The sequence below is a fragment of the Anopheles merus genome, chromosome 2R (genome assembly GCF_017562075.2).
Source record: "Anopheles merus strain MAF chromosome 2R, AmerM5.1, whole genome shotgun sequence".
Classification (NCBI taxonomy): Eukaryota; Metazoa; Arthropoda; class Insecta; order Diptera; family Culicidae; genus Anopheles; species Anopheles merus.
In genome coordinates this window covers 52,150,738-53,301,672 of record NC_054082.1, presented here as the reverse complement: position 1 = coordinate 53,301,672, position 1,150,935 = coordinate 52,150,738, and the positions used below count along the sequence as shown (strand labels likewise).

At 43.6% G+C, this 1,150,935-nt stretch overlaps 71 protein-coding genes, 4 long non-coding RNA genes, 2 other non-coding genes and 1 pseudogene across 182 annotated transcripts in view; 42 read left to right on the top strand and 36 right to left on the bottom strand.

Moving 5' to 3' along the window:
- The first annotated feature begins 2,019 nt into the window (after positions 1-2,019).
- On the top strand, positions 2,020-4,370 carry LOC121588451 (succinate--CoA ligase [GDP-forming] subunit beta, mitochondrial). Of its 2 annotated transcripts, none has more exons than XM_041906395.1 (5): positions 2,020-2,138; positions 2,580-2,741; positions 2,821-2,956; positions 3,040-3,139; positions 3,220-4,370. In XM_041906395.1, exons 2-5 carry the CDS (start codon positions 2,679-2,681, stop codon positions 4,190-4,192), a joined length of 1,272 nt encoding a protein of 423 aa, XP_041762329.1. In that variant the 5' UTR covers positions 2,020-2,138; positions 2,580-2,678; the 3' UTR covers positions 4,193-4,370. The 2 variants fall into 2 exon arrangements, with proteins under 2 accessions (XP_041762329.1, XP_041762328.1); XM_041906394.1 differs by having other exon boundaries at positions 2,575-2,741.
- A 65-nt stretch (positions 4,371-4,435) lies between these two features.
- On the bottom strand, positions 4,436-7,575 carry LOC121588449 (probable ATP-dependent RNA helicase DDX43). The gene is made up of 3 exons (XM_041906392.1): positions 7,430-7,575; positions 6,893-7,275; positions 4,436-6,789 (listed from the first exon to the last, which is right to left on the bottom strand). Exons 2-3 carry the CDS (start codon positions 7,179-7,181, stop codon positions 4,949-4,951), a joined length of 2,130 nt encoding a protein of 709 aa, XP_041762326.1. The 5' UTR covers positions 7,182-7,275; positions 7,430-7,575; the 3' UTR covers positions 4,436-4,948.
- Positions 7,576-8,176: 601 nt separating this feature from the next.
- LOC121588450 (synaptic vesicle glycoprotein 2B-like) lies at positions 8,177-10,188 on the bottom strand. Its single transcript, XM_041906393.1, has 5 exons — positions 10,085-10,188; positions 9,949-10,008; positions 9,535-9,859; positions 8,463-9,458; positions 8,177-8,387 (listed from the first exon to the last, which is right to left on the bottom strand). Exons 1-5 carry the CDS (start codon positions 10,122-10,124, stop codon positions 8,177-8,179), a joined length of 1,632 nt encoding a protein of 543 aa, XP_041762327.1. The 5' UTR covers positions 10,125-10,188.
- Positions 10,189-11,521: 1,333 nt separating this feature from the next.
- Positions 11,522-15,433, top strand: LOC121588408 (rRNA 2'-O-methyltransferase fibrillarin-like). Of its 2 annotated transcripts, none has more exons than XM_041906283.1 (3): positions 11,522-11,626; positions 12,140-12,584; positions 13,639-15,433. In XM_041906283.1, exons 2-3 carry the CDS (start codon positions 12,173-12,175, stop codon positions 13,794-13,796), a joined length of 570 nt encoding a protein of 189 aa, XP_041762217.1. In that variant the 5' UTR covers positions 11,522-11,626; positions 12,140-12,172; the 3' UTR covers positions 13,797-15,433. The 2 variants fall into 2 exon arrangements, with proteins under 2 accessions (XP_041762217.1, XP_041762218.1); XM_041906284.1 differs by lacking the exon at positions 11,522-11,626 and adding an exon at positions 11,804-12,036.
- Positions 15,434-17,763: 2,330 nt separating this feature from the next.
- Positions 17,764-23,793, bottom strand: LOC121603492 (titin homolog). 2 transcript variants are annotated; one of them, XM_041932284.1, is made up of 4 exons: positions 23,568-23,793; positions 22,799-23,484; positions 20,189-22,666; positions 17,764-20,103 (listed from the first exon to the last, which is right to left on the bottom strand). In XM_041932284.1, the coding sequence occupies exons 1-4, from the start codon at positions 23,596-23,598 to the stop codon at positions 17,998-18,000; spliced, it is 5,301 nt and encodes a 1,766-aa protein (XP_041788218.1). In that variant the 5' UTR covers positions 23,599-23,793; the 3' UTR covers positions 17,764-17,997. The 2 variants fall into 2 exon arrangements, with proteins under 2 accessions (XP_041788218.1, XP_041788217.1); XM_041932283.1 differs by having other exon boundaries at positions 20,189-23,484.
- Positions 23,794-24,316: 523 nt separating this feature from the next.
- LOC121603493 (serine/arginine repetitive matrix protein 2-like) lies at positions 24,317-30,181 on the top strand. The gene is made up of 4 exons (XM_041932285.1): positions 24,317-24,656; positions 24,737-27,614; positions 28,153-29,432; positions 29,517-30,181. The coding sequence occupies exons 1-4, from the start codon at positions 24,644-24,646 to the stop codon at positions 29,975-29,977; spliced, it is 4,632 nt and encodes a 1,543-aa protein (XP_041788219.1). The 5' UTR covers positions 24,317-24,643; the 3' UTR covers positions 29,978-30,181.
- Positions 30,182-33,699: 3,518 nt separating this feature from the next.
- Positions 33,700-64,519, top strand: LOC121603733 (protein hairless-like). 20 transcript variants are annotated; one of them, XM_041932905.1, is made up of 6 exons: positions 33,700-33,830; positions 38,397-38,947; positions 39,383-41,448; positions 58,630-58,776; positions 58,877-61,978; positions 62,296-64,519. In XM_041932905.1, the coding sequence occupies exons 3-6, from the start codon at positions 40,590-40,592 to the stop codon at positions 62,322-62,324; spliced, it is 4,137 nt and encodes a 1,378-aa protein (XP_041788839.1). In that variant the 5' UTR covers positions 33,700-33,830; positions 38,397-38,947; positions 39,383-40,589; the 3' UTR covers positions 62,325-64,519. The 20 variants fall into 20 exon arrangements, with proteins under 20 accessions (XP_041788839.1, XP_041788837.1, XP_041788835.1 ...); XM_041932903.1 differs by having other exon boundaries at positions 33,700-33,896; positions 38,421-38,947; XM_041932901.1 differs by having other exon boundaries at positions 33,700-33,896; positions 38,402-38,947.
- A 5,664-nt stretch (positions 64,520-70,183) lies between these two features.
- On the top strand, positions 70,184-106,156 carry LOC121587778 (metastasis-associated protein MTA1-like). 8 transcript variants are annotated; one of them, XM_041904903.1, is made up of 15 exons: positions 70,197-70,538; positions 72,750-72,906; positions 73,618-73,879; positions 79,318-79,479; positions 88,887-88,994; positions 102,151-102,368; positions 102,513-102,833; positions 102,921-103,109; positions 103,322-103,594; positions 103,677-103,981; positions 104,064-104,326; positions 104,399-105,034; positions 105,117-105,244; positions 105,327-105,442; positions 105,547-106,156. In XM_041904903.1, the coding sequence occupies exons 3-15, from the start codon at positions 73,852-73,854 to the stop codon at positions 106,070-106,072; spliced, it is 3,273 nt and encodes a 1,090-aa protein (XP_041760837.1). In that variant the 5' UTR covers positions 70,197-70,538; positions 72,750-72,906; positions 73,618-73,851; the 3' UTR covers positions 106,073-106,156. The 8 variants fall into 8 exon arrangements, with proteins under 8 accessions (XP_041760838.1, XP_041760837.1, XP_041760835.1 ...); XM_041904905.1 differs by having other exon boundaries at positions 70,268-70,285; positions 70,425-70,538; positions 72,750-73,879; XM_041904904.1 differs by having other exon boundaries at positions 70,184-70,285; positions 72,750-73,879.
- LOC121591189 lies at positions 81,736-81,791 on the top strand (annotated as a pseudogene).
- A 5,416-nt stretch (positions 106,157-111,572) lies between the features above and the next one.
- On the top strand, positions 111,573-113,833 carry LOC121588852 (traB domain-containing protein-like). The gene is made up of 3 exons (XM_041907280.1): positions 111,573-111,840; positions 111,916-112,119; positions 112,190-113,833. The coding sequence occupies exons 2-3, from the start codon at positions 112,011-112,013 to the stop codon at positions 113,539-113,541; spliced, it is 1,461 nt and encodes a 486-aa protein (XP_041763214.1). The 5' UTR covers positions 111,573-111,840; positions 111,916-112,010; the 3' UTR covers positions 113,542-113,833.
- On the bottom strand, positions 113,822-115,135 carry LOC121588853. Its single transcript, XM_041907281.1, has 2 exons — positions 114,906-115,135; positions 113,822-114,823 (listed from the first exon to the last, which is right to left on the bottom strand). The coding sequence occupies exons 1-2, from the start codon at positions 114,955-114,957 to the stop codon at positions 113,865-113,867; spliced, it is 1,011 nt and encodes a 336-aa protein (XP_041763215.1). The 5' UTR covers positions 114,958-115,135; the 3' UTR covers positions 113,822-113,864.
- A 485-nt stretch (positions 115,136-115,620) lies between these two features.
- Positions 115,621-122,200, top strand: LOC121588854 (alpha-tocopherol transfer protein-like). Its single transcript, XM_041907282.1, has 4 exons — positions 115,621-116,003; positions 120,802-121,000; positions 121,084-121,243; positions 121,307-122,200. Exons 2-4 carry the CDS (start codon positions 120,823-120,825, stop codon positions 121,968-121,970), a joined length of 1,002 nt encoding a protein of 333 aa, XP_041763216.1. The 5' UTR covers positions 115,621-116,003; positions 120,802-120,822; the 3' UTR covers positions 121,971-122,200.
- Positions 122,201-122,402: 202 nt separating this feature from the next.
- LOC121589216 lies at positions 122,403-124,545 on the bottom strand. Its single transcript, XM_041907952.1, has 2 exons — positions 124,238-124,545; positions 122,403-124,149 (listed from the first exon to the last, which is right to left on the bottom strand). The coding sequence occupies exons 1-2, from the start codon at positions 124,334-124,336 to the stop codon at positions 122,479-122,481; spliced, it is 1,770 nt and encodes a 589-aa protein (XP_041763886.1). The 5' UTR covers positions 124,337-124,545; the 3' UTR covers positions 122,403-122,478.
- A 36-nt stretch (positions 124,546-124,581) lies between these two features.
- Positions 124,582-126,628, top strand: LOC121589217 (DNA-binding protein Ets97D-like). Its single transcript, XM_041907953.1, has 3 exons — positions 124,582-125,881; positions 125,953-126,066; positions 126,138-126,628. The coding sequence occupies exons 1-3, from the start codon at positions 124,696-124,698 to the stop codon at positions 126,422-126,424; spliced, it is 1,587 nt and encodes a 528-aa protein (XP_041763887.1). The 5' UTR covers positions 124,582-124,695; the 3' UTR covers positions 126,425-126,628.
- On the bottom strand, positions 126,579-127,554 carry LOC121589218 (probable U3 small nucleolar RNA-associated protein 11). The gene has a single exon (XM_041907954.1). The coding sequence runs from the start codon at positions 127,436-127,438 to the stop codon at positions 126,680-126,682; it is 759 nt and encodes a 252-aa protein (XP_041763888.1). The 5' UTR covers positions 127,439-127,554; the 3' UTR covers positions 126,579-126,679.
- A 1,461-nt stretch (positions 127,555-129,015) lies between these two features.
- On the bottom strand, positions 129,016-183,867 carry LOC121591018 (filamin-A-like). 12 transcript variants are annotated; one of them, XM_041911314.1, is made up of 18 exons: positions 183,677-183,867; positions 171,716-172,085; positions 164,468-164,954; positions 163,971-163,985; positions 161,624-163,165; positions 161,291-161,529; positions 160,654-161,220; positions 159,287-160,419; positions 159,043-159,176; positions 158,821-158,953; positions 148,409-148,588; positions 148,115-148,340; positions 132,615-132,925; positions 131,577-132,525; positions 131,254-131,493; positions 130,993-131,186; positions 130,245-130,893; positions 129,016-130,170 (listed from the first exon to the last, which is right to left on the bottom strand). In XM_041911314.1, exons 1-18 carry the CDS (start codon positions 183,692-183,694, stop codon positions 129,986-129,988), a joined length of 7,572 nt encoding a protein of 2,523 aa, XP_041767248.1. In that variant the 5' UTR covers positions 183,695-183,867; the 3' UTR covers positions 129,016-129,985. The 12 variants fall into 12 exon arrangements, with proteins under 12 accessions (XP_041767248.1, XP_041767250.1, XP_041767251.1 ...); XM_041911316.1 differs by lacking the exon at positions 183,677-183,867 and adding an exon at positions 174,241-174,529; XM_041911317.1 differs by lacking the exon at positions 183,677-183,867 and adding an exon at positions 173,897-173,972.
- On the top strand, positions 136,591-156,942 carry LOC121591019. The gene is made up of 3 exons (XR_006004507.1): positions 136,591-136,827; positions 146,160-146,506; positions 156,379-156,942. It is a non-coding gene; the product is annotated as an uncharacterized LOC121591019 (long non-coding RNA).
- Positions 183,868-213,035: 29,168 nt separating the features above from the next.
- On the top strand, positions 213,036-258,709 carry LOC121588349. Of its 2 annotated transcripts, none has more exons than XM_041906173.1 (9): positions 213,036-213,135; positions 216,647-217,010; positions 240,246-240,450; positions 252,688-253,116; positions 253,191-254,084; positions 254,154-254,372; positions 254,836-256,422; positions 256,517-257,062; positions 257,145-258,709. In XM_041906173.1, exons 3-9 carry the CDS (start codon positions 240,297-240,299, stop codon positions 258,155-258,157), a joined length of 4,842 nt encoding a protein of 1,613 aa, XP_041762107.1. In that variant the 5' UTR covers positions 213,036-213,135; positions 216,647-217,010; positions 240,246-240,296; the 3' UTR covers positions 258,158-258,709. The 2 variants fall into 2 exon arrangements, with proteins under 2 accessions (XP_041762107.1, XP_041762108.1); XM_041906174.1 differs by having other exon boundaries at positions 213,043-213,105.
- Positions 233,049-234,281, top strand: LOC121588350. Its single transcript, XM_041906175.1, has 2 exons — positions 233,049-233,225; positions 233,308-234,281. The coding sequence occupies exons 1-2, from the start codon at positions 233,130-233,132 to the stop codon at positions 234,208-234,210; spliced, it is 999 nt and encodes a 332-aa protein (XP_041762109.1). The 5' UTR covers positions 233,049-233,129; the 3' UTR covers positions 234,211-234,281.
- A 3,163-nt stretch (positions 258,710-261,872) lies between the features above and the next one.
- On the top strand, positions 261,873-265,291 carry LOC121589222 (E3 ubiquitin-protein transferase MAEA-like). Its single transcript, XM_041907961.1, has 3 exons — positions 261,873-262,379; positions 262,840-263,813; positions 263,899-265,291. Exons 1-3 carry the CDS (start codon positions 262,341-262,343, stop codon positions 264,068-264,070), a joined length of 1,185 nt encoding a protein of 394 aa, XP_041763895.1. The 5' UTR covers positions 261,873-262,340; the 3' UTR covers positions 264,071-265,291.
- A 1,181-nt stretch (positions 265,292-266,472) lies between these two features.
- LOC121590428 (protein glass-like) lies at positions 266,473-280,120 on the bottom strand. 6 transcript variants are annotated; one of them, XM_041910102.1, is made up of 6 exons: positions 279,114-280,120; positions 276,575-276,705; positions 270,955-271,088; positions 268,251-268,373; positions 266,692-268,161; positions 266,473-266,561 (listed from the first exon to the last, which is right to left on the bottom strand). In XM_041910102.1, the coding sequence occupies exons 1-6, from the start codon at positions 279,151-279,153 to the stop codon at positions 266,489-266,491; spliced, it is 1,971 nt and encodes a 656-aa protein (XP_041766036.1). In that variant the 5' UTR covers positions 279,154-280,120; the 3' UTR covers positions 266,473-266,488. The 6 variants fall into 6 exon arrangements, with proteins under 6 accessions (XP_041766036.1, XP_041766038.1, XP_041766039.1 ...); XM_041910104.1 differs by having other exon boundaries at positions 266,692-268,158; XM_041910105.1 differs by lacking the exons at positions 276,575-276,705; positions 279,114-280,120 and adding an exon at positions 276,069-276,277.
- Positions 280,121-290,163: 10,043 nt separating this feature from the next.
- LOC121588683 (ER membrane protein complex subunit 6-like) lies at positions 290,164-290,771 on the bottom strand. Its single transcript, XM_041906908.1, has 2 exons — positions 290,543-290,771; positions 290,164-290,481 (listed from the first exon to the last, which is right to left on the bottom strand). The coding sequence occupies exons 1-2, from the start codon at positions 290,679-290,681 to the stop codon at positions 290,273-290,275; spliced, it is 348 nt and encodes a 115-aa protein (XP_041762842.1). The 5' UTR covers positions 290,682-290,771; the 3' UTR covers positions 290,164-290,272.
- A 3,190-nt stretch (positions 290,772-293,961) lies between these two features.
- On the top strand, positions 293,962-305,510 carry LOC121590539. 3 transcript variants are annotated; one of them, XM_041910312.1, is made up of 8 exons: positions 293,962-294,882; positions 294,961-295,869; positions 295,949-297,247; positions 297,315-298,293; positions 298,376-303,424; positions 303,496-303,985; positions 304,150-304,697; positions 305,287-305,510. In XM_041910312.1, exons 1-8 carry the CDS (start codon positions 294,383-294,385, stop codon positions 305,362-305,364), a joined length of 9,852 nt encoding a protein of 3,283 aa, XP_041766246.1. In that variant the 5' UTR covers positions 293,962-294,382; the 3' UTR covers positions 305,365-305,510. The 3 variants fall into 3 exon arrangements, with proteins under 3 accessions (XP_041766246.1, XP_041766245.1, XP_041766244.1); XM_041910311.1 differs by having other exon boundaries at positions 293,963-294,882; positions 297,315-298,284; positions 304,150-305,510; XM_041910310.1 differs by having other exon boundaries at positions 293,963-294,882; positions 304,150-305,510.
- Positions 305,511-318,012: 12,502 nt separating this feature from the next.
- Positions 318,013-318,661, top strand: LOC121590543 (myrosinase-binding protein 2-like). Its single transcript, XM_041910318.1, has 2 exons — positions 318,013-318,276; positions 318,352-318,661. The coding sequence occupies exons 1-2, from the start codon at positions 318,197-318,199 to the stop codon at positions 318,485-318,487; spliced, it is 216 nt and encodes a 71-aa protein (XP_041766252.1). The 5' UTR covers positions 318,013-318,196; the 3' UTR covers positions 318,488-318,661.
- A 45,533-nt stretch (positions 318,662-364,194) lies between these two features.
- On the top strand, positions 364,195-364,599 carry LOC121600311 (TBC1 domain family member 5 homolog A-like). The gene has a single exon (XM_041928784.1). It carries the CDS (start codon positions 364,195-364,197, stop codon positions 364,597-364,599), a length of 405 nt encoding a protein of 134 aa, XP_041784718.1.
- Positions 364,600-370,211: 5,612 nt separating this feature from the next.
- On the bottom strand, positions 370,212-372,333 carry LOC121590544. Its single transcript, XR_006004431.1, has 3 exons — positions 372,223-372,333; positions 370,800-370,852; positions 370,212-370,703 (listed from the first exon to the last, which is right to left on the bottom strand). It is a non-coding gene; the product is annotated as an uncharacterized LOC121590544 (long non-coding RNA).
- An 8,646-nt stretch (positions 372,334-380,979) lies between these two features.
- LOC121590545 lies at positions 380,980-382,710 on the top strand. Its single transcript, XR_006004432.1, has 3 exons — positions 380,980-381,209; positions 381,277-381,340; positions 381,421-382,710. It is a non-coding gene; the product is annotated as an uncharacterized LOC121590545 (long non-coding RNA).
- Positions 382,711-386,278: 3,568 nt separating this feature from the next.
- LOC121590541 lies at positions 386,279-392,598 on the bottom strand. 2 transcript variants are annotated; one of them, XM_041910315.1, is made up of 5 exons: positions 391,669-392,598; positions 391,435-391,589; positions 388,722-391,266; positions 388,542-388,645; positions 386,279-388,466 (listed from the first exon to the last, which is right to left on the bottom strand). In XM_041910315.1, exons 1-5 carry the CDS (start codon positions 391,747-391,749, stop codon positions 387,839-387,841), a joined length of 3,513 nt encoding a protein of 1,170 aa, XP_041766249.1. In that variant the 5' UTR covers positions 391,750-392,598; the 3' UTR covers positions 386,279-387,838. The 2 variants fall into 2 exon arrangements, with proteins under 2 accessions (XP_041766249.1, XP_041766250.1); XM_041910316.1 differs by having other exon boundaries at positions 391,435-391,586.
- A 2,898-nt stretch (positions 392,599-395,496) lies between these two features.
- Positions 395,497-397,225, top strand: LOC121590542 (L-dopachrome tautomerase yellow-f2-like). The gene is made up of 4 exons (XM_041910317.1): positions 395,497-395,704; positions 395,783-396,018; positions 396,088-396,864; positions 396,955-397,225. Exons 1-4 carry the CDS (start codon positions 395,572-395,574, stop codon positions 397,093-397,095), a joined length of 1,287 nt encoding a protein of 428 aa, XP_041766251.1. The 5' UTR covers positions 395,497-395,571; the 3' UTR covers positions 397,096-397,225.
- Positions 397,226-397,592: 367 nt separating this feature from the next.
- LOC121590540 (flocculation protein FLO11-like) lies at positions 397,593-421,896 on the bottom strand. Its single transcript, XM_041910314.1, has 7 exons — positions 420,643-421,896; positions 406,059-407,331; positions 403,587-403,788; positions 399,464-401,240; positions 399,225-399,383; positions 399,005-399,139; positions 397,593-398,931 (listed from the first exon to the last, which is right to left on the bottom strand). The coding sequence occupies exons 1-7, from the start codon at positions 420,889-420,891 to the stop codon at positions 398,851-398,853; spliced, it is 3,876 nt and encodes a 1,291-aa protein (XP_041766248.1). The 5' UTR covers positions 420,892-421,896; the 3' UTR covers positions 397,593-398,850.
- Positions 421,897-422,196: 300 nt separating this feature from the next.
- LOC121589604 (protein penguin-like) lies at positions 422,197-424,600 on the top strand. Its single transcript, XM_041908663.1, has 3 exons — positions 422,197-423,794; positions 423,871-424,079; positions 424,198-424,600. The coding sequence occupies exons 1-3, from the start codon at positions 422,306-422,308 to the stop codon at positions 424,546-424,548; spliced, it is 2,049 nt and encodes a 682-aa protein (XP_041764597.1). The 5' UTR covers positions 422,197-422,305; the 3' UTR covers positions 424,549-424,600.
- LOC121589605 (putative peptidyl-prolyl cis-trans isomerase dodo) lies at positions 424,599-425,578 on the bottom strand. The gene is made up of 3 exons (XM_041908664.1): positions 425,289-425,578; positions 425,142-425,224; positions 424,599-425,058 (listed from the first exon to the last, which is right to left on the bottom strand). The coding sequence occupies exons 1-3, from the start codon at positions 425,347-425,349 to the stop codon at positions 424,717-424,719; spliced, it is 486 nt and encodes a 161-aa protein (XP_041764598.1). The 5' UTR covers positions 425,350-425,578; the 3' UTR covers positions 424,599-424,716.
- A 7,531-nt stretch (positions 425,579-433,109) lies between these two features.
- LOC121590986 (dedicator of cytokinesis protein 1-like) lies at positions 433,110-466,468 on the top strand. Of its 5 annotated transcripts, XM_041911229.1 has the most exons (11): positions 433,110-433,698; positions 453,711-455,934; positions 456,009-456,537; positions 458,593-458,706; positions 459,175-461,058; positions 461,140-461,648; positions 461,730-461,837; positions 462,204-462,311; positions 463,833-463,908; positions 463,998-464,213; positions 464,298-466,468. In XM_041911229.1, exons 1-11 carry the CDS (start codon positions 433,656-433,658, stop codon positions 464,904-464,906), a joined length of 6,420 nt encoding a protein of 2,139 aa, XP_041767163.1. In that variant the 5' UTR covers positions 433,110-433,655; the 3' UTR covers positions 464,907-466,468. The 5 variants fall into 5 exon arrangements, with proteins under 5 accessions (XP_041767163.1, XP_041767166.1, XP_041767164.1 ...); XM_041911232.1 differs by lacking the exon at positions 458,593-458,706; XM_041911230.1 differs by lacking the exon at positions 462,204-462,311.
- Positions 466,469-466,584: 116 nt separating this feature from the next.
- On the bottom strand, positions 466,585-472,457 carry LOC121590987. The gene is made up of 4 exons (XM_041911235.1): positions 472,309-472,457; positions 468,235-468,363; positions 468,120-468,171; positions 466,585-468,035 (listed from the first exon to the last, which is right to left on the bottom strand). The coding sequence occupies exons 1-4, from the start codon at positions 472,350-472,352 to the stop codon at positions 466,881-466,883; spliced, it is 1,380 nt and encodes a 459-aa protein (XP_041767169.1). The 5' UTR covers positions 472,353-472,457; the 3' UTR covers positions 466,585-466,880.
- LOC121590988 (serine protease snake-like) lies at positions 471,623-478,590 on the top strand. Its single transcript, XM_041911236.1, has 4 exons — positions 471,623-472,004; positions 477,042-477,260; positions 477,338-477,611; positions 477,702-478,590. Exons 1-4 carry the CDS (start codon positions 471,902-471,904, stop codon positions 478,285-478,287), a joined length of 1,182 nt encoding a protein of 393 aa, XP_041767170.1. The 5' UTR covers positions 471,623-471,901; the 3' UTR covers positions 478,288-478,590.
- An 8,930-nt stretch (positions 478,591-487,520) lies between these two features.
- LOC121603525 (trypsin-like) lies at positions 487,521-491,974 on the top strand. The gene is made up of 4 exons (XM_041932365.1): positions 487,521-487,947; positions 489,350-489,544; positions 489,651-490,169; positions 491,121-491,974. The coding sequence occupies exons 1-4, from the start codon at positions 487,857-487,859 to the stop codon at positions 491,480-491,482; spliced, it is 1,167 nt and encodes a 388-aa protein (XP_041788299.1). The 5' UTR covers positions 487,521-487,856; the 3' UTR covers positions 491,483-491,974.
- A 2,778-nt stretch (positions 491,975-494,752) lies between these two features.
- Positions 494,753-495,552, bottom strand: LOC121603530. Its single transcript, XM_041932373.1, has one exon. The coding sequence runs from the start codon at positions 495,475-495,477 to the stop codon at positions 495,070-495,072; it is 408 nt and encodes a 135-aa protein (XP_041788307.1). The 5' UTR covers positions 495,478-495,552; the 3' UTR covers positions 494,753-495,069.
- A 77-nt stretch (positions 495,553-495,629) lies between these two features.
- Positions 495,630-497,707, top strand: LOC121603529. Its single transcript, XM_041932371.1, has 6 exons — positions 495,630-496,152; positions 496,628-496,859; positions 496,943-497,164; positions 497,234-497,337; positions 497,402-497,465; positions 497,536-497,707. Exons 2-6 carry the CDS (start codon positions 496,835-496,837, stop codon positions 497,655-497,657), a joined length of 537 nt encoding a protein of 178 aa, XP_041788305.1. The 5' UTR covers positions 495,630-496,152; positions 496,628-496,834; the 3' UTR covers positions 497,658-497,707.
- On the bottom strand, positions 497,655-500,542 carry LOC121603523 (serine/threonine-protein kinase pink-1, mitochondrial). The gene is made up of 6 exons (XM_041932363.1): positions 499,876-500,542; positions 499,692-499,806; positions 498,988-499,610; positions 498,313-498,904; positions 498,109-498,225; positions 497,655-498,041 (listed from the first exon to the last, which is right to left on the bottom strand). The coding sequence occupies exons 1-6, from the start codon at positions 500,160-500,162 to the stop codon at positions 497,751-497,753; spliced, it is 2,025 nt and encodes a 674-aa protein (XP_041788297.1). The 5' UTR covers positions 500,163-500,542; the 3' UTR covers positions 497,655-497,750.
- Positions 500,543-500,637: 95 nt separating this feature from the next.
- On the top strand, positions 500,638-505,301 carry LOC121603526 (exopolyphosphatase PRUNE1). 2 transcript variants are annotated; one of them, XM_041932366.1, is made up of 10 exons: positions 500,638-500,794; positions 500,866-501,355; positions 501,430-501,860; positions 501,927-503,226; positions 503,304-503,380; positions 503,448-503,525; positions 503,601-503,693; positions 503,760-503,947; positions 504,038-504,876; positions 504,957-505,144. In XM_041932366.1, the coding sequence occupies exons 1-4, from the start codon at positions 500,750-500,752 to the stop codon at positions 502,080-502,082; spliced, it is 1,122 nt and encodes a 373-aa protein (XP_041788300.1). In that variant the 5' UTR covers positions 500,638-500,749; the 3' UTR covers positions 502,083-503,226; positions 503,304-503,380; positions 503,448-503,525; positions 503,601-503,693; positions 503,760-503,947; positions 504,038-504,876; positions 504,957-505,144. The 2 variants fall into 2 exon arrangements, with proteins under 2 accessions (XP_041788300.1, XP_041788301.1); XM_041932367.1 differs by lacking the exons at positions 500,638-500,794; positions 500,866-501,355; positions 501,430-501,860; ... (3 more) ...; positions 503,601-503,693; positions 503,760-503,947 and having other exon boundaries at positions 504,032-504,876; positions 504,957-505,033; positions 505,095-505,301.
- Positions 505,226-508,002, bottom strand: LOC121603522. Of its 3 annotated transcripts, none has more exons than XM_041932360.1 (3): positions 505,895-508,002; positions 505,604-505,813; positions 505,226-505,530 (listed from the first exon to the last, which is right to left on the bottom strand). In XM_041932360.1, the coding sequence occupies exons 1-3, from the start codon at positions 507,715-507,717 to the stop codon at positions 505,410-505,412; spliced, it is 2,154 nt and encodes a 717-aa protein (XP_041788294.1). In that variant the 5' UTR covers positions 507,718-508,002; the 3' UTR covers positions 505,226-505,409. The 3 variants fall into 3 exon arrangements, with proteins under 3 accessions (XP_041788294.1, XP_041788295.1, XP_041788296.1); XM_041932361.1 differs by having other exon boundaries at positions 505,604-505,768; positions 505,895-508,001; XM_041932362.1 differs by lacking the exon at positions 505,226-505,530 and having other exon boundaries at positions 505,676-505,768; positions 505,850-508,001.
- Positions 508,003-509,391: 1,389 nt separating this feature from the next.
- Positions 509,392-516,825, bottom strand: LOC121603528 (phosphopantothenate--cysteine ligase). 3 transcript variants are annotated; one of them, XM_041932368.1, is made up of 4 exons: positions 516,732-516,825; positions 515,747-516,670; positions 513,139-513,367; positions 509,392-512,697 (listed from the first exon to the last, which is right to left on the bottom strand). In XM_041932368.1, exons 2-4 carry the CDS (start codon positions 515,873-515,875, stop codon positions 512,105-512,107), a joined length of 951 nt encoding a protein of 316 aa, XP_041788302.1. In that variant the 5' UTR covers positions 515,876-516,670; positions 516,732-516,825; the 3' UTR covers positions 509,392-512,104. The 3 variants fall into 3 exon arrangements, with proteins under 3 accessions (XP_041788302.1, XP_041788303.1, XP_041788304.1); XM_041932369.1 differs by lacking the exon at positions 516,732-516,825 and having other exon boundaries at positions 515,747-516,680; XM_041932370.1 differs by lacking the exons at positions 515,747-516,670; positions 516,732-516,825 and adding an exon at positions 515,562-515,728.
- Positions 516,826-519,796: 2,971 nt separating this feature from the next.
- LOC121603521 (GIGYF family protein Gyf) lies at positions 519,797-540,160 on the bottom strand. Of its 2 annotated transcripts, XM_041932357.1 has the most exons (9): positions 539,834-540,160; positions 538,865-539,093; positions 526,636-527,515; positions 526,413-526,568; positions 523,605-526,326; positions 520,498-523,512; positions 520,341-520,415; positions 520,101-520,255; positions 519,797-520,006 (listed from the first exon to the last, which is right to left on the bottom strand). In XM_041932357.1, the coding sequence occupies exons 3-9, from the start codon at positions 527,272-527,274 to the stop codon at positions 519,881-519,883; spliced, it is 6,888 nt and encodes a 2,295-aa protein (XP_041788291.1). In that variant the 5' UTR covers positions 527,275-527,515; positions 538,865-539,093; positions 539,834-540,160; the 3' UTR covers positions 519,797-519,880. The 2 variants fall into 2 exon arrangements, with proteins under 2 accessions (XP_041788291.1, XP_041788292.1); XM_041932358.1 differs by lacking the exon at positions 538,865-539,093.
- LOC121603524 (organic cation transporter protein-like) lies at positions 527,588-533,816 on the bottom strand. Its single transcript, XM_041932364.1, has one exon. The coding sequence runs from the start codon at positions 532,598-532,600 to the stop codon at positions 530,837-530,839; it is 1,764 nt and encodes a 587-aa protein (XP_041788298.1). The 5' UTR covers positions 532,601-533,816; the 3' UTR covers positions 527,588-530,836.
- Positions 540,161-542,926: 2,766 nt separating the features above from the next.
- On the top strand, positions 542,927-543,897 carry LOC121590176 (aprataxin-like). The gene is given in 4 exon segments (XM_041909610.1): positions 542,927-543,032; positions 543,034-543,126; positions 543,206-543,431; positions 543,501-543,897. Coding segments are annotated over 4 exon segments (570 nt in total). The 5' UTR covers positions 542,927-542,963; the 3' UTR covers positions 543,683-543,897.
- Positions 543,898-545,607: 1,710 nt separating this feature from the next.
- On the top strand, positions 545,608-591,224 carry LOC121600304 (SKI family transcriptional corepressor 1). The gene is made up of 7 exons (XM_041928771.1): positions 545,608-545,784; positions 546,631-547,530; positions 579,611-581,220; positions 582,383-582,428; positions 584,391-584,499; positions 587,446-587,610; positions 587,680-591,224. Exons 2-7 carry the CDS (start codon positions 547,501-547,503, stop codon positions 587,742-587,744), a joined length of 2,025 nt encoding a protein of 674 aa, XP_041784705.1. The 5' UTR covers positions 545,608-545,784; positions 546,631-547,500; the 3' UTR covers positions 587,745-591,224.
- Trnaq-cug lies at positions 587,175-587,246 on the bottom strand. The gene has a single exon. It is a non-coding gene; the product is annotated as a tRNA-Gln (tRNA).
- A 375-nt stretch (positions 591,225-591,599) lies between the features above and the next one.
- Positions 591,600-591,672, bottom strand: Trnav-aac. Its single transcript has one exon. It is a non-coding gene; the product is annotated as a tRNA-Val (tRNA).
- A 1,012-nt stretch (positions 591,673-592,684) lies between these two features.
- Positions 592,685-600,815, top strand: LOC121588291 (integrin alpha-PS3-like). Of its 3 annotated transcripts, XM_041906046.1 has the most exons (8): positions 592,685-593,154; positions 593,930-594,014; positions 594,102-594,544; positions 595,807-596,177; positions 596,246-596,968; positions 597,037-598,132; positions 598,219-599,191; positions 599,265-600,815. In XM_041906046.1, the coding sequence occupies exons 3-8, from the start codon at positions 594,342-594,344 to the stop codon at positions 599,331-599,333; spliced, it is 3,435 nt and encodes a 1,144-aa protein (XP_041761980.1). In that variant the 5' UTR covers positions 592,685-593,154; positions 593,930-594,014; positions 594,102-594,341; the 3' UTR covers positions 599,334-600,815. The 3 variants fall into 3 exon arrangements, with proteins under 3 accessions (XP_041761980.1, XP_041761977.1, XP_041761979.1); XM_041906043.1 differs by lacking the exon at positions 593,930-594,014; XM_041906045.1 differs by lacking the exon at positions 592,685-593,154 and having other exon boundaries at positions 593,225-594,014.
- Positions 600,816-602,422: 1,607 nt separating this feature from the next.
- LOC121603631 lies at positions 602,423-628,463 on the bottom strand. The gene is made up of 3 exons (XM_041932656.1): positions 627,093-628,463; positions 609,097-610,320; positions 602,423-609,011 (listed from the first exon to the last, which is right to left on the bottom strand). The coding sequence occupies exons 1-3, from the start codon at positions 627,243-627,245 to the stop codon at positions 605,277-605,279; spliced, it is 5,112 nt and encodes a 1,703-aa protein (XP_041788590.1). The 5' UTR covers positions 627,246-628,463; the 3' UTR covers positions 602,423-605,276.
- A 1,073-nt stretch (positions 628,464-629,536) lies between these two features.
- On the top strand, positions 629,537-630,912 carry LOC121589530 (putative GPI-anchor transamidase). The gene is made up of 4 exons (XM_041908513.1): positions 629,537-629,681; positions 629,739-630,458; positions 630,526-630,695; positions 630,779-630,912. Exons 1-4 carry the CDS (start codon positions 629,562-629,564, stop codon positions 630,858-630,860), a joined length of 1,092 nt encoding a protein of 363 aa, XP_041764447.1. The 5' UTR covers positions 629,537-629,561; the 3' UTR covers positions 630,861-630,912.
- Positions 630,913-630,933: 21 nt separating this feature from the next.
- LOC121589529 (ataxin-10) lies at positions 630,934-632,704 on the bottom strand. The gene is made up of 4 exons (XM_041908512.1): positions 632,453-632,704; positions 631,522-632,357; positions 631,162-631,428; positions 630,934-631,094 (listed from the first exon to the last, which is right to left on the bottom strand). Exons 1-4 carry the CDS (start codon positions 632,527-632,529, stop codon positions 630,934-630,936), a joined length of 1,341 nt encoding a protein of 446 aa, XP_041764446.1. The 5' UTR covers positions 632,530-632,704.
- Positions 632,705-637,826: 5,122 nt separating this feature from the next.
- LOC121590457 lies at positions 637,827-642,281 on the top strand. The gene is made up of 2 exons (XM_041910175.1): positions 637,827-638,326; positions 638,403-642,281. Exons 1-2 carry the CDS (start codon positions 638,023-638,025, stop codon positions 639,317-639,319), a joined length of 1,221 nt encoding a protein of 406 aa, XP_041766109.1. The 5' UTR covers positions 637,827-638,022; the 3' UTR covers positions 639,320-642,281.
- A 3,680-nt stretch (positions 642,282-645,961) lies between these two features.
- LOC121588056 (calcineurin subunit B type 2) lies at positions 645,962-651,065 on the top strand. Of its 2 annotated transcripts, XM_041905577.1 has the most exons (4): positions 645,962-646,286; positions 646,628-646,667; positions 647,793-648,091; positions 648,407-651,065. In XM_041905577.1, the coding sequence occupies exons 1-4, from the start codon at positions 646,284-646,286 to the stop codon at positions 648,575-648,577; spliced, it is 513 nt and encodes a 170-aa protein (XP_041761511.1). In that variant the 5' UTR covers positions 645,962-646,283; the 3' UTR covers positions 648,578-651,065. The 2 variants fall into 2 exon arrangements, with proteins under 2 accessions (XP_041761511.1, XP_041761512.1); XM_041905578.1 differs by lacking the exons at positions 645,962-646,286; positions 646,628-646,667 and adding an exon at positions 647,392-647,714.
- Positions 651,066-651,555: 490 nt separating this feature from the next.
- Positions 651,556-653,601, bottom strand: LOC121588055. Its single transcript, XM_041905576.1, has 3 exons — positions 653,289-653,601; positions 652,344-652,922; positions 651,556-652,260 (listed from the first exon to the last, which is right to left on the bottom strand). Exons 1-3 carry the CDS (start codon positions 653,317-653,319, stop codon positions 651,722-651,724), a joined length of 1,149 nt encoding a protein of 382 aa, XP_041761510.1. The 5' UTR covers positions 653,320-653,601; the 3' UTR covers positions 651,556-651,721.
- A 338-nt stretch (positions 653,602-653,939) lies between these two features.
- LOC121588538 (signal peptidase complex subunit 1) lies at positions 653,940-654,527 on the top strand. The gene is made up of 3 exons (XM_041906591.1): positions 653,940-654,054; positions 654,117-654,263; positions 654,343-654,527. Exons 1-3 carry the CDS (start codon positions 654,031-654,033, stop codon positions 654,460-654,462), a joined length of 291 nt encoding a protein of 96 aa, XP_041762525.1. The 5' UTR covers positions 653,940-654,030; the 3' UTR covers positions 654,463-654,527.
- On the bottom strand, positions 654,523-655,645 carry LOC121588537 (tRNA-uridine aminocarboxypropyltransferase 1). Its single transcript, XM_041906590.1, has one exon. It carries the CDS (start codon positions 655,574-655,576, stop codon positions 654,599-654,601), a length of 978 nt encoding a protein of 325 aa, XP_041762524.1. The 5' UTR covers positions 655,577-655,645; the 3' UTR covers positions 654,523-654,598.
- Positions 655,646-655,974: 329 nt separating this feature from the next.
- On the bottom strand, positions 655,975-659,618 carry LOC121588536 (ubiquilin-1). Its single transcript, XM_041906589.1, has 2 exons — positions 659,445-659,618; positions 655,975-658,850 (listed from the first exon to the last, which is right to left on the bottom strand). Exons 1-2 carry the CDS (start codon positions 659,544-659,546, stop codon positions 657,336-657,338), a joined length of 1,617 nt encoding a protein of 538 aa, XP_041762523.1. The 5' UTR covers positions 659,547-659,618; the 3' UTR covers positions 655,975-657,335.
- Positions 659,619-659,867: 249 nt separating this feature from the next.
- Positions 659,868-663,322, bottom strand: LOC121589273. The gene is made up of 3 exons (XM_041908047.1): positions 663,124-663,322; positions 662,595-663,035; positions 659,868-660,621 (listed from the first exon to the last, which is right to left on the bottom strand). Exons 1-3 carry the CDS (start codon positions 663,157-663,159, stop codon positions 660,499-660,501), a joined length of 600 nt encoding a protein of 199 aa, XP_041763981.1. The 5' UTR covers positions 663,160-663,322; the 3' UTR covers positions 659,868-660,498.
- Positions 663,323-663,570: 248 nt separating this feature from the next.
- On the top strand, positions 663,571-666,492 carry LOC121588423 (leucine-zipper-like transcriptional regulator 1 homolog). The gene is made up of 5 exons (XM_041906327.1): positions 663,571-664,266; positions 664,345-664,508; positions 664,591-665,067; positions 665,138-665,295; positions 665,397-666,492. The coding sequence occupies exons 1-5, from the start codon at positions 663,697-663,699 to the stop codon at positions 666,335-666,337; spliced, it is 2,310 nt and encodes a 769-aa protein (XP_041762261.1). The 5' UTR covers positions 663,571-663,696; the 3' UTR covers positions 666,338-666,492.
- A 677-nt stretch (positions 666,493-667,169) lies between these two features.
- Positions 667,170-671,852, bottom strand: LOC121588422. The gene is made up of 3 exons (XM_041906326.1): positions 671,405-671,852; positions 670,397-670,853; positions 667,170-670,310 (listed from the first exon to the last, which is right to left on the bottom strand). Exons 1-3 carry the CDS (start codon positions 671,700-671,702, stop codon positions 667,913-667,915), a joined length of 3,153 nt encoding a protein of 1,050 aa, XP_041762260.1. The 5' UTR covers positions 671,703-671,852; the 3' UTR covers positions 667,170-667,912.
- Positions 671,853-672,518: 666 nt separating this feature from the next.
- On the bottom strand, positions 672,519-673,502 carry LOC121590096 (molybdopterin synthase catalytic subunit). The gene has a single exon (XM_041909485.1). It carries the CDS (start codon positions 673,500-673,502, stop codon positions 673,038-673,040), a length of 465 nt encoding a protein of 154 aa, XP_041765419.1. The 3' UTR covers positions 672,519-673,037.
- Positions 673,503-673,535: 33 nt separating this feature from the next.
- Positions 673,536-673,951, bottom strand: LOC121590097 (molybdopterin synthase sulfur carrier subunit). Its single transcript, XM_041909486.1, has one exon. It carries the CDS (start codon positions 673,809-673,811, stop codon positions 673,536-673,538), a length of 276 nt encoding a protein of 91 aa, XP_041765420.1. The 5' UTR covers positions 673,812-673,951.
- A 1,822-nt stretch (positions 673,952-675,773) lies between these two features.
- LOC121587779 (tubulin polyglutamylase TTLL5) lies at positions 675,774-703,170 on the top strand. Of its 7 annotated transcripts, none has more exons than XM_041904915.1 (7): positions 675,774-675,959; positions 677,212-677,459; positions 689,997-690,087; positions 697,332-697,412; positions 697,698-698,732; positions 698,804-699,017; positions 699,123-703,170. In XM_041904915.1, exons 3-7 carry the CDS (start codon positions 690,035-690,037, stop codon positions 701,034-701,036), a joined length of 3,297 nt encoding a protein of 1,098 aa, XP_041760849.1. In that variant the 5' UTR covers positions 675,774-675,959; positions 677,212-677,459; positions 689,997-690,034; the 3' UTR covers positions 701,037-703,170. The 7 variants fall into 7 exon arrangements, with proteins under 7 accessions (XP_041760849.1, XP_041760843.1, XP_041760847.1 ...); XM_041904909.1 differs by having other exon boundaries at positions 675,774-676,154; XM_041904913.1 differs by lacking the exon at positions 675,774-675,959 and adding an exon at positions 676,844-677,002.
- Positions 703,171-704,203: 1,033 nt separating this feature from the next.
- Positions 704,204-726,435, top strand: LOC121587780 (neprilysin-3). 6 transcript variants are annotated; one of them, XM_041904919.1, is made up of 11 exons: positions 704,204-704,330; positions 706,101-707,220; positions 717,742-718,342; positions 718,422-718,714; positions 718,818-718,982; positions 719,691-719,774; positions 719,886-720,161; positions 721,211-721,363; positions 721,437-721,543; positions 723,133-723,573; positions 723,655-726,435. In XM_041904919.1, the coding sequence occupies exons 2-11, from the start codon at positions 707,062-707,064 to the stop codon at positions 723,752-723,754; spliced, it is 2,379 nt and encodes a 792-aa protein (XP_041760853.1). In that variant the 5' UTR covers positions 704,204-704,330; positions 706,101-707,061; the 3' UTR covers positions 723,755-726,435. The 6 variants fall into 6 exon arrangements, with proteins under 6 accessions (XP_041760853.1, XP_041760856.1, XP_041760852.1 ...); XM_041904922.1 differs by having other exon boundaries at positions 706,052-707,220; XM_041904918.1 differs by having other exon boundaries at positions 705,919-707,220.
- Positions 726,436-726,840: 405 nt separating this feature from the next.
- On the top strand, positions 726,841-730,445 carry LOC121589102. 2 transcript variants are annotated; one of them, XM_041907745.1, is made up of 5 exons: positions 726,841-727,003; positions 729,063-729,163; positions 729,447-729,554; positions 729,744-730,291; positions 730,378-730,445. In XM_041907745.1, the coding sequence occupies exons 2-5, from the start codon at positions 729,126-729,128 to the stop codon at positions 730,428-730,430; spliced, it is 747 nt and encodes a 248-aa protein (XP_041763679.1). In that variant the 5' UTR covers positions 726,841-727,003; positions 729,063-729,125; the 3' UTR covers positions 730,431-730,445. The 2 variants fall into 2 exon arrangements, with proteins under 2 accessions (XP_041763679.1, XP_041763678.1); XM_041907744.1 differs by having other exon boundaries at positions 726,842-727,003; positions 729,458-729,554.
- Positions 730,446-734,564: 4,119 nt separating this feature from the next.
- LOC121590426 lies at positions 734,565-869,637 on the top strand. 4 transcript variants are annotated; one of them, XM_041910098.1, is made up of 9 exons: positions 734,565-735,422; positions 786,156-786,259; positions 805,030-805,726; positions 808,479-808,794; positions 809,681-811,140; positions 861,690-864,734; positions 864,816-865,006; positions 867,139-867,438; positions 868,115-869,637. In XM_041910098.1, exons 3-9 carry the CDS (start codon positions 805,430-805,432, stop codon positions 868,266-868,268), a joined length of 5,763 nt encoding a protein of 1,920 aa, XP_041766032.1. In that variant the 5' UTR covers positions 734,565-735,422; positions 786,156-786,259; positions 805,030-805,429; the 3' UTR covers positions 868,269-869,637. The 4 variants fall into 4 exon arrangements, with proteins under 4 accessions (XP_041766032.1, XP_041766031.1, XP_041766034.1 ...); XM_041910097.1 differs by having other exon boundaries at positions 734,565-735,916; XM_041910100.1 differs by lacking the exon at positions 786,156-786,259.
- Positions 742,593-776,462, top strand: LOC121590427. The gene is made up of 2 exons (XM_041910101.1): positions 742,593-743,996; positions 770,650-776,462. Exon 2 carries the CDS (start codon positions 770,657-770,659, stop codon positions 772,187-772,189), a length of 1,533 nt encoding a protein of 510 aa, XP_041766035.1. The 5' UTR covers positions 742,593-743,996; positions 770,650-770,656; the 3' UTR covers positions 772,190-776,462.
- Positions 869,638-872,201: 2,564 nt separating the features above from the next.
- LOC121589146 (tubulin--tyrosine ligase-like protein 12) lies at positions 872,202-874,821 on the bottom strand. The gene has a single exon (XM_041907820.1). The coding sequence runs from the start codon at positions 874,718-874,720 to the stop codon at positions 872,855-872,857; it is 1,866 nt and encodes a 621-aa protein (XP_041763754.1). The 5' UTR covers positions 874,721-874,821; the 3' UTR covers positions 872,202-872,854.
- A 2,850-nt stretch (positions 874,822-877,671) lies between these two features.
- Positions 877,672-880,440, bottom strand: LOC121590006 (gastrula zinc finger protein xFG20-1-like). Its single transcript, XM_041909325.1, has 2 exons — positions 879,818-880,440; positions 877,672-879,732 (listed from the first exon to the last, which is right to left on the bottom strand). Exons 1-2 carry the CDS (start codon positions 880,300-880,302, stop codon positions 878,784-878,786), a joined length of 1,434 nt encoding a protein of 477 aa, XP_041765259.1. The 5' UTR covers positions 880,303-880,440; the 3' UTR covers positions 877,672-878,783.
- A 286-nt stretch (positions 880,441-880,726) lies between these two features.
- Positions 880,727-888,581, top strand: LOC121588421 (AP-1 complex subunit sigma-2). Of its 6 annotated transcripts, none has more exons than XR_006004178.1 (6): positions 880,727-880,839; positions 881,070-881,248; positions 881,326-881,434; positions 881,519-881,656; positions 886,109-887,218; positions 888,057-888,581. XR_006004178.1 is itself a non-coding variant. In XM_041906323.1 (6 exons), the coding sequence occupies exons 1-5, from the start codon at positions 880,837-880,839 to the stop codon at positions 883,424-883,426; spliced, it is 453 nt and encodes a 150-aa protein (XP_041762257.1). In that variant the 5' UTR covers positions 880,727-880,836; the 3' UTR covers positions 883,427-883,444; positions 884,488-885,063. The 6 variants fall into 6 exon arrangements, 4 of the variants coding, with proteins under 4 accessions (XP_041762257.1, XP_041762255.1, XP_041762256.1 ...); XR_006004179.1 differs by lacking the exon at positions 886,109-887,218 and adding an exon at positions 883,786-884,063; XM_041906323.1 differs by lacking the exons at positions 886,109-887,218; positions 888,057-888,581 and adding exons at positions 883,403-883,444; positions 884,488-885,063.
- A 9,411-nt stretch (positions 888,582-897,992) lies between these two features.
- LOC121589366 (zinc finger protein 205) lies at positions 897,993-899,021 on the bottom strand. Its single transcript, XM_041908225.1, has one exon. The coding sequence runs from the start codon at positions 898,940-898,942 to the stop codon at positions 898,019-898,021; it is 924 nt and encodes a 307-aa protein (XP_041764159.1). The 5' UTR covers positions 898,943-899,021; the 3' UTR covers positions 897,993-898,018.
- A 12,198-nt stretch (positions 899,022-911,219) lies between these two features.
- On the top strand, positions 911,220-913,266 carry LOC121588741. Its single transcript, XM_041907036.1, has one exon. It carries the CDS (start codon positions 911,546-911,548, stop codon positions 912,584-912,586), a length of 1,041 nt encoding a protein of 346 aa, XP_041762970.1. The 5' UTR covers positions 911,220-911,545; the 3' UTR covers positions 912,587-913,266.
- A 5,934-nt stretch (positions 913,267-919,200) lies between these two features.
- On the bottom strand, positions 919,201-1,113,181 carry LOC121589001 (protein groucho-like). 20 transcript variants are annotated; one of them, XM_041907508.1, is made up of 17 exons: positions 1,112,672-1,113,181; positions 1,098,472-1,100,583; positions 1,037,104-1,037,139; positions 1,002,056-1,002,147; positions 992,333-992,396; positions 973,313-973,357; positions 946,972-947,109; positions 945,777-945,809; positions 925,779-925,982; positions 925,591-925,692; positions 924,789-924,845; positions 923,541-923,720; positions 923,203-923,450; positions 922,850-923,099; positions 922,339-922,762; positions 922,062-922,261; positions 919,201-921,950 (listed from the first exon to the last, which is right to left on the bottom strand). In XM_041907508.1, exons 2-17 carry the CDS (start codon positions 1,098,505-1,098,507, stop codon positions 921,843-921,845), a joined length of 2,217 nt encoding a protein of 738 aa, XP_041763442.1. In that variant the 5' UTR covers positions 1,098,508-1,100,583; positions 1,112,672-1,113,181; the 3' UTR covers positions 919,201-921,842. The 20 variants fall into 20 exon arrangements, with proteins under 20 accessions (XP_041763442.1, XP_041763451.1, XP_041763449.1 ...); XM_041907517.1 differs by having other exon boundaries at positions 922,339-922,759; XM_041907515.1 differs by having other exon boundaries at positions 925,779-925,979.
- LOC121589002 lies at positions 1,073,615-1,075,113 on the top strand. Its single transcript, XR_006004254.1, has 2 exons — positions 1,073,615-1,073,812; positions 1,073,936-1,075,113. It is a non-coding gene; the product is annotated as an uncharacterized LOC121589002 (long non-coding RNA).
- A 17,744-nt stretch (positions 1,113,182-1,130,925) lies between the features above and the next one.
- Positions 1,130,926-1,134,030, top strand: LOC121589308 (DNA replication licensing factor Mcm2). The gene is made up of 2 exons (XM_041908102.1): positions 1,130,926-1,131,086; positions 1,131,178-1,134,030. The coding sequence occupies exons 1-2, from the start codon at positions 1,131,081-1,131,083 to the stop codon at positions 1,133,872-1,133,874; spliced, it is 2,703 nt and encodes a 900-aa protein (XP_041764036.1). The 5' UTR covers positions 1,130,926-1,131,080; the 3' UTR covers positions 1,133,875-1,134,030.
- LOC121589309 (zinc finger CCHC domain-containing protein 10) lies at positions 1,133,896-1,135,512 on the bottom strand. Its single transcript, XM_041908103.1, has 3 exons — positions 1,135,156-1,135,512; positions 1,134,906-1,135,067; positions 1,133,896-1,134,809 (listed from the first exon to the last, which is right to left on the bottom strand). The coding sequence occupies exons 1-3, from the start codon at positions 1,135,191-1,135,193 to the stop codon at positions 1,134,251-1,134,253; spliced, it is 759 nt and encodes a 252-aa protein (XP_041764037.1). The 5' UTR covers positions 1,135,194-1,135,512; the 3' UTR covers positions 1,133,896-1,134,250.
- A 272-nt stretch (positions 1,135,513-1,135,784) lies between these two features.
- Positions 1,135,785-1,150,935, top strand: part of LOC121589015 (synapse-associated protein of 47 kDa) — a 29,037-nt gene continuing 13,886 nt past the window's right edge. Inside the window, exons 1-4 of one of the 5 annotated variants that reach the window (XM_041907569.1) lie at positions 1,135,785-1,135,911; positions 1,139,132-1,139,336; positions 1,143,531-1,143,803; positions 1,150,049-1,150,060. In XM_041907569.1, coding sequence (XP_041763503.1) covers position 1,135,911; positions 1,139,132-1,139,336; positions 1,143,531-1,143,803; positions 1,150,049-1,150,060 — 491 coding nt within the window. In that variant the 5' untranslated portion in view covers positions 1,135,785-1,135,910. Of the gene's footprint in view, positions 1,135,912-1,139,131; positions 1,139,337-1,143,530; positions 1,143,813-1,150,045; positions 1,150,061-1,150,935 lie in introns of all 5 variants that reach the window. The other 4 variants (XM_041907567.1, XM_041907566.1, XM_041907571.1 and 1 more) reach the window with 4 other exon arrangements.

Here is a 1,150,935-nt window from a genome sequence, read left to right as displayed (position 1 = left end):
CCCATACCCGATGCTTAGTCACCACCGCGGCTGGTCAGCAGCTATTTGCCGAGCCACTCAGAACAAAGCGCTACACAATAGCAGCAAACGTCGGAAGGTAATGCTTGGAGGCATAAACGTCTCCGTATCTTATCAGTGCACCCAAGTCTTATCGATAATGGAACCGTCACTGTGTGTGTGCGAATAGAAACACTATCGTACACTGGAAGCATCTCCTCCCCCAGTCCGGTTAGACATTGTTGATGCAATGACTAATTACACGATATTGCTTATTATTAGTTTGCTTCATCTATTTCAATTAATCATTTTTATCATCCGTTCACTCTTTACTTGAAGTGGTGGAAAATGCAGGAACTCCTATTTGATAGAAATCGAGAGCTGGAAAAACACGTTAAATGTTCTGTTTTTTTACTATAGTTTATTACGAATGGTGGCACGTGGTTTGAAGCAAATTACCGTTAGATTCACTATTTCACTTACTTGTTCTCAAACATACGAAATTTGTCAATGTTCAAAGAATGACAGAATTTGTATGCTAACATCGAATGAATGATAGGATTGGTTTTAATTAGGAACCGTTTCGATCACTTAAACATGGTGCATTCCCTAATTTCTTAACAATCGTATAGCAGACGGAAGGAACGTGCTAGGCGCAATCCTATGGGTGCAAGTGCGCTTGGAAGCGTCCGTTGCAGTAGGCTATGAGCGTATAAGGGTTATATCGGTTCACTAAAGATAATAAAAACAAAACGGGACTACTCATACATTGCCAGAAATATAGATCGCTTCCCATCAGGACCGTCTTTCGTCGACTATACAGTCCGAACTCACTGGTTGAACTTTGCACGTTTTTCCATACAAAAATTTCTGAAAATTTTCTCGGCAGCCATGAGACTTTTGCAAATTTTTCAAAAATCTATTTTTCCATACAAACGCATGCTTTTTAATTGAACTAAAATTGAAATTTTCTCGGAAGGCCATGAGATTTTTGTGAATTTTTCAAAAACCTGTTTTTCCATACAAACACAAACTTTTTAATTGATCTAAAACTGAACTGAGTTGAACTCTGCCAACTATCAAGCGTTCAACTAAAAAGTATGCCAACTAAAAAGTATGCCAACTAAAAAGTGTTCAACTACAGTCAGAATTTAATAGTTGAACGCTTTTTAGTTGAACGCTCGATAGTTGGTTGACAGTTCAATTAAACAGCATGCGTTTGTATGGAAAAACCGGTTTTTGAAAATTTCACAAAAATCTCATTGCATGCCGAGAAAAATTTCAGATTTTTTTGTATGGAAAAACGTGCCAATGAAAAAGCACATATTCAATAGTTGGCAGGAAATCCTGTACTTGCAATTTGGAATTGATTAATAATTTGTTGAATTCTTCTTCTTCTGTTTTGTAAGAAAGAGTGTGTCCTTTAATTTGTTTATTGACCGGTTGTAAACCAAATCTCATAATTGAAGAAATATTCAACGAATAAGATCCGCTAGGTCCATTCGTACCCTGGAAAAAAAAAGTTGGAAGACTTTCATCACACATCCCTATGAAGGGAGGAAACGGAAACTGATGAGAGCTCAATGCGGGGTGGTAGTAGGAATCACATAAATGAATAGTTAAAAATAAACGAGCGAAATGGTATTAAATTGAATGCTAGTTGTAAAAATAGCACGCTCAAACTGATAACCACATTAGAAATGGGTACAGTGTAGTGTTTGCATCACTGTAAACACATCTGTTTACGAACAGGCAAAAATGACATTTGAAACGGTTACTGCAAGGTTGCTATACAAAAGGTGCAATTAATACGCTTCTTGAAATTGAGTTGTATTGAAAAGATATTAAATTATTATGAAAGTTTGATAAAAACATTAACTATTTACAGCAAATTGTATACTGTTTGTAGCTGTGCAATGAATTGATTATTAAATGCATTTAATATGAACAAAACGAAACAGATACATTGGGTGGTTGTACACATCTTGTGCTTGATACGAATCATATGAGCCAACCTTGTCCTGCATTCAACCAAAACATTCCAACAGCAATAATCTTTCTATTTCTCACAATTTCACGTTAGAATCACTGTGAGAGTAGTGTTTAACGTGAATTCTTCCGGCAGAAATCATTTATCACAGGTACTGTGAGTGTTTATTAATTGACTGCAGCACACATCGTGTACGAATAAACACAGATTTGGACTGTGGTGACCTTCCTTTTGCTGGCAGCGTGACCGGCTCTTCAAAACCGCATGTGCTGCCGGCAACTGTTGTGATGTCGTAATAGTCTGCTAACAGGGAAATAGTACAAGAACTGTGAATTGGGTTCACAATTATTCGCAAATCGGTTACAATTATTTGTATTGTCCACCCAGCCGTTTCGTGTACAATTTTTTACTTCGCTGGTTCTTAAGCTATTATAGTCGTTTAATTTGCATACATACGTGCTAGAGAGCATAGCTATCTCAACCATCCATCACCCACACCGCATTTTGCTAAGAGCTACAATCTAATCGCTTATTTTGATTATCACACACACACACACACAAACATACACGGCGTACGTTCCATACAGTCCAGTCCAGAGCCCGACCGTCCTGCTGGCCCAGATCGTTGGTAGTTCGTCTCGACAGCGCGATAAGAAACACCGAAACGAGCACACGACGGTTCTATACCAATATGGCTGCATTAGCTTCCCTGTCCAAATTTTGCACGCATCTAGCAAAACCCACCATTCAGACGGTAAGTAAAAAGCTTCTTTGGGCTAATATTTATTACCACCTTGAATGATGTTTCTATCGTTCTACCATATCGCTTGCAGTGTTTCCGCGTTCCGAAGCGAAACTTAAACTTGCTGGAGTATCAAAGCAAGAAGCTGCTGGAAGAGAGTGGAGTGGCGATACAAAACTTCCGTATTCTTGAGGGCAAAAAGGATGCGGATGTGTTGAAAGATTTCGGTAAGTAGCAAACATTCTAATGCAGCGCGTTTTCCATTTGCTCGTAATGTAATTTGTTATTGTAATGTTCTCGCTCGCCTTAGATGTAAACGAGTACGTCGTAAAAGCACAAATCTTAGCGGGTGGCCGTGGCAAAGGTCACTTCGATAATGGATTCAAGGGTGGCGTGCACATCACGAAGAAGTAAGTACATTCCTTGGACTATCTTGATGCATTCGTTCAAGTATAATTTACAAAGCGTTGTTGCATTATTACCCGACCAGCCGCTCGGAAGTTATCCCGTTGGTGGAGAAAATGGTCGGCCACAAACTCATCACAAAGCAAACGCCAAAGGATGGCATCCTCGTGAAGAAGGTGATGGTGGCAGATAGTATCAATATCGTGCGCGAAACGTACCTTTCGATCGTAATGGATCGTGAGCATAATGGCCCTGTTTTGATCGCTTCGCCGGACGGTGGTATGGACATTGAAGCGGTAGCCGAAGAAACGCCCAACCGTATCAAAACCATCCCGATTGACATTACCAGTGGTATCTCGCGCGAGCAAGCGATCGATGTTGCCAGATTTCTCGAATTCAAAGGTCCTCTCGTCGACAGAGCGGCAGACGAAATAACGAAACTGTACGGACTGTTCACCAAGGTGGACGCGGTGCAGATTGAAATTAATCCACTCGCCGAGACGGATGACGGGCGAGTTATTTCGGTCGACGCGAAGCTAAACTTCGACGACAACGCACAGTTCCGGCAGAAGGACATTTTTGCGATGGAAGTACACGAAGACACCGATCCGAAGGAGGTCGAAGCGTCCAAGTACAACCTGAACTACATTGCGATGGAAGGCAACATTGGCTGTCTCGTGAACGGAGCCGGCCTGGCGATGGCAACCATGGACATAATCAAGCTGAACGGGGGCAGTCCGGCCAACTTCCTCGACGTCGGTGGCAACGTCAAGGAGGATCAGGTGCTGAAGGCGTTCCAAATACTTACTTCGGACACGAATGTGAAAGCCATTCTGGTGAACGTGTTCGGAGGAATCGTCAATTGTGCCACGATCGCCAACGGTATCGTGAATGCTACGAAAACGATGAACCTGCAAGTGCCGCTGATCGTGCGTCTGGAGGGAACGAACGTGCAGGCGGCCAAAAAGATTCTGGAGCAGTCCGGACTGAAAATTGAGTCCGCGCACGATCTCGACGAGGCAGCAAAGAAAGCGGTACAGTCGATCAGAACGGTCTGAGCTGGTTCGGAGTGAACCATAGCGAAGCGAAACGCCAACCAGTCTTCCGGAAGGGCCTTTACTTTGGCGCTGTAGGAATATTGTGTTCTGCTTTGCAAAGGGGGGAAAGTGGTGCTTTTGAAACATTACACATGTGTTGCATTTTTCTAGTTTAAATAAAGTCTTTTTTTTACCAAAATAATGCTTTCTCTCCTAGGTGGTAGGCTGAAAAAAAAACACCAGAACAGCATTCAAGAGGCTAGCGCGTTTTGCTACGTAATTTTATTTCAGTAACTCAAATTCATTATAATCACAAGGATCAATCAGTTCATATGAGACGCCATGAAGCACTCACAATTAATCCCTTTACATCGATCATCCATGACGTCGAAGGCACTTACACTTAAATGTAATATTCGAATTCATTTGCTACGTTTACAATCCATAACGATGCAGCAGCTGGCTAACTGAGTCCATTTTTTAAGTTCACCCTCTAAGGTATGGTATTACCGTCGGTATATTTAATAATCTTCTTGAATCACATTCTGCATTGGAAGAAAACAGATGATAATAAAGTAGACCCTATGTCCTTTCCCCTACACACTAAGTGCTTCGCACATTAAGAAAGGAATCTTGGAAAAAAATACGAGTAAGAAGTAGAACTTGTAGTCACGTTGTGCGCAGTGATGAGCAGCAACAGGCAATTCTCTTGGGACAAGTAAATGTAAGCGGAAACCTACATCGGTGGGTAACTTTAGCATTAAAAAAAAAGGTCGTCTACCATCGGCGATTTCCACCGAATCCGCGTCCCCTTCCGCCACGACCACCACCGCCATCGCGCTCCTTGCGAGCCTCAAACCGGCGTGCCATATCGCGCACCTCGTCCGGTACCTCTTGGTCTGCTTCCTTCAGAATTTTGATCAGCTCACCAGCCATACCCCAGTCGGAACGCGTCATGAAGCTTAACGAAATGCCGGTCCGGCCAGCACGCCCCGTACGGCCAACACGATGGACATACTCTTCGATGTTGCGTGGAAAATCGTAATTCACTACGTGCGTAATGTCCTCGATGTCAAGCCCCCGGGACGCCACGTCGGTAGCGATGAGTATCTTCACCGTACCATTCTTAATGTCCTCCAGTGCTTGTTCGCGGTCACTCTGTTCACGGTTGCCGTGAATCGCTTGGCACGAGATGTTGCTCAGGATAAACTCGGACGACAGATCGTCGGCACGCGTTTTCTTACCGCAGAAAATGATTACCTTATCCGTTGGCTGCATGTCCCGGACAAACTCGTTAATGCGTTGGAACTTATCCTCCTCATCCATCACCTCGATCACCTGCGTTACGGTGTGCGTGGCGGCCAGATCTAGCGTTCCGATGTACACCTGGATTGGATCGTGCATATAGCTCTGAGCCAGCCGGCGGACGCCATCGGGCCAGGTGGCGCTGGTCATCACCGTTTGACGGTCGGGACGCACGTCCAGCAGCACTTTGCGGATCTGCGGCTCGAAGCCCATGTCCAGCATACGATCCGCTTCGTCCAGTATGAGGTACGTGATGGTCGACACATTCACCACGCCTTCCTGCACAAGATCGTTCAAACGACCCGGTGTGGCAATCAAAATTTCAACCCCATTTCGGACGACGTTGATTTGCGCTCGGCGATCACCGCCACCGTACAGACAGACGGCCTTTATGCCACGGAATTGGTACTTTGCAACCTCCTTCTCAATCTGCAAGGCGAGCTCGCGGGTCGGTGCCAGCACGAGCACGTTAGGTCCGCCCCGCTCACCCCGAGGGATCGGTTGCCCCTCGATGTGAATGAGTGCGGGAAGCAGGAAGGCCAGCGTTTTACCCGTACCGGTCTGTGCGATACCGATCAGATCTTCGCCGCGCAGAAGTATAGGCCACGCTTGTGCTTGAATTGGGGTCGGAGTGGTAAACTTCTGCTTGCGAAGCTCCTCCATGAGGTCTGGATATTCTCCGAACGCCTGATGGAATTCGCTAACTGGATTCGGTATCGGCTTCCGCTCATTATCCTTCTCGTCCTTAAAGGTACGCTCTACCACGATATTGTTGTTCGCCTCCCGGAACGCTGCAACTTGCTCCGGTCTCATGTTTGCCACCTCTTCGCGTTCGTTATAGAACATTTTCACGAGCGGAGGACACTTTGCCCACCGTTCCTTGAATGCCTCGTCGGCTTCTTTATTCAGCGACGCCCAATCGATTATTTCGTCGCTTGTAGCATACGCATCTGCATGAGAAGAATATCGGCTATGACCACCACCACCAGCGTTTCCCGACCGATCGCTAGATCCGTAGAAGTCGTTGTAATTTCTACCTGGACGATCTCGATCTCGTCCACCTCCACCACCACCGTACGAACTTTCACCGGACCTTGACCAACCTCCTCTATCCGAGTGTTCGTAACGATTACCACGATCATCGCGTCGATCGCGTCGATCGTTAGACGAACCGCCACTGTATCCCGATCTCGGAGGACGCGACGAGTCTGATGAATTCATAATCTCGTACACGGCCTTTCGAGCTGCTTCGACACTTTCCGGATCCCCGGATATGGTGACCGTTCCCATATCGCTCGCGCTCCGATCGTGATCTGCGGAAAAGCCAAGGACAATATACATCACGAACGTTAATAAGAAAGTTTTGCAGCAAAAACGTTGATTAGTCCAATGTAGATGAATGGCCACTTGTCTTACCAACATCGATGCGTGCGTTGGTCCGGGAGCGTAACTCCCGTATTGTGGCGCCTTGTTTTCCAATGATTCGCGGTACAATGTTTCCGCGTACCTCTATCCGAATGCTGTCACCATGAGACGCTGTATGCTCTCGAGTACGTTTTTCACGTTGATACGATCTCTTCTCAGGCTCGTACGACTTCGGTGGTGGTGCATCTGGTTCACGTTGGTATTGTTGTGATACCGCAGCTACCGTAGTCGCAGATCGTGCCTGGGACGTATCGTCGTCCCAACATTCGTCGTCCCACATGATGCGGTCCTTTCCCTGACGAGTTTATGTTTTTTTTTTTCGATGACAAGTCGTTCAGCGCCAAATTCGCTGACTACAGCACTATATGTCTGTCCTCTGGAAATGGAATAAATGGCCGTCACTTAACAATAGCCTACTCACTTCAGCGAAATGTACGCATCACGCAAATACATCACAACATTAGCTATAATGGCTATTTGAGTAAAGATATGTATGGGGATATGTTTGGGCGAGATGAAATGACTTACAAATTACGCTTGCGGTGATTTTTTGTTATATTGGATTACGTTCGTCTACTTTTCACACCGGTGTATAAAATTGCAACTTTGCATCTTTTAACCCGCGGTAGGCAATGCGTTTAGGTTGAGCGTACAGACGAGAGAACCGGCAACATGCAAGGCGGAAAGAATGACAGTTGATAAACAACACACTTCGGAGGAAACGTACACTGTAAATTTTAGTTGCATTGATTTCATCATTTTTTTTTCTTTCCACTAGAACTGGTCAGCAAGTGTGCAAGCAAAACAGAAATAAAACAGAAACTCAAGAAACATGTACGGCAAATGAAAATTGCCAGTTTTCTTTACGAGTCCGTTCCGGCCATGTTCCATTACTATGCCTACGCTGATTAGGAGTCTATTTCAAGGTGCAAAGGAACCATCAATTCAATGTCAAAATCGATGCAATTGAGGAAGAATTCGCTCGGTTCGTTTGAGCTTATACACAACATTTTTAGTTTTGTTACTTACTTATCCGGATTTACTACCTCTATACGAACTCTTGCGTTTGTCAACTAGTTACTTTAAAATTTTATGTCTAAATTGTTGGTAAGTAGTATGAAACGCCACTCATTCCAATCTATGCGTACATTCTTTTGCTCTACAAAACGATTGGTATATTTCAGTCTCTATGGTGAATCAGGTTTAAACTTAAAAGCTATTACGATAGTGAATTACTATGATGTTGCCATCCCGTACACTGACTGCACTGGATGTTTATCGTGATGAAATACTGATTCTATCTTCCAACGCATTTCGTTTGTAAATGTTGGGAATGAAAAAGGACAGCACTCCGCAACCTATCAGCGAAATGCCCGATATCCAGAACGTCAGCTCGCACTGTGAATCCAGCAGGAACCCGACGATATTCGCACCAACGACGCTTCCTAATCTTCCAAACATTAGCGAAATGCACACTGCCATGGCACTGTAAAAGAAAAGAAACAATTGAGTGTGCTTCACATGGCATTGCATTACCATTGAGCTGTTCGCGATCGCTTACCGCAAGTTAGTCGGGAAAAGGTCTACCGTGCATGCATTGACTACGCTGATGCAGAACCCACAAGTTAGCAGAATTACGTAGAACCAGATGGCTAGCAATGGTAGATCTATGAACACGATGAGTATCCCGCTAATGCCACAAAAACCAAATATGAACACCAAGATAGGAAGCTTCCCAACCGCATTGATAATAAGTCCTATTACGGCAAAGCCTAGCGCGTAAATAGTTTCCAGCACGAACGAATGCTCATAGGCAGAAATATCCAGCTTTTGATGGCACACTTCGGGCAGTGCTGTCGCATTAACGTCATGCTGCTGTAGCTGGCTAATGTCGACCTGTGTCGCGTAGACTGCCTGACAGATAGTTGTGCGGTCAACACCCTGAACCTCCAGTTCGGCGATGCGGTTCAAAATGTCCGGAAAGAACATGTACATTCCGTTCGATGTCAGGTAAATGCCAAACTGTAGCACACAAATGATGGTGGTTCGCTTCAAGTACTGGCCCATAAACAACGGTGCCGTTTGCTGCCACATTTGTTTTAGCAGCCGTAGAACACTTTTGTTGTTGGCTGTTTCTTCGCGGCGAATTTTGGTTTGCTGCGCTTCGGTCTCCTGTAGCAGTGAAGTAAGCGCCAGTTTGGGACCCTTTCTGCCAGTGTTCCATCGGTACATTTTGTGCATAATCATGATTGTCTCCTGTTCATGCCCTCGGGAGAACAAAAACTTTGGACTCTCGGGAAAGTAGAGCAGTGCTATCCCACAGACGAGACTGGGCAATCCGCACACCACGATAAACAGGCGCCATGGCCGATAGACAATATTGAGCAGGGGAAGGGTATATTCCCACTCCTGATTAATAACAGACCATGCGATCAGAGGCAGCAGAATGCAGCCTACCCCGAACACAAACGACGCTCCCATTATGGCACGGGAGCTGTTGGATTTCGCGTGAAACTCTCCTAGGTAGGCGTAGATCGTTGCCGATGAGCCGGAAATGCTGTAAAATGGAATTGTTAACCGAATTCTTAATCGTTGCTGAAATATCACTTCTTTGCACTGATTTTGATACTCACAAAAATCCTGTAAAGAAGCGCGTAATCGTAATTAACCAAAAATTGGTCGTAAAGCTGGACAGGACGGTAGACGCAAATGCAAGAAACAGTGTCGGCAGTATAACCGTTCTTCTCCCTCTGGTATCGGCCAAGAAGCCCCATAGATGAGAACTGCTGATAATGCCAGCAAACGAAATTGCACTTAAGATACCCTTTTCTTTGGTAGTCAACATCAAATCACATTCTGCAACCGGCAGTACATAACTGATGCCCAACGTTTCCAGCAGCACTGCCGCCAGGATAGTACCAGAAATCGTAATCAAGCACAGATTATAGATGCCGAATTCTATAACCAAACAGGAGACAGAAAGATTTTTCAAGAGTTTTCAATCAAGATCAAGATTTTTCATGCAACTACCACATTAAAATACTTACTGGTCATCAAGAGAGCGTCGTCAAGCTTTACGGGACGCTGGTATGTGACATCTTTAGATTCTGGTAGAACAATGGGACAAAAAACTGTAAATGTACCGACCATTCTCGTTCAAAATCTAACAACCAAACCGCTTACCAGGGAGCTTTTCTATCGCTTCGTCCATATTTGGGGTCATCTTGCCAAACTAACTTACAGTGTCTAAGATTAAAGAGCGAATGTCTGACTTTCTTCCTGTCAAATCGGCGCGGAATCTCGGCAGTTTTGCTGATTTCATCTCTTTATATCACCGCGGTACCATGATAGAAATTCTGCCCCTCCTCTTGCCTTCCAACCGGCCATCATTCGTCCCATCCGGTGGATAAGGTGAGCTGTAAATCTTCACTCAACGGTTGCACCGGGAAACAAACCTCCCAGTACTCGCGGGAGAGCTCGTAAAACAAACTGTTACTGTTTAACCTAACAACAAGACTCCAGACTGCCGTCAAGTCGCTTTTTATCAGATCGGGGGGGGTATCAAATTAAACAAAGATCCATAATCTGCTGGCCCCACTGGCAGCAGCAATCAGCTTCCGCGCGGGCGCGGGCGCGGGCATTTGTGGCGTGCAACAGTGTGATCCCGCACTGGACGCCGTTGCGATGTATTCTAAATGACGACATAAATGCTATCATTAGAATTCTGATGATCATTTCTGTTTAAACAAACGCGCCATTTTCCATATGGTCTACATGCACATGTATTTTTCTTCGTTTATTTTTTGGGGTACAAACGATTTGGTTTACAACATATGTGCTAATTGCAGTAATCACGCCTTAGAGATAGCTAAAAAGATACTGGTAATGTGTAATGGAAAAGAAAAAAAAAATACAACAAGCTTCGCTGTTAGTTATTCCTGTACATTCGACCTGTAATAGTGAACTGTAAATGTATTCAAATGGTATTATTTCAAAAGTCATTTGCATTAGATTTCTTACTCAATCGTTGCATTAGATTTCAAGCCGTCGAAATAATGGGACAGTCAATTGCGGAAATAATTATTGAGATTATAGAATAATCATTTTAAGCTAATATATAAAAAACGCATGTACGTAGAATGTACATGCGCTACAACAATATGAACCGCGTCTAGTACCGGACAGCGATTCGGATACAAGTACATGCTTGGTGGGGATTGAATCCTTCATTCTGCACACATGCCCCAAAAAACGAGTCCTCGCCACCGTCAGGATATCTGGTTCGTAAGGTTTGTTTGCATATTCCGCTCTGAAGGCAAAGCACACAACATGAAAACGTATAAAGACTACGGTCCAACAATATTGATCATGTTCTTAAATACTTGTAGGCTGCGCTCTGACAGTTATCGGTCAGCACATCCGCATCGAAAGTGCCTCGGAATGTGACTCTGTTAATTATGTTTTAATTCTAAAATTCTTCGCTAATTACAAAGAAAACTCCATCCATCGTTGACGGATAAAACGGATAAAACGAAGAAATTTAAAAGCGTACGTGTATACACCTTGTGAATTTTAACGAAGCTAAATTCAGTGTCAGTGGCGCCTGTCAAATTATCCCTGCGGTTCGATTATCCGGGAACTCCATGAAACAGCTCATTTTCACCATTTCCGTTTTGTAGGTCCGTAGAAAAGGTTGTGTGTGGAAGCTAAGCTGCGGCGTTACAGGTACTGTACCATTTTTTTGTTTCTGTGTAACTAGCAGGCAAATGCGGCTCTAGAAGCAAAAACTTAATTTGTTAAGCGATTAGATGATTGTTTTTGGTACGAATAGCAGTTTTGAACGTTGAACAGAAACATGGCTAATTGCGACTCACTGCCGCCGTGTGGATTAGAAGTTAAATTCGTTGTATGTGTGTGTGCGTTTGGCACCGTGTAGAGAGGGCAAGCTTCGGTTGTTACTCTGAACATCCGAGTAGCGGCGCTGCCAGCACTAACTGCGCGTGTGAAAAACTTACTCTTTTCTTGTCTCCACGCGCCTGGGCACCATTTTGTTTTCGGTCCGAACAGCATATTGGTAGTTTTTCCAGTTTGAACCAAATCAAGTCGCTGTTGGTATTCGGTAATTGTATTGAATTGTACGTTTACCAATGAGCCAAGCAGTTGTCTTACGAAGGAAAGTTGTGCTTATTAGCGAAATAATTTTGTGTTTTATTTTAAAAATGCATTTATCCCCTGCAGTACGGAAATTTAAAGCAAAAAACCAATTCAAACATGCCAGACTGGAGAGAACGTGACGATTCCGACCGCGGCTATGGCGGTGGTGGTGGCGGCGGCGGTGGCGGCGATAGCTACAGCTACGACCGGGAACGTCGGGACTACCGTAGCGACCGCGGCGGATACGACCGTAATGGCGGTGGCGGCGGAGGCTACCGCTCGGGCGGCTACGGAGGTCGCCGTGACGATGATGGCGGCTACCGTGGAGGCGGCGGTGGCGGTGGCTACCGTGGAAACGGCGGCGGAGGCGGCGGTGGCGGCGGCAGCCGAGGACCACCGAGAATTGACCCGGCTACCGCCAAGACCGAAGTGTTCGAGGTCGAAGCCGACAAGGTTAAGTTCATAATCGGTCGTGGCGGTAACAAGATCCGTGAGATTCAGGACCGTTGCCGTGTGTCGGTGCAGATTGGTAAGCGTGTATTGATTGCTTTAGTAGAAGATGTAACGTAGAGAAAAGAAGGATGATGTGTGAGAACTTTGGCAAAAAGGCTGCAGCAGCACGATGATGCTATTGGTGGTACAGCGCTCTGTCCTGTTCAGTAATGGTTCCCCGGGACTCCGCACGCTCCGGATGCTGCGCGCGTTAATTCGACAGCAAACGGAACGAGTCAAACCCCCCACACGTACCGTCGTTCCGTTCCCTTCCTTCCGTATCGGGGAAGGCGTTGTTTCGGTTTTGTTGAAATAATAGCACTGCTTGGTTGGAACGCGAGACGCGCTGGCAAACGAATTCCGGTTTCTAATGGTCGAAAAGCGCATCCTCTACACAGTGTGTCGGTACTCGGACAGAGGAAAAAAAAGGCAAACAGAACGTTTACAGTACTTGTTGGAACGATTAGTTTAGTTCGTACATTGTACACCGTTATGGCTCACATGTTAGTAGTCTGCGTGGGAAACGTTGCTATATGCAGAACAATCCTGTTACGGCAAGCTGTGACGTCGTCATATGAACTCTTCATTTTGTGTGTACGCTGATCGCTTGTAACCGGCGCTGAAACAAAAAAAGCAGGCTGCAGGAAATTGAATGTGTATAGTAGCGAAGCCCGTGTGAAGGCATATCCCCCTTCTTTTCGCTATCGCCCTATTATCCCTCTCTGTGGGCAAGAGGTATGGAACTGGAGCAAGAGAGATAGAGAATGAAGAATCAGTAAAATAACCGTATCTCTTCCATGGGTGTGTGCGTGTGGTGCGTTGTGCGTGCTGCGCAGTGTGTCGACTCTATCGATTGCATTCGACGTACGCGCGCAACAGCACACATACGCGAACACCCGCCAAGCCTACCCAACCTTCCTTGTGTCTTTCTTCTCCCTTCCCATCCATTCGCCAGTTCCTACTTCCTCCTCTTGCTCCAAAGATGTTTCTTCGCGGCAGACAATCGCGTTATGAGATGGTTTTGTGCGTGTGTGTTGCTTCTCTTTACAAACCCGACTCTCTCTCCCCGCTTACCAAACAACTCTTAACAGACAAGGCTCGCAACGAGAACGGCGCCAATAATGTGTCGGTGATGGGCGATCAGCTGAACATTGATCGTGCACGGGACATGATCAATACCATCATTAACGATGACCGGCGGGACCGCGAGGACGACCGGCGGCGTGACGGTGTTTCCATGCCCTTCTAAAGTGGCACTCGGGGAAACGGTGTTTCAATGATGTCAACTGCGCGGCGGCGGTAATCAGCCCACGTACACAGACACACGATGTGCGATGGTCGATGGAAGCAGCTGTGGAAAGGAGAAGAGAAACGGGCTAAGTGAGCTGCAGTACGTAAAATCAGATATATATATATATATATATATATATATATACCTACATATATATATTAACATATATAAACACAATACAAAACGATGTGTGCAAAAAGAAACGAGAAACAGTAAAAACACAGAAAAGTAACCAGTCGTGCGATAATATGCAAAAGAGAAAACTATCCAGTCATGATCATAAATATCCCCCAGCACCGATAACGAAGGGTTCTCCCGGCAAGAAAGCTGAAGTACAAGATTTTTCTTCTAATACGGCAAAGTGAATTCGTGTTGAGATGAGACAGTTTTTACCAAGTAAGAAAAAGCAACCGGCAAAACATGAAAGCTAAACACGTTACTCGTTAGAAGCAGAAAAAGGGAGGAGGCAGTATGGCGCGCAGAATTCCAATCAGTGAAGAGAGCAGGACGGCGGCAACAAAGTAAAACAGAAATCGCTACAGCAGAACAGAACAGAATCCATCCTTCTCTCTCCCCGGCAGTAGAGTTTTAGAGTACAGACAGGAGAGACCTCACTTTCGCGGTTTGTTGTAACGAAAGACGAGAGTTCTATTGCATTTCTATTTGTGTCCGATAGCGAACAGAGAGAGAGAGAGAGAGAGAAAGAGCAGAAGCAGGTAGATAGATGACGCGCGTACATGGTTGTGTGTGAGTGTGTGTGTGTGCGTATTTGATTAGAAGGAAAATTAGACGAACTACACACGTGCACACACATACACATCAGCACTCCGATGCATAGACAGAGAGACGGAGAAGTGTGGTATATGTGCATCGCAGCATGCGACGAACAACAGACAGGATGATGCTGATTGTACAGTAGTAATCTGTTGTTTGTATTTACCGCTCTTTTTAGCTATCGGATGCTCTTCTCTCGAATCGCGTGTCGGTATCCTTTTATCGTGTACATTTGACGAGACTGATTCCATTCGTTTTTTGTTTGTATAATTTAATAATGTGCTAATCGATCTAACGCGTGTTTAGGGCGAGTGCCTCTTTTCCTTTTTTTTATGATTTCTTTTCTCCAGAGGCCTCCGCAGAAGAATTAGGGTTGATATTCCTTCAACGAAGTTTTCCATTCGTTCCACTCTGATTAATTATTACGTACGTATACCGTGAAACATGCACTTTTAAAGCTATAACTGCAGGAAAAGATACTGAACAACAGACAAATTTAATGGGTTTAGCTTTTATCGTACTGTAAACCAGCTAAACGGTGGTATATATGGAGTTGAATGACGAAAGCAGGTAGGGGAGGGGATGTGAAATGGGTAAAATACTTTAACTAACAATCGAAGCGGAAAATTGTACTATCCGGACCAAACTCGGCGGAAATATAAGGTAGTGAAACAAAGCAGCAGAACACAGTATGCGTATATCAAAGGCAGGAAACAGTTTACGGCTCTCCACTCAGCAACGGCGTAGCATTAAACACAAGATTAGCCGGAAAAAGCATGTGAAACATACGCAGAAATATATAAACCGTGTGAAATGACAAACATCATTATTGTGTTCATGCTTCCGAAATAACTTTCTTCCTCGTTTGCAATTGGCCATCTTAATCGTCTTCTCGCTTGAAATATGGGGCTTCGTGAGTGGCCCACTGTTTCCTTCGCTTCTTGACTGCTGCTCACAGAAAAGTGTTGCAGGTCTGCTTCCGCTGGTCCGGTGGGCTCGATCGCATCCGACAGGGAGGGTCTGATAGGTATCCGTATCAATCGCCCGGGATGTCTAGGGTCCTTGTTCGTAGAGGAGCACGGTGTGGGACACGTTTGTTTTCAGCGTCTTCTGTATCCCAGTTTAAGATGCTGCTTACTTTGCCTCACCCGTTTCAAGACCCGGTCATTCCAGAATCCAGAATAGCCCATTTCAATTGCCAATTTCATCCGTTGAAACGCTTGATTCAACGTTTCCGTAACATTGTTTTATGTTTCGAGATAAACCGCAACTATGTATCGATGTATCGCGGCCATAAACTGTTGGACAATTAATGGATGGATCAGCCAAAGCTTTTCACCTTCGCGTATCCACTATGTATATCTTTGCCGAAAACGGTTGTTGATATGATCATTAAAAAATGCAGTATTTTAGCGTGTATAACGACCTCGAAAATGACCAACATCAAGTTAAGCGGGTCATTATAAACGGGTTGTAACTTTTCGATTACACCTGAGATATTACATTAAATTACTTACAAAGATAGTCTGGTGCTTTGATATCCACAAAGAAAATACTGGAAAAAGCAAGGAGAGGCAAAAAGAAAAAAGAAATTGAGGAAACAATCGAACGCACTGGTTCTTTCAATTGGTGAATCAAATTCCTAATTCATTTGCATGAGGTCAAAAACTAATGCTGCTAAATAATACACAGACAAACTGATGGCCTTCCATTCGCTGGTAATAGAAGCACTAAAATAAAACTTATGTGAATCAAATTGGGATCTTGAAAAAAACTGATGTCGTTGCTTTTAAATATGGTAAAATTAATACATAGTAAAAATAGTTTAAAATTAATAATTTGTCTCGGGGGGGGAGGGGGGGGGGGTTCTTACACACGCAAAAATACGGTAATATCTGTCTGATCCTCTATATCAGTGGTCTCCAAACTACGGCCCCCGATATCCTATTAGTGATGGGTAAATACGATTTTTTACCGGAGTCGGATTGATCCGACTCCGGTACCCCTAGGAGTCGGACTGGGAGTTACTCCGGACTGTTTTACCGGGGGGGGGGGGGGGGGGGGGGGGGAAGGGGGGTGCGCACGAGCAAACCTCTGGACTCATCGACTCCGAGTCCGGATCGGTCACTCCGGATCACTCCGGATCACTCCAGATTACTCCGGATCACTCCGGATCACTCCGGATCACTCCAGATTACTCCGGATCACTCCGGATCACTCCGGATCACTCCGGATCACTCCGGATCACTTCGGATCAGTCTAGAGGACATGTGTAGCCGTGAGGAAATTTTTCTGTGTCTCTTTTGCCTTTTCCTTGCCTTTAGATCCTGATGAGTGAAGCATGCATACCTTTCGGGTACGTTCGGGGTATAAGCTCTGTCCCTCTCATGTTAATGGTGAAGATAGAATCGTATGCCCTCGGCTGTGCATTCGGGCGTGGGCAGGCCCGTGGACGCCGTCTGTTCGCAGACATTTAGACTCATTCGGACTGATCCGGATTGATCCGAAGTGATCCAGAGTGACCCGGACTTATTCGGACTGATCCGGACTCATTTCAACTGATCCAGAGTAATCCAGATTGATCCGGAGTGATCTGGAGTGATCCGGACTGATCCGGACTGAACCCGGACTGATCCGGACTGAACCCGGAGTGATCCGGAGTGATCCGGAGTGATCCGGAGTTTAATCCGGTTGTGAACCGGAGTCGGAGTCATATTTTGCGCACCGAAGTCGGAGTTGATCCATCACTCCGCTGCGGATTACCCATCACTAGATCCTATTATGCGGCCCGTGGCAACTTTGTGAAGGTTATCATAAATAGTTAATTATTGTAACAATTTTTAAAGAACATGTAATTGTTGCTTTTTACAGACGTAGACCAAACTTTAATAGTGTAAAGCTCTAGGAGTTTTGTATATTATGCTAGTATTTTCTTATAATGGCGAAATTGATACGTTCGCATTAGATACAGGCAACGGAAAAATGGCCCTCAACACCATTATATGTGAAGCAATGCGGCCAGCGAACTGAAAAGTTCGGAGACCCCTGCTCTATATTAAACTTACGTACATACTGAGCAAGTACAACATCGATCTTCTTTCATCTATGGAGTAGCTTCTTTCATTAACTTTTCTAACACAACAACACGATCTCAGGAGTTTATCGCAATTTTATTAACATCTATTTCAATAGTTTAGTTCCTTATTCGTTTTAAGGCAATATTATCAACGATCATTTCTACGGCTCTTCGTGAACGTTGGATAAAATATGATAATGTGAATGCGAAGAATTGAAGAAAAATTGAAAAAAAAACAAAACCTTATGTACATACATAACCCATAGAAGAGAAGATACAATGATCAATCGTGTGCCGCTCCTAGGATTTCTACACGCGATTGCTCTTCTTCTTTTCGCGCAGATGTGCTGTCTTCTCCAGAAGCTGTTTACGCTTGAAGTTCAGCACAGATTGTTCGGTTGTGCTTGGATCAACGCGATGGGGTTTTTCTGCCGCTGGTCCTGGTCGCAGCGTTTTGAGGCGAAAATCTGCTTTTCCCTGACCCTTTAACTGGATATACCCCGTGTCGGTCTTTTGATTGGAGCCTGGTTGTTGCTTTCGCTGCTTTCCATCAGTGTTGCCGTTGTCGTCCACGGAGGATTCGATGAATACGCCCGAACTGGTCCACACCGGAAGCGGAAGGCTACGGCTCGGCGGTTCAGATAGGACAGAACCTCCGTGCTTTGACTTCATCCGTCCGTCCTTGGAATGTGTTTTGGACGATGACGCCACGGCCCGCAGCTCATTCTGATCGGTCGGCAGAAGGGAAGAGACTTTGAAGCCAAGCTGTTTGGCTGGTGTAGCCTGCCGCTCCTGGAAGCCAAAATTGCGCTTCAGCCGTATCTTGTCGGGTGTCACGTTTTCTTCGAAGAAGCCACCGCTTTCAATACGCTGCAGAACGCGCAACTTTGTGTGTTTTGCCGGACGCGGTGTTGATGCAACCGTTGCAGCAGGACTGTCAGTCTGCTCTCGCTTGCGCTTCTTAGTAGGCACGGCAGATGCTGCAGCCGATGCTGTCGTGGTGGATTCTCGCTCCAGGATAGCTGTTTTTTTGCGAGATTGCTCAACCGTGCTACGATCTTGGTCCGTGTCGATCTCTGGCTGTACTGCGTGATGTTTTTTCGCCTTTTTCTTTTTCTTCTCTACCACTTCATGGCCATCTGTGTGGTTCTCATGCATGGCACCTGCTGACTTTGAGCCAGCCAACTCACTACTGTGATCTTCTGCTTGCCCGTTCTGAGTAGTTTGTTTTTTGTTTTTCTTTTGCTTTGGAACAGTATCCGACTCCACCACCGTTTGATTTCGCATCTTTTCCTTACGCTTAGCTGCGACAGTGTTTGTTTGAGCTTCTTCGAAGCTAGACGCTTTCATCTCCATACTCTTGAAGGGGACACCCTCGGGCGTAACGTCTTTTTGCGGATTTGTTGGTGTCGTTTCCATTGCTGCTAATTTGCGTTTTTGTTTTTTCGTCAGCTTCTCGACTTCCTGCACCAATCCATCACTGGCAGATTTTGATAGGAGAGGATTGATTTTGCTATCGCTCTTTACAGCACTCGATTCGGACTGAGTTTGAACTGCCGGAATCGCCTTCTTCGTGGAAGCTGCTATGACGACATCCGTGCTTGATATTTTCTCATCGGAGAAAGACGGATCGGATCCATCGAGTTGACGTTCCGTTCGCTTTTTCTTCTTAGTTTGTTCGGAGTCTTTCAGGGCAGTCGCTTCCTTTGCTTTCTCATCAGCGACAGCAACCTTATCCGTCTTGGCAGCTTCTTTAGCTTCTGGTTGTGGATCAGAAACTTCCTCCTTCTTGGGAGATTTCTTGTGCTGTTTCTTTTCTACTGCTGGTGCCATCAGCTCTGATTTGTCTGATTTTTGTGTTTTATGTTCCAAAGATTGTACCTGTTCTGGATGATTCTGCAATTGATTAAACACCGCGAACGCGGACAGGGCTACGCGTACCGGAGGATTCTTTGATTTGTCACCGGTTTCCTGGTTTGATTTAGCTTTTTGTTTCTTTTTAATTTTTTCTAGCTTTGCTCCGATGCCGCCGCTTGCGCCCGTAGCGTTTCCATTTTCTTTGTCCAACTGTTTCTGTTGCTCAAGCTGGCGCTCCTTCTTACGCTGCTTACGACGCTCGATTACTTCCAGCTTGTGACGAAGCGCCTGCTCTAAACGTTCCTTTTTCGTTTCAGCCAGCTCCTCCAACAGATAGTTCTTTACCTTGGGCTTTCTCTTCTTTTTCTTCTTTAAACCCTCTCCACCCTGGCCTTGGGAATCGTTACCGGTTGTACTGCTGTTTAGGCCACCATCATCATCGTTTGTTGTACTGCCGGAACCACCAGCAGCAGCAGCAGCAGCGGCAGCGGCAGCTGCAGCCTTGGCCGCCTCGAGTTCTTCCTGCTTCTCCAACTCGCGCAGACGCTTTTTCTCTTCCTGTTTGGACAAAAAATGTTATTAAATTAGACACCGGCAAAACAAACAAAACAGTCATGCTAATACAAACGCTATCTCATCTTACCTTTTTCTTGCGAATTGCGGACGCAACCTCCTTCTTACGCTCTTTGTCCTCACGAATGACCTCGTTGCAGCGAGATAATATGTTAGCAAGATCGTAATCCTCAAGAGCCTTTCGTTTTGGTTTTGGCGCCTTGGACTGTTGTTTGCCGTTCTCTGGTTCTTGGTTCTCGACAACCTCCACTTCGTCATTCATCTCCTTATCGTCGTCTGGTTTTGATGGTTCTTCTGCAACGTTCTCATTCATCGGTGCTTCATCAACCTCCATCGGCTCTTCCACGAATTGTAACGGCAGCGACCGGCGTAATTTATCCTTTTTCTCGGGTTTCTGTTGTCCTGCTCCCGAATCCAACGACAATCGTGTCTTATTCTTGGCCTGAGCAAATGGATTTAACACTGTCGATCCTCCGTTCGCAGTGGTAGCCTTCTTATCTACTGGCGTTTTTTTCGCTTTCTCCTTGCCCGAAAGGGTTTGATTTGGCTTCGGTGTTGACGTCTGGACTTGAGCATCCTCACCGCCAATAGTAGCACGTTTCTTCGATGCTCCGATATAAAACTGTGCAGAAATCAGCGGTACGGCGGGCATAGATTTTCTTCCCGGTTTTGTTGGCGCTTCATCCGCAGGTTGATCCAGCGTAAATTCGGCTGGCGCAGGTTCAGTTTGTGTTTTATCGTCAAGCTCCCCATTTTCAACCTCAACGTTCTCCACCAAAGCTTCTGCTTCTTTCACTTCATCATTTTGAGTCGCGTCTGGCTGGCACTCACCACCTTCCTCTGTTTCAGACTGGATGGCGGCTTGCAAATTAGCATCCGCGGGGAGGCTTTTACGGTCAATCACGTCCTTCGTGGTTATAGAAGCAGCCGGAAAACTTTTGCGAGATGCAATGACAGACTTTGTAGGTGATTTAGACAAGGAGACATCTTCTTCCATCGCATCATCACTTTTTTGGACAGTTTCCCCACCATCCTCAGCATCCTGAAACATTGTTTCACTATTCCCACTGGTATCGTTTTCATCATCTTCTGCAGCTACCTCGTTTTCGCCATTTCCGTGCTTTGAATTAGATAACGATTTTGTAGCTGAATGCAATGCAGCTCCTGTATCCTTTGAGGGCGTTTTATGAGCAGGTGTGGCTGGAAGCATGGTCTCATTATCTCCCACTTGCTGCTCATCGGTGGAGGATTCCATTGAGGTATGGTTTTTAGCTGGTGTATTATTGGCAAGTTTATCCTGATCCTTGTTTTCGACAGCATCATTGATTTGAGAAAGATTTAATTTTTTTATGGGAGTATTATTTTCTTTGCCTCCTACTGGTGTTAGCGAACGTTTGGAACTTAAGTTCTTTGGAGACTTGGCGGTTTCCTTGCGTTCCTCATCCGAAGCCTTCGTGTCTTCGTCACTATCATCAACCATTTCTATAATTCGTCGGCGTTTGGGAGTTTTCGTTTTTTCCTCGTCCTTCAAACTAGCGTTTTTCGTTTGCAGATCTTCATCTTCCGTATCCTTCAACAGTTCATCCTCGTTCAGCTGTTCTGCCTCATCGCCAGACGAAACGATCCACGAGTCATTGCCGTCTTCGTCGTCCTCCTCCTGTTCATCGTTCTCTTCCGTATCTTCACTGCCCAGATCCTCACCCTGGTCCATAATTTCATTTTCCTCCATTTCGCGTCTTAAATCGCTGGCCAACGAATCGCCTGACTCATAACCCTCCATTTCTACCGCCTCGTCATCCAACAACTCGTTTTTATCCTGCGCCTCTTCTTCGTCTTCTTGTTCATCGTCGTTGTCTTCATCGATTCTTTCATCGGCTGATGCAGCCTTGGCTGCCGGCGAGCGTGGCTTTACAGGCGATTTCAGTGGTGCTTTTTGAAGCTTTTCTGTCTCCTCTTCCAGCCGCTCCTGTTCTTCCTGCCTTCGGACGCTGAATTCATCAATGCCCTTGGTGGCGGAACGACGAACAGATTGTGACCAAGATTGTGAAAGTTTCTCTCCTTCCGAAATGGATTTGTTCGCTACGCTAATGGTATCTTTGACACTGGTGTTAGCTTCCGTTATGCTGTCTGAAATTTCCACCACAGACGACTCCAATAACTCAATTCCACTGACATTATTGGAGCTATCGATTGCCTCAGTACCATTATCAATCAGAACAGTTGATGAAGAATTCATTTTGGTCTTGCTGGTCGAGTTAGGCTGCTCGATCGTATCCTTTCCAGGTTTGGGAGAGGCTGCAATGCTGCTGGATTCATCGTTCGCTTTCATCTCTGGGACAGAGTCGCCTACTAAACTCTCGCTCTTCGGAGACTTAGGGCTTGATTTCAATTGATCCCCAGTTGGCTCCGACTTCCCAGGCAAATTAACTTCTCTGTCCACTTTTGGCGACACTCCTTTGAGATTGGAGTTGCGTAAATCATTCACGACAACGACAACTTCCTTCGACACCGATGTAGGCGTTTTGGGGAAAGAACTATGGCTGTCATCCTGTTTGGAGTCGTCACAGAAGGAAACATTTTTAGAACGTGGCGACCCTTTGGGCAACATTAGTGGAGACAATGATACGCGCGGAGTTTTCATTGCGCGAGGTGGTGTTGCATCCATTTTCACGCTACTCACAGGGCTCTCAGCAATTCTACGAGGACTGGGTGAAGCTGATTTCTTCGCTGCTGTCGACTGACGTCGGGTAGTTCGCGTCGATGCCTCCGATGATACCGATTCTGCTCGATCATCACTGGCGTCCTCTTCGATGATGGTGTCATCCTTCAGCACACGCAAACCGGAAGTAAGCTTCGGGGTAGTGACAGGAAGCGACTGTACGGAACCGTCATCGGAGGTGACACTGTTGCGACGAGTGGAGCGACGTACAGCCGGTTGTGGAGAGTTCATTGAGGCCAGAGCTTCGTTCGACGCCCGGAGGCGGGCTGGCGTACGTGAACGGGTTGGCATCACGCTGCTGCCTCCCTCATATGCAGCGTTCAGCTCGTTCAAGTTCTCCTCCGTAAGAGACGTATTACGCGAACGTCGACCCGTTTCGGCACCGATTTCAGCTTCCTTTAGATTCTGCACCAGCTTGTTGGGCAAAATAGTTGGGGTATCTGACGTCTCCGACATACGACGGCGCGTACTGCGTCCCACAGTCGGTGTAGACGGACGGCCTTCGGTCTCCTGTATCGCATTCAAGGCATTAACTTTCTTCGTGGTGCTAGCTGATTTCTTTGGCGTACCACCGGTGGCTGCACCGGCCGGCTTCTGCGGGGTAGCTTCCTGGTCAACCGAACGCCGACGAAGAGCACCACGAGTCACTGAAAAGATTGGAAAAAACACAACCATCAGCGCTTCCTGCTCTGCCGGCAAGACTTTGCACTTGAACGGAACCCGCGCTTACCTCTCGTTGGAACTTCCTCGTCTTGATTCATGGTTGAATGTTTGTTTTCCACACTTACAGCACAACCAATTAAGGAATCTTTCACTTCACAAACGAAATTTTACGATACAATTAGGAATCTTCACAATGATCGTTTTCCTACGCCGCAATCCACGTTTTTTCCACGCTTGTTCTGCTCGCTGTCTGCTGCAATTTGCTGTCTGGTGCAATTTGACAGCTGTGGTGTCGTTACTTTTCGAATCTGGCAATTGCTGGAATCTGCGTAACGCCTCGTCACGTTTTTATGCGTTACCGTAGAAGCCCACCTTGGAAGTTGTGTTTGGGGAAACATGCAATTTGGCGCGTATTTCAAGCATCATATCTGGAACCATTATTTGATATTGAGTATACAATGTTCTTTAGGTCAAAGATGAAAATAGAACAAAAACTGTCTATCTCTATAGATTGAAAACACAGCATAAATTGATTCACTTTAACTTATAAAAACTCTACAATGCAATATTTTAAATAGTACAATAAAAAATAAATAACTGTGTAATCTATTACCATAGATTTAGATAATAGTTCTGTTGTGGTTCTGCTGAAACATTTATTTTATTTATTTATTTATGTATATATATATAAATGAGCATTAAAAATAACGGTTTTGTTAAAATAATTCAAACGATGCGACGTTGTCACTTTGACATACGTAACACCGTTATGTGGCGCTAGAGCATCGACGGCAATCTGATCAACTACTCTGGTCGGTTGCAAACGAATTTCTGCAGACGAAAAAAACGGACAAATAACAAAGACCAAACGTACGACGCCAGCCTACGGTGGCAGTACCGAATAGTGAGCAGAAAATTTTGCCTTAATAACAGCTCCTTACCTTCATACAAATAGTGTTTGCGCCTTCGTTTCATCGAACGCGTTACTTGTGACGGATAGCATAATTGAGCAACAGTGCATATCATTCATCAACAGTGTCGTTTTCCGATAACGCTAGAGTGTTGCGTGGTGGTAAGGTTGTGCGTTTGAGCAAACACTTTTCATCGGAATAAAATACCGCGTTTTAGTCAACTGCATCCGTGATGAATCGTTTGGGTGAGTGTACTTCTGCCAGCCTCACATGAGAACACAAAGTACAATAGTTGTTATACAATTGTGTGTATGTTTACTTTCAGGCGAAACGGAATCGACGCCGAAAAAGCGTCCTCTGAAAGTGGAAGACATTGTTTTGAAAGATGCAATCACGAAATCTGGTCGAAAGGTGAAGCGTCCGGCACACCTTGACTCGCCAGAACGAGCGGGGTGTGCATCGCCCAGCGAAACTAGAAAATCCACCGCGCCAAGGGCAAAAAAAGACACCGAAGCTGCCGGTACACCCGGAAAGCGGGCAGCGGCAAAAGACCCAGCTTCGCCGGAAGAGGTAAGACCCTCACGCAAAACTATTACGTCGGCCAGAAAAGCAGTGAAAGAACCAGCGGACACACCGAAACGGAACGAGCCAAAGGAGCCGAAGCCAAGTGCATCCACTGTCGACGAGGGTGCTGGTATCTCTAAATCGGGACGCAAAATAAAAGTCCCTGTCAAGTTGATGGAATTCGAGAGTGAGGTGTTAACCAGTCCTCGCAAAACACTTGTTTCGGAAAGAGAAGTGCCAACCAAGGTTAAGGCTGCTAAAACTCCCGGGCGAGCTAAAACTCCGGCTAAGGCGGCAGTCAGCAACAAGGCTGGTGCAGACGAAGCAAAGCAGCGGAAGACACCGGGACGGCGCGCCAAGTCCGTAGTGCCGGAGGAGCCGGAAGCAGAAAAAAATAGTGTAGCGTTAGCGGCTAGGACTCCCCGACGCAAAGCTGCAACCGCTTTGTTTGGCAATGAGGCGGCCGATGCTTTACGACCGGAAAGCCCTGTGCCGGAACTGCAATCGCTCCTGAAGACTCCAGGGAAACGAGCAGTCAAATCTTTGATGAGTGGTTCCGCTGTAAAAACATTACGCACTGACAGTCCACCGACTGACGAAACAATTCCGCCAAAAACTCCTGGCCGTTTGGGCCGTCCCAAGTCGGTAGCAGTTGACAAAGAAGGGAAGAGCGGGTCGGAAACGGATCCAAAAGATAGCATAAAAGCTGCACCAACTCCCGGACGGCGTGCTGGTAGATCCACGATAAATGTAGCAGCAAAACTATCGCGTGAGGAAAGTCCTACTTTGGAGCTAGTGGTACCGAAAACACCGGGGCGCAGGGTTGGAAAATCGGTCGTAAATGTGTTGCATGCTGAAAGTGCCATTGCGGAGCAAGCGGCCCCCAAAACACCAGGCCGTCGTAAGATGGATGCTGTTGTGGACACTGAAAATGATTTGTCAAAACGTGTCACAAAAACTCCCGGGCGTAGATTGGACAAAAAGGAGAAACTACTGTCTGAAGAACAGACTTCGGATACGGATTCGACGGGCAGTGCATCGCTTAAACCTGATTCCGCCATTCAAAAGGACCCATCTCTCGCATCCGAAGACGCTCTGTCGCGTTCGGGCCGAAAAATTAAGCCAAAAAGAGTGTTTGAGTTTGAAATGGACAAACAGACGATGGAACCGCCTGTGTCGGATGGTAAAGCTTTGAACGATGGTAGAAGGAAAAGAAAGGTTGATAGCACTGATGAAGCATCCATCGAGACGATTTTGTCGCCAACAAAAAAGAAGAACACGGCCAGTGCTTCTGGCAAGGTGGAAACACCAAAGCAATGCAGCGGATTGGACAGTGTTGTAGAATCAGTCCAAATCGAAAACATCCCCGATGGGGCGGTTTCACGATCCGGAAGAAAAATCAAACCGAAGAAAATGTTTGGATTTGAAGATGGAGATAGTGACTCCTTTGTCCACATCACAGGTTCCTCTTCCCCCACATTAATCGATGAAAAAATGGATGAAGCTAGCAGCATAGACGGTACCGTACAGAAACATGCAAGTGAAGTCGCTAAAACTAATGCCACTGGCACACCATCCAAGAGCGTACCGTTGTCAGCAAAAATCGCGAAAAAAGCTTCCACCCTTCCCGTGGAAATTGACACTCAGGTTAAGGAGCAGAAGCAAAATGATTTTATAACCAGACGAGGTGTGGATGATCATCATCATTCAAGCGACCAAACGGATTGTGTCCAGATCGGCACGGAACCGGTCATCCTCCGTACTTCTATTGGTTTTGGTAAACCTACGACAGCAAAGGAAATGCCGTTGGTAGAAAGTGCAACATTAAAAGGCGATGCCAAGGCTACCGAAAGCGTAACACCAAAACGCGACAAAACAGTGGAGGATGGCAGCAGCAGTCGATCTGGTCGGAAAATAATACCGAAAAAGTTTTTCGATGCAGATGATGTACCATCCGCTGGGCGCAAATCGAAGGTTGCCGTTCCGTCCGTTCAAGGGAAGCTTCCTGTATTGACACCAGAAGAGGGAGAAACTGAACAAGCGACACACTCTGTCGAACAGGAAATAGCTGCGGAGGGAAGTGCTTTTTTGCAAATGGAAATTGCTGAGGATTCTGCCGTAAAGGGCGAAGCTGGGGGTGATAGTGTATCTGTTGAAGGGGTATCTGCTGAGGAAATTAATGTTTACGTAGGAACGGAACATGCAGAAGAACCGAATGTATTAACGAAAGAAACTCTGGAATCGGACATAGACATTGCTACTAAATTAGAGACGGAGTATGAAACACCTCCAGCACCGGTCGATGAAGAACAACAGCAGATTGGGGAGGGTAAAGAGCAGGAAGATTGCTTCAAGGATGGGGATAGTGTTTCAAGGGCAGACATTGTTGAAGTGGGAATCGATTCAAAGAAAGGATCAAAGGAGGGTGAAATTAATGCACAAGAAGAGAAACCGGAACACAATGTTGATTCGATAGCGCCCGTAGAGACAAAAGAATCTCCCTCTTCCCAGCAAACCGACACAGCACCTGTAATCTCAGACGAACAACCCAATAGACCGGACGGCGAAGCATCGGGAGAAACAGGCGACATAATATTGAGTTCTGATAAAATAGATAAGGTCATCTTAGAAGCAGAACGGTAAGTTTGGTCTGCAGCTATCTTAAGGACAGTTTACTATGATGTTGCTAAATGCAGTTGTTTGTTGTAAGTCAATTTATACATTACATTTTTAATGGTCACTTTCGGACAGTGACGTAGATAACTCTAGCAAGCCTGTAATGGCTTATAAAGAAGAAGAAATTCGTATATTATTTCACTTGATTACGTACTCAGTTGCTGATTATAAAATAGTAATGGTGGGTACTGATTGTGAACTATATAACTATAACTATTTTCTTAAATATTGCCCTTGATTGGAAATTTTAATGTATGAAAAAATTGCAATAGTATTTTTTACAATATTTGTCTAATTATGTAATTACTATTAATGTGTCAACCATGGCATGAAGCCGCCACTAGCACAGATCTTGATGGTACTAGCAATAATGTATCGATTTAATGATAATAATATTTATGGCAACAAATAAACGATTGAGTTTAATAGGAGCGAGTCCATTTTATTGTACTTGTGAAGTATCAAATTAATGTATTATCCAAATGTATCATCTTATTACAGATCAGAATCATCGATCAAACAGCTCGTTGAAGGTGAAGGTGCGGCATTGATTGAAACCTCGCTAGAGCAGCAAAACAAAGAAACTCTTACAGTTGAAAAAACACTGGAGAGCATAACAAATTCCGCAACAGATAATGAAATGAACACTACAAACGATTGCGATACCGTCCCCGAGAAAAATGTTGATGAGTCGGCTCCAAAAGCTGTCGTCGAGGAGCCTGGCTCAGAGCGAGTGTCCGAAGATGTCCCCACAGAAAATGTCATATCAAAGGTAGCGACATCTGAAGATGATGAGATGCTAGCGAAAAATTCACTCGGAGGAATCGAATATTTGGAAGATCAGGTGAACAATATCGCTGAGTGCATCAAAAAATCATCCCCAACGCATGAGGCTAGCGATGCGTCGATGTTGGAAGAATCTACTGACCCTTCTTCGAATTCATCGACAGTAACCATGCCTGCCGTCAATGAAATGAATGAAACGTTTTCACCCGTGAAACTGAACCAGGTGTCGTCGTCTTCCGGTGTTCCTGTCATTGATATAACGACCGACACTCCTCGCCCGGTGGTTGCTGTTGCTGCAGCAGCTACTGCTGCTACGCCACGTACGCCAGAATATAAATCAGCTGTACAGGCATCAGCGGACAAATGCTCACCGGATAAGCCACCGGAAATTATTGAAATTATGGACAGTCCGGCGGTGGCGGCATTTTGCTACGAGAAAAACACTGAACTTCTGCGGAGCGAAAACGGTGGCAGTGCCACAAGTACGCCCAAACTCGTGGTATCGTTAGAAGAAGAAGCCCACGAAACACAAGAGGAGTTGCAGCGAGCGGGCCGTAAACGATCACTATCTACCAGTGCAGTCGATACTACAATGAAAAGAAATGTTACATTTCATAGTCCAGCAAACATCACCGTGCTGGTCGAAACGATCGACGAGCGATTGGTACAGAAAAGCTTGCAGGGCCAGCAGCAGCAAGAACGAGCAGAAGGAAATGAGAGCAGTCATGGCACAAGCATCGGGGAAAAGTTGCGCAAACCACGAAAGCGTTCACTGTCTGAGCATAAATCATCCGATCTGAAGCGAAACAACAAGATCAGCAAGTTGCCGAACTTTAAAAACATACACGCAAACCATTTCAATCGCATGGAATCGATCGCAGATTTCATGAAGCGCAAAGAGACCCGTGCTAAACATATACTTGCATCGGCTAGTCCGGCAACAAAGATTCCTGCGCGACCCGTTGCCGCTACAATTGATTCCAGCACAGCTGAAGGTAAGTGGGGGCGGCAGGGCATGTAGGATGATAAAATTGGACATTAGGCAGATTCAATTTTACCGCTATGTCTCTTTCTTATAGCACCATTATCGAGCAAGAAAGAAGCATCATCATCCACGGCGAAACCTTTCCTTTTCAAATCAGCTGGTGGCGGGGGCATACCAGTACCCTCGGCAGGACTGTTCGTGTCAGGTATCAAGGGAGCACCCTCAACGACAACCGCAGTAAAGGCACCTGGTGCGGCTGACCGTCATGTGCCGTCCACGACAACGGCAACCAGTACCACCGCCAAGAAGCCCATCCGAAGTGATGCAGATAAGATGGCTAACCGATTAAAGCAATTCCAGGCAACATTTAAACCGAAACATATTGCACCTGATGCGAGTGCCGCTTCGACTGCGGCTTCGGGAGCGACGATCACAAGCGCTGTCGGAGGACATCCGGTTGAGCAACTGCGCTCAAAACAATCGAAGATTTTGAAAGGTGTACGCACGAATCGACGATTTGAGCTGCAGATGAAACACCGAGACCAGCAGCAGTGAAAGGCTCGGAAGGTTCGACCCATTTAGGACGGCAGGAAAACAAGAGGAATGATGTACCTAGCATCTCATATATTATTATTTTTAGACTTTGTCCTGAGTTATGTTTACTAATTGATGTTTCTATATTAACTTTGCTTCGTTCTTTTGGTGGTATCGATGGAAAGAAGGCCAGGCTGCTTTTTTTAACAGAATTATTATCACGTACTATATAGGAGAGTTCTTTTTTACACTTTTTGACATAGAAGAAATGCCTTAATGATAGCAGGAGTATGGAAGCATTAACAATTATTAATCTGTTAGACATTAAAAGCTCTCAGTTGTAATACTTTATATGATAATAATAAAAAAACACTGCAACAAAAGGAAAGTTTTTGTTTTCTTTGGTATGCAAATTGTACACAATTATTTTGGAACGAGTACATTTGATTCGCTTTTTTTGTATTTACTTAATTTTTACTGTTGAGAAAGTTTATCAGTTGAGAAATGATCATTTGAATCGTTTTTTTTTTGTTTAATTTGTGTGCTAACTCGCGTGATCTTGTATGTATTGTTTGTAGGTTCATCATACGTCCATTGTGCCTTTAAAAAAATGCTTTAGCAACATGTGCAAACTGGTGATGAGCGGGTCGACCCGAACCTATCGGGTCGGAGCCATCCGTAAGCGACCCGGAATCGTTCGAGTCGACCCGAAAGGTACAAGTAGATTCAGTAGGTGCCACGACTCCGGTAGCTGCAAGAAAGCATAAGCGACTCCGACCCGTTAGGTAGGTTCAATACCTGTCCCGAATTCGCTGCACCAACGGGTCGGAGTGGCTTATGGTTTTATGGCACTCATCATTCGGGTCGACCCGAGCTCGTTGCACCCGCGGGTTGGATTTGATTGCGACTAGCACTTGGCTCATCTGCTGGACCCACGGGACGGAATCGATTCCGACTGACTCGCACCCGACTTCGGGTCAGGTCGAGAAATGAATCGTATGACCCACCTCTAGTGCAAACGCGATAACGGTAAAGTGATATTATTATACACAACGTGATTTCATATCATCTAAAAAAATACCAGTGGCATCGATAGGGACTGTTCATAATCATTTCAATAACTGTAATAATAGTAATTAAAGCTAATACTATTGAACGTTTTATTTGATCTTTTGTTTTGATAAATTTAACTACAGTTATTTTATTATAAACATACTGAAACCTTTCCACTCTACAGCCTTTATTTCTACTTTTTGTACTTGGTGTTCAACATTATACTCATATATTATATTACATTATATTCATATTGTGCTTGGTGTTCAAAATCTTACGGTTGCTGGATGGACTCACAAATTCTCATGCCTCATTCTATTGTGAAGGCAAAACAAAAAACACGATTCCAAACCCCCGAGATGAGCTTATCAGGAGCTAGTTTGTTCGATTATGATGGGCCAGAGAAAACAAGCGAACACCTCCCTGGGAAGGAAACGTTGCTAAAAGGGATGCAGAGCAGACCCTGGGAAGAAAGTGCTTTGCATGGGAACCAAATTTTCGAATCACCATGGTGATGAGTGGAAACGAGAAAGGGAGAGCGAGAGAAAAAAAAGATGAAACCGTGTAAAGCAAATGAAGGAAAAGGCGAAGGCGAGAAGGGCAGAAGGGCGAAAATAAAATCAATAACAAAACTAGCAAAAAGAACACACACCATTCTGGGGGTTTGCAACAGTGGCATGGGAAGATGAGATGCATTCGCGCATCTCTGGATGCATTATTTTGGTCGCTTTCCTTCTCGTTTGCTTTTGCTGGCTCTGTTCGCGCGTATGCACACATGCACACAGCAAACAACGTTCGGTACACACATTGGCTGCGCTTCCTTTTTCGTAGTCGCGTTTTGTTCCCGTGCAATGAACCGACTGTGTTGCAGGAATGGGAGAAATAGGAAGCGGTTTTAATAGCGGTATGGACATTCGGAGCGAATAAAAAAACACACACACACAACCACAGCTCCGACCATGCCTGAGCAACGGAAACGGCGCAAGGGCGGGCAAGGAAATGGGAAATGGTATCACTTCCTGGGATCCTTCGAGTCTGGCCGTTAAGAAGAAGTTTTTTGCCCTTCTTTCATTCGGGTTTTTTTTTGTTGACGGTTGGACGATATATGCATTTATTTATTTTTTACCCGTTTCGCGCAACTAAATGCAGCTACACTGGCAGGAAACGTACTACTACCGTGCTTGGCTAACACCACAAGTGGGAAAAGAAGACAGAGGAAATTTAAACAATCGCTTTAAAGCTACCAACACTCACACAAAGATACACGTTATAAAATCAGGCCTATTTCGGAAATAGTGACACAGGAAGTGCATCTATGCTGGTAGCGGAAGGAAATAACGAACCGCCTGTCTATGTACGCCGGTTCTATTGCATATAAAGGGTGTGAAAGAGAAAAAGATAGTTATGCTAGGAGAGACAGGTTCACAAACCATGCTTGATGCAATATGTAGTAGATAAATTGGGGAAAGTGCTTCATGCTCTGTCTAAAATGTAGCCGATAGATTTGTACTCAACGAGAATAAAGCAGTGAAATTTGTACGTATGGCCCATGGAATAGTGTTCTGAACATTCAACTGCATACGTTGCAGTTCGTACACGGTTGAGCTTGATGTTCTTTCTCACTCATTCGCTCACGCACACCATTCTGGCCATCGTCATCGCAGTGAGTCAGAAGCGCGTACAAGGGTGAGAAAAATTGTTTGCGCCATGTGAGTGAACCGGCAGTCGAAAACCGTGGGAGAAACATTCTTCTCTCGCTCTGTCGTGTGCTTCTCATCGTTCGTTCTCGATATGATAGAGTGAAACAGCACTTCCCGCCGGTCGATCGACGGAAATATCATCCATCAGCACACAAGCCGCTCTTTGGAAATGGATTAAATGGAATTCTTTTACGTTCTTTTGGTTTTAACCATGGTTCCCGGAATAAGTTTGGAACACCTTGAAATTCCATTCAACTTAACGGCAGTGACAGTGTTTTTTTTCTGCAACATTTTCTTTCATTGCAATCTAGCGCTATAGAGAAATCGGAAGAAGCGACCACTTTGTTTTGCAACCATTTGCATTCCTTTTTCTATTAAACATTCGATTGCTGGAAGTGATTGGACTCGTTTGTAACATACGTTGGCCAATTAAAAACCGTTGACCGTTGAAAAATGTTAAACATTCTCTCAAAATTCCCTTTTTCCCACGCTCAACGGCGATCGTTAAGCGACAGTTTCCCACGCCGATGGGAATTTTCCCAACATCAGACAACACGCTGGATCAAATGGGAGAGAAGGGAAATTCATCGTCCTACGTTGCTATAGCGGATTGGCGATGCGTGTGCCTGCAATGAACCCGCTCTCACTCTCTTCTCACACACTTCTCTCACTCGCTCTCTTTCGCACACTCTCTTTCCTTCCTGCTCTCTCTACAGTCGAAAACGGGCGCAAAGCAGATTGAAAACATAAAATGGCAGCTACGCTTTTTGAGAGTCACAACGTGGGAATAATTGGTGCATCTCGCTTCACCGTACGGCTCTCACGATTGCGCCATCTCGTACTCGAGCGAGTCGCCTACAAAAACGAATGAGCGGCAGTGTTCACTCGTCGTCGGGCGGTGTTATCTCTTTTGCACGGCGCTAGTTCAAACGTACACGAAAAGAAGAGAAGTACCCTTTGGTCGGTGTTGGCTCTCTTTTGCCAACGAACACGACTGAGAAGGATTGCTGCCAGCGCCAGTGTATGTTTGTTGTGTTGTGGAAAGCTTTTCCAGAGAAACGCGCTCGCTCCATCCGAGGGAAAGGACGGACGGTATTTTTTGTGTCTGCCGTCGTGTACAGGTCGCTCGCTTGAATTCCGTGTAGTTGCCGTTTACTCCGGCTATCGCAAGCATCAATCCGGACGGTGTAAGTGCGCTGCGAACTGTGTTTTTAATTGTGTAGAGAGCAGATGTATTCTTACGGTTCAAAAATGTGGCGACGATAGTTGTACAGTAGAGAAACTCGAAAGCGAAAAAATGTGGTGCACATCATGCTCATAATTGAGGATTGAAAATGTGAAAAAAACAATAGTGGCTCGGGGAATTATTCCAACTCATTACGAAGAACGGGGTGCAAAAGTGAAAAGAAACTACGTTGTGTTTGCTGTAGCTTGGCTGTCAAATCTCTCACCCAATTCTATTGCTCGCTCCCTCTTGCAATCGGTCAAAGAATCTCTCGCGAATAGTAGTGGAACGATGTGAATGGCATATAATATCAATATTTGCACATTACATATCCGAACGATGGTGCAGTGCAATGGTGGTGGTTTAGTGCATTTATTGTGCTGCAACAAAACATTCTACAAAGCAATCACCCGAGCGTATGAACAGTAAATGAAAGATCGGCCACAGTGAGAAGTTATCATTTGGTTTCGTAGCAGCGCTCTCACTTGTAACAACTCACCAGGGGCGAATGTGGGGAAGGGAGAGAGAGAGAGCGAAACAAAACTGTCTGGATACCATGGTTGACGGAAAGTAACATGAAATATTACTTTTGAAAACAGTATTTTCGTCCCGTGACGAGGATGGTTTTTTATCCCATGGATAAGAATCATCCGAAATTTGGTTCCATAAAATGCGACAGTATGGTGCGAACTTAATGCTCCCGTTTTGTTTCAACGGATTCCACGGCCTGCCTTTGGACGTTGGAGAGACGATCGACGAGATCAACTGACGGTAGTCGCCGTCGATGCCACTGTGTGCGTGTGCTGGCGATGCTAGGTGTGTGTGTGTATGTGTGTTTTGGCGTTCGATGTAGACGGGCAGTCCCTTTGCGCGTTGCCCTTTCTCGTCGTCTGCAGCGGCCACTGTACACGAGAGCCGGCGCTACGTGTGTGTGTGCGCGCGAGCGTATGTGTACGTGTGAGCTATAGAATGTGAAACCTCAACGAAAAAAAAAGAAGAAAAAATGGGAAAAATGCGTAGGCAAAATATGAGAACGCGGTGGTGCACGGTTCTGTCGTTCTACGTTCAGTTTTGCACCGTGATGCGCGAATAATTCGACACCGTTGTTGCCCACCAGCCGTCGCCCGCCGAGTCGCGTAAACTCTCGTCCCTTCCTCCAATGGTGCCATGTTTGTTGTTTCTGTTTGTGACGTTTCAAATTCGGTTTCTTGAGCGTGTGTGTGTGTGTGTGTGTGCGCTTAGGTGTGAGCAGGGAGAAGTGAGTGAAGGTAATGGTGTTGTTCGGCATTTGATTTAAAAAGATCCGACCTAGCAAAGCACTTGTGGGCAAAAGCGGGACGAACGCCGGACGAGCGAAAAAGAAGGCAGCATAGAATGGGTTTAAGTTGCAGGCTACTCCCGCGAAAGGAGTGGTGTGTGTGGTGAACCGATTCCGGCAAAACGGCCGCTTCTCACATATTTCCATCCCACTCCTCCCTCCCCCAATTCTTCCTCATTCTTCGACGACTTACGGCGGTTGCGAGAGGAAGGTGTGTGTTTGCCGTCCAAGAACACCGATCGGATGACGGTGTCGGAAGGAAGTTTCCCTTTTGGAAGCGATTGATCGTGGTACCACCGGGAATAGCAGGGCATGGCAGGGCAGGTCGTGGCAGGGCAGGACGGGTGTGTAGGAGTATGTGGGGATGTGGCAAAACCTACACCAACAGCGGCGGCATCATCAGGCATTATCAATGCGAGCGCAGAGCTCCAAGCAGAAGCAAACGGGAATGAATTGGAGAATATTACGTGAAGGTGGAATAATGAGCTGCCTGTAGACGGCGTGAGCGGACCCGGGCCACTGCTGCGAAAAAGGAATGGCCGATAGTTGAGCGAACGAGACAAACGTCACCGTCAAGAATCCGTGTGTTTAACGGAAAACGGAAAGAATTCGTACGGCAGTAGCACCAGTAGGCGGCTCACCGTATGCGTGCGTGCCAGGTTGTGCGTGTAGGAACGGTCCGTTTGCAAGTGTGTGTGCTCGCTGAGATATGTGCGGTGGATATAAAATCGTGTGTTTTTACTTTTGCTTTTCCATGCCATCCTGGGTACCTGCATGTATGTGGCTCTGTGTATGGGTGTGTGTAAGTGCGTCTTTCATTCTCATTTGGTATTCCTTTTCACCTTCCACGGTTGTACAATGTCGAGGAAACTGTGTGGAGGGTGAGCGAGACAGAGTATTGCTATGTTGGCTTGCTGCTATCTCGCTTTAGCTCGCGGTATTCACTCGTATCGTGAGCGCAAAATCCTCACGCAATGAGAAACGGAGCTGGTGAGCAGTGAATATCCCGGTGACAGGAGCGAATGCACCCTTCCAGGGACCCGCTTCACCGTGAGGGGCGGCAACAAGGATTGGGGAGGTTATGATGGTAGAAGGATTAGCTGTGGTTTAGAATGATTGTTTTATTCGCGCTTTAAAGTCACTACAAGTCACCGCGCAGGAGCACATGAATGCGTCCGTCTGTTCGTTGGCTTGTCACTGAATCATCCTTTCTCCAAGTTGGCCTAACAGGGGTGAGCTGAAGGAAGTCTTTCGTGGCACTTGCGAGTCGGACAGAATGATCATGTGTTGTTGACTAGCCAAATAGACAGCCGTGGCTGCGTTGGGGACAGGCTCTGTGAAATGTGTTGGAAACTTGTTGAACGGAGACGGCGTCGGGGATGATGTGATCACGGTGATGGCTGCCCGCCGGAAACGGTGTGGTTGCCGGACTGACGCGGGGGGGGTAGGAATATATCATGGACAAGTGTGGTGTGAGCGCGGCATCGCGTGCGTTGTATCCACGAAACTGCGAACCGGTTCGTCTCTTTCGGTTAGTGGTTTATTCGCGGCTGCTATCTTTTTAAGGAAGGCATGCTTTCTTTCCTTCTCGTTCTTGTGCTTTGGCTCGATGTCATCCTGCTCCTGTTTGCTCGTGGATGCTTCTCACTATCAGAGCCCACGACGATGTGACGACGATGATGATGATGATGACGATGGCGTTTTAGGTACCGAAAATTGTCCTCGAAGCGAGAGGATAAGCAACATGTATATGTATTTACTCACGCACACGCTTGCACATATGCTGTGTCTTGCATTCGGTGATAGAGTGTACCGCCGTGGAATGCAGGAAACATGATCACCGGAAACTCCCACGAGAAATTTGGATCATAACGAATGGTCGGTTTGTCGCAATTTCGCCCGTCGCCAGTAGGAGATTAATGCGTGTAATATCTGTTTGGTTTGAGGAACCCGATTCCCTTGGTGATAGCGTGAAAAACGGGACAATTGAACTCCGCCCTATCATGTGTCGCGCACACCTGTTAAATCGTCCTATCGTTGGTAAGATTTAGTTCCTTGTGTTTGCACTGCTGGACGTTTTGGGCCGCATTGTTTTGGGCGCTGCTGCTACAAATCATAAAGAAAGCACTAGCAGCGAGGGTGAAAATACACCCGCAAGGAAGGTGTAAAAAATGGGATGGAGGCGGGATCAGGACAGACGCAAAACTTTCGTAAATACGCTGTATCCGTGGTATGTGTATGTGTGTGTATGTATATACGGTATCCAACAAGTGCGCGCGCATGCTTTGATTGGAAATGCGAATCCAAGCAGCAGCAGTAAAAGAAGCAACACAAAAGCTGTCGAAGTGCTGGTTAAGGGTCGATGGTGATTTAGCACACATCGTTTGCTGCTTGTTCTCGCTTTTAGTCATTTATGCATTGTTTTGATCGCAAAACGACGTTCCCATTACAAAACCGTGCCGTCTTGCCTTCAGGCGTGTAGAAGGGATAGACTAAACAGGTTACGTGTGTGTGCGCCTGTGTGTGGATCTGAGTGTGTGCGTGCGTGTATGTTTGTACGAAAACAATCGAGTTGACAGGTGGCATGCTGCAGGACGGAGGCGAATGCACGGGGTGAATCTCCGTGTGGGAATGTCGGTGCTTTTATGGGTGTTGGAAGTGTTCGGTAGTGTGGTTGTGCTCCATTTGTTAGTTTTTAGTCAGTTAGTTTTTTTTTTCGTTAGTTCGTCCATGGAAAACAGGTGAAAATTTCGAACCGAGGGCCACTACGACGAACAATCGATTAGGTAGATACCAAGTGTGAGCAGCGGTTGCTGCTGTTGGATGCACAGAGGTTGGGATAGTCGGATGTATGTATGCGTTTCTGTGTGCATCCTATTGGCCTTTCATGTGTGTGCGTGTCGTTCGGTGAGGTAGCGAAAGTTTTTTTTCCCAAGTGTGCTTGCTTCGTCCTCACAATTGTGTGAGACGTACGTAGAGCTGTTAGAAGCAGGAAGGTGGCAAGAATATGTTCATTTTGTTGTTGTCACGCGGAAACACTTTAATTTAGTAAGCATACGTACTTCCATTGGTGTGTGCTAATCATAATCGTGTGTGTGTGTATGATGGAATTACTTCGTGTTTAACCTTTTTTCTCTTATCCAGAATAGTTTTTATTTGTGCAAACAGGTAGTGTAACGTCGTGATAATTACAATGTGAATGCTTGCTGCTGTGCCACTTATCGCCAAGAAATAGTGCCACACATTCATCCGATAAAGTTCAGTGTACAAAATCGCACTCATAGTTCTCTGTGCCTACGCGTGTTGTGTTGATGTGGCGAGCAAACCGCTTTTCTTATTGTTCAATTTCGTGCGTCCCGAGTGTTGATGTACATTGCTGGTGGAAACGTTATACAAAAGTGCCCTGCTTAAAGTGGCACATCTAGGAAAAGAGAAGCACTCATTCACCAGTGAACAGCAGGAATAATTTATAGTGACCGCAGTAAGCCCAATGACAAACGCGTTTGTAAAGCTTAACCACACTTCCGGCTAATAGTCATCTAAGTGTACGGATGGTGAAGTAACTAGTGGTAGCAACGAAAGTTACTAAAGATCAAGCTCAGAGAGGACTCTTCACGATGGGGACCATATTTCTGTAAAAAACGAAATGAATCGAATTTGATCTCCACCATCAACAACGATGTGCTTTGGTTTTGGTAAGTATAATGAATGAAATGTTAATCGATTTATCTAAACTATTAGCTTTTCCATTTGTCAATGGGCATTCGAATAAAAAATAGGTATACAAATATTTTACGTCGAATTACGTCGCAACTTATCATTAAACAAATATATTATTCATATGGTTAGTCAGACCCGAGGAAAACTTTTGCCTCCTTTGTTAAAATTTTAATTTTGTTTATTTCTTAACAAACACAACTGCATGGCCTTCCACGCGGTCTAAGCAAAATAAGAAAAGCTAAATCTGAAGGAATTTGTTTTACTTTCCTGCCTACTTTATCATTAAAAATAATTTTGCAGTAATATTTTTTATTAAAAGTTGTTATGATTTATAGAATCATGATTTTTCCTAAATACTCTCTTTCTCTATCCATCTTTTTCTCTCCTTCTCTCTCTCACACCGTACTTAGAAATCGGCACTCGACGTGTGGAAATCGTTCTACTGCATTGGTGTGTCGTGTAGACCGGCAGCAGCAGCATCCGTTGCACTGCAGTTGTACGACCTGGGGGCGAATGTTCATCTTGAGGTTGGAACTACATCCTGCCACACGCCAGACTGCATCCTCCCCACTCTTCCTCGCTGCCGGTTTACAGAGGGTGCTTATTAATTGCAATCGTTTCGGAATGTTCATGTCCACGGCTTTAACGTCACACGCAAAAGACACTAGCATAAGGTGTTTCGTTTCGGGTTTGAATGAGTAGCAGCAGCAACATTAAGAAGCACCCAGCAAAAGAAGCACCATTAAGCAGCAGCAACGCATACACATACACATTCCAGCGTTTCCTGGGGCAACGGCGAGTGTACAATCGAAAACGGCGACAAGCTTTGCGCTAAAGCAAAGGCAAATGACGGCAAGGCATATCAGTGTGTGAATGATCCTATGGCGAGGAGGATGGATTTCGTCCTGACATGTGAGAAAGTGTGCCGCTACACAGCTTGTATGTGTAAATGGCCAGGACAGGAGTAATCTATTCGAACGAGTACGTAGCCAACGATTCGTACAATACACAGACGGCCATTTATTTACCTTTTCAAGCGATTCCACCCGAGTGCCTGAAAACTGATGCGAATTATGGCCTAATGAAGAAGAGCGAAGGAAATGCAGAGGACAAAAAATTGAACTTGCACACCAACATATAAGCGCCATTAAATTTGACGTCCTGCTTCCCAAACAAAAAGAAAAAGATTCGCTCATTTTTATAAAACTAGACCTGTAGCTACTACTCGTGTGTGTGGGAAAGACCACAACAACACCAACAAAGGGAGATAGAGAGAGAAATCCAAGACTACATGACACTATCAAGGGCTGGCTAACGTTATTACGATCTCGATTGTTACTACTAGCTATCGAAAAAGGTTGCAGACCACACTGGCCATCGGTCAGGTTGGTAATAAAAGCTGAGTAGAAATGAAGACGAAATACAACGACAGCAGCGTATTGCTTTGCCTGTCCACCTTTATCCGTGCTCAGCGATTGGAATCTGGCATTCAGTGCATCCGGTGCATGTGCAATCAACCACCACGTACGGGTTCGGTGCTCTAGAAGAGACCAGTCAGTCGTGTGTCCTTCCGGTGTCCGCCGCCGTGCGCGATTGTTGTGTGCCGTCAGTAACGCCATGTACGTTATCAACCCCCCGCCGGCATCGCAAGATCTACAACCGACCGCCAGCAGTTACGTTGCCGCGCGCCATTCCGAATCGATTGAACTCGAGCAGCAGCAGCAGCAGCAACAGCACAAAGAAATACTCAGCCAAATATTGACAAAATGCAACGCCGACATGTCGGACCAGGTGGCCAATTTTAGCTGCCCCGATGAGAAGACTCCCCCGCGATCTGCTGCAGTACCGGTCAAGGAAGAGGCAAAATCTCCCGCTTCGTCGTCACCTGCAGCCACTCCGGCACCATCGTCATCACCGTGCTCCGAGGTCGGGAGCGGACACGGTGCAAAACCAACTCCGGCAGTGGCTGGATCGTCACCGAAGGAAGCAACCAGCGCACCTGCTGGCGAATGCAAAACGGGGCGACGGACAGATGGCGAAATCCGGTCGCCACTTCCCACACTTAAGCGGAGCCCCTCGCTGGACGGATCACCCCTCTCAAGTGCAAGCTCTTCCAATGCAGCTTCCCTGTCGCCGTCGTCCTTGGACGGGCCAGCCAAATCCACTCCACCGAAGTCCGAGCCGATGGCCGAGCCGGTTCAATCGCTTGCAGTGGCATCGCCCGTCTCGTCCAACTTTTCCAGCGTGGTGCATCCGAAAGAGCGAGCACTTAAGTCGATCGCGGCAGCGGCCGCATCCAATGAACGGAATAATGCCACCAATGGCGGCAGCAGCAGCAGTAGCAGCACTCCAGCAAAACCAGCCAGTAAAGCCGGAGCGGTCAATGCTGGCGGAAGAGCCGTGCTGAATGGAACCGGACCCTCCGCTACTGGGACGGGCACGACGGCGCACGGTGGCAGGCTGCAGTTTTTCAAAGGTAAGTGACGACTTGTGCTGAGGGTTGCATTTTGGTCGGTAGTGTGTTACGCATTACAGTACCTGACCATTCAATCAACAACCGAAGACCAGATACCAGGAAAACTGGGTATGATTCCCGTTTTATGAAGACGTGTTAATCTCTTGCAAATTTCATCAAATCATTATACGACTGGCAGTATAAAGCTAAAAGCACACCGTCGGCTGATAACGGGTCCGATCCATCAGATTGTGATATGCGTCCTTCGATCCGGCCAGCCGTTAGTAAGAGGTGGCGGCATGGCTGGGGGCCGAAAAATGTTAAATCATTGATTGGCAATCGAGCAGCAGTTATCGCATCGAGCCCCGTCTTCTTCTACAAGGCTTCGCCTATCGCACGGTTGATTTGGGAGTTCTTTGGTCATCTAAAAATAGACTTCTTTTATTCGATTCTTCCGTTATCTATCATTCGCGCTGTACGGTGTACTTCCCTTGCGTCGTTTTTTGTGAACTGGGTGCGGATTTCTACTTCCCTCCTACAGCACTGATAGGAATCCATGGCTAGTGGATTGAAGTCCAGATATTTATGTGCCAGTTGTAAAAGTGACACATCATTCAAAAAGCTTAATAATGCCTTCTGTGTGGGGATTTCTGGCATAATCTAAATTAGTCACGGCTTATCTTAAAGGTTGTTAGTGTACCGACCCGTCGAATCCAACATTTCTGGTCCGTTTAAATTGAAGGTCTGTACTGTATTGGAACATTTTATTTATATACAGTCCGCTCCCGAATTTTGAAGCAGAAGGGGGGCGATCTATTCAAATTTTCAGAGTGATCATGAATGTTGGTTTAGTTAAATAAAACCTCGTACACATTTTTGCGTTGGAGTGGTTTTGGAGTGCCAAACAAAATGCCATTTTCCATCTCTCTGTTTTTATGTTCGGGCCCAATTGGGCACTATCTTTGCAACGCATTTGCTTGCTGTTCGATGAGAGAGGAGGAGAAGGTACGTTTTGTGTGCGTCACGATTACGTGCGACCACACCTCCGGCCACCTCTCGATAAGGTCACCGCAACCATATGCCACACATGCAACTTCCAACCACGTCCATCTATTTTCGCCGCTGGAGGCTGGTTCGGGGGCGATAAGCAAGCTCGGACTGACGTTGTGGTGGTGGTTTGTATGGTGCGATTTCGACTCCCTCGTTTCTTAGGTTTCCAAACGTCTTGTCCCAGTCGCTTATCTCTTGACCGTTTTGGCTTTGGAAAGGACAGGAATACGCTGGTTTTTGGGGAGGTGTGTGTGACTTTTTTTACTTTTGCCGCGATGTTTGACGTTTCACTGAATGTTAAAAGGTATATTAACAGTACGCATTTGGACGGTGTTTGTTTTCTTCTAGAATTCTGAGATCCGAGCGCCTAGGCTAAAGTCCACTAACATGTCGTTGTAATCAACGCACAGCGCATGCTGTCGCGAAATCAGTAGGATTTACGGGTTGCGTTTAAATTGGTGATCGTCTAGCATTGACATCAAAACCTCTAGCAAGGCTCTGAAATGCTGATGAATGGTTTGTGCGAACGCGTCATTTTCATACCGTTGTGGTAGTACGCATGGAACGTGAAACAGTCACGATCTATTGCGTTTGATGTGTAAAGCTAAGCAAATTTGACAACATGCTCTTAAACACTATTCCAGTGTGCTACATTGGGGTACTTTTAAATGTGACGTGTAGTGAGTATATTTCTGGGAAATTCCAATAACATTTCAATCCACCTCACAGCACAATCGCAGCGCAGCGCACCGACGCTTACCGACGTTTCTCGGTTCCATACGCCGCTTTAGCCATTTGAATCACTTAAGTGCGATCGCGTAGGTGGGGCAGAACACTGTGCACTTATTTCGTTCGCCGGACTCGTAATTTACACCGCTCTGGAATTAGTTCGTTTCGCTATCGTTCACTTCTTCTCTATCTTTGCGGTGTGGTGAGAGGTTAATTTAAGGAGAAAAGACAACTAATAGAATTAAATCAGTCACACACCGCCGTCTCGTCCGTTTTGGAATGTAGTGTAGTTTATGTGTGTGTGCGTGTGTATGGTTGTAAACTTGAAAAAACAAATTTCAAAGAAAGTAAAACTATAGTACGAACTTGCATTACGGATTATTGCTTGCTATTGCTATTGCTATTATTATTATTATTGCTATTACTCTAGTGCTAACTATTGCTTGCATACGGATGTATCACACTATATCCATATAAACAAATATGCAAAGATTGCCCATTTCTTTAAGAAAATATATTTTTGTTGTTGTAAAACATGAACAATCTCAAACCTGAATGCTTACCTAAAAAAAAATATAACTACCATACGCTCAAATATCAAGAATGGCTCGTGCTCGTTGACTTGTTCACAGAGCCGCCAGCACTGCTACCTTATATCGTACCATTCGCATCCCGGTATACGGCTGGAAGTTGTTTGCGAAGCGTAACGGAAGTGATGGTAGAAAACATTGGAGGAGCAACGAGGGCGTGAAACAATGGCACATAAGTTAGGCGCGCAGGGAGGCTTCCTGGCTGACGAGCAAGAACAATATACCATGGGAGAATATTAGTATGCGTGAGAGAATTAAAACGTGCGGCCGCGGTCAAGCATACGAATTTTGCCCCCTATTTCTCTCCTGCGCCTGTTGGCTAGCGGGGCAAACCTCCGTGGCCCGCCCAGGAGGGTTTGATTTTTACCCCTTAAGTTGGAAATCGACAAAGCTTGCCAGAAATATTCTCCACGTTCCTGTACGCTAGTGTGCGTGTGTTGGGTGAGGAAGAAAAGGATTGCTAGGGGAAGGCATTAGGAAAGTAGAGACTGGAAGAGACTCGAGATTCCCGAAAATAGAACATAAAACACACAATGTCTGAGGTGTATAGGTGTGCTCCATTGGGAAGACAATAGAATTGAGGCTTTCCGGCACGAACACTATATGCGACAGGAATGATTTGAGCCGTATTTTACATTGTTCTAAGCACCAGGAATGAAATAATAAGCATTGTTGCATCTTTTCTTATGCATTGTATTACTATAAATTAATTATTGATTGCTTTAATTGTCTCTGTGCTAGATTTTGCAGAGTACATTGCAAATAAAACTATCTGGAAGTGCTATAATACCTTTGCATACAGCATCGCCATGTCGTTATAATCCCCTCGACCGATGGGAGGAAAAGTCGTGCCGTTGTTCACGATCGACCGTTTAGAGGATGAGTCGCTTTCAGCGCGCTGCCAGATTTTCCACCATTTCACACACGGTGACAGATGGTGAAAGTAACCGATTGGCTCTCGAAAGGAAAGCTTCCTCAGGTGTTTGCAGGAAATACTGAAGGAAAAAAATCCTCTCCATTCCTAATTATGCAATTAAACGTCGTCGTGCAGCGTATTGGCGCGAAAGTGCGTCTAATCGTCGAGACGTGCTGCGTCTCTTCTTTTGGCTATCTGCGCTTGACATTAGGCATGGATGCAGAAAAGTTTTTTGCAGATTTTGGTGGGACCATTATGATAATTTAATTCAACAACATTATTAGCACGAATTGATGGCCACTACTTTATGAGGATTGTTTTGTTGTGGTGCATTTTTCGTACATTTTTAGTGAATGTGTGTGGGAAAGCAACCTTAATGAGCACATGTCACAATTAGGAGTATTATTCCTTTCGTTTAATTATGTACGTTTTACCTATTACGTTGTTGAAAAATTATACTAGCGATAACAGAGTTGTGGCAACAGTTTACACCAGAACAAGAAAGAATACAAAACATATGTTGCACCGATGTATCAGATTGTCAAAACTCTGACTGTTGGTCGTACTTTCTCTCGTAGCATTGTTGTGATGTTGCAAAATGTGATTATACTGTAGGTAACCGCTAACTGGATGTGTTTTAACTGGAGTGTTTTTTAATTGGAGGTTCGCTAACTGCAGTGATTCTCAGTTAAAGAACACTTCAACGTCAAAACATGAAACATCCGGAATCGCATGAAGAGAAATTTGTCGCAAATGTGCATTTTTCACACAAATTTAGGGTCTTTTGCCTATGTTTACTATTATGCCATCACACGAATTACTATACTTTATATCAAAATGAATGAAAAAAAAAGTTGGGTATGCTTATTCCAGTCAACGCCAATCAAAACAATCAATCCATAGAAGCGTCACTCAAGTTAGCGAACGTTGTTCGTTAACTGGAGCTTGTTTACCTCTCAGTTAGCGGTCATCTACTGTATATACAAAACATGAATATACTCATAACCTATATCACTAAGACTTTGAATCGTTACACCAGTGTTTAGGTAGTGGTCAGGAAAGGTAGGTTAAGCGTATGTTTTTATCCATACGCTTAACGTATGTTTTTATCCAACAGGTTGGTAGTAGTAAGTACGACCAACAGTATCATACCGTCCCAAGTGACATTTGTGGATTTGTGTGTGATCAAGAGTGCTAAAGGGCCAAGATTTGGTGTGTTCGTAAATTAGACTTTCTTGTATCGATGGACGACTAATTTGCATTCATAGCTTTGATTTTTGATGAAAAACAAAAGTAAATTTTGTGTGCCGCTATTTTGTAAAAAAAATCGGTATTATTTAAGTATAAAATGGCTACAAGACCAACTATAACGATAGAACTCACCATTTTCGAGCGAATCTAGAAGAAAGCAACAAAAAAGCCGCATCACAGTGGATTTTAAAGTAGTTTGTAAGGAAGTTTATGGCTCCAGTTTAAGGGACTTTGCTCGAATTCCCGGTTATACGTGCTCGAAAATCTAAATTGGGGAGCCTTGCTCTGATTAATCGGACAAATAAACTGTTTTTGTATTCAAAGCACAACCACAGCACATCATCACAGAAAGGTATAGTGCGATCAATCAATCATGTCCCCAGCTATAACTATTGGGCTTAACACCTGCGTTTTTAGTTCCCTCTGTTATGTTTTCTTGTTGTTTAAAGTGTTTAAAAAGTGAAAAGCTCCTCAAGTCGACGCAAAGATGCAAACAATCGCTTGGGGGGGGGGGGGGGGGGGATGTAAGATGGAAAGAAACAAGGGCACGGGTTAGAGAAAGAGCGAGAGAGACACGGAGAGAGGGACACAACGATGATGGTGACGATGACACCAACTAAAGCTAGGAAGCAAGTGGCTTTAACGAATAATGGGTGCACCTTTTTCTACTATTAGAGTTGAGCATAACTACCCTCGTTCCCTCCAAACCCTGTGCCCCGCCACACTCTACCATTGCGAAGGATAAGATAAACGCGATACGCGAAGCACAACCGATACAAAGAATAGCCAGAGAGAAAGAGAAAGAATGAAGGTGAGCGAGTGTGGCTCGTATGAAAAGAAATATGACCAGCCTTCTAAAGTAGGCTTTGCTGAACAGAAACATTCGTTGCTTGGGCTGGGTAGCGGGGGGAAGAGGAGAGGAGGGAGGAGGCTCTCTACTATTGGGGAGCAATGTTTTGGTATGAAAGAGAGCGAAAGATGGAGAAATGGATAAAGAGAAAGAGAGAGAGAGGAAGTTGCAAAGAGAATAAGAGGGAGACACACACGGTTGGGAGAAAGAGTTTGAGATGGATATTCAACTGATGACAGGCGCAAGATTAAGATGAAGATTGCTGGACTGGGGGTAGGAAAGTAAAGTGAGGAAAGAGTAGGTGAAAATAGAAGAGTGAGAGTGGGAGATGGGGGGACGAAATTGGGCTCGTGCTACATTCCACTTCCACCCTACGCCACCACCACCAACACTGCCACCTTTTGCTCGATCGCTCCTTCTCATCTTGGTGGTGATCGTACTGCTCGCTCCTTTCGTACACTTGCTTTATATGGGGGCTGGGGGCTGAATGTGTGTGTGTGAGTTTTCTTAATTTATTTGCCCGTCCACTCTACGCGATGTTTCTCCTCGGGTTTGTTACCTTCTTGGATTTGAAACGATCACCAACAGAGAAAGATGTCGAACAGCGGGATGGAACGAGAAGGAAGATCTGTGGCACGCGCTGCATGACACACAGAGAGACTCGAGCACCCGGATCCAGAGATCTTGCGAACAAATACAAGAGCCGGTGGTGGTCGTGGCTCGTGCCAAAGCCAAAGATCGCGGAACCTGGAGAGCACTCCTCCCTTCATCGGATGCTTCCTCCTTTCGCCTGCGCCTGGTGGTGAACCAAAGATCGTAAGATGGGAAATGCAAAAGGACCGGAGTCGCCGGTCGCTGCTGGCTTTGCTACTACTTTTCTCTCGCCGGTAACGTTTTTTTCTCGTTTCTCTACCTTCTGCTTCCCTGCTATGAGTATGGTTTTCTTTTACCTTTTGCCTTTGCTTTGTGCCAAGGCTCCAAATAGTGCTCGACGCAATGACACGTCTGTCGCTGGCCTGGTGGCTGGGCGACTCCCAGCTTTTCAAGCCGTTTGGCCTACGGTTTCGCGTTGCTGCTCATCTCCATGCGATCTCACCTTGCGAATAATAGTGTGCGAAGAAGCAAAACAAAACACCCTTTCCCAACAAGGCATTTATGCGCCCCATTTTTCTGGTATTTAATCGTACGGAAACGTTTTGCGAAGAAAGTAACAGACCCGATGGTAAGTGTTTTTGGAAGTTGTGGTAGGGTTCTAACAAACTACTATCGCATACTGTTTGTAGAGTCTCTTTGTGTAGTGTGGTTTGGTTGTAAACATAAGGCAATGAAATTGTAAGAGACAACGTAATAAAGATCTATAAACCATTCATGTGAATGGTGTTCGTTGAAGACAAGGGGATAGAGATACGATTAAGCACCCCATCACACCACCTTAGCGAGTGATTTGGCATTTTACAGGATTTACACACCACTAATAGAAAATTAATGTAATGTAAAATGCAATTGCAGATGGATTAAGAAGCCGAACGGAATATTCAGTATTTTTAGCATGCGCGTCCTTTGTGACTCTTTGTAGAAGTGGGGAAAAAATGAAGATTTTTCTGAATCTGAATAATATTATGTAGCACAATTAACAAATTTTCTAAATTTCACTATGATACAAAATATGTTTTTGCGAGTTTTTTTTTTGCTTTGTAAGCACGCGCTCTCGTGTATTTCTCCAATCGGTCCGAGCGGAGTAAGGGAAAACATAAATTGACCAAGACCGAGACTGTTTGGGGCGCTCTGCTCTGCGGTCCAACAGGTGTGTGTGCTAAGGCAATAAAAGAGATGCCAAAGAAGTGCTTTAAAACGGGGCACGTACGATCACGCTAGGCAGGCATGAAGGGTCGGCATACAAAGAAGAAAAGAAAGATAACTTTACAACAACAGCCGCCACTGCCGGCCGTGGTCATGGTTGTTGGGCGGCGGTAAACGCTCCACAGACGATTGTACACTGTAGTAGCGAAATGAAGAAAAAATAGTTGCTGCAAGCTTGGCAGGGGCTCCTTTAAAATTGGTTTCAGCCAAGTTAACAACAACAACAACAACGACAATAACAACAACAGCAGCAACAGCAAAAAAAGCTCCACTCGGGTCTCGTGCGCGGGATGGAAATCTGAGTGAAACAGAAGGCAACGACGACAGTTAAGATTACCGTCAGTAAGGGCCGATGAGGAAGGATGAGGGGTGGGTGGGGTGGGGTGTGTGATAGTGCAAGAGAGGGGGAATGACAGCAGCAGCAACACCCAACAGCAGTCAGTCAGCCACAGCAAAAACACAAGACACACACAGAAACAAAAACTAAAAAAACAACCATGATTGGGGCACGAGCGCAAAATGTTTCGGTTCGTAGAACACACTTGTCTCGGGCGTGTGCGCGCGCCAACTTGGAGAAAACTGTCCGACCCTTCCCTGTTTTGCCGCCGTTTGGGAGTACCGAGGTCTCTGTATTGCGTCTTCAAATGTTTTCTTCATTCACCTTTCTCCTGTTTTTTTTTTGTTACTTCTCACCCTCCTAACGCTGTGTTTGTGAGAACGGTGAACTACTAGTAGTACTACTATTCGGTAAGGAAATCGGGCTTGATTAGGAAGTTTTCCTTTGCGAAGCATATCATCGAATGCAAGAATGTACAAAAATATGTTGGCGATGTTTATGTTCTATGGTTGTATCTTGATAATGCCGCAGATGGCACTCGAGGAACGTCTTGCTGTAGATAAATAATTAGGCTATATGCTCACTAGAGCAATCGAACACGTGCTGTGCTGAACTTGGTTCTGGTTTGTTTGTATCAAGGCAAACACTTGCTTTACTACGTTTATTGTTTGCATAGGGACATGTTTATGTAAAACAGTGCACCGGTTTCACTTAACTCCCCAGGATCGGATTTTTTATAAAGGAAATTATTTGTTTAAGTTAAGATCCGATTGTTGTTGATCGAGCTCTGCTCGAACTAATGTACACATTGACGCTGTTATTTGTTCACATTACATGTTTGAAACCTCAGTTATGTTTCATGTTTTCAACTTTCATCAAAACAATGCGAGTAATAACGAAAAAGGGCGATCATTTTTCCATCGGTACTTGCTTGTGAAAGAAACCGTGTCCCTAGAGGACAGGGGGTTGGCCAGTAAAGGCGATAATAGTATAGGAAGGAAAACATTTGTAACGCTTTTTCGAAACAACAATGTATCATTCTCTCCGTCTCAAGATCTTCGTTCTTGCTGACTGGGGCTGTGAAACTTTTTACGTGTAACTTGGCAGGGGAAAGCGAGGCAAAATGGGCATGTTAAGCTGTTTACTGAATATCCCTTTGAATATACCACAAAACACAATTATTCTTACATTATTGTAAGCCTACGCCATTTTTCTATGGATTAAAATTGCCACCTAGAATGAAAACAACTTAAAAACATGAAAAAACTGTAAAATAAGTGTTGAAGTTTTACGAGGAGCTATTTTGACACACGGAGCCAAAATGGCCATAGCCCTGGGGCAAAATGGGCATATGCAAACAAACTGTGAAACGTCAAAGCACTGGGGCAATATGGGCCACAACAACTGCACCTAGGCAATGGTCTATGTTTTTGTGCACGTTCCGTGAAATGTATTCTCGTCCTATCTTTTGTTTTGCTGTTCAGGAAAGCCCATAACATTCTTCCAAAAATATGTTTTCAAAATTAAAACAGTTTTTACACGTTTTAATCTTCGTTAAATTCCAATATTTTGAAGCTGTGCCTGTTATCATTAGTGTGGCGACAAATACAACACAATAGCCTCACCAAACGCCATGTGTCATAAGCATCTGCCCATTTTGCCCCACGTGAAGCATTTTTGTATTTTTTTTTTGTTATATTAGTAAAAATACGCATTCAATCTCCTTGCTTTATTGAGACAAACTGTATAGAAATATTATGACTTTAAAAATAAACAATGTGAAACTTCCACGCATCCCTGTGACATTGGTTTAAGCTTATTTTCGAAGTGGCAAAAATTACATCAATATGCTACTAAATCTTATTTTACATTTTTCTTGGTTATTTTTTATGAAAGGGTTATGAAACTTACATGGTGTTCATATGTTCATATGTACTCTAATGAATACATTTTGAGCATAGGAATGTATGTTTGTAGTGAAATAATGCTTAATTAGAGGGTGCCCATTTTGCCCCACATTCCCATTTTGCCCCGCTTTCCCCTACGTTGGAATCGTTCTCAGAAGTTGAGAATAACAAAAACCATATAGCAGTCTGGTGCAGGTGACGTGGTGGCTATCATGGCGTTGTTGCTAGTTTTTTGCTGACTCTTGTACAGTGGAGGACTGCCCCAACATATTCGCGATTGAAACACTGTAAGTGTCCGCACGCCTTATACTGCAATTCAGTGCAAATTACAGCAAACAAACTATGCTGCACCTGTTTCTTGCTCGAGGATCATGTAACTGAAGGTTAGTTTGAAGTTTCTTTATGATGGTTATGGTTTCCTTCATTCTGCTAGAGGCTGACTATTGGAAGGTGCTATACGGCGTATTGCAATTTGCACATTAATCTCTGTTTCCACACCGCACGTACACCGCAAAATAGCACCTTGAAAGGGGAAAATTTTTATTTTACTTTTTTTTTCTTCAAAAAATGGTTTTGGTTTCTTTTCTCTTCTTTTGGGGCACAAGACTGCAAACAAAAAACAACGCGCGAAAGAGAACTAGATTTGAACAAGGGAGGAAGAGCGAAAAAATATGGAGGAAAAAAGGTGCTTGGCCATCTGCCGCATATTTGGTGTTTTTGTCGTGTGCCGCGTAGGGAAATGTACGAAGGAGAGATATTGGAGGGATCATTTGTGGAGCGTGCGTGCGTGTATGTGTGTGTGGTTGAGCGAGAGAGATAGAAGGAGCCAGCGAGCGAGAGAGGACGAGCGTGAAAGATGTTGAAGAAAACAAACCCTCACCCTCCGGAACGAACATACTACCCACACACACACATCACACTCAGAGCACAAGGGCCAAGTGTTGTGTTGTAGCTTGTGAAAGGGAAGGCAACAAACCTAGACCATGCTCGACCAAAAAGGGGTGCACGAAAAGGACACATGCAATGCTTCAGCACGAAAACAGACGCGCCGGTACCGGAAATGCCGGGGAAAACGTTCTGAAAAGGGCTTCCAGAATGTTGGTGCAGTGGTCGGAAGAAGGGCACGGTGAAAAGGGACGGCGGGACGGCGGGGTCGGTGCGAACGACGCGTCGGTTTTGGTTCTGCTTCTTTTTTTCCATCCGGTATCGAAGGGAACATACACCCGTTTCCACTACACCGTTTCCACCCGTTTCCACACTGCTTACAGTAGGCGCGCGCGCTGATATTTGATGGATATATGCAAGCGAGCGTGTATGTGTGAGTGTGTGTGTGCGTAAATGCAGTAATGGTAGTGCTGTTTTGTAGGGTGCGGTGCGGCACGTTTGCTGGTGGGAAATACGTTGGGAAATTGGGGCGAAAGCGAAACAGAAGAACATGCACCCGCTTGTAGGCGATCATCGGTGTGAGCGGGATGGAACGAATGAACACAATGATGGTACGGTGCAGCGGAATTGGGTCCATTTTGTATGTGTGTGTGTGTGAGAGTGTGTAGCTAGCATGTATAAAGTTAGGCAGCGCATTATTTTAACAACTATGATTAAAATATTATTTAATAAAATCGCGATCGTATCCGCCTCAGCATGGTCTAGTGTGCGGTTAAGAAATAGGTTTGGGTGGCAAACACGCCCTTTGGTGCTGTGCACAATGCACGGGATAATCTGCAGAATGTTGGTTTATGCAAACTGCTATGGGGAGTAATCTATTAGCGTTTTAGCGTCTGGTTCTCAAACAAGAGCAATAGAAATGTGTACCAGCCGCTACCGTCAAAAAGACAGGTCGTGGTCGAACATTCCGACAGCGCATGCATGCTGAATAGTGGTAACAGAGCAAGATAAAAAAAGAAAGAGAAAGGGAAATGCAGATGTCAGCTAAAACGAATGAGATGACTTACTGTGTTTGTGCAGCGAAGCTGGACGAGGGGTGCCGTTTGTGGGAGCAATCGGTGGGTGTGGGTGTGTGTCGTAATGATTGTGACACGCGCGCGCGTTTGGTGTTTGCACTAAAGGTTCTACCCTTCCCCTATTCCCCCTACCCACTGCTTGTCCGAGGGAAATGAACGGGTGGAAACGAACAGAGCACGTATATAAAATGAATATGACGTATGTGTGTGTGTGTGTGAGAGAGTAGTAAGCGTGTGTAATCAATGCTCTGTGCGCGTGGTCACACACAGGAGGAGGGTTATGCTGCTTTCAAAGGCGCTGTGTTTGAATGGACGGAGAACGGAAAAGGGGTGGCCGGGGTTCGTAAAAGGCACTAGACCGGTAAGGGCACACTGCTGCTATATGCTGCTCCGTGGAACGTGCCTCTGCAAGGGAACACGCGTATCCAGTACCATTTGGCCGGTGGTACTACACTACTTAAGCGGTGGTAATAGAGAGAAAGCGGAACAGATTTTCCTTGGTGCGCGAAAGAGACGACGAAACGCACAGAGTGCGCCCGCTGGTGGTTGGAGCGGCGGCAGTGAGGGAAAGTAAACTTATTGTTGATGTTTTCATTACCTACGCCTTGCTTTTTACAAGGGACGCGTGCTCGCTTTATTGTCTAGTTCATCCCCATCCATCCATCCACACTAGCGGCGCTCTCTCTCTCTCTCTCTCTCTCTCTCTCTCTCTCTCTCTCTCTCTCTCTCTCTCTCTCTCTCTCTGCGGTAGTAAGTTTATTTTCTTTGCCTATTTGTCACTCTACTGTTTTGTTGATCGTAGTTTTTAGGATGTGTCTCTTCACGGCAGCCATCGAGGCTGGGGAATGTTTTCTGTGCCATAGATCCTCAAAAATATCCTCCTCTTCAGGATTACGCAACCAACGATCATATGACTACCTTTTTAAATTGTAACGTTAATGTTAATCCTTGCATGTATCTTCTTTTTGGCGTAGCGACCTAGGCGGGCATGTCGCTCTATATGGTCTTTCGAAACGTTCTACCGAGCTAGTAACCTGGCGCAGTCGGATTAAGTCCTTTGCTACGCGTGGCGACGATCCTGTTTGGAGTTGATTCTTTGCGATCTTGTAGACGCATCGATCGAATTAACCACTCATACTTATGACATCTATATCTTTCCTTTGGTAATTCATACAGGTGAATGTAGTACCAGAGTGCTTTTATTGCTGTCCTAGCTGCATCTGTCAACCTGTTGGCGGCAGTGATTTATCTAATGTTTGCCACTAATTGTTTCTACTAATGTTTTCTTTTTTTAACAAGGCGGCATGGAAATGTTTGTTCAAATAGTATGCACATGGATTAGTTTTATAATGACACATATAGAATAACTCCCCTACCTGGGTTTGTGAATTTTTTGTTGATTATCTCAATATGGTGCGCAAAAACAGGCATGACTTTGTACAAAACAATGCAAACACATAATTGAAAAAAGCGATCGTGCTGTATGCCGGCAAAAGATTGCAAAAACGAAAGATATATTATCAAGTCCTTTTTCAAGATGAAGATCCTGTACGTTTCGAAAAGCGAATAATACATCAAACAGGCAAATATTGCGCACGTTACTGTGTTTGCTTATGCTTATGCGTGGCTGGATTAAATCTAATGCTACCGCACACAGCCCGAAAGATTCCATTCACCAGCAGTCCATACGAAACGGTGAAGGAGAGAGGAAGGAATATACGTGCTTCGTGGTTGCGGCGTGAGGTGTGAGGAGGGGCAAGGGTTACTGCTATGGTAACGGCGTCGCCGTAGTGTATATGTGTGTGCTGGTGGAGGTTGGTAGTAAAATCGCACCCGTGCCTCTTTGAGAATGTATAATGTAGGAACGCTTTCAGCCCATTTGCCGTTTCCTTTCGCGCTGCAGCTAAAGTTGCTTATGTTGCTCTTCTCGCGACCGCAAAAGGGCACGTGCGCGCAACTAAAGGCGTTTAGGCACGAGCCACCACCGTTCTCCTGCATATGTGTGTGCTCGCGCGCGCCCCGCACGATAAAGCCGCGCGGAAAGAAGGGAGATGGGTGAATGAGTGCGAGCAGTACAAGCATCGAGAGGAGAGAGAGAAAGCGGAATCGGTCTAACAAACCCAAACAGCGCAGGACAGCAGCAGGGGCAGCAGCAACGGCGGCAACACACACGTTCGTTCAAAAGCCATCCCCGCCCTTCCGCTGCGCAGTGCAACGATGTACGGCAAACGATCTCTTCGCGCGCGTAGGCTGGTGGCCGGCTTTTAGGCGAATGCTCTGGTTATGCTTTGTCCCGGTCTGTCACCCGGGCGTGGAGCAGTGCTTTCTTCTTTTGCCTTTCTGTCTATCCTGCGCTACTGTCAACAGCGCACACCATCCATTCCACACAGGGCGAGATGGCTCGATCGTGTCGCTGAGATGACGATTGACGATAATGACGGTGATGATGATGATGATGATGATGATGACGGCAAACAAGCAGATGCTGGCCGGTGTTCAGCTGTGGTGCGCTGCCATGCAGACAGCTAAAGCTTTATCCTGTGCCTACTTTTACAGCAAAGTAAGCAGGCAAACATCTCTAACCTCGCACCACTTTTCAGGCCACAAACAGTTTTTTTGTGGCAATGCGTAATGTTTTTGTTGGCAAATTATGAGTGGTGCAAGGTAGCAGCGTTTGTAAATTGATTAATGCTTATGTAAATGTAAATTGATTAATGCAAATATATCCTTAGTAATTAGCATAAAAGCAACTAGCGCTGGCTTGAAGGCATTCACCGTCGTCTCCCCGGTTTAAGCGATACTCAACGCATGCGGTTACGGATTTACGGGAATTTCCTCAATTTACAATTCTTCTAATTTGGCTGGTGATTGGATGTCAAGTGCTAGATAAATGGCGTTTTTTTGTATTTTAAAAATAGTTATAATTCCTGCCTAATAAAAGTATCAGATTGCGGTCTTTACAAGCTTATTACTGTAACAAGCTTATTGACCAGTAAAATTGTCTTATCAACTAACGCTACGGTAGAATATTTAACCTTCCAGTTTTTTAATATAATAGTGAAGCGCCGAAGAAAGGGTATAGGTAAAGGTATTATATATCTAGTTGAATTTGCACATCATCACTAATATAGAGATTCCTTTTTGATATATGACCGATCTAGCGCGGTACGAATTTTGCTTAAATTTAACAAATCAGCAATGTCAACCTCTTGCACTAAAAGCATTCCTATGAAGCTTAATAACGGTTCCCAATACAACGTTGTTTACGATAGTCAAGTTCATCAGTAACACTACGAGTAAAGGACGCGCAAAACAACACATCCTCTACCTATTCCTATCATATTATTCCATAATTCGATAACTCGATAGAACATCTTTGTTTATAAGTTGCTTGTAGTGTTGATTGAAAGTGAACATACGGTCGACCCTATATCCTACATCGTTTCATTCAAGAATTAATGCAACCGACTACAAATGGTTGAAGAAGAAACATAATTTAGTAGCCTGAAGGCACTCATTCAATGATCGTTTTATTCGCCATAAAGCTGCAGAAACATCGACAAAGTTAAATGAGCATTCATGAAAGAAAAAGTAAACGAGCGCGCTTAAGCCTCCTCCGCACGGGAAGATCTGTAACATTCCCATTAATCGGGAGAAATTCGTTGGCTGGTGTTAACCCAATCAAACGCTTCCCCGAAACGCTCGAACCCGAACGGTGCTGCTGGGGGCCATTTTGGGTGTGGGCAGATGATGATGATGATGATGATGATGATGACGACGACGACGACGACGACGACGATGGCGATGATTATATGATTTGATCATCTCACTTCTTTCCACCGTTTAAAGCAGGCGTATATCTTGATCGCGGGTGTCTCTCCAATGTTGGCAAGTGCCTTTTTATACTCCTACGATTGATCAACGGTACTGGACGAAGTTCTGGAATGCATGGAGAAGAACCGTATGGTGGCGGACTGCCTTCTTTCAATCCGTATCAACTAACCGGAAGAGTGTCTCCCACGAATTGTGGCCACACTGTAGACTTTGTGTGCGTGTGTCTATTCTTCATTCTTTTCCACGTGATTTCTCTAATTTGAAGTTTTTTTGGGCGTAATAAAACGCATTAGTGGACGAGATAATGCGAAGCTTGTTCCTTAATCGAGTGGAATGGATTTAAATGAATCCGATATGAATTGCGACTGGCTTTCCCACACTATGGTTGTAAAATATTGCCACTAGCTAAGTCATATATTCTGCAGTGAGGCTCAAATGATGAACATATCCGTACGGATCAGTGTACAATTCAGTGTCTTCGTTCGTTATTATATCATGATGCTGTACGCTTTACTTAAATAAGCTTACGAACTGTTGCACGAACTTTATGCTATGCAACTAAACGAAAAGTACATTAGTTTCTTCGAAAGCTTGGAAAATTGGCTTCTATCGCATTTGTGTCATCCATAATCAAACTGACTTACGGCGACCAGTTAGTTGACAGACCCTAAAGGCTTGCGTAGTCTGCGAGGAAAGCAATGCAATGTAATCAACAGACATCGCTTCAGCACTCATCGGGGCGCAACTGTAGTGGAAAGTAGTAGTAGCAGCAGCAGCAGCATGGTCCTTTTGACTTGGGCTAATTTTCTGTCAGCTCTTATTTTCAGCGCCACAGCACACTGTCCCGTTAAAATATCTCTTCTTTCGCTAAACAATCGGTCAAACCCACTCCACAGTCTATTATTGTGCTACATTACCGAGCTTATATGTGTACTGCAGCAGCGAACCCGGTACTCAACATAATGCTGCATAGAAATAGAGCGTGTGCAGATACGTTGGGATAGGCTTTTTTAGATGTCGTATTGGAGATTGTTACATTCAGTTCGCGCTTGCTCGGGAATAAGGTGTTTTTTTTTTGGTTAGATCTATGATAAAAATGGTTTCTTTTTGTTGAGTTTTGATTTCTCTCTACCTTCCCTGCACCCGCCATTGTTTCGCTTGGCGAATGAGCGATAGAAAGGACAAAAAGCTTCTTAATAGAGTGAGTAATGTTGAGGAAAAGCCATTTCTAGTTCTTGCTGGTGAAATCATAGTAAATCGTTTCCGTGCAGCACAGCCACACATTCACAAACAGGCACAGTACGGGCTGAAAAACAATAACACATGATCGCGCCGTTTGCGCTTGAGGGCGGAAAAACAATAGAGAAAGGCGATACACACTCTAAAAGCGACACAACAAGTGCTTAGGAGGTGAAATATGCTTGTTGTTTTTTCTTCTTCTCAAACTAACCAACCACCTTCACGTCACGGCTGAAAATGAACGGAACGTGCAGCTTCTTTTGTTCCGCGGGAAAGCACATTCCTTAAGTAGATGCGTTTGCTCTGTACTGTTTGTCGGTTTCGGTTCGCTGCCGCATGATTGCGTGATGGGTGAATGTTACAGATCAAGTGTGATACGGTTTGCGTACGCGTATGCGTACTAGTTCGCGATTGCGCGTTTGTAGAAACTTCTTTTTTACTTACTGTGGCCCAAACGTATGTACACACATCCGACTGGCACATTAAATTCCACCAACAGGGATCTCCAACGCATTGCTCTTAAGTAAACATATGGCAACTAGCGGTTTCACATATGCTTTATAAATTTCCTTTGTGCAGTACAATTCAAAAACAATTCAATATTGAACTTAACAGTCGCGCGACTTAACAATGTTATTGTGATTGGTATGTTATTCATTTTGGAATCTCTTTTTACAGATGGAAAATTCATCCTGGAACTTGCCCGTGCACGAGAGGGTGAAAAAACCAGCTGGATTTCGGTTCCGCGTAAAACTTATTGGCCACCGACCGTTTCCTCTACCAGTGCCAACTTTCATAAGCATGAAAGTTCTACTTCACTCAGCTGTAAGTGTTGATAATACTATTCATACTAAAGCAATTTAACAACCAATATAGCATAATTTTAACAACAATATAACATTTTTTTAATATCCCTCTCTTGCAGTTTCAGATGACAACAGCTCCATCCAGTCTTCGCCCTGGCAGCGGGATCATTGCTGGAAGCAGGCGAATCCTCGTCCGAACATTTCGAAGGAGCTTTCGCTTTACTACTTTCGCCCGCTAAAAGCACGTGGTCATCTAACGCACGATACCCGGTCGTGGTGTCGGCGCAAACGACGCCGTCCTTACGACTCCCATCTTCCACTGGAAATTAAATCAAAGCCTCAAGCGCAAAAAACAACAACAGTGGAAAATGGAAATGCCAAGAAGGATGATTCCGAACACAAGGAGGCGCAATCGGCAACTGGGCAAGATGGTGAAACCACCGAGAATCTACGGGATAAGTGCAATGGCACTACACTGATGGACACATCTGAGGGGACAACTGCAGCGGGTGAAAACAATGCAAAGAAGCGGAAAGGCACAAAGCAGGATGAGCCCATGGTGGGGGATGATGATCACAAGCAAAGCAATGGTCATCATCCGCCAGCAAACGGCGGCACACATTGTAGACCTCCCCGTTGTAAGCGTCCCGAGGGAAAGGATCTAGCTTCAATCATTAAAACACTGGTCGAGCACCAGCAAACAAAGTCCATCAACGCCCCGGGAGCTTCTGCTGGAGCAGGTACCGCAATTGGCCCGTTTCGTCTCGGAACAATACCAGAACGGGGGAACAGTACTAGCTCGACAAGTTTTCGCAGCTCTGTGTTTGCCAGTTCGGCCGCTTCGCAGCATGTTTCTCCACGCAAAAGAATCTTGCGGGAGATGGAGAAGGTTTCACTGGACGATGCTGGTAGCTGTGGCACGAGCAGCACCAAAAGATCTCGTCCGAAGGCAGGGTCCGCTGCAGGTACGCCTGTCATTGTGACGGCAACAACTGCAACGCCCCTGTCGACACTGACCACGAATGGTACGGGAAGTCCGCTGAATGGTGGCCCCAGCAGTGGCAGTAATAGCAGCAGCAGCAGCAGCAACAGTAACAGCAAAACAAACGGACACCTTAACGGTTCTGGATCTATTGCTAACGGTACAACCGGGGCCGGTGGAAAACAGCCAATTAATGGTGCTGGAAGTGGCATATCTCCTGTTACGAATGCTGCTCCTCCAGTTCCGGCTCCTGTATCAAGACCATTTAGCAGTTATAGTATAACGTCACTGCTGGGGCACAACACAAGCAGTAGCGGTGAAACATCGTCCTCTGCGAACTTCTCCCCTGCTGATGCGATGCAACGCAAAACGGACGTATCGGTGGCATCGGTCACATCAACAGCTAGTCATAATCTCTATCATCATCCGCAGCATCCACTGTCACCACACCACCAGTATCAGGGATCACTGTACTTGGGGAAGGAACCGTTAGCCGTTGGCTCCAAATCACCTGTAATGGCGGAATCCCTCAATCACGCACATTATCAGGGCCAGCTTGGATCTACTCGGTACGGATATGGCGTCAAGAAACGGTCCCCTAGTTACGGTGGAGGGGGTGGCACTGCAGCATCTCCTGGGGCTAACTCCGGAGGGAGCAGCGTAGATCCGTGTGGTAATACGATCCGTTCCCCAGACCTAAGTCCTAGTCCTGAGCATCATCATCAGCAGCAGCCGCAGCATCAGCATCAGCACCAACAGCAACACCAGCAACAGCAGTCGCATACATCTGCGCAACATTCACATCATGGGCTGCATCATACGTCGGGTTCTGCTTCATCAGGCGGATTTTCACGCTACCGACAGCACCCGTACGGTGGCAGCCCAAGTAGCTACTCGTCTGCACCCTCGTCTTCCCGTTTTTCCCCTTCACCGAGTACGAACGATTCAGCGACTACACCACCATATTCTGGATCAGTTGCTGGTGCAGCAACGGGAGGTGCACGATCGGCAATTTCCTACCGGCCTGGTTACCAGCTTGGTGGAAGCAGCAGTCAAGGACATTCCCCTCCTACCAGCAATGGGTCACCGCAGCATTATTCTCGCGCGTCACCATTAAACTTTGGCCGTGGAACTCAACAGTCACCTCCACCACCATTGGGATCGCAGCATCATAATCGTACTGCCGGTACGTCCTCATCGCCCCGTGCATCTCCAAGTAGTGGTGGCGGTGGCGTAACAACGAGCCACGCTTCCACACCAACGTCTGCTATGGCCTCGCTTACGACTGGCGCGTCACTAGGTACTACCATACGAACGGTTCCGAAAAAGACGGCCGCTTTGCGGCAGCCATTTTCCGGTGGACATTCACCTTCCTCCTCCTCACCATCGCGCGAGCGTTCCAACTCGAACGCTTCCAGCTCTTCACACAAAAAAGATCTCCACCCAGAAGGGTCGGACTCGGTTGATGGGGCTTCTTTAAACCACTACGGCACAACGCCCTCCTCGCCCGCCGGAGTAATAAGACCGAATACGGTAATCGCATCGCCAACAGCGCACCATCCTGTGCCGAATGCTTTCTATCCCCTGTATCAAGCCACTCAGTTGGGCGCGCCCTCCTCATCTTCTTTGATGAATGCCGCAGCCGTGGCAGCTGCTACCTCTTCCGTTCCATTCCATCCCGCGACACTTACGTACTACCAGCAAATGTACACTGCGGCCACAATGGCTGCATATCGCACGCCGCTTTGGATGCACTACCCGGGGCTACCGGGGGTGGCACCGCACGGTCCACCGCACGGTCCACCGCACATGATACAACCGCATCATCAAGCCCCGCCACCTTCATCCGTCGCGCCAAACATCTCCTCAGCTGATCGACGTCTTATTGATCGGAGTCCACCTACTCCACCACCACCGCCACCACAGCCCGCATCTGGATCGTCAATCACGGATCCTGCAGAATCGCAACGACTACAACATTCCATCCTAGCCACACCTAGCTCAACAGCAGCCCTCAACTATAGCGTCACGGCACTTTCCTCATCCTCGCGCGATATCATCAACGGTGGTAGTGCGTTTACGTCACCGAGTGGATCGAGTTGGCCTACAGATGCTGTCGGATATCAACATCATCCCGATCATTCCGCTCGTTCGACTGCTGCAGTATCGGGGATAGCGTCGGCAACCGCCAAAGATGAGACCAGCAATGGTGAGTGCAATGAAGGACTGCGATCGTCATGTAAGATTAAGAAATTACTAACATCTTTGCATACTTCCTTATCAATTCCCAAATCGAATGCGTCTGTGGAGTTTTGTGGTGTTTTTTTTTTCTTTTTTTTTGTTTTTGTTTTTTGTTTTTTTTTTTTTAAATAGTTGGTTCATTTTAATCTGTTTGATGATTATTTGTATTGATGGTATTTTGTATTTGTGGCGTTAAAACATATTAGTTAAATCTTCGATATTTTCTCAATCAATTCAGTTTTTGGTTTTTAACATAGCTTTTGTGTATGTTTGATGCGTAATCTAATTTTCGTTTATTTTTATACAAATTTGCAGACGTTCCATTAAACCTGTCCAAACACTAAGAAAAAAATCAACATCAGCCAAAGGCGAATAACAAATACCAGCAGCAGCAACAGCAGCAGCAGCAGAAGGTACATCCGCAAGTGATCTGCATTCTTTTGTTGCGTAGATCGTGCAAAAGATCTGACGACTTCTTGTTCACTTGCTTAAGAAGCAAGTTGACCAAAACATCAGTAGAAAACGGGCACAAGGACAACAAGGAAGGTGGGGCATATCACGTAATGTTGGGTCCAAAATGAATGTAATGGAGTCGCTGTGATTATTCATTTTGTGGCAGGTATTACCTACCGATAAACTTTTGGTTAGGAATGAAAGCAGCACGAGAATCGCGAGCTACTAGTTTTAAGAAAACGGCATAAATTATAACAGCAACTTTTCAGACAAACCTTAGGCTTGTCCTTATTTTGTGCTACGGTACGGAAAGACTTAGCACCATACATGGTAGATAATGGAGCAAGTGAAGAGAGATAGAGAGAACATTTTGTAAACAAAAAAGAAACACTGGAAAGGAATCAACTGCATAGAGACATACTATTTTTGCTAAGTAACATTTAAAGGCCCGTGCTTGGTCGCTGGTGGGTGGGTGTGTGTGTATGTTGGCATACTCAATCACACGAAACAAATATCATTGGGTTTGCATGCACTGTCTATTTTACATGTATAATCATATTTGTTGTTTTACAACATTAAGAAAAACATCAAAACAAAGAGAAGGGCTTCAACTGTAGGAACAATGTAAACCGTTGGAAAATGAGAAGTTTTTTTTGTCTCATTACTTTGGCCATGAAAAGGTTTTTTCTATAAACTTGACCAATTTTTCGCTTTATTCAATTTTAAATATATTTATCTTTGAATGGCTTGTTTCCTTAGTTGGATATTTTGTTTATTGCTTTCGACATAGACATGTCTGATATTTATAGCAAATGGAGTCTCATAGCTCCCTGGGTTTTGTGTCCTTGTACTTGTGTTGAAGTATGCTCTGGGTAATAATTTAAAAATTGGTCGGAATCGAGTTTTAATTATTTGAATCAGTAATCTTGGCAAAGATGACAAATTATGTCATGTTTCAATGTTCCAGCGTTGTTGCAAGCTATACTATAATTTGCTGAGCGCATCATGTTCAAACGGCTATTGATGATATTGTAATGGTCTGTCTATAATGTGAAACACTTTGCGCTTTTCCGGTGTATATGCATTTGATGTTAGTGATACATGTGTTTGAAGTGAAAATGTAAACGATATTGCACAACAAAAAGTGAATGAGTACCACAAGCTGGTTGAAGTGAAAGTGGTGCGCACTTTTCCATCATGCAGTAGTTTTATCATGGTGAACTGGAATCTCACGTAGCAAATAACAAGAGAAAAAACGAAATTGAGTGTAATGAAAAGGATTTTTATTTTAGATTTGGACAGTATGTGAGAAAACATCCACAACAAACAAAAACTCTGCTATGTGGGTAGATGGGATTGTTGTTAGAAATATGAAACAAAAACAAAAATTAGAAATGTATTTTGTTCCATGCTCCTTGTCTTTTGCTACAGACTGAAACAAATAAATTGTAGAATATTTAGCGTGTGCACTATTTACACCATACAATTGGAAGAGACAAAACAGCGCATATAGAGATATTCATGATACTAAAACAAATAAACACACTCCCAAATACACATACAGAAGAAACCAGATATCGAACAAAGATAGAGGAAATATTTTTCGCTATTTTTATACAACCAATTTGATGGAGGCGACAGTTTATTATAGAACTATTTGCGATTCAGAAACGAGTACATTGAATACTATATATACAAAACTTTACAAACACATATATATACAATCACGTGTCCAAAGTTTAATAGAGAGAGAGAGAGAGAGACATTGATATGCTTATTGTATTGTCCTTAAGCGAAAGGAGAAATGTAAACCCGGAGATGAAGAAATTTTTTACAGCATTAGAATCGTCAAAAGTTTGATAAAAAAAATTAACCTCTTGCAAACGTGAACAAAGAACAAAATCTAGTAACAAAAACATATTGCGTGCCTTGGAAGAAAATGAAAACAAAACAAACAAAGAAACAAACAAACCAACTACATAAACTAAACTCAGAACACTAAGCTACTGGATATACAGACATACCGAGCATTGAAACAATCGATACAAAACAAGTTATATTCAGAACAGAACTTTGGAGAAAATGATAGAAAAATGTCACCGAACATATTAACTTATTGCAAATGGTAACTGTCGTGACGTTTTTACGGTAAAACGATAATTGAGCGGAAAATCTTTAAACAGGCGCCAAAAGTAATTTCGGTCGATGAATGGACAGAATCAATATTGTCGGGAGCTTTGGATAATGTTTTATTCAGTATTCAGCGAATAGCAAGGAGTTTCATTTCTTTTTCATGATCAATCTGGTATTCTTTTCGCACAATGTGAGTGTGAAATTGTTATAGATTCGTTCTTTTGTTTTCGTCAACCAATACACAATATTATCATGTTTTATACGCTAATTTGTTGGCCGATTTATGAACATGATTCTGTTTTGTGTTGTTAAAATCCCTTTTTTCATATTACGGATTGCTCTTATGATATTCAGGAGGATACTAATTCTCTGAAGTTTTGAGTATCGTCAGACCAAACTGCAGTAAAAGTCGTTCGTGAAACATTTTTGTTTTACTTATGATGCTTGTTATTTGTTACTCTCAGTGTGTGTTAATTGAACTGGCTAGCGCCAGTCTTTATACCATTGACACAGAATGAGACTAAATTTAAGCATGATAGTAGAGCAGCTAGGATATTATGGTTCATATTCCTTACACTTTGAAATGATTGTCGTATACAGTCTGTTCCCGAGTTACGCGGTTTCTGCGTTTCCGACGAATCCGCGTAACTCGAATATCCGCGAAAGTCGGTTTTTCACGTTTTTTGACTAAAATACTACTGATTACCCGTAGTTTTTTATTTAATTCAGTACTTTTATACACTTTATCATTTATTTGATATGATTCGTGCAGAAAATTCTAATATTTCTGGTTTTTCAGCGGTTTCAATTTGTTAGCAAAAATGCAATTTTTACCGAACTTGAAGCAAATTGTATCGATTTGACATTTAATTTGTCAAATTTAGAAAACCGCGTATCTCCGAATCCGCGTAAGTCGAGAACCGTGTAACTCGAGAACAGACTGTAGGGGAAAGCGGGGCAAAATGGGCATGTGGGGCAAATTGTGCATCCTCAATTTAAGCATTATTTCACTACAAAGATACTTTTCAATGCTCAAAATGTATTCATTGGAGTGTTCTATGAACACCATATAAGTTTCATAACCATTGCATAACAAATAACTAAGAAAAATGCAAAATGAGGTTTAGTAGCATATTGATGTAATTTTTGCCACTTCGAAAATAAGCTTAAACCAGTGTCGCAGGGATGCGTTGAAGTTTTTCATGATATATTTTTGAAGATATGATATTTCTTTACAATTTGTCTGAAGAAAGCAAGGCGATTGAATGCGTATTTTTACTAATGTAACTAATTTAGTAATGTAATGTAATGTAAAAATGATTCACGTGGGGCAAAATGGGCAGTTACGTTTGGGGAAAAATGGGCAGATGCTTTTGACATACGGCGCTTGGTGAGGCTATGGTGTTGTATTTGTCGCCTCAATAATGATAAGCGACACAGCTTCAAAAGATTCGAATTTGTAGATTAAAACGTGTAAAAACTGTTTTAATTTTAAAACATATTTTTGGAAGAATGTTAAGGGCTTTCCTGACCAGCAAAATAAAAGATAGAACGAAAATACATTTCATGAAACGTGCGCAAAAGCATAGACCATTTCCTAAGCGCAGTTGTTGTGGCCCATTTTGCCCCAGTGTTTTGACGTTTTACAGTTTGATTACATATGCCCATTTTGCCCCAGGGGTATGCCCATTTTACCCTGCGTGTCAAAATAGCTTCTCGTAAAACATCAACTTTTATTTTACATTGTTTTCATGATTTTAAGCTGTCATTCTATTTGGCAATTATAATCCATAGATAAAGGCTGGAGACATACAATAATGAAAGAATAATTGTGTTTTGTGGTATATTCAAAGGAATATTCAGTAAACAGCTTAACATGCCCATTTTGCCTCGCTTTCCCTTATGTCCAATATGAGCAAAATAACTTCAGTATGCTTCAGAAACATTGTTCAGCAATTTAGGACATATAGCCTTAGTAGCTGGTCCTAAACTAAAGAGGTTCGCAGTAAAACGCAACCACGGACTAGTGGCGGAGGGCCCAGGAAGCTGGACTCCGTGTACCGAACCGGGGTATAAACTCAAAAAGAGAAGAAGAAGAAGAAGTTCAGCAATTTAAATTATAATCACCTGATGCTCTTCATTCATTGACCAACAGTTATAACACAGTTAAAGTAGAAAATAATGTAAAACCGCGATGATTAATGAAGATGTAGGTGCCAAAAGTTGGATACACGTGGATAGAGATGTAATGAAACCTGGTACATCCTGATTAGATGGGGATGCGATCTCAATGGCTTTACAATTGATTTTATTCGTTCTTTCAAATCGATCTCTCACCAACTAACAAATCATCGTGATCAATCGTTTGAACGCGTAAACATTGTTGGTGTGAAGAGAGATCAAGATGAACGAACGATGCGTTTGAAGAAACGACACAATACGACAGTGGCGCACGATTCAGGCGAAGAAGGTTTCGATCAACTATAGATTTCATATTCTATCAGTCAGCTAATATTATCCATCGGAAACTCATCGGGTGTGAAACGGGACAGTAAAGTTAGGCTTCTTGTAATTAAATATGCATTTTTAACGAAACAAACGTTTGAAGACAACGAAAACGTCAGGACTCTACCGCACATTCCAATAGAAGTGTTTTTAAAACTCCTCGTCATCGTACAAATGGACAAGATTTTTTTTGTTTTCTCTTTTGTACAAATGACATACGCAAAACATAAATGAACACACAACTTCAACAGAAGAGGGTGAGATTAATTTTGTGACATGCTGCAGCTGTACTAATATTTGTCGCTTTTAAGGATCTCTCTATTCCTTATACTCTCTCTCGGCTATTTGTATAGATTGTAGCTCGCTTTTGCTCGGGTTTTGAAACGATTTAGTCGGTCAGCATTATGAATACAGTAAGTGCAAGTAAATAACTGAACAAAAACAAACAAACAACTTAATAGAACAACTCAAATGCAATTTCCTGCTGGCAACAATTACCGGTTTAACGATATCTAAGGGGACACACAGCGTACCATCGCCGGTTTGCTTTTCGGATGCGAGTTGCGCATTTGTTAATTTATCTTATTTATTTAGAAACTACGCAACATAGACTGGATACGACGAATCAGCTACTGAACGAAAAGTATATGCCCAATTTATATGCAACGGAAAGTAAGTGAGTAATACTAATGTGGCAAAAAAGCTCCAAAACACAACGAATCAAAAGTGCGTAATTAAACAACATAAAAATAGCAAACAAACCGACCCAGCGAAAAAGAAAAAATAAGCAAGAGGATAAAATTGGCCTTTTTTTGGTCATGGAAAAAAATGGGCTGAACAAAAAAATAACAAAAAACAAAAGGACCCGGCCACAGGTTGGGCTCCTGGCAAACGGTTTCACAAATGTGGTTTTACTCGTTGGCAGCGAAATGTTGATGTATTGTCGTGGTGGGCTTTTAGTGTATATTTTATTACTACTTTGTATCGTTGTGGGACTGATTGGAAACTGCTGAAATGTGGCCTGCGCCGGTATGGTGCAAAAGCAAAGCTTAATCTATGGTGTAAGGAAAAAAAACGGATAAGAAAAAATGTGTGTAGAATACTTGAAACACAAATCCATTAAGAAAAAAAAACGTGTAAACGTGACGGAAAAGGAAAACATATATTTAAGTGTAAAGAATGACGAAGAGAAATTAATTAGACGCTAAGAAGCAAATATTTGTACGTGGAACAAACAGAACAAAACCAACAAAACAGAAAACTGAAAGATTTCCTTCATTTTGTAAAAATCTACAATATATTGGTATATATTTCGAGTAAAAGTTACTATAAAGATTTGCAGTAAAATGTCATATATAAATATGAATTATATTATTATAAATATATGATTTAGTTTAACACATAAGAACGCATGTGTAAATGTATTGTATTCCGAGAGGCAGAGTGAAGATGGAGATACATGAAGGTTGAACAGATATGGAACAAATGAAACGTGACAAGAAAGCATCAATAATGATGGTACGGATAATGAAACAGTGTTTTATGTCGAATGAACAGGAACTCCACAGTACAAGATCAAATCAGTAAAAGAGGGGACAAAACAGTACGAACACAACAGAAACACATATTATGGGGAGCAGCATATACAGTGGGAACAAAACAGCATACATTCTTCCATAAATATCATAAATCATTAGCAGACAGAAAGAGTAGAAGCGTGTCATATGATCGTATAGAATGTTACTCGGAAACAGAACATGGGATTGAAACAGTTTGTGTAGCGAAAAGAACACAACATATGAAGTAATCAAAATAGTACGAAATAGATTGTTTTCATACATAATGACTCAGCTCTAGTTTACCCCGGTCCATTATTAAACCTAAAATATTTATGTTTCCCTCTTTGATCGCTAACTTAGCTAAAATATGGTGTTTTGATTCACGCAACTCAACATGCAAACAGTCACGTATGCTTAAAGATGGCATATAAATGGTTCCAAGAGATGGAGCGCTTCCTGCGTAACACAAAAGAAGAAACCTTTAAAGTTACAAACGCTTGAAGAGGAAAAGCATGTAAAGACAATTGATCGACACTGAACGGAACTGTAAGATTTCATTAGGATTTGTTTATTATTTTGTTTGCTTGTTTTTTTTTTCTTTCTTTTAATTCGAAGTCTCGCTCTTCGATTCTAAGTTATTGGACGCTTAGTTAGGTAATGAGCTCATTTCCTCGGAGAATTGCATTACTATGTTATTTAAGTCAGTTATTTCCAATGCTGCAATTCAATTCGTTGCATGATGTGTGAATCGGACTGGTTCTGGTCAAACTGGTCCTCCTGGTAGGGGCAGTGCACTTGCTCGGAACGATCGAAGCATCTGCATCGATATCGTAGGCGAATTACTCAGCACATCTGCGGGACGGGAGCGGAGCACACATTTGTAATACACAATTGGAAGATTTGTAAAGAGAAACAGACTCTAGCGGTGAGAACATACGTGAAAATTATAAAAAAAGCTTGTTCATTTAGACACAGAAGTAATAGTTGTACAGTATTTCTTTTTCCGTCAATTTTATAGCTATCGATATAAGTAAATTACAATTATTATCAACCGATAAATAAAAAGAAAATCAGACAAAACACTTCTTCTTATTTGGGCGCATCAAATGGTCATAAGCTGGACTAAGATGTTCTTACTTACTGTATCCTTTATAAAGTAATCGCGGGCCGCTCTGCAGGTTCTCGAGTGTTTGGAGACTTCAGACCTATGGGGCTTACAGTTAGCTCGGGCTATATGAGAGGACTATATGCCTGGCATATGGTTCGTGCATCGAAAGAAATAAAATAAGAAATATAAGAAAAAGCACTTTGTCGCTGTTTGAGCAGTTGTACCTGTTACGTTTAAACTGATAATGAAAGAACTTTTTCTTTCTCTTGTATGGTATGATTGGTAACACGGACAGCACGTCGGACAGTAATAAAAATAAACGGACAAAATCGAACATTTGAATGTTTCGTTCGAAACTGTCGGAACATTTGTGTTTTGTTACTTGGGAATCAGTTCGAACAACTGAGGATTCTGTCCGAAACGTCATGTGCAGAGCAATTCGCTGCTTGGGCCAGTTTCACCTTACCCGTGAATCAAAATGGCGGAGCTTGGAAAAAGCGAACGACGCGTCCTGCCGTGCGTGCTGCAGAAAAACAATTAGAAAAAAGTACGCGGGGATTCTATTGGGCAAGTGTGAGCGGTAAAATATCCCGTGTACTGAATCGTGTGCGTCGGGCGATCGACGGCGGGACAGATTGGACGCGTGAAATTACGGTACCCGGTACTTTTTTTTCTCTCTGCCGCAGCTTTCTTCATTCAGCCGTTTCGTGGTTCATTCTTGTGCCTATTTGTATTATTGTGACTTCCTCGATTGGTAGTGACGTTACGTACCGTGCGAATCAACCGGCTACGTTGATACGGTATGTATCGGTGTGCGTTAGCCGGAAGTGTGTGTCCGGAATTCCTCGCCGAAGAAAGTAAGCGTGGTTGGTGTTGAGATGTGGGAGAAATCGGAGGGGTACGGTGGACGCTTTCGCCACGGTCCAAATGGATCGCATTATCATAATGAACGGTAGAGTAGGTGAGGAACAGAGGTGGAAGAAGAGGAAGGGTGACTGTCGCGTTGGAGGCTTGTTCTACCTTGTTAAATTAGGTTCTCGCGTAGCGGTGGGTGAGATGTGAGTGAGTCTGACAAAGGAATAACGTGTGAAAAGCATTAGGGCGTCCGATGAAATTTCTGGTGCTTTCCACCAACCGTGTAAAATAGTATCAACCGTCCCAAACTCCGTTGCTGGTCGCCCAATAACGTTAATGTGTCTGGTATGTGTGTGTGTATCTGTGTGTGCGCGAATCGCGATAGCGCAAAAATGGGTTTTGAAGGAAATGCTACGGATTTTCTTAGCATAATCAATTCACCGCAAATTCGCGTAGCGTGGAGACGGAAATGTGCCAGAAGACGGGACGTGAGGAAATGTGTCCCGTGTTGCGGGGAAAGGGTCGAGAATCGAGTGCAGTCGGATACGCAAAGAGGAAAGTCGAAGGTTCTGTGTCGCGTTTCGGTTGGCTGATTCTCAACACATTGACGGCAGGAACGTCGATAGTTGTTGTTTTTTTAGTCAGGTTCTGTGCAATTTTGTGCTCTCAGTAAGCCGCCATCGTCAGCGGCGGTAATGAGAAGACGATGGTGTGCGCTCTGCAAAAGAGAGCAGCGCGCGACATAGCAGGCAAGTGCGTGCGTACGCGTTGTTTCAAGTGTAGCTATGGTTTTTTTTTAGTGATCGCCCCCTTCCCCTCCTGTGTTGTCGGTATGGCAATGGATATAGTAGCGGAGCAGCGTGTGAAAGCGAAACAGAGTGCGAGGAAGAAAAGTCGACAGAAAAGAAAAAAAGCCACACATAAGCCAACGATCAGCGAGAAAGCAGGAAGCGAGGAAACGGATGATTAGCAGATGCGAAGACTAGACAAGGGCAGCAAAGCGAGCAGCAAAACGTAACCTTAAAAAATCCCTTATCGCGCAACTGTCGGCCGGTCTTCTTCGGTTGGCTGTGTGGGGTTGTGCAGTATACATGGGCTCTTTTTAACTTTCTTGAAACCAGAGCGAGGGCTCCAATTCGAGCACACGCTGTACCCGTACACAAATACACACAGACGCGCGACAGTTATGCACGCATGAAGAGCAAGGTTCAATAATAGTGCAATGCGCTCTGGTTGATGTGTGCGGAATATGTCGCGAGAAATTAATCGGCCGATCGGCAGTCCAGTGTTGGTCCAGTGCGGGCGGTGACGATACGAGCGTGCATAGGTTATGTGCTTATGGGGATGAAAACAAGAAAACAAGAAGCGAAAAAGAAGCTTGATGATAAGCGCAACCTTTTTTTATGCAAGTTGGTTGGTGGATGTGTGCTAAAATGTGTACAATGTGTCTCGGCTAACTTGAAGATTTCGCTACAGCCCCTAGAGAACACGCAAAAGCGTATGTGTGGTTGTGTGCGGGGCAAAGAATACGAAGAATGTCATCTCGAAGACTATTCCAGTTATCACCGTTATCCGGTTTTGCCCTTTGGTGTTTCATTTTTGCACTCGCCGCGCTGGTTTGCTATGCATGTTGTGTGTGGATGTGTGTGCGCGCGCGTGTGTGTATTAATGTGTATGTCATTCTCGATGCGCGTCCACCGGTCGCGCGATGCCTACTAGGGCTTATGGACGAGTAGAGAGCAGAGGAAAAGAAAGAAAAGCAAGAAAATGTTACCCAAAGGTTTGCGTAAAAAAAGTATCCTGAGTGGAAATAACCAGGAAAGAGGATGCGCCGTAAGGGAATGTACACGCAAAGTTTGACGGAAAAGAAATGTTATCACCACTTTCGGTCCTCACAGATTTTGGTTAATATTCTTCCTCACAGTTACATGAACAAATATTTGCATTTTTAAGGTGATGATAAAAATGACTAATATTACGTGGGCTTATAGGGGGTTTGATTCATTTTAGTCTTTAGATTACGGTGTGCTGTGTGCAGTTTAATCTGTTTATTCATCAAAGCTTATGATTGATTAAGGAGGGGTGGGACAATTCACGAATGCGCATGAAAAGAACAAAATAGAAAAAAATAACTTATTTCATTCCTTTTATTTCAGAAAGCAGCAGTGCTCATGAAGGACATTAAAACGGGACACGGCCGGGAATTTGTTTGGGACAGGTCCCGTTTGAGTGCACAGTAATCGGGATAAAAACGCACCCAGGCGATCAACTGTTCGCTGCGTGCTGCGGGGAACAGTTGTTGACGTCATTACAGTGAGTTAACTTTGGGTTGTGAAAATCAAACGTTCATCAAACTGCTGCTGCTGCTGCTGCTGCAAAGCTTCCGATTGCTACGGAATCTCGAACACAGGTGTTTGCGGATGCTTTGTGCAGCATAAAAGCTTTCCTCATACACCTATGCTGGCAGAAAAAAACGTCACCAATTGTCAACAAGCAGCAGCGAAAGCGAAAAGAAAAAGTAGAGAAGCAAAAAGCACGACGAACGCGTAGGAAGTTTTGTGAGTGTGTCTCTACGTTGAGCTACCGATACGTGCGCGTGCGTGTGTGTGTGTGTGTGTGTGTGTGAGGGTTTTTTGTGTGTCTCGTCTCGTTTGAGGTAACGCTTGGTTTGCTGTTGGCGCTGTGTTGAAGAAGGAATCGCCAGGAGGCGCCATTTTCGGGGTTCACTTGCAGTGTAAATTAAGTACGGCCAAAAGGAGAGGGGCTTATCGTTGTGGGCGGGAGTGTGTCGTTACGAAGTGTTCGCCCCGCGTGCGTGCCTGTGCGCTAGTGAGAGTGTTGTGTGCGATTTTCACCGCACGGTGAAGAGGCCGAGTAGGAAGGTGCATTGTTTATGTTCGTGAAATCAACAGTAAAAAGGAGGGAAATTGGAGGTGGAAAGTTTGGCGCCGCTGTGTGTGTGTTGGTTTGATTCCCACAAAATCTTCGAGCTCTAGTGAGTGTTATTTTTCTCTTCCTGCAAAGGTGTGTTTAGAAAGGACGCAGAACCGGAAGAGCATCCAATTGCAATTGCCGAAAAAATTGTGCAAAAGAGACGAGAAACCGTTAAAAAGTGAACTTGCTATACTTTCGGCAGAAAAATTGGATCCACGGTGCTCCAGTTGGATTTTATTTGCTAAGCGCCTTTTGAAGGCGCTTTAGTGTGTGGGAGAAATTTTTAATTTTTTTACGGAAAAAACGGCTAAATAAACAACAACTATGACAACCAACATGTACCGTGTCGGAGGTAAGTAAGAGGGGTTCTTTTTTGCGGGAAAATCAGAAAATGGTATGGGGTACAATACCAGGGATCTCTAAACTATGATAAGTAGGGATTTTTTGGTGTAATAGTCTGCTAATAACTTAGAGGTGATAATTGTCGTTTTCTAAAACTATTTTTACGTACAAAATATCGTTTTATTAACCCAAGATTATAATTGATTTGAATATCAGACAATTTGGCCCGTGCTGAAATGTTTGAAGGCCCCTGGAGTAGAGAACTATACAATACTAATTTAATATTTGCCGCGAAAGATTTCGCTGAGGAAAGTACTGTCATTTTTCAGTACTTTGTTTTGTGTCGTCATAAACCATATGTAGACGTACATGCATAGAAAATCCTAACGCGTTAGTCATAGTTTTACTCAAATGTTTTTGACGATTGACGAATGTTTTAGTCATTGTGGCGTATGCACACCTACTAGAATTGTAGCTGCTCTTGCTTCGATGAATCGAATTGATAAGGAGACAATCAAAAAACTACATTTAATGTTTGCTCATTCACAAGACGCCAATACGTGAAAGATTCGAACAATATTGATTTCGCAATGAGATACTGTAATATTTGCATTATAATTAACAGCTTGCTTGACTGACGTTCGCCGGTTTTTTGGATTACTTTTTGAATTGAAATCAGCCATGTTTGCTTTACTTTATCATAAATAATGTCATATTGTCATTGGTGACCATCCTTGGGCTCTGAACTGTTCAATTATGGCATCTCCCAATCGTGAAGTACACAAAAAAAAAACTACTACAGGATTTATTCTACATCTTGTTGTCCGATGTATCCTTCACCTATTTGGAGTTTTCTAATTTAGGAATGATAAAAAGAACATTAATCCAAACTATCAATATTTAAAAATGCCACACACAATCAACAAGAAGATTGTGGTATAAGATACGAAATGAAAGTACAAAGTTGTTAAACTAGTCAAATATTAAAATAAAGATAAAGTTATTCAAAGTTTCCTGTAAGCAAACAAGCTTAAACATATGTATTTTGAATATTTAGATTTTTTTTTAATATTTAGAAAAATATCAGAATTAATAGATCTCCTAGGCTTTTATTTTAGAAAACGGTGTGGCTGACTGGTTCGATACAGCAGATTCTTCCCAAATTCGATCGAACGCATCAATTGTCGACGTGAATTGCGTGCAGACAAAAAGAGATGGTATTAAAAATAGAACCAATCTCGTACGCTTGTATGTGACTGCTTTTAAACATTCTGCGACCCCTTCTCCGATTTGTCTAAAAATTGCTTCAACGGTTTGTTGGGATGCAGCATTTGTCATTGTGCTTTGTTTTCTTTCTTCAACAAAAACAGCAAAAGAAATGGAAAAATCGCAGATATACAACTAAAGAAAGCAGGTGCTAGAGGATTTGTTGGGATCATCTACGATTCTTAAAGCTTCATGCTATAAACAGGATATGTTATAATTATTGAAAAGAGTTTCAAATAATTTATTTCATATCGTTTACAACTTTGCAAATTGAACTATGTGAAAAGAAGAGCAGGACTGTTTGTTTTGTTGGTTTAAGTACTCATTAGTCATTAGTCTGACAAACATAAATTGAACTTTTCGTTGGCCATCCATGTGTCGATTCTTTAATAATCTTTGTCGAGCAAAAAAAAAAAATAATACTGAAAGTTTATGCTGAATTAGGAAATAATTTCCTTCTGTTCCTTCGTGTTGTGTTGGCAAAAGTACAAAAAATCAGAAGACAATTTTCGGTGTTCTTAAAAAAAGCAAACCAAGAATGTTTTTTTCCTAAGATTTTCAATATATGATAATGATCACTCATGTTATATTGACTATGGATAGTTCTTCGTACCTTGCTCATTTTACAACAACACGATAAACTAACAAACTTTAACGGTAGGTCGTTTGGTATTCGATACAACAACGCTCAACCACTCACCCAGGGCAGGGAAATTGATCCACGTTGTGTTAGGGTACTCTCTTCTTTGTGCTAATGCTAAGACCTCCACCGTAAGATGGTCAGTAATGCTCGGGACTGGACAATGCTGTGTAAGGGCTTCGTTTTATGCGCCGCCATAACCGCCGATGACGGAAAGAAGAATAAGCGGGGTGGCGTCCCGGCTTCATTTCGTGTTTGCCTTTCCGTCTTTACGTTTCCATTCGCTCGGCGTTTGGTTTTTGCACTTCTTTGCCTCTTTCGATTTTTTGGGACTACCGCATGTTCTTTTCCTGCGTGACTTGCTTACTGCGCTTCTCATTCGGTTCAGGGTCAACAACTTTCCAACATAGGTTTGTGATATGGATAAAATAGGGGGAGATTACGGGTGCACCACTGGTCACGGGGGGAACAGTAAAGCGGGACAGGGGAAGAAGAAAAAGAAAAAAGGAGCATGAAGCAATGTGACGATTGGAACCGAAAGAATCTAGGTGTCGGGAAATGCTAATATACTGTGGGGATTTGGGAATGAAACATATTTTTAATGAGAATTGATATAGTGGAAGTACCGTTTTGCATGTTAGAAGCAGTTAATGTGAAAGCTTACGGAGATTTATGTGATACATAACTGTAGTATGCTGCTAGACGCAGCAATTAATTTTAACTTGTATAGATCCGATCGTTGGCGTACGGTAAAAATATCGAATGGGACGTTTTATTTTGGACAGAACCAACGACTCATTAATAAATAAGCTCCCTCACTGTAGGGTATGCTGTGCACGATTAACTTATTATTATTTTTGTTATAATCAGTATCGACTGGAACGAACCGCAGTTTAGTGGGATGAGCGAATCGTTCTCAGATGAGATAGATAGATAGAATGCAGCGGCGAGTGAACAGTAAGTGAACAGTAATCACTGACGTAGAGCATCAATCGACTGAGTTCATCGTCCCGCTGGGCTGGGAAATGGTTCGTTTTTGTGTGTGTGTGTGCTTGTTTTATCATCTTCGTAACGCATCCGTGATTGAGTTCTCGAATCTCTCAACTTCTCGGCTGAACAGCAATTCGGAAGCAGTGTGAAGAACATCAGTAGGCAGTTAGTTACACGGGCCTCTCAGCTATGGCTTCAGACTCCCAAGGTTTAATAGCGACGAATTAATGTTAGTAAGAAAATACATAATAAATATTACCGCAGGCCAGCAAATGGTGGAGCATTTAACACACTTTCATAACATTTTAGTTAGCCATCGTTCGAACATGATGAATGTAAAAATAATACGGATCGGTGGCTGGTCTGGCAGCAAACAAAGCAAAACATTCACATAGCAAAGTGACCGCGTATTGCAGACCCAATAGGCATCGACTGGGTGTTTGCTGGTTGCATGTTACGCAAGCAGATTTTCTTACACGTTGTGCTTATCGTTTGATTATTTTGTTGTTGTTGCAAAACTTAGCTTAATTCTCCCATACTATCGTCTGTTGTGACCATCGTGCATGTATCGGCGGATTGTTGTTCTTTTCTTGGGCTTGGGCCATTAACACAATAGAGTAAGAGGAAACATAGAAAGCTGACATACGGAGCGCAGAACATGGAAGGCCACGCAATGAAAGGCCGCAAAACAGTGCGATCGGTGTGGTTGCTTTATGCCGGTGGCCTCGTTGTGCGACTGAGTTCGATGTTCTACTTTCCGCTTGTCGCCAGTCAGTTATGCTGGCTATGCGAAAAACTTGAGCTTTGCTGCGTTTTGCTTGTACAATATATGATACCTTTTCAATCAATACAAACTCACGATGCGCTATTATGACGATTGCGTTTAATAATCCTAATTGTCTGACTTTTGGTAGTATCACTCTGCTATTCAGCTAAACACGGTAAATGCCTAAGAATGGAAAAATAAATGTATAGATTTCCACTCCAATTTGTATAGATTTCTAAAATGAAGTTTATAGCAGTCATACAACTTGATTAATTTATCTGCTGTGCATGTTATACGGTGCATTCTGACTTTCATTCACAGATCGTCGTATCAAAATGTTTGGTATCAAACTTAAACGTAGAATAGTGGTATAATATTTATGCGCAAAGTAGAAATCAGTTTGGCGAACTAAAAAGAAAAAATATTCGAGATGCAACTGTAATGTATAAACCAGTGCTGCAAAATGTCATGAGCGTCACGAGATTTTCACCAACGAAAACAGTAAACGTATGCTGTTTTCATATGATGAGCTTGATGCTCATTGCTGATACTCAATAAAAGTGTACCCATGACATGCCAAACGCGACATGCGAATTCTTGAGTCCAACGCAATGCTCTGACTGACAAGCTTAGCTTAATGCCGGCGCAAGCATAATCATATTTTTTTCTGGCTGTGAACAGTGCTGCCAACTGTTTGAGGCTCGCCTCTGACTCAGTAGAGCTCGTGACTCTGACATGATTTTGTTTCAGCCGGAATTTGTCATGACTATGTCAGTGACGTTTTGCAAAACTGATCACAGTAAAAAAAAGTCATGACATAGTGACTGACCAAGCGATGGTCGTAAAAATGTCAAGAAGCATGTATTGGTCACAACGACCGTTTTGAGTATCACCTCTGGTTATCACAATTGAGTACATGATATGGATTTTGTTTCAGTCAGATGTTTTTATAACATTTACAGTGACATTTTGCAGCACTGGTATAAACTCGTCGCGTGGTGCAGTCTTCAACTTATTGAGCCATAGTCAAGTCTTCAAAGTTATTGAGCTATAGTCTGTCATGGATTCAAGCTTTATATGGACCGTCCTCCTGTAGCACGGACTGATTATCTGGCTGCGTGGTACTCAATAAGTCTCGAAAGCCTATATTGACCGGAATGTCCGCGTAGGGTCGTTACGCCAAAAAGAAAAATTGGTGTTCCAATTTGAATACACTGTACGCTAAATATTTAACATTTGCTGCATTTTTGTTCCATTCATACCAAGCTATTAATGGTCACTCATGAATTGAAAGTAATCGTTAAAACGGCAGACATTAACTTTTTTTTTTAACCAATTCGGCACACGCACGGAAAAGTTAGGAGACCGCCAGCATAGCAAGAAATACAAAAGGAAATGTTCTCTTCAATTGAAATAAAAAACAAATATTTTAAATTAATTTAATTTTGATATATTCATGTTTGTTATTTGTTATTTTATTGTTTACAATTTACCGGACACCCGTGTGTATATGGCCTTCTTGTAGTGAAATTTTATTAATTTATCTTTTCAGTGATTATGCTCGCCCTTTTACAATGTGTCAAATGATATTTGAAATAATTAATTTATTAAAAGCCATTGCTATAGGTTTCTGCTAAAATTATTTGACTTAACAATCGTGGGTGGTGCAGGTTTTTCTTAAGCCTGTGATGGATTTGATCCTCTGTAACTTATGTGTATACCCATAGCAGAATTTAGAGATGTGAAATGTGTTCTAATCATACCTATATATTATACTTACTTACAGACTATGTCTACGTGGAGACATCGCCAACGACACCGTACCAGATTCGGCGTATCGATGAACTCAACAAAACACCGAGCGGCAATGTTGAAGCCAAAGTGATGTGCTTCTACAGGCGAAGGGATCTTCCGACGCCGCTCGTGCAGTTAGCCGATAAGCACCAGAGTAAGTAATAGTAGTTATGCTGTTGATAACCTTTTGGCCTGCTGCCACAGTTGGTATGATGGTTTTATGCTTTTTTGTTTGTTTGTTTAGCTATTTGAGGTTTGGTTTTCGTTCACCCAAAACGTCAGTAATATTAATGAAGATATTTAAAAATGTATGTTTCAAGTTGCACAATCCATAGGACGTCTCTTGTTTAATTAAATAAACCCTTGCCATAACTGTTGCACACATTAAACAATTTAGCAAGGAACGATGAGTCTTGGTGTTTATGCAACGCTGTAATGCTTAGCTTGATGATCAAATGAGATGAATAATGTTAAAAGTAGCTCTGATTTTTTTTTTAAATGAAAGTCTTTACAAATTTTACCAATAATAATGAGGCTGTTGTATGACACAATCGTAATCGTTTATTATAATGTGACATGTGACTGTCGCAAGACAAATGGTTGTTTCAAGAAACAGAGTTGCATTTTAAAAGTATCTATTGAAAATGTAAAAGAAAAATAGACTGGGGTTCTTTTTTATCGATTCGCATTCCAAAATTGTGGTAAGGAACATTTGTAAACCAACCTCATACCAGTTTAAATGACACCACATTATGAATACTTTAATTGTACTTTAGACTACGTGCCCTTAGCAAGGCTATCTAAGGTATGATGCGTTTAGAAAAGTACATAGAACAAATAGTTAGATTCAAAATATGTTTCACGTTTATCGCCCTTTTCCATGGACAAAGAACGATAATGAGCAGTGCGAAACGTAGCATTTCAATTTTAATGCTGCGATATTTCTGAATCACATGTATGTTATTAACCTACCACATCCATTCCATTCGCGCACCATTATATGGTTGTCCGGTATATTGTAGTCTGTCTGATCTTGATCCTCTTTTCAAGAACTGGATCTCTGAAACATATTTTGTCTACAGTAGAGTAGTTAATCTTAGAAACAGAGGATGGCACAGGTAATGATTGAACCACGTCGGCATTAGTAGTAACTGGTCACAAATGGATTTTTGAAAGATGCATCAGACATGTTCGGAATTCCTTACAATATATTCAGACACATCTACGTAGTCCGGTTAGAATGGATATTGTATCAAGCTTCTTAGAAGTTGGTAACTGCCACTTACTCGCTATGTGTAATGTTGTTGCTAATTCGGGGTTTCTCAAGACCGTGAAACACTATTCCGAACCATTCTTAAACAAAGCCAAAACTACGGAATGATACTTGAAAACGTTGATGATACCTAAATTCGTATGCTGCAATCCTGAATCTGCAGCACATTTCTCGAACACACTGTTCCATCACCAGGACATGCGGTCCAACAAATTGTTTACACGTATAACCGCGCGGCTACATTAGGTGAAATATACAGCGAAATGAACTATTTGACAGGTGATATATCTGACAGATTCAGCTAAAGGGTTGGAGGAGACACAACATCCGCTTTCGAAATTCACTTACAAATAATATCTTCTTAAGCAGAACATTCACTAATTGGAAGAAATTATGAGCTGTTGGCTCAAAATTGATGAAATACTGGATATTGAAGTTATTCAATGGATTTAGTTAAGATTTTGTGCACGTTATTTGTTTACATTGCACATCAGCTGGTTGCTGTGATGCTTTATCCGTCAGATATTTCGCCTGTCAAATAGTTCATTTCGCTATATATTTCACCTCATGTAGCCTCGCGGTAACCCATGTATACATCAGTGTTCTGGAAATGCCTTAACAACAGTGTCCCGCGGTCTTGGCATACAGGATTTTACAAGTCATTTTATAATATGTGCTGCATATTTTGTCGAGCACGAAATTTACTTTGACTCCTAGTGCGTACTTGGACTGGTCCAATATTAATTTTATCCCGCCCCAGATTAATTTTAACATCCCTATCGAGGTGCAGGGTTTCTTATGTTTTCTACATTATTTTACACTTTTTGACACATTTGATGCACAAAAACGGAACGAAGAAGACTTAAGCTGTAAAACGATGTGTCGTTTGACCCATAACTCGTTTTATTCACTGAGTAATTAGCATTTGAAAATGCACTCCAAAATTGATTGTTTACGTTTCGTTTGGCACTGTGGCGAACGTAATGTAAACAATTTTGCTCTGCTGCTGACCGGGGGACGTGCGCTACACTCTAAATTAAAACTATCGCTCAACCTGGAAGCTAACAGTTCCTGTAACATCCGTGTACAGTCAACACAGGCTGAAATGATGCAACAGGCTTCGGTGATCGTTTGGTTGTGTCATTTGAAAGAAGAGCAGGTTACCACTCTCCCATGACAAGGATGGAACACATACCCTGAGATCAGTGGGCACCAACACTGATCGTATGGAACAAGACATCCATGAGTAGCCGCTATGCTCTTGAAGCTCGCGTCCTCGATTACGCCTTGCAGGACGTTATAGGAAATCGCCAAACGTTCGGTGATAAGGTGGTGCTGCTGCTATGTGGCGACTTTCGACAGATACCAACGTCTAGGTTCTGCAGCAGTACATCCAACAGAGCATGCTGTGGGGCAAATTTAGGGTTTTGCGTTTGCGGGAAAAGATTGATTATGTGCAGACAACCTGCTCAAAATGCTGAAGAGCGGAAAGAGTTCGCAGAATTGCTGCTCCTCATCGGCGTAACTCTCGGCGTATACGACAACAATGTGAATTTCGATGAATAAATTATCTATTCAATGAGGTACACCATCCAGAATTTAATAAAAAAAAATATAAAATTAAGAAATCATAGGGTAAACGTACCTATAGTGGTGCTAGTACCAATAGTGGTGGTATTGCACTAAAATGCGTCTCATACGATAAATTAACAGTAGTTAAGTGTTATCTACGATAGTGTGAAATGTTCTCAAACCTTTTACAAAGGATCTAAAAACGAAATGGGGCCATTCCGTTTCTTAGTGACCGAAAAATCCATTATTTTGTGAAAGGTATCAACATTTTTCCTAAATCCTTAGGATTTCTTAACGATACTCATATTTTTGTTAACGTTCTAAATGACCACATAACAACGCAATTATTGGGTTTTAACATAATTGTTATCAAATAATATTGTTTTATTCAAATTCATTGGCTTTTGACCATATTTACGTATTTTTAAGTGTTTTTTACGATATTGCCATTATAGGTACACCAAACACAGGCATGTTCCTATAGTGATCCTAGTTCTAAAATCAATAAAAACAGGTAATGGGGCCCTTTCCGTTGTAAGTTCATATGCTTAAATTCCAGCCTGTCAGCTGTTTGCATTGTAGAGCAGTTTTCGGGCAGCTATCTAAGTGTGTGTAATATACAGGTGGGCTTATCCCAAGGTGTATGAATTTAGAAGGCTGATTTTTATCGCTTCTGCTTATGAATAAAGATTTTAAGAGTGTTTTGAGTATTCGTCAAGTCTCAAGAAAGCTTGTTTGAACAAAAGTTTTCACCCATTCTGTTAAAAAGTGATATTCAAATTTGTTTTTAAAAAACATGTTATGAGACCACCACATGACTGGGGTTTGACCACCATTTGAAATGTCGTACCGTTTTCATTAAAATAAGCAATAAAAATGAGTTTTCTGTAAGTAATTTACCAAACAAAGGCCAAAATTCGCTTATTTGGCTGACTGAAAAATCGACTTCAAATCAAGCAAACACTTCTGGGTATGGGTTGACGACAGGTGTTATTCAGTACTTTAGTCAATATTTTCTATATACTGAAATGTATGTTGTAAATACTATAAGCATACAAAACTAATCTTTTAAAAAGAATCCAAAAACAAAATGGTTGATTAAAGTGCAATTCTCATATGCCCCATAATAAACGTTGCGTAGCCCTGTAATCGGGCCATTTTAACTAGTGAGTACACAAAGTTCAAAGTGCAGATGACGCCATGGCTTTAAAATCATGAAAGCTTGCAAAGGTATAAAGTAAAGGTATTGTAAATGTCAAAAACTGTCATACATTTAAATAGTTCAACAACAAATGACGAATACTCAAAAAAGCCGGTCTCGTAGTACAGTCGTCAACTCGTACGACTTAACAACATGCCCGTTTTGGGTTCAAGCCCCAAATGAACCGTGCCGCCATACGTAGGACTGACTATCCTGCTAAATAAGTCAATGAAAGCCAAACCCACAAGTAGTGTGGTACAGGCAGGCCTTGACCGGCAACGGTTGTTGAGCCAAAAGAAGAAGAAGAAGACTCAAAAAAGGCTGCTTTTACCGAAATTTCCCACTTGAATTAGTTGTTGCCATGAGGAGGATGCGCGTAAATGATCGCTCGGTCTCCGTTGCCTGGCTCGTTGCATCAACTCTATGCAGATGTGAAAAGCAACGGGTTTATACGGCGTATATACAAGTGCGTATACGCCTGCTGCTATCCTGGCTAAATGTACATTTCCTATTGCCCTAAGCACCCTACAACCTGGTGTGTGGCATTGTTGTGAACGTTGCTGCTGCTTCCGCTGGTTTGTTTTAATTAATTATTAGCCTTGTTCCATGTTTCCGTCCGTCGTCCTGTGGATGTCCATCTTTCCAGACGACGGCTTCCCCGGCAGTGTAACATATTTCTTGCACTGCTTGCTCTCGTGTACGCTAACGTTCAAAATCGGATCTTTAATGAGAGGACGGGATAGCGTTCGTCGTGGTGTATGGTACACAGACACACACACTCACGTCCACACACACAATCACTCTCTGAATCATCTCCGTTTCTAACGATGACGGTACAAAAACTACTCGCTGTTGCGTTTAATCAGAAATGCCTTTCTCAGTGCAGACACTAGCGAGGTGTGGCTCAGGTGCATCCTACCTTGTGCATTTGCTGCGGTTGATTTTCTCCCCGGGAAAAAGCATCACCACGTGCGTGTGTGTGTGTTTGTGTGCGTGCACGCACGTAAGTGCGTGAGGGTGGTAATGTGCAACATCCCGGAATCTGCAGTGCCCACTCTCTCACACACCGATTCTCCCATTCAATTGGCCGTCTTGTTCGCACGACAAGGACTGTATTTTAAGCGTAGATCTGAGGATTTTCGGGGTATCTTGTGTGCTTGTGAGCTAGGTTGCGTTAGTTGCGTTGTTGAGGGGCGGTATGGATGCTGAAGAGGTGCTGTAGAAACCGGCAGCATATATAATAGCTATAGTTGTACACCCTGGATTGAATTTGCATTGAAAAGTGCGTGCCAGGTTCAGTTGCTACTCCAGCGACGGACTTGGCGGCTATTTGCATTGGGGGCTGTTAATATGTGTATGTGGGCTCGTGGTTTTCCCTAGATTCCTGAGTCTCATTTGGTGGGGATTGCCGAATGCACCAATACAGCTACACAGGTGAATTTCGAACTTGCGGGCTATCGTGAGTTGTCCCCACAGATTCGTAAAGAAAGCTTCGCAAATGCAACCATGTAGAAGAAGGAGAAAGTAAGGCGAATTGAGGCGATAGGATAGAAGGCGGACGACGAGTTGTCAGCCCTTTTGTGTGTCGCCTTAACGGCTTCGATAACCGCAAACGGTCGAAAATTCTCGTTAACGCTCGTCCCCCGGTCCAGGCATTACGTGGCGTGGCATCCCAACGCCCTTTGATCGATCGCGTCCCCGCTGCCGGATTGCAATTTCGCGTTCACGAGCTAGTCTCATCGGTCGTCCTACCGTTGGCAGTATTCGTACAGGAGTTAAAATGCTTGTACGCTTTACACTGAGTTGAAAAGTCTTTGGAGATGAAATCACCATAAGAAACAATTCAACATGTTCAATCAAAAGAAGATTGTAGCAATGCACAGATAATCAATCATATATCAATCATACCAAAATATTCAAAAATATTAACTGATTAATTCTTTTCGGGTGATCATTTAACCACATTGTAAACATTGCCACTCAGACATCATGTTTCGTTTGCAAGACATCAAATGTTGGGTACTGTTGTCACATAGCGCAACGAGGTATCCAACGACCAGTGCTAAACTGGAATGCTTAAGGTACACGAAGCGCAAACCCGAAATGACGAGGGAAAAAGATATAAAAAAGCACAGGAGAAGATTTGCGTCCTTTTTCAAACCACTCACGGAATCAAGACACACTTTTGGGCAAACAGTAAATACATCTTTTCGGGGAAAAAAACTATTCTGCCTTGGTTATTTTCCATGTTCCTCAACAGGTGTAAATCAATAGTTTTGGTTTGAATGTTGTATTTAAAGTCTGTGACGGTAGAAGAATTCAAGTTCCTTAATCAAGAAGATAATGAATATTACATGTGAATTGACATGCTTAATTTGAAGGCAACAATTTCTGAACGTGGGATAATATTTATTTACATTATTAAATGTTGTACTTCTAATATATGCTCGGTACATCATCCATATTTATTTTACTTCGCTCAGTTGTTTTAATTCAAAGACGTAGACATTTGACGAGAACGTCAAATTGCTATGACTACTGATACGTCAATGTATTCACATATGCATTCACACATGTTGTGTGTGTCGGTAAGATTTGTAATAAAAAAAAAAAAAAAAAAACAAATACATCCCCTGTAGGTTGTGAGGTTTTTCATTGTATCATCGGAACTTTCCAATCCTTTGCAGGAAGCACTAAAATACTAGCGAATTTGTTCTCTCTATTTGAAGGAAAGGATGTAACAAATTGAACTGTTATTTTCTCTCTTGCTCCCCCTGCACAGTCGTACAATGCATCTGTCGGTTTGTTGGTTTGCTTTAGTTTGGTTAATTTTGCTGCTGGAACAATCGAGAAGTTAAAATATCCTTGCTTTTGCGTTTGCCTTTACCGCCCTTTTCATGCAAACGTTGCGCGATTTTTATGGTGCTTGAATTGCATCCGGCCGGTAGGTGATGTGCGCCAAACATTCCTCGCCCAGAGCCTGTTGGTACTTCTGCTGTGTCCGTACATATGTGCGCCAAGTGATGGAACCTCTTTCTCCGAGTTTTCCCGGGGCTCGCGTTCATAGTCATCGTCATCGTCACAACGGGGCCTGCCGGCTGTGGTGGCTATAGCAATACACCTCGTGCTACTAGGGCCATAAGGATGGGATCCTCAACAACCTTTTCGGAGAGGCACACCAGCCACCGGGCTGAACCGGGCTGCTGCTGCTTGCTGCACACGTATGCAAGAGCGTTCTCGCGGCAGCCATATATGCATCATCCTCACATTCTTCTCGTCCTTTACTGCAACTACGCCTCCGCGCTGCACCAGACTCGTGCGAACTGTGTGTGTATGTGTACATATAATTCGGAAGTTTCCACACAAAATATGTTTATATAAAAGCGCAATCTTCCGCCGCCCGTCTGGCTCTGCTTGCGTTGGGTTTGGACGGGTGGAGGTTTGGTGAAACTAACTAAACTTTCCTCGATGGTGGTGGGTGTTTGGACCCGTCGTGTAGCGCATCAAGGTTTGGGATTGAGGGAGCGCTCGGATAGAACACTCGTTCCACTGAACCATGGTGTTGCTGGTGCATCATCACCCAGGCTTGTATCGCAAATGCACCAGTGTGCAATAAAGATACGCACGTGTACATATATATATATATAGAAAATCGCTAAAAGTATGAGGATGCTGCTGGGATGCTGCTGCGTTGAGTAAGATGCGATGCACATAAACTCTGCTCTCTACGCACACATCGGTTTGGTGCTGCCGCCACCGTACCGACCAGAGCAGGTGGAAGAAACCAAGGTGGTGTACACTGTTTCAGCTCCCGTTAGCGGAAGCCTGCCTGGGTTTGATTTTGAATTGATTTCGCGGAAGGTGCAGTCATTGATGATGGTGTTGGTCTGACATAGAGGAAGTCGAAATTTGCGGAGCTTTGCTGGTGGTGCGTCTCAAAATTCAGAGAGCAAGCTGTCTGTACCGAGCTGCTCGAACATTATTGAAAGGTGGAGAGACTAGTTGCGATACGTTGACTCAGGGAGAAGATTAAACCCCATTGTACGTATGATACGAAAGCCCGCGCACGTATACGTACCTGTAACCAAGGGCACAAGCTTCCCGTTAAAGTCCGTCCAACATTCGTGGCCACATGCACACACCTGTACATGATAGTAGGTGCATCGTTCCCATGTGTGCTACACGACGAGCTTTTCTTTTGAAGCGAATAATCGCTACTGCGGCAGAGTGTGTACAGGCGGATATTGGAGGTGCATTTATTTCCCCATTCCTATTCCACGAGTTGGCAGAGATAATGTTCTGGGAGCGATAGCAATAGTGGTCCAACCACATGTACCTGCGGAAAATGTCCCCTCCGTTGGATTGGGGCAATCTTGTACACGTACAGACACGCACAGGAAGGTCCTCTGATCAGATAGATGAGCGAATTTCGGTTAGTTTCGTTATGCTCATACGTCCCTTGTCGCTTAGTGTGGTGGTAGTGTTGGTAGAAACTATTATTCTAGCCGGTGAGCGTTGAGATTATTGATTTTCCGGCTATGGGAGGTAGGAAAGCAAGACCAGTAGTACATAGCGAATGTACGAAAGGGTCTAAACTACAGCAACACAAATTCCGGTTACGGCAATGGAGTTTGGTCGTGCTAAAGTGTGGGCATTATTTTAACCTCTAATGTGCAATGCACTCATCTGCGGGTAGTTTGCAAAGATTATTTATGACAGGCAAGCCTCAGCGCACTAAACCCTAATGAATTTTTTTTTTAAATAATGATATCGCGGAATGATTTTAAATATGAATTAGAAAAGAACACGAGAAAAGCAAGTTTTTTATTGAAAGATTTCATAAGAAAACTACTAAAAATTATTTGAATGTAATTTTAAGAACTTTATCTTCAATTATCGCAATTATCTTCAATTAACAAATAAATAAAATTGATATTTTTCTGACTTAACTTTAGTTGAATCATAAGTGTTATTGTAATTCTTATTGTTATAATTTAAGCTTATTTCATGAATTAGACAATATACCACAAATAATATATTATACATTTACATTTAAATTTTCATTTGTTTATAGAAGAAAATGGAAGAATTATTAGCGCCAGCTAAAGCACCTGAATTGTGTGAATTGTGAAACGGAATATAGTTCATTAAAAGCTTAAGTTAATCAAACTCTACTTGCATCGATTAACTAAACTCTAACAGTTAATTTAACGCTGCTGCCACAATGAAGCAAAATGCCAAAAGTTAAATCGAAAAGAATTACAATTCCACACTAGTTAGCTACCGTTGGAAACTTTTGAGAAAGCGCTGCGACAAGAAAATGGTTGACTGACTGATAGCTTCCCACAGATAAGCTAAACACACTACAAGATGAAAACGCTAGCACTGACAGTATACGTTCCTTTAACAACCACAGGCACATCAACATATTCGTAAAACGAGCGACCGAACGAACGAACGAATCCTTAATCATGGCGTTGTTTCATGTTTTACTTTGCCTCCCTTCTCTTTCCAGTGGCCACATCCGAGGACTCCCCGGCGGCGATGAAGTTAAAGAAGATGTGGCTCAAGACACCCGTCAGCGAAGAGCAGGCTGCTCAGGCGGTGCTAGATCCTGCCCTAGGTTAGTGTTCCCTTTTTAATGTTGTTTTTTTTTTCGTGCTACTTGTTATTTTCCTTTTCTACCCTCGCTTTCGTTAGAGTTGCCACCAAAGTATGGCTTGCTAAATTTTCAATTTCAAATTTTAAACGTGGAATAGAATGAGCTCTGAATCCCCCGCGATGCAGCAGCCAGCCACTTGGCCGTTTGAGTCCTCATTTCGAGTTTCAAGATCATGTCTTGATGTTCAAGACGAAAAGAAAACTGTGGAGGATGAGTCGAGCCACACGGAAAGCGATAACGTCTTCTTTGTTTGTGTGTGTGTGTGCGAGCTTGGTGCTTTTGTTGGAGGATTTTGAAAGTTTGAAGTCGCTTCGAAACTCCTTATCGCTGGTATCGCCAGTGCTTGGTGGCAGATAGTATCGTTATGTTAAGGCTACTTTCGTTAACCAAGCACCGATGACGAAAACGCGTTAACCCTCGACCCTGATGATGATCAGCAGCCTTCAGTTAGGTCCAGCCAAATCGAGTGCGGCACAGGAAAGTTTTTATTTGATTGAAACCTTTCCAAGCTCGTTCCGTGCGCCATCACCACCCGCTCGTCCCTCAGCTCCAAGTTGTACCAGAGCCGGGAAGATAATTGCAGTTAGAAAGGCTATAGTCGCGGAACGAGTTTTTGTGTGCTGTGCTGTACATCGAATCTTCTTTACGTACGAGTTCCGCTGTGAAGATGCCACTACAGCAATAATTTGCCATCTTCTCGGGAGTATCCTCCGGGTCCATCACATACCAGCAGTAGCGTTTTCCTCCGACTCTACGATAGTGTTCGCTACACACATTTTCTTTCCCTGTGCTTCTTTTTCATCGGCTGGAATGTATTCTGGGGGTTCAGTTTGGGCGTGGTTGGAATGTTCATTTATGTGTGTGAGTGACTGCGTGTCTGTGTGATAACTCCTTTTTCTGGCTATGCTAATTTGCATGCAAGAACAGTTGAAATTTATCGCGAGTTAGTAATTAGGGAATAATCGTGCCTTGCGTTTTTTTGGTAACATGTCAAAATGATAACATCTAAAGCAATGATTATCATGATCAGTGGAATTCGAAGGATGTTGCTATCTATCTGTTTACATGCGACAGCTTATTTAATTCGGTTAAATTTTTTTTAAATAAATTATACTCGGTGCATCAGGGTGAGTGTTTTGTTTCGTTTGTTTGTTTGAATTTTAACAGACTTTCAATGGTCTGGGCGGCGGCGAGAAAATGTTTGAAATGTGTTTAATGCATTGTGTCATTGTTGTTGTTAAGTCTACTGTACAAATAATGCTTCATCTTGTACTTTTTTCAATATCCTACGCTTTATAATCTAGGCAAAAGATAAACAAATGCATAACATGCGGGCATATGAATGTTTTCCAAAATTTAAACGTTTCAATATTAAAATGAGCATGCGTTTTGAAACCCGCATCTGATTGGAAGGATGTTAATACAGTTTAGGCAGGCAGCCGACAGATGACCAATGTGCTGATAGCATCCTTCCAGTTGCATTCTCAAGAACCGGAAATTGTGATGCGTTTCCGATGAGAGTTGATGGCAGCGTGTGGTTGTATGTATATAATCAATCTGCGGTGACGAAATCCCCGTTTGAAATAGAGGTGAGGCTTTCATTCCTTTCACGGGAGATTCAAAATTAAAGATACACACATGCGCACCCAAGCCACCTGCGGTGGGTGATTGCAGGTTGGTTAGCGCACGAAAGCAGCTTCCTTTTGTCTGGCTTCCTTTCCACCTTTTGTACACTCGCATCATGGAATCGCAAGGCTGGGTTTGCAGAGGGATAGTGACGGTGTGTAGTTTGTTTGCATTTACGTTGGCTCGACAGGATAGCAGGTCGAGAAGAAATGCGGAAACAGTAGAAAGTGGTAACAGTCGAGACCGTGGAGCTGCAAAGAAGAATGAAATGTTGTGGCTATGGGAAAAGGTAAATGTCGCTATGTGTCGTCAATGACGTTGCCAAACTAATCGCCAATCTCGCTGGATGGCGATGCTCCCTTTCACTCTGTTTGTCTTTTTGTTGTACCGTTTTCTTTTTGCATATACGTTTGGCAAGTATGCCTAAGATGCGACGATCTCAATACGTGGTTGACGACCAATAGGTTTGCTACGAATGGAATTTTTCAGAAAGCGTAGAGAGTTGAGCGGTTTTCTCAATTATTCCTGATCTAGAAGTTTTTCGCGTCTCTTACATTCGTGTTGTTGTCATTGTTGACGTAAACCTTGTTTCGGCTTACAATCACCAAACATGGTTCACAATCTTGTTAAGGGCCCAAGTGAAACGCTATGGTTGACGCCAGGTTACTGCTGTTGAACGTTTCCTATGATTTTGGAAAGCAAGCAGCAACTGCAGCACAAATACCAATCGACGAACGTCACCACCATCGTCATCATCATCATCATCGTCATCATCATCAACATCATGAATGCCCAAAAGCACGACGATGGTGGTTCCGAGTCCTTCCTTTAGGCGCTCACAATCGTGACACCTACATTGATAAGTTTCAAGAACAAAGGCCATAGAAATAAACCGTGAACAGGGATGGAAAGGTGGTTAACTTGTTCCAATGACAAAATGGCGTCGTATGAAATTGTTGACACTATGTTGTCACGTTTGAACGATTTCATGTGATATCCCAATCACAATATGTTGTGACTTGAGTGAATCATTAGACCAGAGCATATGAACGTGGTTATAGTAATGCATGCACGAATTGAGCTTTTCTTTTGCGTCAAGTTTGAAGGTGGTGATGGTTCGTGAAAAAATATTTATCTTTTTTTTCGCTTACTACTTACGTTCATACGTTAACTATTTATATTTTCTTATTAAGGACTATTCATATTAATCTTCATTGAAATCATAATAATTGATTGACAAATTAAGTCAACTATTACAAATTGAGTCAAATATCACGATGCAATTGTGATATCAAGTAAGAACTAAGCATCCTTGTGTGATATTAACGCCTTGGTCTATGAATATGTTGCGACAACATTTGTTCAAGGGCAATATATTCAGATGTTTCTATTTATTTACAAAAAAAAAACTGTGTACGTGTTTGCTCCTAAAGATGACATAAAATTAAGTCGAAAATATTTCTGCAATAAACATGTAGCGGAATTTGGGGCAAGTGTGCCATACGGGGCAAGAGTGCCACCAAGCATTTTTCCTTAAAAACTTTAGTTTAATGATCAATTGTGTATAAAGTCGGTTACTTTCCAATGACTATGTATACTGAGCCGAAATTCATATAAACTAATCAATATTTTCCATTGTTTTGAACTAATTTATAAGTTTCAAAATTGAGCAGAATATTATAATTTTTTAATCCAACCAAATAAGCTCTCAAAAATCATGCGAACAATCAACCGAGAAAATATTTACACCACCGTATAGCTGAGAAAACGTGAAATATTTTGTGGGGTTAGTTGAAAAAAACTTTCTTTTTGTCACTGAAAAATTCAATTTCAAAAAAGTTACAACTTTTGGGGCAAAAGAGCCATCTCTATTTGGGGCAAATGTGCCACCATCTTTCATAGGCGCGAGCTGTCAAAAATATAAACATTGTTGTAGCGTACAGCGGTATGGTGCGCTTTTACGAGCGGATTCCATCCCGAAAAAAAGACCAGCAACAACCCATATTGCGATACAGTTTGTAATGAAAAGGGGTTCATTGGTGACTCAAGACATGTAGGAATACATACACTAGTGGTACAAACGTAATAATTTCCAATTATCTAAGAAATACGGTTATTTTAACCAGGTGGCCGTCTTGCCCCATACGAGTGGCACTCTTGCCCCATAGCCCAAAAAACAACGTCTTTTTGGACCCTTTTAAAAACGCTTCAAAAACTGTTTTGTTTGCACTTTTTTCAAGCGAAACTCATTTATAAGTGAGGAAATAGATGTAAAATGGTTATGAAATTTAAATCGGCTTTTGAAAAACACGTTTTAGTGAGTTATAACTTGAAATGCTTAAGGTGGCACACTTGCCCCAAATTCCGCTAACAAATCGAGAGAAACCTCTTGCAACAAACATGTCCCGCAACATGAGTTTGACAGTTGATAACATTTGGAAACAAAAAAGGCCCAGACCAAAAAAAAAATGCAAATTTCGTAGTTCTGTTGCATACTAGACCTGTTTTCGACCTGTTCCTTTTTCCACTATTAGTGTTCCCGAAACTTGTCAATCCATTCTAAAGTTTGTCGCGCGCGTAGTGTTATATATACACAGGATAACGCACCGATCGCGCCTCAACACACAAACACTAACTCAGGCACAAGTATTATACATACACCGGCCGCGGCATCGATTCGCATCGTCGGTTGATGGCTTGGTGGTGCAAACGTTGACCCCATCCTTCGTTTCCGTTTTAACCCTTCCAAAACGACCTCAAACCCCATCTCCCCATCTGTGCACCATGTCCTTTAACAGTATCGCGTCTGAGTGTGCAAGTATGTGTGTGTATGTGTCTGTTTAGTGTGTCCCGGACGAGAAGAAACCCAGTCGAAGGACGACTATGGCCTGGCCATGGACAAGGAAGAGGAAATGCGACGAAATATATATCGCCACCGATGGCTTTTCCTGGTCGGTGGACTTCCACTCCATCTTCCTGTTGCAGGTTTAGGTCCCCAGGACCTATGGTCTGTTTTAGGTGGATCTTTCGGTGTGCCCTTCTCGTTTGCACGCTTTGTGGCTTCCTTCTTTGGCGCGATCGACTCGCCGCCATCATATGATGGTTTGCGTTTCCTCACTGGGAACGGCGGTTGTGTCCTCTCGCACACATACAGCTCACAAGCACACGCACGCAGATTCACACATACAAGTAGAAGTAAAGTGCAATACAGCAAACCGGTACGGTTGCAACAACATTTCGGGGTATTCGTGTCGTTGCCATGTATGTTGTGTGTTGTGTCGGATTTGCTCAGCCGACTTCGTCGGTTCTTCTTTTGCATCATCCGTTGGAGGGGTGTTGGGGGGGGGGGGGGAGATATTTTCCTATCAACCAACCACCCACCAACCACATCATCATCATCATCATCATCAGCTAGTGTTTTCTTATGGGTCGAATTTCTTTTTCCTCGTCCTGTCGTGTAGCATCGAATACAAATTTTACCAATTTCCCTGTCCATGACCCGGTGTGTGAACACCGTGTAAAAGTGTATGGGTTAGTCGGGGGCGCAGTTCCGTTTTTTCAAGACCGCTCGCGCATTTCCCACTTCTTTTGAGCGTACGACAAGGGGACTTGGGCGTTCTTTGAGCGTTGGATTTCGGGGTTTGTGTTCGATGTATGCAGAAAATAATGTAAACTCGTGTTCTTTTCTCTCGTTTTCTCGTTCTTTCTATCTTGTTCAAATTTCCCATTCCCATGCCCATGCCTTGCTGTGTAGTAGTAGTGGTAGTAGTCGGGTGTAGTAGTCTTGCTGTCTCTCCCAGTCTCCCATTTAAACTCGTTCCAAACCCATCGTCCACTCGCACTTGGTGGGCTCATTGGAGGAATTCGGCTTTAACAATCTCACTTTTGTGCCAGCAACACCCACCTCCATCACCACTGCGTACTTTCATTCCATTTTGATTCGGTCTCGCAGCCTCCATTCTTGATCCCTTTTTTCGCCCCCTCCCCCTCCGCTTTTGGCTCCAGCTTCGCTTCCACCCCGCGAAAGAACGCAAGAGCAACGGCAATGAATTTCCCGACCCCGTAGTCACCCCTCGTTGATCCATCGCATCCACCGACCGAAACTCCATCGGTAAACTTTATTCTGCACTTCTCCCCGGTCGACTCCAAAACTTGGTTCTATACATTCGAGGTGAATCTCGAGAGCAGCAGGGGGAGGGGGGGGGGCGTGGTTTGGTGGTCGTCGTCGTGTACACGGTGTCGAAGGGTGGCATCAGTGGGGCACTCTCTTACTCCCATCGTGTAACCAACGCGTCCGTTACTGCTTACTGGTTACTCCCTACACCAGTGTACACCCAATAATTCTTTCGTTCTTCCCTTCCCTGCCCCTGCCCCTGCTCGAGGACCTTTCCAGAAGCTAAAAGCGCTTTCTCTCGAATGCTGATGCCCTCGGTGGCTTTCGGTAGTGGAAATGCTTCCGTATCGCGCGTTTTTTTTTTCGGTGCGCCCTCCGCTGTCCCCCGTTGGTTGGTTGGGTGAACAAAGTTTGGACGCGTGTGTGTGTTTTGTGGAGCGCTATGTACTCAAAATGAAAAACAGCTCCGAAGGAAAAGCAACAAAAATTAAAATACACACACACACACACACACACACACACACACACACACACACACACACACACACACACACACACACACACACACACACACACACACACACACACAGAGGCACATATAAATCAAAGTGGAAAAAAAATACACTGTTGGTAAAGAGGAAAGTAAAATGAATTTACGCACTCACATTGTTACTCGTCCTCACTCTTACTGTGCAGATTTTTCTTTTGTGGCTGAAAATCACTATTCCTGATATCTAGAAATTGTTAAAGTTATGAGTTTGTGTTGGCACTACTTATCGTACCGTGGACACATGTGTAAGACAAAGTTTAATTCCTCAAATTAAATTCCAGAAGATTATCGTGGTTTATAAAATCATCAACGAGTAGTATATAATTTATACATCATCCGCCATTTTTATGAAACAGGAAATATGACTCATTGATTCGTAAAGAAATGAATGGAGTGAAATGTTTTAGAGAGACCTTTTTTTTTTTTTTTGAAAGTGTTCGATTATCAGAAGCTTGAAAAATGTTGTACTCTAGCTTGAGGCATCGTGAAAGCTTTAGTACATATTGTCGAGATTTGTTCGCGTATAGTTGTGGGCTGGTCCGTTTTGCAGAAACAGGGTATCTAGTTATATTTGTATCACGTAATTATGGGACACACACACATATGGGATCTGCGTAGAACCTTGTGTGGAATATAACCTCCCTTATTATCGTTAAATGGAACGTTTCACTTACTTACTCTTTAGCCTTATTAGGATCCTCCTTCTTTGGTAAGAAATCTTTTACAATCGTTTCTGATTGGCCATTCTTACCATTCTTACGATACTAATAATTTCTATAACGATTGCAAAGTATTTTTGTTTTATCTCTGGCCATAGTGATCACATAGTCACTATCCATCATATAAATCCTTCAATTAATACAGTCAAACCCCCCATGCATGCTGTTGAACATATTTAAAGAAGAACCAATGATTGACATGTTTTTCAATTTTCCGAGATAGCCTTTGCATTATGCCCTTGGCCATTTTATCGATTGTTGAAAGTTCACTTTGAATATTGCTGAAAGGTATGTTGGGATATAATAAATAATATGAGGTGCGTGTGGGGCGGGAGTTGGGCTTGCATATGCGGCCGCCATGTCGCCAGTGTCGGAAATCAGATGCTCCATTTTTACGATAAAATTCTGCCCCACGTATCAATTCACATTTCAATGTTGCACTGAAAGCGAATGAAATGATTCAATTGAAAAACAAGAGCGCCTCGTGATGAATAAATCACGCTAACTAGGCAGAGAAGGTCCCGGAGCGACAGTGGCCGGAATTGTGGATATGGAACTGGAGCATAATAATTATGTTTTGGTGTGCTACGGTGCAACGCGGGCATGGTATTTTTATTTCATCTTTTTAAAATCGCTTTTATCATCACTTGTTGAACTGGCGCCATCGAGAAACGCACACGACTGGTAATTGTGGTTTTGTGGTTGACCGCTGAGAGCGGTCAGCTTTTTTCCCGGGAACAACTGTTGTTTCACTGTCGCGCACATCGGGGTCGGGTGGGCAGGTGCGAATGAGTTTGATTATTGATTTTGCACTTTATCGGATTTAAATGGTACTTTAAAATGTTACAAAATACCATCGAGAAGGGACAATGTTTCGAAGGAGGAGTTTAAATGGCTGAGATATTTAAGTATAACGGAGAAATCCATTGGATAATTTTCTGTTCCAATGCAATCAAATCATATACAGCTGCGAATTTCTACAACTACACTGTTTAACTCGTTTTACATTCGAAATTTTGTCGCATTAAACGTAATAGCTAAATTGGGGTTTTATTTGCTTTCGTGATTTAGAGTCAAAACAAAGATTTTTTATATTTGATATTTTTGTTGTTGCTTTATTTATACAGTGAAAATCAGGTAATACCGTTTGCAAAAAGATTAAATATGATCTAGTTTCAAATGAGTTTTGTTGCCACTGCTTCTTCTTCGTTTGGCTCAACAACCGTTGTCGGTCAAGATCTGCCTGTACTACTACTTGTGGGCTTGGCTTTCAGTGACTTTATTGATTCCCCTCATAGCAGGATAGTCAGTCCTACGTATTATGGCGGAACAGGTCCATTCGGGACTTGTAGCCAGGACGGGCATGCTGTTAAGTCGTTTGAGTTGATGACTGTAACACGATTGTCACTATTGTATCTAAAAAATATGGATTTTTAAGCTATAGTAATAATATTAACAGCGTAATAACGTATATGGTTGATTTGATTCTAGGAAATCAGTCAAATTCGAGCATACGTACAGGTCGAATTATAGCCCTTTGTGGACAGAATATTCATAAACTATAAATTATTTACTATATGATGAAATCATAAGGAATAATTTGTTTTTTCCATGGTTCTGATTTTTTTTTCATAAAACTGTGAAACTTTTTACGTTTCACAGTGCGATCTGTGCAGTTTTGCATTTACGTCACTCCAGAAATTGTCAAATTTAGAAAAACGCTAACATATTTCCCGAATTCACGTAAAAGCACTGGTAGGAGTTTCTGGCCAAAATCGATACAGTTTGTTTGGTGTCGGCTTGTCCGCGACAACCCATCGCTAACGCTGTTTCCTTACGATTGAACGAAGTTCGGAAAAGCATCTGTGTTTTTTAGTTGTCCGACAAATGATTACTTATAGTTGAAGAATGTTCAAAAGCAGCTTAACATTGTTTACTTGGGCTGGAAAACGGTGTAACTTAGGTTACAAACTTAACTTGTCGACTATGTTCTGGCGCATATGCTGTCTTTAAAGGACTTTAGTGACATATAAAATTCGAAAGATTGATAGACTTCGTTAAAAGCTCTGCACATAGAAATAAATTGTCTTATATTCTATTTCAATCCTTTTCCCGTTTAAAGGTGAAAATTTGTAGCATTTCCCAAAACACTCCGCCACTACTCTCGTGGGATTATACAGCGCCATCTGTAGCCAGTTGGTGGCACTGTTTCAGTGTTGCATGGACGCTTGATCGGGTGCGTTTGCCGTTTATGCTCCGTTTACTTGGATGGATACCTCACCACAAGTCATTTCGCCCGTTATGCATGTGTGTGGGATGTACTGCTGCGTACACGACATTTGTGTGTATGTGTGTGCGTAACTGATATGTAAATCCTCTAACCAAAAGAGCGACCGGATACCGCCGCAAACATTGCAGAGCAGCAGCGCCGGGCTCAGATCCTTTTTTCATCTCCATTCGCGAAAATGGGTTTCCCGTCACCACATTCCCCTTTTTCCAACCACACATTTCCTCTGCCCAAACACTACACTAGTGCCCGGCATGCCGGAATCGGTTGTGTTTTTGATGCCGTTTTTTCTGTGAAGAAAGGGCACCACCACAAGGGTGGAAATGAAGAAGGGAGAAGATTATACGAAAATTTTCGATACACAAAAACCGTCACGGTGCGCTCCTCTTACACGTTGCTGCTTTCATTTTCCGCCCTGGAACGCTTCCATATAGTGGAAGGTTGCGATGTAGCGTGGTTTTCCCGGGGCCCAGCGTCTATATTGGATCGGGTAATAGCAGAAGAGTCCGTCATCGGGGTAGATGGTTTGTTCTCCTGCGCAATTAGAAAAGTGGGAGAAATTTCATTAAATATTGAGCACTCAGTTTCATTCGCTCTCTCTCTCTCTCTCTCTCTCTCTCTCTCTCTCTCTCTCTCTCTCTCTCTCTCTCTCTCTCTCTCTCTCTCTCTCTCTCTCATACACTCTCGCATCCGTCCGCGTACCTTTCTCCTTCATTGGTGAAAGTTTGGTTCAATCTCCCCGCCGTGCCATCTATACTCCTAAATTTGGCACCTTGCCCCTTGCCGTTTCTTGCTTTTATTCGGCAATACCTATCGCCAACGTCAATGCCGCCGTCATCGAGTTTTGGGTACTTGCAAAACGCAAACGCAACTGTGGAAAATATATCTCACCATGCGCGGGGCCTGCATTATCCTTCCCGCGTCAGTTACGCTCCGTTTACTTGGATAAAAAAGTCGTCTCCAGGGGCGGATGAAAAAGGTGGTTTTCTGCCGTCGATATGCGATACCAGCGACACTTTTCGCCCCGAAATGAAAGATGAAAGTGCTTCCATGTTGTTCTATGTTTTTTTTTACCATAGGCACTGATGTGCGGTTGTGCGGTATCCTTAGTAACCCTGTTGTTACCATCGGGGGTGGCAATTATATATTTGTGTTGAACTTGTTTGTTTTAGTTGATTCTTAATTTACTTAATTTTGATTATACTAAACAAATACTGCACTTGTGTGTCAAATGTATATGTTCAAAGAAAGACAGAAAAAGAAAGAAGGTTATTTAATGTTTGGTGTCCTACGTTTTAATTTAACTACATTTTAATGAATTATTTAGAATAATATACATAGTTCATATTAAGTACTGACATTCAAGTTACGTTGAAAAAAAAAAAACAAAACAAAGTATGTACGGTGTATGTGTGTATGTATGTAAGTAACAAAGGTGTATGTGGATATTCAAATACATCATTAACTTCCACATTATGTGTAATATTCGTGAAAGATGAGAAAGTCAGTCAGAATTGGTTCCATAGTGATCGTGGTCGATTAACGCACAACCCCATTGCAGGCCTAAACCCAATAACTAATACTCTGGTCGTCATGTTGCCATGGAAGTCTGTCAAACTTTTCCACGCTTCGGCAGCTTTCCCGCAATATGGGACAGGATGAAGCGCTCGGTCGGCCCATGGGGAGCTGGAAGGTAATTGATGTTAGAAGGGAGAGGTGCGACGGTGAACCGAAAATCGAATTTCGCCAAAAACTGAAGTGGGCACTCACACTCAACCACTCCACCACCACCATCACCTTCTCGTTCTGCTCGGTGTGACTGGCGCAATGGGATGCATGCTAAAAAAAAGCCTCATCAATTCTAACCTCAACCACCACCTCGAACCGTCCTGGTCCGGTCCACCTCTCAAGCTAACAACCTTTCCCTTACGTAAAAAAAGAAGAAAATAAACTAAAACCGAAACCCAGACACACGTACGGACGCGCTAGAATACGAATATACCCGCGTATATTAAATTTCTGCTTCAAAGTCCTTTACTCTGAGACAGGCAGTGGACCTGTGAAGCACAACACCCTTTCCCTACCGTTTTTGGCTCACTCTTCTAACCCGGGCAGACAAGGCGCGCGAGCTTTGTAGAAACTGCGGCAAAGGTTTTCCACGCTCACACACCACACCGGTCGGTGTACCGTACCCTGGTTGCTTATGTATTTGTATGTGTACGTGAGTGTGAGGCCTATTTGCTTGCGTACACATTGCGCCCGGGTTGCGTTTAAATTGCACTCGCAAAATAGAAGGGAAAAGCCAACCAGTTTCCACCCAATCAAGAAGGGATATCGGAACCCAAAGCATCGTTGGCGCGGGACGGAAATGGCAGATGGTGGTGTCGGCGGTTACGGCGGGGATCAGGTCGGAAGAACAGAAAAGGACACCATTGATTTGTGTGTTGTGCTGGAATCCGAAATCAGGCAAACAGCAGCAAACGGACTTGCATGCGTAATGGTGTGCGTAAACAAAGCGCAAATACAGCGTCATTATGTGCGTGATGGGGGAGTGAAATGGAATGAATGGGTGAGTGGGGCGAGAGGGGGGAGAGGAGGAGTGGGTTGTTGAGTGAAGGCGGCAGTGTGGTCCTTACCATAACACCCTGCAGCTCGTGATGCTTTATATAGAATGCTGTGGGAAAATCGAAATCGTTCGAACGTTTGTGTGGATATGGACGGTGGGTGGGGATGGTTGGACCTGTATTTGATAGAAAATCCTTCACAATGCGGCGTTGCAAATTCGACCAGCGCACGTTTCCGGTCGCACTGGCCGCGATATCACGTAGTGCAACGGAGCAGCAGACATTCGAGTGATGTTAAGGCGAATGTGGATGAAAAAAACGCTTGTAGGGTTTGAACGGAAACAAGAACAACAAAACTGTCACAAAAATACTACGATTTTCGAATTTTACTTAAAATAAGATAGTTTGTAATTGATTCCTTGATTGTCATTATATGAACCCGATTGTTCGGCCTTGAAGCCTCGGTAAGACAAAGAAAAACACACACAAAGTGACTCTAAATCAGTTCACTTTCCTCGCTCTTTTACATATTGCTTGCTCAATTTGTGATATCAGAGACAAAATTTTACGTTTTCGCTAACTCTAAAAGCACATAGAAGCTTAGGCTCCGGATTCATGATTGCATGTGTAGGTGGCAATGCAACGGGCTTAGCATGGTGCGGTGCATAAAATGCGTATACGATGATGCTGTCCATACTGGCCAAACGCTAAAACGACGATGACGCGAACATGCATGAAATTGATTGCATGCATGCTTAATTAATACGGTCGCCTTCCGGTTGTTGTTTCGCACGATGCTGATGATGGCAAGCAGCAAAAGAGTCAAGCGACGATTTTTTCCGAGGCGCCGCGGGTTTGGAGTACATTGGGGAAGGAAGCAAGAAGAGGATGATATATTTTCCTTCTTACTGTGTATGTCCGTAGCTTGTTACGCTATCCGTAGTTGGATAGTCTGCTTGCTTTCGATCAGTTGGTCCTAGCATCTAAAAACCGGCAAATGCGCGTTATGTACAGGGTTAATTAATTTGAATTTCGCCAGGCACATGCATAAATATAAGGAATTTAAAAAAAAAATCTTTCGAACAATATCGGCAGTAATTGAGTCGAGGGTTTAACGCGAATAGCTATTAATCGTTTCTGCCGATGCCATTTATTTGATGCAATGATTCTCGGTGTTTATATTACTTAAATTATATTTTTAATATTTGTATGTGCAATCCTTAACTGTAGCTCCTTGTTTTAACATTCCATTTACAGTCGCTTTGGAGGAGGAACGAAACAACAGTCCCAACAATGGTGGCGGCGGTAGTGAACGGGGGGAACATCTTAACCCAAAACAACGACATCAGATGAAGCAGCGAGAACTGTTCTTGTCGCGCCAAGTCGAAACACTTCCCGCCACCCAGATACGGGGAAGGTGTTCCGTAACGCTGCTGAACGAAGAGGAATCATTGCTCAGTTACTTGAACAAAGACGTGAGTAGTAGTAAAGGATCGATTTCCAAACCGGCGACATTATGAAACTGGTGATCGAGTAAATCCGACGTGTTGTTGGTCAATGTTAGGCTGAACTTAGTGCGGTTTACCTACTGTTTAATTTCCTTTATCTCGCTCTTGCAGGACACGTTTTTTTACTGCCTCGTATTCGATCCGACTCAGAAAACGTTGCTAGCGGATAAGGGTGAAATTCGTGTCGGTGCTCGTTATCAGACAGATCTGCAGCAAATGCTGAAACCAGGCGAAAAGGATGAACGCAACCTAGAGGAATTGGAGACGCTTGTTTGGACGCCGCAGCATTCGCTTACCGACAAGAAGATCGATCAGTTTCTGGTAGTTTCGCGTTCGGTAGGCACCTTTGCGAGGGCGCTCGACTGTACCAGCTCTGTCAAGCAACCGTCCCTGCATATGTCCGCTGCAGCTGCAAGCCGTGATATTACCTTGGTGAGTGGGGAGCGATGAACATCCTCCTGGTAGCTTGCGAAATATCACCCTAGTCGCTTACCGTATTCGACGTTTTATAATCCGCAGTTTCATGCTATGGACACACTCCACAAACACAACTATTCGATAGAGACTGCAATGTGTTCGCTGGTTCCATCGAGTGGGCCTGTTCTTTGCCGGGACGAGATGGAGGAATGGAGCGCCTCTGAGGCGAACCTGTTCGAAGATGCGCTCGATAAGTACGGCAAGGACTTCAACGATATCAGAAACGACTTTGTGAGTAAATGGCAGTAAAGTACCTTTTGAGGATTTTCTATCATTCCCCCTCCCCCCTGTCTCTGTATCTGTGAGTTAAGTAGCGAGCTTGTGACCAGTATCTGGTAGACAATGGTCACAATTGGCTGAAGAATAGTGTATCGTGTGTGTGGGCATGCTGCAAATGGTTGTTAAAAAATAGTAACGATTACTTTCTTTGATTGTTATTTCAGCTGCCGTGGAAGACGTTAAAAAGCATAGTGGAATACTACTACATGTGGAAAACGACGGATCGCTACGTGCAGCAGAAACGTGTGAAGGCGGTCGAAGCGGAATCCAAGTTGAAGCAGGTCTACATTCCGAACTACACCAAACCGAGCCCGGCATTGATAACAAACAACAACAAGGGCATATTGAATGGAAATTCTAATGGGGGCAGCGTGGACATGATGATTTATAGCAGTACCAAGGCATGTGAATCTTGTGCTACTATGGCTTCGCCACAGGTACGAATTAAATAGGAAAATGTGTATGAGCGGGGTGTTGTAACCCACTGCATTAACCGGCATTTTGTTTCCCTACTACTAGTGGTACTCCTGGGGTCCAGTGCACCTCAACAATCGGCTGTGTCAGAACTGTTGGACCTATTGGAAGCGTTACGGAGGCCTTAAGGTTGCATCTAGGCTAGCGGACAACGGGGAGGTCGATCCGGTGGCCACGATCAACACCAGTAGCAGCAATGCTTCACCAGTTTCGCTGAAGAAGCGTAACACCGGGAGCGATATTGACGACGATCTAACAATAGTGGCTAGTTCCGGTCCTATTGGAGGGCTTGGAGGTGCGACCGTGGCCACCGCATCCCCGGGCGGTTTAAGTAACCATCGACCGCACAGGTATGTGTGCCGAAGAAGAAGAAGAAGAAGAAGAAAAAACGACATTTGAACCCGTTCCATTTGTGCTTCGTCATCATTTCAGCCCTTCCTTTAAATGTTCGATTGTGAACTGTGGTAAGGAGTTTAAACTGAAGGCCCACCTCGCTAGGCACTACGCACAAGCACACGGCATACAGATACGATCTGGTTCACCTCGGCCTATAATGAAAACTCGAACTGCATTCTATTTGCACACGACTCTAACGACGCGGTTGTCACGGCGGTTATGTCGTCACATAATACGTTCGAAGAAGGCGGCCCGTCAACCGTCTTACGCGATCAACATTGCCAGCGTGAAGCAAGAGTGTAAGTAATACAATCCATCCCGAAAAAACAGGTACCATCGGTAACTGTGTAACATGTAAATCACACTTGCAGTTGCTAACGCCGAAGCTGGGAAAAGTGCATCGGACATCCGTCGGTTGCTTACGTTCCGCAAGAAGGATCGCGGCAGCGTGACACAGATTGCAAACAGACTTGGAAACCCGGGCGTTAGTGTTAACGAATGGTTGGTATTGACACCGAAAGAAAACATGCCCAAGCCAGATGTGGTAGCTTTTCCGAAACCACCGAAAGCTCCGGACGGCACACTGTTGTACGACCGGATACCAAATAAGGGTGAAGAGGCTGGCAAGCCACCGAATGCGGTCACCTCGCCGGCGGCGGGTATTCTGGGTGGCGCAGCAACAATTCCGGGAACGGTGGGTGGTGCGTTGAGCGGTAAATTAGCTCCGTTGGTCGGGTCCGGGGGACTAGCGGTAACGCCGATTGTAGTCAGTGGTACAAACAGCAACTCCGTTGGGACTGCTTGCTCTGCTGTGACTGGAAGCGGAAGCACGGGTAGTACAGGTGTGGCTACCGGGACGATCGCTAATAGTGGTATGCCAGCGATAAATCTACATGCAAGCGCTATGTCGACTAGCAGTCCACCGCGCGGGCCGACCCCAACAGGGAGTTCATCTGTGGCGACGTCATTGAAACGACGTCCGTACGAAGATGCAAATGGTATCGATGGTAAGAATGTGTTTTTTTTTGTTGTTTTTTTTTTTTTAAATATTAACCTTACTCTAAAACGTAAAATAATCTATTATTTTAGCTACTGTGGCACCGCCGGCTAAGCGGCCTAACAAAGATCCCAGACCGTCACATCGGCCAACTCCCGAACAATATGCGGCTATGATTGCAGCTGCTCAATCCGCTGGACAACCTCTTCCTCGACATCATGTAAGTCGAAAAACCAAACAAACTCGTGAGAGTGAAATGAGAACAGCATTTAAACTTGTTTTATGATCATAATCCCTTACAGATGAATGGAAAACCAAAAATTGCCCAGATGGCTCGAACTGGTTCGGGACGAAAACAGGTGATCAGCTGGAACGATGCTCCGGATGATGTGTTCTACCGTTCCACCAAAGCTGGGCGGTATGTATTGTTTTTTTTTCGTAGAACATAACCCCTTATATCTTTCTAAGCACAATCCGATTGGACATGTTTGATTATCTATATATTTAATTCATTTTCGACAGTAAACTACGGCGGGAAATTCCAATAGTAGAGTTGCGTCGTGCAGCACGAAAACCTTGGCGAAATTTGCATCCCAAGTACTCGACGATCGTGGCAGCCCTCTTGCCAGTGGCGTCTGTGACACCTAGTCTGCCGGCGCAGCTCACAGCCCAGCTGGGTCACGCGGCACAACTAGCTGCGGCGAGTGCTGTACAACATCCCACCTCAGCGAATCTAAATCTCAACCTAGCGGCGGCAGCAGCCCTGGCAGGAGTTCATCCACTGTCAGCGGCCTCGACTCTTGCTCTCAGCGGAACGCTGGGAGCAACGGGAGGCACTGTTATATCGTCAGTGGGAGGCGTACCTTCACTGTCTGGAGGATCCACCGGAACGTCGCTAGTGTCTTCCGGCGCGACTGGTCTAACGAACAGTAGCAGTAGTAACAACAATAGTGGTAATAGCAGCAGTAGCGGAGGTGGAGGTAGTGGTGCTAGTGTGGTCGCTACCGACAGCAATAAAAATGATCTGCAGGTTGTAATCTTAGACTGACCCGAACCGCCGAAGAACATGCACTTTTCCCAGCAACAGCATCACCACCATCTTCATCAGCATCATCACCAACAGCAACAGCAACAGCAACAACAGCCACAGCTACAGCAACAGCACCACCGTCAGCAACAGTCCAATTCACAACGGCACTCGCATCAGCAGTATCATTCCCACCTTCACCTACCACATCCCCAGACCACTCAGCAAGGAATGCAGCAGCAACAGCCACAGCATCTACATGAGCCAAATTTGCGCCACTACAATAGTTCCCAACTACAGCAACATCAATTACATCAACAGCAGCAACAGCAACTGCTGCTTCAGCATCAGCAATATCAACAGCATCATCAACAGCATTCTTCGCAACTGGCGCCACCGATATCACACCACAGCAACTATCATCAACATAGTCATCTTTTACAACGACAACAGAACCAATCTCAACAACAACCGCCACATCCTTACACGATGGAAGCACTGCTCAATTAATAAGCTAAACACAGAAATGAATATGACGATGGCAATGAATGCTGTTAACAGGGAAGCAAACTCAGCTTTGGAATGTTTGTAATTCCTTGGCATGTGATTGAAAATTTCAAAGAGATCAGATTGTCAGATTTTGTCAGATATGGCTCTGCATGTTTTGCAAGAATCGTTGTGTTGTACAAACAGAAGCTAAACACACTCACTGGCTAGTGTGTGGCGCTGGTGACAGATAAGGACGTACCATTTTGTTTCAATTGGTTCGTGTGTAAAATCTATCTTTTGAGTAGGTTTAGTTTTTAAAACCGGAAAAGACTAAGAGGATACTGACAGCTACAAACTAGCGACATCTAGCAACATACACAACAAACGAAATGGAAGGGATCATACACGTAAGCGTTAGGAAGCAAAGCAAATAGAAGCCACAGCAGAAAAGTAAGAATTAGTTAGAATGAAAAAAAACACAAAAATGACGCTAAAAGAAAATAATGGGGTCTTTGGAAGGGAAGAAAGAAAGCAGTTTAGTGACGATGGTAGAGCAGGAGGAGGATGCTCTTAATTTTAGTTGATAATGAAATGATCTAAATAAGATGGACGACATAGAAGTAAATAAATCAGTTAATAGAAGCATTACGAAGGACTGGACAGAGGGAATGAATTAACATGGACCACCCACCGGACACACGGAAAGGGTCCGCAGATCCACTCGCCTCCCCCCCCCCCATACAGATCCATCTACAGTTTCTAGTAGATGCGTGTAGCATGCAGGCTAGGGCTAGAAGCCACGGAAAAGGGCAATGAAGCGATGGAGATAAACACCGTACTGGCGTACTCATGCACAAGTGCATGATCGGAACGGAGACAAAGCTGCAACAAAATATAAAACAAAAAAATAATATTACAACTAGTGACGAATATGAACGTAAAGTGAAAGTACGTAAACAAACAGTTCGGTTAATGTCTCGAAATACACACATTTACATACCTTTGCACAGTAGTAGCAGACTATCTTATGGCCGATCTGCGGTATGGTATGATGAAAGAAATAGTCTCAAGAGCTGAGCTACATATGACCGAACTTCTTTAAGGAGGGAAGAATGTGTATATGGAAAGAATAACTCAAAAACTAGTGAGTGAGACACCGCGTATTGTCAAAATGGTAGAATGATACCTTTCGAACGGTTGATAATAGCGCGCTCAAAGATTGCTACGCATGCATGCGTTATTAAACATGCAGTTAGAGCTTCTTCCTTCTGAGTTTCCAACCGAGGAGAAACACCCAACCCAAATTTTAGCCATGCATGATGGACGATCAGCGATTAGAGGAGCATTGTGAGGGTGGTGTGAAGAGCATTCATTTTAAAATTCGGTTAAAATTAACGTATAATGTGTTGAAACACCAAACAAATGAACAATTGCAGCGATGGCTAAAAGTATGGGATTGACTATCCATCGCTGTCTAATTAGTACGAAGGCAACAGAAAGGCAAACAACGCTCTATGCTAGGGTGTCTTTTCCCATTCCATAAGATAATGGCAAAGGAAAGGAAGGAAATAACTACACATCCAAAGCTTTTATTTTAAACCTCTCTAAAACATAGCATACAATCCAAACAGGCAACAGTTTGTTCGGGAATGGAAACTCAATGGGAGAACACGAAACAACAAACCACATGGATGCTTTTTTTAGTTTAAAGATTGAAGCTATAAGGAAACAACGGTAGCATCCAATTAACAATAAAAAGAAAAGAAACATAATATTGTAAAGGCAGGTAACTCATAGTTTGCGCGGCATTAAAATATTCTTTTTTTTCTTTTCCCTTTCTTTCCCTTTTTTATGGTTGAATTTGAGCCCCGACCTTAAATTAAAGATCATAATTTAGGTTACTCATTCATTCTTTACTACTCACCCTTTTATTTTCAGAATTTAGAACTACCATGCCGAATAAAGACTGAGTAGCAAAACGAAATGATAAAAGAATAGAATGTAGGGGAAGCGCATAATAAGGTGGATGCTGCCGTATGCCTGGTAGATGGGGAATGGAATGAAATATGCTTCGATGTGCTATGTACGTTATATTTATGCTTCGTAATTTGTTTCGAATTATGTAACCTAACAGTATCATCCTTTATCTTCTTTAGTTTGTTTTCCTTCGCCATGTGGTTCATCGAAACATCGTCCCGCAAGTAAGAAACCTTTCCATCTACAGTTCATTCAATTTATACAATTTATACGACATAGACAATGCTCGTTATGAATTTTTACCGAAGCAGTGGCTATATGTTCTACTTTCACTTCTATATTGTTTTACTATCAATTAATTATCAATTTATTATACACAACACTTTTGCGATGGCCACACATTTTTCGTGTAGAGTGAAGGTGGTGATGTGTAGTAAATAACATGCCGAATAACAGAGAAGTTTATTGCGTTGAGCAAGTAATTTAGTAAATCAAAGTACCAATCCTTAAAAAAGATTTTTCTTGTAAAAATGATAAAATACTAACAGCTTGTAACAGGATGACTAGTAGGTCGAGGAGGCTGTTTTGTGTTAATTGAAGATGGATCGAATGCGTGGCCAGATAGAAAGAAAAAGAGTATAAGTATTAGAAAGTGCGTATCGCATTAGGCAGAAGGGCATGCAAATGACTGCCTGTTCCTATGTCGTGGAACAGTAAAGAAAACGGAAGAGAGATATAAAGTGTGCAGTTGTAACATTGAAGGCAGTGAACGCTATGTGCGAAGGGCAAACAAGCACAGCAACGGTTCTGTGGCTCCCTGGTGGGATCTGCTGCACGACCCGCGTGAGAATAACTGTCGATTGTCGAATGGTTTAAAGGTGCATAAGAAAACATTTTCCCTACATGATAAAAAGACATATAAAATGCAATTACTTCTGTTGTGCTTTGAAATATATTATTGAGAAAGTGGTATTTCCGCATTTGTTCAAATTCACCAGCGCTGTTCCGCGTTTGCTTAAAATCGCCAGTGTTGTACCAGTGTCGCAAGAGGTATGAAATTTTGATTGCAAAAAATGCCTCATCTGTTGAAGTCCTTTTCGGGGTTGAAAATTTAAAAAAAGCTTTTCATTCCCTTTATCCTTTTTCCCACCAGTACAATCACTTAGAATGGGAATTGAAGCGCGCAACGGCTACAACATTTGAATGCATTTCAAAAAGCTGTATCAACCTTGGGCTCGTTGACAATGTGGCAAAGTAATGAACGACTAATTGTAAATCAATCCAATTCGGGCAACAAACTACAGGCGGTCCCCGAAATACACGGTTAATGGGGACCGAAAACGGCCGCAAAATACCGCATATCCCTAATTTCCGCGTAAGTCGAATCTCGTGATTTCCAGCCAAAATATCATTTATATGTCAATAATTTTGGAAGTAGAAGGAGGTTTTGGCCACATAATTAAATATTTGATATAGTTCTGACTGAATGTAACAGTTTTAAACCGGTACGTGTATTTTCGGCCTAAGAGGTACTGTGTATCTATGGGACTACCTGTACTGCAGTTTGTGAGCTCGCGAACGCTCCAATTCGGTGCGATTTTCAAGTCTCTATAAAAAAAAGAAAAAAAAAAGGTGCGATTTTCTCTCGCTGGCAAGCGTTTTTTTTAAAGTGTTTCGAGGGGTTTTGAGAGTTCAAGATGGCCGCCAAAAAGCTGGCGCTGGCTACGACTGTGTTGGTGGACAAAATTACATGACCAAAATATTAAATACACTCCGCTACTCCCTCCACCTCTCCCTCATTGACCCCACGGGCTCCTTCATTTAATTGATGTGCCATATCAGCATCTTCGCTCCGTCATCTCACTTACTCATACACGTGTTCTGCTATTGCTTCAGCTGATCCGGTGGTGGCATTTTATGTACTGTCTGCACATAAACTGTTTTATGTACAGGGAACTGGGGGCCTTGAGGCGCTGAGGGCATCTGATAAAGCCGGTAATTAACTATTAACGGCTCCTCCTTCCACATTGTCTATTTCCATTGTCCTTCCACACATACGGGGCCAAGTATCCTTCTGAGCATCTTCCTCTCGAACGCGGCTAAGAGGGTTTCGTCAGATTTGGACAGTGTCCATGTCTCAGAGGCGTATGTGAGTACCGGAACTATATAGGTACTATATAGTCCCAGCTTCGTCCGTCGCGACAGGTTCTTTGAAGTGAACTGTGTTGTGAGCTAACCTGGCCCGAACTCATTCACGGCGGTAGCTCACGGAAGACAGCAAATGGTCATCCGTCAATGTATGCGTGTGATCGATCCGGGGGTCATCGGTTGCGCGGTCACGGACGTTGACCGCCAAACACCAGCGCGCACTGAAGAACTAGCAATCAGCAAGGAAGCGTCCTCAGAACCAACACCAAGTGTAACAAAGAAGAAGCTGAATATACGTTATTAAATTTATTAGCAACGCGTGACTTTTATTCGACCACCTCCGCGATCGAAAAAACATAAAAAACTGATTCTTCAGGCTGTAGAAAGACCGGTTGGCAGCCAGCATTCTTGCGCGCAACTCAGCTTCCATGCTATTGTCGTTGCTGACCTTTGACACAAGATAGGTGAATTGTGGGACGACTTCAAAAGTGCGTTCACCTATCTGTACGTCACGCCTACGTAGATTCTGATTATTTATTGGTAGGCCCGCTGATGTTGCCACCATCAGTTTGGTCTTTGCCTCATTTATCTGCAATTCGAGGTTCTCTGCCTCCTGCTCGATCCCTTGGTAGGCTTCTGCTACATAGGAGAGCCGCATACCAATGATGTCTGGTAATATTTGTTTTAGTTTATTTAATATTTAAATTCTATTAACTATTATATTCTATTATTATTAAATATTATTCTAACTATTTTCCAATTCTTTGGTGGCTCATTCACCGTTGTGTTCACACGGTAAAGAAGGTTGTCAACCGTTCTCCATGGCTGCCTCCTTCCACCTTTGTCTGTAAAGGATGGGTAGAGAAAATGTGCGAGAAGCAACGATTTTTGTACGTCAAAAACTCTCACTATGTTCTACGGGCGGCACATCATGCAAAACAAATTGTTGGCTTTAAGTAAAGTGCTCCTGAGAGATTGTAAATATTTCTACAAATAAAACTCTACATTACGCTGGTCAGTCCGTTCGTTATCAGTTAAAGGACAAACGGCTTATCTTCGATCGATCGATCCTCGCCTATCGTTAACACGCAACTCCCACTCGTTTCATGTTTACATTTTCGTTATCAAGCAACCATCGGGTGTCACTTTGCTGACGTTCAGAAACAAAATTCCAGGTGAATAACATTAACGCGTTTGAGTGCGTGGCTCATTCAGGAAGAGTTTTTTTTTGTTCACATCGTTACGTCCAGCATCCTCGATATTCGTGCAAAAGTTTATCACGTTTCGTTGAGGTAGTGATAACGTGGAGTTTGTGCCTGTTTGCCATCTGTGATTACGGGGCGCAATGTCTTCTCCGATCAGCTCGTCCTCGGAATACAACAGTGCGCTGGATCAGACGTTCAACTCTACGCTTGATTCGGACAAGTTAAATAATTCCGACCTGAGCAATAGTGGTAGGTAGTAAATGGTTTGTCTGGTGCTCCTATGTAATTTCCAAACTAAATCTTCCCCCTATGGCCGCAGATATCGAAAACGTGAATCTGACTGGTGACTGGAATGAGGCACTTCGAGCCAAACAGAAGAAAAATGCAAAAGATTCTACACTGCAGTTACTGGACAGTTTGCGCAACAACAATCTTGACCAGATGGGCGACACGATAGGAGACACAACCGCACTGAACAGCACCGCCAGCACGCTCAGCCTGGATCTGAGCGCTGCCGGTGAGCTGTCTGATACGATCAACAATGTGACGTTATCGTTCGTGAGCTCCTCGGAGGAGGATGGCGAGGTGCTGACGGCTAGTACGCCCCGAGCTCCCGATGTCAGTGTTAACATGTCGCAGTCCGACACGTCCACCACGACGACCCAGGGCGAGAAGGATTCTCGCGACACAACGGCTAACGTATCGCAGCTGCCAGTAGAAAGTGGAAGCGATTCGGCGATTCCACTGTACGCGACACTGGAGGAGTTTGACCGAAATCTTCCAGAGACAGTAACACTGCTAACGAAGCCGGACGGTACGAAGGTGTACTTGGTTGGAACGGCTCATTTTAGCGAAAGCTCGCAGCGGGACGTTTCGCTGGTGATGCGAAACGTACGTCCACACGTATTAATGCTAGAGCTGTGCCCGTCCCGTGTGCATATTTTAAAGTACGACGAGAAAACGCTGCTGGAGGAAGCGAAAGATATGAACGTGGCCAAAATGCGTCAGATCATCCGGACGAATGGTATGGTCAATGGCATATTCTACATTCTGCTGTTAAACATGAACGCTAAGTTCACCAAGAAGCTAGGCATGGCGCCGGGCGGAGAGTTTCGGTGCGCGGTCAAGGAGGCTCAGCAGATCCCGAACTGCGTCATACAGCTTGGCGACCGCGAGATCAAAGTGACGCTGCACCGTGCCCTGCGTGGCCTGTCCCTGTGGCAAACGATCAAGTTACTTCCGAAGCTGCTGTTCATCGATGACGACATTAGTATCGAGGAGGTGGAGCAATGCAAGCGGAAGGACCTGCTCGAGGAGATAATGCTCGAAATGGCCGGCGAGTATCCCGCCTTCGGGCGAGTGTTCATCCACGAGCGTGATCTCTACCTGTGCCATTCGTTGCAGCTGGCCGCGCGGCCGCAGATCAACCCGGTCGACGGACATTCCGAGCCGATACGAGTGGTGGGAGTAGTGGGTATTGGCCACGCAGCCGGCATCGCCAAGCACTGGGGCAAGGTTGAGATCAGCAACATTGAGTCGATCATAACGATTCCACCGGCCAGCTTTGGGCATCGTATGGTGAAGTACACCGTCAAGTATGGCTTGCTCGGGCTCGCGGCATACGGTGTGTTCCGATTCGCTCGGCCCCGGTTCGAGCGACTTTTCCTATGATTCATTTTCGGATTTCTTGGCAAAACGTCGTGAGGCTAATTATGCGATGGTCACAGCACAGAATCAAACTATACATATTAATCGAGTGTAGGCGCGTGGGAGGTGGTGGTGCGAGTAGATGAAAGGAAGTTCAATATCTCTTCTCGCTAAATGCACCAAAAGACTTTACCTTATCTTTTTTACCAGCATTCCAGGGAGTTAAAATCAGAACTGACGCACAATCTAACGCAAGGTGCCAGAGAGATGCGAGGGAGATAAAGTTTAGAAAATAAAGCCACAGTTATCAGTTCCACATCAGTTTGAGGTACCATTTATTGAAAGCTCTAAATGTTGAGCAACCAGGAAATGTCGTCTTCCATCGTTACCTCCTGCTTAACGCTAACTGTTTGCACCTCTTCGTCGTTCTGTTGCTTCTTCCGTTTCGGTGAAGGTGGTTCTTGTTTGACTGGTACTATTTCCAAAGCATTTTCCTCCACGGGAGGGGGCTCTTTTCGCTTCTTGGACTTAGAGGGAGTTCCGACAGCTGGCGCTGGTTTCACCGATACAGTTTGTTCGCCAGTACCTGCTGTTCGAGCTTTGTCTGCTGTTTGCGGAGATTGGTTGCTGACCACTAGGGGCGTATTTTTGTACAATAGTTCGGCCTTCTGCTGAGCTAACGCGAGCTGCTTCCGGACGCGTTTAGGTAATGCTAAATACTCTTTAAAATCGTAGCCGAGCAGAGGATGCCGCTCGCGAAGCTCTTCCGGATAGGGTACAGTAACATCGCTGACATTACTCGCGTCTTGCAGTACTGGTTCGGCCAGCGGAGGCAGCGCTTCATGGATGCGCACAAACCCGACCGGTACGAAGGATTTTACGCGTGTCCCAGACTGCAGGCCCACTACCCGCTCGTTCCTGTTGTACTGTACGTGTGCCTCGAGCGGAACGGAACAGTTTTTGATGGTGGAACGCGGAGCCGTAAGGTTGAGTTTCTTGTTCATCAGTTCGGCTTTGACGTCAACGCTGGCAGGGCATTGAATGATCCACGTTTCTTCGTCCGGATTGGTTAGATCGATGTCTACAAACGATTGTGACAGTGGCAGAGGCTTAATGCGCGGACGCTCTTTGAAGTACTGTTGCAGTTGCAGTTCCAGATCGCTCGGTATGAGCCGTTGCTTGCACAGTGCTGCTACAACTTCCTTCGTTTGGGTAGAGCCTTCTGCACCGTTATCCGGCTCATCGTCGTTGTCGTCGCCGTCTGGCTCCCTGGGCGGTACGGTGACATCGGGTTCCCAGTTTTCTTCTGAACTCAAGAATTCAACCCATTAGTCAATTGATAGATGGAGTGCATGAAAGGGCCATGCTTTTTACGGATGGTTTCTTACCGATTTTAATATCTACTCCGCTTTTACGCTTTTTAGTAGCTACCGAAGCCATGGTGCAAAATTCCACAACATGCGGCACGTTTTCTTTCGCCCGATTATCGCGCTGTCTGTCAATGTTTTGTGTTGCGATTGGTGACACTGACGTTTGCCCGGCGCAGTGTTGCCAGTTTCTGAAGAAAATCCATACACCTTGCCTTAAGATACCTTTTTGCAAAGGCGTTTGTTTGTGCTGTGCTGCAGTTGTTTCGCTTCTGAATTCAACATATTTTGTATCCCGGACACAAAAGAACGACACTAAGTCGGAATGGTAAGGAATGCTGTAACTATTTTCTCTTTTCATGAAGTAGTATATGAATGTAAACACCATCAAGTGTGGTTTGTCAGCGGATTTCCCGAATACACAAAAAAAAAACTATTTTGTAAGTGTGTTGTACTTTCACCGTTATGTGGTACTTTCTATGTTTAAATGCTGATGCTGCTGCAAACAACGAAACACAATCGTTTGCAAACAAAAAATGTCATTAGAACAGCACACTATGGCTGAGACAACGTACAAGCAACAGAAGTAAAAATAACCAAAACACATTGCGTCACTGGCATGAAACAAAGCTGCCGGCTCAGCAGACCCGTAGCGTAGAACGTAAACCACCGGTTCCGGGGTGTTTTGCAAAGCGCGTTTTTTTTTTTATACAGCGCTAACCCCGACTCGCAAATGAAAAAAAATCCTTCTCCCCCCCCCATCGAAGAAGTCGCGCGAAAACCGGTGGTGCTAGATCGCGCTTGATCGCGCTCACTCGTTGTTTAACCGGCTCACTGCGCGGAGGTGATCGTATTGTTGCGCGAAGTTGGCTTATCTTGGAACACAGTTCGCCTAGCACCACCTGCCCCGGTCCAGCCCAACCTAGCCCAGCCCATATTGCGACGTCGAACGGAAGCGTGGCTTTAGTGACTTGAACGGGTGAAGATGAGATGAACGCTTAGTCATTGATGCGTTTGAGTTTGTTTACTACTTATTTTTGTGCTACCTCTTGAATTGTCTGGATTATTCTATAGTGTACCAAGTTCGCCGGAATATTAACTCATCCTCTTCAACCAAAGGTAAGTTTTTAGTTTTAATGTTTTTAATCATTTTAATATAGTTCTAATGTGTATAAGAGAGGGGAAGGAGTACACAGCCGTGTCCGTGGTCACAGCTCTTGAACTGCCCCTAAACCGTACGATCAAAAGGGAACAGGAAGGGTGTGTGTGATGGTGAATGATAATAACTATTATTTAAACACACGTTGATCACATACCACTTTTTCTCGTCAAGGTCCTTGCCATTTCTTAACTGCTGGTGATGGATCTTTATGAGCAGTGGTTACCTGTGTGCGCAATAAAACTGTATGCCCTTTGATCCCTGGATACAGGCAAACACAGTTGAGGTTCGATGATGTAGTATAAAGTATAAGACCGCTAACCGTTAGCAATTGCCATATAATTGTTTCTCTGCAGTGTATTGTACAGACACAATAGCATTAAAAGAATACGCTTAAAGGAAAAATAGGTAACATTTCCTTATCCCATTTGCCTTTAGGCTGATGTAATAAATCAACATCACGTTGAAATGGAAAATTCTTCCTACATCTCCATTTTGTGTCTAATTGCCCCTTCGGTTAATTAGTTCTTACGAGGAGTATCTAAGAAAGACTTAGAGATGTCCAATTAATTCTTGTTTTTATTGCATTTCTTCGAATCATACATCAAAGCACATGCATGGTGCAATAGAGAGACATTAAGAGGGATAGAGAGAAAGAGAGGAGAGAAGAGAAAAAGTTCAACCTTTTTGTACACCTTCTGTCAATCCATCAAAGAAGGCTACGGACAAAACAGTATGATCACTTGCGATTATGATCGTTGACGGGGACACACTGCATCCCTACCCTTTCTGCGTTATCCGCCCGATTAGGGGTGCATTTGGTGCGGGCAGTGGTTGCTGTGGCCCCATCGCACAGGTCTATCGATTACAGCGCCTGTATCGAGAAACCTTCAAGGACTGGTTTCTCTCCCCCGGAACACATTTCGTTCTAATGCATGTCGGGTGGTGCGGCCCGTTGATTACACCCTGCACAAGAAGGCAATTTGCCACCCGCTTGATCGTGCTGCTCAGGATGATGGTAATGATGCTGATGATGATTATGATGATGTGAACGGGAATGTCCGTGTGTGTTGGCTTCAAGTGCATCGAAAATGCAGGCCAAGCGAAACTTGCGCTTTCATGTGCAGTTTGCATACGCACTGGGACGGATTGCGCAAGCATGGGACCAACAACGGTTATTTGCCCTTTGAACGCTACGCAACCTTGAAACGAGCGCGAATCCCTCCTGGGATCGAGGAGGTGTGTGTGTGTGTCTGTCTGTCTGTCCGACCTACCGGGTGTCTCCGGCGAAAGATACACATAGACAAAGAGCGTGATGCATCTCTTGGATATGAGGCGCTGTTTTGCGCTGTTGTTGAGCAATGTGGTCCGTCCCACCTGCCTTTCCACCTTAATCTGCACATGGTTGCAGTGATGCACCTGGTAGGGTTGATCGATGCACCGCTTGACCATGAGCCGAAGGTAGTTTCACGATTTGCATTTCTTGTGGTGTATTATTTTCAGTACCGTTGAAAGCTTTACCTAAAAAGCATCCATTGAAGCTGCGTCAATTGTTCGCAGCGTGTTGAAAAAAATGTAATATCAATGGAAGAAACGTTCACTGCCCCAATTGTATGTTATATTTGCTGCTCCGTTTCAGATCAGAATTGCCAATAGTCGCATCTGCATGCTTCTACTCTATCGCGTGTGAGAAAGTAATGGCATTGTATCTAAAACCACCTTTGTAATCTTCGTCACACCCTACATAACTAATGTTGATGAAGCATTTTCTATGTCACTGAACTGTCCTATCAAGTATTCAGTTTGATTATTCCAAGACAAGGTTTATCGTCAAAAGATGCCGGAACTTTCCTTGAACGGTTTCGGTGACACGGGGATACTACAACATGCCAGATGAGAATGGTTTTTGGAAACCGGTTCATGAAATGTAGCAGAGTTTTTTGAATACGAAAGTAGAATACCGCGAACGTATGTGTGTGTGTGTGCGTGCACCCGCGAAGATTACATACATTTGAATATTCAAATTTCATAAGAACATCCCACCGCGTGAGCCGCGTGCGATTGGGGGTCACGAAATACTTATAACCTGAACACAATCATTCACCCCGGAAGTGGTTCGATTCTACACATTTCGTCTGCCAATATATACTGGATCAGGTGGTTTTGTGTGTGTGCTATTTTCCCATTTTTTTAAAGGTTAGGGAAGATTAAGAACAAGAATATTAATCATCTGTTTAGGCGATCGTACCGTGAACAGTGATAGTGATCCTTTTATAGTGCTCCGAAGTGTGACGCGCATGTTGGAGTTAGATTGATTCTTTTATGATTAGGAATAATAATATCAATAAGAATTATAATATGAGGACGTGTGTCGTGATTTCGCTTCCGGAACATTAACTACATAAATTATTAATAACTATGCTTAACAAGAGTAAAATCAACATTAAATCATATTTTGCTCTTTGTTGGAACCTATTGATTTCCACTATTGACTCTTATTGCATGCACACAATTCAAGTGCTACTACTAAAATTCGAAGAGATGACAGGTTCGTTGTCATACAGAAAAAAAAACTTCATAAATTACAAAACGTTTAAAGCTGTTTTTTTCTGATCCGCTAATATGTAACGGAAAAAGGAGGAGATCCGTGTTATTAGGTTTTGTATGCATCTATCTCTAGGATCTAACTTCTTGGATAGGACTTCCAATCTTCTTGAACGATTTTCCTTTTAAATAAAACGATCGGGACCTTGTTCATATCTAGTTTTCTTGGTTAAAGCCTTTTTTTGATGGAAAAATATGGAACCACCCAACTCAAAGGATGCAATCAAATGCCATAAAAATTCTAACTGTTCTAACAAAACGCACGGAGTAAGCTAACATATTTGGGTTGAGTATATGGGAATGTACTGTTTGAAGGCACACTTACCATACAGCGTATTAATCTAATGCAATTAATCTAAAGCAAATGCCACTATAGTGAAAGATTCGTACTGCTGCAATCGATCATTGGACGGCAGAAAGTCTTTTCTCCTTCCACTTCGGCTTAGTTTGATTGCGAACAATATTCAATTAGTACCATACCCCAATAGGAATGCCTAACAACTATCGAACAAAGTCCCTGCTTCCCCCATCCAATTTAGCAACCAACCAAACGACAAATCTCCAGTGCCTGTTGCAATACCCGCGGTGTGCGGCTTTTGTTTGTTCGATGGTTGAGCAAACAACACCCCGGTGTGTTGTGTTTGTGCAGTGTAGGACAGATTGAGAAGAGTTCTTCTGGTCGCCAGATCGAATTGTTGTTGCAACGCGTGCAAAACGGACAGTCTCCGGTGGTGGTACACATTGACATTACCACATTGCTGAATGGAAAATGGTTGAATCACCACCCCGCCAAGAGAGTGCAACTGCCGCGGGTATGATTGGTGTGTTGGTGTGTGCAGATTTCAGCAAAAACAAGAAACAATATGTATTCCACATCATCATCATCCTGGCCACTTCTTGGTCCACGCGACGACCACGCGTTGTTGAACACACGTTGAGTCGAGCAGATTGATTTGTGACGCCAGTGGTTAAAGCTTGCGCAACGGTGGTTGTATGTGTACGGTGGTGGTGGAATGATGTCTGGATGTGGGGAAGGGACTTTTTTTTAACAGCGGTACCGATTAATCTTGAAACCATGATCACTGCCGTCGCCCAGTGACCTACATTAAGGGTGAGCTGAACATAAAAAAGGATTCCGTCGCAAAGTGATCGTGACCGTCGCGTGTGCAGCCGTATATTATATATATTTGCCCGTATTGCGCGTTACTCGCTGAAGATCCTTTTGAACTTGCGCCAAAACCTGTTGGTAGTGCGCAAGTGTCCTTTAGTGTACTTGTTTACGTGTGCCATCGACACGCTCTTAGCGTCTTCGCACATTCGCTTTCGTTTGGGATTTGGGAAGTGGAGCCAAACGAAAGCCGAATTGTTGTGCTGGACTGCTTCGCTCCCGGTTTGGGGAAAGGAAAGCAGGGTTTGGCCAAGCCGCGCAAACTGGTCTCCCGGTGACATTGAACTGTTGGTGGTGGTGGTGTCGTGGAGTGGAGTCGTGGAGTCGTCGGGAACTCGGATTGCTGTTTTGGTGTGGAAATTCGCATCAGTCGGCTATTTGGGGTCGAATTAGATGGATTGGATTAAAATGTGCGTAATTTCTTATGGTGAGATTATGATGAATAAGTTTTGATGCTTTTTGTTGATTATGTGAAGATGAAAATGTGCTAAAAGCAGCTAAATATAAGCTACAATCTCTTAGGGCTCTTGTACAAGTCGGAACACGTGGACATATCTAGTCGATCGATGTTAGGTGGTGTGTTATGCCGAGTTTATAACGCATACCACTGAAAAAAAATGAAAGGAAAGTTTTGTGGTAAAAGTTAGCCGTGTCGAGTTTCTGCGGTACAGTTTCAATCACGGGACATTGGTTTGTTGTGGAGGCAACGGTGAACGATTATACAACCATTGTCGGCTAAATATTGAGCTAATAGGTCGCCCACGGGCAAAACGAAACTAGACCTCGTTTAGTGACGGTCTAAAAGTGTACCGTCGAATATTGCGTGGGTAAGATATTGCAAGATTGTATCACAATACTATCGACTTTGTATGGTTGAAGTTTGCCGCTATTATATTATTATTTATTTCGATATTCTTTCTCCTTGTTGCGGTTTAGAAAAGTTGTACCATTGTTCACTAATGTTAAGGACATTCCTTTTTCCACAGGACGAAAACAACACACACACAATGAAGAAAGGTACGAAAGCCATCACGAAAGCGGACGCGTACCGCTTCACGCTGTCGGACGAGTTGCGCCTAATCGCCAAAGAGGAGCTGCGCGAAACGCAAGCCACACGCGACCATGCGCTTCAGATGCTGCGCGAATGGGCTGAAAAGAATCCTCGCATCGTCAAGATTCGTATGGGTGAGTTCAGTTTGTGAGAGTCTCTCGTCAAACGCAACTTACTTACTTAACCCCCCCCCCTCTTCCCGTTGCGCCTGTTGCAGATGCAAACTTCTTCCTTAAGTTTCTGCGCGCGAAAAAGTTCCAAATTCCGGTCGTACAGGAAAACATCGAACGGTACGTACTGCTGAAGAATGCGTTTGAGGGCGCGTTTAAAAATCTCGACTGCCGGCTGCCCAAGATGGCCAAGCTGATCGACCAAGGGTAAGTGAGCCTCAAGCTTCCTGTATGAATGTGCTCATTTCCATGTTGCCGCGTACGTTTCAGCTATATGTTTGCCTTGCCGGAGCGCGATCGTGAAGGGCGACGGGTGATCTTCTACCGACCGGGCGTGTTCGATCTGCGGGAGTACACCAACGCCGATATGCTGAAGATTCACGGCATTTGCTACGAAACGCTGATGGCGGACGAGGAGAACCAGATACGGGGTTTCATTCATGCCGGCGTCGGCACCGGTATTGGGCTGCCGTATCTAACGCTGTTCACGATCAAGGAAGCAGTAAGGATTGCGAAAAATGGTGAAAAGATACTGCCGATGCGCCATCGCGAGATGTACGGGTGCAATATCAATCCGGCGATGAAGGTGGCGGTCGACTTTGGAATGTCGCTGATCTCGCAGAAGCTGCGCGAGCGCATCCGGCTGTACACTGACATTAAGGACATCGAGCTGGAGAAGCGACTGCTGCCGAAAGAGTACGGCGGCGAGATGCCGATGGCAGAGATGATACGGCTGTGGAAGCTGGAGCTGGAAGCGTACCGCGGGCGGCTGCTCGCGGACGACGAGATGTCGGTCAATTTGGGCATGTACTCGGACGCGGCCAAGGAGGGCTCGGTCGGTGCACTGAAGGAGCCGCTGAACGGGTGCACGGGCGCTAGCGATAACTCGACGTACGGGTTGGCCGGTAGCTTCCGGAAGCTGGAGGTGGATTGATTACCGATTGCGGTTGAACGCGCGTTGAAGAATGGCAAAGGTTTTGGGAACGTCCGGAAAGAATGATTCGTAGTATGTAGGATGTGTTTAAGAATTAAGGTAGTTTCGCACTGGTCCCGTATATCACCCGTAGTCGTTTTTTCTATATACTTTGTGTAGGATTTGTATTTGCTATTGTGAGTGTGTGCGTTTTTTTTGTGTTTGCAATTAATAAAGTTACGAAAATTAAATTCCTACACATTTGAGCACCCTTACCCTCTTCTTGGCCATACAAGTTCAGACGAAAAAAGGGGCACCGTGGGGCATGCTCTTGCCATTAGACCAAGCTTTCCCCCTGAACCACTGATGCTATTCGAAGCTAACTGATATTTTGTTTTTAAACTAAACCCTTTTCGTTCGTTCAAGTTAAAGAAAGAGCAAACGCAGTGAAGCTAAAGTTTGGACAAAGAGATTCGTGTGTATATTTTTTTTGTTTCGGGACATTTTGGCAAGACACGGGCTTCAGGCTTCAGGTAACACGCCGCCGGTGGGGAATCTCCACCACGTTCAGCAGCTTGGTATTGCGTGGATGGAATGTGAGGATAGGATCATCATCATCGTACGAAGTATCGTTTGCGGTACCGTTCAGCTTTGCTTCCGGCGCACCACCACCACCATCCCGGTCATCCGCGCTGTCCGACGATTCGCTCGGATAGAAGCACACGGTCGAGTTCGGGTGGATGTTGTAGTTGAAGTGTTGAAATTTGTCCAAATGACGCTGCTTGGTGACGCCCGTCAGCGTGAGATCTTTCGCGCGTAGGTTGATCCGCGTGGTGGTGGGACAGTTTGGACGGATAGCCTTCGGTCGGTAGATGACCAGTCCCTCGTCGTGATAGCAACCGTCCCGCTGGATGCCGACACGTTTCCTTTCCTGCTCGTTCAGTCGGACGGGTTTGGGCGGACAAATGGCTGACGATTCGGGCTGATGTGGTCGCGGCCGCTTGGAAGCGCTTAGCGTGATCGACTGAAACGGTTCCAGTATCTCCCGCTCGGTCGGTGACGTTTTCCTAGGCGTGACGGACTTTTCCGGTGTTACCACCAATGGTGGCTGCGGTTGGACGGTGTGTTGCGCCGATTTCGTCGGACGGAGCGATGCGACGTTGGGTGCCCGATGCCCGCGCGAGGAAGCTGCGGGGGCAAAAAATACTTCATCACTGTCACTGTCGGACGAGGATGAGGTGAAAGTGTTCTGCATTCGGCTAGCAGCGGCAGCCCGTTTCGAGACCTTGCGCCGGCAGAATGCTTTGTTTTTCTTTATCCGCGCGCACTGTTCGAGTGCTTTGGCGTACACTTGGTCCTGATCGTACTGTAGCTGCTGCTTCTTGCCCGGTGAAGCGCGATCGAATGACCGGTTCACCCCACTCGCTCCCGGTCGCTTGCGGGGAACAGTTTTCTTAAACACTTTACGCCTATTTGGCCGATCCTTCGGTGGCTCCAGCGCCGCCAGCCCCGACGGCCGATGGTGCTGCGCGGACAGTATCTTCTGGCCCGGGTGATAGTTGTACCGCGGTCTAGGAGGATTCTTTGCATCACACGCACTGTCCGATTTGCTGTGGACACGCTGCTCCAGCGATAAACGTGCGGCTTGCGCATCCGCCTTCTGTTGCTCCTCGAAGCCGATGCCGAGGGAGGTGAGACGCCGGACGGAGCTCGTTACCGAGTACTGTTTGATCATAGTGGTCACTTTGAGCTTGTTGCTAATCTGCTTGTTCGAGCGAATGTACTGCGCCGTGTCGACCGAGTAGAGCGAGTCTGCGTCAGCGTCCATGCGCGTTTCCGTTACCGTGGTCACTTGCTGCGTCTGGTAGTGCACATTGTAGTTGCCGGTGATGGTGTGCATGTGGTTTCGCAACCAATTCTCCACCTTTTCGTGGCTCACCATCCGGAACTCGTTGTCGTCCAGTATCTCCTTCAGCCCGTTCGCCTCCCATTCTCGCTGGCGCAACGGCACCGCCCGCCGCAGCTGTTGCTTGATCTCTTCCGGGTTCTCTTCGGCGCTCTGTTCCTCGGTGGAGGCCTCGACGACATCGCTGACCGAGCTTTCGTCGCTCATCTCCTGGTCGAGCATCACCATGGCCGTGTCGATGTCCATGCTCTGATCAGATGGGTTTTCCGTCGAGCCGATGGGCTCTTCGTACTTCTACCATGCAAAAGAGAGCGGAAGGATAATTATTAACATTACATGTTTTGCAACCACAACGTAAGGTAGAATATAAACAAACGCGTACCCGCAGCAGCTCACGCCAGCTGCAGTTTCGTCGCCCTAAATCTTCATCGTTCGGCAAAACTTCCTCGACGTTGGTAGTCTTTGGGACACCGGTGGACATTTTGCGCCAGCACTACGGTTCGGAATTTTCATCGCAAAAGTCACTTTCAAAATTTAGCCCCTTTTTCTCTAACAACAATTACGGAAACGAAACAGTAAACGAAAACCAAAAGACACAAACTAACAATAAAACCGAAACGAAACACGATCCTACATTTTGTTGATATGATCGCGCTTGGCCCGTTTGACAGCTAGCGACCGCACTGCCCAGAACAGGTTTTTGTTTTGATGTGGTGCCACACACAACAAGCAGTGCAGCAACATTTGGCGTGTGCGGGGTGCCACATTGTGAGTGAAAAATCGCGCAGCAAGCAGTGGAAACTACTAGCAGGACGCGGGTTCGTGTACGATTTGTAAGCGATGGATCCGCTTAATATAAAGCTGGAGGTGCCGGACCTACCGCTGCCCCTCGGGGAGGATGGTTTGATGATGTCGAGCGCCGATTTCCTGCCGACCGGAAACGACCTGTTCCTGGGCGATGATGACGACGACGTGATTGTGGTGCATATGGATTTGCGCGAGAATTTGTCCACCCTGCGGGGGTTGGTCGAGCGGCGGATTGGGCTTTCGCTCAAGCACTACGAGTTCTGGCTCCAGGGCTCGACCATGCTCGAGTCGCACAAGAACCTCGTCGACCAGTGCGTGCAGGGCGAGGGGCTGGTGCAGATCAACGTACAGGTCCAGCCGACCAAGCGGCGCATCAACATTGCGGACGTGCTGAAACCCACCGATGAGGTGCTCGAATCCTACCAGCGCGAAATCGAGCAAGCCGCAAAGGAGGCGGAAGCGGCCGCCGCCGCCAAACGGGCCGCGGAAGAGGAGGCGGCCGCAGCCGAAGCGATTGCCGCGGCGGTGGCCGAGGCGGAAGCGGCCAGCGCAAAAGAGAATGCGGTGGAACCCGCGAACGGGACGGGCGAGCGGGACGGGTCCGGCGCGAAGGCACCCGCCGGCCTGACGAAGGAAGCACAGGAGACGGCCAATGCCGTGGCGGCCATCATCAACTCGGTCAGTGCGGAAGAGCGCGAGAAGGAGCGCAAGAAGGAACGGCAGGTCCAGGGCGACAAGGGCGGCTTAAAGCTGATCCCGGCGATCAAGGAGGAGGTGTTGGGCTTTGGAGAGAATTCGCTGGACGAGTGCGACGAGTCGGATGGTGAGATGGGCGACGAACCGGCGGCGTGCCTGCCCTGGGTGTACGACAGTGCGTTCAAGCGCGACCAGCAGCGCTTGAACATTCCGGACGATCCGATGGAGTGGACGGTGGCGCAGGTGAAACACTGGATCCAGTGGGCGGTCCGGACGTTCAACCTGAACGGGATCAAGCTGCAGGACTGGAGCATCAGTGGCAAGGAGCTGTGCGAGCTGGATCTGGACGATTTCAAACTGAAAGCTCCGAACGATCCGGGCGGCCTGTTTTGGATGCATTTGGAGCTGCTGCGACGGCACAAGATCGTAGCCACCCTGCAGAAGCCCGTCGATGGGGAAGATCTAGTTGAAATGACCATCCGGCGGAAGCTCCCTAAGCCAAACATTGGCAGCAGCAAGAACGGTAGGTTGCAATGGGAATGGGAATAGCGATAGAATAGCTACAGCAATCTACCCATTTGGTCGCTTTTGCAGATGAGTTCAGCTACTGTGGCAACCGCACGGGAAACAATGGACAGATCCAGCTGTGGCAGTTTCTGCTGGAAATTCTCACCGACCGGGAACACCGCACCATCATTCAGTGGATAGGTAAGATAGCAGCGAACAGTGGCCCAAACAGCCCCACAATCTCTTCATACTGTCGGTTCAATCCCCCACAGGTACCGATGGAGAGTTCAAGCTGTGCAATCCGGAACAGGTCGCGCAGCTGTGGGGCGAGCGCAAGAACAAGCCGACGATGAACTACGAGAAGCTGTCCCGCGCCTTACGCTACTACTACGACGGGGACATGATTTCGAAAGTGCACGGCAAACGGTTCGTGTACAAGTTCGTGTGCGATTTGCGCGAGCTGCTCGGGTACGATGCTTCGGAATTGGCCTCCCTGGTCAACGAAGGGAATCCCGATAATCAGTACGGCACGAAGAATTATGACGTTGATTTCGATTGATCTAGACAGTGGGGCTTTCATGCGTCCCTTTCTTGGATGGTTTTAGAAAACATGCTGCTCTGTCCTGCCACACAGAGTTGAGCTGCAGCGATTCATTTTGTACAAATATTACGCGATCAAAAGTGCGATAGTTACAATTAACGATACGGATGGATCGGGTTGCTTCCAATTACATTTCCTTTATTTAACATTGCGTATTTCGAATGCATTTTGTACATAAGTTAAATATACAAAAAAAAAACCCGGAAACAAACCTTACCGCTTTCGTTCAAACTTAAACTTAAACTGTGGCGCCTGATGGGGCGTTCCCTTTGCTACCAATTTAGGCTTCAGGGCACGTTTCTGCTTCAGCGCACGCTTGATCTCGAGCGTTTTCTGCACCACGGTTAGCTCCTTCTCGCGGTCAATGCGTCGCATCAGCTCCCTGTACGATAGGTCACGCTCCTGGTTTATGCGCGCGATGTCCTCCGGGCCGACAGCCAGCTTCAGCTTGCTCAGATCCTTCAGCCGGGGACGATTGGACCGACGGCCCACCAGATCTGGGTGTGTGTCCAGTCGTTCGGCAAGATTAAATTCTGTCGCCTCCTGCTCGTCCTCCACGAAGAAGATGTGCTTGTTGGGGGTCTCGTTTACCACGTCGGTCATGTGGAGCTGGCCCTGCAGTCGACGGATTTTGTTTGCCTCCACCGTTCGCTTCATCGCAACATACTTGTAATCCTGCGTTTGCATTAGCTTGATCTGATCCTTGGAAAACTCGTCGCCCTTTTCCAGCTCATGATGTTCGCCTTCCTGGATCTTGGAGTTGATCATGTGGTGATAAAACTCATCCGGATTCTTGTTCAGGGCCCGTTTGCGTAGCAACTTTAGTGTGGATTCCTTCTGATTGCGGTCCCGGGCGCGTAGCTTGTAGTCTTTCTTCTTTTCCAGCAGCCCGAGATGCTGTCGGGCGGAAGGTTGCGCCCGTTCGCGGTGCACCTTCTGGTTCGTTTTGGCCGCCTTCTTCCAGCTGGACATGTTGGCGGATGGCTTAATGCACGGCGCAAAAGATACAGCAGATTTGCGAATATTTCGTCCCCTTCGCCGGGAATGCACGTAAACAGTGAAAGCGTGTTGTGAGCTGCTGGTGGTCGGCAGAGTGACCAGAAATACCGATTTATCTGTACAGTCTGTTCCCGAGATACGCGGTTTCTGCGTTCTTTCTTTCTGCGAATTTTTGATTTTATTTAGTACTTTATTCACTTTATTATTTATTTGAAATGATTCGTGCAGAAAATTCTGATACTTCTGGCTTTTAAGTGGTTTCAATTTGTTGCAAAAAATGCATGTTTTACCGAACTTGAAGCAAATTGTACTAATTTGACTTTGATCTGTCAAATTTAGAAAACCACGTATCTCCGAATCCGCATAAGTCGAGAACCGTGTAACTCGGGAACAGACTGTATATATATCTAGGATTTGAAGGAAAAAATCTCAATTTTTTTAATCATCGACTTATAAAACTCAGCCAAACAATCAAATCAATCTAAATAATCTAACGAAAATCAAATGACAGCACGTTCGATAAAATCGTATCCAATTGAGCACTGCTGCGGCCATAAGCGGTCGCGTGGAGCCCTGAGAAAAAGAACATGCCACCACTGAGAAAGAAATGTGCATCTTAGTCCTTCTTTGGCTTAGAATTCCAATTTTCAGATAGACATTTCAGAAAAATCTTCATTTGTGTACCGCTGAACCAAATCTAATCCATATCTTAGATAAAGGATGGATATTCTCGTGAGATGGAACTTTCATTTTGTGCATTACCCCAATCCCCCGCCAACCCGTTATAACACTTCTTTCGCTTTTACTTCTTTTAAGTTTCGAGTTTTAACCTACCGAAAACTACCGATAAAATTTTGATGAGCCTATCGAAAACCGCCAAAATAATCTGGCCACACTGATGGTCGGTCGCTTGACAATAGGAACAAACGTCAAATTCAGGACTCTGCTTCTTCTTTGTGCTCGTTTTGGCAAAGCTCTGGGCGTTCGGTGGTCTAACGCGTAACGCCTGTGGGGGTTGTGAATCATCTAGCGTTTTGGAAGCCCCGGTGGTCTGTTTTTGATTTTAAATAGGCGTACGTATTGACTCCAGATTACGAGATTTTTATGAAATGAAAGAAAATAATCAGGAGCTGGCTTGGTTTTACATTATCTGAGCATAAAGGTTGTAAGATTATCATGAGAATTAAGGCGCCCATTAGATATACAATCAGTACGACGTGTGTAATTTGAATGAATATATTACGCCTTAGAGCTATGCAATTTGCATTGCATGTAACATAGCCTAGACCGGAACCCATTTACAGGGTTTGTTATATACGCAGTGGTGAATTAAAATTCCGGGCATCGTCAACGTTATTGGATCGAATATTACGACAAATTGTAATAATATCCCGCGGTTTTTGGGAAAAATTTCCTATCTCCTGTACATAAAAGCCCGCATCAGGCATTTCAATGACTATTCGAAGACGAATACAATTTTTTAACTAACCACGTGGAATGCAAATAAGAGGGGAAAGAGGAGGGGCACCATGAAACAGCATAAGAAATTTGTTTACACAATCGCTTTATTTATTTTTTTGTCTCTTTTTAATGTTTCGATTTGACAACTTTTACTTAAACCTTATTTAGACTGTGATCATAGTTTCCACAGGGAAGTGGGCTTTATGGGGTACGAATGGGGACTAAAAACAAAATACACAAAAAAATAACCGTAATAAATTAAAATCCAAAGCGCTGCATAGTGGAAAGGATTGAGTGGATGCGCTACCGCATACGAATAGTATATATATAAAAAATAAAACATGGATACAAACATAAACACTTAACCTGATGATTGGCGGTTTCGACCGTACTTGCATGTTTGATGTTTGAAAGTAACGGATCTTACTTATAGCAAGTAACATAAAAACGGTACGCATCAGCGTGCGATGGAAAACTTATAAAAAACAATCAGTTGAACAATTGTAAGTGCAGATAAAGAGGCGATAGGGTGGGGGGGGTGGGGGTGTTGGTTTGTAATTAAAATGAACGTAAAACAACGATCTGCTTTCATTTTATGATCGAAGCGCTCATGCATGTCTTAATACCGACCTTCCTAACCGAATGGATGCAGTACAACAGTGTTGGGATAGAAGAACGCGATAAAACGATAACATGTTGGATCAAAAGAACGGCTTCTTTAACTTAACCACACTATTTTGAAAGCATGCACGGCAAGGACTGCTTTCGGGCTCGCGATTCTCCGCGACACTTACGGGGACAGAGGCATCCATCCTATGGCTTGCGTGCGTCTGTGTGGCGCCGCTACGATCGGGATTGGTGGATGGAGGGATGGTGAAGGAGAACGTCAAGTGACCATGCTGTTCGCGCACATGGTAGTGAATAAAAATGGGAGCAAAAGGGGAAACAGAAACCGTTGCCTCGTATGCGAGTGCTTCCGATGTCAGATATCGTTTGGCAGAGGGGGTAGTAGTGGTGGTGTTGGATATGGCGCGTCTGTGAGGTACGGTTGTACGGTCTTTAAACTTCAACCTTAAACGGTGAGCCGGGGATATGGTCGTCGCCCCATTTCACAAGCAGAATGTAATCGCCGCGCTCGCGAACCAGGTAGTTAACCGTGTACTGGTTGCGTCCGGTGTGCTTGATGAACACCTCATCGCACGGTCCTTTCGGTCCGTAAATGCCCACGAAAAGGATGTTGTTGCCTGCAAACCGAAAACAAAGAACAATGGCAGCATATTAATCTGCAAGCCGGTCGTGCGTTTTACGCTTCACTTACCCGCATCGCCGGCATTGATCGTAAACTGGTTCTGCTTGCCCATGTACGCCTTCTTGAGACCCATGCCCTTCGACTGGATTTTGCTGGCGTCCGATTTGAAGATGGGCAAAATGACACCGGTCCGGTTGCCACCCTTCGATACCTTCGCCACGGTTTCCACAATGACCGAGGACGTTTCCTGTCCGCCTGCCTCGGCGAGACTCTCGCCGGTGCAGTTGATCTTGAACGGTGATCCAACGATGTGCATCTGGTTGTACTTGATCGTCATGTAGTAGTGACCCGGCAGCAGCGGCGTGTACCGCACCTTGTAGCCCTCCTCCACCTCCGTGCAGTCCATCGCCACCTTGGCCGGACCGTCGACGGTGACGGCAAGCGTGCCGGCGCCGGCATTGCACGTGTCAATGATCAGATCGGTCTTCTCGCCCGTCTTGACGTCGCCGAGACCCTTGCCGGAGGCGTGCACGGCCGCCGGATCGACGTCGTCCTTGCCCACCTTGATGCGGTACGGCGAGCCGGGTATGTGCACACCGTTGAACTTGACGTGGATCGCGTGGATGCCGTTCTCGCGCGGATAGAACCGCACCGAGTACTGATCCTGGTCGATCAGCTGGATGAAACAATCGTCCTCATTGTTCGAGGGAGCAACGACCTACAGAAAAAAGAGAGCGGATGGGGGGAATAGTAGGTTAATGGGATGAAGTTTGTGGTGTGCTGCGGCACCTGCTACCCAGGCCGGTCGGACGCTTACCTTCGCGTCAAGCTCTCCCTTGGCACCGTTCTTACGGACCATAAACTGGGCCGGCTTGTCGGCTTGCACGCAGCCAGTCGGGAACTGAGCCACCTCCAGCTTGTGGGCCTCGCCCATGGCCGGCGAAATGTAAACCTTGAACGGAGAGTCCGGAATATGGCGATCGTTGAACTTCAAGCCGATGCGGTAGTCGCCTTATGAGGAAGAGCAAGAACATTGTTAGTGAAATGCCAACGGGCAAGACCGCACACAGCCTAGTACCTGGTTCACTGACGACGTACGAAACATCGCAGGAGCCGTCCTTGCGATCCTTGAACTCGATCTCTGCCTTGCTGGGGCCCTCCACGGAGATGGCCAAAGTGCCACCGCCAGCTTCGCGCGTCCATACGTTAAACTCGGCCGGTACGCCCTGTTCGCCGTGCTCCAGACCCGGACCGCCGGCCTTGACCAGATGTGCGCCGGTATCCTTCAGCGGACCAACGGTAAACTGGAATGGCGATCCTATCGATCGGGAGGAAAGGAACAGTTACAAAATGACCACTGGACGTAGGGCAGCGGTACAGCAGCAGTAGCCAACAACATACCAGGAATATGGATCTGCTTGTACTTGACCGAAACCGTGTGCACGCCCAGCTCCTTCGGGATGAAGTGCACCGCGTACAGGCCATCCTCAATCTCCTGGATCTCGGCATCCTCGCTCACGCCACCCGGCGACGTGACCGTGGCGGACAGATCGAACGACGTAATGCCGGGCATCTTGAACGTCAGCTTGCACTGGCTGCCCACCTCGGTGATCGGCACGGCCTCCCGCTGGCGCTGGATCTTCTCGCGCTGCCGGTTGGTGCCCTCGCCCGAAACCTTCACCGTGAACGGCGATCCGGTGACGTGATGGTCGGCGAACTTGAGGTTCACGATGTAGTAGCCCGGCTCGGTCGGTTTGTACGCGATGTTGAGCGTGCCGTCGTCCTTGTCCGTGCACTGGATCTCCGCCTTGCTCGGGCCTTCGATCGAGAGCGACAGCCCACCATAGCCGGCGTTGCGCGTATCGATCGAGAACACGTTGTCCTGGTGCGTTTTGCCCTCCTTCAGCGCGTTGCCCGTCACGATGACCTTTTTCGCGTCACCCACCTCGCGCTCGCACACGTTCACCTTGAACGGTGAGTTGGCGATGTGCTTGCCCAAACGCTTCACCGACACGGTGTGCTCGCCAATCTCGCGTGGCGTGAACGAGATGCCGATGTTGCCGGTGGGCATGCGCTTCAGGAAGCACGGCTCCTCCAGCCCGGACGGAGCCTGGATCGAGGCGTTCAGCGATCGCAGATCGTTATCGCTGATCACACCGGGCAGCGTCACCTCCGAGCAGGAACCGACCGAAATCTGGTTACGCTTGCGGCCCTCGCCAGTGATCTTCGCGAAGTAGGGCGATCCCTTGATATGCTTGTCACCAAAGCGGACGGAGATTTTGTACTCGCCGGGGGCGGTCGGCAAGTACGACACCGAAACCGTACCATCCTTGTTGTCATGGTAGGTAATCTGCGCAGGGCGGAATGGAAACCGAAGGAAAGAAGATGAGCAGATGAATCGAAGAGAAGTGAATGAAAGGAGTGGTCGAAAATACTCACGTCGGCTTTGCTAGGACCTTCGACGGCCATTTGCAGGCCACCAGCGCCGGCACCCTTGGTGGAGATGATGAACTGCGCTGGCTCACCGGTGACGCCATGCACCAGACCGGGCCCGTACGCCGTCACGTACCCGGAGGAGATTGAGTCGACGTGGAATTTGAACGGGGAGCCCTGCACGTGCTCGCCATTGTACTTGACCGCGAGCTCGTGGATGCCTTCCTCCTTCGGTTCATAGCGGATCGAGACGGTACCGTCGTGGTTGTCATCGATCACCGGCTTATCGACTTCTCCGCTCGGCATCTTGACTTCGGCTGAGGATGACAGAAGGAAAGGATAAGTATGTTGATTAACAGGTGCCCAAGAGATTGCAATTGTTGCTCTATTTAACAATAATAATAACGCTTCAATGGTATCGTTGGAAATTATAAAAACATAAAAGATCTGTCTGAATGATTATAAAACAACGTCGCTTCCAAAGCCATTTAGTTTCATCGGTACTCATGGAGAGGAGGAGTACTGATATCTACAAATCCTAGGCGAAACGTCAACATATATACGTCATTGAGATGATGCCGAGATGGTAACGCATATGGTAACGGAGGCATTAAGAAAAGAGACTTATATTTATTTGCGATTTAAAATAAGACGATTTTTGTATTCACCAGGAATGGTCCAAAAAGGTCGTATTGCTCAATGTTTAAAAAGTTCAGCTCCTTTCACCATTATCACTTTCGCATTGCGAAATTTAGAGACAACATTTCATTTGGCATGGATTAATCTGGCGAACTAATACTAATTTGAAATGTTTGATATAAGAATTTTAAGTTCAATTAGACAAGTCCGTTGAAAAAATACCAATACCAATATTAACTAGAACAGAATAATGAATTTTCCAAGCAATGTTCAACATTTACAATCTCATCTTGAAGGCCAAGATACAACTTGCGACCTAAAGAGCCAAATTCTACAAAAATGGCCGCAGAGCTTCACCTTAAGAGCCAAATTGTTAAACCAAGAGCAAACGTGAAAGTTCTATGAAATATATGAACGAATAAGCCATACTTTGCCGATCGCTGAACTAAATTATACAGACTTAAGAAAGATAATTAGTAAGAATACAATAAATTAGAATAAAATGGCACATTTTTTCATTAATTTCTGTAACAATAATGCCTTTTTTAATTCTTTTAAATGTAATACCACCAAACGAATTTAAATAAGTCTGAAGGGTATAATAGGATATAACAGAGCCAAAATAAACCTCAAAAGTCATATTTGTATACATTGTAGTTACACCATCATGTATGACTGTAACTATTCTATTCTATAGTTTGTAGAAGCAATGATCGAGGTATTACGAAATTGTCGTGGATAACTGCAAAATTAACTGGACGAAAGCGAAAGATTGTTGAATCTACTGTTCATCTAATAGATATGTCAAACAATACGCATTTCTTTATTCAAACAAAGTGCTACACATTTCATCGACAGAAACAATGTTGAACAAGCCGAAAAGAGTCCAAAAATATGCTTCTGATTTGTAGTGCCAAGCGACGACAAGGAAACACAGAAGGAATGTTAAATTCCAATTAAAAGAAAAACAACACGCACCACCGTTCGGGGTAGAGCTGACGATCTCTCGCGCGCTACCGGAGGGGAACATTTATCATCCTACACGTATCAAAAGGATGTCGCCACAATCACCACCCATTTGGGTTTGGGGAGGGCTTAAGGAAAAAAAAAAACAACAACAACAACACGTTACACAACCGTCCGCAACCATGTGTTACACATAGTTTCGACTGATCGTCTCTTCGGTGCTAAATCCACTACTAAGTCTTTTTCATGCCTTTTCGTCTCTTCTTCCTCATCGTCATCATTATCATCATCATCATCATCGCTAGCCATCACAGATCATAATGAATGTTGAAAAAAGTGTGATCCATTCCAGGGATATTTTTATAAAAATTCCTGCGCGCTTAGTCGCGCTGAGCTGAGCTGACGACGTCATGCTCAGCGCGCTTCTCGGTTCGGTTCGGTTCGTCGTTCCCATGCATGCAATCAAAAAACCGTGTGCTTTCTCGGCCGTTCTTTGACTTTCGGACCCCCCTCTCCCCCTCTCAATCGCCCTAAGGGGTGGGGTTCAGCACTGAACATTGGGATACATATTGGGTACACCTGTTGTTTTTTTGGCACAATTTATTTGGATGGATCCGTAGAAATGTTGGACCCTGCGCCTCCCCCCCCCTCCATCGCTAGCAACTAGGCACCCATCATCTGGGCCCGCAGAGGTTGTGCGTGATACACACCGATACTGGTTCCGCTTTTGAGAGTTGGTTTCACTCTAAGCGTGCCGTTTCGAGCGACAAAATTGGACTGGCCTTCGTACGTTTTGCACCAGCCGTGGGGTCCCGGTTCGTCCTCCAGAGAACTAGCGATGGGTGACTAAATGAAATAAAAAGACACTCACACAACCTCACCACACATGGCATCATGCTGGTGATCTCGCACCATCATAGTTTATTTTTGTGTTTTTTTAGAAAATCGTTTGCTCCATTTGCTCGATCCGATATTCTCATCGCATTGCATTAGCGAGTCAAAAAGTGAAAGACAACGCATAACGCCCCATCGTCACCGAGCATTTTTGATTCTCCATCAGCGTTAGGGAATTTGGAGGATTGATTCTACCACACAAGTCCTATCCAGCGTGAATTCGTTTGCACACACACACATGCACATATACACAACCCACCCACCCAACCCAACGGCAGTACACACTTGCCAGCATTGTTTTGGTTGCCAGCATGGGTGTTTGTTTATTTGTAGAAGATTGGTTGCCCATCGTTGCAGGACCGACGTGTGACGCGCGCGCAGGGTCGGGGGAAGATTTTTCAGTTTGGCCCCGTTTTCTTTTTCCCATTCCACACCCGGAAACGATGAGACCCGTGCGTCGTGTAGTCGCATGTCGTGTCGTTACTCATTTCGGGGCAAACAATCGAAAGAATCGGTTGTTAGCGACACTGGTAATACGTGTTCTGCGTGGGTGGTGGTAGCTTTTTACAATGAACTGCTGAGCCAAATGATGGACCGAAAACAACACAGCTTCGGGACAGTCTGCGATCGGAACGAAACGTGTGTGTGAACGAAACGCTAATGCTACACACTGTTGCTTTTGTAGGCGATCATGCGACAGCATAACTTTGTGCGAGAGCTTGTGTAAAAACAGTTCGAATGTTTATTCACTTTAACCATTTCCCGCCCCTGTCGGCATCGACTCCGAGGATCGGTGTGGGCGCAGAGGCAAGCGTTTATGTACATTCTACTTAGAGGCAGAGCATTCCACCTGTTTGTTACTTCCTCCGGCTGGCTGCTCCGCCAGCAATCATAAGCCGATTGTATAAAGATGAAGCGAACCGAGTAAACACGCCCGTTGTTTACGCTAGTTTGCGCTTCCGATGAGGTTTTATTGGCTTGTTTAGGTTCGATTGGGGGGAAAAAACAGTATCGGTTTGATCGGATTCCGCGCAGAAGAAGAATGAGGAATATTTCAAGATTGTTTTACTACATGTGGAAATCGGTTTCGGTTTTCGAGCGCGGTAAGTATATTTAATTTTTGTTATATTGTTTTGAAAGCAACAATTTTACAATACATTTTACAATTTCATTCAGCGTATGAAAACGTTTAAATCAGGAATACATTATCCATCTTTACTGATCACTTCACCTACACAAAGCGTAATTGTACAAAGTACCAGGCGCACGCTTTTCAAATTCTATCTATTTAAAATTTATTTAATAAAAAGGTGTCCGCTTATGTACATTTATCTTTAAACACATCCCCTCAGCACAGTGTTTTGAATTTATCGGAAAAAAGCACAAACTCACGTGTTGGAGTAAGTGAAAATAGATATTTGGAGGTCATATCTATCAGAATCCCTGATGGAGGGAAAGTAAAATTTATTATTTCAAATGTTCGAAAGGTCACGCAGTAGGCCATTTCATTGGTGTGAGTGTGTATGTGCGTTTCGATCATTTAGTTGGCGCGATGGGGCAAACCGTGTGAAGCGCTGTGGTGTGATCTTGTACGGTTTATTTAAGTGTGTGTGTGTGTGTGTCTGTAAGCTGCACATAAATTATAATTGTGAATGCCGAGCGGTTAACAGAGCTAAACATGAAATATAAGGTGACTGTATGACGTTGTATCATATCGAAGGTGAATTTTGCTGAAATATTGGCTATGTTTAAGAGTTTCTCGCACAAACATTTAAAATATGGATTTCATTTTTCCATAATAGTTTTCCGTCCCACTAGATCACACAAAGCACATTGGAATCCCTGGTGCGTTGTATTTTTTACGCATTTCTGACCTCCTCATTAAAAAACCACCCAAGCCCTCAGGTGTTAACACGCCGAGAGCAAGTGTTGTTTATTTTAGTACCTAATGTGTGTGCGATTCTTCCGACACCCGTCATGCCTTGGATCCCTTCGTTTTCGTTCGCCCGTCGGAAACGCGAGACGATTAGTGAGACCACAAGTCTGGCGCTCACGTGAAGTGCTGAAAAAATGATCAAAAACGATAAAGAGGCCTTAAAGCCACTTTCGTTAGCTTCATCGTTCCAATATCTGTCCGAACTGAACACGGTCGGCACCACGAGAGTGGTTCGGATGGATTAGTTTCGAGTGTGTTCGCAGTGGGCAATCAACAAGTCGCTTAAAATCCCACGGCACGCGACGCTTGTACCAGCGAGTCCTCTGGCACAAGTGCTCGCGCCAACTGCTGACATTTGCTACCTTCTTGTGAACGAACGGGGTTTTTTAAAACATATTTTGAGGAGGGGGAGTTCGTGAGCGCGCGTGCTCGTGGCACACTACAATTGCTGCACCCGAGCAGCTTGCCACTGTTGGCCAACTGGCCAAGTGGTTTGTGGGAAGAGATCGTATGCTCCATCGACGGTGAATGAATCGTTGTAGAATGTGTTTTATTGCTCGAGTGAAATTTAATCGTCGATCGAGAGGGATTCCCGTCGGGTGCGCCGTAATCGTAATAAATTTCCCGCGCACTAAAAGGGTGTTTGTTTCGAAGTGGTGCGTGTGTTACGATTAGCACCACCCACTTGGTCGTCGTACGATCATGCTCGTTGTTGAGATTGCAAAGAGTTAGTAGAACTTGATTTTTGACATTTCCCCTGTCTTTAAATTTCAACATGCATTAGAGCGTTGTGATTTTGTAAGAACTATTGTCAGGCGATGCCGCCTGTCGATCGGTTGTACGATCGGCTGAAATGTGAGGCAAGCGAAATTCAACGCACTCTACGCAAACGCTAGTCGGCGGTCCGAACACAACTTTGTTGTCAGCCCAACTACTGCTGCTGCTGCTGCCATTACCTTTATGCGTGTGGAGAAAGAATCCGCTCAGCATGTTGGTCGGGATGAAGTCGATATCCGAGGATTCCAACACCGGCACGTCCTGCTCGATGAAGAACACCCGCACCATCTCGCGCCGATCGTGCTCGGACACGGACATGAAGCGCGAAAAGCTTCGATAGAACTGACTGTGCTCTTCCCATGTCGCCTCAACCGGTTCAGTGCCCTGCTCCTCGTCGTCACTCCACATGATTGCTCGCGGGTTTGATCGCTATCGGGACGGTCGAGGCGGTCGGGGCGAAAGAGCTGACTAAGGGTAGGGAGGGTGGCGAGGGTTAAGAATCGGATCGGACGATGGAAAGGACACTCGTTATCCCCTCGTGGCGGGAGGTGCTGCTTAGTAGATACTTCGTTCGCCGATTCGTCGGACCGCGCGCTCACCGAACCTAGACGACTTTACGCGTACACACTCGTCAGGCTAGTAAAAAGGATACGTTCATTTTCCACTTTCCGCTACGATTAGCACAGGAAATTGCGTTGGGGAAGCATTTGGTCGTTGGGAAGAGGGGTAGGGGCGTGGGGGGGGTGGAATTGGGGAAACAAACAAAGTTCGTTCAAAGTACGTTTATTACGCGCCACCAGAACCGCCAGAATGCGTCCAGGATGCTGTCACGTGGAGCACCTTCGCATCGACCCCTAGGAGTTTGTGTGTATGTGTATGAGAAGATGTATGTGCGTGAATGTGAGTGTGTGTATGTGTGTGAGTGTGTGTGTGCGTGTTGTAGGTGGAAGGGTGTAGGGGAGCAGCGATTTCATGTGGAGTGCGGGAGCAGCTGTCGAATTTATTACGACTCTGAATCATCGAGACCCGAACCGAATTGAATGCGAAATTTCAAATGGACAAACAAATGATGCACAACGTTCTTAAAATATCTTTTGAAAGACGGGTGGTAAAAATGGCGTGCGTGGTGGCCCTTTTTTCTTCCACTTCTGCACGTCTTTACGCTACCGCTACAATCTAAGTTCAGAGACACTAGCGGGTATCATGGAACGGGCTGAGCAAGCTGTACAAAAGCTTTCGCAAATTGTCGCAAACCTAATTCCAACGCATGGTAGCATCGGGCAGTGATCCATATTTGGCTCGAAATTATGTAACTCGGACAGTGCTGCAGCGTAATTAAAACGAACAGCTGCAACCACACGGCGGCACAGTATCCTGGGCAGCATGATCGGGCAGCTTTGGTGGACGACCAAGGAAAGAACGGAAAGCGCTGGAAGGGCACGGAGTCGGGGCACTATTAACACTTGCTCTGCGCATCCAACGGCAGGGATGCGGTCCACCTGTGATGAGTCATCGCAACGTAAAAAAACCCTGACCACTGATATCCTTTGGCAAGGTCCTTGCGACACAGGAATAACAAATGATCGATTTTTGGATCGCAATGGACTTAAACCGCAACAATTGAAAACCCTCAATCACCAGCATTTTTTAACGGCACTTCCGATCATTTTGTTTTCACATGCATCGATCACTCGCAGTTGTATCTGCATCTGGAGTTATGTTTTCTCTTATATGATCACATTCACACCCAAACACGTTGAGAAATGCACAATCGATCGAGGTTCTCACACTTGCAATGCTATTCCTTTAAGCTTTCCTTTCCCAATTACCAAGGATGCGCACACACACCCACCCACACCGACACACATTCACATGACCTCAAACACACACACACACACACACACACACTCACTCAAGCTTAAATGCTGGTGGCTGAGGCGCGGGATCGTTACTAAATACGGATCGATCGACGGTCGTCGGATATGGAGTGTGTAGCATTCGCCGCACCAGTTGAATAAAAAAAAGTCAAATCAACCTGAGCCTTCCGCCGTAAGCGTGCTACTGAGCTGAATACTGAACGTCAACTGATAAACGGGCGGCCGGACACGCGATTCTGAAGCATTGGCATAGCACAGCCAGCCCGACCGACCGATAGAGGTCTTCGCAGCTTCCAGTGTGGAGAGCGCGCGCACCGAACCGGACCCGAAACGTTGGCCACCAGCAACCCCACAACCCGCCTTGTTCATGCTCGTTGCGTGCGCTCGCTTTGGTTTTGGTATTTTGGTGAGCGCAATCGGCTATGATTTGCTCATTTTTTTCTCCAAATTCTCCCCATTTTCCTCACATTTTAAAGCAACAAGCAAAGGCGCTTGAATCTTTCCCCTTACCGCGGGTGAGCCAATCGTGAAAAAAAGAAGAAGCAAATCCGTTCCGAGTGTCCCCGCCAAAAAGAAAAGTGTGTAAATTCTCTCCTACCACACACACACAAACACATGGAAAATACGCAGTGTGACAGAAAGCGAAGGAAAATGAATCATGGAGCAACGAAGCAGAAGAAAAACGGGATAGCTACACAGCATAGTGCTGTGCAATAGGGAGTGTGTGTGTGTGTGTGTGTGAGAGAGAGAGAGAGAGAGAGAGAGAGAGAGAGAGAGAGAGAGAGAGAGAGAGAGAGAGAGAGAGAGAGAAGGAGATGAAGAAAGAGAGGGAAGAGGAGAGGTGAGATATAGACAAAAATTATCGTTTCTATACTGGCGTTGGAAGATCATCATGTGGGGAAGGAGGTCGAATGATCGTTGAATCGGTGTGGTGAAGAGCCGATACAACTAACACACAAAATATCACCATTTTCCATAACTGTGTGTCCGCAGTGACGGTAACGCACACTCACAGCTGCAAAGTCGTTTCCTGTGCGGCCAGCAATGTTCGTCCATGCTATTAGGTAGCTGTTTTAGAGCGGATTTTTCGGTGTTTCCGGCGGAACGAGGCAAAAAAAAGGCAACAAGATCCGTCCGAAATTGGGACGGCGCCGTTGGCGGGTCGGGCCAAGTTTGTCACCAAACAACCGGGGTTTTCGAGCTCTCCGCGCACTGCAAACTGTTTTCCATGCAGCAATGGCACGGAACGGAGGCGATTTGGATGAAGGTTTAAGTGTATGTGACAACGGCTTCCGTCTGATGATGATGATGATGGTGATGATGGTATCTATTTCAAACACCGGAATAAATTGGAAGTTTCTTCCGGGCTGTGCAGTACCCATGTTTATGACGCCATCGATCGGAAACCGCCGCCAAGCATGAGACTCCGGCTGGGAATGGACGATTTTGGTAATGGTCAACGTGTGCGGCAGCAACTTGTAGTAACATTGGATGAAGATGCGGCACACTTCTTTTAGCTGTTGGTTGCGAGCGTTGCAATGGCATTTGAGGGTGATTCACTTATATTTTACCACGTGTCCGGTGGCACGTGTACAACATTTGTCAAGTCACCTCGATTTAGGCATATCGTTAATCGGGTATCAAACCATGAAGGGTACATTTCCGCCGAGATATTTCACATTCGCTTCTCACACCTTCAAGATGTTCAGCGAGCCAGAAATGAGGCAGAAAAAAAACAAGAAACGTTCGTTGGCGCCTGTATTGCGTGTGCCATGTCTCACCTTCTCTACCCATCACACTTCTTTGCCTACCAACCAACACGATCCGTGCAATCGGCATTCTGCGGGATGGAGGTAAACTTATGGCAGGAAATTTTTATTTCGCCACTTTACATTTCCCTACGATCGGGACGACGGTCGGGGATTTGCTGTGCCGTCGGTAGTAGCGGGAGCGCTGGTGTATCATAAATTTATGCATTTTTATAACAAGACGTGTGTGTACGGATCGCCCCGACCAAAGAGTGTTAGGTGTGTGTGACGGCAGCTTCACACTGTGTAGCTGCTCCGGCTATTCGTTCACATATTGACCGCTCACAACGCCCGGCACTGTCGACATTCACCGTCTCTTCGCAGGAAGCATGTAGGCAGCAGGTAAAACGAGCAGGTTCCGTCAGTCGGCCGCAAGATCGTGCCATCGTGCCGCGAACGCCACGACACGCCGGTGGTTGACAGTATATTTTTGGAGCCGATGAAACGGGTGACAACTGCGCAATCCTCCGTTTGCCACAGTGTATGGAGACACATTCGCCTCCCCCACCTCATTCGGACTCTCTTGCTGCTGTTGGGCGTTCGAGTCGTTCATGCCTATGCTGCTCAATCATTCTGTCCGAACAGGGCAGGGCTGGCGGTGGCCATTTTGGGGGAGGTGGGAGGGAGCGAACTTCCGAAAGAATGCGAGTGGTAAAAGGGGGGAAGTTGCCGTGGAAAAATGTGCCACTAACACAAACACGGACTAGGTATATGTATCAGGGACATATTGTTGCCGTATGCAGCAGGCATGGGACACGCATGAGATTTAAACATTCGGGAAGAACATAAAAAAGAGACACAAATATGGCTTGCAGCAATTTTACTTGCTCAGTAGGTTAATTATTTCTCACAAATATGTTGAAAATTAAAGCAAATGGTACGTGAGTTTAAAATAAGACGCATCCCGTTTGTCAGCCGTTTCAGCACAGCCCGTTTCTCCAAAATTGCCGCATCGCATCCATTTTGTATTCCTCTTCAGCCATATGCACATTATGGTGTGGTGGTATTTTGTTTCGCACCGGAGTGGCATAAATAAATGCAAATGACGATGGCGACAGCCATGGCGATTCCAGCAAATAGACAAAAAAACAAGAAAAAAAAACCCATTTGGATGCTGCTGCATCGGCGGCGCTCGACACAAATTAGTAGCTTTAATTAAAATACTATTTGCTGGTGATTTAATTAACATTTTCCGTTTGCCCGTGCGTGGCGATCGGTGGCAACTTCCACCACACCACGCGTCATTCGGTGGTGGTGAACGTCATTCGGCTTGGATCCCGTCCGTTGCGATAATAAATGCAATCGCGTTAGGAAGGTAGGAAGGGATAGCAAAACCCTGCCTACCCGATAGTGATCTGGGGAAGGATGAGCGTTTGCTTCCGTCGCGTGGGGTGGCACCACTTTTTGTATGCAGAGTGAGCAGTAGTAATTCGTTAAAGTAACATCTTTATCAACAGTGCATCGGGTTGCAATGAATGATTTTGAGCAATTTGTAGACGTGACGTAAGCTCAGCTAAAATTGGATTGTATTTCATAGCGTATTTTGCACGGTATTTTTTTAAACTCTTCTTAAACCGGTAGAATGCTGATGGGGAGCGTTTCGCTAAAGGAAGGAATACACTTTGCATCGAGTGTAAGTAAAGTGTTTTTTGTGATTGTGCGAAGGCGTTTTCGAATAGATGCATTATATTAAAACAGTTACTTGCGGAAAGGGCAAGATAGCATTACCAGTGTCCTACTTGATGGATGAACATAAATAGGTTGCATCGTGGAGAAGGCCCTCATAATAATATCAATGTGTTAGGAACGTTGAATGTCCTTTCTATTCTACCTGATCCCAGTTCTCCCCTTCTGGTACAGCTACCTGCTGAGTAATTTGCTCTTTGTCATAAATATGAAATTTCCGTTGTTTTACAAGTACAAAATTTCAATCGGACTGGGGCTTGGTTTACATGCATTCTATTACGATCGGGGAGTTAGTTTTACTAGAAAGAAACAGCACTAATTCGTTGATGTTTGCCATGGAGCTCTTAAGCATAGTTCTTGCGATCAATCACTGATGCTTGATGCTTAGTTTATGCATAATTTAATTGCAATCATGTTTCGATCACAATTTCCGAATAGATTTTTTGGGTAACATGTTTCTTCGTCATTTCCAAATGTCCGCCCAGCAACCGTCTGTAGAGTGCGTACTCTCTTTTGGATTTAGTACATGCTTCACAGTACAATTGTGAAGTCTGAATGTATAGCACTAATTGAAAGTAAGGTAAAAAATTATAAAAAAATACATCTTTTATTTCAATCCCGATGCTAATGAACGTTAAAAACAAAAAGGTACCAAAATCATCCAACACATGGTTTCATCAGGTTAAACTAAAACTTCTAAATAGTGCACGGCGGAGGCCCTAACCTGTTTCGAAGCATACAGCACCACCTGCAATGATTTATTACCAAACCGGTGACCTTCACAGCTGCCACGATGCATCACTGTATCCATCGTTGGTGACAGACTGAGCGAAAGCTACGGACGGAATCATCAACAACGTTGACAGTAGCCAGGCGTCTCCATTAACGCTAAACAGCGCGCGATGTAGCTGTCCATAGAGCGATGATAGTTAAAAGGATCTCGTATGGTTGATCCTCCGTGTGTCCATGTTGCCGTGTTATAGTGGTGTGGAAGTTTTGCAAGGTCAACCTGTACCACTGCTGCAGGATTGCGATTATTTTCGTCAAACGTTTTCCGTTTCGATGGGATGCGTTCGAGTGTAAGCGTGTAGTTTAGCGTGATCACTGCTTACGCAACCGGTGATCATTACTGGTTGTTATTTATCACACAAGCACATACCATTCTCGTCGGATTATTCCACATCGTGATATAATAGTCCGCTCGGCAAAAAGAATGATCTGTCGGAGTTTGGTTTTGCTACAGCTGGCTGCTTCACTCGTGCCACTCATGCGAGTAATAATAAAATGTGTTGATTTAATGGGGTTTGTTTTTCGGATGACAAGACAGCTCGGTGGTTATCATAGCCGTTATTTTGGTCGCGTTGCAGCAGGGATTGGAAGAGACACCAGCAAAATATGGGCGGTTTTCAACACAAAACAAATCTGTCCCACTCGTGATGAATGAGACATTTGAGCATGATTTAAATGTGTCTTTTACGTCAATCGATTCAACAAAACCCCGGCGATGGCGATCGTGGCAAAGCATGTAAGTAAAAGTTGAAATGCAGCTTAAAGTTTGAAAACGGCTACAAAATACACTGTCTCGCCACAGCATTCAGTTGCTCCCACAAGGAGGCAAATCTATCAGCTACCGAAAGAAGCCATTTCCACATATATTTTACCTCATCCGTGGCAGGTATCATCTACGATCTTCCATCATCTACCATCAGTGCGTGTCATAATTTGTGCGAGTCGAGAAATGCCCGGCGCAACATCAACGTTCCTCGGCGTTGTCGCTAGCTTCGTCGTGGGCGAGAAAGGAAGTGGGTGGGTGTTGGGGTGGGGAAGGAGTGTATTGTGCCCAAAGCGGCCCAAGTGACGATGCCGCGTTGATATGCTGAGCACCAGCGACCAGCGCGCGTCGTTTGCGGGTGCCGACCAGAGCAGAAAGCAGTACTAACTCTTTTCGCGGCAGCTGCAGACGAAAACTTTTATAGCCCCCGGGGCAACGTAACGTCCACCGAAACGTTGCTGGACTGTATCCGGAGCGGATATTTATATCACCGATCGCCGCCGGCATCGAGGTGATCTCGACCGTTCCGTGCGACGGTTTGTCCCCAACTCGTGATAAATCCCCGATTCACGCTTCCGTTGCCTGGTCTATGGGGTTGCCTCCTGCTCGTTCGTGTCAATCCTTTTCCGTCTGATGGTAGAACGGCTGGTGTCGCCTTCAGAAGATGTTGCAACAGATTCCTGATGAGTTGCCGATTGAATGATACTTTCATTCGTTATATTCGCTCATCCTTGGATGTAGCGGGACTTGTTACGGAAGGAGGAGGTTCGTGTTTCTTAGGGAGGAAAACAGACGAAAGACCTTATTTTGGCTGACATACCGGCATTAGTGGAAAAGGAATTCGAACACACTGAGCGCGATTCAAGGTGCAGTTTTTGGAAACTACAAACCTCAACCGGCTTTACGTGTACATTTACCACGTAAATGTGTTTAAAGCAAATATAATGTTAACCTAATATTGCTTGTACTAGCTACATTTTGTTCGTCAAGCATTCAACTGTTTAACTGCGTCAATCATTTTGCGTGGACTGTGGCTTTTGTGATAAAGGTAGACGTGATAAATGATACGGCATACGCAAGATCATCTTCTGCAGTCAGCCATGCAAGTGTACGGCCCGAACGCGTTTAAAATAACTTTCAGCCGTTGGCCAGATCACCAGGATGAATGTTTGCCTAACCTCCCAGCGCAACGCCATCGAACACCCGGTGTGTGCGCGCTTTATCTTTTTTTGCGACCGAGATCGAGGGCAAATAGGCAAGCATTCTGCCGCATCAATGGCAAGTCAGAACCGAACGGAAACGGTGATCCAACTGGCACGATAAAAGAATCCATCCCAAACCCTGCGTCTAGGCTAGCCGCTATACGGTTACCACGGTATAATTTTCCGAATCTCCGACTTTTCTTTTTAATTCTAGATTAAAATCTTTGATGTAGCATGATGACCGGAACGTGTTGCCAGTTGGCCAGTTAGATAAATAATCGGCGAACGAAAACAAGCCAAAAATGCGCTGGAGCGGATGTGTAGCGCGAAGACAGAAATCATCTTTATCGGCCGTATTATGTGGGCAACGAACGATCCACCGACCGTTGTTAAATATATGAGCAGACGCGCCATCTGTGTCCGGTGGCAACCTTGCGCGTGAACCGCGTCTACTAGACCAGTGTTCGCATAGGCCACTGCAATTCCAACAGAACAAGGCAAGGGATTATTTTGTGTGTTCTTCCGCTTTGGCTTGATCTGGCCAGGACACGATAAAAAAAGGTAAGAGAAACGACGTGCCATTACGTAAGCGATCCAATAGTAGCTAATGTCATTGCGAGAGAGAGAGAGAGAATAAAGAGAGAGAGAGTGAGAGATAAAGGGAGAGAGAGAGAGAGGGAGGGAGAGAGACGGAGAAAGAGGGAGAAAATAAACGAAAAATTCAAAATTGTACGCCTAGCGGATCGGTAGCCGTTGTGGATCTTTTGATCCTCCCCACCGCAACGATAGTACCGTAGCGCCAAAGATGACTGTTCAACCGGTTCCTGATCCGTCGGCGTACATAATCCACTCCACAAGACCCGACCAAGTGTTGGTCGGTCCAACCAAACCACCAGCAACGGGTGCAACGACAAATGGCGACAGTTATGCGAATTGATGTTCCTTTGCTCGTGTTGTTTACGTAAAGAAGCGAACAATCATAAAGATGCGCAGCGTCGTGGGTGGACATTTTTTTCGTTCGTCCCCAATCCGCAGCCGTTGGACCCCGGATGGTCTGAGTAATGGAATGTGACATGTTTGTTTCCGGAGCGGTTTCTACCGGAACGCGCCACACGTTGGCTACACCACATGGATTTTGATGAGTGTTTCCATTAGTATGTTGGCAGGCTTCGTTGTTTATTGAGACGCGTTGTTTCAGCTCGCATGATACGATAAATAACGAACGAGAGCAGAAGGTATCTCACTCCTATAGCGTGTACAGTGTATCGGGAGCTTAAGCTTGTACAAAACATAGCGCACATGGCACGTAATGGGTAAAATACCACAACACAATTAAAATCACATTCGTTGCATTCGTGCAATTAGTAAGAAATGAATCGCATCTCGGGATCATCTGATACGGTAAAACAAAGCAATTAAAGTTAGAGATACCGTTGAACATTGGAACCACCCTCGCACACGTCAATCAAAGACTGCATAAATCTTTCGCTAACTCATCACAACCGAGAGAAGTAAGCATCCAATCTAACCCTCCCACTCTAGGGAGAGTGGGTGACTGCTGTTTCACTCGTCCGTGCTTAACGAAGGAAACCATTTACATTCCTTAAATTCCCATCGTTACTCAATGTGCGCAAGATGGTCGCTTTCCGTCCGGTGGTTGGATCGTGTCACACCGTCTTAGTAGGCGACCCGAGGCACGTGCTCGCTTGATCGGCACCATCTGTGCTCGGTTGATCGCACGTTACGCGAGACAGTGCGCATACAGCGCCCATGCACTACAACATTCGTGCTCGGGGTACTGTTCCACTTCCCGGTTTCGGGCAGTTAGATGAATGATCGACAGGAATGGTGTGTGTGCCAAGCGTGTATCGCAGCATCATTAAGTGGCGGTTTACAATGTGTCACCCGACCGTCCGAAGGATGACATGCTACCGCCATCATGGAAACGAAACCAAAGCGTCGTGCTTTGATTGACGTGGCGTTAACTTGTCTCATAGCTTGTATTGACAGGATTGTAAATAACTGCCGCTGATGGGCAGCCATCGATGAAATCGTAATAGGTGACAAACGAGCCAATGGATCGTTAGCTTCATTGTACAACCGGCACGAGAGGTAATATGAGGTGAACGATTATCTTCCGCGTTTGAGAGCAGCTCCATTATCACCTACCTGTTACTGTGCCACCGGTCTGGGGAGTGTTTAGGCGGTCGAGTTTGAAGACGTGGAAGCGGCTCGACGACTGTGTTGTCCCGTTCAAGTGGTTATCGTGCTCGGTTGTTCCGTTACCGTTTGTTGCGCTGCTGTTGGAAGTGGTGGTGGTAGATGCGGACAACTGCTGCACACTGTTGAGCGTTGAAACGCTGTCGTGTTTGCCGTTGACGAGACGTTCGCGGACCTGTCGAAAGGCCAAGACACACAATTAGCGATCGAACGGTAAGGCGTACACCGATGCTCCGAACTTACAAGGAATTCTTCACTAGCGGTTTGCTGAATGTACTGTTTAGATTTGGACACCGAAGAGACCTGCTCGATGTAGGACTCCTGGTGCTGATAGCTATGGTTTTCGGAGATAGCCGATGAAGTAGTCTTGCTGGAGCTGGTAGCACTTTTGGTTACCTGCTCCTCCTCTACGTTGTCAACAGCCTGCAAATGAAGCAAAGAAACGGAAATGACAATACAGCAAGAATTGCGTTGAACGGGAAGAGACCCATTCTCGCTCAGTGTCTCATGTGTCTCACTGCGCATTGGCATAGTTCCCAGTTATAAAAAAGGGACACGGTCCAGGGGAATGCATAGCATCTGTCGTTCTATATTTTAGTACGCTAGTTCCACAACCACTGCATCGTCGAAGCGCACCGACATTAGACGTGTGCAGACACGCGAGCCCGGTGAACTCAGCACGGAGCGCTTTGGCACGTCGCCCACAACGGAGTCCTCCCGTTTCCGTTGGATTATCCCTCCCCGCCGGTTGGGTGTCTCTAAAAACCTGTCACCCCACCCGGTCCGGTTCGGATGGATTAGCTTTGAAATAACGCGCTGTTGAACAGCACGATTAACAACGAAAAGCGATTTCAAAGGCAATGCTGCGGGTGCTGTGTCGCCTGTTTGCGTGCCCGTACAGACGCGTTCGGCTGCCGGGCGCGCATACTCGGCACATATTAATAAGACGTATCGGAGACAGGTGTCACACCGGGGTCATTCGGTTCGCGGGACATTCTCCGCTCCACGTCGTTGTGCGATGGAGAAAAGTGCACGACGCTAGTCGCTATGCTCGCGCACGTTACCAGCTTGTTACGGACCTGCACAGATGTCCCCGATCGCTTGCCTGTTAGCTCGGGCCGCTGGGCTAATTTAAGAACCCTTGGAAACGATGAATAACGGGCAACGAATTTTTCTCATCAAAAAAGATTAAAAGACGGAGCTCACCCACGCTTTGCGGCATTGCTGTCTTACACACAAACAACAAGTAGAAAGCTATGGAAAGCGGAATGTTGCAAATGAGAAGCTGCTGGTAGTGCTCGTACTAGAGAAAAGCGCCTAAAGGTAGGCAAGCTGCAGTGCATTTGGGAAACGCTGCACATTTGCGGTTGCAGGGATTAAATTGTGCGTCACTAATGATATGCAGTGAGAGGCTCTGGCTTGGAAGCTGTACGAACAAAGCAATTAATTTAATTGGCTCCATTTTGGTGGCGTTTCGTAAAACTTTGGCACTTCTTGATCTATGACACCTGTCCATGCTGTCCTGAATAGAACTAGGTCAAGGTCACACAGCTATTTCCATGACCGTGGGATTAGAGTTCATCGCGGACTATTTTACTTATCTTAAATCAAAACCCTGGAGATTGCTCTAATAAAAACAGCAATGAATAACAAAGGAACAATAATTGCGTTGAGGCTTCTGTACCAGACGACCAATACATACATCGTTTCATCTCATGTTCGTCCTTTATCTATTCTGCTTTTGCTACAAAATGAAAATGATTTCCACATAAAGAAAGCTTTGTTTTCAATAAGAAGCAGGAAGCAAGTAAAAGTAATAGCCCGTGAACACAAATCACGATTGGATATTCTTGATTTCAAGTGACAGTATGCGCTGTTGACGCCACATTTTTTAAGTCTAATGCACCTACTCACATCAATCAGCAAGTTGATAAACACTCGTGAAACTTTCCTCTGATTCGTTTGACAAGCGAAACCGCTTTACGGTCTCGAAATGATCATTATATTCATTCTTACGATGCGAGAATGGAACGTATTCTATATATTTAGCTCAAAGTTCTATTTTTCTCCGGCAAAACAAGTTTGTATTCGGACGTCGACGTCGTGTCAAGAGTCGGATTCTAAATCTTTTCACGCATGACCCCTTACAGCCGGCACTAACGAACTGGCGCAAGGCACACGCTGCTGTGGCATATAAAATTAATGTCATTTGCTTCCAAACGCCTCCACACGAAGCGATGCGAGGTGAGGAAAGAGTCATTTTGAATGTAGCAGGGTCGGTTTCACAAGACGCAGATAGTTATTTTTCCTCGATGAAACTGCGTTACTTGATATTAGTTTAAGGGAAGATATTTTGTTTCTGCTTAAGTTTCGTAATGCAACGAAATCCGTAAAGATGGATGGTTTTTCTTGTGGTGTTAGAACCAGTCAAAATATCAGCTTCAATATTGTTGGAACCAGAAATAAAACTACAATTAAGACACAATACAAGCGAACTTCGTCGGTTGGCGCTGCTGCCGAAAATATGAATTAATGAAAACGACGAACCATCTAAACAACAAAGTCCAAGCGTATTCAATCAACCAGCAGCCAGTTATCATTCCGTAAACATCATGCTTGAGATACCCTCACGAGCTCGCGAACAGTTTGCAAGGACATATGATCGGCATGCCAGAATTTTCTTCGCCCATTGACACCCAGGCAAAATGCGCAAAATGTGCTGGCCGCAACCAAATGGTGCCACCTGTATGTGAGCGTGGCGTGAGGATATAATCAACGCTGACGGTCCGATCACAATTCCCTGCAGCTGCGCTCTACCGTAGAATATATTAGTATACCCGTAAAGATACACTGTGCGCTACCGTCGATAGTCTAGCAGCAAAAGCAGCAACACACCGGCAGCATGAGTGTTCTTATTTTTCATTCAGCAATCTTTTTTTCATCGGCCGGACTTGCAGCGGGCAACAGAATGAGCAACAAAATGGCACCGGTTCAGCGATAGCTCATTTACGCCGTTCGACGGTTGACAGGCAAAGAATGGGACAATTGGTAAAGCGGGGCGCCCAGGGAATGCTGCAAAGCGAAACACAAGCAATTAAGCAAGCATACCGTGCCGACTTGCGATTAATTATTCGTAGAGCCGGATTAGACATGCTGCATCGTTTCGTAATACACCGGTGGGTTTGGGTTTGTATTGACGAAGACTGCAGAGGCGGCAGAGAACATTGTAACGGTGGTGAAAGCGCAGAACAAATTGCCGACAACTTTTTCAGTCATTCCTCATTGTGGATTTGTGAGTCTAATCGACTGTTGAAGATTTCGCTTTCAGGGCATTATCCTTGGCGCAGCATATTGGCCACGTTAAATAAAACGTAAAGGATAAGCATGAAGAAGTATCAAGATAAAGGGTAGATTGAAACATATGAATTTTGTTATAGTTTGGAAGCAATGCTGTGGCATATCGATCTGATACGTAAGTCTAGCAGACCATTACATACGTCTTTTATTTCTTGTTCTTGATATTACAGGAAAAAGTCATTTAATTATTAGATTTCTTCAGATTTCATAGGTTGCACCTAGTTCAGCTTAGTGCCTAGTTTCCAGCATGTGGCACATGTCTAGAGTGTGTATATAAAGCTGAATCCGTATGGAGATTTGAACCTGCTTGAATGTTGCTAAACCGTGTTGAGATATAAGCGGTATTATCAAGAAAAAATAAGGAAATATCTAACCTGCAACAATTATTTATGACTACGTTCTGCGGTGATTACGAAAACTACGTTCAAAGTCATATCACATATCGGCTATCCACCTTCTTAAACATTCAAATTACGTTCAAAGTCAAGGTAGTCTTATATTTTTTTCTATCATCGTATAACGCATAGCGAGGAGAATAAAAGTACGAAGAATATCGTACATATTTTTTCTGCTTTTATCAATGTTTAACTTGAGAAATTTTACACTACTACATTCCTTTCGTGCAAAAATGATTTAAAAAAAACTAATACTATATTACAATTGCGTTTACATCATGAAAGACAAACGATTCAATGATTCGTCATGGTTTGAAATAATCTGGAATTCCATTCGAACCCAAAATACCGCTTGCCCTGCTGCTCCCTACCTACTGCTACAAGTTTCTTGACATGTCAAGGCGTAAACATTTCGTAAGAACAGTGCGGTTTTACGGTCCCTGAAAATACTTCAATCCATTCGGCTCGTTTGAGCGGAAAAGAAATGTCCATTCGCAACGGTTCGTTTTTCATCGCCATCTTAAGCCAGAGGACTCTTAACGTGACCGCGACCGGCTAAATTGGACCGTGGTGATGTTCACGTTCACTCCACTCACTTGCTGGAAGGGTCGGCCACGCTTAGGTAGCACAAACCGGTCACCAGAGTCGAGAGACTAACAACAGCTGCTATGTATTTTATTCGGTGGACTTTTGGCTGCGTGCAAACACGATGCAAACCAGAAGGAATGTTTGTTTTTAGTCATCGTACAAGTATCTTCCCGCTCGGCTGGGCAGGTCGTAATATGTTGAAATATTTTATCGCTTTTGCAAAACAAAAAAATACACCATGACGCCATTAAAATGAAGCAAAGGTTTGGACAAATATTACGTTTTGAATGTTTATGTAACGTACAATAAATCCTCTGATTAAAAAAGCTAAATGCACCACGTAAGGCTAAGGTTCTGTTTGAATCGCACGGTCACCTGATTGGGGGAAAACTATTCACCTTTCACCTAATATCTGGGATTATTTTCGCACGTACCGCGACTTCTTAGAGCACACCAATGTACTTCAATACACACAGACACAGAGCACAAACACGTTGTAATTAACGATAAGAACTAACGCGCTACTACTTTGCTAACCACAAACTGGTTGTGTGACTTTTCCTCTGAAACGTCCAAACAGAAGTGCGGGCGATGTTTTAGCTCTTGATCGCAGCGGCGTATCTTCGCCAACAACAACAAGCCGCTCTCCTCTGCTGGACGATGTAGATCGCTATTGTTTGGCAGGAGGGGCTGAGGGAGCGGGTGGGGGAGTTCGATGGGCCAAGGCAAAATCTCTTTTCGGGCTGCCGCTGGCGGGGAAATATACATGCGGTCGAAATAGTTGCCCCGACCGGTCGCAGCGATCGTGACCATTCGGAGGGTGGAAAAATAAACACCTCGCCCGAAGCCCGACGCACACGATCGTTCGCGTTTGGTGCACTTCGGATGGTTCGGATTCTTTCGGGTACCGGCTCAGCAGAGGGACACCTTTTCCACGCGTTTTCCCTGCGCGTACTACCACAACCCTTACTCTTAACGCTCATCGTATAAAACCCCCGCATACGAGACATATGTCTACCACCGCCGGAGAGCGCGTGCCCCGTACCGATCAGGCAATTGGAGATCGTCACGGGATAGTGGACATGTATACTGTGTGGCTGTGTAAGTGTGTAGGAGTCTGCTTTATGGTGACACAAATTCATTAAGATGGATATCGAGCTGTATTTTTTGCCGTACATCTAAGGCACTTAGTTGAAAGATCTCACTGGCAATACTCTAGCATAGTGTTGGCCGACGGCATCACTTTGAGCAGACACTCGGGAAAACCGTTTGATTGCAATTGGTATCTGTGTGGATATGTGTGTTTGTGCGTGGTTAGTCGCCTACATTACTAGGTCATCCAATTGTAAGATTGTAGGGGAAACACAAAATCAAATCAAAATGTGCAAAACGATGTTGCTGGTATGCGAGACCTTGAGCTGAATATTCAAGGGAAGCGCGAAAGGAACTAATACCATGAAGTCTTTTACGATAAACTCTAATTTTTCCAAAGAGTGAATTTGTATGAGCAAGCAGCAATGCATGATTTTGTTCAACAACTGTATGAACCATTATAAAAGCGTACTTTTTGGTGCTTATCAATGCATTAGGCAACACATTTTATACAAAAAACATAGTACGGGCCGAACACGACGGTGAAACTGCGATAATACGTAGGTTGATGCAAATGATGCAATTCCACTGCTTTTGCCACTGCTAAAATAAACACGTATGTGTTTTGTGCATGATCGAGTAGCAACTATAGAACGATCTCTGCATTCACAATTCAACATTGTTTTGTCAGGCTTTGTGCGCATACAGTAAAATCAATAAACAATTGTTGATTTTTGTCGACCGTAACGGTTGCATTTGTCGATGGAGGCGCAAGGTTTTTTTTTGTGTGGAAAGGGAGGATACAAAATATTTTTTTCTGTTTCCAGTGCTATTTTACGATGTTTCAAAGCGTGGGAAAACAGTTGGCAGCATATGAAAGAAAATTAGTTTATGTGTTTTGTGGTAATCAGGAAACTTCAAGAGGATAGTAGAAATACTACTACATCTTCCATTGCTCGATCGTAATGGATCATGATTCTTGTTGGGCTTTTGCCGATAGAACTTTCATTTCCATTCTGCTGAATCTGATCATTGACTCCGATCTGCCCACATTGATTCTCTTGAGTTGCTTTCATGGATAAACTTATATGCCCCAAGAAAGAACACATCGTATCCGGAATTTAACTGCCGTCATAGCTCCCACAATCTAATTTGTTGTGTGTAACTTCACTTAAATCAAATACGTTCCAGTGACTTGTTCGTCACATTAAAATTTCTATCTTTTGAGCGAGTGTCACATATAAACAAAACTTTTCTCTAGGAGATTTTTCTACTTTTCTTTTCATTACAACATCGTTGATTGTTTAAAAAATTTATTTAAAATTTATATAAAATGCAGTTTTTTGTATCTCTTTATGCGAGGTTGGCTCGCATAACGGGTTACTTTTGGTATATTTAGATATAATATATTCGTGCAAAAAAAAAATGTCTCCCGCTTTTATTGCTTGCTATATATAACGAGAGAAATGATAAGTAATGAGAATTTGCCATTTACTTTTTTGGCTTAGGATGTCCACATTTTCCTATTTTATGGTATTTAGCTACACGTTTTGTAGATGTTTTTGTATCAAAATTTATGAGAATACAGTTTTTTATAAATAAATAGCTAAATATACAATAAATAAATAAACAGTAAAAACTATAACCACAAATTCATCGCTCACATTCAAACACATAAAAATGGCATATAAATGTTGTGATCAAATAATCAAACTCAATTGAATTCACGCAAATAAATAAATAAATGATTAAAAAATAAATAAATAAATGAAACTATAACTACAAATTCAGCGTTCACATTCAAACATAGAAAAATGACATAGAAATGTAGTGATCAAACAATCAAACAAAGCCGAAGAGGCGTACTAAATTGTTAAACTGTAAGTGCTTGTCTATAGCCTTGAACAGAACGTTTAACATTATCGTTCAGATCTCTTGGCCGGTGTGGGCAAACTGATGTGGGCAAAATGGGAGATTAGAGCTGGCAACAAATTTCTACCCTTAGGAGAAGGCGAGTGGTAAGCGTGTATCTATAAAACATCTAACCACTACGAATGATGCTCAAGAACTGTTGCTTTTGACACACCGACATCTTAACTGAAAGCGTTCCATATACTATTTTGCGTACCATCCTCTCTAGGAAGTGTACGCCCAGCCAGCACATTAATTACGCGAGGCGAAGTATAGTTGGCGCATTTTCGTTCCCGTCTGGTGGCAGCACGCCACCGACAAACAGGCACTCTGCACTAATTGTCGCAATATTTGCGTGATATGTACACAGCGTGGCGTTACGATCGCTCTCACCGTATGCACCAAACGAGAGGCACCACCTCCACCTGACCATCTGGGAAGTAATCATTAACTTTTGCCTCAAATTATGTTGTACAACATGCGAGGGTCCTTTCACCGCAAAGGAAGACCCCTGGTAAACCCATATTGTCAGGTTAATTGTTCACTTTAAGAGCCTGTCGTTTCGTCGACAGCAGGTCCAATGAATGCATTAAAATAACTGCCTTAAAGATTTACGGTTTTTGTACTGACAGCTCTCACATCAATTTATCAGCTCATTTTTTCTTTACGCACGAATTGGTTACATTATAACGTTCTGACCTAGTTTAAAGCACTTTGAACGAGCAATTAAGTGATTTTCGTTGAGGCTGGGTAGTATGGCCGATTTAATTACGATATTGTCGTTTTTTTTTTTTAACTAAAATTCGACTAATAGTAGTAACACTAATTTGTAATCTACTATCATTGAAGTGCTTTTGTTTTTTTTTTTAGGTTGGACCTATATAAGGATGAATGATTAGGATGACTTTAGCTTCCCAATAAATTTTCTCAATCATAAAAGAGAAACACCTACCTGCCCGTGACGCTTACCCGAAGGGATGCAAACAACTTGCACAAGTAAACACAGAAGATCAAATCAAACGATCGGCGCTGATCATGTTTCTTTCTAGAATAACACGGCGGCGCATGTTTGCTTAAGCCGCTTGCAACTAGAGAATGCTTAGCGGTTAGCGTTGCAGCATTCGTACATGATTAGCCAAAACATTATATTCTGTGCAGCTTCATTGGGGCAGCGTTAGGGCAGCAACATAATGGCACACGCGTGGTTGAGCAGGGAGAGTTCGAAGTCATTTATGAAACAGAAAAGCGTTCGTGCAAAGGTGCGTGCGTTCGAGTGTGAACCAATCAGCCAGTAAAGGATGGTGAACTGTTGATCGCCACTTCATAATGCGGGATTGTGTGTGTGTATGTGCGGGTGTGAGGGTGTATCAGATTCATTTTTAACATGAGAGAAACCATTTAGATGGATTTAAGTTGAACTTTTCCGTTTGGTTGGACAGGCTGAATAAATTGCAACTCTCACACGGTTTGGACAGAAGAGTAAATAAACAAACAAACACATCACGTTGCCAGTTCAGCGTTTGGCATTATCTATTGTATGAATAAGTGTGAGATAGCTGTGTGTGCTTCTTGAAGAAGAAATACACATTTGAATGGTGCGTACAGTGGCATTAGAATAGAAAATTATTCATTTACAACTTATTCACATGCCTGATAATCTTCGCTCCCAAGCAGAAGCACCATGAATGAAAAGAGACACTTGCCACTTGTCGGTCATCTACCACGGCACGACATGTCGGCTGCTTACAGGTTGCAAGAGATGGGCAAAATTTCCACGCGAGAGAAATGCTATTTTTGACCCTCCGTATTTAGGGAATCATGCTAACATGCTGATGTGGATGGAGCAGAGCGAATTTGTAGAAGAATGGCACACCAACTGGTGCTTCCCGTGCAACGGAGCAGAGTGCTCGAGAGTGGGTGGCGCATGATGATGATGTGGAGGTGTGTATGTATAAAAAATTATACATTTCATGATTTATTTCCATTCAGAAGATATTTCTTCTTGACGCACGCGAATCACCGACCGACCGAGCCGACGGAAGGGCCAGCCAACGGTGGGACAAATTGTTAGTATTGCGACGCAAAGGATCGGGGAAAAGGATGAACGGTGAGTAGCGTGTGATGCTTGACGAAAACGAGTGTCACATGGCGTTGGTAATCGCAGTGGCAGTGTTGTGCTGGGAGAAAGCGAAATTTTACGAAAGGGAAGAAGATTCGCTCAGAACTACAGATGATTCGTTTCGTCTCATGTGAGATGGAATGTTAAATAGCTAGGAAATGGAATGTTTCATTTGCACATGGGTTACTACCTCACGAATGGAAGGTTTGTTTTGTCAATTCGCTTTTGTTTAGAAGTCAATTCGTTTTTTGTTTAGAAAAAGGAAATTCGTTTTTTGGTTAGAAGTCAATTTGAATAGCGTTCCAAAACTGCATGCAACTCGTTAAATGGCAGCGGTGGCATTGGCAAGCAAAAGCAAGGCATTATGCCGTAATGAATGATTTCTTTCCAGTTCAGTTTTGAACAAGTGTAGACGTTCTGTAGCACAAACTCTGTCAACAAGAAGCAAAAGTGTGTAAGTGTTTGCATCATGTGTCTCGCTTAAGTTTAGTTTTTGAATTTTGTTTATTTATTACCACCGCTTGTTTCACAATGTAACAAACAGCCGAACGAGTTATCGTATTTTTGTGTATTAATAGGTTCCATTAATCCGGAAGATATATATATATATATATATATATATATATTGCTTTGTTTATACATGATGTTAAATGCATATGATCGCCATACGCTTGTTTTTGATTGGATACCTTCAACACACAAAGAGTACTAAGTCATATCGAGCCGCGAGTAAAGCTCCCACAACAAAGGTTGTTCATGAGCATATCATAAAAAACAGTATGATTCCCTTATCCTGCACACTCTGCACACTTTTCTGTTTCATAAATAACCACGCAAAAATGATATCAAAACCACACGTGAACGGTTGCTGTGAGGTAATAATGTCAGATAGACGATCCTCTCACCTAAACAATACAGATCTCAAAAGCAGCATCAATTGCATTATTGATTGCATTATTGATTTCACCCTGCTTGAGAGATGAAAAAACCAGATCGAACAATAATAACAATCACACGACTGAACATCACTCAAAAATAAACATCAAATCACTCATTCTAATCCAGTTAGTCACGTTTCAAACAATGTGACTAGCAATCACTTTAAACGTTGTGACTACGGCAGATGCCTTGAACAAAAAGACGCAGGGATATGAGAAAAAGGAATAGAGTAAATAAAGAATGGGTTAATATACCTTGATTGTGAACGTTCCGTTCGGGATGTTTTGACCGCCAAACTTGATATCCAGATCGTAGTCTCCGGGGTCCTTGAGCACATAGAAAATATCGAAGAACCCGTCTTTCTCGATAATATCAATGTCCACGTCACTGTCGACAGAAAGCAATGGATGTGAAGGTCGTAAACATTGCTATTGTTGTTCGTTTTTCCTTCATTTCTTAACGCAAGCTATACTAACCTCGCCTCAGAGTGAGAAACAATTTTGCACGTCACTGCACCAGTTCCCGCTTCCCGGGCATCAACGGCAAAGTGGTTCTTTTTCCCGTACTCTTGGTTGACTGGGACGGCTTGAACCATCTTACACTTGTCAGCCTGCGTAAATAAACATGAATAACACGTTTAGTGTTCAAATTGTTGTAACAAATGTTTTTTTTTTGTATAAGCTGACGAAATGGGCTGCCTTTTGCAACACACCAACTCACCTCTCCAGTAGGGATGGCTTGCAATAAGAAGGGCGAACCAAGTACGTCCTTTCCACCGCACTTAATACTGACATTGTATGGGCCGCACTCATCCGGCACGAACGAAACGCCGTAGGTTCCGTCCGCTTCCTGTTCCATTTTCGGTACCAGAGGTTTCCCGTCCGGGCCCTTGATGCTGACGTTGATGTCCTCTTTGGCTTTGGTTTTCGGTGCATCGATCTGGAACTTGGCAGGTAAAGATGCGGGCAGGGCTTTTTTTGTCGTCGCATCACCATACACCTTCACCGGGACGTCGTTCGGCGCTGGAGCAACGGTCATTACGAATGGACTGCAGCTGACGTCCTGGTCCGCAAAGCAAACGTTCGCCGTGATTACGGAACCCTCCTTGGGTGGAACGTACGTGACACCGTACACACCATCGCCCTTATCCTGCACTTGCGTTGCGATCGGTTTGCCTTCCGATGAGCTCAGTTTTACCGCAATCTTGCCCGGACCGGCTCCACTACAATCGATAAAGAACTGTGCCGGCAATCCGTCGTATACCTGGCCATGCTCAATGCCCGGTCCGTACACCTTTACCTTCTCCGGGCGCGTCGATTCGTTTACGACGACTCTGAATGGTGACCCGGGGATGTGCTTGTCTGCATAACGAATCGTAACGTCGTACTCTCCCGGTTCGGTGGGCATGTACTCCACGTCGCAGGAGCCGTCCCGATTGTCGGTACAGCTCATTTTGGCCTCGGAGGGCCCTTCGATCGCTAGCGATAGGCCACCAGCACCGGCACCACGTGTTTCGACCGTAAATGTGGCCATCTTATCGGTCATTGCACTTTCCAGGCCTGGGCCGTACGCGCGGCATCGGCTCGGATCGCATCCAGATTTTACATTCACAACGAACGGTGATCCTGGCACGGGCACGTTATCATACAGCAGATCGATCGTGTGCCGTCCGGCCTCGAAAGGTGTGTACATGATGCGGAATACGTCATCGGCGGAGTCACTTGGCACCAGCTTGCTGGGTATTTCGTTACCCCTCGGGTCGAAGATGTTGCACGATAGCTTGGACCTGTCTACGTCATTGCCAACCTTGCTCATATCGACCAGGAAATCCGTGGGAGCATTCATCACCACACCTAAAAGTATGCATTTATAGCTTATTTAGTACATGCGTAGGATCAACTATGTGTACGCTACAAAACACTGCAAAACATGCGAACAAAAATGCAACAAATTAAGCTAAAGAAATCAAAACAACTTGTGATGCAAAGGGAGCAAAACGAATTTCGTCCTAATGATGCGATTCGGGATTAGCTGAATAAAAAAAAAAGCCAGCAAAACACAGAAAACCCACTACATGCACACAATACCGTGTGGCTGTATGCCCATTCCAGAGACGCGTATCTTGTTGAGGTTCGGTTCCGGCACAATGATAGCCTGGTATGGCGAACCGGCGATATGGTCATCGTTGAACGTGATGTTTATCGTGTAGTCGCCGATCTCCGTCGGCAGATAGGCCACGTTGCACGTTCCATCGCCGTTATCGCGGCAGTTGATTGCCGCTTCGCAGGGACCTTCGACCGTTACGCCCAGCCCACCCTGGCCAGCACCGCGCGTGTCAATCATGAACTCGGCCGGCCGGTTAATGATTCCCCGCACCAGCCCTGGCCCGCTGGCTTGAACCTTGCGCGAATCGGAGCCCACCAGGCATTGCAATCGGAACGGTTGCGGAGTAATAGGAGTGCCACCGAAACTCACACTTAGCAGGTATTCACCCAGCTGGGTCGGGGTAAAGTTCACCAGAAAACCTTCTGCAGTCGGTATGACGTGCGCTTTCACCCGATTCCCCGAAGGGCTTGTGATAGTGACGGCCAGATCTGCCTTCCCGATGCCATTTGTGATGACGCGGAACTGTTGCAGGCTGTTCAGCGGTGCAGCTAACAGATTGAATCGAGATGGAAATGCTCATGTGAACATGAGTGCGGAACCCCACCGGACAATACTTACTCGGCTCTAGCCCATCCACCTTTATCTTTGACACATCGACCGGTGGTGCGACGGTGACTTTCGGTGACATCGGTACCTTCAGCCCGCCGTACAGCAGGTTGGTCGAGTAGGTGCCGGGTAGTGGTGGAATCACCTCCACCGCGTACGTATTATCGTTGTTGTCGATGATGCGTACCGGTACCTTCTGCTTCGATTCCTCGTGCACCAGATTCACCTCCAGCAGTCCATTACCGGCAGCCCTTTCGAATTCAATCAGCGCAACAACATAAAAAGAGAGACATAAAAGTTAATGCTTGGACCCCTCGCTCGTACCGTAAGTGTGACTTCCGTTACCTGGCATCCACGTTGAAGTGAGTGGCCGCGTTCGGCTTGACGCCGGGCTCCAACCAAGGCCCGAAGAACTGCACCTTCGACGCGTCCAGTGGAGTGGAAACGTTCACACGGAAGGGTGACTGGGGCACGGCAACGCCACCGTAGTTCACCTCTACCGTGACCGGTTCGGCCGAGGGGGCGGTGTAGGTGATCTTCTTCATTCCGCTCTCAGTTTGGGCGATCTTGTGCGCAATGGTGTTGGAGAAAACGTCGTTAATTTTCACCTCCAGCGGTGCCGAACCGGCTCGCGTCGCGTCCACAGTGAATTCCGTTGGTTTACCCACGATCACGCCTCCATTCTTCTCCACGCCCGGGCCGCTCACCTTCACCAGCTCCGGATGGAAATCGTCCGCCTTCGGGAGCACCTGGGCGATGTGAGGGCTCTTCGGAATGTCCTCGTTATCGCAAAGTATGTGCACGGCGTACTCGCCAGGCGCGGTCGGATGATATTTGACTAGTGCTGACCCGTCCCCATTGTCGTGACACTCGATTTCGGCCTGCGAGGGTCCGGCAATGCTGAATCCCAGGTTGCCAGTTTCCCCATTCGTCTCAACAACAAAACAGGCCGGCTGACCGACCATGCCGGACTTCAGCCCTGGGCCGTACGCCACAATTGAGGTGTGTTTCTGTGGCCCCACCGTCACCTCGAACGGGGACTTTGGGATTTCCTGGCTACCGTACAGTACCAGGATCTTGTAGCGACCCTCCTTCAGTGGAATGTATTGTGCCTCGTACGTGGTAGCATCGAGCTTGCGAATGCTGTGCTCCGGTACCACCCCTCCCGGGCCAAATATCTTCACCTCTGGGATGCCTTCGCCAGCGCCCTCGGTAAAGATGCGGAACGTGACATCGTCGTCGTTTACCCGCACACCGACGGGCTGTAGACCCCGTCCGCTTGCACGGACCTTTCGCGGATCACACACAGGGGCGACGCGCACCCCGTAAGGACTTCCCCGGATCTGTTGGCCGCAGAAGAACACGTTCACTGAGTGCAGTCCCACCTGCTTGGCCGTGTACTCGCATCGCCATTGGTCCGTGCCGACCTGGCGCAGCTTGGCTGCTACCGATGTCTTGTGGTTCGCTGGATCAAGAATGATCACCTCGGGTGTACCCTTGCCGGCGTCCTTCGTTGTGATGTCGAAGTACGTTTGCTTGCCGACTACAACGCCATCCGGAAGCAGGCCCGGACCAGTCGCCGTCACCTTGGATGCATCACCGGCTTGGCTTTCTACCTGCACCTCGTAGGGACTCTTGGGGATATCACGGCCGTTGAACTTTACGTACACCTTGTGCGGTCCCTCCAGTTTCGGAATGTACGAAACGGAGTAGGTCAGATTTTTATCGTTGTTAAAGCGGCAGTCCACCTTTTCCGGGTTACCGTTTGGATTGTGTACAGCTACATCGACGTTGCCCTTTCCAGCGGAGAACGTTTCTACGGTAAAGTTAGCTGGAGCTCCGACTGTCGGACCGGTCGGTTCGATTCCTGGCCCATACGCGCGCACCCTGTTGGACGGATAATAAAGTGAACGCACAAAACGCAAATAAGTAAGGTGGTATGATGTGACGGCTAAAATTACTTTTTTATTCTTATCCAGTCACTTTGAGGATGCCGGTTACACACAAGTCATGAGGTAAATCAGTTTGCTATTAAAGCTTTAACTATTTACAGGAACATCACACATTCACGCAAAACACAATCACACAAATAGCCAGTACGTAAAGGATCACACATATAGCCAGTAAAGGAGAAACAAAGAAGAAAACCATGTAAATGTAGACAACTTTCGCCACTGCTTTTTGGTGCATTTTCTTTTGAATTTCTGTCTTCCAATTTCAAACTCCAAAGTTTTCCAATTCACGTTAAGTCGTGTTTCTTCCACGTTTCCCATTCAAGCAAAGAGAGTACTTAAAGAGGCCATCTAAGACCTAGAAACCTTAAAGCATATAGAAATATTGTTGTTTAAATGTGTGGCAGCTATTCAGCAAGAAAATCAACCGTTATAGAAATAACAAAACACAACATGAGCACACTATCTGATGGGTTAATTCAGGCGCTATGTTGCAGGTGTGCATTTTGGTCGTCTTTTAAAGGGAACAAATTTGCTTTTTCCATAATTTAATCGTTACTGTTGTCCAAAATCGTGAGTTCCGAGAGGGCAGATCGTGAGCAGACGCGACAGTATACATAAGAATCTAATAGCAACGTGGGTAAACGGGCAACGTAAAACAAATGGTAACATTGCTTGAAATCAACAAATCATAATCGCTAGTCGCTAGTTGGTACATTTCCTTTGCAGCAACAACTTACCGCGGCGGTGGAACACTGCAATGTAATAGGGTAAGTGTGCATACATCGGAATTGTAAGGTCAATGTCGAGCAAAAGAAGGGTAAAAAGAAAAAAAGAAAAGAAGAAAAGATACAGAAAGATAGATACCACACAGCTGTGATCGTAGAACCGCAATCGAACGAACTGGTTGTGCATTTAAGGTGGAAGAATGTGTGTGTGTATTGGCAAGTATTTGATTGATGGTGTGGGATTGTATTAATAAATCTACGGCTACCAATTTACGTAAAAAATGGAAATGATGATGAAATGATGAGACGTACAAAAATGCAACTAATCACGGTAGTAGTTATCCACAATCCATTCCAAATGAGTAAAGGATGGGACGGATACGAGAGCAACATGATATCTACGATATTTGTTCTAGGGCGATCAACTATTTGGATCTCCTACTCTTAGTTCAGATCCTTTTTCAGTCGATTTTTACCTGATTTGGCATTGTTACTTTAGCGCGACTCACCTGCTATGGTTAGTGCGGGGACGTAGCGGAGCTCCTGGCTTCAACTTCGCGTTCGGATACTGGGACAAATATGTCATCATGGACTGTTCGTCAATATTGGGATTCACCATCTCCTCCGGTCGTATCAGCTGGCGAACGTTCAACCAGTCATCTGCCAAACCCATGGCTTCGGCCGCATTCTGTACCGCGTCCTTCGGGTCCCACATTGGCCAATCCGGGCAGAGACCAGGGGCAACGGCATCCACCAATGCTCCGACCGCTTTACCGTTGGTCCAGTCCGAGGTGAAGTTGTTGATGGGTAGATCCGGCACCAGCCGGTGTATCCAGTTCATCAGCCGTTGCTTCGGCGAGGCCCCGTTGCCGTTGGCCAGATTGTCGCCATTCTCGTCGCCCTCCCACATCGGCAACGAGATGGAATAGTGCAAAATCAACGTCCAAATCAGACCCATAATAAGCTTCAGCTTACAGTCTACAATGTCGGAAGAATCTGTAAGGAGCAAGAAAGGAAGATATAAACGTGAAACGAATTATTATTTTTTATACATTAGAAAACAGTCAATGATAATCAATACGGCAAAGCCGTCTCTCCTGAATAAAAAAAAAAACAGTCAATGATAAATCATTTATATAATTTTTCATACTATGTTGTAAGTCGAAAGCATACAGTGAATGATGGTACACTCTATTCTAATTGATAGATGGTATTCTAATCTAATTGATGGTTTTCTAATTGATGTTGGTACCATTTGATTGGTAATCTTTCAAAGTATTTATTTGGCTCTATTTTTGGCCATTCTTTTACGATTGAAAATGTAATGTTATCATATTTTGTATGTCATATTTAAGACAAAATTTACAAAAACCCCTGAATTTGAAGTCATACAATAGAACAACCTCTGTATGATACAACCTATGATTACATGTACGAATGTGTCACCTTTCAGGTTTAAGTCAGTCAGTCAAACCATTTAAAATCCTATTTTATTCGAACATTATACATGGCGTGAAAAAATTGAAAAAAAAACAAGCTTAAACGCCTATTTTTAATTGGTTGAATCACTAAATCAATTCACAAAGGTAATGCCAACACAACTGCCGCAAAAGGGACAAGGTTTTGGGTAAAAACTAATTTACGGACAGTAAAAGTTATCTTATAGTACAGATCGTATGCAGCTGTACCTTAAATTTAGTGAGCCACTGTAGATTTCAGGTGTTAGAAGAATGAAGGTTTACTTATAATGATACTAAAGAATGTTTTTTTGATCAGCCACTTTCCCAAACTCGATCGAATACGGGAACGATCGTTGCGATTGTCAAAATGGAATAAAATGGTGGTTTACTTGGATGTGTTTTGGACATTTTACCATATTGTGCGTATAACTGAACAGGATGCTCATGAACAAAAATTAAAGTAACCGTTGTATTTAGGCAACTGATTTCTGATAAGGGAAATGTGACTCAAATATTCGAAACAGTTAATATAAATAATGTGTACAAATGTTTTTCTTCAAAAAGTTCTATAAATACTAAAACGACAAGTTGTCGATCTTACCCACAGTGTCGAACCAACCCATACTTCCCCTACTCTGTTGTCTGGTCTATAGGACTGTGTAATATTGAATATCGCATATATTTTTCCCTATTCCGTTTTTTCTCTATTACCAGATTCACGAAAAGACGCTCAAAACGGCGCCTACTCTTGCAGTCGATGCTGGGCCGACTGGCAATGGCAATCGCTAAACATTAAAAAGTCTACCTGTACGTGCATAAACGCACACACTATCTTTTCGTATCGGCAGCTGCAAACTTCATCGCGAATTCCACAGACAGCCTGAGAGGTTTGGCTTACTCTTCTGTATCGCCGTTCTGCCGAATGCAATCATGGGTAATGTGGCTGTTTGCGAGAGACTCCCCAGCAAAAAAGCCCAACTCCTCTTATGGGGTGTTTACGGACCCGGTGGAAGGGAGCAAACTGGAATCAACCTACGAGGGCACGTGATGTAGAAGCACACCGAGCACACGAATACACGCACGCAGATGGACACAGAGGCAGAGAGCATAAAAGGCACCGAATTTCCTTGGAAGCTTGCTTTGCCTATATTTAGCATTTGAGTCATCAAGTCAGGGTTGTTTCTTGCGCCTGCTATGGCCACTGGTAGACAAACTGGACGTTGTCAGTAGCAACAGAAGAAGGGCGAATAATGCAAAGTAAAAAAAAAAAAACAAAAAAACTAAAACTACCCACAAAACGTTCCGCTTGCCATGCACTGGTTATTATGCGTATATGCGTATCCAGCAACATGATCATGGGGCTACCACAGTCCGCCTGTTTTTACTTGCATACTTACAATCTGGCCCATTTGAAGCCACATAGCCACATAAACAATCGTAATCACACAGCAAGCCTACTCCAACACACCGTGGTCGTTGTGGTTGGTGCGATCGAAAGGGAAAGTGATCGAGATGGGCTCGGTTTGGGGTGGAGAAGCCTCGGAACGTGTTACATTTGTGTGCGTTTTTGGAACGGCGAGTTTCAATATTTTAAATTCATTATCGAAACATTACATTATAATTAAATTATCGAAAAATTGAAACTTTTATTGCACTGCTTGTTTGCACCCTTTGGGCGGCAAACTCGAAGCCAAATTGGATGTTTTATATGGTGAAGACATGTTTCTCATAAACCGTGCATTGACCACCTTTACCACGGATCCCCAAATCAATCCACTAAAGTCTAGAAAATACGTCGGGTAAAATAAAAGTTCTACAAAAGAATGTTATTCTTTGGGCTGGGAAATGATAAAATGCATGTTACGCTCTATTTTGTTGGGGCAATAGAATACATCGTAAATACATTTGATAAGACATTCCCACACCAGCAGAACAGTCAGTTAGAGCTGCTAGAGCTAACGGATGTGAAATCATCACAAGAGGGAAGCTTAAAAGAGTTATTCAGTGAATGTTATTCTGAGGCTCACACCGAAAACCCTCATCCTTCATCGGACATCCACGATTGGACGTGTCCGGGATGGACGTTTACGGTCTGCTGCACCGCGGCCGGTGCTAGAGATTGGCCGCTCTCCCATGGTATGCTTTCACACTCTTGCGCCATCGTATAGGAGTGTTTCGCTTCGGCTGACGTGCTTCCCGCGATACACGGGTGGTGCTGATGTTGCTTGCCCACTTTACCGGCTCATCTTCAATGTAGCAAAAAGGATGCAAATTTGCCACGTCAGTTTCCTGCATTTATCGTGTCGTCGTCGTCGGGCTCCCATATTTCTGGCGCATCAGATTTCAGGCACGTCGTTCGTACGTGATCAGAGCTGGGGGAAAATCTCACTGATTGCGTCATCGGGCGCCGGCAAACGGTTCAAGATCAAGTGTGGCTGAGCGCCGGCTCGTGCTAAGCAAAAGATAGAAGCAACAGCCTCTCAAGTGCCACGAGCAGAACTTGAAAAACCGAAGCATACCGTAGTAGTAAGCGTCACATGCCGGCATTCATCACCTCGTCCCGCTCGCGCGATGCTCTAGCTAAGAACCTGTTTCAGCGCATGGGTTTCGCCTCGATCGTCGATCTTGTCTGCATCCAAATATGAACGAAATGTATATACATACATCGATCCTACTCCCGCGTTGGCGCTGGCGACTAGACCATAAGCGGCAAGGCCAACACAAAACGATGGTTGCCGTTGTCGATCGGGTGCGCGCGCGAGAATCCCAAAAAAGCAAAGAAGCTTTATTTTATTGGGTTAGGTTCCATATTATATTCAGCACCCCGGCACGTTTCGGTCGGGTTTCCCGTCATTTCTCGTTTGTTTGGCTGAGATCAATTCAATGGAAATAAGTGCAATGTAGTTGAGACGATGATGAGGGTAGAGGAGAGCCATCGGAGAATGTTGCGCATAAATTTCACGCGTATGCCCACCGACGAATGGGCCTGTTGCCGGTTTTCATGACAGTTTTTGAACCAAATCTGGGAAAGTTGGGCGACCGAGTTTTATTTTTCGATATGCGCGCTGCTCGGGAATGGAACGAGTGTTGGCCTGTAACATTGTTGTAGTAGTTGCCGAGCAATGTCGTCGACAAGTCCTCAAAAAATAAAACCAAAAATGTTGCACTCATGCAGAGCAATTTTTACTTTACTCGCATTTCGATGGAATGAATCAATCGATCAATTTCGTGCGGGTTTACTTCAGGCTCGATGTTGATAATGATTGATTGTCAATCATAATTTTCGAACACACATACTCATCAGTGGTTTGCTTGGGGTTTGTGCAAAACACATCACGCATGTGTTTATTGCTGTGTTTGGATGTAAAATGGAACAAAAGTGTAAAAAGTTAAAAACAAAAACCACCATGATCACATCCTGCCCCTAGATTGGAACTCGATTACGTCATGCAGAAGCCACATCGCGTTTCATTTGCTGCATTCGATTAAATGCCAACGCGTGACGCCATCAACCGCAACAACTGTTCTGATGACCCACCGCGCTAAAGTACGCTAAGTGACCTAATGTCTGTTTCGTCCGAGCGAATCGCGACGTCTCGCATTATCGCAGTTGAGTGTGAATGTTTGCATGCGTTACTGTCGACTGTAACACGGTATCGGGCAAATTCGGTCACACACAGCCCCTGACATGCTCGAGGAGTTCGTTAATCTTTTTAAAAGCTTGTATGTATGCTGAACCAATCTGAATGTGTATGTCACTGTCTGGCAAATAAATAACACGATCGAAACGTGTCTCCACACCCAGCGAGTCTAAGCACTTGCACTGGGTGGCGGTCGGTGAAGGACAGAAAAAGTGCATTTTTTGAGCAGAATGCATCAGACGCCGCCGCACCCGGCAGTGGTAACAAAAAAGGAGCTGTTCAAATAAAAAAGAATCTTTGTGGTGATAGGCGTGGAGTTATATGCAGGTCTAGCTATTGATTATTTGAGGTGTGATTTGCGAGTAGTGTTCAGTGACGATCGGTGACTGATAAGATACTGTTGATACATGATCCAAAGGAAATGACGTTAAATAAATAATTGCAATCTTGTTGGTTGAGGATAAATAGTAGTTTAAAAAATACAAATGAAAGGAAAGAAACGAAAGTAGCACGGGTATAAAATGAGCACAAAGAGTTGCATGAAGTAGAAGCGTCATCATTTACATATTAAATCATTCGATACCCTTCATGAATTGCCATGACTCCTACTACCCAGTAGATAATCGAGTGAAGTGAACAAAACTTTTCAAGGAAAGGTAAAACCTAAACTAAACAACCGGTAATATATGGGACGTTGTTAAAAGGTGGATCGTAAATTAGAAATAACTAAACCCCCGGCCCACTGAAACGGGTTGTATTTCTCCGACAAACTACATTTACACCACTATCAGCGAAGATCAGTTTTGACTCAAATCTGGCAGATACAGCCAGACTTGCCATTTGAGACTGGGTTGAATATGACGATGAATTGCATTCCAACAAGTTGGAAGCATTCGACCGACTTTTCCCTAATTGCAACGAAGCCACAGATACGCAAGCAGATCCAGTGTCAGTCAATGAGCCGAACAACCGGTTGTCAAAGGTGTGCAAATATTTCGCTCTTCTTCTTCGACAGGGAGATTATTGTTATTTTTCAGCTTTGATTCAATTCCGTGCCGCATCTTGCGTTGCGGGGCTTTCTCTGCTCAGGTGTGACTCGGGACGGACGGATGCGTTGGTAACGCGAGAGGACATATTTACGACGCCACTTGTCCAAAGTCGGCCGCAATCACCGTATATGCGAGTGTCCACAAAGTGCTTAGTTGCGCTCGATTCGGCACCTAGTGAAGCGATAAAACGCACAACTAATTAACCGAGCGATTTGTAAAACAACTTGCCACCGTCACGCCATCTTCGCCACAAGTCGCGCGTGTGTGGTTTTGGTAAGACAATTCCATAAACGCTAAAGCCAAAACGATCGCTTGCTTACTTGCTGCTGTGCGCTTGCTCTCCTTCCCGTACATATTGTACCCTATCGTACAGCGTATCGCACCACATATTGCATTCCGTATGCGAGAGAGTGCACCTTCAGCCCGTACTACTTCTACTACACACACTAAGTTCGTTGTCGCCGAATCGTTGAAGTCTAACGTTAACGAAAAATGTTTGACACAGCGTCGTGTGCTCGCGTGCTTTAAAAATAAACTACGTAAAGTGCACACACAGCTAACAAAGAGGTATCCAGAGTTTGGACGAACGGGCAAAAGAACACAAAACGCCATAAAAACACTGACGGAAAGAAAAGCTTGCAAAACGCTTCCTCTCTATCGCTGTTTCCAAAAACTTGTGAATTGCCATTCCGTTCCTCGTTCATTTTTTTGTCGTTTCGCTAAACTGCCATGCCCCTGACGGATGTTGGGGTTGCGTGCCAACGAAAAAAAAAAAAAACAACTTGTTTGTAGCACCAACTTGGGTGAATCGCTGTGCTCTGCCACTGCTATAGTGTGTTGCCTCAAAACGAAGCCTTTGGGATCACCCTTACTTAGCCTTGCCGTGGTAACTTCCTACTCGCCTTCATAATGGCAAAGCGAGAGAAATCACCCGTTTGCATGGCATTGTATGTCGCATGGCCACTTCGGGATGACGTTCTTCTTTATGCCAAGCTCATTTTGTTCTTCGTTATCTCATCTTCGCATTCTCATGCTGCCATCTTTACGGCAGAATCGTTTGGTTTCATTCGACCGGACCGATCCGACCACTCAATAATGAAATTTCAGTCCAAGTTCGGGAGAGTGGCGAAGGCATGTGGAAGATGCGCACAAACAGGTTAGACCGACTGCAGGCACAGTTTGCAAAATCAAGCGATGCTTCCCTTTGGGGCCAGGTACATCCAAATTGAGTGGCCACAACTACTGGCTCGTCAAAAATGAAACAACACAACAACACGCACCCGAAAAAACAGACGCATCGAGCATAACAATGTCGAGTGGGGTTCGTTTTATTTCAATGTTTGGTAAAGCTTTGGTGTGCTTCTCTGTCCCAGCCGCTGCTCGTATGTATGCGAGTGGCAGTGAAGCTTTGGTCAATTGTAAAATGAACAAATTTTCATTCTCGAATTTTTGAACGCTGGGAAGATGAAGCGAATACATGTGTTTGTTGACGATGTAGCGGGAGTACTTATCAACAAAGTGGGACTAAATAATTCGCAACGTGTGATGTTTGACAAAACTTTACGTTGGTAACCATTTGAAATCAATTCCTTTCGACTGGTACTTACCGATGTTGACAATTTTGATACCCTCAACTTCGAGGAACTTGAGCGCGACGGACACATTCTCCAGCTTCTGGCTGCGGAAGGTTGGTCGCTTGTTATGTTTGCTCATGCGCTTCTGTGACAGGACCTCGATGAGCGCGATCAGCCTCAGCCCGTCAGAGAGATCGCTCTCGAGATTGGCAATTGTCTGGTTGATGATCTTCAGGTGCTCATTGGCCCAGCGCGTGAACGTGTTTTGCTGTATTCGCTTCCACTGCGCGTCCTCGGCCAAATCTCGCTCCGCCTCCATCTCCGCCTCTTCGTCCGCGTCCGGGTCGTCGTAGTCGCGGGGCTGCTGCTGCTGCTGCAGTTCCTGGTAGTACTGCGGGGCGCCCTGTCCGGTGGCCAATGTTTTTGGAACGTAGCCAAATATATCAGCCAGCAAGTCGCAACGCGCAACATGATAACAACAATCGCCGAGCAGTGAAAAGAAAAGGTAAGAGTGAAACAGAAACATAACTATTACAGCTCTGGTTCGTATGTTGGAGCAAAAGAGAAAAGAGAAGTAAAGCTGCACTGCGGGGAAAATAAATGCATACAATACATATGGGTATTAAAGGGGGAACATGTAAGGATGTGCATGGGCGGTGTTTTTATATGATCCTGTATGTTGGACGGCGTCGGTTGCCCGAGTCGTACGCGAAGGGGATAGTAATTTATAGTCTGGTTTTAGGTAAGCTTTTGGGTAAGCCAGGTTATTGCAATGTAGATAAACAGTTTGTGAATATTGTTCGAGCCTCTTTTAGGGTAATGAACTGTGAAGGGAAAGCGGTTCCTATATAATTAAAAAGTATGTAATACCTCGGAAGCCTGAATTCTTCAATCATTAACCTAAATTATGAGATAAGTACTTAAATTACTCATGCAAAAAGAGTTTTTTTTTATATCTCGCATACGTCTAGGATGGCGGATTCAAGGAATACATTAATGACGAGTTCAAGCCAATGACTCAACACAGGTGCAAGAGGTTGACACAGGTATGGGGACTATACGGCAGAGTAAGTTGATTCATTAAATCCACTCAAAATCAGCCCGCGAATGCATGTTGATTCACACAAAATATTTGTAGAAATTAATGAGTCAAATGACGAAGAGATCCACGTTTTTACTTGGACTTTTTTTCGAATCTATTGAAACGATCAGTACAGCCACCACCAATGAATAATCGATGGGCCTATTTATAAATAGTTGTTTTTTTTTGTTGGGTGAGGGATGTGGTAGACTGGGCGTGCTATCAGTTCGATGGGGGTTTATCGTCTCAACTTTTGCACCGTTTAAACGACTGCCCTCTTACTGTGGGGTTTGAGCGATTGGAGGTATTTGTATTTGTGTTGAATTCATTGAAGCGTTGCATATTTTGCCGATAAACAAAAAAGACCAATCACTTCAAGAGCTCTAGAGGCTCAACCGCTTTGTATGTCTTTGTATGTGTTCTGTGTATGTTGCTCTTTGTCTGTCGTCGACTTTCATGGGAAGTGTTCCCATGGTATTTTGATTATAATTTATTTGGTTCCAGAATTCCTGATGCTTTAAAGGGAGGCATAAGGCCAAGCCCGGTCGGGTGGTGGTGTGGTTCCGCATTTAAACACCGAAAAATTGGCGTCGAAGCAAAAACACCGATCACCGTGAGCCCGAATGGTGAGAGCTAGAGATGTGATCTAGCCCCACAATTTGGCGTTAGGCTAGAGCACAAAAACGCTAATTAAACCACCACCCCGAAACCACGGCAACTGCCCGTTCTGTGCTGAAGCCACCGTGGCAGAAGCGAATACACAATGTCGAATGTGGTACGCCTTCTTTCACCCTCACAGACACACACACACAAACTCTGTAAGCCCATCGGTCTTCTTCCCAAAGCTCCAACAGATTCCGGGCACCTTTTCTTTACTGTTTCATTCTAGGGGTGCGTACGTGTGAGGGAATATACATTTTTATTGTCCTCCCCATCAGGCTTTTGAGATCATCCGGTTCTCTCAGCGGATGAAAACAGAATCCAAGACCGGACAGAACCAACTGTGACCGGTCTGGGCGCTGCCAGTGTATGTGAGCCCAACACACGCGGTAAGCCCGCGGCGCACTGCGAGAAAAAGAGAGAACAGAACCGAACCACACGCGGCCAGTTCTTTATCTTTCACTTTCTCGAACCTTTTTACATCGATCCCATTCCGTGGCATTCAACTTCCTATGCGCGAGATCCAACCGTGCTGCTACACCATCCAGAGCCACATACGCGTACTGTTGCACATCACTGAAATAAATTCACCCACTTGTGCTCTGCCGGCAATCGTCACGTTCTTCTATCGCACTACCGGCAAACACTGCGGCGTTATTTTATCTCACATTTGTGCACATTTTCTTTGGCAGTGTTGCTGTTTGTACTGACAAAATCTGTATGTATTTTGCTGAGGGCTTGATGATGATGGCTAAACATGTCTCTGTGTCACTGCTAGATTCCTTGGTGAACCGGGAAGCGGTGTGTGGTTGTTTACCTTTTAGACAGCTGTCGCCACGCGGGTTGTTATTGTTTTCGGTGGCAGATAAAAGAAGCGATTCGCCTACTTCTGCGCACTACTAGGGAAGAGTATCACCACACACAAACGCACCAGCGAGAGACGAATAACACTAGTAGCAATCACTACCCAATCGAGCAATATTGATTGGACAACAATGACCAAGATTGAGCCACAAACGCACAAAGCACAAACACAGAAAGAAACGCTCGCGGGCTCGGAATGCGGGCGTACGTCTAGGCAAGTGCGTCGATTCGCGCTGCGCGGTTCGTTTGAATGAAGAAGAGAGAGCAAAGAGAGCATGGCAGAGCCTGCCAGCAGGCTGCAAGATAGCGTCACACAATGGGCAATGGTCGTACTGTTGATGGGTTAAAAAATCAAATTTACTCGACTTAACATGGTGCTATGACTTAAGACCTAATCTCTGTAAACATTTACTAATCCCATGGAAACAAAGTTCGAAATTGGACTGTTTCCACACAAGTTCTTTTGTTAAAATACAAAGTTTTACATGTTAACTACATAGTTAACAGCATCTACATAGTTAAACGTGAGCTTTTATCACTTTTTTGAGCTTTTGTCAAAATTTTGTCACCTGGAGCAGCCAGGAAATAAAGTTGACAAAAGTTGACTTGTATTTGATTTATGTACCTGTTTAACAAAATATCGATGATACTCAGATGTTGGAGCTTTTTGTCGTTCTTGTGTATATTTTTGGTGCGGCCACGAGAAAAGCTTATATTTTGCAGTTGCAATTTTGCCCAAGTTGAAATTTTTTCAACATTTTGTCACCACCGTGGCGCTAAAAAAATTGATCGCATGTGTAGAAATATTTTATTTTCATAATTCAATATTTTCTGTGAAAATTTCATTTCAAATTACCATGACCATTGCAAAAGCAATAACGCGACATTTATAACCATCATAGAAACAGAACAAGTTTTTTTTGTATTGCAGAGTTTAGGTCAATTAATTTATGTAGATTTGAGAACAGTCCTGAGTTACACCTGCACATGCTAACACATGCACGTCATGGGCTCATTTTCGTAGTGATGGATTCTTCCATATCCAGAACTGGTTATTATGTATAACGTACAGCAATTGATTGTTGCACAAATTCTGCATCTTATTTTGAACAATAATTAACATGCATAATATGGATTGCATATTGTGCATGAAATGATTTACAAAAAACGATATGGGCCATGTCAGCTCGATCTATGAATATTCATCAGATCGATATTTTTTTTAATTTGACTAGATCCATACAATTCAAACACAAATTGAATGGGAAGTTAACACAAATTAACTTAACTTCAAAGTTGTTGATCACTGTACATTTATTTGAACGATGTTATGTCCTACATTTGTTTCCACTGTGCTAAGTGGAGAAATGCTTTAGTAGGTGATACACTCGATCGTGGTCGTACAATTTTATTGCTTTTTCATTACACTACTTGTTAAATATGTATTTTTACTTTTAAATCGCTATCAAATTATAGCATCTGATACAACATATTTGAAAGATAAACAGAAAAAATAAGATGTTAAACAGAGATTAGATAATTTAAATTAGAGTAAGCATGGACAATCATGACCATTATGGAACCACTGTGTTGTAATCACCACCTGCTAGACACAGTGTGGAAATAAAAGTAAATCTGGTCAAAAATTGTATATGATATGATTTTCGGTTTTTTTACTATTTAGTTCTAAAAAAGGACCCATATTGATGTAATCATTTAGCTCTGAAGTGTAATTCTTTATTATTTCTTTATATTTGATACTTCATCATATAATATTATATGTATGAAGTAATTTAAATTGATGTGTTTAATTTGAACATGTCCATCGGTCCCGCTATCAAACCGCCCGACTTAACAACAAGCATATCGTGGGTTCAATCCTAGTATGGACCGCGCCATAAGATTACATATGATTGATTATTCTACTATGGGTTATCAATAAGTCACTTATAGCCGAGCTCATCAGTGGTACAGGTAGGCCTTGACCGACAACGGTTGTTGCGCCAAAGAAGAAAAAGGAGAAGAAATAAATTAATGCAAAATACAACTCAATATACAACAAAATACAACTTATCATACGTAGTCTAACCATGTATTTCGTGCAGTAATTTTTGAGAACCTTTATGAGAATTATACCTCAATGAGCGGACCAACAGCATCAAAAGGAGCTACTGAATATTTAAAAACCATCTATTAAAAAATGTGAAATCTTGTTTTAGCTCCTCCAGAATGATCTTCAGAATAATTCAAATGTGATCAAATTGTTCAACATTACCCAAGTGCCACAAATCCACTAAACGACCACTAAACGCCTTCTAAACGCCTCAAATTCTCTACCTAAACGGAATATAGAAAGACTTCGTTTAGCAGACGGCAAACGACTCATGCATTCTAAAAATAGCAAAAAAGCTGGTGGCGCCATCTGTTTGTGGGATACCCAACCTGTGGAGCTTCCTCGCTTGGAGGAGAGCTTTCTCATTTCCTCTGTACTGTTGTATGGTTTCGCATTGAAGTTATGCATCGCTAGAACTAGAACGGCGATACGATTGTTTAAATACTAAACTCCAACAGAAACCACCAGTACTGAAGCAAGTGAGATTTGAGTAATGGTCGTTGGTGTTGATACCCACGTATCTGACCACACGACCATTCATATAGATTTTTGCTCAGAAAGTTAGAAGGCTATATAGGTCATTATAAGATGAAACTTGTCGAAACACATTGCAAGAAAAGGATAGCAATATAATGATGAGTTGTAATACGCCATCTATTGATCAAACCAATGAAGCTGTGGAGCTTTCATTTTTTTTCTATGGATATTCAATTTTCCAGTCGTTTAAGCTTAATCTGTGGCGCTTGGGTAGCTGATCGAAATCTTGTCAAAATCTATGTTTTACACAGATCAAAACTTTTAATCAGACATTTTTTAAGTAAGGGCCTAGGATTGCGGCGTCGTAAACGTTACGAGAAAGGGTGTTCAGCCAAACAAACATTGGGTTGAAAATGGCAGACTTCAATCGTCGTATTTACTTCATATGTGTTGGGAAGGAATGACTAGCTACCTTGAAACATGTATGCACCTTGTTGAGATGTCAAAACAAAAAGGAATAAGAATATAATACATGAAAATACCAAATAATCATCAGGTTATGGGCCCAGTGCATCCCACCGTATCCCAGGTATCCCAGTAATCCGATAGTTGCTTTAATTTCACAAGGAATTCACCAAGGTAAAAGGTGTGTATTTAGCTGTGAAATTGTTCCCGGTGTGTCGCTGGCATTGTGCGTTGTTCCGTGATCGTGAAACGCTACAAGATGGCTGCCGAAGGCTTGAAAGCTTGTTTTACAAAGCTGAATGCTACAAATTATGTGGCATGGAAATTTCGGATGCAAACGCTGTTAGAACGAGAAGAAGTATGGGACGTTATCGAAAAAGAATGTCCGGTTCAAGAAAGTGCAGAGTTCGTATCTTGGAAAAAGATGGATCGAAAGGCTCGAAATACGATCGCTATGCTCGTGGAGGATAATCAGTTGCGTTTTATCAAAAAGGCTGAGACTGCTTTCGAAATGTGGGAGAACCTACGTGCCTATCATGAAAAGGCAACGATAAGCAACCAAGCGATGCTTCTTCAGCAGCTGTGTTCGACAAATCTGGCTGAAGATGGTGATATGGAGCAACACATTGAGCATGTAGAGGATTTGTATGAGCGATTAGACAATAGCGGTGTCGAGATCAGTGAACTGCTGCGAATAATAATGTTGTTACGATCTTTGCCACCATCGTACAGCAGTTTTGTTACGTCGTTGGAAAATCGGCCACAGGAGGATTTAACTATGGACATAGTTTTGGGCCGTTTGCGGGATGAAAGCTTGAAACGACAAAATCAGGATGGAGTTGGCAATAACGCAGTAAAGGCGTTGAAAGCAGAAGTAAAGAATAAAAATGAAAAGATGAAGTGCTTCTTTTGCAACCAGTCGGGTCATTTCCGCAGAAACTGCCGAAAGTTTCTAGAGTCGAAGAAGAAGAACGCAAGTTCTGCACAGCAAGCGAGACAAACAGATGCTAGGCAAATCCCCGATGACGCTCATGCTAACGTATGCGATACGGTTTGTTTCATGGCAGGTGAAGTAATTCCTGGAGCTTGGACTGTGGATAGTGGCTGTACTTGTCACATGACGAATGACCGTAATTTCTTTACTGAATTTAAAAGTGATATTTTCACTGATGTGATGTTAGCCGATGGAAAGAAAACAAAATCGACAGGTCGAGGTAGCGGAGTGATTTTCGGTCTGAATGACGCAGGAAAGCGGGTCGCGATAAAAATCGACAATGTACTGTATGTTCCTGGCTTGGAAGGTGGTTTGATTTCAGTCAGAAGATTAGTCATGAAAGGTTTCAATGTTGTATTTGAAGGGAACGCATGTAAGATCGCTTCCGACAAGGGCAATGTCGTCGCTGTTGGTGAAATACAAGGCAATTTGTACAAATTGAAAATGGCTGAGCAGTGCAAGGTAGCTACCGCAAATCATACCGATAAGTGTCAACACACTTGGCATCGCAGATTAGGACACCGAGCGATGGATGTCGTTGAAATATTGCAAACAAAGGGATTAGTCGATGGTGTGAACATCCAAGACTGTGGCGAAAGAGAGGTGTGCGAGTGTTGCCTAAAAGGGAAACTATCCCGATTGCCTTTTCCGATGGTGACTGAACGAAAGTCGAGGAAACCACTTGACCTTGTACACACTGATCTTTGTGGGCCGATGGAGAACCCTACTCCTAGCGGTTGTAAATATTTCATGGCGATGACGGATGATTACAGTCGGTTCTGCGTAGTGTACCTGTTGCGATCGAAAGACGAAACAACTGGCAAGATCAAAGAGTATGTCCGCTCGTGTGAGAATGTTTTTGGACGGAAGCCCTGCATCATTCGATCTGACGGCGGAGGTGAGTTTACGGGAAATGTATTACAAGAGTTTTATAAGAATGAAGGCATAAAAGCACAGTTTTCTACGCCGTACTCACCACAATCGAATGGAATTGCTGAGCGCAAAAACAGATCTCTGCAAGAAATGGCAAATTGCATGATTTTAGATGCTGGACTGCCGAAACGCTATTGGGGTGAAGCAGTTTTAACTGCTGCTTATTTGCAAAATCGCCTTCCGTCGAGATCAATTGATCGTACACCCTACGAGTTGTGGACCGGGTACAAACCGAACTTATCAAAGCTTCGAGTGTTTGGATGTGAAGCTTATGTGCACATTCCAGAAGAGAGAGAGAAAGAAGTTCGAACCAAAAGGAAAGAAAATGGTTTTTCTTGGGTACTCCGATAACCACAAAGGGTACCGTTTTGTTGACATTACCACTGACCGTGTAACTATCAGTCGAGATGCACGATTTCTCGAACAAAGTGTTGGGTCAGGGCGACAGGAGGAGCATGGGCAAGTAAATGGTTTGCAACCCACAATATATGAAGAAGAAGCCATCGTGGAGCTAGATAGCGAGGAAGAAACGAATGGCGAACTCGAGGAGGCTGAATCTGTTTATGAAGATAAACAAGAAGATACCCCGACTGTAGATCGTACGGGAAGAACATATCGTAGCACACGAGGTAAATTGCCATCTCATTTGGAAAACTTCATTGTAGGAAAGGTTACGCATGATGAGAACCCAATGATTATCGCGAAGCGATATGTGTTGCTGAATGGAAGAACGCAATGCAAGAGGAGATGGAAGCACATTATGTAAACCAAACATGGGAGCTCGTGAACCTGCCAGAAAACAGAAAAACAATTGGAGCCAAGTGGGTTTTTAAACTCAAACGAGATGAGAATGGAAATGTTATAAGACATAAGGCTCGCATTGTGGCGCAGGGTTATTCGCAAAAATATGGAGATGATTTTACTGATGTGTTCGCTCCTGTAACTCGTCAAACTACCCTTCGAATCATGATAGCTGTTGCAGCTCAGAAAAGTCTAATTTTGAAGCAATTTGACGTGAAAACAGCGTATCTGAACGGAATGATTGAAGAAGATTTGTACATGAGACAACCACCTGGATTCATAGCTCATGGTCAGGAAGGATTAGTTTGCAAGCTGCGTAAAAGCATATATGGTTTAAAGCAGTCGGCAAGAAGCTGGAACAAAGCATTACATGCAATCTTGTTGAAGCTTGGCTTTATGCAGTGCGAATCAGATGCTTGCTTGTACATAGGAAGCAATGGTGGCATTGCGGTATATCTACTGGTGTACGTAGATGATTGCTCATCGGTAGCGTATCAGAGGCAGAAATCGATCGGATTTTTCAGAGTCTTAAAGAAGAGTTCGACATTACTTCTCTTGGTGCAGTGAAACACTTCCTTGGGTACAAGGTGGAAAAGAAAGATAATGGTTACGCAATGGGACTCACTTCTTACATAGAACAGCTGATAGTGAAGTTTGGAATGGAGGAGGCATACCCAGCGAAGACTCCCATGGACACTGGGTACACGTTATTGAACGAATGCAGCAAGTCTCTTACAGAGAAAACTCGTTACCGTAGCCTGATAGGTGCACTAATGTACCTGTCCGTAAACGCAAGACCCGATATCTCATTAAGCGTTGGCTTATTAGGAAGAAAGGTGGAAAACCCTAATGAGAGCGATTGGGCTGCCGCTAAAAGAGTAATACGTTACTTGAAAGGCACCAAGGACTACAAGTTGTTTTATGGTCCTCGAAACGGATGGATACTTGAAGGCTATTCCGATGCAGACTGGGCAGGTGATAAGCAGACCCGGAAGTCTACAAGCGGTTTTGTGTTCTTCTACGGAGGAGGGCCAGTATGCTGGGCTAGTAAAGTTCAGGTTAGTGTTGCATATCTTCCCTTGAAGCAGAATATAATGCGCTTACCCTGGCTTGTCAGGAAGCAGTATGGTTGAGACGACTATTGGCGGACTTTGGCGAACCACAAACTGCACCAACTACTTTGAACGAGGACAACCAAGGGTGTATCAGTTTCGCAACGGCGGAACGATCGAGTGGTCGTGTCAAACACATTGACACAAAAAGAAACTTTATCCGTGAGCTGAGTGACCAGAAGGCTGTTAAAGTGATCTACTGTCCATCGAACGAAATGGTAGCTGATGCTTTAACGAAGCCCTTACCTTCATCACAGTTTGACAAGTTTGTGACGCGGATTTATTACGAATCCGTATAACGTTTTTGTTTGTCTTGAATTCGTTAGTCATTCAGGAGGAGTGTTGGGAAGGAATGACTAGCTACCTTGAAACATGTATGCACCTTGTTGAGATGTCAAAACAAAAAGGAATAAGAATAAAAACAACTCTCTTGAACTTCGACCAGCAAAGAAGGTAGTTGTGCGTCGCTTCTCGTCTGGCATCCGAAATACATGAAAATACCAAATAATCATCAATATGATCGTATGATGTGAATCAGGCTTGTTGTTTGTCCGAGAAACAGAACAACCTGTTCATGTTTCGAACACCTACGCCTGTCCTTTGCTGTCAGGTCATATAGGATAGGTTTCAAAGCTAAACGCGTTTTCAAATTGAAGATGCTCTTTCCGCTACCATCATCCAGAACGCAGATGGTGGTCAATATTTTTCCGACCAAACATTTCGCGCATTACTCACGACGATCATGGTTCATCGGAAAGCGAACAGACAGTGGTTCGCAGAAGCGTGTTTTGGTTCTGTATAACATACTACGAGCAGCTGATTCACATCCTGCAAACATGTATAGATCGGTAAAGATTGAAGAAAGAATGTACAACCGGTAGGGAAGCAGATAGTGGCGTAACATTTGCATATGTAAGGCAGCGAAATTTCGATGATTTCCTGAGTGAATTGGCAACCCTACTGTTTGTGTTTTCTGCTTGATGAAAGCCATCCGGAAACAGATGAGTTTTGTGTAAACAATCAACGTAATTTAGTGTGGCAAAACTAATAGATTACTTAAAATTTCTCCAATGCTGCAGCACATTCGTTTGATCGTATAATACGTGTTTTCAACATTAACTATTATATACATTTTAAGGATGTCTTGAACTCGATATCAAACAAACATAATGTGATATCCAAACAAACTGTTTCTATTTAGGTTCGCAATTTGCATTAATTAGATTGAGGAAGTAAAAATATGATTGATTCAGAAGATCTTTTGCTTAATACAGATGAGACAATTTGCCTAGTGTTGCACACCAATCAATTATTGTACACTATGTTGTACTGTACCGTAATTTCAATTATTTATAAAACGTAGATGAACATTGCTTCATATTCTACTGATTTATTTTGTTAATACTGTTTCGAATTTTAAAATATTAATGACAATATTGTGACCGAATGGCATCCCATCCAAACGAATGGATTTGAAATGGAGGTCAAACCGTTATGAATTGTGCATCACAAAATAAGGCTGACCATTTAAACGGTGTATTTTGATTGACATGTAATGTAACAGCGTCCAATAGCGTGCAATAATTGGATTTTGGATTTTCAAAAAAGTATTTTTGTAATTCTATCCTTCCTTATTTCCTTATCCATAATTTTAGCATAAAATGTAATATAAATACTATTTTTTAAACAGAAATTATGCCACACATACCATGAATAATTTGATTTTATTCGCCTTAGACATTTCACATGTATATGTGGCATTCACTGTTCCCTTAAGTGTGCAATTATTGGCACACAAGCATTAAATCTATGCTTTGCATGTACAGGTGTCCCCCGAGATACGACTGTATTTGGGACCGAAAAAATGTCCCAAAGCAAGGCGTAAGTCGAAAAAGTCGTATGTCGAATATCTATGAATATGAAGTTTATAACCGAAGTTGAAGAGTTTGAATTTATGATATCGTGTATATTATTTAAAATATTGTCGATAATGTATTAATTATATTTAAAAAACCGTACACAATATAGATATTCAAGATAGGGTAGTTGTGGAATCTTTGGAATTGTGTGTATAACGGTTATCAGCCCAGATATTCAAAAAAATACATCAATTTCTTGTCAATGACAACTTTTAACTGTCAAAATCAAAATCGTCGTATCTGCGAATCGTCGTAACTCGGGGGACGCTTGTATATTCTGATATGATTCTGCTACGCACAGCAAAAAATAATGATAACTTATTGTTTGTGCATAAAATGTCCATTACCATTTAAATTGAACATTCTCTCTTTCGAGATTTTATGATTTATATGAATTGAACACACTGTACCGAAATAGTAATATGTGAAAATTAATACCATGTTTATAAGTATGCATATGTGCCCTTGCCTCCTTTTTAGGAAAACCAAGTAGTGTATTACCTAAGCGAAGCCTTTCACTAACAACAGAGAGAGAGAGAGAGAGAGAGAGGGGGGGGGGGAATATAGGAAAATACCTGTACTTGAATATCCATTTTATCGGAGTAAATGGTACGTTTGCCGCTAAACGGAGTGGTGTAGAGTGACTGTAGTAGAGGGAAGTCGGGTAGTGGTGATGGTGATAGTATTCCACGTTCTACTCTGCTCTGAGGATCGCTTCACTGCTGTAGCTAGCTGCTGTGTGATGAGATATGCGTTGTGGGTGTCTCCCCCAAGAGTGTTATATGTGGTGGGTCAGTGGGTTACTTTCACGTCCTGCTACGTGCAGTGCGCTCGCTAGACTCTGTGCTCTACACTAAACATTACACTAATTACACTGTTGTTTGTATGAGTCACGCCACAGCAAGGTCGTTCGCTGGCACGTGTTTTCACGGTGTTGGATGGGAGGTGTATGATGCAGAACCCGAAAATAGTCGTGTTATTCTTTTGTTTACATGAAAGTCTCTGCAGGATGCGCTCTATTCACAATTAATCACACGGTTGGATAAAAATAAACAGCAATCAACCTGAGGAAGATAAACGAAACGACATACAAATACTACACATTGCACACATGTCACGTTTTGTTTCACACATCCATTATTGGGTCTGCCGCGTAGAAATGATACATAGACGTTTAACACAAGGAAAGGTTTTAGCACGACCTGTTACATAGTAGTATAGTCTCTTGTTTTTCCTGCACCCACGCGAATGTGTCTGTGTAGCTTGATCTGTTCCGGAACATTCCCGTACTCGCTACCGTGTTAATAACCGGCCTAGAAGACCGGAGTCGGTATATTTAGTCAGTGAAACGGTTCGCGAAACTGTTTGATGCTGTTAAAAACGCTCTCACACGTACACATAGCACATTTTGATCACGCACATCACCAACAAGGAGCATCAGGGAGTGGGTGTGAAAAGTTTCAGAGGAAGGAAGGAGGAAGGAAGGTTGCAGAAGGATAATTTACAACCTTTCCTTTGTACCGTGCTGAGGGAGTGGTTCCGCGTTAGATGTTGAAGTGTTCTGGATAACACTGTGCACTGATCTTAGGCTGCTCGTCAAACAATCTTTAAGTCATTTACTAGATCGTTTCCTTAATTGAGCGCGTAGAGCACTGTGTGTCGTAAGTATCAGAAATGTAGCACACTTGAAGACACTTTTAGATCTTCTTATCTGGTTCTGCTAGCACCACAACAAGCTACGCACTACACACTCCCCTAAGTCAGGTGAATGAAAGTGGACGCGATTCACTGTAACACAAAACCGGCAACCGACTACGATCGACACTACACTCCCATTTCCATTACCGCCAGCGAAAGTGCAGGGGTGAGACACGATGGTCCAATGTCTGTGACGGCGCAAGGTTTAAAAATAACTCAACCACTCAACTCATCCGTACTGCTTCTGCTACTACTTCCTACTGGTTGATCTCGTGTCGGTGAAAAACGGATATGCACTTCCCGAAATGGTGAATGAATCATAAGAAAGATAATTAATAAATATAATTCATGCAATTCAAACCACTACAATCTGATGTAAATTGAACGTTTGATTAACGATGAACCCTTCCTTGTACCAGATCAAAAGGGTAGATACAATCAAATCAACACATCCGCAGACACAGCTGTGCCGTTCGACTGACGACTGCGCCATCACACCATGAAACAGGTGAGCCACGGTGCAAACTGCATCCGATCGAAAGAAAAGGTGCATTGCACGGCCTACGGAAGCGCATTTATTTTCGGCAAACGGTTGTTATGCAGCCAGAATAAACACGTCTACTTTCCGGAGTGTTTTTGTTCTTCCCTTTTCTTTTTCTCACTTTAATTCGTTCACAAGTGTCACTAGCGGTCGTTAGCTTTCGCTGCCTCGGTAGACATTGTTTATATAGCTGTTAGGATTTTTTTTCGCCATGTTGTGAGACATTCGGAAGAAGTGCCTGGGTGTCTGTTGCACATGGGCGACTGCTTATTTCCGGCTTGACTTTTAATGACATTGCAGCTTCTTCAAATTAGTATAATGCTTTTGCGCATCATTCAATTGCATATTACAATTGTAAAACTTTAAAAATCATGAAAGTACAATTGTTATAAAAAACACTCGTTGCAAAGTTGAGCTATTTATAAGATAGTGTTCTTTCACGATCTAAATTATTCATTTGACTGGTAGAGATATTGCTCCAAGGATTTAAATTTTCCCTCCATGCTTCGTTTCATCGATCATAACTTGTTCGCTAGTTTATTACTGGCCAATCGGTGGTGGGAACGTACCGTTGCCAAACAGCAGCTGCCTGCTAACGGGCGTCACATGCCAGAAAATATGTCAATGCTAAGCGTTTTTCGGGTGCCAAATTGGATCAACCTTCCCTTCCGAACGATGGGCGAACTAACGTCTGTCAGAGTCTAGTGTCTTGGATTCTGCCTCTGCCCTCAGCTGTCGACCAGTAAGCACCTCGGCTTCCTTCTTCTCTCCTGCACAATGCTGTGGTGTTCAGAAGATGAACAGTTCTCCCAGTTTCACCTAAACATCTCCCATTTTTTGCCCTTGTTTTCCGTGCTCAGATTGTCGTAGATAGTGGTGTTCATGCTCACGCAAATGGCAGAACGGGAAAACAAACAAACTCGAGCAGGAACGGTTTACTGAGCGATCGTACACAGACATTTTAACGAATGAACAGACATGTGTGCGTGTGGTAGTTGCATTTGTGTTGAATACTCTGTTTCACCGCCGTTTTCCACCGACATTTTCCCGTGCGGAAATTTGAAGCAAGGCAACGCGTACGCGTATGGTAGGACGCGAATAGAAACTGAAATCTTCGCGATCGCTAGCTGCGTGAAAAACGATTTTCACACTGCACGCTGTGATTCACGTTGTCGTATGCCCGGTCTCAGCTCGGCCTTGTAACTGACCAGTTGGATGTGGGGTTTCGGAGACGACACCGTGTTCGTACGAAAAATGGAAAATGTTTGGTTCTAATGAACTCCGGGAGTGATAAGGTAACCCTTTTTGTTAGGCTGTGGATTGTTCGTTTCGTAAATTTTCTCTGCTTTCATAACACTTGCGTCATCTGTCTCTTGATGTGATGCACGTTTTCAGGTGTGCTGTGTATTTCCGGTGCGCCATCGAATCACATCACACACGCACTACGGGTATCATTTTCCCATACACAATATTATACTTCGAATCACTTTACTTTTCACGGATTACGCCCATCAATTGTTTTTGGTTATGTTCTGCTACGATTAGCACACTATTACGATTAGTCCACCTGGGTAGAAGAAACAATCCGCTGAGCATTGAAAAATGACCGTTCTGCACGGTATTGTACTAAAGATCTTGAGCGCGTGCTTACCGATCGAACCGACAACGTTAACTACGATCTGCTGCATCGGTGGTGGATAGTACCTGTGAAGCGAGTGTAACGTTTCTTCCCTGCCGGCTAGTAAGCGGTCTTGGGTTGTACGTTCGCACAGTGATCGTTGATCGGATTGGTCAAAATTTGTGTTTTGATCAGTCTCGAACAAATTAGAACAATTCGACAAAGTTTTAGTTTTCCCATGAGTATTTTTTTTTATTTTGATGGTGTAATAAGTATTGCGCATTGATATTTTGAAAGTATTTCTCGTTTGACGCATTTTAGCACTAACATACGGTTTATTGATGTCAATTACAGGCGTCCCCCGATTACGACCCTCTCGAGTTACGACGATTCGCAGATACGACGATTTTGATTTTGACATTGAAAAGTTGTCATCGAGAAGAAATGATGTATATTTTTGAATTTCCGAGCTGATAACCGTTACACACACATTTCCAAAGATTCCACAACTACCCGATATGAATATCTATATCGTGTAAACGACTTTTTGTGTAAATTTATACATTATCGAACATTATTTCAAATAAAAAACACGATATAATAGATTTCGACTCTTCAACTTCGGTTAAAACTTTACATTGACAATTATTCGACATACGACTTTTCGACTTACGCCTTGCGTTGGACTTTTTTTCGGTCCCAATACAGTCGTATCTCGGGGGACACCTGTATATATCGTTTGTTATTTTATTATTTTAATGCACTATAATAACATTTACAATTTTTCAAAAATGTCGCGGTCTATAAAAAATGAGCATAAGAGAGAGCAGAACAGAGTTTTATAAAAAAAAAACAAAATCAGATTTGTTTTGTAGGTTATAATTTAAATTTTCTTAGTTAACCTTTACTTTTGTATTTCCCAATAGCATTAGGAAAACGCCATGTAGACGGTTCCATTTGAGTTTAATCCACAGGTTAAATAGGTTTTCCATTTAATTGCTTCGTTTAGGAAAAAATGTCTCCTAAATATATAACCTAAATATATAAAACTATAACAGAGATTGTGACAAAAATACATTTTTTTCTCATTGAAACTATTAAATTGTGAAGTGGTATAAATATTCTTTCTTATTATTTTAATTTGACACAATGTGTGATTCACCATGTCTCACTGTGTTTGAGATATTGAGCGTTATTCATAACGCGCTGAGCTGAAAGACATGCGCAGGGATTGGCGTCTGCGCAACAAGGATAACTTTTCATTTTAATGCTCATTCCACCAACACCAGCAAACCGGCTCGCTTTCCCTTACAATAGTGGAAGGTACATTTGTTTACCATCCTCTCGTTTAAACGTTCCGTGCCGCCGATGGGAAAGCGTTCGGGAAATTTTGTTTACAGACGATGTTGAGTTTTGTGCTTGCCCGATCATTCTAGCACCACCCACAATTTCACCTCTTCCTTCAGGGCCTGTTTTTCAGACGCTGATCATCCATATGGCCGAATGGGGGCGCCGATCGTCTCTAATCTCGATCGCAACCTCGGTCGCCATGCGTCCCTGGCTGTTTGGTCGGTCATAAAAATTCGGATACATGTACATGTGTCTGATTTTCTGCCAAAAAAGGCTATTCCATAAGCGCAATCGTGTTTCATTTGGCACCGTGTGCTAATGGATTCATCGCTTGGGAATAAACCACCGTCGGTTGGCTAGTAAGCTAAAGCAGCGAGATGGAGACGAAGGCTTCTCTCGTGTATCCGATTGAGTCGATTTTAGGTCGCAATTACCAGGGCGCCGTAGGATAGGGCAGTAAGCCTTCGTGCAGAAAACACAAAAATAAAATAAAAAACTCACCGTCATTCGTAATGCCCTAAAAGGCAATGAATCGTACCTGCCGCGATGGAAGGGGCCATGCGTTTCTTTGCTTGCAGCTGACATGACCTCCGACGCTGTCAGTGTTGACGATTCGCGGAACTATGTTGCGCGAGGGATGAAAAGGGGGCGCTTCCTTAAAGGTCTTGCAACAAGGCGCCTGATTGTCACCCAGTGAGGTTCATAAGGAGGTTTATGAATATTGCGATGGGCGAGTACTCGATGGGTCTGCCAACCGGTTTGAGAGTCGGTGAAGGATGAACGGTTTTTTGTTGTTGTTGTAAATGGATAATCGAAGAGAATGTTTAATTTTACGGATTTTTGTTTGTTTATAAGCCTTAAACGTGTATTTAATTATAATTGTTACTAATCTTGAATTGAATGACGCAGAGAACACGAAATTATAAAGTTACATAAAACGGACTAGCCCAATCCATGTGGTTTCTTGTTTCGTGCAAACTTTCAAAATGCATTCGAAAGCTACAAAACTATTTACCATAAGAGCTAATGCTTATGAGTTCCGCATAAAAAACGGCAATTTCCTAAACATGTTAACACGTTGGATAATGTATTTTTTACAACACTCTTTCTATCGCTTTAGTTGACAGCACGAGCAGAGTTCGCTAGATCAAGGTCTTAGTGTATATGTCCGTGAAGCAAAGATGGTAATGGTCAGGGACATGGTTTGCATGAAAATGGGGCGCTGGCATCGTTGAGCATCGGAATTATAGAGAAACAAACAACATGAATGAACAACCGGAAGTGCTTGTGATTGATTGAATTGTCTCATTGTTTACTACTATCTGTTGTTGGCTGGATTCTTATAAAACAAAACATACAAATTAAAAATTAACATATGGCATAAAACATGTCAAGACACATGTTTCAATGATATAAAATCAAAAGTGTATAATGTATATGAGAGGTGGTTGAGCCATCGTATATTCTCAGAACTGAGAAGAAGTTACTTTTGCACTAAATATTTATTTCAATATTTTGGGTAAAAAATATGTTAAGACATAATTCCAACATAATTATCTCTCTGAAGTTTAAAAACGGAGACTAAATTAAACATACCTAACACATCCTACGGAACAGCATAGTTTTCCAACAGCTGTATTTAAAATTTTGTCTGCTTGATTGACAAAGAATACAGGTGAAACATCGTTATAACATTTGGAAGATAATAACGATTCAATAACATGCCCGTCAAGCGTTCAAGCCTAGAATGGACCGTCTCCCTGTAGCAAGGATTGACTATCCCCGGCAGCTTGGTAATGACTTAAGCCTCGAAAGCCTGTATAGGACAGCATGTCCGCGTAGCACGTTACGCCAAATAGAAGATGAAGAATAAGAAGAAGAGATACATTTTAGTTTTTTTAAATTGTGTAATTTAAAAACCGATATACCGATTCTAAATTTTTTTTTAAGTATGATGTTTATCAAAAGTGTTGTGATATTAATGTTGAAGGCAGAAAATATGCTTCTTTGCTATTATGAATGTTTATTGTTTATTTGTATTGGTTAAGTGATTGGCCATCATTGGCCTTATCATTGATCTTATAAACTATCTAAGTATCCTAGGGTAGCAATAAATAACATAAAGCATCACGGTACAATGTAACATCAGCACAAAATAAATTACAAAGAGTATCACAGAAAAAAATACAGGTTAACACAGGGAATTCCATTCAAAAGAGTCTTTTTTTTTATTCAGGAGTAACGGTCCAAAAAGGCCGTATTGCTTAAAGTCAAAAGAGTCATAGTGTGCATTAAATCTGATAGCCATCGCAGTTAAAGGTTCATTATCGCTATATGCATGTCTAGTTTGGTCAACTCTTAGTAGCCTATAGCTTCTTAAATTACGAACAGGTAAAGTAAGTTTCATAAGTAAGTAATTTTCATGCGTTTTACATAAATAATATTAAAAAATAAGAAAAATAATGATATTATGCTAAAATGATTATGATGTTTTTAATATTAAATGATGTTGTACTAGTAGTCGCTCACTGTGCCTTTAAGTGGTTCGACTATTAATAAATAGATGGCGCTACAACGACTACCCAACCGACAATTTCAAATATGTTCGACGTCGTGTGTACGTCGTGTGAACGTTCACCCCACGTTGGGTAATCGTCGTATTTAAGAAAATGTACGACAAAACGAAAAACACTATAATTTTTACATATTTTCTGGAGTACTTCGCTTATGTTTTTTTGTCTAGAACAATGACCATAACACATAGTGGTTCCAAAATGCCGATATTCTCTCTCCCCCTTACTCTTTCCCTCACATTCTCACATGACGACGTATGACGAATCCGGATTTGATCAACGTTTGTAGATGAATCGATTTACCAATGGAGCTGTTTGCCGGATCGATTGAATGCATGCTCCGTACAGAGTTTATGTTGTTTGTTAGTGGAGTTAGTTGGGTGGGTGCAAAAAAAAAAAGATTATCAATGCACTTGCACACACAGCATACCACGTGAGGCTAATCAATGGTAAACTCAAGTAAACGGAATGGAACATCGCATCATTGTGCTCCCCAGCCCCTCACTCGTTGGTGAATGCTAGGAGAGTCCCGCCTGGCGCTCGCTTCTCATTGTCGAGTTTGCTGCTATGCAGGTGATGCTGCACCAGCTCCGTCGGCGGATGGTGCTTCGTAACCATGTCGCTGTCTGAAGGGTGGAAAAGAGGGTTATGTTCCGGCCTGTCACTGCGCTCGCCATTGACGTAGCATGTGTAAGCGCCACCACGTATGAAACGTCGTTGGAGACGTTTCATACGTTCCCCGGCTGGCAGTGGTAGTGGAGACTACTCCACGTGTTGCATGGTGGTTTCGGGTCGCCCGTCGTCGGGATGCTGCACATCTCAACGACATGCCCATCGTGGGTTCAAGCCCCGTATGGTCCGAGCCTTCCAGGGTTGGCTATTCTGCCATGAGTATACTGATTAGTTAAAAGTAACGTCAGCTTTGAAACAGGCTCATCATGGGTTCAAGCCTCGTACGAACCGTCTACCGTAGAAAGGACCGACTATGCGACATGGCCCCCGTGCGCTTACCGATCTTGTCTGTCCCTTATTTCTTGACTCTTTTCCGCTTCTTTCCTTCTCATTTTTCTCCTTTCGTATTGTTACACAATTCTTGGCCTAGGCTGATTTAAGTACTTAGAATGTAAGTTAAACTTGCCATAAGCCTTAAGAGAAACAATGAAATATACAAGCATATATACTTTCAAATGTTTTCCGATTGTGACACTGATCTAGTCTGTGGCAGGTTTTAGAAATTAGCGGAGTGTGCAACCGATGGGAATGAAACCGACGAACCGACGTGACATTTGAGTTACAAAAGTGTCCCACACGTAAGCACTGTCATTTGCTATTGAGGCGATCGCTGCTATTAAAATGAGCTCTGTTCCCTGCTGGTTAGATGTAAACAACTTTTCCAAAAACAAATTGCAAAGAAAGTGTGAGGCAAGATTTTTGGACAAAACACACAGTAAAAAAAAAATTATCGGTTTTCAAATAACAACAAAAGAGGTGAGAAGTGGATAAAACATTGCGCGTTGGAATTTGAGGAAGAAAACAGAATGAAGGTCCAGCAGTTTTTCGCTATTGTCAAAGTAGTAAGCGAATCATTATAGTGAAAAAATTCAATCCTTCATGAGCTAACCTGATCAAACCATGAATGCAATGAATTGGCATTTGTTTACATATTTTTTCGGATGAAATAATCTAGGTTGAAAATACAGACCCCAAGATACATGGTTAAAGGGGACCGAAAACGGACCCAAAATACCGCGTATATCGATTTCCGCGTAAGTGCTATCTCGTGATTTCCAGCCAAAATATCAATAATTTTCGTGTAATTTTGCATGTGGGGGGAGTTTGTATTGTGTTTGTATAGTGTTGAGATGTATTCAGATGCCAAATGTTAAACTCCATATAAAACAGCTAGCTGATATCTTAAAAGCCCCATTAGCTATTGCGCCATTAAAAACCCAGTTTATCAAAAAAAAAGAAAATATATATATATATTTTTATATATATATTTTGTGATTTTTTTTCTAAATTGAAAATACCCATTTTGGTACAATCCTGTCCATTATTTAAGCGTTCATAGCTTCTTAGAGTCCTATTGAGTATTTATACTTAATCTTGACAACAGATCTGGAGATTCAATATTATGTGTTAGGATGTTAGGATGTTCTAGAGATTGAATACCTAACATTAAATATCATGTGCGGATATAAAGAAAGTTATTAATTTTTCCAATTTAGATTTTTTCTTTTGTTTAAGTGATTGGCCATCAATGCGGCCTCATCACTGACCAAATAAACCATCTTAGATGTCTAGGGTAGCAGTAAATAACAGAAAGCATCACGGTGCATTGTAACATCAGCATCAAATAAATAACAATGAGTATCACAGCAAGACATACTGAGTAACATTAGGAGTTCCAGTCAAAAGACTCATCAAAACTGGTATTCCATGACACTCAAGGGCAAAATGAACTTTGCTAAAAAAATTTCGATCGTTCCGCTTTGTATGGGAAAAAAAATCAGCAACGCGAAATTATCGAATATTCGAAAAATGCTTTAATGCAAGGCTATGGTTTTCAAAAACGTAATGTAAAAGTAAATTAAAATAGTTATGGTTCTTTTTCAATATTTTGGGAGATGAAATTTCATTCATTAACTATTAAAAATGGGTTTTCTACACTAACGGTATGAAAGAAATAGATCAGATTAACGAGAGCGCCTATCGATTTTTTTCGATCGAAAAATGGTGCTGAGGCCGATAATGTGCATTGAATGTGATAGCCATCGCAGTCATAACTTCATTATCGCTATGTGCACGTCTAGTTTGGTCATCTTTTAATAGCCTATACGAAAGTACAAGCAGGTACGTTGAAATTAACTCTAGCTTCCTAAAATGAAAAATGAACTTTATTTAGAAATAGTCAGAAATTTTTTACAAGTTATGTGAGATGAAGCGTAAATCATTTTTCAATTCCTGTGAAGCAGACCACCTTGTGGAAATATACACGAAAGATTGTATTATTGTTTTACCGTGGTACTAAGTTTTACTCGTCTTTTTCTTCTTCCACTTGGCGTAACGTTCAAAGCGGACATGCCGACCTTTACAGGCTTTCAAGAATTAATTTATTAGAATGAAATTCTACAGGGGGACGGTCCATTCTAGGCCTGAACCCATGACGGGCATGTTATTCAAGTCGTTCGATTTGACGACTGTACAATGGGACCGTCCCAAATACGTCCGTTTTACTCGTATAATATGAATAAAAACACAAAAAACTTTACCCTTATCAAGATTGAAAGCACCTATATAAACAAAGGTATCGAAAGGGACAAATAAATTACCATTGAAAGCATATTTTCCTAGGATTTGTAATTTGCATCAACATTTTTTATTTATTCAAAACTTTCGAAGACGTTGTTACATTAATCTGATATTTACGATAAATGTAACAATGATAAAGAATAATACAGTAAATTAAACAAATAAATACAAAAGTGAATGAATTACACGGTTATTTGGTAAAACTTTATGATGATATAACCGCTCGATGTAAAGATAAAAAAGGTCATGGCATCAAGCTAAAATAAATATTGTGTATAGGGAACAACACATATCCTTACAAAAATACCTCGTTACACGAAAAATTGTCAAAATAAAAAAAAGGATATTTTTCGCCATTCAAAAAAGGAGAATTCCTTATAAATCTATTGAAAATTGATGATCCATTCAAAAATAATTTATGTTGCAAGGAGGGTTTTTTAGGTTCATGAACAAAACGTAAAAATAACGCTGTTGAAATGTCCAGTTTTCTCACGAAGGTTGCTACGATAAAGAACAGAAGGTGTTTTATACGCTTTAATAGTAGTATTCGATCTTAAGAATAGATTATTAAAAAAAAACCAACATTTGGAAAAGATCACATTTTTCAATCATAAACTAATTATATATCATATCCTCAATGAGTACACTCACATATAGTTATGCGGTTACATGGCCTGATTTGCTCCTACTGGCGGACAGCACGGTGTGTAAACAAAACAACAAGTTAAAACATCCCCATGAGAGAGCCTTCGTGGAATTAACCACGGAGAATTTTCCGTAGCCTAATAACCTGAGGGGCTTGGAGTTGGAGGGTTTACTGCAGTGGCTAAAACATGGATAACTGTACAAATCACAAATTTGCATCAAAGACTTACTTGTTAAAGAACTCCTAGAACTTCAGACACAAATTGAATACAGAAAATATCGAAATGAAAATAAAAAATGCATCCCATTTCGATGGTACTTTGCTTTCCCTTTTCGTCATTCCACCGAATAAACAAATACTGCAGATATAATTGCACATATATAATGCACAAATGCTGTGCACATGTAATTGCATAGGCAATAAAAGTGCACAATTCGCAGAACCAAAGACAGCGGCTGTTCCATAATTTAAACGTTTCGTAGAGTACATTAGCTCAATTGGGTTGAAATACTTCACAAGATTACAAGATACAAGATTACAAGATTCTTCCAATATAATTAAAAATTATTATTTCTGTATCAATTTGAAGCAAATAATTGGTCTTTAGAAACAATTTCATACATAAACGTTAAAGCTTACAAGTGTGTGTGTGTGTGTGTGTGTGTGCTTATCTTACCACTGACTGATTTTGTACATACTGTGTAAAATTCGAAGTAACGTCTTATTAGTAGTCATAGTAAAGTTGCCTTCTTGGTAATCTTGTTTTTTTTTCTTTTTGTGAAGTCATCTCGTCCCATGGATTTGAAGGGGAATCGTGTTCTCAAATTAGGTTGGGAAGCTGTTTACACAAAGAAACATGATTAGCACATAGCGAAGGCTCCGAAGGGTAAACATTTTTAGCTCGAGTTCGTAGAAGGATCAAGCGTTTGTTGATTTTTATCCGATGGAATGATGGTTGTGGGTGTTACAACTTAGTGTGTTGAATTATTCATGATCGATAGGTCGAAGCGTAACAATGGATCGGAGAGAGCCAAGAATAACCATATAAGTGATTATTGTGAAAGCAGTAAAAAATCTGCAAGTTTGCGGTAAAGCTGTGATAAGAAAGAACATGTTCAAATTCGCATAACCGATATATGAAGCAGTCATATGGCACATTCAAACACGTTTCGTAACAACGTTCACTTACAACACTATAGCTCACCGGCTCTTTCGTGCGAGTGAGTGTGTTTTAATGGAGATTAGTGCTCTTAATGAGGAGCGAGAAGCAACAACAAAAAAGTATCCGTTTATCCGTCCATCCTAAACCGACTACATACAACAAGTCGATGATAAATGAGCGAAACTCGTAGGACAAGCTAAAACCATGCCAAATGATTAATGATCAAGACCCGTTTATGGACGAAAACACTGTGCTCTGTGTGGTTTACTAAGACAAGCTAAAATAAAAGTACATCACACCAAGCATTTCCTGCCCTTCTCTCTGCAGTCAAACGGTAAAGTAAGGTCGGAAAATCTGTCCTGTTTGCCAAAAGGATTAGCATTCTGTGAGGGTGGCAGCTTCGCTGTTATTTTGGAGTGGTAAATTGAAGTCTTTATATGTGGTTCTATAGTTTGAGGAGTGTTTTTTTTCTCGAGAGAGGAATGGACCTTGACGATATGAAGGAAATGTATCACAATTTCAACAAAATCTTCTGAAGGTTAGCATGTTGGTGCAATTGTAGTGTTTTATTTCCGTTGTAACGATAAGAAGCATTAAGCTGTCATTCAACGTTGATTGCTGGATGGGTTCTCGTATGATTTAGGCACGAATCTGCTGAGTGCTTTCTGGTTTTCTGGAAAGATGGCCGTGATTTTGGTCGGTAGAGATGAAGCAGTACGAAGGAAAAGTTTATTTTTCAACATGGCGTAATATATATTTTTTATCATTTGACTTCTCTCTTCAGACTTGTGATCGTCCAGGCGATCTTGGTAATTTTCCTTACTGGAATCGTTGGAGCTAAAAGGCCTTACCTTGGCTAGGGGGACACTCTCAGCTCATGAATAAATGCTTGTAGTCTCATGTACTGTCTAATTCAATTTGTGTTTATTTCACGAAAACCCTGGTTTATATTTTTGAATTATTTGTGTGTGTTGGTTGCGTATGTACATCTTGTGTGGATGTATAGGTGTATATGATTATGCCTATTTTATATTTCTTTCCGTTGGTATGTTCTCGGATTGTTTTATGGTTTTCTATGTATCCTTATGTTTTGCCTTTTATTGTTTGTCTTCAAATCTATCGCGTCTCTAGAATGTTCCTAAACCTACTTGAGATTTTATGTCCTATGCGTCTTGCGTTGTTATCATACAGGATTCAATTATTGCTACGCATATGCATGTTACGCATATGTTGCATCATGCAGTCTATTTCCTATTTTCTTCTCATGCTGTACGGACCTACGCTGAGACATTGTATTGCCCTAGGCTTACCGGTGAAGTCAAGTACCGGTTCGTTCCAAACAGTGGCGGATTTAACGGTACACGGACTGAGCGGCAGCGAGGGGCCCCGTGGATGGTAATTCCAGCATATACAACAGTGTGTACAGTAGTCTTATCTAGAACTTCTGTGCCCAATAGGGGGCCCGTGGACGAAGAGACTCATACTTGGTGTTTGGTACTTGATGTCTAAAAATGATCTGGAGCTAGCCCTTTGATATTGTTTTAATTATATCGTTTCATAGACTTGAAAAACGATCAAGTATAACTATTTGTTGTTAGGCAGTGTGTTAGATCGTCATGAGGAAGGTTGTGATCTAGGCGTTACATTAGACTCTAGTTTAAATCCCAAATTGCATTACGATGATTAACATGCCATGCGAAGTTATCGCTCGCGTTACCATCTGCTTGGGCTACAGACGCTCAAACATCGTTTTAAGGTAAACCAATGTGTATTTGTTGCTAAAATGTAAAAAAAACGAATTAGACGTTGTCTATTAGAGAAGAGCAACATCTACGTGCCTTCGAGACCTCTTCGCTCTCGTAACTTGCTTGTTGGTGAGAGCAGTCGTACCTTATACGGATTCAATGAGCCATTACTAGCTATGACAAGGCATCACTTTGATTTTAATTTAACGACCAACGCATTTAAAGGAAACATTTTATTAATCTTCAATTTTAGCGACACCGGATTAAGGCAGATGTTAGGGGAATAGGTTAAGGATTAAGTGTTGAATAGTTAAATAAATATTTTAAATTATTAATAAATAAATAAATGAATAAAATAAACTTTATGGAGTAGTTTAGGGATCTCGAGGTCCCCCCCCCCTCCCCAGCAAATCATTTAAGTGAGTTTGATTCAAAGCCAATTGCAATATTCCCCTACCCCCCGCTCGACACTAACAGAGGGCTTATAGCCCCGACACTCCAAATCCGCTTGTTTTAAAATGTTATTTAGACCAATGGTAATGAATCCATACGATAAGTTACAGTTTGGTTCTATATTTGCATTTGCTGTGTTCAGTTATGTTGATCAGTTATGTTTCAAATGGGTTTTTATTACTCTGCTGTTCTAACCGAATGTGTCAAAGATTTAGCTATTTGCTCTGTAAAATGAGATATTTTTCAGATGGTTCTGTAATAATACGGGGTGTTCGGGATAAATTTGACACCTGGCCTTTGGTTATATATCTCAGGGTTGAGTTGACGTATCGAATGATTGATATGTCATTCGATTGCTAAAAGTTGTGCGAACAAGTGTAAAAAATGTCTAGCTCCGTAAATATGTGGAACCCGTCCGAATTGTACAAGCGCGTAACGTGTGTTATGATGGTTCGTGCCGGCCATACGAATGCCGAAATTCGGAAGGCGGCGATGTGTTCGCTGAACACCGTAAAAACAATACGCGTACAGCTCGAGGAGTGTGGTGAAGACGTGGATAGTATTATTGTTCGCAAACAGCATAGCAGGCGGTCGGATTGTGTGCGGACCGACGTGTTCCTGGCCGGATTGTAGCAGCGGGCGACGGCCGATCCCGGCGTCGGCATCCGGGCCCTGGCGCGAGACGTTGGCGTGGCCCCGAGCATCGTCAAGGTGGCGTTAAATGAGGACCTGCGGTACGCGTCGTACCGTGGTGAAGCCGTGGATTGAGACGGTGGCCAATGGGCAGCCGTACGTTTGGCAGCAGGATTCTGCACCATGCCATACGGCCGTAAAAACACGCCAATGGCTCACTGCCAATTTCGACCGATACACCAGCACCGACGTTTGGCCACCCAGCTCCCCTGACCTTAATCCTATGGATTACATTGTGTGGGGCTCAGTTGAGCGGGACACCAACAGGGCGTCCTGCAATACCAAAGCGGAGCTGGTGGCCAGAATAAAGGCCGTGTTAGCGGCCATCCCCAGAGACATGGTTGTCCGGGCTTGCGCGCGGTTCCGGAAGCGGGTGCAGGCGGCCATCGACGCGGAGGGGGGGTACTTCGAATAAAAAATGCGGCAAACATGGTTAGCTAAACTTTGTAGAACAAAATTTCTTTTCAATATTTAACATCAATTTGATAAAAATTCCTTTCCTATTCCCTCAGAAACTGTCAAATTTATCTCGAACACCCTGTATAATGTTGTATAGCAGACATGCTACAAGAATTTTAATGGGGAAAAGATAAAAAAAAGATGTTGCGTTCTCAATTCTTTTCAACTTCTATTTCTATTCAACTTCTAGAATATCTATTCATATACAGATTTATTTTATCATTAAATTGGGATCAAGACTATCCATCTGAAATTTGATTCACCTAGAAAAAGCATAGCGAGTTTGGCTTATCATCATGCTATACTATAATTGATCTAATATTTTCCCCTCCTGTAATTGCTTGGAAAAACTCTCAGTTAACAATGATTCTGTGACTATTATTTTTTGCTTTGTGCTGACAGCATTTGAACCATCAAAAGTTTTTACCAAATGAGCCACTAACAAAGTCCATGCAGCAGTCATTGTCACCACACACTCGACTCTCGCAAGTGCCCCATGCATCGCTTTCCCAATGTTTGTCAATATTGGTTGGAATGTTTCAGTAGCATTTTCGTCGGGTACTGCGTGGGGGTGGGTGGAAATATTTGACAATTTACTTCAAACCTCAGCAACTTTATGCATTAGCCAAACGTAGCCGACTCGAGCAACAGGTCCGCTAGACAAGCAGGTTTCTGCCAGCAATTTCGATGCGCTCTACTGGCGTTGGCGGTTCTTATCCCACGATGAAAATGTCCGGGAAAGCAAACGGACGATAATTTCTGGCCGCATACGCTGCGTTGATGTGATGCCCGTTTGGCAGTAGACCAACAAACACAAACACATGCAGTGGCCAGCATGCGGGTCCTTTGGTAAAGCGGTGTGAGTGAAAAGTTTCACCCGCTGCCATCGAGAGTTCGTTGTCATGTGCTACAGTTTCATGGTCTCATTGTTGCAACATAAATGTATGTCCTATGGTGTGTTGCAATTTTCAGGACTGGAATAATATGTGAGAAGAAGTGTAATAAATCACAATTGACAGCAAGTGCGTTAGTATGAACGAATATATTATATTAAAATTTTGTATTATCCGCGTTTGATTTATGATATATCTTAAACATTGAGTTATTTCACTAGTTTGGTTATATTATCATTTACTAAAAAAAATTGACTAATACAATTGAAAGATTAGATTCTGTGATATGAAAAATGACCATCCTAGAAGATGAAGATGAAATTAAAGCGACACTTACTTTTGTTGATTTTTCTTCTCCAATGCAAGTAAAATGGAGTGAAACGAAACCATGATCCATTACCATGGTATCTCCAACAAATCAAAAGAAATGAAAAAATGATAAACAACGTTTTACCTCAACGTTCATTAAAAATATGGTCAAGTGGATGGCAACATGAATGATTAAAACGCTGTGATCCTTTCGAGCTTCGCGTTCAGTATCATCGTCGTTTTACTCGTTTAAACGATGCTTAGCATTCTACTAAATTAGCTTCCTGTCTTACCTCCGGAAGTGAGTATTGAAAATGGTTGATTTTGATGTCCTTACACGTTCTGCCAACAAGCAACATCGATTACCGTTTCGGTAGGTTTTTTTTAAGCGCAGCCAACCTTTGTCCGAGTACAGTGCGCCCTTTAATGTTGATGGATTATTGAATGATGTTTCTATGTATGTCAATGTTTCCTTACTTACTTGAGCTTGTTAAATCAATTTCTTAGTCTTAGTTTAATTTCTTAGTCGAACCAACCTAACCAAAACGGTGATACTGAAGCTTCTGTTAAGAAACTAGAATATTATCACTCTTAAACTATATACATGAAATGATCTTACCGAAAACGTCTTGCAAATAAGCTCTCAAAATAAGCTTGATATAATGCAATCATTCAATACCACTACCAATACCATAGTACGCCGAACATAATTATAGAATTCCGAGTTTTTCTTTCTAGCCCATTGTTTGTTATTTATCATAAAGCTAATATTGAACATTATTTGATTCTTTTTTGTAATATGAAGCTGTTAGTCGGATTGCTAAAGTTTATGTTTTCTTTATCGAAGTTCTATTGAATAGTATCGTATGTATATTCTTTGACGTAACGACCCACCGAGTTACAGTTGAGAGCAATTATGTTTAAGCATTTTTGACACTAGGTTTACGGAACCCGTCAATATGACGGAATTTCACTTTGAAAATAAATACGAAAAATTTCCTTTGTTCAATCTCGATTTTTCATTTTCGTTAAACCCAAAAGATCTCTTAAATCGTAGGCTGTCAGATCTTTAAAAAAATCATTAAAATATAATATTCTAAGAACTAATTTTAGCTAATGCTTAGCTAAAAACTTTTCGGGAACAAACATTGATGTTCATCAAGATACCAACTGCTCGGGAAAGACAAATAAAAATAACGGTAAATACATTCTTTTCATAACAATGTACCAATAGATGTTTTAATTACAATAGAAAAAGCGTGTCACATGACACATTTTGCATATCATCATTTGTGTAAAGCAACGGTTTGCAGAATGGACCAAAATTATTTTGTTTTATTGACAAAACAGGCATGATCCTACAGTGGTAATAGTAGTAAATTCAATACAAATCGGACATTGTAGATTTTGATCGTATTGTTTGCACTAAAATAAGCAATATAAATGAGTTTCAAGTAACGTAATTTACCAGGCAAAGGGTAGAATTCGCATATTTAACTGAGTGCAAAACATATTTCAAATCAAGCACACCCCCCCCCGGGTGTGGGTTGACGACAGCCTTTGTATAATACTTTACTCAATTTTATCTTATTAAGAATTCTAGAATTCAGTATTAAGGCAGAATACCCGCTGTTCATATACAACAGCTTCAAGACTATGTTCTTGTAATATTTTACATAGTTTTTCTGTTTGTTAAAATACCACCACTATAGGAACACAATATGATGACTATAGGAACCAAACTCCATTATAGTTACAAAAAAGCAGTTACCAAAATATGAATTAAATTTGTTGTGTTTAATCTGGCTGGAAAAATTAAAACTCGCTACTTGTTAAAATATTCTTAATAAAAAAGTACATTTCTGACACATTAAAATCATTAAAAAACATCTTTACCATTACAAAATACACCACTATTAGTACATTTTCCCTATGTGTCATAAACCCCCTTAAAGATTACTGTTGATATAATGGGTTTAACTTTTTCATCTCGCAACAATCTACAAAGGACCGCTGTTTCGCTGTTCTTGCTCCGTTGTGTGCTGTATTGATGTAGGGCGTCTTGCAAACAGCTTCTACTATGGAAGGTGGAACCGTGAAAAGGTACCGTTCTGGCATTGTTCGGTCGTGATTGAATTTCTCCAGAGAACGTTAAAGTGGCAGAGCGTTGCCACAAAGTACAGCAGCCTTCACGGATATTGCCTTTCTTTTGAGGTCATTGAGCAGTGAGATTTTTTGGCTGGTATGCACTTTCGGTGAACGTTCACTTTCTTTTCGTTGCTGGTGTAGATCCTGTTTCCTTGCGCCTTGCTTAGTCGATCGTGAGCTCCTCACGTGAACCTTAAAAAAAACCGGGTCGCATGACGGGTGGACGAGTCACTTTCGATTGCGGTTTCACCGTCAAGCATCGGTTTCAAGTTCAGCGACCCATTTATTTGTGTTCATGGCTGTGCTGTGGCTCCCTATGGTGGAAACCTTTGGACCGAGCTTTGGAGAGGGTGCTCAGGGTGGCATCAATGATGACGTACGTTCTTTTTTGTGGGGTGGGATGGGGGGGGGGGGGGGGGGGCTTGGCTGTGTGTCGAACAGAAACATGAAGTGTCTTATGACTTGAAAAGTAGATAGACTGGTACTGCAAATAATCGAGAAAAAAAAGTGTGTAAAAGTGTCTATTGAATATTTTTGAATAGATAGGATTGATGAATATACCATTTGCTGAAAGCTGTCGTATGTTTGTAGTGTAGACACATGTTTGAAATAGGAACAACATAATGCAATAAATAACTAAATATGATCAATACTGGAGCGACCATTGTTTATTTATTTGGTTAAAAACTACATTTTTTAATATATAAATATTTGAATTATATATCGTTAAATATATTCTAGATTAATGTCTTATTCTCTTTCTTTAACACAACAACCGATGTCGGTCAAGGCCTGCCTGTATCCATTAGTGAAGTGGGCTTGCCTTTCAATGACTTATTGTTACCATAGCAGGATATTCAGTCCTCCGTATGGGGGCACGGAATATTCGGGGCTTGAACCCATAACGGGCATGTTGTTAAGTCGAATAAAATTTAAATCTTACACTATGGAAAATACATTCCAGCTAAACTTTTCAATCCAGCATGTCAGTGAAAGTAAGCCGACATGCTGAACCGGCTGAAAGAAAATAGGTTAGGGGCAATTCGTGGCACCGGATTCGGAGTAACCGGAACGATCGTTTGCATGAAGGTGTGATTGCGGTAAAAGCAACAGCGGGGAGCATTGGCATCATCAGCATGATTTCATCTGTCGTCGATAATGGTATTTTTCCCGAATCATTCGTGTGCTTTCTTCGTCATCTCGAATCCCTCGAGGGAGAGGGCCAAATGCGTCACAATTCTACACGGTACTAGAGGTTGAGATTTGAATTTTGATTTTTTTTTTTGAATGCTGTGGCTGGTGGCAGCGAGATGATTGAATGAAAACCAAGAGGCTGAATGAAAGCGAAACCGAGGGAAAAATCAATCTTTGGTAGAATACCAAATGTGGAAGTAAATGTTTTTGTTTTTGGATGATAGGCATGGTGGATTGTACTCGGATGTGCATTGTTTGTGTGCATTGTATAATCTAAACAAAATTAATCATTTCTAACATTTACTGGGTTTAAAAACCAATGCGTGATTTTATTCATTATAGAATTTTTGGTAGAATAAATAGACACTTCAAAAGCTTCAACAACTCGCAAAATTTCCTAGTTTGATGAAATTATTACTTTTTCTTTTATTGAATGGGTTAAAGCATTTTGTATTATTGCTTAATTTTGTTCGAAAATACGGCTGTAAATCAAATCAAGCAAAACAACCAGTTTTGAGCAATCTCTAATCGATGTAGATTCTAACTGTCAATTGCAATTGGCAAATGTTGTTGCAATGCGTGCGTAATACCTTTCCAAGCAGCTTAACTTGACTATCGTTTTCAGTGACTGCCTGCCTACAAGCGGTCGTTTTTGATAGAGTTTATTGATTGTTGCACTCTGGAGAGAGCCACCAATAACCAATACAGGTGTCCCCCGAGATACGACTGTATTTGGGACCGAAAAAATGTCCCAAAGCAAGGCGTAAGTCGAAAAAGTCGTATGTCGAATATCTATGAATACTAAGTTTATAACCGATTTTGAAGAGTTGGAATTTATGATATCGTGTATTTTATTTAAAATAATGTTCGATAATGTAATAATTATTTTAAAAGCCGTTCACAATATAGATATTCAAGATAGGGTAATTGTGGAATCTTTGGAAATGTGTGTATAACGATTATCAGCCCAGCAATTCAAAAAAATACATCATTTTCTTGTCAAATGACAACTTTTAACTGTCAAAATCAAAATCGTCGTATCTGCGAATCGTCGTAACTCGAGGGGGTCGTAACTCGGGGGACGCCTGTAGTCACAATTTGTGCACTTTTCAGCGGCATTTGTGCTCCCGACGGTTACTATCATGATATAATAGGTTTGATTGTAAATTGCACAGCCAACGGATGTTATTATATCAGGGAGCGGTAGATTATATCGATCATGCCTATCATATTTTCAAACTGTGCTGTATGTTTGATGCCTTTTTGCGTTGCTGGGAAGGGAATGGGCGGACAAAGCTTCCGTTGGTAATTAATTGGCCAAATGCTGATCGAACGAGTGAGTTCATTCGACTGCACATGGACCGTGATTTCCGATCTAGTTTCAATGTTGTAGATGCTACACAGTGGGAAATTGGATGGATTCTTAATCTGTAATCGATTATTAACTCCAACAATATGCTACCTCAAAACCTCCGTCCGATTCAGTTTCATACATGCAAATCAAACGCTTGAAACGTAGAAGTTGACCAGAGAATGCAATAACCCAAACATGCAAACTGCATCCCATTCTGTGCATCGCATCCTTATCCGATAGGAATCACTATCAGTGGTTAGAAACAACAACAGCGGTGGTACAACTTCAAAAGCCATATGGTCTATGTTTTTGTTGCTCCTTCCCTGTTGTCGAATAGTGTGCGTCGCTGTTTGGATGCTGTCGTTTGCATCCGGTTTGATCATTTTACTGCCGTCGTTTGCATCCGGTATGCTCATTTCACTATCGCATACCTCCAATGCTGTTTGCCATTCAGAGATTATGCTGGGCGTAAATCAACCCCCCCCCCTTCCACTCTTTTTTATCGGGGTACAGGGTAGGGTGGGAAGGAATCAGAAATTGGCATGGATTTACATTCGTTCGATTTAAATACTTACAAATCGGTGTGGTTACTGTTGAATTTCAGGGTTTGTATAATGCTATTGATTTAAAATATGAGTAAAATAACCATCATTTGGCATTGATTTCTGGATGATGATGAATTAGATTACATTTGTTCTGATTGAAAGTGTAGTTAATTTGTGAAAGGTTTAGACTTGATGCTTGAATAATTGTTAACAAATATGTTATTTGGTATACAGGGTTAGACAAGTTCAATGCCCATTCGAACCACTCCCGCCCCTCCCCCGTCTTTCTCTATATATTATTCGAAAACAACTGGTGCATCAATGATCAAATAGTAACATTATTGATTTATATTGGGGTCCTTTTAGGTTGTAGAATAATGAAGATAGCTTAATTAATGGATGAACCATTCTGGCTATTCGACATTACAGGAAAAGCTGTGTTTCGCTTAAAACCGTTCAAATTCGCAATAATCAAGCGAAAGCAGATAATTAAAATTAATAAAAATTAAATAAAAAAAAATTAAAAAAAAAATTAATCAGAATCATAAACAAACAAGTACTAAGTAGTTTTTCCTTGAAGAATAAAATACCTTTATTTCGTTCACAAACAGAGTGTCTTGAAATATAAAAGGATAAAGGCATTTCAAAATGATATAATCGTATCTTACGTATACGTTAATTTAATAGCATATGCAAAACTAGCATGTATAAAACTTTTCTTTTTATACGTAGAAGAGATTTTTCAAAGTGTTTCTATTTTAAAATGATTGCTGCAATGAACGGATTTGAGCACTCTTTTTCCAGTACAGCTATTTTCAGAATAGATGAAAAGGGTGGCTAAGTACAACAAGGCGAATTTATCACCAGTATGCATTAAGTATTTTTAATCAAAGCATCACGAATCTCTTTCTCAAGCTGTTCTCGAGTCTGCGAAGCTTATTCTCGGTACTATAATTATTTCTAGAGCTAGCATTCCTACATCTAAGGGATGAGTGGCGAATGTTTGTAAATTGCTACAGGCAAGACAAAGATATTGCTTCAGCCAAGATGAAACAAAAACAACTTATTTCGTAAGCTCTGCTTGACGTCATCTTTAACATTAAAGCGGGATAGAAATGGTAAAGTGAACTGTTTTTATGGAAATATTAACTCACACCGACACAGTTTTTGCCTGGTTTTGAAGAGTGATTCAAACTCACAATCAATAGGGAAGTGTGCATCATAGGACACAGAGGAGGAAATACTGTCCCAAATGTGGACAAAACACTGGGAACACAATCATAGTTGGGCAGCACAATAAACATAAACCGCATCCAGTGGGGGGAAAAGGAAGCATTCAAATTTCCGGTAACGTGGCGACTGAGCTGGGACGATTTTTATTTTCAGCTTACAGTGGAGCCGGTACTGTTCAACATCAACTCGCCCATCGTGATGGTTTTTATTTTAGCCTGGGCTTCATCCAAGAAGGGTAGAAATATGCGAAACGGCTCAACAATAGCTTGACGACGCGTCGGTTCCGCTGGCAAAAGCCGGCTGCTGGGCATAACAATAAAATCCGCTTAAATACCGTTAAACCCCCGAGATGGGCTTATTGTTTTAGGAGGCTATCATAGTCCTCCGGTTGGCGGTTCGCATTCGCAAAAACTTGGACACCTTGGAGATTACGGTTACTATAGCCATTGGCAGGGCCATGCTAAGTGATGCCGTAGGACGGTTAAGCATTGCCGTAGCAGTACGCCACACCACACCGTGCAGCAATTAAGCCGACAAGTCGAAAGTAGATTTTGGGCAGACGCGGCAAGACGGAAGCGATGGAATTGAGAGCATCATAACATAATTTTGAAGTGGCAACACATGGATGAGAAGAGTGGGAAAATGGGTAGAAAGGTCAATGCGGAAAAGTTGATAGGACAGTAGGACAATTGGGAACAGTTCGCAAGTGGGAGAATTTATTGCATCCCCGCGAACCTTATGCTCACACGGTAAAGCAATATAAAATGTGAAACCAATACACCTTGATGATGCGATGGAATGGGTAAATTTGGGTGTTCTGTTTGAGTCTTTTTTGGCTTGAATTTTCCCGCAGACATTGGGCACCATTGACTGTCGAATGTAGGTCGCTTTTGTGTCTTTATTTTTGCCCTCCATATTCTCCCTGCACAGTCACCAAGCTGTGGTGCACGATAAACGTCAGTATTATGTCTTAATTTTTTGCTCTTCTCAACCTGACGGATTGTTTTCCATGTTCGAAAGCTGGCACGTGGAACCGTTTGACCCAACTTGTCGCTTCGTGTCGGAGACGTTTCGCTGGAAAAGAAAGTAAAACACACGTGCAGAGACGAGGAGCCTTTCGGAGGGGTTGGTTAAGAATTGAGGGCAATTACAGTAAATGTTTTTTGAGCCTACATTCGGAAAAACACTTTATAATTGTTTCTAGAATAACATTGTATACTCTTAGTTGCCGGTTGCTTAATAATTAGACTTACAGGGTTTTCGATTACATAGAGACATCAGCGAGTTGTAGATTCGTTCAGGCATATAATAGACTCTTTCAGCGAGATATAGAATTGTTCGGAAGTAGGCGTTGACATATTCAGCGATTCTGTAGTGCTGTCATTTGTTTTGTTTACACTGTGCCGCAGGGTTAAATTTTTCATTCTTAAATGTCCTAAAAGTAGCTAATAATCATTCATCAGGCTGTTTAATGCATGGATTAGTTAAAACAATCATATTTTTAAGAAAACTGTTTGTTTACCTTCTGATGAGAATGATCTAAGCTGCAGTTCAAGGGGTACGAAAGTGACAGCTCTACAGTACAACCGAACATGTCAACGCCTACTTCCGAACAATTCTACATCTCGCTGAAAGAGTCTATTATATGCCTGAACGAATCTACAACTCGCTGAACATGTCTATATAATCCTCGAAAACCCTGTATTGGTATTTTGAGAAATTCGTATCAAATCATCGTTGACCGATTGTGTGGAATCACTCATTCTTAACTAAAACTAAACATTGGTATGATAACAGTTGAGTATTCGTCCCGCTTGAACTGTCCAGCAGTCCGTTGAAGTTCAACGCAAATATCTTATGTTGAATTTAATTGTTTATTGAAAGTCAGTATGTTCCATTACGAAAATTATGAAACATGTATAAAAGATGTTAACATATCGAAATGCATATTTTTCTAACAAATTCGTTTCAAATTATGTGTAATACAAGAAGTTGAATGGTTTTATTTGGTTTATTAAATGGCTCTGCGTAAATAAGCTGCGTCTTGAATTGAACCATACGCAGCGCGTATGAAATGGCATGCCGAACGGAACTCGTGAAGGTTTGTACTTCCCTGATATACCACGGTCACACACACTCGGTACCGGTCACGTGTCTAATGTGGCCAGTTACGAGGTTGCACATGGCGTCATGCTCTCACAACCTCCCAAAACGAGGGGCGTGAGTCTTCGCTTGTGCGCGGAAAACCCCGAAGGCGTTTCGATGACGCCTGTGAGAGCATCCGTTTATGCTTGTTCTGCAAAGCCAAGGTAGTAGTAGGGGTGGGGAGCGGATGATGGAGGCACTGTTGTCCAGTTCTCGGGTTCGCATGAACCGGATCTGCATCCAACGTTCGCGGCACGGTGAATGTGCGTTTCGATTTCAACGATCTACTCTCCACGCGAGATGCGAGGAAAAAGCGTTGTCCTCGGTTCCCATCGAAGCGAAAGATCATGATCTTCTGTATGAATGAACAGGCCCTTGGAAACCCGCTAGCAAACTGGAGACGGTGGATGTCAGTTGCAACCCAAATGCTGGGCCAACAATGTAAGCAAAACGAGTGCATGATACGGAGAAAAAAAAAACAAAGAAGCTTCGAACGTAATAACGAGCTAAATCCGTTTTCTCCTTCGTTATATTCCGATTTTTTTTCGTTAAGCTACGAGGTACCTTTATGGAGTAGCTGAACGGAAGATAGTGCAGCAGTGTTAAGCTACCATTATACTTTGTGTATGTAAAAAAGAAGCAAATAAAAAAAATAGAAAGAAAAAATCAGTCACCGAGTGACCAACTTCCGAAATGGCTTCGTTACCGCTTTCCGGCGAAGCGTTCTGCATCACACTATCCCGTCGACAACCCTTTCACACGGCGAGTGTGAACCGGAACGGGTGAAATGGGGGATTTATTATTCATCTTGGCAAACGGAGGGGTTGGGGAAACCGCAACGTTTAAGCCAGTGCCGTATTTTTTAGCGCAATCTTTTCCTGCGGTTGGAGTTTGCGGTGATCGCAGCCTGATTTGCGTTTGTGAAGGTAAATTTACTTTATGATTAATAGCGTGCTTTGTGCGTTTATTTTTGTGTTATACTTTGTTCTAAGCAGCTGACAAGGACAGGTTTGGCTAGTCGCAACCCAATAAGCCTTCTGTGAGTTATCTATTAACTAACAAGGTTTCCCATTCTCAAATTTGATTTGAAAGCCATCTCTTTTGAAGTGCGCCACAAAACAAAGCTGCTACATGTTGTGAAAATAACAATAATGTACACTAAAAATTAGACACGCTTTTAAAGCTCGTTCTCGGAAACTGTGTCCTTTCGATTAATCAATCGTCATCTACCTGCCATTTTGGGTCATTTATTGTATCTAGCATAGACTTGGCTTTTTTGCGTCGTGGAATATGGATGTACTAGTTTAATATTAGAGTTAAATTATTTGTTATATCACATATAAGGTAATTTGATCAGGAGCGTGGTTGATGGTTATAATTTTAATGCAATATATTAAATGTTGATCAAAGAGACGCTTCTTGTTTGTACTAACAGCCATTCCAGAAGAATAATATTTAACCCCTTGAGTTTAGTTGCAAGAAAGGATTTCATTGAGTACATTTATAAAACTTTCTGAGCTCTCTCTAACCTGCTCAAAACCGAAGAGCAACAGCTGCAGAATGGAATAACCGGAAGTTGTAAAATAAGTTGAGCATGCAGGGATAAAACTTTCGCCGATCTTCGAACCACCTGATGACACATTCTACGACTCTGTTTATAAATTTACGAGCGCAACGAAAGTTTGCCGTACGTTGAAACATCGTGATGTTGGCTTGTCCATTTTACAAGCTTCCTTCAAAAGTTCCATAAAAGAGCATTGCTAGTGATCCTGATTTAACTTTTTGTTTTTGCTTTTGTTTCTCGTTTGTCCTTGGCCGCGGTGCTGATTCAGTTTGGAATCGTTTGTCTGGTGTTTTGAGTTGATGAAACTTTCAAACGTGGCGTACGTCTGGGAATTTCCCTCAAACTTTGCTACAAGGGTACAGGGCAGATTTCCAGGCGTGTTATAATTTGCTTAGCATCAGGGACGGTTCTGATACTTGGTGCTGTCTCGGTAGGCTGTGGAGTGACTTGGTTGTGTTGGATGATGTGGATTAGGGGTAAAGGAAGATCATAAGATCATCAATCTCATTTAGGCAAATCACCGTCGTGAAGAGGAGCTGATTAGAAGATTATTAATATATGCCTTTATTCAGCAAAGATGAGTTTACTTTACAAGCTAATAATTGAATTGAGTGCAATAGAATATTGGAATGAAATTGTATGCCACAAATCATTTAGTCCTCAACAAACAGCCAACAAAGTTACTTTAAGTAAAGATTTGAGGGGTAGATAGATAGAATCTCTACCACTCTAAATAACCACGATAACGTAAAATGTACCATCGAATATTTCCTTTGATACCAAATCCGACAGGAAGCGAAAAATAATCCGGGAATCCCGTCAAACCTGCGACACGGTGTTTTTTTGTTGCGCGTAAAAATACTTTTGTGTCCTTGTAAGGTTTCCACGGAAGCAGTCAATCGAAAAGAAGGTAGCAATGCTTTGGCAGCCGCATACTTTCACCCGACCTTGATCAGAACGTTAATATACCCCACGAGGCATGCAAAGTTACGAACGATTTCATGTTGGACGAACCGGAAATGACGTCCCTTACTTCCTGCCGCCGAAATAGGGTGTGGAAGGGTGTTTGGTGGCGATGTAAGGGTTAGCCGGTTGGCAAAGCCAGAATTTGGCTTCCGCTTGTTTATACATTCATTGTGACCTAAATTCGATTCTTTTACGGACATCCAAAGTTATGGCGGGTTGAAAATTACATTCGATTTATTTTATTTCGCACAGCACCGCCGCATCTGCAGTGAGCTTTGATGCCGTTTATTTGGATAAAACGAAACCTGATAAAAAATAGGTGCTTCCTGCACGATGGTGTAGAAAGGAAGCAGCCCCAAACGTATTCATGCTGGCGTGAAACACGGCAGCCGTATCGACATTCGACGGTAATGATGGGCAACGAACAAACGACAAAGCACCGAAAACGAAACATCGTCGTAACCTTAAACCTTGCCGTCCGTGATGGAAAAGGATTTTTCTCGTTTTGGGGCTTTTTTCCTTTCACGTACTTTTCCACACAACTGATAACCAACGCTGAAGTGTAACTCGACGCACTGATAACCGGCCGAAACTGTTTGAAGGGTTAGCTGAGAGAGCGAGGGCATCCAGCATTCGTCATCTCACAGGCTCGGAGATGTTCACGCGCTTGTAGCACACAAACAGGGGCTGCACGAATGCATTCTCGGCTCGGAACCGACTGCTTTTCTCAATTCAACAATGCACTATGGGATAGGGTTGAACAAAATAAAGTCTTTGTGTTGGTTTTTTTCTTCTGTAAGCTTCTGTATGATTTAAGCCATTAAAGGTGCTTAAATAGCCACGATTTTGTTAGACCTAGTATCTTTAGGAAAAGGTTACTAACAAGAGGAAAATCTTTGAAAAGAAGAATGTAATCAGTATTAAAAAATACATTCTATATAAATTTTACAAAAATAATACATTTGAAGCCACTTGAAATGTTTATAATATGTCTATATGTCTATCGGTTCTTTTAAAATAAGGGCAAGATACTGCTATAATTTGATTTGAATGAATTTGATAATTTGTTCGAATGAAATTTGCTTTTATTGGTCACTAAGATACACGATTCTCCTGATATGTGCGCAAAATGATGCATAGAAACGGGTTCAATTTGAAATAACAATTGCGTGAAATTGAAAAACAAAATAGAACAGGCGTTCAAAGCACCATGAGACACCCTGTAGATTCAACGGTGAGAATCCGGTGATGAGAGTGAGCTGTTAGCTTCTCACTACCGCCCACCGTGTTTCGCCGGGCAAGAAAGTAACCGAGAGAGCGAACATCGTTTATTTACTTTTGAACCGCGCAGTCGAACGGACGCACGTGCGAGCGCTAGTTTGAAATCGAAACCGGACTTTTCGGTAAATCGCTGTTACGAAGAAATCCTAAACGTAAGTGTGTAACATTAGGCGAAGGGTGTAGCGGAAGTTTAGACTTGAAAATAGTTGTCTTTACAACTCATGTAAAAATATGGACATAGTGTGGCAGTTAGTCGCGTTATAGCTTATGCCAATGCAATCTTTGGGGTTGTAGGACAGATAAGGTTTATTATGAGTGTTGTTGAAATTGGAAAAACATGGTGACACTAGGCGTTAAGTGTGAATGTGCAGCGTGCTGTATATGTGTGTAATTGTGTTGATCAGGGAGGCGTGCGATTGCGTTGTACAAGATGGTGGAAAGCGTACTGCGTTGAATGCATTTCGTTTTGGGTTGCTCCCAGTGGCCGTTGATGCGGCGTGCATGTGCAACGGAATGAGGTTGATTGTGTGTGGTTTTGGGGATGGAATGACGCTGTGCGGCATGAGGGCCAGAGGGCGGGTGAATTTCGGATGGTCATCCGGCGATACGCTTGATCAGTGGCAACACGCCAAGCACTCTCGTGTATATGTGTGTGAATGTAGAGTGTGTGTGAGTGTGTGAGAGTGTGTGATAGAGAAACGGGCGCCGCGGGGTGAAATGAAACGAAAAACAGGTTTCCAACAAGAGAGAAAGTTGCGAAAGCAACCGCAGAAATCAAACAAGCGAACCGTCGCGAACGTTAGCCTACTCGAACCGTTGTTTCGTGTGTCGTGCGTTTTCCGTTTCCCCGCAGGTGACGGTGAATGGTTTGTGAGTTGGAGTGAACAAAAAGTCACGAAAAGAAGAAAATGACCGCTGCTACTTTTTGGCAGCCACAAAAAAAAAAAGCATCGAAGGTTCAAGGAACGGCAGCTTTTCCTCCTCGCTACTAAAACAAATAACAGTTTGCTAACCAAAAACGTCAAAACCCAAAATTGTGAGGGCAACCGAAACGCGTGGCCGTTAGTTGCTGGCACAAAACAGGCTACTGTATGCCTATGTTTGACCCAAGTGCTACTTGTTGTGTGAGGCACGTTAAGTGGCGTTAGGCTGAAATTCGATCATCCGCAACGTGCTGCCGGTAAACCGGTGCGCCGGTGCGGCTACGTTCGATGGTTCACAGCGAATTTGCAAACTCCAAAAGACAGAAATAGAAAACGGATCGTTCATCAAACGTGTGGCCTTCGTTCATCCTGACTAGTGTGAGGCCACACTTGCGAGCAGTTCTTTTTCCAAGAATTACCACGACCGACCGTAATCATAGGGCGAGGCTTGGCTTGGAACCATCCGGGCTGGCTGGCAACTGTACAGACTGGTCCAAAATGATGGTGCTGAAAGGTTTAGTAACAAAAGCATGGTTGGTACGGTGCTATGGTGAAAGTGGTCGATGGTTAAGCTAGCTGAATGGGACGCATCGTGTGCAGTTTTATTGCATTGCAGCTCTCTTTTGCCGTAGATTGTGGCCATCTGCAGAATTTATTCGTTTTCTTTTTTTCGTTGCGAGAGTACGGCCGAAAGTCGGTCGTTAGCGAAGCACAGTGGTGCATGTAGCCTTTTTACGTTTATTTGTTTGTGATTTTAAAATAAAATTGCAGGCTTTTCATCATCAGTGAGCGGAGAAAAAAAGGGTCGGCACTTTGTCCACTACGAAAAACTTAATTGTAGTCTTTTGCTATGGGAGGTACAGCTCAAAGGAACTGTAATGAAATCACATTATGTATAACGTCCAATTAAAATGTCCATCGACTCAAACGGCTTGATTAAACGCTATTCACTTGCATCTTGCATCAGCGACTGTAACGCATTCGATACGTATTCTTCCCATTCAAACGCCACTTTTCCACTACCCGCATAACCGAGAGCATCCTCTCCACCTGCTTTGCAAACACTTTTACTAATGCCCATTAGATGCGCCATTGCCGCGCAGACTTGCTACACGCGGACATTACGGACTGCTCTTTCACTTTCTTTTACGCTTGATTTGCGGCAATTTCTTCGCGAACACCTCACCAACATGCTGGCTAATTTGCTTCGAAAACGGTGAAGACGACGGGCAATGCTGTGTGGCCGTGCGGTTGTACCAACACTCAGAAACAGTGAGATGAATCGTGTTGCGTTGAGGTTTTTGATGGGATTTTCTTAATCAGCGAAGTAATCATCATTATGGCGCGGTGTGTCCTATCGACGGTACATACGAAAACACTGAAAGCTCGAATCCCCCCTCCCGAATCTTGTATACACTCCATCGCGCGTGGCCTCGTTAAAGGTTGATCATCATCGAACCATCTCTGCGCTATCATCATTATCGGTGCTCATCTGCCGGGTATCGCAGGGTGCAGCAAGGGAGCTGAAGCCATTTTCATGCCGTTTCGTGTTTTTTTTTTTGGTTGTTGTGTTTCACCGCCTCCCAAATCTTTCTAAGCCATCGGCATTTCGTTATGCAAAGTTAAGGAGCCCCCGTCATGGCCATGCGCGCGGAAGATTGAATATTGATCAGTTTCAAAAAAGCCAAAATTTCAAAACAAAACACCAACTGCCGAAGGAAAGAACGCACGATAGAGCGCAAACAAAACCAAAATCATAAGCAACAAAAAAATAAAAGGATATGAACGGAAAATGTTCGATAAAACCGTGAAACGATGCACTGGCAACGATGCTGCATAAATAAATTGGAAGAAGCGGAAAGCGATCAGTCGGGTTGGGGCAGTGTTAGCGGACCGCGGGGTTTGCTGAAATGGCAGAAATAATGAAATCGGAAAACCCAATCGCGAAGGCCGTCAGAAAACATGAAATGAAAATTTACAACGAAAGAGAAAGGGCTTCGGGAAGGATGCTTCAATCATGATGGATGGATGCTGCATAATGGATGGCAGTTGAAGTAGAGAGTGAAAGAGAGAAGAAGAAAAGAAAAACAGAGAGACACTGTACTGCGAGTTTTCTGGCGTCGGCTGAGGTGGTCGGTGGGTAGATTAAATCGTAAGCAAAATTGAACCACAGACTAAAGGAAAAATTCGGGCTAAGTTAGAAAGAAAAAAACTGAAAACATTATTTCAGACGACTTGTAACCACTTGCCGCCAGAAAATCGATGGATTGATTATTGATTGTGATTTAAAAGTAAGTTTCATGGTAGCGTGACGGCACTCGTTCGGGATTCTTTGTTCGTTTCGGATGGTTTAAATTTTCCGACCGAGTTAAAATGGAACCAAAACAATAACAATATAATGTATTAGTTACTTTGTTGCCCCTGACTGGCGTGGTTGTGCCATTAAAATATTCCACCCTGCTGGAGATCACCTGTTCAAAAGTTATTTGAATAAAAACAAACTCGTTTCCATCTCATTTCACCACGAACGAGTGCTTATCATTCCGTGCCGGAATCAACGACTATGTGTGTGAGTGTATGTATTAGGCTTCGCTGTTTGGTCCTGTTTTTTTGTTTGTTAATATTTCGTATTGATGGCACTGAACGGTGAAGTGAGAGTTTCCAGCGTGTTTATTTTCTTTCCCGCTACCCTTTGTGAGCTATCGTGACGTGATTTGTGTTCTTTTTCCCCCCAATTCAGTTAGTGTTGCGTGTGAACTAGTGCTGCAGATAAGAAAGTTGTGAATTGGAAGTGTGAAGCAGTTCAGAAAAAAGGGCACGAAGAAATATCATAAAATCGGAAAAGAAAGCCAAAGTCGTACCGGAACGCAAACGAAGTGAATAAATAAAACAAAACGAAAAAAAAAATCGAACGGACAAGCAGCTCATTAGCGGGGCATTACGAACGGTGGTGGCAAAGCCGGAACCTGCGGACGGAACTACGGTTACGGCGCTTCCCCATATCACAAGTGATAGGAGTAAAATCCTATCGATACGACCCGACATCGATTAACGTGTGGGCTGCCTCGTCGGAATAGTTAGCAGACCGCACCTAGCCACAGAAGGTGAGTGTTTTTCATTGAATTAGTTTGATTTTATTACTAATTAGCTAAGCCTGAGATATATTTTTTTGATGCAGTCGACATCGATCAACATTTGATAAATTATAATAAAATCTCCTATGCTTATCAGTATAATGGAATTGTATAGAATAAAAAAATAAAAAGGAACAGTGTTGTCAACATGTTCGTGAACATGCCTCGAAAGCTATCTTCAAAGGGACGAAAATATGATAGTTTCTATATTAAAAGGACACCTTTTAATACAAAATAAAAATACAAAATGTCATATAGGAAATCTCCTGTGTCAAAATAAAAACAGAGACTGCAGCCGGATCTGAGATTTTAAATATCGTTTAATTTTGAGATTTTTTTTTGAATTGATTGATTGAAAAACCTCAAAAAGACCAGGAGACAGGGGATATATTGAAAACAAATCAATGTATCAAAAAGTACTCATGAGCTTACCGTAATTATTAAAACTATGTCGCTATCCCTGAAACGTAATAGAATCATTAAAAACTGTACATAAACCTTACATTGCCTATCTCTCCGAGGACTATTTCCATAGCCTTGAGTAACCAGGCCAAAAAACAAATCACAAAAAAACAATCCCCTGTGATTCAGTGATAGTTTCTTTTGAAGGATAAAAACATGCCCTCTTCTAGTGAAGCATCTAATGAATTGATTTTAATACGAGCCGCATTGATTGGGACCCAGAGATACGCACCGAAAGCAAACCATTTCGATAGAGTCGTGATAATTTTTACATTTGCTGAGCCACTCTACGTTATCCCTTTGTTATCCTTGGGACATGGTGTGCCGACACGTAGCAGCATGGTGCCACCCCGTGCACGGTTAGCAGAAAATCAGTTCGAATGGCACTCTCAAAAATTCGATTACTCCATTCCATGCCATGCTGGGCCAAAACTGTCGCCAAAAAAGGGTCCCCTTTTTGATTGTAGCATCCGCAACTGATCCACTTAGAGTCGCTGTTTGTTCAGCGTTTTACCTTTTACCCTTCCCGGTCAAGCTGCAGCGCCTTTTTCACTTGGGTTCGTAAAATACGCACCTCATAAGGTTCGGGGAGTGTTGGAAATGCACGAACCTTAACCTTCGCAAAACGATGAGCACGATAGCAGATCGTTTTGAGCGGTTGGAATGGTTTCTTTCACTTTGGGCAGGGTGGAATAAAAGAAACAACCACGCTTTCTCTGTGGCGGTCCAGTGGCGGAAAAATACAGTCATTTTGATGGTAACTTTTTTCTTCTATACGCTACAATCTTTTCGAGCAGGCCAGCCGACGTACCCATCCGTTTTCGATTGCGTGGCAATACCGTGGCTGGTGCCGCACGGCCGTGTATTGGCATTCACAAAAAAGGGCGCCTCCATTCCGCCTTGAATGTTGAGGAGACGGCTGCAAGAACAAACAAATTCCTGCTCTTCTTTTCTGCCAGCTTGGCGCTGCACGCTTCTTTGTGCCATTCCACAGTTATCAGATGCTGACGAGTTGCGTTTCTTTTTGCCACGGACAAAGCATCCTGGGACCACTTTAGACCTTCTTCCTTTTTTCATGCCCTTTGTAGCTCTTTCTCCCCGCTCAGGGTAATCATGGTGTGTTCTGGCAATAGAGTGTGGTGGCGACGCCAGAAACGGCAGAATCGCACACCAGGGGCAACTTTGCTCCGGACGGCGCGAGTTCTGCGGAAAAGCTGCAGTAATTTTGACGTTACAAGTCCCGCGAGGCCGTTTTCATTTCGCAGCTCTAGTAGAAGGTGCCCCGGTAGAAAAGCATACGGGAAAAGCGGAACGAACATGACGGCTAACGGGAAGGGATCGTTTTTTTTTGACACTGTAATCAAGTGAAGTAGTGTGGATGGTTTTGATGTTTAATTTCATTGAGTTTAAGCGTTGAATTGTTTTGAAACATGTAATACAAACGCTACTTTTGAGTTTTTTTTTTGGTACTAAATGCAGAAGCATGATAATTGAAAATTTAGTACAACTAGTAGCTTATTTATTGGTTCAAGTCGATAAATTAAAAAGGTTATCAGTTGCTCATTTGTTTTTGATCCTTGTTTTGAAACGAATGTTTAAACAATGGTAAAATTGTTTGCAAATCTATGGAGTATTCCTACCACAACCTAACCATCTTTTGTTTATTCAGTGCCCCACCAGCGATCAACAAACGATCCAATTATGTTGGTGCCGAAACTGTGTGGGACGTTCCAATTTATTAAATCTACAAAATTAAAATGCTCCCTCCACATACATTACCTAGCCTGTGGGCTACTTTCCTTTCCAATGTTTAAATTCCGAAAAAAATGGGCAAACATTACGGGCGGGCCTTTAAATAGCTCCAAGGCCTATAACTGACTTTTGCAGCAGTTTGTAAGTCACCTATTTTTACGCGCTTTATCGCTCAAGGACACGTTGTAAGCAAACCATCAGCCAACAGAAGCTTGTCGGACATTGTTCAACGGTAATGGGAAACGGAAACCATTTCAAGCAGTGTTTTGTTTGTGAAACAGCAACAAATCCGAAGAGAAAACACAGTCGAAGAACCGAACGAACAGCGTGCAAAGACAGCTGTCACTGGGACATAATGTCGGAAAGTAAACTTGGGGCTGTGTGCATATTGATGAGGGATTTTACAAAAAAAAATGGCAGAAGTTTGGTCCAAATTGTGTGGGTGGGACACCGAGGCTGGAAACATTTTCTTTTTCAAAGGACACTGTTTACCTGGTGCTATTTTCCCAAGCTAATGAACCATTCAGTGTACCATCCGTTCTCACCAGCTCTCCGTACTAAAGGTACCTTTTTGAGCTTCAATGTTGGTAAATTTCCATCAAAATTCTGCCTCCCTATGGCCGAGCAGGTTTTCCACAAAGACATTACATTACCTTTACCGTAGGAATCTCTTGTCGAGAATGCAGAGCCCAGGTTCCCCCAAAATCTGGAGCTAATTTGATAAATGTTCAAACGAAAGTGGCTTCAAAGGTGCTAAAAATACTGTCACAAAGGGAAAGAAAACGGCGACGCTTACCGATATGCCCCGAGGCTTAGAGAATGGTAATCTTATTACTGAAATTAATGTGACAAATTTTAATGAAATAATTTACCTCAGCCGGCACCAGATGGAATTGCTATGCTTGCGGAAGACTTTTCCGCCCAGCATTATTTGTAGCACATTTGCGCTACATTTGGCCGGCAAGAATTGGGAAAAGTTCATCCGAGCGCGCAAAACTCTCCAGCAACGGAGAGTCTTTGTTTGGCAGGCAATATGTATCTGGATCAGGCTTTTGCTAAAGTTTCTTATCCTTGGCGGTGATTAACGGACCGGCCATATTTACGCGCGAGGTCATCAATTCCGGTCTTGGTCTTCGTGTTCGTTTTCAGTGGTCAGCAGCAGCTGCAGTGGTTGGATTTTCTGCCTCTCCTCAAGCTCGTCCATCCAGCGCGCAAAGCCAACGCACGTGAATATGTTGTTTGCCCAGGCTCTTAGTCGCAATAAACACTGATAAGTAGAGATCGCGTTGGATATCAATTTTCTCGCATTTTCACCGTCCGCCCATACCCGCGCTTTTCCCTAGCGTATGGCATTAGACGGAGGCACATGTGAGTGAGGCCCGAGGCACACGCTATACGAGCTCGAGCTCTGCATCGTAACCGAACCTTCCACAACATTTTGGGCTCTTTTGTCATTGGAAGACAACGGTTTTTTTATATTCGCGTGTTTTCCCACATCGTACTTCACGCGAAAAACGCACACAATTTTTGGGGCAATAAGATGAGAGTTTAGCGAACAACGACGGAATAGGGATGGCGAAGGAACAAGCTTCGCGTAGTAAATTCAGCAGATGATGGTTTATGGTACGTACGATGCCGGAAATCCTACGTATACAAAGAGCCGATTTTTATAGAAAGCAGAGGCAGACGGGAAAAAACGACATAGCATCATCTTGCGGAAGGAACATGTGGAAAGGGAGAAGAGGAGCAGAAAGTGCGGCAGACTGCCGCCGGAAGCTTATCTTTCCCATTGCCTTGGTAGGTCGGTAATGGAATGGAACGTGTCTGCAGGCATGGCAAACAGTGTCATCCTGTAGTCATCTCACAAAGTGCACGATAACCATGGAAACACGCACTACACAACGGACGCGCTACATACGGTTGGTTAAAAGGCGTTTGCACAAGCTACGCCCTTAAGGGGTGGAAAATAAAAAAAACGGAGCAAATTTATTGGAGTGCGAATGTGTTTGTCCCCAAATGGATGATGTTCAAAATTGCATCTTCTACGTAGGAGACTTTCAAGGAATCATTACATTTTGAACTCGTCATGCAGTACACGTGCTCCACGTTCTTCGATCACAGCTGCTGCTCCTGTCGAGGATGTTTGAAAGTTCATAGCTGTAGTGATACCTGGCGAAAATCGGAAATACATCGTCATTTTTCCATTCAATACAATTGCTTTCCATAACCTGCACCATTACAAACTGCAAACTCACGCTCTATTCAATCGTTGGAGAATGTCATGAGCAGGAAGGTAGCGCTTACTGCTTTGCTGAGAATGTCAATTAAATTGCGAGCATGCGAAAGCTGTTCCTCCAGATATTGAACATGTCACAGCAGCTGCAGAGAAAACAGGGAGAATCATTCCTCGGAAGGAAAACTATTGGATGATTGCACTGTAAAGGTATCCAGCAGGGATTACATTTCAGCTTCGTTCAGGTATCTAAATATTGCTCCAAAAACGTTCCACACCACCGCTGTAAAGTTCGACAACGGCTTGTTAGGTGATTGTTGCGAGTAAAAAAGTTTGCCAATAATAGTGCTCATCAAAAGTTGTCGATAAAACCGGTGTCACATTCGTACATGTAAAGTGAGCTATGCATTTATTTATTTATTGTTTACCACTGGTACAAGAGAGGATCCCAGAGAGGACAACAGAGGATTGTGTGAGAGGGAAATCCATTTGCGATGTCTCGGGCTAGACCAGAGCAGCTATCTGGTCATTCGCTTGCTTGGTTCGCCATCAAACAGGAGACAAGTTTGGCGTCCAGTTGTCCCCAGCTATGTTACACAAATACTCACACACATGCGTGAAACAGGCGAATTCGAGTATGAACCCTTTTTGATAAGTGGAGTTGGCGCCTAGTCCAACGATGGCGACGTGAGGGTATGGCGTAGAGTGGTAAAAAGCAGAGACTGACTTTGGCGTTTGCACTGGTAGCGAAGGGGATGAGAAGCATAAAACGATGGTAGATAACGCTATGCTGCTGAACTCTAGCCTGATCGGACCGATAAAACCATCATCATGAGAGCGCAGCGAGATAAAACGGCTGAAGGACTTGTTTGGCACATATCAGAGGATAAATTTAGACGTTTTTATCTTAAAGTTCCCATTCCAGACATGAATAGTGTTACTACAATTAATGATTGTATCGAAACAGATTTAATTCCCTTGTAAGGGTTTATTTTCTTCAAACTTGCTTCAAACAATTCATGTTTGCGTCACAAGAACTGCAAAAAGAAAAAAATATAAATATTGAATGTACGCCATGCAAATCCATACTGTTAGTTAATTACTTTAAGTTTGTCACTAAATTTATAAAAATCAAACACATTCTAACGTCACTATTTGCATTACTAACTCAAATTAACTCTGTTGCAAATCATAAATCACGTGTGGGACGGATACAACAGCATAGGGAAAACACCATATAACATCTTCTCGTGAACGGGAAATGAGTCGAGGGCCATAGAGAAATTTGTGTAACGTTTTCCTGCTGACCGGCCAGTCAACGCTGGCATGAAGAATGCTCCCGTGTGGACATCCTGCATGTACAATATAATACTATGTGGAATGTGTGCAAATGGACGTGCTGAGTTTAGAATGGACACATAGATAAAAAAGAAACAGCTTAGTTAGTTTTCCATGGACAATATATCCGCTTACCTAGTAGGGATGTATGCACTTACACCACCAAAAGCGTTATGACAGGACGTGGTGTAGGTGAACGTGTTTTAATTAACGAAGGATCCGATATACTCGAATTGGGTATGAAACAATGTGGTTTGAACGAACCAAACCTCCCATTCCAACCGGGCATTTGCATTCCAATGAGTAACTAACTCCTGTTTCATTCGTAGAGCTTGGGATTTGGCTAGCCTTACTATTGTGTCGCGCTTCATTAGTTGGGATGAAAAGACAGTTGATGGCGGCTAGGAATGTTTCAGTAGCTTCCAGCTCATTGCCTGGTTGGTGGTAGCTTCACAATGGAACACAACCATCAACCATCTATAAACTTATGACGATGCAAAACCAATGACTGTCCCATTATCGAATATTGGACATTTTGAAATGATGAACATTGGCATTCTCCTAGCACCTCGTCACACATAACATCTACTCCTGTGCAAATGGTTTCAGGGCGACGAGAGCTAGTTCCTGTCGCCGTCAAATCGGCAGCGAAAAGAGCATGAATTTCTGCTCCATCAAATCGTCCCGCTTGACGTAGCCGAGGGAGGACGACACACCGACACACTGGTGCCGGTTTCGACTGTGCTCGTTTCGGGTGATAACGGGCGGCATAGGAAACGTCACCGAGAACCTGTAAGGAAGTATTTGGACTGTTAGGGTGCCGTGGTTAGGATGCTTCATTAGCGTAACCGGTAGCAGTCGTTGCCTTTGGGAGCCCTTCCTTGATCCCTAATAACCGTTTTTCCTCCAGTTCTTGGCCGTTGGCTCCCTCTATACGATCGTCTCTGCGCTGCGGTTGTATGAATTATTCATGGAGCAAAGGATAAGATTGCTAGCAAAAGTAGCGACGATGATGGTGGCGATGGTTTTGCTTTCAGCTGTTCAGTTCTGCTGTGGCCTACCAAACCAAAGTCCTCGCAGGGCTCTCGACCTTGGCGAAAGTCTTCCTCGCCACTCGAAGAACTTCTTCGACTAACACTTGGATCGATTCGAAGTTGACGTGGAAACCTTTCGAGAGCTCGTCTTCACCAATGGGAAGGGCTTTTCAAGAAGAGTCGGTCACGGGTGTACCATAGGGTTAGCATGAATGAGCCTGGGGCTCAGTTACATTCGGATATGTTTATTCATCTGTTGAGAAGATCCTTTTACTTAAGCTGCCGGTAACACATTATAGTGAAGTTTTACGTCCAAAATTCGTATACACTTGTGTCGTCACGAAATGTATTCATCGTGTGATGTAACGGTTGTGTTTTTATCAACCACAAGCTCGTTGCATTTTTCTGCAATAAAAAGCGCTTCTGCTTAATAAAAATGCGTATTTTTTTGGCGTCGAAATTCAATATTTCCACATAGTGTACACTAGCCATGCGAGGACAAAAACTAAAAAAAAATCAGTTATGGATATCCATGCAAATAGCATGTAGCTAGATGCAGTCAAAAATCGCTTTTTCTATTTTATTCTTTTCTGCAAACTGTGTCTGTCCGGCATTCGTTAACGTCGGATGCATTTGCACCCGTCATATGCATCGTTGAGCCGTTTTCCACACATTTAGGACAGTGCTTCCGAATCGTTGCACAGAGAATTGGACTGTGCTTCTACATGCTTCGTCCATACGCTCTACTTTCGTCTTGCGCGTTTGTATTGTTTTTTTTCTGTCCAAAAATATACATCCAGTTTCTGCTACGCTTGTTCATCGTATCGAGCCAAGAATAAATTTTGTGATGCAAATTTTCAAGCTTCACAGAATCGCTCATCCCAGGACAGTTTTTAAACGAATCATAATTTGGTTTCATTCTTGATGCTTGTGTGGTGGCTTTTTGCAGAATTGATACATTTCACGATATATCGTTACCGCAAATTAAAGATTCATTTATGCCGGTATGTGCAGGCGAAAATGCGACTGTCAATTCAAACGTTATTTATTGCAATGGACTGTGATTGCATACTTCACGCTTCTTCGAATACTTTTGCTTCTAATTCGTTCACCAAGTCCTTCGTTCGTTCGTTTTTCTTCGCAAGGTTTTCTTCAAAGCGATGGAAAACCGTGTCCGTGGATACGAGTAAGGAGCGGTGCAGCGGAGTTTGTCGATTGCCTCGGGTCGGAAGCAATAAAGGCTGAGTGAAATTAGTTCCCCGGAGCGGGATTCATAAAATATCAATCACATTTTCGTTGATGGAAACCGACCGCCGCTGGGAGAGATTCGTCTGACCGTTTCGTGCTTTGTGAAACGAGAACAAGAACCACTTTTACTCAATTTGTCGTCGTAATTGGTTTAGTGTGCGAGCATGGAGTTTCTTAAGCCATGTTCTCTGATTGATTTCGTAGCTTTTCATTTGTGTCGTTGAAAGACTTTCCGTTTGACTTACACGCCTACACTCACCATGTTTACGGTAGCAAGTGTAGCACAATACTTATGGACCAACGTAACGATATGGCAAGGCACTGAAAAATGGTAATCAATAGCAGGGCACTGCGAACTGTGGGTCCATTTTCCATACCTTCCCAAAGCCTCAGTTCGCACGAAACACTTTGCCCTGGGAATGGCACAGAGGAAGATAAAGTAAGTATTATTTTTTCGTGTTGGTCTGGCTGTGTTAAAGAGTTTCAAGTGATATGTTTAAGATAGATGCTAGATTGATTGCGTAGTTTATAGTACCTGTAAGCGATGATACTATGAAAATGCAAAAATATGTCATTAAAATAAGCGCGAGTGACCATGAGATGGCCATGGTACAAGATTCCCATGGTAAATATATTAAAATTCCTGTTTTGTACTGCCGCTGTGCTTCGCTTCGTTATTCTTGATTTAGTGTTTTGTTGTTACGCTTGTGCATCCTTTCCATTTTCACACGGCTTGATTTTATTTAACACACTTACCCGTGGCTCGTACTCCAACTCTCGGATGAAATAAGGATCTTCAAACGTCAGGCACTCAAGTCCAGAGTGGCTGAAGAGCGTCCTGTCAAACCTGGAATAGAATGGACGAGATGAAAGCAAATTGTAAACCGGCTGAGTCAAGTGTACTAACCTGCCTCGGTGTTGGATGAGATTGGAAGCGATTTAATGGTGAGGCATCAGGTCAGAAATAACAAGCACATTTTCCTACCTGGCTCCAGAAAACCTCGGTTAAGGATACTCGTACAGTGGCGATCAAAAAATAATATCACGAAGGTGTGATTGGTTTGTTTTACGATGCTTTCTCATTCAAAATGGATGTTGCCATGATACGTTTGGCTTTTGCTTGTCTTTATTTTCTATGTATTAGTGGATGTGCAAAAAAGAGCTCTTCGAAGCATTGCCTTAGGGTTTTTATCCGCTCTCTACTGTAAAAAAAACTTGTTGTACGCACTCGGAAACCCAGCTTCAGCGGGCGTTGGGTATACAGGTATGGAAATATTTGATAGCAGCGTGCACAGGCAGAGTCGATCCGAACCTAAATCTCGCATAAAATTGTTGAACCATAATTCGAGTGTTTCTACAGCAACACAATCAAAGCTCGAAACCAACGCAGTGCGACCCACTGAGCAGAGAGTGGAAACGCAGTATCCGTTTAAAATTAGTGATGCATGGCTGGGGTTATGCTGATTGACCTAGAACAAAGCCAGAGGGGAATGTGTCTTTCTTTAGTTCTAAAGGCTCCAAACGATTACACGTTGGCGTAGATGGCCGTAATCGCATAGTTAATCGCTTCGCTGGAAATGTTCGCCTGATGGCACATCAGGCCACACCGATAGAACTAGCAACCGCACAAAGCTTGGCCCGAATCACTGCCGGCAAACATGGTGAGTTCTGTTCTTTTGCTGCATCACACGTACAGCGCACATCAACTGCCATCAAAATCAAGACATCAGTTAAGGTAAAGTATTGGTAGAGCTTCCTGAAAATGGTAGGGGGCTGTGTGAGTGAAAAAACGTTACATTTCTCATAAAACATCCCTTCCTTACTGGCTGCTGATTGGATTTTCTCTAGCCAGTTCCGATTCTCACCCCGACTCGCTAGCTCTAAGCTTCTAAGCTAAGATTGCACATACACGCACAAACACGTACAGTCACGTACGAAAGTAGGGCGAAACTTAATTACACTCATTGCATTAAATACGCTTCACAAGTGTCGGTCGCTAGTGACTGAAATGGGTTTTCAATCTGTCTGCTTACAAGCACTTAACTAACGAGAAGTGGAATGCTTGGCCCGACGAACGTGTGGTCCTCGGCAAACTGCAATCTCAGACGTACGTTGCACTTGATTCATGCCACACCGATGCAAGTGCAGTGCTCTCTCCTGAGAAGCATCGGCTGAGGGCAGTCCAATTCTCAAGGATTCCATTTCCCGATTTACGGGCATTTAGTCCGAAGCATTGCAATTGGTTGAATGGGTTGGTGCATGGGATGTAACGTTGATTTGTTGCATTGAACAACTTATTACTGCAACATGACAGTTTGATTTCTGTTCGACAACTTCTGGTTGCTATTTTGCGTTTGAGGCAGGGCGTTTTTGTTTCGATCGAAGAAAGATCATAACGTTCGGGCCTTTAACGATACTGGCCCGTTTTTTATATGAACTTTGACTGTTAGTGGTTTAATTCATGGCAGCAATCCATAAAAACCACACGCCAAACTATCCTGAAGCTAAGAAGAAAAACAAACAGTAAAAAATTATTGTTTCACTGACATGTTGAAATGTCCGCTTTCTAACTTAAACTATCAACGTGGCTTTTGTTGCATATTCAGTCCTAATCTCACTCTATCTCTGCCAGCGTACATTCGATCTTCGTAAGATAGAACATGCCTACATCTCTTTTCTGTTCACTCTTTTCTGACAAAATCATTTTTTTTAATTTTCCATTCGATTTTATATATAGTGAGATAATAGACTTGTGATAACTCACAAGTATTGTTCCGGCACTTCTATAAACTTCACTGAATAAACGGGTTGATTGTGTAGCGTATTTCTTAATTACACAAAATGACAAATCTTGCAACATTTAGCAAACATTAGCAATCAATTCGATACCATTCAGGCGTGTGCTGCGTTATGTTTACGATGTGACAAACAGCAAACCCCTTTTATTGCTGCCCATTAACAATGATCGTTATCGTTCCACCTGCGTCTGTGCGAAACCGTACGTCTTCTTTTGTGTGCCGTTTGGAAACATTATTGACGTTATCTTTCTATTCTACGGCAGTTTAACTGTGCGGCATTATGGCATTTCGCGTATCCTTCGCACCATCCCCGCTGGTGTTCATAATACGCGCGGAAATGAGGTTAGATTATTCGTACGAAACTGAAATCTCCCCCCTTCCTGGCATGCTCTCTACAATCTGTTTGCTTTCACCACAAATGCTTGTTAATTGGTGTGTGTGTCTGGGTGCATGTGTGTGTGTGTGTGGGTGGGTGGGTGCATGTGTGTTTGTGTGTGTGGGTGGGTGCATGTGTGTGTGTGTGTGTGTGTGTTTGGTTGCGTTTCTCTTGGTCTAATAAACCCTCGGTAATCATGTTCCCAACGTACCTTCGGGTAAACCGCAAAAGCGTCTCCGTTTCGTACGGTAGTCACGGAGCGGCCGGGATTGTTGGTTCACGTGTCCCATCGGGCGGCAATATCGAGGTTAAGCTTTCGCAAATCGCACGATAATCTTCCCTCGTGGGAGTAAGGCTTGTGCTCTGTAAGGTTGTAAGCGCGCACCCAACGACGAGCGCTTCTATCTATCTCTGAAGAGTTTGCGAAACGCGTATGATTGAAAGCTGTCACTTTTATTACACGGCAGCTGAAAGAAACCATAGTCCAAAGAGACGGTTTGGGGCGGGGCGTGTCTGAGAAGAGGGAAATGACTCATATTATGTGAGCGATGCTGTTCGCACTTTGCGCACTACTCATCAAAAGGGCATTATCGGCATCAGATTGCTCTATAGAGGATGGCACATTTAATTAAATGTCACGGGACTTCCGGCAAGCTCGCGTGAGCAACTTTGTCATCGATCACGGGATGCATGGCATACACCTCGAACGAGGCTTTTTAGAGCCGGTTCCGGGGAAGGAGACGATCTGTTAGAAAGCAACTGATTCGATGAAACTGATTTTATTGACATGGAGCTGTGATTGACGGGTAGTGGTGAGGATAAAGGAGCAGGCTTATTTATCGCAATGAAACAGCTATTCCATTTGCCAACGATACCGTTTCTGACGTGTTTAGCTGATTGGCTGAGTTTTGGGATGGTGGAAAATGGTGGATGGGTTTTTGGGATGGTGGGAATTAAATTTCAAATTTTAATCTCATTTTCTCTGGCCATTGTAATTTCAAATTGTTCCATTGCAAGGGGTAATGCAATCATAGTCAGTAATTGAAATCCACGATATTTGCTCAACATTTCCCAGTTGGTGTGAAATTGGATGGATGCATCAATGTGGCTAGCTTTTCAATTTAAAATAATATTTAAACCATGAACAATGGGATTAAATACATTTCATGATGATTATTATTTTTCTATGTATTGGTTGGTATTGATATTTGTAAAAATAGTTGCGCAAGACTGGAACCACATTATTTCGATAGAAAGTCAGCAAACTGGCAGTTGCAATACTTTAATATGATCAATCGCTTACACAAACTGAACATGGGTTGAACTAGAGCATGGGTTAAACGGAACATAAGTCAAAGCATCACTATCCGATTCCGTGTGGCACGGTAGTCTCCGTTTCTCTATCTTTCCATCTTTCGTTCTCAAGCGCCATCGCTGGTATTGTGAATACATTACCTCTATACTTACACTCAAAGCCTACGATACCCGCTAGCCACTGCGACCGAGGCAACGTACTTGAACCAAGACAACTACTTTCGTTTTCTTTTCGTCGGGAGGCTTTTGACGTCGAGGATGGTTACGCTACCATGAACCTACGGCTATGTACGGAAGGGTACCGAGGGCTGTCAACTTGACGGCTTCCGACACCGCACAACAATGAATGAAAACCGAGCGTGTTATAAACGAGTGGACTCGTACTTTCTTCGCCCTCAAAAAGAGGTTTAATCTTGCGTACAATTTCTATGGTCTTGGCGCGTACATAACTCCACCGTTCATCTGCGTGTGAACGGGACCACGCCGACCAAAGCCATCGCATAGAATGAATGGAAGCGAGAAGAATTAATGGCCTCTCCCTTTTCGGGTGCGGTTCGTTTCGTTCGTGTCGTTCTTAAAGGAGAACCCTCTTCACATTACAGTTCAAAGGGTAGGACGCTTCGAGTAAAGTACTCGCTTGCAAGCTCGGAACAGCGTCATGACCCCGACCGCAGCACACATTCAACGTATCCGACAGCTTTGTGGCAGACAACGTCAGGTCTGGTGCTACTACTGCTGCCGGTACTGCTGAAAGTTACGCGTTACGGTGCCAAGTCTTCCTCGGGGCAAGTGTCCGACGGGGGAGCAATAAATTGATACCGAAGAATTACAATGAAACGCAGACAAAGTCCGTGCTCCCGTTGTCTGAAACGATGGGCCGCTGGCTCATTGAGATTCTTGACAGCGCAAGATCCCGGGACGCTTAAGTGCGGCCACATTACTAATTGGTAGGATTCTTCAAACGGTTTCCTACGCTGTCTCCGGTCGTCGGTTGGGGACACTTTCTTTCGCCGTAGAGAAAAGCGTACGAGATGCGATTCGCTCGGACCGTTCCATGTTTGGGCAGATGCGACCCAGCATAAAGCACCATTTTTATAGTTCACATGAAACGTTCTACCAGGAAACGGAGCAGTTGCCCCATGCCCATACCAACTCATAACCGTGTGGCAGCAATGCAACTAAAGCGGAACAACCAGTTCGACTGATCCGACATGATAGGTTCCCGGGGACGTGTCTCGCTTATTAATGGCCATGTCTTGGGAGGGTTTTGGGACCGTGCTGTGGAACGCTTAACGCTGTGAAATCTTTCCACTCATTTCGATCATTGCGCTCGGTCTGCTGCTGCTGCTGCTGCTGCTGCTGCGGGGCAGCACACACGGCCGTGTAACGTACCGGCAAATGAAAGCACGTGGACGGGCAAACATCGTCGAGGCGTTGTTTCGTTAGCATAACAAGTTGATGGAATCCCTTCGTTAGCACGACGTGTGATGGTTTATTGAAACGGAATCCAAGCATAACCGAACACCGTGCACACACTCGCTCTTCATGTTGTCGATGGTATGTTTTGTTTTTGGGGTTGTTTGAAGAACAGGAAGCAGTGTACCTGCAGCAAATGTGAGGCTGTACGAAACCTGTGAAGCGGGGTGATAATTTGTGTAGCGCTTTCCGCAAACAGTGCTTGCGATATGTAATTGAGCGATTGAGGGCATCAGCAGCAGCTGTACTGTTGGTGCAGAGCTAGCTTAGGGAGCGCTTTGTAAGCTCCAGATTTACAGTGCTTATCCTGGCAAGAGGCACTGGGATGCCGCTGGGTAAAATCATAATTACTTCCCTCGGAAATGTGCATGAATTATGAATGATATTAAGTAGATATTTGCTGCGAGAGTGTTGTCATATTCAACAGAAAACGGGTACATACATACATGTTCCTATGAGATTCTTCACGCTATCAGGATAAACGTAAAAGAGCCGTTGATGCATCGGACCACGATGATGTGGAACAAGCACACTTCTGCTTTTGATTTGCATTAGATTATAAACTTTGTGCTCAGCGCAGCGGTTGCGTCTAATATCCTTCGTTTCCTTCCGACCTAGCAGAAGAAGGAGAAGTGAATGCTTATCGTAGAAATGATAAATCAACACTCACTCAGCGTGTACGAGACCACGTTCCAGCCACCGACCACAGGGAACGCTCTCCAGAGGGTTTGTGCTTGTCAAATAAATTCCACTCAGTCCAATCGTGAACCGTGGCATTAGCTTTCCTTGGCGTGTGTGTATGTGTGTGTTGTGCAAGTAACAGCACTACCAACGACCTTCCCTGGCCAGCTATCGAACATAAGCGATGCCAAACAGCTTTAACAGCCACTTCATCCCACGCCATTTCCTCCGGAAGTGTGTGTGTGTGTGTTTGTGTGTGTGAGTATGTTGGAGGCGATCCATAAATCACAACATTTCTGCATAAATTATGCCCATCGAAAACTCCTTCGCTGCTGACGTTCGTGCGCACATTGCCAGTGCCCCCGGGAAGATGGTCAGGTTGCTTCCATTTCCAGGTCCTCGGGACAGACGGGCCGGAAATTGAATTGTTCAGTTCGATTCGATGTAATGGTATTCATGGAAGTGAACTTTCATCCTGAACTGTCGCCCTGTATCACCTTTCTCGCGGTACGGTACTGCTCGCGGAGCTTTGTTTCGATTTGGTTGATGTGGCTTTCTTTTTTATTTATTCTAAAGTCTTCTAAACTTCCACCCTCCCATTTGTCGCGTGGAACCTTGGCGCAGTGATTTCAAAGGCAGCCCACGCCGTTAAAGACACGACGGGAAAATGTGACAAGTCTGAAGCTGGAACGAGAGCGGCTCTCTATGCTCATTGCGTACCGATGGGGACACGGTGCCGGCAGCCGGAGTCACGTTGTGTGTCAAAGTGGGAAATAAATTCCGAACGCGTATCGAAAACAAGTGGCACCTTCGGCGCCCGTGGGTCGTCGTGATGGCAGCTTCATTTTGTGGTGACAGTTGAAATTGTTTCCGTCGGTTTGTTGGCTTTTGCCGGTGGCCACAAGCTACCGTGTCTCGTGAGGCTGTTATCGATAAACCAAAGCACAAACCAGCACACCCCGAACTGGCGGGCCCTGTTGCTGTGCGTTGTTGGGCAATAAAGTTATCCCGGTAACGATACGACCACATATGCACAGCTATACAGACATGGGTACACTATATGGCGTGTATATATGGGCAAACGTTTGCAAACGTTTGGCAAGCGTTAGGGAATGGAGTATGATTGAAATGTCAATACCAAACTGGACGACGTTGTGGATGAGGACACAGTGCAACTATTTGCGCAGTTGTTGCTGTTTCAACAGAGCAGATGCACGGCTAATGGAAGACAAGGCCAGTATGGTCTGGCTGACAGCTTATCGGAGGTTGGTACACTGCTCGAGTCTGCTAGTGCGATGTGAGTACGAGCTTTGACCGGAAGCTAGCAGGATACCTCCGCATCACCGCCAACAGTGTGTCGTTCGAATCGACCAGGAAATGAGTTTCGGGACGGTCTGGGTAGCGGCAGCACTTGCTCTAGGATTGACGGTGTTGCCACAAGTGACAGGTGTCAAACACGTCGACATATTTCAGGTCAGCAAACTCCGCTCATGTTGATGGATTGTTCGGCTATCGTGGAAAATGTCCTGTTGCTTTGTAACCGATTCCATTGCAGCAATTTAACGATGGAAGCTTCGAGGCAAGTCAAAAATCATCGGACGGATCGCTAGACCCTTTGGACGAGGAAGACATCCGCACGGAACAGCCAACGAGCTGCGTCGAGGAGGTGCTGCCGACCGACCCGCTAGAGCTGCACGAAAAGCTGGAAAATGAAACGGACATTCCGCGTATGGTGGTGCAAAACATCTCCCGACCGAATCTGGGCGAGCTGTTCCAAAAGCTCACCACGGGCTTCTTCAGCCTGAACCTCTTCCAGATCGGCCAACACGTTCGCGGCGTCCTGGTCAGCATCAAGAGCCGCATGATGGCGTACACCAACGATGCCGTTGCCAAATTCGAGCACCTACGCCACCGTACGATGCGTGCGGTAAAGCGCAAGATGGACGAGCTTAACGAACAGATCCGCACCTACTTCCAGAACGAGTTCGTGGAGTACCGGGACGTGTGCCTTCCGGACGAGGACCACTGCATGAAACTGCTGCACGCCCAGATTGACCAGTATGAGCAGCGGTTGCGCACGAACGTGGAAGAATGTCACGACAAGCTGGCGGACCACCTGGCCGAGCAGCGGCGCGAAATAGACGCAGCACAACAGCTGATGGCCGAACCGTACCGTAAGATGGACGGTTGCCTGAACCGGGATGCCGGTTTTGGGCGCAGCTTCTTGGCCTGCAGTGGCAGTGCCGTGGCGAATCTGGCCCAGCTAACCACGGCATCGATGCAATCGTTCGCCGACAGGATGACCTTCCTGTCCAGCAAGTTTACGAGGCGTGTGGACAAGTTTGAAAAGTGCGTCGTGAAGAGACGGCAGCTGATGAAGCAAAACGAACGTGAGGTGGTGGAGAAGTCGAAGAGTTGCTTCAAGAAACAACAGTCTCAACCGGAAGCTTTCTTCTGACCGTGCAGCATATGGAAGACGATGATAAACACGCACACAAATAAAGCTGTGAGACGATGTTAGGTACAATTTCCGAAAGCAATCTACATCTTGAAAGGAAATGTTCACTATTCAATTGGAGGCTTATCGGAACACGCGTTTCCTGTGCCATATAAACATCCAGTTCGTCCGTTCATTCGTGTGTATCAATAAGAAGCCATCGTAAATATGCAACACGTGAGCGTGTACCGTTGAACGTCAGCTTGTGACGTTTTTGATTTTCCGTAATCCTGACAGGAGGTGAACGTTTTGACGCCTCCATTCTCCCTGGTTGTGAATGTTTGGGATGAGTCGTTGCACCTTTTTTTGTTACATCAACTGCTCCGCCATGGTGTTAAGCTCTATGACATGGCAAAGGGAGTAATCGTGTTTGTAACTCGATTTACATCCTGTCGAGAGATGATCCAAACCTGGTGTGCTGCGTATGGGAAGGAGTAACTCATCCCTTATCCTGTCACATGTATCCACCAGGTATCCACCACGCAAAAGTTCGTTGACTTGAGAGGATATGTAATGCATCTCGAAACTTTCTGACAACCTTGTAGATATTTATAGCGTCTAGAGATAGTAGCTATGAACACAAACACAACTTCCATTCCACACGATAAGTGGTGTTGCTGGAGTGTGTGTTGTTTGTGATGTGAAAATAATGCTACGATAGTTGAGCATCACAATATCGGAAACTCCATTTCAGCTCTACGCATAGACGACAAAACAAAACTTCCAACGCGAGATCTTATTGACTCAGTGCAGCTAACGCGAAGCTTTACACAACCGAAACGTTGATTTTGCACATCTGCATGCACTGCTGCTGCTGCACGTGTACAAAGGTAAATAAACCATTGCAGCAGGCTGCGCCACCAGAGTCCGTTAGGAGCTGAAAACTGCAAAAGAAGCTCTCTGCTTGTGCCAAACAGGACTGAGAGGTTGAATAAGATTGAAATTAAAATTTAATTCCCGACATTTCCGTGCCCGTTTCGGTGCCGTCTTGTACGAAGAATCCTCTGCCAACGGATCCGCTTGTTCTTTTTATATTCTACAAATGGGCTACCAGATACCAGAGCGAGGAAGAGCGGGAAGCACCTTTATGGATCCAGAAAGAGCATGGCTGTGTGTAGCGGAAGCAGAAGGAAAGTAAAAGTTTCCTTACCGCCGGCGGCCAAATTAAGTGCAGGAAGCGAGTAGATTGCTTTCAGCCCACGGGTCCGCTTTCTAGAAGGAATGTATGCATTTGCTCTTTCTTCCCTCCCACTTTTGTCCCATGTTGCCCCGGCTAAAGCCACGCTGAACGGCGTTTATGCAGAGTTTAAGGTCCGGACGACACCTACTCCACGGCAATTGCGAGAGACACACCTTCGGGGTACGTGCTCATTTCGTCGTGCTGGTTTTGTTGTTTTTTTGCTGTTTAAAACTTCCGCCAGCACTTTTCATTCGCACGTGGGCAGCCTCTTCACCATATGGAAGATTCCGGTAGTGGGGGACCATCGAGCAATTCGCCTCGCCGGTCTACTTCAATTCGGCTCGCCTTGTGCATCCTGGACGATCATTACGAACGTTTGGCGGCGGCCGGTGGTGAGGGGGGAGGGGTTGTGGGGAATCATCGTGAACAAGGCCGAAGAATGTGAAGCGTTTTGCGCGCTAAAAGTATGTTTATTTGCAAACATGCCGGCTCCATATCCTTGACTCACCGTCCCAAGATTCCTCGAGTGGCCCTACAAAAACATCCAAGAACAACCGTTCGCGGCTGGGTGTGGAGTGGGCTGTACAAGATGATGGATGAGCAGCAATTTCTCGTGGGGCTCATGTTTTTCACACACACATATACACACACACACGCGTACCAACTCTGGTACTTTTTTTACAATTCAGATGTGGCTACAAAATTTCTACATACAGAAGGATATCGCTAGATTACACTGTCTTGCAACGTTGCTTGGGCGTAAGAAAGGCCGTTCTCAGCAGCCCGGTATATCCGCTTAGGAACGACTTGAATCGAAGAATGGTGTTCGTAAGGTACGTTCGTAATACGTGGATATGTGCAAGTATCCAAAAAGGTGCACCTTACGTGCTTTGAGCAAATATTTTACAAGAAAGCGAATAAATTTGTCCTGGGAATTCACCTCCCATGTGGATGATGGCTTACGCTGGCAAACGTCGGAAAATGGGGCTGATTGTACGCACCATCTACCACTGCGTTGCGAACCCTTTTGCCCTGAACCTGTAGCTCCTACCGAACGTAATTCGCACATTTGATTCGGACGCTCAATTACGCTCGCCACTCAGCAGTGAACCTAGAGAGAACCTTCTTCGTGTAAACAGCCAAAACGCTACATTTGCATGTTCGATGCTACTTGGTTATCCTTGCAATGAAAGAACGAGCCAGATCGGAGGGGCAATCAAACAAGAAGCAGTTTCGACAATCGTTCAATATGGTCTTTGTTAGCATGTGTGTGTGTGTGTGTGTGTGTGTGTGTGTGTGTGTGTGTGTGTGTGTGTATGTGTGGTTGTAGAGACAATGAAGAGAAAGTTCCCGTGAGGGTTTGTAAATATTCGAAGATAATTCTCCGTTGAAGTCGCTGCAGAGCTAAGCTTCCCGCTCGTTGAACAGTTGGTAAACATGGTTCACTAGCTTTCGAAAATATTTAATGCTTCCAAAGTTGTTCTTCCAGGCAAAGATCTGCGTACTTAATAAGGAAATGAAGATAGGGCGAGAGTTTTGTGTGATGCTTCTTAATTGTTTAAGAATTGTTTAAGCTGCATCAGCAAAGTTTCTTCATTTCCATTATTGTAGCAGTGGCTTCCCGAACGCTCTTGCGAAAGTACTCGGACAGAGAAATAAAAAAACGTCAAAGTTTCAAGCAATTTAAATTTGCATTTAAAATCGGCAAAGTTTAACCATTCCTTCAACTCCTAGAAGTATCCCGATTTTACCAGTTCAATTGAGCTCGTAAGATACTTCTCCCGCTCTACAAGCTCAAACCCTTTCAAAGACTTGCTGAAGCGATCCTACCTGCTGGTAATTAACCACAACCGACAAAGCCGTCCGGATACTGCCGTCATATCGAATGAGCCGGCCAGACCGCCCTAACTGATTGTGACAACTAAATTGGAGTTCTCGCCCGTCGTTAGAGAAAACTAACAATCAATTCCCTAGACCACATCGTAGAACTTCGATAAAGAACCCCATACCTCGCTCGGATTCAGCCGTTTCGTGACTTCCCATTTACCCGGATGCCTTGCCCAGAAGGCCGAAAGAACGATGAAAGTCCTTGCTTTCTTTATCCTTCCTGTACGCTTCCGATTGTGTGCGCGTCGCCATTTTCCCTCCTACGATGGCATGAGAGACTTGCAAAACTAATATTGCTACTGCTTGGAGAATACTGCTTTTCGTTTACCGAAGAGCCGGGCAAGTTTTAATAATGTTGTTTTTTATGTATGTGTGTGTGTATGCACATCTTCCGTTTCTGTTCTTCGTCCCAATTTGTTCCACTTTCCACTACTATTCGTTTATTGTATGATGTCTCCTGTTAATTTCATTTTTTTTTGTTTGTTCGAGCTCCATCAATCTTAAGTCGGGTCATTCCGGAAGCCCGCAATCAGCGTTGTTTCTCCGTTGGTTCGTTCTTTCTTTCTTATTCTGGTCATACAGTTTATTTTTTATATTTGCGGTTTTATCGTTGCCAGTGGCTGGTGTAGTGAACTTTTGCCAAAGTCATAAAATAGAGCACAATCAGCTGGGATCAAACCCAGGGCTCAGATTGTGCGCTCATATCTGATGTCTCTGTTCCTTTGTCATTTTTTTGTTGGTACTTGATGGGAGATGACAACGGGACGGGAAGTTTTTCAACATCATAAAACTCAAACACGCACGCAGCGAGGAACAGCTTTAAGTAGGAATATGATAGCGAAACAAGATAGCTTGTTAGAAAATGAAGGCATTGTATGGGGAGTAATTTATTCATTGTTTTACTGGGACTGTGCAGAATATTGACGCAATGTTAGATGTCTGCATGTCGGCAATTTCGTGTATATAATAATTATATACTATATTATATATATATAATTATATAATTTGATTACTGGCGCCAAATAATTAATTATTGTGATTTCTCAAAGTTTAATGTTGAACACATATATCTGGTAAACCTTCATATTTATGTATTCCATTCGCGATAATTTATTCACAAGACTGGTTTGTTCTCATAAAATCGTTTAAGTTACAAATTCTGAAATTTAAGCTTTAGTTCTGAAATGAAAAAAATTGAAATATATGCATTCTACTGTCAAAAGTAGTGTTTCAAAACAAACCTGATTTCAAGATTTTCCAGTTGCGGCACGTAATCGTAATAAACATAATATATTTTTAAATCTTCTGGTAACTAATATTTATCTAGTGTGGTAATGTTCCGCCTATAAGGTCGTGAACGACCTTGCGTGAACGTGAAATTTTGGCATATTGCTATGTATATTTCATCAAATATTCATCAGAATATGGATTATCGTACACCAAAAGAAAGAATATTCAATTCTCCAACTATTTAGACTGTAAAATATATTGTAATAATAAATGAGATGCATAACCTAGTGATTCTCCGCTTTGTTAACGGTGAAAAAAATATAGAATTTCACTGGAGCTACAACGCAGACTGTAGGCGGGTCAAGTAGTATAATTCTGGCAATGAAATTGTTAACAATCAATACATTGTCTAATCCACTGAATCGGTCAATGAAACAAGATACAAGAAAATTTAGATTAAGCTTTTACTTTTTATCTTTAAAAAAATCAACATTAATATACTTTTGAAAAGCCCTACATACGACTAACAACTACGCAGATGTATTGTTGATCTTATAAAAATGGGTTGTATTTTATGAATCAATCTCACAGTTGATTGCTACGGTCCATATGAGGCTTGGGAGCACGAAAGTCATATTACTATTTTTGAAGCTGATAATATAGATTTTAAGGTGTCTGTTCAATCTTATTGTGTTACATTTTAATTGTCAGCTCGTAGGCTGTGCAACATTATGCATGGTCCTGCGTAAATATCTGCTTGGTAACTGCTTCATGTGTATACCTTCAGCAGCAACGGACAACGAGAAAAGACACGGCAAACGTGAACATAAAACGTGATTGTTTAAACCACTGTCCAAAAAGCTTGGATCTCCGGATACCCTTATTACGGCCAGCCGTTTGTCACTATCTGACAGAGCCTGCCTCATTGCCAATAGTCGAAAAACAACTACTTGTGCGCGAAGGAAAAGTAAAAGTTTTCCCTCCATTCGCGTGTGTGATCGGGTACAAGCCACACCAAAACAATACGCGATACTCGCGTGACGATGACGACGCGTCAGTGCTTTGACCGCCACCGCGTCTTACGAGCAGTACCCATTCGTGCCCCCACCTGCCAGCAGCTCCAGGTCGGTAACGGTTGGCCGGATTTTCGATAATCCGATTACGAGTGGCCACCTGGCGGAAAATGGATGCACTACGTAGTATCTTGAGCTCGAGCTCCCCGTAGTTTGATGATGATCGATGATTAACGCAATGCCATCGCCATGTGTGAACCGTAACCACACCGTGGCTTACCGTTTCGTCGAAGCAGTGGAATTGTACGCTTGGATAACCTCCCCTCCGGACCGTCTGCAATGGCCAAACTGTTGATGGCTTACGTACGTGCATTCAAAGTGGACCGGGGGCCACGATGCACGACCATCGGGACTTAATGAACGTGCAGCGTGCGGATGCCTTTGTCGGTGCGGACGCCTCCTTACCCGGCGCGTTGGACTATCGTTTTGTGGGGCATTGTATTGCCGTGTATGCCACATGTGGTTCCAGCGTTGTGCACCGTGTGGCATAGCCCTCCATCCTTCGGCCGCCGAGGTTTGCCCTGATTTTCAGACCGTCTTCTCTTTCCCGTTTACAACTCGGTTCGTCGTAATTTTACTAATAGTGTGCCTTTCTTGGTTTTCTTCTGCCTCTCCCTCTCCCGCAGCTACCTGACCCATCACCGGAGCGAACGAGAAAGCTCGATGTGCAGAGAAGGATGAAGCTGATCGATCGACTGCTGGACAAATGCTTCCGCCGTCACGGAGCCCTCGTGCTTATCGTGACCGGACTGCTCTGTCTCCAGATTACCACTAGTGATAGTACACCGTTAGAGGATAGCAATAGTAGTAGTGGCAGTATTAGTAGTAGTGGTAAGTACAGCTTCCGTTGAATGCACATGATTCAGTGAGAAGTTTATTCTGCTTAGTATTGGTACATATTCGACTTGTTTTGAGCTGAAAAACGACTCTACCATAATATTCAGTTCATGAGCATTAATCCTTTCAAGTTTTCGCATTTGACTGGAGCGCTTCAAAAACAGCGTTTAACAATCAGCATCCATCTTTTCGCCTTTGACAATTCGAAAACACTGCCAGCCGTACCAACAATGTGGAAGCAAATTGAATTGAAGTTTATCTGATTCCGTTGTGCGCGGAGCCACCGTCTGCGAGAGGTCGTAGTGTTTGAATGTGCGCCCTGTGTCGTATCAGAAAATCGGTGCAAAACAATGCCAATGTCGTAACTTTTCCACGCTTCTCCAACCATACCGCACCGCCCGCAGGATCCGCACCGTTACGTGTGACTCCCCGGCAATGATAAGGCGCTACCATCACGCAAGGAAAGGCGTTGTACGGCGCAGTTTCTTTGGCAAAATGGTGTGCAAAACGCGCCAAACGGAAGCATCCGCCCGAAAATGCTGCTGCTGGGCTCGTGTGCGCCTTATCTCGCCCACCGGCCTTATGTGCGATTGGTGTGTGCATTTGTATGTATTTGACGGGGGTGTTGTTTTTTTTGTTTCGTCAGTTCCGTTGTCGAGGGACAGTTTTTGTAAGGTTTTGTGGTAGAGTGTAATTGACGATACGCACCGTTTGGTTTGCGATAAACGGCAATGGCCCTGACAACATTCGGCCTCCACCACCAAACCGACCGCGAAAAGAGTCACCGCCTCGTGCCGAGTGTCGTTAAATACTGCAAAAAGTTTGTGTGTTTGGGTTTTTTTTCTTTTCTCTGCGGGTTTGGCTTTTCTTATTCTACACAAAACCGAAAAGTACACTAATGAGTTCGGGCAAGTCACAAACCGAATTTTCCATCTTATGGCCTCGGTAGATTTCGCTGTGGATAGAAATGGGTCGTCGTTTTTTTTTTTTCTTCGTTTGTTGTTCTACTGGACGGAGAGCTTCTAATGGCATTTTTTATCCAACAGTTGACCCTGTCTCTTACGCTGGGCCGAAAAGGGCGAACATAGCGAATAACAATTTATCAGATCATAAACACAAACTTCGGCCCATGAGTCGGTGGCACAATCGATCCGGTTCGTGCAAACTTTGTTACTTTTCCACTGGAACCGTTTTCTTTGCATTGCTGTTGAGAAACATAAAGTTATTAGAATTTTCTGAAGTTTGCTCAAGCCGCTGGCGAATGGTTAGCGGAAAAATGATTTTGGAAAAGTTATCAGCTTTGTTGTGTTTAATTTTGCCCATGTTTCGGTTGGTACATGTTAAGAAATTGAAAAGTTTGCTCTTCACACTTAAAATGTCAAGCTAGTAACATAAAGTAGACCTAATAAACGAGCATTCTGTATTATATGATAAGTTCGAGTTTTCATAAGAATAAAACATTTATCCAATATTATCTCTTTGTATAATTACTTGAAATTGAATTAATTGTATATTTATAATCCTCGTGACTAGATATTTTAAATTTATTGGTCGTATAAATAATAATGTTTAGTATTATTGAGATAAATCAAGTGATTAAAAATATTTACTTTTTACCAAAAAGTGTGCCGTATAAAACATCAAATTGTTTGCATCGAGTATTTTCTATCGCTTCGCTAAAAAAAGGAAATCAAAGAACAAAAAAACAAAAAACACTCAAAAACAATATTTAAATTCGTAAACAATTGCGCATCAACCTTACATACACACACTCACAATACAATTCGTAACGTCTCGTTGGTTGGCGTTATTCAACCGTGACCGCCTTGGCATGCTTTTCAAGCTAACCGTATGGAGGTAAGCGCCGGAGGCCTAAAGTGGAAGACATATAAATCAGCCACACTCTTCACTGCCCCGTTGGATCATCTTGTTGAATTGCACCCTACCTTTTGACTATCGGCACGGAACCTTGATCGGTCGCTCGATCGAATCCTGATGTGCAATCAACCGCAAATGTAGATAAAAATTCATCCAAAACGACGACACCAAAACCAGAAAGCCAAGCAACAAACACATATCATCATATCAACGAGAAAGAAATCAAAAACACATCGGAAATCCGGAAGTGGCACTGTCACTCGGCCAAAGCAGAAAAGAAAACCCGTTTCGGCAAACGCTCCAAGGTCCGGTTTGAGCCACGAGATTCGATTTCACGCCGCCGTTCGAGGGTGAAAGTGAACCCGTGCGCGCCTCCTTCTCCTCGGGGAGAAAGTTGGATACGTCCCGTTGGATCCGTTTCTTGTTCAATCACTCTATTGCTTCTCGTCTGTGTTTGTGTGCGCCGTGGCTTCCCACTCTACTGTGTTTGGCTACTATGGGGCATCATTGGAAAGGAAAAGAAGATGACGACATTGTGGTGCTGAGTCAGTGCAAGAAGAGATAGAGAGCAAGAGTATAACAAACACATGAACCGTTGGGAATTTTTACCCCATGTGAGCGTGGTTGTGTACATGCACAGTGCACATGACGATGGTATACATGCGCTCTACTACTTGCTGCACATACAAGAAACGGGGCACAGTGGTGGTGCCTATGATGATGTACGAAACACATACACAGTTAGTGCAAGAAAACAATGAAGGAAAGGAAAAAGACGCCCCTTTACGATTTGACTTCCTTCGTGGGGACTCGTTTTTTTATGCAAAGTAAATAGTTGAAACATTCATGCTAGCTCCAGCCAAGTATCATGGGGGAAGAGTCACTTTCTCCTCGCACATGCCGTACTTGTACGCGTTTTGACCTCGATCGATTGTATGCTAATAAGGTACCCCAAAGGAAGCATCGTGCCCCTCGTGGAGGAAGGGTGGAGGAGAACCATTGCCTTTTGCATAGATAACAGCTGGACAGCACCGTTGCCCATTAGCAAGCGCCACCGAGTCTACCAATAAATCTTTCCAACACGCCCGGCCGCCGATACGTTTGCCAGTCCGCAAGAACGGTTTTTCGGCCCGGGATGACGTCGAAGACCCGGGAAAAGGGTACGAAAGTTTTTCGCTACCAATCCGCAATAATGGCACGCAACTCGGAACTCGGTCAGCGTGAAGCAAACGAGCCCGTCGGGCCGAGCAAGCAATGGCACAATAAGCGATTTTATTCTTCCCAGTTTGTTGTTTGTTTTCTACCAGTTTTCCACCAGCTAACGATTAAAACACGCTACGTTTTAACGAACCCATCCACACACCGGGTAAGCAGCATGGTGGCATAAATGGCCGCATTAAGCAGAGAGTGTTTACCCGGAATTGCGATGATACCGGTGCATACCCTTGCCGGCTGGACTGGAGGGTTCGTCGCTTGTTCCCGTTTTCCAACCGCCATGAGCGTAAAGTCACTCAGGTGTAAAAAATGGTCACTGAACAAAACGTGGAAGAAAAAACAATTACCCTTGCTCCGCGGGCCGTGCGAGAGAGAAAATATGCCACAATGTAGGTGTGCAATCAGTTGAACTATTGTTTCATGGGTATGATGGGTGTGTATGTGTGTCTTTTTACTTAATCGCGAGCGGGACTGTGTTTACAATCAGCTTTACTAGACCGTCACTCTAATCGACATTGAAACGGCCTCGTTCCCATCGAACACACTGCAATGCGCCTCCGGAAATGTTTGCTTCATTTTCCAAACGGTGCCACTGGACGAACACTCAGAATCCTCGCTTGGTCAAATCGGCAATCGAGGTCAGTAGTCAGCCACATGGGCCACAGCCCACACAAAACCGAGCAAAGCGAACGCGATGTCGATGCATTACGACGCTCCAGGGAGATGGAAAGAAGGATGGCCATTTCACTAATCAATCAGCGATACGAGCCGGGACAGAACAGTTTTGCAGTTGAATTAGTGGTTTGCTGCTAGACTATTTTAAGCTCAACCATCGGAGACATCGGGCCACTCCGTGAAGCGCGACGTGTATTCCGGGTTCCGCCGCTACCAAGAGTGATTGATTATTGGCGATCAACACACGATGGGGCAGCTCGAGGTGGTGCTGGGTATTGGGTGGAAAATATTATAGGTTTCGCTAGTGACCAGCCGAGCGGATAGAAAACATCAAATCGCTTTTCTCGACCCAAAACCTGCCGACAGTCTGGAGGAGGAAACGAACCTAGAGGGAAACTTATTGTTTGCTACCATTTGTAGAGACACTGTTGTGTGATATTTTATATTACGCTCAACTCCATGTGGCGTTGACCTACTTTCACAACAGAGTGCGATTGCTTTGTAAAAGTCAAAATGTGTGTTATCATTTCGCCACTATCGATATTGAAGGCGGGAAATAAATGTTGCAAAAGACGATATGACAATTGTACAGAGTGACTTTGATTTGATACCAAGCTTTCACAACATTTTGCAAAATGTAGGTTAGTTTGCTACAACGTTCAATTGTTTTTTTTTTTTATTTTTTTTTCATGGTCTCTTTGTGCCAATTGGCCTCATTTCTCTATTTAATCAGTAAATAAATCTCATCCTAAAATGTAACATCATTCTTTGCAAGTAATTTGTGAGCTGAATTCGTGCTTAAAAAATCGATGGATTAGTTATATCATGAAGCATGTTAGCAATTCTCATGCATTTATGGGAAATTAAACATATAATTCTCCCTTCCGATTTTGAATAATATTTTGTATTGCAATAAAAACCACAATTTTCGCCTAATTTCCCTTTCCCTTTTCCTCCTAAACAAGACATTCTTCTAACGTACATGGCGTTTTTGTCAGGTCATTAACCGATAACAATCTCCCGGAAAGTGAAAAACACACCAGCACCACTCCCTTTAAAACTTGGAAAAAGAAATTTTTAAATTACTCTGCCTTCTTCCATCCTGGCTTGGGCTTAATTGCTCCCGGTCACGAAAAAAAAGATGCAATCGAAACGAAATACCCATCGGGCACCCGTTATTACGCTCACATCTTTAATCGTGCGAACAGCTTCCGCTTTGCTGAGATCCGTCCCAGGAGCTCTCGCCCTCGCTCCAACTCTTTCTCCCTTGCTCTCACGTGGTAACTTTCAATTTCTGTCAAATTAAACATACACGCTCGCGCATCGTATGGTTCGGCATATTGAACTGTACACGAGCTTTGTTTGATGTGTGGAAAATGAAACGCATCTGACGCACCGTAGTGACTCACCCACTCATGGCTTTCGTTCAACGTAGTCGTCGTCGTCGTCGTCGTCGTAGCCGCCTGAGCCGCCGATAGCCGAAACGCACGTGCGGGAGCATACTAATGGGTGGGCAAAATCCATCATAAATGCCGCACGCTACGCGTCAACATCGCGCACCGTGTACGCAAAACCGACCTTGGCTTGTTTGGTTCCGCTAGTCCGCCTTCCAAGAGCAGCGCAAGAAGGCAGCGAGAAGAACGGCCAAACAATTGCGTGTCACGTTAGCAACAGTGTTTCGCTTTTTTTCTTTGAGCGTTTCTTTGGTTCGCTTGCTGTTTCATTATTTTCCATCCATAATTAACACCCCACTTCCGGGGGGCGTCAGGCATGCAGGGGTGCTAAAATTGGCAACCGAACCTCGAAGGGCCATAGAAACTGAAGGAGGTAGGGAAAATGACTTATGACACGGTGGCATGCACGCCCTCAGCAAAAACGTCCGGCTCAAGGACCCTTAAAGTAATGAGAGAAAATTAAAAACACTTCAAAACAAGCGAACCTGCTGCTCCACCTGCCTTGCCACGTTAGGGTGGGCCCCGTTGGATGCGTTTCATAGTTTGTGCAAAGTTTTTGCCGTTCCAGAGCAAACGTGCACTCGCGTGGAATGCAAATGCACAGGTTGCATATTGTTGTTGTTCGCAGTCCGGTCCGGTTGCATGCCTTCGCGGAGCTTTACTTGATGACTAGGTAATTTGCTCGCTTTTTAGCAACAAAGTACAGAAGAGGTTCAAAGACAATGATTAATTTAGATGCATATAGCTAAAATTGCAACAGTTTAAAAAGAATTGAAACTTATTCCCTGCCGAAATATTGGCATTAGAAATCTTGCCGAACAGTCCGTTCATCCCAGTTATCAATAGCCCATTCACTTAATCAACTATTTCAATTATTTGCTGACGCTGTAATTAAGTGTGTGTGTGTGTGTGTGTGTGTGTGTGTGTGTGTGTGTGTGTGTGTGTGTGTGTGTGCTTTTAAATTACCACTCAAATGAATGTCACTTCCAAGAAGAGCCGGAACGGCACTATGAACGCGCTATGATACACCAACGTTAGGGTGGTGTCACCCTTCGAGATCCTTCCACCGTAGTGGGTCGTCGGTGGAGAAGAGAAGTCAGGGTGGTTGAAAGCGGGGAAGCATTTTTAATTATCACATCGCAATACCGATTCGCTTTCCGTACACACACACCTTCCCTTTCGCATAGCTCGTTTGGGAAGGGCCTCCTTTACGGACCTTATCGCTGGGCGCGGTTTCGCTTTGTATGGCGCACAGCTATCCTTCGCACGTACACCCAGCTCACACAAATGTTGCTATCAGTTGTGTATGGTATGGATTCGTAATAAGCGAAGGGCACCAATTCGAGGTTGATTTGTACTGTCGATTGTGACAATGAGTCCACAAAAACAAACACACACACACATTAATAAATTCAGCTCCTAAAATTTAGCTCTCACTGTCATATAAAGCCAGTGCAGCTCGGATCGGCCTGCGCACCTCATCCAACCGCCACCACCCCAAACCAAACCGAATGCAGCGACGCGCAACGGATGACATCAACCCGCGGATTGACTGCGTCGAATTCCTTCGCAAATGCCTCCCCTCCCTACACTACCCGTGTGTCTGGTCTCCCGCCCCTGGGCACCGCCTGGGTTTTTGTTTCTGCGCGCGTTATGAAATCATCACCAGCGCGAGCTTTTTCCATTAAGTTTCTTTTCTTCGACTGAGCAGTTCGCGCAACTGAAACGGGGATGTGTGTGTGTGTGTGTGTTGGCCATCGGGGTGAAACGGGGCGGACGCGGGCTGTCGCGTCAATCATTGCCGCATTGCGTAACATCACGAGGCCATTTCGCGATCACAGGTTGCTATCGAGGCAGCACAACGGCAATGGTTGTGCCGTTTTAGCGGCAGCCCCTTTGTGTGCGAAGCGCGCTGAAGAGACACACAGTGCTTTGTCGTTAAAATAATATGCAGATTGCTTCTGCGCTTTTTTTCTTCTTATTCATTTCATGAAATGGGAAGCTTTGGTGCAGATCTTTCCCCGGAAGCTGGTCGGTATTTCCGCACTGCAAAGCTTTTCTCTTCACACGTTGCCTTTTACTCGAGCAAAGCCATCCCCGGGTGCACGCAATCAGCGTTAGTGCTGCTTTGAGTGGGATGGCATTATCCTTCCTGGCGCATTCTTGCCAACAATGGTTACGTGTTTTTAAATGGATGAATTGGAATCGGTACGGTGCAGCGATCGCTTTAAAGCAGCACCCAATCCATCAGATTCAATACACCTGGGGGCTGTGTGGATCAACTTTTCTCACCATATTTACCGTCAAACTATTCCGAAAATGCATCGTTGTTTGTTCCAATCCCTCCTCCCCACCAATCTCGACGACGATGGACGATGTTGGCGATGCGGCAAAGGATAAATATGTAATTGAATTTCTTCAAGGTAAAGGACAACTTTTCGCCCAGTTTGCTTCACTCGATTCAAAGCTGCCGATTCCATATTGCCTCGGCAAAAGTTTTCCACTGCCACAGAGTACCGCAGTGTGTAGGTGTGTGTGTGTATAAAGTTTTTGCAGGAGACACACTGCACAGGGATTTTCCTTTGCCAACACAAAGGACAAAACTTTGGAACAATACCAGTGTTCAGTAAGTGAGCAGTCAAGAGACGTTTTCAGCTCAGTGCGCCAGTCCCGATTACCATGCCTAAACACAGACTCACTATCGTAAACATGGAACATAACTACGGCCAGATAGACAAACGTTATTTTACAGACAAAGACTAGATTTACGTTCGGTAAAATCACTTTCGTTTGTTTGAAATTTGTCACTCCCCTAAAAGCCACCCCGCCGCCGCTCGTTCGACAGGATCGTAAAATAGTGATAACATTTACATCACATCCCATAACCGTGAAAAATGTCATCAAAAGCGTTTGTGGACGAGTTCGTCTCATCTCACACTAGCAACCATAACAACGGTGGGAGGTAAAGTGGATGGGTTTGGCAGTTGAAAGCATCCTCGGCGAGATGCGTTTCATGCAAAGTGAGCCTCCAATAAACCCTGGGATGTAGAAAATTGACGTGCCCGGTTTCGGAGACAAAGCCCTTTTCTTGTTGCTTGGAGCTTAATGCTTCTCAGCATGCCATTTTCTTTTGAGCTTTTTTGCTGCTGCTACTGCGCTGCTGTTGTTCCATCATGGTATGAGCTTCATAAACGCGAGAGTGCTTGTCATTGTTGCCGTCTTGTTAACCTTTTGTGGCGACTAAGGATACGTTTTTTTCCTCTTTTTCGTGGTGAGCATCAGTAAGTGATTAAGTTTTTCATTTCATTCTTCTGTTTTTTTTTTTTTGCCAACCGACTTTGCACGGAACGAAACTTTCAATAGAAGTTCGTACATCATTTAAGCTTATTATAGAACCGGTTTAGCAAAATTGCACTTCGAAATAACCGGCCCCAGTTTGTGGAAATTGTGCTAAGCCGAGCCACCTTCACCGAAGGTAAGGAGGGAACTTTTTCTTTTTCAATTTTTAAACTTTCTTGAAGTTAGGCGAATTGACAAAAATCTACTCTCGCCTTACCATAGGACCGCTCGAAGGTTCAACTTTCGGCCCACAATCCCATGCTTGAGGGAAACAAAACGCAACACTACCTGTTTTCTCATCGTGCTTTCGGGAGATTCCGCGGAAGTGACGAAACTGACGAACGACAAACGTCCATCAAACCACGGTACTTGAGCTTAAACTCCACTTCGTTTGCAATTTTGGATTTTCACCACAAAATTAACACTGCCACTTCTTGGATGGGACGGAATCAGAGGGTGGTTGCGGCTCCGGTCGTCGACATCCACACTTTTCGCCGACCGTCCACGGAGTTAAAGGTGGTCCGCCTTTAACGCTCTAGGATAATAGCCGCTTAATCGTTGCACTTTCGCTAGCATCATTCGCGGCAACGGGTCCACACTGAAGGTGAACACGGTGGATGGAACGGGGACAACGTTGACCACTGGTCGGCCACACAGTGAACTTTCCATTTTTAGATACCGACTTCAGCAGTGGTTGTAATGATGTTGGTTGGTGATGATGACGATGCTTCGTAGCTGTTTGTGCTTCTATTCGGTTATTCGTGTGCAGTTTTGTTTTGTTTAATGTTAGAAGAAAAAATCACAGAAAGAAAGTAATCACATTATCCAGTGCCTGTAAAAAGGGCGTTGTGCAATAGCAAAAAAAAACTGCTCGGACGCCTCGGCAGTTGCAGTGGCGATGGCAATTTGTTTCATAAGATACTTTAGTTTTGACCAACTTTGTACGGTTCATCGGCCCCCAAATTGCTATGTATTGGAAAGCTCAAATGCTTATAAGCCGGGCACTTTTATCGAGGAAGTCCATGGGGACAGCAAGTAAATATGTAGCAATATGTACATTCTCACTTTTGATCGCATATTTCAAAGTTTACCGCTTTTTGGATAGTTCCTGGTTTCCGCTGCAAACATTTGACAAATTTCAATCCACACAGAAGAAATTGTTCAATCACAAATGGCACGTATGCAGCAGTGAATGTGGAAATTTAATCGCATTTTACGTCCAACTATGCACCAACTTTCCATCCACCTTTCGAGCCGCTAAAGTCCGCTCAAGAATTCGTTCGCTTCGGCAACCTCTTCCATTAGCGAAAATCTGAATGCAATTAGGTACTTTCTCGCCTGCACCGGTAATTGAACATTCCGGAATTCAACTCACATTCTGGAATGACGTTGGGCTGGACAATGTTCCGAGTGCCGAAATCTGTATCTGCTCTGTCGAAAAGTGAGTGGCGTTAGCGTTCATTCTAGGTAAAAGGCTTCATTTTACAATAGCTTCCGAAATTCGACAACTCTACCGGAGGACTTCGAAGCGTCTTTGGCACGAGCACAACATGGCGCAAAACAATGCCACCGGTGTGAGCCGGAGCGTATCGTTCAGCTACGCATATTTAACATTCCTGCTCACTATACTGTCTACCTACCTCGGATGACGACACCCTCGGGGACGACCTTCGGCAAGAAGCAACTAGCAGGTTTTGTCTCAATCGAAGATTTATGCAAATTATCCACACCTCAATTCAGCGAATGTTTGCTTCGGGTCAGAAGATGTCTTGGCTTCCGACATTTGGCTCGTCGGAGCCTGACGATGATCCGTCGCTATAGCTAATATGAAAAGTTTTAAGATCCGCATCATCCGTGAAATACGCTAATGCAGTAACAAAGAAAAACTCCTTATCGTACGATTCAATTTTGGAAATATTATAGAATCTATGTTGTAGGCCAACTTGATAACAGAGTCGTGGAAGTATTATCGATTTTTTCACTCGACTTTTACACCCATCCATGAGAAGCCTTAATCACGTTCAAGGCTGCCATCGAAGTGCGTCTTCGCTGCTTAAAACCACTCAACATTGCTGTGTGCGAGACGTGATGCCAGAGCGAAGTAGTACCACAACAGGACGTTCCGGGTTTGTGCAAACCTACCTTGAAGACGGAGTGTGGTGTGTACACTATACAGTGCCTGGTGTTAACCGGTAGCGCAAACACCCTGCATCCTCATGTGCTTCGGGAATAGCTCGAGACGCTGGTGTCAAATTTGTTCACCAATGCGTGCACCAATGCGTGCACCATCGGACTGACCGGTCGGTCGGTGGGTAGTTTTGTTGCTTGACCGGCCGGTTTTGGTTGCAGTTTTGCAACGGTGAATGGAGCAAACTGGCCGCCTGGATGTGAAGCAGAGCTGGCACACCAAAACAGGTTTTGGCTGACACACTCGCCGCAACCAAACAACCGAAAAGCATCGAAAGGTCTTGCTCGTCCAATTAGCTGATAATAATCAGGTGTGCGAGAGTGCCTGCGTGTGTGTTTCACTGGATGTTTGTGTGCTTGTGGATACGCAGCTGGTTTCGTATTGTAAAATGAGTCCTGTAAAGTTGTTCACCTGCCGCAATCACACACATAAGAGGACACTAGTGTTAATTCGTAAATATTCATTCATATGAAACTTCAGTGACGAGTGATCCTTGAATCTCGAGTCAAGTCTATAAAGATTCATTATTTTAACTAAAAATTTAAGAATATCAAGAGATTTATGAATATTAAAAGTGTCAACATTTGTATTATCTATCACACGTGTAGATGGGATCTTCAGACAACTGAGCTCGTTCACAAGAAATGCATTGATCAACCCTAACGTAGCACTCACGAATCGAGCCGTCACGACTCGAGACACGAAAAAGAGGCCAAATTTGCAATCAATGCACAAAAACACACTAAAGCGAGTAAGACAGCGAAACGAAATGATTAGGATTATTGTAAAGTCTATTCGAATCACTTATCGATGCACGTCATTGCAATCGAGAGCCTAAGAAAGAGGGACACCTTTCGGCAATGATTCGTAAGCCATTAGATTTAGCCAATTGATAAAGATTCATCAATCTCTAAAGATTCCTGGGGGATTCATAAATCTCCAAAGACTAGCTAATCTTTAAAAGATTTATTAACCTTTGAATATTGGTTAGGGCGATAAGATTCATAAATCTTTGAAGATTGTTTGCCGCGAGATGATTCATAAATATTTGTTTCTCTCTCTCTCTCTCTTGTTGGCTTTATTATTAAAAATTATTCTCAAGTATGCTCGGTCCCTGACCGCAGCCTTCCATGCATGTACTCCATCTTCAACAGGTCTTGCTTCACTTGATGCAGCAATCGAGCTCACTGTACTCCCCTGCAAATCTTTGATTATTCCCGAATCTCATAGTTTGATATTTGCATTCAATGATCCACTCTGAAGATTCGTTCAGATTAATGATTCTGCATCAGTTTTACCCATATTTGTAGCACACCGGTCTATAAGCACATAGCGCAAATGAAGTAGCTTTTAATTTTTGTTTATACACCTTGGATCCTTTGCTTTATGTCAATACCTAGGATAAATTAAATTTAAATCAATACCTAGCATAAATCATAAATAAAGTACTCATCCGACATTTCGTCTCATCTCATCCACCAGAAACGCTAGAATTAACCGCATGTCAACATTTGCGGCGGGCGGAGGCGCGTCGCGCCAAGTCATTAGGCGATAGTCTGTTGCAAACAGTCCGGATACCACGATGCACCGCTCTCGGTGACTTCGAACCGGTGCAGTGCTCCAATGAGCTGAACGGAACCGAATGCTGGTGCGTGGATGAGTACGGCGTGGAGATTACGGGCAGCAGGCGCAGCCACGCGGACGATGTCAATTGTACGCGGGTGGAAAACCACTGCCAGGCATCCAGCTGTCGCATGTTCTGTCCGGCCGGGTTCGCCAAGGACCTGGCGTCCGGCTGTCCCATCTGTCGCTGCCGCGATCCGTGCGAGGACATCCAATGCCCCCGGGGTCAGCAGTGCGAACCGCAGGAGGTCCAGTGCAAGACCGAACCCTGTCCACCGATTCCGACGTGTAAGTGTTGTGTCGACGTGCTTGCCGTCCGGTGGTCTGATGACGTTAACGTTTTTGATTTGGTGCATTTACAGGTCGTAAGGCGCGCAGTCTGAATGACCTATGCCCGGCTGGACAACCTCTAGCAATCACGGGCACTATTCGTCCCTTCCTGTGTGGAACGGATCCGGGCAAACCGAGCTGTCCCCCGCTGTACCGCTGCTTGGTGCAGGGCGGCAACGATTATGGCGTGTGCTGTCCGGCCTCGCTGCAGTTTGAGAAGCCAGGCAGCTGCCCGCGGGCGAACGAGATCGAATCGACGGACAGTGCCGGCTTCCTGTGCGGGACGCCCTGCAGCCACGATCTCGAGTGCCCGCAGATGCAGAAGTGCTGTCAGTCGGATGGGTGTGGGCGCAACTGTCAACAGCCGCACAACGTCACGGTCTGCCATCAGGCACGCATGCTGTCCGAACTGCTGTCGGTGAATGAGCGCGAAGGTCGCGGGTATGTGCCGCAGTGCGACGGTCCTGGCGGCAGCTTCTCCACGCGCCAATGCTCCCGCAATGGGTTGGTATGCTGGTGTGTGGACCCGAAAACGGGCAACAAGCTGAAGGGAACGATGGGCGCGGCGGCCACAGTGAGCTGCGAGGCGGTAGAGAATATGATCGGAGGGCGTAGTGGTGGGCGCAGTGTGGACGGTGGCGCACAAACCCTCTGTGACCACAATATCTGCGCGGCGGTGTGCGAGTACGGCTTCAAGAACGACCACAACGGATGTCCGACGTGCGAGTGCTCGGAACCGTGCGAAGGCTACCTTTGCCCCGCCGGGTCCCACTGCGAGGTGGCAAAGGATCCCAAGTGTGAGGCATACTCCGGCCTTTGCTCGTCCGAGCCTGTCTGCAAGCCCGACCTGGTGTACTCGAACCCGTGCGAAATCGGTACCCCACTAGCGGACAACGTTACCGGCGAGCTGCTGTTCTGCCATATGGGTAAGTGCGAGAGATCTGGTGTCCAAGAGAGGTCCTATTATAATCGATTGTTTTTTATCGTTTCGACAGATCGTCCCAAGAGTCGTGAGTATCAAAGCCGCACCTTTTTCGATGATGATGAGCAGGACGAGGAGGTAAACGGGCGCAAACGATCGATGTCAAATACAATCGTGTGCCCGATCGAGACGCACGAGTGTCGCAAGCTGCACGGCGAGTCGCGCAGCGTCTGCTGTCCTTTGGTGGTCGAAGGTGAAGACGACGAAGCGGCGGAAGAACGTCAGCAAACAAGTAAGTTCAGGCAGGCATGATGTTGGACAGTAAGCTTGTATTATCGTGTCAATCGACCAAGACAATCATACCAAGAGAAATTAATTTTGTAAGGGTTTATTATACGTGTTTCTATTGCCTTTGAAGACAATTACTGCCTCATGTCGTTGTACAGTGTTTGCAGTCCATTCTATTCTTGAATTTGGTAGTGTTGTTTGGTGTTCAAATCAGGTGTGACCAACAGGCCTTAACTCAAGATTCCGTTGAGATCTTCTTTCCTTGGTGCAGACGATCGCGTAATAGAATTGTGTGTTACTTACATAACCTAGGTTCATCAGTAGAGATTCGTGTTTCTATGTTTCTGACAGATGTTAAGGCAGAGATTTCGTTATTAACGTTAATGTCGTTTGATTATCAGAAATAAGTTATTTAGACACACTGCTCGATAGCGTAAAATAAATCACTGTTCTCTTCTATTGTACAGTGTGCGAATATCTGCGCGACTTTTCCGACCGGATGGAAGGCACGGTGGAGGGAATGGAGCTTGCCCTACCGGCTCCGACCTGCACATCGGACGGCGGCTATCAGGCGATGCAGTGCGTGACGCGCAAAACGAAGGTCAAACTGTCGGAGCAGCGCAAATACATCGAGCAGAACAGTATCCGGCGGATGAGAAAGCTACTGGAAGATGCATCAGCCGCGGGTCTAGCGCTAACGTCCACGACCACATCATCCGCTGCTACGGAAGTGGAGGTCAGCTCGGTAAACACCCCGGCCGGTCGTGTGCGCCGTGCCGCTAATCCCGCGCCGGACAGTACACTCAAACTGTTGCCCGTTCATAGCGCGGATCAGATGATCGCGGGCGAGGTCGCTGGCATCTTGCCTGGCTACCCGGGTGTTCAGGCACGCTCTGCCAAGATCATCGATTTCAACCGACTGGAATCGAAGAATGGAAACGCCAATCTGGACAAGCCGGAAATTAAACCTTCGACGCTGCTGAAGCGTCCGCTTGTGGTGCCGACCCTGCCCACACCCGTGCAGGAACAGCTGGTGGAGGTCGAGATCGAGGAGTGCTGGTGTGTCGATGGTTTCGGCACGGAAATACCCAAAACGCGTGGATTCAACGCCACCGGCAAGAGTTGCGAGGCAGTGCGGGAATCGCTGGGCTGTCTGGATCTGACGTGCCGCATGGGCTGCGACTATGGGTTCGTGCTCGATCCGGATACGCAGTGTCCTTCCTGCGAGTGTCGCGATCCTTGCGATAGCGTCCACTGCCCGGACGGACAAGAGTGTCGCTCGGTGGAGGTATCCTGCGAGGGCGAGTACTGTCCGCCCGTGCCGGCTTGCTTCCCCAAGAAGCCCGGCCAGTGTCCGTTTCTGGTGCCGCCCGGTTCGGAGAACTCCGAGTCCGACTCGTGCGAGTACGAGTGTCGCACCGATGCGCACTGCGACGGGTCAAAGCGCTGCTGCTCGAACGGATGCGGCACCCAGTGCGTGGAACCGCAGCTAAAGACGGCCTGTCAGCATCTGCAAACGATTCAGCTGCACCAAGCGTCCGAACTGGGCGTTCCACCAAAGCAGAAGTACATCGCACAGTGTGACATCGACGGCAGCTTCCGGACGATACAGTGCGGCCCTGGCAATGTTTGCTGGTGTGTGGACGAGTTCGGAAACGAGAAGAGCGGCACCCGCACGAACAATGGCCAACCGAACTGTGAGCTGTTCCCGAAAACCGAATGTCCACTGCTAAAGTGCCGACCGTGCGAGTACGGGTACAGGATTGATGTGAACGGCTGCAAGACCTGCGATTGTCGGGATCCGTGCGGCGAGATCTCGTGTCCACGGGGCGAGGAGTGCCAGCTCATCCAGGTGGAATGTATCTCGGTACCGTGTCCCAAGATGCCTATCTGCGTGCCGATTCGCGAGTCCGTCTGTCCTGAGGGACTGCCGTTGCGTTCTAGCGGACGGGAGATTGTGTGTGGACCGCAAACCGATGCCGACACGTGTCCCTCGACGCACATCTGTCAGCTAAATCCGATCAGCAACCGAGGCGTATGCTGTGGCAAGACCCGTACGTACCTCGTTGTAGCTCTAGCTTGATCATGGTGTCCGTACATGATTATCTAACAAACTTGTCTTTATCTTTCCACGGCCCTTCCCCACAGGAGATGTTTGCTTCGAGTCGATCGATCAGAGCTGCTTGCAGGTGGCCGAATCGGACGCGGAAAGCAACGAGCTCGACAGTATCACTCGGTGGCGTTTCAGCCCGCGACTGAACAAATGTGTCCCGGTCACGTTACCACGCGGTGTCTTCTGCCAATCGAAAAACCTTTTCCACAGTGAGCAGGCATGCAATGGCGTGTGTCCGGTGCTGTCGCAATGCGAGCGACTACGGTTAAAGAACGCGATGGCGGCTAAACGGGCCGGCCAGCCTAACACTTGGTTTCAGCCACGCTGCGACCCGGAGACGGGCTTCTGGAGTCCGGTGCAGTGTTTGGGATCAATGGCAGATACGACGAACGCGTCGAACGGAACGAACGGAACTGCGCCCGCCATTGCCGAACCACCGGCCCCGGTTGGGGTGTGCTGGTGCGCAGATAAGAAGGGTGCCCCGGTGAAGGGCTCACTTACGAAGGGCTCCGAACCGAAGTGCAGCAGTCGTCAGGCGCGACGACGCGGTGACTCAGTTGAAACATCCTCAAGTGATCCAGGTTAGTATAGTTAATGACGTCATGCAATCACGAATTTACTCACAACCCACATTATCCACACATTAACTATCTATCCTACAAGTGATGGAAGAACTGATCCGCCAGATCACGTTCCTGGTGGACGAAAACAACTACCTGGTGGACGAGGACCTTGAACCCGTACAGCCCGTGTCCGTGGCCAGTTCCAACTATGCCCCCGAGCCGCGCTACATCGGATCGGTGTCCTCCGCCACTGAGAAGGTGATCGAGCTGGCACGCACTGCCGAGAGCCGCAACTATATTAGCGAAAATGGAGCCGAACCGATCGCCAAGCGGCTGAGTGCATCGGCCACACGCTGCCAAGCCCTGCAAATGGCTGCTTCCTTCCCCGTGGCCTGCGATACGGCCGGCTCGTTCGAACCGATGCAGTGCAACGGGGATACTTGCTGGTGTGTCGATGCGGCCGGTAACCAACTGCCTCTGTCCAGCACCTTCAAGCGTGGTCAGCGATCCTGTATCTTCACACCGATCGATGTGGTTGAGATCGAGCTGCGATTAAACAACATGCATCCGCAACGACCGCTGCTGCACGTGTACGAAACGTTGCGCACCGAGCTGTCCATGCTGGTTGGCAGCATTTATGACAACTACCGGGTGCAGGAGAACGCCGACGGAAGCGTGACGCTGCGGTTCGATCTGATTGAAAGCACCAAGGTCGATGATGCGTACGCGATCGAGGAAATGGTGCGCGATGGATCGTTTGCGCTGTACCATGGTCAGCTTATAGCGGACATGACGCAGTCGCGATTTGCGCACCGCATCTCGGTCGGTCTTCCACTAGCCCAGCCATCGTCCGGCATACCGGAGAACACGTTCCAGACGATCGTGTTCGTGCTGGCGACGGCTTCCGCCTTCCTAGTCGCCATCTTCGTGGTGTTTGTGATGCTTAAGCGGGGCCGCAGCACCAAGACCAAGCACTACTCCAACGGGGAGAAAATCTTCGCCATCGGTGCGGACAAGTATGTCGACTATAGCTCACCCATTTTTGTGCTCAGTGCCAACGATAGCAAATCCATTCAGCAGCAGCATCAACAGCCACAGAGCCATTCCGACTAATCCTCTTCCTTGTTCAATCGCAACCGATGACATGTCGGTAAATAAGCGATCCCACAAGTCAAAACTTAGCGTATGGTCGTGTTTTACGTGTTCGCTGCACACGGTGCACCGGATACAGCGGTCCAACTAGGTTTTAGACCGCTCCTAGAGCCTCCAGTCCACAAGGTTTCGCACTTGCAGAAGCTCTGAAAGAAACGGATTTTAAAAGCAAAACGTTGTTAATTTTATATTGTACATATTGCGAAGGTTTTCTCTGCGTCTTTCGCTGAAACTACAGCGATGACAGAAGCAACCTCCTTCCGATCGTTCCCGTTATCGAAGATCTATACCATTCATCGGTTAACATCCAAATTGTTTTGTGTGTCAAATCTCTATCACTTTACAAAGTTTGAATTTCGGAAAATTGCTTTTTTGTGCCCATTGCCTCTGGAAGAGTATATAGAAGAGTGGGTGTGTGTGTGTGTGTAAATAAGATTGTTCGAGCAAACAGTTTGGAAGTATCAGCAATTTTTTGAAATAATCAAAGTTCACAAGTATTGAATGCAGTAACAAGACAAGCACACGAGTTCTTATCAGATATATGATATGACTGAAACCATCAAACCCGATTTAAACGATCTAAAGAAAATGAAGTAACTAATTTTTGTTTCTTCGTTGAAATGACAGAAACTCGATAGCATTTGCATCTTACGTCTTGAGACATTTTCGTAAGAAGCCTGTGCGATGCAAAATACTACTGATCAAGCAAAAACTGAACATTCAGTTAATGTGTGATCTGCCGTATAATGTATGATCGTGTCTCCAACAATCGGGGAGGAACAGCGTGACGTTGATGATAAATGAGGAGGAATGTGCTGTTTATTTATTCTTCCCCCTTGCAGTAACCCCTCCACCCAGCATATCCGTCTCGTTTAGCTACCTCTAGGCTGATAAGAACTTTGCAAAAATGCTTACTATTCAAGCATCAATTACTACGGTCGCCAATCGTTAGATTTCGCGGAGAAGCGTCCGATCGGCTCGATGTAACTGGTGTGGACAAGTCTGGTGCTCTTACAGAGTTTTCCAGGAGTTCTCATAGCTGTGGGACACTTTATTGACTGCTTCTTACGTGAAATGAACTAAATGTAATGGGAATTGGACTCTATAGCACCCTTGTTGGACAAATCCAATAGGAATTTCCAATAAGAGCTGTCCAAAAAAGGTGCCATAGAGTCCAATTTCCATCATATGAAGTTCATTTCGCATAAGAAAGAGTCAAGGAAGTGTCTCACAACTATGAGAACCCCTGGAAAACCCTGTATTAGTCTCTTTCTCCAAAAGTACGTGGTGTGGTATTTACAGCTATCTTTCTTTATTTCGAAAATTTGTACATAATACTATACACTACAAAATGGTGATAAAAAAGAAAGAAATACGACACGTAAACGGATTCGAAAGCTCGATTAGTTGTACCATGGTCAACACAATCGATATTCTCCGGTTATGTGACCTGTTGTTTTGTTCGATAATTAAATAAAGAAGATCAATCAATAAATCAGTGTGTAAATTTGGTTTTTGGTCAACTTAGGGCGTGCTGTTGATTTGGGAAATAAATTTAATGGATGGGGAATAGTGAAAGAAAAATAGTTCATGTCATGTATGTATGTTTCCATGTATGTTTTGGTAAAGATAGTGGTAATGGGAAATAAAGAATTATATGATGTGTTGCTATAAATGCGGCAGATCTTGGAGAAGATGGCTGAATACAAAAACGACACATACCATCTCTTCATAGACTTCAAAGCCGCATACGATAGCATAGCCAGGGTAAAACTGTACGACGCTATGAGCTCATTTGGAATCCCGGCCAAACTGATAAGGCTAGTTAGAATGACTATGACCAACGTCACATGCCAGGTGAGGGTGGATGGAAAACTCTCAGGACCTTTTGCTACCACCAAAGGTCTGCGCCAGGGGGACGGGCTTGCCTGTCTCCTATTCAACTTGGCGCTAGAGAGGGCCATCCGCGACTCGAGGGTGGAGACTACGGGAACCATCTTCTATAAGTCAACCCAGATCCTGGCATACGCTGATGATATAGACATCATTGGTCTGCGGCTCTCCTATGTAGCAGAAGCCTACCAAGGGATTGAGCAGGCGGCAGAGAGCCTCGGATTGCAGATAAACGAGGCAAAGACCAAACTGATGGTGGCAACATCAGCGGACCTACCAATAAATAATCCGAATCTACGTAGGCGTGACGTGCAAATAGGTGAACGCACTTTTGAAGTCGTCCCACAATTCACTTATCTTGGACCAAAGGTCAGCAACGACAACAGCATGGAAGCTGAGTTGCGCACAAGGATGCTGGCTGCCAACCGGTCATTCTATAGCCTGAAAAAGCAGTTTACCTCAAAGAACCTGTCGCGACGGACGAAGCTGGGACTATATAGTACCTATATAGTACCAGTACTCACATACGCCTCTGAGACATGGACACTGTCCAAATCTGACGAAACCCTCTTAGCCGCGTTTGAGAGGAAGATGCTCAGAAGGATACTTGGCCCCGTATGTGTGGAAGGACAATGGAGGAGCCGCTATAATGACGAGCTATACGAGATGTACGGCGACCTCACTGTCGTACAGCGTATAAAGCTCGCCAGGCTCCGGTGGGCTGGCCATGTTATACGCATGGAAACGGACGACCCAGCCCGTAAAGTCTTTTTAGGCCGTCCACAAGGACAGAGGAGGCGTGGTAGGCCCAAATTGAGGTGGCAAGATGGCGTGGAGGCGTCCGCCATTAAGGCCGGGATAACGGACTGGCAGACGAAGGCGCGAGACCGTGAGCGGTTTCGGACACTCCTGAGGCAGGCCAAGACCGCAAAGCGGTTGTAGTGCCGGATAATCGAATAATCGAATCGAGAGTCGTTTGCTTATAAATAGTAGCAATTGTAACAATAGGTCATAAAAAGTTAGTAGATGGCACAAGTTAAAAAAAAGTTAATAGTAATGGTTTTAAAACAATAAATAAATATCTAACATTATTCGGTACCCATACTCTCTACAACTTTACGTAAGTGCATTATGGAACAATAGAAGATAAATTAAATCTTCTTCATTTTATTTTGGTGCAAGATCCGTTGTTGGTTTAAACTTGTCTATGCTACTAATGAGATAATTGATTAGTATATCGAAAAATAAAATTAAGTCTTGCATATGGGTGACTCGATCCTTTTTGGTTTGAATCCATTACGAGTATATTTTTAGGTCGTTCATTTTGAGCACTGTACCGCGAGAACCATGACCGAAGATAATTTATAAAAGAAACTAAAAATAAACTAACAAAGCATTCTTTCTTGGAGTTACGATCTATGCGATCCTTCTTCTTTGTACATACTCCCTAGACCTAGGCTTTACAGAAAATTACTCCTTGGTACCGAATACACGTCTGGATGGGAATTCACCGCGTCTTTATTGGCCAGCACAGTGCATGTACCTAATTAACCATCAGGGCACCCTCATTATTACCAATGACAACCCTCATTATTGCCAATAAATTTTTATTGAAGAACATAGACGAAATTATAACCGTTCATCACGAAAAAAATACAATTTGAATAATAGTCCAACATTTTCCCCAGAATTACCATTGTGCTAGCCCGTGATTTCGTAACGCTTTACTGTCATCGCTGTCCGTTACCAAACGTCAAACAGTCATATGGGCAGTCGAATCAAAACAACTCTCTCGTGTTCTCTTTCACTCTACGGCCAACAGCGTCCAAGTGTGGCTGAGACGGCGAACTTTGTTGTTGTGGCATAAAAGAAGCTAGAGTGTTGGAGATAAAAGAAAAATCACGAGAAAAGCAGTCAGCGTAGTTCAGGTTTGGCGTAGCAAATTCGTGTCTTTCCAGTCCTTACATCGTTTGCTATCGAAACCACGCAGAGATCGACAAATTACCTCGGTTGCTTCCTCGTAAGTGCCAGCCTTTGCAGTACAGTGGCTAGAATGAGATGTAGTTGGCGACAATCGGAAGCAAACACAAACGCAATATCTTTGTTGCCCCGTTCTGGTTTGGGTGGTTTCATTGCCACCATTACTGCTGCGAGACACAAACAGCACCAACAGCATCAGCACCACCAGCAACAGCAGTGACGTCTAGTGTGAATTTTTTCCTTTAACTCAGGCGTTATCTTCGAGACAGCAATGGCCGAAATCCGTGCAATGGAACATCCTACCCTGAAGGTAAGAATTTGCACCTGCATTATTTTGTCATTCGTTCGTTGGTGTTTCTGGACAGTCCAAAATATGCTTGCCTATTTGCGTCGTAATTGCAAAACCTGCTGGTGATGAGCGCATCTGTGACAAAATGGACCGTATATTACTTGTCAATAAAGCTGTTTCTATTGCGGACGTGAGGTCAGGCAAATAAAATGGGGTTTGCAGTACTGTGGACTTGTCAAGTGCCTTTTTTTCATTCCATTTTCGTGCCCAGCCTACTACTCGCCCTTACCTTCACCCTAACCGATCCCTTCGAAGCCAAAAGCGAACGTCAGCTGTTAGATTTCGTTTAGGTGAATTACAGCAACGGTGACACAATGATCAGTTGATTCCTGCGACATTATTCGGTTGTTGTTGAATTTCCAATGTTCCGGACATCATCCGCACACTCTTTCTCTCTCTCTCTCTCTCCCGTCTCTTTTAGGTACCGTATGAAATTTTGAATAAACGCTTCCGAATCGCTCAAAAAACTTTGGATCGCGAATTGAGTCAGATACAGAATGTGGCCTCCGAGCTGGAGAAGGGACTGACGGAAGGATCCGACAGTACGGAAATATCGCGTCTTCTTGGCGGGGTTGTCGAACGGCTGCAGGTGCTGAAACGCAAGGCCGAGGAAAGTATCTCCGAGGAGCTGTCGGCCGGGTTTGTCTGCAAACGGCGGCTGGAGCATCTGAAGCAGAACGTCAATCCGCCAGTCGATGCCACCACGCTGGAACTGCAAGCAGCTGCCACGAACCAGTGGAAGAAGATCCGGCTGGACCGCATGATCGTGGAGCATTTCCTGCGTCTGGGATACTACGACACCGCGGAACGATTGGCTGAGCGCAGCGGAATCCGCGATCTGACCAACCTGGACATCTTCCAGGTGACGCGCGAGGTGGAGCGCGATCTGGTGAACCGTTGTACGGTGAAGTGCATCGCCTGGTGCAATGACAACAAGTCGAAGCTGAAGAAGATAAACTCCACGATCGAGTTCCAGCTGCGCGTGCAAGAGTTCGTCGAGCTGATCCGCGACGATAAGCGACTGTTGGCGGTGCGCCATGCACAGAAGTACTTCCCGGCGTTTGAGCACGAGCAGCTGAAGGAGATACGCCAGTGCATGGCACTGCTGGCCTTCCCGGTGAGCACGGAGATCGAACCGTACAAAACACTGTTCGATCCGCAGCGCTGGCACGATCTGGTGCTACACTTCCGGCTGGAAAACTATCGACTGTTTCAGCTGCCGGCCCAGTCGGTACTGAGTGTGGCCGTACAGGCGGGCATTTCAGCACTGAAAACGCCCCAATGCTATTCGTACACATCCAAAAACATGAACTGCCCGGTATGCCAGGAGAATGTGAACAAGATAGCGGAGAATTTGCCGTTCTCGCACTGTGCCCAGAGTCGGCTGATTTGCAGGTAAGGCTCGCGACACCGCATATTAGGGTGAAAACGAGCGGAGGCATTTACGGAGCGATTAAACAAGACTTTTGTTCACTTTCAGAATTACTGGGAAACCGTTGAACGAACACAACCTGCCGATGATGCTGCCAAATGGACAGATCTTTGGTCAGCAAGCGATTGAGCAGATGCGTCGCGAGAACGACGTACTTGTCTGCCCCAAAACAAACGAAACGTTCCGTTCGCCAAAGATTGAAAAGGTGTTCGTGATGTAGTAGCATCGCCGGTACATCCTCCGATCGAGCAGCATATATACAGGACTGGTGGAAGATCAACATCAATCTGCAGCAAGAACGTTAATATGCTACGTAAGCGAGTTTCTTCACAGTCCGTTTGGGCTTTTTTTTCCTCTTCTTTAATACGAATTATTTAGAGTTAGTTATGTATCGGAAGGATGAGTACGGTCCCACGATATTCTTTTATCTTGAATTGTTATGAATTTTTATTTCGCCCCTTGTTCATGAAATTATCCCCCAACAATAGCAACCAGGCAAACGACATGATCGATTAATGAATGCACTAGAAGCCTAGTCGAACCAAAAACATGATAATCTTACCTTTTAAATGCGTTTATTGATTTCATTATCTGCGTTTCTGCGAGAATCACAATATGGTCTCTTTTTTATTATTAATTTGTTATGTTGCATGTTCGATGCTCTTGGTTTGAGAAGAAAAGAGAAATACCAGAAAACAACACCCGCTCGCTAGCATATGAATGCAGTCGATTATCGCAGCATTGTTTTGTTTTTTTTCGATTCCTTTTTTTTTATAACATTAATAATATTAAGCAAAAAAATGTGTGATCATCTCTCAGCTACGAATAAGAACATTAATTTCCCACACTTGTTCGGAAAATGTGTACATTCGAACCATATATTCGACATCTGATAGCTCTAAGACTCTGAATAAACAAGCCGCCAACAAGTCCACCATCAGATATAGGGTAAAAGGTATATGACGTCAGTCCTAATTTATGACCCAACCCTACAAGATTACTCTCCGGCTTCGAGATGCGATTGTACAAGGTGAAAAAGGCGAAGGAAATACCGTGAAAGTAACACCCGAATAGGATAGGAGAGCACAGAAAAGATAGTAGTTGCGCAGAAAATGACGAGAATGTTCAAAAAAATCAGAAATATCGAACTTTGCGATATCGCTACGACCAGAAGCAATTTTGCCAAGGCATTATCGATGCTATGGGTTGGTCTGCTTTGCTCGAGAGCAGAAAGGAGATGAGTCAAAAACACGCAATAAGGTATAATTTTGCATGCGATGGTATGTTATTGATAAGAAGTTTAGAATTGTGGTGCAATGCCCAATAATTATCGCGATTAAGAGTGACACTAAAGGTTTGCTATATGATTTTCAATAAAAAATATGAAAAAAAATGATTGCATGATTGCATCGGGACAATTGGTTGTAACAGAAATTTGAAATTTGAAATATCATCACGTTCCTCTTTTTTATATATATATTTATGCTGGCGCTAGTAAAAGTATAATAGAACCGTATTTTAATTACCATGTTGTATTGAATTTACCAGCCTAGAATGGGTACGATTTGTACATGGTGGTTGTACATTTTTGTTTTATTTTATAATAATCTTTGTTGTAGAAATGTTACTTACATTTCTGCTTCTCCTCAATCTTAGTGCTTGCACAGATTTGTATGCACCTGTTAATCGATGTACGATTACACGTGTAACTATTATTGTGGATACACGTTGCAGCGCATCTGACTTCAGAACTGAGCTTAGTTTCTAATTAAATGCTAAGTATAGTAAGTATGCGTTCTTTGTTCGTTTTTATTAATATTCCTACTTCCGTCTCCTGCCGCGTCCGAGAAGTATCTGTGCCGTTTTGTATTTCAACATCAATCGTATTACAACGATATCGTTTTAAGAGCAAAGCTGGGAATCGTCCTGGTTTTTGTCAGTGCCTAACACTATACAGGCTTCCGGGTTGGATGACTAGATCTCACGGCGGTGGGTGGGGGGGGGGGGGTTGTTTAAATTGCGAACAAAAGGCATGTTACCATAGCGACCAATGATCGTGCAGCCAAAATGTGGTTTCGCCTGTTCTAACAAAATCCAGTTAAAATATATTTACAAAATTATTCCTCCCGAACAACGTCAGGTTGTCCTCGTATTTAGTGCGCTGCTGTTGCTGCTGCTGCTGGAAGTGGTGGTACTCCTCGAAGTAGGACAGCTGTGTCGCCGTCGGAAGTGACTTGAAGGGATGTGCGGTGGTCGTGCCGGAACTGCTCTGGCTGGCAGCACTGGACACAGCCGAGCTGGCAGCAATCGAAGTGCAGGCGCGATTGTAGTGATGGTGATGGTGGTGGAAGCTGCCTGCATTTTGGTTGTAAAAGTACTGTGCTGCCGCTGCCGTGGCCGCCGCCGAGTGGGCGGCGAGATGGTGTCCCGTTGAAACGGATTCGGCGAGTTGGTGTTGCTGCTGCTGGTGGTGTTGCTGCTGATAGTGCTGGTGCTGTTGCTGCTGTTGCTGCTGCTGCTGCTGCTGCTGGTATTGGTGATGCTGATAGGACTGGTACGGATGACGGTGGTAGTGTGCTGGCAGAAGACTGCCGTGACCGACGGACGATGCAGACGAAAGTTGCGACGTTTTTTGGTGTCAAGTAATCAGCGCTTGCCCGTTGTTGCCGTGAACGCGCATGTGACGGTTCAGGTTGCCGGATTGTGAAAATCTAGCGCAGAAGAAAAAAGAAGGGGCAGAAAGGGGAGTGGATTTGTTAGAATTATGCTGTTGCTTTGCCTTCTATAGCTACTCCTGTGGAAGGACAAACACAAAAATCAAGCTACTAGAGGGCCTCTTACCTTAGTAGACAAAGTTTGCACTGGTACGGTTTTTCGCCGCTGTGTATCCTCAGATGCTTCGTCAGCGTGGAACTGTCCGAGAACGCCTTCTTGCACGCCCGGCACCGGTACGGCCGTTCGCCAGAGTGCGTTCGCATGTGCGTCGTAACACTGGAGCTTTGCGAGAAGCGCCTATCACAAATGGGACACCGGAACGGTTTCTGGCCCGTGTGCGTGCGGACGTGTGCGGTCAGGTTGGCCGCCTGCGAGAAGCTCTTGTTGCAGTCCGGGCAACGGTACGGCCGTTCGCCCGAGTGTGTGCGCAGGTGCGTCTTGAGCGTGCTTGGCCGTGCGTACGTCTTGCCGCAGAGTCGGCAGAGATTTGGCTTGCTGTCACCGCCCGCCGCACCGTCACTGCCACTGCCACTGCCGTCCTCCTCTTCGTCGTCCTCGCCAATGGCCGCTGTCCGCTGGTCGACGGTGTCCGCAAAGCCCAGACCAAGCACACGACTTTCGGCCTTCATTTTGAGGGCGGCCGCGAACCCCACGGCGGATGCCGCCGCTACAGCAACTGCCGCAGCCGAGGTGGTGGTTGTTGGCGGCGTGGACTGATGGTCCACGACGGTGCCAAAGTCGGGCGGGGTGGTGCTCTTTGGTGGTGTGCAGTCGGCGTTGGGCGATACGGCCGCCGAACCCGACTGTGAGTGGTGATGGTGGTGATGATGATGCTGTTGCTGCTGTTGGTGCTGCTGGGGATGATGGTGAGCATGGTGTGCATGTTGGTAATACTGATGCTGCTGGAGCTGCTGTTGCTGATGTTGCTGCTGTTGCTGTTGTTGCTGAAGCGTTTGTTGTTGTTGCTGGTGCTGTTGGAGATGTTGCGCTTGCGCTTGCGGTAGAACCTGTTTCTGGGGAGTCATTGTGGAAGAGCTGCGCGACGAATCGTGCGCCAGCGGAGACAGCGAGCCTCCGGAGGGTGGCGGAGGGGGTGGCTGACTTTGCGGGCGAAAGTCCGCAGTAAAGGAGTAGGTCGTGCCGGGAGGGTACGGCACCGGGCTGAGCAGTGGCGGATAGAGCACGTTCACGGACGAGGCGGCATTCTGCGCTCCCCACTGCATCTGGGAGCATTGCATCGGGACGGACGCTTCCGCACCGTACCCGTGCATTGTCATGTTCATGCTGACGTTGACGCTCATGCTGGGATACATCGGAGGAGCGGAGTGTTGTGCGCAGGACGAGTCGTAATAGTTGGTGCTGTAGGGGCCACCCGTCTGCGATGGCATCTGGTTGTAGTGCGCATGCGATCCGTGCCCATGGTGACTGGCCGGAGACAGCAGCATCTGCGGATGGACGGTGTACGAGAGGGAGGCCTGCGGCGTGGCAAAGCTCTGTCCCTGACCGATCGGTGGCGGGTCTGGGCTCTGCTTCAGAACGGCGTGCTTCAGCGACAGCAACACGTCCGCAACGTCATGCGTCGGTCGCTCCGGTCTACTGAGGTGAGAGGTGGGAGAGGGAGGTGGTATGTTGAGGTAAGTCCTCTGCGATATGCACGGTAATGGAAAACAAGGACGATTACTCACTTGTAGGAAGCACCACAGGGAGAAAAGGGAAACAAGCTCGGTAGTGGATCGATGTCCAGTGGAGGCAGACCAGGAAATGTGCTCATGTCCTCGCTCCAGTAGCTGCCAAGGTTGCTTTGTGAGCTGTTTGAGGGGAGAAAAAAGGGTTGAGAAAATGACACAAAAGTTGACTGCACCCGTTACCTGCAACGTATTATATATTGTATATTATATTATTAGTTAATTTGGCCCAATTAAAGAGCCAAGCCAGAGGCGGATTAAGCAGTACGCAAACTAAGACATCACATGGGACCCCGAGGTCTCGAAGGGTCTCGAAGAAAAAAAAAACCCCTCTAACAATTAAATTTTCTTCTCAATCCTTCTCTAGTTTATAATTCCTCATACAAACTCTCGCTCTTCAGAACGGCCTACATTTGTGTGACCGCTTAGGGTCTCCATTCGTGCTAATAGGTCAATGTGCTAAGCAAAATAATATTTGAAGTACTTCAGGGTGTGGGAAAAGGCAAAATGCAGGGCAGATTAAAGGAAAAGAAGACTGATTCTTAACCATTACTGGAAGTGTATCTGATCCTAAACACAAATTCCAAATCTGTAACTGCTCCTGAAACCATAACGGAACTGGTCTTGAATCATTTCCAACCCGGGATATGATTCCCAACCCATTTCAGTGCTGGAACTGATTTCGAAACCATACCGGGTATGTAACTGATTCTGAACCTTTATCGGCCCTAAAGCTGATCTTGATATCTGGCCTGCAAATGATACTCTACCCATATCGGTATCCACACCGGATTTAGATCAAGTCGGAAAACCATATTGGTCCTAAAATTGTTATTTGAACCCAAATAATTACTGTACTTGGTCCTGAGCCCATGTCCGAGCCCATACCGCTTCGTCCTAACTCTGTACCTATTCTTGGAACTGGTCCTGAACTCACACCGTTGCTAGAATTTATACAGAACTCATACCGGTTTAGGAACTGATACTAAACCTATAACGGTCCTGAGACAGATTTCCCACGCTTACCGGTCCTATCACTGATCTTCAATTCATATCGTGCCTTGAACTGATTCTGAATTATTCCTGTCCTGGAAGTGATTCTGAAAATGTACTGAGACTGATGCTGCACCCATAACGATATTGGAAGTGATCTTGAACCTATGCCGATTCTGAAACTGATCGTAAATTCATGCCGGTTCTCAAATTATGTGGGCTGTTCTTGAATTTGTCTCAGTCAGTTTCGGCGTTGACGTTCAGCGCAGAAATTAAGCATCCAAGTAGTTATCGAAACCTGGTTATCCCTTCTCCTTCTACTTTTTTGGCACTACAACCGTTGTTGGCTAAGGCCTGCCAGTACCTCTTTGGTACTAGTGGGCTGGCTTATAGTGACTTACTCACTGTCCAAAGCAGGATAGTCAGTCTTACGTCAGTCTTACGGACACGGTCCCCATTCGTGGCTTGAACCTATGACGGGCATGTTGTTACATCGTACGAGATGACGACCGTATCACCAGGCTGGCCTCGTTATCCTTTAGCATATTTTTTATGGTTTTTATTTTTTTCATAGGAAAATCGCGGCATAAATGCGCAACAATTTTGTCAACGCGATGGCATGATGCTGGCAGCAATGCGCCATCGTTTCTACCAGTTGTTATGATATGTTGTTTTTGCACTTGATTTAATCTGATTTAATTTGAACACCGCGGTTCGCCAGTGTTCTAGTCGAACGTACAGCGACGTGACCGGGCAGGCCGCAAATTAAGCCCCATTCATTCCGGCCGAGGTTCGCATGCCGATCGGTTTACAGCTTCGCCAATTCATCTTCGAGGCGAGTAACTCGATAGCGCCTTCCGCCAAGGGCTCTCCACGCTTACCGAGTAAACCATGCAGCGGCATGGACGGACACAATTTGCTCACAGTGGGTCTCATTGGGGAGGAAAATAGACTTGCACTTTCCTATGTGCGACGATTATTTCACACGCAAAACCACCAGCTACGGCAAGGAAAGTAGAGAAAATTGTCTCCGGTGAAGAGATAATTAAAATGAAATGCTATTCCTTTGACAGGAGTACATAATCTAGCGTGAGGTGAAGTTGAGCTGAACCCGGGGGGAAATTCACACGGTTGGCGAGTGAATGCGAAAACTAGCGACCAGCCCGAGAATCGAATGACCATTGTAAAACTGCCGATCGGTTGAAATAATTCCCGTTTGGAAGGGGTCGAGAGGGTCCGGAGTCGCCCATCCGTTGTTGGTGGGACATTCATTCAGAGCGCAAGAAGCGTGCGGTTTACCAACTGAATGACATGTTTTATGCTGCCCATGCTTCTCTACCCAGCAACGCCCAACAAGAAGCATAGGTTGAGGCAACCTTCTCCATTCCGGCCTCGCCGTCTCCCCAGCACGCAACGCTGCGCAAAAGCTTCTAAAATTATTTTCCCGCCATTTTCTTCCTATTCGTCAACTATTCTTCTCCTGCTCCCAGCTGTTCCTGCTCCCCTTGCCACACCACAATCTCTGGTCCCTACCGGGTTTGCTGCGACGGTTTTGCATTGTGGTTTAAGTCTTTTTTTTTTGTTGTGTGCCTGCGCCTAAATGTTGCGCTTTTTTTTGCGCTGCGCTGCCGAAACTGTGGACACTTTTGTCCCTTTGTGACTTTCGGGAGGCAGCTTTAGAGTTGACTTTCGTTTCGCATCAATGTTTTACCTCAGTACACCGCTGTGGTCGAGACAGTTTCCGCAGTCGCTGAAATCCGATCCGTGCAGTCCCGCAAGGGGCAACGATGCTGTGTTCTCCTGACAGCTGGAACAGCCACTACCACCACAGGACGATGGGCATTCCTAGAAAGACAGATGGCCACGGAGCAACGAGAGAAAAGGTGGGTGAGTATGCGGTGGTCAGTATGTTGACGTTACATTTATTATGATGCATGCAAAAAGTAAATAAAATAAAATAAAATAGAGCCCATGTGAATGTGTGCTCGCACGGACCGTTATGAATGGATGGATGTTGGGCTTTGCCTTTTTTTATTGTCTGTTGTGCTGATGTTTAATTAGACTAAACTTATTGCGTTGATAAAAGCCAGCCAAAGTGATCGGAAAAGCAATCGGTGTCGTTAAAGTTAAACGTTAAAGTTTACTTGGAGTTAGTTAAGTTTATTGAGCACACTTAACAATGCCCTTTTTGCACGTTCTTACTTACACTTTCACACGAAAGGCTATCCGTCGGCTGAAAAATAACAAGGCACCCGGAACCGACGGAATTGCAGCTGAACTGGTCAAGAATGGAGGTGCACGACTAGAAAACGAGATTCATCAAATTGTTACTGAGGTGTGGGATAGCGAATCGATGCCTTGTGATTGGAATCTCGGCATCATCTACCCCGTATACAAGAAGGGAGACAGGTTGGACTGCAACAACTACAGGGGTATTACGGTGTTGAATACCGCCTATAAAATATTCTCCCTGATCCTTCAGGATCGCCTTGTCCCGCACGTCGAAGAGATAGTAGGAAACTATCAAAGAGGATTCCGAAACGGAAAATCAACCACTGATCAGATCTTCACCATGCGGCAGATCTTGGAGAAGATGGCTGAATACAAAAACGACACATACCATCTCTTCATAGACTTCAAAGCCGCATACGATAGCATAGCCAGGGTAAAACTGTACGACGCTATGAGCTCATTTGGAATCCCGGCCAAACTGATAAGGCTAGTTAGAATGACTATGACCAACGTCACATGCCAGGTGAGGGTGGATGGAAAACTCTCAGGACCTTTTGCTACCACCAAAGGTCTGCGCCAGGGGGACGGGCTTGCCTGTCTCCTATTCAACTTGGCGCTAGAGAGGGCCATCCGCGACTCGAGGGTGGAGACTACGGGAACCATCTTCTATAAGTCAACCCAGATCCTGGCATACGCTGATGATATAGACATCATTGGTCTGCGGCTCTCCTATGTAGCAGAAGCCTACCAAGGGATTGAGCAGGCGGCAGAGAGCCTCGGATTGCAGATAAACGAGGCAAAGACCAAACTGATGGTGGCAACATCAGCGGACCTACCAATAAATAATCCGAATCTACGTAGGTGTGACGTACAGATAGGTGAACGCACTTTTGAAGTCGTCCCACAATTCACCTATCTTGGGTCAAAGGTCAGCAACGACAACAGCATGGAAGCTGAGTTGCGCGCAAGGATGCTGGCTGCCAACCGGTCATTCTACAGCCTGAAAAAGCAGTTTACCTCAAAGAACCTGTCGCGACGGACGAAGCTGGGACTATATAGTACCTATATAGTACCAGTACTCACATACGCCTCTGAGACATGGACACTGTCCAAATCTGACGAAACCCTCTTAGCCGCGTTCGAGAGGAAGATGCTCAGAAGGATACTTGGCCCCGTATGTGTGGAAGGACAATGGAGGAGCCGCTATAATGACGAGCTATACGAGATGTACGGCGACCTCACTGTCGTACAGCGTATAAAGCTCGCCAGGCTCCGGTGGGCTGGCCATGTTATACGCATGGAAACGGACGACCCAGCCCGTAAAGTCTTTTTAGGCCGTCCACAAGGACAGAGGAGGCGTGGTAGGCCCAAATTGAGGTGGCAAGATGGCGTGGAGGCGTCCGCCATTAAGGCCGGGATAACGGACTGGCAGACGAAGGCGCGAGACCGTGAGCGGTTTCGGACACTCCTGAGGCAGGCCAAGACCGCAAAGCGGTTGTAGTGCCGGATAAGTAGAAGTAAGTAAGTACTTACACTTTCTTGACTCTTTCTTAAGGGTAGAGAACTTAAAGGGATTGGATGCTACGGCACCCTATTCGGACGGGCACATTGGAAATTGCTACAGGATTCCAAACGAACCTGTCTATAACAGGGGTGTAATTTCCGTAAAGTCCAATTTCCGACACATTAAGTCCTGTTCCAGTACGAGAGGCACTCTATGGAGGTGCCCAAGCCAAAACTTGTCAAATGTTTTACCATTCCACCAACGAGGTTTTGGATGTGTTGAGGGTTCAAATTCAACCAGGCTTTCTCGAGTGCTTCAAATATGTTTTAACGGTTGGTCACGTCACCCTTATCAACGTTTTGTTCCACAATAGCCTACAAATTTTCAATAGGATTTGAGTCTGAGTTTCGGAGTGGCCATTCTAGTCGTATCGTTCGTTGTTTTGTTGGGAAATAAAATTGTCTTGCAATCCAACTTTACGTGCCGATTCCCAGACCACGCAAAACATCCCCACACCATGATATTGGCACCTCCATGCTACACTGTTTTTTTTTATCAGCCAGTTCCTTTCCGGGTTTTGCCCAAAATCGTGTTTCCCCCCAAACAGCTCGAACTTTCTCTCATCGCTCCAGAGAACTTGTAACAAACTGTGTGTTGGATAATAGAACTACTGTAAGGCAGCTTTCTAACATCCAGCTAAAAAGCATACCAACTATAACATGGCCGCAGAATGGCCCATGTTGTGTTTATAAGATGCAGAACAAATATTGCAGCTATAGCACTCTGTGCCTGTCACAAAATGGGTGGTAAAATAGCGGCATTGATGCTATTGCGTAAACGTTCCACTCGGGACACGTGGACACATTCTAAATGAGCTTTGCCATCCATCCTGCCTCGACAACGGCCGACCTGTTCCACTCACTGGCGACTGTGCTACCAGTAGTAGTTCAACGCGGAATAAACAGATTTATCCGTCGCCATGTTGTCGGTTATTATGGGTGGCCAATTCTGGCGGCATAGATATTCGCAAGCTCTCACCGTCTCTTCACAGCTTTTACGTACCACGGACCGCGGTTCCAGGAACAAACGAGCACCGATTCAAAATATAATCTTATTAGGATCGTAAAAAAGGACATGCCGTCACGTGATGTGCTAGTTCCGTGACGTAGTGGGGTGTTGGCGCTAGCAAAATAGGAACAAAATTAGCACACTGCCATTTCTGTCATGTACTTGCACATTACGTTCTATGCAAGATGGCCACTGATGGCTGATCCGGACCGCTACTGTGGATGAGCTGCCGACATAAAACGGTTTGATTTGCTTAAACCTGTAACTCAGTAAACATCGATCGGGGTAAGGCTGTTAGAGTGGCCAGCTTCGATTTAGGTACAATGTGTTCTCATGATGTAAGTAGGTGGTCGTTGTTTGCTTTTCCGTTTACCTATCTGTCTGTACGGTGACTGCCGTTACACAATATTTTGTTACAACACCATCGCGTGAACGTCTGTTTTAAGCCATTGGCATAACAGTCTTGTGATCAGCTTAGCAAAAAATGTACACGCTTGAAAGCAATGTAGGATACTTTGTCTCCTTTTGGCAAAAGCAGCGATGACACCACAATGAGTTTCACACGCTTTTTTTCTTAGAGGTCAGCAAGAGCTGTACAACGAGGTAGAATATTACTGCACTACCAGAAAACTTGTATTATCAAACCACATTTTTCATTTTTACTCGTGTCCACTTGCTCGTGTCCGTATAAATGCTCATTTGATTTTATTTTCGGGAACTGGACGTGCCATATTTACTTGTATGCTAGGGATTGATGTCCTGCTCATATGACACAGTAATAGAACCCACGGAATTGTGTAATATTATTTCTATGAGTAGTTTTAAGAACTCATAAGTCTGATATTTCGATTTTTGAATTAGATTTGGGGGGCATATAATTTGTAGCCAGTTAAAATTTATTCCGTTTGGTAAACAGGTACTTTTTCCATAAACTACAATCATACACAAACCTTGGCTAAATAAAATAATTATCGACTGTGAGAACTTGAAATCAATCGTCGAGGAAAGAATCTTGTGAGATTTCATGGAACTTTGAATGAAACTTTTTCATTTTAATATCATTTTTGCACTGCATTAAAATCAATACTACAATCGATTGAATTAATAAACCAAATTAAATTAAATTAAACAATGTTATCTCAGACTCGCAAATATCGCTGCCTTTTGGAGGCTATTATGCTAAAAATGAACAAATATGGTTTTATGTTTCGTAAACTTCATAACTTCATAAACTTTGTAATCCAAACTGAGAATGATCGCAACTATACTCTGAATGCCGGTGCTTCTGTCTGTTATTCCAAACTCGTTGTTTTGAATACGTTCCACACAACTCAAACATCTGTGTTTCTGTAGAACCCAATTTATTTATATGATAAAATTTTATACTATTTCAATTTGTTTTCTCTAACATCATGGTAGATTTTGGTAGCCTATCATACTTTAGATAAACTTCCTTTACTATGGACCGTAATAAATAAAAATGACAATGTCTTATTTGTAAGATGGTAGTTTTTTTGACGTTAACTACATTTTGCGAACAGTTTTTATTTATAATACATATAACACATGATAATAAGAAAAGATTTCTTCTAAACGATAACCATTTACTTCACTACAATTCAATCAAAGGAAAACTAAAGTAAAATTGTAGCTGAATGCCAAGCAATGTTTTAACAATGTTAGGTGAAGTAGGACAGCTATTCACAATGTAATGTATAAAACTAGTAAAGGTGTTATTTTTTAGAGTTCAATTATTTGTTGACATTGATTTTAGTTAATTTTTTTGTACGTGCTATCACAAAGACACTTAAGAAAAAACGTAAAACTCCACTAGTACTGAAACAACACATCTCATCCATAAGATAACGACATCATTTCCGAAAAAAATGTCAAAAAAAAAGGAAAACATTTATTATACACTAAACATTTTTCCATGGAAGAACTTATGCACAACGTACTGTTACGCTACACTACACTACCCACAAAACCAATGCTGCAAATTATACTAAAAACCCACACACTTGTTTGATCTTCATATAGCACCAATCGTTTTATCTTTCGCAACCAACCAGTGCAATGCGCCAAGTTTCACTTTCCAAACTGGGAAACACTTTACGAATAAGTTGATTTTAAAACTTGCAAATTGTTTCTAATGCTCTCATACACACACTTTCTATGGTGCTGAGTAATGATAGTAACCGAGACGCCGTTACACGACGCGTGACGATGAACCACACCCGAAGAACTAAACCGGAGTTATGGTTCACAAAAAGCAATGTTGAGGTTCGTCACAATAAATGTGAAATTTCAGATATTACAATTCGGGTGAATTATGCAAAAGTGAGAACAGCTTTTTCCTACTGTGCAGAACTATGCGCGTAAAGAAGATAGACGAAGAAACTCATTTCGGTCGTCGGTATGTTACAGCGAGCATATTACATCGAGCATTGCAATTCGTTCGCGGTGTCCTGCGCGATTCAGATGCTGCGAAGAAAAAAAAAACACACACACGAGCATTTGGACTCACCTGTGGGCTGTCGAGGGGCATCCCGAAGAGGGGATTGTTCGGGACATAGCCCGTTTCCGGCTCCATGGGAGTACTATCCGTACTCCCACATGATATATACATGGCTCCACCTTCGTGTATTTGATTGAACTCTGCAAATATAGGCAAAAAGGCGAAAGTAAAATCATTAAATTACAGCACACACTCTATCGACGGCACTTAACAGCAGGAACCATTTCAGCAGGATCTGGCAGCATTTTGAAGATAAAGCATTAGCATGTTGGGGCGTGGGCTGCAGGGATTTGTGATGCTTCTGGATTGGTAAAGTGTCGATCGGTGTTACATTGAAACTCTTCTTTAATAAATAATGTTAATGTTATTGTGTATTTGAGATGTGCAAACATATCTTTTCTCTTGCGAATTTCCTTGTTGCGTACAAGCATGTCATTTGATTAGAATTCTTACACATGCCTGGATAATATTAAACAAAAAATATACTGATTGTTGTCCGATTGTTAAGGAAATATGTTAGCCGTAAACGAGGTAATTATTAATTTTCCAATAATAATTTCAAATTTACTTTGTTGGAATTCAGTTCGTGAATGTCTGCCGACCGGTACAGGTCACGGCGGGTGTACGGCAAGTTTATTTTTGCAGTGTACACCTTAATCGAACACGCCCCTTTAGGCGGAAAAGGGGGCGTAACTTGCACAGCTAGAGCGCTGGGAATTATCTGTTTCCGTTTGCTGTTGGATTGCTTAACATTTAACTGATCATTTGGGCTGAAAATACCGAAACTGGCCTGCTAGAACAAAATAACTCAAACCATTCCTTACTTATTTTATTAAAATTGATTTCATTCATTTAATATACAATCCTACCCTTTGATTTTAACCTTTAGGTCGAGAAGCGATTACTTTACAATCTTTAAACGTTTTAAATTCCTGTACTGTTTGGGTTGGAAAACAAATTTTATGCTATTCCGCTCAATTCTTTAATCATATTTGTTGATATGTATGAACTATTAGTTTGGGTAAGTAATTTATCACAAGTTATTGGGTTATTTACATAAAATATGGATTAAACAAAACTAGTCAAATTAAATTGAATTGATTAAATATGAAGGATACTATCGTTCGTTATTGATCTGCAAAAAACGTCTAATCTAATCAGCTTTTATGATCGAGTGTTTAGTTTAAAGAAAATTTGTAAGATATATAGGAGTTAAAATTTTTGTTATCCAGTGTTACATAGAACATCTCTAATATGGTTGCTCGAGACAGCGTATCTAATTCAAGCTTATTGCTCTCATATTCAGGTATCGTTTTTAGATCATATTTACTGTATATTCCATTGTAATTAACTTTTCCACACATAAACTTTGCATTTTTACTTTCTAATTCAGAGATAACACACGGTTTTATTATTTATTTGCAACATACAAAACATTTACTACGTTTATTATAATTTTTTTCAACATCCGCAATTGGCAAAATATTTCATTATACTTGCAGTTTTCTGTTTATCGTAATTCAAAAAAACATTGATAATTAGCTATTAAAATGTTACCACTTTTATCTTCCTTTTCTTCGCTCAATTTGCTTATATTGTTCTTATACTGTCTAATCTACTTTTTTACCAACTGGCGACAACTTTCGCTGATTGCTAAATTCCTCCTATACAGTGCATCTGTGCTCGATACCTTTACACGAAAGAAATAGTAATATGACATTCTGTGCTTGGCAAACAGTTTTTTGTTGTTGCTGTGAATATTGTCAAGGAGCGTGTTAAACCTTTTTTCTATACGACACCGTTTTACCAGCGGATACTTTGGCATAAGTTTGGGACACTTTCTTGACTCTTTCCTCAGGAAATCATCTTTATGTGAAGGGAATTAAACTTTATAGTACCATATTTGGAGTGTCATATTGTAAACTCCTATTGCATTCGTCCAAAAAGGGTTCCGTAGAGTTCATTTCCCGTCATAACAAGATCATTTTCCTTTACAGAGTTTTCCAGGAGTTCTCATAACTGTGAGACACATTATTAACTCTTTCTTTATTAACTTTTTTTATTACCTTGAAATGAACCTAATGTAATGGGAATTGGACTCTCTAGTTTCCTTTTTTGGACAAATGCAATAGGAAATTCCAAAGAGCCTGTTCGAAAGGTATGCCATAGAGTCCAATTTCCAACACATAAAGTTCACTTCCAAAAGAAAAAGTAAAAGAAGTGTCCCACAACTATGAGAACCTCTGTAAAACCCTGTAAGTTCCCGTCATAACAAGAAGATATCAAGAAAATGTCCCTAAATTAAGAGAACCAAAATTATAAATTATGTCCCAAAATTATGACATTAATTAGGCTTTTCGATACGGGATTGACTCATAATGTTTGTACACATGACATTCAGCCTCTTATTATGCCATACCTGCAGAAGTCGGAGTTTATTAACATTGATTTCTTCATTGATTCAATGCTTGGTCTATGTATCTAGTGTATCAATTATGTATGTTTATGTTGAAAACATTAATGCTCATTAATATAAAGCAATACTAACCCAGAGTGAACGCGTTACTGTGCTCTTCCGTGTGAACCATCCAAAACGCACTAGTACTAGTGAGCCACCGTAAATTGATTTGAACCACACAAACAAATAACTTAACTATTCAAACAAGCAACAACACAAAATGGAATGGCATTCAGTCGCTCCTTCGTAACATAGACAGCATATTTAATGCGCAAAACGAAGATGTGAGAAATCAGCTTAATCCAGCAAATAGCACCACCCATAAATCGTACACATCGGAAGTCAACCGACCAGTAAGTATCATAATTCACTCGCTTTCACTTCCATTAATCGGTCTGCGGATCGCATCCTGTACAATTGTAATGCTCCACCGTACGAAGGCACCTGGGGTTCCGCAAACACTTTGCGATCACTTGTATAACTATAGCTTCCTGTTTGCACCGATTGCACTTGCACCACATGCACTCTCCGCTGCACTTTGGCGTAGATCGGACAGTAACATGTCAGTGTGCCGCTTTGATCGCAGTACCTTCGCATCAAGGGCATGGTGTTAGAGGGTACGGTGGCGAATGCCGCTTATTCCATTTGCTTCCGATTTGCCCTTGCACATCATTGCATATTTCGCAAACGAATTAAACGCTTGTGCCAAAACACAACACCACGCAGAGTTAACACTGCCGCAACCAAAAATCAATAGTAGAAGAAGCACGAACGCAGGTGAAAGGGGTTCAGGGAAGGTGTGGAAGGATAGGATAAAAACACAGTCAAACGCAAAGTGCCTAAGAAGACGGTCGACGACACCGACGAATACGTCGATACTCTCGGAAGGACGGTACGGTAAGGACTGAAGGACGGTTTCGTACGATGAGCTGTTGGAAAACTTTCCGAAAACTATCCCCTTGCAACCGGACGGACACACCACATTGGCCCTTTCCAACCCCTCCTTTGGCATCGCTCCTTTGACAGACACACCAACACACGCCGCTTCGATCGGATAGGCTGGTCGAGCGCTGTTCGATTCTTCCCTTCTTCCCTGTATCGTCGATGACGAAACAGCGGAACGAAAAGAGCGAAATACAAGGCAGGAAACAGCTCGGTCGGATCCCTTCCATCCGCCAGCCAACCAACCAACGAATGAACGAACGAACGAAAGAGCGGTGCATACATGAACAGGAACTTCTCTTCACATTGTAGTGTCCAACTATAGCATAAGACTGCAAGTAACAGGGACACACTAAAACCACACCAGCAAACACTGCCACCTCCATTTTATTCCAGCCGGCCAACAGCAACGACAAGACCACGACCACGGCATGACGCTGTTAGGACCAACCGGCAGCAGATTCGATGCAGCTAGCATAAATGCGACGAATGCGACAGGGTGAGGTAGAAGGGAGGGGGGGGGGGGAAGGGTTCCATGTTACACGATATGCAAACAGTGACAGTGGGGATTATGAGGAGAGAGGAAAGAGAAATGTTAATGTGGAGTTAGTTTGCGTGCTGGGGCTGTCTTCACTCTGTCCTTTGTAGTGGTGATGGTGGTTTTTGTAAGCTGAATACTGCCAATGATGTGACCAACCTGCGCCATTGGTACAGTACGTGCCGATTTTTAAAAACTTCCGATACCATTCTAAATAACATTCAAAAGATCATATTAAGGATCGCGCTAAATTTCGTTCCTATGATAAGTTGCTCCAAACATAGATCAGTCCGCTATATCAAATTGCATTGTTAGCACTTTTTCAATACATTTTATCAATATCCTTCCGTTTCCTCACAATTATGCAGGTTTAATTATCGGAGAACGACAAGAATGGTTATTCACTCTTTTAATGAGCTTAAAGAATGCACTGAAATAAATTACCCAAATCATCTTCAATCTTACATTACCATGATTGATGTGGCGTATATTTCAATTTATTGTAAACATCATTTTAAACCATTTAGATATTTACCATATATCTTAGATTTTTTAACTCGAATATGCTATAGAACAAACATGTTGGTGGTAAATGCTAAAAATTGCTTTGTAATAAAAATTGAAAATGAAAGATCTTTCAGCCTCCCCTTCCTCGTGTGATATTTGTCAATGATCAACCGTCAAAAAATAAAAAAACACACTCAAATTAATTTAATATATTTATTCTAGATATAAAGTAGAAGGACATATTGTAAACGGCAAAGTTGCTAGTTTTGTGTACAGAAGACATCCCGATACATAAATTGCTTGATAAGAATTTTCGAACGTTACTGTATTCATCGTTTCCGTCACTTTCTACCCTTTACATCTCTCTTCAGTTCTACTGTTTGATTTTTCTTCTGTTTATATTAACTTCAAACCTTTTTGCTCACCATTCTGCTCATTACCCAGGGATCGATAACTTACTTGATCCTTTCAAGCGAATAGCCTCGTAGGCACCTGATGATACTGGATGATCACCAAACTGGATGAATTTGATACTTCTTTTCTTGCTGTTTGTTTTTTCGATTTACTTCTTAAAGTTGTTCCTTTCGATCGGGTATAGCCCTCACGAACTCGGACCACGAAAGCACACGAAATAATATGTCCTTAGCCGGTAGTCTTGTATCCGCAGGAAGTCCTCTACATTGTAACAGGAACTTCCTGTGACATTTCGTTGCTGCTGTATCCAAAACGATCGAATTAATGTCTATCACACTATCAGAGAAAAGGATTTGGAAGATATCATGACTCTAGAGAGAAACTATCATCTTACAATTGTTTCCTTGTTTCGTTCTGTGCTACATTGTGCTTGACAAGCTTTATCATCGATTGATGTAAGCTGATGAAGTAGCACCAAGTAAAATATGGTATCAGCACACGAGGCTTGTACTATCAGTTAAAGAAAAACGACGTAAAGAGTTTCAATGGTTTTGATAATTGTGTTGATACAAGTTTCTTAAAATTAACGACGAATTGGTATTTTTTCTTTCGCTCCTTTTTGATCTGGAGTTTTTTTCCCGTTATGTTTCTACGCTTCCCTCGATATCGAGTGACAGAAAGCGCCCCCGTATTCTCGAACGAAACAGGATACTTGCATCAATGCCTGATCTCGTCAAGATGCTGCTGACATGCGGAACAACTCGGGCGCTTTCTTCAGCGTCAGACAGTGAGCGGCCACGGCGTCAGGTTGTTTCTTGTACGTCCACACGGCACTACGGTGACTCAAACCTTCATCCTCACAGGAAGAACAAAGTTCCGTGAAGTCCGCGTCCTCTGCGATATACAGTCAAGTCTGTGCACTCCTTCCCTTCCCAACGGCTGACCCTCCATCGTTCCGGAGGACTTGTCCAGTCCTTTCCCCCTTGCTATCGAACGGCTGTGCCCGATCGCCTGAACGTCCACAGCAAACGGAGGATCAACAAAAACGTAATGTTCAATCGAGCGTCACGATCCCGGCAATGAAAGGAAAAGCGGTGATCCACCTTTGCTCGGCATGGTACTTTACTTCGCCGTTTGCCGTTGATCATTCGTCCCATGTTTGGGGTGCTATTGTGTAAGACGAGACGCGAGAGAAAATGCTGTGCTGCCGGGCGAGATTGACCGCGCAGCAGAAACGGGTTAACCGAAAGAGCTGGAGGTCAATCTATCCCGATCGCAGTCTGGAGCTGATGGACGGATTCGAGAAATGAAGGTCTCCGTCGTTGCGAAGGTCTTGTGCAGGCTCATCCTCTTCCCGGCTGTGGATGGAAGGATAGGTCAATCATCTTTCAGGCTACCATCGGTTCCTTCTGTTTCGCACCCGACTGGGTGGTCGTACGCGTCAAACTGTTGTACCCCTCCCTTTGCTATGCTGTCGCATGCTTTTTCGATCGATCTCATTCACCGGTTGCTTTCCGCATCTCCGTCATACTGGGGTTCATTTTTTCGTGAGCCATGTTGGACACATGCAAATTAAGGGAACAAAAAGGACTGGATGATCGTAGTACGGGTAAGGCACATAAAGCAGGGTAAATTCATTGATGAAATTGTGATCGTACTCGGTCGATCGGCTGGGTGAGTTGAACACGGTTGTACACTGGACCTGGAGAAGTGGAATGTTGTATGTATATGTGTGTATGTGAGCGTGAAAGGTACCTTAGTGTTGTCATTTATTACAAATACAAGATGCACATGGTGCCGTATTTGTCACTGCGAACAATTGTGCATTTTTCATTTGCTTTGGTAGTCAACGGTGACAGTCGGTGGGCAGTTTGGATAGTGGATGATATTGCATGTAAAAAAATACTAAAATTGTTTTAATTGTAATACCTAAATATCAAAGACACTTTATTAGGTAGCGGACTACCGAAGTCACAGAGAGATCTCAAAGAGAGATATAGAGAAAGAAAAACAAGATACAAGAAGAAAAAAAAACCTATCTTTATTAAGTAGAATTATAACTTAATTCCTTACTTACTTACTTATCCGGCGCTACAACCGCTTTGCGGTCTTGGCCTGCCTCAGGAGTGTCCGAAACTGCTCGCGGTCTCGCGCCTTCGTCTGCCAGTCCGTTATCCCGGCCTTAATGGTGGACGCCTCCACGCCACTTAATTCTTTACTTTAATTATAACACATCATTTAAACTCTTTTGCGGTTCGTAATTATTTTACTGATATGATTTAGTGATTTGGCTACACAATCTGAACTAATGGAACCTCTCATAATGAGTACCCTTTAGATATCAGCTCAAATTTTAACGAGTAGAATCTCGCATAACGAGGATCATTCGATCATATGCGTGCGGGATACATGTTTTGGGAGTAGATGTAAAATCGAGAAGCAATCCACTAGCTCATGAAGGCGAGAATTTCCCCTGCCAATTGCTGTCAGCTGGAGGTATTTCCTATGACTACATTTATAGGCACGGCGTCACAGGAGTGGCGAAATACAAATTCGTCAAAATGTGAGTTTTTTAACTTTCGTTTAACGTTTCTGTCAATATATTTAATCTGGAGCAGCCAGGAAATGAAATTGACAAAAATTGACAAAATTTGATGTTCGCGAAAAATGGTAAATAAACAGCTATTTAGCGCAGTTGTGGTCCATTGCTATGTAAATATTGCTAAAATGTATGTTTCTAATTGATTTACTTTTCTATTAAGTACTTCAATAACTGAATATTGATCGATATTCAGAGGCTTGAGCTTCATGCATTGGCGATTTTAACGGTAAGCAAAGTATGCAACTGCGGGGGCCCCGTCGATGAAGGGCCCTGCGTATCTCTAGTCCAGCATCTATAACGGTTGATAGAATATGGCACTGTATTAGCAAGTAGGGTCCCGTGGGAGACGTTGGAAGTTGGGACCCCGTGCTAGACGAACTCTGGCCACCCCCCCCCCCAACTGTTGTCAGAATGACATAAAATGGTGGTTTCCTTAGATGTTTTTTCTAAAACATTTTGCCATGTTGTACGCATAATTTAGCAGGATACTCATTAATTAAACTAAAACAACCGTAAATTAATAATACAATCAATTCAGTATGAAAAATGGATATGAGGTTGATGTTATACTTAAACCGTGTAAAAACTAAACTGTAAATAATTTACTGATAATAAAAAACTAAATAGTAGACACATTTTTTCAAACACTTTGGTAATGGAATTAAACTTAGTCCAATATACAATTTATTGAATTTGATATTTAATCAATAATGATTCAATAACCTTTTGCAACCAAATGCTATTTTTTTACATTGCACGGTTTCGGCACTCCTAACAAAATGGCGTGGCACAAGAGCGCGACAGCAAATTGATTATCCTCCCTAGCTTATATGGTTCCATCGCCCCTTTTCCAACTTTTCCATCGCAAATTTCCCCCATTTAACCAGATAGAGGGGAGACTAACACCCACCCACACACATACACTTACTCTACTTCGTTTATCATCTTGCCGTACAGCAAGCGGTCGCATCAAAGACGCCATTGTGTTTTTAGGTTGCGTGCGTCTCCTCCTGTTGTTTAGCTTTTCTTATTCACCCTGGCGCGTGGTTTTCCCGCAGAAATCAATGAATGGTACAGGGGAGGAGTGAAGCGCACGAGGGAGGGGGCAGCTGTTGGCGGGTGGCCGTTGTTGGTGTAAATTGAAATGAAAATGAAGCCCCACAAATGTAACGCCACGACCGGCGACTGGCAGTTATGCAGTAGGCTGCGAAAGGCGATAGAGCAGCGTTTTCGTTCTTTTTGGTTCTTTCTGGTTCTATTGCATTACGCGAACTGCTGTTCGGCAATACGCGCTGTACGTTCATTGTGAGTAGTTATGAAATTTCTTTTCATTTCTTTTAAACAATGTTTTGTTTTCAGAGCCCGGTCTTTCGTTGGCCAATGAAGAAGGAATCAATAGTGCCTGGACTGGGCATAATGTAGCATGGTTAGATGATTTTAATATTCTGCACTAGTATTAGGAGAGCACTTGACGCGATGAAAGCCTTCGATGGTTACCATGGTACTAAGTTTCATCCCTGTTCTCGGGACTGTTAATTATAAGCATATGGCATGCAGCATCTTCGATGTTGGAGAACTGCTTCAATAGTCAAATTCCGATATTCTAAGGATGTTGGATCTACAAAATTTCCAAATCATCTGTGCTGCGTTTCAAAACTGAATGCAGGGCATACAAATTCACCGGAACCGGGTGAATTACCGGCGGTATTGATTGTTGAAGCCTTAAAACTGGTCACATGATTCAGTAGCGACAGCAATACGTGTCCTCTTCCTTGCACCAATCTTCGTGGAAGGGTACTTTCGGAGCTGACCAATTCTGGATGCAGCTAATGGTCGTATACTCTCGACTATTGAATGTAATAACGTCAGCTCGAGTCAAACTGCGACTCATAAGTGAAGCGGAGTATAATCAGATGATAGCTTTTTATTGTTTTTTTATGCATATTTCATTCAACAGACTTGTTTGTTACTGAACGATATCTATCATCGTTAAGTTCCAATTGTGATTCCTAAAACAAATATGGATGGTCTTTACTCTTATGCTATTATACAACTGTAATTGGCTAAAACAGACATTTTTTTGTTTACTTCAAAGTAGTCTGTAACGTGTCATTGTCTTTTTTGTTCATGAAATTCACATTATCACCTCAAATGTGGCACATACGTGCATATGATCATTTATGTACCACCAATTGTTGGACTTCGAATTAAGCTGTGTGAACTTTGGCGCAATCTTAAAATTTATGAAAATTTATTCTGCTTTGAAAAGTTATATATTAAAAAGGTAGCAAAATGTTAAGTCTATCGTAAAAACTAGCTATAGATAAGAATTTTCAGTCAACAGAACCATACTAACAGCATGTCTCGAGTAAGGCTCTAAACCTGTCCAAGTGGCCCTTGCATCCCTCTGAGAAGGAAATATCACCCAGCCAGTTAATAGCCTTACTTCAATGTTCAAATTATTGTAATTTCTAAATTCTTCAAAACACTTATTTTAAACTATACTAAACAGCCTGGTAAACCAATTCAACCCACTGTACCAGCCTCTCCCACCCCCTATCGGTTGAAGATTATCGTGTTTCATTTATTAAAATATCGTCTCACCCAATGATAACATTTCCGCTCCGGTCCTTGAAATCGTACAAAGCAACTCGTTCCGTCAGGATATTGAGGAGCGGACTGTTGTAAATCGGTCGGAAGACGGAAATCGAACCCGCAGAACCCCCCTGGCACCACACCACCGGGGTCAACCGTCGATCGTGTGCGATCAAAACAAGTGACTGCTGGTCGGCGGACAACCGTGGCGAAGAAGAGTCGTGGACATCGATACTTTCAACGCGCACCACACAACACAAGGCGGTAAAACAGCCGTTTGTGCTGGCTTTATTGTTTCAACTGCTGCCGCGGCTGTTGCTGTCACTTTTCGACTTTACCGGGATTCTTTCCTTCCAGCATTAAACACGGAGGGATTTATTTTACTTCACGTCGCTGGAAAAATGACCCACTCATCCACCTTCCGCCACTGGACGGAACTGGAACGCACTAGGGTCCTCCCTCTCTGCTTCGGTACTGTTCGTGTAGCGCATCTTGTAATCGATACTTTAGAATTTGATTGGACGTGAGATCCTGCCACGTATCCGAGGAGGATTAATTTCGGTGCCTATTCCATGGTTGATAGGATAGGGTTTGGGTGCGCTAAAATATGTGTACTAATGAACTAGTACGAAAGGGGTTAAAGTATCCATCCTGACGACTTATCGCCTTGGGAAAGCGCATGGGAAACAAAACAGTAATAGAAGTTTTGCTAAAAATATGTTATTAGATTAAGCACAATGCAAAATAGGCACTTTGCTTTGCTTGAATGAACCACCACGGCAAGGAGTGCAAATTGGCCAACATCAAACAAAACACTTGCGTCAGCTCGCAACAGCATACTATATTATTATGATTATTTTTCACACACTCTCCTCTCCAGCCGGAAGGAGCGTAGCAGCGTAGGGTTTGTTTCCCGTGCCTGTTAACCGCACAAACCCCTGTCGAGCTGCGGCTAGCTGATTTGTTTCCTCGATCTATTTCCGCTTAATCATTTGTTTACACAGCGCGCTGTGCGTATAATAACCGGTGGGCGCCTCTTAATCCACCCGGACATATTGTTCCGGCCGCGAACGTTTGTGGTTTTCTCCTGCCGGGTGGGTCGTCCGCTCTGGTGCGCTCTGCGGTACAATCGTGGTCGTCAAGGGAAATCCCCTCTCTCTCTCCGTGCCTCGTACACCGCTTGCTTAAATCCAGTCCAAGCGGGCGATGAAAAGTGATTTAATCAATCAAACGACAAAACGATGACGATAGGGGTGGGTATTTGCGCGAAGGGTGACGACACGAGGGACAAGATAGTGCTTAGCGCGCATCCTTTGCTACGAGGGGTGAGAGGTGTACCTGCAATTGGTTCATGATCATGATTTCCCGGTGGCGGCAATTCGACTTCCGCCTCGATGCTTATCGATCGGATAGCATACACACGTGTTGTTGAGAAGATGTAATAATAGCGATTAGCTGTGTTGAATATGTTGTAGAGAGAGAGAGAGAGAGAGAGAGAGAGAGAGAGAGAGAGAGAGAAAGAGAGAGAGAGAGAGAGAGAGAGAGAGAGAGAGAGAGAGAGAGAGAGAGAGAGAGAATGCGTAAAAACTTATAAAATAGATAAAGTCATCAGATTGTTCATTGGCTGGTAGTGGGACGGGTAAATTGATAGATGTAGATCGAGACGAAACAAAGACGACATTCATTGCACCAAGGTTTTGGCAATAGACAAATCTTAGGAGATGCGATGGGAAATGTAAATAATATGGCTTGCCAACGAGGGCCGTGTGTCGGACTTGTACATCAATCAGTGGTCGCGAGTAATTCTGATGATGGGAATGATAAGTTAATTTGATTGAAATCACTGTTATTTGATATACTGGCATACTTGAAGCCGCGATTAAGGATGGGAAATAGTATGTGATAATTTGGAGCAGCCTTGGTGGTGTATTTGACGACCTCACAGGTGGGCACTCCACGGTACAGCAGAAGCGGTACGATTCCAATCCGGGGCATTACTGTTCTCGACAGCTAAGACTGCCTATTACTATTGTGTAGCCGGTATAGGCCAGCGTTAACTTAGGTCGTTACGCTACGAAGAATTATATGTAATCCATATTTTCTTGTATCCTTATTTCTTCATCTGTCACTCTATTTGCCTTAATCTTGCTCTCTTTTCAACAAACTTCAACTGTAATCAGCGGAAGGCGAGGCGGATTGCCGGAATACCGTCTCTGACATTGTACTAGTTCGTGAGTATTTTTCAACCCATTTCAATTTTGTCATAATTCTTTTATTGGGGATACAGGTTATAGTACTGAATAGAACCAATTATATGTCTTAATAATTTTTTATTTAGTTTCTCAACATGAATTGACAAACAATATTACGAATACTAACACTATATTTTTCTTTTTATTAAAACATTAATGTGCTTTGATGCGCAACGTCAATGATTTTAGTCAGAAGTTTTATCACATACATTTCGGGCATTACATTTAACCTATGGTCGATGAATTGTGACCCTAAAAAAGGTCAACGGTCAAAATAACTGACATAGCCTAGTAGAACAAAACCACGAGGCAGTTTAAATTGTTAATATTCACGATATAACACCTTTTTTAACTTACTGCAATATTTCTGGAAAATAGATTATTACAAATATTACACTGTTTATCAAAGGACTATCGGCAGCGGGTAAAAGAACCATGTTTGTAGTCTATCTCACAGTTGCGTCAAGTAAAAAATATAAGAATAAATTCTTATTTTTTGCGTACTACTAGTTAATATGACCCGGTCTCGTGGTCGTTAACTCGTACGACTTAACAACATGCCCGTTAGGGGTTCAAGCCCCAAATAGACCGTGTCGCCATTTGTAGGACTTTGGACTATCCTGTTATGGGAGGTAATCCAAAAGTCACTGAAAGCCAACCCCACTAGTGGTACAGGCAGGCCTTGACCGACAACGGCTGTTGAGTCAAACTAAGAAGAGGAAGAAGTTAATATGACCAGATTACACAAGTTACAAGGCCGGAGGTGGTCCGTGGATATTTAATTGGTATTTTTGTTTTTAAATACAGATTGCTGTAACTGATTTTGTGAATGGGTGATTGTGTCGTATTTGCCATAGTAAGTTTGTATTTTTTTTGTTTCTCAGTTCTCTGCAAAAAACCTACGAAAGAGCATTGGTTTCAATTTAATTGTACCGATACCCGGGTATGCCAGCCGTAGAGTCGAAAGTGAAAATTTGTCCGTTGAGACCACGATTTCTTGTGATTAAATGTAACATAATTAAATTTTTCGACAAAATTGTGCATTAAATTTCTATTCAAGTCTTGCAGTTCCCACTATCGGTTTCATGTTTCAAGTAGTTGTGATATCAATTAGTACATTTCAATTCCACCCTTAGCATTATTATATATGAAAAGGAAGCCACCTGAACATGGCCATTAAGGCAGGAGGACTCGTGCTCATCTCGCTTCCTATTCTGAATGCAGCGCTAAGCTCATGTGTAAACACAGGTGAACAAGTTCTTTCCCCTCATTCATGCGGTAAACATTAGCTGTTGATAAAAGATGGTACGTGTATTTGGAATCGAAACAATAATTTACCAAAGTATTAGCCTAGTGTTAGGTTTGCTCCGTGATCTGTGTCCCACACCTGTGGCCTCTCTCAATACACGTGCACCATACCGTACAAGAACGTCCAGAACAGCACGTAGGTGCATAGGCCGCTCAGAAAGCCATGGGTAAGCAGGCTTTTCCGGCTGATGAAATACTTCTGCCAATTGGAGCCGGATTTCAGTAGCAGCATCTGCCAGAGGCAAAGGACTGCTAGCACGTAGAAGAGAAACCCTAGCACACCGGTCAGTCCAAGCACACCTGTGGAAAGGAAGGAGAGGATGAAAGAGCCACCCACCAGACTAATTCGACATTGCAATACCTGCGGTGCTGCCCGACAACGCAGCCATCGAGGTTCGACAGTATTCCACTGCAGATGCATTGTTCCGTATTGCGGTATCACTGTATGCAATAATTTCTCCGGTTTTGGTTTCCCTAGTTTTCACGCGTGTAGTTGACATGACTGACCAATTTTCATTCACAAAATTTTAATTTACACTATGAATGTTTTGATTTGGAAAACACGACGGGCAGTCACCGGATCGTTCGGCAGGTAATATCACTGATAATTTTTGACATGTGGAGATAGAACGTCCAGTTCACGTTTTGACGTTTTAATTAAAAAACCCAAGCAACAATCTCTCGACACACAAAACCTGTCTTTTCGGGTAAACAGTGGTACCTTTTATTCGATTTTGGTACCTGGTATTTGTATTTTTTTTTGTCAAACCATTCAAGTAATCCAAATAATCGCACCATGACCCAAAAAAGTATTTGACAGCACGTTCATTAAAATCACATGCAATGGAGCATAAACACAACTCTAATAGGCTTTTCAGACGATACAAAGCACTGCCACTTTCGTGTTGTAATTTTCTGTCGTATATCAATTTACAGTGGAGCACCATTTATTCGGGCTCATTGGGACTCGACCTCGCCCGGGTATGCGAATAACACGGAAAATGAATCAAAGGATATTCTTAATTACAAATTCCTGATGTTTTTAAATTTATCTTATGTTTCGATAAAAATACCCACTTTTTATTAACTTCACGTTTTTCCTATGGCAATATTTGAAATTTGCCACGAAATATAGTGCTGTTCTCACAATGTGCTCTGATAAGCTTTTTTTCAAATATCCCCTTCAGAACGCAATGTCACCTTTGTATTGAACTGTCATTTATTAACCGCACGGATAAACGGACAGCGGGATTAAGGTACTCGGGTAAAAGACACTCAAATGTATTTAAATTGAATTGGTGGTATTGGATAAAAAAATGTGAATGATTAAATATTCTTGATTTCTTTTTATAACCCAATGAATCAAGATACCGAAAACGCCACCAATTTCTTGTACTAAAAATCCAGTTGCATCCAAAGCCAAAACACTGTTAGTTTGGTGGGTTAAACCAGACGGCTACAGAAGCGGTCACTTCAATGTTGTTGAAGTATGTCTTTTTATATACGGGTGATTCATTTGCTCAATATGTATCACTCCAAAATTAGTTTAATTGTGCAAAGGAAGCGATTGAACGTCCCAAATAACCAAATCGACCTTAACCCACTGTAAAGCCACTTCGAACCCACGTGGGTTAGTGTTGGGTAAAGTAGCCCAATTCAGTGTGCTGTGCGCACACGCACTTTGCCCTAAGTGTGCTGTGCGCACTTCGAACCAGTGCGGAAGTGCTAGCGCGCTCTCTGAGCACAGAGCGGCTGTGCTAGCACAGTGCTAGTACTTTCGCACAGTGCGCTCTCTGAGCACAGTGCGGAAGTGCGCACACTTCGCACAGTGCTAGCACTATGCTAGCACTTCCGCATTGTGCTAGCACTGTGCTAGCACTTCCGCACTTCAAGCACTGTGCTGTGCTGTGCGCACAGTGCGCACAGTAGCACTTTACCCAACACTAGTGGTGGTCGATTCAGTCGTTAATCCACTACATTTTAGTACAGTCGGAGCTGTCAGTTCTAATAAGATGTATTTACCTTGCCCACGATTGGCCCACCTTTTCCAAACATATGGACGAGAAAAAGATGGATCAAGTGCGGGCTAAGGTCAATATGCTAAACATGATTTTAACACATCGATTACTTTAACTCATTCACTTACATCACAGCATAACTTGGGCAATATTATTAATATTGTTGTGAACTGCTCTTTGCACTTATTATTTTATTCACACATATTAAAACATTACATAATAAATAATAATAAAAACGTACAACAATAAGCCTAGGCTAACTGTATCAGTTTTCGGCACGCTAGTGCAGCAGCTCACACATAATTTTTTTTATTATTTTTCATGCAAGTGATATTATTCTGGTTGATAAACTACCATAGTATGTTACACTATTTTTATTTGCCGGTTCAAACCCCTTTTTCATAAATATTCGTAAAAAATGCAAACATTGATTTTGCTCCTATTTTCGGCAGTTTGTTCCTATTTTCGGCAGGCAGTGTTCCTATTTTCGGCTGCGCAAATACAGGTCAGAAAATGTTTTTATCAATGTAAATATGTACAAAAAATGTTTAAAGCAATTTAACACTCTTACTTTCCTAAGATTGGTGTTAAAAAGCACTATAATTATTAATTAAATGTTGCTTATTTTGGCCCGTTTTGACAGCCATTTTGATGCGACGTTAAAACAGAGCAGCCATTGACAGTTTGATGGTTATAGCGTACGGTGCGAACTGGCTTACAAATATTTATTTTTCTCTTAAGTTAGTGCATTGTTTGTCGTAAAATTGGTGATATTTGGTACAAGAAAGTTCATATTATGTGTCGACATACGCTTTGTAGTGTTCTGATCAAGTTTAAAAGGAATATTCAGCCAAATCCAAGGTGTGTTATTGTTCCGAGTTTCGGCAGCAGCCCACAACATTGAGCTGTCAAAAATGAACATTTACTGTGTACCTATTTTCGGCAGCATTTAAAGTGAAAAATAAACTGTTTATCGTGATTTTAAAATTCCGAACAAGTTAGAATAAATTAAATAAGCATAAAATCTTTAATATACACCACTTTTTCATTGTTTTACTGTTCTGATTCTCTTAATCACAAAACCTGCCGAACCATTGCCTGACACAAAGCTGCCGAAAAAAGCACAATTTATTTGATATTTTGAAAAATTCGTAATGAAATGATATGAAACTTCGTGTGTGAATATCAAATAGGTAAACTTTCACTACAAAATTGTGTTTTGTGAAATTTTTTACCGCATTTGTGCCGAATTTCACGTTTTTAGCTACCCTGCCGAAAATAGGTACACTGCCGTAAACTGGTACAGTTACCCTATAACTTTATCGACGAAAAAATTCACTTGAAATGTGGGCCCATCACTAGTTGCAAAACAATGTGCTATGAATAATGGCCAAACGTTCTCCCACAGTACAAACCCTACCCGCGTCAAATGCATTTTTGACAATTCAGTTTACTCGCGCACCCTAGTGAAAGCGGTAGGGTCATGAATACAGTGTAAACTGTCATGACTGCTTTCAACGCACATCACAATCATTGTTATCAGAAATGGTTGGAAAGGCAATTTTTGGCATTGAAATTCTATTTTATCACCATTTCAAGATACTTCATGTGGTGCTCTTGCCATATTACGATCATTTTGAAACTTTGTTTTCATTCAGACGATGTATTCTCAACTGATGCTAGCTGTCAGTTTTCATGAATACTGCAAGCTTATGTCAGATTGCAGTGCAGTGAAATGGGATGTCGATGGCAACCTGATCCCATTCACCAATCCTGTTTCTCAATACACGTTGTTTGCTGGTGATTTCGGATCAACTAACTTTATGGTAGATTGTCACTTTCAGCCAAGCGGTGTTATTTTAGAGGCAATTGTTTCAAGCATTCTCCCCGCCGGTCGCGACTGAATTGAGTAACGAATCGGGCTTGCTCGAGAAAGATTGAGCGGCGTTCGTTTACCGCTTCGTTTCGTGACTAAACGCGACGTAAAGTGTAGGTGCGCACCTTTTCCGATGTGAAAACTGTGCAGTTGTGCGTGCGAGTGCGTGTGTGCGGTACAGCAGTTGGAGGACCTCGAAACTAAGTTACCTCGCGTTTAATACCGGCCCGTAATATTCACATAAAGTGCAAGTGACTGAGAAACGGACGTGAAATAGACGGGAAAATAGAAAGCAGGTTGTGCGAAAATGTCTATTTTACTGCAGGAAAGCGGCGGCGGTGGCACTGCCAGCACGGTGTCCACCTCGGGAGTGACACCTATTGAGGACGGCAGCGAGGGTTCGCCCCTTACCGTCGACAACGGTCCGGCACCGAAGGATGCATGCACGGGAGATTGTCACTACGGGCGCAGTCTGAAGCAGTACGTGGAGCTGCTGATACAGAAGACGGTGATCGACGTTGACGAACACGAAAAACAACAAGATGCGACTACTTCGGAGAATGACTGTGTTTGCAAAGCACAATCCGATTCATCCGAATGCCATAATCCGAAACGGGCTGATCAGCAGCAGCAGAAGCAGCAGCAGGAGGATCACAGTGAACATTTGTTTCCGCTGAACTGTTGCTGCCGTATGTGCATCGTTTCACGGGAGGTGGTGATGAAGTTGTACGCCGAAGACTGCCAGTACAACTCTCTTTGGGACCGTTTGCAGCTTCTGATGAAGCAGTACTACGACCTGATACCGGAGTATGTGATTTTTGCCTTTGTTTCTTTTTTTTCACGAGTGGCTAATCATATCGATTTGTTTTCATTGTCTCTCCATAGGTCCGAGGATAACGCACTGTACAATCAGTACATGGAGCTGATGAGCAAATCGTCGCTGAAGTGGTTAACGGATGCGCATTATCCTGAACAGAACATGATCCAGATGTCGCTCGCGTCCAACTTGCCACTGTCGAACGAGATGGCCTTCGTGATGCTCACGAACGTGCTGAGCACGCGGGATCCGCACCAGCTCTTTGAGTTACTTTGCTTTCAGCTCCGCTCAATTGTTCAGGTGTACTGCGTCGGGTTCGAGGATCTGTTCACCGAGAGTCCGGAGGACGGCAGCCGTCAATTTAATGCTCCGGAGGTGTTGAACTACATTGTGAACGGATACAAGAAGCTGCGCCAGTCGGCACGAACCGTCGCCCCGCTGCTGAACGTCCTGGAACAGTGTCATCTGGGCAAGTTCGGTCTCACCTGGTGGTTGATAAACCAGCGCATTTTTCAACGGTACTTTTACTATGAAGTCCAGAGCATACTGCCCGAGTGTATGCTCCGGCTGCGCGGGTCGCTACCCGAGCGCGAGTATCAAGAGCTGGTCGGGCGGTTCTTGAAGTTTGACAAGGAAATGACGGATATTTCGCTGTCTTGGGCCGATGTTTGGCCCCTGCTGTACGATTACCACCGCTCGCCGGAAGATTGCGAGCGGCGAAACCGTATCAGCACGGTGCACACGTTGCTGCAGGCCATCCGGGGATCGCGTTACGCGCCCAAATCGCCGGAACTGTTGGAAAAGCCGGAACGTTCCATCTCGGAATGGTTAGCGCTGGAGAACAGGCAGCTCGTGTGGGAGTATGTGGTACACTGCCTCAAGACGAAGTGGATACCGGGTGTAAGTTCACGCTTGTCGAACGTATGCGATTACGTCAAGTGTCCCGGTTGCAATCGTCCATTAAACACGCACAACATGTAAGTATATTCTAGAAAGGGGAGCAATAGCGACATGAACGTTAACTGTTTCGTTTTTTTCTTTTCTTTTTTTTTGTAGCGTATGCGTATGTCTCACTTGCATTATAGGAGGTGGAATATTTACATTCCGCCCCAAAAAGGAAATCAATGAGCGATATCGCATGTGTACGTGCGCGAACATGATCGAGATGATGCTCGAAACCCAGGGAAAGAAAGTACCGAACAACGATGAGGATGATTCGGCGACCAACAGTCAGAAACTGTTGTCATCATTGCTATTAACTGGCGGCGAAACGGGACTGCCCAACGGTTGCTCAAACGTGTCCTCTCCGCAACACAGTGCGATGTTAAAAAACGAATCGAAAAAGGACGATAAGCAGATCGTACAGGACACGGCGGCGTGTTACCCGTTGGTGGAAACGTTGGGCGAAGATGAAGAGCTGTACCATATTGCGTGGGCCATTTTCAAGCATCTGCCCGAGCGAGTGCAGTACCGCTGGAGCACGCTGGAGCCGTCGCGATTCTGCTCGTTCCAGGCAGCGCCCTGCTCGTCCATCGCATGTCGGGTGGCAGTGAACATTATCGCCATGAACTATCCTGTCCATCTGTCCCGATTGCTGATTCAGACCTATAAACCGGTAAGCGAAGAACCGCGACGTATCATGAAGGGAAACTGGAACACGAAGGCGCGAAACTCGCTGCGCAAGTTTTGCGACAACGTTAACAAGCGCTGGCATGAAGAAATAGACGATCAGATGCACCCGCTGCTGTTCGTCGATATGTTCTGGTCGCTGCAGAACTCGGCCCTCAATCTGCCCAAGACGCGCGCGTCCGATTTGGCTGAATGGTTCATACTCGACACCCAGGCACCACCGCGGAATGTCCTTTATCAGTATTTTACCAAGTTTTTCCTGGTTAAGGAGAACGACATTGCCTTCGATCTGGAATGTTTCGAGCGGGAGCGGGAAAGATCCGTTTCGCCGAGCCGAATGCGGGAGAGCTTGATGCAGAAGCTAGAATCGAATGCTGCCCTTCTAGCACCGTGCCCAACAACACTGTCTTCTTCCGTATCGTCGACGTCTTCGTCGTCATCTTCCTCATCCTGCCTATCCAGTTCGAACTCGTCGTCGTCCTCATCCTGTTCACTTTCTACTACTTCGGCCGCATCGGTCGCAGCTGCGGCAGCAGCCGCAGCAGCAGCAGCTTCGTCCTTCATTGAACCAATTGGCGATGCGTGCATCTCGAATGGGATTGCAGATGAAAGCAGAGGTTGTACGTGTACTTGCAATACCTGTGTGACCGAGTTTCTTTCCAAGTCTGAATTGTTATCGAAACAACTGGACACCTCCGCCAGAGACTCGTGGACTCAGCGCACGAAGTACGTTCTACGGTAACGTTGTTAGCGGTTCGTTATTTATATTTCATTTCCCTTTCACTTTTTACAGCATGCTGGAAATGGAGCTGAAAGCACTGCTAAAGGAACGGAACATGTTGCTGGAAAAAGGGCGAGGAAAGCGCAGCCCATGCAAGCTGCTGAACTGCGATGATTCATGCACCACACAATCTGGCACCCCGGAATCCTCGAAACTTAACTTGAGCATAGAAAGTAATGTAACTAAAGCATCCCCACTCAAGCAGGATGTGCAAGGTGCCGTTCCAGAAGACAACCCCGCTGTTGTCGTAAATGGGCAGCTAGAGGTTGAAAAATCGAAAGATGAAAATGTGATATCGGGAGAGAAAAGAGCGATGTCAGTCGATGTTGAGTTAGCTCCTCCGTCAGCTAAAAGTCAGACACCGGCACCGGCCCAACCTACTTCTTCATCAAAAGCAGCACTGAATGATAAAAGCTCGAAACAACCTCCCTCAACATCCTCGGCAGGTGCCCTCCTTGCGCCAGTGCCAATGGGTGTGAATGAAGAACTGCTCACACCGGCGAAGCTGTCAGCCTTCGCCAAATTGGCGGCCAGTAAAATACCGCCAGCTGTCGGCAATGCAGCAACGAAATTGTCTTCGAAACAGGAAGCAGCATCTGGTGCAAATGGGCCAGCGATGAAAGCGAAGCCAGTACCTGCGACGATCCAGCAGCAACCTGCATGGTGCAATGGTGTTCGTGCGGTTCAAAATGCGGCGTCTTCAGCAGCAGCAGGAGCAACGTCACAAACGCACGGTAGCAGTAAACCTTGCCCTTGCGGATTGCCTTCGCATGCTGGAGGCACAAAAGCGGGAACTGTTGCAAAAGCCAAACCCTCGGCTGGCTCAGCGGCTCCAGGATCTGTCAGTGGCGGCGCAACAACGCATACGAAAGAGGAGCACAAAAAATCGTGCCATCGTGGAACCGCACCCTCTGGCGCAACCGGGGGAGACAAGGCGGAAGGATCCTGCGTTTGCTACTACTGTACGCTGTTCGGGCAGAGTGTATGTTTAGTTAGTTTCAAGCTATAGATGATTCATAGAGAGATTCATGCTTAAAAGCGTTTTTTTTTCTTTCTTAAATTTGTCTTTTTAGGAGTGTAATCATAATCAAAGGACGAACGAAACACGTGAAAAGTTACGGAAAAAGCTCCAGAAACAGCAAATGATGAATGATAAAATGTTAGACGAAGAACGACAGAGGCGACTGTTGCAGCAAAAACCTGCCCCTGCCGGTGGTGCAGCAGTGACAAAAGAGTCTAAACCGCTCTCCATTAAAACTACTGCCAGCACTAGCTCTGCCGCAACGACAGTTGCGCCATGTAAGGCATCTGCCCCGCTCATCCCAGTACCATCGGCCAATGGCAACGGTAAGGCAGTTATCGAAAAAGGAAGTAAGAAAACAGTAAAATCCGCTGCAGCTGCTGCAACGACGCCCAGTAAGGATCGATTTCAATCAATCGATGATCTATTGCGATTTATCGAGGGAGATGATTCCTCCAAAGGTACGGAAAAATCGTCGGGAGGAGGAAGCAAAGTTTGTCCTACGCACAACACAGTACCTTCAGCTAGTGGCAACGCTAAAACTTCTACGGAAAAAGCAAACAAAAAGACAGTGGCAAAAACTGCCACCTCTGCATCAGCCCCGAGCAAGGATCGATTTCAATCGATCGATAATCTGCTGCGTTATATAGAAGGGGATGACTGTGCGAAAGCTCAAAACAACACGTCGAAAGGAGGTGGCAAAACTAACCGCATCCAGTCGGCAGATAAAAACGTTCAAAAGCCCGTACCAGCTACAAAACCGGCAACGACAGTGTCGGCGACAGTCGGAAAAGATGCAGAGACGATAAAGAAGGTTAAGCTGAACAAAGGTCTGAAAATGATTGCTGAGCTAGAAATGTTGCGACAAAAGTTTTACGACTGTCAGAAGCAGGAGCAAAAGACCCAGCAGCTTCTACAAGATCAGACAGGATTGAGCAAGAAGGAGCGCAAAGAATTGCCGCTGAAAATACAAACATATCGGCAGCAAAAGAATGAGCTCCATGCGGCAATAAATGTGCTCGTTAGCAGCATACGCACCGAAATTCCCGAGTACATTTTCAAGCTGGAAACATTCCCAACACCTCCACCATGCTGTCCACCATCGCAACATGCAGTGCAACCAAAAAAACTTGCCCAATCCCTTGCCGTAGAGGATGTACAGGCAGGACGAAGGGTACCGCCTGGTACAATGCTACCACCGCCACCTTCAACATTAACAGCAGCCGGAAAAACGAACAACAATGTACGTTCTACCACTATTGCAAAACTGCAGGAAACGCTGAGCCTTTTCCAACAAAAACGGCAGCATCACGCGGACGAGATGCACCCACAGCAAGATCAAATGCTCCATCATCATCTTCAACATCTCAAACAACAACAACAACAACAGCAACCACAATATCAACAACCGCATCAACAACAAAAACAACAGCAACAACTTCAACAACAGCTCCAACAAGGTGCTGGTAACGACGCCGCTTCTCGACAGATGGTCACGATAAAGCGTACCTTTTTGCCCCATACCGAGCCACAGGTGACGGTAACGGCAAAGGGAGATTCACCCGATCAGGATCAAATTTTGTACACATTCGTCAATGGTCAGATTGTGCCAATCAATGATCCAGCTGGAGCGGGCGATGGTTTTAATCAACATCAGAAGGCAAGAAAATTGTGTCAGCAGCCCAGTGGTTCTCCGGCTTCAGTGATTCAGAGAACGGAGAAGGCAAAACTAGCGAACAGTGCCGGGCAGAGCATGCCAAAGGCTGAGGATCCATTTGCTGATTTTAGTCCGCAGGAAAAACGCCTCATTCAAGAATATGTCGACCAGTTATACCAGCAGCCGCTTGACACGGTACAGATCGAAGATAGTGATCAAATCAAACGATCATCGCGATCAAAGAAAAGGGCGGGCAAGTTAGAAAACCAGCCACAGGAGCAGCAGCAAACGATATCGATCAATGATCTCATACAGGAGCGCATGCTGCGCCAAAGCGTTGAGTTGATCAAAAACCTGCAGACAGATCGCAAGAGTAATCCGGAGATGCTTTCGTTGGCAAATAAGGTTAAGAAAGATTTGCTGGAGATGCAGAAGAACCCAAAAACGGCGACAGAAGCTAGTAATGCACCAGGGAGCATGGGCAAAGCTAATGCGTCCCTCAATAATCAGCCTGCTAAGAAGGAGGTTACTGCGAAACCGGCACCCGTCGGAGAAGACCGACAGGCAGGCAAGGGAAAGGCATTGGCTGTTGCTACGACGACGCCTGCTGACACGGGCAAGGGTAAGAACGGCAAAAAGGAACGCAAAAAGGACAAGCTAATAGAGGAGATTGACGAGATTGTCGCACGGCTAAATCTGTTAGACAGCGACGACGAAGAGTGCAAACCGACCTCAAAAAGAAAACAAAAGTCGGCTGCGTCTAGTGCCAAGGTGTTGAACCGCAAGCAAAGCAAAGATTCCGTCGTATCTAGTGGCAGTGGAAGTGCATCCGGGGTTAAACAGCAAACCAAATCCCAATCAAAGCAACAGGCGACAACGCAACAGGAACAGCAGGCGGGCACGGTTCAAGCAAAGCAGAGTCAACCTCAGGAAACACAAACGAAGAAAAAGGGAACGGCAGTTGTGACGCAAAAATCGATCAAAGAGGATAATGGTGCGATCGAAAAAGCATCTAACAAGGAAAAATCCAAGGGTCAATCGCAACAGACTGCTTCGGCAGTAGAGAATTCATCGTCGGTGGAATCGTCTGTGAAACCCGTTGTTCGCAAAAAGGCTGCCAAATCGTTCATTGATCCCGAGTTCGATAACAACGCTTTCCGGTTGCTCAATATGGATGATTCGGAAACGGACGTTGAGGTAGAGGAGGAAGAGTTCGAGGAAGAAGAAGAAGCTAAAACGATAGCTCCAACGAAGGTTGACAACAGTACAGCCTGTCAGAACTCTCTGTCACAGTCGAAGCCGTGCGAGCAAGCGAAAGAAACAAAAACGATACAAAAAGAATCCAAACCGGCCGTAGCAATTGCAGTCCAATCGCTAGGCAATGACAAAACTAAGAAGACTGCCATGGAAAAAGAGAAAAAATCCACCCAAAAGAAAGCTGCCAAACAAGAGCGGGAAGTTGCAGTAGGCACTGCGTTCAAAGAACAGCAAAAGCGAGATGACGTCGAAAGTGTTGGTTGTACGGTGAATGGCAATGAAACAGAATCACGACCGAAGAAGCAGACACCGGCTCAGGCAATGGTGGAGAAGATCAGTGCCCTGCTAGATAGTCCTGGTCTGTCAAACCGCCAGCGAAAGCAAATGATACGCCAGCTCGAGCAGGCCCAGGCTACAATACAGTCACAGCTGTTACAAAACGCCGCCAAAGCCACGAAGGCAAAGGTGCAGGCCCAGGCACAGCAAGAGAAGATTGCGAATCAAAAGGCGACGAATGTAAGTAACGCTTCGGGCAACAACGCGGCTGCGTCGAAATCTGGCCCTGCAAAGGAATGTAACAGCAAGGCACGGCAACCTAATGTGGCTTCCAATGCAACGATCGATGAGAGTACATCTAGCAATGGGTCTGGCGCGAGCAACAGTCTTATGGATCAGCTGAGACGTGGCATCCGTGCGGAGGGATTGGATCTTCCACCCGGTATTACATTGACGCGACTGGACGCCATACAGTCGGAAGCGCTACGCCTGAAGCGCGAATCAATTCGTAAGATAACCGAACCAATGAAACCGGTTGCACCACCGATGGATCCAACGCCTGCTATGCTGGCTGGTTCGTTTGGTGTTGGTGCCGGTGCACCGAATCCTGGCATGTTTGTCGTCAATCCAATGTCGCCCTTATCCGTGCCGGCCGTCGGACAGGAGTCGGTGATCATGGTTAACACAGGAAAATTGAGAGGAAAGGAGCAGCAGCAACAGCAACAGCAGTCTTCCCCACTGCCGGAAGGAGGTGCCAATGATCGTAAGAAACGGAACAAGCGACGCAGCAAGAACAAAAACAAAGACCATGATCAAGTGGATCAGATGCCTTCCGCGAGCGGAGCTTCTGTGTCCTCCGTTACTGAGGCGCAGGCAGGTAGGAAGCTAACGGACGGAAATAACATTGTGACGCTACGGAATCCTATGTTCCACGGCGGCCCAATGGGTGCCGGTAGTGCTGGAATGCGTCCGCCCGGTGCGGGAACGATGCCGGACGTGCAAGGCGCACGTATGACGCTTGGATACGATCAACCGGCTACGATATTCAAGAATGATAACGGAATGTTTACGATACGCAACCCTGCACTTCATCATGCGTTGTCCGGCGGTGCTCCTCCAGAAGCGACCGGATTCCGTCCGTTCAATGCAGCCTACCTGGTTGAGAATGGAATTATGCCTCCGACACACGGAGCCATGCAGCAGCCGGGCGGAACGGCACCGCATGTAACTGCTGCCGTGTCGTCTGGTGCCAATACAATCATTCCTGGCAGCACTGGTGTGCCGCCATACCTGCAGCAATATTCTTCCGCCGCGTTAGATGAAAGCATGGGACCACGCAAATGCAAGTCCGCCATCGGCAGCGAGATGAAAAATGCACAGAAGCAAAAACAAACCTCACTGCAGCAAGGTGGCGGTCTGCCTACGTCCTCTGGCAGGGGCTGGCAACATATGAATGGAACCACCGGTCAGGACATGTTTGCGCCTTCACCGTCGGCAAGCGGCACTATCGGTGCGGGACTGGGTGAATCTCATTATTCGTCGTTCAGTCAGTACAATCTGACGGGGCCCGATTTGCTGCATTCAGCACCCGTAGGTCCGGGCAACGCTTACGGGTCTGGTATGCTGGGATCGTCAGGATATTATCAGGGGGGCAGCAGTAATGCGTCAATCCTGTCAAAGGGTGCAACTGGTGCCATTGGTTCTGAACGATCGCACGCTCTCTCGTATCTTGGTGGAGCAGATGCATCCACCAGCTTGGCCACACACTGTTGCGACGATGAAGCACCGAGCGCGTTCTTCAACGGCAACAGCCTTGGAAGCTTGCCCACGGGGACCATTGGCACTCGAACACGATATGACGATCTTGCCTTCCTGCAAAACTTACAACCGGGCCAACGGCTTAACAGTGAGGTAAATGTTTTGTTCATTTCGTTTTTCGTGTCTACGTGGTTGGTGTTAACGCTTATTGTATCTTTCCATAGGTTACCATACACAGCATCAACGAGTCGAAGATGCGACGACAGCAAGCGCAAAACTTTACACACGACATTCAAATAACAGCCATACCGGCACCATCGCCCCCCACTTCGACCGGGCTGGGCATATTGGGAGCTCAGGCTACGCCGAGCACCGTATCCTTGCAGCACATGATGCATCAGGCACAGCACATGACGCATCATCGTCAGCAACAGCTGGCTCAGGACACTCAGCCACACTTTTCTGATCTCAGCCCCGGTTCCGGATCGGTAGGGTCGGGCAGCGGGTCAGGCACCAGGGCCGGTGTTGCGTTAACTGATTTCATGGACAGTCGAGTCTCTGGCGGAAGCAGTTCATCTGCATCGGCTGACCTGCTGGCCTCATCGATGGACGCCAAGAGCTTTTTGCGAGAGTATCAACTTGGGCAGCTGCAGCAACAGATGCAAGATTTGCAGCTACAGTCACAACAGCAGCAACTGAAAGGGGAATTCGGAGGTAACTAGCATGTTCGAGCATGGTTTAAAGGGGATAAAACAGAGGGGATCTTGACTATAGTACGTGGGGAAATTCTTTGTTGGATCGGTTTTATGGGGTTGCGTGCGTTTTTGCACGCCTTTTTTGTCGGTGCGATCTTTACGCCTGTTTTCACCTTTGCTTAGATAACTTGTTTGGAACGAAGCAACCGATAGTTAGTGTGGGCGACCAGGAAACAGATGAACAGGATCTGGGATCGCTCGAACATTTCAACTACTACTTTAACGCACCGGGTGGCAATAGCAACTGTAGCAATATGAAAATAACTTGCGAATCTGCAGGAGGTGATAACATAGCAGCAGGGATGGTATCACCATCAGTCGGCACTCCGGAAGAAGGCAATCCCGGCGGCATAAGCATTGGTGGCGATGAGCTGCAGCGACCGCAGCAACCACCGATCGGAACCCCTTCCAGCAAGAGTATTCAACAGCATCGGTTACAGCAGAATGGGACGCCTATCTCATCAGTTGGATCGATACTCTACCCTGGCACGGCCGACAGTCCGGCCTCGTCGGTGTCTGTGTTCGATGGCATCTCTTCGTCTCTGAGCAGTCAGACACACTCGTTCGACGATCTTTACACTGGCTTGTTAGCCACTGCCTCGCCACCATCGTCAATCAGCGGCGGTATGGAAGGAAATACGCAACTCAATATTCAGCAGTTGCATCATCAGGTAAGTTCCGACGCAGTACCGTTTAGTGGCAGTGGATGTGTTACTTCAAACGACCTACCGGAAGCCAGTCATGCAAGAAATCCAACAGATCACACCGAGAGCTCTACCGCGTTAAGCAATAAGTAAAAGTAATAAGACAACTCTTATATGCCGTTGACAGACAGTTCAGGCAGCAAGTAGAAAACTAGCGATCGCCTTATCTAACCGCAGGACGCAGCAATTATGTGCTGACTGAAGGAAACGGCTTTAAATTGAGGTGTTAATTTAAACGTACATCTAGTAGCCGTTGACAAACTTTTGCACAATAATTGAAGGATAGTTTTAATTTTGCTACTGCCAACAAATAACAATTTCTTCGCCCGTATTAAAAATGCTTTTAAAAGGCCGCGAAACAACATCCTTTCCTAAATGTACACTTTAGATCGACATTTTCACGTAAAGTAAAACATTAATTTGGTCAATGAAGGCAAATCGCGATTGTAGCAAGAACTGGCTTCCAGCCGTTGGATTAAAACTTGTTTACTCGGTCAAGTGGCGCGAAGAATTATTGCAAACGAGAAATATTTCGAATAATATCATCATTAAACAGGGGACAGAGCTACTGTCGATAGAGCTGCCGAGCGGAAAACTTTTTGTATATACAATTCGACAAGTCATGGAAACTTAAAGGCCACAATGCCGCAGTTGCTAGAATGGTTTGCCACATACGTGTGCTGGCAAGGTTTGAACGTTGAAGATAACAGAAATAATGGTGTATAGAAAAGTCAGCAATGCAAAACGCAAGTTCTAAAATAAACCATGGTACCAGATGAACCTTGATGAAGAATTCGCGTTCAGGACAATGCAGATGCCGAAACACGTGAAACTGCCCTGGTGAGTAATTGCTGTTTTGCTTAATACTAGTAACGTTTATCACAGCTAATTGAGGGAACAACTTATCTTATTTAGTACCAAAACAACTAAAAACGTACCAGATTTACTTGTTTTGTTTTGAGAACGGAGGAAAGGTATTACATTAATGTGATATGGAAGTAGGCGATAATCTCAAGTACTCTCAAGTATCGAGTCGTTAGCATATCGTCAACTAATGATGCCATTCCTATGTTTTATAGGGTTCTTGTGATAATGTTAAATTTTCTAATTTTCGTAATATGTTTTAACTCGGTCATAAAAAATCTGTCTCCCGCGAGCTTTTTTTTATTACAAACAACATTAAACTTTTAACAAAATGTTAGAGTTAATTTTCATGTTTGGAGGACGCTGTTTGAGCTAGAGCTATTATGTATATCTTCCTCATGTAGTAGAGTACTCACAACACCTTTCTCAGCTTTTGGCAGGGAAAACATGTTTAAGTAAACATTGAAATTTAGTTTTTTAGCTATATTTCTTCAATAATGTGGTGGAATGTTGCAATTTTTGATCTGAACAAAAAGTATGTTCCGGGCCCGACGGCCAAGCCGACCGCGAAGGTTTCAGTCGATCTGGAGCGCTTGGTAAACCGTCTACTGCCACGGAACAGAACTTCCCGGGCAAAGCGGTTCGGGAACGTCAACGGTTCAACTCTCCTTCACCAAACTAAATTAAGTATTGGGCTACCAGGCTAGTTACTTCTTTTCAAATGTGAATTGGGAGGTCTATTCCGTGGTAGCGCCGCTACTGATTTCGTAAAGTGTTGTTGAGAAGGCAATTATTATTTTATGGCAATTAGTATTTGCCCAAACCTTCACCCGAGAGAAACGCATTCATCAAATGCTGGTGTAAGACTGATTTATTATAATAATTACCTCCTTTTAAACTCTAAGTTACAAACTATCTTTGCCTACTAAGAACAACATTAAAATTATAAATTTAAACAGCCACCTTCGATGTGGTCGCTGCGCAACATGTGTACTCCCATTATATTTGGGCCACAGCAAATGTATTTTCACATTTTTATTTTTCTAGGACCACGCACAACATGTTGATACGTGGTCCTAAAAAGGTTGGAGAACACTGATCTAGGGGAATCGCTCAACCGCTCTGGATTTTTTTTTTTTCAAAACTGCCTTGCATTGGAGTATGGAGCGCTGTGTAAGTTAATATTCTCCCTCATTTTTTGTATTTTAATCTGCGTTAAAGTCGTCAGAGATTCGTCAACATGTCTTCTGTCGGACAGTACTTGACATCTTACACTCCAGACCTGACCAAATCTTGAACAAAATTGTGATCAGCTTCAGCAGCCACAACAACTGCTTGCTTGCTTCTGCGAGCGCCCCACATTCCGCTTCGGCAGAGGATAACGTAACACAGTTCTGTTTCCTGGCATTACAAGTGATTGTTCCTCTGCTAAGCTTGAATAAAATCCGGAATTTGACATTCTGTCCGACCGAACGCCAGCTCAGTAGACGACGGCGAAACCTTCGATATAGCCCACTCCTCCTAGCTTCAGCTTCAACACTGCGGTATCTTTAAAGTAGCGCAACGCTCGTTTGGCTTTAGTCCAATTAATCTGCGTTGGTCTGGACTCAAAACCTCTGGGAGTTAATGAAATGAACTTTCTCGGAAGTTAATGATTGAGTATTAACTGCGTATGGCTTATTCCTGTACTTGGATGAATTGGTTTCCAGTACGCTAATAATATTGTATGAAACTTTTGTTGAAATTCCTATTGGTGGCATGGCATTTCTTTTTTGTTATTTGCACATATCATTCTGTCTTTCCATTCGTTCGCGTGAAAATATGGTCCAGTGTTATGAGTTATTCTATAAGATGAGAAAAATGACTGAAATTTTTCAGACATGTATTGAGTTTCTATATCAGTTGCTAGGATTGTTCGAATGCTAACGTATAAAAATGTCTCGCAATTACCAACTTTTTCTCGTATTTTTTAAAAAATTATTTTTCGTCGTTATCAATATTTTACCAACAACACTAAGATTCAATCTGGGATTTCATGCTTGACTCATGTATCTACATTTTAGCTCAACAAGTAGCCAATTTCACTGTAAGATTCAGTTTCTTATTCGTTGCCTCTAATTATGATCAAAAAGTTATTGATTCATAGTGAAATTTTAATCCGCGATTTCTGATTGAAATGTATGTTCTCCCTTCTTTAGGAGCAAGTTCTTCTGTTCTAATTTCTAGTTCCTTCACTTTTAGGGTGTTTTTTGTTGCATCAAATTATGTTTTACTAGCCTTAGCAATTTCGAGTGAAGCAATGGTTTTTCATCGCAGGAATTACAAAGAAACTTACAGCTTAATCATCTTGTTCTTGGTATTGATCTTCATTCATTTCGCAATTTTCATGAGATTGCTAAGTCTCAACTAGTGGCGAAAGAATCAAAAGCTTTTACTTTCTGATACTTTCTGCTGTACAGCATACAGCATTTTCAATTGATATACACGAAACACCCTTCACAGGACCTTTCGTTCTTGTGCTGCACTTATGCGAAACAAAAGTGCAAGACTTTTCCTCATTTCTGTCGGTAGTTTTCATTGCTAGAAGTTAGTTTATTTTCAAGTGATGACCTGTAATAAGACCAAACGTGAAATTGAATTCAAAACAAAGTTGTTTTTGAGGTACACGCAAAAAAAAACCTTACTGTAGAGATGTATTTTCGGTAACCGCCTTTGAAAACGGTTCTGAAACTTTATTAATGAAAATTAACAAATGCTCTATTTTCACTCGCTTCAATCCACTCACTTTTCTCGTCCTTTATAACTATTTCTTCACTTAGATCCTTCTGCTTTCTATCTCACTCGTATTCGGTGTCGCTTGTCTGCTGGTCGTTTCTGTTCTGACCCTTTTACCGTTTCCCTGACGTTCGGCAGATTTAGCCTAATCGCCTAATAAAGCCACCTTTTCCAAAACTGTTCGGTAATATACCTTACTAGCTTCCAACTGCTTCTGATCGCTGCCTTGTGATATGGTTGGTGCTGATGCTGTTGTTGGTTTTTTTGCCGGCTTTTCGCGAATAAGTTGAGAACCGTTGGTCCTAGCTAAAAGTTTTGTATCGGGAGTAGGAAGGGTTCTCCAGAATACAACTTCTTCCCTCATAACTTCATCCCCTCCGACCTGCCACCTCTGAGTTATGGGCGAAAAACACGGATGAAAATCTTTTGAGACGCGAATTCAAATGCCGATCTTATTTGAAGTTTTCGATGGCTTTTTCCATCCCGGTTCTGAACGTTTATTAATGAAAATCACATACCAAAATTTGGTTCATTTTCCGAGGGCAGTTTTCAAATGACAGCCAGTGGTGCGTCCTGTTGAAGGACTTGATCCCCGATTTTGAGTAAATTCGTCATTTCCGCTCTCTTTGGCCGTTAATACCGTCCAAACGGTACCCGTGAGAGCAATGAATAATGGTGCATTTTTGTAAAGCAAGTCAAGCGCTATCGACATTTGTATTCGTGTATGCTTCTGGAGTGGAAAACATCCCCACAATATACATTTGAAGTTGATGCTATCCGGCTATCTCGAAAACTAAGCGTTTTATAGGCAGTTGTATATTTGAATTTTTTTCCATTACACTGCTACACGTGTATTGTTACATGTTTTCAATCTTACACTAAAATACAATAAATAGACATTTATTTCCCTTCAACCCAATCGATAGCGTCAAGTGTATTTCAGTTTAATAAACGCTTGGCGTCCTTCTGACCGTCCTCTTTGGTTAGGCCGCTGGTGAGTCTGACAACACCAGAGGCCAACATCCAGTGGCGCCACGAGGAGGCAGAGGATCGGATTTGGCCACCGTCCATGCATCGGGCTGTTCCTTCACGGCGCCTATTACTGGGGTGACTTACGTCACTTTACGAAAGCTAGAATGAAGAGAGAGAAGAAAAGAAATTAGGTGCTGGTTTAGCAACCAAAACGGTTCCAATCAAAATGAAAATCGTGCTGCATGGAATGTTTGAGCAATCCTCTGCACAGCTCGCTGGGCGTAGTTTTCAACTTCAGACGCAGTGCCTCGTCCGGATCAATTCGCTCCTCAGTACCATACCACGGTAGGCCACCGCGGAGCAAAAACACCAGCATGTAGGTGAGTGACAAAATGTCATCTCGCCTGCACGATGTATACAACAGATGAGCGAACACTGGTGCAAATTCATTCGTTCTGGCGAACGGGAAAACGCATCCTGCGCTATGTATTCCCCCGTGCGTGGGTGCCGATACGGCTCGGCAAAACCGAAATCGATCAAGTGCAGCTTCTTGCGGATCGTTCCGCGACCGCGCAGGACATTGTCCGGCTTCAGGTCGCAGTGAACGTACCCCAGCTCGTCGTGGAACGTTTCCGGCCTGGCGAGCAGTTGCAGCGCTAGCTGCGAAACCGTCTTCAGACCGAAGCGTCCTCCGCACAAGTCCAATAACTCCTGCTGTGATGGCCCCAGGCGCTTCAAAACCAGCACGTCTCGTTTGCGATACGTACCGGCGTCGATGAGTCTGGGCGATCCACGGGCCTTCGGGAGCCGCGCATAAATCCGACGCTCTGTGGCGAGCAGGAACTGCTCCACCTCGTCGTTGGCCATTTTATTCGTTGGCGTTTTATGACCACCGCTTGTTTGGAGCGAGCATGGCTGCCCACCAACACCGTACCGCAGCCACCAGCATCGAATTCGCCCTGAATCCGGATTCTTCACCATCACGGTCTCTGGCGAACTGGACTTGGACGCATGTCCTTCCCTAATCGACATCTTCAATTCGTTTGGCCACCTGCGAAATGTAAACAGGAACAAAAGCGGAATCAATTTCTCGCAAAAACACACAAAAAAACACCGTTAAATGTGGGAGCGAGAAAAAGCACGCCACCTTTCGTTTAAACGTAGTGAGGATATAACTGGATGCATCCTGGGTTGTAAGTACTTTTTACCCTAAGTTTGTTTTAAGTTCAACCATTCATTTTGCCAGGTCTGATTGATGGTATTATCTGCCCAACTTACCATGTTCTCGATAAAGCGTTTTCTTGACTGTTGTTCCGTTTGCGTCCATCATTTACTGCCGTGTCTGCGTCTTCTTTCCCTTTTATTTCTCAAAGGCTTGGAATTCAACGTAGGTTGTTCTTGTAGAGAATGGAAGCTTTTTCAGGATCTGAAAACACGGGTCTTTAGTATTTTCTCGCTCCAGCGCTGCCAATTTGCTGTTGCTTTAATTATGACAAACGCTTCTGCTCAAAATATGCTGCTGTAATTGTTGGAAGCTACTGGTTTTAACGAGTGAAAAATACCGACTGATTTATTCTCTAAATTAACTAAAGCCTACTACACTCCGTTCAAGCTAGCGAGGTTGCTATGATCACAACACTCCTCCTCAATCTCGGCTGGCTCTAAACCAAGTCGTAGGCGCATCTGCTCCATCTTACTCCACTATCATTTGTTCGCTGGGACAATAGTGAATGTCCATTACACCATTTTTCACTGACTCCTTAACAAAATAGTATCTGGTGTCGATGTGGTTCGTCCTGTTACTACCACTGACTGATTTCAGCATTGCTATGCAACTCTGATTGTCTTTATGCACTATTATCGGAGTCGGAACTGGATCATCGATGTCTATTGGCAGTAGTGCAAACAAACAGCGTATTGTATGGTTAGGAACAGAATGAATTTATTTCAGATAGAAAGTTATAACCACAGTGAATCATAGGTTACTATGATTAAAGTTATTCGTTATACAAAATATCGGCATACTATAAACTCATAACAATGTCCTTCAAAAGTTTCATTAATCACATCAACTCGCGGCTGGCTTCAGAGAGTGCCACGTACTCCGCTTCGGTTGACGAAAGTGTGACGCATGGTTGTTTTCGAGCTGCCCAACTGATTGGTCCTCCGAGATGAAACACGAAACCGATATTCGACTTTCGGTCCGTCTTATCACCAACCCAATCAGCATCAATGTACACTTCTAGTGGTCCTTGTGAACCTATTCGCAAATTCCACTCCGCAGTTGACTGAAGATAACGTAGCGTTCTTTTTGCTTCGGTCCAGTCTGCTTCCGTTGGAAAACTCACCTTGCGTCCTAAGATCGAAGCGCTGATGACTATGTCCGGTCTGGTATTCACCGCGACGTACAGACGTCTGCTACCGATGGTATGTAACCCAGTAGCTTCAAGACTTCGGTGATTTTCGTATTCCACATCCTTCCATCTTGCTTTAGACCGTAAAGACTTTTTCTGATTTTCAATACGTCATTTTTAACTCCGTTATGAAAAACTATCGGCTGCTTCATGAAAACGGTTTCCTCTAGTTCTCCATGGAGGTACGCCGTCTTCACGTCTATATGCTTCGCCAGCATTCCTCGTCGAGCGGCGATACTCAATAAAGTCCGAAACGTGGTTTGTTTAACGACTGGCGCAAAAACTTCATGATAATCAATCCCATATTTTTTATTGAATCCTTGCGGTACCAGTCGGGCCTTGTAGCGGATCAGGTTCCCGTTTTCAACCATTTTTTTTTTTCGTAAAAATCCATTTGTTGCCGATAACCTTTTTTGGCGGCAAACAAACTACCTCCCATGTGCAATTTTCCTCATGCGTCTGCAGCTCTTCTTTCATAGCTGCCATCCACTTGTCACGTTCGGGGCTAGCTATTGCTTCTTTGTACGTGCATGGTCCTTCATCGAATTGATTTGCGATGCGTACGGTGTCCTGGTATCGCTCTGGAAGAATACTCTTTGTGGTACGCTCCAATCGTCGAACTGCTGGAACAGAAGCTTCCTCGAAGACGGAATGCTCCTCCTGAACGCCAGATGATTTCAGCTCCTTCTGCGTTCCAGTTGCCTCAAGCTCCAAGATATTTTCAGGACGGATGGTATTGAATTCGACATCGCTCTGGAACTCATCGTTAGATGTTGCTAATTGAAATCATCAAAATTTAAATCGCTGCATTCATCATTATCATGGTCATCATCATTCTCGGAGAACGCAGTAGTTGGAGTCTCGTCATTGCCTATTTCTGGTGCTACAATAACGGGATCATCATCAGCTTTATTAATCGCCGGAGAAGAAAATGGGAAGAAAACGATACTTCCCTGCCAAGGTTTGGTTTCACAAACCTCCCGATGTGTCAGAAAACGACAATCTCTGCTCGTGGTTATCTTGTACGTTTCAGGATCGATGAAACGATAGGCCTTGTGGTGCGAAGAATAGCCCACAAACAATATCTTCTTCGATTTTGCATCCATTTTCGATCGCTTGTTAGATGGAATCCACACGTATGCCCGCGAACCGAACATTTTGAGGTGACTGAGATCAGGCTTCTCTCCAGTCCAGAGCTCAAACGGTGTTTTTGATATGGGTTTCGTCGGTAATCGGTTCTGTAGATATGTGGCCGTGTTCACAGCTTCTGCCCAATACATGTGCAGCAGATGTGCGTCCAGAATCATACAGTGAGCCATTTCCACTAGTGAACGATTCTTTCGCTCCGCTACTCCGTTTTGTTGCGGCGTGTAAGCAGTGGTGAATTGTTGAGTGATGCTCTCTTGACGACAGTATGGGAGCGATTGAAAGACGATGTACACCGTTCTAAGAGTGAACTAAGACTAACTACATTTATTCGATATTCAGTGTAACCACGGTTGCTGTAACCAATGGCTACTTGATTACAACTAAGATATTGCTATAAGCAATCCACCACAATAGAAACGGTCCAGAGCTTCATTCTTATGTTCACCACCTTGATCTGATCGAATCACCTTGGTGCTCTTGCGATCTGATTATTTACAAATCGAACATATTCTGCTATTCGCTCTGTAACCTCCGATTTTTCCTTTAGAAAATAGACTATTGTGTAGCGGGAGAAATCGTCTATCATCGTAAGAAAATAACGACACCTTCCTGGCGATGGTGTTCGCATTGATCCAAACACGTCCGTGTGGATAATTTCTAAAAGCTGCTTGGATCTAATTTTCGATTTCCTTGGAAACGGTAGCCGTGCCATTTTACCCTCTAGGCAACACTCACACGTTACGACATTTTTGCAATCTTCGATACAGATCTTTGTTCCCCAGGCCCCGAATTGCTTCCGGCTTTCGATGCCCAAGAATGCGATGCCAAGTGTGTAAACAATTAGATGTATGGTCACTCACCTTACGTGCAGAATGTGTTGTGCGCAACCTCTACATCCCATCGGACATAATTTTATCAGCGATCACCTTTCTGTCCTTTTGGATGTGGCACCCATCCTGATGAAATATGAACTTGACTCCCTTGGCTGTCAGATTCCTCACCGATATAAGGTTGGATTCGAATTGCGGAACATAGAGTACATCTGTGAGGAGAACAGTGCTGTGTTCACCCTCACGAGTCATCCACGCCATTCTGCACCAACCAATTCCTTCTGTGGTAATCTACTTGCCGTCTGCTAAGGAAACCTTTTGCTTCACTGTGTGGTCCAACGAAACAAAGTAGTCTGGTTTGATGCACATGTGTGATGTTGCACCGGAGTCTATGATCCACACATCACGTCCACAGAATATTTGTGAAGCCGCGAATGTGAATTATGATGCTTCTGATTCCTGACATGCCGTTTTCGCCTTCGGATAGCTGCTTGTGACCTGGTTTTTGGCAAAAGTTGCACAACAAGGTTTTCTTGTGCTTTTCACTACCAGCCTTAAATACGGAAGTCAACGTTACCTTCTCATACTGGTTTCGAAGGGCCTCCCAAGTCTGCTTCGCCGTTTTCGAGTCCTTGATTAGGTTCAACTGACTGTGCTCCAAAAGAAGCCCAATCGTCGCACGAGCTTTCTGGTCTCTGGTTTTCCAAGCTGTGGTGTCTGTTGCAGCACTTGATCCGGGAGCAGCAGCAGTCGATTCGGGGGCAGCAACTGTGTTTGTTCCAATCACGTATTGCTACAAGTCTTCTCGCATCAGCAGAAACTCGACCTTGGTTTTCCACGTTCCGTAATTGCTTCCATTTAGCTTGGCAATTCCTAATCACTCCATCTAGAAACAATCTCAATTTGTTCTGATTAAAAAGATTTTCTGATCGAACGCTAAGCACCTGGGCCTGTTGGAAGCTGCTGGTTTCAACGAGTGGAAAATACCGACTGATTTATTCTCTAAATTAACGTAAGCCTACTACACATCGTTCAAGCTAGGGAGGTTGCTATGATCACAACAGTAATCCGGTAGTTTAATTTAACATGTGTCATTTAATGATATAATTCCACAACCTGCACAATTTCCGGCGACGGATCTATCGGTGTAGATATGATGGCGACTGTGGTATCTATTATTTAGCATTTCCTTAAATATTTTGCTAGCTAATGCCGGTCTGAAATCCCTTTGGATTTTATTTTCAACTCTGGGGATGTTTTGATCCCATAGCCTTTCTCCATTTCGTGATTGTTCTGCAATTTGTAGTAACCGTGCTCAAGTCAGTTTCATGAATGCATTTTTGGCTCTTTCAATGAAGGCTTCAGCTTTTATATCTTCCTCCAAAAGACGGCCAGCAGCTGTAACCAATCTGTGTGTGATGATATGTGAGAAACGAAGCTGGTCGCTTTCACAGATCAGTGATGGAATAGGACTGGTTATAAAGACCCTGATAGAATGCCCCAGAGCAGTATGGTAAAGAGGAGCCAGAGACTTTCGAATTTATGTTGGTTAATGATAGTGTCCATTCTTCTCTTCCATATAGGAAGCTTTTAGAATCCAGGTAAAAACATCTCGATTAGCACAATGTTTTCCGTATCCTAACATTTTTAAGAGGTGCAATCGATTTTCAGTAGTTTGTTTGGTGTCGACATCTTCGACATCAAGATTTGGTGCACAATGAGCAACTAATGATAATTTTGAGTCGAAATGATTCCTATTCAGGCTTTTCCTACATTTGGTATGGCAGTTTTATTGTATTTGATTGGGGATAGTCTTTTTGGGTGACGTTCATGGCAAATATGAAATATTTTACATTTGCCTGGCGATATATCATGTCCCGTTTTAGTTGTCCATTGTTGTAGTGAATTTTGTATTCCGGACTGAAGTTCTTTCCTACATTCGGTTGCAGATTTGGACATGGCTACTAAACCGGGGTAAGGATGCTTGGGGCAAATGACAAGTGCTAGCGGTTCCGTTCGCACGGGAAGTGTATCTTTACTATTGTTTTCGATTAAACCGCCGAACACGTCGAGTTACAGTTGAAATCTCGAACACCGCAATTATCTCAAAAACTAAGCGCCGAAGGAAAAACGTTTACTAAATGTGAAACGTTTCCACTGGCCCGAATTACTTAGAAAGGCATTTTCACCCCTTTCACCCTCTACCGGCTCCACAACAGCGGTGCAAGAGGGGGATGGGGAAAGGATTGTGAATTGAAGGGGGAGTTCGACCCCAAACTCCACTCCTGCATCCTTGCCCTCTATGCACCCTGTATCATACCTGTATCCTGCAGAACTTTTTGCGACAATCGCAAAATTTTTGCGACAATTGCAGAAGTTTTTGCGACAATCGGAGAAGTTTTTGCGATAATTGCAGAACTTTTTGCGACAATCGCAGAAGTTTTTGCGACAATCGCAGAAGTTGTTGCGACAATCGCAGAATTGTTCGCGACAATCGCAGAAGTTTTTGCGTCAATCGCAGAAGTTTTTGCGACGATCGCAGAAGTTTATGCGACAATCACAGAAGTTGTTGCGATAATCGCAGAGCTTTTCGCGGCAATCGCAGAAGTTTATGCGACAATCGCTGAAGTTTTTGCGACAATCGCAGAAGTTTTTGCGTCAATCGCAGAAGTTGTTGCGACAATCGCAGAAGTTTTTGCGACAATCCCAAAAGTTTTTGCGATAATCGCAGAAGTTTTGCGACAATCGCAGAAGTTGTTGCGACAGTCTGAGAAGTTTTCGCGACAATCGCAGATATTCTTGCGACAATCGCAGTAGTGTTCGCGACAATCGCAGAAGTGTTCGCGACAATCACAGAAGTGTTCGCGACAATCGTACACACTTAAAAATATTTCACGACCTCGGTTAAAAAAACTGCCGAAATCCGTCGGCTCTTTCGATTCTTGCTGATATGTCAGTTGAAAAAACCCAGTAGCCGAAAATCAGTCCCATTTAAAACTGAAATATCAGTTAAATAAAAATTTGAATCGAAACTCGGCAACACAAATGCCGAGCACATACGTTAACACTGCTGTCACCGAGATAATCCGTCAAAATAACCGAGAATTCAGCTTTACTAGGGTAACTGTACCAGTTTTCGGCAGGCTAGTGCAGCAGTTTCACAAAAATTGCTCACACATCAATATTTTTCATTATTTTTCTTGAAAGTGTTGTTATTCTGGTTGATAAACTATCATAGTATGTTACAATATTTTTTATTTGCCGTTTCAAAGCCCTTTTTCATAAATATTCGTGAAAATGCAAACATTGATTTTGCTCCTGTTTTCGGCAGTTTGTTCCTATTTTCGGCAGGCTGTGTTCCTATTTTCGGCAGCGCGAATACGGGTCAGAAAATGTTTGTATCAATGTGAATATGTACAAAAAATGTTTAAAGCAATTTAACACTCTTACTTTTCTAAGATTGGTGTTAAAAAGCACTTTAATTATCAATTTTATGTTGCTTATTTTGGCCCGTTTTGACAGCCATTTTGATGCGACGTTTAAACAGAGCAGCCATTGACAGTTTGATGGTTATAGCGTACGGTGCGAACTGGCAAATATTTATTTTTCTCTTAAGTTAGTGCATTGTTTGTCGTAAAATTGGTGATATTTGGTACAAGAAAGGTCATATTATGTTTCGACATACGCATTGTAGTGTTCTGATCAATTTTAAAAGGAATATTCAGCCAAATTCAAAGTGTGTTATTGTTCCGAGTTTCGGCAGGAGCCCACAACATTGAGCTGTCAAAAATGAACATTTACTGTGTACCTATTTTCGGCAGCATTTAAAGTGAAAAATAACCTGTTTATCGTGATTTTAAAATTCCGAACAAGTTAGAATAAATTAAATAAGCATAAAATCTTTAATATATACCACTTTTTCATTGTTTTACTGTTCTGATTCTCTTAATCACAAAACCTGCCGAACGATTGGCTGACAGCAAAGCTGCCGAAAAAAGCACAATTTATTTGATATTTTGGAAAATACGTAATGAAATGGTGTGAAACTTCGTATGTGAATATCAAATAAGTACACTTTCACAACAAAATTGTATTTTGTGAATTTTTTTACCGCATTTGTGCAGAATTTCACGTTTTTAGTTACCCTGCCGAAAATAGGTACACTGCCGAAAACTGGTAGAGTTACCCTACTTGGATTAGCCGAGGCTGGGTATTCTATCTGTCATTCGCCATTCTGCTAATCTCGTGCTAATGAAACGAAAACCTTTCGGAGTGATGTTGTGATGTAAAATAAAAAATGTAAAAAAAAATGAAAATGAGTCTCTCAGCGTGAAAAAACGAGAATCAGTAGCGTGCGATCGAGCACAGGTATGAAGCAGGGTTGGGGCTAGGAAACTCCATCAGCGCACGCAACCGGTGCTCTTCAGAGCGTCGCTCGGAGCAGTCCCTATTTAAGGATCAGATGTGGAAGCTAATCCGGTTGGTTCAACCTTTGCCAGACCGTTCAGACTTTCAGGATTCATTTCCGGTCACCTACACGAGGTAAGTATCAACACTCGATCACATGAAATCTAAAAAGGGTTCACTCAGACTTGTTTCACTCTGCCCGCTTTACAGAACCGTGCCTGTACCAGTGCCCGCTCCTTGTCCGGCTCATTTTCCTGTACCGGTACCACATCCAAACGCTGTGCCCCATCCGGCGGTTGAATCGGCGCCTGTCCCAACGCTTTCCATCACAAAAAAACCCATTTGATACGCAAATAAAATCACTAAAATAAAAATAAAATGTTTTTATATTTAGCCGAAATCTCGATTTGCTCTAACCGAATATCTCGGTTAAACGTAAACGTCAAAACAAAATGACATTAACCGAGATGTCGGCAACAGAAATTTAACCGAGATCTTTGCCGAGATCTCAGTTGTGCAGATCTCGGCAAAAATTAACCGAGATTCGGCAAAATTTCTTAAGAGTGTAGAAGTGTTCGCGACAATCGCAGAAGTGTTCGCGACAAGCGGAGAAGTTTTTGCGACAATCGCAGAAGTTTTTACGACAATCGCAGAAGTTTTTGCGATGATCGCAGAAGTTTTTGCGACAATCGCAGTAGGTGTTGCGACCAGTGTTGTAAACTGTTGACATTTTTTTTACGTTCGCAGTAGGCTGCTGGTCAAAATCATTCATTTGTGTAGTTACCTTCAGTGTCTTAGCGATGACATGACTGTAAAAAAATGTAGTTTGAATGTCAATTGATTTTTTTTCTTAACGAATTGCTTACATGTGTCTTGCATTATTTTGTAAAGCTATTCTAATGAAAAGAAACATTACCAGTTCCTATTATTTAGGTTGTTACGGAACAACATTATTATTCCTTTTAGGTTGTTTAGGAACAAAATTATAAAATATGATTTACATTTTTTTTATTCAGGAATGATGATATACAGTTATTTTATATAATTTTTGTTCTCAAGTTACTGGGCTTTTTTCAACAGAATGTAATCGTAAATCATGGAAGTTGACTTTTTAACAGATTTGTCTGTTAAATTAACATAAAATAGTATATCACCGTCCACACCTGCGCTCCATGGTATGATGCTAAGTCTATGATAGGTAAACAATTGCTAGAATAACCTGGCATTCATAAGCAGATTTTCCTTCTTTTTTTTTGCTCTTAGTTAATTCTTGGCAGATTATTCATATTAAGCTACGACCTTTTCGGACAGTTACTCCTGAATAAAAAATCATACAGTTTTATGATAATTTGATGTATTGTAAATAGTTCACAGTCATGATACGGATATATATGTACAATTATATTTAAAGCTATTGTTGGGACCAAAAGATTGGGTCTGTTTTCCTACGTTGTGTTTTTTATTTTAGCGAAATTGCAGTGCAAAAAGAGGACGATACAAAATTCAGACTTCTTATATACCCTTCTCTAGAACCTGTCGTTCCTGACGGACATAATCCTATCCGTTCCCAACTGACAAAAACCCGCACAACGGTAGCTCCTCATTCCGTTAATTCAAATTATGCATGAATCCTAACATGGCGGCCACCAAAATTGAACAATTTTTAATTCTCAAAAAAATCTCCTATCTCTCTCTCAAAAGGTAAAAGGCATACCTTGGACACTGGTCGTTTGTAGATCCCTTTCGCTGTTCTAACTGTAACTACTCGCACCACGCTGTCTTTCCCTGGATGAGTATCTACTATCCTCGCCATAGACCACTCTCCACTAACCTTATCCTCTTCCTTCAGCGTTACCATACGACCTTTGCTCAGCTGGTGCACTGCCCTATTCTTCTGGTAAGAATTATGCAACTCTCCTATATATTCTACCCGACATCTTCTCCAATGATCTTGAACAATCTGTTGCAACTGATCTTTTAGTTTCAACCTATTCATAGGAACTTCTAACACATTCTGATCGGGTAGTGCTAACAATGACGTTCCTATAAGAAAATGGCCTGGAGTAAGAACATCCAGCTCGCAAGGATCTTCTGATAATGGTGTAAGGGGTCTAGAATTGAGTTGCGCTTCAATTTGGGTCAAAACAGTTACAAAATCTCCAAACGATAGTTGTCGATCGCCCAGCACTTTCCGCATAGTTCTCTTCGCCGCCTTCACCGCTGCCTCCCAAAGTCCGCCGAAATTGGGAGATCTCGGGGGGATGAAGCTCCAAGTTATGCCAAGCTTCACTGCTTCACTCTGAACGATCGCTTTAGCCGACTTGTTTTTCAGCATGCCAAATAGCTCCAACAGTTCCTTCTGCGCGCCTTGAAAGTTCAATCCATTGTCCGAGTACACATGGATCGGTAGCCCGCGCCGAGAAATGAACCGACGAAAAGCCGCGATGAAAGCTCCAGTCGAAAGATCTTCCACCAGCTCGATATGGACAGCTTTGGTGCTAAAACAAACAAAAATAGAAATGTAAGCTTTTAAAGCCGCCGCCTTACGGTGCGTTGGCTTTAGAAACACCGGTCCACAGTAGTCCACTCCGACGAAAGAAAACGGCCTGGATGGTGTTGTCCTCTCAGCCGGAAGTTGTCCCAGAGGCTGCACGATAGGCAAAGGGTCCGCCTTGAAGCATGTCATACAGCTGCGACAAACAGCATTCGCAACCGATTTTCCACTCAGGATCCAAAACTCCTGCCGCACCAAAGCCAGAGTTAGACGGGGACCAGCATGCATCGCCAACTGATGATACGCCTTCACCAGGATTCTAGTGAAGTTCGTCTTAGCAGAGAGAATCATTGGATGCTTCGCACCATACCCGATGGTAGCATGTTTAAGGCGGCCACCAACACGGAGTACACCTTCAGGATCCAAAAACGGTCGCAAGTACTTCAAGCGCGAATTCAAAGACACTTTGTCACCCTTCCGTAACGCCAGCAGTTCATCACCAAATTCTTGCCGCTGCAGAATTCTCACCAACAGTTTCACCGCATCACGAAATTCCTTATTAGAACACTCTCCTTGATCGTGTTCCTTTCCAAGACGTATTTTCACAAATCGGGAACAGTAGGCAGCAACACGAACTGTTTTCCAGTATGAAGAAAACTTATCCAGCAAAAAATGCGGTTCGAACACCTTTTCCGTCGCACTTAACAACACAATTTTCTTCCGCTCTTGTAACGCTTCTTCAGGATCAGCCAATACTGTCGCACGATTCCACTGCTCTTCATGCATAGATAGCCAAGAAGGCCCTTTAAACCAACACGAATGTGCTGCAAACTCTTGAGGTAGTAATCCTCTAGAAACAATGTCAGCAGGATTTTCTGAACCCTTTACATGGAGCCACGGAAAACCCTTACACGTTTCCTGCACTTCAGCCACTCTGTTTGCTACAAAGGTAGCCCAAACATAAGATGGAGATCGGAGCCAACACAATACCACAGTGGAATCCGTCCAGAAAAAACACGGAATTTCCGGTTCCTTGAAGGCCCTGTAAACCGATTTCCACAACTTTGCTGCTAGCAAAGTACCACACAGCTCGAGTTTCGCTAAACTCACACGTTTCAACGGTGCTACTTTGGATTTAGCTGCCACCAAAGACACCTTCACACAACCACTATCATCCACCGATCGAACATAAAGGCACGCACCATAAGCCCTTTCCGACGCATCCGAGAAACAATGCAGTTGGAGTTTGCACTTTCCAGGCAAAAGCACAAATCGCGGAACACGTATACACTGCATACACGACAATTGCTCCACAAAAGATTTCCATTTGATCTCGATCTCTTTGTTAACCGGTTCGTCCCAACTCGTTGTTGAGATCCACAACTGCTGCAACAGAATCTTATCCCATACTATCACAGGCGCAATGATTCCCAACGGATCAAAGAGACGCGCAATTTGCGAACAAATTGTTCTTCTTGTAAGAAATTCATTTTCTTCCGGTTGCCTGATCTCTACACTTATGTCATCTGAGCACGGTCGCCACAACAAACCCAAGGTTTTCACAAGAACATTTTCACCAAGACCGACGACATCAGGACACGATAGATTTTCTACAGGCACATCGTTTAGCACAGCTGATACATTAGACACCCACTTTCGTAATTGAAAACCTCCTCCACTCAACAATTCACTCAACTCAGCACGAAGGGTTTCTGCTTCCTGAAAGCTATTCGCGCCACTAAGAAGATCGTCCATATAGAAATCTTCCCTGAGGACACGCTGCGCATTAGGATACCTTGCACCATCATCTTCTGCTAGTTGCTGCAAAACCCGCGTTGCAAGAAAAGAAGAGGGAGCCAAGCCGAACGTCACCCTTTGCAGCTCGTATTCTTTAGGCTGCATTTCCACTGACGATCGCCACAAGATTCTTTGCAATGGTGTGTGGTCTGGATGCACTTGCACTTGCAAATACATTTTCTCAATGTCGGCTGATAACGCTATCGCATGCATTCGGAAGCGCAGCATTATCGCAAACAACGATTCCTGTATCACTGGTCCAGTAAGCAACAGATCGTTCAAAGCATATCCACTTGCGGTTTTCGCTGATCCATCGAAAGCAGGTCGAATTTTCGTGGAAACACTGCTCTCCTTCACCACTGGCCTATGAGGAAGATAACACGAAACCACTCGCGAATCTACACTTGTTACCTCCTTCAAATAACCATTAGCGCAATATTCACGCAACACTTCACCGTAGCCGGATTTTAATTGAACGTCACAGCTCAATTTTTTTTCCAATTGCTTCAAACGTCGCAAAGCTATTTCTTTAGAATCACCCAGCAACATTTCGTACCCATTTTTCAGTGGAAGTTTAACCACGTAACGACCACTAGAATCTCGCGAAACGCTTTGTACGAAACTGGTTTCACACTCCTTTTCCTCATCGGTAAGCTTCGATGCTTCTTTTACTTCCTCTAGCTGCCAAAACTTCTCCATCGCCACCGTTAGGCTGTTTCCAATCAACACACTATGGACACCTTTTGTTTGCGCACAATAACCCAATTGTCCGAACGGTACCCATCCCAACTGAGTTAATACAAATTGCAAACCATCCACTTCGCAGAACTGTATTGTTTGGTTTGTTTTATGCAGCTCATAAAACACTTCTTGCCCCAATAGAATATCAATTCCACTACACTTGAAGAAACCGGGATCCGCCAATTTCAAATCTCTTGGAATTACCAGCTTTGACAATTGTAAAGTGTTCAAAGGTTGTTCACTGGTAATTTTTGGCACCACAATAAATGAAACGCCTTTCCTGAACTCATTGTATCGCGAAGCAATATCTGTCTCGACCACACACGTCGCCTTTAGCTCCTTACCACCAACCACACTAATACACACATCCGCACATTGTCCCGAAATCGCCAACGAATTGTACAGCTGCTCCGTCATCAAGCAAGATTGCGCACCACCATCCAGAAGCGCACGCGCAATTTTCCATTCTCCCGTTCCCGTTCGCACCCGTACCAATGCAGTAGACAATAGCTGATACGAATTCCGCGAATCTCTCACTTCAGAAGAGGACAAAGTCGTCACATTTACTCCCGAGGTCGAAGGTTCTGCCGATGCCTGCTGATCTACGGTTGTATTTGTGAACAACGATGTTGCTTCACTCGCTTGATGCAGCAAAGAATGGTGTTTTTTGCCACAAATTTCACAATTTCGCTTCGATTTGCAAAACCGACTAAGATGGCCTCCAGCGAGACAGTTCCAACACAACTTTCGAGATTTGACAAAAGCGATCTTTTCTTCACTAGGCATACTCTTAAACCGTTCGCACACATACAACAAATGTGTACCATCGCAGGCTCGACACTTTGGCGTGTCGCTCGCCGCGTTCACTAACACTTTCACAGGTTGCTTTCTAGCCGAACTTTCCTGTACGTTCTTGTTTCCCGACACTGCTTCTAATAAGCGATTTGCATTACGCAAGAATGTAAGCAATTCGTCATAACCAGACTCAGGGTTACCCACTACATGCTTCTCCCATTCTTTCTGCGTATTTTCATCCAACTTGAGCACTATTAACTGTGTGAGCAAAATGCCCCAACCATCAGGCTTTTCATCTAATTGCCCTAGCATTTTCACGTGCGTTTCACAGCAATTAATTAATGCGCGAAGTCCCTCCGAATTGGGAACTTTCATCTTCGGAAACAAGATAAGCTCGTTCACGTGCTTTTTCTTTATGAGATACTTATTTTCGTATCTTTCCACTAATGCCGACCAAGCGACCTCATAACCTTTGTCACTTATCGGGAAAGCTTGCACTATGGTCAACGGTTCACCTTTCAAAAAACTTTTAAGGTAAAACCCTTTTTCCGTGTTTGACAATGCACTGTTTTTGTGAACCACTTCCAAAAACATGTCATGAAACGATGTCCACGTTTCATAAGCTCCGCTAAAAGTGGGAATCGTAAGTTTTGGGAGCTGCACTGGTTTTCTTTCACTACTGTTAACTGGTTCTTGCAGCACACACACATTTGCATAGGCAAGCTTTTCAAGCTTCTCCGCGGCTTCGAAATAGACACACTCCACTTCCTCGTACAATTTACTGTCACATATTTCAAGCTGCAATGCGTTGAAACTCGTCCAAGCTTCCTCCAAAACCTTACTACGCACACTTATTTTCTCCTTTTCAGCGGTCACATGCGATTCAGCAAACGACAGTATGCGTCGCATTGTTCCAACCAAACACTCACACTTCTTCCTATGAAGATCGTTTGTGGTACCTCCTACCTTCTTCGGAGCCTCCACCAGCGTACTGTTTGACTTTCCAACGTAGCCGCGGAATTCTTCATCGCTCGACTCGTTCTCCATTGTTGACTGCTACACTTTTGCACCGACCGGTCAATTTCACGGAATTCAATCCTGGTCGCCACGGCACCAAATGTTGGGACCAAAAGATTGGGTCTGTTTTCCTACGTTGTGTTTTTTATTTTAGCGAAATTGCAGTGCAAAAAGAGGACGATACAAAATTCAGACTTCTTATATACCCTTCTCTAGAACCTGTCGTTCCTGACGGACATAATCCTATCCGTTCCCAACTGACAAAAACCCGCACAACGGTAGCTCCTCATTCCGTTAATTCAAATTATGCATGAATCCTAACAGCTATCTTAAACCTAACTTCAAATCTTCCTCGTTCCATTTGTAAAGATTTGGGAGAATCTTTTTAAACAACTTCTTATTTAACTTAATTAGTAAAATATGTTCTAGATTTTCATCATTAATCTTGGTTCTTTTATCCGAAAGAATTAAACCTAGAGCACTAAAAGCCCGCTCCACTGAAACTTGGTTTGACGGAACAGCCAGAAGCAAAGTAGCTACTTCAAAAAGCTCGGGGTGTGTAGTTTTTCTGGATAGCCAATGACCCCAAACGTCAAACGACGAGTTCTGATGGTTTTCCAAATCGAAAGAATTTAGTTGACGAATGAATCTGTTTCTAGCAGATCACATTGTGCATGTGATTCTGGCAGTGAACCTCCATACAAATTAGTCAAAAATATGTCGAAATCGCTCGGACAATTACCCACTGCATCGTTGCCAGAGCAAGACGGTAAAGGAGCTGGCTGGACATTAGCATCTAATGCCCGGATGCGTTCGGAAGTGGTGAGAATAAAACTCTGGAATTGAAAAAATATATTAAAAAATTTAATTACTTAAATGACAAAAAAGTGATACTTACACGAATTTCCTCCTTTTCTTCCGTACTAAAAAATCTGGAATTTAAGTAATTGAATCTAGGATCTATTGACATTGAAGCCTTAAAAACAATGTTTTCCTTTAAGATTTCAAGTCGTTTTTTAAGGGCTTGTGTTAGTGCCTGGGTGAAACGATTCTCTTGAATAGCATTTATCTTAATAACAGTTGTCATCCATGTTAAATAAAATGATTGAGCGGAGTATGTTTAGCTTGCATTTTTTTGGTAGCTATATATACAGGCTCAAACGCGGCAATATACTCTTTTATAAATTGCCATTGCTCCGTAAGATCTGAAAATATTATGAACTTTTTGAATATCACTGAATAAAATACTAAATATTTTTTTACTTTACCTAGTTCTGAATGCTGAAGCCCCAATTCATCAAAAAGTTTTTCATGTTTGTTAAAATAGTTCAGCATTTCAAAAACACCTCCCCATCTTGTTTTACAGCACAGCGGTGGGAGAGACTCTTCATTAAAAACCGACTTTTACGCAATTTTTCCACAATTGTTTGATACAGAAGTACATTTTCGTATTTCAGCATCAAATGGTCTTATAACATCTGTAACTGATAGTTGCATAGTATGCACCGCACACCTTACTAATGCTATCGTAAGACAAAACTCCTTTTCGACAGTTTCCATCCAATCGACTTGTTCGATAGGAACCACGAAGGTGTCGTCGTCCTCAGGACGATTATATGATTCTTGAAGCTCAGATCGTAACTGATTTACAGTGGCGATCATATTTGCCCCATTATCACGCGTTATCGTGAAAATTTGAGCCAGGGAAATTTTGTACATTGCGAGGATTTCTAATATTTTTGTTTTGAGATATTTTCCGGTGTCCCTTGTGTTGAGTTAAGTGATAAGAATAGTTCCTAAAATTGAGGAACGGAACGAACCTGCCAATCTGGAGAAAAAGAACGGAGGCGGCTTTTTCGTTACATTCTTCTAGATTCGCTCGGAAATGATGTTTCCTATCGTTATAGTTGGTCATGTACCCATTTTATACTTAAATAATACCCATTTTTATAGAATAACGTCACAAAAATTTAGTTTTTGTTTTTCATCAAAAACCCATAGCTATGAATGAAAACTGAGCTCGACGGCATCGTCCATCGATAGAGCAACGTCTAATTTACGATCACACCAAATCTTGGCGCTTTCATCACACTTGATCACACACAAATCCACAATTTCAGGCGTATCGAGTACTAATCGAGCAGATATGGTAAAACAATTTCGAGCAAATGTCACTTGGGATGTCATGTTTACGCTTTTTTCAGTTGCTCACTTTATTTATGCATAACTTGAAAGTATTCATTTAATACTGTGTAATATCTTTTACGTGCATAAATCACACAGTTTCAATTCAAGTAAAGTTAAATAATAGTTTATTGAATGTGTAAAATTATTCTTCTGCTAAAAGAAAAACGCTTAACTTAAGTAACACGCTATACAGTGCATTTTATATTAAAAGGTCGAGACATTTTGTTCTTTTTGTTTTGAACTAAAACTGATCATTTTTCTATTTTTATTCTTCTAATTTATGATTTCAATTAGAAATATTTTGCAACGCAAACTACACTTATTGAATTATTATTTCTCAATAGAAGCAACTAACATCGAATCATCGGTCTATAACAACATAGAGTGTTAAGTTGTTTCCGTAGAGTTGACATTATACTGTACGGTGCACTAACGGAGTTTCCAATTGTCCGGTAGTGCACTTTAATTGGCTATAAGAATACCCTAAATTTTTAGTTGCACAAAGAAGATCACAGGTAAACATTCAAGTGAATTTGCAACGTGCAAGTAGGTAGTGCAAGTGAATACTCAACGAAACAGTTTAGCACCAAACACATAGCAATTCATTGATTACCACAATCCAGTCAAAATAACGCACCAACATCCATATAGCAAAAGAGAAGCAATTCATTCAATGCATTTACCGCTTGCGCTGGATTGTTTCTTTAAATTTTGGCAATTAGCTTCTCACTTCATCCCAAATCGCTAAAATTTTCTGGCTTCATTGCGCTGGTGTTGTACCGTTATCTCTGTGATTGAGAGAATATGGCTTGAGCTTTTGAACATTGACAGAATGTGTGTGTATCCATACTAGAAAGAAGCAAAAGAGAAGAGAACGCCGTTCTATACCTGATCGAAAAGAACGCTGAGAGAAACAGGTTCAGATTTCACCTGCTTCCTTTGTACGTAGCAAATCGGCCCATCGTATGAAAGAGAGCAAATGATCGAGCGTTCCAGACCGGATCGAAAAGAACGCTGAGAGAAACAGGTTCAAAATTATCCTGGATGCTTTGTATACAGCAAATCGACCCATCAAATCAGAGAGCAACTCTCTCCGTCGAGCGTTCTTAGCCGGATCGCAAAGAGCACTGAGAGCGACCAGTCCAGCACAGATCGCCGAGAACGCTGAGAATAACCGGTTCACATCGGATCGATAAGAACGATGATAGCAGTCGGTTCAGTTTGAACCTGGTTGGGTTAAAAATAAGGATCGCGGTCCGGATGCTTGCATGTTGGAACGGATCGCACCTGGCAGGTTCGGAACGCAACGCGCATCACTAGTTGAGTTCGACCATTCCTATCGAAATAATTTTAAAAAAAATATTATTAAGACAAAACCTAGGCAAACTGATTGTATCACATTGAAGAACCAAATTTTTACATGAGTTTCTTCTTCTTCTTCTTCTTTGGCACAACAACCGCTGTCGGTCAAGGCTGCGAAAGTGAGCTTGGCTTTCAGTGACTTATTGTTATCATAGCAGAATAGTCAGTCCTACGTATGGGGGCACGGTCTATTCGGGACTTGAACCCATGACGGGCATGTTGTTAAGTCGTACGAGTTGACGACTGTATCACCAGACCGGCCCCTACATGAGTTTATCCATTTAAAAAAAGAGTTATAACCTGTTTCAAATAATAAAAATAATTAGGGAAATATGTTACCGATGGTATAAATTGCTATGTCCTTTTGTTCCACATCATACAACTGAATATTCACTCCTGAATATTGAATATACAACTGAATATTAAAATATGTCTGCCAAGCCTTGTTGCACTGTATATTTTTGGGAAGACGAGTTTTCCTTTAACAATAGAAGATATTTCCGTTCGAATTTTACGTGCGGCAGCTCCTAAATGGCAAACTAGGTTGGGACGATTTAATTGAATTTTCAGTGCCTCGCAAATGGGTTGCAGAATAATTCCCAAACCTTCCCATTCTACGCACAACATAGGCACGTTATGCACGCATACCATTTTTATCATGCCTTCCAGTAACTTTTGCCTATCTCTAGCAACTGGGACTTTAGTTTTTTTTTTCGAGGTTTCATCGGAATCAAAGATTCCTCTTGAAGGAGTCCGCGAGATTTCGCCAACGCTGGATGTACTGTTCTAATATGACGAATGAAATTTCCTAGATCATACTTCTCAGCTTTTTAACTCAGCTTTCCGAAGTTATGCAATTTTCCAAAAGAACATCACGTAATTTTCGTTTTTCGCTGAATGTTCTGGGTACATTTGTGTCGGCCATGGTTCTAAATATTGTGGAGATATTCTCAAATTTAACATACACGTTTTTTGTTAACCGCAATTAAAAACTCACTTAGTACGTTATTTTTCACTTATTGACAATATATTGAAAAATGGATGAAGACAACGACAAAATTGGCAACAGTCTTACTCGGGATGACACAGACAAGAAATGACACAAAAGCAATTTGCGTTACATGCTTTTCGGAAGAATGAAATCAAATCTATGACAACTAGATTACAAGTGAATGTCGAATGAATGTTGCCAAAAAATGTCGTCGGATCAAACGACATTTTTTGACATGACTGTAGAATGAAAGAGTGAAAACTGAATGTGAAGCTTCAAATCGTGTCAAAGTAGGCAATTTCATGTCAAAGAACGTCACCGCTAACAACACTGGTTGCGACAATCGTCCAAACTTTTTGGGATAATCAAAGAACTTTTTGCGACAATCGCAGAACTTCTTGCGACAATCGCATAATTTTTTGGGATAATTGTAGAGTTCTAGCGACAATCTTAATAAGTTCTGCTCAAATCTCAACAAGTTTTGCGATAATTTTGTAAAAGTTTTGGGATAATCGCAGAACTTCTTGCGATAATCGCAGAACTTCTTGAGACAAATACAGGCTACTTTAATTGTTGGGGGAAAATGTTCAAATGATTCGCCAGTCTCGGCGACGTTCATAATCGCGGAGGCCCTAGGAACTTGTACTCTGTCCTCTTTTATACACATTGCATAATATACACTACCGTTCCACTGCTTCTCGTTTTACTGCTTCTGCAGTTTTAGAACAAAATCAGAGGCAACCGCGATTGTCGCGGGTTTGTGATTTTTTCACAGAAAGGCAACGCTCGCGTTTCGCGACATTACGATCGAAGTAAGCCATATATTCGTGCTAAAACAAGGACTCGTGGAACATTTCCAGCCTATCAAGCAGTTGCAGTAGCTGCGAAATAGTCTTCCGGCCGAAGCGTCCTCCGCACAAGTACTTGAACTCCTGCAGTGATAGCCCCAGGCTCACCAAAAAAACCAGCACGTCGCATTGCAATACATACCGGCGTCAATGAGCCTCGGAGCCAATCCCACGGGCCTTCGGAAGCTGTTCTTTCTCTTTAGCGAACAGGAGCTGTTCCACCTCATCGTTGGCAAGTTTTATCGCAACATTTGGGTTGGATTCTAGGCTTAATTCATTACCACGCAGCCGGGTATAAATCAAATTCCTTGGCTACGGGGGAGGCATCTATAGGCTTGAACCCATGACGGGCATATTATTGAGTCGTTCGAGCTGACGACTGTATCACGTGACCGCCCCCGTCCGGCCACCTGCGAATTGTAAATATAAACAAGAGCTAATTTACTGTATGCATTATAGTAGCCTAGGTATATAGCCGTTGGTGGGGTGATGCTGATATGTGTAATACGATCGAAACTGCAACTTGACACAATACACAATGCGGCTGGTAACTAGATGGTAACCTGTGGATTAAGGAAAACTCATCCAATTTTCCATTCTCCAGAACCATAACAGCGTGTTGCTATATTTCCAGCTCCGATTTGGGTGATTCTTTCCGATGTCATGTCCTGGCCTGTCCTGTGTGAGTTCTTTGAAGATGCTGTGTCGCGTCGCGTGTGCTTCTTTTTTATCGGTATGCCTGGAAAGTGGTTTTCTGGAACAGTGGTTCAGCGTTCCCTTCATACCTTTACAACCTGTGTGCATTTGTTCACATCGTTTAGATAATATTTTGTTTAATTTCAGTCCGTGGAGATTCGGTTTAGTAAAAATAAAGAGCCCACCCACATACTAACACACCCTTGGATTTGGCTACTGTAGCACCAGAACGATGCAATAGTTCGTTGCACTTTATTGAGTGGCGTGAAGTACACTGCTGTACCACATCCACTGTTGCTACGTGTGTACCACTCGATTGATTGAGTCGCAAACGGTACAGATAACGGAGAGATCGATTCCCCGGCATTACTAGCCAGCATCAATTTGTTCACTCCCTGTCGGATTCTTAGATCTTATTTCCTTCTCCGTGTACCGCGTACCCGCAACAACCATAGCCAGGGACACTCTATTATACGTATGTCCCTCGAGTTCAATGAAGTGTTAGATTTGTTCGATTTTAGTATGTCTACTTCCACTTTCAAGGAGAAATTGCGTCTACGTCACATTTAATGTTTGCTTATAACTAGAGGTTTATTTATATGCTCCTTAATTTAATTATAAGGTTGCCGATTAGACATGATGGTCCGTCGGTTATATATACAGGGTGTTCGAGATAAATTTGACACCTGGCCTTTGGGTTTATATCTCAGGGTTGAGTTGACGTATCGAAATGATTGATATGTCATTCGATTGCTAAAAGTTGTGCGAACAAGTGTAAAAAATGTCTAGCTCCGTAAATATGTGGAACCCGTCCGAATTGTAAAAGCGCGTAACGTGTGTTATGATGGTTCGTGCCGGCCATACGAATGCCGAAATTCGGAAGGCGGCGATGTATTCGCTGAACACCGTAAAAACAATACGGTGGCCAATGGGCGGCCGTACGTTTGGCAGCAGGATTCTGCACCATGCCATACGGCCGTAAAAACACGCCAATGGCTCACTGCCAATTTCGACCGATACACCAGCCGGTGCTTTGGCCACCCAGCTCCCCTGACCTTAATCCTATGGATTACTTTGTGTGGGGCACAGTTGAGCGGGACACCAACAGGGCGTCCTGCAATACCAAAGCGGAGCTGGTGGCCAGAATAAAGGCCGTGTTTGCGGCCATCCCAAGAGACATGGTTCTCCGGGCTTGCGCGCCGGAAGCGGGTGCAGGCGGCCATCGACGCGGAGGGGGGGTACTTCGAATAAAAATGCGGCAAACATGGTAAGCTAAACTTTGTAGAAATATTTTTTTTTAATATTTCACATAAATTTGATAAAAATTCCTTACCTTTTCCCTCAGAAACTGTCAAATTTATCTCGAACACCCTGTATATACTAGCTGTTTTAGCCGGTTTCACACGGGATAAAATTAATGTCTCGTTTTAATTTAAAATAGAACAATTTGCAATCCAAGGAGTACAAAACAACGATTACAATGATTACTATGATTTTATCCCAGAGCTTCGATTCTTCTTATTGGTCGTAATAACAGTAGGTAATAAAGATCTGCAATCATCCGCCTGGGTACCACTGAGTTTTTGGTTTACCACGGAGTTTATTGGACCCATATATACCATACTTCATATACAGGCCCATCATGATATATGCTATTAATGCGGACTGGAGGCAATTGCGTATCTCTAATATTAGCGTAAGTCAAATTTCGATGTTTTCGGTCAAATTATAGCTCATTTTTGTATCATTCTACTCGAAGGGGTAGGTTTTGGCCATTAAATTAGTTAGTTGATCTGATTTCAACTGAAAAATTTAAATTTTGTGCTATTTTAAATGGTTTTTAAAATTTGACGTAAAGAGAATTTATTTTGAGTTCGACATTTGATGTGTCAAATTAGCATAAGAACTGTCAAATTAAGAAAATCTAAAGACAATCAAATTAAGATAAGATAAAAAGCTATCGCGATTGCGAGGCCTCGTGCGAGCTCACAAACTGCTCGAATTTGCTTGCGGGGTTTTAACACCAGTCTGAACTGCACTTAACACCGAGTGTCAAAGCGCTGTATTCAACAACAACAATACTGCTTTTGGCATGGGATTAGAAAATTGCTAATAAATTAAGTTTAGTGGAACTTCTGAAAATGATGTGAGTCTTAAAACCTATTCTCATACCACCATAAGGTATATGCAAAGTTTCGTTGAAAATAATCCAGCCGATTCGGAGGTTGCTCGCAACAAACACCGTGACACGAGATTTATATATATATAGATGAAATATGAAATCAATAATTTTACAAACTGTCGTTTATTCAAGCAGTTTTAAAATTGGTGTTGTCTTTCCGTGTTCTGATTTGCAACTAACCGCGTTTCGCGATGGCGCCCTGTTCCAGATCAGCTGTTTGGCAATGAACTTGATTGACCCTTTTAGTGACCGTCGCCAACCTTTTCTCTAATTGGCCCTAATCTTGGTCATATATCTGTCTCATATTTTTATTCTTATTTGTTGTTGTACTGTGGCGCCATCTGCTGCGATTCTTTCTACCTATTCGAGCTCATGGGACATGACAGCTCGATGTTTGTAAATATCTGAAAATATCCCAATTCGCCTGTCAAATTACATGTGGCCTATATCGTGCCAACACCCACCATAGTGCGTCTTCATATAAATGCGTCGAAGAAGAACCCTAGGTTTAATTTTTAATATTACGAGAGATTTTGACGATCCTATGTGTATTACAGGGGTTTCGAGGATTATATAGATATGTTCAGCGAGTTGTAGATTCGTTCAGGCATATAATAGACTCTTTCAGCGAGATATAGAATTGTTCGGAAGTAGGCGTAGACATGTTCAGCGATTCTGTAGTGCTGTCATTTGTTTTGTTTACACACTGTGCCGCAGGGTTAAATTTTTCATTCTTAAATGTCCTAAAAGTAGCTAATAATCATTCATCAGGCTGTTTAATGCATGGATTAGTTAAAACAATCATATTTTTAAGAAAACTGTTTGTTTACCTTCTGATGAGAATGATCTAAGCTGCAGTTCAAGGGGTACGAAAGTGACAGCTCTACAGTACAACCGAACATGGCATTTGTTTGTTTACACCCTGTGCCGCAGCATTCAATTTTTCATTCTTAAATAGCATAAAAGTAGCAAATAATCAATCCCCAAGCTGTTTAATACATAAATTAGTTGAAAAAAGCATATTTTTTCGAAAACCGTTTGTTTACCTCCTGATGAGAATGATGCAAGTTGCAGTCCAAGGGGTACGAAAGTGACAGCTCTACAGTATAACCGAACATGGCGCTACTTCCGAACAATTATATATCTCGCTGAAAGAGTCTATTATATGCCTGAACGAATCTACAACCTGCTGAACATGTCTATATAATCCTCGAAAACCCTGTAAAACGTTATATTGTGCATTAGTCACGCCAATCTCGGAGTATTGTAGTATTGTGCCATGTCCCCACGCGGAGATTTGGAAGAACAGTATCGAGTCTGTGCAAAGAAAAATTACTCCTTACGCACTTCGGCTATTGCCGTGGAGTGATCCTACGAGTCACATTGCTTACTTCTCGTGTTAGAGACACTCGGGATCACGAGGAAAAATGTAAAAACACTGTTTGTCGCTGGAGTGCTCCAAGGCAACATTGATGCGCCCACAATTCTCGAAAAACTGAATAATACTGAACGTCCATAGGCATACAACACGACACAGATACTTTTTAAGACAGCTATTTAGGTACACAGGATACGGATTTTATGAACCAATAACGGCAATGTCCTGCATCAAGAACAGCTTCTTCGAATATTTCGACTTCCACGAGACCATCAATGTCTTCAGGGCGCGGCTGCGCTTTATCCAATAGCTACCTCATCAAATATGCTAACAAGATTCCGCCATTCGTGTTTGTATCTAGTTTTAAGAGAGTTTAACCGACGTTTGCTGGACTCAATTTTATACATAATAAATATATAAATACATAAAAAAATCCCAAAACAAATGGATTTGAATTTCTATTTTGAAATTCTATTTAAAATATTTCTAGTTTAGGGTAAGTGTACCAAATATTATTATTAAAATTATTAATATTATTATCATTATTATTATTATTATCATTATTATTTTTATTATTATTATTATTGTTATTATTATTACTATTATTATTATTATATTATATTATTATTATTATTATTATTATTATTATTATTATTATTATTATTATTATTATTATTATTATTATTATTATTATTATTATTATTATTATTATTATTATTATTCTTTGGCACAACAACCGCTGTCGGTCAAGGCCTGCCTGTACCCATTAGTGAAGTGAGCTTGGCTTTCAGTGACTTATTGTCACCATAGCAGAATAGTCAGTCCTACGTATGGGGGCTCGGTCTATTCGGGGGTTGAACCCATGACGGTCATGTTGTTACGTCGTACGAGTTGACGACTGTACCACCAGACCGGCCCTATTATTATTATTATTATTAAATCTTTATTGAATTTACAGTTACAGTCCTGATGAATTTTATTAAGTGTTTAGGGGCGCCACAAATGTGGTCCCTACTTTTTTAAATAATGAATACACAACACGCTTTGCGATCTACGTTTCACAAAAGTTCGGTTTATTCGTAAATTTTACAAGCACTAATCCGCAGAACGGTGAATTCCGGAGAAACGCGAAATTAGATGTTACTCGATCGAGAGTTACAGGAGAAGAGAGTGTATTGGTTAAGCCGGACGGATATGCGCGTGCTGGCCTTGAAACGTTTAGGACGAGAGAGAACGTGTAGGGAGCAAGCCACCGTTTTTATAGCTGCGGTGAAGCATGCTACCACTGCTTGTCTTGCTCTAGCTTTGTGTGCAGTCCCTGCCTAACTAGCCCGTTAATCATTTTTGGTCAGTAGTTCTAGGTGTGCGCACCAGATGGCGCTCTGGTTGCTACAGGTGTAAACTTAACTTAGGTTACAATCAAAACTCGACTACATCCTGGCGCAAATGTTATCTTTAAACGACTTTAGAGACGCACCAAAATCGAAAAAATTGTAGACTTCGTTGTAAGCCCTGAACATAGATATTATAGGTTCTCCTGAGTGTCTCCATAGTTCGTTCGACGACGAGGGACATTAAGCAGAGGTCGCGGGCGTAGAGGGGCCGTTGGAGCATAGATGTCCAGTCGATGAAGTAGGGATGGACAGTCGATGGTCCCCGTTAGGAGACTTCCAACAAACATTTGCTGCGCTATACGACGCCTGTCACTGAGTTTTTTTTTAACCCAAGAAGCTTTAGGCGTGCTTCAAAGGATGGATATTGACTGCCTGGTTGCCATGGGAGAAGACGCAAAGCATAACGGGTGAGTCTGCATTGTATTGACTCGATGCGGTCAGATAAGCGCTGAAAAGATGGCTTCCAAAAACAACCTGCGCATATTCAATCACTAAACGCACTATACTGCAATACACAGCCTTTACAAACATTGGGTCCCCAAAATCTCTAACCACTCGTTGAACCAATCCTAATCCTATCCTATCCTGGTTGCCACGGTTTATAATTTCCTCTGCATGATGATTAAAGGTCAGTTTCAAATATGAATCCAAGATCCCTAATAAGTTTAACGGTTTAAATACGATTTCCATCAATGTTGTAGCTGTACCGAGAAGGCTCGCAAGCTATAATAAATGATAGGACTCGGCATTTGTCGACACATAACTGCAGATGATTACGTGTGCACCAACGGTGAATGGTTTGTATATGCTGCTGAAGTTCTTCGCGATCAGAGTAGTCTCGTATTGCCATAAATATTTTTAAGTCGTCGGCGAACATCAGGTGTTTATCTGTAGGTAGGATAAACGACACATCCTTAATGAACAACGTAAATAGCAGCGGACCCAGGTTGCTACACTGGGGAACTCCCGATAGCCCAACGAAAGGTTGAGAGAAGTTATGCTCAAACGCCACAGCATAAGTTCGCCCCACTAGGTATGATTGGAGCCAGTCCAGCACGTTTGCTCTGATCTCAAATTTTGCAAGTTTTGCTAATAATATATTATAGTCTATCGTATCAAATGCAGCTTTTATGACGGTGTAAATAACGTCTGTTTGTAGTCGGCTATCCATATTTCGAAGACATTGGGATGCGAACTCAACAAGATTGGTTACGGTGGATCGCTTCGGAACAAAACCATGCTGCTGCTGGCTTACATAGTGCTGTGACAAAGCGAGTAGGTTAATATGAACTATTTTTTCGAATACTTTTGCACCTGCTATGCGCAGGTGACATGAGATGTGACGCCTCTGTAGTTAGTTGTCCGTGTTTTATCACCTTTCTTAATTATCGGGACAATCCAAGATCGCTTCCAGATAGTTGGGATTGTGCCAAGACGAAGTGAATGGTTGAATTTTTTTTTTGAGTATAAGCGCTATGCATTCACAGCATCGACTTAAGATGATAGCAGGAATTCCATCCGGCCCGGCTTAGTGGTATATCTTAAGCTTTCATGACCGCTTCGTCAGATACATGTGGCTGGGAAAAATCGATCACACAATCAAGCGTGTTTAAGAGAGCTGCAGTTATGACTTCTGGATGTATAATCGGAGTCGTATGAGTATCCCTAAATCTATATTCTATTTTTTGGGGGGGTTGACATTTTTTTTGCGGTACTCATCAACGGGTTCGGGGTTTTGCGGTTCATTATGGCTATAGTATGTCATCAAGATACCGGTTTTACACCTGTAAAAATAGGTATTGGTTAAAATTTTAAATGTATAGGGTAAATGTTCCAGTATTGGGCAGGTTAGTGCAGCAGTTTCACTAAAACTGCTGGTACACCTACAATTTTTATTATTTTGAATGAAAGTTACATTATTTTGAACGATAAACTATCGTATTATGTTGTGATATTTTTTATTTGCTGATTCTAATATATTTTTTAAAGATATTCGTGAAAATTTCAACACTGATTTTGTTCCTATTTTCGGCAGTTTGGTCCTATTTTCGGCAGGCTGTGCTCCTATTTTCAGCAACGAGAATACGGGTCAGCAAATGTTTTAATTAATGCCAATAGGCCAAAAATGTTAAAAACAGTTTTACACTCTCACTTTCTTAAGAGTGGTGTTGAAAAGTACTTAAATTATTCATTTTATGTTGCCCATTTTGGGCATTTTGCTGGAAATGTTTACAGTCACTTTAATGTGAGTTGCAAACAAAGTAGGGGAAGGTAGGTAAAGACGGACACGTTAAGGAAAATGGTAAAAATCTAAGGATATATAGGTGCAACGACCCTGAAAATGTGCATACATTATCATACACTCATGCTTTATCAGAAAATGTGTTGAAACTTTTAAGTTTCCATCGATTTTTTTCGTTTTTTTCATGAATGAAAAACATGATTTTTTTCGTGCAGTTTTGAAATGTTCGGGTAAGACGGACACCTGATACGGGAAAGATGGACACCATGAAGGCTAAGATCAACACCTTTAGAAAACGTTAGAAATTGAGAGTTTTACAGTATTTTATGAAAATTCTACCGCTTTCCACGGCCTGGTACGTTTATAAACCAATTCTTGGCCAATTGCAACGACGATTCATTCTGCTGTGAATTTAGGAATTCTAAGCGGCGCTTGTAATAGAACGTAAAATACAGAATTTAAGGCATCTTTTTTAACATGGGGCACTAACAGTAGACGTTGCACCAGCTTACAGAACAACAATTTAAAACTTCGCTTTAGGAAATTATTCCGCGGAAAGTCCTCGACCACTGCATATTTGAGGGACTTGTTAATAGGTCCAGCAGTTTCTTACATTGAAGATTGAACTTTTTGATATCTGTAAACCCATAGAATCTTTCATCTATTCCTGAACGATTTGATATCAGTACTTTATCTTTTTTTTTATTAAAGTTGTCCAAGTCGTGAGAAAGCATTGGATTTCGTGAAGCGCCTCATCAGCGTCGAACGAGTAGTATCATAACACATGACTGCTATTTTGACCGGTGTTTCATTTCTCGCTTATTTATTACTTTTTTATAGTTGCGTAATGGTTCATATCTTCAAAATACCCTTATTTAAGGTGTTTGAAGAAATACATATATTCATCACCAATTGATATAAGAAGTAAAATAGCTCAACAAATTGGTGTCCATCTTTCCCTATGACAAAGAGTCCGTCTTTCCTGCTTTGGTGTCAGGATGTTTAAACCAGCAGAAAACAAGATTTTTTAATTCTTTCATTATCGTTCTTTCGCCAGTTTTTTGCTTAACAATCATGACAAATTTTTCATGTAATAAAACTTTCAAAAATATATACAATGCAAGTTACAGAGCTTAACACCCGCAGTAATCAAATTAGATCCACAAAAGTGCGCACGATTAAAAATTTGTTTTGTTCATGAATTTAACCAATTTCGCATATATTACACGAAAAATGTTCTCAAATGTGTTGTTTAACCTTCAGTTTGAATTCAACATTGTTGAATTTTTCAAAAATTACCTTTTCATGCATTTTTGAGAAGTGTCAGTCTTACCCGCAGTGTCCGTCTTTACATACCTTCCCCTAAGCATATATGCAGCAAAATCAAAAGTGTGTTATTCTTTCAAGTTTCTGCAGGCACCCACAGCAGTTATCTGTCAAAAATCAACATTTACCGTGTACCTATTTTCGGCAGTAAACGGGCTAGAATAAATTCTACAACCATAGGATCTTTAATAAAAATCATACTTTTATTAGTTTACTGTTCTGGTTCTCTTAATAACGAAACCTGCCGATCTATTGGCTGACAGCAAATCTGCCGAAAAATTGTGAACTCTGCACATTTTGTTTTATATTTATATGTATTTATATTAATATGCAAAGAAATGATTTGAAACTTCGTATATGAGTAACAAATGACCATATCTCTATTTAAAAAGTAGGTATTGGAACAAATTTCAACGCGTTTTTGCGTAATTACACGTTTTTAGTTACCCTGCCGAAAACAGGTACACTGCCGAATACTGGTACAGTTTCCCTATATGTTTTCTTAAAGACTGTAATGTGTAGAACACCAGAGTATTTTTTTATTTTGACTCAGTGTTTATCAAAATAATAGAAAATTTTGATTTAAAATTGCATACCAATTACCAATTATGGCAATAGTGTTCCTGGCTATTCGCCATAGCTGTACCAATTGTGGCTGTAAGCCCAAACTCGTGGATATTTACAGCAAAAGTGAATTTGTGACATTGTTCTCGAATCAATTACTAATAAGTTCACTGCAGATAAATAAGTAAGTGAACACCATTAAAAAAATAAAATAAACAGTTTCAAATTTCCGTTTTGTATCAGTATCTGTGTTGATATTCACGCTCATTTAATCGCACAATGGACAAATCCTTCTACAATGTAAGACTCTTATTCTACTGATAGCACACGTATTTGAATTTCATATTGTTGTGTCCGCACAAAACAGACATAAAGACGGTGGTGTACGGCACAAACAGAATATATATTTTATCATTATCTTTGGTATGGGTAATACAATAAACACACGCACGTAATGCGGGGAGAGGACGACTGGTCCTGCTGTTAACAGTGAGCCCTCAGGATGAGGCAGCGGTCTGTCCACAACATATATCTCCTGACAATCCTTCATATTCTTTTTCTTCGAAGCTATACCGAAGCCAGCTACCACATCTGAACGTTACTCGTGTTCAGATTGCACTTTTTTTGTACGAAAGTTATTAATGACTGCGATATTTTGATAAAACTTATTCAATTTTATACCACTAGTTAATTTGGCCTGGTTACAGGGTTATGTTATTCAAGATAATTTCTGGGATGTATAATAAAGTGCTTGCAATGGATTTCTTAAAAGACAACGCAAATTCCATGTGATTTTTAATTCCAAGTGATGCATTAAGAGAAAATGTTTTATAATTCATACCTATGATGGGACTAATCCCGAACCCATGTCCAACCTGAAATTTTATAGAACTTATTCTTGTGGTTGAACTGATTCCATTATCGAATAGGTGTTATAATTAGTCATGAACCTGATCCTGGAACTGATCCTAACGTCTTACGGTTTTTACAAAAAGAGATTCCTCTAAGTTTCCTGTCCTTTGATCACGCACGCTTCTAAACGAAGTTGGTTCACTTTTTGGCCATGGTGGTTAGAGTTCGACTGATAGAGGTGTCAAATTTTGTCAACTGACTCATAGAATACTACTTTTTGAAAGCATTTGACTTTCACCGACTTTCACGCATTACGAGAAAGGTAGGTAAACAAAGATACCTCAAAAACTGTGTATAATATAAATGGAACTTAGTTTTGAAGCTGTTTTCATATGAATAGTAAGAAATACATCTATAATATTGATTTCTTACATAATTTGACCGTAAAAAATGTATAAATTTGAGTGATGAAAATATTCAGCCGTACCGGTGAACTCATCCGTCGAAAAACATTCGTCGATCATGAGTGGACAGGGTTGTACCACTAGATTGGGCAGAACAAAACCTAGGGGCCCTTCACGATTCTAGTCAGTTTTTTGTATGTGATTTGACAGTTGGAGGCTGAAATCATGTAAACACTCCATACAAAACCACATACAAAACTAGCTTGAAATTTTCTGTTTAGATTATTCTATCCTCAAAGCTAGAATTAGATTCGGGTACCTGTTCGAAAAATGGCAAAACAAGGTGATGTTTACATTTATCCCAAGGTGAAATAAAGAGTTCAGGTGATGGACTACAAATTCAAAGTTTATGTACTCCAGGTGGTCTCATAGCATGTTTTTATAACCAAATTAAAATATCACTTTTTAACAGGATGGTTGAAAACTTTTGTTCAAACAAGCTTTCTGGAGGCTTGGCGAATATACAAAATAATCTTAAAATCTTCATTCAGAAACAGAAACGTTTAAAATCAGCGTTCTAAATTTATACACCTTGGGATAAGTCCACCTGTATATTGTACCCAGTTAGATAGCTGCTAGAAAACTGCTATATAATGCAAACAGCTGCATGGCTGAAATTTAAGCCTTCGATCTTAAAACGGAAAGGGCCCCCTAGACGGTTTTCTAATTGTTGATCATAGAGGGCTATGGAATGAGTGAAAATGAGCGTCGCGGCGAACGTTCCCGGGAACGAACGAGTTCGCCGGTACGGCTGATTATGTCCGATATTGTAACCGCTCTCGCTACCGTAAACAAAATATGTCAGAGCACGCTTCCTTGAACGTAACGGCGCGGAACACGCCCATTTCAGATCAGAAGTCGAATGTTTTTCTGCAGAACGGTAACTAAACCGGAACCGCCATACTGTACCGTGACAGTTTCCTCGATCGGTCGTATTATCACTGATTATCAGCCGTACACAACCGTCTCCTTCAAGAGCACGTACACAGCCGTTACCTCACGTGCGGTATGGTCTATTGCAGCGACCGGCAAAGTAGGGCTCGCCAGCTTCGCTGTCAAGAGAGTGTCTGTTTTGCGCTCGTATATTTCGTAAAACTTTTAACCATATTAAATCTCGAGTTTTCTATTTAACCGTCTTATGTACGACGAAAAAACTCTACGTAACCGTACAACCGCCTACCTGGGTAGGTCTTCTATTTGGCGTAACGTCCTACGCGGACATGCCGGCCTATACAGGCTTTCGAGACTTAATTCATTACCACGTAGCCGGATAATCAATCCTTGCTACGGGGGGATGGTCCATTCTGGGCTTGAACCCATGACGAGCATGTTATTGAGTCGTTCGAGTTGACGACTGTACCACGGGACCGCCCCATCCCGGGTAGGTCATACATTTTGAATGAAAGAATAATGTTTTTTTTTGGTTAAAAGCGTATATCTTTCGAAGTACTTGTTGGATTTGAAAGAAAACTGTTTTGTAGGATCATAATAATGTTTTAAAACATAGCGTAGTAAAATTATAATTTTAAAATCCTATCAATATTCTTTTCAATCAAAAATGTGCTGTAACTCCAACACCCCAACCGGCCAGGCTGCAAGTTTTGAGTAGATACTTATGTCTTTTTCTTTAGTTTACTTACGGTTTAGTTTTACTTACGGTTCTTTCAAAAGTTCTATGAATTTTCCAGTTGATTTGCTTGTTGTTTAAAAATATATGTTGACGATCTATAAGATATGCTTATTATATTTTTTTTTAACCGGTTTTGACCGGCTCCTGACAATTTCAAAGTCGGTTCCGTAGCCAGCTCCGCTCGAACTCAACTGAGCCAGTTCTAACAGATTGCACCAAAATAAATCCTTTTCAATTAAGTTTCAATCGGGAAGATCCGTAAATAGCTGAATAAATAATGTTGAAATGAATTATAAAAAAAAATGGATAATTTTTGAACATTGTCCAACAATCACACAATCACATCGGGTGATATCTACACTTGCGAGAAGATAGATCTATTTTTTACGCTATCCCACAATGCCGTTACTATTGAAACGTTAGTCCAGAGCCGTTGGTCCGGAGCCGTGGATTCGCAGCCGGCTCTGGAGCCATTGATTCGCCACCGGCTCCGGAGCTGTAGATGCGGAGTCGGCTCCGGTGCCGGGAGTCGTACACATGACGGTTAACTCTTCACCTATAACTTCTAAGAACATTGTTGTAGCATTTGGCTCTTTTAGTCAGAATGTTTGCCGACCCCTAATCTATTGTCAAGTTGAACAGGTGATTTAAATAAGTTGGGAATGTTTAAATAACCTCCGATTTTTAGTTTTTGTTTCACATTTTCTAAACGGTAGTGTGACTTTGTTTTTGCAAAAGAAAGGCCAGATAAAAGAAGGAAAATGTTAGAGTTAGTTATACGGCGTTATACGTTTCGGCCATTACCAGAAGTACCACCAGAAGTAAAGTTATATCTGTTTAGCATCACGGACAATCAAATGTATAGTGCTTTTATTACCGTGTATTATCGGAGATTATCGTTTATTTAATAAAAAAAGGTGTTTAATATCATTTCCTACCGTTCCTATCTTAAAACACTTCTCTTCTCGCTATTCTACATAAGCGCATGGAAGACTGTTTGTTGTTATATACACGGTTTTAAGGCATCATTGCATTGATAAATTAAATAATATTTTCTTTTGACTAAACTTTCGAAATGTGATGTTGAAAGAAACCTAGTTGAATGTCGCTCCAGGTACTTCTTCCTAATATTTTTGGCACAACAACCGTTGTCGATCAAAGCCTGTCCCGTACCACTAGTTAAATGGAGTTTGGCTTTCACTGACTCATTGGTTACTCCCCATAGCAGGATAGTCAGTCCTACGTATGGGGGCACGGTTAATTCTGGGCTTGAACCCAAGACAGGCATGTTGCTAAGTCGTACTTTTCGACTAAAGTACCGCGACACTCTTCAGCTACTTACTGAATACAAAATTCGTTGTTAACACCGGAGCGTTATTTATAATGTATTTTACGAATGAAACAAATATCGTTTCGTGTCTTCAACATATAGCTAGATTCAATGCACATAGCGCATTTTGGTGCATTGAATCTTTGGAACATGGTCGAAGCCTAAGTAACTAAGAACTCATATGATGTTGTAGAAAACTTCTGCTATATCTATATTAACATTAACCTCAATCCTATTAGTTTAATTACAGGCCATGTAACAGATGCTAAAGTTTGCTCATAGTTATATAATCGTGTTGTGGCCCAATGATACTGAAAAATATACATCATCGCAGACAGTTTTCATTTATCGTTTCTCGTGAGGACGTTATCTCATGGGAGAGAGTGGAAGAAGTATCCGTAAACAGATATACAATTGAGCGCAGAATGGATTGCAGTAAAGCAGAGATAATGTAATTAAGGATGGCAAATATTCCATCTTGCTTGGGCAATTCTTTTTCTTTTTCTTCTACTATATTTTCTTCTTCTTCTTCGACAACTTCTTTTTCATCATTCTCTTCATGGTCTTTTGCAAAGTTTATGGATTTCGGGAAACCGTCTGTCACTATAACTGTACTTTGCGTTGTGATAGTAACATTAAGGATGGTCGTTGTTTCTGTTGTTTCCATTAATACCTTCAACGAATTATCTGGAGTAACATCGATTTTCACAGTGGATGTCTCGTTGGCAAACAATAATTTACTGTTTTTCACTCTTAATGTTAAATTAGTTGAAACAATACCATCTAAATAATTAAATAAATTACTTGCTTTAATCGTCGCCACTTGTGTCGTACGCTTCACAAACATAGTAGATGCTTCCACGATTGTTTCCGGCGTATAAGCCACTATAACGATCGGTTCTTGCGTTGTACATTCAACCATCGATTCGTTGTGTTCATTCATCGATAGTAGTGTACCACAGGTTGGTTTTACTTCCAAATCATTTTTCACAAGGTCTTCTTTCGTTAAGACGTCAGTTGAATTTAAAACAACCGTTCTCGTAACCGCTGTTGTTTGTGTTTCGTTAAGTGTTAATTTCTCCATTGCTTTTGGAGTGCTCCCCATGATTGTATTAGGTATAGTCGTAGAGGTAATGTTCGCTGGAAGTAATACTTCTATTATTGGCGTGGTAGATATCACTTGCGCAGAAGAACTTGAAACATCAATAGCTATGTTGCTAGTTGATGAAAGCGTTGAACCCACGGGAACGTGCGGGGAACATAGCATGGTGTTAGGATTAGTATTGTGCTCACTCGAAACGGAAGATAACCTATCCGTTTTTCTTTTCAATGTGTAACGATCATTGCCAATCCTTTCTCCATCTAAGTTATCACTTCGTTTTTTTCTGTCGTCAAATGACCGGGCTAGGGAGGAGGAAATATCTATAAGGCTCGTCGTAAACGATGGTGTTGATTGTTTAGTGGACATCGTTTCGAGTGTTTGTTGTCGGTATGCATACGGATATCGACCGACATGTGCTTGCGGATTGCTGGGAACATTGATTGTCTCACTGTTCTCTTCGGTTGCTTGGTGTAGCTCAATGGATAAGACTTGATTGCTGGGTTGTGCTGATAAATCATTCGTCAAAATCGACATCTGCGTGGTCGTTATAATTCCTCCACAGATTTCACATATGCATTCATCTGAATCGTTCCGTAGCTCTTCACTATCATATGAATGTTGTTCTGCATGGTTTTGATGGGAGTTGGCAACAGCTGTCTCAAGGTTATCTTTGGTCTGCTTAATCGCAAAAACGTTGTCCAGTAACGAAGGAGTCTGTTTTACACCGTGCTTGCTTGAGTTTTCGTAATGTTCGGAACATTCCGCTCCGTACTTACACAACTTCCGCTCCGGGCTTATGACCACATGATCCTCCATCTCCATTAGCGAGTCATAGTCCTCATAACGGTTTTCTACTTTCCACAACAATTTAGGCTTTACTTCCAGTTTCTTGAATGACGGAAATCGTCGACGCTGGATGATTGGTTTTTTCATGGTTCTTTGCCATTCCCACTCGGTAGGCTCAAACTGTGCACTATCGAAATTGAATGTTCCACTTCTCCAACTGCGCTGCACTTTATAACTAAACGGATGTTTCACGTATACGGGTAGACTCGCCGACAAGGTTTTGGCAGAGAGCTGCACGACAAGCGTTAATATCATCAGTAACATTGTGTTCATTCTGTTCTAGACGACGGTCGCAAAGAAACTGAACAGTATCCATTGATTAGGGTGGCGTGCGTACGCTGCAGTATCTCTACGCACGTACGTGCCCCGTAAGTAAGTTTATTGCGGTGAATGAATCCGAGTCTCGATGTTTGATCGCAGGTTGCAGCTCAAACCCGGTTAGGTTCTTCAAATATTAAATATAGGTTTCCCGAAAACCAATCTAAGCAGTTCACTCTACGCATACAATCCAGGAACTTTTTTTTCGTTTTTTTTATTGCATGTGTCGGTCCATCGACATGGTCTTTAATATTAATTAAAAGTAAATGCTTAAATACTAAAAAAGGAATAACACAAATATTTTGTACTGATAAGCGAAGGGTTCTTCTCATGATACAGTCGTTAAGTCGTATAATCAAATCACATACCCGTATAAGATTGAAACCCCTAATGGAACGATCCCTTTCTGTCTATAGAACACAGTTGTGGTTTAATTTCAGTCGCTCTTGTATCAAATTGTTAACCTTAGAAACCCGTCCTTTTTTGTACCATGTACCACGTTGATTCAATATTTGAGCCGTTATCAGAGCACATTGTGATTAGTGTTGGGTAAAGTAGCACAATTAAGTGTGCTGTGCGCACACGCACATTGCCTTTAGTGTGCTGTGCGCACTGTGCGCACAGTGCGCACTTGGAACCAGTGCGGAAGTGCTAGCACAGTGCTAGCACTTTCGCACAGTGCTAGCACAGTGCTAGCACTTTCGCACAGTGCGCTCTCTGAGCACAGTGCGAAAGTGCTAGCACAGTGCTAGCACTTTCTCACAGTGCGCTCTCTGAGCACAGTGCGGAAGTGGTAGCACAGTGTTAGCACTTTCGCACAGTGCGCTCTCTGAGCACAGTGCGGAAGTGCTAGCACTGTGCTAGCACTTTCGCACTGTGCTCAGAGAGCGCACTGTGCGAAAATGCTAGCACTGTGCTAGCATTTCGCACTGTGCTCAGAGAGCGCACTGTGCGAAAGTGCTAGCACTGTGCTAGCACTTTCGCACTGTGCTCAGAGAGCGCACTGTGCGAAAGTGCTAGCACTGTGCGGAAGTGCTAGCACTGTGCTAGCACTGTGCGGAAGTGCTAGCACTGTGCTAGCACTGTGCGAAAGTGCTAGCACTGTGGTAGCACTTAAGGCACTGTGCTGTGCTGTGCGCACAGTATGGTGTGCTGTGCGCACAGTGCGCACAGCAGCACTTTACCCAACACTAATTGTGATATCGAAAAAGAGTTCGAGGAATAACAGTTCTGTTGAGATATCCAGCATGAGATTTTCTGCGTTTTTGCGTTAGAATAACATTTACTTATATTCTAATATAATAAAGATATGCGCTAACGGGACTTTTATGTGTGTCGGATCGTAGTCTATGATCGAGTGCTCTACGCTCGGTAGCCCGATCGCTCCCGAAGCCCTTAACGGCCATTCAGACGTCCGATACTGTCAGTTGCACGACAGCATCGAGTCGCGGTTATACTAACTGGCTGGGACACAAAACAAATAATACACCACCAGAACACTTGGGACTTGGAAATTAGCGAAAACTAACGTTTAAACACGATTTATTACAATTTTTGTCTTGATCTGTCGAAAGATTACATGCAAACATTTTTGGTATTCATCCAGCGATGGAAAGCTTGGATTGCTTGGAAAAATATCTCCACAGACTGCTAGACTTCCCCTACCTCAGTGAAAAAATGTTTTTGACAGATATTTTCTAGCAGAACTCCCGTGTGAAAACGCGACTAATGAAAAACATCCTATTTTAATAATAAGGAGGGTAAAAATTGTATAAGACTTTGAAAGTACATTTAACATATTTTGTTGCCACATAAAACAAAAACAAAAGAGCACATAGAAAAATATCATCGCGAATTTGTACATAACACACGATTCCAGATTTGAACTGAGGAGCACAAAAAGTCAATTTGTATAACAATTTTATATAAATATTGGGGTATATTTTTTATTATCAACTTTGCGGCCCGCAAATCACAGAAAATGTGTACTTGCGGCCCTCTGATGAAATGAGTTTGACACAGCTGCTATAGAGGTGGTTGTTTTTGGAAAACATGTTATACCATGATAACACAGCTTGTTCTTTGCCATTAGGAGATAGAAACAGTAGCAATTTCTCTCAGGTATTTTTGAGACAGAACGTTTAGTTTCGTCATTGTTGCTAACATCATTCTAAGAATGAGCGAGAGAAGGCCAAATATCTGAAATAAAAAATTTAAAAAACATGAAACACTGAGAGAAAAATGAACAAAAAATCGCATACAACGGTGGCATTGTATGTAACTTTTTTATTGTGATGGATCTATCTTACGATATGTTTGTGTTTCTTACAGTGTTTCGCCGGTTTGGTGGTACAGTCGTCAACTCGTACGACGTACCAACATGCCCGTCGTCGGCTCAAGCCCCGAATAGACAGTGCCCCCATACGTAGGACTCACTAGCCTGAAAATAAGGCAAGCCTTGACCAACAGCGGTTGTTGTGCCAAAAAGAAAGAGAAGAAGAAGAAGACAGCGCTTCATTTATCTGTTTAGGATAGTAGTTTAGGATCGACGTAATATGATTGATAATCACAAAAATTGCTGTGAATTGTGTAATTTCTTATAAGTTTGATGCACTGACGATCCTGGTTGCGTCTGATTTCTTGTTTTATTGCGTAAATTTCGCACTTTAGAGTTTGGAACTGCTGAGTTCACAGTTTTATTTCCATACGTTTTATTTGAGGATGATACAATACTCTCATCACATTCTAGTTGGCTCTTTATAAATGATATATTCATAAAAAGGAATATTAGTATCAGAATGAGCACAGCAACTCCGAACCAACCACCAAGATCTTCTAATTAAAACTTATTTTTCAGACTACTACTAAGCCGCAGCCGTAGCCGGTTTCAGACAGCTACATCAGCTTCGTAGGCTCTGACTTTTCCGACTCCGTACGGCTTCGAACGGCTCCTACGGCTCTGGATGCTGAAAAGCGTCTCCGGACGGCTCCGAAAGGCTCTGTACGGTTCCCAAGGAACATTTTAGAATATAGTCTAAACGATGTTTATTTGACAATAATTATATTATTTGTTAGTATTGCTAAATGGTTTATTGTTAATTTGTTAATTTGTTAATGGTTCATTGTTAATAAACCAATAATTATTTGATCAAGTAAACCCATCGAATGCGTTTGGTAAACTAAACATATACATTGTCAACTTTTTCATAATAAATAACAGTTGACAGGTTTTCTAATTCCTTAAACGTTGCTAGAGGTAGACATTCCCTAAACATAGCCTGGGTGTATAAAAATCGAATAAATCATCGATCAAATTAAATTTGCGGGACATGGATGTTATGAGGTTATTTTCACCATACTGCGAATTACCTCTCTCGAGCGAGATAAAAACGCGATGCCAAGAAGCTGCTCTGGGTAACTATATATTTAGTTGTTCAAGGATTCAATAAATTAATTTAGTACTCCTGTTACGAACAGAACCTGCGCATTTTTTCTATCGCTAAGTGTCTCAGGACCCAGTAGCCGATCGCGAGATCGCGTAACTCAACTTTTCCAACGGCTATTGAACGAATCGGTCGCGCTCTTACATCACTCCCATTTGTTGGTTTTCTGTCGTGATTTCTATTGCGCACTGCTGGTGTGCTTCCTGTCTTTTGGAGCCTGGATGCGCTTGCGGATTTGGCGAGTGATTTGTAGCCATTGGCGGGCTTGCTCAAAGCACCTAGTTCCCGTTCTGTTTCATGTTTTCCGTTCCTCCGTGTAATCGCTGCTCCATAGCTGTAGTGAGCGATGATATATCTTGTAATGGATAATTAAATGGCCCTGGATGCAATGCCATACTTCACGCAAATTGCACTAGATTAAATATGGAAACAATCAAGGATTTACTGAACATACAAACATCTTAACTGGATTTGTGATGATTGCTTGGCAATAGTGGCTGTAATTTACCGATTTCGCATGATATTACTCCGGGTATTCAAGCGCCTAAAGCTGAACTTTAGCTTTAAATCGACAATAGGCTTTCATCGATACTCACACTCCTACACAAATTGCGCATCACAACCAAACGAGCTGCCGTTATTTTAAACCACCCTGAACCACATCCTATGACAAACATTGCTCCCGCTACAACATCTACGATTGCTACAACATCTACGATTGCTACAACATCTACGACCCCACTAACAAAAATCTGAACTCATCCATGCAACCTAGTCCATTAGATCCCTCACAAAGCCATTGTAACCCGATTTTTTATCTAGAACTTCAAATATCCTAAAAGGCATCAAAATAATTACTCGTGACTAGGCAAGGACATGGATTTTCTTCACACGACTTGGTCTCGAGACTGCTGATCAACAAATGCGTAGCAAATAACTTAAAAACAGAAGATATCATTGTTTACCGCATCCTACCAAAAAATAGAGCTGCAAGCTGGTCTGAGATCTAACTCGTTTAAAGTTGGTGTACCAATTTCATTACACAGCCTGACACTTTTACCAGATACTTGACCCAGCGGCTTGCTCTTCCATGAATTTGTAATTCTAAACAACAAGCTAAGCACACATATTACCATGCATAATCAGGACATCAATGAAAGCAACAATACCAACAGAAATCGATTGACGTTTGGAGTTCCTTCATCACACCGCACATCGTACATTCCCGATTACTTCCTATTACTCGCAATTATTTATCCGCCAATCATCATGGCTTCGTGCCCAAATGATCCTTTATATCCAATCTTATGAGCTTTGTCCCTTTTGTTATTCGTAATCTTGATTCTGGCGGTCAGGTAGATTCGATTTACAACGATTTTAAGTCGGCCTTTGATCGTATGTCATACTCTATTCTCATTGCCTAGCTAAAGAAACTTGGGATAGGATACCATTTTCTACTTTAGATAGCACCCTTCCTGTCTGTATCGTACTTGTTGTATTAAATTAGGATCATATCTCTCTCTCTCTCCTGCATTTGCCCATCTGATGTCCCCCAAGGCAGTACACTTTGTCCGCTTTTGTATATCCTATATGTTAATGATATCAGCTTCATCCTTCCTAATGATTCATTCTTGATGTATGCTGATGACTTAACAATGTATTACCCTATATCCTCCTTATCTGATTGTATATCTCTTCAAAGACTTAAAATCTTCTTTCCACATGGATTATCTTTAATGATCTTCTGTTATGTCTCCCTAAATGTACCGTTATATCCTTCGGCCGATCAACAAATCCCACATCTTACCCATATTCTATTGAGGATGTACAACTGACTCGATCTAAATCTGTCAAAGATAGTCGATGAACGGCTTTCATTTACTACTCATCTCGAGACAGTAATTCCAATTCCGGAGTCGAATCCAGAGCCGATTCCGGAGCCGATTCCAGAGCCGATTCGGGAGTTGACTTCGGAATCGATTCCACGATCAGAATCGGCTTCGGAATCGGAATTGACCTGGGAATCGCAATTTGCCTCGATAACGGAATCATAATTGAGCCCAGAATTAGAATTAGCTCCGGAATGTGAATTAGTTCTTGAATTGAAAAAAGAAGTTTTAGAAGCGAAATCAGTCCGGGAATCTCCATGAGAATGAATCTTTTACAAGTAAATTTGGATTTTTTGCGGTTATCAATACGTAGTATGATTGGACCCAAACACCTATTTTTATGGCGATACCGTAACTGACTTCGTTTGGAAGCCGATTCTAATTTAGGAGCCAATTCCGATTCGAGAGCCAACTTTGATTCCGGACCCGATTTTGGAATCAATTCTGAAGCCGATTCTGGAACCAATTACGGAGTCGATTCCGATTCCGGAGCCGATTCCAGAATCGATTCGGAAACTGATTCCGGACCTACTATCCGGAATCGATTCCAGAAAACTGCGGAGCTAGCCAAAATCGATTCTGACAAAAACTTCATTTTTCGCATCACTAATCGATAGAATCAAAAAGTCGTTTACCCGCTTCGTGTTCTGTAAATGTTTTGGTGCTGACTCCCCACTCCCATCATATGAAAATCGCTGTTCAATGCTAGGTCTGGAATCTCTAAAATCAGAGCGCACAAAAACTTCATTTTTCGCATCACTAATCGAAAGAATCCAAAAGTCGTTTACCCGCTTCGTGTTCCGTAAATGTTTTGGTGCTGACTCCCCACTCCCCTCATACGTTCGCTGTTCAATGCTAGGTCTGGAATCTCTAAAATCACAGCGTGTATTTGCAAAAGCGTCTTTTATCGCATCGGTTCTCCTTCATCAAATAGACTGCCCGGCTCTTCTTTCCTTAATCAATTTTTACGCTCCTCCACACTCTCTTCGAATCGGACCTCCTCTTACAATAGAAAGAAGACGCACTCAACTTGGTAACTATGATCCACTTTTGCAATGCATACGCTCTTTCCATATATTTTTCTCATTTGTTTGATTACAATTGTTCATTTGCCATGTTCCGCTCCCGCCTCCATTCACACCTTTCCTATACCTTTCCTAGCTGATCTGGAACACAACGTTATCGCGAATCGTGGCTAGCCGCAAATTTGAAAACGGATATGCAATTCCAATTTTAAAACTACGCTTCAAAAATCATCAAAACGCAAAAGTTAGTTTGTACATTTTTGTCATCCCTTCTACAGATTGCTACACGCGTAACAACAGTTGGCCAATTGGCCTCATTCACCTCTGTCGTGTGTGCATAAGATGGTGGGGTTATGAGTGATAAATGATTGAGAGAAAGTAATCTCTTTCTGTACATTGGATGTGGACAAATCTCACGAAATTGTTTGTGAATTTTCCAGAAAATAAGGATTAGAAACTGTTTGACACTTGCATACATTTGAGTCAAGATCATCCACGAAAAATTAAGATTCAAGCATGAAAAAAAAATCCGCGATTGAAATAAAATATTCACCTAAACTCGTTTGATATTAGCTTCATTTCCATTAATTGGCATGGAAATCAAATTGCGTCATCAGAAACGACACGCAACGGAATTCAACGGAATATCAACGGAATATGGTACCAATAATATTACTCCAATTCCAGAATTAATCGGTTCGCGCATTGTCAATGTCGTAGGCAAAACAAACATACAGCATATGCCTGCAGTGGCGGCCACCTAAAGTCGGACACCTCATATTTTCACCTTTTATCTGGATTTGGGGCACCCAGGACAGTTCACTAGACCGCTTATCGGAAAACATTCTTCACACGTCTTTGAGGACACTCTTTGGCTATGCACATGCAAAAAATCTGACTTCCGTCTTTAGGGTCTGCAGTGTCCGACTTTAGATAGCTGCCACTATATATGATGTACAACTACGAATAAAGAGCCGCGTACATACGGGAATGACGGAATGACACGTGCAACTCAAAGGAATGGAGGAGCGCTCAACAAGGAAAGGAGAAGGCACCGGGTTAATGAGTGTGATAAAAAAATTACCATTTAAATTTGGTCCTGTGCTTTTTTCTTGCCAGTAAAACTCCCGGCGAAAAACCGGCCTAGCCTTGCAAGCTATTTTATTTTATTTTATGGGCTAAGAACTTATCTGGCATGTGAGTCATCGCGCGCTCTCGCAAAACGTCGGAAATTGCTTGGCGAGATTCAACCCCACGTGGCTTGAAACTGCGCACGACGTTCACGCGGCGTCAAAAATATTAGAAATTGTTGGTTGGGTTCTGAAGGTACTGTTGTAGTTGTTGTCGTCGTTGGTGGAGTTGTAGTAGATTCTGTTGCAGTTGAAGATGTGGTAGCTGCAGTTGTAGTAGATGTAGTAGTGATGCCTAAGGTAGTTGTTTTAGGAAAACAAGTTATGCCATGATAACACAGCTTGTTCTTTGCTAGTAGCGGAAAAGGACAGTAGCAGTTTCTTTCACGCATTTTTGTCATAGGCTGCTTTGTTTCTTGATTGTAAATTCCATTCATTGCCATTTCTTGATAATTCCAGGAAGGTCCGATGGAGTACTCTGAAACGAATAATTCCTACATTATTCCGTCGTATTGCGTTTGGCATTGCAGTATTGCGATGGATCTATCTTACGATATGGCTGTATTGCAGGCAGTGTCCCATTTGACTGGTGACCTTGTTTAGGATCGACGTAATATGATTGATAATCACGAACATTTTGCTGAGGACAGAACTGTTTCTCATAAGTTTGCCGCACTGACGGTCCTGGTTGTGGAGGACTTAAATATCTTTTTTTGCGTAAATTTCGCACATTGGAGCTGGGATCAGTTGAAGTTACGGCTTTACTTTCAATCACTTTATTTGAACATGCACTACTTTTTTCACATTCAATTTGGTTTTCTGTAAGCGATTTGTGCACTAAAAAAACATTGATAGCAGAAAGATCACAGCAACACAACAAGTAACACGTTTTCTTCTATTGCACCGTTGTATGCACGTGTATGCTAATGAACTCATATTGATACCACTAACCAGCCACCAACAGCGTCTAAGAAAAACTAACGAGCATGTGACATGCTTTTATAATAATACTCAACCCCTCACCATACTGTTCTTGTATCGTTTCAGACGTGTCGACTAAATATGGAAGCAATGTTTTAATAGATAATGTTATTCTTGTCCTTGTCATACTGCACTTGTTGTTTTATCATTGTTATACGTATCGCCATAGTTGAATCTATTGCTCGTTTAATCCAAGGTATAACGATCTAGTTTTGAATAAAATAATATCTTTTTTTTTAGTACAAATATTTGGTGTTGACAAGATGTCGATTTAACAGTATGTTTAGAATGTTGTTGCAAACATCGACCCATCTAAAACATAACTCGAAAAAATAGATGACCAACTTTAGTATCTGTTAACGATAAGTACGGCATAACTGCGATGGTCGTTAAGCGAAAAAAATAGAAACATCGCCAACTTGATAACGAACATAAACAATCATTTTTCCAAGCATCATGAAGCTTTTTCACTGTTTACACATTATTGAATTATGTTTGTAATGTTTATTTAACATTTTGCTCAGTGCAAACAAAGTATGATAAACTTCCATTATAAAAACTTGATCGATGCTCCGAAAGATTATCTACCGGATGGTATCACAATTTGAGCCGGTCTCATGGTACAGTCGTCAACTCGTACGACTTAACAACATGCCCGTCATGGGTTCAAGCCCCAAATAGACCGTGCCGCCATACGTAAGACTGACTATCCTACTATGGGGGGAAATCAATAAGTCACTGAAAGCCAACCCCACAAGTGGGTTGGCAGGCCTTGACCGGCATCGGTTGTTGAGCCAAAGAAGAAGAAGGTATCACAATTTTAAAAGCACTGACGGCCGTCGGGGGTTAATTGTGATTAAAAAATATGATTCAGTTGATAAAGCCCTTGAAAGGAAAAATTACATATATTGTATTGCGCGTAAACAACGGAATACAAACTGCACACACGTTGAGGATGCATCGGAACGTCAGCAACGATAACAGTGCAGTAGCAGTTGGTTCTATCGATAGCGTGGAACTCAATCATATGGCACTCGCTTCTGCACTGATCAAATGCAGCACGTGCTTCATACCAAGCGGCACGTGGAACACTTATTCGAATAAAAGAAACGGTGTAGTTTTACTCAACTTGTATCAACCGAAGGCACGTTTGTTTAGTTAGCCTAGGCATGGTACGGCTGATGATACCTGATTTACATTATTTTTCTATTAAAGCTACATAAATCAAAAATGCGTGAAAAAATAAGCTGATAAATGTTAGGAGCTGTGCGTTTATTTTTCTAATGAACTGTTACAACGTACATGAGAAATATACTAGAGAATCCCTCACAATATACAGGCGGACAATATAAATATAATGCATATTGTTACCGTTATCATATTTAAACAAGATTTTTTGTACCATTAAATCATCATAAAGTAGTAAATTGCTACGCGTGTGCGTGTGCTATCGAAGTCGAACCTGGGTAATTGGCCATGATCAGAGTCTTACTTGTCTACGGAACGCTACTATTACACGATTGGTCATGCTCAGAGTCTTGATTGTCTACGGAACGCCGTATTCGATCCACGCGATTTCGTTACACGCGATATTCTAAATTTGACAATTCTTTGAGTAAATTGTACTGATTTGACACATAAATTGTCAAATCCAAATTTAATTCCCTTTAGGTTCAATTAAATAAAATATTTTAAAAGATGTAAAATTGTATTCTTCAGTTGGAATCGGATCAAATAACTAATTTAATTGATAAAGCCGTTGAAAGCTACATACCTACACACCTAAGACTTAATGCCAATTTACACGAAAATTCGCTATAATTTAACTGAAATTTGATATACGCCAGCACGGAGGCGTGCTGTATTAATAGCGTATACTGTAGAATACGTGTTCGTAGTAGTAAGTCTATTCTTCAATGTTGCTCACGCAGCAACAGGAATATTATTATCATTATTATTATTACAGGTGTCCCCCGAGATACGACTGTATTTGGGACCGAAAAAAAGTCCCAACGCAAGGCGTAAGTCGAAAAAGTCGTATGTCGAATAATTGTCAATGTAAAGTTTATAACCGAAGTTGAAGAGTCGAAATCTATTATATCGTGTTTTTTATTTGAAATAATGTTCGATAATGTATAAATTTTACACAAAAAGTCGTTTACACGATATAGATATTCAATATCGGGTAGTTGTGGAATCTTTGGAAATGTGTGTGTAACGGTTATCAGCTCGGAAATTCAAAAATATACATCAATTTCTTCTCGATGACAACTTTTCAATGTCAAAATCAAAATCGTCGTATCTGCGAATCGTCGTAACTCGAGAGGGTCGTAACTCGGGGGACGCCTGTATTAATATTATTATTATTATTATTATTATTATTATTATTATTATTATTATTATTATTATTATAATTTTTATTATTATGTTTAGGATTATTATCATTATTATTATTATGTTTATGATTATCATTATTATTATTATTATTATTATTATTATTATTATTATTATTATTATTATTATTATTATTATTCACACGCGTCCTCCACGCGGGCTTAACGAGCTTCTTTCGAAACTTAGTAGTGCAAATAAGGGAACACTTAAATAAAATTATACTAAGCAAAGCAGTCCAAAAGTCATTGAAAGCCAACCCCATAAGTGGAACATGCAGGCGTTGACCGACAACGGTTGTTGAGCCAAAAAGAAGAAGAAGCAAAGCAGTTCATGATATTTACACATATCTTCAGTGGTAGTCGTCCTAAATTGGAAATTTTATAATGATTATACTATATATGATATGATGTATGATATATATAATGAACTTTGAGGTTTCCTGCACAATACATTAAACCTCGTGTATCGTTTTCACGCATCGATGAGGATACTCTTCGACTCAGCATGAGCAAATATCAGACCAGTATGTAAAAACACTTATGCGTTGTAATTTTATTAATTTTTGGAACTGGTGTTCTAAACTTTGGTCATTTATTTATTTGTCTATACTTGTCCGCCAACTTCAGCTCAAAAAGAGATAAATATAAAATACAATAATATCTTAAATGCTAAACTAATGCTAGTAGACGCTCATACAATCGAAAAACGAAGGACCTCATTGAGACTATCATTATTATTACTATTATTATTATTTATTTTTAATCTTCAACGGGCCGTATGCCCTAATTAAGATAAGTAACAGTGCATTACGAAAAAAAAATACATAGAAAAACAAAATCGCAATTCACTACGGCCACGGCAGAAGCCGGAGACGTTCCTTGAAGCACTGAGTTGAGATGTTGAAGTCGAAACAAGTCGAGCAATTGAGCAAGCAGTAGTTGGGCTCCACACTACGCACGAATATTCCCGAACCGAACGAAAGATACTATTGTAGACAGCTTTGATGCACATGGGGTTGTGGAATTCATTAGTTGTCCGGATAACCACGCCCAGTAGTTGGTTTCCTCTGGCTATAACGTCATCGATATGCTGTTTAAAGTTCAAACTTGAATCAAGAATAACGCCCAGGTCTTTAGCATGATTTTGTCGATTTACTGCAGTGCCGTCCATGCAGTAGGTATCAGTAACTGGGCTCCTGCATCGACTAAAAGACACACAGAAGCATTTCTCGATGTAGATAGTCAGTCCATTGCGCTTGCACCACGAACAGAAGACTTCGAAGCAGTCTTGCAGGAATATACAATTACCTGTGTTATGTATAGAGCGAAAAATTTTGCATCGTCGGCAAACAGACTGACACTGTCGGGAGGTAAAGCGAGGGTAACATCGTTGATGAACAATATGAAGAGAAGCGGACCAATATTGCTTCCTTGTGGCACACCCGAGCCGCTGACTATTTCTTAGGACATGTGCTTATCAATTTTCACGAATTATGTGCGATTAATTAGGCAAAACTTAAGCCACTGTACGAGCGAGCTGGGAACTCCTAGCTTATCGAGTTTAGCGAGAAGAATTGCGTGCGGAAGAGAGTCGAATGCTGCTTTCAGATCTGTATAAATTGCATCGACTTGAGCTCCGGCATCAATTTGCCTTGGGTAATAGGTTACTAATTCAACCAGGTTCGTGGTAGTCGACTTTTTTGGCACGAATCCTGGTTGATATGGGCTTAGGTAGCTGCGGCATGCATATAGCAGATGTTTGTGTATCATTAGTTCGAACACCTTGGCAATGGCACACAAAGATGTAATACCCCGATAGTTGATGGCATCTGTCCTGTCGCCCTTTTTATAAATAGGAACCATCCAAGATTTCCTCCATGTTTTGGAAAAGTAGCCATTAGGCAGCGATGCATTAAACATTTTTGCAAGGATAGGTGCTACTGTCGTTTGACAACGTTTCAGCACTGTAGAAGGTATTCCGTCGGGTCCAGGAACGAAGGAAGGCTTTAGTTGCATTAGGGCTGATAAAACGATCTCACTGTCTATAAAAAGAGTACTGATGTTAATTGCGCCAGCCGGTGAAAAGCAATCTGCGAAGCGATCCACGAAGAGATTGCACATTTCATTAGTGTTGGCACTTGTTGCTCCTTTGTACGTAATAGATTTCGTCGTATGCGTGGATTTTGTTTTGCTCTTGTAGAAGCGCCAAAACGAGTCAGGCCACCTGCAGAGGTTACGTTGAAAATTACTCAAATATGTGCCGTATCGAAACCTGTTATAGCTGCAGTATAGAGAGTGCGTGTAGTAGATCGAGCGAGATCTTTGGCAGCGGCGCGTTTTAGATGACAAGTTAAAATCAAAATAAGAGTAGTATAAATGGAAACTGCGTGCCATGGCAGATATAGTTTTGTATGAGTGGAACGTCACAATAATATTTACGCATCAAATGAACCAATGATGTCTTGAAGAAGGTCTTGGTACGTGAACATATATTTTACTAAGTAGTCTTGGCGCATCTATTTCACCATTTAGCAAATTGCTAGAAAAATCACTTTCGCCTTGTCTTCGTTCTATAGGAAATCTCAGAACTCTCCGGTCATCTTAAAAGACGTATAGCATGTCGCGTCATATTTTTTCCTCATCTACTATAATATTTAGCCTATTTATTGCTTGAACAGGTGTATGCTGGATGGCGTGATTGATATCCGTGGTAGAGGACACACGACTATCATAAGCATCTGAGATTCGGCATGCTCATATATTAGCAATGTCGAGATCATTGCTAGCTTCTTTTTCCCTTATAGCAAATTTCATTCCGTAACCTCAAAATTTTATTCCGTGCTTTTTGATATCTTCGAATACACGTAACTCCATTTTTTTTTAGGGTTTAGACAAATACTCTTCTGTATGCGGTTTATATATCGTAAATGAAGTGAACGGTTGACTATGTGATATTGTCGGTATAAAGCTACGTTGAGCACCCCCTTAGCCAAATAAACCTTTATCCATACCATTTCTAATGAGTCTAAGGGCTCTTCGGATTGTTGTGATTTCAGCGTGGTCGATACGGCCACTAGCACACCATCGCCATCACTTTGTGAACTATTTGATAAGCTTCTATCGGTGCGGAACACTACATATTCATTTCCAAACAACATTTCTGACATAACACCATCATGTAGCCACGTTTTAGTCAGGACAACTATTTAGTAATCACTTTCTGACACGGCCAAGTGAAGATCATTAACCTTTGTTCGTAGGCCACGAGCATTTTGATAGTAAATCGTACATGTAAGCAGGAGGCTTTTGTCGATTGACAGGAAAGACAGATGAGTTACGATTGTTTATGTTTGTTCCGAACTGTGTGTCTCCGTCGAAAGTGGTTCTGCGAGTGTGTTCTCTTGCATTTGTTGGTGTTGGTGAGGCAAAGGTTGATGGTGTTGGTGCCCTAAGGGATTTGTTGGAGGACGCCAAAACTACCAGTTCGGGCGACCAGTATCGATGAATTCCCTAAACACCAGTCCCATAGGCCACGAAGCTGGGCTCAGAGCCTTGTTACGAAGATTGATGGGGAGCCCAACTTTGTACGACATGAAAGTGAGAGAGCCAACATCCCGCCCGTGTGGCAGCAGCGGAAAGATATTGATGTCATCAGTGTCCATGTGCGTATGTATTAGTGCCAGCACCTGCTCTTTGGTTACTTCAGGTGCGATTCGGATGAGAAAGAGCCAAAATTTAGGCCCGCTAATTGGAACAGCTCTGAATGGCCGAGAAGGTGATACTGAGGCAGTCCCAATCATAAGTGATGGTAGTGCAGGGAGCGATCTATCAACAAGCCTGCGTTTAGGTGGATTAACAGCTGTGTCCCGGTGAGCAAGGTTATTTCGATTGGCAGAGCGGGTCTCCCATGTATATCGAACCTCCGGTGTAGCAGTGTTAGTGTTGCTGAGGCTAGACAAGACGTTCACGACTGGACAAACATCAGATGTTTAGACACTTCACTATGTTTAAATTCCAATAGTTCATTCTTAGGCGCATTGAATCGGGTTTCGATTTCACCAAGAAGGACCGAAAAGCTACCTTCGTATATGTCTTTACAAGTCTTACAAGACCAAAGCAGTTGAGAACCAAGGCGCTATAGTTCCTTGATTATGCTATTCGCCAGTCCGATGTACTTGTAGTGGTACACTTTTCTACAGTCGTCTGCAACAACATTACAAGCCGGACAACTAAGCGCCATTACAAAGGTTGCACGCATACACACTGATTGTCAAAAAAACTAATCGCGGCCACAAGCGACGTTTGACGCCACAACAAAGACATAAATATTTCACTGAATCCACAGACCAAAACGATGAATTAGATTCCAAACCTAGTCAAAACGAGCACAAAAGGCACACACTGAACAATGTTGCACAGTGCGCACACTAGAAAAAAAGTTGAAAATCGTGAGAGCGTTGGATAAACGAACTAGGGTAAATGACCCAGTATTGGGCATCAGTTTCACAAAAACTGCTCCTACATTACAATTTTTTATTATTTTAATGAAAGTGACATTATTTTGAACGATAAACCATCGTATTATGTAGTGCTATTTTTTATTTACCGATTTAAAGGTATTTTTTACAGAAAAGGGCCGGTCTGGTGGTACAGTCGTCAACTCGTACGACGTAACAACATGACCGTCATGGGTTCAAATCCCGAATAGACCGTGCCCCCATACGTAGGACTGACTATCCTGCTATGGTAACAATAAGTCACTGAAAGTCAAGCTCACTTCACTAGTGGGTACTTGGCAGGCCTTGATCGACAGCGGTTGTTGTGTCAAAGAAGAAGAAGTTTAATTGAAAGTAAATATATCTTCTTTAATATGACTTCTACTTAGTGTTGGGTAAAGTGCTGCTGTGCGCACTGTGCGCACAGCACACCATACTGTGCGCACAGCACAGCACAGTGCCTTAAGTGCTACCACAGTGCTAGCACTTTCGCACAGTGCTAGCACAGTGCTAGCACTTCCGCACAGTGCTAGCACTTTCGCACTGTGCTCAGAGAGCGCACTGTGCGAAAGTGCTAGCACTGTGCTACCACTTCCGCACTGTGCTCAGAGAGCGCACTGTGCGAAAGTGCTAGCACTGTGCTAGCACTTCCGCACTGTGCTCAGAGAGCGCACTGTGCGAAAGTGCTAGCACTGTGCTAGCACTTTCGCACTGTGCTCAGAGAGCGCACTGTGCGAAAGTGCTAGCACTGTGCTAGCACTGTGCGAAAGTGCTAGCACTGTGCGAAAGTGCTAGCACTGTGCTAGCACTTCCGCACTGGTTCCAAGTGCGCACTGTGCGCACAGTGCGCACTGTGCGCACAGTGCGCACAGCACACTAAAGGCAATGTGCGTGTGCGCACAGCACACTTAATTGTGCTACTTTACCCAACACTACTTCTACTACTACTAAATTACCGTCAGTACGTGTATGTACTTCTCATACATTATGTATCGCATAATTCAGCGAAAAGCCCTTTTGGAGTCAATCGATAACTATATCATTTGTCACTATTCGATTTCTTGCAAATGCAAATGTTGTCATCCATATGTTTGGAAAAGAAAATTAGAAAATTAAGAAAATTATCGATAAAAATTGTAGCGGAAATTGTGAACATCATCTAGAAACAGTGTAACGCGATGAATTTCAGTTTGATTCATTAAGGTTCCTGCAAAATGTTTCTGCGTCGTTTTTATTCATCACGTTCTCGACCTGTCTTACAACAGAACTATTGAGAGCGAAACCAGTAGTTGGTACGCAAATGTATTCGCAGTGAGGTCATATTGTACAAGCAAAAAAATAGTCGCGACATCGCACGAAGAATATCTCAACATTGTTTATAATTAAGTTTCCGTATTTAGTCGACACGTCTGAAACGATATAGCAGCAGTGTGATAGAGTCTTGGGTTTTATTATAAAGGCATGTCGCGTGCTTGTAAACATGAGTTTTTCGTTGACGCTCTTTCGTGGTGGCTGGTTAGCTATTTCAATATGAGTTCATTAGCATACACGTGCATACAACGGTGCAATAGAAGAAAGCTTGTTACTTGTTGTGCTGCTGTGATCTTTCTGCTACTAATGTTTTTTTTAGTGCAAAGATCGTTTATAAATAGCCAACTAGAATGTGAAGTACTTCGTGGATCGTTCTCAAATAAAGTGACTGTTACTGACACCGCAAATGCATATGTTCCAAAGTATGTTCCAGAAGCAATCTCCAGTGTGCGAAATTTACGCAAAAAAAGATATTTTAATCCGCCGCAACCTAAAACTTCAGTGCACCCCTCTAATGGGAAACGGCTCTGTCCTCAGCATGATGTTCGAGATTATCAATCACATAACGCAGATCCAAATGAAGCACTTCTATCAACACAGCCATATCGTAAGATAGATCCTTCGCAATACGAAAGATCCAACACAATGTCACCGTTATATGAGATTTCTTCATTTCAGAGTACTTCATTTGGCCTTCTCTCGCTCGCCCTTGGAATGATGTTGGTGACAATTACGAAACTAAACATCCTGTCTCAAAATTGCCTACGAGAAATTGTTACTGTCCTTTTCCTCTACTGGCAAAGAACAAGCTGTGTTATCATGGTATAACATGTTTTCCAAAAACAACCGGCTCTATAACATCAACTACAACGGTCATCATTCCTACAACTTCTACAACTGCATCCATCACTTTTTCAACTTCAACGATAACGACAATATCTTCAACCAATACGGAAACTACTACAACAACGGCACCTACAACGACAACTACAACAACAGCACCTACAACGACAACTACTACAACTCCAACTACTACAACAACCCCAACTACAACGACAACCACTACAACTCCAACTACAACGACAACTACTACAACTCCAACTACAACGACAACTACTACTACTCCAACTACAACGACAACCACTACAACTCCAACTACAACGACAACTACAACAACCCCACCTACAACAACAACTACTACTACTCCAACTACAACGACAACTACTCCCACTAGAACTACTCCCACGACTCCCACTAGAACTACTCCCACGACTCCCACTAGAACTACTCCCACGACTCCCACTAGAACTACTCGCATGACTCCCACACCCCGACGCACTTGGCCACCTAGACGGTAAATCATCAACTCTCTTTGTGACCGAAAGGGGAAAATTATAAAAATTAATCGTAGAGTTTCACGTGAAGAGCCAAATTTTTACCAAGAGCAAAACTATGTGAAAGTTCTATGAAATATATGAACAGTTTAGAGCCGCATCTCATTCTTCTTCCATTTGACGTAACGTCATACGCGGACATAAGTCTCGAATGCCGCGTACAGGCTGAGCATAATTCATTACCACGCAGCCGGATAGTCAGACCTTGCTACGGTGACACGGTCCATTCTAGGCATGAACCCATGTCGACCATGTTATTGAGTCGTTCGAGTTGACGACTGTACCACAGGACCGCCCCCGTGAGCCGCATCTTCTTTTTCTTCTTCTTGGCCTGCTCATGTACGAGCACGTCTAGTAGACATGGCCAGGTCGCCAATCCGTTTCCAGAAAACTCGGTCCTGGGCTGCAGTCCTCTAACCACGGCTGCATCCGATCTCCGACAGGTTCGACTCCACCTGATCCAGCCAACGAGCTCGCTGTGCTCCTCTACGCCTCGTTGACGACGGTTCATGGTGGTGCATGAGTCCGGCATCCTCATCACGTGCCCCAGCCATCGTATCCTTCCGGCTTTAATGACCGTCAGCATATCTGCACCGCCAAACAGCTCAGCTAGCTCGTGGTTTATCCTCCTTCTCCATACGCCCTGCTCGCACACACCGCCAAAGATAGTCCTTAGCACCCGCCGTTCGAAAATGGCGAGTGCATTGGCGTCCTCCGTTAGCATAGTCCAAGACTCGTACCCGTAGAGGACTGCCGGACGAATCAGTGTGCGATATATATCACATTTAGTGTGTTGCTGGAGTCTTCTGGATTGCAGGAGTTTGTGGAGCGCGTAGTAGGCACGACTTCCCTGAACAATGCACCTTCGGATTTCGCTGCTTACGTTGTTGTCCGAAGTTACGATCGTGTCAAGAACTCCTCTACCACCTCGAAATCGTCGCCGTCAACCGATACTCTGCTTCCGAGTCGGGATCTATCGCGTACAGAGCCCCCGGCAAGCAGGTACTTTGTCTTCGTCGCATTGATCCTCAATCCAATCCTCCCGGGCTCGCGTTTTAGTCGGGTGTACGCTTCGCACACCGTCGCAGTTGTACGACCGATGATGTCAATGTCATCCGCGAAGCCAAGGAATTGGAGAAATCGAGTGAAAATCGTGCCCCGGATGTCGAAACCCGCGCTTCGCATGACACCTTCCAGAGCCATGTTGAACATCCATGTTGCCTTAGACCCCGGTGAAATTCGAACGATTCCGAAAGCATGTTTATCACTCTCACCTTGTACTGTACCCCGTCCATAGTGGCCCTCAACAGCCGTATCAGCTTTCCAGGGAATCCGTACTGCTGCATGGTATTCCATAGCTCATTCCGATCTATGGTATCGTAGGCCGCCTTGAAGTCGATGAACAGGTGGTGCGTAGGGATCTGGTGCTCTCGGCATTTCTAAAGGATCTGCCGTAGAATAAAGATTTGGTCGGTGGTCGATTTGCCTCCAACAAATCCAGCTTGGTAGCTCCAACGAAATCCAACGAAATCTGTAGCAAGAGGCGAATGTTTGCAGAAGAGTATTCGGGACAAGATCTTGTAGGCAGCATTCAGGACTGTGATGGCTCGGAAGTTGGCACAGTCCAGCCTGTCGCCATTTTTGTACACTGGGTGTATGACACCCCGTTTCCACTCGTCCGGTAGTTCTTCCTGATCCCAAATCGTCGCAATCAGCCAATGCATGATGACGGCAAGCCGCTCCGGACCCATCTTGAACAGTTCGACCACTAGACCATCGCTGCCAGCTGACTTGTTACACTTCAACTGTTTGATGGCATCAATGACTTCGTCCAAAGATGGCGTGGGCACTTCGTCATCGTCATGCTGGCTGTCGTAGGGCTGCTCTCCTCTGCTTCCTGCTTCTTGGCCTGGAAGAGTCGGGTCTGCTGCCTCCTCAGTCGTCTGTAGTCTTCCACGTTCTGTCGGGTCTCGCGCTGGAGCATGCGGGTACGCGCGACGTTCTTCTCGGAGAGTGCTCGTCTGCACTCATTACCAAACTATTCCTTCCTCCAGTTGCGGGTCATGCGGCCAATTGTTCGCTCGGCCGTGCTGCTGATGGCTTGCTCCACCATACGCCAGTGGTCATTGAGAGACTCGCTAGTGGTGTCCTCCGGCAACGCTTCTCCAAACGCGATGGCGAAGTCCCTCGCCACATCAGCTTGTCTCAGCCGGTTGAGTGTGTTGAGCCTTGGGATAGGCTGGTAGCGCAGTTTATTAGCCACGCATAGTTTTTGGCGTAACTTAACCATAACCATAATGGTCTGAGTCGACGTTTGCTCCTCTGTAGGTTCTTACGTCGATTACATCCGAGAAGTGCCTTCTATCGATGAGAACGTGGTCGATCTGGGATTATGTCTGCTGCGGTGATCTCCAGGTGTAGTTGAAGCGAGGTGCGTGCTGGAAGAAGGTGCTGCGGATGGTCATGTGTTTGGAGGAGACGAAATTGAGGAGCCGAAACCCGTTGTCGTTCGTCAGCTGGTGGGCACTGAAACTTCCTATCGTCGGTTTAAATGCCTCCTCCCGTCCGACCTGAGCATTTAAATCCCCGATGACAATTTTGACATCGTGTTGTGGGCAGCGGTTACCAACTGCGTATAAAAGTTGTCTTTATCGTCATCGGTGCTCCCAAGGTGTGGACTATGCACATTTTTAATGCTCAGCTGCCACGAATCCTCAACCTGCACATCCGGCCATTGATCGGCCACCACCCGATCACTCGTTTCCTCATCTCACCTATGACCAGGAACCCCGTACCGAGTTCTTGCTTTTCACCACCGCTCTGGTAGATCATGCAATCACTCCGATAAGGGCGCTCCGTCACTCCTTTCCAGCGCACATCTTGAAGTGCTAGTATTCCGAAGCCACGGGCAATCACCTCGTTCGCAAGAATGCGGGTACTTCCGGTTGCTGTGAGGGACCTGCAGCATGTCCCGAGTTTCCAATCGTTAGCCTTGTTCAGTTGCGTGGGTCGGTTTCGTTTAGTCCAATTCGAAATCTTTTGATTACGTTTCGTTGCATTTGGGGTTTTCTAGGGGTGGCTTGCAAGTCCTCTCCCCCAACCTCCTATATCGTCGGAGGGCCTACGCATCCTTGATTAATGCCCCTTAGAATGCCAGGACAGAAGGGACACCCAGCCGCCCCTAACATGGAGAACACACGCTGACCAACCCCCCCCCCCCCCTCGCCTAATTTAGCCGTATAACCCATCCTCCCAAGCTTGGGTTGGGTTTGGGTTTCCTCGTGTACCCAAGCTCAGATTATTGGAGAGATATGTTACCGTTATGTACGCCATGGACGTATTGAGTCGGAGTAGAGTATGGAGATCCTATATTAACCTTCAAGAGGTGTCGGACCATACCCGGATCAGTGCGGTATTGCTACAAACACTGACACCAGAACATGAGCCGTATGCGATCCGTATTTTGCCAATCGGTGGTCTAGCTCAATGATAGACAGAATATAACTCGCGAGTCTCAGCTATCTGGATAGTAGTTCTCTTACCTTATTAGAATCATGATACATTTTAATAATGACTTACAGGTTTACCACGATTTATTGGTTGGTTTTCATCAATTTTTGGTTGGTTCCCATATTTTTTTGGTGCGTTGCCACGATTTTTTGGCCATTTCCCAGAATTTGTTGGTCCTATTGTATTGATATCCAATCGGACGATACAAATAAATTGTGGAAACGAACCAAAAATCTATGGGCTGCGATGAAAAAATCGTGAGACGAGCCCAAAAATTATGGAAACTGATCAATAAATCGTGGGAAGCCCTGTAATCAATTTCAATGCATGCAACTTTAACCGTTATTTAAAATGTTACTGGCATCTTATGGTACACAGTTTTTCAACAATTGGTCTAGCTCACTGTCCACTTACATGTATTCGGAAACTATTTTAATGTAAATTAGAACTGCTGCTACAGTAATTGCCACAGAATGCGATGATTGTACACGCGATTAACACTTTTAAGGAAAACTAAAAATAAAGTTTTACTTGACAAGCACTAGACTAGCCCTAAGGGAACTGTCAGAACCCCGCCGCATGCGATTTTGCCACATGCTTTTGTATGGGATTTGGCGATAATAACAGCACTTGCGAATCTGCCGCATGCGGTGATGCGGCAAAATCAAACTCATTTGATATTGCCGCATCGCCGCAAGCGATTTTAACATCATATCTAATAATGATTATCTTTATAAAGAAACAACAAAATATCAAAGTACCCTAAAAAGCTAGAAAATTGAGAAAACTCATTTCTTGCCGCATGCGACCAAATCGCATGCGGCGACTCTCTGGCCATTACTTAAAGAGCCTGGCTCACATAACATAACGGGTGAACCAGAAAATGTAAGCACAATTTCTAAATGACGTTACTAGTAAACGGATGATGCAAAACCGCTGATTCTTGTCTGCTTCTGGGCAGCCAGCAGTGTAAAGCTACTAACTAGTGCATTGAAAGTATTTTTTTTTGTCTACCGTGTCTGTTGGCAATTACGTCGAAAAGCGCAAAAGTGTTTTGCACAAATGATGCTCGACTTCCAACATTTCTTTAAACCAGTCAGCGAAATTGGAAGGAGTCAGTATCGGAACCGTACGGCCCGCCATCAGAAAGTTTCGTGAGGGGTCCAGCTTCGAAGACGCGCCGAAAAAAAAATGAAAACCAGGACCTGTCCAAAAGTGCCGAAAATCGTTGGTCACAAGTTTGGTGCTGAACCTGATGGAAAGTGTCAGGTCGAAAGTGCGATCGTAGGCATACGATTTTTTTTCGAACATAGTCCAGAACACACGGTTTATAAAATAAAAATGCAGTGTCTGGAAAAAAAATTCGCCTACCTTATAAATCGTGCTAATACTTTGTGGTTCGTCCTTTATGAAAGTAATAAAAGATGAATTTTGATTCCCTAGCGTAAATAAATAAAACACATTTATAAATTAGGATTACCAGTCATATAACTTGGAACCATTTGGAATATCACAATTGTTTATTTAAATATTTGAAATATTCCGTTGAGATTTGTGATCGTATAATATAATCTATGGGCCGGTCTGGTGGTACAGTCGTCAACTCGTACGACGTAACAACATGACCGTCATGGGTTCAAGTCCCGAATAGACCGTGCCCCCATACGTAGGACTGACTATCCTAATATGGTAACAATAAGTCACTGAAAGTCAAGCTCACTTCACTAGTGGGTACTTGGCAGGCCTTGACCGACAGCGGTTGTTGTGTCAAAGAAGAAGAAGAATATAATCTATAATGAAACTGTGCATGTTGGCAGTCAATCGGCAAAAACATCTCCAAATTGTAACAATGGCAAAAACAATCTCCAAAAAGTGATACTTTTCTTTCAAAAATATAAATGCTAGCAGTTCTTGTGTCGTATCCATGTATCTAAATGATAAATTAAATAATTCCTGTGCATAAAATATACTCCCAACACGCCGTGGCAACACCACCCGGTAGCCCCCGGGTTTGGGTGGAAATCCGGAACTCACGAAATAGCAGCTGAACCGGTCCTGAACGGAGGAGCACGTTTAGAGTTGCACGATACAAGAAAGGAGACGGGCTGGACTGCAATGACGAAAGGGGTGTTACGGCGTTTAATTCCGCCTATAAAATCTTATCCCTGATCCTTCAGGATCGTCTTGTTCTGGGTGACTCTACCTATGTGCTATATAGACTTTGGTTGAGAGGGACATTTGATAAAACAGCATGAGAAAGTTTTGACAGTAAGATGAAAAAGCTTCAATAGTTTCATCGCAGCATTCAACGACGACTTAGTAGTAGTGCTTGTAGTGTATCCATGAACATTTCGCTCATTTTTATAACATTTTTCCAAGTGGAGACTTCGGGTTAAGTCTTTAGAGTAACGGCAGCAACTCCTATAATTATTTGCTATAAAATACCATTAGCGCAAGCAGCGTGAAGTAGATATAGTTAGCCTGGCAGCGTAGGACATAAGTATTAACGTAAGTCATTAGTGAAACCTACCAAGGGAACGTGCCGAGAACATCGTATTACATATAAATGAGGCAAAGACCAAACTGAAATAAAAAAAATCAACTTTTTAATAACGTAATTTCCAAGATAAGGTTTCAATCTTTAGGCTTAAACTAAGAAAAATCCATAATATGAGTTCTTTATCTCTTTTGATTCTCGAGAATGAGGCTCTCGCAGTAGAGACTTGTTAAAAAACGCAGAAAATTCTTATTTTTATAGAAAATTTGAACCTTTGTAACTTGTTTGAATATGAACTGTTGTATCTAATTATGTATGTGCCTGCATTCAAGCCTACAGAAACGAGAACTTGACGTCAGAAGCTTGTAATAGCTTCTATCTAAGTTGTGTATGTGTAGTTTTAAAATTTGTACTACCTGGGAGTAAAAGTTGTGAAAATTAGCTACAATTGTCTCATGCAAAATAAAAAAAAACATTGTATGATTTCAATCTATAAGTTATTTTCTTACAGTCTGGAAATTTTGAAAATGTTATATTACAAATAAAAGAAAAAACGTACAAAATTTATAAAACCATTGCAAAATCCCTTAAAACGCTATTTTATGTAGCGCCATTTAGTGTTTTCGTTATGAACTACATATGAATTGTAATTTACTGTCATGATACTTGACTACAAGTTATAAAACTCAACAATGGAGCTCTTTCCGTTTGAAGTTCGTAGGCTGAAATTTCAGCCTGTCAGCTGTTTGCATTGTATAGCAGTTTTCGAGCAGCTATCTATGTGAGTATAATATACAGGTGGGCTTATCCCAAGGTGTATGAATTTAGAAGGCTGATTTTTATCGCTTCTGCTTCTGAATGAAGATTTTAAGAGTGTTTTGAGTATTCGTCAAGCCTCTAGAAAGCTCGTTGGAGCAAAAACTTTCTCTCGTTCTGTCAAAAAGTGATGTTCAAAATTGGTTATAAAAAATGCTATGAGACCACCTGGACTACATACACATTGATTCTAGATTCCACCATGCGATCTCTTTAATGAATCTTGGGATAAATGTAAACAACACCGTGTTTTCGACCAGGTACTCGAATCTAATTCTAGCTTTGAGGCTAGAATAATCTAGACTGAAAATTGCAGGCTAGTTTTTTGTGTAGTTTTGTATGGAGTGTTTACATGATTTCAGCCTCCAACTGTCAAACTCCATACAAAAAACTAACTAGAATCGTGAAGGCCCCCAATCACTGTAAACGCTATTTTATACCGACATTTGTTCGAAACTACCCACTGTGCAGTGAAGAGCTCAACGAGGCAACAAAAAAGATAAGAAGAACATCGCAGAATTCTTTAATTATTAATTATCTTTTTTCGGGGATGCGCTTAAAGTTAAATTTAAAGGTAGGGTAGGTAGGGTAGGGTATTTTTTTAAATCCTAATTAACTTAATTAGTCTATTCTAACTCACCCTAAAATATTCACGCCTGGTTTGTATAGTTTTTCCGACTGGTTTTGGATCACTTTTGTTATGTCTGTGAAGTTTTTATTCGGTATATGAAAAGTCACTCTTTATTGATCGCTTCAGTTCACACATAGCTACTCCTCCTCGCTTATCCAGTGCTGCCGATTTTAACGCTGCGCGTTTTCTCTCTCGCAATTCGTTCCTAATTCGCTCTCGTTCTCCCGATCTCGCTACCGTTATCACACTCTCCCTACCACTAGCGCTTTTCCTTTCTTACATGTCTTAACACTTTTGCAATTATTGATTACACTAATAACGTACATAATAAATAAAACACACAAACGATAAACACTTCAAAATTATACAATTGCGGTGGCGGCGCACCAGCCGCACCGAGCGCCCCCGCTGAGAGCTCCTGCTCGATCGGCTCGCTAAAACACTCTAGCGGAATTTGGGGCAAGTGTGCCACCTTAAGCATTTGATGTTATAATTCATTAGAACGTGTTTGTTAAAAGCCGATTAAAATTGCATAACCATTTTACATCTATTTCCTCACTTATAAATGAGTTTCGCTTGAAACAAGTGCAAACAAAACTGTTTCGAAGCGTTTTAAAAAGGGTCTTTTAGACGTTGTTTTTTGGGCTAAGGGGCAAAAATGCCACTCGTATGGGGCAAGACGGCCACCTGGTTAAAATAAACGTATTTCTTAGATAATTGGAAATTGTTACGTTTGTAGCACTAGTGTATGTATTCCTACATGTCTTGAGTCACCAATGAACCCTTTTTCATCACAAACTGTATCGCAATATGGTTTGTTGCTGGTCTTTTTTTCGGGATGGAATCCGCTCGTAAAAGCGCACCATACCGCTGTACGCTACAACAATGTTTATATTTTTGATAGCTCGCGCCTATGAAAGAGGGTGGAACACTTGCCCCAAATAGAGGTGGCTCTTTTGCCCCAAAAGTTGTAACTTTTTTGAAATTGAATTTTTCAGTGACAATAAGAAAGTTTTTTTCAACTAACCCCGCCAAAAAATTCACGTTTTCTCAGCTTTATGGTGGTGTAAATATTTTCTCGGTTGATTGTTCTCAGGATTTTCCAGAGCTTATTTGGTTTGATTAAAAAAATATAATATTCTGCTCAATTTTGAAACTCAACATAATTTAGTTCAAAACAATGGGAAATATCGATTGATCTATATGAAATTCAGCTCCGTATACCTAGACATTGGAACGCATCCAACTGTATACACAATTGATCATTTAACTGAAGATTTTTAGCGCAACTGCCACGGCTAGTCCAGGGGTCGGCACGGCTGCCTACAACAACTTTCTTTAAAGCGAATTAGCGCGTGGCCACGGAGGTGACAAAATGTTGAAAAAAATTTCAACTTTGTCAAAATTGCTTGTCAACTGCAAAAAAGAGCTTTTCTCGTGGCCGCACCAAAAATATACACAAGAACGACAAAAAGCTCCAACATCTGAATATCATCGATATTTTGTTTAAGAAGTACTAAATAGGTGTAAACATCAATTCGAATCATGCATTTTAGCATTTATATCATAGCAATGGGTCACAACTGCGCCAAATAGCTGTTTGTTTACGCTTTTTCGGGAACGTCAAATTTTGTCACTTTTTGTCAACTTTTGTCAACTTTATTTCCTGGCTGCTCCAGGTTACAAAATTTTGACAAAAGCTCAAAAAAGTGACAAGAGCTCACGTTTTGAAAAATTTGTCAGCATTTTGTCACTCTCATGGCCTTTCGCCTAATGACACCAGCAATAGTATATATGTAAATCTGCATTCCTTGTGAAGCGGCTTGTGTCAGTTATCATGCGTATCATGCTTTTGTTGTCCATGATTTGTAGTCTACAGAGGTGAGTTTTCACACATGTCGTAAAATACAAAAGGAAAACCACATCAGCAAGCAAGCAAGGGAAAGTTAATTTCGTAGTATTACAAGTATTTCTATTTTTGCTCAATTTTGAGGTTCTTTTCATAGAAAATAAAGACCAACACGCCGCATAACTAGTTCCCTGTATATTCACACAAACAGATCATATGTGCAGATAGGTTTAAGTCTTAAAACAAAACACAAAGTTCAGTATGACATGAATATAATTCTTGCTTAAAAAATACGTAGTTTAATTTAAAAAAAAACTAGCAGCAATATCCTTCTAAAAATATCATATACAGAACGTTATTTATGGCGAAACTTCCGTATTTAGTCGACACGTCTGAAACGATACAGCAACATTGTGATAGAGTCTTGGGTTTTATTATAAAGGCATATCGCGTGCTTGTAAACATGAGTTTTTCGTTGACGCTCTTTCGTGGTGGCTGGTTAGCTATTTCAATATGAGTTCATTAGCATACACGTGCATACAACGGTGCAATAGAAGAAAGCGTGTTACTTGTTTTGTTGGTGTGATCATCCTGCTGCTATTAACCTTAGTTTTGGCGAACAGATTGCTTACAAATAGCCAACTAGAGTGTGAAGAACTTAGTGGATCATTCTCAAATAAAGTGACTGTTACTGACACCGCAAATGCATATGTTCCAAAGTATGTTCCAGAAGCAATCTCCAGTGTGCGAAATTTACGCAAAAAAGATATTTTAATCCGCCGCAACCTAAAACTTCAGTGCACCCCTCTAATGGGAAACGGCTCTGTCCTCGGCATGATGTTCGAGATTATCAATCACATAACGCAGATCCAAATGAAGCACTTCTATCAACACAGCCATATCGTAAGATAGATCAATCGCAATACGAAATATCCTACACAATGTCACCGTTATATGAGATTTCTTCATTTCAGAGTACTTCATTTGGCCTTCTCTCGCTCGCCCTTGGAATGATGTTGGTGACAATTACGAAACTAAACATCCTGTCTCAAAAATGCCTACGAGAAATTGTTACTGTCCCTTTCCTCTACTGGCAAAGAACAAGCTGTGTTATCATGGTATAACATGTTTTCCAAAAACAACCGGCTCTATAATATCAACTACAACGGTCATCATTCCTACAACTTCTACAACTGCATCCATCACTTCTTCAAGTTCAACGATAACAACAATATCTTCAACCAATACGGAAACTACTACAACAACGGCACCTACAACGACAACTACTACAACCCCAACTACAACAACAACAACTACAACTCCAACTACAACGACAACTACTACAACTCCAACTACAACGACAACTACTACAACTCCAACTACAACAACTACTACAACAACCCCAACTACAACGACAACCACTACAACTCCAACTACAACGACAACTACAACAACTCCAACTACAACAACAACTACTACTTCTCCAACTACAACGACAACTACTACAACTACACCTACAACAACAACTACTACAACAACCCCAACTACAACAACAACTACTACAACTACTACAACCCCAACTACAACGACAACAACTACAACCCCCACTACAACGTCAACCACTACAACCCCAACTACAACAACTACTACTACAACCCCAACTACAACGACAACTACTCCAACAACAACTCCGTCCACAACGACTACAGCTAGAACTACTCCCACGACTCCCACTAGAACTACTCCCACTCCCCGACCCACTAGGGCACCTACACGGTAATTCATCGTATAGCTCAATCTCAGCCTCAGACATATGTCTAATGAAATACATCTGTTTAAAAAGATACGCAAGCAATAATTTCACACACGCTAAATACATGAATAATTGCACAAATTATAGCTTATGTTTAAAACCCATAACGTGAATAAATTGCAAAATTTTCACCACATTTACTGCTTTCCATGGTTTACTGCTGTTGATGGATGACGGATTGCATGGATGAATTTGTTCCACTTTACACGTTATTTACACCATTATTTGGACATCACAGTCACATGAAATGGAAGAAAAATGATTACAGTTGGGAGAGGGGATTTTGGTTGATAATTTGAATCGTTTTTACTCACCCCAAACTATACTGTTTGGATATGAATCCAAACCATTATTGGAATCAACAGAACGAGGTACTACTGTTGTTCCGTTTTTTGTCGGTTGGGAACGGATAGGATTGTGTCCGTCAGGAACGATAGGCAGTGCTGCAAAATATTACTGTCAATGGGGCCCTTCACGATTCTAGTCAGTTTTTTGTATGCAGTTTAACAGTTGGAGGCTGAAATCATGTAAACACTCCATACAAAACCACACACAAAACTAGCCTGCAATTTTCAGTCTAGATTATTCTAGCCTCAAAGCTAGAATTAGATTCGGGTACCTGTTCGAAAAATGACAAAACAAGGTGATGTTTACATTTATCCCAAGGTGAATTAAAGAGTTCAGGTGATGGACTACAGAATCAAAGTTTATGTACTCCAGGTGGTCTCATAGCAAGTTTTTTTAATTTCAATTTAAATATCACTTTTTGACAGGATGGTTGAAAACTTTTGTTCAAACAAGCTTTCTGGAGGCTTGGCGAATATACAAAATAATCTTAAAATCTTCATTCAGACACAGAAACGTTTAAAATCAGCGTTCTAAATTTATACACCTTGGGATAAGCCTACATGTACTTTATACTGACTTAGATAGCTGCTCGAAAACTGCTATAAATTGCTAACAGCTGGCAGGCTGAAATTTCAGCCTACGAAATTAAAACGGAAAGGACCCCAATGTCATAAAACAATCAGACTGAACCAATCCCAAACCCGTCGCTCTAGTACCAATCGAACACGACATCCAACATGAACAATGTATGGGATTTTACATGTTCGATTTGTTGGTCATCAAATCGAACATGTCAAATCTCATACATTTTTAATATTCGATATCGTGTTCGATTGGTGCCAGAGCGCCGCCTGAGTCAAATTTTTTTTATCGTTCTCTTTTTGCACTGAAAATTTCACACTAAAACAGACACAACGTAGGCAAAACAGAAAATAGACCCAACATATACAAAACTCCAAATTTCTCGGGGTGTATCTGCTAACTACATTGCATTGGAAACATCAAGCTCAAATACCAACCTCATTGGACTGAAGCCTACTGCGGATCAACTTAGGGGTTTTAATTGTTAAGCTATGATTGAGCAATGTTGGGGAAGGCATCAGAATTTCAGTTGGCCGTCAAATGTTTACCTATAGGGTAAATGTACCAGTATTTGGCAGGTTAGTGCAGCAGTTTCTCAAAAACTGCTCGTACACCTACAATTTTTATTACTTTTCATGAAAGTGACGTTATTTTGAACTATAAACTATCGTATTATGTTGTGTTATTTTTAATTTGCCAATTTAAATGTATTTTTAGAGATATTCGTGAAAATTAAAACACGGTTTTTGTTCCTATTTTCGGCAGTTTGGTCCTATTTTCGGCAGGCTGTGCTCCTATTTTGAGCAACGCGAATACGGGTCAGAAAATGTTTTAATCAATGCAAATAGTAAGACAAAAATGTTTTAAAACAGTTTTTCAGTCTCACTTTCCTTAAATTGGTGTTGAAAAGCACTTAAATTATCAATTTTATGTTGCCCATTTTGGTCATCTGCTGGCAATTTTTACAGTAACTTTGATGTGAGTTACAAACAAAGTAGGCATTGGAGAAATGAGACTGCCTGGCAGCTTTAGATTACGGCTCCCACTGGCTCACAAATTATTATTTTTATCTCAAGTTATTGGATTATTTATAGTGAAATTGGTGTTATTTGATACAAGAAAAGTGGTTTTATAAGTCGAAATACGTATTGTAGTGTCCTGATCAAGTTATAAATGAATACTCAGCGAAATAAAAAGTCTGTTTTTGTTTCAAGTTTCGGCAGGAGCCCACAGCATTGATCTGTCAAAAATCAACATTTAGCGTGTACCTATTTGCGGCAGCATTTAAAGTGAATAATTATTTGTTTTTCGTGATTTAAATGTTCCAAGCGGGCTAGAATAAATTCTAAAACCATAGAATCTTTCATAAAAACCACACTTTAGTTGTGTTAGTGCTCTGGTTCTCTTAATAATGAAATCTGCCGAACAATTGGCTGACAGCAAATCTACCGAAAAACTGTGAACTCTGCACATTTTGTTTGATATTTTGAAACATATGCAAGGAAATGATGTAAAACTCGTATCGGAAAAACAAATGAGCATATTTCTATTTAAAAAATATGTGTTGAGACAATTTCCAGTGCGTTTTTGCGTAATTAAACGTTTTTAGTAGATATATCGAGCAGTCGTTAACTGTTTTGACGATCGTTTATTTTAAATTTTATAAATGTTATTTTATAAATGAAAAACAAATGAACTCGGTTAAACCGAAATGAACTGTTAAAATGAGTTCATTTATTTGCGATGCCGGCTACTATTTAACTGATTGGCCGATTGTATCGACCTCCCGGACTAGCTAACGCTGTAATGTAGCCTCTTCTCTCTCTGTCTTCATTTTTAGGTTCTTTTGCAATCTTAACAATGAACCTGGACTTTCTTTAGATTCTTTGATTGCTGCCTAATAGTGCCAAGATATTGGCGACCAAAATGTTGAAACGGGCTTATACGATGTCCATAAACTTCTGCACGGAGTCCATGTTAGACGCTAAGGGGTACCATTCTTTGATCTCCCACACGAGGTTGTTTGACTTTTTTGGTAAGAGTTCGACTGATAGAGGTACCAAACTTAAGCGTCTGCTGACTTATGGGATACTACTATTCAAAGTGCGATTACCGTTTTGTTAGTACGAGTGAAGATAAACGCATGATAAACTAATGAATTTGTCTATTTTTGTAATGCAACCGTTATGTAGTTTTAACATTGTTTCAATACGTCAATAAAACATTCGGAATGAAGGAAGTCGTACATGAAATTTTATAAAGATGAGATACACTAAATTCAGGTAGCAGTAAATTTATTTCATGTATTGTATACGACACTGTGATGGGAGAGCATGCAATACAAAGTTTTAGATATATTGAAATGGGTCCATACATTTTTCTCGCGGTAATATATTTTCTGCTATTTATTCTTCTTAATTTCATACAAATCAGTTGGTTTCCTTTTTTATTTATTTTAGGGATATTTTCAATCGAATTTAAAAGCAAAAACGAACATTTAAAAAACCCCTGTTGTTTTTACAAGAACGACGATTCCGGACTGTTGCTGTTTACGAGTACAACAATGGTCAAAGTCCTTTTTGATAAGGAATCAGTGATCAATTTATCTGACATGGCATTACTTGTCTATAAAGCTTTTTGATAATTACTGAATGCATGTTTGCTTCAATAATTTTAAGCCGTTGTGACTGTTATATCATCCCCAGAATAACGTCAATATTTTTTTGCGGCGTAGTAGGATGGGATAATCAACAAGCCCGCTCTTAGAGAGCGGTACTTGTTCCGACGCAATGCGTTGCGATTTTGCCAAAATGTATGGTATTTGACAGACGCGTGCGTTAACGACGCCCGACGCAGCGTCAAAGTAGAAAAAATTCTATTCCGACGCACGACGTGATGTGTCTGTCAAAATAATTTAACCATATCGGGTGAAAATCGATATTTTTTCACGTTAAATTGTTTCGAGCGCAATTTTGCTTGTAATTGGACTACTAAATAATTTTATAAACAAAACAAAATAAATGTAGAGAAAATAATTGCGTAATTTCTGCAAAACAGGTGTGTGCGGGTCAGTACACAATATGCAAAAAACGTGAACATGCTTTGCACTGTTTTTGGTACAACTGGAAAGGATTTTACAGTTGTTATTTAACATTATAATCAGTTGTAAAGCCTATAAATAATAGGCATTATTGCTGTTTGTTAATGTTTTTCTTTGTAAAATGCGTTGACACATCCATGCAGAACGCAGCGAACAGATACCAGCTTGCGTCACGCAATGCGTTGCGATACGCTGCGTCGGAACAAGTACCAAGCCCTTAGCCCGCGACTATCGATCATTTACTAAATTTGCTGCCTGTATAACCATAATATTTTCATGTCATAACTATTAGGCCTGGGTCTATGAACATGTTGTGGTAACATATGTTCAATGGCAACATTTTTGTTTTTCCTATTTATTTTAAAAACTGTGCACATATTCGTTCAGAAAAACATGTTAAAATTAAATTGAATTATTTTTTATCCGTTTTGCTATGCAAGCAAGTCAGAAAATGTTCCTACAACAAATAAACAAGAAACATTCATGAAACATCGAGTGGTTTCTCTTGCACCAAAAATGTTCCCGTAACATGAATTTGACAGTTCGTCCATTCGATTTGGCAACAAATGTTCCCGCAACATTTTCATAGACCCGGGCCTAATAGTTATGACATGAAATTATTATGTTTATACAGGAGGTCCCCGAGATACACGGTACCTCTTATACGTGGATTTGTAGATACGCGGCCTTTTGAATTTGACAGTTATTTGAGTAAATTGTACTGATTTGACACATCAAATGTAAAATTCCATATAATTTCCCTTTTGATCTAATGCTAAAATCTATTTCAAAAGGCTCCAAGCTGTTATTTTACATCAGAATCATATAAAATAATTAATTAAATGGCTAAAACCACTCACTACTTGCAAAATTATACGAAAATTAGTGATATTTTGGCTGGAAATCACAAGATTCGGCTTACGCAGAAATTCGAGATACGCGGTATTTTGCGGCCGTTTTCGGTCCCCATTAACAGTGTATCTCGGGAACCGCCTGTAATGTTCACTATGATTCATCCAAAGAGAGTGTATATATCAGGTGGGCTTATAGTGTTCTTCCTCACCAATACATCGACACGCAATTAGACAGTTTGTTCCATAACAAAATCTAGTATGCCTTGAAGTTTCAACAGTATCTCGCAGAAATAGTATGTGCTTCTACTCAGGCGTAGTACGAAGAAAGAAGCCAAAAAAAACTTACATGACGGCCAGTTCTTGGACACAGTTGCCTAGCAAAATCTGATAAATAGGATACAATTCAGTCAGCAAGCAGTGAGCAGGAGCAGTGTAATCGAATCAAATACGGTATCATATTTAAAGTAAGGAACTTATCAGAGTGCCCTTGAATACATCATTTTGTTTCATTCAACAGACCTCCGATTATTCTCAAATATCGTATAAAATTGTGAAAACTTGGGATAGACGCAGAATCAAATGTATGGAACAATCATCAAAGCACCCAGTTTGTTATGGATCTAACTGTCAAACCAGATGTTCTTCCTATTTTCGTTTTTAGACGTCAAATTGCACTGGATAAGCGCAGCTGATATATCAACTCACTTTGGCTGAAACCTACCAATTGATCGTGCAGAGAACATCGAATTACATATAAATGAGGCAAAGACCAAACCAAACTGAAAAACCAAACTGATGGTGGCAACATCAGCAGCCTTTCCAACTAGTCCAAATATACGGAGGGACACTTTACCTTCGACAATAGCATAGAAACTGAGTTGCGTGCCAACCGGTCTGAGAAAGCAGTTCACCTCAAAGAACATAAAGCGACTGACGATCGCCCCTATATAGTAATAGAAATCGCATATGCCTCTCAGACATGGACACTGTCCATATCTTTTTGTCCGTCCAAAAGGGCAAAAGGGGCGTGAGGTTAGCCGTTCTTGGTGAGGTTAGCCTATAGCAGGTAATTAGCACATCACACCAGCAGGCCCGAGCCAGCAAAGAACTCAGCCGCAGAACAATACCACACCAGAGAAAGGCTCGCAAAAACTACACCGCTACCAGCCACGTTAGCACCAATCATCGCCAACTATCCGAGTCAACAATCAAGGAGGAACATCGTAGAATGTGGATAAGCGTAAACGATTTTTTATGAGCTATATCTTAATTTAAGAGTACACAGTAAAGGAATGTTAATTTCTTAGTTTTAGCAGTACTTGTTTGAACTCTTCGTACACATCATTGCTCAATTTTGAGGTTCTTTTCATAGAAAATAAAGACCAGAACGCCGCATAACTAGTTCCCAGTATATTTGCACAAACAGATCACATGTGCAGATAGGTTTAAGTCTTAAAACAAAACACAAAGTGCAGTATGACATGAATATAATTCTTGCTTAAAAAAATACATAGTTTAATTTAAAAAAACTAGCAGCAATATCCTTCTAAAAATATCATATACAGAACGTTATTTATGGCGAAACTTCCGTATTTAGTCGACACGTCTGAAACGATACAACAACATTGTGATAGAGTCTTGGGTTTTATTATAAAGGCATATCGCGTGCTTGTAAACATGAGTTTTTCGTTGACGCTCTTTCGTGGTGGCTGGTTAGCTATTTCAATATGAGTTCATTAGCATACACGTGCATACAACGGTGCAATAGAAGAAAGCGTGTTACTTGTTTTGTTGGTGTGATCATCCTGCTGCTATTAACCTTAGTTTTGGCGAACAGATTGCTTACAAATAGCCAACTAGAGTGTGAAGAACTTAGTGGATCATTCTCAAATAAAGTAACTGTTACTGACACCGCAAATGCATATGTTCCAAAGTATGTTCCAGAAGCAATCTCCAGTGTGCGAAATTTACGCAAAAAAGATATTTTAATCCGCCGCAACCTAAAACTTCAGTGCACCCCTCTTATGGGAAATGGCTCTGTCCTCAGCATGATGTTCGAGATTATCAATCACATAACGCAGATCCAAATGAAGCACTTCTATCAACACAGCCATATCGTAAGATAGATCAATCGCAATACGAAATATCCTACACAATGTCACCGTTATATGAGATTTCTTCATTTCAGAGTACTTCATTTGGCCTTCTCTCGCTCGCCCTTGGAATGATGTTGGTGACAATTACGAAACTAAACATCCTGTCTCAAAAATGCCTACGAGAAATTGTTACTGTCCCTTTCCTCTACTGGCAAAGAACAAGCTGTGTTATCATGGTATAACATGTTTTCCAAAAACAACCGGCTCTATAATATCAACTACAACGGTCATCATTCCTACAACTTCTACAACTGCATCCATCTCTTATAACCGGTGGCGTCACAACGCATTCTTAATTAGGCTCCAAGATCGCTTCTCGATGCATCCGAGAGCTTTTTGGCGGTACTGTAATGCCAGGGTAAACCCTAATACTATTCCTTCCCAACTTTCCTTGGACGGCGAGTCTGCCAGTTCTCCCGATGACCAATGTAATTTATTTGCCAAACACTTCGCAAGCGTATTCGTTGACCCTACTACTTGTCCCTTGTCTTTGTCAGATGGCCTCACCCATACACCATCAAATATCATTCCTTCTTTTGATGTCGCAATAGATGAGGATGTTGTTGCTATGGCTATATCTAAGCTAAAGGTCTCTTTCTCTCCAGGTCCCGATGGTATTCCTTCATCTGTGATTAAAAAATGCGTATTGATTTTGTCCCACTACTGTATCGTTTATTTAGAAAGTCGTTAAATTCCGGTTCCTTTCCAATGTTATGGAAATGTGCATGGCTAGTGCCTGTACATAAGAAAGGCGAAAGAACGAATGCCAAAAATTATCGCGGGGTGTCATTACTTTGTGCTTCGGCCAAGATTTTCGAATATGTTATTCACTTCTCATTCCTTAAGCGTGTAGTGCATTATATTTCACCTCACCAGCATGGCTTCATGCCCAAACGATCGACCTCGTCTAATCCCATGTCCCTAGTTTCGTTCATTTTCAACAACATGGCTTCTGGTCGTCAAGTGGACACGATTTATACTGATTTCAAGGCAGCATTTGATAGCGTTCCTATCAATTTGTTATTGGCCAAATTTGCTAAACTGGGATTTAATGAATCTATGGTCGCCTGGTTGAAGTCCTATCTAGTTGGAAGATCTTACCGAGTCCGTGTCGTAAATTGTCTATCAAACCGCTTTGTGGGCCTGTCTGGTGTTCCGCAAGGGAGCGTTTTAAGCCCCCTTTTGTTTGTCTTGTTTGTAAATGACTGTGTAAATGTGCTTCCCCCCGATGGTCTTCTTATGTATGCGGATGACCTAAAAATTTTCTTTCCTGTCTCTTCTTCTGAGGATTGTTGTGAACTTCAAAATGTACTATCCTCTTTCTCTGTTTGGTGTGAACATAATGGCTTGCGTCTTTGTCCAATAAAATGCAACACCATCTCGTTTGGTCGGTCCACCCGTAAGGTACTTTGGAACTACACGTTGAGAGATATTCCTATCAATCGTGTAACTTCCGTCAAAGATCTTGGCGTCTGGTTGGATGAAAAGCTTACGTTCAAAGACCATATCGACTTTGTCACAAGCAAAGCTTACCGTACTTTGGGCCTTATTACTCGTCTGTCTCATTTTATCCGTGATCCCTTGTGTCTCAAGTCTCTCTATTGTTGCTGGGTACGCCCCATTCTCGATTACGCTTGTGTGGTTTGGTCCCCCAATAATGTGCAGGATATTGCTAGATTGGAAGGTGTTCAACGCAAATTTACACGACTTGCCACGAGGCGTTTTCTTTCGGGTCATGATAATGCAGTGATCCCGTCTTATCCACATCGTTGTCGACTCTTGGGTCTGGACTCGATAAAAACTCGCCACTCGCACTTGCAAGCTTGTTTCATTGCCAGCGTCATCCTTAATGAGCTTGATGTTCCTTATCTCTTATCTGCCATTTCCTTTTATGCCCCTTCCCGCCATCTTCGCAATAGACCACCTCTCTATATTCCCACCCGGCTAACTCGATATGGGCAAAATGACCCATTCCTTAAAGCTCAGATTGCATTTAATTCATACTATCATTTGTTCGATTTTAACACTCCTTTATCCCTCTTCCGTTCTCGTCTTCACTCTTCCTCATCCTTATCCTTTCCTTAGTAATTAAGAAACATTGTTAAGCCCTCGAGGCGGACATTTGTAGAAATAAATAAATAAATAAATAAAATAAATAAATAAATCACTTTTTCAACTTCAACGATAACGACAATATCTTCAACCAATACGGAAACTACTGGTACTGCAACCCCCACGGAAACTACCACAACAACAACTCCCATGGAAACCACAACAACCTCAACTGAAACTACTACTACAACAACACCCCCGCAGAAATTACCACTACAACAACCCCAATGGAATCTACCACTACAACTCCAATTGAAGTTACAACAACCTCAACTGAAACTACCACTAGAATTCCCATTGAAACTACTACAACATCAACTTCCACGGAAACTACAACAACATCAACCCCCACGGAAGCTACTACTACAACTCCCATGGAAACAATAACAACCTCAACTGAAACTACCACTAGAATTCCCATTGAAACTACTACAACATCAACCCCCACGGAAACTACAACAACATCAACCCCCACGGAAGCTACTACTACAACTCCCATTGAAACTACAACAATAACCCCCACAGAAACTACCATTACAACAACCCTTACAGAAAGTACAACAACAACCCCTATGGAAACTACAACAACAACAACCCCTATGGAAACAACAACAACCTCAACTGAAATTACCACTACAACTCCCATTGAAACTACATCAATAACAACCCTCACGGAAACTACAACAACAACAGCTCCCACAGAAACTACAACAACAATAACCCCCACGGAAACAACAACAACCTCAACTGAAACTACCACTACAACTCCCATTGAAACTACTACAGCAACAATCCCCACAGAAACTACAACATCAACAACCCCCACGGAAACTACTTCTACAACTCCCGTTGAAGCTACAACAACCTCAACTGAAACTACCACAACCCCAACTACAACGACAACTACTACAACCCCACCTACAACGACAACTACTACAACCCCACCTACAACGACAACTACTACAACCCCACCTACAACAACAACAACAACTAGAACCCTACCTACAACGACTCCAACTACCACAAGGGTTGTACCTTCACCCACTAGAGCAACACCTCGACCTTAGTGCATCGTACAGTTCAGTTCAGTTTCTACTTACAGGAATGCTGAAAAATCTTATGAATTGTAAAATTTCTTCGTGTTGTAGCTGTCACGAGCAGCAATGATTATTAATGCGAGCATAATTTCCATTTCTATCAAAAGCAAAGCAGCCGGCATGTACATTATTTAATTGGTTTTATTTATTTAATTTATTTAATTTATTTAATTTTATTTATTTGCCTCTAGGGCTTTATTATAAGTAACTTACAGCTTATTCTTGAGATATAATTAACCTTGCATAACAAATTTATTTATTTCCAGTAACTCACTTGTTATACGAACAGCCTCTTATTCAGATAACTTTCTTTTAATGTAATATTAAATTACATTTTAACTTTTTATATGAACTAGTCAAGGACCGGTAGCAATCTGCCGAGTGCACTGGAATTCAAAGATTTTCCGAAAACTCTTATTTGATGATCCTATTCAATCCCAAATGCGTACTTACAGAAGAGACAATCTTGGTATGCCCAACATTCCGCTTTTGCGCTCTTGTGGTCTTCTTGAGTCTTTAAAATCTTCTTCTATTTGGCGTAACATCGCGGACATGCCGGCAGGCCTATACAGGCTTTCGAGACTTTATTCATTACCATGTAGCCTGATAGTCAATCCTTGCTACGGGGGACGGTACATTCTGAGCTCTATATGGTTACCGTAGGCATCCTTTCCTATCCCCTTGGACGCACTACACTTCCATTGTGTTTTTCTGCAGTCGATTGCTCTTCCTAACGCACAGTATGTTGCTACCATGTCGCGCAATGAGTGGCATGTCACCTTCAGTGACAAATCAACCATAATGCGGACTAAAAAACCGCATGACGCCCCGTGGCCGAAGGAGACCCGGAGGTCAGTAGCTTAGCTTCTGTCTGCGAGTAATTTGTTGAAGTTTTACATTCATACTATCGAGATTCACGTCCATCACCCTGCTCGAAGCTTCAACACGGCCTTTTTCCTGTAACCGCTATGGTTCTTAACTCGTCTTACTAGACCACTTCCACTCTAATGTCCTGTCTCCATATTTTAATTCAGCGTAATTTTCACAGGAGCATAGCTAAAGAGTGTCCTCAACGATGAGTGAAAAAGATTTTCTGATAAGTTGTCTGCGGAACTGTATAAAATGACCTGGAAATATGAGTGACGAGAGTGTGGCTAAACTAACGTTTACCTTAACTACAAACAAAGAATGCTTAGATTTATGTTCTTGGTATAGTTAAATTTGCATGTTTCCGAAAAAAAAACTCGCATCTGCCGACGGTAACTCGAACGGGAACGCCGATTGCCAAAATGAACGAAATGTCCGTTTGAGTGAAAAGCCTGAATATGTTAGCGAACAATTCAACGATAGTGGTTAAGAAGAGGTTAAGAAATTATTGCCAAACTCTGTATTTATTTGCTTATTTTTATGTTCTTGTATTTTATTGCCTCCAAAACCGACGAAGAATTTACTTTTCCATAAAACATATCAGCTTCTACAAATATAACGTGATTATTACCTTTGCTCACATCTATCGTTGTGAAATTGTACATGCATACACTACGCTAAAATCACAAAAGTGGCAACTACACACACACATGCAATGTGTCATAGGATAATAGAAGCAGGGTGGGGTTTAAAGATATCTTGAGATCACTTCTGGTGGGAAAGCGAGAGAACGCTTAAACGCAGGTCGGTTCATTAACACTCAAAACCACAGCCCAAATGATCCGCATTAGATTGCCAGTACGTCCGATATGGTGGACACGTTGTCGCCGGTCATATTGTGTTCATCTTGAAACCGAGCATACCGCACGTGTGGCGATGGCTGTGTACGTGCTCTGGACGGTACGGTCTGTAGCTCATCGGCCAGACGCAGAACGGCTTTGCGCCTCCGGTACGCTACAGTTAACACGACCAGCGTTAGCGCAGCAACAGCCAGTGCTGCAACGACCGTATATCCGAGCGAAGAAACCGCCATCGATCGGTTGGTCTGATTATTGGAGGAGCCGGTTTCGTTACCGCCCTGAAGAAGAGCGCTCGGTCCATTCTGGTGAGCGATGGACGTGTTCGGTGACGGTACGATAGGAAAGGTTTCCGCACGTTCGGTCGCATTGTCTGGCAGAGTCACCATATCGCTTTCGGTAGCAGTTACAACATCGGACGTAATCACGGTCGGGCGCACGCTTGTTGCCGGTGACGTAGACATGAGATCGGGCTCCGAACTCACCACATTGGAAGTGTTTGCTGGTTCGGGAGCGACTGTAGACTGGAGACCGCTTGTCGAGAACATTGCATAGGGTTCCGTTGATGAGTATCCACTGGACTCCTCGATTGGGGCTGGTTCTGTTTCGTTTGAGATTCTGGAAGCAGAAGTTAAACATAAACAAGGTCTTAAGTATCGCATTTCACAGTTCCTTATCGTTCGAGGTCACCACCTAAGGTATGCTAGCTTGGTACAATTACACCGCACTTCATCCGTGGCCGTTTCGACGGTAGTGCAGTCCCTGCCGCTCCATACACCGTTGCCCCACGTTTGACACTGAAAACATTGCAAGAGTTTGAGTTAGTTGCCCCTTGGTTGGTTGCTGTTTCCAACACTCCAAGTGCATACATACCGTCACGTTCGGCAGCCGGCGTCCGTCCAGCGACCACAGAAAGTAGTCATTTCTCCAGTCCACCAGCGTCCACATGCCGCCCTTCTCCACCGACAGCACGAACGCTTCGTAGAAGCCCAGGTCCAGCTCGTGCGCTTGCTCGGCCCGCTCGACAAACAGATCGCGGGCGTAGTATACGCGCCCCAGACAGAAATACTCCGTCTCGGGGAAGGCGTCCAGAAGCCGGCCGCGGCCGGCGGGAGTGCTGAGCAGCACGTGGTTCGGAATCGGCACGTGGCCAACGTTCATTTCCGCAACGCTACGGTAGCGATTCACCTCCAGCGTAAGCAGCTGGCCCACAAAAACGTAGTGCGGCTCCTGCGCGCAATAGTTCCGGGCGGCCTGATGCACGAAGCTTAACAAACTCGTACGTGCCTGCCGCGCAACGGACACGTTTTTCGATACAGTTAAGCTCTCCATCAGTAGCAGCTTGGTGTTGAGTTTGCTCGCACCTCCGACCATTGAGGGCGCTGGTGCGGAGCGTTTCGGCCTTGGCGACGCGTCCATTAGCTCCAGCAACTGCTCAAACAGCGCGTGATTGTTCGCCTCCTCCAGATCGAGCAGGGGCTTTGCCTGCACGATGAACTCCTGGATTGCGGCCTCGGACAGGTACGCCGTTTCCGCGTACACCTTGCGGATGTGCGCAATGGATTGCTGCAACTGCTCGACGAACCGGCGGTACGCGCCGTCGTACTGGGGCGAGTGCCGGTTGCGCAACGTTATCAGCAGCTCGAATGCATTTTTCAACGCATCGCGATAGTTGAGCCGATCAAAAAATGCCTCCACCGATTCCAGCGCCCACAGTACAGCTTCCGCCGATGGTTCAGCCCCGGGAAGCACGCAAGCGTCCGGACCGATGATCTTCGAACAGGCGCCGCGTGAATCGCACACGACCGCGTACGTTCCGACGCAACCAGTTTTACTGTACGGAAGAACCGTTTCGGCCGATGTTATCTCGCAGTAGGTGGCCACGTGTACGTCCACACCGTCGGCCACGTACCAGAAGCTGTATCGCAACGGGTAGTCCAGTTCGGTGTCCTTCGCGATCCCGGTCGCCAGCTTGTACACGGTGTCTAGGGCCGTTCCATTCGCTTCCGGGGTCAACACCATCGGTAGCACCGCTTCCGGTGCTCCGTTTGTCTCCAGCACGAACGTCCAGTGGCTTTTGATCGGTTCGCGTGAAGCTTGTGGTCCGCCCGGTTTGCTATCGTCGATCGGTTCGGGGCAGACCGTTTCCAGGCGCAATTTATAGCGCGCGTTCGGTTCCAGCCCCTTCCACGGTCCGGTAAGCGATCGACCCGGAATGGACAATGGCACATCCTTCACGACCGTATCGTTCCCATAGTCCACCAGCTCGGCAAGAAAGTTTTCCTCCACATCGCGTATGAACAGACCACCCAAGGTGCGGCCGTTCGGCAGCTGCGCGGGATCGAAATACGCAAAGCCGCCCTCCTCCTTCAGCACGGTCCAGTTGGAGTAACAGTTCGGCACGAGTCCGGCCACGCTCACGAGCAGCTCGAACGGTTCCCCGGCAACGGCCGGATACTGAGACCACTGGAGCACGCGAACCGCGGGTGTAACCTTCGGATGAACCACCAACAGCGACGTCCACCGTGGTTCGGATTCCCGTTCCTCCCCGCCGGCAATGGAGGCCTGCACAACGTACTGACCCTCCTTGTAGAAGGTTACCAGTGCCTCGCCATCGCTCACCTCGAACGTGTCGTCACAATTGCCGTCCGCATTCGAGCTCTGGCAGGACCACACCATCCCCTCCCCGCCACCGGACACGTACGATCGCACCCGCACGGTTTGATCAATGCCGACCACGGCATCGACGGGAAACAGAACAGCTGTTGGGACACGGCGCAAAACGCGCACCGTCATGCGTGCCCTCGCAATCATTTCATCCACACTGGACGTCGAATACACCCGCACCTCGATGTCGTACGCCTGGCCGGGAAGCAACGTACCCGCCGGCACGGTAAGCGTCTTGGAGCGTTCCATCGCAACCGCCAGCGGTTCGCTGTCGTTGCGCCCTCCGTCCTCGGCGATGGTCCAGCGATAGAAGTAATCCACCCGCCGGACACAAAATATGAGCTGCGCCGTCACGAGATAGTCCACGTCCGCGTACGTCCGCTCGGCGCCCAGCATTACCAGCGACACGTCGTTACCGCCCCGCGTGGACCCACCGTGCTCGAACGAGGCACCCTGGTCCGCGTCCCGGTAGGTCATAGTAAAGTTTTGCTCCTCGCTCTCCACGCCGGCCGCATCGAGCGCGACCACGCCGAACGTGTACACTACGCCCGGTACCAGCTCGTCCGTACCGATCGTCATCTGTCCGCGCTGCGCGATCACGTCCCGTTCGCGCCGGACACGCTGCTCGAGCTGGCGTACGGCCCGCCACAGCCCGACCGTATGCCGCTGGCTGATGAATGCGGTGTCGCCCAGCAGCGTAAAGTACGTTTTCACCCGGTAGTGCAGCTGCTGCCCGCCATTCGTTTGAAAGCTGTCACGGAAAAAAGGGATAGCGCACAGTAAGGCACGGTTGCGAGGAGAAAGTGGCAGGAAGCAGTGGGCACTCCATAATGAAATCAATAATTTATGCGCTTCTGCGCCGCAAGGACACCTTCCCCCATCATTCCCACCCTACGCTCCAATCCAAAGCGTGTCTTACCCGATCGTTAGGTGGCGTGCGGATGCGGATTGTGTGAAATTCCCACCGGTGGCACCACCGGCCGCTGCACCGCTACTATCGGTCGTGCTGCCATGACCTTGGGCCGGATTACAGATAAACTCGGGTGCTATTATGCGAAACGTTGGTTTTTCCTGCTGGAAAACAAAGCAAAGAAAGCGAACCTTATTGATTGCTGTGTACTAACAGGCTTGGCAAAAAGGGCTGATAACTCACCGCTAACGATCGTTCGATCCATGCCAAGCAAACCACCCACCATAGCACCGGTCCTATTAACGCTGCGTAGGACCGCTTCATGTCTCGTCTGTGTTAATTACTCTTCCCGTTCAGTGCACCATTCCCACAGTCACAGGTCCTAGGCTCCTCTGCCAGTAGTAGGCCAACTGCACTCTTCAAGGCCGTCCGAGCGACTGAACGCGTTGTTTTTCGTTTCGTTGCTAGCAAGGCGCCAACCACCAAACGCGCCGGGAGTGTTGCGATGCAATTGTTAAAATAAACGGCAGGAACCACATGACACGCAAACGGTGACGCCGTACCGTCACAAACAATCCTGGGCGAGACCTGTTGGGTGTCGTTTGAGCGCTTTACAAACACAAGTGAAGTCCGTCGAAGGACCCACATAAACCACCCAACCACGTTACTTCGGCCGGAATCGATTGCTGGCGTTTGTACCAGCGCTCTCCGTGTGACGGACCGACTGACCGACCGACCGACCGCCAACGAACGAACGAACGATCTGAAAATAACACACACACATACACTCACTAACGCTAATCGCACAGGTACGCGTAAGGCTCAAATTGTCCGCTCTCAGCGCCAGCAGAGGATTGTTTAAAGACCCGCCAAAGGGCTAGGATGGAATCGATTCGAAACTCGCTTGCTCCTCTAACTAGTCGATTTAACTGTGTTGACTGTGCACTAATGCTTACGATTGCAACACTGCTGCTGCTGCTACAACTGCATGTGCATCGAACAGCGAGGAACAAACTGATGTGATTTCAACACAAACATACTCTGGCCGTTTTGATGTTGTTGGTCCTGTTTTGCTTTGTCCCTTTTCGCTTATCCTTAACATCCATCTACGACACCGTAGAGTAGTTGGCGAACGACCGCCGGGTCCTCTCTGTCGAAAAAGGATCCTTTTTGTTGTTTTTCCTTTGCTCGTTTTGAGTCCGTGGGTGCGGGTGCGGGTGAACTACATCCTTTCCTTTGGTTTTGTCTGTGTGTTTGTGTGTTGTCGTTCGTTTCTTCAGCCATACGCACCCCAGAGCGAATGGATGTAATCCGAGCGGTCCATAGTGGTCCATCCATCCTTGTTGCCTCTGTCCTGTTTTACGTCTTGGCAAATTAAGCCCACGACCGATGGATGTATGTATGTGTGTGTGTGTGTGTGTGTGTGTGTGTGTGTGTGTGTGTGTGTGTGTGTGTGTGTGTGTGTGTGTGTGTGTGTGTGTGTATGTATGACCTTTTTATCCAAACATTTGTTTGTCCCATTTCGATACATATCGCTCAGAACCAGGGCCAGAAGATCCGTGGGAGAAAGAGTGAATAATAAACAAAAACCCTCTGGCTAAGAATGGCGAGAAGAAGGAGAAAAAAAAACGAAAAACAGAACTACAAATCAGTGCAGGCAAAAAATGGCCATTATGCCGGTGGACGAGCGGAGGAAGCACAGCTGGAACGGAGGACCCTCCCTCGCACCCTACCACAGCTGCGGTGCACAAATGCAGCTGCGGGCGGGCGTAGGTGCCGTGCACTTCGGTGTCCTGCGGGCTGTGTGTTTCGTTTTCATCGCGGATGCGTCTGGCCTGCAGATGATGAGCGAACGTGCCAGGAGACGATGGCTAGGGTTAGGCTTGAAACGGAATATCCTTTCCCTCTATGCACTGTCTTTCTTGTTTGCAAACATAAACAGTACATGTGTGTGTTGGTCAAAATGGTACAGTTATTATCCAAAACTCTCCTGAAAACAATGTATTCGCCAACACAACGAAACTGTTCAACGTTAGATATAAAGCATTGTATCTAGCAAAAAAATATAAAATAATGTATCTCTATTTAAATTAACCCTGCACGAGATACTTCTCGCTGCACTATACACACGTAAGCAGTCATACTATTAAAAGCATTTGCTATTGAGTACCGGGTGCAGATGAGAATTGAACCCGTACCGTCTATCGCAGGGGTCTCCAAACTTTTCAGTTCGCGGGCCGCATTGCTTCACAATGAATCTTGTTGAGAGCCATTTTGACGCTACCTTTCGAATGAGTGAAAGTTCAAATCTCGTTTTAATAAGAAAATATTATTGAAATATATCAAATTTCTGCAGCTTTCTTTTATTGAATCTTGAATTTCATCTTTCAGAAGTAAAGAAAATAATCTGTTAGAAAAGATATCTATTTAATTTAACCTTAGCCCAGTCCTCGCGGGCCGCATTAAAGGCGCTTGAGGTGCATGCGGCCCGCGGGCCGTAGTTTGGAGACCCCTGGTCTATCGTATAGTGGGCTCGGCTTTCAATGACTTATTTATTACGATAGCAGGATAGTCTGTCCTACGTATGGGAGGCACGTTCCATTCGGTACTTGAACTCATGACGGTCATTTTGTTAAGTCGTACGAGTTGACGAGTTTACCACCAGACCGGCCCAAACGCATTTTTGTTATGCATTTTAAATGCATTTTTTTACTACTGCTACTCACCACTAGATGGCGCCACGAGCAGACTCATGCACGGGCAGAATTGTGGCTGTGTTTAATAAATCGCAGTCAAACGGTGTGAATGTATATCATTTAAAACATCATAATACACTAGATTTATTTGTTGACGGCATAAAGACCATAAAGATGGCTTAAAAGTTAAGGTTTCTACGTTGACGTTAATACCACGCAATCGGATCGGAGTCACAGCCCCAAAGCTACCAAGGGACGGAACTTCTCGGACGGGGAAGACACAACCTGTGAGATTTCTCATACCTGAAGACACCACCGTACGTCCTTGGATATCGATGTGAGGTTTAGTCCGTTATCGTGGAGACGAGCTCCAAAAGAAATCGTATTCCTCGGATGATTATACTACATTCCAAATGCTTTTAGCGTGTATAACCAAGGTTGTCGAAAGGCGGTTGACAATATGGTTTTAAAAATAGTTGAGAAATAGCATAACATTGTTACTCGTTCATAACAATTCCATTTTGTGACTTTGGTAATTTTCGGAATTTTGTCATTTAACACACTAAAGTGTAGCGGTTACAAATGACACGGCTATATAAAGCGGTTTTATTTCAAATGTTCTACGCATTTGTCGTATGGCAGACTGTGGCATTGCACAAGAACACTTCACGAAGCTTGGAGGAGGACATGTGAAGTACGTCGGAAGAAAATCCTTGTAACGGGAGCACAAGGTACGGAATCGATTTCCAATTGGCGACTAGGAGGAGCCGGCACAGCTACGTTGCATTTGTTTATATAATTATTTATTTACAACCATGTTTAGGCCGAAGCGAAACGAACGAAGCAATGTAGCATGTATCCTTTCCAATCACATTTATCAGCAACTAACCTGAATAATTAAAAAAAAAAAAAAACATTTGAAACTTAGCATACAATAGAGCATATGTAACGATAAAACCAAACTATAAATTTTCGAATAGAATCATTATCTCAGAGCGAAATAAATATGTAACGGCCCGGTACTTGAACCTCCAGTGAGGTGATTGTTTGTAAATAACGTTTAATTTCCACAAATAAAAAGCATAAACTCCTCACAAGATCACTGCCATTGAAGGTATTTTCCCACCGCGCTTCGAAAAGATGCTCCGATAAGATGCTCCGAAATGCATCAAAGCTGAGAAAGGCCCACAATCACACATGCCTTCCTGCTTCCATCTTCTTACTAGGATTTTCCATCGAAAGGCTCACAAACACAAATTCTCTCCACCTCCCATAATCTGTCGAAGGTCAGACGTTTCAATTCGAAGCCGTCCCACAGCAGATGGGAAACGGTATTAACGAACACTGATAAGGTTTTTATAAAACGAGCATCTTCGCTGGCTTTTCGGATCATTCCGCTAGTGAAAGTCGCGATCATAACAGTGTGTTCTACGGTTTCTTTTTTTCGAAAATGGCAAAATGGGCCGTATTTGGCATAATCTTTCTGATAGGCTTATTTAGCGAGGAGCTAAGGATAACGTCAGCCGAAAAGCTGCAACTCGTCTATCAATGGTCACAGCTAAAGTCCAGCAACAGTAGCGATGGTAAGGCTAAGCGGCGCACGGTAGCTCTGAAGCATGTTCATCAGTTGAGGTTTTTATGTTGTGCGAACTGTTTTGCAGCATCGCAAAATGTAGTATTCACGGCCAATTCTGTCCCAGCCGATGAGGACACGTTCAACGCGTATGGCAATCTGCCGATGGGTGTCACCCATCACAAGGGATTCCTGTACGTTACGATTCCACGGCGCCGTCCGGGCATTCCGGCCACCTTGAACGTCATCGACATGGCACGCAATCCATCGGCAAACAATCCGACGCTGGATCCGTATCCTAACCTATTGGTGAACTCACTGCGGGTAATTGGCATTATCGAATCATTGGAGCTGTGTATTATACTCACTCATCCTCCCATTTCTCCATTACAGAGGGATTTCACCGCCGATCCGAAACGCATCATCTCTGTTTACCGCACGCAGGTGGATCGTTGCGATCGGCTCTGGTTCGTCGATACGGGATATCTCGAGTATCCGGGCGGTGCAGGCCGCCAGGTGCAGCGTCCCGCCCTATGGGTCATCGATCTTACCATCAATCGGAGTGTACGACGGTTCGAAATTCCACCGGAAATGGTCGAGTTTGGTTACGGCATTCCCAACATCGAGGTGGACGTCGATGATCGCGATTGTAGCCGTGCTTACGCGTACATTCCCGACTACGAGTGGCGTCGGCTGTACGTGTACGGACTGGCCGAGGGTCGGATGTGGCGGTTTGAGCACAACTACTTCTCCTTTGAACCACGGTACGGTGACTTCAATGTGGCCGGTCAACAGTTCACCTGGTACGATGGTATCTTTTCCGTGGCGGTCGGTGGACGGTGGGAAAATAGTGCTGCCGAGCGTACCGTGTATCTGCACGCAATGGCTTCCGTCAGTGAGATTGCCGTTTCGAATCGGGTTCTACAGAACGAAACGATAGCGCAGCTCGGCAGCGGGGCGTACGGGCGTGCCTTTCACCATCTTGGCGCCCGTGGACCGAACACGCAAAGCTCGAGCCACGCGTACGATCCGCGCACGGGAGTGCTTTTCTATGCGGAAATCAACCGGAATGCGATTGGTTGCTGGAACACGCACAAGCAATTCACACCGGAAAACCACGGCATAGTGCATCTGGACAACGAGGAAATGATTTATCCTGCAGATTTAAGGGTAAGTTACGTTATGGACAAACGAATGTTGATCGAAAACAGTAGTTTAATAATTTTGAATCGTTACAATGATCATCATCAACAACAACAGATTGACAGTGACGGTGATGTGTGGGTCATTTCGAATCGGCTGCCCATCTGGATCTACTCCCAGCTGAACCGGACCGAAGTGAACTACCGAATTTGGCGCCAATCGGCGTCTCGTGCCGTTGCTGGAACAGTATGTGCATAATACCTTGCCGAACACACACGACCTTACTACGATGATAAAGAGCTGTTTCTTTCCACACGTACCCCCAATACGTCGTTGTAAGAGATAAGAACAGTCAGCTGCTTGTTAAAAAAGAAAGAACATAAACCTACGAACTCGTGGGTCATTTATTTGCCATGAGGTGTTACTGCGCCGCTTTGAGAAACCCACTAATTTTTACCACACTACGAGACGACTATGAGCACTCAGAACTAAAATCTTACGTCAAGAGAATCACTTTGTTTTGTCCTAAAAATGTCTAAAGAATGCGTGTCTACTGAGCGAATGGATTCGTATAAGAATGGAAAAAAACGCCTTTACCTTACTTTCTGCTCTGTTTAGTTTTTGTTCACTGAAAGAAGGGCCTGTATAAGTGTTTCCGCCTCTTTCTTGATTTCGTCTGCTGCTTGTCTAATAATTCGTATCAAAACTACCACCCGCAAAACCCGTACAAGCATACAATTTAAATCCTTTGTTTGTTACAATCAGCCTTTTAAGAAAAGTGTGGTATGTGTGCTTGAAGAGTTTCGAGACTGCCAAATATACACAACTCGCCTCGTTGCTTACCGTCGCTCAGTTCCGCGTTACATGTTAATATGGAGCTGCACACAAACATACATACACTCACACACACGCACACACACGCACACACTTACACACACACATACATAGTAGATATACGTAATCAGTAGGTTCACACAGAGCTTTGTGCTAGTATTACAGCCTTTTTGTTTACTTTTTGTTACGTTTTGTTTTGTGCTATTTTTGCATTACCTTCCTCAGTGGTATCCTTCAAAAGAGCATCAATCGTACTGATTTGATAAGGAACAATAAAATGTATAAAACCTAGAACATTTTTTACTAATTATTCAACAAATTGCCGAATCATTAAACCAAAACAAATTACAAATTGCTCTACATTGCACGCCACCTGCACGCAGTTCAGTTTAAACAGTTTAAAACGATTACTCCTCATATAACTATGCTTTTGCGTAGAGTAGCGGCTCATTTGAATACGGAACCAGATGGAAGGTAATTTTTGTTTACTCCAAATTTCTACATTGTCCAGTATCTACTATAGGCGCATTATCGTAAATGTCGTTTAAGTTCTAGCTCACAAAATTTGCACTAATCGTTTACTGCGTAGGAAATTGTTGTGCTCATTTCCCGTTTGCCCTTTTTTTAAAACGCACACCACGCATTCGCACACGCGCGCATTACGCTGCCATTGCGAAGATACATCACATATCGGTTTTGTTATTTCAATATGACTCGCTTACATATTTTGCACACTCGCTTGTTTGTTTGGGCCAAGTGTTTTCCTACAAAAACAAAACTACTACAATAATTTGCTGCACTAATTTCGATCGCGATGATAGTAAGTAGTAATGTTGTTGGTATACGTTGTATAGAGTAGTGTACTAGGTATGTGGTGTAATAGTATTGGAATTGGATTTAGTATTCGTCCCATCAGGACCACATTACTTTATGTCACTGGTTAGTATTGCAAACTGTCTCGTTATAGTGTGTTTCTGCCTCGTAATTCTATTTCTATTCGACAATTGCGCTTTGTATACACTGTCGCACATGTTGCCTACACTTCCCCAGTTTAAAAGGTCCGACTAACTTGGCGTATATTTTCTAAATAAAAACAGAGATGGGTGATGGTATTTCCCTGCTTCACTTCTGTAGCGTTTCTCAAACTACAAAGACACGTTGTTGGTCGATAAGAGTTGCCTATTGCACAATAAAATCCTTGTGGCCACGTAGAGATTTGAGCTGCTTTTTCAGCTTGGTTACCAAATCCGCTGGTTGTACCTGTACAGATGAAAATGTTGTTAAAAAAACAATACCGCACAAGTTGCACTTGAACACTCCAATAACAACATACCAGTATTGATATATCCCGTCCAACCGCGTTCAAACGATCACGTATTTCGTTCTCTTTAAAGAACAAATTCAACGGCCGGCCGTTGATTTCGGTCAACACCCAAAATGTTAGCGACAATCCGTCACACGATTTTGCCTGTAAGAAACGAGATTGTCCATGCACGTGCACGTTTAGTGGTAATTATAATACATCCCAGAATGCTTTCTGCCACGTCACTCACCTTCGGGGGCAATCCATGCCGAGCGGCCAAACTGTTCGGAACAACGTCCACGATGGTGGCTGTGTTACCGTCCCGTATCAGACCCAAACACTGTCCATCGATCTCCCGTCGTATGGCGTACACACGGCCGAATGGAACACGGCGAATGATAAGCTCAACCTGCAAACAAGCAAACGAGAAATCAGCTCCCGCAATTTGATGCCTTAGTGCGCGTAGTGCGCCTTTCGTGCACCACTTACAAACAAACCCGGTGCCGCCCGGATAGCTTTGTGTGCTTCTGCTGCGGACGCGATCGCAACACCGGCCACGCTGATCATCTGATCGCCAATGTGAAGCGCATTGTACAGTACCGGATGTTCCTTTTGTTTCCATCCCGCCACCCATACGGCACCGAACGCATCAACGAGCCCGATGGAATTGATGCAGTCCTTGCGCCGTAACTGCAAGCGTACGCCGCCTGGATGCATCATTTCGCGGCGCAACTGGAACACTTGCTGCTCCCGCAGTGTCAGCTTCCGGTTTCCTGCAGCGGATGCCGGTGTTCCATGGGTTACTAGCCCGTTGGCTCCGATCAACTGACTACCCTCGGGCACGTTTATTAGCTGATGATGCGGTCGAAATGGTTGCGGCGGCGACTGTAACCTTCCGGGACCCATGCCAGGTCCAGCGGCACCCGGAGCTGCCCCTGCGGAGCCGTTTACACGTGGTCCCGATGAAACATCCTGCCGTGCGTCGGATGTCGATGAGCTACGGCGTCGCTGTTCCGGAGCCAGCTGATCGACACGGACCTTACTCTCTACCGGAGCTCTGCGACCACGCGCTACCAGCGCGGACTGGTCGATCGCATGAGGTACTGGTGACGCGACCGTCCGCGTACTTAGAACCAGCTCCGTAAGCCCTCGTTGAAGTAGCGGTGCTGTGCGTTGAGGGTGCGGTGTGTAGATATTCCTATCGACAGCCGGCCGCTTTGAAGGACTACCACCGGTGAGATGTGTGGGAACGGCGGGAGCAGTTGATGCAGCTGATCCCGGCGGTTTGGATGTTGAAGCCGTACCACTGCCGACACCTTGGCTCCCAATGATGCTGTCGTGTTGAACACGATTTTCCTTATCATTACTGCCAGGTGGCTCTGTTTTTCTGCTGCCACCCTTGCTACCCAGCCTCGCCGGAAGCGGAATATCCGAATGACTAGACGAGCGTGGCTGTCTGCTGAGCAGGAGCACTTTACTGCTCTTGTTAGCGCTTGATTTCGATACAATTGGGGCAGGGGATACTATCACTGGCTCTTCTATGTTTGACTCTGTTTGGCCGTTTCCAGATGTTACCTGCACGGAGCTGGTCAGAAAAACTTGCTCGTAATGTTGGCTTGATGATGGGTGGGACGGCTGGAAGTGGATTGGTTGGCTGCTACTCGCCACCGCGCCCGCAGTGGACGACGAATTTACGGCAATCTGTGTCACGGTGCCGAAATTACTTTCCGGACCCTTGATAGGCGTGGACGAGGTTGCAACGGCGACCTGTACAGTTGCCGGTGCGGTTGGTTGTATGCGCGGCGTTGACGTCACTGTTGAAGCGATCGACAATGCGGACTGCACGTTCGGTACGGTGACCGTTGTGATCTGCTGCTCGTTTATCGATGCAATGATAGACGGTTGCATTGGTTGATCGGCATTCCGCGGGTACTCGCCGCTGGACGGAATTATTTGCACGTTGCTCATATAGTTACGACCGTCACCTAAATCATCCGTTATGATGGTGGAGACGGTGGTCGTATTCGTCGGAACTGTTGCAGTGGCCATCGTCGACGGTTTAGCTTTTGGGAAATTAAACCGGGACGCACCGTGTTTCGGGGAGGATGCCGTTGTGATGGTTGGCGATGGGGTCGTGACCATGCCACTGTTGGACACCTGTATGATAGTGATGTTTGCTACCTGTTCTTCTTTCGTGGATTTCGGGGAGAGCGGGATTGCATTTGCCAATGGTGATACTTTTCGTCGAGTTCGTTTCGATTCCACCCTGTAAAGGAAAAAGGAAATTCGATCAGAGATTGCCTCATTACATGCAAGTGAAAATACATCTAGTTGGCATCTAGTTTCGAGAAACTATTTCTTTTCTGCCGTATTTGACACCTGGAAAAGCCGCGCTTTAGTTTGTTTTTCAATACTTTATTTTGTACTCTCCGCTTTTATTTTTGTTATATATCATCAATTAACTATGAACTCACGAGAAGAACGAGAGCAGTGCGAGCATTCTTTGGATCAAGAGTATGCACAGTGCCTGCAGCTATTGCGAAATCTTATCCCCAGTTTGGAAGAGCCCATTGACGTGAAGAAAACTGCCCAGTGGATCGAGCGATTTAACCAAACCACTCCAGACCAGAAATCCTTACGAAATCGGTGCGTGCATTTGCTCCTGCAGCAACTGCTAGAAGACAACCTAACCCATCCCTTCATTTTCCCTCATCTGCTCAATGAGCCGCTCGAAGTGTTGCTGCAAAACGATCCCGAGATTGTTGGCGATGGTCCATTGGAATCATTGCACGAGCTATTGAAGCAGTTCCAAACGCTCAACGAACGTACCGATGAAGATATCTGCCAACTTCAAGCGAACACAACCGAAATACCGAAATCAGACACCCGCGACGTCCGCGACAAACCTACGGATGATGTGCTTTATCTTGCTCAGTTGCGGGATGCACTTCGATCTGCCCTGGTGCTCCGTGTGCCGGAGATCATCGAAAACCCAGCGCTGCTAGTACCGGTGCCATCGGAAAACCTGCATGCCGACGATCGCAAATGGCTCACGGTTGTATTGGAGGGTATCCGTGCAAAAGCCGCCCAAAAACAAGATTCCCCTCCAGTGCGCACCGTAGAATGTCAAACGATCAACGAGCAGATGGAACGTGCCGCACCCAGCGTTGTCATCGACCGTACGGAAATCGAGCGCTACTTGGAGCGTAAGTTTGCCAAACTCTATGCAAACTTTCGTGTGCGTGAAAAGGCACTTGAAATACAAACGCAAACTGCCGGTGGAATGCATCTGATCGATGTATCACAAAGATTGATGCAGCAGTATCGTCGCTCGTTCCCACCAACGTCGTCTTCATCTCAGCACCCCGGCAGCAAGAATCGTCGCTCGAATGTGTAATACTCGGATGCACGGACGAACCAAACATGCACATTAGGGTAGCAAGAATCGCAAACACACACCGACGATCGAGTGGTCAGATTGATACCTGTGTCTTAGTAATTCGCGTGAAAGCAGCAAATTGACCTTGAAGGTGAATTAACGGCCACGACACTATTAACGCCCACGCACCAAGAACAAAGCAGCAACAACCAGAGCGAATGGAACGGACGGCCAGAACATCTAACACACGCCTTCTTCCTTCGCTTCTTCGAACATTCCAATGAACGTACCAGCCATCAATCGCTGAGTCGGTAGTGATGATGTGTGGAGATATATTTTGTTTTATATTTCATTTACATTTAATAAATAAAACTAGCATTCAAACCCTTTAAGAATCAACAGCTAATATGTATTTAACTGGAAGGAATTTAACTACAATTTTCTATTATTGTTCTATGGCTACAATTATTTGCATGACTTGGGATGGACTATAGCTTGAAAAGAAATGCCACCAGTAACACCTCTAACCAGCCGACAACAAACCGGCATTTCTTTCAACTAGTTCTATACCCACGCCATAGGTGCGCTCTGAATCACTCGGCTGGACTGTTAGGTCATACTGACCAGCTTTGTCTTCATCTCTTTTTAGCAAACGCTCAACTTTGCGGGATAAATATAAACGGAGAAGCAGGGAGTTTTGCAAATTTGCATTTACTCGTCAAAGAGTTGGCAAGGGAAGCGAAAGGTGGCAAACACTGGACACACCTTCTCCATTTCAGCTACGGAACCGCCGCCATGTAAGTTCATCACCTACATTAACTTGAAGACTGATAGTTTATATCCCTTATGTATAACTAAGCATCGTTACAGAGTTAGCAATCTAAATGTAATGAAGAAGAATTTCATCTAATCGTTTTCTTTTTTTCTAAATTTATGCACCAGGGGGCCAGTTTCCATGCATAAAAATTTTGGTATAAAAGAAGAGGTGTAGAGAGTTACTCATTCAGCGTAATTCACAAGCTTTAACTTATCAGGTTAATCCAGTTAATCATATCAGCAAATCAATGCTATGATTTTATAAGTTATGATTTCGAAGCACTGAACATTTTATTACAACCATTAGAGCAACACATGGTAATAGAAAACTACATTCATTTCAATTGCACTCACAGCCACAAAATGCAGCTTCGCCCATAACTACATGCATACCAACGGTCGGATTCCAAAACCTACCTTGCTCCACTGGACGCCGGTGGCACGATACAGATGGCGGTCGACTTCGTTAGCATAGATGATGGTGGTGATGTCGTTGCTGAAGTTGCCGTCGATTCGGTACTATTTGTCGTTACAGTACCATTGCTGCTGCGACAATGACTGCTGGAGGATCCATTCTGCAACGTCTGCTTGGGCGACCACGGTTCACCGTTGGTGAGCGCTGCAATGAAGAAGCACAGTGGCCATAATTAAAAACTCTGGCTAGTATGAACGCAATATTAAACGAACAACCGAGCGGACGATGTAGAATCTTGACGACCACCGCGCTTAGGAGAAGGTCAAAAATTGGAAAGGAAATGAGAAATGCTATATTTAATTAACTTTTAGCTCTTCTCATCTTTCTCTCCCCATTGCTTCGAACGTTTCGACATTTTCGCCAAAACGCAAACACCTGCTGATCCCCCTGCCCTGTCCGACGAACACTTCCGTTCCGGAAGGGAAATGAAGCGCTAGAAATGGGTTCATTTTCGGCGGCAAGAGAAGGCCAAAGCGACCAAACTACAACTCACATGTCTAAAGGTCGGGGTGTGTTTTCTATCCACTTTCCGGTCATCTCCATTGAGCTCGGGTTGATGTAGAGACGCTAACACCAAAAAGACACCATGCGCCACACAACCCGTGTTCAATAATATTGCCCTTTGTCGATCTAAAAGCGGTATTCATGCAATGAACGGGGAATCAACGCCGAGGTATGTTTTAGAGAATGAGTTGAGCTTTTGATCATACTCCGTCTCTTAGGAACTTTTGTATCGATACAATGAATACAAAAATCATCATTCCATTCGAGTTCTACTAAAAGAAAGGAATTCTATATAAACTCCACACTCCATTTCAAACAAAGAACAATTATAAAACATTCCTAAAAACAATAAAACTTCTCCTAACGAAATGCTCAGCTCCAACAGCACTGCGGAACTTTTTTTCAGCTTCAACTTAAATTTCTTTCTGCGCTTTCAAGTCTTTCTGCAGTCCAGCCAAAGATGTGAAACATTTATGCAAATATGTGCCACCACTCGTCGCTTCTCGCTATCCGCTCCCCTCCCACCGGTATCGTCTGATCGGAACCAAACGCTGCTGATGACGGGGGCATTGCCATTTCCGGTGCAGAAAGTTGAATCCTCTCCACTGACCACTGGGACGTGACGCAGCGGTATTGGTTCGAGCGTGAGCGTCAAGCAAAAGCGTCCAAAAACGAACGTTTCACCACACACTTTGGTATGCATATTTCAGAACAAATGGAAAGAATCGAGCGTCGCAGTAGTCCTCCATTGCAGCAACTCATAGAACGGCCAGGGTCTCACATTGGTCATTCTAGAACTCCCAGCTCTCAGCTTAATAATGGAACATAGGTACATAATGTACGACAACGGGCATGTCGTCAACAATCACTCTTTGTGATTCGTGCATTGTTTTCCGCCGAAATTGTTCAATCAAAAGTAAAGCGGCACTGTAACCATTGCCTAATGATCTCCGATTATGGTGACATCCGGTAAAACACGCGCGGAACAGACAATGGTACGGTCAGTGCTAACGATGGCTTTTAAAATGGTATATAATTGGTCTTATCAAAATGCCGAGTTTCCCCGTAATTTTAGCAAATGATTGCATCAAAAATTCCCTTTAAATTAAAATACCAAAAGAATGCTATCATCTACAAATGTTCGACAATTGTACAAATCATAACAAAGGCCCGACGGAATTATTGCATCCGATACAGTACTGCACACCGTAAAAAGCAACGCAAGCAAATCGATGAATTTAATCAATGTAAATCAACATAATCATTACGTTACTCATCAATCAATAGGTATTGGGGCAGTTCCCTCGAAGCAAATTGTTTGCATGCTACGCACATTTATCCATAAAAATCGCATCATCAACCGGTTCTGCTTCAATCATAGCATGGTCTACCGTCGCCGCTTTATAGAATGTATCGATGAATAAAGCGCATCGTGCAACGCATCGAATGGGGAAATTTGAACACCTAATGTCATACGAGAACTCCCCCACTTTTCCGCAATTGATATGATCGTTCGTAGAAATCGGAACCATCGACAGCAGCGCGGTAGCAATGGCCTCGAATGGGCGATGTGTTGACCGAAGGTGCATGTGTCAACAAATTGTGTGACGTCGTCGTTACGCGGACCGTCTGATTCATCGTCCATGATGGGCAACCCAAACGGTAATCGTAGGTCGGTCCTTCACTGTCAAATGACCAACGCACACAACAGCACGCCCAGGGAGAGTGTTTGGCATTTTTGTACAATACCCCGTGACCATTGGGCATGTTTGTGGTCGCCTTCGGTCCCAACCCTACCTACGAGGGGAGCTTCGGCGACCTCTTTAAGCGATATGTGACCGGACGCCACGCACCGTTAATTGAAGGCAATTAGTTGACAATGGAGTCCAGGGATGGACGCAAATTCTTACCATCGTTGGTGTGGTCGCCATTGCTTATGCCATTGCCTGTCGCGTCGAATGCCTCGTCAACATCACAGCTCGCAGTGGTGGATCGTTCCGGAGACTGCCGTACATCCAGCAGCAGTTTCTTATCGTTAATGGCGCGCTTCAACGATGGGCCGGCCGTTCCGGACGGGTCCGCCAGCACGTTGGTGACGAACGTGGTCGCTAGCGAGGAGGTTGTGGTCGTTGTACCAGCTGCGAGTGTCATCAGCGGATGATGATTATGATGGCCGGTGGTAGTGTTGTCTCTGTTGATTATTTTTTGCGGTTTCGGCAAGCTCGAGCCCGGTGTACAGTCTCGGGAAGGTGATGCGGATGCGGTACAGTTTTGGGACTCCTCTAGCCGTTGTGGTTCTTCTTCCGACACCAGCGAGGACGTTGATCCGAGCGACACACTATCGGTTACACTGGCCGGCTGAATCTTACTGGCCTGCGCGTTAATACTGCTCACTGCTTGCAGCGGATTCGACAGCAGGTTCATGAGATTCTGGGTAGACGTGTTGGACATGGCCGGTGGCCCAGCTGCACTTCCCCGCTCACCGGTCACCGGGCAGTTTGATATGGATGTGAGCGTGGACGAGTAGCTGGTCCCGGATGACGATGATGAGGAGGAGGATGAGGAGGACGAGGATGATGACGAGGATGAAGAAGACGATACTGATGACGAAATGGAACTTGTGGTGCCAGTGTTCGAGACCATCGAACTGCTTGCACCGGCAGAGCCAGATGCTCCGGCAGTGGACAGCGATGAAGATTGTACGCTTGCGCTCGCCCCGACGCTCGCATGATGTCCGTGGTGTTGCTGCTGTACCAGGGAAGGTGGCTGAACACGCTCGATGCCTGGTACGATTGCTGCCGGCACGGGAGGGGTGGCCGGCAATGGAGAGGTCGGATCACGCGTCGGGGCCAACGGAGGGCGCACCTCGGGCAGCCGGGAGTAAAGATTTTCCTTCGGCGACAATAGCTTCATCTCGCGCAGCTTCGAGCGCAGACATTCTACCCATTCCTGCATGCATTCCCAGGTGTTGGCATTGAAGCGGGCCACCTCGCTGCCAAGCGTTATCACAAATTCAAACTCCTGCTCCACGGAGACTAGGGCGTGCGAGACGTGCTGGACGGTTTGCAGCGATAGTGCCCACTCCGGTCCGTGCGACGGTGCTTGGCGTGGGTCGCTGTAACCCTCCAGGAATGCCTCACAGTCATCATGCACGCAAAACACCACCCAGTACCTATCTGGTTTCTGTCATCGAGAAAGGGAGAAAGAGAAGAAAGGGAAGAATTTAATAAATGTACTTTAAGAATATTATGATTAAAGTGAAATGTGTAAGTATTAAGAAAACTGTGTAAACTGTGTATCGCTAGCCAATGGCTACTTTCCCAAAACATGGAGGAAATCTTGGATGGTTCCTATTTACAAAAAGGGCGACAGGACAGATGCCATCAACTACCGGGGTATTACATCTTTGTGTGCCATTGCCAAGGTGTTCGAACTAGTGATATACAAACATCTGCTACATGCATGCCGCAGCTACCTAAGCCCGTATCAACATGGATTCGTGCCAAAAAAGTCGACTACCACGAACCTGGTTGAATTTGTAACCTATTGCACTAGTCAAATTGATGCCGGAGCTCAAGTCGATGCAATTTATACAGATCTGAAAGCAGCATTCGACTCTCTTCCGCACGCAATTCTTCTCGCTAAACTCGATAAGCTAGGAGTTCCCAGCTCGCTCGTACAGTGGCTTAAGTCTTACCTAATTAATCGCACATACATCGTGAAAATTGATAAGCACATGTCCAAAGAAATAGTCAGCAGCTCGGGTGTGCCACAAGGAAGCAATATTGGCCCGCTTCTCTTCATATTGTTTATCAACGATGTTACCCTGGCTTTACCTCCCGACAGTATCAGTCTGTTTGCCGACGACGCAAAAATTTTTGCGCCTATTCACAACACAGGTGATTGTACATTCCTGCAAGACTGCATCGAAATTTTCTGTTCGTGGTGCAAGCGTAATGGACTGACTATCTGCATCGAGAAATGCTACTGTGTGTCTTTTAGTTGATGCAGGAGCCCAGTGACTGGGACCTACTTCATGGACGGCACTGCAGTTAATCGACAGAATCATGCCAAAGACCTGGGCGTTCTGCTTGACTCTAGTTTGAACTTTAAACAGCATATCGATGACGTTGTAGCCAGAGGAAATCAATTACTTGGCGTGGTTATCCGGACAACTAATGAATTCCGCAACCCCATGTGCATCAAAGCTGTGTACAACTGCATCGTTCGTTCGGTTCTGGAATATTCGTGCGTAGTCTGGAGCCCAACTACCGCTTCTTCAATTGCTCGACTCGAGGCGATTCAACGTAAGCTCACGAGATATGCCCTACGCCTACTTCCCTGGCAGGATCGCAATAATATTCCTCCGTATGCTGCGCGGTGCCGTCTTCTAGGCCTTGAACCTCTTTCGGTTAGAAGACGCAATGCACAATGCTCTTTCATCGCTGGATTGCTAAATGGCTCTATCGACTCATCGCCTTTGTTGCATCGAGTCGATATCTATGCACCATCCCGAACACTTAGGTGTAGAGAAACTCTACGGCTCGCTCAACCCCGTTCCAGTGCTGGTCGGTCTGACCCTATGTTCCGCATGTCGGCTGTCTTCAACACTGTCTCGGATTGCTTCGACTTCGACATCTCAACTCAGTGCTTCAAGGAACGTCTCCGGCTTTTGCCGTGGCCCCAGTGAATTGCGATGTAAATCTAATTTTTGCTATGTATTTTTTTTCTCAATTGAACTGTTACATCTTAATTAGGCCATACGGCCCGTTGAAGATTAAATAAATAAATAATAAATAATAAAAAGACATTTTCAAAACACTTTTGCACAATTCTATTCAAGGACTAATCGCATCAAAAGAGCACCATTATGCAAAACTCAAAGGCTAATTTTGAAACTTCATGTTAAGATCCGACTGGACCGTCCCCCCGTGGCAAGGACTGACTATCCGGCTGCGTAGTATTGAATCAAGTCTCCAAAGCCTGTATAGGCCGGCTTGTTCGCGTAGCACGTTTACACCAAATAGAAGCAGAAGAACTATTTATACAAAGGGTGATCCACTCAACAGACAAAACAGTTCTTCTGCATATTTTAAATCAAGACGTTATGTACAAAAAAAATGCTAAAAATAAATGAAATTAGAAATAAACGTTGTTAAAACTTCAACGTTTATTTCTAATTTAAGAATCCATAAAATATAAATAATTTAACAAGAATCTAGCGGCTTTAATCAACAGCATTAATCAGAATCAGGGTGATCGTATTCTGATCTCTAGGCTATTTTCAACGTTAAGAAAAAGCGTTCAAGCAAAAAATGAAAACGCCAAAATGCAAAATACTGTGTTTATTTGCATCTGTTTTTTTTTCATTTTGACTGCATCTCAGCAACTACAAAGCAGGCCACGTCCAAAAGCAGTCCGATCTAACTTTATTGCCCCACGCTCTAATTGCGATTCGTTTAGGAAGATCGATTACGACGTGTCCGCACACGTCCCGCTATATTTAATCGGGATCCCAAGCCCAAACGCCCTGTGACTATCGTGTCCTCTGCGGTCATCTCTTTACCGACTCTAAGAATCTTAAGGTGCGAACAGCTGGTAAGCTTTCTTCGCCATCTGGAAACGCTGACGGTTAATGGACTTTATGCTCCTCTCTCTATCCGAACCAGCTGTACGGCCGAACCTATACCCCCACTAGGGGTATTGTGCAGGTCACGCCTCGTACCCAACATTCCATTCCACCTGTGCTATGTAGTTGCCCGCACAGGTCGACATACGATCGATTCTTTTCACCGTCTGCTGATCGCGATCTCTGTCCCAGTTTTAGGAGCAATATGTTTGTAGCTATGATAGCCAGCGGTACAATACCCAGCCGCATTTGCATTTTCGTACGATGCAACATTGAATGTTTCACACCAAAACCTAATTAAAGAATTATTTTGGGACGATCCATTTCACCAAAACAGTCGATGGATCGATGATTTCTCCGGCACACACGGGGGAACAATTACGATTACTTATGGCGGTGTCTTGAGAGCAGAAGAAATGGAAACTGTGGCCGCAAACTGTGGACAAACAAACAAACACACATACACACACCACTTCACACCTTTCAATTACCAAACACGGCATCGCATGCAGTTGCATTCGCAACCCGACAGGAGGGGGGGGGGGGTTCGATTCCCTCCTCTCTGCTGCGTCCGCCGTTACACCATGCGCAAAGAGATCAACATTTTTGATATTTTAAACACTTTCTTCACGCCACCACACTTCGGTTTTGTGTGTTTTTATTTTGGGTTGCGCACTTTGTTTCTTCGGCTGCCTGAGTGGTTTAGTTGCGCACGATGGTAATTTGTTTCATTTGTTTCGCGCAGCCCTTACGCATAAGCGGCTGGTGAAGAAACCGTGTCCAATGCCACATCCGCTCTTTTGTTGAATAATGACGAATGAAGAGAACGAACCCACCACCACCGCCATCAGCACAGCCTTCAAGGAGCTTAAGCTTGGGGGCAAAGACAAAGCCGTCTTTAGTATGTTTTAATGCTGCGATTTTTGGTTCACTGCGGAGGAGTAACTAACCACACAAGGGGGAGAGGGGAGTAAGTTGTGCGTTAATTTCTGCCGGGCAACTTCAGTACGCGGTACATCAAGCATAACAATGCACAAAGTTTCGATACAGTTTTCAGTTGGACAATCCATTATAAGAGTTTGTCATCAAGAGGGTCGCTAGCAGTAGCGTTGGTTATGCCTTGCGGTTACTACAAACATGTGTCGTTCACAGTTGCATTAGGATAGTACAAGTATCGCGTAAATCGGGGAAAATGTTGAAGTGCAATGAAAATAAATTGAAATTGAAGACATTACACAATGACGGGTTCAGCGACTATCCTGGGGCTATTTTAATTATTTAACCCATCATTTAATTACAAAAACATTACAAAATATGATTCGCTAAACTAAAAGGAATTCCATTAGTTTTTTGTAGTGGCCAAGTGGGGATACTTTTAACCCTTATAGAAGAATCACAGCAACGATGAAGTTTTGAATATCATCGGCTACATTAATTTTTGTATTTTATTTTCTTTTATTATACTTGCTAACACATCGATAAAATAAATAATTCTATTATATCAAATTAATATTAAAAGCAGTAGCATTTTTATGACGTTTTTTCATATTCGCATTTTTGTATTCGCGCATCAGTTATTCTCTCTAATCGCCTAGAATGTTGTATATGTCTGCTTCCCTAAACCATAATCTTATTCTTCTTTTCTTCTTTGGCACAACAACTGTTGTCGGTGAAGGCCTGGTTGTACCTACTAGTGAAGTGAGTTTGGCTTTTAGAGACTTATTGTTACCATAGCAGGATAGTCAGTCCTACGTATGGGGGTACGGTCTATCGGGGCTTGAACCCATGACGGACATGTTGTTACGTCGTACGAGTTGACGACTGTACCACCAGACCAGCCCAAACCATAGTAGTACGATACAAATATGTTACTTTTCTCAAAATTCAAGTTATTTCCTAAACAATAACAATGCATCAGTTAATTTCAAATGGATAAGATTATCATTTTTCACCTTTTAATAGATCTAATTTTCTAACAGACCCCCAAACAAAAAAAACAGCAATAATGCTATTCCAACCACCTATAGCAGCAAACTAGAACCAATGGCCGTTTCCCGCTTATTTGTTTCAGCACGCACAGAAACACATACACACGCGAGAAGTGTGATCTAAAGTGGCCTAAATAAGTGCGACTGTCTGATTAAACCATAGAGCCATTCTTCTCGCAAATGCTGCCGAACGGGGCACACAAATTTTATCCAAAATCCATCACCATCACCTCTAGTCAGGCATGTTCTACCTTGCCACGATTCTTATCATCCTCCGGTCCTCTCGTTATATTTTGAATGATTCGTGTTAGTTTTCACTTCCTCTGCTTCTTCTTCTTTCCATGCGATATTTTACTTCATCCCACCAACTGCTGTAGGTTTTATTAATCCGCTTCCGCGCTTAACCTTGACAACAAATCAACAAGACATGAGAGGCTGCCCCCTCTGCTGTCGCGGAACAAATTAAATAAAACTTTATACAATCGCAAGCCAACCTCCGTGGACAACCTCCAAGAAAAAAAGCCACTCAAAAATCATCACCTCATCCCTTCCCTACCACCCCGGGTTTATGCAGGAGGCAGGCCAGGAGAGGGGCTAAAACGTGGTCTAAGATTTGGTCGGGCTACGGACTGCCACACGCAAGCCGGGTTTATGTGTGTGGGAACAACTTTTAAAACAGTCTCATTGCCTTCGCCAACAAACGTATATTAGTCCAGTTTCGTTTGCCTTCTTGCCGTTTTGCCGACCGTGCCCGACACGGCACACGAGGCCTCATGTCGAACTCATCAGAAAATCGCTCAATCGGTTGAGTTCGTGAATGAAATGGGGGAAAATATAATACACGCAATGCGAGCCACGCTAAACTTTAACCAAGCTGCTTTTGAGTATTTTGGCAAGACAGGCATAGCAAGACATGTACGAACTCTATTATTAAGTAGTGTACAATGTGAACTGACGGATAATAGAACATCATTCCACTTCAACATCAAATGATTGGGGTAGGTGAATGTTTTGGAGCAAAAGTTTGGTCAATACATTCGAGACCACTTTTTGTTAAACGTATTTAAATTCATCAAAGACGTACAAATGAAACAAAATCAGCTACTCTAACAATTGTTAGCACAAATGCATTGTATTTAATGTTTAAAGTGTTCTTTTAGCAGATACTACACGTATGTTGATGCTATCTCCAATGTTACTTGTAAAGCAATTTTGGAAACGTTATATTTATATTCATATATAAAATTCAATCAAAAATATTCTATAAACATACATTTGTCTATTTGTAAATAAAACTGTTAGGAACTAAAATACAGTAAAACCAAAGGATGCTACAATAGGACCAAATATTAGGCTACAATAGGATTTTGAGAGATATATTTCATTCATTGGACATGTAATTGTTGTAAGGGACTGTAATCGGCCAATAGATTATTAGTTTCAATTATGTACATGTAGCCTGAGAAGACTAGGGAATATTCACTTGTTTAATTGAATAATATTCACATATTACATCCAATATCCTACCAAACTTGAAACATTGAAGATTAACAAATCCTAAAATTATATTCCATACAGTAAGTCCAAAAAGTATTCGTTTAGCTGAATATTTTGCAGAAAAAATCGAATTATGACCGCAATTGGCATGGGGCGGTAAAAGTAAAGATGAGGTTCCATAAAAGAACTATCACACAAGTACTGATAAAAACAGGCATTAAATAGTGCAACAACTAAATTAATCAAAAAGCTAAAAAAAGATCGTCTGATTGACGCGCAAAAAGTATAAGCCTATCAGACTTTTGGCGTAATATGCGTAAGATAAAGAAAGACAAAGACTATGGAATCAAAAAAGTCTTGACCTTGTTTCTTATTGCATTTATGACTATTATTGACTACTTGACCAACGCCATAACTCATTTCAACCTCAAAAAGGGCGTATTTTGACCCACTCATCCTACAAGACTTGTTTCAATTAATCTCTGGGAGAAATATTGCATTTCCGGATCACGTGGCCTAGTTCTATTGAAAAATTGGCAATTGATATCATATTTAGAGTCTACCAAATCGTTTTCATCAGTATAGTTTCAGTTGACTTTGAAACATGTGTTACTTTTTAAGTAAAATTTCTCAGAACTGGGACTCAACGCACTTCAATACTGCAATAATATGTTTCCAAATCTCTTTTCCCATAAATTTGAATCAGTTTTTTAGCTCACCTTTCCTCACTGAGCCCTAGTATCATGACATCATGGTGCTATCGTCGCACGAGATTTTAATCCTGCATCTTAGTACACACTGTTTTCGCTACAGTAGACGGTGGCCGTATGACCTTGACTTTTTTAATATGTTAGTAGAGTCTAATTTGAAATGATTTTTTTTTAATTATTCGATGCTCCTTACCAGATTTGCCCACTTTCTGCATATGGTATTATTAAACAAAAACATTTTTGTAACAACTCACTCATTCAAGCCATAACATGACCAGCTACAATGAAATGCAGTATGACCTATCAACCAAATGCGACCCATCACTTTTCTTGATCTTATTGGCCATCATAAAATTCACTAAAATTCCTGAGCAATATTTGATTTGTTAGACAATAAACCGCTTCTTTCGTTAGATTAACCGTCAAGGATGACTACTTACATGGGAGTTTGTCACACAATTAGTGTCATAAAAATGGTCAACCGCTGATCAAATGAACGGTGTTTTGTAACCTATAAAAATGGGTAGGATAGGTTATGCATAGGGTTAAGATAGGATTTTTGCCATCATGCTCCATTCATTTAACTCACCCGCCTTTAGTGCCTCTCTGACCGCTTGAAGTGCAATTGAAACAACAGAAATGCATTGATTTAGAAGTAAATCACTAGCAAATAGATAATAATAAATTTAATTCACGTCTACGTAGTGTTTGTCCAGCGTAAATCATCAAAAAGCTAGACGGACGAATACTTTTTGCGCGCCCATCAAACGATTTTTTAAATTTTTTATGTATTTTGGTTGCTATTGCACTATTTATATGCTTATTTTTAGCAATACGGGTGTATTAATAGTCCCTTTATCAAACATAACCATTACTTTTACCGTCCCATGCCTATTTCTGTAAAATATTCACTTCTTGGACTGACTGTACATATCATGTTGTCATAATGCATTAGTAGGACACTACGGAGTCATAATGCATTAGTAGGACACTACGGCAGCATTCCCGCTTCAACTTTGACGGCTTTGCACTCAACTTCGATGGCTGATATTTAGTTACTCACGAACGCATTCAATATAAGCCGGAGTCGACAGTGATTTAAAAAAAAAAGTTTCGAATGAAATGTATCAAAAACATTAGCCAAAAATTCGATTCAACACTTGATTGAGGCAGACAACGCGTCGGCACTCTACAATGTGTCTCGCGCACATCACACGGCAGGTAGTTGGGTACAGTACAATTGCGCTTTACCTTACGTACACAGTTCAATTGAATGTGGGCTTAGGAATAGATTCCATTCTGTTGTACGCCATAATCACACTGCTAGACAGGTGAACGACGCCGCACTGCAATTGAGATCCAGCAGCGTACTGAGTGGCCCTTGCAGGGCGGGAAAACTTATTAAATATACACACCCGTTGCAGGGCCTGCCATACCAGAGGAGGCAATAAATTATTGTACAAAATATGGCGCCCCTTTGTCTGCTGGTGCGCGCTGGAGTTGACCCGCTGGTGCGTTAACAAAAAAATAACAAAAAAAGTTCCCATACACATGACCGTCCTTGGATTGAATTCCGTCCCACAACCTAAGCGTTAGTGCGCTGGGTGTCCTTTTGCCGCATGCAGCACGTTACCGATGCAAAACAGCGCTTGGCAAATAGCTGAAGGCCATGATTTTTGTATGTTTCCAGTAACAAAAGGAAAACATATCTATCCACATCAACCACACACCGCTGAATCTTTGCGTGAACGAGCCACGAGGCCGACAGAACAATCCTTGCTCCGCAAAGTCGGAAATCTGAACACCGTTCACAATAGGTTTGTTGCTTGAGAAAATGCAAATGTGCATGGCATTTATCTCACATTCACGATTGACCATTGCGCGCCCAAAATACGGTCCCGTTTGGCTCGAAGTGACTAACCACGGATCTCAATGGTACTTTTTCCTAGGAATGTAATAGCTTCCTTTTCTTGAACGTGTAAACTCTTTGGTCCGCTGTATAACGAATGATGATAATTTTCCCGTTTTGGGCAGTTTTTTTAAAACTCAGCAATAACAAACCTCACGTCCATATCAAAATAGTTTTTTTAAAGCGAAAAACATTAATTACAAACATAATGATGATGAGCCCAAGGTGACAGCCTACAAACTGCTACTGCGAAAGTCTTGCGGAGCGAATTCCACCTTGAGGGGACCACACTACACTCCCACCAAGCCAAGACATCCAAACCACATAACCCAACAACGGTCGTACTTCAACAACAACAATGCTTCTCACAATGCCACTGCTTTCTCACATATCCGGTAAAGGGTTGACGTCGGGTGAAGATAGCTGAAATAAAAAAAATAACCAACCCTCGGATGGGGTGGCAAACAATCGGTCACAATCGGCCGCCACCAACAACAAGCCCCGACCTACAAAACGAGATATGCGCGGAATTATGCGTAGCTGTGGCGGGACAAATGGCGTAAAACTCCGCACAGGAGGACTGACATGAGTATTTCCGCTGACACCACCCCCCCCCCCCCCCCTTCCTTCCTACACACCTCCCCGCCTCACCCCTTTCTTCCTTTTCGACGCTTTGTGTTGGTATGCTGAATGACAAATCCCCCTGAGTGAATCAAGAGCTGTTTTTTTTTGTCTCCCTTTCCATTGATTTGTGTCGCTCACTCACATATGTATGAACAACAATGACGCTAGTCGGGAAGGGAATCTCTAGAGGTACGTAGATCACGCGTGCATTAATACTTTCTCCGCGATTTTGGTCTCTACTTTGACGTGCAACGATTAAGAATCGAGATTTTGATCAAGTTTGGTTGTACATTTGGGGAAGGAGAAGACATAGTCCATAGTTTGAAGCGCTGCAGTTTTGTTTGCTTCTTTTTATGGGGCATGAGAACCGGATGCAGCATCAGCCAGCAGTCAAGCGAAAGACAGATGATAAGGGTAATTCTGAAGGGGAAAGTGAACATAGCCGCTCATGATCGTTTGACCCTTTGGTAAACTTTTCAGGAACTTCTGTCTTCCAAATTTGAACTAATCTAATCAGAAATAACAAATATATGTTTTAATCCAAGCATTGCCAAATATGTAACCACTCATTTGACTCATTCTGCATGTGCTTGGAAAAGTAAATAAAGTGACAAAACTTCGTTATCAGAAGCGTTGTAGTAAATGCTACCTATGTTGCAGTATAACAAATCCGTTCAAGCGTATGCTTGCGTAGTATGAATCATTCTTATCAATCTTATATCGTAAACCAGGCATTCAAATATGCACGATGAATATGCATCGGGTTTATTCGAAGAAATATTTAATAAGTCATTCGATTCAATGAATCTATTTTTGTAGCTATCCTAACAATTCATATTTTTTATCTTATTGAACCCGTGGCTTCGAATACATTTGAGAACGTTTTTTGGTATGTCAAACGTCTGTCAAATTTGTCAATTTATGGGAACAAAACCAATATTCAATCATGCACACGCTTGTGGATCTAATTTGATTACTAAGGATCTTACGCTCTAGAACATAGATTGTATGTATTTTCGAAAGGTTTTCTATGGGAAAGAGTTGTCGTGATTATAACGCATACAACTGAAAAATAACCACAATTAGAGTAATGCAAATCCATTGTATTCTGGTGTGTTAAGCATCCTTAATCTTAAGCAAAAGATGGCAAAACGGACAGTTTTTCGTAGGGAACGATGGACACTGAAATTCTTGGTATATGTAAGTTTTTGCTATTAATTAACACGTAGCAGACGGGATCAAATAAGCATAAATAAGGGCAACAGCACCATGTGGCGCCATCCCACACTCGTCGACTCGCACGACGTAACAACATGCCCGTCATGGATTCAAATCTCATATCGACCGTCCCGCTGTAGCAAAGACTGACTATGTAGGCAGGCATGTCCGCGTAGGACGTTACGCCAAAACGATGAAGGCCAACAGAAAGTCATAGACCAACCAATGTCTGGAGAAGTAATTGAGATCTGCAGGCAACCAAACACCGGCACAAAACCCAATATCTTTGCATGATTTGGATTTGAAAGAATAGTTAAATTCTGAATAGAATTTGAATAGAAAACACATTTTCTGATAGATTATGAGCGTAAAATAATGCGAGTAGATTGTCATAGTCGATGTATTTATACACGATGGCCTACTTACTGGATGATACAATCAACTTTTTGGTAGTTTTTTGCAAAATTGCTGATGTCATTTGATAAATAAGCTCTCGGCGCATCGATAAAGATTATACAATGGAAGATTTTCATACTTTTTATAACCTATTCTGGCTGAAATGTTCAAAAAGATCGTAATTTGAAATCAAACGAATAATAGTATACTGGTATGGTAATCATAAACGAACAAAAGAGCCACATGAAAGGTCATACATTAGTTTTCATGAGCGATAAGGACCACTGCAACACGGAAACAATGATTTTTTTTATATAAGAGCTCCGTAAACGCAAAAGAAATTCGGTCGAAAGGAATAAATCGTGAATTGTCTATAAAATAATAATAAAAACAAATTAGGCCTGAAATTTTTTACCTCTGGACATATTTCGACGTGCGAAATAATTTACGCACAATACAAAGTTATGGACATGATGTAGAATAAAATGAATCTTCTTAATCCTTATACTAGTCTATCATGCTAAGCATTACAGCATTACATTCGACTTGTTGTATGGCAATACAATTAAGTGAAACATTTCTGATCGATTGTGTTATGGAAATAGAATCAGAAGTAACTTAACAGAAAGTATCAGTTTATATATATATATATATATATTATATTATTATTATATTATATTATATATATATATATATATATATATATATATATATATATATATATATATATATATATATATATATATATATATATATATATATATATATATATATATATTTCGCATATATCAGGGTGTTAGCTTGTAACTTGGGTTTGTAGGATAGTAATAACAGATCTGCATTGCTTTTTTTTTTCTTTTCCGAATCTGCATACGATCAGAATGTTATACATCCTCAATACTTTAACAGTCGTTCCTGCTGTTTTTGTCCCCTTCATTATGAAGAATAAATAAAATCCCACTGCTTGAAACCTAAACAAATTTGTTCGGTTGTACGAACTTTGCAGATCGCTGAGGCAGTTTTAGATATTTTAATATAATAGTCATTAAGGAATTTTTAAAATCTGCCTTTAAATGGTACACAAAAATGGCATTACAAAAAGATCTCTTCTATTGGTTGGTTAATTTCATTTAATTGGGCTCCAGTTAATTTCACTTTAATCGAACAGAAGTTGCTGAATTCGTGACAATTATTCCGATTTTGGCCTCCAAACAAAATAGTCATGTCTCAACATATGATATCATTTTAACACTTGTTCCACTCATGACTCATCGTTCTATAACTGATATTTTTGTTTATGTTTGTTTATATTTAATTTATGATTTAGCATAAACTAAAGTTATTTTAAACATTAACTGAAATGATGATGGGAGGAAATACCAAATCGGTTCCCTATAGAATCCGATGCGTCGACAGGATTACCGAGCCACCCAATCCAATAGAGCAGGGGTCTCCAAACTACGCCCCGCGGGCCACATGCGGCCCTCAATAGCCTTTAATGCGGCCCGCGATGACTGGGTGAAGGTTAAATTAAATAGCTTTCTTTTCTGACTAACCATTCAAAATTTATTTTTTTAATTCTGGAAGACGAAAATCAAGATTCAATAAAAGAAAGCTCCAGAAATTTTATGTATTTTGCTAGTATTTTCTTATTGAAACAAGATTTGAACTTCCACCCATTCTAAAGGTAGCGTCAAAATGGTCCTCAACAAAGTTGATTGTGAAGCAATGCGGCCCGCGAACTGAAAAGTTTGGAGACCCCTGCAATAGAGCGAAGATTAATACAGTCATTATCCGATATACGCTATCGTACGGGACCGAGCGCAATAGCGTATCTCGAGTTTTGGCGTATAGCGGATTCCTATGGAAAAATAGTTTACACTACCGGTTCGAGGGTTGAAAAATATCGCCACAGAGTTTTGCATTAAAGTTTTTTGTTATACAATAGGTATCTTTTGCACAAATTTAATGAAAAATGCATTAGGAACATTGAAGAAATTCAAAAAGAGCATAACATATTTCAAAAAATTAAAATATTTGCAAAAAACACATGGAGCTGTCAAATTTAGAAGAATCGCGTACTGCGAATTCGCGTATATCGAGTATCGCCTACTGCGGATAATTGCTGTACAGTAATTATGACTTCATTTCAACTGCTCATTAAACGTTGTTGATATAAACCGAATTAGAGGCTACGAAGTAAACGGTTACCAAAAGTCACTGTAAATAAATATGTTCACCCTTAAAACCAACTACGTGCAATGACGCTCGCGTATCGTTTATTTTGTAACTAACCCGCTTACACTATCCAAGCATGCTGCAAATAGTGTATCCCATGTTTTTGAAGTTCGTTTTTATAACAAACAGATAACAAACGAAACACAAACGCGTTTAATAATCAATGCCACCAGCTCCCACTCTGTCCTCCCCCCTACATTGCGCGACCAAAACGGCGAAGGACATTGGTCACTGATATCTTGTCCCTTTCCTTGAGTCTACCGTAGTTACGGGCGGACTACATACCTTGGCCAGCACCGATGGTCGCCTGCTGTCGTTGTTCAATCGCCGCAGCCAGCTGTTTTTGTGGATTTCGCGAAACAGTGCCGTAATAGGGGGCCGCGTTACCACACTGCCACCCCCAACAGCCCCACTGCCAACACCACCACCACCGCCAACCGCCACACTTATTCCACCTCCGGCAACAGCAACACCGCCACCACCGCCTCCCGGCGGAGGTACGGTGGAGCTGCTACTTCCAGGGCTCAGTTCCATCTCGGGACTGCCCGATCTGCTACACTCTGCCCGCTTATCGCACACGTACGATCACCGTTTATCACAGCAGAAAAAGCAAAGATGATGCACGACACGATTCATCCACTCGTGCTGCACGATATCACATTTCATTGCACCACTGCTGCTGCTGCTGATACTTCTAGCCAAGACTGCAGGACACACGGCTGGTCACAGGGCAGCAGAGCTGAGCAGCTCGTTGCCCTTCAATTGCGATTGCAAAACGCAGGTGACGCGAGCTGGAGACCCTTTTCCCCCCTCCAAATATGCTGCTGCCCACTGGTGAACGCACTTACACTGACCACAGCGTGCAATATTTTTCACATTTGTACACCATTTCACTGCCACGCCAACTGACCCGAATTAGATGGCTCGGCGACCGGGATGGCTTTACTGGAGGAAATACTCCAAAATTGCACTAATCGTTTCGCACGGGCAAATCGGTTGTCGCACTGGTAGGTGAGCGAAGTAAATATTTTACTTCTTGTTTTTATTACACTCCCTTGCGTGGGGTCGCTCCACAACCTCTCACCGTTGTTTACTGTGCTAAATGTCAACGCAACTCCCCGCACCGCCTACTTTGCCAGCCGTACCCGTGCGATCCAAGCCATCCATTCGCTGAAATATCATTCGAAACGGGACGCTCTCTTGCAACGAGGGAAGAACTCTGCATCCGAGGTACTTGGTGGTTAGTTGCTGGCAAGAGCAGCACTGCGATCGCAAACTGCTTTGTTTGACTATCCTCTTCGGCTTGCTCCGTTATGTTAGTTCCACCGCAGTTCTACTCTTAACTTGACGCTTTTCCGAACTAATGACGATTTCACTACCACGGAGCTTAACTTTGAACAAGCGAACAGACGAGTGACACGCACGACAAGTTTGGAGGTAATATGCTTGGGCTGGTATTTTGCGTTGCCCGTTCAATTTTCTTTCACCCTTCCTTTTTTTGTTGTGGACAACACTGTTGAAGCGGGGGGTGACAACCTTTCCGAGCAAGCATATTTGACGTTTTGTTTAACGGGAGGTTGTTCCATGAAGGCATGATGGCGGTTGGTATAGCATCAGCAGATCTATGTTTTTATATTTAGCTGAAATGCGAACAAAGCCTCTAAAGAAATCGTAGAATAATCCTGCAATCATATGTGCTCCTCCGATTTATCATATATATTCAAAATATCGCAATAAATCAAACAACATCATTTGGAGACGAGCTGTCATTTCTGAAACTGATCTAAAGCAAACTTGACCTAAAAATCTGCTCGGTTCTGTCAATGTTCTGTCATCATGCGCAGCCACAAGAAAACGTGTTTTTGTTGATTGTAACTGCTCAGGACCGCATTGTAACTGCAATTGTAAAGTTTAGTTGGATACATTAAAACTTCCTTTCCGTAACGCAATGATTCAAACGAAGAAACGTTCAGTTTCCTCATCAGAAACTGGTGGCTCGGAGAAATCGGTGAAAAAAGTGAAAAAGGAAGCAGGCAGTAAGCCGGCCGGCGACAAAACGAAGGCAAAAGTACAGAAAAAGGATGGCTTCGTAAAGCCGAGCGTCGGCAAAACGGCCGGCAAGTTTCAGAAGAAAACCAGCCCCGGTGGGAAGCCATTCGAACATGAGGAATATAAAACGTTCGTCCCCAACACGCCCGAATCGAAGAAGGAGTACTGGAATGGATTAAAGGCGAAGCAGAAGGAGCTTCGCCAGCAGCGGCGGCAGAACAAATCGAAGGAACTGTATGAGCTGAGCGTAAGTGCGAAGAAAATATACGAGAAGCTGAAGCGCAAGACGGCCGAAGGGAAGGAAGAGCTGGTGCAAAAGCTACACGAGCTGCTAGGGAAGGAGAACGCTTACGCCAAGGTAGCCACCTCACACGATACGGCCCGTGTGCTCCAGTGCATGATCAAGAATGCGTCGGAAGAGATCAGGGACCAGATTGCGACCAGTCTGCTGCCGTCCGTGGCCGTTCTGGCAACGTCAAAGTATGGCCACCATTGCGTTACCAGTCTGTTCAAGCACGGTTCGAAACAGCTGTGCGCGCGTGTTGTGAACGAGATCATTAAGGACGTCGTGAAGTTGGTGAATCACACGTTTTCCAGCTCGATCGTTGACGCTGCGTACAACGAGTACGCTACGGTCGAACAGCGATCATTCATGCGGCAACCATTCTACTCGGAACTGTACAGGCTAGACAAGGATCGTACGGTGCAGACGATGAAGGACTGCTGGACGACAAACGCTTACATGAAGTCGAGCGTGCTGAGCACGGTTAAGGACCACTTGGTGCAGGCTGCCAACAAGCGGCTCACGGACAACAGCCTGCTCCATGCACTGTTGGCCGAGTTCCTCGAGGAAGCCGGCACGACGGAACGTTCGGAGGTGATGGAACTGTACCTACCGCTGTTGGCATCGATTTCAAGCACACGGGACGGAACCGGTGCAGCGATATGCTGCTTCCTGCACTCGGCCGTGAAGGATCGTCGGTCCGCCCTGAGAGCGATGAAGCCGTACATCGAGAAACTGTCTATTCATGAGCATGGCCATCGGTTGGTCATGTGTGTACTAAACTGCTACGACGATACGGTTACGCTGGGCAAGCAGGTCATCAGCCCCATCCTGGAACAGATAGAGACGATTGTTGGAAGTGGCGAATGGGGGCGCAAGGTGGTCGGATGGATTTTCTCTCCGGACGACAAGGATTTGCTACACCCGACCCAGATCGATCTGCTGAACGGGTATCTGGAGTACAGCAAGAAAGATAAAGACCTTCGTCGCAAGGAGGTGTTTGCTGTCGCCAAGGAAGCCTTCTGCAAGCAGCTGGAAAGCAACGCCAGCTTTTGGCTGCGAGGTGGTCATACAGCCCTCCTGACAGCAGCCATACTAAAGAACTGTAAGTCGAAGTGCATCCGGTGTGCAGCTGAATTGAAGCATATTTTTCTAACCATCTAAACCGTCTTACTCCACAGACCAGGGCGAGGAGTTGGGTAGACTGCATCGAGCTCTGGCGAAGGTTGTTTGCGATCCCGATTGGAAGGTGCACGAGAATGAAATCAATCTCGATGGGTCAATTCTTTCGATCGAGGTGGACAAAAAACCGAAGGAAAACCTTAAACCGAACGCTGGTATAGTACGCAAGATAAAGAAATTTAAAAAGAGCCCATTCGAGGAGGGGAAAGTAAGTTGGAGGTTTCATTTTATTGCTTTTCTGATTAATCTTTTACGTAAACGTGCTCTATAACAGATTCATAATATTCTTACGTTGATGCTGATGGTTTGTTTCTCTCGTTTTGCAGGCAGCGGCTCGCGAGAAGCAGTTGGCCGCTAATCCACTCATAAACGGTATCGAACATGCCGGCATACATATTGCGCTGAAGAAAATGATCAAACTAGATCAGGAGAAGCGACAGCTTGCCGGTGACGATGTTTCACAGTTCGGTCTCGCAATCGTGGAGGAACTGGCCGTCGAGCAGCTGTCCGCGTGGATCACCCAAAATCGGCCCTCATTTCTGCTGTTGCTTATATTCGAAAATTCAACCGAAGAAGTGCAGCAAATGTTGAGAAAGAAAGTGGTGCCGATTACAAAAGAACTTAAATCACAGAAGCATACGGGCGGTAAACTGCTGGCCGAGAAGCTCAAGCTGTAGAAGTGTGCGAAACCCGACACAGCTTAAAACGAAATACAGAAACAAATACATCAATGAGAACTAACTAAAAAGATGTATGTTCTTTGTTTGTTTTGTGTTGTTTTGCTCCATTGAAAATTATCGTGTGCAGCTTAAGCATAATGAAACAAAGAAAAGCAAAATCAATGTCTATTTTAACCGAAGAATCAAATGAACGCCCGAATCCGTATCCACAATGTCGGACATATCTCCCACTTTCAGTGCAAATGCAGCATCTTCGAACGGTTTCTGCATCATGCCACGCTTAAACATGCCCAAATCGCCTCCCCGCTTAGCCGAACTGCAGTCCGAATACCGCTGCGCCAGCTCCTGTAGTGTGGCTTCATTGGACTGAATTTTCTTGCGGTAGGACTCGAGTATTTCTAACGCTTCCTCCTTGCTGCGCGTAATGTTCTCCTCCCTCCACGAGCTCGGCCGGCGGGACTTGTTATGCTTCACGAGCAAATGTGCACACTGCACCTCATGCGGTTCCTGTCGTGTTGGTCGAAGGAAAACGTGTCAGGTATTGTAGAAACTGTGCCAGGCATTCAAGAAACAACGATCTGTGCACTTACGTTCGTATTAGCCGGTTCTGCGGGAGCTGTGGGAGGATCCCACTGGGACTCTTTGGTGTAAACATTAAGGTAGTAAGTCATGCCTGTGGAAAATAATGTAATGCAGTGAGATGTGCATGATTTGTTGGGTTTCGCTCTGTTGCTTACCTGTGGAACGGCTGGTACGCTTTTCCCATCCTTCTGGGACTGTTTCCTGACCATCGGACATCTTTACACCGGGGAAATTGAACTGGTGACTTTCAGAGCACAGATACACAAATTTGTGCAAACTGACGTGTTGGAATGAGTCGCGTGTTGTTTAGGGCTGTCGGTGGAAAGTTATTTATGTGATAATGCGGTAATTTTCCAAAGTTTTCCAGCTTCCTGCCAAGGATGCGTGCAGCTGCAACAACAATTTTGACAAGTCGGATGCCAGTATTCCCGATGAACAAACGCGGATATTTCAATACCGAAGGGACGAAGATCGACATCGCCGCACGGGCTATTCTAAAAGTAGCTCAATTTTGTAAAATGAGCTACTTGCCCCGCGCAAAATTTCGGAATTTTGCGGAAGAGTCAACTTATCCTGTTTTTTTTAAGTAAGATAATTACCAGGGCCGGTCTGGTACAGTAGTCAACTCGTATGACTTAACAACATGCCCGCCATGCGTTTAAGCCCTGAAAGAAACGTGTAGGAACATGTAGGACTGACTACAGGTATTCCCCGATATAGGGTAACTGTACCAGTTTTCGGCAGGCTAGTGCAGCAGTTTCACAAAAATTGCTCACTCATCAATATTTTTCATTATTTTTCTTGAAAGTGTTGTTATTCTGGTTGATAAACTATCATAGTATGTTACAATATTTTTTATTTGCCGTTTCAAAGCCCTTTTTTCATAAATATTCGTGAAAATGCAAACATTGATTTTGCTCCTATTTTCGGCAGTTTGTTCCTATTTTCGGCAGGCTGTGTTCCTATTTTCGGCAGCGCGAATACGGGTCAGAAAATGTTTGTATAAATGTGAATATGTACAAAAAAATGTTTAAAGCAATTTAACACTCTTACTTTCCTAAGATTGGTGTTAAAATGCACTTTAATTATCAATTTTATGTTGCTTATTTTGGCCCGTTTTGACAGCCATTTTGATGCGACGTTTAAACAGAGCAGCCATTGACAGTTTGATGGTTATAGCGTACGGTGCGAACTGGCTTACAAATATTTATTTTTCTCTTAAGTTAGTGCATTGTTTGTCGTAAAATTGGTGATATTTGGTACAAGAAAGGTCATATTATTTCATTTCATTTCATTTCATTTATTTAATACAATATCTGCCATCAAGGCTAAATATAATGGACTTAAAACTAATTAAATACTAACAAAAAAACAAAATGATTCATGAAAAACTAAGCCTAACTAACCTAGTCTTGACCTAGCAAAAAGAAAAGAAAAAAACAAGGGTAGAGCGTAGAGACTATCATAAACTTAACAAAAAAAAGAGAGTAATAGAAAACTAAGGAGAATAATTAAAGGGAATTAGAAGAAAAATACGGTTACGGAAAGAGTTAAGAGAGGAGTCGAAATCAAAGAGATAGTAAAAGTGGTTAAACAATCTGAAACAGGACAGAAGAGGGTCATTGAAAGTATAAAGAGTATGACGTGTTTCAATTGACAGAGGATCACGTGGACGAAGAGAACGAGAGGGAACATACAGCGAGATGGACGAGAGTAAATCAGGAGCATCAGTAGCAGAAAGTAATAAACCACCAATAAAACAAGCCTGAAACACTTGGCGGCGGAAGCTTAAAGAGTGAAGATTGAATAACTGCAATCGCGTTTCATAGGGAGGTAGTGAGGCAGCACCGAATATTATGTGTCGATATACGCATTGTAGTGTTCTGATCAATTTTTAAAGAAATATTCAGCCAAATCCAACGTGTGTTATTGTTCCGAGTTTCGGCAGCAGCCCACAACATTGAGCTGTCAAAAATGTACCTATTTTCGGCAGCATTTAAAGTGAAAAATAACCTGTTTATCGTGATTTTGAAATTCCGAACAAGTTAGAATAAATTAAATAAGCATAAAATCTTTAATATACACCACTTTTTCATTGTTTTACTGTTCTGATTAATCTTAATCATAAAACCTGCCGAACGATTGGCTGACACCAAAGCTGCCGAAAAAAGCACAATTTATTTGATATTTTGTAAAATACGTAATGAAATGGTGTGAAACTTCGTATGTGAATATCAAATAAGTACACTTTCACTACAAAATTGTATTTTGTGAAATTTTTTACCGCATTTGTGCAGAATTTCACGTTTTTAGTTACCCTGCCGAAAATAGGTACACTGCCGAAAACTGGTACAGTTACCCTACGCTATTAACGCGGACCGGAGGCAATAGCGTAACTCGAATATTAGCGTAAGTCGAATTTTGAGATATTCAGTCAAATTATAGCTAATTTTCGTATAATCTTGCTTGAAGTGGTAGGTTTTAGCCACTAAATTAGTTACATGATCTGATTTTAACTGAAGATTACAATTTTATTCCTTTTGAAATGGGGTAAAAGTAAGGCTCAGCCCTCTACGTTACGCTAGCGTTACGCGTAGTACTTTTGAAACAATTAAAATATTAAAATGGTCATACATTTCTTAACCTACTATTGGTGTAAAACTATGATATTGAAACTATAATCAATGTGCAAATTTATTTATTGACCTAATTCATCGCCCTTATAATAGAGCCTTTAAACTAAATGTAATTATGATTTCAAATGGCGAGAAACGTAGATTTCATAGACAATAAATACTTACTTACTTATCCGGCACTACAACCGCTTTGCGGTCTTGGCCTGCCTCAGGAGTGTCCGAAACCGCTCACGGTCTCGCGCCTTCGTCTGCCAGTCCGTTATCCCGGCCTTAATGGCGGACGCCTCCACGCCATCTTGCCACCTCAATTTGGGCCTACCACGCCTCCTCTGTCCTTGTGGACGGCCTAAAAAGACTTTACGGGCTGGGTCGTCCGTTTCCATGCGTATAACATGGCCAGCCCACCGGAGCCTGGCGAGCTTTATACGCTGTACGACAGTGAGGTCGCCGTACATCTCGTATAGCTCGTCATTATAGCGGCTCCTCCATTGTCCTTCCACACATACGGGGCCAAGTATCCATCTGAGCATCTTCCTCTCGAACGCGGCTAAGAGGGTTTCGTCAGATTTGGACAGTGTCCATGTCTCAGAGGCGTATGTGAGTACTGGTACTATATAGGTACTATATAGTCCCAGCTTCGTCCGTCGCGACAGGTTCTTTGAGGTGAACTGATTTTTCAGGCTGTAGAATGACCGGTTGGCAGCCAGCATCCTTGCGCGCAACTCAGCTTCCATGCTGTTGTCGTTGCTGACCTTTGACCCAAGATAGGTGAATTGTAGGACGACTTCAAAAGTGCGTTCACCTATCTGCACGTCACGCCTACGTAGATTCTGATTATTTGTTGGTGGGCCCGCTGATGTTGCCACCATCAGTTTGGTCTTTGCCTCGTTTATCTGCAATCCGAGGCTCTCTGCCGCCTGCTCGATCCCTTGGTAGGCTTCTGCTATAAATACATGTCATATATTTAACTTAGTTAAATATATTTTACATATTGTTTTATTTTCTACATTCGGAAATGTTGCTCCAATTTGAAGCTTCAAGAGTTATTTAGAACTTTTATTGAATATTTTTCATACACTATGTATATTCCCAAATAGCCAGAATTGCTTAAGCAGCTCATTTTGGCACGCTAAAGATCGCTGCTCTAATTCGCCTTTTGCAGTAGATAAACAGCATCAAAGTTCTATGTGGGTCTTTCAAACAGCGCCTAAGCAGCTTCCTTATGCCACGATGCCAGGGATTATTTTTCTTTGTATTTTATTTACAAGCAAGCGTCGTTGATGAAATAAACAACAAGATTTGTTTCGTTTAAACACATATGTATATTTTTAAATCTTTTGTATTGATGAATTACACAAAATTTTACACAATTTACTGATAATTCACAATCACTTCACTCAATATTCATTCTTGTGCAGCAGCAATGAGATTATTGCCGGCGTCCGTCTTTGACACTTTGACAAGAGCCATCTCGTACCGATGTCATGCATTAAAAAGCTATAAAGTTCCACCAAGTTCATTACCCTTTCTTAACAAGCCTTCAAGATCCATCATGAACCCTACACATAGTGCTAATCAGCCGCAAAGTTCCAAAGAGTACCATGTGCCTGTTAAAAAGCTCCATAGTTCCGCAAAGTACCGTCTATCTCTTAATCAGCCACAAAGCATCGACATCGATTTTTCGTTAAACAGCCTCAAATCAGCTATAGAGTTCAAGCTGGTTATTTGGGATTACTTGTGTTTCAGAATTAAATTTCCTTGATATTGGTTAATGTTAAAACATAAAACTTTTATTTTCATCGCATTTCTAAATATTTTTTATTTGAAAAATAGACTCTGGTCGGTCGCGTAGATGACAAAATTATAATAAAAATGTTACTTGGGAATGTTTTAAGGCATGTAACGTAGAGAGCTGAGCCTTACTTTTTACCAAATGTAGATAAGAGAAGAATCTAGGTCCAAGAATAAGTCTTTAGGTATTTTCGCAGATCGAAAGAATTATCCCTCACCCCCTCCCCGCTTGGCTGCGGCCCGTGAGAATATTTTCAACCGTAATCCGGCCCGCGACCCTAAACTAGTTTGACATCACTGGCGTACAGCGAAATCGCGTAAATCGGGTATGGCGTATATCGGGGAATATCTATACTCAAGTGCCACAAATCCACTAAGCGTCCATTAAATGGGTTCTAGACGACTCAAGCTCTCTTTCTAAACGGAATATAGAAAAAGTTCGTTTAGCAGACGGTGAACGACTCATGCATTATCCAAATAGCAAAAACGCTAGTGTCGCCATCTGTTGGTGGGATACTCAAGCAGTGAAGCGCGCCTTCCTTGCTTTAAGAGCTTCATCCTTCCCTCTGTACTGTTACAGGGTTTCTCAAGCCAGCTCAAAATCGCAACACTATTTTTCGAACACGTTAAACGATTGTCAATATCGTACATAAAATTCGAATCCGTAAACTCTTTTCAATTTGGTAATACTAGGTTTTGAACGCGTAAAATCCCAACTTGAATCTGGAAAATGTATAATGGGTGACAAGACAGCCTGGCTTGAGAAGCCCTGTATATCCCTACCAGCATTAAACGGCTTTGAAGGCATTCAGAAGGCATTTAAGGCCTTAGTCGCCTTAGAAGGCGAATAAACCCAAGTAGCACAATCCTGTTAAGAAACCGTTAGAAGTATGCCTAAAAGTATTACTTTTAGCTTTCCATACAGCAGTAATTGCAGGGCTTAAACCACTGCGTAACGCTTTCCTGGCTTCGTTAAAAATTTTGCCGGTATTTTTAACGAAAAATATCAAACTCAACGAACAAATCGACAGAGATGGCTGTATTGCTCTGTCTCATTCTATATGCATTTTCTAGATCTTCGTTAAGTTACAACAGAAGGTGTTAATAGTTCATGGAAGAAATGCATAAATTCACCACAATTACTTTTATTCGACATTTCATCGTTTTGTCACTGCATATTGTCACTGTATCACATAAGTTTTTTTTTCATTCCATGGGTTTCTTCCATTATATCAGCATGGAGGTCAGCTGCAGCCGTGGACAAAAACATGTTGTCCAAACGCTATCCAAAATTGTCGCAGACGCTTGGTTTTGTTGCCATCTACACACAAGCTACACACACGAAGCTTGACGAACTTTTTGACATAAGAAATGGAGGCGCCATGTACGTGATCATGTACAATATGTCTCAAAATTTATCGTCATCAAGAGAATATTATTTTGCCCAAGAAAATATACATTTTTAAGAAAAATTTTCTCATTTGCAAATATTGCATACCCTTTATCAAACTCTTGACATGTATTATTTGAAAATATTTCAATATTATTTTTTTATTTTTAAATTCTTTTTTTACTATCACCACAGATTCAAATAGAGGAATAAAAGAAAACACATAGTTTTCAAACAGTTAATAAAAAAATAGTTGGGTGTAAAAATAAATACGCATTATTACATAAATAAGAATGAAAAATGATTTTCCGAATATTGAATAAATTGGAAATGGTGTAGCTAAAATTTGAAAAACACTGTGTGTTATATTAACCTGAATCGAAAAAAACGAGTGTAATAGAATACGTCGTTATGATGTAACGCTGGCAAATGTCATATTCTCTTAAGAAACTCTATTTGATTTTTAAAGGCTTTAAAAAACTGTTAATAATGAAATAGAGTTTCTTAAGGCTACTTGGGAAGATTTCAACCAAAACTTTCACGGCTGTAACCGGGTCTCTTCGAAATCTTTCATTTTTTTTATTCAACGAGAACAGATAGCTTTCCGCCATCTTAGCTTATTTTGTATACTGGTTTTGTGTGTTCAAATCCTGATTTTTATGATCTTTTTGTGTTTATTTCTTTTTAAATTAATATTTTAATATTTCCTTTAAATTAATATTTTTATTTTTATATTTTCGTACTATCGAATCTCACGCTCATAACTAGGAAAACTACAACAGTGCAGTGCTTGAAGACGCTTGTAAGGTTTTCTTTTGACAGTTGCAATTTCAAATTTCAAATTAACCGTAGAGTTGGCAACCAGATTTACACACGTAAGTTGGCAACCGGCATACCCGGGTATTCCACACGTTTTTATGCAAAAAATTAACGATTTTCATAGGTAAGCAATGCTTTCTATATTTTAATGCTGTAAGCAAATAATGCCGACCATATATTCTCTTCTACTTCATTTATTCATTAATTTTTTGCATTTTATTATAAAAATAACGGTCAAATTGAAATTTGGAATCGCCTGAATTTGATTAAAAAATAAGCACAATACGAAAAGAGGAAGAAGAGAAACGTCATTCTCCATACAAAATGTATGGAATACCCGGGTATGCTGGTTGCCAACTTACGTGGTAAAGTTAAAAAAAATCAAAATAAAATACTTACAGGCTGTTTAAAATTACAACTTTTGCACCAAAAAATCATAACTTAAAAGTTGGGAGGCTACGGAAAATTTCAGGTCAATAAAAGCAATGAATCAAAAGTTATTGCAGTTCGAAGTTGAAAAAAATACCCGGGTATCCGGTTGCCAACTTAAAGGTTAAAAGCAAAATTTTTCATTGACATATTTCATTCATATTTTCTTTTTTCATTCAAAGATTAGAGGGCATTTAACGGAAATTTGCGGGTAGGGATGGTTTCGCATTGAAGTTATACATCGCTAGAATTAGAACGGCGATACGATTGTTTAAATACTAAACTCCAATGTGAACCATATGTACTGAAGTAAGTGAGATTTGAGTAATAGTCGATGGTGTCGATACACGAGTTTCTGACCACACGACCATTATTCGTATAGATGTTTGCTTGGAAAATTAGAAGGGTACATAGGCCATGATTAGAAGAAGTTAGGCAAAACAAATGGCATGAAAAGGACACCAATATAATGAATAATGATCAGTTATAAAACGACATCTGTTGAGCAAACCAATGAAGCTATGGATCTTTCGTTTTTTTTCTATGGAAAATTGATTTTACAGTCGTTTAATCTGAATCTGTGGCGCTTGGGCAAACTGGCTAAGGAGGTTGCAGCTCTGCTCTTAAATAAACTAGGCTCGTGGTGAATTTGTTCTGTAATAAATCAGATGAAAAGATGCAGGGAACTAGAACAAAAAAAAAGTGTTGCTTTATTTTCCATACCACTCCCGCTTGCAAATTTCAACTCATGTGCTTGTGATGCCATTGGTCCAACAGGTTGTGCCAATCACGGAAGTAGCTCGAATCGCTGAAAGTGAGCTACTTTTTTTTGTCCGTTGGGTTTTGGACGCTGTCAAACATCTGCTGCCCTCATCAAACGAGAGAAACGATTCGAATGTCAAAGCTGATTCCCATTTCGTCGCGAGCGGGCGTACGTTTGCTCTGTCCGTAAAGTCTCCTCCCTGGTTAGTGCTGCGGGAGGTCAGGTTGTTTTCCCCCTACAAGTTTCTTTTGCCCGCGAGTGTTCCCCTGCGTGGTTTCATTGTGTGTGTATGTGTGTGATGATAAACAAGCTTGTTTGTGCAGTGCCACTATTGTTCCTTGTCTTCAGTGATGCGGGGTGTTGTTTCATGAAATGATGTGATTGAGAATGTGTAGGCGTGTGTAGTTGAGTTTTTAAATGCTTGTGCGTGTGTGTGTGTGAGTCTATGAAAGAAATTGCATCGTTCTAAATTCTTCATCCAATGATAAAACAATGTAAAAAGGTGCATAAAAGAAAATATTAGGAAAAGAAAAAGTGCCGTTTGATAACAAAAGGCAAAAATACACAAATGCATATGAAATGCACAGTGCGAAGAGTGGAATGTGACTTGTGAAAAGGAAAGGAGAAGCAATATTCGGTACATTTTCTCAACGTTACAAGGCTGTTTGCCGGGATATCAAACACCATCACCAAGATGACGGTTTGGAGTCGTGTTCCTTCAGCGCTGCTTGCTGTCGGTAGGTTAATTTAGCAATTTATAAATTGTTATGGAACAATTTGATCATTTTCAAAACATTTTAAATGTAAAACAACGCAGTTCAAGGAAAAGAAATCGTTTAAAGTTTCAGCTTGTTAGCGATTTCCACGCCGCAAAACGAGAAAGGCAAACAAACACACCCACTGCGTGGTATTGGCGAAGAAAAGGAGATATATGAGGAGGGGAAGGCGGCGGGGGGGGGGGCATTCATCCTGCTCCAATGCATAAGGCACCCGGGAAAAGGGTTCCCGCCCGTCCGAGGGCGATGGCATTGAACAATAAACAAAATAGTAGCAACCAGCAATCAAGCACTAAATAATGACCGGAAAGAGCCGTAAGCAGATTGTGTGCAGTGGAAATAAAAGGGAATTATGTTGCGCGAAGCGAATTTGACTGAGGTATTTTGTCCAAAAATGGGGAAAAGAACCTAAACAGTAGATTGGCAGAGCCCAAAAAAAGGAGAAAGAGCGAACCTTTTAAATAAAGGGCCAAATAAGCGCAGAATTAACACACACTTAAAAATGATCATCATTAATGGTTCTTCGCAAAAGCCTGTTTTCTGCTACGTTCGTTTCATCAAGAACGATCAAATAAAAGATTGATCGATTATGATCGTGGATCGAACCTTGCTTCGAACCTTCTCGACAACAACACACGATCGCAAGAAAAGCGTCTTACTCATAGGCGCGTGTGCTGATGATTTCATGTTTCTTCATCAACTATGTTCCGTGTAGTAGTGGTGGTAGGCCGTGAATCGCTAATTGTTGCCATCGCAATTGCCGTTTATCCTCCGAGCGCGTGGATGGTGTGAGTGTCGATTAGGCTGTCGCTTTAATAGTATGTTCTCACCCAGTGGGGTTTGTTAGTTACCTTTGCCTTGGTCAAGGGTTTTATGTAATCACGTTCGCTGGACGGAACAGCATCTTCTTCTCTACCTGTGTACATGCATTGGAAGCGCGCAATTAATGGTCGGAAGGTGCAATATTTACGATGCCTACACACAACATGCGCTTGTTTTTGTTTGTGGTTGGTTGCAACTGGCAAGCAGCTCAAATCACAGCAGAAACCTTACCTTCTATCACCGTTTGTGTGTGTAAGGTAGAGCGCACACCAACCGGATCGCGTTGCTATGTGCGTGCGCACGATCGAATGCACAACTACCATCACGACCACCGTGTCATCGTAGCGGGCGGCGTTCGAGTGCCATCACGTAGAACAGGTTTTTTTTTTTGCTTCTACACACTTTGCCCCAACCACCGAGAATACACGGTAAGGGATGATGTGCGAAGGGGTTGTGTGATTCTGTATCGTGTTTGACGTTGTACGCTTCTTTTTGTTCACCCCCTAGGTTGTTGACGATAAATTCCTTCGACAAATCGGGAGCTTCGTCCGGTTTGCTGCAACGCTCTCCCCGACACCGTTGTTTGTAAACAAAGCGCACTGTAAAGTTGTTGCACACAAGCGTATTTGAAGCGGGAAATATAGATTTAAATTTTTTGAAAAAATCTATCAAAAATTATGTGTTTGGCAGTGAGCTTTTGTGCGTAATGTGGAATATCCCCAACTGTATTCGAGTTCCGTGGGAAACGGTACGTTTGTGAGGAATTCCTACTTTCTACTTCGACATTTTGCAGTCTTCTTCTTCTTGGGCCTTTTCCAGTTCTTGCCTTTTGAACTGACTGAACGAAAACAAACGCACGAAAAAGGCTCGATAATTGCAGTTAGATCCTTTTTCCCACCTATCTTTTCTACCGTTTCTTCCTCTATACGGCTCGGCAATCGTCGGCATGGGAAAAACGGTCACCCAGCTGGTTGCTGGCGGGATTATTTTAAATGTTTCTTCTTCCTCTATGAAGTGTTGATAGTTTTCTTCCATGCGGGTTGTATTGGTGTGGTCGGTTTGGTATGTTTGCCGGTATGCCACGTCCTTTAGAAATGTTGGTTTGCTTTTTCAAGGATTTGTGTTTGGAGTTTCTGCCCTTGCTTGTGCCATTCCACTGCAAAAATGACATAAATAAATGAAAAGACACATAGATAAACAACAAAACAGGCAAATAAATAAAAAAATGTGTTTGCATTGTTGCATGTTCACAAAAATTGAGAAGTTTGTTGGAAATTAATTTATATTTCTCATTTTATTTCTTGAACTTCGCATTGCAATAAATTTGGAATACGAGCCAGTGAATGAAACGCATTGTCACACGACGAATATTACACGAAACCTTTCACTCATATTTACTGCCACTCTCCCCGCATACATTTTTCATCATAATGAATGACCCAGCAAAGACCCCATCCCGGGACCGGGATCGGCACACGCGTCCGAGGCGATGAAATGTCAAGTTTAATTGAATTATTACAACATTCCACAGCATCAGTCACAGTGCACTCTCTCCCACATATATGCTGCACACATAATCATTTTAGCCGCCTTTTAGCTCCAGTCAATGTGACGCGAAGGCAGTGCATTTTTTGCTCCGACTCAATTGCTTTACTGCGCTGTGCGCCGCCGATTGTTGTCTGCCGATGGAGCGACACACACACTCATTCTAGATTCCTCTCGAATTGTGTTTGATGGAGCGTTTTAAATATGTTTGCTGTCTGCCTGCCTGCCCGTGCCCGCTACCCTTCGATGCGATGTTTATGATGGGCCTTCATCGAGACCAGACCGGGGTTCGGTCGGGCAGCAATGTACGAGCATAATGATGGCAACCACTCGTCCCTGTGTTTGAATGAAATTCTATGAAAAACCCTCAAAAATCCTGTCCTTCAATTATCAGCAGTCACGGGAGGAGGAATTTGTCACTGAAATGTTGTATCCCGACCTTTCTGGATGCTGGAAGATGAAGACGACAGGAAATAACAAATAATTATGTGAAAAAATGGAATCATCGTTTGTACAAAAAAGAAAACTCCTATCAACAAATCATTACTTTCGACTGATTAGCCCTGCTCGTGATCACTGGCTGGCTTGACCTGCAGTGACCGTTTTGCCATCGTTCCTCTTCAGGCACCGACCGTTAGTACCTTGGACGATCGCCCGGTCGAATGCAAAGGGTGGAGTTGTCTCTGAATCTTCCAGAGATTCGATGACAAACACAAAAAGAATCTAGTATATCACCAACGCCGATCGCACGGAGGTCTTTGTTATCATCGCTTGCCATTCTGTTTTTGCTTCTGAAAACGGGGTCGAAGAAGAAAAAAGAAAATTGATCACAATGTCCACTGAATCAGTCGCAAAAGCTTTCAAATGCACGTGAGTCATTATTTACTTTCCCTTCTGTGGCTGTGTGGCGCTTTCATGCAGTTGTGCGGGGTTGGTTAAGTTGCTTGTGCATAAGATGGTGGTATGAATCATAGCTGGAGAGCTATGTTGGCCATTAAACCTCTTCAGCCGATATGTCATCGACATAGGAAATAGGAAAACTCTTTCCTGCTACCGTTGTTACTCCTTCTGCGAAGAACTTTCTTCAAACATTTTAGTATCCATTTACAGAAACTCGCTGCTATGACAACGGGCTAGATTGACGCAACAAATGGGAGGTTTTGTTTTGTGTGTCACCTTAGTAACCGGATGTTGTTGATTGCTTGTTCTTCTGTAGAAGTAGTTGTTTGATGTAAAAAAAAAACTTTTTATTTGTTTGATTTATTATATTATATTATTTAGTCTTGGTCTATTTTGAGCAACGCATTACAAACAAATGATAATAATTCTTTGCGCTATTCCATCTTAAAACAAGAGGCTGAGACGGTTGAGTTTGTGATTAATTGCACTCAATTAAAGCTCACTTCTTGGACACCCACGCAACCCACGCTGAAGCAAGGTTATCAATTTGTACTTCCATCACATTTCTGCCATAAAACAGTGCGTTTGGATGGGAGGCATAAAGTGGACAGTTTGCCGTCCGCCCTATTTGTCGTAATCACAGAACAATGTTTACGCGTTAAAGTATGCCGTTTTGCCTAATTCCTACCGAACTGTGCAGATCTAATGTCAGGCGATGTTGAATTCAAACGCATTTGTTTGAGCACTGGATTGTTTTGCCGTTGACCCGTTTCTCCATTACCCATTTTTTCACAATCAAAGCTATGCAACCGAGACGCCGTGAGAAGGTCATCGTCAGCACACTGTGCAAATGCATCGTATAGAAATGAAAAGCTCCCATTCCCACACAGTGCAAACCGTTGCGTGCATTGAAATCGAAAGGCACTGCCAGGGAAGCCCCATGCAGTTCGAGAGAATCTGATCCGTCGTTTCACTCGGCAGGAGAGCACACAATGCCCATGAAGGTCTGCCCGTGCCGAGCCGGGGGAAAACACTTCACCCATCAATCTTGTGTTTGCTCCTGGCGGTCACGGAACCGATCGTGTGTGTGTGTGAGTTGCCTACGGCATTCGTAGATTTGATGAATCAGTACTGAACTTGAAAAAGTGAAGAGCTACAACCACTTTTGGGCAGTTTGTGTCCCATTTCACCGTCGTCACCTCGTCGTCGGTCGCACTGACCTTAATCCAGTGGCTTCGCGGTGGCTTTTTGCTGTTGCTGAACGTTTCCGTATAATTGGTGCTTTTAGCACCGCACTTGCAATTATTGTGACTTCTGGCAATTATCTTTTCTTGCTGACGGGGTTTCTTTTTCATTAGAGTCCCCTTGAGCACCTTGAATAGAGTGGAATGTAGTATTCTACAATAACTTTTTTTGTGTGTTTTTTGAAGTATAATTGTTACTTGTGTGCTTGACTAGATCGTTTCTTTAGGTCCTCTACGATACCCATGTTTGTGTAGATTCCTGCACATTTGTGTTGTCTGTAAAGGTGTGACCAACATAATACACTTCTTTAGTTTGCAAAAAAACATAAAACCCCTTTTTACACGGTTTCCTTTTCGTTATCGTTCTATTGTATAGATAGCATTTGCACACCAATACACGCTTACGTATCGATATTATTCGGAAATCTTCCTACTGCTGATAACCACAAGATAAGATAGAGTGGAACGCATACGTTGGCTTCCAGTAACAAAGCAATTGAAAAAAAGAGTTTCAATTGAAAATCAAACACTGAGCCAAAAACCCACATGAAGTGCAATTTTATGGTTAACCAAATAAATAGCAATGATTTCATTTGCAGGCTGAAACTTCAGACGCTCTCTCCGGTCATCAAATGTCACTGTGTGAGCAAGAATTCGTTTGTCGTTCGATAAACAGTCTCGCGCGAATTGAGGGTGAACGCCGTACTTCAGGGCCGATCGGTTCAATTGGTCCAATCGGGAAACAATATGGCCGTGCTTCTTTCTGTCTTTGCTAGCGGAAGGAGAGAAGCTCCCTCGTTCAGTTGTTGCAAAGTCTGTTAGTCATCGTCGATCGGCTTAGATTGTGTTCGCTTAAGGCTTTTAATTCAATAATCGTCCGCGGGCATTTAACCCTTACTAGGGATAGAAATGTTTGCGTAGGAGCAGAAGGTTCGAAGGTACCCGAGAACTGCTGCCCACAACCAGTTCTTGATGCCAGTTTTTTGTTTTGCTCTCTGTATAAAAACCTTCTGTATACTACCCAAGTATGGTACTGAATTATGTATCTTTTTATGCGTTGACTTTAAGCTCTTTTTTCGCCTTTATTATTTGAAATCAAACATAAAACAAATGTTAAACAAAACAATGGGTACAGCAAATGGCGAAGTAAAACCACAAACATAAACATAATATCCAGAAAGTAACTCTAATGTTTGTCTATTTTTTGCCGTTATTTCACCGATCTACGCTCGTAACCTTTGCGTCAATCTGCAACTTTGAGCGGTAACTGTAATAGAACATGACTTCACATATGATCGACGCAGCAACGCGAGTGCGAGCGAGTGTTTCGGAAATCATTATCCGTAATTTGCCTCCCGTGTGTTTCACCATCTGCCAGTTTGTGGTGCAGCTTCCCACAGCCACGGCATACATTACACTACCATAAGATAATGCCATTAAAACGGAGTAACTCGACCGTTCCTATCAATCGCACCCAAGGAAGGCCCCCGGCCGCGTGATGTTCCCCTAGTGTGGTGAAGGATGGCAAAATGGTCAATGCTCCCTCGCTGCGGCCCTCTTAGCATATATGTTCACGCATGAAATCCGGACACCGGAACCGGCATCCGTTCTTCTGCACTGCTCTCCAGTACACACACATAACAGCGCTGCTGCGTAATCATGCGCGTTTGTCTGCTGGCTACGCGAACACATGTGCCCAACTGGCGCTCTCTTCCCGATAGTTGCACTTCCTTTCTTTCTGTGGAGTGCTGGATGGACGGCGGCCCACATTCGGTGCATTTCGTTTTGCTGTGAGGGTTGAGGGTCGAAGTGAACCGCTCGCTCTGTCTGCGCATTTGTGTTGCGTATGTGTTTGGTGGAAAACAGAAGGAAGGCAAGGGAAATACGGTTTTCCCTGCTGAAACGCCAGCAATGCAACCACGTGTTGCGCGTTTGTTTTCATTCGTAACCGGTCTCGGGAAGGCATTCTGATTACATTTGGTTTGGATACGTCTGCTTTTGCTGTCCTATTTTGATGTGACTCCATTGGATTCATTTTTGTTTTTTTGTGTGAGAAACCTTCTACTTTCCAGTTACAAACAACTCTCCGAAACCGAAAGGACGTAGAAGCTCATTCCGTATGATGGATGTATGTGTGTTATAATTTCTCAACAATAATAACAAAATTGAAAAATTGGCATCAGCTGCAGGAAAAACAACCATACTGTTGGCGGCATTCGAGATGACGAAAGGAGAGCGAAAGTATGATCTAACGCTCAATCGCGATCGAGCTCTGGTGTTATGCGATCGTAAAGTGTGCATGCGGCCAATGGAAGCATTTGAGTTGGCTCGGCCGGGTGCATTATGAAATGATATTGATTATATCGTGCTGCACTTTCCGCTTTCAGCTTTGGGAGCTTCAGTTGAGCGAAGCGGGCTGGAAATGTTCCCCGGATGTTGCCACTGTCGTCTTTGTGTCCAAATTTTACGGGAAGTAATTTGGACAAAACGAGTTTGCTTTGTGTCAGGCCCAGAACGGACCATTTCCGGTCGCTTCTGGTCGGGATGGCGCCAAACATTGCAAAAATTTTTATGCTTTATGCTTTACTGGTCGAGGATATGATGGGCCCTTGTGTTGATGGTAATGCATTGATAAAGATGGATTTGTGCTGGCGACTGTGACATTTTATTATATTCTCATTTGTCTGCACAAACTTTGTCCATTTACTTATCTGTTTCCTACATTTTAAGGCCATTTGCTTTTTGTTACACATATATCAAACTACTCAAATTAATCCAAAGTTTGTAAGTGTTTCAATGTGTTAATATTAACCACATTAATTGTAGGACAAAATCTTTCGGTAAGTTCATATGCAGTAGAACCATTCCACAAACACACATATCTATTCATTCTGCAGATATTTATATTGCATGGCGCATCGTGTTTATTGTATCTATGCGCGTGGACTAATTTCGACGGGCTTGATTCCGCCTGCGGAACGAGCGGAACACATTGCGACGAACGTGAAAAGTGTCATCATTTCGCCGCTGTCTGCAACTTACCGTGTCTTGTTAGACCGTTGAAAAGACATTCCTTCGCACTGGTGTCAAGAACATTCGTCATTTGATAGTTGCAGAAGCATCGCTGTACGAGAAACATGTTGAATGACCCGAACGCGTGTTAATATGGCAACGAATTCCTCAACACAAGCTGCTTAGAGGGTGGCAGAATAATATCGGAGTGTTTTTCTTTCTGTTTTTGTTGCTTTTTCTTGTCGACTGCGTGTCATCATTGGTGTGGATTTTTTCGTATCCGAACATCCCTCTCGAACTTAACACGGAGCTATTGCTCGTTAGCGTTGGTTTGTGGTAAAGGATGTGATGAAGGATTAATATATTACGGTCGATGTAGCAACGCACTTCGCTTCCTATGTGTTAACCATGGTAAAAGAATTTAATAAAACTTTCAGCGTAGCTTAAAATTATTAGGTTGAGCCGCATGAGGGTTAGAAGAAGAAGCAACAAAATATTCGATCGTAGTACACGTTTTGATGTGTGTTATATGACCTTTTTATTTAGTTTGTATATCTTTTAAAAACGATTGTAACCAGATTGGGGCAAGTCTGTGTAAGTCACGGATCTATTGTAATTACTAACCAATATTCAATGGACCAATATGTTGATTTTTCTTATGGTGACGATCATGACAGTGATCGCCGGTATTTCCCATGCCATTTCCAACGGGTTTGAAACGATGAGTCATCAAACAAACACCCTGTACTATTACATCAACATTTGCCGTGGCAGAAAATAATGCGATTCGAATTTAATTTACAGCCTAGAAATGTGTAAATGTTTGTGAGATGAAATATTTCTAGCCAGTATATGTTTTGCTATCATATCACCCTTGCAGTAAACAATAAATGAACTTGTTCAATTTACTACAGCGTAAATTATTGTTTTGCTTCCAAAATTGGTGCACACAAGCAGCAAATTGTAGATTGTAACGTTCGGAACAAGCAAAAGCAACTTAATGTCGGCCATAATTAAAGGCCGCCACCAAGGGCGTGAAGGGCGTTGTCTGTCAGCACAAAACGTCTGATAACAAGTGCTCCCTTCGGTTCAATGCAACTCACCGTTCACACTGTATTTTTTCTATGCAAACTCTGTTTGAATTCCACGTTTATTAAAAAAAATCCTTAGTTTTAATGCCTAGTTTTAAAGTGTTTTGTTAAGAAATATATCCAATTACCGGTGGAATCCTTTGCGTTGTGTATTGTTTGTATATGTGACAAGATTTATAATACGGTTGTAAGCTACCATTGGATCCCAAAAGACCATCTAATGGGCATAACCTTGCTGGAACTTATTATTCCGTTCAATGGCCTTGCTTTTCGACAATGTGTCTACAATGATGACACGAGTTATGTGCTTGCTGCTAATGTAGTGAATGAAGTTGCAAAAGCTACAGCAATGCCTCCCAATTTCATAGGGCGTTGGTTTCCGTATAATCTTACTATCTAGAAGCTGTGTACTTCCGTTTAATATTGCAGTTCTGAAGTGGCGCACTTTGTTTTGCCTTGCAGAACGGGTTTACGCGAATCAAAACAAAACAATCGATCGTTAGGCAAAGGGAGGAACGGACGTAATCTGTTTTGCTGTGTTAACTACCAAGGTCTTATTGCATGTGTAATGGTGTGCGTGTGTATATGGTTGTGAACATTAATACTATTTTGACGTTGCTGGTGGTATATCGTACGAGACTCGTTCAAGAAGTGGGTTCAAGAAGCGGGGTGTTTGCTAAAGAAAAACATTCAAGCCGATACAGAACCGCCTGTACAGCATTTTTGCCATTCGAATGATGAGAATGTGTTCCAAAATACGCTTCAAATATTGAACCAATTGAGCCTAACCCTATAAAATATTGACATTCGAGTCGGACGGTTCGATAGGGCGATAAAGTGACCATGCTAGTTTCAAAGATAATGAAGCTCGGCTCTAGTTGGTCGTACCGCTCATCTCACTATCTCTTCGACTTCCTGAGTTTGGTCGATGCAGCTCTCGGATAGCTGATAACGGCGCTGTTTGATGGGAATGGTAGCAATATGTAGAAGGCCAATGTGCGGCGGGCATGTGTAGCGCTACCGAGTGTCTGCTATTTTTGCTATTCTGTTAGGCTTTGTGGCGTTACAGCAGTGCGAATCGCTACCGGCATCCGATTAGCTCATTATCACCTTGACAGCCAATGTATGTAGCTGCAGGAGTTAGAGAGCCTTAGGGAGGATTTATCATATAACTCCTATTTCGATCCTCTATAAAGATATGTTTGTAAAAGATACAAACGGATGTTGTTGTTTTACAAAAGATACAAACGTTGCAGTTAACACGACCGCCTAAAAGCATGCTGTACACAGCAGGAAACTGTTTGTAACCATAATCGAGATGTTACATTGTGGAAATAAACATCTATTAACTATGGATTCTCCTTTCTGGTACAACATTCTTGTATATCAAGCCATCGGACTGTGAAAAGGAATAAGCATAAACACTAATCCAACTGCGACAACAAGGCGGCATCGGTAAAAGACATAATCAGTAAACCAATGCACTCCCTCCATCTGGATTAACGGTTTTGTCATCAAGGATGTGATTATATTTATTCTATTAGCGAGTAAACATAGTAAATATACCACCGCATCGGACTGTACGCTCGTTTACAAACACGACTTCGTAGTGCTGAGCACTGGCTGCAAGATCCTTGAAGGACGAACGCAATTTGTGAAGATGAACCCCAGAAGATCCCCCACGGCGATTTTCCTTATCTTTCACTTTAGCACAATCGTTAGGATGTAGTCATCAATGTAAAGTATGTATTTAACGCCGATCAGCAGCGGCTCCGAAGGTAAGGCGGCTGGAGTCTCACGGAATGATGCAACCAAGGGCCAGATCCATTACGTAAATACCGTGCCATTCTCTGTCACGTTACGTTTCGTTCTCGTTAACGTTGATGAGGGATGAATTCTAACCCATTTAATCTGCCGTCGTAGTGTCGCGTACGAAAGAGATGAAGCTAGCAGTTGCGAATGGAAAACGACTGTGTCGTGTCTGACCTTCGATAGAACAACGCCGCGTGCCAGGGTTACCGTGTGCATCGCTATTAAACCGTTGTGAAAATCGAGAGTAAACACAATAGAATGAAGAGGAAAATTCTCCCACACTCATCTAACACGTCCCATTTCCCATCTACCATTCATCGGGGGTTTCACTTTTCCCATCCGAGGCTTCATGATGACCAGCGCCTTCGTGTTGCCGCTGCGTGTAATAAAGATCAAGGGTGTGTGCGATGGGATGGCGAAAATGGCCCGTAGCTCATTAGTTATGCATTTCTTATTTTCGCTCCCAGTACTGACCAGTGTCAAACCGTGGCTACCTTTCCATGATGTTGGATATGCTCTGGTAAATTTGTCTCGGTCGACCTTTCACTTTACTCGCCGGTGGGGAACTCTGGTTGGTTGGGGGCTATAGAGGATTATGTTGCCATTGCTTCCTTTTCGTCCAATTTGATGCAATGTTTGATAGGCATTAAAATGGATGCCGCTTGGAATAAATTTGTTGCTCTCAAATCGATGTGTGATTGATCACGGTAGAACGTAATGGCTCACGGGGGGTTTTCCGTCTTATTTTAAACGCTGATCGATCAATAATACGGAGGACGGAGAGCAATGAAAATGCGATTGTATTGCAACCAACCATAATTTAATTCCCTTTTGTTACCTATAGCAAATGAACGTTGAAGCACATGAAACTATGGGAAGCCGGAAAATATTCTGTAATCTCATTATAAAGTGCTTTTAGTACTGGAGTGATATCCTATAGCTTTATTTTTTTATATTTTGTACCAATCACCTATGAATACATGATGAATCGAATTATTAGCAATAGCGGGGTGTATGGGAAAACGAGTTTTCTATTAAAGATTGATTTTTATTCCCCTAGCCCTTGATTTAGTTAATCAATTTTAGGTTCCAACGTCAACCAAAAATAAAGCAATATATTTGGTACAAGCCCAAAGCAACTGCTGTTTATGGGTTCCGTGGATCGTTCAATCGTTTATTAAGCGCTCAGTGCAGTGTGTCGCAGGTGATCCGGGTGCTCTTGGACGTGATACGTGTGTATTTTCCTCCGCTGTGCCAGTGCCACTGTACGACCTTCTCGTGACCTTTCGCAATCTTCAACCCGATATCGGCGTGATGTCATATGCCGCACCTCGAAACGACGTGGCTGCGGAAATGTGCGCTAGGATGCGCTAGAGTGTGTCTGGCTTTGAGGCATGAATCAGTTCACTTGCACAGCGAGCACAAGCCCCTTCACGGGCGCTGTGTTGTTGCTCGCTGGTGCTGGTCAGCGGTCTGGAACCACGTGGTAGGGCGCCCGGTCCGTACACCTCACCACGATGCCCCTGAACGATGCAATTCAACTTCCTTCAATTGCTGCCGCCATCACCGCCGCCGCCGCGTGCTTGTTGTCGTCATCGTCTAGCAGCGAGCTAGACTGGGGGTCGTTGTTACACGGGCGTGTAATTCACTGTTGGCCCATCTGCCGAACGTCGAACCACCGGGCTATATGGGTAGACGCTTGATTTGGCTACCATAAACGTATATGAATGGCACTGTGTGAATGTACGAGATACGCCACCGATGCGCGGCGTTGCTGAGTTTTTGCAATAGTTCGTGCAAATTATCGCGCCAACCAAAGTATGCCTGCCGTGGTTAGTTGAGTTTCCCTTTGCATCAACCACTGCCAAATCGTTCGGAATGGTTGTGACAGGCACTCGCGGGATCAGTCAGAAATTGCGCCTACGACCACGATGAACGCTTTCGCTCAGTTCTCGCCTCTATCTCTTACGAACTTTCGCGTTAAACGCGTATATATCTTCGTATGAGCATCGCGCCACAACTGTGCAACCACACGCTAAGAATTAAAGTGTATATATGTGTGTGTATGTTGGGTCAAACCTCTGTGCGGGTTATGTAGCGATCAACATTGCCAAAGGAAGAGCGGATGATGACTTTCGCTCGGTTTGTTAATTAAAATTTAACCAAAGAAACCCGACCGGCCCAAACCAAACCCCCCAACAACAGCCAAATGTCATCCCATCAATCTTGTTGGGTGTTCTTCTTTCACCGATTGCATCCGTTTTCGCCGATCGTCGATTTCGCTTTTTGCTTCACCTTGTCACACATTTCGGCCACTTTAGCCACTGCTTTATCGCAGGACACTGACTTTTCCCTTTTACTTTCGCGGTCGCGCATGGTTTAAATCAATTTCGTCGCTGCGCTGACTTTCCTTAAGGGACTGTTTTTGACCGAAGACTCCGCCGCGTCGCGTGAATTTTAGATTGCTCCTCTGTTCGTTCCGTGTCTGCATTTTCCGACCATAAATTAGATCTTGTTTGGCCGGTCTTGTTTGTTTTTTTTTTTCTTCTGTAGTTCTCTGTTTGCACCTCGGTGCACTTTCACTAGACACTCGAGATTGTAAAAGGGTAGAATGCGAATAATTTCAGAGCCACTTGGCAAGAATGTTTAAGTGTAATTCTATTAATACAACTCTTTACCTGTGTCTGTGAGCTATTAACACTGTAAACGCATATAATTTGTCGCTGGTTCTCTGAACAAAGCTATATTTTTTAAACGACTTATTATTAGCAACAAGCGATTTGAAAATTAGTTCTGCAGCGGGGAAAACAATCGTCTTCTATCATTATTGTTATTATACTATCGCTAACGAGATGGGCTTTTATGAGTCAACTAGAAGCACGGCGCAGCTGGTGCATGATAACGATAATGGAATGTTAGTGCGGCTTTTAGCAAAAGGAAAGATGCAAGTACAAACGTTCCCCTTTCTTTCGAGCCACCAGACGCAAGTGTATGCCGCAGCGAAATAATAAACATTCTCATTATGAAAGCGTAAACAGTGGCATTTTAGCGTTCTTCTCTTTTTACTTAGTTTCTATTTTCCAATAATTGCAGCTCGACATTTCAAATAGTAATTATTGTTTTCATTTATGCTGTAGTCAAGTTTTTCGTTCGCAAACAGCAAAATGGCCCTTTATATCACAGAAAGAAATCCCGCAGCTGTGTTTAATTCCAGCAAATTGTTATCAACACTCTCCCGTTGTCTGACAGTGCCATTTGTTACATTGCACAGTCCATTACAATCCGTGCAATGACTCATCGTGCGATATACGATGCCCAATCTCGTCGTAAGAAGCAGCATGGTGATGATGGCCAACTGGCTTCTCTTAAGCGCAGAAGGACAAATGTTTGCCATTGTACAAGTTCAACATTATAAACACAGCATCGAGGTATTGTGGCGTTACGCACGCTGCTGGCGCATAATTACACTTTGCCTCGATGTTTGCGCGCACATATCATCGCATCCACGTCCCGCATGTATACAGCAAATACAAGGGGAAGAAAACAAGCAGATCCTTATTTTTGGAGCCACAGTATCGTTGCGATTGGAGTACTGTGTACTGTGTGCAGGCGATTGGTAGGCCCAATTCAATGAAATGTAATTATAAATATTTCACCACTATGCTTGCCAAGAACCGTCAGAGAACAGTGACACCAGACCTCCACTGCGGAAAACTCGTGCAGAGAAAATCTGCCAGTATAAGTTTTTACCATAATGGGATGAGATTTTCGTGCGGCCCTTGCGGAGGTCGCTGCGAGAAAAGGTATCTTGCCCCCGGTGCACTGGATTCGCGTTTGACACGTTGAAAAAATGTTTTTCTAGTGCTTATTTATGCTAGTACAACATTCGCCACTTGAGCTTTTGTTCAGGTGCAAGGAGACAATGAGGGTAGCCCTTCGGCGGCACCCCTTCCTCCTCAGCATATCCGGAAACCCTATCGCTCTAGCGGATTGTGGCAGTGTAGGATTTCGCAGCATGTATCGAATTTCCATGCCGACAGTGTTCCAAGTTTGGCGTGGCGAGCGAACTAATGGCACAGTTTCACAGTTCTCGATGGTGCTTCCCGGCGGGCATGGGAGATGCTTTATAATTCAGGGCACACAGCGTCACACTGTAAAACCCGGGGTGAACGGAATTTCGAACGCTCTGGCACTGCCACTTGGGCGTCCACCCAACGATGGACTCCGCTTCCTGGCACACTGGTAAGCCCCTGTTGTAATATTGCTTTCAAAGGAAGTAAACGGGGCAACAGTTATGAATATTGTGTGTGTGTGTCGGATCACTGTCGCACACCGGCTTACGGCTGGGGACAGAATAGAAGCTTTCCTTTTCTTTAGTGTAGCGTAGAAAGCATCGTCGAAAGTTGTCGGGAAAGGATGGTAAAGGAAATGCATTTCAAGCATGAAACAAACGAGAGTGTTTCCGACATTTCGGTTCTGAAAGAAAGCTTTTTCATGGCGCTCGCATAAAGTGGGTCACAGTTGTCGCTTGTTTAGCTGTGTAATATTTTTGAAGAGGTAGAGAGTATTTTTATAATATCCATAAAAAGTTTGTAGTCCTATTTGGATTTTTTTTGCATAGCTTATTGCAATTTAGCTTATTCTCTGGAACTGAGGAATGCATTCATTGAAGATCAAGAAACTTATTTTATCCCTGCAACAATGCAATCGTGCCACAACTATCGTTATAGTAATCCTTAAAACTATCCAATTCCGCATATTAATACAAAATGTACAAGATATTCTTCTTCTTTGGCACAACAACCGCTGTCGGTCAAGGCCTGCCTGTACCCACTAGTGAAGTGAGCTTGGATTTCAGTGACTTATTGTTACCATAGCAGGATAGTCAGTCCTACGTATGGGGGCACGGTCTATTCGGGACTTGAACCCATGACGGACATGTTGTTAAGTCGTACGAGTTGACGACTGTACCACCAGACCGGCCCATACAATAAGATATAGGTAATTTAATTTAATAACAAACGTCTTTCGGCCAAAACACACCAGATTAATTATGCTTTTCTTGGCACTTTGTGAGCGACCGTGTCAACACACAAAGCCGCATAGCATTAACTACTGCTGAGATGTAAGAAGCCAGAGCTACATTTCCACGTAGAGCACAGCACATCATACAAATACACTCCCCACGTTCATTTGCTTCATAAGTTCTTCAGAGTGTTAAAAAAAATATCACGAAGTGGCAAAGCGGGGGATGCCGTTTTGAATATGGGCCAACGGCGTATCATTCACCATAAGGGGTGGTCGGACTGGCTGGCTAGATTACATCTAAGAACGGCTTTGCTCGACTAAAGCATCGCCCGAAATGGAGTGCAAATGGCTCTCAAAGGGTCATGCACACTTAGCAAGTGGTGTGGTGCATGTTAAGTTGACGTTACATTAAGCAGCGAGTGCACAAAGTGGTTGACGTTAAAGTCATTAGGAAAAGCGATTGCCAAAACAACACAAAAAACGCCCTTTTGTTTTTGGTGCGTGTGCGACGGTGTTGCGGAAGAAATGAAAATGACTGTGTGTTTCGTTTTTTTTTAATAAGTGCACTTCTCTAAAATTGAAAATAAATCACCTTGTACTGAAATCAAGCAATTAATAAAGGTTACGGGGGATTCGTTTCGAGTTAACAAAATGAATGTATACTTTTGATTAAATTGTCCATTTTTTGCTATTGTTGCGCTCTATCTATCCAGCTCCCATGATACGGGAGTAAATAATCACGATAAGAAAGCACATTTTCTCGTACACTTCCTCTTCCAACCGTCATCTTCTCTTGTCGCATGGTTTACGTTAAGTCAACGAACGCGCCTAGGGCGGTCACCACACCTCCTTTCGGCCCGTTTAAACAGAGCGTGAAACGCAAGCTCAGCAGTAGCTGCTGGCGTGCCACTACCTACACGCCACCCTACTGCTGCTACGGTATTCGGGCTACACCCGAACGTCGGTGGCATACTTTTAGGCCTCTCGGCGTGAGCCTCTCACCGCGTGCGTATTACCATTGCCGCCCCCGCTGGCGGTGACCAGGTGATATCTTCAAATACACACACGCCACACGGACGGACGGACAGATACCGTATTCGCAGAGACAATGACCACATTTGTGCTGCATGTCAGGCGCGGCGTTACTCCGATGTCAACCGTGGCGTGATACGTACCACCGGACCGAATCTTTCAACGTGTGCGCCTAGGTGTCTCGTGGGAGACAATTCGAGAGCATAACAATTACGCGTGGCACAATCCCGGATGAACCAATCACACTGCCAGCACCCACCCCCTCCCATTGTCATTGAACGCAGATGTGTAGGAAATTAAAACACACTAGCGAACAGCACACGTAAAAAGTGTCTGTAAATGTAGGGAAAATCTTACCGTAAATAAATAACCTGCATGTTGCTCGCATCGCTGTTCATGAAGGGAACAGTAAAAATAGTACCTCGTCGTCACATGTGCCGGCATGATGCCTTCTGATGACCCAAAAGCGTTGACCACAGAGTGAGAGATAGAGAGAGAGAAAGTTACGTACGTCATTCCGCTCGATTGGATGGTCAAAAATGACGTTCACTTCAGGCCATGTGTCTTAATATCACCGTTGATCTTACAGGGTTGATAATCATGATAACTTTTTGCCCTGGCAGAGTGGACATTGTGGTTGTTGGGTGTGGTGCAGCAAAAACCACCTATCGGCCGATGTGTTGTGTGTGTGTGTGTGTGTGTGTGTGTGTGTGTGTGTGTGTGTGCGGGGAGGGAGAAATTATTTTCCTCGTGTTATTCTTTGATATGAAAAAACAGAAAATGAGAGTATTGGTGTAGCGGACTTATTTTTATTTTTTTGCCTTATTTTTTACGCCAAACTTTTCATTACCATCTACCCTGATTTAACACGTCAACAATGTGTTTGTGTGTGAGTGTGTGTGCTCTGTTTACAAATAACAATAACATTCGTATTTATTTTGTTGTACATGTTGTGTGTTCCAATTGTTAGTTTTCATGTACTCCTCCCCGGCAGTGATTTGTTTACTTTTGTATTCTTATTTATGTTGGGCGAGTTCATTTTTGCCCCGGATATAGCGAATGTACTCGTGTAGAAAACATTGCACAGAACAATAAATAGAAAATAACCTCACGGTTAGCAAAACCAATCCGGAAGGATAGAAATAGCCACGTAGAAGATATGCTATTTTCCCATGCGAACCAACTAATCCTGCCCATGATTGGACAGAAAAATGGACATACTTTGATAGTTGTGTCCTATATCTCCGCTCTTGGTACGAGCTAACGCAGTGTGCCGTAAAGTAAACAGAATTCCCTTCGCTTCGTGCAAGCGTTATGTTTTGTTCCTTTCAAACAGTCAATCAAACAGGCAGTTCATCAGGAATCAGGAGCAATGGTTGGGACGTGGTTAGCCTGAATACTTACAATTTTACATCTCATAATGTAATTCAAAGTTGCATTACGTTGCTTTGTCGACTTATGATGCGATATATTCATGTCAGTGTCATGCGTTGCGTTTCACACGCTACGGTGTAATAAATGTATACATACTCCTGCAAAATTACTTTATATTTTAGTACACTCAGCAGTAATATTTATATTTTAAAATGAATGATTGCTTAAGTTGTACTCGAATTACAATCTAGACTACTAGAGCAATTCAACTTCCGTCTAAATTCACACCCTAATCAGTTCGTCCATCCCGTTCCGTGCATCCTCCTTCGTGAAGTGCAAAAATCTGTGTAAATTCACAACTACCGTTCCCGCTTCCTACTGATAGGATGCAATTTAAGCTAGTGCTGCACTACGCGATGCATCTCAATTGAGCGTACCAGCCCCGCAACCTACACCTTCATTTATGCTTTCCCCTTCGGTCGGGACGGGACCGTTGACCACTTTCGCTTTTGAAGCGCCCCATTTAACTAATTGCAATTGGACATGCTGCTGCACTGCGCTCGGTGCTATTCGTTAGCATAAAGTATGTCTTCGCTCCAACTTCCTGCCGTTTCCCGCTTGCAACAAGGTGTGCAACAACTCGTTTGCTGCTGATGGTGCTCGTGATTGCCACCGTGCCATCTCTTTTGATGTTTTGATAATGAGGAATGAAGAAAAGTATAAATATTATCGTAATGTAATGTAGAAAATGGTTTTGAATCGAGAACCAGATGCTTTTAATACAGGTTAAAAAATAATTAAGTAGTCAAAGTTATTAACCCTGAGCAATTCTCCACGACCTCAGTGACGGTGAAATTCTATTCAATGACTACCTCATGAAGTATGATCAATACAATCTGCCCAGAATCTTTTATTTTACCGTATATCTCTCGTACCGCTATTCATTACCGGCATGCAACAACCCCAGCATGAAATGAAAAGCATTGTGGGCAAAGTGGTTCGGTTCAATCGGATGTTCTTTACGTTGAAATAATGCTGTAAAGTTTTACAGTGAACCATATCAAGCTCTACTCCTTCTTGTGCATGCATGACGACACGGGAACTAACGATTTCCTCTCGCCATAACCAACTGCCGTCTCGCGTGGCTGTGTTTGTCCATCCATCCGTTAACTTTGTACGTCATTTTCAATATGCATGACGATCGTCGACGAGAATTGCATCATTTTCTTTCGCTTCAAAAACTGGAAGTAATGGAGTAAAATAAGTTTGCTTTGTTCTGGCAAATAATCGCCATAAATTTGCTTTTACTTAATTGTTCCCCTGAATACAATTTAATTGTTCCCCTGAACAAGCCTATGTTTAATTTTGAACTGGATGACACCATGTTAGTTTAGTAGCATATACATATAATACTATGTAAAAATATCTGTTTTTGGAATTTGCATATCTATGATGTATCTTTTTTTCCATATTAGACATCGTATTCGTTGACATACCTCGTCTATGTTTGTGTATAATTTTGATTACTTTAGATTTACATTAGATTTACTTTTTTTTGTAATATTTATTAGCACTGGCTATACAGTAATACCGTACCACAATATAATATAACGTCCTTTGTTTCCAACTCCACTCTCTTTTTTCACTGATTGTGTTCTTGACCATTGTGAAGCATTAATTAATTGAATCTTGTTCAATCAACATTCGCACGGATCTACTTGGGGTACACTGCAGTACTAGTGCTATTCGTGGGAAATAGGGGAGACATATGAGCGAAAAGCTCCTGCACACTCCTGCACAATAACGCAGAGACTGATTGGTGGAATCGGATTAGCATCATGCTTCAGTATTTTCAACCAGCGCATAGAATTAACTCCCCGTACAGACATCAGTTTCGTTTGTTTTTCGCCCACCATGTTATGTGGCTAATAAACAAGCGGCGAAGGTCACCGTGACCCGAATCCAAAATGATATTGCCGGATGCAAATAGATTCCCGTCGATCCCCACCGACCCGGGGAGACAGATGAACGCAATGGTTATTTTCTGGTTGCGGATGCACCACCAGCACAACGGTACTAATCAGTTCTGTTTGTTCCTTTCTCCGTTCAACAGCAAAAGCGAACTACACGGCTCTCGAAAAGCAGCACCACATCGATCTGGACGTCGGCGACACGGTAGTGATCGAGCAGGAGTCCTACCATTGGTACTACGGCTGCAACAGCTGCTCCGGTGCAACTGGCATCTTTCCGAAGGCGTACGTCCACCTGGTGGAAAGCAAAACCTCCCGCGATGGTGATCTGGTGATAAAGCGCAGTGAAATCGTTGAGGAAATCACAACCGTACTGAAGGAATGGCAGTACCTGTACCGCCGACTGTACCTATCGACACATCCTTCCTTCAAGCTGATTCAGAGCAAAATGCTGGAACTGATCAGATTGCGGTCGCAGCTACTGTCCGGCAACCTGCCCGTGGATGAGATGAAGAACATCAAACTAAAGGCCACGAGCGAAATTGACACGGGCAACAAGATTCTAAATCTGGACATGGTGGTACGAGATGACGGTGGCAACATCGTGGATATAGAGCGCACCTCCACCACCCAGCTGTACGAGCATCATCTGAACGCGGTCGATCGGATCAAGCGGGCAAACACTTCCAGCAGTAAGAACCGCAATCTGGATATCGTTAATCGTCATTCGCACAACCTGCTGCTGTCGGTGCACAATTTCGTGTGCCGGTTAAGTGAGGACACGGAGATACTGTTCACACTGTACGATGGCGATGAGATGCGAGCTATAACGGAGAACTACGTGGTGAAGTGGAGTCGCCAGGGCATGGCCGCCGATCTGGATCAGTTCAACAACATTAAGGTGCTGTTCACGGATCTGTCCGGCAATGATTTGAGCCGCAACAAGATATATCTGGTAGCGTACGTCGTGCGGATCGGTGCCATGGACGGGAAGGATACGGATCTGCGGCGCAGCAGCATGGCGAACTCCACGGGCAGCGGGAGCTACAAGTCGCATCGCAATCATCTAGCAACGCAGATGAGCAATCCATCCTCGCCTGGGCCAGGGGCCGGGGCTGGAGCAGGAAGCAGCACAACCAGCTCCGGTACACCTTCCATCGGGTCGTGTCATTCGTCGAGTGCGAGCAATGAGTTCCATATGCGCCGACCGTTCGGTGTGGCAACATTGGATCTACAGCCGATCATAAAACGTTCCGAAGATTTCAAAAGCGATACGCAGCTCAAAATGCCGTTCATTCCATGCGAAAAGGAACCGCTGGAAACGACGCTGCGCAAGCTGATCACTAACAAAGACCTGGGCGAAAAGAGCGATGCGGCGATCTGGATCAGTGTGGACATACTGTTCGGTGACATCAAGCAGGTCCGGGACGAGTACCCTCACCTGGTGCTGGGCAATGTGACGTTCGCTCGCAAAATGGGCTTCCCCGAGGTGATCTTTCCCGGTGACGTGCGAAACGATCTATATTTGACGCTGGTTTCCGGCGAGTTTTCCAAGGGTTCGAAGAGCAGTGACAAAAACATCGAGGTGACGGCGTACGTTTGCAACAAGCACGGTGTCGCCATCCCGGGCGTCATCAGCTACGGTGGGGGAGGAAACGCACTGAACGAGTACAAATCCGTCATCTACTACCACGAGGATCGACCAAAGTGGGGCGAAACGTTCAAGATCGACGTGCCGATCGAGGAGTTCAAGCAGTGCCATTTGCGGTTCACCTTCAAGCACCGCAGCTCGAACGAGGCAAAGGATCGGTCGGAGAAACCGTTCGGCCTATCCTACGTGCGGTTGATGAACGACGATGGCACCACGCTGCAACACAAACGCCACACGCTGCTGGTGTACAAAATTGATCACAAAAAGTACGACGACGAGACGCAGTTTAACTACCTAAGCCTGCCGTCGCTGGCGGAGGAACTGCCGAACGGGAGCTCCAAACCATCGACCAGCGGCTTCAGTCTCGCGTCGAAAGACAGCTTCATCATCGAAACCAACTTGTGTAGCACCAAGCTGACGCAGAACGTGGACATTCTGGGGCTGCTGAACTGGTCGTCCAGGAAGGAAAAGATGGAAGAATCACTAAACGCCCTGATGAATGTGCGGTGCGAAGAGGTGGTCAAGTTTCTGCAGGACATTCTGGACGCTCTCTTCAACATACTGGTCTCGAATGACGACCCAGCCAAGTACGATAATTTGGTGTTCAAATGTCTGCTTCGGCTGATCGAGATCGTGTACGATCTGAAGTACCAACACTTTCAGTCCGTGCTCGATCTGTACATCAATGAAAGCTTCTCAGCCACCTTGGCTTACGAGTAAGTATCGCGAGTAAGTCCGTTGCATTAGTTCACTCGTGTAATGCGAATGTTTCTCCTTTTTTTCTTTTCAGAAAACTTATCACTGTAGTACAAACGCACATCCGGAATGCCATAAACAACATTTCGAAGGATCGTGCCATGGCGAACATATACACGGTGAACGAAAATGACGAGGCGCTCTATCGCACCACAAAGTACCTGCAGTACATCATGAAGTTCATCATTCGCTCTCGGCTACTGTTTGCCAATCTGAACCAGGACAAGGACCGGGAGCTGTTCGTCGCTAACCTCGAGGAGCTGCTCGAATCCTTCTCCGAGCTGATCAAGTACCAGAACGACCTCCTCAAGTCGCAGGGTGCACTGCTCAAGTATCTGCACATCATTGCGTCCGACCTGATGCAGGTGTACGATCCTGTCAAGCTGAGCCAGAAAATCGTGGACATCATTACGAACGTACCGACCGGCCGGCTGAACCAATCGAAGATGACATGCATCAAGGATGTGGTCGATTCGAAGCTTTTCAAGCTGCCCAAATGTCGCGCGATTCTGCTGCCCGTGTTCTGTCGGCAGATTAAGGATAAGCTGGAGAGCAAGGAAGAGGTACGTAATGCGTTGCCCTCCCCAACGGTAGCAAACTCTTTCAAACTCTGTTTGTGCTCGTTTTTTGTGTCAGTTTGTGTGACTATTTTGTTTTCATTTTTGCATGCAATACGTTTGATTTGCGTACGTACGTTTGCTCTGTGTGTGTGCTGTGCTGTCCATCTTCTACGACACCAACTTTCACTGCCACTATCTTACTGTCTCTATGTGTGTGTATGTGTGCTCCATTTTATGTTTGCCTGTCGTTTGTTCTTCTGCTCGCACTTATTTTACGTGTAAACGGTAGTTCCAACAGCACCACCAGGTACGCGTTTAGCTGCTATCCTGTGGACGAGATAGCTTCCTGTACACTGGTTGCTGTTCGTGCTGTCGTGCACTGCATTGCGTATTGTACGTTATCATGTTTTGTATGCGTTTTCTGGTACGATCAAACGAAGCATGAATTTCACAATCACCGCATCTTCACATGTCCTTCTAGTGTGTGCGTTAGTTTTCCTCTGATCTTGCACGAAGTTCTTTAACCTTCCTTCCCGCACCAATTGACCCACGTGCGCGAAAGGATTTGGTTACTTATTTCATCTCACAACACCAATCACCACCGAGAAGCGAAAAAGGAGGGGCTTCACCAAACTGAAGCTGCAATCAATCATCACCGCCCCTCGAGTTGTCAACTGATATTGAGTGCATCCGAGCACAACTTTTCCTTATCTGTCATCCCTCTCACCATTTTCCATTCCATCCATCCATTCATCATTCTCCTTCTGTATACCGGAAACAATCTTCACACTAGTGATCCCACACTGAAATGGTATATTAGTATTTCGTGCATCAAAACTCACCCGTTTTTATTTAGTTAAATCAAATTGTAACATTACAGCCATGTAAAGCTCACTAGACACTTCATCAAGGGGTTAGCTTACTTTGTGTCATTTCGTGTATTAACATCACTCTCTCCATCTATCTTCATGCAAATAGACCAATGATCATCCTATTTGGTGCATCCCTATCTTGAACACATCATCCACCCACCCACCTGTCAAACGTTTCGGGAATGAATGTTAAGTTTCGGTATCTAGGGTAAACTACTGTTTCGTAGCAATTACGTGTCGATTAATAATACCGAGAAGTTTAACAAGTTGTGTTTTCTTTTTCTTTTTTCCTTCCCTCACCCTTTTTTGCATTCCCAACGCCTCGAAATAACTCATCTCCCCCGTACCCTTTTCCCATCCCGATTTTCCCCGTTGCTGTCGCCCACAAAAACACTCAACCCAAACGGACATAATTTACAAATAATCACCAAAACAAAAAAAAAAACATCCTACCGCTACAAACAAACAAAAATATCCAAAATCAATTCATTCTCCATCCGGTGGTTGGAAACTCCACACATACTCCACAACACTTGAACACGATGCTCCTGGACTGAAATCAATTCAACGTGCCCCAAAACAAACAAAATATGAACACGAACTCGTGCCCTTAAAATTATGCTGGTTGCGCTTTATTTATTTGCTTTTTTGTTAAATCCAATCAAACATGAACAATTTGGTAAATAATTTGTTCTAAAAATGGTTTCGCTTTTTTGTTTGTTTTATTTTTTATGATTCTTTTCATTTTTTTTACAAACGATATAAACATGATATTTGCATAATATTCTCACATTCGTTTTACTCGTTCTCGATTAAATTTTTAAATGAAAACTTATGAATGTGTGCGCAAATTTGAAAAAAAATGTCCTCTCCTTGCTTACTCTGGCCAATACAATGTTCACAAAAATGACACACCTGACAACACGATACGTAAAAACCCCCCTCCCCCGGAAAAACAATCCTTTGTGCCGCTTTGTGTGTCCTGCACCACACAATACTGATCCTTCTCTCCACACGGGTTGACGATGAAATTGATGATGGCAATGATGATGGTGAACAAATGGTAAAATGATGGTGATGTGATTTGGTTACGTACATATAAATATAAACATACATACGTGCTCGTGTGTGCTGGTGGTGTGATGCGGTGATGATGCACTTTTATCACGCAATGCGCGGTACACAGGGTGACTTTATGTTCGACATACGGCAGCAGGAGAAAAATCTTACCAAAGCAGCAAAAGTGCTTGGGGAAAGCAAATCCCAGCTTCACACGCGCGAAACCACCGCTAAGACGAAGGTATTGTTTATTCTACTTTCTTCTCCTAATTGCTCTTTGATGATTATTATCTAATTCATACAAAATTCATATTACCTATTCAAATGTACCTATACGAGTGTGCGCGGGCAATGCAAGTACCAAAACACACTATCAGGTACAGTGGGCTCGATCGAGCATTACAGGGCTTTTCTTACTTTAAATCGTATTGTTTTAGTATAAGCTGTGTGTGCAATGCTACCACCAGAAAGCACTAATTTTGATGCCTGATAGTTTGAGTGTGAAAAGTTTTTCTTTTGCAGAGTGTAACACAGAGTGTGCGCAATTGTTATTTTCGATTGAAGGTATAGCTGTAGCACAAATTCAATCCGGTCGTCTTTCAGAAAGCTGTTTCTGCTGCTATACTTTTGCTGTATCATCAGTTAACGTGACTTTATTTCTTCCATCCTTTGCGCTTTTCTTGAATGTTGCTTCCGCACGCCTCTATAGGTTGCTGAGTGTGTTAATATCATGAACAACATGTTGGAGCTACTGTTCCAGAGCGAAGAGGACATCGGCCCGGTAGACAGTGACATCCGGGACATAATGCTGATTCTGCTGCGAACCGTAATCCAGAGCTCGATCGCGATGGATCGTAGCAATCCGCTCGTCGGTAACCTGGTCGCGATCATGCTCGGGATCTTTCGCAGCATGACCGAGGCGCACTACCAGTGCTATGTGCGCAGCTTCCTGACGAGCTACGATCTGCTAGACTTTCTCACCGAGATCCTGCTCGTGTTCCAGGAGCTGGTCTCGAAGCCAGTCTTCCCGATCGACTGGCTGGACATGATCATGCATCAGAACATGGTGATCCTCGGCAGCTTGCGCCACTTTGCCGCCATCATAATGGATCAGTTTTTCAGCCCGTTCGAGAAGCAGGTCTGGTCGAACTACTTCCAGTGCTCCATCACGTTCCTTACGCAGCCGGCCCTGCAGCTGAATCTGTTCAGCAAGACGAAACAATCGGTCATACGCAGCACCTATCGAGACATACGGCGGGAGACGGTGTTCGAGATACGGAAGATGTGGTTCAACCTGGGCGAGCACAAGATCATGTTTGTGCCGCGGCTCGTTGGACCGATCCTGGAGATGAGCATGATCCCGGAAGAGGATCTGCGCCGGGCGACCATACCCATCTTCTTCGACATGATGCAGTGCGAGTATTACAGCTCGAAGTACGCGATGGAGAGCTACGGCGATACGAAGCGAAACACGGCCCACATAAAAGGCAATTTCAACGACTTCGAGAAGGAAATCATCGAAAAGCTGGACCACTACATCGAAGGCGGCTACGGCGATGCGGAGTACAAGGATTTGTTTTACGAGATCATGCACGAATCGTGCAGCAACCACAGCACCCTGCAAACGTACGGTGTGCAATGCGTGCAGGTACTAACCCGGCTGATGGAGAAGCTGCTCGAGTACCGCTGTCTGATACACGATGAGAGTAAGGAAAATCGAATGGCGTGCACGGTGAGCCTGCTGCAGTTCTACTCAGACGTGAACCGGAAGGAGATGTACATTCGCTACGTCGACAAGCTGTACGAGCTGCACATGGAGTTTGACAACTTCACCGAGGCGGCGTACACGCTGAAGCTGCACAGCAATGAGCTGAACTGGGACGAAACACCGTTGTCGCTGTTGCTGAAATCCAAGCGCCACTATTGCTGCCCCACGCACCGCACCCTGAAGGTGCAGCTGTACCGCAGCATGATCGATCTGTTCGACAAGGGCAAGATGTGGGAATGTGCCATCGATCTGTGCAAGGAGCTGGCCCAGCAGTACGAAAACGAGGTGTACGACTATCTGAGTTTGAGCGAACTGTACAAGAAAATGTCGCAGTTTTACGAAAACATACTGCGTACGACGCGGTACGAATCGATCTACTACCGCGTCACCTTCTACGGTGCAGGATTTCCGGAGTTTTTGCGCAACAAAGAGTTTGTGTATCGGGGCAACGAGTACGAGGATGCAGGATCGTTCAACATGCGCATACTGAGTCAACATCCGCGGGCCGAACTGCTGACAACGCTCACACCCGGCCCGGAGATCCGCGAGTGCGAGGGTCAGTTCATTCAAATCGTCAAAGTTGATCCGGTCAGTCAGGACATACGCTTCGGCGGCAAGAACACGCAAACGATCGCTTCGAATATAGTGAAGTTCTACAAATCGAACAACGTGAGCGAGTTTCAGTTTTCCCGCCCCATACGGGAAAGTGGCGTAAGTGGGGACGATATTGCCGGCACTTCGTACGAGCGCACCATCATGCGGACGACCGATCCTTTGCCGGGCATTCTACGATGGTTCCCGGTGAAATCTACCGAAACCATCATGGTAAGTTGTCCCAGCTTGTACCGCTGCAACACACTTTCATGTACAAAAGTGGGTGATTTTGCTGCCATTTTTCTTCCACAGATTTCTCCGATCGAGATGGCTATCGAAACGGTCGATGCAAAGAACCGCGCTATTCGCGAGCTTGTACTGGAGCATCAGAATGACCCTCGGATACCGGTGCACTCGCTAAGCGCCATCATCAAGGGCGTGGTTGATGCCGCTATCAATGGTGGGCTTCCGATCTACGAGGAAGCATTCCTGACGCCCGAATATCTTGACCGCCACCCGGGTGACGATCGTCTTGTGGCGCGTCTGAAGGATCTGATCGCATCCCAGATTCCACTGCTCGAGGTGGCATTGCTGCTGCACAAGATGAAAACTCCTGCTATCTTGCTACCGTTCCACGATCAGCTCGAGAAATGTTTCGCCACCATTCAAGCGAATGTGGAGGCAAAGTATGGCAAACGGATGACGGATATAAAAATCGACCGTGACGCGGAGGTAACCCTGCGCCGACACATCTCTGCCAACCAGCCACAGATGAGCATGGATTCTAGTCGTTTGTCGGAAACGAGCATTGGATCGTCCGAGTAAGTGCCACTTCATAGTGTTGCGAGCTACACTGTGCAGCACAAGCTAACGGGTTTTGTTTCTGCCATTGCTTTTTGTAGTAGCGGAATCTCGAAGAACCAAAACAGTCGACCAACGACGACTAGTTCGGGAGGTTTCAAAAACACCATCGCCAACTTGGCCAACTTTAACACGGTCAACTTAGCTAGGTAAGTAGCAGACCATTCGAGACACCAAACATTTATTCTCCCCTTTTTTGGAATGTTACATTTATCGGGAGATACAAATTGACCCAGCAGCATCAGCGCGAACCATCAGCCTAGGCAATGATGTAAAGATTACTTAGGGTCAATTTGTATGCACCCTACAAACAACAACGACAAAAAAACCGCCCAAAACATGTATGTTTATTCAAATGTGTTTCATTTTTTCCCTTTCCCTTTTTACCCCGCCAAAATTATACCCTTTACCATCGTGTACTGGTTTAACGACCGCATGATTGAATGCAAAATTCTAATCCCCACCCAAATGCAACCTCTACCGCAAACGATTGCACCAATTGGAATGTGTTTTAGTGACTTCTTCGAGTTCGATCGAATAAGTTTGTCCAGTTTCACGGCAAATGGGTCCGGCGGGAAATTGATTTCCAACCTTTCATCCAAGATTGGCACCAAATTGCGACAGTTCGTATAATACCAAATTATTCGCTTGTATTTTCACCTGTGCCAAAACAGCAATCGCATTCAGTACACACCAGTCTGGTTGCTCTTGAGCCACCGGATGCACACGCATACACTGATCAGAAACATTGATACACTGATCAGAAACATACACTGCACTGAATTCAGTACAGAAACATTGGTACACCTGAAACACTTCTTACAAAGGCACAATACCTGTGTGTGTGTGTTGTTTAGTACGCTTGTGATAGAATTATCTATTTACATTCCTTCGTTGTGTTTCTTCCACCATTTAATTTGTCCTCCATAAAAACGGTACGCGATCTTCTAATTGTGAAGGTCGCTGTTGGTACTTTCTGGTGATCTTTAGTGGCGATGTGCAGCCAATTTCGGTTGAAGCGCATTGATACGCGTCTTTTACTCATGTCATCATGTTTAACTGGTGGAAAACTTTGGATGACATTAGTAAGAATAATAGGATCATAACGCAATTAGGCCAGTGTAGAGCATCACGCGCTAGTAGGCGCACTTACCCCGGGGCATTGCATTTCGTGGACATTCATTCGCTTCAGAACGATGGCGGCAGAAGGACTCGGCTGGTGCTATGGAAAATACGGTTCGCTGTGAGTTCGTGTGCGTTTGACTGTGTGTGCATTTCGATTCTACTTATGTGTCCCCCCCTTTCGTCGCAAGGGAGACATTCTTCCTGAAGCTGTCAAGTGACAACGGCGTACAAAAGCGAAATCACGACCACCGCTAGTGTACACACCTTCCTCCACCTCACGAGACTGAACCCACGGTGGATGGGCCCATTTTAGGATCTTTGCTTCACCACGAACGCACTAACACCCAGTTACTGTTGATAACTATGAATATGATCATGCCCAAACAACAGCAAACTGTACCAGCTCAGTGACAAACTTAGAACAACTGAGCACTCTCTCTCTCCATGCGCATACGCATCATACCGCATTAGCAGCAACGCTTCATCAAGCTTTCTTTTCTGGGTGTCCTATAGCAGCAACAATAATGTGTATCCTTTCTTCCTTGGTTTCTTCCTTTCTGGTGCGCGCTTATCTCGCTTCGTGATCTCGCGATCATGATCTACGGTTTGCAGACTCGACCTATCATCGCACATACTGCACTCGAACGGGAAAATCATGTCGCAGCATATATTTTCCTTTCTTCAGCATTAAATTTCATCTCTTTTCGGTTTGGTTCCTATCCTATCAATCGCATTACGCATTTTTGTTTTTGGTGTGTTTCGATTTTCTATTACCAATACCCATTCCTATCCGCTCTCATTTATATTTCAATTGTTTCTACCGTTCCTCCCTCTCTCTCTCTCTTTGTTGTTACGTATTGTTGTGAATATTGGTTTGATCTCTTTTCTTTCACTCATAATGAGTTTTTGTTGTGTATAAACGCGTGCATTATGTATTCCTGTGTTTATTTGGCGTTTACTTTCATTTATGTATTATGTTTTAATTTTGGTTTTCATCCTAATTTTGTTGATTACGACAGAACGTCCCTCGGCACATCGCCCGGATCGAAGGCGAAAAAGGATAAAACGCTCACCAAACGACGATCGAGCCGCAAAGTATGTAACCCTTAACGTCTTGTCACTCATGGTAACAAGGAATTAATGTGTGTGTGTGTGTTTTTCCCCCACTCTTTCCAACACCCAAGATGGATCGAGAGTCGTTAAGTTTGTCGGTTTCCAACAGTCAATTCTACACTAGTCCCATACCGACGGCAAGCGAGCATAATTCCAGCATCGGCCAACCCGACAGGGACAGTGGCGGTGGTCCGCTCAGTCTGCTATCGCCCACTGCCGCTACAACCACCGTTTCAACGGCAACAACACCAACCAACTCGTTGCCCGTGTTTGAACTAACCGAGGAGGTAAAGAAAGTGCACCACCAGGGGTTGATTAGTGTTGCTGGCCAGTTTAAACCAAAACTCAATATTGCTTCTGCTTTGTTTTAGTTGCATCCAAAACGACCGCTACGTTCGGAGGTGGAGAAAGAAAAGCGCCTATCGAGACCGCCAAGCATTGCTACTCCCACGATGGGCAGCAGATCACTGCCGGGGGGTGGTGGTGCGGCTCCCAACAGCACCATGGCAGGCGGCGACAGCAACTCAATCGGTTCCGGTGACAGCAGCAGCAATCGCAATTCAATCATTACCAACGGCTCGACCACCTCGGAAGAGGATAGTGTACCGCCACCATTGCCGCTGAAAACACGAACCGATGGTGACTACAGCATGATGCCGAGTGGTAAGGCGAGTGCCGACCAACGGCAGTCGTCGCCAGGTGCCGCCAACATACAGCAGCAGCAGCCAAGCAATGCAAGTCACTACATAACATTTAAACCACTGATGGGTGGTACAACGGGTGCTGCCGGCACTACTACGGTGGTGGCGGTTAACGCTTCGTACGACGTGGTTGAAACGAGAAATCACAGCGTAATCGTGATCAAATCCAGCTCCTCCACCATCACCGGCTGCAGTAGTCCAACGCCGGGGGGAGGGTACGATGATCGAAAACGGCCCCCAACACCACCACCGAAACCGGCACGCAATAGTAAGGTATGATCGGACAGAACTCCACGCGTGAATGGCGATTGGAATTGAAAGGCCTAATGAGATAACGTTATAGTTTCGTTATTGCATTTACATCAAATTGTATGGGAGAAAAACTAGAAAGATGCAACAAAAAGAGAGGGAGAGAGACACACACACACAGACAAATTAAGAAAAACATACTAAGTACAAAGAAACTAGAGCACTTCTTCTTGCTCTAGCGGTATTCTCTTGCTTCTTGAGCGGTATTTGCAATAACTTTTCTTCCTTTGGTATAGTACATCCAGGAGGTAGAGCGGAATGGAGTGGTAATATAGGCTGGCCTACAGGTGTTAAAAGGAGAGCGTGTGTGTGTGTGTGGTTCAACAGCGCACTGTGACAAGGACATGGAAATGTAAAACAGGGTTGTTTTAGATAGCCAATTTTAGAACCGAATTTTATAGCGACGAGAAAGACTGACAACGGTTTGTGTTGGTGGTGATGGAGGAGGGAGCGGGGGGTTTGTTAGGATGTGCACAACTGCACAACGGAGAACGAGGTTGGTGGTGAGAAGTGACATTTATCATAAGTCAATTCATTACAACAATACCTTTCATAATTAGGGTAAAAGTTTACTGACCTTCGCAACACCAGCAACGTGCAGCAACTGCAGCAGTGTAGCATCGGGTCAGTGATGTGCATTACCGTGACGGACTTATATATGATTGCCTATTAGTGTGTGTGTATTTAGTTTGGATTGTTTTCGACAAAGCATTCGCATTAGAGAAGGAAAAGGCCATATTTTTTAATGATGTTGATTTAGCTTGTTGAGGTTTTATAGTTTAATAACGTGTGTAGTGTAAATATATTGCGTCTGTTGATGGGCACGTTCCGCTTCACGCTTAAGTTTCAGTGTGTCTTCCGGTAATGTAGCGAAGGATGTATGTACAAGACAAAAAAAAGAGACCGTTATTTAAGAAGCCCATAACATGAACAGAAGATTGTTTTGCTGACTTTAGCGATGTAACCTTCTGCTGTAAAGGTGGTAACAGTTTCGAAATGACCAAAGAAAGATAAGGATAAATTATATGTTTGTGTTTTTTGTTCATTCTTTTACCCAAACATTTTCTGACGCAAACACGAGCAGGAAGCGCAGGTCGTCGCGCTGAACCATGATACTCTGGACAATTTTTGGCCTTGGACCAGCGGTGTGCATATGAGTGGTACTAAAATAACGCGTTACTAACTACTTAGAAACAGATATGTTGGAAAAACTGTGTAGTTGCACATATTGAAGACGGGCCCCCGTTAATGATTAGGACAATTTGCGCATGGTATTCTCTCGCCTAGACCCAGATGATCAACTGTGTCAGCGTGTCAGTGTGTGTGTGTGTGTGTGTGTTAGTATGAGTATGTAAAAGCAATCTTATTTATAGACCAAATATTCGATGCAATTATTTACCCTAAGGATCTAAGTATATGTCGCCGGTTGAGAAAATAGGAGAAAATAAAAGAAACAAGCTGCCACACACAACTAGGATGAGGATCAGTAGAAATGGCGTAATAAAGTCCGGAACAGTTGAATATTGCTTTAAGAGTTTTCGATCTACTCTGTACCCTTCTACGCGCAACACGACGAGAAACTTTCTGGGCTTTCTATCGCTACGATATATTTCAATACAATGCATCTAGACACTGGGACAGCGCAAAATAAAACGATCAAGTGTTTATTAGAACAATGGCATTTGCTTACTTTTATTGTCTTACATCTATCCGAAACAAGGAACAAGGATTATGGTTAATGTTTGTCAATTTGTCGTCCGGGAATAAAACAAAAACAGTAAGTACTTTTGTGTGATAGTGAAACAAAAAAAACTTGGGAAAATTATTCGCTCTCTTAACAGGAACTGCTCGTGATTTTCGTTCAAATGGGATAATAAATATACATTGAATTGAATGTAAACGTACAACTTTTCTACAACAAAGGGTAAACAAATAATTAAAGCTTTAAAGCAGGTCTACGCTACACTGGCTGTTGCTCATGGCCAACGCGTCACGCTGCCGCCGAATGCTGTCCAGAAACACCGTTAGTCTATTTTTCGTCTCCGTATCATCTTCCAGCAAAATCTGCGCCGATATCATGCCAATCGCATTGTCCATCACCCGCTTGGCCATTCGCAAACTGGGCATTTCGATGTTCACCGTGCACGGTTCAATGTTGCGCGCTGCTCTAACCGGAACCGTGCGGTCCGCTCTGTTAACACTCCCTCCACCCGGGCCTAACTTGCCACCGCGTTGGAGCCGCTTGCCCGGGCGTCCAGTTTTGTACCGCCGAACGGCTGAGGTACCGAGTGCGTCCGATCTGCCGGCGGTAAGGCACGAAGTGGGTAAAAAATTGGTCGCTGAATTCTGCTCGTTTTGCATGTCTCGCCGATAGTTGATACAGATTTTCACCGGCACCACCCGCCTTGCCCATATGTTGCCTTGGTCGTTCTCTAGCGTAAATACCAGCCCGGTACGGCGTTGGTCCAGCCTGAAGCACGTGTTCTGACAGACGAACTGTAGCATTATCTTGACGCACAGCACCTCGTCATCGAGCGGTACGCGGACCGCGTATCGATCCTCGAAGAAGGGCCCATTATCTGCACCAACATATTCGTGCTGTTCATTCTTACATCTCACTACATGCTTCCGGATCTCTTCCGGGCCGGTATCGTGCGCGATGTGTTTGTGGCAGCGCGTGATCGATTCGTGCTGCGATTCCGGCGCGAGTGATACCAGCATTACACGCACGTACCATCCCGTCGGCGGTAGAAAGGTGGGCAGTTGGCACGCTATATCGAACGAACAGATGCTGTCCGTTTTGAGGAACAGCTTCTGGAGCTGCTCGGAAAAAATGAAACCCGAGCCTTGGGTGCTGGATGGAATGACCGTAAAATGTATATCTGCGAGGCAAAGTTCGTCCACCGACGGATACTTTCCGGTCGGATTTAGTGAGCTCGGCAAGGAACCCTTCACATCCTGAAGCAGCGAACTTGGCAAGGCGATGTCTACGCCAGGCGATGTCTGCGACAACGCGAGAGTAGCATTAGAGTCGTTCAATGTTTTGTCCAATCCCATAATGTGGTCCTCCAGCAATTGACTGCTTAGGAAGCTAATTTGCTGCATAGAAATAGAACATATGCGATGTAGGATATATTGTTATTGTTTACTTCTTTCTCTCTTGGTTCTTCTTGCAGTTCTTACCGAACAACCTTCGCCGGTTGCAAACATATCCTCCTCCGCAATTATCGCATCGCTGTGAATTTATAAACATTTTATTAGTAAAACGGTACACACCGTACTTTGTCACTACACTCACTCATCCGGTGCCGGCGAATAGGACATTGTAGCGGAATAATGTAGAAAAACATGAACTTCTGCAAAAACCTTCCCACAAACAATACCGAATCTTGCGTCCAAACACCGCCGCCAGTTGTGATTAACGCGACTGTGACGTAAAAACGATAAGTTTGTGATTGTTTATTTTAGAATTCACTGTGCACAGTGGTAAATTGTTATGAGTGTTGTTGGACATTTGTGATTATTTAAAAACGTACAATCTGTTCCCGAGATAGGCGGTTTATGCGTTCCCGAGGCATCCGGGTAAGTCAAATAACACGATTTTTACCCAAAATACATTTGATAAATGGCTATTTTTGATTAAGTTCAGTACTTTTTAACACTTAGCCTTCAACGCTATGACCGGATACTGGAACGATCACTAAACGAGTTCTAAACGGCCCAAGTCCTCAACCTAAAAGGAATCTAAAGAGACTTCGTATAGCATATGGTAGACGACTGATGCATTCGAAAAATATTTTAAAAATAACTGGTGGCGCCATCTTTTGGTGAGATAGTCACACAGTGGAGCTTTCTCCTTCTCTCTGAACTGTTGTATGGTTTCGCATTGAAGATACGCATCGCTAGAACTAGAACGGCTAGACTAGAACTAGAACGGATGGCTCAGACCCGATAGGTTCGGATCAATAGCAATATATCGATGAGTTATAAAACGCTATCTATTGAGCAAACCAGTGAATCTATGGATCTTTCGGTTTTGTCTATGGATATGTGATTTTGCAGTCGTTTAGGCTTAATCTATGGCGCTTGGGATAGAGCTTTCGTTTTTTTCTCTTTTCTATCGATATTTGATTTGATACGATTCATTTCACGACCCGACCCGGAGTCGGGTGCGAGCCAGTCGAAATAGATTCCCACCCGTGGGTACAGCGGGTGCGCTAGATCGGAGTCGGAATCAAATCCGACCCGCGGGTGCAACTACCCAAGTGCCACAAATCCACTAAACGACCACTAAACGGCTTCTAAACGCCTCAAATTCTCTACCTAAACGGAATATAGAAAGACTTCGTTTAGCAGACGGCAAACGACTCATGCATTCTAAAAATAGCAAAAAAAGCTGGTGGCGCCATCTGTTTGTGGGATACCCAACCTGTGGAGCTTCCTCGCTTGGAGGAGAGCTTTCTCATTTCTTCTGTACTGTTGTATGGTTTCGCATTGAAGTTATGCATCGCTAGAACTAGAACGGCGATACGATTGTTTAAATACTAAACTCCAACGGAAACCACCGGTACTGAAGCAAGTGAGATTTGAGTAATGGTCGTTGGTGTTGATACCCACGTATCTAACCACACGACCATTCATATAGATTTTTGCTCAGAAAGTTAGAAGGCTATATAGGTCATTATAAGATGAAACTTGTCGAAACACATTGCAAGAAAAGGATAGCAATATAATGATGAGTTGTAATACGCCATCTATTGATCAAACCAATGAAGCTGTGAAGCTTTCATTTTTTTCCTATGGATATTCAATTTTCCAGTCGTTTAAGCTTAATCTGTGGCGCTTGGGTAGTTCGGGTCGACTCGAATGATGAGTAGTTGCGAAAAAGCATAAGCGACTCCCACCCGTTGGTGCAGCGAGTTCAGGTCGGGAGTATCTAAAAAATAGTGAGAAGAGTCGAAAATGGTCTCACGTGCTGGTGACTGGTGACGCCACTTCCCAATCGTATCGAGTCGAACGTATCGTGCAATTAGATATTCTTCTTCTTCTTCTTTGGCTCAACAACCGATGCCGGTCAAGGCATGCCAACACACTTGTGGGGTTGGCTTTCAGTGACTTATTGATTTCCCCCCATAGCAGGATAGTCAGTCCTACGTATGGGGCGGCACGGTCTATTTGGGGCTTGAACCCATGACGGGCATGTTGTTAAGTCGTACGAGTTGACGACTGTACCATTAGACCGGCAATTAGATATAGAACAAATTAAACGTTAATTACAATAGAAATCAATGAAATTTTAAATGATTTATAATATAAAAATTCAAAATAGAAAGTTCACGTTTACTCGATCACCAAACTGACGTATAAAAATAAAACAAGCATTTAAATAAAAAAATTAAAATCCTATTACAGTGGAGCGTCGTTTATCTGGACTCATCGGGACTCGACCTAGCCTTGATTTGCAAATAACACGGATAATGAGTCAAAAGATATGCATATTTTTTAATTTATCGTATTTTTTGATAAAAAATTACCTACTTTTTATAAACTTCATGTTTTTTTCAATGAGAATATTTGAAATTTGCCATAAATTATAGTGTTTTTGGTAATGACAATGTGCTCTGATAACCGTTTATTATTTTTTTAAATGCCTTCCTCAGAACGCGATATCACCTTTGCATTAAACTGTCATTTCTAAGCAGCACGAATAAACGAATAGCCGGATAAAAGGTACACGAATAAACGTCGCTCCACTGTATTAATTTAAAAAAAAATGCTTACATTCTTAACATACCGGATTGTAAATTGAACGTAAATTCGAATGTAAATGAAGTTGGCCGGTGGATCGTATGTTGGAGGCCCCTAACTTAAATAATATGTAGAAAAAAACAAAGTTACACCGTATCATATAGGATACGAATGCAACGGGATTAAGGCAGCTAGCTACAGCTAATGTTAGCCGTGAACAATACACCTTAGAGAAACATTCACATCTTATTATAATTAGGTTGTAGATTGTTATTCTATTAAAAGAACACAAATAGCGAATATATATAAGTATTTTAATAACGAGTAACCGGAAGAATGGCAATCGAACTACGTCCAAATTGTTAGAAACAGGCCGTGTTAAAAATATATTTTATTCAGGAATAAAAATTGAAAAAAATATCAATTTAAAATTATTATTTGTTGTAACCCAATAAAATAAAAACAGCAAAGAAATATAAAAGGATCAAAGGCGCTTGACTCATAATTTAAATCCGATAAGAGTGGATAAGATATAATACGAAGAGATAGCCAAGCATTTTTTAAATTTAAGAACAATATTCTACTTTATTCGAAACATGATGTTCTTTTCTTCTTCCTTTGTTTTGCATCAACCTTCATTTAAATTTGAGTATCGAGAGAACGTTCAACAAGAAGACGCACCAAAACCAGTTTAATCCTCGGAACGTGATCAATAGGTTTTGACTTTTATTTTACTAGTATGACTTGCTACTAACCAAAAATGAAATGCTCGCAAACGATATTCAAATTTGATCATCATCACCATGAGTTTTCCGGCACATGATCAGACACAAACACAAGCGCAACCCTCCAGGTTGGTGTCATCATTGAGAGGAGCACGCAACGATCGTCAATCGCGGTTTTACAAACACCTTACGACTCGCGAGCCCGTCCCAGCATCTTGCGCTGAGAGAACGGCTTACATCGGTGTAGGTGAGATTCGCCACGCTTCCCGATAGTCTCCGGACCTCAACGGCATGCCGCAACGTATCAGTTCTCGAGGTGATCGCGCCGACGATCGATAGAAACTCGTTTCTGGCTCGGTGTTAGTAATCGTAGTGGTGGGTTCGCGGAAGCTGCGCCATTGCCGTTTGATAGCGCTCTGTTCGATCTCAAAGATACGATTCTTGTCTTGTGCTTAGCTTGGTGGAGAACGGCCAAAAAATAAATTCGTCGCCATGGGAAGCGCAATCAAACGTGCCGACACCATACAGACGATGATTTTGTGGACTGTGTTAATAGTGCTGTGTTTCTTCGCGACTGATCTCTTTGCGCTGCAAGGTAAACTGGCATCACCAGCTAATTTATGGGTGTAGTTGAGGTTGATATGTAAAAAAGCAGACCAATTTATAGACTGTCAAACTATCGAGAGTGACTTCAAACTTACAGCGACAGGAAAGAAGTTACCGCTTTGTTTCTATCTAATCTACGAAAGCGTATCGTGTTTGTAACGCGTTTCACTGCAAAGTTAATCGCTCCGGTATAAGCGGCTCATCTGCAGTGTGCTTCTATTAATGACGCACTATCATTTGCTCTCGGGGTTCGCATAGAAAGTGTGCAAATCATTATCAGCAAATCTACTCACCGAGAACAATGATTTGTGCACATTAAACAGACACAGGCACACATCCGGACACAGTCACCGTCAGACGCATCCAATTCACAACATTAATCTCGCAACATCTAATGTGCACAATATCAACTTAAAGCACTATTTGAACTGTGCAGCAAAAAGCCTCGACGGGTTGTTTGTTGTTTACATTTGGCAAGAAAAGAATTTGCTTGGCTACTGCGATGGTTATTTGGCCAAGGACAGGTTATTGCAGCACGTTCTAGAGCCAACGTCAAGAAGTGGTAGCTAAGAACAAAACACGCGAAATGATCGTGCAAAGCAGATGATCGGTAAAGTGAAGTAGCTTTTTTAGCTGATTTTAACTTGCATTTGCTTTTTTTTAACATGATGTGCAAATCCGAAAACGTGTCGGAGTGAGATAAAAAATAAAGGAATTTTGCCAACGACAGTAAAAAGTACACAAGAATCGTTATACGGACTCTAAAAACTGGTTATTGTATGTATATACCATGGCCTATGTTCGCCATGAGGTGTGCTAATATTTAAAGCTGATGATGAAACATAAAAAAGTAACATCGTTTCAAAGTTCGGCAGCAAGTGTGAGCTTTTAGGAACATAATATCGCTATGGTTATTTTTAAGTGTTTGATATTCTCTTAAAGGACTATTTATTGATCGAGTGAAAGGGAACGTGTTTGTTTTTTGTATCACATATTTGTTATCAAACTAAATTATTGTTTACACGAGAACAATTCACACATTTTTAAACCGCACGTTTGACAACCAAATTTATTAGACCAAAGTAGTGAAATATGATTAAAAAGATAAATATCTTTCTTTTTTTAATCCTAAGCATTGTTTGCACCACATGAAAATGTATGTAATGTGTTAAATAGCTCATAAACACATAAAACAGTCATTCAATAATCCGTACTCGATTCAGCGCGGATTGCCAAGCGTGAACTGTATATTGAATTCCATATCTATTAAAACTATATAGAAACAAACATGCAAAAGCAGATTATACGATTGATACACTCAACAGTACTCGATGAAAATTAGATGTCGGTGGGGGATAACAAATAACTATGTTATAGGTTATATTTTGTAGAATAATTATGTGCTAGGTGTTGTTACAAATTAATTGAGAATCAAATGTGCGTTCATTTTATAAATTATGTTCCAAATTGTGATAGTTCTGTTGTATAGTCGCCATCTGGTACGGCGAAACAAACATGCCCGTCTTAGGTGCAAGTCCCGTATGCACAGTACCCCGCATATTACAATGCAGCCCCTTAGTGGTACAAACTGGCCTTAATCGGCAACGGTTTTTGCCTCAAGGAATCAGATCATTAAATATTTCTCTTTAATTTCCACTCGATCACTACGAGGACCCTTACCTTAACAATTTTCTAGTGGTATGCAATGTATTTTCGACTTCTACTATTTTGTAATATTATGATAAATGAGCAAAATATGGTTACATTCTTCTTCTATTTGGCGTAACGTCCTACGCGGACATGCCGGCCTGTACAGGCTCTCGAGACTTAATTCATTACCACGTAGCCGAATAGTCAATCCTTACTACGAGGGTACGGTCCATTCTGGGCTTGAACCCATGACGGGCATGTCATTGAGTTGTTCGAGTTGACGACTGTACCACGGGACCGCCCCTTATGATATGATTACATATACGAAATAAATCTCTTTCAAATTACTACATTAACTATCTTGCGCATCAAGCTTAAGATATGTAATTAAACATTTAACAATTAAACAATTTAGATTTAAAGTAATCTGTACAATTGTTTACTTTACATCGATCTTTCTTTTTCTGAATATTGTTGCACATTGTGTTTAGGAAATCGGAGCCTTACTTAATAATGATGAATAAATTGCTTCAAAGGAGTCGGTTGCAACTTTATGATGCTTAAGCCTATTGCTTACTCAATTAAAAAGATACATTATTTAAGTGTTTATCTTCAGTAATTTTTATTGATTTATCTGTTATCTTTATATTTTGTGGATTGAAAATAATTTACTTACTTACTTACTTACTTATCCGGCGCTACAACCGCTTTGCGGTCTTGGCCTGCCTCAGGAGTTTCACGATCTTGCTCACGGTCACGGTCTTGCGCCTTCGTCTACCAGTCCGTTATCCCGGCCTTAATGGCAGACGCCTCCATGCCATGCCCCCTCAATTTGGCCTACTACGCCTCCTCTGTCCTTGTGGACGGCCTAAAAAGACTTTACGGGCTGGGTCGTCCGTTTCCATGCGTATAACATGGTCAGCCCACCGGAGCCTGGCGAGCTTTATACGCTGTACGACAGTGAGGTCGCCGTACATCTCGTATAGCTCGTCATTATAGCGGCTCCTCCATTGTCCTTCCACACATACGGGGCCAAGTATCCTTCTGAGCATCTTCCTCTCAAACGCGGCTAAGAGGGTTTCGTCAGATTTGGACATTGTCCATGTCTCAGAGACGTATGTGAGTACCGGTACTATATGGGTACTATATAGTACCAGCTTCGTCCGTCGCGACAGATTCTTTGAGGTGAACTGCTTTTTCAGGCTGTAGAATGACCGGTTGGCAGCCAGCATCCTTGCGCGCAACTCAGCTTCCATGCTATTGTAGTTGCTGACCTTTGGTCCAAGATAGGTGAATTGTGGGAAGATAATAATTTACGGCTCGATTAAAACAATTATCACTCATCTTTTCCTCCAATTAGACATAAGCTTAATGCAAATTTAAACAAAATTGTTCTATTATTTATTTAGTTAGTTCAAAGTTGAATGTATCCTGTACCTTTAATATGCGTGAGAACAAATAAAGTTGGATAGAATGAAATATACAGCGGTGGCCGAAGAGTAGCGACAAAGAGTCTCTCATACCACTCTCTCGAACCCGGAGTTGATTCGGGATTTGATCCACAACACAGTTGATACGAATTCACTCCGTGATTAGACATCACTAGGCCCAAAGCGAAATTTTGGACGATTTGAAAAGTGTGTTAACCTTTCCGTACGTCACCCCTACGTAGGTATGCCGCTGTTTGTAGGGCTGCTGGTGTGTTGCCACTATCTGTTTGGTATTTACCCCATTCATCTGGAATCCGAGGTTCACTGCCGCCTGTCCCTTAGTAGTTTTCAGTTTCCATTTTACGTGTCTGTTATTCTGACCTCTTTCCCATGATCTGGCGCATGTTGATGAACTAGTCAGTCAGAGTGTTGATTTTCCGTTACAAAATCCTCTTTGATAGTTTCTGGAAAGATCGGGGAGAATATTTCACAAGCAGTATTCAACACTGTAATACCCCTGTAATTAATGCAGTCCAACCTGTCTCACTTCTTGTACATGGGGTAGCTGATGTTTAGGTCAATCTGTTCAGTATGATAGACCATGACAGTCCTGTTTTTAAAACAGCATCCCAAGCTAAAAAGTAGTGATTAATCGTCTGCAATATTATTCAAAAAAACAGTAAATGTAAAGCAGCGGGACCATGGGACTTACTAAAGCTGAGAATTATTCTATCTGAACAGGTCTTTACCTGCAAGTGTTATTGCTCATATTTCAGATAGCCATTCGCTGCATCATCAACATTCTCAAAGATTCTCAAAAGTTTGTTAAATCGGTTTGTGCTCATTCTACAAACGTTTAGAACATAGTTTTCTCAAAGCCACGCATGAGTGCCTGAGAAAATGAGCGTTGAGAAAGTTTCTCAGCCGCCATGGCCTCGCAGCTTAATCTTTTCAGTTATTTAAAATTTCAAGCAAGTTTATATTAAGAAGGTCAACTAAAATAATATAAGGCCCTTTTGATGGATTTTAAATAGGATGTTGTCCATGTCTGACTAACAATAACTATTTTTTTACTTGTTCTCGCTTAATCTGAATTCACTATAAATCATCTTCAATGGTAAATTATTTACCGCAAAGTTTTTAAAGATTATCCTTAGTCCTAATGACAGATTCTCAAGGCAAATATTATTAATATGTTTGTTCTTATCATGTTCCTATGCCTCCACTGACCTTGAATTATTATACAAAATTATTGAGATATTCTTTAGAACGAATAAGTTAATTCAATACTTTTGAATTCAATTGATGTCGTACAGTTTTATTGTACATTTAAAATGTGCGGAAGATGGTTAGTCTTCATATTCGGGCTGGGGGAAATACGAGTTCATCTAATTATAAAAATTAGAGTTCATATATTTGTTGCATGTATGGGTCATTTTACACAGTTTTGCTTAGCCCTTTTGAATGAACTAATTCTGTATGTGGCATATATTTACCCACAGCAAAAATGTGAGTATCACGCATTGATGAACAAGTATCACAGAAAGAGAAACGAATCCCACATCGCAGCTGGAACTGGCCATTACATCATAGGTCGCTCCCAAAATGTCATATTTAGCTGAAAATTTTTTCAACAACAGGTTCAAAATATGGTGGTCTTACATCACTGACCATCACTTTTAATCACATCCAAACCAGGCCTGAACATCTGTCGAATTTTCTCTACGGAAATTTAAAAAATCGTACACCATAAAGTCAAAGTCATAGAAGATTTCAATATGATTGCAGCAATATAATTCCAGCTGATCGTATAATTGTTGAAAGAGAGCACTCAAATCATACATTTTGCTCGGCACCTAATAAATATTTAAAGCTATATTGCATTGGTACAGAAAGTGCGTCAATGCTTTTAACCAGTGAACATCTATCCCATCATTTCTTCGCAGACGGCGAATCATGCTCGCACCAGGGAGAGTCGGGAGTGTGCCGACCATACTCGAAGTGCAAACGCGGCAATCGAATCACTGTGTGCAGCTATTCGGCCACGGAAGCGATCGTCTGCTGCCCACAATCCCAACAGCTCGACAGCCCCCCGAGCGGGTTTAGCTTACCGACACCACTTAACTCGCAAAGTCGTGGCGGAAACGAACGGATAAGCGAAAAAAGTAAGTACCACGAAGAAGCAAACACGGACAAACGCGTAATTTCACTAAGAAACCGATTCGCTCTTACCGTTCCATAGAATGTAACGAATACAAGGACCTTACGACGGAAAGTGTTGCGATCAGTGCGCTCACACTGAATCCAACCCTGGTTAAAATCGATGTACCGAAGTGTGAAATGGTGGTGAAGCTGATCGTCGGTGGCAACGTGACGAAACCGGGCGAGTTCCCGCACATGGCTGCGATCGGATGGCGGCAGCCGAATGGTGGCTACTCGTTCGACTGCGGAGGATCGTTGATCAGCGAGTACTACGTGCTAACGGCAGCCCACTGCTACGCGGAATCAGCTGACGGGTAGATCATCGGCTCGGAAAGGCCGAAAGAAAGAAGCAAAAAAAGCACATTAAATCACTGAACACTACCTTACCGTTTGTCCACTTGCAGCACACTACCCTCCATTGTGCGTCTGGGCGAACAGAGCTTGGTGCGCGAGGACGATGGTGCGGAACCGGAAAATTACGACATCTTGCGCTTCATCGTGCATCCGGATTTGAAACGGAGCGTCGGAAAATATAACGATATCGCACTGATTCAGCTGACGGAGCGTGTGATCTTTACGAACTTTATACGGCCGGCCTGTCTGTACCCATCGGAAGTGCTGAACGTACGCACAGCGATCGCGACCGGATTCGGGCGGACGGAGTATCTTGGTGCCAAATCGGACGAGCTGCGTAAGGTCGCACTCAACATCTACAACAATGAACTGTGTGCCGAGCGATACCGGTATGACCGACACCTCCGCCAGGGCATCCTATCCACGCAGATGTGCGTTGGTGATCTGGCCGGTGGAAAGGATACCTGTCAGGGCGATTCGGGCGGCCCGCTACAGATCACGGTACAAGAAAACCATTGTATGTTTTACATCCTCGGTGTGACATCTTTGGGGCAGGTGTGCGGTAGTTCTACGCCGGCAATTTACACCAAAGTTCACCCATACCTGGACTGGATCGAATCCGTCGTGTGGGGATGAACGGACAGTCGAACGGACGGCTATAACGCAACAGCCACTGGTTAATTTTGTACACTTCCTGTAAGGCAGGTCATGGCGTTTTAATCGAAACCAAGCATACAATTTCTGCAAAGTAGAAATTCTATCCCAAACTCCAAGAGTATGACTACTTCAAAGCAAACAGCTAATCTCTTAATTGCGTTCAACGAGGAGAACAAATCGACGAAAAAAGTTCTTTCAGCCCTTTTACTAATACGCCCAACATACTTCTAATATTTTTATATTCAATAAAGAACTTTATCAGTTGCATACGTAAATTTCAAAACACGTGTATTATTTCTCTTCCTCATTCACTTTGGAAATGGAAACTTAACACTGAAACTAAAGTTATCGTCAGCTTATTCTAAGATAATATAATCTTATAACAAGGCACCCGGAACCGACGGAATTGCAGCTGAACTGGTCAAGGTCAATGGAGGGCCACGACTAGAAAACGAGATTCATCAAATTGTTACTGAGGTGTGGGATAGCGAATGTGATGCCTTGTAATTGGAATCTCGGCATCATCTACCCAAAAGGGAGATAGGAGACATCTACCCCATATATACAAGAAGGGAGACAGGTTGGACTACAACAACTACAGGGGTATTACGGTGTTGAATACTGCCTATAAAATATTCTCCCTGGTCCTTCAGGATCGCCTTGTCCCGCTCGTCGAAGTCGGATAGTCGGAAACTATCAAAGAGGATTCCGAAACGGAAAATCAACCACTGACCAGATCTTCACCATGCGGCAGATCTTCGAGAAGATGGCTGAATACAGAAACGACACATACCATCTCTTCATTGACTTCAAAGCCGCATATGATAGCATAGCCAGGGAAAAACTGTATGACGCTATGAGCTCATTTGGAATCCCGGCCAAACTGATAAGGCTAGTTAAAATGACTATGACCAACATCACATGCCGAGGTGGATGGAAAACTCTCAGGACCAAGGGTCTGCGCCAGAGGGACGGGCTTGCCTGTCTCCTATTTAACCTGGCACTAGAGAGGGCCATCCTCGACTCCAGGGTGGAGACTACGGGAACCATCTCTTATAAATCATCCCGGATCCTGGCATACGCTGATGATATAGACATTGTAATGTGTTCGGAAGATAATTAAGGTCGCCATGTAATGTGATGAGCGTACATGCGGTACATACTGTACATCGATCAACGTCGCGGTAGGTCAGTTTTTACTGACATGAGCCGAGGTGGAATAATACTTTGTTCGAAGCGGACTTTTCAACACTTGATCGTCCAGGCGATCATAGAAACCTTTAGGAGGTTTCCCTTACTGGAAACGTTGGAGTTTAGAAGCCTTACCTTGGGTAGGGGGACATAACTAAACTCTTGAAATAAGTTGGAAGGCAAAGGTTTTGGGGAGCGTAATGTCCTATCTTGGCAGTCCGAACGAATCTGACTTGCCACGGTTGGAATTGGTTTTATTTATACTCAAATGAGTTAAGGGTTTCGTACATTTGGTTCCGGGTTGTATGTTGGAAAGTTATTGTTTTCACTCAGCTATTTACGTTTGTATTTTGTTGACAAGAACGGTTCTTGTCACCAAATACCTGTTTTGGGTTTAATGCTTATACTATTCCTGCTTTGGTTTATAATGCATAAACTGTTCCTGCTTATGTTGTACGTTTTCGGTTGGTTCTGTTAAGTGTGTCACAATTGTTTTTATATGAACGGTGTGACCTGAGCTCTTCCGGATGTGTATGGTATGATCTGATTTGCTGTGTGTGTTATAATGAATGTGTTACAATGGTGTGGTTTGGCTTTCCAAAGTGTGTTACAATGTGTTTATAGCTGATAGTGTGTATTACAATATGTTCTGTATAGCAGATATGCTACAACATCATTGGTCTGCGGCTCTCCTATGTAGCAGAAGCCTACCAAGGGATCGAGCAGGCGGCAGAGAGCCTCGGATTGCAGATAAACGAGGCAAAGACCAAACTGATGGTGGCAACATCAGCGATCCTACCAATAAATAATCAGAATCTACGTAGGCGTGACGTGCAGATAGGTGAACGCACTTTTGAAGTCGTCCCACAATTCACCTATCTTGGGTCAAAGGTCAGCAACGTCAACAGCATGGAAGCTGAGTTGCGCGCAAGGATGCTGGCTGCCAACCGGTCATTCTACAGCCTGAAAAAGCAGTTCACCTCAAAGAACCTGTCACGACGGACGAAGCTGGGACTATATAGTACCTATATAGTTCCGGTACTCACATACGTCTCTGAGACATGGACAATGTCCAAATCTGACGAAACCCTCTTAGCCGCGTTCGAGAGGAAGATGCTCAGAAGGATACTTGGCCCCGTATGTGTGGAAGGACAATGGAGGAGTCGCTATAATGACGCCATGTTATACGCATGGAAACGGACGACCCAGCCCGTAAAGTCTTTTTAGGCCGTCCACAAGGACAGAGGAGGCGTAGTAGGCCCAAATTGAGGTGGCAAGATGGCATGGAGGCGTCCGCCATTAAGGCCGGGATAACGGACTGACAGACGAAGGCGCGAGACCGTGATCGGTTTCGGACACTCCTGAGGCAGGCCAAGACCGCAAAGCGGTTGTAGCGCCGGATAACGATAACGAACGATTCTAATTATCTAAAATTTAAATTTACGTGTATGAATGGCCTTAAAAGGCTGAGTGTGCTCAGATTCTTTTTTGAATTATCATAACTCACACGCATCACTCGTCTCTTAAGTGCTATGTAAGAATGTAAGCTGTAAATATGCAAACTATTAATAGTGGAATCGACATCCCTGGTTTTATAATTATTATTGCGCCAATGGCAAATGATTGAGAACCGGAACATATTATTGTTGGATGTAATTGAATGCTAAATTATTGTTGCCATATGATTGCTTTCCAATTTCAAAGTACCAAGGCGTACAGCAATTTCACCAGTTTGCTAAAAATGATTAAGGATCATGTTTCCAAAACTAGATACATGAGATCACTTGGGATAGGATAATATATTGTTTATCTTAAAGTGATCATTAAACAAAGAAATAGACGCATTTTCGAAAAAGTTCAATATTAGGATCATAAACAGTCTAGCTCAGCGGTCGGCAAAGTCCGGCCCGCGGGCCAAATGCGGCCCGCCGCAACATTCTATCCGGCCCGCGAAAAGTTTTGACTGATTTTGAAAGATGGGAAGAAACTATTCGTATACAAATTACTAAAAAAAATTTAGAATAGCATTTTATGCCATCGAACTCTTTCAATTTTGATTAAAGTACTATGGAATGGCAGGCCTTGACCGTCAACGGTTGTTGAGCCAAAAGAAGAAGAAGAAGACTATGGAATGACGGATCGTTCGGTATGTTTGAACTCAAGATCAATATCCCCGTAACTTTTACAAGAAAAATGCCTTTTTTCGGCTAGCTGTAGAAAAAAACTAGGAGAGACAATTTCTTTACATGTACATCATTTGAAAGGTAATTATTTAAGCTTACTTGCACAAATTTATCTCAGACTTTGCGAGTTGCCTTTCGTCAGTTATCCCGAATTTTCACCATGATGGACGAAGGCATCCAAAGTTTTCTCGACAAAATTTTTAGAGAAAAGCTATTCCATCATGTTGGTCCAGAAAAAATCGATGGAACACATGTGACGGATGTTGTACCAGTTTGCGGACTAAGTTGTCATATGCAAATTCTGCCGTTACGACTTTTGTATCATCCCCGGAATATCCGCAATATTTTTTGCGGCATGGAAGGATGGGGTCTTCAAGAAGCGATATTGATCCTTTTTTTGTTATTTTTTGACTAATCACATTTTTGGCCATCTATTGCAGATTCTCAAATGATTAAATTAAATGATTAATTAAATGATTAGCTTTTAAAGCAGGTATCATCAATTTTGAATCATGCTTAGATGATATAATTACAGAAAAAAAACAATAATACCTAAGAGGTTTCTAAAAGGTTAAATTGTAATAAATTAAGCGCTGATAAAAAACCGCATTCTCCTGGCCCGCGGCACTTGATCATTTACTTAATTTGGCCCTTTACCACAAAAGTTTGCCGACCGCTGGTCTAGCTGGCTCTTACAAAACCGAATTCGATTATCATTCGGGACCAGTCCATTTTTAGCAATAAGTTCACTGTTTTGTTACGTAGTAATATCAGTTTAGTATTGTACACCAGGTGATCTATTCAATAGATGCGTTGGCTCAAGCTGCATTTCAGCATAATCGCGTAGTTTGCTACGCCTAAAAGAAAGAAGAATGCACCATGAAAAAATCGAACAAGCGGATCTAAGTGCAAATAATTTTTATGCTCAGCTATTTATTGAAAGCCTCAATACGCACATAGTTTTTACTTGTTTCAGCAATAATTCATGCCTTTTTAAATAAGCATTTCATGCAACGTTGAATTATGTGTTGCAGTATGGCGAGTCCTATATTGCTTTGATTGGTTTGATTAACATTTCATGATCGTTAAATGGGCAAAAAAAACTACAACTTTTCTTCATACTAACTGCCCACTGTAAATTTATGTAAATTTTGTAATTGTTAATGTTTGATATTGCCCGTAACTACAATTATTTAATTTCAATTACATTAGTTTCAAAATTAAAAAATAAAATATTTATACAATAAATAATTGATTTATACTTTTAATTTCAATCGTCGATTTTAAAATGAAATAAATTGATTCAAAAATATTAAACATACTATTTTGATACGAAAATTGTTGAAGTACATTTTCATTTGAACTTAATTTTTCAAACTCAAAGAAAAGTTTGACTTCCTCCGAATAATTGTTGCTCATTTTTCTTTGCATACGATTCTGCAAAGATGGTGAACTAATATAATAATCCGCTGTGTATTGCACGCATAAATACATCGACCAGATTGCTCTCTCTAGTGTATTTACGTGCATGGTATTCCCTATCATTCCGGAACATTTTATGTCGCGCTTCTCCGTATTCTTCTCCTGTACTTCCTAACGGAACAGGCGTGTTTAGAATTAGTTCTCCAGCATGCGCTAAAATTTTATGTACAGTTGCTAATATGTAACACCAGCTATATAAATGGATCTTCTTCTTCTTTGGCTCAACAACCGTTGTCGGTCATGGCCTGTCTGAATCACTCGTGAGTTTGGCTTTCAGAGACTCATTGATTTCCCCCCATAGCAGGATAGTCAGTCCTACGTATGGTGGCACGGTCCATTCGAGGCTTGAACCCATAACGGGCATGCTGTTAGGTTGTACAAATTGACCACTGCACCTCAAAAATAAGCACAGAGTAGTTAATTGCAATTGGGCCGGCCTGGTGGTACAGTCGTCAACTCGTACGACGTAAAAACATGCCCGTCATGGGTTCAAGTCCCGAATACACCGTGCCCCCATACGTAGGACTGACTATCCTGCTATGGTAACAATAAGTCACTGAAAGCCAAGCTCACTTCACTAGTGGGTACAGGCAGGCCTTGACCGACAGCGGTTGTTGTGCCAAAGAAAAAAAAAAGTTAATTGCAAAAATATCGTTTTTTAGCTCTGTTTGTTGCATTTGGTATTTCAATTATTCAACTTTAAGAGGAGAAAAAAGGGGACCGAAATCATTTCAGTGAAGTTGTAGAAAATGTTAAACTTTAATTCAATGTGGATAGCAACAACAGGAAGTTACAGGAAAAAATGGCTTTCTATAATATTGACTTATTTGTATATTTTTCTGTTTTTTACATATATGTTTTGTAGTAACTTTTTAACTAGTCACAATAGCTTAAGTCTATTTACATATTCTTAAAGGCGAAGAAAACACCTTTCCAACGATGTATTGTGCAAATTTCTAGGTAGAAAACAAACGAAGCTTTAAGTAAATACATTATGTCAGTGGATTTGGCTCAAAAACGGCCAATAAGCCAAGACTTTCAGGCTCAAAGGGTCATAACTTTTGAACAAATCAATGAAATCCTTTGAAATTTCATCTTTATATTAAACAACTTTCCTAGTTTAAGTTAAAATTATAAATGATAGAAATAAACAGAAAAAATATTTTTTCCTCAAGTCCGCCTTTAGACCACTGTGCATTTTTTGATTATAAACTTCTCAATGTATCTCTACCTCGTGTTACGTCTATTCGGGTCCTTGGGGATATAGTTGATTGCTAGCTATACTTCAAGCAACAGTTGGAGGAAGTAATAACGAAAGCAAATAAAACCCTGGGATTCATACTCAGGGTTTCATCTGAGTTTAGAGATCTCTCCTGTTTCAGAACTCTTTTGCAGTCTAGTTTATCCAATTTTGGAATATGCTAGTATTGTATGGGGTCCTTCTAGTATTGAGGGATGCATTAGGTTAGTACAAGTTTGAAGATGCTTCACCAGGGTTGTATTTCGTCATATTTTTCGCTCTGCACAACTCGCTCCCTATGAAACGCGATTACAATTGTTTAATTTGCAAGCACTAAGCCAGCTACTAAGCGCCATGTGAGTCAAGCATGTGGATTACTTGCCTTCCCCAGTGATGATCCAGATTGCTTGCCTCTATTTGTCTATATGCAACATATGTGACGGGTTCAAGCCCCGAATGGAACGTGCCCCCATACACGTAAGACTGACTATCCTGCTATGGGGGTAATTCAAAAAGTCACTGAAAGCCCACCCCACAAGTGGTACATGCAGGTCTTGACCGACAACGGTTGTTGAGCCAAAAAGAAGAAGAAGAAACCATGCCGTTCCCTCCCTCACCGTCCTCCTTTAGACATGGAAACACGACATACATCGTGTTGTCATAATGATCCTTTTTTGTCCTGTTTCAGATGGAATAATAACTATCATGATCTCTTCGATTTTAACTCTTCCTTACATGCTTTCCGCTCTTGTGCCCTTTCCTTTCAACCATCCTCTTAATTTCTCTTCATACTTTCTTCTATTTTTTTTTGTTTATCTAAGTTTACGATTTTTCTTTTCTATCTCAATATACTTTTTTATATTTTTTTGTATTTTTATATTTTTTCTGCTACTTCACTACTTTATTGAAATATTTTGGTTATATTTAAGTTACTCTAAAATACTCAGTTAAACCTTAAAGACAGACTGTTAATGAAATAAATGAGTTAAATGAATTAAATAACAAACAGCATTCCAGACACATAATACTCCTACAAAACATGGATGAGCTGATAACAAGAATTAACTCTTATCATCTTCATATCTGTGGAGAACTTTGCGGAAGAAAGATACATCGTCGACAATATCCTGGGAGATGTATCATTTACTTTGATTCGAAAACCGGCTTAACAGTACGCCAAATGTTACCGAAACAAGATCGAATGAAGCAAAATTTGGCCAACCAATCAGAACAGTCCACGAATCGCGTTGTTCATATCACGATCGCATTTTTTGCTATTTTTAAATGGAAACATTCGAGAATTTCATGGTAATAAATTGTGAAGTTGCCAGATTCTTCGGCTTGTTTCTGGCGATATTTTGGCAAGTTGGTTAACCATTTTTTGTATGGAAATATATCGTTTTCCGGAGACAGCAAAAGAGAGCGTAGAAAGCGTATTTCAAACCTCTTTATAAAAAAAAACTGGCGCTCCTTGCTCCTTGTTCGGCGGACATGATCTATCTAGCATTAATAACATTCTTCCATTTCTAAAGAAAGGTCAGAACATTCAATGAAGGCTCAGTTCTAGGCATCTTTCTTTGTTGGTTGAAAAAGTTGAAAGAAATCTCCCAACACTCTACAAAACCAGACCCAACGATCGGAACAATGAAGCTGCATTTTTGGTTCTACTCTTTAATTAACACTCTTCGTTACTGGTCTGGTTTGTACTGTTTCAATGATCATCTGTAGAAAATGACAAATCTTTTAAAATTATTTTAAGGTTGACGACATGTTGATTACCGTACCAGAATCTACTTGTGATCATGTTGGTGATTCGACTTATACAACACAAACTTAGATTTTCATTTTATTGCACATCCCAAATAGCCAGCTCGTACTTTATACCTGATTTAGGACTATTTAACGAAAAATCGTTCCGATGTCGTATTTTGTGGCTGATTAAGAGATAGACGGTACTTTGCGGAACTATGGAGCTTTTTAACAGGCACATGGTACTCTTTGGAACTTTGCGGCTGATTAGCACTATGTGTAGGGTTCATGATAGGACTTGAAGGCTTGTTAAGAAAGCGCACCGAACTTGGTGGAACTTTATAGCTTTTTAGTCCATGACATCGGTACGAGATGGCTCTTGTCAAATGTCAAAGTGTGACGCCGTCAATCATCTCATTGCTGCTGCACAAGTTAGATTAGTTCTTTGAAGAAGGGATTTTTAGGGAAGTGATTGTGACTGTACAGTAAATTGTAATACATTTCGTGTAAGTTATTAATATTAAGGATTTAAAAATATATACGTGTACACAAACAAAACAAATCCTGTTGTTTATTTTATCGATGACGCTTGCTTGAAAATAAAACACAAAGAAAAACAATCCCCGGCACCGTAGTATAAGGAAGCTGCTTACGCGCTATTTAAAAGGACCCCCTGGAACTTTGATGCTGTTTAACTACTGCAAAAGGCGAATTCAAGCAGCGATCTTTAGCATGCCAAAATGAGCTGCTTAAGCAATTCTGGCTATTTGGGTATGTTACTGAAATCATTGTAAATCATTTGCAAAAATTTTTCGTTCAATATTCATTACACTTTACTTCTTATTCAGAATGCGTTCATGACAGCTCTCGCCAACTTATGTTATTCAATTGTTGTAGCCCTTAGTGCAAAGGCGTCCATGTTGAGCAATTATCTCTCAAGTCATACCAGTCCACTAGAGCAACGGATAAGACTGATTGTATCCTTGCGAACATTTCCCTCTCGTACGCAGCCTGAGGATGTTAATACTTTAAAAGCGTTAACGTTATACCAAAACTCACGACTGCACAAATTCGAAGTCAGCTTCAACTAATTCCAAATTGCACTCACCGATCACTTAACGATCAATAGAATTGTGTGATGCATTTTAAATTGCCCCTCTGTTACACCACACCCGTTTACATTTGCTCCACACGCAACCGAAACGTGTACTTCAACAGGCTCGCACCAAAAGCAAGTCGTTTGTTGAAGCAAGAGCCCAAAGTCGATAGATGTAAGCTTGCGCAGAAAACGATTCTCCTCTCCGCGATCGGTTCACGCTCACGCAGATCGCGCTCTGCTGCCGCCACTATCTGCATACCGCCGCCGCCGCCGGGTTATTCCCGCGAGCGATGTTGATCGAGCGGAGCAATGGAGGAGACGTTTCAAAATTCCAACCGTCCGCGACCGGCGCGATACGAAAGCGCTTGGGGGGAAAACCAAACTCCTCGGCGAGGTCAAACGTGATCAGACCGTCGCTAGTGTTGGGTGTCATCCAGCTGTCGTCCGGTGCAAGCTGCAGCAGCTGCCTGTAGACATCGTCAGGAGCTTCCCAATCTGTGTGTGTGTGTGGCTCATCGAGTTGTTAGTGCATGTAGCGCGAAGCTAGAAACTAGCACGGAAGTGAAATATAAAAAAAATCACAAACCCCCTCCTCCGACACACAATGTCACCAACCATTGATAACGCACGGTGGATCACGCCGATCGCCCTCAGCGCGATCTTTTTTCTCGGCAGTGTACTAGCCGCAAGCAATGGTAAGTCGGCAGAAGGTCGACAGTAACCTTCGTGAGTGTAAAATGTGTCTGGGTTGTTGGCGTTGCGCATTAGACAATGTGTCTGCCAATGTCTACAACGTAGTTTCGGAAACCAGGTTTTTGTGTTGTTGAATGATGGTTAGCTTGTAGTTTGCATTTGGTTAATAATCGTTAGCCAGTGTACGAGATAAGAGATAGCGGTGGAACAGTGATCGATGGTGTTTTCAACGTACTGCTGAAGTTAAAACAATCGAAGCAGATTGATTGGCTATTATTGGCCTTCTACGCATAATTCAAATAGCCGAGGCTCGTTAGGAAACAGCAAGCCAAATCATACCTCATCAATCCGACACCCCTAAGGAGAGTTTTGCACTGATAACCACACACATCCGGCTTTCTATAGCAAGCAGCAATGTACACTTTCATTGCTTACATACTGCTGTCGATTTGCCTGCCAGTGAAGCCCCCGTTTGTGATCCACCCTTCGCTGAACTGATAATTAACATGTCTTTAATGTACAAAGCTAACATTGAGATACCTTATTCATGCCAGAACCAACGTTACGAAATGGGGAAACTGAGCAAGATTGTGGCAGGAGAGGAGCTGTATGACGTTACAGCACACCTTATATTGACAAACTGTTGCCACGACAAATTGTGATTTGGCTGTAGTTGATTAAAGATCGCAGTTTCAGCGAATAGTTTCGCTTTAGCTCTATCTATTGATTCGATCATTTGCCTATTTGCGGATAGTTCTCGTCTCATCGGAGATCGGGGTTATCGCAACATTTGCGTCCTCAACCTCCTCCCAGACACCCCTGATATCATCCTCCGATACATGAGTGATCGATTTCATCAAAAACCAGTTATCCACTTGCTTGCTGCGGTTGTTAACGAAACAAAGGAATCCCTCCTTACTTAGCGACCAGTGTTTGTGCGCCTCTGATTATGCAAATAGTTTATTTCCAATGCCGCACGGCCCATTTTTGGCGAGACACGAGAGGAGCCGGAAGGAACGTTAATACCGTTTGGATTGAAATTTCGAAACAGCTGTTACAAAATTAAAATGAGCTCCAATGCTGAATGGTAAAATGTGATCGTATTTGAATTAATTATAGTTCAGGCACGCCAAAGTGACGTAAATTACCTTAGTCGCTTAAGGAAGTATCCCTGTCTGGTTTAGAGCTTTGGCATAGAAAAGGAATGGAAACTATTTACGCGTACGCGTCACAAATACGGTACCGATAGTGATTGCCGACACATTTCTGATAACCCTTTGTTGCACATTGTATTCGTTTCATTAGCATATATCTTTCATTTCAACGGAATCTTGTATCTTTCCAAATACATCCCCAAACAATAATTTGATTTTAGTCACTCCATTGCTTCGTTTCCACTTGCAGAAGGTGAGTCGTGTGCGTATGGCAACGAGCCCGGAATCTGCCAAGGCTATAATCTGTGCCGTCCGCTTCTGGAAAAGTCACGCATTGTAAAAATCTGTGGCTACACGTCCCAACAGGCAGTTGTGTGCTGTCCGGTTGACTACCGTGAGCGCTTGCAGCAGCTGAACGATCCAAACCAGCGTGTCAATGAACGAAGCAAGTATCTATGCCGATTGCTACCAGCAACTACACAGATCCGTCTACCTCTCTGTAGACAACCGATTAACCGATCCTCTCCATCGGCTATTGATCTGTTTCCTAGAGTGCCGAGACTACCAGAGTTCATCCAATTCCGGGCTGCTGTTCGGTTCGCTCGCGGTCGGCTCCTCGGTGGTGAAGCTAAAGCCCCGCGCCCAATGTCCAACCGATCAGAACCTGATCGTCGGTGGTACGGCCGCACGGTTTGGCGAGTTTCCGCACATGGCCCGGCTGGCCATGCCGGACGAAAACGGTGCCATGATGTTTCGCTGCGGCGCAACGCTGATCAGCGAACAGTGGGTTATGACGGCCGCACACTGTCTGGAGTCGCAAACGATCGTGGTGCGGCTGGGTGAGCTCAAGGAGGGCAGCGATGAGTTTGGCGACCCGGTCGATGTCCAGGTGACACGGATCGTGAAACATCCTAACTACAAACCGCGCACCGTGTACAACGATATCGCCCTGCTGAAGCTGGCCCGCCCGGTGACCTTTTCGTCTCGGATACGTCCCGCCTGCCTGTACGGCTCGTCAACGGTCGATCGGACGAAGGCAGTAGCGATCGGATTTGGATCGACGGAAGCATGTAAATATTATTCCTGACCAAAAGAAATTGGTCTTCTTTAGCATGCCTCACCACCTGGTGTAACAGAACTCACACACACACCGCACATTTTTGTTTGCGATGGTCGACAATCACTCGACTCAATGGGCGGATAAAGCTCCGGGATCAAGCTCAACATCAGAAGGCGTGAACATGATGTGAAAAGTTGATTACTTTTGTCCATACCGTGGACGTTTACGATCGATCGTCAAATTTGCAGCCGCTAAATGTGGACCGGTTTTTACTCTGGCATCCCATCTCTATCGATGTTCATTTTTCATTCCGAAATCACATTTCGAACCGGCTTAGCTATATAAGCTCAGCAAACAGCAATAGGAACCGGTATTGCCGAACTTAAGTGACTCGTGATCTGGTCATCCTTGCGACGAAAGTGATCACAGTAGGTGTGGCATATGAGAAGCCGGTTTAGTGTAGCTGTGAAGACAGGACAACCAACACATGGGTGCTCATCCTGCTTGGTTATGTATAATGCGTATTACACGTTTTACATGACTGCTACGTAATTATGCGAAAACGCTATATCGCACATCCCGTGATCGTGCGTCACATGGTTGAGCATAGAATTTTTAGATGAAGGCATATATGACTCATGCTATATTTGATCAGTTGCTCGCACCATATGCCTCCACAATGTACCAATTAATTCACCTTTAGGAAATCCTATGAGATCTTACGACTGTTCCAGCGGTAAAGCGGTACATTAATTCGCCAGCTTAACATCATATCCGTACTGAGTTCAAAACGTTAGCGGTAGGCCTCACATGGATTGACGTAATCTGTCCCAAGATACTGCGCTTATTAGTTTGACATGAAATTAGGACATCAAGCCTACATTACGCTTAGTGTGAGCTAACTAATTAGATGAAGAAATTAATACAACGTCTTTCTTTTTTCCCGCTTTCGCGATCACAGACGGTGCTGCGTCGAAGGAACTGCTGAAAGTATCGCTAGATGTGTTCACCACGGCCGCCTGTAGCGTGTTCTTCCAGCGCAATCGTCGCGTTCCCCAGGGCCTCCGGGATACGCATCTCTGTGCCGGGTTCCTGAGCGGTGGCCGTGACACCTGTACCGGAGATTCTGGTGGTCCGCTACAGATCAGCTCGGAAGATGAGGCCTGCGTAGCGCAGATCATTGGCATTACCTCGTTCGGTATTGGCTGTGGCTCGACGACGCCCGGCATCTATACGCGTGTGTCAGAGTACATAGACTGGATCGAGGGCATCGTGTGGCCAACGGATAGCGCCTCCCTGACGGATGGGTTACGCTTTAGTTAGACTCTCGTAGTTATCTCTTATCTCAAAAGTGGCCTCAGTGTGAACGAATGTGTGTGTGTGTGTGTGTGAACGTGCATGCGTGTGTGTGTGTGTATGTCTGTATGCATGTATGTGTTAAAGATTTCTTTGTTCAAAAGGAAATCACATTCGCAGAGCAGGGAAGCATAAATGATTCACTAATCTAAGGCTTTAGTGAGGCAGTATGCTTGAGCTAGTGTGTAAGTTGTGCATTTTTACGTGTTACTGTCTTGTGCTTTACTGTACTTAGTCAGTTTGTTAGTTGAGATTAATGGCAAAACGGGGTGCAGATCGATCGTTCCGAATTAATAGAAAATCGATGCAAAGCCGAAGCAATTTTTTGACGATGCCATTTTTGCACTATGTCTATGACTTGTAAAACCTTGAAAAATAACGAATGAGAATCGATGGATGAAGAAAACAAATCGTATTTGTGCAACTGTATGATCTTTAATAAATAAACTTCGAACACAATCATTGATTTTCACTTAGTTCATGTTTGATGTGACGACCATTAATTGGCCATTTTTTCATATAAAAGTGCTGAAGTTAAAGAAGAGTTTCTTTTAAAATATTGATTGATAATAAAAGATAGTAGTAACAAACAAAAATTGAAAGTATGAAAAGTGTCCCAGCACAACTTTTGCTCGATGTGGTGAAACCGGTTCAGTGAGTTTTTCTTTCGCAAGATCGCTCGTTCTGTTGTACATCCGTATTCCAGCACAGCTGATTAATTGACTCTGAAGTAGGAAATGATGTGCAAAAAAAAAGACATAAATCTACTCCCAACTTTCATTTGCCTTGTGGAACTTTTCCTTTGGCACTTACACTGTAGTGGTTGTGCCAAGCTTTTGTTCCCAATTGCAAGCATAATCAGCCTCAATAAGTGTCTGGTAGTACGCAAATGGCCTAGAACCACAGAACGTTCCTATTAAACACCAACTGAACAATCGTTCCACTGCAAGATATGTGTATTTCGTGTGTATAAAAAGCTCTTCAGCGGAACCAGTTTCACTTTAAACCAGTGTGCTTCTAATGGTTGAGATGTGGCTCAGGGATGGGAAAACCCCGGAATATTCAACGGAACTTCAAGAGAAAGGTACGACGACGACGACAACTATGACAGAAAATCCCACACTTGCACACAAACAAACTAAATCACGAATATCTCACCATCTCCGGCAACCGACCAGAGGCCGGTGTTAGAACATAACCCTCCCTCTCAAAGTTCTTTCTCTCTCCTTACCTCACCCTACCCGAGCCACATTTTGTGTTGATCCACCGCTGGGTTTTGAACATATTGAAGCAACTTGCAACGTGTTAGCAGACTTTGCTCATTAGACTAGACTCAATAGAAAATTGACAATTGACGATCATCAGTATTACGTGTAACGGAAAAATCAGTTACAACTTTATCCCAGAATGTTGGAACGTTCCCCGGCATTTGATGAACTCGTTCCACGATCTATTGACTTTTTCTCAACATATTCAAAACTTATTATTTATATTAAAACTGTCCGATTTTTAATTCAAAAATGTAAGAGAAACTACCATTAAATACATGAGACAGATTCAAAAAAATCTACAAGCAACCAAATGATCTCAAATCTTTGGCAAACAATAGAAAAACAATGAGAATTTTTTAAGCTTTTATTTTTCAATTGAATATCGGTACAATTGTATGCCGAGCATATCCGTTAAAATGTATTGTAATATCGATGCCGAGATATTGATTTAGTTATTGGTGTTTACTAAATCGGTACTTGATCTCTTATCCGCCGTCTGTATTGTTTGAAAATGACCTACTCATTGATACTTTCCAATAAAACGTACAATCTCGCAACGCATTTGTTTCTACTAAAATTCGGCAAAAAAGGTATGAGATGCAAATAAATGTTTCTAACCAAGGTGTCTAAGGTGGTTTTGCATGCTTTCTTCTTCCTCTTATTCTTCTTCTTCTTCTTCTTTGGCACAACAACCGTTATCGGTCAAAGCCAGCCCGTACCACCACTGGGCTTGCCTGTCAGTGACTGACTACTTATCCTGCTGTGTGTAATCAGTAAGTCTTACCATACGGTCCATTCAGGACTTGAACGCATGACGAGAGTATTGTACCACCAGACCAACCCATTGTTGTATGCTTTAGTACCATCAAACCGTTGCTAATCACTCACTTTAAGAAACATTTAGTTAGCAACCTCCGACGAATGTTGCCAATATCCCACATTACCCCTACCAAAACCCACATTTTAATACCCAAGCTGTCGTGTTCACTGCTCTTCCTTTCAAATGGGGAAAACGAGATCATTAGTCGAGATCTTAGTTGAACGGAACTAGGCAGATAATGTTAATAGTGTATCATTATCTGTAAATCATTATGTACGAACAGTTATGTACTTTCGCTATTAACTCACTATGGATGAAGACATGCATTTATATTGCCCCTCAGAGAGAAGAAGAATTATTAAAGATAAGCAAGTCAGAATATTAACAGAGCACTGCCCTTTTGAACTTTTGCAAATGATAAGGATTGAGGGGAAATACCGAATAAAAATCCAAAACATAATACAACAACAACAGCAGCAGCAGCAGCAGCAACAGAAAACGACACACATAAGGTAATACGTTTTGAATGCATTATTTTTTTTTTGCTTTTGAACACAATTCCCGTGTATTGTTTTATTTGCCCATCAAATTGCCCACATCGCACAATCACGGCCCTTTCCTTTTTTTCATCTAAACGTTCTCAATCGTATCTGTTGACATTTCCTCCGTGGAGGAATCCACACGTGGGCGCTTCGGTTCCGCCGTGCTGATGCAGCAGACGACCATGGTTTTACGAACGTTGGCGCAAGGATCGTTTGCTGCTTTGGTGCTGCTGTTGTGCTGTTTAAACTTTGCGCACTTTTCCATTTCCGTGCAGATGCCCTGCAGTCCATCGTACTCGCAGGAACCGCCCAGCTCGGACTCGTTCGTTTTCTCGAAATGCATCATCTCAGAAGGGTCCTTGGGTACGATATTAGCCGACACGGCGGACACAATCAGGAACAGGACGCTCAGAATTGTAATGTGCATTTTGCTGGTATAACAAGGCGATCTTTCTAACGGAGCGATTGAAGAAGGTGTTCCTATTTCAAACAAGCACAGTACGCGACTGGTCAATGGGGTAGGTAGGTGCTTCGAGTGATAAGGGAATCTGATCGACGGGAATAACCCGCATGGATTAGTGCTTGTTAAAATTCAGTTCAGTTGCTTGTATTGTTTTAATGTTTCAATCATCACGAATGCTGCACTGTCATGATGGACGTGGTTTAGACTATAAAAAATAAAAATGCAATTTTAACAAGAAATCAACGAGAAGTTTATGTAATAAACATATTTAAAAAAACAATCCGCCAAGGCCCACAAAAAAGTGTCATAAGGCGTTTATTTTGAAAGGTTCGTTATTGCCATGGTTCATAATAATTCTTTCATTTACTATTTTTAATAATGTATTAAAACGTTTAGTAATTAGTTTTACAATTTTTTTCCCTCTTTGCTATTTTTGCAGGAAATCGTACTGTTCCTTATTAATGAATAAGATTGGAACTGTCCAGATCTTCTAGGGATAGCGGTATTCGGTCGTACTGCACCACCTCCGTTGAAACAGGCATACCGACACAACACACAACCGGCTCGTGCACCTCAAAGTAACAAACGTCGCGCCGGATATCAAACGGTTCCCGGATGATGCGCGGCACAAACGTTGCGCAGTCGCGCACCCGCTGGCAGATTCCTTCCCTTGCGTAGGGAAATCCTTTCGGATCCGGTGATGCTTCTATCGTACACGCATCTCCAATGGCAAGTTCGTTCAGCTCGGGAAAGACAAAATCACCTCCAGGGTGTGGCGCAGAAAAGACGGTTCCAAGCAACGGCAGCAGCAGCAGCACCACCAACAGCAAGCAGCCAAACGGAAAGGGCTTCGTGAGCATACGCATGTTGACCGACGCAGTAGTTTATTCGGACTGAACGCGCAGATTGATCTTTGGCTATTGCTGCTGTATAAAACCAGTTTAAAAACGCAACCGAGCATGTGTTTGTACTGGTTCCGCTTATGCGGGGTTTTTCCCATCGCGTATCGCAGGTTTGCGCCTGACCCACACTAACGGGTGATCTGTTAGCGAACTGTTTCGATTATTAATCTTCTAAAGCTGAATCATTTGAAGAGATGAAATTTTCCAATGTACTCTGCACACTTTTACAATTTCATTGTAATATCAGAGGTTGTTTCGAACGACTCAATAACATGCCCGTCATGGGTTCAAGCCTGAAATGGACCGCCCCACCCCCGCTGCAAAGAATTGACCACCCGGCTTCGTGGTAATGAATTAAGTCTCGAAAGCCTGTACAGGCCGGCATGTCCACGTAGGACGCTACGCCAAATAGAAGATCAGTTGTTGTTTATATATATTTTCCACTCAACATTGATACTTTTATTTTTGTTTCATTAATTGCTCATAATAAATGACTTTCTTACATAGCAGCCATTTCTTCGGAATCATGACCAGCAACAAGTGTGCCTGGGGCATGTCTATCATTCCATCAACTCACCTTTTACACGGAGAGCATACTCACGCTATCTGACTCTGTGTTAGCTTTGCCGTTTGGACAAGGTAAAAGTAGATTCACGGGCTGAGCCGTCCAGTACGATTCGAATAACATGACAAGTTGAGTGGACGCTGGCCAAGTCGAGTCATTTGTAAAATTAACGTCCCTGTTGCCCTCCCTCGAATGCGGAGTCAAAATCCTTTCTGACGTGGCCATCGGGTCAGAATCAACATATTTTACAATTTGTACGAACATTTTGCGCTGTCCGGAAATCTATTTGATGGGCTCATACAATGCTGAGCAAAATCTTAACCGGAACATCCCCCGTAACAGAAATAAGCTAACTACCCTGCTGTGTGGTACCACTAAGTATCGAAAGACGGAAGCCTGTATAGGCTGGTATGATCGAGTAGGATACTACACAAAAAAAAAGAAGATGAGCAAAAATTTTACAATTTGCCAACGACCATTGAAAATTATATGATTATGTTTCAAATGTATTACATCTTGCTCTATTAACCTTCTGCTTGTTTTGTTTAGGTAAACATATGCCATTCTTGACAGTTGGTGGTGTTTGAAAATCAGTTGAAATGTCAACAGAATTGTTTTGCTTGGCTTCGGAGAACGCGCCCTCGGAATAGCAAGAAACAAAGAATCGCTTGTGGTTCCTCGGTTATCTATTTTGTTAATATAATCATTATTTTACCTTAAATTGTAACTAGCACGTGAAAGTACTCGCATTGAGAAATGAAAATGTCTGCTGATAAACCGGGTATGTTGTTGTGACTTACATTCGCATATTGACGCTTGGCTGATGGATGCGTTTGTTAAACCGGTGACTTGGTGGATTTGCAGATTTCGAGGATAACGTCCCTACGGAACAGCATCTGAAAGAACTGCTAACAACGGCTATTGAATTGGATGCAAATATATCGGAAATAGAACAGGAACGAAACAAAGCATCTGAGCAGTTGGATGCTGTTTGGAGTAGAATCCATCAAGCTATCGTAAACGAAGCTGAGTTGAAACGAAAACGAGCCACGATTCAGCAGTTAAATAATGATTTTAGCATTCAAGGTAATTGTTATTTGGTAGATAAATTTAAACTAGTGGCGTAACTAATTTTCATCAACGTAATGTGTTTAGTACACAGACAGAAAGAAGAGGAAAGCTTTATGGATCAGTTCACAGCACTGCAGAATGCTATGGGCATTACCATTGTTTGCAAACCAGAACTGAAGACGGCAGAGGTTTGTTTGAGCGTTGAAAAATTATAACTTCAATCGTGCTAATGCTATCGTACATACCTTACAGATCACATTCGACGATGCACTAAAGACAAAAGTTTCATTCGTATATGATATCAAAGGAATAACGCGTAAGATTGCATGAACATCCAAGCCTCTACCATGAGCAGCATTCAATCATGAAAAAAATCCTCCTTTCAGTTGGTGAGATGTACCCTGCACACCCTAATGTGGATGCAATTCGGACGCATCTGAGCGAAACGGGAGATTTGTTGGGATTTCTTTCGACGCTGAGAAAAAAACTAACACTGCAGAACCTCTAAAGTTAGCGTAAATAGCTGTTAATAAAATAAATATGTGTATTCAACCCGCACTATCTGTTCTAGGTATACTCACAAATAGCAATATCACAATTCTTACGAACAGCCAGCGTTAACATTATGTATCCAATCGAGCGCGCGCTTGATCCTTTCCAAGCGCACCCGGGTAAGAAAACTTGCAATCAGTAAGTACTCCGTGTACGTTCTGCGCCCCATGGTACCGTCGGGAGTTACCCGCAATGGTCCTTCGCACAGTATTTTCGTCGTGAGGCTGAGCAGCCATTGCAGAATTTCATTGCTGGACGGTACGTACCCATCGCGTAACCACGATGACGGTGACCACAAGAACAATTGCACCACGTTGGCTGCGATGTCCGGGCTTAAGCGCTGCAAAATAAAGCGACCATATTAGTTTACCGTGCTCTGCATATTTACTCGCGACAATGTTGTTTACCTTGCTAGGGTTTCTTTGCAGTATGTTCTGCACAAGACATTGGATCAGCCTCGGGACATTTTGATCCATTGCGGGTAGCATATCTTCTTCATACGTCGTGTTCTTGAGTGCCGAATTCTGAGTGACCAAAATGAACGATTGAATTTAGCACGAATTATGCAGTTGAGGTAGGGACGGTAAGGTAAGGTTTAGACAATTACTTACCACGTCAGAGTAAAAAGGATTATTGCTGCCAAATATTTCATAAGCGATTGCGCCACATGCCCACAGGTCGGCTTTGGTGTAATTCAGTATGGCGAACGTTCCCGGTAGCTGCTCTATTATCTCCGGCGCCATTAGTGCCACGTTGCCACCCTTATCGATCTCGTCCGAAGTGTAAGGGATGCGCAGCCCATGGCGCTTGTCCGCAATGCAGCAGCCAAAGTCGGTCAGCACCAGCGTTGGTGGCATGTTTGGCCGCAATTCGATAAGGATGTTGTCCGACTTTATATCCCGATGAGACACCCCGTGACGATTCAGATGAGCAACGGCTTCCAGCAGCTGCGCAAACAGTAGAATGCGCGTACGCATATCGACCCCCGGTTGACGCAGATAGTCTTTCAGATTGATGTTGTATCTTTTCATCAAAAGGAAAAGACTCATGTTTCGCCCATAGCCTTGCGGATTGAGCCGCTGTGGCAATGCCATAGGGTACAGCGTGGCGGACATTGACAAATCCGGTACCTGGTCGCAGAAAACGCCGTACATTTCCACAATATTTGGATGGGGTGGAACAAAATTGGTCTTTTCCATAAGGCTAAAAATGAGATAAAGCAACGCATGAGTAAATACTGGGTGTCGTGTTCGCTGTTTTGCCGCCTTCGCCTCCGCTTCCATTACCTTTTTTCCCACGCGTTGTCAACAGTTCTTCTCTTCGCTGGGACAGTTTCACGGTACATCGCCTTTAGGATAGCCATGGCGTTGCTTTGTATGTCGTAATTAAACATCATCTTTAACGCCAGTGGATACTCTTCGATCGTGTAGTCCTGTTCGATTGAGTCAGGCTGATAATGCCCAATGGTTTCATGATTGGAGGCGCTGTTTTCCGACATTGTTCTTATTCTAGTTTCACTATTAAAGCGAACTTTTCGATTGTTGTTTGTTCTCGTCTGCGCATTGCTTTCGTTCATCATTTGATGGAAAGCCGCCGATGCCGTTCGTTCGGGAAGCAGCAGCGGACTAATGCCGTCACTCCGCTGTCCAGAAAGCTCCGGCTCATCTCCTGTCCATGCCTCATTCGGAGCTTTCGTATGCGAACTGGACTTTGAGTGATGAATATCATTGCAGTTCATATCATCGTTATCGCTTACGGTAGATTCTTTGAGAGAAGCTGCGTAAACAACGGCGGAGCAGCCTTTGGCGATGGGTTTGCCAATGTTTAAGTTCTCAATGCCGAACTCTTCGTCCAGTCGAGATTCGATGTCCTTTTCGCCGACTTTCTGTTGAAAGTTGGACATTGCATGCTACGGGTAACGAATAAAAACACAATAGTCAAGGTAATCACTGTAAAATCAGATCGAATACGCCTCCAAACGCCTCCATACCCTAATTTCCCAACAGACTGCTTCCAGCTCGTCGTTCTTAGTCAGAACACCATCTCCGGAAGCCAAACTCACACCGACCAAGGCAAAGAAAGGTGTCGAATCGCCGTACAACAGTCTGTAATGGCAAAAGAGAAAAGAATGTTTCAAACGCCCACTTTCGATCCCGCAGCCCCGAAGCGCATACTTTTTCGTAGCTTGTAGTCGTAGATCCACCGAGTACGGGTTGGTGACCCTGTTTAGCACATTGTCGATAAAGAGACGACGGGCCTGGTTGCCAAACCGCAGGAAGCTGTTGTTCCGGAAATCGTTGATCCGCAGATCATGTCGCAGCGTTTCGTTAATCTTGTTCACTTTTGTGCTCTCCGTGGGGCCGGTCCAAACGTTGCTAACGTGTATATCCCGCTTGAGATAGTTCTGGACCAGCAGGCGACCATGTTTGTACAAACGTGTGGTCAGCAGACGAAAGGACATTTTTCGTGTTGTTGCTCGCCTCTAGTCTAGTCGCTTCTTCTCGTTTTTTTTTTGCGTAACCAGAGTGTACGTGCAGCAGATGACGATGATGGCGATGAAGGGAAGAAAAACACACACTTCACACGCTGCCCGCAAATGACGACGTAAGGATGAACGTGAAAATATTGCAACGTTTTTTAACACCTTTGTTAGAGATTGAGCCTTTGTAAAACACCGATGTCAGCTCCGCTAGAGCATGATACACCGAACTAGTTGCATTCGATAGCGAAAGCTGCCAAAGGCTCCAATTTATAATTCACCAGAATATAGCAGACCAAAATTTGTTGCACTAGATTTTTGCGAATCAAAACACAAACACAAACATACAATCCGATTGACAGGTGGAATTTTTCGAGAAACTTCAAGGTAAGTACATGCGGATTATTATATATAGCAACCTTGGCTGTGATGGCTGTCAAAAGCGCGTACAGCCGGCTTGTTTATTATTTTGCCTCAAAGGCTGTGGTCCTGCTAAAATCGGCGGAGTTTAATCTGTTTTTGTATGGGGAATTCATAATCATAGCTTTGGAAATAACACCACCCACAATATGAACGCATATTTACAACGATGCCGGAATGTTCTGAAAAGTTCTGTAAGTTAATTTGCTCCTTGGAAGCCCGCACCGTTTTGTGGCCCGCAGTTATCATGTTTTGTTATTTTCAGATAAATAAAATCGCTGTTATCGGTAACGAAAGCTGCGATCTAGATTCGGCAGTGAGTGCAATTGCCTTTGCATTTCATCTGCAACACTCACCGAAGTTGTTGAGCCCTTGGTACAAACCCGATACAATAGTTTATCCCGTGCTGAATGTAACGCGCGCTGAGCTGCCACTGAAAACTGAGGTAACATTCTTCCTCAAACGGCAGGGAATTGCGCTGGATGAGCTGATCTGTCGTGATGACATCGATTGGCCGACGGAACAAGCTTTGAACGTTGTGCTCGTAGATCATCATCTTTCGAGCCTAAATCAGAACATAGTGGGAATCGTTGATCATCGTCCCGTGGAAGCTGCTGCACGGTTCAACCCAAATGCTTTTAAAACAATTGAGCTCGTTGGTTCTTGCGCGACCCTTGTCGGTCGTCAACTGTTTAGCGATGGAATCTCGCCCGAAGAACGAGAAGGATATAACGTTGCATTGGAGTTATTGTATGGTAAGCATGAAGCGTAAATATTTCATCTCGCTTTCACTGTGATAATATTAGCATGTGTTGCTTTTATTCCACAGCTGCTATCGTGCTAGATACTGTAAACTTTTCCAAAGAAGCCGACAAAGCAAAACCCCTCGATTACGATGTGGCAGAAAGAATAGAATCGCAACTGCAGATTACGGAACAAGTTCGCTCAATGCATAGAGAGCAACTGTTCAAGTCCTTGGTCGATGCCCGTAGCGACGTGTCGGAGCTGAACGCTTATCAGTTGCTGTTGAAAGATTTGAAAATAATATCGCAGAATGATCGTACCGTGGCGGTGCCCGGTTTCCCGATGGCAGTTCAGGAATACATAAAACTGCCGGAATGGAGAGAGCATCTGAATAGGTTTGCCACCAGCACTGAAAGTAATGTTGTGATTTTGCTCGGAATGAAGGTACACCCTGATGGCAGCGTGCGTCGCGATGTTGGTGTCATTCCGATCGATGGCACACCGTTAGCGGAGAAGGTGAGTTTCGCAAACAGTGGATAGTTTCCTACCGGGGCAGCTTTACTAATTTACAACATTTCTCAGATCATTGCAGCATTGCACGCATGCCAGGAAATTAATTTTGAGCTCGAAGAAATACCATGTTCGGAGAATGGCACGTTTTATCAGCAACATAATTTAAAAGCGTCGAGAAAACAATTAATTCCAATTGTTAAAAACGTGCTCAGCACAATACAGTGATCAAATAATGGTACATTAAATTATTCACAAAAGAAATCAAGTTCAATCTTTCACTGTTCACCTAAGCTCATTGGTTTGTGCGCCCGCATGCGATGTGGAGTGTGCGCTCATTATGAAATATGTGATCACATTAATCAAACGCCGGTATAAAAGTAGCATAAAAAGACCCCACGTCGGGTACAGCATTCTGCAGTCTTATTTGAAGTACAAACATGAAAGTTGAAAATACTGTAATTTTCCTTCATAATCTGTTCAGTGGACCGATAGCAAAGGACGATCATCGCTTAACACCGCTTCAGATGTGCATCTACACTACAACGGTTACCGGAACCAGTGTTGCATTTTTTACCCTTTGCCTGTTTGATTTACATCGCATGCTGTACTCACGCGATCTTGTTTTGAGTGTTATCGATCTGCTAATGTTGCTAGGAATTGCAACAACCGTACTGGCTATTCAATCCTCCGCAGTGATAACGCATTTGACCAAACCATGCGTTTCCATTTTCCAGTGTCTTGACGATATCGACGCGCATCTGTACACGCTAAACATAGGCGGTGAGCCTACCCACAATCTTTCAAGAAACTGGCTCGTTAGTGCCGTTGGCGCAATCGTCATATCGCTAGCCTATCTGTTGGCAATCGCATTACGCATTAATGAAGCAAATACGTTGATCTTTGCCTTTAAGGCGTACGGAATGTTTGTGATATTTCTTATGCATGGAATTTTTCTCGTTCTTTGTTATCAAATATGGCAACGAATCCGGTGCATGGTGGTGCACCTGGGGAAGATGATTGCAACTTTCAAGCGCCAGAATAATCGATCGAATAATAGCGATAAAGGGAATGCTAGTTTGCGATTTTGCAGAGATCTCCAGACGTTGGCCATTGTTCAGTGGCAGTGTTTTAGGGCTTGTAACCGTCTCAATGATGAATGTGGTCTATCGAATGTATCCATTTTTGGTGAGTGCTTCTACTGTGTACCATGCTTCTAGTATGTATAGTATGTCAACTTCACCACGTGGTAACAATACATTTTACATGTTAGGATTGTTTTTCTACGTGCTCACTGCAAAAAGTTTTCAGCTATTCTACATTTGCTCAATCGAGTTCAAACGTCACGGGTTTACTTTCACTCATCTGCTAGGTAAAGAAGAAATGGCTACACTGGCAAACACATTCCTTTTCTTTTTCTTTTTTCATTCGCAAAATCCAATCTTTCAGAACCAACTGTGCTGATAATCGCAGTTTTTTTATATTTTTTTACATCCGCCTATCTAGGTGAAATGGTACTGAGAGAGGTGAGTCATACTGTATTTTTATATATTATTAAATTATTCCACTGTATACTATGTAACTTGTTTTCAGACACAGCTCGTGATAAACAATCTGCACAAATTTGAGTCCATGCATACGACTTCCCAACATAAAATTAACCAGTCGGAGGTAATGGAAATGCAACAAGTTAAATAACAAATGTATTACTAATATGCAATGTTAATTTTTTTTTTTAACCTACAGTTAGTTGAGCAGCTGGGCAATCAAATCGTGCATCAACCAATATGCTTTAATGTGATCAATTTCTTTCAGATAGATCTCAAATTTTTCCATTTAGTGAGTAGACCAACTCGCTGTGTGCAATTCTACATTCAAAGTACAATAATTCCCTTTTAACTGCAGGTGATGGCATCCGTCGCAACATATTTAATCATATTACTGCAATTCGATTTCCAAAATTAATGTTCAAGCTCGCATACACAACATAATCGTTGTTGGGATCAACTCAAAATGGTTCCTCGTCGTGAAAAACGTATGTTCCTGCACCATTGTTAAGGACATCAATGTTTCACAGTATGCACACGCCACGGGTAAGTGTAGTGGATGCACGTGCGCACAGCCGTTAGTGGCGCTAATTTGTTGCAATGAATATTTAAAAACACAATATTAATCTTCTTTAGCGTTTTGTTCTCATTTGCTACTCTCCGGATGTGAGTAGTCGCCGAAAGGGATTAGTTGTAGAATCATTTTCGGTACACCATGGAAGCAACTATTAATCACACCATTTTCAAACTTTTTGGGCTAATGCCAATCTTTCAAACAAAGGGTAGTGCGTGGAAAATATTTCTAAACACATGCTACAGCCTTTGCGTTATTACTTTTATCACAGTGCATCAGTTTGCTATCTACTACCTTCAGCTAGAGCGAGATTTTGCCGGATGGTTCATAAGCGCCAGCGTGCTATTTACCAGCTTCATCGCACTGCTGCAAACGTTAACATCGGCAAAAGGGTTGCAGTTTCTAATGACGGAGCTGGCGAGTATCGATTCGTTGATAAGCAGTTGTACTGCTACCAGCAAGAGACATTATAGTGCCATTTTCTACGCCATGTACTGTATCGGCTTGACTAGGGGCATTTTTCGCATGGCCCTAATGATACAACTTGGACTACGGTCGCCAAACTTTGCCGTTCAGTTGCTCGTGCCGTCGATTATTGTTTTGGTCCGAGTTAATCTACAAATCTATTTAATGGAGCTTATTGCTGCGCAGCTAGAGGCGATTACAGCGGAGCTTTCCAGCTCACTCGAAGACGCCGGGCGATGCAACACCAATGAAGCCGATACAGTGTATCGATCCAGCTGCACGCTTCAGCGAGCAGAATGCTTGTATGGACGTTTACAAAAATGTCTTCTGATGGTAAATGCACTGTTCGGTTGGTCTACTGCAGCGATCGTGGTGCTCGTGTTCGTTGGCATAACGTTCCAGTTCCGCGTCCCGATGTATCCTCTTCCGTGTTATGGTAAGCCTAGCCGTAGCAAAGATCTTCTGTGTTACTTTCATTTTTTCAATAAGCATTTTTCATTCAAAACGCATTTCCAGCACAAATTATAGAAGTCTTATACTCAATATTAATACTATTTTGCTTATGTCGAGCCTCCAGTCAAGCGACAGAAAAGGTAAAGAGCATTATGGAAAGCTGTCGCCATACCAAAATAAAACACAATTCTCCTGTACCAGGTGAACGAAATAAAGCGCGTACTGCTGAAACCGTTCTATAATGCTTTGCTGTGGGATCAGGTTCACAATTTTATCGTTCGTACCAAGCTACAACCGTTCGAGTTTACAGCCAATGGACTCTACTCGATCAATTACAGTTTGTTCGGCTCGGTAAGCAGGACCAATGGCCAATTTCCCCCTAGGGGCAGCGTTTATTTTCTCTTATGATTTACAGACTCTGGCCGCCTCTGCCACATACATCGTAATAATGCTTCAGTTTGAACATAAAACACTCGAAGTGTTGTAAACAACCACCGCGTCAATGCCTTCGCGCTACTACACTCCTTTCAAGGCACGCTTCAAATTGGTGCGCAAGTTGTTATCCATATCTTTGTAGAAATACTCGTCAAAAAACTTGTGCTTGCGCAACATGCGATATAATCGTTCACCAAACTTCCTGCACCGAAATATAATAATAAAATAGCCATTACATGCATTCGAATTACACGTGCTCTAAGGTGATATTTTACCTGGTTTCCAGATTTTTATCAGTTAAAAACTTGGCCAACATCGTAAGGATGGTTTTGCGCGTTCGTGTGTTTGCCGTGGTACCCAGAATGGCATCGAGTCCTGCCACGACGCAAATACAGACGAGCAGTCGAGCCGTAGCCGTACGCACCAGTGGATTGCGGTGGCTGCAAGAACGATGAAAGTAAGACAACGGTTTGCGAGATTGATAACTGAAGGGATTATTTGCAAAAAAATAAAACACACACACAGACACAACCGGAAGCATCATTGGTCGCTCTACAGCCACTTACATGGTGCCCCGGTTCGATATCGCCCGCACGGTGTGTGGCGTTGGGATGTACGTCACCAGCTTGTCCAGCGCCACGTTTGCATCCTTCTGTATGAAGCGATTCGGGTCGGCCGTCTTGCACAGCAGTATGTCGACCATTTCGTCAAACTCTGGCCGTTTCGTCGACTTGGCCTGCCGAAACAATTCGCCCGACACCTGGCACGCCGAACGGCACAGCGCCGTTCGTGGGGATTTTAGAAACTCGATCAACTTCCGGTTGATGACTGTGATGTACTTTTCCTGAGCCTTCCAATCGATCCGACTGGCAGTATCCATTAGGTCCCAGATGCCCTCCAGGCAAACCTCCCACACGTTGTCCTGGAGCTTATCCACAATTCCGGAAATGCTGACCGGCCCCTCTTTCGTACCGGTACCAGCACGAACGGCTTCCGTTCCATGTCCTAGTCTCCGCCCGAAGGAATCGCCAACTGACTCCTCATCATTGTCTTCTTCGTTTTCATCGTCAAGATCCAGCTGACCGTTACACTCGTCACGGTCATTGTTCTGCTGTTCGTCGCTGGACTCGACGTCAGATTCATCATCGACCTCATCTAACGCTTCTTCGTCATCGAGAGCATCGTCGACCAGATGTAACTTTCTACTTCGACCTCCGGTTGGCGCGAACGTATCATCGACAAACGGTGATTCCAGTGCGTCCTCTTCGAGTGTCGGTCTACGATTGTCCGCTTTCGATTTCGCGGGATATCTGCTGAACTTGCCGACTGCACCCAACGCCGGTAGTTTAGTGCTTCGACCGTAATGGCCACCCATCGTAGCGCCACCATCAACCAGCTTTGTGTACGATCGGTTCCGCTTCGTTCGGTCAAAGTAAGGAACTTGCGATGTACGGCCTCCATTTGCTGCACGCTGCTGTTCCCGAACGATCGGAGGTATTTTTGCTTTTCGTTCTCCCTGCAGCAACCTCGGCCGGACATCGCTCAGGTCGTCCAACGATGTTTCGCTACCGCTAGAAGCCAGCAGAGAATCTTCTGCCAATCGGTGCGAGGACGCACCATAGTTTGACGTGCCACGTGGTCCCATTGTTGATCTGACCGTTTGCTGCTGCTGCATCTTTTGCTCAGCCTCCACTAGCTCGATCAGCGTTCGGCTTGTCTGGCTGTGCATGTTCCGGTGGCGTCTGTACATGCTAAAAAATCCACCCACCGGTGTGCGACTGGTACTGTGACATGGCGATAGTAATGGCGGTCGACGTGGTTCCGATGCGGGATGCTGCTGATGTACCACCCGATCCTGATGCTGCACCATTCGAGTGGCGTTGTTTTGGGTAATAAAGTTATCCGGGAAGCGAAACGTTTGACAAACGTTAACGATCTGCGGATTCTTATTCCTCGGGCGAATGGAGATCGGCTCCTGGTGGGCAACTTTTAACTGGACAGCGGGTACGCCCGGACTTCGCGATGAACCGTATCTATTTCTCTCGTGCTTGAACAGTTGGCCCGTCCGCCACCGTTCACGATCGTGCCGGTCGTCCTGCTCGTCGTTGTACCGATCCAGCACATTCCAGTCTCGATTATTGGACGTAACGGTTGTTTCAAATCGTCTACAGGCGCCTCCACGTTCAGCCAGCATGTGTCGAACATCGCCCCCGGAAGTTGTCTCATACTGGGGGAATTCCTTCGATTCGTCCATTAAATTTGGTTCGTGCTCCTCTTCGTGTCGTTGGTATGCGCGGCGACGGGATCGACGAACACCATCCGCCATTGAATCCGAGTCCGAGTAGAGACAACCACTCGTTAAGATTTGTGTGAAACCATTTTCTGACATTTTTTGCTAATTATTATGTTTATCTTAAGAGCCGTCCTTCTTCCGATGCACTACGCGTTGCTTTACTTCAAAGATTTAAAGTCACGTTGAACAAACAAACAAACAAAAAACACACATTCAAAATTAAAACAATTTTAACGTAAAATTTCGCACCACAACTTTTGGTATGAGCGCTCTCGAAACTATTGTACGATCCGAGAAGTAAGTTTTGCTAGATTGCTTCGATTCTAGAAAGAATAAAAAACTTTCAATAACGCCATCTTGGAAAATAACTTCACCGCAAAGTGTACTAGATGCAGGACGATGTTCCTAATCCCGGACGCTTTGGTTACAAAATAAAACTGTTGGTGCCATTGGGGCAAACATTTCAGCTAATTGATCGTTCAAATTTTGGTTTATAAAGAAAATACAAATGGCAAAATGTTGAATAAATTTAGCTTCTTCTAACTTCTTCCTTGGCACAACAACCGTTGTAGGTCAAGGCCTAGCTGTACCACTAGTAAGCTTCTTGGCTTTCAGTTCCATTCGGGGCTTGAACCTATGACGGCCATGTTGTCGTACGAGTTGACGACTGTAACACCAGACCGACCCAAATTAATTTAGCTATCTACAATTAAATCATGATTTCGGTCATAAAATAGTTAAACCACAGTCGAACTTAAACTAAACCGAATATTTTTAATAATAAATGAGTTTAATTCATTTAACTAAAACTATTTTTTAACCGTATGTCTTATGAAAAAAAAGCATTTGCCCGTGGAAGCTAGGAGACACGTGCAATAATCGATCGGCACATGGAGAACCATGTGGTTTTTCAGCAGTTTTGCGTAAAGTCGCGGTGTTGTTTGGTGTCATTTTAATGATGCGATCGAATGATGATTACCTTGCGTTAGCAGCACGAACGTTATAGATAAGGTCAAAAGGTGTTGCGGGAAGATTTCCTTCTTTGTTTAGTTTATTATAGCCTTTATTATCTGTATACGTAATTTATATATCTGTAGTTATTACATATCTATGTACCTGTGTGTATACGATATCGCTAAACGTGTATACCATTTAATCTGTTTGTCTAAATATAACTGGTTCTTTCAATTTTCCGTGTTTGTCCATCTGAATTGTTTCATCTCTCATTCTTGGTTCCTATCGTACCGTAGCGTCTGGCTTCAAAATGTTCAGGGAGAGGGAATATAGATGTGAAAACATTACACCAACATAAGCATAACCAACTTTAACTACTAAGACAGTTTGCACGCTTATCTCCAAAACAATTAATTTAAGGGTGGAAGGAACAAAACGAAAGCATATAAAACGAACGGTACATTTGATAGCTAAACAACAATACAAACACATTCGGTAACACTATTAATCATACCGGCATATCATCAACCCGGGTTTAAAGCCCCCGATACATCATCACGTACCATGATTACTCTCTTTTATCTCTAAACAACGCATCCCCGTCATGCGCAACCCACTCAATCCCCCAACAATCATGCTTGTTGTGTTTTTTTTTGTTCAATAAATCGCTTTATGTTATACTACGGGTGTATAGGACCGCTTCTTGTTTGCAAGCATTCTAAATCCTTTACTAAAGGAGTGTTTTTTTCGCATTACTTTTGATCGTCTTTTGGAAAGATCGCCATCGCATGGGAACTAATTTGTTTTTTTTTTTTGTTGTTAGTATATAGTGTCATTATCATTTCCGTCCTGTTTGGTTCATTTAATATGCGCTCACATTTTATCATTTGTTGCAGTTAATCCTTCACGGTAGTTTAGTATATTTTGAATGTTTGCTTTAATTTGGAGAACAGCTGTTGTCCTATGTGTTATACTACTGAGGGAGCTTATCTTAACATCTTCATGCGTTATTTATGTATGTTTTTAGATCAACTTTTACATTTATGTGTTGGCGGTTACGAGGATCGAAAATTATTTATTTAATTATTGATTTCGCTATTTTGCTACAATTCTAGCTTACATTTGAATAAAAATAAACAAAACCTTGTCCCTACCATGTTTTGATTCGCATTTCTAACAAAATGTTATCCTATTTTCTATTCTAACACTGTTTGCCACGCGATCGCTAAACCAGTACATCATTTAGGGAAATATCTTTCCACATCTTTTATTTCACTCCAAAAGGAACACATTAAAAAAAATAATAAACTCATTATCGGTCGATTTATGTAAGAAAACTACTAAACATGATTAAAAATATAGACTGTTTTGGTTATAAAATGCTTTTTAATTTGCTGGAGTTGTTCATAGCAAAATGCAGAGTTAATCTTCTTTTGTTTTTTTTATTGTTCTTGGTTTGCATTTGAATATTTCTAGTATATTGTTCTCCAGTGTATATCTGGGTGATATGTAAACGCAAGTGGTAAGTGGTTGTTGATACGACTGTCTTGTTTCATTAGCACCTTCGACTGCGAGGTGCGGGAGTTTTCCTATATGTTTTTCCTATAAGACATTGCAGTTAGTTAACGGGAACTTAACTTGAAAGGTGTGTAAGAAAGAAACTTTGTATAAATAAGATGTTACGGTGTATGTCATAATGGAGGATGATATCGTCACTGGAGAGTTCGTTTTCAACTAATTCCAAATTAGTTTCGATTTAATAGTCTAAAAGGAGGCACCTTATGTGTTCCCGATCGCGGTGTATATACGATGATATTGATGAACATCCATTCTTAACAACATTTTAAATGTTTCCCAAACATCCCATACAGCCACATCTCTGTATATTTATTTCGTCCTGTAAAAGTTACCACCCTTCTTTGCGGGATTCTAGTTGCCGGGAGCACTACTTTCCGCCGGAACATGTTTCCTCTACGCAGCCGAAACACACTAATGTTTCTTGGTTAGCCACATGCACACTACCGTTAGGTCTATTAAGTTAGGGTGTATGGTAATGTCACTGTTTACGGTTGGTGGGAAGGAGGAGTAGCACATATTCCGTTTGCTAAATTCTTACACATTACTGAACTACGTGTTGCTGGCTGCTTTCATTAAAATGTAGTAGGAATCCTGTCTGTATGTGATACACTTCTCGACCCGGTAGAAGGGTTACAAAAATGAGTATCTTAGCCATACATCCATTTCGGGATAGTTCCGGCTAGTAAGCTCACTGATCGAGAGGCGTTAATGTCCTGCTAATTGCCTTACTACGGTGGATTTCTTCTAAAGTATGCACACATTTCGTATAACGGGCTGTAAGTCAGTTTTCTAAATATTTGTTAACTTGGATGCGTAGTAGCATTATTTGGATATTCACTACCGGTGTTCAATGTATTGTAAAAACCTTCGAAACAAAACGAAAAACAATATACCAACGTACAAGTGTCGAGAGTTTGCCACCTTTATTTACCAACAATAATCGAGCCTACAAACCTGATGCAAGCATGTATGATGCGTTGCTAATTTAAATGCAGACGTATCTACTTTCGGGCCACACGCGAAACGTGCTGGATAATCCACGCTGAAAGCAACATAAAGGATATCTGGGAACCTCTTGCTATTAGCTAGGAACTGACGATACCGTCTATAAGAGGAAGGTGCCAACATGCAAGTGAATGTTTGGGTTTTTGTTGTGGATTGTATTCTCTCTAGTGATTTTAACCATGTAATATGGAACAGTTGGAACCGTGTCCTTTTCTTCATCGCAAGGCCTAATATCCCTAACATCTTCTGTTGTTTCACCGTCTAATTTCGTCTCTTTGCAGTAACGATTTATGCTATTGAAACATTTTACCGTTTTAAAGGAATTTCTAGTTTAAACAGAACACAACTGCACACAATTTGTAATGAACACATGTCGCAAAGTAAAGCAATTTGTGAAACAACAGCCAAACCAACTATCGAGCAGAACAAGATCGTAAATCTTTCATTCAACCGCTCAAATAAAAGCTTTACCACATACCCTGGAAGATAAACTTAACGCAAACGATGGAATGTACTACATGTGCGCTTTCCACCGCACTCTAAAAGCTAATTAAATAAACAATAGTTAACAACCGCCGGACCTGTTACACGTTTCCAAGGGAATTTGATAACGTTAGTGAAAGCTAAACCAACGTTAGTAATAGTGCGAATTAAATTAAACCATCCCCAACATAAGGTAGTCCTTCACTTTTCCAATTCGAAATCCCCATTGCACGAAGAGCGAGAGAAAGAGAAAAAGAAAGAGAGTGATAGAGAGGAAGAAGAAGAAAAGAGAGGTTTCACCAATTGCGACTCCGTAAGCCAGCGGCTAGAGATTGAGCTTCCCGTCCAGCAGCTAGTACTTCCGGCCCGGGTTCAACACTTTGCAGAAATGCGGTAACGTGACGTGACAATCGACCTGCGTCCCGGGCCCACTGTTGGGCGACGGTCGGGTCGAACGCGCGGGTCATTGGTGCGTTTGTTGCTCCGACTCCCGAATGTAGTCCTGATGCCGCCGAACCACATCGGCCACGATCGGTTCTTCTATTTCGAGCCCGGACAGCGCCTGATCCTTGGTCAGCACAATCTCATAGTTGCTGCTGGGCGTCACGAAAACAACGCGATTCTTGCGCGTCTGCAGTATATTGGCGATCACTAGCTTGTGCTTGTACTTGTTCAAACTTTCGCGCGACTTGGCAATCAGCAGCGCTTCGTCCGTTTCCAGCTTAAACGACACGACGTACGCGTGTGGCACCCAGAGGCTCACGAGTGGGGCCAACATTTTTGGCACGAGCTGTAGCGATATCGTGGGCGCCCCATGCCCGGACTGGATCTTGTGCGTTGGCATCTCATCCTGCGGTACGTAAAAGTCGGAAACTGCCGCAGCCAAAAACAGCACCGCATTCCGCTCGAACGGTGCCAACGATTCGCAGGCCGCCCGCAACAGCCACATGTAGTCGACCACGCTGGTAAAGGTGATGTATAGCATCCGGTGAGTTTCCTGGGCATTTTTGTACTTGTCCAGCACCGGAGCCAGCACATCCACGGAGTCCGGTTTTACTGCAAAACGGAAGAGTGCTGAAATGAATACTTTGCCCTTTTTGCTGGCGCTTATGTTGCACATACACACACACACACAGACCACTCTATCAATAAGCCCCTCGCACACACACAATTCCCTTCTTCCTCAATGTGCTGACGAATCCAGGGAAGGCTAAAAGTTGTGTAATAATAATGGTGCTATGGAAACGGAATCCCGGATGCCATAGAAGAATGAATATTAACCAAAAGGCTTCCTTTCTACAACAATCTAATCAAGCTACTGATAGTGCTAGTAGTGTTTCTACCGTGACAATCTAATGCACCACAAACGCACTATGTTGTGCTGGTGTAAATTATGGCACATCTTTGTTTTCCCAATGCCTTCCAGTTCACGAAGAACTGCAGCTATCGGCAGGACCGCTGGTTACCCCTTCAGCGAAGTAGTCTAAAGAAACTTACCGGTAATTGTGGTGCTCATGCCTTCCTCGTGTAGCTCCAGCATATCGAGCAGCTGCTGGCCGGTGAAGTGGCGCGAAAACGGCTCCAGTGATTTGGTCCGATGCATAAATATAACGGCATAGCCATGCTCAAGAAAGTACTCGGCCGAGGCAGAACCACGATTGCCAGCGCTGAAGTTATCCACAAAGCGCACCGTGTTGTGCTCCAGTGGAACCGTCGTACCACCTGACTGTATCGTCCGATACGAGGACGGGATGAGAAATGAAAGGAACGAAAAATTCAATCGAATTAAAATACTTGTTAGCTGCTATATAAAGCAAAGGCCAAGGAGGAAATTTATAATAATCATTCTTCCCTAAGCATTAGCAATTATTAACTCTATGCTAAACATAAACGGTAATCCATTGCATAAATATGTTTTTTTTTCAACTATAAATAACTAACTTTTAATAAGAAGAAAAATTCTTCAAAAAAACACAGTAATCTAAACATAGTTAATAACATTGCTATCCTTTCGTAAGTACACACTCACAACTGTCCACTCCCTGCCGCTAAGAATGTTAAATAGTTACCCTTAATCAAGTACAATCGCTGCTTTTCTAAAGCCCAGGAGATAATAATGCATTATGCAGCAGCATAAACACTTCTCTCCCGTGGAAGACCGGGTGAGTTAAACAAAAAAAAAAGCTAGCCCTGGCAAAGCGTCCATTCAACGAGATTTGGATAGTAGCTCTGCAGCAAGGTAGATGGACCAATGGTCATTGAATAGGCTATTTTTAGTAGTAAGTAAATCCTACATTTTATGCCCTACACATTTGTGACCGACGTTTAGTGGAGTGGTTTGGGATGGCAAAACAGATCTGATGGGCACAGCTTTTTTTTCTGGCAGAATTTGAACTGCTTACGAAATGTACCGTTTCGGCGTGTGGATTGCCCGATGTTGTATCAACAGTGCACACACCTTCAAAAATGTTCTTGCTTCAATAGATCTGAACAAAAGAAAATATGCATTTAATTTCTTTTACCTTTAGTTTGAGCAAAAAATTTACCTTTAAAAAACATCATTATTGTACAACGTATCCTACCTATACACAACTAAAGCTACCAACTCAATCTTTCAGCCAGAATTGAACGACGAAGCTTCGGGGCAAACAAACTCGTGATTCGTTTCAGAATAAAAAAGGAACATGAACAGCAGACTTCACGTTAGTTATGCACAGCTTTCCGGGGCTACTTTGATCCTTCTGTTCTGCATGGAACGGGCCAAGGCGTACATGTCCATTTGTAAGTCAAATGCAGAAAGTTTGCGATAAAGTTAAGCCTTCTTCTGTTTTACAATTTCCGTAGTATGTAAATAGTTTTGCCGCTTTGATGATGAAAGTGTCAATGCACAGCAGGCACAGCAAGTATATTTAATGGAGGAGGGATGTACTAAATTAAGATGTTAAAATAAAGAAACACGGTAAACGATTAGTCTAGAAGTAGTGTTACGGTCATTTGTCGAATAATATACTGCTCAAATTAACCCTCCAACTGGTAAGTAAGTAAAATTGCTTCCGTTACACGTGAAAAGTCCATTTCCCTTTTATTCAACACCTTCAATTATGGAATGAAGTTTCCATTAGGCTAACCATTTTTGTTACGAAATAATTCTACTATACAGGTGTTTCGTTCACCACTCGTGTTTCCTATGCTTTTCTTCCCAAAATGTCCTTTTTATCGTCCTTGAACTCGACGAGGAGGTACCAAACAAGCGAGGAGAGTTAATATTTTTTCACCATTCCATGCTGCACTTTCGGCTACTTCATTCCTCAAGTCCTGGTAGCCGGCTCATTCCACATTCCACCTTTCGATCGGAAAAAAGGATACTTGCAACAATCGTAAATTATTCGATGGACCAACTTTATGTTTTATTTATAAGATGGAGCCGTTCACCAAAATCAAATGTACGTTATCCAATATCAAATACAATGGGATTAGACAAGGATAGGGGAGGGGGTATCGCTCTCTCGATTCATAGGATCGAGTTAGTTGCAGAATCGATCAAATTCCACCGCTACTCACACACATTCTTTGTAGCTATGTTCGGAAATTATAGGCCTGTGGGTCATAAAAATACATTACACGTATTGCCTGTACTAACGTGGTTACTGTTGCACTATTCCCACACAAGCATAGAATTTGATCGAAAAATCGACGCATTCTTTACAACCTGTTGATGTTAAATACGAAAGTTTTAAAAAGCAAAGCGTTACTAAATAGAAGCATATAAAGCAGCTAAAAATATGCTCCATTAACATGGTGAGATATCAATATTTTATCATAACATAATCCACCCACTCTAAATTTTATGTGAAACTGGTTTAATCATTAATTGACAAATTATGATGATTGTATGTGCATACATGCTAGCTGTACATTACCTTATGGTGATAAGTTTTGTACAAGTATATTGTTAGTATTATTTGCTGTACAGTACACCACAATTCATGCTTTCCTTGCATTCATCGTCTACCTCTTCTGCATCGGTTCTTACTGCTGTTAACAATACTGCAGTAAAAAAGGAAACCTGCACCAGCAAAGCATCCCTTGAGAAAACTACAATTACCGTAACGAGCACGATGTGACTCTTGAGTTTGTAGTGGCGGTCGCAAAATTCCTTCAGCAGCGATCGGTTGTCCTCGAAACAGTTCGGTGGTAGATGCTTAGCATAAAAATCCTCCCAATGCGACGTCATGCTGATGTAGGTGGTTTTAACACAATTCCGTGTGCGAATTAAAAGCGTCCCGTATCCTTACGTTGGGCTGCACGACGTTTTTCTTTTCCTTTTTTTTGTACTGGATCAATGACAGATATTATTGCTGCTTGCACAGCTTAAAGCAATTTCCTTCTGGTCAGCGTATATATGGTATTAGACGTTTCACAATCACTTTCTTCACTTTTCTAAGCCACTGGGATGTATGTACGTGAGATATGTTCGCTACTGTTTACGCCTTTGCACATCGTGCTGTACTTTGATCGTGTGTACCGTACCCCCTCTGTATCACATGTACGATTTCCCCCTTTTCACACCCTGCTTCCAGCGGGACAACACAGACACGGGAACAAAAATACACTATCAGCGTGAAACAGCGTCGAAAACACTATCACAGGAACAGCAAACCATTGCACAGGAATTCCTGCAATCTGGAGCTAATTATGCCCAGAAGGTGAAGATTTTATGCTGACCGATAGCTGGCACACTATTGCAGCTTCGATTAAACCGGGTGATGAAGGGATAGCGACGACTGATAGTTAATTATTCTGCCGACACAAGTGAACACAGTTGTGCACGTTGAGTTGATTAATATCATTAATAACTTGGCAACACCACAGCACTAGTTTTCAATTCCTTTCCGTCCGGTGTTGCATTTTTACACTACACTTCTGATATTACGGTATTCATTACATTATACTGCGGTCAAATGTACCACACTCGGTAATTGATGACAGTCGACAAAAGCGTAGCTCTTCTGTGCAAAAAAAATATTTCCTGCGCCATGCTATTAGCTAAAGGCGAAGCTTTATAAATAAAAGAAAATATGCATACTTACTAATAAACTGCATCACAAAAGGTATTTCCGCATGAGGCAAAAATTTGCAAGAAAATCCGCCTTACTTTCGTTACATCTGGCCACGGCTTAACATATTGACCACAGCAAGCTTCTGCCAAATGCAATACAACACAGTGGATCGTCGTTTCGTTCGGGCTTCTTGGAAATCACCCTTCCCCGGTTAATCGGATACGACTAAGAACAGGCAATGCGGATTTCGTCGACATTGTACGATACGACACGTGTCATTACTCCGTCGGATGCAATTTTTGAAATGGGCAATTTCTGCTAAGTCGAATAGAAATATTTTTTTTTTAATTTTGGGAGAAAACAAATCGATGTTTTGACAACTGTCAAATATTCGCAAAATAAAATAAATTTACTAAATAATAGAACTAAAACTCATAATAGAAATAAAAGTCCTCAAAAGCACAAAAACGTTGCTTAAAATATTACTTGTTAAAACAAAAAGTAAACCAAACATGGACGTTTAGGTTCGTTTAACGAAGCGGCGAAAAAGCAAATTTTTAGGACAATTAATAGTAAAACAAATTCTAACTTCTCTCTTATTTATCCGATGTCGTACAGAGTTCGAGTATCAAATAGTAAACGATGCCCAAATTGGGAAGCACAAAAGTACTAATCAGCTTACCTTCTTAGTCAAAAACTACTAATGGGGCTTAGTAGCTATCTGTGGGAGGCTCAATCAAGGTACGTTCTACTTAATTAAGGATCACGTCAAGGGAACCAATCGAAATTCGAAATAAAGGCAAATACAATAAAGATCTTACCGATGAAACTGCCAGCCAAGATCATTTCTTTTTCGATATTTATTTTGTAGCATTTAACGTACTTACACAGATGAGAAATTAAACAAACATAATAACACTACACTACTCAATCTCGCAGACACTAGACGTTGTTACCCCTACCAGGTTAGAAAATCTGTAGAAAATCAACAACCACGTGCGCAGATGAGCAAGTATTTAAGGAGACCCTTTGGGTCTGAAACAATGAAACATTATATTTAACTGATTTTTGTTTGCATGTTGCGATCGCCTAAAACGAATTTTCTCAAACACTCTCAGTAGTACCCACTGCACGAGTACGAAACATACACATACACACATACACGAAAACTGCCAAAGCAGAAAGAAAACCCAGAAATTCGCTCCTGCTGGATGTTCTCCGTGCTGGCGGCTCGTAGGTTGATGTAATAATTCAGTTCCTAAGGTGTTACAGATATCACTTGTGTACTAGAGTAGTTTCCTTTCTTTTATTTCACTGTATAACATTAGATGCAAATCTACACACATGATTTTACTTGCTCTCGAACGATGTCCTTCTTCTCCAGGTTTTCTTCTCATCAATATAGTTGCAAATCCATCTACTAGATCCATTACCAAATACTCCGCCTTGCGTTGGGGTCTGCAACAATACACATTCTCAATCAGTTTGCATTTTTCCAACAGCTCTTTGCGATGGAAGCACGGTTTACATTGTGTTTGTATTTTCCTTACTACACAATCATCCTTGCCTTTTTTCTACGGGTATCGATTGGCGCGTGTGTCAATCGCAAAACGAGACTAATGACGATACGTAATCTTAACATACGCAGAGACGTGGCAGTGTGGGTATGTGTATGTGTGTTTGTGTGTATGTGTGTATGTGTGTTTGTGTGTTTGTGTGTGTGTGTATTTTCTTTTTGTAACAACTTCTGCCTGCTTCTTTTCTGGTTAGCTGTTATTTTCTAATATAAAGATGTCCTTTAAAAGGCGCCAAATTAGACAACTTACTAGAACACTACGATTCACAAACAAGCACAGCATCGATTCAAAATATTTCCGATGATATAATAAAAAGGTTTATAAGTTGGATTGTTTCGCTGTTTCCTTCAACATTTGGTACTCAGCTATTCATAGCAGCAAGTATCATTAGTAGGTTTAACAATAACATCGAGTAAAGTACATCGGTTACGGGAGCAGGCATTTCATAGTTCCTTCGAATAGTACCGTAGCCAAACGTTTTACAACAGAGGCGTACAGCACGCGTGCGGTTTGGTGTGAAAAAAGGAATGCGGTGCAGCGCCGCAAACGTAGTACAAGCATCGAAGATTTAAATTTCAACACGAACAGCTCTAATTGAAACTATCCTAATTATAAATCAAAATATCCCATTCGAAATGAAGCGAAGCACGCTAAACTTGCAAGACCGTGTTCTTGTCTTATGCCATTTACAAAACACAAAAAAGAGCTGCCTAAAGATTCACCAGATTGTTCACACTGCGATTGGAACCATTTAAGTTACACAGTTGTGGCACAATTCGTAGTTTAACAATCGTTGAATCTTTAATCGACATGAAAACAATAACGCAACGCAAATCATCCCTAAAACATAAATTCCAACAAAGCAAAGCTCGTTGTCGAGTCTTGCATCGTGATGATTTATACCGAAACGGTGATGATGGAGAGAAAGAGAGAGAGAGAGAGAGAGCAAGCAAAAGAACGCAGGGTTCGATTATGCGTAACATTTCAGTCTGAGCAAGGTCGTCTCTCGTAGGGGATAAGCAACATCAATTATCTGTTGCACATCCCTAACATTATTGCATGTCAACCGACCAAAGAAAATAAGGAAGGAAGTGGCAAAAGTAAATCGTAAACATTTAGCAGCAGTGCAAAACACAATTTCGAGCATATTTTACCACCAGATACATACTAATGACATGTACATTCGCCTGACTAACGATCCGTGAATACTTTTGCTTACGTTTGGCTCTGAATCCCATCATCTCACACAAGCTACACTACCCTTTTAGACTGAATTAAAGGAAAAAACTGAAAACCAATTCGAAACCCCTTGCGATCGATCTACTTTTCATTGAGTGGGAGAGGAAGGGTTATTATTTGTGCCACACTTATGTCGCTGGTTCACCTATGATTTTTATGTTCTTCATTGCTTTTGTTGCTCACATACACACACACACACACACACACACAAATCCAGTTGATTTTTCTCTCTCTCTCTCTATCTTTCTGTATCTCTCTCTCTCTTTCTTTCTTTCTGTATCTCTCTCTTTCTTTCTTTCTGTATCTCTTTTTCTCCCTCTGCCTCTCTGTCTCACTTTCTCTTCCTGGCTATGTGCCGATCACTTAAACGTTATCGCCATAGTCTCGTTCGCCAACGTTAAGCCGATCCGGCGCAGCCGTAACGGAGAAGCCCAAGATTCTGCTGTCGAGTTTCATCATCTTGTTCTTCTTTACCTTCTTATTTTTACCCTGCAAAGGGAAGGGGGCGCAGCATTAATATCTTGCACTATCTCTGCTCTATCATTCGTCGGGCATGGCAGATCCAGCATTGTAATTAGCTTACCTTGATTTCTTGGAAATCGTTAGACGATGGGTTAATAGCTGGTGCCGGTTTACACATATCATCGATGTGGGCATTCTTTTGGCGCTGCTGATTTTTGTACTTGGAGCGTCTCTCGAGGAATTGCTTCGCAAATTCCGAACACTCTTTAGTTTCTCCTGCAAAGTAGAAGTGATTCTCGTTACTGTCCTATAGAACAAACCACCTACAAAATATACGGCAAAAAGCCATAGGCTGGCATACCTAAGTATAAACGGATATAGTCCTTCACCTCGAACGGTGATTCGATGTCCTGCAGAAATCCGACAAATGTTGGAACTGTGGAAAGAGCATTTGCGTTATGATCAATCACACTTGGTGGTCGCAAACCACAAACCGCAAACAGAAATGAAACACTTACTGTCGACGTTGCTGTTTAACGAGCTCAGGGCACGAGTACACCAATCGGTAAATTCATTGGTAGGCTCGCTCGGATGCTTCCTGTCGTCCTTTCGATCGCTATTTCCTCCGGACACATTTCCATTCTTGCCACCGGCCTTACCGGTACCCGATGATCCGCTACCTTTGGCTGAGCCTTGCTGCTGTTGCTTCTGCTGCTTGGCAGCGGCCACTGTCGAGGAAGAGCTCGTGGAAATGCTGCCCATTGTTTTGCTCTTGCTCAAAAGCTGCTGCTGCTGCTTGCCGGAAGCACCGCCAGACGTGGTCACGTTGGCATTGGCCGCCTGCTTCCGCGCACTGTTGCCAGTGCCCTTGCCAGCGGAAGCAACAATCGAGGCAGCTGTTACGACGCTGGGCTGCGTAGGTTCCTCCCAGAAGCCGCCAGAGCTAACATTATTGCTGAGCCCGGAGGAACCACCGCCGGCTCCCCCACCTAGAAGACTGCTCGCCTCGCCATCACCAGTCCACGCTTTAGTTGAATTAAAGTACAGCATGCTACCGGCTCCGCGCCACACAGCGGATCCGGCTCCACTAGCACCAGCACCGCCCAGCAGACTGGCCAAGTTGTCCTCTTTCTTCGAACCCTTTACGCCACCTTGAGCCGCAATGGCAGCCACCGTTAAACCGGACGCGTTCGCATTCTTCTCGCGGGCTCTTTCAGCCGCAGCGGCCTCTTCCGCCTGTATCTCAGCCAATGGTTTCACCTTGGCCGGCATCAGGTTCTGTGCGTTCCACTTCAGTCGACCGTCTACCAGCTGCGTTTGCATCTCCAGCATCTGCTGCTGTTCCTGTTGCTCGCGCATGCTGTGCTCACGGCGGGCCAGCAGAGCACGTTCGGTTTTCTGGATTTCCGACAGGCTTAGTTTGCTGTTTGCAATTTCTGCCATCGCTCCAGACCATGGCGCCGGTACAGCTTTAGGGGCCGAGCGTTGCTGTTGCTGCTGTTGCTGCTCTTGAATTTTCATCGCTTCACGGCGCTGAGACTCCAGCAGCTTTGCTTTCTTTTGTGCTTCCAGCTCCTCCAGCAGCTTTTTCTCTTCCGCCAGCTTACGCTTCTGCTCCTCCTGCTGTTGCTTTTTCATCTCTTTCTGGCGCTTCTTTTCCTCCATCTCTTTTTTCACGATGATGAATTCGCTTTCCTCCTCGCTGGTAATCGTTACTTGGCCGTTGCTGGCCCCACCCGAAGCTAGATGGTTGTTCTTTTGTTGCTTTTTGGACTTTTGATTCTGCTGCAATGTACCTGTCTTTTCTTCCACCGTTTCTACGTGATTATTTACGTGCTGCTGGTGGTGCTGCTTATTACTTTGCTTTTTGTTATTGCCGGACTGTTGTTGGTTCAACGCTTCTATGGCAATGCTCTCCTTTTTTTGATTTTCCTTAGCTTGCTTATGCTGCTGTGTTTGTTGTTGTTGTTGCTGGTGCTGCTGCTGTTGCTGCAGATGTTGTTGTTGTTGTTGTTGTTGTTGTTGTTGTTGTTGTTGTTGTTGTTGTTGTTGTTGTTGTTGCTGCGGCTGCGGCTGCGGCGGCGGTTGCTGCTGCTGCAGTTGTTGTTGTTGTTGCGACTGCTGCGACTGCTGCTGCTGCTGTTGCTGCTGTTGCTGCTGTTCCTGCTGTTGCTGCTGTTGCTGCTGTTGCTGCTGTTGCTGCTGTTGCTGCTGTTGCTGTTGCTTTTGTTGCTGCTGTTGCAGTTGCTGTTGCTGTTGCTGTTGCTGTTGCTGTTGCTGTTGCTGTTGCTGTTGCTGTTGCTGTTGCGGTAGCTGTTGCTGTTGCTGTTGCTGTTGCTGTTGCTGTTGCTGTTGCTGTTGATGTTGCTGCTGTTGCTGTTGCTGTTGTGGTTGTTGCTGCAACTGAGGCTCTGGCTGTTGCGGCGGCTGTGGCTGCTGTTGTGGTTGTTGCTGTTGTTGCGATATTTGCTGCTGATGCTCCTGCTGATGTTGTAATTGTTGCATTTGATGCTGTTGCATGTGCTGCAGATGCTGATGATTTTCCTGGACATGTTGTGATTGCTGCACCTGATGCTGCTGTTTTTGTTGAGCAAGTGCATTTTCTTGATGCATCTGCTGCATTTGTTGCTGTTGCTGCTGCTGCTGCTGCTGCGATTGTTGTTGTTGTTGATGCTGCTGTTGCTGCTGTTGCAATTGTTGCTGTTGCTGTTGCTGTTGCTGTTGCTGTTGCTGTTGCTGTTGCTGTTGCTGTTGCTGTTGCTGCTGCTGCTGCTGCTGCTGTTGCTGCTGTTGCTGCTGTTGTTGTTGTTGTTGCTGCTGTTGAATAAGCTGCTGTTGCTGTTCTTTCTCCAGTTGTTGTTGCTTTTCTGCCTGCTGATGATGTTTAAACAGTGAAACAACTGATGGTGCCTGTGGTTCATTTGATGGACCGCTGCCACCTAATAACAGTGGATGGTGACCAGCGTGGGGGAGATGCGGCGGCTGTTGCTGCTGCATTAAGGACGCAAAAGAGGCACTCGTAGGTGGTGGTAGATCGCCCCAACTAGAAGTTGCGCCAATCATTGGACCTCGCGGGCCAACTAGTCCAGGTAATCCACCGCCGTTATTGGCAGTCTGTGGTTGTCCAGCGCCCGTTTGCAGCCAGCCAGCAGGAGCTCCCATCATTTCTCCTCCCGGTTTCGATGAAGGCTGATGATTCGGCATCTGCTGCGGAGTTTGTTGGTTCTTATGCAACGACAGTTGCATGAACAGTGATTGAATAGGATCCTCTGCGCCTGGTTTTCCAGCGTTTGGATGTGGTGGTTGCTGGTGTTGAGATGGAGGTTGTTGTTGCTGTGTAGGAACACCGGCCCCAGCTCCCAGCAAACTACCGCGATTCATCAGAAGATTGTTTGGCCCCAAAGGTCCAAGATTTTGCCCGGCGGCTTGAGGATTATACCCAATACCATGCATCAAGTGCCCTAGAGGGTCGTGCCCAGCTGCAGCAGCAGCAGCTACAGCTGCGGCAGTGGTGGGATCAACATTCATGTTACCTGGAAATGGAAAAATAAAATCAAATGTTAAGCTTCGTACACTCATTCCAAACACAATATATTGTGTTAATTGCCCATGCAATTCTACTTACCAAGCATCGGTCTTCCTCCAGGAACTTGAGATGTCTGATTGAAGTCTGGTAAATGCAACTTCAAGAACGCACTATTGTTATGATTGCTTGAAACAGACTTTTGCAGCTGTTCCATCATAACGTGTGCTGGCGGTTGCTGTTGCGGTTGAGGCGGTTGCAGGGGTTGGCCTTGTTGTTGGTGCATTTCCCGCATTTTCTGATGTACCAACGTTTCCTGATTCGACGGTATCATACCAGCGGCCCCGCCAGCTGTACCAGCGCCAAAAATGCCACCCGGCTGTTGTTGATGCTGATTCGCACCTGCTGCGCTTCCAGCATTTGCGCCAGGCAACGATGAAGAAGGCGATATCATTCCAATGCCCGCCACATCTGAGCTCATCAGCTGATTCATCTGCTGTTGGATGATCATGTTTTGCTGCTCTGGCGTTAGTACAGCCCATCCTTCCGTACTTTGTAGCTTCTGCACCACCATTTGGTGCTGGCGCATTAAATGAATACTTGAAATTCCGGAAACATTCGGACCACCACCAGCAGAACTGCCAGCATTTCCAGGATGCAGTGACCCTTGCTGCTGCTGCTGCTGCTGCTGCTGTTGCTGCTGTGAGGATCCCTGTCCAGCCGTTGGCTGTTGATTCGGGGAAGGCATAACATTGTTGCCATTCGTGCCGGGTGCAGCCTGTTTTTGTTGGCCCTGGGTAGCCGTGCTGGACTGCGTTTGCTGTTGTTGCTGTGGCGAATGTTTCGCCATGCCACCGCCACCACCGGACGCTTTGAACGGTTGTATGATCACAGAATTTAAAAATGGCATGCCACCGCAAAGGGCCACCAGTGTGCCGAGCGTATTAAATACCTCATCGCATGCTCGCCGCACCGACAGCGACTCGTCGAAGTATCCGGCCCTGTACCATTCTGTCATTTCCGCCGCTTGGAACGGACCCTGCAATTTACCCTGAGGGTCACGGTAAAACCATATATCCGATCCGGGCGGGGGAGCCGGTGGTCCCATCAAATGGTGCAGCTGTGCCATCGGGTTTACACCGGCCACTACTGCACGATTGGCAGCCACCGGATCGGATAGCAATAGAGGATTCACGCGCGAAAGGTTCCCATTTCCAAAGAGTTGTTGCATCGGATGCGCCTTCGGTAAAACCACGTTCATCGGTAGTCCTCCCGCTGCTAAGGTTGCTGCCGCACTGGTCGCACCTGCCGCCGACATACCAAAGACCGGAGATTTGCCGAGGCTTCCACCCGCACCGACCAACCCACTGGTGCTAGCAGCAATCGAAGAGATTACCGATGGATCACCGTCAGTCGCCAGAAATTCATCATCCATAATCAGCTGAGCAACCATATCGTCTGCCACTTCCTGCATTCGATCGACGCTCGTACTGGACGGCGACTTTTTCGGTCCGTCTCGCTTCTCTTGCTGGGAGGAATGTTTTTGACCATCGTTGTTGTCATTTTCATTCCCGGCCTCACCACCTTTAGCCGATAGCGATGCATGCTCGGAAGCAATTTTTGCCCCAGTGGCAACCGATGCAGCATTAGCCTTGTGCCACGACGACGGGGAATTCTGTCGAGCGTCAGGTTCTATCACAGCGGCCGTTCCGCTGATGGAAGATGAAACGGAGGATTCGATTGATTCACGCGAAGAAGATATACCCTTCGTCGTAGTGCTCGATTGAACTAAGCCAGAACCATCATTTCTCTCTGACGAGGATAGTTTTTCTGGAGACGATTCAGACACATGGGGGTTTCCGTCCTTATCTAGCTGTTGTTTCTGTTTTTGCTTCTGTTGCAATTCATTGGCACTCGAATGTTGCTTTTCATTGTGAGCGTCACCTTTTTTACCGACAGCTAACGCCGTCGCGTCGTCCTCTCTGCCGTCGATATGGTTCATGGACTTGCCGATTTCTCTTCTCTGGGCCGATGCTGGCGTTGATTTATCGCTTCTATTTTTGCCAGTCGTATCCTCCGTCCCGTCTCGATGTGGTTCACCGCCGGACTCGCTGTCGTCAGCTCGGTGTCGAATGTTGTTTTTCGATCGTTCATCGCCGCCCTTGGTAAGGTGGTTTGTCTTACCGCCGTTCGCGTCACTACCATCTCCGGCATACCGGTTAACAGTAGTTCCCCCGCTGCCACTGCCACCACCACCACCGTTCTCGCCATCATTATCGGAATCGTGAAATGCACCGGTCGCATCGAAGCTGCCACCGAAATCGGACGGATTTTCCGTGGCCCACTCGGGCAGCTCATCGGTATCCCAGTTCGGGCGACGCATTCCACCGGCACCCATCGAGTGGCCGGAATTCGGATCACCACCGCCGCTGCCAAGACCGCCACCAGACGAAAGGCGCGACTTGTAGGGGGGAATCATGCGGTCACCCCCGATGCTACTATTCAATCCTCGTTCGACCCCGTGATGAGAGGAGCTATCCTCATCGCGCCAGCTCGTTGATCGAGTCCACTTTTCACGCGCCACGCCCGTAATACTGCCGCCAGTACCACCACCAGATCGCCAATCGCTGATCCCGTTGCTGGTAGCGCCGGCGTTCTCATCGTCCGTACGGGAACGACGCCAGCTTTCCAAGCCCCCGCTCGTACGAATAACGCGCGACCCGTACTCCTTCCGAGGGCTCGACGATGAGTTGTTCCACTCTGCATCGCCTCCGACCCCTCCGATGCCACCAGTTCCATTACGCTCCAGCCACGGTCGTTCGCCCTGATAAGTAGTAGTGTGAAATAATCAAGAGTTACTAACTATGTTCTAACCATTGGCAACGGGCCACTTCGACCCCTTCAACTTACTCTTCCTACGCCCCTGGATTCATCATCGTAGAAAGAGGACGAACGTTGATAGCTAGTATACAGACCGCGGCCACGCCCGCGACCACGATCGACCGAGCCACCACGAGCGCCACGTCCAGGAATTCCAAGCGAAATACTTCTCGATGGCCAAGCGCGCTATAAATGGACATACAAAAGATAGTTAGTAGTTGGTAGGAAGCGTGCACCGCGTGCTGCTACATACCCGTGCCTCCGGTTCCACAATCAGTTCTTCCTCCGGACAAGGAGTAAGCGCGAGCGGTGGTTGCGGCTTTTCCACGAACAAGCCCTTGTAGTGCACCAGTATTTCCGGAGTCTTGATCGTTCTTCCGTCGAACAGGGCTAGCATTTCCTCCCGGCCGTAGCGAAACTCGGCTAACGGGTACCGAATTGTAGTGGAGGTAACAGCGCCCCCTGGTCCAGTCCCGCCGTTGTTAGCAGCAGCGCCACCACCTCCACCAGAGCTCCCACCATACGAGCTATTGGAAAGGCCACCACCACCTCCGCCAGTAGCAGCGGAGCTTCCACCGCCGCCGACGCTACCACCGCCACCGATAGCGCTGCCGCTGCTACTATGCGACAGGCTATGGTGCGATGAAGAGTGCGACGACGACGGCGACTGCGAATGGTGATGCGGAAGATGCTGATGATGCAATCCGACGCCTCCACCACCGCCAGCATTGTTGGCGACGGTGCTGCTGCTATTGCTGTTCACCATCGAATGGCTGCTGTGGTGGCTGCTGCTGCTGCTGCTACTGTTCGTACTGTGATGGTTACTAGTGGTGTTACTATCGGACGCCACCTTGCGTAACCAGGCAGGCCCAAAGTTGATTGCGTCACCCATCCTTGCGCGGACACCGTTCGGAAGGCTGCTTGCTTTGTTGGCCGCGGTTAACGGTTCTGCACTTTCTGGATATTTATCAACAAATGGCTCGCCAGGCAGATTAAGCTGCTATAATCACTCTTCAGTGGGGTATAGTGGCAGAAGGTGGGTGGCAGTAACGATGCAATTTCCGGGATCGATGATACCGTTGCTTCGACAGCTTCTCCTCCTTCTGGACGAAGAAGCGGACGACTTTGTCCAGCTATTTTTGATTGAAATAAAGTAAAAATAAATAACCCAATATAAATTAATCATTTTATCACCGTTTACGTGCATCAATTAATATCGATTAAAAATTCCTATTGCCCGAGCGGGAACACTAGGGCGATCTTTCCACAATCCAAACGCTCCCATTTCTCCTACATGATTTGTTATGAAATCGAGAGAAAACTTGATCTTCAGGACAACCAACCCACCAATCGACCGGCATTCAAATAGCAGAACGGAAACTAAACGTAAATTACTCATAGAATCTTATGGACCCTTCTTTCCATCGCGACCAATCAATTGAATGCAATTGTAAACATTGACTCGCGATCGCGTGATCGTGGCGCGCCTGACAGAAAAAACGCACACTGTTAATCGATGCGCAGGGGAGAAGTTTGATTCATGAATAAAGGGAACGACTGTAGTGTTGATATACATTGAAACCCCGTTCAGTTGCGTCCGTTTCCATCAAGTAGAGGTTGTATTTATTTTGAATTATACAAGTTAAGGTAATATAAACCAAAAGACGATTTTACAATGTTTTTGCCTTGTAGCGTTGTATTTGTTTAGTACGGAAACTTGGTCAAACTAATTGCTGAAGTTCGTCTTCATAATAAACAGTAATCGACAAAGGGATGAACAAATATCAGAATCTTTTCTAGAACATTTCATAATATTTCCTACTCGTTCATTACAACATACATACAGTAAAAAAACTCAGAAAAAATACTCAATAAGCATTACAAATACCATTACACATTAGTTCTTTATATTGTTACAGCTGCTTTGCTTGTTACTACCTCTGGTAACCAACGCCTGATACGAATCAAATAATGATTTAGCTTATCGGACCCTATTATACTCTTCTCAGTCCCACGAGCGAGCGTCCTGCTAAACAAATGAGGAGCAGCTATTGATTCCCTGATAAGCTCGTTACTTTCGAACGATATACTTTGATTGTGGGACCCAACGCATACGATGCGTGTACGTGAAATCAACAAAGAAGATGCTAAGCTAAACACTCAAACGCAGATTTGCTTTGTAGCGATTATAACGTTTTCATTTATTATTTAAACTTACGCTATATTACATTCTATGTTTCAGCTTAATTTTCAAATGTACTCCTTCTGTCTACTATGCTCGTTCTATCATACCTTACTTTATCATGCAATGGAATGTACGTGTTCTTCTAGTTGAGTTTGGTTATGTTTATAAGTACGATCAGAAAGAGCATGAATTTTATGATTACTAGAAAAAATGAAGCTTCCTTAAATTTAGCACAATGTCATTTGCTTCATCTGCTTACATTGATCATTGTGTGTACAAGTAAAAAATAAAACGAAGGACAACGTTTATTCGCGTATTCGCTCCTTAGTTCAAATTGGTCCTTCTTTCTTTGACACAAAAAACATTGTTCTTCTTACATTACGCGCATTTAATAACTACCTCATCCTTGTGTGCGAGGCATTGTTTCGAGATGCAATAAGATCGCAGCAAAGGCGCGATATGATAGATGACAAATAGGTTTGTCCTGAGTTCAGAATGTGCTCATCGTGTACAAGAGCAAACTATGCAAAGTATAAAATTATCAAAAGAATAATTCGCTTTCACACATTAAAACCATTCCCAACTGCACACTGGGCTAACTTATGCATTTGTGGGCATTCACCATCCTACGACGAACGAATACACAAATCCATCAGAAGGTGTGTACAAAAATAGTTTTCTCGAATTATGTCAACACGACACAAATGGCGTCAGTCACGTGAAAAAAAATCCTCCACACCCAAAAACCAATCAGCCAGACCGCTAAGAAGAACAAACATGTGCACATGTATAGGCACCGCATGCTGTACGCAGTGTACAGCACAGCACACGTTTTAACAAGTTCCATTTCCCAGGGTAATCGATTTTTCCACTTCATAAGCTCAAGTGGTTTAATATTATTATGTACCTACAATTCTTTTCACGAGAGAAAATAACACATCATCTCGAATTGCACAACAACCATTCAACGAATCTATTGAAGTCGCGTCATTGATTAGAAAAGATCGTGTTCCTACTGAAATAGTAAACGATCGTGTTGTGATCGTAGCGACATTGGAACAGTTCCATTATCTGTTGAATGACTTTAAATAAAGGGCACGACAACTTTTGAAGCACCCGAGGAGAGCGATAAGTCACCATAAGGAAATAGACAGATGATTTTGTTTTGCGTTATGATCGAGCTGAACTTTTTCGTAAAGACATATGCAATGAATTGAAATTGTTGTTCGCCCTTGGAATTCAATGACAAAAAAACTGAACGAAAGTGTTTAGTAAAACGGCTAGCAATATTGAATCTACATTATTCATGATGCATTACGGAGTTTACCGCCGTTCAGTTAGTGACAAGACAGAAATGCACACATTCGTCACATCATTGAAACCTTTCAAATTTTAGGTGTCGAATCAAAAGATACTATTAAATGTTGAAACAATTACGAGAAATGGCATGTTAATAATAGCATACAACTTATAGCGTAAATATATTGAACTGAGTGTCTTGACTCATCCTATTCTCATTCTATGCATGTTTACCAGAAAAACTTGTTTTGCCACAAAAAAAGGAATCGTTAAATGGGAAGATATACAGTGACATTGTAAAATATGTCGAATTGTGTAAGACAATTTACGTTTGTTTAACCAACGCCACACAAGCGATGTTAAGCTTCTTCAAAATTTCCAGCGTTCGTTCAACTCATGTGCATGCTATCTCGACTAAAAAGGAATTATTACTGCCATCTTCTTTCCACCCTAATTATGAATTATGTACGATTAAAGAAAACGCACGCAAAACTCACATTCCTGCAGAACGCAGTGTCCTGCTGTGAAGATCGGGAAGATCACCGCAAAAAAAGGGTCGGATAATAAGACCCTACCATAACAGCATGCGCGAAAGATGAAATGAATGATTTTTAAAGCTGCAAACAGCACAATATACGTGCGAAACCGTATGATGTGCTGAGGGTTGAGAGAAATATAAAAGAAGGATACACGACGTTTGCGCATACTGCGGAGGAAAGCGTCAGAATGTCGCTACGTTCAACGTTAAGCTCAGTCTGCAGGTCCTAACGTCTTTTCATAAGTCTTTTGTTCGCCAATAAGGGCGTGCATTTTTTTCCTTCTTCTTGTACTGTCATCTACACATGTTCATCTATGTTTTATGAGTACTCTTTTTTTACGTAGAGTTCTAGCGCGAAAAATAATCTTGTAGACTTCTCCCTTTTTCTACGACATTCCAACCTGAGCTTGCTGAAGGCCTTATCCTCTCTGTTTAATACTTGTTCTTGTCTTCTCCTGCTTTAAGCGTGTCTGAGGCCATCTCTTCGCCGTCTGTGGCGGGTTCCGGCTTGCTGAGTACTTGCAGCTCTTCCGCCGTATGTTCGACATCACGATCGCCGCCGCCACCGCCAGCGACCATACTACCGTTGGTTCCGGTGCCACTAACGGGTACCGTTTTGTGCTTGCCAAAGTTTTCCCCATCCGCGATCGTTTCCGGCAGCTTTTGGTTGTGTGTTTCCGGCAGCAACAGTGACAGCACACCGCCCACGAAAGCCAGCGCACCAAAGATGAGCAGCGGTAACGGTTGCCAGTAGTCGCCGAGCAGGTTAAAGTACGGTGCCAGTATGCCACCCACGCGGGCACTGGTGGAGGATGCGCCGAGCGCCACGTTGCGGATGACCGTTGGGAACTGCTCGGCCGAAAACACGTACACGGTACCGTAGCTGGAGGTAATGGCCATCTTGCCGAGCATAGCCAGCACCACGATTAACCACTGCTGCGACGCAGGGACGGCCATCGTGGTCAACAACATCATGCCCGCAAAGATCATGCAGCCGCACAGGATCGTTCGCCGGCCCCAGCGATTGAGGGTGACCAGCAGGAACGAATAGGCCGGAATTTCAACCGCTCCGCTGATGACAAAATTCAGCAACGGATTGCCGCCGAGATTGTTCGTGTTCCAGGACAGCCCGTAGTAGGTGAGGCTGTTCACGAACCAGTCGAAAAAGATGAGCATCGCTTTACGGCGCAAGTTGGGATGCTTGAAGATGTCCAACAGCGACGGCTTCGGCTCGTTCGTATCCTCCTGCTGTTGCGCCTTGTCCTCTTCCACCAACTTGTCGAGCGCTTCCTGCGGTACCGTCAGCTTGTTGCATTTGGCAATCTTCTCGATGAGTGTAATTGCCTCCGTCGGGCGACCATTCGACAGCAGCCAACGGGCCGACTCCGGGATGAACAGCCAGTAGCACAGGAACAGTACGCCGGGCAGCGTTAGCGCTATCTGCAACATCCGCCAGCCGTGAATGAAGTATGCGAACGCGGCCGTCAGCATGTACCCGACGGAGAAGAACATCATGCACACAACGCCAGCGTACAGCCGATCGCTCGGTCCCACCATTTCCATCGCGATTACGTACGCTACCAAAAAAACGCCGGACGTGGTGGCGCCCACCACCATGCGGGCCAACGTGTAGGTGAGAAATTCCGGCGCAATTCCGGCCAGCACGCCAAAGATCACCTGCAGCACTAGGGAGGCGAAAAAGATGGGCTTCCGGCCGTACTTGTCCGAGAGGTAGCCGAAACCGATGCTGCCCAACATCACGCCCACCATGAACAGCGAATCGGCCGACGCACGGAGCCAGTTGCGATCGCACACCATGTCCCAATCGGTGACGGTACTGCTCTCGAACTTGGTCCGATCGTACACCCAGTGATTGCACGGTCGAACGCCGGCCGCCGGTGTTCCGCCGGCCCAGTAGTCATCGGTAAAGTTGGCATCGAGATAGTTACAGGTGGAGAACTTGCCCGTCAGCGTATCGATCGGGTACGCCAGAGTGAGCCGCTCGTCCGGCATCGGGTACGTTGCATTCTCGAGTTCGTACGGCAACCGGCACCGATAGTCCGGTGCTGCTAGCAAAAACACTCCCGCCAACTTGTGGAATGCACAGGATATTGCCGGCAGGCACAGCAACACGTAGATGCGCCGCTGATATCGCCCGAAACCGCCGAGATGTTGCAAAATGTCATCGTAGCCCATTTTTATCGTAACAGCTGCTGCTGCCTGGGGCGATGCGTCCTAATATTATGATTTTTTTCGGAACAATGCCAACTCACTTAAACCGCCAAATGGCTCTCTTTTGCTCTCTCCTTTTCTCCGTGGATCCGTACCAATTATGCCACAAATGCACGTTTTACTATTTTGCGTTTCACCGTTGCGTCGTTTCCTTCGCTGACCGGTCGCCGGTTCTGCGCAGATGCACGAAAGGTCTGCCAACTTCCTATAGGATTTTTCCTTCTCGCCGGGAAGCAGCTGCACATGGGGTGATTTTCTTCATCCAAATTTCCCCTCCACTCGTGTGTGCGTACTTATGCGGTTGGAGAGTTCTGGTCGGAAAAACGCGTTCAGGCGTGTCTCGCCAAAGCCGCCATTAAATATCATACCACCTTTTCTCCGAACTGACTACGAATTTCGCGAACTCATGTGAATGCTGTTCCTTTTTGCTGCTGCCTTTCCGCTTTCACGGCCAGTAAAACGCACACTGACTTGTGCACTGTAAACGGAAAGCGTGGCCAAATAGCAGTGCTAATGAACTCTTCTTTCCGACTCGCGGGCAGTGTTAGCGACTAGTAGCATGGGCACTGCTGCCTTTGTTAATAGTTGAGCTCTTTCCAACTTCAACACCAAACCTTGTCGTACCATACACGATACAACTAGCACGAATTGTTGATTAAACTGCAATGCCACGATTTTAACATATGATGTGCCATGTGTTTGTTCTAGCTTCGCTCAGCACCGTTTAGTGAAGGAACGCTATTGGCTGCTTTCTGGCCGCTTCTTTCGTTCTTTTTTATATATTCCACTCAAGTAACACTTGCACTCGAGACAGAAAAACGGTGTACAGTTTCTTATCTTGAATCGTTCACTGATATTGAATAGAAATTCAACTGGAAGCACCAGTTATCGGAGTTCAACTGCTGTCAGCTCCCTTAATTTTCCACCGTGGTTGTGTCTGCTGCTGCTGCTGCTGCTAGTTGCGCCGCGTGGTACCGTAATGACTTGGAAAACTCGCAACTGACTGGCCGGCCTTGCCCGCTCTGTGCCGGGGATCGTTCGTTTGCTCTCGCCTATCTCGAGAGCGTATCCCTTTTACGTTGGGTACGCTGTGTGCGGAGAACTACAGAGAGAATCAGTCACACGAAAACGGCCACGAATGCCCATACACACACAGAAAGCGTGTAGAATTTCGTAAGGGTGCCCCCCCCCCCCCCCCCCCCCCCCGTCAACGTCAACGCATCGCGGTGCCTCCCGATTCTGGTGTCTCTGGTTCTACAACACCACGCCATCGGGTTGCTTTGTAAGTTCGTAACACCAATACACACACACCCGTCCATTGGGCCGCAAACGCGTTGAACGAGAGTGTGTCGCCGCGTCAGTCGCCGCTAGTGCAAGAATGGTTGATTTTCTTACATTCTTTTTCAGAATTAAGACCAATGAATGAACCGTCGATTACTTCTCATTCTTTTGCGTATGCTTTTCCACCCAAAAACAGAGTTTCGCAAAGATCACAAGAGAGGACAGTAGGAGCGTGTCCGGAGTTTTCTACATTATGTACGGAGAATTGTACAGGAAACCGCCGTAGGTTTACGAGAGTTGCTCCCGACAATGGGAACAAATAGTCAACGTAAGACGATCTCATACCCACACACACATACAAGTACGTACGCATGCACACACAAAAACATAGATGAGGATGAGTATTTGCGCAATCGATTTCCTATCGCTACATAGATTCTCTTCCAATGTTACACAGGGAAGAGCAATCGCTGGCTCACATGGTTTTCTTTTGAAGGCCAACACGGAAGTAGCACGCAAAAGATGTTGATACAACAATTATTATGATTTGGAATTAAGGGTGTTCATGTTCCTTTACGCATGTTTTATCGAACTGGTTGCCTTCCTTCAATGACATTATTCAATTAAATTTAATTTACGTTGAAGAATTTGTACCAACAAAAATGAAAAAAGTGCAATGTGTTTCAATGCTGAATTATTTACTTTGGTTTTCATTTGCATAACATATTATGTATTTATTGCAACCACGATTTTATAGCTCCACAAAAGAAATGCTTCATCCCTGTAGTGCACGAGAGTGTGTTCATTGGCTCGAACCATGAACTATTCATTAGAGAACTTCGTTTCTATCTTCCTCTCTAATGCTCGCTGTATGTGTGCGGCACTTTCTCTCTACCACCACGTTTTCACATACACGAGAATTGTGTTGATTTCCCAGCAACATAAATTCATAAAAGTGTTTAACGTTCGTCTTTTTTCTTGTTTTTTTTTCTTTTCTTTGTTCAGTATAATCATTCTGAATCATCACAGAGCGATTATCAAACGCGGAAGAAAGTTATTGAACAAGACACTTGCACCAACTATGTAAAACACACATGCATGAAAAGCAACATAAACAATGTTGCTTTGAGTTTTGTTGTTACTTTGCCGGCGGCTAATATTGGATACCATACCATTCTTCTTTTACACTTGGTACTTGTAGCCGACTTCGGTATAGGAACCAGCAATCTTAATACTTTAAACTATAAACTAGTTACATGTATATATATTTATATATATGAACTATACATGAATATACAAATGTATCTACTTTATATAGTCTATCCTGGAGTTCTTATTATTTACAACGAGTCGGATCCCCCCTTCATTAAATGATACGTATTCCATATCGCAAATTAATATAGCAGAACAATGACACAATTTAGTGCCTTTTAACTAAGTTTAAGGCGCCGTGCGCAATTAGAACATCTATATCTGATTATAACAACAATGTTTACTGTTAAAACATTTACCAGCCTATCTCCGAATTGTTTTCATTGTGCATTAACAAAGTATTTCATACTAGTTCAAAATACAAATGTTATTGTTGCTTTCAATAGTACATATGCAATAATACTTTTTTCCACAAATGTGACAAGATGTCATTACAGAACAGAACGGTTGCAATACTTTTTTAGCCACCACGCTGCCAAAACCACGGTGCCGGCTAGTCATTTTGTGTTCCAGCATGTATTGCCGCTGGCTATACTTAACCATTTAATATACCGTCAACACAATATAACTAGCTTAATAATTATTAGCAATTGTATGCATTCGCATACAGTCCAAAAACAACCTGTTTCTTTTATCTAATCCATTTTCCCAAAATTAATCAACGACAAGATGAAATTTCGAATGGAATTGCTTGACGGAAGCAACATTCGGCCAACAAAACAAATCAAATTTGAATTGTTCTGAAACAATTGCCGTTCAGTGCGATTAGGAACCTACAAAGTATGGACCCAATTACTTTGGTCGGTAAAATTAAAACATACACATAGGCTCGAATTCGATAGCACTTCTTCGAATCACGAAATCATAGGTTGAGAATTCCGGATACCGTATGTAGTAAGTAAATCGGCATTTGTTTCACATGTTGTAAGAATAAAAAATAGCTTGTTTTATAAGTGTACATAACAAATCACGTTAAAACACAAAAGTCTGATTAGTTTGTGTATCGCTCTTAGGATAAAACATATTAGACAACATTTAGCACCGCTGGTCTATCGCAACTAAATTGAACATAATTACTAAGTTTAAACACACACTTACGGTAGATAGCTACAATACCAGTATCCACCGTAATACTACACAATGTTTATGTTATTGGTCGATAAGTTACTTCTTTGCTTTAGAAATATTGTCAAGTTAGGATGCAGACGTTTTCTACACTAAACGAACTGTCAAAATCATTCCCTGCCCCGTACCCCCCTGGTGCTACGAAATACGGCCATGCGTTGAAAAGACGTTTAATGTTTTTCACACACACACCAGCATATCACCAACGTTTACTCTACCCGGTTGAGTCGTTAGAATCAGCTGGGGTATCAAAGGCGGAAAGCACCGAAGATGTACATATATGGATTATCATATAGTTGAGCATTGAGTTTACTTTCAACCGTGAACCATTTTGTTCAAGCAAAATTATTATTATTAAAAAGCAATGTTTATCTGCCTAGTTTGGTGCATAACATAATATGGTTGTACCGGCCTATGCAGTTGAACGAGACTTAGGCAGGGAATAACAATCCGCTAAAAGGGACGGTCGATATGAGACTTCATTATTGAGTTAACTTTAAAACAGCTGACACTTATGGCACATTGGCCAGGTGATATAAAACCTAATCGTCCCACTAAAATACATTGTTATAATAAAACTGATAACCATCACTATGATGGTCAGTTATTGTTCATAGTGCGCATAACTACAACTATCCAGCAATTTTGGTTTAATTTCACTAACTTCATATTAATTCCTTTGTAGAACTACATCACATATAGGATAGTTAACAGAATGAACTAGTTGTTTCAGTTCGAATTTGGCCATACAACTTCTATTGTACTTTAAATCAGTGCTCTCCAACCTTTTTTAGGATAGCGGACCAGTTGGCTTCGAAAATACATTTGTCACAGCCCATGTCAATTGAGGGCATATATTTGATAGACTTAGTTAAAAGTTTTTAATCAAAATTATGTTTAAATCTTATTGTAGACCTGTTTATCTTGATAATGGGAAAACAATTACTATATATGAATCGTAATAAGTTTTTCTTTAATTTTTTTTTTTTCGCAGATCACTTCTGTTAACGCCACGAACCACAAGTGGTCCGCGAACTACAGTTTGGAGACCACTGTTTTAAAAAAACAAAACCAATTATTTTGAAGATATCAGAAAGAGATTTTTTTAAGAAGGCATCGTTTCCAACCACAAATTGTTTAGACCCAAGCCAAGGGACTTAATCAAATTCAATCCACACCCCACCGATCACGCTTATACACAAGCCGATTGGTGTGCTGGCTGCTACTTCACACATTCGATTCTAGATTCTTTTGCACTACATTCTCTGACATCTGGGACAGCTTAACGAAACGAGTATTTTAAAAATAGAACGCCGCAAGTGATGAAAACACCGCCACCAAGATGTGAATTGAGCGTATGCGATGCCATCTTCTGAACCATTAACGTTGCCCGGAACCATGCAAAGCAACTTATTGCAAGCCAGATATAAGGGAAAATGACGTGCAACACTGGCAACGGAAGCCTTTCAATACGCGATTCGATTAGATTCTGCTCTCCGGCATTGCGTGTGTGGTTCACCACGATTTGCGGGAAGGTGCACAGATTCTAATCATATTTCACTGTGACGTCACACAGCTGTCAAAGGTTCATCCACGTCCGCCGCAATCGTGGGGTCACCAATTGCGCGATGCATTTTGTAGATGTTTGCATCAATTTAATATCCATCCCTCGGAAGGATAGCAACACCATTGCGATCTCCATTATTCTTGCTATGGGAGGAACAACCAACATAAACATTGGGGCTGGTAGAATTTGGGCTTCCTTTTCTTTGTAAACATATGCTCGGGCTCTCACATCACTCGAATGACAAAACCGCAAACACAACTTTCGTAACTGCACGGCAAGTTTGACGTTTGACTAACCTAAAATGACAGAAGAAAGAAAAAGTGGTAAGAAAAAAACCTCCTCGACCACAATCGTCGTGTGACAGATAATCTGAGGTTATGTGTTAGCGAGCAAAATGATTAGAGGAAAAGATCGGATTGCGAGTTCAGAAAAATGTTTTCCCCCTGAAATGAAATGTACGAGAATCGTCTCCCTTTCTTGTCAAATTTGCCAGGGAAAACAGTACAATGTCTTGACAGCCAAGAAAACAGCACACCATCACGAAACCTGGCACATAATAGGCAGGGGAGCACGCATTTAGCAAGACCCTACGCAAGAATGTTGGTGTTGGTGAGGCAATTGCTTTGGCAGCAACACACAGCACAAAACGAAGAAGCAATGTCTTCGGACGTCGACGACAACGTAGCCCAAGGTTTTTTTTTTACCAGTGCGTAAAATAATCACATATCTGCACCTAATAGATAGCCTTTAGAGTGCAATGTACTGGTTTACTACTTCCGGTACGCACTGTTCGATCCGATGCCTTTAGCACAATTTATCAACATTGACAGCCAGCCACACCAACCAACACACAGACGTTACGTTTTTCGCTGTGACTCCATGCGCCGAAATTGCTACGTAGTACCGTCTTGCTGGTCGCCTGCCTCACCGAATATTATTATCACTTCACGTTAGTTTCAGCCGTATTTCCTCTAAATATTTTCAACTCGCTAGCACATTACAGCACCGAGAAGAATGCACCCTGCATGCTTCCGCATACCTACCTTTAATCTGCCCCGATCTTCTCCTGTTCCACTGTTGAAGGTGTCTGGGAAAAAGTCGGAGCACTCGGATTCGCCGAGACGGGAATTTGCCGTAGCTTTTCCGCAAAACTGTTACCACCACGGAAAAGGATTTCCGCCACTTTATAATTTTACACAGAATTGAATTGCTTGGAAACGGAATCGCGACCACGATGGGACAAAACGACAACGACGACGACAACGATGATGGCTACCACGAATGGATGAAGAAAGAGAATGAATATTCACTATTGCTGGCTCTTCGGTCTGCTACACACTTTTCCCTTTCGGGGCGCAAGCGATACCACCACACGCACACACACTCGCTTCGCACGCCGTTACGAACGCACACAGGCGCAGCTCAACAGGAAAAACACAACACACACGCCACCACACTTTGCCGATGCGGGCTGCTGCACACGTCGCAAACACGCACACCACAAAGAAACTCGCCCTAGCTGATGTTGTCGATTCGCACTTACACAACTGCAAGGCAAAATGCTTTACCTCCGTTTTCGACGAACCACATGCTGAGGCGCTGGTGCTGCACTCGGGTAGCTTTTGACAGGTTTTTTTCTCTTGCTGCTTCTTCGCGTTGTGCGTTTTTCGTTGTGTTTTGCTTTTTTGCAACTCAAAACGTTTCAACGCGTACGCAATCTTTACTCAGCGCCCAAATGCGTTTGAGTTAGTTTTTAGTATGACTTTTAAACTGAATGCCACCTCAAACGGTTCACCAAATATTCTTCCGGTGTGCGTTGGGTGTATTAGGAATCCAACAAAGAGCACACAAGTCTGTCGTCGGTATCGCGGCAGCACTTTATGCGTTTTACTTTAGCAGACTTTTGTGTTGCGTGGACAACATACAATCATGCCCATGCTTTCTCATTCAACCAGAATCAATGCCAGAATAGTGGTTTCTTTCATACACACACACAGAAAATCGGTACTCACCCAGTAACTGAACAGCTACTGGAACCGGAACTACGTTTCGCAAATTCCTGCAGCCGTGTTTCGCGCAGTATCCAACCTTCAGCCGCTGTTTGATGGCAGCGTACACCGCGTTGCGGGATACTGTAGCGTTTTCTCCCCGCACCGAGAGTTTCGCTTTAGCTCTGCAACGAGTTGATGTCGCCAATGAGTTTCGCTTGCTCCGTAGTTTACAGCCGAACACTTCGGTTTCGATCGCAGTGAAAAGGTAGAAATGATGCGTGCTTGCCGAGAGCAGAAGGATCGCCACCGATATCGACAACAAAAACACCCAGAATGGAAAATTGTGCGGAAAGTTAAGCACGGATTACACACCGATGACATAACAGCGGGCTAGATAGCAAACTTGATGGTGTGCTTTACGGCGAAAACGTTGCGGCTAATTTGTACAGGACTGTTGCAAACATCTTAGCCGATTTTTTGGTAAATAGTAGTAAAATACTACTAAAGGTCCATAGTTTCCTAAATAAGAGGAAATCGAACCAAGTGACTGCATAAGTGTACAATTCAAGAGCGCATATACTACATGTCCCCATGCATACGCATGTGTGGTAACTGGGTGTTAGAAGGTAATTGTCAAAAAATGATAGGTTGTAGCAAAGTGGGTATAGGGACTAGGTGGGCTTATAGGTTTGGCGGGAAGGCCATATTGGACGAACGAATGACAGGAGGGGATTCGATTGTGATACGTAGTTTTTCACCCACACTACGACACATCAACCGAAACAGCCATTGAAATTCACACGCATACATCAACAAATGATCGAATCCCCTCCAGTCATTTCGTTTTCATTTTTCTACAGCACGGCTGTCAAATTGTTCGGGATAAGCCCTTATAACATTATGATGTGGTAGTGTCGTACGGAGTCTACAACTAGTTTAAAAAGATATGTAACTTTCGGTTAACGTTTCTGCAATTTGTATATATTTATAAGAAAAAGAACTCTGGCCCCATGGTACAGCGGACAACTCAGGTCAGGCGGCGATAAATAAATCGTGAGACGAGCCCAAAAAATTATAGGAACCGACAATACATCGTGGAAACCCTGAAACACCCTGTCACATTGGGGAATTTGAAATGGAATTGGTACGTCAAAGGACGTTTGACAGCTTTTACCTTGCTAGGAAAAATGAAAAAATCCTGAAAAATTTAGAAGGACTACATGGAACTTTGTTGCTGTCTATCTAGGTACTGCGTGAAGTTAATTCAAGCAGCGATGCTTAAGCGACGTTAAGAATTGCTTAAGCAGCTCATTTTGGCACGCTAAAGATCGCTGCTCTAATTTGCCTTTTGCAGTAGATAAACAGCATCAAAGTTCTATGTGGGTCTTTCAAACAGCGCCTAAGCAGCTTCCTTATGCCACGATGCCAGGGATTATTTTTCTTTGTGTTTTATTTTCAAGCAAGCGTCATCGATGAAATAAACAACAAGATTTGTTTCGTTTAAAGACATACGTATATTTTTAAATCCTTTGTATTGATGAATTACACAAAATTTTACACAATTTACTGATAATTCACAATCACTTCACTCAATATTCATTCTTCAATTAACGATGTCATGCATTAAAAAGCTATAAAGTTCCACCAAGTTCGGTACGCTTTCTTAACACGCCTTCAAGTTCCACCATCAACCCTACACATAGTGCTTATCAGCCGCAAAGTTCCAAAGAGTACCATGTGCCTGTTAAAAAGCTCCATAGTTCCGCAAAGTACCGTCTATCTCTTAATCAGCCACAAAGTACGACATCAGAACGATTTTTCGTTAAACAGCCCTAAATCAGCTATAAAGTACGAGCTGGCTATTTGGGCGGGTATTCCACACGTTTTGATGCAAAAAATTAACGATTTTCATGGATAAACAATGCTTTCTATATTTTAATGCTGTAAGCAAGTGATTCCGACCATATATCCTCTTCTATTTCATTTATTCATTAAGTTTTTTCATTTTATTATAAAAATAACGGCCAAATTGAAATTTGGAATTGCTTGAATTTGACTCGAAAATAAGCACAATACGAAAAGAGGAAGAAGAGAAACGTCATTCTCCATACAAAATGTATGGAATATCCGGGTATGCTGGTTGCCAACTTACGTGGTAAAGTTAAAGAAAAATCAAAATAAAATACTTACAGGCTGTTTAAAATTACAATGCACCAAAAAAAATTAAAATTATGCACCAAAAAATCAGAAATTAAAAGTTGGGAGGCTACGGAAAATTTCAGGTCAATAAAAGCAATTAGCGCGTGGCCACGGAGGTGAAAAAATGTTGAAATTTTTTTCAACTTAGTCAAAATTGCTTGTCATCTGCAAAAAAGAGCTTTTCTCGTGGCCGCACCAAAAACATACACAAGAATGACAAAAAGCTCCAACATCTGAATATCATCGATATTTTGTTTAAGAAGCACGAAATAGGTACATAAACCAATTAGAATCATGCATTGTAGCATTATTATCATAGCATTAAGTCACAACTGCGCCAAATAGTTGTTTGTTTCAAGGTGTTATAAATGACAAGGTGAAGTTGTTCAGAGCAAAATGACATTTCTCGACTTGACATTTCTTTTCCGTGGGCTCCGGCATAAAAATCGGGGAGGGCTGGTGCGGGGTAATGAAATTTGTATGCAGAGTTTGACAGATGTCCCCCACAATGTCGCCCAGCAAAAGCGATAAAAATCAACCTTCTAAATACATTATCCTTGGTTAAGAGGCGAATGAGCTAGACCTCAAAGTCTCTATAAAAATAAGTAAAAGTAAGTAAATTATCCTTGGTTTGTTTACGCTTTTTCGCGAACGTCAAATTTTGTCACTTTTTGTCAACTTTTGTCAACTTTATTTCCTGGCTGCTCCAGGTTACAAAATTTTGACAAAAGCTCAAAAAAGTGACAAAAGCTCGCGTTTTGAAAAATTTGTCAACATTTTGTCACTCTCATGGCCTTTCGCCTAATGAATCAAAAGTTATTGCAGTTCGAAGTTGAAAAAAATACCCGGGTATCCGGTTGCCAACTTAAAGGTTAAATTATCAATCAAATGTCACCTTCATGCGAATTGACGTTACCTTCTCGTGGTGCAGTTTTGTACGTAAATCTCGTAAATGGCAACTCAGGCTTGGTCCGATGGACTAATTCATGCGATAAGTAACGTAAAAAAAACAATTATTTGTATCCGATTTGTCCGTCGTTATTAAGGATAAGTATCCCAAAGCCCTTCATCATTTTTTGGTACTACCATGGAAGGACATAGATTCGGTATATGATGTGCGTATGATATACTGAAGCAGTTGCGCTTGGTGATTTCGACCACGAGTGAATTGCGCACTATCCGCTTTAATTTTAGCTATCGTTCGACGACGATGGACTGTTACAGAACATGTACGAGCTAGGCTTGAAAGCCGTTGGTACGACTGGGCTCACAGTTGATCGGTTCGATTTTGGCTACCATATGAAACCCTCCATGAGACGCTTGCACCTCCACGTCATCTCGAAAGATTATTACTCGCCGTGTCTATCGCACCGATACCACTGGAACGCATTCAATACCAAGTTCCTACTTAAGCATGAATGTATGTTAGCAAAAAAGTCGTTTATACCGCGAAATCAGATTATTGATTCCAAAAGACATGTATTTACAGATGTAGTGGAAAAGCTACACGAAGCGGGACACATAGATCGACCTTCCTTGCATTACGTTATGAAGCTTCTTGAGACACCGTTGCAATGCAATCAGTGCATGTACAACCCGAACAATTTTGCGGACCTAAAGCTGCACCTGAAGCAACACGTGGAAAGTGATATGGAAAGCGCAACCAGCTGAAACAAGCGTTCGTGTGAATCAGTCTCAGGGAGGCGTTTTTTATTCAGGTACAGGGATTGAATAGTCAAATTTAGGTTGCCAGTCCGATTAGCTTCAGGCGTGCTACAAGAACATTGTTAGAGAGATTCGAGGCCAAAGCAATATTCGGTAGTACTGATTGAATTGGCACGGGGAAAATTTCTCTACGTGTTTTGCTGTATCTGCCTTGATCGAGGCAAATGCCAATATGCGGACAAAGTGCCCCTCAAAATAGCAGAATATATTTTTCAGATCGTTTTCCATGCACTTCGCTTAACAAGAACACAAGGCAACTGTGAATAGGCGCAACGGAGTACGGGAGCAAAGCTTATGCTCATTCTAGTTAGAAACTTGCGTTAGAAAAGAACTGGTTCCGGCAAAATGAAGCTATATATAAGCTTTGCTCAGCGAGAGCTTAGTTGAAGAATGCAGGAAGTAGGAAAAAGCTCAATCTCATCTTCAAGCCGGACTGCACAAAGCATCACATACAAGGGATTGCCATTTTCTAGTGCATAATTATTAATTATCGATCACATTTTCACAAATATTGGAAATAAGTGTACGTGCAATTAAAATAAACTGTATTTCTCTCCTTGGAAAGTATTTTTTTATTAAAAAACAAAGTACATAACCTGTATTGAAGTATCGAATCAGCAGTCCTAAACCGAAATGTCAAACACGCTACCCAGAGAGCATATTTCAAGAAATGTAATTGTGCATGTATAACAGCCATTCGTATAACACTCTCAATATAAACTGTAACTACAGTCAGAATTCGATACAGGCGGTCCAGAGTTGCGCGAATTTTATTTTTGATAGGTCATATGTCAAATCAGTGCAACTATCTCCATTAATTGTCAATTGAAAAAAAAAATGCATTTTTCCCAAAGTTTTACAGTATACGCTCGGTAATCTTATCTTTATAATCCGCACGCTCGATAATCCGCACCTCGATAATTCGCACTTTTGACAACTAAACTCATGAGGCTGGAAATAGACGAATCGAGATCGTCGCGGTACCGCGTATGACTTGAGCTGTCAATTCTGTTATAAAATCTGACAGTTAGGCGAGATAATCGCGGTTCGTGTATGGACTCATCCCAGGTCTGGTGACGATTGAAATATTGAATGGTGTCGATTGAATGACGATTGAAGAAGAAATATTTTGTATCAATTTCATTCATTTCATCAAATTCGTTTCGTCATACGAGTTTTCACACAAATCCACTAAAAAAGTAAGGCTGGAAATAGACGAACCGAGATCGGCGCGGTACCGCGAAATTCGCGCCTTGTTTATAACAGTTGTAGAACAGTTGAGCTGTCAAATCTTCCGCGCCTCCAATCGCGCCTGCTGTTTCGCAGAGATACCCAACTTCGATATTGCTGAGATTTTCGCGGTAGCGCGAACCGATTATTTTTACTTTTTCTGGCGGATTTGTGAGAAAACTCGTGTTGAGAAATAAGTTTTGTATTTTATTTTGCATATGTGAAATAAATAATTTGATTCGCAAATTGATAGAAAAATATTTCTTCTTGGCACATTCAATCGTCACCAGACCTTGGAGGGTTCCATACACGAACCGCGATTATCTCGCCTATCGGTCAGATTTTGTATCATAATTGACAGCTCAAATCATACGCGATTTTCGCGGCACCGCGATGATTTTGGTTCGTCTATTTCCAGCCTAAAATTAATCGGTTCGCGCTACCGCGAAAATCTCAGCAATACCGAAGTTGGGTATCTCTGCGAAACAGCAGGCGCGATTAGAGGTACGGAAGATTTGACAGCTCAACTGTTCTACAACTGTTATAAACAAGGCGCGAATTTCGCGGTACCGAGATGATCAAATGGCTATTGACTGTCAAACGTCTTTCTCTGTTTGTTCGCTCGTGGTTTGCATCACCTGGCCAGTGGCATTCACTTTGCGTTCATGTGTTTGGCATCAATAGAAAATAGGTGGTGCGTTGTTGCCCTCGTTGGTGTGCTTTTTCATAGGCTCTTTTTCAATGGTCGAGACTACAGACGGACTCGCATCCGTGGTCATTGTATAGCAGTTGCAACCAATCGATCGTATCCCGTCGAGGTAGTATAGTTTCGTTTCGAAACGGCAGCATTATATCGTAAGCGGAGAATAGAAAGAGTAATATCATCTCACACACCTTGTGCTCTAGCTCGCCAATTCGTCTGTATTACATCGATGCAAAAGTGTGATCGTTTTTTTAATGTGGAACTAAGGCCAAATTATAGCTGCTGTTGGGAACGAAAAGTTTCCAAGCAGTTCAGAGTTTCGCTGCGTTAACGGTGTGGTGAAAAATACAGACGTATGTGTGTCGAGTGACTGTGTGTAGGCGTTTGTATGTGTGCAGGAAGTGAGGTGTTGTAAAAAGGGGTTTTGGTGAAATTTTACATCTTTGGAAGAAAAAAAACGTATTGTTCGCTCTCAACCGAGAGCAAACACGTCAACGCGAGAGTGTTGGTTGTTCACGCTGCAGTAGTATTGGTGGGAGCGAAAATAATTCTGAAGTTGCGCCACGACGTCGCACTAGTGCTAGCGCGAAAGCAGCGGAGAGGAGATTGTGTTGTTTGAAAATAATACCAACACCCGTTCAATGTATGGGTGTTTACATTTGTGAGACATCACGGGCAGTGGTTTTCTGGGCTCGTCGTCGTCGTCGTCGTGGTTGTTATTGGTGATTCGCTGGTTGGTTGCTTTAGCAATTCACAATTTCCGTTCCTCTGCTGTCCCAGTCGAGTATCTTGAATTTGAGGGCGATTTTCCCATCGCAACTGCATGTCGTGAAGCTGACGCACACGGCCAAAATTAAATCGATCGTCCAGAAAATACAATCATGCGCAAAAATAAATACCCGTGCAAAATGACGAGCTGCTAGAAAAGGTTTGCTTCAACCGATTTTGTTTGTGTTTTCAGGTGCAGTCCCTGCCGAGCGGGCCAGTGTCAAAAGCGCTCGCCAGTGAATACCTTCGATTAGTAATGGCGAATCGCAGTGCCCTTTGACAAGTGCTCCTAGTGATTGCCATCGCCACAAAATTAAACACCCATCGCTCCAGCGCGAGCTTGCTTCTTGCCCATTTCGCTGGGTTTTGTTACGAGGCGCATTATTGCATTGTGATACATTTAACAAAATCAAATGATGTGAATTTGTTTGCCCTTCCTTGTGGGTGTGTGCGTGTGTGTGCGTGCGTAAATGTGTGTATGTGTGTGCGTGTGTGAGTTTTACGGTTTCATATGAAGCGAAAATTGGGCTAGGAAGTCCAGAAAAGCATCGCGTTTAAATGCCTGCTTTGATCAATATCTGTTAACCAATGGTTAGCTCAATTCGAGGCATCAGCGAGGTCACACTGTGAAAAGTGATAGTTTTGAAAAGTGAAGTTTTGTAAAGAATTGAGAAGAAACAAGCACACACCCACCATTACGGCCGCGACAGCAACGGTTGTATTGCCGTTCACCATCTTTTTATTTCGACTGAAGTCTTCTGGGCAATGCTAATGTGCGTGAAGAGAGGTTTTGCATTGGTTGCTGGAAAAGATAGGTAAAAAAAGATTAAAGTTATTAGAAGAAAAACACAACCTTTCCGAAACCGATCCAACAGTGAGGTACGAGTGAAACGTGAGGTACGCAAAGGGCAATAAACAAAGCGGATATCGCTTGGCATTGTCTCGAGAGTACCCGAGAGCTACGGGGTTCACCTGCACTACATCCGGAGAACTGGGAAAAGGGAAAGCAATAGGAAGCGGATTCTAGCGATTGCCGACCGAGCTGGAAAAGAAGGCAGGCAGGATGTCGTCAAAAAACATACCAGCTGATAAGGTGAGTGGCCTGGAAAGTGCAGGATGCATTTTATGATAGCAAACGATAAGCGTAGGCAAAAGTAAACATGTTCGGGAGACACACCTTCCTGCTCCAACCTGATGTATTCCTACATTGCCGCGACTTTCTTTTAAACAGCTTTGAACATCAAATTATGTTTAATTCCATTTTTTTCTGGCTGTGCTGCACTGTGGGGGAAATTATGCATGATGATTCTAAATAGATTTACATCATAGACTAAATCAGCGCACATCATCAAACATCAAATCAAATACATCATGTTCGCGCAATTAAAGCAAAAGCTTTGATACATGCAAATATAAATAAATAATCAAAGGGAATGATTAAACAAAGCAGTGCAAACTTTGCAATACGATGGTATAGCACGGTATTAAACATTTCAAATGAAAATCTTAATGCAGTCTGTTCCCGAGTTACGTGTTTCTCGACTTACGAGGATTCAGTGATACGTGGGTTTTCAAATTTGACAGACCAAATAAAGTGCAATTTGCTTCAAAAATTGATCAAAAATTGTTCAAATTGCATTTTTGCCCAAAAAAAAATCCGCTTAGAAGCCAGAAATATCAGAACTTTCTGATGATAAACTGTATAATGGGTCTTAATTTAATCGAAAATGTCGAGTAATCGAATGTATTTTAAATAAAATTTGACTTATGCGGATTTTTATGTTCCTCGCGTACCCATACACCGCGCACCTCGGGAGCAGACTGTACACCGATAACAGTCGATTATTTAATTACCATAATTCATTTACATTATTGATATTTTGACTTGGAAACATGACTTGTGCTAACTTTCATACGTTGAATTTTACATTTTCGCGTTTTTTCAATGCATAAAATTGAAGTTGTCCTTTAAATCGTTGTTTGGCCTGTTTTTAGTCTTACGTTACGAGGTTGGACATTTTGCCTATCGTACTTTAAATCTCTGTAAGCATCCTTCATTGTGCCGGTGAAATTCGCCTTGAGATCAACCGTTGGCCCTTCCTCAGCACAATATTTCACAGCCAAAAATGAGGGATGCTTTTCGTGTGGACAAATTTGATGAATGATTAATTATGAATCAGGCTCACTCGTAAAATACGATGCCTAGCAATTGCTTTCCGCAACGCTTGACTTAACGTAAATCATGCAGCTAGTTAAAAGGACCTTTAATGCTACGAATATTCTTTGTGGACCCGAAAATTTCCTCCCGTTTCCCATTCCGGAGGATGGGTTTTGATGGAATGCTAGTGGCCGTGTGAGGATATCGCCAACATCAATAACCACCATTTGGCAGGGGATGGCGTATTTAATTAATTAACTAATGAGCACGACAATAAATTAAGGCGATAACGGAAGGCTATTTTTTGTTGCCTTAATTGATGTTCCCATTGATCCTGTTGGAGAACCATGTTTCAATTTTTGCATTGTCGATACTGGTTGGCATTTCCGATTGCGGCTCCCTTTCGAGACGTTTACTTGGGGTGGATTTCTTTCCCCCAATTCATTAAATCACTTTTAAGCTGATTTTCTACCCAATATTGTACGCTTTGCGTAATTTGGTACCGAGACAACTGTTACTTTTTTGTTTTTAATTTTGTTTGAGTTATTTAGAAGATATCTAACAATAACATAAAATACATCTTCTTGAAACAACACATCTAAAACTCATCAAGTCATCAAAGCAGCTTGATAAAAAGAACCTCGAAGGAGTATTTAAATTTAATTGATCATCTCTGCAAGCACAACAGCAGAACAAAGAAAGGCTTCCGAACAGCATATTTAAAACAACAACAGCACGCCCGTGCATCGTAGAGCAGCCGATGATTTCCCATTCGATGTTCTACCAACTCTTGCTGCTGGAAAATGTACCATTGCTTCATTCCGCTCCCCGTACCGTCAAACCAAACGGGCAAAATTTCGACCCGGAATCCCTTTTGCCAACTGACGGAGTGCATGCGCGATGTAACCATCAGGATATGGAAGTCGTCCTTGCCGTCATCACCGTCATTTTCATCATCATCATCATCATCAGCATCATCTACCAGCACTGCCACCATCATCATGATACTATTTGGCGCTCTCTCAGAGCTCTGGGAAATGGTTTGCTCTCTCTCTCTCTCTTCCGTGCGCTCTCGGTGCAAATTCCAGAACCATTTATTTTCGACCCGTCTTCTACAGCAGCACGTTGTGGTATGATTTGCTCGCATGAGCATCCTTTTTTTTCTCCGCTCAACAGCAGCAGCACCCCGCAAGCTTGCACATAGCATATTTTTTGTTTTGTTTCCGGAAAAAGGATAATTCAAACACACACCACACAGGGAGGAAGATGCTTCTACGCTGTGCATATCTTTTTGTACTATTAATTTCTCCAGCACACTGCACCTTGTTCTACCGGGGAGAGTCAGCCCCAAGTAAACACCATCGAGACGTCCATATTGCTGCAATTGTGTTTGTTTGGTACAATTTGAGTTCAATATATATGAAAGTATGCGCATTGCGTGTTTTTGTGTGTGTTTTATTTTGAGATTAGTATGTAACAAAAATATAACCTGGTTTATTTGATTTCTAGGCTTTCATTCGCCCACTTGCCTTAATTTCATCCGTTCGCTTCCTGCGCTACTTCTTGCGCTGTCAATCGAAATCATCGTAGCGTGTCACGGCTAGGGGGGAAATGTTTTCTCCGCACATGTAATTCGACGTGTAGGAATTTGATTTGAATTAATTTTTTTCTCCTGACTCTTACTATTGCTTAAGCCACTTGTTCATCAAGGCGTGGCTCGGGGCAAATTTGATTACTCAATCTCAGCTGGCGACAGCTTGCAGCAAATTGCTTCCCTTTAGTTGCGCCTGAACAGGGTGGACCGAATCAGTCTCAGCGAGCCTCAACCTCTGGATGGTTGAAATCTTGCCGATGTGATGAACCTCTGCGATGTGATGCTCGCACAGGAACCTTCAAAATGAAGGTGTGTGTGTATTACATTATCATCGTTTCGGTGTTAAGTGACTGTAAGGCTAGCAAGGGATAAGCGACGGCTCTTAAAATCGTTTACCAACAGACAGGCGTTTGTGGAGGAGGGGTGGGGGGGGGGGGCTCCGTATTCTCACTCGAAGACTTCTCAGCTCAATCGATTATGCGTTCGTTTGTAAGACGTGATTTGTTTGCTTCAAAGTGACTGTGACGTTTAGGCGGTCGCCTGTTTAACACGCTTCAGCTACCACATGTGGCAGCCTTTCCGCCGAACACGAATGGTAGTGGAATATTATTACGACCTCCTGCCGGGAACATCAAGCACATGATATGGTGATGGTGTTGTAAGAGCACGACAGAGGCACACGCGGTGGTGTGTTGGGGGACTTACACTACCCTTGATGTCAGCTGTATGCTAATGGTCTCCACTCTAATGTCCTCTCGGTTGTCCTTTTTTTGTCGTGTTCAGTTGTATAATATTCTTGATGGGTCTTTTTTTACGGTTACTCTACGTTATGTTCCTCCTATTGCGGCTATTTTCTTACCATTTTGTTAGTTTAAGTTGTACAAATTGCACTAAATTATGTACTTAATGGATGCGAATTGAATATGGCACTTGATAAATAAATTGGGTTTGAGGGAAAAACAAGAATCAGCATCCTTTTCTCATAGCCATGATAGGTATGTCAAATAATAGAAAAAACAGTAAATATTAGGCTGTACGCTTTCACCATCCTTTGGTGTAATCATCCTTATTTCTAGTGGCGCATTAATGCACGAACGGAATCCTTACCGCAAGAGTTTCTTAACAGTGCATTCCAAGTAAAGTCCGTCTTCTCAAGAAGTCTTGATTGTAGTAATGGAATTTCTTTACTTTACTTTGTGTTGGCCTACTCAGTACGGACTTGGTGCTATCGCGGTTTTCATAAGCCCCTCGCCCTTCACTATTGACGACAGTGTTGTGAAGCGTCGCTTGGAGGTCTCTTGTTTGTTTAGTTGCTCTCGGAGGGGTTCACTTTGGGCGAGGGAGACCCTCCTGTAAATGCTACGCTAGCCAAGGATTTTATTTCATTTTTTAAGTGCCCGGTTTCCTTCCTCTCGATGGCTGCTGCTGTCTATGCAGAACGGGAGAAGATACCTAACAAGCTCTGTAGCGGAACGGAAACTGCATCAATTTGTCTCGAGCGCGCTAGAATGTTGTGTGCCCAATGCGTCGTTTGAGCGCGTGCCGTGGGAAGCTTCACGTTGCTGGGTTTAATACCATTTTTATTCCCGCTCAGCAACAAATTGCATACCGCGAGGTTCGGTCATCGGGTGGCGGGTGATTTCTTTTTTAATTTTTTTTACCGACCAACCACACCCAGGAAGCATAATGGTGTGCGAAAATTGTCCTCCCAGCTACGACGATGGCTAGTAAAAGGACTTTTCAAACCTGCTTTTTTAAAATACGTACTATGATTTCAACGAGGGACTGTAGACAGAGGGCGAGTTTGGGGAATTTCAATTTCCACCATTGTGTCCTTCCTTCATGCAGGAAACATGCAGAATGTCGATTGAAGATGTATTAGAAAGAGAGATAAAAAACGAAGAAAGAGATGTCGAACAACTTTCTGCGTTTTTTGCTTTATCCTTTCTAGGCACTCAGAGGGACAGAGCTTAAACAGGGTGCACACACAATAGGACAAGAAAAAAAAAATTAAATGCTTTCGAAGTATATACTATCTACAGATGTATGGGTGTGTGTTGCGGAATGGGAAAAAAGTTGTTCCATTCGGGAAACGGAAGAAAACAATGGGAGGCAGTGGGGGAAGTAAATGATAGGGCGACCAGATCTGTTCGCAGCATCAAGTAGCGCTTCAGCAGAAAATGGAACGAGTACAGCACGCGGGAAGAAAATTTAATATCCCCGCTCGATAATGGTTGGTGAAGATAAAAATCACACAAATGTAAAAGCAGCCGTTGCGGCCAAACGGGGCAGCACTAAAATAATTTAATCGTGTAAAAAAAGTGTTCGAACGCGACGAACAAACGAAATTTGCTGTGCGATGGTGAAGTGTCCCAGTCCAGAAGAAAAATGTTGAGTTATTCGTTGGGACCATTGCTTGGTGGATGATGATATTTTAGAAGGACGATCGAAAAAGATGTGCTGTATTACAAAGTTGTTGCTAGTGTTGTTCGTTTGGTTCTGTTATTCATAATGATGCCCTGCCACGTATCATTTATGGTCTCGCTATCGCTATCCCGCTGTTGATCATCATAGATGCAGAATCTATGTGGTTTTTTATTTGGCTCTACTTTAATGGTTCGATGGCTAATGTCGCTAAAGCAAATCGTATTTAAACATTTAACAATACATTTTTTACATCTTGAAAAGTTAGTATGCTGTCCTTCAGCATTTTGATACGTAAATGTCACAACATTAGAGCACAAGTAATAAAAAAATATGTGTTACTATTTTTTCAAACAGTGTAATAATGCTGAAACATAATTATTATGAAAATAAGGTAAAACCGGTAAATATGTTGGATAAATGAAATGGGCAAAATAGTTCGTTATTGTCATAATTTGAAAGTAGATTGAATAATGGATCGCATTGAAAGCCATTTTAGGTGTCGCTAGAAATGTATTTCCTTGGACCTTCGCTATCCATCGTCGGTGGCACACATGCTTCACTCCCGTGCTTCAGAAGTGCCAAAGTTTCGTCCCTTTTCTTTCCGCTACATAATTGAGGTTCCGTTTGAATCCCATTGCTAATTGGATATTGGTTCTCGCTCAGGGAATTTTGCTACGTGCTTGGGTACGATGACAGTAGAATCCCAGCTGTGGAATATCGCAATGTACGTACACAGCGTATTACATGGTTGTAAAGCACATTGAATGAAAATTTAACATATTTTCGTACTGCTGTATTGTGTGTAGATGCACTGCATAGTTACATTTGAAGAATCGAATAGACTTACCGCCTATGCAACCGCGTACGTCATCTAGAAAAATGTGTTTGACCAGTGGTTTGCGGGAAAGGGGTTTCAGCGCTACGCAACTTCTACGACAGTCAGTGGGAACATGTTTGCCAGTTTGCAGACTATTAGTATACTTTGAAGGACACGGGCATAGCGAAAGGTCAAACATAGGAAGCGGAACGGTGGCAAATAATACTTCGTGCGGTCCTTTTCTCTTACCCGGTTCTGATGGCAGGATCATCGGTTCGGTCAATTTTCCTATTCCGGGCGCATAAAAGCATTCTACGCTTTGCATCAGCCGCAAGACGTCACGGACGACGAAAGGGCCTTACAACCCTGTGGCACAGGAAATACAGTAACGACGCGGCATATAGCGGGGAACAATAGCTATTATATGCTATTGTTTGTTCACCGTACTGCCATTTTATGATGCTCTATCGTATTACTTACGCTTGCTTCCGTTATCTAAGAAGATTTCCGTTTAATTATTTATTGGTACTGCGTTGGTCATTGTTGTATGTGTGTATCTTATGAGAAAATACAAGGAACAAGGAAAGCACCTTTGTGTAGGCCACGTATCATTAACTAAATTAGGCGGGGATCAGCATTAGCAGCCTTTGTTACGTAGCTGATAAAGCTGTCGAATTTTACAACAAAAGTGTTCAAATGGATGACAGTTTCAAGCAATAGTAAGCTAAATATTGTTAACAATCTTCTTGTTACGCTAAGTTTGTCACTGATGGATACAAATTAAATAGTTTCTTTTCGTTTTTAGTTTAATTTTTTCTTCAACTTTCCTTGGGCAATAATGTTTTTGTAGAAGAGTTTTTAGACAGAGGCTGTTTTCGGACTGCAGCAGACCACAGTATTAGTTACATTCCAGCAGGCTGACATCTGACATCTGATTTGATCATTAGGAACCTTGATGTTTGTTTTAGGTTTCCATTTTGATCTTTTCGCTTTTTACTTTCTTTCTTGCTTCTTCTTTTTGTTCGTCCGTTCATTTGTATATTGTGTCTGGTGGTACAGTCGTCAACTCGTACGACCTAACAAATATGCCCGTCATAGGTTCAAACCTCGAATGGACCGTGCCCCCGTACGTAGGACTGATTACACATAGCAGGTCTATTATCCTGCTATGTGTAATCAGTAAGTCACTAAAAAGTCAAGCCCACTTCACTAGTTGGTACAGGCAGGATCAAATTTCTGAAAGATAACGGACCTATACAACAAAAATATGATCATGTCAACCAAACTTTACACCTCCAGTCTACCTGCAAAGAGATGAATGTAGTCGCAAGACTCAAAATCTATATAAACAAACCATACTACTACTACTACTACTACTACTATAGGCAGGACTTAACCGACAACGGTTGTTGTGCTAAAATAAGAAGATTTGTGTATATTTTGTACGAACTTTCTTGTTGTGGTCCTATACCCTGTACACAGCTTTCCGGTGCACGAAGCCTTCCGTGCCTTTGTGCCGTGGATCCTGATGCTGTGTTCCGATGCGCAATTGAACTATTCTCAACTCTCGCAGCTCCTAGGATAGAAAGAAGGAAAGAAATCGACGCGGGATGGTCGCTTAAGAGGGCTTTCTGTTTGCGGGTGAGAGAATTCAAAGAGGAAGAGAGGGATTTGATTGTTCGTTGGTAAAATTCGAAGGTTTGGGATTGATTCGAATGATAGAGGGAAGGTGAATGGCATATTACTGTATTCTTGTTTCCATTTCATCCTCATCCGTATCTATCCGCACGGTCTTCTGGGCTCTCGCGAAGCTGATCATCGTCACGATCGTGCTGCAAACGCTCCGGCGGAGAGTGCCGGAGTACGATAATCAGGGTTCAAATTGTGAGATTGAATTCGTCGTAAGCGGCTGTTCCATCTATTTATCTATCGTTCCTTCGGCTCCCCCACCCCCATAGCTGACCATTAAAGAGAGATTATACTCTAAACTCCAGCAGCTTGGTATACCTGCTCGATGCAGAGATATGTGGCCTCTATGTTTCCTCTGCTCAAAGTTCACCTTTCAATAACCCCCAGCCTCCAGGCCCCTCTCACCCACACCCTCTAGAAAGCTGTTCCGTTTGAACGAGCAGGTTCTGTAATAGCTTTTTTTCTGGTGCTCGTAGCAAAGGTCAATGGCTAGACGCGTACCTCCGTCGTCGTTTCGGGCCGCTCTCGTCTTCAACATTTTGTAGCTTTTTTTTAAGTGAAACGCGATCCGTTTCGGAGCTTATTATAAAGCATAGCGGTTTTCATTATAATCGTGCACGTAGCCCTTCAATTCACCGCAACAGAAATACAATGGAAACGAGCATATTTGCTATATTTAAATTTTTTACGTTAAGACAAACACTACAAAAAATCAACTAGTATTACTTATTATTACTACTTATCACTAGTATTATTATAAATGGCCGAAAATTTTACTTTTGAGTCTCGAATTATTACTTAAGCAACAAATGTTTACTTTATATCAATGTAATTTATTAAAAATCATTGTCTGGACAAATCGACAGCTTAGTATCAATTAAATGCTGGATCGGTAACGGGTTTTTTTCGACAGAATCCACATGGAAACATGCACATACATTTGCATCGTGCTTTGTCATCTATCATCATGTTTTATTCAAAGCGAAAAAGATAGCAAAACTCCACTTTCTTTTGCTCGTGTTTGTTTTTCTGTTGCGGATCTCAATCTGTTTCTGGAGCGCGGTAATAGCTGTATGGAGCACCGCCAACAAGTTCGATAGCAAGATGTCTCATAAAAGTCGTGTCGTAAATTTTGCCATTAGCGGGGCGCGAGGTGTAACGCTGCCCCCTAACGATTGGCAGCGAGAAAGGGAAAAGGGTGGCGTTGCGCAAGCATATGTACGAAGCAATAATTAAAGGGAAAAAATCAATCAATATTTGCTTACGAAGCCCAACGACGAACCAGGTTGGGGTAACTGTGTATGTGTGTAGTGCGCGCGTGGTTGAGCGAGTTTGTCTCGACTGGGGTGCAGCGTGCTGCCCCCCGGATGTATGTATGTGCTTATGTTATACGAACCCGCTTTTGAGCAGTTGTTACGTCTCTGGCTCTATATTGACGTACTAAAGCTCCGTAGATCATGTACACCTTCCAGCTGATTGCCAAAACTGTTCCACAAGCACACAAGGCAGCGGGAGAAACAAATTTAAACAATCGATGCTGAGGCCTGCAACATGCGTCCATGTTTCGCAAGAAGCAATATGTTTATGCTTGTTCGGTGTAGTGTGCCTTCGGAATCTCGCAACCTTGTGACCTTCTCCGTGTTGACGCAAAGCGGGTGTGTGTACACGTGTGTTCGCGCTCGCGTCTGTGTGTGTGTGTCTGTAGCTTTAATATATTATTTACGCTAGTGAAACACGCATTCATCTCGATGACGACTTCATCGAACGGGCGAAAGCATTACCAAGTGAACGTTTCATCCAGAGCCAGACCCTCCAATTAACCGGTCACTGCTTGATCACACCATCATCATCATCATCGATTTGTTCACTTTTACATGGCATTTGTATGCGTGCATCCGTGCGTGTCGCAATCGGTGTCAAAAGTAGCGACAGTGTGCTGTTGTTGCTACAAGGTCATCGATCGCGTTCCAAATCGATCGAATTGGACCATTCAAACCCTTGCGAGCGTGCTGCTTCCGTTTCGATGCGAATGGCTGTGATTTCATGGTATAACATTCCAAATAGTAGCAAACGCGTCCGCCCGCCCTGCCTTGGCTTGGCGCCTGGCGAGGACTCATCCCGGTTCCCATTTCATCGAGTTCCTACGGCGCGGCAGAAATATCGAGCTGCAACTTCTGGTACGCTTCACTCAACGCTCGTCTCTCATCTGCAACATTCGGACGCAGTGTGACGAGGCGGGGGTGTGGTGCGGTGATCGCAAAGGTACCTTGAATAGCAATCTGCGTTGCTCAACAGATCGTATCGATCTGGGGCAATGGTTCAGTTGGGTCATTCATTTTATTGATTCGTATTGTTGAAAACTACGTTCGCATTTGGATGTAGGCATAATTGAATTAACTTTTGTAATTATTTTTTTTATCTGCATCTGTAGCAATGGTGTATATGATTGATTCATATGTTTTCAAGGTCAAGAAGCATCCGGCTAATTGTAAGGCCATTGTTATTGTTTGAATTCAACCAATAAATTTAAATGTAACTGTTGGAATGTAAACGATCGAATATTGTATTAAAATTCGTTGTATAATAAATTACAGCATTTTGAAATTGGATCACACAATAAATAGAGAGACTTTTAAACACTTCGATGTTGTTTGTTTATATCATTCTAAATGCTATAAATGTTATCATCAGTTATTGCGTAGTAAGATAGAAAACAGTAGAAAATCATTTAACAGGGCTAGATGCCTCGCTACCTTGTATTAGTTATTGTTTAATTATGGCCTAACCTTCGACGGTGCGCTGTTTCTATGCTTGAAGGTGTGCGCTGTCTCGCTCTACATCCACTGTTTAAGATTGGTGGTGCATTCGTGAGAGTTTCTCTCAAAAGTCCTTTCACCTTGAAGTTGTATGGCTTATGCAGTGTTGTTTTAAATGCATTTTTTAAAAAGGAGAATCGTTTTTGTGCCATCTAAATCGAGATATGGTGGCTTGGTTCGTATTATTGTTCGGCTCATCCTTCGACCGACGATTGGCGATGACCTTCGGATGGATCGGTTTGGCCTGGCGTAGTGAAATCGAGTTTACGGCCATCGGCCTGCTCGTGTTAAAGAAGAGGCTAACCGCAACACCTCCATCGGATGGTGTTTGCTATTCGGTAGAACGAATGTGTAAGACGTTCTGCTGGAGCGCGCCGTTCACAAATAGATCGATTCTTTGCCACTCCTTTGCGCTCCTGGGTATGCGAAGCTCGCGTACACGTGCAAATGCAGCAAGCTTGCATGTGGACGTGTACACTATCTTATGCGCTACATCTGTCCGAGGCAACACGCGTGCATGAGTGCTGATGATGCGTTGAAGCTAAATTTATAGTTTACGCCACGGTAGAATGGAAATTGACCATGTCCTCGGGTGCATCGCGGCGCAAACGGAAACGCATGCTATGCCCGTATGATTACACTGTTTGCACTGAAACGGATTCAATTTAATATCAATTGTTAGGTCCAATCGAAGGCCGTTGTTTAAATGTCTCTCTCTCTCTCTCTCTCTCTCTCTCTCTCTCTCTCTGTCACTCTCTCTCTCTCTCTATCTCTATCTATCTCTCTATCTCTTACTCTCCTCTCTCCTCTTGCTTACTATCTCTATTCCGTACGATAAATAATATTTCATTTCGAGGAAATAGTCGCAGGAAATGGAAACATGTTCTTTAAAGGTTGTTGATTTTTTTTATGTTGCTAGAAGTCTGCCATGGTACGTTTGGTTTTTTCACCCAGGTAAAATTTTTGAAATCAACAATACAAGCAACTTACCATAACGCAAATAAGCGATGCCATATGATACACTTTACGCCCATTAAGGTTATCATCATTCACTTTTGCAGTCGAAAAGAAAACCGTGTCTTCTGAAAGTGTGCTTTAAAAAAAACCGTACACCAACAAGTGGGAAGTGAGCGGTCAGCTGACCAAACCGTCCAGTTAAACAGCCTATTGTGTTGTTGCGGATTAACGGGATGCATCGTCTTCCCGTACAGACACACACACACACCCGACGGCATTACTCTCCCACTCCCACGGAGCATCGTGTCCGATTTGCGCATCCAATGATGTTTGCTGTTCCTGGTTGAGATCACGGTGGCCTGGTTCGGTTGGCACTACTGGGAAAACGGGTGGCCAACCCTACACAACTCGAACCCGTTCAAACGTGAAGCGACAACATCGTGGACGAAGCCGGTCAGTGTGTGCATTCATTTCTTCGCTGGTGGTTGGTAGCGGTTGTGGCACATAAAATGCGAACACCTTCAGAGAAGAGGAATCGGAGCGTAATTGACCCAGTTCCAGGTCCGCGCTGCCGCATTCAATTACCATATACCCGCTACCGTGCCTGCCAGCAATGCCAGGCGAACGATTTAGAGCCTCCAAACGCCTTGACATAATGTTTTTTTTTTTCATCATTCACGTTAAAGATCCCCATTAGTTGGTTGCCGTTAACGTGGTTCCGGCTGACCTCTTAAGTGTGTAGATTGGAGATGGTTAAACATGATGCATATTTTTTAGATTGATGTTACACATAAATTGAGAGTACGCATTGCAAAGGTTTTTGCAGATAAAAGCAGACTTATACTTCTTCCATTTGGCATAAAGTCCTAGGCGGACATGTCGTCCTGTACAGGCTTTCAAGGCTTTGAGACTAAGGGCTGAATTATTACTGAAAAATGAAAAACAAATACAAACTGAAAAGCCACGCTGTACAACTAAGGAAGTATTTTGATCTATTGATTGTTTCAAAAGTTAGCGGTTTGGTAGGAAACCATGGTTGAACACGAGATATAACTGTGTAACATAAAGTTTCTCTCGCCTTGTGATGACAATTACAAATAGCCTATTTCTAAGAAATGAAACGATTTTACTGTCCAGTCAGATCGATAAACAATAACATAAGTTTCGCTAGGATTTGGCACCGATTCGAAACACGCACACGTTTACCATTTTCCATATCTATTCGTCCTTTTCCGTAGTGCAATGAAAGCAAAAATTGGCGCACCCTTTGCCGCCGACAACAAAGCGCAAAATTGTAGATCGATACCAAGTCCTCCATGCATTCCGAAAGAGCAGACCGCATTCCAAACCTGCCCAAAACAACAATCCATTAATTTATTATTTCACCAAAACCATTGTGTGTGCACCCATCTAGAGTGGCGTTCGAATCTTCTAGCCGTGTGCCATGGTGGCAAGGTGTCGAAAAGGACAAGGGAGTAGCAATGGTGGACTGCCCAATTTTCGCCATGCCATATCTATGATTTATTCTACAACTCCAAACGAAATGGCCTTTGTGAACGGGAAGCTTTCAAAACAGTTAAAAGCATTCTGGTTACGGTGATGGGATATGACGGTAGAAGGTTCGGGACCGCTGAAGAATGAGACGGTACTGTGCCGGGGGTACCGGGGTCCTTATTGGACGTCGTTGCTCCAATGCTCGAAACATGGAATCCATTCTCGCCGTTCCGGGGCTGTGGAAAAGTGTTACGGCTTTTGGAACGCACAATTTTCATCAACCAATTTCTCTGTAGGGCAATGTACTGCGAGGACGCCGAATGAGAATGTATGGTGCTGATGTTGTTTGAATTACCGTTCAAATGTGGTCGTATAATGTTCCACATACGTCATCTAATAGGGTGGATGGAGCGATACGTTGAAGGGGAGACAAAGAAAATGTTGACTTTTCATTCGCTCCTTTACAATCAGACACATTTTCCCGCATCCTCAGGAAAAAGCATCCATTAAAATAAAACCTCCCTGGTGGTTTGCGATGTCACGATAATGTAAAAAGTATTTTAGATGATTTCAAAAGGTTCGATTTTGTACGAGACCTTAACTAACGATTTAGATCAATGTATCATCATGTTCGTTTTTAGCGTCTCTTGATCACATTCCGCATTCCGAATTAGCTTTGGTCCGCGTAACTTTTTCTCACACTAAACTTTGATTCGCTCTATTATGGGTGCAGCAGCTTCTCACTGAGTTTTCTGTAGCCTTCAGATGCGTGACCTACAAATTGAAACGCACAACTTTCGATCATTCGTCCACGACTCGTCAGCTAACTGTGGCTCACAAACAACGCACCCTGTCAGCTGATACAAGGCAACCAGTTAATCTGCTCACACACAATAAAATATGTATCGTACTCTCCCATTCATTGGTGTAAGTTTTGCACACCATGATAGGTGGATCTTGTTTCGATGTGTTTTTTTTTGTCCAACGCACCCACCGAATGACATTGAGCCACGATTCCGACTGGATTTGAGTCGTCTTTGCTTTTACATTACCTTCAAAAGCTTTCAAAACATCGCAAAGAGGATGAGAACAGCACTTGACGCGCCGTGAATGTTTTGCGGTTATTTTCCATCAATCTATCAGTGCATTCCTTCGGTTGGTCGTCGCGGTTGGTGGGTTCTAGACTTCTAGCGCATTCGCATTCGTGGGGATTGTCAAGTGCAAAATGGAAACGTAAACAAACTCGAGATTGCTGGAGCAACTGAGTATATTACCTTACAGCAGTATTGGATTGATGTAATAGGAACAATTGAGCTTAAATTTAAAAAAAATATGAGCCGGTCGGTCTGGCAACTCATACGACTTAACAACATGATACGACGTCATGGGTTCAAGCCCCGAATAGACCGTGCCCCCATACGTAGGACTGACTATCCTGCTATGGTAACAATAAGTCACTGAAAGCCAAGCTCACTTCACTAGTGGGTACAAGGCAGGCCTTGACCGACAACGGTTGTTGTGTCTGACTTATTGGATGTAAGTTGAAGCATGTCAAAATTTTCCACACAAAAAAAAACAAAAAAACAGCCCGTTTGATACGTTTTCATTGAAATGTTATGAGGTTGGTGTTTCGCTACAAGTACATATACCTCTTCTTATTGCCAAATCCTTCATTGACGACATCACAACAACCAGAATGTTCTAGAATGTGTTTTATAGTACCAGTTTAAAAAAAAGTATCTAAAATTCATTTTGCTGCTTACTGCTTGCGAAGAAGTATCGAATTAGCTGGATGATTCTGCCAATTATCAATGCGCAGATCATGCGAATTGATAAGAATGTGATTGAACGTTCCAGTACATGTGTCTTTATTGGTTCTCTGCATACATTATGCGAACCAAAAAAAGAAACAGATTTCATGACACACAAGATTATTCACCTCGTTATCTGTGAAACGGTTGCGTGGTAACGGAACCCAAACAACCTCAGTCGTCAAGTGCGACAGTCCGGGAGTAAACAATACTTGAGACACTTCATTTGACAACAGGAAATGGCGGTTTGGTAATGTGCGGGCAGAAGAAAAAAAACACACTCACACACACACTCAAACAGACACAGCTAAAATTGCGTCTCCCAGAGCAGACACGGACAGAGAGGCAACTAACTAGCAGCAGTAGCATTAGTAAGGTGTGTGTGTGGTAATTAACATATAATAAGATCGCACAGCCAAGACGATTACGACGCCTCCGCTGCCATGCCGGTTTTACTTCAGGGCAAAATCACTCCCAATTGCTGGCACCCCTTTCCGCCAGACCCAGTGTAGGAAACACTGGCACAAACAACAAAGAGGTCATTGTTTTGCGTGGAGTTGCGCAGTCCTTCTTCCACCGGTGCACCCTTGTATTCGCCCCATTGCTGCTGGTGTTTTTCTTTGCAGCGTGAATTGCAGCAGCTGACGGTGGCGGTTTTGTTTGCCACTCGCGCATGGTGTCTGCCGCCCGCGAGGGGCCATTTTCATCTTTTCCGGTGTGCTTTTTTGTTTCTACCCCTTCCCCTGCCCTCTGATGTTGGGGATTTCGCTTTCGCCATCGTTTCGGTAACGCCAACGCAGGCAGGCGCGGCGGGTTGCTGTATATTGCTGCCTCAGCGGATTTTTCCACCCCGGGGCTATGATTGCTCAACAGCGAGGGAAGCCTCGTCGCGTTTACCTTTTGCCGGGCAAGCTGAGTGTTTGCGACTGAGCCAACCAGCCAGCCAGCCAGCCAGCCGATTTCTCGCAAATGATGGAGACTGGGAGGCAAGTGGTCCATGTTGTAGTATCTTCGGAATGGGATCGGCAGGCAGCTAATGATAATAATCTTCATAATGAATGCGACAAAACCTTCGCTTCGTTAAAGGCGTCATGGGCCGTGAATAAATGTTTAACGAAGGAAAATCACTGACAAGCTAAAGGAAAAAGCTCGCTGGGTGGGATGAAGGGGGCAATTCCATGTTCCATTTGGCGGGCTTTGTTTTCGTTCTGGTTTAAACATTTTGCCCCACGAGCAACCTGTCCGTCGCAACATATAGGGCCCCGCAGTGAAGCAAGCTCAGAATAAAGGGGAGCGGAACCGTTTCCCATGGCTTACAGGCATTCCGAACTGTTTTTGTGATTGTGTGTGTATGCGGAGGCAGGTTTTGTTTTTATACATTTTCCTAGTTTTTCCAAGACCCTGCTACTCCCAATGGTCTCGACGGAGAGGAGGACCCAGTTCACTTCCTTATGTCTGTCAACACAGCAACGTATGGTGGAGGTATGGGAACAAGTTTTGCACCTCTTCTTCCTCCCAGCTGTACGCGCATTAGCGCATGATCGCGAAGGGCAGGTTTCTGCTTCTGCTCGTTTTATTCCTTTCAGGGTGGCGGCGACACTTGCGCTGTACGTTGCGAAAACTATCACGGACGGCACGTCGAGTGGTGCCATCTCGCGCGCGATTCCCATGGACGGTGCAAAATTGCGGGCACTAGGCCCTCTTTCGCTCCACGTACCCCTTTACATTTCCCACTGACCTGCTCCGGTTGGGAATAGATGTTGTTTGCGCTAGCGCGCTCCGTTAGCTGATACAGTTTCGATAAGAGCCGATGGACCTTTGGCAGTCGCGGCTTGGTGGTGGGGGTCTGATTGCTGATTGCCCTTGCGCTTAAAACCGGATTAACATGGTTGTTTGGGATCGTACATTCGCTTATCAGCTTACCGTTTAATCGACTCTGATCGAAGGATCTTTGACTTTGGTATGAAAAATGTTGATTGAAACTAGATCCCAATTTCCGCTAATTTAGAGGGACACAAGTTTGCAATGGGTCTTGCGATCACGGAACTTAATCGCCCAAGTTAAGTGCCCGATAATCGCATTGGATGTTTGAACTTATTTCACCTGGATTAGGGCTATTAATATTTCATAAAAATAGTTCACCTCTGTTGCACTACTTTGTAAACCCTTCCGCTGTCTTTGTATGAAACCGATTAGATTAACTTAGTATGCGTGCGTTGTAAAAGGTTCATCTACTAACTTTCTTTTTCATTTTTGTGTTCGTCCCTTCCCAGGTAAGCAACCCCTCTGGAAGCGAAATTGGCAACCACCGTGACGTTAGCTGAGAGAGAAATGTTCCAGAGCACCCTGGAACCACACCGGCAAAAGGAGCACATAATCCTAGCACAGCAGCTTCTATCACGTCAAACATGGGGAGTGGGTTAGACACACAGCTGGTATCCATCGTTTGTTTAGTCTTCCGCATCTTACCCGTGTGGGCTTTGGCTACCTTTACCTTCCCGGGGCACTTTGAAGCGCCCTTCCAGATATGCACAGTTTCCTCAAGCCCTCGCGCTGTGGTTACCGACTGTGTGCAAATTGAAACTTTTCTCCGTGTAGCTGATGTACGTGTGTGTGTATGTGTGTGTGGGTTCACTTTCACGACTGTTCACTAGACAACATGGGCGAGAAAAAGAGAGTTGCACCGTACAGTAGGCCACTAACACATAGTCGGCGCTTGTGCGTAGTTCGTGGTGGTGCTACGCTGGCAGAAAGAAGTACGGTTGACAGTGACAGGACAGTCGATCTAATGACAGACATCGATGAAGGCGGAAAACTTTCTCCTAACTGCTGCCCGGAGGCTGTTTGCACCGGAGCGAGTTTTCCATTTCCTCCGACCCACTGTTTTGAGATCGGGTAATGCCTACGTCCCGCACAGCGCTAGTTTTGCGATGTGTTAGCACCAATTTTACTACGCAAAATCAGAGAACATGTGGAGAGCATTTAGTGGGGCACGTATGGCACAATTACACCGTACGTGAACCGTTGGGGGCAACTTGGTCCGTGCGTGAAAGGCTTTCCTGGACATTTGGAAGTGTAAAGTTAACTTATCTAGTTTAACAAATCTAATAACAAAGGACAGCTAGGCGTCAGTGCTAGATTAAGCATGAATGTAGTTGTAGTGTATTTTGTTTGCAATCATTGCCAATACTTCAAGTTTGCCGTTTATTTTTCCGTTATCAAGAACGGGGTTGCTATACGCTGATACTGTCCAATCATTTGTAACATGCATGTGAAACTAAAATTATTAATCGGCACTTTGGCGCAGAAATTGGTTCAATTTGTGCCACATTTGTGCTTTTTTATCCCCACTCTGCCCGGAGTCGTACGAAGTTACCACACTATGGCGCGCGCCATTACGTTGATTGAATCGCGAACGAGGGAGAGAGTTCGCTCGCTGTCTCCAACCATCGCGTCTGCACACGGCCGTGGATCTATTGGGTATGACTTTTTCGAAAAACCTGTTCCTTCCTGAGCAGCAGACCAGCCTCCTACTCCTCATGCTCCTCTCGCAATCTGTTGCGCAGAAAACGCACCGCCGCTCGATGACGAAACGGCGGTGGCTGCGGTCGGAAACGCGATTCGCTGCCGTTGCTGGCGCGAGACTAACGAAATAAGCGTTAATTATTGACGGGCTCACGCTGTATACAAGGGCGTTTGGTGGGAGAACCCGTAAGTAGCGGACATTTTCTGCCGCTATCGGTCGTCGATGCTTTGATGGTCGAACGCCAGTTGGCTGACTCTGGCGTGCTGTTTTGAAACACGTCGGCTCTCTTGTGCATCGCCGTGACCCATTCGTGGGATACGCCACCGAAAAGCTGGTCATGGCGACGGATCATCATTGCTCGGCGGCGGACCATCGCAACACGGTATGTTCCGAATCGTGTGCTGGTTGATGCGGGGTCGATCGTTGTTGCCATATCGGGAGGGCACTATTTGCACCGAGTAATGCAACTGCTGGAAATAGGAAAAAGGTTCATGGTTGCTTAACTACGATGAAAACGATAGTAACGGCATCTAGCAGCAGCAGCAGCAGCAGCAGCGAGACATGTTGCCATATAGAGTTGGTAATTTCCCGTAAAATCCATGTGTATTGCTAGCTGCAGGTCTTACATTTCTAATCCTTAACAACCAAATTGTTTCTTCGGTTTTTTTATTCTTAGACTCAAGCAACTCGATGTTTTTTTTTTCTAGTGCTGGTTCTCAGCGTTCTACGCGGTGCCTACGGTGCTTCATTCATTTCCACCGACTACTGTGCAGGAAAAGGTTGAAGAAACATTCAACCATGTTACTTTTATTGGCCTCCCAGCCATCGATATCTGTGTCATAAATTATCCGATATGGAAGTGCGTTCTTTCAACGGTGAACCATTTGTACTCGCTTGCTTCCCATCTTTGGAGCATTATTGTTGGCAATTGTGTGTACGTGCATCTAATGGTATGGTAGATTTTATTACTGCACTCCTAATCGCGAACGTTTATGATGATTGTAGCACGAAGTGCGTGACTGACACCGAATCGTTCGAGCATTTGCAACTATCGGTTGCAGTTTTTCATTCGTAGCTGATCTAATTTGTACGAACAAAGTCAAAATTTATGCTCAATCATCTCTGGTACACGAGAGCCAATTCACCCATTAGTACAATTAGTATTTTTGTCTGTGTTGGAATTACATTACTTTTTTATTGCCATTGTGCGAAAGTTGTCTGATGTTATTTACCTGGAGATGTGTGTTCTACAAACTTCCCGTCTCTTTATTCTTTACTCAACTTTACTTTACTGTGAGTTGATAACGATTAAACACATCAACAGCAGCTTGTGGTGTAAATTTGCCGGTTCAATGTACACCAATGCTTACCCTTCTGTTTTCACACTTTTCCGTCTGAGTCACTGTCCTTCTTGCCGGGGCATACAGACTTAGGCTGAACAATCATTAGCTTGATGCAAGATTCATCATGATCGTTGCCCCCCGGGTGAGGTACCGGTTGAACAAAGAAAAGTAAGTCACGATGATGCGCTTGTTCTGAGACAACCTTAGATTATTGTCGTCCTCCGACCGGATGGTGGAGTACGGTGGGTGATGAATTCACGAACCGTGTGATCAGCGTTAACCCGTCGCCACGCTTTCTTTCAGACTCAGCGGGAGGTGTTGTCCGTGAAGCAAACAAAAAAAAAAACAAAAATAAAACACACACATACTACCCTTTTCTTCGACGAGAGCATTGACTAGCGCGTGGTGATGGCATTTGTACTTGGATGAAGAAAATACACTTGTGCGTTTCTTGTTTCCTTGTCATTGGTGTGGTGGCTGGTCGTACTGGATGGAGCGCGGTCGTACTCAATCCGTTGTGTTAACTAATACTGTACATTTAGAAACACCATGCTCTCGCACCCTGTAAGGCCTGTGACGTAGCCCTTCGCTTCGTCTGGAGAGAAAGATACGGAACGTTGGCGCAGAGAACCGCACGAAATGACGTTTCTGGCTCGCGTGCGTGACGCTTATGCCACTCTTGATTGTTATCAATTTGTGTGTAAATTGCATTCGGTCTGTTTCGCGGTGGGATGTGGCTCGCTCGGTGGCAACTCTCCTTTCTTTCTCCGCTTGTGTGCGTATTGTCGTTTGGCTGGTCCTACTTATTGTTGTCGTTGGTGCCGTTGTTCCCGCTGACTACATTCATGACGTTGGCTTTTTTCTTTTCCATTTCTATCTTCTACAGAGGTTATTTACCTTTGATGTACACACTGGTGTGCAGCAGTGTATGTGTGTGTGTGTGTGTGTGTATATATACATTAAAGCGGTCCTCGTCGCGTGTCCACTATCCATTGAGACCCTATGGCACCGGACTTGATGGCTTTTGGCGTTCATATTGTGGCTTAGATATTAGAAGTTCCTCACGTGGTATATCGTGTTCAAATGGTTTCACCTCTATCAGTGCGTTTTCAGGCTTTACGAATCATCATCGACGGTCTGGCAGGGCCAATAGAGATCTACAAACATCACCAGGTGCAAATGTGGTAGCGCACGTTTTAAGGATTCAATTCGCGTTCGACGCCAAACTACACTGGCGTGGACCGGAATTACACTTTGCACTGTGCTTCTGTAGCGAATATGCGGTTGGGTTACAAAGCGTTCATTTTGCAGTGTATCAAACTTTCATGAAGCGATGAAACTGTTCGCTAGTTTTGGCATCAAATCCTGCAATACAAATCACGGTTCGTATGTTTTACGTTACTGGAATTCAAATGAACCGGATATCAAATCTTTTTTAACTGTTCTTGCTAGTACTGATCGATCATTAGGTTATGCTTGTTATTGAAGAACGTTCTTAACTTTTATTTTCACCTATGCAATCATTTCGTATTATTTGGTGCAATGATCAACGGGTCGCTTTTCATTATTTCATTTATTTCAGTAAAAATAACTTCATACGTTTCCTGCAAAAAGGAATATGTAAAAATTGCTCTAAATTGCTAACTTACTATAAAAAAAATTCAAAATAATTATCAAAAGAAGCGTCACCGACAATAGATTCAATCTTGATAGTCGGAAACTGTTTCGTGAAATATGCATCCATCATGATCCCGTTGGAAATAGAGTGAAGTGTTAGAGATTATGAGTGAGATTTATAAAAATTGCTTCGACAGTGTCGTGTGTGCATATGAAGGTGTGTGTGTGTGTTTGTGTTGCACAATGCAGATCGCCCGTGCAGCTGCGCCAACCATCAGCGCGTCACCATTTGCATAACGAAATGGCATTCGCGCAGCACCCACCCGATACACACTACGGCTGGCGTTTGGCTGGCCTTGCGCAACTAAAGTTCACAAGTGAGGATAATCGGTAGCAGCAACTCCTCTAAACTAAACTAGTAGTAGTAGTAGCAGCAGCAGCAGCAGCTAACGCTGGTAGTGTGGTAACAGCCATATATCGCTGCTGAAAGGGTTGTGCACCGCGTAATGAGGCGAAATGCCTGAAGGTCATATGGCACGGCTCTGGTGTCACTCAGAGCGGAGTGTGTCCCACCATCGTCCTTTGACCTTGAAATTGTGTCACCCTTGGGAGGGGTGCTGATCGATAGCTTTCGAATGGGTGCTGTTGTCATTTGGTGGAAAGTTGTGGCCTTTTTCTACCCACTTTCTACTATGGCAAATGTTTGACATTGATGCAAAATCGAATGTCGGCGCGGTAACGATGCTGCATTTCGTATTCACATCATACGCCAAAATAACCATTGTCGTCAGTGGCGTCAGACGTTGTTGTTGGTTGAAGTGGATGATTATCGGAGGTTTTATGCTGTTAACAGTATCACACTGGGAACATTCGGCAAACACTTTTTTTAACTGCTGGTTCCTACATTTCTGTAATTGAAGAATATTATAGTTCCATTGAGCCACATATTGCAAACATATGTGTGTAATTGTTACACATACGACTAGCCAAAAAACTGATTTTCTTGGCACGTTTCTTGGGAATTCCTTTTGCTCCGATCCGACTGCACCTGTCGTTAACGGTGACGCATGCGGCACGGCACAATCAATCTACCGCTGCTTCCGATCGCATAAAAGCCTCCGCACCTGTCCTGAACTATATAAGCGTGTGACAGGAATCCAATTGCAGTCTTTTATCGCTCCATTGAACCATGCTTCATTATTTGTCCTTCTGTTTGAAAGGGAGCGCTTTATCAGCGATAACGTGACAATTGCATAAACATATTTCTCGATGCTATGAGTTTCCTTAACCCAGATGTCAATCCCTACGGAAGCTAATGTCCGAAAGGGTGCAACGTGACTGAATTCACTGCCCGATACTGCTGTCGTATGCATGTGTCCGTGCGTGTGTGTATCTCGCATCACTCTTTTTCTCATACCTTTTGCACCGGTTCGGGTTAACGATGATCTTTTTCGCTTTGTTTCACCGTGGTTCACACTGCTGCACGTGCGATATAAAGCATGCTTTATGTGCTTCTGCTCATACACTTTCTCCCGAACCAGTGATGATGACAGACGATGAATCTGGTTACGCCATGCCTGCCGATTACACATTCCCCTGCGTTAGCCCGTATCTGTGACACTTATGCAAATTCTTCGGCAGGCGATTTTAACATTTTCCATGCCGCCACTTCACACAACCACTGCCAGTATCGTTGGCGTGTTTGAGTCTGGCATGTCGAAGGACCGACTTATTGAATATCGCAGAGGAGATGGAAGAGCATATGCGAAGAAGCGGCAATCAATTTTAAAAAATCTCTTTCTTTCGAGGATTTGTCGGACATAAGCTGAGTTTGGTTGTGCCGTATTTATTCTTGTGCTTTCTGGGCAGACAAGGCAACTACCTATAATTTTCGGTACAAATAGAAGTTCCTTTGGTAGGTCTCTAACGTCAGTATGGTTTCAATTCAGTATTTAGTTGATGTAAAGTATTTGTTGTTTAAAGTTTAATGGAATAGGATTCGCTACAATGATCTCAAATTTATTAATCGTACTTCGACGATGAAAATAATTTCAGTGTTGTCACAATCTTTCATCCGCACAATTAAAACCAGTTTTCTTATAAAGGGTAAAGGGTAAAAAGGGGAAGGATTACAACTAAACAGAAACGAAAGATTTCACGGTAATATTTGAACAGTAACATAACAATGCCTGAAAGGAAAGCATTATTTCGTTGGTGTGACCGTAAGGTGTATAAAAACAGAAGAAAAACGAAAAAACTCATTTTGACGGTAGTGTCAGAGTGAATGGAACGATGGATTATTAGTGTAAATGTCATACCCTGTTTATACTTAAAGAGCATTTTGATCTCCCTGTTAATGTGTATGCATCGTGCTGATGCATCAGTTGTCGCAGACTAATGGACCCTCTCATGTTGATGTCGTTGTTTTTGACAGCTACATGCGCACGCAAATCGTTCCTCAAAGGCACAGCGAAAGTGGTGGCGATGAATTTAAATTAAATTTTCATACATGCTTTACACGTATGGATTTGGTTCGTGTTTTTGTTAGCTTTCACGCAAAATACTCTATATTTTACACTCTATTAACAAATGCGCCTGCTCCAGAGGGGAGAAGGGCACGTATTGGGCTAAGAGCTAAGCTTAACTGAATAAATGGGACAGAAAATTACCTTCTGCTACTTTTTAGCTCTACACCAACCCCCCCCCCCACCCCGTTAAATTTTCCCGTTTCACTCTTTCGCTCCATACATCGCAGATGCGGTTCTGTTCGAAAGCTGATAATGGCTATGCTGCGAACGCTCAATTTATGGTCTTTATGTGAGGGAGAGTGTGCACTAATTAAATTTCATAGTAATCTATCAAACCCAATAAATTATGTTCGTCTGATTCTCCATTTGGGATTTCTCTTGGGCATATCCATTGGAGGGTTAAACAAAGATGTACTGTTCCCTTTCATTGTATGACTGTATGAATTTTGTTACATAGGATAGGATAAAATAGCTAGTATGTCAAAAACTCTTTCTTATTAAAGCATTCTTACGTATGGAGTATTCAAATTTGGTTGAGATACCTGTCCAAGGCAAAGCAATTTTTAAATTCAATTAGGTAGTTTCATTTGAAGATTTTTCATAGAACTAAGAGTTGGTTGTTCGAATTAATTGCGAGCTTACTTATCATACTTGTTTTATATGATGTTTTATGACATTCTCTCTTCTCTGGCACAACAGCCGTTGGTCAAGGCCTGGCTGTACCGCTAGTGGACTTGGCTTTCAGTAACTTATTGATTTCTCATAGCAGGATAGTCAGTCCTTCAAATATGGGGGGTCAAGCGGTAAATTCGGGGCTTGAACTCATGACGGGCATAGTCTCATCTCATCACATAGTCAGTTCCAAATTTTCGAACCAAACTATTAAATTTATTACATAGAAAAATATATTGCTCCAAAATAGTTGCGTCCTTGAGTGTATTAAGTTCGATTATAATTACGTTTTAATAGAATGAGTCTTTTAAATTCCACCGTTGAATTTCGCTGGGCTATTCCCTCTTGACTGAGCATGGATGTATGTATCGAATAAGTAAGTCTTTACGTAAAATTTATACTCTTTCTATATTTGATAATCAATGATGTTATTGCTGTGGTTTTGGTTGATGGATTTCATTCCAGTGAAGGCTAGGATATTTTTCTAAAATAATCCTTTCGGGATTAAAAGGGAAAGCAACTGTGTTTCACTTAAGAAGTATCTTTCTACCCGGGTAAACGAACGCAAGAACGCAAGGCTGATGTTTCTCTTCTGCAAAAAATGGTCGATTGTGTTTCACTTCGGGGACTCTGGATATGTCCACAGGCATTTAGTAGGGAAAGTTAATGATCCCGGGGGTATTCCAAATTCAATATTCCTTTGTACCGCTGTTGCTGCTGCGCAAACGTTCATTTTTCTCCCCTAACTTTCTGCTGTGTGGGCTATTAACATAATTGTAATCGGTATTGTTTCGAGCATTTACGCTGCTAGAGCGGATAGTAGCAGAATACTGTCAAGAGAGGCAGATTAATCATAATTACTCTCCAAAAGTGATAACAATCCTGCTGCATTGTTTGTTGCAAAGCAGTTACGGCTTGTTAATTCTTTATTCTTAAAACTTGACTCGAAAAATTGATAATGAAATTGTTGTGGAAAATGAAAAAAAAATCCTCTATGAAATGAGATGTTGAACGAAAAATGAACCAGCACATACGTTGGTTAATTATTTATTCATTAAGGGGTCTAAATTTAGCTCACAAATCGTCACGCGGTCAAACACAGCAACGAGGTGTTGGTATGGATGTACTCACGATGCTTATCCATATATTGTGTCCCCACTTTAGTACCGTAGGGGCACCGAAATGCAATTGCAAATCTGTGTCACAAGGCAGTCCTACAGTGATCCAGTTGCTGTCGTTGAATCCTGGACGTTCTTTTATAGTTAAAAGGAAACAGTCGCCTACAGATACAGAAACATAGATACATAGGCTATAACATTGGATAAGGATTTCTATTCAAAGTTACCATCAGACGACCAGGTGGTCGTTGATATTACACATCTTCTTTTTGAAATCTTCTCTTCATTAGACGGGACTCTACGTTACCTGTTTACATGTGCTACCTTTTTATGTTCTCTCTCTCTCTCTCTCTCTCTCTCTCTTTCTCTCCCTCTTTCTCTTTTCCTCTTTCTCTCTTTCTCTCTCTCTTTCTCTCTTCTTCTTTCTCTCTCTCTCTTTCTCTCTTCTTCTTTCTCTCTCTCTCTCTTTCTCTCTCTCTTTCTCTCTCTCTCTCTCTCTTAAATTGGATTGTGCATAAAAATCTTCTTTATCTCTCTCTCTCTCTCTCTCTCTCTCTCTCTCTCTCTCTTTCTCTCTCTTAAATTGGATTGTGCATAAAAATCTTCTTTATCTGTCTCTTTCTCTCTCTCTCTCTCTCTCTCTCTCTCTCTCTCTCTCTCTCTTAAATTGGATTGTGCATAAATGCAAGAGAAAGTTTTACAAAAAGATGGCTAAATTCGAACATAATGATATAGAATAAGCACTACCAGCATAAAAGTTGTGATTGTATGTGGAAAACTTGCTATGTGGTAGATAGTTCGCACTCACAGATTGTTTTCCAATAGTGTATGCAGTTTTTTATAGCTCTCAAATGCACACGCGTCACGATGGCTGGCACTGAAAGGTATCGTTGCTCTAACTTTGCGTGGGTAGTTTCATGTGTCTGTATGTGTAAGTTAAGAGTTCCATCTCAAGGAAAACGCAGCTGAGCAGTAGACTCGGTGTATGATGACGTTGATGGTACCAACGGCCTATCAACGGGGTTGATGGCAAACGGTTACTCAAATATCAAAGTGCACCCAAGTAAAGATGGTTGGATGATAATGATAACCAGCGGAAAGCAGGGAAAATGTTGACACCAGCTGATGCGGATTTTGCTGCTTCTTTCTTTAACTCCTGACGATACTGGTAGCAAGAGCAGCATCGATAGTGGTAACGTTGGTAGTTGTGGTAGTAGTAGTAGTAATAGTTATTGCAACCAGCGCATGCATTAAAAAATAGCTGCTGTTTTTGTAGGTCAACCGATACACTGACACGATCCGAGTTTAGTAGACCTACGTCATCTCGCAGTCGGCTTGCAATGCGAATAGGCGAACCGTTCTGCTGCAACCCTGCTGAGTTGAGTGTATGATTCCACATTTTTTGCTTGCTCCAGTAACGAATTCTCTGTAGCTCTCTAGTTGGTACAACGACAAACGACGGTATGCCGAGAGTGTTTGTGTGGGAAACCGCTTATCCGTACGTGTACATTTGACAAGTTTCCCATTGAGGCGACAAGTGGAATTTTCATTCGTGGTGTGTATGTGCATGAATCACATGCTGTCACACGGGTGCATTTTTTCGGTTCATGCAGCGTGACATTGCGTGGCCCAAAGAGCACACTTTTTCCATAGAACCGAGTACGATTTCGTATTATACGGCTAGTACTTGTGACATGGTTGCTTCCTTCTCGCAGCCTCTCGGTCTGTGCTGGCCATCGTTAATTATCATTACCGCACAGGGAGTGAACCTGGTCTGTTGGTGCAGCTCCCACCATCATGACTGTGCTGGAGTGCAGAGCGCTGCCAGTCATCAAAGCGTGTGCAAAATTATGATCCGATGTGTTCCGCGCTTATGGGCGAAGAACATTAGACACATTTGGAACCGTTTGGGAGAAGGACGAATGAGCGTCTAGTAGTAGTAGACATTTGTCAGGTCATTGTCATTTTTCATCCAATATTGCTGCTGCAAAAGGACTGCTTTACGTGTGTGCCAAGCAACAGCGGACTAATACGTGTTTTTCCACTACACGTGCCCGCACGGACATGCAATCCGTATAGAGAAAAAAAAGAGTACCGCCACAAAGCCAGTGTCGAGTGCGGCAGGCGTACAACTGTTGTTCGCTCATTGTTCTACTGCACTGACGTAGTGCAGTCACCGATCAATCAGTCGCGAGGGGCACTACTCTAGAAGCTGCATTAACCCTGTTCGGAATTGGAATGATAGGAAGATAAGACTACACTTTTAGGCTGCAAATCTGCAAATCATATCACTCACCATACCATGCCACTAACTTCTACTACGTGTTGAAGATTTTTCAACACTTGTTTTGCGTCATTTTAAACCCCTTATTCCAAATGTTACTCGCACGACTTAACAACATGCCCGTTATGTGTTCAAGCCCCGAATATCGTGCTCCCATACGTAGGACTACCTATCCTGCTATGGTAATCAATAAGTCACTGAAAGTCAAGCCTACTAGTGGTTATAGGCAGGCGCGCCTGGACCGACAATGTTAAAAAAGTATAAGAAAAAGAAGATGTGTCATTATTTGCAACTCGTTATCCTCGGAATGTCAGGGGCGGATTTTAAGCCAAGTGGAGGCCATAAGCGGTCACACGAATGTAGGTCTGGTTGACGTATCGTACGTACGTACAGGTGGTTGTGTCAAAGATAGTCAACCAGAAAAGGATAGAGTAGCAATTTCACTTAGAAGTGGAGTGTGGGTTCCTTTTTCGGGGCCTCATGCCGCCGCTCAGTTTACGTAGTGCTTAATCCTCCCCTGCTGATAGTTATGATAAACTACTAATTTTATCATTTCAAATTAGTTTATTTGTAATTAGTTATTCTTACATGATAATCTTACTAATTACTGGCAATAAGCTATGTTAGTTCTTCTTCTGTTTGGAGCAATGGTCTACGCAAAAATGACGGCTTATATAGTTTTTCCAGACTTATTCAGTACCACGGGGTACAGTTAAATATGTGGTTTTAACCCATGACGGGCATGTTATTGAATCGTACGAGGTTACGACTGCTTCACGGAACCGTCCCGTGTTAGATAGTTAAAATAAAAATGTCGGTCATTTTTAATCCGACGATCAGTTACTGGTTATTAGTTGTTGTAACTGTATATTATTTATCAAAAAGTAAAGATACCTTTCTTTATTTTGTTTAAAAATTTCTATCTCCAGTGATGTTATGTCATTTGAAAATAGTTTGTTTGTGTTTTAAAACCTACACACTCATTGGTATAGTACAAAAAAATCATTGGCAAATGAAGGAAAGAGGCAGACTGCGATGAAACCATCTTTAACCGGAAACGACCATCCTTATTGTCTTCCAGTGACGGTCATCCACCGGTGGCAATGCGAAAACATCCGTCTCCGAAACGACAACCTGTGGTGCGTGTGTGCCGTATACACACAATGCACAAAACGGGAAATACCGAGAAAAATGTGCACGTGTCTTGAATTTCAGCTTTTTGCGACAGTGGGACCCATTTTTCGACACCCTTCACCACCTTGCTGCTATACATTGTACGTGATACTAATGGTTTTTTTTCTCGTTTTTCTTTCTTTCTCCTTTCCAGGTGAGTGTATATGTGACCAGGAAATGCGTCCCGTTATGGTAAATCGAGGTATCGTAAAAGTTCAACCAAGGTCACCAGCTCCAACAGTAGGATCCTTCCATTATGCACCACGTTTGTATATGCAATTGAATTTATGTATGTATGTATGTGTGTGTATGCGAGACGAAAGCTACCATAAAGCTTCTAACAGCTGTTGTGTGACCCTTGTACACCCGTTACATTGTTTGTGGTAACTTTTGCTAGCTTCAATGTGATTTCAACGTTATCGACAGTTAATCACGAATTCCGCTGTCATGTTGTAAAACTTAACATTTTTATTCTTTTTCCCGTACATAGTAATTCGGAACAGTTTGCATTCATTTTCACGTATGCTTATCAAAAACCAGTGATTAATTGTATGTGTGTGTGTTTATGATTTAATTTCATCAATGAAGGGCATGATTATCAGATGATCGTATCTACTTATGGAGAAGGAAAATTAACAGTATTACTATGTGCGTGAAGTAATCTGCAAATCAACTATTTTCAAAAGGAACTAACAACAGACAGCGCAGAAAAAAGACAATGCATATAGTGCAGACAAATAAAAGAGAACAACAAAACAGAAATGGGCAAATTTGTTACACGCAATGGATGTGATTTCACTTTTTTTTTAATCTGACGTTGGCATTTTCCGTTACAAATCTGTTGCGGACAAATCTCTGCGCAAATGCATCGAATGTGGCTACCCTCCGCTGGATCGGAATCAATCGGAACGTAACATATTGTATGTGATCGAAAAGAGACAACGAATGACGAAGAATGTTTAATTACAGTTATTTCGATACAGAGTGGTATAAAAATGGATTAGTGACCGACTAGACGGCCAACGAAAAGCCCGTGACCACAATCGATATAATCTGGTGAAACAAACTAACAGTGCCGACCACCAGCCACACACACCAGCCAACTCTTCAATGATTCGGAATCGGATGCGATAGCAATCTACCGACTTTCTGTCCACGGTTCTGTTCGCGCACCCAATCCGGGGCTTTCTGTGGTCGGTGCAGAAATCCTCTAAGCAACAACCAGCCCGGTGACATGAGATGAAGAAGCAGCACTAATCCGGTTCAATGGCCTGTCGATGGATTGTTCAATCGAGCATGGAGCAAAACACCCCCAATTCAGCGCCATCATCAGCGGAAGAAAGCAAACCACAACAGGCTCGATCGGATTCGTGTTTATTCACCACGAATACGCCAGAACCTACACTCTCCTACATGGCTAATAATCTTGCTAAATTGAACACCGTCTTAGCAGCAATAACTGTAACCAGATAGGTTTCCGGGACAACACTTGTAAATAGGGTTAATGGAGTGAACCTTGCGACGTGCAAAGAGCAGTAAAAGCAGCGCTTTTGTTCGTTGACTGCGTCAGAAATCGACCGACTGCATCTACTGACTTGGGGACTGTCATTTATTGTGCGATGGCCGGTCAGTCGGCTGATGTCGCTGATAATGCTCAATTGTGGTAGAATTGGCAGGAATTGGTGAATGGCAAACAACTGCAAAAGAAGGAGAAGGGTAACACACGATCCCAAGGAACCGGCTCGCTCTCCGGAGACAGTTGCGGGTGTGGCAACGCATGTGATGTGGTTTTAATTAAGGCTGAACCATAATGACCCGTACGACAGGGCACGCTTGGAGCTCTAGATACATGCTAAATATCCAGCCAAGATTGATCAATGGTCAAGTACATTCGATTAGCTTGCACAAATGCCAAACTGCTAAGACGCACCACCATCAGCTTTGTTTGCAACGTTTCGTGCCTCCTTGTTTATCTTCTGTGCTAGGAAATGGTCATCCTAAGAAGCATCACTTTGTCCATTGCTTTCCCACGGGATTAATTAAAACCGATTAGCCACGACCTCCCGAATGAGTACTTGACTTGGGGGACCTCAAGACAAGTGCAACCCAGGGAGAGTGAGAGGGAGAAAGAGAGAAACAGCAGGCGTTAGGCTGCTGTTGGTGTGATCAAGTTGCACCATGCCTTCTGGTTGCGTAAACGCCACTGAAAGCCTTCACAAGTGTGTGCGAGTCTCAAATCTCAAACCATTCCCCTCCTTTTCCCCTCTTCTAGCTCAAACTGTTCTATGGCCATGTGGTCAAACCTCCCCTCATTTTCCTTTCTTCGTATGTCCTTCGAACGTGGACGTGAGCAGAAGGAAGGTCGACAAAGGCTTTCGCGTTCTGCTCAACACAATGACCCAGACCACAAAACCCATCGCCGGTAGTACTCTCAATAAATAATTCGTTATTACTGTGTTTAGTGGTCTGTGCCGGTTTCCTGCCCATACAGTGCAAATCATGACTGTACGTCGAAGCTCCCCCTATTTTACAGCCTACCCGGGCGAAAAGAAGTATCTTCGGTTGAAAGAACCTGCGGCACCAACTGGTGGACCTGCTTGAATTACGCTCTCTGAGGTTTTTGCCTCCCACCCCTATGCCATACGTTCAGAGATATTTTCCGTTTGTTATTAGTTCATCGTTTGGAAGGTATCATGTTACACGCTGTTCTTTACGGTAACAAAGGCTTGTATCATACTGCACGGGACGTCGTTGGTTGACTGCTGTTGCTTTAGAGTGCGCGGAAAAGATTGCTAGCTGCATCGGCACTTGTAAGGTTCTCGAAGTAATTTCCGCTGGACCCGTTCTACCATCTGCTGGGCGGTGTGTTGTAACATTTGGTGCGCCTTCTTGGCTTTGTTGTAATAAAACTAATCGTGATTGTGAACATACAAAGAAACAGTAACGTTTAAACGATTGATGAAAAGATGATCATAATCGTAGATTTAAGACCATTTATATCAAGGTTGTATTTAGCGTCGAACAAATAGGTAGTTTCTGTTGGAATTTGGAAAAAATAAAAAAATGTTCTCTTTAATATTGTGTCTTTCCTTTTTTCTAACAATTTATCGAACTCTACTCACTCACTCATGCTCGCACTTTCATAACAGATCCGCACGGTATACATCTATGGACAACCGATCATCTCGCTGTTCGTGGAGAACCAGGAGCGGCTCTGCCTGGCGCAGATTTCCAGCACGCTGCTGAAAGACTTTAGCTACAACGAAATCCACAATCGCCGCGTTGCACTCGGTATCACCTGTATCCAATGTACGCCAGTGCAGCTGGAGATCCTTCGACGGGCCGGGGCAATGCCGGCCTCCTCCCGGCGCTGCGGCATGATCACACGCCGTGAGGCGGAGCGTTTGTGCAAGTCGTTTTTTGGCGAATGCTCGCAACCGGCACTACCTGAAGGGTTCGCCTTCAGTGTGTACCACGAGTGTGCCTGGGGTTGCACGGGATCGTTCTCGCCGGCGCGCTACAACTCGTCACGTGCCAAATGCATCAAGTGTACGTATTGCAGCCTGTTCTTCTCACCGAACAAGTTCATCTTCCATTCGCACCGGCTGAGCCCGCATGACAAGTACGTGCAGCCTGACGCAGCCAACTTCAACTCCTGGCGGCGCCATCTGAAGCTGCAGGGTAGTCCGCCAGAGAAGATCATTCACGCCTGGGAAGACGTGAAGGCCATGTTCAATGGAGGCACCCGCAAGCGGTACATCCTTTCGACCGCGCGAAAGTACGCCGGTGGCTCAACGCCGGCATCATCTGCCGCGCAATCTTCGGCCGTTTCTAGCAGCGGCAGTGGTTCGGGCGGTTCGATCGGAGGAGGAGGCTCCGTCACAGTAACATCCCGCCCGTCACCATCGTCGTCGCTGGAGAAACCGACGCCGCTAGTGGTGATGCCAACGCCGACGCACGCCGAACCACGTCAAATTCTGCCCGTACTCGGCAGTGGCATTGTCGTACCGAAAAAGGAATACTCGGACCTGCAGCCGATCGATGCGACCTACAATAGTGACAGCTGCAGCAACAGCACGAGTCCGTTTGCTCACATTCCGCATCTGCTCTCGAGTAACAGCTCGAGTGTGCCCGCACCGTCGGCTGGAGGTATGCGCGCCAATGCAACAGTACCACCGGTGACAGTAGCCCCAGGTGGTGGTGGTACTCCGGGAAGCATCGCGTCTCCCGTGGTGACCCCGGTAATGGTTGTTCCGGCCACCGTACCAACACCATCCAGCTGTAGCCCATCGGCAACGGTTGTGTCAACGGCGGCAGCGGCCGCGGCGGCTGCTGCTGCTGCAGCGGCAATGGTATCAAATCATGCAGCGGCCACCTCCACCGTGGTGACCAGTTCGGCAGCGGTTGCTGCAGCCAACTTCGGATTCAAACTGTCCTGTCTGCAACCGTTCGCTTTTAACGGCATCGGTCACTTTCCGGCAATGGTGCCGAGTACGGCCGGATACCTGGTGCCGCTGCTGCGTCCCACCAACCCGAAAAGCATTTCAGCAGCCGCTATGTCCGCATTTAAGCCCGTGGTAAGGGCGCGAAAAAGGTATGAAATTGGCACCTCAGCCCTGCTGAGGTGGAGTGGACCAGATCAGCAAGGATCTTTGTGGAAATGTTTGTTAAATCTGCTACTAGGCGGCTTAATTGTGCTATTGCACCACGATTGTTGTCACCCTGTCACACTTGTCACGAACGTTATTTCAACCGATCAGTAATTTACGCATCATCACGAACGTTATCCACCAATCGGTGCCGGATTCGATGTGCCGGTGGGAATTTTTTATCTAAACTTTAATACCTTAATGGAAATGAAACAAACAGGCTCTTACTAAAATCATAGCAAAATGAATGACTGTGTTTATGATTTTGTTAAAAGCATGTTTGCCCATCTTCCAAAAGCTTCTACCCGCCCCGATATCGTCACGATAGTTTCTCTCGATTGTTTCAAAGCTCGCAGAAGAATCATGCTTCCGCGATGCTGCACACTTCTACCGGGGGTTGGTTTGTGAAGCCCCCGGACAGTGGAGGTGGCAAGACATTGTTGTACAATCATGACATCTAGTTGTCTATCCACTAATTGTCGCTTCTGGAACTGGCCAGCCAAAAGAGTGCCCAGACCTTGTCCCTGCCTGGTGATGTTAGCGGAACTGTCGCAACCGTTTGCTAACCGCCTTGTTTCTGCTTCTCGGTGCTTTCGCGGAAATTCATTTCTTCGGTTTTGCTGAATTGGCCGGAGTTGAGCGTTTCTTGAAAGGAGAAGGTGGCTGGCGTTGTTGCTTTTCTTGCGAAGAGGTTAAGCGAAGATGACGTTGAATTGTCCTGCAATTGGAGCAGCACACGCAGGCTGAATCTTTAACCTGCGCTCTCACCGTAATCATGGATAGTCTCGAAAGGAATTAAACCGTAACTTCTGGTTGCGAACATTGTTGATTGGGATAAATCTTGATCACACAGATATTAGCAGAGAAGAACAGATGAGCTATCCAGACAGGTAAGTTTGAGTGAATTTGGTTATCCTCTGTGTGTTGGTTTGACAATAATACTTATGTTACCTAAAACAACAATCTAAGTATATTTAATTTGATTTTCTTTATCGATATCATAATTTGCGTTTATTTGGTTTTTTACTCTATTTATTATTTGTACAGTTATAGATAAAAGCAACATAAATATGAGATCTTAATAAACGGTTTATTTATATTTTTCAAGCGTTATTATATACATGAAAAGCTTACACCGCCATGTCGACAGTGTGTCAAATGTATGGAACCACAGCCACAATCGAAGGTCAATCCGTTTTGACGGTCAAGGACGCGGTGTATGGCGTCATCGCTCGCCTTGATTTGGGCCAATCTTTTTCTTTCCGTTCACAGTTGTGTCATGAGCTCTCCACTGTTGTTTGAAGAAAGCTTGTCTGAAGTATTACAATGTTCTCATTTGCCTTTCTTTGTCGTGGGATGTGTCATAGCAGTTCCTCGCGAATAGAAGAATGTCGAGAAAGGGAAGCATTTTCACTGCTTGACCTTAAGGTCATGGTTATGTGCCATAACGTGTCGATGATTCTTGAGAATATGTTTTTACGTTCTTCTTCTACTGTATGTGCGTTCCTTGCAAAAGCTTCACTATTGATTCAATCAACAAGAAAAAACCCTCTAAACTAGTGCCATTCGCGCATCCCCGGCCCGGTTTGCGATAGGATTTTTCAATATTGAGCGTACTTCTTGAGGGGTTTTAAATCGTTCAGCAACCAAGGGTACTTTAGCCAAGAGTTCTCTCCTGCCATGGAGAGGAAGATCGTTTGATTTTTACCAGTGAGCTCTTTATATGAGTTTAAAGAGCTTGTTGTTTCCACGTTTATGATGCATTGATTTTTTGTTGTTTTTTTTTTTATGCTAACATTGTAACATAGTAAAATATGTTTTTATTGTTTAGTATTACGGATCAAATTGAAAAAAAATTGATGTAACACAGTTTCTAGCATAAAGTTAACATTCAAAAAAATTCTCTTAACTACAAGCATTTAACTTTTGAGTACTATTTCTCAGTCTTTTTCGACGTATCTTACACAACTTCGTCTGCTAATCTAAAATAAGCTTTAAATTTCAAAAATCTCAAACTCGTCATAAACGATAAATGCGCACGGGTTTGTGCAATCTCTCACTGACCTCTGTTGATATTGCATAGTAGTATCATGTGTTGCTTTGAAGCTTCCGGAATGTTTAAACTATGAAACCGATGCATTGCGTCATGTGGTCCATCCCGGGGCAACCACCGATACAATTCATTGCGTGGGCCTCCCCGACGCTCACCGAAAGACCAAACCAACACGCAAAGCAAAGCCTGGCTTTTGCTGTCTCGTTGCGTAGCGCCAAGCTTCCAAGAGATGGAACATTCTTGCGAAAACTCCCACTGACAGCTATCGCTCCAAGATTCACCAATTTTCGCATCCGGAAGATTCTGCTCGAGCACGTGGCAGCTTCGATATTCCCGGGGTTGCGCGCGTGTTTGTAAGAAAATCTCCAAATACCACTCCCATTCCACGCGCGTTCCACAAGATTTGAATGCTCCCTCGAGCGTGGGACGGAGATGAGGATGGAGTAGATTGTGGAGCATCAAAGGGAGAAGGGATTGCAAACAAAATAAAACAATAACAACACACTGAAATATACTGCTCCGACCAAAAACAACAGATAATCGAAATCGACTGCCTCAACGACGGTGGTACCAGCTGCGGCAGTGTGTGCGTGTGTTATCCAGATTCGCCCGTTGTTTTTATGTGTGTTTATTTCAGTACTTATGCATCCTGACAAACCCAGCGTTCGGAATCATCGATGTGTGGTGGTCGCCAATGCTACCTACCAAGCACAGAAGGCATTTTATTACAGTTTATTTATGTATGATCAAATATTGTTTTTCGCGTTTCCCATGTGTTGATTGTTGTGTTGCATTTTGTCCCTGTTGCCTTTCGGTTTATGTCTTATTTTGGATTTTTATTTCTTCTTGCATTTCATTTTTGCGCGTTTCATATGCGCTGGGAAAGGTACCATTTTTAGCTTTACGTTATTTCATTAGTAATTGATAGTATTTTGTTGTTGATGTTGTCGTTGTGATATTGAGCAATCGCTATTGATTTATGTCCAAGCATTTTAAAACATTGTTGTTAAACAAACAACCTGTACGCTAGAAGTAAGCAAACAATAACCTGATGTTCTACGCCAGCATTGCATTGTGTAAGGATATATATTGCGCATTATATGGTGTGTTTGATATAAATATCATGCCCACGCTCTGGGCAATTCTTTGTTTGTCCTTTATCTAATCTACACATGTTTATGTTCTCTTTTCATTTTTCCTTTTTACCCATAACAATGCGCGTTGTAGATAAATCTGCGACTAATACTCGTCAGTGGCAAGACGAAAGAATTCCTCTTCAGTCAGACGGACTCAGCCGGCGACATAGCACTCACAGTATTCGAAAATTGGCCCGATGGTAAGTGTTGTATTTTTTTAGTAATAGTTTAACCTATCAATAGAATAATTTAAAAATGTTCGTTTCTATATACTGTAAGATCTATACAATTTATTTATAATTATTTGAGGCTTTCATGCGTAGCCCTTTGAAACTTTATACAACTTTAAAGAATTTTGTTTGATTTTATTATTGAACACCAACACTAACAGGGTGTTTTCCTACTGCTGCTATTCGCTAATATTGGTCCTTTTTCCTATTTGCAATTTAACTGAGACGAAGAAATAAACTTACTCTCGCTTACGTCAGGTTCTCGAGTAACCACTGCAAGATTATTGAGTAGGTGTATCTGTAGACTGTGTGCTATGTTCATAGTAGGAAACATGATACATCCAGCGGATGCTCCCGTTTCGATTAGCACCAATGATAAAAGTGGAGAGGTTTAAATGTCGGTTGCAATGTTCAAATAAAGCTAATCAATTGATCGACAGTTTCACACACGACGTTGGAAAGAGTGAGAGATGCATGTCAGCCTATATTGAGCTCGACCAGCCAACACTAACACACATATACAGTACGAGTACAACAGCATCATCGCTACACTACCCTCGTTCGTATGCCCCGGAAATGGTGCTGTTTGGTGTAGCATCGAGCCTTTCAATCCACGCGAACAAAATCAATGATCGATACATTGGGGTGGTGATACGTGTTGGAGAGAGGATGATAATAGGCGGAGAGATGGATATGTACAAAACATGCAATCGCAGCAAAACATTGTTTCGCAGATGGCTTCAGGTGTTTTATCCCTGCTCGCCGTTGTTCTGCTCGCCGGTCAGAGCAACGTACGCTACGTAACACAGAAGACTAGATACTAGAAGCGTATATTTTATTTGACACTAATGAAGACAAATCTATGATTTGGGAAATGCTTTCAACTTTCACGCGAAAGTTAAAGGGCCATACATAATGCCTATGCCTCCGAGAGCCGTCGTTGAGTAGCACGGTTTAGATGTGTGGTATAACTTTTGGGAGTGCTTTTGCCTGGAGGTAAACCTAGTACCATCACCAAATCACTTAACGCATGCGGATGGTTGTAACGAGAGGTACAAACCGACACACTGGACGATTGTTTTGAGTTTTCTATGCCATAGATAGAAAAGATGCTATAGATTTGCTGTTAATATACATTATTTAGAATAGCAATACGTTTGTGGAACATGTGTTCAAACTTCAATGTTCAAACAGATATCATCAAACGAAAGAGATCTGAACATTGATTGTACTTGCTCTTCAATATTTACGTTAATTGATGTAAGAACAAATTGGTCAAACAATACGTTTCGTAGTACGTGGAAATAAATTAAGCACGCTCTACACGGGACTGTAAGTTAGCTCTATTACATCTGGAATCATTTGTGACGGTTGCCATTAAAAATTTACGATATAATAGTTCATTTTTCATGCACGTATAAAGTTCCTACGGTAGCTTTTGAGCATGTAAACCTATTTTTATGAAGCCCAACCCGCCAACGAATACATCCACTTAAGGCTTAGTAGTAACAAAACAAAATAGCAGGCAACACTCGACATCCATTCCACCAATCTCTCAAGGTGCCACTTTGTGTTGAATTTATTTGTTCCATTTTTATCTTGAGGGTTATTTTCTGCTTACAGCAAAGATGTGTCAAATGCAACGGTCCCTTCATGCATTTGTAATGGGAGTGTTTCTTTGCTAATATGTCTATGCGGGAGGGAAATGAAGAGCAATGCGGAAATCGAATGGTGTTACGGCACATTTTTGCTACGTAGGCTGCCGTCGGATGGGGCACCAATATGTAGCAAAATGGCGTAGATAAAATAAATCTTTAACCATGTATGCTGTGAATGTTAGTACAATCGTGCTATTCAGTATAGAATTTGGGTAAATCAGAACGAAAACTGATCCGATGGAGGAAATTTAACCATTTAACACAGAAAAAATATCAATGAATACATTAGCATTGAAGAACATAACAATATGTATCTTTAATGGGACGCCACAGAAATACTGGAAACGTTATAATGAACATATAAAGTAATTCTAAAACATCATTCGAGTCTGGAAGAAGCGCAACGGTTTGTCGTTATCTCATTTACGGTACAGACTCACGTGCGCCTGAAGAACATTTTTCTCGCTCCTGTATTTTCCGTAGGCTGCATACGCAGCCCTGATGACTGCCCGCCGCAACAACATTAAAGTTCCTTGTCGGGGCGAAAATGGTCGAATATAACATATACACCCAAACATAGCTCAGCAACGATGCTTGGGCAGGCGGAGTCAGAACTCCAGGCCGAACAGGAAGCTAGCAACAACATTTTGGAGGGACATTACAGAAACAGGCCGGAATGCCGTCGTGATTAATTGCCTACATTAATTACAATCAAAGACCGAAGTGAGAACAACTCGGGCAAGTTTTACATAGCAGGGTACTGTACGGTAGAAAATGAGGATCAGGTTTTGGCTATTTTTTGTGCCATATTTATTGAGCCAAATCGTTCCTATTTATGTTCTATTAGACTTAAATCAGTATGGCATTGAAAGCTAATTAAACTTTAGCTAGTTACTGTAGTTTATACTAAATAAAATATGCTGAAAAAACGCAATTCGCTGGCATGGAAAATAAGTGTTGGTGGGAAAAAAAAGTTTCTGGCAGAGTAGGTTCCACCGAGATTTGAACTCGGATCGTTGGATTCAGAGTCCAAAGTGCTAACCATTACACCATGGAACCCGTTGAGAAGGGAGGGTTTTTAATCCGTACTGTAGCCGCAATGCAGCACACATGTATCACCTCAAATGTTTGACTAACATGAACATCGGATGAACCTTTCGCCGTGCAGCCGTATTCATTCGGAGTCGTGTATTATGGCAGATAAAAAATTAATGGTTTTAATAATTCCCATTGTTAAATCTTTTCTCTCATTTTATAGATTGGGAAGCGGAAGCGGTAGCCAAGGCCGAAATCTTAAGACTAATATACCAGGGACGTTTTCTACACTGCAACGTAACGTTAGGGGCGCTGGGGTTACCATTAGGCAAAACAACCGTGATGCACTTGGTACCGCGTGATAATTTACCCGAGCCAAACTCACAGGGTAAGAGTGTATCCCCCCGGTGTGCATGCGTACGATATGCTAATGGACATGTTTCTTTTTGCTTTCTAGACCAGCGACAAAAGAGCAAAGGCGGTTCCAGTAGATGTTGTTCCACGAGTTGTTGTATACTGTAACCACCATCACGACGACGAAGAGATGACACAGGTGCTGCTCCGGAACGGCCATGGCTGGTGTGTATTATGACTGCGGGAGGTGCCTGCGGACTATATGCAGCTACGGAGAGGGGCGGAGAGAGAGAGAGAGCAAGTGAACGTTGAATCATCGATTGGAGGCGATTGATCTGATATGTTGTGTACATTGTGTCATGTTGACCGTTGACAACAGTTCGGCATGTTGCGGGTGCACCACACGCGCCCAGTGCGATTGGAAGCGAGGAACCAATAACGTCACCGAGAATGGCACCGAATAGCAAAGTGTTGTTGTTATTTGGTTGTTCGTATTTCCCGTAGGATTAGCGCGAAATCCGTTAGCGCGTGCGACGCAACGGTGGGGTCTATATTCTATGCATGTTTTTCATCTCCTATGGAGTGTCTCTGTGCTGATAGTAGTGGATGCGGGTGCGTAGTTTGTTTTAGTATTGACACAATTCCTGGTGCACAGATAGAGGAATAGCCCCCGCCAGCAACACCCAGTTTCCAAAGTTCAGGCGTCATTAGTGTTCCGGTCGGCTTCAAAAGCTTTGCAAAGATTCGTCGTTCACAAAACCACTCGAGCAGACACGCAAACGCGACGTCATGTAGCCCCGAGAGTAGCGCCGTTGTGTTGTGGCGCTTTTGTATTATTAGGAAGCAGCGAATTTCGGTAAATGTTATTATTAGAGAGATAGAGAGAGAAAGAGAGGGATAGAGTGTGGGGAATAATAGTGTATTAGCAATCGAGATATGATTAGTGTTATGTTTTTTTATTGATGAATAATCAATCCATCGATCCGGTTTAATAATGCTTTCTGGTTTTATACCTTTGTTTCCAATGACTGCCTTATTTGATCGTGGTTTACTTCCTGATGCCCACACCCACATAGATTGATCCGAACGACGGTCATCCAAAATATGGTACAGTTTTAAGGGGAAATATTAGATAGAAGGGAGAACATAGTATCGTGCTGGAAACATTATGCACATCTGCAACGAGTATAAAAAATCTCATTTGACTGACCAAATTAAAAACGTGTCCGTAAGATGTATGACAACTACGCGCTACCGCTGACCCGAGCACGAAGTGAACGCCAACGCCTTGCGTCACGAAGGTTCATGAGTGAACACAAACGCTAACACCGAGCAATAGATGGCGCTGTACGGATGGTGATATTTTGTATTTCGCTCGAGTTGAACGCACGGTGAACAGTTTGAGAGAAAATACGTACCAGTCCATTTATTGCCACAATTCTACACAAACACACACATATCGTTCGCTGTTATTGTTTCTATTCCTAACGTGCGGGAGTGTAGCGTTTTTCAGTACCAGTTTTAGCTCTTGTTTTCTTATCACGAAGGAGAAGTTTTCACTTCACTGAACTAATGATACACGCGTGTGTTGTGTCCGATTTGCTACCATTTGGGAAATTCCGCCGAATAGAAAAGAGTTTCAGGATGAGATAAAGGTTAGAGCCAGATATATAATATTATTGTTTTTTTTTGTTATCTTAGCGAAGAAAATAATTGTTTGAAATCACATGACAGCAGCTGAGTGAGAGTTATTCGTTTGAAAAGGGCGGACAAATGGACGACACATAATGCAGAAACTGAAGAGCAAGTCGATAGTGAATGGAATACGGCAAAAGCAAATGTGGTTGTAGTTATTAAAAGTAAATACAAAAGTATATATATATATAAATAAAATGAAACCTATAGATGGTGGTATAAATATTACTTTACAAAAGAGCTACAAAATTACTATACCCTAGAGGAAGCAGCCGGAAGACGGAATGTGTATGGCACGGGTTGGAAGCGATAGACAGTTACGTTGCAAGCAGAAAAGGTAGATAAAACAGAAACGAATCGGTGTACACGGTGCGGCGGCCGCACGGCACCGCTAAGAATTGGAATCAAATGACTAACTTAGGCAAAAAGAAATTATTATACTTTGTTCTCTTCTGTTTAGGTTAGTTTAAGCAAATGTATTTGAAAATGAATCCTTAACCGGAAGAGAGGGGAGTCACGAGAAGGTAAACTACCAGCGAATAGAGAGAATGTGAGGTGCGTGTGTGTTTGTACTGTTTCGGTAGATTGTAAGAATGGTAGAACGAATGGGGAAGGAAGAAAGTATAGATATATACGTATGTGTATATGTTTCGTGAACATAGCAGTTTGAAGAGTAAACATGCAACCTGTTGTGCTATTATTGCAAAAACTTACCACTAACTAAAACTCATACTAAACACAAACAAATCTTTGCCAGTTTGAGCGTATTCAGGTTTACCAAAAGCGTCAACGGACGGTTTAAACTTCTATACTTTCAACTTCTCGACATAATGAGCACAATATCATCATCTCATACACATCCATGTCGTCCACCTCAATAAATTCCCCACTAAGCCAATAAGCAATGCAAAACCAGACTAGAAGAGGCCATTGCTGTACTACTAGTAGGGCTACATGGAATGAAACTCACTAGAAGAACCCGCATCACCACTCTAGAATATGTAGGGGAGGAGGCAACTGATCGAAGTTATCAGCTGTTACAGCAACCGGCCCACTCGTCTCTTCTTGGAGCGCGCTGGAGCGTTAGCATTACGATGGTAAAGCTCTACTGCGCTGCTTCGAACGAACCGAGTGTGTATGTAAATCAAAATCTCAAAAATGTTTATTGTTTGTTCATCTGTGTCAGCTCCTCTAACCCAAAGCGAACGTTTGCTTCCCCCGCATTTCCGAAAGAGCCACATGTTGCTTTCCCTTCAACAACCAACATCACCCGCGTTGTCACCACCCACTGTTCATACTCTACGAGTCCGCGTACGATTGTTTCGAACAAAATCAAGACTAAAAAACCCTCTCCCACTCGCCTAAAATGTGAAAACAGTTGTATGATTTTATTGATCATCGTTTAAGGTAGTAGTGTGCAGAAAGTAACAAAGGTGCATACAAAGTAATTAGTAATCCAAACATACATGCTATACAAGGATGAAAACAAAAACAAACACTAATCAAACAGAGGAAGATAAACTGTGGATGTAAAATTTGGACGCATGTACGATGATATTGGCTTAGTTGGTACGGGAAAGGGATGCGGAAAACGAAACTGATCGGGATTATTTTATTACGTTAGAAGATGATCAATTCGAACTTGGGCAGCAAAGGGACCTATATGATGCGGAAAGAGAACGAGAACGAAAACAAGAATGCTCACGCGGGTGGAGTGGTAACGAGAAGATAGGGTAACGTGTTGTGGTTGCGGATGGAAAATGAAGGGAGAAACAAAACAACAAAGCAAAACAAAACAATTCAAATCGTGAACGTGTATTTCCTGCGTAATAGAAGTGATAAGAAATAGTAGCAAATTTAGTTCCGATGTGACAGCGGAAGAGAAGGGAAAAGTAAAGCGAACGTGATGACGATAATAGTAGTGAAGGAACGAGTTGTACGTAAAGAAAGCTTGTAGAAAAGCAGAAACAGAACATACACAACACACACACAGAGACGAAGAAGAGAGCAAAGGCGCATGCAACGTTGCGATCAGACACGGAACAGCAACAGCTTGCCTGCGTCGAGTGCTTGTGTATGTGTGCTGCGGAAATCTGCCGGAAGGGGAGGCAGCATGGAAAAGCATAATAAAAGCTGAAGATGTATTGTTAAAATGCGTGATGTGTTTTTGTTTATGTTTACTGCACGATGTTTGCTGAGCAAATGGAAAGAAATATACGACAAGAGAATAAAGTAATATAATTGGACACAAAAATTAAAGTTCGCATAAATTCAATGTCAATGCACATCACATGCACAACAGAAAAATTCATTTTAAAAAAACTCATCTGTTTCCGCCCGGGATCGAACCGGGGGCCTTCCGCGTGTTAGGCGGATGTGATAACCACTACACCACGGAAACAGCTGATGGAAGGCCAGATCAATACGCTATAAAAACAAGATTGTTTACATATTCATATGATTATGATGGTTTGTATGGTATTATTATAATTTACACTGATTCAAATTTAAATTTGAACGTAATTGTATCTCAATATTACATGATAATTATCTTTATCATAATAATACCCATATGCGCATGTTCTCCCTTGGGTGCATTCTATACGATGCAGTCCTTCGGAATCCATTCCTGATTTTTGTAGCTACTTATATACTTTTTAGGTTATTTTTAGTAACACAATTTACACATATATGTATACTTAATATAGAAGGAATACAATTGAAGATACAAAAAAAAATCTACCTTCATGCATAATACTCAGGTGGTCGGATTCCTGAGCATTTTTCGGATAGAAAAGCTCATGTACGTACGGTAAGTTTAGCATGATTGCTTGAAAAACTATTTATCAATTAATAATCTGTTTTGTTGTTTCAAACTGTTTAGATCATTTCACATGTTCTTTTTTTTTCTCAAATCGTCTTATGCTTTTCCGAGATACCAAAAATTTTAAATATATCACTAAAACAAATAAACCCAAATTAATTTCCTCCACAAGGCCAAACTACCACGTTACGACACACAACTTACCCTGCTGAAGATGTTCACCACCATCAGGCGCTCCCATCATGTCCGCCCGATATCAATGCAAATTTGTCTCCAGCTCGATCGTTCCTGGTACCGCGAGTGATTCACCAGTGGAATGCACCTTAATTTATAAACCCGCTAACCCACCCCGCAGCGCAGAAGGCTCAGCTCCCCAACAGTAGTAAACAAAAGCTCTCACCACGCTTTTTCGCTACATAGTTCCTCATCAAGGTGAGTGCTTTTAATGACGTCAGAGCGTGAAATGCTGTACGCAGCACCAAACAAGAAATCCCAGACCGGCCGTCAGCATGGATTGTGTGCAGCACGTTGCGTATAATTTGCGCGTCCCCTTTGGCGGGTGGTGCCGGTTGGGGTGAGTTCCCGAATAGAGTTTGTGTGGCTAACAGAGCACGCTAAACACGCGCGTAAACGTTGTTTGGTCATACGGATCGGCGAACTCGACGGGTGCGGACGTGAGCGACATAGCACGCTGCTCCTTTTCTTCTGAAGTTGGTGAGCCACCCGCTAAGGCTTGTCCGGCGCGCCATCATCGTCATCATCATTACCACCATCATCAACATCGAGATTGTCTGCGTATCAGAGTGTAAAGTGTTCGGGCTCGCGCGCGCTATCGCAAGCTGTGTTTGCGTTATCCGGTGGTAAAGTGGTGTGGTCTTATCATGGTATTCGGTGATACACTGTCAGTGCCGTCAGTTCTCCCCTTTTAACTAACAAGTGTGCCTTGATATCATTTGACTCATTTTGCACGTCGAAGTGCAGTGCTGCAAAAGGTCCAGCAAGGTGTGGTTCCGGTTATATGCTGTGCTTCGTTCGGTGTTTCAATAAATGAAGTGAAAAGTGAGTAAATATACCTACCAACACCAATTCCGGCAGCCAATAGATAGAATGACGTCAGGTGCAAAAGAAATGAAATTCGTGTCGTATTTACCCTCGTGAACGGTTTCGTCCAAAACGTGGGTTTTTGTGGTGTCCCTTTTTTTGTGGAATGATCGCTCTCTCAAGTCAAATGTGGCAACCAGCGCTTCCGGGAAGGGACTTTATTTTGTTTTTGTTTTGTTCTTTTTTTTTTTTGTTGCTACTCTTGGTCCACTGCTCCCCTGCAAAATGTCCGCAATTCCTGCGCAGTGAGCAGTCACCCTCCACACTCCACGTGACTCATCGAAATTACCGAAGCGATCGGCGCTTGGAAGCTGAACCGATCGTTTGGAACGGACCTTAGCAATACCTTCCGATATGCTCTCGGAACGAATGTGTCACACTGTGTGCGAGCTGTCTCTCTCTACGTTGCGATTGCGTGATTCACCTACCGGCTACGCCATACAACGCTACTGCGTAAACGGACACGGGAAAAACGTGTGTTTCGTTTCGTAGCTTTTTTCGTCTTTTGTTGTTGTTGTTGTTTCCTCTCATTAACCGGACAGCGCGATAGTTCAATTAGGGCGACAAAATGAAGCCATTCAAAAAGAAATTACTGTGACAAACAACTAAGCAACCACAGCAACACTCTAGCCCCAGCCGCTGCTGCCATCGGGAGATGTGTTTTTGGGAAGCGATAATCATGGGCGGGTTTTGTGTCAGAGGCACCGAAGTTTTGTTTGTTAATGCTCCACAGAGCCCTTTGCTAATGGAACGGAACCGTGTATCTACGCCGAGCAAAGCGGCCGGCACACTCTTTCGCCGGTAGATCGGAATAAGATGTAGGCAGACCCGCCCGATGGAGCCAACGGGTAGCAGCGAGTTCATTAAACGTTTTTTGTTTTCTATTCCCCTCCTCCTCCTCGCAGCGATGTGAAACCAGACGCTTGCCAAACGGAGAGCTTCAAACCGGTGGAAGAATTATCATCAAACGAAACCAAAGTTCATTGAATCGGCATCGGCACCAAAACCATCGTTTAGCACTCAAAGGCGCGCGAGTGTATTTAAGCCATTTTCAAGATTAAGGAAAGAGCTTTTGAGCAGGACTGTGTGTGTGTGTTTGTGTGTGTGCAAGTAAGATAAAAGAAGATCAACAGCAGCTCTCAACAATGAAGTCATCCCAACAAAGGGTGACCCTTGGTGTGGGACAGATCGTGATGCTGCTGCTGCTGCTGCTACTTGCCGGCGATGGCGATACGTTCAACTTATCGCCAGTGCCGAACTACGTGTTCCGAGAGCCCAACCTGCAGCTGCATATGGAAAAAGGTCGAAGTTCATACTTTGGATATTCGCTTAATCTGCGCCCAGCCGGGTAAGTTGTAAAGTCGCGATGGATGACAGCGGTGAAAGTGAAATTTAAAAGGCGGCTTTGAAAGAGACGGTTCAAGGAAAGGCTTCCTTTTCAAATGGTGGTAATGTCTTTGTTTGTCGTGAAGAGACGATCATTAACGTAACTGTTCCGTATACCTGAAGGTGAATACATGGCCATCGAATGGCACGTAAAGGATGTCACACGCTTCCGTATTGTACATATGGCATAAAAAATCGCACTTGAAGGAGTTGACCATGGAATAAACAATGGTTACATCAACCGTACGTGGTATATGAAGTGCATATATTTTTACGCACAATTTTTTATTTCTCAAGATAATATGCCATATTTCGGATTCGAATCGATTCTACCTTCTGTGGACCTATTTAACATATCTCTATTTTGAATAGGGATACGAATTAGAGCTAACTAAAGAAGTCTTATAGGTCTTAGAATTCTTATAAGATGTCACATCGTGCATCGTGATATGCATATTTACATTCAAACGTTCACAATATTAACAAAGCCATACCATGCTAAGCGATTACCGATATGTTTTATTAAGGCAGTCGCTTAAAAAAGGGAAATTAAATTACGATTAATCATATATCATGAAATGTGTGTTTTCAGTTCCATTTTTGACACACGGTACTGAACATTTCCCCAAACAGAAGCGTAACATGCAATGCGCAACGATTGCTACTGGTATTTACCTCAGCAGGTGCTGATTCACAGTGCCCCTACTGCCGATTCTTTCTCTGCCGATTCCTTTTGGGAATTTGTATGCTGTTTTGGATCTTCGTTTCCATTTTCGGTGCTGCATTTCCCGCCGAGAATTAGAGCTGTCACGCTAATTGAGACGACTTAATAAAGCAACACTTTTTGCCTTTAATAGAACGGTTTCGTTACAAGCTCGTATGCAAACAAAGAATGCCACACCTGGACCAAATCATGAAATGTATAACAAAATTTTGAGCAATTTGCACTTTAACCTGTGGTGCATTTATATCACTTCTGAGTTAAATCCTTTTGCACAAGGAGTTTTTAGCCTACAATAATGTTTCTATATTAATAAGTGCATTCCCCTGGGTACACTATTCGGTCATTGCAAAAAAAAAAAAACAATTGCATAATTAAAGTGCAACAGAAATGTTTATCAATAATAAATAAAATTAAGAATTAAGAATTAGGCATCGTTTTTGTACTTTGAAGTATTTGCCCCCAACCTCGAAAGTTTTGACAAAACCTTCCCATCTCCTCAGTGTGATTGTCGGCGCACCGAGAGCCCAGTCGGATTTGGCAACACAGCGGAAGGTGAACGAAACTGGTGCAATCTATCGGTGCCACTTTGCAAACGGGGAATGTGCGCCGTACTACTTTGACAAGGCCGGCAACACGAAAGCGGAACAGTCGGACTTTGCGTACAATTCGGAAAAGAAGGACTTCCAGATGCTGGGCGCGGCCATGGATGGCCATGGATCCGATGGTGACCGGTTTGTGGTGTGTGCGCCGAAAACCATCAGCGAGCTGGTCGACTACTATCTGCTGCACGGTATTTGCTACGTCACAGACGGCACTGAGCAGGAGCAGGAGCCGAAGGAAATCCGCAAGATCATACCGCTGCGTGCCAAAGGTAAGGTTGATCAAACGGACGCGTGAAGCACATTCTGAGTTGATGTGGTTGCATCAATACACTTCTAGACAAACAACTGCACAAGGATGCGTATGGACAGTACTACAACTACATGTACGGCGAGCAGGGCATCAGTGTGCACGTGACCGACGACGGGGAGGAGATACTGATCGGAGCGCCGGGTGTGTTCAACTGGCGCGGTACGGTGGTGCGCTACAGACGGCGCGTCAGTGATGCGGGCGGCCTTAGCCGACGTGACGATTGGTCTGCCCAGCATCGTCCAACGAATCGGCACAAGCGACAGATCATTCAATACGTTAGCGACGTACCAAATCCGTACTTTAGCACCGTTCAGGACGATTCCTACTTCGGGTATGCAGTCGGGTCGGGCGACTTTCGCGGGGACAAGAAGATTCTGTACGTGGCCAGTGCCCCACAGTCCAGCGGCCAGGTGGGAGACGTGTTCATATTCGACATCATCAATGCTGACTCGTTCTTGGAAACGCAAATCAAGGTGCACTACACGTTTCCCGGGCAACAGCAGGGCGAATACTTTGGGTACGCACTGTTGGCCGAAGATTTCAACGGCGATGGATTTGCCGATCTAGCAATCGCGGCACCGATGCATAGCCGTTTCGGCGACCTTGACAACGGCGTCGTGTACGTGTACTGGAACGAAGGGGAACTGAATTTCCAGCTGCAGGGGAAACTTTCCGGCAGCCAGGAAGTTGCCGGGCGTTTCGGCACGAGCCTCGCCAAGATCGGTGACATCAACATGGACGGATACAATGGTAAGCAGGAGGAGGTGCAAAGCGGTTGCAACCACTAAATCCACCTAATCTTCCCTCTCCACTTCCAGATATTGCTGTTGGAGCCCCGTTCGAGGGAAATGGTGCCGTGTACATTTTCCTCGGGTCTGTGGATGGTTTGCAGTCGAAACCGAGCCAGCGATTAACCGCTCCGGCGAACGAGTTGCTCTCTCCCCAGCCCATGTTCGGCTTTGCCCTGTCCCGTGGTAGCGATATCGATGCGAATGGTTACAATGATCTCGCCGTCGGCTCACCGAACGATGAAAAGGTGTACGTGTACCGAACGTACCCGGTGGTAAGGATCGATGTGGACGTCACCTCATCCAAGCGCGAACTAACGCTAGAGGACACTACGTTCGATTTGTCGATCTGTATGAATGCAATATTCGCCACTGGCCAGCAGTTTGATGTGCAGCTCAATTACGAGCTGAGCGTCGATGCACAGGTTGGACGCGTTACCCTGCCCGGCGTGGGTGGCAACAAGCGAAACGAAACCATCAACGTTACCGGCACGAACGAATGCCGGCGCATCGACGTTCGGCTGAAGGCCACAGCAGCCAGCATCTATAAGCCAGTGCTGGTCGAGCTGTCGTATGAGCTGGTGCGCCAGCTGCCCGCCGATACGGACGCTGGATTCTGTGCCGAGTGTGCGCTGCTCGACCCGACCGTCCCGAACCGACTCATCCAGAAGATCTCGTTCAAAACGGGCTGCCAGGGAGAGGTGTGTGTATCGGATTTGCGTCTATCCGCTCGGTGGCTAGACATATCGCCCGTGTACGTGCTCGGCAGTTCGAAGAAAGCGTCGATAGAGTTTGAGGTGTACAATGCGGGTGAGAATGCCTATTTGCCGCAGCTAAACGTAACCCTTACGCCGGTCCGCTTGACACTGGCTAAATTGACGTCGGAATGTCAGCAAACGATTACCGTTGAGGGAGTTAATGTGCTGTGCGATCTGAACAATGGTTTGCCGCTGAGGTCATCGCACACCTCCCGATACACGCTAATCCTAGACATGACGAAACTGGAGGGCAGCAGTGCCGAAATACGGGCCGAAGCTCTGAGCTCCAGCGAAGAGTCGGCGCAGGAAGACAACTTCCTAGAGCATGTGCTGACACTGCAAGAGTTCAGCGACATCGAAATTATCGGGTAAGTTGTTGAGGATCCTACAACACTGCCGTGGGCGTTGTAATAATAATTCCTTTCGTTTCCACTTTCCCCATTCATCACTCCAGAAAAACGTCCACCTCTGAGGTGTTCCTGGAGCAGCAAAGTGGTCTGCTTAATATCACGTACGAAATTCAGGTCCACAGCAACGGTCCCAGCACGTTCCGTCGGTTGGGCTTTACGCTGGACGTGCCGCTGGTGTATCACAAGCCCAGCGCTGGCCGATCGTTTCAGATTATCAACCTTAACAACATCGCTGTAGCGGGCTACTACAGCTACAAAACGCTCGACTACACCTGGACCCAGAACGAAACCATTCTGTTGCCGAATCCGATCGAGCAGGATCATATCCGTCCACCGGTTGTAGACGTCGAGGAGCTGCATCGCTTACCGAGCGATTTTGATCTCCTTTCGGGCGGTGGCGGTGGAATGGTCGGATATCCGGGCGAAAACCAACCGCACGGCTATGATCCAAGCTCGGTGGGTATGCATCGACGGCGCCGGAACCTGGATGGTGGCCCGGAGTCCACCTACAACCGCTACACCGGCCAGCTAACCAGCCATTCGCGAACCCGTCGTAGCTTGTCGAAGGTGAATGAAGCCATCGTGCAAGCACTGCCCGGCAATCGCACCCTGTTCTTCAACTGTGCCGAGGAGGATTCGTTGATCGAGTGTGCCCGGCTGAACGTAGCGGTAGACATCTTCCGTCCGACGAACGTGCCGATCGTGATAACGCTGCACTTCCAGCTCGACCTGGACGCCATCGGTGAGGCGTTCCTCGAGCGGGAAGACATCTTTGCACTGACGATGCTAGCCGACGTGCACAAGGAGGGCGATCCGGACGGTGTCACCTTCCGGCAGGTGCGCAGCAATCCCTTCACGGTGGTGTACCGCTATTCCGATGGCAGCACACCCATTTGGGTGTACATTGTATCCGCGCTCGGGGGGCTGTTGCTGCTCGTTGCGATTTCGTACGGTTTGTATCGAGCCGGTTTCTTCAAGCGCGCCACAAAGGAAGAAATGGAGAAGCTTCATCGGGAGGTAAGCGTGTGTTTGGTGCAAATTGTTTTTGTGATGAGGTTTTTTTTAAATAACCTTATTTATCCTCTTACAGAGCACCCGTCTACATGAACCAGAGCAGGTGAACCAATCACCGGCGGAGGTTAGCACCGAACTGAACTGAAAACCGTTGGCTTTTTTTTACTTTTTTTTGAAAAACACGCATAGCGCTTAGTAAAGCGTTTCTTTGACACCAAATCTTATTAATAGCTAAGTATTACATAGTGGTACTGCTGTACGCGGTAGAGTTGTGTTCGATTTTAGTGTATTGCATAGGTGTAATGTTCTTCTGCAAAAGAACGTTGCTTGCAGCTTTTTTAGTTTTGAGAGTATGTTCAAGAAAGTTCAGCTACTTCAGGTAAAAGCATTTAGCTAATTCATTCCTAAGTAAATGCTTTTACCGCATGCAGTAAATGTATGCATTTCCTATATATTTCAGAGTGTGTTGAAGCTTTATAACTTTAGGGTTTAATGAGCCAGAACAGGTAACTCATCTGAGCTTGCACAGGCTTATTGTTGACAAGCGGCGGGCTAGCTAACTTATTCTTTCGAGATTTAAGTCTTTACCACGCAGCCGGATAGTCAATCCTTGCTACGGAGGTACGGTCCATTGTAGGCTTGAACCCATGCTAGCTAACAGAGATGTGAATTAAATGCTGTGCGTCGAGTATGCGATGGCCGTATGATACGCTAAACGAGGAAATGTTGGATATTTGCCCTAAAAATCAATCATATTCGAACGGTAATATCGAGTACACGCAGCATTAATAATTGTTATTTGATACATGCAAATTGTGCTTTTGGTAGATATTATCGTATAACTTGCGTAATAGCAAATGCACAGCAGAATCAATCCTGTTTTCAAGAAACACATCAGAAAAAAAGGTGTATTTTGGTTTCTAGTCAATACTTTGTAGCTCTGTTATTATTGATTGCTAACTACAAATCAAGCAACGTAGTAAGAACAAAACTGTGTGAGCTATAGGACGTTTAGAAATGTAGTTTATTTCTTAAAATAATATACGAAAGCAAGAACTAAGACATACAATGTTGTTTTGGTGTGAGGTGCGGAAAGATACGAAAAAAGATGACGTAAAAACGAACCTGAAATTGTGGGTTTTAAATTATCTTTCTTTGAAAATATTCAAATACATTATGAAATGTGCACTAACTGAAGGTTAATTGAACTCCCCAACTAGCTAGTAGATATAGATATCTCTTATCAAAAATAAATTTAGTTATATTATTTTCAGTGATTACCTAATAATTTCACGCAAAGAGCTGTAGAAAAAATAGGAAAAAACAACGAAGGGGCTTAAGTTTACTAGAAATCATATTTATTCGTGGAGTAATTCCATTTCCTGTCGGTTGGATGCATTAAACATCAAATTTCTAGTTATTTTTTGTAGTAAAATAGAACAAAAAATACTTTTCACTTTACTTCCAACGAAAGCAATGGCAAGGCGTGTTAAATTATGTAGAAGGAAAAAAAAGTAGAAGTAAGAGTTGGAAGTAGTTTAGTTGGTGATGCCAATTTTTCTGTTGGTTTTCTAATTCGCATATTCTGTTGATTGAAAATTGATACAAATAAAGGTTTTTTATTGCATTTTATCAATTTTATCAATTAATACATGAAAGAATTAAAAAGAATGGTCAGATAAACAGCTGCTGGAGCAACTAGCCCAGTCGGGGGACATCCGCTTGTTCTACAGGAGATTGAAGGAGGCACGGAGCGGGTAGGCCCCTAACACCTCAATGTGCCTGGATGCGTAAGGAAATCTCCTGACGGACGAGCGGGAGGTGATCGAAAGGTGGAAGTGCTACTACGAAGGACATCTGAATGGAGCAGAGGCAGGAGAAGCTGGAGCAAAGTGGCAGAACAAGGCAACCATCACAGCAGCAGCACAGCAGTAACAACAGCGACAGCTTCGGCACAGACGACGAGGTGCCCCTGCCAGTGATGGAAGTCTGCTGGCAGTGATGGACTTGCGGCCGAGCTCTTGTATATGGAGCCGGAGAGGCTTATCGTCGAAATGCATCGGCTGATCGTGAAAATCGCTAAGCAGGAGGAACTATCGGAGGAGTGGAAGCTGGGTGTTATTCACCCAGTCTACAAAAAGGGCGACAGGCTGGACTGCTCGAACTTTCGAGCCATCACAGTCCTTACTGCCGTCTACAAGATCCTGTCCCAGATCCTGTCCTGCAGACTAGCCTTTGTTACAAAATTGTCACTATACGGCAGATCCACATTTTAACTCTACGGCAGATCCTCCAGAAGTGCCGAGAGCGCCACGCGGATGACATCGACATCATCGGCAGGACAACATCGAAGATGTGTGAGTCGTCGAAGTACCCCATGAAGACGAAGTACCTGCTTGCCGGAGACTCAAACCGTCTGGGAAGCAGTGTATTAGTTGACGCGGACAATCTCGAGGTAGTAAAGGAGTTTTGCTATCTCGGGACGGTCGTTTCTTCGGACAACAATATCAGCAGCGAAATCCGGAGACGCATTGTGTAGGGGAATCGTGCATACTGTGGAATCGACTTCGACTGCTGAAATCGAGAAGACTTCGAGCCCGCACGAAATGTGAGATATATCGCACATTGATTCGCCCGGTGGTCCTCTATGGACACGAATCCTGGATCTTTCGAGCGGAGGATGCAAACGCTCTGGGCGTGTTTGAGCGACGCATCCTCCGGACCATCTCTGGCGGTGTGTTCGAGCATGGAGCGTGGAGGAGAAGGATGAACCACGAGCTTGCTGAGCTTTACGGCGCACCGAGCATCCTGATAGTTGCCAAGGCTAGCAGGATACGATGGCTGGGACATGTCATAAGGATGCCGTACTCATGCCCCACCAAGAAGGTGTTCGACAGCGATCCCCAGTTCGGCATAAGGCGCAGGGGAGCACAGCGAACTCGATGGCTGGATCAGGTGAAGCTGTCGGAGATCGGGTGTCTGCATGGATGGGAGGCTGCAGTCGTGGACCGAGCATCCTAGAGAATGATTGTTGACCGGGGCATGTCATATCGACGTGCACTATCGGGAGCAGGCCAACAAGAGAGAGAGAGATTTAAAAAGAACAAAATAAACCATCAAACGCATATGAACAATAGCATCGAAAGGTGAATTGAAAACAGACCATCTTCCGCATATTTTAACATATTTTTGATTCATTTTCTTTCTTGTATCAATCGAACAAACAAGACAATCTTTTTAAATAAATACCATTTATTTAGTATTTTTCTGGCTCTCATTCAATGTTTGCCTAACTGTGATTGGATTTCTCATCCATAATACCGGGCGGGTCTGTTTTTTTTAATTATTGTTATTTCCGCTTTCGAGGACACTACCTTCCTTCCTAACTGGAACCGGTGCTTTACCATTTTCATAGTGCTGTGTTATGGTTAGAAGTGTTTATTATCCTTCCACGAGCACGAGGAGTTCCTTCGTATTGGTGTATTCAATTTCATTTACTACTATTGTTTCTGTCATTTTGCTTTCTCCACTGATGTGGTTTCTATCGTATTGATATATATCTATTTCTATACTGTTATGTTGGTGTGTATTTGTTAACAACAAAATCCATCCATTTCTTATCGAATGTATATTGTTTCTGTGTACTATTGCGGTTCAAGCGTCGTGTGTTGAGAAGAGGCTTTACCCAACGGTGCCATAGTTTATCAGTGCGCGGTTACGAGTTGAGTGAGTTGTTGTTGTTGTTGAGTATACAGGTTCATGTGGCGCCTGTACGCGCACCATTGGAGTATGTTTGGGCGAACTACTCTACTTGAAGTTAATGGAAGAGTGAGTTGTACGTACTACGTCTCATAGTGATTTTGCAAAAGTGGGGTGTAATTTTCCATCTCGGAACTGGTATGTGAGTGTGTGTTTATGCATCTAGTAATATAGTTTTGCTATACCTCTTTCCATTAAACTACTACTACTACTACTACTACTACGTAATGTTACTAAATGATGCAACGCTCTCTAACTGCTTTACTCTCTATACACGAGGCATCTTTTACCACTGTGTGTTTCTGCTCTCTCTATGTGTATGGAAAATCGGGTCTATCATGTACAAAATTTAAACTTAAAAACAATAAAAACAACAAAATAAGCACAAACACATTCAACGGTTGTTGTGTCGTGGTTGTGTTGTTCGGACTAACACAACTTTTCTTTTCCTAGTGTTTTCATTTCTTCAACTGGGAAAACTCTACTAAATCTAAAAAAAGGATTTTTTTTTTGTTTCTGGAAGAAAACAGTACTCTTACAGTAAATTTTTAATACCTCAACTACTTTCTTCCCCCCATTAACGTGTGTTGATAGCCTCATTTTCTAACCATTCCTCGTTCAAGTTGTGGTGTGTGAAATACAAAAGGAACATACATTTATTTGTTCGTGGTAGAGCTTTTGCCAGTCAGTATTAAATTGAACCAAAAAAACAAAGGCTTATTTTAGTAACAATGGTGGAATTAAAACATTTCTAGCGAAACAATAATGGCGGATCCGTCCATCCATCCAGGTGCTGCATATATTAATAACATTTGTTTTGTTTTGTTTTGTTCCTGTTCTTGTTCTTTTTGCTTGCTTTGCGCTTTTATGTTTTACTACTATATACAAGTTTGTTCTAGTTCTTACCATGTTCTTTGCTAGTGTTTTCATCCGTTCTAATAGTCTCTCGGCATCGAATGGGCATTATTTAACAATGTCTTACTGTTTGCTTTTTTCCCAAATTGGAATTATTGTGTCTTTTCATATTTTGTATTGCATAACATAACATAATAACATATTATATGTAAATTTCATTTACCTTCTCAAACGCAAACATTCAAATAGTTTGATACTTTTCTATAACCTTCCTTCGGGAGAGCTTTGCTAAATTTAGTACTATTCCTATTCTACGCTTACAAAAATACAAAATTAAAAAAAAAATAATTAGAACGGTCCCCTGCAAAACACAACCCCGGTCGGGTGCTTTCCAGCAAAAGTTCCGGCTTCAGTCTAGTGGGAATTGTTTTGATTTGCTAAAAACCTATACCAATCGGGTCTAAGATGACGCGACGCTATAATTTATGCTAGACCGGGGCCAGACGACGAAAACACAGACGACGGTTCATAAACAGTTGGCCGCCGCACGCGCGGTTGTGTTTGGGTTTTGTTTTTTAACCGCAGCATCAAAATCAAACAGGTTTTTGGGGCCGCGCGATACCAATATGCTGAAAGCCTTGAACGGTGCTAGAAATCGATCATGGCTAGCAGCACCTCTTTCTGTGCCTTCCTTTGCGTGTGTCTAGGCTTCATTAACGCGTCTGGGCGGACCGATGATCGTCTGTTTTCCGTGCCTGCTTGCGGCCCAACGATACACACACACACCCCGATAAGCGTGCAGAGAGATGGGGGAGCAGTACATTTGAATATTATAAGCATACAAACAGCGATATTAACGTCGTCTGCCTATTTTACTCATCATCTCGCTCTTCCATCCCAGAGACATTTAACTCCTTCTCTTTTAACTTTAACCGAATGTAAATAGATAAAATAACGTCACAAGTTCCAACATCCAAACTCATCTCTGTATCTTTTCCTTTTGTTTTCGTCTTTACTATATGTTCTCTTCCTTTTTTAATATACTAAGAAGATCAGCATCTTCCAAGAAGACGGCACATCCTCACCTTAAACACGTAAGAACTAATTTTGTAACTAATTTTGACTGGTTTCACACAAGGAATGAAAGATAATTTCAGTTATGAATAATTTCAAAATACAACAAATGGCCGAGTTTGTGAAATAATATTCTAGAACCGAGCTCGAGTGTCCCGCCTTCCCTTACCCTACCCTTCCCACCTTCTTCTTGGCAATCCAAACGAGGAAATGGAACCTCTTTCCTCTCCTATCTGCGCGTATACGTGTCGTAGCGTTAACTGTTGTTTTGTTTCAAAACTTGTTAGCGACTGTGCTCTAACTGAAGATTTTTCGAACATTGAAAGTCGCAACCGTTGAAACGAAAAAAAAAGGAACAAAGCATCGTCTTTACTACCGATTGCTTCATCTAGCGGCACGATCATAGTTCGTCGTCTCCCTCTATCTTTACCTCTGGCGTGATGTCGATCAGGGGAATTTCGTCACCGCTGGCATCGCCGGACAGTTCGCACTCTTCTGCATCGCTGCTGTCCGGCGGCTGCGGTGCGCCATTGTGTCGTCGATGCAACTGCAACTGTCCACCGGCACCGTTCAGCAGCAGCTGCTGATGGTGCTGTATTTGCTGCTGCAAGGTGGCGGCCGATCGCTGCTGCTGCTGCTGCTGCAGGTGATGCTGGGCGAGCGCATGGACGGCGTACGTGTTGAAGTTTTCCTGGCTGCCAAACACCGAATGGTAGCTAAGATCAAATCCTTCCCCTCCATTTGTACCACGCCCACCACCACCACCATCCTCAGGATGGTGCTGATCCCAGAGGGAATGGGTTTCTTCACTGCCGCGCGCTGCACTGCTGACTGTGTCATTCGGCGAACCGCTCATCTGCATAGCGTAGTCACTGTAATCGATCCACTCGTTCGTCCCATTGTGGCCACCGTTCATCGATCCGTTTGCGACAAGGGCGCCGCCGTGTGGGGTGATGCCACCGATCGCACCCCCATTAAGCATCGACGCACCATTCATACCGCGCGCCATCAACTCGGCAGCATTGGCAAGCATCCCGTTTGCGAAGATACTGGCGCCGACGCCGGGCCCGACACCGACACCGTACGAAAACGGCACCAGTTCGGACTTTTTCCTGCGACGGCGCCGTCGCGGCTCCCCTTCCGGCCGTATCTCGTGCACATGCTGCCCGCGGAACTGATCGACCGTCCCGTCGGCGTTTAGATAGACGGCCGCGTGGCAGCTACGGATCGCGGAACAGCGCCACACCTTGCGCCCATCCTTGCGGACGTAGTGCAGGAAGTAGCGGCAGTTTTGAAACACGAGCACGTCACGATTTTTCCAATTTTTTACGATCTTGTAATCACGTGTTCCGCGCAGCTCGTCCCCAGTAGGCGGTGCAGTTATTAATAAGGCTGACTGATCGGGCCGATGCTGTAGCGAACGGGGATGATATTTATCCGGCCCCATTAGGTAGTCGCTCTGGTCGTGATTGTGCGGCTGCTGATTAGATTGGATCACGACGCCGTTCAGGTCGGTGTAGAGCGAGGCGTGGCACTGGTTTTTCTTTGCATCAAAGTTAAAGCATCGGAAGAACGCACTCTGCTCCGTGGGATGGCGCGATATGAAGCGGAATTGAAACCCGTCGTAAAGAATGATTTTGGGCAGCATCGATTCCGGTCCGGCGCCGCCCGACACTCTCGCCCCCCGGTCAGCGATCAGATCGGTGGGCGTTGCGCCTTCTTCCTCGTCATCGTCGGACTTTAACTCGATCGGTTCCGTCATTAACTGTCCGACCGATTTGGCGTCCAGCGATGGCGCCTCTCCCGCCTCCCAACCGTCCGCGGTGGGATGATTGTGGCTAAAGTCTTCCGGCACCTGTAGCGTCTTGTTGGGCAGCAGCAGCACAGTCGCCCGGCATCCGGACACGGCCGAGCAGCGAAACACAATCCTGCCATCCTTTCGCGAGTAGTCCAAATAGAAGCGCCCGCTGCGGTAAAGCACCAGATCTCGGCCCTTGGAGTTCTTGGTCAGGATGAAATCCGTCGTGCCCACTTGCTCGGCGGGCATCCGGACCTGGGGCAGCTCGTCGTCAATCTGCCCGCCGGCCACCTCCGGCCATACGGTCGGTATGGGATGGTTGTGCTCGTGGTTCCGCGTACTGACCAGCTCGTACGTGTCCTCCTTCGTGTGGAACGACACCGGGCACTTGGTTTCGAGGCGCATCGCGCACCGCCAATAGATGGTGCCTTCGCGTTTGCGGGTTGCGAACCGGAACCGATGGCCCTGGTGCGTTATGTAACGGTGGTACGTTCCACCACCGGTCAGCAGCATCGAGTCGCCCGTCCCGTCAAGCGAGTAGTCGAGGGAGGAGGACACATCAAGCATGGCTTTCGTGTACTCGCCCCCATCGATGGACGAGTGGCTGATGATCTTCTTCGGTGGCGAGTGGTTGTGATCGACCAGCTTGGCAAAATTGATTGAACCGTCCGGGAAGAGGTGCACCGAGCCGCGGCACAAACGATGCGACGAGCAGCGCCACACCTGGCCGCCGCTCTTCTTTTTGTAGTCCTCGAAGTAACGCCACCCGAGGTAGATCATGATTTCCTTGTTCTTGTAGTTCTTGATGATGCGGTACCCGTTCCGGCGCGCTACCTCTGGGTCTTTGCTCAACGGCTCTATTGGGGCCCGCTCACCGTGGCCTCCTGACTCAACGCCCCGCTTTCCACCCTCGGTCGCACCGTCCGGCAGTTTGATCGGGCTCGTTATCAAGCTGTCCTTGGTGATGTACTTGTCCATATCCTCCACCGGTGGGTGCGTGTGGATAAAGTTCTTCGCCTCCTGGATCGTACTGTTCGGCAGCAGAAACGCTCCAGCGGGACAGTTTTTAAACATCGTGCACCGGTACGACCGTCGCCCGTTCTTCGACTCGTACTGGAAGTAATACCGATAGCCCTTGTAGATGAGGAACTCTCGCTTCTGGCCACTCTTGACCAGCTTGAAATCGGTCGACCCTTCCGTCGCTTCACCCTTGGCCGGCAGTCGAATCTCGCACAGCATCGCGTTCTCGTGCGGTTCGGACGGATCCGGCGGCTCGTGGTTGTGCGGTTGATCGTTCACGTTGAGAAACTCGAGGTTGCGCTTGGTCTGTATCGACGCCAGGCAGTCCTTATCGTGACGCAGCACGCAGCGCCAGTAGAAGCTGCCCTCGGGCCGTGCATGGCAGTACTTGTACCGGTAGCCCTCGTACACGATAATCTTCTGCGGCCGGCGACGCTTGTCCTCCTCCCCGCCTTCCGCTACACTTCCGCCCGCCGTCCTGTACCGATCAGCAGCGCCCCCGTCCACCGGGAACTCCATGCCGTAGTCCACGTTTTCCTCCTTGCACACCTTGGCGATGCAGCCGTTCGAGTGCAGGAACACGGTATCCGTACACGGACGGCCTGCCTCGCCCGATGCCTGCTCCTCGCCACCGACAATGCTCGTGCACCGGTACACCCGCACGCCATCCTTGCGCGTCATAATCAGTCCATGGGTGTGTCCAGCGTACAACAGCAGCTCCGAACCATCGTCCGCCATTCGCAGCTCGTAGTTTCTGCGCGGATCGTTCTGTTCGGCCATGCTGCCGTTGTTGTTGTGGCTGCTGCTGCTGTTGCTATTGCTGCTATCCAGCCCGTGCATCGAGCGCTCCAGCTCGGTGGAATCGTTGCGGGACGAGTTGGCAGCCGCCGCCGCCATCAGCGCTGCCGCTGCCGCAACACGGCGCTGCGCAAGCTCCACCTGACGTTGGCGCAGGAGTTGCTGCTGCTGCTGCTGGCGCACGAGCCGTTGCTGCTGCATTGCGTGCTGCTGCTGTTGCTGATGCAGCAGCTGGCGCTGCAACTGTTCCGCCTCGACCGGGTCGGGCTGTATCGTTTCGTACTTGCTGTCCGCGTCCGGTTCCGTCGGCGGGTGCGTATGGGACAGCTCGTTCGTGCGGAACAGTCGCCCGGCGTAGCTGCATATCTTCACCGGACAGCCGGTCACACTGCATGCCCAGTACCACTTGGGCAGCCCGCTGACGGATTTGTTGCGCCGCAGGAACCGATTGTCGTCGAAGATGATGTTGTACGAGTTGAAGCGTGCCTTCACGACCTTGAAATCCGTCGAGCCTCCGTCCTAAAACGAAACGAAATTAAACGGTAATGAAAGCGTTCCTACAAGCTGGGAAAGCTTTCCACTCCTCACGGTACCGTCTACATACCCGAGCGAAGTGCGGGTTTGGCGCACCGGCATTGTAGATCAGCTCCCGCAGTCCATCGTCCAGAAACTTTTGCACCTTTTTCGTGGGTTCGATCACACCGCCGAGAACGCGCGTTGTCGTGCGGCCGTGCGGAGGGTTTGCGAGCGCCAGTGGCACCCGTCCGTCGGCCTGCAGTCGCGCATTGGCCAACCCTTTCAGCCGTTGCCACTGCTGGTACATTGCGTCTCCGGGATGGTACGGCAAAAAGGTGTTACCACCAACACCACCACCACCACCACCACCGCTTCCACCGGACGCGGCCGCTGCCGCCGCCGCTGCCATCGATAGCATCTCCGTAACGAAACGCTGCGGACGTCCGCGCTTCCCCGTAACATTGGAGTAGTCGGTTATTTTGAGCGTTTTCAGTCCGGACGAACCGGGCTGCGGGGAGAATTCCGTCGTCTTCCAACCACGCTCGAACAGCTGGGGCGGCTGGTGTTGTTCAGTCGCCGACCCACCAGCACCACCCCCATCACCACTCTCGGCACCATTCGCAACGACAAACTGCTGCCCATCGCCATCGGAACTGACGTCATTGTCTGCATCCTCGCCGATCTCGTCCTCTTCGTCGATTTGTGTCTCCTGGGCAAGGAATTGGTTCGGATTGAAGTACTCTTCCTCATCGTCGTCTTCATCCTCGAGATGCTGCTGCTGCTGCTGCTGCTGATTGCGGTTTTCCTCCTCCCCATCTCGGTCCGGATCGATAGCTTCCTGCTTAATTTGATACGGTCCCAGGTCAGCTTCCTCGCCATCGTTCTCCACCTTTGCTGCACCTTCCCCGTGAGCGTCACCATAGTAGGGCTTCTTTATACTCCCACTGCTGTCATCATCATCGCCATCCGGAAGGCCCCCGGTTCGGTGTCGTTTACGGTCCGTCGATAGCTCGTCCTCCTCCTCCTCCTCCTCATTGCCTAGTTCTCCACCGTCTCCATTGCGTGACAATCGACGCCGCTTGCTAGACAGCTCCGGTGCTGCCGCCGCCGCCGACTGGTACGAAAGATCGTTCGCTCCGACGATCCCGTCACCGGAATCGGCCGCTAGCCCGAGCTCAGCGAAGAAACTGACCCGCTTCTTGCGCAGCAAGCGATCGTTCTGCACGCACTGGGCTTTGTACTTGAAGAAGGCCTCGATGCTGAGGATACAGTTGGCGCATATGTTTGCATCATGATCATCGCGTACGCTTAGCTGCAGTTCCACCGTTGCGCGCAGCATCGCCACCATCATGCCGGCGGGGATCATTCGTGTTCGGTCACGTGAGTCAGCAACGGTTGGAGGTTCAATTCACACCCGCGAAGAGAGGAGCGAGCATGAAATGAAAGAAGAAGGAGAAGAAGAAGAAGAAGAAGAAGAGAAGAAAACGATATATTATAAGAAATGTGTATGTTGTCTCATTCTACCGCGATTTTATGTTCTCACCACAATTGTGGCATTTTTCAATTCGTTTGCATAGAGATAAAAATGGTTACTAAACACCACACCACCGAGCAAAACAGTGCATATACACCACACAAACACATAAGCTGCGGTTCACCAACCGCAGGGTGGGGTAGCGTCCGGGTGTGCCAACCAAAGAAAAAAACAGCAGGGCGATAAATTTGGAGTGTTCGCCTTTTACAGATTGTCAATTCAGAATCGAGCTAGGCCTACGACTACTTTCAGCAAGAACATGACGGTGTAGGAAACTGAGACGACGGCGACGACAACGACAACGATGCGACGATATTGGAAGGTTTTCATTCCCCCCGAAAGATAAGGGAATCCATCCCGGCGCTGCCGTTGCCGTTTGGGAGTGAGCGCTTAACTTGCCTTTCGGGGTCGTCTATCAGCGACACTGCCAGTGATGGATGTGGGAACAATAACAATACAAAAGGGACGGGCAAAAAGTGTACCACATTTTTTTAGGGTTTGTGTGGTTGTGTGGCTGTGTGTGTGTTTGAGTTTTTGAAAACGACTCGTCACACATTAAAAAGTGTGCCCTCGTATGGTGCTGCCATGATAAGTGTGTTAACCTGTTGGCAATGAGCTGAAGAAGATGAAGATGAAGAAGAAGAAGAAGGGATATATGGTTCGAACATATCAAGCCAGTTCTGTCTGGCGGTCGGTCGGACGGTCGGTTGGCTTGCGCGATTGCGTAACGATGAATTCTTTATTTAAATATTGACATATCGATTTTAAATCAAACCTGCCCTTTTCCTGCACACTCACTCGCCCTGCCGATACACCTCACCACCGTGGTACTGTGTGTTTGCGTGCTAACCCCCCCCCCCCCTGTGAGAGTGCGTAACAAGAATTTAATACATCTCTATCTGTAACTCGGAAAACCGCCGCTCGACGGAAAACTGTTGCAACGTGTATCATGTACCATCATCATCATCGTGTTCGAAAAGGAAACGGTATTACTTCAGAGCATACGCATACACAACAACACACACACACACACACGGTTGACTAACTTTATGTTTCTTCCTGCTGTGTTGCAAAACCACCCCCTCCCCTCCCCACCCCCTGTCACCTCGCATCGCATTTTTATTATTATTATTATTATTATGTTGCGCTCTAACCAATGCAAATTAATGGGATGAATGCAACCACGGTGGTGGCTGTTGTTGTTGCTGCTGTTGCTGCTACTACTGTTGTTGTTTCTGTGCAGTTTTGCTGTATTATTTTCCCGGGTGGCTCATCTAATTACACTAATTGTGCAAACGTAAACCGAGCATCGAACGTTCGTTTTACGTTTCACATGTCTTTTTCTGTGTGTGTTTTTTTCTGTACAGGGCTGCCGAGGAGCAATGTAGATATCCGTCTTACTGTACTTTTAATACATAAAATGTGCGAAAAAGAGAGTCACATGATATGAAAGAACGGCACAAAGATGAGGAGTACAATGCAATATAATCTTTTAAATCTGTTTCTTCACAACACCACACACACACACACACACCCATCGATCATCACAGGAAATGAATGTATTTGTGTTGAAGTTGGTGGCGTATGTAATAACATTGTTAATCGACCCCGACAGACAAAGCGCGCATGTGGTTTCCTTTTTTTATCGTTGCTTCAGAACATATTTGGCATATTGGCGTCCTCGTCGACCCCCATCGTTCGATCGATGTATTGATGTTTTTTTTTCAAAATGTTTGTGTATTGTACTTTTTTTACAACCAAAAAACAAAGGACAAACACACATATACATTTTTTAACGGCCAAACGGTTTTGTACGCTGGCGGTAAGGTGGGAGCAATGGCAAAAATCAATAAAAAGAGCAATTGTATGCCCATACAGCATTTTGCAATAACTTCGTATATGCGTTAAGAGGAACGGTAAGCGTTTAATGTGAGAACTAGGCAGGAGGTGTGTGAAAAATCTCTGTTCTTCTGATAATGCAATCAACAACAGCTCTGTGGCGCAGTCCATATTAAAGATTGTAACCATATACAGTTGATGTTGATTTGCACAGCTTTACAAAACTAGTTAATTTGTGCTTGAAATATACATGTTGGAGCTATTCTTGCAGCTCCGATTCACAGGTGTGGTTTGGGATCGTTGATCTTGTATCCATTTTGTATCTGTTTCTGTTCCCGTTGGTGATAATTGTTCTAGATTTTTTTCGATACAAGATCAAATCCTGTTCTTTAACGAAGATCTGCTTACGTTGAATATCCCGGATAGTAACTATTGTGGCCTAAAAGGCTGTGATCACAACTCTACCATTTCATCCTATCCCGTTCGTGGACGTATACTTGAGCCCTGCATTTCGGGTTGTGTTCGGGTTTATTTAATTATTTAATTAAGTTAGTTTAAAGATTCTATCCATAAATTGTACAAAAAACGTAAAGAAAAAAATAATAGCAATATATTAGTGAATTGGTGAATTGGAAATGATGAAATTAATAAATAACATTCTACTATCCACGCTTGAGTCACGGGGTTTTAACCGTCTCTACTGGAAAGTACAAAAACAACCCAATACAAAAGTGCATTTCTATCTAAATTAGGGTCGAAAGGAGAAGGAGAGAGAGAGAGAGCCACTTTTGTAAGATAGTGACGTCAATTCCGAGTTAAATTTGCATAACATATCACATGCCGCATGATACAAGGTCAATCGTATTAAGTTTGAAACATAAATGTGGCATTCCCTGATGGCCTTTTCATTCGTTGCTTTAGCGCATTTGGTGTTTGGTGTGTTTTGGTGTAAGCAAACGTGTTTAAATTTCCATTGAAATCGTAAATTCCGCCACACGCTGTATTGTAAAGGAGCGTAAAAGTTTTATGGAACAGATAAATTATACTTGTTGTTTTGTTTTTGAACTTTTTAACTCATTAGCGGTTTCAAGATTGTTTTTTTTCTGTTTCTTTCGCACACACTTTTGAATGTAAGTAATTTTTCATTTTCTTAACCCTTTTCCGTACAACATGATGCTCACTGCTAGGCCGACATATTCCGTGAAGTAAGTTTAAAAAAATAATAACCGTGTATTATTTTACTACCACAAAAACCCCAACCATTGGTGGTCGCGCAATCTTTCTTCAGAAACATGCTTTGGCTCGCGGGCATTGCACAACGTCTGGTGGTGGTCTCGGGTATGTTTTTCAATTCTCAGGCCATTTGCTCCGACGGCCTGGCGCAGGGAATCCCCCCCCCCCTCCCCCCTACACACCCAACATGGAACAAAAAGAAAGATAGTTATTTACCATAACTACACTGAAGAGAGGAATTGAAAACAATTATGATAGAACCCAACTACACACAAAACCAGTCCCGATGGGGGACACGGGTTGGTAAAAAGTTGCAGCTTTTCTTGCGCAGTTTTACCATCGCACCCGACCCGGCCAACCAACCAACCCCCGAACGACTCTGACGTCGTTAGCAGCGCATACTACGATTACTGATGCAAAATGCTAAGTCACGTCCAATTGTGGCTACTTGCTGGAAGTTTGCAGCCAATCAGGGGTTTTCAAACGAAATGAACAGGATTTAAATTGCCCCAAGGGGTTCATTGTATCGGCATACGATTGGGGATTCTAGAATGTGATGTGTTCTGGTCTAATTCTCTATCGCTTCTAAGCGAGATTCGCCAAGCATTGAGAAGCTCTGTTAAAAGATGTATGTATTCAACGTTGACAAACCCCGATGGGCAAAACAAGATATTCTAGTCCAGCAGAGCTAGCAGCAGCTATTAACCTTACACAGCTTCAAGAAGTGACTACAGGCACACACACACACACATCTTGCTCGCTTCCACGTCGACCACTATATGGAGATGTTGCATTGCGACTGGTATGTTGATTTGCATTTTCTTTCTCCCCTTTCCCTGCCCCTGATCCTAATTTCGCTTTTTCCTTTTACTGCTCGTTACTGCGCTATTTCATGGCGTTATGTTTCTTCGCTCGGTGCGTAGTTTTGTGTACTTATATTGTGTACAGGCAGTATCACACAAATGTGTGTCTGTGCTGTTTGCGCTTTGCTCCTCTGCAAACGTTAAATCCAACACAATCGCATTTTATTACTGTGCTACATTGCCTCTCGTTCTCTCTTACACACAAATCTTCTTTCTCTCTTTTTGCGGACCTCCCCATCACTTCCATGTTCACCTGGAATGCCAATTTATTGTATATTTTTATTGTATTGTTTCCAGTTTTGCATTAAATAAAACCTTCAACAACAACAAAAAACCCTGCCACACAACTTTACACCTATCACCACTTTTAACCTTTTGAATCGCAACAAAAGATACACTGACAAACAAAAACAAATAAAACAAAAAGAACTCCATGACCATACACACACACTTACCCACACTAACACACATAATTAAGAAAAAAAAAGTTCACAATCGGAATGTTTTTATTATAAAAATTTAAGTTCAGCAAAACACAAACGCAATGTTATTGCAAATATATGTAACTTCCCCTTTACAATCATGTTTGTTATGCTTCAAAAATAATAACAAACGTCATGGTATTAGCCTGTTGCTTGAAAAGGTCGGTCAAGTAATTATTAACTGCTTGTTAACAAACACGTTTTTTTCTCAAATGGTATTTAAAAAATAAGAAGTTTTAACATATTTAATGTGAATTTTTTAAAATATATTTGTACCACCTAAGTGTGTTGAAGATGTTTAATTTGGTTTTGGTTATACATTTTGTGATGATAACATAACAGCAATTTACAGTTATGTAAATTAATTTCCGAAATTAGTTTTTAAGTAAAACACACAAAACCAACTATTATTTGCAGAAAAACGTAACATTTGACAGAGAGAACAAAAAGAGTTTCTTTTTACGCGGAGCAGTCACAAATTGATAGAAATAATGATATGTTAAACAAAAATTGACGAACTGCTTGATTTTGAAGTTATTAGAAGTAATGCTCAAGTAATGACACATTATATTTTACAACAACAAAAATATCACCCCAAAAGAACATCGAAATTCCCTCCTGGGTGGGAATTTCCCCTTCAGAAGAAAACCGCTGCTGTATACCATTTTTGACAAAGGCTTTCCCCGCGTTCATGGGGCAATCTCGAATTTCTCGAATTTGTCTCGAATTTCAGACCTTGTTTTCAAAGTAGGTAGACATAAGTTTCGCAAACGTTCTTTGCGTTGTTTTTTACACCTTTCGTAGCCGTATTTTCGTTATACAGCGTAAGTACTACGATGCAAGGTTTTTGTAGTTTTTAGTTTTTCACTTTAGAGTTTGATTTTTTTTAAAACAGCCAATATTTATGAAAAACATCTACTACTAACGGCGATAGGACATTAATCGGACACGCAGGGAAACAAATCGATTTTGTTAATCATCCAAAATTACCCAGTTTTTGTCCAAAGTGTGTGTGTTTTTGTCGCTTTCGAATACCATCAGTTGTTAGGGCTTGAAACTCTTGAAAAAAGAAGAATGGTTGTCCAAAGAATGTTTATGTTTAAACTGTTAACTAGAACAATCGATGCACCCCTATTGCTAAGTAATGTAATTTGTCATGTCCCTGTTAGGCCTTTAAGAACTCGACAATTTTTAATTACTGATTTTCGTTATCGTCTTTTCTGTGCTAGGGATCCGTTTTTATTGATGTCTAAGAATTTTAATTTATATTCAAATTTTATTAACTTGTCCTTTAGTGTCCCGAAATGTACAAATGTCATACGAGGCTGCATTACGTCTAATTTAAAGAACCCATAGTGTATAAGACATTAGTTGTAATTGTGTATGTATGCCATGAAGGCTCAATACCTTATTAATAAATAAATAAATAAATAAATAATCATTGAATCATCCTAAAACCTCTTCATTTTATGATCGTGATAGGACATCCAAAATTAAAAAAAAATCATTTAATAACTATAATAAAACATTTCATCCAATTTCATCGCAAGTCGACCATTTTCGAACAGAAAAGCAGGGAAAAGTGAAGCTCAAAAGAAAGAAGGTAAATATAATTTAGCAAAAACAAAAGGCTAAGATCACCATCCTGGCAACATGCCCCGTCGCTGCAGTCAGTACGAGATGACGGAGGAAAAGTCAAATGGAAAATAACCCCCCAAACCAGAACCACTGGATCCTCAGCACAGCGCAGTCAATGTCTCGAATTTCCGTGCATAATAAAAATGAGCAATATTTCATCATTTCTCATACGCCGAAGAATTGCGTGCGAAATGGATGCGGCGGCGCTCGCGCGTGGAAATGGACGAGGAAATTCGATGCGGCATCTGAGGCCCGGAAGGCGCCCCGCCGCCCATGAGCGATGTCCTACTACCCAACCTCCTCCCCCCTCCTGTCGTCTTCCATTTTTTCTGTGGAGTTAGTCGCTTGTGTGCTCCGGGTTTCTGTGCCATCACATTATTATGATTCGTTTTTCGTTTGCCACAGAGAGGAGCTTGTTGTTTTTCCACGTGGCCTCGATTTTCATGTTTTGTAGTAGTTTGTTGTTTCGTCTTGTTTTTTTGTTCCTTCTTTCTGTGCGCTATCTGTATTTAACCTTTTTTATAATTGTGTGTGTTTTTGTCGCTTTCGAAAACCGTATTCTACCGTTCGGGTTTTCCGTGCTACCTACTAAAACACTACAAACATACAACAAATGGCGAAACAACGCAGCACTTCTTGCCAAACGCAAAGCCAACAACAGCAGCAAAGCAGCAGCAGCAAGCAAGTAAAACAACATTCAACAACGAAAAAACATTAAAATATTCCTCCCCAACCGCCCAACGCAACAACCCCCCCCCCCCCCCCCCTCTCTCCATCACTGCATCAATATACACGCACACAAACAGAACAGCATTGGCTTATTATGATTTCCATGTTTTTTAAAAAGCTTCTCCCCGGCTTCGTTTTGCTATCTGTTTTGCCATCGAAAGAGAGTGAGTGAGCGAGCGAGCGAACGAACGTCGACCCGGTGGCGTCGCGAGTTCATTCTTTCGATGAACGCGCGGTGGCCGCGCGTGGTGGGCCTTGGGCCGGTTAGGCGGTTAGGCTCCCGCCGGTTCATCATCATTCCCGGTTGATCCGAGACCGATCCAGGGACAACAGCCGAGAGGTGGGAAGTAGTCTGTCGTTCGTGTGCCGTGGTTGTGGGAGGGTGTGTTGTGGGTGAGGAAGGGTGTTACACCTTTTTGTTGGTGTGCGCTTGATAGTCTGTTTTATGATTATTATTACCATTAGTCCGTACCATTATTGCTGCTATTCTCGATGCTTTCGATATTCATTCGTGCTAAAAGTTGAGGTTGCTTCAAGAGAAGAAATAAACCAAACTCGCCAGCCAGTCAGCCAGCACGAACATCACATCCGACCGAGTTCTTGTGCGAATGTTATTCCGAATCGATTGATTGAACACGGCAACCAGGCCGTTTGCGTTTGTGTTTGTAGATTCGTTCGATGTTGGATTGGAAAATTGTGAGCTCAGAGTTTATTTCATTTCATCTCGTGTTCTTCCTGCATTTTTCATAGTTTGATCCGCATCCGCGGCCGCCACACCCAGGCCTACCCCGCCCAAATGGCCACGCGATTGTGTGTTACAGGGTTTGACGGGGATTTCTATGGATAGTTCCCGACTTTATTTATAGACTGTTTACCTAAAATATTTATTTTCATCGTTTGTTAAAAAAAAAAGTTGGACTGCTGCCATTATATCGGGGGATCAATTAAAAAAACGATAAAAAATCGTAAGATAAATTCGAGAAATTTTGGACACTAGCCAATAACGAGTGCGTTGATTTCAAAAATATTCCTAGAAACATCCAAACATTTTTGGAAAACAATCAAAAATCCTTGGAAAACCCTGCGTAATGGGGCTTGCAGTCAGGCAGGCGGGAAGGCAGGTAGGGGTGTGTGGGATGGATGGATGTGACATAAATCGGATCAATCTCCAGCCGCCGCTGTCCAGCACTCTCTCTCTCTCTCTGGGAGGGTAGATTATGTAATTGTGCAACACTGACATATGCCTGCCTTAAGCACTCCCCACACCTTTGGCCTCCCTCCCTGCTGTCCCTGTGTCTGCAGAATTCATGAATTGGAAAATGTGAATCGAAAGAACCACACCAGCCAATAGAGTGTATATGTATGTATGTATGTATGAATGTATGTATGTATGTATGTATGTATGTATGTATGTATGTATGTATGTATGTATGTATGTATGTATGTATGTATGTATGTATGTATGTATGTATGTATGTATGTATGTATGTATGTATGTATGTATGTTTGCAACACACCATTAAAATAAAACTTTTCACAATCCACTTTTTTAAGCCGCTTCCTACACACACTCAGCTGGGACTATAATCATGGACATAAAAAAAAGACGAAAGTCTGTTAAAGCCCCGCATACAACAATTATGATATTGATCATACGCTGCTGATGTTGCTGGTGTTGTTGATGATTTTACTCGAGAGGACAGACACATACCCGCGCCCGCAGAAGGAGATGGGAGATAAAACTGGTGAGAAAATCAATCCTGATTCTCACTCCTCATCTCACTCGCCCTTCAGTATCTCTCTTTCTCGCTCTCTATCTCGCTATTTAGCTCCCTTTTTGCTGTCCCCTTCAGCTCCATCCCACCTCTCTACAGAGTTCGCTGCATTGCTCCAACGCAAAAGTACGTGAGATGTGTGTGTGCATGGAATACACAATTAATGAAACGAGATGAGAAACTCAAAAGTGCAGAAGGAGAGCGAAAATTGTTTAAATGAAACAGCTCGCAAAGTACGGAAAGAAATTGACGAGAAGTTGTCTACATGAGTGGCTTGTCACAGGGTGGAGGGAGGTGAGCAAGAAGGAAGGAATGAAGGAAGCGAGCGAGGATTGGGGGTGGTGTGCGGATGAAGGCAATGAAACTTTAGAAGTACCATTTATCGACCCAGCAGCAGTACAATAACAGCAACAATAACAGTAATAGTATGTAGCGGCCAAACAGTACAATTGTGTGGTTATGTGGTGGTGGTGGTTGTGGTGATGATGGTCATGGTGGTGGTAGTAGAAGTTTAGTTATTGCACTTGGGTAGAGGCAAATGAGGACGCAAATTCCGCTACAGAAATAATGTACGTACGTACGTAAAACTACACCAACCGTAGTGATGTTAGTAATAAAATTCAACTAGACAAAAATGAGCACACACAACCCCATTGGCACATGAGTGCAGGGGTAGGGAGCGGTGGAGGGGGGAGAGGGAGGCGGCTGACTGCTTGCACGCAAACACACACCAGAACACAGATAGCGCTGCTAGGCGTAGTAGTCGTATACTAGACGAGGCGCGCGCGTCGTTCGTATCTAAAGATTGCACACGGCAGGACAGAGAGAGAGAGAGGGAGCGGGAAGCATTAGAAGAGTGGTGTAAGATGATGGAGCAGCACCGCGCACGTTTGGATCAAATCAAATACAATCGCGCAGCCTCTAATACCCTCCGTCCGTGTGAGCGAGAGAGAGAGTGAGCGACAGAGTGAGCAATTGGAGTGAACAAAAAAATATACAAAAATGGAATTTGAAACTACACACAACAGTTCATAACAACCGAGCAGAAAAATATAACGAGCCAATCAATTCAATCAATTCAATGGTGCACGCGGTTGTAATAAAAAACGAAGCAACAACACAACAGCAACCGCCACAGCAAATACACCAATACACTGAGAGAGGAAACACAATAAGCTTAACCTATGTGTTGAGAGTATGGGAGCGGGGGGACATATTGGGGGACGGGAGACAGGAGGACACAACACGCAGGATCAGAAGGCGTAGAATATTCTCTCAAATGTTCAAATGGCTGTGTACAAAAAAAACACAACAACAGGCAGATCGAAAGATGAAATGGAGCCGTAAAGGAGAGGAAATGAATCCGTAAACGAAGATACCAGAAGAAATAGAGCCTGAAAACGGTGCTTGGTGTTATTATGCATCATAAAAAGATCACTAGCGTGCATACACATTCGGGCCATATACACTCACACACACAAACACACATACTCGCACAATCTATGCTAATGGAGAGTGGCGTGGCAGGGTGGAGGCAAGGGGGTTGGGTGGAGCATATAGTTGGTTGTTAGTTTGCACAATGAAACAAATCAAAAGCCGCTGCACAAACGTTGATACACAACCGTCCAACCTAACGCTGGATGTGGTTTTTAAATGTTTTATTGAGTTAGTGTTTTATACACGGCCTAATATATTTTTTCGTTATTTATCTTACTATGTTTAATACTGTAGAGTTGCAAAAATCGATTTTCATACAGCTCAGCAGAGGTTAGGGATTTTTATTTATTTCTGTAAGAACGGCGATGGACTGAGAAATATGTGCCAGAAAATTTAAAACTAATACATCGACTAATTAGAAAGTGCAATAACTAGTACCAAAATCCAAAGATTAATAATTTCATAAAACTTATGTATGATAGGCCTTTGATGAATTTTTTTATTTTATTAGGTGTTCATTTCGTCATTCGAAATAGTGTTTCCCACGAGTAGCTCTGACCACGAATTATTAATGTTTTTTAATGCAGGGACTTATTAAAAATTAAGCGAGAAACGGTAAATTGGTGAACGAATCCTGTAACTGTCTGGAAGCAACCCGAAGAAAACCATGAGAAACATTTTCATCTTTAAGGAAAAATGATCCATTTATTTTGTACCTGTCCGTGATTTTGTCGTAAAATGAAATTATAATCCTCGCAATGGACCGGCTTACAGTATCTAATTTCAAAATCTTGTAGGTTTTTTGTCGTTATTGTTTCAAACCATTATTGACCAAACGTTTGAGGGTACCACAAACCCGTTTTTGTTTTAATAGCACCCCAACTAAAGGGCTGTAAAAAACGTTAGCTTGTGTGGGGTTTCAAATTTTTGTTTCACATGCTTTGCTTGTTAAACGAATGAAGTCATTGCCCTTTTTTGAGTTTTTGTGAACAAATCTTACACAAAATATGTAGACAGCCTATTTACCCAGACAGGATACACAGAGTGTGAACTCGAATATTCTTATACTTACTTAAAAAAGACTTCTTTTCAGTTCGTTTATCAAACGAATCAATTTGTTATTTGACAAACAAATTGCGGGTGAAGTCAAATTTTATTTATTTCAATTTCAATTGCTATTCTGTTGTTGTTTTGATTTAAAAATAAAAACATTCGAAATATCTTTGCCTTTGTACAATTATTGCATGAGAATTTAATTCTTCTTCTACTTGGCGTTACACGTCCTACGCGGACAATATGCAGGCCTATACAAGCGTTTTCGAGACTTATAAAGTACTACACAGCCTGATAGATAGTCATAGGCTATAGTTGTTAAGTCGTACGAGTTGACGACTGTACCACAAGAACGTTCCGAGAATATAATTGCTTCTTCTAAAAAAAACCCCTTATCGCACGATTTTCCTCATCGCATGGTCACACATTTCCCTCGTTTCGTGGAGAACCTGCCGATGGTGTTGGAAAGCGGATGCGAAGGCGGTAGACAGCAGCCAGACTGCCAACACTTGCTGCTTTTACACCATGGAATAAAAAAGGCGAAAAAGGGAGAGAAAGAGAGAGAGAGAGAAAGAGAGAACGAGCGATCGAATGAGAAAATGCGAGCGAATTGCAAAAATGTGAAACAGATTCTTTCTCACCAAACAAACGTACTCCTCCCGGGGGATAGAACGGCTCAGGCCGAGCTTTAGCAAATACAACAACAACGCAAAGAAAATCCACATCTTGACATACTTTGACCTTTCTCCTATTTGCTAGCGGAATAAATTGATGATCATTTCCGGAGCGAAGGAGAAGCAGGAACAGGACTAGGAGGGCTCGCATAGATGATAGAGATCAGATTTTGAAGCAGTAACAGAGCAGCATGTATTAGTGTGAGTGGGGGGCATAATAAAACACATTTGAACATCGAATGTCCTGAATATGTTTGCCCGATGGAATCAAACAATTTATTCTACCCCTCCCATGCTGGTGTGCTGGTGTGTATTATTATCATGGATCTGACGATACGGGCCTGGCAAGTTCAGATATCGTTTCATTCGTCTACTAAGCATGGTGTGCCATAAAACCCATACACAAGCCAAGATAAGAGTAAAGAATGATCTAACATTGTGACTCGTGGTTGCAGTCATCGTTGTCGTTGTCGTTGTCCTCTTCACTGACAACGGTCGGAAGATTGTTAATTTTGTGTCTAAATTGCTTTTATTTAAAGCTAAACTAACACATGCACAGCCAGCAAGAGCGCTATATAGAGCCAAAGGGAATGACGTGCAGGTTCCGGGGCCAGCGAGCGAAGGATTTTAAATGAACCAACAGCACACATATAAAAACGAGTCACAGTAATAAAAAACAATCGTTATAAATGAAGGAAAAAACAATCTTTTTTTACAACACACCGAAGGCGAAAGACGAAGTTCAATTTACGTAAAATAAAACTCGAAGATGGGAAAAACGCGATGGAATGTAAAACTCAATACCACGAGACGAAGAAAAGTACACGGAGGGAATAGAAGTAGAGTACGAACCGCACACACACACACCGCATAAGACGGCATGAAAAAGCAGAACGTGAATACATGAGTCGCCAAGAAAAGAGTAGAAGTACGAAGATTAATGATCGTCTATAAAATGCACATTTTCTTTGCTTCAATACCAAAATTAAAAAAAAAAAAGCGAGAGCAGGACGGCCGATCGCCAAGTTCATAGTTTCGTTCTCGCGCAAACATCGCTTCCACCCATCTCGACCACTCTCTGTTCCATTACCCTTAGCCCTTTCGACGGAGAGCACTTCTTTCGCTTATCCGATTAAAGTACACCGTGCAGCCAGCGAGCGGGAGAGCGAGCGAGAAAGCAACAAAACAAACTCCAACAGAGCAAGCGAGAACGAGCGAGAGAATTTAAGTTAACGAAGCAACAAAAAACCATACCGGAGCATATGACAGCAACAAATGGGTTGAAGGGACGCCACGGGGCGTTGGGGAAGGTGGTGAGAAGGCAAAAATAAGTTAATACAGAAGAGAGATAGAGGAAACATAGCATATCTCGTTACCGTTTTCTCTAGTACCGACCACCCTCGCCCCACCTCTCCCCCTACACATTCTCACTCCCACTGTATCTAGCTGACGCCACCGCCGCTTATCCCTTCCATCTCTCCTGCGTTCACTAAATCCTATGCTGTACATGGCATTCATAAGTAAGCGCTCCACATACATACATAAATGCATGCCGAACGTTGTTAACAAACACACACAAACACTCACATAGGGAGCCGGAACGCGGAGTTGAGGCAAATGTTTTACAAAACTCATGAAACTAAATTACACTTTTGTAACTTCATGAAAATGGGCTATTTGCGTTATGATTGTATTTGCGCTGTGTACTAATAAATGGGAGCGCGAATACCACGATGAGAGAAGGTAGCTAGAGAGAGAGGGATCGAGAGTAAAAGGGAGCGAGAGAGAGAGAGAGATAGATAGAGATAGAGAGAGAGAAAACTAAGGTGTGTGAGAGTGAGAGCAGAACAGAGTAACAGTGATAGACGAAAGTTTAGTTGCCGGTTGACCGACAGTTTACTAGATTGGATGGATTTTATGCTCATTCGCTAGGGACAGACGGGCAAAGGTTGTTGCACAACGGCACCAAAAGATACTGACACAGCGGGAGGCAGGAGGGGGGTGGGAGGTTGTTTGGAGAAGTATGGAGAGATTGTCGTTAAAGAATACTAGATTTGCTTTTCTTCGTGCGCTTTCAAATGGAGCAAATATGGAGAGAATGGTAACGCAATCCTCGCTAACTGTGACTGACAGAGTGTGCACTTTAGCAGCCGCGGCAGCCCCGATCTCAAAATGGGAAAAGATAAATGCTGAAAGTGTGATGGAGCCGTGGTGTAGTGGACGAGATTTAGTTAAGCGACGAGCGTAAAGAGATAGAACCTTTTAAAGCAAATGGAGACAGAACTTCAACAGTCCCACCAACACGCCCGTGCAGTTGGGGGACGAACGCATACACTGCTAAATGTGTTGGAACCAAGTGAAAAGCATAAAACATTCTTCACAGTTATTGCACTGTACAGAGCCGAGGGGCAGCTCGGATGAGGCGAACGCAGGCAGCTCTGGGTTTGTGACTGCATGGTAAAAGACCTAACAATATAGCGATATTTTTCACAACATAGTGTAAAAACGGGAACGCAGCACGACGAACGCAAAGCGTACGACGACAATTGACGCTCTGGTTTCAATTGTCAAAAGGAGAAAAGAAAGATGATCATACCAGGGGGGGTAGAAGGAAAAGAGTCCACCGTCCGCCCCAATACCAGGGCTCCCTCTCCAACAATCCAGAGCAGCAATAATGTGAATAAATATATAACAATTTGGAAACTTCAGACCCAATTTCGTCATGTGCCGAGACACGATGGATTGACTTGATTCGTAAATTTAACGAAATGAATTTTAAAGAATGAGCATTAAACCCACGTAGCGACAGCGAAGACGGACGACAGACGAACGAAACATGCTTCCGAAACAACAGATCAAAAGGGAGAACAGATCATTCCAAACACGGAAAGTTGAGCTTTTTCCCTCGTTGTTTGGCAAAGCTTCCTACTAAGCCTGTTTTTTCTCTCTTCTATTCCACGAAACGTCGTTTCAACGGTTTTTGACTTTGAATGGTTTTAGGAATTCTTACACAATTACACACACCCGTCGAAGCATTCATAAAATGATGAAAAACAAAAAATAAAAACCACTTCTACTACAGCCTTCATTCCTTCCCCATGCCGTAAAACCTGAAATGAGAACTATCTATGGGTAACATACCAAAAACATCGAAACACCACTAGCACCAGGGATGATCAACTCGTTTGGGATAAATTGTTTATCCTTTAAAAAATGTTATTTTATGTATCAAAAGGTAACAGGTTCGGTATCATACCAATAAAGAGTATATCATGAAAAATTGCTAAACAAATCTTCAAACAACAAACAAATTCGATGATCTTCTGCCAAAGTTAACTTAAGCAATTGGGCCAAGACCAGTAACAATTTTCCTCAGGATTGACACAAAATGGTCGCAAAACATTCAAATAAACTTTTACAAATTTCAACTTTTCTTCAATCAATCCGTCTTCAAGGCTTAAACCTTCAAATATCAAATCAATGAACTAACAGATTATTTTGAACCAAACGTTTATTACTTTCTACATACTGGGTTATAGTCATGTCTTGTACCACAGTCATTTTATAGCAGTGTGTTTCGCAAACAGCCCAAAAGCATACTACAAACACAATTGTCATAGATATTGAAAACTCTTCAATGACTGTAACAATCATTCAATCATAAAATTGCCCCCTAAGACAGACATGTCGTTGCCCATCCCTGCACTAGTCAAACGGCTGGCTTAAACTTGCCTTGTATAGGATGAATGTACGCTATTTCTCGCCTTCCTTGAAAGTTGCCTTTTATAATATGCCAGTGTGCCAGTGAGTGTGTGTATGTGTGCGCGCGCCTGTGCATGAATGTTTTTGTGTGTTGTTTTATTATTGCTGTTACTCTTCTTACGAAAGCAAGAAAAAACAACAAGTCAGGCAATTAAACTTTGAATTATCCATTTCCCTTATTCATATTCTCGTGCCATCTCCCTTGCGCTCGCACACTGCTTCGTATCACATCTGGCGTGCGCTGGCTCTTTCGCACGCACGCACGCACACCCGCCGCGTGGTGGTTGCACTATCTTTAGCTCGTTCTAAGGAACTATGCAGAGGAAGGGAGCGGGCTGAGGGAGGCAACAAGCAACCACTCCACTCCACACAATGTCTACACCCCCTTTCGCGGGCCGGTCACTGCTCCGATAATAATAATGGAATTGTGAATGCTCTCGCGCTCTGCGTTTCCGCCACACTACTGCCATTATGTTCCTTTGTATCTATTCCATTCTTGGCCTTTCTACACTTTATCGATTCTTCACTGTTTCGCTAGTACTACTAGGTGCCTGCCTGGCCTAACTTCAGTTCCCTCCCTCAGCAACCCCTGCCTTCTTTATCCTTTCTGCCTTTATCCCGAGAATGCCAGCTCTGCTTAAACTGAGCCGCACGAGTTCATGCCTCAGCACCATGTGTATTTATTACGAAAGAAGTAGAAGAAAGGAAGAACAAAAAAACATTCGACCCACCCAACACCCACACGTACACATTCATACATAGAATGGCCAACTAGCTACGGTAATCGTCGATATCTGGCGAGTAGGAGCGAGAAGATGCATAGGTTCGTAGGCCAATCTAAGTAACCACCTTCCGCAATTTAAAGCATACATGCATTCAAAAGATCACATTTCTGCTTCTTACAGTAAGTATTATTGGAATAATAAAATCTCATTCGCTTGCTTTTCTTTCGCTCTTTCTCGCTCGTGTGTTGTTTTTCTCTGCTGCTTCTGCTAGGAATTCCAATCAAAGACAGCCACATTTGAACTACTTGCCTAGGAGGAGAAGCGAGCGAGTGCCACTTACCGTTATGGTGGTGCAGTCGAATATCTTATGAAGCAGCGCTTTGTTCGGAATGTTTGGCGCAGGAAACAAGGGGCACAGGTCTACCGCCTTGTTGAAGCACAGTCGACAGAACTGACCATCCCGCTGTTCCGCCTGCGCATCGGATTCGTACATTTTTGGCCACCGTTTTTTGGCCGAAGCTGGCACGATCCGCGTATCTGTGTGACGATGTTTTGTGGCCCAAGTTCTATGCTCAAGCTGCTACCACTACCACCCGACGACTACCCTCAGATAGCGCGCGCACAATCAACTCTCTCCATCATGAGCGATCTCTTCTATTCACCACGCTTGCCCCCTCCCCCCCCCAAACCGATCAGGACAAGGTGTAAAACAGTCGACGGGGCACCGTTTGGTTTCACTTCCTTCCGATTCGGTTGCGCGTCACAGTTTGCCAGTGTTTAGTGATTATGATACTTTTGAAACTGCCACATCCTAGATCGCTGTCGAAGGACCGCACACCGAGAGAGCGTCGGAATTGCACATTGATGCCAATTGGACAACAATGGCGCGGTGAAATATGAGCAGGTGTGGGCGAGTCGTGGGCAACACCCGGGAACCACCACGACCAGTTGTTTAACGCCGGAACTGACAGAGCGAATGAGCAGGAGCGAACGATTCCGCCACTGTGCACAAATTACACAATTATGATGTTGTGCAGCCCCACCTCCCTCTCCACCTTTTTTCACTGTTTCATTGCATTATACAAGGCTTCCCTTCCCCCCTAGTCGAACCTACACAACCCATCGTGTGGGTTGGTTTAGCGATCTCGGTACGAACAAACAAACAAAAAACTGGCAATTTTCGATTACTCCCATTAACAAGCGCAAATCACAAACACAGACACAAAGCACACCGACGACGTTGGTTGTGCATCACTACCGAACAAAGTTTAGCCGTGCGCACACAAAATACCAAATACGACCGCGATCGCAGCAGGCACCACTGCGGTTGCTACTACACTGCCTTACTGTTAACGGGGTTTGAATGAATATATGCCACCACCGCCCAAAAGCGGCACCCAACGTGACGGTTTGTTTTTAACACGCGTGAATCTATGTTACCACCGCGTGTGTGTCACTGTTCGCTTGACTTTCTTGACTATTATGTCTTCACGGCTGCTAACGGTGGTTTCTTGATCGAGGCGGCGGTGCACTGTTTTGCTGTCGTTCTGTGGTCGACAAAATGCAGTTACTACGCACAATACGGACACTTTGCATAATTTGCCACTTTCGGGTATGTAGTAAACTCTATTGCTAAAACATTTGTGCAGGCAATTTAGTCTACAGTGTATTTTCGTTCACTTATTTTCGGTACATTTCGTCTAAGAATTCTGGATTATCACGATGCAGGTATCGACAATCACATTGAAGCACACACACACACACACACACTGTCACGTGCTTTACGATGGCGTCCGATTGCTTCTAGCTAATCCCGCTTAATTTACGTTGAACAAAAAATTAGAAAAACAATAAACGAAAATAATGGGGAACGATTCGGCAAAGACACGCTCGTACGCCCGCCGCGTCCGTAGAACGGTTGAAGAATGAGTGAAATGGACTAGCAACAACGCGAGCGTACCGGCAGCAATCAGCGTTATTTAATAAGCGCGAAAGAGAAACCGTATGCCAACCTCCAATTCTCTGTACGCTTTACTCATGAAGCGACCAAGCGTCCAGCTGAGCAGGGAGTATCAGCACCGTATAACCCCCTAGCGCTAAATATACGCATCGAATTTGAAAAGCTTTGTTTTAATAAAATTCCGATCGATTCACTGTATAGACTGAAGGTGCCAACTGAATGAAAAACAAAAAATCGTTCATTACAATTTCCTCCAAATTCAATGAAAAACTGCAATCAAACATCAAACTATTGTTTAGGCAGTTTTGATAATTTTCAGTTTTCTCTCTCTGATTATGCCGTTTTCTTCGCTTGTTGGTAAGATACGTAAACTACGTTTGCTACCTATTCTTTTTGTTGGGCCATGGTACGATACTGATATAAGCGAGACAAATATATGTTTCAGCATCCTTTGTCCACTCACACACACACACACACACACACACACACACACACACGTATCATTCATATAAAAACAATTGACAACATGTGCCGCATTGGCCCAAATAACATATTAAAAGAAATTTGCCGGCACATGGGTAAGGCGAATACAACAATTTTTCTCTAATCTAATGTAGTGAACTATCATAAACTAGCGAAAATTGCACATCACATATGACATAACTAAAAAAAGGTATTTTTTGTGAAACTGTCGTGAAATTTACAAAGACGCTTGAGAAAATAAATAAAATACAAACCTTTTCGCCAGCTTATGGAACTGGACCCGTGTGTTACCCGTCAATGAAAATTTGACGACGTTTGTCGAAATCACACCTGATTTTGACGTTTTCGTTAAAGTGTCGTTAAATAATGTTTGTTGTGAACTCCGCCCGGTGCAAAGTGGTACCGCCGTTTGCGCAAAGAATGTGGCTGCTACATGGATTTCTGGTTGTTAGTTGGGGTTTGCTCGCTTCTTCAAACGAAATAGAGGTAAAACAGCATTGATTATATACTGGCAATAAAGTAAACCGTCTCACTTCATTACAGCTACCCGCCAAGTTTGTTACCAGCAGTTCGCACACAAACAACTGGGCAGTGCTGGTTGATACGTCCCGCTTTTGGTTCAACTACCGACATATTGCAAATGTTCTCTCCGTATACCGTTCCGTGAAGCGGCTGGGCATTCCGGACAGTCAGATACTGCTCATGGTGGCCGACGATATGGCGTGCAATGCGCGCAATCCACGGCCAGCCACAGTTTTCAACAACGCAAAACAACACATCAACGTGTACGGGTCGGATGTCGAGGTGGACTACCGGGGCTACGAGGTGACGGTGGAAAATTTCGTACGACTACTGACGGGTCGAAATGAAAACGGCACTGCCCGTTCGAAGCGATTGCTCTCCGACTCAGGAAGTAACGTGCTGATATACCTGACCGGTCACGGAGGGGATGGATTTCTCAAGTTTCAAGACTCGGAGGAAATTACAAATCAGGAGTTGGCTGATGCGATCGAGCAGATGTGGCAGAAGCAACGGTACAACGAGCTGTTCTTCATGATCGACACTTGCCAAGCCGCCTCAATGTATGAAAAGTTCTACTCTCCGAACATACTTGCCGTGGCCAGCAGTTTGGTGGGGGAGGATTCATTGTCGCATCACATCGATCCGGCCATCGGTGTGTACATTATCGACCGCTACACGTACAATGCACTCGAGTTTTTGGAACGCGTAGAGTGGAACAGCAAGAAGACAATGGGCGATTTTGTAAGTGCATTTAACCATTCGGGTTCAGTTTTACCTGTTATAGTAATATTTTTGGCATTGTTTCAAGCTTTCCGTTTGTCCAAAGCGAGCGTGCATCTCGACGGTGGGTGTAAGGAAGGATCTTTACCCGAAGGATCCCTACAAAGTTCCTATAACGGATTTCTTCGGTTCCATTCGTCCGACAGAGATTTCATCTGACGTAGTCAACGTGACACTGTCAACCATTCCAGAAGTATTGTACGTAGCTTTTTTAAATTTTTTTTTCACTTTTTTTAATAATGATTAACTAATGTACGCATCGTACATTTATATTTCTTTAGGTCATCGCCAAAGCCAATCAGCAAACCAAATGCTCAACTGTTTTACGAACAGTTTCCAACCAAACTGTTTCAGCGATCCTAGTTTGGGCCAGTAGCAAATAAAATATGAACAAAACAAACGACAAGAAAATCAACTACTCTTTGTGGCCATTACTTCACGCTTTTCCATCGCTGATTCGAATCGTTCCGGACTTGTACTCCGTTAGCAATGAGTTTTCGGCATCGCCAAGTTTCTTCAGTCCTGCGATGAATTGCTGATTTTCCAAATTATCATCACACAAGTTGTGTATTGCCAGAATGCTCCATTCCTTTATAACTGTAAAACATTCAAACAAAATTATTGAAATTATGCAATTTGCTGCACTTTCCGACTCGTCCCTTACGCGGATTGCGAGCGTCCAGGTTGGTGCATTCAAGAATAGCCGCAATAATGTCCATCTCTCGAGCAAGTTTTTGGTTTTTCTTCGACTTGTACGTCAAATTGGCCAACCCTTTTACAACTGCCGACCGCAAGGAGTAGGAGATCTGAGATTCAATGTCCAGTTCGGTGTCACCTTGTTTGATTCGTAAAATTTCTTCAATCTTCTGCACCGGTGTAAACATGTTCTTCGTCTCAGACTTGCCAAGAAGCTGCATTTGACGCAAAAGACCTGAAAGCCAAAGATATAGTTCACGAATCAACCATATGATGAAAATGGGAAAACGCTGGCAGATGCTCGCATAGATCGTATGGTGTTGCTTACATCCAAAATTTAAGAATAACCCTCCGTCGTGGCGCAGAAACGAACCATACGGTTCTACGCACGTTGAGTCTGCCACCATCACCAGCAACGTAAACGCTTCCTCTGTGTCCTGTGCATCGAGCTGTACATTGTCGGTCTTAAGTATCATGTCGGACTTCTTCTTAAATTCAGCCAGCAGGTGCTTGAACACATCCGGGTGGATGGGATGGATGCGCCGATCTTCCTGCCGTATGTACTCGATGAGGTATCGATAGAGCAGCAGCTTTTTGCTAACGTCAATCTTTTCCAGCACCTGCACCATCTCGTTACTTTCAGCAATAAGGTACTCCAGAAATATGCAGACGAATTCCGGCACATCTGTTCGAGCAGTTTGATTAGCTTCCACGTTGTCAAGCAAACGGGCCAGCACGTCGTGCAGATTCAAGTCGACTGCTTTGTAGATAAACCCATTGTACAAAATCATTGCCGATGCATTTGCGTAGCTTCCGTTGGCGGAAACGTTGGTGAGCAGAAAGGTTTGCATGTACGTAATGATCCTTTCTTGGTTGCTTCTGTTCTGGACGCAAAGGTTGGCCAGCAGTTGCAGACAGTTCGTGCGCACATTTTCCGGTATTGTTTTCTTTTCGTCTACCAAAATATCGCGCACACGCTCGAGGAATTCCACGCGGGATACTATGGCGTTTTGAAATGATTCTCCACAGGCACAGGCACGTTTCAGCAGGTTTAAGCATTTAATGGCAATGCGGTTCACGGTTTCCTCTTCCGAACCATGGCAAACGTAAAAGCTTTCCAGCAAGATATCCACTTCGCACCGGAACGAATCGGCGTCCGTTTCGCTAAAAATGGCATATTAAAATTGATTCATTTGTTCTAACACGTTCCTCTTCACCCCGGGCTGTTTTCCACGAAGAGCACAAACTAGTTCGCTTACCTTATGTTCAATGCGTTTAATGTTTCCAGAACCTTTTCATAGTTTTTATCCGTTATATTTTGCTTTATATCAATCATGGTGAACAGGAATTAGTTTGCTAGTTAGCAATTTACTGTGCGGCAATAGAAGAAAATAAGGTACCCTGCTCGACACTGTGCTTAGAAAACATCCATCTGTCAGATTTGACCTCTGCGTACGAACTGCTACGAATGGGGCTCACGCAAGGTGGAATGTATAATGAGGTGTAGTTATAGCGCTTTTGTCGATCCCCCCCTGGGCTCCGATTTTGACAGATGGTTTTCCGCTTGTATATGTATTGATGGATTGTTTACGTTTTGCATGGTCAATATTTGGTGGAAATCAATTTGGGTGAATATTTTAGTTTATTAGAACATAGCCCGTGATTTAAAATGGAAATTTTCCTTCGAGAACTTGAAGCTTTCGCCAAACGCGGAAAACTAACTGTCAGTTTTCTTCGTCGATTCTTCTTCCACCTAGCTGTCAAAACGGGCTTATAACCACCGACAAACCGACGTGACACTGGCGTTACAAAAGTGTCCCACACGAAAGTACTGTCATTTACCAGTGAGGCGATCACTTCTGTCAAAGTAAGCTCTGTTCACTGCTGCTTCGATGTAAACAACTTTTCTAAATACAAATTGCGAAGGAATTGTGAGGCAAGATTTTGTGAGAATTATTGGACAAACCACCCACGAAAATCATGTTATAAGTTTTCAAATCAATGCAAAACATGTGAGAAGTACATAAAACAATACGCATTGGAATTTGCCAAGAAAAACAAAAAGGGGATTTAGCAGTTTCTTCTCTGTGTCAGTGTAGTAAGCGAATCATTATAGAGATGGCGCTAGTGTTTAACGTATTTTCATTTGAAATAAGGAGACAACTTTTGAAGCTCATTTTGTTCGAAGTGTCACGTCGGTTTGTCGGTGTTATAACTTGACCTGATATCTTTACGGTCCTTGGGCTCACGTAAAATTAGGTCAGGTTTATAAGCAATGTGGTATAAATCCTCCCCAAAATTTGTGATTTTTTTACTGCGGATTGTCTGTAAAAGTGGCTTGGTAAGTACTATATTTATTTAATTTGTTTTATATTTTCAAATGTATTTGCCGAATCAAAACACAATGAACTTGAAAACAAAACAAATAGAAAGAGATGCAACAATGTCATTTTTCCCAAGCAACAATTTGAGCAAATCTTAGCACCATGTGTACATGACGGTGCGCGAATCGCACTTGAGAAAATCGCACATGAAACTAAAACAAAAGAATTACATAGTCGCGATTCGATTAATTGCGTTGTTGTTGTTGTTTGAACATTTTATAGAGGCTTTGGCTCCTGCGGAGTTCTTTCGCCTCTTACATTAATTGCGTTGATAATTTTCACACCACGTAGATAAAAGTAGCTCAGTTTATCCAGTTAACCTACTTGTTTTTTTTTATTTAAAAACATAAATAAATAAGTTTAAATGTGTTCTAATTTATTTTTTGATTTATTATTTCTGGCTCGTAAACAAACGGGATAATTCGACTGTTTCGGATGGAGCAGAAATATCGCAGGAGACAAGTAGCACTGTTTGCCAAATTGAGCTACTTTTTGTCGCGCACGACGTTGTCGCACTACAAATACAGCAATTATGCGCAGTACGCGATACTCGATATACGCGAATTCGCAGTACGCGATTCTACTTAATTTGACAGCTCCATGTGTTTTTTTTTGCGTGGGCCGGTCTGGTGGTACAGTCGTCAACTCGTACGACGTAACAACATGCCCGTCATGGGTTCAAGCCCCGAATAGACCGAGCCCCCATACGTAGGACTGACTATTCTGCTATGGTAAAAATACGTCACTGAAAGCCAAGCTCACTTCACTAGTGGGTACAGGCAGGCTTTGACCGACAGCGGTGGTTGTGCCAAAGAAGATGAAGAAGATGTGTTTTTTTTGCATTTTTTTTGATTATTTGAGATATTTTATGCTCTTTTTGGATTTCCTTAATGTTCTTAAAGCGTTTTGCATTAAATTTGTGCAAAAGGTACATGTTTTACAACAAAAACATTTATGCATAAGTCTGTGGCGATATTTTTCCACCCTCGAACCGGTAGTGTAAACTATTTTTCCATAGGAATCCGCTATACGCGAAAAGCGATAGCGATTACCGCTACCTTACACATGCCAATCGCTGGTAGCGAACCCATAAACTCGTGTCAAAATTACAGTAGACCGTCGATTATCCGAGGTGGATTAACCGTCGGGTGACTTAATCGTACGCATAAATGTGGCAGCTATTCAAACCTACGCGAAATTTTGCAGCGATAGTCAAGTGAGCAACTAGTTTTTGTGCGTGGTATTTTCGAAATTCTTTTTTGTTGATAAAAAGTTGTCAAATTTATAGTTATTGATTAAAATAATATTCTACTAACCATAAATCTATTAATTCAAAGTGAATTTATCATAAAACAGGTGAATTTTATAATTTTTATATGAATTTGATATTTTTTGGACGATTATCCGTGCAAATCGATTTACCGGCAACCGTCCGGTCCCGAGCTGCCCGGATAATCGACATTCTACTGTATGTGGAGTTTAGGGTACGATGGGTTCGATAGATCCCAAGTTCCACAAATCCACTAAACGGCCACTAAATGAGTTCTAAATGACTCAAGCTCTCTACCTAAGAGGCGAAAGAACTCCGTTGGAGCCAAAGCCTCTATAAACTATTCAAACAACAACATCAAGCTCTCTACCCGAACGGAATTTAGAAAGACTTCGTTTAGCGACGGTGAACGACTGATGCATTCTTAAAAAAGCAAAGAAGCTGGTGGCGCCATCTGTTGGTCGGATACTCAATCAGTGGAGCTTTCTTCCTTTTGAGAGCTTTCTCCTTCCTTCGCATCGCTAGAACTAGAACGGTGATACGATTGTTTAAATACTAAACTACATTGTGAACCATCAAAAGTGAGATTTGAATAATGGTCGATGGTGTTGATACCCATGTATCTGACCACAGGATCATTCATATAGATGTTTGCTCGGAAAGTTAGAAGGCTGATGATTAGATTAGAGGTGATGATTAGATGGAGCTTGTCGAAAAAAATTACAAGAAAAGGACAGCAATATAATGATGAGCCACAATACGCCGTCTATTGAGTAAACCAGTGAAGCTATGCCGCTTCCATTTTTTCTATGGATATTCGATTTTACAGTCGTTTAAGCTTAATCCGTGGCGCTTGGGATGTGTTTTCCACTTGCGGGAATTCTGTAGCTCAGATTCGTAAGGTTCGAGAGAGCTAATGTAAACACATGGTTACTGGGTTTCCCACGATTTAGTAGCACTTCAGGAGGTATGCTGGAAAGGCGTGACGGTGCGCCAGTACCGTAGCAACTGCACGATCTACCAGAGCGGTGGAGAGACGCGCGAGCTCGGTACTGCGTTCATGGTGCTGGGTGCGATGCAACAGAGAGTGATCCGGTGGAGGTCGGTTAACGAACGGATGTGCAGGTTGAGGATTCGTGGCAGATTCTTCAACCTGAGCATTATTACTGTGCACAGACCGCACCTTGGCAGCACTGATGACGAGAAGGAGGCCTTCTATACGCAGCTGGAGAGGGAGTAAGACCGCTGCCCAAAACATGACGTGAAAGTCGTCATCGGAGACCTTAATGCTCAGGTCGGACAGGAGGAGGCATATAAACTAACGATTGGAAGCTTCAGCGTCCACAAGCAGACAAATGACAACGACCTCAGGCTGATAAACTTTGCCTCCTCCAAACACATGAGCATCCGCAGCACCTTCTTCCAGCATGCACACCGCCATAGCTACACTTGGAGACACCCGAAGGGTGATTCAAAATCCCAAATCGACCACGTTCTGAGGCACGGAAGGCACTTCTCGGATATTATCGAAATTAAAACGTAAAGAGGCGCAAACGTCGCAAGAGTCGCTGTATGTCTATTTGGACGGAGAGAAACAAATCGATTTGTTTCACGTTTAGTTGTTGCAGTTGCATAGACCAGGGCCTTAGTTGACACAACTTTCTTAGTCGTTCTAGGGACTCATTAGCCACTAATAACCTTATCTATTTTTGATTTATTGATGAACTTATAGCAAGTTAGAAAGTCCTGCGTCGAGTCCTATGAGGGCTCCATCCATAAGGGTCTAGAATCCATAACGGACATGATGTTACAGGGTTTACCAAGTCAGTTTCGAATGTAAACGTTGTTATTCACCGCGTGCAAGATGTTAATCAACATCAATCAGATACAGGTGTCCCCCGAGATACGACTGTATTTGGGACCGAAAAAATGTCCCAAAGCAAGGCGTAAGTCGAAATATGTCATAACTCGAACATCCATTAATATAAAGCTTATAACCGAAATTGAAGAATCGGAATCTATGGTAGTGTGTGTGTTTTTTTTAAATAATGTAAGATAATGTATTGATTTTACTCCAAAAGCCGTTTACACGATATATTTAAAATCGGGTAGTTTTCGATTTTTTGGAAATGTGTGTGTAACGGTTATCAGCACAGAAATACAAAACAAAACTTTCTTCTCACTGGCCACTTTTAACTGTCAAAATAGTCGTATCTACTAATCATCGTAACTCGGGGTACTCCTGAATTTAATTTACAACATTATAATTTTTGATTTCTTCACCATGAATTTCAACACGTCCCAAGCTGGATCGAGTTTGACAGTTGTTGGTGGTTTATTGAGAATCATGTGTAAAAACTGAAATTTCTTTATGAAGCAAATACACCATTTGACAGCTGTTGACAAATATCTTGGATGCGGTGAATAATTATGTGCACATTCGGAAGTGACTTGTAAAACCCTGTATTCACTGCGTGCAAGATGTTAGTCCTCATCAATTTGATATTTCATTTCAATCATGATTTTTTATTCCATCAGCATGATTTTCAACGCGTCTCTAGCTGGATTGAGTTTAACAGTTGTTTGTGATTTGTTGGAAATCATGAGTAGGAACTGAAATTTTATTATGACGCAAAAACCCATTAGACAACTGTTGAAAAATATCTTGGAAATGGTAGACAATGATGTGCATAATCGAAAGTGACTTCGAAAACCCTGCAAGTGATGCGAATTGATGATTGTACACCGATACACTATATCGGTATTAGTTTTTTTATTTTCATTTGAAATTTCGTTGAACAGATTAAAAAAAAATTATCATGATAGTTTAATGTTACGGTTAATCAAACTTGAGCAACAGAGTGAGTAACTAACAGAGAAACTTACATATTTGCTAACACATACTGTAGAGGAATTTTTCATAAAATTCCCGTTTTATAAAGGAGGCGGAGTCATCAGGATACATTTCAGGACATGCGCAGGAAACGCATTTCACAGGCTGCACAGTCAAAATCAATGTCGAACTGAGTTAAAATATTCCACCCCTCATTCGTGATTACGACACTTCGCCGAAAGGTTATTCTCCTCGGTATTGCTGCAAATGTGAGGAATATTTTTAAAGTTTTGTTCTATTGTGCAAGTGCTTGTCGCTAGTGGAAAAACAATCCTTTGTACAATGGAAAACAATACAAGCAGTGATATTGATATGTCAAAGCTTGGACCATCAGCCAAAGGCCTGTTGACAACGTTTGAAAACGCCAATGCAAGCCTAATGGCATCGGCCTTAGTGTCCTCGATTCAATTTGTAACCGCTGCGAAAGATGTGGCCGAAGCAACGCGACACAGTGACTGTGAAGGGCAAAGCCGACCAGACGCTTATTTTAGTCGTAGCCCAATGCAGGACCTTTCCGACGATGATATGTCGGACTTTTCCTCCAACGAAAGTGATGGGCTAGAGGAGCTAGATCTGAAAAATTCCGGTTAGTGTGTTGCTTTACGTTTGATATTTATTTCTTATCAGTAAGTCGAGCATGGTTTCCGTTTTATTCCTGCCAGGCCATGGACCCAGTGCTGAAGAAGAGACTAGTGGTTCGAATCATGACGGCTGTGGATCACTTGAGACATCCATGCCTGTGCTTAATCTAGCCGGTACTAAGCTGGGTATCGGAAGCAGTAGCATTAATGGGTCCGGTGCCGTCGTCAGAAAAATGTTCACCAATACAAGAGAACGCTGGCGTCAGCAGAACGTATCTGGTGCATTCGCTGAGCTGCGGAAGCTTGTGCCGACGCATCCGCCGGACAAGAAGCTATCAAAAAATGAAATACTTCGCATGGCCATCCGATACATACGGCTGCTTACGAATGTGCTCGAGTGGCAGAAGAAGCAAGAAGCAAACGATCTTCGCACTCCGTTGAAACAACGAAGCTCACAACAGTCTCAACAGCTTCTATCGATCTCACAAACGACTGGTCATGCAATACAACAACAGCATTCTAACAACGAGAACCATTTCACCGGCAACTATAGAGAAAATGGTAACAATCTGTTAATGATCGTGTCGCCTAAATCCTTTGCCAAATCTACCAACTCCAGTAACCGCACCGTTAAACTGGAATCGAAAATGGAACAATGCGTTGAGATAGAGAAGATCAAGTTGGTTAGCAAACTGTGCCCGCCGGGTAAAATGGCCAAGCCTGGTCCTGCATCGAGCGGTAGTGCGAAAAATCGGCGTAAAACCGTGGGCAGCACAGTACATATGCGGTCCGGTTTGCATATCAAAACGGATCTGATGGCGCTCGCTCAACCGTATGGCACAGTACCCACTATGATGGAAACTGAAATTAAACGTGAACTAACGCACCACAGTCAAATGGCTCTGGTCGATGGAGCCGGACATAGTCGGGATTATTTAAACAGTGATGGAAACGCGCAGAAAAAAAATACCGAAAAAGGATTGGAAAAGCAAAAGTAACTCACACCACAATCAAGGACATGAATCGGAATGATTGTTTGAATTTTAATATTTAAACCGTAGTACGTGCATTATAAGAGCGAATTCGAATTGGTGTTTTGCATTTTAATAAAAAAAAGAATCCATTCATAGACGAAGGGCTTATGCTAAAAAAATCCAATTTATGTCTATTTGTACCACTTTGCTTCTTTTGCTGTATGCTTGATACGTTAAATGTACGTTTTTCAAACAGGTGATGTCGATATGTGAAAATGTGATACAATGAAAAACACTTTTTACTATGTGCTTCTTTATGAGCATAAAGACCCTTAAAATGTAATTTGGAAAGGCAATTAATATGATAAATATATATATGAACAGTCCCTTTCAAGAAAGGTTGTCTCACTTTTTGAAAATCTCTTTTTATTTCTTTTATAAACTAAGTCGAGCTCCAATTCGAGTTGTATTGTATATTTCAATGTTATTATAGTATTTTAGCGTGTATAACGACCCCTTTTTAGGTAGAAAACTACCAAAATTATATTAAAGAGCTAGTAGCTTTTAGCTTAGCTGATCTCGTGGCACAGTCGTAAACTCAAAGGACTTAACAACATGCCCGTCATGAGTTCAAGTCCCGAATGGACCGTGCCGCCATACGTAGGACTGACTATCCTGCTATGAGAGGAATCAATAAATCACTGAAAGCCAAGTCCACAAGTAATGATAGGCCTGCCTGCCTTGATCGACAACAGTTGCTGAACCAAAAAGAAGAAGAAGAAGAACTTTTAGCTTACTTCTGAGAAATCCACAAAGGGTATCCACAAAGATAAAGACTGCAAGGAGTGTTGTCAGTGCAATAGGACAAAACTGAGGAAATAATTGATCCAACTGAATCTCCAAATTGGTTATTAAAATTCATAAACAAGAATCATTTTAGTATATGGTTAAAACTAAACTTGTTTGGAAAATACCAAAAGGTAAAGTAATGGACTTCCATTCGCTTGTACTACAGGCACGAAACAAATTTACCTGAATCAATTTGGTGACATAAAAAAAGTTGTTGTTTTGGTTTATTATTAAACGTAAGAAATTATTTTTTTGAAAATTTTAATTATTTATTAGAGGAGTCGTTATACACGCTAAAATACGGTACTGCTCGTTATTGACATAATAAACAAACTTATTGATTTATTGAGTACCACGCAGTCGAATTGTCAAGACAGCAAGTTATTATGTCAATTACATGCATGTTACTAACATAATAACTTTATGCTATTACTAAAAATGTTATTGTTCCAGTGCAATTGCAGTACTACTAAATTATAATTAGGTGATGGCCTCACTGGCAATTTAAAAAGGTTGAGTGTACTATTATCTTCTATTCATAATAACATGACACAATTTGTGATGCTGGCAATATTTTATTTAATAACGTTTTTTTGCAGTATTTAAAATTACACCTATCGACTATGGAACTGAATATTTCGTGAAGGCGGCCGAAAACAATGTTTCAAATTGATTTCCACTTATACGCAGGTTTAAAAACTGACTATTCTAATATTTTTCAGTTTCATCAGGCAAAACTTGTCCGTCTAGGCTTGTTGCCAAATAAAAAGATTAATGCACAATCTTTTGAATTATGTGTGCTGTGAGCAGTATCAGTAAACTGAAGAGTTGTCTATTAAAAACACACAAGAGCTCTTTTTCATCTCTTTTTAACCAGATGCATGTCCACACACGTGCATGAAGGTAGTAGCAGTAAAAATCATCAATTGTAAATCAAACCCCTCTTCAAAATAACCAAAATGCCGAGATAAAGACTTACTATTGCCATCGTTCACTAATCCATTTTCCCAGTGATATCACATGAACGGGCTACACTTTATTTGTACAAAATTCTCGATTTAAATTCATTACACCAGTCTCATTTGGACGATGGCACGTGTTTGACACATCGTTTTGCGTTGAGGTGACAAATAAGCCAACGTGACGAGTGAAAACTACGCTGAGAATCTGGTTCGGTGTAGATAAGAGAATATGCTCTCCTCCCCCTGGTATGACTTTCTGTTCGCTCGAGGGAAAACGGAACCTCGTGCCCACCACCATTGAGCAAAACATCCGAGGCACTTTATGCCGTCCCACAGTCCCACAATTACTTTCAAATGATGCTCTTCCTTTGCCACACGCCAATCCCGGACACGTGTCATCATCACCTAGCGCATGGTTATCGATGGCACGAGTGGCTAATAGGATAAAGATTAGTGTGTTTAGTTTATTTTATTGATTAGTGCAAATCACAATTTGATATAGGGTAGATAGTTGCATCTAAACGAACTCGTAGAAGCTTAGGCTAGACCATGGAAATGGGCTGAGAATTTTCCCCTCCTCGCTTATGGTACTATCTATCCATTGTCCTTTGCAAACCACGCCCTCTAAAGAAAGTAAAACGAAAGCAAAATATTTTTTGCACTGCAAAGTTTTGAATTTAAACGTAGAAAAAGATTACGTTGTACTGGTATTCAGATTGAACAGAGGTTCGATTTAGCAACAAAAAGTGTAGAGAAAGGTGTGAAAATTGTTTCGCGATAAGCACCATAGCTGACAGCTAAGGATAAGTGCATTTAATCCTTTAAACACAACAACCCTTGTTCGGCCTTTATCGGTTGTTAGTCAACCATTTTAATCAGATTTTGAACTAGAAAGGTGAATTTCAATAAACAAAAATAAAAGAGATGTTAATGATTTTAGTTGTTTAGCCATCAGTCTATTGATTAAAATAAATATATTTTAAATTTGTAAACTCACAGAAAACTTTTTTGTAAATCTAAAACGTATCAATAAGTATTGTCAGAAGTATTTGCTTTAAAATATCCTTACTTTTTATATGAATTTTATACGAGTTTTGATACTTGTATCTTGAAATTAGTGGGGACGGCCCCGTGGTACAGTCGGCAACTCGTACGACTTAAGAACATGCCCATCATTGGTTCAAACCTAGAATGTACCGTCTCCCCGTAGCAAGGATTGACTATCCGGCTGTGTAGTAATGAATTAAGTCTCGAAAGCCTGTATAGGCCGGCATGTGCGCGTAGGGTTGTTTGGTTTTTTACGCCAAATAGAAGAAGAAGAAGAAGAATATTTTTAAATTAATATGTAAGGAACGCAATGTATAATTTTCACACACAATCAATCTCATATCTGCCTTGCATAGAACAATATAGAACGGCATTAGAAATGATAATAAAAAATAAATAAAGATAATAACTAGATCTTGCATTTGGGAATTTGGCTGTAATAACATTAATGTGCTTTTAGAACCTCCGCAGAACCATATAGTTTAATTTTGAGTTTCGGCGTGTCATCTTCTCCAAGCTTTTTGGAAGAGTGGATCGTAATTGTATAAACATATAAGAATTATAACGTATCAAATACAGTTTAGAGGTTCAAAGTTTCAATAAGTCCAATCTACTATTGTTAATATGAGCTTCATTGCTGGCCGGTGTTTGGAGCGACCCGGTCGTATTGCTGATAGGAGTTGAAGTCGAAATGAAATTTACTAGACTAATCAGAGCATATCGCGGTGGGTTGTACAGGCTTTCAATACTTTTTAAAACACCACGCAGCCGGATATTCAATCCTTGCTTAGATTGCGAGACTTGGTCCCACAAAGGGGATGTTGTTATGTCGTCCGAGTTTCATTTCATTTCATTTATTCGTCCGAGTTGACGGTACTATTGGCAGGACCCGCCAACGAAAAAACAAAACAAATAGGAAAACCACTGGACTGGATAGTTCCTTGACTGAGACAGGTTCTGGCACTATAATTGGAGACGAATTAAAAATGCAACAGTATCAGGACCTAGATGGGGGTCCTGATCTGTTCCAGGACTGATATGCAATCTTGATCAGTTTAAGAACCAGCATAGGTTTGGGATCAGTTCCGTTGCACGCATCCTAAAGTTATTAAATACCCCAGAAATTATCTTGCATAATCCTGTATCTGCGCAAAATTAACTAGTAATATAAAATCAGCAGTTTTGAAATTTTCTTTAGCACTCAAGTCGCATAATTGGCCCAAAATTTTTGGATTGTTTGGAATGGGTTTGTTTGACACTTTTCCGTTTGACTCACATAATCGGCCCTAAGATCTAATTCAGTATATAAATACCAAATTAATTATATGATCCGATTAGAACAGAAAACAACCAGATTTTTTTAGCAGTTAAAAATTTTAGTTCAAAAATATTTATTATACTTTTAATAACTTTTGTGTGATACTGGAACAATTTATTTCAAAAATTATAAATTACCTATAAATGGGCCGCGTGGCTCTTAATTCGTGTAGGTTCAAAACCGTGCAACCCAGGATCTAACTGTACAGGGTATTCAATAAGCTTGGAAACACTTTAAACTGAATCTTGTCTGTCTGTCAAACAATTTAAAGTTACTTTGATCCTTATGAACTCCTTCGTCACTGGAAAACTTGAACATGCAAGATATCCTTTCCTGATCTAATTTCATTGAAGCAGTATTTGTTAAGAAACGTTTTGAATTATTGTTTTGTTCATTGTTATTATATTTCTACGAAATATTAACATGAATCATCCCTTTACTGTGCGATGAATATTCTATTGTTCAATAAAATCGCATACGATACGCACCAGTGCAATCGGCATCTCGTGTTAGATATCTTTAAAAAGAGCTTCTTAAAATGGTCATAGTGCTCACTTAATGTTGGTCCTAAATTGCTTAAATGTATAACAATACATGAAAGTTGTTCCTTTTTGTGATCCAGGAAGCTAGAAGGCTTTTAAGTCCTATCGATAAAAGCGGTTAGATTCTACGTAAACCACACTTGGGCGTTTCATCGAATGATTCGGTGCGCCGTCCTGTTGAAATACAGACACAATACATACATAACTAAAATATAGCATCTCTGTTTCGTTACTTGGGATATTTAAGACAGCATCGTAAACCGCAAGGCACTTTATACCGACTGTATTATTGGCTGATATTGTAGGAAAGTGTGGTTGGTACGTTAGATATAGCTGGGACAGGATGTTGGCCAATGATAGTGACCACAACCAAACGATTTTTGACCTTTTACGGCTTATACGCCTTTATGGTTGCTGGGTACGAAATCTAATAATAACAAATTAAACTCCTGATTTCTGCATCTGACACTTGAGAGATTGTATTCTACCCAGATACTCGCTTTTTAAAATAATAATTTCAATATATAGCGATACTTTTTCATCGTGTAGTCTCGCAATTAAAAATAGTACCAAGTGAAAAACATTGGTTTTAGTGTGCTACAACACGGTGCTACAATGTTGTTGTTTTTTTCTTTCTGCTCGTTTTATGTAGCGGAACTCACCGCATTATTTTAAATATAACTACTTATCAGTGCTTGCTTACTCTTTATTTAATATATTTAACTATTTTTAGATAAAACATAAGTTATTCTCTTCAATGTTTTATCTGAAAATGTTGGTACTGAAGCCCTTTTGGCACTGTTGAAATTAATGTAGCACACCTTCAACATTTTAATAGTGGAGGACATTTTGTTAAATAAAACCTATTGTGATAATTTTGCTGAAAACGTGTTAGTCGACCAACGCGAATGTCCCTGAAGTGCATTATTCGCGTAACTCGGGGAAAGACTGTATTTGTTCTTATCTTAGCGACGCATAACTTCGATGTGAAACTATACAACAGAACAGAGGGAATGAGAAAACACTCAGAGCGAGGAAAGTTCCACAGGCTGAGTATCTCACCAACAGATGGCGCCACCAGCTTTTTAACTATTTTAAAATGCACCAGTCATTTACCGTCTTCTAAACGAAGTCTTTTTAGATTCCTTTTAGGTTGAAAGCTTGAGCCGTTTAGGGTGGTGGCAACGCTGATCCGATGCGATTTTATCAGAAAAATTATATGTGAGATTTTACAGATAACGTCGGACGTGCGACTCGTACGATTCGGACGAATCGCACGTTCGACGTTATCTGTCAAATCCCATATAAAATTTTGAAAGGCCATCCGATGAAATCGCATGCAAAAAAGAGTTTTCACGGCCCTTAGGCCCTATTTGGGGGTCGTTTAGTGGATTTGTGGCACTTTCCAAGCCCTAAACTTCCCTTAAACTGCACCAGTATAGGGGTATTTAGAAAAGGCCATTTAAAATTGACTTTGATTCACCTTTTTGTTTCTTTCTTCTGGATTCGCCGAGAAATAACGTTATAAACGTTATAATTGGTCATAAAGTTATTTCACACTTGAAAAATATTTTTTTATACAAAATAACGTTACACAAATTTATCTTTCGTTTTTCATCAAAAGCCAAAGCTATCAATGTAAAATCAGCTCGACTGCAACATCCATCGATAGAAGAAATTTAGTTGGAAGTTGGAAATTTACGAACACACAACATCTTGGCTCTTTCAACACACTTGATCACACAAAAATGCACAATTTTAGGCGTATCGAGTATTAGTCGAGCAGATGTGTAAAAAATAAAACATTTTCGAGCAAATGTCACTTCAACCTCGCAACGTCAACCTTGCTCGACCAAGCTCGGTAAAATAACTGCTCGAACGAATTGTTCGCTGGGTCACCCAGCCCTTGTAGGGTAGAATTGTAAGTCTACGGGAGTGTGTGTGTGTAAAATACTCGTCGCCGCATTCGTGGGGGTGTGTTGAGTGCGCATTGAACGGTCCAACGTCGTTACGCTGAGAGTGTGTGTGTGCAACGCTATTCCTCGTCGTTTTCGGTCGTAGCGAATCTTCTTCTAAGCTCACGCAAAAAATCCCTTGCAATTACCATAGCCCGTGTGTGGTTCTGTGTTTTGGCGAATTTGTGGCCCCGATTTGGTATCCTGTAATCAGGACAGCTTAAAGTACGTGCCCAAGTCATAGTTAGGAGCCCTAGCCGTAGGCAACGAGCAGCGTCTTTCGAGAAGCCATAGTATCGAGCAACAGATCAAGAAATGGTAGGTAAAATTCATGTCTCATTTTTACATGTGCAAATTTTCGAGTTCATATCGGTTTACGATCGAAGGAAAAAGGGAGAAAATGGTGCAATTGTACGATTCCCAAAACTGTGTCAAACCTTTGCGTCGTACAATCAGATGAGTTTTACTACACCAGTATACCTTGGTGCAATGTCTAGGGGCATTGAAAATTTTACTATAGCTTGAGCCCAGATCGCCCTAGATCCAAAGGTATTATGGCGCCCTCTTACCTGTACAACAATTTCGATTGAACGACGGCCTGACTGACTCCTCGGTTGAAACAACCAAATTAACTCAACTATGGTATCTTTCACTTACAGGGAAATGAAACCTCGCTACCGATGGAGCTCTGCTCAAACTGTAAGTAACTATTATACGATTTTTTAGGCCAACCTCGAACCCATTTTGTAAGTGCAGTGCATTCTATTAGACGAAAGAACAATTGCGCTACATAACGCGTGAAGAAAGAAAAACACGCGTATCATAGGTGGGATCAGCGCGTAGCAGTAGGCCACGAAACATCCGTAGTGTACACACGCGCGCGTTCTCTCTCCTTTCATGTGATTTTGTGCATGACCGTGTGTGTTATGCCAGCGGTGGCAGCAGCAGGCAGCAGCACCAGAAGCATACGGCTATTCTCGAAACAAGCATGAGTTTATCGATTTTCCCAGTGGCAAAAGACGCTAATAATAAGGCGCATACGACCTCAATATGCAAGATCCATTATCTTGTGTTTGCAGCTCTCCAACTTATCCTATACGGATATCTTGCTACGGACATCAAGAACGTTAGGTTTATTTTATTATGAGTATGTTGGTAAAATGTCCATAATTGTTCCACCACTATATTGACTGTCCCTTATTCATGAGGCGCCGTTTAGCCATTAAACCGATTCAACAACCATTTATATCATATGATAATCGGTTAGTGCACATTTGCCGAATGTTTCTCTTTGTATTCTCTTAATGTTACTTATTTTTCCTCTTGCCGACAGCATGGCGCATGTGTTGCTAATTTTATTCAAACGCTCGATTCACACCCTCACGATCGCCGCGGTGTTTTGCCCAGTGGCTGGCCGAGCGCAATGTTTTTGTTTCTCCCTCGTTTTCGGTATTATTTACATCTGCCAGATATTTGTCACTCGGTTACGGTAAAGCGGCGTGGGCCGGTCACCACTAGCTAGCTGAAACGCTTGCGGACGCGCTACCATGGGAACGGCGACAATCCATACTAACACGATCGCTCATGCCCCCTGCACAGCTGGATACATAGGGATCAATCTCTCAGTTTCCTTTTATCCAGCGAACGAAGTGGATCTTCTTTCTGTGGTCGCCCGCAGCTGGTGTGTCGTCGGACGTTAGTGCTAATAGAATCTAATTCCAATGGGCCAAATCACATCTCGCACCCGTACGGAGGGTTTTTTTTTGCCAACCGTGCATTACATGGTCATTCTAATGTGGTAACATCTTCTCCGAATATTTCCAGTTGACGCGGACGAAATCCGTCGATTGGGCAAACGCTTCAAGAAACTGGATCTCGACAATTCGGGCGCCCTCAGCATCGATGAGTTTATGTCCCTGCCAGAGCTGCAGCAAAACCCGCTGGTGCAGCGTGTGATCGACATTTTCGACGCGGACGGCAATGGGGAGGTCGATTTCAAGGAGTTTATCCAGGGCGTGTCGCAGTTTAGCGTAAAGGGCGACAAACTGTCCAAGCTGAAATTTGCCTTCCGAATATATGACATGGATAACGATGGATACATCTCGAATGGGGAACTATTTCAGGTAAGCGGGGCAAATTACGGGCCTACTGATGTAGCGCGATATTATCCGCACAGCGTCCAAAAGTAGCCGTCGCTCGAACGAACGATCTTTACCACACTACTACTACGCGGCTAGGGAACGTTGAATCAATGCTAAAAATAATCATTCATCGTTCCGGGCTACCTTGAATACCATGCATGCCCGCCAACGTTACCACGAGCACAAACGACGTTAGAATATCTGCTCGAGCTTCTTATTATTTTTTAACAACAAAACTCATATTTCCTTTCATGCATCCGTCGTCGTCCCCCTTGACACCGACACGCCCGGATCCAGGTGTTAAAAATGATGGTCGGTAACAATCTGAAGGATACACAACTGCAGCAGATCGTAGACAAGACGATCGTGTTCGCCGACAAGGACGAGGATGGCAAGATATCGTTTGACGAGTTCTGTTCGGTGGTGGGCAACACCGATATTCATAAAAAGATGGTCGTGGACGTCTAAAGATTCTCGTGCTGGGTTCGGTTTACCTCTCCGCCAAGGGCATAGGCACCATCAATATGTAGTAATGGGCGGTACAGTCCGTCGCAAAACGATCGAAAATCGTATCTCTATGCCGTATTGGGTAAAACACACAAAGAAACAATTCGTCGTCCTGCAAGCTTCGTTTGAAAAACTATTGCAATAATCTGCACCTTAATCTCCCACCCGCGGTGTTGCTGCGAACGATGGTGAAAACAGTGTGGGAAGATTACGAATGGGTAGTTTTGTCACAATTTTACCATTTTTACCTATTCACCCAGCGACACACATAGCTCCAGATATACTTACACAAACCTATCCTATCCTATACAATCGCTTACGTGTCATATTTGGAAACGCTCTTGCATCATCTGTTTTATTCCGTCGTTGATTTAATTCCGATGAAAATGATAACATATTTGCATCAGATGCAACTATTAAAAAGAAAGGTAAATAGTTACGGTGCGCGTGCAATAATGGTTTTGTGATGGTACTATCCAGTGTTTATCTTTCAATTTCAATTAATCTACCGTTCATCAATATGTCTTTAAAAAAACAATATTTTTGTTTATTTGTTTGTTCGTAAATGTTTAAGAGAGAGGCAATTCATGTTTTACCTATTTACATATTGTTACAATTGTCTCTTTGTGCGGTTAGTTTGTGAAACTTCGTTATCAACGTTTTTAAAACAGCAAGAGACGATTAATTATGCTTAGCATTATACGTTATATGAGTTTGTTTTGTTTCAATCGATTACACTTACGTATTATATAGACCAATGTAGTTAAGTAATAATATTAATAAAAAAAAGTGCGATCTGCCGAAGATGGATTAACTGGTGAATTAACTCTGGCAGAAAGTGGCAGCAGAAAAGGAGAGAATGTGGATAGACACATTTAATCTCAAATCCACCGCCCATAGCCAATGGAAAATTGCAATTGTTTCGCCGTCTACAACTTCATGTCCAGGATACCTTACCCTTTCCTTTGGTTCAATCGTCAATGGTATATGTTTTTATTTTACTGTCTTGTTACTAATGTGTCGAAAGGGAAAAAAGCGTCAAGCGAATTGTACTTCATTAATTCAGATAGATCAGTAAGATAATTAAAAAAAGCATTAATATAATGTAAGCACCATTCTTCTCTCGATCTTTGATCTTAACGTTTAAAAGAATAAGGAGAGGGGATTACAACCACCAAACAAATGCGCAGGATCATTTGGAAAAAGTCTAAATACGGAACAGATAAAACCTATACTAAATTATTGATCATTCACTTGCGTCATACAATTGTGAAGAATGCTTTTTTAATACAAACAAAAACAAAATACAATCAGTGGCAGGCAGCAAACATTGTTTTCAATAGAATGGCATCAATTAGCAAACAAAAATCCCAAACCATAGGAAAGTTCATAATGAAACAAAAGTAAGGAAACTACTGTTAACATCTTTTACGAAAAAAGTGGATGCTTTTTGGTATCAATTCATCTATTTATGAAACAGTTGCGCAAAATGCATACCAAAAACTAGACAAGATGACGCGTTATTCGCACTTACGCATATTCGAATCAACATCCACTTATGAATGGATTGCAAGTTTGTTAACATAGTTCTTAACCCAATGTTTATGTGCAGGATAACGCGAAGGATACATCTCACTTCCGGTCATTTTCTTTCATCTTTTAGCTAAAACCAGCAGCGTACTAACACATTGTTCAATGGCTCTACGATCAGCGTAATCTGCATTAAGTGAACTTTTGATAGTATCATCTTCGCATGCTAATTTCAATTCCCAACATAACAAAATCATAAGCAAAACCACCAGCCATTTAGCTGCATCATCGACTGCATCAGTGCAAGAGCCATATTTTCACGTTTCAACAGTTTCTTAGGTTAGGAGTAAATTTACTTACAAAGGAGTGCGTAAGATTCGAGACATATTTATACAACATCCTTCTGTGGATCATCAAGGAGTGTGGATCATGAACCATCAGCACAATTGCATATGGCGTGTCCTTACGCTTACGTGCATGATTGTGGTGTGCGAGAGGGACTACTAAGTGAAAGCAGTTGAATCACATTTCCGTAAAGGGAATTGTATGACGCTGCACCATTTTACCTGCGCGGCTCGAAATGCCATTGTCAGTGTCCCCCGTGCGTTTGTACGTTACATGCACTCAATGCATCGAGGATGCACCACATGCACAGTAGTTTATGTTGTTCATTGATAACGCTCTTGAGACTAAACACCACGAATCTCTCCAAAATAGTGTGTCGTGTGTACACGACGATGCTAAATGACGCTTTTCTGGATTAAAATCTTTGCATCGGTGTCATTTTCACAAGTTCACAAAAATTAACGATAAATGAACCATACCGAAACACGGGAAGGAACTCTAAGCGCCGATTGGTGGCGACAGATTATCTCTAACTAATGTGCTACGAATAAAGAAGAACTCTATCTGAAAGATATTTATAATGCTTCGAAGAGAGTCTGATTTCAATGCCGAAATGGAAAGCGAAATGTGTAAGTTTATGCAGGCATGTATACTTTATTGATTCAAATATAATCGCCGCGGCCGCTATGCGCTTTTGTATCTTTTATGATAAAATTTTGTTTAGGCACATGGTACATTTCAAACAAAACGCTATATAATACAATCCGTAGATTAGATTTCCACAAATTATGCGGTTTCTACTCACACACGCGTACAAGTTATTGGATCAATTTTGTTCCATCGTCGTCGCTTTAGTTAAGCTAGTGATAATCACACTCGTAGCACCGATTGGAATGGTGATAAAAAGAGAAGTACACTTCCATTAAGATCGCGGTGCCGGAGATCATCTGGGGGAAGTTGTCGTGTACATCGATCGCTGTCTGTAGCACCTCATTATGTACGCTTGGCGTTAAGGTATGACTTTCCCATCATTAGTGTACAATTTACGTTATCTAGTCTTTTCTTCCTACCTTTCTCTTTCGTAGGATTCTGAATGCTGCTTTGTTTGGACGTGAAGCCAAATCCACCACGAGATCGTACTAGTGTATGTATAACAGATAAGAATACGTATATAATGGATGCGCTGGCCAAGCGCTAGTGGAACTACTGCAAACGAATAGTAAATACGCCTCAGCCTAGCAAGGTACGCGGAAAATGGCCCATATCGATGAAATCCTGCACTATCTCCTCTAGCAGTTCCCTCGTGATCCGGGGACGGCGCAGCTTGTACCCGTACGATTTAAGCTTCTCGTTGCTCAGATGCAGATGCTTCTGAAAGAGCAGCTCCTGGTCCATGTACGGCGTGAGCGGTGTATTTTGCACACCGTCCCGCTGGCACAGCTCGGCCCACGGTCCAAGGTGACGGTCGTTAATCTCCTCGATAGCACCCGCCATATCGAGCTTCGTCATATTGGACATCGTAACGCCCCAGTAATCGATCTTGATGCCGAACATCTCGGCTAGCAGCTCGCTGATCAGTCCCTGGGTAGCGTCACTGTCATCGCACACGTTGATCGTTTCGTGCAGCGTGCGATCGGTTTGCAGCAACTCCCAAATGCTGCCACACACGTCCTCTACGTGCACCACGTTCATCTTCATCGTGCCGGTCCAGAGTAGCTTCATCGTTTCCCCGAGATGCTTGTAAATCCCTGCTATAATAATACGCGGTGCTAAAACGAAACGAAACGTAAACGATTGAAATGCAATCGAACGGTTGTGTGGAGCGCGTTGCCTGAACGCTCCAGGCACGTACTCAGCCCTTTCCGGTCTCCTACGCCATAGCATATCGGCAGTCTCAATATGGTGTAAGGCAAATCCTTTATGGCGATAAGCTCCTGCTCGACCTTCGCCTTGTACTTGCCCACCATCGTCCAGGGCTCGATGGGGCAGTCCTCCTTTTGCGGCACCTTCTCGTCGGAGCACATACTGCCAGTACTCAGTTCAAGGTAGCGCTTAGCCTTACACTTCACAGCCTCTGTTGCACAGTTTAAGCTTAGCTTCAGTATGCCCTCCTGGTAGACGGGATCCGTTTGGCCGGGTTTCGTTTCGGCCGCACAGTTTATCACATAGTCCCAACATCCTCCGACCGTTTGCTCCTGTTTCTCCTCCTCCTTCTCTCCTCCTTCCTCCTCCATTCGGAACGCATTTTGGCACGAGGTTGGATTGATCAAATTGGCACTCGCAAACTCGACCCGTGCGTCCGCGAATGCTTGCGTGTGTCTGCTGTTAAGCCACGCCATTAGTGGCGGTGTCTTATCGACCACTTTAATGCGTCCCGCTAGATCATTCGCAACCAGATGATCCACTAGATGCCGTCCAATAAATCCGCATCCTGCATGTTGCGGTGGGCAGAGGGGTATGAAACAAAGAAAGAAAAGCAAAACGTTCTTTAAAAGCGAATCACTCGAAGCAGAAGATCAGAGATTGATCGACGGCACAGCGGTGATGGCATTGAACCGTGTTTATCGCTTCAGAACCGGCTTTGCGGTAGAGGGAAAACGAGTCTGCCGACAGCGCGGTCTTGCGAACGCAGGCTGCGCAGAATATCGATCACGGGTAGCAATTATGTGACATTAACTTAATTATGAGCGGTCGGCAGTCCGGATTGCAGGAAGTGTTGTTGCGCAACGAGATTGTTGCTTCACACCCCCGCACTTTTGAGCCACCACGTTCCAGGATTAATTCCCCAGTAAATTACCTCCAAGGACTAGAACGTTCGGTTTTGACATTGTTTATTTTACACACACTCACTACACAGCTACAAAATGCGGTACTGAATTGCACACGAAACCGAAACGGCAAACCCAAAAAAAGATTCAAAGTAAGTCACGATAATTTAACTAATCCGTATAGTACAGAACAAAGCACATGGACAACAACTAAATGGCACTTAACAGGGGCTACGGCTTACAGAAGGAAACGGAAAATGTAATGAATGTACAGAGTGCAACAAAAAAATGTAACACAATCGGTGCGGAGAAATTGCGACCGTTGCGGCAGATGAGTTGTTTTTGTTTTCTTTTTATCTCTCGGCCGCGCTTGCTTTATATCATTGCGGGATCGCTCGAGAATGTGTGCGGTTGGCTCATTGACGATGATTGACATACAGCATGCGTTCCTTGACAATCAGTGACCCGAAAAGAAATACTAAACGTTATGAATTAAATTTACCCTTTCGGGTATGATTTTTAGTTTGATGCAGTATTTGTAACTTTTTTTTGTTTTAAATAATCGCATGTGGAATGATATTGAAATATCTTTTTTGCTAAATTATACATATTTATCATGTGACAAACGCAACGCGTGTGGCCCAGCCTGGATATTTGAATAGTGTCATTCTCGCCAAACTAGACTGCCTGTCACTGCCCAAAAGGTCTCTGACGTGTTGTTTTGTTGATGTACACTTGGCAATTTAATTCACAAGCCGCAAAAAGTTAAAAATGCTGAATATCCAAACACATATGGTAAATATTGATTGGGCAACGCGAATGGAAGCTGGCACTACTACCCATCCGTTACTTTTCAGGACTTTGAGGGTCAGGGTAGGGCCGAAAAGCTTTCCCGCATCATCATAACCCTGTTCGGAACCGTCGGTCTAGTGTGGGGCTACATTATCCAGCAGTTTTCGCAAACGGTGTACATTCTGATTGCCGGAGTTTTGCTCGCCTCAATTGTAAGTAGTACAAACGGTATTCTTTTCGGTAAAAGCAATATTCTGTTTTACAATCTTCATATGGTTCGCCCGCGTACAGCTCACCATTCCACCGTGGCCAATTTATCGCAAGAAGCCACTGAACTGGCAAAAGCCCCGTCCTGATTCTCAAACTGCTCAAAGTGCAGGAGACGAAACGAAGAAGAAAAAGAAAAACTAATAATTCCGATGATGTGCTGAAGGGCTGAAACTACTACTAATAAAAACAACTGTGTTGGACTTGTATTCATCTATTTGTCTTAGAACGTGTGAGTAGCGTTTTTTCTGCTTCTTTTTTTTCGCAATGAATTACTCTTCTAATATAGCGGCCGCTTGTACGCTTTAAGCTTTTCGTGGTCGTAATATTTATGTATCAAATTGTACATATGCCGAAAGAAGAATAGCACATTGTCGTACTGCCCGTTGTACGGCGGTACTTCGTCCGGGTTCATCTCACTGGGATGCATAATACGCTCCTTCGGAATCTGCTCCATGTTCAGGTGAATGTGCTCCAAGCCCCGATATCGACTGTCCAGACCCCAGGCAGCAATGTGCACCTCCAGCACGAACTGATGGATGGCTTCGACCGTGGCAAGAAACCATCGTGGACTGTTGCGCTGATGGCGCCAGAATTGGGAAATTCGGTTCTGTATCACAACGGTGCGCAAACCCGACAGCCGCTCATCCTTGTAAATACCCCGACACTGGCTCCAGGTGCTGTCGATGAACACGGCTCGCTTTACCGGGAAACTCTCACCGTCGCAATCCGCTGCACCGCCGTTCCGCTCATCAGTCGTCTCCTGGGGCTGCAGCGGTGTATCTACGATGTCGTTCAGTCGGAAGCGCAACAGCGTGCCCATATGGTATCCTTTGGGAAGGCCGTAGTTTTCCTTCATCTGGTACGTTTCGCCGCTAAACAAGCTGGCCACGGTGAGCGCGGTCGGCGTGGGAAATATCAACACCACGCCGCTTTCCTCGCGATAGTCCGGGATGTCGGGGTACGTGTAGATTTTAACATCATCCGGCGCCAGGATGGCAGCGTGCACCGCCGTACTTTTGCCATCAATTTCGTTCCTATGCTTTATGACATCGATTTTTACTGGCAGGGAAATGCGCGGTACACGGGATGCTATTTCCGGGACGGGGACATAGCAGGTGTAGCAGAAAAACTTGCGCGACTTCCCACAGACAGTGCAGGAGCTTCGACCCTCCACGCTCATCAGAAAGTCCGTGTCCGCAATGCGCATACCTTGGAAGGGGTCCGGTCGCTGGTTCGATGGTTCGGTCGATGCCATCGTCTTTTTTTGTCGGATGCAAATGGCAAAGTGTGGCAAAGCGATGATACTGGCAGTGTTTTGTTTACATTCTGTACGAAACTGCACATGAGTTTGACATTGCTAGCGCAATTCAAATGCGTAACGCGTCGAAGCGTTAGGCGTTACACAGTGCCTGGCACACATTATGCTGCATTGGGACGTATTCGGTTTGGAAGGTAATTTTAGTGGAAACAACCGTACGAAGCAAAATTTAGTTGATTCAAATTGAAATAAAACACACAACACAATTGTTAAATAATCAACAGGGTGGAAATTTAAAAAGTTTAAAAAATAACGACAATATACCGGAAACTGACAATTACAAATAATACAAATAAAAGAAGGGACATAAAAGCATAATTACTTGCACCGTGCAGTTGGTTTAACTTTTTATTGAATATACTAGTACTTTATGTTTATGTATATAGGTATATCTATCCATCGACGCAGGTATGGATGGGAGAAAGTAGACACAGCAGTAGCAGCTTTGCATTCGCTATCCACAAACACACACACACACACACACGCACACAAATCTTATCATTTCGAATCTATTGATTTTGCTGTCCATTTTTCGCTGGCATTTTTATTTCATTAAATTTTCTATTCGTGTTTCAAGAGTCAGAGCAAGATAAAAGTGTATTGTTGTGTGCGCAGCGCGCGCTGTACGCGCCCAGATTCCAGAGGCGTGTTCTAAATGTGTTTACTGCATGTTTTGCATTGTTTTACATTGAATAACGACGAAGAACAGGAGGATGTGTGGGTAGGTGTGTTATTATTATTATTTTTTTGTAGCGACTTATTTCGATAGCATTCTGGAACTAGGAGTTTGTTGCTAATCCCAATTGCTGTGTTTTTTTTTTTTCAATCATTATCCACCATTAATCCACCCTTCTCACTACCATACAACCACCATATTTTGCTACATTCCGTTTTATCCCCACTTGTAGTACAATAAAACATAACCATAGTACAATGTGTTTACCATCGGCCGTATGCAGAAACACTGGTCAAAAATAAAGATGCGATTAAACGGCGCACATTGCAGGCAAACATTGACGGTACTACGGTGATCCTAGAGTTCTCTGTAGTCAGTTTCTAATTTCGACACATTGCTGGACATTTATCAAAAAAGGAAATTTCAACATCAAAAAAGGAAAGGACATTGTTGCTCATTACGCTTAAAGCAAATGCCGTTCGGTGAGTATCATCTATCAGCAGATGAAGAATACAAACAGAAACGCTAAGCGTCACGATCCGCTAACAATTGCTGCGGAAAATGAATTGTGTGCTAGGTTTTTTTTTTATAAAGAATATCTAATTTATGTCCTGTTTTCCATCATTGTCTCCGTTCAATAATTACTACCCTTTTTTCTCCGATCCGTTCGATTGGAAACATATATATATCCTTTACCAGATGTAATAGAAGAGGAAAACAAGAAAGAAAAAGGAAATGCTCGTACACGTTCGCTTCTGCTGTTCAATGTTGCTTGCGATATTATGCAAAGATTACTATTCCTGGTGTGCACAAACACATCTTGCACGGCGTGGGACAGGTGTATTGCACACAACGGCGTACGGATCCAAAGTGTGGTACCCTTCCTTTCCCTCAAAGGGAAGAATGGACCCCCCCCCCCTCAAAACGATACAAATCGGACACAAAAATATTGAAGCAACGTGTTAGCAAAGGTCATCCCTAGTCGTTTCGCTCACCGGTTCAGTTGAGGGGCGCACATTGTTAGCTTAGCGACAGCTGGCCAAGCGCAAGCAATCGCTCGATCGCCGCATTGATGTCGCCGAAGGAAGCAATCAGGGCCTGCAGGTTAGCTTCACGGTTAGCAAATCCCATCGCCGTCAGTTGATCCAGCTGCAGCCGGTAGCGCTCCTCCGGTGGAATGTTCGTATCAGCCGTACCCGATGCCATCCCGTTGATCATGCGGGACATAAACTCCGAAAACAGCGCATCGTTGTTCGACGCCTGTGCACCGGCGCCACCCGTTGCGGTGGTAGCCGCGCTGGCCGTGTTCGTGGCACCCGTACCGCCCGAGCCGGTAGTTGACGGCGGTGCACCCGGCATCGGCGGAATGCCCATCGTGCTCATTAGGCCGGGAGCGGCCGAGCGCAACTGTTCCATTCCTTGCTGAATCTGCAGGATCGCATTCAGTGCCTGCGGATTGGTGACCATTTGCTGCACTTCCGGGTTTTGCATCTGCCGCATCAGCTGGGGCATCATCGTGCGCAACTGCTCCTGCAGACCGGGGCTGTTGGCCAGCAGCGGATTTTGGCTCATCAAGTTCGCGGCCATGGCCGGATCGGCGGCCAACGCTTCCATCATGCTGCGGGTAGCCGGCGAATTCAGCATATTCGACATAATGGATGGGTTGTCGCTCATCTGCTGCAGCAAGCTCTGCATCGCCGGTGTGTTGAGCAGTCCGAGCGGAGTTCCGGCAGCATCCGTGCCAGCACTGCCGGTTCCGGCTGCCCCACGGTTGCCACTACCGGTGCCGCTGCTAGCGCTGCTCCACGGATTCGGCAGAGGGCTTCTATTTTCGGTGCCCTGCTGCGGATTGGTACCGCCTCCGCTAGTACTGCCCGACTCGGAGGTCCCGGAGTACGGATTGCGGAAGGTGGCATTCATCATCGGCTCCTGGATGTCGCGATAGATTCGCTGCAATGCACTGTACCCGCCCGGCACGCTCTCCAGATTGGAAATGGCACGATCATGCGAACGCATCAGCTCCTGCAACATCGACGGATTGCGAGCCAATTCCATCGTCTGTCGCAGCAGTTCCGGGTTGTTCAGCATGTGCGAAATTTCCGGATTGCGTTGCATCAGCTCCTGCATCTGCGGATTCGAGGTCAGTATCTGGCGCATCGTGTCCGGGTTGTTCATCATCTGCTGCACGAGCGGGTTGTCCAGCACCGTGCGCATCAAGTCGGGGTTGTCGAGCAGCTCGTGCTGCATGCGGGACTGCAAATCCATGAAGTTGGTCTGATTGCCGCCGAGCGCACTGAGTCCGGCGAGACCGCCGAGCTGATTCAATCCGAACGGCGTTTGCGACACATCCGCCGGCGCTCGCCGCGCACTCTCCGCATCCGCACGGGGGGCCGCCTTTATGACCAGGTACACCGTCAAACCCTCCTTGATGTTGTGTGTCTTGAGCGTGTCGGTGTCCTTCATGATCTTACCAGCGAAAATCAAACACACCAGCTCCGGGTTGGTCTCAAACTTCTCCGCGACAATGGCCTTGAGCTGAAAGGGGAGAGAGTAAAATCAACATCATTTTTGAATTGCATCATTCGCTCGTTCGTGAAACACTGCTCTGCCAGAGATTCCCCCCTCTGTGCGGATTATATTCAATTAAGCAATTCACATAGCAGCCAGCGGTGATAAACACATTCCAGCAGCAGCAGCATTTCCAACCTTCACATCATCGCTACTGGTCAGCGTGTGCGTGTATGTGTGAGTGAGGCAATAGCCGCGCTCCAGCGAATGGCAAACCAGAGAGCACACGCACACACTGACACCCATGTGTCATGTTTTTGTTCGATTTTTCCGAGTCACTCCGCACGACCCCAAAAATGCCCAACATTTTGTCTTCGGCCAGCCACATTTGCACCACCACAGGGAGTAACAATAAAACGATAAATACTCTATCGATTTAGAAAATTTATAAATCGGCAAACCTGCCGCAGCGCACTGTTTGATTCGAAGGTGGAGAAAATTCTCGAATCACTTAACGCCACACCATCGTACGACGCTTGCAGATTGTGGTCAACACGCCCGCCATCACGAGCGGCAATCGCTTGTTCGGAAATTCACTTGTGTCGCTACTGAATAACTTACATCTTTAATTTCTGCATCATCTTCGATCTCTATCGATTTTCTATCTTTGGGTGTTTTCACCATAATGGTGATCTTTTTCCCACTAGCTCTATTCTCCGCCATTATTGCTGCTACTTGTTTGTTGTAAAAATCTTTCGTCACTGAATCTGCTGATGACGGCTAGGTCGGCAAAGGAAGAGGCCGCATCAGTTGGCAACGATATGACGTTTCAACGGCGTCAGAAGCAGGTAGGAAGAAGATTGACATAAGTGAGCAAATTTAGAATTGCGGTTGATTCGAAATGAACGTTGCAGGGGTTTCAAATACCGTTCTATTAAAGATAGGTTCAATTGCACGCATTTTTCATCATCGTAAGCATTTAGAGATTTGAAACTTTCTCAATAATTGAATTGTCTTCTCAAATATTAAAATTGCTACATACACTTGACAATTGCAACATTTATTATCAGATTTGGAAATGGAAATCATAAAATCATCAGTGTCGATCGTGAGAGGAAAGTATATCCGTACCGTAACATACGTGTTTTATCAGCGGAAACATTAACATTTGAAATAACGCGTGTATCAGTAAATCCTAGAGTTTCATTGAATTTCAACAACAACACTAGCAATCGTCCAGTGAGCGTCATATGGGATTTCAAGTTTCAGAAATATCGAATCTGTTCATTAGTTGTAATCAAATCTCGTTCCATAATTGTTTTCAAGTTTACAGTACAGATTTAGGTAGCTATTTGTGTAAGTAAGAGCTGTATTTGTGTAGTAATAAATGGATATATTGTGCTACTCAATTTTACTATTAAAATCTTAACATTCAAGTGCCGGTAGCTAAACATGTTAGCTTTATAACTACAGTCTTTTTTTTAATTTCCTTTAGCTGCTACACCATCAATTAGCGTACCACATATTATTGGATTTATACGAACCGAGTACCGATGCTAAGATGTAGGATGCAGCGTATCTTCGTGCTGTGCATGCTTGAGTATGAATTTTGCTTCCTCTGATCAATTCCTTCCCCGTTGGGTAATATTCAAGGATGCCCCCCCTTCGATTCCTGCTACAGTTTGCAGTAGTTAACGCGCAACGTTCTCCAATGTGTTAGGTAAAATACGGTCCAAACCAAGTCAGGTACAAATTGTCCATAGAGTGCACGCAAGGTCCGCACGAGCGTGCGTTTGCCCTACAAGATAGAAATAGACAAATGTCTCTCGTTTTCGCAAGAGACCCTAATAATCGCAAGGTGGGAAATGCATCCCGAAGGATAGCGAGAGCTATTCGGGGGCAAAGAGAGCAAAGTACGATTCATGTTTTCGGTTTTGGAAGCAAATTAACAGGTTACGACTGGTTAGCCATGATTCGATCCTAACGTACTTCACGCTTTCTTTCCCCAAGCATTCCGGTGTACATCGTGCGGAAAAATTCGAAGTTTTGCTTGATGTGCCACGAATGATTTTCCAACAGTATGTGGATGTATGATAATGAGCTGATGGGGGCACATTGTTTGCGAATGTTACTCATGCATGTACTATAATGTTTTAACAACAGCGCTGGGAAATGGTTGTACGTTCTTGATGGGTTCCTGTGCATATTCTATGACACGATTGAAGGCATAAACTCAAGTTCGAGCATTTCATTTTACAAACAATGGTAAAAACGTTAATAATACAAAAAATAAAGTGCTCAAAAGATACAGGTTGGTAACTGTTCGTTCAACTACACAAACAGTACGATGCAAATAGATGCGATAGAAAACCAAATCTACGTAACACTCACTCGATATTACTTTACGTCTAACGTTTGCTTACGCTACATTTTAACATTGCATCAAATACAGTTGAACTTTGCACTTTTTCAACTAGCACATGAAATGAGCTACGTGTATACTAATTATCTTTTAAATGCTTTAGAATATAGTTAAGACATATATTTTTGCGCACGTGAGAGCTTGTTCTGGTGTGTATACTGGGTGCACAAAAGGTGCATTTGAACGTTACTACAGTGCTGGGGGCATTAACACGCACTACTACCCTTTGTTCTAAAACCTAATTTAACATTGCAATGCAAGAGAACATTATCGTCTACAAAATCATGCAAAACGTGCATAGGGTAAAGGTTAAACTGTGTAAAACTAAAAACACATGGAAAATATGTTTTCATTTGAATTACAAATTGACTCAAAACATAACTTTTAGATGATTCTTGTATAAAACACATGCAGGATGACATGAAAGCATGCAAACAGATTTAACACAAAGGAAAAGAAGATGCAAACCTACTGTACGAGTACTTGGTTTCAACTGCGTCGGATATATCATGGTTATTCGTGCGTGTTGTTTCCTCTCTGGTCACTCTAGTTTCAAAACATTTGGAACCATTGCTCGCGTCCTTGCTACCCCCTGTACTATTCAAAAACTGACCTCCTATGGTCTCGTCAACTATCCTAGCGGAAAGAGAAGCTATTGCACTTCCTGCATGGGTCAGAATGAGATGTAAGCTTAATGCATGCTTTCATAGGATTCGCTAATTCGCTAACGGGATTCTCTAACGATTTCTTTACGATCGGCTGGTTGGATTTCAGTTTCCAATTTCCGTTCCGAACAGGTTGTTTGCCTGTAGTGTTCGGCTTGCGGGCAAAATGAAGGATGAAGGACACTGACTGGATGATGACAACATGATGCTGCAGCTGGTATTTAAAGCCACATTCGGTTGTGATTGCGAACGAAACCAGAACAAAAGGAAACCGAATGCAATATAAAATAAATTAAATTAATTGACAAACAAACAGACAGCCACACACACACACACACACACACGCATACATGATGAGCGGGCGAGCGGATCGTCACCCGTTTTGGCAGTCGGAGCACCGTTCTGACAGGCTATTGTCGCCGCTATCCATACAAACTTGGACGGGGGGTCAGCCCAATGGGGACTCAATCGAGCGGGGAATGTTGATGGCGATGATTGCGTATTGCGTGAGTGTGCACACGCCATTAGGTGGCGTTTGCGGAATCAACGTATGGGAACGTAATGCGTGATGCCCGATAGTAAACGGCAGGCGATGTTTGCAGTAAGCTGATCGATACCAGTGAGGATAGTGCTTCGAATTTTACCAAACGATGCACGGGAACGGTTTACTCAGTTCTTACTGACACTCTTCAGCATGCCCGCGGCACGCCTCGGTCCGTGATCGTGCACGGTAAGGTCTGGTTGGGGCAGCAGATGCGGCGGGTGCGGGTGATGTTGGGTGTCACGCGCTTCGTGCCCTGCATTGCGGGAAGACGAGCCGGCCGGTGGAGGCACAAGGTGCACCGGAATGGAGTTGGATTCAATTTTCTTCTTCAGCCCCCGGAACGTTTGCGTCATGTTTCGCAACTGGTAGCGCAGCGAGTTGGTCATTTCCTTCTGCAGCTGCTGCACCTCCTGCAAATCTTTGCGCAGATTCTGGTACTCGTTCTTGACCTCCGTCACGGACTCCAGCAACTCCATCACTGACTCATTTTCGATCGTTTCTAGCTCATTTTCGTCCAGATTGCGCTCCACATCCGTCAATTTCACGGCCAGTGAATCGAGCTGGACTCCGGCCGTGTACACCTACGGGAAAACATCGGCACAAGCAAAAGAAGGCGTCAACCGCAGCAAGGAAAAGGAGAAAAAAAATGCACCACCAGTTCGGACTTACGCATTTCTCCAGATCGCACAAAGCGTTCGAGATCATGGTTACTACATTAAAAACAACGTTTTACAATTCCACTCGCAGATTATCACACTAAAAATTCCTACTTTAATAGCGCACTAAGCATCGCAACAAACTTTTCCAAAGAGTTTTTTTTTTGTTTTCAACGCTTGAGCAAAAAGGTCCTGGCAGCTTCTGTCAAAGTTAAAACAAAAAAAGTGGTTAATAAAATGTTGGCAGTGTTGCCAGTCATCGGTTTGTTTCAATTGCGGTTTGATGTGCATTTTAAATGGAAACAACTGTATAAATACTAATTAACGTTAGTATTTTACTGGTATTAATTAATTTGCTGATCATAAGCCATTTGCTGCGCTACTAATCCGCAGAAGCGGAGCATTTTGAATAAAGCTCTGAACTTTATGATTTAAACGGAGCCGCCTTCCCACACATCCAGACAGAACGGCAACAACAACAAAAAAGACAAAACTATCGATTTGTTGTGAACTTGAACTGGAGAAACAAAGCATCGCAAAGTAGAACGGTATTTACGCGAATAGGCCAAGTACGATCGCTCGAAGCATGTCCACAGGGCGCTTCGTATCGTCTGCGTCGATCGGCAGCACCAGTACCTCCTCGAGCACGCAAATATCGGCCAATGTGCCCATATCCAATACGGCCAACAAGTGGAAACGGGAGAGCGATTGCGATGAATTTGTGGGCGCCCGTCGCTCGAAACACACGGTGGTGGCCTACAAGGAGGCAATCTACGTCTTCGGCGGGGACAATGGCAAGAACATGTTGAACGATTTGATCCGCTTCGGCGTGAAAGACAAATCGTGGGGCAGGGCGTTTGCTACCGGGACTCCTCCAGCACCCCGATACCACCATTCGGCCGTGGTGCACGGTACGTCGATGTTCGTCTTCGGAGGGTACACTGGCGATATTCACTCGAACTCGAATCTCACCAACAAGAACGATCTGTTCGAGTACAACTTCCAGAACGGGCAGTGGACGGAATGGAAGTTTATTGGGCGTACCCCGGTGGCACGCAGTGCTCACGGTGCGGCCGTTTACGACGGCAAACTCTGGATATATGCGGGCTATGATGGGAATGCCCGTTTAAACGATATGTGGACCATTCGACTGACGGTAAGCAGTGCGGGCCAAGTGGTGCGAAAGCGTTACAAACATAATTCTTTATCCTTTACCCATCCGACCTTATTGTAGGGTGAAACGCATCAATGGGAAGAGGTGGAACAGAAAGGAGACCGACCACCGACCTGCTGTAATTTCCCTGTGGCCGTTGCCCGCGGCTGTATGTACGTCTTTTCCGGGCAAAGTGGACTGCAAATTACCAACACACTGTTTCAGTTTAACTTCAAAGATAAAACGTACGTATACGAGGCGATAAATGCCATAGCGAATGTCGCGTTTAATTATGCGTTTTCGTTTACCTCTTGCGAATCAAAACAGCTGGAGACGAATATCGACGGAACATATACTTCGCGGTGCGCCACCACCGCCCGCACGTCGGTACGGCCACACGATGGTACACCACGATCGCTTCCTGTACGTGTTTGGTGGGGCGGCTGACTCGACGCTCCCGAACGATTTGCACTGCTACGATCTGGACAGCCAGATATGGTCGACTGTAACACCTGCGCCGGAATCGCAAATTCCGAGCGGTCGGCTGTTCCACGCAGCAGCCGTCATCGGCGACGCAATGTACATCTTTGGCGGTACGATCGATAATAACGTACGCAGCGGCGACACGTACCGCTTCCAGTTCTCCAGCTATCCCAAGTGCACACTGCACGACGACTTTGGGAAGTTTTTACAGAATCGGCAATTTTGTGACGTTCAGTTCATCGTCGGCACGGAGGAAGTAAAAATTTCCGCCCACATTGCAATGATAGTGGCTCGGTCGCAGTTTTTACGGTCGAAAATTTTGTAAGTAATATCGACGGTGGTGGAATGTAGCAAAAAAAGCAACATGCTAACCGTTTTAAACCCATTATAGGGCTGCTCGGGATGCGCGTAATTTACACTTTGAAAAACTGTTTGGAACGACCGATGTACGATTGGCGGAGCAGCCGATACTGGAAGTTCAATTGCCGGATGCACAACCGGAAGCGTTCGAGATAGTGCTTAACTATATCTATACCGATCGGATTGTATGTAAGTATGGCGCAGTATGATGGACTAGAAGAAACCCGGCTATTCGAAGTGCATTACTGCAACCCACAATAACTTACCAACTTTTTCGCAATATGCTCTAGTTAAGGACCCATTCAGCCACAAGCTCGTACTCATCATGATGGATGTTTACCAGCTTGCGGTGCAGTTTAACATTCCCCGTTTGGAGCAGCTTTGCGTGCAGTATCTGGAGTTTAAAATTTCAAAGTCAAACGTCCTCGATGCGCTGTACAACGCGGACCGCATGGGACTAACGCTTATCAAGGATTACTGTCTCGGGTTCATTGTGAAGGAGGATCATTTCTACAACATCGTAATGTCGGCTGAATTTGCCGCCCTGGACAAACCACTGATCGTGGAAATCATTCGCAAGCGGCTTAACCCGAGCAAGCATACTACGGACATGAAGTATGACAAAACGATCGGCACCACGCTCGAGAGTGACATGGCCGTGTTTCTCAAATCGGGTGGCAAAGAGTTCTGTGACATTAATTTGGTGCTGGAAGAGAAGATCATACCGGCCCACAAATCCATACTCGCTGCCCGTTGCACCTACTTCCAGGCGATGTTCCGCTCGTTCATGCCCGCGGACAACACGGTCAACATACAGATCGGCGATATTTCACCATCGCTCGAGGCTTTCGATTCGCTGCTACGGTACATCTACTACGGTGACACCAAGATGCCACCGGAGGATTCGCTCTACCTATTTCAGGCGCCCTGCTTCTATGGGTTCGCCAACAACCGGCTGCAGGCGTTCTGTAAGCACAATCTGGAGAATAACATCACGTACGACAACGTGCTGCAGATACTCGAAGCTTCGGACAAGATGAACGTGCTAGACATTAAGAACTACGCGCTCAAGATGGTCGTGCACAACTTTAGCCAGGTGGCGAAGCTGCCGAAGATGCAGGACCTGTCACGGGAGCTACTGCTGGACGTGATAATGGCAATCGCTGACATGAAGGTGGAAAACAAGCAGCGCATCCACGACACATTCATCAGCCAGTACAACGATATTTGAGCTGAGTAAGTAGTACTTTGCTTGATTTTACCTCCAGATGACTCTGTTACCTTTTTGCTCGCGTGGCAGTAATTTATTTACCATAACTGTCGCACGCATCAAATATGTTGCAAACTATGAAGTATAATAAAATTATATATTGATGGTTGTTCTAACTGGTACAGTTTTGTGTCGGTTCGACCGTGGAAAGAAATACATCTTTTAGTTTAAAATATTTATTTTCTGACCATTAAAATAGAAACAGAAAAACACTTTGCTTCCAATACGCTTGCACAAAACACTTTTTTATAGCTACGGGAGGGTACTGCTCCTCTCCTTTTTGATAGTTGAGACATTCTCGTTATGTGCTATGTCTTTACACATTTTCCGAATATACATAGATTCACAATCCTCACCAAAGGTTGTAGTTACAATTGCTTAAACACCGGCAGTCAATAAAAGAGCTATTTTTCCACCTGCGCATACACAATAATGGAAAACGTTACGAGCGAACGATTTTCCAGCAACAATTTGAAGGTGCTCTATAGGAAATGTATAGCAAAATAAATCGTAATTATCGTACGTTTGCACACATGCTGATGAAATTGCGCTAAATAACGACTGTGAATCTGCGTAAGGTTTTCGATGATCGGATCACCTGAGATATTACCTCACCGTTTGCCAGTTGTCTACCACAGTCGAGGCACTTTTTGAATCTAAATCATTCCGTTTCTACTTTGGCCTAGGGTTTGCACATACATTTGCGTAACAATTTACCAATTAGCCTCTCTACTACAAGAAAATGCGCTACAGAACTCACGCACTATCATCCCGGTGCGTGTGTTGTGTTTTACCTGCCTCTTTTCAATCCATTGTACTATTTGCCTGTAAGATTTGTGTGTTTGTGTGTTTTTGCACGGTTCCAAAAATATATATTATCCACCTCCCCCTTAACCCTAGTACACATAAACTGATGTATCGGTTGCACTATAGAATCTGTCAATATATAACTTACATAGCAAAAACGAACATTATGTATGTAAAAAACAAAATGGGATTATTTTATCAAACGCATGAAGTAAAAAAAAACATAAAACAAAATTGTACTCTAAATGGGGATAAATTATGCTATACACACGTTATGGAAGTGCACTATCAATAAAAAGCATGCCACCGGTAGGAACAAGATGTTGAAATGATTTGAAATGATTAAATTGACAATTTTCCCCTAATTCTGGGATGTGGTTTTTACAGCGACAAAACAAAAATCACTGTTGGGATTATGCTTTCACACTCAATCGGCACAATAGGCTAATTCAAATAGCAGGGAGAATTTCAAACAGAAGAAGGTAAGTTGTGTTAGAATGATGAGAACGAAATTATGAAGTTTTGCGCATAATTCGCGCGTAATAAATGAGAAGGTGAGATACAGACGAAATATGATTGCTCACAGCCCTTTCTTCTACATTCTTTTTTTTTTTTGTTTAACTTTTGTTTAACCTACTATTCCTACGTTATCGCTAAACTACTACTACTACACACACACCTATTGCCACGGGATGGGATTGATCGATCCAGCATTCCCTACGCTGTCGGTCATTGGGTACGTCGTAGCTGTTTCGTTCGTTTGGATCTTTCCATCAACTCAATTTCACTGCAGGCGATTGCTTTCCCTTTGCTTGCTTGCATTTGCCGCTGCCGTTCATCATCCAGCTTCATGCGCCTCGTGCTGCATCCGCTTCTGCTTATTCGAGTTCGGTCGTCCGCAGCAATCACGCTCGGTTTAGCCTTGATTGAGTGCATCGCAAGACAACGATTAGGCGTAGTGGTTGAGCTTACCAAATGGTTCAGCAACAATCCTTGCCGTTGGTGCGTTTGCGCTGTATCCCGCATTGCTATGCTGCGTGCAGCATCGCCGACGACATTATCACGCTGCCCAGTGCGCCCAGTTAGCACGTGCCTGGCAGAATTCACTATCATTCCGTTCGAGCGTAATGCTCTGCGCACGAACGTATCGGTACCAGCGGTCGGTGAACCGTTGCCGGGATGGACAATGCTGGCGGCACGCATAACGGTGGACGCTTTTCGTCGCTTTACTATACCGCCAAACGAGGCAGGTTTCAGGTCCGCTCGTTTGCGACTGCAATCAGCAAAACTGTTTGATGTTTGATTTCGCACTCGCGACTGACGCCGACTGCTGCGTGTTTCGTAGAAAATCGTTATTACGCGTGACGATGGTCCGGGTTTTCTTGAGCGTTGTTTCACCAGCACCGGCAGCACCATCTGCTTCACGCCGGCCGCAGCATTAGTAGTCGATGAGGCACTGTTCTCTTCATCGCCACTGTCTCCGTGGCTGGTTGTGCTGGTTGTGCTTTCGCTGTCCGAGCTTCCCAGCAGCATCTGCGACGCACAGGCAGCGCTACCGACGTACGACGACGAAACCTCGTTTATTTGGATGCGATGACCGTGGATGGCAATGATCTGGTGCTGGGCCGGTCCATCCGATGATGAGCTGTCTTCCTCCTCGCCTTCATTCGCGTGGGAATGTTCGGCCGGTATGAGTTGATCGTTCCGGTGTTGCACCACCGGTTCCAAGATGGGATGTGCTTTGTCCTTCGACGTATACTTGCTGCACGTTGCTTCGCAAGGTACTATCGTTTCATTGTTGTTGGCCGTGTGCCTGTAATCATAGCGTTCCATCTGGTAAGCGGTAGCGTGCGGAAAGCCGTGCGGTTGATAGTGTGAGCCACTGTGCTGCTGTTGCTGCTGGTGATAATGCTCATCCAACTCCATTTGGTATTGGTGCAAACCGTGGTGCGTTAAACTTCGCATCGCTCCGCCAATCGTTTCAATGCGGTTTGATTCACCTTCGTTTTCCTGCGAATCGGTACGACCGTGGGTAGTGTGATGCTCGCCGTACTCACCATGCGGTGCATGGTGATAGTTGTGAAAATGCTCAATAATCGCCAAATTTCCTGTCGTGTAACCACTTGGCTCGTTTCGTGGTTGCTGCTGATGGTAATATGCATCCGGAGAGCTGCACGATTCTAGCATTTCTGCCTGCAATCGTTCCGATTTGGTTTGTAAGTTCGTCAACGAGTAGGTGGAATCACTAGACGCATTTGCGGCTATTAGTTCATCGTCTGACGGTCCGCCAGAGTAATCAAACATCGTTTCGTCGTCCTCCTCGGGCGCCACACCCTCCACCATGGTGGCCTTATTGCGGTACGATTCAGCGACATCCTCGGCTTCGAGGCCGTGCTCCGTGACAGGGTGAAAGAGTGATGTGTAAGAGTGGTCCGTGTTTTCAAAGCTCCTATTTAACAGCGAATTGTACGATTCGGCAAAGCTGTCCGAGTAGGCAAGGTCCTGATGGTAAGAGGTAGATGGAACGGCGGATTGATTGTACGGATCGGCAGCTTGTAGATGGGACATTTGGTGATGTTGGTCCGGATGCGGCTGGTGCAGCGCGCTGTGATCGTTACTTTCCGATTCGCAGTATTCTTCCGTGCTGTGGTGTGGATGATGATAGTGGTGCTGAGCATCTAGATTATGATGCATCCTATCAAACCTTGCATCAGCCAGGACTGGCAGTTCTCGGCGAGAAAGCTCCTCCGACATCGCAGGCATCGACTCGCCCCGTGTGATGCAGTCGAATAGGTGGATAATATTGGTGCCCGCTGCTCCCGTACCTGCATGAGGCTGATCGTTTGCAGCGTGCTGGATCGTATCTTTGACCGATTTCAACACATCTCGCTTCGGTGGCCCAGGAGGGTCAAGCATAATGATAACGACGGAAGTATTATCTGCCTTCATGTTACTGCGACTCCACCGGTCCAGTGCTTCGTTGACTAACAATTTGCTGGGATTTTTCCACTCGTTTCCACCCTCCAAGGCAATGCGTACGTTTTCCATTTCGGCATTCCGAACAATGTCTACCGCGTTCTTCGGTGACATCACGTTCCACAAGCCATCGGAACCGAATATGAGACACCTAATGAACAAGACGCGTTTTAGAACAAGAAGGAGAAATATAGGTAAATGAACGTTTGCATTATCAGTCAGTTTCTGCACGCTTACCTGTACTTTTTCGGATCAATCTCAATGACCGAGACGTCGGGCACGGGACTCACGACAAACTCATCCATTGCCGAATTATAGCTCCACAAGTCGCCCAGACTTCGGGCGACGGCTAGAAACGGTATTTCGTCGATCGGCGTGCTTCTCCGTACCGGTCCCTTGTGGCCAATGCGCGGCCGATTCCATACCACACGTGGCACGCCCGATTTGGTAACTACCTTACCGCCACAACTCATAATACGCATCTTTTCTGCGTAGCTTTCCGGTTTGTGGTCTTCGGTGAGCGGTGTTGCCACCCAGCGCCCATCGTTTGCCGATTCCTTATCGTTCTGGTAACCCAACACGATGCCAGAGTCTCCTACGTGACCGATGTAAATTTTGCCCCGTCTTATAAACGCAATACTGGCCGTCGTTCCCGCTGTGCTCGGCAATCCGGACGACGTTTTCGGCCATTTCTCTGTTTGGGGGAAGATGAAGTTGAAACCATAAGCATCATACATTGTCAGTAGCGTAATCATGCACTAAGTGCCAGTTTCCCGCCCAACGAGATACATGCAAAATAATAATAATAAAACCAGCTGTAGTGTACAATTGGAATGACATTAGTTGCTGTGTGTAAGGTACATGGTATTCAACACTGATCACACTCACACACACACACTATCATGAGCGTCTAGCGTCAAGTTGGTAGTGTGCGTGAGCAAGTAGGCTTACGTCAACCCGTCCGAGCAAATGAGTGGGAAAATTAAACAACACGAAAATTCATGAAAACGCCAACAGGATGTCACTTGAACACGGCAATCACTTTTCCAGGGCGCCCTCTGCACCAGATGCAGATTTTGTGCAACTTTTTGCAGCGATTCAGACAACACAATGCATTAAATAAGTGAAAGGCCACCAACATCGTACAAGGACCCCCCACCACAAAAGAAAGAAAAAGCCTGTACTTAAACGCACGAGAGGGCACGGGGAAAGGAGGGAGAGTAAGTTGTCTTCTACGTTGTTTACCTTGCTCGCGCCACATCGAATAGTGTGTCTGGATGTAGCCTTCGCGTATTGATTTCAACACATCATCATCATTTTCCGACCAGAACAGCTTCTGGCTCACTATCGTATTCATCAGATGCTCCTTGGCGTAGAGGGACGCTTCCGCGCCACCATGCCCGTCGTAAATTCCAAAGTACGCGTACTCCAGATTTTGGTCATTCTCTGTTTGCTGATAGGCGACGGAAAAGTAATCTTCCTGGTATTTGCGGCCACCGATTGACGTGTGGCCCGTCACACGTAAATTCACCCCGATCGACATGTGTAGAATTTGTTGCACTCGCTGTTGTCACACGGTAGAGAAAACTTTCTCGCGTACACAAAAATAGAAAACAGAACAAACAACGACGATGCAGCTGAATCGATCTCTGCCAACAATGCTCGTAAAACCAGGTCAGCTCACATACGGCTTGTTACATATTTGGACGCCATATTGAATTGAAGTTTGACACGGCATCGGGTAGGCTCTTCTGTTATCGCAGGACTCCACACAGCATAACACGGAGCGCAACATAACAACTGACAGCTGCCAAACGCTTCAGAAAACGCTTTATTACCGGTACCATGTTTTGAATATCCTTAGTAGGCCGCTCATTGCTCGTAGAAAAGCTACCAACCTACTCCGATGACCGAAAGTTGATAAAACGCTTTACCTCCTTTCCCAAGCGTTTTCTGAAGCTTTTGGCAGCTGTCAGTTGTTATGTTGCGCTCCGTGTTATGCTGTGTGGAGTCCAGCGGTTAGATCTTTTGTCTGTTTAATTTGAAGCGATTTACTCTATTCCAAACTATTTTGAAAATACCGTAAATAATTCAAAGTTTTGAATAGGAAATTGCGGTGAAATTTTGAATTTTAATTAAATTAAATTCACTCTTTAGTTCAAACTTTTGTTGATCTTGGCAACACTGCTCATTTGTTTTGCATGTGTCGCATACATCGTTTCTACACGACAGCGCGCAAATCGCGTTTAAGCAAAAGGCCGAAAATACGAACTACACTTACCAAAAGTATCGGATCAGTTACAAACGTATCTGTTTATAAAAATGCTTATAATTAGTTAAAGAAGTACAAAATTTCAAATAGTTGGTAATTTTATATGTGTATATTTAAACGGGGTTCTTTTCCAAAAAGATTGCACTGTGTTAACATTTTATAATTTAACAAAAAATAGTCAGCTTTTCAAACTATTCTTTTAGTTCCTGTATTTCATCTTCGGCTTCGCCCATTAACACTCGAGCATGTTGATCTTTTCTACGCGTTTGGGTACGATCGGTGCTAGATAAAAGATGACCTGCTAATGGAAGGGGCATCACCCACTTGAAACATGACTCAGCTAGTTTTGCATGCTAAATACTAATATCTAAATCTATCGGCAATGTCGTTGAAGTTGATTGAAAGCACCGTGTGATTGTTCTACCCGTTCCGATTGTTCGTTGCTGGAAATTCTTCCCTTTTTGTTCCTCTATACAATCTTTGATTGCATGTGATCAGTCACGCATGAAAAGTAGTGTTGCTGCCACCAGTACAAATTATAGTGACTTTGATCCGCTAGGCTGCTTTCGTCACTAAACGTTATGTTCGGTTTGCGAAACTTCAGTGCTACAGTATATGGTTGTCCTTGTGCTTCTTCGACCATGTGCATTCGCTGTTCTCTTTCCATTCTGAGCTGCCCTCTCCATCGTACAGCTCCTTCTTCCAAACAGGTACGGATTTCTTCAGCTCGTCGATGGTAAAATGCACCGCCTCTAGGCTGGACTTGCGATGCGGCGAGCTTATCGCTATCACAACGGACGCTTCCTTTACCGGAACCGTCCCCAGCCGATGGTGTATGCCGATGTTGACCACATCCGGCCAGCGCGCGCGGACCTCCTCGCACAGCAGATTCATCGTTTTGATCGCCATGGCTTCATAAGCCTCGTACTCCAGCAAAACGACGGTTTTGCCCTCAAAGTTATCTCTGGTCGTGCCGACGAACAATGACACGGCACCGCAGCTTTCGTGCGCCACCTGATCGTTCAGAGCCCCGACGTCCAGCTTATCAAACGTTAACTTTAGATAATTCATGATCTATTGTATCTCGATGCGTCGCGGCAACGTCTATCCTCCGGAGATGGGTGGTATCACAGCCAGCTCGTCCCCGTCGCGTATGCGTATGGTTTCGCTCAGATCGGCACAGTACTGTTCGTTATGGGCTAGTATAACATTGTTGCGGATGATGGAGAGATTGTACCGATTACAGATCAGATCGAGCAGCTCGGAGCACTTGATTTCAGCGTGCGGCACCAGGAAATCGTCCGTGCCAGAGACTCCGGCTAGTTCCCGGGATTTCGCGAAAAACAACAACTTGACCCGAACGGAATCTGTATTGCTCATAGTATTGCACTACAATTCGAGAGTTTTAGCTGCTGCTAATGTACCATAGCACATTCTACTTCCTGCTTAGCGAAACAAACAGCAGCACCGTGATTACGCGAGAGAGCCACCCTTCCAAATGACCCCACTTCGTGACAGCACTCCAGGGCTGAGCGTGAAGCTAAGTTTTCGACAAACATTCGTAAAGTTGTTAATAAAATGTCGTTATCAATTAAGTTAAGATCGTACACACATAGGTGTCAATTTACAGATAAAAAACATTTCTAATATTAAAAAATTGTTTAAAAATTAACAATTCAAAGCTGCAACATTTCAAAATAAACACAATCGCAGCTCAGCCCTGACCATCAGCACCCGACGTCAACCAGCAATCACTCTCTTGCCTAGCGTGCAAAACAGGCGGTTTTCACGAGCTCGCCAACGCTCCAAATCGGTGCGATTTTACCTCGCTGGCGAGCGTTTTTGTAAGTTGTGAGCGGTTTTTGAGGGTTCAAGATGGCCGCCAAAAAACTCACGCTGGTGTGCAATTGTGTTGGTGGGAAAATTTGAATGGCTAAAAAATAAATATACTCTACCTCCCCCCTCATTGACCCTACGGGGTCCTACATTTTATGTGTGTGCCATATTAGCATCTGCGCACAGGCGTCTCACATGCTCATACATGTTACGATATTGCATCAGCTGATTCAATGGTGGCTTTTTATGTACTGTCTGCATTTGCTTGTGACCTTGAGGCGCTGGGGGAACTGGGTAAAGCCAGTATTAAGATTTTAACGGAGCTTTTATTAACGTACCCAAGCGCCACAGATTAAGCTTAAACGACTGGAAAATTGAATATCCATAGAAAAAAAATGAAAGCTCCACAGCTTCATTGGTTTGATCAATAGATGGCGTATTACAACTCATCATTATATTGCTATCCTTTTCTTGCAATGTGTTTCGACAAGTTGCATTTTATTATGACCTATATAGCCTTCTAACTTTCTGAGCAAAAATCTATATAAATGGTCGTGTGGTTAGATACGTGGGTATCAACACCAATGACCATTGCTCAAATCTCACTTGCTTTAGTGCTGGTGGTTTCCGTTGGAGTTTAGTATTTAAACAATCGTATCGCCGTTCTAGTTCTAGCGATGCATAACTTCAATGCGAAACCATACAACAGTACAGAGGAAATGAGAAAGCTCTCCTCCAAGCGATGAAGCTCAACTGGTTGGGGTATCCCACCAACAGATAGCGCCACCAGCTTTTTTGCTATTTTTAGAATGCATGAGTCGTTTGGCGTCTGCTAAACGAAGTCTTTCTATATTCCGTTTAGGTAGAGAACTTGAGTCGTTTAGAAGCCGTTTAGTGGTCGTTTAGTGGATTTGTGGCACTTGGGGTATTCCCAAGCTAGTGCTTTTTAAAAAAAAAAACAGGTTGAACCGAACGACATCACGAGTCAATGCGCACATCACCGGCCTGAACCACACACATGCTGACGGTGAACCGAACATCCCCACGATGGTGATGCCAATAGGCCGTACAATACATCGCTATCAAGCACCTTCTTGACAAGGCGTTTGTCCGCAATATGCTTTCTGTTCAAACTGTTATCTTTTCTGCTATCAAACGCGTTGGACTGCGTGCGAATGGCGCATCCTCCGGAACATCATTAACGATTTTGTTCTAGCATGGTTTGTAAAAGGAAAATAAAACATGCTTGAAGAATGGTGTGTGCTTGTGGAGGCGAACACATGCTTCGTCAAAAGGATGATTAATACGACATGCTGTACGGCACTATGCGCAGAATCGCACAGTGTGCTCAAGGGCTGGATCAGGTTGAGCTGTGTTTGTTGTAAAAATGAGCGAGATGCAGCGATGTTCGAACGTCAAAACCCCTCGCCATGTTGTACGGGGCTCGTGGCCAACCATATGTTCTCTGCTCTCATTTTTGTTTACAGTTGGTCTGTCAGTCTCACCGGGCGATGTAGAGAGAAAAAAAGAAAAGAAAAACACGAATCGTCGCCTGCAGGGCCAGCTTTAAATACTCTTTCCACCGGTGGTCCCTTCGCTTTTCATCGCTGCCTTCCCGTCCGGCCGGCGAACCCATCCGCCGGAGTGCGACTGCGGAACAATAGCATGCTCTCACACACAGCGCAGTTCGCGGTAAACATCTGATCGATGCGGTTCATGTGGCTCCGTGTGTCACACCGATCGGTCTTCGTGCACTATTCAGACAGGAGGGTGGTTGGTTCCTGTTAGTTTTTCCACAACCCTCTCCGCTCTCTTGGTTCTACATTTGTCTGATTTGTGTGCGGAATCAAGCCAGCAATCGCCTAGTGCTGAAACATCGAGAAAGTGGTGCGTTTGCCAATTTTATGCATTGTTTTTTTTCCTTTTTTTCGCACTGTAACGTGTTTGTGTACGAGAGTGTGTGTATTTTTGGGGAATGGATCCTTTCACAACAGATATACTTGAACACCAATCGATGCGTGTCGAATAAGGTGCATGGTTCGTGCTCAAGCAAATTAGTCATGTTTGAAGTTGAAGAAATAAGTAGCAGTACCAAAGCTCGTGCTGTTTGTAAATTGAGCAACAAACAGGGAAAAACTGCCTTCCTGTCTCCTCAAACACACTGGCAAATTGTGCTTCCCTTTTCACACAGCCCGAAGAGGCACGGTCATTGCCGTAGTGAGTTTGTGTGCGTTCTATACACACATGCACACCTGTCCTTGTACTTGAACAAACTTCACCTTATCCTTGCCAAGCTGGCAGGAGTAGACTCAGTCCAATTGCTTTACTCTAACAATTAGCCATTAGAAATAGCCATTACCTTGTGGTAATTCAAAAGTGTGTTTATTGATAGTAATAAAAAAAACTTGAACAAATGTGTGCATTTACAGTGAACAACCATTTTGACAATTGGCCCTCATCACTGCAACCGTAGGTCGAAGTAAACTGTATGCACTGTTCCATCCTAGCAACGGGCCAAACGTGCAAATTGAGCATACAATAAAACACTCCCTGTACAGGCACACTTGATTGTAAATACCTTTTCGACCAGAGTGCGGCAACTTTCACGCACTTTTCGTATTGTTTTTTTTTCTGTATTTTTTTCCTTCCCCTGTTTGGTGATGTCAGCTACTTCGGTAGCATCTCCGCGGACTTCTCTCCGTCGACGTGGGCTCGTCTCCAGTATTATTGCGAGAGTAATATTCGGCTCGGAAAATCTGCAGTGAACCCGACTGCAATCTCTCATCGTGCATGTGTGCGTGTGTGTGTATGTGTGCAAACACGGTGCAGGGAAAACAGGAAGCCCGGAGATTCCGGAAGCAACAAATTTCGATTCGACTTTCTTTCCCGTCGCACGGCAATGGTCTTATCATTCCTTTTTCTTTTACATTTTTCCGTACTGCAGATATCCCGGTGTGATTCTTGTGTTTGGTTGCGTGTGTGGTAAAAGTGTTCGAAATTTGGTGCTTTTTGTAAAGTGGTGTTTGGTGTCCATTGAGACCATTTATTTGTGTGCGCCGGCCAGCCGCATGAACCCGCGTCCGGAGAAAGAGTACAGTTGGAGCCGAAAATTTCATCCAGTGTAGTGGTTAAATTGGATTCCGCTAATAGCTGCCAGGCAATTCGTTCCGTAGGCTAGACCGTCTCGTCTCGGTAAGTGTGTTTTTCGATAAGTTATCTTGAAGCCGTTTTGCAGATGCATTTTTTTTATTATAAATAATGGAACCATGGGCGATAACGATAGTAACAGCTACGGTAGTTGATTAGGACTTTTCGGTGGCTTAAAGTGAAGTCTTATCATGTGGTTTTGTATATAAAAGGGTAATAAAAGTAATTGCATTCAATAGGTATATAGTCAGCTTTGCCAAGCTATGCTCTTTGTCTCATAGAGTTTGTTAAACGCTTATTAGACTATCCCAATCTAAAATATAGTAAATTATTTGTTAACTGTTTATTGGGTAGTAACGCCTCCATAAAACGATCATCGGAATGAGTATTACACATTCTATGCCGGACGGAACCAATTGATGTTGTGCCACCCTTCCTCGTCATGCTATGTTGGCGGTACAGCTAGTAAATCGGTTTTGTCTGATGCATTTTGGCCACCCCAGCCGAAAACTAGAAGCCGAAACAATTGTTGTATGACAGCTATTTGAAAAATCATCAATATACGCCATTTAGGCCGTGCACGAGAACCTGTTCAAGTGAAGAAGCTAAATAATTTCAAAAATATTTGTTGTTTTAAAAATTGAAACTAAAAAAAATAGGAACTGATTTTTTTTTATTCTAAATGTCTATCTCAATTTAAAACCATATGAAATGTTCAATCATTGCTACTTATACCGTAGAATAATGTTGATTATTTAACACGAAACCATTACGGCATGTCCCATTTTAATTAACGTCAATTAACACTTGTCTAAATGGGTACAATTTCCCAGCATTCATGTTTTGTTTGTCTAATTTGCACACGGTCGTTGAAATCACGACAGCTATCAAGCATTGAAAAAAGGACTAAAACAACAAAACCAAACAGATAATTGATACCAATCAATCGTTCAAACAGCCGATGCAAATTAAAATACCTTTGATTGATAGTTAATAGCCCGAGCCAAAACCATCAACCCCCCCCCCTCCCTCTCCATTCCCTTCACTTTACCATTCCATTCACACATAAAAAGCATCAACAGGTTTAAAGGACTGGTGCGGGGGGCCCTCCGTGGTATGGAGCAGAGAACGGGGTTTGCAAATTTTCTTCGTTTAGAACTGTTGAAGAAACATGGATGACTCTTTCCTCGAGCAGCACTGGTCCCATTCATACCCCTGGCTGGCTGCTCGCTAGAATGAGAATAGCAAAAAAACCTTGCATGAATGGAAATCACATTTTCACGCAAAAACAATTAAATGCGGCAACATAATGTGCACGCTTAGGAAAATAAAACGTAAACCTCAAGAGTTTACTTCCATCAACGGGGCAGGGAGGTAGGTAGTGCAACGGTCCGACTATCAAAGTCGTATCGTGTGCTCCAATAAACTTATTATAGTCTTGACTTGATGATACGTACCTTTTGCCGTTCCTGTCTACGCCGTCCCTGGCCCTGTCCATGTCTTTAGCCTGTTTGTGTTGTGCTAATTATAAAACAATTCTTAACTGGATGGCTGAATGTGTACACAAAAAAAGGACAGGGAAACACCGTTCGCACTGGTTAATATCGCGTGCAGTGATATCCCTTTTTAGTGGCATGGCGTTGGCGGACGAAAAAGGCGTTCACCGCAAAACTTTCCCCGGAGGTTTAGGGCCTCGCTGTATGTACGCAACACGGAATGACAGTTCTGACTCTTCCATTTCGTTCTGGCAAGGGGCAGGGCTGATCTGGCCGCTATGCGATGGTTGAACAATTTCAAAGTCGCCAGAGTGTTAGATTATGATGTCATATTCCTCGTTGTGATCGCCTGCCGTCCCCAACGTGGTGCCATACATTGTTTGTGTGTGTATTGGTAGCGAAAGAATTCAAGAACCGAGGCGCCACGGGCACGGCGCAGGCAAATTCCTTGCTAAAAAACACACAAACTTTTCCTTTAACAAATTTTCTATGAGAATACTGCCGGAAAGAACCAAACCCACAATGGTTGTCCAGCATGTGTCACACGTATAAAAAGGAAACGAGCTCGCTGGAAAACAAAATCACTCGTTGGGCGTTATGGTCTATTTCGTGCCTGGCAGGAATTAGTGATAATCTTAGTTGTCTCTTCTGCTAGCAAGCAAGGACACACCGGTGACGATGACCTCTGGGCAGTTGAAAATGTACGCAGCATGTTATTATGATTGGGCAATCTACCACCGAACGAACCATTTTCTGCTCGTGAATGTCAATTCGGTGTGACAAGTCACTCTCCCCAGAGACACGAAGTTGTCCTCTATTCGTCCCAAACCCTCCCCAGCCCAGCCAGCACCGGCCAGATCGACGTGTCGATGAAACCGCTTATTTGCAGGAAGTCATAGCAAGTGAGAGAAAATCGATGCTCATGAAAACTGCAATGGCTTTCGTGTCTGCTTACCCTTGACATGGCATCGCATGCAGTAGTTGGCTAGTGGTCAATTTTTGTGGACAGTATGTGTGCAGCTATCGGAATTAAACAGTTTGTTTTTGCAAATAGTATAAATGGACAAATTTTTGGAATTTTGTATAAAATTTATCGCTGATTAATCAAATATTAAATAGAAAACATTATTCCTCGTTCATTCCAAGGGGGACTTTTGAGGACTCTTTTATGTTTATTGAGTCGTCCAAGGGTGGTTCCGTGGTACAGTCGTCAACTCGTACGGCTGTGTGGTAATGCATTGAGTCTCGAAAGCCTGTATAGGCCAGCATGTCTGCGTAGGACGTTACGCCAAATAGAAGAAGAAGAAGAGTCGTCCAAGAGCCAGGGGTAGTGCCTTTGGAACAGTATTTAGAAATTCTTTCACGACAGGGACTCAAACTGGTGCCCAAACGTCGATAAAGCTGCCAGCGCTTAAACCATTAGCTAGTAGCACTATCACCACCTATCGATCGGCGATATGGCCAATTGAAATGTCCCCATAAGTGTGACCGAAAGTTCTACCACGCACAAAGGTCACAGGATTTGCGTTGTGCCAGTATTCAACTACCAAAGTATTTCGTAAATATCGAAAAATAAAGCATTAATGACATTTTCTCGATCTGGTAGCTTCGACAGTTCCCAAATCAATCGATCTACTGCCGAGGCCGTACAGTAAATGGGGCCAAACGAAACGAAAAATTCCATTTGCATGGCCATACACGTCATTTTACCATTAAGGATGATAAAAAAAGGTGCGTTTCCGCGTGTGTTTGAGCATAAAAAAGCACAGGAACGAGGGGGGGGGGGGATAGATTTGGAGCGTTAGGCATGCCGTTTCGAACTTTCAAAGATTTTTGTTGCTGTTTATGCGTCTGTGTGTGCGTGTGTGTCCTTTGGTGACGACACGATAGCTTGTTTTGACTGCGTTGGTTGAGAAGGACGTGAGATAAAGTTATTGCGATGCAGTATAACAAAACCAGTGCCACTACACACATATATCATACGCTTTTATGAGTCCCGTTTTATTGTGTGCCCCGTGTCGGAGTTCCTGTGTTTGTTCTGGTTTAGAAGTTGATCCTTTGGTTGGTTAACGTGACACAGTGACACAGGCTGCAAGTGAGCAGCTCCTGCAGCAACATATGCAAATCTCAGCCTACGCACGTCGCTTGATCGTTATCAAGAGCGCAAACAAGGCTGCACTACCTGCTCCGGGGAGTGTGAGTTTGTGTTTTCGGTTGGGCTCTCGTTTTCCTTCCACCGTAACCTACATCAACTTGGGTGGTGTTTGCGATTTGTTTGGTACGATAAAATGATGGAAACAAAGTTTCCAGTCCTGGGCGCGTGTTTGGGCGGTTGGGAAACCAGGCAAGAAGTAGGACAGTACGGAGCAAAGTCACGTAAACGGAAGTTAGTTAAAGTGAATATTACAAGCGGCAAACGGGTGACGTAAGCAAGATCGAATTCACGCTTCCGGTCTGCCGTCCCGTTGGCTGGTCGGGCAGAAGCGGTCAGGAGGGAGTACAAATGGGGGAGTTAGTTGTACGGGTGGATGGGGCCACGATTAATTTTGACTATTCTGTTCCCATGTCAACCAGCCACGAAGCCTTAAGAATGTGGCCGTCCTCAATAAACGGCGAGGGGCAATGCTTTCCTAACTTGCGACATGCGGCACATGCCACGACGGAGGTTCTGTTCAAGGGGTTACACTAATTTCCACTCTTCGAAAAGCAAGGTTAATGTTGACTTTTTTTTCAGTGAGTTGATTTTAATGGGCAAACTTTTCGTTTGGCGTGGATGCACACTTGAGGAAGGTTCTGCTTTGCGATAGTTTTTTTCTTCTTCATTTTCTCTTCATTTTAAATTAATTTCTCGCTCTACCCTCTTTAAATAATTTGAGTCAATTTATAAAATGGCATATAAAATGGTTGCTTTAAAATTTGAACAAAATAATCGCTTCTATTTCAGCAGCAAAATAATTTCCGTTTCACTCGTTGCTTGCAGACAACTCTATTCAAATGAGCCAATTACTCGTCTGTGTTTGGCAAGGCGATGCGATGGTGGACTCTTTTCGCATACATTAGAACAATTATATCTGCCGGTGTCTCATAATCATCCTGAATTATCGTTGCGTTGTTTAGTAGACCGCTATTCAGAACTGCCAACACGGAACAAAACGATTAGTAAGCGACATACGGCATACAAACAACCGGCCACAATCGTTAAGACAAGTTTTTTGTGTTCTGTGGCAAGGAGCACATTTCTTTAACAAAACTCGGTAGCAGTGGGTACCGTTTGCGTAAAGCTTACCCATAAAATATTTGGAATAAAAATTTGCTCCATATAGGCGACCAAAATGTGTTCGCATTTTAGGCTCCCCGTGTGTTGGAACCATAAAGTGATAGGTTATTGTGCCACAAAGAATACTTTTATCTGTACCATCCGGAGGATGAGAAGCCCAAGCAGAAGGCACGGGAATGTTTGACCGTATTTTTCTTTTCGTTTGCCTCTCTTTTGCCGGCACCCGGCAATGGTAAGGCGCTTCACACATTCCCGCACACGACGATGGTTGTTTCTTGTTCTTGCAAGGCACATAACAATATTTTTAGAAGCCCGGCCGGCCAACCGGGCTGGAGTGGAAACGATCGTCCCCCTGTGCGTTTGGTTATATGCGGGGAGGTGGAAAAAAGGAGTGGTGGGAGTGATGACGGGGAGGCAAAACAAACCACCAAAACACCTTCCCAAAGCACATTCCCATGACCCATTTGCATTCTAAACGAGAATCGGAACGGCGACGGGTGGTAGTGACCTGCATAATCCGATAATCTGTAATCCAGCGGCCAAAACAATTATCTGCTACCGATGTCACCTTCGAGCGGGAACTCTGCACGGAGACAATGCGCCGAAAGCAGGAGTTGCATGTCTAGTGCCAATCTTGGTCCGTTGGACAAGGAGGGAATGTGTGGGAATGGGTAAGCAGCATTATCGATCCATCGGTAAATCCTGCGACGGGGAATTGGCTACCGAATGAGAGACGCTTTTTCTAAGGCATGTTTTGTGTATGGTGATCTGTGATTTTTTTTCGGTTTTCTAACGACGAAGGTGGAGTAAGTTTTCAAACGATGTTTTTATTTTAAACTAGTAGTGTGCAACAGTACTGTCCATTTCCTTGTTGACGAGTTTACTATACCCCTGAAACGCGTAAACGCGTTTGCGCTTGGATCGAGTAAACCACTCAACATGCTCACCCGGCTTCCGCTGGGGGTACTTAAAATTGTTTTGCATACACTGCTGGCCATAATTGTTTGATAAACACAGACGAACAGAAGACAGCAAAAATAAAACCCTCTCTCATGTCATTCTGCAACGCGTGATCGGGCGTGGGATGTTGTTGAGTTGTTTGTTTTTCAATTGTTAATGTTTGCTTTAACATAATGTTTAATGGCTGCTCACACTATTCTTTAGCAATTGGATGGTTTGTGAAGGTGATTGGTGTGGTGTTAAAAAAACTTCATTACCCAAACTCTGTTTGTTTTCTGCCAAAACAAAAAATATAAAACATGTGATATAAATGATTAATTGTATTTGGGAACATCTCCAGGAACAGCTATGAGTTATATTAACCTTAAAAAGGCGTTAACTTTTTTTGAGCTTCGTAAAATGTGTACTTGATTTGTTTTTTTAGTCTAACATTTATTCACTACACTGTACTATCCCTTCACGGTTCATGGCCAGCGCAACTTCAATGTACGCGGGTTAGCGCACAAACAAACCGCCTGCATTTAATATCGCGGCTGCATTTATGATTTCGCTCGCAATGCCCGAATCCATCTCGATAGCGATCTTTTACGACATGTTACAATTGCTGCACGGCTCATCGCTTACAATCAGCTTACAATCGCCAACCATCGGAGTAGCGTTCAAGCATCTGTGCGCTGTGCTTCATCCCAGTGTCTAGGTCATTCCGCGATCGCACCCTCGGATGGGAGGATTTTTGCCACTTTTTTCTCGCTTCAAGTTCATACGTTTGTTTGCGTTTCGATGAGCGCTCGCTGTTCAAACAAGAGAAGCGCTATTTGATGCCTGCAGGCAATCGATTTTGGCCATGTATCGTTCGTCACCACATTGGCACGCAGGGCAAATATTGACCGAACGTTTTTATGCGCAAATTGGTCATTCGATAATCAAGAAATCGGTAGGGTGAGAAGTAGTAAATGAGGTAGTTGGATGGAAAATCGGAAAGTATAATGAAACACGGTGTGGCGTACATTGGAGCAAACATTGGGACTTTGAAGAAATTAATGTGTCGCCGACTGATTTCTTGTGGGATGAAGTTAGATAGTCAGCGTGTCGATTAAATATTAAAATAAGCATAACATACAAGAACATTAAACATACTTTTAAATCATCGAATTTAAAATACTTATTAATGTATGTAAATACAGATGCTTCTATTTACTTTTCTAGCCAAAGCCGCCAATTTTAAATTTGTTTTTACATTTTTAATATTATTACAAGTTAATGGTTTTACCGTTTATAAGAAATAAGACTTCCGAAAGAATTCTACAACTAAATGACTACAACTCGAACTGTCCGCACCAACATTAAATTGTACAACTATGTCCTCCTCTTCCGATATTAAGTCCCGAAAATAATTGTTTTTACCCCGTCTGTCCGAGTATCGAGCGCGCTTGACCGATGTTCAAACCATTATGAACAGTGTAATGTTCGTACGGGCATCGGCATCATCTCATGTGAAACACTTCCATCATTGAAGTCCTCAACCGTGACCACACTTTTCACTCGCTTTCGAAGCAAGTGTGGGTGTTGCTTTATTTGTTACCGTCACGTTTGGGATGAAATTTTGGCGCTCGGAACCAACGCGTGCGTGATCGCCGGAACCAACGAGTAGGAAGTTATGTGTGGTGTTAGGAAGGTCTTAAACCTTAACTTTTGTAATTCGTTACTATTTAGCCACATGGTTTCAGCCAATATGCTCTCTCTTGAGCACACAAACGGCCGTCCAGCGCTGGGGGCAGGGCGTTGTGTGAAATGATCAGCCAGTGTGACGTTTCTCTTTGACCATGGCTCGATGACGGTCGCAGTTGTGCTGAAATGGCCCGATTGCGGCCGATGGTTGGTAGAAAGCGCAAAGCGCAACCCCCCCATTACACCTAATGGCAAGGGGTGAAAATGATTAAGTAATCGCACAATGCGCTTTCAGTGGCGCTGGGTTATGAAGCAATGGGCAGCAAGGTAGCGTAGGAAACTGTTTCACTGTTTCGCACATTACACCCATTTCCATAACGCTTCTTTTACGCTGCTTAACTAGTTTCAGTGTGCGCAGTGTTTGGCAATTGCAATGTAAACAACGAGTTAACTATTATTGCCGCATACTCTCTGGTGCACTGGTGCAACGTTTGCTTGGAGGTAGATTATTCATACTTTCCCCAGAAACTTCGATTATTTGTGAGTGTGAAAGACGATCATGGGTGAACATATGTCGATTGCCATTCGTTTAAGTTTGTGTTTTTTTTTGTGTGTTACATATCTAGCGATGGTTCATTTTGTTGTGATGAATTACATTTTATGTTTTGCTTTTAACCATTTCCCCCTTCTGCAACATAGCAACATTGACATGTACGGCCGTTGTTGACAGTGGATGGAGGGTATAAATGTATTGAACCCTGTACACCCACAACAACGGAGCAATGGTCGCTGCTGAAAAGATTGCCTTTAGCAATTTCCTACGCCAAATACTTCCGGCCATTTTTCAAACCATACGTGTGTGCTCTTTGAATGCCGTCATTCGATGGTGTTTACCGCATTTGAATGATACCAATCAGTTGGCCCCGATTTGCGCGTTGCCGAATAATGATGTTGTAGCAAGCAATGCACCACTTTTGACAACATTGAATAACTATGTACGCTTGCAATTGCGTATTTCCATGTCGTTTGATCGTAACATTGGAGCGTAGACAAAGGTGTGTAATGTGTGGTCGGTGGATTGCGGGAAAGGTGCGGTGAAGGATATCACCAGACTGAATATGCTTACTGATGGGTGTGAAGTAGCAAAATACCACCACCCAGTTCCATTGTCACTTTGATTGGGCTTTTTTTATGGTTTAAGCGTTATGGTATTATTGGAAGTAGAGTTTCGCTAGTTGATATTTGACATTCGACATCAAATGTTCTTTCCGGTGCCTTCCCTTATTTGTCTGTCGGCTCACTAACGTACACATGCATCACATAATCTCACCAGTATCTGGTCAGACACCACTGAGTGCTGGCGGTGGGTAAATCGATAATTTGATAAGTTATTGATGGGTGTATGGTTGGTTGGTTGGGTGTAGGGAGCATAGCGTAAGTTTTCGTTCCAGATGGCACAACACTACTTTCGACTAGCAGCGGTGCAAAATTTCGTGCAAACCGGCTTCGTGCAAGATAAGTGGTCTTTCGGGTTTTTGGCAAGAGAAAAGAAAAATTTCCCGCCCAACCTACCTTTAAAGGACCCGGCCGCCGTTCATCGTGACCTTGTTTCGTCGCTTTGATGGAGCGCATTTTAACACGTCAGGCCGTGAAAATGGGGATGGTTGCCTATGATTTTCTTCTTTGACTGCTTCGAGACCAGTAGCAGCTTTTCTTCGTGTTTGATCCGCGTAACGGGTGCTAAAGCGCATTTGCGACAGCTACTGTGCCTACATCGGAAGGTGTGTACGCGCCCGCATTGATGGATGCGATGGAACAGGGAACCCAAATTGCATTATTACAACGCCACATGCACCTGACAGTTGGTGCGGCTGATGGACGGGTTCTAGATTGAACGACCGAAATTTCCTCTAGCAGATTGCCCGGGCTACCCGTGCCTCGAGTGTGCAACGAGCTGTACAGTGCTGCAATTGAATTAGCACAGTAAAGCCTCCTCTCATTGTGGAAACAGGAAGCAGGAAAATCACCGGACGATGAGCTTCTTGAGTGCGCAATCTGTTATGGTGGCGTTAGGGGTAAACCGGCTTCCTTGGTGGCAAAGGATTTATGTCTATCTAGGTTCACGATCAGAAAGCACTTATTACATTTGACAGGCACTGTAGTGTTGATGTACGTCAGCAGTATTTCCCTGCATAAAGGTGTCTACCTTCGTTTCGGAGTTTCGGGATGTCAAGGGACTCTTGATATTATGACAAAGCTGATAATTGAGCACGTTTTAATATTATGACAATGATTCTCGTGTCAGCAGTTCTAAATATTGAGACGGAAAATATTGGGAACGGGAAAATATTGAGACGAATAGTTGTTCACAATCGTTTTGTTAGTGTTTGAAAAACGGTCAGGTAAAGATAAAGGCTAAAGTCATTTGGGTTTTCACATTATTGACAATTATTTTTGAAAATCATCGCAATAACTCTTCATGTCATCTTGCTCTTAAACTGCCTGTTACACAAGTTTTGATAACATTCGTAGAAGGATGCCACACCTCACACCCATTCTTAGATAGATCTCACCAAAGAGCAGTACAAAGACTCGTGGCTGAAGGGAACAGAAACGCTTTGTCACTTGCTTAGCAATACCGATTTATTTACTTATTCGACGCTTACCTAATCAAATAAATATTTAAAATTTATTATTGAACTAGCTTCAAACGTTGAGTAATAATACAAGACCAGTTATATGTTCTACTAAGTGTGTGCATTAGTGTTTCTTTAAAATCGTGTTACTACGGCTATAAAAAAAAATCTATTTTTAAGCCACACCATGCTTCCGGTGCTCCAATTTGGTCCAAACATTCAGCATTCATTTCCTTTGCGCTGGTTCTAAAGGTTCTAAGAGGACCGTTCTTACGCACCAAAAATATGTGACTGTGACTCACGCTTCTTTGGATTGTCAACGCCGCTGTCAGCCAAGTGTAAGAGCGACAAACGTAAAACGGAGAAGCAATCAACCGATCAATCGAAATTCCAAGCTCTTGTGACGAAAACTGCAAGCATGGCTTGTTTGCCCTGTCAGCCGTCGTCGATCATCCGGCGAGCAATTAGGTATGCACCGGCGCATGTCGCTACCGCAGCATGGCACCGTAAGGTCTCTTCAATGTCGGCCGGATTCTAATCTGCTTTGTTCCAGCGCCAACGGCATTTCGTATGCAAAATACGGCCGAATTTGGGCGATGACTTCATGTAACGGTAGTGCACGCATGTTTTTCGCGTTTCTTTCACTCGAAAGTTACTCATTGGCTTACGATGCACACAAGATGGTACCGGCAGTCAGTGAGGACCGTAGGTCTGATCAAACGTTGATGCTTGCTGGCGTCTAATAATAGATAGGACTTGCCGTTTGTACTTTAAATGGATTTGTAGCGAATGTTCTACCGCAGACAACAAAACGAAAGGAAGTACTATCACAAACGTTGTGCGTGAATGTCGATCGGTTTTTTGTCTTGCAAAGTCTTTGATTCAAAAGATTTACTTCGTATAATAACAGCTGAGGACGGATTTTTTTGTTCACGGAGAGGTATTATCATCAATTAATATCCAAGTTATTACACATTTTTTTAAACAAAAACTCGATCGTAATCGTAACCAACTGCGCAGAAGGTGAACGAACTTTGTATGGCGTATCCGTCTAACCCGGCGATCGACAAAGTACGGCTCGAGAGCCGCCTGTGGCTCGTTGCTGTTTAGAGGGCGGCGTTTTGCCGATCGTTTAGTTCGTATAACTTTCAAATATATAAACTCTTGGGTTACCTATTTGCCTCTTCAGGTTCAGGTTCAGGCTCTTTAAAATAGCAAAGTTTGCCGATCCCTGGCCTACCCTTTAATACAGTTTTCATTGACTAGATTCGCTAAAAACTATCACGATGCGTTTAAAATGTGTTTGGCATGTAAAAAAATAATTTTTTAGACGATGTAAAATGATCAAATATAAATATTTTGTGTAAAAATAAATATGTATGTTGTGTTGACTTATGATGTTAGAGTTATTAGTATCGATAAATTAGTTAGTTTAAGTTAAAAACTTAATTTGATGTTCATTATACTTTTTATGTAGTTAAAGTTTTTTTTCACTTCTGTTAAATGTATTGTGACATTTTTGACAAAAATACTATTCTGTGCAAAGCTAGACCGTTACTGCGTTTTCCTAGATTTACTTTTATTCATTTTTTTATTTACTAGTTTATTAGATTTTTAGAACGTGTTTAAAATTTTCTCTGCCTGGTAGTTTGGAAAATCGATACCATCGACACAGCCAAACATGGGACAATAGCGCGCACCTTACTAAAAGCTGCTAAAAGCGCGATGATTGATCGCAATTGTGGCGGAAATAGCGATAAGGAAAATGCCACCAAATGTGATTTGGAAGTGCTGATAGTTGTGACGCCGAACGTGTCTAATGAGCTTTGGCACTCAGGCGGAAGCAACGGCCAATGGTGAAAGCGGACGTAGTGATTAATGAAACTATTTTTAACCAGACATTATTATGGATTGGACAATTTAACGAAATTAATTGATCCGAAGAGATTATGTGTTGGTCGTTTACAATTTGCAGCTTTTAAGGGCGTTGCTAAACTGTGAACAATTTGTATGAGTTGCAAGGGTTTCCATATTTTTGGGTTGATTCCCTTTTGATCCTAAATTTTGTGAATTCTTCTCAAGATTTATTCGATGGATTCGGAACAAGTGTGTTAAAAGTCTTACAACGAACTCCTTATTTGGTGTTTGTGCAACCAATAGTTTATCCGGCAGCTCATATACAACTATATATAGTCTGGTTCGTTTCCTAATTAACCATTCTAGAATAAAAGTCTCGTCCAGCTAATCGTGGTCAACAACTAGTCTGGAGCTTGATTATTGCGTTACTTCTAGCACGAGTATAAAATATTCACATAATTAACCAATAAACCGTCATAACGTAGCGATCGATAGATCGATCGTGGTAAGTGCTGTTACATGTACGCTGTATAATGGCTCTAATCATTTCGTGAGCAACAAAATCTGTGATTTATGTAAACGGCAGGTTAATGCTACCGTATTCTTTCTAGCTTAATCACATTGTGGCTGTGGTTGTGCTTAAAATCAATAATTGGGTTTTGTTTTTTTTTAATTCTTTCCTTTACAGATTAACACCGACATCAGTACAATGCCGCGATAGAGTGTATGCTTTCCACAGCATCTGGTATCAACTACAACAACAAATTAATTGTTTGCGGGTAAGTTTATTTATACAATATCTATTTATGGATGTAATTAATTGATGCTGTTATTCGAACCCACAATGAAGGTTTACAAGGTTATTTAAAAACTATGTTTATGTTTAATCAATTTGATAGTGCAACATTGTTTTGACGTTGACATGTCTGTTTGTTTTTATCTAGAGGCCTTAGAACAATTGTTATAGCTCTCTTTATTAATGTTTGTTCACATTGGTTAATCGCTTTTGGTTGTCCCTGTAGGTGATTATGAAGGAGAGATATTCAGTTCAGTATTATTTTCAATTTCTAAAAGTTTGATACAACATACAAAGTTGCAAACCGAATCTCTTTTCAATCATTCTTCAAAATTTATTATTCTGTTATTTTAACTAGACATATTAACAATACGACCGAGCCGGTTTCGCAATCGCCCTAGTAAGAATTGTTAGTAAGAACTGTTGGCCGGACTTCAAGAGCAATCTTAAGATAAAAAAATAAGCCCTTGATGGGTTCAAATTTCGTTTAGACTGAGCCTTTCATACTTCTACCATATCTTGCTATGGGCGTACCAAGCAGTTACAGCTATTACTCCTCAGGAGAACGGCGCGAGAGTGAATCTACAGTTAATGTATGTACAGCAGTAGACTGCTTAGTAAATACATAAATGTTGCTTTACTGCACACAATGTGTCATCAGAATGCATATAAATGGAAGAGGAATGCCGAAGACTCTTTAAATGTGCCGTGAATGGCAGACGAACGTTCGTGATTCAAAATGCCAAACCCCCACAATCCTCCCTCATGAAATATCGCCAGCCAAAAACGCTCTGCAGGAGCCATCATCGTGGATCGTTTTTATGAATGGTTTTATAGTGTTGGTGAAAGCTAAAACGGTTAAAACCACCCCCCAAACCGTTCAGTGTATGAGTGCGACTGCAGTTCAATGTTCTCCCACACTGTTCGTATGATTTTCCAATCGGTTCCGAGGAGGGAGGCTTCGTTTAATCAGCGAAATTCTACGGTGCAAACTTTTCTAACGGTGCGCACGAAAAAGGACGAATTATGCAAATGTTGATCGAACTGTTCGTGGGCGTTCTAGCATTTCCATGTATTGGTTTTATTTTCTCACATTGGAGCATTTTCACTCTCGCTCCGAGTCGCACCCGCGGAGGTCTCGTGTTTACACTTCGTCCCTACCTAGTTCAATCGCCTGGTGGGACGGGCAAACGGTTAGTGTCACTATTACGAGTTTCAAACACTTGCGTCGCCTTGGTGCAGACACCCTCCCCAGGGAAGAGCATGCTGTTTATAGTATTCCGTCCGACCAGGTATTCCCACCCGTAAACATTCTACCACCAACTAGCGCTGTTTGTTATGGTAACTGGTGTTTGGTTGTTTTCCTGTACTCGATTGCATCGCTCCGTTTCGAGTACGATGAGGAGCTGTAGTACGCGGTTATTGAAGGCAATGATCGGATGACGGAGGTGGTTCAGGGATCAGGGAAAGGAAGAGGGACCCCATAGCGTACTGAACGATATGCATCCTTATCTAGAGCGCACCCGCTCGGATGGCCTTTGATGGCAGGCCCAACGCCACCAACGAGTGGAGTTGCTTGAAGCGTTCGCAAGTAAAGCGCCAAGAAAATGCACCAGTGTCTTTTCGGGACCCGTGTTCCGGGAACGGTTGGTCGATGAAAAATTAGGTTAGCCAGTCAGACCACGATACTGGTCGGTGGGAGAAGCACCATCGTTTCGTGGTCAATTTCGCGGTGAACAGTGTTGTTTGGAAAGCCAGAAATTAGTACGAGTAAGAATGCCACCATCGGATGGACCTATTTTTTGGCTTTGGGTCTGTTTTTGCCTTTGTGTTTGTGTGTGTTTATTGGAGCCTTTTTGCTTGCGCAAATTAGTGGTTACGGTAGCAAGGATTTCTATTATTGCTTAAATAGGGTCAGCTGCGCTCTGCAAACTATATTGGGCAAATATCTACTATGAGTATCGAATACGGTGGCAATACCTAACAAATAATCGTTCGATAAGTAAGGATGGAAAAAGTGAAACCCGTTTCAGTGTGTTCTATCGTAAAGTAACACCAAATGAAACTACTTAGTTGATTTTAGTCAACAAACAACTATTCGCGGTACTAGCTGAGAGGTAAAAAGTGCTCGCGTGCGAAATTAGTGTTTGGTGCGTAGTTGTATGAATGTTGGATTACCCATACCCTAGTGCAGTGTGAATAAAAGAGAGAGAAATCCGCCTGTTTGTCGCTACAATCGACCTTGCCCATTACACTTTGCTGAACCTTGAGCCCACTAGGCAGTGGGCTCGCGGCAGTGTCCAGTCGGTATAGGTTGTCAACTTCCGAACGCAGACGCCGGCCTCCAGGTCTTGGGACGAAATGTTGTGTCGCGGGCAGCACCAAATATGGCAAAGCCGTCGCCGTTATGCTGTCGTCGAGGACGGTGCAACATTGCCACCGTAGAAACTACCACCCCGACCACTCACGGCGGGCTTGGATCCGTGGGCTGTCTGCCGCAACACAAAAAACTCACCAAAACCTGTAGATACCAGCCAACGAAGCGTCTGTTTTTTTTGTTTTGCTCGCAGCGTGTTCGAAGTGCACCGTCGACGACGTGGGGTCGGGTTCCCGCCGCTTCGATCAAGGGAACATGAACAACTTCCAGCGCCTCAGCTTGTACAAGTATGTGTGCCCACACGGTGGGTATAAGTTAGTAGCTCTTCTCTTTGCTCTCATCGACATGCATTTATCATCGTGCATCCAAAGGCTTGTCATACGCTTACTACACCGTTAGCGTCCACGTGCTTTTGAGGGAGTTGCTATGTGTAAAGCTCGTCATCCGACCCCCATGTTTATCTTTTCTTCGTTTCATTCTCCATCTCGCTAATTGAGGACGGCCTTGCCCGATTTGGAAGAAAGCCACTAGTGCGCAAGCTTCCAACGCTAAATACTTACCCTTATAAAGCCCTGTACCTGTGTCCGTTGCACACCAGATGGTCAAAGTGGGTTTTGATATGAGCTTTTCTGTAGTTGGATATATCGTTTAGGCACGGCAAGAGCGGTATGGAAAAAGCAATCCTCCAACCACTACAACTTTATTTTAGTAGCCCGACATTACAGTTTATTTAACCATTTCTTTTTTCCAATTGACTGTACAAATCATATTTGACATTCAACTATTTTACACATTGAATATAATCCGGTCTCATGGTACAGTCGTCAACTCGTACGACTTAACAACATGCCCGTCATGGGTTCAAGCCCCAAATAGACCGTGCCGCCATACGTAGGACTGACTATCTTGCTATGGGGGGAAATCAATAAGTCACTGAAAGCCAACCCCACAAGTGGGTTGGCAGGCCTTGACGGGCATCGGTTGTTGAGCCAAAGAAGAAAAAGAAGAAGAATATAATTATTGTTTCCAACAGAGCTAAAACATGATTTTATCCGAATGAATTTTAGTGAAAAAGTAACGAAAAAAAATCCCTTTCAAAACGCAATTTATTTATTTTGTTTATTTATATTTGGAGGGTCGAACAATGGCAATTTGGTGGAGTCAATAATGCACAAGTTAACATAAAAAAAAAACAATTTAATTTCGCACATTTTTTCTTTCCAAATATGTTGTATTCTATATGTGCCGTATTATGTGGTATTCAATATCTCGTCAAAACAGTCAATTATATTGTTCGGGCATAAACAAAAACTCGTTGAACATGTCAAAATAATTATCGAAAACCCTGTAATATTTGCTGCAAACATGTCATTTAATGAAAACACTATTACTTTACTGCATAAACCAATTCTTTTTCGTGTTCTGTTGGCTCAACAACAGTTGTCGGTCAAGGCCTGCCTGTACCAATTGTGGGGTTGGCTTTCAGTCCTACGTATGGCAGCACGGTCCATTTGGGGCTTGAACCCATGACGGACATGTTGTTAAGCCATACGAGTTGACGACTGTACCACGAGACCGGCTTAAACCATTTCAATTACATTTATAAAAATCATGTCGCTTTATCACTCTTAGTGGATTAACATATCTATCTACAATGAGTTTGTTTCCTATTTGTCTAACCTTATATGTAGGAGTCAGAGTTGGGTCAACATCATCAGCATCATCTGTTCATAATCTTATTCTTAGTTAAAAATCACTGTACATCTGCACCTCTCATAACGAGTACTCCTTATAATGAGTTTTTCGCATAACGAGCCGAATCTAAATGCTCAACAAATACCTCTATTAACGAGTAGAATGTCGCATAACGACAGAATTTCATTGGTGTTTAGGAACCTAGCTGACAGCTAGATCACGATCGGTTAACATTGAGCGCTTTTTTGATTTTGATTATCATTCAGGCACATGAATTCCGACACTAAGAATCGTTATAATCGGGAATATAAAACTGGCAACAGGAGAAATACCGAATAATTGTGTACAAGTTTGTGGTATATTGACGAGTGTTTTTTTGCATTTCGATACTAAAATTTGATCATCACATGATCTACCGATTTCTAGTATTATGAAGACATTTTTCGGTTTTTGAGCCTCATATAAGACCCTTTCAACCAGCATATTTTCTGGTCCTGGGACCATTTACTTCAGTTTTCATACAAATTATATCAATAACAGTCTCCCGCATAACGAGTTTTTGCGATTACGGTAACAAGTTGCGATAACGAGTTTAAGTTTACGATTTTTTCTTTTTCAATATTCTTTTTTATTATTTGTTACTTCCCTACATCATTGAATTATTGTAGTTATATTTAAGTCGTCTTGGGCCGGTCTGGTGGTACAGTCGTCAACTCGCACGACGTAACAACATGCCCGTCATGGATTCAAGCCCCAAATAGACCGTTCTCTTATACGTAGGACTGACTATCCTGCTATGGTAGCAATAAGTCACTGAAAGCCAAGCTCAATTCACTAGTGGATACAGGCAGGCCTGACCGACAGCGGTTGTTGTGCCAAAGAAGAAGAAGAAGATTTAAGTTACGCTAAGATACTCAGTTAAACCTTGAAAAGGCAGACTGTGAAGGAAATAAAATAATTGAAATGAAATGAAATTAAAATAACGAGTGAGTCACTGGAACGGATTCAACTCGTTATGCGGAGTTCCACTGTATATCTATGCTCCAACAACTTTACTATGCTCGCTTCTACAGCTTGCCATAGTTGCTTGCCATAGAACAAGCCTTGTCGCTCAGTTGACCTTATTATTTCTACGTGCAGAAGATTTAACATAGTATAACAATTCTTTTTTAGTTTTAACACCACATTTAATCTGTGTCATTTATTATTTAATTTTTCTATTGCTGATCATTGAAAACTTATTTAAATACAAAATTAATAATTAGTTTACTCAACAGTTTCAAGTTGTTTGGGGGCTTCAAAAGTAATATTTATTTAAACTCAATTAAAGTGTATCCTTTGCTTATCGCGAATGGCAATCATTCATGGTATGGAATGGTATGCTGTGTACCACAATATGACAGTAATACCATAGTTTCCTGTGCTTTCGTGACCTGAATTAACCTGTCCTTTTAGTTCACACTAATGTAGGGAGGGTAAGAATATAGTCAAAGACGGTCTCTGTCAGGACTAGCGTCGTCGTAAAGAAAATCCAAGCGGAAGGAAGCTCCCCAATGGACGGGCGGGGGTTGGTGGGCCACAAACGGAAAGGCAAGCGCTAGACCACCTACCGCCATTTTTTTCCTACCGTGAGACGTTTGTGTTGGAGCAACGGGTGTGTAATTGTTGCTTAGAGCGGCAGTACCTTGGAGTTGTTGTTTGGGAAGGAGAAGGCGGCTGGTGTGTTGTTTGCAACATGACAGCCGAACGTCAACCGCAGTTAATACTACGGGGTATAAAAGATCAAGTGCTGAATGGTGGCAAAAGGAGGAGAAGTTGGTGGGGAGTTTGGGGTTAAAACCGTCTAAACAACACACGATGCCGCGGTTGTCCTTTGTGTTTGCGGACCTGAACGCACATTCCGACATTTGCGTGCCGTTCTAACAACTGAGAAGTGTGGGAATCCGCGGCAACCAGTAAGGTAAGGTAAGGGTGGTAAGGGTGGGCAGATATAACGAAGGGTCTGCTGGTATCGCGGCAAGCCAGTTTGAGTTCACGGTGTAACACATCCGATATTCAAATCAGTCGAATCCGGAATACCTTGGAGTGCAGGTGTTACTTCCTTATTTGTGATTCCTGCATGTGTGGTTCCTTTAGTCGTTAGTGGGACATTTTTCTAAAAGAGAGATACAACTTACATTACAATTGCCAGTATACGATCCATTGAACGTGTAATTTATTCTTTGATACAGTTCCAGTACAGTTCTGTCCTCCGTCCTGTCGTGTAAAGAGCGTAATTGAAGTGAGATGCGGCTACGTGAACAGTTGGCACGAGAAATTTTTGATCCAAACTCTTGCCTTAGCCAGAACATTATCATCAGAGAGATGGTGTTACAGCATAAGGAAAAAATGTAACGTATATATTGTGCGCAATGTTTGGTTTTGGAATATCTTCTGACGTTGCAATTCGTTTAATTAAAAATTGTTAATATTTGTTAATATAAGAGTATTTTTATTCAGAATAAATCAAGTGTGTACTACTGAGCTGTCTTAAGTTAAGGTCGTTTGAGAGCGGTAAAATTGGTTCGTTTATGAATGTTTTATAAATAAAACAGTTGAACATGTTTTCTTCATTTAATATATTTATAATATTTTATAATTACAACAAGACATATGATTATTTGTATCTGGTTCAAGACTTGTATAGCCAACTTACTGCTCAGTGTGGAAAAGTCCACGATCTTATAAAAAGGATAATCATGTTGTACTATCGTTTCAAGCAGACCAACTCCCTCCCGAGTTAACTGATCGAACATAAATTATTACCCTTCCTTTTTTGCAGCAGTTTCGGTGCACAGCACGGTGTGAGTTGAATTGCTCCGTATTACCACCATGTCATGTGGTTGATTTTATATCGAAGCGGGGCTGGCGATGAAGTTTTTAATAATTCATAAGCTTCCTGTTTGGTTGGTGATGGTACACCCGCGCCGAGAAACTGAAAAAGGGTAGCTTTACTTATGGGACATTAGAAATTATGAATTGATTATGAGTGAGTTTCCGATCGGCGCGGTGCGGGTGAAATGGGACTGTGCCCTCGGGGGTTTTTTTTAACAGTGGAAATATTGCTAGTGATGTGATGTTTGATGTAGCCTTTTCCCTTTTCCTTTTACTTGCAGGCGGAAACTAAACGGGTACTCTAGTTTGGATTTATTCGTTATGCCTATAACAGACAAGCCGCGGTTAAATCACTCACAAAAGTAAGTATGAAATCGAAGCGCAGTCGAAGTTTTCGATTCGTCAGTAGGTATGTATACTAGAATTTTGGGGATGATTATTTATGACCTCGGGCACTGCACCGAACAAATTTACGACAGGGACGACGGTTGGAAAACTGATTGACGAAAGTGGAAACTCAAACTAGGGGACATTCCAATAAGTTTTGTTGATTCGTACTATTTTAATGTTATTATTGATACTTTTGTTTCTATTATGCGATGAACTCAATAGACCGAGTCTAACACAGCGCTGTTTTCTTCTTTCAGTGCCAAAAAAACCATACCAACTACACCCAACCCATGGGTCATCGGCGGTCCACCGGGTGGTAAAGACGCCGTTCTGGCATTTCGTACCTACGCTCTTTCGCCCGCGGCTTCTGAGAATGGCACGGATCTGTCTCCCGGGGGCAGCTCCTCTGCCACACCATCGTCGGACGCTACGTCCAGCTCGTGCCCAACCGATCCTGTAGCTACCGGTAGCGCAACATCCGCTCGGCTGGCCGAGCTAAAGAGCGCAAGCAAATCATCCACCGCCACTGCCACCCATTCTTCACTGCCGAAAAATTTTAACGTTCAGCGAAAAACGCGCGGAACGGCACCGAGCAGAAGCAGTACCACTACCGAGGACGAAGATGACGAGGAGGATGGCGAAGATGGAGAGGAGGAAGACGATGATGATGAGGATGAGGTAGACCAGGATGAGGAAACTGCAGCACGGGATGTAGACGTGCAGGGCGAGGAGATCGACGAGGAAGAAGGTGAGGGTAACGACGACGAGGAGGGTGGAGATGAAACGGATGCCGGTACAACGTCGCAAGAAGAGTCAAGTCCTGCCAAGGGCAAGCCGACTGTCGGCGAAGCGGAGCGCACAAATAAACCCAAAAAACGCCAACTCGAGTCGTCCTCCTCGTCCAGCTCGCTCAGCAATGCGTCCATGTCGAGCGTGAAGGGAGGCTCGGGAGACGAGATTGACACGGAAATGTCGACCTCCAAATCGGAACCCTCGCTGGCGATGGCTGCGCTGGATAAGAAGCTGGCCGCCCAGCGCAAGCAAAAGGAGGAAAACAAGGAGAATCAACAAACAGCGCCGATGAAAACGGAAATGCCTGCCGCCCAGCTTAACATTTGCTACAAGTTCATCAACACCGAGACGCGACTGCTGCGAAAGATTTTGAATGCGCACGGCATGGGCGAGAGTGGCCCGGAGTGCAATGACTTCAATCTACTGTGGACGGGAATACACCTGAAGCCGGACATATTGCGTAATTTAGCCCCGTATCAAAGAGTGAATCATTTTCCCAGGTGGGTGTGAAGTTAGCATCACGCTTTTGATTATTTGTTTTTTTTTTTTAATATTTTTTTTTTCGTTTTAGGTCCTACGAACTGACCCGCAAAGATCGTCTGTACAAAAACATCGAGCGGATGCAGCATCTACGGGGCTACAAACATTTCGACATTGTTCCACAGTCATTCCTACTGCCACAGGACTACAAGGAGCTCATAGCAGCGCACAACAAATGCCGCGGTCCGTGGATCGTAAAACCGGTTGCATCTAGTCGAGGTCGTGGAATTTTCATTGTAAACTCGGTAAGGAAAGTGTAGGAAAGCGATTCGTCAGTTGATACGATGGTTGGCTAATTGTTCTGTGTTGTTTTAACGTTCCACGCCTTTGGTTTTGACGGACAATCGCAGCCGGATCAGATATCGTCGTTCGAGCAGGTCGTGGTGGCAAAGTACATTTCCGATCCGCTTTGCATTGACGGGCACAAGTGTGACATACGCATCTACGTTGCCGTGACCTCGTTCGATCCACTCATCATCTACATCTACGAGGAGGGTCTGGTCCGGTTGGCGACGGTCAAGTACGACAGGACGGCAGAAAACCTCTGGAATCCGTGCATGCACCTGTGCAACTACAGCATCAACAAGTACCACACCGATTACATAAAGTCGAGCAACGCGGGCGAGGAAGATGTCGGGCACAAGTGGACACTGAGTGCGCTGTTGAGGCACCTCCGCAGCCAGGGCTGCAACACCGAGCAGCTAATGCTCGCGATCGAGGATTTGATAATCAAGGCAATTTTCTCCTGTACGCAACCAATCGTGTCGGCATGCCGCATGTTTGTGCCGCACATTGGCAATTGTTTCGAGCTGTATGGGTTCGACATCCTGATCGACGATATGCTGAAACCGTGGCTGCTGGAGGTGAACCTCTCGCCGTCACTCGGGTGTGATACGCCGCTCGATACGAAGGTGAAGGCTTCGATGCTGACCGATCTGCTCACAATGGTGGGCATACCGGCCATCAGCCCGCTGCAGAAGGCATGCTACGATAGCAAGGGCCAAAAGATACGCAACCTTACGACACCCTACCGGCGGGTAAACTCGGCCGATTTTGTGCACACCACCAGCGGACGGAAGGAAGGTGCTGGAACCGGTGGTAGCGGCCAGCAGCAGCAAGGAAAGGGAGAAGGTGGTGGTAAGCTGCAGACGACGCTGAGTGCGCTGACGGCAGAGGAACTGAAGATTGTGCGCTTTGCCCGATCCCAGTACGAGCGACGGGGTGGATTTGTAAGGATTTTCCCAACAAGCGATAGCATGAACCGGTACGGATCCTTGCTGGACCCAATCACGGGCATTCCCACGTCGGCCATCACGTCTTCGAGCAGTGGCACTTACCTGATGATTATTCCGCACAACTACAATCAAATGTTGCATTCGCAGCTGTTTCCACCTGGTAGTGAAACTGAAAATCGTATTGTCCACCGCATCCAGAAGTACGAACGTGCACTGGAAAGCTCGCTGCCGATTACGATCGGCCCAAAGCACGCGGCACCCAAATGTGTCGATGAGGCGAAGCGGCTGCGATTGCAGGTGCGCAAACTGATTGAGAACGGGCACGAAATGAGCATTCTGCAAGCGAGGCGTGCCTTCGGTTTCTACCTGGAGTACATCCTGAAGCGCCTCTCGTCCGAGCCAAAGCACAGCCACGAGGAGCTGATCATGAAGTTCTTGTATCGCGTCGGGGCGCACATGAAGACGCCCTTTTTCTTCCGCAACTTTGGAAACAAGGCACTGGGCAAAGATCGTGGCGCTATGGTAGCGAAGCAGCTGGGCGATTATCTGCATTTGTACAACAAGGAAACCGAATCGTACGTGGACGTGTTTGACATCGTCGGCATGCTGCCGATCAAGCTGTTCGACGATTTCCTGATGCAGGCCGGCGAGGCGGATCTCGAGTCCGTACTAACGCTGCACACTAATCTCACGCAGCAGATGCCGTTCCTGTACAGTGGCTGCTCGACTAGCGTGCCACCGGCACCTCCCATCCCGGTTGGTGCGCACGGGTTCCTGAAAGCCCTACCCAGCATGGCACCGGGCGGTGCTAACAAGGAGCTCATCCGGTTGGACCCGTTCTATCGACGCGTTGAGAGTAGGCTACCGCTCGGCGCTCGAGTAAGTGGACTGTCCGAAGTGCGCGGAGCGGGCGGTGCAGGGGAATCGAAAACCTCGGCAAGGCTTTCGCCCATGAAAAAGAAACCTCCGATCGGGAGCATGGTGAAGTCTTCGCGCGAGCGAGAGCAACGTTCGAACTGGCTCTATTGAATTGACGCTAGCGGACGTTGCGTTGTAGACTCGTAAGGGCATTATTTATTTGTTGTATGTTGTTTTATATTTTATGTTTAGTCGAATCATGTGTGCTTTAGTTCGTGCTAGTTGTATTGTTTTGTAAATGTTATTGTTGTAGGTTTTGTTATTTTTTTATATGAATATTATCATCACGCAACAAAATGTATTGCTTAGCTTAAGCGAAAGCTAAAGCACGACAGCAATACCCATTTCACTCATACGGTTTTTCTAAAGACGGCTGATAGTAGTCATATTGTAGGGCAAAGAAAAGCGATTCAAATTGCTCATAAAATACGAATACGAGGCATCGATGCCTCGGTAACTAGGCGCATCATCATCATCCGTTTAGGATACTAATTTAGTTCAAATAACGATCGAAGAAATAACGCAAGGATATGTTTTTGATTGTATGTTGGTCTCATTTAACTGGATCGTTTCATGAGCTATAACTTTGCATTAAACAGCATAAAAAAGGAAAGATTTCTCATTAAAATTGAACGATAATTTCATGGCAGCCACACTGAAAACTATTGTTGGTGCATATAGGCGGCCGTAGTTAATCTGGGTGGCAGCTAAAACAGGCTCGCCCCAAAAACGTCTAAAACGTCTAGTCATGTATTCCAAAAATGGTGAAATTCGTTCGAAAAAAAACAAACAAACAATACAATTAACAGGCTGCGTTGTGATTGATGCCGGTTGAAGCTAGTGGAGAAAACTGCAACATTAGCAAAGCGAATACTGAACCTGTACCAAAAAATAAATTTGCGAGAGGGCAAACCGAAATGAATGAAACACAAATGCAAAACATTACCCCTCGATTGTGATATGAAATGATATAAGATACTCAGATGCTGCTGAATGGATGGATCCAAAAACGAACAGAATACAAACTAGTGCAACAAATGACATACATTTAGGCAGTTCAAACGTATTCCGTCATATATGAAACGAAATCAAGTGCTTTTTCCCTCGTCACTCGCACAGGAGTTTTAATGTGTTTTAGCCAGGTAAACTAAAAATACAAAACAAATCAATGTTTCAACAAACAAAAACAAACAAAATGCAACGATTGTGAGGCCGTTAAATGAAATGCTGCTTTTTAAGCGGCTAAATGGAAAAGTAGTCAACACAAAATACAAAACATAGTAATAGTAATCTACCTTTTTGGGAGAAGAGGAGTAAAAATTATTATATTCATTGTGTGGTTACCATGGGCGCAAGTTTTGAGCTAAAAAGCCATTGCTTAATAGTAGTAGAAGTTTAAACTGATGCCTGCTCACTAATTCGCTTGTTGTAACGAATAGCCAGCGATTTAAGTTTCGGTGTGCATTGATTTCAAATCGTTAGCTTGGCTTGATAATAGACACTCTTTGTAACGATACGAAAACTATACGATGCGTGCGAGCATGTTTCGAACGTTATTGGGCGATCGCCCCTCAAATATGCACAATTTTGAAACAATTGTTCTTCGGCATGCGTAATTAAATAATACAAACACACACATAAACACACCAATAGACAACTCCAAAAAGAAAACCAGTTAACCAGATGAGCACCGTGAGTGAGCGTGCTGAACAGAATTTACAATCATTAAAGAGCGCTAGTGATATAAAAAGAAAATCCGGGCTTGAAAAAGGCGAAGAGTAACAGGGCAGCAGCATATATACACGGCACAAACCCTGTTGCTTCGAACATACATTTTAAGCGTACATAAAACAGCACAAATGCAATACTTAACGTTTGAACGAGTAAATGGTGATACATGGCGAGGACTTAATAGTGGGGCACAAACATTATGGTGGATAATGCAAATGTGAGGATATTATAAACGCACCTAGCGCGCTGATAAGCTTTGCTATGGGTGATAAGCAACAACAGTTGGATAACGCACAGATTTTTAACATATTCTTAAGTTTTGTAATGTTTTTTTTTGTATTAATAATATTATTTTATTGCAACATGTGGCGCTCACTTACGGACATGTCTAAGAGTAACAGACATTTATACGATCCGAGGGTGCAAAGTGTATCGGATTAGGGTGCACAAAGCCGGTGCACACGAAACAATCGTTGAAGCAAATATGTGTATAAGCCGAAGCGAATGGTTTTCCTAAAAAAATCCTATTCATTAAACAGCAAACAGGAAGAGTTTTTTGGTAAGTGAACCAATAATAGGAGAATGCTTTAAACTATCCAACACATTGAAGTTTTTTCCAATCTTTTCAATAATAAAATAAAATGCCGGTAGGTTGTTTACAGAAAAAAATCCTTATATTTGCAACAGAAACCACAAAATAAACTACCAATTCAAAAATGATTTTCCAATGCATATTTAATGTTTAAACACGTATCCACGATTCCGAAATTCGGCGGGACTGGGCTGGGCATAAAAGAAAGCAATCAAATGTGCATTAATGTGTTAGTGCCAAATCTTGTGTGCTCCATCTTCCCGTTGTTTGCGTAATGCGTCACACATTTCGGCAGCGAAAGTAAAAAAGTAAAGCGCCATAAAATGATCAGCAGATGTGTTCTTAATCGAATCATCGCGTCGCACCGCTATTTCTGTCAGCTGTTTTTGGCGCAAACTTTGTCTGTCAGCTACTTGGAGAGTGGGACAATGTGGGGTTGATGGCTGCGTAATTGATAAACTTTCGTTCCGCTGCTTGTTTCTCTAAGTAAGCTGTGAGATTTTCAGCGCGGAAGGAAAACGCAAACGCTCTCTTTCTTTACCGTAAACCTTTTGCACTATCTCCCCTCTCTCCTTCTCGGCACTGTCGCTTTTTTTCGCGACTTTCTTCTACTGCTCTCTCTCTCTCTCTCTCTCTCTCTCTCTCTCTCTCTCTCTCTCTCTCTCTCTCATACACACACGCACACTCTTCTTCTCTTTCTAAACTAATTAGAGACGAGCGAGCTTTGCCGATGCACAGCTGGAAAAGCTTTCTCAGCTGTCACCTTGGCCCTACGTGGTTCGGGCCGCTTAGACATACACCACCCATACCAGCACAATGGCTGGAATGTGTCCGTGTGTTTCGGCGCCGACGCACTAAACCACACCGAGTAGTTCGTCCGTCGGGCGGTACTGGCGGTTTGGCCACCGGGTTATTTTTCCCACCCTACCTAGCGTCCGACTGTGCAGCGACTTGTTATCCACGTCAGTAGTCGTGGCGTGGTGCACAGATCGTCCGTTTGCGGAGCGCCCGCTTTGGTTCCGTTTTTGCTGCACAGCGGTTTGGCAGGAACGAAACACCCAGCCAAGGGTCACCATTGACTGGTAGGGTTAGCGGGTAGAAGTGCATTTGTGAAGAAGCAAAAGTGCTCGAGGGTCGTGTTGATGTTGAGCTGCAGCTTAGTTATAATTAAGCTAGTGGCTGGTGCGAGTTGCTTCGTAGAAAGCAGCTGTGGACCTTTGTGGCGGTGGTGAGCAAAAAGTTTTTCGGTGTTTCGCTTGTTTTCGTCGTTTCCCGTCGTCTGAGCATTTTGTCCTTTGGGGGAAATCCCAGAAGCACATAAAGTACACGGTGTATTTGTTTAGCGAATTGTTGTGCCGAAAAGACAGGAAAGAACAACGCACAACAAGTTGGTTTGTTCAGCTACACAGCTCAGCACACACGGTAAAAGGAAAGGAAAGCAATTTTCCATTCCGGTGGGAAGTAATATTTTACGTGTGCTGCAAATTTGCCCTTTAATTCGTGCTTCAATTTGCGATCCATCAACAACTTTTTCAACGTAATCGCAGTAAGCATCGAAAAATGGAAGTTTAAAAACATTAGTTGATGCTGTGAAATTTGCTCCATGATGACATAATAACCTGTCAAACAGTTTCCATGCAACCGTGTAGCCCGCGATTTTCCTTCCCGAGATCGACAGGGGTACTGTCGAGGGGGGGGGGGGGGGCACGATACGGTAGGTGAGCGATAGGTGAGAAGGTGTAAACGATAGGGCTGATGAGTGAGTGCCTCTGTTCGAGCGTTTTCCAGTACATGGAAACTTCGCGTGGTCGGCGAATGCGTTCATGTGTCTGTGTGTGAGTGTGTGTGAGTGTGCGTTTGTGTGTAATTTAAGATTGTTAGTCTGTTGAGGACGTGATGGGGGCTTTTTGACATTTTAAAGCATTTAATGTTCCTTTTTGTTTGTGGTTCGCACTGTCCATATTACTACTACTACTACTAATACTACTAACATACTGAACATGCTTACAACCGGTCAGTTGTTTCACTGTTTGTATGTATGGGTGTGTGTGTGGGTGTGTGTGTATAGGTATATTGATGGGGTAAAGTTTTCGCACATCGTCGTCTTCACCATTGGCTCGTAATCCCTGTGATGAATGATAGGACGGCATGCGGAAGCGTGCGAGTGCTGGAAAATGTTAGTTTTCCCGGTGAGGGTTCAGAGTGTTCTTGTTTGCTTCGCATGAAATTCTTACCTCGTGCAGCTGTGTGCGAGTGGGGCTGCGAGTGAGATGTGTTTCCCGATGACGAGAGCGTGAAATAAACCAGATGGCCCGATAGACGCGGGCGAACAGTTTTGGCACAACGCGTGTAAATCTGTTCGCCATCACTTCGCGTGGAGAAATATTGTCGAGCTGTGGTGAAAGTTGAAATCGGTTCGATTGAATAGCCGCTTGAATTACGTTCAATGGAGCACCGAAACATGATGGGTGGTTAAATTGAAGCGAACACGAACAGGAATGTTAATGTGTTTTGTTGTTTTTTTAAATATCGATGGAGACGCATGGTGGCTGTTGTAAAAAAAAATTTAATAAACTGAAGTTGTAAATAAATGACTCAAAATAGCACATAAAAAAAACTACTGAATTCCAGTACGGGAACATAAATTTACATGCTCACTGTGTTTTATAGCTAGGCGGCCGCGATATAAAGCATAAAACATTCAGCTCATGCATACACTTCGCGAACGCCACTAACGGGGGAAACTGGTCCCCATCGATAACCTGACAGTTGTTTTCACCCCATCCCATCGTACACCCGAAAGGCAAATTGATATTCCCAAAGCAGTAACAATTTTGCATCCCCGAAAATAGAATCGCACGAAAACAGCACCGCGCGCGTGTGGAAAACAAATAGAAGTGATTGAACGAAATACTGCTCACACACATACACACACTCACACATGCATTAGTGGACGCGTATGTTTTGGTCGTAAAAGTTTCCATCGAGTGGGTGGATAAATAGCAACAACAACAACAATAAAACGAAGCACGAAAAGCTTCTCAGGATCGAAGCATGCTTCGGATTTTGTTATTTGTGTGAGTGTGTGAGAAAATCGGTCGAGCGGTGAGTGCGTTACCATACCAGTGAGTGCCAACCATACCGCGGATGAGTGGTGGAAAGTTGTTGTGTACGGCGCGTTGCTACTGGTAAGAGGGTTAGCTCCCTTGTTCCTGCACGTGCGCGCCCCTATCGTAGTGTGTCACCTTCGGGTGCCATGTGCTTTTGTTTACGACCCACGTGCTTCGCTGGAACGTCGCTAACGTCGCATTCGACTCACGGCTTTGGTGACGTCACATCGGTGGTATCCTTGTTCGTCGTTTTCGTCGTCGTCGTCGTCGTCGTCGGTGGCAGCGCGTGTTGGACGCTCTCCGATGGTCTGTAACAGCAGCAGCAGAAGCAGCAGTAGTAGTAACGCGGACAGTAGCGATGGTTGTACGGTTACGACTGGTCGATCCACTACCACGCGTAGTGCCACTGTGTGAATGTACATCCAGTGGATAGGCTGGCTGGCGCGCTTTACGCTGCTGGACAACGCTGCCAGTGTGGTGTGTCCTCCGTTGGAGTGAAGAAGAGCGTTCGCGTCTTTCGCGGTAAGGCGAACGTGCTGTTTGGAGGTCGTCTGTGACCTGCTGCTGTGTTTGTGTGTATTGTGTGCGTGTGTGCGCGTATTTTTATTATTAGAAGCTTCCGTTGCCTCTCTGCCGCCTTTCCGTTCGAAAGCGCGTGGTATCCGCCCGCCTTCCCTTGTTCTCTCCGCCGTGGATTGTGCACATGACCGGCGAACCAATGACTACCCGCGGCACCGTTGCTGGACGAGCACTCCATCTACAGCCACCGCACGCCAACCATCCCCTCCAGGCACTGCGAACGGACGACATCGAGGTGCAGGTGCTGGAGCAAGGGATCGAGCTTTGTAGTAGCGAACGAAAGGTAAGTGTACCTCGCTCAACCCACGGCAAAGGGCCGTTTGGCTACATAATAGAGTGCTCACCAGCCGCCACTGGAGGGTTTGCCTCTTTCACGCACACGTCGTCGTCGTCGTCGCGGCCGCCGTCCCCGTGGACGCAAAACGGGATGTGACACACGCGACGCTCATTAATGTCAGTGTCAATCAAACGGAATCAATCCGTTCCGCTTCACCACATTAGCTTAGGAGGTTTTATATTGGATATTTATGGCGAGAAAAAAATGGAGCAAAAAAGCAGCGTTAGCGGTTGTAATAGAAGCGTGTGTAGGAAAGAAGGGGAGAAAAGAAAAAAAAACTTAATTTATCCTTTTTCGCGAAAGCTTTTATCACTTTCTCATAGGGCTGTTGATAGGAGGGTTGACGATTGTCGATTCAGCTGCGGTTCAGATTTCGCTATGGCGCGCAAAGTGAAGCTCTGGCCAACAGTTACGTAATCGGTTCGTGTGTGATTTGTTTTCCACCACCACCACAAGTGTGTGCAGCTCTCTCGCTGAAGCGTTGAAATGAGATGGAAGGGCCACCGTTTAGGAATTATTTATGCTGAGAAGCCGTTTGTGTAAAGGAGACAGATAAATAACACTTCCTCGACGTTTCCAGGGAAGTGGTTGAACAAAAAAGAAGCTTTTTCTGTTTTTCTTAGTTTGTGAAATTTTATATTTTCCTTTTATTATATTCCTTGAATTGGATTTCGGTACCCAAACTTCACATAAAATATAAATGAATAAAAGTTTATCTACTCTCTTACCCTTGTTACCCTCGGCACACACTCCCCCAAACTTTGCAGCTAAAATTACAATTTATAGATTGCTCACCCCGCAAGCTCCGGACGATAAAATTCAGCACCGGAAGTCGTCTCGTAGTACCACGTTGCTTCAATTATCTTTTCCCGAAGCTTTTTCCGAAGACATGAATCTTAAACGAAACGGAGGAGGCGGTGATTTTTTTTTCGTTAGTCCAATTGGAAATTGGTTCCATCTGGCACGCTTAATGGACCGTAGAAAAATTCGAAAGCAATGTGCTCACTCATTGCGGAATGGGGAATGGGAGGTAGTTGGTGGTATGGTACGCAGCAAGCAGAAGGCACGACGCTATTATAATATTTGCTAAAGCGGAAACTAATGTTGGGCAAAAACAAAAAAAAAACAAAGTAGCAAGGGAAGAAGCGAAAGCGAGGGAGTAGAATGTCTAATTGAGCGGTACAATGTAGATTTATTGCACGGAAAAAAGAGGTTTGCCACGGCCTGGAACGGCCGTTGGAGCTTTTTGCGACAGTAGTTTTAGTTAATGTTACAAAACAGACTTGTTGGGATTCCGTTCCGTTTCGTAATCGTCTTTATCCGCCGCTCTCTCGCGTTAGTAGACTTTCTAAACCATAGTGTTTTCTCCCACAATATGTTACATTTTTTGTGAACACATTTTTTCGTACCGTTTTTTCTTCTAAAATCATTAATAAAGTTCCTCTGTCAAGGTGCAATAAATTAAAAATGTAAATAAACGATTGGGGCCCGCCAGTTACGATCGTATTGCAAAAACAAGTTTCACCATCAAATATTTTCTGCCGGTAATTATGTGCAGTGTAACAATACTGTTTCCCCCTATTTATCGTTTTAATTGGCACTTTGCGGACCCATTGCCTTATTAATAGGACATTGCTCAACCAACCAAAAAAAAAAACCAACAAAAAACTTAGAAAAACTCTGCTTGATTTCTAGGACCCTAGGTTTCGTCGTACGGAAAAAAGCTGTCTTGATAATGGGACTACACTTGATCGTTCTTTATTTTTCTCATTTCATTTAACCACACCGAGGCTGAGGTTTAGGCTCCTTATGAACAGCTGTCGACAGAGTGTGGCGACTTTTTTGCTTGATTTTTTTCTTTGCTGCCCATCTCCTTCAGGTTGTCCTGCGGCAGGCCGTTCCCCACCTTTAGCCCAAACACACTGCCACTGTTTTATTAACGGCTGGCAGGTTTTCTTTTGTGTGCCTGCTTTTAAGTAATTTACACCTTCGACCGGCTCGATCGATCGGCAAATGGGTGGTGGTGGTTCAAGCTGCTGGCTGGCCCCGTTGTTCGCTCTTGGGGAGTGAAGTGAAGTGGTAAACACGTGTGCTGGATGAAATGGAAGGATTTTACGTTAAAGCTTTTGTTGGCACACCGGGCAATGGAGCAGCCTGGTGGTTTACTGTTCGCTCGTACCGTACGTGCGCACTGTACCGCAATGGTTGTACACGACGCTGGCTGTCGCACCGTGATTGGAGCCAACGGTTGTTGTGCGAAGCAAGCGACAAGATACAGAGTGCAACGAAATGAGAGCATAAAGAAAAATAAGTAAAAATGCGATCCTTCAGCACACCATATGAAGAGGGGTTCGTCCCGTTGTCATTGTCTTCCCCGGCGACCGGAAGCAGAACGCACGTAATTTATGATTGCACAACATTAAATAAGTAACGAGTAAGTCTCGGAAGTGGCTGGCCCTGCCCTTAGGGCATGGAATTTTGCCAAATGGAAACATGTGCATGCCCCGAGAGCCACGAAAAGTGCTTTGTTAGCAGCAAACCGCTTGTGCGATGGGAGTTTATTGGTGGTGCGTTGTGGGCAACTCCTTTGGCCAGTGGGCCGTTGGGTTGCGGCGGAGAGCAGCAAGTTGTTCCAGCAGCTCTGCCCGGTCCGGTTCCAGCACTGATTGAATTGGTAATTGAATAGGGGATAATAAGATTGTTTCGTAGATTATCCACTTATAGCACTTAGCACTCCTGAAAGCCCTTTAATTATAGTGGACACAAACAAATTGTGACACAGTGTGCGGGAGAGAAAAGCACACAGGCACACAAAAGGTCACGCACACACTCTGTGTTTTTGTAGTAGAAATAAAAAAAGAACAAGCAAAACTCTGTGCGTGTGATGGCATAAGTTTTAATTGCGATTCCAAGCATGTCTCTTTGCTATTCGAGAAAACCCCGTTAGCATGTAAATGTGATGTGCAACTCGACATGTTTAACAATGTTCTTTGCCCACCTTCCTAGCATCTCCGCTCGAACGCCTCCCCGTTGTACAACACGCCAAGTCATTCGAAGTCATTTTGTATTATCGGATATCCGACCCTTGCGTCGGAGAGGCCTTGCTCTCGAAAGTTGTTGACAACCGAACCGAGCGGGGGAGAAACTTTTCCACCCTGGAAGCGCCATCCAGCAGATTCAGCAACAGAAGAAACCCACGTAGCAGAGCACACCCTCTTATGTCTTTACTTTCGATGCTTTATGAATGTGTGGGTGCAGATGGGTGCGTATGTGTGATGAATGTGTGCCGTGATGGGACGGGTATGCCCAGCACTCCAAGATGAAACTGTTGTTCCCGTTCAGGTACGTAGACACAATGCTCCATTGTGTCGGTTCTCGTCCGTTCAAGTGTCCCTCGCCTTTGTGTGGTGTAATTTTGCCAGCGGAATTATTGATCGAATGTGAGTAAGAAAATAATTTATTGTCCTCTCAAGCAAAGAAATGAAACGCCAGTGCAAACCAAGTCCAAATAACTTCTTCTCCCCATACACACAAACATACACTCGCACGCGGGACAGTTCTTTAGAAGTTTCTGGCACATTTCTTTGCTTGTTTGAGCCGATCCGATGATTGGCGAACTTTTCAAACCACCACACCACCAACGGAGTTGAACTTTACCCGAATGGGGTGTGAAGGTTTATGGATATCGGTTCGGAAATCTATTCATCCTGATATTGTCCAACTTTCCTCATTACCCCGGATTTCACGACGGCGTGGTGCCACTATTTGCTTACCAAACAAACGGAATAGTTTAGCATAGTTTAAGCTGGCCTGGCTTTAGTGTTGTTTACTTGCGGCCAGAAGGGAAGGAAGGTCGTTAGTCGAAGCTTAGCTGGTTTGTGTGTGTATTGGATATTCCAAGCAAACGCTCGATAGAGAAAGTCAAGCTACTGAAAGGCAATTGAAGGTAAAATACCATCGAAACCTTCACCGACTGGTTGGAATGTGTGTTTATCGTGTGGCTGAGAACATAATTTCAAAGGCCAACAGTGACATATTAATGGCAATGTAAGGAATCGCATTTCATTAGCGAAATGGAAAGATTAATTGGACAACAGACCAAATATGTAAACATGAGTAACAATAGTGATCAATAATGTATTATTTATGTATGTATATATTCATTTATGTGTATTTTAACAATTACTTCTCCAAAAGGAATTTTTAGAAATTTAAGTTTTACTTACTTACTCCCCCTGTTGTTTTACTGGATTTCTAGTAAAACCTATCTTTTCTATTTTTCTTAACAGAATGATGTACAAATAATGATGTTGCGTTATAGGAGACATGTTTTTGTGATATTATTTATGAACGAAGCATGACTCGACAATACTGTGTATAACAAGCGGTCATGAACGACAGCAGCTCCAGTAGATATCTAAGCAGATAATTCCATTTGACAGAATGAGAGCAAATAGTAAAGCACACACAAAATCATGTTCATCTGCATCAGTCCGCTAACACAACAGCTTGTTGAAGCGCTCCGACCCACTCACCCACAAGCATGGAAAACCATTTGATTTGACGTAATCCAGCTTATGTCTGCCATGGTCATCACAAATATTCGATTAATTTCCTTGCCTCATTGCCATCCTCTTAGCCATCATAAAGGGGGCATTCCACGTTGCGGGTCATCATAATCGCTGCCCAATTGTCGTAAATCATTCATCACTCATCATTACCCGATCATTCGTCAATGTGAAACGTGCCCGCCGGGCGGACAAACAACCGGTTCAGAACAGTTCAGGCCCATAAAACCGAAGCAATCGAAACACGCGCACACTAGTAGACGTACACGCGTGGAGCGAAAATGCAATTATCCTTCGTCTATTTTGTTACCGCTTTGTTATGCTTGCACCGGAGTCAGAGCGTTGCCCCGTTGCAGTGTGCACTAAATGGACAAACTTTTCCTAACGTCTATTGCTCAACGGGCATGGGAAAATCATCGCAAATGGTGATTTGTACGTGTGCAACGATGCAGATTCTAGCCAAAAGTACTTTATACTTGCAAAGATACTTTATCTTTATTGGAGAACACTAGCAAACATACAAACATGGCAGCGTATTACACGTTTGTTTGTTATTCTTTATAGTTTCATATACATATAGCAATGATGAATTGAATATCATCCAAGAAATTAAAGGGATGTATTCACAACGAAAAAGATCAGCATTTAGCTTGTAGATATACTTTTTAAAGCATTAAATATAAAATAAATTAAATTACAAAGCGGGATAACCTAAAATTTGGCTTGTGGTTTTGACCTGATTGAAAATCATGAAAACCCCTATTTTATTAAAGTTATAAATTGTTTAACATGTTTTGGTTTGCATAAAAATTTTTCTGCAAAATGCTAATTTATTGTAATAGGCGTTACTATTTCACCGAGCACATGAACCGATGTTTGACCGATGTTTGCGGGTGTTTCGAAAAACACGAGGAATGAGTTGATCAGCAATGCCGATTGAGGCAACTTTATTTAAATCATTTATCAAGATTTTTAATGGTAATAAGAGATTTATAGTTCTCTTTTTTTCCTACATTTACTTTTATCGCAAAATGTTACAACTCAACTGAATAAACTAAATGTAATCAACCCATCCGTCAATTTGACGGGTCCCGTAGATATAGGTATGTATGTATCTGAAATAGTGGTGGGAGCACGGAATCGGACCTAACCGATTCCGATTCCGTGTTTGGAATTATTTGCGGAGCCGATTCCGATTCCATGTTCGGAATCATTTCCGGAGCCGATTCCGATGCTGAAATCGATTCCGATTCCGTAGTCGATTCCGGAGCCGATTCCGGAGCCGACTCCGGAGCCGATTCCGGAGCCGATTCCGGAGCCGATTCCGGAGCCGATTCCAGAGTTGACTCCGGAGCTGATTCCGGAGTAGATTCCGGAGTTGATTCCGGAGTTGATTCCGGAGCTAATTCCAGAGTAGACTCCAGAGCGAAATCAGTCCGGGAATCTCCATAAGAATACATCTTTTACAAGTAAATTTTGATTTTTGCGGTTATCAATACGCAGTATGATTGGACCCAAACGCCTATTTTTAAGGCAATGCCTAGACTGACTCCATTTAGAAACCGATTCTAATTTAGGAGCCAATTCTAATTCGAGCCAATTCCGATCCTGGAGCCAATTTCGGATTCGATTTCGGAAACTGATTCCGGACCTACTATCCGGAATCGATTCCAGAAAACTACGGAGCTAGCCGGAATCGATTTCGAGAAAAGCTTAAAATTTTCCCATCACTTACCTGAAAATCTATGAAACTTAAGAAAATAACACCTATGCTACAAACTCATCGAATGTTATGATAAATTTATGCAAAGTAAAAATTGAAAATTAAACAAAAGCCATTTTTTGTATGTTAATTCAAACTTTAAAATCCGTCAAATTGACGGGTTCTGTAAACCTAGTGATAAATCTACGAAAAAACCTCCATCACTTGATTGCTGTTTGTTTGTTTTTGGGAGAAAAAATCAGCTAATTTTTATATGTGCAGTAATTGAAGCATCTGAACTGCAATTATTCATAATAGTTTATCTTCGAATTAGTTTATTTTGAAAATAAACATAAATTAAACTAAAATTTGCAAAATAAACGTCACATAAGATGACAGGAGTGTATTAAATCAATTCAATATGGACAATTGTCCTTCTCCTTTTCTTCTTTAGTACAACAACCGTTGTTGGCCAAGGCCTGCCTGTACCACTAAGTGGGGTTGGCTTTCAGTGACTTACTGATTACACATAGAGAGATAGTGAGTTCTACAGATGAGGACACGGTCTATTCGGGGCGACGGGCATGTTGTTAAGTCGTACGAGTTGACTGTACCACCATACATTGATGGCCGGTTAAAAACCGAAAGCTATATTTAATATGTGCTGATGAGTGAGTTTAATGATACAAAGCTTGAATATTTGTTTTTTATTAAATTAAATAGACCACCGTATGTTACGAATCTACAATAGATTAAAATTACTTGATTAAATTTCGACGGTAAAACACTGATATTCTTTGAGCATTTTATTACATTTTATTAGATTATTGACATACTAATTTTACATATTACTTAGCCATGGGTAATATGTTAAATTAGTATCAGATTATGTTTGTTTCTTGTTGCATGTCCGTAAGACATCTAGTTTCGGACAATCAATCGGCATACATACATTTGTAATGATTTAATGTATACAACTTAAAGCTTTAGTCAAGAAACATCCAAGAAAATTTTCTTCAAAATCAATATGCACATATTTTATTTGTCAGCTTTTTTATCAAATATACTAACGTATCATCCTTATGAAATACCATCGTGCATACAATCGGTAATAAATCAATTTTCAATATTCTAATATAACATTTGCTGCAAAGTATCCTTCTAAGCAGTTCTTAAAAACATTGTTCAAAATGTTTTCCAAAAAAAAAATCAGTATCAGTTATCTCGATGCTCAAATCTACTGTACATTTTTATGCAGACAAATGACTGAGTAACATGGGGGGTAAAAAGATAATAATTGTGTAGCTCATATAAGATTCAGAATGAAAAAGAAAATATTATGTTTTCTTTGGTATCGGTTTTACTATCAAATTCATTTTTGTTCAACATGAGTGCTACCAACATGAAAACTTTTGGTTCGAAATTAAATTGATCTGCTTTCTTGGGGAAATATGAATTTGGTACACAAAAAATCTTTATATCCCATTTATTTTATTTCTATTTTCTCTACGCTCTAATGCAATCGCTCGACACAGGAGCAAACGCCTGAATGCCAGAAATGTCGTTGTGAGAAGCATAACATAAAATATGAAATAAGTATGGATGCTAGTAAAAATTCTCGATCGACTGACCGGGAGACCGAGAGCGCTCTGACACGGACACAAACAGGCGCCCGGGAATGGCAAACGAATGCGAACGGCCACTGGCCAGATATTCAACTGCCACTTACTAGTATGATTGTGCAAAATTAGGTTAAAAGAATCGATCCGTTCGTGTTCAAGCGTCGTTGCTTGTGCAATCCACGTTTTGGTGGAAGTGAACCTTCTGGATGTCTGATAAGAAATGGAAATTGTGCCAAATCGAAATGGCGAAACGACAAACCGCCGGTCCCTCTCGCCGTGTTTGCGCTCCTGTCCTGGAGCGTCCAATATACGACTGCTCTGCCCGAGACAGGAAAGCTAGCTCCTGTCAGTTTGTGTCATTTGTTCTTGCAGCAGACAAGTGACGTTAAGCAAAGGAAGCTCAAGCGAGGCCCTGGAAAGGGTTTCAATTTTTGAAGAGAAATGTTGCAACATACCATCAGCTACGTGTCCTAATATGCATTGCTGCGTTTGGACGCGTGTACGTGTTTGCCCAGGTAGAAGGTGGCAGCTTTTAGAGCAGATGCGATTAAATTATTCAGCTGCCAAACATGCCATGGAGTTACTGAGGATGAAAAAGGGTACGATGAAGGCAGATAGTGTAAAGTTTTCCATATGGCAGCTGTCTGTAGTTGGCAAGAATGGTAGCACTAGTTTTCTATCACTAGGTATGATGCATTCCAGGAAATTGATTTCTCGAATAAACATTTGTCTTTTTTCCCATTCTTCTAGCAATTCAGCTGACAGTATGCTTCTCGTGAATGTTTGATTGTTGTGTTTCTTGCACATAAAGAACAGTAAAATAGTAAATCTATTTTACATCTGAAGAGTCTTAAAGTCGTGCAGCACTCCCAGGCCACGAATGCATGTAGAACGGACCGTTGAAGGCGTGATTATAGAATTGTTAAATGTGATTGGGGTTTGTGCTCTGCTGAATGAAATGCACTGGCATTAAACTCTTTATCCGATACATTAAAACTTCCCAACATTGCTCTTCACATCTTTACAAATTAGGCTTGGTGGTTTACTGACGGAACATGAAATCATTTCTATTGGTCAAACACTAAACGTTTTGGATCAAACACAAGTGACCTGTGAATTAGTTGTTGAACGATTAAATCTTCCATCACACTTTACCAAAACCACTTATCCTGTATAGTCCTATCCTGATAAACTGTAAAGTCATCGTGAAATTCAACGATTGTATGCCAACTATAGTATATTTCAGAGCTACGCGGTTGATGCGTTCTGAAAATATCGAGTTTTTAAGCCGAAATACTTTAAAAAACCAAACAGATCAAATTTTCTATCCATTTTATAAGTCAAAAATACAGCTCATGCAGAACACTTTTTTTTTAAATATTTCATAACTTCCAGTAAAAAGGAAAGTGTTTTGTTTAGTGTTATTTGGACTTTTCATTATTTTTTGTCCTTTTTTCCTTACAGGGTTTACATGGGTTCTGATAGTTTTCAGAAACTTTCTTGACTCTTTCTTACAGCAAATGAACATTACAGGGTTTCCCATAGTGGTTTGGGCTCGTCTCACGATTTATTCATCTTATCCGATAGATGTTTGGTTCATTCCCATAATTTATTGGTAGTACGTGGTTCAACCATGAGTGTTTTTATTGAAATGACCATATAATCTTACACTAACTTGAACCATAACACCGATGTCACTAACACCTAGTTACATGCTATAATTACGCATATGTATATATACTACAATTGGTATCGTCCGATTGGATATCAATACAATCGGACCAAAAAATTCTGGAAAAACGGCCAAAAATCGTGGGAACGCACCAAAAAAATATAAAAATCAACTTATAAATCGTGGGAAACCCTGTATGCGACGGGAAAACGGTGCCGTAGACTCTTCTTCCCAACACATAATGTTCCTCTAAGAAAAAGACAAGAAAGTGTCCCAAACTCATCAGAATCCCTTCGAAACCCTCTATAACACACAAAAAGTACACATAAACAGTATGTTTAAGATCAATTAGGTAAATGATTATTTATCGTGTAGTATTTATTTTTTTATTGTAAAACATATTTTCATTATAAGTAAAGAGTAAGTTGCCCTATTCCCTTTCCATGCTTTGAAAGCTTATCTTTAAATTTGTGTGAAAGTTGGCCATGTATACAAAAAATTGGTCTAAATAAACGGGTACAAAACCATCCAGGGCAGTTTTATCACCAAATCAGTAAGCCTCTGTATGACATTTTACTATTTACTATCGTATTTTTAAACCGTTAACACCTTTCGACAGCATTGACGTCAAGGTTCCGCAAAGAACTATTGTTGCCCGTGGGTCCAGCACAGGCTGGCAAATACTTACATTTTAACACCTTTTGTCTTATTCCCTTTGTGCCACACTGGCCATCGTACTGTCTCCCCCTGCCTAAGTAAACCGTACATGCATATTTTACAATCCAATTAGATGCAACCAAACACTACACCTAGGTTTGGATGTGCAAAGTATTGCCACTAGCCTTCTAGTTCATTCTTCTGGTGCAGTAATTGACTTCAGTTTTTTGCTTCTCCTTTGCCTAGACTAACGCCACCAGCGGTCCGACAGCCAGCAGTAGCAGCAGTAGTGGCCCAAAACCTCCCACAAATTTCGGCCGTGGCCGGGTCAGCCTTCAATCATCCACCACCGGTACCACGTCCCTTGTGACGGGCACCAGCGGACTTGGGTCGGGAGGGTCCAATGGTCCAGCGGCGGCACCCAGTGGCCCAGTGCCGCCAGGTTCTCGGATAGCTTCCCTCAAAAACCCCGTCGGATGGGTATGCTGTGCACCGTGCATTTGGCTCCGGAGTTCCTCGGCCGTTCACAAAATGGCAATTACGGCTGCCACACTCCTGGTGACGTCACTGCTCGTCGCCTCGCCAATACTGTTCCTCATATCGGCCGCACCGTCCCAGCTGCCACGCGATTGCTTTGGGGCCGATGAGGACGACTGCCATCCAACGCCGGCCCCGCCGCCGGTCTGCGCGGATCCGATCTGCCGAGCGGCGGCCATTAGCATATCGTCCCGCATGAACTGGGATGTGGAGCCGTGTCGGGAGTTCAAGAACTACAGCTGCTCCACGATGGAGAGCAGTTTGCGGGCGGTTAAAAGCGCACAGGAACTAGCCGACGCGCAGATGCAGCGTAAGTCATAAGGGAATGCATTTGGCAGGTTGAACGGGTCTTATCTTTTGTCACGTGGCTTACTTACCGTCTCATATAGAGCTGCTATCGCTTAACACAACCAGTGGGATTTTCCGTAAGCTGGGCCGGCTGTACGGTAGCTGCCTGCGGCAGGAGCTGAACGATACTAGCATCCGGAGGCGGTTGGATCAGCTCGGCGGCTATCTGCACATCGGATCGGTGGGACCACAAAGCATATCGCCATTGGTAGCAAAGATCCAAGCAATTGGGCCGCTGCCATTGATCGGCATCTACTACGATCTCAGCTACGGTCGCAAACCCCAGACGCTGCTGATCATCGATGGACCAAATACGCCACCAAACATACTCGAGGTACGTAAAGCGTCGCTTGTCTGTTGTAGTTTCTCCAGCTAACTAACGGACGGCGTCCAACGTTCACGGTCAATCGTCGACCGACGATTATTTGTACCCATAGAACCCTGTGCGATGGAATGGACCAAGGGCGCCGCCCTATGACGTGGAGGAGGTGCCGGACCTGCTGGACGAACTAATCAATACGTTTCTACCGTTAGGGTTGAGCAGCGACCAGCGCCAATCGGAACGGAACCTTATTTTTAGCTTTATTCGTGAACTGAACCAGGTAATAAAAAGCATACACATAGCGGATCGAATAAAACTGGTGACGTATGCGTAGGCTCGTGAAAGTCAATTAGTCCTGCTCATGCTCGGCCTCCCGTTCATTTTTTTTTTTGTCATTTTTACCTCAAAATAGACTAATGGTAGATTTTACTAGTCATTTGTAAGCTAGCATAATAACAGAAAGTGTAGTTTGAATACTGAGCTAAGGATGTACATGATTAATATTATTAACATCGCTCTTCTTCCTTCGTACGCTCTATCAAACATCGGTTTTCCACACAGCGGGAATATGATTCGTTCGCAACACACACTGGTACCGATTTGACCTTAATTTCTGATATCAGATTACATCTATTTGTATCTCATGATTGACACAACGGGTATGACATTAGGAAATGTGCGTCATAGTCACATAGAGTAACATGGTATGAATTTGATTCGTGATTTGAACACTGTAAAAACTGTTTAATTAGAATTGTAACTGGAAAGAAATCATAATCTAACCCGTAAAACGTGAAAACATTAGCAACATACAACTAATTCCAGCGCTAATGATAGGTCGATTTTACAAAACCGAATATTAAATTATGAAATTATTGCTACTATTAAATTTTGTCAATTTCATCAACAACTTCATCGTACGGCACCGCGTTAAACGGCAATGAATGTTTTTTTTTGTTTCTTTTTCACTCTCCTTCCCTGATCCAAGATCCGTCGAAATTATGTGCAGAAGGACTTTACCAGCAGCTACGTGCTTAACAACGTGACAGCCCTGTCTAACGCCCATCCTTTCGTAAGTGTATTACCAGCAGAGTGGTTTACAACGCACGTGCAACTGTGCAACTCCACTGCTTCGAAGCAGTTCCACTTCATTTGGCATTTCTTCACGCTCCGCTCATTCTAGCTCATCTGGACCGAGCTTGTACCGGGCAACTGGACGGGACCGATCGTAATTCGAAGTCCCGAGTACCTGCGCCAGCTGCGGAAGCTGCTGCTCCAGTACCAGAACCGGGTCATCCACAACGCGCTGCTGATGCTGTTCGCGCTCAACACACTTCCTCCGGGCCGACCGTCGCCGTTGGTTTGCACGCGTGCAACCAATTGGGCCCTGCCCGAGGTCACATCGGCACTGTTTGTGGCTCAGTACAGCGAGGAGGTCATACGGCACGCCATCCAGCGGGTGAGTTCAAGGGCAGCTACACCACGGACGTGCGTTTCGTTGACTTGCGTCCTTGGGAGTTACGGGGGTCGATTGGATGTAACGAAGTGAGCATGAACGGTACCGTTTGACCGCGTTTGACCGTGACTGAGACCATAAGCTTCATGCACAAAATTATGATTGGTCTAATTTTGTCGGGATTGAATAATAGATGGAATCGAAGGGGTTTAAGGACAGAAGAAGCGTGTAGTACTTTTGGCGGTCGTTTTCTTTTCCCATAGCAAAATCAATCAGATCAATAATGTTTGTGTGATTTTGTTTTCAATGTGATCAAAGCAATGATCCACAATGTGATGTTTTTCATAAGTAAAAGAATGGCACACATAAAATGTTCCTCATATCTGGCTGCCTGTCTGATGCTTTTGTGGCAGATTGTGGAGTTGATAGAGCTATGCTTTATGCTAATTTGACTAGGAAATGTTGAGAAAACAAATGTGATTGCGATAAGCAAATTCAAGCCCCTCAATCCAATCTCGATAGTGCGTCCTACACACGGGATGGGGAATTTCACGCAAGACATATCAACATATTGCCGCCAAAGCCATGCCAGTGTCACGATATACAGTAAATAGAACACTGATACGCTGGTCAGAAATAACAGCAAAAACAAAAAAAAACAACGCACACCAAAACATCCCTCACGACATGATTTATGCATGCTCGCATGGCAACAAAACGATAACATCATTACTCATCCGCTATGTAACATGCGTTTAAAGGTTAATTTACGAGCACGTGAAACGGGCATGTTTGCGACGCAACAACCCCCAATTTCCTCCCTCCCTGGGCCCACCCACTTCTTTGGCCAGTTCATCCCAGATCATCCATAAATTTAGCCGGTGTAATTTTGTGATTTTCTGCCATTTCTGCCAGTGATTTGATTTACCGCTCAATGGAAACGCGTTTTTCCCATCCCATTCGGGTTATGTTGTCGGGTGGATTGGAGGACTAATTTTTCCTTCCCCTGGAATTTGTGTTTTTTTTTTCTTTCCTGTTTGGCACTCTCGCAGACGGAAGAGATGTTCGAGAACATGAAGCAACATCTGAAGCGGGCTCCATCGCTACGAGGCGCTGCACTGGTGCGTCTGTCTCAGCTAAAGGTACAAGCGAAGGTTTGGCCAACGCTGTTCAACCGGACGGAGATTGCTTCCGTGCTGGATGAGGTGAGTACAAACTGTGTGTGTGTGTTGGAGAAGCCGTTTGGGGTAGCTTTTAAATGCGCCCTTTTCCTTGCAGCTCGAAATCAGCTCGGACAATTGGTTCGAAAATGTGCTTAAAATCTACGAAATCAACAACAATCGCACGAAGGCGGTAAACTTTACCGTGGACTCTTCCCAAACGGCGTAAGTAGAATGAAAGGATTTGTATTGAGCGTAGTTTATTCTCCTTAATCGTGTCGTTTCCATGTCTTGCTGATGATTTTTTTGGTGGAAAAATTCCACTGTGGTGTTAATTTCCTAAACACGAACGAAATTCAAATTGATAGCGAAGAAGCTTTTCCCGTAGCGATGGATCAAAGACTATCTTAACCGTTTACGTAGTACAGATACAACTTTGTAAATAAGGACGTCACAACCCCGTAGAACGTTATGCCAACAAGAAAAACAGCCTAAAATAGGATATGCCATCTTTTCACGTATCTTTCGACTTTGTGGCTTCCTTGTACAATTTGACCATTGATCACTTGCTGGAACATTGTCTTGGCACTGTTGTGCAAGAATACTTTTTCGAAATGCTCCTGCCGAAAATTAGGTCACTATCTTTATAAACCTCAGAATACAACACCCAAATTTCTGAAAAAGTTTAAAATATATGAGGTCCTCTAAAAGTCTGATAGTCCCGATTAATTAACGAAATAGTCACATGGCTTTCCAAAAATAAACTAAATTTGATGTCTTAATTGGTTAATCATAGTAATTAGTCAATAGATTAAATCAAATAGCCTAGATGTGCGAATTAAATGACTTATGTTTAGAACATTAGCACCAAACATTACTAACGACCATCAATTTGTTGCACCACCATTGTCAAAAGGTATCTTAATCGATATGTGAAGGTGTGGTTTAACTAATTGTTCAGTAACTCACAAAGTAAGAATTAGTAACGGTAGCTCGGAATCGGAACTACTCGATTCCAATTCTCTAATTCCGATTCCGGAGCCAATTTTTATTCTGAAATTGCAGTCAGAAGTTCCAGACCCGGAATCAGTTCGGGAATCCCCGTGAGAATGGATTGTTTACAAGTACATTTGGCTTATTTGTGGCTAGCGATACAATCGTGGCTGTATAGCACTCATATGCCTTTTGCTATTTTCATGAAGATGCCGAAACCGACTCTGACTCCAGAGCCGATTCCGGAATTGATTTCGGAAACTGGTTCTGGACCTACACGGATTCCAGAAGAATTCGGAACCTAGCCAGAATCGATTTCGACCAAAACTTCTTTTTTTCCCATCACTGGTATATCGGGTACCATGCATAGTAAAAATGAGATGTCCGACTTTAGGGTACTGCCACTGTTATCACTGTAAGTAGACGTCGAGTTGTTGCACATTTCTGTGTTGATTTGTATGGAAAAAATTAGCCCTCAAAACTGAATTTCTTGACTTCGTGCCGAAAAAACCACCACTCAATACAGCAACATAGTTCCAGCATTAAACAATAGATTCTTCAGAAATAATGTGCTAATTATCAAGAGTTTCACAAATGAAGCCCGCATTGAGTCTACTCAGTCTAACAACAGGATACAAACGCTTGGTTATATTTCACTTTGTCACTCTAAATTGATAACCTATTCAAGCAATGCTTTGACCATTTGGCCGTTGACTTTGACACGATAAAGGTTGAATTTATTCTCACAATTTGTTGTAATAGTGTCCTTCTTGATACGCATCCTTGACAATTATTATCCTTCCTACATTTCCATATTGCAGATACGCGTACCCGCAAATATCGAAAGTATTCTACGACACGCTGTCACACTCGATCGTCGTACCGCTGTCGGTGATCCTGGTGCCGTACTTTAACCCAGTGCTTCCACCGTACTTGCACTATGCCTCCCTCGGCACGACCCTCGCCAAAGAGATCCTGCGCTCGATCACGAAAGCGTTCGAGACGAAGATCATGCAGTGCGTCCCGGGCGCTGTCAGCGTCTTCTCGAACACGAGCCGCATGGAGCTGCTGATTCATTCCGGCGGACTGCAGATCGCTTACCACACACTCCTCTCCCTGTCCGGACCGATCAAGGGCATGAACCGGTTGCTCGGGCTGAGCTTGACGCCGCCGCAGATCTTTTTCCTCATCTCCGCCCAGCAGCTGTGTGCCGAATCCGACTACATTGGGATCGATGTGAATTCGAGTGATTTTGATGAAATGTAAGACGGCAAACGACGTAAACCATCACGTCAATCGACACACCACCTAATCGTGACCTTACTTCTTACTCCTCTTTTCAGACTGGCCTGGCTCATATCGCAGGGTGGCAGTGCATCCGATGTCTTTCAGTGTCATTCGACCACTAAGTTAAGTTACCAGAAGAATTGCGATATATGGTAGGTGCGGAGCGAAGGAGTGCATTCCCTGCGCACCATCTCTTGGATCCAAACCGTGTATCCCATCGGTAGAGTAGCTAGTAGTTGTGTGTGTGTGTGTGTGTGTGTGTGTGTGTGTGTGTGTGTGTGTGTGTGTGTGTGTGTGTGTGTGTGTGTGTGTGTGTGTGTGTGTGTGTGTGTGTGACAGAGAACTGAGACAAAACGTGGTAAAACACGGATAAAGTTCTAGTGATAATGAAAGGAGCAATCTTTGGTAGGAAAATAAGTATTAGAGACAAACAAAAAATGCAGTGGACTAAAAACATTGTTAAAAAAACCACGCGAGTGTTGCACACTAAATTAGGGGAAAATATGGAATTTTAGCAAAAAGAAGTAACGTGATAGTGTTTAACATTGACTAGGAGTGTTGAATACTCGCAAATGTAATTTATCTTTAATTCTCTACCACGGAAGGAGAAAGAAAGGCATGATAGGGCTGGAGAGTTAAAAAAAACGTACAAATCGTTGCGCATATCGTCAAAGCTTTCGTATGATGATTTTGCAATGATTTTGCCATGTTTTACAATATCCTTCCACACGCGCAGCTGAGTCAGCATGCGACCCATGCATGATCGTGCCCGTAGCGCTAGAACTAACAGATAAGTCAATTAAGTTATCGGCTTGCAGTGGTCGTCATTGCGTTTGTTTGCGCCTCTCTATTAGTCTAAGATCGTTGTTAGTTAACAGTTGTTCTTGGTGGGTGTGTTTTTCGGTTTTGTTCCACAACAATGAGCAAAGCTCTCGCAAAGCAGATTGCTTAGCAGATTGTTTCGTACCGCGGTGGAGGTTGAGCTAGAGGCAGATAGTTTATTAGCGTGTACATTGTTGACAGACCGTGACAATATTTCCACCACCGAAAGCTGGAGGCTGGAGGGAGGGTAACTAGTGAGGCTTATTGTAGGGCAGATTAAGCTGTTAGGAATAGAGAGTGGTGCATTTTGATGAGAACGAATGTTAGGTTTTTATTTTTAATGGCCTGTAAAAGGGGGAGAAAAACACACACACACAGAGATACCGTATGTTAAGGGGCCACTCCGGAAAGGGAAGGCGCCACTTGGAAGGGAAGGATAGGGAGTATTTGTTACTACTGTAACCACTGTTGTAACCTAGCGTTGTGCATTTGATATTATGATTTTCCGGGTGGACGTTCACATTCTATATACACATATACACATATAGTGGTTGAGAACTGTCCGGTTAGTAGTGTAAGAGTAGATCAGCACGTAGTACGGTAGTGCCGTTGAATAGTGTACGGTGGTGTATATAGTGGATGACGATAGACATTGTTTTGCGTGTTTAGAAGAAAGTAAGAAAGAGAAGATTACAATAATTAAAAACACACACACACACACACACACACACACACAATGAAACAAAACCAATTTCAAACGTCCTAAGATTGTTCTTTTGCCAGTGCATTAGTAGGACGTAGTAGGACAGCAACACTAAACACACTCGATGATGTAAAACGCTCGGAATTGAACACTACATTTAGAGGGAAAATAGAGAGGAAAGTAATTCAAAACAAGAAACTACTGATGCTGGGACTCACCGATATCAACGTAGAACTGTAGCTAACACGATGTTTAAGGATGGATTAGCCAACCGATAGGGAATTGACCGAACACGAACAATCCGATCACAAACAAACACACTAGTAGTTGTTGTTCCAAACGAACGAGGAAGCCCGAAAGGACAGAAGTGTACCTTAATGTTACTTAAAAGCGATATATCCCGGAAGAACTGAGTGTGAAGTGCTGTGCGACAGTATGCACTAGCAATCATAGTTGAAAAAAAACAAAAACCACCACAATCACGGACATGCCACATCCCGAACCACCCCCGGTAATAGTGCATGGTAATGGTAGCTCATTTTATTAGACATCCTTTTACGGAGCAAGAACACCAACACTTGCGGGGGGGACTTGTTCGACTGTAGAACGTAAACCACGACACATAAAACCTGCGATAGAGCGATGGACTGTAGAGAACGAGACACCTTTTAAAAGCCACATTTAGGATGTGTAGATGAATCACTCACAAATTTTACGACACAGCTATCCAACCCTAGGCAAAACCCGTCTGCAATTACATCCCCTTTCGTTTGTAACGAATTATCCCAAACGTAACGTATTGCTGGCAGACGGAATGGTAGCAATTTTAACACTAAAATCCCACTGAGAGCTTAATGACAATTATGGCACATCAAAGGCCACGCACCGTTTGTGTGTATTACAGCTGATTGTTATTGATATTGATTTGGAAGTATTCCTGCCCAGACCACACCTAACTTGAACGGATATGAATGTAAGTAAAGGGGTAGGGATGGGGTGGGGGGGGTAGTTAGTGAAAGCCCGATCACGCGATCACGGGACTGGGCGTGGTAAACCTTTATAGCAATCCTTAGCAAATCGTGCCAAACAAAGAGAAAATCAGTTGCAAAACGAAGTATGTATGTGTGTGTGTGGATGTTAGAGTTAATAATAGTTTAATTAGCAATCAAGCCGTTCAAAGCGTTAAGAAACGAAGGCACGAGAATGAACTGTTGATAATTATTTCATTTGGCGCATGAAAAGCGAAACAAGACGCAACTGGAGAGCGATAAATACTGAGATAGAATTTAGCAATAAATAAAACAATGTTCGATAAAAGTAATACATTGTGTGTTATTTCATACACCATCTCCCATTACACGACTCGATTAAACTCCATCAATCATTGGAGAACAAACACACGAAACGACTGTCTCATGATTCGCCACCTGTCACCCGAATTATCGCATCTTGTTGTCCATTTAATTGGTGCAAAATTGATGCAACATTTAAAACCAGTCATCGAAACGATGAACGAGAACGAAAGCTTCGGGCGATTCCGATCAATCAGCTGCTAATCTTTGGCAAATTGACAGTCACCACCGACCTTGCCGCTTGCATCCGCGTCAACCGGCCGGCTGTCAATCAACCTGGGGGTGATGATGGTTGGTAAATTAATTTCGCATTGATTGACTCCCGACGCCGTACGGAAAGTGCTGATTTCGAAGATGACGATCCCAGCAACCATTGCGGTGGCGCTTTCGATGAAGTAGCTCGTGCGTGGTGCAGTGGACCGAAGTGGATGAGCTGAAGTGCTAAAATCTGAAGGAACATAGTGGAAAATATAGATTAATTGGGGGAGAAAATAAAGCAACGCACAGAAGGACGCAACACATAAGCTGGTAAGAAATTGGTGGCTAGAGAGTGAACAAAATGGTTTTCTTTATGTCGATGAACTTATTTATGAAAAACAAGGTGCAATTAACTGCTGTGTAGTTGTGACGAAATAATTGTGATTTTGTTATTTGATAAATATGGTGTAAATATCAACTAAAGCATTTCAAACGTCTAGTTTATTTAGCTCTTTATCATTGAAATGCTTGTTTCGCAAAAACTATTCCATAGATGCTGTGAAAATGTTTAACCTTTAACATCACCTTTACACCTATAGATGATGCTACACTTCAATTTTATTGCAGAGTTTTTCAAATACTTACCTTGCATTCCTTTGAACTGCAAATCTTTTGAGTTTTACGGAACCTTCATGATTTACATATAGCCTAGAAAGGTCTGTGCCCTTATAACTAATAAAAACTGTGCGAAAAGCCTGCATTACTTGCATGCGGCCCGCGATTACTTTATAAAGGTTTAAATAAATAGCCTATGTTTTAGACTGATTACTAAAAAAAAATTGTACTTTGGAAACACAAAAATCAAGATTCAATAAAAGAAAGCTGTAGAAATTTGATGTATTTAGTTTATACTTTCTTATTAAAACAAGATTTGAACTTTCAATGGCCAAAATCAAAAAAAAATACAAAAGCAGTTGAACAAAATAGCCCTCAACAACGTTATTTGTGAAGCAATGAGGTCCATGAACTAAGGAGTTTGGAGACCTCTGCTATATACTATACAATATAACACATATATAACTAAATGCTGTAACATGAAATATGGCCTAATTCAGTTTGATTAGCTGTGGTATTTTCTGTTTAAAATGCTCTTTGTTTCATTCACTAATACAAAAAAGCTGAAAATATTCAGTACGAGTAGAGCTATGTTTATTATCATCGCTTTTCCTGGACAAAACAACAAACAAATTATGAATTGTACGATTGTTTTGATAAAGGATTTGTATGATATGGTCCCACGTTATTAACATACAAATTGATGGCATGTAAAACGACGATAAAGATTTTTATTCAACTTTATTTTTAATTACTTGCTTTTAAAGGCTATTCATTGATTAACTTATGTCATAATTCATGAATCACTCGCTGTAACTGTATCACTTGCTGTAACTATATGGACAGTCTTTTTTTCTCGATTTACGGAAATCCGGAAGAGTAAATGTATGATTTGTACAAAATGCTATTGACATCTTTGGGTTTTTTTTCAAATTGTTGATAGCCTTTACTATATGACTTATTACGAAAAAACCAAGGATCGTATGAAAACTAGAAAGACATGTCAAAAAAATAGGTTGTTTGTGTTAATAAATGCATTTAAAAATCGAGACTTGAGCCCATGAAGGGCATGTTGTTATAATCATATTCTGATTTTTTTTCCTCCCATCACTTACTTTAGCATAAATGTTCTCTTAAACTGCTATTTAAAATGTACAAATCATACATTTACTGTTTGTATCTGTGTTTTCCGGATTTTCCGCAAAACGGTAAAAACGACTGTCCATATAGTTAGAGTAGGCAGTGTATTTGTTTATTATTTTCTGTTTTAAATATTTTTTTGGCATTCTTTCGATCCGTTCTTCCATCAATAAATAAATAAGTAAACAAATAAATGTTTAAACACTGTACTGTACAATGTATGTGACTGTACAACATTTTATTATAAAGCTTGACATGTGCTGCTTCAAATTCTATTGCATGAAAAAACACTTAGTAAATAAAATTTTACATTCAATGTTTGCAGTTTAGTGTAACAATTATAATGTAACACGAGAAAACAAAGTTTATCGTTGAACGGAGTGTTTTCCAAATTTTGATTTAACACGAATTGATTATTTCTAATAGAGCCCCAATATCCTATGAGTGGTAAATTAGCGTATGATTTTGCTTGCTCATCTTCGTGTTATAAGTCCGATGTACTGTAGCACAATCGATATTACATTATAGTTTAATCGTGTACATGCTCAGCCCAGCATATTGACATACGTAAATGTAAAAAATAAACACAAACTTTGCACACCTTCATTAACGCATACGGTGTTTAATCGTACAGGTGCAAAAACTCGCTGATTTTCGAAAATATTCGCCTAAACAAGTTGAAAATGACAGTTTTGGAATGGATATGGAATTGTTTCCTGCTTCTGCTTTTTGTGGGTAAGCCATTATTCTGATGGTAACTATTTTAATATATTTGGACCGATTTAATAGATGTTTTTTCGTTGTTGCTAATCCTCAACTAGACGGAATCAATCCATGATTTGATACTGCTCTAGGTGGCTTTAGTTAAATTATTAAAACACACACCATTATACTTGTTGAGCTCTTGTAATCCTTTCACTCTTATCGACACATACTGAACAAAATCAGCCATTTATGTTTATTCATGCCTTTTATTACTATATGACACTTTTTTCTATCGCACCCTTTAATGACGCTGGTTGGCGAAAGGTATCGCGAAGGCGGCACTATCATTTTATTGGCCCTCGATCGGAGAGTGGAGATATGACGATTTACACCCATCCCTTCGGTATCACGAGTCGTGCAGGTACGTGAGCATATACCCGTTGCTTTATAATGAAAGGCAAATAGATCAATAGATCCTCCGCACTCCTCAAAGTCACGCGGCATAGGTTTATAGGGTGTATTTATTCAAAAAGCGATTTATTTTATGAATTAACTCATGGCATGGTAAAAGAGCACTCTCACCCTTGAGCACCATTTGTTTTAATTTTAGAACGAAGCAGCTTCTCGTGAATAGCGTCTTTTTCGTTGTCTATCCTTGCGTCCTGTGCGCCCGTTGGTACCCCGCGAACCGCCAGTGGTCGTTGTGGACGGAGGATGAAAAAGACAATACCGACGCTTACGTTCAATATTCGCGCGAGGAGGAAGAACTTTTGCGCCATGGTATGCTCCGCGGGCGAATGATAGTACAGAAGGAAATTTTACTGCCTACCGACAGTATCCCGGAGGAGGATGAGCCATCGACCTACAAAACATACGGTAGGGTAGATGATTGCGTTGTTGCAGTCAACGAAGACGAACCGCGTAATGAGCGGAATTATTCTCCAAAATCATGTGAACCTCTGAATTTGTCGAGAGACGGTGATGTAATAGATTTAAACGATGAGGACAACATCCTGCAGCAGCAACCTGCCAAAGCCGCTGAGAGTATGGATTCATCTGCCTGTAGTAGCGAAGCAGAAGATCATGATAGCGTAAGATTAATTCAATCATCTCCGAAAACATATCGTGGTATTTTGTCGGTTGTCACCCGAGATAAAAGTTAGTGCAACGTAAGCTCAGCAACGTCTTTTTTCTTTCCTTTTGTAACATATTAATCTGTTTTTGCCATCAATTATCAAAACTAGAAGGATACATTGAAAGAGAGTCGCAGAGAAATCAAAGCAGAGCTGAGAATTAGTTTAGTGAACGGGTGAGTGAAGAACAACTGATCGATGAGGTGGCTTGAAGATTTATCCTACACAATATATTACTTCCTTCGACTTGTATTGGTCGATGGGCAGCATAAATCTACGCTTCCAAATCCAAAAATAGCAAAATCAGTTCATTAAATACACAAACTCTACCTTACCCCAGCACCGCAGCTAACACAACAAAGGGCGGATGGATTGTTTCAACGCCAAGCATCGCACGATTATGTTTCCCCAGCTGATGGATGATGGAAAATTGTTGACTCATAAATGTGAAAATATTTGGAAACAACACCAGCTCATAGCTTGGGAAGCCAGAAGAGAACCAGCGCAATGTGTTGTGCGGGCCAAAAATGGAGCAGCACCCACCCCCGGACGAGTTTAAAATTATAACACCAAAACGAGAATGCATTCCACCAGCGGTCATGGTGCGTGAGCGTCTGACTCATTTGGTTTTCCAACGGCCACATGCCACGATACGGTACAACCGTCGAAAAGGGGGAATGCTGCTGCTATTTTCGAAGATGTCATACATGAGCCGCCCTCGCCAGCCGCTCTTGGTTTTGAAATTTAATTTCCGTCTATCGCGAAGGGTTATTTGGTGGTGGCCATGTCGGATGGCCGTATCTGTACTGCCTCTTCCCGACGAGGGATGCTTTATCTGCCTCAAGCACGCCATCGTTTCTCTTGCACCCACGCACGCAACGATTAAAACCCCGATCTAAAGTGTTGCTAGATCGCAAAAGTAAACCCTGATCGGGCGGCATGCTATTTGACCGTGACAGACACCTCCACGAAACAACAGTGTGCCCACGTTAACCCAATATCGAACCCATTTCCGACGCATAATGATAACAACGGGAGCATTCTGGTTATGTTCCCCCGCAGACGCATCGCGCAGCGGCGAGCCGGCCTGCGATGGGAAATTAACCGAAGCACAATCTTGCGAGACCCGCCTGCACTTGGATGGTCGAAAATGGTGTGAATAGCAACAGCCACGAGTGTGAACAATTTATGATCCCACTCCTGGAATGCCCCGAGTGGTTGCACAACGGCATAAGAAGATGTGCCGTCGTTTTCTCGTGCTGTCGGATGTTGTGATGTTGCTGAGTGTATGTTGCTTTACAAACTCTGGGAATGCCACGATCTGCAATTTGGATTTGAAAAAAAAGCGACAAACCAGTGGCAACTGAGTGGGTTATGGTGACTTGCATGACAGAGTATGGCTGCTTTTGACGACGAGTTGATTTACACTGAACAAATGATGATCCCACCATGGGGTTCGAGAACAGTTTGAACAGATCAGTAGCATCGTTTGCCGGATTTTCTGGCAATTGCCATTTTTCTAGGTGTGGCTTACAAAGCAATTCTTTATCACAATTAAATTTGTTTTTAATTAAAATATGCAAACGAGAGTTGTAGCTGCTTAGAGTGATCTATACTACATTTGAATTTAAATTAAAATAGAACAATGAGTATCCGATATCCAATGAACCTGAGAGCGAATTATCTTTGTTCTACTGTAAAAGATCGTTAATCTTGAAATGTTTTGGCTATTTTTTTTTTGCCGAGTCACTGATATTCAATCCCATTATGGATTAAAGCAGACCTACATCAACAACAACAACAAAAACAAAGGGCCGGTCTGGTGGTACAGTCGTCAACTCGTACGACGTCACATCATGCCCGTCATGGGCTCAAGTCCCGAATAGACCGTGCCCCCATACGTAGGACTTGACTATCCTGCTATGGTAACAATAAGTCACTGAAAGCCAAGCCCACTTCACTAGTGACCGACAGCGGTTGTTGTGCCAAAGAAGAAGAAGAAGAAGATCAACAACGATTATTGCGTCAAATAAGAAGAAGAACCCGTCAGAAGTTTGAGGCTGTGGATCTTAGATGAACACACTACAGACAGTGGTGAGAATTTATAACATACAAATAAGTGAGCCTAAGGAAGTCTGGGGCTGAGCAATAGAATGCATACGGAGCAAGAAGCGTCCTATCTAGCTAGACTAACTACACCAATGAGAGCAAAACCGAACAGTCGACGATTTCGTTGAAGGAGACTATTGTTGAATGCCCGTGTGGTATATTGATTTCGATTTGCAAAAAATAGCAGTCTACACAGCAAACACCTAATTCGGAACTCAAAAGGTGTCTTTCCTAGGTATATAGTGCAAACCATAGGGAAGCGTATGAAGTACTCTATCAACAATCGAATAAGTGAACAGAACAGTGTATTAGTACGTAAAACGATAATGTAATACACAAAATCACAACACACGAACATTAAAATCATAGGAATTGTTTAACCAATAAGGCAGATGAATGCAGGAAAGGACGCCTTTAGGGAAATACAACGACACCATCTGTACACACATTGTTAACGGGAATCGTGACTATTACGGGCTGCAAAATCGGCTGAGTTCTGGAAGGCTTCGTAAACATACGTAAATCGTAAGATATCTTAACAAGTGTGGAGTAAGTCGGACACATGTCCTACTTTGAAGGTGATCTATAACGACTTGCAGTTTGGAACTAGGCATAGAGACATGCAGTTGGCTTGGTTGCGTGATCAGGTGGAGAAGGGCATTTAGATAGTCGGGCGCAGATGAGAAGGAAAATATCCTATGAATGATGGGCCCAATGATCTGAAGAATGGTTCGCAATGAGATCTACGGATCAATACGACCTGCACAAATTTTAATGGACCTTGATATTAAGAATTCTTTTAAATAGCAGCTCTGTCATCTGTGGAAGTAATTAAACTGAGATTAAAATGATGAGGCAAAGAAAGATAATCTTTTAAAATGAATTACCAAAGTCTGAATGCAACAAATTGCCTGATCTTTATTTAAATCTTATTTTGACTAAATCGCTTCAACTTAATTGCATGCACCCTCAACGCACTATAGAAATCTGCTTTTTTATTAGACATTTCCATACCTGATAATAATTGATCAACTTCGTTCGACTTGTTGAGAATGCAACCAATAATGAGAAAAGCACACCACACAAGTATGCTGCAAACGATCAAGCAGTGCATCAAGTGGGCCAGCGCTCGGCAGAGAATAATGAATGTAAGCAGTGTGTATGGATGTGTGCGTAGGAAGAAAGTATGCCCATTCAGTATGACTTATTTAAGAGAGCATAAATGGCCACAAAGAGCACCAACCATCCCAGTGGGCTGTGTTGCATGTGAAGCAATGAGCAGGCCAGCGCGGTTGGAGCACGATGTCTTCAAGCAGCATCTCCATGCTCATCGATCGCTTTCTCGGCTTTCGTACTGACTGCTAAAACAGACGTCTCCTGCAGCAGCGGAATATGGTTCCCACGCCTTCCCTGTCCTGCTTTCTAACGGGGAATCGGTGCCTTGAGTTGGTTTTGTTTTCGTTCAGTCTCGCTCGTACTTGCGCACAGACCGGTAGGGGCATCGTTCGATCCTGCTCACACGTTTTCAGCCCATGATGGCGGCGCCAAAACAGGGCGGCAAGTGAAGGGATGTTGAGTGAAGAATCTCGTGAATTGATCGAATCTCCGCTGCAGCGTGGCATTTCCATGGCGACGAAGAGAAGAAAAGAAAAAAAAGTGTGAGCAAATAATTAGAGAGAAGAGGCTAAGAGACAAGAGAGGGTGAACAACGGAGCAAGAGCGAAAGAGAGAGAGAAAGAGAGATATCGAAGCAATCCAGCTCCTCCAGCCTCGCTTTTCCTTTGGTCCGTGTACCGTGAAGCGATCAAACTAGTGAAGTCGAACGAGACGGTGCCGCGTTTAAGTGGTGGCAAAAAGAACGAGATGCATTGACCGGTTGCGCCCGTTACCATTAACATCCGCTCCTACTCGCTCTCTTTCTCTCGCGCGCTCGCTTTCTCGTTTCTCGCGCAACGGTGAGCGAGATGAGCGCGCATTTACGCGGTGCGCGCGATGCTGCGGCTCCGGTCGCCACCGCCCCATGGAAAGGACGGCGAAAGGTGGCCCCCACGCAAGCGGCTAGAGGGATGCCTATCCAGCATCGTGGAGAAGAATGCGGGGAGGCGGGAGGGTTTTCAGGGCGAGTCCAGCGGAATTGCTTTCGGAATCGAATCTCGAAAAGTTTTTCTCTTTTTATGCTCAGTATCGGTACACCGTTGGTTTAGTATTGCGGCGATCTTTACTTGCGATCGATGCGCGCGCGCACACACACGCTCTCTCACACGCGCGCGTGTTTCCTCCCGCTCCGTCGAACGCATACATGCACGACGCGTACCGCGCAATCGATTCACACACCACCGCGAGAGCACGCCGGAGAATCCGCAACAACGTCAACAAAAATATCTATAGAAGGTTAATAGCCAACGGGAGGTGAGGAAAGGGAAGAGGAAGGAGAAAAAGAAGAGGCAAAAAATACACGACTTACTCCACACGATCGCGACCGCGCCAGCTTTGCGCCCGTCCGTCACTCTTCTTCGCGCAACGCGCAAGTGAACGTGTCTCGCACGCGGGTTTGTTTTGTTGTGCTACCGATAGTTAGGTTGTGTGTGTTGTGTATTTTATTTTTTTTGTTTGGTTCGCCCTTTTTCCGCATCGACTATCCCCCGCGGTTGCTGTGTTATGCGAACGCCCAAACGATTCGTGATCCACGGGGCAGCTTGGTTTTGTGTTCGTTTTGGAAACGCTGATCGCGAGACATTTCGTACGTGCAGATTCAGCAGAATGTGAGTTTGTTCGAGTCCGGAGGAGGTTTGTGTGTTCATTTGCCGTACTATTTGCCATCACCGTATTTCGTAAATCGTCAGCCCGCGGGTTCGGGGCATTGGCAATTGTTGATGGCCGTGCCATGATCGTGATACATCCCACGGCAAGCGAATTGAGTTTGTGTAAACCCGCAGATGCAGTGCAGTGAAGTGCGGCAGTGAGTAACACCAGCTGTGCCATGTAATAATGTTTTGTGCAGGAAGTGCAATCAAACGTGCCGGGTTTTGATATTCTCCATCAGCAAGGTGAGTGTTTGCGTCGTTCGTTTCTGTGAAATCGAAGATCGTTCGTGAAGCAATTGAAATCTCATTCACGCCGTCACGAAACGAGTGTGGCAAGCGTGGCGCAAAAAATAAAAAAGAAAGGCGCATCAGTTCCAACGCGATTCCAGTGAGCGCGTTCCAGCGATCGCTGGGAAAAAGTAAATAACAGTGTCAACAGTGTGGCGTACGGCCGGCAAGGTGGTGGAGGGTAGTGTGATAGGAAAAACAGGTTTTTCCTAACCACCGTCGTCTAAGCATCGGCCAGTGCCGTCCCAGCCCTTACTGGGACGGGCAGATTTGTCGCAAGTGATGTGTGAGTGTGTATGTGTGTGTCCGGTGGCAAGTATTTCAAGATAAACCCAGTTCCCCGGATCGGGTCCCGTGCCTAGGGGTTGCTGTTAGAAGAAGCGGTTCGGCGCAGAAAACCCGGTGACCGTGAAATCATCCGTTTCTTCGCCAGCAACAGCAAAAAAGAGGTAATGTGTTTCACAGTGTCAGCGTGTGTAGCGTTTGCTGTTCCCTTAACCTCCCCTAACCACCAGCACACCGTCGTCCGAAAGCTGAGGAAATACGACCAAAACCATGCGGTGCCGTACAGGCAAATGTCTCTCTGTGTGTGCGTGTTGGTGTGTTGTTCCGATCGTGCGCCCTTCACTGCCAAAGGTGAACCCGACGACCGCAATCAATCCCCGGTGCAAAACCAAATCTCCAGGCCAGGCAGAAATCGAATGCCCAACATGGCGGGGGAAAAAGATCATCTCCAGCAAATGCACGAACACCACACTACGGACTCGATTCGATCCTCGGCCTTCGTGAGGCACAGTCGCAGAGCTGTTGCGTGATCGAAATTGACAACATATTTGTGGCACCTCGTTGGGCATGTCACCCCTTACAAAACCGGTGCCGAGCAGTGCGGGAAGGCGCACCAACGAAAGGTATTGCAAACCTTCCACCAATTTCAAGGCAAACCGCCTCTTAAGGGAACTCTCTGTTGCTCTGTTGCGTGTGTAGAGCTGTTGTAGTTTTATCGGGGCTTTTTTTATCCCCTTACATGAATGAACGCATACCTTCGATGGGAGCAGGGAATCAACTCATAACCCGGAGAGACCGAGGGCACAAGACAGCACGTTGCGTTTAGCCTGTCGATCAATCCGGTCTACAAACCATTCCCATTACCAGAGCCGTGGAGTAGAGTTTTCGACAGTGGCACTGCCTCCGCCTCGCGCTCGCGCCACCTCTACACTCTCTCTCACTCCAGATCTTGGTGGCGATAGATTTGATGAACTTAGACGCTGGGAAGTTCATCCCTCCGAAATATCCCGTTAAACGTATGGGGCGATAGGGGTGGTGAACTCCGGCTCAGGGTGGGATGGTGGGGGGATGCAAAGCTAAAATTAACCAACTCTGGAGTGGTCTGGTAAATGCGCGTTCGGTCGTGGTGGGCTAGCAATTCCCCTGATGGTTCCGCCAGGTTTCATCTTCCGCCCGCGGGATCGGCTGTGGATGCTGGAAGCTGCGGCGGCGATTCTATAATATCACGAAGCCCTCGCAGCGAAGATCGTTCCGAAACCGTTTCAAGTGTTGCTTAATGTGGAGGTGCTGGTGGTCTCATCTCGGCAGGAGTGTGACGCAACGCTACCGCCGGGCGAAGTCGTTTTCTCCCTTCGGCCAACATCAACCAAGTAGCAGCTGGTACGGTGGAGGTTAAACTCATGAATGTGAACTCGGGCTCCAGAGGCATAAACGTTAGCGCAGCATTGAAGCAGTGAGAGCACTGAATTAGACTAGATACTGTGAATTGGTGGAGTAGATTGGTTGTAGAACACACAATTGTACCTTAGCGAATCGTCTGACAAGGCGCTTATCCATGAAGGCCATTCGGCTCCTCAACATTGGCGACATTGTAGAGCGTTGGAGTGCGCTAGAATACAAGGTTCCTTCACAAGGTCTGCGATCGTCTCAACGGGTCGTGTACGCTTCCAAAAGGCCCGCGCACAGAATCTTCTCTCATCGACACGCAGGGGGATCGCATTTAAACGAGACACGAAAATGGTAATTATATTCCTATATTTAACCGGCCCGAGAGACGTCGTCGTCGTCGTCGTCTTCAACGTCACACCGGTTCTCCCACCGGGATCTCGCCACGCCGGGGATAAAACAAAACAAAAGTTCGTAAACACATGCACGTCGATCGCTAGAACGATGCCGCCAGATCGAGGCGATGCGTTCCGATGCCAGAAGGAAGGCAGAAGGAATGGAAGCTTGCTGGAGTACGAGACTACAATTCCGCCGACATGATCTTCATTAACAACTCCATCCGGTTCGTATGTACGCCGGCGGGAAGGCATAATCCGCTTCTCTTAATGGACGTAACTCCTACGACCAGTTGCTCCGATCGTGTGCTCTTTGCCAGTGTGCCTGATTGCCGGGGCCGGATACAATTTGGCCCCGGTTACTTGGGAAGCGTGGCAACTTGGGAAGCGACGCTCCGCCAAGATCTGTGTTTGCCCGCTTGACAGACTTCCGCCAGGCACTTGTCTTCTTGTACCGGCTGTGTCATTTGAATGTTGTTTGAGCCATAAAAATTAGCCCACGAGATGACACGCGTGCTGAGGTGTCCACGGCCCGTCCGTCCGTCCGTCTGTGTGCGTGTGTTTAAGAGTTGATGAGTGCATTGAGCTACATGAGCGAGCAATGGGGTGTGGGGGCACCACCTATATGTGCGGGAAACCGGTCGGCTGGCTGTGTGACGCCTGCTCGCGTTGATTGTGGAATTAGTCTTGTCAATTATCTGCCTGTTTTAAGCTCTTCTCGTCGCATTTTACCCGGCGACACAATGTCAAACTGTCATTTACACGCATGCGAACCGGTGAGCGTTTGTCAAGGGTAGCGATATGGTGGCGCGCGAATGCTAAACAGCCGCTCCAATCACAGCTGGCAATTACAGACCGCGCGAGCCGCATGGCAAAAGCGGAAAAGACCGCAAACTTTGTCTCGCATACCCATGCCAAACAGGTATATTGAACGTTGCGTAATAATATACCTTAGAAGCGGTGCTAAGATGCACCTTGTGCTAAGCAATGGCCGTGACGAACTGCGCGATGAAAATGATCATTAACTTGATCAGCATGAGAATTGCATACAACGGAGATTGGAAGTTCGTAAAAAATAAATATTTCACCGTAAGTCAACAGGATTCTTTTAGAACATGCATTAGATGTGTAAGTAAATTTAGTGAAATAATATATAGCACAATTCTTGTTAATTTATGAATTTGCCGTGATTGTACATTTACTGTGCCGAAAACTAACATGTTCAGTATTTTTTATTACATGAAATCGGGCGTTGAAAGTTTAAAACATTCCCTCGTACCTGTAAAATTTGATTTAAAGCTACTTATGAACGGATTGGATGGTATAACAATAAGTTAGTGTTGAAGCTACCAGTATAATTCAACATTTCGTTGCATGTTTGGACCAATTGCGTAGTTGTGTTGCAGGGTAAGGAGAAAACTGAAAACTCTCACCCTTTGAATCCCCGCTCCAGGGTCATTATCTTTCACTTAGAAAGGTGGTTCACTGATGTGTGTGCTGACTTTTTTTCGAACTGAGCCCGATACTCGGGAAATCAAACCCCCATGACTGTTCCAGCCGAGGGAGCACTGTTTTCCCTTTTCTTTGTGCCGGTTTCCAGTGCCGCAACGCAACAGTGTTGTTGCTGGTTGCCGGTGAAATGAGGTAGCAGAGATTGATTGACGGATTTAGTTTCTTTCGTTCGTCTCAATGGCGTTGGCTCGCGCCAGCTCAGGTTCGGGATACGGGCTCTAATCAATCAATCCTACGCGCGCTAAGATCGATTAATTATGAAATATGTAATTTAATTTTCGTTAACTTTAGTCGATGCAACAAATGCATCTATAAATATTGATAGAAAAGCGGAAGGTTCCACTAATCGTTCGCATACATTAGTACTAGTTTACACAGTGTTTGTAATAGCTCTCTTATTTCGTCATGTTTGTTTCCTGTACTAATTAACTAACCATATTATGCTTTATCTTCGGGACTTAAAAAGTAGATAAGATATTAAAAAAATATCTTTTAATTTGGTAGAAATCTTGCTTTTATTGCTTTTGATGTATTTTTTATTAATTACAAGTATTGCAAACTAATCGTTTTGTTATATTGGAAAATCATACACAGTTGCTGGAATAATTGAAAGCATTTAGCTTAGCTTTTTTGGTTCAATTTGTACCTCATTCGGTCTATGTAAATGCCATTTTTATAAATAATCTTTGAATAAATCAAAAGTGCTGTTAGTATGTTTTTGTTTTCATATTTGCTTATTTCCTAGAGTGTTCATACTCAGCCCTACACTCGTGTGGTCGCTTAGGGCCTCCTCTCGTCTTCATCCAGCACTGTTCATACCACTTAAAGGTCGCTTTAGACCTTGCGTAAAAGTGAACGTGAAATTTACAATATTTCTTTCAATAAATATCAGAATATGGCTCATTGTACACCAAAAGAAAGGATATTCAATTCACCAACTATTGAGACTATAAAACATGTTAAAATAATGAATTAAATGCCTTTACTTATCATCCCTCCGATGACCATTATTGTTTCACCGTGATCAAAGCGGGGAATCACAAAGAACTGCAATTAATTTATAAATTCATTAATTTATAACATAGTTTTATAGTGTATTTATTTGGGGAATTGAATATCCTTTCTTTTGGTGTACGATAAGCCATATTCTGATAAAAATTTATTGAAGTATAGCAGAAAAACCAAAATCTCACGATCAATTTTACTGGGGCTCTAACACGGGCGTAAGAGTTGATTGGAGGAAATAATAAATCTCATTACTTTTTATTTTTATATTTACTATTAGTTTTCATTAGTCCTATTCCCATTATCTCTGTGTAAACATTCATCTACCTTTTGTATTTTATCTTTTAAAATCTCCATGTCTTGAATAACTATCTTTTTAATTGATCAAAATTACTATTTTTCTTTTAACTAGATTGTTCTACAATTATAATTGTCCACAGAAGAAAAATGACTTGAAAATAGTTTGGAATAACATTAATTAAAAGTTGCTTTGTAATATAAGTTTAAGCTTTGCGAAACTTCTAAGACAGGGGTATCCAAACTTTTCACCCCGCTTGCTTCACAAATATCTGTTTTGAGGACCATTTTGGCGTCACCTTTAGCTAATATTCGAACGATTGAATTTTCTTTAACACAGATTGAAGCCGCAGATGGATTTTGTATTTCAAATATGATCATTTTAAAACATTTGTGCATCATTAGTTCCGTGCTAGCCACTTCTGTTAGTTAAATATCACCCTTTTAAAATGTGTTGCTAAGATGTTTAGCATCTCTTACCATTTTGCTAAGAGCAGCGCTGTAGGAAATTAAAGATTTTGAAGTATCTTTTTTTTTAAATCATCATGTTGATATGTGAATATGTATTTTAAACATCATTTATTTGTTAAGTGTCATAACATCGAATCAGTTTCATCAAAATAATGCAGTCTTGAATAACTTTCATACAAAAAAAGCAAAATTGTGCTCCTCCGCGTATCGCGCTGAAACGATTGCTGGTTTCGGTATAGCTTCGTGAGCAGTTAATATGAAGGATTATCAGGTGATATGAAGTGTGTTCAAACTCCTCGGTGTTATCAGAAAGGTGTAAGAATGTAAAATTTTAGAAGGATTAGCCCCATCTATTGTGCGATTAATTGAGCGTGGTTATCAATACAACCAGTGATAGAAAACGGATATTTTAAAATGTTAATTTTACGTATTTAATGGTGGTTACATACTTATATTGGTGCAGAGAAATCCTTATTACTTGATTTCAGTTAAAAAAATGTCACAAAATATTTTTTTGTGTAAACATCCATGAGTATTGGCCTACAGCCACAATTGGTACAGCTATGGCGAATTGCTAGGAACACTATAGCCATAATTGGTACCTTGAGAAGCAATTTTTAAATGATTTTTTTGACAATTTTGATTAAAGCTTAGTCAAAATATAGATTTTTAAAATTTTATCTAATACTTATATTTACAAGAGTAAAACCGTTATGTTCATGGCATAATATAGCCATATTTGCTACACTTACCCTATATCTTTTATATCTTCATTCATTTCTTTTTTATTTGAGATGTGTGACATTACAAACGTGTCCTAAAACTGAAATTGTTAATTGTCCACAAACGTGGCAAATTAATACAATAAAATCCCCATGTTGTGGGTGAAAATAGTATGGAATTTTCAAAATATGTGATTTAGTGCATTACTGCCTAGAAGGTATCGAGTTGGTTATTTATGAAACAAAAATCAATTTAAGTATTCATTTTTTTTTGTTTAAGTTAATGTAATGTGGCACTATTATACAATTTAAGAAGACTTCATGTATATTTTTGTATTTATATTTTATGGGTTATTTTTCCTTACAAACGTTTCATTAAAAAAAAGGCTGAGTGGGAATCGATCCACTTCTCAATTTGTGGGATCTGGCGCGTCTAGCCTTCCGCTTTTCAAATAGATTTATGTAAATCAAATATTTTATTTTAAAAAAAATACACCAATTTAACAAATTTTATTAATATTTACTTTGATACTAGAACCGATACCTCGAGCTTCTAATAAACTAGCATTTTATAAGAATTAATAGTCAATTCTGGGTAGGAGATGACGGCCCAGATTGGAATAGATATCCATACATCTGACTGCTAGCATATTCGATCGTAAAATCTTATATTCTTGTTTGTTTTATGAGTAAAATGACCGAAAAATTTCCTTTGAGTGTGCATAAAATATAAATTCTTCGAATAAAGAAATAATGCATATAGAAAAAATAAATATGTAACAAATTTAATTTTTTTTTAAATTTTATCTATTTAGATTTTTTCACATTAAAATATCAGTGAAATTGTGTTGTTTCTTCCAGCATAGCTTTTATTTTTAATCAATTAGAAATAAATACGATGCACTTTGCAGCCGTCGATATTTGATCAAAACGGCTGCAAGACGGCTGAAAAACATTTGCTTGAAAATATACCCCAAGCTAAAACTTGCCTGCACGCAGCAACACACCAGCAGCGTACCTTTGTTTGTGTACGTTTGAAGCGGACGAATCACAAACGTCAAATGGCCGACTGGGAGATGTGAGCGTTTGGCAGTGTGCGTACCATCGCCGCTTACGTTTGCTGGTGTGCTGTGAGAGCGGGTCGTAAAACTTGTTCGAATGCGAAAAAAGAGGTTGGATTTCCGTCGGACGCTCGTTCGCTTTCTGCTCGAAGCTTTGAACGCAACCGTGTGTGTCTGCTAGGTGTTTGGCGTGATTCTGTGCTGAAATCGACTGAAAATCTTGTCAAAAGTCAGCTCTAAAGCAAGCGTGTACTGCGTAACGGTCCGTTGGTGCAGAATAGCTACCATTCTGGTCGAAAATCGAGCGAACTGTGGCGGTTTTAAGTGGCAAACCGTAGTGTTCACCCGACGTCTATCGCACTTCATCATCTTCCCTGGCAGACAGCCACGGCTTCTTCACGGTGTAGCAGTTGAACGGTGATTACTATCCACACGAGACGAACGTCGGTGGCGGAGCCATCGATAAGTAGTGTCCTCCCAGTGTGTTCTCACGCCGATCCGCGTTGTGAAATACGGCAGCATCCTTTTGTGCGACGGTGAAGAATCTTCCGCTAGCGGGTGCTTCTTCGTGAAGTCGCCGTGTGTGAGAGAGAGAGAGCGAGAAAGAGAAAGCGTAGACACGCGAGAGGGAAAGGGATCGTCTCGCAGCCGTCATCAAACAACTATTGTGTTTCGTACCGTGTTTGACGTTTACCGTGACTGGCAGACCGTTTTTTGGACGTCGGTCGATTGTTCCGTTGGGTTTTATGGCCAAGAAAAACTAGCAGCCCGACCGCTTTTTTTCGCCTGACGCGTTGTCCGTGAGCAGCCACATACTCTATCGCGTCATCATCGCCAGCAGCAGCAGCAGTAGCACTACCACCATCACCAACATCATCATCATCATCAGCATCGATCCGTTCGTCCGACTGGCGCAGCGTGTGCGACACAACAGTGCGTGGAAAACAATATCAAACGGTGTACGATCAAAGCAGGCTCGGCTGAAGATTAGTAAAAAGCTGTTAGTCGGCGCCCCCTTGCAATAATCATATTGCAGTGTTTCTGCTAAACCATTCGTGGTTGTGTATCTGTGCGTGTGTGCGTGTACGAAGTCGTTGGTGTGTGTTGGTGTGCATACGTGTGTAGTGTGTTTATGTATGTATGCGGAATTTTCCACCATTAGCGTCGTGCAATTTTTTCCAGCAAAACGTACCGCGATCTCGCAATAAGGATCCTGTGGAACGAGTGCGGCTTTGTGCTTAAGTGAAATTTGTGCACAGGATTTGCTAACCCTTCCGTCGAGGAACGTCAAAGTGCGAAACGAAACAGCGCGAAAGAGAGGCAGTATTACCGTCAGCAAGCGTACCACCATCGCAGAGAAACCCGAACCTTCGATCGAACCAGACCCGGTTAATGGTAAGTTGGAAAATTTAGTAAAGCTTTGAGCCCGATCTGTTTCCCCGTTTTGCGCGCGTTGACATCAATCGCTTAGTGTTTAGCGGGAGCGAAGCGATCGAAGATGAAGCATATCCCCATTTCCGATCCGTGGGTAGCTCTTCCGTACGCGGCTTGAGCTGGCAGGGTGAGAGGGTCATTTGAAGAGGCGTAGCGCGACGCACCAGAACGTGTGCGCAAGCAAGACAGATTACACGCGGCTTGCCTCGTAGCGGTAGCTGCCAAAGTTCTTGTGTGCAGAGACGAGATAAACAGCTGAAAAGTGATCAAGAAAGCTATTTTGAAGAGGCTGAAGAGGGTCAGCCGGTGGTCGGCGTGGGTGCAGGAGGAACCGGCAGAATTAGAGTAAACATGCAAAAAGGACACATGGTAGCAGGGGGTGTGAGAAGCAGAGAAGGAAACCCTATCAGGTGTGTGTATGTGTGCATTTCTCTCGTCTGCATTTGGGGGTAGAATTTCCCCCAGCCACCAATTGGGGTTTGGGAAAGACGGTGTGAAAGGTCATGGTGTGTGTAGAGTGTAGGAAACGGCGCGGGGTAGTAGGTAGTGCTGCTATATCCGCCATAGCCCTCCTCATCACTCCCACCATGTAATTTGTTCGCCGTCTCATCATCAGTCGCTGAGTGAGTGTGTGAGTGAGTGGAGCGCAATGGACGGTCGACGTCGTCGAAAGCGGTCGAAACGTCGTTTATGGGAGCTGGTGCTGTTGCGATGAAACTGGCAACCCGGATGGTGGCGGCATGGTGTGCGTGAGTGTGAATGAAAGCGCACTAGACGCGTGCATCTCGCTCTGGTACTCGGGATGGGAACAGGTCTTCTTTGTTGCGCGTTGGGATGTGCTTCATTTCGCTGGAGCGGTTGCTAAGAGTTTGTTGCTGCGGGTGTGCACGGCATAAATGAGGCAAGGCCAGTAGCGTTAGCGTGAGTGAGCTAGCTGTACGTTGGATTGTGAGCTAGAGTGAAAGAGGCCGTTATTATCCCTTGTTCAAGCGAATGGTTAACCCTTGAAGGTGATTTTATGAGTTTTGTTGGACTTTTGTTATTATTTAATTTGATGCGATACAGGGTTTTCCAATTAAGTTTAGACTTGCAGCATACTTTTTTTGAATAGTCGCAATAGATTCTTGACTAGCATCCTTTATTTTTGATTACGAGCAATGGATTATTGACTAGGAGCAATTGATTTCAGCAGGTCCCTGCATGACAGCCTAAGAGCGACGCGTTTATAACATCCGGTGTGACAGATTGACTTGAATAATAATCTGTGGATAATATTTAATTTCATCCGCTCATTTGATTAAATCATTTGTTTTACTGTTATATATCATCCACAAAGAAAGATATATTTTATATGATAGGTTTTCGATGCTATTGTTTTGATTTTATGAATGCGCAATACAACACAAAAGCACTTAACGGCTGAATTGAAATATGCAGTAGTAGACCCACAGGCATAACCTAACCAAAAGCTAGATTGCACAAGTTTTTCAGAGTGACCATATGTAGTTCTAACGATTTTCGATCGAATATTGGTTTACAATTGAGCACACTAAAACTCAATTTTTCTGACCGAAATTCAAATATTTTTCTAAGTATTCACCGTTCAACAATAAATTTGAAATTTAATAAATTTTGTGAGTGAATAAAAAGTTGTTTTTACCGAAAATTACCGAGTTTGCTTTAGATTTCTTACCGATAACCTCTAAAAACAATCTGGTCACTCCGTGCCAGCAACCGGCCTGCTGAAATCAATTGCTGCTAGTCAAAAATCCATTGATCGTAATCAAAAATAGAGGATGCTAGTCAAGAATCTATTGCGACTATTCAAAAAAAGTATGCTTCTAGTCTAAACTCAATTGGAAAACCCTGTATCCATTTATTCACGCGTGTAAATGGATATCGCATCATGTAGTTTTCACAATGTTTTGTATATTTCGAGTTCTTTAATGTTTTTGTTTGTTATCATTTGATTATCTTATTTTCGTATGTTAGTATGTTTTGCTTACATAGTTATTAGTCCTACTAACAGCTGTCTTTCTTTACTACAATGTTTTTTTAATAGACACAGTTGTCTACCACTTGATCACACGTCAGCTGGTGTAAGCTCTTCTGCCCAATTTAATAACACAAGTTTCATCTTCGATTCGTGGCATAACTCTTCGATTTGATTGAGCCAGATTGAGAATATTAAATTTCATGTGATTTAATGTCAGTGAAATACATATTTTTAAAATAATAAAAAATCATTGTGAAAATAAGTTGTTTTGTTTAAAGTCATATGTATTTTCTACTTGGTGTAACGGCCTACGCGGACATGCCGGCATATACAGACTCTCGATACTTATATTCAGTACCAAGCAACCGGATAGTCGAGTCAGTCCTTGCTACGAGAGACGGTCAATTCTAATATTGAACCTACAACGGGCTTACTATTAAGTCTAAGTCGTACGAGTTGACGATTGTACTACGAGACCGCCCATCAAGCCGTCTGTATGAGTTCTGTAAAAATACATAGCAGCAGCCTTAATGTTTATTAAAACAGCGAGCTCGTCAAGGACAGCTCAAAAAACCTATAAGGAACGCACTAGATGGCGCTGTAGAGACTGATAATGACATAAAGATATACACAAAGGCGAAACAACTAGCAAATTAAACTAGGGCCAGTTAGAAGAAAGTCTGCCAAGCTACCAAATAAATAAATCGTTACCAGGCGTGCTTACTGCCGTACTGTAAACCAATACCAATACCAACCGTACTGTACCGTACTGTAAAACGTACTGTAAACCAATAAACGTTATCCGTAAATGCGTGTGCAACGTTTGGATGTATATTTTAAATCGTTAGCAGATAAGCAGATATTACAGTCGCTTCTCGGTAGGGGACGAGATGTACATTTTTATAGAAAATAAAAAAAGTAATACAATTCACGTATGATTGATTAGGGATGATTATAGTTATGATGATCTTCAGTAATGTAGAATTTTATGCATTTCTAATTGTTTTTTTAGGTCACTATATTTCATATTCAACTGTTTCTAGCAGTTCTAGACGTTTTTGTAAAGTGAAATGTTTCTTGTTTATTTTGTTAACAGTGTTATTGTTATTTCTAAAAGAGTATGTTTGATAATTGTTGTTAAGATCCTTAGAATTTTTTGGATGAAACAGAATTGCTAGAATGAATTTTTAATTCATTCTGGATTAAAGGAGTGTCTGAATGTCAGTTGTAAAGTCTGCTGTGTCTGAAGCATTTTTACAAAATGGTTACTTCAATTAAAAGAGAAATGCATTATGACGAATATCTAGAAACACATGAAGTTTTGAAATTTTCAGCATAGTGATAGCGTGGCATTCCGAATGGTTCAATTTTATACTAATATCAAATAACCATCCACCACATGCATTCAAGGGTTGGGTATTACCTCTGCATAGACAACCGTTGCGCATGGTTGCGTGAGTAGAGTAGAGAGTTTTGCTGGTGTGAAGGGTGTAGTGCTGTAGCACAGTCGGTCGATGTTCGCTAATATGGTGGCAATGGATAGGGGCAGTAGCAACAGCGGCACGGCAGCGCATAAACGAATGAGTGCAGGCAAACAGCGAACCCTTGTACCTAGCTCGCCCATGGTAAAGCAGCAAATCTTCTGCTGTTGTGTGTGTTGGTTGGTTGGCTCTGGCATGAAACAGCTTGAGGGTAGAGCAGTCGGCCTTCGTTTTATTCATTTCATTCGTTTGGTTTCTGTTGGGTTTCGAGATCTGATCGCGCTCACGTTCGCATGTGGAATGAGAGCCCAAAGCGGATCGAAATAACATCGAGCACAGCGGAGTAGAGAGGGTCGAGATGACAGTAAAAAATGTATATTTTTTTCTGAGTTCGCCACCTCGGCTGCTGCTGCTGTGTGGCGCTGCGTTGTAGTGTTGGAGTGTGTGTGTGTATTTTATTCATGGGCAATGATCGATCGTTTTTCTCTTTGCGCTGTTGTGTGTCTCGCTGTTTGGTGCGATTAAGGTTTCTATATTTAAGAGAGTTTTTCATGACGTTTATTGTTAATAAAATGTCATTTTCCCTTCGGTTTATTGTTCCAAAGGATAGGTAAAAAATTGAATGTGCTCCTGTACATTTGAAAGTTTTAGAAACACATATTTAGACAAACGGTTAAATGTTTTCTGTTTGTTAAATTTTTGTATAACAATTCAATCCTAATTCCATTCACATTATAATGCATGCTTTACGTGTTAAAGTTTTGATTTAGAAGAATTTTATAAATTGAAAAATCAAAAATTTCCCAATTTTTCGCATTCATAAAAAAATGTATGAAACTATGAATTTTAGCATACGTATAATTGATTAAATTGCAGTATGAAAATTGAATTTTTATTACATAAAATACCTGTCGCGGTTTGTACATTGCTTTAGTTATCTGACTGTTGCATTTTTACTCAGTAATAATAAATGCATTGAATGGAGAATGTTTAGCCGGCACTAAAACATCGCCTGAAATCGGCAATCATCAACAAACCGACACCCACCCACCCACCTTTAACAAATGTGCTAGTTTGTTGACGGTCGAACGATGTTAACGAGGGCAACAAAGCAGGAGAATGCTGTTGGCGGTTTGACGTTATGTGTTGTGCCTTCGTCAAGCATCTGCTCCGCGCTCTGCCGTGTCCGGTATAATAATAACAGTAATGAGAGAAGTATGCTACAAGATTGGGTTTGTTGGGTTGAGCAGTGGAGACCGGCAGATAGGGCCGCCAAGTACAGGTTGTGCAGGATGTGAATAGTAAGCAAAAGCTGAATAATCTTCTGCGAGAGTGTGTGTTATTTGGCGCACTCTCTGTCTCTCTCTCTAAGTATGTACCTGAGTATCATTGTCACTGACATGGGAAGGGAACCTTTGGCTGTTCGGTCGTAGTTCGAACAGTTTTTATGTATATATTCTAGAAAGCCGTAAAGTATGCTACAACCAGTTTCGAGCGGTTCTCATATCATCATAACAAAGTATATCTATTCAGCCGCCTTTGCACCTAGGTGTAACACACGCGAGACTCCATAAAATAGTGTGGCGTGTTTGGTTATAAAGGTATAATATTTCAAGTTGGTTTGAATACGACAGAGAACGTGAGCGGTCGTGTAGAGGTTACCTTGGATTTAGTCGTTCGTAACGCTTGGTTCACCGTCCGTCGTTCGTGTATCCGACCGAGGGGCTTCAAGTCGCTAGAAGCGGCAACTGTAAACGGATATCATCATTGCCTGTGCCTTTCCCTGTGCTTCCAACGGCAACAAGGGTTGCTGGGACAGAAAAAAGGGGCTCAAACCCTGCTTTTTGCTCTTTTCCGGCGGGTTAGCTACGGGTAATGGCTGTGTATTGGTGAGCTTACGGTATAACAGTGTCGATATGCTTGTATGTGTTTGTGCTGTACGGCGGTGATGACGATGGCGGCCGATTTGCAAACCTACACAACGCCACTTGAGAACGTAGCAACGAATGAGCGAGTGAGAGAAAGCATATTTTCGAAAATCCAGCGGCGGCGGCTAACTATGTTGTTCCCTTGTACAAAAATGTCCCTTTTTTTCACCCTCTGTGTTAGGGATTCGAAAGAACAATTATTAAATTGTCTTTCCGTTCTTGGTAGTTACATATGATTTACCAAATATTTTATTATAAAAATAAAATATGTATTTCGGAGTATATCAATTCACTCAAACTCTATTAATAATTTTTGTACCACTATTTAAATAACCATTTTAAGTGCTACATTTTTACTTCTTATATGGTTGAAGGGGTTTGAATCATATAATGGAATAGTTCAATCTGTTAGGGGAATGTTTCAACCGGGTAGTGGAATCGTGCAAGGTTACTGTGGCTCCCGGCTCCCATAGCCTAATGACAGCTTCACAGTCAGCTTGCGAAATTCCCCTATTCGGTTGGAACACTGCATTGTATGATTGCAAACCTCGATTGCTAATTTTAATTCAATAACTCTTGTTTTTTGTTTGAATTCTTTTGAGAATTCTAATCATTGCATTTGTTTTTATTATTTATATCTTAAATAAATGTCTGTTGATGTTTTATGAACACTGAAACAGTTATTACACATACGATATAGTATTGTATTCTTATACCTATTTGTCTTTAATGCAAAAATAATAATTTTCAGTTCAATTTTATATTCCTTTTTTATTGATTAGTTGAAAGAAAGAAAGAATTCACAAAAATCATCTGCTAATAATATCATCGATATGTGAGCAATAATGCAAAACCGTTCTTCATGAACAAAACAAAATATTTCGTTGGAAAAATGCTTTACAAATAGATTTTTTATGAAATATATTTTTATGCTTAACAGAAAATAGGTTCCAAAAAATCTACAAGTCTTGAATTTGCCCGGAATGAAAAATAAGAAGTTAAACACCTAGATGATTATTTGCTCTGCCCTGATCCTTGGGTGGATGCGGCATTAAAGGTCCTTTGAGCATTTTAACAGGGGAGAGTTTTTTCATTCTTCATCGATGTTGTCATTCTCCCCTGGAATGATTCGTTATTGATCTCTGATACTCGTGCATGTATCCTATCCTATCCAACTCGCTTCATTTCAACTGATGCTGATCAACTAATGGACGGTTGGATCCATACAACTACTTGTTTTCGATCTTTCATGTTTAAATGTTTTATGCAAAGTCTTGAGTTTGCTTAGGCATTGTGACACGTTCATGAATACATAACATTTGTCGGTTAAATGCAATGTGTTTCTTATTCGTCTTATTATTCTTATTTGTTTCTTATGTAAGTCATTTGTAATTGTAAGGTGTAATTCGAGATAATTTCCATTCAATTTTCCAATTAAATTTAAAGATGTGCTAACTTTTCTCGACGTTACTAAGTGAATTTTCATTAAAAAAAATGAAACAAATGCTCAGTTCATCGACACTTACACTTTTGAATGGTTGGCTGGGGCCACTGTGGGTTATGTTGTGTCGCTTTGGGAGTGACATGATTTATTTTGCTGCAGCAAATCGAATTTCTGCACCTTATTACGGCATTGGCGGGGATGGTGCCTTCCGAAGTGAATGTTTATATTTTGTTCGTTCATGCTTTCTTTCGTACTTTCGTTGGTTTGTTCTTTTATTCGTTGTTCGTAACGCGAACGCGAGCGTTGCCCCACCGCTGTTCCACGGTAAGTTTTGTCAGCTTGGATATAAGATCATTTGAAGGAAGTGGTGTCCCTAAAGACCTGCCCACAGCGATGACCTTTCGTAAGAAGAATGCTTGCGGCGAAGCTCGACGTTGTTTTCAAGATAGAAAAGTATAGTCGCTTGGCATGTACACTGGGGGGAAACGAATGGCATACATCCTCCGGATAACGTTTGATTTTACTTTGTTCAGTCTCTACGGAGATGGCTCCCGCAGATTACCTTGACGCAATTTTCTAGCCGACGAAATAGACTCGCAAACATACGTCCGGTGAAATATAGCCGTTTATCGGAACATTCTTAATTGATTATATCGAAGCGCTAAAGGTGGTGGATCTTTGTTAAGAGGTATTGTGGGACTACCTTAGACCACTAGCTCAGAAGACACAGGACGAAGATGGTTTGCAGATTGACGTAATAGGAATTTTAAGTCGGAAATCAATTAGGATTAGTTTTCCTTCATTGGATGTTGTCGTCGAAATTTTCTATTTCCATGGGAAACGTTATCTACTTACACGTTATGCACCAAAACCTTTTGGCGAAAAATTAATTTCATGTTGCTGTTTGACAGGAGGAGATGAAATTGTGAACTTCAACAGCAATACTTGGTAAAACATTTTTTTTTGTCTGATTCCGATTGTCTTTCCTCGTGTTCGGGGTTTAAGTATAACGTATCGTATCTTCTCCACTGCTTGTCGAGTAATACCCACAATGCTAATTAGGTTTGAAGATCTATTGACAATGCTCTTGTTTTTACTTCATTGGAGAGCGAACGATACGTCTGTCACTTTGGATGGGCCTTAGCTTTCCAAGGGTTGCAAGTGTTCTTGGAAGATAGTTCCAGTAGTAGTTGGAATATTTTACCAAAGAATCTGTATGTAGGCCTACCCTAACATTTTATAATTGAAGCAATATCTTTATAATTGTTAAATACTTTAACGACTAAAAGAATACTTATTGTGTCTAGTTTAATGAATGTTCTTTAATACATTGAACATTTTATGTTGAACTAGTAAGAACATAAATTTTTACTTGTATTTCTTTTTTAACACGAAAACTGAGTCCCTAATAACGGAAAATTGGGCTTTAAAAGCGAGACTTGAAGAGAAAAAAACAACAAACATCATTTTGTTATGTTATCTATATCTGTCCCCATTCATTGTTGCACGGAATTACTGCATGGTTTTAAACATGCAAAAAAGCGAGATTTATTTATTGCCCGCATTATTGCTTTATGGAAGAAGCGTTTCCTGATTTATCTTTCAATTTTATTTATGGTTGGGAGCATGTGTGGTTGGGAGCTCACTCACTCACACGCAGCGCGAAAACACTCATTCATCCAAACATTGCAAACTGGGAAGAACAAGAACTTCCACACATAGAAGAACACTCTAAACACATTGTTTATTGAAGGTGGTGCTATTACATCACCTCCAAAATGGCCCGGGGTGGCACATAACGTGATGCTATGTGTAAGTATATGATTACTTTCGAAGTAATTTTATTTCTATCACATTTTCCCATTATTTCGTCGTGCAATGAGAAAGAATCAGGACGTTCGTTTCAACACAAACTCCCTCACCGACTTTCCTTGGTCTCCCATCCTACGTCCTCAGAAAGTAAGTGAAGGACGTTTGTGCAAACGACCGGGCTCTCGAATGGTGTGGGGTCAAGGTCATTTTTGGTTTGGGTGGGAGAGACACTAAATGATGATGATTACAATAATCGTAAACATTGCTTATCGTTTATTTTTCCTTTTTTTTGAACTTTCCTCGTAGGAGTTATTTGCCTATGAGCTTGAGCAACGTGTTTTGGATGAAGATTCGAGCGGCAAAGAAATGAAAAGAAATGTGTGTTTAATAATTAATAAATTGTGTTTTCCAGCGGCAGTATATGTGTCTAGCCCCCTTACTTGTTAATAACACATCTCAGCATAAGAAAAAAAAAAACACGTTTCGGGCGGGAAAGGAGGACAAACATAAGCTTCTGCTGTTTCAGCAGACCGAAAAATGTTTCGCGCATCTTGCCCTGCTGCGCTTGATTTTACGGTAAATCCTAATGTAAAGTTAATAATTTTTCCGCAGCGGCACACTTTAATGCTTCTCACAATATCGGGCCCATCTTGAGAGCTACGGCTGTTTTTTTTACAGTTCTCGGTTGGTTTTTCGCCTGCTGGGGTAGGTTCCTCTTTACCCCGGTGCCGTTTATCTCGATTTTTAGGTCGCAGCGCTTAAAGAACAACATCATTATCATTGTCGCGATCGCTCCTCGACAGCAAGATGTTGCAAGCATGCTTTTCTCGACCCTTAACTCTCCCACCGTGCGGAAACGGTGTGACTGCGGGAAAGACATGCAAAAACAAAAATAACGACACCGTAATAAAATATTGTGATGTCTTGATTTTGTAATTTCATTTCCATGCCCTTTTGCCCACTTGTTTTGGGGTGCTTGTCTGCTTGTGTTGCTGGAGTTTTTTTTTTGGAGTTGGTCCTTCGGTTCTTCTCCTTCGGTTGGTCGCATTTTGCATCTGCGACGTTTTGTGGCACGATTTAAAGGCTGACTGGTAAGTGGATTGACTTGGTGCGCTTTCCCTTGTTCTGAGCAGCTTCGGAGTATGATTTTGCAAAATAAAAGATGTTGTCTTAGTATTGGTAGTTGTTTTCACTTTTGCTTTACTTCGAGAGTCCTGAAAAAACAAAAGGATGTGAAAGAAACAAAAGGATGTTGAAAAATGATTCTCCAAACTGCAGTACATCTTCATTGCTTGGAATGATCGTCACTATTATGATGCTCATTACATTAAAACAATTTAAGCAATAATAAAAATATAGTATATTTTAAAAAGCTGTTCGCAACTGATTAAAGTTGGTAATATATTAAAAAAATGGTTTATGCGGGCTATAAATAAAAGATCAATTTTGCCGCTCAATTCGGTCGAATAACCGCTTTTAAATTATTATGGCCGTCAAGTCGAGCTTCACAGTGTCGATTTTGGGAAATTCCTTTACCAACTATAGACGTCGGAGGACTGCTTGTGGTAACGCAAGCAATAAACTTGAAGTCCTCCTAGCGTCATCTAACTCAGGCATGGTAAAACTGATGCTCTTTTATGAGCTTGATAAATATAATCGGGATATCAAGTAGTGATGCCTGCAGATGGAATCAACAGCTAACAAAAAACGAACAGCTTTTCAAGGTCTCTGTCTCTTCCACGAACCCTCCCTGCGGTGGAAAGGGCAGCTTTTCTGGAGCACGCATGGACGGAGCTGAGAACCGTAAAAAGGGAAAGTATCATATTTTTAAGAGATTTTTCTGCTCGGGTATGATTCACGCCTGTGGAGGGGGGGGGGGGGGAGAGAGTAAAATGCCACCCCATACAAACCCCTCTAGCCTTTGTTTAGTTTTGGTGCACGAGCACATTTTTTCCCTTCATCTTGTGAGGGGAAGGAAGGTCAATGTCGTCACAATCAGGACATATTTACCTTTGCCTGTGTGTGTGTGTGTGCGTATTTCATCTCCGTGGGTTTAGGGTGGAACAGCAAACAAAAATAGACAAAGCATTCCCCCCTAGTTTTCCAGCGAGCAAATGGGGGTGGTGAAAGAAAGAGAAAAGGCTCTCCAGATTTGTGTGTGTGTGTGTGTGAAATTTATGAGTGGGGCATAGAATAAATTCGAGCAGTGTTTTTTATGCACTGCTTCCGCACGGCTCCTCACGTCGGCTTTGGGGGACGGTTAGTTAGGAGATTCTCTTTTCTTAATTCCGCCCCTTTCCTTCGCATCGTAATCCCAAGAGGGAGATCATGTCATGTGCGCTTATTTAGGAGCTTCTTTATCTGCAAGTAAATTTTCTTGCTTTCTGGGATTTTCCGCGGTGCACCATAGCGTATCAGTCTTACTTTTCTCATGTTTCAAAAACTGTCCCCTGAATGGAGGGATGGGTCAAAAAGTTTTTTTTGTTTTTTTTGTTTTTCCACTGCAAAAGACAAGTGGTGGGCGAGTTTTCGGTCTACGTGCTGCGTCCTTTTGTCGATGTGTGTGCAGTACATAAACAATGATTTATATCGGTTGTGTTTTCCGATGCGTCTTCGCTGTGTCTATTTCGTGGAGTCTTGGAGCACCACGCAAGGCAGGCGGCTCAAGACGACACGCACAAGACAAATGGTTCTTTGGCACTACAAAACTTTGGCCCTTTAACCTCGGAAATGCTGGTGGAAAACTCTCCCCCAAACATTGCCATTGCCATACTTCTTAGTCACTTATTGTGCGCGCTCCATAGGGTCGCCTTCGAAGAGAATAATAATAAATGCGCGAGATGTAAAATTCGCTTTCGAAGAGCGAAGCTTTTTTCTTGTTTTGCACTTTTCTCCAGTTTCAAAGTAGTAGAACCCTAAGAGCGTCAGAGCGTAAGGGTGGAAAACCAGGACAACAGGAAGGATGGTACATTTGGTGAAACAATCCAAATTCCCGCCTTGGTCTGGGGAAAATCGGCAAAGCTAATTTAAACGCTTTTCCGCAAACGGTTTCTGATGTTAAACTTCTCGAGTGTTTGTTGTGTTTAGGAAAATAAACGTCCCTTGTTGTTGATTGCCGGCTGGTCGGGCACATGTGTGCTCATATGGTGTGTATGCGTTGGTGTGTGAGTATGTGTGCGCATTATTCACTAGGATCGCAAGACTTTTTCCCGAGCAAGAAGGGGTGGAGGTGCGGGGGGGACATCACCGTTTTCCACAAATGTGCGTGTGATATGCCTCGCTCGTGCTTGTATCTGTGTGTGTGTGTGTGTTTGCAATTGCTTGTGGTTGTCAGACATCAAGGAGAAGAAGAGGCGGCAAAAGGAGGAAACCGCAATGGATCAAACACACCAACAGAGTGCCTTGGGAGGAAAATTGTTGTGTGTGATGTATTTGAAGCATCTTAGAAGCGACTTGACGGGTTTCGTCGTTGTCGTCGTCGCTGACTTTGGCGGTTTTCCGGCGTGTGTCGTCCTCTTCGATGCTTTGAAGGTTGACGGCACGCACACACACGCACCCACCAGCCTCTTGTGCGCGTGTGTTCGCGTGTACTAAGGCGTCTATGTCGCTTTTTCCATTTCCCACAGGAGAATGGTGGAGAAAATTTATAGTCCCGAAATTCTAGTATTCCGCACGAAGCGAGAAGAAATTGCGTTGCTGCGGCACGGTAGTAGATGCTTTTCGTTACACCTTCTCAAGAAATGAGGGTATCTTTTTCTAACTTTTTAACTTTGTCTCTAAAGTCTTGCTCTTGGTGTAAACTTCGTTCCTTTTTTTGCTTCCGAAAATGTCATCACTTTTGCTGATGCCCAGGGGAAGTCAAAAAGTCGGTCTGGCAAAGATATTGTTGTTTACGGGTCTCAAGTCCTCCGGCCGCTGAGAGAAGCCACGTGCAAAGACTTATGAGAAGCGGAAGAAAGGCAACAACAACGAAAAACGCAAAAAATAATGTTACGAATCACGCTGCTTTGACACCAATACAAAATATTGATCATCGTTCACTGAAAGTCAATTAAATTATGATGCAAATTTAATGACTGTCGTCTTTACGGACATCCGTGGGTGCTGGCCAATGTTAAATCGAAACCATTGGAGGCAAGGTAGGCCTCTTGTGAAAAATAATATCTTTTTTCATCGATTGCTAACATTATCATGCATTTTGATCACTTGAATAAATCGTATTGTTCGTTAAAAAGCAATTAAAATCGATTAACAAAATTATCTTGTACATATTTTCAAATCATTCTTCATTGATATTGAAAAACAAACCATCTTCTACATGCATGGGGTTTTTCTCTCACAACTATTAAAAGCATTTTTCATTGCCCATTGCTTGCAGCCTAAAGAGGAAGGGGGAGGTGAATGGTTTTGTGCGATACTGGATAGGATTTATTTTACCTGTCTCATAAATTTTAGACGCAACACCATAAATTCTGTATTCTGGACGTAAACTGGCTCGTACGTGGTGCAACAGAAAGGCAGTCTGTCTGTCTGTTCGCAGCTTACTGTAGTATCTATCTCGAATTCCATTGCTGTTTTGGGTGGAAATATGGTACGTGATTGTGTGATGGTTTTCAAAAGATGAAGTTCAATCCAGTTCAGTTACGATTATTGGATACGATACGATTATTATACGATTGCATTTATCTTTTAAGAGATGTGTCAAAATACGGAATGTCTGTTTTACAAGACGAATATTTAATAGTAGATTAGAAACACATGCCAATTTGTACATTTAATCGCGCGTATAAATAAGATCAGATGTAATTTGCTATTAATATTTCCAGTGTGTGTGTGTTGTAATATTTTAAGCAAAATTGATAGAAAATGATAAAGCACAGCTCTCTACAATGTTCATAAGAGCAGTACATGAAAAGCGTGCTTTTAGTTACTTGTGTAGTTGTTTGTGAGCAATTGTGTAAAGTAATTTCGAATCATTTTGATTCGCTTTGGTGAATGCAATGGCCAACAGTGAATGGAAAAAGCCAAAGTTTACGGTTCCTAATTCGATAGCATAACTTTCGCATTATCAATAAACTTATGGTGGTACTTTTGCGCAGATCGCCGTAATATGATTTACGATTACGATGCCCCCTACACCCGCGTTGGTTGGTGATCATCCAATGTTGCGAACAGAGGAGGGTGCAGTTTTTTTATGTCCTTTTATGCCCCCAATAGCATCTAAATGGCATTGGCCAAGGACAGAAAAACCATCAATCGCACTGAAGAAAAGAAAACACCATTTGGATTTATGTTACACCGTGCTTCCCATTCCTTAACGAATTGAAAGAGAAAGAAAGTTAGATATTTGCACTTCAGCTGTTGTTGTTCTCCTAAACTGAGGCCAATTTCCGATAACCAGACGATCCCGCATACTCTCTTTGTAAACGTAATTTTTGTTTATTGAGTATGTATGCAGTAGCGTTTGTGACCATGTTGCATAACTCTCGGGCCATGTTTTGTTGTCCTATTTTTCGGTGTCAATCACCATCGCTCAGTGATTTGCATACTTGTTTGGCACAATTGTACACCTTTCTCTTGCGAAATGTATCAACAGAAGTTAAAAAGTTGGATCGAATTTTAAAATAGCATAGACACACAAAAAACGACACATTTCTGTGCCACCAAATTGAAAGGAAAGGAAAAGTAGATTAATTTAATTTGCTTCGTTTGCTAATATCTTTACAGCATATACGTTGCTGAGATGTGTTGCTGTTGTGCAGCAATGTGGGTAAACGAATTTATTGTCCAATCGGTAATACTTTCAATTTTCATTTTAATCCGTGTCTTTTCGCCCAATATCCTTCCACAATCTACCGAGCGAGACATGTGTTGCCTATTGTTAGCAACACAAGTTGATCACCTCGCCTCTCTAAGGTATTGCACTGCGCGAAGGGGGGCATCTCGTGAAAAAGTAACAAGTTGAAATGGACTGACTTTTCTGCTGCCGGTCGACGCTTCGACCACCAACCGTTGTTTCTTGTGTTGCTGCGCAGCGCGCCTGACAGCCGAACAAAGCCCGATAAACTTGACTTTGACAGTTAGCAGGGAGCAACGAGTTTGAAAGCAGGTCAAGTGGCCAACGACTGAGACCACCCTTTGGTCCGTCTGGTCTGGACTGGCGTAAAAACATGTACGGCTGGTGCTGCTGCTGGTGGTGGGTGGTAAGGAGATGGCGGGGACATAAAACTTTACCTTTTCTAGTTGGTAGTTTATTGGAGCCTAGCACGAGCAATTTGTTGTCTCTTGTTGTTATCGAATCTCTGGAGGATGTGTGGTGCTGCTGGGGCTGTACCGAAGGAACTCTTCACTGGCACGAGATTAACTGTGGACACAGATGCTGACTGCACAGGAACTTTTGTGCTCTGTTTTGAAGATAAACGGATGCTGTAAATATTCGATACCGTCTGACGTGTTTGATAGCATACGATGTTGTGTTGTTGTCTCTCTGCTCCATGACTTAGTGTTAAGTTTATAAAACATATGCAATGTGAAAAATGTAATAAAACGTATGTTCGTCTCTCTTGTATAAGTGTCGTTCGTTTAGTGTGTTTGAATGGCATTGGAAGAAGGTTCAGAGCACTAAATTATCTCACTTTTATTCCACTATTTGTCTATAATTACACCAAGAATCGTCCATGCGTGATCATTACGATGTTCGCACCTCCTTTATGTAATGGATGCTTTATTACTGGTAGTGCTTTGTACAATGCTTATGCTGAGCTTAAGAAACATATGTTTGCTGCTTCCTCCTGCCTTCTTGTGCACGCCAGCATTTCCGCCGGCAGGCATGCTAATGATGAAGACTAATAAAAAAACTCACCGCCATAGCGCTACTTCGTTGCAAGGTGTGGCGATGGTAATGATCATGATGATAGGTGGATAGGAGGAGGCACAAGAGGCATCCCTTTTTTTTAGGTCACAAGGGTGTGAAAATTGAACTCTCAAAGCTTCTCATGCATTCCCGCAGTGTGCGCCGGGCCGGAGAGCAGACAGAAGCATTTGTCGATAAGTGTCGATAATCTTGCACGGTGTGTCTCGCGGGTTTGGTTTCGGTTGGTTTACGCCTAACGGGAGGTTTACGTCTACTGAGCGACGATCAGTTACACACCGGCTGGGGCCGGATAGCAACAATCACACCTTTTACGGAATGATGCTTCTTTCTGCTTCAAGTGCAATCCACCATCCCTCTCTCCCTGTATCTCAGAGCCTTTTCCTGCTCGGGAAAACGGCCAAGCACACCCACCACGACACTGACCCTCCCTGCTACCCCGTAATGTGCTCTCGTAGCCTGGACAGGCTCACAATCGGTTGGAATGCCGGCGCGCAGCATCCGCTGGAATGATGCTCCGTTCGCTCCCTCCATGCGCCAGGCGAAATGGGAATCGTAATGACTATAATGGTACTTCCAACAGAAGAGGTACCCATTCGCCGCCCGACGCCTTATTGCAGATGTGGGGGAAAAAAAGTAATGCTCCGGAAAACGAACCAACACTCGAGGAAAACTATGGAACAATTATTTCTTTCCCTCTCAATTGCTCTCGTGCAGGTAATGGGACGACGGTGAGCAAGTATCGTGTGATGGGTTGGGCCAGTGTGTGGAACTGGCTGCTGTTTCGGTAAAAGGGAGGACCGGGCGGGGAAACCGCGCTCACCTCGAGTGCTGAAAAAAAGACACTCCGGACGGTCGGCGGCTGTGGTGTGTTCCCATGCCAAAACGAAGCAGATGACTGTGGAACAGGAAAAGGAACGTGTGTGTCAACGAGTGTTTATGATGGCCGCGCGCTATTCTGTGTCTCTGGGGCAAGCTGGATGTGAGCTATAACTTTCCAGAGGCAGATGGAATGAAGGTGTGTGTATACTGCTGGCTGCTGCACACGCTAGACAATAGCGAAATGTTATCTCTATAATTGAGAAGGTGAAAGTTTTCCACTTGCCCGCAACCTACAAGACACCGATGTGTTTTTTTTTTGTTGCTTTCTTTGGAGCAATTTTCTTTCTTCGATTTCTCCACTCCACATGTGTGTCACAATTGTGGTGTTGTGTTGCGTTTAGATGAGTTGGACTTTTCCAAAGTGATTTTTCATCATCGCCAACATTACGATTATTGTTTTCGTTTTTCCGTTTAATTCGGGGGATTTTGACGTGTTTTTTACCCGCAAAAAGCCTATCAAGGTGTTGATGATTGTTACATTTGTTGCGAAGTAGTTTGTTGGTGGATATTCAGGTAGATGGCAACAACAACATGTTTGGTGGAAAATGCTGTGATGAAATACATGCGCGTACTTCATGTTGTTATTATGATGAGTGGCGAGTGTGTGGCGATGAGGAATTGGCAGATAAATGAGGCATGATCGAGATTATATTGCTGCATCTACAATGTTACATACATCGGCCATATCGAACTACGGGAAAGAAGTAGCCTTTAATTTGATAATTGGTTGATTTGATCCATTTTGTATGGTTTATATGAACATCGGCTTCCTGATTTATGATTGCCTAACTAACTGGCATGGCTTCACCTGCACAAGCGGCTGAGATAACATAAATTACGTGTCAACGGCGAAGTTATTCATCCTTTTATGTAGAAAGACTTTTTCTTATGTGAATCATTTGAGCAATAGCAAACTTTCCTCTTTAATGTCATTGATAAAATTCGAGCAGAGAGAGAGAAAGAGAGCGAACAGCAAGCCCCCCGCCCAATAAGGTTCATGCAAGATTGAAATCAATTGGAAGAAAATAGAGACGTAATCAGTCGTGTAAAAGTGTGGTAATATATTATGCACTCCTCCTTTTGCTTGTGTGTGCTTCGGTGTGTGCTAGTGCCTATGACTAGCAGCCACTTGCCGCACTGTTCCTCCAAGCCACCAAGAGTTTTTGTCACCATGGCCCATGGCATCTACTGGCTGAGGCGACTTCTTCACGATTGTATGCAAATTTTCCACGCTCGATAGGGTTCACCCATGCTCTCACCAGCGTGATATTGCAAAGTTCCAACACGATGATGCTCTGCTGCACGAACCGGTGTGTTTGCTGTCCGTGCTAGTCGCTCCCTCGCTGGCACCACCCGGATTATGGAGCATCCTGACCAGCAGCTGCTCGACGCAAAGGAGAATGATGGGGAATGATTAAAGTTGTTAGCATAATCTGCAATCGATTGACGTTCGATAGAATGCGTTTTCAGCCCTATGGTCGGTCGTCGGTAGACGATGAGTGGGTCGGTCGGGTGGGTGAGTTGCAAAAGAGTGCGATGGTTTTAATTGAAATTGATGGTCCGGTGCACAGATAAAGTGAAAAACTAGCAGCAGCAGCAGAAGAGAGGTCTTTTCCCGTGGATGGGTGGTGTCGTTATTTCATTTGTTCCTCTGCCGGGTAATTGTAATGCAAACAAGCGAAATAATGCTTCGGCTGCTCTGATTGAAGTTGAAGACAATCTTATAAAGGTAATATTACGGATCGAACCCCTCAAAACCCAACGAAGCTTCTTTCTATAGATAAAAAACAAATGTGTGAACAATGTGTATCGATTTATTACGTAATTTAACGAATGTCTTAGGAGGTTTCATTTCTTGTAATAGTTGTAAAAAATGTTGCATCACCTTCTTCATAAGATGCAGATAACTTATCAGTGTTGAAGTGTTTAAAACCCATGATGCTCATGCTTTCCCTTGAGCTGCTGTGCTGGCAATAAACTTTTCCTTTATGCTTTTTGGCGCGTTTTTTGTTGCTTCAAGTTATTCTAAATCTTGACGGCAATGGTTGAATGGTTCTGCACCAGCGGCAAACTTCTTGAGCGTATCATGGTGTGTGATCTGATGTTGGTTTAAGAGCGAATTTAAAATACTTTCAACGATGGATTATCCCAACACATCTCGCTCTCGCTCTTCCTTTAGCTTTTCCTTCTTGTGTGGAAACGCTGTTGAAACTTTCAATTCCTTTCCTCAATCAGCGTGCACCGCACATACCTACGACGCTCGGTGCGCAAGTATGTGCTGAAAGAGAAAAGTTGTCTATGCTTCCATCCATTAATGCTGCCACCGGGAAATGATCGATCGAAACGAGTCGTGCTACGACGACGAAACTCAAGTGCTCGATCCCCCCCTCCTTTCCCTATTGATCTACTGTAATGCGTATGGATAATGTCCTAAGGAAGTAGGAAGAAGCGTAGGAGTGATTTTAAAACCGTGAATTTTAGTTTACATTCCTCTACCAACTCAATCATCTTGATATTCGTTTTTTCGCACTTATTGTAATCGTCGGTTTCGTTGTTTAAGAAAAGCTCAACTTGAATTTTCCACCTGGCAGAGCAGCGTCACGGAAGAGGATCCATCCTCCCCCAAACGGAACATCGAGCGAAAAAGTTTGTGTCTTATAAAAGTTTGCCAGAATTCAATTATATCAATGCTATATATTGATTGTTGCACTTTGCTTCCTCCTTATCGTACACACTTGAGCGCGATGTGCCTGGGGAGTGTTGAGAATCCATAGAAGCCATCACCAACCAGTAGAAAGATAATATTCAAAAAAAAAAAAAAAAACAGGAAGAAAAGCAAAGTAAATCTCATCTCACTATTCGCAAGAGATAAGGGAAAAGTTTTCCTTGTCGTGTCGGCCGGCGGCACTTACATAACTTTGGGATGGTAGTGTGTGTTGAATTTTGGTAGCATTTTCTTGCGTCCTGCATCGGTCATGCATTAATGGTGAAAGGAATAAAACATGTTGACGGATGAATAAGCCATATCGTTTATCTGTTTGCACCAATAATAATACTTTTTTGTACCACTTGACTAAAGTGAAATGATAACTTTTTTTTATTCATTTAACGATTCAGCTAGTCTGCTTTAATTTTGAAAATTGCAAACCAATTAACAACAGATGTTTCCCTGTCAGCGGTGTGTTCTACTTTCTGGGCTCCCATGTTTTTGCCCAGAAAATAAACTCAAACTCCGAACGAGAACGGGTCCAGTGTGTCATCATTCATCGAACCCCGAGAAAAGGAAAACGAAACCTGTATCATCACGGAATGGTCATGCTTTACCTCTATCATTGACTCCCTATCCGCACTGTCATCGGCCCGGGACAACATGTTGTAGGCATGTAGCGTGTCCACACCGTCACCACCACCGCCACCGTTCGCCGCCAGTGGAAGATTCGAACGGTGTGTCCGAACCGGCAAAATATCTAAACATAATGTCACATTTGCTCTCTGCTGCTGTGGACAAGCACATAATACACGACGACGGCCCTCGACGGCGTGTGTGGAATCGTGTGCCCGGTTCACGTTCACAAGACGCGATGCCTTGTGCCTGTCAAATCGCGACCTCATCGTTGTTGTGTTGTGGTGGACATTTCAGCATTAAACTGCAGTAGCAGCGGCAGCAGCAGCAGCAGCTAATTGCCTCCTGGCGCGGTATGAGAGATGCACCGGGAGATGGTACGGAAATTGTTCTTTTGGGAGATGGAAGCGATTAAATGTGCTCCCGGAACACGGAAACATGCAGTGGGAGGTAGTGTTGGCGTTGGTGCGACTCGGTCTGCTTCTCGGTACAGGCCGGCACGGGTATGGTACCATTTTGTCGGCAGTGTAGCAATGTGTTTGTTATGCGCCACGTGCGAGGGCCATACAACGTTGTGTCACTAAGAGGTATTTATGTGTCCGAAAATTGAACGCATGTGTCACATGGTGTACGGTCGACTGTGGGTGGGGGCCAAGCGGTTTTCGGCAAATTGCTGTCGAATTCTTCACCCCCCCATAATCTGTGTGTCACCGTTTGCAACTGGTGTTTGAATCGTTGCAAGAGTGCATCGCTCTGTTCTCGCCAATGGAGGGAATTATTTGACGATCTTTCTCCCGCTCGTCGTAATTAACATTTCGCCAGATTGCAGCACACTTTGCAGCTGGGGAGACTTGATGTGTGTGTACGTTTGTCTGTGATTGTCACGATGGTGTGAATCGTGTACAATACGGTAATTGGCCGATGATGTTCGTCAGTGAAACGCAGAGCCTCTACTTGTCCACCATTGTGGGTGGTACAGCTGTGACATCATATGTTTTTTTTCATAAGCCATGTTTGATCATGTGTAAGTTCGAATAAACATTGTAATTGTGATATCGACTTACCGGTTGAAATAAAGAAAGCATTTGTATTTATGCTGATTCTATTAAACCCAAAGTTTCAGCACGAGTTTAAACTGTGTTAAAAATTCAACGCGGAATTTCAAAAATCGATTACAAGCATTACCGGAAAAGTTCGGTGCGCGCGTGTCAACGATCGATGAGAAGAAGTGTGCCATAATCGTAAAAGGGAATGAGATGCTCATTGCTTTTGCCCCGTTACCTTTTCGCATTTCTTTTTTTCCTTTTTCTTTTGTGGCGTTTCGAGCCGATCGGCGGAGAAGCGGTGATGCAAGAAAGCTGCGCACGATTTCCGAGAAGCCAGAACATCAAATATCTCGCCGGCGGGTGTTTTAGCCGCAGTTTACAGGAGTTTTTTTGTTGTTGTTGTTTGGGAAAGTACAATCCTCATTGGTCTCCTTTTCCTAACCGCCATCCCGTCGTACTGATATTACACGTTCTGTGTAAACGCCACGTGATACGCAGCATTTTGGTTTTGCTTCATTTCAACCAAGGATCGTATCCTTTTTCTCTCCGCGCTGCTGCACGCTCGCCATGTCCTGGAGCTTTGCAGCTTTCGCCGGCACAGTCGGAAAAACTCGAAAAACGTTTGCCGGTTTACATGAACGGTACATCCTGTCCGCATTTTCGATGTCTTTTATTTAGCAGAACTGTTAACCGTCTTTCAATGCGTCTAAAGTTCAAGGACTTGAAACGTTTCGGTGAGTGGCAAACAGTTTAACACACACACACACTGCGCACCACACATTGCCCAAATGACGACGAACATTTGATCCTACCTGGTTCCGGTAGAGGATAGCAACACAGCACGATTGGCGTTGAAAAAGTGCAGTAAAATGGGAGCACAAAATTGGCTCCTGGACACTGAACCTGTGTAATGTGTTGCGGGACAGCGGGGTTAATTTTATGATAAAAAAAGAACGGAAACATGCACATACCATACGCTTCCCGAGACACTTTGTTTGTTCACAAGGGTAGTGTAATTAACAAGTAGTAAGTTTGTTCGACCTGTCGGACCAGTAAATGTGTAATGCATTGTTTTTTTTTGAGGATGCAAGGGATGTATCCATCAATAATCCCTTTGTCGTTGAGTTTTACTTACTCACTATACTACACAAAATCCAGGATAACGGCGAGAGTGTTTTTTTCCGAAAGCAGAACATTCCCGCTTAGAATTGAACGATGCTTACGATGAAAGTCATTATTTGTGTTGGCGTGGTGTGGAGAGTATCAAACTAAGCAGGAACTTTTCGTGTGTTGGTTTGAAATTGTTTACTTTTTCTTTGGGAGACTCGGTAGTAGTGAAGAGAAACAAGATTGTTAGACGATGTTGTTGCATTTCCGCTTGAATCGTTAAGTTTCTGTATTAACTCAGGGCATACATCTGTGAGCAAATATTGCATTTTCTGGATGGATTCTGAAGTGAAGGATTCTGGATAAAATGTGTCGTACTCGTTCTATTTTTATACATCTTCCAAGTAACAAAGCGTACACATACCCACAATTGCAGCTTAATTATCAACAGCTCAATTAAAAACAGACAAATTGTTTGCTTTATTCAGCGTGTGCTATGTTTTCCGAAACGCCTGAAACGAAGGGAACTAGCAAAAAATAAAAAGATAATAAACAAGTAATTCAAACGCACTCTTCCCCGGTCTTAAACTTTAGCCAACAGTAGTCAAGTTACAGGACTTCCCTCCTACACCACCGATGGGGTTTCTTTCGTGTGGTGTCCTGGGGCAGCTCAGGGACGTTTTCCCCAGCGGAAATATCGAGCACAATAGGAAAATATGTGTTGGAATTGTTTGAATTGGAGCGCCTTGCGGAGGCGATCAACCATTGGAATAACAAAGAAATTTGTTGGGCTATTCTCTTGATTATTTTCCATTTCATCTTTATCCAATTTCATTTTCTGCGGGTTAGAGTTTCACTCACTTTAATAATAGGAAATGTGTTCATCGTGTATCATCCTACCCGGAATGATATCGGCTTGGGTCTTTATTTTTAGATAGACTTGATAAAATTGCAGCTTTTAGTGACTTATTGATTACTCATAGTGGTCAAACCTATGTATGAGGCCTCGGTCGGTCCATTTGGAGCTTGAACCCATGACGGGCATGTTGTTAAGTTTTGCGAGTTGACGACTGTACCACGGGATCGGCCAGTTGCTACAACTACAACTGCCCTTTTATTTTGGACTGGGAACCAGATAGCTGCTACCAATCGCTAGTCCTCGTCGTTGGTTGGTTGGCCACGGCGAGTACAGTGGTCCTAGAAACTATGCGTTTGTCACAGTCCTCGCGTGAAGGGTTCGCGACATTGCTGCCACAGCAGCAGCAGTAGCAGTAGAAGATCGTGTATTTATGGATAAATCCTTGTCTGCCTTCTCTCGTGTCAGTTAAAACGCACAAGGAAGAAATGCTGGGTTTGATATGTTACAGCAGCTTCAACGACCGCGCTATGTGCGCGGTGATGAATTTCCGCTGCTACTTCACTGTCTGTCTATCTGTCATGTGCGCCCATGTGGTGTGTGATGGCTGCAGGCATCAGCTTGCCAACTGCACAGCAGAACGGCTGACGGAACTGTTGTTTTATTTTGGGTCTGTTTCATTTGTGTGCGGAAGGTTCAGTTTGGTGCGGATGGGCTATGATAAACGAGCAATACATGCAAAAGAAAAATGAGTAAAAGCAACAGCAACAGCATGTGTGTGTGTGATTATGCAGTGTAAGTTGAACCCATGGAATTGAAATGCAATGCAATAACATCCGCACGAACTGGTTTCCACCACCTTGCGAACGGATGAAGGCATAAAGAATTGTTCTCATCTCTCTCGTCTCTTTTTTGTATCTATTGCCCAACGATGTTGTTTGAGTTGCACCATTAATCTGTTTTTTTGTACGAAATTGTATTAAACTTATCCCACAAGCAATTAAACGGTAATTTGCATTGCTTTAAATTCACGTGCGTCGCACACTCTTTCTGTGTATTTTTGTGCACGTTCTTCAGTCATACGCGGAATTCGCAGCCAGCAATTAATAAAAATAAGTCAAACTGTCGAACACCGGACCAATAGCAATCGCCATATAAATTAAGATTTGTGCGTTCGATTTTATATAACTTCGTTTGTGTTGAAGGAAGCATTCATTTAATAAAACCGTACGCTTCCAATGGATAGCATACGCGTATGACGTTTGTGGAATACGACAAATTGTGAGTGGAATTGAATTACCGTAAAGTGCCTCCTAAATTCGGTTAAGAATTGGAAGCGATCGGTACAAGATAATAGACCCAGAACGCTGGGTTGTGATTAAATGGAGATACAACTTTTCCCAACGGAAGAGCTTGCATTTTGCTTGTGCTTTTCCACATTCAATTCTTCTGTTTGTGCTTTGGCCAGCCACGGTATTCAGAGATTGCTCCCATCTGCTTCACTGTGAGAAAAGTACGGGCGCTGCTTTCGTTCGTTCATGCGGCCGTTGGTGAAGGAATTTCGTGCAATTTATTTCTCATTCCCATCCCTAGTACATACGTATTTTCCCTCCCTGTGTTGGCCTTGATGGGGTAAGCCATTATTTAGCCGTTCGGGTTGCGCTGATCCGGTCAATTCGTCAATGACGAAGATGAATGAATAGAAAAGGCATCGTTCTTTTCGCACGCTTCCTCAGTTGTCCATGTTTCAGTTCGAGTAAAGTACGATGGGAATTATACAGTTAATCTTTTCCCTTTACAAATATTCATCCATCGGAAAGGAAGCGTAAGCCAGTTGTATTTCTATAAGTTTTGTTACAAAGGGTGTCGAGAAGAAAGCAGTGAAAAACTAAAAACAAAACAAACAAAAAATCATTCAGTTCCTTCGGGTATTATTTATTACTCTTTTCGACATCGAATTAATCCAGCAACGACCAGCAGCAAAGGATTTGTATGCAGAAGATAAAAGGATAATTTGTAGTTAATTCCGGTTGAACGGTTAACCGAATGAATGGAATGAATTTGACAGGATTGTGCATGATTCGTGAGCGTTTGCAATATGACAAAAACGATATTCGATAATCATAGGTAAGCTTCACTATGTACGATAAATGCACGATTTTTTTCTGTTAAATTCTCAATATTATTGTTTTTCAACCATAGAGGATGGGAACTCGAAACGACTAACGGATATTTAATTTCCTTGACATGATTCATACAATCGATCAACGGCAAACAACCACCATTCGCCACACACTGGACATTGCTGTTTGTTGTACACTAAATGCTATTTATTATAACTTCCGACAACTCGCACTCGTTCGGATGTGTAGAGTAAAGTGCAAAAAAGCCATATTGCTTTGGCGCGTTTGCCGTTGTTTTGCACCATGCTTTAACCGACCCGAAAGCGGTTGATTTATAAATCGATGCAAATCGATGTGCGGAATTAGGCACGCATTGCGATGCATTATTTATGTGCGATCCGTTATCGCGCTAAGCCGCACTGGTGCTGGTGCTTTATGCTGACGGTGGTAGGTAGAGCGATTTAGATTTTTACTCTCTGCCTGGCCCGTGCCCGTCGTCTGCCTCGTCTGCAATTTTACGACATCCGGCATCGTGTGCTCCACCGGCCTGTGCCTGCGTAATGCATTTGTTTTATTTGGCAATTTCCCGTATTTCATGATGACTGGTTCCGACGATGGCTGCTGGGCTGGGGTGGTAGCATTGCTGCGCCATTGGTTGTATGGACTTGCTTCATTGAACATTCGGACCATCCGGATCGAACGGTACGGTAATGTTAGCTTTTTTTGCTGCTGCATTTTGCACCTGCATGCACACAAAACCATCTCTATCAGACATTATGGGTACGGCGGACAATTTTCGTCGTCGAGCGACCCTAGAGAGGTGTGTTCTCGTACATCCTGACCTCGCGGGTATGCTTCGTGGGCTTTAGTGTTACGGTGCCATGAATATTTACCACCAAGAGTCGTTCTTTCGCCATTCTTTTGGGCGTCCGCACTTCCTGTTCCACGGCCCGTACTACTACTGATCGAGAGGAATGCAGGGAAAATCGTTGTTGCATAGCGTTATTGACCCAGCAGTAGCATAAACCGAACATGCTTCGCATGCGTGTTTGGCGTACGTGGCGTACTCTGGATGGTTCCATTTATGTATGTCGATACATCATGCTTTTTCTGTATCCTTTTGCATACAACGGACGCGTGGATGATGCTGCCGGAATGTGGGAGGTTGATTGCTCTGTACCGTGCAAGATTATGCTTCCGTGACGTCCATTATACCGAACTCGACTCAAATGTACGTGTACTGTCTGACATTTGCTTTAATCAGCGGCTGGCTCGGCGGTAGTGTGTAGCAGCTACTGCTCAATACACTAAGCTTTCCGATGTTCCGATCAGAATGACGTATGTGAAAAGTCTTACTCTTCTTTGTCGGACGCGCTTGGAATGCAATCAATAAAGCATTCTCCCTCGCTATCTGCGTTGTTCATTACGAGAGGCACAATCCGGGTAATGAGATGCTACACTGATGTGACTGATGATTAGTTAGGGCCAAATACATTGCGGGTTATAAACGTTAATTTCATGGAGATTATCGGTCATCCATAATATGAAATCCATGGTCGAAGTTATAAACCATGAACTTTGTACATCACTTGTACTACATGCTTCGCACTACACTATTGATTGATGGCAACTGCGCGACACGATATTATATTTCTGATGCTATTTTGTTCTTAATACTAATTTTTAATACTAATGGTGCGTTTTTCTGCTCTTATTTCATTACAGCGAAACAATGGCAATTGTCAAGGATAGTGCAACATTCTTCCAGCACGGCAACTCGGCCCAGTTCGACTACGTGCTCAAGCTGTACCCGAAAGCCCTGAAGCTGAAGGCAGAAACGCGAGGCAACGGCAAAAAGGCAGATAAACTATTACGCCTCGAAAAGTGGTACCAGAACGAGCTGCCGAAGTTGATCAAAACTCGTGGCCGCGATGCTCACCTGCTGCATGAAGAGCTGGTACAGACGATGGAGTGGAAGCAGACGCGCGGCAAGTTCTACCCGCAGCTGTCCTATCTCATCAAAATCAACACACCCCGGGCGGTGGTGATGGAGACGAAGAAAGCTTTCCGGAAGTTGCCGAACCTGGAGCAGGCACTGAATGCTCTCTCGAACCTGAAGGGTGTGGGAATTACGATGGCATCGGCTTTGCTGGCTGCTGCTGCGCCGGAAAGCGCGCCCTTCATGGCTGACGAATGTCTGATGGCAATTCCGGATATTGAGGGCATCGATTATACGACTAAAGAGTATCTAAAGTTTGTCACACACATCCAGCAGACAATGGAGCGACTAAACCTGGAAGAGGAAAGCAATGGCGCTGCAGAAGAATCAGCGGGCGAAAAGAAGGACAGTGCCACTAATGGCGGTGGCGGAGGTGGTAGCACAGCGGAGGCTGTAGCGGCCGACGGGGAAGGTAGTGAAAGCGCTGCCAAGGAGCCGGCAGGCAAGGAAGCCAAGGGTGATGCGACCGAAAATGGTGCGTCGGACAAGACGGGTCCGAAGCCGAAGAAGTGGTCAGCACATTCGGTCGAGCTGGCACTATGGACGCACTACGTCGTGTCAGATTTACAGCCGGAGCTGCTTGGCGGCATGCCGGGAAATGGCAATGGCGTTGCGGCTGATGCTGAGGGCGACGCAGCTCAGAACGGAATCTCAAAGGAAGAGGGTGGGGAAGATGAGGATGATGACGAGGTTGCCGATGAGGAGGAGGTAGATGGGGACAATGGCATCGTCGAGGATGAGGGTAATACGAACGACGAAAACTCTCGCACCGCTATGGTGGAATCGTCGGAATCGGAAAGCAACGAAGCGGCGGCTGCCGGAGGCGTCGTGTCCAACGGCAAAAGTACGCCGGGCTCGAGTGGCTCTGCTCAGGAGGACGAAGAAAAGCTCCACGATGCTGAGGATACGTCCAAGGATGCCACTGACAATAGCAGCACGGCCGAGGCAGCAGCGGTCACGATGACCGAATTAACGAACAATGGTACCTCGGTAACGGAACAGGTGCAGACAACCGCCGCCGCCAACACACAAGTGACACCTCTCGTCAACGACTGCACGAAAGCAACCGGTGAAAGCTTAGGCGATTCAGCAGTTGCTGGAAAGGACGCGTTGAGCACGACCAGCCCCGTCGCGGACAGTACCGAACCGGACACGCCGATCTCCACCGACAGCAGCAGTAATGGCAGCAACAAACGTCCTCTCTGCTGCGACGATAATGGCGAAGACACGCCAGAACTTAGCGCTCCGAAGCTGATAAAACTGTAGAGTGAAACGAAAGTCAAGAGAGCGACACAGGACGTAGATGTGTTCGTGGGGGCATGGGAGAGAGAGCGGGTTTAAAATGGGGGTGCAAATGGTGAGCCATTGTGCTTGACCGGGGATGTGGAGAGGAATATGAGGTGTAATGCGTAGGATAGTATAGTTTTTAGAACAGTACAACAACAATCATTACGGTCACTAAAAGAGGGGATATATCCAAGACGAGACTACAGTAAACGGAAAACAACACGACACGACAGCGATAAAATGCCTGTGCATCCTAACGTAGAGTGGCGAACCGACTTTTATTTGTACAACACCAATAATATCTAAGAAGGGACGTAAAGAACATACGTGCGCGGGTTTTTTTTAATTGGAAGAGAAAAACGAAACACATAATGTGCGTGTGAGTGATCGTAAGTAGGAGTTGATCGATTTTTTTTTCACAGTGAGAATTTAACAATCTTATTAATGGTCGCGAGCATTATCGTAGCTCGATCTAACGTTTGACGACCTCTTAAAAAGTGCTGCAGCATCCCAACAAGACGCATGTTGACATTTCTTTCGAAGGGTATGGCTTAGTTGTATTTTTTGCACAAGCCGGAATCGTTTTAAAATATATTTCCCAATGTTACGATTGGTTTTGGCAAGATTGTTTGTATTAATCTTGTCGGGCATAGTAACGAAATTTTACATGAAACAGTTGACAATTAAGGCCCAAAAAAACCTAATCCAAGTTGAAGTAGTTTCTGTGTCCTAGTCGATCTCACTACAGCTGCACATCGTCGAGTTTGTTAGCGCATTGCTTAACGTAATGGCACGACGCACTCTGTGCATTATTATGCGATAAAAATGTTCCCTTCGTTCACCACGCAATACAGACCAATTATTCCCAAATCAGCCGAACGTTTGAAGAAACGGAATGGATTTTTATTTTACCTGTCCGTAGTTTCACTTTATACGTTAGTGTAAGTGAAAAAAAATGCATGTTTATCTCATAGTAGGTACGATCTAAGTTTTTGTTCATTTTACTGTATTTATATACCTTAGGATAACCGTATCCAACATGAGCCGTCAGCTAGAAGTGCACGAATTTGTGTAATGAAATGCTTTTGAGGACGTTATTCGAGAGGCAATACGAAACACACTTCTTTAGAGGTTTGTCTCTTGAGGATTTTACGTACACTCTCATGGTGACCATTTTAACACGGTCAATAGTTTTTTTGGTTATTGCTTTTAATTATTCGATCATTAGGTTTCACTATAGGGCAATAGAGACAAAAATAAAACACTGCAAATTTAGACCGGGCGTACATACACACATCTGACAGTCTACAAAAGCAAAGTATTTGCTGAATAAATTGAATCCGACTGTTTACTTTGAATTTCATCTTCGGTGAACGTTCGTTTTTCATAAATGTATGAAACACGCTTTTGAATGTTTTAAATACTCGATTGCATTCATCCTTTAAATTTGTTTCTTCTTCTTATTTGGCGCAACAACCTTAGTCGGTCTAGGCATCACTAAGCCTCTTGGCCAGCTTGGCTATTTGTGGCTTGTTGGTGTATTTATAGCAGATTAGTCAGTCCTGCGTATTTGGGGGCTTGGTCGATACGGGGCTTGAACCCATGACGAGCATGTTGTTAACAGTACCACAGGGCCGTTTACATTGATTATTCCCCGCATTTTTACATTTTTTTTTTCAATTAACCGGTGGTAGCCCTGGTTGACTGATGTGTCAGCTCCTACAAGGTTGGACTGTTACGGTTGCGTGGTACAAATAAGTTAAGTAAGCCTGTTTAGGCCGGTATGAGCCCGCAGGTCGTTACGGCATGAATGATCGTTTCGGTGCAGCATGTTTCTTTTCACACTGCTGATCATTAAAAACTTTGAATGATTGATTGCGTTTAACGATTGTGTTTCAATCCAGCAAACAGTTTAGGCAAAAATCAAACACTGTAGAATATACACATGTCTGTACACCCCTTGCATACAAAAATCAAATGACTGAGATTTATATAGAAATACATGGAGCAAAACCTGGAGTTGGGTAGAGCTGATGAACACACACACAGGACACTGTAAAAATGCTGGCAATGAATGAGTATGGTATGAAAGTGTTATGTGAGTGCCTGTGCATTAATCTTTTTCTACACCAGTACGAGTGAATGAAAGCATGAAAGTAGGAAAAAACACGTGCATGTGATTTGGAAGCAGCTTTGGATGGCTTTTTCAGTTACTGATAGAAATAGTGAATGATAGGATATAATGAAGTTTGCATCCAATTACCAAGGAAAGAGCATTTTCGGATAAATTCAAGCAAGCAAGCAAGTAAGAAATGAGAAACAAATGTAGAGCCAAACACACAATACAGAAACACGACAGAAACACGCCCGAATGTAGAAACTGAAACGACGCAACAAAATAAATAAAACTTAACATCCCGAAAGGAAGGTTACTTGTACACGGGTGCAGCATTTCATCCAACTGCGCAGTGCGTCTCGAAAATGGTGGAACGAAAACGGAGAAGGTGTAAAAATACTACAATACAAGTGACTTATTAGAAGAATAAGTGACAATCTGCTGCGGTGTTTATAATTACTCTCATTTCCTTGAAATTGTATTTGGGCAATCCAAGGAAATGCTCAACAAAACCGCCCCAGGTCAGACAGTTTGCTCTGCAAACATTACCATAAAGCGCCGAAAACAAATAAAAATCCGTAAACCTCATGACCTCATGACCTTCTGATCGTGTGAAGATCAATTTACATTGCGACCGGAGAACGTTCCACTATTGCTTTCTTCCGACGCCATCTGGTGGAATTCGGAATTGGATACTTTGCTGACCGTGGAATGAAAAGAAGGGACATACTTATCACTCTTGGTTTTATTGAACATTGACGACCCTGAGGATATAGACGAGACCTGGTAGTATAGAGGAACAAAACGCGGAAACCTGTAACAAAACCTGATTTGTTTTGTGAAGGTAGTATTATTTTCTATAAAACTGATGATTAAAATACAATTTTTACTGTACGTACGTCCCGATACTACTGATGGAATGAGTAAAACACAGGGGCATTTGCATTTGCAATGCCTGTGTATGGTCGCAAACTATTTGATTGTTGTCGGGTTTACTAGAAAAAGCTGAGTATACAGCGTGGACATCTAACCATCATATGCAAGCATCAATAAGACTCATTAAAACTGACTAAGAATAGTGTTAAACGAAAGGTGAATTGTGCACGCCGAGCAGCAGCAGCAAGTGACTAAACAAAAAAAATGAATGAATGGTGCGCACACCATGTGGTGATGGAAATGTAAGAGAAAATTGGGGCAAAAAATGAAACAAACTAGCGTAAAGTACATATACCTGCACACAAACAAACTAACTCATCTTATACCGTAACTTCGTACAGCATAAAAATGATGATTCAAATGGAATAGAGACACGATAGATGAGTCACTGCAAATTGTTAGTGGAGTAGAGAGAAGTTAAAATTATTAGTATGTGGTAAGACAAGCAAGAACGATCTGGTGGGGAAATGCGAAACCGTATAGCAGGAAGGAACGGCGTGAATGAGTCGTGTGTGAGTGTGGCAATGAGTGAATCGGAAACAGTTCTGAAAGAATGGATGAATGAGTGTGCTGGAAGACAGTTAAGGAACGGTGGCAAAAGGCTAACAAAACATTTTTAATTATTATATGAATGCATTAAACGGAAATAGAAGAAGGAAAACATACAACACACAAACGAGAGGGAGAGAGAGAGAGAGAGAGAGAGAGAGAGAGAGAGAGAGGAGAGAGAGAGAGAGAGAGAGAGAGAGAGAGAGAGAAACAGCGCGGAAACAAACATTTGAACATAATTTGGTGAAACAAAAAACAAAAACCCGAACCCAGAAAGGCGAATGTTAGCGAATAGTTTATAGCGAAAGTGTCGATGGAGAGGAAAACAATATTTACGAATTAAATGTAACGATCACATGATACGATGCTAAAACATAAACAGGACACAAGACCGTAATATTTAAGGATAAGGTAATATTAAAAAAGGAAGAAAACCACAAGTTGAAAACGGTATCATACATTAATTTTAAAGCAAACAAACGCCTGCACCCGTAAAAGTTGAACAATTTATACCTATACAAGTACAGTGCTGCGGCGGTGACCGTTTTGGGGGTGGTTGGAAAGTTGGCGAAGTTGGCGAAAAGATAATTTATCCTTCTACACTACCGACACTGATAATAACATGCAACAACAACAACAAAGCGGCGAAAAGCAGAGCAAAGTAAAGCGAAACAAAACAGAGACAAACAATAGTGAGTAGATTCTAAAATCAATCAGAACAAACACAATAGTTAATAAAGCAAGGAAAGTGCAGTTTAGAATGTAAGAGGCAACCATCGCAAGAGTCAAAACAAATACAAGAAGTACATTGGCAAAACAGGCAAACACAAAACAACAAAAATCTACACATTCACAACACAACACATTTACACACTCACACATACACACTGAGACAAATGCAGCCAAGGCGCACCCTTACATGCACACAGACGAAACTTTATAATTGCATATAGAGTTTTATAATTTAAGCAGAAAAAGGAGAATAAAAACAAACAAAAAAATCTTATCAAAATGTATTTCTGTGTTCATATTTGTGTTCTATTTTTTGGAGCTTACTGTCTGTTGGAAGTATCCTTTTCGTTGTTTTATCTCTTTTTGTGTTACTTTTTAAACCTTGTGCGTCAGTTTCATGTTGACCCATATGGTTTGGATGGATTTTTCATGAACCCTTTATTTCAAATGGATGGAGAAAGAACACAAAATCATCCATATTTGATCAGATTTATTGGAATGGATACATAACGCGCGATCCCACTTACTGATCGCATTAAAATGCACGCTATAGGTACATGGCTGGCACACTTTTTTCCAACGATCCAACAATCCCGCTTAATCCGTTTTAACAAGCAAAACATCCTACACACAAACAAACCCCCCATACACACGTGGCCCCGCATGCATGTATGCAGAGCAGAGGCAAAGTACATCTAGAATTATTAACAAAAAAAGAACCGATAAAAATTGGAAGTACCACCACCCACCCACTAGGCCCTGCTTCACGGGGATGGACTCGGACAGGACACGATCGGGGCACTCCGGGTGCACTTCCACTAAATCTTCTCTAACTGCATTTCGAATTCATGTTTATGGTACGGCTTTATGGGCGCGCTCTATGCTGTGTGTGTGTGTGTGTGTGTGACGATGTGAGCCGGCTTACTACGATCTACTCTTTGCGGCGGGGAGAGCATAGCGTTCGCCCGTGTACGTGCGACCTAAAGCTGGCGAGAACAGCAACCGGGGGGTCATTTAACGTATCTATCTACGGCTTCGATGTTGACTAGCAAATGGCGATGCACCCACCACGACCGGGGACGACGACGATGCCACCGAAGTTTTGGATGCGCTTTTATGTTTAAACGATTATTTCCACTATTTATCACATGTGTGCGCGGGGTGAGTGTTTATGCTGTTAAAAGGTACGCTCGCTTTCAGTATCCTCATGCTTCTCTCTCCTTCTCTCCATCTCTCTCTCTCTGTCTATCTACGAGAGGGAGTGGTTGGTGAGGAGGGGTGTGGAGTGTTTTGTTGGTAAATTTGTGGCTTTTTTTAAGAGTCACTCTTAAACCGAGAGGAAACTATTGTATACACTTTATCTCTCTTAAATGGTTGCGTTTTTTTGGTGACTCCGTCCGCACTGCAGGGAATTGTGTATGTGTGAACGGACAAAGTACAGTTCGAATAAAGAGTTCATTTTTCGTATGTAAAAAAACCTCAAAAGGGTGTGGCAGGGAGTAGTGGTAGTAGAGAATCGCTTCCGAGGGAGAAGGAAATGTTTAAAAACACTAACATCGCGTGTATTGGTAACAAAGTGCGTCCCGGGTGGGAGAGGAACAAGAGCACACAGCTAAGTAAACACGAAAAATAATCAACGCGAGACACGTTCGCTGGTCGTGCCAGGGGCTGGGGTTGCCAGCTTTACCAACCATCACCGGTGTGCATCGCTCCCGTCCGCTCTGGCTCTCTTGATCCTTGGTAGGACCAGTGTTATTGCACGCCATACCAGCTTCACCACATATCATGGCAAGCAGGTAGAGAGGAAGGAAAAAAAAGAAACGAGATAATAAAACGAAACGAAAACACGCGAGCAATTTAGATACGAACACGCTGAAAAGTGTAATCTCGCAAAAATGGAATAGCGTTCGACAACACCTGCCCACCGCCATACTGCCATAGTGCTGCGCCACACTGTGCTATGGATACTGGGAGGCTAGACGCATCAAAAATCGGCAACAAGCGCAGGTTGCTTATGGTGGATGGGTAAGGAGTGGGAGGGGGGGGGGGAGGGGTTTGTATGGTGAGAGGAAAATGGCGCTTTTTACATTAATGCATCAGACAAAGTGCATTTGCATATGTGCATATACACACATTGGCTGGCAAGGGCCTGGTCTGTATGATGTTGCACCATATTTGCTGCACTCGGTGCCTGTGTGCCCATCACGTACCGTGCTGTGTGTTTGTTTGAACAACTTTCATCAATAAAAATAATATAGGGTATTTTTGGGTGGATCCTTGTTGATCCTGTGCGGTTGGGGTCAAAGTTTTTGGTGTGCGTTAGTGTAGTAGGGGGTAGTTTACACAGTTCCGAAAAGAGAGGGTTATGTTTTGTGATTCAATTTCCTATTATTTAATTGCAGCATCCGAATTTCCGAACCCAGGAGTTGCATGTGAATCAGATTTAGATTACATTTCATAGATTTTAACCTAACGGTTTCACGTTAATGCACGCATTTCTGTGGATGATAAATTGCACCCGACAAGCTGTTTTTGAGGAAAACATTCACATGGTGCTCGACGATTGTTTACATCGAGATTTTCATTCAACCTCTGTATGATATCATGCACTTTTATTGCATGTAATTTTAATAGAAATAAATCATTTGAATTTGTTGAATTTCTGGAAAAAGTGAATGAAAGGCGGGGGGTGTATTGTAGTTATGGGTTCTTTTTCCATAGCACGCACGGTTCAAATGAAAAAAAAAAATAAAAAAAAATCAACCTACCTAAAAATTGAACATAACAAGTTTAAAATAGACTCTTTCATTGGAAAGGTAATCAAAAATTGGAATAAAGCAAAAGCATATGTTCTTTTTTCCTGGAAATTTTAGGTTGTTGGAGTTTTACTGGAGTTTTTTTAAGGTTGTTATGTTCGTTTTTTCTCTTTTTCTCTAGAAAATCCAAATGAAAAAGAACACAAATCGTGAATAAATCATGTCAAATTCAAAACCCCTTTTCAAAAATGTTAAGATGCAAGTAGTAGGTTCAATTAATTTACATTCTTTGTTTCATTTCTTACTGTGTAATGATGAAATGTGCCAATCACCAGGACATACTAATTCGTTCCTATCCCTCGGTTAAAACAAGATCGCAAAATGACATGAAGTATAAGTGAAGCTTCCTTCTTGTACACCTGCATTTCCCGAAACGTTGCAACTTTTCACATTAAAAAAAGGGATGGTTTAATTGGGATTTGAATTGCGAGAATCTCTCGCTGTGCCACACTTGCCACCAATGAGCAAAACCCAGAGTTCAATCGTTAACCTCCATCCTGCCCTTAAACCCATTCGCCCAGAATAACTATCTTTATTGCCAGAATATGCCTGCACTGCATAAAGCAGCTCAGAAACGGAGGCTGGTACAATCACTGTTGACCCCAAACATGAAGACCGCTCCGCTTATTCCATTTCCCCTCCGATTCTTTAAATCGTAAAACAAACAATTAGGTTGACTGGTTGTTCGGCGCAAGCTTTATTCCTTTTTCGGTAAGCACCGCCAGCACGCGTGTTTCTTCAAGATGCTGTGCCCGAGCAGTGCAAGCCCAATGCAGGCCACCGATCCCTTATTTGGTCAGTGATGAAAGACGCCTTCGGTGTAGACTCTCGGTCGTCGTCGTTGTCGTCGTCGTCGTCGTCGTCGAACAAAATAACGAGAGTGAGAAGGAGAGCCAAGCCAAACAGGTCCATTGTAACCTCCATTTCGACGACAATATCAAAACGACGACAACACCACTCCTCGATGGCGTGCTATTATTGTTGTGCGCTTTCGATCGGAGAATCCATTCATTTTCCTTTATGTTTTTCGCTGGTTGTTTCTGTGTTTGGAAGACCGTCTGCTGGTCGGTTTATGGTTGCGGCGGCGATTGCATCGTACCAGGACGCCCTGGTTGGGGGAAGATAGAAAGGGTCGCATTTGCAAGGGTTTGCGTCTAGAGGGGACCATCCCAAGAACGAAACCTTGAGACTGGGCATAAAATCACTCTGTTTCTGGTGTATTCTTGGGCGGATGCTATTCCCGTGCTGTGTCGATCATTATGATACTTTTACGATGCATACAGCTGGTGCATAACGAGTATGGGCGTACCAACAATATTGAAACTACTGTCAATGCGTTTGAAATGCGGGCGAAGATATGGGCACGTAAACATGAAAATTGAAGTCAGCAGTTAAGTGAATTGGTACCTAGGAACGAATGGTTTTTGTTTTGTTGGAAGAGTGTGATTCACGCGTACCACTTTTCAATAGCTTGAAGCTCAGTGGTTTGGAATTTAGTCTGCCAAACAAAGAAGTCACATGGACGTTGTTATATTTGGGCAATGTGAAGTTAGATTTGAATTATTTTTTTAAATATAGTAAAGAAACTGAACCACTTGGCCTGTGGACCGTGAATCAACTTTGCAGTATTTAGTGCGATCTTATTGTGCAATTTATGGTACGATAAGCTTTCAAATGTAAGTAGAGTTCATAAGTAGAGACATCACTATAGGAGAATGCGCCAGAGAAATCATTCCACTTACCGATGATTAAAGACCACAAAAGTGTAAATTTGTAGCTTCTTCTTTTTTATTATTTATTTATTAATTTATTTATTTCCAAAATGTCCTTACATATATGTGGCCTAAGCAACTTTACAACTATCCTATACTATGCTGAACTATCACTAACTATTCTATTAAGAGCTGATTGAAAAGATTTAATAGGTGATTTTAAAAAATAATAGAGCGATTAAAATTAAAATACACATAGATAAAAAACTCTAGACATGGACAACAAAGGTTCATTAGAGCTATACTGTCGCCTCCTAATGACAAAATCTATACTGTGTGTACTAATGTTCAGCTATACTGACTCAGTTCTATTTTACTTAGGAAGTCACGATTTGTTAGTGTACTTCTTCTTCTATTTGGCGTAACGTCCTACGCGGACATGCCGGCCTATACAGGCTTTCGAGGCCTGATCAGGCTAGTTAGAATGACTATGACCAACGTCATTTGCCAGGTGAAGGTGGATAGAAAACTCCTAGGGCCTTTGGCTACCATCAAAGGTCTGTGCCAGGGGGACGGGCTTGCTTGTCTCCTATTTAACCTGGCACTAGAGAGGGCCATCCGCGACTCGAGGCTGGAGACTTCGGGTTCCTGACATACGCTGATGATATAGACACCATTGGTCTTCGACTCTCCTATGTAGCAGAAGCCTACCAACTTGATGGACCACTTGATAGATACAAAGATTGATGTAGTTTTGTATAGATAGGGCAAATGTACCAATAGTGGTGCAATTTTTAGGGGTATAGATGTGGTTTAATAGATGTAAAGTAATATATTTTATCTTCGCAATCACAACCATTTTTACTATCAAACACAACAAATTTACGAAAAAATACATATTTTGTGTATTTATGTATGTATTGTAAATATATGTATATTTACATATTGTGACTGCTTCATTGTACCTACCGTTATTTATATTTTAGTGAAAACAATACGACCAATCAAAAATATCCTGGAAAAAATCTAGAATCTCCTGTTTTTATTGGTGTTATGACTATAACCGCTATAGGAACATGCTAGTTTTGTGTACTTATAATGGCACGATCGTAAAAACCACTTAAAAAATAAAAAAAGGAGTCAAAAGGCAATGAATTTTAGCAAATCAACAACATTTCATGACATTGATGTTGAAAAAGTAATAACTGCATTGTTATGTGGTCATTTACAGTCATGTATGAAATCATAACCGCGCGGCTACATGAGGTGAAATATACAGCGAAATGAACTATTTGACAGGCGAAATATCTGACGGATAAAGCATCACAGCAACCAGCTGATGTGCAATGTAAACAAATAACGTGCACAAAATCGTAATTAAATCCATTAAATAGCTTCAATATAGAGTACTTCGTTAATTTTCAGTCAACAGTTAATAATTTCTTCCAATTAGGGAATGTTCTGCATGAGAAGATATTATTTTAAATAGAATTTCGAAAGCTGATGTTGTGTCTCCCCCAACCCTTTAGCTATACCTGTCAGATATTTCACCTGTCAAATAGTTCATTTCGCTGTATATTTCACCTCATGTAGCCGCGCGGTAAGGATTTTGGAAAAAATTAGACACATTTCACAAGCATTTTTCTGTCACTATGTAACGGAATGGGCCGGTTTGGTGGTACAGTCGTCAACTCGTACGACTTAACAATATGCCCGTCATTGGTTCAAGCCCCGAATGGACTGTGCCTTCATACGTAGGACTAACTATCCTGCTATGGTAATCAATAAGTCACTGAAAGCCAAGCTCACTTCACTAGTGGTTACTTGGCAGGCCTTGATCGTCAGCAGTTGTTGTGTCAAAGAAGGAAGAAGAAGATGTTACGGAATGGTCCCATTTAACTTTTAACCCCTTTGTAAAATACCAGAGCACATTTAACAATAACATAAATAACTTAATTATTCTTAAATTATCGTATGGAGCGCATTTTAGCACAATATCACCATTGGTTGGTACGTTTATCCTATGCTCTTAGAAAACTGAAAAAAAAATTTTTTTTAGATAACAATTATTTGTTATTGCGAACTCTGACTGCTTCCAATGTTGTCCGGTCATTGGGTCGTATCAATTGATATTTGTATAGAGTGATCCTGTATAGAACGTAAATTGATTTGTAAAAGTTATAAAGAGAATATAACAATAATGATCATTTTCTTAGAGTGCCAATTATTGCCTTGGCTTTCTGGTTTATGCGTATTAACTCATCGATAGTTTGTTAGTTTGAGGTAATAAAAATAAAAATATTCTCGTCAAAAAGCTCTAGAAGATGTCTCATGAGACTATTTAAAAATTAGTTATTTTAAAAAATTTATTTTGTAGAGAATGTGTGAGAATTTTAACATACGTTTTAATGACATAAAGTAACATTTCACCAGGGGTCGATGTAATCTGGGGATTTATCATAATTTAAGCATCTCGTACATAAGCATCAAGCACCTCGTATAAGTGCTATATTCTATCCTATATAACCTATCCTAATTTCTATAAGGCGTCGGTTCGTGGAAGTTACTTTACCACGTTTGCCTTATACGTTTTGTCCGTTTTTCTAACGCATCAAGTTTGAACAGGAGACAGGTAAAGCGGGTCCCTTTGGCGCAATTTGACGAATTTTCAACCGTCTACCACCGGACGTTGTTCATGAAAATATTTTCAAACTGGAAAGATATATATTTATTTCACATTTTCTATCTATAAAAACACAGCAACACAAGGATTGCAAAAAAAAAAAAATCATTATAAAAAAGTGTAATTTTAAAAGCACGTCACAATACCTGACAATGTTGCTAGTGAACTATACTGCTCAGCCCTGTACTGTAGTTTGTTAGCACACCCGGGTACATAATTTGCATCACTTCTCTCTTTATCATTTCATCGTGCTTAAAAAAGCACAATATAGCTGATGTACTAGCACCAGTTGCAATAACATTTGCGTATGCAGCCCGGAGACTGTTCCGACTTTAGTTGGTTAGCATGTTCCATTGTTTGGCTTGGCATTGTGACGGAATGCGTTAAAGGATGCACCATAAACAGACACCCAAATACACTAGACGCAGAGCTGCATAGGAAACTCGTTTCGATTGTGTATTGCATCCGTTGTTTCACGAGCGGTGTAGCGTAATATGGACTTAATTAAATCCGGCTATCATCAGGGTAGCGCCAGTAATTAAAACCGTTTGCAACCCCTTTACTCGCGCACGGGCCGATTTGGTGATGCGAAATAAGTACGCTTTTGTTGTGGCAAAAGTATGATTTCTTTTATTTAGCGCCCTTTGTTCCGAACTTTACTGAGCCTAATGGTAATTTTTGGTCTCTGGAGCAGAGCGAGAAGCGAATAAAATTATGTAGATTTTTGCTTTCATCGTTTATATTTTATCTGTGCGTTTATTGAGCCTTGGTATGGTGAAAGAGAGCAAGTGTGGTTTGAATTTTCTTCCTTTTTTTGTTGGTTGTCTTTTCAAAATCGCACTCTTACAAATAAAGCACTAGCAGCTGTGAAAGGCATCGTCCCTCCGTCGGCATCGTTTCACTGATTACCTTTGATGGCGTTGGTCACACTTGAACCGTAAAATAGCCACCGACAGACAAACGATAAAAGTTGTTTTAATAATGCTAATAATGCTAATATTGGCCAGCACCGGAGGAGGAACGCTCCGGTGTAAGGAGTGCCATTGTTGCCGACGCCTGGAATGGCGCTCACGGGAGCAATCACGCGAAAGCTTGCCACAGCTTGCCACACCGCCGCTGGGGTCACGAACGTCGTTGCGCGCTGCCCGATTTTCAATTAAGACTTTGCCATTATCACGTATCCAGCGTATCGTTTGTAGCCAGCCACCCGGCAATGGCGGCCGGCATAATGGACGGAAAAAAGTAAAGCTTGCAATCTCCAATTTTCCACCCCTTATGCTTAATCTCCCTTATGTCGTTGATGGGCGTGGTGCAGAGTGGGCAAGAGAGGAAGCTTTTCATTCGTGCACGGGGCCATCGGCACAGGACCCCCCGTAACGAGGATCACATTTAGTGACAGCTTTACGGAATTGGGGGATGGGGCCGGTGACACGGGCAAACAGAGATTATCATCATGGTGTGGAGACTTTGGTTAATTTTCTGGTGACAGCAAGAAATGTGCTTTTTTCTGCCCTCGAGATGCACACATTGTGCGAAATGATTTCGGACAACGCGTTAAGATTATGAATGTTGTTGTTAGAAATAATCATTCGCTCAAGATGCAATTGAAATGGCTTTTAAAACACTCCAACATAGTAGTTTGTGCCAAAAAAGCACACCTTGTTCCATAGAGTTCGTTACTTACAGGAACCGTTCATCGGTCCAGCAATGTAACACCAACGTAGAAAGGTATTTGGCTCTACTTTAGAGCGAGGATCCGAAACTCCGGAGATTGGCTAAAGGTTAATTACGGGGGCAAAATACCAGTATACACCTTCTGCACCCCAAGAAACAGAGAGAGAGAGAGAGAGAGGTTGGGAGTGGTCTCAGGTAATCAGTAACTGACAAAAACCAACTTAACCAAGGAGCAAACTACTGGGATAAGCTTACACGCGCGCTAGCTCCATTGCCACCAAGCTCTGCCCCCGGCACTGTCCCGGGCCCGCCCATCAGCTAATTTCGTCGAATAAATTATGCATCCCTACGGCTGCGGACCGGTGGGGGTGCAGGTGTGCACGAGCCACCGGCTTTGCCTTCCCTTTGGTCGTTGGGTTCACAAGAAAATCAATTAGCATCATTACTTATGCAGACTAAACCGTTTCCGGGCTCACGCTCGGGAGGCGGACGGATGCGTACATACGCGTAGATGCGCCACATATCAACCACCGGGCACAACACAGGCGCGCTGGATCCAAACCGGGCCCACGGTACTGCACGGATCTGCACAGAAAGGCTAATGAATTTATCGTCGCGTTGCACGGTGTTAACAGCCGCTCCGCTCAATTTGTGTGTGTGTGTCGGTGTGTGCGTGAACGTGTATGGGTTTAGTTTAACTAATGTGTTACTATCTTCTGCGTTTCAGTTTCTTGGCCAGGCCACCGTGCAAGGTGTGATGACACAGGGCGAAACGTAAATCTATGGAGGATAATTAACACTTTTGCCATTGTGTTGGGTGAAAAGCGATAGGTAAGTGTTGGTTTGCCCGTACATCTTCTCTACAATGCCACTCCGCTCGAATCGTTCGTACTAGAAGTCGTAATAAATGTCTGAGTACGATCGTTTCAATGTAACATGCGTTCCTTCTTTTTATTCCAAGCTTTTTCCTTTGTCTTACTTCTTCGATTTTGCAGAATGTTATGCCTTATGATTATTTTGATCTTGGAAAAGTGATCTTGTTTCTTACGTTAATGTCTACGATTGTTCCTACGTTGCAAACATACTGCAGGGAATAGTTAGTCGAGGTGCGAGTTGTACACCTGGTTCAAAACAGCCACTGCATCGGTTCCAGGACCGATACTGGTTCAAAATTTGTGCTCAATTCAAAACCAGGTACAATTTCAGGACCAGATATAATATAGATTTCCAAAACCGGAATAGATTAGTGAATGGTTACAAAGCCGATGTGGGTTTGTGATCTGTTGGTACAGATTTAATAATTAAGTAATGGTCCGGCATAATCGAGCGAAACGCCCAAAGCGAGTAAACTTCTCTTTCGCTAAACCGAGTGAAAAAATGAAGAGAGGAGTTTCCGGGAAAGCCTCAGTTAATTACAAGTGTGCTAAAAAAGGTGTTTATAGTTTATCTCTCTACATGATCAGTTCCAGTTCAAGCCCAATGGTACAGTTTAACCTAGTACAGTATGGATTCGTGGTTGTTTCCAGGAACGGTATGGATTAAGCATCAGTTCCATATTTGTTCTTTGTTATTTATTAAGTTAAATTCTACGGATCGCGAGTGGCCCTCTGGAAACGAGTTCGCTTGCATTCATTACATTAAAGCCACGTTTCAGTCATGAATTTGTCACCTTTAGTCTTTGGTAAAAATAATTAACGCGTAGAAGATCGCACGGCATGAATACAATTTAACAACGCAGCGCGCGATATGTCAGGCTAACGACGATCACAAATTACGTTAAGCTCACAGCACATACGAATAAACGGATCAGAGGAACCGAAACGAGTTCTGCGTTCCTCCACATCGAGTAGCGATCTAGCTCGGAGCAATCGTGGCGGGACATACATGTTGAGTCTCGAAAGAAGCGCCGACGGAATGGATCCGATTGTCAAAAAGTCCCGCGACAAACAGCCTCTGAGCGTTGCAGTGCTGTTGCTTCAAAGTCTCCAAGCGCACAGTGCCTCTCATAGTCCAGCTGGACACTCCAGGAGCCCAAAGTGAGCCGCTTGAACTTGCGCTGGATCGACTCTAAAAAGGCCAGGGACTCTAAATTGGCTTCATTCGCCTATTTCAATCGGTTGCTTCATTCTAAGATTAAAATATAACATTCTTCTTTGCAAGCCATATGTGGCTTGCGGTTATCTTATACCGGTTAATCTCGGTTTACTTAAAGCTATTATCTGTTGATTTGATTATAAATGTGGTTTTCATTAGAGTTCTTTATAAAGGCTAGATATACGAAGGAATTGTAACAGGTAACTATCGCTGTCTGGTGAGAGGATGGTGTAGATGCTGTGGTCCAATTTCCAGGTGATGCGTTCTGCTGTATAACCATGGCATTCGGTTAAGATGTGACGGACGGTAATGTCGACGCCACAGCATTTTTTGCAATAAAAAGGTGTGTGTGTGAGCCGGGTGTGTACTTACTTACTTACTTACTTATCCGGCACTACAACCGCTTTGCGGTCTTGGCCTGCCTCAGGAGTGTCCGAAACCGCTCACGGTCTCGCGCCTTCGTCTGCCAGTCCGTTATCCCGGCCTTAATGGCGGACGCCTCCACGCCATCTTGCCACCTCAATTTGGGCCTACCACGCCTCCTCTGTCCTTGTGGACGGCCTAAAAAGACGGGTGTGTAAGGTGGAGTTATTTTGACCAGTCACGGATAAGCAGGAACAGCTTTGCATATGCATATTGATTCAAGATCAGTACCAGGATGAGTATGAGTTGCGTATCAGTACCGCGGCTGGTACTGGTTTAAGATTAGTTTCAGTTTCGTTTTGGTTTCGGTAATAAGTCATCGGATAGCTCGTCACAAGTTCCTGATTTGGATTGGGGTTTGTAGCATTTTCTTTTAACATACACATCACAGTAAAGGAGATCTGGGAAATTTCATTGCGTAGCCCTGCAACCAGGCCAAACAAACTATTTACTTTCAAATTTCACGTAAAACATTTTAAATGTTGACTTTGACTTTGTTATTAATAAAATTTAACAATGATAAGTTTAATCAATTTTTGGATGGTTCCTCCTGTATAATAAAAACAAATATAAATAATAAAATAGATGCTAGCCACAAGCTTTTATAAACCAAAAGCTGTGAAAATACAGGGTTGCCCAAGATGTTTTGATTATTTCCCGAGAATTTTTGGTTGCTTTCCATAGTTTTTTGGGCATTCCTCAGATTTTGTTTGGTTCAATTGTAATGGTGTTTAATGGGACAATACGAATAAGTCGTAGGAACGAACCAAAAACCTATGGGATACGATGAATAAATCGTGAGACGAACCCCAAAAACTATGGGAACCAATCAATAAATCGTAAGGAACCCTGTACTAAGTATGCGTGAGTTACATTTGTAACTTTTGATGGTATTGTTTAAAAAGCATGGCTCAGAACAGGAGAGTAGTAACAATAAAAAAAGCTTCTGGCAATTATGGATCAATCACAACATGTAGCAGGTATCATATTATAGAAACGAATGATGGTAAATTGAAAAGTGTTGTAGAAATGTACTACAATGTAGCTTTAATTTAAGAAAACTCTACACGCTTCCATACAGTTTCCTTTGTTCGGAAGGAATAGCTATTCTCCTGTGTCCATGCTAGAAAAGATCATCCAATAGCTTCTTTGTTCCGGCGCCTTAAAATCGGCAACCCAAACCGGCCGGTATAATAACCGTTTATCAAACACACGCACCAACCGGCACCCGTACAATGGCGCTTCGCACCGTCCTTACGCATGTCTAGGGAGCGTTCAACAGTGCCACCAAACGTCGCTCACTTACCCAGTGTCGCCGATATATGTGTGTGAAGATCCAGACAAGCAAGGATCGTTAAGAGCAGAGACCGTATGTGAAAAGTGGCATTACTGCCAACACGTTGAAATTTATTCACAAAACTATACAGCCCCGTACATTCGTGTCATTTGCCGTGGTCCCAAGTAATGGGGCCAAGTAACCGATGGACCCTCCGGACAGCGAGTAGAGAGGCAACACACGGGAAGTAAATTATTCTCCGGCCAAGAACCGCAGCACTATCCCCGTTCCATAGCCGGAAGTAAGCCTGGGCAGAATGTAAAAACAGGTTTACATGGCGTCCGGGGACAATTTTGGGGAAACCGAACCGAACGACGGCAGCGCAAAGTTTCTAATATAACCCCCAATGTAATAAATAAGACAATTCGGCGATGGTGAAGGCGAGTGAGAAAAGGGGTGTGGTAGAGGCTCTTATTTCGGTGGGTGAAAACTGGACCGTCGATTCCTCTACCCTTCGCCCGCCGGGTGGAATCGAAATCGCCCAGACGTGCCTGTGCAGCTTAAGCATCAAATTGATTCGAAAAGATTCGTTCCAGTTTCTCCTTAAGGACCGATTAGAGGTAGTGTGAAAGTGGAGATACTTACTTACTTATCCGGCGCTACAACCGTTTTACGGAAAGTGAAAATATGTTACAATTGTTCTAGTAATATCCACAAAACAAGACCAAACATGACGTTTTATGCATTACAAGATAGACAATTGAATTTTTCATTGATAGAAACATGAATTTCAGGTAAATTAAACAGTTTTAATATTTTTTTTCTAAATGACCCTATTCAAATGTGTCCTATGAGAGAATACACTGACATTCAGTTTGGTCATTTTATTCATTTTATTTTTGCACGTTTTTAAACGAAAAACAACCAATTGTTTTATTTTTGTGCTTACGCTACCTCTGCTCCCACCTTTACAGCTAAATGGATAAGGGAGCAGTCATTCGCAGCGTCAACTGAAGTCGGGCGCATAGCCAGGGACTGGACAGTAATTTTCCCACAAAGTCTAGCATATTGGTAGCTTGTTTTCTTTTTTGTCTGGAAAACACATCGCCCGTTGTGGTTTGGCTACGGCACAACAAAAGAAAAGTTAAGATTAGAACATATTTATAACGATAAACCAACCGCACGTGTTTGTGTGTGTGTGCGCGTGTGTTTGTGGCCCATTTTGTTACGATTGGTGTGATAAAAACAACGTTCAAAGCTATGTATTTTTATGCTCTACCGATAGCAGCATTTGATTTGATTCCAAAACTTCTCGAAACTGACCGACGGACCGGGCAATCGAAACTAATGTGAACCTAAGAAACTCGGTTCCGGTACCGGACCGCACCACCACAACACGTACACATTTAAATCATACCGATAAAAGTTGATCCCTATCATGCATCATCTCGTTACCGTTGCGGGAGTCCGTGTGCATGAAATGGGTAATGTCGTCTTGGGTCTTGGGCAAAAAGTAAGTCAGTAAGTTCGTTGACCATTGCAACCGTGTTCGTGCGAAGATCGAGGTGAAGCTGGTGCGGGTCGTGCAGTTAAACTCCCGAAAGTTACAGCCATTTCCGTCCCACGGGTCACGCTGCTGTTAATCATAACATATGGTGCACAATTATCGTAAAGTGCGCCCCAAAAACACGATCTTTTCAGCGCTCTTTCTTATCTCAACGGAGCTGGTGTGGTTGAAGGTTTACTTTCCCTTTCCTGTGATTGCCGTCTACGTGCGTGCACGGGTGTTGATGGGTGATTTTGCGAAGGAAATGCTTTTAGTTGATTGAAACCATTGGGCCTGCTAGTGGAATGGAGTCGGTATGTCGGTGGGATTACCTGCAGGAACAGAGCAAAACAAAAACAGATGTTATTATATGTATCCACATAAGGATTGTTGTTGGTGCGTTATACTTTTGGTTGGAGTGGAAATGTTGTGATGCGGATGGTATTTTACACCTTTGTTTTGAATTGTCTTACGAGATTATTTAGGATATAACGCCACCCAATTGGAATATGTTTGAACCATAGCTTAGCTAATATGCTTAATCACATTCGGTGTTCATTATAGCTAAGTTGTAACACAAATTTCTTCTTCTTTAGTACAACAAAGGTTGTCGGCCAAGGCCTGCCTATACCACTAGTGGGGCTGGGCTTTCAGTGACTTATTTATTAGCATAGCAGGATAGTCAGTCCTACGTATGAAGGCACAGTCCTTTCGGGGCTTGAATCCATGACCGGCATACTGTTAAGTCGTACGAGTACCACCAGACCGGCCCATAAGAGCGTGAGGAAAGAGTTGCGTTGGCTAACGATCGTTTGATTAGCCTTGATCGTCTTATTTAATTATTTATTTACATTGAATCTGTTTAAATTTGGAAGTGTAACACAGAATGGAAATGTATTAACATATAATCAAAGCTTACTTCGATTCAATGGTTACAGTTGTAACAAACTTTTGTTTATAAAGGGTTTGAGCTTATTTGCCTCATTTATCTTTAAAAAAATCTACTATTAAATCTCTCTCTTTAAATTGTCTTCCGCAATGGTGTAATAAGAAGAAGTAAACATTGATTCGACGTTTGAACTCCGAGGTGAAACAACGTGTTTGATTCTCAAAGTGACGGTTTCAGAGTGTGTCTGTGTCTGATACAGCGATCCAGTGATACAAGTCGGGATAAGAAAGACTGAGGGAGGGAGAGAAACGTGATACATGGGAGTTCATGACCCAGGAGGGGGCATTCTCCACGAAAACTATTATGAGATGCTCGAGAATGAACCGAAGAGAAAAATCGGAAAGAGAGAAACAAAATGGTAATATTAGATAATGAATGCACGGAAGAAGAAATACTCCTGCTGATGGAAGCAACAACGTCTAACAAAGACCTAGGCCGAATTAATCCATTCCTAATAGCAAAAATACTGGACAATGCGATTATTGGAAAACCGACTCAGGTAAATCGCCTGTAAAGATAGTAAACTGTTAATACGTGTACGTAACCAGAAACAGGCGAAAAAAATAATGACGATCAAATCAATTCCGGACTATAGAGGGGAAATAGTAGTAAAGAAAAAAGAACACCCCACACTAAACACATGTAAAGGTCTAATAAGATGCCCTGACATTGAGTTTCTGACCGAAGAAGAAATCATGGCCGGACTCAAAGAACAAAGAGTAGAAGAAGTCAGCATCATGAAAAGCAAAGTAAATGACAAACTAGTTAATACTAGAACGGCAACATTTAAGGCAGGAAAACTCCCTTCGCATGCTAGACTTGGGATTGTACCCACTGAAAGTGGAATTAAACATCCGAAGGTCCATGCGGTGCAAAACGTGCATGAAGCTCGGTCACACAAGAAAATGGTGTAATGAGACAAGAATATACGCTAACTGTAGCGAGCCAGTGCATCCGAACACATGTAAAAAAATATAATGTGTGTTGTGTGGAGAACCACACAACACGCTCGACAAAAACTGCTCTATCTTCCAGGACGAAATGGAGATAAGTAAAATTAAAACGGAAAATAGAACAACGTATGCAGAAGCAAAACGTATTAGAAGACGGCAATGCCCTGTAATACGTAGACTCCACACAACAGAACGCACATTTACACAAACAGTGAATCAACCAACCAGAACACCTGTGCCCAGTACAGACAAGAACACAAAGATCACCAATACCACCAATGCAAAAATTAAAGAAAAAAAAACAATAAAAAAAACAGAAGGCAAAACCACACCACAACCAGTAAATACCCAAATAGAACATACTAACGCACAAGAAGACACAACCCAAATAACAGGGAGAATAAAAAAATATGTAAATGGAAATGGACACTGTATCCAACGTGTCGTTCGGATCGGACGAGACCATCTATGTACACGAAATAAATGAGCCACCACAAATTGCCACGACATTTGTGGAATAATATATAATTACAAATGCTGAACCTGATCAATCCGATGAAAATGAAAAATTTGAAATCTTTAAATAGGTTACACAAGGAGAACTTCCATGAGATCAAATATATACCGAAACGAAAGAATGATAATAATGAATAGAATATGACCAGACAAAACTTGAGAAAAAGGAGACACTATCTGCATAGTAGCGTATTTTTGCCAAGTTCAATTACTGATCAATAGACATCTCAAAGAAAAAACTAATATGCTTTTTACCTCAAAATTCATGCTAAAAATAGGAAACCCTCCAAACATTCAATCAGTGCCCAAATTCTATGCATGTTTGCAAGTAATAACAAAAGAATGTGCTTATTTAACAAATTCAATAATTCAAAACCCAACAGCAAGTGAAATACTTAAAACAATGATGAACCTTATTCCTTCTCCTTGAATTACACAAAATACATACCCAGCATTAATATGGAATAAAATATGGCGAAATATTAATTCAAATGAACTCAGCTCAAAACAAAGAACCTTATACTGCTTGCTAGTAAATGAAAAAAATAATACCCAGGATCAAAAATTCAAACATAATTACAAACCGGTAATCAGTCCAAATTGCTCTTTTTGCAGAATTACTGAAACACTAAAACACAAATTTAAGAACTGCAGAGAAATTGAAGATTACTGGAAAATGTTTAAAGAAATTACTGAATCGTACCACATAAAACCACTTGCATTCAACGAATTATCTAAACCAGAATTGAGAGGCATAAATAAGCAAAATGGCAAAAAAAACCATGAATCTTTTCATAAGCTACAAAGTATAGATAGAAAATAATGAAATAAAACAAATAACGAATAAAAAGACGTTGAAGGTCATGATAAGTTAAGGAATAGTTTGGAAGTAAATATACGGATTTGTATTGTTTTAATAAAAAAAAATATCAAAACATCTGTCTTAGATATTATACATATAGAAAGCTTTAGTTACAACGAAAAGTGATAATTTTTGGAGAATAGATAACGCGTGAACGCAATCAGAGATTGGCTGATAAGAAGGCAATGAATTAACGATGAATTCCAATGCAGAACAAAAGATGAGAAGTAATATACTCTATACAGTAAACGAAAAAACGAGCAATTCAGAAAAACAAAGTCTTCAGAAAACAAAAACAAACATTAAAGTAAACTTAAAACCTAGTAATGCTTTTGCCTTTACAGAAAAAATGACACATGGCCTAAGTTGCAAGTCCTAGTGTTTATAGAGGTTCGTGAACAAAACCACCAGGCCGGTCTGGTGGTACAGTCGTCAACTCGTACGACGTAACAACATGCCCGTCATGGGTTCAAGTCCGGAATAGACCGTGCCCCCATACCGTAGGACTGACTATCCTGCTATGACTATCCTACAGTGACTAACAATAAGTCACTGAAAGCCAAGCTCACTTCACTAGTGGGTACAGACAGGCCTTGACCTGACCGACAGCGGTTGTTGTGCCAAAGAAGAAGAAGAATAAAATTACCAGTTGCGGACTAGTTTTAAGAGGGTCCAGGAAGCTGGACTCTGAAGTCGAACCGCATATAACCTCGCAAAGAGAATAAGAAGAAGAAGTAAAGAGAAGAAAAACATAACAATCCTCTGCAGTTATCAAAAAAAAAAATGGAAATTACAGTTTGGTTTCAGGATATTTATTGAAATTTTTTGAAAATACATATAGATTTATTTCCAGGAAGAAAGAGAAAAATCGGATAAATATGTTTACAAAAACAAGTATCTCGAAAAGAAAATTCATCAAACAGTCAAAACGGATACAACCCAATACGGATACAATGCAATATTAAAATATTAAAAGGATTTAGTAAAAAAACCTGTGCTCATGATGAAGCGTATCGCAAGTTCTTATACAGGCTGAATTCTGACAGAAACTGGAAATGACGAGGAGAGATATATGTAGATGGGAGGTCGATTGCGAAGGAGGATAGGAGAGCAGGAACATAAAGTTAATAAGATAGGAGACTAGCGATAAATTGGATTGCGCATTTGAATCTCAAAATTTAATGTCCGACAAGCCTGCCCGATGCTTGCAGTGGATGTAATAAACCTTTTGGAGGCTGGGCCCATGAGTGCTATAACTGTCTAGAAATCAACGCAACGATGATACGCGTCTATTTCCACTAATTTATCTAACCTTTGTTTAACGGTACCTTGTGCAGTGGTCTATGTTACGTAGGGACAGTCCAATTTGATACGGTTCCAGCAGAAGTACAGTGTCTTGGTTCATGCATGGGTCTCGTATTACAGTGGCCATGCGTTTATAGTGATTTTCTAGTAAGAATTTTTCCACAAATATGCAACAGCTGTGCTTTGATGCAATAATTTATTATTGCAGTGGAACCCCTCATAACGAGTTTGATCCTTTACAGTTTTGCAATTTGTATGAAAAGTTAAATAACTGGATCCAGGCCACGAAAAGTTCAAGTATATAGGTGTTATATGCATATTAAAAAAGAAAAATTTCATAATAATTTCGAAGATTTTCCTAGGTCACTATTTTATTGTCTTTATTATTCAGTCAGGAAAAATAACAATTAGTCGGCTTTTTTTAGCCTTTTCTCTAACACTTAACGGAAATTAAAAATAACGTTTGTTTCATACACTCCATTGCTTGTAGAACTACAACATTGTCTGATGATGATGTTTGCGGACATATGTGGAAACAGTATTCCATACTTTTAACATCTTCTGTATGTCTTCAGTTGATTGTTGATTAATCTTTTCTGTTGGTGCGGTTGAAGCTTTCTCTTCGGAATTAGTTTATTGCATGTCAATAAGTTCTCTTGTTGTTGGGTGTGCCATTTGTTCAGTTAGAACTTCATTGATGTCATTTTTTTCTATTTCAAGTCCTAAAAATGGGAAATATAATCACGAAAAGGGGCTGGTAGTGATATTTGGAGTGAATTATGAATTAAACGTGAACACTTTATCGCTGGTCGGTATGGAGCGTGTGACATCTCACCTACAGATGGTTCTTGGTTTGTATCGTTTGGTCCAGCCTCCGAACTACGTCCCATAGCAGGCCAGAGTTTTTTTCCACGCAGATCGTTATGTTCTCTTTGTAACTCCTTTGCATGCTTTTTCTATAAATTTTATACAAGAAACATTATCAAAATGATGTTTCCAAAACTAATTTAATGAAAGACTTGTTCCTTCTTCTGTTATATAAAAGCAATGTTCAAAAAGCTGTTTCATATAATAATAACACTTTCTCAATGGTAAAATATTGTTGTTAACTCGCTTAGGGTTCAAGCGCTAATGCTAGGGTGTCAAATTCATAGCGCGACTAACTCTTCTTATTTATTATCTGTGCTCTAATCCTTCATGCACTAATTGTCCTAGTTGTTCTAATTCTAATTGTTTCTTGAAAATTGCCTACCGTAAGTCGACACATACAGTTTGAAACAAACTGCTGATAATAGGTAACCGTAACATAACCTGGTGATCGATAGGTTGAAGAATTGGAGTCTGTTAGAGGGAAGAAACTGGATTTTAATGAATTTAAATTTTTCGTAAGGACCTCAGCGAGGGTTTTGGGATGATCAAGTGTATTACCCAGGACTAGAAAAGCATGGAAGGGTAGATTATTTTCAATTAAATATGTTTTTTACGCTGGGACAAAAAGTGCAAGTTATCCGCTCAACAAATATGTCTATAGTTACCCATGCTGTTTTGTTAGATTTCCACAACATTTCCACAACGTTTTTGTTAGATTTGCTCGTTATGCGAAAAACTCATTACAAGAAATGCTTGTTAGGAGGAGTTCCAATGTAAAATGAAATGTAAAGTATCAACTGACGGAGATCCTTTACTGTAAACACGGAATTAACCCCACATACACCGGATCGATGCTAATGCGTTGACCATGTTATAGATAGTTACTTCCTTTAAAGGTTTTATGACAGATAACGGTTGCTAATTTATATAAAACAATATTTTATCATTATTATTTTGCATTTGAAAATTAATGTTTCTGCAAATTTTCTAAGCCTAATGCTCAAGAGCTAGGCTAGACGTTTGTCTATGAACCAGTGAGAATTGTCTCATGATTGGTAAATGCTTGAAAAAATATTATGAACTACCATCCTCAAACATATCTTCCGTCGTTCAACCAACATTTAATTAGCTACAAAAATCATTTGTGTTGATACAAATCTTGTATTTCTTTTTATCATTTCTAAAATTGTTTTTATTAATGAACAGAACTACTCTGGTAATGATGACTCAATAAAAATTACACTGAACATGCCCATTCACAATCATAAAATTAACCTGCGAAATGAGAAAAAAGTTATATAGCAATAGTTAACCACCAAATAACCCACTACGAACCTAATATATCATGTGTTGCACTCGCTTGGGAGTTGATGCAGCTACCTCTGAATATGTGTATGTGCAACATAGTGCTACTGATTCATCATAAATTCATTAGTGCACACACTCCGAAAGCCAATGGAGTGATGATAAGGCATACAGCTTAATGAGAAATCATTTCCTACATAAATAATGATGCTAATTGATTTTCCCGCAGGCTAGAGCCAGAGCCAGCTCATAGGACGATGCCTTCGCGAGCGTCTTGATGGAGGGAATCAAAGTTCCGCCCGCTTTTTGTCCGCCCGCCTTGCATCGATGGGGACGAGCAATTAGCTGACTTTAGCTGCGTCTCTGCAATGCATACACTTTCACCGTATCTGTCACATTCACACAATCAAATCGTAAAGTCCCGAGGATGTGCTAGTGTGTGTGTGGGATAGTTATCCTTATGCATTCTTCAAAGTCAGTTTGTGCTGTCCGGTGAATGTAACGCTTGATAATTGGGTAGGATTGGTTTGATTGCGAAAGTTGAATGTGTCGCATCATTAGGCAAGGGAGAATTGGGAAAGTTTTCCACCAAGCCACATGGTTCGCTAACTGGTTGACGTAAACGATCCTGCTTGATGGTTAGAAATTGTACAATGGAGACATTTGGATACGATTTCAAAGTTTTCGTAGTTATGTTCGGGTTTGAAGAATATAAGTGGGTTCGATTTGAAAGAGAAGAAATGCGCTTGCTCTTTATGTTGGCCTACAAACATCAAATGTTGGAGAAGTTTTTGATTTTCCTTACTGTTATGTTAAAGTTGCAGGAACATGCACATGCAAACGTTCGGTTTAAATGGACAAAATCCAATCCAATGGCTTTGAATGTTTCCATTAACTTTAATTCCACTCTGAATACACGTTTTAAAGTGTGGAGGAAAGTGGCATTGGAGAAAAAAGAAATCTTGCATCCCTATTCGCCACCGTTTTTCTGTAAAGTGTAATAGAAAAGAGATAATTTATATGCATACTCGGTACGCTGTAAACTGTAATCTAATAAAAGTGGTTTTGCATTTTACCAACCCGCCTACCCGTCACCCGTGTTTCGCTCCAGTTAAGGCGTCGGAACCGAGCCAACCAGCAAGCAGCCAACCAACCCGCAGGCTAACATAAATTATAATCAAGCGGAAACTGTGCCTATCCGCCGCATCCGATCGTAAGGTGAAAAGAATTCATCCACCACTAGCAGCACATGCTGCTACGGCGAAATGAAGTGCAACGAGCGAAGAAGGTAAAAGGAATATGACGGCTAAGCTTCGGTCTGTGCCGGGTTTGATCCGCAAGCCGTAGCAGCAGCAGCAGCAGCAGTAGCAGCAGCAGTAGCCACAGTTTGCAACGTGATGCCATGATGCAATTGCTCTGGATTTTTACTAGCACATTGAAGAAAGCTCTGTGCTCTTTAACGATCTTCGCCCGTCTCTCACACACTGCAGCTCGTCTACGTCTACGTTCCGCTCGTCGGCATCGGACATCGAGTGCTTGGCTTGACTTGCAGACTAATAAAAGCTCAAGTGGCATAAAAACTTGCGAGAAAGAAGAAGAGGAAGGGAGAAACCAACACGCAACGATGCGGATTGCGAAAATCTATCACCGTGCGGGCTACCGGAACCGATACCGAAAAGCGAACAGGAAATGATTTATTCATATTCATTGGAAGGGAAAATTGGTTTTAAACGAAGGATCAAATTGCCGTTCGACAGGAGCGTCGTTCTGATCCATCCCAGCAATCCCAGCGCAGAGAGAGAGAGTGAGCGAGCTTGATCTTCCAGTACATGACAGTGACCGAGTTCGGTAGGAGCTTTATATTGGTTGCCAAGCTAATACGGCCAAGCTTCGATTCGATTGAAGGTATTGGACGGAATTCATTAGTCATTGGTTTCAGTGTGCTTTAAAGCAGCAAAAGAAGGACAGTACAATGAGCTATAGTTGACAAAGAAAAGACTGCAACGAGATTCTAGAGGCAAATACCCATCAAAACTCAATTATATCGATGGAAATTAATTCATTGTGTGCAAGAAATTTCTAAGCTTTTTAATAAAATGATAAAACAAACCTCTAACATAGATGTAACGTATTCTTAATATAAAAGGGTTTTACACTGTTCATACAATTTAATTTGAATTCAATAGACAAAACTCCTTTCGGTACACCAAGTCGTGAAGATCAAGCCAAAAGATTAATTTAAAATTAAATAAAAAAATGATAAAACAAATATTTCAATTTGGTATCTGCATACATCATTCAAAATATTACTAGAAGAACTGAAGATTCGCTAATTAACAATAAAATTACAAAATCTCTCATCTTTCCATTTATGAGAGTTTTATTTTAACCCTTGAATTCTATCTTATGCAGGATTCTTTGTGTATGGTTAAAATATTAAATTTTCTTAAAGTACCATGCGCCTCCATTAAAATGGACGTACAGTGGGATGCCGTATATACCGGTACTTTTATACGACTAGCCGTATATCCGTGGTATTGAATAATTAATGTTCAATAAAACAGTGACATTCCGTGCTGAGGAGTATTTTAGAGAAAAAAAAGCATAACGAAAGACATTAAATTTTATGGCCAATTTCAAATATTTTCATGGAACAAAACTGATCAGTTTTAATCAAAACATGAAGCAATTTAATATTAGGTTTACGGTACCCGTCAAAGTGACGGGTGAGTTGAGTGACGGGCATGTTGTTAAGTCGTACGAGTTGACGACTGTACCACCAGCCCGGCCCGGGGTGAGTTGATTACATTTAGTTTATTTAGGTAAGTTGTAACATGTTTCAACTAAAGTAAATGTAGGAATAAGAGAGAATTATAAATCACTTATTACCATGAAAAAGTATTGATAAATGATTCAAATAAAGAGGCCACGGAATTACTGATGTATCGAAACTCCAGCGGACATCGGTCAAAATGTGGCATCGAAAAGATATCGGTTCATGTGTTCTATGAAACAATACGACTGTTACAATGAATTAGCATTGTACAGAAATTTTTATTTTTTTTGAAATCCAATACATGTTTAACGATAATTTTTTTTAATAAAATAGGGCTTTTCATGATTTTAACCAATCTAAATACGTATTTTTATTCACCCGTCAAATTGGCGGGCTTCCGTAGAGATAGGTTTATAAGAGACGCCCGTAAAGCTGGTGTTAAAAAAATACAAGAATTTGCGTTAAAAAAAAACATGCACTGACCTATTATCTGTGTTTTTTGAGTATCCGGGCGAGGACGTGTTCCGATGAGTCCGGTTAAACGACATTCCACTGTATAGTAATTCATTTTCAATTACGTTCGAATCATACTAAACCGTAACAACAAAGCAGGAAAAATCGTTCCCAACGACCTACTTTACGCATTCTCCCTACAGTCAGCCCACTGCGGGTGCTTTTAATTAATCGCCCAAATGGCACTGAAAAGTTTAACTCCGTTTGTTAGCCATCCCCCATTCCCCATTGACAAGGGTGAGAAAGCAAATGAAGTGAATGCGAACGTTGCCGTTTCTTTTCCTTCCTCCATGTGGGTCTGCTGTTGTGCAGCGTGTTGGTCTGTGATTGTCACACAAATTATAGGCAATAAATCTCGGCACCACGCCCAGCATCGCTGGCAGACTGGCCGGCTGGTTCTGTGCCTTCCCGTGTACCCGTAATTCCTGCGAGTCCTCAAAGCAATTAAGCGGCAGCGTTCGGAACGGAAGCGTGACGAACGTAAAGACAAACATGAGAAAACTCTCGACCCTCGGGAGGATTTGCTGACAGTGAGGTCCAAAGGGACACGCCGGCTTACTTATTCACTCGCACGGAACGGCTTACTCGGAAAAGTGGGCACGGTGCGGCGGATAGGACGACGCATGTCACGCATCACTGCCCTTGAAGGCTAATTGATTATCCACCGAGAGCGCAATGGGGAGTACGGTTCGTTTTAGTGAAGAGTTCAACACACTTACACGCCGTGTTGCGCTCACACTCACTGCTAAACGTCGTCCAACATGTTTCAACCGACGGGCATTCCGGGCGGTATGAGCAAACGAGGGATTAAAATGTTGTTCCTGATTGTTTCGTTTTCATTAGATTGATTGATCGGACACACTTGGCTGGGAAAGATCGGGTGAGATACTGAGCGTAGCGAACCCCATGGAATATATGTAAATATATGCGCAACCCATTGACCATTTTTCCTGGCGCGGGCTGGACTAGTTTGGTTGATCAACTTCCAATTAGTCGAGGGAGTACCGTGACGGGTTTTATGTATGCCAGGAAATTGACACTGTAAAAATAGAGCGAGCCCTAGATAGATAGCCTCGATTACATTTGCTGGTTGGCACAGTGGTTTAACAGCTTTCTATGCAACTTTCCTTGTTTCCTTTTAACTTTGTATAATAAAATAAAATTGCTTAACTCTAATAACATTTGAGATTTATATTATTCAGCAAGAAGTAGCAGAAGTATGTTCAACAAATGTAGCATTTTTTTGTTCAAAAAAAAAAAATGGAAAGAATGTACGTTTAGAGTAGATGAATTATGTGATCGACATCTTATTTAGTCCTCTGTTTGGTGAACAAATTATCCAGAATATAATTTTCGCTTAAAAGTATATAATAAAACAATAAATGATAACAAAAAGAATAAAAAATGATATATAATTTACAAAAGGTTTTAATTGTACACTATCAGGAAAAAGGAGGTGGTGTTGTGTACAACATTCGATTGGTAGAAATTAAAAACAATGGATAAGGACTGACTATCTTGCTTCGTGGCACTAAAAAGTATCGGAAACCTCGTATGGTCTAGGAAATGAGCGCTAAAGTTGTAACTCAATAAAAAAAAAGGTTTTCCAGTTTTAAAAGGGTCTTTTTTTAGGTTTTTCTGCATAGAAAGTTGTCTGAGATCATAAAAAGATGATCCTTTTTTTCGAGTCTTTATCGTTAGGCTTTTTACCAATCCTGTTTAGTGTAAAAAAATGAAAATGACTTAAAGTGACATTTTTCTGCATACATCCTCTAAGAAACTTAGTCATCTGTAATGAGAAATACAATTAAATGCAAATTTGTCAGATGTTCAATTGCACAAAGCTGCATGATGATCAAAGCTTCTGCTTTGAAGTTTAATGAATCGAGGATTGTGTGATCAATCCTTCTGCTGGGCGTAACGCCAGGATAGTCAGAGTTTGCTGCGGGGGAACAGTCCATTCTAGTCTTTAACCCACGGTCGGGATGTTGTTAAGACGGGCGAGTTCATTACTGTATCACGGGACCGCCCCGTGTGATCAATTATTTATATTTAAAAAATAAACATTATTCTCTTCCAATGGTGTATGCAAGAGCAAACAATATTATATTGTTTCAAATTGACAGCAGCAATGACGCCCAAAATTCCTCAAACTCACTTTCTATGAATATATAAGACAGTTAATAAAGACTAACATAGATAAATAAATAAATAAAAAACATAGGGTAAATGTATTACCAGTGCTGCAAATTATACTATCAACGCATTTTAATGCATTCAATGTGTCAATAAAATATATGAATATTTTAACATAGAGGATTTTAAACACATTTGATCTACATAAAAATATTCGTTTTTACCGTTAAACACATCAAATTTATGAAAAAAGTCTATATTTTTCTGACTGCATTGATGTTCCCATTATGGTGGTATTGCCCATTGTTGTCGTATCGTGTTCCTATAACGGTGTTAGTAACCTAACTATATATATGAAACAAATTTCAAACCTCAGTTCTTTTATATACAATGTTTTAGGTTTCTTTGGATGTCATAATATTGCATTTTGGCGTTATTTAATCTTCAGAAATGTATGATTAAATATTAGAAATGTATTATGTATTACTATGCCGGTCACCTTGTATTACTATGTCGTTGTATTACTATTTGGTACTAAGCCCTAAATGGGGCCCCGTGCAGCCATACGTAGAGACTGACTATCCTGCTATGGGGGGTAATCCAACCCCGCAAGTGGTACATGCAGGACTTGACCGATAACGGTTGTTGAGCAAAAAAAAAAAAAAAAAAAAAATAAATATGCACTACTACAAACCACTACAGAAACATGCCATTTTCTGTTCCAATTGTGGTACTATAGGAAAACATATAAGAAAATAAGAAAAAATGACCGATAGGCAATCATTTTGAGTAAATCCATTTGTATGTATAGTAGTTATGGTACGAAATAAGCAATTTCGTAGTTATGTAGTCATTTACAGCGTTAAAAGAAACACGAGTTTTCCTAGAACACGCTGAGGATTTAGGAAAAATACTGACATATTTCACAAAATAATGGAATTTTGGCTACTACGTAAGAAAAAATGGCACCATTTAACTCTTAAACCCGTTTTCAAAGACCAGAGAACATTTCGTACTAACATAAATAACTTTAGTACTTCTAATTTATGGTTTACAACTACAGCCATTGTTGGTACTATCACCATTATAGGTACGTGGTACGCGCAGCCTATTTAATATATTATACAAAACCAATTACAGTTGTATTGGTGTTTTTGTTTCTTGCGCGAAAAATAAAACAATCTACCATTCACATTGGATTTGACAGAATTTTAAACAATATTATATTATTTTTTTACAATTTCAAATCGTCACTGAATGGTAGTCATGAGATCCATTCAACCACCAAGAGCACTGTATCATCGCTGTAAAGAAAGCGAATTGAATTTTCTCCTTGAACCTTGAGCCTAAAATCGTTAGAAAGTGAAAGAATTTCTATTAACACATTTTTGTTTCACACACTTTCGGAGTTTGACGATGCGCGTCACAACATTTACAACCAGCAGCGGTGAAAAGTTTACCAAGGCGTGACATAATTCACACCCAAGAATTTATTTAAAACAACAACATCAACAATAACAACAACAAAACCAACACACCATTCAAACTCCCACGCTCTCCTACCATCTTCATCATTTCGCTCAACCTAGTTGGGCATTCGAATAGGGAAATGATGATGATGAGGACGTCGGATAATAATGTGGTCGCGAGTATATCAATATTCATGGTGGCACATTTCAGCACGTACACTGTCGGCATTCGTTTGGGCTGCATTTCATGCTAGAGTACACTTATCCGCACACAAGTAACATCTGTAGGATTACGCACATTTACACCGGTCGTGAACGTGGGCTAAGCCGGTGCCCAATGTCAACAGCGCGCATTGTTTGTCATCGGAACCACAACGGACAAAAACACTGCTGCGAGGGTCGAAAAATTCAATTATGATTTTTTTTTGCATCTTGATTATGTTTTTTTTTATATGCACCCAACAAGAAGAGGTGTATTTTTCGGCATTTATTCGGATTGCCTCTCTATTGGCAATATGTAGTACCAACCGAACAACTTTTTCACCTGAACGTATTTGCTTCATTTTTCTCATTTCTCCGCTTTTTTCTCCGTTCTCTCTATTCCACAGCCCTGCTTTTCATCAAACATAACAGTACGTGCCCGAGGTCGACGGATAAGCGTTTCGGATCCGAACGTTGCTATCGGCCAAAACCAGCCGCAGCAGCACAACAGCAGCCAGCGACCGGAAAATGGTGTGAAAAAAGTCAAAACTAATCGAGTGGACCTCTTTATCACCACGGCAACCGGAACGGTGGGACGGCTTTGTCGTGGCGTGAATAACATTGAAGCGAAAGTTGTTTTGTGCACTGTGTGCTGGTGCGCGCGAAAACGATTGTTCGACCGCCGGAAGCTACCGAGCTGGACTATTTTGGGTGAAAAATCGCACCTTCCGCACGAAGCACGAGGATATGGGAATCGATGGAACGGTACAGCAGCAGCAGTAGCAGTCAACGCCAACGAAATGAAAAATGTCTTCGCTGAGGAAATCCGCATCGTTTCGTTCGAGAATTCCTGTGCGCCGAACTCGCCTACCGCATAGACGCTGTACCAGTCCGGACAACCGCCAGGCCGGCACGGGCCCGATCGGCAACAGCCACGGTTCGGAATCTTCCATCGCAACCGCACTGAACGACGCCGACACAGGGCTGTTTGGGAAAGCGGTTGGCCAGCAGCCAAAAGCGTGGTACGATCGCAGCCATTGCTACTCGTCCTCGAGCTATTCGAGTAGCGACGAAAGCTACGACTCGGAAGCGGCTCCATTTCAGGTGAGTTCTTGTGACGGGTAGTGCCGACTATCGGAAAACGACTGTTTCACGGGAAGTGTTTTTTATCCCGCTTCTTTGCTTCTACACTGGCTAATACGATTCGGGGAGCAAATAAAGCAACGACAATGATCTCAATATGTAGGATGGCCTACATTCGGGCGTTTTTTTTTTGTTTAGTAGCTTGTTTGCGATACATTTTATTGCTCGCTGTGTGCCGTGGTCACTATTGATTCTCTTCGTTAACGCATTTATAGGTGAAATGGAGAAGATTTTTCGGTAGGAATGTACGTCTCGCTGTCACAATAGAACTGCAGTTGCGATAATACACTGATACACTAGATTTATGGTGCCAGAAGAAGCTCTCCATTGAAGGGAAAGAACAATCAATCACAATTATATCAAAATACCAACTGTTCAAAATCAAAATACCAAAAACTGTTTTTAATAATATCGATCATGATAAAGCACATAGGAGGGATTGGAAAAGAAAAGTATGACTCACATTGGCAATGTCCAAACACCTTTCTATGGCCTTGAAAATAGAAAGTATGGTAGTGTTCTAATGGAAAGGCGCGCCTGATACGCACTAGATAGTTTTCTTTAATATCTTGTAATTTAAGATCGTTAAGGATAAGTTTTTGTCCTTACCTTTAAAATAATTTTTAACTGCAATCTTTTTTTTTTATTCAGGAGTAACGGTCCAAAAATGCCGTATTGCAATCTTAGCGATCTTATAAACTTTTTTCAGCCAACATGTTTTTAATGTTTGTTTTAAGGACAGGCCCGGGAACTACAATGGATGGGGAAGCAATTCGGTTCCCAATTCGTAATCGTTTTTATCTTTTTTTACACTGACTTGTAGCTCTCGCGCGAACATTTTGCATGTCCATATGTTTGTGCAACATATCATACACACGATTCTTAGATATCGCAAGTGCTTCTGCTATCTCGATCAATGTTACAGACGTTGCCGCTAAATTTTGACTCTAACTCACATATTTTTGTCTTAAAGGCACCAATTTCCAATCATTTTGATTCTAAGGCATCAATTTTTGACTGTGAGTCAATCGTTTAATTTACAAAATTCAAGTCTGTGGATTCCACAATAATTGAAATCACCTTACCTTAATTAATAATATAATATAGTTAACCTAATTATTAATAAGTTAAGTTTAGTTAATAATTTAATTGATAGAATTTAAAATATAACAATTGTCATGCCAATTTTGGACAATTTCAGTAGCTCAAGATTCCATTTAGCTGTCAAAAATTGTTGTTTCACCACACCGATGCTATTTTCACAGGCGCAATATGATTTTTAAAACGATCAAGCGGGGTTTTAGGAGGCCTTTCGCATTGTTTTGAAAATTCAATCACGTATTTTGAGATTATTATTGTTGTAAAACCCTGTAATGGAGTGAAAAAAATTGGCATGTATTGTCAGGTGTAATCAACGGTTTTAGAATTTAAAAAATCCACATTTTTGTTTTCAAAAAACAATCAAATTATAGGGTTTTGTGTATTGTAGATGTGATGTAAAATTTAAATTGTCAAAAATCTAGTCAAATACCTTGTAAAACTATCATGATTCCTACAAGAGCTAAACATTTATGACTTACAGACCAAAATAGGTGCGATAGAGTCAAAAATTGAGGCGTGCTGTCAAAAATGGATGCCTTGGAGCCAAAATTTGGTGGCAACGACTGTATTTTACAAATATCAAAACCATTTTATATACTTTTTGGCGAAACAACCTTTCACTACGGACGCCACCCACTGACAGCTCCCCTGCCAACGGTCAACCCACCGGATGAAGCAGCGGTCTGTACACAACACTCTTGCATTACGTTCGATTGTGTCACTACAGCGACTTTTAAACACATGAAACCAATACTTAATGTCTGAAGGAGATGGTCTAGTGTCTGAGTAACACTTATCAAGCCATTGTTTTGTTTGAACAGTGTTTTACACACCAAAAAAGCTCCAAAAGCTTTCAACGATAGTCCTCAATGTCTGAAGATTGCAATCGGCCCATCTTAAGTAAATACGTAGAGTATCCTGCAAATAGTAGCAAAGACTTTAGGCACTCAGATTGGATTCCTTTATTCATATTTGCACTTGAAATTGCGATTAAATTATTAAACAGTTCATTATTTGCGAGAACAACTGGCGGGTTGTGAAAAATCTCTTCCGGGTATGATTCGAGCCAAAGGGAAAACACAATCAACACCACAACCACTGCCCCTTGGGTATCAGCGATCATACAAGGTTAAAAACCTATCAGCCGATGTGTGATTGCATTCTGACTTATTAATCACTAGTCGGGAAACACTTTGTTGAGTGTTGTTTTTTTTCTCGATATCTGTACACGGATTGTTGCTCAGGAGTATCTATATGAGAGCTATGCATGCTGATTGCGGGAAATAAATAAAACTATGTAGGGTCGATAGAAGAGGCGTGTGTGTGTGCGTTAAATTATGCAAAATAAATCATAACATCGTGTGGTTCGTGCCATTGAATCAATTTGTTCAATAAATACGCCTAAGTGGCCACAAAACGAGTGTGCGGATAAGCTGCATATCATGGTAAACAAAAAAGGAAATGCCCTTGAAGCCAATGACCTAATTCACCATCGTCATGAAATGACGAAAAGCATTCCGTATGCAAAAGTGTGAAGAAAGGAAAGAGCAACAAAAAAGCGACACATTTTCATAAATACTAAAAGCAGATTTATGTGCCATTTCGATTGCAGCATCTCCTGAATCAATCATCATCGGTGGTGGGAACCGGTGCTGGCGGTCTGTACGAAAGGGCGACACAGGAGCACCAACAACGGCAACCCGAACTGCCGTACCATCATCATCATCATCATCATCATCAGGTGCCGCCGTACGGCCAACAGTTTGAGCAACCGTTCCTGCCGCACCAGCAGCAGCAGCAGCCCTCCTTCGCCACGTCCAGCTGTTTGAGCACCTCGACCGATGCCATGAGCCTCGACGGACTGCTGGATTGCGTCAGTACGGGAACATTCTCCTGCCCGCCGTCACCGAAATCGAAATCATATTTGGGTAAGCGATTATTTACGACGCGTGCTACGTAAAATGCGGTCAGTTTTTCCCCTTTCAACAACGAAATCATGTGTGCCCGGTGGAGGAGGGTCGGTGCAAGAGACGGCGTTTTGGGTTTTTGGTTGAATTTTAACTTTCCGACGTCGGAATTGATGCATTGATGCGGAGGACCGGCACCAGTGCCGGCACCGGTGCCATGGCAATGGCGTTTGATTCGGTGTATGTTGAGGCATTGACACTTATGAATTCCTATGAATACGATTTACTGCCATTATTTCATGTCAAGTGTGTGGGTATGAGCAGTACGTTCGCTGGAATATGGTTCCGTTCGATGTTTAATTAATTTGCCGTCTGCTACTGAAAGGTAAATTAAACAAGCAATCAGGTTAATGAGAATTGGTTTAGCAAAATTTTGATGCTTGATACATAAATATTTTATTTTTAAGTATTTAGTTAAAATATTATTCAAACAATTCAGTCTATTTGCGTTTGTTTTATTTTTTTTTGCCCCAACGATGAAAGTGATCGTTGAATTGTTGTGAGAAATACATCAACGACAAGCTTTTCGAGTGACGCTCGCGCACTCGGATATAAACTTTGGGCAAAGAATTCCGGACGGTATTTGGAATGTTTTGGCCGGTTTCGCTTTATTGCATTCACGCTCTTTATTACTATCCTTAGACGCCGTTTCGCTGCGTTTAGCCCGTCCTTTCCCCGCACTAGCTGGCATTTGGCCTCCGGAGCTGGAGCTGCTACATCGAAAACGAACCATTTTCTTTTAAAGAGCGTCTATCGAACCTTCGACGCGCACCCAAATTTCCGAATAAAAATACCAGCGTATTAAACATGGTGCACTATTTCATCGCACGCTTTCGCTTCTTTGCAGATACGGAAGATGGAGGTCGCCAGTCCGGATTTTACGAGTCGCTGGAAGAGTTAAACTATGCCCTCAAGACGCTCATAATATCGGACTCGTTTCAAGCGCAACGAAACAACCGGAGCGCAACCGCCACTGGTACCGCCGCCGACCTCGGTGTCCCCTTGTCCGATGGGTCAATTTCCCAATCCGGTACGATGGAATGTAAGGACCAATTTGGTGCATCGCTGGAACAGGGCCAGCAGAGGCAAGGCTGCTACAAGCCGGGTAGTGAAAATCTCGACGCATCCAAGCATCTTCAGCAACATAAGCAGCACCAGCAGCAGGTAGAGCAACCGGTGGAGCAGGCCACGGTGGAGGAGGATGATGATCTAATTAAGCAGCGGAAGCTGAGCGATTGGTATTACATCAAGACAGCGCCTTCCAAGAAACCGTCCAGCCCGTTCGAGCGTCGACGGGCCAACGGAAGCCGCGTAGCGCATGAGGCAGCACGCCGGGCGGGACGCATTCCACCGACACTGACGCCCCGGGCTTCAAATCCGGACCTGGTCGGCGTGGGTGCTGACAGTAAGCATCCTTTGCCGGGAGTAATCGCACCGGCAAGAACGGTCCCGGGTGACGAGCTGGGTGATCGTAAATTTCCCTCGCCCGTTCCACGACCGCGTCGGTTGCCGCCGGCCCTACCGGCAGACACACAGCTAAGCTGGGAGCAGGATGGTCGTTGGCGTCAGCAGTATCCCGGTGCGGTGACCAAATCGGCATCCTCGTCCAGCGTCAACATGGGACTGCGGGGGCATCTTCATTCGCTGGGCGCTGCTGCGTCTGCTCGAGGCTCCGGTGCCGCCGCTCGACTCCACTCAAACTCGGACCTGCAGCAGGCGGGAACGCGCAAAGCCATTGCTCCGGCACTGCTGCAGGACGACTCGCTCGGCAGTCTCGAGGACAGTTCGTTGGCACCGTACGACGCAACCGACGATCGGGAGCGATTTTCGCCCTACTTTCGACGACGCAATCCGCACCAGCACGCACCACAATGGTTTCCGCCGCCACCGCCACCGCCTTACCACTATCCGCACCAGCACCAGCAGCAGTTTGGCCATCCGGCTCAGCAGCGGAATATTTATGAGAACTTTCCCGCAGCGGCCAATCAGCACTCGTCAATGGCAGGCCACGTGAACAATCGGGCAGCAGAAGCGTCTGAAGTGTCCACCCCAACAGCCCGACCCCGGACGACCACCCACTCTACCGCACCGGTCTCCAACGCTCACCACAACCTCAACAACCGTCCCGCACCGGCCCTGTACGGCATCGAGGAGAACGAAGTGTTCCAGTACAAAGTGCCGCTCGCGTCAACCGGCAGTGACAAGCGACCACTGCCCCGGCCACCAATCGACACCGACTCGGACGAGGAGTCGCCCGGCCACCTCGGACAGCAAGCGCCGGCAGAGAAAAAGAGCTCTCTAACGCGGGTAAGTACGCGAGCTTAGTACTTCCCACTAGCGATCGCCAGCGCATCTCAGTGTGTTGTTGGTGACAGTTTTCCGATTGCGAAAGTACGAAAATGTTTGTGGCCATCGGTTGTCCGCTTTTCTGCTTTCTTTCGATTCGCATACCAACACTTTGAATTCAATATTCATTATGTAGTGGCACAAGAGTTCGCCAGCAGTTCTTCGCATCGCCGCTGTGTATTGGAAGAGGCAAACGAAATGTTTGCGAAGAACAGAAAACAGTGCAAACAATGCGTCCCGTGGTTTGAAGGGCGAAGGAAACCAAACGGCTGTGCACTTTTGTTGGCTCATTTTGAATAATTATTCGTCTCGATCTAGATTGCATTTCCATCGTGCACGTTCGTGCTGCTGCATTAAAATGGTGCAAAATGTTTAACGGCATAAAGAAGGTGTTATAAATGGGGAATGATTTATATTCTTTGTTTCTTTCTATTAAGCCCCTTGAAAAGCTTACTTTGGGTCAAGCGACGCATAAAGTATAGTCGCATAGTAAGAGAGAGAGAGAGTGTGTTTTGTAAATAACTTGAATCTTTCTGGATCTACCTTACATCAACTTCTTATCGATTACATGAACCTCAGCGATATAAAAATTCCAAATGTTCCTGGATAATAATACTTATTTGCCTCGATAATGATCCATTGTTTCGTACAAGTTATTTTCTCGTTATCGAGTTATCGAATGACGGCTTGCCGGGTTAGAAGGAAGCAGTTTAAGATGGTTGCTGCCAAATAAACGAAATATCATTGTTTTTTGATGTCCAGGAAGAGCTATTTCTACAGATGTTTGATATGTCCTACTTGAATTTTTTGCCCAAAAAATCATTTCATTTTCTAGCAGATCTAGAAACGCATGCAAAAAACACTCAACAATATAACACACACTTGTGCAACACGCAAGTATACGACCTTTCTCTTCCTCATCAAATATGCTCGGTATGCGAAAAACTTATTATAAGCGGTACTCATTATGAGGAGTTCCACGGTATAATCATTGCGCATAAGAGCTGCAGAAAGCAGTAAATTCTTCTTCTTCTTCTTCTATTTGGCGTAAAAGTCCTACTCGGACATACCGGGCTATACAAGGCTTTCGAGACTTAATTCATTACCACGTAGCCGGATAGTCAATCCTTGCTACGGGGAGACGGTCCATTCTGGGCATGAACCCATGACGGGCATGTTTTTGAGTCGTTCGAGTTGACGACTGTACCACGGGACCGTCCCAACGCCGAAAGCAGTAAAGTATAATGATCAAAAAGTGAAATGAGAATTTGAGAAAATTAGCAAGAAATTTATAAACGTTACTTTGAAATACGCGCATCACTTTTTGGATCCTTTTTCCACGTTTGGTTATAGCGAAGTTAAGACCTTGTTAAATTCAATCTTACCTAGGTTAAAAAAAAAGGATTTAATGTTCTACCTTCGATTTTTTATAAATTCCTCTTTAGTTTTCGCGACAAAATTGTTGGAGTATTTTGCATATTTTGCATCATAATGGTCTAGAAATTCTCAATAAGACGATGCTGGGCGATGTTAGACCGATTCGCTGACTAAGGTGTCACAACGATTGTTGACGGCGGAACTCGGGCCAGGCCACGCGAAGGAAAGGCCTTCAGTGTCCTAAGTTTCAACCGAAAACAAATTGATTGGAAAGATGGGTTTCTGCCCGAAAGGAGTTATTATAACCAATTGTGCATTAAACTTTCCGCTAGTATTCACGGTTCGTGGGAATCTATGCTGCAAAAGTGGCACAATTGATACAATAACTTTTCGGATGGGGGAGAGGGACCCGGATGAGACCTAAAACGAATCCTAGGAAAGGCCAAGACGTTCAAAGAAAATCGAGACGTTCTCCGTTCAGTTTCTGAATTAGGTCTAAAGTTTATTAAACAAATTTGGTTCTTATATACTAACATGCTTGATGGTGTTGAAACGTGTCCGTACACGTTGTTTAAATGTATTGGTGCCAGTGCGTGTTAAAATATTGTGCCCTTTTTCGGAAATCTATTCAATGATTTTTTTATGTTCCTTGTGTTGTATATGTTTGTTTGTGTGTATGATATGGCTTTGTTTATGTTTCAGTTCCACGCATTCTAGTTTAATCCTAAAAAAACATGAAATTTTATGATGTCCTCGTTTTGGGTTGGAAGGAGTCATTATCTGGTACATATGCACGTTTTCGTCCTGCATGCATTTTTTCTCCTAATTTCTTTGCACCTACCGGATGTGCTCGTTGCAAAATATTTTATTACCCTACGTCCTGTCTGAGTTGCTTACGCTTATCGATGAACTCAAGAAACGGGCCGTTCCCAAAAAATGTGTGTTTATTTAGGCCAGCGATCTTGTTCTCATACGATAAGTTACAATAGTTTCAAATTCTACCCAAACTTAACCGTGGCAAAAAAAAACATTTCGTTGCAATTTAAAAATCGCCTCAAACTTACACGTTGCTACCGCAACAACGATATTCAGCCACTCTATATCTTAAAATGATCGCATTTCGAGGTTTGGCATCATTGCCTGCCGCTGCAAAACCAGTGGTCGCGATTTCCTGCTTCCTGAGATGTATGTTCATGTTTCTCAGGGACTTTTTCACTGTTTTGCCGGTTGCATCGACCTTACGGCAAAGCAGACGCAGCGATGTAGCGACTTTTTCCTCGGTCTTCATTTTCAGCTTCTACTGGTACTTTATGTCACTCAGGGTCATCGGCCATGCGAAACCGGGCTTTCTGTTGATACTCTGTTTGTTGTCTAATAGTGTCAAGATGTTGATAAATGTTGTTGAAGATAAATTCATGAAAAATCAACCATTTTCGTCAATATATGTTTTAAGCAAACGTAAGATTTGAAATGAAATTTAAATCACTATTCAGTAATGTTCAAATTATCACCTGATTAACTGTATCATCTACCTACATAAATCAACAAGTGTCATTCCAACTGGGTAGTATTAACAATAGTTGATGACCAAATTTGGAAAGGTTCGGCTATTTCCGTCAAGCTTGATTAAAGTCTCAATTCCGTAATAAATTGCAATCGATATGTTCGGTGTGGTTTTTCGGAGCACAATATATGAAATAGCATAAGGTTGGAGCGTCAACAAGCGACCTCTATTCCTTTGGCTCTATCACTAACAGAGCAAAAAGAACGAAAGGGGCCAATATGAAATTGGCAAATTTGGTATCACTGTTCCGTGCTGGAGCTAGCAAAAGCTATAAAACATCCAAGGTTCATAAGGCAGTGCCTACAGTCCAGACTTAACTTTTTTTCATTTTGGGAAGACCGCAAAACGATAGGGTCAAAAGATGCTTCACACTGGAAGCATCGGTCGACGGAGTCACTTTCGGACGAACATATAGCAGTTGCCCAACGAAGTGGCATCAGAAGGTATGCTACTGAGCTGTACTCCGGTTGGTGCTTCGGGTGAGAATGGCTCCTGATGACGTGCTGGAGAAAGCCACTCTTTTGAGCTTGTCCACCGTGAGCTTTGCTGCAAACAAATTGAAATGAAAGCGTTCCCGCAAATGAGGGTTACAGTAAATGGGAAGGGCAAATGGTGCACCAGTATCAATCCCGCAGTGGGCCCCCTCAAGGCTTCGAGAGCGGGACGAATGAAAGGAGTTAAAAAGAAAATAAAGTGGCACGGAAACTGTAAACGAGGAGCAAATGGGAAGCAAAGGCACGATTCGATACGGTGAAAGATATGCGAACCGAACGAAAGTGTTCGTCCGTCTTCTAGGAGGCACCCGTTGTTCAAACGAATAGCAACAGCAAAGCAACATCTGGGTACTGGGGACAGATACACTCCGAGTTTTACCTAGACCTTTGACTTTTGCCTCATCGCATCGAGCTAGAGCTGGGACTGTGTAAATGTGTGTGAGTGTGTTTGACTGTGAGTATTGCCATTGATGACCAGAAGAACACATCTCAAGCCCCAACCGAGCACGTCCGGTTCGACGTGAGTTTAGAAGGATGAACGAAAACCACACAACCGCTCCAAAAACGGCAGCCACATTGCGAGCTGTAGAACGTGGTGAAGATATATCCATGCACCGATGTCTTGCCGTTGCTGCCTGGGAATGGTGTCAAGCCTGGGCCAAGAATACGGACTCGAATCGGAGCGAAGCGATATGCCGTTTCGAATTAAACAAAAAGAGTCCCCGAGGAACGTTTTGGAGGCCGCCCTTTGAAAAAGTTCGGCGTGTGAAGCTGGGCCTGGGGGGAAAGCTGGGCTCGAAAGGAGAATTTATTTATGGTTGCCACCATAGCAGCAGCTTTCGTGTTTCAGAACGTCGTTTTTGCGAGTGCTTTGGGGGGAAATTTGTATCACATTGTGGTACAGCCTTGTTCGTTTGCGTTGTTGACATTTTTGCTCAATAATTGGAAGAGTTTTGAGAGGATCTGGAATAGCAGGTTATTGTTTGAAATAAATTGTTAAAATTGGTTGTATTAGATGTTATAAATTATCTTTGGCATAGTAGGATTTTTGTGGAAGTTTAAACTCTTCTAGTTTAAAAGTTTAAAAATGAAATACAAAGTGCAGTGGTTGAAATTCCTACATAGGCACAACACAGGTTTGAGAAGGATAGAAGTGTATTTACGAAAATATTACTCTAAGATAGCTTTTGAATAAAAAAAATGTACAAGCATGTGGTAGGATCGGACGTCATTCCAAAGAATCCACCGAATCACACACACACACACACACACACACACACACACACACACACACACACACACACACACACACACACACACACACACACACACACACACACACTCACACACATACACACACGCGCGCACACACACACACACACACACACACACACACACACACACACACACACACACACACACACACACACACACACACACACACACACACACACACACACACACACGCGCACACACACACACACACACACACACACACACACACACACACACACACACACACACACACACACACATACACACACCCAAGACGACCGACGTTCTTTCATCAAGAAAAAACGGGTCAACTCCATCGAATAAATCAGAACATAACTGTGCAGAACATAACATATCAGAACATACATGCATATTCCACTGGTGCCAACACTTGCTCTAGGGCACTACCTTCCGAAGCAGCAGAACCTAATGTATCTGGAATTGGTCTCTTAAAATCATCAATGAGCATGAAGAATTTGACGGTTGTTGGCATATTTTAGCGGATGTTGGCAAATGTCAAACCCCATATAATTCTACTGGTTGGAATCGCAAGCACCTTTAAAACTGTATCGATGAAAACCTATTCCAAAAACTTATTTCGCTAGTCTTTAATGCATAGTGTTTGGATTGGTACTGTGGTACAGTCGTCAACTCGCAGGACTGTCCTGCCCCGCCAATGGTACAAGTCCCACATGGACTAAGGACTGCCTTTCCTGCTATGAGTATACCGACAAGTCACATACAGCCAACCTTTGTAGAGGCTTAAGCAGGCCTGGACCGACTAAGTTTGCTAATCCAAATGAATGTTAGGTTAGTTGTATTTGACTAATTTTTGCTACAAATACTAGTTGTATTTGATTATTTTTTGCTACAAATACGGTAATTAGTTTCTTGTTTTCTGGGATTTTGCATCAAAAGTGTATGATTTGATCAAACCGATAACAAAAAATGATGTTAAAGAAAACTGTGCTTGTATGAGTTTTGTTTTCACTGCAATGGATTAAACCTGCAGCTAAACAGTTTTTTACGTGAAATCCTAGATATGTATTTCACCTAAATGCTTTTTATGAGTGAAAACATATAATTTGAAAAACATTTTCCCCGAGATGAGCGCAAAACAAAAGGTAAATGGCAAAAAACATGAAGGTGAAATGTTGCGCAGTAAAACGAGCTTTAATTAAGTACGCTTTTAGAAAGCCTGTTTTATCATCTTCTTGCATCAAGGTTCACTTTTTAAATAAAGCTCTTCCCTTATGATGCCAACTCAGCTACAAAGGGGGAACGATTATGCCGCTTTATTATGATGACCGTGCACGTCACGCGCGGGAAGCAGAAGCATTTTAAAATTTAATTGTAATTGCACAAAGCGCCCCAGCCCGAGTGTTTCCTTTCGGGTACGTTTGTCGGGGCCGGCCGGTATTGATCGGGCACTTGATGAACTTTTCGGGTGCGTCGCGCATGATCGTTAAGACAACAGAGATACCATCGTAAAAGGAATTTACGAGCGTAAAATGCAAGATTGTGAGGGACGCACGCTATGTGTCTGCTGCACACTACTGCGAAGCGAGCTTTACGATGATGCCTAATGATTTCGGTAGTGGTGCTGGTTTATGTGGGTCATGTTTTTCGTTTTTTTTTGCACACCCAGCTGGATGGTGTTATTTTTGGGGACGCATTTTGGAGATGTAATTAGAGGGATGTAATTTTGGCTTGTATCAAAGCGAATACTATGCGGGAAACAATAGATGTTTGAGCTTTTGTTTGCGAAGATTGTGAGGCTTTTTTTAAAGGTTTTATTGTGATGCTAAGTGTAGTTTTAATGAAGAAGCAATTGAGTACGTTTATGGCATGATCTGTATCTGAATCCGAAATCTGTATCTTTCTAACCAGTCGAGTCATTTGATTCAGGGACGTTTGTGGGGCACTGTAATACATTGCCAGTTAAAAAATAAATCCAAACAAAATCAGATAAAGTGATTTGCACAAGTTGTTGATGCAGCATTTGTACCCATCTCGCCACGGAGTTTCACCGGAAAAGTTTCGTTATGCTATCTAAACACACCGTACAAACTGGCCTTGGCTTTTGAAGAAAATCCTCGCACATGAACGTTATTTGTAGGAATCGTCAACCACTCACAAAGAGCTGCTGCTTTGACGAAGGCAAAGTTTGCTCGAAAAAGAGCGATAAAATTCCTCCCGTGTTCTTTATTTAACACTAACTTTACTTCGACTTTCCTCGCCGTCCCGCGACGCTTCTTAGACAAATGGGTCCGCGCGCGCGCGCCCTGTGTTTGAAACTAATTTAACTCTTCTCTCGCTGATTATGCAGCTAGGATGCAGCGCTGGTTTACAAGCTGCACTGCTGGTTTACAATGTAAAGCAGCTCCCTCCCGGCACACAGCATAGTGCCCAGTGAACGCGGCGGTGTGCAAACTTTCCTTCGAAAAGTCATTAAAACGGAGTGGCGAAGGTGTTGCTCCTTTACTTGGCTTATTTGTCTTCTTCTTTGGCTCAACAACCGATGCCGGTCAAGGCCTACCAACGCACTTGTGGGGTTGGCTTTCAGTGACTTATTGATTTCCCCCCATAGCAGGATAGTCAGTCCTACGTATGGCGGCACGGTCTATTTGGGGCTTGAACCCATGACGGGCATGTTATTAAGTCGTACGAGTTGACGACTGTACCATGAGACCGGCTTATTTGTACCCGTGACGTATTTGCGAGGTTTGGGTAGGTTGAAGTTACCGCTCACAGCACATTACATGCGGCGCTGTTGGTGGGAGTCGCGAGCGTTAAGGTGTTTGCATTTACGTCGATTTATTTGCACTTGACACCGTTTGAAGTTGTGGAACGGTCTGGATGGTGCTGGTGATGGTGATAGGTGGACATTGCGTGGGGAGAATCGTTTACTCTCGGCTCCATCCTTGACGAACGTGCGCATTGGGTCGAGCACGTCCGAACGAAGAGGCAGGCGGCTGCCATTCAATTATGAGAATTTATATTAAAATTTTCATTACCACTCTCTGTGCAAGCAAATTTATTCTAACGGTCGATACTGTCCAGGTCTGGAGATAGATTTGAATGGGTGTGAAGGGAGAGAGAGAGAGGTAGAGGAATGTAATAACAGAAGATTTTCCTAGGCCACCATTGTGATTCACACACAAAATATTACAGACTTCGTACTGTTTTCTAAAACAACGTCCTTCACTCGCAAGGATACTGTGTTTTTGTCGATGTGGTTCAATTATTATCTTATCTTGCCAATTAGAATATGTCGCTTTCGATATTGTTGCAGGTGCGTTGGAGAGACGTGTGGGATCTGTTATCGAGCAAAAGGGAGCTGCCTTTAGCAATCATTGCGCAGAAAAGTCTGCACCAGATCATGTACGTGGAAGCGATTTAATTAAGCACTGCCGGTTGTGGCAGTTGAATTGTAGGCAATAAAAGGCAAATACCAACATATGATTGGGAAAGAAGGGACACAAAACACGTCACTGGGTCAATGTACAATGTGTTTTCCTTTGCCCCATACTGATCCTGCATGTAGTAGTTTGCTCAAGATGTTGTGTTTACTATCATCGCCCATAGCAGTAGCACGGCTCCTCCTCGCTTCGGTACAATTTCCAATCACACTAAGCAAAGCATAGAAACGAAAGCATTTTTATGCCCTCAAGACACCCTCCCCCCCCATTTCCCGCGGCCCACTTGCTCTGCACTGGCTCGAAAAGTAAATACGGGACAGAGGGCAGATTAACAAAGTTTTAAATCGATTATTCCACCAGCTTGACACCTTGCTTGCCTGCTTGCTTGCTGCGTGCAACGATCGGGCGCTGGTTTTTGTCTTTGTGCAAAGGTGGTCGGATTTAGCAGTTCAGCATCCTTTCCTTTTGGTGTCGGCAACCCGGCGGGTGTAAAATTTGTTGCAAGAAATCTTGCGCCATGTAGCGCAAAGCATCGACATTTCGTCGGGCGAGTGCAATTGAATTTATGATTTTCCTGCTCCATCCCACTACTCGACGCGGTGTTCATGGAAGTGCCCCCTGCCAACAGAACTGACATTCGCTCCGGTCTCTCACTCTGTCCAACAAACAATCCGAACCAGTCGGAGTGAAAAAGCTGATCGGATTTGGCTCACCGTAATAGCAAGCTGCTGCAGGAGCTGCCGGAGAAATGAATTTTGTCTTTCCCTCATTCCGTTCCGTTCCGTGTGAATTCAAGTAATTTCAAACTCATTTGTGTAACCCTTCACTATAGATATTGAGCATTGAGTTTTGGGTTGGATCTAGCAAAAACTAGCACTCACATGTAGGTTGCGCAATTAAACTCATTTAACTTGAAAAAAGCTCGCAAAAAACAGGAACATACACAGGATTTTTCTAAAGAAATGTATATTTTAGACCACCAATTGACAGCCATATATTGCGATTTTTTGTGTCGTAGAACCGGCCAATAACGTTCCTCCATCAATCCAGAATCTGTCATCGAAAAGAAGAATATTCTGGTAATACCGATTGCTTGGGAATTTCGTTCCCAGCAAAGACAAAACAAAAATCGATGATATTGGTATTGAAAGCAGTTTAGGTGAAAACTTTTTCCAATTTCCAAGTTACGAGATTACGGGATTAAACTGAGCAGAGCAAACGACCTATAAATCTAGAAAATGAAAACAGCACATTTACCGCCGCATCGGTAAGTCATGGTATGAATCGTTACGAATGATTTGTTCCGTTTTCTTTTTGCTGATTTATTTAGTGTCCAGATGTACGGCGCTAAATTAAAAGGGCAGACAATTTGGGAGGGCAAAAAGGCAACATCAGGATGAGAAATGTCGGAGATGGATTGGATATAAATTAACTATCATTACTCAGCGAGAAGTTTGCCCTTGGGCGTTTAAGGACAAATGTTTTTTTTCTTCGATTATGTTTTTGTCTATTTACGGTGTTTGTGTCGGTATAATAGCATTAAAATCCATTTGTTGATCATAAAAGGCGTCCCACTATCCCAACGGGACAAGCAACACTTGCAACCAATCATCATCAATCGGTGTAAGTGTTGCTGGTGGGTAAATATAACTAAACTTTAAACACTCTCATCACTCGGGAGTGGAATGGAACGAAAATGAGCTCTGTGTGTGTGTGTGTGTGTGTGTGTGTGTGTGTGTGTGTGTGTGTGTGTGTGTGTGTGTGTGTGTGTGTGTGTCAGTACGTTTGTTCAATCAAATTGTGGATCGATTTCGCTACCGAAATTCTCCCACCCAGCACAGTAGTAATGGAGGAAATTAATGCAATCAACAGTTTCAACACGTTCGCAAATTTCGAAATTTCTTTCACCCATACACCCATTCCCACACCGATTCTCGGTTCATTGGCAGTTGGGAAAAGGCAGCAGCCAAGTACAGCAACACGGTCACTTTTAATGGTACAGCTGGAAGTGTAGTGTGGTATGTACAACAGAGCGAGTTGGGTAAAATCAGCTAAAAGTGGGAATGGGAAAGTGTGCAAGTGAGAGTGAGTATTTCCCCCCCCCCCTGTCAAATGGCAAACTTTTTAAAACTTTTTGCTTGCATCGTGCAAAATAAATAGAATGTTTTGAAACCGTTTGAAGTTTTCCGTTCTCGTTCGTGTAAAGGATGAGAGGGAAGCGTAGTAAGTAAAGTGTAAATTTGGAAGCGCTTTTGATGGAAGAGCACAAAAAAGGAATGTTATTTTCTTTAGCTTTTCATTTTTGATGATGGTTTGATGAAACCACCCTAAACATCGATTAAAGAATTTGTGTATTCATTGAAAGGTAAACTATTATTTGCTTTTATGAGGTGAGCTTTTACGTCGAGAATTATAACGAACAAGAATATAACTTTTTCCCTTTTGGTTGTCGCAAAGATCACAGATTTGATTTTATTCTAAAAAGCTATCGAGATTCACAAGCAAACTTAACTAAAAAATATCAATGCACTGAGCATAACACACCCGAACAGAATAGAACTAAGACGTCTTAAATGGGGAACGAACCACCCTTTAGTATCCGTTTGCGCCTGTGTTCAAGCTCAAGCAAGCATAAAAACACTCAAAATAGGGGAAAAACGAGTAAAAAAAATCTTTCCCTTTCTTTCAACTCCAACAACACGTCGTACCTTTATCGTTTAGATAGAAAATGAACGTTTTTTGCTCCCTCCTCCTCCCCACCCAACTACTCCGGCCGTTTGCTTTTTTCGGCCATTGCCCACGACAATTTCGGGCACAAGAAAAAGTAAAAGTTACCAACGGTTTCATTGCTATGGGAGCTGTTCTTGCACCGTTTCTTTTCCCTTTTCCGTGCGCTATAACGCTTGCGAATTGCAATAAAAGCGCATTATGTTTAATACACCACCTCACGTCAAGAGTGAAAGTGTGTGTCCGCCCATTTTACCAGGGGAGGGGGAGCGAGGACATTTTGTGCTTTGTGCAGCTCTCCTTCCTTTGGGTTGGTAGCAGGGGATGACTTGCAACTAATGCTGTGTTGTCCTGTACCGAGCCTGCCTTAAGATCGTTTACTTTTATCGCTTCCACCCGCAGCAGCACTGCCGCGCAGTGTTGGTGGGGGTGGAACCGTTTGATGCTCGCCCTTTGATGATGGCGCACTGTAGGACATACTTCAGTGGCGTACCAGGATGGTGGCCAATGGTTGGTAAACGATCTGGTCGCATTCGTACCGCAAAGCTGCTCATCGTTTGTGGCATTCTTCTTGTGGAGCAACCCGGTCCCGTCACCGGCTCCAAAGGGGACGCACAGCAAACGCTGGATGGTTGCACGAACCAAGTAAGATGCCTTACGGCCCCCCGCCCCAAAGTCTTTGTAGTGACGCACCGGCAACAAGCTTTCTTTAATGCACTCTCCCTCTCTCTCTCTCTCTCTCTCTCTCTCTCTCTCTCTCTCTCTCTCTCTCTCTCTCTCTCTCCCTCAAGAATGTTCGTTACGCAACATGCTTTCGATGCGCTACGGAGACATGAAAGTTGTGCAAACAAAGTCCTGCAGGGGGTCGTGCATTGGGCGATGCCTTGGGAATAAATACATTCCCTAGCCGGGTGGCAAGTGCATTAAACTCACAGACCGAGTGAATATGTGTGTGTATGTGTGTGAAAGAGATTCCCTGGTACACAGGGGTAGTTCGTGCGAATTCACACAGAAGACCTTGCGAATAGGAAAGATCCAACATTTTTCCCAAAACCCTAAGAAGGGTGTGGACAAGTACCAGCTCCGTTCAGAGTGAGGAGGTACTGCAGGGGAACCCAATTTCTTAACCCTCACAATGGATTTCCTAACGCAAGGATAACTTTCCGACATTCGGCGCTGTTTTGGTTCAGCTGTTTCACGCCGATGTAGTGTCGAACGATAACCGCGAAACACGAACCACCCTTTGCGCTCGTCCGCGCTTGTGGTATGGCGGGCGTAATAACCTCACACAGGGTACGGCAACGGTCGCGGCACACCATAAAGAAAGGAGAAGAATTCAAAAAGACAAAAAAAAAAGCTTGTGGCGGCAAAGTTTACCCATCCTCCAAAAAAGTCCACACATACACACGATACAGAGACATCGAACCCGTATTTTCGCTTCGATTACTCCCAATGTGTGCGCGCGTGTGAGTGTGATGTATGTATGGGAGGAAAAGAAGGGGACGTGAAAATAGGGTAATTTTCCATTTGTGCGACTATCGCTTTCGCTGCGTGGAGAGTCGATGGGGACGCCTGGTGGCGCAGAGCAGAGCGAGGCACACAACACCAAAACACAGGCCAGCGAGTAGGCGAAAATCTATCTTTAGATGCTGCAAGTTCAGCTTTCATACAATCACAACAAAGAGCAATTGCGCGAACCGACGTCTCTCCCAAAACGTGGAGCGCCAGTGAGTGTCCGCGCGATGGTGAACGTGCCAGTGTGTACGAGAAGGAGCGGCCCAGCAGTTCATCGGTTCATGCGATTTTGGGTGAGAAGGGCACCAATGTGTGTTTCACGTACCGTGTAACTCTGGTGCTAGATCGAGGATGCATTCTCCCTTTTTTGCCCTACCGGAATCGGGTCGGTCGGGTTGGCTCGGGTAGGGAAAGGATGGCACTGATGAGCCCATCTGGACGACATGTTACGCACCAGAAGTCAACGCCCTGTGCACCCGGTGAGTCGGGATGCCGTGTGGTGCATAATTCGATCGGATGGGACCAGCGAACACCAGGGGCTAGACCGTTTCGTTTAAGAGTGGGTTAAATTGGGAATTAGTTTTAATTATTCTGCTTCCTTGGCATGGTGCAGGCGAACATGCACGAGAAGTGCTTGACGGGTACCTTAAATTAGATGAAAAAAAGTTTATAAAATTATTTTACACTTAAATTTTATAGCTTTAAATGCTATTATATAGCTTTAAATGCTATTAGTTTTTTATTCTTTTCTCGTCCATTACTCTCCAGTTGCCAGTTGTGAACAAAAAAAAAAAGGCGGAATAAACACAAAAACTCTTTTTCGATGCATAGCTTTAAGATAACAACCTTTCCTGTGTCGTAAAAACGATCCTCGCCCTTACCCGATTCCATTTCCGAAGGCATGGGCACTGGTTGCATTTACAAAAAAAGGCTCGCCTCTCCCAGTAACTCACAGATACGACGCACCAGCCGAGAATATGCTCTCTCACCGCGCAAAGATTGTACCGGAGCGCCAAAGTCCGGAGCAGAATCGCAGCCCGCAATCGGCTGATTATAAAACATCACTGCCAAAAGTCAAACCCCACTCAGTATCGCGTTGTCTGTGGTTCGGTAAGGGCTGCGTCCAGTTCGGTCCGTCAGCCAGCGAAGCGTTCCTGCCATTTGGTTCTGCTCCCATTATCCTAGAGTGTATGTATGGTCCTTTAGTGTACGATCGGGAAATCGGTTGAGTGCCGGCTGGGAGTGTGGATGCTGTGCAGAGCTAAAGAGCTCACTGAGAGTGAGAGAGGGAGAGAGAGAGAGAGAGAGAGAGAGAGAGAAAGAGAGAGGGAGAGAGAGAGGTACAAGCGGATGGAAGCTTTCGCTAATGGTGAGCGTGAGAAAGGGGAGTAAATGAAAGTGAGAATGATTCGGCGGACACTTTCTCCCCTGTCAACCAGTATGTGTGTGTAGGTGCGTCTGGAGCGTGCTTTGTGTTGTCGAATGTACGAGCTGTCCCTACTGTGAGCTGATCCGACACACCAGGCCACACCACTGATTCGCACACAAACAAACGCCTAGCAGTGGTGTGTCTAGAAGCCACACCGTGGCTCACATCATTTAACCTTCTCACTTGAACAAGGAGTGTCTCATCGTTATCACATTTCTCGCTCGCTCATTCAAAGCACGGTGGGCGAAAGGAAGCGGGAAAGCGCTTTTTACTGGTGAGATAAAGTGTATTGTGCATTTGATAGGTTCGAGAAAGCAGAACTCACACCAGCAGGTGGCCCACAGCATCACAGGTTTGGGTAATGTGACTCGGAAGTCGTCCTCGCAATCAGTGCCTGCCAGACTCGCGGCTTTGCAGTTTAACACTCAAACTCGGTGTGTTCCGCTCGAAAAGGTTTACAAAAAAAAGGAAAAGAAACCCGTTCCCTGTGCTACCTTGGAAGCCGGTTCTGTTGGGTGATTTCATATGGTACGGTTTCAATCTGTTGGACGTGTGGATGTGCAAAAAGGCGTTCAATTTTAATAAGTGAATACTCGTGTACCGTAGGGTGTGATTTACATTCTCGGAGCACTTTATTATCTACACAATTGTGGCAAGGAAGTTGCCTGTGTAGCTTTTTTTTGCTTAGGTGATTGTGCAACTAAGATGCTCTGGTCAAAGCTGGTATAGAAAAGCAAATACTCAGTATGTTTGTGTGTTTCACAACCATATTGTTTGTGGAAAATGGAAGAGCGACACGAAACGATACAGTTCAAAGTGTAAAACCGTCCATATGCAATTAAGCTTTTGCTGGTGATGTCGTTTGTGTCACATTGTGTCTTATTGTGTTAGTAACACTGTGTGTAGGAAAAGTTGAAAGCTTAACAGAGTAACAAAACGGCGGAAATTATTATAAATGTATGATGTTTTATGTACAGTGGAAGTGTCGTTGGTGTCAGAGAAAACCAATGCTTGTGAATATATGTGAAATTTGTGTGTGCTTTTGTGAATACATTGAATTGAATTAAGAATAATCAGTTTGAATACAGCTCAAATGTAGCTAAAATCTGTATAATGTGTGTAACATTTAGTGTGCAGAGTTTGGCAGTATTTGATTGCGTTTCAATTATTTTCTTGTTCCTTTTTTGCGTCAATTCAATCATCTTTCCTTTTTCATTTACCTTCATTAACCATTTATTCTTTAGGTCATTATGCAATGTATAATTAACGCAACAAAAGAGTTCGCTGAAAAAAAATCCTTTTGCTGATCGTTCGATGCAATGCAACACAGCAACAACCATCCTCTGTTGGAATGGGTTTAATTTGTGTTAAGTCCTTTATCCCAGCCAATCATTCCCAGGCACGGAACGGCAGTAAATGCGTAATAATACCAAAGCTCACTATAAAAGTGTGCTCCATATATGCTCATAAACATCAAAGTGGATGCAATATTTGGTTTACTCTAAAATGTTGAGTAACACTCGCTGCATATCGAGGGTTTTATAGAGTAGTTTTAGAGTATATCTAATTATTCTATCCGAGATAAAGTCCTGTTCTTCAGTACTAAATTATAAACACTCGTTGTGGTACTTGGTTCTATTTTTTGTAATTTATATTTATATATTTATACATCTTTCTAATAGGTGTGGAGCTGTCTAATGTCACTGCAAATGTAAAATAGTGTTATTTGTATTTTATGAACCATCACTATTATAAAGGTGGGACAACTTTTAAATTATTTTGCATTACTCAAATTTGGATTATGTGGTTCAAACTAAGCCACCTATTATTTAAATAAGCTACATATTTTTTGTCAGTCTTATGTTCCTCATGCGGAACCTCAAACACTGAAATGAGTGGCCCTTACAAGGATGATTCACCTGAACCAAAACATGTTTTACATGTAACCACTCGGTTACAAACTGACAGCACCGACAAAGCATCATGTAAACATCATGTCATAGATTTGTTCGGTCGTAGCCCACCCAAAACAAGGAAAGGCACACACAGTGTGAGCGACCACAATCATTGTTAATGGATTACAGCCAGAAAAGGTTTCCAGTTTAGTTCCCAGTAGTCTCATAAAAACGAACCGCTGAGAGAACAATAAAAGTTCATAATTTCTCCATCCTTGTATGGTGAAGAGTGGCTACACTCGCCTAACAACTTTTTCCTGAGGTCATTTAGAATGGTGCGCATACCTGTTGCCTACATACATCCTCCGAAAAGGATATACTTTTGGTCGAAAATGGCAATTTATTCTCATTAAAACCTTTTGTATCAAATTGATTTTTGACTTTTTATGTACATTATTGTGCCAAGTACACTTTCAATTTATATATTTTTACTTACACTTGGATATAGAATCCTAAAATGAAAGGATGATGGACTAACGTGTGTTTTATTGTGGGCTTAAAACACATTAATGCGGTTAAATATAAAGATAGATATGTTTTGTTTCAAATCATTTTAAAATTTGAGTATTAAAATCAACTTGGAGTTTAAAAGAGCATAAAACACATCATAAATATAAAGACGAATCCAAAACCCGGTCGTAAAGGCAATAAATAAAGCGTAAACCATCACAGCCCTGAAGGTGTCGCTGGTTTTTCTCATTTGCACCGGGAAATATACAGCCAATCTACGCGACAGGCCACTGCGGATATTAAAAAGCTTGTTAACTTGCTGCCTGCTAGCTGCCAATACTTCATGCTTGGTCGTACATTAGGTCGATGTTTTACACAAAAAATGTCCCTTCGATCGATCAAGATCAAAGCCATCGGATAAAGTCGCTTAGTTAGCATTGTAATACACGCTCGTCGAATGGGTAAATGTTCGGCGTAAAGAATGACAAAAAACGTCCTGACACCCTTATGCTCACACCTTCTGGTATGCTGTTGGCAGTGGGAAAAAAGTACAAAAGAACATCAAAGGTAACATTTCCATAGAACTGTGTTTCACCAAATGAGCTAAAGAAACCTTAGTCACGATGGTGAAGTGAAGGCAGTAAAGCCGGCACCATAAGAGGGGATTAAAGTTACCAAGTACATGCCATAAATCGTACTTATTTGGTTTAATTTTGAACACATTACCATGAAAGTCAAATGAAGTGGTCGTACATTAGGTCGGTGTTTAACACAAAATTAATACGACACATTCGACTCGCCCACCCTACCCACCCATCCATCCCGCCTACGGAACCGCGTACTTTACCTTAACTTATTCGCGCCGCATTGTCGTTGGACGGTATGGTGTTATTTTATTAATTTGTCAACGGTTTCCGACCACTTTTTCACTTTTCCATCGTTTTTCGCAAAATGGCACCATTTCAAAGGAGGAGCGTGTGGTAGAGTAGCTAAAAAGTAAAAAAAAACTCCGTAATAGATTAGTCCTCACATAGACAGGCCGTGTCGTGTCGTGTTGAGTGCGTGTGTGTGCAGATTAAATTAAATTCCTAACGCCGCGAACAAAATATTATGAGCGGTGGATGAACAGCGTTCCCGGCAGCCCTGGTCACGTTTGCCAATGTTGGGTGAAGCGTGGTGCATCTTGCCTAAACTGAACAAGGTGACGCTAAAATGGCTTCCAAACAAAGAAGAAGAAAAAAACCCGAGCTTCCTAGGTGGCGTCCTTTTTTTCGATGGGGCGTAGGAAAACTTGTTCTTCTCCGCTTTTCCTCCCGACCAGTTCTCAGTCTGAGGATTTTTGAAAATGTTATACCGGCAAGCTTTGTTTCGCAGCAGCTGGAAGAGTGTGTGTGTGTATATCAGGACTAAAGAGAAAGATCATGAAAAATCTGCATCGTGCGAAACTTATCATCGATCGTAGTAAATCACGTTAGAAGAAAGCAACACTTTCTAGGGGTGTGCAGCTGTAGCTGTAGACTGGATAAGTAGACCGAAACCTCCCCGTAACTATCATTTATAAAGCTAGACAAACACACTCGTTGCACTGAGGCATGCGAAGCCGTTCTCATTTCCAGTGTGAAGCACCAACGGGAAGATGATGAAAGAGCGTGCCCCAAGACACTGAGAGGAACACTTGCCCGGCGGCGGCGGCGGCGTGGTAACATTTTATGCAAATATGTGCTTATTAAACGTATGAGCAACAGTGTTTCGCACGTCGTTTCGCACACACATTCACAAGGGATATCATGGCGGTGGTGGTGCTCGGTTTTTATTTGACTGAAACACTGGGAGCTTGTGGCGCCTTTCATTTTTGGCTGTGTGCTATTTTCACTGCGCAATCATCACTCCAGCGAAAGGCTCCCCCAAAAAACGCCCGTTGGAAAGAAGCAGGCGCTGGCCAATTTTGCGGTGGTGTTGCAAAGCATTGCGGTTATCGTGGGTGAAAATGTGATTAGGTTTGAAAATATGCGCCCTCCGCTTTCCTTTGCTTACGCGGTGCAGATCGTGTGAGGTGGATGAGAGGGTGTTTGGGTTGTTGGTATGCAACTTTGCGCCCAACTCAGCCTCGTGTGAGTGTAGGTACCTAAAGGCATTACGGAATTATGTAGCGGATGGATGAGGAAGTGTTAGATTAAGATTAAAATGTGTTCACACCAGCCCCGAAAAGCTCATTTTTGTACGGAATTTATAGAAAAAAGACAGCACTGAAGGCGGGGGAAAGGTAGAGAAAATTCAAGGGAATAAAACATATTTATTTAGGCAGTGTTTTCCGTAGGAGTAAGGCTCACCACAAAACATATTATGAGCCAATAGGATTAACATCGGCCAGCCGTAGATAAAGTGCTCAGCATCGTATATAGTCGTTACTTTTATAACTTTATTTTCCATTCCAATGGGAGCTACTTCGGTTGTTTGCGTTGCGTACAAAGCGAAAAATAAACACTTTGGCCATACTTAAATGAACTTATGGAACTGTGTTGATGTTTTGGAACAGCTTAAAGTATTTTTATTTTGAAATATCTTCGTTCAAACTGTTTAATAGCAAGGAAAGACCTAAAACACATACTAATATAATTATAGCACGAGATGCAATCCTAAAAAAATTAATCCCCAACTGGGTTTGTTTTACTTCAATTACAAATAGAGTTTATCAGTGAAAAAACGATTCTAAGTATTTCCCAATTTGAAGTTGCTACGAGTTAATAGAAGTGATGTTGAGAAATTGATTAAATCTGCAACCAGCAGCAGCATAGCACATTGAGTGATTACATCCAGGAACAGATTTACGCAACCACAGCTCAAACATGGAAGGGCGTTCCTACCAAAACGGAAAATTATCGGATGCCAGACTGACTGGTTTCATATCCAGAAAGAAGAGATCCTTAATGCTTGTGCCACGTTCACACACTCACACACACACGCTCACGCTCAGTACTGCATACGATCAACTTACCGAGCTGTACTGGGTTGCGATGTTCATCTTACCGTGAAAGCATTTCCTTGTACCTTACTTTCACGACGAAACTTGTGTGCCTGTACCACTCGTCAAAGGATTGTACCGTCCGGGGGATTTTCTTCTACCAGCTCCACCACCGCCTCACTGTCTGTGCCTTGAGTGTAGATGGGAACAGTGGGCAGAAGCAAAACACGTGCGAGCGCAAGCATTCCGCACACAAGGCGCAAATCTACCATGCGTGCCCATCTCGGAAGCATTCATCAAAAATTGATATTGCACACGGTTTGTTTGCTATCCGGATGATGGTGGTGGTGGTGGTGGTGGTGGCGGTGGTAACCTGCTGAGAGCCTGACCGGGGAAAGCGACCGTGCGCTTGCCGAGTGCTTGTTTGAATTTCAATTGAACACAACCATCATTATTCTCCACATTCCACCCGAGGAAGGTGGAAATGTATGGCCAATTTCCGCGAAAACCTGTCGGTAAGGCACGAACGGAGCAACAACCAAACAAAAAGAAAAGGAAGAAGCGTTCACAACAACGGAAGCTTCGTAAACAATTGCAAATAAACTTCGGTGAGAGGGATTTTCCGTGAAACCAATCGGACAAAGTTGATAGTGCGGCGATGGGATGCGATGCAATCCTTCTTTACTACTTTTGCGCAACTTTTGCGCAGCGGTGAGGATAAAAATGCCAGTATTATGATCCAGCTTTTCTTTGTTGAAAGCATATTGAAAACATCTCTCACACAAAGCACACGTTTCCGTTGTGTGGTGCTGGTGCTCACAGTGTGTGTATCGATTGTAATGTAATATAGTTACACTGGAGCACTAGCTGGTACTAGCTTTTACTATAAAAAGAGGTCTATGGACAGTCGTTTTTGTAATGTACTTAATATTCGGATGAATGATACACAAAAACAGTGGATGTATGAATTTCTTTCAATGAAATTACATGTCTTTGCGTAATTTTCCATATTTTTCATACCATCATCGCACTGCTTATTATAGAAAAACAGCTTTAGAGCCGTGAAATAATTATATCCACTTTTTTACAAATCCTAAAAAACTATTTCTAACATCTTTTTGGAGGTTAATCTAGTTTTGCTATGCTCGATATTTTATATATTTAAAAAAGTATATTTTTTCTGCAAATTTAAAACAATCAATTTGGTATTTCAATGAAAACAAGCTCATCCCGCATATGGCTCGTTCTCGTGCGCAGTGCAAACAGTCGAGCATGGAATCATCATACCGGAATGAGTGGTTGAGCTATTTTTAGCAATGAAACGTGAAACGAGAGCTTCACAGAATAATGAAAGGAGCAAACAGCGGCACACTGTAAAGCTGTGCTTTTATTTTTGAAACAATGTTTGATATGCGTTTGTCATATGTGTAGGTTGTGCGTAATCGAAAAACGTTACACCCTATACATAATCGATCATTGATTACAAGCAATGTATCTGGCTTGTGGGTTGTTTTTACATGTTTCAGCATAATAATATTTCTGTTTAAAATTATTTTCCTATGAAAATAGATGTTCGACAACGTTTAAACGTAACCAATCTACATCAAGCAGTCAATGTTGGTCTGTTATTTTTACATTTATGAAATTTTATAGTATCAGTAAATGTTTTATGACAATAGTAAAGTTTGATTTAAAATTTATGTTTTCTTCAACACACACACACCGATTGTTTTGCAGAAAAATGCAGTTAAATGCAAAAATAGTCATTATTAAATGACTGCTTCAATCTCCTAACAATGAAGAACAATGGATTAAGTTGCGCTCATATGAGCTAGTAATTGATTTACCAAATTAAGCAGCAATCAATCAGCGTATAGAACGAACCTATCATTCGAACGTGCCATAAAGTCAAGCAAGTCATCTTTATCCTCAAAGCAACGAAAATTATTCAACATTAATTATCTGTACAGCGTAGTGCAATTGAGCACGGTGCTATTTGTCCCACAAAAGGTACTCATCCTATCCGTTCCGTCCCACTCGGTATTAGCGGTCGGCTATCCTCGAGCGGCCCATCGACGCCTTTGTTTGATTTCAATTATCTAATTATTGGTTCACCATTTCGCCCGAAAAGCTTTCAGCAGAATATTGGCAGTCATCTCTCTCTCTCTCTCTCGCTTTCTCTATCTCTCTGCTGCTCTACCACCCAGATGTGGACAGATCGAGCACACGAGTTAGACGAAATTGTATGCAAACAAAGAGCCCACGGCAGCGTTCTCCGGAGAGAAAAGCTCCCTAGGAAACGGGCCACCGTCATTACTCCCCCCCTTTGCGTCCATCCGGTCCTCGCAATCAATTGGCAGTCAGCTTCGATCCGAGAGCTGTCCATCCACAATACAGCGTGTGTTGGTCAGGATATTGTTTGGTTCGGTAATAAATTTCGTGTATTTATTGAACTCCAGTCTCCCGGTCCTGGTCCGATATGCGGGCGTGCTGAACAGCTTCACAGCAAGGCAGCCGCAGCAAGGACATTCGAGAGTAGCACACAATAGGTGGGTCAAAGTGGCGGCGGGTCGGAACGAGTTTGGCACGAGTGTGTTTTCGCACGAGGTAAATAAAAACGGAAATGAAACGCATCTCGACAGCCGCCGGCCGGGTCAGGCCGTAACAAAAAGAAAAGGAGCGAGCTAAAAGGGAAAAAGTTTCCAAATGAGTGCGCCCAGCTTTCCACCGCATTTCCACCCGGTGACAGTGCCAGAAACCGTTCCGAGAACCTTGCAGAAGTTCCAGACAAAGGGTTTTGTTGATTTCGCATCTCTGCTGCGAAAGCACTGCGACGACAACGACGACAACAACGACGACGACGGTACGACGTTAAGCACTTAGATGTCGCAGCAAGATGTAGAGCAAGACTCGTCGTAGCACCGTTGTCTAATCTATGGCGGTGACAAAGAAAAACCAAACAGAAAGTTAAGAAGCTCAGCGGTAGGGGGGAATACTGGTCCCAGGAAACGAGCTGGTCTTCAATAAAACGAGAATTTCTTTGAAATAAAAGCGACCAAAGGAAGGTAAAAGAAAGGAGATGGAGAGAAATAAAAAGAAAATCCATGCAATCCATGAAGCAAACATCCGGCCGGGCGTCGGATTCAATCCGAACCCGGCCGATCCGCTTGCGCTCGTGTGAAAACAAGTGGCAGCGGCATTAAATTATGCAACAGCTTCCCAACACCGTCGATGTGATGCGCTGGTTTTGTACGCACGTTTTGTAGACTCGCAGACTCGCAGCTGTGCTGTCGATGGGGTTTGCTGTCTTTATGATGTCTGAAGCATTCTCCTGCTACCCCCTTGCTGGTGCATTACACGTGTATTGAGGAGGGTGATGGTGGCTTGTGTATAATGCACGCACATTGGAATGAAAGTTATTCGAAGTTGTTTCTACCCTTTTCGTACTTCATTGACGGAATAAATTGCACTAAAAAGTGTATATTAAACAATAATATTTTTAAGCAAACATCTTCAACTCTTGGGTGCGCTATCGCTCAAACTAAACTCGTAGCAAAACCAAACGCCGGCAGCTATTACACCCCAATCATGTCCACTGTAGTACCAGCAAAGGATTGCAGTGAAAATGGAGTATCATTGCTCGTGGTAAACATTTACCTTCAACGAATCGTTTGTTTTTGCCTGTTTGAGATAGCCTCACCCTTTTGTCCATGAATTCTCCAGTTCATAAAGCACGATAAAGGATGTGACATTTCATAACACACGACGATCCTCTCCCTTCCTCCCGTTTCCGTCGGGTTCGCATTCTTCAAATTTCTCCCCAATGATGTGTGCCCAGGCAGCAGTGCCGCACACCTGTCTTTCATGTGTGGTAACTGAGCTTTTCCTTCCCCCTGTACACCACACACGCCTTCCGCTGTCCGTTCCCGCCGAGCTGGAATGTAGCAGCTGTCCAAAGCGCATATTGAATGCCAGATTTTTCCCGGCAGTAGCACACCGAAAGCACGGGTTGTTGTTACTGGGACGATGTGCTAGTGACCAGCAGTAAGCGACACCGACGTCCCTGCACCGGGCAGCAGTTGCAATCAAGTTCTTCGGCAAGGACTTTTTTGCCTTCGTGTTGAGCTGTAGATAGTTTTACTTTTTGTGTTATTTTTCACTGCTGCTGCTGCTGCTTAAAGACTGTACTGTGTGTGTGTGTGTCCGGTGTGGTAGAGCGAGAATTGGTTTTACGATCAGATTTCCTCCTTCCTTGGGTGCCACTGTCACTGAAGCAAGCGAACTGTACCGGGGGTGGGTTAAGTCGTCCTCGAAACCACCAGTGGGGGAAGTAGAAGTGAAAATTGTCAGTGAAAAATATAGACATCGGAAAACGATTCCCTCGGTGCCACTAGCACATCAGCTGGACTGGATGCGAGGAGTGAAAATTATTTTTCACTCATAGCTCATCCAATTTAACTTTCTATTGCCACTCTGCGCAATACCCGTTTGTATGTGAAGTCCGGTTTGTGGCTATGTGTATGCTGTACTGCACACTCTTTGGAACACACTTCCTGGTTTCGTGAATTTCCACCCGCGTCAACCACATACCATTGCATAAACGGTTCTCTCCCCTGCACACACCCACACACATACACAAAGAATCCCACATCCGACCAACGAAAGCAAACCAGCCAGGATGGGGTGGGAAGGGAAACCATTACCCCCAGCGCTGTCGATAGCATTCCAATTTATTTTTATCGTTTTTAATTTATTTATTCTAACTTTCGCCTCCGGTTGACTGTTGACCACGCTCTGTTTCTGGGGGGGAGGGGGTGGAGGTTTTCCGTCAGGTTAAGCTTTCTGCCGAGAAGCTCTTCGGGAATGAGCCATCTCGACGATGGTCATGCCTTTTATCGATCAACGCAACAACCGGATCCGTAACCGGATCGTCGTCGTTATCCTTTCGCGGGGAATCGCCGATCCTGCCATCCTTTGTGCAGTTCAGAGACCGTTTTTCCACGACCGATAAGCATTTGCAATGTGGCTATCGGGTTATCGAGCCTACGATGGCCTGTGTCTAACAATACGACGAAGATTGGGTTTGAAGGGGATGGAAAACCAACGAGACACCCGATAGTTACAAGCCCCACAGCCGCAGGAGCTGAGAAGAGTAGCGAAGGTGCAGGCCGACTCAACCGCTTGTTTAGATCATTCTGTCTGATCTGGGGTCTATCATTTAGCCGGTCTTTGAAGATTGTTCAAGTGACGCCAGTGGAGACCAGTGCGTGGCATTGAAAGCGGCAAAACGAACCAACCAAAACAAAACACAAAAAAGGGAAAAGATTAATGACACACCGCTAGTACTAATTTGAAGATAGCGAAATTTGCCCACCATTTGCGGCCCACCATCATTCATTCACTGATCTAATTTGGTTACACACTGATGAATAATAATACGGAGCGCGTACTGTGAGTGCTACTTCTTAAGAAGGTAATGATATTACGTAGGCCATTCCACCATTTTTTTCTCTCTCCACTCCCTCCCAGTGGCTTTTCTTTACATCGTGCGCTACCGTTCACTAGCTTTTGAAAAGACAAGACCCTCAACCACTATCGAGCCAGCTGATGATGATGATGGCACTCGCACGGCCGGGCAACGATGGGCAAGGATTAGGACTGTAATGAACAGTGCCGGTGCCCCGTTGTTTGTCAATTTGTCTCTTGCACTCAAAAGAAAGCGAGGAGAGTGGAGAATGGCAAAAAAACAGCGACCAAGCAGTGCCCGTCCGTGCGGCGGTGCAAGTTGGTAATAAAGTTTTAAGCAACTAATGCCTACCGTTTGTGTGTTTGTGTGCTCCATCGTTGAGGGATTTTTTTGGTTTGTTGGTTTAATTTCCGGAAGGTATTCACGGCACAATTGGTAGGATTAAAGTTTGCCAAGTGGTTTGCGTAGCTGAATGGACGCTATTAAATGGCTGGTACAACAGTTGGGACGGTTGGTTTGGACAGGTATATTGGTACTGCAAAGTGAAGAAAAAAAAACAAGGATGAAAAAAGAGCGCCTTTACGTGAAAAAAGTGTGTTTCTTAGAATTTTCAAATACAATTTCTTGACACTTAGTGCTGTTAAGAAATTTCTTATACGTAGCAACGAAACATATTAAGCATTTTTGTACATTAATAGCACCAAATCAGCCCACACAACAGATAGGAAAAGAGCGAGATTGAGGGAACAAGTAAATGTAAACGTGTCGCAAAGGAACGGTACACAACGAGAGGCAGAAAGCCAATATCCATTGTTCTTTCCATCTTATTAGGGATAACATCTTCACAAAAATGCACAAATACACACACACACACACACACACACACACACACACACACACACACACAGACACGTACACTGACAATAAACATGACCCCAGGTGAAGCCCGGTGGTAACCAAGGGGCCAGAGAAGCTTGCCTTTTTGCAGTAAATCTTTCCTGCCCGGGCACCATAAATTTGATTAATGACAACGGACAACGGCACTGCTGCCACGAGCAACAACCCTATTAGTGCCAGTTGAAGTACCAGCCCCCCCTCCCTCCCTTTATTCGCTCTTTTTATGCCATTTGTTTGGGGAAATTATGTTACTTTTCCCTTATCTGCAAACTTCCATCAACCAAGGGAAAGCTGCCCGCTCTCGTGGCAGTGTGGCTCGATTGGGGAATCGAGGGCGGAAGACTCGTTTTCTCCCTCTCTTTCTCTCTCTCTCTTTCTCTCTCTCTCTCTCCCTCTCTCTCTCTCTCTCTTTCTCTCTGTCTCATACTCTCTTTCTTACCGTCTCTTTGGGGAACGTCGTTGTTTGTAGCCTCCGCAGTAACCGTGTTGTTTCCCGGAACCGGAAGCAATCTGAGTGTTCCGTCTAAGGCTATGCCACGGATGCATTCGTTTACTGATTATGCTTTAGTGGAGAGCCGGAGCTTGAGTGCACGTTGCACGTTTTAGTAGCTGCTGCCTTCGTCACCTTTGCCTGTGCTCCCCCCTTCCCACCCGGACAGCTGGAAGACAAATTTCTTCCCTGTTCCCTGTGTTCACGTAGCATTGTGTCCATGGTTGGGATGTTGTGCATTCTTATTTCGCAGTGCCTTATGCTGCTAGTGGATGTAGTACCATAACTCTGTAACCCACTCCCCCCACACCACTTTTCACCATTTCCTGGTACAAAACCAGGCCAGGCCGGAAACCGACATCTGATGCCGAAGGTTTTGCTGAACAGGCGGGTTTTCCCTGGTAATTAGCAAGACTATGTTGCATTCGATTTTCCTTCCTTAAACGAACGGATAAGCAGCAGATAAGCGCTGGAGCAGCAGCGGAGTGGGAGGCTTTGGGTAAAAGTTATTTAGATAATAAATGGGAGGTGGTTTCCGGGTGGCTTGATGACTTTTGTGCCTGCCTGATTGCACCGTCGAGTTCATTCGATCAGAAAGCACCGTTCGCAACGTTCGTCCTTCTCACGGGGTTGTTCCTGCTGGGATATTAATACATACACCTAGCGCCGGGAACGGAGCGATGCATCTGACAGTCGAGGCACGATTGTCGTTGGGTTTCAGGGTTAATTAAATATTGAGCCATATAATTAGTCGTCCGAGCTACCATGCAGGCCAACCCGTGGCTTTACGTGTAGCTTTTGAATGAAACGTATTTGATGTTACTGTAAAACAGTACAATGAAAGTTCAACTTACTGTTCTACCTTTAAAACAATGTGTGTGCAAGCAAAACAAAAAACAATACGAATCATAATGGAACAATGTAACAGTTTGATCGTGCGCTGTCGAAAACAGCTTCACTCATTCAATCGTCAAATAACAAAAGCTGAACTTTTATCAACAAAAACACTCACACACACACACACACACACACACACACACACACACACACACACACACACACACACACACACACACACACACACACACACACACACATACGAGCAGGCTTGAACAATTGTTGCTTCCTTGAATCGACAATCACCAGCACTCCTTTCGTTAAAAAGGGTATGGAGCCGTAGCAGCAAACAACAGCACCGACTGACTATCTACAAAGTACACCAGGGCTTTGCAAGCTGCTTTTGTTTGCGCTTGCGGCCATTTTGTACGCACACCTCACCACCTCCCCTATTTGCTGAAAAATGCGGAGAAAATCCGAGAAATGGAATGCGCCAGCATCAGGTTCTGCTGCACAATACGGAGCAGGCATGGTAGAAAATAGCCGGAGTTTAATGACGTTTTGCTAATGTGGTGATAAAAGTTGAAAATCATTCCATATCGAAAACATAAACACCCGCCCACAGAAAGAATGGCACATGGGCGAGAGAGAGAGCATAAAATTCAATTACGCGTTTGTTTTTGTGCATTTGTGCCAGTGCCATTCGAGCGAATGTGTTGTATCACACACAAACACACACACATTGGTCGAGCTTTTTGCCCCCTTTTGCATGTAAAGTCCTACCTCCAACTGGGGGATTCTTTGTCGTCTACCGAAGGATCCACAATGGGAAGCTTCCTTCGGTCAACTGTTGTATGCGTATGTGTGCATCTGCTCACCGTTAACAGTATTTCAATCTCTTCACTGTGAGCGGTCAGGATTCGTTCGTCCGCAGCTGCTCGTTTTACTTTATTTTGTCCCAAAAATTCCTACGGATAGTGCCGTAAAGTTTCAAACTACAAAACTACGGAGCAGTGGGTATGGGGTGCTTTGAAAATGGCCATAAGAGTTTATCCAGCCGTTACAATCAATGGCAAGAAAGAGCCGGACAGCTTTGTGGGCTGCGTGAGCGCAAACGCAAACACTACGCTGACAAATACGTACAGCGAGGGAAGACGATGGAATTGTTTGACACACACGGGCAACATGGGATCATGCAAACGTACTGATTGGGGTAAGCGTGTTGGGATAAGGTTCAATTTTGAGTTGTAAGACAATTGTAGTGTGCTAGCAGTTTTATGACTGTTTTCTTCTCTTTTCTGTGACTACAAATGCCTTCAGGGAAGCTTATGAGATGTATTTTGTTATCACGTAAATGAATAATCATTCTTTGCTACAGGGAAAACGGATCAGAAGCAAAGCGATCCTCACCCGTCGTTGTGTTTACTGAGTGTTTTATTTAGGGCTGTTTGAAATTTATCCAAAGAATAGAATAAGATAAATTGAATTGAAGTTTTGAATAATCAATTCAACACATTGAAGATTATTGCAACGCTTCAATCAACGGAAACAATCTTGTTTTCCCGCACATACAGTTGTGCTGCGTTTTATGGCAAATGCTTCCAATAAATATTGGTGTGATTTTATTGACTCTAAACAGACGCGTATAAATTTGAATCAAACGGCAACAAACGGCACACGAGAGCGGTACACATATTTGCGTTACATTCTCGTCGCTGCCGTTGTTATTATGCTCCGTGCAGACGAAGATCGCCGACGCAAACCCGTTCGCGTGCAGTGCGCGATTGCTCATTTCATTTCCCAAAGAGATAAATCAATTCAAGTGCACCCAATTCAATCAACAAACGAAGCGAAAGCGACCACTCTGGGCTACTGTACCCACGTAGCAACTTTCGCAGCAGAAGCGCCAAGAATTCAAATAAAATCGTACATAAATTTTCATTACGTAAGCTTCCTCTCGCACTCCTCGGGGAGGAGTGGGAAGCGGATTCAACCGACACCCGCAGCAGGAATCGCGTTAAAACCACCCACCGTCCGTGTAAGCTTGCTTCGGTTGGGATCGGAAATCAAACCACCAGCACACACACACACACATACGGGATCCAAGCGATGGACAAAGTTTCCGAGCCGCGTGTGCCCCAGAACGCCGAGAAGGTTGATGACAAGAAAACACCGACGCTGGTAGTCGCTCAAGGACGCCACATAAGGTACGCGCTTTCTTCTGTGCGCAGGGAGGCAGAGCTGGGAAGGCGAACTTAAAAAAGCGACCACCGGGTAATTCTCGGTGAAAATAGAACGTCACAACGGGCAATGGCATAGAGAAGGCCTTTCGATAATAGGGCAATGTTTGCTTCGAAGTTCCGTTCTGCTTCGTGCTACATTCTGGCCAGGCCCGACGAATGATAGCGCACTGCCACCAGACACTTTTATCCATTCGCCGCCACTCGCTTGGCGACGGAGCATGAGCGGGGAGGAGTAGTCCCGAGTTTAATCCTGAAATTGGTTTCTTATTTCAATAACATAAATTTCCCACTGAATCCACCGTGACAGGCCACCGCCATGCAGGTTTACGGTTCGATAAGCATTGGCACAAAGCCCTCTCAGTGATGCTGCGGGGTGTTGCTTTAACCGCTGCGATGCAGCAAAAAAAAAAAACGAAGCAAGTTTGTAAGCCTGTTACCTTTCTCCGGCGGCGATGGTCCCACACTCTTGCGCTGTTTTATGCTCACGGGAAAACGGCGTGGCAAACTCTGACTCATCGAACTCTGGTGGTGATTTCCAAGAGCTTCAACACACACACACACACACCCAGAAAAACACACGTATGCAGCGAGCGAATGAATGCGGTAAAAAAGATAAAATTAAATGAAGCCGAAATGCTGTGTGGCATACTACTTGCCGATACTTGTTACTGGGTGGTACGGTTCGATACCATGCGCATTTCCGTGACGTGCCGACACAGTCGCTCTATCTCGCGGTTCCCATGGTAACACCGCGAGCGTTGGCAACTGAAACCTTCCTTCTTCGATGGAGACGCCTGGTGGCGTTCGTAGTTAAGCGATGGAGCCGCCTGGTGGTTCACTAGCAATAGGCCCATTTTCTTCTGCTCTGGTCGTGCAACTATTTGTTAGGTTTGGTTCGATCTCGGACGCTTGCTTCATCAAGTAAAATTGTGAACGAGAACAGACAAAAGCTCCATACCGCATACCAAGCAATTCTGTTTCGGTTAAACGAACCGTGAAGCTGACGTTCATCCACAGGACAATGTGCTTTGCCGAGAAATAGTTTGTTTGATAGTTTGTCGAGAAATGGAACTGCACAACCGTTCGGTTCCTACTCTAATGATGTCTGGTAATGCAATGACTGTGTATGTATGTATGTATGTATGTATGTGTGTGTGTGTGTGTGTGTGTGTGTGTGTGTGTGTGTGTGTGTGTTTGTGTGTGTGTGTGTGTGTGTGTGTGTGTGTGTGTGTGTGTGTGTGTGTGTGTGTGTGTGCAAATTTGTCGTTCATAATGATTTAAAGTGTTTTGTTTGGTGTTTTGAAGGTCAATAAAGCGCCAGTGGGCTTTTTTTTGCTAATCATCTAGCTTTTCGCTTGATTTTATTTTCTGTTTAATCCCTAAACGACACTAATTAATCATCCATCCATCGTTTCGATGACGCTCTTCATTGGATTTGCGGAGAGCATTTTTCGGTTGTCCAGTTGTGTAAACCGTTGAGCAGATATTGATTAGGCTCTCATCTGTCCTTTCGTTCCAAAGTGTAAGCAGCTTCCAGCGCTTGCGGCAGTGATTAAATGTGGTGTCAATCGTTGACGTTCGTGCACGGCTTACAGTGAAACGTTTGTCGCTGCCACGGCCACTCGATGGCTGAGCGACGTAGAAAGTGGGTCCTTCATGTGCCACCACAGCGTGACACCAGTATATCATAAAAACGGAGGCTCAGTGTTCGCGTGCCAGCGTTGTGCATGCTTTTTCTCAACGGCGATCCGCGTTCGGCAAAAAATTGAACCATTTCCCCCGTGTGCGACCGTGATAAATCCTTCCGCTTATCCGGCCCTGCGACCCCATTTCGTGCTGAACAAGTGCTGAACGTGTAAGAGGTTGGTTAGGAACGGCGGAGCGACTATCGGGACGTTTGGCAGCACGTTGCCACACGCACCGTCGGCACCCGTCGACCCTCCCTGTCGGTCGGCCGCACCAATTCAATCCTGTGTCTGTACAGGCTATCGGCGGTTTGGTTGCTGAAAATCATCAACATAGGTTGCCCACAGTCGGTGTTGTGGTGCCCACGGGGGGACACTGCCTCCCCACGCCCACCGAAACCACCGCTATGGCCACCGGAACCGGAACTGCCGCTCGAGTCGCAGTGGGCTGACGCCGGCGAGGGTTACTGGGCCAATCATCACCATCCGCAGGCCGCCACCACTGACCAATGGGTAAGTGAGGAGAGGGGGATAAGGGGGGGGGGGATGGGTGGAGTAGCTTTGGTGGGTAAAAATGGGCGAAACCAACCCAACCGATAAATAACCATTGTGCAAGAAATACAACGAAACTCGCTTCAATGGGTATGTGAAACCACTTTTCGTCTTGTAAAAATGTCGAGCGCCACGAGTGGGCTCGAGTGCAGGAGGAACGAACACCATTTTTTTCCATCGGTTGTATGTGCTACGGTCACACACACACACATGCTCGCTGTGCTCGAATGTGCACACGTCCCCGGTGGGAATTTGAACAAGAAAATGGAGAGAAAGAGAAAAGAAAAAAGAACGCCACAACCGCGCTGCTGCTGCGCCATAGACATTTATCGCACTCGTTTCGTAAAGTAAGCCACTTCAATGGCCGTGTTAATATGTTCGCTTATCAGGCAAACGAACTGAGCGCAACAGCAAAACCGATGTTTTGCCATTTTGACGTCCGTTTGCACGCACACGGCACACGGCACGAAACCATTGTTGCTTGCTCGAGTTTTGGCTTCTGCTGGAGGAGCCCTAAATTGTACTTGACATTGACACGCAACATGTAAGGAGGCGGGGGAAGGCTGCAAAGCCGGAGGGAAGTGTGGGAAGTGAGCTATCGGCACCGTTCGTTGGAGTGTGCTGATCGCAACAATATTGCCTCAAGATACAATGATATCTGTCGAAAGGATGTGCCTTTGAGAGTTGAGTATTTATGTTTTCGTACTCTTATCTGCAACCAGCCATGCCGTTTGAGACGTCGAACTGATTGGCAAGGCAAAAGGGAACGGTGTGAGCGTTTAGCAGAGGGAACAACAATTTGGTTTGGCGTTCTTACTCAACGTGTAATTTAATTTCGATTAAAGTTGTTATGGCATGCCTCAGCGCAATCGTTTCCGTTTTGAATGTCATATTCTTCTGCAAAGTCTTTGAAATTGTATACCAAAGATAAACGTAGATAGTTAATCTTTTGCCATGTATAATGTTTTTTTTGTAAAAAAGTATGTGTAATACAACCCCCTTACTAATGAATTTTACTAAAATGTATGTAACTAACTAAATATTTTAAATGGCTCTATCGATTACCATACTTCAACATTTTCGTGTTTCAGAACTCTGTTAACATATTTTCGCACATTTTTCATCACCATACACCTCACATGCCGGTTTCGTGGTACATTAGTCAACTCATACGACCTAACAACATGCCGGTCAGGGGTTCAAGCCCCAAACGGACCGATCCTCCATACGTAGGACTGACTATCCTACTAGGGGTAATCAATAAGTCAAGTCAATAACAATTGAAAGCCTGCCAATGCCACTAGGCAGGCCTTGACCGACAACGGTTGTTGTGCTAAAGAAGAAGATAGGTCAACGGATCAACATTTGAGATTATGTTTTTAATTGTGTCGAATACAGTTTATGTATTAAAGAAATTTAAATTTTAAATCTGTATTACTGCTAGGTTCAATGATAAAAACTGATAAATATTTGAGTATTTTGAATATAAGAACAAGTTAGTTTTTGACACAGAGGGTTAGTTTCACCGAATATTATTGAACCTTCAGGTAAGAAGTAAGAAGTAATAAAAAAAAGTATAAAACAGATGCGTTAAGCTCATTTTATCGGCGGGCCACTTGTTCGATTTAATTTGGGTATAAATTGACTAGTTGATGTCCGATTCCGGTTCGTTTTTTTTTAATATTGTGTGTGTTAGAAAATTCGACTCCTCTCATTTATCTAAATAAAAGATTCCACTTAATTTGGCAAATAAAAGAATGATTTAAATTGATTTTTGTACTGTGTAAGAATAGTGTATCGAATTGAAACGAAGAGAAATGTAAACGGGAATCACACGAAGAGAACGGTCGTAATAACAACTTGTAAAATAAACTTCCTAAGTGTTGTAAAGAACCTAGTTCTTTTAATGAAATTTAAAAAAATCACGTTTAAAAAATGCACTTGTCGAATCCTTATTAACACAATATTAGGTATTCAATCCAGTGTTGTTAATTGTCGACATTTTTTAATGATATTCGCAGTAAGCGGGTGTCAAAATCATTTTTTGATCATGATATTCATGGTTACCATGACACGACTTTCCAAAAGCGACAATCATTTGTGCAATAACAATCAATGGTTTTTCGATGACATGATTGCAAAAACTGTAGAATGAATGTCATTTGACATTTTTCATGAGACGCCAGAACTGCTCTATCGTGCATTTATCGATACTTAGCCATTAGACCACTTGATATTTTCACTCAGTCAACCCGGAAAATGGTGTTCTCTTACAGGAGTATAGAAATTCACGCGAAAACACGAAAAAGGACCCATTTTCGATGAAGATCTAGTTCACTTGAGGTACGGCAAAATCAAAAAGTCAAATGATTGTAGCAGAAAAATATCATCGTGTCAAATGATATTTTTTTTCCGTGATTGTCGAATGAATGCGTGGATCTAGAATGCGATGCTTCAAAAAGTATCATTTTGTAAAATTTGATGTCGACGACTATCACCGTTCGCAACACTGATTCAATCTCTCAATCATCGCCATATGGTTGCTGAGAGTGTATTTGTTGCAAAAATCCTAACACATAACATTGACGCTCCAGATCCATTGGCAAGATTAAGTATACATACTCTAGCTAGGATTCTTAGACACAGTCGCAGTTTTAGTCCGTCCTATTCATACTTTGAATATTTCAATCAATACATTTAAAAAATAACCTTTTGAATTGATATAACACTCTTGACCACAACTAATGTTAATAAATAAAAAATCACATATAATTAAAAAAGCATAGGATTTCAAAGGTCTCAAAAAACCAAAATAAAAGCAGTAGATAATTAGTTAATAGCAGGGTTAGGCATAACTGCTATTTAAAACTCAGAATAACATTTGCAGAAAGCTGTCATGAGTCTTATTTGCACAATAACAACAAAGCAGTCAGACCAAGTCAGGGGGCATAGTCTTATCTGGAATGGGTATCCATGATTTACTACGTTGGCATACGCTACGAGACGTGCTGATGGGACAATTGAACCAAACGAGATTTGAACTCGTGGAATAGGGTGAAATACTATCAAGCTAAGCCTTTAACATTTGCACAACAGGCACGCGTTCCCAGTTAAAGAAAACTATAAAAGTAGAACAACGATGTGACTGTTTCGATGTCTTCAAACGAAAAGGTTTCTTCGCTCGATATAATCATCCATGTGTAGCATCTGCAAGCACTAATAACTTGTAAATCATGTGCTTAAATATCATGAACCAAGATATTTATGTAATCGTAAAGATGATCGCAGAAAAAAGGCCGGCCAAGACGTTTTAGTTACAAGCATAGCCCGCAAATGTGAATATGAACATGAATATGAATGAATCAGTAGTATCTGTTCATAGAACTGTTCAATTATGATATGTGTTTGTACTTACGGTTTAAAATAATCATGAAATGAATACACCAAACGTATCCCAATAATATGGTTCATTTTTGCTACAACTTGATCAATTTAAAGTAAAACGCTTCCTCGCTGACTGGAAACATATCTCAAGCACCGTGATAGTATACTATCGCTTCATTAAAAGTAAGTGGGTCGTTTTACACACCCATTTTTTCCCAATAAGTATCACGTACCACTGTCCCTACAATGTAAAGGCCATCCAGCACTTGGCCACCCTGGACGGATTGTAGTGAATCCAGTGGCTGCAAAAAAAAAGACACCGCGGCAGAGCAAAAGCTTTCCCATCACCCCGAGCATGTAAGAAAATCACGCAGCCGAACGAAAGTGTTCCGAACGTCAAGACAGACCCGAGTTCATGGGCTGCCTCCCGTCCCCAGGAGTAGTACCATTTGCGCCCGGTGTGCCACATTGTAAGGAAATAAAAGAAGCGAAATCCTTTGCCACCGGTGGTAATCCATCCGTTACAGGACGGCGAAGGGCGCTCAACCTAAAATGTGTCTGTCCGGAATGGCATTATCTTATGGCTGTCATATATTCGCCCCTGTTTGTGTGTGAGTGTGGGATATGTGCTGGTACTGTTGGAGGTCATAGATCACCGAGGGGCCCTTTTTTTGCTGCACCTTACGTCCAGCGGCTCTTTGTGTGTCCAGCATTAACGGATTTAGTGGCTTGCGGCTCCAGGGAGGGGAGGGGTGAGGGGGACGAAAAATCCCACCCGGAGCGTGCTGGTGGCGTTAATGCGTGAAAGAACTAAAAAATGTGTACGTGATCGGAATGCTGTGGACGCACTCCTGAGGGAGCCTGGGGGGTGGGTTGGACCAGAAGTCATAAAATAGATTACATACTGGTACGACGTAACTGTTACCTGTCCGAAGGATATTCTTGGCAGAATTCGCACCCTTCGTTCGTGTGTCAGAGGGAAGGAAAAAATGTATTCCTATCAAATGCAGATGGCCCACCACTAGCGGAAGACGTAAAACGTGGGCGCTTTCGTTTCGTCATTTCCGTCCAGCCCTCTGGCCCGCCGTGCACTTGGAGGAGAATAATTATAATCCTAGAATGGATGATTTGGGTGCGCGCGTTACAGTCCCTCGCCAATCGGCCGCTCCCTGGGCGAGATAATTCCGTTGCGTCGTTTGTCACCAACACCAAAAAAGGGGGCGATAGTTAGCATAGGTGTTAGTGCTGCAAGTGACGTGAATAATAAAACGCGTGAGCAAACCATCACAAACCATCGCGTCTCCAGCTAAAACGTCTCCAATCCCAATGAAAGGACTCGCTAATCTCGGTACTGGGAAAACTATGCCCAAGGCCGGAAAAAGGTGCATGAGTCACGCACGCGAATACGTAACGCCGTGTGTTGTGGCCTTGGGTTGGATGAAATATGTCTGCCAAGGCAACAGAGAACGGAATTCTGCTTCCTTAATCCTTGCCCGCCTTAGTTGCCCTCCCCAAAACCATCGAGCACAGTTCAACCCGTCGTCACGAGCCTTCCGGCGTAATGACTTTTGGAGTTAATCGTTTGTTTTTCCACGCCATGTGTAAGGGGAACGACTTACCACGGGCACAAGTGTTTGTACGCTACCCGTGTTCGCAGTACTTGTTCACGCGCAAATTTCATTCTAGCGAAAGCCACGCATTCTGTTTGCGTCTCTCTCTCTCTCTCTCTCTCTCTCTCTCTCTCTCTCTCTCTCTCTCTCTCTCTCACTCGCTACTGCAGCAAAACTCCGAGATAAGCGTGCTCCTTGCTCTAGCCATGTTTTGTGGGCACAGGGCGGGCAACAGACTCCACCGATGGAAAGCATTCCTCGATGACGCCATTGCAAATGGGGCTCGTCTGGAGTCGTCCTGTCTCCTGTTCAATTCCGGCACTGACTAGTACGAGTAGCACACGGTGGCACGATAGTCGGAAATCGAACGACATGTTGTGCTGCCCTGGATGCTGCACGTGCTGAGCATTCGTCCAACCGGCCCGGAAGTGGTACCACATGTAGAGGCATGTCCTGAAGTGGTTCGCTTCCCCGTTCCTTGCTACAGCTCTCCGAGTAGGGTAGGTCGTGTACTACTTCACCGTGTGTGTGTATGTGTGTCACCAAGCAGGAGCACTCCCCACACCTTGCATCGCTTGCCAAAGGTTGCCTGCGTTAAATATGTTCCGTTTTCCGGACCACAGCAACCGTCAACAGCAGCTCTCAGGACGTTGAACTTTTCACAATTCGATTTGCCCCTCGCCACTGAAAACTTCACGGGTGATAGGGGAAGGCGTGTGGTACATTACAGTACAGGGGAAGTCGGTGCATTTATACGGGCACCGGGGTTCATTGGGATTGGAGAGAAATAGGTCAAAAACATCAATGCTCTGTAATTGCACTGCTAAATCCTGTTGCATGTGATGCGCCCGCTCCCTTCATTTTCCTTGCTGCTAATAAACGATGAATCGCTTTTAGTGTTTATTGCTTGAGTTTGTGCTGGGGGTGGGTGTGTTTAAAAGCTTCCCAAAACTTGCTTCCCACAATGTGAACAATCGCTTCACCTTTAATTTAAACACACTGCCATCAACCCACTTTCCAGCGGGAGAAGGGCGTGTGTTTGTGGGTTCATTATATGCTTAGCTTGCACTCAAATTTCTCTCTCACACGTTTGCGTTGGTTAAGGGAGTTATGGGACGATAATTTATCGTTTACTGACCATTGGAAATTTATGCTGCATGGATGCAAATTCGGTCGTGCACTCGGGTCGACCCCGGGAGGGATTTACTTCACCCGAACCCGACATCCCGTTTTAGTAGGAAGGTTGAGGGCATCGGGGGAGCTTATGGGGGCCTGCGGGGTTGAATTACTTTGGCAACAAAAACCCCCACGCTCGCAAATAATGGCACATTCCCCATCGAAGCACATTAGCGTTATCGATACCGGGTAGGAGGCCACAAACTCAGTCACGCCTCTGCACGAGTACACGCATTCTAATAATAGCAGTTGTAATAGCAATCACACACACACACACACACGTGCGCGGGTTCTATGCCTCGTAAGGCACCATCTCTCTTTGTGGGTGGTTTATTTTTCCATCCACCCACATGCTGCTCACCCCATTAGGGGATCCACATGGAAGGCGCACGGTGTCTATTTGCAAGCCAGTTAACCGTTGCCCGGTGCTAGCAGTGTGCCAACCACCACCACCGCCCGTGATTGTGATGTTTATGAAGGGCCATGGCCATGGACTGTTTTAACAACAACAAAAAAAAGGCGTCCAAGGGTACGTGAAACATTTTCACCGACGCTACTGATCATAATTTCATGATATCACTCGTCCGTTGAAAGGTTCGCTTGCTGCTGGCACACTCTGCTGGCCAAAGCGACCCGCTCTCGCAGGGACGATCCCGTCCAGGTTGGTCTTTATTACACTCGGGAGGGCATTTTCCCTCCCCGGCGAGTGTGTTAACGTAAAATCCTATTACATTTCAAATGCTGAGCGCAGCAGGAAAAAAGAAGGTTGAGAGAAGAGCTTAAAATAAAGCACCTTGCGCACCACCACCGTTCAACCCTGACTGTTCAGTTTTTGGGTGTGTGTTTACCTTTTTCGCCGTCTTTTTTTGTGGGGAGGGTTTAATGAACATTGTTGATCCCTACCTTCCTTTGCTCCTTCCTTCCAGTTAGCGTGGTTGTTTGAGGTTACGTGCTTTCTCGCTCGCCCACGAATAATCATCCTGCTGTTCGATGCTGTCCGAAAGAAGAAGGTTAAAAAGGGAGGAAATCTCTATCAACAACGGCCGACCGAGAAGCTGATAAAAATTTTATGCTAAATAAACGGATCGACCACCGCAGCCGTAGCCGCAGCCCGTTGCGATAATCATAATGGGCACCCACGATACGATCCTTTTGCATGATACCTGGGCTAATAATTACTACTCAAGCACCTTTCGCGCACTCACTTCGAGCTGTCGAGTTGGTTGTGTTTGATCTTAATTTTACCATTACACTTACCACGAACCGTGGGAGGAGGTCGGACACGCCGCTATCCTCCAAAAACGAAGCTACAAACCTTTATTTAAATCATTTCCACCCGAATTGAAAAAGAAACAACATTCAATTCGCCCCAATCGCGTGGCTCGAGGCCCCTACCGAGCCCGGTGGGAAATGGTCCGTGACTTCTAATCCCGTTGCCAGTGATTTGATTTCTTGATTTCCTTCTTGACTCCGAGACAAAAGTCGCGCGGGCAGGCAACCAATGCTCGGCCCATATCTTGCCACCATTTAGTTTTGAGATCCCAAATGCCATCTATTTTGATTGCCGCCAAGAGAGAGAGAGAGAGAGCTCCGTCATCGTCGCTACCAGCGGTTCATGGTGGGGGAGACCGGGATGGTGGTTAGCATTTATTTATGTTCCAAGTGGCTTCTCCTCCTCCGTGTCGGGCATCCAAACTCGGCGCTCCGTAATCTCTTTTCGAGGACATTCCCGTAATGATCCATTTCCTCCGTCGCCGGACCACAGTATCATTAACAGTGGCCATTAACAATGGCAAGTCTGCTCGTGACTGTGTGTGTGTGAGTGTGTGAGCCGGAACGTTGACTGACATCACCGACGACGTTTCGCGCTCACTTTCCTCCCCAGCATCCGGAACGGCTTACGCTGCTAGTCCCCGGTGGAATGCGATGATCCGAGGCTCCACCAATGGCTCCCACCCACAATGAGCCTGTCACACTCGTGTGCTGCTACCGTGTCCATTGTTGATGTTCGCATTTGATACGAGCTAGCCACCAACCAGAAATATATATATATATGAGTGTCTGTGAGTGAGTGAGTGTGTATGCGAGGTGCCTGTGTGTCCGTGTTAACATTATTTAGGCCACCGCCACCGCCCAGTATGCTTTCCGAGCTATCACATTATGTCATTTCACATCCACTTGAGTTCGTTCGGCTGGATCGTTGAATCCTCGGCCCATCCCGGGGCGAAAGGAAGAGTAGTAGCCGGCTACAGCGGGGGCTAGAGCGGCTAGCATAACTGAATTTCCGAACCATTTCATTCATAATCTCCAAATTTATGATAATTGACCATTTTTAAGCACTCTCTTGCTCTTGGCCCCCACCGTCTCTCGTACCAGCCAGAAACAGTGAGGGGATGGAGGGGCTGGTTCCGGTTTGGAAAATTTTGCCTGAAAAGGTGCGTTGATTGCTCTGGGAACGCGCGGACACAAAACGGAAGTCGTTATCGATGCTGACGTTCGGAGGTGGTCGGACTTTACGGTGCCTTCGTGCGATTTGGGAAAAGGGTCAAGAGGGCCAACAGTATTGAAATGGTTAGTAAATACTTAATGAACGATTTGAAGTGAACTGGGCGGACATTGTGCGATTAAAACCAATTGTGTTTCGGTCGATGGCGTTAAAATGGTAATGGCATGTGAAAGTTTTGTGTTGTGTCGATAAAACGAACAGAGCACGTATTAAGCTCACGATTGCAACGGAAATACAAATCACGACCAATCTCGCCCAACAACGAACGCGACAATATGTAAGCTTTTCGTGCGGAAACGATGGCAAATTCCGAAACCGTGCAAACCGCAGCCCCGAGATTGTTTTGTGTTTTTTTTTTTGTTTGCCTGTTCGCAGCAAAGCACAGCAAAACGGTCGTCGCGTTTGTAATCAAATCATGCCAATTTTCTTCTTGCTCAATTTGCAGTAATCCGCTTTTGGGGTGGGGGGATACCAAAGAAAAAGGTTGGTCTCGAAGGAGTTGCGGACCGAGTCACATCGTCACTACTTTCAGCACAATCTCGCAAAACCCTTCCAAAAGAGCGGCACGCCGTCCAGGCTGGTTGGGGTCTGCTGGAGTCCGGTGGGTCTGTAGGTCCGGCGGGTTTGTGTCGACAAACCTTGACAGATGTTTACGGTGGTGCGCAAGGACACAGTTATCTCGACACAGATACGAAAGCTCCGAAACGACCGAACGGCAGCCCACTGGCAGTCGTCCAATTGCGTGCCGTCCGTGCCGTGTGCACTCGTCATATTTGCATCGATTATGAAAAGCGTCCGTCCTGTGGCAACATTACCGTCCCGTGCCCAGTTCCATCCCATTTCGTTCCGGTTTGCAGGTTGTGGACGGTTTTGTCGAGCTGTTCCGAGAAGTACAAACAACCTTCGCACAGACACACACACACACACACACACACACACACACGCGCGCGCGCACGTTAAGTTGCAAAGTGAACTGGAAGGGCTTGGATACTGTTGGGGTATTTTAGATGAAAACAAGTCACAAAGGGCAAAGGGAGGAGGGAGGGGGAACGGGAGGGTAATGGTTACGAAATGAAATCTAAACGTAACAAGCCCAACCGGTACAGTTTTGAGCATCCCTTGGAGCAAGGAGCATCCTAGCAGCAAAGGAGCAAATGGGCGTGGAAAGGTTTGCTACAAAGGCAAACATAAAACACTAATTCCGTATGTCTTCATTTCAATAGTTTGCCCAAGCCGTTTTGCAATAACGGCTTGGTGTGCATTAATTTGTCTTTTTACGGGCGAGCATAAAAATGGAAGCTTACGGAAAACGTTTCAACGTTCGAGCAGCTTATGCTTTACAGATTGAATTGCAGTGTTGAGTGGTGATATGTTCAAATGTTTTGTAACTTTGATCAGTATGCAATTTGTTTGTTGTGTCTTTTACAAATGTTATATTTGTTTAACATCGTTTTCAAGCCCAGTTAAACAATGTTAAGCTGCTTTTTAACATTGTTCAGCTGTAAGTGAACATTTTAGGTCCTACTGTATTACTGATGCCTTTTGAACATCGTTCGATATCATTAAATAATAATTAATTCAAATATTCAATATTCAATTTAAAATAATTCAAAAACTCCAATATTCAAGCGTATTTTATTCTTATAATCGAGTCGTCTCGACGTCGAGTTGATGAATTTTGTGTATTCATTTGTATGGAAAAGTTCATTTTGGATTTTACTTTCTCGACTCGAATCGAATTGAGTTCAGAATAGAATAAGTCCGATTACTACGTTATTTTGTCTTATTTAATTAATTTCTATCTTGATTTCAATTATACTATGGTTTTACCTGAATTGATTTAATAATGAATTTGTGAAATATATTCACTAAAGTACTCGATAGTGATATTAAATGAGTATAAATTCGGTTAGTGAAGCGTGTACCTTCTGTTATATTGTGTGTAATCACTTCACCCGGCCAAACTGATAAGGCTAGTTAGAATGACTATGACCAACGTCACATGCCAGGTGAGGGTGGATGGAAAACTCTCAGGACCTTTTGCTACCACCAAAGGTCTGCGCCAGGGGGACGGGCTTGCTTGTCTCTTATTCAACCTGGCGCTAGAGAGAGCCATCCGTGACTCGAGGGTGGAGACTACGGGAACCATCTTCTATAAGTCAACCCAGATCCTGGCATACGCTGATGATATAGACATCATTGGTCTGCGGCTCTCCTATGTAGCAGAAGCCTACCAAGGGATCGAGCAGGCGGCAGAGAACCTCGGATTGCAGATAAACGAGGCAAAGACCAAACTGATGGTGGCAACATCAGCGGGCCCGCCAACAAATAATCAGAATCTACGTAGGCGTGACGTGCAGATAGGTGAACGCACTTTTGAAGTCGTCCCACAATTCACCTATCTTGGGTCAAAGGTCAGCAACGACAACAGCATGGAAGCTGAGTTGCGCGCAAGGATGCTGGCTGCCAACCGGTCATTCTACAGCCTGAAAAAGCAGTTCACCTCAAAGAACCTGTCACGACGGACGAAGCTGGGACTATATAGTACCTATATAGTTCCGGTACTCACATACGCCTCTGAGACATGGACACTGTCCAAATCTGACGAAACCCTCTTAGCCGCGTTCGAGAGGAAGATGCTCAGAAGGATACTTGGCCCCGTATGTGTGGAAGGACAATGGAGGAGCCGTTATAATGACGAGCTATACGAGATGTACGGCGACCTCACTGTCGTACAGCGTATAAAGCTCGCCAGGCTCCGGTGGGCTGGCCATGTTATACGCATGGAAACGGACGACCCAGCCCGTAAAGTCTTTTTAGGCCGTCCACAAGGACAGAGGAGGCGTGGTAGGCCCAAATTGAGGTGGCAAGATGGCGTGGAGGCGTCCGCCATTAAGGCCGGGATAACGGACTGGCAGACGAAGGCGCGAGACCGTGAGCGGTTTCGGACACTCCTGAGGCAGGCCAAGACCGCAAAGCGGTTGTAGCGCCGGATAAGTAAGTAAAGTAAGTAATCACTTCACCCATAGTTCATTACATAACCCAATTGACATTTTCGATTTTTTAAATCAGGGTTTTGAGCTATTTCCCTTTAACTGGCACCTTTAACTGCCCTTAAACTGCAAGGACTTTGAGAACAAGCCCTTTAAAATAGACTGTGAAGTGTATTTTTCAATGCTTTCTTCTCCATCCTTTGGGAAATAACGTTTCCAATTCTTATTACTGGTCGTATACTCATTCTATACAAAAAACATCGAATTTTCACAAAATAACGTCGTACGTAATGTACCTTCTTTTTTCGCCAAATATTAAAGAAAATTGATCTACAACAAACTGGACGAAATCTTCATCCAATTGACACACTTGAATTTGACACTTTCCTCATGGTTTGTCACACACAAATCCACATTTTTTGGTATTTCGAGAACCATTCGAGCAGATCATGGTTAAACATTTTAACCGAGTTCATTTGTTATTCATTCCTGTTAAAATAAACGATCATCAAAACCGTTAACGACTGCTTGATATCGCATATAGGCAAATACATGGAAAAAAATCGAGCAGTATAATTAAACGACTGTTAATTTGTATCGCATACGCTCTTGACGATCGTTTGTTTAACGATGGCATAGGACCAGTCGTAAAAATTAGCAAATGAACTCAGAATTTCGCGATGCCAAATTTGAGCAATTTTTAACGACTTTGGTTAATTTTTGAAGACTGTTAATTTTTAACCATTTCTTTCAAAATATCGACTTGGGAATTCATTACAAAGTTCATTCGTGTAGTTCGAGCAGTTCATTTCATGCAGTTCAAATTAGTCAAGTAGTTTTATCTATTTCCTATAGTTTAGTTCCTTCTAATTCATGTGTGTTTTCTTTTTGAATTCGTATTCTAAATATTTATTGTAAGCCCAAATTCCAACAGAATTATTGATGTTGAAAGTATCTATCTATCGTATCTTAAAGTAAAGGTAATAACTAAAAGCTAATAACCGCCGCGAAACAAAAGAATCAGCTTAGCTGTGTTATTTTTTAGTAAAGATTGAACAAAGTTTAAATAGGCATCAGTATTTCAGTTGGACGTCAAATGGTTAATTACAGTTGAAAAATGTTTAAAAGCAGCTTAACATTATTTACTTGGGCTCAAAAACGATGTAATATTTATCACGAAATCCTGAAACAATTGAATCATCTCAAAAGAGTCTTTAATTAAAACATATCCAACCGATTAGCGATGATTTGAATCATTATGTCAATCAATTCTGGAGTTCATCTGTTTTTGATCGTAGTTTTGTAATAACTCACTAGCAGCAGCTAGCTACAAATAGTTACAACTGACCAACTTCAAATATTTGAAGCTTTTTTAAACTTGTATAAAATCTGAAATTTTTATTAAATTTAGAAATGTAAATACTGCGTAACTCGAATATCTGCCTAAATCAAATAAAAAAAAATACAAAAGTATGGACAATTTGAAATAAAGTTTTTATGTTAGTAATTTGAAAAAAAAAATGTTTAAAGATTCAGACATAATTTATATGCCTAATAAAAAAAATAAAAATCAAATATTTTGCATCTCATTTGCATGCATTGTAATTAATCTTTCTGTAATTTATCTCCATATTTTCTAGCTTTATTTACTTGTGGAACCAAGCGACTATCACAAAGTTTTAAGTTATCAAACCAAAAATTCACCGCCGCACATACCTTTCTGCTCGATAGCAAGTAAGGTATTATCTGAAACTTGCACAAAAAAATACACTTGATAAAACTTTCCTTATCTGTAGATGAAAGATTAAGGACTTAATGTGCACGAGCAGCAAACTTCATTTCGAAAACGCAATGTATAAACGCGCACGGGATTAGAGCTCGAGGCCTGTGCTAGATAATCGGGATAATCACGTTCGGGCGAGGGTAGAGACCGGGACATTTTTTATCACACAATGAAAAGCTTGCGTACTAGAGGGTAAAAGGATGTTCCACTCCCCTACTGGTAGTTGCTGCAGTCCCTCTCGCTTCCGCCATACATGTAAATGCCGTAATCGTTGCTCTAGCGCAGGAAAACAAAAAATACCCCGTTTTTTGTGCAGTTTTCTCCCTTCCCGGTTAGGGGTGGATTTCTAGAATTGTCATTCACATACATACAACCAAAAAAGAAAGTTTTTGTATTACGCTGATGTGTCGTCTATCCTTCTGCGGTACGGCAAACACTTGTGACAGGTGATTTCTACGCCAGCGAGCACTGCCTTTCATCAGAGGCCTGAACCTCGTGTGATGATGGTGATGATGCTCGAGGGGTGATAAAAATTCATCACACACTCACACAAACTTCCCATCGTTATCAGGTGGCGAGGGAAAGGAAGCTCATCATAAGCAACACACACGAGCGACAAAACGAGCAGCTTGCGGGCAATCTTCAGCACCCGGTTGCTGCGTGCCGCTAAACACCTCCCCCTGCCCCCCCCCCCCCGCCCACCTTTTCATCCCAAATTGGCCCAAAACAGATTGACGTAGTGAAGTGTAAAGCGCATAAAGCACGGCGGGCACACAGGTTCATCGGGGACAAATGACACCGGAAGGATACGGTACCTAATACATGCAGCCCCGTCGATGCGACTCGACTACGGCTACGAAAACTTGCTCCTACCGGTGCTGCTGGTGGAGATAACTTACTGTACGTGTGTTTGAGGTGGAGCAACTTTTTCACCATACATAAGGCGCAACACCAACCCACTGCAATTTGCTGGCGTTCTGCAGGCCCGGGACAAACATCCTTCCAGTCCCGGGAGGCCGCTTCTCTCAAACCGCTTCCCCGCGGGTGTCACTAGCAGCCGTTACCGCACCGAACAAACTGGTGAAAAAGATAAGAACGCCCGGCAGACAACAACAGAAGACTACAGGAAATAGTAGTTTCTGCTACCGATTTCCGAGTTGGTAACGAGCTTTCGTTGTCCCCCCCCCCGTCCTTGTAAGATCGTTCCGATATGTGTCAGCGTTCGGCGGCCACTTGGCTTAACGCGCCCCGGTTGTGCCACTGCCATGAGGACGCGTCTTTTCTTACTCACTTCCAAAAACGGAAAGTTTCTCACCATTCGCTTCCCACTAAAGAAGTTCATTTAGCTGGTAATGGTGCCAACGCAGCCAACCAACTGGTGTCTATCTGGAGCCACAGCTTGCCTGCCCTATCCGATCCGGGGTCGAACGCACTTTTTGTGCGCCTCAAAGGCTCAAAACGCGCTCGAAAGTGTAATGCTAATGAGAGAATATTTCCAGGCAACGTTCGCACACGCCACAGCCAGAGCAATGAATGCACAGTTTGCCGGGAGTTGTGGAGCAGGTGGTGGCGATGTTTACGCCTTTTCGGCAAAACTGTAAAACTTTCACTGCGCGCAGCACAATGCATGCGACGTATAGTGTTACGAAAAACGAACGGAGAAAGTTTTGTGATGGGCAACAAATACTGGAAGCCATCATGGCCGGCCGGGTGCGCATTGTTTGGTGAAAAGCGAAAAAGTTTCTGCAAAATGTGCATGTTTGCTTGTGCATGGCATATCATTCCATTCCGGTTGGCTATAACGATAATCATCATCGTACACCAATCGGTACTGGATGGTTAAACTATAAACAAGCGTGCGAAAGAACCGGGGGTTTGCTAATCGAGGAACAGTGTATTATTTGGCGAAATGTTATTGAAGCGAGTTGTTTTGAAAAGGAAAAGTTACTTCTTGATCCATTTTCAGCAGCCGTTGTGCAACTATGCACATAAGTGCAGTGTGTTGGATTTGGCTAAAATACAACTTTTTGAATTAAATTCAAAACAAACCAACCGATGGTATGCGCTGTGGTTCAAACATCATACAAAATACACGTTTAGACAGTTTAGTCTGCTTAGACTTTACTGAGTGTACCGTTACGGACTCGTGACATACAGAAATTACATGTTATATGTAATGGTGGCAGTTTACCTAGATTTTTGAAGATTTTTTACCCATTTACGGCGAAACAATCGTTTGAACTTAAGTATTTTACGGTTTTTTCTATACATAAGTTGGGTTTGAAAACGAAACTATACTTAGACATGTTTGAGGATATTTTGTCACGTTGGTTTTTTTTTTAATGTTGTTATCTCTTCTTCTTGTTTGGCTCAACAACCGATGCCGGTCAAGGCCTGCCAACCCACTTGTGGGGTTAGCTTTCAGTGACTTATTGATTTCCCCCCATAGCAGGATAGTCAGTCCTACGTATGGCGGCACGGTCTACTTGGGACTTGAACCCATGACGGGCATGTTGTTAAGTCGTACAAGTTGACGACTGTACCACCGGAGACCGGCTCACTAACTAATAGTCCGGTATAAAATGAGATCCTTCCGATTGTCTATCAAGATTACAATTATTTCAATTCTTATACAGTTTGACATCTAAAAGCCCTTTTCGATTCAAATTTTCAAACTCGTCATCGCAAGCAGGTTGTTGTTTGGTTCATTAACTTATAGGAAGTATATTTATGCCTGTTGTAGGAGAAGCTAGGTAAAGACGGATATGTTAAGAAAAATGTTTTAAAAAATCTAGGGATATTTTTAAGTTTCCATAGATTTTTGCGTTTTTTCATGGAGAAAAACATGTTTTTTTTTGTGCAGTTTTGAAATGTTCGGGTAAAAACCTGATATGGGAAAAAACGGACACTATGAAGGGTAAGATGGACACCTGTAGAAAACGCTGGAAATTGAAGAGGTTTATAGTATGTTAACATATCCTATTACTTTCCACGTCCAGGTACGTGCATAAACCAATTCTTGGCCAATTTCAACGACGATTCATTCAGCCGTGAATTTAGTTGTATGCGCCGCTTCTATCATGTCGTAGGATGCAGAATCTAAGGCATTTTTTGAAATATCGGGCACTGATCAGCTTACAGAACAACAGTCTAGAACATCCTTTTGAGGGACTTGTGAAGCCATTTTTCCATTGAAAATTAAACTTTTCCCATAAAATTTCTCATCTATTATTGAACGATGTCATATCTATTCCTCTTACATTGATTAAAGTTGTCCACATCGTGAAAAGATGTTGGATTTCTAGAAGCGCCTCACCAGCGTCTAGCGGGTAATAGCATAATGAATGGCTGCTATTTTGACCGGTGTTCCGTTTCTCGCTTATTTCAATGCATTCTGTAATTGTTGGATGATATATATTCGGAATAACCTTATTTAAGGTATTTCATGAAATCTATTCACCACCAATTATTATAAAAAGTAAAATAAATCAAGACGGTGTCCGTCTTTCTTGCTTTGATGTCATGATGCATCACTATCACCAGAAAACTATTTTTTTATCGGTTTCACTGTCGTTTTTTCACCAGTTTTTTGCTTAACAACCACGACAAATCATTCAGCTAATAAAACTTCCAAAATATACACAATGCAAGGTACAGTGCCTAAGATCCGCAATAGTCAAAGTAGATCCACAATCGTGCGATGATTGATTTTTTTTTGTTCGATTTTAAAATTTCATTATTAAAATTTGATCATTTTTGCATATATTATGCCAACAATGTTCTCAAATGTGTTGTTTTACTTTCAGTTTGGATGCTGCATTGTTGAATTATTCGATTATTACTTTTATCATGTATTTATGAGAAGTGTCCATCTTACCCGAAGTGTCCGTTTTTACTTATACTTATGACGGTTTGATGAATTTTACAGAACTTTTTACTGGCATTCAAGATGGTCAAACCGATTATGGCTAATATTTGACCTCGTTCCCATAGAAAAACTTATCTCAGAAACAATTAGTAGAGTAAATATGTATTGACCGTTTCCCGAATTTTTTTAAATCGTTCCCAAGATGTATAAACTAAAAAATGGAAAATATATTTAAAAAAAAAACAAAAAAATCCTAGGCAACAGGATCAAGCCACTTGCTGAGTAGCAGATTTTTGGACTTAAATATGAGAAGAGCAGAAGTAGTACGAGTATCAATAATTATTCAGAAGCAGTGCAATGTCGAGATGAGCGAATTTAATGAACAACAGATATGACGTTCAGTCTTATTCTATTCTGTGCTCGATTCGATTCGAGTCGAGAAAATTAACGCCAAAGTGAACTTTTCCTTTAGAATAGAATACGCCTGATTGATTCATAATCAGAAAAAACATCTAGGAAAAGAACAAACCCCTTACGTTTAGGTTGTTCAGTTGTGTTCGGGGACACAAGTTCAATATTTGTGCAGGTTCAATAAAAACGATCGAAAGAGGAATTGCAATACAGTGCTGACATTTTTACTGAGAAAAATTGTAAAAGAAAAATGAACTGAAAAGCAAATTTTACCCACAGCTTTCCAAGTAGCTCTTCGAAGGCCTTTTTTCTCGATGTACGATGTGGTTTTCTACATGGAATCAATTCAATCGAAACCCTGTTTGCCCATACTCTTCCCACTTCCCACCAATGACCATTAGTAGACAGCTTCCATTAACAGCAATTCGATCAGATATCGATACAAAAATGTTTTTCATAAGCAACGCATCTAATTAATTTGCCATAAATTATTGGATGAACTAATATATTGCAATTAAATGGAAATATGATTGCACCATTTGCAATACCGTGTTTGTGTAACAACATGTCTGGTACACGCAATACATTTACCATAAAATTACACTACTCCACCTTATTTGAATTTTGCCTTTTGTTCATAAGAGTTGGGGATATTGTTCGAATGGGATATTGTTCGAATAAACACTCTTCCACTACAGGTTGAAGCGGTATGCGCCTCTGTTGTACCCAACAAAGTCAATTCCAGTAATCCCGAAACTGCAATTATGCTGTTTCAAGAATATCCCGTACTGGTCATCCTGCTTCACGGGAATGTTCGTGCATAACAAACGCGCACCCGTTCTGATGTAAATGTGCACACCACCAACGGGCGTAGCACAGTGAGCAATGCAATGTAATCTTTGGCTCAGGATGAATGATATGTTCCTGCAAAGGTGGATTCGTCGAGTGGTGGCCGAAGGGGGAAAATACCAACCGAGCAGGAGGAGGTGAAACCGTCCAACTTTATTGAGCACAATTTCCCTCGGTACGGACCAAACTTTTGCCCAGGGTGGAGCGTTTTTATTTGTTGAGGGGGACAAAGTCGTTGCCAAGCTCCTCCAACCCGTTGTGTATTAAAGTTTGAACGCATGCGTTTGCGCCGGTACTACCCCCTGCCGTCAAAGGACCGACGGCGGCAGAAGAGAAGCGCGCACATGCTTGCGTAACTTGTCATTATTTAAATTGATGGTTCACGGTGTTCGGGGATTTTACCTTTCGTCGAATAACGGCGGCCCAGAAATAGGCTCCCTTCGTGGAACCATCGGGCCAAACTCCCCTCCCCTGTTCTCGCTTCGCATCTGTGCGCCCACCGTTGAGCCGGCTGCTGATAATTCTTAGTATTTCAACAAAATTAACATTTCTAACCGAGTCTATTTTACCGTTTCTCCTCCCTCTTTAGTGCTATCCGACGAAATCGCAACCATCATCACAACCGCCACCCAGCCAGCTGCCCAACCCAGGCCAGTCAAAGTCGACGACGCAGAGCACGGCGAGCAGCGCGACCCCGACGACACCGGCGCCCTACCGGACGGACTATGAGCTGTCCGGGTCGTACGTGTCACTCGAGTGCCCGTCGCCGCCCGGTCCGCCCGCCTGCGGACCCGACGGGCGCCGGGGCGATCCGCAGGCCCGGCTGGCCAACTACCTGCGCACGCTCTACACGGAACTAGCTTTAAAGGAGCCGGTGCTGCCGAGCTGGGTGCACCCGGTCGCACCCGGCGTCCTCTGTCCGGCCCGGCTCGAGCCCGAGCTGCGCCTGCACATACACTCGCACGGTCTGAACGAAGCGATCGGGGTCGACCAGATCCTGACGCCGGTGCAAACCAAAGATGGGCCGTTCCTGGAGGCACCGCGCCGCGTGCTGATCGAGTGTCCGCCCTGGGTGACACGCGGTGCCCTCGCCCTGCGCATCTTGCACGGCTGGAGCCGTGAGCCGCCCTGGCCACCGCGCGGGCAGCCGGTAGCGCTGGCCCTGTTCCTGCCGCTGGCCGAGCTGCGCGGCACGATCGCGAACTACATCGGCAAGGAGCTGCTGCCGCGCGGTCCACCCAACCCATTCGCGAGCGGGTTTGGCGGGTTCAGTGCGGCCTGGAACTCGCTCGAGGCGCTCAAGGGCAAGCTGCTGATCGTGCTTGACGGCTACGACGTGCAGTGCAAGACGCGCAAAAGCAAAACCATGCCCAGGGATGTGATCGACTTGCTGGAGGGTCGGCTCTTCCCGGAGGCGCGCGTCATACTGATCAGCGTGACCGCGTCCTGCACCGAGCTGCTGCCGCTGATGCAGCGACATATCACGTTCGAGGGGCTGGTGTGGGGTCGCTCGGTGTCGCTGCTGGGCGGCGGGCAGTGGGGCGCCCCGACGCGCCTCATCGACACGGTGCAGTCCTGCCGGCAGCTGCGCAACATCGCGCGCACCACGCTCGGCTGCCTGGCGATTGCGGCCATGTACGAGTCGTCCGGCGGCGAGCTGCCCACCGACGAGCTGGACGTGATCGCGTCCGTGTTCAACTGCGTCGCGGCCAACTCGTCCCACACGCAGGTCACCGAGCTGGGCCGGCTGGCGCTGTTCTGTCTCAAGACGAAGCGCTCCACGGTGACGGCGGCCGAGCTGAAGATGTACTGCTCCGCGCCGGAAACGAACATCGCCGGCTGTCTCGATCGGGCGCAGCTGTTCGGCCGCACCGCCAAGCGAAAGTCGGACCACTACTACACCATCATCTGTCCCGGGCTGGCCGAGTTCCTGGCGGCCAACTACATCGTGTCGCTCGCGAACCGCCCCGGCCTGCTGGCGGCGGAGATCGCCGGCCTAGCGGTGGGCGACGAGGTGGAGCCGGAAATCCTGAAGGTGCTCAACTTCTCGATGGCCCTGCTGGGCGCCCGGGCGCACTTGCTGCTCTCCAAGCTCACGCCCCTGTGGCTCAGTCCGCAGACGATCTTCTCGCTCGCGCTGGCCGGCGGCGAGACGGAGGCGAACCTGACGGCGCTCTGCGAGATGCTGGGCATCTCCAAGTCGCCCCCGGTGCCGCCGCTCGAGGCCAAACCGATCTGGGTGTCGATCAAGTCGACGCTGTCCGAGCTGCAGGGCTGGGGCCTGGCGTTCAAGAGCCCGACCTGCACGCTGAAAAACCTGGAGCTGGTGTACCAGATGGAGAAGAACCTGCTGCTCGAGTCGCGCAACGTGATGGACATCTTTCTGGACGCGCTGTCCAAGAACGAGAGCGTCACCACGCTGCGCATCACGTCGCTGATCGAGAACGAGGTGCGCGACTCGGACATCAACTATCTGGCCAGCTGCATCTCGAAGGCGCTGCTCAAGCCGCGGCTCGAAAGCTTCGAGCTCATCCTCACGCTGCTCGAGGAGGACCCGCCCATCCTGAAGCTGCAGTCCGTCGTCACCGCGCTCTGCCGCACGATACCGCGCCAGCCCAAGCTCAGCAACCTGTCGCTCGACCTCGGCCTGTGCACCTCCCAGCTGGTGCAGATCTGCGCGACGCTCGAGAAGTGTCCGCACGTCACGCGCCTCTCGCTGCCCCATCTGCGCTGCGAGCGGGGCGCGGTGGGGGCGCTGGCTGCGCTGCTTACCGTGCGCCCGCTGTCTTACCTGGGACTGCCGTCGAGCTGGGGCGCCCGAGACGACCCGCCGTCCTCGAGCGGGGTCAGCATGGGTTCCGGGTCGGGCAGCAGCAGCGGCAACTCGGGCCTGATCAAGCAGTCCTCCCTGACCGGGGCTCCCTCGCCGCGCTCCTACCCGGCCGGCATCTTCTCGTCGCTGCCGCGCGGCGTGCTCAGCTCCACCGCCAATATGGGCCGGTCGGCCACGCTGCCCCGCCAGCCGATGGAAGGCCCGCCGGACAAGCGCAGCACGGACTCGGTCATTTCGCGTACCTGGTACCCGACGCCGGCCTGCGACGGGGGCCCGCACAACTCCGGCACGCTGCACGAGCTGCTGCTGGCCGCCCGCGACACCTACTCGCGGCTGCACGGGCTGGACCTCAGCAAGGCGCAGCTGTCGCTCGAGGACTCGATGTGCCTGGGCGAGACGGTGCGCGTGTCGACGACGCTGCACTCCATCAAGCTCGAGGGTGCGTCCCGGCTGAGCGAGATCCTGCCCACCGTGCTGGGGGCCAGCGAGTCGCCCTGCCTGCAGATGATGAGCCTCGGATCGCCCCGGATCGCGCTCGAGGATGCCGCCGTCGGCATGTCCGCACGTGCCTTGGGTAGCTGCATCACCCTGCGCCTGCTCAGCCTGGACGGCTGGAGCTTCAGGATAGAGAACGTCGGGACGCTCGCCTCGGTGCGGGGCTTCCTGTCGCTCACGTCAGTCCGCGAGCTCGGCCTTAACAACTGCCGGCTGAACATGTCCATGTTCAAGAGCGATGTGCCCGTCCAGTCCGGTGCGTACGAGTGCAGGTCCGTCGTCAACCTGAAGCTGGCCGGTGCACAGGTAAGTGCATGTGCCGTTTGTTCGCTGCACGGCGACACTCGTATTTAACCGGTTGCTCTTTATCTCCCGATTTCCCTGCAGATCATCTTTGCCGATCATCTGTCCATGAAGGGGCCGCACATGTTGCCGTACCTGGTCGGGTTTGTGAATCTGCGGGAGCTGGACCTTTCCGCGCCGTCCAGGACGGGCTTTGGCAGTACGTCCTCTACGCCGCTCATACTCTCCGACAAGGACATCGTAGCTTTCTTCACCACGCTCAACAACCACTTCAGGTACGTCGCATACGTCTCATTACTCGTGAGTTTACCGGAAATGTCTCTGAGCTTAGTTATTTTTAAGCTAAGCGGGGCAGAAACCATTTACAAGAAATTACGATTACTGAAACTATTGGAGTCAGAAGAAATTGCTTGATTAGTTAACGCAGTTTTTTGTGTTACAAATTTTGATTATTTAAGTTGTTCTTTTTGAAAATAAACAATTCAATAATGTAGTAATTCAAAGATAGCAATAATTAGAATTTAATTTACAAATCTGAAATATGAAAACGCGTGATTATCGGTCGCATTTAATCGCTGTGGGATTTCGTATATGCATTTTTCTGAAATGTTAAATGTTTGTTAAATGTTAAATATTGCTGCGTTGTAAAACCATAATCAATTTAGAACGCCTTTGTTATTTACAATGTTTGCTTATTTTTATAAAACAAATAAAATATTAAATTTATCTCCTGAGGAATTCAATTGCCTGTCGTTTTATGCATTAAACACGATTTCAAGTCAAATTCAAACTACTATTTTAAAACAATTTACATTCGTCCAGTTTCCACGGACTTTGTCCGGGAATTATAAAAAAGGATCCTAATTATCATTAGTTTAGTTAATATCAAAAAGCTATATTTGATAGGAAATGATATTTAATTATACTAATGTTGGTAGTCACCCAAATAGTTTAAAGTATGTTCAATCATACCTTCGCAAAATGGGTGCCATTTAAAAAAAGCCTAAAATTACAGTTTAAATTCAAACTAACCTTTGTATAATTGAATAAATATAGCTCATAAATTATAAAAGAACGAATCACACAAAAGTCACATATAATGTTATGTATAAATGTATTATAATGTTTGTATATAGGATTCAACTTTTTAAAAGTGCATTATCAGCAATAAGACGAAATAGTAGTGTTTTAATTTGCCGGAAGAAATAGGGTCGGTCTTAGCATGGGTTCAAGCCCCGAAATGACCGTGCCTCCTTACGTCTGGCCTCCAGAGGCCTGACTATCCAATAAATCAATAAAGCCAAACCCACTAGGGGTACAGACAGGCCTTGACCGACAACGGTTGGTTGTGCCAAAGAAGAAGAAGAAGATACTTTGCCGACGGTTGAAGGTTCTCGAAGACTGTACTAGGTTATGCAATCTTTAGCGGCCAATCGTATTCTGGATGTGGTACGTACAGACGGGATCGTGTAGGCCAAAAATACCCTTTTGAAAGAAAGAGAGTGCGAGAGAGAAGAGAGAGAAAAAGAGAGAGAGAAAAAAAGGAAGAGAGAGAAAGAGATATATAGAGATAGAGAGAGAGAGAGAGAGAGAGAGAGAGAGAGAGAGAGATAAAAAGAGATAAAGAGAGAGTATTTGTACATTTATCTCATGTTGCCTGAGGGTTTCCTAAGTCCTAAGGGTTGAATATTATATCGCTTGAAATAGATCGCTTTGTGTAGGCGCTATTGGCGCATCGTGTAGGGACAAAACCACCCAAACTTAGCGCAGTCTTTTATTACTTGTTAACAATTTTACTTGGTGTTTTTTTCATTATTACAATTGGAATTGTTCCCGATGACATTTATCAACCAGAAAGAGGTACAAAAAAGAAACCTACACAAATTTCACCAAAATCCCATTATCATATATTCGTGAGCACGCAATATTTTTGTATTTTCCTAGAACCACTATTACGCAAATGGCGCAAAAGCACACTCTTTCACTAGCCTTTACAAATGCTGTAACCGAATCGTTTATTTGCAATAAAACTAACATCATTTGCTGGGGATCGTTTCTCGCGGACCATGGTCTCGAAGATCTTGAACGGTTACAATAGTAGCTTGTAGTGTTCCAGTAAGAGTGTGGTCATATCCAGCCAATTCCTACTGCTGCAAAGACGTACTGTCACCGTTACAGCTCTATATATCAGTTGAATCAGTAATAGATAAATAGATCGCCAAACGATCCGAGTATCGCTCAAAACAGATGAATATTGAAATTAAATTACGAATAAGGGCCAACCGCCAACTACATTGGACAGATGAACATTTAATGGAATATATTGGTCAAACCATGAAAATTGGGTCTAATATAAATTGAATTATTAACTTCTCTAATGAACTCGATTACTCTTCCAACTTTGTAGCCATCTAAACACACTGAAAATGTGCAACTGGATCATCCACCTGGACGAAGCGGTGCGGACACTCAAGTCCGTCGCGAAGCTGCTCAAATCCAGCCCGCTCAGCCACATCAAGCTGGACGGCGTGGTGGTGATGGACCGGCCGAAAAAGCAGCGCATCGAGCCCCAGTTCCTGCACGCGTTCCTGGCCAACCTGCCCCTGCTACGATGGCTCGGCACCACGCTGCACGGGCTAAGCGAGGACCAGATAACGACGCTCGGCAACTACTGCGGCGACATGCGCGGCATGGAGATCGACGTGAGGTAAGAGCAGTTTTGCATTTAAAGCACGGGATGGGGAAGCGTATCACGTTTCTTACAAGAATCGAGAACGAGTAGCGTGTGCGGGAAGGGGCAGCATGTGTGTGTGTCAGCAGCAGATAATGGCATCCTTCCGTATCTACTTGACATTTGAAGGCTCCTTCCCCCAACTCAACCCGAGGTACACTAAGTGCGGGTGTGTGTGTGTGTATGTGTGTATGGGTATGTGTGCTTACTTTACATTTACGAAACATGCGGAAGGAGAATTTACCACACAAAAAAAAAATCGGACACAAATAAAGAGCACTTAACATTTTAGTGACACGCTTGACATGTCGGGTAATAAACCATTTCCTCGGATACATTTCCGGGGAAAGCTGTATTGAAAAAAGACGAGAAAAATCGAAGAAAAGTACGCACACACATGCACACAAGCTTATACAAGCAGCAAATGGAGGAAAATCTGAGCCACACCTACGCTCCGTGAGCTTTCCGGTCGTTTTCGCGCTCGAAAAATGCTCATGCCATTTTCCCTCACTTCTCAAAAGTGTCGTCTCAATATTACGCAGACTTTACTCATTTCTTACCGTACCGAAGTTTCAATTTTCTAATACCCTTTTGCTTCCATTTTTTCTCTTCCTCTACACCCTCCTGTTACCCCTTATCTCTCTCTCTCTAGATTATCCGACTCAACGATCGAAAATGCGCGCCTGATGACAAGCAGCCTCGGAATGGATGGCAAGTTTGACATTCGCGTCTCCACGTTCGGTACCACGAACAGCATACTGATCCACATCGAGAAAACTTCGACGAAAAGTTTATCCCGTAAATAATAACTAGAGTCACGATTTATGGTTCTGCCGCACGCCGCTCACTGGGTGAGGCTTGGAAATCGAGGGCTAGATTTCAGCCGTAGCCGGATAGCAGGAAAGGATTTTGGGTAGGATTATAACGGCCCGAAGCGGTGGTAGAACACACGCTGGTCGTCGACACGTGGATGTGTTGTGGTGTGTGTGTTTATGTGTGCTTTTAGTGAACAGATTGATGGGAGGGATGGGAGGAATTACAGTCAGACGCAGTCTCAGTGTATCCGCGATTGGCTGGCACTTCCCCATGCGGATGCGTTATTCCGATTTCATCTGTTAGGATGTCTTTACATCTTCTCAACTCTTGTCTCTTGGCGCACTATCAAACACTTGCTCATCCCTCTCTTTCTCTCTCTCTCTCTCTCTCTCTCTCTCTCTTTCTCTATCTTTTCACTCACTTTCTCTCATTCCCTCTCTCTCACTCTTTCGCTGTTAACGCTTATCACCTTTGAAAAATGATCCCAAACCATCTGAGAGTCATGGATCATATACATGTAACATGTTATTGCAAGGGCTGCATAGCTGTTGCATAGTTATGGGCTTATTAATACACAAACCACATGTAAAAGAACAACAGATCTGTACCGGCAAGCAAATGCACTGAATAGTAAAACCATCTTTACAACTCAAAAACAACCTATCTCATCAAATCTGCTAGAGTAAATTGTTAATTTCGACCTTTGTTTGAACAATAGTGAAATTTGCGTAACACAACACCCTCGAATTGATAATTGTTGGGTGAGTTTTTGTAAAAAAAACGCCGGTAAAAGCTTTTGAAAAAAGCGTAACTCTAGTTTTCTTTCTTCTCGCATGCATGCATGGTGGGTATAGGAATTTTAATTATTATTTTTTCCGATCTTTGCTGTTGCTTGACACAGTATTAAAAATACCAATAAAGTATAGAAGCATTTTTCTTGTTTTTTTTTCGCCCTGACAACAACAACTCAAACGGTTTCTCGTGAACACACCTTCTCCTGACGAGCTTTCGAACACATGGTTCTCAGCTTTTAGCCTGCAACTCACATTTTCAGGTGCATAACAAACAAACAAAAATGCATACCTAAAAGTAGATCGAAAGAAGAGACCCCATTAATAAACGTGGTGCCATGCACGATGATGTACCAAAATTGAGTAAAAAACTTGAAAGGGAAAAGCAGAGAAGAAAAAAATGGTATCTTTGAACAAAAAAAAGGAAAAAGCGTACAAGAAACGTAGTAGAAAGAAGACAATATTGTGAAGAAAAAAAGATTATGATGCGTGTTGAAACTTGAATATGAAATATTCGTTTAATTTTTTTAGCTATTTATATACACGAAGAAATGAAAAAAGGAGAAAACAAAACGGTGAAAAAGCGTACTACAACAAAGCGACGGAAGAACAAAGGAAGAGTCGAGAGCAAAGAAGGGATAAAAGAGGAGATGATGAGATGAGAAAAATAGAACTAAAAAAAATAATAATAATACACACACACACATGTATAGGAGTTAAGAAGGGGAGCAATATTGTATTTGTGGGCTTGTTGCTGTTTAAAATAAATGTCCTTGTGTCCTGTGTCGTGCGCTGTCTCTTCAAAAGAACAGTGTGGTTCAATAACAGGAGGGAAAAAATGTCGAAAACACACACACACACACACACACACACACACACACACACACACACACACACACACACACACACACACACACACACACACACACACACACACACACACACACACACACACACACACACACACACACACACACACACACACACACACACACACACACACACACACACACACACACACACACACACACACACACACACACACACACACACACACACACACACACACACACACACACACACACACACACACACACACACACACACACACACACACACACACACACACACACACACACACACACACACACACACACACACACACACACACACACACACACACACACACACACACACACACACACACACACACACACACACACACACACACACACACACACACACACACACACACACACATTTAGATAGGCTTGCGATAGGAAATTGTAAATGCTTCCCAAAAGCAGACACGAAACGTTTGTTTCCTTCTCTCTTCGCATACAGAGAAAGAGAGGGTGGGAGAGAAAAAACACACACACAAGGAACTCAACTTCCTTAGATTTGTACATTATAAACATTTTATCTGTTGTGTAACGAGGAGTTTCAATGTTGATGTTTAACAAGCCGCCAAATAAGGCGCATATAAGATCAGTTAGTTCGATAAGATAAGAGGAAAAGCAAACCGCGGCACCGCAGCACGAAGATGCATGCGTTGTATTTTAAGCGGAAACCGATCGTATTTGTAAGACAACGTAGAAAGTATTCTAAACTAAAAAGGAAGACACGTGTCTGGTTGTGGGTATGCGTGCGCATGTGTGTGTTTGAATATGCGCAAGAGAATGTTTGCTACAGGCGCAAATAATAAATAGTTCGCAAACGTTCGCCTCATCAAATGAATGGATTGAGAGAAAAAAGCGACCCTGTACAGTAGTGTCGAGCACACCTCCTTCTGGTAGGAGGGACGCTGCAAGTTGTATAAGTTTTAAGTATTATTTATCCGGTGTTGCCTAACGTTACGATCCGATGTCGATAGTTTATTAGGTGCCGCAGCGTTCGTGTTGCGCATATATTTATCAGCTTGATTTCGTCTGTCCACGCTCGCCTGTAAGCAGAGGCTAGGAGGAGTTTGTTACAATTTAATGCACGTAATTATGTTGTACGGTTAAAATGTTAATTTAACCATTTACAGACATTAAGAAAAGGAAAGAGGTTTTTTACGGTTGCATTGCTGAGAGTTACGGCGGCGCGGGAAATGGTTTTAGCTAACGTTTATCACACCCGCACCAGCTGATGTGTTGTGTAAGTTTTTGTTTAAACACAAACAGAAAAAATGATAATGTTTGGCAGAAAAGGTGAACAATAAAGAAATCTATCTTATAAATCTGAATTGGCGCCCGAAAACAGTGTCGATTTACTATTTCAAAACATTGCTCATAGAGTGCGGAATTAGTTACAAGTGAATAATAGTTTAGCGTATGACCTTTAAGAGGAAGCTATTGCAGTGCGGAAAGCATATTGTCAGGAGCAAATCGCTCATTTCTTGTGTGTACGGCTATGGTTCTTTTTTAGGGATCTGTTAAAGTATCCAGTTGGTTAGTACTGTACCGTACAACCATTGTTACTGTTAAACTTCACTGGAAAAGATGGAAACTTTTTTTTGAATAAAATTTAAATAAAACTATTTATTTCCTTCCCGCAGGCTATATCTCCATATTGAACATTTGAGCAAATAGAGGTGAATTTTTAATTCCTTCCTTTATGTTAAAGCAAAAATCTATTTCCCTCGTTCATACTATCGGAGGAAAGAGTTTTGTTAATAAATAGATGGTACTAGTTTATTCTTCCCAGTTTTAACATTTTAACTGCTTGATTTCGATGCGTATGTATTACAGAGTAAAACATACGTTCCTGCTCTGCTTTATATTATCTTGATTTGTTAAAAAAATGCTGATGAACAAACACATACAAACACTTTAATTTGGCTCCTGTCGCAACAGGTTCCAGGAAGTAAATAGAAGGAAAAGGGAATAATGTCAATGTGATTCACTGTAACTGCATTTAAGACTTATCACTGAGAACAGTATCTACGTGTTTTAAAACATATTGCTGGGAAGCTAAACACTCACCCACTCACTGCATCCACTTGCTTGCATATGGTTGCAGCACGGTTTGTCGAAGCATGTCGAAGAAATTATTCATGAAAATATTTTTCATGACTGTATCCTGCAGGTAGCGTATATCAAATACACGACTTGTACTATTACTACTACTACTACTACTACTACTACTACTACTACTACTGCTACTACTACTACTATTTCTACTATTACTAATAAAATACTACTACTACCATTGCGCTCAGTGCTAGAAACACGCGCCCTGGTACGAGCAAGACTTTCCCCTTCCCTTTAACTAGCACACGTAATGCACGCGTGTTAATTATTGTTCGTGTCAAAGGAGAGCTCCACATCTACATGAACAGTGTGTTTTTGTGGAAATGTACACTGTTAAAATTAAAAGAAAAAAAGGTGGTGTTTGTTGCGAGACGAAACTGATTTTAAAAATAAATAAGTGTTGCAACACTAAATAAGGCAAAATAATGTAATAAAACTCTGTGCAACAAAATTGAAACACACCAAGTGGAAAAGAGGCAAATTAGGCTCGATCAGAGGAAGAGATTGATGATCTCCGTTTGCTGTTTCGGAAGTTGTGTAACGAACTATAGTTGGAATTTGGGACGGAAAATGAACGAATAAACATCATCAGAAATAAAATTGTAATGTTACCACAAAACGGTCGGCCACGCTCCTTTCTGCTGGTCCTTCGCTGATCCGAAATGCCTGCATCCTGCGCGAAAGTTTCTTTTCTCTTCTTTCATCCAGCGAAAGCGATTCTTTTTCACATACGCAAAACAATTCATTTATTTCGGTGTCTGCTTCGCATCTCTATACAATACGCCTGAACACGTCCAAATTTTCCTGATCCAGGAACAGCAAGTTGAACACGTCGTTGTAGAACTCCGGATAGTATTCGCAGGCCCGCTGACAGTCGGGCGTAAAGTTGACCTCGAGCAGCTTCGGCTGAATTTTGCTGCCCGCCTCCGTCCACTCGAGCATCAAATCGACGGCATACAGGGCACGCGACTGGGCACTCGCGCCAATGCCACACGGTGGCCCCACCTTCGTGGCACCCTGCAGCATCTCCCGCAGCATTTCGCAAATGTCGGTCTCGATCTGGTCCCAGGGATGCTGCGGGTACTGGGTGTGCCAGGTTTGAACAAACTCGTCACACTTCATGTGCCGCAGCTGAAACTGGCCATAGTTCATGACGGTGAAGTGCTTCTCGTAGTCGTCGAAATCGTCCATCTGGAAGGGTTTGTTGGCAAAGCGCAGGAAGAAGTTGGTGTACACGTAGGCGCACAGCTCGTCGACGCTTTTCACCAGCAGCACGTACCGGACGTCGAACTTGACGCTGGCCTCGAGCTCCGCCCGCTCAAACAGCACCGGATGCTCGATGTACTTCTGGGCGATCTTGGGCCCCGTTTGCTGCAGGCGCATCATCTGCGTCAAACTGTCCGTAATGTGCGTATCGAGTGTGCGGGCCAAATTCCACGGCTTCACAATCCAGTGGTTGTCCAGGCCGCGCTGTGCCCGGTTCTGAAAGTAGGCAACGAAGGGAACCAGCTCCGTCTTTAGGTTGTACGTTACCGGCAGCCAGCGAGGGTTGGACGCCAATGACACCTCATCTCCGTCACCATCACCGGATGATGCTGCCGATTTCTTGGCCGCTCGGCGACAGACGATGCTCAACAGATCCTTGATTGTCAGTACGTTCTCGAACGGGAATTGGTTCACGAACTTATTGGGATTGTATTCGCTCAGCTCGCGAAACTCCTTGAAGTGACTGGTCATCCAGAGAATGTCCGCCTCGGCCGGATCGGATACAAGCTCATACGATGGATCGGTAAGGTATTGGTTGACGAGCTCGTACTGTGAGTAAACCTTCAGCGGTCTATTGCCATCGATTAGCGGTGGCGGAACGTCCGGATCTGGCAGGGATTCTTCAATGTGACCGGCCAAAAAGTATTCCTTCGGGGGTTCCGATTGCGAGAAGTCCTCCTTCACGAACGAGTCGTACCGCCAGGGAAGCAGCAGAGCGTCCCGTTCCCTCGATCCTAAGGGTACATTTTCGACGAAATCTCGACACACGTTTTCTCCCTCGTCGATGTCCTCCGTTGGGAAGAGTAAGCTGTACGTGATACCTTCCGGGATGTGCATGAACGGAACGACACGGCAGTTCGGCGTATCGCTGTGCAGAATTGCACTGCCTACCTCATCCATCACGTACCAAATCGGCATACGGTTTTCGACCGACAACCCATCCGCGTTGAGCGAGTACATATTGCACCAGCGCCACACGTCCTGCAGGATGCGGGGGATGTACGCGTTCGGTGGCACATCGTCGTCCTGCTGCAGTCCCATCATTACCGCCAATCGGCTCACCAGCTCCGGATGGGCGTTTAGCAGCTGACGTGCGTTATCCGTTCGAAAAGTCCAGGCATGGTCGATCAGATAGATTTCCGTCGGGTCGTTCGCCTTCAGCCCTCCTTCCTTCGATACCTGCAGCGTCCAGACGGGATCCTCCGCTGCTCTCGTTTCGTCTCCATAGTCCACCGCGAGCAGAGAGAAGGATAGTCCCGCATCGAACGCCTGCTCGGACAGCTTACGGTACAGCTCTGGCCAGAAGTGTTCCGGCACGCCAGACGATTGGAGCTGAGGCTTGTGCGCTGCTTCGAATGCTTCGTAGTCCATCGTGACTATTTCGGTGAAACTGGCGTTCTAGTGTTTTCGATACAGATTGCTCGCTATCAAAACCCGGCAACGTGCGATCTGGTTGGCAGAAACATGTAAACAAACCGGCGCTGGTTTGCAGAGTGACCAGAAATACCGATTTATCTGTATTCCTACCGATTTTTTATCTGCCTACCGATTCACAGATGACCACCCTAAAACTACCGATTTTTCATTTCTCCTACCGAAAATCACAGATATTTGATTTTCCTGTCGTTTAAGCTTAATCTGTGGCGCTTGGAATGCTGTTTCAAGGATCGCTATCCTTATTTGTTACTTGTCGCGCAAATGCACGTTTGTTTGCCTGGCACGTGAAAATTGATACAAGCGTTTTAAATTCAAAATGTTATCCGTTAAAATTTCATAATAAATTAAATGTTCATAATAAGTAGCAAATGTCAGTTGTGTGGATTCCGAGAATTGCTCGTCAAAGAAAATCATTTAAATTTGAAATTGAATTTCACCGTTGGCGGATAAAGCTTAACAAGAAATTGATCATTAAAATAATTGATCTAATTGAAATGGTCGCGTTCTCAACAGTACTCCTGCCGAAATCTGCCAATATAATCTGGCCACACTGGTCCGCAGGTCAGGCGAGCTTTTTGGCGGCCACCGTCGCAAAACCGTCGCAAAACGTCAAAACCGACGTCGCATGTACTGCAAACTGACGTCACCAGCGAGCGAAACTCGCAACGATTTCGAGGCGCTGGCGACGGTCGTTTTTGACGTTTTGCGACGGTTATTGACCTTTCGAGCGAGCTTTTGCCCTGCGGGCCAGTGTGGCCAGATTATATTGGCAGATTTCGGCAGGAGCACTGTTGAGAACGCAACCATTTAACCGTCTTGTGTACGACCAAAAAACTTTACGTTATCGTACAACCGCCTACCCGGGTAGGCCATACATTTTGTATGGAACAATGGTGTTTTTCGTGGTTAAAGAGTATATCTTTTGAATTTCTTGTAAGATTTGAATGAAAACTGTCTTAAAGGTTCATAATAATGTTTTATAACATATCGTAGTAAAATTAGAATTTAAAAAATCCTATCAATATTTTTTTCAATCAAAAATATGTTGTAACTTCACCACCATAACTGGCCAGGCCACATGTTTTAAGTGGATGATTAGTTTTTTATAAGTTTTACTTACGTTTTTTTTTTTCAAAAGTTATATACATTTTTCAATTGTTTATAAAATTATTGTATAAAAATATATGTTGACGATCTATAAAATATACTCATCATGTTTTATTAAAAACCGGCTACGACAGGCTCCAGACAATTTCCGAACCTCCTCCACTCCAACCCAACGGTGTGAAAGGTGTGACATGTGGTTGCGCTTTGTTGCACGGTGAGCAGACTTCAATAACCGAGTTGGACCTAGGAAAATTTATCAATATTTACAGGTGAATCCGTAGCTAACTTTTTACAGTCTTGTTCTGGAGTCACGCGGTTTTCGACTTACACGGATATTACTCTTATTTTTTTTAAACATATTAAACCGTTCCGTTTAAAATTCAGAAACATCCAAATTTCCCTGACGATTGTTATTCAATAAATGATTATTTAATATTTTGTTTAAATTTATATTATATATCTCCCAATATCTCCCAAATTTAATCAAAATACCTATTTATAACATGTATTTTGGATTTTATATGTGTTATAAACTGCGTTCTTTGCACTTTACTTAAACACTTATTACTTTATTCACACATATTAAAACATACATAATAAATACTGATGAAACGTACAACACTTTAAAACGTAGGCCGCGCGCCAGCCGCACCGAGCGCCCCTGCCGAGAGCTCCTGCTCGATCGGCTCGCTAACACACTCTGGTCGTGTGGCGCTCGGCACACACTAAGCCTTGCGCTGCTTAGTGTGTGCGACAGTGTGCGTGACACACTGTCGTCCTCCTGGACGTTGACCAGTGGCAGCGCAACTGCCGCGGCAAGTCCAGGGGTCGGCACGGCTGCCCACAACAATATGTTATACAGGCGGTCCCCGAGATACACGGGGGCTCCGTTGGTTCGGATCCGTTGATTCGTCGCCGGCTCAGGAACGGTGGGCCCGAAGCCGGCTCCGGAACCGTGAGTGCAGAGCCGTTAGTCCAGAGCCGGCTCCGGAGCCGTTGGAGCGGAGCCGGCTCCGGAGCCGTTGTTGCGCTCCGAAACGCCCATCACTAGTCCAGAGTCGTTCGGAGTCGTCCGGAGTCGTTCGGAGTATTTTGGATTTTAGATGTTATACAGGCGGTCCCCGAGATACACGGGGGCTCCGTTTGTTCGGAGCCGTTAATTCGTCGCCGGCTCAGGAACGGTGGGCCCGAAGCTGGCTCCGGAACCGTGAGTGCAGAGCCGTTAGTCCGGAGCCGGCTCCGGAGCCGTTGGAGCGGAGCCGTTGGTGCGGAGCCGACACCGGAGCCGTTGGTGCGAAGCCGGCTCCGAAATTGTCTGGAGCCGGTCGGAGCCGGCTCCAACTTCGGAGCCGTTTGCCCATCACTATTCCGGACGACTCCGGACGACCTCGGGCGACTCCGGGTGACGACGGATGACTTTGGGCGACTCCGGACGATTCCTGGCCATTTCGGAGGATTCCGGACGACTCCGGACCTCCGGAGTCGATTCCGAATTTATCGGAGTCGGGTCGGAGTCGACTCCGGATTTTTGCCAACTTTACCCATCACTAAGTACCGTGTATCTCGGGGACCGTCTGTATAAGATTTTAAAACAACTTCAATAATAAACGTCTAATATGGGTTTTAAATGGTTCGAATTATCCAAAACTTTACCTATTTCTGTCAAAAAATTTTAATGAGTAAACAAAAAATAGAATTTTTGTATTCTATTATAATTTTCTTAAATATTATGCTGCATTTCGGATCATTGCGATACGAAAACACTATTCACCTTTGCTGTTGCGCTACGACAGTGAATAACTTAGCACGTTCTACTTAATTTATTGGCTCCGATGAATAAATACGCGGTCTTACAGATTAACAATAACGATTCACTACGCATAAAACGTAAATAAATAAATAAGTTAATAAATAGTGCAAAAAAACACCGGCGTGGAATAAATACTGGCGGTACAATACAGCTCTCGAAGGTCGAAAGAAACGCGTACGTTTACATAAGAAAACCAACAAAGAAACAATGTGTTCAATGTTTGTGGCACATTCAACCATTGCCATTAACAGTAGCAATTGTAGGCCTTTTCCCTAAATGCTTTAACGAAGCAACTAACCTAGTATGGATGCAACTAAAACGTTTTAACATGTTTCAAAACTCAATAACGCTCGCTCAAGTTTTGCGCTGAACATTAAATACGGCTAGTGTGTTGCTGAAAACAAAATATCCTGCTGTGTCGACTGCTTTCGTGCGACAAACAGTTCTACGTAACGGCTGGCAACTCGACATACTAAATATGTTATCATGATGATGATGTACGCATATGCTAGATAATTTGCTCGAATTGAAGTAGATTTCGTTTAGATTTTGACTACGACATTTTAATTAGTTTTAGTATTTTTTTTTGTTCTTTTTGTTGCTGCTGCTGCTGCTGCTAGTGCTGCTGCTAGTTGCGTTACAGTCATGAGCACACAATCATTTGTTATTTGATTTCGATTCCACTAAAACAATTACAATTTCAAATTTTACGTACTAATGTTTTTTTCCTCTTTTCTCTTTCTTTGTTTTCAGGTACACCGGTAGCTAAGAGAATGTGTTGCTCAATTTCGATGATCAATTGGATCATGAGTATTGAATGCTCATTCTGATCATCTGTTCGTCTGCTTTCTGACTATATTTATCAGCCCCTTTGCATAGGTGCTAAGGGTTGGCCGCCGTGTATGGCTTAGTTCGCTTATTGCCTGTCTGTATGGCATTATTAAACGTAAAACAAAAAAAAACTGTGTTTACTTGCTACTTACCATTGGGATAAAGAGTATTAATACGAACAAGTCTGAGTATCGTCGGTTGCTCCTTCCCCACACAGATTGTGTTGGTGTTGTTTTGGCCGCCCGTAATCTATCGCACCATGTGAATGCGCTTCGCATGCAGCACCAGATAACGCTTTTGCTTCGTGCTAAAGCCGCACAGTGGACACTGGAATGGTTCTGTCGTAACGTGCGTTAGTTTGTGCTTCTGCAGACATTCCGCCGTGTTGAACTTCTTTTCACACTGATTGCAGGAGAAACTCCGCTCATCCAGGTGGACCAGCTCGTGGCTGACCAGATGATTCCGGAACCGAAACTTTTTGTCGCAAAACCGGCAGCTGAACTGCAGCTTATCGTCATGCACCCGCATGTGGTTGTACAGGGCAACGTTCGTCTTGAAGCGCTTATCACACACGGTGCAGCCGAAGTTTCGTTCCCGCGAGTGCAAATTGGCAATGTGGTTGTTCAGCAGTCGCTGGTTGCCGAACTTTTTCTCACAGAAGGTGCAATCGAACTTTTTGATGTTTAAATGCACCTGATTAACGTGGTATGAATAGGCGCTACGATTTCCGAGCGTTTTTTCACATATGTAGCAGTACAGATTGCGCCCTTCCACAGCTTTGATAGGATCTGGGGCAGCGCTAGCCACATCTTTTTCGTCGTTCTCTTTGTTCGTGCTGCCCTCTCCCGATTTTAGCTCCGTCGTTTGCTGGCTACCTTCGGCTTCTTCCATTTCGCCTTCCGGTTCGTCCTCTCCCAGACCCGAGCCGGATGCCATGCTGTCTGGCTCCTGTTCCGTTCCTTCGGTAGCCGAGCCGGGTTGAAGCAAGCTCAGGGCGTGCATCGTCATGTGCTCGATTAGGATAGCCCGATCCAGATAGTTGTCGCACTGCTCACAATGAAATATCTGATCCCAGTGTTGCTCTTTCATATGATCCACGAGCGCAGATTGAGAATCGTATCGTGTGTTACCGTTTGTGGTAGCATTCGTTTGACAAAACGTGCAGGTAACAGCTCTAGGTTTTGCAACAGATTTTTGACTAAAATAAGCAAAAGTACGGGCATGAAAATAATTTACTAACAACATTGGTACGTCCGGAGAGCGGACGGTGGCATATTTCCTACCTTTTCTTCGACTGTAGATCAGGAGGAGATGCAGCAGATTCCTGTGGTGCAGCATTTGCAGTACTGGCAAATCTACCATTAGATTCACCATCTTCCAGCGATGATCGACCATTCTTCTCGTTGAACTCTTCATTCTCACCATCCACCGTCAATTCCTTGTGGAGCTGCTCTTCGCGTGATTTCACTATCGATGCAAACCGTTCGTCCATCACACGGCACTTCTCAAACAAATCATGCCACTTGGTAATGATATCCTTACAGCAAAAGCAAATTTTCGTGGGAAGTGTGTCATTTTCCTTGACATCAATGTTAAGATATTGAGCTATTTTGCCCCGTAAATCGTTCTGATAGCGGGAATGTACCGAGGTGAGCGTATCCTCCGATTTTCCGCAGATGCGACAAATCTTCTTGAAATCGATAAGGGCCATGCTAGAATCACTCGTGGCCGTCGCCGTGCTGGTCGCATGTTTCCGTGCGTTATCCATTGCGCTTCGTTTGTTTGGTGTGCAAATTGCCGCTATGACGGGGCAAATTTATGTATTTTGCGTTAGTTTTTCACATTTTACAGTAAACTTTTGCTTCATTGTCGTCTACAACAATTTGTTTTCCTTTTTCTTTTTTTCAAGTTTCAGTTGTTTTTTTCGCTGTCACAGCGGTCTGCGTTTAGCTGTTCCTCTCGAATACTTCGCTGGGTACGGCTACCTTCTCTTGCTCTTGTGTCCATCGAGCCAAAATAAATGCACTTATGAATGAGTAAAATTCATCATTGATTTTAAATTATTTGAAGAGAAACAATATATGTGTAACGCTTTGAATCAATTGTAAAAAATAATTATTAAAACATTTGTTTGGTACAATTTACGTTTTTTTAATTCGCTTTGCCACCCCTGGAAAATGTTCTGCTCGCTGTCATCTTGTCGCTCGTCAGCTTGTCATACTATTTTTCTAGATCCATTTCGTGTAGGGTTTGGTACATGTTTTGAACGAAAAAGGGTGATATCTGTATAGTTTAAAACATAATGGTAAGTTATTTCACAGTCTACGAATAGTTCTCATCGATGAAACGAGCGGTCAATTGACGAATTCCTTCCTAAACCACTCTTCTGGTTGCTTTTGTTGAATCCGATCTGTTCGGCGGATCTATGACGTCATCAGTTGATATGTGGATGTTCTCAGCGAATAGTGTAGCAGTGTAGTGCAGCACAGCGACGGTGTCCAATGTTATCTACGCTAATGTTTTTCCAACGTTTAGTTGCAGTTCATGCTCCTGTTCAGCCGACAAGGCAAACTTAGGCTACAGAAATGGTACGTTGCACACTCGGACAAGGTAAAGAAGAAGATCACCCGCGAACTGATCACAACAATCCTGTCTCGCAAGCCCAAGATGTGCTCCTTCCTGGAGTGGAAAGACTGTACTATTGTTTACAAAAGGTAAGCACCGGAAGCACCGAAAGGTTGCGAAAGGTAGTCAATAAAACACTGTATTAACTGTTCCCGTCCCTCCACAGATACGCTAGCTTATACTTTTGCTGCGCTATCGAGCAGAATGATAACGAACTGTTAACGCTGGAAGTAATTCACAGATATGTCGAGCTATTGGACAAGTACTTCGGCAGTGTAAGTTCGTGCTTAGAGCTTTAAACATTTTACAGTGCATCATACAGTAGAGTTCACTCACGTTATCCACAATCGTTGTTTTAGGTGTGTGAATTGGACATCATTTTCAATTTCGAGAAGGCCTATTTCATACTGGACGAGCTGCTTGTGGGAGGTGAAATACAGGAAACGTCGAAAAAGAATGTCCTCAAAGCAATAGCGGCGCAAGATGTGCTACAAGAGGTCAGTACACCCGATGATTCTTACGATATATAAGCTCCCAAACACACAGTAGGCGTCCCTATTAGTGATGTCATCAAATCGAGACCCTTGCCACCATCATGTTACAGAAGCTACTGCAAACCACAGACACAAACCGAACCGATGCCTTACATTTGTTAAAAAAAAAACAAACAAACAATTTAATCAAGCTTAGCATAATCGCGCTACGGCGGCTCCCTCTCATCATCGCTCCGTTTGCAACGAGCATTACGCACATAAAACGTTGCGTAAACTACGCTTTACATATATGATTACTATTTTATGCCTGCTATTCTCGCCGACTCATGCCTATTTTACCAACGCCCCTTTATGTATGTATGTGTGTGTCGGTTAGGTTGAGTAAGGTTTAGTTTTCTAAAGTCATTGTTGATTTGCGTGCTTTTAGTTGTGTAATGTCCTTGTGTTTGTTTTTGTTATTTAATTTAATTGCCAAATTACCTTCTTGCCTGGAGCCAAAAAAATCCTTTTTGTTTATACTTTGTTTTTGATTTTGTTATGAATTTGATCTGTTTTATTTTTGCAATTATCTTGCGATTAACTTAACGTTCAACAGCCTTCCTACAGTATATTGCGCTTGGGTCGTTATTATTTTTTAAAGGACCATCCTTCCTGCAGTCAATATTTTGCCAACCCAGCAAATATAGAAAGAGGCTTTTGACATTTTTACACAAAACCAGCGTATACATGAATTATCCACATTAGTCTAAGATATACGAGGATTAGCGTTAAGAATAACACATATAATCGCATCCAAATGTTTAACATCTTTTAGAGAAAGTACTGGAATGTGTTCTGTTAAACTGCAAAAAGAGGATCCTCTTAACATGTCTGTCTTAGTATGCCCCTTTATCTTGTATGCTAGTGTAGTAGTGTCTTGTTCATGTGTTTAAATACGAAACAAACATAAGCATGTTTGGAATGGGTTACTAATATAATCAATGGGGTGGGTTTAGAATTTGCTAGTAGTTTTTTGTTGTTTAGTCTCGTTAGTCAAAATTCCGTCCTATTTATGCGTATTATTGTGACGATGTCCTTCGCTTAAAAAAAGTATTGTTTTACGTGTTGGATAAAACATAACCGTAACTGTTACAGATGCAACTTATACTTTTTTACGCAGGAGGGAGATTTTTCTGTTTATTTTGCCTTCTATTTAAATTTCGATGATTATCGAAATCGGAATTTTATTTTTATGTGAATCAACAGTCAACAACACAGTTTTCGTTTCATGTGTTTGCCGTTGTGCATTCATTTAATAATGAATATTGCATAATTTCACGCTTTTGAAATATGCAATGCATACATATGTAACATTTATTGATTACGCTTCTTTGCGCTTGCCATCGCTTCTTTGCGAATACCTTAAAGGGGTGCAGAGCTTCGGGAGATTCTGAGATTAAAAAAAATATTTTAGATTGTGCAGCAATTGTATTCTATATTTTATCTCTTCCTTCACTTCTCTTTTCTTTCTCTCTCTCTCTCTCTCTCTTTCTTTTTCTCTTTTCTTTCAACAAAAATGTTTTAATCTTACAAAATTGGAACATATTGTGACCAAAAACTGTTATTGTGCTACGTATTACTACTACTACTACTACTACGCTAATTCATACTATGGCAATGAATTCGGTTATCCACGATGGATAATATAAACGATCGACATTCATAATTTATTATCCAATTCTTTTGTCCCGCCGTTGTTTCAATTATTAGGATTTGAACGAAAACCTTAACTGATGATCGTCCTCTGCTACTGTAGGTAGTATTGTTTTACGCTAGACTAGTTTCTTCCAAAGTAAATTAGCATTTCATTCAAATGCTTTAATTGCTCTACTTGTGAATCATGCAGCTGCTTTTGAATTGCGTAGCAATATGTGCGTTGGTGCTAGGTTGCATTGTAGAATGCTTTACGGTAGTGAATGGTACTAAGTTTTTTTTACATTTTTGAAAAATATCAGCATTCACAAAACACACATAACACACACACACATCTATCCAGGCTGTGTGTGAATGTGCAGCAAAAGTTTCAATTTTTTCGTTTTTACTATTTTTTTCTTCCGTTTCCTCCTTGCACACTAACCGCAATGATGATGCAGCAAAAGGAACTGGAGTGCTAATGTATTGTGAATGAAAGAACCGTACGCAAAACTTTAATAGGAATAATCGTGTTTATTGTTCATTCTCTGCTATTATCATGATGTTTTTTTCTGGCACTGCGGTCAAGCAAGCAAAGTGTAGAACACCGATCGATCGATTGGCAATCGCTTAGGGGCCGTCAAGTGTTCTAGTCCTTCATTCGTCCAACAGCAGGGTGGTAGTATGGCAAGCAGCGGGACTGGCCAGAAGCAAATGTGCATCCACACTCATCAGTGCTGTAAATATGCAATGGTTAAAATTTGGTTTCAGAAAAGCTTCTTTTTATGTTAGTTACATTGTGAAAGATATTGTTCTGCCTCGTTAATGTTTCGTGTTTCCTTCTCTTGCATTACTTTTATCTCGATCGAATGCGATAATTCCGTTTCACTCGTAGAACAATTGTTAGCATAGTTATATTCATACTTGAAGGCATTACACGCATTGCTTACACGAGTGGTGTTTGGAATTCAAATCTGACATGGAACTGCTGGGAAGTGGGTTTATTTGTATATTTTCTACTTCACTTTAAATCATCATTCAATCCTTCGTCCTATCGATTACGTTTCGCTTGGGTGTGGGTAACGCCCATTATGTTAAGACTTTGTATCGTCTTGAATCACCTAGCGAACATCGCCGTCAAATTCTTTCTACTTCTGTTGCAGGTCTTAGATGATGAAGATTATTTCCTATTGTACTAAATTCTAGTTGCTTTCAACTCATTCACTCTTTCGGCTACTGGGACGTTTCAAACGTTTCGTCGATCAAGACACTACCACGCAAAACATAAACCAAGAAACATTATTTGATCTACATTATTTAAAGTGAGAGGATTTCTTTTGGAGCGTTTCATGAACAAATTCCTTCCATGAAAATGAGGGTTATGCAGAAGAAAAAAAAAACAAAACATTATCATGACTTAACATTCAATATCATAAGTAAAATAGGCCAACAGTGACTTACACATTGCAGCATTTTGTTTTTCCTTTTGATGTGCAAACGCTTGCACCAAGTGACTATAACATAGGAAACGATTGACTGTACCATTTGATGCAATTCTTAGAGTTAGACAAACTTGCTGCAATCCTGGTATCACATAATATATAAAGCGAATACAACAATAACCCAACAACATACACAATACACATGTAACAAACAAGTGAAGTACTTATCTACAATACATATGTCTGAAACGAAGAAGAAGAAAAAAAAACGAAAAATATACACACACAACACGCAAACTTTTTCCTCTTTTCCCTTCTGTTCTTTCTTCTTTTCCCTTTCTTGTGTTGATTATCTTATCACATCGCACCAAAAAATGATCATGTTCCGTTGTGGCTTTCTCTGGAGACAATAATACCTTCCATAATGTTGTTTTCTTCCATTGTTTACCTTTGCTGGTGTTGAAACCTTTTTGTGGACCACTTATTCCTCTTTGGAAACTTTTCTTCATATTTCTTTTAAACTCATCTCCATTTCTACTGTATTGTATTATACTTATGAGAATAAAAACTAATTTACGATTCGGCTAGATTTATTGAATATTAAACAACAATAAAAAACATCTCTATATCGCATGGTTTTTAATCATCGAAGCCGCATTAGCCTGTAGCATCTGTTAAGTAGTTTAGTGTTGCATGTTATATTGATATATCGTTGTTATCCGTTTCCTGGTGTACGTTGGCAGATGTATTGTTCTCAACAGTGAATCACTTTACACAATAACAAGGCACGACGGCTAAAAGGTTTGGATTATTTATTTTATTTTCTGTGTGTTGATTGCTGCAACACATTTGTATTATTTTCCATTACTGATTTAGCTTTTATAGCATGATGTGCACTACTCATAAGAAATCCCTGTTAACGATGTCAATCTACCGCCAACACGATTGGTGCATAAATTCTTTCTCTTTGATTCTTACAAACACATCCCCGAAACAAGGAACAACACCGTCAACACTGATCCAAACAATAACACACCAAAACCAGATCCCAAGCTTACATTTCTCCGCTATGTAAATATTGTGCATATAAATGCAACCAAACGGGCCACCAAACACATTCAGTACGAACTGCATCATGCGTGTAATACCACCTTTTGCTGTATACTATCCCCCTTTACCACTGTTTCTTTCGGTTAGTGTTGATGGTGCTAATTATGACTAAGCAGCGAAATTGTTTAATTAAGGCTTTTATTTCAATTCTTCCTATCTATTAGCTAGACTCTAGATTGAAAAAAAACACCAACCATTGCTTCCTTGTATATTGTATTTTCCTTTTGTCCAGGATGAAGCGGCGGACGGTGCCTTAAGAGATATTGGACTGCTCTGAAGCAAATGCCTTGTTCCAGCGAAACATCCCACTCTTGTTTTACACTTACTAAACGAACAAATTATTTTAAACATATTGCTAGACATTGAACTTTTCTGCCAATCCCTTGTCGTATGCTCGTCTCTGCGAATGACTTGGTGTTCTTGTTCAAAAGCCAGTAGTATTACTAAGACCAACGCTAGGTGGTGCACAGAGACACGCACACGGAACTCTAAGTGGGTTTTGCTACACATTTTTTCCTGGGAAAGCAAGACTTTGTTAGAAAAGCATGCAATGCTGTAATGTGTAGCAAACTTTAGAACGTTTGAATTTAATAAAATTAAAGCTTTGATGTTTATCGAACGCTCTCTAACGCGGCAATGTGGGGTAATAGTGCAATGGATCAGTTTCATATACGCTGCAACAGTAGAACCGGCTATACTTCTAGGTGGAATGATTTATATACCCTTTTGTATATTTTTATGTTCAATGATTGTATTTTTTCATTTTTTCCTCTTTCCCTATAATGAAACCACTCTTTTATAACAACACTAATCGTAGTAAGAAAAAGACTTAAAATGCACAGTTGTATGCGTTTTAAGAAATACTAGCATGGTTAGTGGAAAAGTAGCTGCACATACTCCGTAACAGCAAATGCACTAGGCTTCTGCGGCTATGCATTTCAATATTAGTGTGTTTTTTCACTCTTTACGATCGATCGACAATCCTTACATCTAAACAAAGTCCAAAAAAACGTTCCATATTTCGCACAGAGAAACTTAAGATTCAACAATATCTTCGTGTATGATTTTTCACCTTAAAGGTAATACGTTCTCGTGCGAACTTTACTTCCCTGCACAAAACCCCTTATTTGTATTTCTTCTGACCTTTACGTTTCGTTTCGTTGGTTCGATTGTTCAAAACCCCCACGTGCTGTGTTCTACAGCACAACTGACTACTTTACGTACGTGACTGTATTGTGTATTTTGTTCTCCCGTTTTGTGACCCCTTCGAGTTCTGCCTCTAATTGCAACCTCTCCTCGGTACAAAGTAAACTGAAACAAACTCAACTTCCCTCCCAACAAGGTACGTAGCTGTGTATGTGTTTGTATGTTTGTGTATGTGTCCCTCCCTGTGCATGTTTTAGTTTTTTATTTTTGTGTGTTTTTATGTGTTACTTTTCACATCCAATTCCAATGTTTCGTTTGCTGATCGTTGTTCTAATCCTGTATTACCCTCGAGATCGACGGAATGCAAAACCCGCACGGCGTCTCATGTACTAAGCAAATGCAGCAGCAGCACACTAACAAATAACAAGCAGAAAACTGTTTAAAAAAGTTCCCAGCAGCCTGTTCCGAGTATATCAACCAACCAATTTAACACAGCAAAACTCACTAGTTACATCTAATAAGACAACTGCTTTCACAAACAGTCATTAGTTATTATGCATTTGCTTGTGTGACGCTGGTCTGTTAGTAACTGTATTTGAACTATTTATATTCAGTATGTTTGCACCGTTATAGGCACTTGATGTGATTGGGACTAGGTTTCTTCTTTGATTTCTTAGTTTTTCATTCACTTTTACACACTTTAATTAATCCACATGTTAACTATTTTCGTACCGTTCGTTCTGATTTGCCTCAATTTGATACATATTTTAACAAACTAACGTTTTGCAAGCATTCGTGTTCTCTCCTTCTCTATTTTTAACAATTATTACATTGCTTTACGCTCTTCGTACTCGATTCAGTGATTTATATTATCAATGAAGCTCTCTTAAAGAAGAAAAAAAGAACAAAAACAAAACGCAAACAAATGTGAAAATGGAAAAAATCTATAGACAAACTACATGATGTAACATTTAGTCACTTTGAACTAAACTGGGTTGTACAGCAAAATTAATTCACTCGTATCTTCTTCGTAGGACGAAACGCCACAAGGATTCTTCGAGGATCATGGGCTCGGATAGACGGCGGCCGGTGTCGGTGGAACAAGGCGTATCCTTTCGCTAGCCAAAGCTCGCAACGAATTATAATTTACCGTGTAGTAGTTTCGTTTCACGTGCAAAAAAAATCATTTTTAGGCGATAATTCCATCCTCTCGCGGATTCGCGGTTTTAAACAATTCTCCGTTTCCGTAGGGCGCCGCAACACGCGCACTCGATTGTCCCCGCACAAGATATCATATATTTTGTTTAACGTAACGGTTTTACATTACATTTACATTTCGTACCTTTCGAACGAAAGCATCCTAAAATCAAACGATTTATCCAGCTGCATTTTTGTTGTATTATTAATGATTAAAATCGATACGACATTTTCATCAGACACCGTAACTACGCTGCGCTACCCAAACGAGCTTTCTCGATGTATGGAGTAACAATGAGAGGATGTGGAATGAATTCATCGATCCCCATTCCCTTTCACTCTACTTGTACTTAAACATGTGTAAGATACATTCGTCAACATTTCCATCGGCATTATTATTTATCCTCACACACAGGAGAGGCAGGAGGATACAGTGGGAAATGTGCAATCTGCACAGCTGCGTACGATCACACGTGCGTTCTTTTCCCTTACGCACCATGCCGAATCACAATTTACACAGTTTGCTTCGTAGACGGAACAGGTATGCGCGGAAATTGCTGTAATTATAGTGAGGATCGCATAAAGGATCGCAAGATCACGTTCAGTTGATTGCGTAAGACCGACCTACCTACACATACACATAGCATTTATAGATTGTAGATTTATGTCCGTTGACCAAGATGTTTGTTTAACGTAATAGTGAGAACTTATTCCTCATACGCACTACTTATTGAACAAAAGAAAAATATGCGATTTCTAATAAAATTAGACGCTAGTTTAGGACGTAAATCATACGGTTCATTACCTTCTGGCATGGTTTGACATATTGAGAAATATCTACAACATTCGCCAATGTCTTCTACTACAATATCACCCTTGTTTCAGCATTCATGGACTAAATATGCTAAAATAAAAAATACGATTAAAAAGCTGTTTTTGGAATAATTATCATATCATTTGCAACAAGGCAAACAACAACATAACAAAAATATTACTGGGGAACGGGTCTGTATCTTTATGGCAATAGTATCATAACAAATCAACGAATCATTCTAGTTGAGCATAGTTGGAGGTGTAGTCAATGATGGCATAAAAAGAAGCCGCTTTCTTTTTTTAATTTTATTTTATTTAAAAACAAATAACATAACATATATTAATAGAAGTTTACTGAAAGAAAAGAGAAAAAAAGAAAAAATCCAAGAATATATTATTTTATTATTATTAAATCTTTATTCAATGGACAGTTATAGTCCTGATGAATTTTCTTATGTGTAAGCTTAACTTAGATTACAAACATACTAACTCAACTATATCCTGGCGCAAATATGGTCTTTAAACGATTTTAGAGACGCATCAAAATCGAAAAATTGGCAGACTTCGTTAAAAGCCCTGCACATAGAGATTATAGGTTCTCCTGAGTCATAGTTCGTTCGATGACGAGCAGAGGTCGCGGGCGTAGAGGGGCCGTTGGAGCATAGATGTCCAATCTAATGTGTAAATATACCGACCATGCAAATGTGCATACATTATCTTAAACTCATGTTTTATCAGAATGTGTGTTGAAATTTTTAAGTTTTTATCGATTTTTATGTTTTTTCATGAAATAAAAACATGTTTTTTTTCATGAAGTTTTGAAATGTTTGGGTACGATAGACACCTGATATGGACAGATCGACACCATGAAGGGTAAGATGGATACCTGTAGAAAACATTGGTAATTGAAAGGGATTTGAATATTTTATTATATTTCATTGCATTTCTTGGCCAATTGCAATGACGATTTATTCAGCCATGAATTTAGAAATTGTGAGCGGCGCTTTTAATATATCGTAGAATGCAGCATCTAAAGCATTATTGAAATATCAGGAACTAACAGCTGACGTTGCCTTTGGGAAATTACTCCGCGGAAAGTCCGCGACCACAGCTTGTTTGAGAGACTTGTTAATAGGTGAAGCCATTTTTCCATTGAAGATTGAACTTTTTGTTATTTGTAATTCCATAAAATCTCTCATCTATTCCTGAAAGATATCATGTCAGTGTTTCTTCTTTTTGTTAATTAAAGTTGTCCAAGTGTTGTGGAAAGATATTGGTTGTCGTGATGTGCCTCACCAGAGTAGAGTCGAGCGAGTAATAGCTTAACGTATGACTGCTATTTTGATCGGTGTTTCATTTCTCGCTTATTTCAATACCTTATGCTAGATCGTTTATATCTTCAGAATACCCTTATTTAAGTTGTTTGATGAAATAGATTCACCACCAATTGATATAAGAAGTAAAATAAATCAATAAATTCGGCGTCCATCTTTCCCTACAACAAAGTGTCCGTCTTTCCCGCATTGGTGTCAGGATGTTTAAACCACCAGAAAACAATATTTTGTATTGCTTTCATGCTCGTTCTTTCGCCAGTTTTTTGCTTAATAATCACAACAACTCATTCATCTAATATATTCGTGAATTTAACCAATTTTGCATATATTATGCCAACAATGTTCTTAAATGTGTTGTTTTACCTTCAGTTTGGATACTGCATTGTTGAATTATTCGAAAATTCTCTTTTTCATGCATTTATGAGAAGTGTCCATCTTACCCGCAGTTTCCGTCTTTACCTACCTTCCCCTAATTTATTTTTTGTTCGAAAAATTTGCCTCACAAAGTTTTATTGATGACTGTCATCAATATGTATTGTGTATTGTACGTCCCGTGTCACTCATTCCAGGCAGATAGTTAAGATTGGCCAATCCTATAATAGAATACAAACGAAAATCTATACAGTTTTATTTACCGGTTGTTTTAAAAAGGTTTACACCATAATCTGTCGTAGTGAAGTTTGTAGAATTTCATCCTCGAGCCAAGGATCGAACCTTTGACAAAGTGCATGGACAACTACATGATTTATACACTGCGGATAGTTTCTATACCCACACACCTAATTTTCGTGTCATTCAAAACAAGATTTTCAAAATATATGATATCGGTCAGTATGGGATGTTGTTTGTAGATGTAGAAAAGTTAAATTGCAATTGCTCGTATGTTCAATTTTAGGAAGCTGGACTACCAAAAGCTTTAGTTGATACCGATTGGTCTTTTATTGATGCTGACTGTGACATAAATCATGCTGTAGCTGCGTTTACTAATGTAATCACTTCCGCCTTCCCTTCCTGCTGTTCTCTCCTTAAACCCGCTCCTAATCCTAAGTGGTCGAACAGATCTTTACGTCTATTACAATCTGACAAAAACCGCGCTCAACTCGCCTACCGTTTAAATAGTACTTTACACAATCTTTGTGAATATAAATATGCAACTAAGGCTTATCGTCTTCTTAGTCGCCATCTGTACCGTCGCTACGTCCGGCGTCTTCAAATGCGCCTCCCTATTGATTCTGGGTCATTCTTTCGTTTTGCGAACTCTCGGCAAGGCTCTGCTAGCCTTCCATCCACCCTGTTTCTCGATCTGTCCTCTGCTACGTCCAATCCTGATATATGTAACCTGTTTGCCAAACATTTCTCTAGTGTATTTGTCGATCCCAGTTCTTTTAAGGTTCCTTTGAACGTAGGCTTGTCTTACACGCCCTCTGATGTGATATCATGTAATTCAGTCGTTGTAAGCGAAATCGTAGTAAAATCCGCTTTATCCAAACTTAAAACTTCGTTTTCACCAGGCCCCGATGGCATCCCTGCCTGAGTTTTGAAAAAATGTGGCCAGACCCTCATTCCTATTCTCACTCGTCTTTTTTCTCGCTCGCTTAGTGTAGGGATTTTTCCTAGTCAATGGAAACTAGCTTGGCTTGTTCCCATTTACAAGAAAGGTGATCGCACACTAGCATCAAACTACAGAGGCATTTCTATTATTTGTGCGTGTTCTAAAATCCTCGAGTCAATTGTCCATTTATCTGTAATGCCTTGTGTAAAAAAATATATTTTTCACGGAGCAACACGGTCACTCAGTGTCCACCAACCTAATGTGTTTTTTGTCTTCTCTATATCATAACCAAGTAAACACTGTCTATACCGATTTCAAAGCGGCATTTGACAGTATGCCTCTATCATTACTTGTTGCTAAGCTTCGTAAATTAGGTTTCGGTGGCTCTATATTGCCGTGGTTCAACTCCTATCTAGAGAATCGTTCATATATAGTAAAAATCTGTGGCTCTTTCTCTGAAAGTTTTCTTAGTTTTTCGGGCGTCCCACAAGGTAGTGTCCTTAGTCCCTTACTGTTCATTCTCTTCCTCAATAACTGTACTTCGATCCTTCCTCTTAACGGCTTCTTGCTATATCCGAGTGACGTTAAAATTTTTCTTCCTGTATCTTCTATAGCTGATCGTCTAGTCCTTCAATCCTGGCTCTGTAAATTATCTACATGGTGTGCTTCTAACGGTTTAGTCCTATGTCCTGGAAAATGTTTTGTCTTGTCTTTCTTCCGATCCTCTACAAGTATAACTCATGCTTATATGTAGTGTCTGTGATGTCCCTATTCCCCGTGTGTCCTTGTCTAAGGATCTTGGCGTCTTCTTTGACCCGAGTCTCTCTTTCAAAAAGCACACGGACTATGTCATCAACAAGGCCAACAAAAGTCTTGGTTATATTTGTCACATGTCCACTGAAATTCGCGGTCCTTTTTGTTTGAAGTCCCTTTATTGTTTTTGGGTCCGTTTCGTACTAGAATATGCCTGTGTCATCTGGTCTCCTGTCCAAGTATCTCTGCTCCAAAGGATTGAGAGGATCCAGAGACGTTTTACAAAGATCGGATGCCTTGCCAAGTTGGATCACCGGCTCTCGGTCGCTCAGGCTTCTTTCGTTGCTGGCATATTGCTTAATACGATTGATACTCCTTCCCTTCTATCGCGCTTACATTTGTATGCACCTTGTTGCACCTTACGTTATCGTTTTCGTCTCCAGTTACCTATATGTCGTACACGTTATGCTCGCAATGAGCCTTTTGTAAGAGCTATGTCGTCTTTTAATAGTACTTCAAATCTGTTCGATTTCAACCTATCTTATCCTCTCTACCGATACCGTCTTCGCTCCTTTTCCGTACCATAAACTCCTTCGAACACCTTCGCGAATAATTGTATACTATAGTCAGTAAGCACTATTGCTATAACCCAACGTGGCCGAGCAATAAATAAAATAAAATAAATAAAAAAATAAAAGGAATTTTCGCACATTTTTAATTATTTTTACTTTGCGTGTAGTTCTTGCTATAATTAATTAACGTTATCTTGACCGTTCAGTTTCTTTAACTGTGAATGAATAAATTACGGGAGAAGGTTAATTTTACCTTTTCTGTACTTTCCATTACATCGAAAATCCTGTTTGGCATACTATTGTTCAAATTGTTCAATATTGTTGGACGCACTTTTCTCAAGCTATCCAAATAGTGACTTAAAATTTATTTACATAGAAAAATTGTTAAGTTTTTGGCATACAGAAAGATAAAATCTGCGCGAACTACAGCGAAATTGAACACAAAGATCCATGCAAAAAAAAATAAAATAAAAACAGAATGTGTGTCATGCGGAGAAGCCCACACCACATTAAACAGAAACTGCCCTGTATTCGTCGACGAAATGGAAATCAGCATATCAGAACAGAAAACAAGGTAACGTATGGCGAAGCAAAACGTATTGGGAGACGCCAATGTCCCGTTATCCCAAGAGTTTATATAACTGAAACAACATATGCACAAAAAACAAAATCCCCTACGAGAGAAACAAACACAACCCCAACAGAAAATGTAAGTACGAAAATCCAAAGCCCGATAAGAAATAACACAAATAACACAGAAATCCAGGCAAACTCACATTACAGAAAACACCACACCAAAAGAAAATCAAATCCCCAACACAGAAATACAAAAGACCAACTCACCTAACGAACAAACATACACTTTAACCGAAATAAACACACCAACGAAACCTACAGAAGATTCAGAAGAATTCATCGATGTAGATGGAACAAATGTAACACCAAAAACCCCCACAATGATTGTGGAAGAATACATTATAACTAACGCACAACCAGGAAACACACCAGAGATCAAAAACTACCAAATCATCCCAACAGACAACTAACACATTCAACACTCCTTATTTACCCGATTAACATTCACACTGCTTCAAGCGAATGTAAAAGGAATAAAAAATAACAAGGAAGAAATCAGAGAAATACTGATTAAAAAATATAGATGTAACCTGTCTCCAAGAGACATGGTTGGATAATAACTCATCCGACACACTAAAAATCTAACACTACCAAGTGATCTCCGATAACAGATAGGATGGCTACGGAGACGTGGTAATACTAATTCGTAACGGTATCAACACAAAATAAAATCCCACTAATACCAACTAACCCCTATGTACAAGCAACAATTGTCCACGATGTACAAACGGGACTGGTAATCGCATCTGTGTATGTCAAACCCTGACCCGAAAAAAAAAAACACGGCCATCGATCTGACGATCGCAACAATAACTTCTTCTTTGGCTCAACAACCGATGCCGGTCAAGGCCTGGCATATTAATAAGATAATCTTAAGAAATAGAAGTAAAATCACTTTAGATCAAAATCATGATGGTCAGAAGAAATTAACAAGGCGTGGGAAAAAAGTGTGAGTCCTGGAACATCTTCAACCAAAACAAAACAATAACAAATCAAATAGAATATAAAAGAGATTCAGCCAAATTACGATATTTAAGAAATCTCGCCAAAACAAAGAGAATAGAAGAGAGATTGGAACAAATCAATATGCAAACAAGGATGGAGGATCTCTGGGACATCATAGGATGTTCTGGGAGAGAAACCCAGAAAAGAAAACAATGTAGAAAAAGACAAAAAATGGCAAACGAATTTTTAAACATACACTTTGGACCGACAAAACAAAAAAATACAATACAAACCCCACACTTCATCAGCGAAAAAGTCCTACTGGATAAAAATGAATGTGACAACACACTCAAATCCAAAAGAAATTTATCCCCAGGTATAGACAAAATATCGTATAACACATTAAAAATCCTAAACAACAATAGCTCATCTGCAATCATCAACGACATCAACAGAATGTACCAAATAGGAAAAATAGAAAAAAAAACAAAAAAATAATAAAAATAATTGCCATTGGTAAACCAGGAAAAGACCATACCCTAGCCGAAAATCACAGACCAATAGCCTTACTCCCAACCATAACCAAAGTTGCAAACACAGCCATACTACACAACCTAAGCTACGATTTCGAAAATTATAACCTATTGCCCAACACAACATTTGGTTTTAGGAAAAATCGCGCCACAACATCCGCTGTTGATTGGATTGTCAACGCAATCAAGAACAACTTGAGAAAAACAAGGACACTGGAGTGATTTTTATTGATGTCAAAAACGCCTACAACAGTGTGAAAGTTGACATCCTAGAAAAGATCGTCACCAGAAAGATGGTATCCACGGAAGATATTAGATGGATAGTAGGTTTCCTAAATAACAGATGGGTCAAAATCACAGCCGAAGGTAAAAAGATCAGTAGGAGAATATCTATGGGACTCCCGCAAGGTGACGTCCTTTCACCTATACTATTCAACATATATACAAGCGACTGCCATAGTTTGAATCTCAACTAAACGAAACTAATACAATATGCAGACGATTTTGCTATCATAGAAAGTGGAATCACTGCCTCAACAACAATAGCAAAACTCCAACACACTCTAAACACACTGCATGAAACACTCAATAGCCTCAATCTAAAGATAAACAAAGAAAAAATCAAAATAATGCAATTTCCCAACAACAAAACAAGAAACAACATAAAATTAGAAGACACCTGTATTCAACAAGTAACCTTCAACCGATTTTTAGGCATAGATATAGACAACAACCTAAAATTCCACACACAAACATCGACAAGCAAACTGAAACGCCAACAAAGCCAAAAAAAAACAAATTGAACACAATACTAAACCAATCTCTCAGAAAAGTCACCGGCTTCTCAAAGACCACCCCCCTGAACACACTTCACGCAATAGCAGCAGAAACCCCATCTCACTTAAGAACCTCGTTTTTAATCGAAAAGTAACTCGCCAAAGCAATATCACACACAACCTTTAACACAAAATCCCTAACAAACCACCAAAACACGCCACTCGGAAGATTCACTGCTCAAAGAAAAAACATTCATCATAAACAGAAACATATACGATAAAATAGCCCGATATGAATTTAACAACTAAAAAAATAGTTCATTTCAAACCAACATCAACCCTACCATCCCTTCCATCAATGACAAAAAAAAAACTAAGACGCAACAATGTCAAGACAAAAAGCCTAGAAATTATAAAATACCACCAGGGCATAAAAATATACACCGATGGCAGCAAAATAGAAAACATGTGTGGTATAGGTATATACATAGAAATAAACCAGAGAGAAATTATCACGATATCAAAAAAATAGAACGCTCGGTATCAATCTACACCACGGAATTATACGCAATAGACACAGCGTTACAAATAGCAACAAAGAAAAAGCTAAAACACTGCAGAATCTACACAGATAGCAAAGCGTCATGTATGATTTTAGCGACTGCTAGAGACGAATTATACGTAGATGAAATCATCAATAGAATATTATTCAACCTAGAATTAACCCAGTGTAAAATCCAATGGATCCCTAGTCAGGTAGGGAAATAAACGGAAACGTCATAAACGGAAATGAAAAAGCCGACAAGCTAGTCAAGGAGGGCACTAAACAACAAGCTATGATAAAGAACAAAATTAGAGTGAGTGACGCCATATCGTTTTTCCAAATAAAAGCCCAAACTGAAGCAAATCGTTGGTATTGCTGTGTACCAACAAACAACAAAAGGGAAAAAATTCTATAGGTACCAAACCACCCTAAACAAAAAAATGTTGCACTACAAGCTAAAAATCCCGCCAAAAGACATAAAAATACTAAACAGGCTTATCGTCGGGCACGACTACAGCAACGTTTGGCTACACAAAATGAAGTTAACAGACAACGGCACATGCAACACATGCCACGAACCAGACGCCGGAACACACAAAGTATTCAATTGCCAGAAATACTCTGCAGAAAGATATATGCTTAAAGAGATAAATGAGCCTTCTTCGCAGCATGGAAAAGAAAAGATAAGAAAACCCTAATGCTAGTCATAGATTTCGTTAAGAAAAACAGAATATCCTTTAAAAAAACCCAAATAACAAGGAAACTGAATTCAAATACAGTCTGTTCCCGAGTTACGCAGGTTGTGCGTTCCCGAGGAATCCGCGTAACTCGAATAACCGCAAAATTCGGATACTTCTGGTTTTGTCCGATTTGTTCAGATTGTACTATCTTTGACATTTAATCTGCCAAACTTAGGAGACCGTAATCTCCGAATCCTCATTCATAGTATACAAACAGACAAAACAAAAACACCAAAGAAGAACGATATATGGCCTAAGTAGCCGGTCCTAAGTAAGTTTGAGGTTGGAATATCCCATTGAAGGCCCAGTAAGCAGGATTCACATACCTTCCATAGCAGAGAAGAAGAAAAAGAAGAAGAATGAAATTAAAAGTAACGCTCAAGATGAGACGTTTTCATGTGAGAACTGACTCAATGCGATTGATGGCCAAATGTGACAATAATCAAGGTTAGCATTTTGTTTTTACTGATGTTCGGGCAACTATCGGAACAATTTGAAGATCCTGTATAAACAAAGAAAGCCAGACTGAAACGTTCACATCTTTGTTGCAAAACGGCCCATTTGGCCTAGCTTTATTAAGTTACTCGTACATTGCTCACGATCACGATCGTTTCACTGCGGCCTGTTTCGGTTTCCGGCCTGGTCGTCCTCTTGCCGGCGCAACTCCAACGAATGCACCGACACCACTCTTCAACTTCCCCGCCGGTCCCACGCTCATCTTACGCTCGTGGACTTTCCGGTGCTTGGCTAAATGGTCCGATCGGGAGAAACACTTTGGGCAGTACTCACACCGGTACGGTTTCACACCCGAATGGGACCGGAAGTGACGCGACAGTTCGTCCGACCGCGAAAACCGCCACTGACATCCTGGCCACTTGCAGTGATACGGCTTATCGCCTACGTGCCGGCGTAGATGGGCTTTCAAATGCACCGGTTTGGCGTACACTTTGCGGCAACTTTCAAACGGACAAACGAACGTCCCGGTCGAGTCGGGTTCGGCTTCACACGGTTGCTGTACGCTGGACGACACGGCCGCAGGTAGCGTTTGGGACAAGTCCTCCGATTGCGTGATTTCACCCATTGTGGGCGCCGCTTTGTCTTCATGTGGATCCGATTGTCGGATAAACGCTTCACAGGAGTCATCACAGAGGTAAGTGTTTTCGGGCAGTCGTAACTCGTTTTCCCACAGTTGACTAAAATTTACGCAATTGTACTCGAGAATGAAATCTTCTACGTTCAGCTCCAGCTCCAGCCTATCCACTTCGACCCCATTGGGCGTAGGCAGAAGCTCGAGTGAGTTTAACGACGGTAGATCGGTTGTTGCTGGACAAGGATGCACTGTATCTTCTTTGAGCTCCGAAGTTTGGGTCGTGGGGCACGTTAGTTCCGCTAGGGCCAACGTAATGTCCCGATCGTCCTGCAGCTCGGTGTACAGATGGTAGAATCCGTTGGCCAGGAAATCGTCCGACGATCGTTCGAAGCTGCCCAAATCCATGATCGCCTCGATCCGATCGGTGTCGATCATTGCAACAAACTGAACCGCGCGCCGTATCACGCTTCCCGGGATCGGTCATTTTTCCGCCAGCAACGATGCTGTTGATGCATGAAAGATGATACGGCGCGAAGCACTTTGGTGATATTGGCGGCGCTGGCAACTACTACCCGTCCACACAACCCCGGCTGACGGATTTCCCCGGGATCATCGCGACCCCGTAGACACGAGATGTATGTGTTTGGCTGGCAGGTTGGCAGGCTGGCTGGCGGCTGAGATAAAGGCTGATAAAATGTCGCACGCGTTGGTCAATGAAGACACTGAAGGCATGGCATTGGCTCTGGACATCATTGACGTCGAGCATTCTCCTCTAGAGCCATCTGGTTGGCGTTGATACTGAGAAAGTGAGTTCGCTTCGGGGCGCGGCGGAGGCTACGGCGAACGCATTAGTGTCAAATGACAATAAGAATTATCCCCCTGTTTGATGCAGAAAATTAGGCTCGACTTATGGCAGCATCGTGTTGCATGGTGCATCGTCATAATACTATTTATCAGTAATTTGTCGCCTTGTAGCAAAGCATATTATTCCGCAACAATAGTGCCCAAATGTTCTTCCGTTCTATCGATTGCTCATCAATCAGTTTCAACGAGAGACGCTGCACGGGACGTTTTGTGGTATGATATGGTCATATTTACAGACAGACAGCAAAAACCAGATGTCCTCCCGTTTTATCATCACCCGTTGATGCAGTCAGCCTAATGACTTGTCTCTGGGGAGCGGGTTTCTTTGCCGTTGTTTTCTAAATTCTTGTTTTGCTCTGCTTCCCGATAACTGCTTGCCGTTAACACGCACTCATCTGTTCGTCATCGTTAAATACGAGTATTCAAATATTATTGAACAAACGATCAGCGCATTAATTGCAGAGTGTTCAGCAAGTTTAAATACACTTTAAAGATGCCAGCTCAAAATGGTGGAGCGACCAATGAGACCATTTAGATAAGTGATTTTAATTTAGAAAAATAATGAAATATTAGCAGGAAGCACATCTTCAAATCTCACACATTTGTGTGACGTTGATCAAGAACATCGCATACTACACGCATTTACGCATGTGGTATCTTACCATAGATATTTGAAATGAGCTTGTTAAACTGATCACAGTGCTCGCGTACTGTTGGCTCTGTTTTGTCTTCATGTACAACTGTCCATACAAGTTGAGGGGATAAAGATTCAAGAAGCTACGAGACCACACAGTCGCATCTCGCGAAAAAGCGGACAAATTGTGTTGAAAACTCACTTGGACGATATTCGTCTAGTGGTTTGGTGACTCTCTGGCAAGTTCTCCAAAGTTGTGGACGAGAAACCCAAACCTTCCTTGTAGTGCTCCTTGCTGGCTCGCGAGTCTATTGAGATGGAAGGGGGATCGTTCCCTTGTTGAGATTCGAACGGAAAGCGAAAGCCATCCACATGCTATTTAGGACCATTTGAAACAGTTTAAACATTCTTAATTGATCAATTCTACAAAAAAATCCCAATTTCTTTTAATTTTTTTATCTAGTAGATTTTTATCACCTATGAAGTGTGGGGTCTGTTTTATTTTATTATTGATAGTTTGTTCAAAAAAGATGAAAAATAAAAATTTGCTATGTTTTTGTCTTTTTGTGTTTTTCTTTTAGGGTTTCTCTTTAAAAATTCCAATTAAATCCCCAAGATTCTCTATTCTCGTTTGCATGTCTTTTTACTTCTATCTCTCTTCTGTTCTTTTTGCTTTGGAAGGTTTTCTTAAATACCGAAATTTGGCTGCATACCTTTTACATTCGATTTGATTTTCTATCATTTTACTTTGGTTTAAAAGATTACGAGACATGCACTTTTGTTGCCACATGACTTAGGTTCTTGAGTGGCTTTACTTATATTTTTTATTATTATCCTATTTATATTATTTGTTATGCTGTTTATGTCGGTGTTTTCGTTGGCCGATTGTACAATGATTTCCTTATATTTTTTCCTTTTATATATATCTTTGGTATGAGTGCCTATTTACGATTTTGGTATGAGTGAATATAATATCACTATAATATCATGTATTTCATATGAATAAATTTCTCTGAGTCCACTATTGTCAATGTGCATGTCAGAGACTTGTCTTATTATATGAGGAGCAATTGTTATTGATGTGATAGTCAGATCAATGGTTGTGTTTCTTTTTTTTATGAGATCGGGATTAATGAACGTGTGTTCTTTTTTATGTATCTTTTATGTTTTAGACTATTAACACGTTTATTGCACGAATTACATAATAAATAATACAACACAACAAATTATAACTTGTAATGGGCCGCGCGGACGAGCCGCACCGTGAGCCCTACCGGGAGCCCTGCTCGACCAGTAGCCTGTAACACACTCCTCTGGGTTAGGTGCGCTCTGCACACACTTAGCGCGCATCGCTAAGTGCGGCGTGGTAGTGTGTGTGAGCGCAGTGTCGATTCCTGGATGTCGACCAGCAGCAGCGCAACTGCTACTGCGAATCCAGGGCTCAGCACGTCTATCCACAACAGTATCATAGTGAAATTTGTATCGTATATATTTTTTAGTACTTTATTACTTTTCCTATCATTGGTGATGGTTGCCCCTCTCGACCTGATGGGTATTAAAATCTCCCATCATTAATCTTCTTCTATTTTGCGTAATGACCTATGCGGACATGCCGCCTACACAGGCTTTCGAGACTTCATCATTAATACACTCGAGTATTTTTAAGCATTGTGATGGGAAGGGTATCGTTTAATAGCCCGTTATTGTCTTTACGGATACGGTTTGTATTGATGCCACACGAGCTTTTCTAGCGACCAGTCGTACCACGTTATTTTCTTTGAAACAAGATCGAAGACATACACATGCCGCAAATGCCTGATCTGATGCATCGACAAATGTATGTATCGCCAGTGGTACTTGATGGCTGATTAATAACGGCATAGCAAATTGGTAAATCCTTGGCACCTTCTACCATGGTTATCCATTCTCTCCATTGCTCGTACAGTGAATCGGAAATTTCTGTATCCCAATCGCTTGAAGAAACGTGTATAGCTTGCATCGGGATCTGTTCATGGATTGTTAGGTAAGTGATCAGCCCAAGTGGATCGTACGTTCTCATGACCGCACTTAACACCTCTCGTTTCGACTTCTTATTGTTTGCGATTTCTGATGATATTCCTTTTAACCCTTATAACCTGAACTGATAACCGAAACTGTCCGCAACCGTATCCCATTGCACACCGAGGATGTTCTCCACGTTCGATTGTGTCTCATCCATGAAGATACAGCGTTTACCAGTATAATAAACATGTGTCCACTTGTTTATAACAATAGTCGTTTTGAATAGACACCGCTGTCTACTACTTGCTCACACGTCCGATGGTTTAAGCTACTCTGTCCAATTTACCCGGCGCTCTAGCACCAATCGAACACGACATCGAACATGAAAAATGTATGGGATTTGACATGTTTGTCTTGTTTGTTTGTATCCTTAACCGGGCAATAATCCCAATGAAAGGTCTGCAGTGACGGAATCGCAACCCCGTATGCAAGCGGAGTAAGTAAACGCTACACTGTTCTTAGGGAAGAACGGAACTAACTTTATTCATTCAATCGGCGTAGCCGTTCTACGCCGCTATCTTACTCTAGCGATGCCTAATCCTAATTTTCCTAATCCTAGTTTCCTTATGCCCTATGTCCTTATGATGAATACCCCCACCCTTATTTTAATGTGGCTTCTATGCCCACGCACTTTACGCGCGCATCCTAATTACTAACACTACTTAAACTACTAATCGCACTAGCTGTCCTAATCTATAAAGTGGGCGTGGCCTTCCTATCTAATCCTATGCTACAGTTCATCCTACTTCCGAATTCATCCTAGTTCTAGTCTTAATCCTAATTAGTTCATTTCTATTTTTAGAATCCACCTAGTTCATTTCTGTCGGCGACATCCTCCCCCCCGTAAGCGCTCGTAGAGGGTTACAACAAAAAAAAGGAGCCGACTGAACTTACTTTTCTTCTTTTTCGTTACGTACGTCTAGCTTAGCAACTTTTGCGGCAGGTCTTTTTACCATCGTGGTTCCTACACGCATTACTACCGCTCTCACTTGCCCATCTTTTGCCGTATCAACATCTACTACTCTTCCCTTTATCCACCTACCGCTAACCTGTTCGTTCGGAAATGTCACAATATCTCCTATTTTTAGTGGTTCTACTTTATTTAACCATTTCCCGCGCGATATCAATTGAGGTAGGTATTCCTTGACCCATCTCAACTAATAATTTTGAGCCGCTAGTCTGGATTTTTTCCAAATAGACCTCGATGCCTCGGCTTCAACAATGTCTAAAAGAGAAGGTGCGGCCTCTCCGGAATAACCAATTAGGAAGTGGCTTGGTGTTAGAGGTTCATCATCCTCGTGTTCAATAGGGATGTGTGTTAGCGGTCTATTGTTAATGATAAATTCTATCTCTATCAACAAAGATCTCAACGCTACTTCGGGCAAGGAATCTTTTGTTAACGGGAGAAGACTTTTTACCTCTTGCACCATTCTTTCCCAAGCCCCTCCAAAATGTGGTGCTGCCGGTGGATTAAAATGCCAACAAATTCTTTCCGTAGCACACCTTTGCTGAATTTGTGCCATTTCTCTACAAGCCCCAACAAAATTAGTACCATTGTCGCAATATATATGAGCAATTTTTCCCCTTCGATGCTGCATATTTTTTAGATTCATAATAAATGTGTTAGAACTTAGATCGTTGGCAAGCTCTAGATGTACAGCTCGGGTTGTTAGGCATGTGAACAATGCTCCCCATCTTTTTTCAGATCGTCGACCAATCGTAACAGTAAGTGGTCCAAAATAATCCACTCCTGTATGCGTGAATGGTTTAAAATATGCGGCTGTTCTACAAGGTGGCAACGCTGCCATTTGAGGCGCTTGTGGCTTGGCCTTATCATTTTTGCATCTTTGGCAGATAGCTGATACCCTTTTCAATACGGCTCTAAGATCGACTACCCAGAATCTCTGGCGTATGGCGGCAATTACTGTTTCAGTTTTTTTTATGTTGATATTTTTCATGGTAAAATCGTACGATGAGCATAGTTATATAGTGAGATTTAGGTAATAAAATTGGATATTTTGTATCTGAACTTAAAATTTCGACTTTATCTAGCCTTCCATTTGCTCTCATAATATTGTTTTCATCTATAATTGGGCAGAGATTTTTTATGTTGCTATTTTTCGATATTGGCAATTTCATGCTAAGGGCTGTTACCTCCTCTTCAAATCCTTCCCATTGTGCTTTCCTAATCAATAGATTTTCAGCCATGTCTAAAATGGGCTTATCTATTATTTTTGGACTTTCTTTATTTTTTGATTTAAGTCGTTTTAAATATGTTAGCCCTATTGCCAATGCTTTCATCAATCTTTCCCAGCTGGAGCACCAATTGACATTTATGACTTCCCAGTCTATTTTTTCCGTTGTGCTAATTGCGTTAAGGTAAATCGATTACATTTCTTCTACAGTTTCTGACTCAACATCGAGTTTTGGAATTTCCTGATCTTGCAAAAACTTTGGTCCTGTTAGCCAAATGGATTGCCGCGATGATTGTTTGGTGGCTTCGACCGGCCGGAACAAACCCAGTTCCATTGTGCGGCTGAAGTTTTACTTAATATTTCTCCTACTCTTGCGGCTACGAATTGTGTGTACCTTTTTGGTTCTGCAGCAGCTATCCATGCCATTACCGTTTTAGAATCAGTCCAGTAGAACGTGTCGTTAATGTGTACCCTGAGCTCTTTTAAAATTGTATCGGCTAATCTTACTCCGAGAACAGCACCTTGCAGCTCCAAACAGGGAATTGATAAAGGCTTTATCGGCGCAACACGAGATTTCACTGCTATAGGAGAGACTTCAATGCCATTTGAACTAATTGTTCTCATATAAACGATGGCTGCAAAAGCTTTGTCGGACGCATCAACAAAAACGTGAATTTCCCGCCGAGTTATGCTGTGATTTGTTTTGGAATAACATCTTTTAATATTGATTTTTTCAACTATTTTCATGTTCTTAACCCAAGCGTTCCATTGATTAATTATCACAATTGGAAGCTTGTCATCCCAATTATGCCCTAATCTCCACATTTTCTGCATTACTAATTTGGCTTCTATAAGGTGGTTTGCTAATAATCCTAATGGATCGTAAATTTTCATTATTACTGACAAAACTTCACGCTTTGTTGTAAATTCGTTGGCCATATTAAGAAATTTAAGTATATATTTGAAACAATCGCCTTCTGTATCCCACCATTGACCTAATATTTTTGGGTAAGTTTGATCTTTTTCAGTGATTTTTAATAAACTGCTTTCACTTACACGCTCTGCTGCCAAGTTATTTAAAAAGCCTTTTGAATTTGATATAAAATTTCTTATAAAAAAGTTTGCTTCGTCGTGAATGGTAATTACTTCGCTTACTCTTTCTAGAGCTGCTTCTTCTGTATCAAAACTGTCAAGGTAATCATCGACGTAGTGATTTTGAATAATTGCTGTGACAGCCTCGGGGTGAATATTTATAAATTGCTTAGCATTTTCATTTTTTACATATTGAGCAAACGCTGGTGAGCAGGTAGCTCCAAATATCATTACATTCATTTTTAATGTTTTTGGAATACTAGTAGGACTTTCTCTATACAAGAAAAGCTGTGCGGATTGATCTTGCTGTCTTATTTTAACCTGGTGGAACATTTCTTTTATGTCCCCTGAAACCCCTACACTTCCTTCGCGAAAACGAACAAGAATCCCGAAAAGAGATGCAACTGCATCGGGACCTGTTAATAACTGTGAATTTAATGAAATTCCTGCGTTTTTCGCGGCAGCATCGAAAACTAATCTTGGTTTTGGTTTGGGCTTATTATAATTTATCACTGCGAAATGGGGAATATAATTTATTTTGTTACCGAGCAATTGATGATGATTATCCTTCACAACTTCAGCATAACCCTTTTCACAATATGATGCAATTTCTGCATGATACCATTCCTTCAGCGCATTATCCTTTTCTAATTTTCGTTCAAGACCTTGCAAGCGGCTCAAGGCTTGTTCATAGCTTTCTGGTAAAACAACTTTATCATCCTTCCAAAGCAAACCTATTTCGTAACCAAGATTTACCTTTTTCAATGTACTTTTCATAAGCGTATTAGCTCTTTCTTCTGATTTTGAGATCAATTTATCCGATCCCGGTTTGACCCCAAATTCTTCTGTTGAGAAATAGTCTCTCATAAGTTTATGCAAGGACATTTTTTGCTCGTTGTTTTCTATGACGGTAAAGAGCTCATGTTTTTCAGCCAAGTTTTTTTCTGTGTATTGTGTTTGAATTTCATTGTTTTCACCAAATAGCACCCACTGCAAATTTGTCTCATTAGCTATGGGTTCTCCTGGTTTGCCTGCGCGACTTTGTCGTGCATATATCAAATGTGCGTGAGGTAGCCCAAGTAATACCGTTGGCCTACCATTCTCAAAACTCGCTAACGTTATATCTCCGAGATGTTTGTATCGTGTTTTGATTTGTTCTGCGTTGACTGATTGAGCTGGCAGACGCATTTCTTGTACTGTTCGTAACCCGTTTAGATCTAGGAATTTTCCTTCGACATTTTTAATTTTAACACTTATCACATCACTTTCGGGCTCCTCTTGACGTACCCCGTTTGTCCACGACAATGATAAAGGTAGCTTAGGACCCGTGGCCTTTAGCGCTTCCTTCGTTTGCTTGAGAATCAAGTTAGCCGATGAACCCGTATCGATGAATGCGAATGTATTCAATTGTTTCGCGTTATGTTTAAGAGTTATGGGCAATATTTGAAATAGACATTGTTTGTGATTATGGACATTTAATCTTTCAACGGTTTGCGTATTTGGTCGAAAATTATGAAGCAGAGTATGATGTTTTTTGTGGCAATTATGTTCTCTGCACTGTGGTGGAAGGTAGCAAGTTCGCGATTCATGATTTGTTTGGCTACAGCAATTTGCACATATTCTACCTTGCTTTGTGACATTCCAACGCTCATTAACATGCATGTATTGAAATCTACGACAATCAACTAATTTATGACCAAGGCCACAAATGAAACATTTTGCTCTTTGCCTTTGGACAGGCTCTTGAATTACGCGTTGTTGGGGCTGTGCATATGAGCAAGACGGTTGGTCTGCTTCCTTTGCTCCCTTCGCTTTTAATAAGATTGCCAATTGCTCCTGGGGTCTGAGCCATGCCGCAAGGTCGCCTAAAGTTCTAACTCTTTTTTCACTTAAAGTGTATTGATACCATTTTCGCATTAGTTCGACTGGTAGTTTTCCCACTAAGTTTTCTATGAGCATAGTATCTTGCAAATAATCTGCTCGACCCAACGTGGTCATACTTCCTATCATATTGTCGATTGCATGCATAAAGGTAAGAAAAGTATTAGGGTTATCCATATTTGGGTTATCTATGCTCATGAGGTCTTTAACGAGCGTTTGGTAAATTATATTTGGGTTGCCATATTCATTTTCAAGGCGCTCCATGATGGCTTCTATGTTAGCTTCATCGAAAAGCATTCCGCTGACACTTTCAGCTGCCTCCCCTTTCAAACTTTTCTGTAAGGCTCTTAGAATTTCTAAGGCTGAAAAATCTTCCTCGCGTTTAAATTTATCAAACACAGTTTTAAATCGCGTCCAGGTTCTGAAGTTGCCATCAAATTCTGGCAAGTCCATTGTCTGGGGCCTAGGAGGACTTGCGGTTCGTTCCTTTAAAACTTGCACCATGTCCCTGATAAACTCCATTAAATCCGGGCTCGGTTCGGCTTTCGGTATATTTGCGATTGGATTTGTTGTGACATTTTCCTCCTCCTCCTCACCTAAGCTGAAATCTTCCATCTCTTGGGCTTGACGTAATAATTCCGCGTTTTCTTTTTTTAACCGTTCAACTTCTTCCCTTTCGTACGCTCGTTTTTTCTCTAGTTCTTCTTTCTCCCTTTTAACCCGCACTAATTCTTCGTTCTCCCTTTTAAGTTCCGCAATAACATTATATAATTCGGACGGGTCTACGTCGGACCCCTTAGTAGACTTAGATCTAGTTAAAACGTTTGTAGTACTCACAACCTTTTTCGCCGTTTTGCTGATCTGCATCTCGTCGCTCTGCTGTTGCTGTTGTTGTGACTGCTGCAGCTGCATCCTTTGCTGCTGCTGCAGTTGTATATGTTGCTGTTGTTGCGCCTGCTGCTGTTGTTGCGGCTGTTGCTGTGGCTGCTGTTGTGGCAGCTGCGGGGCAGCGGCGGCTGGGGCTGCGGCTGCGGCTGTTGTTGAGGCATGCTGTCTCGCCTTGCTGTTTCACTTCACTGCCTCACTTTTTTTTTTCAATCACTCTCCGTCACTGCTTCGCTGCTACACTGCTACACTGCTCACTGCTGCATTGCTTCACTGCTACACTGCGACTTCAGTTTTTTTTTTTTTTTTTTTTTTCAATCACTCTCCGTCACTGCTTCGCTGCTCACCGGTTCCTGGTTCTGTCCAAATCGTTGATCACACACTGCTCCGTCAAGCTTTTCACCAATTTTCCTCCTCTGCTCGCACACCACTAGCGCTTTCCGTATCTTCGATACAAAGCGTTTTCTTTTTTCACTCCACTTTTACACACTTCTGCTGCTGCTGCTTCTCTTAGCGTCCTAGCTCAGTCCGAGCTTTTAAGCGCGGGATTTCGCCCCCTCCGACCACTGCACTTTCACACACTTCTGCTGCTGCTGCCTCTCCTAACACCCTAGCTCGGTCCGAGCTTTTAAGCGAGGGATTTCTTTTTTATTCACTGCACTTTCACTTTCACTGCTTCTCCTAGCGTCCTAGCTCAGTCCGAGCTTTTAAGCGAGGGATTTCGCCCCCTCCGGCCACCTTCGTCGTTACTCAGTGGGGACATTCCGTCCGTCCTGGCCTGCCCTGGCTTGGGCTTTCGTGGGGACAGTCCGTCCGACCTGGCCTGCCCTGGCTTGGGCTTTCGTGGGGAAAGTCCGTCCGTCCTGGCCTGCCCTGGCTTGGGCTTTCGTGGGGACAGTCCGTCCGTCCTGGCCTGCCCTGGCTTGGGCTTTCGTGGGGACAGTCCGTCCGTCCTGGCCTGCCCTGGCTTGAGCTTTCGTGGGGACAGTCCGTCCGTCCTGGCCTGCCCTGGCTTGGGCTTTCGTGGGGACAGTCCGTCCGACCTGGCCTGCCCTGGCTTGGGCTTTCGAGGGGACAGTCCGTCCGTCCTGGCCTGCCCTGGCTTGGGCTTTCGTGGGGACAGTCCGTCCGACCTGGCCTGCCCTGGCTTGGGCTTTCGAGGGGACAGTCCGTCCTGGCCTGCCCTGGCTTGGGCTTTCGAGGGGACAGTCCGTCCTGGCCTGCCCTGACTTGGGCTTTCGAGGGAATCGTCCTTCCGGGCTGTACCCCGACCGGGTTTTCGAGGGAATCGTCCTTCCTGGATCCTCTACTCTGAGTTCCTGAGTAGGTTTACTTCCTCTCTGGAGCCACCATATCCTTAACCGGGCAATAATCCCAATGAAAGGTCTGCAGTGACGGAATCGCAACCCCGTATGCAAGCGGAGTAAGTAAACGCTACACTGTTCTTAGGGAAGAACGGAACTAACTTTATTCATTCAATCGGCGTAGCCGTTCTACGCCGCTATCTTACTCTAGCGATGCCTAATCCTAATTTTCCTAATCCTAGTTTCCTTATGCCCTATGTCCTTATGATGAATACCCCCACCCTTATTTTAATGTGGCTTCTATGCCCACGCACTTTACGCGCGCATCCTAATTACTAACACTACTTAAACTACTAATCGCACTAGCTGTCCTAATCTATAAAGTGGGCGTGGCCTTCCTATCTAATCCTATGCTACAGTTCATCCTACTTCCGAATTCATCCTAGTTCTAGTCTTAATCCTAATTAGTTCATTTCTATTTTTTGAATCCACCTAGTTCATTTCTGTCGGCGACAGTTTGTTTGTGTCTGACAGTGCACCTCCATATGTTTATACGGGTTTGTTCGAGTCGGATGTCGTGTTCGATTGGTGCCAGAGCGCAGCCTTAATAACAAAATTTTCGCCAGAACCATTGGTACTGAAATGTCATCGGCAGCTTTTCAACGATCTCGTTAACCAATCGCGGATCGTTTAAATATGGTTTAAACCCAATGGCCATGGTCTAAACTAGTCACGTTAATTACCAGATTTTCCACGGAATCTGATTGTTCCGGAATCTGCGAATGCCTGTTAACTCGGACTTTCAAAATATCCTTTAGGAGATCCTTGTATAGAAGGTCTGGTCTACTGTAGGTTTCATACAAACGCTCGATAATAGCCAGAACCCAAGCGCCACAGATTAAGCTTTAACGACTGGAAAATCGGATATCCATAGAAAAAAAATTAAAGCTTCATAGCTTCACTGGTTTGCTCAATAAATGGCGTATTATAACTCATCATTATATTGCTGTACTTTTCTTGGAATGTGTTTCGACAAGCTTCATCTAATCATGATCTATTTAGCCTTCTAACTTTCCGAGCAAAAAAAATGAATTTGGTCGGGTGGTCAGACTCATGCGTAATACTAACGACCATTACTCAAATCTCACTTGCTTCAGTGCTGGTAGTTTACATTGGAGTTTAGTATTTAAACAATCGTATCGCCGTTCTAGTTCTAGCGATGCATAACTTCAATGCGAATCCATACAACAGTACAGAGGGAATGAGAAAGCTCTTCTCCAAGCGAGGAAGCTCCACTGATTGAGTATCCCACCAACAGGTGGCGCCACCAGCGTTTTGCTTTTTTTTAGAATGTATGAGTCGTTTATCGTCTGTTAAACGAAGTCTTTCTATATTCCGTTTAGGTTGAGAGCATGAGTCATTTAGAACCCGTTTAGTGGTCGTTTAGTGGATTTGAGACACTTGGAAACGTTTTTGGGTACATTAACAGCGGTTGTATGCTTCGTGATTTCCGAACTTTTTTTTATTATTCTAAATTGTTGGTTTTGTAGAAACCGAAAATTGTATGTGAATACACCTCAAAAAACATAAACACCTTGGTCGCGGTCATACGTTAACATTTAAGTATCGTAGGCGTAAACGTCAGAATAAAACGGCATTCGTGCTCGAGAATCAGAACAGCGCACACCTTCCGATTCTTTTTAATTTCCGTTCCGAAAATTCCGTTATTTTACAGTTGTATCATTATCTAATTTAATAATACATATTAAGACATGACCGATTTGCTCATCCACGCATATTAAAACAGGTGTGCAACAAAAATACTGCTTGGGATTGAGATAAATAGGCGTTACGCGTATCGCTAACGTAGAGAGGAGGCTCAGCGCCTTACTATGACCATACATTTATGCTACACACTGTAGCAGTAATCTGTCAGTCGGGTATTACCACAGTATAGTCGATGTTTTACATTCTCTGACAGTCACAATAGCCACAGTTTATCGCTACTCTTTGCACGCGTCTGTTGCTCTTCAATTTTCAATCAACAATTGAATCTGTGACCATCAACCTTTGAAAACAAAGCAAAGCGTGTCGCTTCGTGAACGGTGAAATTACAGTGATAATGGATATCGTGCATCCGTTCGGTGTTCCCCGCGAGGGAGGCCAGTCGTCCAGCAGCCAGCCCTATTACCCTGGGGCTCCCCTTTTTCCCGCACACACCTACAACGCCAATAGGAGCAGTACGAACGGCGGCACGGCCGGCAGCATCTTCGGAGGAGGCATATCATCCAACCAAACCACCCACAACACCATGGCCAACACCGAAATGATGGACACCGTCCCCGTCCTCATAAGCACATCCAACACCACCAGCTCCACCTCTGTTACCGCCAACAACCAACTCCAGCTGAAACCGGTTCTCGGCAAGCTGAATAGAAAAGCGGCCAGGGGAGGAGGAAGTCAGTGGTGCAAGCTGGCCCATCGGGCGCAACCAATGAGCGCATTCGACACGCTGTGCAATCTTTGCGGCGCGAACAGCTCGGAATTCACCGTCCGCACCAACGGGCATGAGACGATGGTGCAAACCATCTTCAACGCGATGCAGTACCAAGCGGTGGCACCGAACGAATTCCTCGCCAAGGAAAAGGTGTCCGAGGAGGTGCTGCGAGACATTTACTTGCCGCGGCTAACGGCCCCCCAGGAACAATCGGAGACGGGCGCGATGATGGATACGTCCACGCAAAATGGTATGGAGGCAGAGGAGGACCCGGCGGACGCTAACACAACACTGCTGTTAGCGCAGAACCTGGTCTCGTTTGCGCTGTACAAACTGTTTGCCAAGTGGAACGTGCAGCCAAAGCCGACAAGAGTGAAGGAACAACCATCGAAAAATGGTGTGATCAGGTGCCGGGAGCAACTTCCGGTCAATCCAACCAGCTACCATCCGGCGACGCTACTGTCGATCATGGTAACGCCGGTATCGTTTGAGGATGTCGGCGAAACCGCCGTGAGTCCGGTACGGAAGAACTTTGTGGCCCGGGTGACGGTGGGCGAACAATCGTTCACTGGCACGGGGCAATCGAAAAAGGTGGCCCGTAAGATGGCAGCATCGGAAGCGTGCAAGACACTGTTCGGCGTAAACTACGGTATTCTTCAGGGTTAGGAAGGTGACCAATCATTGATGAAGCATGATGAACTGTTGTGCCGCAAAAAGTATGCGCGCACTGTTATTCGTTGAACAGCGAAGTAAAACAAAAGTGGAATTGAATTTGAATAAAACTGAACTACGCCTAACTAAAGCTTTTTCGGGAAGTATGCTTTAAACAGGAGCAGACTTGCAAAACAAAACGAAAGAAAATAAGGCAAATCGGTGAAATATGCGTAACATTCATGGGCGATGCCCGACATTGGCGTTAGGCAGATACGATGATTTTTTTACCCAGTGCTTTTAAAACATTCAAACCAACAGTAGATCGCTTGTTCTGGATCGCTCCTGGGGTTTGCTGAATTATCTATTTTTTGTTATCAATTTTTAAGAGTTTTCCTCTAGCTTTATTACAATGTATAGTGTGTCTAATATCCTTCATTCTAGTTGCTCTCGCCCACGGATACAAAGTCCTGCTCGCCGTATCACGGAACGGGAAGCATGTCACCGTAAGAAGGTCTTGCAGGGGATTCAATGGTGAATGCAAAGCGCATTCTAACGTGTTGCAAGCTGTTGGTGCCAAAAAAAAACAAAGTACAATGTCTCCAACGAAAGACAATTAAACAAAATTGATGTTCGTATTCGTATTAAGGACAACTGATGTACTGTATGGAGCGCACCCATGACTCCGATCCGACTCCGATTATTATTCACATTCCGACTCCGGCAAAATGGCACCACTAGATCCGCCCGGAGTCGGAGTCATCCGGAGTCGTCAGGAGTCTTTCGGAGTCGTTCGGAGTCGTCGGAATCGGAGTCGGCCGGAGTCAACAGGTGTGGTTTAATGTGCTTTTGATCAGACATTTCCTTTTGTTGTGTTTTTTTGTCTTTCACTTTGGGCGTGCACTCCCCATACAAGCCGACCTCGGCCGACTCCAGATGACTCAGGATGACTCTGTCTGCAATCGATTCTAGATGACTCCAGACGACTCCGGACGATTCTGGACGACTCCGAACGACTCCAGACGACTCCGAACGACTCCAACTCCGAGTGAACCAAACGACTCCGGGTGATTCCGAACGACTCCGGACGACTCCGACTCTGGGCCATTTCGGACGATTCCGTATGACTCCGGATATTGCAGCGCGAACCTACCTCCGGAGTCGATTGCGAATTTATCGCAGTCGGATCGGAGTCGACTCCGGATTTTTGCCAACTTTACCCATCACTATTAAGGACACTACACTTACGGCATTTTTGGCAAGTAATATTTTCTTACTAATTTAATTATTATCGGTCAAACCTCTGTATGACTCACTTGCCTAAGATGTCCTGCTACATTTGAGAAAAAAAATTAAAATTTCCAATAATTTTACATGATGAATTGAAAAAATTCATATTCCGGACAGTTTTGAGGACAAGCTTCTGTAGTAAGTTCGGAGATAGTTACGGTCGCCATGTAATGTGTCCGGTTTTAGATACGGTCGCCATGTAATCTGATGAGCGTACATACGGTACAACTGATCAACGCGTACCATCGCGGTAGGTCAGTGTTTCGCGGACATGTATCGAGGTAGGATAACACTTTGTTCCAAGCGGACTTTTCGTCCAGGCGATCATAGAAACCTTTAGGAGGTTTCCCTTACTGGAAACGTTGGAGTTTAGAGGCCTAACCTTGGGTAGGGGGACATAACTAAACTCATTAAATGAGAAGTCGATAGATGATGGGCATAGTCCTATCCTGACAGTCCGAACGAATCAGGCTTGCCACGGTCGGAATTGGTTTTATTTATACTCAAGATAAGTTATGGGTTTCGTACATTTGGTTTTGTAGTATGTTTTTGTCCTAATTAAATGTTATTGTCATTGGTAACAATTTATAAATTGAAATGGTGTGGGGTGTTTGTCGATGTGTGCCTATGCTTCAGTTTTACTGTATTGCGAAGGAAGGTTTCAACTATTGTTGTTAACTATTATGCGTCTTTATAGTGCAATAGTGCGGTTTATAATAAATTATATTTAGCAGATATGCTACACTTCAAATTACGGACGTTTTGATTCGAATTCCGGACTGCCTCAAAATTCCGTTTATTTGAGTCTTCAAATTAACACTTTTTTATTTTTTTACTTATTCTATGTTCTAAATACCCAATTCTGAGTGTAGGAGTCACTTAGACCTACAGAACGACGGTCTTGAAAACAACGGGGTTTGGGTGCTGCTTTTCTCTTGTGATAGTGGAAGCATAGAACCGAATAAGAGGCGAAAGAGGCCAATTGGCTCATAGTCTCTATCAAAAAAATAGAACAGAAGAACTTCTATGCGAATTGATGGGCTTTCCCGCAGGTCCATCAAAGCATTTGTCACATATATCTTCACAATGTACCGCCAATACACTGGCTGTCACAGTCTGCATGAGCACAGCAACGATAATGGTAGTAGATTGGTCCAGTTCGCCGCAGCGAACAATCTGGTTGTAGGAAGTACCAAATTTGCGCGGAGGGACATCCACAAAATGACGTGGGCGCACCCGGATGGCGAATCCTTCAACCAGATCGACCACGTGTTAGTAAGCCGCCGACGACAGTCGAGTCTGTTAAATGTCAGAACATATCGAGGAGCCAATATCGATTCCGATCACTACTTGGTTGGCTTAGTGATACGTTGTAGAATCGCCCGCCCCCGCGCCAATGGGGGTGGAGAAAACACGCAGCCTCGGCTCAACACGGACTCTCTAAGGGACATTACTGTCCAACAGGAATTCAAAGCCGCTTTAGACGAGTCTCTACTACCAGAAAACAGATATGAAACTACGAGCGAGAGGTGGAACGCTCTAAAAACAAAAATAATAAACTGTGCAAGAAATATACTCCCACCACGTCGTGGCAACACCAAATCTGGCTGGTTCGACGATGAATGCAGACAAGTGACCGAACGTAAGAATACTGCATACCGAGCAATGCAGCAACGGCATAGAACGCGGGCATGCGCAGAGGAATATTCACGGCTCAGACGCGAAGAGAAAAGAGTTCACCGCTCCAAGAAGCATGCTTTGGAAGAGCAAAACATGCGGGAACTCGAGCAAACCAGAGAGGCGTACGGACCGACACGAAAGTTTTACCAAGCGATAGCAGGTCACCGAAACAACGTTGTACCTAAGGTAACCTGCTGTCGCAACAAGGATGGAGATCTGGTCAGTAACCAGCCAGAGGTCCTCTCGCGGTGGGCTCAGTACTTTGATGAACTACTCAATGACCAGTTTAGCGAACAGCTAGAAGCGCCACTAGCAGATGGTGACATGCTACTGCCACCTAGCATAGAAGAAACACGAAAGGCTATCCGTCGGCTGAAAAATAACAAGGCACCCGGAACCGACGGAATTGCAGCTGAACTGGTCAAGAATGGAGGTGCACGACTAGAAAACGAGATTCATCAAATTGTTACTGAGGTGTGGGATAGCGAATCGATGCCTTGTGATTGGAATCTCGGCATCATCTACCCCATATACAAGAAGGGAGATAGGTTGGACTGCAACAACTACAGGGGTATTACGGTGTTGAATACCGTCTATAAAATATTCTCCCCGATCCTTCAGGATCGCCTTGTCCCGCACGTCGAAGAGATAGTCGGAAACTATCAAAGAGGATTCCGAAACGGAAAATCTACCACTGATCAGATCTTCACCATGCGGCAGATCTTGGAGAAGATGGCTGAATACAGACACGACACATACCATCTCTTCATTGACTTCAAAGCCGCATATGATAGCATAGCCAGGGTAAAACTTTATGACGCTATGAGCTCTTTTGGAATCCCGGCCAAACTGATAAGGCTAGTTAGAATGACTATGACCAACGTCACATGCCAGGTGAGGGTGGATGGAAAACTCTCAGGACCTTTTGCTACCACCAAGGGTCTGCGCCAGGGGGACGGGCTTGCTTGTCTCTTATTCAACCTGGCGCTAGAGAGGGCCATCCGTGACTCGAGGGTGGAGACTACGGGAACCATCTTCTATAAGTCAACCCAGATCCTGGCATACGCTGATGATATAGACATCATTGGTCTGCGGCTCTCCTATGTAGCAGAAGCCTACCAAGGGATCGAGCAGGCGGCAGAGAGCCTCGGATTGCAGATAAACGAGGCAAAGACCAAACTGATGGTGGCAACATCAGCGGGCCCACCAACAAATAATCAGAATCTACGTAGGCGTGACGTGCAGATAGGTGAACGCACTTTCGAAGTCGTCCCACAATTCACCTATCTTGGGTCAAAGGTCAGCAACGACAACAGCATGGAAGCTGAGTTGCGCGCAAGGATGCTGGCTGCCAACCGGTCATTCTACAGCCTGAAAAATTAGTTCACCTCAAAGAACCTGTCGCGACGGACGAAGCTGGGACTATATAGTACCTATATAGTACCAGTACTCACATACGCCTCTGAGACATGGACACTGTCCAAATCTGACGAAACCCTCTTAGCCGCGTTCGAGAGGAAGATGCTCAGAAGGATACTTGGCCCCGTATGTGTGGAAGGACAATGGAGGAGCCGCTATAATGACGAGCTATACGAGATGTACGGCGACCTCACTGTCGTACAGCGTATAAAGCTCGCCAGGCTCCGGTGGCCTGGCCATGTTATACGCATGGAAACGGACGACCCAGCCCGTAAAGTCTTTTTAGGCCGTCCACAAGGACAGAGGAGGCGTGGTAGGCCCAAATTGAGGTAGCAAGATGGCGTGGAGGCGTCCGGCATTAAGGCCGGGATAACGGACTGGCAGACGAAGGCGCGAGACCGTGAGCGGTTTCGGACACTCCTGAGGCAGGCCAAGACCGCAAAGCGGTTGTAGTGCCGGATAAGTAAAGTAAGTAAGTAAGTATCTTCACATATCGTTGTATTCTAATCATTGTCACTGTTTAAAACACATTTTTTTTATGAATTGAATATTGAGTTTGGACGAAATTCAGAGCACAATTTGATAAAACACTGCTATTTTCACGTTTATAACCATTTGCGCAATATATTCTGATTTATTTCTATGCACTTCAACACGATTAGTAGGAGTTATCGAAGAAGTAACACTGGCATCGGTTTGAAGCAAACCTGCCAAGAACGCATCTGGTGGTCAGTTCACCACTAAAAATATTTATTTACTGTGTCATCAAGGCCTACTAGGGGTAAGACACGTATTAATTGATTCTAGTACATCATGACGATCATCTAAAAATTTAAAGTGGAATGGCCAGGGTCAAAATATAAAAAAGTTAAATAAAACATCATGAATGTCCGGAAATTGAAGTATAACGGAACTTTGTTTCAAGCTCGTTATGTTCAACCACCAGAGAAAAAAGGAATTGTTCGGTGAAGAGTGCAGACCAGCACTATCCGAGAACGAAGCAGCGCGCGTCCGCATGCTACGGCATGACACCCGTCAGAATGGAAGAACTACAGACGATTCTTCCAGGCCAAACGGTGCCGTTTTGAAGAGTCGGATAAACAGCTGCTGGAGCAATTAGCCCAATCGGGGGACACCCGATTGTTCTACAGGAGATTGAAGGAGGCACGGAGCGGGTTTGCCCCTAAAACCGCAATGTGCCGGGATGCGGAAGGAAATGGAAGTTGCTACTACGAAGGACATCTGAATGGTGCAGAGGCAGGAGAAGCTGGTGCAAGTGGCAGAACAAGGCAACCACCACAGCAGCAGCACAGCAGTAACAACAGCGACAGCTTCGGCACAGACGACGAGGTGCCTCTGCCAGTGATGGAAGTCTGCTGGCAATGATGGACTTGCGGCCGAGCTCTTGAATATGGGGCCGGAGAGGCTTATCGTCGAACCGGTGGAGTGGAAGCTGGGTGTTATTCACCTAGTCTACAAAAAGGGCGACAGGCTGGACTGCTCGAACTTTCGAGCCATCACAGTCCTTAATGCCGCCTACAAGATCCTGTCCCAGATCCTGTTCTGCGGACTTGCGCCCGTTGCTACAAATTTCGTTGGCAGCTACCAACATACCAAATTTTCAATCTTCGGCAGATCCTCAAGAAGTGCCGAGGGCGCCAGATCCCTACGCACCGCCTGTTCATCGACTTCAAGGCGGCTTACGACACCATAGACCGGAATGAGCTATGCAACATGTTGTGGGCAGCCGTGCGTGCCGACCCCTGGACTTGCCGTGGCAGTTGCGCAGCCACCGGTCAACGTCCAGGGGGACGACAGTGTGTGCACGCACACTGTCGCACACACTAAGCGCGCAAGCCTTAGTGTGTGCCGAGGAGAGTGTGCACGAAGGCCTATCGAGCAGGAGCTCTCGGCAGGGGTGCTCGGTGCGGCTGGCGCGCGGCCTACGTTGTAAAGTGTTGTACGTTTTAACGTGTTTATATTTCGTTTATTATTATTTATTATGTAAAGTTTTAATGTGTAAATAAAAGTCATAAATGCAAAGAGCAAAGACACAACAATGTAGGTTCAACAAAATATTTTGTTGGCCATTTCCGGACACCATTGACCATTTCGAGTTTAACCGTGTCAAGACGCAGGGTTAATTTACTTACCCAAATTTGCTTCACACTTCGAAGAATTTAGCAAATTCCACTTTCCCATTTCTTTCAAACTCACACAACAGATGTACGCATCAATGGTTAATAGTTTTTCGGTTTTCCATTTCTAAAAATATTCATTATGTTTCTCCATTTTCTCACCCCCTCGCCCCGCGCTCCTTCTGCTGCCTTCAACGTTCGTTCTGCCTTCACAGTGCGCTTCATTTCTACATCTTTCGCTGCTCTAACTTAACACGCTTAAGTGTCCGCCACCTCCTCGCTCGTCCAGTAAATCGGCTCGTGCCAGTAAATCGGAGAGTGAATGGCAGAACACACTTGAAGCAACACATTTAGGGATCTTCAATCAAACAATAAATGCTGTTTTCATGTAATGTCATGCCTCTTATCCCCACCTTTCGCTCGTTTTAGACAGGTGAGATGGTTTTAGATGGTGTGTACTTAAGCTTGTTTGTATTTACTTTGAGTCAATTGCAAATGAGATTTCGGCCTGTTAGAGCAAACATTTAGAACTATATTTCCGTGTTGATAGTGTCCACAAGAGGGACACCAAACGAAACGGAAACGGTGTGTCATGCTGGCCGTTTATGCGAAACGACACAGACAGGCAATAAATTAAGTTTGCAAACTTTCTCTAATGCTCTCAATAGAATCATCTTTGTGTTTTAAACCGTTTAGATTAGCCATTTTTGACTCTCTCTCTCTCCCTTCCCATTCTCGGTACATGTCGATCAAAATGCTCTTGCAATCAAAAATAAGTATATATCAATTCAACCATTCACGGCAGCAGTGTTTGAAAATTTAAACGAATTTTGTGTCCTTTCCTTTCCCTCTTCCCTGTCAGCGTTTCTTTTGTTTCGTAATTAAACACAACTAACATAAACAATTAGGCGATCATACAATCTGTTTCTTTGTTTCTTCTTCTTCGGCAGCATCGCGAACGTTTCCTTCTGCTTTGTTGCCTAGTATGCTGCGTCTTTCTAAACCAATTTACCTAAACCGTTTCAACGTTTTTCACACGGTTTGCTCTGCAACAGGCCAGCGGCGTTGGGTGGGAGGGAGGTGGTGATTTTGGGGAGTGGGATGTTGGGATGTCCATGTGTGCACAATACACGGGATGTGGTGAGCGAATGTACGAACGCGTACCACACACACACACACACGCCATTGCCGCTCACCGTTTTCCCGTTCCGGCTGAAACCGCTAAGAATGCGCTCGAAAGGGCTCAAAATACTGTACACAGAGCTATGAGAGGGATTAGAATGTTAATTATTATGTGCAAATGTATGCTTTCTCGCTACTAAGCAACTGGATTTGTTGTTTCGCCTACTATATGCAAACGATCACACTTTTCCTCGCGCCTCCCCCTTCCTCCCGCTATACACAGTTTGCCGGCCGGCTTTTCTTCCCGGCTGGCTCTCCCTCCGCCCCTGGAAGGAGGCTTAATTTTTACATTTTCTTTTGTTTTGTTGATCTTTTACCTCTTCTTTCCTTCTTCTTCTGGCTGCTTTCTTGCACACACACACACACAGACACAACGCATTCTTTCACTCGAGTTTTGTTTGACACTGGTTGGGGATACGATTTGGTTCATTTCTCTATTAAGATGGGGAAGAGGTGGTGGTTTCCGTTTTTATTTCTTCTGTTTTGTTGTTTTGTCATATTCATTTCCATATGTGTTTTTTCACTCTCTTGTTGCTCTTTTTCTACTCTTTTTGCCTTTCCTTTCATCCTTTCAAATCCAAACTGTTTGCTTCAACAACTAGACGATGCGCTTTTACATCTCATTTCATATGGGTTTATCCTGTTTTTTTTTTAATGTGCTTCCTTCAGATTGTTTGTTTTTTTTTTTTACATAATGCACGCCTAGAACAGTGGAGAACTGTGACTTCTTGCTGTTGGTTGTTTCGTCGTCCTGTTGGTTGTTCAGTGTTGCCGATTACTAACTTCTTCTGCCTTCTGTTTTCAGTTTTACCTTTGCTACCTACCGCACTTAGACACGCTTACGTTACTTACTATTTACTTTGTGATTCTGCTTCTTCTTAGCTTAAAAGCTACCGCTTTTTCTCTCGCACTTCTGTCTCACTTCGCCTCCTTCTCATATACACACACACATTCCCACGCCCAAACTCACACACACACACACACACACACGTGCGCACACATGCAGCATACAATTCACATATTATTACATGATTAGAAATCTAAAAAACAAATAATTAACTGAGATAGAGCGAATGCGACACTTATATGTAGCCACCGCTTTCGAAGGGCGCCTTTTTGCCTTTTATATGTGTGTGTGTGTCATGTGGTGTGTGGGTGGTTGATGCTGTGTGTCTGCGATTCTTTCCTTTGTACATAGTAGCAGCTTGTATGCATACGCGCTCACATGTGCAATTGACGTTATGCATTCCTCTACGTCGCATTTGGGCTTGGGCGTTCCTTCCTCCCCCGATTCACCACGAACGGCCGTTGTTCTTTCGTCACATTTAAGTCACTTGATGTGTTGCCCGTGTGTGGTAGTTGATTCGTAGTGCCCCGCTGTGTTTTGCCATTATCATCATGAATCTGCGACAGAAGCGGCACAGAACGGATCAATCTCTAGGACGCACCACGGTACGAAGCAAGTTCCTTTTTAGCCGGCTGGATGTTCTATACACTGTCGCAAAATACACACACAAACACACACACAGACAATTCCTCAACAAACGGGTGGTGGGGGCCTTTTAGTAGATCACCTCGTACACGGTTGCTTTCTTATCACCGGAGCCAGTGACAATGTACTTGTCATCGGTCGAAATATCACAACTTAGTACTGACGAGGTTTCCTTTGACTGTTTGGAAAACAGCAGAAAGTGCGAGAGAGAGAGAGAGAGGGAGAAATCGTTCAATTATAATCGTTACCATAGCAACGGTTGATGGAGGAGTTGGCGCTGAAAACGTACCTGGAAAATGCTGGCACCGTAAGGCGTACGCCATGCGTTCAGCAGATTGTCCTTTCCGGTCGAGACGAACCATTTGCCACAGGCGGCGAACCGCAGCGACAGCACGCAGCTCTCGTGCAGATGCAGCTGATACTTGTCCTGCTTCGTGGCGTGCAGTACCTCCACGTGCGAGTTCTCCATTCCGACCGCTAACCATTCGCCTGTATACATTGGAGCGAAAAGAGACAAGTGTTGAGACTGAACCCACTGGAGCGGCACACTGCACACCAAAACTTACCCGTTGGACAGTAGCCGAGGGAGAAGATTTGTGAGCTAAAGTCATGCTGCTGCAGCTGGCGACCTTCCCGCAGATCCCACGAGCGGACCGTGTTGTCCAACCCGCCGGTCCACAGGCGCGACCCGTCCGGGCTGATGTCGATGCAGGACGCACCGTCCGTGTGGCCCTGGAACTGGCGCACCAGCGTCTGGTTGTGCAGATCCCACACGGCAATGTTGCCGTCGCTGCAGCACGAAAAGCACACCTTCGAGTCGGGACTGATGGCGAGCGCGTAGCAGGCGGGCGCCGCCGACGTCAGCTCCGCCTTTATCCGGGGCGTCGGGCTGGCCAGGTCCCAGATGGACAGGTTCGACGCTTCGCCCCCGACGATCAGCGTTCGGCCGTCCGGCAGCAGCTTCACGGAGCGGATATAGTTGTCTCGCTGCTGCGAATTATAACCAACCGGCCATTAAAGGGGCGGGTCTGCTAGCACGCAATTTGCAGGCGCAACGCCGAAAGCGAATCCACTTACCAGACAGTCCAGCTGGCTGACGGGGCTCTTGTTGCCCGGCTGCGATATGTCCCACACCTTCACGCAACCCTTGCCGCCGGTGTAGACGTACTTGGTCGGGTTCGAGATGGTGACCGCACACACGACCTCCCCGTGCGAGAGGGTGTTGATTTGGCGGGCGTGTCGCGGAATGCCGGGCCCGGTAAGGGCGTCGGCCGGGAACGGGACGGGCTGCGGGGCACCTTCCCCGTTCATGTGGTAGGAATAGGCACTGGTGTAGGGGGGGGTGGGGGAGGGGTGAAAAGGAGACCAGTTAGACGGTGCTCAGTGAGAAGTGGCATTCCAGCGGGCGCTGGGGAAGTGACAATACTCACGGTTTACCGCTCGACACGGGCAGCGCGATACCGTTGGTGCGGACGTGACCGTGAGGATCGAAAGGCATCGGAGGCCGACCGTACGGGTCGGGCGGTGGTCTGGCGTACGGGTCCGACGGTCGCTGATATGGCGAGGGAGGATAGCCGGCGGCTGGCGAAGGTACTACGGCTTTCGGGACACCGCCGGGTGTGGACGAGTTGGGCGTGGGGACGCGGGCCTTCGCGCCGGGAGTTCCTGGTTTATCGAGCTAGAAGGGGAGGGTAAGGGAGAACGAATCGAAATACGATTAGAGCACGGATCGTCAGAGAGAAAGCGGGGTTCGTCGCTTGTTGCTTACATCCTTCGTTTTGAGGCTGGGCGTTGATCGGGACGAGCTCGAGCCAGAACGGGACGGGGGTCGATCGTTGGCACCCTTCAAACTGCTCGAGCCTGCCTTATCGCTGCCATTCAGCCCGATACTGTCCCGATCGCCACGATCCGACTGATGGTCGCCGTTCGGCCGGGGTGACGGTGAACCCTGCAGGAGAGGAACAAACGTTCGAGAATTGGAACCAGTGGGGGAAAACACACACACACACAAAAGCTCTTCGCTTAGCGAAAATAAGCATTTACTTCTAGCGTAACAACACTCGTTTTGCTGGGAACCACACAAAAAATGGCAACGAATACACAAACTGGGAGGAAGGTGGTACACCCTACACAATGATACAATGTAAACACAACTAGAAACACAACAGCTTCTACCGGGGAGGGGACAGGCAGAACGAACGCAAACGACGACAACCGATAACAGGAATGTGGTGTGTGTATGTGTGTGTGATTGGTGGACTGGAATTGGTGTGTATTGGATTACTTTGTCTACAGATACTGAAGGTGTTTCTAACGATGGTAGGAGTCGATGAAGGTAACTAGTAACGATGCAACACATGTGTAGGGTAAAACTAATCACATACAACTAAATGGGAAATGACAACAGAAAGGAGACGAATGAAGTACGAAATAAACTAAAATAAAAATAAAAATGCAATCTAAAAGGACGATGCAGCAGAGCATGGGAGTTATATGAACGAGATGGTTGAGCCAGGAGGAAAAACAAACAAACAAACAAACAAACAAATAAACAAACGATAAACATACGCCAAAAAAAAAGCTAAAGACGCTAAACAGCTTGCACTAGCACTCACACACATACACACGCACTAATAAAGGACACAGCACGGTGGGAGGGGTGGCACGGTAGTGATGGTGACAAAGGAATGATGAGCAACCAGGACTTATCCTTTATTCTTAATCTGACTCCAACCAAATCAAATGCTACTGAATTTAAATTTTGCGCTGGTGAGAGTGTGTTTCTTGACTTGAACATCTCGCTCTTGCTCTCTGTCTCTCTCTCTCTCTCTCTCTCGCTTACTTTCTTTTCGATCATACAAACTAGAATGCGCGCCACGTTAATTCGAGCGAACGCAAACCTTACACGTACACACACGTACACGCAAACACACACACACACACACACACACACACACACACACACACACACGCACACACGTACAAACACGCTCACACACACGCACACAACCCTTACCGTTTCGTTCGCGACGTCCACCACTAAATCCTGATCACTTTTCTCACCATCACTTTCCTGCAAAACAATATAGGGCAAACGGTTCAATACTCGGGTCAAACTGAGAGAATTGAGAGGGAGGGTACGGTTGGACGAAAACGGCACAAGGTGAGCAACGAAAACTGGGCAGGACACTACTACCGAGGACGAGGACCACATAACAGCACGAAATCAATCAAACGGGATGTAGCATAAGAAGCTTGTGACCATCAGGCGCGATCATTCTAGGTTGATGATCGATCATTTTACAACATCATTCTGTCTACTGTTTTGTTGCATAATTTACATTTTGTATTCCTTTACATTTTGTTCATTTTGTATTCCTTTACATAGGGTGTACATTTTGAGAATAATTTTGTAGACTTTTCACAAGCTTCTACATGTTTGCAATGTTTTTTTTCACATTTTACAACAATCGAATGTAACATATAGAACCTGCGCAAATGGTTCATGTTTTGATATATTTGCAAAGAAAACGGTTAAAGAGTTAAATAATTAATGTTTTGTGTGCGTGTGTGAGGATTGTATCATACTTGCAACCATACGAGCACAACACACAACGAAACGCATTGTACGCATTGAGCGCACAAAAAAAGAAAGAAAGAAAAAAACGAATCTTAAAAGCAGACACAGACGAAACACACGCTCTAAGCACACCCTCCTCTCTTCTGACTGAGCTATGATGCTGCGGGGAAAACGGGGACGACACGCATATATGCTCGATCCTAACAACCTCTCCCGGCACGCGACGACAGCTACTTACGTGGTTAAGCTTTTCCTCTTTCCGCCGCTTTGCTTCGCCGTCCAGCTCGAGGGGTGACCGTGGTCGATACTTTTCCCGATCCGCCGGTGATACGGAGTTGCGCTGTGGAATGGATTCAAGAGAGAGAGAAAATTCACACATTAGGTTCCTTCGCGCTGGCGGAATGGAAATCACGCTCCGCAACATACCATACGCTCCTCAGCGGAGGGTCCACCGAGCGGCACTTTCAAGTCCTCCCGGTGCAGATCGGGCGGTGCCTTCAGCATACTTTGCGGCGCTCCGTGCGGCAAACCCATCGGGCCACCGAACGCGGTCAGCGGGCCGGCGAGGGCTCCGAGCCCCGGGATCGGTTGCGGCGGTCCGCCCGGTATCTGCTGTGCGTGAATCTGCTGCTGCGCAAGTGGACGCAAACGGGGGTGGTTTAGGTGTGTGTGTGTTTTTTTTTTAGAAAAATGCATGGAAAAGGTGAGGGAAGAAAAGAGACAAAACACAATTAGTCGATCACAACTGCACGTTGCATTGCGAATGCGGTGGTGATTGTGGCGGTGGAAGAAGGAACAATGTGTGACACACAATCGGAGGGGTATGGGTGGGGGGGGGGGGGGATTGATGGTAATTAACGTTTAACGCGAAGTAGAATGAAAATAGAGATGCAAAGGCAAATGGAACAAAAAACGAGCAAAAAAAAAGGGGGGAAAAGTCTGACCAAAATTGACTACCATATAAAGCACGCTTGACGACAACACACACACATGTTTGATTGAGTGATGTGAATGGGAATGTGTAATGAAGATTCAGAAAGCAACCCAATCCAACCCCCCCACGGAACTGTCATTCCGGAAGCATGCACACACACAGCTGTTTATTACACGGCATACAAACATACACAGAAACATACAAACATCATGCTGGGCCCCCCAAGTCCCATGAACGTGGAGTGGGGATCGTGGGTGGAAGTGGGGGAACTGGGGGTGGTTCAATGGAAGTGTCGGTCGGGAAGCAGTAATTATGATATTTGAGTGATTTAATTAAATTGTTATAATCATTATGTGCGCATTAACGTCAATCGTCTGTATGTGGCGCGCGCCTCGGTTGGTCAGTTGTGTGTACTGCCCAGGGATATGCACACACACACACAGCAGATATTTGTTTGTTCGCCTGCACCTGGTTGGGTGGACGGTGTGGGTTGAAGTCTGTTTGGGCATGCACACCGATCATGAATAATGACCATTCCCAACACAAACAACACCAACAGCATCAGAGCGCAGCAGATGGCAGGGCAGTGTGTGTGTGGTGTGTCTCGGTATGCAACGGAACTTCCAACGGTGCGGAAAGGTGTGAAAATAAATATTTATTTTCCGTCCCGGCACACACTCCCTTGTGCAATCTCCCCCACACCACAGAGCCACCCTCCTGTCAATGGTTTGATTTTTGGCCCTTTTTTAAAGCAAACTATCACGTGTACAAGATAAAAAGGCATACATATTATTAAACTGGTTAGTACAATGCGTACAACAGGAAGCTGTGACACGAGTCTGGCCTGTACTTGTAAACTTGTAAAGGGCGAATTGCGAGGTTGTCAACATGGAAAAGACAAAGTAGTAATGTTATGTTAAAAATAATAAAAATAAACACATTGAAACACATGATATTGGAAATCAAAATATCTGAAGTAAGGAGATCGGCTCAAAGTGTCATAGAAAATAAAAAGACAACTTCACAAAAGGATTATTCAAATGATCCGGTTTTTCCAGTGGTTCTAATACTTTTAGGCCACTTTCTTGTCCATTTTTTTATGGGAAGTGAACTTTATGCACTGGGAATTGGATACTACGGCACCCTTTTTAGGCAAACTTATTAAGAATCCCATAGCATGTCCAATTACCAAATTCCAATATACAGGGGGTTTACCAATCCAATAAACAACTGTCCACTTTTTTATAACAATCGTCTTATTTAATAGATACCGCTGTCTACCACTTGAACACACGTCATATGGTGTAAACTACTCTGTCCAATTTAATAACACAAGTGTCATCTTCGATTGCATAACAGTCAGATTCGACACAGTTTGTTGTGCCAATCATAATCTTATGATTTAATGTATGGTTTATGCTGCATTTTACTTGCATAAAAGAAATGTATTTGAATCCGTTTTATTTTAACAAAATTTTACCTAACAAAGCAAACCGTGCCGAATCTGACAGTTGTGCAATCGAAGATGACAATTGTGATATTAAATTGGACATAGTAGCTTACAGCTTTGGGGCGTACCCGTAGTACAGTCGTCAACTCGAACGACTCAATAACACGCCCGTAATGGGTTCAAGCCTGGAATGGATCGTTCCCCCTGTAGTAAGGACTGAACTGACATGACTATCCGGCTACGGTGGTGGTATTGATTTGAACGTCTGCGTAGGACGTTTACACCAAATAGAAGAAGCTAGCAGCATCTGACGGGTGATCAAGGTATACAGCGGTGTCTATTCAAAAATACTATTGGTTATACACAAGTGAACAAATGTTCATTGGACTGGTAAACCCTGTAAGGAAGGTGTTGAGTAATGAATTTGTACGGTATAAACATATGACCTTCTGTCACTTGAATTTGCTGCTTGGGAATTGTATTGAGGGGACGAATGAAGGAAACAAGGAATAAAGAAGGAGTCTAGCGCAAGCGTTCAATCAGTACAGACGTTCCTCTCTCTACCAGTTGAGAAATTCACTAACTAAAACATTATGGTCCTTCGTAGAACCGGATAGAATTGGCTATCGAGATAACGACAATTCGTTGCACACGGGTGCATTAGTGGCAGTGTATTGTGCGTTTGCTGTTTCGATATTCGTAGAGAGATTGAGGAAGTGTGCATAACGGCAGTGTATTGTTCGCGCGAGTGTCACAGTGTGAGTTGGACACTAGGACATTCAGTGTGCGTGTAAAATAGCTGTGCGCGTTCGGACAGGCTCATACTTGAGCATACGCATGCGTTAGATCGTGCACTTCACAAGTGGCTTAATTGTGAAGTCCAGATACGCAACATTTGGTGCATCGAGCGTTCAAAGTGTAGAACGTTTTCGGTGAGAAGTGTTGTGTAGCTTCAGTGCGGGAGTGCAAGTGTCCCCACAAACCGAGTACCTGACTTCCAATTCGTGGAACGTCGTTGGTGGTATCGTTTGTTCCAGTGTAGGTGCGCAAGTTACCTACACACGCACATCGAGCGTTTTCAATCTGTGGAAACGTGGTCGGTGCGATACATTATTGTGTGTCGTCGAACCGCTGCCGTTCGAATTCACAAGAAATTACCAGTGCAGGTTTGCAAGTTCCTGTACAAAGCATATCGAACGTTTTCAATACGTGGAAACGTGGTCGGTGCCAGTTATTGTTTCTGACGGTCAAGCCTCAGTCTTTTGGACGCTTGTTGAACAATACATTGTTCAAGTGTTAGTGAACATTGAATTCAAAGTTGTATGTTTCAAGTGTAGGTGAGCAAGTTCCCTATACACGTACATCGAACGTTTTCAATCTGTGGAAACGCGGTCGGTACGGTATCTTTTTGCTTGTGATCGATCATCAGTCGTTCGAATACGCAAGAAGTGTTTTCAGTGCAAGGAGGCAAGTTCCCTGCTTAAGGCATATCGAACGTTTTAATTCGTGGAAAACGTGGTCGGTGCTAACAAACGTATTGTGAACAATACGGTTCGCGCGCGTTATTCAAACGGAGTGAGCGTGTGCGCGAGTGAACAATTCTCTCTTTTCGGGTTAAGATAAAGGTTCGCGCGCGTTATTCAAACGGAGTGAGCGTGTGCGCGAGTGAACAATTCTCTCTTCTCGGGTAAAGCAAAGTTCCGCGTGTGTTAATCCGGGTGTGTGCGTGAGTGTGCGAACAATAAAACCGCGTGGTTTGAACAAATTCTACAGGTAGAGTACGGGACAAATTGAACTATTTTACGAACATTCAGTGTTGTGAAAAGTGTTTTTTGTTACAAGTGAAAATGCCTGGTTCACCAGTTCCAACGACGTCGGCGGCGTTTGAGGAACAAGACGCATCGCATCGTGTATCACATGTGCAAGCTGCATCAGACAGCGATCATGTCCAAGCCAATCCAATACTGAGGGCAGCCGTGGCAAGAGAAGCTTCGGAGAGTGAGTTTGCAGGTTTTGAATCAGTAAATTCAAGTCCTACTTTTCCAACAGCAGCAATGCTGGCGGAGAAAAGAAAGCGAATGCGTCAGCATTTCGACCAAAGGCTGGACCGCATTGATCAAGCACTACAGCATGCAACAAGAGCGGATGCCGCTTTTCTGAAAGGATGTGCGTCACGCTTGTCGATGCTATCCACGGAATATGAAACATGGCACACCAACAATTTGGTTTCTTCTTCCAATGCACAGTTCGAACAAGAAGAAGAAGAGTACGCCTCTTTCGAGAACCGCCATTTTGAGCTTTCATTGGCAATTGAAAGAAACTTGTCATCAAGTGTAGTTTCCACACCAACACGCGATACCATGCCACACACAAAACTTCCCGAAATGCGCTTGCCAACTTTTGATGGAAAGATGGAAGATTGGTTACCGTTTCGAGATGCCTTTCTCAGTCTTATTGATCGCAATAAGAATTTAGCCGACGTAGACAAGCTACGATACTTAAAAGGCTCTCTTCAAAAGGATGCTCTTAACGTAGTAGGAGACATCGAAATCACCGACGCAAATTATTCTGTTGCCTGGGAAGTATTGAAATCGCGATTCGAAAACAAAAAGCTAGTGGTGAAACGATATCTTGATGGATTATTTGCGATACCACACATGAAAAAGGAATCATACGAATCACTGATTTCTTTAATTGACAGTTTTGAGCGTGGTGTTAAAATGACGACTAGAATGGGAGTGGCCACGGAAGGATGGAGCGTGCTCTTAGCTCACATGGTCTGCTCTAAATTAGACCTGGCCACACTTAAACAATGGGAAATACATCATAGCTCAACCAATGTTCCCACGTATGACGAGATCATGAAATTCCTTCGCAGCCAAGCAACTGTTTTGCAAGCCATGGCTCCAGGCAGGAATCGAACAAGTGAAGCAACAACAGCTGGAGGCAGAATGAAAACCCGCAACGAAGTGTACAGCGTGGTTAAGCCGGCCACAAAGGTTTGTTCATTCTGCAAAAGGGCTTCACATGCTGCGTACCTGTGCGAAGTGTTTCGAAATGCATCTGTGGAAAAGCGACACGAGCTAGTGAGGAACGGACAGTTGTGTTTTAACTGTTTGTCGGCGGGTCATCAGCGAAAGGATTGTTCGTCCGGATCTTGCCGTGTATGTCAGCGAAATCATCATACGATGCTTCACAAACCGAATTCTCCAATTGATCAGTCGTCATTAGCATCAGCGTCATCACTGCCGTCTACATCAAATGCAGAAGCAGCTACACCGGCTTCTATTGTTCAACATTGTGCGCGCAACAATTTCGAAAAAATAATCCTGTTACCAACAGCAATGGTACAAGTAGTGAATGTTGACGGAACACGTATCTGGGCTCGAGCTTTACTGGATGGAGGTTCACAGATCAACATTGTTACGGAACGATTGGTACAGCTGTTGAGAGTCCAGAAGAGGAACGAGCATCATCTGCTTGGTGGAATAGGGAAGGCACAGCATTCGTCTCATCATTCTGTGAGCCTTGCTATCCACTCTCACTGCTCTACCTTCAAGGCAAGCTGGAAGTTCCATGTGCTGCGAGAAGTGACGTGGGACCAGCCAGCACATGCAGTCAATCCGGAAGGATTGAACCTACCGAAGGGAGTGACGTTGGCGGATCCTCATTTCTATGAGCCAGGGCCAATTGATCTACTTATTGGGCGAGAAGGTTACAACGATCTACTTTTGGGTAACATTCTTCGGTTGAATAGCCCAAAACTACTACTGCAAAACACGGAGCTGGGTTGGATTGTCTCAGGTCAGGTAAGCCAAGGTCTAACACACTCTTCCTTAGTGCTCAACGTCATGACGCTGAATGACCAACTAAGCCGGTTTTGGGAACTGGAAGGCTGCTACTCCCCTGCGATGTTATCCGTCGAGGAAGCTGAGTGTGAGGCAGCATTTGTACAAACAACTTCACGAGACCACGAAGGCCGTTTCGTGGTAGCCTTACCAACGCGTACTGAAAGGCTTAATCAACTAGGTGACTCTTATGAAGCTGCATCACGGCGGCTACAATCGCTCTGTAGGCGATTAAATATCGACTCGAAATTGAAGCAGGAATATTCTAAATTCCTACAGGAGTATCTCGATCTAGGACACATGGAAGAAATTCCATCTGACCGCCATGACATTGGAAAGACATATTACATGCCGCATCATTGTGTAGTACGACCCGACAGCCTCACGACTAAGCTAAGAGTCGTATTTGATGCATCCAGTTCTACTGATACAGGGGTATCCCTCAACGATGCACTGATGGTGGGACCTTCAGTGCAAGATGATCTTTTGTCGTTGTTACTCCGATTTAGAGTACCCAGATTTGCGATTTTGGCTGACATTGAAAAAATGTATCGCCAAATTTGGGTGAAGGAATCCGATCGTCCACTTCAACGCATCCTGTGGAAAGAATCTGCTGATGATAGAATTCGCATCTATCAGCTGAAAACCGTTACGTACGGCACAGCCTGCGCACCTTACTTGGCCACCCGTTGTCTGCAAGCGTTGGCTAAGGAAGGAGAAACAAGATATCCCAGGGCATCCAAGGTCCTCGAGCAAGATTTTTACATGGATGACATGATCACCGGTGTGGAATCTGTTGAAGATGGCCGGATTATTTGCAGCGAAATAAATCAGCTTCTACAATCGGCAGGATTTCACCTGCGCAAATGGGCTTCAAACTCGTCTGAGTTACTGGAGCAAATACCAGCTGAACTACAAATCGAGGGAGATGTTTTGAACATCGATCGCAGCACATCCATCAAGGCTTTGGGTTTAAGATGGATGCCATCATCGGACCAGCTAGGGTTTAGTGTGCCTGGTTGGAAGGAATCAGAAATCATCACCAAACGCATTGCGTTATCAGACTCAGCTAAGTTGTTCGATCCTCTTGGACTGTTAGGACCAGTCATTGTAGTAGCAAAGTGTTTCATGCAGGAGCTCTGGAAGAACGAAAATACCTGGGATGAACCTTTGGAGTCTGAACGGCAACAATTCTGGTTGCGCTTCAGAGAACAACTCGCTGATCTGACTAGCTTGACAATTCCACGACGAGCAATTGGTGGAACAGTGCGAATTGAAGCTCACGGATTTAGTGATGCTTCCCTACGGGCTTATGGCGCCTGTATCTACATACGAGCAGAATCGTCCGATGGCCAAGTCTCAGTACGGTTGTTATGTGCTAAGTCAAAGGTGGCACCGATACCTAATACCAAACGGAAGAAAAACGTGTCCCTTCCACGGCTCGAGTTGTCGGGAGCGTTGTTACTATCACACTTATGGCAGAAGGTGAAGCAAGGGGTGAAATTGGAGCTTAAAATCAACTTCTGGGTTGATTCAACGATAGTTCTTCATTGGCTTTCAAGCAGTCCTTCCCGTTGGAAACAGTTCGTTGCGAACCGAGTTGCGGAAATCCAGCACCAAACCTACAAGATGCCTTGGAGTTATGTGGCCAGCGAGCACAATCCAGCTGACATTATTTCCAGGGGAATGATGCCTTTGCAGCTCATGGATTCCCAACTTTGGTGGCAAGGGCCCTCATGGTTGCATCTTCCAAGTCAAGCTTGGCCTACGAACAAACCCAATACTGAAATTTCCTCGGAAGATTTGGAAGAGCGATCGATTGTAGCCACATCTCAACAGGTACCGCCAAATTTTCTATTCGATCTTTCTTCATCTTACGAAAAATTGGTGCGACTTACGGCATATCTGCTGCGATTCATGTACAATTGTCAACCGACACACCGCGGAAATCTACGAAAGGGGTTTCTAAAAATAGATGAATTAGTGTCAGCGTCTCTAACGCTCGTTCGTCTGGCCCAACAAGAAACCTTTGCTGAGGAGCTTCGGGATGTTCGTCAAACTGGAGCGGTCAAGCCGAACTCAAAACTGAAAACGCTAACACCTATTCTGAAAGAGGGTATCCTACGTGTGGGTGGTCGTTTGCGAAACTCGCCTGTTTCGTATGAACGCAAACATCCGATAATTTTAGCGTTTTCTCACCCATTGACCCTACTGATTGTGCGTTCTTATCATCGACAATATCTGCATGCGGGACAACAAGAGCTCATATCTAGCCTGCGTGAGAGATTCTGGCCCCTTCGCGTACGCAACCTGGCACGAAAGGTCGTATATGAGTGTGTAAGTTGTTTCCGATCCAAACCAACAACGGCAGAGCAAATCATGGGAGATTTGCCCAGCGAACGCGTAAACCCAGTTCTCCCATTCTACAACACTGGTGTGGATCTGTGTGGTCCATTATTCTATAGACAAACCAACAAGAAGGCTGCTCCAATCAAATGCTATGTTGCTGTTTTCGTCTGTCTTGTGATCAAGGCAGTACATGTGGAGCTTATTGCCGATTTGTCTACTCCAGCCTTCATTTCTACATTGAAGCGTTTCATAGCTCGTCGCGGTAAACCATCCGTAATCCAGTGCGACAACGCCAAAAATTTCCGGGGAGCTGATCGAGCGCTCAAGGAGATGTATGAGCTGTTCCAGAAACAACAACATCAGGATGCTGTTACAACTTACTGCGGAACGGAAGGGATCACCTTCAACTTCATCCCTCCGCGGTCACCCCATTTCGGTGGGATCTGGGAGGCCGCAGTGAAGTCGCTTAAACGGCATCTCAAGGCGACGATAGGATCCAGTATCTTGCGGCGAGACGACCTGGAAACTATCTTAGTTCAAGTGGAGGCTTGTTTGAACTCGCGACCGTTAACTGCACTTTCCAACGATCCAGAGGACCTGGAAATTCTGACACCGGGTCATTTTTTGATTCAACGGGCGCTTACATCGGTCCCTGAGCCATCTTATGCTGAGATTCCAGGCAACCGCCTGGACCGCTATCAACAATTGCAGGAGTATGTTCGGCGGATTTGGAAGCGATGGAATCGAGACTACTTGTCTGGTTTGCATCCGCGTACCCGGTGGACTTCAAGGCGAGACAACGTTCGGGAGGGCACTATGGTCCTGCTGAAGGAGGACAACCTTCCCCCTCTCAAATGGCGCTTCGGCCGAGTGCTGAAGATTTATCCTGGTGATGACGGCTTGGTTCGAGTGGTTGATGTGAAAACGAAGGATGGAATTTTCAGAAGAGCCATCACCAAGATCTGCATACTGCCCGGACAGAAGGAAGAAAGAGAGGTTTCGTAATAAGGGTTGAAAGCTACCTTTCAACGGGGGGCGGCTATGTTGAGTAATGAATTTGTACGGTATAAACATATGACCTTCTGTCACTTGAATTTGCTGCTTGGGAATTGTATTGAGGGGACGAATGAAGGAAACAAGGAATAAAGAAGGAGTCTAGCGCAAGCGTTCAATCAGTACAGACGTTCCTCTCTCTACCAGTTGAGAAATTCACTAACTAAAACAGAAGGTATTTCACAATACTAGACAGTTTTTTTACATGGAGTTTGACAGTTGACGACTGAAATCATCACACAAATCTAGACTTCCAACGCCAAACTAGACTTCGATTTTGAGCTTAAAAATGTACACATGTAAAAGTTTAGGTTAAAATGTAAACAAGTTTACAAAATACTTTCGACAAATGCTGTCTTGTTGCAGGCCCGATTAGGTTAGGTACGAATGATTGTTTGTTGTTGTTAGTTGAAGCATCAATATTTTATCAAGAAAACTGAAGAACTCTCTGCCACAACTATGTATTAAAAGTATTAAAGCTCATTTCAAACAGAAAAAGATAAAACAAAATGATTTTGAAATGTATGGCAGAACGCAACTGGGTATGGAAAATACGACCAGGACGATAAATATTATACCACTACTGACAGGCAAAAGTTTCAGCTTTTTAGCTTAACATAGAAATTGGGGCATAGATATAAAAAAATGACTCCAATGTAACCCCAATTGGGAACTTTCTTTTGATGCCTTTAACTTCATAATATTGGATAATATTACAAAAAAAGCTTATTTACAAGCTATCTCTAAAGGCCGGGCTACATTGATCGTACTCGCAAGCGTAATTTTGATTTTCACTAGCGCATCGCCACCAGATGCCTGGTGGAAGCTTTTTTTGGTCATCGAGCGAATGGTCATGCCTGATCTCAAAATTAAGTAGTTTTTCCATCGTTTTCCATTGCAAAAATGGGAGTTGCAATGCGTGCAAAACATGTGTATCTACGTTTTACAAAACTTTTCTTCTCTGATTTAAGTGAAACAAATGGAAAATTAACATATGTTCTGGAGCGGCTCCAAATTGTTTGACAACATGCTTCCTACAGCCGCCGCCAGATGCGCTAGTGAAAATTTAAATTACACCAGAGAGTACGATCAATGTAGCCCGGCCTTAACGCTAACGCGGCCTTAACTGCGTTTCTAATCTGACTGAGGCCATCATCCCAAGTCGAAACCATCATTACGCCATTGTCACTACTCTACGCACCTTAAAGAGCAGCTAGTTTTGTAAATGTTTGCTGTTATTGCATCGACATTTCGCATGAAGATATCCTCAGTCTGCGGTTTCCAGTGCGCTATCAATTAGTCCCGCTTCCGATCAAACACTGATTACGTTACTACAAACTTGCTGTGTTCGGGTGTTTGCTTTCACGCGTCCCGCATTTAGGCAACAAAATAAAAAAAGGACCGGGAAACAGGTGTGGTTTTTGGCCAGCAGGTTCAAATAGTTTACGCAGCATTAGCACACCCAATATAAACGCGCGTTCACGTTCAGTCGTATAATGCAAAATGGTATGTTGGCGCGCGTTGGACCGCGGGTGGCACGGGTACTATCCCCGCTGCGGTTTTGAGGTTTGGCGCTAGCCGTGGAAAACTGTTTGCGGCTGTTTGTGTGTTTTCGTGCGTTGTGCGGTTTTTGTACCCTGCAATGGGCCATTGGACGTAAAAGGTTGTGTTCGATTGGAGGAGGTTTCAGACAGGTGGAAAGGATTAAATGTCTTGCAGCACACAACGGGTTTGCGGTTTTTGTGCAAATCGATTGATTGGTTGGGAGGGGAGAGAGAGAGAGACAGAATTGACGGTTTTATCGCCACAGAATGGCGTTTTTTACTTCTTCTGTGAAGTGGAGGTAAATAGATATGAGGTTGTTGGGTGTTTTTTTTTTGCTTGTAATTTTATTTAATGTTGGGGGCATTGCAATTAGTGTGCATTAAATTGAACTGCGGGCAAAAGTGCACACACAACCCAACACACTTCCGAATTACTACATTATTTTATACTATCATATGCGATGAAATTATTAAGTCGTTTAAAAAGCCTAAATTGCCATTTTGAAGAAGAAAAAAAACCCAAACCCATAACGAACTCGTTTTCCGTTACAAAAACCATACGCTATCGTCCCAGCGTTTTTTGTTTTTGTGAGCAAAAATGAGCAACATAACAGCGAACTCATAAAGCTCTAGCGCGCAACAATGAATCATTTATTCGCTGGAGTCCTCCCCCACGTTGCAGCAGTTGCACAACACAACCAACCGTTGCCCTCGCGTGGTAATACTTGTCCCCGCTTGGAGTGCCAGCTTCAAGAACGGGTGTTGAAAATGTAGAAGAAAAAATATCCTTCAACGCCTTCAATGAAAACATTCACCTTGCATCCGCGGGTAGGGCGGCGGCTGGTGGGTGCATTTGTCCGTGCTCGAATGGCGTGGAAATTACTGCTGTGCACCTCACTTTTCTTGAACGAGGGGTTTTCCGGTTTTCCGCCGTCCTTTTGGGTTTCTTTCGTTAATTTTTTTTTTGTTCGGCTCCAACTCCCTAACGACATCGTCATCAGCATGTTCTCTTGCTGATTGTGTGAGAGAGAGAGGGGCCATGCTTGAAACAGGGGCGCCAACCCAGTGTCGAAGTTGGAAGGAGTTTTCACGCGAACGAAACAAAGGACATGGAAACCACTACCACCACTACCATCCTCCCCTCACCAGCCCAGAAGTAGTTGCCTTCTTTGCGTTGGGGGCTTTGTGCTGGGCGATGAAAAGGACTCCACTACTCGACGACGCGAGCAGAGTGGAGAGAGCCAAGCATAATGAAATATGAACTCGGTATTGGACCGGAAGCGGTTTGCTGCTACTGCTACTGCTGCCCTCTCACTCCCCAGTGCCCGGTGATGTGGGTGGTTACGCTGATGATGACGACGAGGAGGCCCACGACTGGAGAGAGGCCAACGGAGTGGCAGACATGGCAGGGAGAGTTTTAATTGGAAGGAGACCTTTCCACTCCGCTTTCCACAATCGGGGATTCTCGTTAAGCGCGCAACGGTTGTGGGGGAAGGGTAGGAGGGATGTTGGCTAGGGAGCAACGAGGAGGGAGAAAACTTTCGCAGTCATTTACAAACGATTGCCGCACACGTCCGCACGAAATACTTCCAGCGGAGGTCAACCGTGTGGCGCTCTGTGGGTTTTGTAGGGCTTTGCTTGGGAAGTCGACACGAGACCATGGGGAGGGTGCGTTTGGAAAACGGCCGTTTGGTGTGACGGGCCAAACACCAGGCGGCGACGTACCGGCGAGGCGCGTTGGCGTTTATTTGCGTTTATGTAGCAGGAAATGGTTCAAATTAAAATGAATTACAGCAAACGAAGCACCCACAGCGCGAACCCACAATGGTCGGTGTAGGTGTGTGTGTGTATGTATGTTTGTGAGTGCTGGTGTGAGAAGAGGCAAAGGAAATTACGGCAAATAAAGTCGGCGAGCAAAGGCGGGAACTTTAAGCGCCAACTTTACACGGACACGGCGGCGGTAGGAGAGTTTACTTAGATTCGCGACCCAAAAGGGGAAACCCTTTGGAAGGGGTAGGCAGGGGGGATCAATGGTTTGTGGAATAAATACTGCGCGCACACCAACAAGCAGCAGCGGGAGGAGTGACCGATGAATTTCTGTAGCGAATGAAAAGGTCAATAAGTGGAAAAGTTCTGCAGCCATGATGTGGATTTGCGTTCGGAGAATTTGTTGAACATTATTCGTTTTTCCTTTCCCTTCCTTTCTTTGTTTTTTTTTTGCAATATATATTTGCCATGTAAAACATCGATAAAAGCACCTTATTATAATTGCTTCCATGTGGATGGACATAATTATCCTGTGCCGCAAAGTATCGCAAAATCCTCAATTTACTCTACAAATAAAACAACACAACAGTGCTGCAGGCCAGGCAAGGGCTAAGGCAATCAACAATACAAAACAAGTTAAACAACATTTCGCTGCTTTATACTCACAACATGACGGGTTTTAACAATTGTACGCTGTCACGTACGTCACCTCTCCCGCGGCCCTCTGTCCCACCATCCCTTGGGCCACTTATTGTTCGGAAAAGGCCCGGGCCCGGTTTGGTCGCCCCAACACACACACACACACACGACAGCTCGACAAAAAGAAAAACCACAACCCGGTGTGGAAAACATATTAGCAGTCGTTTACGTTTTTCTCGCCCCCTGAGGGTAATCCAAACCCGCGTGCGTGTGTACATGGGCATGGTGGGCGTCGGGGTGGTGTGTACGTGTGCCAAAACCACCGTTTCGTTTTAGTTGGCAAACATTTCACAATTGATACCCTTGGTCACAGAGTTGCACCGAAGTTGTACAGAGCAGTACCAATCCAATATCCACAGAAAGGAAAGCAAAGCAAAGGAATGGGAAATGGGGGTGGAGGGTGGCAGCAAAAAACACTTTACCACCTTGCTTCCTCGCATTCAAAACGGTTCAAATGGGTAAAGGAAATGGCGGAGGGTTGCGGGGTCACGTTGGTCGGTGCAGAGACCGGGATCGGGGGACTAGCGGTTTTGCCGAGTTTTATAATGCTTCTGATTGTGGCTCTCGCCTGCTGGAGAACTGGTGGAATTTGGCCTTCCTGCCTCCCCACACACATCCTCCGCAACCTTCCTCTCTATAGTTTGCCATGTGGGGGAAAACGGGAACGATAAACAACCATATTTTACATCAACTACACAATATCACCCCCCCCCCCCCCCTATGAGGGAGAGGGAGGGTGCGGAGCGGATTTCAAGCAGGGTTTCGGACAAGGGGAGTTAGTTTATGAATGCGTGTACATAAACGGTCGATTTGGTCGGGAGTCGGGGGGCAGTGGTTGACTGTGCTCTCTCACACTCGCTCTCTCTCTCTGTAGCATTGTTTGGCTTTATTACACACAAACAGAACCGCCCACGGAGGAGACGCATTCGGCTGTCGGTGTGTGATGGAGCTGTGTGCTTGTCCCCCGTGCCCCGATATTTTACCATTCGCTCAAACCTGGTAAGGATTAAAACCTCAAAAGCGGAACAGTATGACGACACACATGAGGGAGGAGAGCAAGGAAGGAAGGTCCTCCCTGTCGGTTCCTCCTCGACTGATAAATGTGATCCCGTTAGGATTGGACCCCACCACCCCGGTGGCGAGAACGGAAGGATAAGGTCAGAGACACCGGGATGGATGAATACAACCGAGTTGAGGATAATAGGATCCATGGTGATGGTGGGTAGACCACCCGAGCGCATCCAGGACAAACTGTTCTGGTGGGCAGCGTAAAGGAGGACACTATCGTCCAGCACTAAGTTGCCAACCACTTTCTATTTCACTTTGACTCGTTCTGTTTTCATTGTCTCTCCCCAAACCCCCATCGGGCGGGCTCCCTCTCTCTCGCTCTCGTTGTTTATGATTCGCTTCATTTGTGTAAGCACGCTTTACCGATGGAACAAACTACTACCAGCAGCAGTTTCACCTCCACCACCATCCTTGCTCCCGCTTCACTCTACCGAGGAGAGGGAAGGGGACGGTATAACAAACTTTTTCACCCGTACACCGGTGTGGCGGTGGTCGTGGTGGCGTAACAATAAACTGGTAACGTGTGGAAAACTGTATCCCAACACTCCTGCCCGTGTGCAACATTGCGTGCTCGGAATTAGTCCGGAAGGAAGGAAGGAAGTGGAGTGGAGTGGAGTGGAGTGGAGTAGAGTGGATCGGAAATGGTGGTGGATGAGGGAGCCGCCGCGCGTTAATGCTGCCCTTGCCCGACTGACTTGCCGGTGCCAATGGTGGCAGTAGTTTGTTGTGGTGTTTCAATGTTGTTCAGCCTAATAACAGGACACACGTAGCAGAGCTACGCTGGGTGAGTGTGAGGTAAGGGAAAAGCGCAAAAGAGCAGCACCCAATCTACATATACACACACATGTACGCGCTCAAACAAGGGGGTGGAGTTTGAGTGAAATTAAATAGGATGATTATATTAAAATGTGGTTATACGATTATAATTATGCTAGCAATTTAGTTTACGACGACCGGGACCGGGAGGGCGCGCAGTAGCTGTGTTCCGGTTGTGTGACACGTGAGCAATGGCAAGGGAGGTGGGGGGGGGGTCTGAGGTGTTGTGTGTTGGCATTTGGGTGGTATTTTGCACTGTTTTTCTTCTTCTGCTAGCTGCTTTACACGACCGAAATAGAACACGCGCGCACCCGATGAAGGTAAATTAGAGTTTTGGTTAGTTTGAGGAAAACCACAAATTTTCACCCAAATCTCCCCCCCCCCTCCCCCGCGTACTTCACGCAAACAGGATGATCGAATGGAACATTTTGCCTTACAGTATTAATTGCCGACACACTACTACTACTACTACTAATACCACACTGCTAATACGGTCCAACAAAAGTCGAGAGATAAGAGGACGGGTTTTTCGATGGGCGAACGAGCGACAATTGATAGCATCGAAACTGTTCGACTGAAACGCAAAACGATACAAGGGCCAAAAGGGTGAAGCTTTTCGCCATTCCCCCTCTTCCTGCTTCACTCAATTGGTTAATAATCCGTTGAGTGGGGGATACACACACGTACACCGGCATCGATGGAAATGGTAATAAAAAAGACCCCAAACCGAGGCTTCCACACACTATCGCGCGCACAACACAGGTCTCGGTATAGGTGGGCAACCAGCTGGGTAAATGTTTTACTACAGCACACGCACCCACACACACACACATACTAATGTTTTATGACTGGAACCGACCTCGATGATAGGTTAAGCGACCTTTACCTCGCACCCAGCGTCGCAGCAGCAGCAGAGGAAGTGCTCGTGGTGTTGGTTGCCTAACCACCATTGCTTCCGGCGCCGGAATGATGATATTACTGCCATCAGTTTTTCTCGCTTGGATGCGTTTCACCGCTACAGCAGCAAGAGTGGGTGGCTAGCTAGGGCGACGTAATGTTGGGATAAGTTTTTCTCGTTTTCTTGAACACTTTAGTCGATTCAATTCGAAACAAGGGATTTGTGTTGAAAGAGATGGTACAGACTCATGCTGTTCTCAAATGACGCGCGCAATTTTATGATTGACGTTATTGTTGTCTTTCAAAATTATGCCAAATTTTCTATGTAATTGGCACAAACAGACCAGCGCATCGAAAGTACGCCAATTGGCCATGGTTTCAGTATGTGTCGTACGATTGCAATTAATCTATTTATTTATCGTGCGTGTTTTGGGCTCGTGCGTGTGATAATAGTCGCGTGCGTGCGTGCCAACTGCGGCAGAGGGGTCGTACTAAAATCCGAAGAAAACATGGTACACCGCCCTTTCTTCTCCGTTTGCGCCTTGCGCCTCGCTACACACAAACGACTAAACCGTATTAGTCTTCCCTCGCCCTTCAATGAAATTAGTGTCATAAAATCGAATGGTGCCATGGGCCCGGGAGGAACCAGGACGAGCCTGCAGCGTGAGCAGAGAGAGAATAGAGAAATAAATACAGAAGAATTCATTGCTCCATTTTCTCGCTGGTATCGTTACGGTCGTCGTCGTCGTCGTCGTCGATGTCGTCCTTTTGGACGGCGAGAGCGCGTTTTATTGTCACGTCCTGGGGACGCAAACATAATCATTCGGTCAGCCACCCTCTTTCTCCTCGCTTCTCCCACTACACTTGCTGTGTTTTACTCGTGTAGGAGAGTGGAAGTGATTTCTGCCAAGGAAAAAAAGAAAAGGACACATAACACCACTTGGAGCTAGGCGGTCGGTGCTGTCCCAAGTTCGGGCATTCCCATTTACCAATTTCGGACATTATATGGTGACCTGCGAATAGCATGGCCATGGAGGGGAGGGCGAAACGTGGATAGGAGGAATTGTGCTTCAATGAAATAAAGGACTTTCCCCAACAACGTGGCTGAAAGCGAAACGAATATTGGGCAGATGAAAGAAGCGCACCAAGGCGTCCTCGGTGTTCAGCAGCAGCAGCAGCGGGAGGTGCCGAAGCATTTTGACCATAAATGAAGCGTACAAATAGAAATAGCCCTGACACTTCCCTCCCATCCATCCACGACCAACACGCACACAAGGGTGGAAGTGGTCTTTTGGCTTGGAACATAATCGTTGGGAATTGTGTGCTGACAGAATAAAGCATCGCCGTGCTAAGGGGCTGGAGGCAGCGGACAGCGCAGCAACGTGTGTGTCATGTTGAGTGTGAGAAGACAACACACAACAACTCCCAGTGGCGGGAGGGGGGGGGGGGTGGATGGAGAGTGAGTCGGATGTCCTTTCACTATTCAACGGTCATAGGACTCACACACACGCACGTACACAAATTGTTTCAGCTACATCAAATGAAAGGCAGCTGGAGAAAGACGTTCCTGTGGGGGGTGGTGGTGCCCCGAAGGGATGCCAAAAGACCGAAACCGAGCAGCTGGAACGATGCTGGGAGCCACCACACAGTGTCGGAGGAAGGTGGCAATGTGTGTGTGTGTGTGTGTGCCGCAAGGATAATAGAGAAACTTATGGAACGTGATGATGTTGTTAATTAAATGTTGAATACGGAATGAATCTTTCGGGAGATAAGAAGATCGCTTAATGACTGACACGGGGTACAGGGCGGAACACAAGGAGCGCCGGGGAGGAGAGTGCCTGTATCCTTCCGAGCTAGTCAGACAACCGAAACGAGGGACGAGACATGCTTTGGGCTAAATTTTGGGGTAAGTGGAACCGGAAGACCCGGTAGCCGTTGGCACAATTGTGGCATGAGATGTTTCCGCTCCGAATGCCGAAATGGATGGGATGGGAAACGACGGGGAAATGAAGCGACTGAGAGACCTTTCGACACACCAGCATGGATCCGGGTGTTGGGCAGGAGCTTGGGAGATAGGGACAGTTTCTTGCTCAGTTTACTCTTTGATCGATATAAATCACTTTCGCTCGTGTTTCAGTCCCAGACGAACCGAGCCCCGGAACCCAAGGTCTTTGTGGAACGCCGCTCCACAGGAATGTTAATGTTTTGCGGTTTTTGGTTGGAAGAGCCAACCAGAACGTGATTTTGGGGAGTGGTTGGGCCGGTTTGAAGAATGAGAGGGTGCGACCAATGGAGAGCGGTTTTGCTGCCTCAAAGAGCGCTACGAGGGACACAAAGTCGTCGTTAGGGAAGGGAGAGAGACCGAAGGGAAACGGAGAAGAACTAATCAACTAGACAAATTTTATTTCAATCGGTTGTGCGGATGAGGGTGAAACTAAAACGAATTTACTGAACAAGGGGTGGAGGAGTTAGAAATTCATATATGTATTTAGATATGTATTTACCATTGGCTATAAACAAACTGAGACCGATGCGAACTAGTGCCACTGCGTACGATTGGAACATTTGAAACGTGAACGTTCGTTTTAACTATTTCAAGTTTATAAATTACAAAAACAACTCATCTAATGGCAATTGCATGGACAAAACAACAGACTTTGTGAAAATGTCCTTAAAACGGCACGATAAAAACTAATCGGCCACAAATCGAGGGGATTTCCTTTCGACCAGTCGTAAAACTCGATGAGTTTCGAAATTTCAAAGTTAATTAATTAATCCCTGCCCTTCGCATCATCCCTTCCCCGATGGCAGATTTTGCGGAAGAGATTGTCCGAAACCGATAATCGCTAATTCCCAATCGGTGGCTTTACTGCCAACAGTCAGTGACAACACAATCTCGGGTAAACCATTTACGGAAAACTGTTTTGGTAAACGGTTTGATTCGCTTTTTTGTGCTCGTCGTTGCTGCTGCCTTTTTACAAACCTAATTTCGATCCCATCAACAGCAGTTTGTTGTGTACAAACCCGAAAATGATGATGTGGGAACGAGAAGAACAGCTTGGCTTCTGAACGCACTTCGTGGAAGAATGGACGATGTGTAGCAAAGCGATAGAGCTTCTGATTAGATCTAAATTACACCCCAACCGATCCCCGGCCGGCTTTATGATAATTGAAGGGTTAATGGTACTTGCTTGGGCGTTTCGATGTCGTATTGTTTTATGTATTTGGTACCAAATCACTATCGCTGAGCATTTTTTAGCGCTTGATTTAGATTTAATTGCGATACCTTTGAACAGACAATGGTTGAAAAGTACAAATCAAGAGTTTGTGCTGGCGGGGAAGTATTATAGCAGCTGAATGGCTTGAACATGCAATTGACATTTTTTCAAACAAAGTATAAGCATGATAACAGAAAAGAGTTTTTCCCTTTCAAAATCGATAAAAATAGTATTAATGATAAATTAATAGAAACATGTGGAAAAAAGCAAAAATGATCAATTCGCGCCATGTACAATGGAAACAAATTGTGCTGATAATGATTGGTAGTAACATCACAATAAAACAAAAACATTCTACAAGAAGTATAAAAAGCTATTACATATGAACATTGTCTTCGTGTGTATGAAAAAGACGTCTTGCATAAACCGAATAAACCAAATGAAAATGCTAGCCTCAACTCAATAATCCATTCCTGATCTCACGACATTGTTACACAGACACAGATTTAAAACATTAGTTAGGATGATATATTAGAACAAACACAAGATGATTATGATCTCTAGCGCCTCTCTCTCTCTCTCTTTATCTCTTATACACGCTCTCTTTCTGTTGCATATTAACTGTGTAAGGCTGGTGGGATCGCTTTCAGCATTGTAAACCAGGAAAAAGGGGAAAAAGTGCATTGCAGTTGACACAACAAAAAGAAAAATGCAGGGTGAATGGGGGCGGGGGCGAGGGGATAGATGTTATGTGCGTTTGAATAGTTAACACGAAACTTACTAAAAGTTGCTGAATTCCCTGTTGCTGATGTTGCTGCAGATTGGCAGGGCGAGGCCGAGAAGAGGATTCATATGGTTTTCATTTTGCGCGTTTTTCAAAATCGGTCGTTTTTTTTCGGAGGGGGTGTCGTGACGCGAATAATTTTGTGGTTTTGTTTAACGTGAGAGTTTGAATGGTGGTTTTGTTTTGCGTTTTTTATTTTGAAGAATTTGCAGCAGCAAAATGAGAGAATTTGCAGCGTGCGATTAAGAGTCAGAAACGGGACAAAAGGAGTAGAAGAAGAAGAAAAAATAGGAGATCAAATTACATGGTGTACAAATTATTGATTGTTGAAATAGTCCTTCCTATCATACAATAGGTTGAATTTTCGTTACAAGACATTCACCCCCTCTTCTTACTAGGACATAAACGATCGCCGTACTTGGGAGATGAATGGTCTCCAGCGACGAAGCGAAGAAACAAAACTCTCTTAATCATCAATTATGGAATAATTCAACTTAAAAAAAAAAGGTAAAAAAGCATAACGCAATCTAATGAGAATTCACGCGTCTACTAAGCGATCGAGCGTCTACTACTGATTGTCTTGGCGATCGTATTGGGGATGGAGCTTTGAAAGAAAGTAAATATATCAAACGTAGGATCAAAACCATGACCTTAATCAAAGCAAAGCTAATAGAGAGTAGTAAGTAGTTCCAATACATTCCATAATTTTGGCAAAACAATACTAAATACCATATGAACAAAAACCGTTTGATTTTGTACGTATGTTAACGTGGAGCGATGAAGAACAGAACCATACTTGAACTCGAACTCAGTCAATGAAATCACTAAACTATGGGCAATCAAATGGTCAAATAAAATGGAGTAACCAAAACAGGGAGGAAGAAAAATCACGCAACTAAGGCATATATCTAGATAAACTCAACACATAATTAAATGGTTACAAGGTAAGAAAAGGAACAATATCATCAGTATGTGACACTTTGGGGTGGAGGGTAATCGATTAAAACAGGGGATCATCAATCAATCAATGCTTTGCTATAGCTCGACATTTTTTTTGCTTTTCATGAGGCCCTGCGTGTTTTGTTGGTTGAATCGCTCTATTCGGTACACTACGCATACGTAGGGGCGGAATTGCCTTTTTGAAGGAATACAAGTTATTACCCTCAATGCGTCTGCTAATAAGACTACTTACACCAATGATTGCGTTCAGTTCCGGCATTGTGACCTGTTTCGCTCGCTCCACGGCTGAGGCGATCTGTTGCTGATGCTCCGTTGCCAAGAATGGCAGCAGCTGGCCGATGAGGGCATTCAGTCGTTTGGCAATTTCCGTCTGTAAAGAAAGGAAGAAGAAAAACAAACAATAAATAAAACTTCGAATTAGTATGATTTTATAATGAAAGCGATCAAGCTTCTTTGCTCTCGTAAATCCTATTACTGCAAAAAAGAAGCAAAATATATTCGCAAATATTCGTCACAGATCCAAGAGTCATCTCCTCTGGCAAAGATGCATCAAACAAAGTTGGTGAAGTGTGCTGCTAACACTCTGCAAAGGTTCGTCTAATCTTTTGAATAAATTATTACCACGCTTAGTCCGGCTGCTCCGGAAAAGCGGACTGATGTTTGTGTACGCAAGAAGCAGCACAGAAAATAAGAAAAATAACCTTCGAAGCTCTGAGGAACAAAAAAAAATGGATGAAAACAGATTTGGCTAAGGGGAGGAATCCTTTAAGATGTCGAGCAGATAAGTCTCTTTTCGTTTTATCAACCATTATGCTGCCTTAAATTCTATTTTTTATTCAATCCACACCACCGCACCTTCTCGCTATAGCTTGAGCCCCACGCGTGCAGATGGCCGCATGTCATCGAAGGGTTTCCGTGAGCGATATTAAACGTCACTGGCCCATAACCTGCTGCTCTACCCAGCCGAGCTGGGGTTTATTTTACTTTGCCTTCCTCTCTTACTGACTCTGGAAATATCCTGTCCACTCCTCGCCCACTGGCAGGCATTCCGATCGAGATCACAAATCTACAAACAACCATCTGACCGTAAACGGGACTCTGGAAAAAGAGGTATATAAAATATTGCGACTTTGGTCGACTTACTTCGGGCAGAGAGAGAGCGCGCGTGGTGTGAATGGATGGAGACGCCAGGTAAACCGTGCGGTAACGAGCATATGGACCCCGACTGTGTTTTGTGACCCCGGGTGTGGGGCGGCATCGTCTCATCCCTTTTTTTCCGGATCTAACACATTGCACCATAAAAAGGGCTTATTCCTCGACCAGCAACGGAAGTCACACAGTTGAATAAACCGGTGCGCCCCGATGGGCGGAGAAACGCAAAACGGATTCAAACGGAAGGACGGAAAAACAAGAAACGAGAAATAAAAGAATGTTTCACCTAACCGACCAAACCCTACTGTTGCACACACAAACACACACTCACACACCTTAAGCTGGAAGAAAACTCCAAAAGAAAAGGGTATTTACTTCCTCAAAAAGATTCCCTTCTTCTACGACCCTTCTTCCCGTTCAATAGAAAAATGATAAATTTTTAGCCCTTCCATGGTTTGGAGAATATCCCTGGTGCATGGGGTTTTGGATAACCAATTTTAGATGCACCGTTTTTGGGGAGGACGGAGGAACGCGGACGACGAAAAAGAATGGAGCGAAAAAAAAAGTTTCCCCTTAGCAAATTCAACTAAAGTCCAGTTAGGGTGACCGAGCTGCGGGATAAACTCTTGAAAGAGGTGTCGTCTTGTGCAAACCAACAGAATGTGTCTCACGAATTCAGCCGGATTTTGGAATTTTGGGTTAAGCTCCCCTCGTAACGGTTGACAAGTGAATGGATTTTTCTTTGTCATTTTCGGCACCCCCTGCGCCAACTCCCGTTTTTTGGCAAGAGCAAACACACCACCGAGGAAAGACTCGGTTTTTTGTGTGTCTTGTGCGGTTGAGAGTGCTTCCATCCTTCCAAGGATTGGAAAGGCGAACTTTGAGGGGCAGAGCAGCGCCTTATCCTTCATCATTTTTTAAAACATCCTCACCTTGTACCGAGAAGATGCTGTGCGGTAAATGTGGAAAGGATGGGAAACAGAAGAAGAATCGCCGAAAAATGTTACAACAGCAAACAGCTTTATAGTGTGCCATAAAATCGATTCGATTCTTGTGTCCTTCTCTCTCTCTCTTCTCCCCATGGGTGACTGTTCAATTTTTCGCCTTCTCACTGACGACAGACACACGCCGAACCAAACAACGGTGGTGGTTATATTGATGGAAAAAGGCGTCGCTGGAAGTGGGAGGAAATTTGAACCAAAAGTTCAAACAGAATCCATAACACGATAGCAGAAGGTATTTTTGGTGAGTACATTTGAGCGGGAAGGAGAAGGTGAAACGAACTCAAATCGAACGTCAATATCATTGGAGCGGCGGAGCTGATTGGGCGGAGTGTGTCGGAGACGAACTGCACCCCGCCTCATGACTTTATTGAAAAATAATAAAACGAACAAAATCATTCTCGAGCACAGTCACTCCACGAATTCTCGAATCCATCTCTCACTTCTTCCTCCGAATAGAGAGGGAAGCGGGAGGTAACAGGGAATCATTCGCTTGATCCCCTCCTCCTCCCCACTTTGTTCCCCCGTTTCGTGTTGTGGGGTTGTATTTTGTTCGATTTTATTTTCGTTAATATCAAACAACGACAACAACTCCTCGGAAAGGGGAATCATCATCCGATCCCAGGGCATGATTTGATTTTCGTGACGATTTGGTCTATTTGAGGCCCTGCGCCACATACGTTCTGGGCATCGATCGAAGTGGGGGAAAATAAAGGTTTGCTGAGAGGGTTGATTTTTTTTTCCCCTGCCAAAGGTGTGTCGGTATTGCCTTTTTTAAACGATTTGTCACCATTCAAACGCAGACAGCTCAGTCAAAATGCCAATCAAGTTTGAGGAAATTAGTGATGAATAGTTTTACGGGAAGCCAAACGCAAGTAAAAGAGAAGATTTTAAGCATCACACTTTGGTATGCAAGTAGGACAGTAATTAGTGTTCGAATCAAATAAGAAATCACAATAACGAAATCAGCGAGTTAACTTATTCGATCATTTCCATCATCAATAATAAGCACGATTTATAAGCTTCATCGCCGTACTCTCATCGACCACCATTGTTGTCATTTGCCTTCGGTAAGCTTGGGAAGTCATTTTGGCCTCATCGCTTTTATCTTGAAGGCAGAGGAAGAAGCTTTTTATTGAACCGGCGGGGTCCGGATCCGGGACCGAGAGGAGTGCGCCGACAGAAACGTTTCATTCTTGTCATCCTCTTAATCAGCATCATTTTCCGCCGAGACATTGAATGGAAGATGAACAAGAAAATGTATCAAGAGAAAAAGCTGAAATCGAACCAGCGAGGGAGCAAAATCGTCTCGCTTGATGAAGACTTCACTTCCGCCTACCATCCCGTTGTTCGGTACCAAAATAAGGCCGAACCTCTTGACTATATTTAACACTATGGTGACCCGCGGGGGGGCTGGGGAGTGTGGAAGTTGAGTGGCAACGAAGTGGACGAATCATGGGCACCTAAGCCATCATTGCTTCCGTCTCCCGACAGCCCGGCCGGTCCTATGTAGCAGAGATCGGTATCGATTCTAATCGAAAAACGAAACAGAGAGCCCCGCCCGCGCCCGCTCCGTTGCACACGAAGAAGGGACAGAGCGATGACATCGAGTGCGGGAGGACGAGTTGTTTATTGAAGAAGCGTTTTTTCCCGGAAGGATTTTCTTTGATTGAATTAGGCTTTATGACTTCCAGAGGGGTTGGGTTGTTGTGATGTGCCCGTTGAGTTGGGAGCAAAACGCATCACTCGAAATGGGGCGCGTTCGAATTGCCGAATGTGGTTCCTTTTACTCTGGATACGATACTCTAGTGCGCAGAGAACGAGCAAACCCCGGAGCCACACATCTTTATCCCCCTCCCTGGCTAGATCTGACTTATGATGAATGATGAGTTTGAGGGGAGGCGTAAATAGAAAAAAAGTCATATCCGATTTTCCCTCCCATTTTGTGCGATGCTTTTTCGGTCCTTTAGCTCTCTCTCTCTCGATGTGGCCTCATTCCAGCACCAACAAATTGTCCTGGCTGAGATTTTTCAAGCGTTAAGCCCACGGCTCATCATCATTCGCAATGCTGAAACGAGCTAAAATCGGAAGAAAAACGCCACATACAGACCACCGACCACACGCACCCAGCTCAGCACGCATAGGCCAGGAAGAACAAAGGCACTCACGCAACACCAAAGTGAACGACAAATGATTGAAGTTGATGAGCGTACGCGTACGTACGCCGTTGCCTTTCGCACACAACAACCCATCGCTATTTTGGTGCAGGAGCGGGGAGCGTACACGGTGGCGATATAGGTTTTGGGTGTTGATGAATGGGCTAAGCCGACGGGATTTAGCGACGACGATGCCGGAAGGGATGCGGTAAAGAGCAGTCAAGAGAATGGGGCCGATGACGATGATGATGTCTACTCTTTGCACTTTTTACTTCCTCCAAAGCAACGGTTCGTGATGACGCCGCTTAGCCTACCCACGGGATTCCGGCCACGGGTTTCTGGAATCCGTAATTCATGATGAAGATGATGCGTTGCTCATCCAATCTTTCCCACCCTCGTGTTTCATGCCATTCTCGCCCGGCTGTGCAATAACATGCGATTCCATTTTCCCTTATTTTTTTGCGCGCGCCGTCGCTCTGTTTTCATTCAAACCACGAAGTAAAATCATCTCCTTTATACCGTCGCGTTAACAGGAAATGAACTACTGCTTGCGGGGAAAGACAGAGACAGAAAGAGATAGAGATAGAGAGAGAGAGAGAGAGAGAGAGAGAGAGAGAAAATAAAGCTAGTGGGCAAAAGAATTACACGGGGACGGAAGGTGCGTATCATCCCATCGTGTGGCCTTTGGCGGCATTGTTCAGGCGGCTGTTTGCGCGGGGGAGAAACCAACGCGAAGATATAATCTTTTGCTGCTGTCCCCTTTGCTTCTCCTTGATCCCCCCCTGTAGCACTGTGCAAAAATGCCCAGAGCCAACAGCACCAGCAGGGGAGAGCAAGAGGGTGAAAAAACGATATGATTATGATGGAAGGCTGCTGCTCTTTGTTGTTGTGTTCGTCCCATGCTCGCCCTTCTTGCACACCCACTTACTTTATCTTTTTTTTCTGTTCGCTTTTGCTATCGATTGATCCCTTCAAAAGTGCGAGATAGTAAAAGCGGGGAGCGGCGCAAAGGTGGACGGTCTTCTCACACAGCCCCAAAGAAGGACTACAAAAGAGAGAAGTTAATAAAAATGCGTAGGCGGTCAGTCAACGCCAATAACAACACACATACATACACATACACAAAAGTAAATAAATAAACAAACAAAACCAAAAGGGCTGTGCGAGTGGAAAGGACGCGCCGGCACCATCATAATGGTATAAAAAGCGTGTGCAAATGAATGATTGTGATGAGTTGTGCTGAAACTGGCAGGAAGTTGGGCTATTCTCGGTAATAATGGGGAAACAAATGATGAATCTGTTGTAGCAGTAAAACGGATTCGACCCCCCCCCCCCTCCGTCTGCTCTCCACAGCGATGACAGCGGGAAAAGGTTGGGAATGATTTTTATCCCTTTTTTATTTGGCACCAATACCGTAACTCCCTCGTTCCTTCCTTCGTGATGCACATTTAATGATTGCGTAGTCGCCTTGCTGGCAGACGTTAAATAATCGTTCAGCGGAAATGTGTATCCGTAAGCATTATATTATAATCACAAAGGAAAGCAGCAAAAAAGGGGTTACGTAGCTCCCAAGAAGCACACACAAAAAAAATGCCTTTCATTGGCAATAAATAACATTTTTTTAACTTCAATCATAAATTGAGTAAATAGAAGGTTAAACAAGACATTTGTTCATTTTTTCATTGTAAAATGTTTCAAATTCAAACATTCAAAAAATAACAGTTGAATAATTTTATGTCAGTGATCATTTAAAAAAATCTGAATGATTAAACAAAATAAAAAATAAGCAAACATGTTATCAAAAAATGCCTACCGTATTTGAGATTTTAACAGCTCAAGCATCTTGCTTAGATTCAGCATGACTATAAACAAATTATTACACTAAAATTAGTCTGTACTATGTTTAGTCAGCTGTAAACCCATTGAAACTAGCCTTGTGTTAACTACACTCACCATATTTACAGAGCAAACCAAGAGAAATCTATTGTAGCTGTGACTTTTGTGATCAACTTACGCACTGCAAAGGGGACGAATTTATAGGGTAACTGCTAACAATGCGAAAAAAACATTGATCAAAGGGTATACCGAAGAGATTGCTGCAAACGATTCTCAACACATCGATGCATTCGAACTGAAACAGCTACCCTACACATCACGGAACACAGAAGTGTTTGCTCGCTCTGCTGAAAGCCTGTTACAGTTCAATGCCTTTTTTGTTGTTTCTATGTTATTTAAAACACCATATGCGGGATGATGTACAGTATGTAGCAATTTTTTTTTAGTAACACGCGTTAGGTGCACTTTACGTGTCGGGCTTTTTTGCCTGTTTTTGTGCGTGATAGGCAACGAACGCGTTATTGTATTAGCTTGAAAGGTAAAAGGAACGGGCTCAATCTGGCCATAGCATCGCCATTGTTCCAGTTGGTTGGAGGATTGGATGGATGGAAAGAAGGCAGGAGAAAATGATCATGAAAACCAACATCAGCTACATCACATCGTACCGTTTGTTCAAAGCTCTGGTAGCAAAGCGAAACACTCTCTCCCCTCTCTTTCTCTCTCTCTCACACACACACACACACACACACACACACACACACACGATAGACACACACACACGATAGACACACATGCAAACAGTGAGAGGATGAAATTTTCAAGCGACACAAGGATCGAATGAACTGATGCCTCTTTGGTCAGCTTTATGTCAAGTGCAACAAACATTTGCAGGCATCGTACACTCCCTCCTCCCTTTCCATCCCTTCTCTGTGTTCACTGTTTACCGGAAAAGTCCCCGAGGCAAGAAGCTGCCGGTGCGCAGCAAACAAGCCAACCGACCGGTAGCACGTGTTTCAGCTTCCGTGCTTGAATGGAGCTTTGTCCGGCCACCCGGGGCAAAGGGAACAACGACATTTCAAAACACTTCCCATGAGCATCCCACATTCTGTTCGGCACAACGGGCACACGCCCTTGCCCAAGTCCACCGCTATCAGCGCGACGTGGCTTCCACCACAACGTCCTTCGTTCTGGGGGGAGCCAAAGAGTGTACACATGGAAAGCCATCAGACGAATCAGTTCCTGCATTTCTCCAGCATCATTCTCGAGCATCACACACACACATGTGAAGCGTATTTTGAAAAGCCTCTCCAAAGCAAACCCGCTTTTCTCGCCGCATCCAATGCCCCGCACTTTTGTGGATGGCTGCAGGCATCATGGCCGTATCTCCTCGACAGTGTTTGGCGCTATCGGCAGGATAGCCATTTTCGATTTCTCTCCTCTTTCTACCACACTCTGCGGCGTTCTCTTTATCCCTCTCTTTCTCTTACTCTTTCGAGATGTTTTCTGAATGTTTTGGAACAACCTCTCACCATGCTTGCACGGGGTAGTAGGGAGGGAAGTAAAGGCCCAGCTGGTTGGGCAGTGGGGAGAAAAACATATCACTTCCGACATTGGAGCCTTGGCAAGTAGCCGATGGATGAACTATTTCACTGTCCACATACACGCGCGACCCGAACCCAACACAGACAGACAGACGGTAAAAGTTAGTCCTTTTTCGTGTTTTTGTGTGGGAAAAAGCTTTACTCTCACGCTAACGTGGGCTGCGGGGTGATGGAGCCTCCCTTCCAAAAGGTAAGCCGTTGCGGTTTTGCGGAAATTTAGGTTTTAGGATTAGGCGCGGGCGGGGCGGGGAGTTGGAATGTTCACTGTGATAGAACGATTCCACAAGTGCTGTGTAGTCATGAGACGATGCCACAGAACGGTACACAGTACGCACTACAGGTTGAAGAATACATAAATCACTCCCAAGCTGTGGTTGAGTTTGTTTTCCAACGAGGCACAGTGAATTCAAACGATTTGCAAATACTTAAAATTTTGTAAAAATGCACGGCTTGTGTGATGTGAACATCTTGGAATGTACTGTTTCTTGTCAACCGACTAACTATCACCACGGAATTGTTATACTTTTACAATTACTAAACATATTTCACTACTGATTTCAATAAAAAAGGTTATTATTCTTCAAAGTAAATATAAATTAAATTTCCAAAGCAAACATTTTTTGTCCACCTCACCCTCGCATTGCTACAATTCCAATTCGATGCTCCCAGTTGGAAGCAGACAGTGTGCAAAAAAAAGAACGGAAAATCTAAACGAAACACAATATCCGTGTCCGGTGTAGCGATTTGGAGCTATGAGATATTTATCGCATTCGAGTGCAGAATCAAACAGTGACATAATCCACCGTCAAAAACATCGGCAGCAAATGAATACGGGCCGTGTGAAGAGAGATAAAGTAAAAAGCTATGCATTTCAATGTACCGTATATTGGCGTGCAGGTGGTTGGGTGGTTGGGGTATGCACTTTTATTTTCCACTCTGTCAATTGGCCGAATGTTTCGATACAGGTCGGTTTTTGTCCATTTTCATAACCACTCTGCACGATTGCGTGTTTGTTGTTGTATGCATGTATCTGAGGGTGTGTGAAGAGTGGTTTCGCAAAAAGCACGCTTAGAGCGCAAATGGATTCGATTTGGCTACAGTTAAAAATTAAATTTGCCACACATGCTGCGCATAGTTGATAAGCAGTGAACTGAATCAATTCCTCCGTGCACACACACACATAGCGAATGAGACATTACCCAAAAAACAAACTCAAAACAAACAAAAACAACACAAAAAAACGCATTCCTCCTCATCTGCATTCAATGCATTGAGCATCATTTTTTTTACAATAATAATAATGGACAAGAGTAAAATGCAGCACACACTCGTTGTTAAGGCGAGAGCGTCGGAGCAAGCAAGATGCAGCGCGGGCAATTGGCGGGGATTCACGTTCAACTCGTGCAATTGCATTTCAATTGGGAGATGTATGTGCAAAAAAGGTATGAGAGAATCCATCTACCGAACAAAAATAATACCCCAAGCGTGTTTATTTATTTGTTCTGCTGTCATGTTGTGTTTTCGCTGTATGTTTTTTTTCTCTCTACACCCACCATTCGACGTATTCGGTGCGGCTGGAATGCGCTCATCAATATAACAACTTCTAGTGTGCTGTTTTTGCTGTTGTTTGAATACGGGTAGCAATTCTGAAGCGCACAACACCCGGTTGATAATTTTATTTATCTGTTTTTCGGGTGCCGCGATGGAGCCTCCCCCCCCCCCCCCGGCGGCTGTGGCCCAAGCGAAATGCGATACATTTTTGATGCTGCTTTGTGTATTTTAGTCAGTTGAATGGCTTTACGAGTGGCCACAAAAAAGTGGCACCAGCAAAAGAAGCCAAAACAAAAAAAACGCGAAGCTTAAAATCCAATTGAATGTGTCAAATGAAGGCAAAAACAATTATTTGAACAAAAGAGCAAACGGCAAGCAGAGGGACGCGCGCTTGTGGTAGCAAATTATTGCAGTAAAATATTCACACACCCACATTGAGAATGATAGAAAAGCAAAAATACTTGAAACAAAAATATTAACACCAGCCACTACTGCATCGTGTTGTGGAAAGTGAAAGAAATCCGACAGGACTATTAAAAGAAAGATTAAATAGCAAGTTAACCGGCACGTCACAGCTAACAAAAGGATAATATAAGGAATCATAAATCTAAAGAGCTTATAACATAAAAACAAGTTCAAGGAACTGTAAAATGAAGTACATCTTTAATATGTAATATTAATAAATATATCAAACTACTGTTTTGCTACTTACAAAAAAAAAAACCATTCTCAGAAAACAGCCTCCGACATTGAGTGAGTGTTCTCGCAATCAATCATTCAACGTGTTTCATCAATAGGCTGCTTAACCCATCATCAACCTGCACAAGATGAAAAATGCTGAACAAAAACACCCCAAAAGCCATTATAATAATCCACACAATCAAAGGTAGGCGCTGCTTGCCTTCCCTACCAGTCCCACTGTCGCGCGACGAAACCCTCGCGGTGGAAAAATAATTAAACTCACACAACGTTGCGTCCTGCTCTCCCTCCCCCCTTTGGGGTTCACATTGTGTTCAGCCACATAGAGCAAATCTGTGCTCCATTGCACCACCGCACACAGCATAACACACACACGCGGTACAAATGATAATTATAAATCAAATTGTTTTAATTGATACAACTATTTATGATCGGACCCAATTAACCGACGGGAGGATAATTCGTATTTATCAACCTACCTCCAGCGCCAAACCCCTAGTGCACTGTACTGTCGCCTACGGAGGCGCTTCGCCGCGTACGGTTTCAGCACATAATCATTATCTTCTTTCGCCAGCGCCACACGTGTTGGGATGGAGGGATGGTGAGGGGGGGGGGGAGATATCGGTTACCTATCCCACCACGCGACGGTAGAACACAGAAGCAAAGCAGACAGTGGAAAGAAACGGACAGGAAAGGAGAAACGGGAAGGGCCTTTTGAAATTAATTCAATTCAACGATTCATGTTGGCGTTAGGTCAATTCACACACTGACATACGGGACGGGCCGATCAGGGGGGCGGCCGGAACTCGATGGAGACGCATGGTGGCGTGTACCATATTGGCGACAGGAAAATCGCCCACAATTGAAAAGGGAGTGAATAGGGGGGGATGGCAGTGGAAACCATTGATCAATAAATATTGTACAACCACTGGATGGATCGTTGTGCCATGCGGGTGTTGTGTTTCAATCACGGCCTGAAATAATTATCATGGCGGGAGGGGGTAGATTTTTGCTTGCTGTTAATTATCTTGTTGATACTTTTTGTTTCATTATAACGAACACTTTCGGCGTATAATATTCGTACGATATATAGGAATCCGAAAAATTTACACATAAAGAGTTTGTAAAATATGTTATACATTTAAATCGCTTAACCAGTCCGATTTAATGAAACAACTTTCGACCATCAGTGCAGTAGAATTGAGGCATTTTAACGTAATTAATGTAATAAACAATCATCATGCGCAGAAAAATAGTTTTATCTCCACGAGCAAATCAAAGGTGATGAACGATGTACAACTGCCCAAAAACAGTCCATCCCTCAAACGTTTCGACAAGCTACCTCCACACCGTGTCGACGCCAACTTTTAACACGCCCGATACACCACCTCCCCACGCGCGGCTTCCTCGCATTATCACATCGGTTTGTTTTAATTAATTGGTAATTACATGTTATATTTAATGTTTAACATCAGCCGCGAAACGTGTACAATACGGCCCAGGCAAGCGCACGGGATAAACGAGCAAACACACACACACACACACATCATGCTTGGCTCCTCTCTTCTCCATCCAGCCGTGCGATAGTGTGATAGAGAAAGGGTGTAGAGAGCTGTACCCGGGACACAAAATGAATTTCCCATGTTAATCGCAGTGAGGGTGGTGGTGGCCGTAAGGGTGGCGGGGCCTCTTCCACAGGAGGGCAAGTGTGAATGGGCAACGAAATGGCATCATAAGCCGCAAAGTTGTGGCATTCGGTTCGGTTTTGGCAAGTACGCGCGCCAGCCATCCCCCACCACCGTTGTTGGCCCGCTTCCACCACATACACACATCAACAAGCGTTGGCTTATTGACTCGCATAATGAGCGCATATTTACCACTGCTAACCTACGCAGCACCACCCCCACCAGTACACACCCGTGTCCAACCAGTGCGTGTGCGTGTGTGTATCTCTCGAGCACACATTTCAATAATATCCGGTCTGCCCATTCCGTTCATTTCCGTTTGTCGAACAATTTGCAACACATGAGCTGGTTTATTGATGAAGATAATGATGCTGCTCCCCTGCCGATGTGTGGTGTTTGGGGCCGTAAGTTGGTGTGTGTGTGGTTGGCAATTTTACTCTGTTAGTGTGCCGCCACATAGTCGCGTACGTGTGTCAAACACGCGAACAATAAATCGTACGTCACCCACCCCACCACCACGATCAATGGCCACCACATCACCGTGCTGTGCCACGTTTGTCCATTTTTTTTTCTCTTCTGTTCGTTCGGTGAAAGCAGAGATCATCCTGCAGCACTACTCGTGCGAGAAAGCGCTGTGTGGAGCTTGTTGTTGTCATTATTCCATAAATAAATACATCATTATAAATGAAGTGTGCTTCCACCACTTACCGGTTTGCGAGAAAGGAGAAGAGAGGGAGGGGAGGGGGTGGCGTGCGTGGACCGTTATATTGAATAAATAAAGTGGATAACAAACAGCTCAAGCGTATGCGCAAACTTTGACTTTCCTACTCGATCACCGTCCATTACCGCCCCGCCACCGCTTTGCTTTTCCCTTCGCCGGTCGCCGGCTTGCAGAGAGCAAATGGAAACACGCAAAAGTTACGCTCCATTTGCATCAAAGCCGCCGGTCACCGATTGCGTTTTTCGGGGCGGGTGGGGAAAACAGTAACAACAGTACTTTTTAACCATCACACATATAAATTGCTTTGCTTTCAGGACGGTCCACAGTTGGTGGCGGTAAGTTTCACCACAGTTTGTATGTTTAATGGGTACAATTGAAGCGCAATACAATCACTGCTGTTTGTCCTATACATATATTTCAGTGCCTTTCCCATGTGTATGGCTACAATCCCTTGAGGGGGGAGCATTTTTATTATTCCTATTCAACAACAAAGTGGAAGTGGCGGAGGAGTGTTTTAAAAGCCTGCAGCAGGCCGGGCAACAGGTTTGAAAAGGTGGACGATTAGCAGCTACCACCCATCGTTTTATCGTTTCCACAATCGGTAACACTGGGATTAGGGGGGAATAAATAGCTTACGTAGGAGGGAGGAATTTAAATTAGAAACATGTGCGGTCCGTTGTGTGTAAGGTGTTGATGATATGGTAAAACTAATCAGTGGAAATTAATTTTCACTCATACACAATCACAAAATAACACATATAGAATATTTGAATATTTGAGCAAGATATAAAGCTGTAAAAGATTTGAAACATATTTAATATAACAATCCACACACAAATCAGAGTGTAATTCTTCCAAACGTTAGCACATTTTCTCTCCCATAACAAGCTAAAATGATTCCATCATGTCACACATCTCTCTCTCTCTCTCTCTCTCTCTGTCTCACCGATATACTCCAGCACTCCCAGCCTCGACCCAATTAAACACCAAAGCATGGCAGTCATCCGGGAGCGTGAACATTATTAATTATAGATATCTAATTATCTCTCCCGCCCTATCTCCCCCCTACCGTTGTGGCCTTCCGCAACAGACATTTCTTTTCTATTTACCAAACTTCACGCGAAACCGGTTTGTGTTTTCCTTATCTTCTGCCCCCTTTGCTACAGCGCACTCCACTTTCACCCGCTTCCCCCCTTCCCTAGGCTGCCTTTGGTTGAATTTACGATGCAAAAAGATCCCAATCATTGAGCGAGCGCAGGGGTAGAATTTGGCTAAACCCTGCTTCAACGGGGACCACCCGTGCCGGAGTGTGTCTGTTGTTTTACGAACGCAAACCAAAGGACGACGACAGGACGAGAAGGAGCTGGATTGGGGGGGACGAAAGGAAAACAAATTAAACTTTTCCTCGTTTTTCGCTCGCTCATTTAAGCAAAAGTGACAACGATCTCCTCGGGGGAATTTTGGCCCAACGAAGCCCAACACAAAACCCAACCCACAGTCCAACTACACCTCCCTCCTTCGAAGCAACACACAATGCGAACTAACCATTCCGGGGTGGGGGAAGCACTGAAAGCGTAGCGGGGAGGGGGAACAAAAAAAATGAAACAAGAAGCTAACGCCGTCGCGCTGGGAGCTGTGCTGTGTGTAACAACTGGCCCTGTAATTTCGACCGAAGAAAAGTGAAAGAATAAGCTAAACAGCAAACAAACCTTCACCACTCTTCACCACTGGAATACACCCCCGCGGCCAGCCACCACTGGGGCAAAGGAATTAAATAAATGTAAAAAGATCGGATGGCTTTGATCCGTAAAGCGGTGTCGTGGGGAGGAAGACGGAGAGGACTTGAGAGGGATGGGTGAAGAAAACAGTGCAACAGCAGCAGCAGTAGCAATAGCAACCGTACCCGAGGGGAAATGAAATTAGATCTTCCACCCTCTTTGCTACTCCCTCACACACTCCATTCACTACACTTCATTCGCTTCATCTCGTCAGCCTATTAGCATTTTCTCCGTGTACTTTCTTCTCCGTCGCAGAAAGTAAGACAAAGGATATAAAAATCTCGCCCTCAAGGGGGAAAACACGCTTCTTCTGCACGCGCTTGTAATGCCGTGTTGTTTTCGGTAATTGAGAGCAACAGCAGCAGCAACGGAAGGAGGAATGTTTTTCACGTTTTCTTAAGCCATGTTTTTGCATTAAACAAGATTAGTTATTACTCTGAATGTATAAGGAAATTTGTATATTCTCACGCACTGTATCGTGATTGATTTGTTTGCGGCTCAAAATAAGCAATTGAAGTTTGATCGTGGGACTTTAAATACCTAACACAACTTCTATTGATGTAGTCATTGCAGGAATCTTGATAATGCATCAACAATTAACCCTCGCGTCGTGGTTAAACAAACGAAGCTACATAAATTTCTGTTTAAATGTTACTCCTTTCCTTCCTTCCAGTCTGCGCTCACACGAGTGGGTTCATGCAAGACAAAGCTAATGAAATTCATCCGAGTAAATAAAATACAGATTGCCAAAAAAAAACCCCACGAACAACAGCTCAAGCATGGCCGAGAGCGCATCGTCCTGCCACCGGGAAGGTATATTTACGGCTACTCGTTTTCGCACGCTCACCATAATTCACTACACCCAGCTCACTACCCTCACGGTGGTACTCATTTCATCCGGTACTGCATTCCGAGCGCGTAACTCACCTTCGCACCACCACCATCATCACCACCGCAACCACGACAACGACGACGACAACGACGACGGCCAAGTCCTTACCAAGTACACGGTTGAGTAAATGTGCTGTGCGGAACTGGCAGGGCGTCCGCAAGGAGAGGAAAAAAGAGAGAGAGTTCCATTTTTCCAACCATTTGCCCGCTCCATTACAATGCGACCACCGCACACCACCACCAGCGCACCATATCTCGCCCTTACCTCTCTACAGCTCATTTCACAAGCAAGCTAGCTAGATTGTCGGTGCTGAATTCCCTTGCCCTGTTCCACTGTTCTTGCTCCTTGCTTTCTACCCTACCCCACCCCTATACCCACTCCCCACTCCCCCCTCCTCCGATCAAGAGAAAGCCATCCATCTCTCGGCACGATTTGAGCTACAGCCATTTCCTGGTTTTTCTTCGTTTTTCCACATATTTTCTTCCCTTTCCTGTTGCCTCCTTTGCTGCATTCCCCCTTCTCTTCCCTATCCAGCCCGAAAACTGCTCCAGGAGATTGCTGGAAGGAGAGGATGGCAGAGGCAGAGCAGTAGTCACACTTCATGTTACCGTTGATGAAGGTGAGAAAAAGTATACGAAAAGTTTCCTGATGAAGTTTCCATCGTCCTTTCCTCCTGTCCCATTTCCACGCTTTTCGAAACCATCCCCGGGCGGCACACTCGCAATAACAAGTGTGGTGGGATGGGAGAGCAAATGGAAAAGAAGAAAAAAAATGGATATAGGGGGCTTATATTTACACAAAAGCAGTCAGCAGCAGCAGAAGTAGGCAAGTAGGAGGGCGAGTGGAAGTATCAGTGCAGCAGAAAAGAGATACCCTGTCACGTGCAATTAGAGTGCAAGGGAGAAAGTACGAAAACAACCGGCGGGCGGCGGCAGCAGCATTAGTCCCTGCCCTGCCCCGGGGCCAAATCTCTCCCCGACGCACGTTGACTCAATTGTGTGACAGAGAGAAAGAGCAAGAGAGAAGGAGAGAAAGAGAGCGCACGAGCATGGGGGAACAGGATGCAAACCATAATTGAAGCGGGGAGGAGGCGGCGGCTGCGTCGGCAGCGGCGGCGGCGGCGGAAAGTGGTTGCTTCCCCTCTGTTTCCCTTCCGCCAACCAAACAGCGCTTCACTCCCTTGTGGGCAGAAAACAGCGGTTGAGTTGCCCAACCCACCCACCCACCAGCCCACACCCTCCAGCTGGGGTGGAAAATAATTCAGGAAAAACATAGTGAAAGAGAATTCCATAAAAGAGAGGAAGAGAGGAAGAGAGGAAGAGGGAGTAGTGAGGTGAGGTAAGGCGGGGAAGGATAAAGAAGAGAAAGGTAGGTTTCGCGCTGGTGTCGAGAACCACCAACCTCCATTCAGTATGCCACCCGCCGCCCCATCTGACCCCCCTCTCCCCTCTCGCCTCAGTGCAATGGTGGAAAAGTTAGGAAAACACAAGGCAACAGATGAAGACTTACGGAATAAGAGGACATGCGAGAGGGTGTACGCGGAGGTGCGAGGTAATTGTGGGAATGAGGTTGGGCAGAATGGTTGTGGCGGTGGCGGTGGCGGTGGGTGGATTACTTTCCTTCCCGCATTGCGCCGCTGCCTACCCGTTCCGAAGGTCCCTTTTATCCAATGGTTCTCAATTATCCAACCACCCACACCACACCCACAGCAGGCTGGTGCTGTCGCCAGACGGGGAGGGCGGAGGAAGAGAAGGGGAGGGGAAACACGGAAGCAAAGGTTCGTCGTGTTTGTTCCTGCGACCCGAGCGAAAGGTGATGGTTGGACAAACGTGATGGTTATTTGTAGGACGGAACCACCGACCCTCAAACGCTCACCAAACCAACCCCACCGCTACCTGCCCACCCGCACACCGTAGGCATGTCCTTGGGCGACAGAAATGCTGGTGCGTATCAACGGAAGCGGTAAAATAAAAGCTTGTAGCTAGAAGCGGGGTTGAGGGGGAAGGGTGAGGGCGAAAAAACCCGAGTGGGATCAGTAGATGAAAAGAGAGAGGGGGAGAGAAAATTGTGGTGGCTTGAGCCGGCATTTGAACGGGAGCGAGAGCGAGATACAGCAACGCAGAGGAGTGGAAAATAAAGGACAGCGCAACGTGAATACCATCACGTTAGCAATTGGATCAACCGGGCTGGACCTGGGGCGGGGATGGGTCGGTGGGTGGAACAGACACAGGAGGATAGAATTCATTACGAAAAGCCACCCTCTATCCCAATTCCCCTTTGCTTCTGCCCTGCCGCGCGCCCTTCATTCGTTTTCATTTTTTTCCGTTCCGGCCGACCGAAGCAGTCGTTACAGCAACCACACCCCTCCTCCTGTGTGGGCTCCAGCCGCTGGGGGGGGGGGGGACACAGAAGGAAGAAAATCAAATATGAGCGCACACAAAAAAAAGCAGGAAAAGAACGAACAAAAAAACAGCAACAAACACACGAACGAACGAGCCGTGGAAATCCGTGGAAAAGTCGAACGGTTTTTTGCGCCCACCGAAACGGCACTAGGGGAGAAGGGAGGAAAACGGGAGCAGAAATGAAAACAAGGTGGTTCGTTGAGTGAGTTTTCCCTCGATCGTTTTTGTTGTGTCTTTTTTCCTCCCCTTGTTCCCTTGTTTTGTTTGCTGTTGCTGCTGCTGCCGTTGGCTTACATTCTCGTTCTCGTTCTTGTCGCTTTCGCTGCCATCCCTGATAATGCTCCTCTTCCTGCACTCGCTCACTCATACATCACATGCTCATGCAAACGTGCGGCGGATAACGGGCGCGTTTTACCCGATGGTTTACCGCGGCACAAGGGGGGAGGAGAGGGAAAAGGGACACAAAATCCTGTACAAAAGCGCAGAAGGGCGCGAAGGGAAACCCAGCTCTCTCTCTCTCTCTACAGTAGCTCAGAACGATAAGCTGCCGCTGGTTACCCATCCGCGGACGCGAACATCATGAGCGCGATGAGGGCATTGTGTGTGTGTGTGTGTCCTTTCGCCACTTGCCGTGATGCGGCTTCGCACGGTTGTTTTTACAGCGATCTTCCTTTTTTTACAAGAGTGATCCAAACCACCATCAACACAGGAAAGGCGAACGGGAATGAACGATAGCGACCACAGTGATGGAGCGACCGAGCAAAAGTGTGCAGCATAAAAAAAAGAACATTCAACATTGGTCATAGAGCCGGTAAGAAGGCTCCAACTTCCACCCCCCCTAAACAGCAGGGTTCGTTTGTTTTCTTTTATTCATCTCGGGATTTATTATCTCACCTTTCGCGGAATAAAGCATCCGGAGGATTTGTGCGCAAAGTTGACGGATGGTCCTCCCAACGGTTTCCGACTGCTTTCTCGAAAATGTATTTACCTTTTTCGCTTTCCATTGACCCCTCCTCCCCTCCTCCCCCTGTCCTTCCAGTTCCATAACCATTTTGCCAATTTTACACCTAACCTCCCGGTGTCGTGTTTGTTTGCAAATATTACACAGAACATGGTAACGAACATTCTGTTTTGTTCTTATTTGCAGCTTTCCCTGCCGTTCGGTTATGCGGTTGAATAAAATCGGGCAGTAGAGGAGAGGAAGCACAAGGCTTGGGAGGGGAATGTACGTGCATTTTCCTCACCGTTTTTATGCTGCTAAGATGCCTTGTTTTGTACAGGTTTACAATGTTAAACAATGTGGAAGAAAAGCCACAGCAAGGGCAATAACTAATCCAGGGCGGCACTTTTTATCCAGCTCCATGAGAAGAATGGCGGCAATGGCTACGGCCAGGGGCGCGAGCGCTGGGATGCCGTAAAATGTGTCTTCCTAGCAAGCTCCGCACCAGGCGACGTTCCGCTTTCTTGATAATGAAATTTATTTAACAATTCGGTTCCTTCCTATCCTGTTGTTGGTAAAGTTGGCGGAAAACGGGGTTTTCATTGTTTCTTATTTTATCCCGAAAGAACAACAAACGAACTGTTCAGTACTGTTAAAGGAATATTAAAGTCACCGTAACGAAGTGCAATGGAGACAGAGCAAAAGTAATTGTGGGAAGCATGATAACACAGGTTGATTTCAGTTAATTTGAGATGGAGCCAAAATAGTAAGTCCCTAAGGATATAACCAGTTGGAGAGAATGTAATGCATTATTACAGGTACAGGTGATGTACAGGTACAATCTAAAATAGTAATGTGCTCTCTGGAACACACTCATTTCTTCGATCCGACTCCGATTAACACTCGTTGAAAACTGGAACCAATAGTTCTACCCCGAGTCGAAGTCTTCCGGAGTAGTCCAGAGTCGTCCGGAATCGGAGTCGACCGGAGTTAGCCGGTATCAGAATCAACATGGAGTCGGAGTCGGTTAGTGTTGGACCGGCATTTCATTTCGTTTAGTTTCTTTCTGTTTTTGCATTGCGCATATTGCATGGTAACGATAGTAATGCACTGCGACAGTATCTTTAACTCCGGATGACTCCGACTCGGAACGACTATGGACGGCTTTGGACAATGATGGAAGGACCTAATTCCGGAGATGGTTCCCAAATTTTCAAATTTCGAAACGGATTAGAGTCGACTCAGGATTTTTACCAACTTTACCCATCGCTAATCTAAAAACTGCTGGGCACTATGTAGCAGAAAACGATTGAGGAGTCATGCAAAGAAAATCTCCTATAGAGCTATCCTCGTTATACTATTTTTGTACACACACTATTTCACACTATTCAACTATAAAAGGTATGAGCAATAGCTAAAAAATATAATAATTCAATGTACAAGATGCCGAAACAGTAACCAACTAACATCGGCCAAACTATAAATAGCAAAACACAACTTTCGCTACTTATCTACTCAATTGCAAACACGCCATAATCCTGTCTGCCTTGTAGCCTTTAGCTACTTTCGGTAAGCCTGCATGACGCGTGTATGGTAGCTTAATCTAAGCATTGCAATTCACAGCACAAAAGAATAGAGCCGGGGAATAGAAAAATGAACGCTTTCGCTTTATCATCCCTTCCTCGGATGTGCTCGAGTGCGATTGCTGCTTTAGAATTCGGATCGAAGGGGGGAAGCAGCAAAAGCGGAAAATAAAAACATCAGATTCGACTTTCTTCTTCCGTGCTCTCGGGAGGCAGAGACACAGACAGAATGTTTGTGCGATTTTCCTACTCGGTGGTAAGCCTTATGGAAAAAGATCATCCATGCCCGAGCGTCTCTAAGCCCTCCAAATGCACGTACATCATGGTTTGTATGTGTGTGTATGTGCGATTTGGTGGTGTGTTGTAAGTGTGTTACTTTCTTATCCGAAGCATTGGTATACTTTTTCGTAAGCTTTTTGTGTATTTTCTCCCCTTTTGCTGACGATGTTATGTTGCTCGCTTACCATGGCACACACACGCACACACAAAACACGGGAGTGAGCGTTCGTTGCAATACATCTACCCCCTCTCCCCCTCTCCCCTCCTATATCTTCGTGTTTCTCTTCACTTCTGCTCGAACGGAACTGAGCATCGTTTCAAGAGTTTATTTTCCCGTTCCTTCCAGCACGGCGGCGCGGCACGAGAAAGCAAGCTGGGAAGCAAAAATCCGTAAAAGACACACCACGGTATGATGAATGCGACAGCGCCCGAAACCATTTGGATGGCCCGGTCGAAGGGCTGAAGAAGGGCGCCACGAACTGAGGGTAATTGGTGTAAGAAAGCTCCGGAAAACACTCTGACGCGGTGAAGGCAGACGCTGGCGAACGGCTCGGTAGATGATTCAAGCCATCCTTTCCGCTGGGGTGAAATGTTGGAGCGCCGGGAGGGCTGCAGAAAAGTGAAACATGGCAACCTTGCCGCCACTCGCTCCAGCCCGTCAACATTCTACTGTCTGCCGACAACCGGGGTCGAAGCGCACGGGAGGAGCAAAAAATCTTGGTTTATGAAAAAGGTCGAGCGTTGAGCGGGTTGGGGAGGGGGGGGGGGGGAGAGTAGCGCGTCAGAGTACGATGAAAAATTTTCCTTTTGTGATGGTTTTCCACAAACAACCGCCCACACTTGATTCATTCCCCCCCATCCACCCAAGACCAAGGCACGTTCATCGGGTTTCCCGTCGTTTGGGGTTGTCTTTTCAGCAATCTTCTTCACCCGGCAGCCAACAACAAGCAGAAGAAGCCACCAACCTATGAGCAGCCTTCTTGTGTCATTTATTCAACAATTTCGCAGCCTCGTGTTGCCACCACCACTGCCACACCATCACCAACCGCACTGAAAACGATTCACTCAAACCCTCTCTCTCTCTCTCTCTCTCTCTCTCTCTCTTCTCCCTTATTTCTTGGGAAGCAAATTCTTCATCCCTCGAGAGCACTTTCCACTTTTAAAACTGGTAAAGGATCGGATTGCTGCGAAGGATTGCACTCGGCGTGTGTGTGTGTGTGTGTGTGTGTGTGTGTGTGTGTGTGTGTGTGTGTGTGTGTGTGTGTGTGTGTGTGTGTGTGTGTGTGTGTGTGTGTGTGTGTGTGTGTGTGTGTGTGGGAGGGGAGGGGGATTGGGGGGAGGTATGAAGTGTGATGAAAGTCGGACGGGACACCTTCTCTTCCTTACTCTCTGTGAGGGCTTTCGCTTCACATCCTTGCTTGGTAGTGGAGGAAAACAACATCCTTCATCCCGGCACGCCCTCTCTCTCTCTCTCTCTTTCTCTGTGCAGCGTTGGGGTGTGGTGGGATGCAGTGGGGCAGTGCGACAGCGGTGGTATTCTATTATAATATTGTCATCCTCTCGTTTTTATATTCCTGCCAACTTTTACCTCTCCCAAGTCGCCTCACTCAAACACCTCCACCCTTGGGTCACCATCTGATGGGAGGGGAAGCGCGGAAAAGGTGCCCCAAGACCCATAACTTTTTCCACCGCTCGCTTTTATCATTTTCACGCGACTTGTGACTTCTTTCATCTGCGAAAATACCACCCATCCGGATGAAACGCAAGTGGGAGGGAGGGAGCGTGAGTGAGAGGGTGCATGGCGCGTAGAAAACTCGGCGCTGGAAAAATGACACCACTGGCAAATGAGAATGTGGAGTGGAACAGCAGCAGCAGCAGCAGCAGTTTCCTTACGGAGTTTTCTCGCTCTGTGTGTGTGTGCTCTTTTTTACTTTGTTCGTGAGCAAACAAGGGAAAATTGGAAGCCACCCCATTCCATGGTGGATGGAAAAGCTGGTAGCGGTGGCGGGACGGTGGTTTCCATCGAGCGGAAAAGTTTTCAACCATCGCGCGCGCACTCCCCCTCTCTCTCTCTTACACACACTCTCTCGTTCGCTCGCTCTCAACGTCCCCCGGGAGACGGAGGTTTTGGTAATCAGATTTATTTGAATAATTTCCTAGTGATTATACCTTTTAATTATACTGCCAGCTGCAGGATGCGACGGGCGAGCGAGCGGGTGTGGCACAAAACGAGCGCCTCAGAGAGGAGGCTCGCATTTACGTGCCGCGTTTCTTTTTGTTTTTGTGTCACTTAAAGACTTTGCTTGCTTGAAATGAATTCTCTTGGGTGGGATGATGGATAGAGGTGCGGCAAACGAAACGGGGAGCGATTTTCTTGTACATATTAAGCCTTTTTTGGGCTTTTTCACCCACCATCCATTTATTTAACCCCTGTTTCGGCTCGCTCTCCCCAACCATTAGCTGCTGCTTGAGGAAAAATGCTTTAGGTGAACATTTTTCACAGTTTCTTTGCGATGCTTCGTCTCGCATGAGGCTGCACACGTTGCTCCCAAAAACACGCTGCGAGGGACAAAACGATTCGTCATTGTTTTTAATTGATTCGTCGCGTTCTAATTGATTTGTTAAGAAAACTTTCCAATCTTGAAGCTCGTTCAATTTTTATTGGGTCTCATTAATCTTTTGCTTCATTAGATAATCAGCCTCTAGTTGAGGTGGTGGTATGTGTGTGGTTGCGTTTTGCAAGCTAACCGTATCGATCCATCATTTGAAACCATCAGCCCGTGTCAGATGAAAAGGAATGTGGCGCAGTTTCACCCGATTGCTAACCAAGCTAATTGGACGAACCAAATCTGTTTCGCTTTACACTGTCGCCATCCACCCAACGCACACACACCCATACAAACTGACCATACATTTTCCCGCCCTACGGCTGGCAATTGATTGCAAAACGCCGGAAACTACGCAGCTCGAAATCCCATCCGGCAGTAAACGACATTTGCAAACGGACGGCGCGCGTTTCGCTCGTGGCCATCGGGAAGGGGAGTCGGTTGACGACACAAACAGGGACGCTGGAGGCGCGGTTCCGGCGATGGAAACTGTTCCACCGCAACGAACACATTTGACACGGGCTAACTAGTAAATGAACAAACTAATCGAATTACCATTTAGTCTTGTTTCGGCAATGATTCCTTCCGTCCGCGTGTCGCATCCCGGAGCAGACCTTCCCCTTGTGCTCGTGGAGCGCACATCCCTTGATATACCACCATACTGGGCTGGCTGTGCTATACCTCCAACCACTGCCAGCCTCTGTTCCGCTCGTCGCCTAATCTGATTCCGTGTATAATATGATTATTATTGCTGTCTACAACAAACTGCCACCGCCACCGCCATTACCAACCAAACGCCACGCGGCTTTCATAACTTTGTGCGGTGGTCCTGGGGAATGGGGAGATGGGTGGCCCTGTAAATCTGCTCTCCCTTTCTGTCTCGTCTACAGGGAACCCCGCATATCGCTACGGGGAAAGAAAGGAAAAACGGTGTAGCAGCAAGGCAAAAGAAATTTGCAAGTGAAACACTCTTTCCACACACACACACACACACACACACACAAACACATTTTTGCGGCTCGTCGCCTGCGAAAGGCATAAAACTTTGTCCGAGAACTGGCGTCGGAATATTTGCCGTATAATGTACGCCCGGCCACACGCCTCCACCCCTCCAGCAGTGGTGAAACAGTGGATCCCTCTCCTTCGTCACACAATATTCATTCCATTTGCAACGTGCCGTGCACACCACACGGCCCATGGGACTCTATGGTCCCTCGCTTCTGCTTGCCTTTCCCTTTCGTGCCCTTCCCCTTGCGGCCTGAAATGTCTGAAGTTTGTCTGAACCGAATGAAAACTGCTCGACGGATGCCGGAACTCAACCGTAGGGAGGAGGGGACTCGAGCCGACCCACAAGAGACGAGAGAGGCAACGCTTCGTTGAGCGGTTGACGACTTCCTTGAGTTGATTATTATTCCAGTTTACAACTTCGCTCGAGCACGCTTCACACGCCACGACCGGGCCAGGATACGGCCCGGAGACTCAGGCGGGGGTTTTGGGGATGTTTTCTCGGTGTCTTCGCCACAGCCTTTCATCCATCTGCTCGCTCGCACTCTCTCTCTCTTTCTATTTAGTTGGGATCCCCCACCGTCCCTCTCTTCGGGAAACATTTTCTACTTTGTGCACTTCGATGCTCTCGATAAGAGTGGTAGGTAGGCTAGCGCAGGCGGACTGGCACGGGACACGGATGGCAATGTGTTGGCAGCAACAGCAGCAGGGCAACATAAACATCTTTCCCAACCGTAAACCGTGGCGCAGGCATCTTAAGCCCGAAGAAAGTAAGGCAATGAAATCAAGCACTTCCGCTTCCGTGCCAAATTGTTGGCAAAGGAATGAAGAACCCAGTGCGGCGGTCTACAGCAGAGCAGCGAGTTTTCCCTAGCGTTGTGGGGGGTTTGGAGGAAAATGCTACTTTCCTTCCGCCACCGGTCGTGCACCATGCGCTCGCAAGACAAAAGCGCCAACAGAGCGACCACGGACAATAAGGGTGCGTGTTTCGGTGCAAAACGAGAATGCTAAGAGAATTATAATCGAGTTTGGGTTGCAGGGTCCGTATCGCACGGGGGTTGCGGGGATTTATGTTTTTCCTTCGACAGCGCACACTGGCGCACAAGGAATGGCGGCGTTATGTCTTTTGCCACCCATGCGTCACCACACACTGCCACAACGAAATCAAGCATTGCCGGACAGAGGAGGAGCAGTTGGTGTTGGTGGTTGTATCGCGAGACCTCACGCTACGCCTAACGAGCACATCCTTTCCGGTGTGAGGTTGATTTGTCCCTTTGCCATGGGATGGTGGATAAGGTATTTTGGAAACATATATTTTAAATTCCATTAAACTGTTTTTGATAATTCATTTTTATCTGTTGAATAGAAATTTCAAAGAAAATTTGAGGAAAATTGATCTTCAATCAAGCACATGAATAATGGACTGTTAATTAACTGAAACCTCTTGCTCCACACTTATGTAGCACTAACGAAGCATGCATGTAAACCGCACAGGTCTCTCCCACATTTGGTGAACGTTACGCGCGCGGAGCAAGGAAAAACACTCATAATTAAGTAAACTCGATGGCTTATTCCCATCGCTTCCCTCGCTGCCGGTGTAAAGCTTCATCCAAAGTTATGATGTAGAAGGGAACGGGATCTTAAATGGAAAAGAACTTTTCCATCCTACCCCATTCCTGTCTCTTTCGCCTGCTTCGTCCTTTGTACACTCACGAGAGATCATAAATGTCATCAGCGATTGCTCTCTCTCTCTCTCTTGGTGTGATAATTTCGTGGCTTCGCTGTTCATGAACAGCGTCGGTTTCTACCAATCCCACATCCGCACCCACCCTTACACCCCTTTCAATTATACACACATATAGACACGCACGCAACGTGTAGGCGTCAACCGTAGCGGAGAAAGCCACTCGCTGCCATACTGTGTGTGTGTGTGTGTGTGTGTGTGTGTGTGTGTGTGTGTGTGTGTGTGTGGTGTGTGTGTGTGTGTGTGTGTGTGTGTGTGTGTGTGTGTGTGTGTGTGTGTGTGTGTGTGTGTGTGTGTGTGTGTGTGTGTGTGTGTGTGTGTGTGTGTGTGTGTGTGTGTGTGTGTGTGTGTGTGTGTGTGTGTGTGTGTGTGTGTGTGTGTGTGTGTGTGTGTGTGTGTGTGTGTGTGTGTGTGTGTTGTGTGTGTGTGTGTGTGTGTGTGTGTGTGTGTGTGTGTGTGTGTGTGTGTGTGTGTGTGTGTGTGCGCTTCATATACATCCTGCTGGGTGTAAAAAATAAAATAAAAAAGGACCCGAACATAGACAGCGAGGACGAAAGTCACTTTGCGTAGTTGCAGGGTTCTTGTGCCACGGTTTTATGAGGCTCCCCAGACGACCCCTAAGCTGACGCCTCCCAACCCGCTGTGCTGTGCTCGTGGAAGCTGTTATTACTGTTATTTTAATTTAATAACTTTCAACTCAAGCTCAGCTCATCGTCTATTCATCACCGTGCTCGTGGATGATTTCTTTCGCTTCGTTTGACTGCTCACAATAAGGGCTTTCTGGACAGAGGGTTAACGTATTGCGCGTGGCACCGCATCCGCGGATCAGAAACCGTTCCATTTCAGGCACGGAACGTTACACTAAGTGCAATCTTGTGAGTGTTACTCTTCTACGCTTCTGTAACAACTCGTGCTAGCGTAAAGTGTGCATGCGTCACTTACCTGTTTGTGCATTTCTACGTTCAATCCATAGGACATCTCGTAGTACTGAAAAGAGAAGAAAAAATGATGAATGATTATTATGTAAAAAAATTCAAGACATAAAAAAGTAAGGGAATTTCTTCCATCAATGATACATCAACTTATCAAATAATTAAGCAAATTCTGTATTCCCTTGTTCAACTATTCTAACCATGTGCAATGGTTCGCGAAGAACTCAATACTTGACATCAACGCTCCACGTATGGCACACGATGCATAATACACAACGACGATCATTTGTGGTCGTCGCCTCGACGTGTGTTGGGGAGGGGGGGGGGGGGGGAGGGTGCAATTAAATACCTTCACGATTTGCCACATCGCCACATAGGCGCGCAAACATCCACACACCGGACGAAGCACAGCTTTCATATAAAAGCTGATAATGACTGTTATTTTTATCCGACGTACATGAGTGCGCGACTGACCACTCGAACGGACCGGATCGGATGCCAGGATGCAGGAGGCAGGTGGTAGAAAACCGGGTGTCTAATTGCACCTTTTGCTGAAGTCCCGGCACGACCGTACGATCTCCTCCTCTCGCCTGCTGCCGTGCCCGAGGACAGAAAGTCAGCAAACTAACAGCAGTCTGGCATGCTCATTCCGTAACATCAACCACACTAGTTGTGTGGTGAGAAAGAGAGGGGTCAGAGAGAGAGATGGAAAGAGAGGACGACGATCGGTTCGCTATATGCTTGCCCTGGCCCATCTGCATCGTGAAGGTGGAAGAGTTTGCTCGAGTCAGGTACCTGGTCGGGCACCAAAAGGACGATAGATGGATTGGTATCCAGCTACTACCTACTACTACTACTACGCTGCCCGATTGTCCCACCAGTACACACAGTCCCACTCCTTTTCCTCATGCAGCGAGAGGGAGGGTGGAGAAAATTGCATTTAATTTTCCAAATATTTTATTTATAACCAGCTTCATTGCGCTCGTACCTTCGACAACCCCGTTGCTGCACCGCAGCAGCGACTTCCGGTGGTAACAGCAACAGCACACACACACACATCTAACATGAAGAAGCGGGAATGCGACGGTCAACCAAATGGGAATGCAAATGGAGGATAAACACCGGAGCAAATCGAAGTGGAATTGAAAGCTGATAGGCGTCCCTGATGCCGGCAAATGTATGTGCCGGTGTATTTGTGTGTATGAGAGTGTATGAGACTGTGTACAACAGTTCATATTGCGATCCGAGCACCTTATAGAGCAGAAGAGAGTGCGATTTGTGCGAATGATGATAATAATTTCACAATCATTTCGCTTCGATTTCCACTTCCGATTGGCACATACAGGCGCGGGTGGCCGCAAAATCCTTTCCTCTTCCCCCCATCACACTCAGGCTCACACACGATGCATACGTGAATACATGTTTGAATATTTGCTAGAACTGCATTTATGCAGCTTGCATCAGAACGACAGTAGTGGGGTTGAGCAGGAACGCACAGATCGAAACATGAAAGATGAATGTACCAATTCTGCACCGTTGCCCCAAAACTGTGTGCATCCGAGTTGCCCGCACCGTTCGAGAGGATTTTTGAGGTTCCGTCGGACGAAAGTGATCCCGAGCGACTGCCCCTTCCACACATCATAACCACCTTACCTTTTCCTCCCGCAAAACGAATCACATCATCCGGATCGGAAAAGATGTCGATAAATTCGACAAGTGAGGTCTCGCACACAGCGCACAAGCGCGAGTGTCGATCCAATCAAATAGGGCTGAATTTTATGCACGAACCTCTCTGCCCGAACCGTGTTGCGGTGGAAACGGGCAACACACAGACCGGGCGCGAGCCCGTGACGGATAGGCACGGACCAATATTTGAGTACATTTCGAGCAAACTTTGCCGACACACAAACACACGCTGACGGGTGAAATTTACAATTTCCCAGAATATATCCATCCCGTTACTTGGCGCTGCGTCATGCGCTTGCACCGCGTTTCCTGCTCTATTGGGGCAACACCACCACCGCCAGCCACGCATCGGGCACATCATCATCGATCAGCGAGATTCCCGCATGCCCCCCCCCCCCTCCCGCGGCTGGCCACCCAGAGGAGCACAGCAGATCGACATCCAGGCGCAAACACACAGACGACCATGATGTACACCGTGAGGAACACGCGGGTGGCGGGTGCCGCATCGAATAAATAATATTCAAAATTATTCCTATCGCTCTGAATGCGAATTTGATTGGATTTGATTGCGCAGCGCCTTGTCATACGGCAATTCCCCGTGACGCCTTCCCTTTCCTTGCTGCTTCATTTTGGGATGATTTCGTTTGTATTACGTTTGCTGTTCCGCACCATCCCTCGCTGCTCGAGTGACAATTGTGTATGCAGAGATTTTATCGTTAAGATGTCTTTCACTCATTGAGAGGTAACCACAAAAAGCTTCTTTTGCTTTACTTAGCTTGAAGAAAATGAAGAAGACGCAAGTATTTACGCATCTGGATTACCAGCATTATCTACGCCATCTTTCGTTAATAATCCATGGATGCGTCTTGCAGGATCAAATATCCGGCAAGCACATAGACACGCAGTGCCTAATCAAACACGTGTTTAAAATTCGTATAGATTCGTTTGGTCTTTAATTCGATAATTTAACAAGCAAAAGCAAGCTCCAATGTTATTGCAGTATTCGCGAAACTTAGGAGTAGTTACAAATATATAGTAAGTACTTGACACTTTCATACGATAAACAACAACTTTACGCAGGAGCGAATGCAAAAATGATCAAACAAAAGTCTCCAATGATCGAAATACAAACTCAAGACATGAAAAACAAACTCACCTTTCATTTCGATCGATTTTTAGTTATTAGTTATATTAGTTTTAGTTATATAGTTATTTTAAATGTTCTGGATATTGCTTTTACTAAACAGAGTAAGGATATGATTATAGGACATGCAGTATAATTCTTGTTCCTATTTGTAATGAGTAATATTTAATAATTTAATTTAATAATGCAAATGATAGTACATGTATTTCCCGATATACGCTATTAATGCGGACCGCAGGCAATAGCGTATCTCGAGTATTAGCGTAAGTCGAATTTCGAGATTTTCAGTCAAATTATAGCTAATTTTCGCATAATTTTGCTTTAAGTGGTAGGTTTTAGCCACTGTGTTAGTTATTTGATCTGATTATAACTAAAGATTATATTACCTTTTAAGTTGGTTTTTAAAATTCCACCAAAAGGGAAATTATTTTATATTTGACATTTTTTGTGTCAAATCAGTACAATTTGCTCAAAGAACTGTCCAATAAAGAAAATTGCGTACATCGAATACCGCGTATATCGGGGAATTCCTGTACAGCCCTGTTTTCATTTAATACACAACAAAATTAATCTAATGCATTAAAATCTAATACAAGGAACAGCACAGACATTCTCTGAACACAGAGCACGATACTAAAGGTGCGCCTTGCAATCACCATCTTTCCTTTCTACGGTGGTACCTTTCCGCAGCGTCGACTTTATTTGGCAAATGCAAAGAGGGTCGCCCAAGAGAGATCGGATTGCAGCGATAAATTTATAATTAATACTGTATAAATACGCAACACTGAGCATACCACTCCCATGCGAGAATCCTGTTCATCTATACACACCCACACAAACCCTTTTCCCACATGTATACTATAGGGAAAGGGAAACAAAAGGAAAACCGCACGGCGACGAACGACGAACCACACCGTCAGGGTTTTCACGCAAAACAAAAATCTCCCTCTGCAGAAACAAACGTATCCTCCCCCTCCCCTACCACAGCTAACCCGCAGCATCCGCAGACTAACGCCCGATCCTTCCGTGTGCAGTTGTGCTCTCCCTTCCCTTTGCCAGCCAGCTCCACAACTGCAATTCAAACGTGTTGTTGTTACGCCAACGAACCCGGGGTCCGGTGGTTCTCGTTGTGCACATGGTTTGCGTTGTGGCCATTGAGCCCCCTCCCCACCCCCTACACGGTGGAAGATCGTCCCGCTTCCAAACTCTCCTCCTCCCCCGGACGTAAACGAATCCTTTGGCCAACGTTATGGAATTTGTTCAATCCGTAATCTGGCGACCCGACCTTTTGCTCCTATCACTTAGCGTCAGGGCACACCAAGCGGGGGAAAAGTGCGTACGACACACACACACTAACTGGTGCTCCGATGCGCTATCTTTGTACATGTACAGAAAAAAAGAGAGAAACCAACCCCGTTGGTGATATTGCGGGAAATGTTTTCCCAGGGTTTCCAAGCCTTCACCGAACGACGAGAAACGGTTTCGCTCTAACGAACCCGCGCTCCCTCCCCGTGATGCGCACTGGCGCACAGAAGATACGCGAGAGGAAGGTCTGTGTGTGTGTGTTAGTGCGTGCTATGTGAAACTCACATACACACAAAAGTGCCTTTCCTTCACTCTTTCCCCCACATGTCCCTCACGGGTTCGCAATCGATTCTCGCGCGCCCAACGAAAACGTATTCCACGACTTCATGAACAGGAAGAGCCACGAACACACCCACCACGTCCAACCCCAGAACCTACACAGATCCTGTGGATACGCAGATAGAGTGGAGAAAATTCCGATGAATCGGTGGCATATCGTTTCACAGCCCACAGTGCTCTCTCACCTCGGTCTGCGTTTTGAACGATGGACCAGGACAAAAAACCAAATGACAGTACGGTTCTCCACCCTCCACACCACCACCCAAGCACACATCAGACGAACAGCAACATCAACAAACAGACAATCCTTCCGGTTTTCCGTGACATGGTACAAAAAAGCGGAAGGGCTGGCGAGCGGTCGGTGTAGCGCTTTCTAGAAAACTCATATTTTCACAAACGACTGCAGCGCGGGACGGCATAGGATAGTTGGGAAAAAAGCTTTTCTCCCATTCCATCACACCCGAGCCCCGGTCCCAGAGAACCAAGTACCAAATTTTCATTTCATTTACCATTTCAATCTCCACGCAAGCCTGCCATTTCGCATTCGCAATGCGAGATGGAAAGAGACACGATGCTTTACGTTCTTCCATAGGCTTCAAGTCCTTTCCTGTTTTTGTTGCGTACCCCCGCTTAACATGAGGCCCGGTCCTGGTTCCCTAATCCAGGGTGTTTTTTTGCCTGTTGTTGATGGTACTCCCACACTCCCTCGTGTACAATGGGCAATGGGCTACACCAATGGCGAGATCACGGACACGCACAGAGAAAGAGATTCTGTGAGGCTCGCACAGATGTGCGGCTAGATGCGTTTCGAGCCCATCGTCCTCGTGCTATCGTCAGCAGCATAAAGGCTGAAGATTCAAACGGATGGATACCGACGCACGAGGGGAAGGATAGATTCGCCATCTATTGCCCTGCCCGCTTCGTTCGCCCGATGATAGAGTTCGTATTTTATGCTGCTCTAACCTCTAACCTCCATCCACCGTGTACACACGACGCATGTGATCCCGTTGCCGTTGTAGCACACTCTCTTCTCTCGTTGTCTGCCTGCCGCGCTTCATCCACCAGCCGCTTTGAAGCGATGGAGGACGGCACACAGCGAGCCGTGGTTTAGAGGCGGTTGTGGCAGTGTCCTTTGCCTCGTTTGAGCGCTGGGCCAGGGCTGGGTTGTGCTCGAGAAACATTTCGCCCACAGTGTGCCGTCGCACAGGCAGGCCGATGAAATTGCACCAATAAGAGCGCGGATCGAACAACGCGGGCCGTACACACCGTACCACCGTCGATGCTTATATCATGTGGCAGCAGGAAGTGCACTCTGTTCGAACGCATCATCCAACGCGCGCGCGTGTGGGCTGGCTGTAGAGCAAGCGAATGGCAGCCCGGTGGCACCACAACCAAGATGCATATCATGGAACATTGGAACCGTGAAGCCGTGGTCGGTATATTACGCACTACGGAATGCGCGAATGCGATTTCCTCCGATGGGGGAGGGGTGAAAAATGCTCGGCACATGTGAAAGGGCAGGCAAGGGGGAGCACCGATCCCCGCCCTTCCAGCGCACGCATCGCTTCACCATGCGTTGTGCTAGTTTATGTATCAGCCGGGACCGAGCTCTGGGCGTACATGCTAGCGCATACCATCATCATGTCTCGGTTTGGGCTGGTATGGTCGCAGTGAAATGCAATCGAATCTGAGAGTTTGTGTGTGGTTCACGCAAAATCAGAAAGAAAACAACACTAACAAAAAAAATGCCATCAAATGAAGGATTTAACAGCCAGATGCTAAGGGGGAACACCCAGAACCAGCACGAGCAGCAGGATCAACATTCCAATCAGCTCGAAATGGGCGAGAAGTTTGTTTTTTCTCCATTTTTTGCACATTGAATTGATAACACCCAAAACAATCTATGCGAAGTACAACGAAGGAACGGGACCGTGGAACTACAGAGCTGTCGCATAACTTGCACATCAAACTGATTTCGGTGACTTGTATAGAGGGAAGTTTACGCATCAACAGTTCTGTACACTACGGTGTTGCTTTATTATTGGCAAAAATCTCGTGCTACTAGTGAAACTACGGCATCTTGTCCGACTGTCCTACATGTTTTGCAGCATCATAAAGAATGAGTAAATCTTTTTGTGAATCTGAAACGAAATCGTACAGCGTCTTGCATTAATTTCATTCATCTGCTGCCGTCTGCTATTCCTACACAACGCATACAAACCGCCAGAAACAGGTTCATATTGATAACGGCGAACCGACCACACGTCAGTTGTGTAGGTTGCTGCGCACTTTTCAGCACGTACTTGAACATACCCTGTTCCGGTAGGTCCATCTCGGGCCAGGCTATATCGTACAGCTGATCCTTGAACTGATCGCTTTTCAGCTCAATCAGCGTCCCCAAGGAGCATAGGATAAGCATCTGCATCACTGCAATCGGTAGTATGAGCAATCCTGGCAACCAAAAGTTCTGAAATACAAACGCCAGTAAGGATATGATTGACCACACAAAGGGGATGGAGTGTCTCGAGACCAACATACACGATGTAATTCGTTCAACGTCAGCGCAACCTGCAGCGAATTACACAGAAACTCCACGAACGATTGCAGCTGATAAAAGCGCTCAATGTGCGTAATGTAGCTGTAAAATAGGATGCATTAATATTTTGCCAGCCTTAATATTTTGCTTTTCTTCGAAACCCTCGATCCGGTTGCATACTTTGTGGACTCTTGCTGAAGCTGAATGATCTTCACCAACTGATCGCGCACGGTCAGCTTTAGGTTGTTGGAGCTTCGAATCATTTCATCCAACTGCTTCAACCGCTCAATCAGCAGCTCGTACTGCAGGCAAATGTTAAACACAAACGCAAAGTATATGTTCTGTGACGGAATCAGCGCAAAAGGACCAGTGTACATGTACGCTAGCTGCACGGCGAGTGTGCACCAAAACCCGAAAGCATCCGTTTCAGCAGTAAAGGGTAGCACGATCCCCAACGGCAAGTAACGCTCGCCACGCAGTAGATATAACGCAAAGGGCATCAGCGTAAGCACTACCACGCTCAGCACAAAGCAAACGGTGTACAGTTGCACACTTTTACAGAACAGGTCGGTGTACTTCGCAAGAACTTTGCATTCCGCCGGATTCGATCCGTTGGCACGTTGGTACATCTCCTCGGCGATCTGAATCGAGCGGTAGCAACCGGCCGGATTGCTGATCGCTACCGCCAACCGTGTCACACCGACGATGCCATAGAAGAGGACCACAATGCTCAGCACAGCCTGACCCATATTGCCCCAGGCTTGGACCGCACTGTACAGCGACAGCAAGACGAAGGAGCTGGCCATAAAGCAGATCGGCACGATGCGGTAAGACACTCGCTCTTTGCTGAGATATATGTAGCACCCGAACACGGCCAGTACACGGTTCTGCCAAGCTACCATCGCTTGAAAGCGTTCCAGCGAATGTTGCTTTCCGATATGGGTTTCCATTTTTCGAGCACTTGAGATGCTTCTCGCTGCAACGGTGATCGAACACTGGCTTGCGCCGAGGGAAAGCCAAAGAATTTTAAACCGACTCGTTCCAATTACTACCAACACGGAAAGTCAAACGGAATTGCTTATTGCATAAATATAATTGCTTGGTTCAATTAAGGAAGTTCGTTTCGAATTCTAGAAATGCAAAATTGGTACATCGTACTAGTTAAGGCTAGTACTATCATAAAACATGCATTCATTTTTATTGCTTTTGAGTTTTAATTGGCATTATTATACAGGTGTGTGCAGTATTACACAATAAAGGATGCTTTACTTTTACTTTCGCTACCTTGCAACCTATTTAAATGAAATATGTATTAAAACCATGCTAAACATGGGGCATTTGAGATTTGGAAATGTTTAAACAATTGATAACACATTAGGTTAAATAAATGTGTCTTAATATGACATAGTACATTTACGCACCGCCAGATGGGGTTATTTGAACTGGTCGTTATTTAGGATCGCCCCTTTCTGAATACACAAACAAATCCTCGGGAAGAAAACCATCAGGCAATAATATTAATATCTTTATGAGATCTGTTTATTTTTCTCAAAACACGCACCAAAAGAAATAGGTATTTTCTGTACAAAGTGTTTATACCATTATTCGCACTGTATCTAATCACACTGGGAAAGAATCAAGCTTGTAGTTGCTCCAACAACCCCATATCCGTTGTTATCAACCAAATCCTACCTGTTTTATATTGTGTGCCTCTCTTTCTATGCATCGCATTCCATCTGTCTGACACTTTCACCTCGCACATATAGTAGCGTGAAAAATGCCACATATAGTTGTTACCACCGCATGTTTATGCAGCAACCAACCACAAAAGAAAGGTGAACTCATACTATAAACCCTCCGTCGTTGTACGACAGTAAAAAGGCTATATTACGAGTAGCAGACTCACAACGAACGCTACACTCTGCGAAGATACTATCTGCAATAGATGAGAGGCTGGGCGCTTCCATCGTCTGCTGATATGTACGCATTATTTTATGGTCTGTACCGAGACGCTGCAGTAAAGAATACTAAAACCAGCAAATACAGCCTACGGAACAATGAATATGCAGGGTAAAATAATTAAGACCAGACACCTTCATTCCACTCCTTGTAGGCTTTTTGCAACTCGGATGGATGGGAGGGTTTTATTAGTTATACGAATACAACATAACTATGTGTACGTCAGAAGGAGGTTAACCTTGATGTAATTGTTTACCTTTCACCATTCATTTCCTGTATATTATTTAAATTTGATTTGCTTTGCTTATTCCCACAGCTATATTGACACGCTGTGCTGTCTGAAAGAATACAATAATGAAACGATTCATTTCCCTTCGCCAACGACACTCTCCGCCCGGGTGTACAGTATAGGCGGTGTGAAAATCTCGTAAAATAATAATAGCCGTACCAGTTCCACTTTTCTTGCTACCGCCAAACTAACCAACTCATCGCAGAAGGTCGCAGAAGGTTTTGGCTCGCGTTGAGAAAACGTTTCTATTCGTTCGCCAGCTTTCACGTCAGTGGAGCGCCGTCGGATGAACGCGAGGAGGTCAAAATGTTCACTGTCATTTTCATCACTTACAACCACTTCCGGAACGGGACCGGGAGGACGACCGGGACTTGATGGTCTACTATGGTGGAGATTTTCCCCGTAGAGTAGAATATTAAAGAGGCGTCATCGAAAGTCGACGTGCCCTTCTCATCTAGAGTACCTTTTTTGGACCGACGCTCGAGTTGCAGCGAGGGCATAGGCCATGACTACCCCACCCTGTACGCCACCCCAGCTGAGACTTGAAGATGACGGCGCTGGGAACGATCCATAACGGGTGGGTGTTATGCTTAAATTTGCATAAAGAATAAAATTATTGCTACTACCCCCCATCGAACGGTACACACACGAACCACCGCCGCTCGTGGGTTGGCCACGAACACGAGCGGACCATGATCACGGAACCCGACCGGTGGGGCCATTTCGCGTTTTCTAAAGTTTTATGTTTCTTTCAGGTTCGCTACCACCAGCCAAGCCCGGTGAGTGAAAACTGTGTGCGTCAATTTGTATTGCCCACTAGTCGCGTTGAAATGGCTGGCTGACTGACACTGACACACCCACCCCTGCAGCACCCCTGAGCGCGGAAATTGGGTAAATGACATAATAAGGAATATGTTGCAAAAAGAATGCATGAAACGTATGATAAATTTCTCCCGCCGGGCATAATAAAGTTATTATGAATTATTATCGCATTGAGTTAAAAATGAAAATAAAGTGTCAAGCTTTGAGTAAAAGGCCGAGACACGTTAAAAACACCGTAAGACGGTAGAAAAGTAAGGTTTGTGGGGTGTGTTAAATTGATATAAAATTTAAACATTTGTTTTTTTTCTTCAAAAAGTCATTTTTACAGTAAAACATGCGAGCAATTTTATCGTAAATTAACAACAGAAAAAAATACGAAAGAAAATAACAAAAATGATAGAAATGCATTGTTGAACAAGCATAGTATTCTATGCAAATAGCCCATGAATGGTAACGATCCTTCAGGCAAACATTCGAAAGCTTCCCTCTTCCTGTCCACAAAGCACTGCAGCAGCAGCTGTTTCTAGGTGAATGGAATGCAAAGATGCACAATTTCGTATCATTTTCCCAATAACCTCTTCTACTGGCTGGCTGTCATCGATCGTTCTCGCTTCAGTTCGTGCTGCAACCATATGCGCGCTCAATCCTCAAGTCGGCATTTGAGGGAGGGACGAAGAGTAAACGAAACAACAAACGAACAGTAAAATATATGAATTCTGTATGAATCTACAACTTATCTCCATTTGCATACATCACGTCTCGCTACACACCCCCAACCCGCCTGCTCCATACGGAGCCAATAAAAGACTACCACCACATACCACATATGTTGCTTTCCTTTCTTTTTTTCAATTTCATCCTCCGATGGGTAGTAAATATCGGTATTCACATCCTAACAGTTATCCTTCCTATCAAGTGAACGTGAAAAGGGCAGGTTAAAGTCTGCTGGCCACCATTCACAGCCAGACGACGGAAGCTTCCTATCCCTGCTCCGTTTACATTTTAAATGCAGCGTTTTTCTTTTATTTGATTTCATGATTTATGAGTATGAATTGGCAAGCCTTTTCTGGGCACACAAGTGGTCAGAGCGAGCATTATTAATGGAAATTGTCGGTTTGCATCCAAACACTGAAGTGAAAAATTCATTACGAACAAATTTGCTCCGCTGCGCAATCCCGTCTTGTTATCACCTTCACCTTCAGCACACACCTGCAGCACACACACACGTGCAAACAATTAGGCAGCATATTTTGCGGTACTTACACCGCCTGCCATCCCTCTTTTCCCATTATCGTCCACTTCTTACGGACTGGTAAAGCGAGACGCATCAAGCTTCCAAAACAACACACAGAACACGCAAAGGCAACATGTGCTCTTGGTAGTAAATTTACACCGACCCGTGCACCCGTGCTTCCCCGTCTACTGCTGCACGGGCTACTGCTGCTGATTATTGAGAAGCCAATAGATGGTATGCCTGCATAATGTGGTGAAACGCTGGGAGATGGCTTGCGCGGCGCACAAGTGGTACGACGATGATGCCCTAACCCACTTATCACGAAACAAGCTGGCTCGCTTCTATGAAGTGGCTTCTGACCGATGATGCTCTGCAACCGGCGGTACTACCACTTCTTACTACCGAGTGCGCGATAGAGATAGAGAGGGAGACAGAGAGTCCTAGCTGACCTTCCTAGATCGTTCCGGCATAACCTTGGTTAGCCACAGATGGTCGAGAGGTGCAATCCCAGGCACTAGCCTCACGCCACCTACACTGCTACGAAGCGCCACAGTGCCCCGAGGAAACTAATTTCTTCCGAAAGATTCACTAAAGTGTGCCTGGATGCTGACTCCTGGGTTCGGGCACCGCGGAAAGAAAGGGTAAAAGAATCTACAAGCACCTTTCCATTCCACTTTCGTAGCTCGCAGCGCGCATCCTTTCCAGACACCCAGAAGAGGATATGCTGAAACATTTCGTACTCTCGGCGCACGAAACGAACTAGTTTTCCACGTACGAGTGTGTGCGCGCTGCCTACTACACCCCAACCTGCTGCCATTCTGCTTCTCCAAAAAACCCGGAACAATTCTGAGTGGTTGCCTGGGTGCACCGGGTGCACTTAGAAACATCGGATGTGGTTTTGTGCCGGCAGTGTTCCCGAACAGTGTTCACCAGAGCTACAAGAGTTGTCTGACTGTGTGTCTGTCTGTCTGTGCCGTCCTTTCAACCGGTCCCTGTCGCCCCGCAAAAAGTCGGTGAGGTTGCGAGAAGCGGAATGCATCCTAAAATGCATTAATATACCGGAACACCGTTGCTCTTACTTCCCCCTGCTGCTGTGTTACGTTGTAATCGTACGGATGATAGCAACAACCATCCCTAGGAGACGAATAGGAAAAAAATAAAACACCAACCCAACAGGGGGCGGTGCCAGTGCATTCGAAACAGGCTAAGCGGTGTTAAGTATGGTGAAAAGGAAGTGCGACGAAGTGGCTGGCAGGCGGCAGGGCTTGTAGAGCCGAGGCGGTTACTTCGTGTGGTTGTTGTTGCGGCTTCGAACCAGCAGCAGCTGAATGCAGAATGGTCCCAACACATATGCATCCCCATGTATGGGTGGTTTAATTTTAGTTTTAAGTTTTTTTCCCCACCATGCTCTTTCCTTCTCTATCCCTGAGGGGTGTGTGAATGTGCTTCCACCAGTACACGGTGGAATACGGAAGCACGATGCATCCTAGGAAAAGTGGAATGTATTTTCATACACCACCGCCTCCGCTACCGCGCTCCATCGTCCGCTTTGGTCCGGAACTAATGGAAGGGAACATCCGGTAAGAATGTATCGTTCGATTAGATGCCGCTCCTGTGAGCTGATGTATCGAATAAAAAGCAACATACGATCATCGATTTCACTGCTGTGTGCTGATAGGGGGGAACAGCGGTGTGTGTGTTGTGTACGCAAGCATTTTGTTCTTCCTTTCCCTCATCCGCAAGGACGAAAAAGTGTGAGAGCAAAAGGGTAGTTGTAGTGTACACCAGTATGGAATGCTTAAAGTTACGATGTGTGAAAATGTTGCGGCTGGCCAACAGAACACCACTGCCGGAAACGAAAGGGAGGAATGATGTGTGGAACGAGATTTGCTGGAGGTTTTGGATGAAGAGACGCTTTTGAAAAAACGGGGGCACAATCTGTGGAAAAATATTTACAGTCTGTTTGCTCATTCTCTCTCTCTCTCTCTCTGCTGTTGCCTTTTCGCTAACTGGCACATCCCGTATGCTGGTTGCAATGATGCAATCCTCTTGGCGTACTAACGCCAACCCCATCTTCCTTTCTCCTTCTGTCGGTATGTGGGTTGGATCCTCGTGTGCCTTGATCCTTGATGCCGATGCCTGTCGGGTGTGTTCCGTTCTGTCGGTCGTTGGGAAACATGCAAGCAGAAACACACCATGACACCATCGGGTGAACCATGCATCTAGTCTACACCATAACCATCATCATCGTCATCGGCGACCACCGATGTAGCAGCAGCATCGGCATCATTACTGATCATTGCAAAAGAAGCAACGAGCGGGAGATGGTGCTCACATAGCCACCACCATCGAACACACAGAGTCGTTAGAAAAATGGGGTGAAAGCGAAGGATATGAAGTGCACCTCAAACACACATACACGTACATCGCTAGATACATCAACAGCTGAACCTTCACCTCGCATTTACCGAGATGCACACACAAATTGCAGTTTCGTGAGAAGATGCAGACACACGGACACACACACACACCCACCCAACGAGGACCATTCGTTGCATCTGACACAAATCCACGCGCAATGTGCAACAAAATGTTTGCCGGATGTGAACAAAGCGAGCGCAACACGGAAGTTGGGGATAGTCTCCCCCAATGGTCCGTGGTTTGGACGAGCACGAAACGCCCAGCGGAGTCTTTTGCAAGGGGTGGTGGTGGTGTTCATGATTTTGCACCGACCATTGTGCTTTTGCAGCTACATTTGAAGAAAGGGGCCTGCAAGGCGTTGTACTTCGTGCTAGGACGTGTAGGGGAGTTAACTTCGAGAGGACATACGATGGAAACTATCACCCGGTACGGTGCAATAGCGGAAGTGCTTGCAAGCAGCTAAAAATGGTGAAGGCCAACGCGCGTAATGTAAAATACACGCACAAAAACTGATAGATCACATTGCTTCACCCTCGTCCATTCGTTTGTAGTTGCTCTTTTTATGAAGCTTAGTATAGCAGTAGGTAATATGTCGTTTCAAGGGTATCGTTAGCAGGGGGTTTCAATGCAGATTCTCATAATGGGGCCCTTCACGATTCTAGTCAGCTTTTTGTATGGACAGTTTGACAGTTGGAGACTAAAATCATGAAAACACTCCATACAAAACCACACACAAAACTAGCTTGCAATTTTAAGTCTAGATTATTCTAGCCTCAAAGCTAGAATTAGATTCGAGTACCTGCTCGAAAATATCAAAACAAGGTGTTGTTTATATTTATCCCAAGGTGCATTGAAGAGATCTGGTGATGGAATCCAGAATCAAAGTGTATGTAGTCCAGGTGGTCTCATAGCATGTTTTTCACAATCAAATTTGAATATCACTTTTTGACAGTATGGGTGAAAATTTTTGTTCAATAAAGCTTTCTTGAGGCTTGACGAATACACAAAACATTCTTAAAATCCTCATTTAGAAGCAGAAGCGATAAAAATTAGCCTTTCAATTCATACACTATGGGATAAGCCCACCTGTATATTACACCCACTTAGATAGCTGCTCGAAAACTGCTATACTATGCAAACAGCTGACATGCTGAAATTACGAACTTAAAACGGAAAGGGCCCCAATGTTAGAACACTTTCATGACACTTTCTTAGGGGTAGTGATCTTTTTGGGAGGGAATTTTATTGGAAATTATTGTTGGATAAGCCCGTCGAAAAATTGTGCCTTGGAGTCCAATTCCCAACATATAAAGTTAACTTGCCTTATGGGAAGATCCTATGAAAAATGATATGAAAAATACTTTCATATAAAAAAACATTGGAATTCACGACAAATTTGACATATCCTTCTAAATTAACATGAGATGCATTGTATTCAATGCAGTGTTGGGGCGGTCCCGTGGTACAGTCGTCAACTCCAACGACTCAATAACATGCCCGTCATGGGTTCAAGCCCAGAATGGACCGTCCCCCCGTAGCAAGGATTGACTATCCGGCTACGTGGCAATGAATTAAGTTTCGAAAGCCTGTATAGGCCGGCATGTCCGCGTAGGACGTTACGCCAAATAAAAGAAGAAGCATTGTATTGTATTCATGCCTTGAAAACCTTACACCGATATTAAGTTTATTAGGTCAATAACATATTTCAGTTTAAATACTATTTTTTGGAAACATTAAATTATTTAAAATTTTGAATTTTTAACACAGTAAATTTTTAACTGATTTACTTGAAATGATAATCTACTTTCTCATTGTACTACTACCTATTGTACTGAAAAATACTCTTTTTTCTAAATTGATTGTGATTATCACACCCACTCCAAGACACGACAACACTGTCCAAATCGCTTACACAGTTAGCCCAGGGAAATGGCTTGTCTAATCACTAGGGTAGGTGTCATAAATCTATCTCTCACGCTCATAAGTTTCATAATTTCAACCACCAGAGCAAAACCACTTCGTACATATATATATCGCCATCTCCTTCGTTCGCTCTCTAAAGTCCATTCCACCGAAAACCATCAATTTTCTCATGGCCAACCGAGCGAACGCCCGTCTCAAAACCACCCAACCACCGCAGCGAATGGCTAGACTTTGCACGCGAACACTCACCAGAACATGACCATAAAATGTGTGGCCATCATGTCGTGTGGAGAGAGGGGAAAGGGGACATTTGACTCAGCGGCCCACGGCGGACGACGACGTGGGTATGATATGCAGCTCTAACCGCTTACGAGTGAACTTTTGCACTCGAACCTCACAGCATACGCTTGGTATCCGGGCATTCGACCCATACACACACACACACACACACACTTGAGCACTGGCGCTGAGTCCCGTGCTGTATTAAGTGCAACAAATTTATGATTATGATTATGTAGAAAGTTCTCGATCTCGGCGACGCGGATGGGGAAAAGCGATGCCGCCGTTTTGGAGCTGCCGTTTGGGCCACACACAATGGTGGCACAGTTCCCGCTTCGTGGTATATCTGCTCTATCCACTACCGCTCACAGTAGTGTTTTGCACTATTTGCTTGCCATTTGGTGGACATCGTTCGGCATCAGTGTGACCAGTTTTATGCATCCTCCTCACTTGACTGGCGGTGGCCCTACGTTCATAACGTATTTGATGTATTAAATTGTATTGTTATCGTAATTTATTACATTGTGAGCGAGTTTTCTCGCTTCACTGCCTGCAAACGAAGCCGGATTTTCTTTGCCACGTAGCAACAGCCGTGGTGGGTCAACAGTAGGGTGTCGACGAGGAGTGAAAAACGGAAAAGAAAGCACCATTTTGGCACCATCAGCAGTTACTTTGCTTGCACACAGTGAAAGCGATCCGGCAGAAAAGGCAGACTTTTCATTCCTGTGTGCGCGCCTGTCGATGTGGACTGGAAGCATCATTCAACACATTTTAGCACCACCTCTTTAGGTTGCGGTCAAGTGGGAACGAAAAAAAAACAACAGAAGAACAAAACCATCCAGCGCAAATCCGGTGGTATCAATTTTGGCACAAAAGTGTGTTGGGTCAGCTCGTTTTAACCATATCTTATCCTTCACATTAAGTAAATGTGCCTTTGAAATGGATTGCTTTTTAATTCCAGTGAACCTCGAAATTGTACATCGAAAAGAGGAGAGCATAATAGTAAATTAAACAAAATATATATTTTGAAGCTATCGATGTATGGTTAAAACGGTAGGTCTTCTTCTTCTTCTTTTTGGCTCAACAACCGTTTGTCGGTCAAGGCCTGTCTGTACCACTTGTGTGGGGTTGGCTTTCAATGTCTTTTAGATTACCCACCATAGCAGGATAGTCAGTCCTGCGTATGGCGGCACGGTCTAGTTGGGGCTTGAACCCATGACGGGCATGTTGTTAAGTCGTACGAGTTGACGACTGTACCATGAGACCGGCAAAACGGTAGGTCACAATTGAAATAAAAACGCTTCGTAGATTATGCAGCAACATAGTACATTGTAGCAACTAATTTCACTTATGCATTACACTTCAAACGGTACAGACGGAACACAACCAAAAGAGCTCCAGGTAGGAAAAGTTTGTCCGGAAACCATATAACCGAATCCCGATTCCAGCGCTCGAAAGCTTATGCTGCTAATCCCGATCCGACTGCATACACATGTCCTCTTGTGCCAAGCTGGTGCTACAAATGGATGTTTGCTGCTGCGGTATGTTTTAGTGGTTGGTTGGGATGTTGGTGATGGTGTCATGCCGCTCTCACCGTCACACCAGCAATAACCTAGTTGGCTACCGAAAAACTTCCACTGCGGTGGCACGGTGGTAGGTGCGCACGGTTGCAAAGGGATAAGGGAGAAAGCCGTCGTTATAGATGTGCTTCTTAATTGATAATAAATATAAAATAATAAAACGAAATTGCTCGTAGCCGACAGGAATACCAATTACGATTGGAGTGTCACCAGAAGTGGCAGAAGTAGCAGTGTGGTGGATCGTTGAATGTGCGCCTTGGTGTGGAATTATCGATCCTAGTCTGAACTTGGCATGGCTTTTGTTTTGCTCCTCATTTCTACTAAGTCGCCCGGTGCTCGTGTGTTTGCGATTGCAGTGAAGTGCAGCCAGAAGCCGTTTTGCTTTGATTCAGATAATGCCAACTCTGCGTAGCCGCTTTTCCAAATGAACGAACGCATCGAATAAAGCAAGGAGGACATTTGGCCAGTAGTCGCAAGAAGATTTAAGCTGCGTAAGTTTGTTGGATTAGTGGCCCTCAAAGCATTTACTTCCACTTCATGAGCACACAGGCAATGGAAACGTTCAAACAGCCATAGCGAAAACAGCACATGTGGCGGATTTTATTCTGCAATTCTTTTTGTAATTTAATTCTAGGCTTATATAGTGCTTTATATATGCTCTGTTCGTTAACGCCATAATTTCTATATCACAAGAAAAGATGTCTGGATGAAGACATAGAAAATATGTAACTAATTTAAGGGAATATTATCGAGTCACAGGTTTATGTTTTATGATTTAAAAGAAATTGGAGACTTGAAAAATTAAATTGTTTCGTAACTTGTGAAACATAGCAACTAATGTAGTTAAACAAGAAAAAGAAAATGTCCAATTCACTTAAACATTGTAGAAAGAAGCACACGTTTATATTGGTTAAACCGCCTGAATTGATCCAGTCTGTTTGATATTTCCTATTTGGTCTTCGAAGCCAGCGCCTTTTGTCCCAATGTGGCGATTTTCATGGCCATCACAATTTCCTCCACGGAAAAGTGACGAAAAGACCTTCCATAGTGCACAAAAGCACAAGCTAATAAAATAAAGCAATTTACTTGAACGATCACTGAATGTGCGACATTACAGCTGGCAGCCCATCTCCCAATCGGCGACAGTGAGGAGTACGACTGATAATAGAATAATACGCTTCGTCTCCCTCTGCTCCTTCGTCGTATGCTGTGCTGGTTGCGAAATCCAATCAAACAAACCGTACGCGTACGTGTGCGGATGATGTTTATTTCGAAAGAAATAAATAGCTCGCCGTATCGATGACAAACAGAAGTAAAAGCACGATAATCATATTTGGCTTTGGGAAGGAAAATAAAAACCCTCTCTGTAGACGAGCGTTTCTATCTATGACAGGGGGAGTAGTTTCCTCATAGCACCAACAATTAGGATTCCTTTTAATACGACGAATTGAGGAGCGTAATTCCTATAACGTTAATCCAGCAACGATTATAGCTGATAAAGATATTCACTTACCATAACATAATGTCTCTGCATTTCTGTTTTTTCACTCGCCAGCTTATCACATTCGAGTTTTAGTCTGCAACGAAAGAAAATGTAATACAACATTAGCTATTTATGTATGATTCAGTCTACACAAGTCTTCAAAAAATCAGTTCATTAACATTAACGTGTTGCACTCCTCATATTTACTTCACATTTTACTATTTTACTTCACAAAAACCGCGATAAATCTTTACACCTGTAAAGTCTCTTACGGAATGTTGCAGTTATGTTTATTCGGAAGGGTATATAAAAACCAAGATGCATCAAATCGTACCCTTATCGTACCCCAGAATGTTTGTGAGTATATTTTTCCATCTAACAAACGGGATGCTTCATGAGCAAATAAAGAATTACAGGTATAATCTAACTAGAAGATGAGAAAAACATCACTCTCATGCCATCATCGATGAAGAAGCAGGAGTAGATGGAATATAGCAATGCAAAAACGTATGGAAAACCCTACCAAAGCAAACACCTACCATCGTCTACAAGCGACGAACACGATTGAGTTTTTCTTATTTATTTACTCACAATTTAAGATACATGGACAAGCGACGGGGACTTGCTAACCCGCATTGCAAAAAAACCGCATCCAGATACACGGCGGTAACAACTTCGGTAAGGTTTGTCAGGTTTTTTGGACCCAAATGGACGGAAACATCCATCTCAGCAGCATCAATCCTGTGCCGTGTGGTACTAGAAACAGAAAATGTAAAAAAAATGTACATTTTCCCCCATTAAACTCTTCTGTTTTGACGTTCCAGCGAGGATACACTCCAGGCAAACACATCGTGCGGAGAGAATGTGAACTGTATTTAGCACGGCAGATTTGTTGATGTAGCAGCGTTCGGCGCTTGTTTCTTTGTTTCGACCTTAGCTCAGGAGGAGAGAGTGTGACCAGGGGGCCGCGACCGCACATCATTCGTGTGGTTTTTGTTTTTACTTTGGTGTGTCTCATTTTTCACCTCTTTATTTACCTTTTCATCGATTCCAGCTGTGATGTGTGTTAGTGTGTGATTTAGTTGACTTTTTTTTATCATGCGGAATGATAGTTTCACATCCACAAAAGAGAGGAAAATCAGGCTTTTCAAGGGAACACACATACTGCGAGTGTGGGAAAACGTAGTCAACTCTACTTTTTTATTCGTGTTTTGTTTGTTCATTTTTTATTCACTCTGCAACACTCTGGAGTTTGTGTAAGTTTGTGCTTTTCGTACGACAACTTTCTGTGACTGTAATTGTTTTTTCATAGTTTTTCACAAACCAAGTTAGTGGTTTGGTTTAGTGTAAAATGCATTGGAATAGTGAAGGATGTTAAGCATAAGGCTCAACTTCGAATTGAAATTGAATAACGTACTCCATCATGCAGTTTTTTGCTTGTTTGTTTCAATATTAATTTCCTGAACAAAATATGTTAAGCAACACAGATTCATATTAAGTAATCCACAAAAACATACAAAACTATAATCAAAGATTTTAACTGATAGTTCTAACTAAAATGATAGTATTTAACAATATTCCTAGTAAACATAACATGGCATCTAAAATGACAATAGCTAGAATGTAGTATTAATTTTATAAAGTTCAAATATATTTTAACTGTAATGTAACTTTTTAGAGTTACAGTTTATATTACTTGCACTAACCATGGTTCACATCTTATTAAAAATATAGTACATTCATTCACTGACTTCACAGTTTAAAATATGAAGAAGCAATAAATGGGAAAAGTTAAAAAGCTTTTAGCTAAAATGACATAATTATAAAACCGTCAGCACAAGTTTTGCCTAAACCATTACATCATTGCAGGACTTTTTGTAAGTTGGCAAAAGTGTAAGCTATTTCTAATTTGTTTTGCTCGATCAGCTACCTAATTTCTGTCAATATGCGTATTGATTGATTTTATCTTCTACCACTGAGCAACAACAATATCACACACACCTGCATGGAAAATAAACACTCCCTTTGTTTTCCACTGTAATCACCTTGATTGCTTGTTCAAAAGATTCCCCGGTGTTGCTGGTTGGGTGGATGGGTGTATAGCCTGTTTTTTTACTCTTTCAAAAAGATTTTCATCCTACGCTCATATAATCCTCAGCGGCCACCACTTTCCACGAATGTTGGATGAATTCAAAACGCTTCAAAACTTTTGCACGGGAGGGGCTCGCGGTAACGAAACATCCTATTTTTCCTTTTTTTTTTAAAATCGCCTAAACATGGGATCCGCCGGTTCGTTTATTCTTTTCAGGTTCCGCCGCGTTGAAATGGTTCAAAAGGGACTGGGGATAAAGAAAGAGAGATTTGCAATCTGTGCCGGGATATTTTAACAGCCACCCCCCTACACACACGCGCGCGCCTTAAGCCCTAAACTCTCCGGTCAGGGTAGACGCGCGAAGAGGGCACAACACGCAAATGGATCGGCAATCCCTAGCGCCCGGGAATGGAACACGGATCTCTCGAACACGAATGAATATTAATCGACCGTACACATAAACACAAACACACATACATACATACACACATATATACACTTTCCCTCGGTGTAAAAAGGCCGATGGATTCGCCTTTCCGGAAGGTGATGGTGGTGGCAAGTGATTTAATTTGTATCCATTAGCAAAGCGAAAGAAGAGGAACACGGCGGATATGATTCGTTTTCCCCGCTTTTCAATACCATCGCGCACCCTTCTACTAGGCAAACGCGCGGCCGAAAATTAACACAGTAAGTGAGATCCTTACACGGGCGCACTGGAGGGTTCTGGAGGGTTTACGGGTTTTTATTTTGATACCGTAACCTCGAAGCCGGAACATTGGAAGTTTGGTTATATATTTTTCTTTTCTTTTCTAACGCCATCCTTCTTTTCCCTTGCTTTGGTGTGTGCTGATTTTTACACCGTTAGGGCAATTTTTTATTTCTTTCTTTTTAATCGCAATCGCTGGCATGATTATTATTCACTTCACGTCAGATTTTTTTTCTTCTAAGTGCTTCCTTTTTAGCGTTTCCCCCGTTGTTGCCGGAATGTGTTTGGCCGCATAAGCCGCACATAGAGAGAGACAGAGAGAGCTCCCTAGTCACTTTGAACATTACACCCTAAGGAACAGTTTATGCGGGGAAATCTGTTCATTATGATTGTTTCGAACAAAAAAAGGGGTTCCGGTTTTTCACAACTAACAAATCGATTGGTACTTGGGTTGATAGCACTGTTTTTTTTCAATGGATACGCTTTCAATATACCTTTTGATTTATGATTTTTTGTGTGAACGAGATTGCTTGTTTCGTGGTTTAGATATTGTTTTCGGAAGTATCCTCTCATCCGCGAACATGACTCATGCCGATGGGAAGCAATGCGATACACCTCAAAATTATAGAGTAGGGGACATCATTTTCTGAAACCTAAATTCCGATTTTCAAGTTTTAAATACATGATTGATATTTGTAGCAATTCGTGCAGCAAAGCAACTAACGGTCACCCTTAACGAACCGCATAGTGAACAATACACATCGTTTCATTCAAATTATTTAAATAACTAAACCTCCAATGCTTCCCTTTCGAATGGGAGGATATAATCGTAATAACAATAACGTGCAAATGCACAACTCAACCACAACCGATCCACACAGCTCTACACAACCGCTACTACAAGGAGAGAAAGTGAAGTAGCGTGTGGGTTGTTAGGGCGGGTTTCGAGTTTCTTTCCTACTTTTCTACATAATGTAGCCTATGAGAGGACATGAAAATTCATTTTTCTCCAACGATTCCTTCCTCATTCTGCACCAGACAACCAATACACATGTGGGTTGTACCAACGATGTCTCCGCTACCACTACCACCAACGATATCGTTTTCTCGCACAAAGCTTCCAGCGATGTTGCTATGGAAGGCACAGATTGAATCTGGAATCGATTTTCCACACCCATACCCACCCAACCCAAACGTCCCGGAAGCTATCTAATCGCTCTTCCAATCTTCCATATCCTTACCCTGTGCGCTTCCCGCCGCCGTTTTCCTTCACAGAATAATTCCAGGCGGCATTGGAAATAGCAACAGCGCTACCTTCTTTCATTCCTCCCCACTCCCCTCCTCTTTGGTGTCATTTCTTTTGGCTTTGTTTGCAATGTTCAACACGATCAACATCTATTCCACTTATTGAGTCGATTGAAAACAGTTGCCCTCTTTACACATTCGACCACTTGGCGCTGCTGCTGTGGGTTCGGCGCAGACGACTACTACTACCACTACCACTACTACCTCGACGAAATCGCTTCCCTTTTCGACCGTTTACTTACAATTCGAGCGAACCAGCGGACCGCTGTGTCTGTGGTGCTTCAATTTCCAGTGCCACCGTCAGGAGCGGAGGAAAAGGAGAAAAGTGAACTGAGTGGACACAAGTGTACTCGAGTGCGAGATTGTGACTTTATTTGTAATGCAGCGGCAGAATGTCCTAGATAAAGTTACAGCCGTCGATTTCGGGACGACCGCTCGCTCTCCTCGGTGATGCGCTAAAGGCGAAGCGGAGAAGCGGCGATAAAAGTAAATACCGATGTCCGTCTACCTATATCCCACCTTCCCCTCTCTTCTTCTCGAGATCATGCTAGCAAAAACGCAAACTTTTCACGTGTCGGCAGTGCCATTACACACCCTATGAACTGTTGAGCGTAGTTCTGGCTTTCTATCTGCAAAAGGGGATTACAGGAGAGAGTTTAATGGAAAAGAAAAACAAACTCAGTGTTTGGGTAAAACACTTTGATAAAGCATTTAAATTGTTTGCATCACACTTTGAAAGATTGCTTTCAAATAATCAAATTCTACATTATTGGTCAGTTCATTTTTTCCGATGAATATACCATTTATTCTTCAACAGCAATAAGCATCTAATGCAATATAAAAACACGTTTTCATTCAATCACCCACCTATACCTATCGGTGACCACAATCTCACCTAAAAAGCTTACAATTCTCCTACTGATTCTTATCGAACCAAATCGATCGTTCCCCTCGGCCGAAGGTTGTCATCGTGAATCAAGATATTAATGACGTCCCAGTAACGCAGGCAGAGGCAGAGCGGCATTGCGCAAATAATCTTCCAAGATATGGCGGCGATGGCGAACAGAAAAAAAAGATAGGAAGCGCCAGCAGAATACAAAAAAAAGGAACGCACGAAACGAACCCCAAACCACTGAACCAGAAATGAGGAGGAACCGTGTGTACAAGGACGAGGGCAAATTGATGAGCCAGGAGGAAGGACTATAATAACAATAATATTTGATTCCCGTTCAACCGACGCAGGGGCAGCACGCAGCAGCAGCAGTTCCGCTCGCCAACACGCTGTTCTGTCCTCGACCCAACAAAAGCAAACCCATCCACAGCCAAAACGCGTGCTCTTACCCTGCCCTTGCTCTCACGTGCGCGTACCACCAAAACCGAAATGCGAAGCAGGGGATCGAAAACTGTGAACAAAGCAAATCGACACTTTTTGTGTGTATGTGCACAGCCCGCAGGAGCACGTTAACACGAAGGGAGAGAAGAAGAAAAAAATACACGGATCCCCCTTGTAAACGAGGGGAGGAAGGAATCAAAGTCCCTTTTCCGACGGGGCGAGGGACACGATACCGGTGTGTTACCGCTGGGGGATGAAATCACATACGCGAATTAATAGGGGTCGATTGGTTGGTCGACTGGTGAAGGAAAAATCCGTAGAAGTACCGAAACCAAACAAGCTACACACACACGCACACATTGACACACAAAACTGACAGCTGGCCTCGGGGTTGGGTATTTGTTGTGAGCTCTTCTGCCATCCACACACACACACACACACACACACACCACACACACACACACACACACACACACACACACACACACACACACACACACACGCGCGCAAGAGAGGCAAACGAGTGCTCTGCGCGCTAAAGTGGTCATAATGATGGCACAGGAAACGGTAACGGGCAACGAAAGGGAAGCAATAATGACGGTGAAAAGGAGCAGAATTAGGTATGGGTAGGGTAGGGCCCGACGACGAAACACACCGGTATTTGCGAATCACAGGGCAGGGCAGCAGGAGGAGGAGCGGAGAGGCTAAAATCCTATAAAAGCGCTTTCCCGACCGGAAAATGCGCACCCGGGATGGTGAAAAGGCGGGACACGGCGGAACGAAAGGTAGCGACGTGAAAGAAAAGTTAACAATTTTAGCGCCGTTGTCACGAAACGAACCCACCGCACACACACACTTACCCCCCCCCCCCCCTCCGCATGACACCATCCCGAACAGGGGGAAGCCGGGAAATGGAATAGGGTCGCGTCACACACATATCGGATCGCCCGGCAGGAGATATTATGGGAAAGCCGTTTGTGTGTGCGCGCTGTGTTGGTTTGTAATGCTGAGGAGGGAAACAAACACGCAGCACGGACGGACGGACGGACGGACGGGTGTGGCGTGTGCTGCGTCGAAATGTGGCAGCCTGAAGGGTGTAATTGAAATATAAATAGAAAAATCGGGCCCGCGTGTGCAAATAAGGCCGAAGCGAGATTAATAACTAACCGAACTGTGCCGGTTGTTGCTGTTGAGACGGTTTCGGGTGAACCGCCTCAGCTCCTCCGAAGGGAGGGGAGTTAAGCATGGGTTGGAAATCCTTCCAGGCAGAAAGAGAAAGGTAGCCAATGACCAGGGAAAGAGGACCAAGCCAAACAGGCTAAAAGTTACACTCCTCGCCATCCGTTGTTATGGTGGGCTGGCTGAAAACGAATTAGGATAAACGAACGCGCCACGGGCACGGGGAGAGTTCATTTTGATCGTGTAGAGAGTTGGCAGGACCTACGATAAGTAACGAAATTACTCACACCCCCCTACCACCCCATTCGGGTCGTTCTTTTTGGCCCTACGCCGAAAACAATCATGGCTTAACAATTACGAGATTAAGGGTGTTATTTAATTCGTCCTTGTTCGTGCACCACTTCCGGCCATAATGCTACCGTGTGCCTCGTTTATGTCCGTATGCTATTGTACGAGTGGAATTCGATTTTGTTTTTCTCAACGCCGTGCTAATAATCAACCCACAATATTGACAGCTTTTACGGAACCGCTTTCTAATAAGGAAACAGCTTTTGAAGACAGTTTAAAAGGCATCCCATCTGTCGCTAGGCGCTGCATTAGGCACGCACTCGTCCGGGAACGGGCGGCAATAAAAGCCGGCAAACTAGGTGAAACGATTCTTTTCTTTTCTAATCACAATGGACCTCACCAACCAGCCAGCCAGCAGCCAAAGGGCCACAAACGCCATAAGGCAGCAAAAAACATCGCGCCAGAGGATTACATAGCAATAACACGCGGCAGCTGCATCGTCATCATGCTCTCATCGCACGATCGCACACAATCACCTCACCTGGGGGCACGAGGAAGAAGCATCCTCCCTTGCGGTACGGGGTGCAGACAAATCTAAACGCGAGAGGGTGCTGCTGCATTGCCTATTAATTCCATTATTCAAGCTTACAACCTATCCCCTAGTTTCCTTGTGTTTCCTCTTTTCCTTTCTTGGTATTCCGGTAGTCCTTGAAACGTTGCTGCTGCGCTGCCAGGGCTTTTTGGTCGGGTTTTTGTTTTTCTTCCCCTTCGTTTGCCACCTCATTATAAACATTACTGTTTCTCCCTTATCCCGCAGACTTCTACCACCGCCACACCCATTCATCATTTTAAGGCCCTGGCGGTTCAAACTAAACCACCACACACACAATTACAGCCCGCGGCTCGTCGGAAGCGATTCGTTCCGTCTTTCATCGGTGCGCAACCAAGGCGCCACCCATTCCATCGATGTGCCGTAATAATTTGTTATGTGCATAATTTCGATCAAACGTTTTCCGGTTCCGGTGTCCTACTAAGAGGGAGGCAAAAATACTTCCTTTCTTTTTGTCTCAGTTTTTTGTTCTTTCATTCGTTTCAATGCCCTGAATAAGGAAGCACTTTCGATATCTGTACTAAAGAACACTTCCAGGCGCGTTGACCAATAATTGTAGAAAAATTTCATTCTTCATCATGGAACGTCTTATAGCGTATTATAACTTTTTAATACTCAAATCAATAAATTTGGGATAACAAATTGCACACGTTTAAAAGTTATTGAAAGTGTTCAAAAAGTCAAATGGAATTTTAACACAGCCAATGTAAACAAATCTAAATTAACTTTGCCCCCCTGAAGCACAATGCAATGGAATTGTTTGTACGACGTATTGCGCCGGCGGTAATGCTCCTTCATAATTAACAAGCTAATCAATGCGATTAAGGATGTTTATTCACCATATCACCTTAATCACTCTTCTTCACCCCATACAAACACACATACACCCGGCAACGGTTTCAAGTTTGCATCCGATCCGGGAACACACGCAGCCGGCCGGGAACCATTGAAAAGCTAAATCCAGCTAATGTTATTTGATACCTCCAGCGAACCAGCCGTCACCATGTGGCGGGAGTGAGACAGAGGATGGACACTGTTTGGCAGAGACAGAGAGCCCGACAGGGATGAATGATCCGTTGATTGTGAGGTAAACCGTCGTGTCGGGGGCAAATTTCTGACATACAACTCACACGCCCCCAGCAGTCGAAGCAACACCAGCACACAGTAGTAGTAGCTTGTGATGCTATCAATTTCAATTTCTATCCTTCCCAAATTTCCACCACCCACCAACGGGTCGAGGGAGGGGCAAAGGATAGCGATGAGCCGTAAAGCCGTCCAACAGTCGGTGGCGTGGTGCTAGCGGTAATACTAATGACAAGAGTAAATGTGTGCCACACGTGAGCATAATAACAATTAAATTAATGATTACGCGGTGTTCGATTCCCTTGGTTGGCCCCGGGAGCCGGCTGCGACAAGGGCCCGGAGGTCCGATTAACGACAGTGCGCCCGTGCCCGTGCAAGTCGAACCAGTCGGTCTAAGAAGCTTCTGGATTTGGAAGGAAGGGAACACCAACCGTGTTATCCACCAGGTAATCAACTTCTGATCAGCCCGAGAGCCGGGTGCAGCGAAACTGAAACAGCTTACCAGCGAACATACGCTCGAGGGGAAGGGGTTCATGCTTGTGTTCCTAGGTGTGTGGGTATGTGTACACAGTTTGTGAATTTAACATCATAATCAGCTGCTAATCATTTGATTTCGTACTCGAGCGAAGTGAGCGGACAACAAACTGGATCTAGAACCGTTCGTTTGCCGTACTCGTGCAATATTATGGTATTGATTGTTGGATAAAATACAACCGCTGTTGGGTGTTCAGTATAAGTTGGAGACAATAATCCTACTTTTGGAAGGATTACCATTGACTTTGATACGAATATGTTGATAATCCCTGTTATTTGAGTGTGAAATATGTATACGCTCTTGTGAAGCATTCAATTGTAAACGTGGAATGAAAATAAGTCATACTCTATAAACATTTATGCATTGATTAACTAATTTATTTGTTTTATCAACTTTGCAATAGAACAATTTAATTACTAGGCTATTTTATGATCTTATTTACTTCTGACATGGAGTGAAACATTTTATGAAAGAAATGCAATAAAAAAGGAAACTCAAAAAATGCTATAAAAAGGAAACTTCCAATTTCCATGTTTATAAAATATAGAAAAATTTTGCTCAATGTGTATTTGAGCAGAAACAAACTATTTTTTAATGTTTCCAATTGCAAATCGATACTTACGAATGATACTGTGCCTGCAGGAAATTGAATTCTTCTTTAATCCGTTCCAGCGTTTCCGCTATCGTGAACTGGCGCCCCTGGGGAGGCGGTCCCTGTAAAGATAAAATAAAAAGCATGAAAGTATTACGTTGTAAAATTCGGGGTTTTTTTCTCTGTTAGTTAATTATGCAACTCTTAAAGCGATTATCACACCAATAAAAAAAAACAACCCACACGTTCAAAGACAAATGACAAATTAAGGATCAACGTAAATAACAAAAATTTTGAAACCGATCCTTCTTCCTCCACCATTAGTAGGTGCTGCAAACTACCAACCATAGCAGGGGCAAAGGGGATTGAACGCAAACCAACGTTGGTGGCAAACGTCCAACTTGCGGTTGATTCGAACACCCACGAGCGATGCCGCCCATCCTTTTCCCGCCCGACCTCAATTAACTATTTATGCGCACGAATTAAACGTAATTATAGTTAAATGCACCTTCAAATTGGCAGTCATATTATCAAGTTGCTGTTGCTGTTGCTGTTGTTGTTGTTGTTGTTGTTGCTGCTGCTGTTGGTGCTGCTGCTCTTGTTGATATCGCTGTTGATATTGATGATGCGAAAGCAACCGATGGTAGCCGGCCGGAGCCAATTTGTCAACTAGTAACCGTACGCGTTCGGGCGCACACGGTTATCGAAACCACACAAAACAATACAAGTTAGCTGTAAACAATCGAGTTTTTCTCTTACAACAGAGCACTTAAGGCCCTTTTTTGGCCGAAACGTTTGCACGCCGCTTATAGGCGTTTGTAGAACTTTTACACTGTTGGCACTTTTGTATAGGAAAATCTATATTATGTTTTTCGATTTTTAATTTCAAGCTATAGACACACTTCAATACTTCACTACAAGAGATCCAAAAAGGTTACATAGTTAACACTTCATCAATCAATAGGCATATGACCACTGTATTGTTTGATTCGTTACAAGATCACGCAAACAAAAAAACATGGATAATTAACAGTCTATGACATTGACATTCCCCATTTTTTCTATAAATAGCAATTAAAAAGGCTGCAACAAATATGCACAACGCGCATGATGCGTTATCTTATAACACAATAAACACCAACATTACAAACCGTACGTTCTTCCCCTTCCGTTCGTGCAATTCGCCCACAGTCGCCCGAGTGAAACATAATTAATTTGATTAATTCCAGTCCTCCAAAGGAGCGCTTTATTGTTTCGTCGTAACAATAATAATGTTTTATTCATTAACTGCCTCCCAAAGCGTAGATAGAGAGAAAGAAAAACACGTAAAAAATGGTATCAATGTCAAACGATTACAAAAAGCTTTAAATAACTTCATGGGAAGCGAGAGCGGTGAATGAAACGCCGACGGACGAGTGAAACAAATCGACAACCATTGCGGTCGAACTAACACGAACCGCCCGTAAAAGAAGAGAAAAAACCCACAATGCAAGCTGCATTCACTGATTAAATACTGTCAAATGAGCATCATCATATCATCCCCTCCCACGCGTACACTCGGCGTTATGCCACTCAATTAAGTGATCATTTGAACTCACACACGGCCAGACGAAGGCCAGAAAACAACCACGACCGCACACATACACTCAAACGAGCACTGTCAGAAAGGACGCCTTTTCCATGACCAGCAAACGATAAACGAGCCTTATTCGCTCTGTAGTCGATGAACAAGCACGGAAAGTTCACGCTTCACTTACAAAAAAGGATACACGTCCGCGAATCCCTACCGTCCCTGGTATGTGTAAGCGTGCATGCGTATGTGTGTGTGTGTGTGTGTGTGTGTGTGTGTGTGTGGTCTTGCTAAGTTAAGAGAGAGAAAGAGAGAAAGTTCCCTCGAAAAGGATACCAGTATGTTCTAGGAAAGCACCCAATTTACAGCACCCAGACGTGCTGTCAGTGTGTTCGTGTGCAATGCAACATAAGACACTGACACGGGCTGAGACACGGGCAAGGCACACGGAGCAAGCGCATCATTGTGGCCTACTCTCGAGGGTTGTTTTGGGGAGGGCCGAAGAATTTTTCCAAACATGTTGGCGGTGTTTTTTCTCTCTTCCCGATTCGAAGCACAGAGCACAGCGGAGCAGTAGTGCGAGCGAAAGACGAGCAAACGAAAGAGATACGATGCGCGCAGCCCTCTGTGTTTGGCTCGTCATTTAGTGACTTCATTTTCACTCGTGACGATGATGATGACAAACACTCTCACTCTCACTTTTGATGACTGCTGCTCAACGTCACAGGACACACACTGTGTACGAATGTATTACATATTTAAACTTCCAGCACACACCCTCGCGCACACACGACTCACGTTTCTCTCCACACAAAACATATCATCGACCATTCCATACACAGCACAGCTACACACACACACACACACACAACTAACACCACGAGCATGACGATGGTGATGATTATGACGATGATGATGATGATGAGGACGAGTCGCTTTTAATGCGATTATTTAATATGCTTTAATAAATGATTAAATTATCCACTGCCTTCAATCACATCAACGACGACCGAGTGGGTGGGTGGATGGCGAAGCGATGAACCACGAGATTACACACTGTCACATGTTTGCCCCGTTGCTCCTACTACCCACCGATGGTCACTTTAACAGTGCGCTTTTTTATGTGTGACTTTTGCTTTGCGCCTCTCTCTCTCTCGCTTTAACTGCCACTCTGTCATATCCTTTTTTTTTGCTCAAGGATTTCTCTTTACGCTACGCACACACAAGCCAACATCACTTTATGCTGGTGCTACCGTAGTAGAAGCTAGCATGTCGTCGTCGTCGTCGTCGTTGAGGGAAGTTGACGTTTAAAGCGATTTATGGTTCGGCCTTTCTCTTTCGCTCACTCTCTTTCTATCACCCTAACTCTGTCTCATTCGTTTGTTTGCTGTCTCGTTCGCACGCACTCACACAGCAATTTATATGCCTCGCTTCAGCATTATCCTTCCGTGGGATCGACATAAACGTTTGCGTTTACGATGCCACAGCATAAACCACGGGGCAGGGGCAGAGGCAGAGGGGTAGCAGCTACAACGGCAGTGACATTTCATTTCGGAATGCACGATTATGTTGTGGCTAGCCGAATCACGAATTGCCAGAATATTTCAGTTAAAGTTGCACAAAGCTTATTGTACTACGCTGCAACTGGGAATTGTGTTTTGGTTTCCATTCTTATCTGAAAAGAACGAGGTACAGTTGCTTGCATCGTGAATCATTTTCTTTGCTGCACTGTTTTCTTGCAGTTATGTACACACTTTGATAAACTGTAATTCAAGACATGCTGAGGTATGTGAGAGTAAGGGGATTGACCCCTCTTTTAGCTCAGGGTTTCCTAACACTGCACTAGTTTCGATGTTTACTGTTGTCAAAAACCACAACACACCAAAACCACATTAACACTTTACACAACAAAACCAATTACTGCAAGAATTAAGAAAGAAACTGCACCTCCTCCTGCCCTTTCGGCGAAACACACAACACGCAAACCGAACTAACTCTTCAATCGAATTCGACCGCGCGCGTCTTCATGGACGAACAGAGAGTTAAAAGTTGCCCACAACACACGCACACACAGCAGAACGGCAGCCTCCCGTACACCACGGCGTTCAACACACGAATGAACACGTTCCACGAATCACGGCCACCCATGCGGCCATCATATCCGAACGGCAGGATCTCAGCGCGCACCGGGTTCATCCGCAGCGCTCGCAGGATCAGTCACTCACGGTGAACGGTGAGTGTCGCATAGCTGAGTTCGCTCTGTGGTGTATCCCTGCGTTGTCTGGAGGCAGTCTAGCGACAGAACGCGCGATTCTTTATCGCGTTTTCCCCTAATCTCTAGGCAAGCTGAAGGCAGTCAACCAGGACAGGGAGTGCTAAATTCTAAGCAAAAGATGTGTATCTGTCTTCTGTAGCCCAAAAGTGTTCATTCACACCCTGCGAAACGGTGTGAGGCGGCACCTATTAGTGAGAGTGTGAACACCGAAAAAGGAAACATTGCGGGAAACGGTCAAAAACCACACTCGCGGCGGTGATGACTTTCGTGAGTGTACGAACGCCGTTCGAATGATGTGTGGGTGACATACAGCGAAAACGGGATGACATTGCCATGCCGTTGTGTCATCTTCACCGTCTCTAGTATCACTCCCATCATCCACACGTTTGCTCACTGTCTGAAAATTATCCTTCCAGCGTGGGTTTGCCCGAGATTGGTTGCCGATGCGGCATCAGTTGAATCAACATGAAACGTACTTCTTTCTCGGAGTGCTCTGTGTGATTTCTGCGCCACTGCGATGAGACAGAAAGGAATAAGGGTGATAAGGGTGGGCAAGTCAAAGGGCATGTTATAGTCTTTGTACCAGGTTCAAGTGGTTCCGTCAGCAGCTGCATCACGGTGAACGGGAAAAGGGACTGCTCTTGTATGCTAAACTACGCACAAAACCCAGCTGCTCATTTCATTAGCCGCTGCTGCTGCAACCAACCACCCGAGTGGTGTGGGACATGCAAAGGCGAGAAAAGGACTTCGTTACGGGAGAAAAGGTCAGAAAGCGGAAACCCCTACGTGCCAGTTTATGGTAAGTGTTGAGCTAATTAAAAGAAAGCTAATAGACGGATGATCCTTTGTTGGATATTAGGACACTTGAAGCACCATTTCACATGTGACGTCATAGCTTAGCTTATTCTTCTGTTAAGGGTCATTGAATAGGACATCGATAAATAACAAATTTTACATTAATGAGCTTAGCATTGATTGTTTAGCGGTGAGCAGGACGGTTAAGCCGAGTTTAATGAATAAAAAAACCTCGAGAAAACAAGTAAACCAACAACAGAAAACAAAACAAATTAAGCCAATTTGCATGCTAATGGCTACCAGTGACTGACAGATCTTCAATTATGTGTGTCTCTTATTGACACTTCTTGTTTTTCTTGTCCATTTTTTGTGCTACTGCCACTTCTACCACCCCAAATCTGCTATTTACATCCCACTGCACGGCACTGCACATCCATTCAATCGGCCACCGTACCATACACCGAGAAGTGTATACAAATCATCCGTCAAAAAAGCGGACCACACCACATTCTTTCTCTGCACATTTGGCCTGAGGATGCAAAAAAATCCTCCTCATATGCGCGCACACACACACACATGCGTACGTGCACATAACCACTCGTCACCTTCCGCTATGTGTAAAGGATGTTGTTCCGACTTTTTTTCTCGCACTCCCCCTCCCCCCCTACTGACAAAAGATATACACTGCCAATACACAAAAGAACGAACGCAGAAGAAGAGGACCAACACATACATAGACACACACACAAACACGAAAGAAAAAAAAGGATAAGCTTGTCACACAAAAACTCTCACCCCCTGTGGAATTTGTTGCTCCTGTGACCGAGCTTGTTCCGTTTTTATGGCTTGTCTCGCTAGCTCTACGGCCCAGGGATGGCAACACAGAAACGAGGAAGAAGAAAAAAACCCTCCCCGCGCTTCCATCGTTCCCTTTTCCACCTCTGCACGTTTGACGTTGGTGATACCGTTCGACGGCTTTTTTGCTGCTGCTTTAGCCCATTTCCGCACACATAAGCGATGGCACGCATCACTCAAAGTGTACCGAGCGAGCAAACACACACGCACTCCGACAACAGCAGCAGCAAAAAAAAGAAGAAAAAAAACCCATGAAGCAAAATCACCCAGAAGCAGTGAACCGAAATTTTGTAAATCAATCCCCCTTGAAGTGTGTCCTCGTCGTCGTCGTCGTCACCGTTCGTCGTCCTTGTCGATGTATAATTTCCATGCAGCTTTGTTGTTGTTGTTTGTTTGTTTGCCTCTCTCTTTCTCTCTCCTCTCCTTATTTTATTTGTTTGTTCATCCGTTCGGGGCTGGGTGTATCGCTCGCTCTGTTTCCCTTCCAATTCTCACAGGTTTTTATGACGGGCTGTGTATGTGTGTGTGTCTCGTTCTGGTCCGCTTTGTCTCTATCACATCCTTCACCGGCGTTAGGGTAGAGGGATCTCGTGACTTATGGGGTCCCTTTTACAATATTGCTTTCCTTTTCCATTATTTCCATTTTGCTCCTGCTTGCTTTCGTTTCGGCGTTCCTACCCCGGCAGTGACCCTGTCAGCATATACCCACACATACACACATACAGCGTCAGCGTTGGAAAAGTATTACATCGCGCGCGCGTTCGCTGTGGGTTTCAATTTTCCACCATCTGTTTCCGACGAACGCAACGGTAGCGACAGTTCACGCAAACTGTTTCGCTCGCACTTTCCACCCCTGGGCGCCGGGAACGAAATAGGCTGGTGGATGTGTTTTTTCTTGATCGATTGGGCATCTCTTTCGCTCTCTCCCCCACTGCACTGCACTGGAATCATTTTTCTTTATTTTTTCCACTCATTTCTACACAGAATCTCTTACCAATTCTATTACCACACGTTACCCCAATGTCCCTCGCCGTTTCTCCCTGCCCTACATCACCACACACAACCACACACAGCCCATGAACACACTCGTGCGCCCTGTCGGAACACTTTCACACCAGCGTATACCAGATCCTTCACTGGTGGTACTCACATTACCCCTAGCGAGGAGCGGGCGGAAGGGCAGCATCACCACCAACCAGGGGGTGATGGGGAAGAATCGTTCAGCTTTGCTGACTCTCGGGTAAAACGTCAAAAAACGTTTCGCCAAAAATGAACAGCAGGAAAAAAAAACCCGGCGTGGAAAAACTCAGCAGATGAACGCCTGTGTACGAAGCAAGAAAATGAACCAAAAAAAAACATCCCCCGACTACAACACCATTCGAAATGGCACAGCGGTACCGATGAGTGAGTGCAACTGCCAAATGGACCAGGCAGTGTAGCAGCAGCAGAAGCAGCAGTAGCTTTTGGAGAGGATGAGCGAACTAAATGCAATCATGCATGGAACCTCCTGCAGCAAACTCCCTCTCTCTGGTGGTAGGATGGAAAAGGATGTAAAAAAAAACTATCAAAACACAATGACGAAAAACACTACCAAAAACAATGTAGAAACGAAACACGACAATGGAAGCGAAAGGAATCTCTCGCCCATTTTAAATGTATTAGTACATAAACATTCCCCTTTTTCTTTTTACTTTCTTTTGTCTTTTGTTGTTATTGTGCGGAACAGATATTCGCGATCTTTTCCCCGGATATTATGGCTTTTGCTGCGGCGAGCTTTTTTATCGTTTAATTCCAAATTCCCATACAGCCTCATGATTTCTGCTTGGGTCCATTTCACTCCCACACAATGGACTTTACCGAGCATTATGTCCTTTTCGACGCGGTCTGTATTGAAGTGTACATAATTCCAGCGTCATGATGCTCTCGTCATCGGATGCTCAACCGCCATAATGTTGCGTGAATTTATTCTTAGTTTGTGGAGCGTTAAAATATACTTGATTGATTCAACAAATGAATATCTTCTTATTTATTTACAGTTAAATGAGAGTAATTAATTGTAGTGCCTTTTTTATGTCGTCTTTCTTCATGTAAATTGATATTTTGATATTGATAATTGATATTGATATTTCATAAAAAAATATTAAATTTAAATGTTATCTGAACGGTGTTTACTCTTAACAATTATATATTTTTTATTTTCCTTTTAAAAGAAGTAAAACAAGAAACAAAACAAATACTTACATCATAAAAGCTCACATAAATTACCTATTTTTTAATTTAAAAAGAAGCGCAGTGAACTGGCAATTGCTTTCATCGTATTTTGTATACGTCAAAAAGACATTCCCGCCACTTAATTTGGTGGTGGCAGACCAGGACGAATTTAATTATTCTCAAGTCTCCACTCCAATCCAACACCAACGCGGCTTGCAGGCTTATTATAGGCATGTGTACGGTCTTGCACACTTACAGCAAAAGTGCCAATGTAAAAGTGCCTTAGACGCGCCACAGCGCTTTCTATTGTGAACGACGACGAAATGGTAACACAGCAAACGTTTCAAACATGCAAAACACCGTGTATCAAGTGGGCTGGTGATGGTAATTACACGATTCTCACAAATGCCAACCTCTAGTGGGTTTTATTCATGTCGAGAAGCGTCTAACACACAACCGATGTGTGAAGTAAAACTAACGTGAAAAGGATACTTCAAACCAAATGTAATTCATATGATGCTAGATTATGGTAGTAAAAAAAAACAAAGAAACATTGAATGTGACGGAGGTTAGACACAAAATAGTGAGCAATATTACAGAAAACTTTATTTCTGTCTACGTTGAATGAAAATATTAAATATTTAAATGAACATCTGATAATATTCATGTGACATCATCGTTTGTTATCATAATCATGCAATGGTAAAATGTGCAGCGCTTCTTAAGCTACACATTTAATATCAAATAAAAAGTTAATCTTTTACATCAAATAAGTCTAGTATTACAATTGGAACGTAAATAACTAAACATAAGAAGATTTTAATTGAACAAATATATGTTACGTTTACTTTTTATTTTATTTTAGTACGACATTCTCATATTAAAAGCTAATTGAGTTCTTTTGCCATGTTTGTATACCAAGAATTCTAGATATGAATGTCACCATTTATTTGATGAACGATACATTGAAGGTCCTTTCGTTGTTAAATAGCCCAACAAATGTTCCAAACTAGAAACTTTACTGCACGAGAACGAGAACCATCTCGGTTGAATAGCAACAGTCGCTTGAATCAAATTACTCTTCGTTGTGACCTACACAACGATGAGCAACGGCCCATAGCATACTAACATAATTAATTACAATAAACACAGTACAGGCTACTGGTCTGGTTTAATTGAATCAACCACAAGTCGATTCCTTTTCTAATCGAGGGTACATGGCCGATTAAAGTACGGGAAGATAGAAAACCTTTCCTAATCCTTCTTATGTGGAATTCATGCCTTGCTGCTTCAGCTCAATGACGAATTGTCGTTCAATGGTTGAGCTATTTCGCAACGGTACTCGTTGAATGTAGTTACATGCTAGTAGATGTGTGTAGTAGCGGTAGCTAGAAACGGTAGGATATCGATAAATATGGTTGGTTTCAATTAATTTCACCTCACAAGCCGGGAACACACCGCCTTAGAAAATCGTTTCACTGCTTAAACGCAAACTAACCAACGACGAGATGGAGAGAAAACATTCCTTTAAGCACCATTTCTTCCCTCTGTCCATGCGTTTTCTACATGCATCATACATCATAAATTTACATTAGAAAGATTTAATCCTTATCAAAAAGCAACGAGGCATAAGACAGAGGATGAAGTGTCAAGGTGTGCATCCAAATATATGAAGTGGGTCGATTTCTGATGAACTGCTTTTCCCCTGGCAGAGGCGTACCAACTTAAAGGACAATTTAATAGGGCGTAGAAGGCAACAAGACCATGATGGAAATTACTGGGCACATTTTTCCAAGCATTATGTTGCAGGAGGAAAGGAAACCCTTTTCTCTTGAGGATCTGCACTAGAGAATGAACCTGAATGATACACCCCATCAGGATGTAAATTACTCTTCCTCTTTTGTGCTGGTGGGAGCTGGTCTACAAACGGGCCGGTAGAGTCAAAAATCTCCTTCTCCCTAAACCGCAAAACTCAGGTTTATCCTCGAATCCTTCAACCATCCTCTTTCACAAACACCGACACATAAACACATACACACACACACACACATTCTAGAGCGTACAAACGTACACACTTGTCTCAATTGTAGGACTTGTGGTTAGACACTCGACACCAACCGACTACTGAAAGGGGGTTTTGCTCTCCCTTCGCTTTAGCCAACACTGTGTGGAACGATCCTGTTATTTTACGGTTCACTTATTCCCCCGAGGATTCTACGACCGACGACGACGGGCGCCGGGAGGAGCACATCATTTCCAGCAGCGTTGGTATGGAAGAATTAGAATTTATTACATCTAAACGTGTTCCATCTTTCACTCCCAGTGCTCGCTCGGGAAAGGTCGACAACGGGTGCGGCAGCACTCTTCTGAGCTTACCTGCTCAAACAGCACACAACATATCACATGACAGGGAACATGAGGACTTACATCGGGGTTTGCGTAGTTTCAATGAATGGACTGTACACGGTGCTGGTGATGTTCGGTTTCATTTACCACTCATTTACTCAACACACGCGTGCCTGTAGGGCTATTACGTTCTTTTGCCGCAGGTTAGTATGTCAAGAACGATAATCGTACCTCGTCTGTTTGCAAGTGCAGAAGTGTAGGGCCCCAGTATTGCGCAACCAAAGGATAGTATATTTAAAAGCTCAAAACAAATTAAGCGCATTATATTAAAGGGAAATTTAAAGTACATTTAATTGATTATTCATACCTCACGGCATCTGTATACTTTTCGTTATGTTTTTAAACATTCCACACTCAGCATTTTAAGTTCAAAAATAATTTAGCAAACAGTCCAAACTGCAAAACATGTTCAATAATACAGGTTAAAATGAAAAGAACTGGTAACTTTTCTGTGAAATAGTAGTAGAACTTGCGTGCAAAGTGCTACCGATAGTTTAATAAAACTACAAGTTGAACACCAATCGAGGGAAAAAAAATTAGCAGTTATGTGATAAGCATACTCAAAAGTAAAATACATTATGTTACATTTAAGAGATAGAGATTTTAAAACCAAAATTAGTTGTTTTTTTGTTTCAGAAAAAGCATTTCTGACTAATCAATTACCCTTCAAGGATAATCAATAATCGTACACCAAAAGAAAACTCTTGCACAATACGACTACACCTTGCCCATGATCCATAAAATACAAGAAGCAATAAACTAAACTTCTAACACTCTGAATTGACATCACAACCATTCCTTTTCTCTCTTTCTCTCATACACACTTTCTCTCTTCATTGCCCTCGATAAAGATTCCAAACATATTATCCTTCCCTTCGGTGTGCGCCCCTCTACTACTCCTTCTTCATTATTCCGTTCCAAGACACGATTCTTCCCGACCGTGACAGCAGGAAAAGCAGCATCGTCGAGCGAGTGTGTTTTGCCACCGTACGATTTGTGGCACTTTTACCCCTACACCCATTCAACATCCGTTTTCCGACCGGATGCGACGTGTTTACCATCACCACCGACCGGCAAGTAGAGAAGAAAGGCGAGTCCACCACCCAAAACAAATTTTCCTTTCATCATCAGCAGTAAAGTTCGCTTGATTGTTGTCGATGCTTGCCGGTTTTTTTTCTTCTTCTTCTTCTTCTGTCGCTCTCCCGATTTTTTTCCCCCGATTGCTCGCTCTTCTAGCTCGATACAGCTGCACAGAAGCGGTTGTAGGAGGCTAAATTGAGAAGAAGAGGGCAAACGACGTAGACCGACCGTGCTCTCGACTCTACTTTTCTTTCGCCCTTTCGCGCTGTGTCGTGGGGTGGTGTTGGCAGACAAAAGGCTGAAAAGCTTATCCTTAAAAACCTGAATCCGTACGTACGCCCTCCCACCCACTCGATACTGCTGGGGGAGGGCAGTGGGTGGCAGGAGTAGAGTCACAACATCGCCGCCGCGTACAGCCGACTCTTTGGGGTATTCCTATCGGTGCGAGAGATGAAACCAACTCGCCAGCATCACTTGAGGCAATAAACCGGTAATAAAATAATAGAGTCTATGTTGCTGCCACTGTCGGTCGTGGCGGTGGTGGGTGGTTCTCGTTTATGGATTTGGGGTTTTGTTTTTTGCTGTTGCTTCTGTTTTTATTCCCTTCCTTCGGGGCATATTTTCACCACGACCACGATGCAAGAGACAGCCGGTTCAAAAGCAATGTTGTATCAATGTTGCCAATTAGAAGCGTGAGGTTGCGGGTGCCGCTTTCGTTATTTTATTTGTCATTTCTTTTCAACTTTTTTCTTGTGATCAGACGAGCAAAATGTATTTGAAGTACTTTTGTATCAACATATTGCGTCGTTTCTGATGTGCCAAGGCTAACACACCAGTCTATATCAATGATTAGTTTGTAAAAGAAGTATGTTTATTTGTACATAATTGAATTGCACAAACCATTGACTGAAATGTACAAAGATAATGGTATCTTGTGACGCTTATACAACAATATATCTCTCACCAAGTAAATGCAAAAACAAATAAATAAATAAATACATAATAAAGGAAATAAAAATCAATTACACCCAACGTCCCAAACGCCAATTGAATTCCGGCGAATGCTTCTCTATTTTAACAATCTCAAACAAACAAGTCCATCGAAAGAAAGGAAATTGGTCCACACAAACACACACAGATAAACGACAAATCGAAAAAGCGATACGAAGCAACGCTTGGCGACAACATCACAACATCGCTTAATTGGTGTGTTACCATGGTGCCACCCACCCCACCAACCAGCGCGCACCAAAAATGCTTTCCACAATGAGAAAACTCAAACACCACCCAACCACCCGTTGGCGGAGTGAAACCATCCATGCAGCGTCGTAGTGAGAGTGAGAGAGGGAGAGAGCATAGGGGCGAAAATTTGTTCTCAAACCAAACCTCTCCCGCGGGGCTGGGGGAAAAACTTTGGCATCGTCAGGCGCCTCGAGCGACCAGACTCGTTTGTTGATTATGGAGAAGATTTACTAGCAGCGAAATCCGAGGGGGGGGGAGCGCGCACGTGTGCGGCACCTGGGAGGAGCGCAACGAGCAAACAACAGGAGCACGGGCGGCTTCGGCTAAGGGCAAATGATTGCAATAGAACGGTTATTAAATTCAGCCATACCCCGACCCCGATTTTAGTCGCTTCCCGCTGCGCATCGTGTTCTGCCCATTTCGCATCGTGTTATAATTTAATGAGTTTTGATAATTCGGCATTTTGATCAACTGTCTTTTGATTGATGCTAATTTGATTCGATTTAGTGTTGAACTTGGAAACGGAATCGGATAGCTTTTATGCAGAAATTATGTCCATTATCTTTTGCACATTGCACATTTGTATGTTTAGAATCAGTTTCTTTTGGGTGTAAAAATATGAACTGAAAATTTGCTTAAAGCTAATATTATATCATTAAATTATACTTTGTTCGCAGCATCCACACTAAGTAGATGGTAAAAACGAAGGCGAAAGCAAGAAACGTCCCACATTTTTATTTTCTCAAAACCAACCCTCATGTGGCAACGACACCTCCACAATGCCCTTCTAGCTCGCTTCACACACACACACACACACTCACACACACACACACACACACACACACACACACACACACACACACACACACACACACACACACACACACACACACACACACACACACACACACACACACACACACACACACACACACACACACACACACACACACACACACACACACACACACACACACACACACACACACACACACACACACACACACACACACATATATACTCCCTCAACAGCAGCATAATGGAAAAGAGAGAGAAAAAGAACATAAGTTTGTTCTCTACTTTCCCTTCCCATCCAAAATCTTTTCTCTTTCACAAACGGCAAGAATGAAATGTTTCAACAAAAGGAAAGGAAAGCACTGCTCAAAAGTAAAAAACAAGAAAACTTGAAACACAAGAAAACGTATCACAGTTCCCATAACATTAGCTGGAGGACGCAGGGAATGACACCCCCAACTCCCAATTCGTCGAGCGAGTGGAATGAGATTTTCCAGAAAAAGCAACATAAGTGGTTTTGGTGTGAGGAAGCGACCCGAAAAACGAGACAGTCAAAATGCTTTACAAAAATACACACACAGACATTCGACACAAAACAACAGCAGAAGAAAAAAACAAACCAGCAGTGCAAGAAACTTTGCAAGAGTGCACAAACATAATTTGAAAGGTTGGAACGGTAGAGAGAGAGGAGGAAATAACACAGAAGCGGAATACGTTGTTCCATAATCTGGCCAAAGCGGAAAAGGGAAAACTCCCCTCCTTCCGGAAGCCGGAGGTGGGCAATTTCCGCACACAGACCATCATCACGTTTTGCAAGGAAGAACGCAAGGCCAAAACACTGGGGAGAAAACAAAGGAAAAAACGAGAGCAAGGGGTGGGAGAGCAGAAAGAGAGAGATAGGGAGAGAGAGAGAAAAAACAACAGTGAACATGAAACTAGTACGAGCGGAGGGAACAATTTCCCGACGACAACTTTTCCCAAACAATCCTAAGCTCTTTATGTCTCACTCGCTCGTCTCTCGTCCTCTCCTTGTCTCCACTCCCCCCTCCCTCTCCTTCATCCTTTCAGACTCTTTCACATCATTTCTGCATCTTTTAGCACGCGCCAGGCTAAGGAGCGAGGTGCACCAGGGGAATGGTGCCTTCTTCCACTTCACACCCGGCACAACAGCCCTACCCTACTTCTCCCGCTCACGACCCCCCAATTTCTACATACTGCAAGGCTAGATTGTTTTCTTTTTCTTGCTCACCCACCGTTCCCTTTACACCGCCCATGCCCGAGACACCATGCCCTTTATCCTTTTTTCGTCCCGCCATCGTCGACCCGCGCCACCGACCGAGCCCGAAGAAAGCATGCAGCGAAACGGAACGGTTCTTGATTATGTGTACAATTTATATTTCATTTCTTTATTCGAAATATATTGTTGTTTATTTCTGCCTGTCGTTTCCGATTCCATCGCCCCGTTTCTTCCTCCTCCTGGCACACCGTTTTCCGCCCTCTTTAAAAGCAGTGTTGCATTCCTTCTCGTTTGCCTCCCCACCCACTGGGTGGTTTACGTTTTGCTCAATCTTTTTTGCCCGGTGCAAAACGACCATCTCCTCTTGCTGTGGGCGCATAATAGGGGGATGCGGACGCCACTACTTACGAAAACCTAGATTGGAGAACATGGGGCGTAACACAACAGCTTTACTTCTCGGTCGAGATGAAGGAGGGAGACGAAACTCTACGACCTTACGGATGTGCGCAAGGGTAAAAAAGCGAAAATCCATCCTAGAAATGGATTATAAAAGCAATGTACCATCAACATATCCCACTTCAGACACTCACACACGCACACATGGAAACCCTTTGATCAGGGTGGGAGGGGGTGTTTCCCGTCCTGCGAGAGTGGAAATGTCAATACATGAAAATCGCTGGAGAAGGAAAAACAACATTTCTATGCATCGAAAGCTCCTCTTGCGAAGTTCGTGCTACGTTTCTCGCATTGGCATTGATATAGGTTTAGGCCATATCTACGGGGCCACTTTTACGGGGCTGGAAGTGGAAGGGCACGTTTAACAGTAGGGAATCGGAAAAATAGCAAAACCATTGCAAAAACAACACCCGGAAATATATTGAAATCCACCAACAACTGACAATACGTGCCGCGCCGCCTGGCCTGTGGCCGCCTTGCCGTGCCGACGAATCTGCCCGCAAGCGATACCATCAATATAAATAAATACATTCAGGCCATCCCCACACTCCTTCCACTCTCTCTTTCTCTCTCTTTCGTACTCTTATGTCGAGGAAATGAAATGGAGAGTAACATAAACACGTTTCTGGAACGGGCGATGAGAATCGGGATCGATACGCGACAGGCGAGAACAATCAAGCGGAGTGAGAGAAAAGCAACGCAAAATAAGAAAATACAAGAAGGTTTCCCGCTTTTCCACATCTTTCTGTCGTTCGTTTTGGGGCCGCTAAGAAGGAGGAAGGGAAAAAACATGCTACATTCTCCTTCCCCCAAGTGCCACTGCGGGCGAATTAAAAAAAAAACCCGCCAGCTCAATAGCACCCGAAGTTGGCTAAATCGACCCTTCTTCTTGCGCACAGCGGGACACCGCTCTCCTCTGCACACACACCCCCCTCCCTCAGAGGAATCGAATCAAACCCCAAATCGGCATACCGATTGCCCTCTGTTTGCGAAACGGCCAAAAAGAAACGGTACGGAAACGATGGCACGAGCAAGCGAGAAAGCAAGCAACCACTTTCCGACGACAGATGGGAGACCATGCGTCTCCATTTGCTGCTTCAGCATCTCTCGCCAGCCGTCCCTCCCACACGCGCCACCAACATTTCGAGGTGTCCTAATTGGACATGGAGGCAAGAAGCACGGGAAAGGAGAGGGGAAGGGAGTAGCAGCCGAACTTGTCCTGTATTCTATTTATCGATTCCTTCGAACGCTTCGTCGAACGCTTCGACCAGCGCAGAGGAGGCGGCGGCAGTGAGCGAGCGAAGAGAAGGGAGAAGGCCACCACCCTAGGAATCCCGCGCTCAACAGCAGCAAGCGCAATGGGTAGAAAATAAACAGAACTTCGCTTCCGTTCTCCGCACACCACTGGGGTTGGTGGTACACGAGCGCTACTTCCCTTGGGGGCTTCGATAAGGAAAACCAATTTTTATTGAGACAGCAACGATACTATCGTCGACATCAACGGCGGCAGCAGCAACGGACATTGAGACTGAGGGGAGCATCATCATCATCATCATCATCGTCCGATGGGTTCAAGCTTATCCGCTTTATCCTTTCGCTCGATTGCATGTTCCGACATACTGATTTGTTTTGCATTTTTCCAAGAAGGATGTACAGCGCACGGCAGCACCGAACGCTAATTCTCTAGAAGCGCAGCTAGAAGCCGACATCATCAGCATCATCGTCATCATCGGCGTCCTTACGCTGATCGTTTTTTAGAAACACACACTCACATACCGTCAACAGAAAAAAAGAGCAGTCAGCAGGACTTTGAAACGGAAAACCTTCCAGCAGAGAATCTTCCAACCCCTTGCTACTGCCCATCAGGGTTTGACTTAAATTCTTCAGCATTTTTTTATTTTTGTTTTGTTTGCTCCGATCTGTTTCATTCGCCTCCTCCTCCTTTTGCCTCGTGGCAAACGGTGGCTTTCCTCGCACACATCCACAGCCACGAGAGTGGCACAAGAGTGTTTGCTTTGCTCTTGTTCGTAATCTTGTTTTGTGTGTAGTTAAATGCTGAGAGAATAAAGAGAAGAAAAAAAAAAGAATTCAAGCGTTCACTTCGTGTCGTACAACAATGAGACCACCACCACACCACGGGATGTTAGCGATTCGTGTCTTGTCATCGACTAATTTTAGCATCAGTTGCGAGAGTTCCGACTCGAATTTAAATAGATTATAGCAAGATTATAGTAAATGGATACAACGAACGGGCGGCTGTTGCTTGGGAGAAGTATAATTTAATATCATCCCTTTATCCCTTTTTATGTATTGATTGAACAGAATAATGAACATTTCCAAAATCAAAACATTATTCGATATAACAGAAAGAGCAAATACATTGAATACATTCATGTCTTTATATTATCATCAATTATATTTACATCAATTACTGAAATCGTATTATGAACCATTTACTAACGTCCGCATCATAATTCAACAGCCCTATTGAGTCAATTCCTCTAATCCCCTCCCCCATCACCTCCACGACGTTCTTCTTATCGATGAGAGTAATGATTTCCCGCAACCAACGCATCAATATTCTGCAAGTGTGTGATCATTGCGAAACATTACTCTTACAATTTTTTCGCCCTCGCGGTCATACCGAGTATTGAATCGAATTTATCTACCATTTCCACTCGCCTCGCCAAATTCCATTGCCTCCAACGACTATGATTGCTTTCGACAACGCAAATACTGACGCCTCAACGACCCCAGCTGCCCTACTGCTCTTCTCCGTTACAACACTATCTGCCCGAGCGAGAGGTTTTTCCTCCCGCGGATGTCCGAGTGTTGTTCAATTGCAAAGAAAAACGACCCACACCGCCACACAAGAGAGCGACAGGGAGGGAGGGAGAGAGAGAGAAGGTAGATGGCACAAGGAAGCTGAAAGCAAGTGTATACACCTAAAAGTGGTCTGTACACTCGTTCCCTCCCGGCTCATCTTTAACCCACACCAATGTTGCAAAAAGATGTTCGCCGGCGGAAACGAAATCAAAGGGCACCGGCCGGTACAGGGGATAGAGAGAAGCTAGAGGAGAAGAAGTGATAGCAGTTTCTTTCAGTTTGTTTGCTTCCTTTTTTTTTTTTTTGCTCCTTACTGCTCCCTCTTTTATCAGTCCGACTGTCGATTGTAGGAGGGAATCACCTCACCGTAGCCTCACCGAAAAAAGGAAGAAGAAAAAACACGGTCGGTGAAAACGAGAGACCGAAAGCAGATGATGCTTGGGGGATGATAAAATCATGACGCTAACAACACCCATCCTCCGGGGGTTCACGTCACTTTTTGCCGTAAAGGATGCAACATAAATGTTTTATCATGTGAGAAGACGCCATACAACAAGCAGGGTATACGGTCCTTTTATGACGGTGTGTGTGTGTGTGTCTCTGCTTTACAAATTCAATCGGAAACAGCACCAAATGGATTGAAGGGTAGAGGATCACGGCAACAAAAAAAAAAGAAGAGCATAATAGGGAAAGGTCAACAGAGCGTGCGATAGTGGAAGGTAAACGATGCTGAAGCTCTGTCAGTGTTAAACAATTCGAGTTCGATAGTCATTTCAAATGTGTACGGTTTTAATTCTGTTGATCTCTTTATTTACTGCTCCATGGTATAAAATGGTAAAACGGCGTACTGTTTAAAGTAACTGATTTATTCTCTTCAAAGTAAATTGATGTCTGTTGCAGTGTGCACACCATAAAAAGTCTGAATTGAATTGAGCAAGTTATTTTTGAATTATATTTACAAAAGAAAAACACTCCACTTTAACACTCAACTATTTTGTTTCCACACACTTCAATCAAACGAAGCACATAAGAATGCATCGACAATACCCACACACAAACGCACACAAAAACACAATAGCCGCTCTCTCCACATGGATGATCCCTTGCAATGAATATCGACACAATCCCTTCTTGACAGCTTCCGTTCGAATCGTCGAACGTAAAAAAAAGCAAACACCGAAAAAGATAAATTGTACCACCGAGCGGTATCAAAAGCGACTTATGCCCGCTCTCCCACTCTACTGCAACTTTACATTCCGCAAAAGCAAAAACTACACAACTTATCCAGAGCCACACTCCGTCCAACACCAACACACAAACACCGAACCGTCAACAATGGCTCGTTACGACGATGAAGGGAATTGGGAAATCGACTTTCCACTTGAGCGACATTGAGTGGGACAGGAAAATAAAACACCCATTTCCACCGCTGCCTCACCATTCCGCGTCACACACACACCACTCGCCCACCCAACAGAGCTCGATAAGAGCACGATACAATCGATTTCTTTCCACCGAAACGGAGGAATAAATCAACGGAACAAATTTTATTTTCACAACACGACTCTTCTGCTCTTCGTTTGACAGATTTCGCCGCAAGAAGTTGAGGGAAAGGGAGAACACACGGCAGAAAAGGATGCAGCTAGCTAGCTAGAACAGAACGGAACAGAGCCCGAAATGGGAAAACAATTTGTGTTTTGTTAGGGAAAACGCCCACTACAACGCGTGAATAACAGCCGTAAAGATGGGGAAAACTTCAGCGTTCTTCCTTAAAAAATCGAGAAGATTTTTCAGTCTCACTGTGTTTTGGTGTGCGCATAAGGAGGGCGGTACGGGTGGGTGTAATCGATAAGACAGGACAGGAATTTACGAAAAACACTTAGAAAAATGTTGAAATGAGATTATTTTTTCAGTATATTGCTTTGAGAAAAAAAGTAAAATAAATTGGTGCTAGAGTTCATCTAATTTAATACAGTTCCTTTACTTTTTTATCCAAATAAATATGTACAAACAAATTCTAAGCATAACACAGCAATTCTCAGTGATTGGGGCGAAACAGAAGCCCGCAGCATACGCACACTCTGGTAAAGGGTTTTGTAATACGGACAATCGTGTTTCACGGACACCCCTTCTCATTGGTTTGGGATTTACCATTGGGAAATGGAGTGGAACACTACTGGGAATGGACCGATTCCCCTCCCCCCTCCCTCCCTAACTTAGTATCGATTGCCATAAAACATTTATTTCAATTTCAAATTAATATTAAAGAGATTTGTTGTCCGCAACACACACACACACACACACACACACACACACACACACACACACACACACACACACACACACACACACACACACACACACACACACACACACACACACACACACACACACACACACACACACACACACACACACACACACACACACACACACACACACACACACACACACACACACACACACACACACACACACACACACACACACACACACACACACACACACACACACACACACACACACACACACACACACACACACACCACACACACACACACACACACACACACACACACACACACACACACACACACACACACACACACACACACACACACACACACACACACACACACACACACACACACACACACACACACACACACACACACACACACACACACACACACACACACACACACACACACACACACACACACACACACACACACACACACACACACACACACACACACACACACACACACACACACACACACACACACACACACACACACACACACACACACACACACACACACACACACACACACACACACACACACACACACACACACACACACACAGCGCACCTGTACAAAACCAACCGACCGCAAAACAGATTAGACAGCCCGGCAAACTCTTTCCACATCCCCATCCTTGTCCAGCCAATGGGTGTGTGTGTGATCAAATGGCGTACACCGGATATCAGTCCAACCGGAATCAAAACAATCCCTCATTCGTGCCATCATCTACTAAACCCGGCTCGACCTGGAGTGAGCCTAATGTTTCAGAATATTCTACACCATCCCCCACATCCCCCCGCACCCTCTCCCAGCCCACTAAAACCCAAACACCACTTGAACCGACCCCGGTTGCCTGTGGTTTACAGTGGTCGGCGAGCACACCGAACGTTCAACCCCCATTCGAAGCCAACATCCGACAAGCGGGAGTGGACCCTTGTGATGGAGCCGCTCCAATGGGAAATGGATGCAACTGTGGCCCCGCCGCTAGAGGAATAAAATGTTTTTTTCCGTAACCCAAGCCAACTAATCCACCCAGACCACACCGGAACCAATCAACCGACCCTTGGTAAAAAGGGACTCCCCTCTTGCGGAGGGGGGGGGGGGGTTTAAACTACAGCATAAAACATGCCGCACAACTCTCCACCCTCCACACGCTTTCCCGGATGAGGAGTTAAGGTAGGACTGGTCGTTTCGAGATGGCAATAACATATCGTTTGCTTCCGATTTGATGCTGCTGCTGGTGTAGATGGTAGGTGACCTCTTAACAAGTATGAAGAATAGACTTTCTCTCTCTCTCTCTATCTCGCTCTCTGTCTCTGTCTGCGACTGCTAAACACACACATACACATACAGTCCATTGTTTGTGCCCGTACTTAGATTTCTCTTCCGTCATGGAGCGCAGCGCAAGAAGCAAGAGAAAAGAAGCTCAACTCATGCACCCGTTCCACCACTCTGCGCGCTAATCAATAAATGTTTTTAATCACCATTCAAGTGAACCTTTGAAGCTCAATTTGCTCCAAGATCCTTCTTGGCGGCCTTGGGAGGAAGAGAAAATCCTTTCCATCTTTCCAGCAGACCGGGGGTTTATTACCGGGGAAAAGCCCGTACACAAAGCACAAAGTATCACACCAGCAAAACTTCTCCGAAACGTTCCATCATCGTACCCACCAACCGACGACATACCGTAGAATGTGTCCCTTTACCACCGGGGGCCGGGAGGGATACACTCTTGACGCTTTACGTCCCGCAAACCGCAGACAGTGCTGCATGATCGAAAAGCGGATATGTGTGTAGGTGTGACAGTGTTGTGAGTGAACAGGCTCGAAGCACCAAACCTTCGGGTCGAGGAGATATGCATTGAACCACATTTGTATTCCCTCATTTTGCAGCTTCGCGTACGATGATCCTTTTGCTTCCGAGAACGGGCCGGCGGGGGGTTAGCAATTCTGCATCCTGCTGTCAGGTCCATCAAATCGTCTTCAAGCATCCGCACTCTCCGTTTGTATCGTACGTTTGTCGTTCACGGTTTACCGAAGGGCAAAGCATGAACTAGAGCTCGGATGGAGCCGTCCTTCGGCTCGGTTGCGACTGCTTCTCTCCCTCCATTTTCCATTACGTTCTCGGAAAGTGCCCCCCTCACGCACGTCGGTGGGGATGACAGTGCGCACAGCTGCTCACGCCTCTCCGGCCGCTGCTTCAACTCATATGTTATTCATACATGTTTAACTAACTTTTCATTCGATCTGGTAATCGTTTTCTTCCTCCCACTGGCTAGGCGCACAAACGTTGCTGTCAGTGTGCGCAGGGTGGATGGTGGTGGTGCTCCTCAGTGCTTCACTTTCCATCTCGCCTCTCCGATTAACCCCTTAACCGCTGCCGGTAGTGTAGTTGCGGTTAGACCGACAGATTAGAGCAGCTCGGAACGGGGAGAGTGCAAAGGAACGGAACCGTGTGCTAGTAGTAGCCATACATGGTGGCTTAGCTGGGCTGTTGATTCGTCCGTAGCATCATGGCATGGTGGATTTGCTGGTGCTCGGTACGGGAAGTAGTTTACAGTCATCTGCACCGTTCGTGACCTCGGAAAGCTATTGAAATAGTGCTTCATGTGATTTTGAGGAAATAAAGGGGAACGGGTGGACGGAGGGTGTCCGTTTGAGGGATCAGTTCAATTGTTAACAGTCCGACCCCTGTTTCCAAGACGAACGGATGCAAGTGACCATTGAAAGGAAGTGGAATGGTGGATTGGAAGCACTTCGCTTGTGTATTTAATTATTTATGCTTTTCGTTTGCTCAGGACCGCAGGAAGAAAGTTGTTGTGATGGCAAACGAAACATTGAGTGAATAGATTTCGGAACAGTATCAGAAACTAAACAATGCCTGTACATATTCTCTATGCTTACTCAATACTTGAACAGATAAAACAATCATTTTTAATAGCTCTCTCTTATTCTCTCTAAATGTCTAAAATATGGATTTCATTGGTGTTTTAAGAAAAGTTCTCGAGTTTTATCCATTTCCAAACAACACCTGACCCACTGTGTGTCGCTCAACATATTTCCCCGGCATGAGCATCAAGAATAAGTTAAGTAAGTTATCCGCATACTTTGCTTTTACCTTCCTTCCTAAACCACATCAACGAACCGGGCCCGGTCCTGACAAAGAGGTCCTCTCGTAGTTCCCCAAAAAAGCAAACGATCAAAACCTCAGCCTCAGCATCAAGAGCGGACTTAACTTTCCGGTGTTAGTCACCACCAGCATCGTTGCTCGTCGTCCGAGCTGCCGGCTAGCCTAGTCGAAGAGTAGCCAAACGGTGGTCCACCGCGAAGATGCTAAAACTTGCCATCGGTACGTCATCATCATCGTCGTCGTCGGCATCGTCTCGTCGGGCAAACCGGCACACCAGGGGCTCTCACGCGTTCGAGCAAACGGTCGACGATGAATAGACGATGAATAGTGTTCATTGGTTTTCTCAGGGTACAAATTACGTTAAAGCGTTATTTGAGGAAGCCTCATCCGCGCCACCGGACGCTTTCAATGATGCCCACACTGCCTCTCTGCCATACTGTGTCGTCCGTCCGTGCGTCGCCCACGCCACCGGGAGCAGCAGGGCAAATAGAGAAACATGTTAACAACCGGCAATGTTCTCAGTGTGTGTGGGTGTGGTTTGTATGAGGCGAGAAACACTAGGAGAAGGGAGAGAGGTGATGGAAAACTTTTGTTTCCTTCCACTGCACACCTCTCACCGTACGTTGTACCGTTCAAGCCGTCTGGTCGAGAACTAACCGGACGCAATGGAGCAACATACGTTATCCCTCTGTCGAGTGGGTGGTTGGTGTGCTGCTGGTGTTTGTAAATCTTTAGCACCTCAACCAAGCAGCACACCAGGCACGTAATGCCGAGAAAAGCGTTGCGGTGAAAGTCGAGCTGACCAATCCTCTCCCTTTTTCTTGGAAGCAGTTCGGAACCAGGAGAAACTGACCATCATCACTTCTTATCCCGGGGAACTTTCCTTAACCTTGCCCTTCCCTTCACCGGCAGGCGGTGGTAGCTGCTCTTTCGTATCGAGATAAAGATGCTAATATAATAAGTGACTTTGAAATTGGTTAGCAGATTAAGTTACTTTGTTTCGAACCCGGGGAGCCACAAGAACGTTCAAGGGTTTCTATAGAGCTGCCCTGAGTCGGATGATGTCCTTAATGCTCAGCAATGGTGAGCGGAATAAAAGCTCACAATGTTTGAGCAGGACGTTCCGCTCGGCAACTGGCCACTGGTTTTCCCTCGGTGGGGATTTTCGTTTGATGCCACCCGCCTGTGCAAGCATGATGGTGTTTGTATACGTTTCTCTTCACAGTCTGTCGTAAACGGTAATCTTCTTCGCTCAGTTCAAGCAACACAAACTGGTCCTTTCTGTTTTCGTGTGGTTGGACTTCTTGGCTTGCACTTTGCCCGCACTGCCCACCACTATCGGTAAACATCAACGAATTAGCTAACTAACATCCTAGTTGAAATTCTGATACTTGGAATGGAAGGAACTTGAAAGATATGTTGATATCGTTCACTGAAAGGCTGTAATAAATTACTCGTAAGAATTGCTCTGTTTTCCTTTGTTTTGCCATAAATAAAACTGATGATTGGTTCCAACTAAACCAAGTCTAATTAAGATAGATTGTTGGACGAACTTCTCACATCAAACGTCACATTCAATTGCTCTCGAAACCTTACCAAATCAACTCAAAAGCACATAGCAACTTTAAACTGGAAAAGTACTTTTGAGCCAGGAGCTTCATGCATCGACCTTCGCGTTGAAAAACTCAACTTGCAAATGGGCAATGCATCTTGTTCCCGGAAAGCCCATCGTACATTGATGGATTGTTCGTTCCATTCGTCTTTTGTTCAACGGAACTGACCGATGGAACCTCTACGCAAAATTTGGACACCGCCCACTAACGCAAAGACAAAAAAAAGGTCAGCTAGCAGCGATGATAAATGGTTCATAGGAGAGCACACATCGTGATTTGAACATGAAAAATACATATAAACGTTGCTATTGTATTTCAGAGTCACATAAATTTCTGTTACACCGCGCTTGCATGCACTGCTGATTGATAGTTGCTGACTTGTATGACAAGTGTTCTGAATGTTAACATTTTAGTAAGTTAGAGGAATAAACATTACAAATGTCACAACATTTTATACCTGATCTGAGTGACTCTCGCAAAATATCCGATTGCTATTCCAAATTACTAAAAATCACTAGGCGTCTCCATCACACTGTCGCTTGATTCTTTTTTTCTGTTGGGTAGCTTATTAACACAGTTTTCAAAGAATAGTTAAAGTATGTTGTTGTATGAATACTAAATTCAAGGTATTAAAATTACAGTTCACATTTATCCGAAGTGCATTCTTTCAAATATTCTCAATGTGTCCGCCTCCATAAACCGAAAAAGAAAAGCATAAAGCAAGGAAACCATCCGTCATCCGGGAAAGCAAACCGTCCATGCATCCATCGATATAAAAACAAAACATTGTACATTTTTGTTGTACGTTGACTGTCTCATCATGCCACTGCCAAAAGCAGTGCTCCATGTGGAGTATGTGCATAAACGTACTGCGCCAAACTTTTTTGCAACAACGAGAAGGAGTAAAAACACACGAAGAGCAATGTGTCAAACAGACAGCAGGATTAGAGGTTCACTGGCAGTGCGGTGTTCCGTAACATCAGCATCCATATATGACCTGCATGTTCAACAGAGTGCAGTGTTTCACAGTCGCATATAAGCGACCAGGTCAACACTTGCTTAGTCGCGGGCGCTGTCCCTTCATTCAAAACCACTTTTTGATGTTTCAGGTTTGCTTCGGTGTCATTGCCACGAGTTCTATGTCTGTCGTGCTAGGCCAAAAGAACATATTTGTTTAAACAAAGCAAAGCCAAGCTTACGATGTAGGACTATGCTTCGTCTGTTTTTTTATTTTTTTGTTTCGTTTTTCCGTTATTAGAGAAAAGATACTTAACACTGTAGGAAAATAAAACCTAATTTTTTTAAGTAAATTTATTTAACAGGATTCTATGAAATTGCTTTTAAGCTATCTTTAGTTAGCAAATATATCCATGAACGATGTATCTTTACTATGATACAGTTATTATTGAATCATTTAGACCTTATTCAATTTGATTGGGCATACGAAAATCAATCGCTCAATCAATAAACTACACTCACAAACCCACATAACAAAAAAAAAAACATCAACCGCTCACGACGGTCATTTTCGTTTATCTCCAACACAGGCTCTGCTTGACAATTTGCTACGAAAGCTAGATAGCGATTGAAACGGAAACCATTGTCGCGCTGCGAAATGGGTAGGATGTGTGCAAATAATTGCCCCAAAGTGGTGTTCAGATACGATCGGGTGCGAAAGCGGAAACGATAGCGGCGCTACCACTTCGTGCCAAAACACCAAAACGCTCCGAGGGAATGTGATGTGCTTCCTCCTCCGACCAGCTTCTCTAGTGGGTCAATGATTTCGCCAAGAAACCACCCCAGCTCCATTATCGCTGAGCCTGTGCTGCGGGCGACGCCGGTGGACGCAGATGGAGAATGTGGTGCAAAGCGCAGCACGGGCAAAACACTAATAGAAACAGCTTGCTTCATCAGAAAGACGTTTATCCACCGTTATCTTGCATCCTCGCAAGCTCGCTCGCACACGAACGACGAGCAGCAGCCCTCGAGCGAAGGACCGATAATGGACCGATCGAAGGCGAAGAGACCCAATTTCGGTTCCGGAGCAAAGAGGATTAAATCCTAAGCTTGTTGTGAAGTTGCGCTCGTCGTGTCCGTAGTAGTATTGACGACGTTTCGTTTCGCTTCGAGACAGAAATTGCCCGGCTCTCAATTGAATCCCTTCAATGTTGCTCCGGCTCTGCTGAATGTATCGGGTTGGATCGCACTTTAGATAATTGAATCAGACGGGACCCCCCACCCCCGCCTCCTTCTTGATATCATTTCGATGGAATGCTAGAAAAGGGTAGAGATGAAGCTGTGGAAACCGATTTTGTGGCATGGATACGTGTCTCATTTATGGGGTGAATTTATTTACCTTTGATTGTCCAGCGAGCAGTTGAATGGGAAAGGGGTTTGGACACTTTTACAAAAGGAAGATAGAGTGTAATTTCGTTTCGATGTTTTATTTATTTTACAAGCGAACTGTTACTCCGCAACGCATAATGTTTCACGTAAATATTTTTTAAACAATGATAAATATGGCATACACGACCAAGTGCATTATGGGTAACATATGAAACAAATATCATTTGAAAATAACTTCAAGAAATATAAAATGCCTCAATAAGTGTAGTAACTGCAATGATAAATGAGCGTACAATACGCACAATTCAACATTAAATATAAAACCATAAACTCAAAGAGTCATCCTCTTAGTACAGCCCGCAATGCCCCTGCAATGTGCCAATATTAATTCCAACCACACGAATTAAGTGCCTTGTTAAATCGACTCCTGCTCAGATCCTCGGCTGATCCTGCTGAACGTATGTTTATCGATCGATTGTGCTACCAGAGAACCCAACGCGACATGCTTTCACAAAACCCTTTTGCCGTTTGGATCGTCGTACATGTTGCGCTCGAGACGTACACGTACGATTGGAAATGACGATGACGGCGTAGCTCGATGGGAGAACTTTTACCAGCCTTTCTGCCTGCGCTAAGTCCCACACAACCCGTCCCACCGTCTTCCTATCGGCTCTATTGTGCTCCACATCTTTCACTCGCCTTTACCACTCCCTGGGGACACACACATACGCAAGGATAACAATGGGTGTCCAACATGTACATAAGCGAGTGGCACAAAACCGAGCAGGAATCCGAAAAAGGTGCACAGGCACTGCACACGAGAACATGGTGCGTAAAATGGGATGCGAAGTCAAGTGGCAGAATCGATTTCGCGTCCTGAAGCACTGGTAAGCGTTGTGATGCATCATTGATTGCATTTGCTTGCAGCGTAGCTCCCTCCATCTATCTCTCTCTCTGTCTTGCATCCTCTCCTCAACTCTAGCATCCGTATCAAATCGATTCTTTCAGCCCGGTTCGATTCTGGACCACACACACACATACTCCATGCGGTCACGAAACCGCAAGCAAAACCGTGCAGCCGAGCGAACGGGTACCTTCCTCCCAGCTGCGGTATCATCGATGGGGTACACATCCCAACAAATCGAATCCTTTCACTGTCCACAACGCTATTCCCGAGTGCTCTTGGCTGAAATCGTTGATGCATCCTGGCGCTAAATTACACACAAGCAACGCTGCCATACCCTTTTACCTCTCAACACTCTTTATCTCTCCTGGTGGAAGTGGAAGGAGACAAGTAGAAAAGTGCCACGGTGAAGCTTTCCTCTCTGCCATCAGCATGGCGATGGAGTCTGCATATCTTGTTCTATTACCGCTCTGTCGAAGCTTCGGCAATCTTTTCACTATGCAGCAGCACCGAGGTCGGATGCGCCACAGCTTGACAAGTCTTGTCCTCTTGTGCATCAGATACTAACTCTCTCTTCCTCTCTTCCTCTCTTCCTCTCTTTCTCTCTTCCTCTCTTCCTCTCTTCCTCTCTTCCTCTCTTCCTCTCTTCCTCTCTTCCTCTCTTCCTCTCTTCCTCTCTTCCTCTCTTCCTCTCTTCCTCTCTTCCTCTCTTCCTCTCTTCCTCTCTTCCTCTCTTCCTCTCTCCTCTCTTCCTCTCTTCCTCTCTTCCTCTCTTCCTCTCTTCCTCTCTTCCTCTCTTCCTCTCTTCCTCTCTTCCTCTCTTCCTCTCTTCCTCTCTTCCTCTCTTCCTCTCTTCCTCTCTTCCTCTCTTCCTCTCTTCCGCTCCCTCTCTTTTTCCCAAACCTTCTAATGCTAATAAATATTTCAACCAGTGGAAAGGGCATCCTCGGGTTGCTGTGTATCCTTTTACATAGATATTATGACCGCTTCACATCCAATTGCCAGCGTTGCTTGACGCCACTACCACAACAACGGTGGAAGATGCACATGTCCATGGAGTGGATGCGAGAGTGAAGGGTCTTGATTCCATGGTTGATCCATTATCCTGATGAAAGTGAATCCAAAAATGATGGACCTTCGAAACGAAATCTCTTCAGTAATCGTCATCCGGGAGAAGAACCCTTTCCTTGATGTGCGAAGATGTGTAAGACCGGCTCGCGTTCAGTGCTATTAAAAAGATGTGATGGTTTATCCATGTAAATGCGACTAATTATATCAAAGATTTTCATTTATAACTTATTTTAATCGATCGATGGAGCGAGCGAATTATGTATCCCAATATAGAATTTAACTCTCGTTTTTGGTTTCTTTTTCGCCTGTATTTTTACATCTGCCACTGGTTGATTGCATCAGAAGGGTCCAACAATGAATGGCACTCTCTAAATAAATGCATTTACGAACACGGTGGTGCAGATGCGTAGAACATTGTGCGCCTATCGCCACTCCACATCTAATGGAAATCGAGTTCCATGACAGGACCGGCACACTACCGGTGTATAAAAGAACTCGGAATGATCAGAGAGCTTTGGCGTTGCATCCGACATTGTGGAAAGGATGCATTTCGGAGGGATTCACTTGCATTACAAGCATCTATCACACTCCCCTCTCCCTTGTTCAGAGGTTTTGGCGGCTGCGGCGCATGTTGAACTTCAATCAAAGTGTATTACCACGCGTTGTGTGCTCGGGAGATGGAGCAATGCATGAGAACCTTGATATTGCGACTCGCGTCCGGGGACATTGAAAAACGAGAGCAAAGCAGAAGCGTTTGAGCGCATGGCGAGGCATGCCTGTGATCGAGATGTACTCCCCAACCAAATACGATGCAACTTGGACCGGGCATACATATACAAGGGATGTTGTCCATCAACCCTGGGACAGTGGTACGTCGCACCGAGCTGTCTACCGAGACACACACATATACACAGGGCCCACGACCCACCAACAGTCAATTCTGTTCGATAATCGATTACTGCAGGTGGACGTCGCAATCATACTCTCCAGCAGCCGCACGAAGGATGCGTCCATAGAATGGAGGAGCGCCGAGCCTTTGGCTAGAGAGCCTATACACCACGGGCAGGAACGCATCATCTCGCCGAGCCGAGTTTGAGAATGTGTCACCCCCGATGCAATGGCAAATTTCGAAACGGAACAAATGGCACCGGAACGGTCGAATGAAGTTAACCAACCAAACATTCCCGATCCACCATCCATACGCACAGCGGTTCGGTACAGCGAACGTAAACTTCATGTTTTAGGCATTTTCTGGAGCAATGGTGGTTCTGTGTGGTAGAGGTTGGTCTTCCGCATCGTCAACGTTGCCCCGGCAGACGGTGGGATGTGTGTCTGTATATGAGTGTACAGTTTTAATTGGCTCTGGGTGGGCTTAATTTCATCGCAGGATCGATTGACAGACGGGCTGTGAAAGTGTATTACCATATCCTCCTCCGTAGCGACATTCGCGCGTACGTGTTACCATTAGATACTGCACCATCGTGGTGGTGGACCGGAAGGCTTTTGAATTTTCCATCCCGAAGTTGGACCAGGGCAGCCAGGACACAGCAGGAGGGATGAAGCACCCTTCAAAATTTATATTGCATCGATTGCAAATCAACAATTCTGCAGCCTCTGCAAAGCCCAGTTCGATCCCGTTGGTGGTGGTTTCCATCTGCAGCGGAAATGATTATCCATGAACACTTGTAGTTCTGCAAACTTTACAACTACATACGCATGTCCTATCAATTTCATTCACAAAGAAGGCACAGTTGACGGGCGTTGGGCTACAAAACTTTCCAACATACTTCCAACTGCCAATGAAGTGCCTTTTTTTGTTGGAACCTAACAATACCAAAGGTACTTACAATCCTTTTTGCTGAGCTAAAGCTTCCCTTCCTCTCTCTCTCACCGCAAAACGGAAACCTTTTTCGTTGGAATTGGAACACGCAGCAGCAAAGGGCACAAAAATTTCTTGCGTCCGCCACTACTCTTACCAGCAAAAGGCAAAAAAGGGCGTCTTAAAAATATTTCCTTTGGGGTGGTACAAACAAACACACAAAAAGAAGAAAAAAATGCCGTACTCACAAGTAAGCAAACCCTCCAAAACCATACTGGGTTGCCTTGGTAGTGTCAGGTCTTACCCGGCTCTTGCCCCAGCTCCATACATCCCGCCGCTGCACAGGCTAAAGGAAGCAAATTGAAAACGATGAAAATATGCTGACTCCTGGGCCCGGGCACACCACACGACCGCCCGCCCATCGCCGATATGTCGCTTAGGTTTCAGATAACGTCGAAGAAGATGAAAAAAGGATATAAACCGAACGGAGAGAAGTAAAAACTCACACACCAACACACAAGGGAGAGAAACAGCAGGACCAGCACAGTTGGGAGAAGGAAGCCCGGAAACGGGCGTGTTGGCAAAAGGAGTTATAAAAGATAACGTTTCCTCTTTCCCCTGTTTGCAGTCCCCCTTCCTTGGGCGGTGGTTAAAGCAGGCAAAAAGAATGTATCCTTCTTCCTTCTTGGTTCACTCCTGAAAATCGGGCTCCGGGTGGGGGTCACACCACCGTTAGACCCGCTCTGGATGGGTGTAACAATTTTCTGGGAACTCTCTCTCTATCTCTCTCGTTTTTTTGCGACCGAAACCTTCCAAGATGAGGTTACCAATGGAACGTTTTTTTCATTTTTTGAACCTTTCTTCTTTTTTGGGAACCTTCTCTGCAACCGTACGAAATGGTCGGTATTGAGACGACAAAAAAACGTAAAAACTTTCAGGGGAGAAAACGGAGATACGTTTAACTTTCCCCCCTCTTCCACTGGTACGGTTTTTGGAGCGTGGAAGGGAGGACATTTCCACAAAGCATAAGCACTGGATAAGACTTTCGATCTCCACTGAGCTGGGACGGTGGTGCTGGTAGCGCGCGAGTTCAATGGCGAAGGAATGCCGAAGTTGGTGAACCGGAATTAGGATCCGAATCACAGAAAACGTCGAATTTCCGAAACGGCACTACCGGGGAGGACAGCGAGTGGGAGTGTGAAGCAGATAAGCAAGGCGATTACTCCCCGAAATGGAAAAATGCGAAAGCATGCGCTGGAAAGAGACGCTGCACTGGGACCGGGGCGACGCGGCGGACAACGATGGGTAACGGCGGCTATCCGTTTTTCCTACCATGGAAGCGATTATAGGTTTTATGATGTTGTTACTGCCTTCACTAAACCTAACCTTTCTCCCTTATCAAGATAGGACCACAACGGAAGGACACCGATGAACAAGGGGAAGGGAGGCAGGATGTACCGGGGAATCACTGAAGAAGACCTCCTGCATCTGCCTTCTTTGCTGTTCTACTGGGTGGGCTTTTTCCCATTTTTTGCCCTAACTTTACCTCCGACCGGGTTCAAACAAACGCTAAGGCGGGCATTCGTTTTCGTGCCGTTTCCGTTTCATTTCTCCGCTCTCACACACACACAAAAGGGGATATTGAGCAGCAGTAGGGCGAGTTTGTTCGAAATGTTGACACCCGCCGCACCAGCACCACCAACTCCACACACCAGCGACGGACGGTCGACAGGCTTTTCTGGGGTTTTGTTGCGGTGCGATCAAATCGGAAGCTCCGTCCCCCCTTTTTCAACCCAAAACTCCATCCTGGAGCTGCTAGTACACCACACTAAAGGGCGCACTTGCAGCTGGATAAAAGTGTAAAGGAAGCGGAAAATTATGTGCTGAAAACCTTGCTTGAAGCCGTTGCTCGAGCTACTTTCCTTCGCATTTCCGTGGAAAAGCTAGCAGTGGAAAGACAACGACGCTGATGATGATGATGATGCTTTTCGGTAGGATATTCCAAGACCGGATAGAGGTTACAGCCAACAGAATGGGCGCGGTGTAGCTGTGTGTTTGGTTGGCAGATAGCAATCAGTGATGGTGTCGCGGTGTGGCTGATGACTTCTGAAAAGCAAACCACCAAGACGCAAGTCCCTGGGGTTGGCGGGGTTACAAGTGGGAACCTTTCTTGCGATGGAACATTTCGGTGGTTTTTGCAAAGATTGGAACGAAATGCTCGGAGGACGAAGTGAATTTAGATCTTATCAGTGAGAAGTAACGGAGATGCGCGGGTTTTCACTTTTTGGATTTCACTTTACTTTGTTGATGCGAACCTCGAAGATGAATGTACAATGTGGCAAAGGGAGCTTTCTTCCATTTCTTTTCAACCTGAAAGTATGATTACGAAAGCTGAGAGGAAAACTGTTCTTTATGCAAGTCTGAGGTTGGATAACTTGAAACACAGCAGAGAATGGCATATTTATATTATTGTTTGGTACATTTCGTTTAATTATTAGTATCAAAATTGCATACATTAGAATACATGTGCAGACAGAAGTTGTACTAGTAGTAGTAGCAATAGCAGTAGAAGAGTTTTATTTTGGATATATGAATTTATAATCTAAATTTTTACATATATAATCTTAGTATATAATGGGTTCGCAATTAGCTTTCTTCATTAATTATTTTCTTTAAAGCAATTGCTAAATTGTTTTGCCCTTGGTAAGATATCATTCTTATTACCAACACACTACACGACCATTCAATTTGTTCCAATTCAACGATTTTGTAATTAAAAACGTGTTCATTTCTAGTCACCCTTACCACAACTCTAGCAACTTATCTTGAGGGCACACAAGAAGACAAAAAATAACAACAGCACTTTTCAAACATTCATCAACAACACCACTGTTTCAACCCTCAGGGCTGGACATTTCTCCAACGCACAACAAGCCCGTCAAAACACATAACCCATCCTACGCACCCATCTCCGCCGCTCTCTCTCTCAAGTGGGAAAGATTCAAAATTCCTCGCCCCGGCTGAATGGAATGGAAAACTGACTGACGACACTAATGGGCCCGGAGCCAGTGCCGTCCTGGGTAAGGGGTGAACATAATCTTCGAGTGTTAAATGATCAAAGCGAAAGGAGATTCATTTACCGGTCCACTGTGTGCAAGGATTTTGTTTGGCTGCTCTGGCTTGAAAAGGAACCTCCGGCTCTTTTACTTCTACTGAATAGAGAAGAAATCGCTTTCAACACCCGGATGTGGTAGTGCCCGGAAAGCAGTAATTTTCTTCCCACTTCACATCCAGCTCAAACCAACCCCTCAACCACTGGTGACAAAACTGGTAACGTCACCAGTTAAGTTCGTTTGACTTTTTTGTGTTGTTTTGGTTTCCTTATCTTTCTGGTTGTATCTTTTTTTTATCCTCCACACTAAAGCCACAGTCTCGTTTGCTAAAGTGTCTCTCGTCTCTTTCAAACAACTTTACCCGCCAGCGGTTGCAAGACTGGATGGATCGTCACTGCGCTCTCCATTTTCCAGCTGCTTCATCAGCGCGCGCGCGCACCCCCGTGTTGTGTCGTGGGAATACTTAATGAATATAAATTCGTTTGAAATGTAATCAGAAAAGTAATTATCACGAAAACGGTGAGCAATGATGCTCGGACGGGTGAAAACGGGCAAAGGCGCATGCTGCACTCCGCCACCCGCGCTGGAATCATCTTGGCGTAAATTTGTCGAATAGGCAAAACATTTGCAAAGCCAGTTGCCGGGCCAGGGAATGCTAGGACGCGCTCTAGCCAGGTGATTCCAAGCGAAGCGGCAAAAGAAAAGAAACAACCTAAATCTTGATTAATGAACAACCAAAGTGAACTGGATAAGTTGCTGATGCTAAAAATATTCCTTTCATGTCGTCCATTGCGGGGATGCGGTTGAAAACACTGTGCACATCAGATGTTCGCGGTTTATACATTGCTAAGTGCATACTTGCACATACATTTAAGCTAAACGGTACGTTCGTAACAGATCTGGATCCACTTTTAAACGAGAAGAACTGGTGCCCAATTTTACCCAATGTTTAGTAAAACAAACACAACAAAAATAACATTGCTTTCAGGTATTAGTTCATGCAATTTACGTAATTGATTCTATACTTACGCCCAGATATGAAGGGATGTATTTTGAAGAACTCACCTGCAAAGAAAGAAATAATATTCTATGTATTTAAATTTCGTTTTAATCACATTAATCTTACAAACAGCATGATTTAAATGTTCGAAAATGCATAGATGAATTTCGTAAGTGCGATGTAATAATATAAGTTACAAGCATAAGCTTCTCAAACTATCCCAATGGTGCATTGCCTGAGTCAATGGCAATAGCTAACAAGAGAAAATTCTAAAAGCGTCGATCAGTTTAGAGAACAAAACCATTTAAAATAACAAGCCGTTTATACAGGAAATAGAAGGATTATGTTCTGTGTTTAAGATAAATAAAAATATCGATTGTCTTTGTTGGGTCTTATTTACTACTATGCCTCCCCACCAAGGGAAAGCAATGGTACATCCAAGCAACTACGAAAGGGACACAAAATCAGTTGCAGAGAAAGGCAAAAAAGTGAAGCGTAACGGAAACTTTCCAGTAAATCGCATACCGAAAGCGCACCCAACAAACACCAACCCAGCGCGGCAAGAGATTATGGATTTAAGGGAAGTGGTGAGTTAAATCCAACGGTAGGGAGGGGAATTTGGTGGAGCAATTCAAAATTGGCAACTTCTGCAAAGAAATCTGACTCCAGTGTTCGCCCGCTGACCCTGGCACGCCCGCTGTGAGTGGCGGCCGGGGAATGGAGGATTGGCAGGGCGGTGGTTGGTAATGCGACGATAACGGAGGACGGCGAAAAGATGGTTGGAAATTTAATTTGTCTAGCAGTTTGCTAAAGTGCCTCCCCCCTTCCCTCCCCCTCCCTAGTTCCATGGAACATTGGGCGCTCGTTTGGCGGGTAAAAGCGGGACGAGAGGAAAAGAGTAGAAGAAGCTACGAAATCACTACGAAAATTCTTTCGAGAAAACTTTCCAAACAGCGCCAAAAAGGATTAGCAGGGGGACGCGGGAGTGATAAATTATTCTAGACCGGCGGCACGGCGATTCGTGCCAAGTGGTGATGACCTTTTTGCTGCTGTTTGGTTCCGCTCGAACACCCCAAAAGCGCTTGTTTTGGGGAAAAATGAAAGAGGAAAGGTGCACAAAGCAATACACACCCGAATGCACACAGAAATTTCTTTAAATAATAAATGCACATCTCAATAATCTGAACGGCACAAGAATTGCACAAGAGTGACACAGAGAGGCAAATAATACATTGAGCCCTTTTAATTATTTTGCCATAACAGTTGATAAATCATGCAGTATTTGTCCATTCCACGCTTACATTAATTGCAATAGATTCTGCTATTTCTTCAACGGGAAATTCAAATTATAATGGACAACGAAATTGCCATGATTAAATTCACTTATTCCTGATATTTTTGAAAAAAATGATATGCGTACTTGATACAAGTATCAAGCACTGATATGATATAATAGTACATAAAAAATAAAATATAGATTAACTAATAAAGACTAGCGTTGTACGCATAAAGTACGAGTGAACGAATGAATGAAATCTTGCAAGTAAATATATCAGCTCAGGCAGTGTTTGAACCAATATTTGCACTAGTGTTGTGCTTCATGAATCTTTCGTTAAGATTCATTCATATGAATCATCAGCGATGAGTGAATCAAATCTCGAATCGAATCTCCAAAGATTTATGAATCTATGAAAGTTCATGAATCTTTAGACATTTATGATTTTTAATGCCGTCGCCGAGAAGAAAACACTTTTGAGAGTAACGATTCTTTTAAATTAAATTTATCTTTGACACATTTTTTATAAATCATCATAAATCATAAATCTTTCCAGAATGATAAATCTTTGAAATTCATAAAAAAAATCATACGTGATTCAGATTAATTGAATCTATTCAAAGAGATTCATTGAGATTCTCGAATCTGAATAAGATACATCCAACATTAATTTGCACCGATTACTGTACTTTATAAACCATTTGGGATTTGATCTAAAGTGATTCGAGGAGAAGAACCTCTGGGAGAGAAAATAGATGTGTTAGATGAATCTAAAAATATTGATTGAATGGAATTGAATTATTTGTTTGATGTTAAAATTTGATGCTCTTTACATATATGAAAAATATCATAAATTGATGTGAGTCTTATGTTCTATATCGAAAATAATATAAAATAATAACGAGTTTTTTCAACCAGCTCTTCGTCCCATCATACCACGTACCCCTCAAATTGCATACTAAACAATTTTGTCAAATTGTCTACTAACGCGGATAAATAGACAGGAAGATTAAAAGGTACACGGATAAATACCTTTCCGCTGTAATTAAAACATAAAATATCGACAAGACAATACTTTCTCGCTGTATGACGATCTCATCTACTATCCTAATTGGCCATTGAAGCATTCTTCATTAATTACATTCATACCCGTGAAAAATCGTTTCACCAAATCATCGTTCTTCTATCCATCCGTCGGCTTTGGTTCCTGTTTACAAGACACAAGCTTACTCACAAAAAAAGAAAACTCCAAACACCAGTCTACCATTCACCCAATGAAGCGAGCGAGTGCTGCAAAAGCAGCAGCATTCGGGAATATTGCTCCCATTATGGCACTAGAAACCGACGCTTTCAAATGTGACCGAAGCGAATGCCGATCGATTTCGCGAAGAACGTTCTCATCCTTCACAGCAAACACCGGCGGCAGCGGCAGCAGCAGCAGCAACAGCGAACTTTCGAGCACTTTTACCAGTGCCACTTGTCGAGAAAATCTCTTTCCATTTGGTTTTAATTAAGCGCAAATTTCCCGTTTCCTGCTTTTGCCGCCCCTCTCCTACAATGCGCACGCGGATGGCGGCCCCCAGAATGGTGGTGAAAAAGTGGCAAAACCGAGGCGTACTCGGGTGTGGAAAATCCGTATCCCTTTCCCCCTACTTATTCGAATCATTGATGGCACGGTCAGAGTTTCATCCCGAGCACTCGAAAAGAATTCATTAGTGGGGTGGGGGAACACCCAACGAGAGCCACAGCAAACGCGGGAAACCGAGAGAACCGAGGAAAGGAAAAATAAATAAAATCAAGCAAAAGGAAAACGAGGGTCATTCAAATAAATTACCGGTGTCTTTTTCCGAGCTCCAGTTTCGGATGTTTTCTGAACGGGAGGGCCCCCTCCCTTCCTCCCGTCAAACCCGCTGCGTAGCCGAACTATAGGCACTGGTTGTTGTGCACGGCAGCTCTTTTTGGAATGCAACCGTTTGGGGTGTTGTTTTAGCAGCACTAGGGGCACCTTCTTTATCCATTTGCAAACGTCCATTTGCATTGGCCATTCATAAGCAATGATTGTAAAATGAAATTAATCAATTTCGACCAGCCAGCTAGTGCTCGAACTGCATCCACTGTGCGCGCGCGTGTGTGGCAGAAAATCTCAAATTCCGTGCCCCTCTCTCGGCGGCGTCGGTATTCCTGGCTGAAAAATAGTCCCACTCGAAACCGTACAACAGACACAACGGGCGCGAACGTGTGGAAACTGAATTTTACGGAGTGAAAAACAATTTTAATCACGTTTGCTTAACTTCATCTCTGCCCTGTGTGTATGTGTGTGCACGGATCGGCTTCAGTTCCGTTTTCGGCCCACTCCACACACAGTATTGGGAAGGCGGCGCCGAACCCTCACCTGCCGCCTCAGGTCTTCTTTCTACCATGTTTTCCACTCCAATAAAAAGCGATTGGAATGAGGAATGGATGGGGGGGAGGGGGGAGAGAGGAGGAAAAACGTCCCTTTCACGCGCCACATGACGGTGGCCGAATATTCACCATTTCGAAGTGATTTCATTTTGCGGATTTCAAAGGACCGACACCTCTCCTGCACCCGCTGCTCTTGTACCTTTCTCTTTACTTCTCCACCTTCTCGATTTTGCCAGATTTGATCAAGGCAACATCGTGCGAAGCGGGAAATCGTTCGGAGTAGAGGGTGGAAAAGCAACGAAAGCAAATCCGGGCAACCACCCCTCGGGGGGTGTAGAAGCGGGTGGAAGCAGCTCCGGGAGTGAGACGTCAGAATAAATGAAAACAGTACGGTGCATAAAACGAGATCATCAACAACCAGCAGAACTGAGGGAGAGTTTCTCCCCAGTTTCGAAGCGAATTCGGTGATCAGAGCAATCAGATTGTTTGTGTGCGTGTACGTGTGTGTGTGTGTTCAGTCGGTGAGAAGGGTTCAACGGATGAGGCAGGGAAGTAGCAGGTTCAAACGACCATACCACTGCCGAGTCGTTTTGCGTTAATTAGCTCTTCAGCACTCATCCGGCCGACCGACCGGAGTGTCGGAGGGATGCCAATGATGAAAATATACGACTAACGATTTGAATACCACCCGGGCCAACCCCAACTAGACGCTATTCAAACCCGAACCAGGGGGTCAAACACGAAACCGTAAACCATCTCCGCAGCACACAACAACCCTTCGGAGGCGATCAGCCAACACACATTGACGCGTGTGACCACGAGGATACAATCAGTACTTCTCCTGTCCGGTCCAATGAGAAAGGAATTGATTCGAACCCCGATGTACAGAGGGGTTGTTTCTTGTCCTCTGCCGTCCTGCAAAACCTGGGGTGGAAAATTCGAATAAAATGGGACCCAAATTGCTAAAACGCATACGGTGATTAAACGAAATGTGTGTTCTCGGCGCACACACACACACTGAGCCATAAAATCTCGCAGAATTCGTTTGAAAATTTGCTAAACAGCCTTATGCGTTACAGTGTGTTGCAAGTGTTGATGAGTTCGCTTTGATTTGTTGTTACAGATATAAGAAAATCAATAGCAAACCTTTGAATATTGCTTCATAATTTTAAAACTAGAACTAGATTTCAAAGCATACAATTTAAAAATATGACCAATAAAGATAAATGTTTTTTTAAGATACTACACTTTCTAGACCAAATGCTATGAAAATTAAAATTATTTCAACAGCAGCTTTTCTTCATTAGTTCTATGTGGATGCCATTTTACAACACTTTTTTTGCAATTATTCTTTCTGATACCCATTTACAAGTTAAAATATATGCAATGGCGAAGAGAGAAAAATCGGCTTTTATCAAACATGTTCTAGTAAGTCACAGTCACAATTGCTTGACATGGTACTCTTGCCCCCAGTGCTGCTACTTATGCTAATGCCGCTACATTTTGGCATATTTTTACGTTTTCTTATTGAAAATAACTAAAAAAAATCTCCATTGCAATCATTGCTTACACTTCGATACAAAAGTTTCACTGATGTTTACAGCAAGCATAACAATTAAAATTTATAAAAATATGATTTATAGAAAAGTACAGTTCTTTTCCATTAAAAAACCCTCCCTTAATGCGATTGAATTCATCACAATAGACTTTTGTCTGTCAATCACTGTACAACTTGTGACGCAAAGGGCGTAAATAACAGGTCGTCTCCTAAATAACTTCCCCTTGTTAAATCGACATTCACCACACCACAAGACTCAAACACACGCGCACACACACACACACACGTGTCCGGAATTGTGCAAACCGACAGCGTCGTCCGTCAGAGCGTCCGTGGCGTGTGTCCTCTCCCAGGACAGCCAAGCCGCCTTCGCCGCACATATCCTTTTCCGTTCGATCCCTTTGGGAAATGAATGACTTTATCGGTGGCTTGTGTTTGAATATGCTGCTCAGTACACATCAAGGATGACACAAGGGACATTACAGAAGGCGGAACCCAACGCGGAATACATTCCGCCGACACCGATTTCGAGATCAGTCGATGGAATATTTATTGCCAAATTTCACGCCATTGCCAATGGCTGCACACACATGCTTTCGCGTGCGATTCGATTTTGCAACATTCATTCCCGCTCGCGTAGACATCTTTATGTGTGCACTGTTTTATGCATTGTTTTGAATATATACTCTTTTTTGTTGCTGGCATAAATTGCCATTTGTCACTAGCAATCGACACGCAGATTAAAATTGTATGCATAATGCAACGGCAGATAATGAAGATTGTTATTCTTCATTTGTATGGTAATTATGAAATTTAATACCATCACACTCACGCAGACACCACCAAGAGCCCCCTGCATTTTTTTTTTATTTTAGTGTGATTTTAGTGTTCCTTCCGAACAGAAGCGCACATTGACACATTGGAATCCTCCTCCATCTCCTTCCCCCCTTTTGCTCGCATGTTGCCAGTTAATAATTCAGCCAAAACACAATCATTTCCCATCTACATAATTGCATCCCGATCAGTGCTAAAGGCCAAAAACAACCCCTCGTCCCTAGTCCCCCCGAATGGCGTGATGAATCCACACAGCTTGGCTTATTCTTTCTTTCCCTCTTGGTTCGTGTTCCGCAGGGGGAAATTCGATACGGCAATCAAGTCGTTACATGCGCTGTATCTTCCCCCAGCAAAACCAAACGGCAAGGGCACAGACGTACACAAACACACAAACACATGGTCACATTTTCGATATTGAAATTGTGGCCTTATTTATCCCCTCGTTCAGCGGACCGTTTCCCAGTACAGTGCTCGTTTGCCCCTCGCCACTCTAGCCACGCCATATACACGGGGTAAGGTGACGGACGCTCGGGGAGCACTGGGCGGGTGAGAGATGCCATAATGCACATCAAGCCGCCGGGATTGTAGCTGGGATTTGCTATGACACGGGGAATTATCCTGACCGACGGTGGTCCCGTGGGGACAATTCTCGAGGGGGAAAAACGGCCCACTCGTGCCCTTTCTCGAATGTTTGATGATGATGTTATGGTCGATGACATGTCCCCCTGGCCGTAAGTGGAAAATATGAAACGCAGTCCATCACCTGCCAGTTGCGAAGGGTGGAAAACGGAACAATATTCCGCGGCCGTGTGTGTGGGTGACAATTGTAGGCTGATTGGCCTACGCTCCGAGGGGTCGAGCTGATGCAATATTGACAAATTTAGCATTCCATTGTTTTGTTATTTGAGCGGTTAATTTGATTAGCACGATGTACGTACTGCTTGGGTCGGAGCAAAAAAAGCGGCCGGAGAGGATGTAACGTAGCTGCATCTTTTTATAGAACTAGTACTGTAGTGCTGTGCGTTAATTTAGCGAAACAAAATGAAATCTCACATTATGTCGTCACAAACCACATTTAAAAAATAATGATTGAAACGAAAGGATTCTTAAGAATATAAATAAAAAAACAATGTACATCCTTGCTCACCACAATCCTTGAACCATAAGTTCAAAACCACACCACCCACCAATGCTGCTGCTAATTACTTCATTGGGTCGCACGAGAAAGAAGATGAATACTCGTTCGAATGTGCTCACCAACTCTCCCCGGGGACTATATTTCCCCCGACACAGGGGGCATGTACTGCCAGCGAAAGCGTTGGCACCGTCGTCTCAACAGTTTAACAGCGTTACCATAAAACCAACTCCTAAAAACCACACCTCGACTTTCCTACGCTCGGTAATCTCATGCCTCCTGCTACAAACCCACCGCACCACCACCATTGGCTAAAAAGTTTACCAACGCCAATTTAATGCTTCACCGTCTTCACCGTGGCACTGCCTTTACAGGGACGGCGGCCAAAATAAACACAACAAAGAACAACACACTCCTACAAACACAGAAACCGGCAGCGGCAGGCTCTTGCGCCTACATTTCCGCCAAGTTAACTTTCTCATCCCTGTGTGCGGGTTGTCGTACCATCATCGTGGGTGTTTGCTACAGTTTTCCGACACTAATCGAGGCTGCAACATTCACCGCTCTGGTGGGGGGGGGGGGGGGGAGGGGAGTCCTTCTTCTTCCATCGCACCGTACACAAACGGATCGTTTTTAAAACACTAAAGGACTTTTTAGACACTGGCCTACTACTGCTATCCAGTGCCCAAACAGTGAACAACCAGAGCAGAGAAACCGGACGGCATACACAGCACACAAAAAGCGGCCGGAAAATGCCCCCCGGGGGAGAAAATTAAACGACGCCAAAGCGAAAACACCTACGAGAACGACACCGAGGACGCGACGATGACAATGGTTAAAACGACACTCGGGGGTTCGTCTCCGTGCTAGACCCACGAAGCATGAAGAAACATAGAACCTTCTTCCCCCCCCCCCCCGCGGATACCCGGACAGATTAGATAATAAACGAAGTGAAATTAATTAGCTTATCAACGTGCCCGGAATGGTTGAGCGGTTTGGTAAAACCTCCCCGCCCGGGTGGATTAAAAAAAGCCAGCAAAATGACAACAACGGAGAGTGATGGTGGGTGACGTTGGCGCTTACGGGAAAGGCTACAAAGGTTAGAGCCTTTACCAGGGTAAACAAACGGGGAGTTCATGCAGCAGTGGGAACGACCTATGATTTGTCGAAGTAATAAAAAAAATCAATTAAAACTTGAAGAACAAGAGAAACACCAACGTCCAAATGGTAATACAAAATTATTTAACTAATCTATCGTTCTTAAAATGATACTGAAGGTCCAAGATTAAGAGTTTGTAGCATGTTACAGTGACGCTTCATACACACTATTGATGGGAAAAATTAAGTTTTTGTCGGAATCGACTCCGGGTAACTCCACAGTTTTTTGGAATCGATTCCGGATAGTAGATACTGAATGAGTTTCCGGAATCGATTCCGGAATTGGTTTCGGAATCGGTTTCGGAATCGGTTTCGGAATCGGTTTCGGAAATGAATCGGTTCCGCAATCAGAATCGACTTTCGAATCGGAAATGCCTCCTTAATTAGAATCGGCTTCCAAACGGAGTTAGTTTCGGCATCGCCATAAAAATAGGCATTTGGATCCAATCATACTTCGTATTGAAAACCAAAAATTCCAAATTTAATTGTAAAAGATCCATTCTTATGGAGATTCCCGGACTGATTTCGCTTTTAAAATTTCTTTTTTCAATTCAAGAACTTATTCACATTCCGGAGCTAATTCTAATTCTGGAGGCAATTATGATTCTGTTATCGGGGCAATTATGACCAGGGAATCGGGGCAAATTGCAATTCCCTGGTCAATTCCGATTCCGTGGCCGATTCTGATCGCGGAATCGATTCCAGAGTCGACTCGGGGTTCGGCTCCGGAGTCAACTACGGAATCGGCTCCAGAGTCAATTCCGGAATCGGCTCCGGAATCGACTCCGGAATTGGAATCGATTCCAGCATCGGAATCGACTCCAGCATCGGAATCGTCTCCAGCATCGGAATCGACTCCAGAATCGGAATCGACTCCAGCATCGGAATCAGCACCGGATTTGATTCCGAACACGGAATCAGAATCGAGAAGGTCCGATTTCGAGCTCCCACCACTAATATACACCATTGTTACGTTACGTTTGCCATAATTCCCTAATTTGAACATAAAAAAGCATATCAACAGATATGAAGGTGCAGTGAATAGGATAAACCAAAAGTTACTGAGATTCGTTGCGTTTCGTTATCATTTACGATTATACATAATATATTTTGGAGAAGGGGGCTTCGCACAACTGTCCTGTCCTGCTTTTCCCAATAGTGGAATTATGCGAATGATTGCGGTTGATTCGACGAAGTACCGATTGACGAGTCTGTGACGAAAATGGCGATGAAATTTCCCTTTCCCAGCCATACCATCATCATCATCATCAGTAGCGTCAACAACAACAACAGTACCATCATCGTGCAAGTATAAGGCAGGAACTCTTACACAGTTATACACACGCCATGCCATTTCAGGCGTATCTCTTTCGCCTCAAGTGGTGCATGCCGTGTCACTTGTTAGACGGTTTCTTAGCAGCGTCTGATAAACTCTTGACGTGAAACAACTTCCTTTCCTTTCCTTTCCTTTCCACAGTGCTGATCTCCACCTATCACATTCCCATCCCGCTGATGTATGCTTGCGGTTTTACATTCCACCCGTGCCGGTTCCGGTGGTTCAAGCCGCCGCCCCAAAGCCCCTGTCCACTCTATCTCTTGACATTGGTGTTTCTTGTGTCTAGCTTTTGGAGGCTCCTTTTCACGCCGAATACGCAAGACACAGCAGTTGCAGCCGCGCACCAAACACCTTTTCACCTTGCGTCTTCTCCAACACACCCCCCACACATACAACAAAAGTTTGGCTTTCGACAGTTTGTGGTTCGGCTAGCCCGTCCCACCGCAATTCCCTCTGCGCCGCGCGTCTTGCTTCGCCGTAAACCCGAAACATCTAACAACTTGACGATAAACCAGGATCTTTCCATTTTCTTACCCCCTTAGCAGCGTATCACGGAAGTTTTCGAAACTCGTCCTATGTTGGGACGAGTCATGTTCTCTCGCGCGCACGCTCTCTCTCTCTCTCTCTCTCTCTCTCTCTCTCTCTCTCTCTTTCTCTCTCTCTTCCTTACAAGAATGTTTCGGTGGTTGCGGTACTACCAGCAGCTCCTGTTCCCTGATTCTCAGTTGCGCAGCCAGAATCCTTTCGACGTTTTGAAATTTAACCACTCGCCACTAGCACCACCATCACCACCATCACCACCCACCTTGCACCATCCTCAAACATCAACACCAACGGCAATCACTATAAGTTCTTCTTTTCGGGTTGCGGTTTCATGCCATCAAGCTGTGCGACGTATGCGGTTTGCTATGAACATCAAGTAGTGCGTAGCTTTATTTAAGCTTTCCTCCTTAAGCACACAACCTTACGTACACTCATGCACACATGTACTCATGTTTGTTATAATATAACACGCATTTGGGATTGAATACATTCCAGAATGGAGCCTTTACGGTGGATTTTCTGTTTTTTTCGTGCATTTACAAGTGGAGTTCATCGCATAATTTGAGGGTAATTTGATACGTGATCACGACGATGCCCTGAACTCTTCTAGGTGATTGAAATTTCAAGAAAATTCACTCATTAATAAAATGAGAAAAATACATAATTGGACCACATTTGTCGCAGATAATTGATAAATGGCTACATGTTTGTGCTTTGGAAGAAAATAAATTAATTTTGCATGTGCCTACGACACAACGAATGAGCATTTGATTGCATTTTTTCCGATCGAAAAGTTAGCATGAAGTGTTGACATGGTGAAATAAATTGCTCATTAATTATAAGCAGTAAGATGCCGCACATCAAAAGAGATTATTGTTCATACACATACTTTATGCTATTGAAATCAACACCAAGGAGTGTCCACTTTGCTGCTCGATAAAGCAGTTCAAACTTTATCCCATTCAGCCGAGTGACAGCAGCTTCGATTCCTTGTGAATCGCACCAATATGGCCAACTAGCCAACCGAAGCCGCCCACCTAAAGCAAAGTGGTTTATTTCTCCATTTCTTCCCCAATAACCCCCTCAAACCGACACCATCCTTCCTTCGACAGCAAAACTTTGTCTGTTCTGCCTTTGAATACACAGTGATGAGGAGCTTCCCACCCATTTTCACCACCGACGAAGCAACACACGCTCTGTCGCTTTTGTGGAAAATCTGAAAATCCATCCACCGCTCACCTCGAGCGTTTGTCTCGAGCACAGCAAATCCGGTTGATTAGGATGCTGGCGTACCAGATGATGAGGTGGTGGTATGCGAGAAAAGCACGACGAATTGTTTCTCCGGCCAAAGCGCGGAGAAGTGATTTCGCGTAGGACGGCCAAACGCAACCACACGAGGGGGCAGAGCGCCGGGCGGGGAATGTGGGATCAACGAAAATCAACCTGAAATGCCAACGGAGGGAGGAGTGGGTGGTGTTATTTGGGGGAAAACCTCATCATCACTCCCGAACTGATGCCCCGCGATGGCGACTGCCGTGCCAGAATCGCGCAAGGGCAAATGGAAAGGAAACGGAACCGTCGGGACAAGCTTTGAATATTTAATCACCTCGGGTGCCGCACTGGGTGGTTTGGCGCTCTTGTGCGCTCTTGTGCTTGTGCCCGGCCAACCCGACCCGCGGCCCCAACATCCAGAAGGAAAATGGTTGAACGGTTGAAAGTGGGAATGAAAATTTGTTTGAAATGAGACACCACCTACCACCACCCACATCGCGGGGGAGGACGAAATGGCAAAAGGATCTCGATGGCAATCTCTTCCCATTTCCGAGCGTACAGGCGGAGGGGAGTAGAGTGCCGGCAGTATGCAAATTCTCGGTCGGAGGTGAAATTAACCATACAAATTAGAATAATATACACCGACGGGCGACGGAAACGAATATAAAGGACGAGGTTGGTGAGCGCCAAAATGCACGAAGAGTCGTCGTGGACCCCGTGGAGGGGGGGGGGAGATTGTGTGAGGAAAAAGTACCCAAAAACACCAAAACCGGAACACACTCGTCGCTTTTCGCCAGGCCGGGAGAAACGTAGCTTTCGAGCGCCCGCAAGCATTTAGACTTTCAGGCGGCTTTGGTTCGCGCGGATCGAGTTTGTGTGACGGACGACGTGCAAATATCGCGTCGTCACTAAGCAGGTCACACCACACACACCACACATACCACACACCACACACCCCACACTCCGTCAACGGCAGAAGGATGACGAGGAACCGTTACGCTACTTTAGACGACTTCATTTTCAGACGAATTATTTTTCCCTCGCGCTGGTTGAGGTGACAAACGTGGGCAAGGCAAGCTGTTCGTGAAATATACGACCAGTTGACAGGCGCAACTGATCAGCTGTGTTTTTACCAGTTTCTTTTTTCATTAAATTCAATTAAACTCAATACAATTTAATTTTATTTTATTTACTGATCCAACAAAAAGTTATAGTTTTCTGTTGTTTACTCTAAGGAGACTATGGCATTGATTTTATTTAATTGCACGTTAAACCATTAAAATGTTGTCTTTGAAGGCGAAACACGATTTTCTAAAGTAACAAAAAAAATATACTGCGAAAATGAAAAAAAGCAATTCCAAATATGTTTCAGTAATTAAGTGCCCTCCGGCAATACAGTTTCTGCTCGAAAATCTTCATCTTGCAATCTGCCTTCATGTGAAGGAGGAAATTGAGCAGCAAAAACCTCCACTTGTTAATGATTACCATGAAAATATTTGCCGACATCGCGAATAAAATGGTTTAAAATTAACGATCATTAAAATTAACCATATTCGTTAAAAACTGCTCGACATTTACATCGCGAACTTCGGGGAGGTACTTAGAGTCTTTTAGTTAACTGCTTTCATCTTTGTTAACAATTGTATAATTTTAGGCAGGTCGTTTCAGGCGAGAGAACTTCAAACTATCAAACAGGAGCTGGACCCTTTATTTATAGCAACTGCAACAAACACGTTGAATGAAACACTTTATCATTCTTTCAAAAAGCATTATTTGACATAAAACTGCTTTGTTAAATAAATTAACAAAAATGTTAATCCGTCATTTAAACTAGGCCGACGTTAAACAAACGGTCGTATTGTACTGCTCGATTTTTTTACTGTTTTTTTACTGTCGTTAACTGTTTTGACGATCGTTTATTTTAACAAGAAAGAACAACAAATTAATTCGGTTGAACCAAAATAAACTTTAAGCTACTGTTAAAATGTGCTCATTGCTTCGTGATGCCGGCTATTGCTTGCAAAGGATCGCGGTCCTTTTTCCGGCAGTCGTGGGGAAAAGATTCGTGGCCAAAGAATCGTGTGAGGGCATCTATTGGCTTTCCAAAACCAACCTTTGCATAGCATAAAAGATAATCCAATCCCAGTTTGTTTCTCATTTCTAAAATCAAGAAAAAAAGGGTTCCATTTGTCTTTTCCCGTCTATTAATGAATGTGATTTGTTGTTCACTTTCCTTATTTTTATTATAATAAAACATTCGCAAAAAGCGCACTGTTTTATTTGTTACTTGTTCTCTTCGTTCAAAAACCTTATACGTTATTGGCCAAATTACTTTTTTTTAACAACCGACACTGTACAATGAAAGACAAAGCCCTACCGCATGCATTGAACAGTACACAGTGTTAATATAACCCTTTTAACACAATTTGGCTTCCACTTGATTTTGACATCAAAAACACATCATGCACAATAATGATGATCTACACCTTGCGTACATGCGACATTTATTTCCACACTTGCAACTCCCCATTCAACAGTGTGGCTCATTTCATTACCACCAGACGACACCTACACCTTAACCCTGCCCACGTGACTATCACCAAGTCAACCAAACCGACCGATAAATAATTACGCACCGCGGTGGTGAGTGCCGAGCGCGGGAATGGAAAATGTAATAATTTAATTACCATTTTGCTGCGGCATGGAATGGGCGGCATCGAATGTCGGAATGCGCAGCAAACCATCAACCACCACCAATACTATCTCTCTCTCTCTCAATCTCTCGGGCAACAGAGCTCGCGCCCACTGAATGTTGGCCGCAAATCAGTAATTATCAATCATTCATCTGACGTGATTGCCACATTATTTCTCATTCGCTTGCCCGACGCTTGCAACGACGATGATGATGATGATGATGAAGGTGACAGAGTCTGCTAAAGTGTGTGGTTGGGTTGCGAATGACGCGAATGGTGGATCATCGGATACCCTTGCTGTGACGAATGGAACTGGTTCCAGTTTCAAAAGAATGCATTGTTAATAGTGCTGTCTCGCCGAACAAAACAATTTAAACATTGAAGTGAACACAGATTTTTATTTGTAACAAGAATTATAAAAAATCGTTTCAACACATGTAAAAAAAACCGTGTTCCAAACGACTCAAAACAAGAAAACAATTCAACACGACATGTTTTTTATTCTAGAATTTAAAAAAAATATATCAAATTTATGCCATAATGCATTGTCGCACAATGAATTATGCATTCTCCATTTTCATATGATTTTTTTATACGCTTACATTTTACCTCCTTCGTGCCCTACAGATATTAGACGGACCGGAGTGTGTTCGGATTTTCTTCTCAGTCTCATAGCAATGCGTAAAACCTGTTATGCGATATTTCTACCAACACCGATCTGACTTGGCCAGAGAGTGCAGAGAGATGAGAGTTCGAGCTTCGAATTAATTTGTGACGATTTTACACACACAGTTTCTCCTGCCCGCGACCAACAAACTGGTCCTTTTACCGTTCGTAGGGCTTCCGACCACTATCACCATGAATTATGATCGCTCGTTGTGTTTCGCGACTTTGTTGCAGCGCCATTCGATCTAATTGACTGGAGTGAACACGAACGAACGCGGACGGGCGCGCGAACGCAGCGTTGGCCATTTTAATTGCCAGCTGCTTTTATTGGTTTTTAAGTAATTTATTCATTCACTTTACAAAGCGTCATGTTATGTTATTGCGTTCATCTCATGCTCACACCCTTCGTACGTCCCCGTACGCGCGCGGGACGGCCTGCAATTGCAGCGGAAAATGCATTGCAGCAGCACTTCGCGCGCGGCTGCCACACCGTAATTGGGTGTATTAAATTAAACTGGTGTGAAACGATTAATGCCACAACGGTTGAGTGTTTGTTTGTCCGTTCGATTACGTGTATGGGTGTGTATCTGTGCGTGTGTCAGTGCGATGGTAGGGGTGATCATGTTTTGCGCTACGTGTGATCCGGTTTTGTGGTGGTTTTCCTTTTTTCAAGCGCATACTGGCGGGCAGGCTTGTTGAGTGAACTAATGGAATAGCGCAAAGTCGGCTGTTATACCATCTTTCCCCATTGCCTGATTGATGTGGCATCATCACACTCACCGCGAAATAGTATCTATTTGTAGTGTTTAAAATAGTTTGATGTTTCATCAATAGGCGCTTATCACACAGACCCACGAATGTGGGAAAACAACCAATTTAATTATTTTTGTGTAATAATGGAAATTGAATTTTCAATGTTTACAGAACAATAAAGTTCTAAACAACAGACGAACAAGATATTGATCCGTGTAGTTTTAATAAAAGCACAGGGATATTGCAAAGCAATCAAAATAACAAAACGTCACTCAAAATAACGAGTACGTTCACACCCCTACCAGTACACCTCAATTTATCGTGGTTACGCCCAACATTCAATTCACAGTGTAGTAACAATTGCGACAGATGTATCCGATGATATCACAAACACTATTATTGTGACATCAATGACAAATGTAGTAAATACAATGTAAACAGTTCTACAAACATGTGTTGAGGCCAGATATCTAGCTTCTCGCTATTTGTTTAATATATTTATTTAGAGTAAAGGGATTTTGCTATTCAATTGCAAATTTCGTTTTAACCAGATCAAAAATAGATATTTTTGTTTGAATTGCATGACATGATAACATGATCTTTCATGTTGGTATAATTCCTAAAAGGACGAACTCGGAGAAAATCGTACCAAACCTGGCACGACATGTCTAGACCAGCGATCGGCAAAGTACGGCAGGCGAGCTTTGATTTCGACATGGCGGCTCTTAACCGTTCATATGTTTCATATGTATTACTTTCCCACATTTTTAATATTGGCTAATCTATTTAACTCTTCACGGGGAACTCCGCGAACATAGTTGTAAAAATTATCTCCTTCGGTCGCGAAGTTTGTCTAAGTCTAGTCAATTTCACAATCCGGGAAACTTAAGGATAATTCACATATATTTTTGTATCGTTAATATGGCAGGCAAAACACATACAATAAATTTCATAAATAAATTAGATTGTTAAAATGGTAAATCAAATATCAGTTATTGTACATTTTTCTTAATTACAAAAAACGAAAATTAATACGTTGGACACCCCCAACTACTCATGAAAACATCCTTTTAACCGGTTTATATTTCTAAGGATTTATTGCCAAAAATTCAAATCTGGCAATTTTGATGCTTTGAGAGTAACGGCTTTACTACGTACCTTTTTGCGTAAACATAATAAACATAAGACAAAAAAGAACATGTTTTACCCTTTGAACAGTCAAAGTGAATACCATCTAAAATTACGATAAAAATCATTTCATGAAAGTCGCGGGCGACAATGTTCGGTAATAACGTCTAAATCACCAAAAATTTAAAAAAAGAACCGTTCGAAACAAATCGAAGCCAAAACATGTTGCGCAAAAGCAATCAATAACTAACACATTTACACCATCAAACAATCGTACCTTCCTTCAGGCGTCATGTCATTATTTTCTGGATTTGTCAACAGATCGATTTTCAAATTGTTTGACAAACGACTACATTGTGCTTGCGCTATCGTACTCCACGATTGCGCCCTCTGTGACCTGCCAACAAAATACACACAGGAACGAAGCGACAAAAAAACACACACAACTCTACATAGTTGCAGCGCCATTGTGCCATCCATCAGGAGCAACATCTCGGTGGGAAAGTCAATAGCTATACACACTGCAAGCAAAACAGTTCTGCGCGAACTCATTACATTGTAAGCGCTGCAACGTGAAATGCACTTTCTTTTTTATCCGATATCTAGCCTCCATGCAGTAACGCAAAAGCACAGTTAACGAAACAAAGCGGATAGTTGAATAACCCGCCGCAGTCAATTTATCATCATTCCCAGAGCTGACGGCGCCTGACGACGATGACTCAATTTGCCTGCTCTACTACGGTACCCACCCGTTCGCCGGCACATTAACCACCACTAACCTCCGCCCCCACCCCTCCCCTCTTCAGCGGTCTCCCAAAGTACCTATACTTGCGGAATGCGCATTGTGCATCAATTGCGGTAAATACCAGCCACCTAATCATCTGCGTTCACACAATTCCAGAAGCTCTTTTACTGCTACGAGTAGCAGGGCGCCACCCTCCTCCCCTCCCCTCCCTCCCCACACTCTCTAAAAGCTCGCTGCTCAGCCATTTTGCGGTCACCCTTCGTTGTGTGCGCAAGGCAGCGCAAGAAGGACGCGAGGGACGACGGGCGAACACCCGAGATTGAATGCCCCGGCCGACCGAGTCCGAGGGGACGTCCCGATCGGGTGGAGAATCATTTAATTGGCGAGAAGCATTACGAAATAATACACCACCTCCCCCCCAACCCATAAATACACACACACACAAACACACTCTACGATACTCAACCGGATTGCATTGTCGGGTTGGGCGAGCAATAGGGAAGGGAGATGCGATCGGAAGTGTCTGAGCATCATTAGCATACCATGCATGCAATTACGGTGCAATTGCACCGGACAGGGTGAAGCATTGAGGGGGTGGAGGGGGGGGTGCAGCTGGGTGAACAACTTAAAGCGTCAGGGCGTCAATTATCTATGCACTTGGTGCAATTTGCAACGGGCCGGGAAATGAGCAAGCAGTACACAAAAAAAAAGTAAAACAACAAAAACATTCAGCTAACCTTAACACCCCCATCCTCCCCCCTTACATACTAGGGTTGTGCCACCACAAACCACTCCAACCTGTCGATTGCGAAGCGATAACAATCACATGGGCAATTAATTATCTTAATGCATCAATTTCCACGCGTTTCCCACCATTAGACACAAGCGGCTGGACGAAGACAAAACAAAAACCGTTTACTAGAAATTCCACCCCGGTTCCACTCGTCACCCCTCTGATGCCCTACACCAGACACAACTTGTAACAATTTGCAATTCCCTCGACCCCCGCGCGCCCTGTGTTTGCCGCTCTGCCCTTTCAACGCTCGTGCTCGTGGAATGAGGCTAAGGTAGAAGCGAATCGATTCCGTTTGCGTTAGAGCGCTGCTTGTCGGATGCATTAGTGCAATATCTCGATGAGGTCAGCACGATACGATCAGGTGACAGCTGTTCGAGACAAAGGTGAATGAGAAGAAGTGCTTTTGATGCTTGTTCATTGGAAGAGCTAATTGTCTATTGTGCGAATTGGTGTCGTGACCCACTCAAGCTTAACCATATTATTACTCAAAAAAAACCCCACTGGTGTAAATAACTTTACCCACATAACTCATGACTGTAAAAAGGATAATACCATTAGTAAGTGAGGGGAAACCCCCGGTAGAACCGCTCAGAAACAAGTCGTTTAATAGGGATTGCACAATTAGACGCAACATTCAGGACCATGCCACCGATGCGTGAGCTGAGCGCTTCTCTGGGGCCTTGGCAGAACGCCCACTTGCGCCAATGCAAACACGTCCAAGGAAAAAAAAGATGGCCAAAAATTGTTGAGTGCGAGAAGTAGACGAATTGACACAAGTGTACCATAACCATATGGTTGGTTGGTGGAAAACACGTGGATTGTTTGGCAAATACAACGGTCTGCGCGCGTCCGTACAAGCCGAGCGAGCGAGGGACCAACCAACAAGTCCATGTGTGAGTACCTTCTGCAACAGGTTACACTAACCAGCATTGTTTGAGTAAGTTTTATGGAACAGTGGGAGGAATGGTTCACTTCAGGGCAAGGAGAAGGAAATAGCCCAACCGATTGGCAACACATTTTCTGACGCATTTACTCAACATTGATTGTTTTGGTACGATGAGAGAAAAAAAACATTTGTTGCTTGTTTAGTCGACTCAAACACTACCACCAACACTTATTCTTCTTACACTTACTGCTGTGCTAGTTGTAAAAGAGCGTAGTATTTATTTGAACCAAAAACAAATCTTTTAGCAAACTGTCCTAAATTTACTTCATGACAGTTAAATACACACAGAACCACAGTCATACAGTTAATTTCTTTTTACCGAATTACTCATCCTCTTGTGTGCTGTGTCCACAACCACCTATTTTTGCGATGAGTCTGAGATTTTGAAGTTTTTATGTACACAACTGAATCATTTTAGCTGCTCATAGGAGGCCTAAAGAAGAAGATTTATTTATATAGAAAAATCCATACTTAACATCCTTGTACAGTCTTATGATGATGGCCAGTCCACAATAATGATTTATGGCACTGGCAAATCACTAGCAAATAATAATTTCATCAACTTGCCTCGGCACACACACTTCTTTTAACACCGAAGCGAACTGCGGCTCCCATTTCAGCACGGGATCGATTAAATTGAGTGGTTCGTAATAAAACATAAAAAAGTAACCCGCCAGCAGAGCCCGGAAATCGGCCATGATTAATGTTGATAGCAATGCCAGCAAACACCGTTGCTGTTCGGGGCCATTGTTTGTTGGCTATCCATTAACGAATTTTCGCCCCCAGCTTACTCCTGCTGCCTGTGGTGGGAGAATCAAAAGGAAGCGTTAATCAACGCATTGATTATCCACTTCTGAAGAAGCTTCTGGTGCACACAACCAATCTACACAGCCGCCATTAACTGCTCTCAGGATCGATGGGCGGTGTAAACGAGGATTACGATACATCATCGTGACGATGGCGAGTTTTGTTTTGTGATTTACTTCTGATTTGTTCAAACAAACATCAAATTTGATGTATACATTATACTGGAATAACTAAAAAAAGCTTAAAATATAGAGAGTGCTTCATCATGCTTAGCACATAAATTTGCACAGCACATAAAGATGTACCTCAGCCACAGAAAAGCCCACACACACCACCATATCTCACACAGTGGCGCAAACTGTTCTTCAAGTAAAGCCCAACCAACCCCAACAGAACACAACACAGATCGGCGGAAATTAATTTGAAAATGGTTTTGTTGCCTACCTGTCCACCGCGCCATCAACCACGCCCGCACAAAACCAACCAGTTTCAGCTTTGGGGCGTACAAACACGCAAATAGCGCTTTTAACGTCAAACATGACAACCCCCCGCACCATTTCAGTGTCGCACTCGCACGCGATTCAGCGCGCGCGATACGAAGTGCAGCGGAAGTGCATCATCCCTCGCACGTGCCCAGCACGGCGTGTGTGTGTGTGTGTATCGTACTCTCGCGTTTACACACTCGCCTGCACAAACACAAAGCATTGAGGGGCGCATCGGAGCCAACCACCGATGAATGGTACGGTGACGACGATGGCAACGGCGGTGGCGGCGACGGCAACAACACCCCAAGCGCCACCAAAGAGCTGCGGTGATTAAACACATATTTCTTCCCCACCATTAACCGACGGATTATACGACGGACATCAATTAGCATGCAATTTGCATAGATTACCGTGGTCAGTCAAACTCGTCGTACCCATATCGTCGTTCCCCTCCGCTCTGCACATCGAATCCCCGGCGCACATTGGCAGCGATCAAACCGAGTAAAAGCAAATACAACCACACACACACACACAGAAACACACGTGCGATGGTGAAGGCAGTAGGTAGGTTTAAATTATTTACTTCTACGCTCCAGCCAGCACGCACCACGAGACCGCGTCGTCTTTGCCGCTGCTGGAAGCCAATTAGCGGGCGGGCGTTTTGTAATCGGCTAATTGATAAACCGAGTGAAGAAAAGCTACTGTCGTATGTTTATATACATTTTTTTCATTAGCATTATCATAGCTTCACTTCCTTCTCACTTTCCGTCCGATCGTCAATTAGCAAATGGGGATATTTGCGTTGTTTCATTCCCCCCTCGTTGTACTTTCGCAAGTGTTGTGAAAACTTTCCGCTTTCCAGAAAATCAAGAGTCAGCTTACCTGTAATGAGAGGAAAAAAAAGAAAAAGCAATTTAGTATTTCTTCAATCAACACATTGAGTGATATATTGTGGAAACGTAGTACAGTGGAACGGCGTTTATCCGGGCTTCTCGGGAGTTGGCGTCGCCCGGATATGCAAATAAGAGGGATAATGAGTCAAATGATATATTTTACCACTAATTCCTGATCAATTTTTGAAAAATTGCCTTTTTTTGATAAAAATAACCCAGTTTTTATTAACTTCTTGTTTTTCCGATGAGAATATTCAAAATTTGCAATGAATTATAGTGTTTTTTCTTATGACAATGTACTCAATGTGTGTTTTTTTAAATATCCTCCTCATAACGCAATTTCACCTTTGTATTGAACTGCCATTTCTAAACAGCACGGATAAACGGACAGGCGGATAAAAGGTACCCGTGTAAACGGCACTCCACTGTATTGCCTATATTGTATTTAAAAAAAATATGAGGCGAAAGAACTCCGCAGGAGTCAAAGCCTCTATAAACTATTCAAACAACAATATTAAAAAAACTGCCAAACACACAGAAGATCATAGCTCAAGAGAATCATTAATTGCATTCGTAACGATATTTATTGTTGCTAATTTAGTTAATAAATCAATATCAATTTATACATCACTAGCTGACCCGGAAAACTTTGTTATACCCAACAAACTAAAATATTCCATCTTTGCTTTGTTACTTGGGATAATTGTATCGTTATATCCTTGCAGTATCCGATGGTCGAGTATAAACCACCAGGCACAACATCAATCTTGTCCTTTATATGAGAGTTAGAAAATTGCAATTAAATTAAGTTTAGTGTAACATCTGAAAATGATGTAAGTCTTTAACCCCATTTTTCTACCACCATAAAGTGTATAGTTTGTTATATATTACATATTTAAAAAAAAATACATAATCCTTTAAAATTATCATTATCAACATGAAGACACTTCAAAAATATGTTCTTACAATCTAAATGATTTTAAATAGTGATCGGTAAGTATAGGAACCTCCAAAAATATAGGAACCGACTCCGGAAGGTAGACTCAACCAGATGTACGAGATTGAAGTCGTCCGAAATCTATAAAAACTAAACAAAACGATATGGTGGCTCAACACCAACCGAGTCCAGGCGACTACGACTCCAGTTTGATTATGATTGACGGACGACTTCGCTGGACTTAAAACGACTCCTACTTCAGACGACATCAACTCCGGCCAACTTCGACTCTGGACGACACCGATCCGGCTTTGTCTCAGATTCTAACTCCAAACTACTCAGACTCCGACTCCAAATGACTCCGACACCTGACGACTCAGACTCTGGATGTCTCTGGACGACTCTGGACGACTCTGGACGACTCTGGACGACTCTGGACGACTCTGGACGACTCTAGACAACTCCATTACATCCTTTAAACCTAGCTTCTTAAAGGTAACATATACAATGAATTAAACAACTTGACGAGGTAATGAAACACAATAATTTTATTATCTACTCTAATAGTATAAAAATTAATACTACTCAACCGATAAAAAACCCTTCGACTGAACCCCTTGTTAACAAGCCTGGCAGAAAATATGTGTACATTTGCCTCGTTTGAAACCTTCACCTGAAAAAACACGTACCATATGGTGCGCGCACGATAGTAAACACGATAAAGAGGTCCATATTATTCCATCTTGCTTCGATTGGTCCAAAGTCCATGTGGTGATTAAATAGGAACGGAAAGCACCACACACACAACATGATCGAAAAAGGGGTATTAATTGAAAAACGTACATTATCCAGAAGGTTCGATTTCGATCCCGACAATGAAGCCAAAAGCAATAAAACAGCTTGCTCTACTAGTGCACCCCAAACATGATAAAAACAAGTTGCATTTCGGCAATCAATTTCATTTCCTTAATGAGATAATGAACGAAAAGAGGAACAAGAGCAACCAGTAGCAGCAGCAAATGGAGCAACCTTTGTTTGTTTTTTTTTTTTTGCTGTCAGTTGCTCGTTTGCTTAAGCGCACAACCGAGACAGACTGTTGTAAATCATGGGGGCGAAATGATGGGCCCATTTTTACCTTTCCGGGAAAACACAGCTAGCCGGGAAAGCTGGAAAAAAATGCGAAACAAACTGAAAACATTATCATTCAAAAAAAGGAAACCCATCTCATCTCCTCGCCGATTGCTTGTTGGCTGAAAACATAAGAGCATTCATCCCACCCGACCTCGCAGCCAATCGAGGCAATGTGTATATAGGGGATAGTGTATGTACGGTGTTTGTGCGCGCGCGGTTTCCGAATGATCGAATTAATTTATCAATAAAACGCTTGTTATGCCGCCGCGCAGCGTATGAAGTGGCGCGCAAAGGATAGCGTGGAAGGGAAGGTGGTGGCACAGCAATGAAAAGTGCTGCAGCCACAGCATATCGTGGCGTACAAATGGCACTCGGAAGAAGGGAGAAACAATTCGTCTGATTGTAATCATCGCTCATATGTTTCAACCAAACAGAGAAAAAACAGAACGAGATACGCCACGGTCGAAAAATGGCCATTGGGTGAAGGCGATCGAACAGGAAGGAGAGTAGGTGGAAGGGATGATAATGAGCATTAATGAGTATTTGTGGTTCGTCCATCACCGGCCGTCGTTCGTGGTGTGCAAGCGCTTTCGAATGTGGTTGATGCTGTGTGTGTGGTGGTGATCGGTCGGCAAGCAAGAAGCTTAACCTGTGTCCTTCTCAGAAGGCACCAAATACGGCCACCCTCGAACCCTTACGGACGGATGGACCAGTCCAGTAAAATATTCATTTCAACGCCAATCGAAATGAAATCGGACGAAATGGTGCAATAATCCGTTTTCCATTATCTTTCCAGTCTCGATATTTTAAGCTCTGTTCCAAAACGGAAAAGATACAGTGCGATGCCGTATTGGCATCCTTCAATGTAATTTCAACCAATTTACTCCCTTTTTCCACTCTTATCAGTGACACTTCATCGATGTCAATAACGGTGAGGTAAAAGTCAGCTCGCGGCCACGAACCATGTACGAAATTAAATCGATCATACAATCACACACACACATACCCATCGGCATTTGCGAAAACCATAAATAAAAATTGGTCCAATATCAAACCGGTTAAAATTCGCACGAAATCATCCCCTGTTCCTCGGTGGCGTGGTGTGTCGTTTCGTCCGTTTCGTTTTTTACGTTTAATTTGTAACCATACATTTTCTTTCTCTCTCTTTCTAGCCCCTTTTTTATTCCATCGAATCCATACAACAAGCAGCTGCTCCCCCCATAAAATCCCCCAATCCGCTGTGAAAACTCGCGTGAATGATTAAACGTATTTTGTTCGATCCGCGACCGACTCATGGGTACCGGGGTACCGGCAGAGCACCACCAACCCACCGTCGCCAAACTCACACAGAGTGCCATTCGGCTGCCCCACGAACCAACACACGCCCGCCGTGCGTCATCGGCAACCAAAAGCTTGTACTTAATATGGACCCTGGCAATGGCACGCAATCGGTCGGCGGCAGTCTCCAACAACGCCCGAATCGTGTGGAAGGGGGGGGGGGGGGGATGCAAGCGAAGTGGAAATGGGTTGCATGGAGCACATGGTGGAACTGGTGCAGGGGGTGTTCAGACACATGGAGAGGAGGAGGTGCCGTCCAGGAGCGATGAAAACAAAATTGAAAAACATAATAATTCATTTAATTTATCGCAGGCGAGAAACTCACCGCATGGTTTCGATTCCATCAACCACCACCCATTCCCCGTGGTGGTGTGGGGAGGGGGTTGATGAAATTGTAGCAAAAAAATGGGTGTAAAAGAGAGCTTCAATTCCCATCACCATCCCCCCCCCCCCTCATCCTATGCTTCACGTGCAACGAGCATGATGATGATGATGATGATGGTCGCTATTCTGCACCGTGAATCAAATGATGGAGAGGCAAAAAGGCAACAAAGCGGGCAACACAAAAAGGAAAAGATAGCAACAACAAAAAAAGGCAACACCGACCCCGCTCGAAATAAATTTGTTCGCGAGGTGAACATTACGGGTCCACCAATATGGACAGTGAAGGGAGGGAAGGGTGTGGAAGGGGGGGGGGATTAATGAGAGGGTGCATGATGGGTGGTTGGAACAGGCGAGTGAGAAGGCGCCGCCGTCATGGAGCATGGAGGAGGATGAGTAAAGCGATTCGAAGCTTGGTGTGTGTGTGTGTTTTTTTGTTGTTTCGTTTTAAGTTTTGTTCCACTCACTTAACTTGCCGGCTTGCTTCGATTGGAAGGGTAACCCACCGTCCATCCCCCGCCTCCCTTCCCACTCCACCCGCTCGTTCAGCCGATTCGTTCAGCGACCGGGTGCGCTTATAAGCGCGAAAGAGTCCATTCGCGGCGATTTGTTCACCTCCTTCTCCCTTCTTTCTCCCTCCTCCTCTGTCACGGTCGGTCATTGCCGGATGGAGCGCGAATGAAACCACCCGGCGTTGGGCTCGTTGGGCCGGGGGAAAGTGCAGGGAAAAAGGCAAAGGGCACCCGTAAACCATTGACTTGCGTGACGGAGCTGACGGAGGAGAGTGGTGGAGAGGAACAAGAGCAGGGACACCCTGTAACACCATCATTCGCCGCTGCCGTATTGGAGCGAGCGGCTGGCACAACGACCGGACGCGACACGCCCCACTTCCACTACCTGCCCCCCACCTCCCCCCACCAACGCTATTCGTGGCGTAACCCATCCGTTAAGCAAATGTATGGAGGCGTAAAATTGAAACATAAATGAGACCATTTCTTTTCTTTTCCCTCGTACACTTTTTTGTTGCCGCTGTTGCCCCAACACACCCCCCCCCCCTCCACCACTTCTTTGCCCGATGCTCACCACGCGCTCGCTTTTGGTTTGATTTTTTAATGCCCTGTTTCCGTCGTCCCCGCTGTAAGCTTCCTTATTTGCCTTTTAATTCTCATTACATTTTAGCGTTTTGTTTCGCTGGGGCTTGGGGCTCGTTGAGGTAAGCTTTGTTGCCTTCTTTTTTTATGCTGCAACACAAAACTACTTCCCCCTTCAACCCTATTGTAAAAGAGTGGATGAGGGCAGACAGCGGGAAGCGAAACCTTCACCACACACAGGTAAAAAGAGGTGCGCTTATTTACAAAACGCTCAAAGACAAAGGAAACGGCGTAGGCGAGAGCTTCCAGCACCCAAACCCCTTCTCCCGCAGGGCGGACAAACACACACACACACACACACACACACACACACACACACACACACACACACACACACACACACACACACACACACACACACACATGCATCGTTTCGTTCATTAGCTTGGCTAATAATTTACCCTAGCGTGACAAAGTAGGGTGAGAAATTGACGGCCACTTACAGCTGGGTGTAAGCGACCCTTCTGCTCCGGTGGAAGCTTGTTCTTGTTGTGCATTTTTTTTCATTTTCTAACTGTCTTTTGTTATGCACACACACACACACTCACACACAAACCCAAAGCCCATCAAGCAGTGACACTTTGAAGCCCCTTTGAAGCCCCCCCCCCCCCCTGCGTGCGTTTTAATGTACAGTGGGGGTTCAATGTACATGCTTAAGCATGCCAAACAAGCGTGCGAGCGGCTTGTTTGTATTTCCTTCCTACAGCTTCAAGCTAAATGTTCGGTTTCAACAAACACACACACACACAAACAGGCACATCGAATCATAATATTGCATTGGTTTAGTTCCACGTCCCCAGATTGATACCCATTCATTATGAATAATAAAAATAAACCATCTAGCGTCTTCTCACTCCTGGGGCGTAGTACCCAAAAACACCCTCGAAGTGGGGCACAAAAACGCCCCATGATTGGGTTCTCTCCGTTCTGACACTAAATGCAAACATAAACTATGCGATGTGTACCACCGATTCCGCCGTAAGCAAAAGGCGAAGCAGAGTGCAAGAGGCCACAATTGAGTGGCAAAAATCTTCCTTACGGCTATCGAACGACGGTCGGTGTTTCTGTTTTTCCTCCCCTTTTGCCCATTCGTGTGTCGCTATCGAGTCGGCAGACAATGACCGAGACACACACACGCACACACACAACCAGTCCCTGGTTGTCTCCTGACCGCCGTGGCTGAAGTCGATCATAAATCCATTAAAAGAGACCCAACCATCAACCATTCACCTTGCCCCACGCCACTCGACTCGATGCCGCAATGGTGTGCCATCATGCCCCGTGTTCTCTTGTTGTCTGCCAGCTCTCGTTCGCACAGAGCACACACAGGTCCGACAAAACCGACGAGGAAATAAACTAAAGCCGCGCGGGTATCGAGCGAACGATAGTTTCCGAAACGAAGAACTTATTTTCAATACCTTCCCCCTGTGTCAAGTCGTGCGTTCCTGCTGCCGGTGGGCGAGTGTGGAAGCAAAAAAAAGGGAAACCCCGAAACCGAATGCTCAACGTCGTTTGGTATAACACTTCCTCGTCCGCGCCGGTGCCCTGAGGTACTCGCGGGGAACCCAATCTGTCCGCCTTTTTCCGCGTGTTTCGCTCTTCGCCTTGGTCGCAATTTAGCGCGGCAAACAACATCGGCGCACAAAATCACTAACGTAAAGTCACACAGCACACCGAGAGAAAGGGGGTGGTGTGGGGAAATAAAATAACACTACACGAATAATAACGATAATAACTGTAATCAACAACACGCTCGCCTTGTGCACGCCTTCGACCTACGGAAACAGAAACAACAGAGCCAAAAGCTCGCAGAGAGAGAAAGAGCGCTAAAGAAAGGGTAGAAAAGGTAACGGAAGGCACAAACCCCATGCCGAGAATGCGCAAAAGTGCAACCAAAAAAAACCACACAGATCATAAGGGAAGCGATGACCAATGCACAAGAAAGGAAAAAAACACACTGACCATTCGAAACATGAATTGAACGGAGAGTTGAACAAAAAAACAAATCCGTACGGTCTGTGATTCGCTATTTTATCAGGGTTTTTGTGTGTGAATACATTTATGTAGCATCGTTCTCCAAGGACGGCATTCGAAATGACAGGGTTGAAAAAGGAAGAGAAAAAACATACGATCCAAGTAAAGGGTATTTATTCTTCACAAAGAAAGATCGTGCAAGGAAAACATATATGTGAATGAAAACGAGGTGCTCAATTTTTTCCCATGATAAATATTCTAAATATATGAATCTTCAGTAGGAATTGGTTTGCGAACATTATGATATATTAAAATATTAAAACATTATTTAAATAAAAAAACCCCTTAACAGGTTACGCCTTAAGCTTCCCCTTAAAACATAAAACGAGAATCAGCCAAACAGTTTAAACTAAAATACAAATGAATGCACAACAAAAATATGAGTAATGCACCGAAGAAGAAAACAAAAACACCTAAAACTAAACCAACTTTTTACCACTCCGAATGGCTTCAAACCTCAAACCGCAAACCAATACCAAGAGCGAGCATTTTCCGACGTTAGTGCAACTTGCTAGAGGAACCGCATAAAACGACAAGCTGCAACCGAGCATGTTACGAGGGCAGCAGCAACACAACCCCACCACTCTTCCTCCTCCTCAACAACAACAACAACAACAAAAAGCACAGCAACAAAAACTAAGCTGGAAATTGGAAGATTATATGAGAAAAGAGAACCCTTACCCCTCCTCCCTAAACCATATGGCTGGCGGCTGTGTCTGTGTGTGTCTGCGTGCGTGTTCAGAAGTAAATTATAAAATTTTGCACTCCACGTGGAGCCTCCCGATGTTCGTCCGGTTGGTACGGTGTGTCGTCTTCTGGTTTGGCCATCGGGTTTTTGCGGAAAAGAGGCGAGAAGATAAGGTGGGCCACGACAAAAAGGAATGCTCACACAACATGCGCCTCCCTTCCTCGCGACGCCATCAACTCCACCAACGTCCCATTTCCCCCTGGGGAGGGGGGGGGGGGGTAGAGGAGGAGAAGAAGAAGCAAAACGGAACAGGCAAGCAGCTAGAATGAAACGCTTTGATTGCCGCTGCGTCTTGCCCCGTTCTCGACGGAGTGAAACGGACGCTTCTTTTGGCTTGGTGTGGGGTGGGTGTGTTTTGGACCGAGCGCGAGAAGAGCAGAGATACTGGCCAATTTTCAAGGGCTTCCCCCAGCGGTTTCACATGCTCTGGCCGGCCCTCCTCGGTTGCGCTCCGGACTCTGGTTGGACAATTTACCACCCAACACACTCATTAAACGGAGCAATTCGCTCGCACGGAAAGGAAGTGATGGGGTAGGGGACACACACACACACACAAACGGGAAGGACGCGCAGTTGCTTGAGCAAAGTTCTCCGCTCTGCCATCACCGTCAGCAGCAGAGCATCGTCATGACCGCGCGGCAGCAAAACATCATCATCAGCATCATTGTCGTTTCGATTTATTTTATTTCATTTTTGCTTCATTTTTCTGACTTTCTAGAACAGCCGACAACCCGTTGACTGAGCAAAAAAGGTAATTTTCTCTCGCACGATCCAGGCCCCATCATCATCATTGGGCCGCAGAGGATACCACCGACCACCGACGGTTGCGTGCCCTTGAGCTTTGCCCTTCCTTTCCCTCTCTCTCTCTCCCTCTGTCTCTTGGTCAGCGATATAATCTTGGTGTAATGAAGCACGATGAGATTTACGCGCTATTGAAATGGGACAAAATATTCACTGGTTTTACTATTACTTGCTATCTACAAGTAAAAACCGTGCTGCAAATACAATCTCAACAAAACAAATAATAAAAGCTTTGCATACTTCTACTTCAATAGTAAAAAGTTTATAAAACAAAAAGAAACAACTCAAACAACCCACTGTGCCAAAACGGCCCTCACAACATTGTAATTTTTTGTTTCGATATAAACAGAGCAATTTCTATCTTTGTGGCGTAACCTACCCAATCATCATCTGCTGGGTGAAGGGTTCATTATTATAGAGAACTGATCAACATTCAGCAACAGAAACAAATTGCATTTCGATTGCTCTTCCATCCCTTTGTTTGTTGCCAATTTTCCTTCCATTTGAACGGAGAGAGTATGTAGAGCACACGATCATAAAAACATGTACCTCCAATCCAAACCAATCGTACAAAAAAAGCTTCTAAAAAAATGCTTTCCCACCCCTGTTCGGAGAACACAGTCTAGGCAGCGATCTTGTAAAACGTACAAGACATGTTGTCCTTGATCTAGACGCGCAGTTCACAGTGCATGATTGAAAACTAACGTTCATAAAACATGCAACTCTTTTGAATATACCGTTGTGCCGCTGTGTGACGGAAAAGAACATTACATATTAAGTACCGTGGAAAGAACATTCCCTAATTAAACCTGCTTGATATTTTAAATTACAAAGAAAATAGCTGCTTTGCACTGTACACACCATTGTAACGACAACAGAAACTGCACCGACAGCTACACCCGACCCTCCCATACATATACAGAGCATGGAAGAAATTCTCCACATCCCAATTATACGCCTCTTAAGCTGTGAACTACCCCGCTGGCACCGTCCAGTCTCCTCCAGAGCACCGTCGCGTGTCGAGTACCAGCAGCGCGCCACGAGGAGCGATAAAACCGACCCATGCGAAAAACCATCACGCGGAAGCATTCTCTATAAAACATGAGCGATGTAACACACACAAACAGAATGTATTGAAAAAAAAACCCCTATACAAACCATTTACACAGTGTGCTGCTCGTCTTCCGGCGGCTCTTCGGTGTGTACTCGAGTAACGATTCTACACTCCACCCGCTAACAACACAAGGCAAAAGGTGTCCAGCCTGTTTTGTTCGCCAAAGCTCGAGCCTCACTCACTTGTGCCTGTGCCATCATCGCTCCTCGGTGAAGGAGGCAGCTTCAGGAAAAGTTCATACAAAAGTCAAGTGGTAAAATGAGACAGGGGCTGCACACTCGGGCCATCAAATAGAAGAAACATTTCTCAACACTTGCCTGCACCCAAGCCACCCTTGGCAAACACAACGGTCGTAGCGGGGGAGAGGAGAGGGTACGGGTACGGTGAATCGTGCTCAACCCGGGTGCATCCTTTTCTTACACTTGCAAACACTCTTTCCTATTCCTTCCCTTCCCCGTCTACCTCCTTCCATCCAGTGTGGCGAAAAGGTAAATGAAATAACGGCTGCCAGTAGGCAGCTGGCAACGAACCGGCACAACGAACGATGAAAAGTGCCAAGAGAACCGGGTCAACAACAAAACCCTCCAGCCCCGCGCCGTGTTCTACCCGTTGTAAACACAAAGAAAACCCCACTCGAAAATGCCTCGTTGTGTCCCGTAGCCCGCCAGCTACTACAGCACCGCACACTGTTAGAAGGTGGTGTCTGTGGCGCGCGCCCGCGCGCTTCTTGCGGGGAAACACGACGGGAGGGGCTTGTAACTTGACGAAACGGGGCACTTGTAACTGGGCACTGGGCTATTCACTGGGCCATCGTACACGGTCTGGAGAGACCACTACTCCCACTCCAGGGCAAAAGGAGAACACTCACCAGAGTAGCATCCACTGAAAAATGACGACGACGACGATGATGATGATGATGTTGTACTACTCTCTGCTGTACCCTCTCTTGGCTGGGCTTCTTCACTACGGATCGGTTTATTTTGAAAGGTTCAAATACCGTGAGAATAATCTCCTTGGCAAGGAGTATTTCTTACTTTTTTTCATTGTACCGTCAACAAAAATAAATACAACAATCAAACCCCATCTACAGTTTTTAATGGTGGTACAATTATTCCAGATATAATAACGATTTCTCACAATTTGTTTGATTTTCTAGCAATTGATTTTCTTAACAAATAACATAAATTCTATATTAATAACTTTCAATTTAAATGCTGCGATTTACTTTTTTTTAAATAGTATCATTAAGTTTCTTGTCCTTTTCCTATTTTTCTTTTTGATAAAAAATAAGTAAAATGCCTCTTTTCGTACTAAATTTCTTACTTTTATTGCGTACTAATTTAATTACTTTTAACAAATGTGTCTTAATCAAATAAAAACAACATGTGTTTCCTTTCTGTAATTGTTTGATAACAAATTCAAAAACATTTTCATTGGAGTAATTTCATTTGATTTCTCATTTGAATTCAATCGCTTGGTTGAAACACCTTCCTTAATTGTAATGATATTTTCCCCATTACTGATATTATTATTATTGTGCGTGGATAATTTAATTGTTAAATTTATAACAATCAAACTATCCGCACACAATAATAATAATATCTGTAAAGGGGAAAAATATCATTACAATTAAGGATGGTGTTTCAACCAATTCTTTCTCTTCCTCGCTATTCCGTTTCATTACATATGCTTCGTGTATTTCATTTGTAAAGCTTCGAGGTAAATGTCTTAATAAGGTGTGCCTTAAAATTTAATAATTTAAAGTTTAACTTGTTAACAAGTTTCTCGAAAGAATACATTTCAGTACAGAGGAAACATATTTGAAAATCAAACATGTTTTAAATTATTATGTAAAATACATGTGAATTATTATTAACGGTCGATTCGCTGGCACAGTGTTATTTCTTGTGTCTCTACCACTGATCAGGTTGAGCATTCCCGAAAGATCCTGATCTAGGCTAAGCGAAAGATGCAAGGACACTCTTTCGTCAAAGCCCACGAAAAATGACGGATTTTTTAGCATCTCTAACGAAAAAAAAAAAATAATAAGAAAGCTTTAAAAACGCTTGCTTTAACTTAAAAAATAATTACCAACTGGCGAAAGAAAAAGTCCTGTTGCAGTTTGCAACAAACCAAGAAATGCAAAATAATGAACCATAGGAGAAACATCGTAAGTGATATAATGCACTGAGCCCTTTCCAGTATTTAACAAATATTAAATAATAGTTAAAAGACAACGAGAAACTATGTGCGAATAATGTTTTGTTGTTTTGTATAATGACCACAATTTAATTATGCTTGTGTTTAATATGTATTTTTCATGAAAACTATTATTGTATGACGCATGGTCACCATTGCCAATGAAAAATAAAACGCCATCAAAGAAATGCCCTTTCCGTGCATCAACCAAGCTTTCAACACGATATAAATGACAATCGTAATTATTCGCGTCGTCATCGGTCGAATGTTGCTCATCTACTTCCACAAGCGGCAGCGCGTGCTTGACACCATCCGTCAAACCGTTCCGTTCGCTGTCTGGCGAGCGACTGAGCTGCAGCCGTCGAATGTAACGCGACCCGCGCGCGGTGCTGGCCGGTGGGGAAGGATCAAAAGCGTGCCGCTTGTACAGCTCGCTCCCCAAAACAAAAACAAATAATACACAAACGACGAACCGGGCAAACGTAATTGCCACCAATCGTGTGTCACCAATAGTCAGCGCCGTCTTCCATCTTTGAAAACCACACGTCCGAGGCACGTTTGTGCGCATGTCGTTCATTTCAGACACGCCGATGAGGAATGAGGGGGGGGGGGTATGTTTGCTTATCCCAACACCCCAGCCCACCCAACGCCCGCCCCGAGGACGGATTGACGCGGATTCCATGGATCATCAGCCGGAAGTCACCATATCGATGGCCGCAACGACTCTGGCCACAGCGAACGCGCTGCTTCATTTTTTCTCTCACTCGCACGCCATTTTTCTCACTGTCTCGCTCTCTCTTTCTCTTTCCTGTTCCCCCAGTATGGTGGTTCACTCCTTTCGATGATCTTTTTACCACTTTTTTGGGTGGTTGTGTCGGTGAGTGCGTACGTGCATCTATATACATGCATCAACACTTCGCAACGGAGGTGCTACCCTCCAGCAAACGGTGCTCTCGCTCGTGGGAAACTTCTAGTCCGATTAAATAGCTGAAAAAATAACATCACTTTGCGGAGCATCGAAGGGCTGGGTGCTGTGTCCGTTACCGACGATCGTGTTTGTGTATCAAGAAGCAATCAGTGTTCTACAAGCCGCCCCTGCCCTACGCCCAAACTCCGTCCCTGCTCCTACCGCTTGCTTCTTCAATATGTGTTATGTGCTACTAGTCAGATATAAAAAAAAACAACTCAACACAACACAAACAAGCCTCTGCACGCTCGTGTTCTTCCATCTCTATCAATTTACATGTCACTTCTACCGCTATCTACACCCCCTCTGCCTCTCTGCCACTCAATTGGTTAAGTGAATCTGAGTAGAAAAAACGAAGCCGAACAGCAAAAAACACACATCTGTGAAACCAGATGAACCGCGAACTCACACCCCACCAAAACAAAAGTTGAACTCAATCACTTTACGTTTGAGCACATTTCGCACGAGAGTGTCGCGTGAAACACATAGGGCCCCCGCGTAAACACACAACCCACCATCGTTCTCCGCCCCGTCGCCATCGTCATGGGAGTGTGCCAGGCTATTGCTCCTTTTGCGAGCTATCCAAAATAAACGCCGCCATTACTTGTGGAAGAAGGGACGATTTATGTGCACAACACACACACACACACACACACCAACCGAAACAAACCACACACACAGAAACATGGTGCAATATTTACAAGCGTGAGATTCGATTCTCCTCCGAAAGAAAGCAGTTCCCCTTTCCGGTTGCTGCTTCGGCGGCGCTACTTTACCGTATTAGTGAGAGCTACCATGCGTCTCCATCGGCGTGTGGCGGAGAATCATCATTTTCCCCACCAACAGAGTTGGCAGCTGCGCGTTAAGATGCACACACTGTGCATGCCGTCGTTGCGTCGTTGTTCACTGCCGTTTATCGGTGCGTGCCGAGGAGTGAATTTGTAAATCGTTTGGCGAGAGACGAGCGACTAAAGAGATTCCCCCACCAACTGGTGGTGGTGGCGGTGCTGTGACGAAGTGATTCGAGCCGATTTATCACTCAATTTCGCTTTGAGAAACTACCACCACCACCATCATCATCGTACTCCTTCCGGTCCTTTTGCTTGTACAGTGTCTCACTCGCTCACGAGGAAGCCGAGCGTGTCCTTTCCTCCTTTTCTCGCTTTGCGACGAGCGACGAACACCCATTAGTGGCACTTTAGCGTAACGACATAGCAGCAGCAGCGGGGAAACCGAAACACCATTTACAAATATTTCTGTGTATTGTGGTATTTTGATATGGCCGTCCCCCCGCTCTTAGCATTGCTCGATAAGGAAGGAAAGAAAACACGAAAAGATAGATAACTACGGGGAACGGTAAGTGAATAAACGCAATAATGTCGGAAAATTCAACGCGAAGGCAATAGTAGGGGAATTGTACCCTCTATACCCTCTCTTCTGTAGACTCACTATCGCGTCAAATAGCGATATTTAAATTCATAGCCATACCGACGGCAAATAGGCTCTTTAGGTATGTGAAAAAAATGGAATGATATTTGAGAGTGAAAAAACGAAAGAAGAAAAAATGTATCGATTTTTCTCAATTGACCGACAACATTTCAATCTCCAATCAAACGCTTCAAGATACGAATTAAGTTCAATAAGAAAATACCTTTTGATGTGAATGTTATACGAACCAGAAAGAGCCAAAGACCTTTACCAATTTCTGTGAAGTTAGTGGAGTTAGTGGGCATTATAAATTATAAAGTAAAAGAGGCGACTGAACGCTTTCAAAAGGCAAATATATGTTTATACTGTATTTATTTAATTGATTATTTACTCTTAACATAAACGAAAAATCTAAAAAACAATTGGTAAACGATAAACTCAACTTCTTCTAAACCACAACTTCGATTTCGCTACCAAAGAAGGCAACAACACCAATTAATTATCGCTCAATCACTACCCCCCGGATTGTTGAGCGTTTCACCCCGCACGGAAAAAACGACCAACAAAGTAAATGACACCTAAAAAGACACGCTTAATAAAAGTTAGCAAACGCAACAGAGAAACGAGAACGAGATGAAATGAGTGCTTGCCTCATTATCCCCGCGTGTCACCGACCACCACTCCAAGCTCATCCGTTCAGCTAAGCTAACAAAATCTGCTTCCCAATCACCACACCGGCTCCCCGCCAAATTGCCCCGGGATGCGACACACTACGACGCCGGGCAGAAAAGATGTATCTGCGCTCCACTTAAAATGAGCATACCAGTTATCGTTTCCCGGGCAGGAGGCGGGTGAGTGAAGAGCAATGCTAAGGGAGGAAAAACGAACAGGGAAGAAAAAGGACCACACACCACACCAAACCACCAATCTGCGAAGGCCGACTCAGTGCACACGACCACCGTATGGCACACCACACCGGTATTATGTTACTCAATTTTCTCCACCCTCCGGAATGGCCTCTCACCCTGCCCCGTCCGTTCGATCCTCCCATAGGGGGAGAAAAAACGCTCCATTAACCACTTGTTAGTCACACTTCTATCGAAATGGCATTCCAGCTTTCACACACTCTCTTTTACACTCTCTTTCTCTCTCTCTCTATCTCTCTCTTTTCATCCCACCAAACGGTGCTCATCTTCGTCTTCCAGCACCTGTCGGCGGCCATCTTGGTTTATTTTTCCCCTGATTGTGGTCCTCCGCAGCTCCGCCGCCTCATTCTTCCTCCTTCTCACCTCACCCCGGCCACCCCTGGGGTTGTTCGTTCCGGGCGTCGCTTATTTGCTGTAAGTGAAAATTAGTGATCAAATAGAAATGCTTCCGACTTTAAGTGCTCTGATTGCCAACATCCTGCGACCATCTTCTCCCCTACCCCTCTCCCTCCTTGAGAATGAGACACCCTCAGGGCTGCTTTATATCTGTCGCTAAGCAATCAAACTTTACTTTATTCGCAAAGCACCCCCGCCGCAAAGCTTTCGTTGCGCGTTCGGCAAGATTGTACAAGATAAAGCGTATTTTTGCCATTTGAGGACAGAAAAAGGGGAAAATCACTTATTTCCCCTCCAACACAACTGATCTGTGAGAGTGCGCGAAATAATAAGGAAATTTCTCACCAACACACACACGCACACACCGACAGCCAGTTCATCATCTTTAAATTGCGAGCAAACGCTGCGCGGCGCAACGATTTTCCTTCGCATAGTAAACCGCTTCCAGTATGTTCGGGAGATTTCCCACACACTTGAAAGTTTCTCTCTCTCTCTCTCTTTCAGGCGCACTCTCTGTCTTGTATGCGGCCTCAATTTTCACCTCGCCCGTATGGTGCTAGTGGCGGCACTCTTCAACGGTATGCTCTCCGCTGCCTAAGAACGGACGCTGTTTAGAGGAACACAAGTTTTCTAGTGCGCTGCTGCGTTGCATCAACAGCTGACGTGATTTTCATTTCACCGAAACGACCTTGCTATTTGCGGTGAACGCGTTAAACACAAGCGCTGTTATTTATCTTAGTTGTTTAAAAATTCATTTGAACATTTCCACCACAAGCTAAACATGATTGCCGCCAGCATAATGATGAGTCGTATCTTGACGGAAGAGGAGCTCGGCCCAAAGCGTTACGACGAGCGCAAAAAGGAAACCAGCAAGAAGATGGCGAACTCGCGGCTGCAGCAAGTTGACAAAGGGAGTAAAGTGAAGGAATCAAAGAACTGCTCCACAACATCGGGAGAAAGCCTAACTAAGTGAACGATTTGTTTGTTCTTTTTATGTTGTAAACAATTCCCTCAAGTGCCATTGCAATAAAACATCTATTTACAAGTGTGTAATTCATGGAGCTAAAACATATCATCATCACCGAGGCATCCGAAAACGGAGTCGTATGTCTTCGAAAGGTGCACCTAACCCCACCCCCAACGGTGGTGATGGACTGAACCACTTTTCCTTTCGTTCGCTAGGCCAACCAGACACAAATATTCTTTCACTGTCGGTGGTCAGGGCGTGCTGTTAGATGCAGTTTCTTGCTCCCGGAGCTCTAAGCTCTGGCACCGTCTAGCATTCCGAGGGACCGTCTTTTGCAAGTGCGCATGTGCTTACAAACACGCTTTGGCGTAGTTTCAGCTTCGCCGGACTAAAAATTGAGAGAAATTGAAGAAATGAATGAAGCTGGTACAATTACAACCTTGACCAGCGTCAATAAGCCCTTCTAATAGCACATTAAAGCACACGACCTTTAATAGGAACGGGGTGGATGGTTTTAAGAACCATTTGTCGGTTTTAAATCGTTAAAGAACAAACCTACGGTGCCACATCTACCAATTATTATATCTTAGATTATTTTTAGATGATTAGATGTTTAGATATTTAATTTATTATTGAACTTTCCGCTTTGCCCTTTATTTCTCCTCCACTCGATTGGGCGCAAACTGAGATGCTACACCTTCATAAATAGAGGCATTATTCATTGGTCTTTCACACATTCTTATCATCAAAAATTCATCAATATGAACCTATTCCACAGCCTTCACATTGAATGATCAAGAGCGTTCAAGCACGGGGTCTCAAATTTCTCGGAACAAATCAAATATTCAATTGATTTCAATTCTTGGCTTTAGAGACTCGCAACACCCGGAGCATAAACCTACACAAACATCGGTGGAAGGGGCAACGAATGAAATAAAACCCATCTCGAGCACACAATTACACACCAGCGAACGAAATAATCATCATCATTTACGCTTAACCAAGACCCAGACCACAGAGTCTGTTTGGTCGCTGCTACCAGCACTGTTTGGAGGAAAAGGGAAGTGGGCTAGGGGTGGCTGGCAGGAGGAGAAGCAAATGGGAAAATAACAACAACCGAATGGAAGGAAAATGAATGACGGTGTGAAATAGGAAAATGCATATGGTCTCTGTCGGGAGCAAAAATAACGGCATCGACACAAAAATAACATCAAAAGCCGGGCACCACACACATTCTCACACTCAGGTTGGGCAACTGATATAAATGGCGTTTTTTGAGCCCGAATGGATTTTCAATACAAGAGGTAAAATAAGCTTTTTTTTACTATTGGTTACAATTGGGAAGAGATTTCAATTACAGATGCATTAAAACTCGTTTTAATTGCTATAATATTTCATATATTAAAGAAATATCAACATCATAATGTTCTCCTGTTGAGGTGTTTAAAAACATTCCAAAACAGTTCAACAATTATATCTGTAATTAAACTCCAAATCTTTCTCTAAACGGTCATGCTACGTTAGATCGAACACCACTGAAAAAATCCATTCAATTCAGTTTCACGCTTCACGAACCCGACCACCCGTCAACACCTCTTTCGTTTATCAAATGCCCTTAAAGCAACACAGCGGCACCGATGGAGCAATCGCATCCATTACTCATCGACTTCCGGAGAAATGGTAGTTGGTAAACTCCACTCTCTCTCTCTGTCCAGCGACGACTAAGTGCGTTGCCATAAGATGGAGATTGAAGATTTGTTTACACGAAACTGCCGTAAAATATCCCATCCGGACGCTAGTGCCTTTAGTAGTAGCTCGTATATCAACCGGGACAGAAGCGATTTCGCTCCCGTTAGCTGCTGGGGGAATAGAGCAAACATTCACTCCCACCACAGCTTGAGTATTGTAATAATTATTTCTTTTTTTTACAATTACTTGTTTCAAATTATATGCAATAGAATTGTATAGCTTTAAGTGCTACTTGAATCACACACAAAATATAATGAACTAGAAAGTAAAAAAGCAAAGAATAAAAGATAGTGGGAAAGAAAGAGAATTTCATGCTATTTTTAAGATAATTTGTGCTATGATTTTTCGTTCATTTTTGAAAGCAAATTTTAGTTTTCCTCATGGCTTATTGGCGTGAAATTAATCATAATCTCGAAAGGAAAATTTTAAAACCTCCAAAAATCTTTTATATCGAAACACACATTGCAATAAGCGAATAAGCGATTGTATGACCATTTCTAAGATTTAATAACTGGATTAACTGGCATGAAAGCGAAAGTTAAGCCTTCCAACTGTTTCTACATACACACATGAAAAGTGCCCATCCATCTCGCACCTTTCAACACGTCCCGACCATTTGAGACGAGAGCATGGCGCGGAGCATTGATTATTTTTCTTCCCATCTCTATTGGATCATGCTGCTATTTCTGCATCCACACACAAGCTTCATTGCATCCGACACACCACCCGTCGACTCGTCGCTTCTCCAAACAAAACAAAACAAATCCATAAACTGTGAAGAACACACTGCGTGCGTTTGGACGCAACAAAACCATGACTAACATGAAGCGGTAGGAGTTCACCAAAACCAATCCATCCAACAAGGAAGACTCCGGGAGACCTGAACATTAACCCCCCGTCCGAACGCGTTGTCGTAAAATTGCGTATGTTTTTTTATCGATCCAGTAAAATAATATAAATTCCCTTTCCGAACGATTTCCAGCCGTCGTGTGATGAACCTTGCGCTGTTTGTGAATGTGCGTGTGTGTATGTTTGTGTGTTTGTGAAGATGATCGTGATTCAAGCCAAGCGCACACTAGCGCGGCAAATTTCAAAGAGAATCCTCCAAAACGGCTGAATGGCGTGTGTGTGTGTGTGCAGGGGGAAAGAAAAACTCCCATCACTCACTAACCAAACAAACCTCGCCGCCACCGGAATCAACAACCCCCCTCGTGTTCGGCGTGGTAATGCGATCCGGGAATCAAAACGCGGTCACCGTTTACTGTCGTTTTTTTTTTTCGTTTTTTTGGGTGAGGGGAGAAGATAGGGCCATCCCACACGCAAGAAAAACCCCTCCGTTTGGCTCATCTCATCAAAACACACGCTCGATGGTCTCGATCGGAAACGTCATCAGCTCGTTGACGTTGATCCCCAATGAGTGAGCGAGCGAGTGTGCGAGTGAGTGCGAATGAGAAAAGATGTTGAAATAACCCATTCATCTTTCTCCCAGTACATTTTCCGGCCCATTTTGCGCTGACTGTAGCCACAAGGCAGCCACCGCGCCACACGGTTTATTTCCGTTTTGTGTAATGGAGTTGTGGGATTATGTGGACCAGTTGGAAGCGCACGTCAAAATGCCGACAAATCATTATACGAAGTGATAAAAACATTCTGAAGACGCACCATTCCGATTTAATGGTTTAATATTGCCCTTCTGTGTTTGTGATCTAAGCTCCAAGACAAGTGGTTTTATAGTTTTGGTAAGTAAAAAAAAGTCAATTAATTGTAGACAAAAAAGCTACTATTTTTGTAGCCCTGGGTGCAGTCCAATTATGGGTTTTTTTTTTTTTAATTTGTTCTCTCACAACACAACACAACAAAGTAACGACCTAACGCGGCTCAGCCCTAAGCCACCTTCTAATGCCCAATTAAACCGTGAAAAGCTTCTGCACCTAATAAATCGTCCACCGTATCGCTTTTAAATCCAATTATCAAACCACCACCAAAGGCAATTAAAAAATGTGTCACCGTGTAACGATCGCAATAAAGAAAGCAACACAAAGCTGCCCTCCCAAACCCCACCAAAAACCATTGTCGCTCGAATGTGGGAATCGACGAATCTTTCACATTTGTTCAAGATGTTTATTTATACACTCATCTTCCCATTATTGCTCACCCTCCCCCTCAACACAAACACACATCCACGCACACTGTTTCTTTAATTATGGTTTTTGTGGCGACTTCTCGACCGAAAAGTGCGTTCGTTGCCTTCGTTGCGCGTCAGCGTTACCATCCCACGGATCGCACACACGCGTATTGAGCCGTCAGCCGAAAAAGAGTGCCGAAGCAAACACACAAATAAACAAAAAATCCGCACACATGCACATGATGATGCAAAGGAGAGGAACACAGCAAACGACAAAGACGATTAAAAAGCCCACGGTAAATATTTGTACATTTTAATGATATTTATGGATGGCAAAGGTTTGGCGTTTCTCTCCGGCTGCTGCACCGACCCCACGTCTAGGACCGTAATTATTTGATGAAAGAGAGACAACTTACACACACGCTAACCACCGTCGGTTCTTGCCCCTGCTCGGGCCAAGTAAAGCGCCTTTTGTTCGACGCCATCCTTCCTTTGCGTCAGTCAAGCCAGTCTCTCTGCTTTTATTCTCCGACCGACACCACACACCAAACCAAATGGCAAACGGGGATGGATTGCAACATGTTTTGCGGCAGTTGTTACCTTCCCTTTTTTTACTCATTCCAACATTTGTAAAGAACAGTTTGGTGGTGGCGCGCATTCGCGTTCGTCCTAATCCCATTTACGTTCGCCTTCGAAAAACGGTCCACCCGACCGGCGGGCAAAGCCAAAGTGCCAAAGTGGTGTCATCGTTAGTTATTTTTTGCCGCTAGTTTGACTCGCTGACATGAAACCCCGATCTCCATCATCACAGCTGCACGCGCTCCTCTCTCCATTCCCTGCCTACCATGTCTCACGGTTGGACGATCTTTCACAGGCGCGTTTTGATCATTTTCCAAACGCAAACCCTCTTCCGTTGCCGCAGGGAATATGGATGGTCCGCTGTGCTACTGGCTGACCCCCCGATCGATGACGGGTTTAACAGTTTTCGGCCCCGAGGGTTCTTCGCAACGTTTCTCTTCCCATCCCCTTGTGGTCGGTGGCGGTTTGTGTACGTTTCCTTTTGCGCGAACCAGACGGTAGCAAATGGCGTCAAATTGACGATGACGAGAGAGAGAGAGAGAGAGAGAGAGAGAGAGAGAGAGAGAGAGAGAGAGAGAGAGAGAGAGAGAGAGAGAGAGAGAGAGAGAGAGAGTTAGAGTGCGAGCGACCGCTGCACAAGCCGCAGCAGCGCTTCATTCGAAAGAGTGACTGATGAACGTATCTCTCATGATCTTCACCATCAACCACTTCCCCTTGGTGGCTACCGATGATGGGTGCATGCCGTGCCAAAACGCAACGTTGCTGCAAAGCGGCGTGGAATACATTTCACAGTGCATTGCGTTTCACCAAACCACAGCTTAGGCATAGAGGGAGGGGGTAGAAAAAATAAAACAAGCAAAGGAAAGAGTAAACACCGACCAGGACAATCGACGAACATCAAGATGATCGCACAAGTTGAGCCATCACTGGTTAGAGGAATGTGGCAAGCCGGTTAACCACAATTATGAATATTTCCTTTGTTTTTTTTTTGCTGTCTTTTCTGAACGGCAAGCAGTGTAGCCACAAACATCAAAAGTCCACCAGAACATTTTGATACTATTTCTTAAAGTGTCAAAGTTTTATAGTACTGATGCTTACCGTGGGCACTACATTACAGGGTTTTCCAGGGGTTATCATAGTTGTGAGACACTTCTTTGACTCTTTCCTATGGGAAGTGAACTTCATATGTTGGAAATTGGACTCTATGGCACCCTTGTTGGACAGGCTCCTTGGATTTCCTATTAGATTTGTCCGACAAGGGTGCGGTAGAGTCCAATTCCCATTACATTAAGTTCATTTCACGTAACAAAGAGTCAATAAAGTGTCCCGCAGCTATGAGAACTCCTGGAAAACCCTGTATTAGCAACTCAATCACACACCAGCATCAGTGCTTGAAATACCACACGAAGATATGCAAAACATATCCACCACAGTGTGTCATTTGTCTGCTTGCGCTAACGCACCACACACCAACCAATTGATATGTTTCATAATAAACTCAACTCCGTTCAAACGCAAACGAGTCAAACCCTCTCTCGTCCTGCATCATCATGCCCCTACCCGCTCGGGGAGGGTTCGTGTCTTACCAGCTGCATAACAACATTCCACCGTTTCGGACTCCATTAGGAATTGAAGGGGGAAGGGGTTAGATTTCTCGAAGGCAGCTCATAAATCTCCTCACGTTCGGTGGTACCCCTTCCCGCCCTGTTCGGAACCTCTTCCCCTCTCTTTCTCCTCTTCACGAGCACGCTCGGCCAACCATGACGAAGATCATCCGGACGGAAACACCGGCACTCAAACACAACACCACACTACAGGGAGGCGCAGCAGCAGCAGCCTGGGAGAGGAAGGAAGAGCAAAACCGAAACGAAAACGCTAACCATCGTCAGCACGTTTTACTTACACTTTGGCCATCCCAAGGCCCACGAAATGTCAATTCCTCTGCCGACCAATGTATCGCAGAGGGTAAAACGGAAGGGTAAAGGAAGGAGGATCTTGGAATGTTCATTCATCTGACAAGCTCTTTCTTAAGGGTTTATCTGTGTTTTGCCGGGATGTGTTTTTTTTTTTTCATCCCCATCTTTTGCTTCTCTTTATTATCTACTGCTCGCCCACAGAGACATCATTCCCTCGAGAAGGTGGGGGGGGGGGGCGATCGTTGCTGATGGCAGCGATGATTAGAATACCAGCGAATGATTTATATAAATGTATTTGTTCAACAAACTCGCAACCGACACCGACAGCCGGGCGAGCAGAGGAACGAGGGCACACCGGTGGAGGGCGCTTACACACACACACACGGTGAGTAGCAATTCGCGGAAAATCTCCTCTTCATCATCATGCCTCTCTAACGCTACCCGGGGGCCAGGGTTTAGTGAAGTTGTTAAGGCAAGCGTGCGCGCGGCGCAAAGCGCAAATAAATGACCGGCAAAGCGCGAACCCAGCACCCGACTTAACGCGCGCACGGTGGAGGGCGGAAAAGGTGAAACGAATGAAAGGCGTATCCATAAATCAACCGACAAACCGACTGCTTCCCTTCCCTGCCCACTCTTCTAACACACGACACGAGGATCGTCGATCTACACACAACCACCACTCCTACCCCAACACCCGGTCTGACGCCTGTCCGACAGAACGCCACAACAGCATGCATGAGTGAGGCGTGAATATGATTTGAGCTTCGCTGTTCACAGACGGAGACGAGGAAATAAGCACCAAACTCAACCCAACTGACGCCGGTGGCGACACTGACGTGCGAACGAGAGAGAGACAGAGAGAGAGAGCGAGGAGATCGTGCCCGGGCCGGCTTCTGTGCGGCCAAACCCACCACCACCACCACTCCTGCTGCGGTGAAGACTGCGGTGATGGTGATCGCATCCCATTTATTTCCATCCCCACAGACAGCGATCAACCTCCTCGACACCACCCCGTCAGCTGCCAACCGGTATTAGCGACACGCTCTTGTGCGAGCGAGCAAAAAATAAAATATTGTGAGTGAAATTTGTCACATCAGTCATGGGCCGTACCTTCGCACCTTTCGACAGCCCTCTACCGTACTCTCCTCCCTCTCCGCTCCCGGGGATGCAGAGACGATTCCGTTGTACAATTTCAATAGATTGATGGCTGCACATTTCACGCAATTAGTGCCCTGGTGGGATTGATTTGGGTCTCGAACGCAGGACGGCGCCGTGGTGTGTACACAAAGAGACACAATCTAAAGATGTTTTTCGATTTCCCCTCATTGATACACAACACCTTAAACCACTGTGGGGCAAGTGATTCAACTGCCGCTCCTTGATCTCCGGAACGCCGGAAGCCCCACTCCTTCAAAAACCACTCAATCAATTGTTTTTACACTTCGACAACAACCATCATCATCAAGAAGCAAGCATAAATAAACACTGCTCAATATCCCCACACCCGTTTTCCTCTGTTCAAGCACTCCTCTCCACCACAACCCAAATGGGTTGCTTTGGTCTGCCACTTGCAAAACTCCTTCAATCGCACTGGTTCGATTCCGGCGGCCTGGTAAATGTGTGTTTGGTATCTTTCAGTTCAGTTCCTCCCCGTTGGCCCCTGTGGGTGAAGGGTGGGGAAGATCTCGGTTCAGGCGCACACAACACAATCGCAGCTACTACAACGCAGTACCGCCGCCGGTTTCTTTCGTTACGCCTCTGGACGAGTGCTTTTCCACTCAAGTGGACAATCATGTTGAGCTTTTTTTTATAGAACGCTGTCTGTGGTGCGGTTGAGCCAATCGATCGTAGTGGATCGTGTGGAGTTGGTGGAGATTAGCGATGATAAATAATAGGTGTCACAATTACTCGGCCTCAAGTGGATGCGGCCTCCAATTCCATTGCTTCATTCCGGTCGTTACGTTCTACAAACCAGTATTGCAATGCTAAGTGAACAATAATACTGCAAGGTATTGTGGGAATTGTGTCATGACAATGATAACTAAATAAAAATCTACAATTATAAGTTACCATAACAGACTAAAATAAATTTCAATTCGAAATACTTTGATCAACAGTGCAGTAATAGTTTAATACTGTTTACCTTTATGTGTATTACATTTAATATAACAGATTAAAAATATAATCACAGAAAATTTTTGATTGAAGCCAACCGAATGTAATAACAATATCAGCAATATCAATATGGGCTGTCCCGTGGTACAGTCGTCAAATCGTACTACTTAATTACATGCCAGTCATGAGTTCAATCCTCATATGGACCTCAAATGGAAAAAAATTAATTCAGCTGATTCGTCGCCTAATATGGCGGGACGTAACTGTCAAAGGGATACAACCCGGACGATGAATATTTTTTCCACTGAAAAGCTGAAGCTTTCTGGCTTAAAATATAAAATATGTGAGTCAAAAATCTATATGTGAGAATTTTTAGTTGGGTAGAAGAAGAAAAAAAAATTAAAATATGATCTGATTTGCGTCAACTTACACCGTTATCGTGCAATAAACTTACAATCAAATTACGGACAGCTTCAAATTCCGGACTTTAGGCATGTTTTTATTGAATTTATTCAAATTTAGTCCCTGGCCATACCACTTTTTAATTTTATATGATTGCCATGATGCCATGCCATGAACCAATTAAAAATGTAACTGCTAGTAGGCCCTGATGCCACAGTAAATAAATATTTTCTGTCGGTCAGTTCCCTACCAGATGCGATCTTAGCAGTTTTGAAATTGAAATGCATCGGAATCCATTTTGAAAGTAGTTATCAACGTCAAAACAACACTGTTTTATCATATTGTGCTCTGAATTTCATTAAATCGCGTATTTAATTCTGTCCGGAAATTCGAAGCAACATTTTTTATCTTTTTTTTAACTCCGAGAATCCAAAGTAAATTGTGGAATTTGAATCAAAACGTCCTAAATTTGAAACACGAGTTCTACACTTTCCGGAATATCAATCAAAATATCGTTGTAATGTTATGGTGTTTTGAAATGTTTAAAGTAAAATTTAAAGCAATACGGTACGTTATATAACAAGAGTTTTTTAATCGTTATATAAGAACCAACAATCATCATAATAAAAAATACGTTCACATTCTAAAAAAGAGTATCACTTTCTAAAAAAGAAGCATGACTTACATTTAAAGGCAACGGAGATTTAAGAACCCAATGCAATGTTTTACTTTAAGAAATGCCCTGTTTTCCGGGTCAGTTTTCAATGTCAACAGCCTTATTTCACGTCCTCGAGTGGTTTAAACATAACAAAACTGACAGAAATATATGTCAGCTGTTGAAAAACATCTGGTTAGTGTTAAATAATACTATTACTACAGTTGGAAACTGACTTGGAAAACAGTGTAAGAAACATACAAAACATAAACCATGTTCTTTTCTTGACCAGACGTACGCATTTAAGATAGTAAATAAGAGCACTACAACAAAAGCAATCAATAATAACAATGAATAACATAATGCTAAAATGTACTTCTACACTAAAACAATTTATTTGTGTCAGTAATTGTGTGCTGCTCAACATCGAACGCACCGTTACACATTCCACAACCTCATTAAAAATAAAAAAAGAAAAATAAACACAAACACAAATGCGACCCCTTCTGTGCAGGCAATACACGGATTGCAATAAAATGCTGACAAAAATTTGCCCCATAAAACGATGGTACGCAGCAGCAACACACTGTTATCACTCACTCTTCAAGCCACTTATTAAACACACGCACGCCAAACACACTGCCCCCTCGCATCGCTCTGCTCCTCCAAGAGTCGTCCCCGAGCCGGCTCAAGCCGCACTACAATCACCCGAGCAAACAGTGAGCCGGTAATGGCGAGAGAGCACCTAGAATCGTCCGCCACACAAGTGGGCCATGTGTGACGGCGCGGCGGCCACAGACGCGAGCGGTGATATGATGCCAACGGAACTGCTGCGCCGGTGAGCGGGATTAGAGCAGTTACGAGGTTAAGTAATGTATCATCATTGCGAATGACCTCGCGCCCCATCGCCGCGACAAGAAAAGCTTGACACACACACGAGGCCGGATGGGTCGGGCGACGGTACGGCAATCGCAGTCTATTTGGTTTTATTTTATACCTCCCGCCGTAAGCAAAGCCGCCTGCCTCGTCTTTCTCTGTTCTGTGTGAATAAACACACGCTCCCTACGGCCTCTTGAATCAACCATTTGCGCACCGCGCGAAGGGTGGCGGTGTTGTTGGTTTAACACGATGCGCATTTAAGACACACACACACACACGGTTGCCGCCACTGACCAACTGGCGTGCTGATCAAGTGCGAAAGTGCATGCATCACGCATGCACCCACCCATCCAAATGACACTACCACCGATGAACCATAAAAGGGGTGCTCTGCTCGCCATGCGTCATCCATTCAATCGAGCTGAAATGGCCCACTCGTCGGCCCTTTTACGAACCGTATTTCTTCAAATTTTAACTTCAAGTCTCGCGTCAGATGTTCTCCCCTCCGCACCGGGGTTGCTGGACGAAAGAAAAAAGATACGGACGGCTGTCCGAAAGATGAACGGACGGCATTTTGGCTTCAAACTGATGTTTATTTAATGCTCCCCCTCTCATTGCGCCTTTGCTTCGTTCGTCCTCCCCAGTCGCGAGAGGTTGAACCGTGAAGCACACTAAATTACCCCTTTTTCCCTGCCAGCGACGAGTACGGCGGCAAGCAACCGCCCAACACCACCACCCCGTGGCCGTATTTCTGCCAATTAAACAATTTTTAACAATCTGGCCAGGGTGTGGTGAATAATTTACGAATTGAGGGCAACGCCGACAGCCACACCGACACGCTGTGGTCGAAAATAGTTTGAATCTTTTCCTTTTATTTGTTTTCACCTCTCTCCCCCGGGGGTGATGGTTCGACGGGGCGGGTTTAGGCTGAGCAAAGTCGGCGCCCTCACGCACTCACTCCATTTACCAACCCGCCCACCCCACAACCGACCGACTAAGCTTACCGCAAAAGACAAATGAACGTATTTTCGGCACATAAACAGACACACACAACCGCTCATACAAGAGCGAAAAATTCAAACATTTTTAAACAAACCTCACCACCCACCATCATCCCCCGCAACACTTCTCGGACGACACCGTTCACAACGGCGCAAACTTTTGCGTGTACCCCACCCCACAATAATAACAGCCGCACCTCGACGCGGGACTGATCTTCACGCGTCAGAGGCCGAAGCGAGAACCGGATGGGTAAATATTGACACCCTCCTCTTTATTGTTGCTATTATTTGCACCCCGGAGCACCGAAAGTAACGCACCGAGCAGCACACACAAATGCGCAGGATATCTTCCTCCCTTGGTACCACCACCACCACCACCACCACCACCACAACCACCAGTCGGACAAAGATTGGCAGAATGTAAGGAGGCGGCAGCGACAGCAGCAGCAGCAGCAGCAGTGTGTCTGAAAACACCGCCCCACGGTGCTCTGCACGTGGGTGAGCAAAACACGCGGAAGAAAGGGCTTGACTGTTGATTCTAGTGACAATGTTTACACGATGTTAAATCTTGCGAGGTACGAACGAACGTTGTCGCACTCAATTGGCAAATGTAGTGGAAGAGGAGCAACACGCGGGGCTTATGGCACGATTTTAACACCGGCAATAGTTTTTGTCTTGGAATCTGTTCCTTTTTTTCATTGTGCTTTCCTTTTTGCATTCTAAATACGGTGATTTTGGTGTCTTAAGCGCTCGTTCTCTGGGTATATAAGAGGATGCGTAGGATTACGCACAGACAGACACGACGAGTCTGTGTGTCTTTTATCCATCTTTTATACTGATATTTTAATGTCCGCCAGATAAACGGGTGAAGTTAAATTATGTGTGATGATAAGTAAACATGCCAACACACACATGCCGAGACAGAGACTGCTCAACGTTGCTCCGCCGCGGACCATCGCTGTACGTCAGGGCACGGCAAATTGTGACTCAATACAAGCGAGATGCACTTCTTCAAAATGATAGCTAATTAAAGGGATTTAGTTATTGCAGTGTATGAGTTTTGAATATTTATATACGGAATATACTTCACTCCATATGACAAAATGACAAACGATATTTGGCAAGGTAGTTATTGCTTTTATGTTTAATGTCAATACCAGTGAACAATATGACTGGCTGACTGTTTTGTTCATACAGCTCATTGATTAACTGTCATGGGTTTGATGAGCAGCTTATGTGTTAATCTAATATGCATAAAAAAATGTAATAATACTCGTCATACTCAACATCAAATGGAATTAAATAAATAAGTACTATTAGTAGAGGAATTTATTGGATTTATCGGAAGAATTTTGTATGCAGTGTGCAATTTTACGGTGGGTCCGCTGGGATAACTCTTCTTATTAATGTTTTATCCGTTGCTATTTAAATTTCCTGATACTGATCTAATTGTTTTGTTAATCTTATTACATACAGCTCAGGGATAGGTTAGCGTTGGTCTAATAAAGTAATATTAATATTAACAGTTTGTTTTTCTTATGTAAATTACATATCCTGCAAGAACGAGTAATATTTTATTTTCTGAGGTCCAGTTAACGTTTTGGGTATGATGCTTGAATAATGATCATTCGTTTAGAATTACTCCCTGATATGATAACTTTGTCACGAAAATACACTGATACTCCAACTATCATCAAAGTTACTGTTTGGAATTTTTCGTTGACTAAAACTAATATTGCTTCCGGCTCGTTTATTTTTAACTACCAAATTCGACAGTACTTGCTGTATAAGGCTAAAGGCTTTGTTAAGAGAAGAAGCAATTGCTTTGGAATGTTTGACAATTAAGGTTACAGCAAAGTCATCGGCGTATAGGTATTGGGTAACATTTTAAACTATTGGAATATTCGCAATGAAAAAATTAACCAGTAGGGCGAAAGTATGCTGCGTGGAGATACTTTGGCCTCATGAGCGAATTTCTGTGATGTTGTATTAGAAATGTGGACCTTGTTTTTCCTGTTTGATAGGAATGAGTCTATGAGCTTTGTTTGGATAGCCATAAAAGACCGTGATGCGATGTGGTAACGATTTTTCACAATAATATCTAATTAAAATGAACATAATAGTATTACGACTTCTCGAGATCTTAAAAAAATCATTTCCATCTTCCCTAAATAAAACGAGTTAAAAATACGAGTTTAAAAATAGCTCAGAACTAATAATTATGAGAATATATTCAATCATTCAACTAATGGCTAATTATTTGCAAGCAAAAATGTTTAAAATATTTTGCATCTTTTGTTTTTAGGACCGCTCATAAAAGTGTTACGTTTTCTAATGATGTATGGTATAAATAATAATCAATATAAAACAATTTGTCTGCACGTTTCTTGTGTTGTCATCAATTTGGCCCTTTTCTTATGTGACAACCCCTGCCTGTTCGCCAGACGTTCGTTTAACATGGATTTGCCGGGCTAAACGTCATATATTAAACAAATGCAGCCAACGCTTACGATGCACGCTTTACGAATTATGCTGCCAAAAGAGAATCCGGGAAACACACTTTTCAGCTCGATCTAAGTCGAATATCCGTGTGTGTCTCGTGTCGTGTGGGCCTTCCATTCTGGCGGCCACCCATCGACGGTACGAGAAGTGCAATCAACATAAAAATCCAATTTATCATTTGAAATAATCGTATCCGTACCGATTCTCTTACCCCCGGGGCTCGTGTTCATGATTCGAGGTTATCTGTTTGTTTTTTTTACATCACACATAAATGTTCTTCCTCACGGCTTCATCGTCATTGCGCCATGGTTTGGGAAGCTCCGAGAGGGAGCTGCAAAATTTATTTTTAATTACAAACCATCGCAATTATTCTCCCGCTTCATCACAAGCACTGGAGCTTCATCAATGGCGGCCCACCGTCGTCGTCATCGTCCGTAGTTGCGCGTCCGCCGAGACCCGGACCGGAGCGAAACCATTTGACCTCACTGGCGTGTGTGTGTGTGTACATCTACCGCCGCTAGATTGCAGCTTCTCGTACACTCTCTCTAGCTAACGCCAACGCGCACAGCACACGACCGACCACTTCAACTCAGCTCGGTCTCCACATAACACAGCAATGAGTGCTCCCCTGGTGTCGTGTGGCTGGAAGAGGGGGACGCGGGGTGGCTGAAGAAAATGCTCTGTTAAATTAACATAATCACTAGCAGAGCGAGATGCATCGGTGTGCAACGGTGAAACCACACTCACAGAAAATTACTCCAAATGACGCCGAAACCAACACACCGGGGGCGTTCCGACTCTGCGGTCGCCGTATGCGTCGTTCTGTCCTGGGGAAACTCGATGCAAAAACACACCGACGACGACGATGATGATGATGATGACACGAATCTGGGGTGACGCTGTTTTCCATCGCCAGTACGGTTAGATCCGATTAAATCCGCTGATTTGTTGTAATTATTCGCCAACCATTCCCGCATCCGTACATTAGAGAGATATTCCCTTTCGCACCGGGCCGTTCCCTTCCCGGCACAGCAAAGACCCTCCCCCGGTCCCGGTGGCAAAAGACGGATGCATTAAAAAATATATGAAACTAAAATAACACATCAGCACCTTGCGAACGGTTGTTCGGTGCAGTCGCCATCATATGCAGTCCACAGTAGATGCGTAGAAAACCAATCGTACCATTCAGTAACCGACACACACACACACACTGAGGCCGCTAAAGGTTCGACAGCTTCGCGTTCAAACAGCGATTACGCGGCACCGGTCGCTGGTTCGCTGACCAAGTTGATCACTGTGATTGGAGGGTAAATTAAGTCTCATTAAGCGAGCACCAAATCAACGCATAAGCAACGACCGACCGCCGCGCCATCAACAGCGTACACACACTCACACACACAGCATTGGACGCGACAAACGGCAGCGCAACGGGTCCGTGTCGCTCGCCACATCCACAGCTCCTCAGCCAACCGGGGAGGAAGATTAACCCTTGAAGGTTTCAGGCACGCAAGCTTTGAGTGTTGTTTTCGTGATTTCCAACTATTTACAGGCGAAATATAAAACCCAAATTTCAAACACTCTTAATCGGCCCTTAAAAGCTCATCAAAACAACATTAACGACTTATCGTATCGTATTTTCCTTACATCAGGGGCTAAGATGGTGCAGCTTGTTTTGCTTTTGCAACCCATCGGTGATAATTTCGCTGCAATAATTATTTAATCACCCCACGCACCAGCGTACACCCCCAAGGGTTAGTGATAATTGGTGCCAGTACCGCCCTTCTGCCCGAGCGCCGAACATTAAGCCGACCACAACCCCCATCCAAAGCCGAGGGACGTGTGGAGAGCAGTGCGCGGCCAGTATGTGTGTTTGCTTTGACGTTCTTCGAGCGCGCGCGATCTCGAGGACGAGATAATTATCCTAGTTCCGGCACTACTTCACATCCCACCACACCATTTTATCGTAGCTACAGACCGATCGTTAGGCGCAGGAATCATTGCTCGCGAATCGACCAAATTACCTTCAATATTATTGATGGCACTGGTAACGCCAGAGCCGACAGCCTGCACCGAGAGGCGTAGTAGCACAAATACCGCCCGACATCGTCGTCACCACCAGCCACACATTCTGGCCGAGAATCGTTTGCACACCCAACCACTGCGCGGCGCTTTGTAAAAACGAGCGAAAAAGCGAGATTGGCGAGCGACTGAAATTAGCGCAACCCATTTCCATTCCCAATTTGTGGACCCGGGCGCACATTACTGTGGCGCAATTATGTAGCTCCAGTGCATCCTGTCGGCTTTGGTCGACGCGCGGTACTACCCGTGCACACCCAAGTCCAGCCACTCCATCGTCCACCACCGGCAGATGATAATGGGTATCTCGCTGCAAGGGCGCCACCGCACGGAGACGAATCCCGTCGGCTCCGGACATTAATGATGGAGGAGATTGAGAAAAGCCTTTATGCGCCCCGCGAACGCCGGCGCACACTTGGTCGTCCACAGCCCACAGCCCCGCTAATGCACAACACTAATGAGTGTACGGAAGCTGGTCGATTCATTTCGGTGCATTACGACGTTACGCGGCGGCAGCAGTCGTCATCGTCTGCCGGCAAGTGCAAGGTGCAGGGACAAAGTGCGCACGCGGGCGCAGACCACCGGAGCAGCAGCAGCAGCAGAGCAGAGTGAGTTTGTTGCGTAAATTGCGAACCGCAAACCGAGGTGGAAGGCGGACTCAGGTACGCGCTGGAATGTCCTCCCGATTTGCGGCACAACCACCGACCGTAAGTAATGAGATACCGAAGAAAATAAATGAAGAAAATTAATTCCACATTTCTGGAGGAGAGCGGGTGAAGGTATGAGAGTGAGAAATGTAGAATCATCAGTGAGCGGAACATGTCTTTTTTACTTTTTGTTGTTAAAATTGACAGATTTGATTACAGATTTTTAAATTTCATGTTAAATAGAGTAATATCGTAATTCATGATCGGCATTGAAGCTAAAAAGGGATTATAAAGCATTATGAAAAAGATAAGATCGACAAGGAAACTATTATATTTGCGCTATTTACAACCAATAAACGGCAATTTTATTCCTTTTTTCTTTCGTTTTCATCTTCTATGTGTAAATATTTTTTTTATTTGTTCTTTTATCTTGTTTATCTTTTTTTTTCTTAACTCAGTGTAGTTCTTTCTTTCTTTGTATACTAACTATCTTTTGAGTGCTTTAAATGAAGTTATTTTCCTTTTGTTTTAAGTTAGCTCAAGTTCATCATAAATTAGATACGATCTGATGATTAAACCCATATGACGTACAAACAATTGAACAAGAAGTCAGCAACTTTCTACTAATTACAACTAGTCAATTTGACGGAATTTAAACTTTGAAGTGAAATACGAAAAATACATTTTGTTTAATCTCGTTTTTTACTTTTCGTAAATTCATCCTAACATACTATGAGTTTGTGGCACAGGTATTATTTTCTTAAGTTTCATTAATTTTCAGATACATATGTGATATACCTATCTCTACGGAACCTGTCAAATTGACGGATGGGTTGATTACATTTAGTTTATTTAGTTAAGTTGCAACATTTTTCAACAAAAGTAAATGTAGGAATAAAAGAGATCTATGAATCTCTTATAACCATAAAAAAATTTTGATAAATGATTTCAATAAAGTGACCTCAATCGACATTGCTGATCAACTCATTCCTCGTGTTTTTCTAAACTCCCGCGAACATCGGTCAAACATCGGTTCATGTGCTCGGTGAAACAATAACGCTTATTATAAAAAATTAATTAATTAATAAATTAGCATTTTTCAGACAACTTTTTATGGAAACCAAAACATGTTAAACGATTTATAATTTAAAAAAAAGGCTTTTTCCATGATTCTAACGAATCTAAATACGTATTTTTATTCGCCCGTCAAATTGACGGTTGCCCGTAGAGATAGGTATACATATACACCCGTAAACGTAGTGTTAGTGAAACTAGGAAAGAAAACCTTTAACAAGAAAGAACAAAAATAATAACGGCTTAAGTAAAATATTGAACAAATCATCCTATTTTTCACATACAAACATTACTATCAGCCACGAAAAGCGAACAGTTTTGTTATAGTCGTTTAACTGTCAAACATCCAAGATATGCACACACGAACGATTGCTCTATTTTTGCTTGCGTGTGCAGATGTAAACAAACACGGCGCGGACAGTTGGTGCAAAGTAATTACGAAAAGCCATTCCATGCACACAACAACAAATGCCGATGGAAAGTGCACTTGATCGCGCGCTTGATAGCTTCATTTTCCCCACCCCCCAACCTATGCAAACTTACACTCTTCTTCGCCTCACAATCGCACACACACATTCCATGCATCGATGATTTCTATCTTATTCTCACGCGTCCCACACTCCAGCAGCACCACCGAAACGCTATTCGCCATTTGTGCCTCATTATTGCCCGTTGCCCTGTGAAAGCGAGTTGGAAGGGTGGAAGAGAGGGGGTGAGGGGGGGGGGAATACTGTCGAACACTTTATCATTGCTCATGCACCTCACTTTCTTAGGGGTTGGGTCGTTGTCATTTTCGCTTCATCTTATCGCCATCGTCTCAATCTGGAGCGGTGCACACACTCACACACACACAATGCACGTATACATGACAAAAGATCGTGTTGCGATTTTGTACCAACCAGTGTCCTAAAGTGATTTAATTACAACGCCGAAGCGGAACACAATTGAACAACCTACACCACCCCACTGTTTGCCCACCCCCTTTTTGGCGCGACACAACCTCGGGTGCGGGGGAAGAGGGGGGGGGGAGCTGGGTTCCAGAGCGTTGAATTGCCAACCGTTGAAGATGATAGACGGAGCGGAACTTGCAAAGGTTTGCCTTCTTTTCTCACCGGTGAGTCTCAAGTTCCGAAGTGTGCACGGTGGAAGGGAAGCAGTGGGGCTGAAGAAGACTGCGGGGTGGTGTGATAGTGCGGTATTATGATTACCAGATGGTTACGCCAGACTTTCCCACCGCCTATAGAGTCGTACCCACTTTAGGAAGGTTGATGACTTGTGGTATGGTGAGAGCCGGGAGCGCGGCAGGAGGGCAGGGGGCGCGCGAATCCGTCCGCCGCGGTTGATTGATGACATTCCAAATCGAACATATCACCCTCCCCAACCCCTCGTGGGGCCGGTTCGCGGCAAGGCGGGCGACTCGCGAACCAATCAAACCCATTTATCGCTCACTCAGCAGCGATACGAACACGCCAATCATTCCGATCGTGCCCGGCGAGCGCGACCAATCAAAGTGAGACATACGAGTGCGAGCGGGCGGGCGCAAATGAAGTGGTTTCCCCCTCTCGTCATCTACCCCCGCCGGACCAAATGGCGAGAAACGGAAAGAAACGGCCGATGCGGCGCGTTTGGCAGCAGCAAATTAATTAAACATTGTTCTCTATCCCGCTGCAACGCCACTGGCAAATGGCGGCCGGTGGTGCTGTTGGTGGGGAGACAAGCGCCGTTGCCACCACACCGAGAGTGAGTGGTGCCCCCCACATGAAGAACGGTTGAAATCATTGTCCATTTTCGCTATCTAGCATAAGCAATTAAGATGTTGCTGGACTGATAAGGTAAATTAAATCCCCGCTGTAAATAACGCCCGGGGCAGACGCGGGGACGGTGGTGGGTTTTGTCACAAGGTGCGCCCGCCACTTAACACACACACACACACGCACACAGTTAATGTGGACTTGCCCGGCACCGAACGAACGAACATGGGTGTAACACGAACGATGGAAGAAGGGGGAGAGGGAGAGAGGTGAGTGCCATTGACTACCACTTTCCACCCTACCTTTTGTATGACACGCTTGTCAACACGACCCACCTCCACCCATCACGGGGTAGTGGGGGGAGGTGAATTGGGAGTGGGGAGTGAAACAACGCAAACCGAATTCAAACGGAGCGATCGATGACAGCGCATTCGAACGGAACCACTAATGGCTGGGTACGGGGGGGGGGGGGGGATGGGTGCTGGAGGGGTGAAGATAAAAAACGAAGCAATAAAAAAAAGATGAAAACCCCCCACACGACACGACACCCGCAAAAAGGGGGGTTGGTTGAGCGAGAGAGGGCGGAGGTGTGCAGAAACAACTCTCGCATGGCGTCACATGTATCGAATGACAACACAGAGGCACCCCTGTTTGCCCCCGTTTTTGTGCGTTGAACAGTTTTTTTTTCACAGCACACACACACACATTGTACACACAAAACGAGGAACCGGGTTGTCGGGAACTCGTGCTGGCTGCTGCACCCCTGTTTTGGGCCGGTTGTGTGAGGGTCTTTTTGGGGCTGGATGGCTGTGCCGATGGCTGATAATGACTGATATGACATAAAATGTAAGCAATGTGGGCAGAGTTGGAGTTTTTATTTTTTTATTCTGGTTGTCTTTGTGTCGTGCTGGGCCCTCCATTTGCATTATCGGCGAACGATCGGGGTACGACAACACGTTCGATAGAACTTGTGAAGGGGGTAGGGGGGGAGTGTAGAGATGGAGAGTTGTGTCACGTTGTCTATTGATTTTATGCTATCGTAACTAAACAGCAAAGTGACGAACAGCAGATTGTCAAGTGCGTGGCACAAGCTACTAAAACGGCTTGACAGCCTGTGGCGTTGTGTCGGTCGGATCGGTCATTACATCGGGGGGCCGATACTTGATTTCTCAAGGAAACTCAATACCATAAGCAAATATTTCAGACAACAAAATAACACATCAACAACATCTCGCATGATCGATCAATGCCCCCTACAGTCGACAAACAATTGATAATGTTGAAATGAGAATTTACGGATCGGAAATGAAGCTTAAAGTGTTGTGCTATCTAGAGACGGAGAGGGAATGACGATCAAGTGGAATAATGTTCATCCAGACTGGTTCGCAGTAGGAACCGAATAAAAACAAGTTTGAAGCAATCAATGGACAGATTACATTCAAACTGGCCTGACAAAGCCTGGACTGACCCGACATTCACGAAACTCTTTCATAAAACGTGATCAAGTGATCTAGTGCGACGTTATAACAAAAACAACATGGTGATAACATATCGTTATGTCATACAATTCCGTGGTATACCACAGTCTTGGTAATGAAAGAACGACCTAAAACTGCGTCCACTCAAGTTGATATATAACGCTTACGCTTATATGTTTAATACGAAACGACCTTTGACTCCATGGTTCTTTATTTTTACATCCTTTTACTTCAAAATGTTGGATATCGACAGCCTTGCACTGAATTAACGTACAACTGAATTGGATTTGTACTTTAAAATAGCTCCAAACCAGTAAAGCTAAATTTATTCTAGCAGACTAATACTTTTTAGTGAAAGCTATGTTAATATTGCTTTTTAAGATTTTTTAAGCTTAGCTCAATACAAAATCTACTTCATATGTTTACATATTTATTGTATTAATTATGGATTCGAACATTTGTTTAAAACAATACAATACAACTATCATTAGATTATAAGGATTTAAAAGCATTTATTTCCCATGCACAACTCATCCACAAACAGCCTTGGAGCGTTGATCCAGTCAAAGTTGGTTAGATTTTAAGCTGCAATGTGTTAGGGCTAGGATCTCCTGCAGAGAGGCGTACTCAAGCTCGCATTAATTTCAAAAGGCGCATTCTGAACGGTCATATTGAGGCTCCTACTATCCTCGCACAAATAGGGCGACGAACATTTTGTTTATTCAATTATCGTTTTAGCCACCTAATTAATAATTTGATATGATTCAGACTGAATTTCACAGTTTTAACCACTTGAAATGGTTTCAAAAATCCAATCGAAAAGGAATTTATTTGGCATTTTACAATTGATTTTGTCAAATCAGTACAATTTGCTTTAAGAACTGTCAAATTTAGAAATCCGCATAGAAGAGGTACCGCGTTGAGGTACGATTTGTATTAGACAGCATTACATTAATTCGAATTGAATTTTCATGAATATGAGAGGAGGGTAGTGTTATTTATTTTATTTATTTATCAGAGGAAAATGGTCCAACACGGTCATATTTATAAAACCATTGTTTTAGCAAATAAAAAAATAATTTATAAATCTACCACCAAACAATATTCACCAGCTCTTCTTTTCTAAATCTTAAAAAAGCTTCTAACACAAAGACACACAAAAGAAGGCAATCTTCATTACTACGCAAACCCTTTAATTCACTAAAAAGATTCCACTTCCGACCCAATCACCGGACCGGACGAAATGTGTCTACTACGCGTACGTGACTTTCAATATTGCTTTTCTACCCAGTTGGCTTTCCGTTTATCAACAGCACGCGATCGCCACACCGCTCCGTGGAATTTAGAATGAAGTAAATCAAGGTACAAACAGCATCTAAACCTCTCCTCGTTATCGTGTGCTCCATCATCTTCGCCACCGCGCACTACACCACCCAGCATACAAATGGAATGTCTTACTCTCCTCCTGCTTTGTCAGTGGATTTTCTTCCGTGAGAAATGGCCGCATTAGCAAAACGATTTATCTGTTGATCGCACACACCACCGCCGCACACATTTGCTGCTTCCCCCCGCTTGAAAAGCTACTGAAACGAGAGCATTGGTAATACCTACCACGGGGCCGCTGCTGCCACCGTCCTTTTTCGGCATACCTTCGTGCTCAGCATAGCGAAACGGCTGGCGGCGCTCATCGCACAGCCAACAAAGCCGGAGGGTTGTAGCATTATAATTTGGCCACCGGTAAAAAAGGCGAGTGCGCACACCCGGGTGACCGAAAGTGGATGAAAGGTGATAACCATACACTAATGGGACCGGGGTTCACGGTTGAGATGCCCCGGCAGTGGCCGGTTAGATTCTGAGGAAAACAAAATTGTGGAGTTTCGCTTCTGCACATACGGCTACCTCCCGCTAATTAATGCCACAATGCTGATAGATGCAGGAAACAGTACTGATTTCTCTGGTCAGCTAAATGGAACCGCTGACTCTATTTGCTCCACCACACAGAGAGCAAACAACAGCAAAAACAGCTGCCCTGCCAATCAGCAAAGCTAATCGTGCTAAACAAAACTAAATTATTTTCCATCTCTAAACATGCCCACCGCTAATGGATTGCGTTTTGTTCATTACGACAGTGCCCACTCTCTAGAGCATTCTTATCGTTTGCATGTGGGGCATAGGCACTGGAATTTTATTAATTTTTGCTATGCTCCAAATGTTGTTGGCTCCCTTCCCCGTTACAGTCCTTCCGGTCTCTGTGTGTGTGTGGGTCGGTGACATGAAAGTGGAAATTTATTATTTTTTTTTACTTCCATGGATGAGTTACTTAAACTTGATTGCAAAAACAGCACGGCGGTAAAGGGTAATAATAGTAATAATGTTCCCGCGCGCGTGTGTGTGTGTGTGTGTGTGCTTTATTTCCCCTTTGGCCCCCAGTCCCCAGGAACGCGATAAGATGAGAAAAATTAAATTAATATTAAGAATCATAATGCTCCTTTTCTTTTCTTACCGATGCCGATGGATGCCGTGTCGGTGCTGGATACATGGTGATTGATGATGATGATGATGATGCTGGTGTAGAGTGTATTCGTGTTCGCCCGTTAGCTACGGTTCGGAATCTGTGGGCACTCCACCACTCCACAATCTGTTTGTTGTTCTGGCCGGCTTCCAAGCAAATCTATTTCAATCACTGCGCCTATTATTCACATCAATTCGATCGCCCCGATACCTCCTCGGCCTACAACTTTTGAGCTCAATTATTCGCAATCAGTGGATGGATCGGTGGTAATCTTCACACACTTACACACACTTACACTCAAACGCACACACACACACACACACACAAGCAGCAGCCCGGTGTTGATACACTATGGTAATTTTCTCGATTTTCATCAAATCACACTTTGCTGCTGCCTTTGCCTTTCTTTTTTTGCCTTTTCTAGAACATAAATACACACAATCGGACACTGACTGCGCGCTATTGCACTGGCCACACTGTTGAAGAACCGAAGAAAAAAACACACACACACACAATATAAAAGAAAACAATTCAACACAACACCCGTTAGTACCGCGCGTTCGTCGAAAAAAAAAAAGATGCGCCGCAATTTGAAACGCACACCGGAAATCACTTATTTTGTTTCAATTTTCACCTTCGCGTATGTGTAATACTTTTAATTCACGCTTTATATCTCGCTCTTTCGCTCTCGCTTCCCCCTCTCGGGCACACACGATTATCAATCAAGATGCGCGCTGCGCGGCCAAATAGTGTAATCATTCACTTCACCACCGTCGCTCTCTCTCTATCTCTCTATCTCTCTCCTCTTTCTATCTGGGCGCGTTTTTTCGGGGTGTTTTTGGGAGATTAATTACAATTAATTGGATTTCATTATCGAACAAACAATATATTTTCCCGCGGTGCGTTGTGTGGGATGGCTGGGGGGCGGTACGATAAGGGGTTGTGTCGATCATCCACAGCCGCGCGATCGTTACGGCCCACTCTCCTTCAGCAGCAGAAGCAGCATCATCATCATCTTCATTTTGATGTGCACCACAAGCATTATATATTATCCAACGCTGACGCGCGATCGCTTCTCGATTGATTCGTAACGCCTGCTCAAGCGGGGGCTTTTTTCTTTTCTTTACTTCCCTCTCAATCTCTCCCTCTCTATCTTCTTCTTTTGCTTTTTTGTGTTGGTTTCTTTCTCCACAAATGCACCGAAGTAGTAACGTCGAGATGGGGTTTGGAGCAGGGGAACTACTCCCAAATAATTACACCCAGCTACGCCTTTTCCACTCTTGGCTGGCCTTTTTTAAAGCTTTTCTTCATCTTATCGTGCGCCGCTTGCACACACATAAAAAAAACTCAACACACACACGCACTCGGATTGGCGGCGCCTATCCAACACTTAACCACTAACGATCAATCAATTTATCAATCAACAAACGGTAGAGAGCAAAAGAACAAAAAATTTGCTCCGATTTTTTGATTAAATTTTTCCTTTTTTTCCACCGTTTTTTCCCACTGCTTTTCACCACTTACAAACGAACACAGACATGAAAACGCAAGCCGCTCGCGCCGCGGCTGTGTGTTGCTGCTGCTAATAACGAAATTATTTCACTTCCTTCCTTCACCGATTTGTTTTTTTTTCCGAAACCAGCTCCTTCCGCTATGTATCGGAGCGATTGGAAATCTCCGCTCTGGGAGGGAGAGTGTTCAACTCCTTGCACGGACAGATTGGGGGGCGGCGGCACAGCGAAACGTACACCCGCGGTGTTCACCGACAGAGTTTGTCCGGTCAATCGGTCGCTCGCGTACACTTAATGATGAACCTTCTTCACTGTTCAAATTTCCACCTCAATCGCTTTCCTACGGCACGCAACCATAGAGAGACGACTTTCCTATCGCTCAGCTACTTTCCCCGCGTTCAGTTTGTATCTTTAGTTTTAGCCACGGACAGTCTTCTCTCGTTCTCTTTCTGTCTATGCCGTTACATTGGACTGTGCCGCAGTTGTTGCAACCGGAGCGTTCGAGAACGTTTTTTGTGTATTCAGCTTGATCGTTTACTTCATCGGCTGCTCGTTCTCCTGTTTAGTGAGTTTGCTTAATAAAGTTTTCCCCCTAAAAATAGAAAACAAGACGCATAAGAATTAGTGGCGGCGTAGTTTGTTAAGTGAAATACAATAAAGCGTCACATTTATTAAACAATCCATTTAATTATGTACAGTAAAATAACATATAGAACAAACACTTTCACACTTCTCCACCACAACACCGTCCACTCCAATAAGTACTAACTACCGTCACGCGTGCCCCAATCGACACCATGGGAAAATCAAATTTTCAACTGTGAAATAAAACACGCCTGCCCCTCCACTCCATCCCCCCACCGGCATGAATGGGGCGAACAAAAAGAAATCGTTTGAAACAAAATAAATCCCAACACACACACACACACACACACACACACACACACACACACACACACACACACACACACACACACCACACACACACACACACACACACACACACACACACACACACACACACACACACCACACATTCACATGCATCGAACCGTGGACGTGATCGCTAAACAAGCTTTTTCTTCGCATCCCTCCACGCCACACGACCTCCGTCCTCCCCGTCGCCCAGCTGCCCATCAATATTTACGCCACACATTCGGAGCATGGGCTGCCAACGACGGCAGCAACAAAAAATGGCTTAAAGCAAAACGACTTTATTTTGCCCGAAAAATGCATTCCAAACCCCGCGAGCAACGCAACACGAGCCGGCCACAGCAATTGTATGCTAATTGCAACGGGGGAAGGAGAGGGAGGAGGTGGTGACCGACGCCGCTGGAAAGGGGAACCCTTAAAAAACACGTATATTTATATTAACGGTCCATTCGAAACGAAATGCGTGCGTCGGCAAATCGGATCGGCTTTCGGAAGGGACCCCAGGGGAGGGTGGTTGGCGGTAGGACAAAGGGACGAAGCCCCCTCTGCAAGCTACTACACGATTGTGCGCTTGCACCACACTCGATTGCGCCGCGTTTCACGTGACCAGAATTGAGGAATTTAACTCATCCGCGAAGCATTCGAACGCAAGGGCGGAACGCGAACAGACGGACGAGGGGAAGCGGTGGCGCAAAGCTTACCCCCAAAAAAAAGGAAACAGTTCACCCCGAAACACAAACGTGTCCGCGACGCAACTTGGAGAAGACATAAAACGAGTCGCGGTCGTTGAAAACAATCCGGTATGTGCTGGTGTTGCTGTTGCTGCTGCTGCTCCTCATCGCTATTCATTTCGGTGTTGCCTTTTGGTCGGCTGTTTTTGCCCCCCACTCATGCTTCATTTCATCGCCCAGCGAGGTCAACAATATCTCCAAGCCCCTGCCAGGCTCGGCGGCCCCCTCGAGGGCTCGTGCGCGCTCGCCCCTGCCGCGATTATTGATTTTGAGCGCCTTTGAGCAAAAGGAATTGATTGGCTGTGTCACGCATCGCCGCCAAACTCAAACCGAGCCGAGCCGACTGACCGAACCGAATACGGGACACGCCGCCGCCGCCGCCCACGTTCGGTGGTTTCGATAGCATCAGGAATTAATAACACCTTACACGCCGGGGTTGTTGGTTGAGGGTGTCGGAGACGATTTCGGAAAGAAAGTCACCCCGCCGCCGGCGTCGAGTGGGTTAAAAGCTACAAATTTTACTCCAGCCCGTTCACATTTATCATGTTACACAGACACACACATAAATTATACAAAAAAATTAGACGTAGTTTCCCCTCGATTCGTAACACCTCCACCACCCTGGCCTTTTTGTTCTAGCCGTCGGTTCAATCGAGTGAAACGAAACCTACGATCAAGGCCTCCCCGCCGCCGGACCACAACTGCTCCCCCGCCGGTGGATTATTATTATAATCCTCCTTTAATTTTCAACATGCCGCGGCAGTCATTCCCCATAAAAGCGACGAACCCACCCGTGTCGTACGCGCGCGGTGCGGCGACGAACCGGTTCTCTGTCTGTCTCTCTTTCGCGCTCAATTCCCGTACAGTCGATTTGTGTTAAAGATGAATGGTGGCGATAAAAAGGCGATCAAAAAGAGTGAAATAATTAATCCTAATCGGCTACTTAGGGCACACACATTGCCCACGGGACACGAAACCGGAGTCGAAACGAGTCGAACGAAGGAGTTGTGCCGCATCATCCACCACCCTCCTACGGCCAGCAGCTTGGAAGCCAAATGCAACGACGACGACGAAGAAGGCCACATGGACAAACAAAATAGCATGTCAAAATTAAATTGATTGATTCTTCTTAGCTGCCCCGGGACACCACCACCGATGTGGCGTCGGTGTAGAGGTGTGCTTAGCGAAGAGCGACGGATTAAGCCTTAAATTGACTTCTCTTCACCTAAAGTGCACATAAAGCGGATTAACAATTTTGGGTAAAAGATTGTATTATCTCATTTCTCAGCGCACGACGAGAGAGAGTGGGGGCGAAAAAAAGCATAAAAGTTTATCAAACTCAAATTAATTATACAATTTTGTAAATCCATTTAGTACACGTGTTGAAAACGAAATAATAGTAAGGGTTGGTACATAAAATATGAAATAAACAATTAATGTTGATTAAACGTTCAACTAGAGTAAAACACACACCACACAACACTATCGCACTATCGATTAATCAACACCACCAAGCTGGGAACTCCAAGTACAACACACATACACACCACACGCAACAAGTAACAACGGTTAAACCGATTCGCCTCAATGCATAGCACACCAGAGCATAGCATGAAGTGTTGCACACGTGTGCGCTTCAAAAATTTGTTTTAATGGCAGGTTCACGATATGGTCAACGCAGATCCAAACTACCCCAAACCAGCTGTGTGCGGAGGAGGAGACGGTGGTGGTGGCGTGAAAATCACTCAACCGTTGGGCACATGGCGAACCGTCGCGCCTCCGACCCCCAACCATATTTCCGTCGTCGTCCTCGCACAAAAGCGAATGCGAATCCAAGCGAAAAGCCAACGCGCCCCGCACACGCCGGAGGGATTAAGCTGTGGTTCCCCCCGCGCACACGCATAAAAACTGGAGGGAAAACAGTAGCTGCTAATCAATCGCTAATTAGTGTCACTGATAAACTAGTTTACCGTGAGCCGCCGCGGTGGGGTGTATGTGTTTTGAGTGGTTGAGCATGCCAGTGTGCCTGTGTGAGAAAAGTAGTGCCGGCGGTAGTGGGGTGCTGGGCTGTGAACTGGAACGGAACTTCCACTCGCCTTCCAAATGCCGCTGAATTTGCCCGTTCCGATTCGCTGGGCTTTGTCCGCTTTCCGCCTGGCCCCTGGAACGACGGGCCTGGTGCCGCCGCATCCAAGGCATGAAGTGAAAAATAGAATTTTAACACATGCCGGCATTTATCTGCCCCCCCCCCCCACCCACCCGCCCGTCGGTCCGGAAGCCGATACGTGGTGTACAGTTAAACGATGCGATGTCGGTAATTGAATTAGCAGCATTTTCATTCGTTTATTCGTTCGAGCAATACTGTGTGTATGTGGCCCGCCTTCAAAGGTGAAATTAACCAATAAAAGACAAATCGGTTTGAAACCGCATGTAATTAAGCTTCATACAAACGCAATGGATTGTACCTTATTGTACCCGGGCAGAAAAGAAAATCGAACAAACTTTCATCAAATCGTCTGCACTACTGCTTCCAATCCTCCTCTTTGATTGGTCCCAGCTGCAAAATACAAGTGTAAGCTGTGATTTAATCTAGAGTAAACCAGGATTCACACAAACGCCATTCCAATCGCCTCGTCTCGTCCCACGTCGGAAGGGCTTGCCTAACAAATGATAACAACCAACCGACAGTCGGCTATTTACACCGAGATGTTATTTATTTTCCTTTTCGCACCCATCCATAATCCATTTCGCAAGACACACAACACTCGCTGCTGCCCTCCCCGAAAGGCAAATGTGCAGTGGAGTTAATGAGCTAATGAGAGGAGGCACCGCAGCAGCAGCAGCAGCAGCACTGGACCCCGACAGAAGCTGATAAGCAGCCAAATCGTAAGCAATTATCAATGCCCACAGCGCAGTCAGTACAGGCCACTCGGTAGGTACCGGATTTATGTTATGATTTGTGTCCATTTACAACGGTTAAAAAGTAAAACAGCATGATGTCAGTGTGGTGCACACTTGGACGAAAACTTGGAGCCATAATGTTGACCGATGACTGATAGTGCTAAGGCGACCGCGCGATTACACAAGGGACACAGAGCTCTGCTTGAAAGGCAACGTGTTTACTAAATAGTTAGAAGCTTGTTTGCAATGTTTGTGGCACGAAACCGAAAAAAGGCGCTTCTACGACAACGTATTTGCTGCCCCACAGATGGGCTCGAAAGATTAGCGGACACTCTACTTTAAGGTTGCTTTCTTTTTAGTTAACAAACAAATCTCTACTCATTAAAAAAAAATGTATTCGATTGCGCGCATTTGCTTTTGGAATATGTTCTAAATTTGTTCATCATTGTTAAATGAAACAGCAGTAACAACATTCAACCCCGGTGGCCTGATGCTAGATTCCCTCCTGAAAGCACCCAGAACACATCAAGAAATGCCGCAAAGCGCCTATAAAACCGGCTTAATCGTGTGGATCGTAAAACCGAACGGTCTGGGCATAACGGCTAAATGAGTTTTTATTTTAATGTATGTTGAATTTGAAATAATGATTTTTTACATACATGTTACAAAATATGGCATTATCAATTTCCGTCTTTGAAACATAATCATAAATATTATATGTAAGCTTGTTACATACAATGCACGAAATTAAAATAGTACATTATAAGTAATAGAACTTTTTTTAGAAACCTGTCTTACGTCTTTCTTTCTTACACTGTAAGCTTTAAAAAACTTTAAAATATTCAAGGAATATTGGTCGATTGCACAGAAATATTCATAAAAACGGGAGCGAAATAAAAATATACTTATTTTTTGATTGACACATATTCCACGTTAAATCAACAAGTTACATTATAGGGCTTTAAAGGTTTAAAACAGACTATGTTAACATCCTGGACTGAAACATCCTAATCGGTATGGTAATTCCGCTATTTATGCAAAAAAAAACGTGTTGCTGCTATTTTAATGTCGTGGAGTGTACTGTCTGAATTCAAATAAACGCTCGGAGTTTACGAAATTTTAAACCAGCTCACCAAGATAAGGTAATATTTAAAAGCCGTTAATTTTAACAATAAAAATGATAATTCGTATGTTCTGTAGATGATGAATTGATGATTCGACGTACAATCGACAATATTGAAATGGTGTTTGAACGGTTTAAAATTAAGATGGTAAGAGAAGCTCTGTATAAGTAGTCTTTATTGTAGTTTACCGAACTGTTGAATGTGCATTGTGCAAAAGGCCTTATAGACAAGAATTACTATATTCGATTTTCTAAATACTTGAAAGGCTTAATTTGATCAGACAAACATTATACAAATAAAAAATATCACCTTGGAAAACCAAGTAGACCTCAAGCAAAATAAATAAATACATTTTTTTGTAAATTGTTTGGGTGTTATATAAATAACTGTAATTAAGTAAAATAACATAGTTTTGCTACACAACCATCGATGTAAAATCCCTTACATTCTAATAGGAAAATTAAAACCAAGTTATCATTTTACTAAAATTGGTTCCCAAATATAGAGATTAATCTTTGCAAAGCTCAAACAGTATAAAATAACCATGGATCACACAGATTATAGCCCAAAGTCAAACACATGCAAACTCCTCCACTCTTATTCCCCCATCATCGACGTGTGAAAAGAAAAGGAAAGTTAAAATGCAGGAATTACAACAAAAATAGTACAATAGCTTCCACGGTTTTTCACATTCGCAGCACCCAATCGTCTGGCGATTGGATTGTCCAAAACACGCAATAAGCAAACACATGAAAGCCCGCCAAACACATCACACAGCCATTGAACTGAACGGCGCGTGTATGTGTGTGTGCGTGGAAAAGCCACATACAGAAAAACGGGCAACACAAAGCCACTTACCAGCAAATCGATACTAGCGACAAATCCACGGAACGGAACCAAAACCCGCACCCGCCTTTGCTTTCCTCCCCCGCGCCCTGTCCCACAAGTTGCAATCGCGGCGCCGTTGGTTGAGTGTAACAAATCGATTGATTAAACAATAACAAAACTTCCCCCATCCCCCGTAGCGTGCCGACAAAACGCCGCGTCAGTCGCTGCCCTAACCAATCGGCCCCGCCGGTGGTATCGATTGGAAGTGATCGGGTTTGATGGTTGCCTCTGCCGCTTCTTCCACACAGTGCCAGTTCCTCCACCAGCCAGCCCACCTGGCCTGGGCCTGGAACATTCGTTTTCCCACCACACAGCCACCACCACCGCAACAAAATGGTAACATGGGGGCAAAAAATACCCATTACCGGTCACAACAGAGGCAGCAGCAGCAGTGCAGTGCTTTCCACCCTTCGTGCAGCTCAAGCAACTTTACTCCGCTCCCTTCCCCCCATCTCCCCAGTCCCCCATTTTCCTCCACACCGATGGGTCCGTGAGAACCGAAAGTTCATCCGTCTATTTCCTAGGCGGGGTCATGGTCCACCCGTCCCCCCCCCCTCCTCCCGCTCACGATTAAGGGTCTCGACTTTGATCTACAAATTGAAATGGAAGCAACATTTTCTATTAGTGCAACAACGGGACGGGGGAAGAAATTATTAAATCTAATCGACCGGGCTGCAACGGCGTATGGGTGGGAGAGGAGGGAAGGGATGGCGGAATCGGATGCCGACCGTCTACCATTAATACACCACACCACCTCCGTACACTGGGCCGTTTTTTCCGTCGTTGGTGTGTTTGTATCCCCTTTTCACACCCATTTTCCACAACATGGGTTTGTGATGGTAGGAGGAGGGAAAGAAGGGGGGGGGGGGGTTAGAGGATGCGCTTCTTTGCTCCTCCACTACTTCCACTCCACCTGTTGTTGGCGTCAATAATCGCGGATTGAAATCGTGAATCATGTACCCCCTCCCTCCCTCGTTCTTCTTCCTCCCTCATGCTCTGCCATACCTCCGCTATGGCACTATTGACGCTCTGGGGCTCTCCAGGGGATTGTCTTGTTCCGAGTGAACCATTTTTCTGAGTTTCATTTCCATTATTTTCTTCGCAATTCCCACAGTTCCCTTCTCCTGGATGACGTACTGCCCCGCTGCTGCCACGGTACACACACTCATGAGCCTGGAGGTGCGCCTATCAAAAACATGAAACAGCAATACCGTTGTGTATGGAGTAGCTAAACCGCAACAGAGTCGCGCGTACCAGCACCCCATCTCCTCACCCCCCTCCCTCCACTACACTCCATTTCCCTACGTGTTTTTTGTTTTGTTTCTTCTTGCATGCCCATTCTCACACCATCTATCTTGGTACATCATCACATCATGGTTGTTCGCATTTTGTTCGGCTTTTGTTTCGCATTACATGGGCACGGACATCGAGCTAGCAGCGCCTTGCCGGTCCAAATGCAATATTTCCTATCTATGGAAAAAAACAAAAATACACGCACCGAGTAGTAGAACTGTTCTGCCACAGCACATCGTTTGTACGTGAAATATTACACAGTTTGTAACGCTATATCTTTAGCTCTAATAAGATTCTATTTATTTTGCTACAAGCAGCTGCTGCTCCGCCCTTCGCTCCAAACCAAACAAACAAACGGCAATTGAAATTGAATAAATCAGCATTAAAGGAAAAAAAAACATACACAAATTGAAACACCAACAAACAGCAAGTAGGCGATGGCGAAGAGATTTGTTTATCGCTGCTGCCACGTTACCACCACTGCCTGCTGCCTGCGCGCTGTCAATTTGACAGTCGGTTGCCGATCCAATTAAATTCAACAACCAACATTCGGGGGGCCCGGGTGTCCCACCACCCCCACCGCACGATTGTCTGGCTGCCACACAAGCAAGCACGCACACGGGCTCGCCATCCAGAACCGAAAGCAAACCCAATGGCCAGTTAACTCCGGCCGGCGTCGTAACCTTTTGGCTTTTCTTTGCGGCACGGCACGGCACACACACACACACGAGAGAAGCAAATGCGCCCAACGAACAAACGACCGCGTCGTAGTTGGTCTGCGGCTACTGGGCTGGTGTGTCTCGGCTCTCCCAATCTGTCCCACCCACCCGCCACCGTCCCGTCTTTCCTCCATTCCCAACCAACCCTTCCCCATCGTGCCCTTTTCTCGCTTCCTGTTGATTTTAGCTTTATTTTCTTCTGGTCATGGCTATGGTTCGTTTCGTTTCGTTTCGTTTTCTCATTCTTTTTCGTTCCGTTGCCTTCGTCTGTGCGGGGCCACGCTTTTCTAGTAGCCATCTAGATGAGATGGTCGTTTTGAAACCACCCTTTATGGCGCACTGCCTCCCCCCTTCCCCTTGGAAGTGCGAAGGCTAAAAGGAATGCTTTTGCTCTTTCCTATGCCTCATCAATTTCAATCGAGATTGATTGCAAGCTAGCGGCGCAAAGAGTTTGGCCATCAACTTCCAAACGCGATTGCAAGGGGAAGATGTTTTGCGATTAGTTAGCAAAAAAAAAAATCATGAACAATAGATCTGAAAATACAAAAAAAAAGTATTTTTAAATAATCTTTTTTTTATTTATTTAATTTCAAATTATTACAGCTTCGGCCGTACTTTCAAAACATTAAGTATCGACCGATTTTGCTCTCAGGACATTTGTTTCCTGTATTTTTAGCCTTATACCGGAATAATTTTAATTTCGCTGTCTTTTTTTTGGTAAGCCATCTTAATATTCCATATGGCCCGATGAAGATTCACTAATAGATAATAAGAATAATAATAATAATAATAATAATAATAATAATAATAATAATAATAATAATAAATATAATAATAATAATAATAATAATAATAATAAATAATAATAAAAATAATAATAATAATAATAATAATAATAATAATAATAATAAACACTATTTTTTTATTTTTAAAGTACTGTTTGTAACAGGAATTAATGATTAATCATTTAGCATTTCAACCAAAAGTTAATGTGTTGAAAAGCATCAAACTAAAAAAATGTTCGGCAAATATATGTTGCACCATAAATTATGCTCTCCATGAGCATGTTAACAAACACACACACACACCTCCCGGAATCTGTGGACCCACCGTTACACTACGAAATCAATTATTTATACCGTATTTTCATTCGATTACACACTCCACCCACACACCCCCACCACCTAGTAGGTCCATCGCCTCCACCACCCTGTTTCACCTTGTTTCCATTCATCCGGAAATGGGCAGAAGATAGAAGAAGGAAAAAACCCTGCCTGTACCGCGCTTTCCTTCGGTGCTTGTGTGCCCGTGAGCAACTTCGGCGGAGCAGAAATCACTTTACTGAACCTATAAAAAACTTAATCACTTCCCACTGGCGCCGATCGTGTTACAGCGCATTACATAAAACGGACGAATCGCTCCTCCCCCTCCCAACCAGCAAAAAGGTGGAATAGGCAAGCGACGGCAAATACATACCCAAGAAAGCAGACGGTCGTCGGAACGCGGGTCGATGAAGCGAACTAAAACGGAAATGTCAATTCGTACCCCTCGCGCGCGCGTTGTGCGCCTTCAACTGCTATTACCCCGCGCACCAGGGGGAGAAGGGGAAAAGGGCGTGTAGGGGCGAAGAAGAAAAAAAAACAACCGACACGGACCAGCAGAACGCTGACGAAGCAGCAGCAGCAGCAGCAGCAGCGCCGCCACACCAAATGGGGCGAAATGAACGGCTGGCATGCATAACACACTAATCAACTAATTAGACGATGTTGACCCAATCCCGACGCCAAAGTGCCAATCCTTCGAGCCGCACCACCCGCCCACCCACCCGCGCACACAAAACGTACCGTTTTGAAAAAGGGCGCGAACATACAAAAAGACGGGGACCTCCCCGCCAAGAGCCAAGGCAACAACCAGCACGCAGCGGGTGTGAAAAAGGAATGGAAAAATTGGGGGGGGGGGGAAGTTGGTCGGATTATTCGCGTACGATTAAATCGTGCTTTGCACAACTTCCCACCCCACCACCCCGTACCAATTACTTCTGCTTTCCAACCCAACTCCCCTCGGCAGGGGCAACAGACGCGCGCGCACGCCACTGAACGAGACAAAAGCGCGCGCTCCACGCGAGTCTGCCAACCATGCCGTGGGCAGTGCGAGTGAGCGAGCGAGTGCGAAATCATGTGAGCGAGAAAGTGCGCGGGCGAAAGAGAGAGAGAGAGAGAGAGAGAGATAGACCCGTTTCCAAAACAATTAGCACCACAATTTGTGCTCTCGTCGTGGTCGTCGACGTCGTCGTCGTCGTCAGCGCCCCGCTTTGGACGTGTTTGTGTGCCTCGCTCGAGGGTGACTCGCACCACGCACGCATCGGTTGTGTGTGCTCCACCGCCTGGGCTTCCCAAAGCGAGCGAGAGAGAGACGGAGCGAATAGGACACACATAGAGACGGAGCGAACGTGTCGAACGATGTGCGTAGGAAGAGTGTGGTTATCTTCTCGCTTGAACGGGAATTATAAGTTCGTGCTCCCCCGGTCACATTAGCAAGCACTCAACACGAACCGGCCAAATAAACGGAGGTCCACCATCTTCACCTTCCCACTCCATCCCACCCCCAAACACATAACCGCACTTTGTCCAGCAAGCGCACAGCATCATCTTTCGCCGCCGCTAGCGCTGAGCTCTCGACCTGATGGTCAAGCTAACCGCATACACACACGCACGCACACGGAAACTACACATATGGAGCACGTTGGTTTTGCTCTCGCTCGCACACGCGCACGCAGATGGAGAGCGTTTCTCGCTCTTGCTCCACTCTTCCGCACCGTCCCCATGCTTCTGATGTGAAGCAGCGAGACACACAGTACACACACACACACGCGGGCGAGAACATGGTCCCGCGCGGCTTGGGTTTCGATTTCATGAGTCCGAAAGCGGTGGCAAGAAGCAAGACAGCGAGCGTGTTTTAGTTTTATTTCACTGGTGTCTTGTAGTTTTACCAACCACCTCCCTCTCCCTCCCTACCTTCCACACACACACACACTCGCTCACACTTCATCCAACCCCTTTCTCCTCTTTTCTCGCATACACAACGTGGCGTGTCGTGCCATGTAAACTTGATTGTATCGATGTGCTGTCGATGATGATACCAACGTGCCGCTGCTGCTACTGCCGTCACCACCACCACCTCCGCCGCTGCCCCTGCCCCTAGGTACATTTTTGGTAGATCTGTTTTTAACCTTCTCCCTTTTTTAACCACATACATACAAACGGCCCCCCAACGCCACTCTAACCCCAACCACCGTCGGCCATCACAAACACGCCAGCAAGAACGGAGATGGCACGGCAGCAGCAACAGCAGCAACAATAACAACACAAAACCCGTCCATTATGTTGCACACGCTTTCGGGGGTCTCTTTTTCTCTCTCCTTCTCACTCTCTCCTTCAACCGATCATCGTCGTCAACCTCTCCCCCCCCCCATCCCCTCCGCCCTTCCCACCCTTTCTCAAATACCTACGCACGCAAACGGCTTGTGTGTGTTTTCTGTGTGTGTCGCTTTGGGTTGCTACGACCAACGCAACGGTGTTTTTAGCCGGCATGAGCGATTATTATTAACCACAGAGCCGTTTCCCCGGTGTTGTCGGCTGTCTCCATCCACCACCGTTACCGCCCCCTCACCATAATCCGCTAATTCGAAACAGTGAACCGACAAAACTTTACAGATTTTCTGAAAACTGGCACTGTGTGTATTTTTTTTGTGTGTTTTGTTCTTTTTTTTTGTGCACATGTGTGTTTACCCATTCCGTTCCTTCCGCTTTAGATTGCATTCGATCTTCGCACGCGCTTGTGTTGAAATAGTGAAATACGTAGTTTCACCTCCCGCTTCGCTAATGGAGCGTACACCACACTGCTCCACACTGATAGCCGGTAACCACACACACACACACACACACACAGAATGAGCTAAACGAGAACGTTTAATGGCAAATGGGGTCGCTCGCCGCTGCCGCTGCCATTCAACACTGATTTTGACTGCAAAAAGTAGCCCTTTGCAACTACGCAGTACACACAATAGTACGATTTCAACATATCATACACACCTCTTTACTCCTCTCCTCTTCTCTGCGTCTCACACCCACCGGTGCAAACGATTAGCTCGATTGAAGACTGGTTTTTCTTTTTTGCCAACCGACACCGACGGGCCCACAATCAATTCCGCGCGCACAACGTAATCGTGCGGTTAAAGCCGCAAATCAAACACAAGCCGTGCTGGCCGGCCCGCTGCTGTTCACCACTCGACGGTGACACGTTTTTGCTGCACGAACACACTTTAATTCCGTGAACAACTTACAAACAACCAAACACAAACCCGTATCGGACGGCGACAAAACACACCGCTTAATCGACGACGGCACCAAAAACGCGACGCGCACCACCTTCGCTCTACTGCTGATAGCTAAACAATGGTGCTGCCACGAATGAATTCCAGCTCTCGAACACTCTCAAGCCGGCGATTTGCCAGATCCGGTGTACGCGTTCAGCGCTTCGCACTACGTAGGGAACAAAAAAGTAACACGCACACACCACCGATGCGACACGCTGGGCGAGAAGGGCGAAACTGAACGCGCCCGAGAGTGAATTCGCTCGCAACACACATATGGCTACCCCCCCGAGAGACAGAGAGAGAGAAAGAGAACAATTTCTGAGAGAGAGGGACAGAGAAAGAGCACAGCAGGCGGTGATTATTTGTGGTGCTGCGCTCTTCGTACGCACGCACTGGTGCCGGGACGGCATGTTCAGCCATGCCTTGCTCTTTCTCTCTATTACCGTCTCGACGGGGCGGACGCGATTGTCTTTCTCTTTCTGCACCGTGCTGTAGCTTAGCCCAGACGATCAACAGCTGATCTGCATAACAAAGTGCAATTGGTGGTTCCGTGGCTGAAATTATTATTTCATGTTTTTGGCAATGTTGTGCAACATAAGCGTTCTTGCTACTGCCTTTTACTTTGTTTTAAATAATACTTGTTTTCAATCAATTGTACGGCATGTTTCTTTATTTTTTAATATACAGCCCTGCTTTTCCAACTTACTTAATGCACAGAAAAAATAAAATTTACAGACACATGTTTTGACCAAATTTCAGCCTGCAAGTGTGAAACTTCCATTTGAAAAACAGACCTGAGTCGTGAACCCCTGCGCAATGCTGTTGTGTTTCAAGGAAATTTAGAGGGGATATTAACCCTTTCACGATCAAGAGATATATTTTTCGCATGTACAAAATAGTGATGGGAAAAATTAATCTAAGAAGGGACCTGAATCTTCGAATCCCAATCCTGGATAGGATTCGAATCATCGAATTCCAATCCTGGATGGGATTCGAATCTTTGAATCCCAATCCCAATCCCAATGTAGTATAGCGTTTTATTCTAGTTTGCAGCAGGGGGGGAGGGAGGGCTGAATTAATTAGAGCTGGAATAAGCGTTCTTACATCATAATTAGTACAGGTCCCCGAGATACGCGGACCTTTCTTCAACATCAAATCAAATAATTTATTTAGTGACTATAACTTCTCATTAAATGCTACATTACATTACATTTGCTTTATAAAACTGCGTGATTTGACTTCCGAAATTAGAGATACGTGGTTTCTCGCGTCCCCCATTGATAGCGTATCTCGGGGACAGCCTCTAACTTCAATCGTAATCCCAATTGCAATCGCAATCAGAATCCCAATCTCAATCGATTCCTAATCGAATCGCAATCCGATTCCAAATCGAATCGCAATCCTAATCGCAATCGAATCGCAATCCCAATCCCAATCAGAATCCCAATCGAATCCCAAAAGAATCCCAATCCCAATCGCATTGCAAACGAATCCCAATCTCAAATCAAATCCCAATCGCAAAGGAATCTTTTAGGGATTCAAATCCTATAAACGGGTTCCGATCGAATCTTTCTAGGGATTGAATCTTCGAATCTCCCGAATCCTGAATCTCCCAACACTGCTACAAAACTCATTATCGGATCTCTCTCTCTCTCTCTCTCTCTCTCTCTCTCTCTCTCTCTCTCTCTCTCTCTCTCTCTCTCTCTCTCTCTCTCTCTCTCTCTCTCTCTCTCTCTCTCTCTCTCTCCTCTCTCTCTCTCTCTCTCTCTCTCTCTCTCTCCTCTCTCTCTCTCTCTCTCTCTCTCTCTCTCTCTCTCTCTCTCTCTCTCTCTCTCTCTCTCTCTCTCTCTCTCTCTCTCTCTCTTGTTGGCCTGCTCACGATAGAGCATGTCGATGTGACATGACCCGGTTAACAATCATTCTCCAGGATGCTCGGTCCACGACTGCAGCCTCCCATCCATGTAGACACCCGATCTCCTTCAGGTCTCGCTTCACCTGGTCCAGCCTTCGAGTTCGCTGTGCTCCCCTGGTCCTTATGCCGAACTGGAGATCGCTGTCGAACACCTTCTTAGTGGGACATGAGTCCGGCATCCTCATGACATGCCCCAGCCAGACTTCGCCACCGTCAGGATGCTCGGTTTGCCGTACAGCTCAGCAAGCTCGTGGTTCATCCTTCGTTATCGGGTCATAAATTATTATTGAACCAATATTTTCATAATAGAAATAAACATACTTTTGCATATTTTTTTATAATACTAATATACAGTTACTCAACAAAAGGCAGCGGATCGAATAATTGAAGAACTTTAAGCGAGTACGTAAAGAAGTAGTAATAAACAAGTAACAATTGCATACCTAAGAACAAAACATAGTGCATCTTACGCTCTGGATTGCTGGTTGGCTTTACTCAACATTTCCCAAACAACTCACAAACAGTTTGTCTCCAATTTTAATGTTTTCATACCATAGCACACAGTCAATCTGTTATAGTACATATGTAACCTATTGTCACACTCGATTTTTCTACATATTTATAGAGAAATAAGAACAAAGAAGTTGTTACCGGGGTCTTTCAAATCACTGCGCAACAAACCCCGGCCCCTAAAAACCGTAGCAAATACTCAAGTTCTAGGTGAATTTCTCTATCGATGCCGAGTACACAGTACACAAAGCTTTGTATAATCGCTTACATCCGGAACTTTCCCGGACTTTTTCAATCGAGTTCGAGAGCAAAATCGTTCATCGAAGCTCATCGGGAACGACAAATCTATCCATGCTAAGCGATTACCGTTGCAGGAAGCAGGGTTGGACTGCAGTAGAGAAGTTCTGGAAGAAACTGGATCAATCGTAACGTGTGTGTTTATCAATGGGCTGGAGTGTGGTATTCGTTGATGTAGCCTTTAATGTAAAAAAACACGAGAACTTACACTGCTCGAGTATTCTAACTATCTTTTCTTCTATGGTACAACAACCGCTGTCGGTCAAGGCCTGCCTGTAACACTAGTGGACTTTGGCTATCAGTGACTTATTGTTACCATAGCATGATAGTCAATGCTACGTATGGGGACACGGTCTATTCGGGGATTGGACCCATGACGAGCATATTGTTAAGTCGTACGAGTTGACGACTGTACCACCAGACCGGCCAATTCATAGCAATACGGTACCAAAAATCTTTTTAGGCCACTTTTATTCTGTACGTACTTCTTTACTGAACTCGCTCGGTTATATGTGCTGGTAACGGTTGCATTAAGCAAAATTGACAAAATGTTGACACCCCTATCAGTTGAACTCTAACCATGATGGCCAAAAACGTGAAGGATCTTCGTTTAGAAGCGTATGCATTCAAAGAACGGCATTCCGTAGTGTTAAAAACGTACTCCGTACGGTTTGTTGTGGATGTCATATAAGCCTGTTCCGGCATCTACAACATATTGGCACTATAAGACAGGAGTCAGAGCATCGAAGGAACGCCCAGTTCCGAATGGCCGACGACCCTGAGCAACAAAGGAACTTCAAAAGATGCTGAAAATTAAAACCGAGAGACGAGCCGCTACAACGTTGAGTTCGCTTGGCCTGGAAGTCGAAGCAACCGGCCAAAGAGTGAAATAATACTTGGGAAATATGAACACACATGTCAGGAAGCGGAAATTGCGTCCACTGGCTTTGCAGTGACAAGCAATCGCGCCAAAACTCAATGCGATCATTTTAGGCGAATTTCGGGGGAATTTCGATATCCCAGTCCACCAACTGGTCCAACTAGTAATGTGCTCTCTGGAGCAACCCACGACTCCGATACGGCTACAACTATTGTTAATCAAAATCCGATTCCGGCAAAATGGAACCACTAAATTCGCCCGGAGCCGAAGTCGCAGGAAAATAGATTGGAGATGTTGGACCTAGTGATGGGTAAAGTTAGCAAAAATCTGGAGTCGACACCGATTCGGGTCTGATAAATTCGGTTTCGACTCCCGAAGGTAGGTCCGCCCTGTATTACCCGGAATCGTCCGAAATCGTCTGGAATCGCATGGAGTCGCGCGGAGTTGTCCGGAGACGTTCGGAGTCATCCAGATTCGTCCGGAGTCATTCGGATTCGTCCGGAGTCATTCGGAGTCGTTCGGAGTCGTCCGGAGTCTTCTGGAGTTATTGGGAGTCGGAGTCGTTCGGAGTCGTTCGGAGTAATAACCCGTACTGTTACGTTTCGAAGGCCTACTCCGGACGACTCCGACTCCGAACGACTCTGAACTCCAGAACGATTCCGGATAAATGACGACAGGCAGCTCGCAAGTTCGTATATTTATTTCTCCATGTATGCTTAAATAATTACCTTTCAAAGGATGTTCATGGAATGATCTCTTTTAGTTATTTTTTCTAAACCCAACAGAAAAAAGTCCATTTTACTACTCAAACGTTACACATTGATTATAACTATTATCATAAGTTTGTTTCCCAAGTTGATTATATGCTTGGTTTTTTGTTTTACTTTTTAATAGATTTAGCAAATTAGCTGTTTTTGTTGTTACGAATGTTTTTATGTTAACTGTAAGGAAGCGGACCAACGGTCCCGGAGATAGCTCCTAATAGTTCCTGATCTTCTTCTTCTTCTTGGTCTGCTCATGTACGAGCACGTCTAGTAGACATGGCCAGATCGCCAAGCCGTTTCCAGGAGACTCGGTCCTGGGCTGCAGTCCTCCAACCACGGCTGCATCCGATCCCCGACAGGTTCGACTCCAGCCAACTCCAGCCTGTAGCATCCAGCCAACGAGCTCGCTGTGCTCTTCTACACCTCGTGCCGAACGGGTCGCTGACAAGCACCCTCCTGGTGCGCGTATCCTTCCGGCCTCCAGACATCGTAAACCATTCCTTCCTCTGGTTACGGGTCGCGCGGCCAATTGTTCGCTCGGCCGTGCTGCTGATGGCTTGCTCCACCATACGCCTGTGGTCATTGAGAGACATCGCCTCGGTAGTGGTGTCTTCCGGCAACGCTTCCCCAAGCGCGAATGCGAAGTCCCTCGCCACATCAGCTTGTCTCAGCCGGTCTGTGTTGAGCCTTGGGGTAGGCTGGTAGCGCAGTTTATTAGCCACGCATAGTTTTTGGTGTAACTTAACCATAGCCAGGAAATGGTCGGGTGTCAACGTTTGCTCCTCTGTAGGTCCTTATGTCGATTACATCCGAGAAGTGCCTTCCATCGATGAGAACGTGGTCGATCTTCAGGTGTAGCTGAAGCGAGATGCGTGCTGGAAGAAGGTGCTGCGGATGATCATGTGTTTGGAGGAGGCGAAGTTGACGAGCCGAAGCCCGTTGTCATTCGTCAGCTGGTGGGCACTGAAACTTCCTATCGTCAGTTTAAATGCCTCCTACTGTCCGACCTGAGCATTAAAATCCCCTATGACAATTTTGACATCGTGTTGTGGGCAGCGGTCGTACTCCCTCTCCAACTGCGTATAAAAGTTGTCTTTATCGTCATCGGTGCTCTTAAGATGCGGACTATGCGCATTTATAAAGCTCAGGTTGAAGAACCTGCCTCGAATCCTCAACCTGCACATCCGGGCATTGATCAGCCACCACCCGATCACTCGTTTCCGCATCTCACCTATGACCAGGAACGCCGTACCGAGTTCTTGCTTTTCACCACCGCTCTGGTAGATCATGCAATTACTGCGATACGGACGCTCCGTCACTCCTTTCCAGCGCACCTCGTGAAGTGCTACTATTCTGAAGCCACGGGCCCTCACCTCGTCCGCAAGAATGCGGGAACTTTCAGGTGCTGTGAGGGACCTGCAGTTCCATGTCCCGAGTTTGCAATCGTTAGCCTTGTTCGGTTTCGTGGGTCGGTATCGTTTAGTCCGGTTCGAAATCTCTTGGTTTCTTTTCGTTGCATTTGGAATTTTCTAGGGGTGGCTTGCAAGGCCTCTTCTCGAGCCTCCTGTATCGTCGGAGGGCCTACGCATCCTTGATTAATGTCCCTTAAGATGCCATGACAGAAGGGACAGCCAGCCGCCCCTAACATGGAGAACAGATGCTGACCACCCCCCCCCCCCTCGCTCTATTTAGCCATAGAACCCATCCTTCCAAGGGGTTGGGTTTCCCTACGTACGCATGCTCAGATTATTGGAGAGATATGTTACGGTTCTGTACGCCGTGGACGTATTGAGTCGGAGTAGGGTATGGAGATCCTTTATTAACCTTCGAAAGGTGTCGGACCATACCCGTATCAGTGCGGTATTGCTACAAACACTGCTAACAGAACCTTAGTTCCCGATACGCTATTCTTTTTGTAGAATTTTTTGGCCCTGACTCAACTCAAATTTCAAATTTCATCCGGAACAATCGGACCATCTGTTCACGTAATAAGCAACTCTGAATTTCCTTAAGGAGATTCAAATTTTATCAAACGTTTTGATAATTTCCATTATAGTTGATCTACTCTACTCATTTACCGATTTGAATGAATTTGGATTTCCAACCCTTTTTTCATTAGTTAGCGCTTGGCGAGCTATGTAAAGGATGCTAAGAAATACCGTTGTATTCGATGGAGTGAGATCCATCGAATTTCCTTGATGAAACTATGGCAGCCACAGCCATCGTAGAGTTTGGATCCGTCCTCAACTGTTGTAGTGAGGTATTATTATTATTATTATTATTTATTTAATCTTTAACGGGCCGTATGGCCTAATTAAGATGTAACAGTTCAATTAAAAAAAATACATAGCAAAAACAAGATTTGCATCGCAATTCACTGCGGCCACGGCAAAAGCCGGAGACGTTCCTTGAAGCACTGAGTTGAGATGTCGAAGTCGAAGCAATCCGAGACAGTGTTGAAGACAGCCGACATGCGGAACATAGGGTCAGACTGACCAGCACTGGAACGGGGTTGAGCGAGCCGTAGAGTTTCTCTAGACCTAAGTGTTCGGGATGGTGCATAGATATCGACTCGATGCAACAAAGGCGATGAGTCGATTGAGCCATTTAGCAATCCAGCGATGAAAGAGCACTGTGCATTGCGTCTTCTAACCGAAAGAGATTCAAGGTCTAGAAGACGGCACCGCGCAGCATACGGAGGAAGATTATTGCGATCCTGCCAGGGAAGTAGGTGTAGGGCATATCTCGTGAGCTTACGTTGAATCGCCTCGAGTCGAGCAATTGAAGAAGCGGTAGTTGGGCTCCAGACTACGCACGAATATTCTAGAACCGAACGAACGATACAGTTGTACACAGCTTTGATGCACATGGGGTTGCAGAATTCATTAGTTGTCCGGATAACCACGCCAAGTAATTGATTTCCTCTGGCTACAACGTCATCGATATGCTGTTTAAAGTTCAAACTAGAGTCAAGCAGAACGCCCAGGTCTTTGGCATGATTCTGTCGATAAACTGCAGTGCCGTCCATGAAGTAGGTCCCAGTCACTGGGCTCCTGCATTGACTAAAAGACACACAGTAGCATTTCTCGATGCAGATAGTCAGCCCATTACGCTTGCACCACGAACAGAAAATTTCGATGCAGTCTTGCAGGAATGTACAATCACCTGTGTTGTGAATAGGCGCAAAAATTTTTGCGTCGTCGGCAAACAGACTGATACTGTCGGGAGGTAAAGCCAGGGTAACATCGTTGATAAACAATATGAAGAGAAGCGGGCCAATATTGCTTCCTTGTGGCACACCCGAGCTGCTGACTATTTCTTTGGACATGTGCTTATCAATTTTCACGATGTATGTGCGATTAATTAGGTAAGACTTAAGCCACTGTACGAGCGAGCTGGGAACTCCTAGCTTATCGAGTTTAGCGAGAAGAATTGCGTGCGGAAGAGAGTCGAATGCTGCTTTCAGATCTGTATAAATTGCATCGACTTGAGCTCCGGCATCAATTTGACTAGTGCAATAGGTTACAAATTCAACCAGGTTCGTGGTAGTCGACTTTTTTGGCACGAATCCATGTTGATACGGGCTTAGGTAGCTGCGGCATGCATGTAGCAGATGTTTGTATATCACTAGTTCGAACACCTTGGCAATGGCACACAAAGATGTAATACCCCGGTAGTTGATGGCATCTGTCCTGTCGCCCTTTTTGTAAATAGGAACCATCCAAGATTTCCTCCATGTTTTGGGAAAGTAGCCATTGGCTAGCGATGCATTGAACAATTTTGCAGGGATAGGTGCTACTGTCGTTTGACAGCGTTTCAGCACGGTAGAAGGAATTCCGTCGGGTCCAGGAGCGAAGGAAGGCTTTAGTTGCGCTAGGGCAGATAAAACGATCTCACTGTCGATGAAAGGAGTGCTCATGTTAATTGCGCCAGCCGGAGTGTTGACGAAAAAGTATTATTAAGTATGTATTATGAAAAAGATGATTATGTATATGTTTGAATTCACACGTTTAAACCAAATGAGTTCGATGGGTTTACTGATCAAATAAATAAAAAAACAACAGAAAACCCTATAATATTTTCGAGTGAAGGTTGAAAGATAGTTTTAGCTTCCAGCACCAGCCAAATGTATACAGTTCCCAAGAACATAGTGATATGATCATCCTCGTAGAATTTTGGTGTGCAATTTTAATTCTTACCCAACTATTATCATTATATTCTATCTTATTTTCTATGGATTCGCGGGTAAAATGTTCCAAATTTACCTAATTCATTTCTTCCGCATTTTCATTTTTCCGCCGGCTGCACTCGAAATTACATTAGTCTGTGTTGGTGTTGCATGATTTTAAACTAATTTTGATTATTGAATTAACTTTCCCTGTGCGTAGTTTCTCTCCAATGTTAGGGACACCTGTAGCATTCCGACCATCATTTTAGTTTAGATAAGATGTTCTACTCTTTATTGCTAACATTTGTCAGTGACACATCCGTTTGATCCTAAGGTTTTTGAGTTTACATAAATTTCATTTGAAAGGAAACCAAAATTTTGATTATTTTACACAGATTCTCATTGACCCTTCAAACGTTGTGTTTTCATTAGCTTGTACCATTTCAAAGTGTAAAAGATGAAAAATTCGCACAAAAATGCGCACACTGCAACCACCCAGAGAAAGATGATGCAGATGAATAGTGGTTTGAGCGTACTGCCCCTGACTGTTTGCTGAGAGATGTTTGTAAGTTTGGCAACTAAGGTCTTAAATCTCCTATCCCGGTGTGCTATTACTGTTTCTCGCCAATATTGTTGCAGTCCGGCCTCGAATACCAACCGTCGATATTTACTAAAGTCGTGTTGAAAAGGACAACTTTTACGAAAGAAGAAGAATGACATTCTTTCGCCCAATATTTCTTCGAGCGGAACGAAACGTTGCTTGCCAGTTACAGGATCCATGTTTGCTACATTCCTTGCCATTATGCGCAAGCCAATGGCATTGATCAAGAATGCTTTGTCCCATAACAAAGTTGCTGTATTGTCAGGACGTGTTAATCCAGCCAACTGCTCATTGAACTGGTTCGGGGTGAAGAATTTACCGTCGACAAGCACCTGTAAGTCTCTTTCGCGAAGATCATCGAGCGTCTTCGGGTCTGCCAATAGCACCAAATCGTTACAGATGAGGCTGGGAGCAAGACGACATAATAGATGAACAGCAGCGCAGATGGTTAGGAGTAAAATCCATACGACAGGGCTCAAGGGCTTAACCAGCATTTCCGAAAAGCTCAGTGGCTTTCCTTTTGGTGCTAGAATCAGTATTTTGTCCAATTCGATGGTATCGATCAACTGAATAGAATACGTACGAGCATATATCCGATTCACAAAAATATAATTATTCGTTTGCTCCAGACAATCAATAATATAGTCCTTTCCTTCACAGATGGGCTTGTGAAAGGTTAATTTTATCCCAAGCCTGTGAAAGAAAAGTTTAAACAGATGAATATCTTCTCCTTCAACACCTTTCTCATCCGGATAGGTGTAACTGCTCTTTGCATAGCTTATTGTTAACGATTCCAGTTTAAGCTCTTTTAGTCGATTGTAGAGCAATAGCGATGGGCGGGGAAACCCAACATGTACCATCGATCGTGTAGGGACGTAGTTGAATGTGAAAATGCGATCTTGATTAATGGACACCATAAGCAAGTTTAGTATACCATACAAAAGGAAATTGTCCGCCACACTATTGATGAGCATCTGATTGGTCATTTTAAATAGGACGATAACAACGGTCTTATAGGAGATTGCGTCTAACCAGGAGCAAAAATGTGCATGATCCATATCCTCGTCCAAAGCATCGGCGAAGATGATAACCACGTTGGCCGATGGGAAGGACGCGCTATACGATGTGTGTAGATCAACGTGAACCAGAACTGCAGCTTCATCCTTGGCGAGCTCTTGCGCCATTGCGTTGTGTAATAAGGCAGGAACATGTTGCTCACTGAACTGTAGCATCCAGCAAACGAAGGTACCAAAGTGTTGATCGTTGATAAAATGCGTTAGGTTTGCCACATATTGTATAGCTTCACTTGTTCGCTTCGTTGTGATAGCCTGTAGCGACGAGATAGTAATTGTGAACAAAAACACTTTGCTACGAATGTTCATCTTGAACTGAAATAGTTGTAAATTTTCTTTTGCTTATCGCTTAGCGCTGAAGTTTATCATTGTCGGCTTTATTTTATATTTAATATCTAATTAAATTAGTAGAGATATTAAATTGGGAGTGATTTATCGATTTAATTGATTGGTTCATAATGAACAGTCAATTCTCTCTAATCTATTTTCATTTTATTTTCAATCTCGAACACTGCTTCACGGCAACCCACAATTCTCCGTGATTTAAGCATGAAAAAGGCCTTACCTTTTGTTATTATTGTTATTGTAATTATTACTATTATAGTACTAAGCTCAAATAAATTGTTTTTGCGTCTTTTGGATCTTGTAGAAGCAGTGTAACCGCAGGACTCCACACAGCATAACACGGAGCACAACATAACAACTGACAGCTGCCAAACGCTTCACAAAACGCTTGGGTAAGGAGGTAAAGCGTTTCATTAACTGTCGGTCATCGTAGTAGGTTGGTAGCATTTCAACGAGAAATGAGCGGCCTACTAAGGATATTCAAAACATGGTACCGGCAATAAAGCGTTTTCTGAAGCGTTTGGCAGCTGTCAGTTGTTATGTTGCGCTCCGTGTTATGCTGTGTGGAGTCCTGCGGTAAGAGCTGTTGGTCCCTTCTAGGTTGTCCTTAGAGAGAGTTAACTGTATCACGCCAGATGTTAATTAAAAAGCAATGCTTTAATAATGATCGATTGTAGAGCTTTTTTTCGCTTGCGTACAAAAAATTCCTTAGAACAGGACACGTAATGGTTCACAGCATGTCGTAAAAAAGCTTCGATCCTTATCCATCACATGATCAGAAATCAATCCGAGCAAGAAAAAGAAATTAAAACATTTTGCCATATTTAAGCACGTTGGGCTCCATTCCTGATAAACGCGTAGTATTTACATCATTTCTCGGTTTGATATAATATGTAAGACTAATTGATTATTATATTGTTTCTTGTAAAATCCTCATGCTACAAGTATTTCTTTCGCTTTTATTATATTACGAACTCACATCACAGCATGTTGACTGGTGTAACTGTGATTACAGTAAACTGTAATCGCAGGATCTACGGAAGAAAACAGCTGGTGATGTGTTGAGTTGTTGGATGCTAATCTACTGCTCTCAAAGCTAGAGAAACTTGGTTTTGGCAATCCAATTCTTTCATGGCTCAATTCTTTTCTATCTGACAGGCATTATTCTGTCGGTTAGGTGATTCTCTTTCCTACCCATTTACGGGCTTGTCAGGTGTACCTCAGGGCAGTGCGCTAAGTCCTGTTCTGTTTATTATATTCGTCAATAATTGTATTAGCAATCTTCATGATAATGGACATCTGTTATTTGCAGATGATATTAAAATATTTCTCCCAGTGTCCTTTTTGTTGGATTGCGAAGCACTCCAGAAACATTTGGACGCGTTCTCTACATGGTGCTCTACATGGTGCTTGACCCTCTGTCCCGATAAAACGTGATCTCTTTCAGTCGCAGATCAAACAAAACACTATTTTCCTATAATTTAGACGGGGCAACTTTGAGTGTCGGCAGCACGGAGTGTCCTCCGCGAGGGATCTGGGAGTCTGGTTAGACTGCGAGCTCTCGTTCAAGGAGCACATAAACTTTGTTGTCAATAAAGCCTATAAGTCTTTAGGCTTGATCTCCCGCATGGCTTCCGAAATACGCGACCCAACCTGCCTTAAGGCTCTCTACTGCTGCTGGGTACGTCCCATCCTTGACTATGCATACTACAGGATACATACTATGGAGCTACATCCATGCAAAGACTTTATTTATTGCCGGTTTACTTACCGATAATATTGATGCTCCTTCCTTACTGTCCAGTATTCCGCTGTATGCTCCTTCCCGTTGTCTTCGTGACAGACCCCCCATTTTAATCCCTCGAATGCGTTATACATTCGCACATAACTACCCGTGGCTTAGAGCGTGTGAGTCCTTCAACAATTACTACAATCTTTTTGACTTTAAACTTCCTTTATCTCGCTTCCGTGCTGTCTTACTAGATTCGTCTTCTATTTCTGTTGTGGACAGACCGCTGCCTCATCCTGAGGGCTCACTGTTGACAGCAGGGCTGTCATCCTGTGACGTCCTCAGTGAGGATCGCGGCGCGAGCAGGACCAGTCGTCCTCTCCCCGCATTGCGTGTGTGTGTGCGTTTCTATTTATATACGTGTTTATTTATTACTATACCAAAGATAGGAATAAAACACATATTCTGTTTGTGCCGTACACCACCGTCTACTATGTTTCATTTGTGCGGACACAACATTGGCGACGAGGATGGGATCCTCCTCGCGTAGGGGGGATCCTACAACGAACCGACGCAACACGGAGACCACCATCGCGGTTCTACCATCGCGCAACCGCCATCGCGCAGGATGAGCACGCTCGGGGCTTGCGCGAAGCCTCGAAGGGATCCTCACTCCGCTGCAGCGTATTCCGGCTAAGGCGAGGGGACATTCCGCCTTGGGCCGACGAAACACGGCATCACCACCACCCGCTGCAGCGTCATCGGACACACTGGTACAGTATTGTCGTGCGCGGTATCACGGCCGCCCTTGCTGCACCAGCATCATCGTCGAGCCCAGTGAGCAGGCACAGTGCTGAGGCATATCAGCTGCCCCCTGTGTATCTTCATGACCGGCGCTTTAACTGCACAGGTGCATCTCGACGGCGACACCCCTGTCGCCCCTGTGCAGCAACATCGTATGTGTCCCGGGTCACAGTCGTCGTGCGCGGCATCACGGTCGCCCCCTGTGTACCCTCATCATCATAGTCAACGTCATCATCATCCTGCGCGCCCTGCACAGCAGTTCACCGGGAGCAACATCACGGTCGCCCCTGTGCAGCGGTTCCGGCTGAGCGGTCGAAGCGTGCGCGGCATCCGGGAGAGCTGCCTCATCATCATCGGCGTCAGGTGTAACAGCCATCGACAGCGGCAGGATTATCCGCTACTGTTGCACCATCAACAACAACACCAGCAACAACGCAACAACACCAACAACAACAACAACAACACCCCAGCGGCTGCAATGGAACGAGCGAGCGCGGCACATCGGCTGCCCCCTGTTGCAGCCCGCAACGCTCATCCCATTTGAGCGTATGGCATGGGGGCCGGTCTGCACTCTCCCCCGTTACATAGCGTCCCATGAGCCGTACGCTTGCCACGCCGGTTTTAATTATATTAAAACCGCTGCGTCGGCTTAAGCCATACCGGCCTAATTAAAACGGGGAGATGTTGTGGACAGACCGCTGCCTCATCCTGAGGGCTCACTGTTGACAGCAGGGCTGTCATCCTGTGACGTCCTCAGTGAGGATCGCGGCGCGAGCAGGACCAGTCGTCCTCTCCCCGCATTGCGTGTGTGTGTGTGTGCGTTTCTATTTATATACGTGTTTATTTATTACTATACCAAAGATAGGAATAAAACACATATTCTGTTTGTGCCGTACACCACCGTCTACTATGTTTCATTTGTGCGGACACAACAATTTCTATTTTCTCATTTCAGATGATTTTAATCAACGGTAATGTGTTTAATGAGTTTAGAATGTGTCTCTACAGTTTATTATACTAAACTACTACATAACTGAAGCTAGCTGCTTCTTTTATACCCGTCGTATATGCTATGGTCTACTTTGTTTTTCCAACACCCCCTCTTAGACCTATCGCAAATCGATGTTTCGTAAAAACTGCTGAAGAAAGCCCTTTCGTAAACATATCCGCAAGTTGATTTTTGCTTGGAATATACTTCAGTTGGATTGTTCCGTTCTGGATACATTCTCGTATGAAGTTGTATCTGATGTCTAAATGTTTCATCCGTTTTTGTTCGCGAGGCTCTTCGGCAATATACATACACGACTGGTTGTCTTCGTATATAATTAACGGACTATTCAAATGCACGCCAAATTCGGTAAGCAGATTTTCTAACCACATTGCTTCGCAGGATGATTGGCTTAACGCAACATATTCCGCTTCTGTTGATGACAATGCTATGGTTCCTTGCTTTCTTGTGATCCATAGAACAGTGTTTCCAAAAATTTGAAATATGTAGCCACTTGTGGAATGACGACTTTCCATGTCGCTACCCCAATCTGCATCAGCAATACCACAATTGGCTCCTCTTGATTATGTCGATATTCTAGGAAATAATCCTTTGTGCCTTGTAAATACCTTAGTACACGTTTTAGATGTGTCCAGTGTTCATCTGTTGCACCACTCTGAAAGCGACTAAGATAATTAACTGCAATACTAATGTCTGGACGAGACGTAATCATCAAATAGGTTAAACATCCTACAAGTTCACGGTACGGATGCTGTGTTGTTCCCTCCATGTTATGGTTGCGTGTTAACTTCAAATTGGTTTCTAGGGGTACTAACGATGGTTTGCAATCTTCCATACCAAATCTTTTTAACAAGTCCTTCACGTACTTTGATTGATTAATTTTTAACGTACTTCGAGCCATGTCGTAACCAATTTTCATTCCAAGGAAGTTGCTTATTTCTTGCATATCGTCCATTTCGAATTTCCTTTTTAATTGTTCCTTTACCAGTTGAATTTCCTCCAAAGAGTTTGATGCCAAAACTATATCATCGACGTATCATCGACGATACATCTCAACTTTCGCAGATTTCCGAGTGTACAAACAACTGTCATATGCTGACCGTACAAATTCCAGTGTCAACATATAATTGTGGAACATTTCATTCCAGCTCCGCGGCGCCTGTTTTAAACCATACAAGGATTTGTTCAGTTTACATACCTTCTTCCCCCTCTCAAATCCTGGTGGTTGTAGCATGTACACTGTTTCTGAAAGATTTCCGTTCAGAAAGGCGGTCCGCACATCCATCTGATGAAGATAGAACTTCTTCTGCACTGCTACTGCCAGTAGGGTCCTCACTGTTGTTGAGTCCATTTGCCCATAACCTAATGAGTTTAGAATGTGTCTCTACAGTTTATTATACTAAACTACTACATAACTGAAGCTAGCTGCTTATTTTATACCCGTCGTATATGCTATGGTCTACTTTGTTTTTCCAACAGTGTTAAATCTAAACATATTTTAATCTACAAAATTAATTTTAGAAACTGATAAATCAAAATGTCACTTGACAAGGTTTATATAGGAAATTTAAAACACACACCTTTTTGCTGTACCTTGTCAATTTTAACATTTTCGAACCAAATTTCGAATATGATCCACCCAAGCAACAAAATCTTATGTGACCGTCCCAAGCTCCCGACCACGCTGGTTTTCGCTGGTCTTTTCGGGGATAATTCGTTAACGAATTATCCCCGAAAAGACCAACGAAATACAGATCATTTTCGGGGATAGTGAACACACGTGAAAGATGAACCCATGCAAAAGAGCTAAAAATAGAAATGAACATTCGGATTCACTCCCTCCACTCATGTTCCAATTCATGCTCATGCTTCATCCTTGATGCTACCAACCACATCGCTAGTTCTACTTCGAATCACTTTGCCAGTTGCGCCACCATATTATTATTCATTATCGTGCTATTTACTGGTTTTGTTGTATGAAGGGGTACTGATACTAAATGAATTAAAAGAAATAAATAAAACAATAAAAATAACAGATTGACTATTAAACACGCATTTCTAACAATGAGTAAAGGGGTGTGATGTTATTAAGGCTGGATGTTTAAAAAATTAAATAAAACTTTAAATCATCAAAAAAAACAATAAAAATGGAATTGAATTCAGGTCGACCATGGTACAAACATTACACCATTAACATTTGACCACAACTACTTCATGAACATAAATTGTTATCTATCACTTTTAAACCCTTCAAATATAGTACAATGAACAAAGAGATGTGTAAAAGTTCATCGATGCGTGTGAGAGAGTAGGGCTGATGAATAGAAAGACATGGCAGAAGTTTGTGTTCATTATCCCCGAAAAATTTCGCTTGGGGTTCTAGGCGTTTTTTTCTTCTTTTTTACAGCCTGTTCTCATGCATTTTGTATTTTTGGTTACGTTTTAGCAAAAAAAAATCTGTTATATCATAAAGCTTATTTTAACAATTTAAAAAAATTAATCAAAAACAACAAAAACTGATTATCCTTTAAAAATATCACAAATTTGTCATTTTTTAGTAAGACTTGTACATAATAAATAATATGATGTTCTTACTTACTTATTTATTCAGCGTCACAAGGGCTTGGCGGTCTTGATTTGCTTTAGGAGTGTCCCAAACCACTTACAGTTTGCACCTTTGTCTACCAATCCGTTATCCCGGTTTTAAAAGCGGACGCCTCAACACCATCTTGCCACCTCCATTTGGTCCTACCACGCCTCCTCTGTCCTCCTCGAACACGACCAAGGGGGTTTCGTCGGATTTGGATAGCGTCCAAGATTAAGTTGATTTAACAAAATTTCTAATAAATCATAACAAGTGATAATTCACCCACCCAAATAGCCAGCTCGTACTTTATAGCTGATTTAGGGCTGTTTAACGAAAAATCGTTCCGATGTCGTACTTTGTGGATGATTAAGAGATAGACGGTACTTTGCGGAACTATGGAGCTTTTTAACAGGCACATGGTACTTTTTGGAACTTTGCGGCTGATTAGCACTATGTGTAGGGTTCATGGTGGAACTTGAAGGCTTGTTAAGAAAGCGTACCGAACTTGGTGGAACTGTATAACTTTTTAATGCATGACATCGGTACGAGATGGCTCTTGTCAAAGTGTCAAAGACGGACGCCGACAATAATCTCATTGCTGCTGCACAAGTTAGATTCGTTAATTGAAGAATGAATATTGAGTGAAGTGATTGTGAATTATCAGTAAATTGTGTAAAATTTTGTGTAATACATCAATACAAAAGATTTAAAAATATACATATGTGTTTAAACGAAACAAATCTTGTTGTTTATTTCATCGATGACGCTTGCTTGAAAATAAAACAAAAAGAAAAATAATCCCTGGCATCGTGGCATAAGGAAGCTGCTTAGGCGCTGTTTGAAAGACCCACATAGAACTTTGATGCTGTTTATCTACTGCAAAAGGCGAATTAGAGCAGCGATCTTTAGCGTGCCAAAATGAGCTGCTTAAGCAATTCTGGCTATTTGGGCAGGCTCCTATAGATATTCGAGTAACGCTGAATTCTATTTGTTTCGATGTCATCCAGATTTATAAAATACATTATTAAAAATCTCCATCAAATTCAATCCAAAATGCCAGTTTATCAAATATAGCGCAAGCAAATGTAATTTCAAATAATTCTTTTATTTAAGGTAATTCTTCAAAACGCAATAACCGCGCTACTCTAGTAGCAGATGTACATTTTTCCTTCCGTGTAATATACCCTTAAATTACCTGTATATAGTGGGATATTCTCCGGTATTTATCGTCAGCCGTTGGGATATTTTGTGCTCGTTTGCCAGTTAGGTCTTATTCCAGATGTCAGCCGCTACGACGCATGTCAAAATTGCGCGCGCATTCGTTTTGTTGCTTGGCGTTAACAAATTGTGTAGAGCTGTTTCTGTTGTGCTGTTTGTTATTTTCCACGTTATAGCGTTATTTTTTACCATTTCTAGCAGCTTATTGATTTGTTAACACTTCTAAAGATGTCGGTAAGTAGCTTTGTTTCAAAATCGTAAGCCATTTTAGACGGTTAAAGTCAATATACTGATGGTTCTAATGAGCGCCTGTACACACTTTCAGGATACACCAAGCTCCCCAGCACCAAACGTACCGTCGGATATGGATCGACGAAACTTCCGGTCCGGGGCCACTTCTCCGGTCGGCGATTTCGAGCCGTTTGAAGATGAGGCAGAAATTCTTGGCGACACTACCGTACGTGACGAGATTTACGATGAGGAAGAGGCGGACGGGGAAGAGCTGTTTGGAGATAATATGGAGGCAGACTATCGCCCTGCGCCCCATCTCGACCGGTACGATATGGACGATCTGGACACGGAAGAGTACAGCGACATCTCGCAGGCGGATCGTGCTGCGGCCGAAGCAGAGATGCGCAAGCGAGACCGTGATGCCGGAGTGCACCGTGATCATCGCGATCTGTTCTACGACAAGAGCGACGACGAAGACGATATCCCGCGGGCCAAAAGGCGTGCCGCTGAAAAGGCTGCCGAAATCGGAGCCGAAACGGAAACCGACGCCGAGATGGTGGAATCGATTGAAAACCTCGAAGACACAAAGGGCCACAGCATCAAGGAGTGGGTGTCAATGTTGGGCCCACGGACAGAGATTTCGAACCGCTTCAACAGCTTCTTGCGCACCTTCGTCGATGATAAGGGCCATTATGTGTACCGGGAGCGCATTCGTCGCATGTGCGAGCAGAACAATTCGAGCTTTGTAGTGTCGTTTTCAGACCTGGCGCACAATCAGCATGTGCTGGCGTACTTCCTGCCCGAAGCGCCCTTCCAAATGCTCGACATTTTGGACAAGGTGGCCAAGGAGATGGTGCTGAGCCTGTACCCGACGTACGAGCGTGTGACGAACGAGATTCATGTGCGCATTTCCGATCTTCCGCTAGTGGAGGAGCTGCGCACCTTCCGTAAGCTTCACCTGAACCAGCTTGTGCGCACACTGGGCGTTGTCACGGCAACGACGGGTGTGCTGCCGCAGCTCTCCGTCATCAAGTACGACTGCGTGAAGTGTGGCTACGTGCTGGGACCGTTCGTGCAGAGCCAGAACACGGAAGTAAAGCCCGGCTCCTGTCCCGAGTGTCAAAGTGTTGGTCCGTTCTCGATCAACATGGAGCAGACGCTGTACCGGAACTATCAGAAGATCACGCTCCAGGAGTCTCCGGGAAGAATTCCGGCCGGACGCATACCCCGCAGCAAGGATTGCGTGCTGCTGGCCGATCTGTGCGATCAGTGCAAACCGGGTGACGAAATTGAGGTGACGGGCATCTACACCAACAACTACGACGGATCGCTCAACACGGAGCAGGGCTTCCCGGTGTTTGCAACGGTGCTGATCGCGAACCATCTGGTGGTGAAGGACAGTAAGCAGGTGGTGGCCTCACTGACTGACGAGGACATTTCGACAATCCAGCGTCTGAGCCGCGATCCGCGCATCAGCGATCGCATCACGCAGAGCATGGCACCGTCGATCTACGGTCACGAGTACATCAAGCGAGGGCTAGCGCTGTGTCTGTTCGGGGGCGAATCGAAGAACCCGGGCAACAAGCACAAAATCCGCGGCGATATCAACATTCTGCTGTGCGGCGATCCGGGAACGGCCAAGTCCCAGTTCTTGAAGTACACGGAAAAGATTGCACCGCGGGCAGTGTTTACCACGGGCCAGGGTGCTTCGGCGGTCGGTTTGACGGCGTACGTACGGCGCAACCCAACGACGCGCGAGTGGACCCTCGAGGCGGGCGCCCTGGTGCTGGCGGATATGGGCGTTTGTCTGATCGACGAGTTTGACAAGATGAACGATCAGGACCGTACCTCGATCCACGAGGCGATGGAGCAGCAGTCGATTTCGGTTTCGAAGGCAGGCATTGTTACGTCGCTGCAGGCCCGCTGTGCGGTGATTGCTGCGGCCAACCCGATCGGCGGACGGTACGACCCGAGTATGACGTTCTCGGAGAACGTGAACCTTTCCGAACCGATCTTGTCGCGTTTTGACATCCTGTGCGTGGTGAAGGACGAGTTCGATCCGATGCAGGATAAGCATTTGGCCGAGTTCGTGGTTGCTTCGCACATCAAGCACCATCCCTCGAAGGAGGCTGATGAGCCCGACACACAACCGGAGGACACGATGCAGATCCCACAGGACCTGCTGAAGAAGTACATCGTGTACGCGAAGGAGAACGTCCATCCGAAGCTGTCGAACATGGACCAGGACAAGATTGCTAACATGTACTCGCAGCTGCGGCAGGAGTCGCTCTCGACCGGATCACTGCCGATCACGGTGCGCCACATCGAGAGCGTCATTCGTATGTCGGAAGCCCACGCCCGGATGCATCTGCGCGACACGGTGCAGGACGTGGACGTGAACATGGCCATCCGCATGATGCTGGAAAGCTTTATCGAGGCGCAAAAGTTCAGCGTAATGAAGAAGATGCGCGCCACCTTCCAGAAGTACCTGTCGTTCCAGCGCGACCATTCGGAGCTGCTGTTCTTCATTCTTCGCCAGCTCACGCTCGACCAGCTGGCGTACCAGCGCTGCAAGGAGGCCGGACGGCGGGGCAAGCAGGCGGAGGGTGAGCGGCCCCGAACCACCGTGGTCGAGGTGATGGAGCGGGATCTGTCCGAGCGGGCGAAGGCGATCGACATTTTTAACCTGAAACCATTCCTCGAAAGCGAACTGTTCCGACAGAATGGGTTCACCTACGACGCCAAACGGAAGGTGATCGTCCAGGTGGTTCCGGAAGCAGCCGAGCCGTAGAGTTCATTCTTTCTGCGCAACTAACTTTAAGTCGGCTAAAGTTTATTAACGTTTACATCATTATTTCTTTTACACATTTTCTCATTTTACGCTTTTGTACAATATGGTAAGGAATACTTTACGAATAATAAATGTGTGTTGTGTGTGACATCCTGACATTTTAAGCTTACATAGAACAGATAGTTTCGTGTGTGTGTATGTCGAGGGGGATTACACGTAGATTCGGGGACTGCATACTTACCTTTCACCGCAAGGGTAGATGATGCTCAGCAATTTCATGGCATTTAGGGTAGAAATATCGTTAGCAAGGAGACCGCCCTTTTAGCCGTGCGGGATAGCAGCGTGTGTGTGGAAGTTATCATCAGGGCAACTTGCACTATTCGCCCTCCTTAGCTCGCCGTTTTCTCTTTCTTTTACGCTCGTTTTCCGAGGCAGAAGAGTCGTCGCTGGAGCTATCGCTACTGCTGCTACTGCTATCACTAGCACTGCTGCTAGCACTATCGTCCTTTGCAACCTTTTTCCCCTTTTTTGTGTCTTTTTTGCTTTCCTTCGTTTTTCTATCGCTTCCAGCCTTCTGGCTTCCGTTTGTGGCCTTTTTCCGCTTGGTTAGTCGTGCTTTTTTCTTCGCTGCTCTGTCATCCTCCGAGGAGGAAGCTTCATCATCACTGCTGCTGCTGCTGCCGCTAGAGCTGCTACTGCTGGAGGAACTATCGCTAGAGCTGCTGCCATCGTCGCTACTACTGCTACTACCTGAATCGCTGCTACTGGTGCTGCTATCACTACTGTCGCTGCTGCTACTGCTGCCGCTGCTATCGTCACTGCTATCGGATGTATCGTCGGATGCGGCCTTTTTCTTAGTTTCCCCGCCGGACGACGGTTTTGTGCTGTTTTTTATTGCATCCGAAGATTCTTTAGTTCCCATAGCGGCATCACCACTGCAAAAAAAAGCATAGAATGCACAGGAAAATGAGTTTTATAAGAATTTAGCATCGATGCCGGCAATGTATCTGGTAAACAGTCCCGGGTCTTACTTTTTGGAGCCAATTTTGTTTAAATTCTTTTTCAACACCTGGGTACGGGATGAACGATGAAGATACTTTCGTTTGCCTTGGCATTCGTAGCTCCAGTGGCCAAATTCCAAACATTTCTGACACCGTATTCCTTTGGGAAATGCAGCCGCAAGTTTTGCTTCTCTGGAGTTGTAGAAAAAAGGAGACAAACACAAATTGTTATCGGCCATCAGATCGCCAAGGAAAAAAGGGCAATCATGTGAAAACTTACTTCTGTTTAAGAGCTAGCTTTTGTGCGCCGAGATGCATTTTGAACGATTCGGACTGTGCTCGATACGCTCGTTTTTTTTTTTGTTGTCTTGCCGGCAAGCACGGAATATCCTAAATTTTCATTTGGTAAACAACGTTTGCGCTTTTCCGATACACGACGACGAAGGCGACCATTTAGCTGTCACTTGGGACTGGGTACATGCAAGGGGCATATGAGCATGAAACATCCACCCAATACACGCGATTGAACGGAATTGTTTCGAGGAAGTTAGATAAAAAAAAAACATGCAGGAAAAAGGATGACAATGGATAATTTTATTAAAGGTTTAATGAATAATTGAAACGATTTTTAGAAAACAAACACCACGTCACGTATGTCATTCCGCGTACACACTGTGACACCACAGTATAAACGCAGCCACCCAAAACAGCTGTCATTGTTATCAAGAGCTGTACAAAAGTTGTTTTCATTGTGCGTTTCGAAACGTTCGTGAGCAGAAAGAAGAGTGGCTTTTCTGGTGCACTTGGTGCAAAACAGCAAACGTTTCAGTGCGTATTGCAAGTTGCAAGGTGCAGTAAAGTGTTTCCGTACATCCGTTTGTCTCACCAGCAACACGCAACCGTGTAAGCGCCTAACGCCAGCGACATATATATTGATTTCCTGAGCAGGAAATTCCGATTCGACAGGGGGTGTGATCGAGAGTGTTGGTGGGACAGAGCAAAATTGGCCAACGCAAATCAAACAAATCAACGAAAAGTATGAAATTCCAAACAATCCTTAGCGTAGGGTGTAGCTGTATAACTGTAGCACCTAAGGCACGGATCAATAATTGCAAATATTTCTCTAGTATTAGCTTTACGCACAGCCAACGTCGCTGCAGCTAGCTGGTCAGTTATTATGTACAGTTCCACCAGGATGGGCACGGTTGCTTCCTACCGTTATTGATTTTTCTTTCCTTCCATTTCCGAGCGACTCGACCGAAAAAGAATTCGATGCTAGCTTTTCTAGCAGTGTGGGGTGGAAGGGTCGATAGCTAAAGGATAGACGCTAAAGCCCCATGGTGCAGTAAGTACGTGGTGATGTAGGATACTCAACAGAGGTATGATTAACACATCATTACCGTTCGTTCAAGCTCATTAGCTCATCATTGTATGAAACTTCATTTCCCCTATCGGTTATCGATTGGCTTGAAATCAAATTAAACAATTTGCTAATAAACCTTCGGTTGTGTTCATTCGCTCGATCGATCATATCGCTGATAGAACATGTATTACGTTTCCGATATACAGGAGATTCGCACAATTTAACACACAATTTAACGTTATTCGAACAGCTGGCGACTGAAAACGGCTGGTCGTGAATGGTTCATCTGCGCCGAAAGCTTCCAGAAGGGTAATAATAGGATTATTTATGGATGTAGCCCACAACACGCGCGTCACATGTACGACACAGCCAAGCTGTGGCCAATTGTATACATACATTCTTCGTTCAGCCCATCATGCTCTCATGTGGTGGCGAATGAGTTTGAATTATTAACCAGCATTGCATTGGCATTAATGGTCTGAATGGCCAGAAAGCATCACTGTTACAAAATATTCGATTTCATTGATAAAAATACCGGCAAAGGTTGGAGATGTTTCAGCTCCGCAGTAACTAAAGCGTGTCATTGGGCTAATAATTCATTTCATTCCAAACTTTCTTCGCTGTGTCTGTTTCTTGCTTTCTTTTCTTATTTTTTCGTTTTCAGCGCGACACGCATCACAGTTCGATCGGTTCGGCCGTTCGTAGTACGCATGTCATGTGGCACGATTCATAGTGTTCCCGCTGAAGGGGCGAACACTCTAGGAGTATTTTGGGTTCTGTGAACACCACTGCTCCGCACCATAGCTCCAGTTGGCGTCCTTTCCGCAAGCAAACCGTCCCAAATGCCAGCACAATGGTTCGTGTTTCCGTAAAGCTTCCATGCCGTGAAACAGTGTTCGTGAAGCTGTCCAGAGCTTTTCGTCCGCATGTGTGCATGCCCCAACGTGCATGTGACGCTTTTCATCGATGCGATTGGGGCAGCATCAACAGCGAATGCGCAATGCTGGTGGAAAGCACTTGAAAGCTCTCCAGCATAAATTACGTGCAAAAGGACGAAACAGGATATCGCATACACATACATACACGGCCGACGGCACAGCGGATGTGGGGTTTTGCTCTGCTTCGGCTTAGTTTATTCGTTGTTCGGAATCCTGTTGGAACAGACCTAACAAAATCGATTTAGCCAACTTGACTGCCAGTATCAGTGAACGGAAGCAGTTTTTTTGATCTCCTCAACTGTCGTTTCCGGATTTAATAGTAACGGTACGATAGGCTTAGTTGTTCGATTATTTTATGTTGAAAAAATCGCAACCGTTCTTCCATACCATTGTACTGTGGGTGATGAGTTTATCATCGAACAGATCGAACAGGAAGAACGCATATGTTCCTCGCATGTGTGATTGTGACACGGCCAGTGTGTGTGTGTGTGTGGATCGAGTGGTTAAAAATCAATAGGAAAACAAAATCAAAAAACAAAATTTTGCAACTTTTCCCATTGACTTTTTTCTCAGTGTAAAGTTATGCGCACACGATTAGTGTGGAGTTTGGTATTGAAGCAAGTTTTTTTTGTAGAGCTCCCTAGCATAGAATCCTTTGTGTAAAACGGTTCCTTTTATGGTTCATCTTCGTTGTTTTTTCCATATCGAGATAGCCACTTAGAGGCGAAATAGCACTCTGGTGTAATAAATCTTCCCTTATTTGCTTGGGAAATAATTGTGAATGTGCATAGATGTGTGTGTGTGTGTATGTGTGTGTATAGGTGTGCGAGTGTGTGTGTGTGTGGGTGTATAAATGTGTGCGGTGTTCATGGTGTGAAAAACTTCAACGACGGAATAGAGAATTTTGGTGGATGTCGTCGTCGACGACGAAGGGACAAAAAGCTTTCTTCGCATGTCGCTGCCTCCTTAACGCTTCCCGTGCCGATTGCCGGTATTTGTTGAAACAGGAGCTTCGGGGACAACTTCCTCGTTGGGAAGAAAAGAAAATTGTCCTCAGACTGTCGTTCGCTCTCTGGGGCGCGCCGTCGTGAAAGATCGGCAAGAGCCTCTGTGAGGTTCGGGCCCAGAGTATGCGTTGGCGTGTGTTTGTATTATTCGTGGCGCGCGAACAATAGACATCTTGCAGTGAAAGGAGGAAGAAAAAGAAACAGAATTTCCACCACTAGGATCAGAGAAATGGCAGGGAGAAATCTCTCTCGCTCTCTAGCTTTTCCACGCAAGCTTCGGATAGATGTACAGCCATACATTCTGTTCGTGGCAGTAGCAAAGTAACCATTGCGTTGGCTTTTCATAGGAAAAGATAGGATTACCAATACAGTAAAGTCATCTCGGTAGCAGCATCCAGTCTAGTTCTTGCTACCATTGAACAGATACAGGCGTGAGGTGTGTGTTCTCCTTAAAGATAAAATCGTATGTCCTTGGCTTGATCCTTTGCATCACGCCATCCAAATAGCCTGTGGTGCAGTAGTGCAATAGAGTTATACCCCCCCGTGCACAGGAGATCATTAAACGTGCTGAAGTTGGTTTTCATCAAGCCCTGCAAACCGTAACGTGTCCAAGTTATCTTAGTACATATTTCGTTACGAAATCGACACCATATGAAGGGTAGCTTTTAGTCAGTTTAGCGAAAGAACTTCAGTTTTGTATTTTCACTTGTAATACAGGAAATGACGTTTTGTATAGTGAACGTGCGACAATTACTACTACGGTATTCTATAGACAGCGGGTGTGGAGGAAGTTTTGGGCAAAATAATATTGAAGGGTACTTTAAGGGCTCAAAATCAGATTAGCAAGCCGTTTCTTGGCACCATCCCCTGCACATTCGTAGCTAAACCGTGAGCGTAGTAGTAAGAAGAAGCACCCCTATCCAAACGTTTTCCTACCCTTGTTTGCAGTGAACATGTTTTCCGGATTAACGAATCAAGTGACCTCGTGGATTGGAGCGGCTAAGGGCGAACCGCAGGACGAGGAAGTCCCGACACCCCCGAACTCGGCTGCAACCACTGCGACAGCGACTACTTCCGGTGCTACCGCAGCGCCGACTGCAGCTCCAGCAGATGCAACTGCCGCTGCAGCGGGTGGTGATGGTGGTGACAAAAGGTGAGTAATGAACAAAAGCAACAACAACAAAAAACGGAGCAGTTTTGGTGCATTATTGTAAAAGATGTCGTGTAATGAGCTTGCGAAGGAAATGGAGGCTATTTTACTAGTATTAATATGCGTCAAAAGCCAACATAATGGATTTGCAAAGGCATTCATTACTAGAACCGCATTTTCCTCATGGTGGAAAATTCAAATCACATGACATAAAATTTTCTCTCCAACTCGGGTTTCTCGCGTAAACCACTGTCGTCGTTATGGTGTTTGGCTCTCTGGGTAAAGATGTAATTGGATTTTCGCCTCAGTCGCAGTATGCTCAGTGGTATTGCACTTTTGCTCTCGCTTTTCATTCTCTCTCTCGCTTTATATATGCTCTTGTCCTCTTTGAAAAGTTGCTCCTAAACATGCTCTATTTTTTGCTCACGTGCGAGCTTTCTCGAATTTTGACATTTTCCAACCAAGTATTATGCGTGTACGCGTATGCTTTTGTACATAGGAAAGACAGTGTTTAACTAACAAAAATACTTTTTATTTTCAAACTAGATTTTTGTATTTAGTTCATTTTGTTACTTTTAGGAACAATAGCGTAAGAAACGGACTCTCCTTACCTTGAGAATATTTTAGTCAGAAAATAGGTCACAAATGGTGTCATGAAGAACAGCAAAGTTTTTCATAAAAAAATCTCTCCTTCCATCCTTAAATTGTCAGGATTGTTTGATGTAAATTTGTGTTGACATCTCTACTTTTTTTTTTACTTTTTTCATACCTATTTCTAATTCTGCACAAAAAAAAAAAAAAAAAAAAAAACAGGGAAAGAAACAGGCAGAACTGGATGCGTCGTCACATCAGTTCGGTTGATTTATCTGCTCCAAGCGTTTCAAGGGCACTTTTGAGTGCTTTTTTCGTCAATATTTTGATGGCTACTGAAGGAAATAGCAGCTGCCACTTCAGGCAAAAAGCACGTTTGAAATGATATACGCATATACACTCACACTTGTGGGAAATCAAATTTGATTTTAGATTACCCGATTCTACAGGCATCATTGCCAATATCCAGCATTTTACATGTCGTGTAGCGAAAAATGGCTTCCAAATTTCGCCGAAAATAAATTACATTATTTTGAGTACATCAGTCGTGTGTCAGGCAAGTTTATTATCAAATTATTGCTTTTTTATGACGTATATTTGTTTCTCGTGACGCAATCGATACGGCATTATCGTCCTCCGTCTTCCGCGTATGTTGTGCAATTGTATTTTAAATCTGATTTTTTATACAATCTAAATTCGGGATGATAATTTTTGCTCGAAAAATCTGAAATCCTGTTCCATCAAAATCCCCACAGCAGATAGTCTGTCAGCGGTATCTCTCACAATTTGTAATATGCAGCAAGTTGTTTTCATCTACGAGTTATGTTGTAAGTTAAACAGTATGAGTAAAATATATGTAAAATAACTACAAAAAAGGCTATGTCTATCTTTAAAAAAAAAAACTCAACAAAGCGCTACCTCTGTCAACTAATCCCGCACGGACGGATGGCTTCACCTTATCTCATATGGAGGATAATCCGTTTGCTCCTTTTATTTTTCCTTCACACTTGTCGTGTTGTTTGTCGACTGTGCGAGGCACGATGAAGCAGAAACAACGATTGCGACCGTTTATGGTCGTTGAGCTGCAGCCATTTCGGATTGCCTGTGTGCCCATCGAATGAGCGGAGTATTATTAGCTGTTTCATTTCCGTTCTACGCTATATATTTCCAACGTATCCCAATATGGGGTGACAGTAAAAAGGAGGACATATCGCCCTGTTCGGTACAAGATGTTCTTCCTGGGTGTTTCGTACCGACAGTAGAAAAGTTATGTAACTGGCAGCTATCAAAAGCAAAGCGAGTCCCACTCGAGTCGTGTAGGTGATCTTTTTCCTGAAGTGAGCTGGCCGGTTTCAACAACACCGTTTATACGAAATAGCGTAATTTATAGGTAGAACCGTGAGCCGATTTATGAGTAGAGTGCCGAAATGGTGATGTTTTGCCCAGCAGTGGTTGTTGTATTTCTACCCAAAAGGTTTAAGGACGTATCGCGTCTCAGCCATGCGTTGATGGATTTCCGCATTCTTCGTCCATCGGGGTTGCATAAAAATGGATCGTTTTCTTGCTGATAAGCAGCAATAGTACATTAACAACACATCATTACATTTGCCTACTGTTCTATGTTTAATGGGTTTGTCCAGCGACGAAAACATTTATTTCGCCTAATAAACCTACTTGCAACTAAATTACCAACTTTAAAAAAAATAGCACCATTTTTTACATTAAACTATTGTTTATATGGTTTTGTAATTGTAATATTGTAATATCCATCTAATGTTACGCTTAATAAAACTTAATTTTTTATTAGTCTTTTAATGTTCGTGTCATATACAAACACGTGTGAAAGTTTCAGACTTGAGACTATATGAAACCAGAGAGGTTTACCAGACCTTTCAAACAAAAAAAAATCAGACTTCCACTATAAATGTTATTCAATCAACCATTAAAAAGAAATACGAATAATCAATAATGTACACATTTTTATCTACTTTGGTTTATACTCAATCTCAGAATAATGCCCGATGGAGACGCAAGGTGTTTTTCAGTTTAGGGATCAATATAGAATATATTTTTATGATCAGAGTTTATTGGTAATTTGCTATTATTACCATTTATTTTGATTATTTTAAAAGAGATGTTTTTTTTCTATAGGTGGGTTATTATTACTTCAGTGCAGTACACATCTTTTATTATTTTGTGCTATATAAATATGGAAATATTACCTTATTACTAGAACCATAAAAGGATGCTCTTTTCTAATTGATAAAACATACATAATTTCAAATGCATGACTCTATCTTACCTCACCCGTATATGTTTGTGTGGACTCGTAAGACGATTGAAACGGAATCGATTTCCGAATTTCCATTCCGGGCAAAGAGTCGGCAATTCATGTAATGGCAGGAGGATTGGTGAACATAATTTGCGATTATGATCACGTCCGCGAGAGAGTGAATGGAATGTTCGATTTGGAATATTTTGGGCATGAGTACTTATGCCCGGACAGCGACAGTAAGATTCAACATTACTACGCTAAGCTTCTTGAATCATTTGGAGCTTGCGAACCCAGCAAAGCTTGTGAAACCGTTCCGGCTTGCAGGATGGGATGGATGTGTGCTGGCTGGCTGGCTGGCTGGTTGAGCAGATCATTGATTTTCGACCATAAATTTAAAGATACTTATGGGTACGTGCCTTGTTTGATGATATTTAAAACGGCGAAGATTAAACAACAGATTATAGAGCAGCAAAAAAGTGAGACAAAAGAGCGATGTCATAGAACAATGCTTGGCACGGTGAGCAACCGTTAACGCTTGATGATATCGCTAGAAGGATGTAAAATAGGCAATAGTTCATTACAATCAATAAACTGCTGCTGATGATTTATCGGCCTATTGATATTCCGATAAATTTGGTAGCATGGGGACAGCTTTGTTGTGTTTAAATTGCTTTGGTCCCTAAGGTTGTGCCAGGGTTTTTGTTCATTGTGTTTTAATTGGTTTTAGCCTTGAGGGCATTGTGATGTTTTTCCTGTGTTATATTTTAGGTAAATTTATTATTTAAATTCTTTTGTTATTTGGTTTGTTTATTAGTAGTACAACTCAAAGAAGAAAAAATGTTGCATAGCGGTCAAGATAATAGTGTGCTGTGTATGTGTTTTGTTCTTTTTGGGTTCAATACCGTTTGATTGATTCACCATTTGGCCTTTGCAAACAGCTTCCGGCGTCGAGATTCCGGTGCGATGCTGTGTATAAATATTTGTCCGACCTTTTAAAAGCGCTTTAGATTGACTGCATAATGTCTTCATTCCATTTCATTTTTATTAGCTTCGCCTTTGTTTGTTGATAGAAAGTTTAGACACACTTCAGCACTTTTTGGGGCGGCATTTGGTTCCGAAAGATGCTGGTGATAGTAGTAAACGTTTTTTATATGGTTTCAACTTCACCCTCCCCCTTTTTATCGATCTATCCTTTATATTTTACTTTCGATTGTGATTCTCATGGATTTTTTTTCTTCTATATTTATAGCCACACAGCAACCAATTTTCGGTGCCTCCAATCACTGCCTCTTCTCTCATACTTCAATCTTTGTTTCTTCCCTCCCCTACAGCCCAACCAAAGGAGGTGTTTTCTCTGGTGTGTCGTCGAAGGTGACGGGATGGCTCGGTAATGCCTCGATCCCTTCGATGCCAGCGATCCCGACGGTCTCGATGCCCGCCATGCCAGCGATGCCTTCGATGCCATCGATTCCAGGGCTGCGGAAGGCGAACCAGACAGACGAAAACGGTGGCATCACGAACGAGGGTCTGGTTACGTCGCCCGAGAAGGCTAGTCAAGGTATTGCCGGCTCGACGGATGCTGCCGATGAGGAGGACCGGTCAAGGTATATTAGGTAAATGGGCCTATACATAATTGATTGAAATTTGAATCCCCCACGCAGTACGAATGTAATGAAGGGCGAGAGAAAAGGAACGAGAGTTGGATAGTGTCACAGACGCAATAATAGAGAGCAATTGCGGGCAATAATGGACAGAGTGGTTATGTCGATCGGATTTTAGAGAGCACTGATGTTATCTTATGCCGGTGTTTTAGTGTATCACACTGGACAGTCAAAGAACACAAATAGCGTTCTGTAGTTATTATACTACGAATAAAAAATGTTGAGCATGTTCTTTGCCTAGCATTTGACCCACATCATCGGCCACCTTGTCGGCACTTCCTTAAAAATTGGACATTGATTTATTTTATTTACATATTTATTGCTTCGACCAAGAACTAACTGGCTAGTGTCTTAGTAATTCCTCCGTAGAGTTAACAATTTTAAAGGCTAAAAATACTAAAGAGCGGTCAAATGTGCTTATTTTATGTTTAGTTTTATTTACATGTTTCCTTTAGTAGATAATAGAGTCTCCACTATATTAAATTTAAAATTCTTGTTTTATGATTAGCATTTAATATGCCGCTTTGTGTCAACTTTTTTCTGTTCTTCTGTTCTTAGATATATAGATAAATGTTGTACGTAGCTTTCTCTCTTCTTACGTTTATTTGCTCACATTCCATATCTGTGTTTGAATTAAATTGCGTTTGCACATCTAAAAATAAGCTGTATTACTTTAAGAAAAAGCAGGTTAATGACCTGATTGCTCTAAAGATCTACAAATTCAAGCAAAATCGTCATGGCAAAGATTGCTCTTTTCTATCAGTTTCTTCAAAATAAAAAAAAATCTGTCTTCCCTTACGATTTCACTAAACTTGCCTTAAAGATATTCACCAAATGAGGCTTATAGGTTAGTTATGTTGGCATGAAATTTTCTGTTAGAATTTAGTTCTTAGTTACTTAAAATTGCACCATCGCGTAATCGAGTATGTTCTATTGTCTAGCTCTCGATAAGTGTGCATACATTATACAAGGCATGAAATTGCAAAATGTCAGCTGTGCATCACAGTTAGACAACGTCTTGTACTTTGTCGTGTTACGCTGGCAATCTATAATTTGATCAAATCCGATGTGTGAACTCATAACACGCATATCCGGAGATCAGGGGAAATTAACCATTCGGGCATAAAAACCATTCCCCCGCGACGACTAACGACGTGTGGCAGCTTGGGCAGCGTTGACCGGCTGGTGGTGTGTAATAAAATGTTAATGAAATCATTCAGCTTGATTTCTAGTTCGTCTAGTCCGATATTCCCTAAACGCCGATTTCCCGCAGAGCAGCCCAATGATAGTATAGGGCTTTTTACGATGAAGTCTCTAACTGCAAGTTAACGTGCGTGGTACTGGGAAAAGCAAAAGGAAAATCAACACATCGGGATCAGAATCATGCAGCACGATACATCGATTCAGAAGCAAGAAGGAGAAGCAGAAGTAGAAAAACCCCAAACCCAATTATCTGTACAATCTGTTGACAACGGTCTGCAAAACGTTAGCGTACCCTGGAAGAGGTAACCAGTTTCCCATGCAGTGTGCCACCACTATCACCGTTGACACCAGCGGGCGGTTGTTGTCGTTTCCGGCCTCGCTAAACTTCCGGTCACATCCGTCTCGAGTGTGCCTTTCTGGTTGGTCAGTTGTTATGCTGCCTTCGCCTTTCCTTTACTGCCCTTGCTGCTTGAGTGGCGATCGTGTTGCGGCCGACATTGCAATATGTCGGTAGGCGCAGTTACAACGAATCGATAGGCTAGCGAACGGGAACTGGAGCGGCTATTGGTTGGTCAGACGAAATGGGAAGGCGCAGATGAACGTCTGTTTACTGTTTTGTTCCCTGCCGGGCGAAGCATTAAAACACTAATCAAATCCTGCTCCTGTCTGTCTTGGCTTGACTGCTGTGCTGCAGGTCTGCCATTTACTGGCACTGACAGATTGCTGGCGTGGGAGAATGTCATTGGGAGTGATGCGAAATAGTGAATTAATTTAGATGCCCTCCTCTTTCTGCCGGGAGCACCAATCTACACGAGGTTGAGTGCACACACAAGCCTCACGTTGTGGATTGTTTTGTATCGTTTTTTGCTTTCTGCAATAAATGAAGAAAGCAACGCAGAGTGTTGTTAGATACAGGGTTTTATGACACAGGATTTTGAGGAGAGTATGAAACTATATAGTTACCATTGTTGTTCTGCTAACAGACAGCATGTCAGTGTAGGGAGATGAATTTAAAGTAGTAGTTTTTGTTGTGTATGTATGTTTGTGTGTGTGTAATTTTCCTATCCTTCGTATTCGTATTTATATATTTTTAAATATTTACTATCTTCTTCGCTAATTTAACTTTTGCTTTCACCAACAATTGTCTGTAACTGTAATAATTTAGCACTTTTTACGCTCGACTGCCGTTTGCGCCCTTTCCCCACTTGTTGGTTTTTTGTTTTTTTGTTTTTCTTATTCTAAATGCAATTGCAATAATAAATCAAACAAACCACAAATGTTCACTATCACTGTTTATCATATTGTTAGTGGTATTGTATTCATTTGTTCGTTTTGATGCATACATCAACCCATTCAACCCTTGAACTAGCGATCACGTAAACGTTTTTTTGAACTAACCACTAGTCTTCTCAGCTTAGCTCATCATTAGCTCAAATCGACCAACATCCAACAACTCGTACAACTTATTCTCTCGATCTGCACATCCCTTTGTTTTGCAAGTAGCTCAACATATAGGCCCGAGCCTTTCATGCTATGTATAATCGATCACGTTTCCGTAGAACTTTTAAGCTCCGTAGCTTCATTTGCGCAACGAAAAGTCTAGTAACAAATAATCCTAGACAAGAACAAGCAAAAAACATAAACAAAACAAACCGAATATAACAAATTGTTCATTATTCTGTTCAATACAACAGGAAAAAGAAATACAAAATCGACCTCAACTACCAATCTCAGTCATAACAGCTACAAACAAAATGCAAAAAGTTTACTATATATCCTAATCGATCTCTATATATATATCTCATGAAAATTTCTTCATTTGTGTATGGCCCATTTGAACTCTAGTTTTAAGTAATATTTGTTTAGTGTGTAAAATAATTCATAACCGTTCATTAAATTTATTGGTTTTCAAAATTAACGCACTCTCTCTCTCTCTCTCTCGCATAAAAACATCATCCACCAACACACATTCATACCCAACTACAAACAGGACAGGAGCAGAACAGACGGGACGGGACGTGTGTGTTACCGAATATATGAGTGAAATGTCTCGTCTGTTGCTCCTGAATATTACCCATTTTGTGGGTATTTATGTTCACACACAAAACAAATTACAAAAAAAAAATATTGGTCCACATGGGTAATTTTTTACGCAGATGGAGCAGCCCAGTCGTTCACGGAACACCACCCGCTGCCAAGCATTTGTTGTTATTAGTTTTCTTTTGATAGTTTTTCTCCATTCGTAGAGTTTATTTCTATTTCATTATTTTGCCTGTCGCAACATTTATCCTGTTTTTTTTCTCTTTACGATTTGTTAGTTCATTTTTCAACTTGTGTTTAACACATCACCGTTCCTTTCATAACTTCCATTCACTTGGCCAGAGAGCATTGCGAAGATGGGCATCCAACACCCTAACAACAACAACATCAACAATACGAACAACAATAATAACAGCAACAATAACAACATCAACAACAACTACAATACAAATCCCAGTAACAAAAACACCAGCTGATACTACACACAGCAAAAGTAGAGGAGTGTGAAGTGTGCAGAATCACAAAACGGACTTTATGTTAACCCCCGAAGCACTGGGTGAAACGAATATATAACTTTCCACCGCAACGTTAATATCCGCTGTATGGCTATCGTACCACTCGGAAACCGGGGAAGGTATAGAGCAACACGGAACGACGAGCAAAAAGGCACCCAACCCCACTTGTACACGTTTCACTCTCAAGTTCATTCTGGCTAGCACCACTATCATTCATCATCAGTATGTGACAACTGCTAGCAACTGGCGGAATGCATCCCGCAGCAGCAGAAGGAGTGCGATTTTGAAACCATTCTTATTTATAACCGGGGACGCACGGAATCAAAGCTGGTGGCAATTATTGCTCGTAAAAAATGAACTTTATTCCTAAATCCTGGTAATAATGTTCACTTGTGTGTTTTGCTTGTGGGGTCGCTTTGATGGTTTCGTATGATGTCTTATGCGATGAGGTTGGGTCACCATTACAGCTTTTTGTTGGCTGTTGTGTTCTTTTTTTTTTAATTTGCAATAGTGGCGGACGGTATGACCAATCCTGGTGAACTTGCACTGATATGTGGTACAGGCCATTTCTGATGAAAAAAATAAACAAAATCGTTTAATTAACGGATGATTAAGAGTAAAACCCTTACAGTTGTAAGGGGTATACAGCCATAATGGTTCTGATAATCACTAGAACATAATGTTTATTAGCCATCTTAGTAAACCAAAATTATCAAATTTGATTAATCCATTTTTTATTTCTTCATCTACAACAATATTTCGGCCTTGCGCTCCTTAATCTTAAAATACAGAAAATATCGGAAGAACACTTACGTGTATGTACAGCTTAAGGTAGATGGTTAACCCACTTGTTGGGCACAGCAAAAAGCTTCTTCGAGTGTATTTACCATAGTTCTACATATGTAAATCCTCTGTTCAATCGGGTGCAATTTGCCTGTCCGCACCTATCCTCGCTGAAATGTCCCATCAGAGAGAGAGAGAGAGAGAAAAAAAAATAATTCCAACGCGACACTACACTACAGCGTTACAAAGAACATGATCCCAAAAAACGATCCACCTTAAATCGTTTATCGAACCGAATTGTATCGGGATTACTTTCATCGCTTCCGTTCGTTCGCAGCGGTTCTTTGTATGCCGCTGCCGTTGCTGCTGTGCCGTGGCAGCGTTTCAAAAGGTGTGTCCTTCGAAAGGAGGGACACTCGAAAAATGTCAACCCATTGAACGGGATCGAATCCCCATTTCTCGACCTTGAACACTTTCCGGCAAACCCCGGCAACCCGGGGATTGATGGATTGTGGCGTGTGTGGGTGTTTTTTTGCTTTTCGAAGGTTTGTGTTCTACCACTTTTTGAGCACGTCAGCTTTTTGTATTGTGAGGTTGTAGAAATTTTTCATTTCAGTTGGGGAAAGGTAGTAAGGCAGTAAATGGCAATTCATCGCGTCACCCTTTCAAACTGTTCTCTACCCACCTGCTAGGGTAGAAATGAAATCCTTCCTGAGTTTCCGAATTCAGCTTTTTTGATGTGCGTCTCCCGTTTCGACAGTAACGTATTTGAGTGGAAATGAGCATTCAACGGAGTTGTCCGCCTGTGTGACGTTGAATAGAAAAGATGGCGTAGTAATGACCTTTGCGAATGTGAATGTAAATATCTTGCATTACAATAGTGGTCATGTGCTGAGTTTTTGTTTTCTTCTTCAAGCATTTAACAACCACCTTCATGTGATGTAAGCAGTAACCCTTTGAAACACATTCTGTCAGCTTTTATGTAGGCGAAGAGGATATTTATGTATCATTTCGTTGCGATGCAGCCATACATTTATGAGATGGTTTACAGGAAAGCTCCGTTACATATATTACATGTGACTGAATTTCAACCAAATTCGTCCAGAATGGTATTGTTTAAAATAATTTAATTCATAGGGCGACTCGGTGGTCTATATATAGTTGTGTCGAGATGATCTACAAGATCGAACAGAATTGGTTCCCAACCGGATCATCCCTCGTAGCAAAGACTGATGGACTAATGAATGCTATAATCCAGTCAAAAAAGTCCCTGCAAAAATGAAGAATTTACTCCTATTGATTAATGACAGCGAGTTTCGTTTTCCAATGGTAGAGCTTTGATGCAGTTTATTTAAAATATTGGGCTGCCGTGAGTAAAATACGGCATAAACCGATCCTATATAAAAAAATAAATATGAAAATCTTATTCGAAGCTTGTTAAAATTGAAAACAGCGAGTAAATTATACTTTGCAATATATGAAAACGTTCCTTTGTTTTAAATCATTCGCCTGAGCTAAACTTAAATAACTAACGTCAAGATTGTGGGCTAAATATTCTTCCTTTCACTCAAATTGTATTTAATTTCCTCCCTTGTCACTTTCTGCACATTCTGCAACTCTGATTGTCTTACCCCGTATCGTCAGCAGGCCGCAGGAAAGGTAGAGTTGATTGTGGCTTCCGTATTGTACATTCAAGCTCTTATTCCGTTTCCTTTTTCCGTTCCAATCTTGATGGCTGTTTTGTTTCCTGCTCTCGTTTTTAAGTCCATATTATTCTTTCCGTGTTACCGCATCTTCCGTATGATATGTTAATCATCGTGCTTGGCGTACATTTTGTTGGACTGTTTCTTTATCATTTGTGTCGCAAAAAAAAAAAACATATTAAACTTACATGAAAACACATTCCAATTGCTGTCTTCTGTGCGGTGCCAGTTTGTTTTGTGGCCGATAATTGGATTGTGCGCTTGATTTTTCCGTCCCACTCTGTTTTGGCTGTGTTGGAATTCGGGAAATGTTAACCAGACAACACTACATGGTGTTTGTGCATGACCATAGCATCGATGAAGCGGATTTTACATTTATTTTTTTAAATCAATTCCTACTGCACTTTAATCGATGGTATAGGGACTAATGCTGTTAACAGCACCGGGAAATAGGAAACTCGACGATAAGATGATTTAAGCATTATTGAAATTTTACAATGTTTCCAAAGATTCTGGATTTATTGCTGGCATTTGAAATATTAGCGCCTTCTTTTTTTCTTATTTATTCTTGTGTGTTCTTTTGTTTACCATCTCACAGACGAAACATGTCTTGGAATCGTGGAAATAGACTGGGAAATTTTATTAGCAATTTCTGCTAATTTGAACAATCGCCATGTCCCACTTGAAGTGCTACCCATCAATTGCCATCCAGTTAATCGTTATTTATTGTTGCTTAATTCAGAAAGAGTGTCATTGCCATATTGCCAAGAATGCCTTTTATCAGAACATAAAATAGTACTATATCCTACTTAATCGCATGCGCGGATACTG

Coding starts and splice junctions, on each gene's coding strand:
- LOC121588349 (XM_041906173.1), top strand. CDS start 240,297: ATGAAGCTGATCGATCGACTGCTGGACAAATGCTTCCGCCGTCACGGA. Junction 240,451..252,687: donor TGGCAGTATTAGTAGTAGTG/GTAAGTACAGCT, acceptor CTCATCCACCAG/AAACGCTAGAATTAACCGCA. Junction 253,117..253,190: donor CTGTCCACCGATTCCGACGT/GTAAGTGTTGTG, acceptor GTGCATTTACAG/GTCGTAAGGCGCGCAGTCTG.
- LOC121590987 (XM_041911235.1), bottom strand. CDS start 472,352: ATGTGTGCCTGTGTCTGTTTAATGTGCACAAATCATTGTTCTCG. Junction 468,172..468,234: donor TATTCGCCGGCACCGGATGA/GTGAGTGTAGTG, acceptor ATAAATTCACAG/CGATGCGATAATTGCGGAGG. Junction 468,036..468,119: donor CAACCGGCGAAGGTTGTTCG/GTAAGAACTGCA, acceptor ATTTCTATGCAG/CAAATTAGCTTCCTAAGCAG.
- LOC121590542 (XM_041910317.1), top strand. CDS start 395,572: ATGGCAAAATGGGCCGTATTTGGCATAATCTTTCTGATAGGCTTATTT. Junction 395,705..395,782: donor GTCCAGCAACAGTAGCGATG/GTAAGGCTAAGC, acceptor ACTGTTTTGCAG/CATCGCAAAATGTAGTATTC. Junction 396,865..396,954: donor TTTATCCTGCAGATTTAAGG/GTAAGTTACGTT, acceptor CAACAACAACAG/ATTGACAGTGACGGTGATGT.
- LOC121588853 (XM_041907281.1), bottom strand. CDS start 114,957: ATGGCTTCGGTAGCTACTAAAAAGCGTAAAAGCGGAGTAGATATTAAA. Junction 114,824..114,905: donor CGGAGTAGATATTAAAATCG/GTAAGAAACCAT, acceptor TCTTGAGTTCAG/AAGAAAACTGGGAACCCGAT.
- LOC121588537 (XM_041906590.1), bottom strand. CDS start 655,576: ATGGCATCGACCGAACCATCGAACCAGCGACCGGACCCCTTCCAAGGT.
- LOC121588056 (XM_041905577.1), top strand. Junction 646,668..647,792: donor GATGGAGCTCTGCTCAAACT/GTAAGTAACTAT, acceptor GAATATTTCCAG/TTGACGCGGACGAAATCCGT. Junction 648,092..648,406: donor CGAATGGGGAACTATTTCAG/GTAAGCGGGGCA, acceptor GCCCGGATCCAG/GTGTTAAAAATGATGGTCGG.
- LOC121603526 (XM_041932366.1), top strand. CDS start 500,750: ATGAACGCATATTTACAACGATGCCGGAATGTTCTGAAAAGTTCT. Junction 500,795..500,865: donor GGAATGTTCTGAAAAGTTCT/GTAAGTTAATTT, acceptor TGTTATTTTCAG/ATAAATAAAATCGCTGTTAT. Junction 501,356..501,429: donor TGCATTGGAGTTATTGTATG/GTAAGCATGAAG, acceptor TTTATTCCACAG/CTGCTATCGTGCTAGATACT.
- LOC121603522 (XM_041932360.1), bottom strand. CDS start 507,717: ATGTCAGAAAATGGTTTCACACAAATCTTAACGAGTGGTTGTCTCTAC. Junction 505,814..505,894: donor ATATCGAACCGGGGCACCAT/GTAAGTGGCTGT, acceptor TAATCCCTTCAG/TTATCAATCTCGCAAACCGT. Junction 505,531..505,603: donor GATAAAAATCTGGAAACCAG/GTAAAATATCAC, acceptor ATTTCGGTGCAG/GAAGTTTGGTGAACGATTAT.
- LOC121589001 (XM_041907508.1), bottom strand. CDS start 1,098,507: ATGTATCCAGCACCGACACGGCATCCATCGGCATCG. Junction 925,693..925,778: donor CCTCCGCTGAGGAGCGTATG/GTATGTTGCGGA, acceptor TCCATTCCACAG/CGCAACTCCGTATCACCGGC. Junction 924,846..925,590: donor AAGAGGAAAAGCTTAACCAC/GTAAGTAGCTGT, acceptor ATTGTTTTGCAG/GAAAGTGATGGTGAGAAAAG.
- LOC121590541 (XM_041910315.1), bottom strand. CDS start 391,749: ATGAAGCGGTCCTACGCAGCGTTAATAGGACCGGTGCTATGGTGGGTG. Junction 391,590..391,668: donor GGATCGAACGATCGTTAGCG/GTGAGTTATCAG, acceptor TTTGTTTTCCAG/CAGGAAAAACCAACGTTTCG. Junction 388,646..388,721: donor GCCGGCTGCCGAACGTGACG/GTATGTATGCAC, acceptor CAATGTTTTCAG/TGTCAAACGTGGGGCAACGG.
- LOC121603733 (XM_041932905.1), top strand. CDS start 40,590: ATGTACGTTATCAACCCCCCGCCGGCATCGCAAGATCTACAACCGACC. Junction 58,777..58,876: donor AAGTTCTACTTCACTCAGCT/GTAAGTGTTGAT, acceptor CCTCTCTTGCAG/TTTCAGATGACAACAGCTCC. Junction 61,979..62,295: donor TGAAGGACTGCGATCGTCAT/GTAAGATTAAGA, acceptor ACAAATTTGCAG/ACGTTCCATTAAACCTGTCC.
- LOC121589216 (XM_041907952.1), bottom strand. CDS start 124,336: ATGTCCACCGGTGTCCCAAAGACTACCAACGTCGAGGAAGTTTTGCCG. Junction 124,150..124,237: donor GCTGGCGTGAGCTGCTGCGG/GTACGCGTTTGT, acceptor TTTGCATGGTAG/AAGTACGAAGAGCCCATCGG.
- LOC121588423 (XM_041906327.1), top strand. CDS start 663,697: ATGTCCACAGGGCGCTTCGTATCGTCTGCGTCGATCGGCAGCACCAGT. Junction 664,267..664,344: donor TGTGGACCATTCGACTGACG/GTAAGCAGTGCG, acceptor ACCTTATTGTAG/GGTGAAACGCATCAATGGGA. Junction 665,296..665,396: donor CTATACCGATCGGATTGTAT/GTAAGTATGGCG, acceptor AATATGCTCTAG/TTAAGGACCCATTCAGCCAC.
- LOC121590427 (XM_041910101.1), top strand. CDS start 770,657: ATGGCAATTGTCAAGGATAGTGCAACATTCTTCCAGCACGGCAACTCG.
- LOC121589217 (XM_041907953.1), top strand. CDS start 124,696: ATGGATCCGCTTAATATAAAGCTGGAGGTGCCGGACCTACCGCTGCCC. Junction 125,882..125,952: donor CATTGGCAGCAGCAAGAACG/GTAGGTTGCAAT, acceptor TCGCTTTTGCAG/ATGAGTTCAGCTACTGTGGC. Junction 126,067..126,137: donor CACCATCATTCAGTGGATAG/GTAAGATAGCAG, acceptor AATCCCCCACAG/GTACCGATGGAGAGTTCAAG.
- LOC121588451 (XM_041906395.1), top strand. CDS start 2,679: ATGGCTGCATTAGCTTCCCTGTCCAAATTTTGCACGCATCTAGCAAAA. Junction 2,742..2,820: donor CAAAACCCACCATTCAGACG/GTAAGTAAAAAG, acceptor TATCGCTTGCAG/TGTTTCCGCGTTCCGAAGCG. Junction 2,957..3,039: donor GGATGTGTTGAAAGATTTCG/GTAAGTAGCAAA, acceptor CGCTCGCCTTAG/ATGTAAACGAGTACGTCGTA.
- LOC121588683 (XM_041906908.1), bottom strand. CDS start 290,681: ATGTCAACTACACGCGTGAAAACTAGGGAAACCAAAACCGGAGAAATT. Junction 290,482..290,542: donor GTTGTCGGGCAGCACCGCAG/GTATTGCAATGT, acceptor TCCTTTCCACAG/GTGTGCTTGGACTGACCGGT.
- LOC121588536 (XM_041906589.1), bottom strand. CDS start 659,546: ATGGCGGAGAATAGAGCTAGTGGGAAAAAGATCACCATTATGGTGAAA. Junction 658,851..659,444: donor ATGATGCAGAAATTAAAGAT/GTAAGTTATTCA, acceptor CTCCCCTTTCAG/CTCAAGGCCATTGTCGCGGA.
- LOC121589309 (XM_041908103.1), bottom strand. CDS start 1,135,193: ATGCATCTCGGCGCACAAAAGCTAGCTCTTAAACAGAA. Junction 1,135,068..1,135,155: donor AAGCTAGCTCTTAAACAGAA/GTAAGTTTTCAC, acceptor CTACAACTCCAG/AGAAGCAAAACTTGCGGCTG. Junction 1,134,810..1,134,905: donor AACAAAATTGGCTCCAAAAA/GTAAGACCCGGG, acceptor TTTTTTTTGCAG/TGGTGATGCCGCTATGGGAA.
- LOC121590986 (XM_041911229.1), top strand. CDS start 433,656: ATGACGGTTTGGAGTCGTGTTCCTTCAGCGCTGCTTGCTGTCG. Junction 461,059..461,139: donor AATCTACCGAAACCATCATG/GTAAGTTGTCCC, acceptor TTTCTTCCACAG/ATTTCTCCGATCGAGATGGC. Junction 464,214..464,297: donor TGTTTGAACTAACCGAGGAG/GTAAAGAAAGTG, acceptor GCTTTGTTTTAG/TTGCATCCAAAACGACCGCT.
- LOC121600304 (XM_041928771.1), top strand. CDS start 547,501: ATGTCGTCAAAAAACATACCAGCTGATAAG. Junction 547,531..579,610: donor AAAACATACCAGCTGATAAG/GTGAGTGGCCTG, acceptor CTTTCATAACAG/ATCCGCACGGTATACATCTA. Junction 584,500..587,445: donor ATTCGAAAATTGGCCCGATG/GTAAGTGTTGTA, acceptor CTCATTTTATAG/ATTGGGAAGCGGAAGCGGTA.
- LOC121603525 (XM_041932365.1), top strand. CDS start 487,857: ATGTCACCAACCATTGATAACGCACGGTGGATCACGCCGATCGCCCTC. Junction 487,948..489,349: donor TGTACTAGCCGCAAGCAATG/GTAAGTCGGCAG, acceptor TTCCACTTGCAG/AAGGTGAGTCGTGTGCGTAT. Junction 489,545..489,650: donor CCAGCGTGTCAATGAACGAA/GCAAGTATCTAT, acceptor TCTGTTTCCTAG/AGTGCCGAGACTACCAGAGT.
- LOC121600311 (XM_041928784.1), top strand. CDS start 364,195: ATGTTTTCCAAAAACAACCGGCTCTATAACATCAACTACAACGGTCAT.
- LOC121587780 (XM_041904919.1), top strand. CDS start 707,062: ATGACCGGCGAACCAATGACTACCCGCGGCACCGTTGCTGGACGAGCA. Junction 718,715..718,817: donor CGCCACCAAACATACTCGAG/GTACGTAAAGCG, acceptor TTGTACCCATAG/AACCCTGTGCGATGGAATGG. Junction 718,983..719,690: donor TTATTCGTGAACTGAACCAG/GTAATAAAAAGC, acceptor CCCTGATCCAAG/ATCCGTCGAAATTATGTGCA.
- LOC121590540 (XM_041910314.1), bottom strand. CDS start 420,891: ATGGAACTGAGCCCTGGAAGTAGCAGCTCCACCGTACCTCCGCCGGGA. Junction 407,332..420,642: donor GACCATCGGTGCTGGCCAAG/GTATGTAGTCCG, acceptor TCTCGATGACAG/AAACCAGATAGGTACTGGGT. Junction 401,241..403,586: donor CCGGCGTCCAGTGGAGCAAG/GTAGGTTTTGGA, acceptor TTTCCTTTACAG/GGTGGAATCGAAACGAACTC.
- LOC121589530 (XM_041908513.1), top strand. CDS start 629,562: ATGTTTGTTGTGAACTCCGCCCGGTGCAAAGTGGTACCGCCGTTTGCG. Junction 629,682..629,738: donor CTTCTTCAAACGAAATAGAG/GTAAAACAGCAT, acceptor ACTTCATTACAG/CTACCCGCCAAGTTTGTTAC. Junction 630,696..630,778: donor TCAACCATTCCAGAAGTATT/GTACGTAGCTTT, acceptor ATATTTCTTTAG/GTCATCGCCAAAGCCAATCA.
- LOC121591018 (XM_041911314.1), bottom strand. Junction 131,494..131,576: donor CAAGCAGATCCATATTCCTG/GTATGTTGTTGG, acceptor CCCGATCGATAG/GATCGCCATTCCAGTTTACC. Junction 131,187..131,253: donor GTACGTCGTCAGTGAACCAG/GTACTAGGCTGT, acceptor CTTCCTCATAAG/GCGACTACCGCATCGGCTTG.
- LOC121590006 (XM_041909325.1), bottom strand. CDS start 880,302: ATGGATAACGCACGGAAACATGCGACCAGCACGGCGACGGCCACGAGT. Junction 879,733..879,817: donor GATCTACAGTCGAAGAAAAG/GTAGGAAATATG, acceptor TGCTTATTTTAG/TCAAAAATCTGTTGCAAAAC.
- LOC121587778 (XM_041904904.1), top strand. CDS start 73,852: ATGACAACCAACATGTACCGTGTCGGAG. Junction 102,834..102,920: donor CAAGCCGTGATATTACCTTG/GTGAGTGGGGAG, acceptor TATAATCCGCAG/TTTCATGCTATGGACACACT. Junction 104,327..104,398: donor TGCCAGCGTGAAGCAAGAGT/GTAAGTAATACA, acceptor TCACACTTGCAG/TTGCTAACGCCGAAGCTGGG.
- LOC121603492 (XM_041932283.1), bottom strand. CDS start 23,598: ATGAATCAAGACGAGGAAGTTCCAACGAGAG. Junction 23,485..23,567: donor CGAGGAAGTTCCAACGAGAG/GTAAGCGCGGGT, acceptor CAATCTTTTCAG/TGACTCGTGGTGCTCTTCGT. Junction 20,104..20,188: donor CCGCAATTCGCAAGAAAAAG/GTAAGATGAGAT, acceptor TTGTCCAAACAG/GAAGAGAAAAAGCGTCTGCG.
- LOC121590096 (XM_041909485.1), bottom strand. CDS start 673,502: ATGAATTATCTAAAGTTAACGTTTGATAAGCTGGACGTCGGGGCTCTG.
- LOC121589273 (XM_041908047.1), bottom strand. CDS start 663,159: ATGATCTCGAACGCTTTGTGCGATCTGGAGAAATGC. Junction 663,036..663,123: donor TGTGCGATCTGGAGAAATGC/GTAAGTCCGAAC, acceptor GTTTTCCCGTAG/GTGTACACGGCCGGAGTCCA. Junction 660,622..662,594: donor CCGCGGGCATGCTGAAGAGT/GTCAGTAAGAAC, acceptor TCTATCTTGTAG/GGCAAACGCACGCTCGTGCG.
- LOC121590539 (XM_041910310.1), top strand. CDS start 294,383: ATGTCTATTTTACTGCAGGAAAGCGGCGGCGGTGGCACTGCCAGCACG. Junction 303,425..303,495: donor GCCAACGGCTTAACAGTGAG/GTAAATGTTTTG, acceptor ATCTTTCCATAG/GTTACCATACACAGCATCAA. Junction 303,986..304,149: donor ACTGAAAGGGGAATTCGGAG/GTAACTAGCATG, acceptor ACCTTTGCTTAG/ATAACTTGTTTGGAACGAAG.
- LOC121589146 (XM_041907820.1), bottom strand. CDS start 874,720: ATGGACTACGAAGCATTCGAAGCAGCGCACAAGCCTCAGCTCCAATCG.
- LOC121603523 (XM_041932363.1), bottom strand. CDS start 500,162: ATGTCCTTTCGTCTGCTGACCACACGTTTGTACAAACATGGTCGCCTG. Junction 499,611..499,691: donor CAGTCTGTTGGGAAATTAGG/GTATGGAGGCGT, acceptor CGTTACCCGTAG/CATGCAATGTCCAACTTTCA. Junction 498,226..498,312: donor ATCCTTTTTACTCTGACGTG/GTAAGTAATTGT, acceptor TTGGTCACTCAG/AATTCGGCACTCAAGAACAC.
- LOC121588291 (XM_041906043.1), top strand. CDS start 594,342: ATGAAGTCATCCCAACAAAGGGTGACCCTTGGTGTGGGACAGATCGTG. Junction 594,545..595,806: donor CTTAATCTGCGCCCAGCCGG/GTAAGTTGTAAA, acceptor CCATCTCCTCAG/TGTGATTGTCGGCGCACCGA. Junction 599,192..599,264: donor TGGAGAAGCTTCATCGGGAG/GTAAGCGTGTGT, acceptor ATCCTCTTACAG/AGCACCCGTCTACATGAACC.
- LOC121588854 (XM_041907282.1), top strand. CDS start 120,823: ATGAAGAAAGGTACGAAAGCCATCACGAAAGCGGACGCGTACCGCTTC. Junction 121,001..121,083: donor CATCGTCAAGATTCGTATGG/GTGAGTTCAGTT, acceptor CGCCTGTTGCAG/ATGCAAACTTCTTCCTTAAG. Junction 121,244..121,306: donor GCCAAGCTGATCGACCAAGG/GTAAGTGAGCCT, acceptor CGTACGTTTCAG/CTATATGTTTGCCTTGCCGG.
- LOC121603524 (XM_041932364.1), bottom strand. CDS start 532,600: ATGGGCTACGATGACATTTTGCAACATCTCGGCGGTTTCGGGCGATAT.
- LOC121588449 (XM_041906392.1), bottom strand. CDS start 7,181: ATGTGGGACGACGAATGTTGGGACGACGATACGTCCCAGGCACGATCT. Junction 6,790..6,892: donor CAACGCACGCATCGATGTTG/GTAAGACAAGTG, acceptor GCTTTTCCGCAG/ATCACGATCGGAGCGCGAGC.
- LOC121590097 (XM_041909486.1), bottom strand. CDS start 673,811: ATGAGCAATACAGATTCCGTTCGGGTCAAGTTGTTGTTTTTCGCGAAA.
- LOC121603530 (XM_041932373.1), bottom strand. CDS start 495,477: ATGCGTATGCTCACGAAGCCCTTTCCGTTTGGCTGCTTGCTGTTGGTG.
- LOC121587779 (XM_041904915.1), top strand. CDS start 690,035: ATGCTTTCCACAGCATCTGGTATCAACTACAACAACAAATTAATTGTT. Junction 690,088..697,331: donor AACAAATTAATTGTTTGCGG/GTAAGTTTATTT, acceptor TTTTACTTGCAG/GCGGAAACTAAACGGGTACT. Junction 698,733..698,803: donor AGAGTGAATCATTTTCCCAG/GTGGGTGTGAAG, acceptor TTTTCGTTTTAG/GTCCTACGAACTGACCCGCA.
- LOC121589604 (XM_041908663.1), top strand. CDS start 422,306: ATGATTCAAACGAAGAAACGTTCAGTTTCCTCATCAGAAACTGGTGGC. Junction 423,795..423,870: donor AGCAGCCATACTAAAGAACT/GTAAGTCGAAGT, acceptor CTTACTCCACAG/ACCAGGGCGAGGAGTTGGGT. Junction 424,080..424,197: donor GCCCATTCGAGGAGGGGAAA/GTAAGTTGGAGG, acceptor CTCGTTTTGCAG/GCAGCGGCTCGCGAGAAGCA.
- LOC121590426 (XM_041910100.1), top strand. CDS start 805,430: ATGTCTTCGCTGAGGAAATCCGCATCGTTTCGTTCGAGAATTCCTGTG. Junction 805,727..808,478: donor CGGAAGCGGCTCCATTTCAG/GTGAGTTCTTGT, acceptor TTTCGATTGCAG/CATCTCCTGAATCAATCATC. Junction 867,439..868,114: donor GGCATGGAGATCGACGTGAG/GTAAGAGCAGTT, acceptor CTCTCTCTCTAG/ATTATCCGACTCAACGATCG.
- LOC121588538 (XM_041906591.1), top strand. CDS start 654,031: ATGCTGAATATCCAAACACATATG. Junction 654,055..654,116: donor TGAATATCCAAACACATATG/GTAAATATTGAT, acceptor GTTACTTTTCAG/GACTTTGAGGGTCAGGGTAG. Junction 654,264..654,342: donor GAGTTTTGCTCGCCTCAATT/GTAAGTAGTACA, acceptor GCCCGCGTACAG/CTCACCATTCCACCGTGGCC.
- LOC121590457 (XM_041910175.1), top strand. CDS start 638,023: ATGGAAAACAATACAAGCAGTGATATTGATATGTCAAAGCTTGGACCA. Junction 638,327..638,402: donor GCTAGATCTGAAAAATTCCG/GTTAGTGTGTTG, acceptor TATTCCTGCCAG/GCCATGGACCCAGTGCTGAA.
- LOC121590428 (XM_041910102.1), bottom strand. CDS start 279,153: ATGGTTCACACGGAAGAGCACAGTAACGCGTTCACTCTGG. Junction 268,162..268,250: donor CCCTGTGGTGCTTCCTACAA/GTGAGTAATCGT, acceptor CTCTCACCTCAG/TAGACCGGAGCGACCGACGC. Junction 266,562..266,691: donor TGCAAACTTTGTCTACTAAG/GTAAGAGGCCCT, acceptor CTTCTGCGCTAG/ATTTTCACAATCCGGCAACC.
- LOC121588422 (XM_041906326.1), bottom strand. CDS start 671,702: ATGTCGATCGGGGTGAATTTACGTGTGACGGGCCACACGTCAATCGGT. Junction 670,854..671,404: donor TTCGATGTGGCGCGAGCAAG/GTAAACAACGTA, acceptor TCCCCCAAACAG/AGAAATGGCCGAAAACGTCG. Junction 670,311..670,396: donor ATTGATCCGAAAAAGTACAG/GTAAGCGTGCAG, acceptor CTTGTTCATTAG/GTGTCTCATATTCGGTTCCG.
- LOC121589366 (XM_041908225.1), bottom strand. CDS start 898,942: ATGATCGACACCGATCGGATCGAGGCGATCATGGATTTGGGCAGCTTC.
- LOC121588421 (XM_041906321.1), top strand. Junction 881,435..881,518: donor TGGACAAGTACTTCGGCAGT/GTAAGTTCGTGC, acceptor TCGTTGTTTTAG/GTGTGTGAATTGGACATCAT. Junction 881,657..888,056: donor CGCAAGATGTGCTACAAGAG/GTCAGTACACCC, acceptor TCTTCTTCGTAG/GACGAAACGCCACAAGGATT.
- LOC121588852 (XM_041907280.1), top strand. CDS start 112,011: ATGTCTTCTCCGATCAGCTCGTCCTCGGAATACAACAGTGCGCTGGAT. Junction 112,120..112,189: donor TTCCGACCTGAGCAATAGTG/GTAGGTAGTAAA, acceptor CTATGGCCGCAG/ATATCGAAAACGTGAATCTG.
- LOC121588450 (XM_041906393.1), bottom strand. CDS start 10,124: ATGACCCCAAATATGGACGAAGCGATAGAAAAGCTCCCTG. Junction 9,860..9,948: donor CGACGCTCTCTTGATGACCA/GTAAGTATTTTA, acceptor GTTTGGTTATAG/AATTCGGCATCTATAATCTG. Junction 9,459..9,534: donor CGCTTCTTTACAGGATTTTT/GTGAGTATCAAA, acceptor TCCATTTTACAG/CATTTCCGGCTCATCGGCAA.
- LOC121589529 (XM_041908512.1), bottom strand. CDS start 632,529: ATGATTGATATAAAGCAAAATATAACGGATAAAAACTATGAAAAGGTT. Junction 632,358..632,452: donor TTAAACGCATTGAACATAAG/GTAAGCGAACTA, acceptor TGCCATTTTTAG/CGAAACGGACGCCGATTCGT. Junction 631,095..631,161: donor CCTGGACGCTCGCAATCCGC/GTAAGGGACGAG, acceptor AATGTTTTACAG/TTATAAAGGAATGGAGCATT.
- LOC121590988 (XM_041911236.1), top strand. CDS start 471,902: ATGGGAAGCGCAATCAAACGTGCCGACACCATACAGACGATGATTTTG. Junction 477,261..477,337: donor CGAACGGATAAGCGAAAAAA/GTAAGTACCACG, acceptor ACCGTTCCATAG/AATGTAACGAATACAAGGAC. Junction 477,612..477,701: donor TACGCGGAATCAGCTGACGG/GTAGATCATCGG, acceptor GTCCACTTGCAG/CACACTACCCTCCATTGTGC.
- LOC121603528 (XM_041932368.1), bottom strand. CDS start 515,875: ATGACGTCGCATTGGGAGGATTTTTATGCTAAGCATCTACCACCGAAC. Junction 513,368..515,746: donor GTCACATCGTGCTCGTTACG/GTAATTGTAGTT, acceptor CGGACGATACAG/TCAGGTGGTACGACGGTTCC. Junction 512,698..513,138: donor CATGAGCACCACAATTACCG/GTAAGTTTCTTT, acceptor TCCGTTTTGCAG/TAAAACCGGACTCCGTGGAT.
- LOC121603529 (XM_041932371.1), top strand. CDS start 496,835: ATGAAAATGTCTGCTGATAAACCGG. Junction 496,860..496,942: donor AATGTCTGCTGATAAACCGG/GTATGTTGTTGT, acceptor GTGGATTTGCAG/ATTTCGAGGATAACGTCCCT. Junction 497,338..497,401: donor CAGAACTGAAGACGGCAGAG/GTTTGTTTGAGC, acceptor CATACCTTACAG/ATCACATTCGACGATGCACT.
- LOC121588055 (XM_041905576.1), bottom strand. CDS start 653,319: ATGTCAAAACCGAACGTTCTAGTCCTTGGAG. Junction 652,923..653,288: donor GAACGTTCTAGTCCTTGGAG/GTAATTTACTGG, acceptor CGCAACATGCAG/GATGCGGATTTATTGGACGG. Junction 652,261..652,343: donor AGGAGACCGGAAAGGGCTGA/GTACGTGCCTGG, acceptor GTTTCGTTTTAG/CACCGCGTATTATTATAGCA.
- LOC121588741 (XM_041907036.1), top strand. CDS start 911,546: ATGGATATCGTGCATCCGTTCGGTGTTCCCCGCGAGGGAGGCCAGTCG.
- LOC121589218 (XM_041907954.1), bottom strand. CDS start 127,438: ATGTCCAGCTGGAAGAAGGCGGCCAAAACGAACCAGAAGGTGCACCGC.
- LOC121603631 (XM_041932656.1), bottom strand. CDS start 627,245: ATGTACGAATCCGATGCGCAGGCGGAACAGCGGGATGGTCAGTTCTGT. Junction 610,321..627,092: donor TCGACTGCACCACCATAACG/GTAAGTGGCACT, acceptor GTGGAACTGCAG/CTAAGCGTACGCGATGATCA. Junction 609,012..609,096: donor CAAACCCGCACTTCGCTCGG/GTATGTAGACGG, acceptor GTTTCGTTTTAG/GACGGAGGCTCGACGGATTT.
- LOC121589102 (XM_041907744.1), top strand. CDS start 729,112: ATGACAGTTTTGGAATGGATATGGAATTGTTTCCTGCTTCTGCTTTTT. Junction 729,555..729,743: donor CGGTATCACGAGTCGTGCAG/GTACGTGAGCAT, acceptor TTTTAATTTTAG/AACGAAGCAGCTTCTCGTGA. Junction 730,292..730,377: donor GGTTGTCACCCGAGATAAAA/GTTAGTGCAACG, acceptor TATCAAAACTAG/AAGGATACATTGAAAGAGAG.
- LOC121589222 (XM_041907961.1), top strand. CDS start 262,341: ATGGCCGAAATCCGTGCAATGGAACATCCTACCCTGAAG. Junction 262,380..262,839: donor TGGAACATCCTACCCTGAAG/GTAAGAATTTGC, acceptor CGTCTCTTTTAG/GTACCGTATGAAATTTTGAA. Junction 263,814..263,898: donor CAGAGTCGGCTGATTTGCAG/GTAAGGCTCGCG, acceptor GTTCACTTTCAG/AATTACTGGGAAACCGTTGA.
- LOC121588408 (XM_041906283.1), top strand. CDS start 12,173: ATGCCAGACTGGAGAGAACGTGACGATTCCGACCGCGGCTATGGCGGT. Junction 12,585..13,638: donor CCGTGTGTCGGTGCAGATTG/GTAAGCGTGTAT, acceptor AACTCTTAACAG/ACAAGGCTCGCAACGAGAAC.
- LOC121588350 (XM_041906175.1), top strand. CDS start 233,130: ATGAGTTTCGGGACGGTCTGGGTAGCGGCAGCACTTGCTCTAGGATTG. Junction 233,226..233,307: donor AACACGTCGACATATTTCAG/GTCAGCAAACTC, acceptor ATTCCATTGCAG/CAATTTAACGATGGAAGCTT.
- LOC121603493 (XM_041932285.1), top strand. Junction 27,615..28,152: donor GTCATCTTAGAAGCAGAACG/GTAAGTTTGGTC, acceptor ATCTTATTACAG/ATCAGAATCATCGATCAAAC. Junction 29,433..29,516: donor TGATTCCAGCACAGCTGAAG/GTAAGTGGGGGC, acceptor TCTTTCTTATAG/CACCATTATCGAGCAAGAAA.
- LOC121589605 (XM_041908664.1), bottom strand. CDS start 425,349: ATGTCCGATGGTCAGGAAACAGTCCCAGAAGGATGGGAAAAGCGTACC. Junction 425,225..425,288: donor GCGTACCAGCCGTTCCACAG/GTAAGCAACAGA, acceptor TATTTTCCACAG/GCATGACTTACTACCTTAAT. Junction 425,059..425,141: donor CAGAACCGGCTAATACGAAC/GTAAGTGCACAG, acceptor CCAACACGACAG/GAACCGCATGAGGTGCAGTG.
- LOC121603521 (XM_041932357.1), bottom strand. CDS start 527,274: ATGGGTGACGCAATCAACTTTGGGCCTGCCTGGTTACGCAAGGTGGCG. Junction 526,327..526,412: donor AATCCAGGGGCGTAGGAAGA/GTAAGTTGAAGG, acceptor ACTACTTATCAG/GGCGAACGACCGTGGCTGGA. Junction 523,513..523,604: donor TGGAGGAAGACCGATGCTTG/GTAAGTAGAATT, acceptor TTCCATTTCCAG/GTAACATGAATGTTGATCCC.
- LOC121590543 (XM_041910318.1), top strand. CDS start 318,197: ATGTGGAAGCTAATCCGGTTGGTTCAACCTTTGCCAGACCGTTCAGAC. Junction 318,277..318,351: donor TTTCCGGTCACCTACACGAG/GTAAGTATCAAC, acceptor CCCGCTTTACAG/AACCGTGCCTGTACCAGTGC.